The sequence below is a fragment of the Gavia stellata genome, chromosome 5, assembly GCF_030936135.1.
Source record: "Gavia stellata isolate bGavSte3 chromosome 5, bGavSte3.hap2, whole genome shotgun sequence".
NCBI classification, from domain to species: Eukaryota; Metazoa; Chordata; class Aves; order Gaviiformes; family Gaviidae; genus Gavia; species Gavia stellata.
In genome coordinates, this window is record NC_082598.1 from 51002712 (window position 1) to 51977886 (window position 975175).

Sequence of the window (975175 nt, forward strand, 5' to 3'; positions counted from 1 at the left end):
TAGTTAATATCTATATATGGTCAGCAGTAAAATAAATTTGGCAGGCAGTGAAAGAAATTCATACCAGTTCTGAAGATCTGACAGACAAAATATGACCCATTTCATAGTCATTAAAAAACATTTTCCCCAAAACACCTCTCCTTGTAGGTCATTGGGAAAAGCTGTGGCAAGCTGCAGTTCTGACTCATGGGTAGAAGTGTGAGAACAGGGGCTGTAATGACCAGTATTATCAGCTCAGAAGGGTGAATTACTATTTGATGCTTTCACTCCATATATCTCAAAACATTTTTAAAAAAGGTTGAGAGTAATTTACTGTCATTCTCTAGAGATTGCTAATGGACTCAATAATAGCTTAAATTCATTTATCTGAGTTAATAATCACATGACAGTAGAGAAAGAAACATAATTTAGAATATACTTTTTTTTCCCAGATGGCTAACTCCACATTTGTTGGTAATGATAGAGATAATAATGCCAGAACAGAACAAATGGGAATTCAAAGAACTAAGCACCAGTATTTACAGATATCAGTAAGAAAGACAGATTGATATAAAAGAGCAAACTACTCTGTCCATTCTCACAAGTTTTAAGACAGATTTTCATTTCTGCTTCTCTTTGAGATACATCTATAGACCCAATGGTATTTCTTTTTATAAAGCAAAGATACACACGGCTGTTTGCCATCTCTCTGGATTTTATTTTCTGTCGTTCCATTTCATAGCCTTAGTCCTGAGCAAGTGGCGGTGGCAATCCACATTCATCAGTCTCCTCCAGAGGCTTTATTTACTGCCATTTGTCTGCTTTTCCTCTCCTTTCTCTTTGCTCCCCGGTAAGGTATGTGAGCTAAATCCTGCTCCCAGTCCTAGTTCTGTAACTCTACAGTTGCCCACTGGAGAGACGATTTAAAATTGGTATGCACTTGTGGCAATCTACCCCCCACTGCTTGTCCAGGGTTCGTTATGAACAATGCTGCAAGCCCCTAAATGAACAAGGAAGAAGCACCAAGTCCTCATTAGACTCTAGAGGTTTTCATGGACTTCTTTCCCTGCAGGTCAAAATCCCACGTGAGACTATTTCCTTTTCTTTTTTCTAGTGCTCATCTGGTGTTATGAGTGTTGTGGACACACTAGGAGGATACTTCGAAGATAGGAGGCTCAGCTGCAGAGCAGTTTAACAACATGTATGCTTTTCCACTGACGCATGACACTGTACTGGCCCAAACACGCAGAATCACAGGATCACAAAATCACTAAGGTTGGAAAAGACCTTTAAGATCATCATCTCCAAACATCAACCCAACACCACCATGCCCACTAAACCACGTCCTGCCACAGCTACATGGTTTTTGAACACCTCCAGTGATGGTGACTCCACCACCTCCCTGGGCAGCCTGTTCCAATGCTTCACCACTCTCTCAGTGAAGAAATTTTTCCTAATATCCAGCCTGAACCTCCCCCTGGTGCAACTTGAGGCCATTTGCTCTCGTTCTATCGCTAGTTACATGGGATGCATATATGGCATATCAGCCATTTTGGCGTTGAGTTTCTCAGGGGCTTCCATCCAGCTAGTGCCATTTGAATACAGGCATCCATTACATCTGGTTCACTCCCGTTGGGTACCACTGGTCTCCTAGCAAGCTTGTAACCCTGTGAATCAGGTCAGGAAAACTGAACATCTTTGAAATCAGAAACTATGTTTTAAGCTGTTTATAAACAGCATTGCTAAAGGATGATAAAACTGTCATTAAAATCTTCCTCTCTTCTTTCTCACACCAGTTATAAAAAGTAATAAAGGGGATCCAGGTAAGTGCACACAGTTTCCTTCTCTGCCTCAGCTGCTAAGCATCACTGAGTCATTTCAAAGCTCTGACATGCTGTTGCCATTTGAATGAATACTCCCATTAGCAGCCAAGGTCATAGAAATGGCAGAGATTTCTTTACTGAAATCTCTGCAGTACAAGTGACATAAAAGCCATGTCAACGGTAACTCTGATAATCCCTGCCGTATTCAGTGTTTTAGAGATATTAGATGGTCTTGACTGTTCCCCATTCATGAAGGTCTCACTATACTTCACAAATAATAAATACTTATTTATTTTCTCACCTGGTAGCAGGATTTTCAGTACCCCACACTACTACATATTATCTTTTGGTGACACTAATTTCCTTTCATAGAGCAGATTTCCAGCACAACAGCAAATATAAAACCGCCTAATAACAGCACAGGAAAACCACTCCTGGCTGGCAAAAGAGCATTGCAGCAGCTCATCCATGTGATCTTCCTTATTTCTGTAACTGAGAAAATTCATCACCATGACAGGCACACCTGAGAGAAGATCTAGTTTCTCTTCCAGTCATGTATCTGTGGAGCAACATTCATAGAATCATAGAAGTATAGAATGCTTTGGGTTGGAAGGGACATTTAAAGGTCACCTAGTCCAACCCCCGTCCAGTGAGCAGGGACATCTTCAACTAAATCAGGTTGCTCAGAGCCCCGTCCAACCTGACCTTGAATGTTTCCAGGGATGGGGCATCCACCACCTCTCTGGGCAACCTGTTCTGGTGTTTCACCACCCTCATCATAAAAAATTTCTTCTTTATATCTAGTCTGAATCTACCCTTTTTTAGTTTAAAACCATTACCCCTTGTCCTATTGCTACAGGCCCTACTAAAAAGTCTGTCCTCATTTTTCTTATAAGCCTGAGTGGCAGGTCTTGACTCATCCATGCTGGTCTCTTGCCTTCCTTTCCTGATTTCTTACACATGGGGATTGAGAGCTCTTGCGCTCTGTGGAGAGCATCTTTAGATCCAGAGATCTGCCAGCTCTGTTCTGCTCCCTTGTCCCTGAGGGCACTTTCCCAGGGGGTCCTGTTGACTAACTCCTTGAACAGCTGGAAGTTTGCTTCCCTAAAATTCAGGGTCCTGACTCTTCACCTGTCCCATAACCCTCAGGACTGCGAACTCCACCAGTGCATGATCACTGCAGCCCAGGCTGCCTGCAGTCTTGATGCCTCTGATTAGCTCACTTGTGTTGGTGACCAGCAGTTCCAGTAATGCATCCCGTCTGGTAGGGCTGCCTATTACCTGGCCTAAGAGGTTATCCTCAATGCACTCCAGGAGTCTCCTGGATTGCCTACAGCTCACCATGCTACTTTTCAGGCAGATGTTGGGGTGGCTGAAGTCCCCCAGCAGGATGACAGCCGGCGTGCGCAATGCCTCCTGTAGCTGGAGGAAGAAGGCTTCATCAATAGGCTCCCCTTGATCGGGCAGCCTGTAAGCTGTAAGCACCAAACACAAGGATCCCTTTGTTGGCTTGGTCTCTAGTTCTTACCCATAAGCTTTCAATCTGCTTATGGCTGTTCTTCAGAGACAGCTCTTCAAAATCTATCCATTTCTTGACATAGAGAGCAACCCCTTCACCCCTCCTTCCTCACCTGTCCCTTCTGAACAGCTCGTAGCCATCGATAGCAGCGTTTCAGTCATGGGATTTGTCCCACCAAGTTTCTGTAATGGCAATGAGGTCATAGCTTTCTAGCAGCACGGTGGCTTCCAACTCCTCCTGTTTGTTACCTGTGCTGCGTGCATTGGTGTAGAGGCACTACGGCTAAGCTCCTTCTGGGAGGGCGATGACCACTGATTGAACTGAGCAGCTTGCCTAGGCGACTGACATGTATTAGACACAAAGCTCACCCAGCGCCATTCCCCACAAATTTAGGGTCATTATCTGACATTCAAAGCACAGGCAGCAGAACAGACTGTGAATCTGATGACATACAGATGATTTTCCTTCTTCTGCTTTCTGCTTTGGGTGAACACTCTGAACTGGTTTCTTCTAAAGCAAAATGTTTTCACTGGCACCTGATGTGTCTCCTCCACTGATACGTGACAAAGCGGAACAATTTGCGCAGCTACTTTCCTCTAGTTCTAGAAACAATTCAACATTTTATTAATCTGAAGAACGTCTTTATGCTCCTCAGAAATGACCTACAAATTAATTATTCCGCCTTCTCCAAAATATTCAGTCACTCCCAAGCCTACCTTTTCTTTTTACACGAGAAGCCCTACATTTCCTCAAGTTGAAATACATGAATACTTTAGGAGTTGAAATAATTCAATATTGTGTTTTGACAGAATCTTTTGTAGTCAAATTATGATAACCTTTGATTACCTGCTGAACATGGTTGTCAAACAGACTCCTTTACAGGTGCTTGGAAAGCACGAGGGGGACTGTAATCTGCTCGAGGAAGGCCATTGTTTAATGTACAGCTACAAACCAAACAACCCAGACAATCAGCCTGGCAAACGAGATGACAGTGAACGTTACAGAGAGCAGTGTGATGATATTGATGTAACTCGAGGCAAAGTGCTTCCAGCTGGAGTGGCACCATCTGACACGGATATCGAACCAAGCTTGAAAGAGACGCTGCAAGTCATCGTGGATCTGGAAAAGCTCTTGCGTGAAAAGATATTAAGAAACAGCATGGGAATTTCTTGTGAAAGGCAGGGGACAAGGAAGAGGAGACCTAATAATTACATATAAAAATAAAATTGCCACAAAACTTCCATTACCCCATTCCACAACCCCAAACCAAGAGGCCAGCCAATAAAGGCGGTAAGAGGGGGTGAGTGAAAACTGGTAGAAGGAAACACTTTTCTGCGCTACACATGGCTGCAGAGCCCATCTCTACCCCACACCAAGACCTTCCAGAAAAGGCTGAGAACACACACAAATTCCAATAGTATCCACGTTCATACTGGGCAAGGGATAAGAGCCTTTGGTTTCTGCCTGCAACACATCTCTGACTAATAGAGAACAGGATGAGAAAAATTACAGCATATTTGTTTGCTGTGACTATTTCTAGTGGGTTTTGTTCTTTTGGAAATCCCAAGAACTTCCAGACAGTATGGATGGTCTGATCTAGGAGGGTAAATCCTCTGACTTCAGTACTTTTTTGCAGCAAATTATCTTGTGGCTTTTCTAATAGGCACCTGTTCAGCACACAAAATCCATGCAGAAACCTGCATGACACCTCTCCGCAAGCTCTGGCTCCAGCTGTGTTCTTGTACCCTGGCACATTTAGCGAAGACTTCTGGGTTATGCTATTATACAACGGGTGCAAGTCTTCTGTGTCATTCAGGGTGGTGGTGCACTCTAAGTATATATGCTGTTTATGGATGAACAGTGGATTCATTAACTCAGGTTTTACTGAAAATTATTTTAGAAATTATTTTCACATGGTAAAAGATATAATTTGTTCAATATTTAAAACATGCTTGTAGCAGAATCTTCACCTCCCCTCCTCCTTGTATATGTGTGTTTTTTACAGCCCAGAAAAGGCCAGGTCCGGAGTGGATTTTTTTTCTGTTATTTAAAGTGCAGTTTCTGTTGGTCACCCTGTTATCATGGGGCACATTCATGCTGTTCTCTGCCCATGCTGGAAACAACTATTGTGTTATACTTGAACTGCCCAGGCAACTTTCAGCCAAACAGAAATATTTCTACTACTGGGGCTTGTCGGAATTGCCGTGTTTTAGGAAAGGCTCAGAAAACACCTGACTGAGCAGGGCGTTCAAGCCTTCAATGGAAAATTTGGGGTTTTCCACTCTTGAACATATCCAGACTCTTCTGAGCACATCAGTTCCAAACCTTGCAGCTGTCCCCAAAGCCCCAGATGGGCTCTGTGAGCTGAAGACATAAGACACGTGTCTCGCTAACATCCATGCTGCTCTACACAGTGACATCCAGGCCAGCCCTTAAGCACCATGAATCCCCTAGGATATTACAGGTATATGGAATTGATGGGCACTTTTAACCAGATGGCTGCTCCACTAAAATAACTCTCATGTCATCTCTCCCTCCTTTATTCAGGGTGTTTCTAGAGATGAGGTTTTTGCAGAAAGGAGGGGCACATGGGTCCATATTGCACAGTGAGTATACCAAAATACAAGTATTTACAGGGCTGGAGCTGAAACTTTCAAACAATCCTACAGGGAGGACTTAGGTCATGTTTTCATTAGAACCCCAGAAAAAATGCATGGACATGCTCAGCTCATACAAAATATCGGTTCAGGCAGGGCTGGCTGGGCAGTGATCCGGGAACTTAATTTCCCTTAAAAAATATGTCTTCCTTGAAATGGAACTTAGTGAAGTTGTACTGATTTGGCAAAACATTGTCTCAGAGGACAATACAAGGAAAAGAATTCTGACAATACTGTAACATGCCATTTTTCATAATAGCCCACATTTCATAAGAATTTAGTTCTAGATGTTTTATTTAGCAATTGCCAATTGAATAGCAGAGTACAGACTGTTTACATCGACTCTGTTTCAGAGTTATTTTCTGTTTAGTATGAAACTTAATTTGGAAATCTGAAAACCCACAGCCAATCATACTTCCCATTCTCTGCCTCACTTCTACTCAGATGATTTGTGTAATGTTTTTCTAAGCTACCAGCTTTCCTTACATTGACTGGTGAAAACAAGAATTTATAGAAATTGTCCTTGTCATAGTTGATAGCAATCATTGTGCATAAGGTGCATAAAAGCCTTTGAAAAATCTGACTCCAAGTCTCTATGGTGTAATGTGGAGATACGTGTAGATAAGATTAATGAACACAAGTTGAGTAGTGAGAAAAATATAATTAGGCTCTTTCTGATGTTTATCAGAGTGGAAGGAGCCATGAATAAAAAGCAGGCATTTAATCAGAGCGGAGAGACGTGCTCATAGCTGTGCGCTTGTTGCAAAGAGACTTTCTCTAGTTCCTTTATGAAGCTGTTTGTCTGGAGATGCACTGTGCAGCGCGGTGGAAAGCCGTGGCGAAAGGAGGCACGTACGGAGCACACCTCCGCTCTCCTGGGCGCCGTGAAAATGCACAGCACTTCAGTGGGGGGGCTGTCATATGGCAATAAATCAGAATAGAGGTATATTCCTGCCTATGCTCCCCTCTCCCGTGGAGCGTGCTTGGAAAGAGAATATGGGAGCTGCAGTACGGTCATGAACTATTGTCCTTTTGACTCTCTAGTGGCACCCGTGGGAGTTAGCATGAAGCTGAATGTCGGGTAAGCTGATTTCCCCAGGTGGCACCACAGTGTGCCACACAGAGTTTGGGTCATGATTTTCGGGGATCTTTTTCAAAAACATGCAGGAAGAGGGGAAAAAACATTAAAGTTTTCTTCCGCTCTGAAAACATCCATCTATCTTGTCAGCCAGGGGCAGCCCGTAAGACAAAGGGGAGTGGCAGATTCGGGATCTTGAAAGGACTCTGAATTACATGGGAGAGTAAGGTTAGTTTTCAGCACAGGACAGAAGAGTGGACCGCAGTCTATATTGACTGCAAGGATGGTCCCAGTTAAGTGTCTGACCCACTGTGTAGAAGCTAAGTTTGATAGCATTTTTAGTGTGACAGTGACCGAGCACTGGCACAGGTTCCTGGGGAGGTTGTGGAGTCTCCATCACTGGAGACACTCAAAAGCCAGGCAGCCTGCTCTAGGTGGCCCTGCTTGAGCAGGGGGGTTGGACCAGATGACATCCAGGTGTCCCTTCCAGCCTCAACCACTCTGGGATCTGTTGTTCAGCCAGATTATTACTGCTTTTACTGTGTCCACTTGCTGTTTCTCTGTAAATAGCACAGCAGAAGCTCCTTCTTCCAACTTCTGTGCTGTCCACTCACATCTGAAGCTGCCCCTAAGGCAGGGAGAATCTCTGGGTCAGTAAGGTTATCATGAAACCGTGACCTCAGAAGCAGCTTATAGCTACTATCATACCACTGTATTTGATCTAACGGTCTCCTCACTCATGGGGAAAGGAGATAGTATTTTCACTGTATTTTCACTGTGTATAAGCCAAAAGCAAAAACTTATACTAGGTAGAACCGCTAAAGAAGGCTGATTACAGCATCTCAAACACATTGCATATAAAGCAGCTGAGGAAAAATAGATATTATTTTCTTACCACGCATTGTTTTCTACTATTGCAGACTAAGTACCCATAACTGCATCTCTCTGCCAGGTATACTATAAACACCCGTATCAACATTGCAACACACAACCTGGTTACATCAAAAAGCATTCTTGGATGCTTACCATTTTTAAAAGGCCTTCAGGGCATGGTGTAACCTTGTACTGCAGCTCCAGGTGAGACAAACAGGGTGGCCCACAGGTAGCAGTCGGGTTTGGCTCCTCATTCCCATCACCATCATGGCGATAAGCTAGAGGTAAAAATAGCCTGAGGTGACTCACACAGATCCTATGAAATTGTTATTCACCCTTTAGTATAAGGCATCTGTTTTAACTACAAGATAATTACAAGCACTCAAGCAGTTTTATGTCCTTTAGTTCCACTTCTGGGTTTATACCATTTTAGCAACAGCTGTAAGGCTCATTGGCTTCATGGTCAAGCTCAGCTTGACAGGTGGAAAAAAGTCTGAGCACTTGAAATGCACTTTAATGCCACACAACCACCATGCACAGGAGCACAAGTCATCCTGGTGGTGCTAAATGTAGGTATATGTTGACACACAACAGTTGGGCCATTTAAGTGCTGCTAAGAAATGCCTCAACTTAGCAAGGGACCTAAGCATGCACCAAGTGTCACTCCGGCAGAGTTTCATGGGCAAGATTTCCCTGAGATGTGAGGAAATGCTGAGCAGTTTAGGCCATCTCACAGTGGTAGCTGGAGGTGGACCTTGAGGTTGAACATCAGCCCGTTTCCCCAGGTCCTTTCCCTTTTCCCCTTTCCATTGACTGCAAACTGCGTTGAACTTTTTAAACTCTTCAACCCATCAGATGTATCTAGAACAGCTCCAGGAATTGCCACAGCAAATGCAGCCTTAAACACCCAGGCAAGAAACACCTGGAAAACGTATACCAGCATCCCTGATTTCTACTGCACAGCTCTAGATTTACAGCACTAATCCCCCCTCACAGAGACCTGCAAAGCTGAGCCTCTTCTGGACTGGGTAGAGGCAAGCGTTTCTTTCCCTGATATAGGGAAGTAAAATAGACAAGTAGTGACGAGGACAGCAGAAAGACGAACCCCTTGCACTCCCCCAGCTTTCTGGGGTATTAGATGCTGGAGAGTGGGATGGCTAAAGATGTCACCGTTCAGCTAATGCACTTTCAAAAAGCTATATCAAATACTTAGACTTTTTATTCTTCCTAAATACAGCTTGTTTCTTTGAGGACAGCATGGCTCAATTCATCCCTGGTATAATTACAGTGGCTTCAGTGAGGCTGCAACCTCCTTACAACCAGGCTAAAATTGTTCCTTTGTTCCACGTTTCCTTTTTCCTGACCAGCCATAGCTCCATTGTCCTGGCTTTTAACTCTTGTACCAAAGCAGCGACTGCTGCATAAAGTGCTTTTGTTGTCCATTTGCAAGGGGTGACCTTCCTTTTCCCTTGGCACAAGTCCCCAGATGGAAGTGTAATCTTTCACAGCTGAGTGACTTTCAATACACAGGAAAAAGCCGAGTGAAAACCTTAGCATTGCTATTAAAGCTGCTCTCTATAAACAATTACTTGTCTTAATAGGGATTAATATCAGAACTAATCCAGTATTGAAAGAAAGTGAAATCACTGCGAAGCTGGTCTTGCAGCTGTAATTTCCTTCTGCAAATAGAGCTGTGGAGCTACTAACCAAGTCAGGCACTCTTCACCAAAGAGGTTATCGACAGATAGTGCAGAAACAAGCTATACTAGTATTCATGGGAAGAAAACCTGATTGTTAGGTTGTTTGGTTAGGGGTTTTTTTTGCTTTTTTTTTAATTATGAAGACTGCAAATAGATGCTGACATGCAGAAAACACATGCTATAAGGGTTTTGGCGGCTTGTTAGCAATAGAAAGTTTACGTAAGACTTCAAATAAAGGAAAAATGGCTAGTGTGTGCAGAACACTAGAACAAATCAGAATAAGCTAGGTAGTAACTTTTATTTGGTGAATTTTAATGCACAGACAGTTCATTAGGAGCCACAACAATACCGAACCAACAACTCAGAGATGCACTAGAATAATCAGCTAGATTAAATGCAACATTGTGAACGACTAATAAGATTACATTTCAGTGAGCTAATCAATGCAATATTGTGATTACATGGAGTTAGAATAGATTATTTGAATAGAAATAAGGCCAGTCATTTAGATGGAATTAATAGTCTGTCTTTTCTCATTTTTACCGTTCTTAAAATTCAAGCTTAGTGGTAATAGCTTTACAAAATCTTTTCTTTGTTATGTTCTATCTGTTTATTTGCCATTCACTAGGAGAGCTTTGTTCAGCCAAGTGGAGGGATTAGTAGAAATCCCATGCTTTGTCGTAATGTGTGAAAAAGCGACAACATCTGGAGAGATCCATGTCTCATTTTGCTAAGGGGCAGCAGTAATACAAACATGCTAATAACTGAGCAGCTCAGTCAGAGCCTTTTTAAACGCTGAGCATGTTCTGAGGACAGTGCTGGCCTGCTCTCTTTCAGAGTCGCCTCTATCTCACCTGCCTTGAGACAGAGGCTGCTTACCTTCCTCAGCTTCTCCGTGGAGCTCAAAAATTTTTTGAGCTCTGAGTTTCTCAAGCCATTTGCAGTTTAGCATGGCATTTGCTCAGGACTCAGCCAGCAAGTCCTACAGAGCTGTGTGGTTTCCCTAAAGACCATGCATGTGGCCAGCCATGGCATTGCTACCATCGATGCAGAACTTTGCCAGTCATACACACCATCTACTACTGGAGCACCTATGTATGCTGAGCACCTGGAATGGGCAAATACAGTCCATATGATGCAATATCAAACACTTAGTAATAATTGTCGGGTTATGTGATAAAAGCTCATCTGCACAACCATAAAGGCCCACAGAGATCACCCCCATACCTGCTCCTTGTTACCTCCCCCGGCCAGCTGTCTCCTGACTGCCCACTGCCATACGCCCTTTGAGCAGCTTTTTAAATGCTTTATATGTTTTCTATTAAATCTTGTCTCCCTCAGTTTAAATAGTAATTTTTTTCCGGTGGTACAAAATCAAATGCTGTGCTTAAGTGTAAGTAGATGAAAACTATCCTACTTTCTTGTCTTAAAAAAATAATCATATGTCTCATGGATCTAGAGGTTTGTTTGCTTCAGTCTGTCATCTACCGCTGCACAACGTTTCTATTTTTCTCTGTCAGGTTTCGGAACTTTGTGTGTCCTGAGGTCAGATGACAGGATGCAATGTTTGCACAACTCATTTTTTTAATCTTTCTCAGAAAAAGTTCATAATTTGTTATTTGATGGTCATGGTATTTATGGCATCTCAATTTGGTGTTTATTTAAAATAAAAAATAAAATCTTTGACACCTTGAGCCAGAGCTCCAGGATGGAGAATATCCTGTTTCCCTGTGTCTTTTTTAACCTTTAGAACCATCTTCTTCACCTAGTTTCAAAGCTCAACTATTTATTTCTATAGGCCAGAGTAGCCTCTGCTGCAATCTTCATTGAAAACTGATGCAAACTGTGCTGAACTTAATCCCATTCTCTCTACACGACTGTCCCATTTCTTCTTTTCTTTTTTTCTCCACAAGACTTTGTTCTAATTTCCTTTGCATGGTCAATATCCGCCTGAGCAGCAGCAACTTTTACTTTATCATTATTCTGTAATGTCCTAATATCCTTTTTAATATCCCTCTACTGCAAGCTTTATTATCCTTTTTACTAAAATAAATAGCAATTAGAATATTATTACTAAATTTTAATATATAAAGAGAATAAGCAGACAAATACAATTGAAATAAAATGTAAATGCTGTTTTCAAGCAGATCAGTGTGAAATGCTTGCTGGCATCAGCCTGGTTTTCTCCATATTGCCAATCTCCTTCCAACCAAAAGTTCAGGTTAGGAATCCTCTCCCTGTCTACAGATGGTCAAAGCTTTTGTAATTGTTCCTCAAAGCAGAACGGTTGGTATGGCTTTCTTTGCTCTGCTTGACAAACATTTAAATGTATGTTAAACCAAGGGAGTTGCTGGGGTTCGTGGAAAATTACAGAAACTCAATATATACTGTGAGCAAAATACACACTTTTCCGTCTATACTCAGTGAGCAGCTTCATGGTGGAATAAAACACCGGCTGCAAGAGGCATATTCAGAACATTTGGTTGTTCTCTGGTGAACTATGCGTAATAACTGCAGAGGAAAATAGCACATTTACAGAAAATAATAGTGTTAAATTGATGCTGCCTGAAGAGCTATAAAAGATCTGACAAAGGGTGGCTAAGACATTGAAATGCAATTTTTCTTTCCTTTTATCAGTTCAAAATGTAAATTGCACTTTTTTAGTTTTACATTCGTGGCATACCTTTTGCCTGGGAATATAATTCGTTTAAAAGGGAGTTAACTTCTGTGGTAAAAACAGAAATTTAAGTCTTTTAGTTGAACTGATCTATGTACATGATATATTTACATCCAAAGTTGGGTTAATTTACTTATTTTTCACTTGCTCAAGCATTTTAGGTAGTTTTAGTCTCTGTCTAAAGATTATTTAAAGACTCATCTTGGTTTTTTTACATAAGCTTTTTTTCCAGCCATTTATTGTAAAGTTAGAACAGCCTTTGTAACCTTTACTGCTTGATCAAAATACATTAAAAAAGGAAAATGCCTAGGATTTCCTGCATTCTTTCCTGTTTTTCAAGCAATGACGAACACCCCAGGTAACTCCCTCCTGTTGATCCAACCACAACGTAGTGATGATAGGACACAGCTTCAGTAGAAGACCATACCAGCAACTCGGAAGCATGATATGGAGAAAACCACGGAAGATCTGAGTCCGTACCCCAGTCTGTCTGAGTCATACAGAGGTTTGCCACTTATCATTGTCAGATCTGGTAGCCCAAACGCACGAGTTCACACAGTTAGACAAAATTACATCTGCAGAAAGCTCGAGAGACCTCGCTGTGGAGTAGACTGTCACAGTACAAATATGAAGAGGGCAACAAGCACCGGTACTAAATGAGCTTACTATTTTGTTTCTTCCTTCTGAATAATGGAAAACAATCAAAAAAGCACTTCTGGTTTTCAGTGGAAGAAAAATGAATCAGGTATCCTATCAGAATAGACATTATCAACTCCATCAGGGTCTGCTACCACAAGTTTGTCACCAGCACGTGTGGCCAGCAGGCAAGTACGGTAGTGCTGGAGAAGCATAGGACAACAGTTGTCTACACAGAAACAGATAGCAACCATTCTTATTATACCTATGTCTTTTTGTTTCAGTGCAGTCTTCTGAGCAAGTACGTGGAAATTTGTTTTTCTCAGAAATAGCAGATTACTTCTTCAAAGTTGAAAAAACCCATTTCTTTACAATTCTGTGTCTACCAATGGTATGAAGAATGGTTTACACATCAATGAATGCCTTCTTTTTTTTTTATAGATTACAAAGAAATCAAGGTTAGAAGGTTTACCCAAATTTGTCAGCTGCACATTGCCTCATACTACTTTGTCCCAGGCTACAGACATTTTTGTTTCCTTTTCTCCTCCTCTCTTACTTCCTTTGAAATAACCCCTTCCACTACTCTATCTCTGCACAGAGATTTTCTTTCTCAGTATTTTCCCTGTATTTTTGCTTAATGTTTTACATGCCTGCAGGCAACCTATGAGGAAAAACACTGAAAGAGCATAGCTTATTTACCTAACAAAATGAAAGCTAGAAAAGGGCAGGATTTTTCCTCAGGAAAGTTGCAGAATAGTGACTACTGCAAATGGAGAACGCTGTTTAAACTACTGGACTGTACTGGCAGCAAAACAAACAGGTACCAACCAGTTAAAAATGCATTTTGCTTGGATATTTTGAGGGTTCAATGCTGGGACTGAGCCTCCAGAACCGTCTTCCAACAGGAGCATGAAGATAACCCACCAGAACTGTATTCAAACAGGGCTTACTACCACTATAGAAAAAAATGGTTTGGCATGGACAGTTGTAACATCAAGTGACTGGAGGTCTCTCCAGATCTATAAGCTTGCGTTACCAGTTGCCCAAACCCTCTTTCTGTGCTGGAATGTCCGCTGACTCTGCATGAAAATACATGCATTCAAACAGGAAAGACAAATAAATCCTCCACACTTGCATTTCTCTGTGTAACCTTAGACTGACCACATCCACCAGCCACAGAGCTCGCAGCATGCAAAATGGAACTGGTGGTATCCCTTCAAAGTAGCAACACTTTGTTTTCCCTAGGTCTCCTTTCCAAAAATTAAAAAAGTGCATGAATTAGATGGCTGGACTAAACTGCAACAGGCAGCAACACATAGGATTTGCAACAAAGTCAAAATGCTGTTGTCATTACCTTATGAATTCCTGTCTCTTTTGGTGAGGCTCAGAACACCTGTGAGTCAGCTGCTAACAGAAAATAATTAGCTCCTAATTAACACTTCAATTTTGTACGATTTCACATTTTACAGTTTTCCCAGCTTTGCCTGCTCTGATCCTTTCTGTAATGAACGAACAACTTTGTCTAACTCTTTGCCACTATCAAGGGAAGTGTCTGTGAGGCGAGATGCTGGATGCTGATGCTGTTCTGCAACCAGTGTCTTAGACACATCCTCTTGCACTGTTCTGGGTACCGGGGTGACTCTTGCTAGGGCTACACTTCTCCAGGTACACAGACAAAACCACCCTTTCTAATATATTTTCAATGAACTTCAGATTAAGGCAAGAGCAGCCCAAAACTGTAAAGAGCTCTGAGGACACAGCAGGGGCTTGACTGAACAGATGTGAGGCAACTGGTGGTGTACTTAATGGTGACTAACCCAGCAGAAAAAAAGATGAGGTATGAGTTCAGAGCTATGCACATATCACATCTGAGGGATGTTTCTTTTCTGTTCCACATCCACCAGCCCAGCACTTCTCTGGCTTCTTAGATGCCACACGTGTGTGAAGTAGAAAGCCCTTGAAAAGTCCCTGTATATGAAAATATACCCTCTCCCCAGATGGAAAGAAGAAAGAGCCCTTTTCTCTTTTCACTACCTACCATTTCATCCAGCAGCAGTTGAACACATATTTAATTTTTCATTAAATTTATGTTACCTTTAGAATTGCGTAGAGCTCCTAAACAGGTCGTTTTGAAGATGACTGAAGGTCACATATTTTGGTTGATGACTGGAACATGCTGGAAGAGTCCACATGCAGTGTCAAAACAGGCTGTGAAACATAAATTTAGTTTGAACATTTGCTTTTCACTGAGAACATATGTTTGGGGAGAAGCCCTGAGGCTAAATCCCACCTTATCTTTAGATTTGCATGCTTTTATATATTCAGACAAACCGTAAATTCTCTAGGTAAGGAAAGAGTCATCAGTATTGGACTAGAATATTAAACATCAATCTTCGTTAGTCTGTACCTAAGGATACAGCTCAAGGTTAGTCTCATCAGTTTACTTCTGCCTATTGTCTCATCTTCTTCACATGTGCTCTTTTTTCCATCGGTCATGATGACGTTTATGGTTGGACTTGATGATCTTACAGGTCTTTTCCAACCTTAATGATTCTGTGATTCTGTGACTGTCAACTTCCACATAAGTTAGCACAGTTCAACTGGTGGGTGATGATAAGTTGTGTAACTCCGTCACTTCTTATCATATTTTACCCTTGATAATGGTAGCTAATGAGTATTGATCTCATAAGTCCTTTCCCTATTCACTGGCTCAAATTAAGCAGCCTTTTGCTTTCACACTGTTTGTCAAAACCTTTCTGACATGCTTCACACACAAAGGATTTTGCTACCTTTCTTAAAACAAGTACACCTTTGCTGCAAAGTTAGAATGACCTTGATTTTTTCCTGCGAAGATTACACCACTTGCAGGTAATGCTTTCCTTTGAACGGTTTGTTCCGACTTCTTAAGTGATTTTACAAGGTCTTCTTTATCTCTTCATCCCAGACTAATTCATTATAAATGTCTACAGCCTGCCTCTGGCCTCCCCAGTGCTTGTACTACAGTGGCTTGCTCAGCTGCTGCTGCTGGTGCAGTTTGCTGTCTTTCAGGCAGCTGTTTCACATCCTCCACACCCCTGGCAATCTTTCTTCAGTGATCTGCTGCATCTTGCTGACCACCAGATTAGACAAGACCCAGTTAATGTTGGTCATTTTTGGCTTGGTTCATTGCTGATACTGGAATTATTAAAAAATAGCACAGAGTAACTTCAGCAGAAACCTTTGGTTCTGGTCACAAAGACATAAAGTTAAACCTTGCTAGCAGTGTGTTTTTCCTTTCATATTGACAGTCTCCCAGGTCAGACAGATGAGGTGACTGACACCCATTACAGGTGACACTCTCTAAAGAGCTGTCTGCAAACATGCGCTTCTACGGCCTAAGCAAGATAAATTACCTGCTAATTTAAAGGAAGCTATAAGCTTTTATCTCACCAGTATATTTGATATGAAATGTTTCTAGCAGATAGCCATCCATGCATTCATATTTACATTACCTCCGCATTAACAACACAGTTAATGTAACAACTGTCTTGCAAATATTTCACAAAATCCATGACATCCGAGCAGCCCAATGGCTATGTCTCAGTTCCTGAGGAATGCAATGAGGAAACATCCTTATAATCCTGTCCTAACGTATTCTAGTAAGAGAAGTGAGCCAACATTTCATGGCCTTAAGAGTCAGTTGCTAAAAGCGAATGATGGTGTGTCTCACCCCGCTCCCGTTTCAGTTGCACTGGCTGGCAAAGCTGAGCCTCGCAAGCATCCCCGTTCTCTTTGCGTTGCTGAGCCAACAAGGCCTTTCACGCAACCAGCAGCGTTCAGTGATGGTGCGTCACTCAGTTTGACTGCTTTCCCCCAAAACTTTACTCAAGGTTGCCTCCCAAAGTAAGTATCTAGATAGGGGAAACTTTCCAAATTTTGAATTCCATAACAGCATTTACAATCTGAGTTGTGTTTTCCAAAGGAGAGGGAATCAAGCTGGGCTGTGCAGTGACTCAAACATTTTCGGATGACTGTCCTTCGGCTGTACTTCAAATCACACTTTCAGCCTACCTAAGCAAGCTCAGCCATTGAAAAGAGGCAGTCCTGCCCTTCTCCCTGATCATTTATTTCCACACTCCTTCCTTGTGCTAACACCAGTTTTTCTGTGGATATACCGGAGCACTGAGCAGGCTGAGAAATAAACCTCTTTATTGGTTTTGGCCAGGCTATTTGCCAGCTGCTCAAGTCTCGCCTGTCACCCGACTGCACAAGTACTTGTGCTAGCCCAAAAGTGATGCAGGCTTGAGGCCAGAGAAACTACGGCCTTCCTATCTGTGGTAATCTGTGCAGACTTTTAAAGCCCAGATAATTCACCAGTTGTCCTCTGTCAGCAATGCTGTTTCTCCAAGCGAGCGCTGCAGTCCCAGCTCCCAGCCCTGTGCCGCACCATGGCAGAGTCATGCAATAACGTACATTCAGTCTTTGCAAAAGAAAACTACTGCGAGTAAATGATCTGACAACTGTGAAATAGCGAGAGTCATTGCTCTATAAATAGCTCGAATGACAGTTTCTCTTCCCATTAAGATTAGATTTTTTTAAATGCATGTATTTTTGCAGAATAGCCCTAATTGCTTTTTGTGCAGGCCTGGTGTTTTGGCTATTGAAACTTTGCCTAGCAGGAGCCATTGTTAGGAGACAGTTGAAAAAGAAAGAGAAAAGGGACTTTCTAGTCTCACTCCTGAATAGCTATTTTGTTCTGGCTTTGATATGTCTTTTCCATTCCTTGGTGTTCCAGCAGTAAGAGAGCAAAACCCAATTACTCTTAAAGTAAAGCTGTGAAATGAAAAAAGCCGAGAAGGCAACGCAGAGCACAGCAAGCCATCTAGGAGAGAGCTTTCGGCTCTGCCTGAGGAACATGAGTTCCCGGCCATTTCACTGTTAGGCTCATGATGAACAGCCTCAAGACCAGGCAACTGAGGAGCCAAACCACCTGAAAATGACTGGCTGCAGCTGCCATTAGGAGCAGAAACTGCCTTTCTGCGTGCAATCGCTGTATCTTCTCCTGGAGGAGGTGGGATGTATATGAGCACGGATGCTTCAGTCACAGCTTGAATGTCAGTAAAACCAAGACGTGGGAAGGACACTGATTAGAGGGGGACCCCAGCAGATGGTTTCAGCCTGGACAACCAGCTCCTGCCTGTTTTAGGGACCTGACCTGTATGCTGTCTTAATACAAATACAAGATGGTACTGGATAGTACAAAATGTCTAATGAATATAACTGCAGCTAGTTGTAACCTTACAAGCTTGAGCTGAATTAAGCGGAGGCAATATTGTTTTGCTGAGTCTAATGATCAACGGTTTAAATGAATTAACTTGCTGAACAAACTACATGCAGGAGTTATGGTTCTTCTCCCTTTATGATTAGCCTCAACTACTAAACCTCTATAACGTTTGGAGACAGATCTTGAGAAAAACGCCACAGCGCAAGGTAAGCTATGATGCGCTGGTGACCTTCACCTGGCTCCCCGGAGCCTCCCTGAGCCTGTGATCATCCATTCACTCAGCACATTCGCTCTTCATCATGGACAGGGTTTATCCCACTCACCTTTATTCATCATGGACAGGGTTCAATCATCAAGGGATCTTACAGAAGCCATTTTTCTCCGCTTCTTCTGTAGGGAGAAAAAATATAGTCTCCAATTACTTATAAAAACTGGGATTGTAAACAGAAATACAGGACAGGGTATCTGCAAATGCTTAAAGCTCTATTTTTCAGCAAAGCCTGTTTTGCAGTTATACTTCTTTGAAATGTAATACTCCGATTACTGGTCGTTCAAACCATGTGCATTTGTGTCTGGTATATTTTGAACGCTTTCCAATAGAGCCTTTAAGACTTGCAAGTTATGAAATTAAATATAATTACGGTTTCTGTTACTTTTACATAGACTGTTGAGTTCACTAACCACCATTAAAATAATGCAAGACTTGCAATATTAAGCAGTACATGTAGGATTTACAGTACTATGTAGATTTCCTGAACAGTCATGGCTCAGCCCTCACAGCTCCATCTATGATTATCTTTATTTGTGTAACCAGATTTTAGTTTTCCAATATGACTTGTTTGTGCCTCTAGGCAGTGAGCAGATGTGTCTCTCTTTCAAGCCAAAATAAATAATATTGTTCATAGATGATGGTTTCTTCTTAGTTCATTCGCGTCTAGAACGAATCTCTTCCAAGAGTGGTTTTTTTTCTGTATTGTTTCCTCACAATACAGCCATCTTCTGGCGTAGCCTTGTACAAATGTGGGGTTTCTTTTGTTCTGATTTCCCAAAGGGTGTATGAAACACTGACCATTATTTTAAGCTTGGTCAGCAGTAGATACATTGAGCATTGTACTGATAGGTGTTTACAGGAACTTCAGACAGGTTAAAAGAGAGATGATTTGCTAATGTTACACTTTCAGGAAACCCTTCCAGCTAAACATTATCAGTCATATTTAACTTTACCATATGTGAAGTTTTCTGGGGCTCAGATCAATATTTTTTTTTAATTATGATTTACTAAGCCATATTTTTAAAACAGGGCACTGTTAATAAGATTCATCACGCAGACTTTCTAATTAGCGTAATTAATGTGCTCAAACTGAAGTGCAATTAACATGAGGAACTTTCATACTACTCTTTATCTAGATAAAACCATTAGTGAATATATAAATACATTTTACACCTATAGTTGTACTTCTTCTAACAGGTAGTAACTCTTCAACCCTCAAAGAGTTTTCCCTTCCTTCCCAAAGACAAAAAGATGCCTTTAGCAAAAGTAACAGTACACTCAGTTACTGTATTTGAGGTCTCTGTCTCTTTGCCATATATCCACAATCTCAGGAGTGTTTGCTAGTTCTCGTGGTTCATATAGACATCCCAAAGCTTGACTCATTTCTTTATGACACCATGCTAAAGTACTGGGCTGTTTTTTCTTTCTTGTTTCAGAAGAAATAAAAAATATTCGGAGTCTTCTTGGTAGTCAGAATGAGTTACCTATCCTTGTGAAAGATTGAACACCTTGCAATCAGTTTTTCACAATTCACTCCGGCTCTGTCTCTCTCTGTTGGTGTAGTTTGCCATCATCTGTGATGCATGAGCTGAACTATATACTTTTTGTAGTTGTTAACTTAATTTCTTGTGTTATTTATGCCTTTTTATAAAAATGAAAACATTACATAGATGAAAGTAAGAGAATCATTTCACAGAATCACAGTGTCACTAAGGTTGGAAAAGGCCTGTAAGATCATCAAGTCCAACCATCAAGTGTTGGATTTGCAGTGCAAAAACTCAGCATATTCTGGAAGAGATAAAGAAAATAAAAATTAAAAAAAAAAAGGAGAATTTGGCCATCTGCAGCCCAGCGCAGGACATCCAACATTTGCCCCAACATTAAGCACTGCTTCACTAAGCGCTTAAATGATGACTTGTTGTCAGCTCACCAGCTTCACTTTTCCCTACATTTTAGGGAAAAAAATGGATTTGGTGGCACAGAAGGAATGTGGAGAAGACTGTCTTTAAAGCTGAGCAAAGGAGGAAAAAGATCCTAAAATCAGGAGGACAAGCACCAGTTTGGAGCCCAAGACCATCACCCTCTAGGCCAAAGCTAATACTTTTAATCCTCCTTGGAAAGTTATCGCCGGAATTTTCCCGACATTCCCTAACAGCTCCACAGCCCTGGCCGAAGGGGAGATGTGCGGCGAGGCGCGCCGGAGTTTGCGAAGGGCTTGGTGTCAGCACAGCAGTGGTCGTCCTTGCGGTGACCGAAGAGGCTCACCGCGGGTTTAGGGGCTGTTCTCGCCGCTACGTCACCAGATGGAGATGTAACGTCAGCCAAAGGCACCGTTGCAGGCAGCGTCCGGCCCCGGAGGCGCTCCCGGGCGGGTCCGGCAGCGGAAGGACCACCGTCCCCTCCTGAGCTAGCACGGTTGATGGTTAAAGACTCGGTCATGTCGGATGCTTCCTTTAGTAGCTCCCCCTCTCCCCCCAAGCTGTGCTCGGTGGGTAAATCTGTACTCACTGCTGGGAGGACTTGAGGATCCCCTTCAGAAAGATTTATTCCTGACACGTGCCCCTGGCTTTATTTTCCCATCTATTTTCTGAAACATAACCAGACAAAATTATTACTAAATACAGCAATTTTTCCTGCATGCAGCCTGTCTGAATACTTGCATTGACTACGTAGTCTGTTGGGCCAGGTAAGATGTGACAGCAAGAACATCCATGTCTAAGAACTCCTTCGAAGCAAAGCTGCTGTGACATTCCGTCATCTTGAAGAGACTTGCAACAGTCAGAAATCTCCAGCGCTCTCAGATGAGCTGCTTAGATTGTGTCTTGGACCGCCTTTCCTCTACCGTAGGGAGACTTTCAGGGTGTGAGTTTACAAAAGGATCAGTCACCCCAGATCATATTCCCTAAGTTTGGAAGGTTTCTGCAAGAGTTATCAGCCCCTCTGAGAAAAAGATGTTTGAATTAAAAAACGTTAATACAGATTCCACCTGTATCTTCTGAGGATGCCATTAATTTTCTGGAGTCTGGCACTGAGACGAGTGTAGTTGTGTTGTTACTAGTGTCCATCCTTTCTACCTACTTACAGCTCAATAACTGTTTGCAATTCAGTTTGGACACTCAAAGTTGTTCCTTGGGAGGGATGTGAGAACAAATTTTCATAATATCTAAAAGGAAAAGTTTTATAAGTTAATTGTGGGCCTTTTTTTTTGCATTCTGTAAGGCAGCATGGCTCTGCAGTACTTTCATAAGCAGAAGTTGCCTTCAAAACCACATGACTGGTGGAATTTCAGAGTCTCAGAATGAAATGTTTTCATTACAGTCATCTCAGTTTTGCTGGATATAGCTCTGCTCTACCACCAAACTGCAAAGCAAAATTCACAAAAGCTGCACAATGTCTAAAGCTACACTGAAACGGCTTAATGTTGAGCACAGCTCTTTGCAAAAATTTTACCCACCATTAGTAAACACTTGATTGAAAGGGCAAATGCAACTTTTCCTGACCTCTTCTGGCCTCTCAAGCCCTGTAATGAATACTTTCTAATGGCAAAGAAGAAGGAAAGATATGAAAAGTGATGAACTGCTCAAAGCAAATTGGAGAGAATTGCAGGGCCCTTGCAGATCTGATAACAAGAAAAATGTAGGTAGGTTTATTTTGGCAGGAAGAAGCTGTGACTAATCTGCACAAAGGAAGCCTCTATAGAGTGGGAGTTTGAGGTGTGCGTGGGAAAAGAAGTAAGAGGATGTCACCAGGAGAAAGAACATTAACATTAGCATGACAGAGAACTTCTATTTTCAGTGTGCGGCCGGGATTCCCTTCATGATGCCTCGATCTGTGTCAGTAGTACTCATCAAATCCAGAAGCTGCCACGATGGGATTTCAGGCAAACTTGTACCTACTTTGAAATCTTACATAGTTAAAAGAAGAACTTCTGTTTGCCTAGTGCACTATGCTGTTATGTGTTATGCAGAGGAGGATAAAAATTGCCAAGTTTACCTTAAACAAATGAGTTTCATGTGCCTAAACAAAAGTAGGAGTCACCCCAAAAAGTTCAAACCTGTCTGTTGATTTTTTTTTTTTTCACCTGCAATTGAACAAACTGTCATTCTTTTAAAAGCAACTGGGCTTAAAACTAAGACCCAGCTATATATTGGCCTGGTGATATAGTCATATCAAAGTGGCTGGCCTGGTGCATGAGCAGCTGAAGGCAATTTGTCTCTGAATCACTAGTAAGATGTTTCTAGGGCCTGGAAACCCCAGAAGAGGTGAAGAGAGCTTATTCTGTGAGCCCCATCTGCATCTGATGAACACACATGTCACAACCCGCTCTCAGTGCAACCTGAGAACTGACCCCAGATTTTCAGCATTGCCTTGTCTGAAATGAAACAGAAATGGCCAGGGCAGGCGTGAATGGGAAGAAAAAAAAAGAAAATAGAAATTCACAAGTGTTAAATAACTGTCGGGAAATAGCTGAACAAAAAATACTGCATTTTTTTTTTAAATAAAGCTGAGCTGACCTTTTAAGAACTGTCTGGAGGGATTTCAGCTCAAAGCAGCAGCTTGAAAAGATAAAGAATAGGTAAAGGTGTCCCAGGAGAAAGTATTTAGTCTTTTCAGAGCAATTGAAAACCATCGACTAGGTAACTGTTGCAAAGATAAAACTAGATTCTACGTGATGAACCGCAGATGACGACACATCACTGAAATGACAGACTGTATGTAAGGAAGAGAAAAGGGGGGGAACCCCACCCCACTGTAGATTATTGATTAGTTTCTGGGGGATGTCTCTGCTGTGTCAATAGCTTAGATTTGGTTCTTCTATATGCTGGGTGCTGAGCTGGGCACCCCATGCCCGCACCAGTATAGCGGTCAGAAGCATAAGCCAAGCTCACCTGGGAAAGCATACACAGGTGGGCGCATACATGTAAGCCAGGACTAGATATTCAAGTCACTGCTTAGACTATATCAGGCTCATCAGATTTTCTTCTGGAAGAGTGTTGCTTCATCTGTGCCTGGAACCAAAACTAAAACTACCAGAAGATGAAAACAACAAATATGTCCTGAACCTCAGCTATGAAATAACTTGATTATATGAAAGACATTGTTCCAGACTGAATCAATCTGAAACAGGCTTGCTAGCTGGCTTACTAACATTCTAGTCTGAGAAAGAAAAATATATATATTCAAGCACCATCTGAAGAACAGAATATCCAGCAGTTTTACAGTGTGGAGTCAGTAAAATTCTTATCCTTAAGACTATGATTTTGCCTTGACATTTCTGAAACTATATGAACACCCCCCAAATTATTCAGAAATCAGTCCTATGGCATTTGCAGGACTTTTCTTGACATCAACAGAGATCAGTACTGTTATATTTCTGAGTCTTATTGTATAGCATAAACTAACTTTGCTCTGTAGCCTAATTCTTAACACAAGAAAAAGGTAAGTTCAGAGACACATGAATGTATCCTGAGGCTTACAGACATATTCTTCAGCTATGAAAAAAAATAGAGAGGAGCTGAAACTGCAGTTCTGCTCATATATTTATAATTTTCAACGGAAAATTTGAATGGGGATCATCCATCCCCGCTGGGCAATTTCTAAGAAAGAATCTGTGTAATTGTGTGGTTGTTATACTCCATATTGTATGCATCTAAATTAAAGTAGGAAAGCCTGTAAGTCATAATCCAAGCCAACTATTAGTCTAATCAGTCTATCATGCTTATTGTAATTCAGTAATGAGTTGCTGGAAGGACTTCTCTAAGCTGTATGGAAGGGTCTGGAAAAGATCCAATCACTTTACACATCTGAGAATGTCACCAGGAAGAGAGGAATTAGATGTACAATGCTATTATAAACAAATGTTCGGATCACTCCCAATGTTTTTTTATCACCCTCTACAATACACTAAGGTGAATAATTTGCAGTGGGCCCAGGGACCATTTACAGTTTAGAGGGACCATGAGTAGAAACATTTACCTCAGGAATGTTTTTGTCAGGCACCTGCAGCCTGGGCACTGCAAAGGAAAACAAAAATTAAATCATTCTTCAGAATTACCTTTAGAATCAAAGTCAACCCTGCTAGGCATGAGTTGGAATTATTCAGAGAAGAGGAATGAATGCTACTGTGCCATGTTTGGAGGTAACTGGTTTTATAAATCTCATTGGAAATAAAAAGCTGTGCCTGATACATCTAAGACTGCATAAACGTTCCCAGTTTGTTGCGTGCATAGTCTGTTCTGATCTAAATAATTTAAAATGCTGTGTACAGAAAGCTTACAACAAGTAATGCAGAAACGTAAGAGAGTCTTGTCCAGTTACTCTGAGATTTTGATTTGTTGAATACTCTTTCTGGGTTCCTGGGTACCGAACTAATGAATTGAAGGTGCAGAACCTGATCGCACTCTGCTCCAGCCTCTAGAGTAGTATCCTCAAACCCCTAAACCAGAGCTGGACACGGGGCTCTTAGAAGTGCCGGTGTTGCCATGAGAGAGCTGGGTTGGAGGAGCTGGAAGTTTTGGGCTGCTCTGAAGCGGCGTGTCCAGCAGGGATGGCCAGGAGGCAGACACCCTGGGGGCTCCCTCGCTGCTCCGCAGACCTCCTTGCTGGCAACGAGAATATTATGGTCACCTGGAGCAGCTGCCAAGTAAGGGAAATATTTTGGTTCAAATATAGCGCATCAGGTTCTTCTGAAAGAAATTTTTCTTTGATTTCTGGTTCACAGATTTCTGCTTGAAATAGAAGAAATCAAATTAAAAGAATCAAATGACATCTCACAAACAGTGGACCCTGGCTGTGCAGCCATCTCTATGTGGTACTGTTCTCTAGAATAAAAGCTGATTTAAGGACTTTTCCCATTGCTTTTCTGCTGGTGGATAAAACAATAACAACGATGCTGGGTATAGCCGTATTGCAGCTTGCTTTAGTTCCACAAAATAGCTCGAGGTAACTGCAGCCTTAGCACCTGTGCAAGAAACAAGCATGCACAATTTTGCCAACATCAATCAATGCGAGAATCTTTAAAACAATGTATGAAGTGGGAGTAGAAAGCAGTCTGGCTTTGATCCATCACTGCTTTCACTCAAATAATGTATTCATTTAAAAAACATCACCTGCAGCAATCTCTGGCAGAGTAAAGGAGGAGGGAGAGCAATGAATTTACATCAATGTCTGCTAGTTTTCCCTTATTAAGAGGCCAATTTGGTAAACCTCTACAGGGATCACCAACAGGCATGCTGCTTTCCTTACCTTTTTCTGAATCATGCCCTATCCCTAAAGAATTTCAGCTTCCTGCTCAGTCGCACCTCAATGAAACTTTGCACCATAGGAGCAAAGGTGACGGGGGATCGTGTTCCTTCCCACCTTCCCCGAGCAGCGTGCTGCAAACCTGCTGCTGCGGCAGCCCAACTGGTGGGCATCCTCTCTATCCAAATGATGCCTAAGATAGCTAAATATTCTTTTGCTGTTTAAAGTGCAACTTCTGAGAGTGAGGTCAAGCAGGCATCTGGAGCAGAGTTCCTCCCTCTCCCACCGTGCCTGGCTCATACCAATCTCCTTTTGCTCTTTGGGCAGCTTAGCGGGCTAGCCTTCGTCCTCTAAACAGCAGCTGTGTAGTGGAAACACTTTACCCAAGACTGGCACATTAGTCTCTGTTTCAGAGAGGCAGCGTGATTTTCGTTTGCTGTCCTGTCCAACAGCTCTGCAGAACACCTCTCACCAGCGGGCAGAATCTGGCCGGTTGCAAGACCATGGCACCAGCGCCTCCAAAGAGCTGATGTGCTGAGTGGAGGGTACAAGCCCACTCCCAGGGGTATGCTCAATCTTTTCCAGAGGTATTTAGGGTATAAGGTATCAGTACGGCTCTTAAACAAAGGCAAGCTTTGCTCAGTTCAGTGTATAGAGCAACAACGGATCAGGAAAGTCTCCGGAGGTCCTGGGAAGTTGGATTCCAGCCACTTAAACAATTTCCTAGGATGGTGTCAGTCAGTGCAGTCAGCAGAGGCAACACAATTATGCACTGAGCCTAAGCAGAGCCCAAGACTGGGCTGCCTCTGAAATCACAAAACCAAATTAAAAAAAAACTAAAACAGTGACATACGCAGAATGACAGCTCTCCTTCTGCACCCAGCTGGATACTACTGTCCCATCTCCTCTTTAATTGAAAAACTTAAACAGTAAGAAAGAAACCCTGAAAACCCAGACCTCCAAGTCTCAAAGTTTAGGCTGGCTTAACAGGCGGTGAGAGTGGGACTAGGAACAGGCCCTACCCGTGAAATGGCTGGTACTGCCCCAATACACACTGTGGTGCTCAATCTCTCCTTACCAGCTGGGAACACTTGCAACCTAAGAAAGGATAGCACACTCTTCCTCTAGTCAACAAGGTAAGAGGTTTCCACTGCTTATACTCAAACAACAGGATTCCTGATGGACACCCTGACTGCCTAACTTAAGCACCTGATGACAGTCTGCTCTCTAGTGAAGTTTTTTGACAGTAGTGTCCCCAAATGAATGCAATTCCAAGTACCTAGTGAAGGCACGCGTTACAACAGCCACATGTGAACACCATCGGTATTGCTCAGAGATACTGGAGCGAGTGAGAGCTGCTGGGATGTAGCACCCTTGTGACGAGCAAGCACCCGGACCCCTAAGCAAGACGTTGATTCCAGTGTGAACATCCCCATTGACTTTGCTGATTATTTCCTCTGTATTTCCTTGGCAATTTGGAGACGTTATTTTGAGTACTGATACAACAAAATACTAAATGAAATACTAATTTCTAATTGCTTTAGAAAATTAGTTCCATAGGCATCTTCTGGCATGATTTACTAGACCTGTTAAAACTCTAGTAAATATTTGTTAAATTACATGAATTAGAGATAAGGAGAGAATGTGCAAATGTATTTTTGCTCAGCTTTGCCTCGCTGTTGGCAGAGATGTCCGTGGACTATGATTCATGAGTTTTCGGGTCAGATTTACTTTTAAGCCCAGAAGTACACTTACATTAAATGAACAACTTTGTGATGCATTTACTCCAGGTCTTCTAAGAAAAATGAATCCTGGCAGTTCAAGTTACCCTGGCTGTCAGACAGCCTGCAAAATGTTTTTCTCAAAAGCATTTGCACAGCTTAGAGTGGTCTTTGGGCTTGTTTACTTCATTACGAAAGGCAGACAGGGAAACTGATAATATATCAGCCTCGTATTAAAATGTTCCCTAGAAACAGTTAATATAATTCAAAGAAAATGAATCAAAGGAGACGTGCTTTTGTATGTGAATCCCCAAGCAGTAGCTAATAGGCTGGAATTTACAGAAGAACATAAACATTCTGCCTATGTTTCAACTTGCTTGCTAAATCTTCTCTACTTGCTAACATCGTAGGATACAGAAGAGATTTTAGGGTGGGTTTTTTTTTTCCATTTCAGGAGAGTAAAACAAATTGATTAATGGCTCTATTAATAGTTTAATTGAACAACCGGCTCCAATATAATAGCCTTTGCTAAGAAGTTTGCAATTTCTAATGTTTTGATGCAACTTAATTGGTTAAATTCACTAGATAATGTGTGTACATTATGCTGAAGATGAACCCTCCTCATATTTAAGTGCTACATACTATTACAAACAAATTTGTAATAGTTTGGAAGATTAATTTTAAAAGATATTCTTCAGAAAAGTTTGTTTCAGGCTTGTCCTAGAGTTCTGGGCCTGAGCTCACTGCAGAAGAAAGAATACAACAGAGTGGTTTCTGTCTGAAGAGGTCCTTCCTTCAGGATTTTTAATGCTGATGACATGGAGAGTTGGCTGGAGGAATGAAACTTGCAGCTAACAACATTGTGAGCCTTTGCAGCCTCATGCAGAATTCCACCCATGCCAACATCAGCTGAGAAGAAATACTCTTTTCAAATGAATGGTTAAATATGTCCAATGTGAATGTAACTGGAAAAATAAAGCGCTGATGAACAGAGCTTTGAGCAACTGGAGACATCCATTGCAGTTTCTCTCTTTTACCTCAGGTACTTAGGTTGTATCTGTCAACAGACAGAAAATCACGGTCTTTATCTCTACAGCAGCGTATATCTTGCACAGCCCCTTGGAGACACCTCCATCCAAAGGAGATCCTGAAGGGGGAAATATGGTACAAATGGCATCACTACAAACTCACTTCAGTGAGGCCAGAATTCCTTTACAGTTTTCTCTCCGACTTGCCAATCAACACCACCTCTGTCAAATTCATATTTTGCATTGTATTTATATCTACAATACTAGACCAGAGGCACTTCAGCCTACGTTACCTTCAGTAAATCAAATTTCTAATCTAACTCTTGAGCTTAGTGGACACTTTTGCCTTCCTGAAGTGGCTCAACAGCTGGAAAAAATCTACCTTAGCAGTAACTCTTAGCATGTTTAATAAAATGGTCCCCACACACCATCCAGAGTACAGACTAGATGTTTCAGCACTGAAACCAGGAGCAGTTTTGTTGTGGATTTAACAGGTGTGAAAGTGGAGCCCTGAGCTCAAGGAATAATTCAAGGTGAATCTGACAAACTCTGCTTCTGTCTAGGTTTGCGTGCAGGGCAAAAGCAAATTAGTTATTTCCCAAATAGGCTTTAATCGGGAACTACGCACTAAATACTATCTTCAGTAATTCTTGGTAAGCAGTTCAGTTTGAGTGTTCCCATTCCCCACTGGAGATGTTTTGACCAAACGAAGAGATCATCTGGTATATTTTCATGCCCTTGTTACTCTTCAGAATCACATTTCTACTGTCCATATTCATTTTGGTGCACATGCTGTTTCAGAACCGATTTTCATTACATTGATACTGAGCCAAAACTCATGTGAAATGTGTCTTTGGGGAAGATGTTCTAGGCACTAAATGAATTCACTTCTCCAAAGAAAAGGAAAAAGCAGTTTCAGTAGAATCCTTCTGACCAGTTCAAACTGAAGCTGGCCTTTTATTAGCTTTGTCTTGCAGTGAGTGTATTGTATTATGCCTTTGTCTGAGAAGAACCCACCACTACCAGGAATGTTCTGCAGGACATTGGTGCTCTTGGGCTGCAGCAGAGTACCCCCTTGGACCTGCTCCTCGCTGCAATGGCTGAAGTGAAAAATGACCAGGGTGTTGATACGAGGTCTAACCAAACACATAATTCACAAGGAAAATTAAGGAACCTTAATATGACATTGTTCTTGTGAACCAGGGCAAATACCGCAGATAGAGAAAATTACGAATTTGAAAACAAAAGCTCTTGGTTGGGAAAAAAGATAAGAAATTCAGTTTTAAGGAGAATGAATAACACTGTAAATTGCAGCAGGCTTGTCACTATGAAAAAGTAGGCGAGCGTGTTTAATTAAAAATGCTGCTTTTTCATGTAAGAGCACACAGTCTGGGCTGTGTCAACATGCTGCCTGCCTAATCGGAGTGTAAAAAGAGCTGGTAGCAGTGAGATAAAGTACAAGCCAAGGCAATGTTGGGGGTTTTTTTGTTTTGTTTTGTTTTTAATTGCGTCTCTACCTCATGGGTTTTTTCATTCCCAGGCATTAAGCAGCCTCACACTCCTTCTCAGATTTGTAGTAAATTGGGTCATTCATTTAGGAACTGTAAAACAACAGAAGATGAATCTAGAAAACAGAGAGAGTTTCAGCAAAGACTTTCCTCTTGAATATTGAGATGTGTTGGACCCAAGAAGTTTTGGAGTGCTATTGGCCCAAAAACCCGTGAACTTTTCCCAATTTATTGCAAATTGAGTCTTTGCAGAAATGGTGGGGAGGGCATGAAGACTCAGTAAGGCTCTCACATTCTGTAGGTACACAGGATGTTTTCCTGATCTGCAGGGAAGGTAAATTTCTACATCATACCTCTGAGACTCTTACAAACCTTTAAAGCCTTTTTGAGAGAAACAGGACGTCACCTGAAGGTCTTTGTCAAATGTTGGCGTTGACTATGATGGGCTTTGGCTCAGAGTAAGAGGATCCTCACTGTACAGAGTATATCCAAACACGGAATCAGTCGGACTAGGCAAAAAAAAAAGGGGGGGGATTAAATTCCAGAACCCAAATGCACACCTCCAGCATATTTTGACATATTTTCCCATTATCTGGGAATTGTCCAAGAAACCTGAAAAGCATAAAAATCAGTCAAGCTCTATTCATTTAGTACCTTTTTATTTTATCTAAATGGTACATTTGCATGCCAGTAATGCTCCAAACAGTTTCCAAGTTATAGTTACCAGGAGGAAATAAGGAGGAAGATTTAGATTGTTTGCAAATTACAGCATTCCTTTTCTGTAAACTTCAGCCTATGCTTTTAGCACTATGATCTAGTTTCTTTTCTGCATGTACCAGCTTGTTAGGAATAAAAAACTAAAAAGAAAATTTTTAATAATACAAACAATGAGACTTCATTCTCATATGCAATTACAACAACCCAAAGCTGAAGAGCTGGAGCAAAACAAATTAAATGGTTTAAGTACTAATACTTTTTCACTGCTTATACACAAAAAGAGTTGAGGGAAAGTTTTGAAACCCCTGTTCAGTCTCCAGCAAATCCCAGTCTGATTAACCTGTATTTTTTGGTACATTACACGACCAAGTCAGTAGCAGTCCAATGACAGCAGAGATCAAAGTCTTCCAGTGGCAACAGAATCGATAGGCAGTGCAAAGCTATATATACATTCATGTTACACGTTCTTAAATAAGAGATTAAACAAAGTAATCTTTTTGGTGACCAAAAGACAGAGAAAACAGCTAAAATACATATATTTTCATGTGCAATTTTGCAAAAATTTCCTTTATTTAAAGTGAACAGAATACTTTTTGCCCCTGCAAATGAAGGCCAGCTATTGCTAACCCTACTGTGTCCCTAGTTAAGAATTTCTGTGAAAGAATTACTGAAGAAAGCAATACGGACATACAAAAAGTGCCAGAACCAGGTGTTTAGCTGATGATGAGTTTGATTTTCTTTCTCCTCCTAAACAGAATGGAGTGAACTTTCTCAAGCAGATGTAGTCTTAAAACAAACAAACAAATAAATGAATATTTCTTGTTTGATTATCAAGCAACAGCTCTGCTACAATGTCCAGAAATCCCACCCTGAGGTCCCAGTGTCATACTATAACAGAAAAGCATGTCCTGCAGCAGAAAGAGGAGCATATGACAGTGACACTGAGCTAAGTGTTACTAATTCCTTTGCAGAGATTTGAAAAAGATGCAGAAAAGGGTTTCCACAAAGACCTGAGAGACAAAGAATACCCCTTGCACTTGAAAGGCTTAAACAGGACAATCTGTTTAGTGAGTATCAAAATGAAGACTGAAAGGTGATGTGATTACAATGTACAAGTACTTTCCTGGGAGAGGAACAAGAAGGTCCTGAAGTGCTATTTAATCTAGCAAGGAAAAGCATAACTTGGATCACTCGATGGAAGCTGAAGCCGGAGAAATTAAAACTGGGAGTAAAATACAACTTTTCATCATGAGAGTGATTAATCACTGAAGCACATTGCGAATGAAAGCATCCCTGGATGTCTTCATCAAGACTGGGTGCCCTTCAGGAGCATACGTGAATGCAGCAGAGCATTAAGTTCAAACAGTGGCTAACTTGGTGGCATAGCCTGAGCCATAGCCAGGGTAGTACAAGAAGTGCTTTTACCACTGTCCAGACTCTGAGAAGAGGCCCACGCTCAGCTCCAGCAGTCGGGACCATCCTTATGCCTGCTGGTGATGCACAGATGCAATAGACACAAATTTATTGGCAAGTAGAAATAAACATTCCCATATTTCTGTAGTATTCGCATGGATCTGCTATAGATGCCAATTAGAACAGCACAACAGCTAACAAATTAAATATGTCAGAAGCATAAGGATAAACATTGCACAAGAAAAGAGGTAGGTGTGACAGTGTAAACCCTACTGCATTTCTCAAGGTGAGCAAGAAAAGGGAAACTGCGTGGACAGAAAGGTCTCTGAAACAAAGCCCTGCGGTTTGAGCCAGCTGAGGCTGTGCGATTCATGGCGTTAATGATCCTGGCTTCTGGGAAGATCTGGCATCTTGTGCGAGAGTTGCAACAGCCAGCTGGACAAGGATCAACTCTGACAGCAAGAGCAGCACGTGCTACGGATGGAAATGATTAATGCTGAGAGGAGGTTTGAGGATTAAATGCGTTTACATTAACCTGCACTGCGCTGTTTCAGATTTCAGCCCCTCCACCCCCTTGGCTAATATCTTTTTGACAAGGTTTCCCTGCGTTCCTCTTCAGAGGGACGTGCAGGGGCTAGATCTGATCCTGAATAAACTGTGTCCTAGCAAAAGCATAGTGAGAGTCTCCAGGGTCAGCTTTCAGCCACAGCGGCTCCAACCCTGGCCCTGGCAGTAAGTCAGAACAATCTAGGCTTGTTCTAACCTGTGACAACCGATGAGGACCACTGACCAGCAGAGATTTGGCACCTGTATGAAACACTTCCCCATCCCACTCATTCATCCTCCCAACACGCCTTCTCCTTGGAGTCCTACACTAATAGGGGTATGCTGACAGTCCTCCAAAGGCCCACCTTGCTGAATAGAAAGGACAAACAGAGGGATCAGGCATGAATGCATTTTGCTTTTTCAGGAATTCTGCCTGAGGAACGGAAAGCAGCAACGGCCTCTTTCCTCTTCCACAGACAGACTGCACTGTGATTTGTCTGCAACACAGGAAGAGATGGGAAAGCTGCCATCTCTGAAACACCTAGCAGAGTTTTGCTTACACAAATTCGATTTTTGGTCAGCAGTTCTTTGCTAATGCAGCAATTCTTGCTGTTGTGCCATGCATACTAGTGGGAGTTTGTAGCCTCTATGTATAAGCTGGAGAACAGGAAAAAAATACTCTTGCCACCTTATTCTACTGAAAAAGCCACCAAAAGATAAGAAGCCAGCAAACTCTTTACCCTGGGAAGTAAGGATATTTGTAAATTCATGTTTAATATCTCTATTCTTTGTTTCACAAAGGCCCGAGTTGTTATCTACCTCAGGCACACAGAGGAAATTCTGCTGACAGTAGAAGAAAGCTGCTGTAACGTAAAAAGGATCCCACGCAATGCCTCCCAAACACCTTGCTCTAGCCTTCACCCATGTCAGTGAAGTTAGCAGGGGCACCACTCTGTCAGGTTTGCCTGGAATAATGCTTGAAGATGCCTTATGCCATCTCTCCCCACCTGGGGCAGACACTTCGGACAAGCACAATGTTGTCCGTAGTCGTTCCTGGGCCAAGACACAGGACACGCAAAGATGCCGTGTCCTCCTGGAGGTAGCTGAACCCTGAGCTCCTTGCTTCCAGACCTCTACATGAGAGCATCCTTGCTCCGTACATATGATTATATATGATTCAGTGAGAGCCCCAAATGTGACAGTGAACAGTGATCAGTGATACAGATACCAGTCATTTATATCTCATAATTCCTGAACTTCTAAGCAGATGACAGATCTAATGATATCAGTACTGACGTGTGACTTTTCCCCCTCCTTTGGAATTAACCAGGTTCACCAATGCTACTCCAAAGCCAAATCCACGCCTATGACAGAACTGAAATGTCAAGTGGATTTGAGATCTTTCCATAAATGTTGTATCAACACATTTTTCACAATCTGAAGTATGAGAAAGCTTAACCAGGCAACAATTATGCAGAGTGCCAGTGTCTGCTGTAGGCAGAAAGCATCTATGCTTATTGGCAGGTAGGTGACACGCTCTTCCGAGGGAGGCGTCACCAAGCTCTGTAACCTCCCTTTCCCCAGAGACATGCTGAGCATCCAGCTTCACTGGAGAGAGAAAAACCTCTGAGTTCCTGAAGAAAAGCTCTGCAGTTATGTTTACATGTGACATTTAATATACTACATAAAATCCACTGAACTTCAATAAATGAAACCAGGTGATCACGGACTTATTAAACACTTTCCTTTTCTGTGCACAGAGATTGGTACAATTTATTCCTTCCTTTTCCCAGTGTTATGATACAACAGCATTTGGTAATACATGTTTGCCTTCACATACTGTCTGCCATTACCTGATTCCTGGTAATAGTGTAGCACCTGGCTCTTCAAAAAATCTCTCTGAAATAAGCAAAAGCGATAAGTAAACATAGGTGTCGCTTATCAGTACGATACCCCAAAGGAGCTATTAGAAGGCACTTGAGGCATGAAACACGCATTTATGACTCTACAGCACCTAGCACAAGAGAATTTTGAAACCTGATTAGGCTGAAATCCATATGCACTGCCACCCTAAAATTAATAACATTATTAGGACTAAGAATTAAAAAACAAGCTGATCAAGTCCTGCTATGGAAATTGCCCTTTGCCACTCAGACATGCAGAGGCCACCTCTCCATCTCAGCACAGCGAGGCCAGCACCAGACCGCAAGATGCAAAAAAAGTACTTTTTCACCCCATCCGGATCCCAGTCAGCTAGAGACCTCCCCAATCCTTACTGCCGCATTTACAATTGCAGCTGGGGTTTAGCTGACTGCTTTACAGGATGCGTCCCTCACACAGCGCAACTGCTTCCCCATCTCGCCGGGGGCTCAGGAGAGGCAAGGCCATGCTGCGTTTCAAAGCAGGTAATCCAGCAGAAAACATCAGCCACAGTAGCGAAGGGCAGGACAGGAGACCTTCAAACAAAGGCTTTCACAATGCAGCACAGGCAGGCAGCGCCGTGAACAGCCCCCAAATTAGATGTGCTCTTTAGATTTTCCCACGGCCAGTTCCTACCTTCCCTGGGGAGCACCTGCGTGGGGGGGTTCCTCCATGCGTACACCCCCGCTGAACATAGCTGTCCTCAAGACACACACGTACGCCCTCCTGAGCAGCAACCAGCAACTGGGAATGGCATAAAGGAAACGAGCTTAAAATTAATTACAGAAATAAATAGGCATTCTTCAAAAATGGAAGGAAGAAAGCCTTGCTTGGTCAGACAGCAGGAAATATAGGTACATTAGTATTTGCACTGATCTTTACCTCCACTAATAACATTTCAAGTAGTATAGCCATGAAAAGGATGGGAAGAAGGAAAATGAAGCAGAGGGTGGATAAATACCGTTATTAAACTAAAATCTTTTAAAAGCACACACTTGCTGTCTTGAGAGAAACAACATCCCTTTCATTTCTGGTTTGAAAACAAAAACTGTAATATACTACATCAAGATAAACAATTTAAGGACCAAAAGATGAAAAAAGTGCTCTCCTTCATTGAAAATTTATATACCAGCCAAGGCAGAGATGCTTCTGGAAGAGCAAGATGATCTATGGACTTCCCTTCATCACCACGATACCATCTGGTAACTTCAAACCAGAGCGTGTAGCACCATGCCCGAGTCTGCCTATGCATTACTCTTATACCTACGGGAGGGTGGAGGCTTCCACCAGGTCATGAGTCTTTCCAAGCTCTGTGGCTGACTCCCGCTGACCGAGACACTGGCTGACCCAAAGCCAGCCAAAGCCATGGGGAATCCTACCCCTGATTTCAATGGATTTTGGAGCAAACCCTGAAATATTTCACATACAAGCAGTCTTAATCCTGTAGTCTTTTTTCTTTTTTTCCTTCCTTTTTTTTGGTGGAAGAATCCAGGCTAACTGAAATGGCCAGGTCTATTATTCTCAGGAGAAAATCTTGATGGACTTGCTTTGAGACACATACCTTATTTGTCAGGCAGTTTGAGAATCTCTTTCAAATCACAGTGATTTTTTTTGTGCATTTAACACAAACTACACCGTAGCAGCCGAGCACTTTCAGACCTTGGTTATACTCAAGAAAAAGATGGCAAAAGGCAGAATAAGGTTAAAGAGAAATAGGATTTTGTGCAAGATAGCACAAAACTCACTACGGGATTTTGCCCTTGGAAAACTGAAAGGCAAAGCTCCGTGTGAGAGCAATTGTCTTGCCATTATGTTTTCAAGGATTTCCTTCGAAGAAAATCTTGTTGTTTCAAACGGGTGAAAGAAAGCACGATTAATTTTCACAGCACAAAGTGTCTGATACCTGGGCTAGGAAGCCCTTGAATCTTTGTTCTGTCTGTTACCCCCGCTTCACCGACAGCATCGGAGAGAGGGGAGTGGGTGAATGACGGTAGAGGAGATGTCTGCAGTCCAGTGCTCCAGATGGCAAGCAGTCTTCCCTCCTTTTTGTGCTGAGTTTTCTTCTTAGGGCTACTTTTCTCAAGGTATTGTCAGAATAGGATAAATACTGTATAGAGCAGGAGAATGTGAAGGCTTCATAGGGACAATTTTTCTGAATGAGATGGAGATCAGGCAGAAAATAAGATGCACATTTAATTGAAGCCTGAATTGTGCAGTAATAGAGCGGGCAAAGAAATGCCAAATATTTTCTCGTTTTTGAGTATTTGACTTTGAAATCTTTTTATATGTTTTGGTATATAGTTCTATATGTTTTGTCAACGGGATTTGTAAATGTTGCTTGTTTCTATACCATTTTCCAGCCCCTCAGAAACTGTTAGCCATCACCTCTTCAGCAATCCCTGAGATTTTAATGGGACTTCTTTATAGATTCAACCTTTTGACTAATTGCAGAGTATTTTGCCACTTGAGTTGACAGGGTAACTGAAAGTAGTCATAGATTGCCTGCCTCTGTGGATCAGAGAAGGAGCAAAATTAAACACTTTGCGGCTAAACTTAATAGAAGGGTGATGGAGAGGCCCAGGAGATGACGGTGCTAGTTGAGGAAGGCAATGAGCTGAAGGGGACAGAGATGCTTTTGCTTTCCTTTCCCCACAAAGCAGTCCATCTCCTGAGAGGAGGCTTGCTTTCACCTGCTGACAGAGACCTGCATCGACAGTTTCTTGTGGGATTGCCTTCCCTCCAGTCCTTCTGCTGTGCTTGTACCTAAGAGATATTTGCTGGTTTGTGTTTGTGCTATTCTATTCTCACAGCTACTGGAAATTTCCTCGTGTGTGCCAGCAGTTATTCCCCAGCAGAGGTGATTAATTTTCCATACAGGAAACATTCTGGTGTTTTTGAAGGCATTCATTTTTTTGTGCTCATATGTCCTCATGCTGTTTTTCCTTCAAAATCATGGCTGAGAATATGATTTTGTCATTTTTCTGTCCCAGTATGTCATGTCTTTTCACCAAAGTCATTGCTACAATATCTAAATCCTAGGCAGTACACCGCCTTTTGACACACTGCATCCATCGTTGCTTAAAGACACACTTCTGAGGTGGATTCCCATTTCAGCATGAGGAGGCAGTGAAGGTATTACTCCGCCTTTAAACACGCACTTTTGGGGACAGGCAGCCCCATCCAAGGCAGTGGATGCAAAAGCTCCGCTTTCCTTTCTGGATTGACCTGGTTAGCACCAGGTGACACAAAACACACGCAGACCAAAGGTGCAGGCTGCTCATACAGAGATTTAAAGGGTAGAGATCGGGAAAATACATATATAAACCACATCTATACACCAACTCGCAGTCTTGCCCTGGGTAGAAGCCTGGTGCATGCAGCCAAGAGCTGTGCTGGCCCCCAGGTGAGCAGCTTGATTTTAAAAACAGATATCTAATGAATTACGTACCTCTCCATTCACATCTCAGTAATGGTTTGTACTTTTCTTTCCCCAGGGACAGTACACACAGAAATACATTAATAGTAATTTAAACCCTAGAGGTTATGGAAATTTTTCAGTGGAACAAAGCCTCATATATCATAAGAAACACAGACTTTACAAATAGAAAGCATTTCCACAACAGGTAGGGGAAAAAATGGATTATTAAAAGCAACATGTCATTTTCGATTTAAAAACACCACCATCAACAAAATCAGTTCTTCACCCTGCCTGCAAGCTCCCTTAGGGAGAAAGGCCATCATTTCATGTTGGGCTCGGAGTCGTGGCTAAAACACTAAGAGAAGATTGAAGAGTTACCTGGAGTAAACGAAACAAATTGCAGTATGAAGCCTGGCAGGTATCTCAGCGCTGTAGGCTCCTTTGAAAAATCCTATGCTATATTAAAAGAGTGGCATGCAAGTCCGCTGCTCATTTTATTGCTCTGAATTATCTAAGTATTTAAGGGTCATTGACTAGGAATATTTTTCACCCAGGACCTAACAATCAAGTCCCCCTTGGTGGCGATTATTAAGCACAGAGCAAAATACCGTTCTTGTTAATGAGAATACACTGAATCGTAAGTTAACAAGCAGCGACCTTGAGTGTATTAAAACTAGTCTAAATTAATATAAATATATTTGCAGATTACTATATGCAGCTGTTTCTCAGCACGAGAATTGCAGAGTATTGCGACGTGTATTGCGCTGACTGCCACATTTTCTTTAAAGTGTTACTCCTAAAGCCAAATATATTTCCCACAGTTTCACACAGTAGTAGATTTGCAGCCTATGGATACTTGACATTCTGTATGTAATGTGTATATTAAAAAAAATTTTTTTACTTAAAGTAGATTGTTCAATAGACATGAAGTGTAATTGGTGTATGTGGACAGGGAAGGCTGTAATTTAAGTCCTCTTTATCAGATCAGTGTATAAGGGCCTTGATATAACATAAAGAGATGCTTAACAACCATAATAGACTCATTTCACTAGAAAAACTCAGGCACTTCTAAAATAACTGAAGCTGAGCATCATGAACAAACTGCTGATGAAGGATTGAAAAAAGCCAACAGCGAAATGCATGTTTTTAAAAGAAAAGAAAGGAAAAGAATGATGCTACTATTTCACCCATTTCAATTGATTAAGATCTCTCTCATGGAAAACAATACTGTAGAAAAACAGATTCAGAAAGAAGAAATAGCTGCAACAAAGGCAGAACACTACATCAGCTAAAGAGAGAAGTAGAAGCATCATGACAATGCTTTGAGCAGCAGGCTGTACTCCATACAGGCGTTGTCTGGAAAGCTGATTTACCATTTATACTTGATAGGCAGTAGTTGGGCTAATCGCATAACTCTTTGTTCCTAATATTTTCAGCATGCCACAGAGGTTGTAAATGTAATACAGCAACCGGGCTGTAAAACCTGAGCTGAAAGGATAAAAGACATTTGTTTCCATCTTTTCTAAACTAAATTCCAGCCAAGGCACTGTTGGGAACTGGATGACAGTGAGAAATCTGTATTGTATTGACAAAACAATAGCCAGAACCGAGTTCTTTTACCAACCTGGAACCCAGTTTGGACCTGAGATATCAAATGCTTTATCAGCAGATTTTCAATTGTGTTAGCATTAAAAGTCAAATTTTTATTGCAACTCTCCAGCCCTCTCTGCACCCGCTCCAGATAGAAATAAACTCATTAGTCAAAACTGGAAAGAGCGATAAAAATGTATAAAGGGGGAAGAGAACAATAGTACACCCATAAACAGAATCTGTCTTCAGAAGGGAGACATAAAAAGCTAGGGAAGAAATAATGAATTTTATGGAGGCAATAAGAAAACAAAGATAATTAAAAACAAAACCAAAACTCTTTACCATCATGATGCCCATGTAATAACTTCCCTGCAGGAAAATAAACGAACTATCATCTGAACATCCATGTATGGGGGAAGAAAGCTGTATTTCTTGGCACCAGAAATAAGTGACAAGTGTTTTCTGTTTTAATTCAGATAAGCACCAAAGAGATTTGACCCTAGCTCCTGTAATGCTAGAAACATTCTGGTACCATCGACCTCCAGTCAATAAAGAAATATTATGGTGGCAATGCTTTGTATGGTACTTCAGTAGTTTCTTTCCCAACCAGACTGAGAAGTATAAGGACTTCCAAATATTTTGGGTCTGTGGAAAAGGATTAGTTGGTTTTGCAGAAACTGTTTTTATTGAATGGGTCTTTCCTGTTACTTTTGCAGAACGAGTAATACCTTTTATTAATAACACCAAGATCAGGTATAAGCATCTGGTCAGCCTTATACTCGGAGTAGATAAAGGGATGACAAAACCTGCTTGCTTGTAGTGAGCAGACCGCTGAGCACCACAGACGACCTCCCCACCACACGGTTCGAGCCCATGAGCTCTCGGCAGGACACCTGGCAGAGGCACGGCCACTGCCGCCTCCGCTGCCCCAGTCTCTGAGTAAGATGGTATGCTGATTTCTCTAGAGAGGGAAACATTCGACTTGTCTATCTGTTCAGCTAAGCCAGTAACTGTTTTAATTTCTGTTTTATTAATCCTTTCCTATAAGTGCTTTTAAGCGGAAACACTATCTGGTCCATGCAACAGTTTTCTGCTCACACTCGCTTCTCCAGCTCTTCCACCACCCAAGCTCCAGCGCGCATCACCCACCTCAAAACTTCCCCTCCATTGATATAACTGTATGTGCAGAGATCAAGCTGCCTATTTTGGGAGCTAAAATGCAAATACCTACCAATAGTTACACTTTTCTTCCTGCCCATTAGGAATATTTTCCAATCTCCAGGTCTCAGGTGTTTTTAGCTGCAGTTAAAAACACTATTCAGGAATAATACCACACTATAGCCAAAGTGCTAGCAGACTGAATCCATCCCCTGGCCATGTGGGACATGATGGACAGAACCATATCTGCCTCTCTACCTCTCCAGAAACCCTTCCAGCTGGAGAGATGCAGGCAACCTCACCCCAATGCCCTGCCACCTTCCAGTGAGAAACGGAAAGGCAGCTGAAAGCACAGGCTGCAGACGTAAGGACTGCTGTAGGGATGCAAAAGATCACATTTCAAGGTTAATCTAAAAGCCCCACTGCACTCCACATGGAAATCTGCCAGTGCTTTAAGAGCAGGAGGCTTCCTGAGAGGTGACTGAGCACTGAAGGGCAATTTCAGAGAACATAAAACCAAGCATGCCAAGGTGTATTTAAAGATTGCTTCCTTTTCTTTTATATTCTGTTATTGTTAACAGTGCACCTAAGATTCAAATGCTGTGCACAAGGTCTCTGGTGGGAAGCAAAGCCTTTGCAAATAAAACAGTTTAAGTCAACAGTTTCCTCTCCTGCAAGCCCTGCCTGAACCACCAGCTGTGCCTGCCAGAGTGAGCGTTGCCTTAAATAACTCCCTCTCGAGACAGTGAGGGGAGGCTGGCAACCAGACACATCTTCTTGGAACTAATTTTAATAAAAAAAAAAACAGAACCAAACCCAACACAACAGTCCATTAACAGATCTGCGGAAGTGGTAAGTCTCACATATCCCTTTCTAATTTAGCAGGCTGAGCACTTTTGGAAGGTGAAGCTTTACAACTAAGCGTTTCAGCTCTGTCCCTGCATTGCCTATGACTTCATGCCAGGGTTCAGCCCTGCCGCTGCTTCTTCACCTCCCCATCTTAGAGCTCACCGGACGCGTAGTGCACAGCAGACGTCTGGAGCTGCCTTCCCTCCTTCCTTCCAGCCATCGATGCCCTTTGGCCAAGTTTCTGCTGAAAGAGCTCTTGCAGCCTCTGTCGTGCCCTTGGCCTTTTCTGTTGTGCTCATTTCTGTAACTGTTCCTGTCACTGGAATGAAATGCCCCAAAACTACTTTCTGTAGGATCTTTAGCATGCTTCACCTTGGCCCCTTGCCTTGCTCTGTCCATGATATGACTGATGAGCAAGTCCCTGGAGGTCCCACCTGCCCCCAGCACCGGCACTACACTGTTCCCTCGCTTGGGGAAAAAATATACTGCATTTGTCCTCAGAGAAACATGACTTACTATGATTCCAGTGGACAGTTGAGAGGTACTTCATCCTATTTATTATTTTTAATTAAATGCTGCAAGACATCAACCTAAAATTTAGATTTAAGTTTTTGGATGCTAACTAGGGCAGGCTGGCTGACATTTTTCAAATTTTCGCATTTTGTTCACAGTTTGACCAAATTGTTGGCAAAGGCGATAAAAATAAAAAAAGCAAACCCCAAAATGATCTTTTGGGATTCTTCACACTCTCAGATAAGCACTTTTCATGAATTCAGCAATGCAGCTCAGGTTAAGATACATACTCAAAACAACTTAAAGTTGATGCAGAACACAACAAAAGCTGTTTCTCTCTGTTAAGGACACCTATGAAAGAGTTTATCTGTTTGAGTCACCTCAGCTTTTACAAAGAGTTTTTCTGATGGCATCAGAGGAGATAATAAGCTTACCTCCCCCAGACAAACTACTAAAGCTAGCAGATGAACACTAAATTTAAACAGAACCCATTCTTCCTCTCTTGGAAGCATTTGATCAAGTTTCTCAATATCGTGTTTGCATCTATGTACACAGAATTGAATATATACCATTTTCTTGTGCTGCTTTTCCTTTTCTTTAAGGAACAACCCAGGGCTGATGAAGCATCAGAAATCAAAGTATTATGCAGTCCTTGTCACTGTCAATATTCAAATATTATTTCATATTGTTTTCTTAGCAACTCCTGCTGAGATTCAGAAACAGTTTCCACATAAGGATTACTAATTAAGTTCAGTGTCATTCTTCAGCCTGCTCCCAGCCCACAATGTAAAAGATAGTTAGTTGTACTTTGAATTTAGAAGACTGACAAATCGTGTAAGATACTTATTGTTCACCTACGGAGAAGGCAGGACTTAGCTGCGGTTTCTACAAGAGAATTCCTGCCTTTTGCCCCTTTGCACAGCTCTGTGTCAAGACAGAGGACTATTCTGTGGACAGGGAGATGAACAGGGCTTCTAACTCACGCAGTCCCAAATCACACAGCCTTCAGTCCTAAAGAAAGTACCAGCAGGTTTCAATAGCCCACTCTTTAGGAGGACTGCTTACCCCAGGAGGTAAAGGATGCTTGACCTAGTATTTACAGTATGCAGCTGGGAGTAAAGGTGCACCTTAAAGTGCTGCCTTAATCTAAGTTTTGATATCTTGACACTGAGTAAATACCCTGAAGTCCAAAGAAACTGATGATGACACAGATCTCTTTTTGGAACAGCTTGGCTAGCATAAATATCTTTTCACAGACCAGGTAGTTATCAGCCTCCAGGCTATATTTTACAGTCCCAAAATACCTGCTGTTAACATTCATCCTCTACTAACAATATCAAAGCATCACAAGACAGAAGAAAAGCCCTGATACATCTTCACACATTTACCAGTTTTCAGGTTTAGGGTCTTTTTTCAAAAGCTTTTGTAGGTAAGAACAAACAAAGTTCCAAGCGAGGGAATATTTTCCTGTGCAGCCTTTAAGAAGAGCACATCTGGAGAAGAGAGGGAAACAAAACTTGCAGAAAGGCAAACCTCTAACAGCTTGGTTGCATGTCAGAATCTGTCAGCAAGGTGACTCATTCAGCGCTCATTTCTACAATAATAAATTATTGCTTTTCTAGGCTTGAATTTTCTCACTTGCTGTTTCACTACAGCACTGCACAAAACAACCCAGCGCTGAGCACCACACTGCAGGAGTGCCACATGCAGTTAATCATTAGCAATATAATTTTGGCAAAGGATAGAGGAGGGTGGTGCAATGTACGAATAAAGAAATATTAAACAAATAAACAACAAGCAGCAGCAGCTGGATTAGAAACAAATGGCATGGCATAATTGCAGTATGCTATCTTACACTGAGTCATCACCTTGAGTCCAGCCTGGTTTTTTGAATGTTATTGCCATCAAGCAGCCACTGTCTAAACATGGTAGTGACCATAGTCTGAGACAGAAGGTCCAGATTTTCAAGCACACAGAGCATGCCTACCAGCAACTAAGGGCAGAAAAGAAGTGGAGCATCCTTCTGTCTCTGTTCTCCCCTTCTTCACAATAGATCTTTCTCTTTTACGTTTCTGTTCTGCTTGCTCAGCTTCACTACTATCCTCTCTGCACGTCTCCTTTGTCCCAGCCTTTGGGCAGTGGATGCAAAATCTAGAAGTCATTTCTTAGAAGCCACAGCTGGATGCTGCAAAGTATCAGTGGATGCTGGCATTTCCCAAAACACCTGAGATTACCTTGTGCTCCAGGGTGGGTAAGAAGAGAAAGCGGGTGTGCATGAATAGGGATGAAAAAAGAAAGGAGGCTTCTGGTGCGAAAAGGACAGACTGGAAGACTTGCCTTGCTGGGCATTTCCACAGTAATTTTTCCAAAGATTGGAGGAGGAAGAACCAGCTTTTCATTTCCCACTTTCCTTGGGGACTTGCCACTGGGTTTTTCCCTTGCTGAAAGAAGAAATGAAAAACTCAGATTCAAAAATCAAAATCAGCGCCCACTGCAACCCCACACCCTGTGTCTCCTTTAAAATGACTGTTGAGGTAGTCCAGTGTGAGTGTGATGTGGAAGAGGCTTGCTGAAAGTCAAGAGCTGATGCAAGAAATATGAATTCACTAATATGAAATGAGATATATTGGGTACAGAGTTAAATGAGTGTTTTTAGAGCCACTTAAAAAGAACATGCCTGTTTTTCTTCCATTCTAGCAGATGTTGTTTTCTATCTGAGTTACAGACTACAAGTGACAAAAGGATCATGACTTCTCATCAATAGTAATTTAAAAATCAAGAGCAGTGTCTGTGGTGTGACTGCTTATAAGTACTGGGCAGGCTGCAAAGACAGTAACCTCCTCCCAAACAAAAGGGTAAACCAAGAAAATCTTACTAGTCATCTCCATCACACTGGCTTGTGTCCTCACATCTCTAGAGCTAAAGTTTTATGAGGTCAGATTTTTAAAAGTATCCACAGAAAGATGTTATTTAAATACACAGGTGAAGTGTTTCAGGTGGTAGCACAGTAACCTCGACTTCCTGGAAACATACTCAGACAAAAGGTTGTACCTGTCTGTAACCCTTATATTTGTATTTCTGTGTGTCCACCAGCAAATGACCCAGAGCCTTGACCTGGAAAATCCCCAGGCTCCATCAGGCTCTTCAGCTGTGCGAGACACTTCAGGCTGCATACGCACACGCGGCAAAGAAAGGAGAAAATGTGGAGCAGAGAAGCAGCGGCAAGGCAAGGAGGAGCACGTGCTGCAATTCAGATGCACTGCCTTGGAATTAATTTTATACCATTTTGTCACTAGATTAACTGAAATACAAACAGTATGCTATCATTGGGTGAATCATTTGTTCAAAAAAACCCTCCTACCTAAACAGATTGTCTGCTCCTCAGCTCCTGGTCTGATGGCCTGAAAGGCAAATAGTGTTTAAGAAAAGAAGAAAAAAAGGCATCTTGGTACTACAAAGCACGAGAGGTTTTTTTTTTTTTTTTTTTAAAGTTCTTCTTAAAAAGAACCTATTCAAAACTAGTACATAAATGCAGACTTATAAATACCATTCTCAGTAGGGTTTTTAAAGTATATTCAGACACGGCCCTGAAAGGTGATGCTGGTTTTCAAGATAGCCCACAACAAGGTTAGTCTCAGAAGTTGGGGGGGTTATTAATTTAAAATAATAGCAGTGATAAATCCACAGACCAGAATTTCTTGGGGGCGGGGGGGGGGGGGGGGTCGCACAGGGAGAATAGGCCTAAGATACTTCTATCTAGACAGTAACACAGACAGTTTTAAGACAGCTTCTTATTGCAAGGTAGAAATACTGAAAAGATCTTACTAGAGTATGTGGTGCTGGAAGTAGTATGAAAAATCTTACAAATTTCCATCCAAATTTAAACCCCTCATGGGACAGTGAATTTTGCAAGAATCTCATTTAGCAGGAAAAAACCCCTACGTTGCAAAGTGGTTTTGGAAATACAAGTGTGGATTTCCTTTCTGTTTTGAAACCTTCCAGATTTACAAACTTAAACTGTATTATAAAATGCAGTTATTTCCCCAGCTCTTTCATTTTAAAGGGTTGACCTGTGGTTTATTCAGGTCCAGTAGAGCTGCACTAATTTTCAGTACTTTGCTCATGGAGAACTAATAGCAATAGCCTGGAATTTGTGCAGTTTTCTGCCCTATTCTCAAGCCACTATAGAGACAAACTTCTAACTAACTATTAAAAGCAACAGGCAAGGGGTTAAAGCCAGTCTGATTACCTGGGTAGTTTATAATTAAACACAGCTGATGGTTAGTGCTCATACCCTGGGTGTAGAAAGGCTTGGGCTAACAGAGGATGAGATTCCTGGTCCTCACACAAGGCACCCACACCACCGGGGGCCCGCTGCCTTGCCTCTCTGCTTGGTGTCTGCAATGCGGGGCTCAGAATATGTTTTCCAACAGCCCCACTTCAGCAGAGAAGCAGAGATACCTGCCAGAGTGCTCTCGTTCCTGTGTTCAAGGGGTAAGGTGTGATCATACAGCTTAGGAGGGGAAACACTTGGCCCTGACCTTGCGGTGACATCCTAAAAAAGTGAGGAGCACGCCAAGTGCTGGCTTATCCTGCCACTTGATGCTCCATCGCCAGCAGTACTCTACAGTTTACCCACTCTCCCACCACCAAATGCAAGAACATTGCATCGGAGGGTCACTACTTAATCCCCAGCAGGTCAGTCTACAGTCTAGGGGGTTTTCCAATTGATTCCGAAAAACAATTTCCCTCACCCTCAAGCGTATGTCATTTGTGGCAAATGGGGGACTGATGGCTTTTAAAATGAAAGTGTTTCACAGCCTTTCACTGCAATGTTGCTGTTTATTTGCATGGCACTGGGGATATGCCAGATGTTCTAAAAAGTCACCAAAACCTCATCTCCCTTTCAGCTTTGTAAATAGCAGCTAATTCATTTACACTCTTTGTCAGGTCTGTTTCTTCAACCTGGTATTTTAAAGCTCCTGACCCAATCATGCCTAGGGCCTGAGGATGCCCTCTTAATGCAGACAACAAATAATAATAACTGAAGCACCTGGGATTTCATGGATATGTAAGTAGTGTGAAACAGATCTGAAACAGGCTGCAGACCTGTCCAGAGAATTTACAATCTCATCAGAAAATGCAGAAATGACACCACCGAGCTGGCCGATAAACTGTACATGACAATCACAAATACTGATCTTTACCGTTAAAAACGGCACTGAAAGATACACCACTGAGTGAACCTGGGTGAATGCCAATAGGAAAATGATAGATCCCTCTGTGCTTCAGCAAGCTTTTCTCAAGTGATAGGTAAAGCCTCGCACACCCACAAAAATTGTAGCAAGTTACTTTTGGAGAAGCTGGATCTTATGCACATCAGCAAAGTGAGAGGCAGAAATCTGAAGCCCAGATGCTCTCGGTGGCAGGAGGAAGAAATAGCTTCTTTTCAGATTTCTGAATAGCAAAGTACTGTGCAAAGCGGGGTTCAAAAGCAACAGCAAGGTGACCCCAGTCTCCCTTCTGGAGAAGGAAATCAGATTGACAAGCATGAAAATAAACTACTTGGATTGCAATGAGCAGATTAATTAAATCTGGACTCTGAGGTCTGCCTGACTTCTAATTGTCCCTGTAGTTATAAATGGATTTTGCTTCTTCAGTGCCTGTTCAGACCTCATTCTCACCTGGACCACTTATTCCAAGGTTCCCTCTTGGCTCTGCAAACCCAAACTCACTACACCATGACATGTAACTAGAACCACTGACACAGAAAGATAATTATGGAGGAGACCCCGCAATGCTGGTTTCCATTCCCTAGTTCTGTTGTTCTATTTCCCTTCAGATGGCCAAGCTACCTACTTACTATCTAGTAATGTACCCATAAAAATGAACATGTTCATAACCATGTAGTGTGGAAATAACATAAATGGAAGAGAAGAAAAAAAAGCAGATTTTTTTTTTTTTTTTTAGGTTAACACATCTCCAATTGCCCTGATCCTACGCTTTCTGTATGTCATGCCTTTAAAGATATTCCACTGGGAATTAGGGATGTGCAAGGTTATGACCTGATAGTCAACACATCTTGGCTTTGTAACGGAACACTGTAAGATCAGCATAAAGACACGGACAAAAGTTAAAAGAGAAAAAAGACTGTTCTCTGGCAGAAGTGCTTTGGGAACAGCATCAGAACCATTCTTGTTTGTGAGTGAAATTCTTTCCAGATCCTGGAGGTAAAAACGTGGCTAGAAAGGATGCACTCCAATTCCTAACACTTGGGCACAAGAGTACCAGACCACAAACTAGAGTCTTGCTGCCCCAACCAACAAGCTCAGAGCTGATCGGAGCAAGTCACAGCTCTCCTCTAGCCCAGGGGTCACTGCAGTAGGGATCCGGGTCCTGGGGTCAGGATGTGGCTGTGGCATGACCCCAGACCAGGGAAGATAGACACACATTAATCTTCAGGTACCTCAGCTGCAAACTGATGTGCAAATTAATGATATCCATGTAAACATTCATGTTTCATTTTATTTAATGAGAAAACTAAAGAATTTTTTGCATTTTACATCTAACCAAAGCCGTTCTTTGCTTTCAGTTTAAATTAAGAAGTTGGAGGAAAAGACCTGCTGTTGGTCTTTCCTACCAGGAGAACGATAAAAGGGATATTAAAAAAACCCCTGTAGTAATGTTTCCTTGTTTCAAAAGTCAGCCTTCTATGAATAGTACGGCTTGGACACTTTAGGGGTAATACCTGCATGACACAGGAGAGCCTGCTATCTCGTTCTTTTTCGTTCAGCTCAGTTGTCTTGATCTTGTGCTGTTTCTTAAAGTCAAAATAGCCATCCAGCCCTGGTAAAAGACATAAAAACATGTGACAGGAGAAGGCAGAGAAAAAGAAACGTCCAACTGTGGCAACTAGATAAATATTCATTTCCAGTTCTTTATATTCTTCTGCCATATTATGTCCATATTAGCCAAGGGCATCAGATTAGCTTCAGAATTAGTGGTAATACCACCTCTCAGATCTGTGAGCACTTTACAAGTACAGCTATTTCTGTTTTACACTTGGGGTCATAAATTCAGGTGGGCTGACTTTCATACCACTGCACCATAAGCAATTAGCAGAATTAGAATTAAAGTCTGCCTCTGTACCTCACATTACCAAAGGATGCCCTTGCTGTGCTACAGTGTTTTAGGATCTGCACTTGCCCATTGATGTAATTTTCTAATGCCAACCCCTCATGCCCGTCACAGGCACAAGAGCAGAAAGCACAGCCCTACACTGGGTGCACTGCTTCTGCAGGTACTAAAGAAACAGCAAAAAAATACTTCCCACTTACCTCTTGAAAGACTCTGCTTTTTGCAAAAGTGCAGCCACACACTCTTTTTCCTTGCCTTCCCAGTTTCCCTGATGAGACAATGTCAATCTCACTTTGAAGTCAGCACCTTCTCCGAAAATTACATCCCTGTCAGCCCGGTGGAGGTAGAGCTGGTTCGGAAAGTCAGTAATGGGGGCTAGGCAAGGCACAGGTGCATCGTTTTAAACAATGCCAAAAGTCTTTGCTGTTGAGTAAACTCAGACTTTATTTTCCATGGCAGCACCTGTGTTTTGTGTAATGAGAAGGCTGACAGGAACTCAAGCGACAGTTTACAAAGAGTTGAAGTAGCCCACAGGGGCTGAGAGCTGAACTCTGCTCCAATGCCACCCATACTGTTCTCCTGTGGATTTCAAAAAGGTCTCTCGAGGCAACATACTTGACTCATGAACCTCCAGTTTAACAGTATTATCCTCACACTTCACTTACGTTTCAGTAATATCTGGGGTCCCATTGTACTAGGGAGTGAACAGTCATGGAACAGGCAATGACCTTTCCTCCAGCAACCTCGTAACATGTAAGACAAGACAAAGTGATTAAAGAGAGAAAACAGATAGGAGACTTAACAACGTGTTAAACACAGTTCCTCCCCAAAGCGCACTCCTCTCACCGCCCGTTCTCTTCTTTCAGATCTCCCCACCCTCCTGAGGGAGCATGTGCTTTCGCTTTCATTTCCTCTGGACTGACTTGCATTAGCCAGCTAACACTCATCTATTCAGGTGTATATTCATGCTCAGGATAATTAATTCCCTTTATTTAAGCAACATAGCTTATCTCTTCATGAAAGAGAGACAGACTACCCTGATTTAACATGGTTGTTTACATGATGCTTTACAGTTCACTGTAGAGCAGTTGACGTGAAGAGCTTTTTCACGGTCACATAAGAGCCAACGTCCCACTGGCAGTCAGGGGTTCAGAAAAACCACGCTGTTCCTAGGAGCAGAAGGCCAACCCCACATAATAAAGGTCTGCCAAGAAATCCACTGTGTAACTAGGCAATGCCAGGGTTTCTGGGTAGGGCGCCTTTATTATCACACTCAGTCAAGTGGAACTCACACCGTGACAAGTGCTTCAGCCCCTGAAAGCGCACTAAACACAACACGGGTGAGAATAAATGTGATGCTTGACTGATGTAGCTGTATCATCAAGACCACCTAGTCCAGAAGTGTAGTAGCAACAGTACATCTTTATTAATATAGCATATTTCAGTGTAAGGGACCAAACAATGTTGGTCACCATGTGTTGTAGCGAAGATAAGCCACATCTGGAGTTGTAGAGTTATGTGGTTACACCTGCAAATCTGCTAATGGAGATTTGGCCTGTTAGTTGAGGCTGGAATTTGGAAGCTTTCAAATATGTTACCTAGTATTTACATTAAATGCCTTAAAAATACATTCCTGGAATTTGGGATAATCCCCCCCAACGAAGACCATTATTACAATAGTAGCACTTTATAGTACTTAATGGTAATGCCCATACATACATACCAATACGGATGCACACACACGGAGTATGCATTTAAGTACACATATATATGTATACTTTTATGTCTCCAACGTAATCCAGGATGGTGTCTTCGTAAGGATGTGTAAAATCATGTTTCACACATATTATAAAATGTATGAAATCTGAAAAAAAATGAGAGGACAGCTCCTTTCCTTTCTTCCAGCATTTTCCAAATAGCAGGTCTCTTATCAGGTGCAGTCAACAGTAAACCTAGATTATAAACATGCAGGCATTGAACAACTCCTAACAGCAGGAAAAACTCATCTGTCCAAGAAATGCATTAATACAGGAGATCTGTCCCTGTAGTGCACAGCAATTGGCTTTCGCACAGGCTGTTACATACTAGAATCATCATCATATTTGAGTTTGTCGAGCTTTCACGAAACTGAGAATGAAAAAGAAAATTGAAGGCTTTGCATTCACTTTCATTTACTTCACACTTAAGAACATCCAATTATTCAAATGAAATGTATCACTGCCTTGCTGCAAATCCGGGCCAGGAGGGAACTCAATTTTGGAGTAAGGGGGCTGAAAAAATAGGAGGAGTTTTGTTTCAAGTGTTTCATGTGAGCTGCCATCACCTTTCTTTGCCAATGAAAGTTGTCAGTTACTTAGTGGACCGAAATAACAGATTTCATTTCTTTTTGGCCTTATTATGGAGCATTTGTAAATTATTGTCCTTTACATTTTCACTATTAACACATCTCACAGAATCACAGAATAATAGGGGTTGGAAGGGACCTCTGGAGATCATCTAGTCCAACCCCCCCAAAGTGGACTGAGTAAAAGTCCACTTCTACTCAACAGCACTGTGTTGTCTTCTTGCTAAAGCTGCTCTCTGTAAGATTGTTCTGGTTTTGGGAAGTGGGCAATCTAACCAATTCAGCAGGATGCTCTCTTACCAAATGCTAACATTAGATGGCCATCTTTGTTATTTTTGCAAGGCTTCATGGAATTTTACAACTGAAATTCACATGAATAAAAATGATCAAACAACAAAGGATAACAGTCCTATGGCTGTTGCACAATTCCCTTTTCTGTGCAGGAGACTGATAAAATCAGCTTCCATACTTTGTTGTCTATTTATTAATCCAGAACACTCCTCGGTCAATTGCTTTTATTTTCTTGGTACAGAAGACTTCAGGTGGCAGAAAAACAGAAAAGGGAATTCAACATAAAAAGCCAGGTCTCCTCAAAAGCACAGGAATTCTGCCTCGTGGAGAGCAAAGCAGCCCTGTTCTAAATTTACCTGGCCCCTTGAGGTGCCTGTCCCTGGAAGCATTGTAAAACCAGGGGCTATTTTCTACCATTAGCCTCTGACACCAGAAGCACTGACCAGGGGAGGGAGGCAGGATGAATGTCAGCCAGTTCTCAGCAAGGCTCTCATGCCTGTTTTGCTTCTCCAACCTCCTCCTCTGCTTTCCTTAAACAGCCACTGTGCCGCTCCACCTCAGTGCTTTTGGGCAGTGCCTCTGCCTTGCCGTGTCTTTGGATACAGTAGTGATGGGAGCACCCTGAGGAAGAGACGAGCTGTGGTCCTTCCTCTTTTTAGAGGGATGGTCAAAGACTAAACCCCAGGCTCTCCAGGCACACTTGCGGCCTCATCACAACGTACTAGACACAATGGCTGGAATAAGATTTTGCAATAAAATGGACACTCACTAACGGGGACAGGCTAAGATCTAACCCTCTGAAAATTTAGCAGATTAGTGGAGAGAAAGAAACAAATGGGAGAGTGGCAAGTAGAGAAAAAAAGAAAAGAAGTTGAGGTATCCCAGCAGTTGGCTTTTTGTAACAACATTCTCCCTGTTAAATCTTAAGTTAATCATCAGAAACGCATGGCTGCTCTGCTCTCTTGTAAAGGGATCTCCTATACTGCAGCTGAAAAAAGCACGCTTGTAAATCTCAGACGTTCACCTTTTCTACAGAAACATGCCCTATAGATGCATCGGATGCTGATAGACTCTGACCTATTCAGAGATGCGACTATTAATGGAAAAATGCTGAAAACCTACTATTATGCCTCCACTGGAGGAAGCATTTTCAAAACATTTCTTCTAACATGGAAGAAATCTCATCTGACCTAGTTTCCTACCCTGTTTGTTACCTCCTGGCTGTCTCATCTGAGGTTCCTTCCACCTGCTGTTTCTCCATCTGCCAGCCTTTTTTAGATCAGAGGAACCTTCTGAGTTACACGTTAAATGTCAGGCAAGCTTGAGAAAAGGTGTTTATGTCTGCATTTAAACAGATGATATTTTTCCATTAAAAATGCAGCATGGAGACACTAAAGGCTAAGATCTCATTTGCTTTTGGTTACTGTAACTCAAGAGCAAGTCTGCTTATGTGAAAACTGATGCTATTAGTTCAGACCTGCGTATATCCAAGCAGAATGATGATACATTGTGAAGACCATTATTAGTGTCTTTTCCAGTAATATTGAAAACCTCAAGCTGGGGGCCAAAAAGTATCAGATAATTTAGTCAAAGTCATCACTGGACTGTAATCAAACCCAAAACCAGTATCAGAGAACCATCTACCTTTTCCCACTCACCTCCTAAGGTATTCCAGAACAAAACACAAAGAATTAGTTTGCATTAATATGTCATTAAACGTCAATTACCTAAAGGAGTAATTACCTCTAAGGTTGCAATACCTAAGGGCAACTACTCCACTCAAACCCAACACCTGAGGTATGCTGTGCCATGCAGTATTTACAGTAGGGTATTTTTTCAGCGTATAAGACCGAAGTGCTGCTGAAAAAGCCTGGTGAGGACCTAGCTATTGGACTTTATGGCAATCTTTGTTCTTCTGCTACTTTTGCTACTCTTGCATATTCTGCCGAGGGACCTTAATCATCTGATCACTGACATTTCCAAGTTCTACGCTGACATAAGAGAGGCACCAGGAATTATCCACACCCACGTAAGTCAACAAAAAGACTCCCTTTATTTTCAGCGACTTAGGGATCAGAGCCCCGGAGCATCACCTCCACTGCACACCATCTATTTGACAAAAAAGTACCATGCAGCCAGTGTCTTAGGAAACTCTAGAAGCAAGGGTTTCAGCAGTTATTTTCTCCCTAAAAATACAGAAAAGAACTGGAAATTCATTATGTCAGTACAGACTGCCACATCTAATTTGTATGGGAAGATCAAATGTATACTGGAGCTATAGGTGTCCTCAAACACCCATGTGAACCCAGTCAGAATCTTTCCATGTATTTCAGTGAACTTTGGATCAAATCTTAGAGGCAGTTAAGTAATTCTACTTGGTATATTAAGATTTTATAAATATATGTAGGCAACCATTCTGTACCTGTCTTCCATTGTGCTCCTGGAATAATTTCAGCCATTAAATGGACAGCCCTGAACCTTGGAGTCTCCCAGCACTCGGAGGCTGAAGTCTCTACGCCGAGTTTACTGCAGCTGATTGACCATGTCAGATGCTTCCATATGAGAATCACTGAGCCTAGACTGCCCACGCTGTGAAAGCCATGATGAGCAAAATCTGTGCTTCCTGAAGAGATGGAGGCATGTTACTTTTCCTGGAGTTTAGGACACTGCAATTTACCTTAACTTGCCTATAACTGTCTTGAGGGAATGAAGGACAGTCTCGGTGCGGGGAGGAGGGCATTTCTTGCCTTATCCCTCAAACAAATACAATGATTTGCAAGTCATTATACAAAAGGCATGTAACACAAGTATTAACACTATGATTTACAGTAATAAAAACCTTATTACAATGTGTCTAATTAGGAACCATTACAAGACCAATTAAAGCTGTCAAAATAGAACAAAAAGCAACATGTGTTTTTTTTTCCCCTGGAGGACTGGGATATGGTGAGATTCATTATTAACTCATAATTTGAGGGCAGAAGATTGCTTTCAGTTTGAGTTGAAATCTAGGCTCTTAAGGAAAAGAGAGCTCTGAGGTATATTCCTCTCTGGCAGGCATTGCTTAAGCAAATGTTATCACAACAGTAGAAGCATTTTTTAATACCCAGGGTAGACACTTAAAATCTGAATACAGCAGCATCTATTTAGTTCAACTTTAGCATCCAACACAATTCTGACATTTGCAATCCGTATGTCAGTATTCATCTCACTGCAGCAAATAAGACAAAATGGCATTTAGTTTACCTGGAAAGGATGGTCAGACAGCCCTTAAGGAATCTAATTAAAATGCAGCTTGTTACCAGAGCAGTGCATCACACTGTGCTGCCATAGTAACCAGGGGTCCCATGGACTTTCAGGGCCATTTGAGGGCGTGTTTGCAGAGGCACAAGAACTAAACTCATCGCCTATGATACTTTTTAAATGACCTGAAAACTCTGAATGATTTGCTGATGTTAACCTATGAAAGAAAATAATTAACTCCTACACGCTCAGACAATGCGCCAGTCTCAGGAGTCAATTTATTGTTATTACTGTTTTTTACGACATACTGCTCCCCACAGCTTATTTAAGAAGTGCATGACTTACTTGCAACATGTGAGCAACCAAACAGTTTAATTTGATTCCCTAATAGAGAAACGATAGAGCAATCAAGACCTGTGGGCTGTGGAAGAGAGGATGAACAACAGAAATACGTATTCTACTTAGGCTGCTATTTCCAGTGCTCTTTCCTGAAGTATCAGGCCATCTGACTGCTCTCAGTTGTTGCTTTTGGTGGATGAGTCCCTGCTAGCATGCTGCGGGGGGTGGGGAAATATCACACTACAGCACTGGGCTTTTCTTCCCGCATCCTTCTACTAGAAAAGGAAGATCCTTAACAACATTAATAATTATAAAAGCAGTATCTTACATTGTGCCCTGTCCTGATATTAATTTTCCATGGACGCAATCAATAGATTTGCCACTGAGGCATTAACATGAATTTTAACAATAGAGATGTCCAGGTCAAGAGATTCTTTTGACATACCACCTGTGAAGGAGACTGCAAATTGTTAGTGGGTTGTTGCAGGTTATCATGAAAGATTTCTGCGAAAGAGCGCAGGACTTTATGCTCCATTAGGCAATTTAAATATTGATGAAAATATCCACAAGTTGTTTGAAATGATCAAGGAGATTTTTAATTGCTTTGAAAAAAAGAGCTTGATAGCAATTCTTCTGAAATAAATTCCTTAGAAATACAGGATTGGGACTGGGGGATGACATGGGAAATTGAAGCACCGGTTTTCTAAGCATTGTGAAACCAACATGTTCATGTGATTTTGGCTCACCGTACTACACCATCAGCTCCCACTGTATACGGCTGGGATGGGTACATACCTGGAAAGGCCTATTCCACGCTGGGTGTGCTAATACCAGGAAGGTTGCAGGAAGCCAGAAAGGAGCTCAGTTCAAGAACAAGTTGAAGAGTTCAGCCTCCCAGGGTTTTGGGTCTCTTTTTGTGCATAACAGTGATATGCATTATGTGGTTGTGCCTAAGTTTCCCTATTTACAAAACCAGACAATGATATTTACCTGTTTCAAGATCCACGCCCGAGAACACTGCAAAGACTAGCTGTAAGGGAAGTTAAGTTCAAATTCCTACTCAGGATTAGAGAACCTTAAACAAAACAACACTGTATCATTCCAGCTAGAGGCAACATTTTATCCAAAACAACAGATAATAAAACATCAGAAAAGTAAAAACATCTCACATTTAAATCTTTTTACTATATGGAAAAGTATCCAGGCAACATAATAACAAAAAGTACCGTCTCTAAAAACAGAGAGTAGACTGTACTTTTGCTAAATGGGACTTTACACAAGACAAATTGATTGCAACTAATCCATCACTCTTCTGTATAGCCCAGTGCTTTAACAACCTTGAAACAGTAATTCTTCAAAGGGCCTCAGGATTTCCTGATAATCTGCTGCAGCCCATTATTAATGGCTTCATTCATTCTCAGGTTCTCCTTACAACAGAAAGTTTATTAGCACTACAAATGAATCTATTTTGTCAACAATTTACTCCAGCTGAGGTACCAGCCCTGATACTCTCATTCTTCACCCTGTTTTTTTGTATAGACTGGGCTTCCGTTTGCTGGTTTTGTTCCTCCAGTTCCTTCACAGGAAGCAACACAACCTGAATACTTTAACAGGGGCTTCTGGAGAGGAAAGAAGGTGTTATAAATCATCACTAATTTAGAAGTTCATTTTTAATGGGTTACATTTTATTCGCTTGAGTTGAACACCATTATTTACAGACACAAGTTAATAAAACACATCACAGAACAATGAATTTCAGCAGCTAATATTTATAGGTGCATAGTTCATGCTCAATTACTTTTTTTTATATGTATAATACATACACATATATATAAAGCTCTCACAATAAGTCATCTCTGCACAGAAAGAATAGTCATAGGAAACAAATAAAAATTGTATCATAAACAATACCAAATTACTGACAGCCTATCAACAAAACATGTACAGAGTTAGAAATAAGCAGTAGACACTTAGGTGTTTTTATTTAGTATTTTCTTTTTTAACTTTTAAACTTGAAGCCACAATATCCACAGCACAACAATGACCCTGCGAACCAGCTTTCATTTCAGCAGGAGGGAAATGCTGAAACAAGGTGGATGCAGTTACAGATACTCCAATCATTGCTGATGGAAGACTTCAAAATACACCGTAAAAACTGTAAAAAAATTTTACGACTGGGCACATTGGAACTCAGCACTTGTACAGGATGGGACGTCTTTAGTAGTTAGTAGATTTCAGGAGATAGAAAGGAAGGGAAAGACTCTCATGCTTCAGGTTCATAGTCTTGATACTCTTCCTAATGAAGAAAGCAGAAATCAGCACTACTAGTATTTTAGATAAATACATCCTACTTTCACTGCTTGTTCTAGTCCTAGTGGATTCAATGCCAAGATACTATGCATTTTCGTGTGATCAGGATCTTACCTTTATTATTATTTTGTCACATCTTCCAGATACGGTACCTTACAAGCTGTGGTATTTACAGGAGAGTTAGGCTTTTACAATGGTTAACATGTCATTCAGCTGATGTTGCCAGGAACTCACAAGGCCACCCATGGCAATTCACTTGGAGAGGGAGGAGGACTACCTCCAGGCTGAACAGCACACCGGGTGCTGCAGATACTCATATGAATCAGTAAATCATTTAAATGTGTGTTTACCTATGGGTACTTGAGCAGCACCCATAACTTTAGTGATACTCAAGGTGTTAGTAATCAAGCGTGCCTTTAAGTCTTCTACTGGATCATGGCCTAAATGTTTTATACCTCTAATTTTCAGCCTAATTATCTGCACTACTGTAAAACTGCCACTCCAACTACCAACGCATCATGCCAGATGTTGTAGTAACATTTTAGATAGAAGGTTAATGAAAAACAACAAAATAATTTACTCCCATAATTGCATTAACTTAAGAGTATAATCATGAATTATCGTGTTTTACAAAGCATGATGCTTTGATAAATGGCCAAGTTATTAAAACAATGTATGAAGATGCAGTTTTTCCCATATTCCCTACCAAACAAAAAAAACCATGCAAGTTTACTGTGGATTACTCAGAAATCCAGGCACAAATGTTTTGAAACACATTTTTTTAGTATCTTCCTGTAAAACTTCCTTACTATCAAGAAAGCAACAGATTTTCTGATTCCCAGCACTATACCTCTGGAAGATCTTGACCAAAGAGACTGCATTTCTGTTGTGCCCTTGCAGATCAGAGCATCAGCCTGTGCCAGGCTAATGTCACTCAAGCACGCAGCCCCCTCCTGTGCCCTTCTCCTACATGCATTCACAGCAAATACCACAACAGATTTACCTCTGGAGGCATTTCGTAAGCCTCATTCTCAGGATCCACAGAAACTTCCGTGTTATTCACCATTCCCTCCTGCAGGAAACCTTCTTCATTCTACATTTAAAAGAGGGAAAGAAAAGTGACAGACTAACTGCTTGCCTCGTCATTTACGCCAAAGCACGTCTTTCCTCCCCATCAGTGGTTGACTTCTTGGTCTGTCCTTTGGTTGTGGGATGTTGCTGGGGTTGTGAAGAACTAAAGGACATCAGCTTCAGAGAGATCTTCTCCATGTTCCACAGTGGTATCCATGGCAAAGACTACTATCATCTTTCTGAATAGCTGAAGTGCTGATACCCCATTTCTCTCTTGCCATGGCCAGGCCAAGAAGTCAGTCTGAACAAAAAAACAGTACCACCATCAACTTGCTGAATATCTTTGGAAAATATTTTAATCCCACAGAAAATGCTTTGGTCAAGTCATGAAGCAAACCAAAACAAAATAAGTTTTTTGCTCCTAAAGAAACCAATCTGGGAAACATAGTCCTACACAAACTGTTTAAGTAGGTTATCACATTAATTTCTGTTTAACTACTTGGGGGAATACAGTCACAGGTATGCAAAAGTAGCTGTAAAAGCAGGCCAGAAGAACTGGGTAGTATCAAGACATACAAATGAAATAGTAATTAAATTATATATATTTTAATGTTACTAACTCAATTATATACTCTTTAATGTTATAGACACATCAATCCTGTCATAAATCATTGTTTATTTTACAGTTTTAGCCTTTTCACAGTACATTTCAAAGTGGCCAAAAAAGGGAGAACTATTATAATTCAGACTATTGCATGCTGGTTTTTTCCTTCAGTTTTAGAACCTAACTGTATTGGGAAAAGTTTTTTTCCTTTAATGGGTCACACCTCTATATGCTTTCTTATGTTAACCAGCATGTTACTCTATGGAGTATTACTATAGGATACATGGCATTACCCGAATCCCAGCTGCTTCTACTTTTTTCTGGGCATCTGTTACTGACCATTCTAGAAGTGCTTCTGTTTTATATAGCAATTTTCATAAGAGCCTCTTGGAATTAATGGGATTGCAATGGTGTAAGGAATAACTTGCTGAGTAGGATTACTTAAGTGTTGTCCTAGAACTATAGCTACTATTTACCATCTGAAACAAATGCAAATTATAAAGGAAAAAACCCATTCCAATTGGGCCAGTTCCTGGGGTAGTTTTTACTACAGAAGTTCACAGACAAGAAACATGAGTTTGGTCAGAACAAAGACTGCTGGAGTTCATCCTGAACCGTAAGAAAATTGATATGAAAACAGGCAGAGAAGCTCAGTGAAACTATTGTGACCATACTGATTTATACCAGTTGCCAATCTAGACAGAAATACACTAGAAAATAATTACAGACACTCAGGAAGAAATTCACTTAAAAAACCCTGCAGGCTGGTAGCATAGACAGAAATACAAAGTTAAGTCAGTTGCAAACCAGACTAATGAGGTAATTCTTCAAAGTCTGCAATTTATAGGATAGTGATGCTAAATTTAATTTAGGATATAGGTAAAATGAGCCTAAGAGAAACTCACCACTGCAAGTTTAACACAAAATAGAAAATAATGCCAAACAGGTGCATTTATCACGCTTCTGCTGTTCACTGATTGCCATGTATCAGCTCCCTCTGTGGTTTAACCAGGTGACCGTAGTCATAATGAACTGTTCCTCACTTGCTGCCTCTCTCCATGCACAAATTGTGACTCTATCTGCGAGGTACGAATCCTGTTCTTCCTTGGTTTGGTCACCTCTTCTTGCATTGATGCATGTGCATGTATACGTTTTTCACCCTCAAAGTCCATGATGCACAGAATTTATTTCCACAATGGGGATTCTTCTCTCTAGCTCTTACTTCAGGCTTTAAAAGGTCCAATATGAAGATATCTGGTCCCATTGCTTCTCAGTGGGGCCAGATATCCTTTTTCCTTAGAGGTAAACAGTATAGTCCCTGTGGAGTCAATGTCTACTATTCTGCAAAGTTCCCTCCATGCATGTGCCTGCTATCAGTTAACACCCTGCGCTGTTCTATGGAACAGATAACATGGACAAATTCCAAAAGTTGAGGGACATTGATGAATAAGGTTGCCGATATCTTTATTTAGGCTTGTGTCTTCCAGAACAATTAATAATTCTGGATATTCAACATGACAGGTAACTTTTCAAGCATGAAATTATCAGAAAAACTGGGCCCAATTAGAATTCTGCCCTGGCTTATCAAAACACTCAAGCTCCTAAGATTATTTGAAGTGCAATATTTAATTACTCTAGCTTCTAAATAAATTTTTAGGAGTAGTTATGCCTATTTACTTTTATGAGAAGTAGCTCAGTCCCTATCAGCTTTGAGTGAAATAACTAAATAGGGTGTGCGATGCAAATGTTAAAATTTATGTTACAGCAAATGTTACTGTGCACTTGATCTAACATATCAGCTCTAAGAACCTACAGCTCCAGTCTACTGCTCTCCTGTTTAATCAAAATTATAATTTAATGTCTGCTTCCTCCTGTTATTGAGGAACTTCTGCTAACAATCAAGTCTTGAGGTTGCACGAGGAAGAAAGCATGCAGCTTAATGTTATCTGTAGCAGGAAAACAGATGGCAAGTTAAACTGCCAGGACCATTAGTAACGATGAAGAAAAAGATCTGCCAGCCAAATCCTCAAAGAGCTTCAAAGCTCGTATGCTGTTTGTTAGGAACCTGTGCCACGGTTATGGACTGTCCATCAGGATTACAGAGACACAATGCCTAGAAAAAGCTGAATTTATCATCTTCCCAAGTTCTTTCAGCAAGTTCAGGATGGAGATTCCTCTACAGCTTCAAATAAAACAATCAGCAGCACTAGTAAAATACAACATAAATTACAACAACAATATTTTTTCAAATGAAACAAATCGTAAGCCCTACCAAACCATCAAGGGAACTCTTTGCCTGGGAGAGGCTTATCACCTTTGTCCAGCTGCAAACAGGAGCACAAACACCACCCTTCACATTTCACTGCAGTGCAGATGAGAATGACGTTACTCAAGGTCACATTTGTTACATTTAAATGTATAGCATAGGTGACCACATCATTTTTAATGGTGGCGCTCCCCGCTTCTGATGTACCGTTCCTCTGAAGTTAGGATATCAGAAAAGTAAATAACCACCCTCAGTAACACAGAGCCATATGAGGTACACCTTGTATCATTATTTACCTCCTTTGAAACAGAGAAATGAAATTTTACGTTCTCATGATCAATAATTCCATATCCTAATTCAGTTATGGAAGAGGAGAAACACCCAAGAGACCAATTCTTGTCTTAGTATGAAAGACACATTTTTCTCTTGAAGCTGCCACCTCTATTTTTAAACCATATAGAATGGCATTTCCCAGAGGTAATGCTTTTTATTAGAAGATCTGAAAAACTAAACAAAAGCTTCTCAGAGATGAAGTCAGTTTTTAACTGAGGAGCATGACCTTTTTTGCAGGGAAAACACTTTAAAAAGTGAAAATTACAACTCATGCAATAAATAAGATGTTAAAAGAATGGTGAGGTGGGGACACCTGCTTGTCCCCTGAGGCTTCCCTTCAGAAAAGGAAATGCATGCCTATATCTTGGTTTGAAGCACAGACACTCCGCGTAAGACTCGTATTTCTGCATTCTCCGGAGTCTTGCGCCCTCAGACCCCGTGCTATGGAAAGCAAGCTTTTGCGGCTAGCCAGAGCAGAGCACATCACGTTACCTTTCCCAGTTACCAATTGTGGCAGCAGTTTGTGCTGTCTGTCAGCACTCCTGCCTGCCTTGACAAAGCTTTGTGACTATCAGATTTGTACAGCCCAAGACCTATGTGCCACCAGGCTACCTCGTAAGCCCACCTGCACCTTCCCCGGGAATGAAGGGCTATGGTGTATGCCCTCCCTCCCAAATAATCCTGTGGTCTCATTTTGTCGAGCAACTTATGTTGGTTTATAAATGAAGAGGAGCCAGTGTCCCATCATTGTAAAGTGGTACATTTGCATGACCCTAGACACCAGTTCTGACTCAAGGAACAGGTATAAAATAACTGGTATACAAGAGCAGCAAAAATGAGATGTGAAGTAAAACTTCCTATTTGCTGCAATGGCTCCAAAATGTTGACTCCTCCTCCTTTACTATAGGAATGAATCCTGCTAAGCAGTGTGCATGACAGTGTGAAATGACCCACTTTTTCAATAAAATATTCATCAAACTAATTAAAAAGTCCTTCTGAAGACCTGGCCCTGTTTAACTTATAGAGTAGTTGCCAAAACTTCAGGCCTATTCCTTTTACCAGGAAAACACCACCAAATGGGCTTCTCTTATTTCAGTGGTTTTGGTGAAAACCGCACCCCGTTCTTTCCTTTCACCCTCTTTCGCACCTCACAACACTCTTGGTGGAAGCGGAGATACTGCTTAAGGTCCTCTACACATAGAAAACAGACCAAGCAGTCTGCTCATGGTACCACACCTATGTCGGCACCATGCAGCAAAATGTCCACCATGCAACATTCAGTCCTCTCGGTGACATGTCTTTGAATGCCAAGTTACTGCCATCAGAAATAAATTATTTTATCTCAAGTCACAGACAAAAGCAACTTCAAAAGGAAGCATTGTAATTTAGCAGCTAAGCATTATAATTTACTACCTCTCTGGCTAGTAACATGTTTTTTCTTTCCATTATGAATGCTGAAGGAGTCTTACAGTCATGCAAGTTGCTTGAAATAAAAATAAGAATGTAAAAAATAATAATTAAAAAAAAATCACATCCAATAGTGTTAGTACCTTGCAAAATTACCATGTACTGATAGATTGAAGTAAAGGTAGTATTGCCTTATACTGTATTTCTGAGCCCTGTGCACACCAAGGACAGAACTGGCAGAGAGGTGGGATGTGATGCTTGGTGAAGAAGCCCAAACAGTGCTTTCCCAACTCAGCAATAGAAAGGACAGTCCCATCAGGGAATTTGGCATTCCCCGAGCTCATCAACTGCTTCAGGTAGCTCATCCAGAGAAGAAGCCATGCCTGCTTCCTGCCTGATAGCCATGGTCATGGTATAGCCATAGTCGTGGCGAGCCCAAATATTAAGCATAGCCCAATAACTAGTGAATTATTGAATTTGCTGTTGTTACAGTCTGGATAATCGTACTAATAATCTGTCTTTATTACCACACCATTATTTAAAGATAAATTGTTTATCCCTAAAGCTGCTGTTCTCATGCCTGTTATCGCATCCTAAACCTATAACTCAGTAGGGCTGCCTTAAGCCCTTACAACTGGTAACTGAATATCCTTCCAGCCTGACTAAACCCATTTCATTTTGGTATTATGCACCCTGTAAGAACTTTCTTCAGGAACTGTCAGCCATTTTATGGTTAAGCTTAAAGAAAAATTTTGGGATTCCTTTTGTATACCCTCAGTCCAGCTGTTATGCATACTGTCCAAATTCATCTCTTGCTACAAGCTGAATAGCAATTTGCTGTGCCAATGGGCTTAAAAGTCCCCTTTGAAAAGAAAATAATTTGTATTATTTCTTCTCCACCAAGTATCATGATACTTAGGGGCTGGATATTGGACCTAAGCGAACAAATAACTGTCTTTTCCATTTGGTAACTTACTTTTTACAGGTGTTTTGACCATAAAGCCCACCTTACCCGATGGGAGAAAAACCCTTGAACAAAACAGCAAATTCCCAACAACATGCAAAACAATGATATGCTAAAATGGCCTCAACTTATTTACCTTCTTAGTCCTAAGGTATTAAATATGTGGAGCTGACTAGTTATAACTGAGTTGTCAGGTCAGCTTAGGATGCTCTAAAGCTCCTGTTCACTCATTGCAACAAGTCAGTGCCTCCAAGCCTCAGCTGTGAATGACAAAGCATTAGCAGCAGCGTAGTGGTTTTACTCCAGAGATACAGAGAGGAGACGTATCTGTGCACTAGCTAGAAAGAAGTGAACTGTTTCAATTATCCCTAAGCTAAACACCTAAGTGAAGGAAATGATGAGAAAGCATTATGTGTGAAGGAAACTAGCTGTTCCAGTGCACAACTCATTTAGAGTACCAATAATGAAATGGGACTACCTCCCTCCTTCTCCTTAAATGGAGAGTGGAAGTGAAGAAGAGACATTTAAACAAACAAATAAATGTCAGTGCAATAGCACAATTCCAATGAAAGGCTAACATAGTGCCTGCAAGTGCTACAGGCTGCATTTTGATTCATGTTTTTATGCCCTGCAGTTGGCAATGACAAAAGTGAAAAGGATAAAGACTGAGGCCGATGGAGAGAGGAATGAACATGAAGACCGTCTAAATGTCTGTGGTTACAGGTCCATCTCGGTGTCTATAAATAGCTGGAAATACTTGCTGTTCACAACAATTTCTCAACTGTTGTAAAATCCTAGAAAAACAAATTTCAATACAACATAGATTGTATATATTTTTGTTTCCTTCCTTTAAAATTTTCCATTTAGTATTACTTGTAAAGATGAGACTCAGTTCAGAGTACAGCAGGAACATTTCTGCAAGCAATCAACTTTCCTCAAACTCAGATTCATGTTTTGCATTAACCAGGCTGGTAAAGTTACCAAATTAGAGGTGCTGGTATGTAGTTATTTACTGATAAATGGATGCGGATTACATGGAGAACCCACCTATCACCCAGGTCAGACCAGCAGGCCATACGAGTTCTAAAGTGATGGACATGTGCATTAGTTATAGGTGACTTAAAATAACAGATCGCCTAAGGGCTGATTCAATGTGCCATCAGTAACGCATGTAAATGCATACAGAACACAGAGTCCTTTCAGCTTCATCCTTTTCAACTTCCCAAATCTATGGTGACATTGAAAACTCCCCAAGAAGGGAGAGAAAAACCTAGAGCTTACCACTTAGAAAGAGTGAAGTAATTTCTAACTGTGAAATAGTGGGAATGATACATGCTAACTAAACATCCCATCAGGCATATGTGGTCACAGCTGTGCCTCACTTGACATTCTCCTCATGAGGTAGAAAAGTGTAGGTCAATAAAAATATCTTAGGGTAATTGATCTGCTCGAACAATTTCCTCTATCAACATCATGATTTACATTCTCAAAATTGAAGTTTCAGAGTGCAGTTTCACAGAAATTTTGAGTCCAGAAATACTCCTATTTTCAACAAGGATTTGGAAGAAGGACCAAGGCCTGCAGTTAACTATACGCTCGGTCTTATGCATTAAGAAGGAACAATAAACAGCCTGAGTTTATTTTTGTTATTCTTACTACGTAATTCAAAGATACCTTGACAAAACTGAGTAAGTGACTGAAATAAGATGCAGCTCAATAGGAAAAGGTGTTAATATGCTGCACTTCGGCACTCTCCAAATCAAGGAGGAGGGGCTAACAGTGCACAGGAACTAATTACAAAATCAAAAAATAACATAAGCCAGCAAAGCCATGTTACTGCAAAAAAGGCAAGCCATTCTCTCCTGTATTAACAAGACCTGTGAGGTAATCTACTTGGTCTAATCCAGCCCAAGGGTGCCTTCTCCTGAACACAGAATTCAGTCTACACAATGCACTTTGCTGGGGATGTTGGGAGATCCCAAAGGAGAACAGCAGGAATGAGCACATCCTAGAGCAGAGAGGAAAGATAAAGGAACCTCTCAGGAAAGCGTAAGTGAACTAGGTTTATATCATCCTAAAGGAATCGCCTTAATTAGAAGTCTTTAAGAACAGCCTGGCCCTATATCTGTCAGGAGCTCCATGGGATTAGCTAAACCCATCCGTCACCCTGCAGCAATGGAGGATTCTCCAGTCTGTATGAACCCATCACCAAGACTGACCTCCAAGGACGATACTTGAGCTTTGTCTTCGTTAAATAAAACTAGAACATAATGACGCATGATCTTGACTGATCACATCAACTAAAACAATGACACACATCAGCTTTGCAGTCAGCATAGAAATGAACAACCTTGTTCAGATTTGGCTCCATTAAGTTGGTAAAGATGATGTTAAACAGCATAGTCCCAGTCAAAGCTGCAAAGTTATTTTACCATACTTTATATAAAACTGCCTGAATATCATAATCACATTCCAACATTACATAAATTTTTTGTCCAGATAAACTCCAGAAGAAGTTATTGTATCGAATGCATGAGTATATATTCTCTTTCATGAGAGACAAAATTAAAGGAGGAAAATAAGTTCCCTCTAAAAGAATTCTCCACTCATGCAAACAGTTAATTCAATACTGCATTATCTAAAACAGCAATCTCTAAACCATAATTATTTCTCCTAGTCTCAGAAGTGCCTTACAGAAAACTGCAGGACCAGCCACCCCCAAGCATCATGAACAGCATGAGTTCCCACTCCATTACACATAGCCCCAGAGACAGCACACATTTCCTTTCTGTACCCCATCTTGTGTGAGTGTATTCACAAAGCAATGTCACTCATTTCCAAGGAAGTTTTTAAAGAAAGAGAGCGAGCGCTCTACAGGTAGTGGAAAGAGGGTAGGGTTTTCTCCCTTTCGCTTTTCTTTAGAGTGGATAAACTAATGCAATCAGCATTGACTCATTGGCTTTTACTCTCCAGCACATTGAGTTGTGGGCTGACAGGAGAGCTAGTGGCAGCATGGTCACCTTCAAAGACTGTAATTGATTGACAGGACGTGCTGCTAGTGAAGTGGTTACCCTTCAGTTATTATCAGTGAGCATCTCTCTAAAGCGTTCCTTCAATTCCAATCTATTACAGCACTTTACCTAGCTGAAGAATTTTAAAATATGTTTCTTCTAAGGAAGAAACCAGCACTTGTTCTGAAAAACACCTGCAACAATTATTAGAGCTATATAGGTTTCAGGAGTATTTCCTGCAATTGTGATCTATTCAGTGGCAGATCAAACACTACAAAAGACTAGAGAGCCAGTCTGCATTTTAGAATTTATATTCCTGAAGTATCCTTCTTCATCTGGAAGCACGTATACAACTATTCAGAGTTTTCACTTGCATTGGGAAAGATTACATCTCAGTCCACAGGCGTGAAACACAAACATCTCTTCAGCTGCTTCTTCTCTTGTAGAAGAAGAAATAATTCTTTTTAACTAAGTGGAAAGAATTATTTAATAAAGTTTACTTAGCGAAGTGTAGAAGACGAGGAGACTCTTAAAGGACTAGTACCTAAACAGGTAATACTTGAGTATCTGTGTTTTCCTTCCCTCCTCCCCCAGCGTGTTTCTGTTATCTTTGCTTTACATTTCTGGCTTAGATGAAGGAAAGCATCAGACTGAAGTTTGCTATCCTCTACACTGCATAAGAGTGGAGTTCAAAGCAGAACAGCCTTTCCCAGGCCAAATTCTGCTCTTATCTATGTCAGTATAAGCCTGGTGTAACTCTTCCCCTCCCTAAGCCATTTTTGTACTCACACCTGTACTGCTGAGAGCAGCCTGTCTTTATGATCCTCTTTTCGAACATCTGCTGCTTTTCCAAAAGGGATACATACCACAAAAATCTTCACTAGTTCTTCATATATAGAAAATCATAAGGGTGCCAGTTTGGATGGCCTTGAGGAGTCAATCTAAGTCGCACCTCTGCTTTAGGCAGGTTCAGCTTTCCCTAAACCACTCCCCAAACCATTCCCAACAGATGTCTGGGAAAAGCCACCTTAAAAGCCTTCAGTGACAAATATTCCACAGCATCCCCAGGCAATCTATTCCTGCACTTAATTACTGTCACCATTAGCATTTTTCCTAGTGTCTAACCTCGATCTCCCTCACTACCATTTAGCTCCAGTATTTCTAGTCCTGTTCCCCTTTCTCTCTATAGCAAAGGGTTTGATACTGGAAACACTGTTATCCTGACTCATTTCAGCTTTCTCTGGACTAAACCAGCTCTTTCTGTTCACACCATACAGTTTCCCAACCTGTTGAGCTTCCACTACCCTGTATCTCGTTTACAAGAACTGCACACAAGGTAAGTCTTGCTAGAGTCGGGATGCGGCTGCTTGGCGTTTGGAGCAGAGTCAAGTAGGTCAGAGACGCTGCTCAGCAGGCTGATAGAGAAAAAGCAGGGCAAGACCCAGCAGTGTCTAATATCAGAAGACTATCTGAACCAGGGTGGGCTGATGATCTCCTTAGCCATAGATGGAGCTTCAAAGGGGAATTGTTACTGCACCGTTTTTAACAGAAAGAGCCTTCTATTAATAAACTCCGTCAAACCATTTGAAATCAAAACGCAGAGCTGCTTTTAAAGGATCAAAGCAGCATAGAATGTTAGTTGTCAGAATTGTTAGAACGACACTTTTCCTCCGGTCCTTTCTTATTATTAATCACAGTAGTTCCCCAAACTTCACCTGCTAAGCAGGGGTCTGCCCTCTGCACCCAGGAACGCACTGGAGTCACAGCACAGCAATCACCACAAACTGCTACAATTCACAAGAAGCAGTTGGTCCCACAGCCACAAGGAGCATAACGAAAGGGAAGTACCCTCTTCTCCACATTGCTTCTATGGCTTGAGAGAGGGGACTCTAATCATACTCCAGCCACCACCCCATTAATGTTTAAGCATACAAGAGGAAAAAATGATGGACACACACCAGAGAGGTAGCACACAAAAAAGCAGTTGAGGCAAAGCATTCATTCTGTTCACTACATCCAGAACAGCAGGTAAAACCACATTTCTGTCAGGAAGTTTTGAGTGAAATACTGCTAGCACAGCAACTGCACTCATTGCACCCTCTACTTCGGGGATAAATAGAAAAAAACCAAAACCAAACACTTTACTTTTCTTCAAATTCATGGCATAACAGTCACCTACATGGGATTTACAGAAGTTCAGATGAAGTTGAGGGAGAATAATTTCATGCATGTCATGCCAACGAGAATGATTATCAAAGCTTGTTCCATAGAGACAAGGGTGCTCAGTTAAAACAGAGGAGGAATTGAAAGAACACATGTGGCAAATCAATGACAGTCACTACAGCTCTTCTTCCTACAAGTCACATTCGCAGTTCCTGCAATGAACATTGATATGCTGCCCAGAGCAGTATGACGTCTTCAGCATTTAGGTTCTCACTGTGGTGGAGCTCTTTCATATTTTCAGTGCTGAGGACAATGCAAAAAGACTGGCAGGACCAGTATACGCTTCAGAAGATGACGGTGCGTTTATAATATGACCCCCTGTAGTTTGAAAAGAACACAAAAACCTATCTGCCACCAGCCATAAAGATGTTTCTCTACGCATGCTGCTTGACGAACATTTAGATAAGAATGAGAGCCAGATCTTGAGAATCACCTATGTAGAACTGAACAAACAACTCACTTGCATGATTGCCACAGCCGGATGCCCAAGTGTTTGCAAATGCTCAAGCAATATCAGTTAGACACTCAGCTGGTGAATTTATGCACAAATGCCATTTTAGAAATGAGCCATGCAAGAAAGTACTTACGTGGAATATGAGGCTAAAAGTAAATGTAGTTTGCCATGAACAAACCAACTAAATGAAATTCAGCAGTACACTACATCATCAGCTTTTAATCATGACTTCCAAATAATTGTGTCTCAGTTATCTGATAAGTATTTGTGTATTCCCGTCATAGGGGTACTTCAATGACTGTCATTAAAGTACGATAATTTTTGTAGTGGTTTAGCATAAAGCCAGTTGACATGTTTACTATCTGATAATAAGCATTGTTTGACAAGCAGATTCAACAAGAAACCATACTGAAAAATAACGGTGATTTCTGTTGTATATGTGTATCATTTCTGTAAGAGCAGGCAACAAACCGACAAAAATTATCAAAGAAAGGCAGTGACATTGGAAATTCCAACAGCGACTGCTCTAACTTTATTAATCTCTTTCCTATGCTTGCCACATTCCAAACATATATATGTAAAGTGCTGATGCTTAGTGGGCTACGTTTACCTAAACAGGAGACACTTCTGCCAGGATATGCCCTGGACCATCTAGCATCCTGAAAAAGCTATTTACATAAAAACAGTTGGTACCACAAATATTCAGAAGTTCTTCTGAATGGATTTTTGCAGAAAAGGATTTCAACACATTATTTGCAATGACAACAAATGTATACTATATGTAAGCAATCTGATAAGAGAAGCTTAAAATAACAGTACTACTGAAAGCTTAAAAGCTGATCTACTTAAACTTGAATTATTTTTACACATTTAAATTCATATAAGCCGTGATTCAGTAAAAGATTTTCAAGCATACACTTAAGCAAGTAGTTAGTTCTATGGAAGTCAAAGCATTTACACAGGTTTAATACTAAAACAACGCTGTAGTGAATCAAGAACTAACTTCAGAAATCCAAAGTGTTCCAAGTGCCAAAGAACAAACTAGTTAATATGATAAGGTATGAAGTCTTTGGAATCTGATGCAAACCATTTTTACCCAGCGAGATAGACAGACTTCGCATTTATTCATCTGTAATTTCCCAAATTAAATCAGTGACAAGAGAGCTCTTCCACTGTACACTCAATGCAATAGGAGCATTGAGATTCACATATAAAGGGGCAGCATTCAAGCAAAGTGTGTTCCTAATACATGTTCCAATAACCCTGTAGAAACCAAGATTTATGCAAGTCAAAGCAAACTTTGGATACAATACTCCCCCAACGACTATTCACTGCAGAAACAGAACCCCTTCAGCACTGAAGTTATTTTTTTTATACTGCTGCTGATTACCCTGCGTGAAAGAAAAATGCTCCAGTGCTTTGTGTTGTGTGGGTGATGCTCCCATTTCCCAACTGAGTTAGGCCCAACGTTTATAGCAGGGGTGAAGTATTCTAAATTGGCTTATATCAGTACAGTGACTCAGTGATCACTGTGCAAGTGGGAGGACTTCAAGCATTTGACATTGCTTCTCATAGTCTTGCTGTCACAAATGCAAATGTTAGAGAATTTAAACTCATTTTTATCTTGTCGTTTTAAAATCTTAAAAGAGACCTTTGATCATTCAGCAGCCTGTTAAATATTTAGCAGTCAGGAAGAAAGGATTTTTTTTTCCTTCCATGATTGTTTAACTTGTTTCAAGCCTAAAACTAATTCCTTCATGTGAATACAATGTATTACCATTTGTCTACTTCTCCAGCAAAAAAAAAATCCTCAAATTAAAAATTGATCTGCCTCCTAAACTTTGATGAAAAAAGATGACAGAATTAATATAAACAGATCGAAAACGGGGTTGTGAACCCCACGAGCTGCACTATCTGTATGCATAGAACATATGTACATCCTTGGGGCTTCTATGAAATAAACTTTAATTACTGTGTCCCCTTTCAAAGCTAAGTGCCTTGCGAATAGTGGCTGGAGACAGGCTCAACTCATTGAACGCAGAATTAACACTACCCTCTTCAAAGGTGTAGGATGCCAGTCCTGCGGGCACTAATACCCTAAACCACATGAACATGTTAATCCCATTGGAGTGCATGTGATTGTTTTTCATCGTAATATTAATCACACACTATTAGGATACATGTCTCTCTAACCAATGAGCTGAAATTAAACACCTGGGAGCACTGAGATTTAACCAGCCCTGTTGGTCAGGCTGTCCTCTGTTAGCAGTCTAAGGAGAGATGGCTCCTCCGCTCTCCCACACAAACCCTCTCTCGTGTTTGTTGGCATGTCTGTTATATTAATGACTCATCTACATTGTAAAGCACCAGTTCAGACTCCTCATTAATCACCTTAAGCATGCTGGCTTCTGCAGTTTGCTCAGAGTCCCCACTCTATGAATAATTCAGGCTTCAGCCTTACAAACACAGGGAAGGAGTTTGTGGGTCAGACCTTGTACTTCAGCAATGACTTTGTAACTTCACAGGAAATACCCAACACTGGGCTGAAAAAAAAGGGATTAGGTCAGTAAGGTATCTCCTGTATATTTATTACCAGCCAAAATACTGCCTTTGAAATGTGACTGTTAAATTGCATGGGTGGCCATGCAGTCACCGCTGGTGCATTCCCAATGACATGCTGGTACAGAGAATTAGTATTGTGTGACAGCCCAGTCTATGTTTCCTGTAGAAAAAGCACTGACTAGCTTGTTCAACAGTATGGAAAACCTAGAGCAAATAACGAATGCACTACACTACAAATTGATTTACTCTTCAGGGGAAGGAAAAAATCTCCCTTGAAATATTCTGCAAAAGGCACTATATGTTTTATCAGAATGAGAAAGGCACTGAGAAGAGCTGCAGGTTGTTGGGAGGAGTGTTGGCTTTTGATGGACTATTGCCACTTCCGCATCCCATCCACCACTAGATCAGATTCACACCACCTTCTTTACATCCCTTCCAATTTCAATTAACTGTTTTTAATTATTTCTGTAACAACTTCATTTTTCCATTTCACAAATGACCTCTTTTATTAACGCTAACTACAAAGTAACTTGGCCTCATAGTCTAGGTTAAAACAGGTTTCATACAAATAAACACCAGGGCAAAGTGCAGTTAGCAAAAACTAACAATGTGTAACTGATATAAATTTATGTCCACCCATCAGTTAGCCCATCAATTTGTTCTCTGATAAAACTTCAAAACCACTGTGAATCATGCAGACAACCCGAGAGGCTTTACCACAGAGACTAACAGAATAACTCTCCCTTCTAACACCAATAAGTGTAGCATTTGATATAGAGGTTAGAACTCAGACACAGTAGCACAAGAAACTTGATAGATATGCAAGTGATGCATAAACGCTGTACCACTCCTTGACATACCTAGAAAATATGTATTTTAAGAAAGTGGTATCTAGAACCACATAGTCAGCAGGTGTATATCAAAGCAGTTGCACTGACTTCAGACCCAGTGATCCATCACTTATCTACCATGACAGATTGCTTATCTACCAAGACTGTAATTTACCCCATATCACTGCAACTCTAAAAGCAAAATTCATTAAGGATACACATCTTCTTGGAGAGGCTTTTATACAGTTCTATCTGCACACTCAGATGTAAGATTTAATTAACTGGAATATGAAACACTGATATAATTTCAGATAAAGACTGGTCAATCATACAGTCACAATGTCATTTGAATTCTCCCAGTACATACACATGAAAGAGCTGAGATGGTCCTGATTAGGCGTAAGTGTTCAGCTGCACTGTGTGAAAGCAGACAATTTTGCTAGGGACTTGTTTCTGAATGATCCTGCTTGTCCTTCTGAAAAACAGAAGCTCTTCCACAGCAGCTGACAGAGGCTTGGTTGTACACACAGCAAAATTAAATTTATTAGCTAGTTTATACAGTGAACATGCCAATGGAAAATGACACAAAACCCCAGGAACACTATTAACATAAACCCCAAAGTTCACATTAATGAAAACACAGAGGTCCATGGAAAAAAATGGTAAATATTTTTTCTTAATAATATTATAAAGCTGATGAACCTCTCCAATGTTGAAGGAAAAGTAACTTCAAGTAGTAGAAGTTTAATGACAAGAGTGATCCTAGGAGAGGAAACACACTCGTTTTGCCCATCTGTGAGGGCTCACACTGCAGCTGTTCATCACTTCCTGGGCTTTACTCTATGAAAAATAATAATCATACGGAAACCTAGTCTCTCCCTTCTCAGTAACCACAGCTGAAACAGTTATTTGGATATTAAGTTTTGGGCTTGTGTGGCCTGGCAACCGTTCCTTATTTTTATCTTCTTGTGTCATATCCACCATAACTGCTTTTCACTGAGACTTAAAGTTTTAAGTTTTAAAGTTTAAAGTTTGAGTTTTAAATGGTTGTATTTTATTGTAAATCTGGTGAGCAATTTCCACCTCAAGGTTATAAAACTGAGCTTTTAAAGTGCTAGTGCTTGTCTTTGAATTTATGCTCTGAAACTTCTGAGGAAAAGAAAATACTACAGCAATATACATCTATTTGGAAGGTATGTAGATTTCACAACAACGGGCCAGGAAAAAATAGGTGTCATTGAGCATCTGGTCCAGAACCCTGCAGAAAAATTTTCTTGAAGCACAAAGATTTTCTCAGATATTTCTGACTTCCATTAATACTCACTTATTTTGCTTCCTTCATACAGTCAAGGCAGAACGTTTGCAGCTTTATCTGAAAGCTTTACAGCACCAACTGATTTGGTAACTCATTTGTCACTCCAGAATGAGAAACTAGCAATGTTTAATTTCAGGAATATTTCCCTGTGGTGTGACAGGCAAGAAAAATAGAAATAAATGACCTTCTGAGTATATATATATATAAAAAAAAAATCAACAAAGTAACCCAGAAATAAACTGAAAAAGGTTGTTTGCATATTTGGGGCACCAATTCACCCAGAGGTGGTTAACTTCAGCTCATGTGCTTGGCTTCAGCCAAGCCAAAGGCACAGACCTTCGTGTATGGCGCTCTCCCCAAAAGAAGGGCAAAGCTTCTTTCCTGACTGCAGCTGCCAGATTCAACCCATAAAAGCCTATAACACCACTAAGACTGGAAGTACCAGGCTAAGTGGGTAATTCCCTAGCACTCGTGCCCTAGAAACACCACTCTTAATTTCCTTCCACAGGACAAGTGTCTGTGGCTAGCCTAAAGGAAGTGTTCATCCCTCCTCTTGCCTGCCTAGATAAATACCTTTCTGGCACAGATGCGGCTGAGCACAGAAAACAACCTACTTTTATACATGCTACATACAAGCCATACATTTTGCTGTCAGACAACAGCCTGAGACCTGAGTTCATCACAGCAAGGGGCAGCCCACAGCTGGCAAAACTCCCAGCCCAGCTGAGCTCGTATCTCAGGCAGCCTTGCTTTTCTGCCAGAAATACATTTTGTTTCCCATTGTGCTTTTGATTTTTTTTTTTTTTTTTTATACTTTAGGATCACAAACCGCAAACCCAGCAGCCGTGTGTTGCCTGCCCCTCAACGTCACAGCTCCTCTGGCGGATGGCCCCTCAGCAAGGACCTCACCGTCCCCATCTCACTGTGCTTTTTACCTTGGGTAAAAGCAGTCCTCTACAACCAGCCAGCACTGACCTGTTGCAATGAACGGTCCCCTGCTGCTACACGGGAAGATATCCTGGCCCAAGGGGGCAAGACCTTTGAAAGCGATGAAGCTACTTTCCTCCACGTCCCCAGAAGAGCACCTACCCTGCTCCAAGCCCCATGGTGACTGCTGGATGGCTGTCAGTGCAGCTCCTCCAGCATGCTGGGCTGGTAGTTGAAGATTACCAAAATGCAGTACTGACCAGACCTGCAATATCACTCAACACTCCAGCTTGGGGAGCATCGACGCTGCTGCTCCACCGCTTCGATTCTACATTAACTGACCCTGAGAATTGAAATCTCAGTAAACTACCCAGTAGGTGTTTAAATGTCCCAGCACGGTAAGAGTACTTATCAAAATACTAAAGGAGCTTTCCAGTTCAGATAAAATAACCTTTTTTCCCCTTCCACAATACATTTCTTTGCTTTAGTCACGGCAATCTGATGCTGCTCAATAGCCCGTATTTAACCAATTGCAAATTAAAAGTTGTCTTTCTGCATCGGAGTCTAACAAAGTAATTAACTCTAGCTGCTGAGCTTGCCAAAACACTGAGTGTACTCACCCTGCAGAAATCCCAGACTGAGTTTCCACTGGAAGGTTTTACTGGATTAGTTGTACATACTAGGATCATGAAACTGGTCTGTATTGATACACCTATACCAGCACCAACTCTGGTAAAGCAGTTCTTTCACCGGTAAGGGGTACTCTGAAAAACTTCCTTGAACTAAAACTATTTTTGTACTATAAAAGCCATGTTGACATTTGGGATGAAGTTCCTTAGAGAGCTATACCAGTATCTCTGCCTTCTAAATACAATCTTTCCTCAGACATCTCTCATCAAAACCTCTCATGGTACACACAGAATCTGTTCAAGCTTTCCATACATTCAGTGACAGTTTTAACTCTGCGTTTACTAGGTTGGGGATAGTGTAGATCTGCTAGCACTTCTCCAACAACATTTTTTTCCTTTCCCATCGACTATTAGACTGTGCAGTTAGTTGTTTTCTCCCAGTGCCACATGACTTCTGAGAAAGAGCCTATTTCGAAGTCTGTAAAGTTCACAAGCAAAAACCGGCCTTTGATGCTTGGTCTTTGCAAACTGCACAGCAGGAACCGGTTCCCAGTCCCTCCCCTGGACAACCTCTCCGGTCCCCAGCCTGCTCCTTGAGGTTCATTTGAAGTGTGGAGTGATGAGCTTTGCACCACTACAAAGCCAAATAATCCCAGGGGCTCGCCATGGTTTTGAAGTCAAGGGCATGCCTCGTTTACTTACAATTTCTGTTTTCTTTGGGAATTTTTGGAGGGAAAAGTTGAAAATAAAACGCTCACTATAAAATGCTAATACAAAGCAGTGCCTTCCAAGCACAAACAAATCTTTGTAGGCATGCAGAGATATTTCAGGTAGCGTGCTGTTACGTTACCAGATGTGACCATAACAGAATCTCTGCTTTGAAAAAATTATGATTATTGTCACTTTTTTTTTTGAGAGAGATGGAAAAGGTTAAAAATCAGGTAATGTTCTTCAAAGGGCTACATTAGAGATACAAAGATAAGCAAAGCAGTCAAAAAAAAAATCATGAAATGCCATCTGTTCTCCTTTATCTTCTAATGTCTATTAGTACTGCCAGTGTTGCCAACATTAGTCACCCTCCTCATGATATTGGGTGTTTTTCTTATGCTCTCAGCTCCCATAATCAAAATCACACAATTGCATTTTATTTAAAATAAACAAAAAAAAAATCCAATCCACCTGATGCCTGAGAAAACTAGTGCAAGCTAGAAGCTCAGAAAAGCGAGTTAAAACTATTTAGACAAATTTGGACTGGTAAATTTATTACAACATTAAGTATACTCCAGGGACTATTCTTCAAAGCAGCTCAGCTTCCACAGGGGTACCAAAGGGATAACCAGAGTTAAGATCCAGGGTAACATATTGAGTCTCTCAAAAACCTGGTTTCAACTATGACCGCAGAATATTTGAAAAATCCTGTTCCAATGCCCATTTTTACATTGGCATAGCTCTTGACAGAGCAATCAATTGAACTCTCTGCCTCTGGAAGCCAGGCAATGCTCAAACACTGAACCACACATCAAAGCATCGAACCTCATGCAAGCACAGCCCGTGCAAGTGTCTAGGAGAAAGGAGTGAAAGCTCTGCCTCTGCTGCCAACTTTACACTATCAGGATTATGTGCTACTCAGCTGCTTCACACGGTTTTTATTTTTACATGAAGTGAAGAAGGTTTTTGCTATTCTTAGGCAGAAAGTATGTCACGGCCACTGCCTGCTGACACCAGGGTGCAGCTCATGAGAAGTGCCATAGGCACTGGAGAGGTACCAGCACACCCTTGGCTGGCAGGTGGAGAAGGGCAGCCCAAGCAGTGCTGCTCACGGGTGCTTTTCCATCAGACTCAGCACAGCTGAGCTGGGACCTGAGTGATTTGGGTCCCTTTAGGTGCAGCCAGCACCTGGGATACACACACAGTACCTCTCTCCCCATTGCATCCCTGGCATAGGTGCCAACCAAAACCTCAACCCCAGCCTTAGCCTTTAATAAGATCCAAAGTCTTTAACCCCATCATTCTTGCTTGTCTGTTTGAACTGGAAAGTAGGGGCTGCACTACGTAAACCTACTCCATTCTCTGCACACTAAGTTACAGCCTGCATCTTTGCAGAATGCTCCGTGACTAATATCTGACTCATGTAAGGCCTGTGTCACCAACATCATCTATCACAGCCAGAAAGCAGAGTACTTGCCCTCAGGTTAGAAGCTATTTTGATGTCATATGTGTTAAGGAAGAAATATGCACAAGAAATTGATAGAACAGCAGTATTAAAACATTTATTTGATATGTCAAATAAAACTTACAGCACCAAACCCAGAAGTTCCTAACGGTATTACACTAGATTAAGAAAACATAGGCAAAATGTGTAAAATATACCGGAAATGGAAAATATGAAATGTTATCAGGTGTATTATGTTTTGCAATATAATTTAAGTGCACAGTAAAGCAGCATTGCCTAAACATTAGACAATTATATCATTATAGTTTATCCACTACAAGTAACTGTGCTAGAGAAGACAGGAATTTGTAACTGGCCTGTAAGAAATTCTTTTGGATGAATTATCAGAGCATGGTTGAATATTCAAAACTAGACAGCTGTTAGAAACATATTTCTTAAAGAATATCCTACTTAGTTCTTTCTGAAAATCAGACCAGATTTTTATATATCTGTCAGTGCAGATCATCTAAATCAATAATTTATGTTTACTTTTTAACCATTCATTTTAAGAACGAGAAGAAAGAGGAGAGACTACGAGACGATCTGCTTGGCTGACCTCTGGCTGCTACTGCCAGTACAGCTGTCAAGGGGAAAGCAGACATATGCCTGACACGTGCAGGAATCCATCTTTTTAAGTTACTACAAGTCAGATCAAATGACCACCTGGGCAGCATTCAACCGCTGCTACTAACAGTGGTCACCACACATTTTCAGAAGGCATCTTTGAACTAATTAGTGAGGTCCCACAGTACAATGGCTTTCTAAGAAGAAAACAAGCATCTATTATATTAGCACTCTTCAAGTTTATATTTTACCTGATCAAAACCACATAAGGCTAACGTGCTTAGCATTAAGCAAAAGGCACAGGTTCAAAGTCAGTGCCATTATTTCCAAAAGCCCAGTCAGTTTTGGATCAAGGTTTGTAATTGCAAGTTTTTCGGGACAAGAGCTGTCATTTGTCTCTTAGGCTTATACTCTTGGATGCTTAGAAATGATAATAAAAAGCAAAATATGAGGCTGTCAGCCTCATCACATCTTATCTGCATCACATGGACTGCTCTAGCATTACCAAAATCCATAACTTGCATGGCCACAAAAAATGCAGGTGAAAGTAGTTAGGAAACAGCAGTGATATTGGAAAGCCACATCATTGCAGGAAACAGTGCTACAGCAACTGTAGACAGAGCCAGTGGCAGCATCTTTCTCCACATCCCCAAGCCTTCAATTACCCTGGGGTGAACCATGGGGAAATCTTATGTGTGGTTCTAGGAGGGAGAGGAGAGGTGGGTGGACAGTGACGAGGAGCAGAAAAAGTGGGTTTTAAGAGTAACCATTGAGCAGAGTCCACAAACCACTAGCAAATAGCTACAGAAGAACTGCAAGAAAAAATGCCACAGGCCAAAAAACTATGGTCCTGTCTCTTTGTGGTAATTTTTCCTCAGACCAAAAGTCAAGCCAGGTGTCCTGTTCTTGCCTGCAAAGTAGGAATAATTAGGGATCCTATACAGCCATTTCCCAGCAACACCTGTATGAAGAGGAAGAGTACCCTTCTTTTCTCCTATCAACCTCAAAAAAAATTTTTTTTTTTTAAGAAGAAATTTATCCTGGCATTCACGTCTACAGTGTTGTTCAAATCAGTAGTGTAGATTTACTTTTCTTTTCCTTCTTTAAAACATTTAAATATGGAAAAGACCTTTAAGATCATCATCCCAACCATAAAAGCAAGCTACTTGAGGAATCCATCTCTCTCAGGGATGGTTATCTGGCTTCATTAATACTGAAATGATTGCTTGCCTTACCTCTTTTTTTTCTGAAACAGTCTATAGGTTGGGTCTCTGCAATCACTTGGCAGAACACAGGGATGCAGAGGGGCAGACGCCTTCCGAATGTTCTCTCACTGTGACCATAGCGAATAAAGCTGCTGTCGGACCTGTCCTAAGTTGTACTTATGTGGTTACGCACTTGACTCCCCAGACTCTCTGACAACTTTGTACCACATTTGTTTTGAACACAACAGAATCATATCTTTCTCAGAAGCTCAAACAAACAAAACCAATGACCTTATTTCATTTCCTTTTCCCCAAAGGAGCAATAATTTCAGTGCTGCATTGTAGTTGGTGGAACAGTACGTCTTACAAATTAAACAGCGAGAAATAGCATTCCCAACAACATACTGCATAATGCAGGGCTCCGAGATTTACTCTGTTATTCGCGAGTCTTAACATAGTGTACCCATCTATTCACATAGTACTGAATCCTCCTTTTTAGAAAAGGCTCCTACATGTGCCATGCTAACAAAGATGACATTTACGAGTTTTACCATAAGCCTTTTTTCTCCTCAACTAATTTTGTCATGGTAGGAGTATGTCACTTATTTACGGCATGCATTTGGGTGGACTGTGGGGTTTTAATCACCGGCTTGAGGAATTTTTGTTGGACTTTTTGGCCAAGTCTGTGTTCATTTTAGAGTGGTTCAGAATTAGTAACACTGAGGAGCCCAATCGGAGGCACTTTAGAAATATCTATTTTAGGGCATTTCTAATTAATCTCAAATTAGACACCCTGAAGTTAGAATCCTAATTATGGGTCAATTGCCTTGGACAGTGTCCTAATTTTTAATGCTAAAGTTACATCACTCATTTTATTGCTGCTGAGAAGAAAACAAAGTAATTAGTTGGTGCTCTTTAAAACACAGCAGGACATCCAGCAATTTAAGTTTCCTTTACCTGGAAATAGTCAAAATTGTAAAGTTATCTGCACATAAAGCTTCACTGAATTGCTTTCTCCACTGCCAAGGACAGGCTCCCATTGCACAGAGAGTAGAGGTTGATGGGAGAGAATTTCATCATTAAAAAGCTAAAACAGGTATGTTATTCCACTTTCTCAAGCAAACATTGCTTCTCCTCTTTCATAGCCTTAGAGACAGAGCAAGAACATCACCTTTGAAGGCAGCCTTCCCTCCAGTTGCTTCAGAAGAGGGAGTAAAATAACCAGAATAAGCCTACATAAACAGATTAAAGAAATACAAAACCTAAAAATAAAAAAAAACCCCCACACCTAGAAGTGAAATACCATAGTTTTTTGCAAGTCTAGTTACCCTCCTACCAAATTTCCTATCGAATACTTCAGGTGGTCTAAAATAAGCATTGATAAAAGTCAACCGACAACCACAGATAGTCACATGGTACTCTGGCACTTCACGAACAAAACATTAGATGTCTAGGGTGGGGATTTGAGAACCACCCCACACAGGCCCTAAAGCTGCTCTCACAGAATAGATTAGTAAGTCTCCCACCGACTGCACTGGTAAAAGATCTAGGCCAACCTTACGCACAGCTGAAAATCCTGGGCCTGGAGGGAAATAGAATCACAAGCAATAAAATACAAGAGCAAATCTTGTCTGACAAGATTGCTTCTTTTGCACAGAATTGCAAAATCAGTGGATTAAGGGGGCACAGTGGAATTAATACAGTTAGATTTTAATGAAGCAGCTGGTGTTGTACCTCAAAATCTTAATTAAAAAATCAATTCTAATTGATTGGAATAAAAACAAGGCCTTCAGAATTAAAACTGAAAGGCTGAAAAGAAAAAATACCAATAAATGACAGTGTCTTAGTTTGAAGGAAGGTGCCTCATCGGTTATTAAAGGGATTTTTTTAAACGTCTTCCTTAAAGATCTATGACAGAAAAGCCTGTGTACTAGTCACAAATTTAGAAGTGGTAATGAAGTGGAAGGAATTCTGAATACTGGCTGCAGAACAGAAACACGAAAATCTAGATACTGAATCTCAAGAACAAAACCTCCAGAATTTATCCCAGAAGCCATGTCTGTATTTGTTCACGAGCCTAAAGTTTGACTTTAAAAAAAAAATACTATTTCTAGCAGTGAATCTGAAAACATGGGCCAAGTGTAATTGTTACATACATGTGTGCTCAAAACAACAGAAAGACCCAAATGACAGCTCAGAGATGGCACCTCTCCCCTTCACTTCTGGCTGTTCAGTCTGAAACCTAATGACAACAGTTTAAAGGTCAGCACAGTTAACTATCTCAGTAAGTCTCCCTACAAAAGAAGCATCCCGCTAATGCACATACATACCTGCAATGGTAGATTCCCTGTTGAACCAAAACTTCCAACATCACCTGTGATGATGCTCTCCATAGAGAGACACTGCCTAGTCTTAAATTTTTTTTTTAAATAAGCAGATGTCCAAATTATTGCACCAGAGCATTCCTGAGACAGTAGCAGTTGCATGCGATTTGTCTTGGACTAAGTGGTGCTTCTGCTTATGGTTTATTATTTTTTTTAAAATAAAATGTAAAATAACTTAAGGCTTATCATGCAGAGAAAGCCAATACAAATTTCTGTCTCAATGGTACATAGGAAAGAAATTTGAAGACAGTCTCTTTATGATGCCTATTTTAAGAAGTATCCAGGAGAAGCTGCAGTAACACTAATCCATCACAAAATATTCCAGAACACTCGTACAAACACAATTCTTACAACCATTTCAATTGCATCCACCATTCCTTCTATTTACATTCTATTATCATACATATGAAAAGCCACTGCAAATAAGCATGCAGTAATGTATTTGCCAGAGTATTTGCACAGTCCCTTCAGAAAGGCTTTGTGAGCTTGGAAGACTTTCTATCCAAAAGCAGGAACATTACGCACAATCAGTGACCAAATGCAGAGTACAAATAACAAATAGCAAATAACAGACAGAGCAATGAATAGGCTGGAACAGCCAAATAATTTTGAATGATGGGCAAATTCATGGAAATTGAAATCTGTTCACACATCATTTGTGGACACAACAGCTGATATTTCTTTTCTGCATAACAAAGTTTTGAAATAAGCATGAGAAAATGTGCTATAGGGAAAAGATGGCTACTAGGACCAAGATGGGTAGATGATCTTTTTTTTTCCCCCTCCAGTTTCTTATAATCATTCAGTCTATGAAAACACACACACAGCTCTACTGAACAAGTAAGCTACATAAAAATGTAGGATTTCCCCTTCTCTCCCATTTTATTACAATGTGCGTATTTTTCAGGAAGTGCAAATAGAAACCCAGTTAACATCAAAAAATATCAGGATGAAGAGCAACTGAAAGAGCTCAGATTTGATATTTTTTTGATCATCAACTTGACCTTTACCTGCTAAACAGCACAGAGATGATAAGGAATGATAAGTCAGCTGTCTTCACAGATGAAAACTAAAGGACATCAAATAAAATCACCACTGCCATGATCCAAACCTTACTGTAGGACATGGTGGCTGCAGGAGGTTACATGTATTCAAATACAAATATAAATTCAAGGAACATACGGACAAGGCATTGTGCGACATGGTTTAATGGGCATGGTGGTGTTAGTTGGTGGTTGGACTTGATGATCTTACAGGTCTTTTCCAACCTTAGTGATTCTGTGATAACCGCTGGACAAGGTGAAGGATATCACAGAAAAACATAGCACCTTTCATACAGCCTACTGGTACCTCTGAGTTAGGAAGTCCCTCAATTGCAAATCCCTGCTGTCAAGGGGAGAATATTGTGTGTCACACCCATGTGACTTTGACTCTGACCTGGTTCATCCCAGAAGAAAAAAAATACCCCAAAACCAAACAAAAAAACCCACAAAGACACCCACACAAAACCAACAGCAGCTACACAGAATTAGTTTCCAGACTGACAAGCTACAGCTGATATTCTTATACATTCATTTTTAGACATTTCAGACCCAAGAAACAAATAAGGCTATGGCTACACTTGTTAACTGAAGTTCCAGTCATTTGAGTCTGGTTTGACTCAAACAGAATTTAACAAACATTTCCTTTTAATTCAGCAGACAGCATAGAAGGCCAAACGGCATTTTTTTTCCTTCCAAAATCCACAAAAATATTAACACCATAAGAAACTTCAAACATTTCAGTGATGGTTATAATTTCAAGAAGCAAGATGAACAACTTAAATCTACATTGCAAATCTGGCCCAACGCTGAACACACTGAAGCAGCAATACCAGAAGATGCAGCTCTGAGTCTGAACAACTCAACATCACATTTGATTTTCACGCTAGTGTGTGAGACTTCCCCTTGCTTTTGTATTAGAAGCTTTTAAATAGAAACATTGTTCAAAGAGTTTGCTACCAACCTTTGTTTTCCTGTTACTGCAAGAAACTTAATCTTTAAAAAGCTGAAGACAAACAGTCATCACCCAAATAAAGTTTTAATTGGTTTAAATTTAAGAGGACAAGCGATTCATCAGGGTTGGGCTGTGCCTGACTAGACAGATGGCACAAAGATTTCTTTCAGTGTTCAGAAACTGTTGACAGCACTGTTTCTAAAATGCTTTAGGAGTGCTGGTGAATTTTAACCAGCCCCAGGGGATGTTCCAATAAGCCATCTAAATACTACCTGTAGGTGCCCAAATCGATACTGAGGCAGTGAATCTATGCTTACATAGATGTGTACATTTGGCAGACAATTGGCCCGTTGAGGTTCCCACCTCTGACATCAACATTACTAACTAGATTAATTAATGTAGCTTATATTCTTCTGCCTCCAGCAGAGGCAAGAGAATCCAAGCTTCCTGCTTCACATTTCTATCTGACTAGAAGCATCTGTTTTGAAGATGAAAAGTGACATTTGGCTGTTAAGTTCTTTGAAATAATCCACATACTCTTCACGGTGTAAGGACTAATGATTTTTGTCAGTTTAAATGTTTGAGGATCCTATTCTAGTGAGCTACATTTCTGTTGCATTTTTCTCTTGGATAAAATACAAAAAACTCCCAAAGCAAAAAAGCAGTACACCTACACAGCCTGGAGAACTGTATTCCTCCATCCATCCAAACTACACTCTTCAGGATACAGTGTGACTTTAGACAACAGCGCAGGACTCTTCACCCAAAGATTACTAAAAACCACATTGTGTTCTACTTACAAGTTTTTACTTCAGTTCATACTGGGTTTGAGGGAAGCACTGTGGGTGCTTAGAAGACAATCCCTTGTGATTGGGGAATGTGGTTTTGGTGGGTCTGGTGCAGGATTAGAGGTACAGAAAGAGAAGTATGAACACATCAGCTTCAGGCCAACACTGGCCTGTGTGCATCCCCCCTCAATGCGACCCATTAAGGCACAAGGCATCCTCCTCCCCAGCCGTGCGAGAGGTAAAGCAATTCACTCGCCACAAGGATTGGTCTCAAAGCTAACGCAGTCAATGCTGAGACACTGACTAGGACTCATGGTGCTCACTATCTTCTGAAGTGGAGTAGGACCATGCAAATCCAGTTGTTTCTACAGCATCGATATCTATGTCTGGACTGAGCAAAACAAGTCACATACAAGCTCAGTGTTGCCAGTTCAGACTGTCTGAATATGTACTTTTTAACTGTATCTTTAAATACTAACTGGCACTGAACACTTAATTCAGTTTCCCATCTCTTCTCAAACAGAAATAGACATTTATATGTGGCACTTGAGCCAATCCTGTCTAAATAATGTGACATAGAAGAAAGACATTGCCAAGAAAAACATGCATAGAATGATACTACTATCATATCTCATGCTACTGCATACGTGTTCTGGTAGGAAACACTTCAGATACAGCCCAAGTAGTAAGATAACACTTAAATCACAAGGATGAAAGAATTAGTAAGCAAGGCAAAATTTTTCCTCTGAAATTAAAAAAGTGTAATTACTTTGGTGCAAAATTTCACACACATCTGATATTTTAATAGCTGCAGGTCTATTCTTCTGAAATGTCTCCCTGTTGTAAATGTCTCCATCCTTGATTACTACCAGTAGTAAGACTGAAGAATTTTCAAAGAATCCAAACTCCACAGGAGCCAAGAACTTCCCTCTGTTCCATTTCCACCTAAACCCCTTTTCTTCCAGTAATGGACATGCAGGACAAAGACTAGAATATAGAGTGTTCTACCATTCTGTCCTCATAAAATAACTGCTCAAGAACCCAAAGGTCACCAGCCTTGTGATTGCTCTCTCTAGTATCAGATCAAAAATTCCCATCACCTTGCAGTAATTATCTGCTTCTCTAGCACACTGAAGAAGACTCCAATAGCTTATTGTATTCCAGAGAATATGGCAGTGAAGACCCAAACAGCTTGGGTTGGGGAAGGAGGAAGGTAGGGAAAGCAGAAAAGAGACAGGATAGTTCTGAATTATTATTACTTATTACAGAGTTAAAAAGTCTGCATACAGAGTAGGAAATATGCTGGTCTTTTGTAAGGGAAAATAAGTTAAAACGCAGTATATGCCATCACTGACCATGGCACATACAATAGACTAATGCATATTGATACAATTGTACTTCAGGAAAGCAAACACAGGACAGTCTGGATGATCTGTCCAATAGTACAGTTCACATCTGTCCTTTTTTTTTTATTGTGAAGCACTTCTGTGCAAGGGTTGACAAAACATTATTTTGTATATTCACAGCTAAAGAACCAAACCGTCTCCCTCCGGCAAGAACATCCTGCTCCCTGGCTTTTGTACTACTTAATCTTTTTACTAATACCACAATTATATTAGTACTGATGATCAAGAAGTGGAATAGAGTATTGAGTAAAAAATCTGGCCATGCACCAAATTATCTCAGATTCTCAGATGTTCAGTCTCAAAAAACAAAACTGTTTATATGGCATAATTAAGCACTCAAAGACCAGAACAATCTTGAATAGAAAGCAGAATAGAAAGCAAAGACCAAGTAAATGGAACACTAAATTTTTACTGTTGAGTACATTTGACTGACATCATCCCCTCCTGTCTTACCCCATCTTTTCTTGCTGTCCTCACCCTCAGAGTCAGTCCATGCTGTGGCGGCTGAGAAAACAGTGAGATACAAACTTACTGTCAAAGGAAGTTAAGAAAACTCAATTGCCACCTTAGCCCAGCTGCCACTGTAGCAGCCTTACCCTCTTGTCCCTAATAAATTCTAGTTTCTTTAAGATCTTGCCAATCTACAAGACGTACCAGGTTGATTAAAAAAACCAATGGTACAAGACAGAATTGACAGTTGACAGGCTCAAAACAGCCCTTCTTCATGCAGCCAAAGAGATACATCAAATGGGATCAAGGGATTAATTTAACAGACCGCAACACTGTTCTTGCATGGCAAGAATATGATGTTATCTGCTGTTCTGTAGTATTTGGATGTTATCCACCTATTGCTTGATGTCTCTGGAATGGAGCACCTGCCCAGATGACTAATGCTAACTCCCACAGTAAAGTAGAGAAGACAACACTCAAGATGCTATGCAAGAACAATACAAAGAACAAAATATTTTCATTTCACATTTTAAAGCCAGAAAAATTACACATCCCATTTATTTCCACCCTCCAGAGACTTCTTTCTAATCATTATTCAATAATGCCTGGTGGCAAAACTCTCAGGTTTTTTGTTTGTCAAGGACAATTACTATAATTTCTCTCTCATATACAACTTTACCAGATGATGGTTGAGATTATTAACAAAAATTTGAACACTGCAGCATGCATTGCTCCAACAGTGAAAGCTAAGCACAAATGAGTCACAACTGTTCTGAACATGGAGTCCAAAAAAAATCCGAGTAAAACGTCTGTATGGAAATATCCCAAGGACTGACCTTGCTTAACGCAACTATGCACTCCTTGTAGCCAGTCTACTTGGAGACATGACTGAGAAAGCATACTATTAATCAGAACAACTACAAAACAATGTACTATTATGGCTAAAAGCTCTAGTTCCACTTCACCAGTTACATACACACCCTGTATATGTAGTTTAGATTATTTTATATTATTAATATGCCCATTCACTTCCGCTTGTTTTTCCTGCAATCACCTGTCAAATGCTGAAACTCTTCCTTACTTCTTGAGCAGCCTGAGTGTCTGCAGTTCGGTTTACCTGCTCACCAAAGTGCTATTGAGTGGCTGAAGAATAGAAGAGTCTTACCTTTGATGCACTTCTAGTTTTAACATTAATGTACTAAAGCAATTAAGCCCGTCTAGCAGTCCTGGACAAAGCTGATCATGAGAAGCATGCACTCAAGCATGAGCGCTTTTTCTCAGTGAACGATTCTTTCTCACGCACACCCCACAGGCAAATGTTTGTCCCAAGTCTTCCCAATGTTAGTCCACAGAGCATGCAAGTGTTGGTCTCTGGTCTCCTGCCCTTTGATTTCAGGACTGAAGCAGGCTGTGCTTCTTGAGAGCCACAATTCAATTCATCAGCCAAGAGAGGAGCTTCTTGGTCAGGCTCCCTCACTCCTAAGCTTGCGTAGCTTGGATCCTACTAGTAGACCTTCTCAACTTCTGTTAGTTACTCGCTGCAAAACAATTGAGGAAACTTCATGCAATGCCTCACTGTAAGGAAGATAGCTCCTCTGATGCAAAGATAAATGGGGTTTCTGCACTTCTTTGCCCCCACCTCTCAAATCAGTCTCAAACGGTGGCACATGCAGAATGACATTTTGTCAAAGCACACTCTTCTAACAAAGAGAGCCAGCAATTAACAGATAGTTGGGTGTTTTGAAAGACAGGCCACAATGTCTGGGGATGAGCCAGACAAATTCCTTCCTCCCCTCCAGAAGAGATTAAAAAAACCCAAACAATCCAATGCATCTCAGATATCACAATCTGAAATTACATGACAGTCTTACAATAAGGGACATAACAGATGAGATACTGTAACACAGAAGCTCTTCATTAATATACTACATACAGTAGCTTGAAACACAGTCATGATTTTAACAGCTACGTTGAAGTGATTTTGCAAGCAGTGGACAGTTCATGTCAAAACAAAAGCTACAAGTTATTTCAAGTTTTCCTCCTTTTAAAGAGTCTTTAATAAATGCTATGACAGGGTGTTTTTCTCCCTGAATGCCAGATACGTTCAGCTAAATGTAAAGAAAAGCTCAAAAGTCAACCTGAGATCTTGCTTCTCTTGGACCATCACTATATTTTAATAAAGATGTTTCTAGACAAACTACATCTTCAGTTTCTCCAGCATAGCCACTCTGGATAAAAATCATGTACCCGTTCACACCTGGGCAAACAAGGTAGCCTTCGATAGATTTAAATAACCAAAATTGAGCATTAAGGTAATAAAAAGCCTACTTTGACTTGTATGTTGATGATTTGTAAGAAAAGCATCAATCCAGTTCTGATCTCCCACCAGTCCACCTGGGAGGGACGTCAGGGGCAGGAAGTGGTTACAACTGTGGTATACACACAATGAACACTCCTGAAACAGTAAAAATGGGTAAGAGGAGAGACAACATTTGGAAGGAAATTCTTTACAGTTTGTTGAAATTGTTATTTCCTTGGAGTATCAGCATTGTGTGTAATGATGAACAGTCACTCCCCTTGCCATCCTGGTGAAGGGCAGATTAGTGTCTACCAATACACAAGGTGGTCATCTTCACTTCCTCAGGATGGCGACAGAGATCATGACGACAGAGCAGGGAAGATAATGGCACAATATGATGTTGCACTAGACTGATGAAATAGCTGTCAAACACTATGCACCCCATGCAAACCAAAAGGATAGTTCTCCACAGGACACAAGAGTTTGCAAGAGAGACTGACCTAAGACCTAGTATGAACAGATCTAAACTCACTGGAAATTTTAGAAGGTGTTCAGATTTTTTTAAACTCAGATAATTAATAAACACTTACAAAGCACACAGCTGTAGATTTTTCTTAAACTCATTAATCCTGGAAAATTACTTTTCTCCTTCCTTCATGCATACAAACCCATTCAAATACCAGATCCTCAGAATCTGACTCAGCTGAACCTAACACAACACTTTCTTTCTCCTTGGGGTAAGGGGTACTAATTAGGTGAGCTAGTGACATGGCAACAACACAGAATCTAGCAACACTTCGGCTGATGTGATGGTTTGCACACAGCTCAAAATACGCTTCAGACATTGAAGGGTGGGACAGGAAAGCAGTAGAAGAGGACATGACATGATGGACATTGCACAAGCCCTTTCAGATAAACTGAAATCTTAGCTGAATCTGTGTCCCTGAAAAACAATCACTCAATAGCCTTGATTTTCTAAAACAAAGTCAGAACATGCAAAAACTCCAGTCTTAAGTGGTAGGATGTGATATTCAAAAGCAGTCAGCACTCCAAGTTCTAGTCCAAATAAGTCTCCTGGCAATTATCAATGGCATCAGCATTAGGACTGATGCAGAGCAGTTATAAAAAAGAATCTGAAATGTAATCTCTTCCTCACATAGGATTAACGTTCATGACCAACGTTCACCAAAAAGGCAATACATCAGGCTGAAATATTCAAGTTTCACGGCAGCTAGACTTAGAGCCATTATTTTGCTGGCAAAAAATGAGCAGCTGGGTTTAAGACAAAGGTAGAATCCATTGCACATCCCATATCACAAGCTGCACCCTTTTTCTTCCCTGTTCCCAGGAGCAAAAGCAGAGATTTCTGGAGGCGGATTTCTGTGCCAGCATCCCATACCCCAAGGAAACAGGATTAAGAGGTTGCCTCATGGTGCTCGCATGTTAGGGGAATAAAAGAGCTCCCTTCTCTCATGTACAGCCACTCTTCCCCCCCACCTCATTCCTGGACCATCAGATCTCCTCTACCTAGTCTTTCCATCCTTCCTGAACCCAACTCATCCCCACTATCTGCTTTGTCTCCACAAAATAGATTTTTGCTAACTAGAGGATGCAGAGAAAAACCTCAGAACATTTCAGAGAAGATATCAATAATAGGTGAGAGAGAAACTTGTTGTTGCATGTCCTAGAACAGCAACACATGCTTCTAGATTTAAAGCTACTTGTCTCTTCTTCCCCCAAAGGATAGTTTGGGAGTAACTCTTCCCTTACCACAGGCTAAAACGGACAATGAGTGGCAGAGGTACTAAGAAACATATGACCACAAATACCAAGCCCTGCCTAGAGAGTTACTCTAAACACTGTTAAGCAGACTTGCTCTCATTCACCTAAATGATTCAGGTACTTTCAAAACAAAGGAAGACCTTTCTTTCTCTCAGAAAAAAGAATTGTTAAAACCACCAAACCAGTGTTTAAAAACCTAAAGACTTGAAACATTATCATTCCATAGACAACTCTGACCAGGTCCTAGTCCTCTGTGCATCTTCCTCCTAAATCAAGACAGCCTTTGACAGAGCATCCACAACTACGATCAGTCTTTGGCTAAATTTGCATAAGACTTCTAAAACAGGAACAGATCCTGACATGGGATGAACATTATAGCCTGCAAACTTTACACACAACACCTGACATAAGGGTAATTTTCTTTTTGATTTCTCCCTGTAAAGGATAAAGAGCATCGTGAAATCGATCAAGGTGTTTAATATAGCAGTAGCACAAATTTCACAGCTGCAGGGAGAAACAGTGACAGAGTTAAAGAGAAAACTTCACCTGGCAACTAACCTTGTAATCCATCTGAAGTAACACAGTTACATACTTGGCTTTGCAACATTTAGCACAAAGAATACTGTACCAGACTAACAAGATTTACCAGCAGAAACAAGGTGCATCAGCAGCCTTCAACAGCGTTTTGTTAATGAACACTGCCAGGTTGGGTTTAGCACCATCTGTCCTGGTCAAAACAGTTACCTTTTTCTCAGGCCAATTTTAAATCCAAGATGCACAGACAAAACTTGAAGTAACTGCATGTCTTTAACAGTCTGTAGAACATGCTAACTTGAAGATGACACCTTGACCACCTATGTTCACCCGTCTTATTTCAAGTATGACCAATAGTTCTCCATGTTCCCTTCTCGTAGCCTGCATACCAAGATGAATTGCCAAGTGTGATTCTCCTTCAGAAGGCCAGTAAAGGCTTCTGTTTAGTTACTTCCCTTCCCATTATGCACTACGCAAAATCTAGAGGCATAAAACGGAGCTAAGGAACAAAGAAGCCAAAAGATCGATGAACAAATCCACTACCCTCATTTTAACTGCCATCAAGGCATTTATACCACTCCAAATAGATTTCAAAGCGAGGCTTAAGCTTTGCTTTTTAAACCGGTTTCATTACTTCTCCCAGCCTCCCTTGTTTGTCAGTTTGGACAAGAGGAGGCATTTACAGCAGTCCAGCCAGCCACGTTATAAAGCACACACCCGAAACAAAGCTCAGGGAGAAAATCTGCAGAGAAAACCAAGACTTAAAAACCCCCATCTCACAGATGCATAGATGGTGTGTAGGAGGTGGAAAGAAGCACTGCTAAATCTGTTAGCTTTCCTGTGAATGATGAGCACACCACCCCTTCCAAAAATAGACTATGAAGGAAACATTATGCTGATGACCGTGAAAAGTAAGTTCACTACTCTGGTTTAGACAGCAGGTCAGCTGTATGAGAACACATGCCCTCCTTCAAAGCTACTAGAATAGGTATTATTTTTTAAAAAGCATTCACATGAAATTTATTGGAAATAATGATGTTTGAAAAAATTCAACCTCATTTCAAGAAGCTGTTTTATAAATTCCAAGCTAACAAAAGGTAACAACTGACATAAACAAAGCTCCTAGTAGAAGTTTCCGTCTTCCACCTGTTGGTCTGACAATCCTGTGCTACACTCTTATCACAGCAGCCACCTCTAACCCCTCCTGCCCTCACCCTTCAAATTTCTGCTATGCAAATATATGCTCATAACAGAGCAGTACAGAGCCTGTCTGAATGCTGTGGACAAGGAAGAGCATTTAGCTGCTAAATGCATTGGTCCAGCACCAAACACAAATGCACTTCAGACAAATTTCTAAGATTGGGATGAGGAGGAGGGGGGAAATCTTTCTTCCATCTGAGGATCTGTGCAAAACACATTTGTATTTACATCACCTTTCCAGTGACTTTTCTCTTGACCTGTTATAATAATTTTCTCCAGTGAGGGAAATTAATTCAGCCTCCAGCTTCGTTTGATCTCTGATCTTTCTCTACAAAGTAATTTATATACAGTATGTGTATCTGAACTCTGTCAGTTATATCTTGAGGGATTTGTAAGATGAAATATTGCATGCACAAAATTAAAAGCGACCCAACCATTAGAACTGATGCTACTAGGAATTTGAAAAGCAGCATTTGTTCATATCGACTACACGAAGCATTAGCTAAGTCAGACAGGGGTTAAACAAGCATCTTGGAGTGCAGTTCTTACATGGCTAAGATATGCTGGGTGTTAAGTAATGAACTGAATGCCACAGTGTAATGTTAGTATTTTTAATTGCCATAAGTATATTCATTAGGCAAAGAATAAATGTTTCACGTGCACATCATCATCTATAAACTGCATTAGGGATATATATTTTACCAAACTGGCCAGTGACTGCATACATGCTTAGAATTAAACCACACATTTCAACACCTTTAAAGTATTAACTGATTATAAATTATTAGCTTAATTAAATTATAAATACTTCACATTAGAAGCAATTAGAAGCTTGTGGTCTCAATACTAGAACTGCTAACAGGTTTTACAGCTTCCAGCCTCCTTCCTAAAGGCTCACACAAAATTTAGAGAAGCTCCAAGTCTTAAAAGTGTTCTCTACCCTACCTCAGTTGCCCTTGTAATTTCCTTCCATAAGCATATTTTGCATTTCTAACTGTAAAAATACTTTTCTTTACATGTGATAGTTTGCTTCAACCACTGACATCTTCCCTTCTTCAGCCTGAATGGATGGTCCATGTTAGAAATGCCTCTATGGATAAGAACACATTTCTCATCAGTGACACTCACCCTAACACCCTAATTGAATTTTTCACACCACTCCAGGGCAATGCATGTTTAGACTGGAGTGCCCTGAAACCATCACAGCAAATTAGTAAGAAAAAAACCTCCACGTATCTTCTTTATATATAATAGCACATGAAGAAAGGATTACATTTCACAGTGAAAAGGTATAGCAAAGGCTGGCCCAAAAAAAGCCTAGAGCCTTTGCTTTGTCTCACAGCCCCAGAGAAGAAATATGTATGGCTGACAACGCCGGGCAGGGTATCAGCTGCTCTAGGTGATGCCCCTTCCACACAGGATGGGGTGGGAGGTGGGACAGAGGGATTAAGCAGCTTCAAAGGCACAAATCCTGTTTTATGTGCTTCTGAAGGAACCACAATTACAGGCTGCTTCTCTTTCTGTTCGTAGCTAACCTACTAAGCAGGGCAAAAGTAGTTTTTTATTGGCTGTGTCTCCTCATTTTGAGCTTCATTTTGACTTTTCTGACCCAAGCCTGGCAAACCTCCTGGGCGTGTGCTAACAAAGCACGAGCAAACAGCTCTGAAAGCTAACATCAAAAGCTTGGAGGGTAATCAATATGTCCAATACATTTCAGAATCAGGTTCTCTGCCTGCTTCACTCTTGCTAAAAGCATATTTTTTTAGAGGACAACTTTAGCAGCTTACACCTCCAGTTTCCTCACAGGGAATATTTTCCATTAGACAAGCCACTGGCAAAAACGCGTTTGCAATCTAAGTTTTCCGTTTTATTTCTGAGACGTTCAATGTAGCTTTCTCCAGTAACAAATTCCAGTCTCCAGATACATCACAGAAGCTTTTGAAACACTTACTTTGAGACAAGTACTTAAAAACTGAAAAATTACTACCAATAATCCTTACACAGGGCACTTAACTTTCTCTAAGGGACAGCATCATGCCCAGGTGGCCAAGAAGGCCAACGGCATCTTGGCCTGTATAAGAAATAGTGTGGCCAGCAGGAGTAGGGAGGTGATCGTGCCCCTGTACTCACAGAATCACAAAGTTTGGAAAAGACCTGTAAGATCATCAAGTCCAACCATTACTCGGTGCTGGTGAGGCTGCACCTCGAATCCTGTGTTCAGTTTTGGGCCCCTCACTACAAGAAGCACATTGAGGTGCTGGAGCATGTCCAGAGAAGGGCGACGAAGCTGGTGAGGGGTCTGGAGCACAAGTCTTATGAGGAGCGGCTGAGGGAGCTGGGGTTGTTTAGCCTGGAGAAAAGGAGGCTGAGGGGGAGACCTTATCACTCTCTACAATTACCTGAAAGGAGGTTGTATGGAGGTGGGTGTTGGTCTCTTCTCCCAAGTGACAGGACAAGAGGAAATGGCCTCAAGTTGCACCAAGAGAGGTTTAGATTGGATATTAGGAAAAATTTCTTCACCGAAAGGTTTGTCAGACACTGGAACAGGCTGCCCAGGGAGGTGGTGGAGTCACCATCCCTGGAGGTATTCAAAAGATGTGTGGATGAGGCGCGTAGGGACATGGTTTAGTGGTGGACTTAGCAGGGTTAGGTTAACAGTTGGACTTGATGATCTTGAAGGTCTTTTCCAACCTAAACGATTCTATAGTTCTATTTAACACAGCTGAAAGCAGGTGAGAGCCAGACAGTTTAAAGACAATTTACTGTAGAAAAGATGGGTCATCTCATCTCTTTCATTATGGGCTTGCAGCTTTGAAGAAGCCCCAGACATCCACAGGCTATGTACAAGCTTTTATCTATTAACCCATAGATTCTTTAGGAAGTTCTATCAGTGGCCAAAATAGCCACCAAAATGATGTCTATCATATGCCAGTGGTATTTGCTGATTATCACTAGTCCTCATATTACTATTAGTAGAAAGGAAGTTTATAACAGCACTGCCAGTAATTGGGTAATCCTAATAAAAGCATTCTGCCTTCTTTCTTTCTTCCTCCTTCTCCTCAACCTACAGGTGGGGTTTATTTCTTTTTGTTTTTTAGGAGACGACATCAGATTGATATTCTGAAAATACAGATTAATCTATTTCTTCACAGAGAGGTATTTCCTCCACACTTCAGTCCTGAATCATCTTGAAGTTTATAAAACCCTCATCACCACATCAAACTAGGACCTCAATTTGCCACTCATACCTATTAAGCATCCCACTGCAGTGCTTTGCTGAATAGAGACTGGCAGACATGAACACACATTCCAGTGCTTTGCCAAAATGTCACTTCAGCACCATAAACTTTCATTGCTAGCTAAAAAAAAAAACCTGCCAGCTGCAATGTTTGGCTTTTACAATATCAGCAAATGGCACCAGCTATCACCACAAATCCTCTGCAGATAATGACTTCCATATAGGCACTGAATGAATCACATTTAAGCTCCTTACCTTCCAAGGCTTACACACTTGATCTTGGCAAGCAAAGGAACACTGAAACATGGCAGAAAATGCTAAGGAGACCATTATTGTAACCCAGTCATGTTTGCAAGCTTATAAAACCTGTACCTTAAGTTGCACAAAAATGCCACTATTAAGTTTGCCCAGTTATCATGGGTTACATAAAACTACTTCCCATCTGAAACAGCCGAATCTTTCACACATCAGCAGGCAAGAACAGGAATAGTTGGCATAAATATGAATCATCCCCAAACAAACTTAAAACATATCCCTCTCAGCAAGCAGCACTTTCCTGAATATTTAACATGGGATTGGCAACTATTTAGAGCAGGAAAAAAACCCCCACATTTCTGAGTACTGCATGAAATCCCACAGACAGATGCATAGGAAAGTCTGGGACACTATGAAACAGAACCAGTCCCACGTTAGCCTGGGAGACTTGCATAATGCAACGGCCATAGATACACAGGGGAGACAAACACAGCAGCCTGGAACATGCTACAGGGGCATATTAGGTTAGTTAGAAAGTGAATTGGAGATGGAGGATATAGGAGGTGGAGGGGAGACTGGAGTAAAGAACACAAGAGGGAGGAAAAAGAGCAAAGACTGCAGACAAGCAAACCCTTATAATAAATGCAAAAGTCAGTTTCCTGGTAAAAGGATGGGGAGCATCTTTTGCTTCTCCCTCACAAGTTAAAGAAATGAAAAATTGTGTTCTACTATTTGTAGATACTACAAATATTATCTCATTATCATGACTTATGAACAATTCCTAGTGGAGAATGTGTTCACCCTTCTATCAGCAAGCAAACAATTCTTGTTCTTGGACACCAAGATAGGCATGTTCAGTTTAAGGATAGGGGTACTTTATTTCTCCAGGGTCAAAGCTAAATCTGTGGTTGAGCAATTCATAGAAAACAAAGAGCAATATGATGCCACCCAAAAGCTCCACAACTTAATTCCTCCACAGGTAGTTAGGAATACATTATGGTCAGAAGCAGTGATGACAGCAGGCAGACCCGGAACATCAGTCTGCACTAATATGTTATCTCACAGCATGAAAGCCATTAGGAAACCAAGAAAACTCACAAGACCTTTACATTAAACTCATATTTGTTCCTGAATTAATGAAGAGCAATAACCTCCAGGATATTTAGATAATACCACACAAGTTTTCTTCTCTTACGACTCAAGTTCTGCTTGAGTTACAGATGTCAATGCATGGAAATGCTTTGACACAGAGAACACGGTCTTCCTTTAAATACTGCTATTTTGCCCTCTGAGAAAAAAAAAATACTGACAACATGCCCCACAGCAGGAAAGGCATTTTCTCTGCTAACGAGGGAGGCCAATCACAAGTTGCAATTCAAAATCCTCCCAGCACTTCATTCTCTTCAACAAACATAGAAACTCTAGCTCTCCCACCTGGAGTCATCCATCTTTCACCATCTGTTTTTTCCCGAGTATTGTTATTTTCTGGGCATATTCCTCTCTATCTTGCCCAGCCTCATTTTAAATATTTCACATAATGGTGTTCAGAGTGAAATAAAATTAAGCTACTCATGTCCAGAAGTACACACACCTGCTGAGAAGAAAGAGACAGGCAAGATCTTATCATAAAGCAAAAGAAAGGTAGAAGAAAAACATGGGATTTCCTTGCTGGCTTTGCAACTTCTGTGGCCTTCCTATTTATCAACCTGTTTTCTGTGGGCATCATTAGCATATTTCACCAAATAAAACTGCTTGTAAACATTAGTCTGCTTCAAGCACTCTGTACTGTTCTTTACAGTGGCATTACGCAGTATCAACATATACTAAGCTACGTATGTGGGGCTTGCCCACGTGGAAACAAAGGAAAACAGAACTGTATTAATGAAAATGCATTATGTGGCCTCAACTGTAATTGCTGAATTTATTTTGGAAACAAATTACAAATCATTGAATCAAAGCCACTTGCATTCCAATACAGAGAATTCATACAGGATAGTAATGAAATTTCACAAGTCTGACATTCATACCTCTGTAAAACCTAGATGTTTCCTGAGCTTTCCCATCCAAAAAATATGTGCACTGTCATGAGGGGGACATTTGACTGGGTACATAAAGCAGATTCAAAACCTTAATATCGCCTACCTATGGACACCTTACGATTTATAATAAATCAGTTTCCTGTTTCAAGAATATGGATTAACTTTACAAAATTGATTTGTTACAGATGTTTTAATACAATACACCATCATTAATTTGAGACCAGTAAGAAAGGCCCTACCAAAATAAATCAGTGCCATTACGCTACAATCCAAGAGACATGTCAGTTCACTAACAGTCCCACTTCCTTCATGAATTCAAAGAAACAGCTAATAAATGCTTTCTCTTAAGAGTGGTCTTCTGTGATTCAGCTCCTGAGCAATGTTGATCCCCTAATAGGGAATCTCTCTCCTCATTCTTCCACTCTCATCCATCTACATACATTAAAAAAGGAAACATCGCTAATTGCTGCTAAATATCCTTTCTGTTTTGCAGCAGTCACTCATACATTATGCATAGATCAAGAAATAAAATGGTAAGGGAAAAGTAAAACCTATGTGCTCTTCACATGTTATGATTTAACTAGAAATTTGAAAGCAAGTATTGTCTGATTGATGTTCAGTTATGACTATCTGAGCAGGCCTTCTCCTATACATCATCTAAAACACTTTGGCTTCCTTGAGGAAGATTTACTGTCTGCTAGTTATCCTACCAGAAACCACAGTATGCAAGCTTTCCAAACCACTGCTGTAATTGCTCTTACAGACCAAGCAAGAGTGTCACATCAGAACCATGGTCAGGCTCACCCTGAACAACCAAAAATCCCACCCCTCTGCATTGCACTGCAGGGCAGAACTGGCATTGCTTGGCTCAAGTGCAGAGAGTTAGACCTCTGGCTGCTTGGCAGGCTTGCTAGGGATCTAGATTACATATACTTAATAATAAACTTATCCATTCTCTACTGTGACCTCATATTAGAGCCATAAATGGCACGAAGTAGTTGATGAGGGCAATTAGATGTTGCTGCACCTCTGTAGCCTGCTTGCTTTACAGCATCTACAGAAAAGCAACAACTCCAGAAGTTAATTGGGTGGAAGCTATTTCTGCATTGGCCATGCCAAAATCTTATTAAAGTTCCTTTGCTTAACTCAAGACTTGACTTTTTCCTCATAATAAGCTCTAGGGGAAATGAATAAACCTGTTTATTGCAACAAAGAACAACAGTTTAAGTCTCATGTAACTCACACTTACTGTCCTGCTTTTCGTTGGGGTCTATTAGCCTTTTGGGACGCCAGCTGGCTAATAGCATAAAGTGTAATGGAAAGGTGGAGAAACTCCCCAATTCCCTTTCTGAAGGAAGAAATTGGATATCTCTGCTCAGTAGCTTTTTCTTTGTGTTTTTGAGCTAAGCTTTTCAAGACTAATTGACTCACCTACAGACTGGAAAGAAGGTGGGGAACAGTGATCCTTCAACAAGCCAAGCATCCTGTACAGTATACTGACCATGAAGATGGTCAGAAAATGAGGAGATATTAATAGTCTATCAAAAAGCATGGTTCCACCTAAACCCAAATTTTGCCATGATGAGACGTATTTCTGGAACCTTACTAACAAAAAAGTACATTAAAAAATCAGTTTTAAAAGTTTCAAGTATTTTCCATGTGGCATGTCAATATTATGGCTCAGCAGGAAATAAAATATGCAAAATATATCTTAAAAAGAGACAAAATGAGAAAATGCCTGTTTGAACTTTTTCAAGTACTAAGCAGGGCATCTATATTGTATGCAGGTAGCATGGGGAGTACTAAAACAGCAACGGGGACTTTAATGTTGGGCATTTAAACTTTGGGGACTGCTACCCAAGATAACGTCAGTAAAAGTCCAATGTCAAAACTAAGTTTCAAGTTATTTTGACATAAGGTTTCTATAGAAGAATTTCTAAACTGATCTCTGTATTTTAAAAATTCAAAATGTAAAGTGCAAAACCTAAAGATTTTATATTCAGCTTTTTTTTTTTTTAAACTACAGGTGGTAATTAAAACTTCTTTGGGAACACTCGGGAATCTTAGTTTGCAACAAGACAAACTAGAAATCTTTGAAAGATGAGGTATCACTTGCATTTCAAAAATGGGCATTTAATAAAGCAGAAAAGAAATCTCCATTCTACCACTGAAACAGAGACAATTTTTCAGAGGGACTTACAGAGCTTGCATCCCTTCTCCCAGTAAGATTGCCCAAATGAACAAATAGCAGCTGGCTGGAGTACACTGGGATGCTTGGTGTTTTAATCAAAACTGAATTGCTCTCGTCTCATCAAAATTAAAAGGTGCTTCATCATATCTTTATTCTCAGAAGTGCACAATTTCTCATGGAGCTTCCCTATAAAAAGGATGGAAAAGGCTCCTACATATCGGTACATTTGATTATGGTGATTCCCCAAAGTAGATTCACCCTGGCGCTAAGCAATGTATAATGGTGCATGGAAAAATTGGGTTGTTCATAAGACTACCTATTCTGGCCAAGAAAAGTAATAAGACAAGAAATACTCTACACCTGTGGTGTCCACTGCACTGAATGCTTATGCTAGGACAGTGTTTGAATTCTAAGGAGTGCCAGGATATACAGACTGGGAGGGGGTGGAAGAAGGTATAGCAAAGTTGCCAGCACTTTCATTCTTCCATATTAATTTTCACATTAAATGCAATTAGCAAGGGGTTTTAGTTAAATAATCTTTTCTATAAAAAAAAAAGCCTAATGCCTAAATTGACAGTCTTCCCACAGTCATCTTCTCTGAAAGCTTGTTAATTAAACCAATGAGCTATATTACCTGCTCTGTAAGTATATTATCTAGCTACATGTTAACTGCTACTGTAATTTTATGTTTGTATTTACAGTGCTATTTACAACAAATGTGTTAAATTAAGAGACACTCTAGAAAGAAAGAGTATTTAGCACATATAGATGCTAAACACTATCCATCTAGATCATATATATTGCAAACATGGTAAGGACAAGGCCTGCTACTCTGTTTACTTTAGGGAGATCTACAGCACACAAAATCTAACTATATCTTTGCACGGTACTCAAAGTACCTTGAGGTTTCAGCTTGACTGGGCATTTTGGTGCCAGAACAGTATAAATAAAATTATTCACCAGAGAAGTCATAGAACTTACCAATTGATTTATTCTTGAGAACCAAATGACATGAATTTAGTGAGGTTAAGAACTTCAATTAGTTAATTACCTATCTGAAAATAATAAACTTTGTAATCCGTATTTTTTTTTCAGGCAATATTACACACTAGGTATTTGCTAGCTAGTACCTCTCCATACTATCTGGATCTATATGTTCATGCTGAGCTGAAAACAGAATATTCAAAGGATTTCACAGCTTTCTTAACTCAGGAAAAACATGTTCATTTCTACAGTAAATGCAATTACATTAATCTTCCTTTTTTTTTAACTCAATTAATTTAGAATCACACTCACACTGTGCACAGAAATAAAACATGCACAGGCACAAAATAAGTTTATAACAAATGTTTTATCTGTATAACCCAGTACTTCAGCTCATCATCTTCTCTTAATAGAGAGAAGGAAGCATAAAAAAGAAACAACTTTTCTGCTCCCAGGATGAGTCCCAATGATTACAAACAACAGTATTATGGGCAGGTTTTAAAGTTGGGCTCAAATTTACAACTAGCTTATAAAGAGCTAATGCATTTTAAATAGGCTGTATGCCAAATGCTAGTGTGCATTCTTTCATGTGCAATACATGAAAGAACTTCTGGAATCTAAATAATCTTAAGAACTGTTTTGTCATTTATTAAAATGCTACTTGCAGTATGTTAACCCTTTTATAATTAATTCAAGCCTACTAACTGGCACTACCCTTGCTGTGTTAAGCAGTGAGTTTCTGCCAAAGCATAAATCCCCCGGGGCGGCCCTCAGACGGGCACTTTGAAGTCAGCCCTGTCACTCACTAGCCTCAGCTGTCACTCTGCACTGCCCGCTTACACCGGCTGTGGGGTGGGTGGGCGACAGCATGGTGTGCCAGCAGCCCTCCAGCCTGGCCTCAGTTGGATGGTTAAACCTGTGCTTCATGGTCCAAAGCACACCAGTATTAAAGGCTGCACTAGACACCTCGAACAAACTTCGAGAGCATTTTACCAAGAATCTGCTTAGTATTTCCTTTGTATGAATATCGTTGCATCCACAGGTAAAGAAACACTACGACTGTTTTCAATTAGTTGAAAGTCAAAACCAGACTTCCATCACAGCAAAAGAAAAATGCCAGTGACCATGCAAGATCGCAGGCTTTCACGCAGGTGAGAAGATCACTAGTAGCAGATCCCAGCAATGACCGTTAGTTTAGATGGGCTTCCAGACACACGTTTGGAAGCAGCTGATCCCAGCAAGGAACAGGGATTTGGACTCGATGATCCTTATAAGTCCCTTCCAACTTGAGATATTCTATATTTATTTCATAGTCCCGATCCTGTAATTGATGGCAAGTAAGAAAACTCCTCCAGTTGCACGGAGGTTGAATTTATAGCAGTTCACAGAATAATTCAGGTTGGAAGGGGCTTCAGGAGGTCACCATTTGCCACGTTCAGTTGGAGGATTTGGACTCCATTATGTAGGTCCACAGGAACTGGAAGAAATAATTTGTCACAAGTTTAGAAGCCAACTAAAATAACAGATTATTGGCTACTGCCTTTCAGCCTTCTGTGGGAAAATAGCCTGTAATCATGCTTCTGACCACTTTCAATTTATATGCTTCATTTGCAACTCCCTGTCAAATCCCATGACTTTGCTTACACTGTATAAGCAAGGTAAATGTTCATCTTGCACATGGAATACACAGCCATTCGCTTTAGGACACCTCCAAATAGAAGTCCATAGGAAGAATAACCTGCCCAAGGCACTGGCTAGCCATGCTGAAACTCAAGGAATTAATTTGCTAGTCATCATCTCTTATTCCCAGTTTAGAGTAGACTAGAGATATCACAGCTTTAAGAGACATAACATTACAGACAGAAAATACACAAAGTTACATTGATATTTTGATTGTATGCCTGGCTGGCACCTTATCTTATTTCAGAAAGACTCACCCTGTTTGGTACAAGGGACCTGTGTCCCACTGGTATTCTGAATGCCCACACCTGGTCCCCACCCAACTGTCAGTTCACCCGGAAAAATCAAAGAAAAAAAATAATCTCATGTACCTCTGAATTGCACAGGAATGCAAAAATACTAGAAAAATACTAGGTTTTAGAATACCTTTACACAATTCAATTTTGATGTTAACATTTTTGAAATGGCTACTCATCCCTTGCAAAACCAGTAAGAGACAGAGATGCAGAGCAATCTGCTAAGAGCTGTAGATAGTAATCAGCTAGATGACCATACTGCACAGATGACTGAGAATCTCAGTCTAAAAATACCAGTATCAAGAATCAAATGAATGGTTCTGCGTATCTAAAGAACAAAGCACCAGTTCAAAATAACGATGGTATTTATAGGGATATGGAATAATATGCATGTACATTATGGATGTTCTTTAATTTCACAGATGTGATTTCATTCTGTTACAGCCATCATGACTCATATTTAAGCTTTACAACATACAGAACAGAATTAAATGAAAGTCAGCAGAGATTTGCTTCATACTTTATAAGGATCTATATGTATATCTTAACATTAAGATAAAAATATTAGGTATGGTCAATACTGAAGTAGGCAATTGCATATTACAGCAGTGATAATCCTTATGACACTGAGTTTGAAGAGCTACGAACAGAAAAGAATATTCTCAGTGTAAAACTACAAGAGAGCTTTAGCAGAAACTAGGGGCATAGACTACTGTGGCCATGCCATACTCATGTGTCCCCTGGCAGTTTATTAGATATTTGATTTTGTAAATCTTCAACGTAGCTTTTACAATGGACCATGACCACATCAAAACCAACATTTTACTTATAGCTGAACAAAAAAGGACTAAAAAGCCCCACAGGAAAACTGTTTTGAAAGAGAACAAAACCACTTGTGAGATGTTTTCAAGACCAATCCACCACAGTGCATGCCTACCACAATGTAATACCCCTTCCCCCCCCCGCCCCCCCCAAACTGAAGCTCCAATAGGATTTGTCAAACAGACAGAAATACACTTCAATAACAGATAAGGACAAAAAAGAGTTTAAGGATTCAATTTTAACAGCTCCTCTGGACACTAACTGGAAATAAGATACACCATAGAACTTCTTCATGCTAAGTCTGTATGACGCCCATATTTTTATGCAAATACTAATATTTTTTCATAATCCTTTTTTTTCCTAACACTTAAATGTTCATACAGAAAACAGAACAAAAGGAGGTATTTGTCTCTTCTGGGTTATTTTTGTGTCCAAACAACACTATACACATTTTGAAAAGCACCATTTCCACCAGCTATCCGGGGTTACTTTTCACCTATTATAAGTGGAAGAATATGACTGCAGTATACCAGCAACAAAAGTGTAGTAACTCTTGGTATTGTGCAAATACTTAAAGTTCACCTTGGTGCTGGAATAAAAATATCTACAGGGTGTTTTATAGGATGAGCTAGAGCAAATTTAATCTGAAGAGTTCCGAATAGTTCGGAGGCATTTTTGAGTTCATGTCACTATATTCATGGAAGATAGTGACTCTCCAGCTAGATCTTGACTTTAGATGTAATGTATCTAACCAGTCAGTGGATTGGTACATGATCATCTTCTCTTCTTCTGCAGAGGATACAAATTGTGCTATTAAACCTGAGACTTGCTGTTTGACCTTTCAGCTCTAGCAGGTTGCTTTTCAATCCCAAGTTATTTGGAAAAATAGTTATCTTCCCCTTCACCTGTACAGCGATCCTACAGCTGCTGGCCCCCACTAGAGGCTGCTGAGTTCAGGATCACCACTAGATCACACTTTAAACAGTGATCCAAATTTTTTAAGACTTTTTAGAATAGTAAAGCTAGATGCCCAATCCTACTCAAGTTCCCAAATCCTGCAGGTCACTCAAAATACAAGGTATAAGCAGCAGATATTTTATTTGCTGTTCATTTGTTTAGCATAACACAAATCATCCTGTGCTCATACCACTGACAGACACAAAAGGAAACACTCCATTTGCCCTTCAGCTCAGAGAGGCTGCTCATCATTCACTTCTTCATCTGGAAAAGACCGTAAATAAACAAACCTGTTTGGCCAACTGATCCTTCTTCACCAAGCCAGTGGCTGCAGCAATGTTCCCTGCTCCTTCCACTGTCTTCTGGGCCACCGCTGTCACTCCTGTCACCACAGCTCCCCCAACATTAGACACTTGCTCTTTGGTCTTCTCAGCCACTGAGAAGCAGATGGAAAAACACATTATGACTCTGGGAGCTGTAGGTTTTTCAGAGAATCGTATCTATCACTGACAGCCCAACACCATGAAGAGCCATAAGGCCATTACACTTTGTGCACCCCAAGTGGATCTTAAGAAATGAGACTATCCATCTGGTAACACTGGAGCAGCAGAGGTAAAAATAAGCCTTACTTGCAGCTCAATTTCTTTCATGTGAAAGACATTTGACGTTTTCATTCATGTCTAGTTGTACTTTAGGGAAGAAAAGTCATTACTTAAGGGCCCTTATTATGCCCAACTCACTGTGTAATGGATAATAATTGCATTCAATATATCCCAGTTTGGAAATGCATTCCAATTAGTCCACCAAACACTTACTGCATGTTACAGGGCAAGGAAGACAATATATTGTTTACATTAGACTCAAAACCCATTGATTATTCTTTCATTTTTTAAAATATACTTGATTAATAACCGGAGCCACTGTTGCTCAGAGAATTTCTAATACAACCTTTTATCTAGTTCTCTGAGATTTTTGCCCCACTGCTGATGTGTCCATTCATAACATACTAATCTACAAAAAGATTGAATGCCAAAGATGCCAAAGCAAACTGGATTAATAGCTAACTTCCAAGCCCCAGGGAAACAACAACTCATTTAGCCTACATATACATCAGCGGTTGCCATTCTACCTTTCAGAATATTACTAGGTTCTTTCTGCTCATTCATCCCCAAGGGCGCTTTCAGACAGCAGCTTGCACTATAGTGAAACCATGCTAAAAAAGGGATGGGATGACTTCATGCCTTAAAGTTACACGGCCGGATTTTAGGAAAAAAAAAAAATAATGCCCATTTACTCATCTAAACAAGGGACTGTTCTTTAAAAACATCTGCTGGATAGCTTTGTAGTTCTAACTAATCCTATAGTTTCCTTCAGCCCAAATACCATCTGACCTATAAAATGTATTCATAGCTCTATTTGCACCCTTTAAGAGCACAGGATGGATTCTGCTTAGCAGATGGGCCACCCTTTCAGAGACTTTTTTGGGAAGCACATACAAAGAGAAGACTTTCTATGGATAAACTGAAAATGGAGGCAGATCATTTAGTACTCATTCTAACTTAAAGTGAAAAATTAATACTCAATCGGTTACTATCTCTATTATGACCGAAACTAGAAGCTTTCATTATGGAGCAGGACAACAATGGACTATACATTGACTGAAAGTAGAAACAGAGAAACAGTCTGTTCCAAAGATCTTTCAACCTATAGATGCTAATAAGATACAAATTCATAAGAAATTTCATTGTATCCATCCAGAACTCTATTGCCATGCTTTTTCCAGAAAAAAAAAAAAAGTGGGTTTTGCTGAAAAGCAAATGTTGCCCTCAGGGAAGGTTTGACATAATGCTAGCAAGTGCAGGAAGATATCTATTAAGATGCCTTATTTGATTATTACCAGCTACAGACTACAAAAGCTCTGAACTCTACACATAAAGTCTATATATAAAGTTTTCCACTAGTTCTTGCAAACATGTATCTTAAGATCTGTGTCCTAGTAACACGTTACATCTTCCAAAGAATATTACGATCTGATTGCGCACTGAGTCTTTCAGAAACAAAACAGAGTAACATTATGAGACAGAAACTTGTTAACACTTTCATACTGTTTAGAATGGCAAGAAGAAATCTCAAACAGAGCTATGTAAAAAAAGTAGCATCTTGCAAAAATACTCTTTAAAGTGATATTCTCCAAGAAATTAAAAAAAAAAAAATGTTTTGGGTAAGTTTCAGTATTGCTTTTTATTTTTTCTCTGTCTCATTCCTCTTCTGTGACAGAAGGAAAAAGGAAACAAAACCAACAGAAGATATATAAATCAAGGTCCTTTTTATATATATTTCCTTTTTTTTTTAATGGAAGTGGCATACACTTTCCAAAATACGTTAAATGGCAGAACATTTAAAACTTGATCCTGACAAAGGATCACATGCTCAGCCGTCTTAAGCAGACTCCTCCCTTCTGATAAAAATCATAAAGCATGGTTGCACTCTGTTCATTGTCAATAGTTAAAATTAGTTTCATTATCTTAAAAAACTGTATCTCAAAAGGAAAATATGAGGAAATAGAGTGAAATTGAGTACACTGTGGATGCTGCAATATAAAACACCTAATTCCTGATGCCACTATTAAAACCACATTTCTCAGACTATGTTGTGATGGCAAGTACAACCACCTACCAAGAGCAACTATCCAGTGGCTGTCGTTCCCACTATTAGAGTGTTTTGGGAAAGTTCTGTCTGAAGTCTATTTTCTCCTCCCAGAAACACATTATCTAGGCAAGGCTTGGTACATGCAAACAAAACAAAAAAGCAAAGATTAAGGCCACTAACGCTGTTACTGGTACAAGAAGAAGATACCTGATAGAAGTAGCAACAAAAGCAATATATTTAAGATTGCTTCTTCTTCAGACATAGCCAAAGAAAGCTGACACTGAAGGCAACATGAAAGATCTCTCATACACTGCTTCAGAAACCAGAGCCATGACGATAAATCCAGCAAACTATACACGTAGCACAGATTTGCAAAAGCACTCATACTAGTAGAAGAAAGAGTCTTCCTTCCTGTCTCTATTGAATACCTGAACACCATCAAAGTCCCTATCACCAGAGTGACTCTGCAGATAAGCTCCAGCTTGGTGACCCTTCAGCTCTGGAACTCTAGCAAGAGGAGAAATAAAAACAAAATAGGTTTCCCAACTCATATTTTATTGCTTATACTAAGTAGTAACAGGGGAAAAGCATTAAGTGCACCCAAACAAATCAGTTCAGAATGCAGGAGGTTGATACCAACTAATTAAATTAATCTGAATACTAGGTTGTTTAATGATCTTGAGCCATTAAGTCTTTTTAAAGCTGATGTCTGCTTTGCATCACAGTGCTGAGAAACAAAGTAAATCAGCTTCTGCAGAGCTCTGTGGTGCTATGGCCTGATTACTTGTGTCCTTCTATGCAGAGACTGTCCATTCCAGTAAATGATCTGGGATCGTGTACATTGACCATGCTAAGCCTAACTTTGAAATTGAAGTTCTAATACTGACTATAGCACTGTGCAAAAATTATTTGCGTTGAAGCTTTCTTTTCCATACTTATAAACAACTGGGTAACACACAGTATCAATGTGAAACCTTTGGAGCAATTCAAGATAAGAACTAGTTGTTTTCAATTTTGAACAATAAAAGTAGATGAAAACCCCAGGATATCTCTGAATTAATGAATCACTCTTACTGCACTAAATATACTTCTGAATATGTATTTCAGACAATAAGATTGCCTTAGGTGCTTAAAGAATTCATTTAAAAAGAAGCCATAAATACATTGGGGGTTCTTTAATTCACACAATTTACTGTAAGATACCTGATGGAGTTAAAACAAACACAACAGGAATACCAACAACTAAGAAAGTTAAGAAGAACAAGAATGATCAGATAAAATAATTAAGCAAAACAGTTGACTATGGTTCATAACTGTTGATATTGTGTCTTGACTCAGCTTCAGGAAACGGACACGTGGTTGAAGTATCAAGGGCTTTTTGGCCCTGATCTTTTGTACAAACCAGTGCTTTACTTTTATTATCAAGAGATGGACTCTAAATATTTCATCTTTGATACTGTACATTTCTGGACACTTATCCCTGGGAGTTAAGCAAGATGGACGAATTATGCACTAACAGTCAAAGGCCAGTAGACACGTTAATTAGGCAGGCAAGTCAGATACACAAGCTAACACCCCATAAAACCAATAAGCAAAGCTTCTTCATCTTCAGAAGTTCTGAGAAAGGGTGACCTGACAAATAACATGCTCACCGTATTCCTGTGAATCACAGGCTGGTATCCTCATTTTACAGTGTCTCAAGGCCACTAAACCTGGTACAATCAGGTCATACTTTGTTTAAAGCAAGAAACACCTCAATCTAGTATTTCTGGGTTTGGAAAGCAACTGACCGAAAAGTGCATTTAGTTGTTCAGCACTTTGAGGCGTGTCAGCTCCCAGTCCCTTCACCAGCAAGGGGTTTTAAACCACAAACTATTCAAAAACAGCAAAACTAGCCAGACCTTGGAACTCAGACAGTAAGAAAGGACTGACTGCACAACTGTGAACACGCACTCATTTTGATCTGTGATTCGTTTGCATTTGACTGTCTGCAACATCTTGAATTATTTTATTCACATAACAAAATGTGTTGTTTCACCTCAGGTTTCACACGATATTAACAACCTGGTGCATCATAAGACCACAGAACTGGCAAACTCCTAGTCCTACGAAAAGAGACAAGCAGGTCTTCACAAGTGCTCTAAGAGGCAGTTTTGTCACATCAACTTTAATAGTGTTGATTTAAATGGATTTGATTTCTAAGACAACTTCACTAGCATTTCTCAGTGTCTTCACATTATCTCACAGCATCACTATAGTGAAACCCAAACCTGTTTTTACCTACCTTCTCTGCTTGCCAGAAGAACTCTTCATAGACTTGCAATTTTTTTTACCCTTTATTTTTAAAATATGTGCCCAAGCAGCTTCTCTGTTCTTACACTATCAAGCCCATACTGTTTCATTTTAGCAACTGTGCTCTCTGGATTTTGCATTAGGTCTCCTCTTCTCACTACCACATTTAAACTTGCACATCCTCTATTCATTTTCAATTTTCATTCAACAGCCAAACTCCTTGCAGTTTAATAGGCCAAAAGGAAGCAAACTGTGGCACAGAACCCATTATTCCCAAGCTCTGGGTGTTTCACTTTGTCATCCATTTCCTAAAGTGAGTGAGAAGTGACCACTGTTATGCCTAAAATTTGCAGTAACTTTTCTGAATTTTTCTATTCATAAGCACAGCACGTAACAGATGTGCTCCCCTTACGTTTGGCTTTATAGTCCATTTCGTATCTTCCAGAACAAAATTCAACATCTTTTCAAAACTGTCAAAAATTCTGTTCATCTTAAAATTTCCTGTCTCACTACACATATTGCAATCAGATAAAGATGGACGCTTGCAGCATTCAGGATCAGATGCTTCTCTCAGGAGGAGGAAACGAAGTTCACCACTAAGCTAGCCTACTACAGAGTCCCAGTGCTTCAGCAAGTTTCATACATGTGCAAATGACCTTGACTTTTATTCTACCACAGCCCAGCTTGGTGAACATCACCTCTATTAACTTGCTTGCTAGTGCTGTCAGTTGCTGTTCCCACACCTGTGATGATTTAGATATACATGCCTCAAATCTCATTCTACTGCAATCCTCTACTGATTATAGTAACAATCCCTCTGCATATTTCTCTTAATTGAGGTCTAACAAGATGAGATTTCAAACCTCGTAACAAGAACATGTATGTTTAGCCTGAGGCCAAACTCTGAAGGACTATCATAAATGTTCTATTCATTTTTTTTACTAAAAATACTCTTGACTGACTTCTCAATCATTTATTTGGGTTGCGATATTAAGTACCATGAAGTTAAGTTTACCTACAGTTGTTTATCCTTTGCATTGGCTTATGTGAGCACAGGTGAATGATACACTGGCCATACACAGAACAAAAAGAAGAAATCTTTTTCTACTCCCTTACTTACTTGATTTCTAATGTCTTAAGGGAAAAGCACCTTAAATTTCTTGACCATGAATTTTTTTTCACATCTCCAGAGGTCCCATATTCTACTGCAGAAAATTACACGTTCTACTCAATGCACTATGGTCAGCTGAGGTTTTCCAGCACTCTGTAGAGATCAAAGACTTCCATTCATTTTGCCACTTGCTACAAATTATTGCTTACTGGTTTCAGTTCATACCTAAAATGATCCCTGCAAATCAATTCAAAATGCAAATTTACTCTTTTTCAGTGTAGAAATGCTAATGTGAATATACATGCCTAGCATTAACTTCAAAGTTTGAAAGTGCTGTTGCTACTAGATTAGGCAGTTCTAAAAAACATTTCAAAACCCTCATAACTGTGACAAATTCAAATCAGTATATTGAAACTCAAATTTATTTCTTTCCTGTAAGCCATTTCCCTTCTATCTTCCCACCCAACCAGCTCCACTGGGACACATTGATGAATCACAAGAATCTTTTAGGAACAGAGGGAGTGATGGGGCATGTCCACACTGCAGTGGCAGCATGACTGTGACTGCAGCAAGCACACCTTACCTAAAACTACACTACCTGTGCATTGTTGGAAACAGACCTCAGGCTGGGATGAAGAACCACTAAGAGCACAGGTGATACTCAGGTATTAAGCTCATATGGAATTCTCTGCAGCCACAGATGTACCAGTTTAAAGCCCTCCCAATCAGTCCTGCCAAGCTTATGAGCAAAGACACATTTTCCTCATTGGGACAGGTGGATCCCATCAGGCCCTAGCACACCTTGTGTTTCAAAGACTCTTCCATGATTATAAAACCCAAAGTTCTGGCAGAGGCACCAGTCCTGGAGCCGGGTATTGATGTCTTGGACATGCCTGTTTCTTCCAAATTCTCTCCCCATTACTGAGAGGATTGAGGAAAACATTACCTGTGCTCCTGAACCTTTTAGCAGCCTTCCCGGGGTCCCAAAATCTCTTTCAATCTGCCTTGCGCTTCTGGTTGCAACATCATTAGTACCCACATGAAAGATCAGTAGTGCGTAATAGTCTGAAGGTTGTACTAAGCTTGTCAGTCACCTGTTGACATCCCTGACTGGGGCCCCAGAGAGGCACCAAACTTCCCAGAAAAGAGGGTCTGGTCTGCAAGTGGGTGCCTCCGTCCTGCTCAGGAGGGAGTCACCAACGAGCATAACTTACCATTGTTTCTTCTTGGCACTGGTCTTAACGCAGGTCTTGCTGCGAGGGGTTGGTTGATGTGCCCTTGGTGAGGGTGCTTACACCCGTTCCTCCTCTTCTATCTTATCGCATGCTTTGTCTACCATACCCAGAGCCTCGTACCTGTTCTGTAACCGTAGCTGAGAGGGCTCCTCTTACAGCTCCGTGCAGTAACCTGCTTCCACCCCCATAACACTGCCTTCCTCCTGGCACGAAACAGATCCTGGACCTACCTCCGTCATGGCCACGCCGAGCTGCCTTGTGTGCACCAGAGGTGGGAGCGCACAGCTCCGCGGGTCGACCTCCTGCCCAGACTCTCAGACGCGGCTCGGCCTGCCCGCCTCCTCCCGCGGCTCGGCCGCCGCCTCACACCTCCCGCAGGCGCGCGCACTATTGCCCTCCCTCGCCGGGAGTACCCCCGCACCCCGCACACAGCCCGCGGCCTGAAGCCCGGGCGGCCGCACGCTCCGACGAGGGCTCTGTCTGCGGGGCTGCGCGGGTTCTGCCGGGAAGCAGCAGAGGACGGGGACGGGGCCTACCGCTGCCGCGCCTGCCCGCGGGCCACCGGCCGGGCAGGCGGCTTCGGCCGGTGTAAATCACCCGCGCGGCCGGCTGCAGGCTCCGCCCCTTGCCGGCTGGTCCAATCAGCGGGCCCGGGCTCAGCCGCGCGGGGCACGCCGCCTGCCGGCCCGGCGCGGCTGCAGTCCTCAGGCGGCAGTGGTTCCGGCGCAGTCGGCCCCGGGCAGCCATCGCACGGGCCGCGGCCAACAGCGGCGGTGGGGCGGCAGGGGCGAGGTGGCGACAGCGGGCCTGAAACCCCGTCTCGCACCCCAGCTTCGCTGTGGGCAGTCTGAAAGGCTTAAGCATGGGCAGGCTGCCGACCTGGTTTGCCTTAACTGCAAACGCTCCCCGTGGTTTTCCCGTTCTACCTGGCTCTTACCCTCCCGACCCTACGAAGGAGGCTCCTTCTACATTATTTTCCCTCCTTCATTTGTTGCAGTAATTCCTCTCTCCTCCACGAGCATCGGTCCGGTCTGACTATGAGCTCCTCGATCAGCAGGTTAAAGTTCTCCTGACATATGCCTGCGTCCCTCCCGACTTGGCCTTCCGCAGTCCTCCTCCAGCGGCATTCCCCTCCCTCACTCCCACCTCCAGATCCCACTTTTCTGCCTCCTGAGATCACAGGGAGACAAACCCGGGCACCCAAGCCAGGCTTTCAGTTTCTATAGGTTGAAGTCCTTCACAGAAAAAAAAAAAAAAAAATATTAAGACAGACTTCACTTTTTCATGCCGACTGGTTTATAACTTTCCAGCACAGAATATTTCACCTTTGGCAATAAACAAACAACAGAAAGACCCTTGATTTACCTAATTCTACAAAAGCAAGTTATTTCCTTCTGTTCAGGAATCTGGTTTCATTAGTCTCCTGGCTCGTACTAGTACAGCTTGACTTTGATTCAGAACATCCCTCAAAAAGCCCTTCTCATACAGAAACAGCTATATTAAATTTACCTATTTGATTGTAAAACAGTGGATGCATTTTGACAAAATAAATGTTGCTTTCTGCCTCTCGATTTTTCGATGTTTGTCTATCATTCATAAACTGGAGCGCTCTCAAAAAAATACACAGAGTTTTTAACAGCTAAAGGGCTGGTTAATCAAACGCAGGGAGGCAGCTGAAGTTAAGAATTATCTTACCTGTTGTGACACCATGAACAACTCCTTCCTTGGTCCTGGAACCTAAACAAAGAACAAGATTAGGTTGAAAACACAGGTTCTTAAGCACTGGTAAAGACTAGATGGATGATGAAGAGGGATGAATATATAGATTACATAGAGTTGCATACAGTATTTCCTAAGATTACTAAAATTATTTCAAGAGACCTCAATCTAAGGGAAAGGGCAAAACCATCAATAAAGAGCAACTGCATGAATGTATATCGACTGTGGAAAGGTGAATAATACTGGAAACACTTCTCCAGTTTATTTCTTGTACATACGGACTTCCTTGCCATTTTCTTAGCAGCCATGTTAATTAAGCCTCCCACTCTGCAAACTCCCATGGATGACTACGTGGAAACCATCTTACTGTTAACATCCTAAGGAGACTCATGCATGCGTTTGCAGAAGATCAGAGCCAAAGTTTCCAGAAGATCCTTACAATTTCATCTTACAACTCTTCTCCAGATCTCAGTTTGCAGGGGTTAACAACCAGTATTCAACTACAGAAAGACCTAGAGGTTAAAATCATGGGGAGCTGGTAGTAACGCAAGACCTGTGTAAGCAATGTAACTCTGCCACCCCGAAGACCAAACCAATTTCTGCAACTCCCATGTAAAAACATCATGACTTTTTAACACACTGCATGAAAGGGAACAACCTCTCCTGTCTTCAATGGGAAGAGAAACAAATTAGCACATACTGCTGTTGAAAAACGTAACTCCATGTCTTTTCCCTACCAGAGCTCTACTTATCCTTGTCAGGTCTTACAATTCGGCTACATTTCAGGGATTAGTACTCATCTGTGGACTATGATGCTTAACAATATGCAATTAAGCATTACAGAGACAGAGTTTATGGCTCCTAGTTTATCATCTTACCCTAGTCTGCCTGAGATAGGATGGCTTTTTTTTTATTACCAAAACAGAAATTGCCTTATTTGTAATGAAATTTTTTGGTATGTCATTCAGTATTTGAGACATTATAATTTATACTTCTGACTTTACACTTCTAACTTCTATATAATTTTAGCTTAACACTATATATAAAATCATATACGAACTGATACAAGCAGAAATACATCAGAAGAAAATGTATGAGCAGAAATATATTAGAAGAAAGCAACTTTGTCCACAATTCTTTACAATAATACAATTAAACACTGAAATAAAATATAAGTTCATTCATCAACATGTCTTACTTGCTACTAGCACCAATTTATGGAACTTAAGCCATGTATTTATGGCACTATCAGATTGATTACAGCATTGAAAAGGGTCTGTTATCTATGAGCTAGAGCAGAATAATAATACATGATAAATAAGAGGGAAAAAAATGTTGCATCAAGTAAAATGACATGTTCCTTTAACTAGCAAATGAAGAGGTTAAACAGCTGAGAAATCTTTTCCACCCTTTATTCTGAATTTTCTTTTAAAAAAAGCTTGGTTTATGTCAGTGAAAATATTTACCATTGAAAGAATCATCCGTTTTATTACATCCAAGGTGTTAGTATCTAAGGACTTGCTTTAGGACTTTGGTTCTCAGTCTTGCAGCACCATGAGACCTAGGGAAGCAAAGCACTTTGAACACATGCTGGAGTCTAAACAGATGATGGTTCTACTGACTTCTAGAAAAGGACTAAACACCATTTCAGGCTTACAGTATGTCTACCGGTTTACTTAACATTAAGCATGTGCTTTTAAATGCTTTGTTAGACCTGGCCAATATCTCACTCATCTTGTTGAAGTTATGGTTTGCAAGCCAAGCCACTAACACACGGCAACCTGTGAATAGCAAGTACTCAGTTCCCTAGGGCTGGTAAGGGATGGTACGACAGAACTCTCTGAGGACCTCTGCAATGCATGTATCTCCAGAGGGGCATATGCAAGTTGATTATTGCTTCACTTACCCTGACATAACATTGCTATAACCACAACTAATATAGAAATACTAGTCTTTTTCTGTTAGTGGAAGACAGGCTTTTCTTCAGCGAAAGCTCGGCTCGCAGACCCATACATAACAGAGAGATGTATAGCCAAATCCATTAATTGGCAAACAACCAGCTAAGCGGTCGTCCAGATTTTAAGGCAATGTTAGCGCTCAATACTATTCCGCCCACTACTGCACACTTGCATGGAAGTTGCTGTTCCTGCAGTCACAGCTGCAACAGGATCTAGAAGTACATTAGGATCTCCTAGAACAGGCCTATAAACACAACAGTTGAATTCTGTCGGACAACTTCTGGCTGGCAATGAAGGAAAGATGGTCATCCACACTATTTCTGACAGAAACTGGCTGTCTTTCATTCTGGCATTCCCAAAACACCAATAATTTTGCTCATTATACCCTGCATAACAGGGGGAATGGAGTAATCGCAGTAGGAAAAATATAAGGACCAAGGAACCTAACACTGACCTACACTACTTAGGTGATGCAGGAGCAATAACAGTACACAGTAATGCTACTTTTCCTTGCTATAATACACATTTGTGCGAGGGGAGGGAGAAGCCAAAACCAAAATTTTTGCCTTTGTGCAATTATAAAAAAAAATACAATAGACTCTCTTAATTTCATTATTTATTACCATTGCTGTCATTATTCCAGAAAGAAGGTGTGTTATCAGCAGTTTGGCAATACACTCATTTCTGGGCTTTTTAAGAGATGAACAGACTATTCCAAGCAAGCCCTCCTTGAGATTCAGGACACTTAGTAAGAGATGGTTAAAGACTGGGAGACATAAACCCAAATTACGGGAAGGAGAAATCATTGTCTAAGGAAAACACTTGCTCCCAACTGCTGAAGCCCATTATTCCACCAGACAGACTTGGTATCCCTTGACTACTCTGCCAGCAACTTGGTAATAAAAAATTACCAAAGGAAAATAAGAAACCTTATGACAAGAGAGTGCAGCAGGGAAATTCGGATGGTCTTGCCAAATAGGTCATGACTGCACTGTTCTACTCTAAGGCCGTGTGCCAGCTGAGCAAAGGGAGTAGTAAACAACTCATCCGCTAGCCACTCTGCTCCTGATAAACTACTCCTTTGTTCTGCTAGGGTCTAACACATCAAAAGTGATCAGACTGGAAACTTCCACTCCTGAGCACTGAACATGCACTCAAGAGTCAAGTGAGCAAAAACTTCAGCTAGAGCTCAGAGGAACTCGAGCAGCACATCACTGAGAGCATGCAAGAGCATCCTTCTTGCTCTCAGTTCCTGGTTTCAAAGCAAGTGGGGGTGAGCGTTGCTGCTCGTTTCCTCACTGCTTCACACCAACAGCTCTTGAAGGATACATAGAGACCCAGTTTTAAATTTATGGCATACAGGATGCAGCATAAGGCGGCTGAGTCTCAGTCCTCCTTTCCCATCAAAGATCAAGCCATTCTTTGACATAGAGAAGGGTTCTGATGCTGTGCTGGTATGATTCAAGACAGAGCCACTGATTTCAGCTGGCCAATGCTGAAGTACATCAGCAGAGAAATTTAGGGAAAAAATACCTGAAAGCATAAAAACACACTATAGACTGTATTGAACAGTACCTGGGGTATTAAAAAGCAGGATAAAGACAGTGGACTGAGGGAAGAAAGAACAGACTTCATCATGGAGAGGGAAAAAAATTCCCAGTTAATCCTCCAATACACCACTCTCTCTCAGCTCTAAATTTTCCCTTGTGCCAAAGGGAACTCTTCTTGTGCCAAAAGAAAAAAAAAAACCAAGGAAAGAAAAGAAATAAGTTGCAACAACCACATTTCATCCCAAGCAGTAGCTTTTGTTAGCAGAACTCTTACCAGGTAGAATTATGCTACAATCTTTCACATAATAGCTAACAGCAACCTAGACAGAAAGGTCCAGATGCTTTCAATATTTACTTAAATTTACTGGTTTCCTAGTGGAGACCCTATCACCTAGGGGATCTGGACCAAAGACTTTGCATCTTAATTCTCCAGCAGCAATGGAAGGCTGAATGTTGTGGAGCTGACTGTCGAAACTGAAAAACGATTAACAGGTCCCTCTCAGCCCAATGTTGTTAGGTTCTTTTTTGCAAGATGTCAGGCAGCTTTCACAGCATGATCTGGCTGTGAAACTCGTATCTGAAAACCCAACTATAGAGAAAGGGAGAGAGAAACCTTCAGGAGCTCTAATGCAGTGTGCTGCTCCTCTCCTCTGCACCACCTTTTGCATTGCAACTGTTATCAGCCTACGGAACCGAGAGATTATCACACCAGCCTTTGCTAACGCTGCTCAGGAGAAGAGCCACCCCTGCTGTGTGCTTGGGAAGCAGACAGAGAAATACCCAGCTCCACATTTCCCCCTTACCCCAATTGATCCTGTTGAAACTTCAGCTGGGGAAACTGCAGCTCCCTACAAGCAGGTATGGGCAGGCACATACCTGGACACGTGAGCTGCCAGAGCTCCCGGAGACAGCTTCCAAACAAGGGCTTTTTTACCTGCACGACTAAAACTGTGCATATAGCTTTTTCCCCCCTGAAAAGCAGGCATCTGCTGTGGGAAGGATCCTTCACCATTACTACAGTCATATGCACAGGTCCCTATCATGGCTCAGGGCTCCACTGTCCTCAGTATTTTATTCTTGAAATAAATAGCAAGCCTGCCCTCCCAAGTTCAACCTCAACAAAAGTATCTCTGAAGACAACAGGAAATCTGTCGCCTTTGGGAACAGAACTAGGTTCAAATATTATTACGGTCTGGAGAACAGGTCAGACACAAAGATTAATTCAGCACACAATGCAGGTTTCTAATACAAATAAATCAATGACACTGGAAGCATGGTCAGGAATGACAAGAGAAGAAAACAAAAAAAGAAAGCCCTACCCCTGAAAAATAACTCTGATATCAAGCACAAACAATGTACAGTGAAAGAACATCTATTTTGATATATTGAAACTGAGCAGACGCTCATTTTAAAATAGACTTATCTTACAGTTAGTTTTCAAAATGACTGCCATCTCTGTTGGCAAGAGCACCGAGCTTTGCTATGGCTCAGCAGAAGAAAAGCGTATTCCAAATGAGTAGTCCAAACTATCTGGAGCAGCAATAATTTGTTACAGACTGGCACTAGCCTGCAAGGGCAGAGGGAATCCTCAAAAGACATCAGAATTGCAGAGACCTCAGTGCTCGCATTTGAAATAAATGCCTCTAGTTTTCAACTCTGTTTAACTTCTCTTTGATATCTGTGCATATCTCCTTAGGTACATACAGCATCCATTACAGAACTGACCTGCTACAAAATCAGCAAAAAAGAAAGGACCTATAGAAAAGAGTATTTATTCCCCTCCATTCTTTTATAGACCAACTTTATTTGATCAATAGGAGAAATAGATCCATAATTATTTTTTTTAAATGACCACTTATTCATATGGCCTTGGCAGATTCTTTTCCTGTGGATTTTTCATGGCGGCATTTGCAAGATAGTCCTCTAAAGCCCTATAATTGCTAAGTGAAGAAGATGATCACGCAATCAAAGTACCGATCCAGGATTTTAAAAGAATTTTATCCCTGACTCTGTGCAAGACTCTTGTGTGGCCTAGATAAGTCACTTAACAACTGCTTTGCTACCTTGGGGTCTACCTGCCCTACCTCATTAACTGTAGTGGCTCTTCCTTGAGAAGTCATGGAAAATATCTGCTATTGATATGCAATAGTAAGTACAGAACATGAAGTTAATTTCAAAAGATGAGGAGATGACACTTTGCCATACAAAATGTTACTGTCGACATGCCAAGCAGCCAGCACGGATTATGCTCAGTTCCTGAATTAACCTCTCAAGTTTCTTCTCTTAAAATCCCACTTAAAACCCACGTGTTCTGTGGGATGCTGTGAAGCTACCTTCCACTTCAGCTTTTACATCTTTTTTTTTTTTAATTTATTTTTACTGTACTGACTACCCCTTCAGCCTTAACCTAGCAAACTTCTTAAATAGAATGCCAGCTAGTGACCTATACTGTAAGGCACCTCCTACAACATGACCTCGTTCAGTAGGGTGTTACAGATGTGGCTCCACAGAGCAGCAATGCATGGCCAGCACAAAGCAGTGACAAAGAACCAACATTTGGCTTCAAAGAACTGGAGCTCAGGAGGGCACAACTCTCCTCTGGTTTGTTTAGCAATGGTGTCCTATGAGTGATTTTATTTTTTTTTTTTTTGCAGAATAGGTCTGATGAGGATCCATCAGTGAATGTCAGGGTACACCGACCAGCAGCGTGATCTCTGCAATCCACCTACCCACATAGAGGACACCCTCTTTCGTCTTTCCTGCCGCCTCTGCCACACCCTGCTTGGTTTTCTCTGCTGCTGCTACGACTCCCTCCTTTGCCTTGGAAAGTCCTTTCATGAACACATCCATGGCTGAAGAATTTCTTCACACAGCTCTAGAGAAAAAAAAAAAAGACAGTACACTTTCAGTAAGATTTTTTTCAGCTTTTTATCCCAGAAAGGGAAAAAAATTTCATTCAAACCAAACAGGATCACAATTACTTAAAAATTGTATTATTTATACCCCCGTATCATGTAGCTCTCGTCCACATCTCTATTAGCAATACACAAACACCTCTCTCTATGTGAGGTCACACTCAGTATTTCAGATAGAAAGAACCATCAAATAACTAGAAAAACAAGGAGTACAGTTACATGAATCACCTTTACATTTTCTCACATGTTGCTATACATAGTTAAACAGTGCTGCAAGAGCAGTTCCCTCAGTCCAAGAAAGGCTTGGGGATCCTGTTTCCACAGCATCCTACAGACAGGTTGCTGATAATGCAGCTCTGGTTGGAAGATTCATTCATTGATACAATAAGTCCATTCCTTGCCTACCAAGGCATCATTTCCTTCAAAGGACAGTTCTGTTCATGTGTTGATTGAAAGATTTAGCCCCATAATTTGATGATACTCCACCTCTCATCCAGAGGAAAAAGCCATCTTAAAGAAACACTAGCAATTAAAAAAAAAAAAAAAAAAAGAAAAAAACAGCTTCTAAATGACAAATGTTCATTTGTTACAAGAAACTGCCATTACAACCCAGAAGCACTGGAGCAAACAGAAAATGCTGCTTTTCCAGCATTCCAACATTTTGTGCACAGTCCACGTCACTCTTCCGGAAATCGAGTTTTACCAAATGGGTTCTTTGCATGTATCAGGACTGAGAAAAGATTTCACTGAAAAGCAAAAGCGAGAATGCAGGATTTTAAAAGCACTGCACTAAAGCTACCAAGTGAGTTCTGTGGCAGCTATACAACCCAGTGCTACACTGAAACTACTAAAATAGTGATCGAAACCAAGAGGTCAGGGTCCCTTCAACAAATCCGTTATCAATAGTCCTTTCTCCTCCTCTACCCCCACAGAAAGAAGTGCTGCCTGTTATCTTTTTGTCTCTGCCGGAGGCTGAGTAGGAGGAATGGATGTCTAGGAAGGCATCTGGGCTGCTGCAGCTTTCTACTAACTCGTGACACGCGTGTGAAGAAAGGCAGTATTTCTGCTCCAGCCCAACTGCCTACGGTACCTGTCACCCTGGGGCTGGGGGCGCCCTGTCCACACAGGGACGGGGGGAGGCAGGCCCCGGCCCGCGGGACCCTGCGGCCCCCCCACCGAGGGGGTCCCCGGGCCTGTCCCCGGGCAGGGGGCAGCGCCGCGCCCAGGTGCGGGGGCAGCTGGGGACCGCGGGCGGGGATGTATAGCGAGTGACACACAGACACCTGCAGAGGGAGGGAGAGGGTAGGGCGTCGTGACCGTATATATGCATACATATATAGAGAGGGGCACCTACCAAGGAGTGCAGCGCGACGCGACCGTACGGGCACCCCCACGGGCTCCGGCTGACACGCCGTCGGCACAAGGCGGCCGCAGCGCCCGCTTCCCCTCCCTCCCCCGCGCCCACAAGAGGACGTTCAACAGGAAATACAGATATATAAAATATCTTAGATACTATATATGTGTGTGTATATACATACATAGACACACACACGCACCCCTGTGGCTACACAGGCGCCTCGGCAGCACCGACGCGGAGCGGAGCCGTTCACGCCCGCCGCGCCGCTCCCTCCCCGAGCCCGGAGCGCCCCGGGGGGCCGCCGCCGCCCCGCAGCGGAGCCGAGCGGCCCCCGCGCCCCCGGCCGCTACTGCAGACGGCGCCCACCAACCCCGCCCAGCCCAGCCCAGCCCTGCCCCGCCACTTACCGCCGGGCTCCTCCGCCACCGGCGACCGACCCGTTCCGAGGAGGCGTGGGGCGGTGGGCGCGGAGGGGGGGACGGGGAGGCGGAGGGCGACGCGTGGAGGGGCCCGAGGGGAGCTGCCCCTTCTCAGCACATCCCCGAGGCGGGGGAGAGCGGGCCGGGTCTGCTGGCGCCACCCCCGACGGCAGCCCCGCAGGCGGCGAGTGTGAGGGAGAGGCAAGGGCGAGGGATGGAGAGAGGATGCGCCGCGGGAGGGAGGGAGGGAGGAGCGGAGGGAGGCAGGGAGGCTCCCGCCACGCTCCCCCGCCTTCTCCCGCCCCACCCTCTGCTGGGGTTTGCGCGGAGGGGCTGCGGCCCCCGCCCGCCCCCTCGCGTCCTCCGTGTGAGGAACGGGGAGCGCCCGTTCCCTCGACGCAGACCAAGAGAGGGGCAAGAGCAAAAGGGAGACCAGGCGCCTCGGTCCCCCGGGGGCTCCGCACACCCACCGCTCGCTCAAAAGGCCGGAGCACCACCTCTCAGAAGAAGCATAAGGAGGCTGTTGGTGGTGACTGCAGCACACCTGGGTTTCACTTCACCTTTCACTTCACTAAAGCCTTAGAAAATCTCCCCAAGCATCTAATTGCTTTCTCTTCTGCTTCCTAATCGTCGGTCCTAAGTGACTGGAGTTCAATGCCAGTCTTCTCCCAAGGTTCATGATCCCAGCTCATTTTTAAGTGTGGGAGGTCGTGCTCTTGCAGCTGTAATTTGAATCTTAACCCTATTGCACACACAAAAAATTCTTCATCCCAAATCAGGAACACTGTGAGACGCCCCGCCTCACTCCTGCCAGATTTGCCGGACCCCTACACCTCTGTTAGCATCCTCCACCATATACTCCGTGGCCTCTGCTATTCAAGTCTTAATCTGATACATGGAAGTCACTTTTTCCCCAGCAAGGGAAAGCTATCAAACTTCTCTATTTTGGTAGCAGAATTTAGGCATGAAAAGCCAAGACCAGTAGGAGACGAGGCATTAGAACAGATGGACCTTCAGCTTCAGTACATCAGTTCATATGCTGTATAAAATTCTGCAAGACCTACAGAAATAGTTTGTTTTTTACTGCACTCCAAAAGGAGAAACACAACACTGTATAGATGAGATACAAGGTTGGAGCTGCACGGAGCATCTTTCATCCATCATCTCATGCAGACAGCTGATGCATCCCTGGTTTTGTTTTCATTCTGAACACGTAGTGCAGTCTTCCTCTTGTCAGGTTTCTTCTTAAGCCTTAATATTTCTATACTGTTTGGTAAACTTTCTTTTGGTTCATTCCACTACTAGTTTTAATCAACCAAGCATTCAGCAATATATTTTATTTCTTTGTGCAAGAAGGTGTGGACTGAGAATACAAACCATTCCCTCATAATTCTGCCCTCAAGAAAAGCCTTAAAAATAAAAAAGGAGCCCAGGAATTAAATTACATAAGGTGCCTCATCTCATTCATCCCATGCAGCACATTCATACTTAGTAGTGCAAGAACTAGATGTGGTATTTCTATTTCCTCCCAGTTTGGGGGAGAGGACAATAGGTATAGTTTCAGACAGTAAATCAAAGTGAATCAAAATCATATTCTTTCCACATGTTGTTAACTGGCCCAGCAATTTTTATACCTTAGTATATAAATTGGCTCATTGAAAGCCACTCCCTCAGTCATTCTCTGCTACCCACGCCAGTAAACTTAGACACCAAATTAGAATTAAAGGGAATATTGCACTCCTTATGTGAGTATTATCTTCCAGATTTAAAGAAGCCTTTTGTTCCTCTAGCATGCAAGCGACTATGAGCATGAAATGTTGCTTTTTATTATGCTGATATAAATCTGGATAGACTTATTTTATTTAATTACGTTAGCAATAACAGAGAATCTAGCACGATAAATATCCTTGTTTATTTATGGCTCTATTTCTGAAAACTTTACGAAGAAGAGCTCAGACATTTGCAACTCCTAGCTTTTGCAAGGGTTCTTTCTTTGCCTTGTGTTTATCAAAGGGAGGCATTATGTTCTGCTGTTAAACAAAGTAACAGCTTGTCGGTTAATAAAATCATGCAGCTAGAAATAGAGAGGTAAAGGCAAGAGGGATCAGTTACCACAGCAGAAATAAAGCTTAAAATTTCAGCTGTAGTATTCAAAATAGGCAGCTGTAAAATTCTAAATCAGAGGGTAAGAGGACAGAAGGGAAAAAAAATAGAGTACAAACCTTGACACAAGAAATTCTTCATTCTGATAATGAATGGGACTTAAGTGGAAAACAATTAAATATGGTAGGGAATTGGCATTGCATCTCCAAGGTAATTCCTATTTAAACCACGCTGTCTACAACAGCTGGGTGGGTTTTTTGTAGGTTGTCTGCTCAGTACTATTAGTATCACAGTAAGTTCTCCCCTGAAGCCTTTCCTGTCTGAAGAAAGGATAGTTGCAAGAAGATTGCCCACTGATCGCATTTAAAACAAATCTTTATTTAATGACAGTGTTTACTTTGCATGAGCATCTAGAGCAAAAATCAATTAAGTAGTAATAAAACCTCCTTCAATCCATCTTGCATTGCAGGCTAATTTATTGGCTTAATTGCTAGTGATCAAGTAAATCTACTTTATCACTATGAAAAGAACAATTATTGACAATTGAACAATGTTGCTGACTAAAACTGATCAGAATTTACTGTCTTCAGGTTAAAAAATTCAAATGCGAAACTCTTCATGTGGAAACACTGGGAAGGTGTTCCCCTTGAACACTACATTGAAAGCTTTCCCCTGTTTTTTCAAAGAGTGACTCACACAAGCTCTCTGTGTTACCACAGAACTGATAGGTGATGTTACGCAGAAGAAAGGTACCTTTGAAAACCTGAAAAGCTGCAGTATGAAAGGAAGCTGTCTTAGGGCAGGCTATTCACAGGTAACATTGATTATTTCACTGCAGGGTCTTTCTACTGATTGCAGATAATCTGAAAATGGTCTTAATTTGATAAAGCCATTAACTGTGTGAAACAGTGCAATTATTATGCAAATATATTTCAGTCTTTGGATTTCTTACAGAACAGTTTACTATGTGCATTGCTTTAGACTGGGAGTTCAGACCATTTTCATAGATTCTTGCATCGTAATGTTTGCATTTCTGTGCTCACTCAGGTCCCCCTGTGGGCCATTGCTGTCATCACTGACCATGCTCTAACTACCTGTGCGCATGAGCAACTTCTGAGAACTCAAAAACATGCTCCATTTCAAAAAAAGTTGAGTATGACCTCTCATTTGCTCACAGGTAAGCCTGTAAGGTTTAGCACATCATTATCTTGATACTTAGCATGCTCCTAAGTGTTGTAACGTAACACTTCAGAACACGCACGTGCCTCACTTGCATGGTGTTTCCAGTGATGTTTACTCAACTGAAAATTAAGCACATGTATTAAAGCCTTCATACAATCAAGTTGCAAGTTATAATTTCAGAGTTAGTTTTCCAGTGGAAGCATTCTGTTTATTAATTTAAAATTCATATCCATTATTATGTAGCAGTTGCCATTTCCAGTTCATTTCTATTGCAAAGATTTCTGCTCGTGAACTGTTTTGATAGATGTAACTGGGTGCTGACTACGGGCTGGGTCACTGGATGTCCACTCTCATGCCATGCAACCATTGACAAGAGACACAAATAGACTTGAAGCAGGTTTGTTTGAAATTCAGATCAACATTCTCGATGTCTTTGTGCCTAAAGAGTCCTTCATCTCAGATCAAAACCAGAGCATGGACAAAACACTTCACAGAGACAGACCTTCATGACCAGACCTAGCTCCAGCCTTTATTCTTGTTGCTTCTCCTCTGCTTCTGATCTACCTGCTCCTCTCTGGCATCAGGTTCTTTCTCAGAATTCTCATTTCTCTGCAGTTCCAGCCCTTGTGTTTGACGTACTCAGATCAGACAACCGGTCTAGTCCTTCCTGCTCTCAGCTCAGGTGCACGCAGCGCAGCAAGTACCATCTCATGTCTGCAAATTACAGGCCAAGCCATGTTCAGCTTCAGGCCAGAACATGTCCAGTGCAGGTGGATGCACCAGAGATCTAACCAAGAAAAAGGTGCATGGGTGCAGATCATGGAAGAAGGAGGGCTCCTTCTCTAAGTCTTAACATTTGTAGAGATTAGGCTGGAACTGAAAGCATATCTGAAAAAAACCCACACGTGTATCTCAACTGAGGTTGCTAAACCTCAAATTCCTTCTTCCAAACATGAACAATAGAAACATTCTTAAAAGAAAAGTTCACCAGAATATTTTAACGTAGGTAAAATGTAAGATTTCTCCCCAAAAGCTACTCACGCATAGCTCAGCCATTTTGGGTGATTTTGCACGTATATGTGAGAGAGAATATTTACAAGGTGTATATGTATTAAAAATGTTTTGAGACAGACATATATGCCAAAATACCATGTTGGAGGTATGTACACACATACACACAAATGTGTATGTATACGTATATTTAAAGAAGGTTGATATATGTCTCTGACCTGGAAAATATCAGCCCAACTACACTAATCTTGACATAACGCTAACCAACAGAAAGAAGGGTCTCACATCTTTATACCACCTCTGTTACAGGCAAAACATGCCAGACCTTCACCTCCTTTACTTGCAGTCAAGGCTGAAGTTACAGAGACATCACATCTTTCATAGGCAATGGTAACATTTCATAAATTAATTAATTTATCTGGGCTAGAAATTCAGTGCTGAAGAGCAAAGCAACTCTCTCTGTTGCATCTTGGACCTTAAGCGAAGCTGTACTCTGAAAAGCGACAGCTGAAGTGCCAATGAGGCCATCTGGCAGCATTTTTCTACTCGGAGACACCCAGTATATCAGATGAGGCTGACCTAAGGGTGCCTGGCAAAATCAGTGTTGATTGTTCTTTAAGATGTTTCTCGTTACACAGCGCCAATGGGTTGACTGTAACTGAAAGAAAGAATCACCTTCCTTGCATGTGATGCAACATGTTAGCAGTATCTCATATAACTGAAAATGCTAATGCTAGAAAAGTGGGAATGGTCATGCAGGGTCAGGTCTGATGCCTGTCTTGCCCCAAATTCTGTTTGAGTGAGAGGCCAGCACCAGGTGTCTCCAAGGTCAATGATAAGACTGCATGCTCTAAAGTAGCCTGCTGAAAATACAGGTATCTATCTGAGCCAGTGCAGGCACAGCTCATTAATTACCTGGATGGCAGCATTTCTCAAGAGATACAACACCAGGAAGGCAGCAGCTTTAATGAAATACTAGAGTTTGTCACCAGCAAACTGTTTAAACAAGTGCAAAACTCAGACAGGAGCATACTTCATTCTACCGAACTGTCTTCTTTCTACAATTTCTAAGGGAAAGTGGACATCGCACAAAAGTGGCAGTTTTCATTCAGATTGCACTTTTGCCATCAGAAGTATTAATAATCCAGAGTTGATAAGCATATGAGAAATCCAAACACATGGCTGTATCTTCACACAGAAATTTTCATTTTTCATGTTGCTTGTGAACAAGTTTGCTTTATTGCTAGAAGTCTGTTATCTGATACATTTAATAAACAAAAGTTCTATGTATCTGATGTTCACCAACATTTGCCACACAAAAAGGACATTCCCTTTTTGAACATTCAGTGTGTGCAAAATATATATATATATATATATAAACAATGATATACAGAACAAGTACATAAAGACTACATAGTTTGTTCTATTATGTTTTGCTGTATTAACCCATAGGGAAAACCTAAAGTCTTCTCTGGAAAAGGCAACACATCATTGTCTTCTCGTTTCTCAGATTCCAACACGCAAACTTCCCAGCCAAGTAGGTCCCTTAGATACTGTTTGCTGGTGCCACTCCGATCACCAAAAACTCATGACACGGTCAGCAGTTGCCAGCGCTTTTTTTGTAACACCAACTACAGGTCCAATTCAACTCCGATTCATGCTGACAGTAAACCACAGATTGACTCGGGGGAACCAAGAATAACAAAGGAAATATCTGTATAAGAACATTATTACCTGTTCTGGTTTCTTTGGCTCTGTTATTTATTACATGGAAACACTTACTGGAATCCTATCTCAGTGCAGTATCCAACCCACAGGCCTGTACCTTCTTGTCTATGTTTCTATTGCTACAAAACATTTAGGCATTCGTCTTGATTTAAAATTCTTAATTTTAAGGCAACACCTGGGGTATTAAGATTTATCTATATGCAGCACTAAACAGGGCACACAGTGACTGCAGGGAGCTGTTTCAGAGTTGTTCTCAAGGGGATGTAGACTCAGGCTTGGGCGCTGTAGACAATCGATAGAAAAAAAGAGATTATTTTTCCTCATCTTCATGCACAAAATAATTGTACCTGTAAATTTAATTTAATTTGAATTACCATTCCAGTTACAGCCTCAAGCTCAGATCTTGAAAAAAAAAGCCTGTGTTAGAAACATTTAATTTCTGTTAGGCTCTCCAATTTGTTCCAATTCACAAGCAGTTTGAAGCATTCACATTTGCAGTGATGCCCAGGAGGCAGGAGAAAAAGATTCAAAAGATCACTTAAGTAAGGGACAAGTTAGTTAGGTAAGGGACAAAGGGAGGACAAAGCAGCAAATGTGGTGGCAGTAGTCACAATGAAAGGCCACAGTCAAACTCCAGTCAAATTTGTGTAGGCATCTCAATGAGGGGTTTGTCCAGAAAGGAATTGCAAGTTGTCAGTGGGCTACATAGAAGTTTCTGGAGAATGACTTTTCATGCATGAAGATTGATGGGGGAGAGGGCCTGAAACGTTTTCAGACAATCATTAATGGTCAGATGGCACAGGCACCTGGCAGAAGGGAGGCAAGAACTGGCATGTTGGCAGCAGGCAGGAGGTGGTCGGTTAGGTAAGGACAAGCCACAGGGAGCCTTGAAGTGTGCTATCCAGGGAGAAGAAGGGACAGTGAGGACATGCAAAAAGAGACGTGACGTGGTGGAAGCAATGTGCTAGGAAAATTATTTCTCCATCAGTTTATTGAGGGGATACTGGATAAAGATTGTATTTGTCAAATTCAGAGTAGAAGCTGTATTTGCCAAAGCCTACGAGCTGTCAGAAGATCAGATCATTTTAAATGCTGCAAGCCAGCAAGGTCAGAGTTAGAGCAATCATGTCCTACCTCTACTAGGATAAAAGTTTGTAAGTCCCAGCTGTAGGAGTGCTTGCTTCCCAGGCTGTTCGTACCATCAGTGACTCTAAGGTGACTCACTGTCAGACTGAGAAATACTCAGATTTTAATGCTTGGGTGAGTGAAATCAGTCATCCAAAGCAGCTGAACAAGTGGACAGATTTGCAGAATTGTTGCCCGTAACAGCCCAAAATCGGCTGCCCCCAAAACAGGGCTATTGATTTAGTTTATCTAAATAGGCTTTTTCATTTAGACAATTAAGGCTTTGCACTGTCCTGAAGGCGCATTCAATACCCAATGCTGTGGCTCAGAACCCTCAGTAGTCACTCCCCTGCTATGTGCTCTGTGTAAGAAATCCAAATGGTCTTGCCTGAAACAGCTCAATTTCCTTTTTTTAAACAAGTAGTCAGTTCCATCTATCTCCAGGAAAAACATCCTCAGAGACTGGTCTGCTTTCATATTGGGCATCTGCATTTTTCCCTAGGCCAAAATACAGATTTCCTTTTGTGTTTTGAAACACAGATGCAGAACTTGTGTGGGATCAGTGTGTCTCAGGAGTTTAGCCATTCCTCACGGTCCTTATTTACAGGAGATACTAAAAATCTTTTCAAAGTTACATTTGTTTTCCGTATCAATATAATTTTGCATTCACTTCTTATTAGCACTCATAACTGCTGATGAATGCCCCATTGTGCTTGATGTTTTACAGCCATGATCAAACAATATTCTTTGCTCAAAAGGGCTTATTATCTTGGTTTCATGACAAGATACAAACAGGGAAATAAAGCACATCTGAAGGATGTGAGAAGGAGTAGTGAAACAGGCAAACCATTCCCAGTAACCAATAATCACAGATCACTGCCTGCCTAGGTACCAACTGCCCTGTGAAATGAGAGTTTAGCATTCCTGTAGCCTTTAGAATATGGAATGCATTGTTTCTCTTAGTTTCCGCTGTAATCTTCTCTGCTGTTTGCAGTCAAGGTCTGCATGTGTTCAACCTGTGGCTAACACACCGCAAGATGCTGCCTTTGTTGCTGTAATTTCAAGCTTCTCTGAAAAAGACTGATCTGATTTGCTCTACAATTAAAAGATTCCTGGTTATGCCGTTACGCATTGAACTTGATGCATCCTTTTGTACACCACACGCAAACCCATTCAATGTCTTCTTCCTTTGCATGCTGCCAGGCGCAGTGCTGTTCTGGTTAGGAGCAGCAGAAGCTAACTGCTATCGTCCCTAATCAGGGCCCTCTCATAAGTAACACTGTTTTTTTGTTTTGGCTACAATCTATGTTAAGCTTTTGTACATAAACTGTTTATAAAGGGCTAATGTGTTTTTGATGTTTTAATCGATTGTTAATAATTATTATTTACTGCTAATGTCTAACCAAGCAGTAAATTTTTTGTACCTGTGGCGTATACTCATCAGTACTATCTTCTGTGGGCACCCTCATAACCATGTTACTAGGTACTTACGAAACTCTCTCCAAATATTAAACTCTTTCAGAACTACTTGAAAAGGGCATAAATCAGAATTTTAAAGAATTTCCTCTTGCTATTCATGAGCCAAATGCAGCTTTCGTTATTCGATGACTAGCTTGAATGCTCTGCTGAAGGAAGGCATTACCCATCATCAGCAAGCTTGTGTTTCAATTTGCAATGTGTCTGATGACATGCTTTAAACTGAACGTTCAGCTTCCTAAATGGACTTTAATGTTCTTCACTTAAAATCAGCGTGCTGAACACCTTAAAGAAATGGTACTAGATATCCATTTAGTGATTTTAAAAGATTGTGTTTCAGTCACTGCTACTTTTGTCTGTTGTGATTAATATAGCATTCTCTCTGGGGGGGGTCATCTGTGGAGTGAGGTACTAGCAGCATCAATGAGAAAATGAGACCTTGACACTTCATTAAGCCATCTCAGTCTGAGAACAGCACTTCCAGTGTCTTTAACATTTTCCACAAGTCAGCTATATTGCTCCTATCCAGCACCTTCTAAACACAACATTATAATTTTACAGTTTTGACACATGTATGTAATTACCGAAAACCATCCTCGCCTGCTTTTGACTTCAGTGATCTCCATTTGACATTACCTGTCTGATTGGGGCTACTATTTAGTCCAGCTCCGTGGAAGACTGATTCCTCTCGGAGACCACAGAACTAACTTTACACGTGGCCTGGTATGAGACACCGAGTCAGCCAAAGCTTTGAGGTGGATCTGCCTTGTCCCTTTCCCTAAAGAAGCTCCCTAAAGAAGCTCCCTAAAGAAGATCAAAACATTCACAAAGCCAGGTATGATCTGAGTAAAATCTAGGCAAATAAATCCAATCTACTAGTGAAGCCCAATTAGATTAGCCCAACCAATTAACCTGACAGGAAATAAAAATAGTTTATAGCTGACTTTCTCCCTGATTGCCATGTTCTGGCAGCAACTCTTGCTTCCAGACTTGCTCTCAGATTAACTTGGTGTCTTTCTGAGTTGCAGCAAGTGAGCCCTGCGCACTCCCCTCTGGTCCTTGGGAAGTTCTTCAGCCCCACCTGAGGCGTGTTGACTGCTCTGTGTTCTTCAGTGCAATTCCACAGGCTGTGTGAGCTGTGGGCTCCTGGCTGCAGGTGGTGCTGTAGGGCCCTGCCATAGGACCTTCTCTCCCTTGACAGTCAGTAGCTCCACAAGAGAGGTTGCAATCTCCTTCTGCCTTCCAGAAGGTCTTCCTGACCCAGTCTTCTTGGGCCATGTCTACACTTACAAGCAGTAAAGTATTGTAAGGAAAGATCTGTAGAAACAACTGGTGGTAGGATGCAGTGTCCGCAAGATAAGTATTTGGAACAAAGATGTTCTAGAGTAGCTCTAATGTGGTCCCATGGACAGACTACCCACGAGTGGAATGAGCACAGCTTTCAATTTATTTTAATCCCAAAAGAAAAGTTTGCAAACTCTGAGACTGGTTTGTGATGCAAACCAGTAAGTCAGGCAGAGTGGGAGGTCTGCTTCAAAAGTGCTCTCCTGATCTGATCTAAAACAGTAATATAGATGCACTGAAGTGTCTCCCCTAATACGACTGTGACTAAAAGGAAAGATATATTGTCATGTGGCCTAAACCAATTTTGAACATCATTGTCTAGCAATGAAACAATGGATCTATCAATGCATTTTGTACAACTCACTTTTGTTTTCTTCTGAGTTGTACAAATGCACACAACTACAGAATGAGCAAAGGCTTACTTTATATCAGTTAGAGAATGTCTCTTTGTGGTCTGTTTTGTCGCTAAAAATGTGGGATTGTAGAAGATAATGTTCTTACATTGTGTGATAAATTCAGTACACGTTTAACAAGGAATTTCCAATATCATAAAAAAACAGAACTATTGTATTGTAATTCTGCAACAATACTACCTCTTTTTCTATGTCTAAGTCAATTTTACCACTCTTAAAAGCGGAAATAGGGGTTAGTTTTAAAGATAATTGGTATTGCTAGCTTCATATATTGTGTAAAACACATCTCAGTTAATCTAAAACCAGTAAACTGAGATTCTCCGTGATGATATAGGAATTTTGGTACTCCTAGTGTAATACCAGTTGTTATATTCAGCAAAACTGGAGGAGGTTAAGAATTTTTCTTTTGTTAATCTGTTTTCTTATTGCAAGATGCGCAGAAACATTTAAAGAGTTCTGTTCAATAAGCAGCAAGGGAAACAGGTACATACCTGTACTATACAATCTTTAAGCACATTTCCTGACACAAATGTAATCCCAATACAAATTTATGGAAATGATGCTGAAGATAAAATCTGAATCTACTCTGTTGTGGGTGTAGACCTGCAGAAACTGCTAAGAACAGAGGAGGAGGAAAAGAAGTTGGGGTAGAGATGAGCTGGAAGCACAGCTTATAAATGATTATATACATAGCTCTATTTCTCCATTTTCTCTCATCTGGTGTGATGACTGAGGTGAGCGTGATGAGCTCTGGAGATGAAATTAGTAACTCCAGCCCATGAGAAAATCTGAGACTTAAGATGGAGCGAAGTGGGGAGAGGGGAAAGCAAGAAACCTGATTGTCTGTCTTATCTGCCCACCTGCCTTCAGCAGAACAGCTAATCAGGGCAAGAACTGCAAGTACAGTCACCTAGTTTATAGTAAGCATTACAAATTTAGCCAAGGGTTTTCCAGCAGCACCTAGCTGTCATTAAGCACTTGCCAAGTAAAATTTCCTTGGAATTTTAAGGAGAGTAATTTATCCTGCTGACAAAATACAGTTAAATAGTAAGGATTTCAAAACAAATATAGAAAAAGTTTTGGGGTTTGCTTTGTTTTGTTTTTCCCCACTTTAAACCTTGCTGACATATTTCAAATAGATTATAAATCCATTATTTTATGACTTGATAGCATGTGTTTAAATATGTCCTTCAGGAAGGGTTAAGTCCTTTCTTTCATTGAGGCCTTAACAAGTTTGAAACATCACTTTTAATAGTGTCACTGCAAGACATATTAATGTGATGACTCAGGGCATTTGATTTGTCAGAAAAGGATTACTTGCACTGAAACTTTGCACACCATACTGAAAGATTAAAAACTCACAAGTGAAATATGAATTAGTTATATCCTCAAAGTGCATTCATGATAGGGTTTAAAGTAAACTTATTATTACAACAGTTTAAAAACCCTAGAGACAGCCATCTATAGAAAAAGTATAGAATATGGTCAGTAATGTCAGGACTCTTGTCAACAAACTAAGCATTAATCATACAGGAAGTCTGGGTTGCTCCTGTGTATACTCTAAATTTAAGAACATGCTGATATGTACTGTTGAATGGAGGAGTCTGAACTGCCAGTGTTCCCATATAGAGAAATTATTTCATACAGGCAGATTACTAGAGAAAACTTCTTGGAATGTAACAATTTTTAAGCCTTACCATATTGAAGGATATCGTGGACTACATGCTAGTATATAATTGGTGGCACTTTTGCATGTATAAGCATAGAGAATCTTATAGTTTTAACTGAATTTTGAAGATTTATTTTGTAAATCTAAAAAATCTGCAGTCCCCCACTGAAAACTACCATTCCTGGAGCTGTTAATGTAGGACATGGCAGAATTTTTTTCTCAGGAAGAAACTGAGGATGAGTTATTAATTCTGCTTTGGTTACTGGTTGCTTCTCAAGGAAATTATTTTTGAAACACACCTGCTTATGCTTATCCAAAGCTTGTTGGAGAAAATGGAGACCCTCCCATTGATCTCATCAGTTTTGTAATCTTGTCTTCGGTGTTGAATTGCTTAAACAAGACGTTTTCCCTTTTTGAAGGGGATAAATTAAAAAAAAACAACTTGGCAAGAGAGCTGCTTGATATCCGACATTTTGAATTCTTATGGGAAAACAGGCACATACAAATTTTGTGTACTATTTGATTTCCAGTATCATTCTTCAGTGAATATCCAGAGTGGAAGAGGGAGGCACTTCAGATGAAAATGTTACTTGTGAGATATACATACTGGTTGTTAAGATAACAGGAGAAGGAACCAGCAGAAATTTTCATCTAAGCCTAATTCTCATTGAACTCAATGCCTTTTGGCTGACTAGAGAGTTCAGCATCTAAAAACTGGAAAGGGTATAGTAAAAGGTTGAGTACAGAGACCTGTTAATCCTTTGGAGAAAACAGTTGATGAGTCTGCTCAAGTTCTTGAACCACTTCTTCAACCACAACATAACGACATACTCTTCACGTCCCCCTATGTGAGTCCTGTACATTAAAAAGAGAGAAACAAGGTTGTAACTAACAAAGTATAATAGAGGATAGGAGAAGTGGTGACACAGCAGAGCATCTCAGAGCTTAGAGTCTGGTAAACAGATGTAGAGTTGAGCTTCTAATGTCTTGATCTGCTCTGTAAATGAGACTCACTAACAGTTTTATACTGGCTACAGCAACATAGACAAGCTAATTTTTCCCTAGCTAAGCCTGCAAATGTAGAATACCCTTGGCTAGAGAGGGCCCTTTTGTTTCCATGCATGCTTAATTAGATCTGGAAGCTGTACGTCCCACTGAGCCTCTTAGCAGGGTTGAGTTTTGTACCAGTTCAGCTATGCAGCCTCCCAGACTGAGCTTGCTCTCTCCAGCAGGCTGAGGTCTTTCGACATGTGCCTATGCAGACGAGTTGTTGAGAAAAACACATTTGATCTACACCAGATTTTCAGCTAGAAAGAATAAGCCTGTCTTTGTGGACTTATACAGATAGGGTTTTATTGCAAGATATATCTTTCTCTCTCCTTACAATTATAAAGGAATACTGCAACAGGATCCTGCTGTTCTGTTGCTTAATGCTATTCTGCTGTTTCTACCATGAATGCTAAATTCCTTGCTCTCTCAGGAAGCCCTGTTCTCTCAAGCAGCTCTGGCTCTCACAATTTTCCTCCTCTGTCATATATAGGCTGTCTGTCTGAAATCTGTAATTGCAACAGCAAATGAAAAAAAGTCTCAAAACCAGCATTACAGTTTAGACAGACCGCACCATTAGCACTTGGGTTAACACTCCGTGCTAAAATACGTAATTTTCTTTGTGCATGCTCAGACTGTCACCATCTTCAGTGTGAGATTTCAATTCAATATCTGAGCTTTGTAGTATCTCCAGATTTACAAGGGTGCACATGACACAGCTGCTTCTCTGCAACAAAGCTCTTTCTGAACAGGATGTAGTATTTAAATGAACAAACATTTTGGATCTTAGGGTAGGATAAAGAGGCTGTATGAATATTTGCATGGCTAATGAGAATAGCATCATGGCCCTAAGGGCACCAATAGCCTTAACTGCCCCAAGTAACCTCATTTGGGGCCCCCACCCCATACCATCTGTGCATGGGCCTGGGAGTCCTATTTAAGCTTGGTCCCAAGCCCCAAAGCCTTGCCTGAGCTTGCCATGAGGGAGCAGCAGGAATGGGGGCTGCCCCACACAGCAGGGATGGGACAGGGTGCAGGGTGACTCCATCATGGACAGGGACCTTGCCAATAGGCAGGATAGAGCTGGTGGCAGCAACTGGCTCCTGCCAGCCCAGGGACAACCAGAAGAGCACAAGGGGACAAGGGTGGCCTGGGTCACCCTGTCAGGGGGCTGGGATTAGGGTTGGGCACAGGTGCTCAGTGGGGTCAGGTGAGGCTGCTCAGGGCGGAGAAGGCCATTTTGTGTCCTCAGGACCCTGAGAAATAGAGGGGCTAACCTACGTATTGCTCGCTTTCTCTGCAAATGATTTCTCCAATTAACTACTTTTCCCATCTAAAAGTTGTATACAGGATGTATTCTCATCTTCATAATGAGTGTTGTCCCATCAGAGATGACTGCTCCCCATGGAGCTTAATGATTGCAATACAGTGAAAAGGGCACAAGAGCAGCTAACCAGCTTAAGAAACCGTAAGAAACAGGTTAGTAAAGTTTGATTTTTATCATCTCCCTTTTATATTTGTTTAAAACAATATCCTATTTCACAACTAGTCTTGATGCCACCGAAGTCATCTGAAATTCAAAGGGGGAGGTATGGACTTTAAAGTTAGGACATCAAAATGTAATGATACAATGTATAGACTTGATAATTTTATGGAAGAAAAAAGTGAAAATCTCTGTGAAACAGTATTGAAATAGTGTTCCCTCTGTAGGAAACTGAAAACAAAAGAATAAATTACATATTGAGAGGGAGTAAGGTTTTCTTTACACAGGATTTATAATTTGAGTCAGAGCAATCTGAAGGCATATTATTGCACTAACATTATCACTGCTTTAAGCCAAATGTCCCATTTACTGTGCATGCAGGAGACTGACCACAGCCAGGTTAAGCAGACTAGGGTTAGAGGAGAGGGAGCTGCCATGATCTGGATGTATTTGAAACACAAGCAATTTTGAACAGAGCAATTCTACCTAATGAAATTAAATGAGTACTGAAAATAATGGTAACATGCGCCTACCACCAATCACTGTAATTTATTTTATGTAAAATTATATTTAATTAATATTACCCTCACATCCATGTCTACAATACCCCTATTCATCCAGTCCTGCAAGAACAACCACACTTTAACTTTTAATGGTTTTCCATATGTTATGAAGGGTAAGAGTTCAAAAATCCCTCTGAAACATACTACTAAAAGGGAGAAGCTTGTACTTCTGAGGCTCCCACTACTTCGTCTCTTTGAGTAAAGAGATGATTCATTCCTCTTCTGCCAACATAAAGTTCATCATACAAAATGGGGAAAAAAAAACATTGCAATGTAACCTGGTCAAATTAGGGGTCCCTAGCCACTTCCCAGCCTCTACACCAGTTTGCTGGTGGCCCTAAGAAGGAGATCCAGCACTCAGGCTAGGGGAGCTGTGATGCACCGCCACCCTGCACCTGGTCCGGACAACAGTGAGGCTGAATGCTGGAGCACACGAAAGGGAGTATACACAGATTCTGTGTATTAACTAAATTTATTACATGCCTGCCACTGTGGGTTACTCAACATCATGATGCACCTTCAGCCAGATGTTCCCCTGTTCTTTTATATACCCTACAATGCCTACCTGAGTGGCTGTAGGAAGGCTGTAGCCTGCTCCTTTAGATATGCATATTTTGTTGCACAGCCACAGCTACCATCCCAAAGTACAGCTAGCTTTTCCGCCCCTCTGTCTCACAAATATATCAGTTAGGACTGATTGAAACTCAGCAAATGTAGCTGGCAGCGGAAAACCAACAGTGAAGCAGAACATGTAGAAATTGAAATAGGGCTCATAGGGAAAATTTTATTATTGCAAAGGGTGAACATAGCTCACATACAGTTGTAAGCAAGTACCTTAGGCCCCAGCCTGTCACATGGCAGTAAAATGCACTGCTCGGTTCAAGCAGTTTGAAAAGCCAGGAATAAGCCGTCGTCATTTCATTTTACTGTGCCTCATAAATTTGTCAAGCCTATATTTCCCAGCAGACCACATAACCCATTTTATACAACCACGGAGCTTCCCAGGAAGCTGGGCACAGCCTGGCCTGCCCTGTTCTGCTACATTTTCTTTGGATTTTCACCAGCAATGCACGTCACTGACAGTGGGTTCTTTTACAAGAAATTGATCCACTGAAACCCCCCCTCCAGTAGTTGGAAACACCCCTGGCTAACAGCCCTTTTATGCGAAACTAAGAACTTACTTTTAGTTTCATTAAAGTCAAAGCCATTTAGTCAAATAACTATTTTTAGTCCAGTTACAATGATACTTATACAACTCAAATGAAATACAGTTAAAAACGACATATATACAAGCTTTTAGTACCTACCCCTTTCTCTGGTATCGTGCTCACCCTTGCACTGTGCCTCTGGGTATGAAGGTTGATGGCTTCAGGCCGTGGGCAGGGAGTTACAGCACAGTCAGCATCTCCTCTCTGGGAGGAGCAGAATGTTGTTGATGTTCATTCTTCCTTCTCACCCCAGGATCTGGGGTTGGAGTCATTTTTATGTTTGCTAACATCTATACTGTGCTCTTTCTTCCTTGGTCTGTGATACCGCGTTACAGCTGCATTTGTGTGTTCAACATATGTTATATACTAATGCTTTGTTCTCTTCCCTTAGCACTAGAACTGGTTTTACCCAGCTGCCAAGGTTGCTTTCCTTTGATAACCAATAATTGACCAGTACTGAGCTGTTCATAGTTGTGTGTCCACCAATATGATCCTTTGCCTGTGCTTTAAAGCTCCTGCTCTGATTCCATGGCTTGCGGTCCTTTATGCTGCATTTTATTTGAGGGTCACAGATAATTCATTCTACACATAATAACTGCTTGTTGTTGCTATGTGTTAAGTACAGATAACAATAAGTCTTATGTCACACAAGTGTACAAAGCTAAGCAAACACTAAAACAAGGCCAGTAACAGTTACCTGGTCATTAGCTAATTACTGTTACAACCAATCAAGCTAAAACAAAGCTTCAAGGAAACCAAAACAAGTTCAGAAATCCCAGAAATGCTTTTTGGTACAAATAGAGAAGAGAAGCATCTAGTTCCCCCTGCCTCCTCTGAACAGAAAAAAAGAGCTAGGGGAGATAGAAATAGTCAGTCCCCAAATGGTTCAGAGCTCCAGCATTCCCCAGGAGTAGAAAGACACTTGCATATGCGGTAGGATCATCTGGAGAAAGAAATTCTGTGGATGTTGAAAGAGCAGCACAGGATTTCTCTCTCTATTAAAATTAGATTTGAAGAGCTTAAAATCATGTAGAAAAGTTACATGGCCTTTCTCACCAGTGATATTCACTGCGATACAATATATGAAGTCCAGGTCATCCTGCTCCCAGGCCAAGAAGCAGCTGGTTAAATTAGTGGCTGCTGTGTTTTTTCCAGGTCTCTGAAAGATCCTGCTGCTTATGGCCCATCAACGTGACTGGCAATGAAACCCCAGGGCCTTCTGGAATAGATGTTTCCTGTTCCCTCTAGAAAGGGAAATGGTGGATTAAGCTTTAGTCTTAAAGGGAAGGTCAGGCCTTGCTCACTCCTAATTCTTCTGTCAATCCATTTCAAAATGGGTTCATGTTGGGCACTGCAAGAGGTTGGGTTCCCGAAGTCCCTTTGCTACTCCTGTATCAAATTTGAACAGTGCACTTGTTCAATGCTTGCAAAACATCTTTTTCTGTTCTTTTTCAGGTTCTGAATATTATATAGATGGCTTGAGCAAATCTCAGTGCCTTCCTGGCAAGGATCAGGGAGGCTGCCTGATCTTTTCATAAGCATTTAAAGGCACTCCAGAAGATAGATCAGACAGTCCCATATTGCTGTACTTCCCGTAAGAACACCGTGCTAGGTGTCATACTGCTGTCTTACATTTCTCAGTTGCTAGAAGAGCTGGTAGCAGATCCTACCTTTTGCTACACATGATAAAACATATCATGTTCAATGCATCTCCAGTCTAGCTCTGCGGCAGAGCTGACAGAGGAAAAGGGTTTAATGGAAAGCTTTGAAATTTAAAATTCTTAGCTTACAAAGTGGAGCAATTTTACATTCACTTTTTTCTTTGTTTTGTTTTGTGAGGGATTTTTATTTTGAAAGCTTTTTCTCAGTTACCCAGTTTGTTTCTCTTCTTTTTTTTCCCCTTTCATCTTTTCACCACTGATGACTGACGTGGTGATGAAAAACACACTTTATTAATTTGGGGATTTTCTAACAACAAAAAACCCCAAAACATTTTGTTGATACAAGTCTTTATTACTGTTTCTATTTTTTTTAAAGAAATTAACCTGTTCTGTAGATTTATTGGCATGCTCCTGGGGATTCAATCCGAAATGTGAACAAAACAAAGAATCCAGGGTGAGAAATAAGAAATCATGCTTATATACTTGGTACAAGGTTTTCCAGCTCTTCCATTTGAAATCAGTTGCTGGTGGCCATTACTGCTTGCTGTTACCTCCTTTGACCCTCTCTTAACCTCCAGTTTTCCTCTTACGGATACAGCTAAGAAAGAGAGACCTTTCAAATCCAAGCACTCATGTGGCACTTATTGTGGCATGGCTACTATACATGAGCATACATACATATATTTAGATTTAGTACTCACTCCCAAAGCTCATTATTTTCTAAATTAGGCTCCTTCAGGCTCCAGTCCAACTCTAAACTCCCAGCTGCAGCAACCATTGCATAGCACATTAGTCAACCCTCCTTTGCTTTTTGGTTCCAAGGGAAAAATTAGTCACTACAACAAATCTACAATTGCTCAAATCGGAGATTACACACAGAGGTTCCTGTTGCCCTCCTTTTGTTTTTCTCCCGGGGCATGTCAAGACTGCTAACTAATTTTCTAGGAATAAACCTAATTGTGTGGGCCAGAGAAAAGTCTCTCAAATCTATTTTCCATGTGATGGGGAAAGCTTCTGTGTAAATAGCAGAGGGCTCACTCCTAGAGCTTGGAACAACACCCTTCTGTTGCAAGATCAGAGGACTTTGAGAAGCCTTCAATATAGATAAGTTTCACATATTATCAAGGTTTCCAGGAAAACAAAGCATGGTCCCATATAGTAGCAATCCACACAGTAGCAGAATGCAAGGTTTTAAGTCTGGGTGGAAAGGATATTTTTTAAACTCTTGTGTCAAAGGCTACAATGAAGAGTAAATTTCAGCTGGTTTGGAATATCTTTTCTGACAAATCCATGTTTTTAGGCTTTCCCCGTGGCTATACGCTATTTTCTGACTGGAAAATTAAAACACAATCGCACTAGACACATCTGGAGGTAATTTGCCCTACCTTCAAATGCTGAATATTAAGGAACGTAGATCCCCAAGTATCTTTATAAGTAGAGGAAATGGGAGAACTACATGATAAAGCAAATTCTGTAAAAGAAACCGAGCAGGTTAAATCAAAATCAGTGTTGAAAATTGGCTCCAGCCAGTCATTGCAAATCAGAGTAATCTCTTGTATAGGCATTTAGCATCCTCAGCTCTTTTACCAAGCCTATTCATATAATAACCTGCTTACAGATCCAGTTAGAGAAAACATCCTTCTGCCACAGGACTGCTCCACTCTAGAGAGAGTTACTCTTGCAGATCCCCCTGCAATGTGCAGCTAACTGGTTCAGTTCTGGGACTCAACTTACCCCTGAGTCACATGTGAATGAAATTAAGACACTATCATAGCCTGACCCAATATACTTCAAGCCACAGAGATGCCAGTTGGGAAACACCAGGCAAATCAAGTTTCTTTCTCTACTGAACTAGAACATCATTATCAAACCAAAGCTCACTACAAAAACTAGAGACTGACACATTTATTCCCGTGCAATTCGTACACCCACCCTACGAACAGCAACGAGCTCTAGTCATGCATCCAGCCAAACCTGGACAAATTTCAAGCACAGCAGCAAAAAGTAGGAGACAGAATTATGGATAAACCTAGATTTAAAATGATGTATACTGAAATGTCTACAGCCGTATCGTCACATTCCCTCCTAGGTTTCTATCCCACTAAGCCTTTTCAAATGTCCCAGGCAGAGTTTGGCACCAGGCCATACCCTGATGCGTAATGGAAGCACTTCATAGCTATCTGGCATGCTACCCGTTGTAACACTGGGGCCTCAGTGCTGAAAAATGGAAACAGAGCAATTCTATGTATAAAACGATGAAAATGAAATCGACCCATAGGTGCCTCAGACGAGCAAAATGCAGAAAAACAAAACATCATGAGCAGAACTCCTGTGGTCTTAGGAAATAACATGCAGACTTTTTATAGTGAATTTTTGTCTTTATTGTATCCATTAAGATTTGTTCTTTGCATATCTTGCACAAAGTTCCTTCTGCTTAAAAAAAACCAAATGGCTTCTCACTATCCCTTGAAGGAGCTGTGACTCTCTTTCCAGACTGAGCTGCTCAGGGAGGGGGGAAGAAATCTATTTTCCATGAAATACATATCTACAAGAAAAGTGATAAAAGAGTGTGGTTGTAGAAAGACAAGTCTGTATATTTGCCATGGAAACAGCAGCTATATGAAAGACAGTGATGGAAGGAATATCAACTATCACTTCAGTCTGATATTTCCAGCATGCAGACATGGCAAACTGTAGGCTGCTTGATAGACCCACCAGTTTTACTACTTTGGTAATACTGGGTCATTTCTGGCTGCTGCTTTTGACATGTCCTAGGCCTCCTTTACTATATTCAGGAAACATAAGGAGTGAAATGAAGAGGAGAAAGCAAGGGTAGAAAGGGGACTCCCCTTACACTGGACTCCCACCTAATTTTTGTGAGGTCAGCAGTAGCCCTGATGCACATTTCATTTACTCATCTGCCTGCTTCTTTACATCCTGGCACGGGCACACAGTATAAGGAAGGAGAGGAACTTCTTTGGAGACGCCCTGGAGACAAAGCAGCGTAGGTCTTAGTCTGGTGTTCTAATTTTTGAAGTTTTTGTTTCATCCATATCAGGAAAAGCTTGAAATTAAAAGCACCTCTGAGCTCTAAGAAAGCTCAATTAAAGTTGCAAATCCAAATTTTAGCACAGGGTTCCCTTTCCAGACCTGTCACTACTTCTGTAATTGTCATCTCTCTGTTCTTTGCCTCTTTCAGATTCCTTTCCTTTTGATGCCCTGTTCCCCTTCAGTTGACTCTCTCTCACTTCATTATTCCCTTCTTTTTGCTACAAAAGCTGTAGTGGAAGCATCCTGATCTCCCTTCTCCTCCCTACTGATATGAAGAAAACCCCATCCAAACCAAGAAACCATTTTTGCCAAAGGAAAGAGACACCCATGCTGAATGCAGTCTGTTAGCACTAGAATCTGCAAAACAGATTATTTGATCTGCAAAAAGGGATGATTCACGCTCCGGAGGAATTAGCAGCACTTGATGACCTGCCCATAATAAGAATGCCAAGGGGTTTGACTCCTTCCAGTGCTCAGGTAAATGCTGCTCTTCCAGTCACTTTCAGCGCTGCTGTTCAGGAGGGTTGATCACTCCTTGTGGAGCCACCTTCAGCTGTGAGAAAGCAGCCCAGCACAGATATGAATGTGTGCTACCAATAGAGGAAATTTTTACTGCTCTGGTCTTTTGTCACAGCCCTGGCTTCCTTCTAGTTTCCACGGAATACTATTGATGGATATACTAGGGAATGAGCTAGCATGGGAGCTTTTCAGTGCTTATCTCTAGCAGCACCAGTTTGTTTTTCACAGGGTGTTGCTAATGAAGCTTTGTCAGTAGCAGATACGCGTGGGAATTTCACACTATCAGACAGATGAAAAGTGCACCCAGGAAGTTTCTGTCCTTCAGAAGTGATTACTTAGTCGCCAGCTTGCCACGTTCTTCTAAAGGTAAAGCCTTGGCTCCTGAGGCTAGCCCAGCTTTTCTTAGTGTTGGATTTAAAGGCTATAGAAGTAACTGTTGCTTTCTTATGTCTTCTGCTGATTTCTTGGCACTTGGGAGTGGTTTGGTCTCCGGAATAGCGTGAGTATTCCCTAAGCTAAACTGTCTTTTAGTACCATCCCCTAGAGGCTGCTAGAAGAGGCTACAAAGCTCACCAAAGGTCAGTGCCTCCATCACACCTGGGAGGCAGTAGAGGGAAGGAAATGGCCAAGGTTAGAGCACTGCACCAACGAGTTATTTCTTTTGTTCTAGGAAAATCCTAGTGTTCTTTAGTATGTTTGCATATCAAAATAATTTCTAGAGAGGAAACACTAGGAGCAGCTCACAGGTTTTTTTTAAAAGTAACCCAGACCTTGGCCAGTTCCCACTTACCTGATGTCAACTTTGCCCTAAGGATAGGCAGAAGTTAGAGCAAAGCAGAGAGCAATCTCCTTCATCAGCTGCCACAGTTCCCATGTAAAAGATATTTTCGATACATCAGTGTCTCTGAAGGCTAAAAACTTGCCCACAGGCAAAGGAAAAGAATATATTGGAATACACTTTAAAATCACAGCTAGTACATGATACTTCAGCACAGGTAGACTATACTGTAGGGTATTTTGTTTGCTTAGTTTGATCAAGAGTGATGCTGATGATGGAATATGAATCTGCCTTAGCTGGGTCCAGATTGCAGCTGAGTCATCAAAACCACTAAGAATTCATGCTGTAACCATGCAAACTTCACATACTGACCTTTAATTGGAAAATCCCTCTGCTGCTATGTCCTTTCTACACAAAGTAATGATTTTTCCTACTACTGTTCTAAGTAAAGTAAGATTCAAAAGAGTTATTTTTTGAGAGGGATGCAGTGGTCTGTATTATGCAATCAAAATAAACGTAAGAAATTTTACTGATTCACTGCATCTTATTTTAGATGTAAAATTTGAACTTCCTGGATTAGCTTTTATGGAGAAATATTCTTGTCTAAGTACACAATGGTTATAACCAGTAAAATGTAGCCACTTTGAGCATGATGGCATCTCTTATATTGTGTGCTTTTAACTCATGCTAACCAGCCATATACATTGGATATGAGCTGTTAACTTAAAAAAAAATGAAATATGGGAATTCAGAATGGCTCAGAAGCCTTCAATATGCTTTTGGAGCTTACAGGGGAAACATTATGACAAGAACAAGAGACTTTCTCTTCTGATATAGAGGGGTATTAGAGCTCTTCATGTAACTTGATGAGAACTTCCTGCATCATTGCAAAGTGACTACAGAAATGATTTCTTCTTCCTGATCCTGATGTGCCTATTTTCATGTCTTTAGTGCTGCCCTATCCCGTCTGTATATGAGAGAAGAAAGCAAAGTGGCTTTTTCACTGGACCACCTCAGCTGGTACCAAGAGGCACTGCAAGCAATGTGAAAAATTATCTCAAATACAAATGTGTTTTATCTGGGGCAAGGGAAAGCCAAATTCTCCCAGCAGTAGGCACGCCAGTGGAATAAAGTGCTATTCAATAACAGCTTTCTCACATAGAAACTCTCATTTTTTACCGTACCACTTGTGACACTAGGTGCTAAGCAGGCATACAGCCCACGGTCTGAGCAGTGTTTTACAGCTGTTGTTGTAGCTGCCAGTGTAGGTAGAGAAGATGATCTGGCTGTACAGTCCTGGATAGTTCTGGGGTGCCTAACCCCTGTGGATTTGGACTACTCTGGCTAAGCGCAGGGACAGCTTTACTGCTGGTAAACTCCAAAGAGTGAGGATGATAGAGAGTTGTAAGACAGACTGTGGCTGTATGGCTTATAGAACTTATAGAACATAATAACTTATAGAACTTAATAACTTACAGAAGTTATTAAATAATCTGGAGAATCAACAGTAGCTCTGCCAAAGTGGCTGTGCCGTCTGATAACTGCAGAAGAGAGCAAACCTGATGCTTCCTTTACCATGCTTGGGGAGAGTTTAAAGTCCCTGAAGATGGTTCAAGTTATTCAATGAGATGAGCAGGGGTTTGTCTGAAGTCACAGTGTTGAGTGTGTGCCATTAGTAGATGTTAAATATAAAAGTGTTTCTAAAATCCCAGCCCTTGTTCAGCTTACTCAGGCTTCAGTAAAGTACTTGCCTTATCTGGAGAGCCACAGCTGTGACCCTGAAAATAAATACTGTTCTTCCTTCCACAGTATCAAACAGGGATAACTCTTTTGCGAGCAGAAGGGTATTGCTTTTTTATGTAATGTAGCCCTGTGATTTAAATGCCCCCCAGGAGTGCAGTTGCATCTTCAGACTGCATTTCCACCTCCCAGGAAATCACTTCTTTTACCACCCTGTGCTCTCATGGGAGATGAGAGACTCTCCATCCCTCCTGCTGAATGTGCCAATATACATAAAAGTTAAGACTCACTGGCTGAAAGAATGTGTGTACAACAGCAAGCATGAGTGTATTATATTAAGTGCCCGGGATGGGTACTTAATATAGGCTGGGGACTTGAGATCCAGCTTCCGCTCCAAGGTCAGCTTTAAAATTTTACAACAAAAGCACATGAGGCCAGCCCAACATGCAGGGATTTCAGCAACACTGATACACAACTAATACAAAAAATGTGGCACCTATGGATTTATGCATAAGGGAGTAAGCATTAAGTTGAGTGGGAGTTTTCACCATAATTTTGAACCCATTTCTACCTAAGTTTCACCAAATGCATCCAAGTGCTTATCTTTTCCTAGGTTCAATTTGCACTGAGACAAGCGGCACTTGGATGTGAACTAATGCTGAAATATGATCTATAATGAGCTTGGGATTCAGATCCGACATGCAGCAATCATGTCAAAATGGATATCCTGAGTTTCTTACAGTCCTAAGATTGTTTTGCTAAATAAAACCAGCTTCAAACAATTTTATCTTTTAATCAACAGCCCAGACATGTACTAATAAAATCATATTAACAATAAATTTTCATTTTGGAGTATTCAGACAGGGAAATAAACACTGTTGTAATGAAATCTAAAAGCCACCGAAAGCCAGACTCTTCTACACTACTCTTCCCTGCAGTGGTGGAAATCTGCAGTTGCTTCCCTGACTTCAGAGGCAGAATTAACACTTGCAGTGGAGTAACTCAAAGCAGAATCCAAGCTTTCTTTGTTACTAGGCATTCTGACTGTATAAATAAACACAGTATGCAGCTGCTGTAATTTTTCTTTCTTAAAGCCTGCTTGCATTTAATTTGCAAATATGGTCATTACTAATTTACCCTTCACTTTGTCTTGGGATTTCTAAAAACACGAGATGACAAATGCTAATTCAGGTAATGGTATTAATTCAAAATCTCAAATACAGAGCTCAAAAAGACAAGCACTCACATGAAATAGCTTATGTTAGCCTTTAAATGAGATTGGTCATCAGTCTGTCTCCTGTGTCCTACATTCAAAGGGCATTTACAGATTTTCACTATGAATAAGAAAAAGAGGGGAAATAAAGGCCCCAGAAGAGAGCACAACTGCATTTTTTTCCTAGCATGTTGTATCGCAAAATCGCGTCTCTTTTACTTGCACAGTAGAAGCCTACACTTTACCAAGACAATAAAACAGAAAAATAAAATCATAGCAAATGGAAAACCCAACCCTTTAGCACACCTAAAAGGCCAGACTATCATCTGGAAACTGAAAGCAAGGCACTGTTATCCAAATCTTTCAAAACAAGAACAGCCATTGCAGAGATTTACTTGACTGCAATAAGAGCTAGTCGTTTATCCTCCGTGTTCGGCTTTTTTAGTTTTTTTTTAAAGTATCTTCTGAAAAGAACTGCAAGTCATTTACCAGCTTTTCCATTGTGTCACTGTTAATCATCAAACTTTCATGGAATGGGGATTTTGCTTCTGTTTTTGAGAAAAGGTGATCCTCAAATAATGTGAAGCACGCCCAGGAGATGCTGTTCTGTTTCCAGGTGTGTAGGGTTGCTTTCATAGAGGCATTGTCTCTAGTCCTTGGTGCAGCACTTGTGTCAGTGGCTAAAGGGTGTTTGAACAGGTTGACAATACCCTCTCAGATCTATTTGGGTCCTGTCAGGTCTATTCTGTTACTGCTTTGTCCCTACTTCAAATTTCATGTTACATTTCTCTATACAATTTCTTCTGCAATTACCTTTTCCCTCTCTTTTCCTTCAACAAGAAACTAACTCTCCTTAGTCTCAGAGAGCTGGAGAATGGCAGTAGAGGAGGAAAGATTCCTTATCCTCTTCCCTGACTGCAATATTCAACCTTGCAGCTACTAAGCATACTTTCATAGAGTAATATAGATTGGAAAGGACACACAAAGGTCATCTGGTCCAAAACCCAAGTCAAAGCAGGACTTAGATCATGTTGCTTAGGGTCTTGTCTAGTTGAGTTTTAAATATCTCCAGGCATGGAGATCCCACAACCTCTCTGGGTAAACTGCTCCTATATTCATCTACACTTCTGGTGTAAAAAATTATCTTTACTCTTTATACTGAATATCCATCTCCACAGATCTTTTCTGCATGTAAAGTTACCAATATTATATTTAGACTGCAATTAATATTGTTTTAGAATAGTATTAATTGTAAAAGTATGCAATAAAAGGGAAGGAATGGACTCAGTGACTCAGAATATTCCTTTCAGTCTTGTCTGTGGGTGGGATTCAGCTAGCAGATTTAGAGGTATGTATTTAGAGGTTCACAAATATGGATCTACATGTGAACTAGGTGTCTAAACTCCAATTACAGTCAATGGGGATCTAGGATGGGATTCAGTTACCCCTATGTAAGCTTTTAACTCCATTTGAAATGCCCTCAAGTATCCTGTCCCAGAAGGGCACATGTTTCCCGTAGATCATATGCCACCTCTGCCAGGCCCACATAGATGTTTCTCGTACCCTAGAGAATCTGAAATGACACCAGACACCTATGGACAATGCTATAGAAATAGTTCATACACATTGCTGTATGAACTATAGATGTGGCATAAATGGCCAATGACCTACAGGTAAATAATTACATTTAAAGGCTTGTGGTACAACGATGAATACAGTGTAAAGCTCTTCCTCATCATCTTCCCACTTTTGGCAGCAGTGTGCTTGAACTCTTAAAAAGAGAAGACACAGCAAACTTTCAGCTTTATGTAGCACACCAGTTTTGCCAACTCTTTTTTCAATAACAAGGTCACAAGTACGAACCATCCAAAGGGCACATGTGACAAGTCACTTCTGTTCTCTATACACGTACATGTGAAAGGAAAATTACCTAATAATTTCAGTTTTTATCCCTCAGGATTACTTCACAGTACATATTTTTCCACATTTCTATTGTGAGATTAATCTTTATCCTGTGCCTTCTGCAGAAACTTCTTTTTTCCTCCCACACAGGCTGCCAGGCTCCCGCTCTCCAAGGGGTCACAGGTTGCAGGGGAATCCACAGAAACAGGAAACCAGGCTTCCTCAGTCAGTTTTGAAACACCAAAACCTGTTTCCTTTCTACAAAAATAAGGACTGTCAGGGCATCCTCTGGGTAGGCTCACTCTATGAGCAGCAGCTCAGAAGGAGGGAGACGATACAGGATTTCTTGCTTGGGAAATAAATGTGAGATAACTTCTAGCATTTACAAACCAGCAGAATGAAGGAGATGATAATCTTGCTGCTCTTACTGCACTTACAGAGTGGCAGCATGGGATTTAATACTCCAGAAAAGCTCTGGACCACAGGCCAGGGTGGTGAAACCTGGACAAGTCACTCAGACTTGACTCGATCTCCGACCACACTTGTGGGGTCACCCCATTCTGAGATTCAAGCTGCAGAAGCGAGTGCCTCACAGGGACCTCCTTTTGCATCTTCAGGCAAGACTCTGGGAATGAAAGCAGTGAAGAAAACCTCCAATCCTACAACTTCTACCCCTGCAAGCCAGTCAAAAGGACACAGTGATGGTGACTCTGACAAAGATAAGGTGGGAAGATCATCTAGCAGCAAAGGGACATCTCCACGGAGCAATGCTAGAGAGGTCCCTCTCCAGCAAGAGGTCACTACAAGCCGGGATACAGCTACAGGGAACAGATCTCTCAAGCAGTTATCCTACAGCACTGGTATCACCAGCAGCCAACAGGATGCCAACTCCAAAGCATCCAGCTTTGAAACTACCAGGGGAAAGTAAGGAAAGTTACATATTTTTTCTTGTCTCCTATGTACTGCTTAGGAATGGTTATTTTCCTGTTCCCAGTGAAATAATTGGCAAAAGTTCTAGTAATTTCAGTGAAATTGTTTTCTAAGCTTAAAGAAGGCCATCTAAAACAAGCAAGGAACCAAACCTGCAGCATTTACTCGGTTAAAATGATACATTTGTAACACAGTAAATGCTGCAATATTTTATTCCTCAGGGTAGTTCTCTCAAAACCAACAGGAAAGTCATTACCACATATGGGTAGGAAAGGACTACAACAGATGTCTCCCTGTTTTATGCACAGTAAAATTTTGTTGGTTTTTTTTCTTTCTTTTCTTGTGGTTAAAGAAACTGCAAATGCGCTTTTTCATTTGGAAGCTATTAAAAATGATTGTGTTTGTAAACTTCTCCACTAAATTGAAAATACAAGCAATTAAGTGTACAAAATGCATCGGTGTCCAACAATTTGAAACACCTTATTCTGTGATAAAAACTTACGGAAAGTTGTATTGCAGGTGAATGTGCATTCAGAACCGTATAATTTAATACATAGTAGCTATGCATAACAGAGTATATCAGATTGTACTGTATAGTTTTGTAGCTCTGGAACACTCAGTTATTTTCTTCGTTCCCCAATGTCTTCAATTCTCAATAAGGATGTTAATACTGACTTTGGAGATGTTGCAAGGTTCACTTAATTGCTGATATATATTCAGATACTGGTAGAAAAAGGAAGACACAAAGGATTGGTTGTTTTCGATAGTATTTATAGAGAGTGGGCTTTCAGAATATAGATTTCTTCTTTTGATAGTACTTGACCAAATGTTGGCATCCAAAAGGGGGGAAAACTCTTTCAAATTCACACAAGAGGGAATAAATCAACCCTTAGAAACTCCTACTTGGAACTCCTACAATTATCTTGCTATGTGTGGCGGCGAGCTAATGTTACTTCAACTCAAAGAAAAGATTCCCGTTGACCTGAGCATCTTTTGCATCATGCATAAGTGAAATGATGCATGAAAACCCAAAGGAAAAGAGTCCTTTGCCTCAGCCTGGAAGCTATACCACAGTAAGGAGCTGTGTTTTCCAGATAGCTTTCTGGCATACTGCTTCAGTTGTGAATGTCATCTGTTACAACACCTTACTACCGTGTTTGGCAAAGTGCCTGAGTTAACCCGAGTTAAATGGGTTCTCTTTATGTGTGAGAGCTGATAACTGCATCTCCATTAAAATAGGTCTTAACATATGTTAACCTTAGAGTCTTTAGCTTTCCCAGTTTTTGTCAAGAATAGTATTCCACTGTAATTAATCTTCAGAAAAATTCTGTGAATTGGCAGGTATTGTTTCTACCTTTTACATAAGATATAAATATAGAAAGCAAAAAATTAGTCTCTGGTGAACAAGGTCTCATACTGTATTTATCACGACGGTATGTGGTTGCAACTGCAGAGAGGCAAAATAAGCAAACCTTGTATTGGCTAGCACCTTATTTCATGCGTGGTCAAGGAGCAACCTGCTGTGCAACATGCATAAAGGTCTTTTTTTTTTTTTTTTTGAGTCCATTAAGCAAGTTAGAGATAAAGCTAGGATTGCATATCAAAGTTACAGGAATGCGTAGCAGCATGAAACCCCAGCATAAAACAGAATGCTGAATCCCCACTCCCTTTCTCAAACTGCTGGGCTACATGCTCCTCTCTAGCAAAAGCCTACAGTTCTAGGTGTGGCTTGATCCTTTCCACAGTAAGATTCTTGTGTTACAAACCTTGTCTTCCTACCGCCCATGAGTATTTTTATGATCAGCTAAGGTGATTTGAGCTTTTCTTCCAGTTTTGCCACTGACCTGGACTGTGACTTAAGTCACTTCATTATTCTGTCTCCCTTTCCCTATGAATTAGACCTGGATGAATAATAAAGTCACTTGTGACTCATTTTTTTTCAGTAAAGTAATGAAACAATGCCAAGTCTAATGTGCTCAGTGTTACCTTCACTGCTGTGAAACACCTGGAAAGTTACTGCTGAGAAACTATGCATAAGAACGTATGCGTTTTTATTTATTATGTGCAGGTGTTACCCATTTCTAGCATATGTTTTCTTTTTTTAAAAAAAATTGCATCTTTATTGCAAATAAAGTGAAAAAGATGCTGTAAAACTTCCAATAAAGACATACATCTTTCTTTGAGTTTTACTCATTTAATGCCTGAGCACAGCATGAATGAGTCAATAGCAGAGTTCATAGTTGTAAAGTGTACTACCTCTGAGGAAATTTGGAAGCACAATTTGCTTTTTGGTTTTACTTTGAATAAAAGCAACTCTTTGGTTATAGTCAGTATTTCAACCCAAATTTTTGAGTGACCTTGTGGGAGCTGCATGACTGTAATACTTTATGGCAACCCATTGTGCTAACATATGTGCAGAGATGCTGATGTTTAGAGGCTCCATATAGAAGGAACAATAGAGAGAGGTCAGGGAGAGACAAGAGGAAGGAAAACAACACAAGAATGAGCATTTGTTTTTTAATATATTTATAATTATAAAATAGCAATACATATACTTTGTTGGAGAGTCTCCAGGGCTGCCAGATTATCCACAAGGTACAGTATGTGCCCATTGTACAAGCTTCATTACCCAAATACCCCTTTCTGAAGGAGGTTGTGTGCCTTACTGGCTTAATTACAAAGATAATTCCCTCGCTATCTCTACCCTAGATTATCTGAGGACAATATTATGTACACATATCACATGCATACTAGTACTAGATGAGAAAAAAGTTCTTCTGGCTCATTCTGTTTTTGCAAAATTCCCATTAAAATGTCTGAAGAGCGTGATTTGGAAATATTTCATGGATTTTCAAAGTCTGCACCCGAAGAATATTTCTGACAACCACCAAGTGTGGCAGACAGGACACACCAGATATGGCAGCTAGCATCACCCCAGAGCCCAAATTTCCAGGCACAGCCGTGGTGATGCTGCAGTGCCAAGATCAAGCTGGGAAGGCAAATCAGCGAGTCAGGATCAGGCCTGGTGATGGTGACCAGGGTAAGCCACAGCCCAGTCATCACTGGGCAAGTCCACAATGATGGGGCAAGGTCAAAGTTAGGCCAGGGTGTCCGCTTACAGGTCACGATTGGCACAGGCACAATGTAGCCCTAGGGTGAACTGTAGTGGGGCTCCGGAGCCCATGGGAAGGGTCTATGGGTGGAGACCCCAGGTCAGGCTGGTCAGAGTGAATAAGACCCACAAGTGCCATAAGGGTCCTGACAAGTTTCCATTTCATATTATTGATGGAAATGTGCTATTAGAACTGTCAGAATAAATTCATGGGGTTTTTTTCCTACAGAAACATAGTTGCCAAAGACCATGACTTTATTTTAAAAACTCCTTCCAGGTTAGCTTTTCAGGTTCCGGCAGAATTTCTGGGGGCAGAGATGTATTGCAACAGGCAGTCACCTGATGAGGAGTACAGTCAGTAAGGCTAAAGGCTCCAGATTCAAGATTCTCCTGTTAATAAGGCAAAGATTGGCTTTGAGCCTCTCTGTATCACATCCTGATGTGGTGTTTTAAGTGCTAAATATTGGGCGTATCCTTATCTCTAAAAACACTAAACTCTTCCTTATTCTTCAGTGGAATGAAAATGCAATGAAATCCTTTCTTGTGCAGTGAAGTGGAACAATTTTACAGTTAACCTTAGAATAGGTACAGGAGGACATAATTTCTAGATCCTGTAGTTACATGCTCTCAAACCTTTTTTAAAAAGTGGTTTCTCTGGTGAGGTATCCCCCATTCTGGGAGAGCCTGCACCCAAGCTTTCAGAAGGATAAGGAAACTTCATAGGAAGCACATCTGGAATGGCCTGAGCTGAAGGAAAATTCCTTTCTTCACTCCTAGTAATGAATTTGACTTAAGCTCTGAAATGTAAGGCTTATGTCTCTACTAACAAACATGTATTTTCTTTTTATTTCTACCTATCTCCAAATTTTCATCCTGTCCATATCAACAAATAAAGAAATGCTGGAAAACTAGAGCTGTGCTTCAGCAGCAGTGAAAGAGTTTTCCCAGAGTTCAGTCACATTAAATGTGAGCATCAATTTGGTGTCAAAGAAGAAAATTGATGATACATTCTTTTCAATTCAGTTCATGTGAGATACATATTTTTCAGCTTATGGAGAGAGAGAATTGCAGTATTTCACTGTATAAAGCAGCTTAAATAACAGTGGTGCTATGGAGCAAGTCTGAGGCTGAGTCCTGAGACTAGCACGCTCATCCTTCCATTCGGAACCCAATATTATTAATTACTATTCAAGGCAGCTCCTGAATACATGAGACATTCATTCAGGCTGCAAATTAAGCACACTATCTCCACATTGTTAGATGGCTCTACATTACTTTTTTCTCTTACTATGTGTATATTACACATTTTCCAATTATCATGAATCCACTGAGGGTCTTCATAGACTTCCCCTGCCATTACCTTGGGTAGTGGTGACGTGACAGTATTTTATTGCTAAGCTCAGAAGTGTTTAATAAAGTCAGCACCAGGGACAGATTTGTTTAGCTGTCACATGTGGTAGGAGTGCTGAAATATTTCATTCTCATGACCAGACCTCTGCATTTCTCCCCGGAAATTGCTTTTGCCTGTATCAGCCTGGTAGAATTTCTGGTGTACTGACAAACGAAAATGAATGGTTAAGATCAGCACATGGTTCAAATACCCAAGACACATAGAAACCTGATTTAACTGCCTAGTTAATGCAAGGTTCACAGTCTCTTTTGATCACGTCACTTTTTAATGGAGCAGAGAGAACAATTCTTGAATCGGTTTTTTAAGATTTTGCATCACTGTGCATTTACAACAAATACAGTCATGCATGGCTTAGGTTTCTGCCTCACTAGGTATATTCAGTATGACCTGGAAGGAGGAACCTCTTACACTGGTATTTAGGTTGCCTTGGTGGCTAAGTGTCAGAGGACATTTGACAAGCAATCCTTGCTTTGCCCTCACAATGTTGTATTCCAGCCATGGCCTTTGCAATGAGCCCCTCTTCTCCAGCAGCATCCTGAATGTACTTCTTGATGCTTGGCCGTAAGCCCACAATCTAATTTTCCTACACATGCTGAATGCAGTGTTACGCCCATTGCAGCCCTACAGACCAAAGCAAATTGTTCATCCAAGTGCTGGAATTCACTACTTTATTGCTGTTTCATCCACAGAATAAATGGGGCAAAGGACGTAATTATGCAGTTCCATAATGATGCATGTGGCATGGTACCAAGAAAATGTAACCATCCAAAGAGAGTTTTAACACAAGTGTTTAGAGATTGGTGCTGTCCTCTGTTGAGTACAGAAGTAAAACAGTTAACAGATGACTGAGACTGCTGATACGAAGTAGCAAAACCGCATTGTGCAGATTAGGTACTACTGCATACTGTACAGCAGTACTGGTATAGGGCAAGAGCTGCACAACGTCCATGAGATTCATAGACTTTTTTATTACATTCATTCTATTATACCCCATACATTGACAAAAGCTTTTTCGCTGCTGATGTCCCATGCACAGAATGAATTACAGTGCCTTTTTGCTCCAATGTGGTGGTCACTTTTCAAGCAGTTCCAGTACCTGGGTGGGAAGGCGTCATTGCAGGAGATGGTTTACCTGATTTGCACTGCCTCACAGAGATACCCTGTAGGAGGTTTTGTCTTTCAGAGAGAGAAGAAATGGTAAACACATGTCCATACAATTCTGTACTGTAGGTGATAAAATAATAATTTCTGAAAACCAGGCAAAAAATCAGGAAATAACAGAATCCAAAGTTCTGCTTTTCTGAGACAGCCTTTCAGCAATGATGTAGTCATGACAGACTGTTTTCAGTTGCACAGGAAACATATAGCACTGGGAAGAAAAAAAAATCACAGCTCCACCCAGGTTGCTTTTGAAACACTCACAATGTACTTATAAAAGACAAAAAGGCCCAGCATCTTTTTCTCTTAGCCTCCTCAGAGTCTGGCTATGTAGTTTTTCTGTGATCAAATTCAGATAAGGCACTACTATACAGATGACTTCTGAAATTTTTTAATTAATATAATAAAGGTTTCCATTCATCTCTTTACACTAACTACTGCATTAATGCTCATGTTTATCTTTGCTCTTGCTCTTTGTTTCTTCTGTCCTGGGAACAGCGAGGATTAGGAACAGACTGTTTTCCATCCCTACTAATGTCTCTTCACCCCACTGCATAGATTAGAATTACCGTAACAAACTGGACACAGTGTTAGGATTTACCTCCCAGCCACTGCAACCATTTGACACTTTGCAGCACTTCATTTAAGGGACATCTGCTCAAGTCTACGCAGAAAATATGCATTCTTACAAATCTGAATATAATTAACATTTTAGAAAAGTGACACTAATTCCTAGAAAAGTTGTGGCAAGGAAAAGAACAGCAGCAAGGTGTCCCCATGTGTTTTCCAAAGGCATTATCTGTGTTGCCAGTTAGAGAATGCAAGTGTTTCAAAAGACAATTTTTCTGCCTAATCTCAAAGCATCTATTCTGTATTACACTCCTGGTAAATAACACCATAGGTCATGAGAAAAAGCCTGGGAAAAAAATCACCTTGAATTTCATGGACTGTGGCTCAGATCCTTTTTGTTCAAGAGCCCCCTAAGAAATCAATCAGTGACAGCGTAAAGATATAGGTTTGCATGAGTAAGCAGCAAATCAGGTGTAAAGCAACTGGCAAGGCATTTAACCATTTAATGAAGCTAAATAAGAAAAGAGCACCTGCGCAAAACAACACTATAAACAGATTAAAGAACCCCTCTGGAATTGGGACAGACCTTCTTTTTTAATATTTTCATTTTGTCACTTACAAAGTCTTTTTTTTTGGGTCAGTATTTCTCAAACTGTAGAAGCCATTACTGACATACTGCAATCTCCTTTTCTGTAGATTACAAAAGGACTAGCAAACCACTGAAAACCAGCACCACTGAAGGTCATCTGAGAAGCACTGACAGTAAACTAGACCAGGACTAGCCTAATGAATTTTGTACTCTGGGTCAATTAGATGCTGGAAAATAAATTTATATTCCAGAGGGAAAAATGCAGAATTAAGACCCTTTTAAAGAGCAGTATGTCTAGGTTTTCAAATGCATTTTAGTGGACGATTCTTAAAGCAGATTAATGGATATCCTCTCAAAAGTCTAAACTCTATTTGTGGGAAAGTTCGATTATTTTGAAAGGCTCTGAATACAGAAAGGGAGATAAGGTTTAAAAGAGCTGATCTGGTTCACAACAAGACAACTTTTTAAATGCTAAAATAGATCGTCGAAGCGCTAGATGAGTGGAAATTGTGAATTAATTTTTGCAGCACAAGGTAGGACACAGAATTGGTCACAATAGTAAATAAAAACTTGGATGAGACAAAGAGGCTGTTCACAGTCCAAGGCTTCAGCACTGTACATACAAAAAAAGGAAATGAATGATGAGAGTAGAATTTGTGTTTTGTAATAGACAGGACAAAATGTCAGGACCCTGAGTCCTGAAAAAAAAACATTAAACAAATGGTATGACTCCCCCAACCTGATACTTCAGTGTCAACAAGTCAGCTGTTTCTCAGGCCTAAAAACGTATCCTAGAACATATTTTACCATCATATACTATATTATATTGCATATCAAATGCACTTCCCAGAGGCTGTCCAGGTTTTCCATTCCGATTAGCATGTAAAACAGATTTCCCAATTTTGGTTATCGTCAGTGCCTAGTGAATACTGAATTTTTATTTCAGCTGAGATTCATACATTTCAGAGGAAAGGAAGCTAGGCAGTGAACAAAAAAAATTAACGGATTTTGCTTCAGGTTTACAATTTCTCTTTGAACTACAGCTTATATTTTTGAGAGATGACTGATGTTCATTTAAAGATACAGAATTTGCCATATCACTAGTATCAAAAAGGTGAGAGGTCTCTGTACTCACCTCGTGGAGTTCAAAGGAAGTTGCTGAAACTAAAACCTGGTCTCCCATGCAATACCAAAAAAACCTTGTGAGGGTGCTTTCTATCCTTATAATCTGAGTGTTTACATCATGTCAATCAACATTATCTCTCCTCATCCAAACTTGTCAGGTTGTTTAGAGCAAAATGAAAACATATCACAGCCATGTACTTTTATACAACCTAAATTCAGAGCCTATACTCTGGTCTTCATGTAACAGTCTTTCAGACTGGAAAAGTTCCTAGCTTAAAAAAAAATCGGTATAAAAGATGGATTTCTTCCATACCATGTCGTTATATGTTTTTATGTACAAATGCACTTAATGTACTGTATTCAGAATAACAATCATATCACCCAAAGGAGATAGATATATAAGCAAAGACCACAGGTTCACAGAACCATAGGATCATTCAGATTGGAAGGGACCTCCGGAGGTCTCTAGTTCGACCTCCTGCTCACCAGGTTTGAGATCAGACCAGGTTGCTCGGGGCTTGATCCAGTCAGGTACTGAGCTCCACGCTCTGGGCAACCTCTCTGGGTCCTGTTCCAGTGCCTGGGTGTCCTCATGGTGAACAAGTTTCTCACACTCAGTCTGAACCTCTCTTATTTCAATTTGGGCCTGTTATCTCTTGCCCTCTTGCCATGTACTGCTGGGAAGAGCCTAGATCCAGCTTCTAAATAGCCTCCCTGTAGGGCCTGAGGGGCTGCTGTTAGGTGCCCTGAAAGCCGTCCCTTCCCCAGCCTGAACAAGCCCTGGTCCTTCAGCCTCTCCTCACAAGGCGTCTACCAACTCTGGGTGCTCATAGCATCTTTCTACATCCCCTTTGCTGAGATGTAAAGGAGAATACAAAATGAAAACAGGTGTAGAATCGAGATTAGTATTTCGTAAACTATTCCGTGAAATACAAATAAACTGCATACCATGTGAACGAGGCACAACCTCCAAGCTGTGCACGGACTTTAACAACGGCTCCAGCTCTGGGTCCTTTTGTATTCCTTCAGCAACACAATAATCTCATTTTCATGATTCAGTGATGTTCAGCTGCGCTGATTCAATAGCATTTCTATTAAAAGCCAGGTAATCTAATTTACTTACAGATAAAAATAACTCATTTTCAGATATAATATGAAAGGGGCAGAACAAACTCTATACCCTTTGTGGCCCGGCTGCCACCGGCGTTCCTGTTGAGTGGCTTTAGGCTCACTTACAAGGATCTGTGCTTACAAGCAAGTGGAAGCAATTGTGTACAGCTATACCTGACACCCCGTAGCTGGCAGTTTTTGTGAGGGTTGGTTTGTTTTTTTCTTGGCAATATACCCAAAGAACAGTTTACAGTGAAAATGTGCTGTGGAAGGGGTCCTTGCAGTCTCATAAACTTCCACTCACTCTCTCACCCTAAAGAAATTATGATTTTTCGATGTTAGAGTGAATTATGCTTCACTTTTCAGCAACATCAGGTATCTCAGCACCAAGACGACTGGTTCAAGGCCTGCTGAAGTTAAATGGAAACATTTCCATTAATTGCGAATGTATTCGGAACAATTCTGTCATAGACCGTATAACTTCTCCAGCAAGCAGTCACAGCACTCCTTCTTTGGACTTAAACAAGTTTATTCTCTTCTTTTGCTGCGCTCCTTCCTCCAGGCCCTCTGCTCTCCCCAGTCAGCCCCTGGGTGCTCAGCAGAAGGCGGCGGGGCTCTCCCCGGCCGTTGGTGCCGGTGAGCCGTACGAAGCGATGAAGCTCCGCTCCGGGCTGCACCCGAATTTCCACCGCCACAGCACCCACCCGGCCCCGGCCCCTCAGCAGGCGTCAGCGGGGTGGCGGTGGCGGACAGACGCGCCCACACGGCCCCACGCGTCCCCAGCGCCGCGGAGCGACCGGCGCCTCACCAGCAGCTTCCCGCCTCTGCGGGGAACGGCCGCCACCTGCCGGCCCTGCCCGGCCGCGCCTCACACCGCCGCGCCTCACACCGCCGCGCCTCACACCGCCGCGCCTCACACCGCCGCGCCTCACACCGCCGCGCCTCACACCGCCGCGCCTCACACCGCCGCGCCTCAGGCCCACCGCCCCTCTCTCTCCCCGCCGCCGCTTCACGGCGCCTGGCGCTGCCCCACGGCAGAGCCGGTAGCCGGCTGCGCTTTAGGGAGGGGGGAAGGCTCAGCCAGGTGCCGGCTCGCCGGCGGGGCAGATGGCGGTCGCTCCCGCACGGTGGTGGCAGCCCGCGGGGGGCGGCGGGGTGAGCCGGGCAGCTCAGACGGTGGGCCCAGGCTGCCACCAAAGAGGTGGTAAGGCAGAGCATAAGCCCTGCTAATTGCGAATTAGACGAGGGTGTTAAGAGTGCTGGCAACACGCCAGTGAAGCAATGATGAGTTTAAGGGCTCTTGCGAGTTGTCAGGCATGTGTCCCCTGAATCAGGAGCCGGGGACACAAGTAAGAGCACGTGCTTATACGGCTACTTAAAACCAAGTGGGGTGTTTTTCATCGGACAAAGTCAAGTCCAGCTTCAGAAATCCACACGGTAAATAGGAAACCACATTTGCTGCTTATGAAAGCTTAAACAAGAACGAGTAAATAACTACTGCCGAAACATTACCTACTATTCATCTCTGTGCATCTCAGGGCAGGTTTCCGTAGGCCGCGTGGTTTCATGACGCAGGCAGGGAAGATGCTTTTTGCTGTGAATCACAGCCCTTTGAAGTTGGAAGATGTTGCCCAGTAATTCACACCACGTGTATCCTTCATATTGAGTTTGATGTAAATCGCTGAGGAGGAATCAGCTGAACACAGGGAAGCAGTTCGGTAGTCTGTCTTACACTCTCAGAAATAAGCTTTTTTCCAGCTGAGGGAAACACCTGTATTACTGGTACGTACTCATGTAGACTGGGCACAGTGCGGGTAGTCCTTGCTTACAATTGCCCCAAAACTACTTCTGTTTCACAGTTATCTGCAGGCTGCATCCTTTCTATTTTCGGGCCAATTGTGGAAATGAAGAAACGCTTCACGGGAATGTTTTTTCTGTGGAAAAAGAAACAGGACTGGTATAAGCAGAAGAGAAGAAAACTTTTCTGAGGGGGTATTAACGCAAGATCTGAATAAGCTGTACAGGACGTGTAGGATCCCAAAAGCTAAAGACAGGCTTAAAGGCACCGTCTGGGTCCCACTAATGTCCTGCCGGTTGTAGGTGCTTTGCTTCAGCCGCAGAGGCAGGCTCCACGGCCCATTAGATACTCAGGACTTTGCATTTGCAATGGCCTAAAACCCAGAGGACTCAAGCCTGCCACGGCTGCAATGTAGACATGCTTATTGATTGCAAAAGAAACCAATGCTGCCCTTCGTACTATGCCCTACTTCTCAGATACGGTCAAACCACGCTTGATGCAGAGTTGGGGTAGCGGTATTTTGATTCGAGCTGGAAATACTGCTGCAAATATCGCAAGCAAAGAGGCTATTTCAAAGGCCTGAGGACTCAGAGGTACTCTCCCACACCTTGCTACCAGTGAGTTTTCCTGGCCAATACATGCAAGAGGAAGATGAAATCTGTCACATGGGCTTTATGCCAGTTGGGGCTTGCACTGCTCTCTCCAGGCTGGATTTCTGTTGTACGTTGTGAGGATTTTGTTTTGTTTTTAAACACAGCTTTCCGGATTGAAATCAGGCTCAATGCAAAAGAAACGCCAGGCTCCTGCAGCTCTCAACAAAATCTGCATGTTAGAAGCCTGTGTTGCTGATCTGGAATATATTATTCCATGGAGGGTAAAGAGGATTTTCAGGTTTAAAGTCCTGTTATGCAAACCAGTTGTCTTCTGTTCTGCATTTGCATTAACACAGCCTGCCATAGTTCTTCCGCCACGCTTCACCGTCTATCTCCAAATCTACATTTTTTCAGACAATTTGATTTCAAAATTATATTTACATTCTTAACATCTCTTAATGAGCTTATTTCATTGGTAGCATAAACCTAATTATGAGTCACACCAGGGGCTCTTTTGCTGTGAATATTTCCTCCTATTTAGCCTGATCAAAGATTGCCGGGCCATGTGAGAACCACAGCTTTAGACATTGCACTCATGTAGTTTAAAAAGGAGTTAAATATTTTAAATAGAAACAATGTGCTCAAGTTGAGTTAAATTTTGGTAGAGACGAGAGACTGAGTTCAGATTATCTTTAAAAATCAACATCAGTCCTTAACTGATACATTTGGGATGTACTGTACCATGTTTTCCTTTGGAGGGCATCTCCAAATGGGCAAGTTCCAATAGCTGTTACCTTGAAGCTAGCCACCCTCAATAATAATGATAATTAGTGGTTTTACATTATGAATTTTAAAAAGTAGATTTTTTTTTTAACGGAACTCTCTGTATTCCAGGGCTTTTATGCATTTTACTACTGCTTTTTATGTCTGTTTTCATTGTTTTATTTTTTCATTGATCACATTTGCTCAGATGTAAAATGGAATCCAATTACCAAAAAATTATACCCCAACCATATGCACTGAAGAAAATGTCGACACTGAGAACACCACTATATGTCTTCTGCTTAAGCCCTTTCTCTGGTGAGCTGGTGGTCTGCATGCAAGAGTAGAGCACAGGCTGGGGAGTCACAAGCTCAAGGCCTTACCTCACCGCTGGCTCATTGTCACCCAGATTTTAAAATCTGACTCCTATGTTTGGGTTCTTTATTTGCAGAGGTAGCAAGCTTGGCACCCAGCTGCCCAAGGTGTTGGCTCTTAGTTCCTCACTTTCCAGATGGCTAACTTGCAACTGAGAGTTATTTAGGAATTTAGATTTTTACATTCTCTATACCAAGGTTAAATCATAAGCAAATCATAAGCAAAACACCATGCTTAGTCAAAGCTCCTCCTGAACAGACCGCTGTCAGTTTGGCCCAGTATCACTTTCTGCATCTGTTAAGAAGTGTTTAGTATCCCATTCATATGCTGAGATTTTTTTTTTTTTTTAAATCTCTGTGATGCACTTCAGAGAAAAATATGGTTTTTAATCTTGGGTATGAATATGCAGGACCCTCACTACAGCTGTGAAATGGAAGAGACCTCATGCCTGTAGTGAGAAAGGAGCTCAGTGGTAGTGCCCTGGGCAAGGTAACAAGCCCTGATAGCCCTAACCAGCCTCACCTGAAACCTCCACCCACACTCCTTGGGCAGGGGCTCCATTTAAGCCCAGGATTTAGATTGTTCTCCTTATAGAGGTGCTTGTCTCTAGTAGTCCTCTAGGATCTGCCTTGTTATCTGGTCTTTGCTGGGCTGTTAATCGACCTGTTCCTGCCACTCTACTGCTGCTTGCCTGTCTCTGGTGCTGTAGTACTGCATGCTGTTGGAGAGGTCAGTGCCTAGCTTGTGTGGTTGCCCCTCACCTTCTGTTAGGGAGAAACCCTGCTCTTGCTGCTCCTTGATGCTCAGCAAGGAAGCTCCACGGAAGACCTGTCTTCCTGGTCGTGCCTGTAAGGGAGTTAAGTGCTCTGCCATGTCCTGCTCTTACTGAATGCTTGGCAAGACAGGGTGACTAGCCTCCCTTGCTGCTGCAGAGGTGTGCTGGAAGGGATGGAGCTACAAGCTCTCTCTCTCTAGCTGACTGTTGGCACTGTTTAATGGCAAATATCATTATTATTTAGTTACTACTGCTAGTCTCTGTGTGATACAGGAGACTGTAAAGGACACATATGCCCCAACTAGAGGGGTGGTATAAATGACTTCATGATCTGTCTGCAAAACTCAAAAAAACTTAAGTCTCCTTTTGCTTCTGCCAATTTTACGTGTCTCAGACTTACACAGAGCTGCCTCCTGGCTTCCACAGGGGTAGTGAGAAGAGTACCTAATATTTAAGCTTATGCTTGAGAGCTGCGTTTAATTTTTAGCCAATATTTATTCATGGAGTCTCTAATTTATACACACAGAAAAAAGGCTATAGCTAGAGGAGACAGAACATAAAGGACATATCAAACAAAAGCACAGCCTTTTTATACCCAATTAAAAAGAAATATTATCCTAATGAAAACTCTCAAGGAAGTGGAGAGTGAGTGAGCAAAATCAGATCAAAGAAACTCAGTAAAACCCCATTTTATATGAAACGCATTATTCATCAATTAAACAATATGTGTTGTGTGAGGGAGCACTACAACACTGGCAGCAGAAATACTGAGAGGTTCAGTTTCTTGGCCTTACTTAGCATCTTACTTCCTAGCTTATCCTGCTGTTTTCTCAGGAAACATTTTCCAGGTAAACCGCTACTGAATTTAATGTGAGTGCACTGGTAGGATCTCAGAAGACAAAAGCAATCCCTTAAAGATAGATGCTGATACTATTTTGTGTTTTGTGCTGTTCTTGTTTGAAGCAGTGTAAATCTGTCCTAATGCCACTTAAGTAAATGGAACTAATCTGGTCGTAGTTGTATTTTGATTTCCACTGTAAGGAGCCCATACTGATTTCAGGGGTAAATACATATTTCCTTACTGGATTATGAAACACTAACAGAACTACTACAACCAGAAGCAAGGGTCAGCAGCAAAACATGACCCAGGAAGATGAACTTCAAGTTCTTATATGCAAATATAGGTATAGGAGTACTTGCAAGTTCACCAGCCCTAAAACTGAAACAACATCTTGTCACTAACTTGCCAAGTCAAAAATGAAATATGTTTCAGCATGGACAAGGGGATAATGTATGACCCTGAGAAAGACTCTACTAAGTTAGAGGGGGGAAAAAAAAAAAATCACAATTAGACCAAACAGACATTTGTTCCACTGGTAGAAATGCAATAATACTTTCTTCAGGATGCCTTCCAATCTGCAGCTGGGGGACTTCCTGAGACAGAGGTTACAGCTACAACTTCACGTTTAAAAAAACGCCAAACCAACAACACCCTAATGGCATGTTCTTTTATGAAATCATTTAACTGCTTTTTAAAAATCCATTTTGGCTTCCCAAACGCCCAAATCTGGCACAGTCTATGTTTGTGGAAGCACCGCCCCAACCCTGTTTTTTTTTTCTTTAAGTTTAAACCTGTTTTGTTTTGATGCCGCTTTGTCATAACAAGTCCAACTGAATAATGAATGCCATGACTTCCCATCCCTCTGGCTTTTCATCTTCTATTTGTATCTATCTTTCTTTTCATATCTCTTTAGGATGTAGAAATGAACCTGAATTCTGTATTCAAACTTGAGGGCTAACCATAAACTCATGTACAGCAACAAGGAGTTGATGTACTGAAACCGTGGTGATTTCTGTTTGTTCTCTAGTCCTTCCCTAATAATTTCATGTATTTGATTCAATAGTTTACTTAATGCAAAATACTAAATTGGTATATTCAAAGAGCTAATCACAATGACTTTAAGATCTTTTTATTATTGATAGTTATTTAGGTAGTCAGACTGTCTGTAACAGGCTGTCTTTATTTGTGCCTAACTCTGCGTTACAGGACCTTTTTCAGACACTTAAGTAGTTGGAAATTCAGTATCATGAGATTTCTGCAATTTTTCAAGATCAGCTTTAGGTTTACTACACAAAATGATTCTGTTTAGCTTTGTATAACTCTGTCATCTGCCTATTCACCTACTTTCCCCTTCCTTAATGAGTATAATGTCTGTTACAGGTTCATGTGGTATTCTGCTGATAAAATTTTTCTTGAGAAAGCTGACTTTCTGTCTTTCACCTCTCTGATTTAATACCTTATTAATCTATAACAGGATCTATCCTCTTACTATGTGACAGATTCCTTTTTTCCCCCTCTAGTAGCTTTTGGTGAGTGACCTTGCCAAAAGCCTCTGAAAATTACCCCTTTATGTACCTGCTTCTGATTCAAAGAATGCCAATATATTTCTGAGGCATGATTCCCTGTACAAATCTGTCCCGAGCCATTGTTCAGTTTATAATTTCTAATTAATTCTGTTCTCTGCCTCTCTTCTCTGTAGCTTTTACCAAGTCACCTGGTTTCAAAATCTGATTTAACAGTTTGTGGTTTTTGCAACCTCCTTAGAATCCTTTAAAAAAAAACAAAACCAAACCTGGCCTTGCAATCGCCAGCTCCTATGTCCTGTACCACAGTGATCAAGAATTTGATCATTTCATATGTGACTTCCTTCCCTGGGTGGGTAGCCAGTGGCACAGGCAAGTGTGGAGCTGTGACACATTATTGCTGTGTGTGGCTTTGACCTCAAAGTGCACTGCAAAACACGGTCTATATGTACTCGCAATATTGCTTGGGAAAGGGAGGAAGAATAGAAATCTCTATCCGTAAAGTGAAAGATATAGGTCATTAAAAACCTTGCTAAGCAATCCTTTGAATTCTGAATAAACCCTTTCTGTAATCTGAAATATAGGTGTCTTTTAAGACCTGTCATTGCTGCAGTCTAGAAGAGCTTCTTTGTACTTGGTGCTCCACAACATTTTACAAGGAAAAATTTAGATTTGCAATATAAATATATGTAGAGATGGAGAAATTATTGTCAGTTTTCTTTGTTGTTAGTGGGTAGCTGAAGCACAAAGACTAAGTAATTGCGCAAGACTACGCTGGTGGTCTGAGAGAAACCAAACTTAGTTTTCATAACTTAGTCCTATCCCTAGGGTTTAACTTTCCCCTTTAAGTATCACATATCATCATATTGTGGAAAACGTTATTTGTACTTCTAATTATATTTACCTTCTGTCTCTTACAGGAACTGGTGTGCTTATGTTCATACCAGACTCTTACCTACAGTGGTAGTGGACAACCTGGAAACCTTTTCATCAGGCAGAGCGAAGCCTTGCGCTTGGCATATTGGATCCTGTGCTCAGAGGTGTGTAGAACTAGGAAGAAAGAGTACTTGCAAGTACTTTAGTTATCACCAGCTGCATAATTAATACAACCATGACTTTAGAAAAGAAATGAAAACACGAGGGAGCAGATTAGCATGTTTCCAGGTCTCATCTTAATATGTCCCTATAGCAAGCGTAAAAGCTCATGACTTGGCATGCCTTCACTCTGGCACCCTCTGATCAGTTCAGTCTTCCAGTAAGCTCCCTGCCTGCTCCCCTCTTCTGGAGTACTGCAAGGAAAGGTGCACATGTACAAAGCTTTGAAGCGCACGTGGGGAAGAAAATCCTTTCTGTGCGGTTTTCCAAGCTTGTGCTTTTTTGGAGCAAAAAGCTTTCCCTGAGAGGCATCAATATTTTTGTTATTATCTCTGCTGGGTGTTTATTTCTGGCACAGCTTTGGTAAGGCATTGAACCTAGAAAAGTAATTGGCCTGGATACAACTTGTAAATAATGACTCTGTTAAAAATAATCAGTTTGTCCTTTGTACTTTGGGTGCCTCATTGTATTCTCCAAACATTAGATTTCAGTAGTAAATGAAACTGGGTTTTAATGCATAGGCCTGGAAAACAGCAAACTGAAACAGCACCAACAAAACAGAGATTGTAACATATTTTTCCCTTGAAAAATTTCAAAAGCCTCTTACAAGTCAGTTTGACTGTTCTGAGAGTTGTCCTCTAGGGGGTATGGCAGAACATGCTTAAAGCTTTGAGGTGAAACCAGGAATAGAGTATCCTTAGGATCTGGTGACTCTGAAATGCAGTCGATTGTATTGCAAAACTGTGGAATGGACCCTGTGGTGGAAATGTTGCCATTTTTTTTCTAATCTAGAAGATTCACAATAACTCTGATTTCTTTTTTGTAGGAGAATTAGCTCCTCGTGCTGCTCCTGTAAATAAGTCTCTACTATATACATTTCTGAGGCTTGTCTACGTGGAGAGTTATTTTTGAAATAGCTATTCCTGATTAACTCCTTTCATGGACACTTCATTTTTATGAGTGCTTTCAGGAATGGATTATGCTAATGCGGAATAAGGTAGTTGTATCATAAAATAAGATGATCCATACAGCAAAATGAGAACTCTCTTGCTTTCAGTTCACCTTAATCTTTATTGAGTTCTTGTTGCTGAAAAAGCCATTTCTCAGAGGCAAAGTTGGTTGGGACACATGCAAAGCTCCTGCCAGCTGCTATGAATTTTAATATATATAATATTACATCCCTTGTGAAGGGGTGACAAGATTAACTACAGTGTAAAACAAGGTGGCATTTTTTAATTTGTTGGGAGGATATCTTTTGGTCTGACAGACTTCAAATTTGTCCCCCTTTCTGGAATGATTTAGATAGGGATTGTGTGTCCAAAACAGTTCTGTAGCCATTTTATCACTCTGTTTTCTGAAATTTGAGGTGTTCTTCATGTTAGTGTTTAGCAGCTAGCAGAACTGTGCAATATTCTTTTTATTCAAACTTTGTATTTAACATTAAAAGAGGCAAGGAGACTTGCTCTAGTTTCTTCTGTATGCCCTACTGCATCGTGTTTGTTCTAAACTGACTTCTGTGAAGTTAAGAAAGCTAAAAGGGGAGTGATGGGTTAGCCAGGACATGCAGAATGTGTTGGATCACAGAAACAAAATTGCTGCTGCCTCTGCAGTTACATACTGTAACAGTGATAACTGAGGCATTACAATTACATAGCTATACCGTCCTTACATCGACTTCCAGAGTGGAAATTTTCACGCTTTGTTGGATTAATGTTTGTATAATCTTGTTTAAAATAATCAGAATGGAAGGCTTCCAGTGTGCACTAAATGTGAACTGATGTGGCATAAGTTCATTGTGAATGGTTTTTTCGCTGGTTTCAAAGAAAACAGTATTTCACAATTGTATTTTTAGTTCACTCTGTCCAGTTTAGTAGATATTTATTGCAATCTCTTCCATAAAATTTAGCAGTATTTGACTCCTGAGTAAGATATTCAGGGAAGAAGTCTGACAGCACTAAATAGTCATCAGTCAGGTTCCTTTAAAATCCATGCAGGTGATCTGGGGGCTGCAATATTAAAACTGTGATTGCTATTGAAACATCAAACCCTAGTTAGACTTCACTTTCAGTTTCAAGCAGTTAATGAAAAGATACATTTGACATGTAAGATATAACATAATGTAGTTATACAGGTATCCTACAACTCCTGTTTGGTCACCTAAAATAGGTTTAAAATGTCCTTGGTTTGCAGGGCCCAGACAACAACACACCAAGCCTACAGAATCAAACATAAAATAGTAACATCGCTGGAGTGGAAGTGCTGTCCTGGGTACAGTGGGCAAAACTGCCAAACCAAAGGTGAGTAGAGTTGTAAGAATTTGAAATAGAAAAACAATGCAATCTGATTTGCAAGCAAACGGCTCTGCTGAAAATCAATACAGACCTTCCTGTAAATTTAAAACCAGGAAAAATGCACAGTAAACTAAAATGCTTTGGGATGTTGACTCTTGCCTGCATATTAATTTCTAGAGTAGCTAAGCAGAATGTCCTTTCCTCTCTTCCCCTCTAAATAGAACTCATAGAATTTTCAGCCTTATTCCACTCTGCTAAAATATGAAGTTCTCATTCAGCGCATCTCTACTTTTGGCCTGTTAGTTATTGAGTATTGCAGTGCTGGGGATATTAAATCCAGGTCCTCTATTGAATTCTTGCTGTAAAATTCATCTACACCACCGTGAATCTTTTGGCTTTCAGTTTCAGGCTCTAAGAATATATTTTAGCCATGATAAAATCATGTATCAACTTTGTTTCCCTCTGAATTGAGCAGGAGTTTTGTTGCTCAGTGACTGAACAACAGTGACTGAATTTTACTAGGTATTACATTACACATGATCCCTGTATAATTGTGCCCTTTTTTGACAGAATAAGAGTGTTTTACCTCTGCCCTGGTGATCAAACATATGGCAACATATTGTAGTTTAACATCTGTGTAATAGCTATTTCTTTGCTGCTGGCCTTAAACAAGCAGCTCTTGAAAAATAAGATACGGCATCAGCATACATATTTTAAATGAATGAATATTACAAGAAAGGCCATTAGATGTGGTAGGGAATTCAATCAGCAGTGGTAAAGTAGAGATTGTGATTAAAAATTAATGTAGAGGAATGAAGAGAAATCACTGTTATTCAGATCCAGGAGGGAAATTTCAATGCTGAAGAGCCAGAACCTCAGCAGGCACAGAATTCTGTTCTGTGCAGCTGAGCGTGGAGTCAGATATTAACAGAGGACACAGTCAGCAAGGCTGTCCAGTGAGCATGGATCAGACGTTTTAAAGGTTTGCTTTTAAAAAATGCAAACATTAGCAAAAATAGGTTAAAAAATGCATATTGAAGGGGGAGGCTACAGCTGATAAAATTGAAATGACATCAAAACAACAGGGAAGCACTGACCAGGAAAAAAGCTCTATAACTCAATTTGTAGTGGCATCTGTGTAAAAATAAGAATAAAGGAAAATGTTGTCAAGTGTTACAGGAGCGGGTTTGAAATTACATCTCCTGGGTTCTATTTTCAAACCTCTTCTGGCTTGCTGAATAACTTGGGGAAGTCACTTATAATCTGCATACCCAAGTTTACCCATCTAGAAAATTGAGATGACATTTATCTCACAGGGGCACTGGGATATTTAATTAATTAATGCGTGTAGAAGTATTTAAAGAGATTGGGATGAAAGGTGTTATGTCAGAAAGGCTCTTCTTCCCTGCGTCTGGAATCCTGCCTCCCATGAGGAGCAGACCACCAGCACAAGCCCTGCCTGTATTATTCAATTCCCATGAAGGGATGTCAGCTAATGAACTTGAACAGTTGGGAGCCCAATAGCCCTGTCTTCAGGCACTCCATTTTTACAGCAGCAGGGGAGATACAATATAAGCTCTGACTGGGGCGCTCTGGAGTCGCTGAGCCCTCCGCTTGGCCTCTCTGCACTTGATCTGCTCAACAACAGAACTGTTATTGAAGGGTTTCTGTGCCAAGGGAACTGGGGTATTCTGACAATATGTTTTAGATCCTGGGAAGGCACTGTTAGTGTGATGTGGGTTGCTTGTAGCAAATGCTAATTCAAAATGCCTTCTGGTTTAGCTTCTCGCTCAAACCAAGTGAAATCATACATGACTATTTCAGTCTGACAGTCTAGGCAGGAGGAAACACTTGTCACCATCTGATAGTTATTACTAGACATCTGTAAACGATATTTGGTAGCCTCATTGTAGCTGCTTGGTTACAGATGCTTCTCAAGGTAACATAGTAGTGAGTGAGACAGAAGAGCGTCTGGGAAGCGGTATCTTCAGATCACTATTTCTAACTTTACCTCCTATGTGGCAACACATGACCAAATTGGATAAGACGTGGATCCTAGTCCAGCATGGACAATACAATTTTACAAGAAACTTTTTAAGAAGGGAAAAATGTAGATGTAATTTCTTAGAAGTCTCATGAAACAGTGCAGCATGGACAATTCAACAAATAAAACACCATTATTTTGATTTGGTAATATCAAATGCTTAACTGGGAGCAAAACTGCTAAAATGAAAGGGCTTGTAAGTTCTGAGTTGCAAAGTTCATGACATGTAATTTTTAGAAACAAAAGCTTTTCTTTAATTTTTCATCCTTAAGCTGGAGAAAACAGTGTGCATGTAGTAATGTCTGAGGGGAAGAAATCCCAGTTCGCTCGTGCACATGTGGTCCCTGAACACTATATTATGTGTCACAAATGATTTCAAGAACTGGTAGACGCATCTTCAAATGTAGATCATGCTGTGTTCTAATTCAGCTTTGCTGTGGGGTGGGGCTGAGGTGACTTAATATATATGAATTAATTTCCATCTGCCCTGGCTGCAGTTTAGAGCAAACAGCTGATTCTCAGAGTTGCTGACAGTGCCATAGCCATTGTTAGCGCTGAATCCTGTCGCAAGGTAGCAATGTCGTTTCTCCAGCAGATGGCTGTAAAATGTTCTGCACAGGAGCTGTCCTCTGCGTGGGGTGAGCTGCAGACAAAAGGTAGCAATTCACCTCGAAACACAGGGAATGTGAGGGAACTACCAAATTCCCCACAGGGATTCCCCTTCAGCCACTCCTGCTCCCTCAAGAATATATTGAGAGAAAAAGATCTAATTTCCATATTTTTCATATTGCCTGAAATAATTTTGCATGCTGTGTTTAAAAATACATGGGACAATAAATTATACATCTAGGCCAATATATTCAATGATAGGAGTCTAATGTTGGATTCCTACGTGTGTTACCTGATATTCAGAAGTGCTGAGGACCCTGAAGCTCCTTGAGGAACTAGAAGTGCTATTCATGGCTCAGTATTTTGAAATGCTGCTTTTTTTTTGGTGGTGTTGCTTTCTTGTTGTAAATGGCAGCTATAAGGTGGGTCTGGAAGTCTAATTTTCATTTTATATTTTATCTTTTCAGCTTAAACTGAGCATAGCATATCCAATTTTTAAAAGGTTTCAAATGCGAGTCATTTGATGGCTATTTCTAACCAAAGGAGTATATGTATTAGAGTTTCAGTCTGGTGCTCCCATCACAACTGCTGCTGTTCAGCATCTAGGATGAGGAATCTCATCTGTGGTACTAAGGAGCACATAAGACTTGGTCACCATATGATGTGTCAGAGTGGTTCCTTTGGAAAAGGACTGAGCTACACTGGAAGAATGATGTAGGAGAAGCTATATTGCCAGTGACTTCTCTGAACTTGTTTCACAAATGAAAACCCTGAATTTCTAATGCTACCTGAGTACTACCTTTCCCATACAGTGATGAAATTTAATAGCTGTACAAGATGAGGTATTGTCTCTGGGTGAGTTTTTTGTGTGTGTGTGCATCATTGGCTACAGTCCTTGCTGCTTTTAGCAGTGTAATGCACTATTGGCTTGCTCCATTACTGGTTTGCTCCAACAGAGTGAGATCTATGTCCTGGGTCTTACAGGGATTAAGTTATCTGAGCAGTTTAAAGCATTAGTAAAACAAGCGCACAGCAATAAATATATATCCTTGAAACTCTAAAAGTGAATAAAACTGTAAGGGTTTGGGTATTCCACGATGTGAGGCTGTGAGTGGGGCAGTTGATTTAATAGGAAGGATGAAAGATAAAATGGATAGTATAAAAAAAAAATCTGGTGTCTGTAGCACTATCAGTGGCAGTGAATATACTTAGAGGAACAGAAAGATCAGTAAATGAAAGACTAAAAGGACAACGATCAGCTGATCTTTATCACAGGCAAGTAACTGACTCCCTTGTCATAGATTATATCATCACATCACCACCTGATAAATCCTGTGTAATGAATTGGGCTGAACGCAAGTATTCAACTTCTGTCAATAACCATGCCACAGAAAGATAACAGAAGCTATTGAAATAATAATTATTTGAGAATTTTGTATTTCTTATCAGCCCATTTCAATAAATTCTATGAAACTTTCAGTCCACATGATAATTTCCTTTGAGTTCCTATCCTAATTATTACTTCCCCCCTAAATTAACAATCTGAAATACCTTATATTGTCCTTAAATGTAAGCTATGGATCCTCATATATACTGCCAGGAGGCTGATGAAACATAAGGAATTTCTTGATTCAGCATTTTATTCTGTTTCCTTGGAAACTCACATTATGGTCAGACTGGGTTTTAATATTTGAACTGGAAAATAATGTCACCATACCCAAGTTATTCTGCTTGTACTGTACTAAAGACTAGAAATCACATCAGTGCCACATAAGTGGCATTCCTTAGATGTGCTCCAGCTGGAACAACATCCACTTCAAAATGCTTCATGAACTGAGTAAGGATATAAAAATTGATATGAATTTACGCTAGCAAATTTACAACCTACTTTATACATATTTCATTTTTTTGAAGGATAATGAAATGAAAACAACACTGTTAAGCTCAATGGCTAGAGAAGTAAGTCAGGAAGGTGGAAATCTCAGTTCAGTTCCCAGATATGCTATCAGTTGTGAGTGAATGCACTTTACTTTTCTGGACCTCAGTCTCCCCAACTGTAATACTGAAATAATAATAGTGTTAGTCTAGATTTTTGCAAATTGCTTTGGGATCTTTGGGCTGAGATGTAAAATAAGCACGGAAAATCTCATCTGCCATGACCGGAGAAAATGTTTACAAACTTTTCACCTTTGTGAACTTTCTTAATGTGTGTACCAGTTGCAAATCTCAGATGATATTTGTTGCAATTTGGAATTTGATTATGTTTTGAAATGGTTTTTATTTTTTCAGTGCTGCAACAATGTAATATCACCATTGCCTTTAGTGGGAAGATTTCCATGGTTGAAGATTTGTGTAAACTGTCAAAAAAAAAAAAAAATCAGTTTCAACAAACCTGACTAATTTTGTAGCTATAAAAAAACCTAATTAATTTTACAACTGTCAGTCTCTGTGTTGTTTGTGTACTGCTGTTTTATGTTGATCTAAAATATTCCTCTAGAATTTTTAGCCTTGGAGATTTCAAAATTCTGTTCATTATAGGGCAAGTTTTGACATTTTACTATTAACACCAACTCCTGCCAATCTCAGGAAGCCCTCTATAAAGCCATTCACTGTCTTCATCAGTGTGGTCCCACACTGTTACAGATGGACTAAGAAGATAACAAGAGTCACTGCAGGTGATTAGGCTTTGGTAAAGTTGGTATAGAATAGAGAGAGAAAGCAATTGTTGTGGAATCCCAATTGTTATGTTCCATGTTTCATTCGCATCCTTTTCTTTTTCTCCCTCTTTTAGCTCAAGAACAACAATCACTTATACACAGCAACCAGGCTGAAAGCAGCAGAACTGTCAGTGAGAGGACACCAGAAACTCCTCAGGACCCCAGTGGGCCAGGTCAGCTGTTATAATTACTATCCCCTCTAGCCCAGTCACTGACCACGTGACTCACTAAGATAACTGCAAAAACAATTTGAGAAAAATCCCTGCCTGCTGAAGGGACCTGTATGAACCATTAGAGTTTCTAACACTCATGGTTCAGCAGTATGCTTCTCTGATAAAGCAGGCAGAAAAAACTGAATTTAAAGGTACCAGTAGCTTAGCATTTATAAAGTGTCTTGTGACTAAACTAAAACCAGGAAAGTCATTCTGCATAGAAGTATTTAAACAATTATATTACTGAGAAAAATAGATGAATTAACAGAAAAAAAGAAAAAAAAAAAAAAAAGAAAAAACCACAACCAGAAAAACCCAAAAACAAATCTAAGAGTAGTATAGGCCAGCATTGGTCATAAAAAGAAAATGTAGTGATGTTAATTATATTATCTGAATACATGATTATTGTCATATATTTTCTTATAAAAATTGGTGCTTTATTCAAAATCAGTACAGTGATGTTTCAGACTTTAGCAAGGGCAGCTTAGGTGTGTTTTAACTACTCCATCTAGGATGATCAAATAGCTAAGCAACACAGTTTACAGCTTTATAGCACAGATGTTTGAGATTGTTTCTTATTACACTATTCAATTGCTCACTACTGTGTTTACTTCAACCTATTTAGACCGTAAGGTTTTGGAACATAATGTCAGTGTTTTCTTGCAAGGGTATGTACAGACCTCAGCATTGTAAGAGCTAGTTAGTAACAATAATGCCTTTATTCAAATAGTGATATACATTGAGAACTTACCTTAGGTGACTGCTGCATGAAAAGCTTCTCCATCTCTTAGTCTCTAGAATTGTTGGGTGTGCTCACTTCCCTTTATATTTATTTTCCATTACCATTCGTATGATTTAAAGTTTACCAGCACAAATGTTCCAGAAAATTCATTTCATAGTTGTCTGTGTAAGTATTCACGGGAATGGAATTTTATTCATGCCAGGCATGTTTGCACACTCACTAAACTGGGAGCCGGAACAATCATGGTTTATCAGATCATTCCAATTAACCATGAATTCAAATACTAAGTATTCACTATAAAGAAACATGAAAAGGTATCCATGATTTAGAGATATTCAAGTAGTTGACAGACTATACTATATTCCAGTCTGTACCACCTGAAGACATATATACCTTTGAGGGTATAGAGATGTTCATAATGCGGAATTATTTAGAAAATCTGTGTACTCAGAGAACTGCCAACAATCAGCATATCGTGTTTAAGTAACAGCAAAAGAATTATGTGAAACATGCTTGAATAAGGAAGTTGTTAGAAAAAATGATTCTCTGCTTTTGATATACTCCCCAGCAGTGAGTGAGACTGCATTTGTCAGGTAAATTTTTGGTGGCAAATTATATGCAAGCTATTTGGCAGCATTCTCTACATACCAGTCAAATGAGCTTGTAGTTTACATGGTGAGGAGCCAGAAGGACAAGATGTGAAAGACAGTGTAGAGGAGGCATGTTCCTTGAACTTTCTTACTACCTCCCTTCTCTTTTGAACCTTTTGATGTTTTGGTTACGGATGTCCACACTGGCTTTTTATATAATCATCAGCTGTTTCACACTATGGTGTTATTGTCACTCAGACAGTTGGCCTATATCCGAAAAAAAATGTATGGAACCAAATAATAAGGCAAGTTATGTTCTCATGTCTGTATGCTGCAGTTATGAATATACTGTTCTGTTGATGGGATATTCATGTATGCTCAGAAAACAGGATGTCAGTATCCAGACTGCCACAGGGTTTTATGGAGACAGCACACACGTGTGTGCTTATGTCCATGTATGTGTTTTACTTCAAATCATAACAGACAAACAGAAAAGTTAGAAAGCATAGGCGGGAGAGGGGAAGTCTGCATCTGGCATGGAGATATAGAAAGGTATTTTCAAATGGGAGTTAGAAAGGAGAAGGCTGTTGCCCCTTGGTGATATTGTGTGAGCAACCAAATTTCCCAGGACTGGAGGGAGGAGAATGTCATCTAGTAAAGCAGACAGGACCTGTATGAAAGAGTAAGCTTGATCAATAGAGCATTAAAAAATGCCACTTCTCTTAGTAGGAATTCTACTCTGAAAAATAACTCTGAAATTGGAATCTCAGAGCTCCATGTTAATTGCTTTTCAGTTATTTTAAAATCAAATGGGGTCAGTTTAGAAGGTGATACCTGTTCTGCCTGCCAACCCTGCAAACCTGACCTGGGGCCAGGGCGGACTGCCCAGGTCTGTCATTCTGTCAGCAGCTGCCAGGACTTTACAAGCCAGATTCTGTTTCCAGTTCCCGCTATGCAGCCAAGCCACTTACAAACCTCACTTCCAGGTTCATCTATGCAGCTTATCTTCCCCCTTCAGTAGGAACTGATAGAAACTGAACTGAAGACAGCATTGCACCCTGCAGGTTGGTTATCAGTTTGGGTGACTATGCATGAGACAGTAATGAATTCAAATCACTTTCTCATAGTAACAATTCAACCAGAAGCAGAAGTATCCAGACCTGTCTGTCACAGAGTAGTATTATGATGAAGAGTATTCAGACAAAAAAGATCTGTTAGTGGCTTGTCTCCACAGTGCCGTTGGGGAGAATTGCCAGACTCTAAACTTAGGTGGTTGAGTTATAAACACAATTTTGTGTCTCTCTAAGTAGCCACCATGGGCAAAGTAAACAGCTGGAGATGCTAACATCCTAACCTAAACCAGCCAGCCTTAATTCACCAGGCTCTGCTTATTATGAATTTTACAACCAACATGCCTCTACAGGAGAGCATTCCCATGGGTGTTGGCATGCTTCATCTGCACTGATAGGGTGCATTTAGTGAATTTTCTGGATTTTCCCAAATGCTATTGAGTTAGATATGATACACTTATTTTTTACAGAGTAGAGTTTTGAAGAATAATAGCCTAGTCAGAAGAACATGCCCTTTTACATACAATTTGCTTTTTTTTGTTGTAGTCTTTAGGTCCCTGTGCTTCTACATGATTTCTGATAGTAACTGTTTACTGCCATGGGAATAGACACTGATGCCATAATGAAAAGTGACATAAGATCAATAACAATACTTTAAATTTGCACTAATAAATATTTGTATGTACTGCTAAAGAACCTCTTGCATAGCGGTTTATTAAGTCATAGTATGGCCTGGATCATGTAGGGCAGTACATCATGTATCTAAGGTAGGCCACACAGGCTGAATTGTTGAAGGAACTGAAAAGATTTTGTAGCTTTGCTTACAGGAATTAGAACATTTAATTTTATCAGCATCTTCTGAAATTCCCAGACTATGTCTCTTTCCTGTCAGCTGTGAAACTCAGATGGCTAGCTGAAGTCATGTGGAGTCTTAATTTGCAAGACCAAGGCCTCCTTCACCACTACCTATCTTAAAAGCATCCAGCTAGGCCTCTTTATACCTGAAGAGACAAATGTCAGGAACAATTTGGGCAGGTTTTAAAAAAAACTTGACTTCACAGGTTGGGCATCTTTTCTTAATGATAGACTAACGAGTATTCCAAAGTCATTTATCTATTAGCTGTTTTTCTGCCTTGCTGCTATGTTGAACAAGTCTTTATTTTGACCCCAACACTGAAAAGGTGATGTATTCCTTCAGACACAAGCCTTGCAAATTCATGAATTTATGTTATAAATGGTAAGTAAAAATCAATGCTTTTGTGATTGTGTTAAAGGAGATACACTAAATGAGTTAACTGAATACCCTGTAGGGTGCTAGGTGGAAGAAGAATGCTATTATGCCAATTAAAATATGCTAACCATTTAAAATACTCTTGTAGAATTATAAATACTTTATAATGGATACAGATGCTTCAGTAATAAGTTACTGCTATGCTGCTGAATGTCACTAATACACGATACATGACAAAAAATAAAGATTCACCCAAGACTAAAAATTCAGAAACTTTTCACCTCGCTTCCAGCTAATGTGTCTCAAGTAAATTACACTTTCTTCCCCCCCACCAATGTTTAAACACTACTTTCTTTTTTTCTCATTTTGTTCTCTGACCAAGCACTCACACAAAAAATGAATGAGAAGATTAGCAGCCAGGCGATGAAACTGACTTTTCTACAGAAGAAGGTTGACAACATTGCTGCTGCAATGAATGATGTGAGCAAGATGCTTTCTTCTCTGGAAGGCAAAATCAATGAAGATAAGGGCAGAGACCTCCAATCTTTTCTAAAAGGTAAGAAAAATAAATTAATGTAATCACTCACTCAAAAGTGCCAGAAAAAAAAAGTGCTGAAAACATTCATAGACTATCCTATTCTATTGTGGAACATTTATAGGGAGAACTCTTTTTTAGTTTTATTTCATAACAGAGGGTTTTCTTTATTTTGACATTTGTTATGGTGTCTTTTATAGGGACAAAAAAAATTATGTTCTTGGGTACTACATCGTCAACATGGTAACTTAAGTCACTATCAAGGCATTTTCATCTACTTAGGGCTTCTGCAAATATTCTTTTATCTGTTTTTTGTTTATCTGACAGCTGCTAAAGGACGTAGTTACTTGCTTCGCTACCAAGGCTAAGTAATATTCTTTAATACATAATTCACTTGTGCAGGGGAAAAGTATAAGTAATTCTGTGGTGGTTGTATTTATAACATAGCAAATGTGCTTCTGAATAATTTGCTTCTGATCATATTAGGCTACCTTTGATAAACTTCTGTACTCTTTTCTGGTAGATGAGAAAGATATGGCCAGGGATCAGGAGGTTGGGCAGACCCTCGCCAGCAGAATTATGCATCCTTTCTTTGTGAATCCTGCAGCAAGATCTGTTTGTTACCCAACGGCAAATGGAGCTTAACAAACAGATTGGGACTGAAGCTTTAATTTCCTTGATGTGCAATTGTTTTCTCATTTTTTGGGAATTTTCCCCAAACTGTTTGTATTACACATTCTAGAATCCAGAGGACTCTTATTGTTTAAAAATAGAATGAGGGAACTGGAGCTCCTTACCTTGAGATAAAACTAAATGAAACAATAAGTGCTTTCCTACCTCCCTCAAATTTACTGAGTGTGGCCCCATTCCTTGTATTTTCAGTCCTCCTCTGCCTCCTGAGTTGCTTGTGCCACATGCTAGATGGCTCTCTTGTACCCTGGATGAAGTTTATCCCACCTCTCGCTCAGTGACCTGCTTTCACCTCTCCACATATTGCTAGATGGCATTCTTGACCCTTGGGCATATATTTAATTTGCCTTTGAATAGTTCCCATTTCCTTTCTGCTTTCTCTTCATTCTTTTTTATATTCCATTCATTTTAGCTGTCATTTTCATGCTATTCCAAGAGGTCTTTTGCTGCATCCTGTGCTCCTGCTTCTCCATTCCCTATCTATATTTAAGGGTCCAAGTCCTAATTAAAATGTGCAGTACAAAAAAAACCCCATTATTTCACACTTCTCTGCAAATGTGTTTCAAGCCTTTATTTTTTTTATCTGTTGTGGTCTGTATTATACCTGCTTAGATGAAATCTCCAGTTGCTGGCCCTTTTTTGATTTATGTTCTCAATTTATCTCCTAATCAAGTAGCTCTAATGAAAATGCTGCTATCAACTACCTTTGTTGACTCTAATTATGGGCACTCCAATACAGGTTATTCTTGGCCTGTACATAAGTAAACAGCAGGAATGAGGGGAGGAAGGGAGAGAGAACAAGATTAGTGTTTCTGTTGGCTTCTATATGTGATGTCAAAGGGCAACTGCAGTTTCTGTCCAGGGAATATCTGTCAGTCATATTCCAAGTGGGCAAAGAGCATCCTAAAGTAGTAGGACCTGGAAGGAGTTTCCATGCTATCCTCTAACTTGGTACAGATGTGCAGTATAGGCACATCAGACTTGCTAAAAATTACTCTTAGAAGGTCACCTGAAGTGAAACACAACTTTACCCACTACCACTGCCATCCTGAAGCAATGTGCCTTCGAAGCACAGTTAAGTCTGTAGTTGCTTCATGCTATTCAGACTTCTTCCTTCTTCCCCTGCTTTTCCATTTTCTTCCCATGGTACCCAGGTCCTTTGCTCATATCCATTAATCACCTTTTTTCTTATCACAGAAATTCTAATGGCTGCCCAGCTTTGTATCAGGGTTTTTTAGGAGTGAGGTCTGTTTCTGTGAACAAATAATTCAATACAGTTTACAAAGCCTTTATTTCTTGGTTTAATCTGTAAATAGACTTTGGTCCCACAAACATGTCGTCTGTTGATACAGGGCAATACTCACTGGAGTAACTGATATGCTCCTCTAATTTGATCAGTGAAACCTGCTGTGCATTTTTTAAGTTGTTTTCAGTAGTCAGGAGACTGTTCCTACTTTTTACTTAGCGAAAATAATTTGGTGTGCTCCCTTTAATTTAAGAAACTCTGCTTACTTGCTATTCTTTCTTACTCCTTTCACTCCACATCAAGCCTTTTTACAGACTCCTTTCCTCTTCATTATTAAAACGTACACTCCTTTAAAACTGGACTCAGCAATGGAGTGTTAATCACTTCCAAGTCAGAAATGTCATTTACAGCTGGATATATAACCTTAACTCAGTCTCTTGTGTACATACATTTGTTTTGCACATTATTCTTCAAATAATTGAAACTGCAAAGGGAGTATATGTTGACACAAAATAATTACACACTTTGGATTTCAGCCAGGGAGTTAAAATTAAAATTTATAATCTCATAAAAAGTGCAAGGGATCTTCAATGTTCACAGGTAGTTTGGACCTTTCTATTTCAAAAGGAGCAACAGAGAAATTGAGTTACATCCATGAATGTACTTGTGTATTCTCAGCTCAAGCTTAAGAATATACCCAGTCGTCACCTATAACACAAGTTTGTGCCAGGTCTTTCTGTGGAGAAGCATGGTCCCACAGCCTCTGGTGAAATTTGGAACAGCACTTGTTACCAGGTACCTAGTTGTCCTAGCCAGCAAATAAGGGAGAGAAACCTAAAGCTGTCTGTTTTATCAGGTTCCACCCCCTTGATAATAAGAACACCTGAAAATGGGAGCTGAGTTCAATACAACACCTGTGATCCAACTGAATAGAGTAGGAATGGGGGAGAGTGAGGATGGCAGTTGCTTGACTGCCACAGAAAGAAAAGGCCAGTATAGATCCTGTGGGAGACCTCTCGCAGTAGGACAGTCTGTTATTAAGATTTGCTGTTGAGATGAAGAAATTTAATTAATTCCTCACAGAAGATGTAGAGTAACCTTGTTTCTTTCCACAGCTGTTAAGCTTTTCTTCACAGCTCATTGTGTCTCTTAAAGCACAGAATGTTTTTCAGCATGATAGAGTAACCTGACCAAATCATCAGTTACAATGGTTTCTCTACATGTCAGTTATTTTACTCTGCATTCATATCTTGGTTCTTCCTCTCAGCTGCCAGGACATCCTCATTCTCGGGTATCTTATCTTATGGTTTTTGCTTTACTGAAGTTCACTGACAAAAGCTCTGTGCGTAAGTGTGCATGTTCATGTGCACATTCATGTGTATACATCTGTCTAGTAATTTACCTGCTGTTCAGGTACTAAAAAGTAAAATAATAAAGGCAATCTCAGCATTATCACTTTGTTGTTTTTTATACTTTGTGTAAAAATTGCTGCAACATCTGTCACCACAGTTGACAGTAATTGAGTTTATTGCTTAGGAAACTTCATGCTCTATTTCTGAATGCCTCTTTTCTAGGCTACCAAACTTATTGCATCTACCTATTATATCCTGCCTTGAAAAACAATACTATCGGAACAAGTGACAGATTTCTCCCCTAAGCATCAGAGGTGTTTACTGTCCATTTTACCAGACATAATGAAGACCGAGACTCATTTGTAGTTCATAAAAAGCAAATATTACCAACTACTTTATCTCTGTTTCCAGCTGGCAACACGCACAATTCAGATGTATCTTCTGAATAGAAAAAGCCTTGTGCTTCTCTCTAGCTTGCTGAACAAAACAATTTTTATTTGGAATCCTTTTGCACCCCTGGAGCCCAAAGTTGCATTGGGTTTCATCAGTCTTTTTTCCTGCCATTTTGCTGCTTTTGCTGAGAATGTACTTTCAAATAAGGTTTCAGAACATGCCTTGCTGTTTTAGAGATGAAGCAATAAAATCCAGGCTATAGAAGTAATTGAGAGGAAAATAGAGTAAGGTAAAAGAAGAATTTCTGACTTTATCAATACTGTTTTAATCAGAGAACCGATGGTCATCAAGGCATTGTAGATGTTGAAGGGTTTAACCATTATATTGCAAGCTGGCTGCAAGCTTTCCTAGAGTTTAGAAAAAATGTGTGAAGAATGCTTCAGTGCTTTAGTTGCACGTAGGGGTTACCTTTGGAGAAAAAAATTTTAAAAAGCCTTCTAATCTCCAGAGCAGAACTCCTGCTCTAATTAATTTGAATATGTTATGCAGCACTCTTGATGAACACTATTTTATGACTGTCTTAACCCATCTAAGGCTATAGGGGAGACATATTTTGATGTTATTCACAAGAGTTGAATTACCACACATTCACCTCTGCCTAGTGCCTTTCAGCATCAGTATTCCTAGGAGCTATTTAAAGAGATGTAGTATGCAAGACTAAAGGTTTGTACCTTTAAAATGTCTCCCTTTTGCAGCAGTGGCCAGGTTACTAACTTCAAATATTCAATAAGGCTATTATTTTTATTTTGCCTCTTTCTCACTATAGTGTGTTGTATGATCAGTTACCACATATGATGGAATAGCAAGGTAATCATCTCTGCTTTCACTTCTTCTTGACCATAATGTTGATAAAGCAGGTGTTTTTTCTATACTTTCCCAGTGGAGAAAGGACATGTCATTTTCTTATAAGCAACCCACAAAAACACACAGATCTCCTCATTTCAGTGCTCAGAAATAGCTTAGCTAGGGAGATCAAAGTTGATACCACATATACAGAATCTGAGTTTGCCCTTTCAAAATAATAGCAAAACTCCCACTGATTTCAGTAAAAACAGGGATGGGCCTTCAAACACTATTAGCCATCCTCTACATTTCTCAGCTTTAAATTTTGCTCTGTGGGTAGGTAAATTGGGGTGGGGATGTGTGTGTTTCACTTCTGTACAGCACCATGTTTGCTCACATTGTATTAGGTTTTTTTCCACAATTGGTTTGACTGTTTCCATATTTCTCCTTTTTCCCAAAGGTCTCAAGTCCAGAAGTATTAATGAGTTAGTCAAAGACATTGTCAGAGAACAGTTCAAAGTATTTCAAGGTGAAATGCAAGAGAGCATGGCTCAAATTTTCAAGACTGTGTCTAGTTTGTCAGAGGATCTTGAAAATACAAAAGATTTAGTCAAGCATCTCAATGAAACCCAACAAAAATTTGCTCAGGAGAAAGACAGTGGGCCAACAAAGCTTGACATTCTGGAGCTAAAGAGTCATATAGTGCAGATGAAAGAGGAAATGACCCTCACTTGTGACAAACCTATGAAAGCTTTACAGGAAAAACAGAAATCCTTGGAAGATAACTTGGAACATCAACAGTCAAGAAGTGTCATTTATTATGAATCTTTAAATAGGACACTTACTGAAATGAAAGATGCTCATGAACAACTCTTATCAGCTGAACAGTCTTCAAGCCAAAACATCCCTTCAGCAGATAAAGTCACAGACTACAATGTTACAGAGTATATGTTCACACTGCATGAGAAAGTAACGAAACAAGGCATGATGGTGCTGCAAATCTATGATGACTTAAGAGTCCAGGATAGCAAGATCAGCAATCTCAGTATTGCACTGGAAATTCAGAGAGACTTTGTTCTGGGAGTCTGTGATGACATGTTGTCAGAGAGCAGAAGGGATTTTGAAACAGAGCTGGCAGCAACCCAAGAGAATGTGCTTGTCCTAAACAAAAGTCTCTCTGACCTGGTCCTTCCATTGGACAATAAGATGGACAAAATGAATGAGCAAATTAATGATTTGTGCTATGATATGGAGATCCTGCAACCCTTGATTGAACAAGGGGTACCTTTTAGTCTGACTTCAGAGTATGAACAACAAATTCAAGCTGAAGCAATCAATGAGAAGCTTGAAAACCTCACGACTGTCATTAACAGAATGAGTTCTGCAATTAAAGAGCTTTCCAAAACTCAGGAAGGACTTAAAAATGAATCTCAGACTTATCAGGAACTGTTTCAGAGAAGTGCTAATGAATGCTCCATGGAAATAGAAGATGGATTAAATAAGACCATGATAGTAATAAACAACGCTATTGATTCTATTCAAGATAACTATGTACTGAAAGATACGCTACGTGCTCTAAGAAATGAGACTGAAGTCTGCTGTGGTAGAGCTGAGAAACTGGACAGCCTCTTGGCTTTCATTCCCCAGTTCCAACAGTTGAACGAATCCCTCTGGACACTGCTCATTGGCAAGAAATATGAATTAACTTCGCTAGTAGCTCCATCCCTTTCTGATCTTCCATACGAGGAGTCTGACAAAAGTATCCTCCACAACTTCAGAAGATTTTTTTATATTTTAAATGAAACATCATCAAAAGTGGACAGTCAACAACAAGATATCAGCCGCCTGGAAGAAAAACTATTTGACTCTGTGGAGGAATCAAAGGACCATGAGGTTCGCCTTCTGAGTGTGGAGTCCAAAATTTCCAAGTTTTTGGCAAACAACTGTGTCTCACTGAAGAAAAACAAAGCTGCCTTGACAGAGAAAGAACAAGTGGTCTCACTTCAGCTCCAGACACTGAGTTCCAGGATCAAGGCCCTGGAAGCCAAGTCAATCCGCTTCTCAAACAGCATTCCACTTCTGAACAAGACTGCTCATGAGGCCTGGGGGCTGTGTCAGGATACCAACATCAGCATCCAAAAAGTGAATGCGAGTATACCTGTGCTAATTAAACTTGCTCAGCCAGATATTCCCCTGCTGCAGAGAGGTCTCAAAGAGCTCATTGAATCTGTGCTTGAAATAAAAGCAGGAAGTATCTTGACAAATTTAACCCAGCACGTTGACATATCGGTGGCAAGTGCAATGAACAACATCACCAAACTTCAGAAGCAAGTGAAACCAGTTATAAAGAAACCAGCTCCAGCAAAAAAAGGGGCAGCAAACATCACCATGAGCCTGGCAAGCCGAAGTCAGAGAAACACAGATAATACTATAGATTCAGGTAATGCATTTTACTCTACTAAAAATGTGGGTGTTTGTAATAAAGTCATATGTAACCATTGTGATGAACTGAGGTGGAAGAACTTGACTGAGGGTGAATAAAAAGTCCAAAGAATGCCATAAAGAGTGTTTCAGAGGAACTTGCTTACAAGAGGATTTATTTCTCTTATCAGGAGATTCTGCACTAAGGCATCTAGAAGCTCCATTTAACTTTCCTTAATAAATTCACATCTGATGAGTTTAAGATATATGTGCATGCATACACACTCACCTGAGAACCTGACCTTTCAAACATAACTGGCAATTTAGACAAAATCTAAACTACAAGAATTTTGTGCCTGCATCTCAATTAGCAATTTCAGTTAAAAAAAAAAAAAAGCAAGCTGGGAGAGAAATCTGGGGTTGCATCAGTACTTTGCAGTGTCAGTGGGGATGAAAATTACCAAAAACCTGAAGCAAGTATATACACCAGATGACTGTAATGAGGCTTTTGCCAGCTCCTTCAGTACTTCATTGAGATTATTAATGCAGTTACAATTACAACACTGTGTTCTTGCAGAACCAGGAGCCTAGCCAATAAAGTAGGTTTGACTTGAGTCCATCTGGAGAACAGCTTGGCTGAGTAGGAGCTGCCGTTCTTAAAAAGGACATTTTTGAGTGTGATATGCTTCTGAACTTAAATTCAAACATCATTGTATGAAATGAATTCATATGGATGAATTCACAGAAATACAAACTCTGAGTTATGACTTTTGGAATCAGACTTGAGTGAAAATCAATAGCACAAGCTAATGTTTTATGGAAATATAATTTCTGGGAAAATACAGAAAATGAAGAGTGGTTAAATGATTAGAAATATTCAGAGGACTCTAATTCACATTAAAATAAATGAGACAGATTCTTAAATGCCAGATATATGTCCAGATATTTTTGAAGACCCAGACCTAACAGTTCTCTGTAAAGCGTTCTTAAACTTATGAACATTTCTGAAATATTTGGTCCCTATTGTAAGCAGATGTTAGGGGTAGTAAGAGCTGCCACTCCTGTTCATGTGCTAAGACCATGGGCAATCTCCATTTCCTTCTCCCTCTCCACTCCTCTTCCCTCCCTTTCCCTGCCTCCCTTCTTCATCTCCTCCTGTCCTAGGTCCAGCACTTTTCATTAATCAATGGAAAGGTTCCTTTTTAGAGCCTCAATCCCATGAGTAGCTTGGCTTCTGCTGAAAGCCATCCCCACTGAAGGATTTCAGTCCTTGGTTATCTTTTCAGTTAGAGAGGACACACAACTATTCCAACAGGTAGTGACACTTAAAAATGCACTGAGATTTGCCAAATTCTTACTACAAAGTAATTTGATTATTTTCGTATTAGAAATGGAAATTCTTTCTCAGTCATTTCTGTTTTCTGCCTGTTCCTGCCACTGCACAGGATGGAAATTCAAAACCCTTGTTCACAATTAAAACTAAGGGAAAATGAGATGTGATGCCTTTGATCCTTCCTGAGTCTTCTGCTTTGTTGTAAAATGTCACTAATGTTACCTGCTCTGTTTTTTACTCCACATTAATGAATTAATATCTTTCCTATTTATTATTTATCTCATGCTGAACTTTAACAAATAGTTGCTTGCTGTACATTGGATGTATGCTCGCTCTTACAGAAAGTACATATCTTTGCAGATGTTGAAAAGCCCTATTTTTAAGCAAGGTTTCTATACAGCAATGTTAATGCAGACTTTTCCATCAGAGTTTTGCTCTCAATGGTATTTCATGCCTAGCAAAGTCATACATTACATTTCTGTAAGTTAAAGAAGTAAGACCATTATCCTAATTAACAAGTATCCATCTTCTGCCTGGGTAGATTTTACTTCTCCAGGAAAGCTTTTTCTCTCTAAGGTCCAGGAGACCTTCTAGAGATATGTGCCGACTCTACTAAAGTTTCTAGAAGAAATCCTAAGGCATAATTGGTTAATTATAAAATGTATTTGATCTTAGATAGTCTTTTTCAATTTAAAAAGACTAGAATAAAATTCTAGCAAGAGGTGAATGACAATTCTCATTGATTCCAACATGTTCTATATTTGATCCTACTCTAACAGATTGGGATTTTCATTGGCTTTAATATGTTCAGGATTTGGCCCTGAGGTAATACTTTCCTCAGCTGTCGTTTGAAATCAACGGGGAAACAATGGGAGTTTGCATTACGTATGCAGGAATGTACAGGTTTGGAGACTTCCCAGGTTGTGGAATGAACAAAAGAAAATGTTTATGTCAGCTAGAGGCTGCAATATGTGTATGAGGGATGAAAAATCTCCTACCTGATACTAACTGTAGTGGCAACCTGGGGTGAATAAAAAAGTGATGGTCTTAAGACAGGTAGCTAACATACAGGAGATGACAACCTTTAAAGAAAAAATATACCGTAAACTCTTCATTAATCTTGGGTATGGATTATATCTGGTCCTACCTTCCAATGCACTGTTCTACCGCAGAAACGTGTAATGCAGTGCAAGGGCAGCTTAGCTCAGTTCCCGTTTTCCTGTTGCCATTTAGTGCTGCGTCTGTTCTCTAGAGAACCCAGAGGCTGCTGTGCTTTTCAAAGGTGAATGCGCTCCCTTGTTCCATGTCTTTTATTAGTTGTGGTTTTGCTTTATTCAGATTATGCCACCCTCCTATCAACATGAATAACTGAGAGTGCAGCTGTATTACTTATATATTTAAAACAGTGCATCCATGTGGGAAAGGGGTAATTTCTTTTCATTCTTGTTTATTCTATGTCTTCTGATTTTGTTTTCACATTATTTCTCTCTCCTAACAGAAATGCAAGTTTCCTTTGTCACTTTGTCAGTCAAGCCTGCAGTGAAATTAACCGATCTAAATGTTTTGCATCTTGTGTTTTAATTGCACAAGTTTGATGGTTATTCTAGCTCAGTTTGATGACATATACTTCAGTTTTGTATATTTATTCTTTAGACTAACGGGCAGATAGAACTGTTTTGTGGCTTTTAATTTAGTGACCCTGAAATCACCACACTGGAAGTATTAGATACCTCTCCTTAACAGAGAAGCAGAGTTGCTGGAGTCCAAGTAGCTCAGAGCAGTCTTGACAGTCTGCCCCCACCCAAAACTGGAGAGCACAGCTGAGGCACCTCTCCTTCTTACTGTTTGCCCAAGAGCACTGCAGGTGAATCTTTGTGCTTTTTTTGCACCACAAACACCCTACACAGCACTTATACCTGGATTCCCTGTCAAGGCCCTGAGTGCCTTAATTGCCCTGGGCATCCTGACCTAGTCCCCACACTGTACAGCCTGCCCATGGGCCTGGGATCCTTGTTTCAGGGATCCAAAATCCCAGGCCTTTTCAGTCATGCTGGACTGTGACTAACCCTGGCTGCCACGATCAACCTGCCATGCTCTGCTTGTCACCTGTCCAGGTGAGGCACCAGCCCTGCTGTCAGTTCCTGGCTGCTGGTCCCAGTGGGGCTGCCTCTCTCCCGCTGGTCCCTGGCACTCCGCCCATCTAGGCTACTGGGGATGCTCATAGCTTTCATCACTGTCAGACTGAGAGCGCTAAGCCAGAGGTGGTTAATAATTGTAGACTGACAACCAGTCTGCCCCTGTGTGAGCAGGGTGGTTTAGTAGATTCCCAGGCTTTTCCAATCTCCCAGGGCTTCCTGAGAGACAGTTACTGATAATTAAATATTGAGAAAATGTTGGTGATTTACTTCCTGTTCAGCCATTTCCAAACTGAACCACTGGAGTCACTTCTTTCCATAAGATGACCATTTAATTACTAAATATTTGATTTGCTTCTAAAACAACACCCCAGTAGATACTAACAGAGCTTCATTATTTGTTTGAAGATTTGTTTGTACAGCATTGGCAGTCTATTTCCCAAAAGGGCTTCTGGCTGCTTGCCCTCCCGAAGAGTAGCAAAACTCAGCATTAACTGGCTGTCGTCACTCCTACCGTATTGAGTGTAAATAGCAACTGCATTTGGTTTATTCTCTGCTTTTTAATAGCTGCAATTTAAGCCTTTAATTTATTAAGTCTCGCTCTTTTACTCATCTACACTACTAAGTTGTGAAAGGTTAATTAAAAATAGGATACGTACTATAGCAGGAAATCCTTTCCTAATCTGAACCTTTTGGCATCTTTACCCCAAGCAGAGAATATAGACATAGTGTCTCAGGATGCCCTTCAGCAAGGAAAAAGAAAAAGTACTGGATGGTGGGGCAGCCTCGACCAGAAATGACAGCAAAACCATGCTATTGTAAGACCACATGGAAGTTATACAGAGATTACCAGCTCAGTGGAGATCTAGGGCATTTGCCTCTTATTCTGAAAATCCTAACTTGACTCAAACCTCTTCACAGCTTCTCCTAGTTCTAGCAAATGGAGCAGGGTCCCCAGCTGCTGTTAAGCAATGCTGCACCTGGAGAGTTACTTTATTGTAGGTAAAGCTATGTGTGAATTTGTTTTAACTCCAAGGTTAAGTTCAGGCAAAATCATCCCTCAGCAGACTGTTAAAACACCAGTTTTAATCTCATTATCATTTCCTTTTTGTGATCTTTTTCCTGTTTCTTGGATTTACTTCTTGTTTATGATAAGCAGAGGCCAATTAGCAGAGAGGCTGCTGTGTTCTTACACAAAGCTTTTGTATTTTGGGAATATGATACAGTCAGCACAATCAGCTGTTTTCCTTCCTTTTCTGCTTTCCTTTCACACTTGGTAAATATGTGGATGTTTGGTAAATATGAGTGAAACGTTGTGGATGCTTGGTAAATATGAGTGAAAAATAACTTCAATTAAGTGTGCAGCAAAACTATTATCCGAGAAGAAAAACATTATTTCCTCATGTCCAGTTGCCTGTGCCGTGACCCCAGTCATGACAGTCCTAAATTGCTTTATTTCTGGCATTATGGGATGGATGTTATTTTCTGTGAAAAGAATTACTGTTGTGTTTTTGAGTCCATATGCTCCATCAGTGCAAATTCAAGTGGCACTGCACAACGTGCTTTAGCATTCTGCTCACTGAACTAAGATTTCTCATGGAAATAGCTTGCCTTATTGCAGCAGTCTGTGAAATGACTGGATGAGAATCTGAACATAACTATGGGCATTACTGAAATATCTATTTGAGGATCCAGTTCAACATTTCCCCGGCAATAAGTAGACCCTTTTATGAAAGGCTTCCCACCTACCAATCTAGATTTACCATCACAAGACTGCGTGGAGTGCTCCTTCCAGAGCTCTGCTGGTAGTTCCTGGCAAAGAAAAGGTTCATTTTCTAAAACATCTCACTTTTGTTTGACCAAAGCAAGAGAAAGGAAAAACATATGGTTGGCAATGCTTTGTGTTCCGAATTTTTCATAGCAATATTTAATTTTTAATGCGGCCTGATCGTTCTTCCCACCAAACTGATATGACAACATTTTATACAATTATACTCAGTAGTTACTGTCTCAGAGCTCAGCAGCACTGGACAGACAGATTTCTCTGTATCAGCTGGGTGTGATCTGGCCAGCTCACACGTAGTCAGGAAGAGATGCAAGGACATCCTCAGTAAGGGTGCTCTGCGAAACCACCTGTTTGGTATAATTTGTGTTGTTTGCAATACAAAACTTTTACAACAGTCTTGGTAAATATCCTGGAATTGAGTTCTTTATGGTCAAGGACAAGTACTGGAAGTGGTTTGGGTAGCATTTAAGATCTTTCATCACCAATAGCCAGACTCTCCTGCAGTGGTTGTGACACATCTGGGTGAGTAGTGTCATAGACAGCACAGTCCAACCTGTGCAGCAGCTGTACAAAATCTGTGTTTTGGTACATCCAAGGATAAGCTGGCTCTGTCTGAAAAGAGCAACCTTCTGTGCCTGCACTAGTGAAACTGAACCAAAGCACAGATTTGCCTGAACCAGTAGGAAAATAACTATTTCTTTTGTCTCACCAAAATAAGGAAATAAAATTGGATACATTAGTATTGTCTCTTCCAAGTTTTGCTGTTTCTTTCTGAAGGACTCCTGCAGTATGGTCAGCTCCAAGCCTCTAGGCACATTGCCATTCTTAGTAAAGATTAATTAGCTGATCCAACGTATTTCTTTAATCACATGATTGCAGACCAACTGTTTTTCACTTGTGTCTTGGTTTGCTGTAGTGTCTGAGGGCTACCATACAAGAAGGGAAGAAAGAGGCTGAGCCAGCTGTGTGGGACTCAGCACAAAAGTTCCACTGCCACTGTGACCAGCTGGAAGAGGGAAGTGAGCAGCTGGTGCTGAGTGGACTGCAGGTCTCCGTGTCAGGCTGTGGCATGGAAGGGTGGATTCTCAGCCTCCCCCCATCTCCCTGTGGGAATAAGTATCCTCCAGACTGAATCTGCCCTGAAAATCACGCGTAGGGCCACCCTGCCTTAGATTGTTATGGAAGGGCTTGTGGAGGGAACAGCAGAAGGAGAATTTCCTAATGCCTGGCTGTAGCCAGGCTTTGCTGGCTTTAAACTTACATTGCAGGGAGAGAGGATGGACTTGATGATCTTACAGGTCTTTTCCAACCTTAGTGATTCTGTGATTCTGAGATCATTAAATTAAGGAGGACAGGAGGGAAGAAATGAGCAAAGAAAGGTTGGTGTTTGTTGACAGGGGTCTCTTGGACTGTACAATCACAGCTGTTGAGATATCTCAATCTTTAATGGTTCTCATAATGTTTATTGAGTGAGATGCTCCAAAGAAGTTAGATTTGTAATGTCTTTCATCTTATTACATGTACTTGACCCTCTGAGACAAGCAGAACTCAGGTAATTCCGAATATCTTGGAGGCTAGCTGAGGGTATGTTATGTTCAGGCAAAGAGGGAGGCTGGACTAGCAAACGGTCTGAACAGCCTGGACAGGATCTGAAGTTGGCCTTCACACAGAACCTCAGCAGAAATTCCACCAGCTTTATGAATTGACAAAGAGGCCTTCCAAAATACTGAAAACTTGGGAAGTGTCACTGTAATGACATTGCAACTGAGGTTGTTGGTTTTCCTTCTTCTCTGTCACAGGGCAGTATTCAGCTTGTGTCAGTTCCCCGTGCCAGAATGGAGGAACCTGTATCAACGACAGACAGAGTTTTATTTGTGCTTGTCGCCACCCCTTTGGAGGAGTCAACTGCAGTACTAAGCTGGTGAACGACAATTCTCTGAGTGTCGGCAAGTAAAGTATTTAGTAGTGCAATATGCTAGCAGTATGGGCCTCTGCCCCAGGGCCTAATTAGAGAGCACTTGCTGGCCAAAGGTCTCACATTTCACTTTAATGAGTGCCAACTCAAGTAGTAGTGTCCTGTGTTTTGGTGCTGAAGACATCAGTCCCCGTGGGTGACTCATGATCTCTTTCTTTAATATGAGCAGACAATGGGATTAAATTGGGCTGGGACCAGCTGTAATAGCTGGAAAGCTCCCTGCTGAATTGTGCAGAGTGGGAGGGTGTGCAATAGATGTATTTGAACATGATATCACGGAATTCGAAGGGGGAGGTAAAATCACATCACTGGGGAATACTAGCTTCAGCACGGCCACAAATGCTCTATCAATACCAGTAGCTACCACGATGTGTGGGAATATGGCATCAAGGAGTCATTTTAGGCATGCCTCTGATTTTTGTCAGCAAAGGGTGCAGCCCTTGAAAGATATTTCAAAAAAGAAAAGTGGAAACTGTGCTTATTCAGTCCAGAAAACAGATAAATAATTTACATCCAGGCCATGTTGAATGTGAATTTTATGCAGTTTTCAGCAGCCATTTGGCTGATTCTCACTCATGACAGAATATGAAAAGTGAATAAAATAATTTGTACAGTGGCAGGGAATCATAGTGTGCAGGCTCAGCTTGAAGAGGAAAACATATACTTTTATTCCCTCATTTAACTTCAGGAGTGCTAAACCTCTTCAGCATTTGTCTAAGATTTGTGGAGAAAATTCTTGGCTTCAGCACACACAGATGTAAAACAAAAGGGATCCTGGGGTGGGAAAAACTTTGGGTGTGGGGAGGTGGAAGAAAGAAAAGAAAAATAACAGCTCCCTTAATGATAATGTAGTATAGACAAACATTAAGTTCCCTTGCTGTTTCTAGAATTACTCTTTTGTGGATAGACCTAGCACTAATTATGAAGAAAATTACTTTTTATACAATACAGAAAAACTCTGTGTTTATGCAGAAATACTATGTTTTGGTTGCTCAAGCTACTGGATGATGTGACTTCAGAAAAGCTGCTTTTGATCTTCTGGCTGGTCTGAGTTGCCTTTCTACAATGTAACATTACTTGAAATTGTTCTTCATTCCTTTCCAGATTTTTCAAAAGGATCATACAGATATGCACCTATGGTGGCCTTTTTTGCCTCTCATACGTACGGAATGACAACTCCAGGACCCATCAGATTTAACAATCTGGATGTCAACTATGGAGCTTCATTTGCCCCAGCAACTGGGAAGTTCCATGTTCCATATCTGGGGGTCTATGTTTTTGAGTATACCATTGAATCCTTTAGTCCACGTGCCTCTGGCTATCTGGTTATTGATGGAATAGACAAACTCACTTTTCAGGCTGAAAATATTAATAGTAACAAGTACACCGACAGAGTAATTACTGGAAATGCCTTATTAGAGTTAAATTATGGTCAAGAAGTCTGGCTCAGACTGGCAACTGGCTCTATACCAGCCAAGTATCCACCAGTAACTACATTTAGTGGTTACTTGTTGTATCGTACCTAAGTCAGTCATAAATGTAAACAGTTACCATCAAATGAAGCAACCTGCATGTGAATTTATCTTTGCCTTTAAATACTTTGTTTCTTTAACAGCAGTAAGTTTCTCAAAGTAACCAATGAGATGGCGTTTGAAGTGCTGATTCTCCAAGAAGCTGCTTGGTTGTAGCCAGGTGCACATCTACAAAGAGAGTCCACAGGTTGGAGATGGGGGAAAAATAAGCATCTTATATAAGCATGACTGGGAAGCACAAATCTAATTATGTTCTACATTTACGTTGCATAAACATACTTACACAAGGTTGCTGAGAATCAGTTCTCAATACAAATCAAAGCTGGTTTTGATTATTCCTTTACAACCTGAGTGCATACCAAAGCTGATAGATAGATTCTGATGACTCAGATGCTGGGTTACTACTTAGCTCATTGTATCAAGTGAGAATCATGTGTATATATTCTGTTTGGAAAAAACAGATTTCATTTTTGCCTAACTTTATTCACCACATATACCTTGATATGCCAGCGTTTAATTGAGTCATGATTTTTTATGTAACCAGTATGATAACAAACTGTTTTTTTGTCTAGCAGAAAAAACCAAGAGGGAATACTTAAAAGCTGCATATTGTTACATTCAGATTAGATATAAGGTGCTCATCTGTAGCAGTGAATACAATTAGTCGTGGGAAAAACATTGTAATGGATTTGGTGGAGTCTCTCTGTTGCTTGAAGCATTTAAACCACAGCTGGATTTTCCTTAGGTGATATGTTTTTGAGCAAACATGGTTATATTGGCTTCACACAGATTTTAGCATGTAAACTTTGGCCTATAAAGTACACAAGGTTAAATGAGATAATCATAGTACTTTCTAAGTTTGAGCTCCATAAATCTATGATTTTGTTTGTTTCTGCATTATATTCCCTAACTACTGAGGCAAGAAGAAATGAACTTTAGTCTGCATAAACCAGAATGTGATTTCCAAGCACCAATCCAATAAAAAAATTATTTTTAGTTCATGCTATGACTGCCTGAAAAGATAAACCCTCAGGTTCACATCCTTATCAGTTGCAAACTCCTGGGTTGCTGCAGTTTCTTGATATCCCATCAACTGACCAAGTTTGTTTCTCGTTATTGCCAACACTAGTTGATCAGGTTTTATGTCTCTGTGTATTTTTCTCCCTCCCTTTCCTGGTCCTCCCAGCTGAAAAAAAATAAACTTTCTCACACTCCACATGTCTTTACCAATTAGTGCCACCGACCAGGTTTGTTCTCATCACTACTTCCCTTACCATGTGTCAGGCAGGTTTCTGTCTGCACGTTCTTGTTTATGGCTCCTTTGACCAACTGCTTTTAAAGGAGCAGATTCTCTCCTTCCATGGCCCTTACATTCAGTTATTGTTAATCAGCATGCTCCAGTGAACTATGCCAATTTATTGAAGCCCAGAATGTTTTGAAGCTCCCTGAATTATTTTATTTTCCACTGCCAGGAACTTTTCTTGAAAACACATGAGAATCTTCTCAGCTTTCTTCTCAGTGTTACTTAATGTACTTTACCAGCTCTTAAGATCTGGTGCATGAAATGACTGGATTCTCCCATGCCGTATGTGGATGAGAGAATTCACAGCATCTTTCCTCAAGTGTATAGAACTACACTTTGTTGATCAAAACTGAAATGTGCATTCTCCACCAGGAGCATTGGTACTGAAGTGTGTCTGTGGGCATATGCCTGTGTGCACTGGCTACCTGAACTACAGAAGCATGCAGCACTAAACAGCATTCTCCCACCTTCAGGGGCGCATCCTACTGTGGCTTGTGCTTAAGGACAGCAATTGAGAATTGATGAAAACTTTCAATCCAAGCCCATTTTCTGAGGCCCTAAATCCACTAATGGATTGTTAAGGGGTCTTGCAGCAGCTAAATAGTTATTAAAATACCCTATGTTTCCTTGAAGGATCTGAAAAAAAACAGAGCCACACATCTAAGGGTCAACTGCAAATCTTGTTAATAGGTTGGGATGTTTTGCTGTTGTTTGTATTTTTGTTTTGGTTTTTTTTGAGGCCAGAAATTTCTTCTTTGTACCTGATGGATTCTTAATGTACCATGAACCCTGAATGAGTGTGCTACAAACCTTTCTTCTGTTGCATACCATATTTTTCTGTAAACACTCAAAATCTTTGATATGACACTAACTCAGCCTACCATATCATTGAGTTTTATCAAATATAATGACCACAAGCCCCAATCCCTCCTTGTATGATTTTGTCATTTTAATGTGTTTAGTCCTCTTTATTCCTGCTGTGGCTGTGGCTAAATGGCATGGAAATTACTCTGCAGATGAAATTTAAATGACCCACCAGAGACTGCATCTCTGTTTTAATGTGACTTTCTTCACCCTTGCTGCCCTTGCCACTAAATTCTTCAAGCTGGGTCCTCATCTTCACAGGTGCTATTTTCCTCCGGCAGCCAGATATTTGCTATGTCATTGTACTGGTTTTCTTTCCTCTTTTCTTTTCTCCTTTTTTTTCTCACAAAATTCCAAATTCATTGGGGTAGAGTAAGGATTCTAATTAAAACCACATCTGTAGGAGTAACACATAGAAAAATAATTTCCCTAATAGAAAATAGTACTCAAGCTAATTCTCATTGTACTGTTTAAAATATGGAAGAAATAATATTTTAAAAATATAATAAATGAACACTCCCCTTTTTATGCTGTGCAATAATCAATTCAAATCTTTCCTTGGATGTATTAAAACTAAGTATACTTGGCTTTATCTATTGTTAAAAACTAAAATGCAGATTCTTCACTACAGAGATAAGTTTGCATTGGCCACTGAGGCTTATTTATGGGCCTGTGACTATGTACTTGGGCTGCCTGGACTGATGAAGCAAACAATATTGAAAAATAACAGGATCAATAAAATCAGTCAGCCTACCCATTATGCAGAACAGACAGTAATCAGTCCGAACTCCCAGGAGAACTTTTTAGGCATCAGCCAGGAAAGGTAGTTCCTGAGGTACCTTATCACCCCTCCGCTTTCATTTTCACGCTCTGATTTGCATTCCCTAATGATAGCAGGCAACAAATCTGAACGTTCATCTCTACCCACAGCCCTTGTGAGGGACCACAAAGCCATCCTGAGCCTCTGTACTTCAGAGTGAGCGGTGTTCTCTTTCTTTGGGTGACTCAATAACCATGGCAACATGTTGTCTCGTTTGGCTCTGACAAGCCTGTCCAATTTACTCCAGAGTTTACATCATCATTTCCTCACCTAGACCAACCAAGTTATTGCTGAATGCATTCCCCAGTCCCTCATATACTTAGCATTCACGCTGAGATCAGCAGTTTATTTTCCTCACATATCTTTTCTAGCTGAACAGCCAGCACAACACTGCTTCGGTCCAGCTCATGCCAAAATTCCCTGCTAACACAAGCCTGCCTGATGCTGACTTACGGGTATTGTTGTCTGTCCATACATCTGGGATATTTTTGTTCAATTTTTTTTTTTCTCCGAAATAATAACATCTACATTGGCAGCAAGTGGGAAGAAAGACATGATTTCTGAATTCAGGCACTGACCTGAAAGCATCTATTACAAGCAATACTGCAGCTAAACCCCACCAAAATCAGTGAGTGTCTGATGATTAAGTACCTTTGACAGTGGGATAACAAGTGCATTGAGACAGTTGCAAAACCAAATCTTCCTAGCAGCTAAATTTGGGCAGGTGAGCAGAAGAGTGCAAAACAACGCAAAACGAAATAAAAAAACCCCCCACTGTTGTCATTTTTGAAGAAAAAAAATGTATACCATGGCTTTACAGATCTTTCACTGGTGGCTGCTACTTGGGTGCAGGAACCTAGCACCTCCAGGGATTTCATTAACTCCTTCAGGCCATCGGATGTATCACAGTTAGCAAGGTCTACATTTTTTCATCCAGCTTTAATTTGCTTAATTCATACTTCTTTCTACACCCGGCTGACTGCTAGAAAGCCCAAGCCCCGTACTCCCGTTCCCATGCTAGAGTATTATCAAAAGCAGAATACAGGAATCTTCTTTAGTTATTGCGGAGGAAGTTTTTGTACTTACTAAATCTTCCTGGTGTAATCACGTTTGCAGCAGAGTTCTATAAGAAGCACAAGTATTTATCACCACTTTGTATTTAAAATATACAGTAGAAGTCCCATTGTAGTCATTTTCTCTTTGCAAAGCTGCCATTTTCCCTTTTTGTGTGATAGCAGTGATGGCAGGAGAGTTGTCAAGAGTGAGATATAATGTAACACTTTCTTTAGATGGGACTCCAGTCAAGAGTGATTGGTAAGAAAACTTTATCAGCAAGCTGCTTCCTAGCTGAAGTTGCTATAGATATGTTACAACCAACACACTGGCTGGTAATGAACTTCCTTGCCCTGCTTCCCCACCCTCAGAAATCTGTGGTGGCTGCTAGCTGAAAACAGTCTTCTGCATTCACATATTATATATAAACAAACTGAAGTGTTTCTGAAAATATTTATTGCGGTGGTTGCTGTTGAAGATTCTTATCTGAGAAAATGCAAGTTGCAAACAAAACAGACCATGGCTGTTTACAAACAACATACAAGCACTTCCAGAAAGCTTGCTATTTGGATCTGCAAGAGTTGGGAGATACCATACAAATGATCTGAAGTGCCCAGAAGTTCTTTATAAATACCAAAAGCCTTTTGAAAGCTCTTTGAACCTATTATTGGAAACCAGGATATCTCACATCCACACAGATTTAGCATGATGAAGGCTTGTATATCTCAAATGAAATCACACATCTGACACCAAACATCTGCTAGAGCATCCTTCTTTCTTACCTAATGGCAGTCAGGAACAGTGGCAATTAAAAAAACCAATTACTAAGTTGATGGACATGTTTAGACAGAGAATTATCCTCAGCTCTCCTGACTACTCCAAACTGACTTGGGAGAGACAAAAAAAAAAAGTTCAGCCATCCATTGCTAGGCTACTTATTGCTACTTACTGAAGTGAAAAAATACATGTGAGAAAGTTGTGTACAATTACTTCCTGACAAAGAAAGGGCCATTACCAGCTTACACAAGCAAGAGACAATTTTCAGGCTCAGCCTTTAGACACATTCTAGAAGAACACAGTAGACCTCAAGTATGTTTTTTGTCACTAATTTCTAGGGTCTAAGTCAATCACTCTGTTACCTTGGCCCCAACACCTGGGCATTACTACACATTGTTAATAGATACACACTATCATAATACATTTAATTCTGCAAAAAGAGAAACTATGCTTACAGGAAAAGGAGAGAAATCTCACTAAAAGTTAAAAGGTAGCAAACAAACTGTGGAATGCCATCAGCAATGCATTAAATACAGCCTACCTTGGCCAAAAAGTGCTAAAGGTCATCCCTTTACATGTTGAATTATTTGTGTGAGCTGAACAGAAATATGATGAAAGCTATGAGAAACTCCTAGCTTCTAGAGCAGAAGATACAGATCTAGATCCACCCTGCAATTTGTCTGTGGGCTTGTCCTGTTTGCATAGGTTTGGACTTTGACTTAACTAGTACATATGGCCATTTTCCCCAAAGGAAGTTCAGGCACTTAAATAATTGAAAAGGCACAGATGCATAAGCCAGGGAAATAACACAGGCCCTGTTTGTACCTAGTAAAGCATAAAATAAATTTTTACCCTTTTGCTTGTTTGATATACCTTACAAACAACCACATATTAAACAGTCTGCAAGTTGTTTTATTATCTAGCAAACATCTGCACAATTAAACAATTGAAAGCTTTAAAGAAAATGCATAAATAACAGTACATATGCCTTCCTGAATAAGGATGAAGAGAAAAAATAAATTCGAACTAAGATATTTTAATATACTTGACCAATAAGGGAGAGTGTTCATCAGTGAATAGGATGCCCAGCTGGGAGCAGCTGTATGAAAGGTGAGCTTTTAAAGAGATCTCCCCTATGGCAGAGAAAGACTTAATTTTGAATTATTTCGGAATAGAAACTAACTTTCCACATGGAGTTGTTGTCTAGGAAACCAATTTCCATGTTTCACTGTGCAAAGTAGACTTTCTTGTGGGACTTCACGTCTGTGGTGTGATATGAAGCATATTTGGTGGGCGTGTGATGTTACCACACAAGTACAAAGCCTCACTACAAATTTCAGTGGAGACTGAGCTTGAGCCACTGGTCCTGTGAAGCCCTGTGCCACCTGCACTCAGTACATGTTCTTCAGGCTCTCACAGCACTCGTATGCATTCGCTGTGACTCTGAGCTGAACCACAGCCCTGCCTTTTCTCAGCCTTTCCTGTCTTCTACCCTGCATTTCTTTCTACTTCCCCACAGGTTTTGAGAATGACCGGACTGTGGTGACTCTGGAGATTGTTTATGATGCAATATCCTTGCATCAGACTTCTTCTGAGCCATAAAATAAGATCAAACCTATGATTATGATTATGATTATGATTATGATTATGATTATTTTGCTAAGTCCTACAGGCACCCCAATAACTGTCATTTTAGTTCTGTTATAGTACACTACAAAACCTCCAAAAACTCGTGTTGAAGAAGGGGTAGAGTATCCTTTCAATCTACCTGTCTGTACACAAACACAATATTTCATTGCTCTTGTTTGTGTGTAGATCCTTTTTGTTTCAGGCAATAACAGGAAAAGCTGGTGGGGAGAAATTACTTTCCAACCAGGTGATACACACTTTTGTTAGAGGAGAAAGTGCACATGGCTGAGAAGCTGTCTAGTGGTCCCCTGTTTTAAACTTCATACCACTTCATGCCATGCTTTTCATTTTTACAGATGTATATACAATCTGACCACTCATTTGGTAGCTTGTTTCATACCTCTGTCTGCAGATTATGCTCTCTGAGGTTATTTTCCCAGTGGCTGTTAATGAAACAATGTGTGTGCATCAAAAGCTCTGTACTGGCAGAGAAAAATAATCAACCTGTTATAAAAATACTTGGAGATACTTTCAGTTTAAGATATACTGTTGGTCGTCTAGCAATGCTACCCAGCAGAAGGCTGTAGCCAACAGGTAGACCTTGATCTATTTTTTGAAACAGGATTAGAAGCAGGTTCAAAGATATGAAGGTGGAAGAGGACAGTTAAAACCAGAGATTAATTAAAAATATTGCAGGAAGAGTAAGTCAAGAGCTGGTATGTGAATTTGCTGCCTTGTGTATATAGGATAGACTTGTAGAGCTTTCTACCACTGCTGAGAGTCAGGTGAAAATTCTCTTCTGTGTTGATCAGAAAAACTTCTATTTACTGAAGACAGAGAATGAATGGCAAGACATCTATATCTGTAAAACTAGATTTAATTAAAGCATTTAAACACAAGTAAAGTCTTGATGTCCACCTGAAAGCAGAAGGGAGGTACAGAATGAAGAACCATGCGACTGCTGAAACTTGCCAGGAAAGCTATCGACGGGAACAGCAAAACTGAATCTGAGTGGATCTGAATAGCGTGCTCATTTTGTTACTGGGAAGAACATGATTAAGGTGGGGGCATCTAGGACATCTTGGGAAATTTCATCTCTTATTGTGCATCTCCAAGTATTAGATCAGAACTGGGGTATAACTTACAAATGGGTATGTAACAAGCCTAACTCCAGCTTGCGCATTGATGTGTATGTACGGAGCTTTCCTTGGCTTATGAGCACTGATAAAAATAAACTCATTGAGTGAAGTGCCTATCTCATGTCAAATTACCTGATGTCAGCTGCATGGAATTCAGAATACACTTTTGCAATAACTTACCGTGGAAAAAATTGAATCCTTATCTAAATCAGAACCGCTCAGTTGAATTTAAGCAAAGTAATATCTATTACAAAAATACTTGTTTAAGAAAATAATGAGGTTACATTTTGCAGGTAAAAATCCCAAGACAGACTTTAAAAATTGTAGCAAAAAATGTCCAACAATTTTTCAGTATGTATTGATGGAAGCTAAAAATGGGGTGTTGGTTTTGTAGCCCTTTAGTTCTGCTAACTGTATTGAACTTGTAGAAGGGAGGAAGGCTATTCTTCCTGCACACAGAGAGTATTGCTAATGGCAGTATTAATGCAGCAAAGTTTTTAACATCTCAGGCTTAGGTGGTTGTAGCAATGAATAGATACTGAACTCTATGCGTGTGTCTCTTCCTGTCTGATGGAATAGAGCTATATGGAGCAACACATGCATAGCAGGTACTTTACTGCAATGATGTTGAAGAGACCAATATGTTTGACAGAAGTAAATAAACATTTACAGCTGGCATATAAAAAGTTGAAGTATCAGAGAAGTAGAAGTGCCTGACAGCACGGACAGGTTAAGAGCCAGGTCCCCACTCAAGTCAAGTTTCCTTGCTAGTCTCCTGTTGTGTTTGTAGCTTTTCACCTTCAGGCCACTCTAAGATATGATCGTGAGCCTCACAGCCTGCAACCAGTGTGATTATTATGAACAGCAATATCTGTTTGCCATCTATGAAGAGTGTGACCAAAACTAGTGAATGCTGGTAACTTGCTCCTAAGCCACCAAGTGTTAGAATGGATCGCTTCTCTCAGGATGAGTGTTGCCTATAACCAGTTACGCTGCTGTCTTTGTAAACTGAATAGCTCTTGCTTCTCAACTATTGACTAAAATAATGATGTCTGGTGGTAAAAGGACTGTCTTGGAGTAATCTTTCATCACCATCCAATTTTCTTTCCAAAAGTGCTGGCAATGACAGCTTGGTTATGAAGCTGCTTCCCAGCTAACACCTTTAATGAGAAATTTTTGTTTGGTTTTTGAGCTTTCCCCAGCATGATGACTATCCTCTGCAGAGTTACAGCACCAGCCATGTGCTCATGTGTGCTGAGAACAGCATGCTGCAAGTGCTGATGTTGTTGGACCTGTGTCTTGAACCTGACAGAACTGATCACAGCAGTTCACCTGTGAAGTGGTCAATACTTCTGCAGTATTTCAGTCTTTCTGTAGTGAATCCCATACAGTTTCATGCTTTTAACTTGCTTTTATTGCCTGCCAATTCACTCCAGACACACTGTGAAATCTCATGAGAGCTCAATTTTTACATCCCTTCTGCTCTGAGCTTCTACGTTTCTTTGGAGCAGGCAGCACACAATGTAATTTCCACCATCATTGTTATGCTGATGATTCACTGTTTAATTCATCAAATGCTTGGGAATTTGCTTTCAAATCCTATTACTTCCATAATCCAGGAGTGTAAAAGGAATTGCCTTGGGGACAGCATCTTTCTCTACCACCTCAGTACACCTTTGTGCTTGTTTTTAAGGGTGTGTGTTGTGCGATCTCTGATCCATTTTGTCTGATGAACTTCACAAACACGACTGGGCTCCCATGCACCTGTTTAGGGTCTGGTCTGTGAACATACTTCTTCAGTCACCCCCAGAAAGCTGATTCATGTGGACCTAAAAAGATGGGGTAGCTCCCCTTCAAGGCTGCACCTGAATAGCTTTCCCTTCCCCACTTCTCTGGCAGAAGTGTCTCTTTCTGTGACACAGGGATTGCAACTGCAATTTCCATCTCACCAGCCTGGGCTTTCCTGCCTGGCTCGGGGACACCCAGCTTCACAGCGGTCTGAACAGGAACATTTTCTAGATGGTGGGTTTCACGTGGAACCAGAAAGTACCACAAACACCCAGAGCCCAAGATAAATGAGAGACTTCTATGTCTCTCAGCATAAAAACTAATTTCAGTGAAGCTACGCTTCCTGGTAACTGTCGAGACCCTAGCTCCTAATCTGGTGTCATACATGGCTTTATACATTTTGATTGTGAAAGTAATTTAAAAAACATTGGATGATTCTGTTTGCCTCTCCTCCTGGGATCGCTTTGATGTCCAATTCTTTCTTGTTGGAGTGGGACTCTTTGTCACAGCATTTCAAACAGTTAGCTTGAAACTATGTATTCCTCTGGAGTCCCCAAAACATTTGAAGCTAAACACTTTAAAATTCAAAGAGGCTTTGCTCAAATACATAGATACAAAAATGCTTTCGCAGAAACAGTTGCAACCCTTTTTAAAAATCCCCTCATTTTCACACCCTGTTGCATTACAAGACCAATTCGCCTTGCAGCTAGCAGATCTAAATTGCACATTTTGAAGTCACAAAGCTTCCCTCTATTTTCCTAGAAGCTGTGAACCCAATCCCTCTGCAAAACTATCTGGATTGTTGAGCTGCTATAATCTTTCAGAAAATAGTGACATTTTGCTGTGGAAACTCTCTCTGATTTACTTGTATGTTGCCAGTTTTACACGAATTGCCAGATATTCCTGCAAATCTAAAATCCTCTAAATTAAATGCCTTTATCTTGCATGTGTCCTCACAATCTTTTTATCCGACCATATGGAATGAGTTTGGGATTTACAGTGGCTAATTTGATAATTACTATATTGTATAGACATACAAGAGGGTAACCATTCAAGACTTAAAGACAAACCCAATAAAAATAAAAGGAAAGCATCTTGCTTTGTCTGGCCTCTCCTTCCTTTGTACCAATACCATCTAACACAGTTTTTCCAATTAAGAATAAAACAAGCAGCTTGGTTCTTAAGGACAGCAATTATTTTTGAGTGCTCTGGTGAGTATAATTGCACTGTCAAGAGTTCACTAATGTTCCTCCGGTAGCCATGTGGCTCTGTTTCAGATTTCCAATTTCTCTTTCCTACAGAATCTGCACCCCTTAAACGGTTGTAACGTTGCTACCAGCCTAATACATTTGTGCTCGTGCCGTGATGAGTTGCATGCCACCTGCCCACAACTGTAACTTAGCGCTGCGCAGGTAAATATGACAGTCCGTTCCCCAGAGGCTGCTGCTCTCTGCTTCCTGACAGGTGGCTGCACGGCAGGATCTGAGCCTGGGAATGTCACCCGAAAATGAAAGTGGGAGAGGGAGGAAAGGAGAAACTATGTTGAGAACTTGCAACAAAGAAACCTTAAAAGCCTAGGTGTGAGGTGCATCCTGATAATAGTGAAAGAAAGTATGTTACTGGGGTGAAAGAAGTCAGCATTAAGGGGAATGTCTCACAGGGGAAGGAAAGAAGATGTACTGTGAGCTGAAGGCTGCCGTGCTGCTGGAGGAGAGCATCCAAAACTGGAAAGCAGCAAGCGACAAAGGAAAAGCAATATTTGACAAGAGATACTGAAACAGAGGAGAAAAATATAGAAAAAAGCAGGATTAAGAAAAAAAGGAAATACAAGGAAAAAATGATTGTGAGCAGTGATTCATCAGCTAGCATTCATGGGATCCGTGTGATTTCCAGAGGGCTAAAGCTCGGCTCAAGGTGTGCTTCAAAATAGATTCAGGCCTTCCCAAGGAAGGGGGAATGAGCCCAGCTGGGGAGCAAGATAAAACAAACACTGAGAAAATACCGAGAAACTATTTTTTTCTACTGCTGATTTTCTTTCTGTGTGACTCGAGCTGTTCTTTAGCTAGGCAGTGCCATTTTACCCAGTCAGCACATATCTTTGACCAAAATTAAGCATTTATACCAGGTTGCTGGTTTAATGCCATGAGGGGAAGAACAGAAAGATTTTTATGATGAGCAGAGCATGTTTTCATACATTCCTGATTTTTTTAAGCCAGATCAATTTGTCCTTGTGCTGTTCTGTAGAAACCTATTACAAATTGCTACTGCTTCATTTGTTTCCCACCGGTATATGCTATTATAGCTTGTGTTATGTGAAGCAGGAGAGAGAGAGACAAGGTAAGTCTTGGGGGAGGCGCAGTGGAAAATGGTGGTCTTCCTTACAGGTAAAGCTTGAAAAAAGATGAAACACCGTGGGGCCCATGAAGGTTGTTCTGAAAAAGTGTCTCAACTCAAATGAGAAAACTTGGTGAGAGGATCAGCCTGCCTGCTCTGCTTTGTCCCCTCCAATTTGCCACTTCCAGTGAAAGAACATCCCTCTGCTTGGGAAATGTGGGGGAGACCTGCTCTTCATCAGGAAGCAAGAGCACTTCTTCATGGTGATTTGAAGGGGAGAGATGAGAGCTCAGAATTGTCCGACTGCCTCTTCACACCTGTCCTGTAAAATGGAAATCTGTTTGAGAAACCCTGAAACCAGCAAAGGAAACATAAAAACCCAGTGGGAGCATATCCTGCTCCCTGATCCAAGGGGACGGGAGAGTCCTTGCACAGCAGCTCTGGGAGTGTGTGGCCTGGGAAAGAGCCGACGGCTGACCTGCCTGGGGAAAGCCTGGATGAACCTGCAGTTTGTGTGGTTTGAGAGACCCCTGGAGCCACAGTCACTTGGCTATGGGTGTGTTGACTTTAATTGCTAAAGATATGGAGGGAATAGATAGGGGACAGAAATGAACACAAAGAATGTGTTTTAGAACCTTTTTTTCATTTTGCTTTGTATCCCTTTTACTGGTTATTGCTGTTGTAATGCAACTTGCAATTTGTGGGCTAATCTTTCCCTGTGTGCTGTTCCCTCTTCGTGCTCTGACTTCATTTTTAACTTGTGGGTATGGTGATGCTATGATTGTCAACTACATAATGAATTTTTTCTGCTGTTCTTTCCAAAAGCTCAAGAAAGCACCAGACGGTCTGAGTCGGCACTGTTCAACTGATTTCAAAAGAGGTGAAGCGAAGCTGGCTTGAGGAGCTTGTATGGCAGGGGGGTGGAGGGAAGAGGAACTTTCCCCTAACATTACAACACAGAATTAATAGTGATAGATATGATTCTGTTTCTCATTTTTCAACCAATGGTGTTGAATCAGAATAGATATTAGGAAAGCTTTCCACTTTGCAGTCTCCTGTGATATGACACTTTGTTGACAGAAAGATGATTTATTTACTTTTCCAGCATCTCTGCACAATTCATGCTCGTCACATGGTGAAGCCTTCCTGATTCACTGGGTCTCTGTAGAAAAATGCATCTCCTTTTCTTGGTTTTTCATAAGATCAATACATGGGTCCCTTCCAGCTTAAGATATTCTGTCATTCTATGATTCTATTCCTTCCCCCAACTCCATTGCAAGTGATACAGGATAAGCATGGGATTAAAGATTAAAACGAAGAAATGAAAACCCATGTTTAGTGATTGCCTGGTTGTGGTGACAAAAGTCTACTCAGACTCACTGTAAAGTGCAGAGGTTGCAGCAAGGTGCATCCGGTGTAGATTTGGCTCATCACAGGCAGCACAAGTGTGGAGTGAGCATTGAGTGATTTTATCAGATAAAGCAAGACACAGACGAAGAAGCAAAAATCAGTGTGAAATTAAGGTGAGCATACAAATGCTTTTCCTTGAAAACAGTCTATTTAAAGCTGACAAACCAGTCCCTCCCTGTGATTTGACTTGTTTCAGGAAATCGGTTTCGCATTTAGGGTGAGAATTCTCAGGGCTCAAAAAATGTACTGTACTTGCATAAAAATAATGAACTTTCTTTTTTGGTTGGGATTTTATTTGCCTGATTTTCTAACTCTCAGATCTTTTGCCTGAAAAATCAGGGATAGAAATGTGTGTGTGGCAGATTGGTGGAAAATATTAGTTTTGAGTAAATGTTAAGGTTTTCATGTAAACCCCGGCTTTGTGATCTGGACCTTCAAGAAAGAGTCCTGTAAGACTCTTGGAAACTTAACATTATATTTGCTTGTACTGGATGTCAGGTTTGTGTACCATAGCTGGTAAGTTGTGGTCTACATAAACCATGTCTTGAATAGGCTTGCCCATCCTTTTCTTCTTCTGACACAGCATTCATGACTGTCCTGTTGCTGTTTAATATGAGTGCAACAATTATCTATTATAAAATTCAGGGATATGGCAATAATAAAACATCAGAAGAGTCAGTAAGTGTGCATGTGCAAATAATCACGTGATGCTTTTGTTACTGGATCTTAAGTATTCAAAGCCCAGTGCTGTATCCTGCCCAACTAACACTTTGCATTTAAATGTAACTCACAGTTAGTGACAGATGCTGAAATAAGTATATGAATAGGGAGGTGAAGGTATTAGTTTATATACAGTCATTTATCTTCTGATAGCATGAGCAAAGCTTAAGTCAGATACAGTTAAATTAACTGAAGCTTTAACAGTGCCTTTTGAACTGCTTGAATTAACAAAATCAATCCTCATAAATTAAACTATCATTGATCTATGATACAATTAAGTTCTATAATCAAAATACACTATTGGTGCATGCAGCGTAACCATACTTGTTCCAACGCTGAATTTTAACCACTGCTGGCTGACTGCTCCTGCCATGTTGTGTAAGGCTCCCATCTGGCATGGGAGATGCTAACGTTATGATACAGTATTTCTTTTCCATTTTTCAATTTAGGCTGACATCTGCTGGTCTCCGCAAATGGCAGGCAACCCTGATGAATGCAAACCAATTTGAGGTGGCAGCTCTTTCGTTTTTTCCCTTTGTCATTTCTCCAGAGCTGGGAATGGCAACCAAGCCACTTAATTACAAAGGAAATTCACGCAGAATAATAACTCTCCGGAAGAAGAAAGGCAGTAACAATACCGCGTAAAAGAAAATGAGTTTGACATGATAAATTACATGTGTGCACGCCCAGTGTGCTCTGCGAGTACTCAAAGGAGCCAATAGCAGCTACTATATATTGGCCAATTAGATCTACACAAAAAAGGTGTTATTTAAGGGCACCACACTGTGGGTCGTAATGAGGAGGCTGTGGATGGGAATTCTCTCTTTTACGCTCTCAATAAGGCTAAAGAGAGGGAGAATGGCACCAGGTTGGGCAATCAGCACTCAAACTCAGATGTTTAAGCAGGCATATGGTGATGGTCGTAAAGTGCTTGGTGTTGGAGGGGGTGAGAGGTTCCTCCAGGAGCTACCAGCACTCCAGGTGAAGTGCTACACACATCTGGCCAGAAGCAGCAACAGAAATGAGAGGCCGCTCTCCACCGCCGTGATTTAATAAAACAAGAGACACGGCCACGTTCCCAGCTTCCTGTAGGTTTCTTGCCTCTGACTGCGATTTTAGAAAAATGAGTCGGGTGGCATTTTACGTTGACTGCAGCAGTCCTTGCCCAGTCAGCTAGCTTCAAGGCCATTCAAGTGTATCTCCAGTGGTCTAGCCTCCGCCTGCGTGGACTTTGAGTTGTATTGTTTCCTGGTTGTTATTTTGGATAGGAGTCCATTCACAACCAGCTGTACACCTACTGCTTTCCCACTGTGATTTGGAAATCCTGAGGAAAAAACAGTCATCTCTGAATGAACTGTGAATCTGTGGAGATACTGATACTTGAGTTACAGTGCAGATACTGGATAGGCAGCGTTTACTGATTCCCCAGAAGTAGTTTGTCCTGTACTTTTAAGTCTGAACCATTCTCAACCTTTTTACACTTTGCACCTTTCATTTCCATTTGTTCAAACTCTTTGTTTGAGACCACTGGTGTCCCTGCTTACCTCAGCAGCTGTATTTCCCACTCCAGTTGCATCACTTTGTCTTTCCCAAGATACTTCTTAAGCAGACGGAAGAGAGAAGGGAGGCTTTAAATATGCAATGGCAGCTACTCCTGTAATGCTAGGGTGTTTCAAGTGCAGGTCACTGACACTAACTGTTGTCTATGCCACCTACAGGCTGCCCGGCCTTCGGTAGGAGATGCATGAGTTGGAGTATTACCCTGTTCTTCCCGTGGTGGCTAGCCCTGCTTTTCAGCACGTTGATTACACTCTGTTGGCTGTCTGAGCTAACAGCCTGAGATGTTTCAACACGTAAGTCATTGCACAGGGCAGATGCACTTTAAATCCTGCACTGCAGATCCCCCGAGCTGGTTTTGGCTTTGTAGGGTGTAGAAAACACTGGTGCTAGTTGTGATAACTCGTGATGCTGACATTTCTCCTTTGGAAACTGGGTTGAAGTCTCCACTTCCTTACTTACAGCTGTAGCCTGGAAGAGCCAAGAGAGCATGAGCCAGTGATGCAGGAGAGCCCTTCCAAAGATGCCAGGTCCACCTCAGTGAGCTGCCAGGGCTGGCAAGGTGCTGAGGTGCAGCTACATATCACACACAGCAAGAGGAGAAAGGGCAGAAAAGATCTAGGTCCTTTTATTGTCCTCCTTTGCTCTTCTAACATCACACTACATCTCACAAGCACTAAGGATCCTCCAGCTGATCCTGCCCAGGAAAGCGGAAAGCCTCCCTGGTTTTGGGAGAAACAAGCAGAGAAATATGTGCAGCTTATACATGCTGCCAGTATTTCAGCCAGGAATCTGAAGTCAAGTTGGTTTTTGGCACAGGTTTAGTGATGGTTACTAATTACAATTAACCATGATTGTCTGTTAAGTGGTGACAGACATGCAAAGAGACAGTGCCACCCCCAAGTGTGATAACAATCAAATAAATCAGCAGTTGTTGCCAATAATCTTGATCCCAGGTGCTAAGGTGCAGCTGAGGTATAGACTTGGGCTTGATGAAGATTCTGCAGATAGTGCTTGGTTAGTATTGATGTGGTGCAGGAACCAGGAGAGTCCCTCACATTTCTCTTGCTAAGATAATTCTGCAGCACTTACAAGAATAAAATGCAGTTTCATAAAGTGTCAACTCTTTGGATCCTGACTCTGAGAATGTATTGAAGGAGGCAGACAAGCTAGTCAACAAGGTGAGCTTTTTCTCTTAGTACTTCAAATCATATCAGTTACGTGAACTAGAAAACTACAGGACTGAAGCTGGCACAAAAGTTTGTCATGATTTTTCCAAGGTATATAACATGGGGGGTTTTTTTGCATTTAGGTTGCGGTTTAGAGCTTTAAATCCTCTTTATAAAAAATGATGTAAAAAATAGTAGCAAACTATAAAGCAGGTGCCATGGCAATATTGGTGCAAGCATTAAGAAAATCCTTAAACTACCTTAAGCCTTTAGATGACTTCGTACATGGTAGTTTGAACTACTGTGCAGGTAACTGTAGTGATATTTGGTGCTTCTTCAGGTTAAAGTCCTCTGAATGCTCCTAACATTTCTGAATTACAGTTCAGATTGCTCTGTGTAGTTGCTTCCAAAAGAAAATGGATGCATTTACCACTGAATTGCTGGCCTGCTGCTGGTGTTCATTTCTCTCACTCTCAGACTCTGCAGACACCGTTTCTATCAGATGTTTAATAGTGACATTAATATACTGACAGATACACCCAAGTATGATGCAATTTACTAGAGCTGATGGGGAAATGTTCTCAGACCTACACTTGCAAAACATAGCTGTTTTATAAGTTTGCTGTTCTTGAGAACTTCATCTCTCTGAGAGGGCTAATAGTCAATTTTCCCTTCCATTCATTCCTCTGCTTAACATAATAGATACTTTCAGCACAGATCAGTGAACTGTAAATCTGAACAGACTCCTCAGCATTTCATACAGTAGAAGAGAAGCATCAGAGAATTCAAATTTATAACAAAGCAAAAATAAATTATAGCACAGATATCTTGCTAAGGTGGATTTCAAGTTCCAGATCTTCAGTGTCAAAGCCAAAACCACTCCTCAGGCCAAGGTTTTATATCTGCCTACTGCTGTGCTTTGGGTAGTAGAATTTAAATGGGGTGATACACTGGATGGCTGGATGGACCTCTGAAATTCTAATTTAAATGGATTCCTGTAAATGCAGAGTGATGTTTAATGAGTTGGGCATCCTGGATTCAGTTCATAGTGGAGTGTAGAATCACTGTGTATGTACAAGGTACAGCAGACTAATGGTATGCCCAAAAATTTGTTTAGCCAAAAGCTGTGTTGCATCTTAGATTATTAATAGAAAACTTTATTGTGGATTTGACTTTGTTACAGTTTCAAGTCACAGAGCATGGTACACTTAAGATATGTGAATTTTTACTATTAGCTCAGTGCTTTTTAGTACTAACAACTTTTACCATTTGATTATATGACAACTACAGCTTTTCTTGTTAAAGTTGAGGTAGGTAATTTCACATTTATGAAAACTGTACAGTACTGCCTAAGCATTTAGTATATGCTGTGGTAATATCTAATTTTGTGTCATCGTAGGCATTCAGCTTGCATAAATGCTGCCCCCTTATACAATCTCTTTAATAGTGGCATTGCTGCTACTGAACAAGGCCTGTAGATATTAATTTTCCTGGACTTGGAAATCAGGTCTAGAGGATTCCAGTTGACCAGGATCTCCTTTGAACTGCCAATGGAGTTTTATACTCTGGGCTCCTACAGAAATGAGCATAGACAGGAGCCAGAACTGCAGCAGTTTGGCTCTGTAGGGCTTTTTTTCAGATATTCAATTAACAACAAGAATCATCTTTCTGCCCTTTAATATTTCCTCATGAAGCAACCGATTTGTTTCTGTTGGAGCTCATTAGGTAAAAAACTCACTGGTCCAAACTGAAGATAATAATCTCTGAAGGCTTTTCAGAGAGCTTAGACAAGTATAGAGTTGGTAACCCTTGAACTTGAAAAAAGAGAGACAGACGGAAATTGCTGGACCCAACCATCTAGATGACCTTTTAGTAAAGTCAAGTCATAGACAACTCTCCCAACAGTTTGGAGAGAGGAAGGGAAAGCTCATATTTCACAGTAATGTCATGAATAGAAGAGGTTCCAAAGCAGTAGTGTGATTTCTTGTCCATGAGTCCTCTTTTTACAGACAACATAACCCTCTGGATCAGCTCCTAGCCACTTTAAAATTTCTGGTGTAATTTCCCACAGCCTTCCGCTTTGTCCATTTCATGCCAAGAGCAGATGTTGTGAACCATTTTAGAAGAGCTCAATTGGTAACGCTTCATGCCAAGTTTGCCTCTGGTGACCAAATTTAAGATGCCAGTGGAATTTAATGCACAGGCAATAGGGTACAAACCATCAGAGATTCATATGTTGACCTGATAGAGCAATTCTGGGGCAGCTGTAACGAAGACAGAGAGCAAGATGAGGACCTCTTTGCACAACAGAGCCCAGGGCAGCACAGGCTGAGTGAAGCTGGGTGATCTGTCAGCTGCTCCCGTGGCATCCAGCTGTGAGACAAGAGTGGGATGCAAATCGGGGGAGCTGCTTGAAGTCATGCTGGGATAGCTGATCACAGCCTGACTAGCTCTGAGGATTTGAGGGCTGCAGGGTGAGTGCAAATCCTCCGTCAGCCTCAGCAGCGAAGAGCTCAGGCCAAAAGACTTCAGTGCTACTGTAGAGTCTCTGCCTCTGTCCCGGTTCAGCTCCCTTGAGAATGCTGAAGCAACAAAGCTTAAGCTTAATTGAGTTGTGTGAACCAGTAAACTTCACTGCATTTCTTGTTGCCCTACCACAATAATATGCTTCTAAAATATTTTGCTTAAAATCTAGGCAAGGATTTATAATTCTTCTAGAGTAGCCTCTCCTCTTCACCTTCTGAACTTGCTGCTCCGTGACTCAGGTGGTCTTGGGACTGCTTGGTGTGTACATCTGTGGGGAATATTATGATCTGCACAGCTTTCACTTGACCTCAGGCTTCAGGAGGAATGTCAGGATCAGACCCTGAATATCTGAATTAAAGGCTTAACTTTGAAAAGCGCACCATTGAAGTGGTCAGGTCTGTGGGGCGCACAAAGCGCGCTTTGTGCTTTAGCTTTCCATCTGTTGCCAGCAATCAAAGCTGAAAGAAAGTGCTTGTGTTGCAGGTAACGGCATGAAAAATAATCTGGGATGAGGAGTAAAGAAGCAAAACTCCTTGTTAAAAGCTCAGTTTTGCAGAAGTTGGCCTTTCTACCTCATTCCTACAGCTTCACAGTAATGAGAGAAACAGGGAGCTTTCCCTCTCGTGGTAACTGAGCTCACCCAGTTCCCTCACTGCTGCAGTGTCTGCAATCCTTGCTGTCTTTTATAAATGGCACGTGTAACAATTATAAAGCCTTAAGAGAGGTATCTATAGATACCAACAACGCTCTCGGGGGCACATCTCTCTTGATCCCGGCCCTCACCAGCCTGTGCTTCCTATTTCATCGTGAGTGCAGGAGGAACGGCTCCCAGGCATCTTTCTTCATGATTCACACAGAAACATTTAATTTATAGAACTGACATATTAACTCCAGTGGCCTAAAAGAATAAATGAGTAATACTGTAGGGTCGTTCACTCAACAACAGGAATGTTTTCCCAAAGATCTCTTTTTAATTGAAGCCATTTGTCATTTTGAATGTCGAATGTATTCATTAGAAAGCAGCACCTCAGAGGGGACTGCAAATCTCAGGAGATTAGTAACAGGGTACAAAGCCTTTCGCCTCCAGGTTGCCAGTTTCAAATCTGGCCATGTCATTATTGATCAGAAGAAGTCATTACAGGCTGACAGATGTTTGGCTGCTTATATAGAAGTGACCTTGTCAGATTAGTCAAATTCTTTGTTAAGAGATACGTCCCTACTCGCACACACACAAAAAAATCCTCATTAGCACCTTGTTGGTAGTCCTTGCAGCATCAGTAAGGACAGGGCAAGCTTGCTTATGCAAAATCAGAATGGAGGGATTTTTGAGCCACCTGAAGGTTGACTGAAATGTTTTCAAAGCATCTCATCATGCGCTTTGAAATTTCCCAGTTGATTCTACGTTGCATAATTTAAAATGAATCATTCTTACAGTATTTGCCACACTTGAATCTATATGAGATTTTTAAGAATCTGAGAACAGATTTTTATTTTTTTTTAGAATCATCAATATGTGTATTAAGAGTAAAACATGTTCTTAGCAAAAAAATGCCTCTGAAATAACAAAAAAAAAATGAACAGATGTACTGCATGCATTTTATTCAGTAACTTCCAGAGTAAGGCCCAAAATATTCTTAGTCCTGTGCTGTGTGTATTTTGCAGATTTTGCTGACTGATACTTAGGGGAGAGAGGAATCTTACAGAATCACCACGAGCACTTCAGCTCAGCCTGCAGTAGCTCATATGTGTAGTTTGAATAAAACCCTTGCTCTGCGGACCACGATGGCCACCAATGGTGAAAGAGGAAATCTCCCTTCACAAGGCTCTGTTACCTCTTCAGCATCACCCATGTCTTTTAAAATCGCCCAGGGCAATCACTTGAGAGAGTGTACACAGGAATTTTCAGATGCAGGCTCTTTGGGGGATCCCTTTTCTGTGCCCTTTGAAGATCCTGTGAGGAAGATAATTCAGCTTGGAACAGGGCTTCCTCCACTGTCCCCTGACTGGGGCTCAAGGGGACTTTAACCAAGTGAAGGGGAGAGCTGGGGCTCTGACGGAGAGGAGAACCTCTGCACAAATAATCTGCATGGGAGATACACCCCATTACTTCTCTGAAGCGGAGGAAAGAAAATGCCAGAAATCCAGTGGGAGCTCAATTTACCATAGGGAAGAAAAGGTTGGTTTTTTGTGAGCTTTGCAGCCTGTGCTGCAAATTGAGTTTGAGACAGAAAATTGCTTTGGGGTGTTCATACTTTTTACATCACCAGCAATAAATATCAAAGCTGGGTTGATAACTTTGTTGGCAGGAAAAGGGTGGGTGACATTGGCTCTGTATTGCAAATAGCAGGTAAAGTGTCTCTTGGCCAGTGAGGTGGGTAGGTGAGAGTTTGTGCTGTTGTGTTTTTGATTCCAGGCCAAATTCTGCTTTTAGGGGACTGAATCAGGTTTCTCCCTGCGTTAAACTTGCCTTTATACAGGGGCTTTGCACAGGGTCTTCTTTAACCCATTGTAACCTCTCTGCAAGGGTCTTACAGGGTGCTGAGTGCATTAAATAATACCTTTGGGCTGGGCTGGATTGCTCTGAGAAACCCCAAGCTTTTGGCACACCTTGTCGTATCCTTTAAGCAATTACAGCACGTGACTTCGTCTCTTTCTGTGTCAAGACCATTTGTTGTAAAATGCCGCAAGGATATGGGAAGGTGTGCCAAGGCTTCTGTGCACCTTCAGCTGTTCTCAAGGTGATGAGAATGTAAGGGTGCTTACATCACCGACTTAAAAATGGCAATTTAGCCGTTTCAGAGCACAGAACAGCACATACCATTCAAGTCTTGGGTGAAAAGATAAGATCATGTGCCGTATTTTAGAGTTAAAGTTTATGAATCAGATTGTTTAAAAAAAAAAAAAAAGGATGAGCAAATATTTTATGTCACAACACTTCAGCCACCAAACTTGGCTGATTTGATTTTTCTTATCAATGAGGAGCTTTAACCTGCCTGATGTACTATTTTGTTAGGGTCTCAGTAATATTGGGTCTGCAAGAAGCAATATTTCAGTACACCTATTTTAAAATCTGGCTTGCCTTCAGGTAACACCAGCCATAAGTAATGCGCACAGAGTACTTAAGACCTCATAAATGTGGCATTCTGCTTGTGTCTGAGCAGCATGGAGGGCACCAGCCTGGAGCAGGCCTATGGATTTCATAGCTATCTAAAAGGGAAAATAAGAAGACAGATGTTTCAGCGTATTTTAATGGGAAAAAAAAGGTATAATCAACAGGCAGCTTTAAATTAGTTATCGTGGTGATGAATACTGCATTATGGACCTGCATATGTGCCTCAGGCTTTTATGGGCTTGTAGTTGCATTAGGAGATATTGCTTTGACTGGAACATAACTGTACCAGGTTATTTACTATGATTCTTTGGCTTGAGATAAATAAAACCCAATGAAAACTGTATCAAACACTGTATGCCAAATATATATCTGACAACAAACAGACTAGAGAGTCCCAGATGACAAAAGGAAAAAAGATGGCTGCAGAAAGCCATTTCAGGGTGGATCTGTGAACGGGAATATTGGTGATTTCATGAAGGTAATTTTACTTGTCTTTCTGTAATGGTGTAGCTAAACCAAAGTTTGTTCTACCACTGTGTGCTGCAGGCCTTCCTGAAGGCAGCATGTCCTGATGGATTCGGGGAATTTCTTAGCCTGTTTCAAGGCAGTCAGCCAAATTAATTTAAATCACCAGTGAAGGCGTTTCAGAATAGCATGGCTAACTTTTCTAAGTGGACTCAAAGCCTTCACGCAGCCTAGAAAAGCTGCTTAGCTGGGATGTTGCAATGAAGTAATTGGGCAGCAACTGTCTAAACTGCTCCGAAATAATCATGAGTGTTCATAAAGCAGATGAAAGACTCTGAGTAGTACAGCAGAGCTGTATAAGAAGGCTAAAGTAGCAAGGCACATGCTTTGTTTAAGACTTTCTCTCTATTTGCATTACTTTTGTTTCTTCCTTGCAAAAAAATTGAAACAATACCTTGAAACAAAACCTTAAAACAAAAGACTAAGAATTTTCCAAGGTCAAAATTAGGAACTCTGAAAGTCTTATGAAAATATAATACTGCAATTACAAAAGACATTTGGAAAAAGAGGATATAAGCACAAAAAATTAAAAAGAAAGCATAAGGAGTTAATGAGTACAGCTTTTTTAGTATTGTTTCAGCTATACCCAATGGTCAGGCGAAGGTAGCCATGCAGTAAATGAAAACAAACAGTGGATATGAAGGATTACAATTTCAGGGAAAAAATAAGAAACCTGTATCACAGCTTAGAAGGCACAGCTATTATAGCAAAGATAATTTTTGAAGCTATTACAGGTAGATGTCGCACTCCAGGAGATACTGACACACAGAAGGGAAAACTAAGCTTTGCTGACCAAATAGCCTTTCACAAAACCCCCCCCCCAAAACCGCAAAACCCATTGTGTGTTTACATAGTGGGTGTCTTCACTTGTGTTTCTCATTTGCTTCCCACCAGGTTTCCTGCCGAGATCAATAAATGCACTACGTATCCGAAGTGTAAACGCATAATTTTATTTTCTTGGCGATTTCTTTGCATTGCTGCGAGGCCTCCAAAGGACAAGTAAGGGAAAGACATACAGTCTGTGTAGCCTGAGCTACAACTTCTTCAGGCACTGAAACTGCTGTCAGCGTGACCAAGGTAGACTTTGCAGGGCAAGCAAAGGGAGAGGCAAAGGAAAGCACTATTGTGCCATTTGCTGCTTTGGCCAGTGCTGTTTTAGCCTGTTTCTACTGCAGCCGCTCCCAAGAGCCTGCAGTGTCCCGGGGAAGCTGTCCCTTTGGCAGGTGCTATCCCTACTCCTTCCCTCTTCCCAGGGGAAAGCAAGAAAGCTTGGGCTGGATGTCTCCAGGACCTAAATGGCGAAATGCTCTTTGCACGCACAAACGCTTTCTTGAACCGTGGCTGCAAACAACTAATCGCTCTTTAATCTTACTAACCTATTTGCCTCAGACGTATGTTGGGTTAAAATTCCTGCTGATAAGATTAAGTGCTGTCTTGGACTGGGGCCTACATAAATAATAATGCTATTTCTACAGTTGCACTTATTAGAATAAAATGTAAAAAAGGATGCTGGTCTTCCTGCTGAGGGACGTCAGTCAGTTGCTAATTGTTTGCAATCACAAAGAAGTTCTCTTTTTGCTGTCCTTTAGGGGTCTATGTGTGTTGATATAATTACACTTTACTCTTGCACTGAACTCAACTGTATTTATCTACAACGTTTGAACTAGATTTTTACCTTTTGAATGCTGGATATCTGCACGTGAACTCAAGGTTGTATTAACCACGTTTTGTCTTTAGCTTTCTTACAAGGTTGCATTTTTAATCTGAGTGGCACCTGCTATAAAATCTTTCTGAACAGCAAAGACGGTCGCACCTCAGATTTAATCCCCCTATTATAAAGCTGACGTGTTTTCCCCATTGTCACACCATTTGTGACTCATTGCTCCTTTCTGCTGACAAGCAATCCATTATATTAATATGAGTCTGAGAAGTACAATGACATCGTTCTAGTAATGTTTATTTTAAAAATTCATCAGCAAACGCCGGAGAAACAAAGTGGCTAAGTCTGTTATTTTACTGAATAATCTGAGAAGCAACATCTGTTAGAGAATGAACATTGAAATTGTGGCTTTAATCTTTGGAGGCACTCTGTGCTCTGTCACCACATTAGGCACAAAAACCCCTGAAGCACAAGCTTAATTTTAGGCACACCTGCAATTGTCCTGTAGTGACTAAATGCTTTGGTTGCTTTAGCTGTATGTTGGCAGACTGAGGAGACCCTTGGATGCAACCAGCGAAGTCTGGAAAGTCTTCCAAAGCAAATCATCTATCAAGATAAAACCCTCACTCATGCAGCATTTTAGAACTTCATGTTGAAACAAAACCACCTGTTTTCTTTTGAAAAAATAAGGAACCCAAAAGAGACCAAAGATTAGCTTTCCAAGTAACTAGTGTCTCCTGTAGAATAACATAGGCATGCCCGAAACCACTTTTGACGTAAAGTGTACGATAACATGTGTGATACAGATACGTTAACATTTCCAGCACTTTTTGTCTGTTTGAATGCTTATTTTTAAAAAACCTGTTTCCTTGTAAATCTCTCTACTGGGGGATGGGAGAAGGATTGACTGGAGGAGTACTGATTTTTCTCATTTCATGAAAGGTATGCAGAGATTGCTTTGAAAATCCTAACTGAATGGCTATAATCACAAGAGGAGTCTGGCTGATTGGGGAGCAGTGCTTTGCCAAAGGAGCTGTGTAGGGCATGCCTGCATGTATGTCAAATAAGACTTGTCTGTGATGCCATTCCCAGTTGCGTGTGTCATGAGTTATCTTCACTGTTCCTGAGTCATGCACTGTTATGATAGAAATGCAAATTTCCTGATGTCTTCTGGAGGGCCATGGAGGGAAGAAAGTGAGGAAGGGAATCAAAGAGAATATATTATTGGTGACAGCAACTAGACTAAGTGAGAGATGCAAGCACGAACGAAAAATCTTGTTAGTAAGAGCATGTGAGGGTAAGCAGGCCACCATGCATGCTAAACCTGCGGCTGGGGGAGGGGGTGGAGAAAGACACTTGGGGGAAAAGAACAAAATAGGGCTCGTCTCGTAATACTTCTGACACTGCAACCCTGGCCTTCCAAGCAAGCAGCACCCACTTCAGCTCGTATGGTCAGAAGCCCTCTAATCCTCTTATTCCTCTTGCTGCATTCCTCCTCTAGAGCAGAGGTGCTCGCTCCCTTTCCCAAATCTCTGCAACCCTCCTGTTCTCCAATACTGATGCTAAAAAGATCAAAGCTTGGTGCCATTTTGACATTGTGAAATGAATTACTTCTAATTGTAATGTCTTTTCTTTCTATTTCCAGTTCTTTATTATTGTATCTTCTAATATTTTCGGAACAAAATGTTTTCTTCATTCAAAAGAAGAGCTTCCAAGTAAAATAGTTTTCTTCCCAGAATATTTATTTCCTAGGGATTTCAAAATTACCATGTTCCATTGTAACTCTCATTGAAGCCAAGACAGATTTTGAATTACTTGAAGCCTTTGCCAAATAATATTTCCATCCTTTTGCCAGGTCTAGTTCAGACTTGTAGCAAGACAACAGCCGAACGGATCTTGTATTATACATTCATCCCTGCCACTCTTACGCAAGACTTGTAAACAAGAGTGTGTGTCCTCATCTTGGCCTGTAACTTCATTTTGCTGCTGGTTTAGTTTATTTTTGTTATGTTATTATTACAGCCCTGCTTTTTCTCTTTCCCTAGAGGCTCAAAAACCATACTGAAGCAGCACAGTATCACAGTACTGCTGTTTTTATGGTAGGTACTTGTGGAAATGCTCGGTACCACTGTTCTGCAATTATTATCTTCCTAATGTAAAATTTCCAGACCTCTTAATTTATACATTTATGCAATATATATAAACACACTGCCCGCCCCCCCCCCCCCCCGCCCCCTACCAATCATTCTTTGTATTTAACTAGTATTGGCATTCTTTCATCTATGATTAAGGTGATCTTCTATGATCAATACAGTCTCTAGGTGAACATTTTCACACACTGTCTTTATTAGTGCCTCTCCACCAAGGTCTTGCCTTCGTATTCCCTACTCTGTTACATTTAGGACTCCTTCCTGAAATCATAAAATACACGACCAAGATTACCAAAATTATCTGCATAAGAATTATTATCGTGAGTGAGATGGAAAACTAGATGTATAGTACATACTGCCTTTTTCTGTATTAGGAATATTGCTTAAACTTTTGGTTTCTCTACTTCCAAGTAGAAACAGAAAATTTGGTGTTTGAATGTACTGGATGTGTTACAAAGCAGGAGGGCTCAAATATTTTAGAATCGGGCCAGCAAGCGGTGCCTGGACATAGGGACTTTCAAAAACACAGATGGGAGCTCTAGTGGATGGATCCATCATACCTTTGAAAAACTTCAAAACTTACTTCATCAACCCTTAAGCTTCCACGCTCAATCTTCATGGTGCGTTGAAACAAGCTGTGTCCTGTATTGTCGGTAGAAAAACATCAAAATTTTCATGAATGGCTTTTATGAATGCACGCAATGTGTCTGTCTCACTCATATTGCCATGCTATCTCAATGTCTTACCTGATGAGCCTGGAGCCCAGGAATGTGCTGATATGTTTATAGCACGGTACCATCAAACAAGGCCTGCAACAAAAATTACAAGTGTCTTCAGGGGGAATAGAAAAATAAGATTTCAAATAAAAAGTTGTATTGAATTTGGATATGTAATTATATTTGAGTAATCTTAGAAATTTGAGTGGATTATAAATCATACTGAAAAGAGACTAATACATAAATCCTCTTTAAATTTTATGTTAAGAATGTCTAGTGACACCTTGCTTTCAGATCAGGTAAGAATGATAGCATGTGTTGGTGAGAGGTTTTTTTCCCCCTCTAGTAAGGAAAGTAATGTCTGAGATTCTATTTGACAATACTTCTGACAAAAAAAGAAGACAAGTCAGTTGAAATTTCATACAGAGAAACAATACAATCATTTTATCAGGAGACTGTTTGAAAAATGAAAGGCATGTTGGGCAGGAAGGAATAGCTCCATAAATGATCAGGTTTTTGAAGAGCAGTCATTCATTTGAAATACTATGGACTTAAATGAGCTCTTTTCTCTTAGTCTGGTAAGAAATGAGTTTGTGCTTTGCAACATTTTGCACACACACACACAGACGGAGTGAAATCATTAGATGATTTTTAAAAAAGGCTCAAATAAAAAACTATGTAATTTTTATCCACTTGTCCAATCCCAGAAAGCTCACACTTCACACAAAGCTAACATCAAACTAACCTGAGACTTCTGGTAGGATGAAATCTGTTTCCACAAGCATCCTGCTGCTCAGACAAACTGCAAATCTCTCTGGCATTGGATAAAACTGCTTGACTTTTTCTGCTTTTCAGCATGACTGCCTCTTGGATGGGGCTGTTGTGCTGGGTTTGTTTCTGAGCCCAGTAAGCACAAACTAAAATGTTCCTTCAAGGGCAGTGGAAGACTTAGTACATGTCCTTAGTGGACCTAATTACAGCTTAAAGTTCCTTTACAGTAATTGAGAATTGGAAGCAAAAAAGGTTGTTACATCTCACTGATGAGTTACCTGAAATGAAAGAAGAGGGGAAAAGGATGAAATCAGGCTTGCAAGACTGAGGCATTATTTTACTGTATTGTACGCATAGCCCCTCATCACCGGAGACATGTCAGGGGTCCGGTAACAGCGCAGATCTGCAGCGCAGTGCCAGAGCCAGAGACTTCTAGGCATGAATCCAAGGCCTTCCAGACAAACTTGTGGAGCAAAAGGAAATCGTACAGCACAACCAGTAGAGCTGATCTGCTGGAGAAAAGGGGGTTTGTCTCCAGCTCCCATTCTGACCAAGAGGATGGTGACAGGCAGAGTGCCAGCAGCTGCAGGGCACCCCTGGAAATGTTCATACCTGTCTGCAGCTCTGCTTCCACAGGGAACTCCCTACACTCTTCCTACCGAGAACAGCTGTGATGCATTACAGGAAAATCCACATTTTAGCAAAAGATGCAATCCATAGGCAAACCACCCTCCAGTTCCAGCAGTTTTACGCTGCTGGGGACACAAGGTGCCTACGTGCACTTTCTCCTCTGTAAACACACACTAGATTAGAAGAACCATGAGGGTGATGGTTTGAATTGCCTCTTGCCAACAGCAGAATGTCTGACTGCCTTATTTTTAATACAGTTTATAAAAGAAAACCTATTTATCCAAATAATTTTCCAGACAGTGCATAAAGATCTTTTAAATTTAAATGTTGAAGTGCTGGGAAATATGATTGCTAACTGGAACATAAAAAGGTTAATAATTTTATAATCCTCTTTTAATGTGGAAATACATGAATTTGAATAGAAATGTCTTCCTAGCTAAGGAATTGTCCCCTTCCTAATTAGCAATCACAAATCTGTCTCTCAATTCCACATATGAAATAAGTATCAAGCTAGAAAGCAGTCCTGCAGTTCCCACTCTTCCTTCTTTTGTGCATTTGTAATTTGAATGCAGAAATCCTTTTGTGTGAAAATCGCTAAAAACAGCATTGACATATTTTCTTTTTAATACAGGTATAAATCTACGTCCACAGAAACCGCAGTTTTGGTGTTCACTTATAACGTGTGTCAAGTACTCCAGCTATTCTGCAGAGTATCACTAAAAGAAGCAATTACCAGTCACTTACTACTTTTTTTTTTTAACTGCATTTTATCTTGATCAGAAGCTGATGGCTCCTGCTATGGACATGGAGGGAAAAAAAAAAAAAGATAAATCCTCTGCAAAACAAATAACTCTCATTTGAATTCTTCTCTTGTAACAATGTATTTATGGATCTAGTTCACTCCTTCCCTTTTGGGAAGGGCGTACAGCAGAACACGGCAGCTCCCGTGCATCGGCTACAAGCAAGTTTGGTCTACAAAGCTTGGGAAGATGGAAATACCAAATTCAGATGGGGTCAGTCCTGAAAACTGCAGAGCAATCAGGCCCAGGTTGAGCAAAGCACACGCTTAACTACGAGCAACTTCAAAATCACATGGCAGATAAGAAAGCAACTTTTGTACTTAAAATTTTGTCACCTGTTGAAGGGCTGTTTTGGACAAAGTCCAGAGGTGTCTCCACGTTGGAGGACTGTGCACTCCGCGTGACCTGCTCACCTGCTCAGGTCTGAATCCAAACCCTTTGAAGACAAGGAAACAGTGCCTCACTGTCAACGGACACGGTCATCTCCATCAGCCCTTGAATCGGGCCTCTCACGCCAGCAACGTCTCGGAGCTTTCCTGAACACTTTGTAGCTTGAATTTGAACAACGATGGAGATGGAGATTTCAACACACTTTTATTATTTCCATCTATTAACTAAAATCTCCTTGTAAAAATTCCACAACGTTATTCCGTTACTTCAGTCAACTGTTTCTTCCCTATTATCTAGGTCTTCATTAATGCATAATCCCTCACACCTCTTCACCTTTTTAGTCTTCTGGGTGACTGATATACGATAACAGTTCATTAACCCTGCCATTGTAAAATTCTTGTTAATTTGATTATCCCCCTCATTTATCAGTGGACCTGCTTTTCTCTGGTTCTTCTTTTATGCCTGTTCCATTAAACAGGCTTTTATTATCACCCTTAGCTTTGTTAACTGGCAATAACTCATTTCCTCTCTCCACCTTCTCCTATCCACTGCTGGGTATTTTCTATCCTGCTCTTTTTTCCCTCCCATTTCAGGTGTGTCTCTTCCTTCTAGCTCTCTGTCAAGCAATGGTACATGTATGTTTTTTAGCCAACCACCTGTGACATGGTGGTTCTTTCCCTTTCTTTAGGTAGCTCTGAAAGTGTGGAGAAGACACGAGGTGTGCCTTAGACACGTTCCTCTGCAGACCTCCCTCACTCTTCAGCCTATCTCCTCTTAGATAGGTCCAGAGCACATCAGCTCCAGGACTAAGCTGTTTCTACTGTTGTCAAAATGTGAGCTCGATTAATTTTTTTTTTTACTGCTGAAAATGAGTTCACAATATAAATCAAGAACTGCAAATATGAGGTTACAGAAGAGGCGCATTTATGCTGGAGGGAGGAAAGAAGAAATTCCCAAGTATTTCAGTATCCTGCCACTATTTTTGGCATGCCATGTTTGGTGGCATGTTACATGTTGCTGCACAAGTTTCGCCTGCTTCTCTTTCAAGTAATACTGCAAAACTGCCATTAGTTTCAACGTGGCAGGAAGGTGTTGTTAGCTTTGCTACTGATGGAGCTGCAGCTGGAAAGCTTGAGCTCTTCCTTCAGCTCTGCCACCACACCAACATGCAGGTACAAGGTTCTGTCTTCCCGTTATTTCACATGACCTTTCTGGTAAGCGCATGGTTGAGTTTTTGTCCTCCAATATGTTTTTACCGAATACTGGTGACGGGTTCTGCATAACGCACATGGAGCAGAACCACAGCTGCTAATGCCCCCCTGCAGCTTGCTCCCTTCACTGCTGCTAATTCTTTGCTGTTAACCTGAGCGATCAGGCTGAAATCCAAAAAAGGAGCCCAGCTTACATCACTCAAAAGAAACCTCCATTACCCTCCCCGATGTCCTACATCTGAAAGATTTCCAGCCAAGGTGCTGCTGGTCTGTGCTCCCAAGAGGGAGGAAATTCTGTAGCTTAACATCTTTTGTATTCTTTCACATGATCTCTATTTACGTGACCAAAACACTAGGATTAGAGTAAAAACACAGAAGTAGTCCCAACAGAAATGGCATAAGCAATTCTGTTGCTTATTTCCCTAGAGCCCTCATCATGTTAAAACCTCCCAATCTCTAAAACTGGTAGCTGGAGAAGAACAAATCACAAAAGAGCAAAGTAAGACAAACCCCACAACTGAAATGGAAGAAAAAAACCCAATCATACAGCTGTATCAGCTGGATCTGTGTCAGCCACTTCTACTTAAATATGCATCACTGGCAAAGATTTGAGTGTTGGGTTTATCCAGAGAGTTACTGAGGTAAGTATGTTACATTGATTTCTAGCTGGCATCTCATTCCAGAAACCCATTCCCAGGGAGGCATTGACCAGGACAGGTTTACCTGATCTGTGGGTATCTGGATTGTAGAGAACAAGTAGTTGTCCAGTGTTTTCTTTGTAAATCTGTACACCTGGAAAAAGACAGAGGAAATATGATAAAATATGACATAATAACCTTCTCCCTACCATACTCTGCCATAAGTGTTTCCATACTGACAGCTGGAAATACAGACCAGAGATGCTTAAAAGCTTGTCAGCCCTGAAGTTGTCTTATTTTCACGGCAGCAACTGCCCGCTTGCCTCCTTGTATAGAAGAATGCTGCAGAGAAAAGATGCGCGAAATAAATAATAGCCTCCTCCCAAAACTTGAAAACACTGTGAAGCTGATGTTTCTATAATACTTGTATTCATCGTTCACAGAGCACCACGATTGGTAGGGTTATCTAGAATATGCAGACGGCTCATTAACGCATGGACATTTGTTGTCATGGGGAATATACTTCCAGCTCCCATTCCTAGCGAATTAAATTTTATAATGAAGTATGCTATTCAACACATTATAACCATCAGGATCAGACAATAATTCTGTTTCGGATCGTTTTCTTGATAGACCTCAACCATATAGAGAAAAGCTTATTGTACCTACTCCATAGAAAAACAATTTTTGGAGAAACTGTCCATATGAAAGATAAAAGACCTTAACCCAGAGCTCCCACACCCTGTTGTCTCTTATCAGAAATGCGTCGTGCTCTCTTAATTTTTCTGGAAAGTACCATAAACCATGACATGGCTGCATGCAGCTTATAACAGGATCATTATTTGCTTAATCCTCTCACTGTGATTTTTTTTTTTCTCTCCTTCCCCCCTTGTATTCTCTTTTATAAAGCCCCACTCGCATGCCAGCTGGGACACTGCACTTGACAAGGGGGGCTTCTATTTGCAAATACAAGATTTCCTCTCAGACCTGTCATTAACAACTCCCACATCTCTCCTTGACTTTCTATCTCTGGCATAGGTCTTAGTCTTATGTAAGTTACCGTATCTTGCCAGTGTAGATGGGCGACTAATAAGCTATCATGACCTAGATTTTTTTAAGAGTTATATATTGCCTCTAAACAGATGTGACAAGATAATATTTAATCACTGTAGCATTCTTGACATCCACTGGGCTAAATGCCTAAAACCCACCACTCATATCAGAAGTGCATGATTGCAAAAGAAAAAGAAAAAAAAAAGACTATTTGCCTTTTTCTTCAATTGCTGTGGAAACATAGACACACAGCTGTTCTTTTTCATTACTCTGTAGCAGACAGAGCATAGTATTCATTGTTGAGCAAAATAATTGCAGGGGGAAAAAAGGAGAGATGAAGAGAGAAGAAAGACTTGCCTAATAAAGATAATTTGTTTGGAACTGAGAAATCTGTAATCCTTCCATCCATAACTATTGTTCACTTGCTCTATATTTGCTTCCTTACAGCTGAGAATAAGCTTACAGTTTTTTCATCAGAGAAAACCACCAATTTTATTCATTTGGCATTTATGGTGTGCATTCTTCTGTGCCCTCTGTCAGACTGCATTGGCATATTACTTGGCTACTCAGAAATGATATCTGACACAGGAATGAAGTGGGGGCAGAGAGGGGAATTGACTTTTTCAACCCATGACCATGCAGCCACATCTGGAATTGTGGGATGTCTACAATAAATCCCATCTTATTATCCTGCATATGAAATATAACTCAGCTAATGACCATATGGAGCAGATTAATGTGAGCAGAGTCTAATTTAGTAAAGACAGGGAAAAAAAGGAAAATTCTTGCTTACTTATCTAGAGCAGAAATACAGTAACTGACAATGTAACAGGAGGACCATATTTAAAGGACCTCCCATCATATGTTTTGATGACATACAGGACCCAAGGCAGTTCTGAAAATGCCTGGCACTGCTAACATACTTGTAACATGGATTTGCTTTTAAAAGCTAAGAGGTTTTTTTGCTAAGAGTTTTGAAAAAGATTTAGTTATTAGGAATATCTTGATTTTTTTCTGTCTGCCCAACTTGCAACACCTCCAAAGGGGATGATGTTTAGATGACTGTGTACAGTAATTACATAATTATTGCAAGGTAGAGCAAGGTACACTCTCGAAAAATCAAGGCACCCCAGACTTGCTCCAAGGAGGATATAGCATGAGCCAAACGACAAGGTAAATCCAGATGCTGCTTGTTCCCGAGTGATACTCCAGAAGCGTTATTTCATCTGGGGTAGCAGCCTTTCATCATCTTAGCAGCTGTAAAAGCAACTTTCAAATATTGTCTTCAGCCTGTGTGGACGGTGGTCCATCACATAGCATACGTCATTGCTTTTGATTCCCTCTCCATCCCAGGCAATTCCTTTGATTGCTACTGCAGCCTTCAGAAGCCATTTGTTTTCTCATATATTCAAATTAGTCCTGGTGGATGATTGCTGCATGAAAGCCTACGGGGAGTGTGTTTTTCCTGTTAAAGCAATAGTTTTTAACTGATTTTTTTTCCATAGCACTGAAAGATCCCAGCTGCTGTAGACCTTGTAAAGTGTGCTGTGCAGACACACAGCAAAAGGCATTTCTTTTTCAGGGAAAGCTTCCAGTCTGAGAAGCAAAGCAGGAGAAAAGTGATTTGTAGAAATCTAGAGAGAAAATTAATATAATTCTAAGGCAGGTTTCACAGTTTCACAGTAAATTTGAAGTCCTTTTTCTGCTTTTTTTCATTTTCAAGGTAACGTAACTATGGTACTGAAATATGAAACATCTCAGATTTTTGGTTTTGTTTTTACCTACAACCCTTGAATCTTTCAAAATGCTGGAAACAATGTGCAGTATTTCTTTGTATTCCTGACAGCCTTCCTTCACTGCCTTCCTAGCTATGAAGCCATTTTCTGTGTTGTCACATATATGACATTGGATGGCTTGGATTATGTCTAGCAAAATGTAATTAAAGATACATATTCTATGGGAGAGGTAGAGTCACCAAGGAAAAGAAGATTTGCCAACCCCAGAATGAGGATTAAGGAAGAAGGAGGTTTGCAGAGACTTTAATACATTAATTTTCCTGACAGCTTACATAGCAAATCAGACTTCTGTTGTGTAGAGTGTAGCTAGAGCCTTCCTTGACCTGAAATTGAGAAGAAAGGGTGTATCTGTGTGGAATCATATGAGAGAGTATTTTATTTCGGAGTCAAAGAACAAATATCCTAGGCTTGAAAAGAATAGCTGATGGACTGTGGCCAAGGGTTAAAGAGGCTAGGTCACCGAGGAAGAGACACGTGCTCCATCTAGTCTTTTGGGACTGCAGTTAAGTGAAAATTAAATGGCCAAGATCATTTTTCCAAATCTTTTGCCTTGGACTCATGAGGAACTAGATCTGGGAATAAGATAGAAATGTCTCTCCAGTGTTATCTGTGAGCTGTCGAGTCTCAACTCTTAAACCTGCCTCAGTGGTTTACAAAGAGCAAAAGCATCTGTAATGATTAATGGAAGAAAAATATTATTTAGGAGCTATGCTGGAATAGGGAGGTGTGTTGTTTGCTATCTTCCATTGTAAAGTTCTGTCCATCAACTTGCATATTTTATGCATCTTTTGCACTTCTGTGGATGTGCGAAAGCACCATGAGCAACTACAGTGGTTCTAATAGAACTTTGCTGGTAAGATCATGAAATAAATGCAAAGTAACAGAGGGAAAAACACTCCACTACAGTGTGATGATTTTTATGATTAATTTATTTAAATCTCTGTTGCTTTCCTTAGAGATATGTTACACTTGTGAACAAACAAACAAAAGTGGAGAAGACGTGCCGATCAGAAAATTAAGTGTGGCAGTGCAAACATTTACCCCAGCCCAGAGGGCTACTGAACAGGTATATTACTGAGCAGCAAATACCCACAAGTCACACACCAGCATATAATTTTGATATCTGCAATGGGAAACACTGTAGTTCCTTCTGAGGCTAGAAAGACATTGTTTGTATCAAATAAAGACATACTCTGCCATTGCTGCAGCATACAAAGGAGCCCAAAAGGCATCTGATCTTTGGTAGAACTTCAGGAACATGAATCACTGCTTTTGTTTGCTGGAATCAGCTTCTTTTCATTTAATCTAAATACTAAGGCGTTATTCCTTTGCAGCCTTGTTTCTCCACAGAGGCACAAGCCTGCTCTCAGCTCCAGTGGGAGGCTCTGCAGCCCTCGGAGGGCTGATTCTTCCTGAAGCCTTTCGCGTGCTGGCTGGATGCGTTTCCACTGGCTGCCCAGCCTTTTCCCCAGCTGCTTTTGTTCAATGGGGATAGCCGTCCCAGTGTGGTGGGTGCGTTAGTTCCTGCCAGTCACACACAACCGTCCACGGTGGTTGGTCATGTGTTAAATATGGGTCCTTGCAAGCATGGCGATATTTTGTGTTACGTTGCTTAAGTGTCTTAGTCACGTGCTACGTGTGTTTTCTATGAGCTGAAAATCCTTGCCTCAATTTTATAGGAACCCGTGTGATATAACATTATTTTTCCTGGATATGCTGGAATTTTTTTGTAAAGCCTAAGGAGTGAAAAAGAAAAAAGTGCAGCCAGCCTGAAGTTCAATGAAACTTTGCATTTTGTCCTGTCAACTGCGCATGCATAAGTGATTTCCTGGTGAATAAAGATTAAGGCTTTTTTAAATTCAGGGATTATTATGAGGGCTGAGCTTTCTTTCAACGCACCGTTTGCTGGGGAAGTGAGATCAATTCCCTCTGAACTTTATGCCCCACAATAAACCCACACAGGCTCGTTTCATCTGATTCTGCAAACATGCCAGTTGCACAGAGCAGGTGATTTCTCTTTAGTTATTTTGGCTGTAGTTTGCACTAGAGCTGGTGGGACATCCCTGATCTCCCAGAGCTCTGTGAGAGGGGGACAGCAGAAAAGTTCCTGCCTAGAGCCGAGAAATTCAGATCTGGATCCCCTTGCTTTTGATTGTCCAGTGGGAGGGATGTCTAGGGCAGCCTTGCATGCAACAACTCTTTCCAATACCTTTCTCTCTTCCATTGGCAGCATCATCCCAGCAGAGGGTCCTGTGTTCAGGCAGATCAGCGTGGGCATCTTTAACCTATGGAACATGTTTTAAAAGCATATGCATGGATTCTATACTGGAAAATGCAATGTATTTTTGCTGAAGTGAGTAGCCCGAGTGTCTTGATAGCACGTGAGATCATTATGCCCAGTTTATCAGAATAATTACACTATCAATGACCTTGATTAAGAAGGTCAGATCCTTTTCACTCATCTCCCAGTTCAGTGTTATCTTTTTCATGCAGCTTACGTTAGCACTTCAGTAATCCATACAGTGCAATTAGCAGGGAATGGCCATGAGTTTTAAGTTGAAAAGTAGGAAAAAAAGGTAGGATTTCTCTAGTACACACTTGACTATTCACTAATTAGCTCCTGTTGTACCATTAACATCAGATACAGATCTCAGGAAATGAAGGCTAGCCGACACCGAAAACAGACCACTCAGCATTAATTCACATACAGACTATTTTCTCTGCAAAAGTTTCTGTCTCTTCTTATAATGATTTGTCTTACTAAGTGCTTCATAATCTTGGGTATTACAGAAACTAAGGGGGGGATTCTTACAATCTTAATTTTTTTTAAAGAACGAGGCGAAGTGCTCCGCTATTAACTGTTAATTCATAATCTGGCATGAGAAGGCTCTGAACACACTGTTTACAAGAGCTGATTGATCATGTTGTACTAATTTTTTTAGAGAAACCAGTGTGTAAAGACTGGGCTTTAACTATGCTAAGTGCTATACAACACTGTGTGCTCGGAAAAATCATGTGCTGTGTCCATCAAATGAGATCCTCACAGTGAAAGTGTCTTTTTTTTCTGCTGTCTGTGCTTCAGTTCCTTTGCTGTATAACAGAGATACTATCATGCTTCATCTCACAAAGAGTGCAATGAAAATTAATTAATTTTTGCAATACACCCAGGTATTAGCATAATGAGATTCCAGCCCTCACCCCTCCAACTTTCCGTAATATCTGATTCCTTTCCCTCTTACTGATTGCTATTTTGATCTTAGCTTTCACCCCTTTAAAAGAAGGCACTTGTTCAAAAGTCCAGACAAAAATTAAGAATAAAAGTGTTGTCCAACATCAAATATTTCTTCTAAGCAGGATAAAGACTTCCACTTTCAGCTTATCTAACCATCTTTTGTGAATGAAATGAACATATTATATCCATTTTAAATGGTCTGAAAACTTCTATCTTTTCCAAAAAACTTCTCCTCCTCCACTTCTATTTTACAGCAAATGTATTTGTTAAATTCAACTTGAGGGCAAACCCCTCCATTTTGTTCCTGAAATAATCTAAAAATGGCCACAGCTGAGTAGCTAGCCCTGTTCTGTAATAAAATAAGCCTTGGGTGCTGTGAGTCAGTTCAGCTGAGAGATTTAAACAGGGTTCTGCTTCAGGTGAGAAGTCATCTTTGGGGCTTGCTGTAGGGTTTACTCATAGGAGAGTTTCTATTTTATCACCTGAGGGCTGCTGTAGCCTGACCAAATGAGGACAAGAACAGACTTGTTATTTTATTTTCTTCTTTCTCCCTCTCTCTTTCTCAGCAGGTGTTGCTGTACTATTCCTTCCATTTATTTTGTGGAGAAAAAGTATGGCTAAGTGGACTGGTTCTGACATTTATAGTGTTGTATAGTTAAGAGCCATAATGAATCTCAGGGGGAAGGAAACAGAACTATCAGTCCTGGAAGAAATATGGCACCTTTTTTCAGTTTGTGATGCCAGGAAAAAGTCAGTTTAGTTCCAACTTTTAAAGAGATTTTTTTGTTTCATATTGGTTTTAGTGGAAATTGAATTTTAGTGTTGTTTCTTCCAGGGGCTCTAGTGTTTTGATAACCATCTTTACCAGCAACACCTGGTTACATCATGAGTCTTTTATTAACCCTATATGCCAGCTGAAAGAGATCTTGCTTTTCTTCATTGCTTCTTAACTGCTGTGTAGGAGAGGGGTCTTCCACCTGCTGTGTGATGGGGTAATCAGAGTAGACCTTGCTTCTGCCTATATGTACCTGTGCCCTCTGCAAGTAAGACCCAAGGAGGAGATGTGAGAGAGCTGGGAAGAGGCCTCTATGACTGCTCTCAGCATATAGAAAGTACAACTACAAGCAGCCAAGTGCTTTGCCTCGCTGCTCTCAGGGTGTTCTTGATACACCTCGCAGGACCAAGGCAGCAGTACGGAGGTAAATCCGAAGAGAGATGAACAGAAAATAGCTTCTTCAGTTGAGCAGAAAGGGAGCGAGGAAGAGACGGTGAGTTCCCCCGGTTTGCATGGGCTGGGTTGTAGATGCAGCAAAATGACTAAAGAAAATAGTAAACAGTCACCCTTTCTTAAAGATGCTTTTGTTATCTGCATAAAAACTGTTCTCAGTCTGAAGTGTTTGTGCAGTTGCCATGCAGGCTCATGCTCATAGTCTGCCTAACCGTCAAATTGGTACGCTGGGGAGATGTGAAATTTCACACTACAGTCTCAACTTGATCCATAATATTTCAGTTATGATAATAGCTAATTAAGAGAATGTGAAATGAAAATGCATTCTTATCTAGGGGGACCAAAATGAGAATACAGAAGAAAACTAGAAGAAAGATATAGTGAGAAGTCTTGCCCCTTAACATCCTATCTCTATAAACTGCTTTTGAAATACAACAGATAAATCTAGGTATTGGAAAGTCGGCTTAGAGGACTGCCGTGCATTAAGAACTGCCTAAGCTCCTTTCTCTGCAGAACTAATTACAAAGTCTTTCCTGTGAAATTAATACTATTAATATAGATATTGTAGATTCGAAAGGGTAGATCTAGAAAAAGAAGTACTTTGTGTCTATGCAACCACCCAACTCAAAGTACTTGTTAATCAAACAAATATTCACAAGACAAGGTAGTTGTGAATTCACGTGGTTTGGATCATGGGTATTTTGACTGTTCTCATACCTTATAATCCAAAGGAATTAAAAGACTGCTATTCTTGAATTCAGTCATATACATATATAAAAGATGTTTGCCATGTAAAATGTATATACATATAGATACTAATACTTACTTGTATGCATCATTATACATGATATTCAAGCAAGGCTCTGTGCCCCAGGATCTCCTTACTTAACCTGTGACTCCTTCCTGCAAAAGAGTTATCCCAGCATTCAGGGTCTTGATGGATTTCCTTTCCCTTCCGCACTTGGTTTGTCCTCCCTCCCCATGGTGTATGCAGTGGGTGATGAAGTCTGAAATGAAGGATGTGCATTGCTTTCTGCAGACACATTTGCAGAAAACTGACAGCAGGAGATGTTCACTAGCTCTTTCTAAAACTTTGTTCTTACTGTTATTTATTTTGGATGTGCGATGCTTCCACCCATTAAAATCTGTTTTGAAGATAGATGGCTTTATGTAATGAAACTTGATATTCCTAGAAATTAAGTGAATGAAATGAATATATATTCCACCTAGGGTGAAAAGGGGTATTTTCTGCTGAGATATGTGTGTTGTACGATAGTGACAGAAATACTTATTTAGTAGATTCCGTTTCTAGTAATGAAGGGGTCGCTAGTATCTGTTCTTAAATCTCTTTAGGAAGTTATGGCTCTTTTCTGAGATTGTTTCTGCAGAGATACTGTTCAAATATAACTTACTGCTAAGGCAAAAAGAGAATGTACAGAATACAGGAAAATAGTTCCTCTCTGTTGCTGTTTACAGGAAGGTACAAAGTGTTTTTTTTCCTTTTTTCCCAAGGATATAATATATGAGGTCCAAGAATTCAGAGAATAAGGTGTTGTAGTGCATGTCTTCCTACATTCTGTCAAGGGTTTCTCAGACCCCAGAATTATCGTATTTCTGGGTTGTAGCAGCCCCCTTGTCACCAATGCCCAAAGCTAGGGGTGCACTAGCCCATACTAGGCAGGCAAACTGGGACTTGTTTTTCTAGTGATTTCAATTTTAGCTTCTGAGCTCCTTAAGAAAATACAGTATGTTGCCCAGAACTTATAGACTAGTTAGTATGTGATAGCACAACAATTAGGAGTGGATGATACAATCTGCTTTCCACAGAAGTGTTTGTTTAGCCTAACAAATTGATGATGTCTGTGCTTTCTATATAACTAAATACATACCTGTTAGTATAATTATTTGGTCCCACTGTTTTAAGGTGAATTTCAGAAGTCGCAGCTTCTTTGGAAAAAATGACAGAGTTAAAAAGACCAGTTGTTTTATTGTTTTCATTTGAAGCCTGTGGATCCACAGTTGGAAACAGAAAAATAAACCAATATATCATGAGAGGTCTATCCAGGGAATTATTACTTCTGTGTTTCTGAAAATTAAGGGCCTGCCACATGAATCTGAAGGGTCACTGATGTCAGTAAACTCAACTCTCGGCCCCCTCAGAGCACAGGGAAGGAAAGTTAGGGACTCATGTTGCTGTGGTTGCCCTTCCAGAGGCTGGGAGGGAGTGTAGGTAAGAGCTAAGCAGCAAACACAAGACTTTCCTACCAGGTGGCTGGGCGTTCTGAACATACTGGCTCTAAAAATCAAACTCCTTATTTCAGATGACAAACCATTCATGAAACTGAGTATCAAACATCTGTCCGTGCTAGTGATCTGTTAAGTTAATATAGAAAATATATTCTTTTCTGTAGCCACCAAAAAAGAAGTGCTAGAAAGTAACTGCTGTTACTAATCTGGATTTAAACCCAAACTCATCCATCCATTGGTATAATAGTACCTTAACTTTTCTGCTGTGTCACGTCACTCTGAGATGCCAAAAATGAATATGCCACTAACTCGGTGGGACCGAACTTGCCATTTTCTGTTCATTTTGAAAAGGCAGGCTGCATCAGGAACAATAATAGCTTTGCTTCTACTGCTGATGCTCCTGCTAAACTATTATTCCCATTTTGAAAATGTGATGCGTTTGTCTGTGTTCTAGCACATACATACTAAAACATGCCTCTGATGATAAGCGCATATGCAGACAGAAACCTGTGAAATAAAGCCATGATATTTTCTTAATTTTTTTTTTCACTGACCTGTGAAAGACTGCTCAGGCTGGAGAATATCCAACCATTAATTATTGCAGATACCTCTGTTTCAGTAAGTGACAAAGCTGCTGATCCCTTCCCCACTCCTCCACCCGCTTCTTGCTGTAGGGAGGTAAATGTTGTTTTCAACCTCGCTACAGCCTTCAGGATCTACGGTGGTGTATGACTTAATTATATAGGACAGTTGGAGAGAGTGAATTACTGTTCAGTAGTACAAGATTTCAAACCTGTGAAGTCACATCTCTCAGGATTTAATTTGCATTTTCGGAGTCCTATAAGGTGACTTGAATTATGGCTATGAATGTATCTTGTGTGAGCATCTGTATTCTGTATATTAGAACAAGAGTCCTTTGCTGATCTAAATGTAAAACTTCGACCTGGAGTGAATTTAAGTGTTTCTTGGGAGAGTCTCTCTGCAAGCTACAAAATTATCAATGGAAAAGCTGCAAGCCTTTATTTAGACTCTGCTCAAGTATTTTGTCTGTTGATGGGTAATTGCAGAAACTCAAATAAGTTAACATAAAGATTTAAGCATTAAGAATAAAATCTGGTTATCAACTAGTCTTAATTGGTACAATTGGAGAGCTCAGTGGAGCTCTCTAGGTTTTTACATTGTGAAAATTTTGCCATTTGGTGGTGGATCTGTTTTCCTCAAGTTTTTTCATTTCCAGCCCCCTGCCTATTGCTTATTAAAAGCAACATGAAAAATGACTAGCATAAAGGTCAAATTATTCTCAGTAATCAAGAACACTAATTATGAATTTTAATATTTACTTTAAGAGAAATTAGCCATTGGAATAAAAGTGCCTGGAGAAAAAATAGATTTTCCTTCATTTGACGTGCCTAGATCTGGATATCTTTTTAATAAGGAAGCTATTGCTCAAGCAAAATCTAGTTTTAATGTAGACATTTCTAGCTTAAATTTTAACACCTAATCTAGCAAAGTACTTGAGTTCATACAAGATATTTATAACAACTCCTTTTAACTAGTGAACTTAAAAATATCAGAGGTAACACTTTGTTCTTTGATATGTGATGGGAACCACTGGATTGCGCTCTAGGAACAAGATTAAATGGTGTTTCCTCTTCTAGCTACAACAGTTGTCAGAAGGGTGGGGTCATCTACTGTGGTCAATAAAAATGCTTTGTAAGAACCGATTATCTGAACCCAAGATTCAGCAACACTTAGCTGAAGTAGTCTCACACGATACTTTTTCCTAATGCACGAGCCTTCCCTGGGTCCAGGAACTAGAGGTATCGTAACAAACTCTGAAATATGTTTTGCAGTTGAGAAAGGATGATTTAACTGTGTTGCCTAGTTGAAACGTTTCACTATCGCTGGGCCTTATCTGGCAAATACATTTTTATTACTGTTATACGACCCTGTTCATCAGTGAGTATTTGACAACTCAGATGGGGTGATGGGCATTTTTAAGATATTTGGTGTTTGTTCCTGTAGAACGAGATGCAAAATCTCCTTTGTGTCATGCGGGCGCTGTCATATGTCACATTGTCACTACAGTATTTCATGTGCCATTGACCTCTTTGAGAGCAGGCAGAGGAGGTGCAGTTCTGAAATTCCCCACGTCCTTCAGCCTGAGTTGGTGCTGTGACAGCTATGTGAAGAGCGCAGACTTGGGGAGTCAGTCTAGAGCTACAGGGTGTGAAAATGTTTTAAAGCTTTCTTTGTGTAGACCCACAGTTGCCCTGCATACTTATATCCAGCAATGTGGGACATGGTTTAATGGGCATGGTGGTGTTAGTTGATGGTTGGACTTGATGATCTTGCAGGTCTTTTCCAACCTTAGGGATTCTGCAATGCAGTCAGGCTCAGGGTAATTATTTTTATGCTTCTTTTCAACACTGAATACTGTCTGCTACTAAAAGAAATGTATTCAGGAAATTCTTGGTTTATCACATGCTTAGATGACAACATCTATGGTTAGGGCTGACGTGGTCCTCTATTGACTGGTAGACTGGGGTAATTTCCGAATGTATCAGGAAAGAGTGAAATAAATCAAGCCATCCAAATGCTTATTCAGTGAGAGCTAAACAAGTGTTCTTACTCCTATATGATAGGCTGAAGCAGCCTAAAGAAGGAGCTGAGTGTACTTTGGCAGAAGGGATGTAGTAGGCGGATGGAGTTCCTTTTTGATACTGTTACCTGTAGCAGAGAATTGTCTCAAGTGTAATGCAAGTCCCCACCTATGAAGCAGCTTGCAACTGGACCCAAGCATTTATTACAAACCTAGCTCTTCCCCACCCCACACATTTCAGCTGCCTCATTTAAAATGCCTCCCAAAACTAATCTCCCCCTGCTTTGGTCTTTAATGCAAACCTGATTTCTGTAAAGCAAATAAAAACTTATGTACTTTGCTGTTTTTAACTGTTCATCGTAGAGGATTTCCAAGGCTTTGAAAAGAAAGCGTTAGAATAAATAGCTTAAAAATTAGTTTTATAATGTAGGCTACACAAGATCTCTTTTTCACCACAGAAGAAAATAAGCCAGGAGTCTGCTCAGAAGATAAAGGGCTTGGTTTCCTTTGTGATATGTCAGTGTACAGCAACTCCCACTAATGTGGACTGTAGTTACAACCCTGTGCTGCTCATGAAAATGAGGGTAGAGCTCAGCAGAAAGATGACAAGACTGGTAACAGGCCCTTCCCCTTTTCTCATAAGCACCTTTGGATTGCTGATATTGAGTGGTTTTACTACTGCTAATGCTTCTGCGAACACACGTGCTTCTGATAACACACATCAGCAATGTACAGGTACGGCGATCACAGGAAGAAGCAAGAATGGCTGTAGACTTGTGTCTTCCGTGTCCAACCTCCTCCCACACGCAGGGCTTCCTTGCAGCCTCCCGGCACCCCGATGCTGACAGTCTGTCTGCAAACGTCCTTCTGCGTCTCTTTTAAGCTGCCTCCTGTTGTTGGAGATCTGACGGATGGCCTCTGGCTATGCTTGGGGTCGTGCTTGAGGCAGCACTGTTGTACAGTCTCCAGGTTTGGTCTCTGGGAGAGCCCTGGGGAAGCCTGATACGATGATAAAGACACAATTTTTATTTTTTTTCCCCGTCCTCGGAGAGTGCTGGGAGTCGACTTGCTCTGGGAAGTCTGGGAATGACTGACATTGCTAAGGAAGAGACTTTTGTTCAAAACATAAGTGCTTCTAAGGCTCACCATGATGCTCCCAGGATGCTCGTGGGTAAGTTCAGAGTCAGGCAGCTCACAGCGGCTTGTACTGAGCTCGCTCTCACGGATCGGTACTTTAGGGCTCTGCATCTGACACCACGGTCGTTTACTTTGGTTTTCCCTGCCAAACTGCCTTGCAGTGGTCCAGTAGCAAAGGTGGAGTGGGCACATCTGGATTTATCTGTTATGGGCTTGTTAACAGGCACAGGGACTTCCAGACCCTCCGTGTATCCTGATGACTTCTTTTGATAGATACAAATAAAACTGCTTGGTAGTTGGCAATAGGAAAAAATATACTGGGGGGAAAAAAAAAACAAGCTAGACTCAATTTCTTATTTTCCAGCTCCTGGTAAAACTTTCAAAGCTTTTTGTACCGTTACTTCAACTTGTTCAGTCTGTATGGTGGGATATTTCCAACCCATTAGCATGTGGGGCTACCTGAGTTGGTAACATGATGATCTGATCCTTGGCTGACTTTCTTTTACGCTGTTTTCTACCCGTGTAGCAGACCAAGAAGAGTAAAATCATAGGAATTCTACTTTTTACTGCTACTTTAATCCAAGCAGTGCAAAATTGCCAGTTACAGTACTATTTTAAACATGTATTGTCTCCTGTGTAATTTAAAACACAAAAAGCTTTGCCAAGATGAGGCAGTATCTTTCCCAATTTTAAACAGAGGTACGAGTACACTGAGTGCATGAAGGTTGCTGCCAGTCCCGGTGGAAGATCCACATGCAGAGCCCGGAGCTCCTGACCCTGTTTGTACTCGTAACTACAAATCACCCTGCAGCCATCTGCACCCATCAGCTCACTTTGGTAAATACAAAATGGAGTGTAAACGGGTTAAGTGAAATACAGGTCTGTCTCCTAATGTGCTTGAAAAAACAATAGAAGCAGCTGACCGCATTTTCTGCAGATACACTTGCTCTCATTTATGTACGTTCTCGTTTGACTTGGCTATTTTTGGCAATTGATGCTCTGTTTTGCTAAAAAGATAAAATACAAAAAATGCCCTGTCAAGTGTTATCTGATTTACAATGGGATAGTTCATGAATGAAGACAAGCCGTGGGCTTTATGAAAAGCAGAGTATTGAGTAGAATGAATTCCAAGGATAAGCATTCATTTGTTTTGTGAGTTCCATACCTAAATCATGAATAAGGCATAACAATTTAAGTCTCCCTTCTGAATTAATCTGATATGGCTCTGAAACAGTACTGATCGTTATGATCTTTTTTCCCTAGTGCTTATGTGGACACCAGCTGTATTGCCATTTGTGCTGTGCAATTATCTAGTGGCATTAATCGCTGCACTCTTAAAATAGTTTACCATGAATTCACACATACTGTGAATTGCCTAGGTGGTAAACCCATAGGCAGCTACAAGAAATTTCTCATGCTGTTTATGAGTGCTTAAATGCACACAGCTTTTGACAGTGTATTTTAATGCACATATTACTACTGATGTTTATTCTATTCCATTGTAATTAAGTTCCACAATTAATTTTAATTATTACTAACCTTGCATTAGCTTTCTGCATACCACAGACAATTACAGTAAATACATAGAGATGGGTAGTTCTCTGAAAAGAAAAAATTAAGACCTGAGCTTTCAGTCAGCAAGCAACTTGAAAGAAATAATGGAAACACTTTTCTGTTATTAATCTACAGTGATGTATGCAACAGTGGACTGTTTAACATACATGTTTAAAAGGAGACACCTGGCACATGGTCCAGCCCTGCTTGTATTATAGTAAATGCTGTTCTTCTGTGAGCTAGTATCTGCACGATTTGTTTTAATGTGGACAAAGCAGTACACAGAAGCAGCAGCAGCTATTTAAGATTATCTAAGGTTAGCTGGGCAATAAAGTTCACTGGAAAAGGTGGGACTCTAAGTGCTAAAGGAAATACGGCTAGTACTTGGCCTTTGTTAATGAGGCAATTGTTTTAAGTGCAGGGGCCAACACTGAAGAAGCAGCAAATTGAAAAAGAAGATGGGGAAACAAAAGGCAAGGTTAAATGTGCAGTTGTAGTATTTTGTAAGTCAGAATACAAAGCAGCTCCTGCTTTGCCCCGGAATGGGAGAGGGTACCAGGGCTATGTTTTTCCTGCAGTTATTCTTGCTCCTTCCATGCAGACACAAAGGATTCTTCAGTGGGTTGGGCTGAAGGGGAGTTGTTACGGGCAGAAATCGTGCAGACTCCGAAACTATCATCACTTCCCATGACCTGCAGCCGAAGCCATGGACACGTTTGGCTCCAAGAGCCTCAAACGCTAGGGAAAACTGAAGGAAGGTGTATCATCTCTCTTGCTCCTTCTAAGCACCAGCTGATGCAGCCCAACTGGTACTGTATTGGAGGCACTAGGATATTATATCTCGGTTATTGAAGTTATTCTTGTGTAGACAGGGGAAGCCCATGTATAATGTAATCATGCTGTTGATTTGAAAAAAGGAAAAGATGAAAGGCCATTCCAAGATTCTTCTTGCATCTGCCTGAGTGTTCTTCAAAAAAAAAAAATTGCGGTATCTTTCTTCTTAATTTCTCCATGCTTCTTAATTTGCATGTCAAATAAAACCCCAGTGACTAATTTTGATGACACTGCAAGTGTTTAGCTCTGAAGACAATCACTGTAAATTGTCATACGTTGTCAGATAACCTAATCATGTGCTTCATAGTCTAATATGTAATGATTTTCTCATGAAATTGAGAGAATTCAAGATCCCTGCAAAACTGTGTCTTTTGTTTGGGAATGCGTTATGTGCAATGTTGGAAAATGAGAGTCCGGTCAGGGAATCTGACTGAGGTTCCTTCTCCCTCTGCCCCTAAGGCCTATTTATCCTTTAGACATCAGCTATATGCCACAGACTATTTTAACCAAAAGTGCTCCATATCTTTGTGAATAAGGAACCACCACTGGGCTTTCACTATAACTGAACTTCCAAGATTATCTTTCTGAACCAGTATAAAATTTATGCTGGTGTTGCAGACATGTCCATCTCAATCTTAGCACTATCAATCTTAGCACTATTTTTCCCTCCCCCCTGGGTGAATAGGATTTAAATATCTGTGAACAACCATTTGTTATGTTGCAGCATGAACTTGAGGCAGAGAGACTGGAGTACGTGCATGTGTGTTTTGCCTGGCAGGGGGTATATCTTTCTCTAAGCTATGGGGAATGTAGATATTGCATTTTCATATTAGGCACAATAGTAGGCATCACGCTTTAGAGCTTAGTTTCCAGTCAGTTCTACTCAGTGAGGTGAAGTCATCCATACTAAAGAGATTTTTCAGTAATATCTTAGAAAATGTCAAAGAAACCACCTCTTTATTGTTGACAATTATTTTCCCCAGTGGAATGACATCCTGTTTTTATATGACAAAACAACAGGAAGGTGCAAAGTTGGCCTTGTCAACTATGATAGAAGATTTCATTGAATGAGCAGTGGCAAAAAATAATTAAATACATAGGCTTGCTTTTTCCTAGGGTATTTTTTGTTTGTATCATAGAATATAATTTCACTTTATTGTTAGCAGACAGAAAGAAACATCCAAGATGTGCAATGTTATTACTAGCTGTTACTTATAAACATGGGTTTGCATAGTCAGTTCAATGGGCTGACATAGTACTTGTTAGGAATGTTTTCTGTCTCCTAAAAAAGACATGTTGTTCAGAAAGGATTTTTTCTTTTCTCATAAATGGGATTCAAGCTTATGTGTCATCTATCATTTAAAAAGAAATGAGGAGATGCTATGGAAAGCTCACGTACAAGTTTTCCCTCATTTAGAAGGTAAGCCTGAACTGTTTCTGAAAGCCCCCTCCTTAGCGTTTGGTAACGAAAAAACCCTACCAGAGTGAGAGCTTTTCCTCTGGCCTGTTCCCAGGGTTTCCTGAAGGGCCTCCTTGTCTCTGCTCCTCACTCCTCTGATCATGGAGTTGCTTCCCCGTTGCTTTGTGGCTGGAGGGCTCACCGGAGAGCCCGTTGTGTGGGGCAGGGGTGTTCCTCAGGCGTCCAGCTCAGTGCAGAAAAGGCCTTGCTGTCTTTATTCCTCAGCTGCAGAGGGGCCTGGGAACAACTGAAAAGAGCTGTAAAAGGCTTGCCAACACACTGCTCTCACCATGTGAATAGAAACGCTCAGCTTTGTTGCATGTGTGCCTCTTTTCCCCGCTGATATAAAATTATTTGGGTGCTAGTTACTTGCTGGTTGACTAGTTTGAGAGCATTGCCTAACAGCTCTTACTCATGGATGTAAGAGTTTGACATTTGTTCAGACGTGAATACACTGAAAGTGCTACAAAGGGCCAACATGAAGTTTTGGGGATCTCTGTTTTGAGGGTTTGCCCCAGGTGCTGGCATCGACCTGCACCCCAGGGTGAAGGAAGAAGCAGGACAGTGAGAAACTGTGCTCGGGCACTCTTATATCAGGGGTGTGCTTGAAGGAGGTGGCAAAAACCGAAAGCGCAGCCAGGGCAAAGCAGCTCTCCAGCACCATGGGCTGACCAGGACCCTCTTCTCCTCTCCTCTCCACCCAAGCACCCATCTGTGCACCCAGCCTGGCCTCTCCCGCAGGGAGAGGAGGCGCTTGGGTCAAAGAGGTGGTGTTCAGTTTCCCAGGAGGTGGACGAACTTGAATATCTGGTTCTGCTGTGGTTCACATAGTCTGCTCACTAAAGAGATCAAAGCATATTTATTTCTGGCACAAGACTGATACAGATTCTTCTGTCTGTATGTCAGTAGAGCATGGATGAGCTCTCTGACCATTGCATTTGCCCTAGCCACACCAAAACTTCAAAACCCCTCATTATCCCTTTTGGGAAAGCAGTCTTTTAGCTACCAAACCAACTTTTCCTATTAATTAGTTTGTAATGAACAGACACATCAAATTCTCTTGAATATTTGTTATTTTTAATAGTTGGTGTATGGATTAAATCATCGCAGATTTTCAGGCATCCCGATGGAATGGTTGTGAAACAAGATGATCAACTGACTCATCTAAGGTTATGCCATAAAGCACGGTTTGATTCAGCTTTGAGTTTAAGCCCCATCTAGCTATAGCTAAACTGACCGGTGAATCACCACCCCTCGGTCACTGACCCTTTCAGTGTTGCTTGGGCTCCGTGACTGAAAAAAAAGTTTATGTGAAGGTTAGAAACTTCCTATCCCTTGGTTCTAATCCATTGTAATTTATTTACTGTGTAGTTACCATTATAATGTTCAAATAGTTTTATTTGTTCATATTTTTTTCTTACTTTCCTCAGAATTTTTGTCAGATTGTGAAGAGGTTGCTTAGTCTACAGCCTTCCCCCCACAGCTCTCTACCGCGTTATAAGCTCTGTCATGTGTTAGGGTGACTGGTATTGAGCCATACTTTCTTCTACTGTACTTACAGATTTTCTACCCTAATAAACTTCACTCATATTCTGTCCTGCATTTTCTTTATTCAAATAATAATTTGCATACTAATGGGATTTTGTTTGAGTCTGTTTCAAAAGAGTAGCTCTTAGCTGAGGTTTCAGTCTATGCTTTCCATTGTGAAGATCTGTTTAGATTTTTAAGATTTTTTTTTTTCTTGTAATAGCTGACACTGGTAATCAGCAAACAGTGTGCTTCATAAAATCCCTCTTGAAAAGCTGCGAGTAGGGTGCCTCTACTATTTGCAGTAGTATACCAGAGGTAAGAGCAATGTTAGAGCTGTGATGCCAGAGCCACTGATTCTGGTCTCTCCTTTGCCTGATGACTTCACATGGCAATCTCCCTTTTACAGGGGCTGATTTGACATCTTGGAGGGTCTGCAGACAAATGCCTGTCATCATAAAGGTGCTCCAGCGTGCTGCAGCACTTGCAGAGGAGCCGGTGTGCTCAGCAGGTCGGGGGGGTCATGGGGTTTCCCCATGTGTCTCAACACTCAATGTGTATCTAGCATTCCGGCCTAAATTGGGCATCCAGGCTCCTTTGGAAAAAAGGTTTTTAAAAAAAAAAGAGTCTGAGGAAGAGATCCTCTGAACCCAGAAAAGCCCACATTGCTTGGAACAGCTAGGAAGTGAATATGAGAAGAAAGAACTGGAGCTTATGTATGTGCCACCCACCCCTTCATTTGTGATCCACAGTGTGACCCTTTTCTGGAAGTTTATTCCAAAATGTGACATTAGGTGGATACGTCTTTGAAGTTGGCCCTGCTTTGAGTAGGGCTTGGAGCAGACGACCTCCTGAGATCCCTTCTGACCTAAATTATTCCTGCTCGGTGGGGACTGGGTGGAGGGACTTAGCACAACATGACCCGGTTTCCAATGGCTTGTGATTAAAGCAGCCGCATGCGAGAGGCCCGAGTTCACGTTCCTGTCCTGCCTGTTTCACGAAAAGGTGAATCCCTATGACTTACTCCTCAGAGGGACTGTCCTGACAAACAGGCTAGTACATGCTCCGGAGGGCTGAGGTCTCCCTCAGTTTCTTCTTCTGGAGGTGTTTACCTGAACGTACCTTGAGAAAGAGACAACTGGATGCTGGCTCTATGGGTTACTGCACTTGCTTGCAGACGCAGAAGACCGGGCTAATAAATGCGGAGTTATTTATGCAGTATAGACCGGGAAGAATGGAAAATAGCTTCCTGGTTACTGCACTTACCTGAATGTCAAACAGCTGGATTGAGTGCAGATGTGAATGTGACTCTCTGACCCCCTGGCTCAACCCTCTCGCTGCACTAGTAGACGTTTTGGCACTTGCCATGCCTTCAAAGAGCTTTCTAGCTCTTTGGGCAGCATCCTTACATATGCAGTTAACCGCATACCAATGTCAGAACCGTACTTCCAAGCAGGCCACCCTAGCAGCCAGCCCAATGCCGAGGGATAGCAGCAGTCCCTGAACGAAGCTGAAAGGTGCACTCGTTTTTCCCTGCAAATCTGGCCCTTGGCATGACCACAGTGAGGCCCTGGAGGCCTTCTGCCTGTTTTATTCTCAAGAAAATCTTGCTCTACAACTGGTGTCAGGAGGCTTTCTTCTATAAATATTGCAATAATAGGCACAAATTAGTTTTCCAACCAGTGCTGAACATCATCTCTCCTTTAAGTGGTGAGTAAGTACTAGAATATGAGTTTCTAGAAATTTATCCTGTGGTAGGTCAGAGCATTTTCCCACTATATAAGTAAGATCCAAATAATTTTATGTAAAACTCTGCACACGGGCACATATAAAATTCTATTGATGTAATGGGCTTTCTATTGCAAAGGAAACTTTTTTGTCTCTGGCTTGTAGAAGTAAAACATTTCAGTGTCCATTTCAAATTATGCACTTTAATCATAAATTGATTGGCTATTTTATATACAACACATAGAAATAGTATTTTAGGCTTTTTATTAGAATAAAAGGAATTGTTGTGCAAAAACAGCTTCAGCCCTCAGCCCAACTTCCATGCGTAGTTAAATTGATGGAAGTGGAATTGAAATAATAGAGTCTGGATCAAGTCCAAGGAACAAATAGATTGCAGTGGACCCAACGTTGAAGTCAAAGGTAGTTTTCCAGTAGATTTTAGTAGATACAGGATGTTGGAGCCAAGGATGCTGCAAAAGCAGACATTATTTCTATTAGCGCTGTGCTGAGGATATACCTGCTTCAGATTCCCCACCTATTTGCTAGCCCTGAAATCCTGATTCTTTTGAAGCGTTTTACCCAATGTCTCGCTGAGGGTTTCTGAAGGTGCGCGGGGGCATGGGGAAGGTGCCAGCAGCAGGCGGGGAGGGAGCTTTCTCCCAGGGGGAATAACTGAACCCAGGCTTTAAGGGCTGAAACTCTAACACAGCGTCCTCCTAGTAGGCCAGTCATGAAACTCAAGGCTTTATAGCCAAACCTGTTATTCTTAGAATACGCTGTTAAATATCTCATCAGTCTTCTGATAAAACAACCTAGATATTCCTGCACTAGAGGATGTCGGTGGCGTTATTTTCCTCGCTGTGAAGAGAACCGCATGGTCCTTCTAGATAATTGGGTTGCTGGTTTTTTCACACTAATTAAACAGAAAACATTTTGAAGTGAAGTCAGTCGCTCTCCGCTGGCAAACTGCCATACTGAATGGCGCAGGGGCAGACGCGTTCACAGCTCTCTTCGCTGGCTATAGCGTACAGTGAGGGACAGAAAAAATCTGTGAAAAATGGACTGTTCAGTGGAGATGTAAGTAATAGCAATATTAGACAAATAAAATCAACAGTACGATATTTATGTACATCTGTAATTAATTTCCGCTAAAGAGGGTGCGGGAGAAGTATGAAGCACAGCGATTCCCATTGCCAGCAGCCTGCATAGCAGAACGCCTGCCTCCTCCTCTTGCACACACACATCAAACAATTGCATTAGCACTTCTGCTGCCTTTCTTCTCCCACCCTCTTTTTTCACACTGTTTAAAAGCTAAAGCAGAGTGGTGTTGATAGTTGAGCCTAACAGCAAGTTTTGTTTGAACAGCATATACTATCAATGATAATTCAGAAATTTCTGCACGCATTTTGAAGGCAAGTTTAAGTAATTTTTAAAGACGCATTTCTCCATTTGCATATAATATATCATTTGTTCTGTTTAGTGCTTCTGAGAGCATGTCTTTGTGGAAAAGCTAGCTGGTGAAAGTTGGAACAGGATAAAATTTTGCCTCTTCTCACAGGGATGTGTATTTGTAGATTTAGAGTACGTATAGTGTTAAAAAACATTTTTATATCTTACTACCTTTTTTATTAAAAAGCTGTTACTGTAGGAGAGCAAATTTTAATATTTCATCTTTATTGCCACCTCTACTAGTGTGGGAGCAATTGTTAAGGAATGGCAGTTCAGTAACTCTAGGTGCTTTCTGCAGACAACGGCTTTTTTTCTCAACGTGTTTTTAACACTATAAATACTGTTATACTGATCGGGCCCCAAATATGAGTAATTACCTTTCTCTTTTTAAGCTGTTAGAGTGTAGTCATCCTCCCATCTGGATTTTATGTTCTGGCTATTAATGCTATAGATGCTTTAAAATACACAGCTCCAAGCCCTGCTCTGTTCGTAATAGCTAATGCCTAAATTTCCTTCTTGGCAAAGAAGCAGGGAGAAACTCTTGGGACTCTAAATATAAGCACCATCCTTACATAGGGGATACATTTAGTACTGTGGTTATAGATAATTCACCCACTGATACAACTCCAGTGCTGCTCCCATTAAGATTACTGGGACCTTTGCCATCAAGTTCAGCAGATACAAGTTTGTATTCTTCCCTTAAGTATTAGTGAAATATATGTATATTTGCTCTTGAACTTCCATAGCAAGCTTTCTCTTTCACTGAGTCAGTACATCTTCTACAACAGCTAAAATTTAGTGGTCTTATATAATGGAGATGATAGTAATAATTTCAAAATAAAATCTGTGGGCATCAGTTGGTATTTTCAGAGGTCCCACTTTTTACAAAAGAAACCTTTCATACAGACTCAAAAGAAAGTGTGGTCTTGAAGAGCCCATCCATTTAGGATAGAGTATTTTAGGAAGTCTGTGGGAGATAGTATCCAATTTCCAGTATCTTAACAGGATTTAGGTACCTAGCTCCTATATACTCTTCAGAATATCTCAGACCTATTTACTTCCCAAAATTTTCAATGAAGACCAGAATCCTGCTGGGCTAAAACACAAACTAAGTGACAATTTCTGCCTAAAAGAATCCTATATATAATTATTTCAAACATAGGATCCAGTCAAAGAAAGGAAACCAGAGGTTTGTGTAAAAATGCCTTACACCTACAATACAGAAAAATATTTTGGCTTGCCCTAGTGTTTTTTAAAATAACCATTTAATGAATAGAATTATCTAATAAATTTTTTTTAAAGATGAATTCAGTATCTTGGAATTAACTAAAGGACATATGATTCCTCAGGTTTCGTGGCAGGTATACAAATGTTTATTGAAGAGAGAAGCATTTAGGGACATAAATCCATGCTGCTTGCCGAGGCATAACTTACTGTTGCCCTTGGGAGGGAAAGACACACTGCATTTGTGTGTGAGTGTTAATGAACACATATTTGATATACTGGCACATTTTACTTCTGCAGTACGCAGGTTTTCATTTTCCATTTTTATTTAATGTCCATTCCAATGGCACTTAATTGTCTACAGTCTAGGCACAGATGAGTTAAAGTCATCTGAAAACTCTGCACATTAAATAGAGCTGGTAACAAATATCTGTGTTTATTTCATAACTGCTCTGTGCATGTATCTCAGAAGGAGCCTATTTATTACCTGTATATGATTCAAAGATTGTCATGATAAATATAAAATTCTACTCAGGGGAAGAGTAAATAGGGATATAACAGTCAGGAAATGTTGTGACACATGAATTATTATCACTATATATTAGTGAAATAAGTTTTGTGTTTTGAACAGTTTTTCTTATTGATTTAGTTGTGAAGTGTATGTATTTGGCAACGTTTGGGCACTTCTGAACTCCACACATTTCTGGTACCTTTCTACCTGCACCCTCTATGCTGCTGCGTTTGCTAATGCTTTTGAAATCCACACTACTGAAAATTTGGCTGTTCAATGCTAATTATCACATTCATGTGACTATAAGTAGTGTAACTAAATTACCCTGGATGAAGTCAACAGACCTTTGTGGTGTCATCCTTCAGGTCATTGAAACCGATCACCAACGGGGAAAGCAACTTCCCCAGGAGAAAAGCAGTTGCCAGTGGTAGGGAGCTGCTGCCTTTCTCTGAACGCCAGACTTGTCCCGTTACCATAGATCCTCTCTGCCAGATGCACGTTCCCTAGGAAAGGATATGTGCTTAGGGACCTGAGCCAAAATAGGAGCCTGTTGAAATATTCAGCGCATGAGGCAACACTGAGCACTTCTATATTTGGGGAAGTGTGCTGATTTTTTTTTTTTCCCCTCATACTGGCTATGATAGAGCTATACATCATGGGTGTTTGTGATGTTCGTAACAATAATACTGTGTAATAATAGAGTATGTAATGGAGTAATAAATATCCTTTAGGATGTGAGCCAAAGCCCAATAAATTCATTAAGCAGACTAGATTTCCAGCCACTTGCAGCAGATCTTGTACTTAAATCAGAATCACAACTTGGGTTTCAGTGACTGTCCATCTCTAATAGACACTAGAATATATTTGAAATGTGACTTTAAAATGAGATGTTTGAATAAAGTAAATGCCCTCTCTTCTATAAATACTAAGTATGAACCTAGGCACAATAGACATGAATGCGAAAATGGAAGCATCTTAGCATGTCTTTGCATCTCAGTTTGATTGCACATTGTGAGGGCTTGTGGCTTGATGCCTTCTCTCCTGGAGCCTCGTGATCTCACGCACCAGTGCAACGGCTGATGAAGTGAAGCTGCCCTTGCCACAATAGCAATCTGAAGTAAAATGCGAGGCACCAACCTCTGGCAGACTTTGGCACAAAATTTGCAAATTTCCATGCAAGTACTACTCTATAAAACTGCTATCTCACTTTTACTCACATCTGCCTGAGACGGTATTGCATGTGGTAGCAAATACAAAGTAAGGGTGGTGGTGTGGAAAAGGCAACGTGGTCAGAGTGAGAAAGCTTTCTTCTAACTCCAACTCAGCAAGGGGCTTCCAATGCAAGACTGTCGGTTCGTATAGCCCCATACGTCCACTCTCCAGCTGCAGCCTCAGGCAGGGCGTGGAAATGTGCTCACGGAGTATTCAGGCACACCATATTGTAGTAGCCCATAAACCATCTGCCTCCAGGATTAAAAAATTCGAATTGTTAGTTAAGTCTAAACGCTTTAATTTTTACTTAGGTACATCTTTACTGTAGTATAGGTGTTCAAGGTCTGCCACGGGTTGGTTTATGTGACTGCTAAAGATCTCAAAACCAATGTGTTCTTTCTTGTGCCTGAAGAAATACGGAACTGATGTTTTATACAAAGACCAAATCCTTTGCCTTTCTGAAAAAGCACTAGTGATCATTCATGTACAGCTTTCCAAATTCTTGCCAATGTGACTGCTATATATTGGATATACAGAGATAATGCATTGAGGGAACTCAAAAATTATTGCGTATTTATTCCCAATATATTTTTCCCGGTAGATTCCTCCTACTGGAGACCTAACTGAAAGGCTGTGTGGAAGAACACTGGTAACTGAATGAGCTTACACATTTTTCTGGGTGTTGCCAAGATGCTGGTTATAGATAATACAAGCCAGTTGAATAATATAAAATACATGACATATGCTTCTAGTTTTGATATTAATTCTTTGACCAATATTTAAAGTTTAACTAGATGTTCTTCCTAGCAATTTTTTTTTAATTTACCTAGCTAAAGAAGTAGAGAAACAAATGTTTTGTCCTCTGTAAGAGTTAGTATAGATAGACGGGGACATGAAGAATGGGCATTTCAGGAGAGAAGTTAGATCTACAGCAGCAGAAGTGAAAGTGAGAATTTGGGAAAAGTGAGAATCTGGAAAGCTGGCATTGCTCTACCTGGGTGAACGGTACCGAGCAAAACCCATGATGTGGAGTGCCTGTAAAAGTTGTAATGACAGACTGCAGAGCCCTTAGTATCTCTGTGCTGGAAGCCTTCGCATTAACTGGTCTTTTAGGTGTTACACTGCATAATATATGGGTGCACCATGTATTAATGTATATACCTGGACATCCTACATTCCTCTGCATAATCTCAGATGATGTCTACCTCTTTTTTTTTTTTGTCTTATGTGTGAAGTTGAGAAGCTGCTGCTCACTAAATGTACGAGGAAAATTTTCATAATTCCCTACTAACTGAACAACTTGAGGTGCTATTTAGGCCTAAGGCAAACCTAATTAATGAGACTTAAATGCAGAATTTGCTCAGCCCCCCAGGTTCAGTGGTACTGTGGAAAGCTCCTGCTGTGATGATGCATTATAGTCACAGATATGATAAAATGAGGTGTACATTATTTTTTTTATCCTCTATTTTGTGGTACAGAATACCAGCCTCAGACTATGTTTTCAATGCTAACACTCAAATCTGTTTCAAACAGAAATACAGTTTTCCCTTTCAGCAGGTTTCCTTCCTATTCCCATTTTGTACAATGGATAAATAACAAGGCTGAAAAGAATGCTTGTCAACCTCAATTTTGCCAAACATGTAAATGTTGTAAAAATAACCTTTAAAAAAATCCCCAGACAAACCAAAATATTTCCACAATTTAAGGCCAAAGATTACAAAGCTGAACAGACAAATTACAAACAAATAAACCCGGGTAGCCTGGACAACCAAGATATTTTGCCATGGGGATCCTCCAAGTGAAAGAGCTCAGAAAGAAAAGTAAAACCGACTTCATGTAGACTTCTGTTGTCCAAATAAAAAGGCATGCAAACACACAAGGCAGCCACTGGATGCTTTTATTAGCTGCTGTTTGTAAAAATATAATGCCCAAGTCTGGAGTCCTTCAGATTTACGTACCCATGTGGAGCTTCAGGGATTACAATGGAGGACCAGGAGTTTGCTCAGCTACTGCAGGATGGGACCCTCAGCCAGTATGCGCACATTTTACTGGGAAAATATCCCTCTGAGTTAGGGCTGTTAAATTCTTCACCATGACAGTTTTGCCAGTGAAACATTGAAATAAATACATTTACGCCTACATGAAACTGCATTCTCCAGTTATGGTATATTTCTGTATTGGGAATGTAAACAAACTACACTGTTAAACTCATTTATACGAATATTAGAGCTGATAAAATTTTCACTATTTTGTTTATATCGATAACTGTAAAGCACGAAGCTCATGTATCAACAGTGCTTAAAATTGGACTAGCTAAAAAGATGTAGTCACAAAGCTGGTTTGTTAAAGAGAAATCTTTTTGCTGCCCTTCTGTGGTAGTTATACATTCACTGGCATCACAATTTCCAGCAATGGATGATGACAATATCTGCGTTAACTGTTTGAATCTGAAAAAAACCCGCAAAGCCGAAATAGATGAACTGAGCTGTTTTAACAGACTAAACAAGGAGTAAAGGAAGGGTATGGGGATTGATCCTCTTTTAATGCCAAACTGGAGATTTTTCATCAAAGGTAAATTCATGTCAGTTATCTCACTACAGAGCTAGTCAAATAACCTTTCTTTGTTCAATTTAATAAACTAAATTTTAAGAGTGTAAGGAGCATTTCTCTTTTTGACTGAAAAGAGATTCTGTATTTCTAATTGTAATTGTTCTTTCTGGCCTCAGTAGGGAAGGTGATTATCTTCCTAAAAAGTGGTGTCATTTGTGTCATTGGCACTGAGGGAGCCCAGTGACAGAGACTATAAATCAATTTACGTTTAAAAGGAGGGGACAAAACCCATGAACATTAATTTAAAAACTACTTCAGATTACTATTCTTTTATGATTAACTAAAGTGGACTTCAACCTCCTTTGAGATTTTAGTGTTAGTGTGATAAAATTCATTGCTTTTAACAACTGAGCGGTTTCAGTGACAGTATTTATTCAGTACATTGCACATACGTGGCACCATACAGCAAGCAGAAGGTCACTTGATTAATCCTTGCTCCGAAGGTGTAAGTGGATATGATCGTATGCAATCCAAAACCAATACATATTGATTAGCATGACAATGCTCCCCTGAACAGATGTTTCTTGAAAGGAGAGTGGAAGCAATTTGGTACAGGAGGCCTTCTTTGCCCTCTCCTGTGATGGTAAGGTAAAACAGGACCTGACCAGACTGCTTCATGGTCGCTGTGGAGTAGCAACACCCCAATACCAAGCTGGCTCAAATAGTATTGCTAGAGAAAAACCTTTAGTGATGTCCATACAGCCATACATCTCTTGGACCTCCCAAGACACCCTGGAGTATCCCAGTGCCGAGGTTAGGTTACTCTCCCAGCCTGTGGTCATGAGTCTCTGCTTGGCATACTTAGCCGTCGTCCCAGAACTGGTTTCTCTGAGGCTTATGAAATGTTCCTACAAAACAGAGATGAATCCGTTTTAGCCCAAAAGGACTGTTCATAGCTACGGCCAGCCCAGAACTCCGTGCCGTTAGGGTCACTCATGCAACCACTGAGCGTCTGGTCTCTTGAATCAGGCAGACTAGCACCTACTTCTCTGAGCTGAACGCTTGTCTCGGGAAGAGAGATGCCTGTTTGGTGAGGAGCTGAGGCCTTGAAGAAGGTTACACAGGGGTGCATGCTCAATGCTGATGGACACGGCTGTTGAAACTGATTTGATCTCACGTGCTTCAGCTCGCCCTGTGCCTACCCTGGGACTTCCCACACTGACACGTGGCGGGGGGGGGGGGGGAATCATAAAAGTCTGAAAAAACCTGTATCTTATTTATTAGGAAGGAGGCAGCATCAAGCATCTTGCAATCTGGAATTTTCTCCTGAGGCTTTGTTCTCCTAGCAAAACCTAATGAAGATTTTGGTGAAATACCCTGTCACATGGAGAGCCTTTCTGCTGAAGTCGTGGGGCCATCCATACCAGTAGGAAACTGGTGGGAGAAGAGAATCAGGTTACGTGTGCTTGGGCAGGTCCAGGGTGTGGTGACCCCAAGTGTTCCTCCTTTTGTAGCTCCCATAGCTATTTGCTGGGGTCTCAGTTAGCAAACCTACTTCAAAACAGGTATTGCTCCAAGCTTAAGCTTATTACAATGTTTGGGGCTTTTTTTCTCCCCCCAATTCACTAGAATGCAATTTATTGTTGGAAAAGCTGCCACTATTCTGTACAACCTCTAGCTGCTGGCTGTTGTTCGTCTGCCTGTGTCACTGGGCTGATCAAAGTCTCGCCGGCTTCACTGGAAGCATCACTTGTGAGTGTGTCTGGAAGTGCCGTTTAATCACAGGGGCTCACCTTTCAGGGCAATGGCAGGCAGGAGAGCTTATAGAAACGTGCCGGAGAGTCGGAGTTAACCATTAGGAGGCTCTGGGAATCTTTTGCTGAATACAAGGAAGAAGGAGGAGGGTGAGAGACGGAGTTCGAAAATCACACAAGACTCTTAGGAGAACCCTGATTCAGCAAAACATGGATTCCTCTGCCTCTAACTTCAAGGCTGTCTGAGCTTAATAAAGTGGCTAAGCAGACCCATAATTTTAGTTACGGTAAATACCCTAGTCTTCATTGAGACGACTCATGCATAGAGTTGAGTACATGCTTAAATGCTTTGCTGGGTTGTGAACCAGCTCTCAGTAAAACGGGCTGGTTACTGCATACTCTTGTGTGAAATTCCCAAATTGTGAAGGTAGGTACTTTCAACAACGAACATCTGCTCTTGAGGTAGTGTCACATGAGATTTTTTGCCTTTTAAATGTGGGTGATAGGTTACTAAAAATCTGTTTCTGTCTATGCAGCGTCATTGTGGTACTATCGTGTGCTGCGTTCTCCAAGCTTTTCTCTGTGACTGTAGAACATTTTATCTGTTCCAGGTTCATTATCTGGCCCAAGAAGAAACAGAAACGCTTTTAGGTTTCGTTATTACATTTCATAGAGCAGTCTCGTGAACATGTTGAACAGATTGCCAGTTATATTTAAATATAATTAGGTATGGTGAACTCACTTGTTTGAAAGTTTAGCTTTTGTAAAGATGTATTTACAAGCATTCAGTTTCCTGACACTTTCACACCAAACGTGACACAGATACAACTGCTTCTGCACTCTCGTGCAATTCTTTCTCAGGATTTCAGCAGAACCTCTTTGTTGCTGTTAAGTTGCAGCTCTATTTTGTAGAATTGTGTTTTACTCACAATTCTTCAAAAACTCTCATTGACTCCATTCTGATCTGCATTTCTCTGCATAAGCCTAATAGTTAAAATTTCTTTGGGTTCTTCAGTTTTTAGGGTGAGCAATGAAGTTACAGGATGAAGAACACACTTTGTCCCTGTGGAGACCTAAGTCTGCACAGTCAATGTGTTTCTTCAGTGCATCGAGTAATGCACGTTATTTTTTTGTAATATGAGGGGACAGGGCATGTATCTGCAGTCTGTCACTCGTTTTACTCGAATGATGCCCTTACTGAGGCAAGATAGTTCGCTTTGGTGCGTGATGCAGGAAGGGTCCGGTATAAATTGGCAAGGAAAAACAGTATGAAAACTCAGTCATATTCCTGAAGTATTAGTTGCAGAGTCCATGGTTATTCCTCTGTTTTACCTTTTCTTTCTGAATTGAATAGGGAACTTAATTCATTACATTTAAATGCCATGTAATTGACCTCTGCCCTGACCCGATATTCCAGCGGAATCATTCCTGCCCTTACAGTGGTGCAGACGAGAATTGCCTGTGGTGGAGACTGCTTCTTAAACGCCCTTTCCTTGTCCCTTCCTAGGATCGGCAATGCGCCGGGATGGCGACAGAGCAACTGGAAAATAATTACAAAACACGTATCTGAAAAGAGGATGAGGAAGTGAAATCAGACGGCCCCACCGCCCTGCGGGAACGGGAAAAGGGAAAAAAAAAATACGAATCCTTGAGCAGATGGTGAGTGTAAAGACAGCGGAGCAGAATTCCTCCCGGGGAGACTCGGACCTGCCCCCCCCCCTCCCCCCCCCCCCCGGCGTGTGTGCCTCTCGGCTGCGGGGGCCGGGGGAGCTGCTGCGCCCGGCCCCGCGCTGCCGCTGAGCCCGGCGGGGTGCGGCCCCCCCGGCCCCCGCCTCACCGGTCCCGCCGCGGCGGGGGGTCAGCGCCGGCAGGTGGCAACGCGGCGGGGGGGCACGGGCAGACACGGGGACGCGCTGCACCCCCCGCGACACGCGTGCACACACACGACCCGCCCCCACGCCACACGTACGGACACACGCATCTCACACACACACAGGGGCCGCCCCGCATCACGCCGCGGGCACACGCGCAGCGCACCGGCACACGCGCGGAAGCGCCGCCCCGGCCCGCCCCCGCCCGCCGCCTCCCTCCCCGCACGCCGCCAATCCGCCCGCCGCGCGCACACACACACGCACACGCCCGGCCGCAACATGACTGCCTGACGGACTGCCTGCCTGCCTGGCTGGGGCGCCGCCGCTCCGGACGGACTGTTCACCCCGCGCCGGGGGGACGCAGGAAACCACCCACCCGCCCCGCGAGCCAGCGCGCAGGCAGGGCGGTGGCGGTGCCGCAGGGGGCCAGGAGGGTCCCCAGCCCCCGCCGGCGGGCGACGAGCGGCCCCGGGCGCTGGCGGAGCCCGGCCAGGTAACGCCTTCCCCGCCCCGGGCGGTACGGCCGGGCCGAGCTTGCCGGGGCGGCGGAAGGGAGAGCCGGCCCAGGCCGCGGGGCGCCGCCGGGTTCGCGGCGTGCGGGTATCCCGGGGGGGGGGGGGGGCGGTTGGCGGGAGAGGGCAGGGGCGCGCGGCGGTGGGGGCCGCCGCGCCTCCCAGGTGCTGAGGTGATGCGCGCGGGCGGCGCCCCCTCGTCTGGCCTCGCCTTCCCCGCTGGCGGGGCGGTGGCTCCCGGCCGCCCTGCGCCGACCCGCGGCGCGGCTGCAGCGGTGGCGGCGGAGGATCGGGGCTGCCGGTGCGGCGGCTCCGCGCCGATCACCGGGAGCCGCGCTCCGCTAGCGGCCGGGATTAGTGAGGGCGGCCTGGGAGCTCGGGGGCGGCGGGGCACCGGCACTAGCGTCTTCGTGCTGGGGCGGGCAGGGGCTCGGCGCCCGCAGGTGCCACCCAGGGGCCGGCCCGGGGCAGAGGCAGCGCTAGCGGGGCCGCGGTGCTGGAGAGGGAGGCCCGGGGCCGTTGCGGGGCCGGCCGGGCCCGGCCTGCGGTGGGGCACACCGCGGGGAACCGGTGCCGCGGCGGCTGCACCTCTCTCTGGCAGTCAGCTCCGGCCTCGCTGCTGCAGGTGAAGTGGAGGAAGATGGGGTCCCTTTTTTGTTTGTTTTTGGCGTTTCTTCTCTCCCCTCGGTGTTTATTAAGCAATCCGCAATTAACCTGCGGGGATGACAGGGAGAAGTGGTTTTGGAAATGTGAATGGGTAGGGCCGGGGCACTGTTGGTTGTGTGTGGCCTCTGCCGTGGGGTTGGATTTGGAGGCAGGAGCTGGAGGATGCTGCTAGCGTTCTCCAAAAACACATGGCATGCTTAAAAGGTGGAGCAGATGGTGATGGTAGTGCTTGTTATGGAAGAGGTTTGTGAAAATCCGTGTTTCCTCTGGATAGTTTTTGTGTTGCTTCTGGCTGAAAGAGGTTATCTTTCACTTTTGGCAAGGAAAAGAAAGTTACTGCGAGTTGTCTTGCAAAGGAATGGTGTAGTTCTGCTTTTCCACCGACAAGGGAACCCCCCCAGCTTTATGTCTTCATTTCATCTTTGGGATTGACAACAGTAAGTCTCTTGGCATAGAGGGAAATTGCAGTACACTTTATTTTCTTACTGCACACCTTTATAGTTGGATGTAACTAGAAGGGAGACTCAGAATCTCCTCTTATCCTTTTCTACGCCAGATGTGTTTTTCTATCTACTGTATATTGCACTTGAAGTGTTAAAACTCTCAGGGGGCATGGAGATGGGGATGTGAGGCAAGGTCTACTAGTTACTTCAAACAATTCTCCTTGCTCATACTTAAGAAGGAGAGAAAGGAACATGTTGTAAAAGCAGCTGAGGAATATATAAAAGTGAAATATTAATGAACTGGAAAAGCTCAGATAGCAAAGACATTACACCTAATCATTCAGGAGGGTTCTTGTCCTCTTTACAACTCCTCATTGTATGTGTCTCTGTAGTACAAATGCAATTGGTATAAAGGACAGTAATATTTGTATTTATCTAGCTAGAAGTAGTAATAGTACATAATTTTTTTGCATTGGTGATCATCTCTGCAGTGGCTTGCTTCAGCCATGATTTTTGAGGCAGCTGTAGAACAGAGAATTATTGCAGCAACAGTAACAAAAATATACAAGAATGTTTTCTTAGAAATGGAAATGGGAAGGGCTGACTCAGACCTGGAATAACCCAGAGGAAGGACTAGCTTTAGAAAGTCCTCTTAGAGACATGATGATGACTCTTTTCACCCCGAAGTTGTTATTCATCTCTAGCATCCCAAATGGAGAGCAACATCCCTTAAGTAGGCAGCACTGTCTCAGGAGAAGGTAATACATGGCTGTCCAGGATCTGCTGAAAGCATGTTATACAAACAAGGGGTATTTTCTGCAAATTGGGATTCCTTTACCCCCTGGAGTCCAGAGTGGAATGGTGCCTGTAGTTTGAAGAACTTCGCCTGTTTGGCTTGGAGGGATACTAAGTGCAGCAGCTTTCTGCGGCAATTCAGTGAGGGAATGTAGTTCAGTGGGAAAGTTGGCTGTCAGCCCACAGGGTGAAGTCCTGTAGCCCTGGCTGTAGTCCCTGGCAGGACTTTTTGGAATAGCGGGTGCGCATTGGCTTGAGCAAAGCCTGCCTTCTGGAGGGCTTGGTGCAGGCCTGAGTAGGGGGACAGACATGGGGAGCTGTACCAGAAGGAGGACCTGGAACAGTACATAGGAGTGTGTACCATGTCTAGGTTACAAGTTTCGTATTTAAGTCTGTTAGTCACCAAAGATGCTGAAAAAGCATCTTGTATCCTCAGGTCTAAGTGTATGGTTGCGTGAAGGCACGATCTCTCATGCCCTATAAGCTGTGTGTGGTTGAATTTCTCCTTCATTCAAGCTTAATGATTCACATTAGCCTTTGTAGTTAATAGCTGGACATTGAACAACTTAAAATAAACTTGGCAATGTTTTTGTTCACTAGATAGAGTGTTTCAGAAATTGCAAGTGAGATGTAGAGAAGTTGCTCCCACTCCTCCATGAAGGTTCATGGAAGATACTATGGCTTTGTTGGATTAGCCCATCTGGAATATTTGGAAGGTCAGAATTGCATAAGGTCAATGTATGGTTTTTATGGGTTGTGAATTGCACAGATACAAGTCACTGAGAAAAGTATTTTGTCAAAATAAACTTACTGGTAGATTTTGAAAAACATAAAAATCTGCACGTTCTGAGGACACAACATTTTCATAGAGTTTAAGTTCCAGGTTTGTTTTCACTGTACTTCTGGAGGTGTCCTAATATAAGGAGGCTGTGTATTTATCAGGTGTTACAGACCTTTGAGGCAAGGTAAGAAGTGAAAGCTGCACAGTTGTTTTTCTGAGGTTGATTAATACAAGTAAAGCGTGAGATGAAACAGCATTTGTGTGTCAGCGAAAGTATTAATGGAAAAGAAAACTTATAGACACTTAAAGTCAAATTAATAAGCAGTGCATACTTTATTTTTGGAGTAACTACCAGCTTACTAGGGGGAAGAACTGAACTATATACTCTGTCTTGCAGAGGTTACTACTTGTTACAAGATTCAGTGCCTCAGGTCTTCCCCTTGCGAGTAGTTTTGCCGCATTTGAAGGGGCTTGTCACAGGGGGAAACAAAAGGAAACATATACATAAATAATGGCAAGTAGGGGCTGGGTTTGTTTCCTGAGAAATAACTATGCAGCTTCATCAGTTTTTTCTCTCATTATTGCATTTATTTGGCAGTTTTCTGCAATGATAGTAAACTGGGTTCCCTTGATAAAGTAACTATGCTTTTGTATTAGACTTTTGCTATTGAAAGTGCTGGCTGTGTGAGATGGCTTGTAAAATACAGAACTTGTAAGCAATTAAAATGTGCAGTGTGATTTGTACTTGTAACATTTCATGTATATTCCTATGCTTCAGCAAGGGCCTATAACTTTGAGATTATGGAAGATGCAGCCATATATTTTTACATGCAATTGTATTAAACCTCTGTAGCTGTTTGTAGTTAAACATGTGGTTACTTGCACTTAACTGCTTTTTGACTTGCTCTCACTGCACTACATGGCAGAGTGTATTGCATAGATAATATAAACTCACACACTCCATGACTGAAGACTGTAGTATCAACTTCTCCATTGTATGGCAACAAAATGCTTCCTACAAAGTCTACTGCTTTTACCTGAAATGTGATCTGTGCTGTGTAGGATAGTTGTTTTATAATAAGATACAATGATAGTGTAAGGGAAAAGAAACCACAGGGAAGCAATAGGTAGAAACAGAAAAGTCCTGGATGTGGAAAAAACCAAGAAATTTTTAAAATGTGTGCTGTAGTCTGTTGCACGTGTTTTGTAATTCTGCGCAAAAACTAAAAAAAAAAGGACCCTAAATACGCTATTGAGGTGTATTATAAGATCTGAATTATGATGGTTTTGTATCCACACGTTCTAAGCTGACTATAGATGGTACTTTTTTTTTGCCCTGGTTATTGCTATGAAAGCCCCTGTGAGTATTGAGGTATGAATGTGTAATGATTTTCTTCATAGATAAGAAATTGAAGCAGTGATTGCCTTGAAGTCACACAGTTGATTTGTGATAGAGAAAGACAGTTGAACTGGAATATGCATCCTAAGTCCTGCAGCCTTATCTTAATGACTTAACTGTGCTAGTATAGTTTTTTTGATAATTTGGTGTAGATGCCGAAACTTCCTACAGATCCAGCTGTAGGATTTAGGTATAAAGTTATGCAGCATTTCTTCTCTAAAGACTAATTACTAGCGGATTATTTTTTCAGTCTAGGAGAAAAAGCTTTTCCTGGATTTTGTTTTGTTGTTAAGTTTGAGAGAAAGCAGTTCAGCACTCCTAGAATGTAATGACAATTTTACATTATTTAAGGAAATACCACTTAATTTTTTATAATGCTCTAGTGTATCAGGAATTTGAGATCTAGCTCAGTCAGTAATGCTTCTGAGGGTCACAGCTGTCTTCCAGTGTGAAGAACCAGTTGTGACAGACTGGTAGAAAGCTTTAGAAAATACTCTGTGCCTATGCATTTTTGTAGTGCAAATCATTGCTTCTGAAAAGATATTGATTGGCTTTAGCGCATTTGCAGCTCTGGCTTTCTTCTTCTCTGTTTTTACTTCTTTCACTCTTGTTTTCGGGCCTCTTTCCTGCTCCTTCTTTGATGTGCCATCTTGATGTGATCTCTTCAAATGTTTTAATGTGAAAATAGCAGCTCTTAAGTGATTTACTGATTTTGTATAAGACAGTGAGATTCAGATTTGGGTGAGAGTATAGAAGTTTTCAACAGGTTTCTCATCTGTATGTTGCTTGTGACGTAGTCTAAGCCTTTTTGTTTGAAGCAGAACCTGTGAAGCAGTGACATCTGTGCAAATGTCACCTTCCAATGATGTTAACCTGTCATTGTTAGCCATGCCAGCAATATCTTACACCCTGAGAAAGATGGAGTTGCCTGGTACAGTCAGAACGGGGTGGGAGGGGTGTGCTGTGCTGAGGTGGTAGTGGCAGCTTTTGCCCCCTCTGCCAGTAACCAAATAAATGAGCATTTTGTGCTTTGTATCTTGTTCTGCGTACTAGGTAGTAGTTCCAAATTCTACAGTGTCTTCTAGCTATGTTTAGTGCAGTGCCAATCTGGGGGGTACATTTCTGAACTATCCTGACCTATTTATCTATTTATTTAAAGTGTTTTGTATTAATTTTTTACTATATGACTGGTGAGGAGAGAGGAGAAGAGCAAAGTTTTGCGATCAATTCTCGGAGAAGTTTTGGACATTTAAGCCAGTGGCAGAACTCCTACTGATTTGAATAGGAGCCTTGGTGACTGTTTTAACAGGTTTTATAACTTTAAAATATGCAGGCTGGATTCTTGATGACCAACTGAACATGTTGTGGCACAAGTACCATGGAATAACAGTCTCGCCAAAAAGAACATTGCCTTTCATTTTCTTTATTAATTGTGACCATACTTATTACTGTAGCCTGTGTGGGAAAAATAGTATTTATTCTGCTAATACAGAAGCTTTAAATAAGAACTTAATGTACACATTGAAAGGATGAAAGTGCTAACAAGCTAATTTCATTTGCAGTATTCAGAAATATTAATAAACTGCCTTGGTAAGTAGATTCTTCCAATGATATATTAATGTTTTTTCTCTCGATATTGCTGAAGGGAGGTGACTGGCAGAAAATGGCGTTAGGGAAAATGATGTGGCTTTCTCCATATTTGTTTAAAGTAAAGTGGTGCTGCAAGTCAATGTACATTCTTTCAGAATCACAGACCTCTCAAATACCTTGAGAGCAGATCATGCCTTCAGCCGTGTGAGTGCAAGGTATCAACTGTGCTTAAAATGACAAAGTAGCTATAGATAATAAATACCAATACATACTAATTTTTTAATATTTCTTGATACTTAAAACAAGTATTGTGGGGACACACAGCATCTGCAGGAAATGGCATTTACAAATTAATATCATGTAACACAGATGTTAATTTTGATATGCATGTAGAAGTGCAAACATTGTGGTATAATCACTTGTTGCATGACTACTTGGCTATTTGGAAAAAACCCTATGTAGTATGCGAAGGCACACCTGCATGTCTTCCAGAGGCAGTCTATGAAGTCATTCTAGGTGCTCCACCTACATTCCTTCTGTTAGAGGTTAATGAGCTGTCAGGGATCCTGGGCTGGGAGAGCCATGTAGGTGTCTTCTATTCTTTTTTGGTTTTGCTGTTTCCCAATGTAAAAGTAGATGCGGTGTAAGGAATGTGGTGTGCAAAGGTGACCACAGGCTCTATCCTCACTGTGAGTAGCAAAATAATATGGTTTTGTTTTGTGTGAATTCTCTAGTGTTTTGTAGCTATAGTTAGTGTACCTATTATAATGTGGGTAGAAGACTCAAGCATCTTAATTTGTCAGTGTTTTGAACTCTTTATTTTTTTTTAATGTAGCAGCTATAAGCTCTGCGAGAAATGTTGACCCTGTAAGCCAGTGGCAAAACTGCTACTGATTTTAATGAGGCCTTGATTATACACTTAAATAATATTTTAGTGTCTGTTAGTTTGCTTTGTACAGCATTTATTTCAGTCAAGGACTGATTTTTCAAAAGTTACCAAGCATGTACTGTTTTGATGTGTTTTGTTACATTGTTAAATTCTTAGTACCTCTAAAAATTAGGTTATCAAAATTTTTCTTACAATGAGTTGAGAGTCCGGAAGAATAGGAGTTTTAGAATGGTCAAAACACTGCAAATACAACTGATGTGAATAAGTTCAATGTGTCTGAAAAGAAACTGTTCTGTGCCTATAGGCACCTATTCTGTACTAATGGTAAGTATGCAAGGGCACAATATGAGGTGGGAAACAAGGTGTTTAGAGTTTTTATGAAGTCCAGCTGGAGCAGAGGTGAAAAATACCAGGGATGTTAAAATGATTGCCTGGATTTAAAATTTTCAGAAGTTGATGAATAATGGGAAAGTAGAAGGAAGAGTACAAGATTTGGGAAAACTGTTTCAAAATAAAATTAAGAGAGTTGTGGAAAACATGCATATGGAGTAGATGAGGAGGAAGTAAAAGGAATATAGGGAAATTAGTTTGTCAGCTGTTAAGAGTTGACACCAAATGGTTTCTTTTTATCTGCTAATCTTTATTTTACAGCTATCAAATTCTGGGGCATCTGCTGAGATGGGAAAGAAAAAGACAGGGGAGAGGTGGTGGGGAATGAAAAAAAAAGTCAGCTGTTAGGTTCTCCCAGCTCTGTGCCTTTGTTCTACTCTACCACAAAAAGGCAGTTAGAAGAAATTCAGGGTTTAGTGACATTAGCCACAAGGTAATCTCTATCCTCTCTAAGCTCTCTTTTTAACATCCTGATCTTGGTCAAATACGTTTTTTGGTGGCTGACTGTCTGTGACAGGGTCTCAGCAAATTTTACGCCAGTCTTTAGTACTTGCTTATGGCCCTTAATAAGGCAGTAATGTACAATTGTCTGTTAATGGTAGGTTTTGTTACAGATTAAACTTTTAACAGGCAGAAATCGGAACGAGAAGCTACAAGGCTGTTTCAGACTGTCAGATCTGCAGCTCTGCTACACTTGTGTGTTTTTTTATGTACAGAAAATTTAGTTTGAACTTTTTTCATTTAGTGTTTGACATGAGCTAAGAGCATGCAAACAGCCACCTTATGTGGCACAGCTAAAAGGCCTAATAACTTGATTATGCATCTGAATCTTGTCAAGAGACGCATATCATTTATACCTATAATAGTTTCAAATTAAGAGTGTTAGCAGATGAAGAAGACTAGGGCGCTAATAAGACTTGAATGAAGGTTTTAGCTAACCCATCCTGTGAATTGCTTACAGGGAAACATAATATTCCCTAGACACTGTAGGGGTCAATTTTCTGGGGTAAATTCTGCATACGTACATATATATAAAAAATACAAATAGTCTTTGTGAAAGTCAGAAGGTAGGCTGTGGTGCTTTCAGTTGAAAGCTAGGCTCTGTTCTAGATGTGGAATAGTGAATGGTTCAGAAAAAAAGTATTTATTTCATTTACTTGCTCTAGTACAGTAAAATCCAAATATAAGTTCACAGCTTTTAAAATCTACTCTCAGATCTCTGAATACTTAATGGGGGGGAGAAAAAAAAGAACAAAACAAAAACTCATCCTGGTTTTAAGGAGTTTAATGGCTTGTGGGCAAGATGCTTCTGAAAGCTGTATATTAGCAATACACATGTTATTTGTTGCCTTAGTTTAAGAGGGCCTTAGGATGATACTATTCATTGAAGAAGGTAAGCAAGAAGTTACTACTGGAAAAGGGTGTGAGAATTTTAGAGTTTCTGTCTGTTTTCTCATGCTTTCATTTGAATTTGATTGAGATTCTACAGTGTAGCTATTTTATTGTGATTCTATATGCTTTGAAAATTGTAAAGGGAAAAAAAAGTATGTATAAAGGAAGAAATTCTCTGCTCACATTAATGATTCTTTTTTCCTTATAGTTTGCAATTGCCTAGGACAATGCATGTGACTTAGAAAATGCTGAAGTTGAACACCAGAGAAATCGTAAAACACTTACACAGCACTGTATCTTTATGTAGCATTTTCTAAATATAGACTAAGTCCTTGTCATAAAGAGTTTGTATAGTTAAAATAAAACAAGACTTGACATGACACAGAACAGCTTGAGAGAGGCATGAGAGCTATTGGTGAGGAACTGTGAGGAACTGAACAACTGTTTCAAGTCAAGATTTGAGGAGGGCTTGAAAGGACAGTGAAGATGGCCCATTCCCTCAGTTTAAAGAAAAAAAAAAAAGATGCAGGGGTTTGAAGTCCTTTTGTTGCCCAGGTTTTTGTTACTGGTTTTCAGAAACCACTATTTCTTTCTAATTTAGATAGTAAAAACAGTAACTATATGAAATCTGTGGAGATTTTTTTAGTAATAATTAATGAAGGAATTAAAAACTGTTTACAAATCTACGCTTATGGGTCTAGATCCTCAGCTAGTGTTATAGTACTGCTTCCTTCAATGGAGCCAAACGCACCTATTGCTTGTAGCTCCTGTTTGGCCTTGTATTTTTAGGCTGAGCAGCGACTGCCTATGCATGAGTGAAAGGATGGAGTAGGCAGGCAATGCAGTAGTTTTTGAGCTACAGTGCCTTTAGCACCTCTCCCTTGGTATACTGATGGTTCTCCTCCATTCCTCTTGAAATTGGTTTTCTGTCCTGGAAGTTGGAAATGAAGCTTGCAAACCTTTGGTAAATCGTGTTACTCAGAGGATAGGTGAAAACACAATACGGTGAAAATAGCTTACCCTGACTTCCTATGGAAACAATATTTGCTATCCTACTGTCCTGGTGTATTGTTTGTATATTAATCTGCAGCAGATAGTTTTGAACTTGTTGGTTGCTTTCAGCAATATTTGACAAAAGAATGAAAGTCTTAAAACTTAGTTTTAGTAAGTTTGAGAAATCGAGGGGAGAGAGGGACTCATGTAAGTTCTCTGGCTGAGAGAAAAGCTGCCTGGTGAGCTCATTCTATGTTCAGTATCAAAGAGTCAACCTAGAAGAAGAGTCTTGTATGTGTCCTGGCTGCTGGGAGCTTCTTAAACGTTAAAATGAACTAACCACAACATGCAAATCTGTAGGTAACTAGGCCTTGTTAGATCTGGTGCTTATAATGATATGTGAGAAAAAAGCCTGAGTGGTTTTCTTCAGTTGTGGGTTTGGGGGTTTATTTGTTGTGTGGTTGCTTTTTTTTTTGTTTTGGAATGGTCTTCCTCCCTCCCCCTGGGTTATTTTTATATCACCTTCTCCAAAAGCATAGGGTGGAGTGCTCATTCAGGGCATTGGACTGACGCCTGCCTGATGAGAAATGATTTGTTTAAGCCTGTATGCTGTATCCATTTACACCACCTGAAGATTTGGCTTTGTTTTTGTTTTTAATACTTACCTACCTGAAGTCCTCAAGGAAGCATGTTGCAGGTATGGGCTTTTGTTAAACTGAGCTTTTGACTGAAAGGGTAACAGGTATTGTGTTTTTAAGTTAGTCTGTTTTCTTTGACATTCAGCAAACCTATTGGCACAAGCAAAGAAGGCCAGACTTGACTTCTTTTTGTTGTGCATGGTCAGAAAAGGATGGGGAAAGCCCAAACAAACCCTGCTGTCAAGAAGGTGCAGATGAATTGGTTTTGCTTTGAACTAATGCACCTAAGCGCTTGGAAGAACAGAAGCCATGCCAACATAGTGAACTGTGTATTGGGCTGGCCATAGTGTAAGTAACTGAAGGAAAGGTCCCTGTTACAGATACCCAGCTGAAGATGGGAAGCCAGTAAACTATGCTCTGTTGCCATTCAACATCTTTCTGGTACCTCTGGTTTAAGGAGGGGTGTTAGAAGTAGAGAAGTAGGAGAAAACTTCAGATAGAGGCATCTGTTTTTCCATGCAGTAGCAAAACACTTACCAATTAGTAGTGAATACAACATCCAAATATTTGTATTCAGATAGCCTACAATCCTACCAAAGTGTTTTAGGTGGTTTGTTGCTTTAGTAGAAAATGAGCTTAGAAATAAAGCAAGGGAGTCTTTGTGTCAAGAGAAGCTTAGCAGGCATACGGAACGGTAAATTTCAGTACTTCAGTCTTTATGTTAAGATTTAGAAAGCATGCTATGTTTCTGAATTGTAGCCGATCAGTTTATGGTGGAGAACATGCAGAATAAATACTGAAGAGAGTGACTGGAAAAAATAATGATATGCTATGAGTGTTTGGCATAGTAACAACAGCAAAAACCTCCTCATGTGGTTATTTATTTTGGAAAACAGTTTGGGCAGGGCCCTATAGTCATTATTCAAGAGCATGTTTATATATAATATGGGCTTGGTTTGCTCTGTCAGACAGGTGTGCATTGCCATGTTCCTGTAAAATCATTTGCTGAGCTTGTGTGCAGAAAATGCACCTGTTTATTGGAATGATAATTTCAGCTGAGATAAACTGGTATGCAGGGTACAACAAAGTGACTCAAGGGTGAAGCATCCTTTTTTAAGCTGGGATTGTTGGGTTGGCACTGTGGTAGTTTTGCCTTTGTTCTTGTTAGTTGCTCTTCAGTCAGTGCTGGTTGCACTTCAGTTGTACTCTGGTTACAGTATTTGTGTGTTAGAAAGACCTTTTGTAATTTATCAATTATGAATTATTGTTCAGGAAAGTTGTTTCATGGGCTACTTTATTATCTTGAGTACCACAGACCTATAATACTTGGGATTTACCAGAGGGATTTAATGAATCTGTGACAATAGAAACAATTACAGGGGTGGTGGAAAGAATGCTTGAATGTATTATTTTTATTTCCCTGGAGTTAATCTTCACATATCAAAATAAATTAACCAGAATATGCTGCTTAGGTGTCTTCTGGATTCCCAAGTCAAAAGCTATTATGAACAAAATGTGTTTCCCTTTATTCCGTGTCTTACAATCCCTACTCAAAGTATGCTCCTAGTGAAGTCAATATAACTGAACAAACTAATATTCTACATACATTTGTGGTATTAACAGAAAGACACCAATCACTGTAATATGTATGGGTGAAATTATTTCAGGAGATATTTTGCTGTGGGGTTTTTTTCTCTGTTAACTAGATTTTTGCCATTAGTTAATCAATGCAGGAAAAACGAACAGGTGTTTTTACTGTAATGAATACTAGGTCACAGCCTGTCATATCATGCTGGGAAGATTTTTATAAAGGGTGCAATGTTTTGTCATGAATCTAGTTTTCAAGTCAATTGAAGACCCATGGAGATATGTGCTGTGCTAGAATGGAGTGTTTACATGCCTCACTTTGTCCATTTAATGCCCTGAGGGTTTTCCTACTGAGTGGCATTTACTGGAGAGGTCAGATTTGATGGAAATTGAAATCATGTCCTGGCTGGAGATGAAACAGAATATATTTCGTATTTGTTTATTTGTCTAGGAGTAGGTACATACAGAGATGAATTTCAATGTAATCCTCAAACTGTTTACTATGTTGTGCTAATCTCTACAGCTACATCTGATTACAAAAGAAAAAAAAGCCACCGGTAGGCTTTAAAAGTTTCTGCCATCTGTCCTGGTGCTTACCCTTCGTTCACTGGAAGGATGTATTGTGAGCAGCTTGACAGGCTCCCCGTGTATTGCAGCCTTTTATGCTGTTTTTACCTTCTGTCTCTCTTTTGGGCTCTGTCTGTTCAAACGGAGCAGCATGTGGGTCTTCTGTTTCACCAGAACCTTGTGGCTCCTCAGATCCTTTGCTGCGGTTGCTCAGCCTAGCAGCTTTGGCTTTGGGACCTTCTTCTTATGCTGCACCTGAAACAACAGATTGTGCAGTGAAATTTTCACAAGGAACAGGTCTCCTAGGTCTGTTCCAGCAAGAGGAACTGTGTGCTTTCCAGCTCATTCATCCTTGGGACCTTAGTGCTCACAGGCTGGTTTTACCCTGCATGCCATGTTAGCTGCCTGTGTCTCCAAATCGCTACCGTGTAAACGACTACCCTTTAGCTCGCTTTCTGGATTGTGCTCATCCTTTATCCTCATCTGACACTTCACCATTTCTATCTGTTGGGGAGACCTCGCTAGATTTGAAACCACAGGAGGAGGGGGATGGCATATACTTCTGGCAAGACAATAGCTTTCTGGCAGCTCTGGGCCTGCTTTATGGTATGTGTGAGTTAGTGTAGTTGAAAGGAATATGATTACTTCTGATTGCTGTGGAGGAACAGGCTGTCGTCTTTTGAAGAGCTCAGTAAGGTGCACAATTCACAACAATGTTTTCCATGCTGAAATACTTCATTCATCTAAGTCACATTTTGTCGATGTCCTGAATGTAATAAACAATATGTCATTAAAGCTAGTCGTGACCTCCATGGGCTTTTGAGAAAATACTATCATTACTGAAAAGCTGGGTTAATCTCTCCCTAAATCCATAGGTAATTCAGGCTGTTACTGTGGTTTCAGCACTCTTCCCTAGAAAGCACAGACGAGTCGAGTGATGGAGATAAAGAAAATAATCTACAGATACAAAATCTGAAAACTAATCCCTGTATTTTTAAATATTCAATGAATAATTTATTAAAATATTTTAAATGTTTTAAATGTTTAAAGTGTATTTAAAACACCGTTTCAGCAAATCTCAGTTCTTTGGATTTTTTTTTCTAATTTTTTCAGTTCATGGTAGAGGTTTCAGGTACGCTGTTATTTCCCCCCCTTAGACTGTATTGAAATGAAGTATTAGTTCAAGACATGAAATTGGTGATGTCACTTCTTGGGTCCAGTAAGGCATAAATACCTAGAAGATTTAAGAGAAAAGGCTGTACTTGATTTGAATTATTCACACAACTTGATGGGAGGAATGAGTGCTCTCAGAAAATGTAATTATCAAGTTTTAAAGATTTTTAGTTTAAAGGATTTTTGCCTCCCCAATGTATACATTCTCTAGATCAGTTGTGATGTGAAAAATACGGTCAAAAATAATATTGGTAAGTTGTGTTTTTTATGCTTAAAATCTATTATCTGTGTTTATTGATTGTCATTGGCTGTGACAAATGAAATTAGGTGTAACCATTTTTGAAAAATAATATTTTCTAACATGCTCGTCGTGCACAGGGTATGTAAACTGGAAGCTTAATGCCGAAGTGTGTGGTAAAGGTTAAAAGTCTGTATGTTTTCAAGGGAATGTGGGACAAGTTTATAGAAGTGAAATCCAATGAGTGGTACCAAGTGTGCTGAAATTCAGACGTGAAAATGGTAGGATACGGGAAGAATATTTTTGGGGGGCAGTATCTTACGTTTTTCCTGGACATAACATTTTGCCCATGCCTGAGGCAGGTGTGCAGGCTGGCAGCTTCTTAAGAATGGCTGTGCCCAGCCAGGTCTAAGTTCTGCATTGACAAAGTGTCCTCAAATTAGGAGTGTTTACAGTTGTGGAAATTGAGAACTGGAAGTCTTTGCGAGAGCTAGTTATGTTCGCAGTGCCCAAGATAATGCAAATTGCATGAGCTGACAGTCTTATTCCATGAGCTAAGGGAATGCTGCTGATCTTCTTTTTGTTTTCAATTTTGATAATCCACTGTCCCACGTGGCCAAACAAGGGACATAACGTTTTCTATGTATCAAATGACGGCAACAATTTCTTAGCAGCTGAATGAATTTCAGATCTGTAACATGACTTCAGATTAACATTAGATTTCTCATAGCTAAGGGTATTTTAGCCTCTCAACTCTATTCATAGGAAGAAAAAATCCTCTCTCTGAGGTATTTGTGTTTTAAATCTGATCTCCCCTACTTCCTTACATAGCATATGTGTGTCACAGTTTGACCCCTTAACAGATAACGGTGTGAAAAGCACTGTGGCCATGACTAGCATCACTTCTTTTCAAAAGTCAGTTCTTAAACTTTCAGATTTCAGATGAACAAAAAGGTTGTTAGTATATATGTAATAAGAGGAATTCAATTTCAAAGAGTGATCTGTGCTGCATAATAAGATGAACTGACTTGTACAGCATTCATTTTAATAAGCTAAATGAAACATCGCATAAATAGGAAGCAAAGATCTAGGTCACCCTTAAACTGCATTAGAAAAACTGTGACTTATGGAAGTAGTGGGTAACCAATCCCCGTTTCATACAGGGGATGAGGCTACAATTTGTCTCTGCATGGGCAGGTACTGAGCAGAAATAAAGGAAGTGTTTTTCCTGCTGTATATTTCGTTAGTGAGACTGCTTTCCGGAGTGAGTCAGTTTGGTGTCTTACAGTGAAAAATACGATGTCAGCTTGTGGAGGGTTTAAAGAAAATGAGGGAAGCTTATTCAAGATCCAGAAAATGTTTTACCCTGAGGACTTAAAGGTCTGCTTGTTTGAGTTAACAGGGGAAAAAAAAAAAAAAAAAAGGAACTTTAGAAATCTGGAAATGCAAGTGCAGGTAAGAGGAAGCTTCCTGAAATAGGGTGGTGTTTAGTTATAGTTCAGTAGTTGGAAGTACAAGAGGAGCTTCTATAAAATCTGGAATCTGAAGGAACAAATTTGTGTAGACTGTTATATAGGAGGTCTGAAGTGATGCTCATCTTGGTTACTCTGTCCCTAAAATGTGAGAATATTAGACTTATTCCTGCAATGCACACTATCACATGGTAAATTTTGCTTTAAGACTGTGATACATGGATTAAAAAAGTGATTACTTTCGAAGAGTCCATATTCCAGGTATGTTCTATTTAACACTAAAATATTTTTAATATGGAAACATTTTTCACTGCTCATGGTGATTACTCTGTCCATTAATTTATTTTTTTTACAGCTTAGAGTAGGAAAATGATCTAGCCTCTTCCATCTTCATGTTCTTGCACATTAGGACAGAGTTAATAAGAAAGTTGATGGAGAGAGGTTAATTAATTTAATTGGTTTCCATGGGACTTAAAAAAAATAAATATGGATACAGTTCATTTTCTCATAGAAGACTGTTTTCTATAAGCCTATGTATTGAATTAAATTTGGCTTAAAATCTCTCTAGAGGAACTTATTTTGATATGGCCTAAGGGATAGGATGGCTCAAGTTTTTGGGGTAAAAAGAGGAATCCAGGACCTGAAAAGTGCTTCCCTCCATCCTTGGCAGCAAACGTCATCCCCCAGGCCACTGCAGAAGTGACATCTGTGTTATATGTCAGACTGTGTTCAAGAGGAGGTGTTCAGCTGCTGGGTCTGCCATCACTGCTTGAGCAGCTGTTCCACGTCTCCTCCGGGTGATGGGCCAGTTACAAGTGTCCCATGTGCCCGGTATGGCCCACAGGCTGTCCTCTGGATGGTCCACATGGCTAGCCAGTGTTCATAGCTCTCATAGTAGGCTTCTCCTGCCAGCGTAAGTGGATTTTCTAAAAGCTTGCAATTCTGTTCTACGCTTAAAGTCTTGCTTTCTTGAGAATACTGAATGAAGAATATCAGGCATTTTTCTAACTCAGAAATTGAGTGATTATGGATTTTGCTAACCAGAAACTTATGCTGCTTCCCCTCTACCCCTCAGCTACAACTGCAGCTGCTTTCCTTGTTATCTGCTGGCCTTTTGCCTTTTACGTCCGTGGGCGCATGCAGTTACAGTCGCTCCCTATCCTACATTAGCAGTCTGTGCCAGGAGGAGCCCTCAGAGACCATGGCTTAACTCTGCTTAGGCTTTGCTGTACAAGCCTGTTGTTAGACAAAGCTTCACATTGAATTCACATTTTCATTATGAAAATGTGCATCTAATTGGTTCTTTCAGCTAACTGAAACGAAAGATGGGTGGCATCTGTTTAATAAAGTCCATCATCATCTGGAGATCAAAGGGGGAAAGATTTATACTTTCTTGTATCTTAATGTGTTTGTTGGCTCAGTATTTCTATAGGGGTTTGATGCTGACTTGGAGTTTTATAAGACACTTTATGCAGTCAGTACATGGCTTGAAATTGTTTTAACACATTTCCATATTGACATATTCTTGGACTCTAGTGGATGTCTAAATATCTTACTTGTAAATTTGAACCCACAGAAAATGAAAGTGAGCTTTACCAGTCTTTTGTCTGAGCTGTCCAGTACAAAGACCCTAATTGAACCAGGTTTCTCTCATTTATTTCCGCCATGATTCTCTGTATTTTTAGGACTTCAGTGTAAGATATTATTTCTTTCTTTCTTTCTTTCTTGGAAATGGTACTTCTCCAAAGAAATCTTGATGCCAAGAGTTATATTCGAACACATCAACATTGCAAGAGGAAAACAAAACAAAAAGTTTGTAGATAGTTGACGTGTACCGTATGTTGTCTACCATTTGCTGCAGCTGGATTCTTCAGAAGATTGTTGTGGTAGCATTTCATGGGGTGAAGTGTATGGAGGACATATGGAATGTTTCTTGGCTGACTGTGAACTTCTGACTTTCTTGTGTATAGCACAGGCGTAATGCTTTTTTAATATAGGTTTTGTGTGTGTATATGTATATGAGAGTTGATTTTTATACTACAATATTGTAGTTTCATAAGGTATAATTAGGCAAGATATAATTAAACTACTACTGAGTTATACAGTTCAGGATGATACATTATTTCCTTTTGGATTGAGGCCATTTCTTTCATGTGGTTTTCATGTCTGTGATTTCTTGTTCTTCAAAATATGATTAAAGACTCAGCAGACATACACAGCTAATGACATAGTGGGAAGTTCAATATTTTAATGACTTTGAGGTGTAAAGTCCCCCCATGTTTATTTCTTTATTAAAATTGTTATTTAATACTTAATTGACGCTAATGAAATATGACAAAAATAAAAACACAAAAACCAGCATCTGTGGCGAAGCTGAACCTTAGATATCTAGGATATTGCAAGTTAAGGGCGTGTTCCAAGGCTGTCTTTTGTGCATCAGCTAAAACTACTGGGATGCCATGTCACAGTAATAGGCTATAGTGGGAGCACTGACTGCTGACCGAGAAGCCGGTCATAAGTGTTTTGGTGACTGAAGGATTTGGATGGGGATGCCCTGTTCTAAGGACTGTCCAGTTGTGGCAGATGAATTCCTGGACTGGTTTGGATCCACCGCTTCAACACTATGTTGCAGTTTCGGTTATAGCAAAAAATAAGAGGGATCCTCAGGACACTGGTGGTGCCTGCATCAGAAATGGGAACATGCCCTCATGGAAAAATGTGGACAATGAGTAATATAGATAGAGAAGGACAGCAGTAAGGGGAGGAGGGAATGGAGAAATCTGGTGTCAAGGAAAGAGTGATGTTTTATGTGTATGTGTGCAGGTTGTGTGCCAGGAGCTTGACAGTGTGTTAGAGGATGACAATAGGACTGCTGACCTTGAATGATGCTGCTGTTGCCATATGACAGCTGGACAGCTGCAGCTCTTTGGAATGAACCTGTTTGGCTGGGGACCGGGGACAGCTTTCAGAGAAAAGGCAGCAGCACCAGTGTCAGATGGACAGTCTGACAGTGAATGTTGCTTTGCTTCTGTATTTTTTCTGAAAAATTTTTTGAGCAAATGTAACGTACACTGTGTTTGTGCATATATGCTATGTAAAATGTACATATTTACATAAGCTTCCATCCTTTTGCATACATGATTTCTATGATAAAGGTGTTTGTTACTGCCTGGTGAAAATTGTTGTGTGATCTATTTGACTAAACATTGTTTTTGTCAAGAGATTTCTGCGGTAGTAATGACCTTAAAAATTGGTTTAGGTTTCTTTGATTTTTTTTTTTAATTATTTTTCCCTGTGAACTGTGGTATAAGTAAAAGTAAGGTGGACTAAAACTTAAGAGCAAATATCTGTTCTGCTATAGTAATATATAATGCTTTCTTAGAACTAACAGCATATGTTTTTCAACTACTTTCTATCTCCTTACCATAGCAATAACATTTAGTGCTTACACAGTGCTTGACCTTTCCAAAAGCACTTTACAAATATTAATTAATTGTTTTCTGAGGTTGAAAAAGCCGCACAGTGCAGAATGTGGGCGGGAACGGTGGGGACAGCCAGGCCAGGAGAGTAGTGTTATTTACTCATTATTTTCTGTTGTAAAGGCTATTACAGAGGTGCCAGCTGCCTTTCATCATCCTTCCCTCTTGATAGCTCTTATCTTGAGGAGTCCACCCTGCGTATTTCTTAATGAACCTCTCCTCTGGCAATACACCATGAAGTTTTGCCTCCTGTATACTTTTAGGCCACTGAGGTTTTCACTGGAAAACAGCTGATATAGCTATATTTTCTTATTATGCCTAGGAATGATTAGCATTTGTGTGGTACTTTCCAAATAGTGATCTTGAGGAGTCTAACGAAGTTAGTATTTCCCCATTTTGTAGATGTATAAAAAATAAAAGCTCAGAGAAGACAGAATTGGAAATAGAATATTGGTCTCCTGGCAAATAGCTGCTTCTTAAGTGAATGAATGAGATTGTCTTAATATGGAAAGCAGAAATGCTTTCAATTATGAAAAAGAACAAGATTACAGGACTCAAGAGGTACAATATATTTCACATCCCATGCTTAAGTCAGAGGAAAGGAAAAGCCAATATCCATGCGTGTCGAATTGGGTTCACAGTACGATAGTGCATACACCTCAGAATTGATGTAGAAAAACAATTGCTACCATTGTTATTTAATTTCATTAGCAGATTGATTAGCAATGGCCAAGTAAGCTAATTGGGTACCAACAGCAAAAAATACTGTCTCAGACCACACCCATCACCATTGCTCCATGAACTTTAGTGAACCTGTGTTGATTTTTGCCAGCAGAGGAACTGGCACAAATCTCTGTTTAAATCCCAGTTTTGTTGCCAAGCACATTAAACTATGTTCTTTCTGAGCACTTCAGAAGCACTGGAACACTTCTTTCCAGTGCTCTCTTTCACTGGTACGTCAAAACCACAACCGCTGCTGTAACAGATTTTCCTAATGTCCAGCTGCTAATTGTAGGCATAGCTTTAGTGTTGTGCTCCTCTGCCTTTGGTGAAGCACGATCATAACAAGCCCTCTGAGCTTCTGCGGTAGTTGCCTGGACTGCAGCTTGCCAAGTTCGAGTGCACTTTTCTTTGTATGTCTTGCCCCATCCTGTCCGAGGAGAACAGGATGTCATTTCCAGTGATCCCACAGGGGCTTGGAGTTGAAAAATCCAATAGGAAAGGGAAGAAGGTGTCAAGAAAGGAGGAAAAAGGCAGATGAAATTAGGAAAGAAGATTCATGTTCAAATGTGTCAGGCATTTTTTTGCCTAGTATTAGGTTTCTGTAGAGCGATATCTGCTACAGTTTCAGGAAATGGTATCAGCATTTAAACTTTAAAAAAAAAAATCACTTTGCTTTTTATTTAAAGTCAATTTTTTTGCCCTTCCAGAAACAGAAACTTGATTAGGTGATGATTATGGTGAATGATTATTTCCTGAGAAGTCAAACGGACTCAGCTGAGATGGTAATTATTTTGTTGTCATCATCTTTGTTGGCTCAGAATAATCAGTCCAATATGTTATTGCCTCTCTTTGCTGTCTTTCACTGCACATCTCAGTTAAGGTTTGGACTTTCTGTTAGGCATTTTACAAAGTAAGAACACAGGGCTGAAATAGATAAGCCTGTAGCCTATTTAATCCAGTATCCTGCCTTGCACAGTGAAGAGTGGCAAGGGCTCCAGGAGGAGTTGCAGATGCAGCTGCTACATAGGCATTGCTTTTATTCCTTGAGCTTTTGAGATGTGCTAAAGCCCTGAAAGTTGAGATGTAACAAAATACTTGGATAGATTGTTGACATTAAATACTGTAGTCATCAGCACTGTCTTCTCCATAAAATTTAACGCAGTTTTTGGTTCATTCCAAACGCTAGACTTTGCAACTGGTAATGGGCCAGGTATCTGCAATCCTTGGTACCCCTCAAGAAATGAGAGCTGGAAACATAAATCACTGTGTTGTAAAGCATCTATGAATGTGCTAAAATCCTACGGAATTACAGATTTTGATCATTATGTGCAGCATATTGATTACCCTTAAATGGCAGAGGGACTTCTATTATTTTTAAATTAAAAAAAGACAACTAGACCCTAACAGCATAATCAGCATAGAGTATCTTCAGTGTTGGTCTATTTTTGCTCTTACTTTGAGGCAGCTAAGAATGGATGAATATCCATTGTTAGAGGCACCCTGTAGTAAAAATCATAACTATCTGGAAAGCTAGTGTATATGCACAGGTTACTTGTAAGTAAAAGCTCACCTTGTCTTCTAGATTTTAATTTTAGTACATATCTTTGCTTCATTATGTTCTCCACTTCTTTTCAAGTGCTCTCAATTTTTGTGTGTGCAACTTTCTCTTTGATAGTATATACTAATGTTTAGGAATTTGGGGGGGAAATAGGACTGAAGCAGCTAATATAATTTTTTTTAAAAGACCAGTCTGAATAGGTGTAATTAAACACCCAGTTCGTCACCTCAGTAGGGAGAGATTCCACTCTTGTTCTAGTGTCTCATTGCACTGTCTGGTGACACTTGGTTAACTTGTTATCTGAACGTTTTATCTGATCAGTGGTGAAGTTCTTAAGCTGATACTTAGGCTGCTAAGTTAATGCATTGTTTGTATGAATACTAGCAATTCAGTATCACACATAGGCCTATTCTTTTAGTCTTTTCTTGATACATAGAAACAACTCTGCTTTGTTTTCTGTCTACTCATACTGAGAAACTTAACTTGGAAACATAGGATTTTCTCTTTCTTTTCTTGGCAGCTTACACCTTGCAGGAATGGTAAATTGTGTGATCAGAGCAGGAAGTCTGAAGTTTTCTGAAAATGTGAGGTCCTGATTGCTGCTTATTAAGAAAGCTGAATTTCTATATTAGCTAACAGGAATTTAAAAAAAAGTGACATTATGCTGAGATCTCTTAATTACAAGCCACAGTTTTTTAATCACCTGAATATCAGGTCTGATTTGTTTGCACAGTTTTTTAGAAAATTACCAAAATAGTATTGTGAACAGTAGCCCTAGCAACTTTTCAGAGGTCAAGGCATTTATGCAGTGTTAAAAAATATATTCCAGAATAGTAGAGTATTAGAGGTCTTAAAAAACATGCTTGGGCTGTTGCATATGCAAATAAAGTTATGCGTTCCACTATCCAAGTAGGCATGGTGTTGATAACTGGTCAGTCAGGGATCACTTGGAACACCTCAGGTAATGGGAAGGCTGATAATAGGTAAAATTTAGGGTAGTAAGAGCCTGCAGTAACTCTGCCAAGGACAGTAGGGTTATTCTATGTTTATATCCAAATAGATGATTATCCAATTAGTTGAATAAAAGAAAAAAAAAAAAACTAGAAACCATTGAACTGAAAGACGTTTGGCTTTATTAAGGATGTTGAAACCCATGTTAAATAACCAAAATTGAATGAATATGGAAAGATGAGTGATAGGAACAGCCTGTTTTTTCTAGCCATCTGGATGTTACTATCAGTATAATGCTGAGATTGGTGTGTTTCATCTGTATTGGAACATTCTTAGTGGAAGCATTGAACATAAACACTGTATACCTAAGCAATTTTTGCAAGTTCAATTGTGGCATGTATTCTGTCAGGAAATGTTACTGCAGACTGCCTGCTGGAGGTTAGAGTGTTAAATATTGGAGTTGGATTCTAACAGAGCCAGATAATTTAATAACCCATAATATTATTAGTAGTTATGCATGCTAAGATAAAGGTTATCGTGTTTTGCTCTATAAGCTGATTGCTGTAGGGACCTGTGGTGCTGCTTCCCTCCTCTACTCAGTTTAGAACAGTGCAAGAGCTAGTGGCATTAAAGGGATAAAAAGGTTTTCTTACAGTCAAATCACCTTTGTAAAAAGAAAGATAGCGGACTTAAAGGTTCAGTGATCTCAACTTATATAGTGAATGTTGCATCACTTCATCTATACCAACGAGATGCTTGCAATGCAGAGGTGTTACATGAGGGTTGGTGCAGCACCATGGTGAGATAAGGTGTTGCGCCTGACTCTATTGCCAATAACATTATTAGGGTAATGTAACAGGAGCACCTTTGTATGAGAGAGAGAATTTAGAAGTGGATTAGGAACTCTTAATCTCCATGTCAGTACAGATGGATACCTCAGTAGGGGACAATCTGGTAAGGTTTTGGGAAAACATGTGTAGAACTGCCATAGTGAGACTGTTGTAAGAGCTAATCAGAGCTGAACAGCTTTAATCTGTGTTTACTACTGAAAGAGTAGACACAAGGAAACGTGGAATAAAAGTTGAATTTAAAAGTGAGTAAAATGTTTCTTGTTTGTTGATTTAGCATACTTTTTATAAAAAAAATTGCAGTCAATTGGTGATGTGAGAGAAAAAGGCAGAGTACATGAGCTGGATACAGTCAACTAGGGGGAAAAAAAAATCTGCTTCTTAGTATCTGTTTATTCAGGACTGGCTGCAATTTCAGGTATGATCTCTGTTGATCTGGACTTGATGAACTAATATTGAACAGAAGGTACCAGATTTTCTTGAGATATTATTAGCTGATGCTCAAACACACTGATTCAGCAGCTGAGTATGTGCTGAAATGTATTATACTCTGATAACCAGTCTGGGTATGTAGAAGATTTTATTATACTTAGATTTTTAACACTGAGAGGGGAGCTGTTAACCTCAAATATAATTACCTTGTCACTCAAAATATTTGTTCTCATAGTTTGTTTCCCTCTTTATATTACAGTGCTACTGTTTTTCCCACATTTTGTTGGAAATCCATTTCCTTCTTTATATTTCCTTTTTTCTTCTACATTTCCCTAATTAATGGGGAGGTGAAGGAATATTGGAAGTGTTGAATTATTGTTTACTGTATATTGTTCTTGCACTAAAATGAAACATGGGTTTCTTACTAAAACAAAGCAAAACAACAACTAAAAAAACCCACCTGTGTTCTGTCTCAAGCCATTGAGAGTTGAAGTTTATCCCTCATTGTATGTTTAACTGGAAAATTGGAACCTGCTTAGGCTGAGATGTTTTATTGAGTACAATACCCTAACTTCTGTGGGCTCTTGCTGTGCTCAGAGCAGTACTTCTGTCTTAACCGTTTGGTGCAGTGGGGCTACAGGCATCTACCTAACATTACTCACTGTCCTGATCAACAGATACTTCAAGGAGACTTGGTGTGTGACTAAGGTAAGCTTCATGCTGGACATATTTAATGGATAAGTGAAGAAGAAATGTGCATAGTTCTTTTTGTTTCATTTTACAAAAAAATGGGAGAGGATTGTAGAGGGACTTTAGTTTTTTTTTCTCAGATCTTCTACGTTTTTTGATTCTGTAGTCATAAAAAAAAGCCACAAAAGCTAGGGATGTGCAGATGCCTTAAGTGTGCCAATAACAGGGATTCTCTCCCGCTTCTCAACCTCAATCTGCAGAGCAAAAAACGATCCCCTCATCTAATTGAATATCTAACTCCTTTTTCATGCTGGAGGTTACTGTAATTCTCATGTACTAAAATTGGTATAGCGCTCTGTTATGGAACATAGTAAATGACTCCCTATGTAGTTGTGATTGATCTCTCTGAGAGTATGTAGTTTTTCTGGTGCCGTTGTGAAATGTCAGGAGCAATGCACAGAAATCAGGGTTTCAGCAAGGATTTTCGTGTAAGTCTTGGAAATTACAGAGACCTTTTAAATCTGATTGCTTAGATTAGAGGCGTAGAAGACAGAAGGAATGCTTGGTTTTGATTGTGGCTGCATTGGTACACATCAGTCCTCCAATAATATAAATATTTGCACTTTTATTCTCTTTGATTTGTGAAAACTTGTTGGAAATAATGATTTAAAAGAAAAACCTTTAAAAATTGAAAAGGCTTTCAAGGTCCTCATGCCTTCTCAGGAAGGGAGAAACTGTTTGATTCATCCAGGAAGAATGGTGAAGTTACTTCAACAAAGGTATTGCATAGCTTTGGAAAGAACACAGGTGTATTTATGTACAGTGCTAGGTATAACTTCTAAGTATGTATTTTTTGCATCAGAAACATCTTTTACTATTGCAGCTATGGTATTAATGTTGGAAAAATACTAAGCAGAACTTATGTTAATTATTGGAATAGGTGATGGTGTGCTCTTTGTTTACTCCAAATCTTACTCAGTAAAGAAGAGTAAGTCCAGTATCTTAGCTGAAGGCTTGTGCAGGAGATGCCTATCAGCAGGTTATTTGGAATTTGGTGAAGACGGTTACTAAACTTTCTATGCTCATCCCATGGAAATTATATTGAAGGCACAGGGGCTAGAGAGTTCTCTCCTAACCTGATCAGAGGTTAAAATTACTGCATGGTTGCCATACTTGGAAACATACTTGGAAACAGCCTAGCATTCAAATGGTAAAAACTGTAATGCTATACAAATTCATTGGCAAGAAGGAAGCCTGCTTGCCTTGTAGTGGCTCATATGATATCTGAATTCAGCATGAAGGAATTGCCACTTGTGGAGAAACAAACTGGCTTCTAGAAAATGGGTATAGCTAGCAAAAACTCTGGCTGGCACTGGTTAGAACAGAATCAGTTACGACAAAATATGTAATTACAGTAAGGGAGGCAAGAACAAGGGTTTGAAAGATGTTGGTTAGCTTGTGCTTCAGGTGAAATCAAAATAAGATGATAACCATTTCCTTTTCTTTTCCTCCTAAAGTATCTGCTGTTGTGTTTTTCTTTAAATTAAAAAAAAAAAAATCTAGTGAAATTGTTGCTTGACAATTGATGTGGAGCTCTTTGTGTGTTATTTACATAGAAACAGCCTCCAAAATGAAGCCTTTCAGTTATCTACCAGGGAGTTCTGTTTCATTGTGTTTGGTGATTGTAGTGTTGTTAGCTGAAATGTTTTGGCAGGAGAAATGTTTCATTTTAATAAGCTTATTTAAAATACATTTCTTTCTTTGTGTATGTGTGCAACATTTACAAACTTTTATGCAATGGGCTGTATTACATTTTGTTACATTTTGGCAAAAAGGTGAGTATGGATTTTTTTTTTTTCACATTTTAGTGTGGTTTTAATTTTTCCTATTGGTGAAGGACAGGTGGTTAGCTTAATGCCAACTAAGCTTAACATGGCCAAACAGGTTAATTTTCTGGGTTTAATCCCGTGGTATGCTTCAGGAAACTTCCAGAATATTTCCTGCTACCCTCAAGATAAGGTGGGCCATATTTGTAAGATTCCTAAAATAATCTGTGTAGCATTGCAAGTAAACACCAATTTGGGAATAGTTGAACAACCTCCTGGAAATGATGTATTCTCCATAACCCTTCCTAATCTCCTGTGTTAGTAAATGCAGGCTACGAGCTTCCACCTCTCTGGGGCTATGATGCTTTACAAAAACTACAATGTTAGAGTAATTTTGATACTTTTCAGCCAGGAGAGCAATGGCAGCGGTTTGCTGTTGGTGTTTTAGCTTGATTGAACTAAAATAAAGTGTGACTTAAGATGGAAAGTTTGTGGGAAAGAGAGGATTCTTTTCATCTCTGCTGCGTGTTTGGCTTGCTGTGGAGTGATGAACGGGTGAGAACTGCCTTTCTGCTAATCAATCTTGCTAGTGAAAGATGAGCGTGCATAGTAGAAAACCTGTTCTGGGTTACCTGCTTGGAGGAGAAAGCAGGGTTTTATGTGACAATGGCCACTTTGGCTTACAAGCCAGCGAGTGAACTGGTCCTGTGAGTTATTACAGTGCAGAACTGTGTACCTGCAATTGCCACAGATCCCGTTGGCACTGCTTATCAGTAGGGGCATGCGACATGCCTACAGTGGTTGATTTCCTCTTCAGGGAAGGTGAGGTGTGATGTAGGGACGTATCTTTTCAAGATCTGTCTTCAGCTTCATGAATAAAGCAGTAAGTAGTCATATTTCAGAATGTTTTGATTTTAAACGTGCATTTTTGAGGGGAAGAAGCATCCGCATCATCTAACTTCGGTCATGTAACTCAGGTTCTTACATTAGAACTCTGTTTTTCCTCTGTGGTCAGTGGAGACAGAGGCTTCTCTGTAAGGCAATTCAGAACATCTATATTGGATTACTTCCCTGATTTGCTCCCTGATGGAGCCCACCGTTCTTCATAGAGGGAGCTTAGGGAAGCTAGACTCATAATATACTCTCTTAAGTCAGATATGGTGGAACTCCTCTGCCTAACTTTATTATTAATACATATTTGCATTATATGGTGGAAAACCACCTGAAATTCAGTCTCATGACGCTATGCCTTTCCTTTTCATTTTAGAAAAACTTTTCCATAAAACGTTGGTGGCAGTCAGCAAATATTGCAATTAATATAAAATGGTGCTTTCAAAATTCCTTAGTGTTAGTGTATTTATATTGTCATTGAAAGTAACAAGCTCCAGATGCTTTTAAACATCTCATTCAAGATGGGATGATAAAGTACAGTATTGTGCTACATGCTTGAAAATATTTATTATGACAAGGGGGGCAAAAAGAACTTAGTCAGTTGTAAGGAATATGTGATTGTGTCTCTGCAAAAATAGTCTTAATGCTGTCTGTGACATATGTATTTCAGTTTTGGATGTTTTGCAATTGAGAGGGAGTAATGGTCAGAGACACTTTTTGAAAGTATTATGTGCATGCTTTTGTTCTTATATAAAGTAATTAGTTGACTGGATTGAGTAAAACTTCTCTAGTGTGCAGGTTTTAAGGATGTGTGTACAAGTGTGTGTGTGTTTGACTTACTAATACATTAAACTGGTAACATTTACAGTGTATAGGAGAAGTACTGCTTTTGGATCTCCATCACTGACCAGCAGAATTGGTGCACAACTGCAAGAATAATTGCACGCAGTCAGGCTTTCCCCCGGCTGACAGTTAAGCAGACTTTGTAATAGTTCTGAGTTGTGTAGGATCACTTTGTGTACTTGAAGTTAATCATTGGTGAAGTGCTTTGTTGGATCAGGGTCAGCGCGTTCACTTCCTCAAAGGATTCCACCTCTATTTATCATAGTCTGTTTTTCAGTCTTTCTATAATTTCCAGTTTAAGGGGGACGTGTTTTGTTGCTGTGTTTGTGGGTTTTTAAAAAAAAAAAAACCACAATCTTGAAGGAGGTCACCTCAGTGTCAGGCATTTGCTAATGGTTTATTTCAGATTGTCCTACACTTCCTGAAGTACAAGCAGAAAGTTCCTAGCCGCAGGGACTTGCATGGAGCCTGGTAGGAGGCAATGGGAAACAGGGAAGCAGTGTTCAGCTGGCCAGGCTTGGGAAGGGAGCCCAAAGGTTGCTGCAGTAAGATCACGAAGTTACTCAAGTTAAGCATGTATGCATCTTGATTCAGTTATTTCGGTGTAAGGAAAGAATTGCTCACTAAGCTGAAAACAAAACATTCTGAAATGTAAAAATATCTTCTTGGAACTTCTTGCTTCAGTGATTTTCATAAGAAATAGGAAATGTTAAAAATCAGTCCAAAGTGAACAATGCTTGTACTATCTGTTGCTCCTGTCTCTGGTAGAAGGATATTCTTAGTGCTCTTGATCAAACAGCCCGTGTTTTCATGCAAAAGAAATGTGCCATGGAGAGCAGTGGAATGGCCAGAGACACTCTGGCTGAGATTAGCCAATGGTATTAAATGAGAAAATGTTTAGAAGGCTATGTAGTCTGTTTGAAATATGGAGTTATATTTCTCTATAATTCTGTAATGAAAGTAAAATCAAATACATAAATCATAGTGTGCTGCATTCAGTTGACAAATGTGGCTTGTGAGGAAGGACATAAGATAGAAAAATATTTTAATGAACTATAACTCTTTCTTGGGAATATTTGGGTTTACAGTAGAGGCAAACATAAATAAAATATTCTTAGAATAATTTACATGATGCTAAGCTAGTGAGCTCAGTGGACTTCCAAGGCTTCATCCTTTCAGAGATAATATATACATATATCTGGAGATAAAAATACTTAGTGTCTGACTGGTTTTAGGAGCTGTCCTATTGTCAGAAACACAAATCCACAAAATTAGAGAATTCAAACCAAGAAAGCCACTGTCTTACCGAGAATATTGAGCTAGCTATAGACTGCACAGGCTCTGACTTTATTCTTTGCTTACTTCTCATCTGTGAAATACTTTATACCAAAAAAATGAAGTTTATAACACTGGAAAAGGGCCTGAGAGCTCAGACAGCAGCATGGCAGTGACCTGTAGTATCCTCGGAGCTGAGAGAAGACCCCTGCAGCTTGGGAGTGGGGCTTCGTCTGGCAGTCAGTGCTCAGTAAGGCATCAACGCCCCTTCCAGCTCAGCAAAGCCTTGGCTCGGCTTCAATTACAGCTCAGGCTTGAGCTGACACGCTTTCTCTGCAGTGCTTCCTACACATTTTAAAAGCAACTTGTAAAAGTTCACAAAACCATTTGATTTGGATTATTAGTGACCTAGTAGTGCCGAACACAGCACACTTAGCGTTTGAAGCAGTGACAAAAATATCCTTGCTCTCACTGTGCACCTATGTAAGCTCTAAGACAACAAAGCTCTCAAAATTATGTCTTCAAACTTAAGTGGTCCTGCTTGAAAGTTGCCTACTGATAATATACAATGTCACACTTAACCATTATTCTGTGTCATTTGTAGCAATACAAGTGTGTACTTAATTAAGATACTTAGTACATAAACATGGATTAATAGGAGGCTATTAAAACAAGTTGGCAAGTGTTTGATTTGTAGGTATCCATTTTTGGTACTACAAACACCAGTTTTGTTTTGAAGGAGAGCATGTTACACAGTTCTTGTAAATGACTTGATACCATAGTCTGCTAGATTGGATCATGAAACAGGGTATAGGCTTGGGTTGCAGCGATGTTTTGCAGAATGTTTTGATGGCATCTGTTTTTTCAAAAAACAGTTTTATGGATGTTTTCATCTGTTACTTGAAACCCAATTATTTTAGGTTGATAAGAAAAATACATATTTTTTTATAGAAGTGAAGGCAGATTAGCAGTCCTTTCTGTTTTCAGATTTAAAACACTAATATTTTTTTGGGAACAGGTATTTTCTGCAAATAATCACATTTTGACTTTGAGGTGCATTGCTGTGAGTAAGCTTAAATGGAAATTTTCACCCTCATCTGTGGAATATTCTTTTCTGTTCATTTTTTGCAAAACTAGTCACTCCATATAAGATTCAATTGTATAGACTGTTCCTGATTTTATGCCGATCTGTGAAGACAGAACAGGGAGTGACAGAGCTAATTATAGTCTCTCGTGCTTACTCATCCACATACGCTTGCATTTACAAGTGTAAAATTCAAGCTGCTGTATGTGCATCTCATTGCACTCACTAAAGATATATTTCCTCAGAAGTATTAAATATGTGCTAGAGATACTTGGGAAATTTTGAAAAAAATCAGAAAGAATGCATTGCAACATCACTCAGGTCTCTTACTGATTCTGTCTGTGGCAACTCTAAAAGTAAAAAGCATGGGCTGGCAGGGAGGATGAAAAGTGTGCAAGCTTTTTTTTCTGCTTTTCAATTGGAGATAGCAGAGTTTTGAAAAGCTGGCATCTCTTTTTCAAGTGAGCTTTTTTCCAAAAAAGTCCCACAACTTAAGAAATTTTTATTGGATCTTACCATTTATAGAACTTCTAATAGTTACTGGAAGGTCTGTATGGTGGTTCTCAACATAATCTCAACATAGTATTTTTATTCTAGTATTTTATTATAGATTTGCTGTTAATAAGAGTTTGGAATGCCCAGTTTATTATTACTGTGCACTAGTACAGATATTGCTTGCATAAAGAGTTGATGAATAGCAGATTTAATTAAATCTAATTGGGTGATCATATCCTAGTATTGTGTCTTGAGTTTAGTCCATTTTTGAGTTGTTTAACAAGCGTTTGCTTTCTCACGGAAGTTTTTAAATCTTTTTTACCCCTGTGTAAGTATGCTATGTAAGGCCTCTGAACTGTACTGCAGAGAGACAAGCAGCGAGATGAGTCCACCTTCTACAAGCATATTTTCTACGCATTGCAGGACAAGACCTTCACAGGGCAATACCTAGGTTCTGATAAAGCCTGAATTATACTTGGTGTGAATGTTTGTACCCTGAGGACATCTGGCCCCTCCTTGAAGCAGCATATCAGATCAGATCTGTAAGCATCTGTAGCCAGTATCGAGATGGAGAGAACTCTCAAAATGCAATTGAGAGTGATTTGCAGTCCCCTTTTTGGAATCTATTTCTGACTTATTTTTCCTCATATTCATTTAGTTTAAAGCAGTGTCAATTAAATTAAGTTGCCTTTTCTTCAAATGCATTTTCTCAGTTTCTCGGCTTCTTAAGATGAGTGAAAACCGGATGTCACGTTGTGACCTTCTCGCTTTCCGTTTAGTGCTCCAAATCAATCACACAGATGTATATGTTGTATCAAATACATATTTAAAATGCAGTCTGAACAGAGAGATGAGACAGTGAAATGGCGCAGAATCAAAAAAATCCATTGTTGCCATTTAGCTGCGTTGTGTTTCCGCATTGAGATAAGAGAAAGTTAGGGTCCTAGCTTATAAAGGAGAGAGATACTAGCAAGGTAACTGTTAAAACATTCCCCCTGCAGAGCCCAGCTTGTGTTAAATATTCAGTCCATTGCCCTGTAACTCCAAACCCATTCCTTTGCAGGATTCTTTCCCCCTCAAGAAGCATTTACATCAATCGATGTCAGTTCTGTTTGGTAAATACTCTGAGGTGTGGGGGTTGATCAAGTGTAGCTAATGATACAAGTTTGAGAAGCCTGGTGCTTCCACCAACTGGCTATCAAGCATCACTATAATATTTTTATTTCACTGAAAAGTCTTGATACAATTGAAAGGCATGTGTCTGAAAGCAAGATCCTCTAATTCCCTGTAATGCTTTGGTGAGGTTAAACCGACTCTCAGTTTCCAACTTTCCAAAAAAATGTCTTTGTGACAGGCACTTTAGTCGTGGGGCTACTAACCCTCCTTCAGAAGGAAGGTGAATGTTAAAATTAAAGGTACTGCCACAGTAGATATAGCTTTTCTCTACAAAGAGGGAGTCTTGGAGGTGGAGTATTGCTCACTTGCTATTTAAACCACTCCTTTTAATAGATGCATATTTTCAAAGGCATTCATGGACCTTATTTCAATATTCTGACAACTGGTGCCTTCCTGCATTCTGTGTTCAAAGGAAAATGGCTTCAAATGTAATAAACTTCTGTCTTCTTAATGAGAGCTATAAAAAGTTGCTTGTAAGCAAGTTCGAACATACCAAAAGAAAATCTTACCTTTTAATGCAAACCTAGCATGGGTGCACCTGCGTGTGTGTGTGAGGAGAGACTAGGTCAGAGGATGTAGGATCCAGCATGCCGATAATAAGCTGTAGTGCTTCTAGAACCAAATTCAGTCTTCATTCAGACAGCTATTTGTACACTACTATTGGTTTTTGGTATATTTATTTAAAGTCTTGGTAACAGCAACCTGTAGTTGACACCACCTGTCAGTTTTTCAGTGACCAGTATAAAATGAGCTGATGCTCCTAGTTTGTTTCTTTGCATGGAGGTAAGCTTGTGCTGTTTAATATCTCTGTTGGCATCTGCTCTCGATACCTATTTAACAGGAGCATCTTGTCTCAGGGACTTCTTTTCTAATACGTATTAGGCGATGATGGTTGGGAGTCCTGTACTGTTACTTCGTATTGCACTAATTGTCAACAAAATACCTTTGAATATTGGAGCATTTTAAAGAAAGAAAATAAGGCAGTAGAATCTCTCTAACTTTTTTTTTTCCCCAGGCAATTGCAGTAGAAGCCCTAAAAGCATAGATCTAGCATTAAAAAAAATAAAAGTGAAAAACATGGCAAAAAAAGAAAGGCAAAGCATTTAAAAGGTGGTCCTAGGGCTCAAAATTGTCCTTGTTTTGGTTCTGTTGTTATGATTTATTGAAAATATTCTGAAAATAAGTATTCAAAACAGTAAGTGGAAATGTGGTATACTGATTATCCTTAAAGATTCAGTCAAGGTGTAGGGAAGTTTTATTACAGCAGTACAAATAGACCAGGAAGAGAAAGATCTATCCTCAGAATATTTTCCTGCAATTTTGGAGCCTTTTTGCCCTACTTCCAACAGTAATGTGATAAAAGCTTCCAGACATCTCTGTTTGAAACAGATCTTTCTTGTGCCATCTTCCTGCCATCCTCAGCATGAGCCAAGGGGAGCTGAAGCTTTGGCGAGAGCATGGTTCATTTTCCCTGCGAATTTTTCTGGCAAAAGGCCCTCAAGCAGATCGCCTTCATTTGTGCTTTAAACCCAGAGCCAGCACATAATTCATCAAATGCATCTGTTATCAAAGTGCAGTGGAAGGTGAGGAAGGAGGGAAGTAAACAGGTGAAAAAAGTGGAGGTGTGTGTGGGGTTTTTTGAACATATAAAACAAAATGCCACTTTTCTTTGTGGCGTCCCTTTTTCTCTAGAGAGCTGATTTCCCTGGAGCACAAAGGTGATTGTTCTGGAAAACTACCGGGTATCATGTAATAAACCAGTTTCTTTATCCATTCAGACTAATGGAAATTACTGTTTCAAGATGTAAAAATGAATGCTATTGACACTTCAAAATTAGAGGAATTAATTTCCCTAATAGCGTTCCAGAAATTTACTTTTTCTATGAAATGATATCCAAGCATTAAACAACAGACACTTTTTCCTTCAAATCCTGGGAGCAGAACTGCTCTGGGCAGTTGTTTAGTCCCTTCCAGTAGAGGAAGCACAAGAAGTGAGTCACAAAATCAGACTTGGAAGATGCAAATTCCTCCCATGTTCATCCCTAAAGGATGGAAGGCTCGTAATGAGTGTCACAAAGCCTCATACATTGGTTCTTAACACTGTGTTTAAGGGGATAAATACTGTCCTCTCAAGGTAGCATGAGCATATACTAGCCTAAATAGGAAATGATGTGAAAATTTATGAAGTCTTCCCCTTCCCCCCTTGGAACTACTCATGATGCTATTGAGGGTGTAAGGTAAATGTGGAATAAGATTTGACAGCCACTCAAATTATCATGCTTGATAAGTGCAAGGATCTGTGTATCCTAGGTTTGGCTAGTACTAGCTGCACAGTTATTGTATCTGGAATGCAATTAATGATGACAGGACAGCCTTCCCCTGTGTAGAGAAGTTCAGTTTGCAAAACAGCACAGATTAGCTTGCAAAAATCCCTCTGCTGCAGAATGCACGTGAAGGAGAGAAAGGTCTTTGTGTAGCCTTGTGGTTACCGGAAAGAGATGGTGGGAGCAGCGTGAGAGCTTCCTGCAAAAATTTGGAAACGTGTAAAGGTTCAAATGTTATCCTTTACTTGTCTTGCAAGAGAACAAATTTTAGCCATTTGCTGTGGAAGGAAGGAAGGAATAATTTGTTTGAAATTCTCCGGAAATGGTAGAGTTCCCTTACACGTACACAGGTGTTTCCTGAACACAATATTACATATCCATATATTAGCATACAGTTTTGCATATCTTTGGGCATTCTCTGGAGCCAAATAGGTGAATGAGCTTTTCTTAGGCTCACAGTTAGAGATGTAATGAGCAGCTTTTCAGCCATATTGTACACTGATTATATCTAAAACTAGTATTACTCACTTTGTTACAAAATCTTTCTTTGACACGGTGTGTGAGGATGGACAGGGATGCTTTTCATAAGGGTAGCAAATTAGCAGCAGAGAATATTGATCTTCAGTGCTTTTGACAAAGCCTTACTTGAGTCATGCCCTAGAAGGTGAAGATGAACAAACCATTTGAGACATGTTTTAAAACTAAATTGAGCACAATTATAACAAGGCAGTGTACTGCCACTTTATATTTGACTGTTGGGGGTTCTTACATGTTGCATCCATGGTTAGAGTTAGTTAAATTCCTCGGATGTCCACGCTGCCACCAGAGGGATGATGGTCCTGCTGTCGTCTTTGTCCCAGGTGTTAGCATTGTGTGGCTCTTCCTCACCATAGCTGCAGCATAACTAAACCTGTGGAAAATTCACTTTGCTTTTGTCTGGTTAGTTTTCAACTAGTTCTCTGATTTGATTTATTCTGTGCCCTAACAGCACCCATGCCAGCAGGAAAGGATGAGGGGGCAGTGAGAGCCAGCTGGGTGGGAGAGGAGGCCAGAGCTCATTTGCGGTGGCAGGATGGGTTGAAGTGTCTCACAACTGTTCACTGGGGGTTTTGGCAGGCCTGAAAACAAACAGACAGGAAAATAAATGTTGTATTTTGTTTCTGCTGTTAAGAAAGGAAATATTTAAAAAGGAAAAAAAATAAAGTGATTAATGTATTTCTTTCAGTACTGAAAACAAGGAACACACTTAAACTGCGAGATCTGGTCTGCAATCACTGTTCCTCTACTTTTTGAATATTATTGCGGCACACACATTTATGACTGATAAGTTTTCTTAATGGAAAGCAGCATGTCTGGACAGCAGTGTGACAGCCAGGGGGAATTTCCAGCTGATGCAGAATATGCTGGTGCACCAGGTTGCACCCCCTGCTCCAGATGTTGTACTCACTCCTTTTGCAATTCCAGACTGGACTGCTCTCCTAAATGCTGGTCTTTGATCCCCCTCCCTCAGCTGGCCTTGTGTGAAGGATTACAGTAGAGGAATGTGAGGGTCCATGGAAGTTTCCTTTTTTAAGACCTCAGGGCTTGTCTGACTTGTGCTTTTGTGTTTTAGGGCATTGCCAAGCACATAACTGTTCTTCTGTGTGGCCTGTGCGTTGCTGCCAGGTAGAATTCCCATTTCTTCGTTTGAGGACTCTGTTTCAACAACCCAGTGAAGTTGTATAAAATATATTTAACACTTAGTAAACAAGCCCTTGAGTTAGCTTCTGTATTTTTCCAGTTAATTTAGTACTTCGCTAAGCACAGCTACGCTGTCCATTTCTAAATCTGGTATGCATTCTGTATCTCTTTCTGTCCGTACAGCACATTTGAAAAGGGTTTTGCTAATTACAGTTCAATAGTTCAGACCTATTGTATGTTGAGATCATTCTAATTGCATTCTGAGAGCATACGTTGAGCTTGATGGTGATACTTATTAATTTTTTTCATTGAAATTGTTACCTCTCCTCTCATCCATGGAAATGCTCTGAAACACAGCTGCGTTATGATTTGCTATGATAAATGTTAATTGATAAATGATAGTCAGAGTCTCTTATTTGAACCTTATTACGGATTCCAAATTAAAACTCGTAAAGCATTTTTCTGGATGCATGGATGGTACAAGACATGGGGAAAAATAGGTTTTGGAAAATATGTAAAAGATTCCACAAATGTACAGGCAAAACTCTTAACACTGTGTTTTTATCACGAGAATGATTCTTATGTTAATCATTAAAACGAACACTAAAGAGACCCTTTACTAATGGATTGAAGTGATACACTTAACAACATGTATTTCCCGTTCATTGATGTGTGAAAAATCTTTGTTTCTTGCTTTTGTGAATGTATCTAGGAAGGAGGTGATTTATGCTCCTGCCACATGCAGTTTTATTGCAACTCAAAGCTGCAGCTGCCATGTAAGTTCAGCAAACAGAATCTCCAAGTGAAGATTAAAAGCAGTTTCCATCTGGGGTAATACAGGAATTCCTGAATTCGGGGAAGTCTGGGTCCCAGTTCTAGTGACCAGATCTCAAAATCATTACACGTTAGCCAGAAGTGGGAGCTCTCTGGAGTAGATTTCTATTTGTGTTCATGTATTAGCTAGTATCTGTAACTTCATTTTTAATGGACAATATAGCTGATGAATGTGAGGTCCACACTGCCTCACAGTCAGGTCTTTACCTGTTTATTTGCATTAAGAACCTTGTGGCGGGAGTACAAATGCACCATGATTAATTTGAAGACTTAAGAAAGGATACAGCAGTTCTGATCTGTCAATCCAGTTCATGATTTCGGTAGTTGTCCGTGCAAGATCTGCTGGATTAATATAAAGGTGTATTTCAACACCAGGTTTATTTAGGAAGGGTAGGAAAGTGAATTTGTACATATGTGTATTGAAACTCTCCTGACGCCAGGCTTTTCTGTTGTTTTAACTCACCTTAATGCCATAATTAATTAGAACCAGTATCATGGGTACATGTACAATAAGTGATACTTTGTTATGAAAAGTGTAAAAGAGCAAGGATTGTTTTCTGTTTCTTTAATATGTGTACAGCACACACAGTTTTGCTAATCTAAGTATCGTTCTATGTACATATGGATCCAACTTAATCATTAATTTTTTTGTTAGATGAACACCTATTGCTCTGCATATTGGAGTCTGTTGACTTCAAAAAGTATAATTGCCTGTAAAGATGTCACACGACCCTTTCCACTTTATTTAAGATTTTTGCTCCCTTTTAGAAAACATCTTTGCAGTAAAAAGGGTGCTTTATCCCAGCCTGTGTGATAGCGATGTTGTTTTGAGTTTAATAGGAGTGTGTTTAGTATGTGTGTTCAGAAGGCAATGTGTGTATTTTTACGAATGTTGACAGTTCTTACTTATTGTATAGTGAGCATTGTGTATTTTAAAGGTTGGATAAGAGGATTGCTAGGTTTTAAGAATGAGGTGGAATTGTTTCTGTTTGGTGCGGCAATGTCGCTTACACTTCCTTATGCTTCTGTGCATCCTATATGTCTGTCTGTTCTAACTCTTTTCATTTATTGTAGAATGTGCTTCTTCCAAAAACACTGAAGTCAGACCCAAAAAATGTCTAATGTGCTGTTACACAGGTGGGGCTTTCAACAAATAATTGATCTTTGACTTCTAGATGTCTTAACCCTTGAGAGCTGTAGGAGTTGTACTAAGTTACTAAAACAAAAAGTCTGAAATTTAATTGATGTTTAGTTTGGAAGCTGAACTATAAAACAAATTAAAAAACAATTGTCTCAGCCAACAAGGATTATTGCTTCAATATACGGCAGACTGAAATAAACTAATTTAGCTTAAAAACTGTTTAAGTTAAGACAGAAAATAATTTTTTTATTCTGATTTTTGGACATTTTTAAATAAAAAGAAGAGATTGAAGGCTCCTTGCAGTTTGCAGGAAAAGACAGGACTGTTGATACTTATATGCTCCCTCAGGTGTCCTGACTGACTTTTGTGAGGCAGGTAACTCTGGGATGACTCACTTCAGTGGGATAGCTTTCTCTTTCTTTTCTCTTGCTGAGTGCATATCTATGTACTTGGTACAAAATGGAATTGCTTCAACAGGGGAGACTGCTGGGGAGAGTCCTCAGGACCTTCACACCCCGTTAGTGAGGCACTGCCTGGGAATCAGTCCTTGGTTCACATCTCTGCTAGGAGTCACGCAGAGAGGGAGACCACAGCCTGGGTCTTCCCTGTCCCTGGGGGTCAGATTGGAGATCATTGTAACCTTGCCAAGGGCCGGCTTGTGCTTCACCCTGTCCTAAGAGCTTTCTGCCTGCCTGCTGTCTTCTGTTACCTGGTTAGTTACACCTGGAGGATAACTGCATTCACCAGGGAAGATGCTGCATGAAAAGCAAGAGGGAAGGGGTAGGAAGCTCACCACAGAGCATGAGTGAACTCTTACCGGTGTTGAACAAGGTGGCGGGTCTGTGAGGTGAGCAGTGCTTGCTGTTTTCCCTGCTATGAAGTGGACAAATTTTTTAAAAAAAGTTTTTATTTGATCCGTTTTCACTTTAAAGAATTACAGCCTACACAGTGAAGCAATCACTGGTGGAAAAATTGTGATAAGACCACTTTGAATATGGAATTTAAGGGCATAGGAATGAAAGACTAATTAAAATTAATGGCCTGTGAGGATGTGGGCTTGGGATGGAGGAGAAGGAATGGGCATATATGGCAGGTGAAAAAGAAGGCGGTGGATGATACGGAACTATGGAGTGAGGTTATGCTGTTTTAATAATGTTTTAATAATGCCTTCTATGCCCTTAAAATTGGTCAAATTGCTGTGGATTTTAGAAAGTGAATCAGGCTTCATTTCTTTGGTCTAATCTGTACAGATATAAAAGTGCGATGTTCAGTTAAATTTCTGTGAGCTCCATGTAAGTGCTGGGATCTGTGCATAAGCAGCTGAAAGGAGGCAGATTGGAGATAGCTGAGCTTCTAAAAATACAGTGAGGAAAACAAAATTCTGCCTCTGCACTTCTCTGTTAGCACAAAGGTTTTTTTCTCTCTTTGTCTCTTCCAATATTCCTCACTCTCCTCTCTGTAAGCTTACTTTCATCTTCAAAACTTATTTTCCCTTACCATCTTTTTTCCTCTTTTTTTCTCAATCCTCTTCCTCAGGGTTCTTATAGGATTCTTAGCTGTAACCTTTCCTGCTACCTCTGCTGGTTTTGCTTTCTCTCTTGGGATTGTTGACTGTGTTTCTGATGCTTACTTTTTAATTTCTACAAATCTATCTGGCACCACCCAGAAGCACCTTTGAATGGCTGGAGCTGAAACCTGCATGAACAGTTCTTAGCCTGTTTGCCTTAGAGTGGCCATAAAGAGACCATAGTTGGTGGAACTTGTTGAAAAAACACTGTTTTTGATTGGAAAACAAACAAAACCACAAGAAAAAACCCCCAAACCCTAAATAATTAAGTGTGCACACCAATTTGTGTGGACCAGAAATGCAGCAGTATAATTTTCCATACACTGCTGCTTCATTTATTTATTTATTTAAATTATGTTTAAATTTAAAACTCTGCTTCTAGGAATGTTTTTTCTGTGACTTTTTTTTAGATTCCGACTATACTAATTTATTTCTTCATATACTGTCCTGTTCTGCTAAATTCTGTAATAAATCTTAGGACAGACAACTTAAGAGAAATGCAGGTAGGGAACAGCATGTAGTTCAAAAGTTGTTTCCTTATTTTATAAGATTTTGTAACTTGAATGAGGGTCATAAGACAGTATTTGCAAAAAAACTTTGAGTTGATATGCTTTTTTTCTTATTTGAAGTAGAATAAGACTTTGCTTTAGGAAAATGGCTTCTTTAGAACAGTTGAGTGGATATCAATTTTTAAAGTATTCAGTATATGCATCTACATATTACTAGGAGAGAGTGAAGCAGCATACAAAATCTAGCAGTTGACTAATGCCAATAACAGACAACTGATTCTGCAAATAATTAGTTTATTTTCTTTCAGGTAAAAAATGAAGATACAGTAATTTTTGACCTGGTGAAATCCATAGTGTATTAACTTTCTTTGCCAGCATGGATTTTCTTTATCAATATTGATTTTTGGGGAGATAGACCTTTTTTTATTTGCTTATGGAAGAGGCCAAGCAGTACATATTGACCCATTCCTTCATTCAAACTACAGTTGTAATTTGGTAGTGAGGTTTGTAACGGACTAAATGAGATGTCTGAACCGTGCACTCCCCAAATAAGATTCAGCAAGATTTTTCCTAGTTTTTAGAAGAAAGGAAGTACTGAAAAAACAGAGATCTTCATGTACTTTGCTGTACAAGAAGCAAATTTGACTTAGGAAATCCACATATAGACACGTACACACAGTTGTTGAAGTTTTTTACTCTTATTTTTAACAGTGTCTGAATTTAATTCTAAAAATTTGCAAGTCTGTGAAATCTTTCCCCAGATTCCAAAGTGGGAAACTGCTTTCAACTTTGACACCGTTTCGATGTTTGACCGTCAGTGAGAACCTTGTATCCTCTGTCTCAATTTATCCTCCTGTAATGTCATTATCTGTAAGGTGGGTGTGTGACTTAAATAACACCTACAAACCACCCAGGATATTTGCATGAAAAAATTCTGAGAAGTCTTTGAATGGATGATGATTTTACAAGTTAGTGTGTAAAACAGCACTTTGAGGTTTGTGTGTTGTGGTTTGGGTTTTTTGTTTTTGGTGGTTTTTTTGCTTTATGTCAAATATTATTCTTTTTATCTGTAGTGAGAACATATGTACATTGTAAGTGCTACTGGTACGATGAAGTGTTAATTTCAACCATTTCACCTGTTCTGATTTCTACTGTCATTTAGCTTGTGCCTTAAGTACTTATGGAGCAGCCTTTTTTTTTTTGTTTTTAAGAAGGGTACTGTTATACTCTTGGAGAAGCAGCATTGCAAGTATTAAGTGATTGTGAATGCAGCGTCAGAGGATTAAAGCCCAAAGCTCATTTTTGCTGTACAGATATAACGGTTCTTTGTTCTGGTCAATATTGTGCCACGCATAGTGATACCACAATCCTCAATGACTGTGAATAAAGTCAAGCAGAGAAAATACAATGTTGAAGAGACTGATAACTGCAATATCTCCATTCACAAACTGCCCTGAGATTCTGTTGATGGCATGACTGTAGCATCAGGCTTCAGGTCTCTTGATGCGAGTCCTTCTGTTTAAAAACCCTCAGGGAAGAAGTATACCTATGAATACTGCCTGGAAGAGTTAATTTGTTCAGAGTTTTGAAAGTAGGGCAATCTTTCTAATTGTGCTACATCCAAGAGCTGTTCTATTGTTGGTTTACCTTTCATATATGGTAGATTCTGCTTTTGAGAAGCAAAAAAAGTTCTCTAGAATTTAAAAAGATAACTTTTTATAACATGGATTTCTGATCAGGTATACATACCTATGTATAGGGAGGTGGCAAAAGGTAATACCAACAGTGGTAACTTTGAAAATCTTGGAGCAAACAAAAGCCTTGTAAACATGTTTTTTAATGTTTGATTAAACAGCTTAGATTTCCTGGTAGAGTTATCTGGGTATTAACAAAAGGTTAGACTATTGTAATATGCATATTAAGCTCTCTAGACTCCTGCGATTAAGCCTCCAACATTCAGGTGTAATCAGAATCTTGAAACTTTGATATTAGCCCTCTCATTGATTATGTGGGACAGGTATATTGATGAAGCTGACACTGAATGTCTGTAGGTGGCCTGACTTGTCATATGCACAGCATCCATGTGCATGCGAAGCATGTAGAGTCTGCAGATGTGCAAGGGTCAACAGTCACGTATTATGTTAAAAAGGATATGTCAGTTACATGGCGTATTCCCTAGGTTTCAGTAAGTGCATTTCATGTGTAGATCATTACGCCAATTATCCTCCTTCCAGAGACAGGGAAGGCGAAGGACAGGGACATTAAGTTACCTGCCTAAAGTCACAAGAGAGTCCGCTGGCAGGAACTGATTCCACATCTCATAAATCTCTTGCCCATGTTATGTCCGCAGAACTACAATAAGACATTTGTATTGAATTATTTTCTTAAAAACACTGAAAGTGCTGCTCTGTTGTTATAGGCACTGTATTTCAGAATGCTTTCAGACATTTTTAAGCATTATAATAATCTACGTTCAGAGAAAAGAGGAAAAACCCAGACCCCTTTTTGTCTTGCACTGAAAAAGGCATTCATACCCAGATGCAAAATCCCATCCCAAAGCAAATTTTACAGCTCAATTGTTAACCCCTGGAACAGAATTCATGATGGAAGTGCTGACAGTTCCTTAATTACCATGATTCTAGTAGAACCTATAATAATAAGGTAGCACCCAAGTTTGTTGACCTGCTGTGTCAGCTGTTGAACCCAGGCTCACAAAAATCCCTTTCTGAGTGGAAATGTGGTGTAATGCCATTCAGACGCAACTTCCATCTGTTGTTCTCAGTGAACACATTGGCTAATGTATGAAACGGTGTTTTCCTATCATTATGGCTGCATGGCCGGCTGCTGAAAGTGTGTCTTAACACATGCGTGGTTATCTCTGCTTCTTTGAAAGACAAAACATTTAATTCTTAGACTAGATAAAAGCCTGTGTTATTCTAGGCAATTGAGGAAGAATTAACAGTGTTAAAAATAAAAATGGTAATTGTTCTCTTGTGTTAAAAAGATGTTTAAGGCAAACTTTACTTGGAAGCACTGGTATTTCAGTAATTCATGGGTTATAGTGGCAAAGTCTTCACAACAATACTTACCCACACAGTGTGGAAGACTGATATACCAGTGACCCAATTTTTCAAGGTCTGTCCATTTTCCATTCTGCTGTCATAAGCTGAAGATTTTTTCCAACTTGTTTACGTTAGACTATAAAAAATAATTAATGAAGTTGGACTTGGTGAGAGCAAGGGCCTTGAACTGGCATTACATGTCTGGTGCTGAAAGTTCATCTGGGGAGCAAATCCTTTCCCAGGTAAGCTGCCATCCAGAAGTGAGCACTGGGTTGCACTGACTACTGTAGGTAGACCACAGTTATTTTCAGTCTCAAGGAACAGGACTTTTTTCTGGGTTGTGAACATGTTGCCAGTACAATACCTGATAATGCCAAACCAGACGTAGAATCATAGAATGGTTTGGGTTGGAAGGGACCTTGAAAGGTCATCCTGTCCAACCCCTGTGCAATGATCAGGGACATCTTCAACTAGATCAGGTTGCTCAGAGCCCCCTCCAACCTGACCCTGAATGTTTCCGGGGATGGGGCATCTACCACCTCTCTAGGCAGCCTGTTCCAGTGTTTCACCACCCTTGTCATGAAAAATTTCTTCCTTATATCTAGTCTTAATCCACTCTATTTTAATTTTTAAAACCATTACCCCTTGTCCTGTCACAACAGGCCCTGATAAAAAGTTTGTCCCCATCTTTCTTATAGGCCCTCCTTTAAGTACTGAAGGGCTGCAATAAGGTCTCCCCGGAGCCTTCTCTTCTCCAGACTGAAGAACCCCAACTCTGTCAGCTTTTCCTCATAGGAGAGGTGTTCCATCCCTCTCTTTTTGTGGCCCTCCTCTGGATCTGCTCCAACAGGTCCATGTCTTTCCTGTGCTAGAGGCCCCAGAGCGGAATGCAGTACTCCAGGCAGGGTCTCACGAGAGCAGAGTAGAGGGACAGAATCACCTCCCTTGACCTGCTGGTCATGCTTCTTTTGAATGCAGCCCATGATACAGTTGGTTTTCTGGGCTGCAAGTGCACATTGCAGGCTCATGTCCAGCTTTTCATCCACCAGTACCTCCAAGTCCTTCTCCTCAGGGCTGCTCTCAATCCCTTCATCCCCCAGCCTGTATTGATACCAGGGATTGCCCTGACCCAGGTGCAGAACCTTGCACTTGGCCTTTTGAACCTCCGGAGGTTCACACAGGCCCACCTCTTGAGCTTGTTCAGGTCCCTTCTGTGTGGCATCCCATCCTTCGGGCATGTCAACTGCACCACTTAGCTTGGTGTCATCTGCAAACTTGCTGAGGGTGCACTCAATCCCACTGTCTATGTCATTGCTGAAGATATTGAATAGTACATCTTTGCATGGATATTTAAGAATAAGGTTTGCTAGCACTTAAAAATGCATAAATGAACAACTAGCACTTATGTATGTGATTATTATCTATTACATTTCTTCGTTTCTAAAAATATTTCATTTTGGGTTAGTGATGAAACATCTCTTGTCATTGTCCATCTAAGAATTGATCTAACTGAGCTTTAACTGTCTGTCTCATCTGCAACAAGACTTTTGGAGTAGGAAAAAGATAGAAAAGATTGTTGCTAAAAACAAATGTCTTCTGTGCTTGCCTATGTTTTTTAAAACATACTTTAAATATGGGAAGAAAAATACTTTTTTAGAATCATTTTGCATAGTAAACGGAGCATTTGAGGTAACAGTCAGGATAGTGTTTATGTGTCTTCAAGGAGCTAATCTTCTTAAAAATAACAGCTTTTCTGATGGCTGTTCAGCCAATCATATTGATCACTTCAGGGCTACTGAGACATATACTGTGTGTCAAGCATTGATCCATGACATTATGAGACTACTTTGGGTAAATAGTAATGTATAAAATTAACTTCTGTTTTATTTTTCAAAGGATGTAGTTTCAGGGGAAAAAAAAAGTCTTCACCAATATTAAAAAAAATCAGTTTCTTTTGGTATTTATTAGTTATAGGGTTTTAATTAGCATTACCTCATGTGTAAAAAAAATAGCAAAATTATAATTGTTTCATGAAAGTAAGCAGTTAAGTACTAACTGAAACATAGGTCAATTTCTTTGACTTTCTTAGAGATGGAAGGAACAAGTTGTTTTTTGCAGATGGATTCATAAACATGGCTGTAACATCTAATAATGCAAAGTCTCTTTTCTTTTATGTTATAAATTAAGACAAATGCCAGTATCTGGTTTTGATGGTATTGGACATCTTCTCCTGCTAACGTTCTCTTTGGGGGAAAAATCACTGGAAAATGTTTAATAAAAATTTAAGGCCTGAAGCCATAGGCTTGCATTCTCATAAACAGCTGCTCCTTCAGGTCAGGTCATTGAGAAACCCTCTGAAGAATTACCTCTGAAGTATCAGTGAGCTACCTTTGACTCACAACCGTTTTTATGCTGTTATAAAAGCCAGTGGGAATACCATGTATACCCCTGGCGTCTAGCCTAGGAGCACTGTATGCAGTTCATTGTTACTAACCTAAATAACAGTATTGATTTTTAGGTGCTAGGGAGTGTGTGCGCCTGCACCGTTCAATTTGATAGCAGTTAGTCATTTCTAGTGCTTTGATACTGATATCACCAAAATTACAGTTCAGATAGAGACATGAAAGTTAAAGCTACGCTATGCCTTACAACCACCTACTGACAACTGCTGTACAGTTTTCTTACTGTTTCTATGTTTGTCATGTATTGATGGTTGTGGTACTGTGATGGGTGCTATTTAAATCTTAGCAATGAAACAAGCACCAAACAAAGATGTTGCAGAAACCCACTACTTTTGTCACTTAATCAGCAGACAAGCCATCGTGGTAATGTGGTGGGACAAAATTTCTTGTCCTTTCATGGTGGATCACAGCAAGAAAAATGCAATAGGTCTCTCGCAATTTCTTTCAGCACTTCTAGCTAAAATATCTCAGTTATTTTAAAATGTTCATTTTGATATGTCGATGATGATCCATGAGGCTGGGAAGGTTCTTAATTTATGAAACCAGTTTGGCTGTCGCATCTTACTTTTCAAACTTAATGGACTCAAATTTCAGATTATTTTCCCTTGCATCCTGTTCTGAGTTGCTCATTTTCTTTTTTGGATCTATGATAGAGAAGGTGACAAATAAAACTGGAAGAAAAACAGCAAAAATGATTAATATCCAGGTGATAAGCATATGTTCTTGCCCTTATCTCTTCTCCTCAATCTGCCTCACCACTTTTAGCCTCACTTTTTCATGCTTTCCATGCTTCCAGTTTGGTACTGGGCTTTTCATCTTTTTGGCCTTTATTTTCTTCATTTCTTCGTGGCTCAGACAGGTGCACTCTTTGCTGGGTAAAAAACTGTCTGGATGGCCGAGCCCAGAGAGTCGTGGTGAATGGAGTCAAATCCAGTTGGTGGCCAGTCACAAGTGGAGTCCCCCAGGGCTCAGTTTTGGGGCTGGTCTTGTTTAATATATTTATCGATGATCTGGATGAGGGGATTGAGTGCTCCCTCAGTAAGTTTGCAGACGACACCAAATTGGGCGGGAGTGTTGATCTGCTCGAGGGTCGGAAGGCTCTGCAGAGGGATCTGGACAGGCTGGATGGACGTGCTGAGGCGCTGGTGAGGCCGGACCTCGAATGCTGTGTTCAGTTTTGGGCCTCTCGCTACAAAAAGGACATTGAGGTGCTGGAGCGTGTCCAGAGAAGGGCGACGAAGCTGGTGAGGGGTCTGGAGCACAAGTCTGATGAGGAGCGGCTGAGGGAACTGGGGTTGTTCAGTCTGGAGAAGAGGAGGCTGAGGGGAGACATTATCGCTCTCTACAACTACCTGAAAGGAGGTTGCAGAGAGGTGGGTGTTGGTCTCTTCTCCCAAGTGACGAGTGACAGGACAAGAGGAAATGGCCTCAAGTTGCGCCAGGGGAGGTTCAGGCTGGATATTAGGAAAAATTTCTTTACTGAGAGAGTGGTGAAGCATTGAAACAGGCTGCCCAGGGAAGTGGTGGAGTCACCATCACTGGAGGTGTTCAAGGAACGTGTGGACGTGGCATTGCAGGACATGGTTTAGTGGGCATGGTGGTGTTGGTTGATGGTTGGACTCGATGATCTTACAGGTCTTTTCCAACCTTAGTGATTCTGTGATTCTTCCCGTTGCTTTCTACCATGCTCGGATCCTGGTTCTAAAGAGATGATGAGTGTTATTTTCAGCACTTGGTGAATGACAATGGGAATTTCTTTGAGACAAATTGTGCATCTAGAGTCTGTTCTCTGGCGCTTGCACTAGCACAGGCTTTCCAGAGGGCTTGCTGCTAAATGTCATGCTCATCTCTGGTCTAGACAAAACCTTGGCACGTTTTATTCATTTACTGTCTGTTTTGCATTTGCTTCCCTATGTATCCAAACACTAATACTGGTTCAAGTCATGTTTGGAATATTTAGTACAAGCAATTATAGAGCTTTTTGGCTATTGCCTTTTTATTTTAAGAATCTACGTGAGGCAGAGCGAGGGAGTTAACTCTAGTGAGTGCAGACATCAGCATGTGTTTTAGATTCCATCTGTGGAAGAACTGAATTTCCACATGGCTTACCAGACCAAACTGCAGCCAGAGGATTTGCTCTGAAGAAATCCATGCTTTTAGTTCCTGAGGTCTTTGGCTCAATCCTGAATATGCTGGCACTCATAGCCACTGTTACACTAGCAAGTGCTGGTGTATTTTATTATTGTCTATGTAATAGAAAGATCCAAGCTATTGGACAATTAGTATCTGTGTTTCAGGTAAGAGTTCAGTGTGCCTGAACTTGTGAAGTGTGGGCACAAAACAAAGCTTCTCCTGACTGTGACATGGAAGTGATATAATAACACATTAACCTTAAATGGGGGGGGTAGATGGGCAAGCAAGGTATAATTGGGTATAATTTGCCCTTTCTTGTATAAAGTGGTACGAGTTGCGCCCTCTGTTATTGAATGTCTTGTTGTGCCTCAGGCAGTTCTGACTGTGAATTGTGGACTGTGTTTACAGATGAAGTTTCATAGGACCCTTGTTGCTGAATCCTGCTAGGTTGATGTAATTTCAGTTGATGTCTGATATTATCTTCTGGTGGCAGGGCTGCGGCCATCCTTTCTTGGGAGCATTGTAGCTGTTGGCACCTTTCTGCCATCCCTGCACCTGGCCTGTTCTGCTCAGACGTTTGTCAGCACAATAAATATTCCCTCTTCCCTCATTGTGGGGATGCATATATTCTCAAATGTAGGGGTCGATTTGACCTTTTACTGACAAAATTAATAATTATAGCTTAATGGGTTACACTTTCCAATTGTTTTTTCCCATGCAATTTGAAGAGAGGTTATGAGAGTAGGAGCTTGTCTGTGGGATATTATTTCTCTCAAGTATTTCTACCTCCCTCAAATAGACAAAATAGTTTTCAGGTAGCTCAAAACAGAGCATCAGTTGCCAGCTTCTCTTCTAGTTTTTGCCTTGGAAATGCTTCCTATTGGTATTGTGTTCCTGTACAGCCAATTCCTAAATGGGGGAATGACTCAAGTAAGTATTCCTGGCCAACCTTACAAGCCTTCCCCTCTCTCATTCAACACTGACTTTTACTTCTGTCTGTCAACGGCAATTCTTGAAAGTATTAAACAGTCTAAAACCTAGTTTTGTGCTATTGGGTCAGTTCTTCTGTCATTTCTGTTTCTGTCAGTCAGAGCTTAAGGATTATAGCTGTCACTTTGGCTATTCACTTGTGAAGCTTTTGGAAGGTGTTTTGGATGTTACGGGCTGAAGCTGGGGAGTTGTTTTGGAGCAGGTCCCTGGGCATGGTGCAAAAGAGTTCTGCTGGTGTAATAGACAGGTGTCAGGGCCAGACCAGGAGCAGCCATGCAGGTGTGGGCCTTGTGCTGCCGTCCCCAGCTTGAAAACTTACACATCATAAACTAGTCTGAAGAGAAGGCCAGAACAGGAGTAGTGGGAACAGAGAGGAATAAAAACATAGATTCATCTCTTCCTTTGAACAACAGTTTGTTCTTCCACAGCACCTTTAGTGATTGTAGATGACATGCGTTGGCTGATCAGAGGTAGGATTAGCACTCAATGATTTGCTATGTAACTTCAGCGGGTCTGTTAAAGCAAGGGAGTTACATGTATTGCAAGTACAGATATATGGCCAGGTTGGATGGGCCTTTGAGCTACCTGGTCTAGTGGAAGGTGTCCCTGCACATGATAGGGGGGTTGGAACTAGATGAGCTTTAAGGTCCCTTCCAATCCAAACCATTCTATGATATGATATATATGTAATAGCTTAAAATCAGCTGCAGAAAGGCTGGTGTTAAGCTTCTGGATTTTTACCAGTATCTTTAGTGTGGAAATTCCCAGCAACGCTTTATTGTTGTGGGCTCAAAGTTTTGTGTTGGGCCGTAATACACTGTTTATAATACTGTATTATATTAAATAACCTTTAGTTACGTTTTCAGTACAATCTGAATTGCCTGTTCAACCGTATCTCCTACGTATCTTTAGGAATACTTAGATAGTTTGGCTCCACCTCTATTTTTAGTAACCTTGTTCCTAAACCTCACTTTCCTTTGTACTTTCCATTTAAAATTCCTGGGTGTTTTGTTCCTTGTATTCTAATAGCCATCTTCCTGAGCAAAGTTTAAAGTCTGAGTAGTTGGTTGCCTTCTCCATTTCATGGGTGTGTCTGCCTTTTGTTTCTAACTTTCTTCATATCCTCCATAAAAGGAGATTTTTAAAGCTGCAGTCATAATGGATAAAGATGAGACCATAACAGTTAATGTAACCTATTGGTTTGAATATTGTAGATATTTCCTTGCATATGGTTTCTTCAAATCAGACAGGAAGAAGCGTAGGAAAGTGCCATGTGCATTGCATGCCTATGAATTACTTGTATAAGAACGAAAATAACTTTAAACAGGCACGCCAGCATTTGAGCTTTGACCTGCTAAAGACTTCCTCATTCAATAAATTGTGGAACACTGAATTCCTGTGCTTGCCAAATTCAGACTGCTAATCTGTCAAAGCTGAAAAAGAGGAAAAAGTATACTTTGTAATTAATTGCAAGAATGTAAGGAAAACAGAAGCCTTAGTAAAAGGAGCAGTAAGATGCTGAATATCCTTTTTGTCTGTTGAAAGCAGATGAAACACAGTAGGACTAATCCATATTTGTGTCAAATTAGATAATTCATCTGCTCAAATAAACACAGGAGTGTCTTGCATGCTGAAGAATGGGTGGTGGTAGAGGACCGGAGTAATAAGAGGTTCAAGTAAATATGAATCATTTACAGTCATTCATACATTTCAAATTAGTTAGCACACACAAATTAGTTAGGAGGTTTTTGATGGGCATATCTTGGTTGTAGGGTTCGGTACAGTCTTTCAGGACAGATTGTAAGTCTGATGCTGTCACCCAGAGACTTCTTTTAAAATTTTTATATCAAAACAAAGATAATTCTGAAAAAATTTATTTTCTCTGGAGGTTAGCCCGCTATTGCCAACTAACCCAGAGAGATATGTCCTTTAATCCTCTATTATTTGGTCTGTTGAGTGACTTTGGGTCCCAGCTACATATTCAGAAAGGAAAAAATACAGATACAGAGTGAACAATTCAAAACAGGGCCATGCAAACATGTGTGCAAATCCTGATACTCAATGGTAGAGCAGCTTGCATGTGGTTAGAGCAAGATGATGAACAATGCAAGTGCTTCTCAAGTTATGCTTTATTATCCACATAAAGTGCTGTATTCCCTTAGTCAGCAGTTCCTGTTACAATTGCACCATATGTTCTCGGCAAAAAACAGATGTATGGTCTAACAGTTGGCAACAGAACTTTCCCACTTGAGGGTTTGGGATAATACTAAAATAATTTGTAATTAATTTGTGTTCCATTCGTAAGGCAGTTTTTCTTTTTGGTGCTATTCGTCCCCACTCTTTGCTGTGTCTATTTGTGTTTCAGAAGGGCTTGCCACTTAAAGATGTTAGAGCTCTTACATAGACATTGCATTACATCTTTTCAATAACCCTGAAAGGATTATCCATTTTAATGCATGAATGACTATGTGACTTCCCCAAGATCACACAAAGCACCATAGAGATGCAGGGGGGACACCACAGGTGTCTTGAAGACTAATGTTTCTGCAAAGACAGCCACATCTGCAGGGTTGATGGGGAGCTGCCCAGGGGCATAGCATCTGTTAAATGACATGGTACCACCTTGGAGGCAGTGCTGAAAGACATTGTCTCCTTAGTCTCTTTACCCCTTTTGAATACTATACATTTCATTAATAAAGGGAATTCCAGGTACTGGATGTTAATAGCAATTTTGTCTAGTGGTGGAAGGTGCTTGTTTTCTAATACTATTGAATATTGAGGAGGTGGAAGGTGGGTATGAAGTTATGTCAGACCAGGATGCAAAATAATGGGAACAGGGGGAAAGGCCAGATTTTCCACTGCAAGTTTTGATAGATCAGCTCAGCATTGGACTAGTCTGAAAAATATACTCTGAATTGAAAGTCCACTAGAATCAGCCTTGCTGTGGGAAGTGGAAAGGGATTGACTGGCTGTAATAGGATATATTTTTAAAAGTGTCAGTTAAAATTGTTCCTGTCTAGTCATGTTCTTTAAGAGGAATCTTGTATTGTTTGCTGTGAATAGTATGTTAGCCTTTATAGCCTCCTGAGGAATGTATTGATTAACTTCTCTTTTTCCAATTTAGCCTTACAGTTCTATAGAAAAATGTCTAATATGTGTATAATGTGTAGAAATGTGTGTAAGACTTCCTTCAGTGGAAAACTGATTATCTTAGGTAGCCCTTTGCTAGAGATATATATGGTCTTACGGGACTTTGACTCTTAAGCTCTTGACAATAGTACCAAGGCTGTAAGAAAAGGCAAAAGACTTCCCTTTTATTCAATTTTTTTTAACTGTAAAAGCTTTTTTAGCAGTTTTGTCAAGTGTGAAACTTGATGTATTCCCTACAAAGTGTTATTGTCTCTTTCTACAGTTTATTTACAGTGCATTAGAAGTCCACAACTTGTTTCTTTTTTTTTTTCTTTAATTCTGCTTCAGCCAGTCGATAATTGTCAGACCTTTCCTTGGTAGTAATTTTGCAGGCTGTAGATGTTTGATCTCTATCCCTTATCTAATTGAGAACCAGTCAAGGCTGAATACTCATTTCTTTGTTATGCACAAAATTATTAACAAATGGCATGGTTTTTGTGTGTGGACAAATTTCTAATAGATTTCTCTGCTGTATCTTGGATTATTTTAGGCCACTGTGGTATTCAGAGTGTCTTCTGAGGATAAAACACAAGCAAAAAATCCTTCCGTTGTTCAGTGATGTTTCTTAATGATATCTGGATGAGTGATGAAACTGTGTAAGACTCCATTAGTTGCACTAATATTCTGTACTTTCCTGGGGTATGCACTGTAGTTCTGATGGTGAGGCATGGGTATTATTTTCACTAGGAAGACAGTCATTAAGTTTAGCATTCAGCACATCTTATCTGTTGGGCTTTCACTTGCTAATTCTAATGCAGCTGAAGGAGTAGCCTTCGAAAGTCATTCCTGCTTTGGTCTAGATCCTGACACAGTTCCAGATCTTCTCCCAGTCAGATGTAATTCCAAAGCATACACCATGCTGTTAGCTTTTTTGCCCCAGGACCTATCCAGTAGCTGCCTCCAGGGACGTGGACCTCATTTTGTCACTGGAGTTGTCACTTATGAGGTTCACCAAAAATAAGGAGTTTGTTCTTCAGTATCTCTGTTCTTCTGCATTTGTCTACAGCTGCATTCATAAAATGATCATTTTTCACTTCTCAGAAGGCTTTTTTTTTCCTTGTCCAACCTTTCTGATGTCCCTAGAGGAGTTAAAAGTGCAAGTAGTATACAAATAATGTGCTGCTGATCTAAGCTGACTTTCTATTAGAAGCAAACATGAAATCCTGGCCCTGTGGAGGTTTAACTCTGACCATCAGTAGAATGAAGTGCAGTTTAGTGAAGGCCAGTTTTAGTGAAGCTGAAGTTGTTGTGAGGTGGAGAGAGTTGCTCTGTCATTAACTTTCCTGTCTGCTAAAGGCATCTGTTGACTTGACTTTTGCTGTGCTCTTCATTTTTGCAGGACAGTCAGGTAGCTATGGCTCTGAAACACATCTGTTTTTCTTCTATGCCTTTTCTTCTAAGACTAAATCACTTTCTTTGTATGAAAAAGTGAAGCTCCTAGGCTTCAGATTTGAAGACAACCAGCTCTCCTACAAGTATGAAACCACTTCTCTTAAAGCCATGTTTGTTTAAGAAATGGTGCCCTGTCTTTTCAGCTAGAGTAACCTGCTTTCACATACTTCAGTACTTTACTCTCCTTACTAGCATGAAATACGTCCCGAAACTCAAAACACTTTCACCCTCAGTAACCTTTGGTTGGCCTTGAAAGAGTACACATGCATTTTGGTTACAGCTGTATCAATTGTATTTGGCAGTGATATTTCAAAATTTCTCTTTAGACCGTTGGATATAAAATGATACTGGAGTGCTTTTAGGTCATGGCCTGCACAGAAGAAAAGACAGCCCCTTTCCTGTTTGAAATTACTGTCTTTAGTAATGGTGTTCTCCCTCAAACCAACTGGAATGGTTGTATCACAAAATATGTAGTTCTGAAATTAGGATTATGCTAAGAAAATAGCTATTAAAAATAATGTTCTAGACTTCTTCCTGACCCATTGCTTGTTCTGAACTACTGAAGACATTGATGAAGGATTCAAGTAGCTGAACTTGAGGTAGAACAAAAAATCTTGATATATACTGAACTTGTACATTAACAGCAATAATTCAGTCAGGGTAACAAGTTGCAGAAGGCTGTTGATGTGGTAAAATTGTTGCTTAAAACCCGAATGTGTTGCATATATTTATTTTTTCTGCAGAGCTACTATGTCTCATTGACAAAATATGTCCAGAAGTCCTGAGAGATATGTTGCTAGCCATTATGAATAGTGCAAGATTCCTCTTCTGGTGACATTACAAATGGAATATTCACTATGGCATATTTTTGCTGACAAATTTTGCATGACAAGATATGTTCATCAAAGCAGGAAATTACGGTGGTATAAGGAATGGTCTTTACATCTTGTAGTCCCTCCAAAAGAGTTCTTGCTTGTATACATGCTGATAATCAATCATCCATTCATGGACATGCTTGTACATACCTCATTGGGAGTGTGCTGGCTTCATTAAACATATGCAAAATCTGAAAATGATGAAATTTCACACCAGATTCTGATCAGTTCATTCTTGGCCAGGACCAGGGGGTCTCAAGCCCCAAAACTACATCTGTCAGATTTGCCTCCTACCTCTCTGCATTCTCTTGTTCATTGCGTTCCTGTGCCCCTGTGTTTGAGTTGAGTGTTTTTTCCCTTCTTCACAGTGGAAAGTCACAGCTGTTACAGTGATGGGTTCCCAAATCCCTGCTTTGGTTTGTAGTAGTACTTAAATTGGCTAAAAGTTGGTGAAAGACACAATTACAATACCTGTGACCTTGGCTGAGGACTACAGCATGTTCTCTGTGAATGAAGAGGTATGCGTAACAGAATGATAGGAACAAATATGGTGTTTTGGCAGTGGAACTCTTAAGAAGTAAAATTTTATGTTGGTCTCTGCAGGCATTTGGATGTGTTTAACTGAGAATGTGAGAGCAGCCTCACTTAATCCTGTGGGACTAATTATAGGAATAATGTTATTCACAGGCAGTGTAGGAGGGGCCTGATTTTTGTGACTGTGCTTTATCTGCTGATGATGCAGTCGTCCTTGTTTCCTGCTTTTTCTTTGGAGAACTGTGAACAATTAGCATGAATATGATTTCTCTTTGGTTGGGAGGCACTTGGCAACGTCTCTGTGCGGAGTAACTTGCCTCTATCTTGGAACATTCATTTGATGTTACATTTAGCTTGGAGCCATTTTCATATAAAACGTTTATTGTTGGAGATGTCCTAGTGTGCAGAGACAGCATTGCTCGCTGCATCCCCTGCAATGTCCTGGCCCCCCATAGAGCCTTGCTGGAGATGTGATCTATGGTCAAGTGGAGAAATGTGTCGTCTCCTCTTCCAAGTCTTCCGACACTTTCTTCTCTTCTTGTCTCTGGAGAATGTCCTCCTGCAGGTAGCAGTGATGCAGGTGCCTCAGGTACCTCTTCATCAAGTCAGGATTTTTCTTTAGCCGGCAGATCAAATCGTAGTTCTTGCAGGAGCAATCACCCTGGCAGCACGTCCCTGGAGAACCTGAGGGTGTTTGGCCCATCTCCTGGAAACGATAGGGCAGGGAGCATGATGAAAGGGGCAGGGGCCTCACGGGGCTTAGACCTCTCTGGCTGGGCTTGGCCTCTCCTGGAGAAACTCAGGCCTTGCTGGGCTGCCCCAGGCAGCAGGTTGTATGCAGATGGCCTCATGCAGGCTCTGTGTTGTTGCCCTTGTGGGTCAGCCTGTCCTCGTTTCCTCCTCTGTGGCCGAGACCCATCTCTGCCTCCTGGGGTTGGGCAAAGGGCTGGTGAAGAGGCAGAGGACCTTTGGCACTTGCCCTGGCTTTCTTCTCCACATGGGCTGTTAGTTCTCGTCCTACACGTTACTGGCCCAAGGCCTTGATGGGTCCTGGTGACCTGGCACCATCCCACCTGCCTGACCCCCATCATTCACCTCTCTCAGGTGTCTCTTGGCTTTTCTGCAAATGCAGCATACGAGCAAAACCCTGCTGAGCAGCAGGCACAGGGCAGAGCAGCTCAAACAGGCCACCTCCAGGGACGCCAGGGTTATACCCAGCTGGGCAGAGGAGGGTTGAAGCTGTTCCGCTGGGCAGGGCTGGTAGGAGCACTGGCTCCCTGTGCCCGTGTCCTGTTGTTCCAGGTCGTGGGGAGGCACATCCCCCATAACCGTGGCCCAGGCGGGACGGCTGGAAAGGCCGAGGCTGCTGGGGAAGAGAGAGACCATGCAGAAAGTGAGGACCAGGGACCACCCCGGCCTGAGCATCGCGCTGCTCCCTGATGAGCTGCAATCTCTGCGCAGACAATCGCCCACCATAACCGTGAGCCGAGCTCAGTCAGTCACCAGCAGTGCTTGTGTCTGCACAATGAAAAGGTCATGGCATCAGCTGTCACCCACCATGCTGTCACCAAATGTCCTGTGATGTCACAAGGCCTTTGCCCGGCACCCAGTAGGTGGGGAAGGTCAAGACAACGATGGAGAGTCCGAGCGTCTGGGTATCTCAGCCTGCTGCTCTGTCTCCCCAAGAGGGGAGCGGGCCTGAGCCCCAGGGGCTTTGGGCTGTGCTCCCCAGTGCTCAGCGAGGAGGAGCTGTGCCAGGGCAGAGGCATTGCCTGGGCACTGCACATAGGTCGCTGCTCCCCAGCACCGCTTCAGGGCTGCCCTCACCTCCACAGGCCACCCTCCGCATGCCTCCAGGCTGGGCCTTGGGCTCTGCTGCTGGGGGCTGTAGGTCCCACATTGGGCCTCGACCTGGCCAGCATGGCCCTAGTCTGGCCCACATGCTGTGCCTTTTGGGGTGCTCCAGGACTCCCTGTGTGCCTTTCCATAGACCTGAGCAGCCCCCGTATGCATTTTAGCGGCTGAATGCGGGCCTTGTCTGAGCTTTGCTTGTGCCCCAGGGGCCTCTGTGTGTCTCTTAGAGCACCCCAGGGTGGTTCTGCCCCTTTCCTGGTGCCCCAGAGTCCTCCAAGTGCCTTGTGGTGCAACCCAGCCACCTCCCTGTGCCTTTTGGTGCAATATGTACAGTAATATAACAAAAGTTTAATTTGAACTAGTCAATAAAGTATTTCCTATGATCATATTTGCAGTTGTTGTACAAATGTTGTATGTGTCCGTTTTACCTGACTTTTATTGTGAAAAGCTTGAAGAATTCTGAGTCAAGGATGAGGTAGAGCATAAAAGCAGTCAGCTGGAGTCTTGACATGGGAAAAGCCAAGTCCTGCCCCATTGCTCTAAGAGAAAAATCTGAGAGAAATTGAGACCTGACAATAGGGATCTGAGAGAATATATATTTAATATTGCAGCAGGGTGAAGAATTGTCTGTTTTGTGTTTATGGTGTGTACGTAACAAAGGGAAAGTAACTCGTGAGGATCAGGGCTGCTGCTAGTTGACTTCCCTGGAGCTACAACTATTTTTTAGCTAGCAGTCTCTTCTAAAATAGTTCGTGATTGGATCAAAAGAACAGACTGAAAGAAAACACATCGTAATATTTTACAGAATGAAAGGAAGCTGAATGGACAGCGGCCCACAGCCAAAAAATGTAGCCCTGGACATAATTATTAGAGCAGTAATGAGCTTAAGAGGTAACAGAGCATGCAATCTCTGTCCTGCTTGACAGGAATTCAGGACTGAAGCAGAGGTGTTAATTTCATTGATGTTGTTATGGGAAAAGTAATACAGCAATAGGGCAATTTTCAGTGTGTGATGGAAGTTAAAGGACTCCATCCACTTTCCAGCTAGGATGTCTTTCTGAAGACAGAAAGAAAGAGACAAAGATAAGATACATGATCTTTCAAAAACATGCATCAATAATTTAAATTTCATATATGTAAAACAACTACCAAGTTTTTTATTGATCTGATAATTGGGCATTAACTAAGAAGCAACATAGCAATTAAAGGCTTTAAAAGTATGTCTGAAGGGACACTTTTGGAATCCCTCAGGGACTGGTCTGCGCAGAAGATTTGGTAGGGAATGGCAGAAGGCAGTGAGGGGAAGAAACGGGAAGTTTAGTGATATTCCACTGACTTGAGGTACTCAGTGAATGCAGATAGGAGGATAAAGACCAAAAGGTGTGCTAACCAAGAGATATCTCCTGTATTTTGTTAAGCCTTTTGGTTGACCATAGAAGACCTAAGAAATCCTGATTTGGATTATAAGTGATGAGAAGAAAAACTAATGTAACATGAAACAAGAGGTTGTGGCTAACTAAAGTTACAAAATACCCATATTATCACTAGACTCAAGGCAGAGGAGAAGGAAGACCGATTTCTATTTGACTTCCATCAGTGGTTTATGTGATGTGTAATTCTTGTTTGTAAGACTAACTTAGAACCACAGTAGAAAACTTCATACCATGACAAAATAACCATCGTTTCTATACCATTATTTTAATTTCATCTTGCACCTTTGTTTCTTAAGTTCAGATATCTGTTTTGTATTTGAGTTGTAAGCCCATTGAATTATGGACCAAATTTTCTTAAGTGTAGGTGTATTGTGTACTATAGGGTGCCTGAGACAGGACCTGCAGGCACTGATCTAATCCAAATAATAAATGGCTTCTGAAATAATAAGCTCCTTTTTTTTTTCATTTTTAATACTAGATACTTTCGTCACCAATTGAAGAAGAGAAAATTATCTCGAAGCTTCTTTTAGCAGCATTTTTCTCTTTAAGAAAAGACTTAATTTCTATTCAGTGTTTTCCTTTACTAGGTCTTATTGTCTGGTCCCTGTCAGATTCTGGAGGATTATTACCTTGTTTCTTAGTCATCTCATGCATGTGGTATGTGTGAGCCTTACCTTTGTGACATACGATCTTGACTGAAGAAAATGAGTGAGACTTGCTGTTGCCATTCTGTGTCATCACTGAGCATAAAGGCATTGAACGTAACATTCTGTGAAATTATCTCATGAAGTTTATGCAGCTTTTTGCTACAGCCTATGTTAGCAGTAGTCAGATATAGTAGATTTTTTTAAAGTACTCATTGTCCCTCTGTGCAGAATTGTGATTTTTCAAAAGGTCTCTGTAAGACTGACTAGTTAAGACTGCTGTGCATCAGATGTTTTTCAATGTCTCATCCAAACTGGCAGATGGCACAGTGCTGTCACTAGTTCAATTTCTTGGTAGCACTTTTTAAGTTCTAGAAATTTCATACAAAATACATCCCGCTCTGCTAAAGCAGAGAGGTTGGTTTGCTTGCTCTGAAGCTGGCAGTGTGCTGTCCAGCAACAGAGCTCTCCTTCATTACTTACGAACATTTCCCCTCTGTGGACTGTAACTCCTTCTCTCCATGTCATTTTGTTAGCATTGTTTTTACAGTGTGCAAAGAGACTCTGCAAGCAGGATACTTGCTTAAATGTGTGACTTAGGAGTGCAAAGCAACTGCTTCTTGTCTAACACGTGCAGCTGACAGGACTAATGAGAGCTACTACGCAAAGTACTAATATACTCACCATTCTGGTGAGACTTATAGACAGTGTGTGCTTGCTCCTGATTCATGCTATCCGTATCTTGGTTATGCCATCTATGCATATCCCCACAAGAATAACAAGTAGGTGTACTACACCACAATTCAGAAGGTTGCTTCAAAGTTTGAGAATAAGATCGCTTAATCTGACTACCGCTGTTGGAATTCAGCTGACATTATTCTTCCAACTTTTGGTTGCAGTTTGCGTCTTGTAACAGAACATTCTTTATGTGTTTAATAAGTAGTAGAGTGTTTTGGTTAGATAATTTAGTCTTTTCTTCTGAACAAGAATAATCAAAGATCGTATTCCATTTCTGGACAATAAATTCATGAAAATACAAGGAGAGCTGCAAATACGCAAAGAGATTCACTGTTGAGCAAGTATGCTCATTTCAGGTATTAACAAGAGTTCTTATTCACAGAAGCTGGTAATGATAGTAGCTTAAGTGTCCCTGTTCTGTCTTTTAACTTATTAGTTTGTGCCAGTTTGAAAACTTCATTATGTAACATAAGAAGAGATCAAGAAGTACATGAAAATTAGAATATATGGAGATCAGTAGATGTTTCTGTATTCAGTTGTAAATGTGCTGTGTTTTGGGAATACATTCATATGTTGTGCTGCGGTGTAGGAGGGCCTGGTTCGGCAGCCGTGTTAAGCAGTTGTTCTAAACAGAAGATGTTTTCCTTCCTAGTGTGCAGAGTCTGAATTGTGTGGCTGGCTTGTTTTCATTTTTACGTTGCTCATTAAGGGACTTTTCCAGAGCTACATGTTTCACACTCAGTTTGGGGGCACCTTTTTGGGTCACCTGGAACTTAAGTTTGACACCGGCATACAGGGTCTCTTGCTTGGAATTATTCTAGCAGGCTGTGTGCAGCTGACAGGTTTTAGATACCTTTCGACACTTCTTTGCAGCTCTGGGAATTGGGCAGACTCACAGAATCACAGAATGGTTTGCGTTGGAAGGGACCTTTAAAGATCACCTAGCTCAACCCCCCTGCCATGGGCAGGGTTATCTTTCACTAGATCAGGTTGCTCAAAGCCCCATCCAACCAGACCTTGAACACTTCCAATGATGGGGCATCCACAGATTCTCTGGGCAACATGTTCCAGTGTCTCACTACCCTTATCATAAAAGACCTCTTCTCTATATCCGATCTAAACCTGCTCTCTTTCAGTTTAAAACTGTTGCCCCTTGTCCTGTCACTACAGGCCCTGGTGAAAAGTCTCTCTCTGTCTCACTTATAAGCCCCCTTTAAGTACTGAAAGGCCACAGTAAGGTCTGCCTGGAGCCTTCTCTTCTCCAGGCTGAACAACCCCAACTCTCTCAGCCTTTCCTCAGAGGAAAGGTGTTCCAGCCTGCTGATCATTTTTGTGGCCGTCCTCTGTCCAGTGTTCCATCCATCAGTATCCCCAAGTCCTTCTCAGCAGGGCTGCCCTTAATCCATTCATCCCCCAGCCTGTATTGATATTGGGGATTGCTCTGACCCAGGTGCAGGACCTTACACTTGGCCTTGTTGAACTTCATGAAGTTTGGATGGGCCCATTCCTCAAGCCTGTCAAGGTCTCTCTGGATGGCATCCCTTCTCTCCAGTGTATCAACTGCACCGCTCTGCTTGGTGTCATCTGCAGACTTCTTGAGAGTGCGCTCAAACCCACTGTCTATGTCGTTAATGAAGATACTAAATAGCGTTGGTCCCAGTATGGACCCTTGCAGGACAGGAGTCGTTACTGGTATCCACTTGGACACTGAGTATTGACTGTAGTTAATCAGTTGTTGGCTTTGCTTTTGGGTGCAACAAAACTTTCTGACTGACGTTTTCCACTTTGAAGGAGATACATCTAAGCAGAATAAGCTAAAATTATTGAATGTATAAAAGCAAGCCCTTATAATGGGAAGGACCAGTCTTTGTAATACAAGCCACAGTAGGAATAATATTTAGTGCAGGGCATGTGAGTTTTGTTATCTGATCACTTGAGGGCCATGGAGAAAGGATGGGTCTTGAATAACTGCTTTTGCAACAGCTGAGAGATGGTACATTTGTATTCAAAACATGCTTTCTGATATTTGTAGGCCAGTTGGAAAGTATGGAAGCACTATTGCTATTTAATATTGTAGAGCTTGGATGTGATGGAGTAAGTCATGAATAGACAGTATCATGAGCTAAAACTTAAAGCTGTCCAAAACTTTTAGCTGTGGGCTTGTAGTTAGTGAGTTGTGAGTGCTTACACAGTAAATGAGATCATACAGCTTAATTTTCTGAATTTTCCCTCCTGTTTACTAATATCTTCCCCTCCCCCAAACTATCTTGAGACTCGCCACCACTACTAAAGCAGCCAAAATATGCTTGTGTAAAATGAACAATGTGCAAAATAACTTATCTCACTTAGGTCAAAAGAGAATAAATCAGCAAAACCTCAGATCTGTATAGAGTCAGAGGTCAGTGATAATACAAATGTTGGTATCTGATAAGTGTATATGCAGAAATAGAGTAATACGTGCTTCTGAATCCATTTTTTTTACCTGAAATTAACCTTTAAATAATTAGTGTGTGAACTGTTTACTTATTAAAAGTGATGGAGGTAATTGGGAGATATCCAGGCTTGTTTTTTGACACCTCTTTTATGCATTCAAAACTGTGTTTAAAAAAACTCAGGAAGGCATGGAGACCTACTGTATTTAGCTGTCTTTTAATCAGAGTTTTGTGTTCACACACAAGTGTGTGAAATCTGCTTTTATGTGTCTGATTTTTGGAACTGAGAACCATATGATATCTTTGTTTTGCATTTCTTAGATCTTCTTATGTATGCCTGCATAGCAATTAGACTTATGCATAAATTTAAGAAAATAATGTATTGATTTGTTCTTACTGTATAAAATATACTGAGAATTCATTTCAGCTTTTACAATAACCCTAAAAAGAATTCAGAATAGGGCAATTTGGTTTACAGTTACTATATAGTTAATTTTACCCTTTAAAATTTGTTTTACTGTTCTGTCTTTTATTATGAAATGGAAAGACACAGGATGTCCAACTCATCCAGTGAAGGGGGGCTAAATTATATCCTTGTGCACTGATCCAGCAAAGCACTCGGCATTGTGCTTATGTCCCATTGAAGTCAATGGAACCACTCATGTTTTGAAAGTTAAGTATGTGCTTTTAAGTGTTTTACTGAATAGGGATGAGATTATTCTCATTCTTAAAGTCAAGCATGTGCTTAAGTGCTTGGCAGAATTGAATTAGTTAGCATCTATGAGTTAGCACAAGAAAAAATGAACCTTGTAACAGGCTTGTTCAGAAGGTCCTTTTTGTAAGTTCCGGTTGAGTTTGACCAACTGTGAGATAATATCATTAAGCAATAAGCGTCAGTAAACTCTTCTGCACAGTATCTTTCAGTTGAAATTAAAAATAAAATAAATCAGGATGACTTTAGGACTCTTCCTTGTTTGGCCATGGTTTTATCGCCAAACTTCTTTTCTCCATCTTTGTCTCTTTTATTAACTTTTTTTATTTTGCATTTTCCAGCTGCTTATTCTGGACGTTCTGTTCTAGACATTTATCGTCTCTCTAGGTTGGGAGGAGAGTTGAATTTCTTCCTTGAGTTTCTGAGCAGTTCTGTATTTCAATAGGCATCTCTCCTGTTAGGATGCTGCCTTACCTGTTCTCTGTATTCCTCTGTCTTGAGAATAGGTCTCCAAATCACCTACTCTGAATTGACATGAAAGATGATTTGTGTCATCATTTCTCTGTTTCTGTTGGCATCCTTGCTCACCGATTTTCTGTCTCTTTATTTGCTGAACTTTTTTTATATGCTGAAAATTGTTGGAGGCAAAATGTGGGCTACAGATCTGTGTTTCTTAGATGTGAGGGAACATGTGGTAAAGAAATAGCCATTTGTCTTTCTACCAAGCTTGTAGACATGGTGTAGTCATCTCAGCTCTGTTGTCCCAACCAGGAGGCAGAGTACAAGTGGATTGTACTCTGCTAAGAAGTTAATTTTTTGACTCGACTTCCAGGACTGACTTAAAACACTAGCTTTTATAAAAATGCCTTCACACGCGTCCCTGATCTTGCAGAAAATCAGACTAGCTTTGAGACTTAGATTTGATGGTAAAGGGGAGCGAATGATACCAACTTTGACATAGTGATGGAATCTGATTAAAGACCCTTCAAAGCTATACAGCTTTGTTTTGATTAACAATGACAAGGCACACCAGAGACATCCAGGAACGTACAGTAAAAGCGTTACCTGATAAGATTAACTGTCACCTGCTCTGATCAGTTTTGGGGATAATTATTTGAAACTGTTGAAAATGGTGGTGGAGGGAGGTTCAGATAACAGGTAATTGCCTCAGTTGTGAGAGGCAATATGGTAAGGCAATAAACTTTAGAACAGAAGGCAGTTGTAAAAGATTACTGAGTATCTCAACTGAAAGAACTGTTTTCACCCATTTTGGTCCTATGTGTACAGTTTCTTGTTTCTGGAGCAAGCTGTATGAAACAAACTTAGTCATTTGTTCGTAGCAACCACCATACAGCTTTCCTTTTCTGGAAACACTCTCCTTAAATATAATCAGTATTTCTCCTTGCCCATTATTCTTCCCAAAGGGTTGCATTTCACTGCTCCCTGTCTCCTTCACCTTTTCTTGCTACATCATCTTCTGTATTAACGGGGGTGCCTGGGAGAAGTATTTGTTTGAGAATCAGATTTAGTATTTGATTCCTAAATAGTACCTACCTGAGTGTGAAACCTGGTTTTGATGGTAACTGTAGACAGATTGCTTCTTTCTCTTCTCATACAGCGCTGACTATTAGAATTGTTTTGAGTTTGTAAGGTGTTATGTTGATGTGAATAATTTTAATGAAGATTTAGGTGAAAAAGTTGTAGAAAATTAATTTGACAAACTATTTTGCTTATTTTTAATTAATAAAATCCTTTTAAATAATGTTAGGTATCATCCAAAGGTCTTTATTTAATTGTTTCTAAAATATGAATTCTAAACATGAAGTTAAAATATCTATTAGTTAGGTTAAAATATTCCTGGTATAATACAGCATAATTCTCTGATAATGCAGCAGTACTTTTCTACAACCTTCCATCTAATTGTCTCAAGCTCCTTTTACAGGGAAAAACTACAGTGCCTGAGTCTGATCCCACATGTTAGATGAGAGGGTTCTCATGGGTCCCTTGGTCACAGAGCAGATGATTGCTAAGTGGGGGGAACACAGCTGATGACTTCAAAGAGCCTTACTCTTCCACTTAACATCTGGATATTTACTTGGGGTAAATGGAAACTGTGATATACTGTCTTTTTGTAAACTTTTCTGTGTTGAACTTTGATTTGAATCCTAAAATTAATGGAAGTCTGTGTTGTTTTGTGACTACAAGCTGTGACTTTCCAGAGAGTTGGGTTCCTAAATCCAGAGGAAAGCAAATGAAATTAAGTGTTTATTTTTCTAGGACTCTGAACTTCTATGCTGTTTCTTTCTGGTTAGGCAGCTCTGAGTTTGCAAGCTGGCTTCTTTTTCTGCTTTCTGTGCTTGCTTTGTGGGCTTCAGTTATATGCTCAGACCTTCTTAACCTTCCATTTTCAAATCAAAGTGCAGGTCTTTACTATGTGTGTGTAAACTTGGTATATGCGGTTCTGGGCGTTACTGTGATGGCACTTGATTTTCCTACAATGTGCTATACTCAATTGCTGCAGAAATGTGAGTCACTGTGGTTTAATGTTTGATTAACAACTCACAATCAGAATTTGAGTATATGAATATATTGAGTTGTCTTGAGTTTTCTTCTGTTCCATTTTTTTATTAGTAAGAAGATAGATTGAAATGAGTCTGGTAAAGCTAATATAGAAATAATTATATTTTCAGTATAGCAAAAGGGGAATTGCCTGAGTCTTTGCTAAGATTCGTGGAAGTCTTAAGTAGAATGTGATAAGTATTTGTGGTGAGTTGACCATAGCTGGATGCCAGGTGCCCACCAAAGCCACTCTATCACTCCCTTTCCTCAGCTGGACAGGGGAGAGAAAAATATAATGAAAAGCTTGTGGATAGCGATAAGGACAGGGAGAGATCATTCACCAACTACCATAATGGGCAAAACAGACTTGATCTGGAAAAAAATTAATTTACTTTCTTACCAATCAAATTGGAGTGGGATAATGAGAAATAAAACCAAATCTTAAAAACACCTTCCCCCCACCCCTCTCTTCTTCCTGTGCTCAACTTCACTCCCAATTTTTACTGCCTCCCCCCCACCGCCCCGCAGCAGCGCAGGGGGACAGGGAATGGGGGTTGGGTTAATTCATCACACGAGGTTTTTGCCGCTCCTTCTTCCTCAGGGGGAGCACTCCTCACACTCTTCCCCTGCTCCAGCATGGTGTCTCTCCCATGGGAGACAGTCCTCCACGAACTTCTCCAATGTGGGTCCTTCCTACAGGCTACAGTTCTTCACAAACTGCTCCAGCATGGGTCCCCTCTACGGGGTGCAGTCCTTCAGGGGCAGACTGCTCCAGCGTGGGTCCCCCACGGGGTCACAAGTGCTGCCAGCAAACCTGCTCCAGCGTGGGCTCCTCTCTCCATGGATCCACAGGTCCTGCCAGGAGCCTGCTCCAGCGTGGGCTTCCCACAGGGTCACAGCCTCCTTCGGGCATCCACCTGCTCTGGTGTGGGGTCCTCCACGGGCTGCAGGTGAATATCTGCTCCTCCGTTAACCTCCCTGGGCTGCAGGGACACAGCCTGCCCCACCATGGTCTGCACCAGGGGCTGCAGGGGAACCTCTGCTCCAGTGCCTGGAGCACCTCCCTCTCCTTCTTCACTGCCCTTGGTGTCTGCAGAGCTGTTTCTCTCAGATATTCTCACTCCTGTCTTTGGCTACAGTTGTGCAGGTTTTCCCCCCCTTTTTAAATCTGTTGTCCCAGAGGCACTACCACCGTCGCTGATGGGCTCGGCCTTGGCCAGCAGCAGGTCCGTCTTGGAGCGGGCTGGCATTGGCTCTATCGGACATGGGGGAAGCTTCTAGCAGCTTCTCACGGAAGCCACCCCTTTGACCCCCCCACTACCAAAACCTTGCCATGCAGACCCAATACAGCATTATGATTTATTTTTAAGTGTAGTTTGATTGATTCCTAAAAATGTATTTTTCTTATAAGTGGTGTCCAGTGGAGCACACGAACATATAAAAAAACTAAAGCAATTAGTTTGCAATTAAAATAATAAAATTACACAAAATTGGGAATGGTAATTATGAATGTATTTAATATTCAGCCCCACGAGGCATGTATCTTATGTGTGGTAAAACCTTCAGGGAACAGGAATCTTGTGGTTCCCTTTCATTAGAGTTTAGTAAGCTGTGAGTACCTTGCCTGGAACAGTCAGTCTGAGGATTATCAGTTCATTTTGCACCCCCAGACTTCTTTCAAAGCATGAATTGGGAATTATTGTTCTCTTCTGTTGAGCTTAGGGGAATTTGGAAAAGAGCATTCTTGCTCCTGTTGCTGTTAATGATATATTATTTCATGGTAACGTAGTCAACAGCTGCTACAGTGATGTACTACGATTACCTTATTAATCAAAGACCAATCTGTAAATTAGTCTGCCTAATGTTAGGTAAAGCTTTCCTGGTTTGTTTTCATGAATACTATTAGCCACATTGATTTATTTTATTTTTAAAATCCTTTCACTCAGCTGGATCCCCTGGAAGAGTTCTTATTGCCCAGTCCTTTTCACTATGAGCATGTAAGGTGGACCATGGGTCCCTCAGTATCTCAGTACTTTGTTTTCAACAGCGGCGCTAAGCAGACACTTAGGGAGAAGTAGGAATGGAGCACAGGTGTACGCATCTTCAGAATTGCATGATTAATTTGTTAAGGTTTTATTAGTTTTCATTATAATCCATTAAGGGATTCTGTATTTGGTCAGCATAAAAAAAAAGATGCAAACAAAATCTTGCTTCCATCCACTTAAACTGGGAGTCTGTGTGCTAGGAGTGATTAGATCACATACATCGAAGTGTTGCTTTTGCAAGAGTTACAGAAGAATTACAGATGGGGTGACTGAGGCTTATAGGGATAAAAGGTCGAAGGGTTCAAATCAGCATGATTCACTTCAGTGAAGCCCCATGAATTTACAACAGATGAGGATTTGATCCATTTTAATGCAGTTAAGGTCACACGTTCAGCCAGTGACAGAGGTAACAAATGACCCCAGCCCTTGTTGTCACTGTGGTTGCCATATACACAGCAGAAGCAGGCAGCACTTGAGACTGAGAAGCAGCCAGACTGGAAAACATGCAGGAAACTTTAGCATAGAAAATAAATTGCTGACGACAATGAAGTTGTGATTCTGGAAGATAGGAGGAATAGACATGGGAGAGCACAGAACAAAGACTTGCGGTTCTGCTGGGACCGCGTAGTGCTGAGACGGTTACGAGATAGTTGCTTGAAGTGTGCAAGAGGTACACATTTGTAATACATAGAAAGACAGATTTTAGAAGGAGCATATTAAAGCAGAACTTGAATTCACTACTGACTGTGCAAATCAGCTGGATCATGCTTAAGAGACACTTAAGACACCTTGTGAGCCAACAGAGTATTTTAAGGAAGTTGCCTGGGTTTTTTTGTGGGGGAGCTGATAGAGAGGCTTTGAATGCCCTTGGGGCTTGTAGCCAATATTGGTGCTTTGCTTCATGCTACTGACAAATTTTATGCAGTGAACAGTGCACCATGGGTAAACAGCTAGGGCTGCGTTATTCCTGGTGTTTTCCTTGTGAGAATACCAGCCGGCTTGTGCGGCGGTGATCTGTTCCACTCAAATTCCAGAGCAAATGGCTGGCAAGGAGTCTCTCCCTCTCTTCATGTTCTGGGCTGCAGCAAATGCTAGATCTGCTGTTTTCCGATGTGCAAATGAGTCAGTGCTCTAGTGGGCACGTTACACCTCTTTTTTTCTGCATGAGGGAAAAAGAAGATCCTTGATTCTTTCTAGTTGCTTTTCCTTTGTGGTTAAAATAAAATACAGCTGAAAGTCAAATTGCTGTCTGTAAATGAACACATCCCATGTTTGACTAAATCCTAGTATTTAGTGTGAAGTCCAAACATAATTATTTTCCTTAAAGCCTTAATTGAACAAGGTTTTCTTCTATCTCTAAACTTGGTAAAAACACTACCCTGTGCATCATGAGTGGGGATGAGAGGAGAAAAAGAGGTGAGGGAACAAGGATGCCATTGGATCCTATTGGATCCTACCCAGTCACCAGACTGCCATTTCTATGTCCACCAAAGATATCTCAACATTGGACAATGTCCTTTTGTCCCATTATGCTATGATTTCCACGTGCACCTAGGGACCTGTGTAAGTCCAATTCACTTGTTAAAAGTGAGTAATTCATTGCTTACAAACGCATTTGGGAAAGTTAATCAGGGGATTGGATGCCATGACATTTGAATCACAAAGCAAGCTTATACTCTTCAATACTTCTATTTCCAGGTTATTATTTATGCTTGTAACTGTTTCTAATTAAACTGTAAGTATTGTGAATACCAGATGTTGTAAGAAATGCATTGTACACTTCCTCAGAATCCAGATAAGCAGTAGAGGTGGGAGATACGATTGCTCTTCTGTTAAAAAACCAACACAACACACCAAAACCCAGTCATGTGAATTTGACTGCTGCTTCACTGTGGTATGGTCCTTGCCCTGTTTCTGACCTGTTTGTGTCCGATTGTTGAATAGGTTGAAGTTAGTTGTTTATCTTCTTCACACTGTCAACTTTTTGCCTGTAGATGATCCCAGCTCTTACTGAAGAGTAACTGGCTGCTGGGTGTAAGTAAAGACTAACAATAAGGTTGGTTTGCTTCTGTCCTGATATTATGTATATTATACTGAAGTGCTTTGAGATAACCTTCAATGTGATATAGAGGCTTTTGAAGTAGGGGATGATTTAAATGTAGGTAGGAGAGAACTGTGGCCTCTAGGTTTCTAGAGATCAGTTTCCTCAGTTCTCTTTTAGTAAACCTGCAGTTCATCTGGTACAAGTGGGATGAATTTACATACCCAGTGATAATGAATGAAAGAATGAGTCGCATGTGACCTGTCTCATGATAACATTTGCCTTCTGGCTAATTTGAAGTCAAAAGAGGATCTACAGATAACTTACCTCCAGTTTTCTTCTTTGAATGTTTGTTACACTTCTAATTTCATCCCAGCACTGGGAATAGCAGTTATGGACTCAGAAATAGCTGTCTTCAACTGGTACAAGACTAGTCAAAATGGGAGATGGGGTTTTGATGTGTGTGTGGCTTCAAATTTATTTATTGCAAATTTATCTGCCTGCTTCCTCTCTTATTTCCTGAAAGCATGGGAGCATTTGAAAATAAAGATAGGCCTGGGCTGCAGGACACAGGAAACTGAAAGAAATCTCATGTCTTGCCTTAGCGATACCTCAGTGCTTGGATTCTGTGTTCTTTTTTTCCAGATATATAAAAGCTATTTTGCCCAATCCGTTTTCAGTACAGAGGGAAAATGCATGTGGAGTTGTACGTGTGTGCATGTGTAGGTACACATAATTTTTTAAAGGTCTAGCTCCCGATGTTGGGTATTCTCCTTTTGTTTATAAAAACTGTTGAGAAAAATTAAACTTCAAGCTAGTGTGGACATGTTGGTAACTTAGGAAATTTTGCACCGAGAATATGGCTGTAGCCACTGTTCCACAAAATGCATTCTTGAGCTATGTACCACGCTGCAAGGGTTACACACACGAGGAAAGAAAAGGGAAGAGTATTACTCATAAAAGCAAATGGAGCTGTTATGTATTGGAAGGAATTTCACTCGTTTCATTTGCAAAAACAAGTTGCTTCAGTATCAACAATCCCACCTTTCTTAGCTAGTGCCTTCTATTGTACAGGCATTGGGCTTTGCTAATATTTTCAGTAAGGCCCTATTAATCCAGTTACATTATCCTTGATAACAGCTAAAGCCCTAAGTCTTTATATGCAGGTATTTCTTTGTTTGCTTTTGTTTTAAATGTAAAACAGTATTTTAATGGATTTTGGGCTCTTAGGTTCTCCTTGTGTACAGGATTGCTCACACATAGTGACCCCTGGGACCTGTGCAGATAAAAAAAAGTCACAAACGTACTGGAGAGACAAATAATATTGGAATAAAACTGGAACAATATTGATGGTGGTGGTGCTTAAATGCTGAGGACAATATAGCGCTGGAATCCAAATGATGGAAGTTTAATGATTTGGGTGAGAGCCACAGGCAACAATGTTAGCTGTTGGGCTAAAGGACCGCTCCTTACAAGTGCATCAGCTGCATTAGGACTTCAGTTGACTCACCAACAATTAAAAATATTTATTTTCATGTGGTTTTGTGGGTATTTGTGGTATCCTGGGGTAAATTTAATTTCTGTGTCAGTCTAGAGCCAGCTAGTCTACAGAGACTGTCTTACCACGTGGTCCTTGCTTCCTGCCATATGGTAGTGCTCATGTGAAGGATGGGATATGTTTGCAGTTTAAGATTGACATGTTAATCCTTTGTGTTTTGCTTTACTATATGATTCCTGATTCAAAGCATTAAAGAAAATGTATCATCTTCCTTAAACTATGAGCTCAGCCTAAAAATCGTATTGCTGTGGAGGAGAGAGGTAGGGAGCAGATGAGTATTGATGTTCTGCTCTGGTTTAAGGTTGGGGTCCTTCAGCTATGTGTCACGTCATCTCCCAGTTTAAACTTAGATAGCTAATTCAGTTTAGTTCTTTGCATGGAGGATATTCTTTGATATTTCTAGGAGGTACATCTTTAAGGAGAACATCTTTAGGAAAGCTTTGTTTAAAAAGTGTTGAGAGGTAGTAGCAGGTTGGTTATGTCTAAAGGGAGTGTTTGTACTGGCCTACACATTACAGTTCTCTGTTGAATAAGCGTGTATTAGCTTTTGGTATGTACATGTAATTATGATAATGGTAAAATTCACAAATAATTTCAAGTCCTAAATTTTGCCTCAAAGGCAATGAGAAATATAAAAGGCACTGACTGTTGCTTTTTCATACTTGCAGTCAATGAAAAGTAGATCCCCAGCTCCATCTACTGGAGTTCAAAACCACCAGCGAGAGCTGCTTTTCATTGAATACGCTGTGCACTCCGGCACGCTTGTGTGAGTAGCCGCTTGGCAGAAGCTGAAATAAAAAATATTGGGATTTATTTTTCAGCTGGTGGGTTGGTGGAGTAGATGTCTCTGGAGACATTGGTGTAATATTTTGACAATTTTACCTGTTTTGACACTTGTGGGGCTTTTTCCGCCGTTAAACTCGCTGTCTGAAAGTTGAGCAATTTGTTTCTTTTGATGAGATACAGTATTATGTAAAATACAGAGCTTGTTGTATAATTCTTACCCTGTACATTTATAGATTTTATACAACTGCTGTAGGCAAGACAAAGGCCTAACATTGTGTAGTTGAATCGTTCCTCCAAAAATCTCCTGTGTGGAAAGACTATGCCTCAAGTATAAAAAAACCTGGCCTCTTTATTTTCTCTGGCAATTAAATACATGACTTTAAGATATTTTTGAGATTAATTTGCATTTTGCAACATCTTGGTGCAGACCAATGTGAAAGGAAACTATTTCCATTTGATTAACTTTTAAAATTGTTAATAAGAGGGAAAATGTTTTGTTTGCACTTTGCCTGTTTCTCATTTGCATTGGTTTCAGCACAGGAGCTCAGAAAGTGAGAGCTGTAGCCAAGCTCTTGAGGAAGAGCAGATCCTGAAATAATCCACCATTACTCTGGCTGCAATTGAATGTTTTCAAAATGATTTACTTATTTTCCTTCAGTATATCAAACTTTGTCTTGTGTAATACCAGATGCAAAAATGTGCATCAAAAATCCGTTCCATAAAAGGCGAAATTTGAATGTCTGTCTAGTGCAGCACTGAGTAAACATTTCAGTTTCAGCAATAACTGGATTTTAGAATTAAAAAGTATTACAGAATAATGGTTTGTGCATTTGGCCAAGATTCAAACCTCTGCACAGAATACTGTGTAGACTATTTTTTGACCTTTCGCTTTATGTGATAATGATGCAAAATATATTTTGTCCTAAATGAGGAGCTTGCTCTAATTGAAAGCCTTCCTAGACTGTCACTTTTCCTTGATCAAAACCCAATAATTCCATGTAAGTTACATGGAGCTTTGTATTAGGTCCTAGATTGACTGTGTAGGATTAGAATTGTTGTCCAGTTTAAATTTGAAAGAGTGGTCTGGAATGGCATAATACCATCGCAAAGGTGTCTTTCTCTTCTGTTTGCTTTTTCCTCTCTTGCAGCCTTTAAGAATGATGCCAGTAGGGATGAGGATGTTGGATACACAAAAATTAGTGATTTTGCATATTATATGTAGCTGGAGTGAATTTTACTCTGTAAGGGTTACTGCTGTGAAGTGGTAAGCACAAGTGATTACATCAGATATGGAGACTGAAAGGAAACACCTCCTATTTTGTTCATAATAAGAGTTTATAACTCCTCTGCAATAAGAGAAAAAATTTGATTCAAGGCCTTATTTCGTTAATATCTGAGGGTATTAATATCCTGAAATACATACTATTTTTTCCTACATTGCAAGTAGAGTTGTCGCTTTAACTTAGTGCTAAACTTTGGCACTTTTACACTGCAAAATGTGTGTGTGTGTATATATACACACACATATAAATGGTATATGCAAATAATATTCAAAATATTAATAGAATATTCAAAGTATTCAAACCGTATATGTACGTAAGCATTCATATATACATATGTATGTGTGTGTTTTGAAAATGTCCTCTGATTGCTATTGTAGACCTAGAAAGAACAGTATATTATAATTAGTTCACATTTTATGGGTGAGGATTTCTGCTGCTTAGACAATAAGAAAAATGTTGATAGTTTATTTGTGCTCTCCCTTCAAGAGGCAAGGAAGGAAGAATGGATGAATAAATGCCATTTTGTTATCTGCAGTTAGAGGCAATGTACTCTATTAAAAATTGTTGCCACCTGGAAAGCTAAGGCTGTGTATATTCACGGGTCAGTTATTAGGAATAATCTCTACTATTATTTAGACACAGCCTTTGTATTTCCAGTGAAAGTTTTCTGCTACCTTGTGCTCTCAACTCAGAGAATTTCATAATTATAAACCAGGATGGCTTGTTCTCCACTGAGCTGACAATTAAGGTGTGGGCAGGAGAGTGAAGGATGGGAGCAAATGTTTTGTCTGAGTCTAAAATGCCTATAGTAATGTAATTTATTTTAAAAATATTTTGCTCATCTACTGCAGTTGTAAAACTGCATTCTAAAGTCTGTTTTCAGCAGTTACGATGTCTCCTTAAAATACAAGGAAGAACCCTCACAATCTCTAAATAATCTTGTTGTTGTATGTATGTGCATATCCATGCATATCAGCATGCCTGTCAAGTACACATTCACAGAAGCAAAAAAAACCCCAACACATTAGGTCTGGAAGTGGTTAAAGAACCGAGAGAGGTTTGTACGGGGAGGGTGGAGAGGGTTGTGTGTGGCTTTCCAAAGCCCATTTTCGGTAGTCTGAATTGTGGACAGATGAACAACCTGGTATAACGTAAGCCCCTATGTGAGTTCACACGACCTCAGCTTCTCTGTGCTGTTGCCTCTGTTTTTCCTCTTACTGTGGTGTAATGCAAACTACCTTACGTGTCAGTGAAGTGGAACAACCGGCCATGCATTAGTTGGTTTAGTGGACGTAAAGTTATTCTGATAACCTGTGTGTGTGCCTGTACCATCGGTTCTGTCAAATTTGTGTTTCAATCGCAGGACCTCGGCATTGTCTAGGTCAGGTTTTAGCTTGTCGTAAGAGATCACCAATGACTTCTAGGAATTCGTGACCATTCCCAAGCTGTTTCTGACACCTTAAACTACAAAATTGCTTATTGATTCCTGGTGCTTGTGAATATTGTGGCTGCTTGGCAGTGCATGTTCTGACTGGAGCTGTACTAGCTTTTTTAAAAAAATGTTAACAACGCAGAAAGTACAGTCCGATGTCTAGTCAGAAATAGTCTCTGAACTTACTCGTTACCCTTTCTTTCACAGTAATATAGCATATGTCGTTTTATTACTCCTTAAATATTCTGTTCCCATTTTTATACGTATGTGTGTATATATATACACTGTATAAATATATATATTGTTCATAGATATTTGTTGTAGCTACATAATGCATATTAAAGTGCTCATTAGATGAATGAATTTGTTTTTGCACTTGACATACAAACATTGTTTAGATAAATGACCTGATTTTTATTCCTATGTGCTGAACACTTGCAGCTCACAAAGTTGCACTCGGGCATTATACCTACAGCCTCTCTTGTTCTTGTGATAATATATCACATGTTTTTATTGCTCCCTCCGTGGTCCTGTCTCTCACAGCAGTAGTTTATTATAATGAGAACAAAAAGGAGATAGAACTGGTATATATTTCATAGAAATTAATTTTCTTCTAGTACATCTGCTGTGCTGATCAAAATAAGTTTTTATTGCTTAAATATTTATAAAAAATGCCAAGTGTCTGTGTATGAAACACTTCTTTTCACTGATTTCAAAAAAACTGCAAAAATAGCTAATTATAAGCAAGTAAGCTACAAGAGGATTTCAGAGAAGTGTTCAAAGGAAACATTAAAGTTCAAATCTAGAAACATGATCTCATATTTTGACAGTAAATTCCTAGAACTTATCCTTGGGAGGAACTTTTGGTGGTGCATATTTTAGCTTGACTGCAAAGCCAGCATTTTCTCTGCTGTAAGGTGATACATACAGCCTTTAGCAGGAACATATAAAGGGATTAAAAATCCAACTGAAAGTTCAGTGAAGACTGGAAAATTTAAATCCTCTTCTTTCTTGCAAAAATCTGAGTATTTAGGAACACAAAATAATGTTTGTTCTACTCAGATCATGAAAAATCAAGTCTCTTCTAAGAGAGCTTACAGTTTATATGAAGACTTGTCCCAAGAACTTACAAACACAAACACATTTGGGTGATATATTTGTATATCTTCTAGCAAGTAGATTTTATACTGTTACCCAGTGTGATACGCATTGTATAATATATCATATGCAATAGTGTATCTCTCATCTATAGAATGTTTTGAGCCACATCTTTGCTCAGCTGCTGGGTTTTCAGTGCTGCCTATTGAACATCCCTTTGAAATTCTAAAAATCTTTTGTAATGCATACGCAACAACTTGCAGCTGTACATAAAATTGATGTTGGCTTCTCATGTATTAAGGCTGACTTAAAGCCTGTTTCGACTTTGAGACTGAATAATTTATCTTTTTTTTTTTTTTCGCCCCCCAGATTAGTTTATTGGCTGTGAAGAGCCACGGACGCTTTGTGCCCTGATGGGGGACTCAGGATCCAGACGATCGACTCTAGTATCTCGGTTGCCAATATTCAGGAGAAGTATTAGCCGGAGACACGACTCCCTTCCTTCCTCACCTTCTTCTGCTAATGCCATTGGTGTCCACACCTCCTCCCCATCCAGCACTAACTCCAGCTCAGGGAGCACAGGCAAGCGCCGGAGTATTTTCCGCACTCCTTCCATTAGCTTCCATAACAAGAAGGGGAGTGAGCAGAAGCCTGACTCGACTAGTCAAAACGTTAACATCTCAAATGGTTCTCAGTCCTCTCTCAGCACTTTTCAAAAACTGAGCTTAGAGGAACACGTTAAAAGCAGAGGAAGGCATTCGGTTGGCTTTGGCAGCTCGCGTAGCAAGAAGATAACGAGGTCTTTGACAGACGATTTTGAAAAGGGAAAGGAGCCCTCAGCTAATAAGAATGTCTTTATAAATTGCATAAGCTCTGGGAAGAATGAGGGTGATGATTCGGGCTTTGCAGAGGAGCAGAGCCGATACTCTGTCAAACAATCCACGCGAAAACTTCTCCCTAAATCTTTCTCGTCGCACTACAAATTTTCTAAACCAGTTCCGGAGAGTCAGTCAGTTTCCTCTGTACAGCAGTCCAGGTGCTTGCTGGAGGTTAAATCATATGTGGAAAGCGAACCTGTGATCGCCAAGTCCTCTCCTCTGTGTTCGGCTGAGACGACAGAGTACATGGGAAGCTCCTTGCAGTCCCCGCTGCTCTCGGCTGACCTCACGGCTGCCCAGACCCCCTCCGACTTTGTCGCCCTGACGGAGGATTCTGTTTCGGAGGTTGATGCTCTGCCCAGCAGTGGGACTGGGGCGCTGCTCACAGAGGATTTTGGCCACAATGTCTCTACCTCTCAGATTTTCTTTAATCCTGCTGCTGCTCCTGTGAGGGAAACAGATATTGTGGAAAGTACTGGCCATTCTGCTGGTGTATCTCCTGTGAGTCACGCAAGCTCGTGTAGCGTTGAATCTAATACCTTATTCAAAACTTCAGCTGCTAATCAAACAAAAGTATTGTTGCAAGCCAATGAACTACATATTAACGATGCCAGGCACATAGGAGAAATAAACTCGGCAAATGCACGTTTACAAACCTTTATGTTACAGTGTAAAGAAGAACCAGTGATACCTTCTCCAAAGGCACAGGGGCTGAGTGGGGACAGAGATGAAAGCATGCCATCCAAGCACACAAGAGAGACAATTCCTGTAATGCAGTCTAAGATTGTTTCATGTTCTGAACCTCAGTCTTTTAAAACACAACAGGGTTATGAAACAAACCGTTCTAAAGGTATGTCTCGAGGTCTTTTCATTCTTGGGTTTGGTGGGTTTCTTTTGCCTCAGTTCTGTAAGAATTGTTTGGTCATAAAGTGTTTTTGTAGAGCTGCCAGCGCTAGCTAGGAAGTTCAAAAGTTATGAGTTCTGCCCTGCTCCCAAAATTGTAGGAATTAAACCAAAAGGCTTTTTGAGCTTGCATTTTACAGGCTAACGCGCATCAGTGCTGTTCGTAGCTGTCCTTTCCTGTGGTAGAAAATAAGAAAGAGAGTATTGATTCTCGCCTCTTGTTGAAGGCTGAAGCTGGGATTATTGAGGCATGCCTAATTTGGACTTGAGCCAAAGAGTTGCATTGTTTGAGATGGAAACATCGCCAGAGAAATAAATCTTCTTTTAGTCAGGTTATGAAAAATAACACAGTGTTTCTTAGTGATCTGGGTTTTGAAATTTCCCGACTCTTCCTTGCTCTATTCAACTGATGTTATACAATACCTTGGAGTGGATGTTTCTGTGGCAGAGTATGAGATTCTGTTTCCATCTGAAATAACATTGTGGAAGTTCTCATTATGTAATACATGAAATGGAGAGAGTTAATTACCATCTAAATTTCACACTGGATCTTTAGCTTATGAAAAGGAATTTGGAAATATTAACAAGATGAAGTGGAAAGGTGGTGCCTAGAAATCCTAGTCTGTAGAGATGCAGATGAATAAATGCACCAGACCCTCGAGTGAAGGACACCTGTCAGAAGACATTTATCTCTGACGGTTTCTTTTCTCAAACAAACATAAAGACTGCTGCTTTCTTGCATAATCCTGAGGCTGTATCTGGTGGGTCAAAATTGGTGAGACTTGACAAGACTGCATTTATGGTGTTTGTTTTGGAAGGTGAATGAGTGTAAACTCATATGAATTCATACCCATCTTTTTGCTTAGACATTTATTTAAGCATGTAGATTATAAGCAATCAAAAGCAACCTTGCTTTTTGAATTATTTGTCACTGCAAGGCTTCGTTGGATATCTTGTACATAAATGGCAATATAAAGTCAAATTAGTCCACTAAATTAGCTTTCACCAGAAGGGACCTGTTTCCCTCAGAACCATAGTCAATTGGGAGAAAAAATATTTCCATTTATGTATGTTACTGGTCCTGAGCACTCTGTTGGTCTTCCTTGCAACATTGGCTCATCTGTGAATGAGCTCATTCTTTGAATCTGAACTAGAGTGTACTGCAGAACAGCAAGCGAGCAGCTTGGAGTGATGTTTAGAAATACACAATGCATTTGAAACTCATGCATCGGCAGTTGTATATTTAATCTGTATTTCTGGAAGGCGGCTAACTGGAGTTGAAACTGTGATAGAGGGATTTTTGTAAATGGGATTCATGTTCACAGAAACAGTAGAGCTAATACTGCACTGAATAAAAGTCGATGATTAATTGTTAGGGTTTTATAGTTCTGTTCAAAATGCAATTATTTTTTTTTACTTGTGTGGTGAAGAATGTATTTAAAATTAGAAACTGGCCAAGCGTACAAAGGGACTGTTGAAAAAAAGATATAAAATCCTGCCATATGAAATAAGAAAAAGCTTACGTGGCATTCAGTAAGATATGGTTATAAGTAGTTATATCTGTTACAAACAGACTGGTTTGAACATCTGGTTTGGTAAAAACAGTATTTAAAACCAGATGTGAATGCAAAATATTTCTGTGCATTTTCTTTGGTAATAGATATTTTCTGTAGCTAGCTGGTCTCATAGCTGATATCATTATAGATAGCATTGCGAACGTGACATTGATGTATGAGCAGGTTTGACGTGCCATATATTTCTTAGTATACCTTTATATATTTTTATGTGATACGGATTTTTTTTAAAAGCTTTAGAGAAAATGTCTGTTCTCTCGCAAAAGACAAAAGAAGATAAGATTTTCTGTGTTACATTTATTATACTGTTATGCTTTTTTCTTTCCCTGTCTCTAAATTTGCCCTAACACCTCAAAATGTAATTTCTCTCCTCTTTCCTGATGTGTTATTGTTTAACTGGAGTTGGGGACTGGGATTCAGCCTGCTGGCTGCAGGCTGGGTTTGGAGGGCACAGAGGCAGAGCTGAGCTAGGAAGGCCAAACAGAAACCGAAAACAGTGTGCATCCCTGTCCCATGCAGCGGTAACAAAGCTGTGACCTAGCCCTACAAAACCTAGACTTGCCTTGGGACACAGGGTAAGGCAGGTTGGGTGTGGACCCGCGATAGTTTCTCTGGTGGATTTTACTGGACAGCGGTTTGGAAGTGTCTTAGAACGAGGGGAGAAAGGAAAGGATGGAGCAAAGGTCCTTCTGGATCCAGTGAGGAGCTGCAGGCTGGGCTGTAGCGTGCGGAGTGTGCAAGTCATTGGGGGCTGAACAGAGAACTGGTGGCCCAGGTGACACTTTTATCTAGGTAAGCAGGATCTGCTTTCTACAGAACATCTCTTATGTGATTGCCTTTCAATGTAAGTATTTCAAGCAAAGCAGTGTTCTCATTAAGAAGATATTTATAGAGAGTAATTCTCTGTAATGATTGCTGACTGCTTCTCTATTTGTAGTTGATCTTGCCAATAGCTTCAGTCCATACCGAGAAGGCAGATTTGTTGAGAAACGACTGAGATCCTCTTCAGAAGGTACTGCTGGAGGCAGTTGGCTGATGATAAAACCAAAGGATGGAAATACAGAAGAGCTTAACAGCCTACGGAAGCAGAGAGCAAGCTCATCCTCTTCAAAAATGAACAGCATGGTGAGTTTTATTCCCATATGCATAAGTTTTTCTGTGGTTGGTGTAACTATAATGAGAAGCAGCAACTTTATAAGTAATGGGTGGTAATAAAGGCGGGGGAAAAAAAAGGTGTCCTAGGCTTCCAAAATGGGATGCAGGCTCAGCTATGCATATTAAAAGTATTTTTTTCAAGGTGTGACATTGTGAAAAGGTTTGCGTACTTGCTGTGAAGAGATTCTTGTTGTCATGCTTTGCTGATTTGCCTGGGAGAAAAATACTGGAAGAGGGAACTGCAGCAAAATTCAATATGACTATTTCTGAGGTTAAATACAGTGGGCTAGCCTGTGGCAACATTTTATTGTTACCATGTTAACATGGTAACAATAGTTACCATGTTAGTTATTTCATGGACTCATGTCTGGTATGAGTGAGATGAGATTCAGACCAGAAGTTGGATAGAGAGGAAGTTGTCTCTAAGGAGGCTCATTTGAAAGGTCTGAGCGGTCCCTTTCAAAATTGGTGACAAGTTTGAATGCTTTCACTCTGAGCACAAGGTAAGGAGGAGAGGAAAGGATCTCTTCTGAGAATCCTTGAGGGTCCTGAGGACTGCAAAAGCTAAGACAAATCAAATAACTGCAGGAGAGTACTTTTGAAACCTCTTCTAGTGAAACAGTAATAGAAGGAACTGACTGATTGACAAGTTTGTGCTTTCCTATAGCCAGCGAGAATAAACATTTTAAGATGAGTGTAATTTATACTTATGCATGTGCTCTCCAGTAAGAGAAATAAAGAAGATGCTAAGATTGAACATCTACAGCACTGGCATCCATTCTTCAGCTTATGGGAATCACTAAAACAAGTTTTATGGCCATTGTTAGTTTGAAATATTTTATTCAACATGCTAGCTGAAAAAAGGATGATTCATTTTGTACCCATATCTGAAAAAAGCTTTCCATAGAAAGCAAAAAGCTCCAGGTTTCTTACCCCTGCCTAGAGTTGCTAAGTAGGTGTATAAATAAAGGGTCTTTTCCTTTTCAGGTTTACGTAGTAGCCATTATGTTACAATAATGCAGGACCAAACACAACCCCGAGAGACTCAGATGTGAATACAACTGCCTTCTATAAGAAAGAATTTTTGCAGTTTTTTGGGGACGTGAAACAGATTGGTACAAGCTGATGTTAGATCTTCAATTATGTGCTCTTTTGGTGTAGTTTGACAGGCTAATACAAAAACTCAACAACTCATACCATTACTTAGACAACTTCTATGACTGTGTGCTGCTTTGGCTGCCACTAAATGTAGCACCTCTCTCACCCGAGGAGCCAAGGAAGGCTAAAATTGTCTTCCTCTGTGAGATTTGCCCATACTAGTTCCTGGCTGGTCATTTAAAAATAGGTCCCCAGAGAAGGATCTGATTTAGTGCGAAATCCCCTTATGGTAACTGTGGTGGGACATTGAGGTTTGGGGGTTTCTCAAGAGGATGTGAAATCTGTCTTTTGTCTTGGTGAATCTCACCCATATGTCTGAATGTATCATCCAAATGTTCCTTTGTTGCTGGGCTCATAAATGCTGCTGTGGCTGCCAGGAGAAAATTACATCAGTACCAAGCACATTCTTACTACATATGGCTGATACACAGCAGATTTTCCAGTGTTCTGAAGCAATGGTCACTAAAAACACTCAACTAAAATGGAGTTACTTGATGTCTTTTACAGAAACACTTGCCCATACACTCATTTTGTGTAACCTGGGCAGATTGGATTACCTACACTTCAATGACAGGATTATTCTCTTCTTAGCCGTATCAGATTGTGCAGATTTATCAGTATTCACTGATTAATTTTATACTACCTGAAAAGGCAGGAGGCAAATTAATTTTAAGGAGACAATTTTATACAGCTGCTTTTCTTGTTTCTAGATTGTTGCCAACTTGCCAGATGAAGTAGTACAGTAATGCAAAATTTATTTCAACAAAAACCCCTTGATTTTTAGAATTATTTTTTTATCCACTGGATTATTACACCCATAGATACAGCATAGAAATAAAGAGGTAGAATTGCTAAATAGTAGAAGAAACCTTTGTGCTATTAATGCCTGTAGTTATAGCGTGTTTCTCTGTTTTTACAGGAAGTTCACATCCAAATATCAGCAAATAACATCTTATTTTTCAAAGCCAGAAGGAACATGATGACATTTATAGATGCTGTTTCATGTAGGCATACAGAGCATTATGCAGATGTAGTTCCTGCCCTAAAAAACTGTTTAACCCTGGCTTAAGCCTTTAAACCTTATTTGGGTTGTTAGACCCAAGCTATTAGGTAGCTCTTTGCATTCATTTAAATACTAGGTTAGGCTGACGCCATAACACTTCATTCTATTCAGCCCTGGATTGATGATGGGACTGGGAAGGTGACACCACTGTAACAACAGGAAGTAGAAGTGTGCATGGGGGGTAGGTGGTGATTTGAGTCCCTTTTTCATGTTTTGTGTATGAAATCCACACTTCTTTTTCACTTACATTAGCAAGATTGTCTGCAAATTCGCAAGTGTTTGCTCATGCTTATTTGTATTACAGTCACAGACCAAGAACTTTTATGTCAAGATTACTGTGCGTATTCATGAGTGAAGGTAAAATTATTCCTGCTTTCCCCCTAATGCGTATGGGTATCATCTTCATATGTTAAGAAAAATTCTAGATGAAAGCTTTTTTAGTAAAAAATGAAGTTTATGAATAAAACAAACAAAACCAAAACTTAACACCACCACCTCCCCCCCAAAACTACCAGAAGGCAAAAGAATAAGCAGAGTTCCCTGGAAGGAAAGGGAATTAAAAATTGAAGAACTTGATTGTTTGCAATAATACAAAACAGTAAAAAGGTCCCTTCAAAATACTTGTCATAAGCAATTAATGTTTACTGCAGTAGCAGATTGTTACCAGTGAATGATCCTTATGAAGAAGAAATACTACGTAAAGAACTGCAGTTACTGAATGAAATGTTATTAAGCTGAACCTAACTTTCCTGTGTGCCTAGAAAAACATTAGTCATTCTTCTTTGGCTCTCTGTATTCTTTTTGGTCAATTTTGGAAGAAAATGAACCCCAGGTGTTTAAGGGACAGCAAGCGCATGGGGGATTGCCTCCCTGACTAGGACAAGAACAGCATTGCTATTCAGTTCCGCTCTGTGGCACCAAGTGAGTGGCAGTAGCTGTGAATGCCAGTTTTCTGGCATCATCCAGATGTCGTGTTACGCTGAAGAAGCTTTCCTTCTTGAATGAAACATATCCTTTCCTTGCAAACTGAAGAAAGTCCTCCAAGACCCTGTTTGCTTCCTTTTTCTTGTTGGCGGCCAGCATGGGCAGCTTCTGCTGATGGGCTAGTGGGAGTGAGGAGCCAGAAGACCTGAGGGGATGCCAAATTTTCACAGGAGATGAGAGTAAGAAAAAAAGATTAGCATCTGAGAAACTGTTCTTCTTCCTAAGCAACTTGCTCAGCAGAGTATTCTTGCATGATTGGCAGTGCTTTTTTTGAAGGCGATAGGTGGATCTCATAAATACCAAGAATATGTATCAAACCTACAAAGATGGTCACTGCCTCCCCTAAGAGTGTCATTAACTCACTTGTGAGGTGCTGAAAGTAACTTAGAATCTGGACAAGAGCAACGCTACTCATAAATGAGATTCAGGGAAAGAAAAAAGTTTTTCAAAATAACTCTGCAAATGTGCCAATTTCATAGTAAAGTAAATAATGAACTGAAACAGATGCTTGAGATTAACTGTTTAGGTTACTAATTATGTGTGTTTTTCATCAGAATACACTTTCAAAGCCGTCATTCTTGCAGTGACCGATTTCTGTCACAAGATGCCACCATTTCACTAAAAATGGTTTTAGACTGTAGTATTGCATGGTTCCACAAAAGGTGAAAACTGCAATTCAGGACATGTTTTTGGAACAGTTTAATGTTGATTAGCCTGTGCTCTGTAACAGACCCTTTTCAAATGAACATGATTGATACTGATGCAATTTAAAGAGATTCATATAGCTATAGAAACTGGTCATTCAAATGTTCCAATATCAGTTACAACTTTAAATATTTAGATATAACACATAGACTAGTTAACTATGTCTCAGAAGATTGGTGGAGGATATAGTTGACCTCCCTGTTCTCCAGCTAAGTGGTTCTTCTTTTCCAATGTGTAAGACAGGCAAAAAGAGAGAAACAAAAAGGCAAAACAGCATGGTAAAAGACCTGAATAACCTGAAATACACAGCCCTGCAGGACCAATGAAAAGAACATAAACCTCGGTAGCTGAAATGTAGAAGAGAATTAGAATAACCACATTGAAAAAATAGGATCAGACCCCCAAATCACTGTAAGTTCATTCTTTAAGAGGATTAGGAGACAGAACAGCAGGAAAAAAGAGTTGATATGCTACAGTACTTAGAATTAACAGTAGAAATTGAGATGTGTGTGAGCAACAAAATTATCCATCACTTCTCATAGCAGTGGCTAATGTGGAAAGATGACTATCCTAAATATCACCTTTACCAGTACTAAAAAGGAAATGTTGAAAAAGCAACAATAAAAAAAAAATTGCTGATTTCTTTAAAAAAAGTTGCTGATAGAGATTTTGAAATGCTAATGAAATACAGTCAGTCATTAAAACCAGATAGTCATGAAGGACAATATAAGTGAAAGTAGCTGTACGTTACACAAGTTAAAAGTTCAGAGGGTTGTTGGAGCTCCTAGACCATGCTGCCCAACTTAAAGACGTGAGCCGCACTGTGCTGTATGCATGTATGTGTGTTTACTCTGTCTAGAAATATGACTGCGTACATGCAGTAGAATGAGACTGCCCACTTACATTTGGCTCTCACAGACTGGCCTTTCTGCCTCTCTGCAGTTATTTACAAAGAAAATAATTGTCAGTCTTTGTGACTGCTCCCTCCCCATACCTAGCTATCAGCATATGTGCTGTGTAACTAAAAGAAACCTCATTTTTCAGCTTTTTTCTATCTCAGTGGGTGAACATTACCACTGTCCTTTCTGTGCTGCAGGACTGCGTTTCTCTGGGCACTCTCTTGAGAACAGGTTTTTCTTCAGTTCTCAGACTTGAATCTTCTCTAAATGTTGCCTGGTTTTTGTTTCTTAAATTCAGCTATAAGTTTTCATCCTTGCAGGTAAAAATTTTTATGCTTGTCCTCAGTGCTGCATTGTCCTCTCCTTTTGCCTAGAGCAAGGCTGCCTTGCCTGCTTGTGTCAGTCCAATTAGAGCTGCACAAGTTGACAAGTAATTTTTTCCAGATTGTTGCTTTGACTGTGCCATTTCTTTCATTTCATCTTTCTCATGGTTCCAATATATTTGATAAAACTGCTTGTTGCCAGTTAAAGGACTGTGATGGCCTAGGGTCATCCCAGCTTTATTCCCCCTCAGCTTTAACAGTGATACAAGTCTTCATTGGTCACTTGTCAAACTGTACTAGAATAACTGCAGTTACCACAAAACTTTCTTCATTTCCTTTATCAATTTTCTTTTTTTTCTTTTTTTTTTGGCTTGCCTACAAGTAACAACACAATACTGAACTAAGATAATTTTCCAAGATGCATGCTGGTACCGTATTACTGAATTTTTTTTGCTTTTCCATCCAATGCTGACATTAAGCAAAATCCCCTTTTCCTCATGCTTCTATTACACTTAATATGTGAGGATGCTCTGAGTACCTAACATCTCAGTAAGTATATTAACAATATAAATTAAGAATGGTATATGCCAAATCCAGTGTTGCAATACAGGGTAATAGTCCATGGGCTACTGCAGGGTTCAATTTGATAGTGGAAGGGGTTGACTATGTCAGTTAAACATTAAATTTGCAAAATTAATAATTGACTAATTTAGTGTAGAGAGGGCCATCTGAAACTTTGGGAGGACATAACAAAGGTAAAGGATTGACACAGAAATAGTGAGATGCTAGCAAAAGAGATATTAACTGCAAGTATTTGAGATCCCTGGTGTATCTCTGGAGGGAACAAAAAAGCAAAGCATAGGTCACTTTAATGGAAATGTGTTATGGCCCCTGCTGGGAATGTCTGTTTGTGGTAATTATCTAATTAGCAGCTGGTGTCTAAATTTTAGTTAGGTGTCCTGGATATTCTATGTGAGTAACTCTACCTAGGTTTTGTTACCTAGGTGATTTGGGATGATTTAGCAATTAATAGTCAGGTTTCTAGTGTACTTCAGAAATGGTACTCACAATGGTGGAGCAGTTATCCAAAGCACTGTATTCAAATCTATCCTTGTGTTTGATATCATACGTTATGAAGCAGTATCCAAATCTGCAACTTGTGAAAGTGTGATCAGTCTTTCTCACAGATGACTTTATTTTTAATGTTTCCTGAGTAGTCTTATTATCAAGCACCAGTTCTAACCTAGTTACTACATCATGAGAGAAACAACAGGATCCTGTGCCTCCATGGACTTCATTGAATGTACATGATTAAGGGCTAAAATATTTTTTATGTTCCTCTTCTCTATGCTGAACGGTATGGTATTTGCTGGTGTCTGATGAAGCACTGAGCACGGGTAAAACTACGTTGGCTGCTACTCTAAAGAGGATTGAAGTGATTTTCATATTTGCTCCAGGTTGCTTTAACATTTTCTCCTGCTTTTTTCTCCTTGAGTACGGACTTAACCTTCTGCTTCATACCTTCTGACAGTCTATGCTGAGACCATTTGGAAGCTAAGATTTTTATGCAGTCTGTGGCCAACACATTAGGTGGAAGATGCTATTGAAAATACATGAGTTGAATGGTTTATGAGTTACAGTGGGTGACCAGTAGACTGAAAAGTGGGATTGAAGGTGTTTGTTTTTGTGACCTGTAAATGTGACCTGTAGAGGCTCGAGAAAACCCTATGGGATACACTCTCCATCTACAGACTGGAGACACATAAATGATTAATGTCTTAACAGCAGATAAGCTTCTATCTTGACAGTTTGCACTGGAAAGGCATTGAATGAAAAGTTATGGAGAGGATTTGGGTGCTCAGGGTTTCAGTTCAGGTTCAAAAAAATCCCCAAACAAACAGCCTTTTTCAAATATACCAAAACTGTTAAAATATGAACCAGGTAAGCAAGATGCACACACTCCTTTAATGTCTTCTGCATAACCTTCTTTAAAATTAACAAGGTTATGTATTCTCTGAAAAACTGCAATCTGTTGTTACCTTGCTATACATACATTATCTCTGGTATCTGTGATGTTAATGGAAGTTTTTCATGGTTAAAATAGATGTTACATTCTGTTTTGTCACTGAATCATGGGATTTCTGCTTAATTCAAATTCCTCTCTGCTATGCTGGACTTCTCAAAGGAGAATATTTAGGAATATCAATTCTTATTGAACTGTTCAAGCAAACCCTGTAAGGTAGCAGTTCACCCTTCATGAAGTGGACTTGACAGCATTAATTTGTAACTAGCTTTATACTAACGTAACAAAATTTCCCTTTTTGCAATGAATTTGTTGTTTTGCTCCTTTGTGGAAAGAAACTGTGGAAGCCACTTAAAGCAAGAACTGTCAGGACTACTTTGATAGTATAAGGCTGAACAGTGCATAGGAATAAATTGCTGATTGTAAGTAAGTAGTAATTTGGGCCTTATATTCTTAATTTAGTATGGAGAAAGTGCCTTTCACATACTATTAGCATAAAAAAAATGGAAACGGCAAGTTGGGATTTAAGCATTTTGTCTGCAATTTTTAGGTCAAGTCAACTAGAAGCTTTTCAGCTAAATACCCTGTGGAAAATGAATGTCTGTAGTGTAATATACATTTCTTCATGTATTAAGAGCTTGTGAAAATGAGATTGCAGTTGTTAGACGCTTTGAATTAATTCTTGAGATCAAGTAACTAACAGAAATGAATTTAGATGTGACTTAATACTTATCCTGTAATGTTTTACACACTTCTTTAAGGACATAATCATTATAGCCCAAAAAAGGGTAAACTGTTATTCTAACATTGGTGTAATTATTCCGATTGGACAGCGTTGTATTAATACAGGTAGAAGGTAGAATGAGTTATTAGCAATTTTAAATCCCAGAGTAATCATGGTAGTGGATGGACATGTTACATAGTGAAAATAGGACAGAATTAGTTCTGTCATGGGTTAACCCCAGTAGGCAGCTCATCATCACGCAGCTGCTCGCTTACTCCTTTCAGTGGGATGGGGAGGAGAATCAGAAGGGTCAAAGTGTGAAAACTTGTGGGTTGAGGTAAAGACAGTTTAACAGGTAAAGCAAAAGCTGCACGCGCAAGCAAAGCACAATAAGACATTAATTCACTGGTTCCCATCGGCAGGCAGGTGTTCAGCCATTTCCAGGAAAGCAGGGCTCCATCACACGTAAACGGGTACTTGGGAGGACAGATGCCGTAACAGCAAATATCCCCCTTCCTCCTTCTTTCCCCCAGCTTTTATTGCTGAGCAGGATGTTGTATGGTCAGTTGGGGTCAGCTGTCCCGCCTGTGTCCCCTCCCAACTTCTCGTGCACCTGCAGCCTACTTGCTGGTGGGGCGGTGTGAGGAGCAGAAAAGGCCTTGACACTGTCAGCAATAGCTAAACCATCCTTCCCTATGTTATCAACAGTGTTTTGGTCACAGATCCAAAACATAGCACCATGCCAGCTACTATGAAGAAATTTAACTCTCTCCCAGACAAAAAACAGTACAAGTTGGATATCTGACATTTTCTTCTGAAGTTCTAATGTAGGACTCCTTGCTGTAAGTATTGTCTGAACTAATTTACAGGGGACTGGACTTTTAAAACTACAGATAGGTGTCCTCTGTAATGTGTTACATTTATTTTTCTGTTTTCATATTCTTCTGGAATACCTAGTTGTTTATGAGACTCAAAAATGTAGGTGTAAAACACACCCAATTAATGGATTTTTCTGACAAAACGCACTTCTGTGCTAGTCTCACTACATTACCCAATTTTGCTGGTTAATGTTAAGAGAAAGCTTGTTCCCAAGTTGCTCATCTTCTTGAGTTGATAATATTTTTAAGGATTTCTTTTCCCATGTGAAGGGAAAGATTTCTTTCTGCACAGAAATATCTGTTTATGTGCTAAAACACACAATAATGATCAATATTGTTTAAACAGATAACTATATTTGTCAAGCAAAAGCAGCTTTGTTTTTTCTTCTATTTTATTTTGACTTTTGCATTTTACTTTCCTATTCATTATCACATTTTCCACAAGCACAACGTATTCTGAGTACAGGCGAGTACTGTAGCAAAATTGTTACACAGTGTTGTTGGAAAAAAGCATTCTGTTTGTGCATGCAGGCTACTAAAATCTGCATGTCACGACCTACGTGCCATCTCCAAAGAAACAACTCATTTGCGGTGAAGAGCTTTACCTTGTGCTCAGTGCCTGTTATGCTGTGGAGATATGAGAGAGGTCAGGGATTTAGCAAGAATTAAAGAATCCCCTGACAAATCTAATCAATACTGCCTGCTGACTCTCACAATACGTTAATCAGCAGTAGGAGAGGAACAGAATCACTGAGGTTGGAAGCCACCACTGGAGGTTGTCTAGTCCAACACCTCTGCTCAAAACAGGGTCTGCTAGGATTTACCCAGGGGCGTGAGTAGCTGGGTTTTGAATATCTCTGAGGGTGGAGACTCCAGAACCTCTGTTGGCAACCTGTCAAGGTGTTTGTCTGGCCTTATGGTTGGCAAAAAAAAACAAACCCAAAGCTTTTTCTTGGGTTTCTTGTATTTCAGTTGGCACCTTCTTGTCTGTTCACTGGGCACCACTAAGAGGAGTCTGGCTCTGTCTTCATTACTCCCCACCATCACCCTCGTATGTCAGATGCTGAAAGTCCTTTGATACTGGGAAGAGATGAGAGTCCAAGTTTGAAATGCAAGGACAGGGAGCTGCAGGGAATATACTCAACAAAGCTCCTTTGACACCTCCCATTGCACTCCCAACTCATTTGTTGTGCCAGTGGGCTCTGCCCAGTCACGCTCTGCTGGCAGATATGCTGGTGTGGGAAGAAATCATAAACTCACAGGAGCTGGGATTGTCCCCATATATCCACACACCCTCTTATATTTCCCCATCCTACTGTACGGACCAGGTGTGCCAGAGAAAGGAGGTGGTTGACAGGGAGTTCCTGTGACATGCTACAATGGCAGATGGGAAGGCAGAAGTGTAGGAGGAGGAGGAGGCAACCAGAACCCTAACAAGCGTTTCTGAAGGGATTGGAAGAGGTAGTACAACCTGATGTACTCTCTTTGCTTGCATTCTGGGATCTCTTTCTCATTGTAGAAGGGACACAGGTCAGGGGAACCTGAGAGTTATCTTTGGTGGAGACAGGTTATGGGGTTATGTGACCTCATGTGGCTGATCTAAGGTCTGTATTTCAATTACTACACTTGAATTTTAAATAAAAGAGGGTTCTTTGTGCAATGAGTAATATACTTAAGTGGAAAGATCTTTCTATCCAGTATTGGTAACAGAAAGTACTTCTTAAGAAAAAAAGGTAAGTTATTTTAATTTAATTTCTTCTATGCACTGGAAGATTGCTGTCATGTCTTTTATCTGGGGAGATGCCCTTAGCACTGGTAGTATTTTTACATCTGTGGTATATCTTCTTGGGTTAGCATATGCAAATAATACATACAATAGGAAAACAGAAATCACTAGGTGAATTTTCTAAGGGAGACAGTTAATGGGGAGCTAATTCACTGAAGTTGAAATGTATGACTAGTGAATACAAATTAAACAGTCTTTGGGGTTTTTCATCATGTAGGTGAGATGATTCACAGGTAGTTTGCACTCACTTGGTTTTTATGAAAATAAAAATTGAAAATTGCCCTGGTCTTGTTCATAGAGTGATTTATTTAGCTCCTGTCCTTTCTTGTGCGTATCATTTCCTACTGTGTAGGTCCCTCAAACAGTGTGACCAAGAACAGTCTTGTGGTGAGAGTTCTGTAATGCTTTTCCATAAGCTGTCTATTTGTATTCTTTGTGAGCATAAACACAGAATAAATACAGTATTTTTTCCCCTAGGCTATAGCAGTTCAGGGTAGGGTGATTCTTCCAGGCCTTTGATTGATAAAAAGAATGTAATGGGGTGAGAAATGGAAATGCTGTTGGGTCACTTGTTTGGTCATTATGTTTGTAGTCTGTCTTGTCTTGCCAGTGTGTTGCTGGAGGCAGTGTCAGGTGAACCCTGGGTTAAGGATGTGGCAGTGGCTGGAAAACTAGCTGCAGACCCCAAAAGCTTGCCATTTAGAACAAGAGTGTTTTCTGATTTAGAGTCAAGTGCATGCTAGTCCATTAAAGACTCAGGATCACATTTTGCATGCTATATTATTGAATGATATATGGAAATTAGGTTTGGGAATGCTTATCTAGGTTAATTCACCTTTTAATGGGGAGGAATAGGCAAAAATACATCATTCAGGAAAGGAATGAGATGTTAAAACACGTTTTGTTGCCTCAGAGATCTTTTTCTGTATTCATAGCATTCATTCAGTAAAACTAATAAAATTCATTGAAATAACATAGGCCTGGTGAATAGCTGAATATCTTTCTTTTTAGATTTTCATAACTCACTGAATAGATGTTTTCAATAAAAAAACCACACACAACCCCCCAAACAACACAAACCTCTCTGAAATTAATACACATTAAATTCAGGATAGGAATGTGTATTTTTGTATTTGAATTCTTGATAAGGAAGCAAAGATTTTGCATTTTTTTACTTTGAAAAGCTTTCTCGAAGATACTCTTCAAGAATATTAGTCTCAGATAATTGTCTAGGATTTATAGTTACATAAACAGTCTGGGTATCTGTTACAATTCGGAGCTGATTGGCCGTCAGCGGAACATTGGTACTCGAGAAGTAGTAGTTAGTAAAAGCTGGAGCAATTCATTGCATGACACTTACGAAATGCAGTGTTTGATACCAAAGAAAACGTGGGGAGGGGAGTTAAAATGTTTCATAACAGCCGGCTTCAGGCTCTTGAACATCTGCAATGGGATGGGGAGTTTTAATCAATCCAAGGGTAATGGAAGATTGCTCACCAAAGTCTATTTCCGTTGCTCAGACAGATATCTTGGACAAAAAGAAGGGCTTCAATTTTTCTTACTTAATTGTTTTTTATTCATATGCATGTTTTAAGCTACTCCCACACACCCACCCTATTATGTCTGATCCTGTAAAACAGGCAGCACTGTAGCAGAACTCATGTTGTCTCCTAAAAATGATTTCTACAAGATTCTCCACTGGATAACTTTTTGGAGTATATCAAAGGAAATGAGTTTAGTTTTGACTGCTCCAAAAATCGGAAGTTTGCATTTGCATGAGAAGTCTCCTGTCATCTTTTTTTGGTGTGTTGTAATTGATAAAAGTAAACCCCACCAGTTTTGACTTAGTTAATCTAACCTGAAATGATCAGATTTAAAGCGTTTGGAATATATTTTGAAGACATTATCCCAAAATAAGCATTGTGACATTTGTGTTGTGCCAAGTAAAATGAGTAAATAGTGGAAGGGAAAACTTAGTTAAATGAAATAGTCTTTATAAATCTGCAGACTGTTACCCTGGCAGATTTTGTCTTTATGAATTTGCCAACTTTTGGAATCTGGCTCCTTACTGGAGTGGAGGAAGTGGGATTGGGGAAAGTGAGGACCTGATCCAGAGAGGAGCAAGGAGGATAAAGAAAGAGCAGGACTTACTGGAGGATGGGCTATGTTCCCATTAGAAAATGGGGAGGATTATGAGGTGCTGATGGTAAGAGAGGAAGGGTTGAAGCTAAGCAAACTGGGAATAAGTATAGGGTGGAGTTTGCTGCAGGTAATGTGGAAAAGGAAGCAATGAAGCATTGGGAAGGAAAGAAATTTAGAAGAAACTTGGGGCTAGTGGAGCTCTAAAAGTTATGAGGATAGGAAGTAGGTCGGTGGGAGGAACTGGGAAGAGGGGGGAGGCTTTTTATATTTTTGTAAATCAGGCAGTAATCAAGCCAGAAGCTGGGAACTAAACGGGTCAAGAGCTGACAGAACTAGTTGCCAAGAAAAATTTGTAACCTTTCTGTTACCTGAAATAGGGGTTAGTCTTATTTTCTATCAACATTCCCTCTAGGGGACATTGTCCAGAGGAAAATAAGTCAGCCTGTAAAATATGCATTGTTGGCAACAACCTGTCAGGCATTTCAGCTGAAAGAGGGAAGTAATGCAATTTTCCTGCTGTAAGCGTGGCAGTGTGCATGGTAGTGTAAGTCTTTTCATATTTTCATTAGTCACATTTTAAGAGTTTTTCCTCTAGATGAAAATAAGAAGTTATCATTTTTGTCTTTACTCTTTAAGGACAGATGTGACATGGAAAGCGATTTGATCTTGTTATCAAAGCTATACATTTTCTTTAGAAATACTTTACTTTCTCTAAGCCTGTAAAAGGGGAAAGAAAAAAGGAAGATGAATATTTTTGCATCTTGATTCATAGAGATTTATGTCTATAACTTCCATTCATGTTAGCTCTGATCAAAGTTAAATCACAAAGTATCCCCAGCACAGACATCTTCCCTAATTTGTTAATTCAAGTCTTTATACAAGATACATTTTCTCCTTTCTGATATGATGATTATGTGCTCTTTTTGCAATAGATCATGATATTTCTTTTTTTGTCTCTTTTTTCACCTGGTATTCACCAGGTGCAACTGTTTTCACAGCTGTTGTTTAGATGTCACCATTGTGTTCCTTATTTTGCAGGCATATAACATGGGAAATATTTTTTTTTTCTTTACTGTGTGATTAAGGCTTATGTGATTAGTTGTTTCCTTAAATGATTTGACATTCTTCAGGGCAGTATCTAAAAATACATATGTGACACATGAGAACGAATTTTTGAAGAGGAGAGCATATACCTGCAGATAGAAAAGTAAGCTTCTGAAATGAATTCTGTGTGTCTAATGTGTTGATATTTCTAAGGAAATTATGAAAAGATGTGGCGTCACCTGTTTATTCATACTGTACTTTTACTGTTTTAACCCTATGCTTCAGAGCTTCTGCTGGTCAGAAAATTCCGTGGGCAAAAATAACCAAGTAACAGCTGGATCAATTGACCCTGGTTTGGTTCACTGTAGTCATGGCACGATGCTGTAGGGAGCGATGTGGGCATAGGGGAATTGCTAGTCGAGGGTGGGAAGCAGAGAAAACATCTTTTTTGGCATGGCTGTTAACTTAAAGTGAATGTCAAACTACAGCTTTGTGCTGGAGATTAGAGACTGGCTGCAGCTGGTGATGTGGTATTAGGTGGGTCTCATAGTGATGCAAAGATTTTCTGAGATGCCTCATTAATGTGCCTGTTCACACATACACTATTAAACTGATTACCAGAGATAGGGAGTCAGGACAAAATTTTTTTCCCCTGTGTCAGACAGAAGGTAACTTTTGGGTAACGTATGCTTGCCCCATAGTTTGGGATGTTGTTCCTTGTATTGCCTGTTCCTATGCCAGAGAAAGTGTGTGTGCAATCATTAAAGATTATGTGGAAAGAAAAATCAATAAAGGAAATTAAGACAGAGTCATGAATGGGCTTCAGATGCTGCTTGCTCCCAGGCACATGTTAAGGATGTGTGTTTTATGTAACACAATGTCTACTTAATGTAAATTAGTTCTCCATCAGCTACAAAGTAATGGGTAGGTTAACTTGTTTTTACACTGAATCACTTCTAAAGTTTACTATTGGAAGAAGAGGTTAAAAAAAAGAGGATTATTTTCTATGATTTGATCACAGTCAGAAAATTTTTTGTCTTTTAAACAAACAAGAATTATTATCAATGACTGATAACTACCCCTATTTCAGAGACAAACTGCGAAGCTATCCATACTGCTTTTCAGGTTTTTAAGAGCAGAAGGGAAGCAGAAGTAAAGTTAGTTCCTCAAAACAGTACAGTTTAGTAACAAGATATGATCAGAACTGGTACGTTTACATGAAATAGTATTCCTGATTTCTTGTGAATGTGTATATTCATAAATATGCATATATTTTGATTTATCTTGGTATTTCTAAAGTAAGAAAATAATGGAAAAGTAAAATGTCCTTCTCTACTTTTCTGTGCCCAGATGCAAAACCAGGAGGAAAATAACCCATTGAGAAGTGAGTAGTGATCTACAAAGCTTATTTGTGCAAATGAAATCTTCAGAACAGACAGATTTAGGATGGGTGTTTGTGCATGTCAGATTCTTCATTGCCTGTATTAGGCACTGATAAGATGAGACATTGAATCTCAGCGTGTTGGTGTCTTTGTGAGGTTTTTATTTCAGAGATACAGATACATGAATAAAAATCTTGAACTTAAGTGAAAGGAATAGTCAGCCATTCAGCCATGGTTCATGAATCACAGCAGTTCTTGTTTTAATAACTTGAGTTGAGAAACTGGATGCCAAACTATTCTGAACTTGATGCTTTAAGTGGACTCAACTGTCTACTGGAAGGACCTACAGGTGGAAGAGAATAGAATTGAAGCAGGGACGCTATGCTTACTAATACAAGAAAGAAAGACACCATAAATGCATGGTTTTGCTCTCGGATAGTATTCACCCTTCTATGCAGTCTGCATAACAAAGGCAATTGTGGCATTATTAAATGGTATGACGTGATACACTGATTTCCTGAGGCATATTTATTACTGCACTGTAGGAGGTCTGTAAGGTCTATTAACTAGAGAAGTTCAAAGAGTCTGTTGTTGTTCAACGTTTATTTAAAAAAAAAAAGTTCTTTGCAGCAGGGTGTCTGGTAAAAGGTTTTAGGATCCTCTGTTGTCCCTGTAATGCACATTTCAGTTTGTTTAATGGAGCTCTCTTCTTTGGAGCTAGTACATGAAGCTGCCAAAACTAAATTGCTCATGAGCCTGGTTGTTGTCGTTGTGAGGAAAGAAAAACCAATGTTCCTATGAGTAAGTAAAAACTTTTTCATGATCAGGTGCTTTAATCATTATTGCATGTTTTAATAGTTCATGAACAAATTCATCACTCGTTATTCTGTCTCTGTGTTGTGATGGCAAACAGTATTTGTTTACCAAAAATAGAACAGATTTTTCTGTTCTATTTTTTTGCAGATTCTGTGGAGGGCTTTGTTCAAGCTTAGAATTGTTTGGCAAATAACAAAGGAAATTTCCATTTTTATTCATTCTACTTATTTCAAAGGTAGAAAGATGCAGCTTCAGGCAACATTTTTGTATAGATGTACTGCAAGTTATTTTCATATTCAAGGTGAGCAGAAAGGATTAGCAGATCCTAACATGAATTAGGATTTCATTTCAGACCCGAGTTCCATTTTGATATGCTGTTGCTACATACAGGGTTTGCACACTAGTGTTACAAAACCTATATGCTAATAGGTATTTGTAGGGAATGACCGTATGTCAAAGTCTAAACAGTAGGTAATGTAGGGAAGACTGAAATCATAAAAGTTTTGACTCTTATGAGTGGCTTCACAATAAAGATCAACTTGAATAGGGCTATGTATGTAACGATATTCCTGAGTGTAAGTTAAAAGGATATATATTTATGAATAGAAGAAAAAATTATCTGTGTGATTGCCGAAGATCTCTTCTATTTTAGCATTTTTTTTCTTAGACAAACTGTTGGAAAGTATTTTTACTAATGGTATTTCTAGACCAAAACCAGACTATTTTGTTCTGTCCTGTACTTGTGTTTCGTAAGGTAGGCGGTGGTACTATGTTCAAGCAGAAGGCAAGTATCAATGCGTGTGGTATGATAGAACTTCAGAGATGGTGGGGTCACAGAGGAGAACGGAGCATTTGATTGTGTCTATACAAGAGGTGATATCAAACAACTTCCTGGTACATATGTAGCCACAGGTTTCAACAGGAAAAAAAGGTTGATAGATTTCTGGAGCTGGAAAGGACCACTGGATCCTCTGGCTAGACCTTTTGTGTAGGATATGTCATAAAAGCCTACCAGGTACCTCTGGGTCAGAGACAATGAGTTCTGTTGGAGTAAGGATATCGAAAATATGAAGAGATGGAACAGCTGTGCTTTCACTTGCTAGGTTATTCCAAAGGTGTGAGTTTTTTTTTTTTTTAAAAAACAACCAACAAACCAAAACCAAAGACGATTTGAAAAAACAACACCTAATTCCTAAATTAATGGTAACTGTGTCTTTTACTTCCAGCCATTAGGCCTTCTGTACCTAGAATTAAGGGCATCTTTTAGTACCTGGCATTTTTCTGTCCATTAAAGCTGCTTGTAAATTGTAGACAAAGCTACCTTCTTGGTCTTTTCTTCTTTTCAGTTGAACCAATTGAGGTCATCACATATCTTACTTGGCAGAATATTGTGAGTCTTTTTATTGGTTTTATGGTTTTTTTACTTGGCTGCATGAAATTTTTTGGGGGAGGGTGGGTTAAGCAGAAGTAAAAAAAAGAATCTCTTTGATTCTAACAAAAAAATAATAATACCCTGTCAAGCATTTGTGAAGATAACTGGTACAGAAAGACAAAAATCACCACCTCATTCCTGTCTTACTGTTGTACGTATAGTTGATAGCTACAATAGCCATGAATACCTTAATTCTGCAGGGTAAAATACACCGTACCTCCCAAGAAGATGAGTTCTTTGCTGCAAAGTGTATTGACTTCACCTAGACATTACTCATGCAAATGATATTAATATCTAGTCCCTCATAAAGCATTTTGCTCAGTACAAGAGTAACTGTTTCTAAATTTGTGCACAGTTGGCAATTTTCCACTGTGCTGTTTCCTGTAAAGCCAATGCAACTATTTATGCATTAAAGACAATAAAGTGCAGGCAGCAACACACATTTCGTGGTATCAGTTGTATTCACTGAAACAGGAGCCCTGTTGTAGCTCAGTGGGATGACATACGAAATTATTTGTGTGTTATGGGAAATAATTGACTTTGGATTTTCTTTGTTGCAGCTGTTCTGCTGTTCTTAATGGTTTTTATTTATCTGAGGACTACATGTATGTTTTCTGAAAGGGTTGCTTATCATAACTGCTTGTCTGTCAGCCTTTAAGTGAGTATTCTTCATCTGTTAATTCATCTATCATCCACTTGCATTAAATTCCACAGACATGGTGAAGAGGTATTTGTTCTTGTCAAAAGATGTGCTGCACCACAGTGCAGAAAGATGCGAGCAGTACAGGTAATGTATTTTATTAGTCTAATTGAAATAGAGGAAAAAATGAACAAGCTTTTGGTACGTAAATCTTTTTCAGGGTCTGTTCCTTAGGTAATAAGTAATTATCCTGGAAGAAGTGTTTGTGTCAAGGGCACACATCTGTTTTTCTAGCTATAAAATTGGTCCAGTGAAAGATTTTTATTTCTTCTAATAAGCCTTGCCTCTCCTAGATCTTTAGTCAATCATAGTTGCAACAATTCTGCTAATGTAGTTTTTCAGCAGCTCTTGGTTTCTCATCTCCCTGCTTTTATGTGCCTTCAGCTGGCACAAGCAGAATGTAAGCTATCTATTTTTCACACATGTAAAAGTCTGGAAAAGCAGTAGTACCTTAGAAAAATTAAAAATATACCTGGTTAATCAACTTTTTTATATAGCTGCTTTTTACAAAGGTGGTGCTATTGCTCATCTCCCACTGCAGCTATTCACTGCACTCCTATTTCTTCATACTTATTATGTTGATAAAAAGAAAAAATGGTGCCTTTCTTTGGCAGTTTTCATCATTTACATTTTTAGGTGAAAGCTGCCAAGCTTTATTAGGGGGCTAAGCTCATAAGGGGGATACTTGTGCCATTTCCACATGCTTGTTGTGTTATTTTCTCTACACTTGTTAACTTGAACTGTCAACCTATAAAGTGCTCTTACAACATTTGCACATGAGGTGCTGCAGGAGGTGACATAAGCTAATAGAAGGTGTTCATGGTAACAGAAAATCTCATTTGTACGTAGTGGAAGTGATGAGCTCAGGGACTTGCGCTTTGATTGCGTTATAATTAACGATGTTTTGTGTATCTTAGTGTGGTAGCTGCAGAGACTGCTGCCGTCTCACAGGTCCTGTCTGACAGGGTCCTATCTCCTAAGAGATGTGGACAGCAGAGAACAATTGAGCAGGTTCATGATCTAGTTGGGCTGATTGCAAGTTTCTCTGCTAATCACAGGCACATCACTCATGATTAAGAATTGAAACCCAGTCTTCAGCTTTATATCCCGGTTGTGGATGCGATGGCTGCAGGACTGTGCTTTGATAGCATTCCTTTTATTTAGCAACAGTAGAAAAATTAGGTAGATATCCACAGGAATAAATGCTGAGAAGAGACCACAAAGACAGAAAGCTTATATCACATTGCCATATAAAAGGATGGCAAGCTAAACCTTTTACGGCTCGTGGAGATGAAGCTTTCTGCACCAGATGTTGTTAAGAACCTGTGGGCTATTTGGTTTTATTGTGCTGTTTCTGATTACCCCTTCAGAGAGCAAAGACATTATCTGCTGAATTTTCTTATTGTGCTTGGCTGCCATTCCTTCCTTTCCCTTAAAAAAGAAGGCTGGTGAAGGGGATGAGTAGAGCTGTTCCTGTTCGGTAACTGCAGTAATCTGAGACATGCTTTGGTTTGTCCTGGTGGCAAATTGGCTTAGTTTTCTCTCTGAGTCCAGAATGATTCCCCCCTTTTAGGATAACAAAAGCCTGTGTGAGGGCACAAGCCCATTTGAGAGAGAGCCTATTCGCTGCCTCTTCAAAGTCTGTGTCAGCCCCACATATTTTCCTTCTCTGATATATAAGATCACTAACCCTGATTCAGCACGGTTCTTCTATGCTGAAGGACTGCTCATGCTTTTAACTTCTTGTAGGGCTTCAGACAGTAAAGTATTTCCCTGGCTGCTTTTCCCTTGTTGTTTTTTCTAAAGGCTTGGTGAATCTGGCCTTGACCAAGTGTTTCAAGGGATTGGCATGAACAGCTTCATTCCTTCAGGGCTGTCTTGCAACTAGCAAGCAGAGTTGATTATATTTTGCATAGCTTTCCAACATTTCTCATTTTTATATACTGAAGATTACATCTCTGATTTATTCTTTTTTTACTGAGCAAGTCTTTGAGCCTAGAGGAAGAGAAACTTTAGCTAACTCTTAATGTTTTGTACTAACTCTAGTGTAATAAATAAATTACTTAATATATTGTCTTATTTCTACTGCGTATGGATTCAAGTCTTCTCATCTCCTAACACTGGACATTCGTCCTCCATGATCTTGTATAGGACGTACCTGGTAGGACCTATTTGTAAAACTTCATGTTAACTTATGGTTAATTTCCCTGCTGTATTTTGTAGTCAGTGGAAAAGAAGGCTCCTCCAGGAGATAACTGACAGTGGCTGATTTCAACCCCCCTTCAAAACCATGTGTAAATTTTCTCACTGTTCTCCCTTGCTGCCTGTTGAGAGGACCTCAACAGGTTAGCCTCATTGGGCTGGTTCATCTTTGAGAGTCTGGCTCACCGTTAAAGCATTTGACCCACTTTTGTTAATTTGTTCTCTGTGATGGCAAATCATGTGCTACGTGGATCCAGCCCAACTTTTGAGTGTACTACATGGTTACCTGTTGCAACTGATAGTGTTTGTCCCCTTGCCTCTCTGTACTGTTGGGTTAGCTGGATTCTTAAGTATCTGCAGGGTGTTTTGGTACTCATGTAAATGAGACAGGTCTTTAACTTCATCTGATCTGAGCCAGTTGATACTGTTTGAGGTTCAACTTGAGATTCTGTACACAATAGTTCCCATTTTGTTAAATGGGAATCGGTTTAATATAGCTAAATAAGTACTCTGTCACACTTCACAGAGGTCTTTTCCCTATACATACTGACTGGTGCTGTCATGTACAATAGATGTGAGCCAGCGTTTTTTTTTATGCTGCCCTGCTTTGGATCCATGTTTTCTCTGAATATAATTTTTTTTTTTATTTGCCAGGAGATTTTGCATCCTACGGTCGTCTTAGCCTTGTTGCTAAATGTTTTCAAAAAATTAACCAAAAATCCTGGCTAGAAGAGTATCAGAGGGCAGCAAGCCAGTGAAAATAATTCATTTCAGGTTTTCATTTGATTTGCTGTCCTTAGAGGCCTTTTGGTAAAGGGATGGACTCAGGGAGAGGAGACGGAAGAATACTTCAATAAGGAGTAGATGTCATCCAGAAATTCAAATGTCCAGCACTAGGGTGTAATTAATCATTAGTAGACATAGTAGAAACAGTATTTTAGTTAACTACCACCACAAATACTATAAAGTGTGAAACAAACCACCAAATTACAGCAGTTTTTTTCAGGTCAGTTTTCCTCCCTGTAGTCTGTGATCCTTGAAGTCGGGAGGCCATATTAGTACCCGAAAATGCGTTTGAATTTAGCAATCTAAAAAGTGTGCAGTTACTGCATGCTTACATACTGTTTATCCTGGCCTCACCTATCTCAGTTGATCTCAAGCAGCTCAAGTCTGTTATCTATCAGACCCATAAATATTTCATTGCAGACTTGCAAGAAGAAACTACGACTCACTTCTATAACTCTAATTGTTGTCTGAAATTCATAGTTTGATTAGCATTTTTTAATAATACTTCAGACTACATGTCAAGGAGGATTAGTTGTTGATGTTATCTGAAATAAGGTTCTGTAACCTTGGAAAAAATATACCCTCCCTTTTTATTTCCTGGAGCATCATAGTATACAGAGCATATGATATTTTGTTTTAGGATTGTATTTTTTATTAGAACAGAAATAATGTAATGGGGAACTCCTAATAAAATCAATTGAAATTTTGCATGAGGAAAGACAGGGTGTAAAAGGTTGGATATAGCCAAGGATCATACCATTATTCTTCATGACATTCAAATATAAGTTGCATTGTCAAATACTGGAAAACACCTGCAGTTTAGATTGCTTACTTTATGCTCCATTTAATCCTCTTTCTCAGTAATGGCTTTTTTATTTCAAGTCCAGAAAAGAAATAGTATAAACTTAGTCAAAAGCTTCTTTTTAATGAGGTTATATTTTTCCCAATTCTTACATGAATTGAAATGATACTGTACCCTCTTATTGTATCATCCTGGAATTGAAGACCTGAGAAATGAGTGAAAGAGCACACTAGATTTTTACGGTGTGTAAATAAACCTTTAATGTCATCAACTTAGAAATGTCAGTCACTAAGCAAGTAGATTCCTTTTTGCCTGAGAAAGTAAAAAAAAAAAAATGCATTCAAAAGTACTTCAAGCCCCTTTTTTTCTTAACATACTCTCTAGGAAAAAAGGGTCAGGAAAAGCAAAAAGTAGCATTGCTCTCAAAAATGCCTCTGGTAGTACAAGAAGTTTCTTTTTTCATTTTTGCAAAAAGACTGACAAGAACTTGTTACGGTAGATGCTTCTACTGCTGGAAAAAGAATCTGAGATGAAAAATGCTTGCTGTGTCATTGGCCCCTCACAGAGGGTTGAAAATGGGTGCAACAGGAATAGGAAGGAGATTACTGGGATTGCAAGCAAGTATTAAAAAACCTTTTTTTAAGGCAGAACAAATTTTATCTCAATTTAGTCAATAAGCTGAAAGTACAGGTGGAGGTAAAAACAAAGAGTATGGAAATAACAGATAAAGAGATAACAACTTAATATTTAGAGAGCAGATACTACTCTTTCATCACCTGCTTCCCTCTGTTGATTGATGTATTAGGGTAATTTGGTTTGCTGCTGCCTTTGAGATTTATTTCTAAATACATGCGTATTATATAGCACTATATCATGTACTTCAGTGATCCTGCTTACTGATTCCAGGGTGAAATCTGTTTTAGACTTGATACACTACATTTCACCCATTACATTCTCAAGAAGGACAAAGGATTGTAGGTCTTTGCAAGTCAACAGCTCATGAATAGGACCTTTAGGAATTAGAGGCTCCTTCCTTGCAAGGGTATAAGCACTGTGTGAGAAAAAGGGAAGAAGGATCAACACTGCATTGTAATTACAAATAAAGGTGTTTAAAAAAACAAAAAACAAAAAACAAAAACATTGATCATCATTCTGCATAGTTGGTTTCCCCAGTAATACTCATAGCATTACATAGAGTCACAGTTCACTGAGAACATAATGCAGATGTTTGGCTCCTTAACACAAATACAAACAGCTTAACATTATAAGAAGAAATTTATAGCCTGATTATTAAATTATTCCATTTCTTTTTGGAAAATCCTGTAACCACTGTGCCCTTAAATTCTCCTTATTCACAGTTTTCTCACTTAGAACTCTCCATTGCGGTCATTAATGGAACATCGTTAGTCATGCTGATGTTTATTTTCCATTTCTGGTCTCTGTGTCCAGGACTGAAGGAGAGCCCTGTTTATCTGACCTGTTTAACTTGCAGACTCTTTATAGTCACAGCATTGCCTTTATAGCTGTACAAGTTTTAAAATATTTATGATAACTTCATCTAGATCTTTGGGTAGTACAGGTTTGTTTACCATAATAGAAAGTAAGTCATTCATATTAATGTTAGTTATGCTCTATGTACATATGATGTAATATAGCATGAATGTCTTGTTTTTCTGAGATACCACGGTGAAGGGATAGTAATAAAACCTGAACAGATTTTTTGAGTTTACGTTTCTTGGAGAAGGACTTTGATTTGCGATGCCTGGAACTGTAGTTTGTGAAAAAGAGGAGCTGTTAACTGTGAGGCTCTCCCTTAGCCTTTCTTATAGGCTTGCTGCATAGCTTGAGCTAAGTTGCTTAAATGCCTTCTTTTTTTCCCCCATCTGAAAAAAAAAATAATACAGCCATCTTGCTGGCTGTGAAGATGCTGTTGTAATGAGGGATTACCTCCCTGGAAGCATAAGGTGATAAAAGATATTTTACTGGAGGGTTTTGCTATCTCTTAATCTGTCCTTTTCAGATTAATGTCTGAATGTACGCAAGAGCTAAAGGTCTGTATGAGTTCTGGACTTTGCTGTAACGAATAGAATCAGAAGCAGCTGTGTATACATGCATGACAAAGGAAAGATAAAAAAGGATTTGTGCTTGTAATTCTGAGGTAGCTACTTCATGTGATATTCTTCAGTTTATTATTGATACAGTTCTACAGATTTCTGGTGGTTTTGAGACTGGAAATATACTTCAAAATGTTGATTCCACAAGTAAAGTTACTATTCCATTGTTCAGAATTAATTTTCCATTCATTAAAAACGCCATAGCTAATTTATAGTTATCAATTTGTTTTATGAGGCTATTGACATTTCAGCCCAGTGGCATTTGTCAAGAGGAAAGTCAATTTTTTCCTGTTAGCCTTACAAGCAATAAAAATGTTTTCAGTCAAACATTTGTTTCAAGTATTAACATTTTCTTGGGTGAAGGAGATACTTACGCGATTTGTTTAAGGAAAATCTTATATTTCCTTAATCTGGGAAGAAAAATGTCTTTGTATATCCTTCCTGTTGCATTTAAAAAACAACCAGTTATCTACCCAGCCAACCCTGTTCTAGGTTTTTACCGTAGTGCAAACCTCCATTAACTTGACTGGCTTTATTGCGTTTATGAGGTTTGTGGTGCATTGACTGGCCAAGCGCATCCAATCTGAGGTTGAAAATGAAAACTCTGACTCCAGTTAGCCTGCAGGCATGGCTGAACTGTTACGGTGAACCTAAGCTATTTATCTGGAACAGAAAATTACATGTATGCAGAATAAATTTGATAAAGCAGACCTGTAAGAGAAATTCAGCAAAGCACCAGGAAGATTAACTAATAACCTATTTCTTTGACGATTAGGGGCTTTCACGCTAGTCTCAGGGGTACAGTTCGTGAGTGCACCAGTTTTTTGTTTTTAGAATTATCTGCTATTAGGTTTTGCATTTCTTGTCCTCTGTATAATATTAAAATTTACCATTAATCCTGCAGTTGTTATATTAAAGCCCATGATAGTCACCTTAGAATATACAGCAATTTGGATGTAAAAAAAACCTCAGCATGAGAATGAATATTCTGTTTTGATAAGAAAAACAAGGCCTTTCCTGAACTGTGCCTCCAGAGAAACTATTTGAAGGAGGCATCTGAAGCCTATTGCATTTTATACTTCAGATGTGGTTTGACAGTGCAGCTTGCTGGGATATCAGGGACCGTGATGTTCACTGGAATCATTGGGAACATTCAATTGAAGTTGGTTAAAGTATTTTAATATGAAATGTTGTTTTTTTTCAAATGGGTTTTGCTTTTTTGGAAACTTTGGAATGTTATTTTGACTACATATCAAATAGGAGTAGGGAAGCAGCTATGCATGGCAGGGACCAGAATTCTATGGTTTTATTAATATAACTAAGAAACAAACAAACCCCACCCCCACTTTTGGACTGTTTAGTAGCCTGTGTGAAAAATGCTGGGTTTAGGCTTAATTGATTCTGTATGTTCCAAGTGGAAGAGGGATTTCCTCCAGATTACTGGGTCAAACTTTTTTTCCCCACTTGAAATGAGAACAGTAGTGATACCGTTGCAAGCAGTACTTTAGTGGCAAGCACATGCGGTGAGTTTTGCTTTTTCCCTTTGCAATACTAAATTTCATTTGTTTATCTTTAGATAATTTCGCCTATGGACATGAAATAATGGTATCCAAGTTGTACTAAAAGGACAGATAGGCAGAATGGAGCATTTAAATTTCTCATTGCAGAGTAGAGATCTGCAGGGGTTAGTTTTCTTGCCTTTTATGTACTTATTTATAAAAAGAAAGTGAAGAAAATGTTAAAAAAGAGGGGGAAAAAAACCCTTGAATTTCTCTGTGGAGGATGGAGAATAATCTGCTGTTAATTCTTTGTATTCACTGAGAAGTGCAGGACCTATTATAACTTGAAGTTTATTATGGTTTTACTTGCTGCTGTGTGTTCATATGTTGTTTTTATCAATATGGTTGCTCATACTAATAAATTTTAGGTGTGGTTGCTCATACTAATAAATTTTAGGTGTGTGAGTGTCTGTGCAAGAGCTGCAACAAGAAGTGATTTAAGGTTTTACTTAATGCTTTAATACAACCCTTGATCAAGTTAGTGAAACTCTGTATCACCAGGGGAGCAATCTTCTCTGGCTGGGCTCTGCTCTAATCTTTGAGATCAGCACAGACTGCAGAACTGCAGATGAGAAAACTAAGTTGGGATTTGCAGTACTGAGAGTATATTATACTGTGAGGTAGCTAGTTTTTCACTTGCCAGTATAATAATAAAACACACTTTTATAGATTAAGAGATACTGATGCTGAACTCCTTACAGCCTGTCGCAGGTGAATAAAGTGCTACAAAAATATTGATGCTTCAGGCATGGATCATGAAATAGTGTGTTTTTTAGAACACACTTTTTCAGTTGTATTAAACTTGGTCTAGCAGAAAAAAAACACATTGCTGGTGGGCAGTGTGAGCCCTTGGAGGTTGTATGTCCTGTGCTTATATTCAGGAGAAGAATCTGTCTAAATATGAAAAGTCAGACCCAATCCTGTGCTTATAGCAGCAGGGGGAGAGAGCAGTGGAAGTAAGCTTTTCTGCTGGTATATCCTCTCACACCCCATCTATAGTCTCCTTTTGTATTGAAAGATGTATGTTTAGTTTTTTGCTACTAATTTACTTTCATTAGTGCCAGCATTCTTCCAGAACTAACAATAAGTTAGTTTGGTGTAATGTTATGCTGAAGTGAAGGCGAGCTTGGGAAGAACTATCTCTGACTATGAAAGACATGGGCAAGTTACTAGTGACAGGAGAAAAGGGTTTAAAATGGAAATAGTTAAAACTTGGCTTTCTCTAGTGACACTGGTATTAGTCATGATACAGATTCATAGGTGGCAGCCCAGGAACACCTAACAGAAGCCAAATAATTGGCCACCTTTCGTGACTTTTCCCTTACGCATCTTGAACTTGTCTTTATCATCCCTCATGTCTTAATACCTCCATTCTTTAGCTTATGTATACTCTGGCACATCCAGTTTGTTGGTGCCTTTGTGTTTCTTGATGGGTTTCCTTTTAATGTTCTCGGTTTTGCTGGGGGTTTTTGGTGTGGTTTCATCTCTTTTTTTTTTTTTTTTTTTAAATGTCTGTTCTGCTGAGAACACAGGAATAACTTTAATATGTTGGTATGGTTGTAGAAAGAATAAAAATATCATGGATGTTTTCACCAAGTGAAGATAGTTTTCAGTTTCTTTAAGCCGGTATAGCACTGCGATTGGGAAGCACTGATGATAGAAGTTGTGTTGAAAACTGTGCCTGTTTACTCAGCAGTTTAAGGGAATGATACTTCAGTTTGTGGTTGCTACAGGACCCCAATTCAGCATAGAACTTCTCATCTGTAAGTCCAGAAGCTGCTGAACTGAAAACGTTATTTTGGATAATCTTAGTCTTAATATCCTGATTTATATAGTATACTGTACAGCAGTACTTCAACGTGGTCTTGAAAGTTGCATAACTCTGAATAGCTGTTACTAGGAAGCCCTTGGATTTGGGAGGGGTATTACCTAATTCTGGGATGCAGAAACATGAACTCAGTTTTCAACGTAGAGTACTGTGTTAAGTTTAGGCACCCATATCTCAAACATTTGTGAAGCATGGGGGAAGGAGAAGCAATAGGAATGATCAAAGAAAACTTGGGCAATATTTGAATTATTTGAGGTCAAATAGCCTAAGAGGAGAAATTTGAGGAGGAAGTAATAATTACTTTCAAATACATTAAAGTCTGCTGGAAAGATGAATGAAACAATTTATTCTCTGTATTCAAAATGGTTAGGACAAGAAGTATTTGTCTTAATTTGCATTAAGGAGGGTTCAGGATGTGTATTAAGAAATGCTTTCTGATGCTAAAGGTGGTAAAAACCAGAGGTTGTTAGACTAAGGGTATTGTAGAATCTCCGTCACTGGATATCTCTAAGAACAAATTAGATAAGCAGTGGATAGAAATTATATACATGTATTTCCTACTGCCTTGGGGTAGCAGACTTTATTCAGTAACTGCTTTTATCTTGCATTAGTCTTTCTACATCTTTCCATGATTCTGAGTTATGTGCTGTGCACTATGTGGGCAGTTGTGAAGCTTCAGCATGACTTGCCAGCAGGTAAGGTTGATGTACATAGAAGGCGCAAAGTCAAAACAGGCAGGATTTTCAACAGGCAATTCATTAAGTCTCTGCATGTGTCACAGGAGTGGAGGAGGAAGAAAAACCTGTTCTTAGAGGAGCCAACACCAGAGAATCAGCAAGAACCTGAACGAGTTACTGACAGCACTATTAGATCACCATTAACTGAAAGTATCTTTCCTATTTGGTAGCAGTCTTTGCTATTAAGTCATAGAGTCCATATCTTCTGCCTGAGAGAGATTCTGAGGTGTGTATTTGTGTGTGAAGTTAAGATTTTTATATTAGCTCATGTGTGTATATATGTCTATTTAATTATATGAATTTGTTATGAGTTCAAATGTCCAGAAATAACAGCTGTCATAATGCATGTCTTTGCATTGCAGTCGCTCAGAATAACTATGTTAGAAATGTCTTTGAGATTTTTTTTTAACTTTAGCAACCAGTGTATTTCTATAAACTTTTCTACAGTGACATTTTACAAACTTCCTCTAGTTATGCATACCAGGGCATGCTAGTACACCAGCAAACTGGCAGAAAACTAAGTGCTGGTTTTGTCCGCTAACAGGTGTAATCCCACTCTCTTTTCCAAAATTCTCTGTTTTGAGGCTTTAAATGTTTCAGGTGGTACTGGCAGGATCAGTCGTCTTAAATTCTACTAACTTCCTCTGCCTTTAGTGCATCCTGTTGGCTACTGTGGAGCCTTGAGCCAACCAGCAATAGCAAAAACTATGTAGAGTGACTTTGATGGAATTGAACCAATCTGAAAATAAGCCTGAGTATGAAAAAATACTTATATAGTTTTCTTAATGAGGCGAAAAGGTGATAATTTGCCTTGTGTTCAGAAGTAGAATTTGTATTATTTCTCTTCCTAAAAAACACTGGGCAAATCTTTCAAGGAACAAAGTATTGTTTTAAACCCACCCCCCCCATACACAAAATATTGCTATGTAAGGTTGTTCTCTTTATTTTATAGAATTGTCTGAAAGTCCTGCAGCAATAAATTTATCAAGCGCTTGCATTTTAGATAGTTGAAAGAATGTATTAGTGTTCACTGAATGTGTATTATATGCAGTTTGGAAGAAAAATAGTCAGTACTTTAAGATGGGAGATAGCTCTGCTAAGGGTGTCCAGTTATCCCCCCCTGTTTACCACTTCATTTTCTATTCCCTTTCTCTTTCTATCCTTGATTAAATACTGTGCTGTGGTGCTCATGAGAATAATTGGGATGAGCAGAAGCATTACTAACAGGAAAAAATTGCAGCCTCCAGCAAATACTTTTTCTTATTAGTCAATGTGCCACCCTATGAGAACATGATTAATTTCAGATCAGAACTTCACTTAATGATGTGCTGATGTGATACCATATTTGGGTCATTTGTTCCCCGAGCCCCAAAACATCTGCTGGGCATCGAGATAGTCCTTGTCTTATTTTTATATCTGTGGTGACCACTGATGAAACTGTAGCTTTTTATACTAATGCTGTATCTTCACTGGGGAATATATCTTGGTCTGAAGCCTAACACTACAGAACCTAGTAGTAATACAATACTTGGAAGTTTTTCTTTACTCAAATCAAAACTCGGTGACAGGCCCATTTTGACAGAACCATATTCATGGGGAGAATTGGCTGTAGCACAGGAATGGAGATGTTGGATTTCTTTTTTACTGTGCTATGGGTGGCTGGATGCCAGGTGCCCACCAAAGCTGCTCTATCACTCACCCTCCTCAGCTGGACAGGGGGATAAAATATATCAAAAGGCTCGTGGGTCGAGACACACAGGACAAGGAGAGATCACTCACCAATTACCATCATGGGCAAAACAGACTCGACTTGGGGAAATTATTTTAATTTATTACCAATCAAAAATCAGAATAGGGTAATGAGAAAATAAAAACTAAATCTTAAGAACAGCTTTCCCCCACCCCTCCCTTCTTTCTGGGCTCAACTTTGCTCTTGATATCTCTACCTCCTCCACCTAAACAGCGCAGGGGGATGGGGAATGGGGGTTGCGGTCAGTTCATCACATGTTGTTTCTGCCACTCCTCCTCCTCAGGGGGAGGACTCCTCACACTCTTCCCCTGCTCCAGCATGGTGTCTCTCCCATGGGAGACAGTCCTCCACGAACTTCTCCAATGTGGGTCCTTCCCACGGGCTGCGGTTCTTCACAAACTGCTCCAGCATGGGTCCCTTCCACGGGGTGCAGTCCTTCAGGAACAGACTGCTCCAGCGTGGGTCCCCCGCGGGGTCACAAGTGCTGCCGGCAAACCTGCTCCAGCGTGGGCTCCTCTCTCCACGGGTCCACAGGTCCTGCCAGGAGCCTGCTCCAGCGTGGGCTTCCCACAGGGTCACAGCCTCCTTCGGGCATCCACCTGCTCTGGTGTGGGGTCCTCCACGGGCTGCAGGTGAATATCTGCTCCTCCGTTAACCTCCCTGGGCTGCAGGGGCACAGCCTGCCCCACCATGGTCTGCACCAGGGGCTGCAGGGGAACCTCTGCTCTGGGGTCTGGAGCACCTCCTCCTCCTTCTTCACTGCCCTTGGTGTCTGCAGAGCTGTTCCTCTCAGATATTCTCACTCCTCTCTTCTCTGACTGCAGTTGTGCAGGTTTTTCCCCCCCTTCTTAAATATGTTGTCCCAGAGGCACTACCACCGTCACTGATGGGCTCAGCCCTGGCCAGTGGCAGGTCCGTCTTGGAGCGGGCTGGCATTGGCTCTATCAGACATGGGGGAAGCTTCTAGCAGCTTCTCACAGAAGCCACCCCTGTAGTCCCCCTGTTACCAAAACCTGTCCATGCAAACCGAATACACTATGTCAGTAAAAGCCTCTGGGAGTTTGAGAAAAACAGTATTTCTGCTTCCTTGTTATTGTAGCGCATATCCTGAATTATCTGCATCCTGAGATGAAAAATGAAAGAAATGCAAAACACTGATGATTGCTAAGCTTAGCTTTGGTTGAGACTGTTGATGTTGGTACTAGGATTGGATGGTAATCAAACCAGCTGAGTCAAAACTGGAACTTTTTCAGATGATTCCATATGGTCAAATTATGCTTGTTGTGGAAATTGTAAGGCAGCTGTGTCCTCTTTATAACAACCTTGGACATTTTTTAAAAAAGGCAAAAGATCTGGTTCCTAATGATACGGAATTGTTTTGTGTTCATGTAGGATTTGCCTAGTATGTGCAATTTCACTTTTGAAAATGAGGAACTTGTGTTTGTGCTGCCTATAAAGAACATGTAAAATGAAAAAACCACAAAAAATCCCAGCATGGAAAATGTCATAGCGATAGTAAGGGAAGAAAAGCATATGCTTATGGTTGTATCAGACTGTCAGGAATTTGGAGGAAACAAGGGCTGAATATCCAGCTGAAGTGAAATGGGGATTGGAAGATTCTGCATTTTGTTGGTTTCAAAAGAAAGAATGTTTCACTGATTTTTACATGATAGTTTCAGCTTCTGGGAATTTAATGAAAATGTTCATCAGTGTCCTTTTTAACCAAAAATCCTTTTTACTAAGCTTTCCTTTTAATTCTAAAGAATGAGAAGAACACTTTGGCTTCCACGGTAAAACTCTTAAACAGAGCTCCTGACTGATGTGAGCCCGTCTGAAGCCAGGCAACAGACATCCCTGAAAGAGAAAGTCAAGGGCCTGTCCAAAACATCTAGGAAGGGCAATGATGTTAACATGCTCAGTTACAGACCTGCTTCAGAATAAGCACTTTGAAATAATCACACTTGTGCTGAGCTGTCAGTCGCACATTTCTACTGCCCACCTACTCCTTAATGGTAGAAGTATTTTTTCAGTGGAGACTGCACTGTTGGGGCAGTCATTTCATTAATAAGTGAATAAATTCAAAAGTGCTGTTTCTTGGTCTTGTTCCTGGCTCCTATTAGTCAATGCATCATTCCGGTCCAAAAACCCTTCCTGAAATTTGATTAGCCCTGCATCTTAAGCGGGTAAAGTGTAACATATATGTTCTGAAAGCCCACTTCTGTTTAAAGGAGTTTCATGACTCCTATCTGTGGATAAAGTATAGTTGAAAATTGTGGTTTTGGGATGGTGTTTGATTAGTTTGCAAGTCTGTGGGATGGCAGGACAGTCTGAGGGACACTGCGTATAAACTCGTGATGGCTTTGTTGTCTTAGCCAAGCAGCTGATTCAATGAGTTATTTTGTAAGAAATGAGCAAGTCACCTAGTGCCACTACATCACCTTTGGATAAGTTTGCACCTTTGGATAAGAGCACCTACTACATTGTGGACTTCTTGTAATATGAGCTCTGAATATACCTGTGGGCAGACCACAAATTACTTGGATTTCAGGTAGAGAGTTTTGCTGTTCATTAGAATTTACTGCTCAGAGACTGAAATCAAGCTTGAAAATTAATTACAAAAGCCTGTCATCTTTATTTTTTTGCTAATTTTTATTCTTAAAATTTAGTAGTAGTAATGCTTCCCTTATCTTTCAGCATAAAACATAATCCTGTGATATTGTATCAGCAGATGCTAAATGGGTTGAAATTTTTCTTCAGCAGTACTATAATAAGAAACTGTGGTGTCATAAAGTAATTTCGTAACTCATAAATTTGGAAGTCGAACTCTGGAAAGGAGACTCTTCTTCACAGTCATAGAAAAATATTCTGTGCATCAAAACAACCACAGAATGGATAAGATGCTTTGGTCGCTTATTTGAACGTTGTGTGAATGAACCTCTTCTTCTGTACAGTGTCCTCGGGTAAATAGTTCCTTTTCATTTGTATTTATAATTGCTGTGTGTTGACCGCCAGCTATGAGCTGGGAATCAAGACGGTTCAACAGCTCACTGACAAGAAGTCAAGCTTCCACAGGCTTTACACACAAGTAGATAAGGAAGGACTTCTCTTAAGTCTTCCCTCTAAACACGCAATGCAATTGATGATTTAAAAAAAAAAAAAAAAGGAACGGAAAAGTGTAGCATAAAGAGTCTGGTAATAGTAAGTGAAAGAATAGGATGAATTTTTGCTATCCAGAAGATTGCAAATTCTTTCTTGGAGATCACTGGGAGGACAACCTTATTTGGTAAGAAAACCCATCCAACTTGCACAAATAAATTCCAAGAAAGTCTCTGGGGGGCTACAGATGGGAACCTCTGCTTGAACATGAATATAATACAAGAGTTGTCTGTGAAAGAAACTCTAATTTTATTACCTTATCGCTACTAGAAAATTATCACATGTGATAAACAGCAATATACCTATTTTGCTCTTTTTAGTCAAGCTTATTTTCCTAATACTGCTTTTGGAAACACCCTATTATCTCTTGTTTGTGATGTTTTGTGCTTGTGATGTTTTCCTGTCCTTTTCTTTCTCAGTAGCTTAATTTAAAATACTGAATAGGAAGATAGGTCTCTTGTCTCTATAACCCGTGTGCATATAGTTTCTTACAGAATCACAGGATCATTCAGGTTGGAAAGGACCTCAGGACGTCACTAGTCTGACCTCGTCCTCACAGCAGGGCCAGATATGAGATGAGACCAGGTTGCTCAGGGCTTGATCCAGTTGCATCTTGAAAGCCTCCAAGGCTGGAGACTGCACAGCCTCAAGGTACTGTTTCAGTACCTGGCTGTCCTCATGGGGAACAATCTGAGCCTCTTGTTTCAATGTACGTCTCTGTTATCTCTTGTCCTTGTGCCATGCACTGCTTGTGAAGACCCTGTTTCTGTCTTCTTGCTAACCTCCTCGACACTAATGGCAGGCTGCTTTTAGCTCCTCCCAGAGCCTTTTACTTTTACTTCCATTTGTATCATATTGTGTTAAGGGCTGTATTATCAGCTAAAAGCAGCAAAGATTATTTAGTTAGACTGTAGAGATTAAATTAGGAGTTCTTTTCTGAGTGCATAGACAATCTATGAATAGAGTTATCTTGATATGGAATTTAACTACCTCCCAGTATTCAAGAAATAAATGCCATCTTTAGCAACTTTTCTTTTTGCCCATTGCTGACTTAGAGTACAGGAAGATTGCTTATGTCAGAGGCTGTTATTTTCTCTGAGCTGAGTGGAAGGAGTTTCAGGTGTGCAAAAATGAATTCGAAGACGTAGTTTTTCTTTGCTTTGTGCTTGAGTTGAAATCATCAGCTAACAGTAGAAACTGTCCATGTTTCTAGTACCATGTACCATGTGAAACAGAAGACAGTGTTAACTATCCTGAAAAATCATTTTTGTTGGTAATGGAACAGAGGAATTTAGAATATCTATGTGGTATAATGCATAACCATGTGATATAATATATATGGATACAGAAAGTTAAGATTGTTATATTCGTTTTTTTATATCAGTAAGAGAAAATGACAAGTCACATGGTGTCTTCTTTCATAGTACCTTCAAATCACCAGGAGTGGGCCACAGTCCCATAACAATATTATGCCCAGTTTCAGAGCTCCCATGAAGAAATAAGCAGTGCAACAAGTGATTGTCAATCACAAATTAAGTGCTTTTTTCTTTTTAAGTGGGACTTTGTTCTGAGGATTCAAAAAAATCCTTTTGGCATAATTTCTTTTTTAATTCACTTTTTAAAAGCATTTTTTCAGTGAAATTTTGAAATATATAAAGGGCAGAAGGCAGTACCATATCATCCTGTTATTTTTAATTTGAAAAGAAAGCACATGTATGTTTGGTTGAAATCCAAGTATAACAGAGAATGTGTTTGAAACTGCTGCATGCAAAGTTAATTTAAAAGTATGCCAGAAAGCTATCAGGTCTGCCACTGATAACAGCAATAATGATGTGCTACTTAAATTCTGGGTGGCATTAATATTTAAATTGGTATACCTTTCCATTATAGTTTAGATTTATGATATAGAACCCTGAGGCAAAAATTGAAGGCAATTATGCTGCCGTATCAATACACCATTTGTCTCTTTCAGAGATCCAGGAAGATGTCTGTTGATTATTGTGCCTAGAAATCAATTTTTGATTACCTGATTTTCTTAACACAGACTGCCAACTGCAATTCGAAGTCATTCTTTTGGGAAATGCATCAAAATTAGGATCTACAGGCTTTCTGCAGACTCAGTGCATTTCACCAAGAAACTTATTTTTCCTCTTAGCCACTCGGTGGCACTAGGCTTCTTTGCAACAATGAACGCTGATGTAAAAAGTGCCTGTGCTTCTCGGAGTAGAAGGCTGCTCGATTTCTTGTGTAGTGTGATAGCTAAGCCCTTTGATTAAAACATAAATTATGTTTTCCTTATTTTATACAAATAACGGTGTGATAATGTTTTGGAAGCATTTAGGAGAAGCATGCCACTCTGCAGCATAGAAAAATGTGTTGAGATGTGGGGAGAAAACCAAGCGAAGTGCTCTGGTTTCTCAGCAGGTGAGACCCATGACAAGGAAGCTTCTTTGAGCTTTTATTTCTGATGACGCCATTGTCATAGCCAGGGAACAGTAACCCTGCGATGCTATGAAATGGGCAGTGCATCGTCCTTGGGATTGGAAGTATCTGAGATCACTCAGCAGTAAAGCCGCCTGACACATAAATTACTGTGGCAAGTCAAATCCTTACATTGAAGCTCTGCGGGGTCAGGCATCAAGCTTCAACTTCAGGCTTGTGTGGTGTCACCTACAGGGAAGAGATGCATAAAGGCACTGGGCAACTGGTAGGCTAAGCCGTTCTCCCTGCAACATGGAGAAATGCTTTGAGTGAAGTGATGGACAGGCTGGCTCAGCACACTTTTACTCTGCTTCTGTAAGCAGCAAGAGGCTGGAAAAGAAATCTGCAACTTTTTGAGTAGCAGAGTTAGAGTATCCAGTTGCTCAAAGTTGTTGCTCAGTAGCAATGCAAGTACTACATGGAAGGGAAAATAAAATCCTAGTGTATTGCTACACAGGTTAGGCTTGGCTTCCTTTTTACTATAAATTGTCTCAAGACATTTCGGAAAAGAATGATTTAATAGCACACAGACATTGTACACAAATGAAAGAGCTAAATTTCATGTGATATGACACCATACAAAAAAAAAGTAAAGGTATCTTGTGAATTTTCTTTGTTTAATATTGCACTAAATTGTCATTATTTCTGTTTTTTTAGTGTAGGAACACTGGCATAAAGGCATTGATCGAAAGACACTTGGCATTCTGCATAGGCATAGAATGCTGCAAGTGAAAGAAGCTATTATGGTTGAGGCAGCTACAGCTCTCCATTTTCCACCTGGCTCCTTTTCTGGCTGGGAAAGCAGAATATGTTGTGTGAGTGCTCCTGGGTCATGAAAGTTTACATCATAGACTATTAAGATAAATTATCTTAAAGAAATTTATTTTAACACTTCTAGTGGCAACTTGTGGAAGTTCAGAACTGAATACTTGTTCCACGTGTCCTCATAAGATTGCAATAAATTAGAGGAGAAATGCAGTAGAGAGATGGGGTTGGTGATCTCCTCAGCTGTCCCTGCTGAATCTCCTGCTGAATATGAGTCAAAAAAAGCACTTGGAGTCATCTGTTCTGAGACTTACTATTTGAACAAGGTAGACAGACATGGAGTAGTAGTGGAGACGGTACCTTCAGGTTGAAGAGATTATCTGATGAAATGAAGCAGTGAGTCAAAGCTCACAGTTTCTCAGTTGGCAGATGTTCCTTTAGGTTATGCTGCCTTTCAGGTGTAATGTTTGAGTCCTTCTAGTTTATAGCTTCGTCAAACTCAAAAAATTAAAGCAAAATACAATTAGGTGTCAAGTTTTCCTCTTGTTTCATATCCAAACAACATAAACATACACGTTTAATATTAGTTACAGTAAGTCAGAAGGCTTTTGCAAGCTATGTAATAAAGCAAATCATATACCAGCTCTGATTCCCCTGCACATGCCTTTTTGAAAGCAGAGTGTCGAGGAGTAAAAGCAGATTATCACCTGCTTTTTTTTTTTTTTGAAAAGGCATGAAATCTACTTTTCCTTGGACACTTAGCCCAACCCATACAGTAAGTAGAGCATATGAAGGATGCTACTTTTATCAATGCAAGTATATCTTCCACGGGGAAATATTCAAAGGTATAAGTCTGAATCCTGGATTTCTATGGCCCACAAACCATGGGTCTATTAATATAACCTTATAAAATAGTAAGAGTAGATAATTTTGGAGACTTATTTTATACATGGCAAATACATGTGTATTGGTAGCTTTTCTCTGCTTTATATCTGATAAATCACACAAGCTTCAGTGTCATATTTTACTTTTGTAGATAGTGCATGGAAAATCCTATAGATGAACAGTTACTGCTCTGTTCAAGGGTGGTACCTGAAGAACACCTTGTGACGTGTTTTTGCACACAAATGTTTTTATTTTTTTTAACATCTGATGTTTACATTCTCATAGATTAAACTGGACTTTTCCCCAGGGATCAGAATGCCAAACTTTCATTAATATACTGTATTGTCAAATTCTGCAGTGCTAGCCTCCTGTGTATTCTGAGGGAAAGGAAAACAACAAACCCGTGACATCTTTGCAGTTCATACTTTTGTCGGTAGTCTAAATCTTCATCTTGAAGGAAGTACACACTGTCAAATTATTTGGACCGTAGAAGGGCACTTGCCTCGGGGCTGAAGTGGAGGACTGGAGCTGAGAGCAGTGTGACCTCATGACACCTGTGATGAAGTGCTGCCCAGGTAGTGACCAGTAGAAGTAAAATGAAGAGTTACAATTTTTGTTTCCTTTCTCATTCCCTAAAAGAACCGATGAAAACTGAAATTAGTTCATGGTGCTTATAGTTGTGAGCAGGTATGGTTTGGTTTGTTGTTTTTTTTTTTTTTGTGTTCTGGCCCAGAACTTTCAAATGTCTGCTTCTTGCACTCCTAAATCTCTGCCAGTTGGGCGACAGGGCTGTTGTGTCTATGTGGCACAGCTATTTTAGGAGGTTAAAGTCATAACTGACTGGTTGTCTTTCAGATAGGACCATTCCTTAGACCTTTTATTACTTGGTTATTGGCCTTTAATGGACTCAGTTAAGTGGTGAGTCAGAGCAGGAAGGAAGATCCTGAAATTGTGTGTTTGTGGTGACGGGCGCTGCTGTAGCAGATGAGCTGGTGTGTTTGTATGTGTTTGTATTGAAGGGACATGCCTGTTCCTCAGTCAGTTTCGATTATCACATGTTTGTAAATAATACAACCATAGTATTTATACCTAACCTTTTAACTCAGTAGATCTCTGACTACAATAATTTGTATATAGTTCTCTAACAGCTTAGGACGCTCACCTGTCTGAAATGAATACAGATTTAAAGAAGAAAAACCTCTCCCTTCTGTTAGTAACAGCAGGCTACCTTTGATTATGCAGGTACACGCTCATTGTTTCAGGAACTGTAAGGACGGACACAGGGCTTTAGCGGCTGGTATGGCAGCACAGGCAAACCTGTTCAAGAACCTCTGGCAAATTAAGAACTCCATCTCTCCTTTTTTTTTAGTCAGTTCCTCTGGGTGGACATTTGCTCAAATTCCGATACAATAGAATTAAGCAATTGCCAGGTATGGCTGAATAAGAGAGGAGCAGAAATGAAAGACTGCGTTCTGGTCCCAGCGCTGCAGCCATCTTATTCTGTGCAGTAATTTCACCTGTCTCTGATTTCTCTCCTAAAAACAATAGGGTGTTGAGTTGGTCTGTATTAATTAGTGTATGGAAAGTAATCATAGAATAATCACTGTTTGATTGTGTAGCAAGCAAATGAGTTTTATGAGCACTGGAACTAGGGAAACCTGACTTGCAGGGGGATTTATGTTTTGGGACAGATGGTTCAATGTCAGTACCAAAGAAGGATGTAGGGTTCAGCTGAAACTTCCTGCGGTCAAGGCAAAAAGGGTATTCCATACCTACCATTGTAAAGTGTTTGTACAGTGCTTCTGCTCATAACAAATGCAGTGTTTGAATATCACTATTCCATTGTAATAGGTGCTGTTGCTTAGCTTCTGCATTTTGCCTTTAAGACTGCCGCTTTCCTGTCCAGTTCAGTTCATGTTGGTAAGGAGGTTCAAAATTTCCTGGGAAAAGAACAGAAAAAGTTTATGCTTAGAGAATGGGATGACATCAACCTTATTCTTCAGGAAAGTAGGCTAATAAGTTGTCATTTGTAAAAGTACATGCACATTTCCACTGCAGAGCTGGGAATAATAGTACTGCATAGTACTGAACACTAGAACAGCCTTTACATGTGCTGGCTTTATCATAATGACTATATTTGCTTTATGACTCCAATAAATAGAAAGCCAAAACTATTTTTCGGCTTAATCCAGTCTATACATACAGAATCATGGCAGTAGAAGGTATGGGCTTTGGGGTTTGATCAGATTTCTTTTGCTCAGCACATCCAATAGTATCTGATCTTTATGTAGATTCTACTGCATATTTCTAAAACCTCTTTCCTCTTACATTACTCTAAAAGCCACAGCAGCTATAGAAGGTGCTTACATGCAGAAAAGCATCTTAAAAATAGGAATGTTGACCAAGAAAGAACACGTCACTCTATTTTGGATGTGGGAAGATGTCTGCTAATCCTTATAGAAAGTGTTACTAGAACCTGCTGACTAAAGTGAGGTTTGAATCTGGGTGAAAAACAAGACAACAAGAGAAAACCAAATGGTTTTAATGTCACTAATGTTGGTATAGGACAAGTACTATAGAAGTACTATACTCAAAAGTATAGTAGAAGTGCTTCCTCATTCTAGTAAACGTTTGAAAATAATGGCAATCTGCCATCACTAAGACAGTAAATATTTACTGTGTAATACTTCAGTTTATTCTGTAAAGTCCTGACTACATAGACGTTGAGGACGGGTCTCATTTTAGAGTCCAGGTGGTTCTTAGCATAAATCCGAGCATTAAGTTTATGTGGTGGTATATGCTGAATAACATTTCGTGGTAGGTATTCTCTGGATGAGTTTGTTGTGTACTGAAGCTTAGTCCATGAGGATCCAGTTTATTCACATTATGGGATAAAAACCTATCCTTAGCACTGAGCAAGTCTGGATTTTTGTGGTGTTGCCTGTTTACAGTGGAAAGAAAACAGCAACCTTTTGTTAACTGAACCTAGAAATGCTGCTATCCTATTCAAAACAGAAGACTTATACCTCTTTCTGAAAGAAAATCGTAACTGCATGAAAGAAACCTACCCTGAGATGTATGTATTGCTGATTCTTTTTAAACCTAGACTTTTGACCAAGAGGCTATCTTATTTTAGGCCTCTTAACAGTACACCCTGAGCACCTAGCCGTTAACAAATAATGAGCATTGATTCGCTGAAAGGAAAAAAACCCAAAACTGGAGCGCATTAGACTATTAAATTAAAACTTTATTCCAATTATTACTGGGGGCACTGCTTTCTGCCCTACTAAATTAGGCAGCTGGGAATTAATGGCAAGTGAAAATCATTATAATAACAGTCTTTTTTTGTAAGGATTTGAGAGTGGTTCTGACAGTGTCACCGTTACCTCAAAGAGTTTCAGTTGCTCTCTATACTGAAGATTCATAAATGTTGATTAGTGAAAAAGGTCTTTGGAGTACTTTCTAGTGGAGCTTAGTCTTTCCTGACTGTCTCGGGTCTAATGTCTAACTTGTCGGCGTAGTAAGCTGCACATCCCGGCTTGTTCAAATATCAGACTTGTCATGTGCTCAGGATGAACTAGATATATGATACTTAATGGCAAACCAGAGAGCCTTTAACAACTAAGTTGCTGATTAAGTGAGCGCATGTTTTCATTCATTGTCCTTTTAAACCAAAAATATGCGATTTCATTGCTATTCTTTATTATATGCACATTATTTGTGTTAAATTTATAGGAAGAATGGGAACTGTCAAAGAAATACTGCTGGTGCCATTTACACTGCAAAGCCACACAGTGAACAGAAATAAATGGAAACAGAATTGTGGGTAAAAGATCCATAAGCAGAGTGAAGACCACGTTTTGTGCTTCGCTTTGTGGCAAATCCAGTACATAGCTTTTCAGAATACTGTTTTCTTCTGAAGAACCAGACACTGATCCAATCTGTACAATATGCGTATAACATTATTTGGGCTCCATATGTGTGTATATATAATATGTTATATGTAACGTTATTATTTGAGCTTTCGCTGGTTAGAATGCATCAGCAATTACATTTTCCTGATCTGATAAACCTGACATCAGTCTGACTTGTAAACAGATATATTGGCTCAAATTACTGAAGGATTGGATGTCCTGCCAGCATGTAACAGTTTGTGATGCAATTAACATTACTAAGGGTTATGTTGTACTGAAAATGGACTGTGAGTTCGTTGCCTTACAAAGGGAATCATCTTCAGCTTCTTCTTTGGGCTCTTAAGCAGTAATAAAACTAATGCTATTGTTGGGGTAGGCTGAACAGACAGGGGTGCCCAAAAGCTTAAGGACTAGCCTACATATCTGCCCTGGCCTTAATTCAAGGAGTGTTACACCTCTCCAAGAGTGTCGTGCTCTCAAGTATTTCCACTTTGCTCCTATAAGGAGACCATCCTCTTAATAGCATAGAGACTTCATCGACAGATTTTTTTTTTTTTTTGAGAGGCAAATACTCTGACACAACCAGATTCTGTTGATTATCCCCAGTCGTGCTTGGCAAGGTGACTGGCAGCTGAACGTACAAGTTTGGTCATTTCTGAATTTGGACGTAAAAGCCAGATGACCTCTGATACCAGTATACTGTTCTCTTCTTAAGCTGGGCATGCCTAGCAAAACAATTTTTTCTCTTCAGTTTAAGCACCTATGTAGATCATGCGAAAGAATTGGACACTTTTCCACAGGTATTCACGTTGTTCCATTCTGATGTCTAGGGGGCTAAATATTTGTTAGAAGAAAATGCACAAGTGGATACTGAAAGAGATAACCGTTTTAAGCGTCAAAGAGTTTTGAAAGTACAGAGGAGAAGTAACAAAGCCTGTAAAATTCATGCATTACAGAATTTCTGGCAAGGGGTTATTGTTTCTCTGTGAGATTTAGATACCTCTCCAGGATGGAATATTATATTTTGTATTGCTGATGTTAGTCAAAGCTTGTTACATGTTGCCTTACTTCCTCAAGTTCCCAATTCACTGCCCATTGAACTGCAATAACCAAAAAAATCTGTCTTCTGGACCAGTAATTGCCATTACAGTTTTTCTTTAAAAAAAAAAAAACAAAAAAACAAACAAAAACCAAAGAGAGTGGGGAAAAGTATGCACTCGTGGAAAAATGACATTTGAGCATAAGCCTTTCTCGAAGAATGATTTAAAGACCTGTTTACCAGAGCAGCCGTAGGCCAAAGTTACCATGGAAACAGAAAGAATTCAAATAATATTAGCAATAGCATATCTATTATGATATTGCATTAACGATGCTATAGTAAAGGGTCACTTGTGGTTTCATTTACAGGGCTCACTTTTTAGTGATTTATCACCAATATTACAGGCTACAAATTAGAGTTAGAAACAGAAGGTTCAGCCTTAAATTGGCTTATAATAATATTGGGAGGGAAAAAGTATTAAATTTTCCTGTTACTAGACAAAAATATTTTATTTATTTAATCATATGTCTAGGAGACTTTTGAGTTTTTTCATATGTAGCAAGTTTGTAGTCTTTTCTTAGATATAAAATAATGGTCAAGCCATAAAATAGATTATCTTCATTTGGCATCCAAAAGTGCTGACCCCAACAGTATAGATGATACAACTAGAACTGTGACATTTTGGGTTTTGGGGAGAGATTATTTGCAAGAATAATCGATCAGTTCTTGAGCTTGGTACCATACATGTACGTTTTCCTGCATTGCTTTTCAGAAACACTGAAAACACATGCTAAACAATGTTAGTCCTGTTTGGGGAAATGGGACTGAATTCCTCTGTCTCTCCCAGATGAATGTGGCTGGTGCTGAATGGTGGCAGAAGGAGAATTGTTCTGATGTGGTTTGTCAGAAGAATAATACTTTTTAAAGAAATTGCCATGGTTTGCTCCTTAGGAGTGATGGTGGTTTATCAAGATTATAAATGCTAAAGTTCTTCCTCTTGTATCCCCTGAATTTAAATGTTTCTTTTTTTGGCAGCCAGGTTCTCACTAGTTGTATATTTATATCCTTTTCTTTTTTCCTCTCTGTGTACTACCAGCCAAGAAAAGGCAAAAATAAAATCAAAGATTGATTAGGTGTCAAAGCAATTTTTGACTCTTTAAATATTGGCTGAAGCATTAACTTGGGTGCTCTGAGGACACAGCCAGAAGTTTCTAGTTGCCAAAGTTTCAATTGCCAAAAGGTTTATGTTGTATGTATGTATGCTGTTGTATGTATGTATGCTGTAAGTTATGCATTAAATTTGCGTGGTTTTGGAAAAATTTACCTGACCAATCCATGCATTGAATAACCTGTTGTACTCGCATCTCAAAAGCATATACAAATAAACTTCACAGAATGGTCTAAATTACATCCTATATAAATATAGGATAGAGATACTCAAGGAGCTGCTTCCGTGTTTGGCAGAAAAATCTGGCACACGAGGTGTAGAAAACTTTCCCAAAGCTATATGATGCTAATGACTGTACTAGAATGCTTGCATAGTGCTTCGCCTATTACAAAAGCTGTTAAAACATTAACTAACCCACAAAGCAAATTATGTGTTGCAGATGTGTCCCTCTGCTGGGGGGAAAGCATATGTGTGTATGAGTGAGGAGAAAAAAAAGTCTATTAAAGGAGGCTTTATTTGGTCACTTTAAGCTTTATTGCATTTCTTTGTCTGTATTTTCGTACTTCCTTAACAGAAGAAATTGTTTTTTCTAGGATTCTGTTAATGAAATTGTAGATTGATGTATGAAAAACGTATACACCTTTTTCATTTTAAGCACAGAAAATCCAGTTGTCTTGATTCTGTTTACAACCAAAGTAAATTTGAGCGCTCTAGAATTATTTGAAAGAATGGCAAACAGTCAGCAAAGTGTGTCTCTGACTGAAAAGATACTGTTTTTCCTTTTATTCACAGACTCAAATCTCAAGCTTTGTGGTGCACAGAAGCTTGTGCACATTTTAAATGTGTCTTTTACTTTGATATTCTATGGCTAGAAAGTTAATTCAAGGTTAGGTGATTGCTGTCTTTATCAGCTTTGTCAAGAGCTGATCCTTAGCTAGAGTTGACTGGAACCTGGATTTATTAGAACACTTCAATAGATGCATAGAGTATGCTAAACTTTAACTGCTGAGGGCACCTGTTGCCTCCCAGCTCTCTAAGAGCTGTTTGTCTGTGCAGCTGGCCTGTGTGTTGCAAGTGGGTGCGTGCACATGCACGTACGTGTATGCAAGTGTAGGAGTTAAAGACGGCTGCGATGGGGCTGTTGAGGAGACTGGCAAACAAGGCCAGCTGAGCTGGGGTGCAGGTACCGATGATGATGGTGGTCCTCACCGCTGCCCTCACTGAGGCCGTGGGGGCCAAGCTCCTGCGCTTTAAGGTGTTGGAAACTGGAGCCAAAGTGTGCTGCTGCTTCTTTCCCCATCTTCACTCGCTCATCCTTGGTGTTTTTGTGCTTCCCAGCCTCCTCCCCAAAAGGAAGGGGAGGGCACCTTGTCTGCCTCTCCTATAGGTCATCTTGTTTCCAGGACCAGGACTAGTTCTGGTTCCATTACACACCTTTCCTGCCTGTTATACCACCTTTGTTGTCATCTTGCTGGGTTTTTTTGCTTGCGTGTTTTCCTGTACATTGTTTGTGCAAATATGCCACCATTCTCTGTTTGAGTCTTTGGAGTTGCATGTTATTTATATACCTGTGCTTAGCAGTGTTATAAAATACTTGTATGTTGTTACCAGTTATAGTATTAGTGGCGTTGCCGTGTTACAAAAACACTGGCTGTTGCCCCCCCATTTTAGTGTGCGTATATCTAAGTTTAAGGCAAGCAAATACCAAGTGTGGCTTTGGTTACTCCCGCAAAGGTGAACCCATTGGCATCCACGGGTGCTCTCTTAGTGGCAGGTTATGCTATTGCACTATGATCAATGCTGCCAACCCGCAGCTTTCAGCTGCATGTTATCTTCACCAGTGCTGTAATGTTTGAATGACTCAACAGCAGCAAATGTCTCCATTGGCAGCTGCTAGGTAGGAAGAGAACCCTTGTACATCAACATGGTATTTCCTTGAATGCTTTTGCCTGTGGACTTCTGAAGGTAGGTGCCCCTTTCCCCTGTCGTCCGATCCTGACTGATGCCATGGTCGGACAGGAGCACGGTCAGCTCCTGTTCCTGCTGCCAGCGGTGCTTGGGCTTTGCTGTGTTACACTTCTGTGGCTTCAGCAAGCTGACCATACTACGGCAGAACGAACCCGGTGTGGGGGAGTGTTAACTGAGACCTGTTAGGAGAGTCCATTAGATACAATCACTCAGGCAAAAGGAGCATCGTTGCAGACATCAATTTAATGCACAGAGAGCGTCAAAAGGGCAGAAACAAAAATAAGATGGAAAATACCGTGCTTCCCTTACACAGCCGAAAGCGTGCATGCCAAAAATATTTTGAAGAATATTATGATGGATCTGAGCTCTATAGTTAGTTCCTATCACTGCTAATTTTCTGTCTTTGATTCGTAAGGGCACATTGATTTATAATATAAATGGATTTCCACATGTTAGCTACAGAAAATGTTCTTGCCAAACATTGCAAGATTTATTTTTTCCTTTCTAAAATCTGTAGTTTATTTGAATAGGGAGCAATATGCTTTTTGGGTGGTTCTATTCAGGAAAAAAGAATGTTTTTAAGCTGCTCTTGGTGTATGAAAGGCATCCATAAACTTTACATTTGATATAGAGATTTTTAGGCTGCTGGCAGGGATTCTGTGTTTTTAAAGGTTTTTCTGTTTGCTGGGTTTCATGTACTTTCATTTTTCCTTTGAAGTGTGTGCGAGAGTGCAGAAGGGGAAATACTTCATTATGTCCATGAATTACTCAGGTGCGGTTCTAGGAGTTAACTTTACTTTATATAGCTCAAGGTCTTTCTTTTTACTTGAGTATATCTCAGTTTTCATTCTTATGCTGATTGTATGCCATGTTCCTTTGCTGAATACAATTTTGATGAAGTACTATCTTTTGGCAATCTCTAGAAATCATTTCAGACTTGAAATAAGTATTTAATTCTGATCTTTTCCAGCATTAGATATACAGTGACCCTGAGTAGATACAGATGAATTGTCATACGTATGACTTCACAAAAGAATCAAATTATTCTCCCTAGAGTGTGTTTTCTATGTGCTCTTGCAAAAGCATTGATCTCAAATAGCCCACCACATATATTTCTACAGTGACGGTAAAAAAGAATCTATAATATTAAATACTAACACACTGTTATACATGCAATACTAGGCTGTTTTTCTCCAAGAGGAATTTTACAATGGGGACACATAAACACTAAATTCTTTATATTTTGAAAAAAAGCCAAACCCCAATAAGATATGAAAATCTGTGTTCAGAAAATAGTGAAGAACAATAAGATAGAGGAAGACAATCAGAAAGATGTCTAGAGGGGAAAATGGGGAGAAAGGAAAACAAAACAGAACCCAAAGCATTTTTTTTTAAGTTGAGTTTTAAAAATTTTGTTCTTGTAGTTCTAAAAATATCTTTGAAAAATCCAGTGACCACCACATAATCACTTATGCAAATGAGACACAGGCTATTATGTCAAGAGAAAAAAGCTTTAAAAAATTATTCCCCTGGATTTTGGGGCTTTCCTGCTATAGTCTAAAGTGGCAGTGAAGTAGGATTACAGATTCTTGAGGAGAAATGCACCTACAGCATAGGTGATGATGCAGAATGGCATTTCAAAGAGGGGTGCCTGTGACCAGAGCTCATCTGCTCGGTTTGAACTGCAGCAGTGGTGAGTTATTTTGCATAGGCATGCATCAGAGGAAGCACGGTGACAAAATGCTTTCCAGGAAAAGCAGTGTGTTTGCTGAGCACAGGTGCAAAGCTTGATCAAAAGATACATTAAAGATTAAAATGTAGTCCATATGTTTTAGTTCATGATGGTGAGTCTATATCGATATATGTATATCCTCAGTTAACTTTCTGTGACTTGTATGAATACTGTCTTCAGCCATTATGTGTCTGACAGAAATGTTCATGAACTGAGTAATTGCAAACATGTCAGTGCTTCAGTTTTCTAGCTTCATTAAGTTGCTTACTGGACCTCAAGTTCTCAAAGGTCTTGAACAATCTCCAAGCAATAGTCAAGATTTTGTTGCAGTATCACTACACTGTAATGAAATGGAAATCTCAGTCACCTGTGTAAAAGAACCCTGAAAAACACTGGAAAATGCCAGGTCCCAGTGGCAACCTGTGTTTGGATACACAGAAGCGCTGGTCAGAAAAAAAGTCTGCATCCCCTTGCTCAGGAAAACAAAGCTTGTCAGGGCTGAATCTCCCTCAAGATACCAGTATAGAAAATGAAAAAGAAACAGAGGCCATTGAACATCATATTGACTAGAGACTGCATGTTAATTAGAATAAAATTACAAAATAATGTATACAACTCTCCAAAGATGCTGGTAATGACAGAGAACCTGTGTCTGCTGCCTTTAGGACCTTGCTGTTACTTTATTATTTCAATGGTATGGAATCAAGCTTTGTTTATATATATTGTGCAAGTGATATGATTTTGCTAGCTCTGTTTTGGAATTGAATTGATTTGCTTAACAAAATAATATGCTTTAGTGTATTTGTATATTCATATGTATGTTTTATTGCCATTTTTGAATACCAAAGTAGTCAATTTTTAGAGGAGTATACTATAATTCCATAAGCAGTAATTTCACTAGGTATTTATATGTAAAAGTTGGTTATTTGGAATAGTAATTAAAAAAACACATAGCAAAGGGGGTTTCATAAAGAAATGTTACTTGCTTTTTATTGTTTGATTAAGCCTAATAGTAGATTTGAGACCTGTTATGTTGGGCACTTTATATGTATTTACTACTAAAGCTGTTTTTATTTATTCCAGCTGTCAAACTCATTTTAAGTGTTGTAGACTCTGAGCTGGAACAGATCTAAAAATAATGAAATATTTGACTATTCTGGAAAAGGACAAAAATTCATGTATTATGCATTAGACTTCCTTTGAGTGATTATAGGAAGGGAAGCTGGGAAGAGAGAAAGACGGGGATAAGGAGGAAACTAGGGTAGGAAGGAAGCCCCCTTCAGCAACCCTGAGTAAACTTACTATCCAGATAAACACTGTCTGGCTGGGAGGAACTGTATGTCTAATACATCTCTATCCCTGTAATGTTTCAGGTGTTCCTGAACTATATCCATGCAAATTGCTGTGTATCTTTCGATAATAAAACGATTCTTAAGTCATATTTCTTAAGAATGTTAAGAACGTCTCGGCCCAGTCACAACTAAATTGAGTACCATTGAGTTAAATGAGCTTTAAGTAAGATACCTAGCTTTGGATGAAAAACAGCAGTTTATACGTGTTGCTGAAAGAATTTTAAATATGAAAAATGTTACTGCATAGTTACTGATGCCTTGAAATATTCTTGGATTAACATCCTGTTCTGCTACAGCCATTATCAGTTATCAAAGCAGCCTGAACCGTTGTACAAATTACTGCTTTTTATTCTCAATTAGTAACATTTAAAATATCACTGTTAAACCCTTGTTTAAACAGAAACTTGTTTAAATAACAGTAGCAGTTCACCAAAGCAAAGGTGGGAAGAGTGATAGGTCAACTAGGGCTGCAGCCTGTCTTGACCAGGAAAAACTGAGAGATATGGGCAAATGATTGCCTAAGTCAATCTGTTAACGTGTTCCTCTCACAGGTTATGATCATCTTCCAGACCAACTGGAAGAAAAAAGCATCATCATGTTAATTTTGGGTCCATTGTAAAGGCAAAATGGTGGTAGAAGTCAAGCAGACACCAGAAGTAGGAAATACGTCTTAAGGTTTCTACGGGGCTATTACAGAGTCAATAATGAGGTTTTTGCTACAGAGCCTTCTTCCTTAACTAAATGATTTGCCTCCTTGAATAAATGAAAGGGTATGCCACCATAAATTGACAACAAATGTTTCCTTGGGACCTTGATGGAAGCATTAATTTCTTTTATTTTATGTAGCACAGCTTTGAAACTACTCACTTGGAATGCTCTTTAAGGCTTGATCACTCTCTCTCCTTTTCTTTTTTTAAAACTTAATTGCGTTATTCTTCAAAGAATGCAGCAGCAGTGGTGAGGGGGAGAACAGGGAAACGGTCAAGAGATACTGAACTTAAAAAGAAATTACAATTGTTACTAATTGTCATAGCAACAAAGGAGTAATGGATCCTGGCGAGGAGGCAGAGGGGAGCGGAAGAAGTCGGCGTGCACTCGCAGCAGTACCGCTGAGCCATTCTGTGGCACTAGGCAGGTCATTCTAGGAGCCCTTTTCTATTATTGTATTTTCTAATTATATGTTTTCAGAAAAATACTACTCAGTTAGGACAGCCCTGGGTACCTAACTAACGCTCTCTGTTTGGGTGTGCTTTTATGCATTCGTGAGTTCATTTCTCTTTTGTATCTGTGGAAGGACTCCACCCGCAGAGGTGGGCGATGAGAGCAGGGAAGCGGCTGGATTGACATCATTGACACCCCTGGCAGGTAGAGCAGCGCTCTCTGCCAAGCCCTCATTCTTGCCATGATGGACAGTACCTGCTTTAATTTGCTTGTTCCCAGTTCTATGATTTGTCCCTTTATACGGGACAAGTGACCTCTTGGGGAAAGAGGGAGACTTTCCCTGGTGGAGGTACTTCCAAGAAGAATAAACCTGAGGGAGCTTTTCTTTGTCACTTTGGCTTGCCTACTGTTGTTGGTGCAGTCGAAGAGGCTGTAGGAAAGGGAAGGCAAGGGGGTCATGGGTGCATTGGGAAGGCAGCTGGGAGCCCTCAGCTCAGGTGGACAAGCAGAGATGTTGCTGTGAGGAGCAGAGTGCCCAACAGCCTCGCAGGACAGAGAGGGTAGAAGGAACACAGTTTGCCTCTGCTCTGAAGGTTATTGGAAGTGAAGACCTTCCTGCAAGGCAATGATTTGCAGGGGGAGAGTTGTGTGCAAACTTCTTCCTTTTGCTACATCTTACGTGGTGGAGTTTCTTCAATTTAGAAAACTGTGGTTCTGTGTGTGTGTGTGTGTTTTTTCCAAATTAAATAGAATTTGTTTTTTGACAAAGGCTGTGAATCACTACATTTTTTCAGGCAATCTCCCAAGATTTCAGATCATGTACAACTTGCTGCACAAGATGAAGGAGATACTCAGTTAGCATGAAATCATGCTCTTTACTACTGGTATGGCTCATCAAAGGATGCTTAGCATTAATATCAATATGGGTTCAGTTGGTCAACTGTAATACAGATGATAATTTTAAGGTAAAGGACAAACCTGTGTACTTCAACCTTTTTACCTTTTGCCTCTACTGGCATGAAAAACCTTTAGCTGTTGCTTAAATATTGCACGGATTGTTCTTCTGGACTTTGTCACCAAAATGCTTTTCTTACATTAATAAAACAATATATAAACAAGGTATGTTGTACATTCTGAGTAGTTTAATATACCATTTGATCAAGATCGAGTGCATAATAGTATCTAAATTTAAAAAGGGAGCAAAAAACCCCAAACTCTTCCTTTGTTTAGACATCATTTCCTTATGTTCGTCTGCTCTTAACTTGCCATAATCATTGATTCTCCCTCTGTAATAAAGCTGTTAATAACAGTTGGACTGAAGATACTTCAGTCATGTCAGGCAGCGCTTTTGGAATTTGTGAAAAAGAACAGAGAACAAATCTTGGAAGTGTCATGCTGCCTCATGGCCTCATTTTCCAAAGTTGCCTATGGTGCGCGTAGGAACCGGGAACAAGAAAGAAGTGAACTGTCCTGGTGTGGGTTGCCTTCTCCCTGCTGCTGTTTCTCCCTGGATGCCAGAGAGGAGAGGCTTTCTTCAGCCATGGCTCCCTGCATGCCGCTCTGTCCCCCGTCGGCGGTGCGTCTTTTCCGAGACTGATTGTAATTCCTGTGTCTGGCTGCAGGCACTGGCTGTCCAGGCAGGGCTTTGCAAAGGCTGAGCTGAACGCCATTTCATGACCCCAAATGAAGCCTTAATAGTGATATTGCTGTACTGAGAGTTTACAGAGTAAAGATGTCTACGTGAGACATAAATAGTCATTTTATCTTCCAAGAAGCTAATCCTGTAGGGAAAAACATAGTATGAAAAGCTACTATTTTGCTGTCTTTTGACTGTAGCCCCCCCCACCCCTTTTTGACTTTCCAGAGAATGCATTGTAAAAACCTGTTGTATCTGTCTGGGGTTAAAACTTGGCAAACAAAATGAATCACAAAAAGGGAATGGGGATCTAAGCAGCTACACTTCACAGCTGGGCTTTCTTCTCTGTCCATGTAAGCCTTTACTACCCACCTTAATACTTAAAAAATTCATGAGTTGATCATTCGTGCCTGAATTTCCTGTTTATCCTAAATTTGTGTCTCTTTATCCCTTGGATAAATAGAACAGTAAATCTCTCTTCAGAGTATATTGGTAAGGGCAGGCAGTGCTTAGAATTTCAAAATTTAGTGAAAAACAAGTACTGATACTTTTATGTTGTGCTAAAAATATCATTTTTATGCTTCATAAAAAGTTATGATTAAACTTGGAAAGACACAAAACCATCATTGAACAGTACAAAAAGAAATAGTGACATAGATGACTTGTACTTCTGGGGTTTTTTTTGTTAAATATTTGAGATCCTGTAAAAATAGAAAATGGTGACAAATATATTTCTACTTGGACAGTTGTTTTATACAATTTCTCACTGGTCCAATGTTAGTAGAAAAATTTTCTGTAGCTCCTGCTTGAACGTATTTCCCAGATCTGATTGCTCATTATTTTGTGCAGAACAGTTTGGTTAATGCATTTGTCTAAATGCTGCTTCCTTATTTTTTTTTTTTTAATATATATTAGGATATTTTGAATAACTTGGGTTCCTGTGAGTTGGATGAAGATGACTTAATGCTTGACTTGGAGTTCCTAGAAGAACAACATCACCATCGTTCTGGTAAGTCAGGTAAATTCTGACTATCTTCAGTGAGGTATTATTATTCTAGAAATATAAAGTAAATGTATCCAATACAATTACTTGGAAATAAAAAAGTCATTTTCTTGGAAGGGGAAGAGCAGTATACATTTTGTAGAATTACTTCTAAATGCGTTTGCTATTTAACAGAAAAATACTGTTTACACTGCATCTGGACTTCTATGGTCAGTTATGAAATGGAAGTGATTTTTACAGCTACAGAAGCATTCCAGCACCAAGGGCAGACCCATCTGGTTTTCTAGATACTTAAAATGACTGCTGCCTACCCCAGGTAGTTACCAAAAAGACCATTGCTGATATAATTGCGGTCCCATTTTGTGTGTGCCAGAATAATATGTTTCAAATGAAGGAGGTTTGACTTGAGACATGAGTGTGACTTGATCCTTTCTCTCATGGTTGGTTAAGGCACTGTTGCACTGCCTTGATTAACAGCAATAACCAAGGTCAACTCACGGTGTGTTTAGAACGATTTTGTAATAGGATTACGCAAGGTCTTTGTAAGTTATGGCACCTGCAGTAGGGAATCCTGCATTTCTTTTGCCTGTGACATGGGACAGCGTAGGGCCTAGCCTGTGAACAGGAAAAGTCCTGCTAGCTCCACAGGGTTCGGAGAGACTTAAAACATACGTGAGATTTGTACTTCATCACCGGTAGAGCTCTGAGTTTGTACTCTGCTGAGATACTCTGTTACAGCAGTGCCGTGCTTTTAAGCAGGAGTAATTCTCACCCTGTCTTTTACCTGCTGTCTTTTGGCCCCTCTTTCTCCATCCACCCGCGTAGGTACCTATAGTGCACATTCATGCAGACTCGTGTGGAAGTGCGGTTTGAGACAAGTCCTTGCCAGTGTGTGCCATTGTCAGTTCTGGTCCCTCCTTTGATGCAGATTTAGCAATGGTTACAGATAAACTGCTTGAATTATGCCCCTGTTTCAAATGTTCTGTGTATGATAATTCTGTGGATATATCTGTATTATCTGAATGATCTCTATGGTAATTCTATTTAGCTGTTGTATTGTGTTTTTTAAATCTGTTTGTGTGTTTACTTACAGAATAAAATAACTGTTCCATTTTATTTGGTAGAAAGCAAAGTTGCCACAGAGTATGGACGGTTGTAGCAGCAAAATGTGCGTGATCATAGTTTCCGAAATTACTGGGAGCTAGGATGGAACAAATTAGCTGCACCGAAAAGGCCCTTGCTAACCAGTACTGAATAATGTTACAGAAAGTCAACTCATGGGTGAAGAAATGTGGGTCAAAAAGCTTCCAAAACAAACAAACACATTATAAGAAATCTTAGTGTTTAGACTTGTTCATTTCCTGGACCTGTTGGAAACAAATTAACTGGCAGAACCATTTTCCATAAATAATCTTCCCTAACATGTTGCACTTGGCCTCACCTGTGTTTTCCTCCTTGTTTATATTTATAAAGCACTGAATTAACAGTGATGGAAAAGTTCTGTCCAGTATATTATTATGAAGATTTGTAGCAGCTTCTGGAACAGCTAGGATCATAATGCCTAAATGGCATTATACTTGATAGAAAAGTAATTAAGATGGAGATGTGATATGACACGTAATCTTTCTACTCTTGGCTCATTATCTGGAGCAAATGAGATGCTTTTAAAACAGAAGGATCTACATTGCCCTTTGAAGAATGGTGACCATTTCTATTCTGAGCAGTAACGTAGAGACACACGTTGCAGTAAAAACATCATCTTTAAACACAAAGGTGTTTATCTTATTAATATTTGCTCTTTGATTTAGCTAGCTGCAAAAAATTTAGGATTTGCCTAGTTGTCACTGTTGTTTTTGAGTCATTCAGTTGGAAGAAAGAGTTGGAAGGATAGAGCCACAGTGTAAGCTGACACAATTCCACCAAATAAAGCTGATGTCTTTATACTGAGTTAGGATCTGGCACAAAATAGTTAGATGGGGTTGTTTGTAAGTCATCGTCTTAATTCGTGTTAAGATACTGAGATAAGAGGCTTAATTTTTCAGAGTCTTTTAGCATTGACATACCACTGAAGTACATAAAACCCTGGAGTTAAATACTGACATCTAAATATTTTTGTCAAGTTGCTTTTCTGATTGCTACATTAAGCTGTGGCCCACTTCCAGGTTTTAAGACTTTTCAACCAAAATTCTTTTTAGTAATTCCAAATCAATCCATTCTCTGTTTTCACTTTTGGGCTTGTTTGTTTTCTCCAATAGGCCTCTCCGTTCACACCTAAACAGAATTCTTCTAAAGTTCTTCAATTAAAATACATTATCAAATATTATTGATGCAATTTTTTTTATAAGCACCGGAATACAGAAGTGATCAAGTGATCACATTCAAGTTATACGACTAGTTTAAACTTTTGTAAGCTCATCAGATTGGAAGTGATCGTATTTCTAGGCATGCAGCTAATTGGGAAGCAATGTATGTTTTTTGAAAGATCTTTAATCTTGCCCCCTTCATAAACAAGATGACAACACATTACACACTGATGATGAGCCAGTACTATTATGGTAGAATTTGTTATTCTATTTGACTTTTAACAAAACCAAGGGGCTATTTAATTCTTTCAGTATGTGACCAACCTGAAAACAAGAGTAGATGATTTTCCGTAGCATTTGCTAGTAGCCAGTTTGTTGGACTCTTCATAAAGGCTTTTTTAAGATGATGGGCTTAATAGTTTACCTATGGCTTGCTTCACCAAAAAAATCATTCAAGACAATCACAGACGTACAGATTTGTGAGCCTCCTCTTCCCTGTTGATACATGCTGTCCGTCCTATATAGGATTTAGTCCTGTGTTATGTCAGGTTTGCATATTTAAGCAGTTTTGTAGCAATATTTGTTTACATTCCTAACAAGTTCCTTATGTTTCTCTTAATACTTGAAAGGGGTTTGTATATCTGACATTCACACATGCATCGTGCTGAAGTCAGCTGGAAGTTAATGCATGTGCTTCTAGATCTGTTATCAAAATGAAGGTGTTTATGAGCATAAAAATATGATGTGAAATGCTGCTTTTTGCATGGAAACCTTAAAATTACTCTCTTCTGGAAGTCAAAGTTACTGACGCTACTGTGACAATTTGTAGTGCAATAAAAATCTTGTTGGTGTTCTACATACTGATGCTGATTATAGCATTTATTTGGTTAAGGCCATCAGTCCTAGAGCCACATTACAATTCACTTGTGCTTTTTGTAAGGAATTCTGTCCGGAATTACTATAGGGGAAAATGTTCCATGAGAAGCTCCGTTCAGTATTTTAACAAATATGTTGAAATATGAAGAGGTGTAATTGAAAATGAATTCAGTTCTTTCTTCGCTTGTTACGGAGGGATAACTAATGAGTCAGGCAAGATCCTATTCTTCAAGAGCCTATGAAAATCTCTAAAATGACAAATTACACGAATACGAGGGCTAACATCCCATCTTTGACTTTCACAAACTATTCCTTCATCAGGAGGCTGTATGCAGCAAGTTGTATCATTGAAACATAGCAATTCTGAAGTGTAGTGCCACAGTTAATAAATACAGTTGATGGGTTGGTTAATGGCAAATTGAGAAAGTCTCTTAGCTGCCATTAGGAGCTCCAGATTTTTAGAGACTCTTGTTAGTTAAGGCCCAATTTACAATAGCTTCTGCTTTTAGCTGCTGTGGTTGAAAAGAACAGTATTTGCTAGGGTGAGGATCTGTCTTTTTGACTTTCTACTGAAGTTGACAATATAATAATAAATTAACAAAATAATTGTTTTGATCTACCATAATTTCAGTGACCATTTATGAATAGAAAATAAGATACTATTGGAAGGATTTCTGGGAGAACTGGGCATTAAGGAGTGAGTTTTAAAAGAGGAGCTAGGAGCCAAATTAGCAGGCAAGGAGACATTGTTCCAGAAAGTGGAATGCTGTATTAACTGAAATACAGAGCTAGAAAGGAGAAAGAGACGATGATCTGTTACCTTTTTCATTGTTTGTGATTTTTTTATTTATTACTCCAGCTCATTTTTTTACTTGTGTTCTTGTTCTGTCCTCTCAGCTTTTCCCTAATGAACTGGTTGCCCTCCAGCAGCATCCTCATGAAATGGGGTTCCTGCAAAAAGGCACTATGAACCCTGATGAGTACTAGAAAATTAAAAAATACCCCTAACTTTTTCTCTAACCGTACAGTTGAAGATAAGGAGATACCTGCAAAACTCATGTAGATGCTTCTACTTTGAATGTAGATTCCTGTGCCCTGCTAGACTTAGCACGGCTTTAGAAGTCTGGAATTCCCTCATTTCTGACCTTCTCTCCATAAGTGAGTTTACTGCATTAATTTACTACTTTTGCTTCTGTTTTAAAGGCTGTATTGCTGAGATAAAGAATGTAAGACAGAGACATTTTATTATCCCACCTAACACAATTGCTTTGAAATTTAATAAAATAATATTTATATAGTACTTGGTGAGTGGAGAGCACTACTGCATACAAATGCAAAATATTAATCAACTTGATTCACTGAGATTTTTGCATACTGTTCTTAAGCTGGAATGTTTAAAACTAAGCATAATATGACATACATGATGAGACTTGAGAGTGCCTTTTTATTACTCTAAGTAAATTAGACTTTTAAAATATTCTACAGAGTTGATTTCCTGTTGTAAAATAATGAAGTTAGTGGTTTCTGTAGCGGGAAACCATTGCCAGTTTCTAGAAAGTGAAAGCATTAATTTAACCTCATTCATTTTCCTTTTCCCTGGTGAAACATGACTTATTTGATTCCAAGTATTGATTACTCAAATACATAAGGAAGACCTTTATATTCAGTAATATAAGCAGTGTGGAATTTAGTCAAGTAATGTACATTAATGTGGGTAAGTTGTGTGCTTGTGTTGTGCCATAGCCTATCAAAAAAACACATAGTTGGTTTTGTATGGTTAGTGTTGTCATTAAATCATGACTGCAGTAGCCTTTTCTAAAAGTTTACCAAGGCATAGCTATCCAAGGTCTTTTATAATTTCTTAATTATTTGCCATAGGTGTCATAAAACTGGTGCCCCTCCATCTTTTTACAAAGACATATGTATGTAGCTGGGATTTGTAGCGAGTGGTCCGGCTGAAGTCGGGGGGACTGCTCATGGTACTGAATATTAAGCACATGCATGTGTCATCTCCACATCAGGCTCCACACTACGCAGTGACTATTCAAGAGTGCGATATTGATTAGCTCTGTACCCACACAGGCCTGCTGCATCCATCATGTTGGTGCTTGAATGCTTGCTGAATAGTTTTGAATAATGTAGCTTGCTATAATTTTTAGAAGAGATTTGTCTTCGGCTGGAGCTTTAGCCAGTTTGGATTTAATGCCTCAGCCTCATCTGTAAAGCAGTGCTCCAACATACGTGTAAAGCGTATTTATTTCACCCAGCATATTTCAGAAATGAAATTATTTGTCTTATTTGCTGGAAAAAAATGAATTAAACGTGGAAATATGAAAGTGTACTTTAGTATCCATCTAAATATTGTTCAACTCTTAAAAAACCAAACACTTTAGGAGATCAGGCACATCTTATTCAAACCTAAATTAAGACCATCTCTGTTAGAAGGTTTTTAAGTGTGTGCTTAATTCTATGTATGTGGTAATACATGCTTTGGTACTTGCTCAAGGTTTATGAATGAAAAAGAGTATATGTGACTTGACAAAATGACTTTTGATATGGTGGCAATGGCTATTATGTGCCCTATATATGTGTGTTTTTTTTTTTTTTCCCATTAGTGGATGTTGAGAAAGAAGGGCCTGTTCTTGGTGTAGCTTTGTCTTAATATAACTGAAAGGCAGAAGCATGTGAAGTTCTGATGCAGTAGTGTCACTCTTAGGATGTAACACTTGCTCATATATACCTAATAAAAAATAGAAAAATAGTTATTAAATAAATGCTTTATACGTTTAAAATGTAATGCTGTGGTATGGTGTCTGCTTAGCACTGTCAGTAATGAGCAGGCAGAGGCACATCTTAGTGAAGTGGTTGGCAACTGTGGGCTCTAACCTTTGTCTTGTGTTTGTATTAGGTAGTTTTTATTTAGTGCACATTAGTGAGATCCAAAACGTAGTGTCTTGGGCTAGAGTACTCTATCACAACACAAATATTTGTTTTTTCATTTAAAAAAAAAATTACTATTAATTTGACAGATTACTGGGGTTTTGCAGACTTCTGAGGGCAAGGTAGAAATAGTGTTTTTTGAGACGGGCGCACGACTTAAGCGTACTTATTTAAATGTCAAATTACAGTCATCATATCAGATGATGATCTTTTAGTAACATAATTACATTAGGTATTAGCAGCCTCACCAACAAAAACGCAGTGCATTTGTTTTTTAGAAAGTAAAAGTCAGGAATTTTTATTGTATTTCTTTTAAATCCAGATAACCTGCAGATCAATTCCCATCAGTACCCAGCCAAACTAAAGTGTTGGTGTAATGACCCAGTGATATTAATTAGGTAGTTGCTGAGTTATTTTGAATGTGATGAACAAGCTGTGTGAAAGTTCTGTGGTGGGTTTGAAGCTCCTCCTGTGTCTATTAATCAAATGTACTAATTATTTTTATTAATTTTTTAATGGAGAGTAGGAGTGCTGAGCTGAAACCCCTTTGGTGTTTTCGTGGTTGTTTTTTTGACCAGGAGTGGGAGAAATACAAATGCTATTAAAGAAAAAGTAGAGAAGAATTCAGTGCTGGTAATGGGTCGTTAGCACAGGTAGTTAAAACTGTAAAACAGAAATGAATTTGCTTGCTTTTGAAATGTGAAACACCTTCTAAATGTAATAAGGGAATAGAAAAATCTGCTGTATTTATGAATTATACTAATTGTTTTGGCATCAAAACATAGAAAGACAGCTCATCAGCTACGGTGGATCAGCTGGGGTCCGTTGAAAGCAAAAGCGTTCGCTGGTAGCGTGCCTGAAGCAGGGGCATTGCAGGGTGCCTTTTGGCTCTGGGGTCAGTCCTCAGCCAGCCAAAGGGTGCCTCTGGTCAGAAGCCTGGAGTCGGCATCAGTTTCTATGGAGGACAGCATGGGCATCATGCGTGGGCAGCAGCGAGCTCTGGCACTAGCACTGCTCTTGTCTGGCTAGATGGTATCTCATTTCGTAAAACAGTCGCACTGGCACAGAAACTCAAAAGGGGCAAACACCACTTGCTAGATGTTTTTCCTGAGATTTCTAGCAAAGCAGACCTCCTGCTCCCAAGCAAGTTGTCTCTGACAGTCTGACAAAGTGCCCGTGTAATCCATTCGTGTTCGTCAGTGCAAGGAAAGCAGATTTTTCAGTGTTTTTAATCTGCCTTTAAATAGAGAATAGGAAAAAACTGTAGGGTCCTAACTGTGTATTTTTGCCAGACAACTGCTTAGAACCAGAGAAGAGATACTTAGGTAATTTGAATGTATTGCTTTGCTCGGGAATGTATCGTTGGCAGCGAATTATGTTTCTGTGTTTAAAAACAATGACATGTTTTGATTTTTAATTGGAACTGGGCACCCAGCTCCTTGAGCTCTTTTGAAAGCTTCAGCATTCCCAAATGCCTCCTTTAGAGACGTATACGTTGCAGATCAAGTTAAACTAGGGCAGCATCCCTTCAGTTTTCTGCTTGAAATACGTAATAACATTTCAGTTTATATTTACAGGTTTTGAACAAAATAAAGATTGTGACAGTAAAGTAACAAAGAGCTCTGTGTCTCTGCCAAAAAGGCGGTTCACAGATTATTTAGCTCGGTAGCATCTTGCAGTGTCACTACAGATTTTGGACAATAAGATAATAAGAAAGTAAGCAGTACTAATAATGAACATACCAAAACCTGATATGTGACTTCACTACATTAATTACACAACTATATAGATATCTTAATAACAGTTAAAAGGGGAAGTTCATGTTAGTTTCTAATTTCACAAGGGAAAAAGACTCACTGAATAAATGCCTGCTATTTCTCTGTGAAACTTCTTGTTGTGAAGGGGGAGCAGCATGAGCCAGAACTGTAGCCAGCCTGGTTTCATGCATACATCTGACTTCCAGCATGGCTTTGAAGTATGGAGTGGAGAGTCACATGCAACTAGTTTCTCCATAGCTAGAAAAGCTAGAAACAGAGGGATTTTTGTATTCTCAGAATGACCTATTCCACTAAGCTACACATTTTCTCCTGAAGCATTGTTTAATAAATCTGACGCAGTAATGGAGTAACTTAAGGTCTCCAGGGAAATGAAATAAAACTTGTCATCTTCTAAAGTCTTCTAGCTGTGGTCTACAGCTTCTGAAAGAGCACTGGGCACAGAGCAAAGGGATCTTTGCAGGCTTTTCAGCGAAAGAATAGGTAGCATTATCAAATGCAAAGGCCATATTTGCGTTAGTCAAAAATAACCCTTGCACACTTGTGGCTAGGTGTGTTATTACTAGTCTTGAAGCTTAAGTTACTGAAGGTAAGGAGAAGAAGAAATAATGACTAGAGCAGTATTAAATTGGAATGAAACTAAATAGAAATCGTAGGCTAGTACAAGGTTAGTCCTCCAGCGTCCTTGGAGCACCCTGGTCCATATTCTGGAAAAGAAGTACTGAATTGGGAGTCCTGTTTCTGTTCTGTTATTTATGTAAATGAATGGTGTAATCTTATTCCAATTTTAATTGAGGGAAAAAAACCACAACCCAGAACTGCTACCAGTTTAACTTTATCCTAAAACTCTTTTAGTATATTTTACCTGAAAAGTTGAGTTGTGAATGAGCCTAGTTGATGAGCCGCAGGAGACAGGTAACACTAGCTTCTAGCTCAGCTTCACTCAGAATATGTTTAAAATGTGGCTGAGATATTATAGATAATTGGCCTGTGCTGCATGTTCTCAGTGGATCAAGGAAAATACTCAGTTTCCTGAGCAAATTAGTATTTTTAGCTTTTTTTTTTTGGTGTGAAGAGTGGTGAAGGACTGATATGTTCAAATAGTGGGTATAAGTTAGGTTCCTTTCTGGCTGATACAGATTTTATTAATGATATGTACTGGTAAATCCTGTTCGGTTAAATGGAGCAGTTAGAAGATCAGCATCACGGAACATAACAGCCATAATTTAGATGCCAAGAGGTTTTTCCTTCATAAATAGACAAGAAGGGCAAAAGAGCACAGTCCTGAGCTCCAGGGTCATGAAAGGCTACTTTGAGTGAGATGCATTTGTATGGTTATCATGGAGCAATTAGAATCAGAGTCTGTATCTCAATTTTCTGCTCTTTCATAATTATAGTGTGACATTTAGTTACAAATCCTTGTTCATATTGGTATGTTCAGCCATCAATTACTGAAAGAACCAGGACAGTAATTAAGTTAGGCATACTGCCTTTCTTCATTCCTTTGATTTTATACATACATTGAGATGAAACATCTTCTTTAATAATATCTGCAGGCAGAAAATAAATGCAATAATAAACATTATGACAAATCAAAGCATACCATGCTATTTAAAGCAATTCTGCATTTTTTAGACGGCAAGGTTTAAGTAGGGGGCCAATTGCTGCTTTTCTGTTCTGCTTTGTGAGTTTACAAAGGTCTGGAATGGATGTCATGCCAAAATGGAAACGTGATGAGCGCTTAAGAAAGGAGCATGTTGTTTCTTCTCAGTTTTCCATGAGTTACAACCAAGAGATTTAGGGACTAGGAGGAACAATTACGAGCTCACAATTATTCTGCAGAACAGCCGTAACTCAGTTCATGTAAAAACAATTGCACCTTCCATACAGCTTTTGCAATGATCCTGCTCAAGGTCAGACTGAAACTGTGTGTGTCTAGAAAGTGTGAGTTAGTGATGGCTTTTGACATTGTGAAGTATTAACATCTGGGATCCCTGTAGCTCCACTCTTAGGTAAAAAAGGGAAGGGTAGTCTGATAGTTAAAACTTGAGTCTAGGTCTCCTGGGTTAAGCTGGGTTCTTTGATGCAGATTTCCAGTGTTACTGTGGGCTAGTCACTTAATTTACTTGTATGTAGAAAGTGGTACTCCCGTAGTCATGGGGATTTGGCGTTAAAGTTTGAGATATACTCAAGATACCATTGGGATGGAGCTGCATTAATAACTAGAGTCCTTACAGTCTTTAGAGGCCAATTATGTTGTATTTTGTGCCTCTTCATATGTCATTCCAGGAAGTGGAACAGATACTACCGTTGCTGTTGCTGGTGTGTCCGCTACTGTTACTGCTCCTGTTATTTTTGTCTTTCCTTCTGCTGAAAAAAATGCCAAAGTGAAACACAAGTTTCTTTATAACAGGATGAAAAAAGTACTGCAAAAGCCTATCATACCCATCAGCTAAAGCCTGGGCTCAAAAATAAATTACTTCTTAAATCTTTCCAAAATTTTACCTACCATCCATCATTACTCAAAGATTGGGTCATATCTGCTGTAGTGTTTGAAAATATTAGTTGACTTCATTGTTGTATGTCTTGAACCTGAGTCTCTTATGATGACAGAGCCTGTTGTCCCTTCTTTTGTCCCTATGAGGATTCTGTCAAATACTTAATATTGTTTGGATCTTGTCGATTTTTCTGGTTTTACCGCCAACTTCCCTTGAGGGTAAAGGAATTCACAAATAAATGCCATGCAGGTAAGTAAGCCCTGAGGTTTGTTGCAGCCTAGTTTCAGCTTTAGGAGGGGGGTCAATAGGTAGCAAATGCTTTGGAGGTAGGTCAGGGGTACGCGGGCTTCCCAAGAATGTTTTGGCCTCTCAGAGACCCCCAGATGAAGTCTGTGCTTTTGGGTTGTATAGCTTAGCTAGTTTTTCTGTAGTATGTTGCAAGGAGGGAATCGTACACCTCTTTTTGCCAAAGTAACGATTTGAGATAAACTCTGAAGGGTGATCTTGAAGAAATTTTCTGGTTTTACCTTCTGTCCTTAGGCTTGTTTTAGGATTGTTCAATCTGACGCAAAGTGAGTAATGCCCGGCCATCTCCTTCTCACGTGCCTGATTTAAAAAATCTTCCATGCAACCCTTATTGTAGGGAACAGTTTTAAAATGAAAGTTTGTCAGCACACCTGCTTGCCATCACTTCCAGCAGCTTCTGCAAAAGACAGCGCGTTCATTACGCCTACTGAGAATAACATGGGTATTACTGGTGTTTGGGGTTTTTTCCCCCTCTTTCCAGGGAGCAAGACCTTCAGTCTTCACCAGCCCAAGAGGAGGAGGGGACCTGGCTATTTGTGCTTGCATTTTATGCAAGTCCTGTACGTAAGCGCTGCTGCAGGCAGCGCCCTGTCCGCAACAATCTGTGTGTCTGGTCATGTCAGTGTCCTGTGCGATGTGTCTGGGGCATTTTCACTACTGGTTGAAGCTGCAAACAGGCAAGTGGCAGCAACGTCATTCAGTCTGGAGCACAGACCTCCCAACTGAGTCCCTGCGGCTGGGCAGGAGGGATCTCCCCAGCCCTGGAGCCGCTGGAAGCGATGGCCCCGTGCAGCATCCCTCAGCCCATGGTGCTGTGTCTATGTGCTGAAAGTAGCGTGTACCTAAATGTATGTACCTAGTAGTACTATGTACGTAAATGTAAAACATACCTGACAAACCAAAGGTATTTCTTTGAGATGTTTCAGGGTTTTAAATGCTTTAATTCCTCACATCCAACTTTTGAGAACTAGTCACAGGTTTTGTTTGTAACACAGGAACTGCTGAATCTGCAAGGGTGAGAAATCAAACTGAAAATTGTAAATGAGTGTAGTGCTTTTTGGTTGCAGGATGGATAAACTCATTTTCTCTTCCCTCTCTAAATATTTCCAGCCCTGCAAACACTGTTCACATATTTTTTTAGGAAAAAGGATTAAAGCGGTGTCTTCGCAAAGGTTAAGGAAACCAGAGAGGCCCTAGGGCCTCAGAAACCCTTACCAAAAAAAAAGAAAGTGTTGGTAGTAGAATTCTCTTTATTATAATAGATTATGATTTTGCTGACTGTCAAAAGCCCAGGCAACATGATTAACCTGTTGAAGATCTTCCTGACTTGACCAATTTTTTTCCTCACAGAAGTTTTTCTTTATAAAAAAGCAATTTACTGTAAAAATACACTTATTTGGAGGTTGAAAAGCTGGCAGTAGATAAAATGAAAGTACAGCTGTGTTGTAATATTATTTTTGTGCTTTTTCCCAAACCTCTTAATTTCACAGAAAATAGTTTTGACAAGCCTCTGTATTTCTAATACATTTGCTCCATGAATAAAACATGGCATAACTCTATTTCTAAGGTTCAATTTCATTGTTTTCTTCCCTACTCAATCTTTAATTTGCTTGTTTGACTCGTTTGGAGATTTTTGCAGGATTGGGGGTTCAGGGAAAGGTATTCTTTATGCTTCTTAATACAACATTACTGACATGATGCACTTGTAAATTATGCTTTTTAGGCTAGAATGATGTAGATACGTTACTTAACCATCTTATTGTCAGCATGTATTAGATTAAATGCAAATAGCTCCTGGTTCTGAGGATTTTCAATCAAAGTCACTCAGTTTGAAAATACAGCACGCCTGTATTTGCAGATGGGCTACGCAGAGCTCTGTGGAGTTACTCACACGGAGAAACTGGTGACTGTATCATTGTGCATCTGGAAAGGGTGGTTTTGGGTGTGGAAGGAGGTTTACCAGGCAAAAGGCATCACCTTGTACTGAGTTTTTGTGGAATCTCATACCATGATCCTTTGACACTGAGTTATCACAGGTAGTAAATAGTAGGGGTAAATAGAAAGGGGAAAAGAAATTAATAGAGGTAAGAAGGAAAAATGGCATGGGAAATCTTACCTTTAGCTTCTGGGAAAAATAACATACTTTGGAATGAAGTTGCTTTAAATTTGGTTTAGAATGATATATGGCAAGCAGCTTAAAAGAGTTTTTCAAACTCTCCCAGCTTTCAGATACCAGCAGAAGTATTATTCTGTCCCTCTATTCTGAAAAGATATCAACAGGTTGAATGAAATCCCAGAGCGTGTTCTTCAGGCTGCAGGGGTCATGAGCAGGAGCTCTCCATAATACAAGCATGCTTGCTGTGTACGCTGCTCCCCTTGTTCCCCACAGCAAACACAGAATATGGCTAGGAAGTGACGGAGAGGTACGTTACATGGTATATCTAGTCTCACAATAGCCTGCGCTCTTATCTAACCTGCAAGAAAAGCTCCTGAGGATTTCTTCTCTTGGCATACAGGAATAATGAGCCATTGAATCAGTTCAGTGGCAGGTGCTAGAAGGGTGGCAATGGGAATGCAGCGAGGCCAGAGGAGATGACAGAAAAGGCTGTGCTTTCTTTCAGAGGGAGAATTTATATTTCCCAGGTTTTGTAACCGTAAGTAAAAGAAGACACTTTCAGTTGTGTAACTTTCTTCTTAAATACAAGTGAGGTTGCTTTGCTTCCGCCCCCACCCCAGTCACATTTAGCATGTCTTTTCTCTCTTACTTCCTAACAAGCTTTCTGTACTTTCCTGGAATATGCAGGAACCTATGTTATCTTAGAGGGCATTTGGATTTCTTATGATTGCAACTCTAGCCTATAAAATCAGCTGCTACTTTTGCAGATTCAGCTCATTTTAGAGGTGTCGTGCAAAAAAAATCTTATTTGATCATCTCTAGTCCTTCTCTTGACCTAGTTCTGTTTGCTTTCTATTAATGAAATGTGTTTTGATGGGCTTCTTTCTGCTTTATGTTCTTGTTCAAGTCTCATATTGAGGTGCGATGCAGACAGCCTGTATCTTTTCAACCTTCGGTTAGTTCTTGATTTCAGGTAACAGTGTATTTAGGTAACAGTGTATTTTGAAACTGTAGGTCAAAGATGGTAAGTCTAGCGTGCATCCAAGCTTAAAAGTCCACACAACTGAGACATTAGTTAAGCTTGCCAGATTTTTACTGATATAATAATGGGGAATGCTGTCTGCCAATAGCTATTCTCATGTTGTAGAACAGAATCACCATGATTATTTAATAATGCTAGTTGTATTTATAAATTATAGGTTAGGCATTCTGGAGTCGGCAGAACTCCTTGGATATCAGCCTACTTTCTAATTATGTGTGGGGATGAATTGTCCCTATATTTATTGCTGCAAAAATAATATCTGAAATTTTGATATCTCATCAGGTTTTAGGTCACTGTGTTTACTGTTCTATACAAATTCCTATCTGTATCAAGGATGATTCAGCATGTTTTACATTTACCACTTATCCCTCTGATTTCTTTTTAAGTTCATTATAGATTCAGATCTCCTCTGTGTCCTTACTCATTATTGTATATGCATGTTCGCTAGTTTGTGGGAAATACATTACTAGTGTATCAAAGAGTATTTAGGAAAAAAGACATCTTTCCTTTGGGAAACAGGAATTGTTCGGTGCTTCAAGAACTTGCTGTGAAAGTGTCTCAGTGGGGCATTAAGCATTTATTTAGCCTAAGGCACATATCTATCTCCACTGAAGTCAGTGGGTTCATACACTTCAGATTTAAGCTCATTTATAAGTGACCTTGGTCATAGGAGCTTGGACTCGGTTCATATAGTGCCCCCTGTGAGACTGAATTTTTATAGCTATTCAGTTGCTGTCATTTGCCTTAAATATAATTATGTTGTGGCTAACAGTATATATAAGTACAGGATTGCTAACAGATATGGTAGAAAACTGAACTGTGTATCCCAGCTGAGGAAATGTATAGTTACAGATAGCTAATGTATGGACTAATTTCTTCTGAATTGTGGTACTAATAGCAGCATAGTTTAGGGAAACAAAAGGTCATATTATTAAATGAGTAATGATTATTCTTCCTAAAACAAATCTGTGGATGGCCTCTAGCTGTTTAATTTCATGTGTTTTCTAGGCATGGATATGAGAGAAAAAGGTTTGAAGATACCACAAAATTTTTGTTTATATTGCAAGGAAAATTAGAGTTGGTAGCAAAGCACAGCATGCTTATTTCAATTAAAATGTTAATATCTTTTCAACAAAAAAAACCTTCAGAAGGTACTCTTGTCTAGTGAGGCTTAGTCTATACAAACTGTGCTATTTTCCCAAAACAATGTGGGCATCATTCCTGACTCGTTCTTAATCATCCAAGCAGTGTAGAAATAGGTAATATGAAGACTTTACTCCTAATAAATATTTTCTTTAAACAGATTTTTTTTTAATAACTGCCGATTTTCTACACTCAGTAGTCTGAGGAGACCTTGAAAACAGTTATGTAGGGGGGGAAAGAAAACCCACAGCAAAAATAACATATTCAAGGTTCATTTAGATGAGGTTCATTTAAAATCCCAGCATGCCTTTTAACCCACTAGACTCCTGTTTAAGAAGTGATGTGAGATTGGTTCTTTAATAAAGTTGAAACAGATCAGAAGCAGATTAGATCCCTCACTATCTCTCTTCTTAAATAAATTCATTTTGTTTCTCTTGCATAAATATAGTGCCTGAATATTCTGCATCTGACAAGAAATTGTTGGGCCCTATGTCAATTATTTTTGTAGTGATTTCCACTGAAATGGCTTCAAGTCAGCCTAGAAAGTGCTACGGTCTGGGTATCTCCTGAACAGAAGCTTTATCCTTCTTGGCAACCTTGGTCACATATGTAGGTTCCTACATAACTAAATTAATCTGAATAGGGGATTCTTAATGAGGATATTTGATTTTTCTTACCTAAACCAAAGACCATGATTTCACAGTTTTGTTTCTGAATTTTGTATCATGAGCATGTATTTTTCAATAAATTTTTGCACTAGGTGACTAAAACTATACTCCTGCTTTCTTCTCTTCCACACGTATTTTCAAAAGATTTTTTTGAGCACAGGATTTTTACAGGATTTTCCATCTCTGACATGACCTATATGAATGTCTAGAATACCTTGTCTAGGAAAAATGAGTCAAAACCCAGTGAAAGACTTAAATGAGTTTATTTTGAAAGAGCTTGTGTGTTGTAGAATCAAATCACAATTTCTGGAAAAGCAGTTTTGTCTAAACAAGTGGAGGCTGGATCTACTGAGTTTTAATGGCATCTTGGCTCCTACCTGAGTGTGTGATCTGTGTCATTAAGTGCTTTAACCTCTAATCCTTACTCTTCTGGTTAGGTACCAAGTAATCAAATCACTTATGGAGGTATCATGCACTGATTAAAGTGGTTTTACGGCGTTATGGAGCACTCATCGTTCAAGTGTCAGATGTTATGATTTGATAAAAATCAAAATACTGTCCGTATTTTCTTTATCTGATGCAGTGCATACATACAGTAAATAGGATATATATGCCTGCAAAACTCAAGTAGGTTAGGTATAGACTACTTACAGGAGGAATACATCTATGAAGCCATTGTTCTTTAGGTTGTTAGCAATGTGGTGAGCTGCAATTTCTCATGTGCTGATGCAGCTTTCCATGCTTAGCCGGACTTGGCCTTCTGCTCTTTAATGATCTCAGTAGTTTTGGTTTGGGTTTTTTTTTTTTTCCCTTGCTATGCATATGCATCATTCTGTGTAGTATAGCTGTCCAGATTGCAAGAATAAGCTAATAACTTTTCATGCCTTTTAGCATACCTAAGTATTTTAAAAATAATAGCCAGTGTGCTGTCTGAGCAGAGGATAGGATTTAGAAATATTTATCTGAGGATTTTTTTTGCAGTCTTTCACCTTAGAATTTAACATGGTAGCTTAAAAAGGTCTAATTGTATTTTCCATAGCAAATACCACAGGGAGTATTACATTGTATTTATTGTACAGTTTCGGACTGTTTCCTGTGATTTTTTTTTTCAAAATGCTTTTCCTTAATTTTTCAGAATGAGTACCAGTTATCATATACTGTCCTGAGAGGATTTAAGTGTGATTGTGTGAGATAACATTACAGAAACAAGATTTCTTGCATGCTGAAAATAATTAAAACTCCTTATTTATTTTCTTAATTCTTGAGGTGGCGGCAAAGCAATGCTGCTGAGTCACTAATGATTATTACTTCTACAGTTTGTCACTTAAAAATGGAAATAAGAGCAGTTCACATATTCTGGAGGTGACACAGCAGATGTTTTAAAAAGGGAGTTCTCATGGACAGCATGAGAGTTATTTAGAGTTTCTAATGAAGAAGTAACCTTGAATTTCACTCATCTTCAAGGAACAAGCTTTCTTCTCCTGTTACTGTGGCAAATGGGGTTTTGTGGTTGTGATCTAGGGATCTCTTCATGCCCTGTAGCACTTGATGAGTATTTGGAGAGTAGTTTGGAAGGGAACATAATATTAAATACATTATTTGTGTTAGAAGATTATTTTTTTTCAACATTTACGGTGAAAGGAAATCTCTCATTGGTAAGGTAGTGATAAACTTTTAGATGCATATTGGCTTTGAGAACAGCAACAAATGTTTTGTATTCTCTGTATAATTTTATAAACAGTTCTACTTTAAAGAAATACTTGTGTTAGGAACTTGGTTTCAGTTTTCAAATGCATGCAGAACTGTGCTTTGCTTTTGAAAGTATCCCTAGCAAACTGATTGGTGAAGGTCTAATTTTGCTCCAGTTATAAAATGCAAAACAGCTTAATTTTGTCATTGTATCAGACTGTCCTCCATGGTCTTTTGTTTGGTGCTTTAAGATGTTGGAGTTGATTCAGCTCTAATGAAACTGGGGAGGGGGAAGGATAACCTGAATTTCACAGGTTCATATCTTCTAGTGTAGGCTTGCTGGTTTCCTTAGAGATGTGGTATGTTACATACACTAAAACAAATGGATGTAAAATATCATTGGGAGGTTTAATTTAATCAAGTACTGTAATTTTAAATAGGTGACCGTTGAGTCAGATGAAAGAATTTACTTCCAGTGACTTTGGAGAGAGTGACATATGATTCATGTTTCTCTTCACATTTGTACCCAGTAGGGAACTGTCTGGTAACGTGAGATCTCATATATCTTTCACATAATTCAGAGAGATGCTAGCAGTGCATCTAGCACTCAAGGGTATCGTGCAGATTTGTGGGTTCCCTGTAGTACCTCTGGTCCAGAAATCAATAATTATGCTGACACAAAAATGTTGTAGGTTTGGTTGTTGGATTTCTGGGGTTTTGAGGAGGAAAAAAAGAAAGAGTAGATGAAAAGGGTGGAAATATTTCTTTTTTTAGTTAATTTTTTTTTTATCTGGGTGCAGGTAGAGGCTTTGTAAACATTAACAAATATGAATGAATATATTTTTAAACTAGTTTTACTTGATAAATATCCTAAATTAAACCAGCACTAACTTTCCCTCTTATATGTTAGTCTTTTGTATTGTGAACAGCTTCTTTTCTTTTATGTTTTAAGGTCTTCCCAGAAACTGTAATGGAATTGCAGCCCTACTCTGGACAAGCAGAAATAAATCATACACTTTACAGGAAAAGTGTGTAGTCTCGATTCAGGAAATTTAAGATCTGGTTGTATCTGAGCCTCACATTGTCTATATAAACCTTTGCAATATACTCTATTTTATTTGCTCATCAGTATTTATCTCTCACATAAGGATGCTCTTGGAATGCATTCTTTACTTCGTCGGTGTTTATATACTGTGATTCCAAGTGTTATAATATATCCTGTAGTTTAATAACTTAGAATAAGTGTTTTGCAAATAAGATTCAGATACCAGCTGGATTGTTTGAGAATGTTTTGTTACGCCTTTTTGTGCTGTAATTTTGCAAGTAATGTTTAGTTTTAACAAAAGAAAAAGTAAATAGCTTTAAAATTGACAATGATGAAACAAAATGCTCTACAGGGAGCTTGGTCTCTTGATTGACAGTGAACAGAAGCAAATAGGAGGTTCTGATCTGGAGTATCAAGAATGAGGATCATCAAGAGCTGCATCCTCAGGCTGTGATAATGAGCCTGGACTGAAGAAGGGGCTGGTCCAAGGGCTCCAGCACTCTGTGCTGTCGTTCTGCCTTCGGCAGATCTATAGGTGTGCTCTCCTCATACGTATTGTACCAACAAATTGTACCGACGCGTAACATGTATTTAGTTCACAATTATTTATTCCATACGTGCATCCATATTTTAACTGAAGCTCTTCATGCTGAAGACGCTCAAAACGTTTTATGGCATCACAAGCAATATTAATGGAATTGTATCCCTGACTGTATTCTTAGTTTAAAACCCAATTTGGAAAGTGAACTACAATGAGGGGGAAAAAACCCCGCAAACCACCAAGATGATAAAACAGCCCTTTTCATCATCTACACTTACCAGTATGGCCTATACCTAATTGTAGATTGGATGGTTTTGTGACTTTCTGGATCTTGTGGTTATAAGAGCTTCTCCTCTGTACTTTTTCCTGGCATCCACTAGTATTGAGAGTTTAGATGCTTCTGCTATAGCAATTACTAATTATGATATTGCTAATGTGTTTATTTGCAGAAGTGGAAAAATAATTTCTTTCAAAACTAGAAGAAAATATAGAAGTTTTGAAAGAACACATAATTGACCATTCCTACTTGTGTGAAAAATATTTTGACATCTTTCATCCAGCCAACAAACATAGATTTTATGAGCCAGTATAAATCACTTTAGTTCTGGAAAAAAATCAGTAGTGTTGGGCTTATGTTAATGAATTAAGCATCTGTCTTTCTATGCCATAACTATGAAAAGGCACAATATCGTCTTGCACAATATTGGGACAGGGAGCCAGTGCTCTTGTCAAAGAAACAGAACCAATCCCCAAGTCACATGTGTTTCCTGCTCTTCCAGTGGTTTCTCATCTGAATACTGGATGGGCCTAATGCAGTCTATGTTGTGATGAGGAGACCACAGCCTGGAATACCACACCTGAAAATTGGTCAGTTAAATGCAGTCGTATCAATTTACAGGCAAATTGCGTGAATCTTGCTGTGATAAGTTTCAAATATTATCACTCAACAGAAATCAAGGGCAGAATGGTATGGTTTTATATATAATTCAGCGTTGTGGACTGATCATTTTAATGCATTATTCACTTTGAGGAGGTCGTGGTTTCCTCAGTACGTCATGGGTTTTAAGCAGGAAAACTGAAGTTCAAAGCAGCTACTAAATGTTTTCTGAGTCTCAGGTTGAAGAATCGAACGTGTTTGTTTAAAATATAAACCAATTATTCCTGAATTACACTGATCACCATAGTAACCTCCACTCATTGTATTTCGTATGAAGTTATTTAAAGCCGTTTAGCTGAAAGAAATAAGTGTTGTCAATTATTGATATATGAATGTAGCCTAATTATATTAATGTGAAACATTTTTGTAGGATGAATGTTTCTTCATGCATTGTAGTTTCATGTCATTGTCATAATTAGTGTCAGTCATTTAGGTGAACTGTAATTTTGAGAGGTTTTTTCTTTTTTTCTTCTTTTTCTTTTTTTTCTTCCACGTCACTCTTACACCATGGGTTGTATTCAGCATTTTCAAATTATTTCAGTTCTTTTTTTGGTCATGTGTAATTGCAGTCTTCCTTCTACTAGAGACATGTGAGCTTGGTTTTTCTTCATGTATCTGCCCACGTAGGGTCTGCCTTGGTTGTGCATATGACTTGCAGGAATTTCCCATATTTGAAGGGCATGGAAACATGCCTTTCTCTATATGTTTTACTATTGCTAGCTACTTAGAATCATGTATCTACTCTATGATTTAGTTAATATTGAGAACTGTCCTATTGGTAAGCCTGTGCCCCCTGCCCAGATGTCTGAGGTGTTAGTGAATCTGTTCCTGAGCCTCTGCAGTTTAGAACTTGGCATTTTAAGACAAATCAAGATCAATGGCAATTTACCTTAAAATGTGGTTCAGGAGATGGCTTAAGAGCTACCCAGACATTTTTCTGCATGGGCAGACCAATAGCGGTAATCTTGCAAGCTATCCCAAGTAAGCTGTTGGTGCTGTTCACTTAGTCTTCAGTTTGTTTGTCTAAATATCCAAGCAGAAGCTGAGTCCCTAGGACTTAAGACCTGTCTTAACTGCAGTCCTTGGTTAGTATTAACAGTGGGCATTTTGAGCGTGTAGGTTGACATCCAAAGATGTCACTTTTTCCTACAATTTCTCTCACTGTCCTCAGAGTATGAGTGCAGGCAACTTCAAACTGTTACTTCTACACCTGGTCACTCTCTCTCCCCTTTTTACTCTGTCACTTCCCCGGGGCTGAAATTCATAGTGCATAATTTTAGAAATCTACTTTTGAACTATCAAGGACTCCTCTACGTTCGGTGGCTGATGAGCATCACTACTTGTCGTGAGACATACCTCGGATGTCCCCATTTCTCTGCATAGGCTATAAAGGAGTCAAACAAGTAACCTAGGTGTAGATGCCTGCTGACCTGAATCTTACTGCTTTTTGTGGATTCTGTCTTGGCTTCTTAAAACAGATGTAGGGGCTCAATCTGTGTTTTACTTGCAAATACAACGGGTAGTATTTGAGAAGTGCTAGATGCCTATTAGGTTCTGTGGTAAAGTTGTAGTTTCATGCATACAGATACATATCTGCAGAATCTCACTTTTCTTATTTGTCTTTTTTTTCATTTTCCTGGTAGGCCGTTATTGATGTGGTCTTGCAGAGCCCGATCGCAAGGCCTCTTGAAGTTGCTGGGAAAGTTTTCTTGATCCTGATTTTTCAATGGCTTTTGCTTGTGCGCTTGATTAATCAAACTGTTGCTTATTTGTTTAATTAATTAAACCCAGTGGTGTTTGAAGGCTCAAAAAGCAATGGAGTAAACAGTCTATAATTGACTGAAACAGGAATTCCATTTGAAGAACTGCTGGAGAATCAAGTTCACTGTGTGATCTTAAAATGCAGACCACTTCTGGTGTTTATGTATGCAGCTCCTGTTCATTGTGCTGAAATGGAGCTGAAAATTGTTTTCTTTTGCTGACATTAATTTTAATTTTTAAATTCAAAGCAAATTAAGTTGCTAACTTCAACAGCTATAGAGATGACTTCCTAAATATGAGATAAACTCCATCTCCAGCTATGCCTAACAATCCTCATTTTACTGGGTTGTTTCCAAATACCTGCAGTGAAAGCCAATGTATTTGAAAAAGACTTTGTCATGATTGCTCCAACTAGTATAAACTGCCCATTGACAGCAGTAGGCACATAACCCTGAAGTGTACTGTTGAAACTTTACATGCCAGTTTTACCTCTTTCATTGCTAATCACTTCACCAGCAGCATTCAGTTCACCTAGTAGGGTTGGATAAGATGGAAGTTACAGATGGAAAGAGCTAATTACCTCATCTGGCGCGTTCATTTTTGTTTGTTGTTCTTCTTCCTTTTTCCTGCCAATACAGGATGTTCCCTACGGTGTGTTTCCTATCAGCCTTCCTTTACCTCAGTTATGAGACTGCGGCCAGTTGCCTTGAGAGTTGTCCACGTTTCAGCTTTTTCCTTATTTTGATTCATATCTGGCATTCATAGATCTGAGTGATGCAGAGGAAAAATAGACAGTGAGATGAGTGAACAGATGTGCCTAGAATTCCACTGTTGTGTTTCTTACCTCTGTGAACCTGATTCCTAATCAAAATCATATTTTTTGTGATTTTCTGTAACAGACATTTATTTTAAACTTAACGATACTGATCTAAGATGCAAATATCTTTTTTCTTCCTCTTGATGTGGGTAAAAAATCAGAGACAGCTTCTTTCTGATGTAGGCAACATTATTATTTAACCTGTTCTTTATGCGATGTAAAAGGAGTAAAAGAGATAATCTTGTCATATTACTAATCAACTGACAGTTTAAACCTCATTGCCACAGAGATTTAGTTCAGTCTCTTAATACATACAGAGCTATAAATACAAGCAAGTACCACATTGTATTGGTTTTCATTTGACTTCCGTGAAGCAATACGGTTTCTTTATTGTAGTAAGGAAAATGTCCAGGAAAATACTATCTTGTTAGGTAAGTTAGCTTCTGTTGCATATTCTGATTCCAATCTGCTCACTTTCTTACAAAACTAAATGTTCAGACTTTTAAAATTTTGTTTGATCTTTTACTACATTAGTGGAGGAAAGAGTGCAAAAAGGAGGAAGTTGACTATTTCTCTCTTCTTGGTCTTAATCAATCGGTTTTTCAATCAAAAGAACTGCGAGCTGCTTCTGATTTTTATTAGCGATGATTCATTAGCCTAAAAAGAAACCCAGAGGCTACATTAAGCATTCTGATGTTGCCACAAGGGAAAAGAAAAAGGTTGTAGTAATAAATGGAACATATTTGCTCTAGAATAATTCTGAGAATAAATGCAGGGCCTCGTGAGACTCTCCCATACACGGTCATGCTGAGATGATGCTTTCAGTAAATACATACACTAGTCCCCAAAAGAATACAAATATTCTTATATCTTTTGGTGTTTAAATAGAACTCTCAAAGAAGGCAAATGGTTTGGCTTTGGTCAGTTAAATCTGCACTTTAACTTTCAGATCCACGCTTAGGCTTTGCTTTTCTATGTGCGACCATCCATGAATGCTTACTAGGTGCCTAAATATAAACTTTAATAGTACCAATTTCAGTAGTTTGGTTTTGGTATTCATGTTGCTCTTAAAAGGTAACTTCTTATTCTCAGCTTTGCTGTCATTAGATGAAGTGTATTTCCCAAAGTGTTCCATGTTTGCATGGAAAATAAATAACAACAGAACTCAATTGACCATCTGAGGTTTGGAGAAAAGCTTAGACTCCTGTGTATGCCACAAAGATGGAGATCCCGGAAGAGTGTATTGAGGGTAAGAAACATCAGCACTCTTCCAGGGCTAGAAGTGAAGATGAGTAGCTCAGCAGTGTAAATTCCTCATCTGTGCCCATGTCCAGCAGGATCACACATTGATCAGCTCATTGTTTGTTCAAGACTGTGTTAGTTAATGCGCTTTTGGCTTAGTAGCCTCTTTGTGGTAGAAATACTAATTTTGATTTGTTTGCAGATAATCCTTATTATCTGTGATTGGTATCAGCTGCTCTGGATGAATACTACTGCTATGAAATAATAAAATAAATCATAAAATAAATAATAGTATTCTGAAATAAGAAAGAATTCCCTCTGTTTTACATGTGTCTGTTTTTACAATCTTTGTCGTAAGAGAGAATTTAGATGCAGCTGAAGGGCTTGCATTGACAACTAGAGTGTGGAAAAGCTAAATCCTAGCAAAACAGTGAAGTAAGATTCCTTCCAGATGATCCAGAGCAAAAGAGTTGTATATATTAACTGCTTATGTGAAGTTTTCAGTGAGAAGGCAAACGTTTTATCTGAGGCTTTATCATACTGCTTGTATGACAAATTGTACCAGCTTAAGTATATTGGTTTAGAAACTGGTGGAGCATAACTGCTGTCGTACATAGGCACACTCTTACCTTGGTTTAACAGTGCCTCACTGTTTTATTTTAAATTAATTATCACTTCTGTTGTTGGAGCTGGTTTTCATGCATAGCTATCTATCTGCACAGTTTTATCCTTTAGTCTTTAGCAAAAGAAGTTGCAACATCTTTTAATAAATTACCTGAACAGCACTGTGCGGGTTGAGATTCTGGCAGTGCATAGGTCTCCAAAGTCAATTAATTTTAGCTGTAACAGCAGCCTCAACCATATAAGACTCTCTGATAGTCTCTGAAAATTTCAGAGAAGCTGGAAAATTAGCAGTATAGCTCTATGTGCAGCATAAATAGCGTTACAATAGCGTTCAGTTGTTTGAGCGAGTACTCAATAGAGCCTCAGAGGCTTTAAGGGAAGAGCTCTGGGGGTATGTGGTCAACTGCAGGTAGCTAGATCTGTCATGCGTATCTCCATGTGGTGTTTCTTAATATGCTTTGTTCTAGTGCCTTGAATTGGTGGGATGACTGTAGAGGACGTAAGCCTAATTGGGAGGAGAAAGAAAGTCTCTGAACACTTTCAGCTATGACAATGTCTGTCAGAAAACATGAAAGACTATTCCTGTGGTACTTAATTAAGCCTTGAGTCTTTGTAACGAAAACAGCAAACAATTAATTAATGATTAAAATTAACTGCATGTTCTTTGTGTAGTGATTTATATACATAATTAATGCTGTAGCATTTTAAGGTGTTAGCTGTCCTTTACAGAGCTGGGTAATAAATGGTGGCTTCAGAGGATGTTACTTAAAATTCAAATTAACTTTTACTCCAAAAAACTCTTAGTGCTAAGATGATAATTGGAAGCAAGAGTGAGACCCCCTCCAATTTTATATGTCTGTGAAGAGACGTTCATCTTGCACAGGGACTACATTATTGTACAGATCTGCTTTAGTTAGCTGGATAGGCTATTTCTGTTTCTTGTACGTGGATGCTTTATACTGCTTGTGTTCCCAAGCTACTAAGAGAACTGATTAAACAGCCGTGTTGAACTATACATATATGTAAGATATTAGCGCTCAATTTGAGTTATCCCAGTTTTCCTCACCTAAGGGTCTGTGTCCTGGTTTTTAAAGGTATTGTTGTGCTTTGCATTGCAAGACCTAACTGACCTCAGAGCACAAGTCTTATTTTACAAAAGCGCTTGGTTACTTCGGGTTCTTCCTCTTACTTTCAGAGAGATACAAGCTCCCAGGAGGCTGATGGACTGTTGAAACCAGACCAAAGTCCAGAGTCCAAAAAGAGCTAGGTGTTGTCTTTTGTAGTTGTTAAAGCTTTTGTATCTACTAAAGCTTGGTTCAGTTAAGCCCTACAGCCTAAGCAAAGCAACCTGCACATCTGTGTTAAGAACTTGGGCCTTAGCTTTACCTTTTCACACCATGGACAAAATGGAAGGCTGGAACTCAGTAAACATGCGCACAATGCACTGGTCTGCTTACTGGAGTTGTGCTGTATTGCTGATGGATTTAGGAATGATGACCGTTTTCTCTTATGTCTAGCCTCTTAATCTGCACTCCAGTTTTGTCTGAAAAAGGTTATTTCAAGGTTCACTCAAAATGCACTTTCAGTTCAACTGTCATATCTTGTATGCCTACTACTTTTAAAAATCCTTAGAGCCTAAAATAGTCTTTGAAAACAGGTTTTTTACATTATAAAGGAATATGCTTTTATGATCCTGCAAATACTGAGTTTCAACTACAGGCATTGATTGGAAATATGAAGATATAAAGAAAGCTGTGAATCAGTGGCTATGAAGTGCTTGAATGTAATATGTGAATTAAGGAGAGCAGCAATTCAGTGGCTATAAAGTGCTTGAAATATGTGAATTAAGGCCACAAGGAAAAAATTACTGTAGAAATATGCTTTGGTAGAAGTTGGGAATTTTTAATGATTTTATTTTTTACTGTATCTATGACAGTAGTCCACCTACATTTGGGATAATAAGGAGTTAGATATATATAATTCAGTAAAAAGGTGATAATTTCATTACATAAAAATTCATTTGTAAGTACAGGGAATTCCTATATATAGGTATTATAATAAAAAGGCCAGAATAACATGGTAACCTGGGAGTTTCTGTTCTGGATTAGAACTATGTCTCTTCTCATCCATTCTCCTGTCTTTACCTGGGAGACCTTAGCGATAGAGAAGAGAAACTCATCTTTTTGTAGAAAAGATCTTGCAGAACTTAATGTATTTCCTTTAAGATATGGCATATGCTCAAAACTTCTTTACTCAAAACCACAAAGAAGATAACAGCACAAAAGGCCAAATTCATCCCTCATATAACTTTCTGTACCCTGGTTGTGTTCTTAAGCATTAGGGATACTTGTGTGGTTTGATTATCTGATATATCGCAAAATGTGGAGAAATTGTATCCTATCCTTCTGCACCCCCATCCCCATCGCCCTCCTAGCCCCTCCGCCAAAATTGTTGTTCGTATGTACCTGAAGCCAGCAAAGTCCAAAACATGTTGATGGAATGGTTTGTGGTCTCAACCTGTGACCCTGGACCACAAAAAGTGTGTTGTAGGCAGAATAATTCTGATTGTCTTTATTTGTTTATGTGTCAGTAAGTTTAAGCTTTACCCATGTGTTATATAATTATTTTTAAATCTTATATGATACTGTTAATTTCAGCAGTAATTAGCAATCTGATAACAAGGTAATTGTGTCTACAGAGGCTGTGGTTTTTAAGTGAATGTTTATCAGTATCCCTAAAAAGCCATGCCCATGAAAACAAAATCCAAAGAGTATTGTGTTTAGAGCAACTGCAGATTTAGTCATATCACTGTAACATCAGCACAGCAAGTTACTGAGAAGTTGAGCGATAATCCCTCTCTATCCAGTACCTAATTAATAAAGGTTAATCAAATACTTAAACAGCAAATTCTTCTATAAAGTCTACCTCTGCCACTGTTCCAATTCTATATCAGGCTTATGCCTTTGCTAGACCCTGTGGGATTTTTTTTACAGTGTAACGTCTCCATGGTACATGCCCTCTGTATCGGGGGGCAATGGTATGTATGTGAAGCCCATAAGAAATTTAGATGTTTAAAAGATTAGAAAAAGAATGAAAATTTAAGGTGTGATCCTGTGTTGTTTTTGTTCTTAGTGAATCAAAATGCTTTTTGACATTAGCAGTAACTTCGGTGATTAGATATGAGCCCTGAGAGCTAGTTTATGACTTAACTGAATATTGGATGAATTTCAAAGGCACAAGGAAAATAAATGGCTAAAACTTTTTTTTGGTGCTTTTACAAACTTTTCTTCATGTTCACACAGAAAAATAGTCAACAGCACTCCACAGAAACGAGCATTTGATTGCCTGTTTTCATTCAGCGTACCAAATGCAGTGCATGCATGTTCTGTGTGCTTTTTTCCTTGCTAATATTAGTAAGATTTTGCACTTGATTTGACTGGGAACTGGAGCTTTCTGAAATAACTGCCCACTTGAATGTGGCACCTTAATACATGGTGTAAGTCACTTAAGTGGATTGCTTACTTCTTCATCTCTGATTACTAGGTTCTTAAAAATGCAAAGTTAGTGCTGTGTTAATGTAAATTTTTCTATGTAAAATTTTTAAAGTTGACTACTGTTATTGAATATTCCTATCCTAATAGCATTACTAATCTATGTACATGACAAAGCATTCCTGCAAATTACATGCAAGGGTAATTTCTATTATATTGGACTTTAGCATTCTCATATTGTAATAATAGTAACTAAACTGTGAAAATACTTCTCAAGGGAATGCGGCTCCATAGTCAAAACTGTGAAATACCTGTTTAACAGGACGGTAATAGTTTACCTGCAAATAGAGCTTGTAATGTAGGAAGTACTTTTATTTTCTTTATAGAAATATTTCTAAGATATTCCATCCAAACTGATTTCAGCCCTTGCCTTTGTTGTTTGGTCAGTGAAAACCTGGAAAATTTGTTTTAAACAGGCAGTCACATTTTCCTAAAAATCAAGAGCAGAGACACTCCATAACTAGGAGGGGAAAGGTCTGCTATTTAGTAGATAGAGAGAGAAGCAGCAGGAATTGAATGTCTCCTGCGTGCATATACAGAAATACAGGCTAAAAGGAAACAAGTGGCCGAAGCTTTCCATCAGGACTGGTGTTTTGCCGCTTGCCAGTTCGCTTACCTGTAAAGCTGATGGCACATGGGAGGGAGTGAGTGAGCCACCTAAGTATGCAATGAATTACTTCCTTTTTATTGTTAAGTATTCTAAGCAACATACACGATACGCGTTAGATAAGCCTTTTCCCAAACAAGCTTAACAGCAGTGAGGTTTCTCACGTACCTGTTTCTTCTTATCCCTTTAACATTAAGGAGAGGTTGACTGGGCTCTAAGTTTTCTGTTCAGCATGTTTGTTATTCTTAGATGTGTGGTAGCATCTGTGGTACGCTATTAACAGGAGTGCCCAGTATTAGCCTTCAAATGACATTATGTATGCATGAATGTAGACTGCATATACAATTTCAGGAAATTCTTACTTTAAAAAAGCTTTCCTATTTTTTAGGTAGAACTTACAAAAACTTACAGATGTTTAAGCTATGGTATAGTTATTATTAAGTATTATTAAATTAAATGTTATTAAATGCTTAAACATCTCTCATATTCTTTTGTAGCAGCTCTGTACATTTTTGTTTCACGTTTATCATTAACAATGAAAAGGTAGCTTATCAAAGCTTAAAATTCGGTACATTGTTGTCATCTGTACTCTGTCAACATGGAGACCTTAGTCAGTGAGCAGGGCTCTGCTGGTGGGGCTCACAACAAAGTATGGCTAACTTCAAATACTCAAAAAATAATTTAGTTTATAAGTGCCGAGATTTTTTTAAATGCAGAAGAATTTGTGTTTTTTCTTTGCCTTCCAGTTTCAGTGATATACTGAAGTCGTATTTTCAGACTTCGCTCACACTCTCAGGTAAGCCTATAAAAACAAGGACGAGCTAGGCTGAGCCTTCACTTGAAGATGGATGTAATAAAGCAGCTCAGCACTTGTATTTCCTCCAAAGGTGCCTTGGGAAGCACTGTTGACTTAAAGTAAGAGTTGACCCCTTATTTGCCTTTGCTTAACGGGGCAGAGACATTTCCTGTAGCCCTTGTCACCGTGGTCCTGGCAGCTGGCTGGTGGGGCTGGGGCCACCTGGCCTTACCTGCTGGCAGGACTGTGCCCACCTCTGCCGTTCCTGCCGTCAGGAGCAGGCAGTAACCGCTTGGAGCCGCCTTCCCTCCCAGAGCCCGGGCGGTGCACATCAAGCTGAGCATCACTGCAGCGTACGGTGGGGCCTACAGTCCCTTTCACTCCTCGTTGTTTTCTGGGATTTCTGCTGGGAAAAGTCTGGAGCAGTACAGCCTTGTGCCAGGAATGTATCTGGTAGTGTTGAAATCCTGGATATAGACCTTTTTCTGTTTTTTTTTAGTGTGAGTCGAAACTAACACTTGTGAATTCTGTGTGAGTACCTGAATAAATGCACTATTTTTTTAAAAAGAAAAAACATTCTGTTTCTGCCAAGAGTGATACTTGTTTGGTATTAAGCACTTGGGAAAACAAAAGCATTTATTTTCCTGCCTTATATTCACTAGAAAATTGGGCAGGGTGTCAAGAGGTTTTTCTGCCTTCCCTAGCAGTGGCTCTAGCAAGCAAAACACCATTCCTGTTGAGATTTCAAAGCAAGAAGCTGGAGACTGGACGGTAGTACTAACCCAGTAGTTTAGTGAATCTTGGTTAGTTAGTTGAGACATTTTATGTGGAGCCTATCAAGGGAACCCTCTCTCATTTGACAAGCTATCTTTTACATCAGTTCATCGTTTCCTGCAGTTTTATTTTTACTTGATTGGAAGACATTGTGTAAGTGTCAGTGTATGTTACCCAAAAATCCATACAAGATGGCTGCGTTTTGCCATCTTTCAAGGATGTGTCGCTGGGGATGTACCCGTATGACTGTGCAAGTGTCCTCCAAATGCTTACGACCAGATTGTTTTTAGTAGTAGTGTCTTGGCCCACAAACATTTCTTGTCATGTTTCATTGTCCTGTGAGAAAATATAAGACCCAAAATGGTTGTTACTTCCTTCCCTTGTTTTCCATGTGTCAGCAAGGCAGAACCTGGAGATTGCCTAATACATTGCTGTGTGTTGAAATTCAAACTGGTTTTGATTAGTTTATTTAGAAATATTTCTTCATTCTCTTTATATTCATGACAAGTTAGATATTCCATAACCAAGGAAGAGAGAACAGAGCTAATGCGTGTGGTAATTGACTGTACAGCCCTCTGTACATCAGCAGAAGGACCTCATCATTGCTAACCTCCACAGCAGGCTCCACACCTTCACGTTACAGTCTTTAATTGAGGTGTGGGAAACTCCTACTGAGAACAGCTACTGGGCGTGTGAACTGTATCCTGAACTTTACAGGAGAAGGTTTTATTTTTCATACACTTTGTATACACCTTTTCAATGCATTTCCTTATTAATTAGAGGCATAACTGGATGGTTTTAACATTAAGCTGTTCCTGCACAAAGAGTACTGAAGTGGAGACTATGTTATCTCACAGAATCCTTCCAGTTTACTAACATTTCTCTTGCTCTCAACAAGTTCTTGCAACTAGCAGACAAGCCACCTCCTCTGGGTCCTTCAGGACTATGCCAACCTCAGAAAATTGCAGAGAGTAATGTAAGTGTGACCCTCAGAACCGGGTAAAACTTCCTGCCCCTTAGGTTTTAGCTGCTAGCACAGACATCAAGGTGAGGGCTGTTATTTCTGACTGGTAACAGCCAGAAATCCTGACTTCCACTGTCCTGAAAAGACACCACTTGTTGGCTGGGTTTTTTTATAAGTAAAATAGTTGAAATAGTTATCTAAGGAAGGAAAGTTTTCACGTACCCTGCAGTAAATATGTCTTTTGAGATCTTCATGGTTAATCTTGATCCCACAATCATACTGACTTTCAAACTTAGTTTTCAGTCTTTAACTACTTGTTACATCTTTGAATTTCAAGGGACTGAGGAGGAGTGCTGGTCCTTCTGTCATTCTTGACCTTCCTTGGGAGGCACGGGGGGCTGTGTATATCCTATCTGAAGCTGTAGTAAACCATACCTTACTGTGCAATCTTTGCTTCCTACTCTATCAGAAGAAATCATGGTTCTGTAAAGTAAGTAATCATTCCTTTCTTCCGTGTTTGTGGCCTGACATCATTAATACTGACAGTACAGCTCTGGGAATCATTTACTAGTTAGGTTGAGCAGTCTCTGTGCTGTCTCGGCATTGATGGGTTGCAAAATGTTTAATGTATTATTTCATATTAAAAACACATTTCAGCAACAAACCCTTTAGTAGATCTAAAAATCAAAATAGATGCTCAGAATTCAGAAGTAGTATCAATATCAAATTTTAATGTATTGCTCTTTCATAGCATTTTTCATCTGTGGGTAGCGGTTCTGTATATAATCATTGCTATGCACGTTGCTTGTACAGAGGCAGACAGGGAATGGTAGTCAAATGAAACCTTGGTCAAGTGTTTAATCCCAGGGGATTGCAGCTATCTCACAACAGTATTTTATGCTTTATATTGTTACACTAGACAGTACTGCTGAAACCAAAGCTGATAAAGTGAACATATGAAAGAAAACTAAAAGCATACAGTGAGAAATCTTTGTTGAGTAGAAAATGCATTGCCTGCTTTTTAAATCTAAATGGGTGCTGATGGCCTAAGCGCAGTAATTTTAGCACATTCTATGCATGGCATCTCACATCTGAGTGGTGTTCTTTTGTATCTTTATTGTAGAGCTATAAAACTATGTTTTGACTGAAACAGGAGTTACTGTTTCAAATGCAATAATGTTACTTTAGCTGATTTTCCAGCTGCTTTATGCTATTGAGTGTGTAAAGCATCTAGCTGGTTCAAATGCATGGATACAAATTAATAATATAGGACGATTATGAGAGGTGTTTTTAAGGAGGATGATGTCTTAAGTATGTTTCCTTCAATTTTTGGATCTTTGTATTTTGAATATTATCCTAACTGTAGATTAAATGCAGCATATAACATGGATATTTAAGATTTTATCAGACGTGAAGTTTTATTTTGATTAATACATACGATATTTAAAATATTGGGTAACTTCCAAGTAATTCTTGTTTTTAAGTTGGAGGGCTTTCAACAAATGTCAAGTGTTAATCTTAGGCCTGCACTTAAATTCCAATCAGCTAAGAGCATAATTGTTCACTAGAGTGTGAAGAAAATTACCTTCTTACACACAGTGGCTTAAAGAACTAGTCAGAAGGAGGTTCCAGAATTGGGGATCATGCAATCCAAAATGCAAGTAACCGCTCTGCGTACCCAAGATCACATTAGTCACCCTTCCTTTGAAGAGACAAGGCTAACCTTTGTGCCCTGGTGCCTAGAGCATTCTTGAAGGTAGTGGGACTCCTTCCGGAGAGTGCTAGGATTTTAAATTAGGTATTGGAGGTGGCGGCTGTTGCCATTTGGATGAAAATTGTGCAGTGCCATTATGTGTGCTATGTGGAGCTAATTTATCCAGCTTCACTATGTAGGTTACAATTTTTCTAGAGCCTGGATTTTTGTGTGTGTGTGGTGTTTGTGTGTGCCATTCTTTAGGAGCAAGCTACATAAATATGTAGTAAAGGGGAGTATTGTCCCTTGGAAACAAGCGGTGGACACTGATGGATATAGCTGATCTTATATAAGGCCAGATTCCCTGGTATTTAGTTGTAGGTAAAAGATGTCTCTGGAATGACTGTGGGTTAGAAAAAAGTGGTTTATCTTCATTTTTAGGTACCTCTACAAATCTGGTCCATTTGCACTCTGCTAACTTTCAAAAGGATCTGTTGTGATTGTCTGGTTCCTTGGATGCCTCTGGCATGACATCTGAAGTAAAGATCGAAGATTTCCCAAGGGAAGATGGAACGTGGGGCTGTGAATGTGTTCTCACTATTTAAATAGTCATTAGGCCAGATTTTGCTGGATTCACAGATGCACAACCAGTCTTCCATATTCATGAATACTCTTCATCTGCTTTGACAAATGGTGCAATTTGAAAATTGAGCTTTCATCTTTTTGCTTCTATTTAACCAGTTCACCTTGGGTTCAGAAATCCTGAGGTTGATGAATCCAAAGTAAGCTCCAGGTGATTTCGGCCATTTACTTTTTATCTTCAGCTGGAGAGTTATCCTCTAAAAATCAGTAACGTGTGTTTTACTCCTATTTCCTGTGCATCTTCTGCTGTTTTAGAACATAATGACTTTTTCTCTGGAACAGGTTTCCGAGTTATCTTCCTGCCAGCACCTACAGAATTTTCCTGTATCTTCTGTAGTCATAAAATTTATAGCCTAGATTATCCCCTGGTACAGTGCAGGAGAAAGAGCATGTAGTTCTTTGCTATCAGGGGAGACGAGGCACAAAAAGATTCAGTGCAGGTTCCAAGTCATGTTTTAAATAAAACATCATCCTTCCCCTCCAAAAAACATTTACAGTATTTCATCAAGTAAGACCAACAGTATTAATAACTGTGCCATTGCTCAGCATTTGCAATTCTCTTGCTAATATTACCAGTGTACAGTATTACATTCCGTTTAAGAGGTGCAGTAAATCTACCTGACCACTAAATGGCACCCTTTCCTTTTTAGAGCCAAAACCAGAGGAAAGGTGCTTAAATCAAGGTAGAGGGATAATAGCAAATGTATATTTTCTTATTATCTGGTCTCCAAATCGTTGATTGCCAATAAAAGAGAAGTGACTTATTTATTCATTCTTTGTTTTGCAGTTGTTATGACTCGTAGAATCTGAACAGACCCTGATGAATTGGTAATGGCTTGGGTTTAGGTGTCGCATTGGTTTGTAGGTTTGTATCACTGCGTTCTGTGAAGAACTTCACACGTAACACGAAACAAGAAGAGAAGCAACTGAATTTCTTAGCAAGTTAGGTTTTTATTTGATTCATGTTAGGACTTTGAATTACTCCTCATTGGTAAGTTTTCTGATGTTTAAGGAGCTTAGAGCATATCTAATGCAGGCCTGGATGGAGACCACTGAGCTCTGGCTATTCTGCTTCTAGTACCAGCCTATCTGCATGATGCTTCTTTGTCCTGTGGTAGCTGCTCTGAAGTTTTTCAGCCGTATTTACATATGGGTGCCAAACACATGGTCAGTTAACAGACATCTGCATGTTATGTGGAGGTATGACCTATGCAGAGGAAAATATTTTTGGAAGACATTAAAAACATGTAGTTTTATATCTAATTTTCTGATATATGATTCTTATTTCACTCTGAGCTCTGTGGGGCTGCAATGTAAATGTCAGTATTGCATTTGACAATTACAGGAAGAGGAAAATGATTTAGATAACTCTCTTAAGGAAAACAGCCTCCAAAATACCTCTGTACATGCTAATGTGATTTTGCTTGCCATGACCACTCGTATAATTAAAAACACTGGTTTACAGGTCAGGATAACTGAAGCATCTGTGTTGCACCCTTGTAGTGTGACCTTGAACAACCAACTTTTGTGACTTTCACAGTTAGATAGGGGCCTCAATTTATCAGGTCTGGTCTCCTAAATAGCAAAGTGATTACACTTTGCATAGTTATGCTTGTAATGAACCTTAAAATACATACTTGACTAACGCACATCTTTCAGAAAGGTATCGGTCTTAATTTTAAACATGTCTAAAGACAGACAGTCATCAATTTTATGTTTGGGTTTTCTTTTTCCCCAATAGTTTAATTGCTCTTAAAGCTACAGTTTGACTTCTGTTATACCTTTGCTTGTTTAGTGACGTCTGGGATTTTCTCCCATGCAGGATCACATACAGCATAATGAACGTACCCTTCAGTCATCTTTTTGAGAAGGTGAGATGGTAACCGAGTTGAGCCTGACTTCAGAGTCACCAATTCCATATTTGTACAGCCAAAGGTTTTGTTGGACATTTTTGCAGAGGCAGCACATTGAGTTGCTGGTTTGCTGTGAACCAAAACTCCACTTCAGAGGCGTAGTAGTAGTCTACGTTCTTTGTTTCTAGGGGTATAATCCTGCATTGGGCTCCATTCAAATGCTGTTTGTTAGAATCATCCAGTTTAATGGCTCTTCAAGACTGCTAAGCTTGCCTGACCTGCCCATCATTTTGACCGTGACCCTTTTTGCCAAGTATAATCTATTCCTATTTCAATTTATTTGTCTTTAAAGTAAAATACATTGCCCTCAAAACTTGCTTAGATTTCGGGCCTTAGTGATTCTTTAGAGTATTTGAGACTTTTAGAGGAAGTGTGAAAAGATGTCAGTGTAATCATCTATTGTTTTATTGCTTTTCAGGCAGATGGATATATTTTACTTGGCATATGTTTTATCTGCAGCATAGATGTTTGGCTAGCAGTGTGTACTTCCGAATATCAACTGGAAAAATGATACTGTTATTTTGACCATGAATTGGAAGAACTCAGCAGATCCCTTATGAACGTGGCATAGCAGTGAGCTCTACTCTTCTAAGTTTTGCATCAGGACTATAGTATTGAACTTTTGGAAGAACCACGGCATGTACCTGTGCCACGTATCAGATCAGATGACCACAATAGTTTCATTTCACCTGGAAATCTAGTAAATTATATGTGACAAGCACAAAGCATAGCAAAATCTGCAAGCTGTGTAAATGGGCAGAATTTTAAAAGTGCAGGCATGACAAATGGGCAGATAGTCATATTCTGTTTCCCAGTTTTCTTCATGGCACAGGAGGCTTCATACCATTCTCTTTGCACAACTGCCACTGACCTTTCTTGTCACCTAGCTAACTTGTGAGCACCATTTCCCTGGTATTGCATTAAAAGCTGTGAGAGCAGCCTAGGAGATTCTTATTCTGGTTGTCTTCTGGAGTCCATCTGTTGCTTGCTGTTACAACATACCAGTGAAGAGCCTTCACTTTCCAATCCCGCGAACATACAAGTGCTGTTCCTTCACACACAGGTTTGGCTTGTGCCTAGCCGTAGATGCCCACAGGAGCAAGGCGTGGTGTGATCTGTCTCATCCCAGGATTTAACCCGCTGTTCCTTAAAGCCTCTCCTTTTCCCCACTTGGTTCAGAGGTATATCAATAGATGATGAGAATGCTGCTGGCCTGCCCCTTTGTTGCAGGAGTACCGAGTGGTAAGACTGGGTGATGCTTTACCCGCTATCCTCATTTCTCCACCGTTTTGCAGTTACACTGGAGCAGTCAGCTGGAGTAGTAGCCAGCTGTTTGTTTATGCATGCTCGTATGCAAGATTATTAAGTGTCTGCAGAGATATTTGAGTTGAATTTGCTTTTCCATAGGATCCTGTATGAGTGTGGAGGCCAGGCTGCAGCTTAGCCCGGGAAAGGTCTGTAACCACTCCAGATGGAGTCTGAAGAGTAAGGTGGAATTCACTGTCCCCAATATATGTTTATTTTCTGAAGAGGTTGATTTTATTTGATATGTGTTGTTAGATTTATTAAATAGTACCAGAAAACTGATTTTATACAAATTTGACATTTTTATCTGTAAGAGAAACAAAACAAAACCTCAGTGCCAGTTAATCACAAAGTGGTCTTGATGCACATTTCAGGGGAGATGTGCAAATATCAGAGTTATTAACTAAGCAAGGTTCCAGAGTTGGGGTAGTTTTAATCACTAAATAAAAACAATGACAGCAAAATACCCTCGAGGTTTTTTTTTTTTTAAAAAAAAAAAAGGAAACCCACCCACTGTAGAGAGGGCAAAGGTGTGAAATAATTATTTGCATTTTATAATAAATATGGAAGATGTGTTCCCCCAGAAAAGAGAGGGAGGGCATTTTTGTTATGAATCCTCTAATCATTTCAATGTCCAGTGTAAATTTCTAGTACATGGTGTACAAGTGACTTCTGTGAAAGAAGGAATGAGTCAGGAATAGCTATGACAAATGTGCTGCTGTAGGGACTGCTCACTGGGTTGCTTGTCACTGAGGTTGACAAAGGCTGTCATTCTGTGACTGAGAAGATGTACAGCTCTACTGGCAGCTGTACCTCGTGCTCCTGCTAGTGGGTGCCAATACGGTTATAATAGAAAGCCAAATAGCCTCGTACTCTTGCAAAAGAAAAATATCTCACATAATTTTCCTGGTGAGCTTTTGTAGTCAGAAACTGCAAGGAGAGCTGATATTGTGATTTTATTTAATAATTTCTCTTGGGAAACTGTGCTTTTGGAGGTTTATCTGTGTATTAATTGTTTAAATTAATTTCTTGTGACTATAGCCATTCAGTACAAATAACAATAAAATTAATCTTGCTTGCCTGTCGGTCTTTATTTCAGCTAGGCCAAGAATAATAGTTGAAGCCAAGAGACTATGCTCCTGAAATCGCTTGCTATTGAGTTTTGACAGTTTTACTGGCAATGAATGACAGTCGAGGATATTGTTGTTAGAGTAGTCATTCCTTCAGGGGCTTGTGTTGTGCCTACAGAAATGCCTCCTTTTAAGATGCTAGTGTCACAGTCGCTCCTGTTTCTCTCCTTTTCTTGAAGGCATCACATAACTTAAATAGAAACCCAAACATGGTCAAAAACAGAACCAAAACTATTATTTTCCTCTTGGCTGAAAAGGGAACTTGGAGGCAGCCAGCTCTTGCGGCTGGTGAAATCCTCCATGTCCTTTAGGAGGAGAGATGAACGTTTCTGAGTTTCTGGTACCTTATGGCTATTACCAGCGGGTAGCTTTACGCTTCGATCTGAAATTGGCACTTTCAGTAATACCTTTTGCATTCTTACTGGAAAAGCGGAGGTTTTGGCTGTTGTGTTTTCTTCCATCACCTGGGACTGTGGCGTTTTTCTTTCTTATTTCCCAGCAAGAGCTCCTGCAGTCAGCCTTGCACTTTGTGGCTCCATTGGTAAGTCAGGAGGACCAAGAGGTCTGAGAGCTCAGGCTTGCATATAGGCCAAGAAGGGCGGACATGCTACTGGCAGAGGAGGTCTGGGTGAGCCTTCTTAGCCCCATGAACCTACCTGTGGCTGTTTTCTATCGTAAATTAATTTAGCCAGTTATCTTCAAAGCCTCTTTATCAATAAGCCAATGCACGTATTTGGACCACATGGTGATTATTACTGTGCATCCTAGACTGAATGACTAAGCCTCTGCTTTTTATTCTAGTGGATATTCATACCATTCAATTATGAGACTTCCTGCAATTTGGCAGAACTAGACATGATTGTTGGGGCTCAGATCATTAGTCTTTCATCATCACCTTTCCCTCATTTATGCATGTGGTTTTTATTCATGTCCATGTCACGAAACAAGTTACAGACTACAGTGCTAAAAATACAAGCCTGTGACATCACCCTGACCAATAGTGTTGCCAAAAGCTAATGAAAGTTAGTTAAAAGTCCTAATGTTAAAACTAACACAATGCTTTTTGATATTGAGAAGCAGTATCTACCTACTGGATATAGAATATGCTTTTATTTTTAAAGGTTGCTTTTTCAATTCCTGTGTAGGCTGCTTGGAACAATATTTGCTTTAAGTAGTTCACTGTGAATAAGAAAGTATTTTAGAAGCAGCCTCAGGCATAAATAGATATACTTAGAATGTTTTAGGTGTACAGTAGTTACAGCTGAAAAACTAACCTACTTAATTTTCTGTGAATGGAGTTATAGTTTCTCCTGGTGTTGCTACAGTGATCCGTCATTGCAGGAACTGCAACAAGGAGTGGTTGTTCATGGAGAGGTTAGCAGTGTGGCCAGAGATACGGAACAGGTTTTATACAGGAGCAAATGCAGATTCTGCAGCCTGTAGAAGAGATGACTGGCAAAGCATCCAAAAGAAGTCTGTAAAATCCTGAGTAGAAAGTGAAGGGGGAATTGTGCATTGTCTTTTCCAATAGTAAAACTGGGGGAGTCAAATGAAACTAGCTGGTAGCAAGTTTAAAGTGGGCTAATAGGAATATTTCTTCACGTAACCTACAGTGCAGCTTTGAAACTCTACAGGATGCTGTGGATGCTGCAAGTTCGCGCAAGAACGGACATAACTGAACAAATTCATTAAATCCATGAAGGATTACTAAATACAGGCACAACTGCTCTGTTATGCAAGTCTGCAAGTCATTGTAAGATGGGGGAAGCTGCTTGCGAAGGCTCTACCTTCTACTAGCACCAAACTACTGTCTTTCTATCAATACAGTGTACTTAAAACATGCAAGAAGTGGGCCACCAGTGTGGTCATTATCTAGGTGGTTATTCTAGCAGTAGGTGTTCCCATCACTTACCGTGTCTGTAGGGTCCTTAGGTGATCAGACCATACCCTTCCATTCAGTATCAACACAAAAGGCAGCATTCCATTAAGCATTAACATTAAAAGAAGCAGCATTTGCTGCTTATTACAGTTTAATTTCTGATACTCTGATAGAGTACAAGTCAGTAGGCCCAAATTTCACATGTGGCTATTACTATATTATCACAGTGGCTTGTGACAACAAGCAAACTTAAGATACAAAAGCAAGGGTGTGGATAATCACTACAGAACTGCTGGTGTTAGAAGAATTCCCTGGCTCATGCTTAATGCCACGTTATGTACCTTTCACCATTGGGTGCCAGTGTGGACAGCACAAAGCAAATATGTGTGTGCAGCCTTCATGAATACTACAAAAGAGCCAGGAAACAGAAGAACCTGATAGAAAGTAATTCATTTGCCCATAATGGGCCTGTAATTGTTGCTATTACAAAATTTCTGATTGTGACTATGCTGTGTTTAAGAATTGGGCCTGTGGTTTTATTGCAGAATTATTACAGCAAACCCTTTGGGGACTGTGAGCATATAGTCTTAGTCTCTTAAGTATTCATTTGGCCACTGTTGTGAAATGTAGCTGTTTCTAAGGCACAAGAGGCTCTAGAATAACTGTTGAACTAATAATAAAATAGAGGTCCATTTAGCTTCCTTTTTCTCCCAAAGACCATCATCAAATCTAGAATCAAGCAGCAGGAAAAGTAGGCTTTATTATTACTATTTTTTAATATTAGGCTTTTTTTTTAAGTAGATGGGCAAAAATGGCTTTCATGCGAAGTACCTTGACCTTTTGTGTTGCTTTAAAGAAACTGAACGTCTCCTTGGGCTTTAGGGTTTAATAACAAAGTATTAAAAGACTTTGTTGTGTTTCTGGGGCTGAGAAAGAGGGCATGGAACTGAAATCATACACTTGTTTTTGCCAAAGTGTTTCATGCAGGTGATATTTGGGGCTGATGAAGGGACAGGTCTGAACAGTGGTTCTTTTCTGAGCCTGCTGAGTGGACCAAGAATATCAGAGGACATGTCTGTGCAGTGAGGAAGGGTTTAGCACGGTGTTTAATCACATTCTTACTGGAGAGACTGGAATTCATAGACTAGATTTCAAGATCCTCTCTTATAAACTATTTCTAGTGTCAGAAGCTTTCCTGGGAAAATAGCTTGAGTGACATGTTATAAATGTTCCTTTTCTTTCCTCAGCTCTTCACTTGTCCTCAAAACTAGACTAATCTACTGAAGTAATTTACAGCAGATCCTTTCTTCCTTTTTGTTTGGTTGATTGGCTTTTGTGATGTTTTTTTTTTTTAGCAAGATCTGCATCTCAGTGTAACAGTTCTTTCTCCTGTGTTTCCCTTATCTGAAGAACCTGCATATGGGTTGCATATCTTGCAGCTCTTCATTGTCCTTTGTGCAGAGCACCTCAGGGGGTGGCTCATTTCCTGAGCATCCTCATGGCAGAGCTGCATTTAGGAAACAGTGTGCCAAAATGTACATGCCTGCACTGAGAATTGGTGCTCTGGAGTAATTAAAACTTATCTTCTGACCTTCAGTAGTAAAAGGAATGTGAGATTGCATACTTGGGATCCAGGCGTTGCTCCCCCCATGCTTCAGTCCCCTGTCTCCTACACTGGCAGTTGACGGGTATTTCAGGGGAAAGAATTTAGCACCTTCCATGCTGCTGGCTGGTTGCCTAGTTTTTTTTACCAAAGCAGAAGGTTTTTTGGTATAAAACAGCAGTTGTTTCCAGACTTGATCTGTCTCTTGAATGATGAGAGCTGATTATTATAGATTTTACAGACACAAGTGTAAATAGTTTCAATTGTCAGAATAAGTGCCCAGCTTTTTTAAATACAGAAATACTTCACTGTTTTTGTCTTCCTGTGTCATGAATTCCTTATGCTTCATTGCACACTGCATATGAACATTTCCCTTCTGCTTTCTCTAAGCAGGTAGTACTTGCTGCTAATTTCATCTAACCATCACTTGCATTTTGTGTCAAGGGAGACTTTTTTTTGATAGTGAGTGGTGATAACCAGATTTTCTCTCCTCTGTTTAAAAAAAAAAAAAGGGAAAAAAGAAGGGAAAAAAATATGTACAATTAACAGTTTTTGAATAAGATGCTGTAAATGACACTCGTAGAGCTTAAAAATATTTTTATTCTCCAGAGAGATACATTCTATTCAGTAGGTGTTGAAGGCTTCCTACTGTCCTACTATTTAGGGAATTAAAAATTTTTCTCTGTTTGGTTCAAAGTAGAAGAAAACTGTTTAATTAGTCATTCTTATTGTTCTTGAAAGAAACAGCAAAGAAAAAAAAAAGCTAATATTTTTCTTCTCCAGATGTAGAGATCTGTTTTGATAGTGAATGAGGATCTGGTGACTGTTTAAACCAACTAGGGTAAATCCAAGCCAGCACTCCTAGTGATACGGGGTACTTTTAAAACACTTGGCAATGGAAGAACACAAACTGTATGCATCATTAAAGTATAAATTGAAGAATCTGGGGAGAAATTATTCAACTTCAAGAGCAACTTCAATAACAGTATTATGTGAAGTTAGACTGTTTGTTTTCTCTTTCTGTAGAGCTGTCCTTTACACGACTTGTAGTTGGTATGTAGTGTCTTTTATTTCACTAAGAAAAATATGTTTCTTTAGTGATAACACATAGTAAAGATGTTCCTCCAATTGTATTATTTCAGTACAATTATTAGCTGGTTCTTGTAACGGTTGAATTGTGAAGAAAGATGCAATGGTACTGAAAAATACCATCTTGCATGCAAATTACTTATTTTTTCAGAAGGTATTCAGTGTATAACACATTCTGAGATACTAAATATTAGTCTTTTAAACTTAAAGAAATTGTTACAGGTAGTATAAAATGAGCTGATTCTTTCCCTTGATGTTGATACCTTGTACAGTTTCTTTCCACACTTCTGGAGGTATGCAACAGCAAGTGTGATAATGAACCGCTACCTACAACATGTACTTAACGTTTGTGTGCCATTGTAAAAATGCAGCAGATAGATGGGAACATTTTCTTCATTGGCTTCTTTATTGGAGCAGTGGATATTGGGTACCATGACTTCAGTAAGGCTTTCAACACTCCTGTAAGATCCTCATAGACAAGCTGTTGATGTATGGACTGGATGAGCAGAGAGTCCGGTGGATTGAAAACTGGCTGAATGTCGGGGTGGTGAGCATGGAATTACTCTGTATACTCATGTCAGAAATAATGTAGTAGGCTGGGGCTGTTGTTCACGTTGATGGCTTTTCCAAACACCAACTCAGATGATTGAAAATTCTGCTTTTCTCTGTTTTTCTCTATTTTTCTTTACCAATTCATGTGGTAAGGCTAAATTTGTAAAGTTCTTGCTGGCTGTTAAAGCGCAAGTTGAACACATGAGAGGTTTTATGGTTAAAATGTGTAATCCCTTAGTGTCATTATTTGATATTCTAAGGTTTGTAATATTTTGAGGATCTAAAAGATTTGGATTCCTGAAGAGTACGATATGTGGACATCACTAGGGGGCTTTTTGGGGGGTAATGTAAGCCACTTGTAGATAAAAAATGAAGGGGTAGAAAAGAAGGTACACTTAAGTTTTAAGTAACCAAACTTAAGTCCTTAAGTAAAACAGTGCCCATCCCCATCAAGGTTAAAGTTGAGAGTCCACATCCAAGCACATTCTCGTTATTTTAATGCAAGTTATGAACAGCTAATAAGAGAATACACTCCAGTAGGTGATAATTACTTGCTGCTGTGCTGTCGCTATTTCATGACATTTTAGTTAATTATACTGTCCCATAATGACTTATGACTGTGTGCACAGAGGCTTGAGATAAAAAGGAGGAATTGTAGTGGTTTTCAAAAGCTGGACCAGAATGTATTGCTGTCTAGAATGGGAGGATAATAAATTTGGTGAGCTCATATCACTGGATGGCCACTGGGTTTGTCTTCAGCTGTAAATTAGGGGATTATGCAACTCCTATATAACATTAATTATTAAACAAAAGCAATTTCACAGCTTTATTCATTCATGAAATTTCTGTAAAGGGTAGGAGACTAGCAGTGTTGTCTTTGTTACTTGTGATTTCCTATTTTATCTTTCTTTGTAACTGCTCTGATGGACAGTGGCTGATCTAGGGAAAATCCTACCCTGTGATGTTTCCATAGTCATCAGACCTTTTAGAAGTTCTAAAGTAATAACTAGATATTCAAGTAGTACCACAGGTCTTTTAAAGAAAAATATGTATTTAATTCATCCTTCACTCTCCCTTTTTTATCAGCGTTTCAGGTTAAAATTCAGGTACTGAATATCAGCATCGCCCTTTGACAAACCTATCTTTTTACAATTCTTTGACTATAAATCAAGAGTCAAATAGACATAAATATTCTTATTTGCACATATTCAGTCACTGGTTGTAATGAGAAGATACTATTTTGTACATTACTTGGTGCCTACCAAATAGCACCTTGCTAGTAGATGATCTGCTGGTTGCACATAACATAGTAGGATAAAAATCACCTAAAATTATTTTTTAATTGTGTAGTCTCTTTAGTTCAGTGTATTTTGCATTAGTTCCCTCCTTAATTTATTACGCATGAAGCTATAATACATATCTTACTTGCATACCTGTAGGCAATATAGCAAGTTCTCTTTGGGTATGACCATGTTTTGGAGGTGGGTGGCTATGATAGTCACAAAGTTTTGAGTAGCGCTGGTTCTGAAGAAAAACGAAGCTAAGGTTTCAGTACTGGTCATCTTATGTGTCTTAGTCGCTGTAGCACATTGTGCATGTTAATACTGAAAAATAGAAGCATAAGCAATGCTGGAGAACATCAAATGCATTAAATGTAATTACATGTACTCCACAAAAAGATTTTTTTTCCTGCCTGAATCTGCCTGTGCTCCAGCCATTGGTGCTGCTTGCTGAATGGCTCAAAATTGCTCTGAAAACAAAAAGACCTTTGCAGCTTTCTGACTTTTGTAGAAATATCCAACCCTGTTCTGACCTGTTCCTTAAACTCTACTCTCTAGCTGCCTTAAAGCACCAGTTATTGCTCCAGGGTGTTTGTTGGGCATGCAGTGTATCTTGTTGATGTGTGCTGAATTCATGCTGAATGTAATTTGAGTGCTCAGGGTAAAACACCATGGCTAGTTGGTTTTGACCTAGTCAAGGGAATATGGATGAAGTTTTACTTCAGTTTTGCTTCTCTTGTAAGAGGAGCATAGGCTATGCAAAAGGTATGTTGTTTGCAGGCAGTAAGGAGACACATGATTGTGGAGGGTGGAAGGTAGGAAAGTCTTCAGAAACAAGTTTTCCATTGATAAATAAATGCCACAGTTCAATGTTCCCAACCGTCACAATCTTGTATAAATGTACTTGTGAAGTAGGTTCTTTCTGATTTTGAATTGCTGAGGATTTGTCGCAGTCATCCTTGTTTTACAGGCTATGTTACTGGCTGTGCATGCGCATGTGTACACTCTGTAGAATAGTTCTGTATGTTATACATATAAAATACTGTGTGACTTCCTGCTTGTTCAGATATGATATATAATAGTACCATAAATGTATAATATAAGCAACTGCTGTGCTTTGTTCAATACAACCAACTCTTAATTCCAGCTTTTATTTGGCACATGAAGGTACACCTTGGCTGTAAAGGAAAAGCTACATCTTCAAAATCAGTAGGAGTGGTGACTGCTAAGTGCTAAATTACTAGTGACACTTGCAATTGAGAATTTAGAATATGTGTAACTTTTAACAAATATTGTTGTCTGTTTGGAGGTCAGGAACTTTTGGGTATTCATTTATTACTGATAATTGAGCCAGATGCTCAGCTGAAATACATGATCATTCTTCTAGCTCTAAATATTGTCTATCATCCAGCACAGTAATATATGGGTAATTTGTATTAACAGAAAGCATGAATCACTATATCAGATATCACTCCTAGACCATTTGGATTTGGCCTGTTTGGATTAAAGTGAGTTGTAACGGTTGAAAGCAAAAAAAACATTAATTAGATTTTCTCAAGTCTGTTTTCTTACAAAGTCTGACATTTTTGAAGGTGGGAGGTTTGTCTGAAAACCATCCATAATTTCAACTCTCATATTCAGTTTGTGAAGGTAAAGGAAAAAGTACATCATATTCTGATGTGATTTATGGAAATATGAGTCCTTTTAGGACTCGGACACACCCATGAACTAGAGCAGACTGACATCAGATCTTGTCCTAGGTAAAACTTAGTGAATGATGATGGAGGTGTCAGTCTATGGCAAAAAAAAAAAGTGCCAAGCAAGCACTTCAGGAAATGTGAAAAACAATTACATTTTCATTGCAGGTGACCACAGTGAAGTCTGATTAATCATTTGCGTTTTTGTTTATCACAGTGTGACTTGATTATTATTTTTTTTCTGTAAACATTTAAAATACAAACTGAGTTTGCTTTTTAACACTGAGATTTTTTTTTTTTACCTTTGCAGTTTGCCGGGAAGACTCATACCAGTCGATAGTCTCAGGTGCTGCTGTAGTACTCACCCCTGTAGAGCCGACAGTGGATACAAGGAAAAAAGAACAGACAATAATGCCTGATGTGTCTAAACAGTGAGTTATTCAAATAACATGATCTTTTACAAGTGCAATTTAAATACCAGACCAGATTCTTTCTTGTGGATATCCATATGCACCTCCTTTCTGTTTCATCGGTGGTTACATACGTGTTTCCAAAAGCAGAAATTGGCCTGAGACTAGGCTGCTGCTTTTGTTCATTAGCCTACCTTTTTTCCCAAGGCTTTTGGTAATGAGGTATATAGAGGGAATGGGCATTTATACTCCGAGAAGCTGACTTTTTAACAGGCTTAATAAGGCAATTCTTTTTGTTTAAATAGTCCTTTCATTCTTGCACAGTTTTTCTAGTCAGTAGTTGATTTTTAGAAAGAACATAATTCCTAAATGCTCTGCTCATCTGAGATATTTCAGTATTTTTCAGTGACTGTTTTACTGCTGTGATATGAGATATGATGGCATCTTCAAAAGTGTGGTAGTGGTCTTCCAAGGAAATTCTATTTAATTAAATAGACTGTAATTTGATATCTGGCATTAGATGAGAATCATAACCACAGCATGCGCAGTAACATTTGTCTTGCAATACCAGGCAGGATGTTTCTGAACAATTGAGTCCTTGGAGAATGACAAGAACTTTTTTTCATTAAAAGAAAGAAAACGTAATGGTAATGCTTTATCACAACACAAACTTGGTCTGTTCATTTTAAATGTGGAAGGTAATTAAAACTATGACAATGGATAATATGACATCGTTATTGGTCCTTACCATTTATGTTTAGTTTTCTGCTTCTCTGGGTATACACAAATTTAGCTTTGAACTTGTCTGTGAAGTCCTAGCTTGCATGCCTATTACTCTAACAAATTGAAAACATCCCCCCCCCCCCCCCCCCCCCCCAGTGGATTAAGTTAGATTAGATGGGGTGTCATCTTGGTACAGATCTATAGCTTAAGTCTGTATCTGACTGTGGCGTCGTTTTCAATCTGGTCATAAACCGCTCTACCTGTACTTAAAATTTAACACAGTATATTGCCTATTATCTAGGTATTATTACAATGACTTAACATTTGAAATACTGTTAGCATCTAATTGTTTTAGTGTTTCAGTCATATGGCTCTCTGAATACTAAGGGATTGGAAAGGCAATGGGCTGCAAAATACTGTGCTGAAATCCAGAGTAATTTGTGGTTAAAATGTGGTTAGTTCAAACAGCATAGTACATTTTTGCTTTCTCTCTACTAAAAGGCAAGCCTGCACTGTTGTTTGGCTTTTCCCTCTACTATCAGCAGTCTCAGCATTTCATAATCCCTTATGAATTAAAGGAAGGAAACTCCTCTAACTGTTTAGCATGTGCTTGAAGGTGAATGATGCCACCTCCTAGATTTTTTTTCCCCTCACCTTATTGATATTAGCAAGTATATTAATCTGCTTTCTGGTGTGCTTGGTTTTTAAATTTTTTTTCTTTACAACCTGACTAGTGATGTTTTCTAAGCACATAGACTTAAATCATGTTTGTCTTATGCACTCAGAGGTCTCAGAAACATGCTCTAACCTCTGCTACTCTTCCAATTTTCATATCTAAAAATATGACTTGTGGCTCTGGAATTCTTTCAAAAAGAAATAAGTTTGTGCTTAAACAGATCAAATATATTTGAACTTCTTCACATGAAATAGCATCACTGTGTTGGTATCTTTAAACCCACATTTCTTGCAAGTATATTGGAAATGAAACAGAAACATCTTGCTGGAAAACTTCTGCATGTTGTTAGAATGGGAATTCAGTAAATATTGTAGAAACCTTCAAAGTAATTGTAGGGGGAGTTAAAGCATATGGCTTCAAGAAAATCTCAAGCATTGTGAAACATTAGCATACCTTTCACTTCTCTCATTTCACCCTGTGCTTTCTGCATGTAGATCATTTTCCCCATGTCCAGCTTTAATGGAAGCAAAACAGATCTCAATTCCTGTGTCTAAATATCCCAGTGTCAGCTGTCTCCAATGTAAACATCAAGCAAGAGGAAGCCCTTGGCACATGTTGAATTCCATTGACTTGAGTGCAGAGTCCATGTATGGTCTGATCTGCACAGGTGAACTATAATTATTGGTATTCGTAATTACCTCTATGGGAAATAACATTGACACTTTGATTTTTATGCTTATCTTTGTGTACCTGAATGGTTTTGACTTGTATGTCCCAAAATTGTGCATATCACAGAGTGCTGAGCGATGGCCAGCCGTTGAGGTCTTGTAAAGAGAAGTTGCTGCCTTCAGGGCCTTGGAAAGAGTATGTTTAGAATAACCAATGCTTTCTAAAACTGCATAAGGAAGCAATATGTAATCCAAAACAGATAAAATACATATTAATGATAATAAGATCTTAAACAGTTACAAATAACTAAAAATAATTATATTGTAAACCACAGTGGAATTATATCCAAGACCTTCAGGACACAAGAAGCTGTGAAGCCTGGGTGGGGAAAAAAAAAAAGCCTTTAATGTGAATTGTATAATATTTGACTAATGATGTTATTTTGTCTTAGAAAGAAACTGTTTAGTGGCTTTAAATAATGTACTGTATTTGCTTAATGTTATTTTATTGTAAGCAGCAAAGAATCGTGCCAGAAATGGTAGCAGCAAAGCTTAACAATTCTTTGAAGTGTCAGTGATTAGATGTTACCAGTACTGGAGCAATAAAAGGCCAGTTTTCTCCCCTGTATTTTTTCTTGGAAGCTCAAAACATTTTATCAGTAAGCAATTCCTTAGTGATATCTAGGTAATTGCTAACTCTTGTGTGCCTGTGCACTGGGCAAAATCCCTACCTCAGTCATTCAGCAGGATTGCACTGGGCTGAGTAATGTGATCGCCACAAAATAAGCAGAGAAGACTGTGGCCAAGCAAACATCATATCTTTAGCAGCCTGGGAGTGACATCCCTGTCATAAGAAGCATGAAGGAACCTGTTTGGTGAAGCTATACCACCTGCAGGAGGAAAATGAAGTCCTTGATAGCTGCTTTGGCCATTATTCTGTGTTGCCTTGAAGACTGGTAGAGTACAAAAGGGGTTTGCTGCTCTTCTGTAAATACGCATTTTGGAATGGGGGAATTTCTCTGTTTTTTGTAGAACACCACACAAGAATTCTTGTTTTCTGCACTGGGCAAAGCATGTTTTCAGTGCTCAGCTGGCAAGAGCAAGAGCACCCCTTTGTAGCTTTTGTCCTTCCACTCCACAACAGGCTGTGATACAGAGAAATGTATGGTCTGAATGTCAGTGTGAGGTCAGGACGAAAACCAAGAAATGTGAGCTCTACCTTACTGTGTCCTCTGGGCCCTCCACTTTGTCTAGGATGTTACATTAACTTTGTTATATTTTGTAGAAATACAGGACTGAAAAACCTCATGCTGTCTTAACAGTTCAGGTTATCAAGGCCTCTTTGTGTTGCTGTAGAGATAAATCAGTCAGTTGCTCTCAAAGGTGCCCAGATGCTAAAACAATTGGAACACTTTGAACAGTTTATTCTGATAGCATAGTCCTACTTTTAGTCTTTCCTATCTGAATTCAAATATAAATCAGCTGCTGGGACAGAGCAATGACATGAGGAATCCTCCCTTCTATTTCAGGTTCTTAGAAGGGAGCATGGGAAAGGAGGCATGGCCCAGGAAACTGGATGTTACGCTTTAAAACAACTTGGCTTCAGCTTCTCTGGCCAAAATATCAGTTGAAAGCTCACACTACAAGGAGCAGTGTGGAAAAAGAAGTTTCTCAGACACACGTGTCTCTGAGCAGACAATGTTCTGCTGCTGTGTGCTGTTCCTATGTAAAAACAGAAAACCACTCATGCTACTAGTGCTTGAAAAAAGTGTAGTGAAGTTCAGGTGTATCATTTTTAATTTATGGGATTTAAAGTTAAGTAGGTGCTTATGTACTTCATTTGATTGGTATCTTTGGATATGACTGCCCTGCAGTTCAGAGTAGCGATAGCAACATGTAGCCCTCTGAGCTGGCCAATTTAAAGCTGGTTTGTGCATTTGTACTTCAGCTGCCATCACGTTTCTGATTTTTATTTTTTATTTTTTTTTGAAAGATACTATTTGCTGTTAAATTGTTTTTAGAGCTACAGATCTTGATATGTCATGAAGCAGACACAGTGATTGGCCAACTGGTTTCCATGTCAGAAATATTTTCCTGAGCTTTAGGGAAGATTTCCAGATGAAGATCCTAGGTAAATGATAGGACAAGAGGTAATGGTTTTAAACTAAAATAGAGTGGATTAAGACTAGATATAAGGAAGAAATTTTTTATGACAAGGGTGGTGAAACACTGGCCCAGGTTGCCCAGAGAGGTGGTAGATGCCCCATCCCTGGAAACATTCAAGGTCAGGTTGGATGGGGCTCTGAGCAACCTGATCTAGTTGAAGATGTCCCTGATCATTGCACAGGGGTTGGACTAGATGACCTTTCAAGGTCCCTTCCAACCCAAACTATTCTATGATGCTGTTCTGTGATTCTCAATGCTGCGGCTCCTTTGGCAGTTCTTCAGACTCTTAAGAATCAAGTCAGATTTTTCTTCTGGTAAATGGGCCTCTGTAAAAGTGGGCCTCTGTAGTGAGTCTTTTCAATATACTGTCTGTGCCAAAGGTGTTTAACTTGTACCTTGCAGTTGTACTTACCTGAGCAAGATTCTTATGTATGAGTTCAACTTCAAATACATGAGAAGGCTTCTTGGAGTCACAGTGACTAGCTGGGTGCTTACTGATGGGAAACAGGGTGGTAAGTGGGAGAATTATAGCTTTAATGCCATTCTGTACTGCACTGTTTAGTGCAGATACTCAGTTTGGCATCAAGGAAGGTTTTGGTGGATATATATCCTGCATTCGCTAGCTGCAGTTAGTATATTACAAAATTTAGGAGCTTTTTTTCTCTCTGAGATCATCAAGTTGTAAAAATGTAATTGTTATATCTGAAGACACTGGTAATCCTTTTTTTACTCTTGCAGCCTTGCCTAATTCCTTTAAAAAGGAGTTCAAATCAAGCTGATTATGTATTACTCTTCACTTGTATCAGTTGCAGATCTTCTTTTCCTTTTTCTTTCTTTCCCTCTAATTTTTTTTGGAATTTTGATAAAACTCTGGGAAGACATTTTTTCCCTCAGAGCAACAGCGGTGTTGTTTTACCTCTGCAATTTTTGGTGGTCTTTAGTGGTTACATGAAGCGTGGTCTCTAATGCAGCCAGGTTGTCAGGTGGTGGCACCCCACTGCAAGATTTGTCTGCTTTGACAGTCCATTCCGTAAGGCATGTTTCGGTAATGTGAAAAATGAATGCTTTTCAGACTCGTTTGGACAACCTGGTAAAAGATGATTGAACTGTTTCAGTTTCCTGGATAATTGGGACGATCCACTATGAAAGCGTGTGTCACTCTTTGGGTAATACGGAGAGTGTAGGGATGCCCAGTGTTGCTCTGGAATGACACTGGTTTGAAAGCTGTGGTTGCAGCTCAGCTGAAAAACAAAAGACATATCAGCTGAATTACAGTATACTTTCCACTGTAACATTTTAGTGATAGGTAAGAGGTAGAAGAGCTAGAATTTATATCCATTTCTTCAAAGCAGGTACTTTGAAATTGAGTAAATAAAAGAAATGTGCTTATGCTGTCAGTGGTCAAATGCACCATTAAAATTGCTTCTTAGAAGGAATCAAATACGTTTCCGCAAGGGCCAAATACGTTCCCAGCATTGATCGACAGGCATGGGTACTGGAGGTGCTCCTCAGGGAACCAGCCAGGCCTGACTCTCCTGAGGGCGCAGGCCAGAACGGTGGGGCATGCACGTGTGGGTCCAGGTCCTACCCATCCCCTCCACAGGCTGCTTCCTCTGCTTCGCTGCATCACGTCCGCTCCCAGCACCCCTGAGGAGCACAGCCGTCCCTCCTCCCTGCCGCTCATGCTCCTTGCAGGACCCTGCAGCCCATCTACTTTACGGTCCTTTGCTGGTGGGTGTGTGGCTCTTTGTCTGTGTAGATTTAAGGGTGGCTAAAACACATTAATGTGTCTCACACGATAGGAAATTTTGGTGTGCTGTCTCCTCCTCACATCTGTGGAAACTGGTCATGAGTGCTGCCTGTCTCTCAATGGACAGGACAGATGCAGGTATTACTGGTGGGGAGCATAACCTACCTTTCGTGTGACAGGCCACCTGCAAAGGCTGGAAATCACAGTAGATGTGTTTGGAAAGGTAATTTCCAAAGTACAGTAGGATGTTTGATTTACTTTAGACCCTAGTGAACAGGTGGGGTTTGCAAGTTAGATATGCTTATACTTAATCAAGATATATAAAAGTCTTCTGAAGAACCATGGGATGAACTGAATATATCTTAGTAATAGAAGTCAGTTTCCTTCGATAAAGTTGTGCTTAAGAAACAAAGGTGGTTTTATTTTTGAAAAAGCAAACATTTCTTTGAAAAGTATTTTCTGCTTGAATTTTGAATCTTTAATCTTTGTACTGGCAAGAAGAGCCTATTAAAAATATGTAACTCTAGCTATCACTATGCAAAGAATTAATAAATACCCAAAACATAATCAGGGTAACAAACAACGAATTAACTCTTTGTTTAAAAGGCACTACTAAGCTGTTACATTTGATTAAAAACTCGGTTTTGATTATTCTGATTCCCTGTCCCTCTGCAATAAAACAAAGAACAAACCGTAGCCCACGGCCATAACAATTCCATGGTCTCCTGTACATACTGTATTGCTTTTTGCACGTAATGGGAAAATGAGTTATTTTGCTGTACTCGTCTTCTCTGAAATGGGAAATATTTCAGAAAATAGGAAAAATTTAATATTTACACTTCTTTTATTGTCTGCTATGCCCTAACCCTAACTAGCTGAAACTCCTACCTGACATTGCCTCTTGTCTAGGCTCCTGAAATTGGTAATCTCTTGCTTTGAGGACAAACAAAACAATAAACTAGATTCTGGTGTTTCATTTTTTTCCTCTGTGTCTGGCCACTGTGAAAATGAGAATTATTTTGGACAAACAATTATAAAATAACAGTTGTGCAAAGGAAATATAATTGCACTGCAAAGCAAATGTAGAAGAAACTTTGTATCTGGTCATAGAATGGGAGCATCATCAGTTCTCACATTCCTTCTCAGTCACAGCAACCAGCAATTTGTAGGAAAGATGGACAGGAAAACAAGCTTATAAGTATTTTAAATATCTCAGGCAATTGTTTGCAACCAAAGGATTAAGAAGTTCTGTACAGCTTTATTTGATTTTTAGTTGCAAATGTTGAATAAGCTGTTTTTTGAGAGCCCCTAACTAATTGTAATGACAGAACTTAATATTTTGAATATTTTGTAGTTCAAGTCCTGTCTTTTCCTGTGTCATGGTGAATAGTGCAGGAGGCAAAGGAATGATGGCAATTGTCCTATGGAGAAAAGGTGTTATGAAGATTTTATCTATAGCCTTGCCAAGAAAGCTCCGATCCTTTGCAAATGCGGTCATTGTTTGGAAAGCTTCCTCTTCTCTTTGATAAGAGACTTGGTTTCTAATGGACAATCGACCAAAAGTGTTTCAATCATTGCCCTTAAAGTTTCACCGATGTGACTGAACTTAATGGCATTTAATGAAAAGATATAGGGGTGAAATGTTAAGCAAGGTGCTTAATGAGGTCACTTTGAATCAAAGCCTGGAGGATCAAGAACACTGGCATTCCAATGGCATTTCCAAGTTGAGATAATTGTTGTAATTTCAAAATAAGACTGGTGCATTGTATCATTGTGTAGCTAATCTTTATTAGTAGAAGAAAATTCAGGAAATAAAAATGTGTACAGATGATACAGCTTTGCTAAAAAGTGATATGTCTGAGCTTCAAATGGTGAAAATTCGTATAGAACTTTTGGAGTCAAAATAGTTATTGTAATTTACATTGGCAGAGAGTATGACCACAGCTGACTTAAAGCATTGGACTGTACAAACCAAGGACAATGCAATTATAGTAATCTGGAATACAAATTTCCCCTGCTTCAGCAGCAAGCAATGGACAACATAACTGCATCAACGACTACAATTTCTGAACTAGACCTGGAGTCATTATAAGAAAAACATTGTCACCAAATCACAGTTACATTTAGAAAATGGCTCTGGTTTAGCCTGAAGCAAGAATAAAAGATCACTTTGTTCCATTCACATCCCTAAACTTACATACCTTTATGATACTGTAATGTCAGTCTGGTTTTGGCCATCACTCTGATAAGAATGTCCTTCAGAGTAAGATTATCCATTTAGGTATCAGACCTGAGACAATTTTTTTATTCCTAAATTAAATTAAAATCTGTGCATTCCTATGCATCCTTCTTTTCTTTGTTCTTTGTGAATCATCATGTTCTTCACCAGACACTTCTGCAATAGTGGAAGCTTTAGTCATCTGATTTACTCGTCCTTTGTGTCCAGAAATTTCCCAGAAAGTAGTACATCAAGATAAGTAATTTTGCAGTATTTAATTAGAGATCTTATTTGAAAAGACGCCAGTTGTCACCCAGATAGATATATAAAGGCAGGTGCTTGAGATACACTTGGTTCAAGAGTGGAAATTTTATCCTGTGTGTGTTCTGTGGTGTGTAGAAGTTTCTGCTTTATTTACATTACTGAGAAGTATGACTCAGACCACCAGTATCAACCACATCCCAAAGTGGCAGCCTAACACTCAGCAACCAAGAACTCTTCTAAGCTAATGGTCTTGAGTCATCATTGCAAAATATTCTTGACATCTACATTGTAATTAGAGCAATGAAGCATAAGACACAGTTCTGACTAGATAGGACATTTGTTTGAATTTGAATTTTGTGCTGAGATTTTTATTGTGTGATGAAATGGGAATGATTACATATAAATCAAGACTCCTTAACCTCTGGAGCAAGTCTTAAAAGGAGGTGTAGTTGAAATAAATAAAATATTACCTTGTTCCTTGAAAAGGGTGGTTAGTGTAGGCAGTGCAGGCAGAGATGGTTGAGAGGTTCTAGGAAGCTGAGCCACTGCAACAGGCTTAGGCAATTGAACATCAATTATTTTATCTGGAGATCCACATCTGAAGAGTTGCTGTTCTATACTGTAGCATTAGTTACTTACAAGGTTCGTTTCTAATAAAATTATGGTGTTTTCCATTATCCTACGTGGCAGCTGCCTAAGCCCTGTAGAGCACACCCATTGTCTGCTGGGATGACTGTACAAAGCCACTCAGACATAATGTCTTTCTGAGCAGTTGGGCATGTGGAAAATGACTCACTTGTTTACTTGGGATTTGGGGGGGGAAAAAATAAATAGTTCCCTGTGGAAAACAGACTTCATTTTTATCCAGCCTAAATTCATTTCCAACATTAGACACTCAGAACAAGCATTGTTACTCCCTCAGCTTCATGTAGTAAAGGAGATCTAAAGTTTTTATCTAGTAGGTACTTATTCAGGGGGCTGAAAGAACTTGGTTTCAGGTCAGCACAGTGAAACCTCAAAACAAATGGTGTCGTCTTACTGTCTGGTCTTTTTCCTCATTTCAAAAAAGCCATTTTTATGATAGTCTAAGCGTAAAGTTAGTTCGTGTGCACTTATGTGGTATAGTGGTTGTAGCATACTGCAGCAATTGGGAAGGCAATGTTAAATCCCATGGTTAACCTCAGTATGCGGTTTTGCCTGACGAGAATTTACAGTCATTGTGAGACTCCACCGAAGGAACATGCTTTTAAAGTACAGAACTGAGAGCTTTGGGAGAAAGCCCATTTGAATTAAAATGGGGAGAAAGAGAGAAGTACCAGCTGTGCCCATTTATTCCTTTTTCTTGTACGTTAGTATGTCCAAAATCTTGAAAGGATACAGAAGTTGTATTGCTGTAAAATTGGGGGAAAAATATTTGTTAAACTTGACTTCTTTGACTCAAGCTTGCACAAAGTCAAGTGGAAGTGCTTAGTCTTAGGTAAACACTCCAGAAATAGAATTATACTTTCTGGTATGTAAAAACATCAGCTGTTGCTAAACCGTAATTAATGTTCTGTTTGAGCCACAGCCAGGGGTTATATTTTATCCTCTCCCAAGGAAATTAAGGCAGGTTTCGGTCCATACTTCTGTGCAGGAGAAACATCAGTCTGAGGTAGCGTTCTCTAACTGCTGAAGAGGCAGGGAGTGGGGGTGGTGGGGGAGAAGGGCCCAGGGGATAATTTGGTTTGTAATTTAAAAGTCTGTAGTGTTTGTATTAAAGTACAACCTCAGTTCTTACAAATTAGATTTCAAAGCATAATTGCAGCTCAAATATAAAAATTAATCAACTATGTTATTACTGGTGAACAATTAAAGCATCATAAAATGGAAAACAAATATGAAGGAAATATGCCTGTACATGTAATGCTAGTATTGTGAAGTACTTAATTTGGTTAGACGAATGCATTGTAGATTAAAACTAGAAAAAACAGCTCAAGTACGTAGCAGAGATGTATTTGTTTCACTTCACAGTAATTTAATAATATCTCGGAAGCATAACAAAGAACAGCATTTCTTGGTAATTTCTTACTGTCACTGGAAGGTGGGGGAGAGGAAGGATGTCAGGGAAAAAGTGGGTAGATTTTTACATTTATGATTGCATGGTATAGCTATTGGACCACACTGTGCTGTTTTATAGCTCATTGTATGCTTCCAGTTGAAACACTATCAGGTTTTCTTTTGTGTCTGATCAGTGAAGAACAATAGTGCTGTGATGGTGCTGTTATTGGTTGTATTGAGGGGTTTTCTAAACCATGTATTTTGCAGAACATTCCTAAAACCTGTCATCCTGTGTTGTAGCTGTATTAGAGTTAACTTTTTTAGAAATATAGTGCTCTGAGTTGTATTATTGTGACTTAAATAGGAATACTGCTGGAGCAACCTAAGTTCAATCAGCATACTGCTTAAAAACATAGAAAGTGCTTCATGGTGCTTCAAGTTGAGATATTACCTGCATCCTAGAGGGAATGAATTACATAAAAAAAATATACATACCTGCATGCGATGTTTCGCATACCATCAGTGGCATTTCACTTTTTATTTTGCAAAACTAAATGGGGAAAGATGCTCCAGAAATGTGCATAATCTAAATATTTCTATTTGTAAGAGCAAGATTTGCTCTGTTTTGCAGGGTAAAAAAAGAGATATTAGAGAAAGGACAGAAATAATTTTAAGAACAATCTCCTTACCCCCACCTCCAGCTCTGTTCTTTGTTCTTATTTATTTTTTCCTGGAGGTAATGAAGATATGGAGGCAATATCCCTCTTCCTCTTGTATGTAAATTTTCAATGTACTTATGAATAGCCCCGGGAGCAGGGATTTCAGTAACCAATCAAAACCTAGGTTTACATTGAGTGTTGAAAACGTTGTGATTTACTTGCATGGATTCACTGATAGGAAGTAGAGGAGAGAAAAGTGAAAGGACACTGCATCAACACATTAGGACACATCCAGCATTGGTGCAGTTGGACTGAGACATAAATTTGCAATTATATTGCTGTAAAGACAAAATACTGTACTAAGCAACAGTGGATTTAAGATGGCTGAATGCTGCAAAAATTATCCATACAGTTATGAAGCGAGTACAAATAAAAGTTCTTCCTCCTGTGCTCCAGGAGCAGGGTTCAGCTGTCTTATACTAAGTAGATTGACTGGCCAAGCTTCTTTTTATGAGTAGTAACCGCAGTAGCCACCATGTAAGAAGTTTACTGATGTTCTTGAGGGAAGAATATTTTTTGTTTTTCTTTTCCCATGCCATGCCTTTAAGTATTTCCTGTGCTTCCTGCACCAGGTTCATTTACTAGGTCTTTGTGAATATGGTAGGATTTGACTCCAATTCTTTTGATTACAAATTGTTTTGCTTTTGGTATTTTAATCCTCTCTTTATTATTGCACAATGGAGTAGTATGTAGCTTTTGTTGCACATGAAAAAATTTGCTGCTGCTACACTGATCAAATACATAACAGCATGTATTGCAAATATACCTATCTATTAATAATCCAGATTTAGAGCTTCCATCACAGCAGCCCATGACATGAGCTTGTGTACAGCTTTAATAAATGTCTCCAAAAAAGATAAGCCGGGAAAGAAAGAGACCAGTGCTTGCATTGTAACTGTGAGGTGGCTTTTTCAGAGGAAGGTACTTATTACATCAAAGTATGACATAGGCTACCACCTGCAGATCTCTCCCTTTTTTGCTCCAAGATCAGCTGTTTTAAATGTTCAGCAAATCCCCCAGATCCCAGGAGGATTCCTGGAATGAGCAAAACAAGTAGGAGGAGGGAAACGTGGATAAGAGATTACTGGGACTGAGCTATTAGGAAAAATCAAGTAAAGCACAGGCAGGGGAAAAAGAGGTGTAGCTTTTGAGGTAAACTTTCCCATTTTTTAATCAGTCATGCTTATAACCCATATTCTTGGTAAAACTATCTGTCTATCTATCTGTTTGTTTATACAGAAGAAAACCTATAGGGTATTCACCCAAAAGTGTGGTAGTGTTCATCTAACTGTTGTACTGACCTACTCCTCCATCCCCAGCCCTTTAGTCAAACTCTTTAATACTGATTTTTCAGGAGCATTCCAGTCCCACTTCTAATTATCTTTTTATTATGTCCTTTTGTATAATATACATCTTTATATACAATTTAAGTATGTGCCCAGGTTACTACTTTGGAAGATACTGAGTTGAAAAGGACTCATCTCTCCTGGCAGTAGTAGGAGCAGAGGTGATGGAGACCTCAAATCAGAGCCACAAAACAACCTGGAATGAATGTTATGAGAACCAAGAATGAAAAGCATTCTTTTATTTTAAGATACACTTCTTGTAGTTTTGATTGCATCAATCTAAATGTCTCATGCGCACAGTTTAAAGCCAGAGCAGGAGGAACAGAAGTCCTTTTTGACAGGTGAACTACGTGGTAAGGTGATGCCCAGTTACGTTGTCCTACAATAGGCCACTATTAATGGGGCTGTATTTTGAGCCTTATTTTTGTAATCTTATTTTAATCTTAATCTAATGTTACAATCTTATTTTTCTATTCCTTATCTGGACCTGAATAAATAAAAGTGATATTTTTGACGGGAAAAATTTAAATGTTCTAGTTAAACATTTTCAGAGATATGGTCTAGATAAACATTGCTATATTAATTATTTATTGTCAATCCTGACAAAGTGTGCTACAGCACTCTAAAACACGCCATGTACTTTCATAGGGAAACAAAAACCTCCTCGGTTTCTTGTCCAAGGAACAGTGCACTCTGTTTAGGATAACTAATGGAGGAGCTCGAAAATAGCATTCATGGGTCAGTGAGAAAGCACAAGTGTTCAGAAGTAGGATTACCATATTACTTGCTAATTCCTGTGCTGGCTTTGTGGGAGCAAATATACATAAAAGTAACATACAAAATATATTTGACTTTAATATCAGATGGAATTGAAATAGAGTAATGCAAGTATGATGTATAATAGCAAATACTATTTGTAATTGTTCCCAAGTTCTCTACTCTTCAACTGTTTAAAATTATACACTGCCATTAAAATTCAGAGAATAAATACAGTGCTGAAACAAACCAGATTATTTTATTTAAGAAAGGTTAAGTAGACAAATCATCATTCTTCATTTATTCTCCCAGAAATTACTTCTGTTTTGAAAGATATCACCTAAAACCAGGAATACATGAGTACTTGGAATTCAGTCCAAGTACGTTACAGGAATGAATCACAAAGCTGAGCCATAGTTCAGAAAGTCTCAGAAAGGAGTCTTATCTCCATTCAGCTAGGGAATTTTGATATGATCTCTATCAAGGCTTATTTATCCTCATATTTAAAGTTGAAATTACTAAAATCCACCTGTTCAAAATAATAGTTAATGCTTCCAGCTTTGTACTCTCTACATACTTATTCCTGAATTTTTTTTTAATGTGATAGTACATTATAAAATACACTAAGTGCTTTCAAGTCTGAATTATTGAAAGCGAACTTGAATTTATAATGAATGCCCGATAGACTTCAGGGAATCCATAATTTAGGTGGCAACAGAACACACTGACTCCAGCTACAGTAATAGATTATACTTGAAAAGGCAACAATTAAATACATATAATAGAATGGGTTTTGTTACTATGGGAACAGTTAAAGAAAGGTTTTTCATCATTACAAACCACTGTGTGTATACAAAAAAAAAAAAATTGTTGTTCTGAGTCAAAGAAGCTATGAAAGGTTTCCAAGGAAAAGACTAACTCATATGAAGTGTTTGAACCAAAAGCTTTTAAATATCTCTCTACAGTATGTCAGTATTTTTCTGTTCCCTCTTCCTGCTTTCCCCCCATTTTTCTGCCACTAATTTTTGGAGTTAGGGATTTTGAATTGTGTAGCAGAAAGTACTTTAGAAAGAGGATTAGTGAATGAAAGAGCAACATGGATGCATTATTTTATTTCTGGGGACATTTACAAGTGATCTAATCCTATCTCATAAATCTTACTTAGATCAGGGCATCTGTACTATAGCTTCACACTTTCTTTGGCATACTTTTCTCTTTATTCTCTTAACCTGGAAATAATGAATGCACAAGCTAGAGGGGGAATAAGTAGGGAAAATTATCAGTTCTGTATTTCACTAAAGCTTAAGTGCTTTCAAATACGATTGCACAGTCACATTATGCATGTTATACTTAATATTGCTAAGCCAGGTGTTAACTTTTTTTTGTACCTTAATTTTTAATTTTAATTTCATATTTGTTAAAAGCAAGAATGTCAGTCAGGGAGGGTACTTACAACATCAAGTTTGCAGTACAGCAAATATTAAAGCATTTAAAGCATCTGTTATACCTAATCTAAATCTATCTATTGAGGAAGCTTTAAAAGCTTAATCATCAGGAATGCTGAGTCCTGAAACTGGCACTATCTGCAATAAATGGGAACGTCTGAAATTTGGTCCCTTGGACTAAAGGAAACTGTAGCTGAAGCCAATTAGCACACTTACTTTTGTGAGAAGACAATGAATTTAAAAAGGAGAAGGTTCTTCGATTTCTTTTAAAAGGAGTAAACTGTCTGGAAGATATATTATCAACTATTATTAAATAATATCGTGTTATTTCTGTGTATCTCTTTCTAACTCCAGATATGGGAATGTGTTGACATTGAACTACAAGCCAGCAGTTACGTAAACTCTGCTAAATATGTCATCTAATTTTCTGTGCCTACTTGTAAAGTGAGAGTGCCTACCTTTCCATGCGAAGTACCATACAGCTTGTTTATTTTTAGTACTGAAGAAAGAGTACTGTACATGGAGAAACACATGTTTCGGGGCACTAAGGATATATACTTAAAAGTCTCAACTCCTTTTGTTTTGGATGTGATGTTTATTATGAGATTGATATGCAGCATTTTTCACAGTTGTATATGAGAAAAAAGAAAAACTCTATTGTTGTGGAAAATGCTTCTGTATCCTTATTGAGAGACCCGGGACTAACTGACGTACATGTCTGCAATCAGGAGTGAGGGGAAAGTCTCTAGAATTAGACTCATTTTTGCTTGTTTGGGACCCTTACTGTGCCTGTGTGTGCAGTTCCTGTTTTCTTGTATGTCAGCTTTAAAAAGCGAGGAAGTGTTTTGTATCTTGCAGCCACAGTGTTATAAACTGAAATTTTCTGGATTCTGCATTTTGGGGAAAGAAAACACATCTCTTTACAATTGCTTTTCACTTTCACCCACATTAATTTGTTTAGATAATTTAATAACCTTAATTTTCTCAATCTAACTCCAAATTGCTGTCAAGAACGGCTGAATAGAAAGCTACTAGGGAGAGATAATGCTGGGTACAATTGAACTCAGTGGCCTTCTCAACTTCCCAAATATTCATTGACCTTGACAGCCTCCTGCATGAAGAAGGAGGATTTGGGGGCTGTGAAGCTAGTAAGCTGTGTTACAGATGGGTTTGTGCTGATCTCTGTTAGTAGTCCTCTGCGAAATTCCCACCGAGCACCGCCGCAGAGGCCATACGCTCCAAACGTATAGCTGCCATGATTACTATGTGCTGCTTCATTACCATCCTGAGCCTGTTCAAAGCCTTATTGAAAAGCTGATGAAATTGCCTTTAATGGGAATTGAGACAAATCTGTTGTGCTGCCTGCAGACAAATCGCTAACAGAACTGAAATGAGTTTCGGGCTCAGCATTATCTGTTTGAAATACTTCCTTGTCGGAGCCCTGTTTCCCATCGTCTAGCCTGGTAGTATCGCTGATAGGGAACAGAGCAGCGAGTGCAGGCACTGCTCAGCCCGGCTGTGCCACAGTCTGTACGTGGCTGGGAGGAACGGGCACTGATGCTCTTCCTCCGGCAGGAGAATACTGTTTGTAGCACTGACAGAAAGCAAGGGCTGTTTTTCTTTGTTTGTTGACAGCTGTTTCAAAGATGACCTCAGAACATGTCAAAAAAAGTAGTAAGACAAGAAGTCTAGCTTTAGACAAGAACAGATAACGAGTACATTTTTATAGATTGCTTTCCTCACTTGGGTTGGAGAAAGCTAACTCAAGCTTAGCCGTCGCTAAGGCTTTGTAAATGGGGTTACAGGTACTTCAGTGATTTTGAGCAGTCAGTATATCATGAAATGATTCGTTTATTTTTGATGAAGTAAAAGCGGCCTTGCATCCATTATTCTTACAGGTGGCATTGGCCTGATCTGCCACATTTACCGGTTTTCTTAAATGACCTTTGCAAAGTAAGTAAAGGGCAAAATGGATCTTTCAGAAAGCTTACTTTTGTGCACTATTTTTGCTAGCACTGGCTAGGGAGGAAGCATACTTCTATAGAAAGTCTGATAGAGTAATTCTTATGGGACCAGCTAATTAATTTGGGGTTTTTTAATTTTGTCTTAAAAGGTAGGTATTTATGATTTTCATACATGTGCTTTTGTGATAGTCAGAGTTACTTTTCTGTGCTGTAGCTTGCTTAAAGTTAGCCTGGCTTGGGTGAAGGAAGCAATTTTCCTTAATTCTGAACTAATTCTCCTTAGACCCTGAACGCTTTCGAAAATATTTTCCAAATATATTCTCCTTATTATATATAATGAAATAAAGTCAGTAGTAAATAGTCAAAACTAAGCAGAGATTATAAATGGGTTTACTTAATAATACATCATGCTTCCCTGTAATCATCCTCAAACCAGTAGCAATTGGAGGCAGGCAAAATTTCAAATCTATTAGGGAATATGTATAAGCAATGTGTTTTTGCGGGGTCTTTAATTGACCATACATGAAGTTCATAAGGGTCAATTTTCTTTCCTACATTTGCTTTACACCAGGATAAAAACAGAATAATGACACAGGTTTAGCAAACTCCTGACAATGCAGAAAGAATTTAATCTACTCGTTTGCTGCATTTTCACTGGGGAGAATGTGGAGAAATACTCACACGAAATGGGATGCCTGTGCCATCCGCATTGGATTCCCATGTACTTTGCCAATACATCAGGCTGTCCAAGGCAGTTCCATTGCTTATCCTCAGAGGTATCTCGTCTCATAACAGTGAAGCTGCAGAGGTATTTCTTGAAGAATTAATATATGCAACTGTGCCTGTAGGTGTCAGTGGTTCAATACAATGCCATGACAAGAAACCTGAAATAGCTGCTGAGGAACCTTCCTAGGACCCTAGAAACAAAGGTTAACTTAGTATTTTCTGTGCGCTTGTTAGTTTTACTGAAAAATTGTTTTAGCTTGAATGGAATGCTATCTAATTTGATTGGAGTATGTCTGCATATCACCATTGGCATAAGTAAATAGTTCCATATGGCCAACTAGCTACCTGGAAATGATAGCAGATTAATTATTTTTAACAATTTTTTTTTTTTTGGCTGATACAGTTGATCAGTGTTTGAGATGTTTATATCAAGTATGATCTAGATTTTTTTTTTTTTTCATGTTGTAGCCCTCTTCCTATAGTTTCTTCATTGACGTTGGAGGGAAAGAACTTGATGTTTTTTATCTATTATACTGATTAATGTATCATGTAAATGTTCTTCATTGTTGATGGTGAACGGAAGAACACATGCTAATCTTTGTTCTATCATCATGATTTTGTAACAAGAGGGGTTAGCTGTAGACCATTTTGATAGAGCTACTATATTCTGTGAGGCATCTAATCGAGAATCTGCGCTTGCTTACATTAGGACATTCTTTTCTAACAGGTGCATGTATTTTGTGATCAGGACTGCTGCTGAAAAAATGCACTTCAGCCCTGTCTATCCTATGAATGCTGATGAGCAGAAAGCAGGTTTGCTGCCTTGCTGTCTACTGCTCAGGTTTCTTGGGGTTATGAATCCCATTGTATATTGATGACCCAGGGATAAACTTGTTCATTCAAGCACATCTATGAAAAATTCATGCCTGTTCTAAAGATCTGTCACCTTGGATGCATACTGGTGGCTATGTGAGCACATCGCATATTGGTCAAAGGCTGTATTTTTTAAAGTTTAGTTCACAATGGCTTTATCCATCTGCCAAAGCAAAAGTCAAGAAAAACCTTGGGTCAGACAAAAATTGTAGGGAAGCTTTGATTGAAAGTCATGCCCATCCTGAGGCTGCTACTTCCTCTAGATAGTGACGTACTAAGGTAGTTAGAAGTAGTAACTTGAAACCATGAGTTATATAGCTAGGTAAGTATAAAACGTGGCAGCTGTTATACTGTCTTCAAAAGACTAATTACAATCTCCCTTCCCACTACTTATATTAATGCAAAAACAGCGGTAAAGCGGTTGAACAGCTGAGATTCACTTTGTAGGCTTTAATTTCCTGACATTGAAGGTCTCTGTATTTAATGATAAAATGCTGGATACTGCATTATGCTGAGTGGCTTTGCCCAGTATTTTGTACTGCCTGAGAGTAGTGCTGCTGCTGTGACTTCCAAAAACTAGTAGAGAACATGCGTCCGTATACATATGTGTGCTTGTAAAATGGGGGCCTTCAGCATGTATGAACAGTACCTTTTGAAATCAAGTAGCCATTGATTTTTGACTCCCGTCTTAGAGATTTTTTAAGTTATTTTGGCTAAATATGAGAACATTACGAAGTCAACAAAGTTCATGGGAGCCAATTGGATTCATATAGCTTTGATGTTCAAATCCCCCACTGAAAATTGAGGAAAAAATAGATATAGAAGATGGTGATTTGAAAATTCTCTTCTGTATTATTCCCATGTCCGAAAATCACAGATTTTGATGTATTGAGTTTTGCAGAAAATATAACTTACCATAAATGCACTTTTATCTGAAGCCTGAAAGTGTCATAATGAAGTTAATATATTTTTAAAATTCAACTACAGTGCTATGAAGATCTGCATACTTACTCAAATTTAAACAAATGACTGGTCCATTGAAATTTAAGCCTGTGCATAAGTCTTTGTGGCAGGCTTGTGCTGTTTTATCCAGTGTTCTTTCATTCAGTAAAGCAAACTGGTATGATCTATGTCTGTGAAATGTAAATATAAGTACTTTTGCATGGCAATATTTAAAGACCTTTAGGAAAATAAGTACTGAAAACTGAAAGAAAAACAGAAACTAAAGATAAAAGCATTCTTATTTCCAGCTAGTCAGAAATTTTCAACTATCCAGTGGGAAGATACAAAGGACAAAGCTGTTAATTCAAACAGGTGAAGGTTGTGTCCTTGTAAAGAGTGGACTCTCTTTTCATTTTGAATGATTTAAACTTTTGAGAAGATTGTAGAACAAAAAATCTCTTGTAGAGTTTTAACCACTAAAACCAAATTTGGTGATCTCTTACCTTTTCTGTCCTTCATTACATGCATATTTAAAATTCATTTTGGATATTAATGATACTTACAAATCCATTTGCTACCCATAGTGATTTCACTAGGGAAGACTGAAATCTTTCAGGGTAATAGAGTTCTCACTTAAGTATTAGTTATTAGATACTTAAGATCTTACTTCTTCGAGATGGGGATGCTTAATCTGGATCTTAACCACTTCTGATGGATAGATTCCAAATTACATTTTGAAAAAGTAAAGAAGTTATTCCTGGTATTCTAGTTGAATCAGGTAGTAGCTCTGCACCTCATTCAGAAGCTTTCCCAGGCAAGTGTCACCTTCTGCAGGCTCCAAACCTTGTTCATTGTGCTTTGGCGCTGCACTGAAACCTTCCAGCAGTGAGGGAGGTTTAACTTGTAGCGTTGAAGTGTACCAGAGCATTTAGGGAAAGATTTCTATGTACTTGCACAGTTTTATCAAACTGGAAATTGAAAATTGTCAGCGATGTTCTGAGTTTGCGCACCATCTACTGACACCATAGTTACTCTTAGCGGTGGATGATAAAAAGTGAGGTTCATGCCACCCTTGTTCCACCGTCTCCCTCATCCCAGTCCCACCTCGAAATTAGGATACAACCACCCAACTACTTGCTTCAGCATCACTCAGGAGCAGAAACCTAAGGCAAACAACTGAGGGAGAGGAGTGAATGTCTGGAGCGAGGGAATGAAGCAGAAACTTGCTAAAGCATAACCGCTATCAATAGAATAAAAGGTTTTTTTAATGGCAAATCTGCTTCAGGAGCTTTTTGCCCTCGCAGTCCTAATCCCTAGCCAAGCACTATGTAGCAGATTTATAGCTTTGAGTTTCAAGGAGGCGCTTCGGTGAGGACATGGTAACAGATGTGTTTTAAGTCGATTAACATGTTTTCAGGCTGCAAGGTGTAGTGCAAGTTGTTATTTACAGTATTTACTGTTCTCAAACATTTATTTTCATGGATTTTGAGTACTGAAAAATGATGTAAAAAATTTAGCATGCTGCAGTAGCTGTTAGTAAGAAGTGGGATTTTTGTAAGAACCCACCCCTGTCGAAATCAGCACCCTTGAATAACAAAACAGAGTAACCAGTAACTCTTCACATCTTTTTCTTTATATTTCCTATGTAAAACTAATCCTTCTGTGACAATCATGAAAACAACTCTCAACTCATTACGAACAACCATTAAAATAAATCTCAACTATGAACAAATCTCAATAATCATTGAAATAGATCTCGGCTCATTAGGAATTTCAGTATACAGGCTGAAAACAGAAGGTGAGGACATTTTTAAAAAGAAAAATCAGTGAAAGTAGACTCCTTATCTAGCTGCTGAATCTCCTTATCTGTCCTTATCTCCTTATCTACCTGCTGAGTTCTGGATTAAACATATCTGTTGGTTCTGCGTGAACTGATGATACCACAGCTGTCAACAACAGTGTGCCCTTAGCTGATTTTTCATGCTACTGTTTGGAAGAGAACCACAGAAGTGTTGAGTCAAGTCAGTCCCAAATCTTAGCATATGGATACAATTCCATACAGTGGAAACTCAAAAGCTGCATGAGTATTTGCTGTTATAGTGGAAACAGTCACCTTTTCTATTCAAAAAAGGTACTAATACTGACAATTTAGGGGTACATCTTTTAAGAAATCAAGTTCTTCACTTCTAAAAATTCTATTACATCAAAATCCTAAAGTGTCTTTTAGTCACTCTAGATCAAGATCTCCTCTGAAATACAGTGTTCATATTCACTGCACATTAAATTCACCTCTGCCTCATACAGACTTGAACTGTTGGTCATTGGTTGTTTCTCCAAATAAAAGGAAATTGGTCAATGGGAGTTGAAATCAGTGGCTCAGCTGAATGGGAGTTGCCCATGCATACCTGTGCGCAGAGTACGAAGCATTTATGTTTAATTAAATGTAGTGGTCAGAGTGCAAAACAGATCTAATCTCTGTTTATTACAATGCAGGAATGAGCAAATCTCGTTAAGCAACAGAATAGCAGTACTATGAGGGCTCTAAGGAGTTGGAGGTATTGTTAGATGTCTAACACTAGACCTTCATCTAAACCTGGAATAAATTGTATAGATGACTTTAATTAATGCTGAGTTGTACATTCTGGTACCAATGAATTTCTAAAATTAATAGAACACTGTTGTGGGAAAGGGAAAAAATGACTCTGTACAAAAAGCATCAGCCAAAGACGGAATGCCTTTGTATTAGCTCAGTTTTGAGATAAGCAATTAAAACTATACTAGATATTGCTAAGGTTTTAAAAGCTTAATATCTTCCTTTAATATCTATTTTACTTTGTGGTGAGACTTTCTTGGAAACTCATTAATTGTATACATAATTTATAAAAGCATGATTTATGCACTGGTTTTCTAAAAGACACAACAGGGAATGTAATGCCATCTTTTTATCTTAAAATTATAGTGATACTTTTAACGCAAATAATGCAATCTTTTTCAGGTGGTTCAAGGCTCAATCCAGATTTTATTCTGAAATCTCATAATCTGTATTTGACATATCCCAAGAACATAACCTGAGGGAATATTTATTCCTACTGAGCTCAGAGGATATGGAAACTAATCTGTACCCTTAATGTTAGGCATAATCCTTCTAGGTTTCCTCTAAGGAACCTTCCATGGCATCCTATTAGGTAGATAATAAAAGACTCAAGTTCTTATTGGTCAAAGCTATTTTGGCAGTATTAAATACACCTTTTTTTTTTTCTGAAGTTGCTAAGAAGCCACATTCTGTGGCTTAAAAATTCCTATTCTCATCTGTATGCGGTATGTTCGACAATATACAGACAAAACCAAAAATCAATCCCCACAGAGATGGTTTGTTATTAGGCCAGAGATCCCCCCTTAGTTGTTAGGCCATCAGTCACTTAATTTACTGAACTCCCTAGTGTATTCAGAACTGCAGAAAAATCATTGTAATAAAGCCTTGGGATTTTGCAGGGGTGGGATATGGCTGCTTTTTTTCCTCAACCTCCTCTGGAATGTATTTCACTTTAGTCTGTATTTCCACTTCTAAAATAGCAGTGGTACAGGAGCTATAGCTATTAAATTGTCTTTGCCATATTTTGTGAGGGGTTGGTCTACCACTTCTACTAATTTTTTGTCTACATAGGTTCATTTATGACAAGCTAGTCAGAACTCCAGTTGATGTCCGATGTGCTCGGCAGTAATTGCACAAGTAGAATTTCCTAAAATGTCACTGCACAAGGAAATACAAATGTATAATTGCATTTATAGAATTGAAATGTGGTTGGGAGCAAAAAAGATACCAGAATATTAGTTGTATAGATTGTTGATTTTATTTAATACTTTTCTTACTTAAACCTGTGTTGTTTTGGGTTTTTTTTGGTAATCCGTTGTCATTGCCAAGCTAGAAACGAATGTCTTTTTTGGGTTTTTTGGTTGTGCTTTTTTTTTTCTTATTTCTCAATCCAGAAATTATGAGATGTTAGCCAAAGCAAAGTGATTGTGTTAAGACGTTTTTTCAGCTTGTTCCAGTGAACTCATGCTGTTTGAAGCCCAACAATATTGCTTTAAATCTCAATTTTCTCACTGTTGTGAGCATTTTATTATAAACACATTAAAGAAAAAAAAATCTTGCTTGCATTATATCACCACGCAAGAAGAGAGTTGTGTAAAATGTTCCCTTTGAAAGATTTTAGTACTGTTAGTATGCAGTAGTGTGCAAGATCTGAGGAGCAGAGAAGTCATTTGCCAACATAGCAAAATATAAAAACCTCATTAGTTTTGCATATGATTTTTAGATGGTATATGACACCTATAAAAATGTTATATGGGAAAAAGCTGCTTTCAGATGCTTTTTAGTGCCCTCTGTCTAACCAATGGAAGTTGGTTCTTATGATGCAATGCCTTTACCTTGCTTATCTGCTTGCATGAGGATATTGTGCATTTGCTGTAGGGTTGCTCAGTCCATCAGAAGAATTTTAAGGAAGTAGTTTTGTGAAAATCCAAAATTTCCTTTCCAGTCATTGGAAATGATCAGCTGTATAACCTAACGTAGCGCCAGAGAAAAATCTTGTCCTTTCTCCAGAATTATTTTTTTTTTTTTTTTCTGTGCAGGGCAATATATGTTTAGGATGTTCAAAGCCAAAGTGATGATGAACAATGTAAGCAGATGGAATCTCTGGAAAACTGTATATGTTTTGTTCTGATTTGTGACTAACATCTAATGTAAAATTAATATGTCCAAGTTTGTATATCTTGAATTTAGAAGTTGTGTGCGTATGATGAGAAGATACATCATGTGAAGAATAGCTTCTACCTTTTTAGATGCCAGGCGTGCATATGCCTACACAGATAAAACTCCCTGGTGTAAATTCTGCTTTTGTTCAGATATATGCAATGCAGTGGAAACTGTTGAAGATTCACTTGAGTGACTGAGAATCAAAATTGGCCTCTTTTTTCCTCCCTCATGAAAGTAATGTAAAAAATCATCTCCTGTGCAATAATCATAATTTCATATAAAAACATAAGCTCATGTGGATATATTTGACCTTAGGGAGTATCAACAAAGATTAACATCAGACAGCGTAAATAAACCATTACTTTTTTCACTGTCAAATCTGTGATTGGGCAGATGCCATTTTGTTATTGAAACATTTTATTGCTCTTAAACTTCTATTTGTATCATACATTACACTGCATTTTTATGTTGCCTCAGTATTTTTGTAGTACTGCGAAGTTCTGTAAATTAAAAAATACGGTATTGCCAGGCAATTTAGAATTACTTTAATGAACAGTAGTGCACACTGCCATGTGCAATTGATAGTACTTGCTATAGTCAAGCAGAAGTGAATGAAAAGTCCCAAGCTTTGTCATAAAATATATCACTGAGCCCTCGATACCCACTTCTAACATGGCTATTTTCAAGCTGTCTTCTTACTGCAGGTGCATAGCTGTATCTTTATCTCCAGATAATAAAACCTTACTGAAGATGAGAATTAGCTTGTTTTCATATTGACTAGTTTTTCATACCTATTGTGTTTACATGGGCCCCAGTTCCTGTTCGCAGACCTCTTGTTCAAAGTTATGCTAATCATAGATGTAAGCTATGTGTTTTTACCTTTATGGCTGTCCGAAATCCCAGTTTTGCCACCAGATCACATTGCCCATGACAAACGTAGTTTGTGTAAACTCCTGGCTCGCACCTTTGCCTACTCATATTCGTAGTAACCATTAACTGTTGCTGCCACCCACCAACTTTCAACATTTAAAACCCAGGTTTAGAGGCCTGGCAGTTTTAGGTGCTAGAAACGCGTATACAGTTACTTAAGTGCCCATTTATCCAGCTTCACTCTCCCAGCCCTGCCTCTCAGCTCCTCCTCATCTGGCCAAGACATATCGCCAAAATTTAAGCTGTGTGAAATTTATTTACAGATACGTATTCTATGAATATGCACAGATTACACACTGAGTAAGCTTATTTACGTGTCTGCAAAGAGTGTAACACTACTTGTGCGTCTGTCCAGAATTTCTCAGTTGACTTTTTGTCCTTTGAAGGCTTCACATGTTTTAGAAAGTCAAATCTTCTTAGCTGAACTGATGTTGTTACAGCAGTGTGATGTTCTCTGTGTTGATACTGGTCTATCTGTTCATCTTGGTGTAGGTTTTCCCAGAAGGGAATGAGATGAACTTTGTTCATACAGGTCATCTTCGTGTCACTGAGCATCAAAGGAGTTACAGTGCATGTCTGGGGGTGTGGGGGTGGAAGTGAAATGCACACAGGCAACCCGTGCCTTTGTCCTGGTAGATCCCCCTCATGACAGCAGCAGCCTTACCTGAGCTTCTGCCGTAGTGGGTATGTGAAGAAGACTGATGCTGTGAAATTGCACCAGCTGTTGTTAAGTTTGCAGTGAGGACCCCGGTGGTTAAAAGGATTGTGACTGTAGAATTTTTTACTGTTGAATTGATATTTATCATACACTGATATTTATAATTTGTAATGGTGATTAAATTTAACCCTGACTTACAGATTTATATTGTCACAATTTATAAAGAATGCCAGCGATGGTGTTTTGCTTGAAGATCAGCATATTGGCTTTCGTATTTCAAAATATTCTGTATGAAAGCATAAACTCTTTTCCCTGAACTACAGTCTCGATTCATGATAGGAGTCAGATGGAGAGCTGCATTCAAATGATAGGATGGATTCCCAGAGAAGCCTAGGAAATTAATTATACTGGGCAGCAACCATCCGTATGAGGTATGGAAGCTAAATTTGTAGCAAATGCTGAAGAATGTAGATGCTATGGCCAAGTGGATGAGAGCATTTGCGAGAGCTGGGTTGCGGTGATGCAGAGGTGCTTGGGGACAGCACAGCAGTATGTTGTAGCACAGTAGGCATGCTGGCAGAGCTGTGGGAGCAGTCTTGATACTCTGCAAATCCTAAATCTGTTGACTTGGACATATTGGGGTTTTTTTCAGTAATCATTTCTGTTATAATTACTTTAAAATACAAAGAAATACATTGTACAGGTGGGGTAGCATTTCAGGAAATACAGGTACTTTTGAAGTCAACTGTTGATGCCACCCTTTTCACCCAAATAAAATGAAGTACTTTATCTATACCTTTATGGAATACGTTTTTTAAAGCTTTGCCTGAAGGAATTAATGCTCTGCATCTGCAGTAATGTCAGATTTCGTGGTTTATTAATCTCACAGTAGGCTGGAATTTAAACAGTTTTCTTATGGTACTCTCCTTTGTGTTGCCATGTAGTTCTTAATAGTAAGGGAGAAAGCTACAAGCTTTAACGGTGGAGAAGAAAAGAATATTGAAGGCCTCTATATCATGTTTTTTTAAACAGACTCTTCAGTTACATGAGACTGACAGAAGGAAAAGTGTAACAAAAAATAACTCAAGAGCTGGAGAAGGCCCACAGTTCAGCAGTGCTTTTGTTATTGTTATTAATCGTTTCAACTGATTAAAATACTTTTGTAAATTACATGCAGTCAATCAACAACTGGAAGGACAAATTTGGAGTGAAAGGTTGCCTGCTTACCATGGTGCTTATAAACACTTATATCCCATCTCTTAACGTGACACTGTGCTGTTTTATACACCAGTTTTGTGTCTGAGTTGATGGCTGGGGTTCTTCTTGCTCCTATCCACGTGTCTCTTCATGGCACCGGCTGTATGTCCGTGATATAGTTAAGTTTTGCCTTGCCTCTACATCTAAAATACACCTGTGAAATACAACTAAGAATGCTGAAAAACGCACAACATGGGCAAAGAACGGGAAAAGTTTTGTTAATAGAAACTTGGTAAAAATATGTATCTTGGAGAAAGAGAGTGTAGACTAACGTTATCTTTTCTGCATGAATTAATGAGCAGTGATTAGACCAGCTGAGGTTCTACAGAAAATACTGACACTTTTTCACTGTATTCTCAAGTATATTTGTATATATTGCTTTAAAGTATTCGGTGTTCACATGCAAATTTCTGTGCCAAGTATGGATGGAGTTTGGAACGCTGGTTCATTAGGTAAATCTTGTCAGGATGAATGTGATACTTAAATACTGCAAAAAGGCATTTCCGGTCTATTCCAGTGGTGCTTTTGAAGGCCCTGCTTCTGGAGTATGCAGTGATCATGCAGAAAGTATTTTGACTTTATTAATGATGAGACGACATATTAAGATTTAGTAAACTGTCTCTCCTTGGAAATTGCCTGGTATCATCCTTTCAGAAAAGGCTTTGGAGCTTCACGATGTGCATCCAGGATTCAGTCTCCAGTGATTGACCTATCAAGGAATCTTATTATATCGGAGGGAGGGAGGAAAAAAACCTTCACAATTACAAAAGAGAGGATCCTGTTTTCAAGATTATTTGTTTTATAATCAAAAGACTAATGTTTTAGTCTAATACGCTGCATTAATTTAATTGCAAAGAGAAGAGTCAAAGTCTGAGGTCAGATTGCAGGTTGAGAGGTAAAAAGCTAAAAGTCAGTTTCTGGCTTCCAGAGTGCTGGATAAAATATATTTTCACCATACTCAAGGAAAATACATGGACGCTTCGCACCTGTCATGTCTGTGATGACTTTCCTTATTGGCTCCTTTGATAGGAAAGGTTAGGAAGGCTTTCGGGGTTCTCTGAGAATTTATACAGAGTGAAATTAAAACACAGATATTACCTCTTTTGTTGCCTTTTCTCTACAGAAATAAGTGTGATGGTTTTTTTTTTTAATGGTCCATAGATACTGCTCGATGCGAAGGCTAATGCATTCTTGAATATGTCTTCCATCAGAGAAACTGGTGATATAAGTGAGTGACTCTCATTAAACCTATCTATTTGCAGTTGCACACACAAAAAAGTCCTTCTTAATTGCCTCCCTGCATGTGGACAAGAGCTTAAAAAGAAGCAAAATATAAAAGATTAAAAGAGCATAATGACATATTCAAAAGATGAAAGATACGATCTAAACGTTATAAAAAAAAGTTGAGAAAAGCTTGAAATCTTTTTATGTTTCCCCCAAATTAAGTAGAACTTTGAAGATGACTGTAATATTCCATTGTATTTCATCTTTTTCATAATAACATATTTTGAAATCTGGAATGAGTGTATCACCTGATAATGTTTTTTAGGACTACATAAGTTGTAATATAAAGCACAATATAAACAAGATTTTCTTCTACTTTTTTGCCATAATAACTAAAGATACTATCCTGTTTGACTTTAAATGATTCTGATTGGATGTGTACTTAGGTAAGGCATCCCTAAAGAAAACGGAGATTGATGCTGGTGATTTAGCAGGTGTCGTTCTACAACTTCATTGCAAACTGAAATCTTACGGGCTCAGAGTCATGAGGTCCTTGGTTTTGAATGATGTTTAAAATCATGATTCTGACCATTTGTGGTCATTAAAGATCCCATGGTGCTTTTGGGAGAAACCCCTCCTGTCCTGGCCAAATGTAATTTTAGTTAGTTCTACAGTGGCTACCTTATGCCCTCTGCAGGTTTGGTTAGATGTGACATCCTTTGCTTCCCAGCCTGAATCCCTGGTGTGAATTGCTTTGACGTTGCTTAGTCCATAGGTTTCAGCCTAAAGGCGATGGCAGTTCAGCAGTGAGCGAAGTGGTACAGCGCACTTCATGTTTGCCATTCAGTTAGAAGTTCCTGGATTTATTTGGAAAAATGTTTTTGCTAGATAGAGAATACAGTTTCAACACCAGCACAGGTAGCATGAATTTACGTATGCCGGGCAAATATTTGACCTGTTGTAATTAAAAATCAGATTATTTGAAATGGTGACCATATTTCTGACAATGGACTTACACCACACACACTGTCTGATGATGTGTTGTAATAATCTCAGTCAAGGAGCTGAAAAGAGCTTGTATTTTCCAAATGCAAGAAGTTGCTGGAAAATTCCTGACTAATGGTTCAAAAAACAGTATTTGATAATTTTTTTCTGAACACAGAAGTGCAGACTTCCTATGCGATGAATGCCAGTGTTTATGCATGTGCCCACCCAGTATAAAGGGATTTTACAAACATTGATGTGCTATATCTGTAGTAAGTGGACTTACTATTTCTGTTCAGGTTATAACAAGAACTCCCCTGATTTCAGAACACCAAAGAATCTGAAGTTTTTAATTGATTTTGACACTCTTTGTAACATTGTAGTTGGTTTAATTTTCTTTTGTGTTATTTGAAGGGGATAATGTGACTAGCATACTGATTATCGAGTTTCTCAACTCATTTCCAGCAATTTTCTTTTTTACTGAAGAGATGCCAAATTATTCAACAGTGGAGTAAAACATTTCCCTTATAGTTTCAGAATCACAGTTTGTGTCAGATGGACTTTGTCTCTGTTGGCATTTAGCAAAGAGTTTCTGTACTGTTGCCCTGTATTTTTAAGAATGTTTTTGCTGTACCTCTTAAAGAAAAATATTACATCTTTGCAGTAATGGTGTGTATCTTTGGGGTGAATGGGTTTTGGTATGGAGTGGAAATCCTTTTTCTTGATACAGCACCGATAGGAACAGCTTCAAACAACCGCCCCGTATTTACAGGTTGCTTAGAAGGTCCCTAGAAACCATCAATCAATAACCTTTTCTAGTTGTTAGGTGTGTTTTTTATAATGCATGCTGATGTGTGTTTGTGTGCACATAGGAACACCTGCATTACTCTTGCATGCTGAATTTTTTGTGGAGTTAGTTATACTTAATTTTGTGTCTGCCTTTGTAAACATGTGGGTAATGATGGATCTGCTTATTTTCAAGTAGTTTGGTGACAGCACTTCTGTTAATTTGGCCTTGGCAGGAAGAGCCTGAGCTCCATCTCACAGCCTGTGTCTAGGCAGTGGGGCAGGAGAAATTAGAGTCCCCTGGCCATCAGGACTGGAAACTGAGACTGGAATCTACCCTGGGAGTTTCCAACCATTGCCTTTCTTTTTTTTCCGTGGAGACTGGGATACAGGGGGTACACAGGGTAGCTGGCCGCTATAAACTCTGGCACACAACGCTCAAACCAAAGGTGGTTTTACCAAATACATCGCGTTCTAGCAGAACACAAAATGTTCTTTACTCTTTTGTTGTTGCACAAGCAGGTTTAAAGATGGGGAGAAGTGGTTTGATAACTTGAGAATGCTACCTTCATGTGACTTGGGATGAAGTGAAATGGTTGACCAAATGTTAGGAGGAAAACGGTTTGTCTCATCTTGAACTGGAGATCTTTGAGGACAGTCATTCTCTTAAATTTGTGACATCTCAGGTCTTCAAGCAAGATGTTCAGAATCCCCTCCTTGTAGATGGCATCTCTTTTTATCTAAGAGCAGATAGGGAGCACAGGCACTTCTCTTGGACCACCTGAACTGTGCCTGTATTAGATCCCCCAAACAGATGACTTGCCTAACCCCCAAGTCGCTAGCTTGCAGAAGGAGGCTGTAAGAGTGCATGCACCTCTGCCATTCCTGAGAAAAATTTCCATTTTAAGGATACAATTCAACCATGAGGTTGTTTGGGTTGGCCTTTAAATTGCTTGCTATGGATAAGGCGTGGTGTGTTTTGTTCTCAGCACATCCAGTGATCTACCTCAAGCTCTAGCGTAGCTTCCTGCATGTTGTATGTGTGATGTTTCACTTGCCATCCCAGTCCTTCGTGTCTTTCCTCGTTGTCCCCAGCTGGACCGCAACAAGATGTAAGCCTTCTTTCTGAGTAGAGGGAAGTTCGAGCATAAAAATCAGGCTTTAAATGGGGAGCGAGCTTAAATCTTATCTTTGCCCAGTGCGCTGCTGACCGTGATGCTATGGAAAAGGAGTAAAGATTTTGTGTATCTAACATTAATATTTCTGGCATGAGTTTCTTGTATCGATATCATCAGCAGCTTAATACAGTACTGCTTTTACAGACACTGTGCTTTACTTAAAAAGATTTTAACAAAACGGCAGATGAAAAATCTAATATTTAATTGTATTGCTCCGTGAAACTCTTCAGCTTTTGTTGCTATCACTGGACCTTTCCCCTCTGTCTTAAGCAAAATTAATTGCAGGTCCTCTGAAATAAGTTACATGAAGAAGTCATTATTATTTCATTCAGATGTTTTGAAGCCAGATTTTAGATGTTGTTTGAGGTGCTGACATGAGCACTTTTGGTGAGCTGTAGCAGCTGTTCTACAGTTACTGCTCCTTAGCTAATGCTTTGAGACCAGCAGATTATTTATATTTCATTAACATTTAATTAGCCCACAGTACCTATGCCTTACTAATGACAGATGGATGCAGTGAACTTGAGGACTATCCAGCTTTTAAAAGTTTATTATTTTAAACCTGTTTTGCTGTCTTCCTTCTTGCCTTTCTTTAATAATCTGAGATTATGATAGCTTTTATTTTATTTTAATCAACCTTTGGATACTTAAACTTGAAGAGGGAAGTAAGCCTCATTGTGGCATTAGAAATTGCAAAATGCTGTAAGAATGCAGCAACTGTATGTTCTTTAACATGTCTCAAAAAGACCCTTCCCAACAGATTATGGTATGGACACACGCTGAATTATTTGAATGACAGGAGGTGCAAAGACAGTGTCAGCCGTTTCGAGTGGGTTGTTTCAAAGTATTTGTTTAAAGGAGCATTTTAATTATATCTCTAGTCCTTCGATGGCATGAGAAGCCTTTATGCTTTTGGGAGAGTGATTTTTAAAATCTTTTTAAAAATAAATTGATATTCTAGAAAGTAATATGGACCCTTTGCTTCTTGTAATATGATACTAGAATACAGAAAATTGCTACAGCATCAAATTCAGAAATCTTAAAATATTTGTTAGCATTAGGAGGAAAGGAATGAAAAGGAAATACTGCAAAATAAGGAAAAACTGGTTATTGTTCTGAAAAGCAACAAGTCTGATGTAAGACTCTTCATTGATTTTAGTGTGGAAAAGTAACAGGGCACACTTCTTCCTTGCAATTCTCAGGAATTTAGTAAATATCTAGAAAACTGAAAGAACAGAAGCAACAAAGAGTATTGTTGACATCCATTCAGTTTTGGCCCTTTTCCTTCTGTCCTTTGTTCTCAGAGGAAAGTCTGGTTTAAATCTGCAATTTATTTTCTGCTTAGAAAAATATTTATTACGACTGTGGACAGAAGTGACTAGAAATAGTAGACTCTCTGCTGACAGAATCTAGAACAGAACTCAAAGCACTGTTCCTCAGCCTGCCAGGAAAATCTTTAATAAACGTATGTTATATCCACACGTATTTTGTTCACTTACTATTCAGGTCTGTAAAGTCAATTAAGTCCAGTGGGAATCATACTCATTACCACAAATGCCTAAATACTAAATCTGAATGGTTTTACAAGGACAATGAAAAAGAAGAGCTGTTGTAACATTTGATTTTTATTTTCACGCCGTAGCTCAAGTTTATATTGGTGCCATCAATAAAAAATACCAATAAATTCTGTACAATAAGATTGCCTCTTCAGATACAGCCCATGGTATCTACTTGGTTAAATTGATGACTGGTACCTCCTTTGTGATGAAAACCTATCTTTGAAAAAACACTAGAAGTCAGGTCGATAGCTCTTTCTCAGCATCATGGAGCCGACAAGAACACTGACCCTATCCCAGGAAAGAAGGTAATTTGTCAAAGGGAGAAATTTTGTAAGGACTCTGTATCCTGTAAAGCTGAGGGATGTTGGAAGGAGAAAAACCGGTGTGAGCAAGTAAAGGTTGGAAAGACATATGTTGCCCTTAGCTCTGCCTGTTGGGATCTGTCAGTCAGTTCATTTAACATTCTTCTTTCATGACTGAAATGGTTCACCTGGGAAGTCAGTAGTGAAAATGTCCTCTTCATAAACCCAGAGTTTGCCTGGCTGCCCTCTGCCATACATCACCTCCTGGCTGTAAGAAGGGGGAGTATATCTGAAGTGAAGGAAGTCACTGCAAGAAAAGCTGGTTTATAAACCTGCATCAGATATAATGAATTACTGAGAAGGAAGGTGTACGTCAAAACCAGTTGTCCGTCATTTCCGAATGCAGGTGTGAAAACCAGGTGATAATTCTGTTTTCATACATCGTATGTGAGCTTTGGGAAAAAATGAGATTTGAAAAGAAGCTAATATGAAATAGCCACTTCAACCACCCCAGAACTCCCACCTGGAGCAGCACAGGGCATCACTGGTGTTTGTGTCTGCTACAGCAGCATTGAACTATTTTCATTACTAAATATGAAGCCAGAAATTAAAACTTGTGTTTTGGGAGGATGAATATCTTCATTCTGAGAATTCCACAGGAGGACCATTCTATTCATTGAAAAATTGTATGTAACATTCGTGGTTGAAAATTTCTGTTTTCAGCCCTCAAAAAGGGGAGGAAATGAGATTTAACGTATTCTGGATTAAATTTTTTGTTTTCTTTTGTGTGCATTTTTTAAAAGGATGAACTGTATTTCTTTGTAAGACTCTTAGAGCTATTCTTCTATCTACTAAAATATCATTATGCAAACTGATGACTGCATAACCCTGGGGATATTGCCACATAAAAATTCTGTTTTTGTGAAATTAATCTCTGTAAAATTGGATAGTAAACATAGGCAGCAAAGCTCTTGAAGAAAATCTGTTGACTTTAGCAATTACATATGCCATTTCAGTGCTGCCAAAGGATGATCGCAGCTCAAAGGTATTATTTACATGTAGAAATATATCACTTCCTCTGCTTAAAAGTCTTGACTAACACAATATTTATGTATATTCATTTTTGGTAAGCACAGTTTGAAGGGTCTCCTCTTTCTATTTGCAATTTTCAGTTCATAATGTAATTCATTTTTCACAGTTTAACTTTGAAAAGTATTTTTAAATTTAAAAAGAATACTATTTTGGGGGATGAAAAAAATATCCGCTTCTACACTATCAGTTACTGCCATCTGCATGACGGCATGCAAGAATGTGGAAGTGAAACTAGGCTAGTGAGCAGGACTTAATTTCTTACATTCAAATCTTACACAGTCTACCTAATTTTTACCCTCCAAATTTGTATGTTAATTCTGCCATTCACACATTAGTCTGTACAATGGATACTATTGTGATATTAGATGCGAATGCGTGAATCTTCATGTCTCTGGCAGAATCTGTGTTTTCAGGTACTCAGAATAAATTGTGTTAAGATGATCTGTGTGATATTACAAATGATGAGGAAGGATAGTCAGCTTTGAATGCTGATTGCAATGAAATTATAAGTGACTGATTTTGTGATTCCACTTTAAATATCTGAAAGCAGCCTGATGATAGACATTATTTGTGAACTAAAGTTTTTCTGCTAAGTTTGAGTGGGGAGAAGAAACTTTATCAACTTATTTGTATCAAAGTTTTCGAAGAGGATATCGTATGTCACAATAAATTGGTGTCATTGTTTGGATATGAACTAAAAAATGAAAGCACAATGCTTTTGAAACAACTACACAGAATTATACAACTTTTTTAAAAAATAAAGCACACTTTTTTCATCTATTTCTTTATCACCATATTAAATCTCCTTTCTGACAGCTAAAAGGAAGTTACTGTGATTTAGGGAGTGATTCTTTATCAGTAGTTGACAGGCAGAAAAAAAATGATAAGGCCATACAAACAGTTATTTATAATAGCATTTAGCTGGAAAGTGGCAATCGTTCAGCATTTGATTTATGTAATTTTCCAGGGCAGTAGAAATACCTTCTCCAGTCCATCAGGCACTTTTTATGAGCCTGTTACTGAAGCATGAAAGTTTGCCTGCTCACTGCAGACAGAACAAGATAAATGCAAAACTGGATACTGTTGTGTAGCAGATAATGCAATTACAGATTCTTGTCCTGCTTAGAAATGATAATTCCTTTATAAAGTCAAGTTGGTATTTAACAGTTCTGGCTTTTTTTTAATTTTCTTTTTTTTCTTTTTTCCTGAAGTGCACACAGTGGTGAAACTCTGCCTGCAGACTTTAGTCTACTACAATAAACTGGAGCTTGGCACAGCTGTTGAGGATTTGGTAAAATTGATTCTTTGAACTATCTAAAACTGCTCTGTGCCATGTTGCTTTCTAGCCGGGATGACAATTGGAAAGGCCAAAATGTGGTGAGGATATCTTTTCCTTTTGCTGGTGTTCCTGGCAAGTACTGAGACAGAAAGCGCCAACGTGAGTCTTAAAAAGCAAATCATCTTACGCCAGAATTTTATGGTTTTGAAAAGATAGGAACAAGCAGCTCAATTTTTAGAGGTTCAGCTGAACAAGCTCCGATGCTTTGGGATCTCTTCCGTTCTCTTGTTTACTTCCTCTCAATTTGCAGGTGACCGTACAATACTAATATTTTGCCTGTGCTACTTTTGTCCAGCTGTTGAGCAAAACCGCTTCATTTTACAGGTGTCCAGTCAAAAGTGGGTGGACCACCAAAACCTTCAGCAGCCCTGGGGTGGCCCTGTTGGTGGCTGTCCCCTGGGGTGCTGGAGAGCTGGTAGATAGTCTAGGATTACAGCAAATGCATCCCTGGGGGATTCTCTAACAGGGAAAATGTTTCAATATCAATGAAATAGATACAGTTTCAAATCCTATAATGGTGTGAATACACACAAGTCAGAGAGAAGATATCAAGCTACCCCAGCTGAGGAGCTGTCCTGACCAGGATTATATTCTTATAAATGAATTGCTGAAAGTTGAAGACAAAAATTAATCATTCAGTAATCATAGCCAAAGGTGACTCATTATGAATTAGCTTTCCTGTCAACAAACGGGTGTTCTCCATTTTTTTCCTGTGAGTTTACACCCTCCACCAAGTCCTTTGAGAGCAGTGAGCAGTGCCTTATACAGTGAATTAACATAACGCTGTCCAAAAAGGCTTACTGAAGACGACAGCCTTTGCTACAAGAATTGTACACTTTAAAGAAGTGAGGCCTTAGGTCAACATTATTGTGTCTTATAAGAAAGCAACAGCATCCTAAAAAACAATCGTTATTCTTGCATGAAGGGTATAAGAGAAAATTGTATTTGACCTTTGCCTGTGCATGCAGATCTCAACTAAATGTGGTTGCTCTTGCTGCAGGTTTCTTTTATCTGTTTGTTAAAGCCTTCTGCTGTGCCAGTGCAGTTGATGATTTTGCAGTGCCTTTCCTAGCAAGCACCAGTTAATCATAAGGTGCTTAGATTTAGAGTTAGACTTTTTTCTGAAGTCTCTTAGTACAAAAATTTAATAGGGCTTTCAGTGCTTCAAGGAAGAAATGTTAAGTAGCCTGCTAGCAGAGCTTCCTCATTATATTACCTTATGCTTAGCTGCTCAGATGGGATGAATAATAATTTTCTGCCTTGGCTGGATTAGCTCTACAGAATCACCACAAGCATCCAGTCAAGCAATTCTGCATGTTGAACTGTTTTTAATACATCCGTTTGAATACCAGTTTAATGTGGTTTGCTGTGATGTTGCCATCACACATAAAATGGCATATCTTTTAACAATTTTGTTTAAATTCGTTTTGAGCTCACTATGTGTTAGGGTGTATATATGTAACTAATGATTCGTGGAGGTGTACATCTCTGCACAATATGCATCAGTTGTTTGAATAATTAGATAGAGGCACTGAATGTAGACTATGGAATAGAAATAGTCAAGCGGAAATCCTAATCTGCCACAATAATTTAAAGAAAAGGCTTGTCATTGCCTCTTGTAAATCCTGAACAGACTGTTATCTTGCAAAGCCACAACAGCATAAAATTTAGCTCAATGAAATAGAAGTGCTTTTCTAATATCCTGGATTTTATCAGCTATGGAAATAGACATTTTAGAAATTAAAAAAAAAAAAGCAAGATTTAATAAGGGAGAAGAATTTCTTCTGAAATGCATGCTGTTTTAAGGGGGGGTTAAAGAGATCTAGAAACTAGGACATGAGGTGGCAAAGCTCTAAATACATTGGCATTACCAGTGGACAAGACTTTAGTATGTATCAAAATAACTAGAAAAAAGTGTGATAACTCCTATTCTTCCGTGCCCCCACCACAATATATTTCCTTCCTCTTGGTTAGATGGCTCTTCTGGGAGTTAAATTTTCAAGATTTTTCTGGAGTCAGGTATTTTTCTTTCATGGTTCAGTCTCACGTTTTGGCTTTAGCAGCCATAACTCAGAAAACAGAGTAATTTGGACTGGTGGAACAAACTTATCCCATCAGATCAAAACTCCAGAACTTTCTCATATATATTATTTTTGATCCCTGTGCAGAGTTGTACTTCCATGTGGTATACAGCCCTGTGCTGGAGGAAATGGTGCTTTGTCATCAACTATGAGTTGACTGTAGCTGCATTCTTTCTTCCATATTTTTAGATTACATCTTCTTGTGCACTATCATGTTAAAGATCGTTTGGACTTGAGACAGAAGGAAGTGCTTGTCATTTCTTAACATCTTAGCTTATTATTGCCAATTCATCATGTCGCATGGCATCCTACGACGGGATGATGAAGATCAAACATTACTTGTCAGAGTCGTATCAAAAACCAGTGCTAAATTATTGAGTCTCGGTTGAAAACAGTTAGTAGTGGAGAAAGCCTTTGAGTCATCAATTTCAAAACCTAAGGGTGTTAAAAGAAGGCATTCCTTGCCAGGGAAAACTGTGAAATAAATCATTATGTCAACTCTGCTGGCTTATGTGACATGTTGATTTGCTTTTCTGTTGTCTTTTTTTTTTTTCCTGCCCCATTCTTAATCCATGATTTCTTTCATTCGTCAGTATTTTACCTTTTTCAGATGAGCATAAGTAATTATTGTGCTAATAAGCATGATTGCTTTTCAAGGTTCTTATGGCTACAATCTCTGGTTGCCTTTTCTATGATCAATAGGTCATGATGGAAGGAGCTAAGTTAATAAATTACAGGATTTATAGGTGCTAGGAAGAATCTAGGTTTGCCTTTCTTGAATGCTTTTGTTAACTTCATCATCATGAGCTAGGTAACATTTCCAGTGTCTGTTGGAGAATGACAAGGGATGTCCATTTTGGACATGGGATTTACGTGGTGGATTTTAGAGTTGTTTTTCTGCTACTTTTATCTGTGTAATACAGTATAATTTTGCTTTTGGTGAACTTCTTTAAATATTTACTGCTTTTGCTGAGTATTCTTCCCATTAAACTCACTTGGAAGGAGATTTGGGAGAAATGACTGCAGTAAGTATGCAAAGAAAAGCAAAGGGAGTCACGGTTTTCTTTTCTGTTTGTTTCTTTCCATTTTTGTGTATGATCGTGAAAGAATTAAAGATATTCCCCTGGGCTAGGAAAGCATTTTGCTTCTCTGAATGGGAGCAGTTGCTTGGAATCAGTGAGGGCTCTGTCATTGACACTAGCTGGAGCATTAGTTGACTTGTTGCAAGATTCACCAACAAAACCTTGGCCATGTTAAAATAGAATTTATATTTCCAAATATTTCAGGTCTAAGACATGTCAGATATATTTTTCAGTTCACTTTGCTCATTTTTTGCCACTGTTTGAAAAATTACAGATTCACTTGCAATTTTTTTCTGAAAAAAAATGGCTCAACTATATTGTTCCTGTGGTATGATATATTAACTAATTTCTGCAGAAGTCTAAGCATTTTATTTTTTGAAAGTAGTATTTTATCCTGGTTATGAAACAAACTACACTGTAGATTAATAATTCACTTTTTCACATTTGAGATAATAACACTACACTGTATCTCTCTTAAACACATCCAATGTTTATATGGCAGTTTATTTTTTTTGTAAGAAGAATGAAATTGTCACACTTTCAATTTTAAACCTGTAAAATAAATCATATAATAACATATATTTTATTATTAATTTTATTTTAGAAAGGATTCAGGTAATTGCAGTTTTTAAAATGACAAAACAAAGTTTTATTCAGTTAGGTTTTTACGTCTTCACTTTATTAATTTCTGTTGTTCATGTAAGAGAGAAAACAGGAATATTTTTGTAACCTAGCGATATTTCATCAGTGTGTAAATTAGTCTATTATTTGACACTGAACTTAATTTAAGTGTCAAATTTTAGACAATTATCTGGCATTATTGTGGTGGTTACATATGGTATATGTGCTCCTATTAACCAGTAGGCTAATCAAAGTACTTGAGATAATATTCACTATTAGCAATTCAGTACAGAATATAAGCTATTGAATGGTTAGCCCTTAATTTGTATCTACTTTTATGTACTCACATAGTAGAAATCATTGGAGACACAAGGAAATAAGGAAGACAGAAGGAGAGAGAAGTGACAAGGTAAGCAGATGGCCAAAGGATAAGTGGCTTTGGATTTTTCCAATCCAGAATTTTAGTTTAATATAATTTTGTTTCTGGGAAGAACACAAAGTGTGTGGAGTCTAAGTGTCTGTGTTCTCTAGTGATGGACAGTATCAGGCAGTGGAACTTCCGTCAGAGAATGATGAAGTGCTCAGGGCAGTAGGGAGAGAAGAACTACTGGTGAAGTGAGAAGTAGCTGGGTATTCAGAACTACACTCGTATCCACAAAAAAGGTTTAGGAAGAATTTAGGTACCTCAGTCTATATATAATAATAATATATATAAAAAAAATTACCTGAGCTTAGTCATAGAATCATAGAATAATTCAACACTTTGCTCAGACCACGTGCATTTGGAGCAGGTTGCTCCAGGCCTTGTCCATTTGAATTGTGAGTATCTCAAAGCATGGAGGTCTGACAGCCTCTTTGAGGCCCTCTCTCAGTGTTTGATGACCCTCATGAGAAACAGTTTTTTCCATATATCTGATAAGAATTTATTATGCTCTGCATTTGCATGTTGTTGTGTTCTCCATCTTCTTTGCACCTGCCATTAGGTAGTTTTAGACAGCAATGAGACTCTTTTTAAGGCTGAACAAACCCTGTTCTCTCAGCTTCTCCTCATACATCATGGTATTCCAGCCACTGGCTCCAGTGGCCATCCACTGGCTTTGCTTCAGTAGATAGATGTCTATCTTACTGTTAGAAGCCCAAAACTGGGCATGGTATTACAGTGGTGGTCTCTCACCAGTGCTGAATGGGTAAGAGGAATCACTTGCCTTAACCTGCTGGCTTCACTATTGCAGCTCAGTATGTGGTTGGCCTTCATCACTGCCGGGGCATGCTCTGACTATTGTTCACTTGTTGTCCACCAGGACCCTGAAGTCCTTTTCTGCAAAGCTGCTTTCTGTCGAGTCAGTGCCCACTCTGTATTGGTGCATGGTGTAATCATGGGGGTAGGAAAACAGCTGTGTTCTTGCTACCTCCCTCCAGCTTGCGCTCATTTGAAAAAAGAAATGGTGGACCATGTTCTGATGGTTTAGACGCCTAAATACAACAAACAAAATATAAGTGTCAATCTGACACTTGTAACCTGTAACAGAGCAGCTGTTGGACAACGCGGATTGCAATCTTACAGTTTTGGATGTCTCTGCCATCCAGTTTAGTCACCTTAAATGGAAAAGATTTAAGACAGTCTTCTCCCATGAGTGTTTCACATGGGTTGCTTAGGGGTCCTGTTCTAAGCCTGTTCTACTTTTAGGCAACTTCTTTTTCTCTACCTCCTTTATAATAACTTAGGTCCCCAAGTTAGGGCTGTGGTTTCTGCTCCAGGAGCTGGGCTCCTAGCATCTGTTACCATGTTCAATGTCACAACCTTTAAGTGTCTTTTGGATCTCACCACAAGTGACTGGATCACTCTGCATAATTTACTTGACATATTTAGCTTGTTTTTTCTGGCTTAATGTTTGTGAAGAGAGTACATTTTAGATGAGCAATCTGAATAGCCTCAAAGAATGGCTTTGTCAAGTATTTTTAAAATCACAGGCTTAATTGCATGTAATTCATACCCCGGATTCAAAATGTGTGCTCTTTTGCCAAGTTGTTCTTATTCCTTTCATTATGGCTTATATTCCTTTTACTGCATTGAAGTACTTCCCCTGCTTGCAAGCTGAAGACCACAATCTAGCATAGCTTATTTCCTGTGAGATCTGACTGACTCCTTAGAAGAGTAAATGATTCTTTCTCTCTAGTACGACAGGTTAGTGCCCAGTATTCCTCACAAAAATCTGTCTTAACATCACCTCTGTGTTTAAACATATAGTCTGTTTTTTTTATTCTCTGTTCTTTACAATTATGTCGCTGTGCAAGTGCATATGTAGAGCTATCAAAGGAAAAGAAATATATTGAAAATACAGTTGTTGCCATTGCTAGTGGAAAAGAAGTCAGAGCTGACTGGCAGACTAATAACCTGATGTGACAAGAATTACTGTGCTTTTTAGATGCTGACAAATTATATTGAATCACTACTTACGTGAATAAACTTTGACTACCTTAGATCAGGTTCATTGGTGTGGTTTTTTTTCTCAGCTTCTGTTTACAGTTATGGTGTCCCATAATGTGTGTATATATATATAAGTGCCAAGGTTATAGTAACAAAGTGATAAAAGAAAACTGAGATTTTATAGGCACCTTGTTATACCCTTTTAACGCTGGGCATACTAAAATGCTTTGCTATTGCATATTGAAATATTGTCTTTCAGATGTTTTTTTCATGGGGAATTTTCAGGTTGTTTGTTCTTTGTTTTGAATATAAGCAAGGTGTAAGAGCAGATCCAAACCAGGAGCCATTTATTTTCCTCATTTTCTATTCCTAGGGAGAGCTGATATATAAGGGGATCTCTGAGATTCATTTGGGTTGGGGGGTAGAGGCATAAACAGAAATATTCTTTTGTATAACGGGAAAGGGGAGGTTGAGAAGAGGGTAGTTAAGGTACTGTTTCTTAGAAAAAGAAGAAAGAATGGAAAAATATGTGAACAGTTACTGCTTCCCATGTCCTCTAAAATGCAACCCAAAACAGATAAATAAAGCCCTGAGGAAATGTAGAGCCTTCCAGCGACAGATGCTAGGAGGAGTGGCATTTACCTAAGCAGTCCCTGTTTTGAATGTAGTAGGCAACCCAAGCTTCTCAAAATGTAGGAATCCATACCCGAGGGAGAGTCAGAAGTGGATGGTGTGGTTAGCATATGGAAGGAAGAAAGTTGTGTTTAAAAGAAGGTGCCTTCCTGGGAAGGATGCTCTCCAGCTGTGTCCCATCTCTGTGTGGAGGTGGCAAGTGTGTACACATCATCCCTGTCCTCCCGTATGTGCCATGGTTTTTGTGGAAATCAAATCTAAGCACAAAGGCTGGAGTGCTGCAGGACTGACTGCAAATCACTTCTGTCCTGGAGTTTACACATAACATAAGCATCTCGGAGGAAACCTGAATGGTCCCCAGTTAGGATATAGTCTGTATGTCAGCTACAGCATGTATTTGGTCAATTTTTATGATTTATTTCCATCTTTGGTTGCAAATGAAATGTATGACTGTGGGCAGTCTGAAAAAAATTGTGTTTAAAAGAAGTTAATTTAGCAGATCTGAAGATCTACTGCGGGCAAAATATTAAGCTGGCAAAGAGGCAAAATGTCTTACCTTATCTTGGAGACTGAACTACATTCAGAAGAGTTTGCTCTATGCAAAAACCAGCTTGTATTTTGTGCTGTAGCTTTTAAAAAAAAAAAGTTAGTAAACTAACGCTGTTTCGTAATGCTGCCTATCAGATTTTTTAGGAACAACAGAATTTGTGCAGTTAGTGTGTTATGTTGTGACAGCTCTTACCGGTACTTGGCATTAATTGAAATGGATCTTTCTACCAGGAGTGTTCAAAACTGGTTAGCACAAGAGGATGTTCTGATGAACAAGTACCCTAAGTAACAAAGACTGGTTATGATAGTAAAGTTACTTGTTATACGATATTAGTGAAAATGAAGTTTAATTTGAATATCACTTCCTCGTTCTTCTTAGTCTGGCTTTAGATGTACATTACATGCAATATCATGTGCAAACCCCTTGTTTTTAGTATTAGCCTAGCTTTGCATCCTCTCTATTTAGTAACATTTTCTGCCAAAAGAGAGTTGGTGTGATTGCAAAATCAATTCCAGAAAGGTCCGATGTAAAAATCTCTTTCAAAAAGTAGGTGTAAAAATCCCTGTAATTTTCTAAAATGCATTTAAAATCAGATATTAAAATAAAATTATAAAATGTATATTACAGTTGCTAGAGGTAATGTTTTCCAAAATGCCTGAAAGTATAAGAAACAATAAATGAGTCTGCTTCAAATACTTGAGCTATTTTGTACCATGTTAGGTTTCTTTGCACACAATGAAGTGTACAGTGCAGACATAGCCTAGATCCCAACTGATTGTAATTCTTTAAGTTAGAAATTTTTGACTGTAAGATTAGAGTGTGTACTTAGCTGTATGTGTGTTGTGGCTGAATGGGAGGTTGCAAAAGCATCCAAGCTTCTAGGTGTGTGTAAATGCCATTTACTATCCTACTTAAGTACTTCTGGAAATAGAAGATCCATCATCAAGGATTTTAAAGTTTGTTTGCTGATCACTCTTATTGAAACTCCGTGGAATTCAGATCCAACAAAAGGCAGATTTTTAAAGAAAGGACAGGATTTAAAAAATGCTGCCTTTTACTATTTTTAGTGTGGGCAAGAAGTTAGGATAATTTTTAGATTTTTGACCTGGGACCTGTATTTTTAGGCACCACGATATTTGTAAGGTTGTCGTAAGCCACAGGAGACTTAGCTAGTCTCTCAGCCAGTTGTCAAACTTTGCTCTTGAACTGTTCATGTTTACAGGTACAGTTCTCGAGAGGAGCAATGTCTGTCACTCTGCTCCACAGCCCTTGAAGTGCTTTTGTCTTGATTCTGGAAATAAAACCCTGTAAGATTGTAGGCAGGATGTATTCAGCAGAGCTTTTAGTTTATGGGGCACAGTGCTTACAGGCATTTGTGTGGCATTTTGCTGAATGCTTTGAGTGATCCCTTCACGTGATAGTGAGATCGCTGTGTGTAAATACGCTCTAAAAAATGGAAGGGGGCCCTATGATTACCCATTGCACCAGAAATACCAGTTCATTACTTGGATTTCAAGAAAGATCCTAGAAATTATTAAGCAGTCTTTTCAGTGAATGCTTGTGTTACACATTAGATTTGAAAAGAGGAGAAAAATACAACTTCCTGAAAGTATGATAGGTAATATAGTATCTGTGGGCTTTTTTTTTTTCCTTTTGTATATAATGACACAATTTAAGATTAGCTGTCAGATCACGTTAGATTCTCTGAAATATGCTGTAGCTTATGTGAAAACGAAGAAGAGCATTTATGCCAGTCAAGCTTACAGCCATTGTACTTTCTGTCACACATTTTCCTCTTCTCTCTCTCTCACCCTCCCTCTTTTCTCTCCCTATTTCTGGTAACAATTGCATCAGTAATAGGAAAGCTATCAGGTTAAGTTTCATGCACCGCAGTGAAGTTGTTTGGATGCAAAGAGGGCTCCGTTGCTTTAGTTTCTCATTTGTGACAATCTTTAGTAACAAACCTGATAAATCAAACTGAAGCTGGTATTCAAGTGTGTAAAGCAAGATAAAGAAATGGACTTCCTTCTTGCATAATGGCCTTGGGGATTATTTTTTTATGCAATTTGAAGGACAGTTATGAAGTTTAGAGTAACATCTTTTTGTAACTGTGACTGAAATGAAATTTGAAGTGCTTCAGGATCACCAGCTGTACTGGGATGCTTTGAATGACGCACAGACAACTGGACAGACTCCCCCCATAGCTCCTCATGTGCACTTTCTTTGAAGCGATGCGGTGTCCTCTGGGTTACCCCCTCGAAGTATGAATTCAGAACATTGCATTTGTGTGGCTGCGCGGCGTGTTCATTCGTATCTCTCTGCTTACCTGAGAGATTTGTACGTTTCCTAAAAGCATTTGCCTTAACAGCACTGTGACAAATAGTTTCTGTCACTTCAGACAGAAACTAGGTACTAGATTGTGGTTCCAGCAAACAGATCAGTTGGGCCACAGGGAGAGATACAGTCTTGATAGAGACTCTGGGAACATGGGGAGAATACCTGCTAGTTGGCACAATCACATCCTTAACAAATTGTATAAGGCTTACTTCATAAAATAGGTTTTTTTATGTGCGTATGGGATTATAATTTCTGACAAAGATGGTTTTAACAATATGCAGAAAGACAGTAAACTTCACCATAGGCAGGAAAATAGCCTTCTAACTGTTGGCACAATTCTAACAAGGAGCTTCCAAGGGTTTCTTCTCCAGCTTCACACCCATTTAAAACTAAGCTTTCATTTTTCATAAGCGTGTTTGTGTAATGGTTCATTTCTACCCAGGAGACTGTAATGGGCTGAGGTGCATCATTCTACACTTTTGAAGAATACAAATGTTAGCTCTTAAGTATACAGGTCAGCAGTGCTTGTTTAATGCTGTATTGGTGGCTGACTCCTCAGTATTAGAAGTTTCAGATAGAGAATAGGTGTAGAAAACCCAGTCATCAATGAAAATAAACTTTTCAAGCCCTTAGTAGGTGGTATTTCCTAATTAGGTTGAAGAAAGGGTCTGAGAATCACGTAGTAAATAGGCTCTGTCATTGTATATTGCCAATCACACAGTGTTAAAGTCTGTGTCAGCAACGTTATGGACCTTCACATCACTAAATGAGTTTGTCTATTGAGCATGGAAGGAAATGTTTCTGTGCGTTGCCAGTGGTGTTCAAATTTCTGCTTTTTTGGCCTGCAAGATTCTTCTCTGCATCTGGAGAAGTTTTAGTGAAGATGGTACCGTACTGGGCACTGGCTGGCCCAGGGCTCAGACCTGTTCTCTGGTAAAAGCCTTTGCAAGGTTCTGGAGATGGAGGAATCACTTTTCCTTAAATCTTTGGCCCCATTAAAATCCAGAAACTGAGTATTTTACTTCTCTCTGACAAAAATAACATCATTTCCAGTTATTTCATGCTTATCAGTTTTAAAAGCAGAAACAGCTGGCTAGACAGCACTGAGGTAAAGACAGATGAGAAGAAGCTAACGTATTAAAACGGAGTACTCTAGATTTAAACAAGTGAACTGTCAGGTTGTTTAGTTCTTTTTCTGTATCTGCTCTGCATTAAAAGTGATTATAAATCTGCATTTGCCTGTATTTGCCTTGATTGCACTTAAACTGAGAGCTCATAGGTGAATTTTTCCTGTAAATAATACAATTTTGTAACTTTGGTATTATGGGCTGATACACAGCTTTATTTACACTGTGATATCAAATTTATTTTCACTATAAGAGTTCCAGTTTAAATACCTAAGTTACCTAACTCTCGTAGTTTTCTACAACACTCAACGTTCTTCATGGTCAACTTAGAGTGTTTGAATAAACAGTTCAGAAAGCTTAGGTATAACACTATTGCATTGTTATGCTTTGGTTACTTGGCAGTTTAAAACTATTTTCCTCCAATTTGGAATTAAAGCCTTTATTGGCAGATGTGGAATTAAGGGTAAGCTGGATGTCCTCCAAATATTTTGCTTCTGTTTCAAGCTTTTAATGGTTTCTCTTGGCCTTCTTAAAAATAAAATGCAATTTTAGTAGCAAGAATTACTTCCAACTGAAAATAGCACTTTTTTTAAATTGTAAGAACTAGCTATTGCTATTTTTTGCACAGGATTTCCAATAAAATTGGTTCAGAGCTGTAATTCTTTTTCTGTTTGATTGAATCCATTTTGCATTCAAGTAAAGTTAGAGCAGTTTTTTTTCCTTTTTATTTTTTCTTCTTAATGAAGGCTGAGGAGGTAAATTGAGCAGACAAAAAATGCTTTCATTGCAGTAGCTTTAGAGTTGCAAATCTGCAGCACAGAGCCAAATTCTTGGCATCTGCACATTTAAAATACCTAGATTTCATGTTCAAGGTTGGAACGTATTTGTCTGTAGGCATATCCGCATACGTAAGCTTATTTAGTCAGACCCTTCCTTTGTGGGCATTGTACTGGTTGCAGGAGTTTTTACTTGAGTCCCTATCCCCAGAACAATCCCCTTTCTTTTCTTGCATTAACCTATTCAGTTATTCACTGTTACCTGCAATAACAATGAAAGCAAGCATCGCATGCTCCTGGGCTGCCGTTAGAGCTGCACTAGCTCCACTGGTTATTATGTCGTCTCTTTGGTTCGAGGAAGCTGTGAATAGCTTTTATAGAAAAGGGGAAGTTTTAAATTTTGCACAACGTATTTCATTTACTGGCCTGTCCTTTTACATGTGAACCTGGGAAGTGATTACACAGTAATTTGGGGAGTGACTTTCCAGGATGAATCCCATGACATATTTCTGGATAATTCTAAGTTGATCATCTCTTGTATTTTCTATTCTCTTTGAGACATTCCTTCTTCCTGATGCAGCAGGTGGCAATTTCTCCCAAGAAGCATTTAGTAAGCTTGCCAGCTATCATTGCCTCTCACTTGCATCTTCTGGGAACAAAGATGAATATTGCCCCTTTCTCTTTCCACTGCCATTGTTAAGAGAAAGGCAGATATTCAGATAACATTTATAAGAACCAAGATGCACTCACAGTGGTTTTGAGGACTACAAGTCCTGTGAGATCTGCTCTGTAAAGATGGTAAGCCACAAACAGTTGCTTTGGATTGTAAGGAGCATCTAGATAAAATCTGATAGAAAATCAAAGTGAGATTATTTCACAAACTACATCAGAGTTCAGGTGAGCTTCTCCTTACTTTATTCAATGCCAGAGAGCTTTTTTAGCAATCATTGTTCACTGCAAAATGCTGCTTCTCCACCGATACCATGTAGCTTCTGAAGACTTACACTCATTTTTAATATTGCCATGTCTGTAAATGTCTTGGTATTAGCAAAATAGCATGAAACCTTTAATTCACATAAGTTTCAGATCAAATATAAATGTTTATTTTTGTTCTTATTTACAAAGACTGTGTTAATATGTGTTTAAAAAAAAAAAAAACCCTAAAGCTTAATTTACTTATGCCGTATCAATTTCTAAAAGTCACCATCTCTTTCCCTATATTTTTTTGACCTTCTTTATATGCATTCCTGACCCAGCTCATCAGGACTTAAGTCCTCTTTGCTGTCCCAGTTAATTCATCTCCCAGAAATGTATACTAGCATTTTTGTTGGAGTTTTACAGGACCTCCATTTAAATGCATTTACATGTCCATAGAGCTCTATCACTGTAACTCAGGGGATGGTTTGACGGTGCTAAATGAAGAACTGCCATGTCTCATTGGAGATACAAATACCTTTTTTGTGATCAGGTGTCATCTCCTGTAGTCACATGGTCTGTTAGTAACTCATTGACTCAACAAAGTAAAAAATTCCTTCTTTCCCTGTTTCTGGATGACTCAATATTTAAACTTCATTATGAAGCCTCTCCACTGCTTGAACATTATATTCTATATTAACCTATAAAGTGAACACCACTACATGACACAAACATCTAAATTGGATTGATGTGTGAAGCCTATTAATAGTTCTGGACTGAGACCAGCCCCAGTGGTAATCAATTGATTTGGGATAATATTAAGTTTGTGACTGACTCTAAATCACATCATGTGGTGTTTCAACAACTGGAGCAAATGAAATGTTGAATGTAACATTCTTTACAACAACGAAAGTGTGAGGCTTCTTTTGATGGAGTCAGCATGCTGTGACAACATATCAGAAAGCCCTAATCAGGAGACAGTTTTCTTTTCAAGGTTTCTTTTTCTGTATTTTACTTTTATTAATACTTGGCACTTTTAGTTTCTTACTGCTAGCTTCTCCATCTTTCCAAACAATAAATGGATATAATTAGCTCAGACAGACTAGTTTGTAAGATCTTGTAGGGTTTATAAGCAGCTGTTTATCTGAACGTGGATTTGACATGTTGATTACGTATAAAATTTAGTACTTTGTTTGGGGAAGATGCATATTGAATTTTTATATTTGTACTTAGTACTTGAAATATCAGAGTGGTAATAAATAAGCTTACAGAATTTCGTGTGGTTGGCAGCGATGAGATTGCGCAAAGAAGTCTAAAAGCAATTAAAAAGGACTTCAGAGTACTGGGGCAACTCGTTGAAGGATCAGGAGCACAGGTAGTGTTTTCCTCAATCAGAGGAACACTGAAAGGAACAGGAAAACGCACCTGGTTAACACGTGACTCAGAGGCTGGTGCCATCAGCAGAATTTTATTTTTTTTGACCACGGTGGTTTACACGGCAGCAGGCCTGCTGGCAGCAGATGGAGTTCAACTATCCCCAAGGGGGAAAAGGATTCTCGCTTATGAGTTGGCGGGCCTCACTGAGAGGGCTTTAAACTAGACTTGAAGGGGGAAGGGGATGAAACCAGGCTCCCTAGTGATGAGCCTAGGGGTGGCATGCCAATGTCGGGGGCGAAATCGATAGCGCAGCTCAAGTGCATCTACTCCAATGCATGCAGCATGGGCAGCAAACAGGAGGAGCTGGAAGCCATTGTGCAGCAGGACAGCTATGATGTAGTTGCCATCACAGAAACACAGTGGGATGACTTGCGTGACTGGAGTGCTGCAGTGGATAGGTACAAGTTCTTCAGAAGGGATAGGCAAGGAAGAAGAGGTGGTGGGGTGGCTCTGTATGTTAGGGAGTGTTTTGATTGTACAGAGCTCAACGATTGTGATGACAAGGTCGAGTGCTTAAGGGTAAGGATGAGGGTGAAGGCAACCAAGGCAGATATCCTGCTGGGTGTCTGTTACAGACCACCCAACCAGGACGAAGAGGTGGACGAAGCGTTTTACAAGTGACTGGCAGAAGTCTCACAATCGCAAGCCCTTGTTCTTGTGGGGGACTTCAACTTACGTGATGTCTGCTGGAAATATAAGACAGCAGAGAGGAAGCAGTCCAGGAGGTTCCTGGAGTGTGTAGAAGATAACTTTCTGACGCAGCTCTAAGTGAGCATACCAGGGCAGGTGCCCTGCTTGACCTGCTGTTTACAAACAGAGAAGGACTGGTGGGAGAAGTGATGGTCAGAGGCCACCTTGGGCTTAGTGACCATGAAACAACAGAATTCTCAATTCTTGGTGAAGTAAGGTGAAGCAAAACCACTACTTCCAGAGGGCAGACTTCGGCCTGTTCAGGACACTGGTTGAGAGGGTCCCTCCCATGGGAGACAGTCCTGAAGAGCTAAAGGGTCCAGGAAGGCTGGACGTTCTTCAGGAAGGAAATCTTAAACGCGCAGGAGCTGGCAGTCCCCATGTGCCATAAGAAGAGCCGGCAGGGAAGACAGCCGGCATGGCTGAACGGGGAGCTTTTGCTGGGACTCAGGAAAAAAAGGAGAGTTTATCACGTTTGGAAGAGAAGGGGCAGGTAACTGAAGAAGAGTACAAGGATTTCATTAGGTCATGTGGAGAGAGAATTAGAAAGGCAAAAGCCCAGCTAGAGCTCAATCTAGCCATGGTCGTAAGGGATAACAAAAAATGTTTTTTCAAATATATTAACAACAAAAAGAGAGCCAAAGAGAATCTCCGTCCTTTACTGGATGTGGGGGGGAACATTGTCACCAAGGATGAGGAAAAGGCTGAGGTACTTAATGCCTTCTTTGCCTCAGTCTTTAATAGCCGGACCAGGTATCCTCAGGGTATTCAGCTCCCTGAGCTGGAAGACAAGGATGGAGAGCAAAATAAACTCCCCATGATCCAGGAGGAAGCAGTTAACGACCTGCTATGCCACCTGGATACTCACAAGTCTGTGGGGCCTGATGGCATCCACCCAAGGGTGCTGAGGGAGCTGGCGGAGGAGCTTGCCAAGCCGCTCTCCATCATTTATCAACTGTACTGGTTAACAGGGGAGGTCCCGGACGACTGGAGGCTTGCCAGCGTGACGCCCATCTACAGGAAGGGCCAGAAGGAGGATCCAGGGAACTACAGGCCTGTCAGCCTGACCTCAGTGCTGGGGAAGATTATGGAGAGGTTCATCCTGACGGTGCTCACAGGGCACGTGCAGGACAACCAAGGGATCAGGCCCAGCCAGCACGGGTTCATGAAAGGCAGGTCCTGCTTGACCAACCTGATCTCCTTCTATGACCAGGTGACCCGCCTAGGGAATGAGGGAAAGGCTGTTGATGTTGTCTACCTGGACTTCAGTAAAGCCTTTGACACCGTCTCCCACAGTATTCTCCTGGAGAAGCTGGCGAATTGTGGCTCAGACAGGTGCACTCTTTGCTGAGTAAAAAACTGGCTGGATGGCTGAGCCCAGACAGTTGTGGTGAATGGAGTCAAATCCAGTTGGCAGCTGGTCACAAGCGGAGTCCCCCAGGGCCAGCAGAAGTAGGGAAGTGATTGTACCTTTGTGCTCAGTGCTGGTGAGGCCGCACCTCGAATGCTGTGTTCAGTTTTGGGCCCCTCACTACAAGAAGGACATTGAGGTGCTGGAGCGTGTCCAAAGAAGGGTGACGAAGCTGGTGAGGGGTCTGGAGCACAAGTTTTGTGAGGAACGGCTGAGGGAACTGGGGTTGTTTAGCCTGGAGAAGAGGAGGCTCAGGAGAGACCTTATCGTCGCTCTTTACAATTACCTGAAAGGGGATTGCAGAGAGATCAGTGTTGGTCTCTTCTCCCAAGTGACAAGGGATAGGACAAGAGGAAATGGCCTCAAGTTGTGCCAGGGGAGGTTCAGGCTGGATATTAGGAAAAATTTCTTTACTGAGAGAGTGGCGAAGCATTGGAACAGGCTGCCCAGGGAGGTGGTGGAGTCACCATCTCTGGAGGTGTTCAAAAAACGTGTAGACATGGCACTTCGGGACATGGTTTAGTGGGCATGTTGGTGTTTTTTGGTTGATGGTTGGACTTGATGATCATACAGGTCTTTTCCAACCTTAGTGATTCTGTGTGTATAACGAGGTAATTGTTGAAACGAGTTTCATGGAATTAACAACCTAGTTATACTGAATCTTTGTTTCTTACACTAGAACTTTGTTTGCTCTTATTTTGAGCTCCCTTTGACATGGAAGATTTCACAGCTTTGCTCAAAGACTGCAGCTGCCAAAATGCACTTAGCAAAAGTATACCTTGTCTACACCTAAATTCTATTGTCTAGCATAGGAGGACCTAGTCCCACCTACATAAGTGTAAGTACTGTGGATCTTCCGTGTTCTGAATGTTTTGTAAGTCTACACAAACTGATTTTTTTTTTCAGTCAAAGGTCCAGAAATCCTAGTGATTCCCTTCTTCACCCGAACACCTCTGCCACCCATAAATGCAATTTTCAGTAGGAAAAAAAAGGGTATGTGCATCTGGTCAATATGGATTGATGTACAAGGTGGGAAGCAGAACAAAAAATCTACTTGCTGGGTTTTTTTTTCCCCTCTCCTAGTACTCTTTCTTGTTGAAACTAGCATAGTTGTGCAAAGTTTTGTGTAATAAAAAAAATGAGCCTTAAAGTCATTACTGGTGATCATGAGGTACTGCTGTGTTTAACTTAAATTCTGTAAGTTTTCTAATGAGCAGAAGGAGCGCCGTTTTTGAGAGATTGTTTACCTAATAAAGATTAATGTCTTGATTCTGTTCAGTGAGGAGTACAATATGTTGCCTCCTTTTGCAGTCAAGCATAGCACAATTTTATGCCTGTCAGGCAGTTGGTTTGAATGTATATGATGTAACATGATTGTGGATGAGAATTCAGGAACAACCCCAATCTGCAGCTCATGAGAAAATGACTTCAGTAATCACCACCTCAAATGAAGAGGTTTTAAAGTAGACCTCAGTGTTCATTATATCTTAAAATTTTTTTCCAGTTCAACAATATTGTTGTTCTTTTGCTTTTTTTTGCTTGTTGAAAGTAAAAGGAAAATTCAGGGTAATGTAAGAGCTGCTAATGTAATGATTATCAGACACTGTAAAAATAAGAACATTTTTAATACAGTGTCTTATTAAGTTGCTACAATAACACAACTGAAAAGTTTGTTAATTTTTCCCTGTAAATCTTGCTGTAAGACGAAGTGCAGGAGAAAGACCAGCACCTTCTGTGCTTGTCTGGTTATTTCCTCTTATAAGTCTTCAATTTGTCAATAAACAGTGCCAAGTTCTGCCATTTTCTTGTATACCAGCAGATTAAATGCCAGATCAGGTGACAAAAAAGTTTCTGACACCATTTTCTCCCTCTGGGGACAAGGATCCCTGTCTGAGGTATTGCTAACTCAGCTTGTCCTCTCTTGATGTGTAAACTCCAGTTTTAAGACATGATGATGGCCAAGTTGATGACCATTACGCGATACACTGAAGTTAACCAGGTTTCATAGGACAGTTACTAGGAAGCTAGCCTGGTCTTCACTAGCTCTCTGAAGACTCTAGTTTTGAATGAAAAATAGGAAGGTTGTCAGGGATGTTCATTTGGCACTTGATCCTTGGCAGGAATTGTGATTGAGGGAGACATTCTCTGTCCATTCACTCTAATTATGGATTTCCTGACTTCTCAATTTTTTTTTGCTCCCAAGCTTAGCAAGGCCTCTTCACTTAAAACACCTTCAAAAGAGCTGAAGATTGATAAAAAGTATAAAGAGTGCCCCAAAACTGAAGTGCAAAAGGAAGACAGGGAGAAGTGATGCTATACTTTTACTCTAATTTGTATTTGATAAGAAAAGGCATTAAATGAAAGCTCGCTGCCTTTTGTATGCAATAGGTTTGTAATAGGTTATGAAGCCTAAAAGAAAAAACATCATGTATTCATAAAATGCCTATGCTAGAGATCTTTGAGGAAGTTTCACAAGACTGTATAGGGCCTTCTTTGTCTGCTTTTGTAATTGGATGAAAAATGTATTTGATAAATTAGGAGACAGAATTTTTTAAAACAAGATGATGATTGTAATTGCAAAGGAAAAAGCAAGCATAAAAAAGAGAAAGACAATCACAACAGGTTAAACACACTTAAAATACAGGACAAAAGTGGAAGAAAGTAGGAAAAAGTGTGTGAAAGTAATTTTAACATTCCCTAGACACATTTTTCTGTCATTTGAAGTCCAAAATTCATGAAACAAAATAAGTCTGAAAGAAAAGTACACTCTGTAGGATGGCAATAGAAAGCACATAGCACAGTGGATGTCCCTCTCACAGAGAGACTTACTCAAAAACTAGATGAAGTATGCACTGGAATTTGTGCTGCCCTGGTACCCAGGCTGGTAGCTTGAAAGTTATCTGGGTTAGCATTAGGACTGTATTAACATTGTGTCTCACAGTTCAAACGTACCTTCAGGCATCGATCCTGTGAACTCTCTTCCGTGTGTTTAATAAGACATACATGAACAATTCCATTTAATTACACTGATCTTTATCTAGGTTTAATATAAGTCTATGTATACAGTTACAGTTCAAAATAGAAAGAAAATCCATGAAAGTTATGACTAAAGTCTTAAATAGAAACATAGAGGGAAGTATGAAATTTATAAAAGAGCTGTCAGATGAATCCTTAATTCGGTAGAGATAATGGCAGCCTTACTGCATTTAGTAGAGCCAGACTTCTAAAAATTTTTGCGTGAAATTCTTGGCTTATATTCAAAGAAGTGGATTTTTACATATATATGTTAGAGTTTATGTATGTATATAATATATATTTATTAACTGAATGATATATGCAAAGTGCATATGAATTTCCCCTATAGTGTGCTGCTAGCAATGCCATGAAAATGTATTTTGATCCTTTCCATGAATCTGTTTCCTGGATTTCCTAGATACCAACCCCTGTTCCTGGAACAACAGCCTAGCTCCAGGCCAACAGCCAGCCAGGAAAAGTCTCAGAATTATTCCCACAGAAGCACTGGTGCTACTTAATCCACCAGACAAAAAACACTGTCAGAAAATCCCTTCACCTGTTTTTTTTATTGAGGGACAAAGAGAAGGTGAAGTTAGCAACCCCTTTTTCTCCTAAAGCTTCAGTAATTGTTATTATTGTTCATTTATTATTACAGAAGATACTGTAATCTCCTTGAAGTAGGGATTGTCTTCCTGTGTGCTGTGATCAGCCATAGCAATCTTTTACTTGACACACTGCTAGCTGTAGCATGGCTTTATTAAGTAATCTTTTCAATGCAGTATTTGTAGTATTCAGTGTTATTACACGTGTGCACAGTACTGTCCAAATTTATTAAGAAGTAAATTTGAGTGGGGAAAATGGAACACATTTTATATTCTGTGAAGTCTGAATCTAGAAGACATTTAAACAACATCACTGAGAGAATATTTCTCTAAAAATGTACAGATAGTATCTCCTGGGGAGGACTAGTTGGCAAATGTATGCACACATGGTGATTTGGGATCTCCCCCTGACCTTTGCCATGAGTCTTCAGTTAGCTACTGTTAAATTTAGATTTAAAGAATTTGCAGTTTGCTAAAAATCGGCAATATTTATCTTTGTCAACTACTAGACACAGGCAAACACTATTTCATAAAGGAATTATTTATTACCTTTATGTGAAGGGCAGAGGTCCAGTTAAATTAGTTGGAAGGTCTCTTCACTGTTTGTTCATCTGTACTAGATCATATGAGAGAAATAAGAATTGTGAGATATAAGATACATTGGGCTACAACAACATAAAGTAATATAGTGCCCTATTTTTTTATTTTACTTAGAGGCTTTTTTGGGGCATGGTGGTTCACAGGTTAATGTTGAACAAAAAGTTGAACATTTGAAAGAAAAGCAAATCTGTATGAGAAAGCATAAGAGAACGTGTACAACTTCAGTACCACTCTAAAGGTGGGAGGAAATAAGTAATTCTCTTGGAATATTGAAATTACCCACACACAAAAAAGCAGAGAGTCATAATATAAAAGTGAAACACAAGCAAGAAAACCCATTATGACGGACTACTAAAAGACATGGGAAAAATATTTGAAAGTAATGGCATGCAGAATAGAGCTTATGCTGACATACCATATTAAACGCGGTGCTTTGGCTAAACTAGAAATGATAAATCGCCCACTATTTATGAAATAATAGTAGATGTGCTTGAAATGGCTAAGAGTAGGATGTTTATATAGGCAGTATGCTGTTTGAAATGAGGAAAATTCAATGCTGTAATGGATTATGTAAATAAAGTAATATAGATAGTATTTGAATATAGAGGTGACTAAATCAGTCTAATAATTGTAAAATGGTATTGACTTTCTTTGCAAAAAGACAAGTTTGCAAAGTAATTCTTCTTTACTAAATATGGTGGGTCTTGAGGTGAGATAGCTGTGTCGATTGTACTTCTATCAACCAAGGTGCAATGAAGCAGTAAAATTTATACCCCCTTTTTTCTTTTTAGCAGTGTATGTTAACGGCATTGGTATTTCAGTCCTTATATAACAAACTCTTCTATAAATATTTGTAAATGCAAGGATAGAGGAAATTATTGCTGTATATTACTAAAGTGAGACTGATCATAAAAATACTATCTTCTGACAAATGATTTTTCACTCAAAAGCTATCCTGAGAAGAATTGATATTATCCATGTCTGCTTTTTGACCAGTCAGCTTATTTTCACAGTTACTCTCCTGTAATGCTGAACTTTTTGAAGTTGTTAGGAATCCACTAACAATGTTGACAGCGCTTTTCTCAAAAATGTGGTATAGATCCTGAGTTTTGCTCCAGCAAAAGAGTTGGATTAGGTTGATGGTCAGTGTTAAACTGATGGTGATTAGGTTATGCTGGAGTAAAACTGTGCATGCATGTAACTGTACTGCAGGGAAATGACAATTCTCTCTGCAACGGTTGCATACATGTATCTCCTTGCCAGAGATTTATACATGTGTGACATACATACCTGTGTGGAGAAGCCCTGGCATGCACACAGTATTGTACTCCAGCAGTTCCTGAGTCATATAAGGTCTTCTAGGTTCATATTTGGTTGTCACAGTTTACAAAACCCATGTATCACCCTAGGCTGCTGAGAGCTTAATGATCCCCTACTACTTGTAATATTAGGAAGTTTCAGCCAGATTAATTTGCCGCTTCCAGTTCTCTTTGCTGAGGAGTAAGCCCCTGAGGCTTTAGTTGCACTGCAAGAAATTAAAGCTATAGTTACGTTGTGCTTGTCAGTTTCTTTTCTTTTATCCAAATAGCGAGAGACAGACCTCGGATACAGACTGGAATATAAGCTTCTCCATGCACTTGAGTGACACCAAATACAAATGAGAGTCATTGGCTTGAAGGGAATTTGACAAAATTGCAGATGAGATCTGTTAGAAACTATTAAAGTGTTTCCCATTGAAAAGGTCTGTAGCTTTTTGCAGATGTCAGCGAGGGCTACAAGCACTGAACGTATTGGGATTCAATCAAAATATCTTAATAAATATGTCTCAGAGTGAAGGAAATTGTGAGAAGAACAAAACTCCCTTACTATTTTCTTCCTCATAACAGCTGTTTCTAACTAAATATCAATAGGAGAACACACTTACTGTTTATATTTCTGCATCTTCTCTAGAAGTAAGAACTTAGTTTTATGAAACATGATAGAGATTTAGTTGTATAAGTAAGTCAATGCACACTTACATAATTTTCAGTTAAAAGTCTTGGCTAGATCCTGTACGTTAATAGGCAGCTTTCTATTTTTAATGCTATCCTTGTTCTCTGCTTCAGGAAAACGAAATAGAAAAATCTTGAATAGATGAAGCCTTTTTGGAGATTCCACCCCGCCCCTCCCTTCCCACCCTCTCCAGCTCCATATGCACACACAAGATTACTGAATATTGATGGGATTTTATGTTATAGGTTATGACCTCAAAAAACAGCAGAATTTCATTCCTGATCAGAAACCTGACATCCGACCTGTTTTGTTCCAGTTTACACATTTTTGTTTTATTTTGTTACTACTCATGTTGGTATAAAACCCTGATATGTCGAGTTTCATTCTTACAGTATTTGGCAAAAAATAAGCCAAGGTTAACAGTACAAATCATGTGAAAATATAAATTCTGATCATGTAGTAAAGGTAGTAAATAATTTATAGATTCTTCTAGCCAGTTGGGATCAGCAGGTCATCATGTCTGACCTCTTCCTTAAATAAGCACAAGAATTTCTTTCAAGTACTCTTTTACTAGGAATATTATAGCTATGTATACTTACAACTAATGGATTTGCTACTCCAATCAGATCACTTTTACTTAGGTAATGAAGCCGTATGTGAAACAGGTAGGAGTTTATTTCAACCACCAGGAAGCTCAGACCGTATCTGGGGTAAAATGTACACTATGAAGGGCTTGAGGAAGGGAAGATAATTAGCAATTCTCTGGTTAGGGAAGAAAGTGCTGGGAGAGGCCACAGATCACTAGGGTCATAATTTCTCAAGCACTTTGAATTAAAAATCCTAGTTGCAGAAGTAGCTTATGCATTTAATATTTTAGACGCAATTAACTATTAATGAGATTTAGGATAAGCATCTAATTGTCTTAAATTATAGAATACAGGAACATTAATTACTTAAGACACCTTCTAAATTTTAGCCCTCATTTCTTACAGCCTGTGCTCTGGGTATCAAGTGGTCAGGTCCTATATTTTGTGTGGTTTTAAATGAAACGGATACAGAGCAAAAGTGCTTTTCAATTTTATTGTAGTGGTTCTGGCACAGGGGATTTTCCCTCCCAGCCCCCCAACACTTTTTCACTATTTCATGGGGCAGAATGCTCTTCCATCTTTCTGTCTTTCATTTAGACAAACTACAAGAGAAAATAGCCAGAAAGACCGGGGTCCGTTTTTTTTTTTTATTACTGTGAATAGCACAACCTCAATTATTATTTCTTTTTTGGCTTGAGCCCTGTAGGTTTAGTAAGTGTCCCCTGATGCTGTGTTTTCATCCTGTCTCACTCATGCTTCCCTTCATCCCCTTTCCAGCCTATCCCAAGGCAAAGGCTGGAGAACACACTTTTTGGAGTCCGATGGCTGAATGGTTGCTATGGATTGATGTTCTTTGAATTTGAATCTCAGGGGGACTATCTACACTAATCTTGGGAGTGCTGGATAACTATTGGCTCATATAAAATTATTTTACTTATTTCAGCATCAGTTTCTGCCACGCACGTGTAATTTTCACACAGTAATGCGTTTGAAATGTTAAAATAATGTTTCTTTGATTAGAATATTAAAAAACTACAGGAAAGAGATGGATATCTGAGGTACTTCTAGTTCTGCTTGTGTTAGGAAGATAACTGCAAGCCTTCATGATACTATAAACATGGCTGTGACTGACAAATGTGTGAGGATCTCCAAGAAGAAGATTAATTACCTGAATTACATATGGCTATGTCAATGCAGATGCTCTAATACTTTGCAGACAACTGAAGTGTTTATGGTATTAGCTTATAGCTGTAAAAAATGTCAACACCAGAAGAGGACAATTTCTCAGAGGACCTGGGAATTACGTTCAAAATTTATCCAAGTACTTTTGTGTGCAAAACCATTCATTTATTCCCTTGATAGGTTTCCAGTTTGTTGTTGAACTACTTGGTCTCTGTTGACATCAATGTAACATCTATTAAATTTTCAAACTTCTTTGCTAATAAGAAACATTTGGAGCTTGAGGATGTTACAAGCCTATAATGTTATCTTTTCATAGATGATTAAATCCAAAGAAAACTTGCGTCTTGTCGAAAATAAAAAGTAAACAAAAGAGAGAAGCTGCAGAAACCACCATACAAAAAGTACTTCTGCAGCTTCTCTATTTCTATATTTACTTCCCAGACTCAATTATTCCATGAATGTAGTTCTGACTCCAAGTCGCATGGCTTGGGTCGCCTCTCTGAGTCAGTGCCGTTTAGAATATCCTTGACTATTCTCAGTTACTCTCTCTTTTCTGTACAGCTCCAAGACTAAGGACTTCACAACACAAACTCACTCTCTCCTGTGTCAATGATTGAATTTTGAAGCACAAATCTTTCATGCTCCTATTTTTCAAAATGCTGCTACCAGCTAGAACTTACTATACTGATAGATGGTTTGGAAATATGAGAAGTAGCAAGAACTCTTTAGATCCTTAGTTCAGGTATGCTTCTAGTTGAGTCTGGAAATTATTATTGCACTATATGATCAATGACTGATATTTTTTAGAGGCAATAAGGGGATAAGGCATCTAACTCCAAAGCAAAACAGCAGAAGTTGGATGCAGAATCCTGGAAAATCAGACCCTATGCAAATTGTACTTTGCTGCTCAATTTTGAGTTGCTACTGTCAGTCAGTCTTTTAACTGACTCTGTGTTACCCTTCATCTTACGAATTTTTCTTCAATTATTTATGAAATTACTGTTTTCATGTCTTACTGCTGTTCTCCAATATGCTGAATCTCCTTTTTTTTTTTAAACTACAATTAATTCCTACCTCTTCTAGTCTATATTTCTAATAAATAAAACAGTTGAATTTATTTACTGAAACATAGGGTCTAAAAGGGTGTGCTTATAAATATCATAGAACAGGGGCTTAGCCTTTACCAGAAATGATCTGGTCATTACTTTTCTTAATGGATGTTAAGATTTCGTGTTGGGATATGATTACATGAACAAGTACAGATAACTGATTTTTTCATACGTAAGCAAACATTCCATATGTGTGTGAAACCTATTTGTGGCTTTTTCCCATGGAGAACTATAATACGTAACAAAGCGGCGATGTGTTCACGTATTTGAGTAGCCCTTATTCTCTCTAGCCTCAACCTTATTTTCCTTGTTGTTTTTCCTCTGTGGTATACATGCACTGAGTCTACAATCTCATTGATTCAACAACTGTTATTTATTTACAGATATGGTTCCATGTACATTTATATGTATTAAGAGCCATGTATGCCTAAAAATACAACAATATCATCTATACTCCCACATCAGTTAAAAAGGATGACATTACACTGCCTGGTGCCTGTCACCTTTGTAAAGTATTGTTCTGCCAGTAGCCATTGATTTTTGTGAATCATTTGGGGCTGATGGAGAGTAGTGATTTCGGAAATGTCAAGACACCAATCACAAGGTGTTATGGAGTAGTTTTGTTCACAACTAGTAATCATTTTTACCAGTAAAACATTTTTATTGTGTAGTCTTATACTGCTGTCAACTGTCGAAAGCTGTGACTATGGAACAGAGGTCTGAACATAGACTAGGCACGCTCTATCAGCCAGTCTACATCTGGTTTCAACTAGCACCTACAGCCAAAGAGATTATTGTGATTTTTCCTTTTGAAAGGACTTACACCATACAGTATGCATTTTAAAATGCTCATGAAAATCTGGGAGCATGTAAGGGAAAAATTTAAAAAGGTAAGTCTGTCATTTCATTGGGTAAGACAAATTTGAATTGTGGTGATATTGTTATTACCTCCATCCCAGCAATGAGAGCTTTAAGAATGCAGTGCTAAAGCATCATTAGTCCAGAAAAAAAAGAAGCTACAATAATCATAAGAATGTGATGCAACTTTTTAAGAAGATAGAATGGAATCTAGTTTGGGTTTTTATGATTCCTGTTGTATCTTTTTCCTTTACATTTTATTTCTTTATTTGCTTGATATCTCTGTATTGTAAACAGAGTGATAATTAAAGCAGAATTCTAGGTATTTCAGGCCACTCCGCAACACCTCTTTCCTTTGTAAATGCTATTGGCAGCGTCAAGTTACTTATACAAGCCCTGAAAGGAGACAATGCTTCTGTGGAAAAATCCCTGTAGCAAAAGTGGATCATACTCAACCCTAGTAAACTCAACACCTTGTATAGAGCTGCGAAAGAAACGGTCACTTTGTCTGTGTCAGTCTCTAGACACTTTTAAATAGCTGATTGTTATTTTTTAAGTGAGTATAATGATATGGAGAACCTCAGTAAGTGATTTCCCCAAAACCATTTAGCAAGTAAGTTCTTCAAGAAGAACCTGCATCTTTGAGTCCTAATAATGCATACAATGTCGTACTGTGTATTTGAGACAAAATGCTACTAGAGGTTTAATTTCTCTGTTACTGTTTCCAAGAGACCAAGAACATAGAAACAGAAGAGTAGGCAGAGAATATAATTAATAAAATAGGATTATTCAGATCAATATTAGCTTCATAGATTGTATGTGTCCAGGAAAATACAGAAATCAATGACAGAGGTTAAAATGAGGATATCGCTTGTTGTTTATGACTATTCATTTTTTAGCAGTATTTTTAAACCTTGTGCTATTAGTAGGTAGTTGGGGAAGACATACTATTTCATCTTTGAGAACAAGGACTTGGTGTCTAAAGGTACGAAAAGCCTGAATAAGATAAGAGGGAGAAGTATTTGGCAATTAATTCAGAAGTGAGATGGAATAAATTTGTGATGGAATGAATTAGTCAATGCTAAGGGTTTTCTGAATGCTGGAACCAACTCTTTTAAAAGCACAGTGTTTTTTTAATGTCTTTGAAAATCTCTTTTGGAACTTGACAACTCATTTGGTAGGTGTCAGCTTTAAGGTTCAAAAAAGCTTGGCGTATAAAATTCAGCTTGGAATGGAAAATGTAGAGCAGCTTTCCTGGCAGATGCTCCCCACTATATCACAGAAAACTTCCACACTACAGGTGATGGGGTTTTAACACAGTTGTCTTAGTGGTAGATTCATTTGTAGACACTATTCCCTAGTCATCTGGCATTAGAGCAAGTTAAGAAAGAAGGAATCAAGTTCACATGAAGAGGTATGTAAACATTGACAAAGAGCAGATACAGTACGAACCTACTCATGCAGTGGCAGTCTAGGCTGTTTTCTTGAAAAGGATATAGAGCTCTATTGATTTTTAGCAGATATCCTTTTTTATCTTTTAGTGATGTGAAAGTTGTGGGAGAAGACTGTGAGTAAGCCATTGAACCAGTGATAATTTTCAGACAGAGATAAAAATGTTCAGTTTGTCTGGTTATTCTCATGGAGTGTTCCAGCCATTAGTGGAAGTAGAAGGCAAAGGTTATGTGCCTCGTTCTCAACCCAAATTTCTCAGAGATTTTCAACAAGCCAGTTACTTATTCTGTATACATCATCTTCATGAAAGTTACAAAGAATGAAAATACCTGTTGTTGTTTGTTTAAATGAGAAATGTGTATGGTTTTTCTTAACCTTTCCCACTGATTTCTAGTGTTCTTAATTCTTAACATCATGATAACAGACCGTTTGTCTCAGTGCTCATCTCTGTAATATCATGTAATACTACTTATCAAATAGAAGCCCTTTTTTTGCCTAGCACATAAGTTATTGAATTTAAGGATTGACTTTTTGACTTCTTCTATGCTCCTGGAAAGCAAATACAAGATCTCTGCTGCTGCTCTCACTTGTAAATGGTGATTTATAATCCTTTTGGTCTGTTTGAGGACAATTTTTGTTGTCCTTGTACCCTAACAGGTCACACAGAGAATTCCTTATCAGAGATTAGGACCCAGCTGTGCTGGTATGAAACAAGCATACAAGATTAAGATAGGGCACATCACCTAAAGAATTTGCAGCAGGGCGGGTGTCTGTACTCTGTGACTGAGATAGCTGTAAACCACTCCGTTCGGTGGCTGCTAACTGTGTAGCTACCACACCTGGAATCTTACAGTAAGAGGATGGAATGCACCCCCTGTATTAGCTCCATCTGGTGTTATCTACATGGGGTCTGTTTTCTTTTCAACACTGCTTTCATTCATTCCTTGTTAAAGATTTACTAAGTATTTATTCAGCTTTTGTGTTTTGCAGCCCATGCTAAGGTCTATATGATACTACATTTAACCAGTTTAAAATTTGCCATACACATACGTAACCAACATAGAGCTATTTCATTATGCATTTATGTAAAGTAATTTCTCATTAAAAAGTTTGTGCTAGTTGAATAGGTATACTGTGATATATTCATGCCACGCTACTTCTAAGACAAGTGATTTTTTCTATCTAGTGCTGATGGAATGAAACTCCTCTAAATTGGCCTACATGACAAAGGAGACAAGATGAATTGCAGTCTCTTCAGGCTTTGAACTGTGAAGCCTGTAGGTATTTGCACAGTATTTGATAAATAATTTAGTAAAAACATTGCATAGTCTGTTGGAAATCTACTGATAATATTTTTCAGGGTTTAATCAATGTTTAACATGTCTTACATTTGGGTGCATCATTTTCTATAAACTCCTGCAGAATTTAGAAGAGAACTATGAGTTTTCTACAGAATTGGCAAACCACCCATAGAACTAAGTAAAGAATGTTAATAACAATACCAGAGTCATAAAAAATGTATAGAAAGAAATCCACTTGAGACAGTGACTAGGGAGTTGTAGGAACCTGAATACTTTTAAAAAATGTAAATAGAACTTCCAGCACTTCCACTATTCACAAAATTTTATCTCATTTGTGGTGCCCAACTTCATGCCTCTAGGCATTCTCAAAGCCCGTTAATTTTGACATGAATTGCTCTGCATCTGGCTCCTTTTTTCATCTCCTTCGGGATTCACAGAATAGGCATTGCCCTGACTTCCTCACCTGTGGAACCAGGTGTTAGAAAGATGCTAGAAGTGTTGTTTCAAAGGGCCACTGAAAAAATACTAAGGAGTAGTTTCAGGTTTTGTTGACTCTCTTTCTGTTAAGTTGAAAGAGATTATAGTAAGTATTTCTAGCAGTTTCTTTGCTCAGTGTTTTGGTAGTCTCATAATATTTCTCCACTTGTATACACTGGTTTTCTTCTGGAAAAGAAGGCCATAACTAACCTGACAGAAAATTTTGGAGAAGATGAATCATAGGCTTCTGCTTTATCCAGTAGGTCAATGACTTGAAAACTGGACTGTATTTGGGAAACCTCCATTTCAGTCCTTCTGGCATAGAGAACGAGAAGGCCTACATCCAAGGAGAGCTCCTTGACTGAAGTTAGTATTCTGAGGATATTTCATTCCCTTCTGTTGGAGCTCTTCTGTTTAAAATGGTCAGAAAATCACTGGAGCATTCAACACTTTCCGAAAAACTCCCTGTAGCTTTGTGGTTGAATCATGAGGAGGAGAAGAAACATGTAGGTCAAAACTCCCTCAGGCAGAGGAGAGATTTGAGTCCAGGACTTCTAAATGTTCTCCCAAGTTCTTATTATCAGGCTTTGGAACAGAGAGGCTTAGCACCCCATAGATTTCTTTGTCTGCTAATGTGTGTGAGTACTTCCAAAACATTCCTCTAATGCTTTCAAGTGCTTTCTGCCTTAGCATGCTTTTCACTAAAGAAGCCATTTAAATGAGTGTTTTCCAAATAGGAGGGGGTGATTTTTGCAGTTGCTGTGATATGTGCAGTTTAGGATCACCATCTGTACTCTGCTGCTACCTCACCTAAATTATCAGTTGTTTAATTTAGCTTTTTTCTTATGTCATTTATTTCCACATGCGGAGGTAGCAGCTTTACCAGTAGATAATAGGAAGTTATTAACTTGTTTCACCTTATATTCCCACAACCACACGCTGCTATTTCTTATAATAACCTTGGCTTCAGTAATGCGGCCCTTTGTGGGATCTTCTGAGTGTGTTGTGTAATTATATTGCAACTGCAGAATGAATGTAGACTGTCATTGCATTACCATGCTAACCTAATACGATGATTGGGGTGTTGTTTGTATGATACTTTCCCATTTTGCTCATCTGATAAAATTCTGTTTAAAATTAACTATTTCCTTCTTCTGCAACACTGATGGATTCCTCTCCAGTACGTAGCTGGTGTAGGAGTAGGGAAATGTCTGTGAAATTGCTAAAACATAAGTGGTAACATTGATGGAAATAATATTAATTTCCAGGTTTTAAGGGAACACTACCAGCAGCAGAGTCAACAAAAATCTAAACTGTTCGTGGGCATTTCTTCAGTGGTTTTAATGGGGCAGTTTAAAATCATAATTTTTCTGGAATATTTTAACCTAATATGAATACAGGTAATTTTTAAAGGCACTGCAAAAGAAAATACAGAGGTTTATTTTCTTTTTAATTACGTATTACTTGCTGTATTCTTAACATTGCAGTTTTCCTTTGTAAATTCCTAAGTAAATTAAATATAGCATAAATCATTAAAAAAATATAAGTGGGAGGGAGGCTGAGAATCTAAAACGAGAGAACATATTTGCTGTCCCAAAACTTGGGTTTGCTACCTGGTGTGTATCGCCTAATTTACACACAGAGTCGAGGTATTTTCCTTCATTACGTAAATGCGCAGATACGGGTGCCTGGTCTAAACCAGCACACCACTGGGACAAGTTAACAGTTATTTATACACACAATTTATGCATATTCACTCTTGCTCTCACCATGATTGCTTTACATTTTCCTATCTAGTATTTAAATAGTCACACATGCTCAACAGGTATTTTTATGATTTCATTTCCTTATTCATTTGAGTTGGTGGGTTTCTTGAGTGGGTGGTCTTTGAGTTGGTGGTCGTGATCTCCCCCTGCCAGAATTACCTTTACCGTAGTTCTTCGTTTGTTTGACAACCTTAATTGCTTTTTCATGGACTCCTAACTCTGCAGATCATTATTTACCCACAGTTATTGTTTTAAGACAGCAAACTAATATATAGTTCAAAGGCATTCAGTTTCTAACTAATTTATAATATAAAGGCATTCAGTTTCTGTTAAACTTTAATGGCAACATATTCACCTTGAGCATTTAAATTCTCTTCGTTAACGTTTAGTGCTGGGTTTGGCTCCTTTTGAGATCATTCCCCTAATTGGCAGATTATGGGACTCTGCAAGAAGATGGCAGTAAATGCAATTTGCCAAATGCAGGCAAGTTTTTTTGTGGCAACATACCTGTATCAAAAATGGATCTTTATCATCATGCTGTGTTTTGAAGGAAATGCCCACATTTTCTAGTAATGCAAATCAGCCTCTTAAAATGAAAATTAATGGAGTTTAGGTAATTAAGCAATGTGAGATCTGACCCTGTTTTTCAAGATGTCCCTTATTGTTCATAAAATGACTCAGTAGTAATTGTTAAGAAGGATATATTAGTGATTGTTAAAAATAAATGAGTTTCTGGAAGGTGGAAAGTTGAAAAAAGTTAAGACCTAGTACTGTTAACAGATGGAGACCTATATGTAGATACCAACTTTCTGATAATTACAGTGGATCACAAGTAATATATGCCCCCACTCTGTTTTCCAGTATTTGACAGTAGTGGTTACAAATTCTTTGGTATGTCTTAGAAAAGGTCAGCATGTGGCTTTCCTCTTGCTGCACTGCACATATTTCATACCATGAGAATGCTGCGTGATCTGCCCTCTTTTATGTTGCTCTGAAGCACTTCAATAAAATGAAGATTGTATCTGTCGGAGATGAAGGGAATACTTTTATGGATCGGTGTAATCGATTTATTGGTTTATGAACCCAAAGTTCTTTAGAGGGTGCCGCAAATATTTATGATGTCCTTGAGCGTTTGATTTTACACTGGATCTGTAAATTAGCTGCAAGACATGTAAAAATTCACACAGTCAGACAGCTCCCTCCTGGCTACGCACATAAAGTGGCTCAGGAGCATAAATTATTCCTGCTGAGGTCAATCATAATTTATGCTATTTTGCTTCTGCATCTGCTATTCTGAGGAAGAAGAATATAAAGAACATTTGCATTTGAATTAAAATTTCCCTCTTTGCATCAAACTTCACTTTGGGAAATCTGTTGTTACAAATGGTAATCTGAAGAGCTTCAGCTGAAATTGGCAGGTCACAGAGGAAAAGTGCTTCAGACTGTATTTTTGAAAAGGCTGAAAAAATGACCACAGTCTGGACAATTGAACCTTAGAGATCTGCAGAGATGTTGTTACTGAGGATGTGTTCTGTGCATTTCACTGTGTAGAAGTGTGAAGTAAAAGTATGTGATAGTAAAAGATGGTCACAAGATGCCCAAGTTAACCTTTGTTCTTCCAGTGTCACGTTAAAAATATAAACACAAAACACTAAAGAAATTACAAATTACAGTGTCTAGAGCAACTTGAGTGCAATCATACCGCATGACTGATTTCCCACTGATGGCTGTGTGGACTTGAAAGACTTGCTTATGACTTGAAGTGCTACATGAGCTTGAGGCCGTCTATTTGCATTTGATGGTTATTAAACAGGATCCTGCACATTGAAACAGTTAGGGAGCTATTGGCAGAGTAGCGATCTAATTATATCTGAAGTCTTTTACTGTTTCTTGGGCTATAATATTCCAGATTTAGTGAAGGACCATACAATTTGCAAACACCACCTACTTGGTGGATTTTGTTGAACTGAAAACATACTTCCCATTTTCAATTACGAGATATAAAGTGCAATGACAGAATTGCTAAAGAATGTATTACTTTGATTTTGCTGAGTATATGATAATTGTTGTTTGAAGGTACTGGGTAGAGAGGATGGGAGAGCAACAGAATCTGGCCTTGTCTGGTTGAAAGCCCTCAGGCTGCCTCTTCATCACCCTACTGGGATACCTCCTACTGAATCGTGCATCACTCTATGGTGCCACAATCGGAGAGCTCTGGAGTCTTTTTTTGTTACATTAGTAGAAATCCATCCTGTCAGGTATTTTTATCTAATAGTTTTAGATTTAATACCAGCCCTGAGAGTATGAGGACTTCTAAGCATCTAGACAGGTGACAGGAGATATTCTCATCTAGTCTGAAAAGTCTAGATGGTGATTTAAACTAACTAAAACCCTGACAGTGTATTGCCAGGAAAAGGAAGCATGTACAAAAATCCTAGTTTTATATGCCTTTGTATGTTGAGGAATGAATTCTACCATAGTTAATCTGACAGGAATTTCATTTGTCCAATATATGTCACATGCGTATGAAAGCAGAATAATCCTTAAAAAAAAAAAAAAAAAAGATTTTCAGACCAACTCTAAGTTTCTGTTCTATAGGATGTAGGTGGAAACTGGAATCCATGTCACCAAAGTTCTGTTTTGGTGCCAGGAATTGCTTCTGTTTTCATGATGACAATGGACACATTTTACAACTTTGCTGTCTCTTTAGTTTTCACGTTGTAAGTGTTCTTAGCTCATTAAAGGAATTTTTGTAATACACCTGAAGTATAGCTAAAGTATACTTTCTAAGGAATACCTAAAAATACCTGAAGTATTTTAAGTACATATGTTGATGATAACTTGCATGGATTAAAGGGTTTGATGAGGTTATAATTTCACTAGCTTGTTGTCTGTAATTCTTTGCCTAACTGTCCTTGCTTTATTTGGGTGAGTATTCTATTTTTTTAGGATGTCTAGCATGAATAAAACTAGCAGGTAAGAAGTGTAGTAATGCAGGTAGGAGTCAGGAAAGTAAAGTGAGAGAGTTAGACTGTTCCTACTAAATAGTATTTCCTGTCTTTGTTTCTTACGGCTTCAGATTTTATCTGAAGTTCCACACATTACATACTATATATAATAGCTCAAACCCTGAATTTGTTTAAGCATTTTTCTTAATTTCAACTCTCTCTGATATTTATCACTAAATAAAGGTTGACTGTGCAGCCACTGTGAGGAAAAGAATCCAATTTTTCATTATGTCACTTCCAAACTAAAGATATGTCTGTGACCGAAGTGGTCAATTTAGGCAAGTATGAACAGTTATTTAGAAGACCCATTGGTTGTCTTATCTCTGGCCCTTTTTTTTTCCTCCTCTTTTTTAAAAAGGAGAACAGAAAGAAAAAAGACAGTATCAGCATACTTTATTAAAATTCACCTTTTTGAGACATACACTGGTGGTTTATATTAGAAATGGACTTTGTTAGCTTGAATTCAAGAAATGAGATATTTCCTTGTTAAATTGCTATTTTAATATCTCGCTCCAAAAGCTTATTTAATGTCAATCTAAGAAGGAAAAAAAAGACACTTAGCTTTTTTCCCCCCTTGCTTTTGTTTAGCCCATTTTTTCTTGTCTAGTTAGCTCTTCTAGGCAGCATATACCATACTTCATTCTCAAAACTATTTTATACCATGATTCCTCTAGATTAGCAAAATTATTTGGAAGCAAAATTAATAATAATGATTCATTTTGCTGGGCAGATGTGCCTTCTCAGGGTAAGGAAAGCTAGCAGGAGAGAATACGAACTGTTGGAAATGCATGAGGATGCCAGTAATATTATCTTTAATGAACAGGAATGAATTGGTTGGCCTATATTTTTACTTTTATATAGAAATTGTTTCATATTAATACTTATGATTGGGCAACTGTGCCTAGTGCTTAATCTCCCTTTATAAAGAAGTTAGGCAGCCTGACATCAGTGCTGTGAAGTGCTAAACAACTCCAAGAAATACTGAACTACTTAAGCTGCAGAAACAAGTAACTCTGATATAATTTCTGATGCCAGTACCATCTCAAATGAAGGATGAGCTTTTGCACTGACATGTAAAAAATTTGCATTTTAAATTCTCCTGGTTTATTTTTAAAAGGCAGTTTATGTCTGAAGAAGTGTCATTTACTGCAGAATGCCAAAACAAAAGCATGCAAATTATACCAGAGTTTACCATTTTCATCATGAATGTTGTTACTGCTTATAGAATGAAGATTTTGCTCCTATTTGCACTCTTCTATACATATGTTTGTGATGTTTGGATGTTTGATCATGGTTTTCTTCAAAATTTCATTTTCTTTCTCCATAAATAATAAACAATGATAATGAAGCAAAGTGCTTTTCTATTCTGTACTCTAATTGAGTATAGCATATTATAGCATCTGTTATAATACATTACAGGAATTGCTTCAAGTAATACATACTATATTCCATTGTTTTAAGAGATGCACTGGAACAAAAATTGTGTATGTTACTAGCTTTAGGCTCTTTTTGGAAAAAGAAAAGAAAAGAGAAAAAGAAAAAAGAAGAAATTATGCATTTGAATATTTCTGCCTGGAATAATTTTTGCATTTTTCTTGCTACTTATACAAGATAATTTAATTCACAAACATAAATTGTTGTTTCTTTTTATTACATTTCCTTAATTCTAAATGTAATTTTTGATTCTGTTCTTGATGTTTTCAGCCCTTAGTATTCAGTCTCTGTCTGGATCATATCTGGGTATTTACTGTTTTGAAGCTCAATACAAATGGAATTCTAAAGACAAATGTCTTTAGATTATATTTTATTGACAAGATTATTTATATACCAAATATTAAAACCTAGTAGATTTTACTTTGCAATTGCCATTTTCTGTTGCAAATATTGTAAGACTTGCAGCAGTTTAAGAAAAGGTAACAGAAAAATTTGAGGGCTTTTGGGACACTGTTTCAGTGTAACTATGGCATGCAACAGCTTCTGTTATTTTTAAACATTTTCAGTCATACAGACCTACTTTTTCACAATAAGAAAAAAACCCCTCAGTCTGTCTTTTTAACGATTCATAGTCTTGATTTTTGGGTTTTTTTAAACTAAGGAATGCCAAAATCCATATGGTGCTTTCCAGGCTGTTAGTACTTCAGACTTGGAACGTAAAATGTGTCCTCTTTCAATTCAGCCCAGGACAGATGGAGCAGAGTGATTCCAGCTTTGCAAAGCCATCTTTTTTTATCATTTCTTTGAATGAGTGTTTCTTAGGTACTTTCCTAAAGCAATAATTTTACTAATAGCAACTGAAAATTGCTGTATAATTTCAGCTTTACATTTTCTGACCTTTTTAGTTGATCACACAGGAATTGTAGTGCAGTGTCTTCTGCACAGTAGATTATCGCATTACTGCCCGTGGTATCAGTCTCTTCTAATATCATTTCTCTTATGATCGTTGCTGAAACAGCCCCATTTCCCCCACAGCTTATCAGCTCTACAAGGGGCTCAGTTTTTGTTAGGAGTGGTAGGGGGTTGAGGTATTCCCCAGTAGCTATAAAAGTTTTCCTGAAGCACCAGGGTCAAAAGCTATGGCATATATCTTGTAACTGTAGATCAGGTGAAACCTGTTTAGTTCATACAGCTGGGCTGCCAGAGCTGAAAGACAGGGTGCTTTACCAGAGGTCTAGCAGAATGACTCTTTGCAGCTGGAGGAGGGGAAGAGTATAAATTGACTTCTGGTGAGTACTCATGCCACCTGGAGTAGACCTTGGGGGTGTCATGCTGTCCATGTGGCTGACAGCAACCTCAACCTTCCCACTGCACAGCAAGAGAATAAAGCATCGGCACTGGATATGAAGAACCAAGTTTCGAGTCACTTGAGCAATATAAACTCTTATCTTTCTTTTGTTGTGCTGAAGACATTTGAGATGCTTGTTATTACACTGTTCAGTTTTATTAAACCACCTTTTTGCCCCCATTATATCTTAGTAATGGCACACAAATTTTGTGAAGGCACAGAAGTGAACATTGAGGTGGGTAAATAAATAGTCTCCATAACCCTTCAAGTGCTACACTCATAACTGCTCCTGGACTTTTTATGGCTGGCCCCAAATGTGGGGGAGAAGGGAAGTAAATCAAAGTTTTTGAGCTAAAGGAAGTTAACGATTGTCCAAAAGCCAGCAAAAGACTGATTTTTATGGTTCTTAATAGAAGGGGGTAGAGGAGGATGGACATTAAAAAGCAGATCAGCATTTTATACAGAGAGATGTTAACATGACTGTAGCCTTTTACTGTGCCAATAAAATGATATGCCACCATAAATTTCTAACTGTGAAACATTTGGCTTTATGTCATCATTTACATGAAGATTTCTAAAAACAAAAATGAACCATAATTCAGCCATTTGGTTTAATTACTGTTGTTTGTATAAAAGTATGAAAACAATTATTCTAAATTAGATGGGCATTAACCTTGCTTTTTAAAGGGTTTTTGTTGTTATGCAGGCGTGAGTCAGAAATAGTGTTAGACAATTTAATTCAAATTTTTCTTGCTTCTAATAAGCAGCTGAAGAACTTAAACTACTTCCGTAAGATTGTTTCTCACGTAACTTCCCAGTGCTATTTTCTCACAAACTGTTGATACAACTCACACTGTGCTTCTTGCTGTTTAGTTTCTTTTCATTGTAGAAAGGTACTTGATGCCATTTAAGGAACTAGCAGAGAGATTTGCCAAAAAAGCACTTGTGCACCATATGACACTTAAAATCAAAATTGAGCTCTGTAATAAGTACAAGACCCTTCCTGGGTTTAATTTAATTTGTTTCCCCTGTCAGGTTTATTGTAATGACTTTTCTGTGGCTGAATTCTATTCTCTGTGCTAGTGGCTAGTAAACCTTTTCTATTTTCTCTAAATAGGTTGGTAAGTAGACAGTCAATGTTTGAACCTACTTTTTTCCCCTGTTCACAGAAAACAAAGGACAGCAACTCCTCCCTGCCATCAGCAGTATTAAAAAAAAAAATAATCTCCCTTTCTAAAACTTCAGAACATTATACACCATAGCTACATGTGCTGAATGAATTGTTTTATATACAAGGCTTAAAATTGCCATTGGAAGCACTCTCCAGCTTCACAAGGGTACATGACCATGTAAGCTGAGGTAAGAGTGCTTCACAGAAAAGAAATATATGGCCTTCATCCCAGGCCCTAGGCTTTGATAAGCCACGTTACATACACAAAACTAAATATTGTCTGCTTGCCTTTTTGTGAAAACCCTGTCTCTCGACTGGTGACAGATAGGGAACAGATTGTGCTGATAATCCACACAGGAAGAGTTTTCTGGGCATGTGTTTTGAGCTGTGCCTCTTAACCAATGTGCAAAAGATAATGGTAAGATAATGCACCATGCCATGTCAGTAATTATGGAGCCCAATTCAGTAACTATGGAACCCAGCACGGCAAGACGTTAATTGCACTGCAGACCGGTGATCATTAAAATTCATCCTTTACCCCGTACTTACTGTAGCTGCTTTCTATTACAGAATTGGTTTACCAGGTATAGAGGAGGCTTGAACTCAGTGACAGCGTGTTCCTACCGGTTCCGAATTCTTCTGTACAAGGAGCCTTACTAGAACTTACATGAAGTGAAATCATGACATTTATTTGTCACATAGGTGTATATGTGTGCCTGTGTGGATGCAGCAGTTTTGAAAAGCCATGACTGTGTGATGAAATGTGTAAGATGTATATTATTGGCATATGACATAAAGATATACTTCCTTAAGTGTTTAGTCTTTACATGAAAAATTTCAGCCCAGTTGGAAGAGAAAATCCAGAAAAATTAACTAGAAAAAACACTCAAACCACATTTTTCATATAGAAGTTAATTGTATGTCTGTATATGCAGTAACTTCCTAATAAAATCAGTATCTTTCCTTCTGCCTCTCATACTCCTTCCCTATGTCCTGAAATATGTGCATACTACTTGTTAATACTTTTTAAAATCAGAAAGAAGCATAGTATTTGTATCTTTAAGGAGTTGCAGATGTTTCCTTTGCCACGGTCTCTGCTGTCCCATTCTCTGTGCAGGAAATTCCAAGACGGGAGGTATCTCTCAGCAGTACTGTGTTGCTTTCCCTGATGAACGCTGTGGGGTATGGCATCGTTCCCTCAAGCTCTTACAGTGCTGTGGCAAGATCCTTCTAGTATTTCTTGTCCCCAGTCAATTTAAAGTTTATGGGACTGAATTTATTGCCAGTTTACAGGCTGCATCTAGAAAATCTGTGCAGTACTCCCATGTTGTTTGAGGTGCTTCTTTCCAAGCGATAGAGCTCTGTAGCACTGAATTGCAAGGAGAAAGCACAGTCAGAACTGGGAAACTGAGGCGTGTGCATTTTGTGAATCAGACCCAAGCCTAATTAACTGTCTGAAATTTTTTGTGGTCAATTTGTTCTTTTTCTTTAAGTCCACAAATCTATACAAACAGAAATTGGGGCATTCTCTGGTGGCACTAACAAGAAATGCTTGTTGGGCTGTAGAAGTTCGGGGAAACCTAAGGTGACATCTATAAAATGATGCCAGATGTTCTAGGATTGTGGTTCCCTCTCTAAGCCATTGCGGGGGAGCATGGAAGATGAGTGACTCAGCCAAGGTTAGGACTGTTACTTGAGGCAGTTAATAAGGGGTTTAGCAATAAGCCATTCCACCACTTGTAGACAATAGTCAGGTTTACCCTGTAAGTCAGAATGGAGAATAAGCACTGACACCTGCAGTCACTAAAAGACCAGTACTAAGAGCCCAGAAAGATAGGAAACCCCAGATTTACAAGGTGGGATGTGGAATATTTTTTTTTTTTCATGTCAGTGGTACTTTGAATATCTGTCTAACTAAACCTCAGTGGAATTACTACTGCCTGAAGTTTATGCAATATTAGGCATGATTCTGAGTTTGCCACAATGCAAATGAAGAGTAAAATGACTAATCTCATGTGAATAGATTAGTGAAAACAACTGCAAGGCTAGGAACAGGTTGATTAAGTTTGTAATAATGAGGTTACAAGCTGTGATTGCATGTTTTAGGAGCCAACTTTCTCATCTATTGTAGCTCTTTTAAATCAACTGTGAGAAAGTTAACCAAATTCCTTCTGTGCAGAACTGCAGATCTTCCAACATGTCATATCAAAAAGTAGTAGCACAAGGCATTCAATTCAGATCCCTGTAACTGCTCAAAAAACTAAACTATTTTGTTAGTTGTTGCTGTGTGAGTCCCAAGTTGTTACAAAAGCCAACTGAGTTGGGTTGCTTTGAGGCAATAACTCTAGAAGATATAATGTAATTAACTTGGGTATATGAAGGTGATACTTGACAGAAGATAGCCCAAATGTGTCATGTAGACTCCAGGCAATTTGTCAGATTTCTACAATAATTGGAACAGATCTATAGTTCATTGTGATAAGTTCTATTAGTATATTGGCAGGTGTATTTAAAAAAACAAAGGGGAAATTACTGTTAAGGATCATGGTTCTATAACATTATTTGGTTATCAATAAAGATGAGTTTACAATATCCAAAGTGGTGCCTTTAAGAACCTAGAAATCAAAAGGCAAAAAATGATTCCAAAGCAATTTGGAAAGAAGAGTAGTAATTCCTTCCATGACCTTATTTTCAATTTTTTTGTGAAAAGGTAGGTTGTTGCTTGCAATGTAAAGCAGAAATAAAGAAATATTTTGCAGTACTCTGTAAGTCCTGTAAAACACTGATGTCCAGAAGAATTTTTAGAGACTTAATCTCCATTTTTAATACGAATTAGTTGCAGCCTTTGCCAATCTTCCCCTTTTGCATTGACGGTGAAGTTAAGAGGGAAATGCAGTGATAGCTGAGCTTTAGAAGAAGTGTTTAAAACTATTGGTGTCTCAGATGCTTTGGCTTTATCTGTAACAGTTATCACCAGCCATTTTCTTTACTGGCTATCTTTCATAATCCTGTAGCTCATGATGGGGAGAAAAATAAGACAAGGGAATGGTGTGTCATGGTTGTGGATTTTTTATGTAACACAGCCCTAGAAGTGGAAACATCTGACCCTTCTTTCAAACTGTGGTAAGGAAAAATATGGGAGGAAGAGGAGCAACAAGGAATCAAAAAAGAATCCGTAGTAAATAGCTAACTGAATTCTCATGTTGGAGCATGGCCTAGAATTCAAATCAGTCTTCCATTTTGTGGTATAAAATTTGAAAGAAAGGCTGCTGCTGAGGGCTTGGGCTTTTCGGTTGGGGTTTTTTTTTTTTTTTGGTCTTTTTCTGACTGTTACAGTATTCCTACAAAACTGATCTCAAGCAATCTGTTTTTTTGTCTCTATTCCTTGTCTCCACCCAGTCTACCCATTGCTTAATTACACAGAAGTTCTGGTGATTTAAATCTTAAAACTGATCATCACCAAACTATTTTTTTTTTGGTCCTGGGAAGGAGATAGCTGTGTAAATTTTTACTGTTACTACTACATTAATAATATAGATATAATCAACAACAGTTAGATGCCTTTAAAATATTGGTAGGAAAATCCTTTTGAAACTTCTGCTATTTTGCTGCTTATGGAAACTTACTTCTGGTCATAGTTTTTTACAGAAATTGTATTATTGTAGGCATCTCCTTGTGAATTGCTATGTAGGTTTTTTGTTTTCTTGTTTAGATTAGGTTTTCTTTTCTATTTAAAGATAAATTGCTTAACTTTCTGAAATGTGAAATTGCAAGGTAATGTAAAAAAGCATTTTTTATGGATGTTCTGTAAAATCTCTCCCCTGTGACATTATTGATATTATTCATATATGAAGCAGAAAAATAAGACTTCATTAACACAACAGTAAGAAGCTACAGATTAGCTGAATATTGCGGTATGTATCCATGTTAACGTTATGAACTGGCATAAGACCAAAATGAATGGTCTTTCTTTTTTACCTGAAAACAGCTCATTGGGGAACACTGGTTACACATGACAGTCACAAATCAGCCTTAAATTGAAGTTCTTTCTCAGTCTAGTTAGACAAATTAGCTACTGATAAAGTAATTATTTAAAATTAATACAGAACTGTTCATCCAAATTGATTGTGAAACACTTGTGTCCCTGAGGAATCCCTCCAGCCAGCGCTCCCAGGTTGAACAATACTTCTGTTTAGCTGGGCGTGTGTAGTCTCCAGCCTTGAAAGCTGGGAATATTTTGGCATATAGGGAAAACATAGTTGGGGAAGACAGCTGCTGGTGATGAATATGGCTGTCATTTTGGAAGATAAAGGTCTTTACAGCCGTCTTTGGTAAGGGGAATTTGGTAGAATGGAAGGTGCAGGTAATCACTGCAGGTAACTGGGAGGTAGAATGAAGGTGTTGGTTAGGTATTCCACTGCCACACCTGGGGCTTTATCAGCCATGGGGAAGACTTTTTTCCTTGTACTGGTAAATACATACGTACATACATACAAGGTATACTATGGGGAAAAGGCAGTGTAGTATATGGCATACAAAGTCATCAAGAGATAATGTACATTAAATGATGTACATTTCTTTTAAAATTTGGAATACCAAAGCATGTGTGGAAGCTAAAGGAAGGAAACTAAATTAGGAAGGTATGACTATGCAACCAGGCCATATTAACAGGTAGAGCAGGGCAGACACTTCAGAGTTCATGTCTAAGTGGAAGGAGGATACAATACTGGTCGGAGTGGATGCAGTGATGAAAGGAGAGGATTCAAATTAAAATTAAAAGGTATCTGTGCACTTTAAAACAGAAAGCTTTAGGTATGAGAACAACAGCAGCAGAAGGTGAAATTAAAGGTTGTAAAGTCACTAGGTGTTGTAAATACGGTCTGGCCTAGGAAAATGTCAGAGACCTGATAGCAAGCCTGAAACAAAGACCAGTAAATTGCTAATGCCACTTAGGTAGCTCTATGTTTTTCTTGAAAGGTATCAGATGGCACAAGGTTGGCAATGTAAGGGACAGTACTACGTTTCATGAGGTAGAACTGGGGGAGGAAAATGAAGGAACAAATCAAAAGGATATTGGTGAAAGTAGACAGTGTAGATTTGATAGGAAGGAACTAAAGGGAAAGGAAATAAAACCACAAAAATGCTTTAAAGCAGAGATGATTAATCAAAAACTAAGGAACTAAGCCTGGAAATGGATTTTAAACTTAGGAAGATAAGTCTAAGGATTAACCTCTTCTCTGGCACAAATTCACCTTCCTTCAGTCTTTCCTCAGAAGCCTCAAAATGGTAAACTGGATGCAAGTGATTTGCTACGTCGTATTGGGCTTTGTTCAGCTACATCCTGCCATGATCGCTTTCAAACCAGGGTCAAATACCTCCTGTGAAAAAACCCCAAAATTTACTTGACAGGAAAAAAAGATGTAATAATTTTGAAGCTGTTGTTACAGTTTGTTTGTTAAAAGCAAACTAACTCCAAAATCCTCACTGGAACATTTTCAGCTGAATTCACCCATAAAGAAGAAAATTTTCCCCTTTTTTTTTTTTTTTAAAGAGAACTTTTTTTTTCCACAAACTATACTGTAGCTGCTTACAAATGGTACTCCTGGAGAGGAAAGGGCTGCTGTGAATATAGTCTGGACTTGAAAGATTAGCCCTTACTTTCTGGTCTTCTCTGCATGTATTTCCCTGCACTGAATGAAGCTTTTAAAATGCTCTCACTCATTAAAAAAAGCTTGTGGACTGCAGAATTTACATGCACCATATTCTTCCATATAAACAGGCTCCTGTATGGGAAGAATAGTTCAAACACCTGCAGTCATAGTAAGTCATCTCTCTCTCTTCTCTCTTGGATATATCGTTGTATTATCTGTCGTTCGGTCTGTGTTTGAGTATATGTTCAATTTCTTACTTTTTCATTGTTATGAATTTGATAAAATTACCCTTCCTGATATGTAATATAAATGGATCCTTATTAATTTTATTCTTGGAGCATTACACATCATTTCAATCATTTCACACCAAACCAGCTTCCTGGAAATGTTGCAAAAAAAAAAAAAGAAGTGTAAAAACAAATTTTCTAATTTGGTGGTTCATTTCCTGAAATGATGATGTCTCTCAGAGGTAATAACGATCACTGCTGTATGCGTTTCTCAATTCAGAAATAAGACAGGGGGCATCTAAAGGCACGAGGGTTAATCTAGGATGCAAATAGATAAACTCAGTCATAATGCAGAAGTATGAGGGCTGGCCTTCTCTCCCCAGGAAAAATATGTTTGGATTTCAAAATCTCAAACATCAACTGCTTTATTGTTCCTGGTTTTGGTCTAGATAAACCTGGGTAGAAGTTTTCTTCCCACATGATGAAATTTGATTTTATCGTATGCCCAGAGGCATGTAGTACGCATTATCTTAAGCGGCTTTGTATGGGCTCTTATTTAGTAGGTACTTAGATCTTACTGTAGAGCACATAGGGTTTCACTATTCATTTCCCACATACACAAGAAGCAGCTGCATAGTTCAGGGTGTGAACTCACACTGCTAACAACGCCAGGAAAGCACGGGAACACTCCCTTTTTTTTTTTTTTTTTTAAGAAATATTAACTGCTGGCAAGGCGTTTTCTTGGTTGAAGAAATATCATTTGAGCTTACTCGGTGAATTAACTCAAACCGGGAGCTGTCGCCGAGGCACGATCGCCAGCCCAGCCCCCCGCTCGCCGTACAGGGCGGGATCCTGAAGCGGGGACGCCTCAGGGCAGCGCAGAGGCCCGCCGGGAGCCCGCCGCTCTCGCGAGAGCTGCTGACGAGACCTGGGCGGGGCCAGGAACAACGGCGGCCAGCCCCCCCCCCCCCCCCCCCCCCGGGTTAAAGAAGCCGCTAGGGAGCGCTGGTGATCGGGGTGCGGTGCGGCCGCGGGCGGGAGGGGCGCTGTACCTCTGCCGGCTCCGTCAGGGAGCAGTGGTATCTACCCCGCAGAAGGCTGTGTCCTCAACCGCTGTAGCTTCCCAGACAGAGCTCCGAAGGGAACGCGCTGCCACCCAGGTGTCAGGCTGCAGGGTGTGCCCTACTCCTCTGCTAGTAACAGGTGGCAGCAGTGAGCGCACCTGTGGGAGGTGCGCCTGGGGAGAGGCACTCCTCAGCTTAGTGAGGAGGCTCTGGGAGGAGGTGAGTAGGTTGAGGAGTATCAGGGAGTCTGAGAAAGGAATAGACTACTGGAACAGCACCCTACCATCCCAGGGACAGGCCCGTCAGGCAGGCAGGATGATACGGAGGATCCCCCATCCTCTCCACCCAGCAGAAGGCGGTGACTTAAGGGATAGGGGGCAATGGCGACAAGTTCCTGCCGGGTGCAGCAGGCGCCTCTCCTCTGTGACTACCTCACCTCACCTCCCCGGGTGTCCTTGTACAATAGGTATGAGGCTCTGCAAGTGGGAGGAAACAGTGGTGAGAATGATGGTCCATGTAGGCTGGAGGTGTCACCAAGGTGAAGTCGGCCTATGCCCCACATCAAAACCACTTCTAAGAAAAAAAAGGTGGGTTATTGTCATAAAAGTCTTCTGAGAGGAACAGAAGGCCCAATTTGCCAACCTGACCCACTTCTTCGGGAAGCGTGCTGCCTCCCTGGGCCCCGGGTTAAGGATGTGATGAGAAAACTTCCTACCCTGGTACAGCCCTCAAATTATTTTCCATTATTACTTTTTCATGTAGGCAGTGATGAAATTGCAGTAAGAAGTCCCACTTCTTCGGGAAGCGTGCTGCCTCCCTGGGCCCCGGGTTAAGGATGTGATGAGAAAACTTCCTACCCTGGTACAGCCCTCAAATTATTTTCCATTATTACTTTTTCATGTAGGCAGTGATGAAATTGCAGTAAGAAGTCCAAGAGCAATCAAAAGAGACTTCAGGCACTTGGGATGACTGATTAAGCATTCAGGAACACAAGTAGTGTTCTCCACCATCCTTCCAGTTGCAGGGAATGATGTTAGAAGAAACAGGCAGACCTAGCTGATCAATACCTGCCTCTGTGCCTCGTATCACTGGCAGAATTTGGGGTGTTTTGATGACGGGATGGTCTACATACCAGGCCTGCTAGCAACAGATGGGGTACGCCTTTCTCATGGGGAGAAAAGGATCTTCACACAGGGGTTGGCAGGGCTCATTGAAAGAGCTTTAAACTAGATTTGAAGGGGGAAAGGGATAAAACTAGGCTCACTAGTGATAAGCCATGGGATGGCATGCCAATGTTTGAGGGACAGTGTGCTAGCGAGGTCCTTCAGTCTGCTCCACGATATGCTGAGTACACTGGAGCATGTTTGAAATGTCTCTATGCTAATGAACGCAGCACGCGGAATAAATAAGAGGAGCTAGAAGCTCGAGGGAGGTGATTGTCCCACTCTGCGCTGGTGTGGCCCCACCTCGAGTACTGTGTGCAGTTTTGGGTGCCTCAGTATAAGAAGAACATCAGACTATTAGAGTGTGTCCAGAGAAGGGTGACCAAGATGGTGAAAGGCCTTGAGGGCAAGACTTACTTGTATGATGGTGCATCAGGGGAAGCTCAGGTTGGACATTAGGAAAACGTTCTTCATGGAGAGGGTGGTTGGTCACTGGAATAGGCTCTCTAGGGGTCATGGCACTAAAGCTGTCAGAGTTCAAAGAGCATCTGGATGATGCGCTTAGTCATATGGTTTAGTTTCAGGTTGTCCTGTGAGGAGCAGGGAGTTGGACTCGATGATTTTTATGGGTCCTTTCCAGCTCAAGATATTCTATGAATTCTGTGTGCAATTACAGTATTAGCCATGTCTTTTCCTGTAAAAGCGTCTCAAATTTTATAGCACACAAAGCCATCCTGTGTGGCCAGTGGCTATTGCTCCATGGTTTTTTTATTCTGTTTTTGTTTTTCCATGTGCTGAATGAGTAAGTGGGTTCCCTCTTTGCTCTAGTGGCTTTACACTAGTCCAAAGCAGAAACTTAGTTCACGCAATTAAATTGCTATTTCCGTATTACCAGAGCAATGATGATGGTAGAACGTAGCAGATGCTATTCATGGGTTGCCTTGAATTTTTCAATGTGTGTTTAGTCCGATTCAATACTGAAAAGGTTTTTTTTACATTTCCAATGGAACAGAGGCTCTAAAAAGTTAGCTCCAACTGTTTAATTACAACACAAACCGGAACACTTGCTTTTACAGTGAAAAATGAGCTAATTCAAGTAGTATTAAACAATTACTGTTACAACTGAGCAATCAAAGAAAGAAAAATGAAACAGTAGACTATTTCAGGTGTTGTATATTTGATAACAGTTTACCTCTCCTCCAAGAAAGCATCCAAGATAATTTTGACCTGACTGATAAAATTGACCCAGAGCTGAACTTTGTTGAAAGATGATCCTTTTAAGTGCAGACAGCCATGTAGATTTGGGAGAATTGAGGTCCATCAGAATGTTTCCTGGAAGTTGTTCATACAAATATGTGTGACCGTGTCTGTTCATGGAGCATTGCTGAAGCAGACAAGAGGTCACCATGAGGAAGCCATTTCTTGTATTTTGCTAGCAGGTCATCCTGGTTATTGCCCCACAAACCTCACTTTGGAAGAATTGCAACAACTTTGCCAAGCTTGCCTCAGTTTCAGAGATACCTGCCACATCTGGTAGCTGCAGCAGTAGTTTACCCTGTTCTTGTCTTACTGATTTTAACATTTTAAAGTATTCTGTGCTTTTTTAGAGTAACACCAAATTCGCATCCTAATTCGTGCTGTTTCCTTTTCCTCCTGACTGCTTTCTTTTTGGCATTGTAAGCCCTTCTGGCACACAATACTGAGAAGGTAATTTACATGTAGGAAAACAAAGGTTTCACAATTTGAATTTCTCAGCTATGTACTTTATACAGAAGAGCATGTTTAGCACATTTTCCATAGAGAGTCAACCAAAGCCTGCTGTCTGCTGTACGTTATTATGATGGGAAGTGTCCCTTTATGTGATCTTTAATATTTATTTTATAAGCTAACATTACAAAGGCTGAAACTCTGTCATTGCTATTTATACTGTATTTGTGCTTTGGGATAAAAAAGAAAAGCATCTGCATAGAAAAGGCTTATGGGAACTGTTCATACACCGAGATTTTTCGTCTTGGGGTATGAAATGTGTTATATAAAAAGCATCAAGAAATCTTAATCCTGTTCATGCTTCAGAAGTTCCTTCTGGGGTTTAAATTTTTCTGACAGTGGAGACTGAGCTCTTTATGAAAACATTAACAGTTAGAAAGGATTTTCACATTAAGTGAAATAAAATCGTTGGATTTTATTCAGAATGAGATTGTATAGAGTGGCTTGCATCACGGATTGCTTTTATGCACTTTCACTACAAGGATTTAAAAAGACAGGTGCAAATGTCAGTTCTGCGAAGAAACACTGTGTTGCAGAGAGTCTTCCATTAATTTCTTAATCAAATTAAAATATTTCACTGATAATGCAGTTAGGATTGCAACAGCAGTTAGCTATTTATTGACGTTTCTAAGGTTATTACCATATATATTTTTCTTATCTTCTTCCCCCATATTATTTCTATTAAAAAAAATTCTCCTTAGCTGCCCATTTTGCCCCATTTGCAAGAATGACGTGTAACTTGTATTCCATTGTTTTGTTTCTACTATGCAGGAGGGTATTTAAAGAAAATTAATAAATATGTGACTGAGTCTTTCTAGATATGAGCTAAAAATATTACAGCATGCTTAGAAGATTAATGCGATGGCTGTAATCTGAAAAAATTACAACAAAGGAAGGATAGAGAAGGAACTATGCGTGCCGAATGTTAAGTCATTAGTATACTTTTAATATGTCAAGTGTTTTGTTTCTTGAATTGAGAACATTGTAACAGTTGTATACATATTATTATTTATAGTATGCAAGTTGCAAGTTACTACAAAGCTCGTCTGGGAAGGAGTGAGTCTGAGAGACTGCGCTTCAATTAACTTCATAGGCAGGAGAATGAACTAGAATTCTTACAAGCGGTTTGACCTAAGCATAAAAATTTTGCTAAATTAATTAGCAGGAAGGGTGAGAGTTTCAGGCTCTGGTTCCAGGAGTCATTTTCAAGCACTGTAGCCCCGATAAACTTACAGCTATATTAAAGTAAAACTTTATCCCTTCCCAAAGGCAGCTTCCTTGAGACATAGGTGCATCATAGCAGTCCTTATCTGTGGAAGAGCTGCCTTAGAAAAACCTTAACTGACAGCTTGGTAAAAAGACTAATTCCTAGTATAGTTCAAATCTCCATTTTCCTAATTCATGCGTTTTGTTTTTTTAATATAGTACCTAATTATGTATTTGAGAACTTGTTTTTCTAGACTAAAGCTTATTTATTTTGTAAGTTCTCTAGAATGTATAGTGAAATCCAGTAAATCTGAGCGTGATGGTTTCATAAAAGCAATGAATCTGGATAAATTAGTGCTGAAGATAACTTCAGGATCTTACCAGAAATTTTTCCTTTTTCTATTTTTTTTTTCTTAAGGGATGAAAAGGTATAAAAATGCCAGTTAATCTCTCCCCTTGTTTGTTTTCAAGTACAAACACAAATGAGCACGAATAAATTCTGTGAACCAGTTTTTACTGATTAACTTGCTTGTCTTATTGAAATGCTTTGGTTTCTTTTTGAAGGTCTGACATCAAACTTCTTCAGGTCAGCTTTGATGAGGCACATAATCTGTCTATGCCCGAGTTTTCCATCTGTATGCGGGTGACAATAATTCACCGTTTTTCTTGGCTGTCAGTCAGGACTTGCCTGCAGCTGTATACTTACCTTGTAGTTCTCACTTGGGCTGTTTGGAACTATATAATACCACAGGTGATGCTAAAGTGAAGTTGAGCCTTAAATATATACATTTAGTCTGCTTTATCCTGTCACTTACATGTGCTTGGACTGCAGCACCAGGATATGTAGCTTGTAAAGCAGGATTGTCATTCTCTCTTCACGGATTTTGGGTGGTCATGAGTGATAAAGTAAGGCACAGATATGAGCATTGTTCCAGTTGCCTCTCATCACTGGGTACTTGATATATTGTACATATTTACAGTTTCTTTCTGTTGCTCTTCAGAGCTGTCATTCTCTGTTAGACACAGTCAAATTGCTCTTACTGTAAATTTCATTTCTCAGTTATTGATTTGCTTTTCCATGAATGGTTCATCATCTATTTATTTATTTGTTAGAGCTTTGGTGAGGGTTTTTTATTTCAGGTTCTATGCTCCACTTCCTTATGAGATGCCTGTCTTGATGTTTATTTGTCTTTCCAGTCATTATTTCTACTACGAAACAGTGGCAAGTAGTGAATTGGTGATGTGGTGTAGCTTTTGGGCTTTGGTGCTTGGTAGGATTTTCAAAGCACAGCAATAACACGTCTTGTCATCACAAGTTTGGAAAGAATATCTGAAACAGAAGTATTTCCAGTTTTTTGCATTCAGGCAGCAAAGAATAGACTCTGTTGTTGTCCTTTGCTTCCAAGCAGTTGTCCCTAAAGAGCAGGAAAAAATGTCACTTATATCTTCAAACAATATTTATATTTTCTTATTGCCCCAGTGAGTTCTAATGCAGAAGCCTCTTCTCATCCCTTTGTCCATTTGCAAGGTTTTGTGTCTTGAAAACAAGGGCAATGGGGGAAGTATACATAAATATTAGAAAACACTAGCAAGGCAAACCGTTCTTGAATGTCTTTGAAAGGATCAAGGAAACAAATGAATAATAAGGCTTTTAGCCAGGTGTGTTCACTTAGAACCACAGAAATCACTCTTTGCCATCTGTCTGGCATTACTGGAATGTGTTTGGAAAGACAGTTTGGGGGATTTGCAGCACAAAATGAGGTGATAACTTCTCTTCTATACCCTCCACTTTCACATACAAGTCCTTGAGGAAGGGAGTATTCTTTTAATATATGCCCTTTTGCTTGTTCTGCATGTTTTCGCCTGAGCCCTTGCATTGTTGCTGTGAGTGGCTGAGAGCTTCCTCCTGCTCTCAACTACCGAAGTGCGATTTGTACATGTATGACAGGAATCTTTGATCAGTCAAGAAACAGTGTTAATTACCTCATGTAGTGAATACAATGTGTTGAGATGGTGCAGTGGTACGAGGTAAAACCCACACCTTTACATCAGTAAAACTTGTTTTTTCACCTAAAAAGTTCCCTTTTTCAGCAGTAACCTTTGTCACATCAGATAGATCCCAGTGTTCTGCTACATGAAGTTCCTTCTTTTATGTATCTAAATCTTTATTCTAATTTCTGCAACCATGAAATAGAGGGAGGCAATGAAAACATTTTAGCAGGAATACTCTTCTAGAGCTTCAGAATATCTGTTCAAAAATATACGGGGATTAGTTCACTCCTAGAGCAGGAGCAGCTCTTACACCTTTTGCCTGGGATGGATTCACCCTTTCCCTACCTTCCCCTGCCCTGTGGCCACTGCACAGGCATAGTGCACATCTGGTTGTGGTGTGCTGTGGTTTTGGGTTTGGCATTGGCATCTCCATTGGGCCTTTAACACACGAATAAAACAATTGAGAAATACTTGACCAAGCTGACCTGCTAATGTTCTGGTAGGGATTGGACCCTACAATCCCCAGTGTAAGAGTTGTCCCTGCTCTGCGGGTTTTTTAGTAGAAGATAGCTCTTTTTTTAAAAGTCCCCTGCTTTAACACTGATAGCAAGCTAATTGAAAATGGGATTTTTTTCCACTTAGATGTTGAAATTTGGAATTCAGTGGAGAGAGTCAGGAGAGACCACAGCTGAAGTTACACAAATAGTGTGGTAAGCTCTGAAATGCCTCCCCAGAATACGAAATTGCTTTTGATCTCCTTCTGAGTTGGAACATGAATGAATGCACACAGAGATAGAGTGCTGGAACACAGGTGAAATAGTGTCCCCCGGGCTGGGAAGAGGATGTCCTTCAACAGTACCTCCCTATATGTTCACTCTACATTATTTCCCTTCCTCTCTAAAAACTTCTCAGGATATATTTTATGTGTTACTACCAACATTTGGACGTATGACTGCCATGAAATTTACTGCTCCCGTAGCCAGTAGTGCTAATGAAAGGCTCAGTACCTTCTTTTCACATTTAAGGAATAGTTTAGTGTGATGATAAAATGTGCTAACTTAAGCAGCGATATAAAGTAGAATTCTTGCCTGTATTAAGTTATTAAAAGTCTGAATATTTCTCATATAAGAGCAGTAGCCACAGGTATTATTTGTAATTGATGTTTCTAAATTTCTACTCTTAAATTGGACAACGTACTGTTCAAAAACTTGAAGAGATTTCTGCTAGTTTGGAAAGAGAAATTTGCATTTCAGCAGCAAATAGGTTTTTTTGTTTTAACTTATGTATACTGTAATAAGCAGTGCACCTTCCAAGGCTTTAATTGTTTTTGCTGCCAGTATCAAGAATAAAAGAAGAAGCATGTACCAGATACTCACAAAATGACAAAACTGCTGGCTATCACACATCTCTTATACTAATTTTGTACCTGTTTCTATTGATAACCGTACGGGCCTATAACCAAAAGCACTTTCAGTTTGCCTTAGTTTGGTTAAATTCTTCCACAGCTTTCACTGGTTTCAGAGATGAGCATAGAGAGATATAGAGAGAGACAGGCATAAATATATCAATCAAAGTGCGGAATTGCTATTTTATCACCTTGGTTATTCCTTGCCATTTTCAACTGTAGTTACCCACTGTGTGTCTTGAAATACTGGAATTTAGTGCTGATTAAAATACCAAAATTATTAAAAAAAAAAAGTGTAGCACATACAAAAATAGAAATAAAGTAATGAAGTATAGAATGCTCAGCCTGTTGTTTTAGATGATGCTGTGGGGAAAAATGTCATCTACACAACTAACATTGCCAGTTGTCTCACTTAATCGGCCAAGCAGGATAAAAACAAAGAATAATAGAGACTAATAAAGATACACGGTTTTAAACTTTCTTCCTTAAAACTTTTACTTGTTTCAGTGGCTGCCTCAACAATGATATTGATACTGCAGTCTCTGCAGTAAATATCCAAATGACTTCTCTGGTTCGTGTTCTGAAGGGACAATCATTTATTCTTATGTAACTTAATTGTCCTTGTAGGATCCACAGGGTTCCTCTCTGTTGGTAGTGAGCTGATTGTTACAAATCTGTAATAGAAAAACTCATCTACACAATGTATGTTGGAGAGCAGGCACTTCTTTATTGCAGCGCTGCACGCACAGGGGATCACTCCACCTAGTGTGCGTGCTTAGTTTCTCCGCTACAAAATTTATATACAATCAAAGTATACATATTCATATTTCTGAGAAACAATTAACATATTAATACAATTTCCGAGAACTCATTAATATATGTAAATGCTTGTGATGCATGCGCCTCCAGGTACACAGGTGGTCGTCTAAGGTCCTCTGGTAGTCGTTCATAGTCTTCCTCATGGTGTCTGCTAGTTGAACCCAATCTTTGCACATGCTCAGCTTAATTGGAAAATTCCATTCTTGGAATCTTCCTAAGTTTTCCTCGGTTTACTGACCAGGCCTACAACTTACCATTCTCTTGACAAGCAAATCCTACCTATTCACAATGCTACATTGTTCAACAGTTAGTTTACGATTAAATCACAGATAAATCATACCTAGTTACCATTACACAAAATACATAATTTAATTTTTCATTAATTGCTCTCTTGATTATATCATTCTATCAATATCCATACTTAAAATAATCAATGGTTATTTCTATTAGTATCTATTGATTGGCATTCTTGATATTCAGATAAAGATGGGAAAGGTAGGGGGATTTCCAAGCAGCATCACTGGTGCATATCAGGTCACATTGTTACGGGACTCAAAACTTCTCTATTCAATTCTTCATTGTTCCATGTTGTTACGATTAGTTTCTTAATATGGAACAGTGACTACCTGGTGAGGTTCCTATGGTTATTGTTTCAAACTTAACAATCCTAACTTATACATTTGTATTTTATTATTTTATTTATTAATCAAAGTTAACCCTTCTGTATGATCAAATCTTGATTATTTAAAATCAGAGTATTTGCAACTTGATCACCATTTGTAAAAAGCAGGCTTCTAGTCTTCCACTTAAAGGCGTGAGAATTGCAATTATTTCTTTGGTTATACTCACTTAGTTTGCTTTAAAAATAAAGGTAATATTCCTGTGCCTTCTGCTTTACATTTTCACATTTTCTCTTTATTATTGCTGTGGCAAGAACACATGACTTGTGACATGCAAATTTTACATGTCAAAAACTCTTAGTGGTTTATCCTGAGGAGCAAGAATAAACATCTCCTACCTTTCACCATGCATTTCTGAGAGCTTTGCAAGTGCAATCAGAGGTCCAGTACATTTGGATTGGCTCCTCCCTGTTTTCTGACGCATGGATAAAGGAATGAATCATCTGTCTTACAGTTTTTACCTTCATTTAAATGAGTTGCTTCATTTGTCTCTTAGTTATTCCTCTGAAAGGCTTTATTCAGGAGTGATGGGATGAAGGAGGAACCATCTGCATTAGGTTAATGAATTCTTATTCTTTTTTCTGTTTTCTAAAAATAATTTGTAATATTATAGGACTTATAAAATAATTTAGAAGAGATTTTTGCTTAAACTGTGCTCTGATGTAGGATTTTCTGTTTCCTTGTCTTTTTCCAACATTGCATTTGTTCTTGAAAATTAAACAAAAAGCTTGACAAATGATGTTGTGTAAAAAAAAAAATGCAGGCTGCAGCCCACCAGGGTTCATTTTGTCTGATGGATGATACTAAAATTTCAAAATGCTGCTTCTAGAACTAACAAAAATGTCTCTAGGGGAAAACTTACTTATTTAATTGTCTGCTGCCACATTTTGCTGGCATACATTGTATTTTGCCATACGACCCTGGCCAAGCTGAAAATTTATTTCAGCAGAAGATAGACAGTGGTTCTATTGGGAAGGAGAAAAACTTACAGATTATGCTTGGAGTTTTGTTGAAACCCTCGTAGTAATGATGGTCAAAGGACCTTGAGATCAACTTGTTTTCAGTTTAGCTTGACTGTGCTTATGTTACTGGAAAAGTCAGTCACAAAAAAACCCTCTAACACTTGTTTGTATGTTAGAAAGTAGGCATTGTTTATTGTGGTGCCGGATGCATGGGAGATAATTCCACCTTCCTAGTGCATACCTAAACAGTGTTCGTTTGTAGCTTATATTGGCCTATTACATACATATGTATTTCACTTCCTGGAATTGTTAGACATATTCATCTTATTTCCGAGAACTTATTAGCATATGCTAATGCCCTTTGCGCATGCTTGTTAGTGTCTCCAGGTGGTCGTCGGGGGTATTCAGATGATGGCTCATACTTTCCTTCACTGTGCTCGCTGATTGACCTTTGTTTCTACGCAAGCTCAGTCCTGGGATCATGTACATCATGTCCTTCAAGGCTGGTTTTGTATGCGTTTTGCAACTTTCTTATCTCCATGGTTCCGTGCATCTGCTCCTCCAAGGCCAAGGCTATCTAAAGTGAGATCACCCCAGAGCTCCCTATCTTACAACTATTACAACTATTTCTAAATTACAAAAGATTTCTCTCTTTCTTTTGGTTACATCTATTGAGCAATAGCTCTAATTGTCCGGCTGCCAGAATTGATACAGGTATCACTTAATTACATTCAATTTATTATTCTGGCTGTGTGAAGCCTTCCAGGAGAAGAAAGGTAGTGGCTTGTTGGGGATGTGCGTAGGGAGATGATCTCCTTCCTTTCTGGAAACACCTCTGTAGTAGTTTTGAGAGGTTACTGCCAGGAGTTAAAGTGTGGGAGATGTAGGTACACAGACTGCGGGAGAAGGGATATTAGGAGACCAAAGAAGTGAGATGGAATTAAAAATTTCAAGGACAGATATCCCTAACCCTCTGTATTGCATTGGAAGAATGTGAACAATGCGCAGCTGCTCAAAGAAACAACAAAAAATACACATTCTGCATGCCATAGATCTTTAGTGCCCTCTTCCCTGTCTGAAGCTTTGACCACACTTTACATCAACTTGCTATTTTAAACAATAAAAGAACTTTTTAGTTACGTGGTAAAAATCTCCATAAATGGCTAGATGCAGGCTCAAAGGCAAGACATTTCGATTTTTGGGTCCTAAGAATTGTGGATTTATGTGAATACTGCTAACTTCCCTATGGTTTGTGACATCAAGATTTTTTTAAGAGGTAATTTTATATCTGACTCATCTTTCTCTATCAAATCCCCACAAAGCAAGTGAAAAACTGTGCATATTTGCCAAATATATAATATTTGTCAGTCCTGTCAGAAAAAATTAACTTTATCCCTTTTTGACCAGTGCCCTTCACTATATTCACCAGAATGAGACTCTCCTGGGACATGTCACAGAGGCGAGGAAGACATTTATCATTTTTACCATCTTTGGACACAGCAGTATTTGCATTCTGGGCTTTGTTTAAAAGGCAGTTGAGAAAAGATAGTGATCGGTGTTTGTGTGTGTGGCTTAGTGTGAATAGAAACCTTCCCCTTTGCTACCAGCCAGCGTTATCTGGTTTTAAATGTCAAGTACCCTTCAGCGTGCACAAAAGAGAAGATGAGATAGCAGTCACACAGGCCCATGCTGGAAACAGAGGTATGGTTCCAGGAGATGGGTATTCACACCTCTGTGCAAGCCTTAAGAAGGACATCCACCCAAATGACCCACAGAGAACACCTCTGAACACAGTCCTTTCTGTTGTATATTGTATCGAAGTTGTGACATTAGTCTTAAAGCTGAGATGCTCCAGACTAATTACATGTCTAATTACAGGCCCAGAGAAAGCCTCTTTATTCCTAGGCATGTCGTCTGCTTCTCTTTTTATTACAGTTGTTCTCAAAATGTCTCATTGGGTAAGAAGACAAAGTTCTATTCTAAAAAAAAAAAAGACACACAAAAAGAAAAAAAAAAACAAAAACCCCCACTCAAGTAAAAAAAAGGAAGGAAAAAAAAAGAAAAACATTCTGGTAATAGCAGGCAAATTTCTTGTTCATCCTTCTGTTACCCCCTCCTAATTAATCATGTCTCTTTCTCTTTTCTCTTCTGCCAGTGTCTGGTGTGTAGTTCTGCGACATTTTCCCTATTGTTGCATGCACACCCTAAAGTGTTCCTAAGGTTTTGTGTGTGAGATTTAGAGAACGACAGCCTGGCCAGCAATATGTATGCTAATGCAAGTGTGTGATGGATTTCTGGTCCCTCAAAGCAAAGGTGGGAGGATAGCCTTGCATTAGTAACACAGAAGATTCAGAGTCATAAGTCAAGCCATACTGAAATTCAAAGATAGTACGTCTATATGTGCACAGGCACATCTTTTGAGTTCTTTGGCTTCTGCTTTCAAAATCTGTAGGGTGTCCTTAGATCAAAATTTCAAGCTGTATCTGGCAACAGTGGGGCCAGAAATCAACATTTTGTGCAACTTTTATTTTATTTAAAAAAAATACAACTTATCCCGAAAGCTGGAGTGGTACTGCTGAGTGTCTTGAAAATAAATGATTTGGCAAGTCCAGTTTTAATCTTAGTGTAGATGGAGCTTTGGACAGCAAGTTTTAACACACACTCCAACAGTTATTAGGGCTGCATGTTATTAATGCTCTCCTTGATACCAAAGACTTAAACAATTTGGTTAGCATACAAAGAACAGACCCCGTTGTGCAAACTTTGTATAGATACATTAAGAAGATACTGCATCCCATAAACTGGAATATGCATTGGTGTTCCTGGAAACGGCCTGGCAGTGGTGACAGGCTGTATTGGGTTATGTTGATGTTGTTTACCTTGAGATAAACAGTATAATGAGATATAGCACCTTGGAGGAGCTTCTGGGTCTCCTGATAATGACTGATATACAACCTTGAGACTTGGTATTGTTTACATACCAAACAAGAAAATTAGTGAAATGCCCCAAATGGGTGTCCTAAGGCTGACCTACCTCATTATAATGTTAAAAACCACACCTCCGAGCTAGAAGAGCCCCCAACCCGAATAAGCCCCCTACTCTCTGGGCATGCGTAGTGAATTAAAAGAGAACTGTATCTTTAAGATGAAGTAAGAACGATACTAACCCATAGTTAGTTAAGGGGTGGGACCAGTAGGTGTAACTAACTTTGGTAACTGTTTAAATACTTGTCATGATTTCAACCGGGTGTGCATGCTAGGAGGAAAAATCCCCCATGCACCCAGCGCTGCAATAAACCAATGTCAGCTTTCTAAACTATCATTTGGTTTGGAGAGTTTTCTTGGTTACTATTTTCGGCAGCATCCTGACAAAGAGTTTGCAAAATTAGTAACTAAAAATATTAATTACTCTTTTATGTAATGTACGTTTAATGTTTCACAGAAGAAATGCTATGAATTCTATTATAAATTAGTAATCTTACTAAATTTTTAATAACTTCCTTAAAACAACATTTTCAAGTGTGATTTTTCATTATCATATTTGTTGCAACCTTGAATAAATTAATGGTACAAACAGTACTGTTAAGTTAAAAGAAATTGTGTTCTGAATATTACTGTTATTTACTGCTTAAAATTCAAATATGTGCAAAAGAGTTCAGACATCAGACATTAAGTTGAAATCATGGGCCATATGTTTTCAGTGAGATGCACCTTTTCTAAACTTGCATAGTTTTGCACAATACTGCTCTTCATGTTATTCTCAACCTTAAGCAAGCCTGGTGTTGCAAACCAGAAGCAATTACAGTAACTCCAAGTATTCAGGTAATTCAAGCAGAGTCCCTGAAGTAGAGAATGTAACAACCAGACAGTAAACAACTGAAATAAACATTTAATTTTAATGTGATGATATAAAAAAGAAAGTTAAAAGGCAGGGGACCTAATGTCCTGGTAGTGAAGGGAGAGATGAGGCATTGTAGAGAGAATGAAGCTTCTGATAGGATATTGTTTGTAAGCACTTACGTATCAAGTAACACTGCATCAACACAAAAATACTGTAAGCAACAAACAGCTTAGGGCTAGTATTGAAGTTTTAGCATGCTACTTCCTTCTGTGTGCTGGTGTACAAATAAGTATTTAGAGAGATTTAAATATGATTCAGAGATCTGAGCTTTGAGCCTTCATAGTCAACCAAACTGAATGTTTCTTTTTCATCTGCCTCTTGGCTCAGTTTTCCAATTTCTTAGATTTACATTGGCATAGCATTATGGGGGAAAGGAGGGAGGAGGAATGTTTTCTTCTGTGAGAGGACAGTACAGAAACGCTACTGCAGTGTTTTAGTCAAATGAAACTAAATATTCTGATTATTATTTAATGGGTTATGTACAATCAAGAAGAAAAACGTCAAAGAACATACTGGCAAAGGCAGAGAAATCCCCTGTAGGTGGGCTAGTTTCACTATATGATAAAATAACACATTTCTGCTGTGGCATTTAGTGATTGATTATGTCGTGTATGAACAAAGTAATTAAGTTAATTTACACATTAGTTTATTGCTTTCTTTTTGTTTGGTCTCTAATGCCTTTGTTTAAAAAATTGAGCATGTGCTTTTGGAGCGGTTTAATTTCACTAATTAAAATCTGAGTGCACACATTACAACACCTGTCTTGTAAGTGAAACCTGTCTGAATGAATACAAGCTCTCTGGTAGTTTGAGAGGACACTCACAAGGAAATAATGCCCTGGGGTCCCACAACTTAGAAGTTTTCATCCCCATATATAGCTGGGAATTTTTTTTTAGTAAGTTATTGGCCTGTATTTATGCCAGTGGCAGATTTTGTAAGTTGATGCATTGAGCTATGCAATGTTCAGGGGAGAAGGGGAGGCTTTGAGCTTCTGGAAGGTGAATGGCTATTGGGACTTTTTTGTGGTTGTGAAGCTCCCAGTCTCTTATATATGTTTTAAGATGACATACATCTGGATGTGAGCTATTTACTTCACTTTGGTATCTGGCTCTCTTCACAGACGAGATCCAGCTGACGGTTTATGTCAAGGTGTTAGACCTACAGTTCTTGGGTAGCTTTTATGCAGTTACTCTGAAAGGAATTTTCTTTAATTCTTCTGTCTATACACTTCATTTATGATCAGTTTTGGCTGGAGCCTAGAAAGTGTGTATTATGTAACTGTAGGAAAAATACATATTATTTCGCATCGAAGTCTGCCAGGAACCTCAGGTTTCACATCAGTGAATGAACTGAAGAAGATTTCTTTCTCACTTCTTGCTTGAAAACACTGCTCTTTTTTGTAAGTTCAACAGCTTCTCTAGATACATAGTTTAACTTTTAGGTTGCCTTGTGTGGAGTCAGGAGTTGTACTCGATAATCCTCATGGGTTCCTTCCAACTCAGGATATTCTATGAGACTCCTTGATAATATAAAACAATATATGTATGCCCATGCACACACAGACACATATGCAAGTACTCAGCTAGCAAGAAAATATACTATTTGCAACTGCTGTGGCAAACTTCACTAAATAACTGGTGTATTTAATTAGCATTGCTGCTGGATTTCTCGTGTTGTTTTGTTATTTTTGTTTAAATCAGGCTTTTGAAGTCACTGTGGCTGTTCATATATTTGTCAGTGGAAATGGAAATTTTGTAAAAGATTAATTCCATAATGTTTCCTAAAAACCTTACAGAAGAATCCAATTTAAGCATTAAAAAACTTCTAGTAGATTGCTGTCTTTTAAGAATGGTTATATAGTAACATGCGTGTTCTGGATTTCTTTATAAATTATGTCCCTAAATCCATTACATGCTTTCATTTATTGGTCATAAAAGAGGATTTAACGTAAAAGCTCTTTTAACAATAACATTAGGTTCCAACTATTTTATGTGATAATGAAATAGGATGGGTTTTAAAGTTGCAGTTTCTTCCTGACATATTAATCAAATTCCCTACAGAAAGTAGGTGGAAGGTATCCTCTGAATTTAAACACAACTCTTTTATACTCATTATTCTTAAACTGCTAAAGAGGGCAATGAGAAGGGCTACGCTTGTTTAATCATATACTTTCACCAAAATGAAGGTCCATTGTGTTGATTCCATTAAAGAGTATTGATGTTATCTTCATTCAGAAAGCTGTATTTGTAAGTACTGATTATTTTGGGGACTATGTGAAAATGTACAGAGCTAATGATAAATTTTAGGACTACTAGTTGGAATTTGCTGAACCCTCACAGAGTTTTAACTACCTAGTTGTCATACCAGGCATCACTTAAGTCTAACTGCACAGCTCCCCTGACCTTTTGATCCTCTTCCTTCTAGTCCCTGGCATTCAGCTGCCATCCAGTCCTGTAGGCTTGCGCATTTTTGTTAGTGGAGGAATGTGTGTGACTATAGCATCATAACCTATAGGATGATTATTTAGATCTCTGTATCTGTTCTCAAGCCCTGGCATGGTCTGAAGCCAGGACATTTCTGTAATTGGACCCAATCCAGGAAGAGTTCCCCGAATCACCTGCAGGCAGGTGAAGGGGTTGGGATTTTAAGGAAAGCAAGCAGAATGCTGAAGGTATTCCACTTTGGGTATTTTAGTAAATATTAATTAGACCCTTAAAACTGACTGTTACGCATCTCAGCTGAACCTCTCAGCCAACACAAAGTATAATGAATTGCCTGCTTTCTTCACAAAAGTGTTCTTAATGGTTAATAGCTTAGTCAAAAGATAGTATCTTGGTTTACACACTAATAATGTGGTTAGATGCTTCCCAAATATTTAAATACCAAGTCAGACAGGACTGGGAGTGAATGGCTCATCTCCTTTATAAAGTGTATGAATTTTCCACTTAATTTTCTGGTCTCATTGGAAGTCCATCTTATCTAACTCATGTCTGTCAGTTCTGCCAGACACTAAGCAAATATTTGTTGCAAACCCTACTATCCTTTTGTGTTTTAGTGAATTTAACCTTACCTGTTAACATACCTATCTTCCTGCTGAAGCCTATACTAACAGTTCTGTAGCTTCCTACCAGGCACAGAAAATGCTTTAAATTTTTTTTTTTTTTTCATTTGAAATATACATCATTTTGCTCCGAATTTTGAGAAGCCTTTGTAGCAAAAAATGCTGACCTGTAGTAGGAAGTATTTGGCAATTTGTTTTTAAGTAAGGGAAACTAGTTTGGTAACTGAATGAAAGGAGTGCACTTCTTGTGCTTCTTGGAAGGCAGTCATCATATCCAAATCCATCATGATTTTCCAGCTTTTTTTAACATTTTTTATCCTCATAAGAACTTGAAAGTTTTATGTTCCATTTGCACAATTTCTAAAAGCAAGACTCAAGCATTTAGAGCAGAGAGCAAAGGTGAGGAGAAATATTGTTTTGGTCTAGAAGGTGACAGTGACAAAACAGATTTATTTTTCTCCTTTCCCGCAATACTATAAAGTTTGTTGGGCATGCTTGAATGCCTGTCTTCTTTAATAGATTAGATCAAAATTTTGTTGTTCTAGTCCCGGGTCAGCTGAGTTGGTCAGCTCCGTGGAGTGCATTTGGAGTGAGATATGGGAAGGACACCAAGTGCCTTTAGCTTTTAGCTGTGCTGAGGCAGGGTCCAGTCACAAGTACATAGTGTTTACAAAGGCTGCAGTGCCTGCAGGTAGATTTATCCTTTGTCCAAATAACAGGTAAGCCTTCTTTTGTTTATATCCTGACCAGACATGTAATGTGAGTTACTGCTTGCTGTTGTGCATAATGAACCTCCAATTTCTGTTTTGTGTAGAAGTTGTAAAATAGTTTCAAGAATGATCTCCTGCTGAATTTTTGGAAAAAAAAAAAAAAAATTAAAAGACTCAAACTCTACCGACCTCTCAATGTCCAGCCAGCCTCATTTACTTATCCTGGTTTGTCTGTAATGCACTGTTACCACTTGAAATGGAATAATCCCTACCGGTCTTTCCAAATAGCCATTTTTAGGACGTTATCCGATTACTGTATGGTGTTACATTATCTTATTTGTATCACATTTAAATTTTCCTAATAGATTCCAGGCAGAAGAAAAGAACTGAAATCTCAAGTGTTGTGTTTTTGTGTGCTAGATCAGGGGATATAAACAGAGCTCTTGACTCCTGTAGAATTTAGAGAAAGGAAAGAAATGCTTGGCATGCCCTTATCAGCTGTACTTTACCAGCAGCTGAAAAATGGAGGGCTTTTTTTTTTTTTAATTTGATTCCATATTTCATGATCACCAGGTTCTAGCCCAAAGGAAATCTTTATAGCTGTGATATAAACCTTTGAAAGAAAAGGGGTTATAATGGTAAAGGCTGACAGTCTCTTAACTTACAGCAGCACTAGCCATTAGAGTTTGCATGCACATTTGTGTGTGGGTGCATAGTTTAATAGTGACAGATACCAAACATTATTTTTCTAAAAGGCTGACCTTGAAAAGTCATAGCATCAGAGTACCAATAAATGATACATAGTTCTAAAAGCTGTAAAATGTCTAACAATATGTATCTTATGACATGGTGTGGTTTAATATTCTGAGATGTCATCTTTATAACTTTTGAAGCATTCTCTGTTACAACAGAAGCGACGTTGAGAAATTGCATGAGACATAGGGAGGTATACATTTTGATGCCAAAGAATACTAATATGGGTGATTAGCCAAGTGCTTATGTTCTGGTTACCTTTTTACCTTCTCAGTATTACAAAGGCTGCATTTTCAGAACTGAGAAGTTTGACAATTTTTATCCTCCTTGACCAGAGCTTGAGAATATTTAGGCACCTAGCAGTAAATTATTTGATATGCCTATTGGAATATATAGGAGCATGCTTTTAAAAGTCTATGCCTCAGTTCTGCTAAATATAGGGAAAGGCCTTTCTTTTTTCCAAAATGTGTCCATATATTTCAGTTGTAAACTGTTTGGAATAGAACATGTCTCTTACTAAGTGAGATTAAGTGATTACTCAGAGATTAAGATTCAGTCTGGGATGATTGTAGGACTTGACTGTAATGTACATCATTGTAAGAAAGCCACAGAGTGCTTTGAACTGAGTTTTGGAAGTGTTTGAGGTAGGCAGATTTTTCTCTGAAAATCAGAAGTAATTGCTCTTTTCTGTATTATATGGTCTGTAATTAAGGGACCTTTCTCAGAATAGTAATTGGTGATTTTTCTAAAAAAAGGTCCCTTTCAGCTATTTGCTCTTGGTGAGGAAAAAAAAAAAGTTCTGGGTGGGAGAGAAAAATGTGGATTGAAGGCTATCCCAATTTGTATGAAAGAGGATTTCAGGATCATGTCTGACATAACCTCTCTATGGAGCTAATAACATTTTTCTAGTGTAAAAGGACATATGTTTCCTGGTGGGTCAAGTTATGAACAAATAGGAGAGTTTTGTTGCTGAAATACTTATGAAGATCAAATTTATATACATTTATATATAAGCATGTGTATGAATTTTATAACTATACATGCATAAAAATGTATATATATACATGGCATATTTATATGTGAATATATACACATACAGTTGCACACTCAAACACCAAAAAAAAGTGATTTAAGGCTTTTTCCGAGTCCCTGCTTTAGAAGATATGCCCTCAGGGAAGAAAAAAGTTATGTTCTGCTCTTCCCATTGAGGCTGGGGTTTTTTACTCTGCTTGCAGAGCCTTCCAGATGCCCACAGCATTACGTGGGTTCTCTTCTGTTAAGCTGGTATCAAGAAGTGCAGACTCTATGGGACCAATTGTATTAGTTTAGGCTAATTCTGCTATAGCAACGTCTTGGGCACTGCTGGTGAAAACTAAGAAGATTAAACGCCACATAATCTGGGGATCTTTATGTAAGTGAAGTTCAAATTACCATAAGCTCTTCAAGTCATTGATCTGAGGATTAGTAAGAAGGGAAGAATAACTCAAGCTAGCTCAAGTTGCAAATCTTTGGGTCCTTTTTTTTTTTCTTCTTTTTTTTCCTTTCCTAGTAAAACCCTTTAAAGATGCTTTGGAATAAGAAAGTTGCTCTTCTTCTACCTTCTTAAGGGAAAGAAACTTTGAAAGAAGCTGCACAATTGTGTCTTTTCCTCAGTTAGTTAACATGCAGTTGCATTGGATTTATTGAGGCTATTAAAATGCTAAAAGTCACTGATTGATTATTTTAATGCTATCCCACTATTTCAATAAAGATTGCTTTTGAAATAGAACTCTGTCTTAATGGCACTACCATTTTGCTAAATGTGGTAATTGTAGCTTCTGATTTTTGTATCCATTAGAAATGAGGAAATACATTCATGGTGTTCAGTGGATATGTCCAGATAAAACAGAAACAAGCCAGCAGGCCCAAAGTATTATCAAGTTGCACAGGCTTTCACCCTATTTAACATTTACAAATTTGTAACAAATTTTCTGTGGATTTTTCAGACCTTATGATGATAGTAATTCTAGTGACATTAAGCTTGCTTTTCTCTGTTGTCATTTGTGGTCCCCTTAGATGTAATATGCAGCTGTATAGTATCCCACAGGCTTTAGATTGATACCACCTGAGTAACTTGAATTACCCTGTTTCCCTATGACATTGATCTAGAGGACTGGGCAGAGATTTAAGTATGCCATCTGTCAGATTTTGTCTAATCTTCGTCAAACAGAATATGAGGACCATTTGTTATCTGGGAAGTGAAGTCTGTAATACCTGGGAGAAAATTAAGAGCAGCTTCCTACCACTCTTCTCAGCTGTGATTTGCCACTGCATCCACAGTTCATTCCAGACCTTTTGAAACAGGGTGGCTTTTCTCTTGCCTAGGAGTCTGGCTGGGTTTCATGTCTCAAGCTTGGAGCTTCACGGCTCCATAGCCATGCTCAGAGATTTGAGGTGACATTTACATGGGATGGTTCTTTAGTGCACGTCTGCACCACTGACATACTCCAGAATGGAGCGGTCCCATCCAATTTGCCTGTACTGACAATCAAACCACTCCAGGGAGTTGTTTGAAAGAGTGATAGCTGCATTGGGTCAAGCTCTTTCAGAAGTACTTTAACACCGACTGACTTCCAGTGCCCAGGAACATTTGCAGGTGTGGTTTTATTAAAGTTGGACATAGCCTAAATGTGTGTGTATGTCAGGCAAATTTAGAGCTCAGACAGGAGCCATGTATTTAAAAGTGACCAAATTACTTTTCTGAAATATTTTATGTTTATAATATTATAGAATTAATGTTGTCATTTAAATGAAATACATTTTCTTTAGTCATTAAAATAGACCTTCTTAGGCTTTTTATCCACAGTTTCAGAAGTTTGTCACAGATAACATTTGCCTGTGAAATGTTTTTATTACAATAAACACATCTTTGGAAGGTGGAGGGGGCTCGCCATCTGTAAGGAGCTCCTGCACTACCAGTCAAGGAACCAGCCCCTCCTCCAAATTCAGAGTCAAAGAGGTGTTTTACTAGTAAGGGGAACCTTCAGATTTTAGTACGAACTTTTTTTTTTTCTTGCTAAATCTTTACTGCTGCTTTGAGATGAATTGCAGTGGATTACCATAATAATACTGTAATAGACCACCTGGACATTGTTAATAATGAACTTGATGAAATATCAGTTCTGGAATGAATTTCAAATGAGCTTTTTCCTGCAGTGACTAGAATGAGTTTTATCAGACAGTGAAGAGTTTTTCTGTCACAGATCAGTTACAGTCTTTTCAGATAGTTCAGAGGTACTATATGATCTGAATGCTCACTGTATAGCAACTCTGAGTCATCATTGTCCGGTAGCATTTGAGTTAGATTTTAAACTCTTATAACCACGAGTGGTGATATGTTACTATCGTGCTTTTCATACTTTAGTACAAGGTTCTGTATTTGAAAAGATGGTAATTCTGTGTGTTGAGCAGTGTTGAGCCTACTGAAGTCATTGAAGGTATTTTCTTCAGTTGAAATTAAGATTTGCTGTATTTCCAGTACATTTATAGCTTATACGTAAACACCGTGTCTCTTCCATGTAAGAGAGGATGATAGTTCTCCAAGAGTACTGTTTGCTTCCTTGTCACTGGGGCAGCAGGGTAGTGCTGTTGATACCAGGTTCTTCTCCCCGATAATGTGCTGTAAAAGGCTCCGTCTGAGAGGCATTACGTCTTAAGTTGGTCCTTTCTCAGTGTCAGGTTGTTACCCACATAAGATGCCTCTTCAGGAGCATGAGGAAGATGAAACTTTGGTGGGACTCGCAAAGTGAACATGCAGAATATTCTAAGGAATAATTCGTCTCCCAGCCTGCAGGCACTGGGCAGGAAAAAAAGGACCTTGTTGTTTCATCTTACTCAATTTAAATTACGTGCTTTTCTGGCTATGTAAATCTTACTCAAGTGTAGATTCCAGTAGTTTGAATATGGCTTCTTTTAGAAACCCTTAAAAGTGGCTTATGTTATGAAACTTCAGTTAAAAGTTGTTTTTTCTTTGTACGATTTATACCTGAGGCTTCTTTAATAAAAGCTATGAATCAGCAGTGACTTAATATCCTTCAGTCAAAAGCATCTTTGCCATCCACCTCAAATTATTATTTTAAAGGATGCAAAATACTCTACTCGCAAAGTTGTTTCAATGTATTTAAAAATTAAAACAGACTAATGTCATTGTTTTATGAGAATCTTGAAAAGCCTGGATTAGAAAATTTTAATTCCATTGGCCATCATGAGCATCTGTCCATATCCTTGATCTCTGTGGTGCATTTCTTGATCTAACACATTGTCCCTACCGCACATTACATAGCTTGTAAAGTATAAAAATGAGCCATCCATGAAACGTTAATTCTAGTAGCCTCATTTCCAGTTTGTTAGTGTGGAATTGGGAATTGCTTGTCTTGAGAAATCACATTAATCCCTTTTTGTATGCAGTTCCTATGAAAACAAAGTTAACTAAGGAAGATTTCACATGAAAAAATATTCTTTGTCCTTCCAAAATATGGCTATGCTTAAAATTCAGAATCAGTTTTGTGTTGCACGAGAATTCAAATGGAACAGAAAATTGTAACTATACATTAAATGAATAATAATTGTCATTTTCTTCACCACTTATGCTAACATCTTTAATTGTAGTGAATTAATTTAGTATGAATATGGATGTCATGCATTGCTGTTACAACATTTTTGTAATTTAGTAGTAATTAATATACCGCTATTGCACAGTGCAGCCATATTCTCAGATTTATTCTCCATTCAGATTTGTCCTTTTTCCCTGCTGGTTGAAGAGAAAATAGGTGCAACATTAAAGTTGAGAATGCTTTCATGCCAGAAAAATCCTTAGTGTTTTTAGTTACATTCTGTTCCACCAAAATGTCAAGTAATCTCTATTTAAATTATTTTTCTACTATTAAACTTGTGGCTGATTGTGGCTGATTTTGGCTGATTGAATCTATGACCTCTAGATCATAGAGTCACACAGGTGGGAAGGGACCTCTGCAGGTGTCTGTTCCAAGCCCTTGCTCAAAGCAGGTCCAATTAGAGCAGGTTACTCAGGGGCTTGCCCCATCACGTTGTGAATATTTCCAAGGATGGGTGTCCCATAGCATCTCGGAGCCCCTGTTCCTTTGTTTGACCATCCTCATGGTAATAAGTAAGGAAGTAAATAAATAAAATTCTTATATCTGGTCACAATTTCCTGTCTTCCAGCTTCTGTCCATTGCCTTTCATCCTATTGCTGTGCATCCCTAAGGATAGCCTGGCTCCATCATCTCTGCACCCTCCCAGTGGGGACATTGCTCTGGTCAGCAATGAGATTCCCTTTGCCTTCTCTTTGGAAGACTGAGCAAAGCTACCTCTCTTAGCCTCTCCTCATTTATTGTGCACTCCAGCCCCCTCACCATCTTGTTGGTCTTCGGTGGACTTGCTTCAGCATGGCAAAGTCTTATCAATATCTTGCTCTGATATTAAACAAAGATAGTATGTATGCAGCAAAATAATGCTATTCCATTACCTCCAAAGTCCATCAAAATCTTTCCAAATCTTTCTATTGTCTTTAGTGGATTCTCAACCACAACTTAATGTTGTTTTGTTTCATGGTCTGCTTAAATAGCTTCAATGGTAACTAAACTTCAGAGTGAGTATAGATTAATTAAATTTCAAATTCTATTTTATAGAATAGCAGGTTCATCTTATGTCACTGAGCCAGCCCAGAAGGGAGTATTTTCTTTGGCAGTTTTCTTTTCTTTTTGAGTTCTGAGTCAAAGCATATTTTTTCATAAAGCTGAACTGAAGTAAAATAGATCCATAGCAGTTTTGCCCGTAGGATATTTTGTTTTAAGAAAATGGCTTTCTTTTGAAGGGCATGGGATAGACCATGGTTTCAATTCCTGTAGAAAATGGTACATTTATAAATGCATATTTTATTGCTAACACCATATGGCTATATGTACATTATAAAGGCCATTCATGCTAGTAGGCTCAAAAAGTGAATGTGTAATGTGTCTTTAAACTCAAAGGAACTAAAAGCCAAAAATTACTGAGTTCTTTTTCATATTTCAGTGTTGATCTTTCTGTTTTCTCTTGCAAGGAACCTATCTCTGAAGCTGTCAAAGGAGGTAGACCAAGGAGAAGCCAGGTACCCTCGTATTAGCCAACTGGCTGGCAGCCCATCCATGGAGTGGCCTTTTACTGGTCTGGAAGAAGGCGGAGGCATTGAATCTTTGCCCTTCAGATTGATGCTGCAAGATTGCACAGCTGTAAAGACATTGCTTCTGAAAATGAAGAGGGTTCTTCAAGAGGTAATCACCCACTCATTTGTTAAATTAATAGCTTTCAGCATTAATGAGCTAAGCAGCAGAAAAGGGTCAGAAAAGTTTATGGACTTGGTGTCTTTTAATATGTCTTGAATATATGGAATTGATGCAGAGGTATAAATAGTAGTGCTTCAACATGGTGGAGGTCAGAAAGTTTATACTATAGCAGAATTTAACTGATACTGCCACCTTGGTGTGCAGAGTATAAGGCTTCTCTTGAGCTTTTACCAAAAGGGGGCAGGGGAAACGAACTGCTTTAGATCAAAATGAATTGTATTGTTTTCCTCTAGTATTTTAGAGCTTTTCAGTTTTCTTACTATGTTTGCTAATCAGCATGAAGTCACATGCAATTTATTCAGAGGAGAGATGCAAAGGAAAAAAATGTTCTCTTAAGTAACAGTACTAAAATTAAAGGTTACTAGCTTGAGTTTGTAAATGGTGGCTAAAATCAGATTTCTTAGGCCATTCTAACAATTTCAAGAGTCCTGGCTTCTCCTATTCTGCTGTATTCTCCTGCTTCTCCCATGGAGTGCTGGTGTTGCTTTGAAAATTTTCTTTTGCGTCCAGTTCCTTTTAGGATTTTCGAAGTCAAATTATTATTGGGCTGAGGGTTTTTTTGACACTTTCCAGCTGTGAAGCTTTGACTCACATACGTTTTTGACTAGCTTTCATCTTTGTATTGGTGAACTGCAGCATGCGTTGTCTTTGAGATCTACAAGAAAGATAATTTTTTGATTTTTTTTTATCTATATAGTTCATAGAATTACAGAATAATTTACGTTCAGAGGGCTCTCTGGAGGTCCAACCCATCTACTCAAAGCTAGGCCAACTTAGAACAGGTTGCTCAGGTCCTTGTCCACATAAGTTTTTGGTACATTAATGGAGTTTCCACATCGTCTCTGGCAACTGTTCCAATATTTGACTACATCATTGTGATTTTTTTTCCCTAAGATATGATCAGAATTTCCCTTGTTGCAACTTCATCGTATGATGAAGTGCTAGTCACTTAACTGAGACATTTATATACCAAAATAAGGCTTTGGCAAGTTTGGTTTGTCAAAGGTTTAGCCATGATAGTTATCCATTAGTCCTCCTAAATAGCATGTTTTTGCTGGATGGCAAGCCTCATGCCTTCCAGTTTCCTTCAGTTCACTAGAAGCTTTATGTATGCGATTGGGCTTCTTAATGGACTTCTGTTTTGCTGAATCCAGAATTGAAAACATTAATTCTTCACCAGTTCCTGCTTATATAATGTCAGAATACACAGTGAATTTAAAGGTTCTTGTCCACTGAGAAGGAGTTGTAACCCTGTTATATATGGAAATAATAAGAATTATAATATTACATGACATAGCAGTTGTAGCGTTCAGCTGGTAACATTGGCAGGATGTTCTGTTGCTTCTAGTGTGAATAATTCTATGTTTTGCTCAGAAAAGTTCTTTCTTACCATGATGCTAAGCATAAGAATTTTATTTTTAACTTACCAAGTCCCATTAAACTTGTGTAAGAATCTACTGTGATTTTCTATATGGAGATATGTTGTACCTTATAGCATTTCATCTTCAAAAACATTCAGCAGGTGATCTCCACAAAAGGAACACAAGGTGTTTCATGCGACTCACTGGAATGTCATGTCCAGTTACTAATACCTCCGTATGTAACTCATATTGATTTTATTTTTTCACCTTAATCATTCAGTCTTTTACTTACTCACTCCTTTGTACCATATAATTTCCATCTCCCCATATGACTGTAACACAGTGTGATTCTGTCCTTTCCTTTTCTTCTTGTCTTGCTTTCCAAAATGGCCTTTTTCTAATTCTACAGTTGGATGTTATATGCGATGTATATATACTATATATGTGCTGTAATTTACCTCCCTGTTTTTCAGCACCCTTGAGATTGAATATCCTAGTAGTAGTACATGTTATTCTAGTACACAGCTAAACAAAACTCTTACATACCTAGAATGAAATGACCAATCTGGTAATTATCGAAAAATTTTGCTACCTTGAGTTATTTGTATTTTGTTTTTTAATGAGCGACTTGTATAATATCAGTGATAGAAAAGATGTGGAGAATGCTGTAAAATGATGTGGGAGTGTACTTTTTAGTAGCCCCGTCTGAGAAATAGCTGTTTGTTATGTAGTGCAATATTCCAGTTCTGCTGATATAAATACACATACTAATTATTGAAACAAAAAATTACTTTTCGAGGTCGTTTTTAAACTACGCGGTTTTCATATTTCCATAAAGAGCATCATCCATGGTATAATTGCAGGAGAGTAAAAGAGCAGTAACAGCAAAATATTCACAAACAGTTTTTAAAACACATTAAAATAATAGGAATTAAACCAAAACCAGACTATGATTCAGAAGAACGTAAGCAGCTAGTTTGAATAACCAAAGATGACCTTGAAATATATTACAAATTGATATTGGAATGACACAACTTGATTATCTTCAGAAATACAGACATTTATACGTTTATGTCACTTTTAAATTATTAGTGAAAGATTCCAGGAAAATATAATTCCATCAAATTGAAATATTGTGTTGAAGAATCTTATAAATAAGTCATCTGAGCATATTTGGCAGGCAGTTTCCATGGAGAAGGTATCCTACTTCCATTGTAACTAGATGTAATTTCTTCATCCAAAAATCACTTCTGCCCCAACCAATATTATAAATCAAACTCACAACAGTACAGAATTAAAAGACATAACAGAAAAATTCTTTCCTTACCATGGAATGCTGATGTATTTTTAGATGTAGTCAAACATAGTCTCTGGCAGGCTTATATGATGTAGAGGTGAAATATTTTATGCCTATAACAGTATAAAATAAGTATATTTATTTATAAAATTGCTAATATGTCACATGTTTGTATCCATTTTTAAAAATATACAAAGCATACAATCTACACAGGAAAAATTACACATGAGTTATCAGAAGAAAAGCTGCAGTATTTGTGTTTTATAGCTGATGTTACCCATAGAAGAAGAAATTACAGTAGTATACACCTCTTTATTGAAAAATAACATGTTAATTGAGTTAAAATATTAGCCCTGTTATTCGATATAATCCTTCTTCTTAAGCACTGCTTCTAAGGAACAATTTAATTATGATCTGCCAAAATGTAATACTAGCTAGTACGATATGCTATTTTTTTTTTTGTTGGAGTGGCTTGTAATTGAAGAATCTAAATGGAAAAACTGCATACAATATATGCTGTACTGTGCTGCAGATTTATAAAGCTGTGAGTTTAGCTTGTTATTAGTCTTATCATGAAAAGGGAAATTGAAGACATGGCAGTAACTTGCAAGATTGAGAATGTTATTAGGTAATGTATTTAGTAAAAGACTAATGAATGATCGTTCAATTAAGAGAATTAATTACCATTTCACTTTCAGTGAAAAAGCCTTGAAAATGTGTACTAATAATTCTTTATAGCTTTGGCCATACAAGTCTCATAAGGCAGATTGTCCCTTAATGTTTTGAGAACCTAATTGAACAAAGCTGAAGATAATCTGGAGGACCCTGGCACATGAGGAAAGTCGGTGACCCACCAGAAATCAGTCCAGAAAGTATGTCTGAATCTGTTCAGCAGCTTTTTCTCATGGATGTTCCATTTCTGACAGACAAATCTGCAAAAAAACCCCAACTTATGGGCCGCAACGTTTCATGAAAAAGCATTACCAGAGATTAGCAGCACAGACAGCTTGATAAAAGCCACTTCAACATATAAGACAATGCAAGCTGCCCTGTAGCCTGTCTGTGATTTACAAGTAGTTCTTGGTTTCTCTTTTCTCTCCATCTCACTGATGTTTATTGAACTGGGTTTTTTTCCTCAGTCTACTTCGTGTTGACCTTTTTCTCAGTTATAAATCCGCTCATTCAAAAAAAAACAAAACAAAACCCACAAGAAAATGTGGAGTTGGATGGATGAAATTGACAGGTTCACTCTCTCCTAAGAAATGGATTCTTACTTTCTGACTTCAGACAGGCCTTTCTGCTCCGAACTGGTCTTTAACTCAGAATCTGTGACATCTTTTCTCCTCCATATGCTGTGCTATACTTTCTATGTTTTATTACATTGCTGTCCACTAATTGATTGCGTATAGTTAATGAGCTTCTAAAAATTAGACTGTAGCTTTTTCCTCACTTATTGCTATCAACAATAATGAATATATAATGCCTCTTTCCCAAACAATATATAGGCTTTCCTGTGCTCTTCCAGATGAGACTAAAATTATTTCCATCTATTAACTTTTTTATGGTTTGAGTTACAGCTAACTGAGGCAATGTCGAAGGCTGGCTAATTGAGAGGACATTTAAGGGCTTTGCCTTTGTTGAAATCGTTGGTAGAACATTTCAGGCAGACACATATGAGGAAAACTCATATGGTTTTGGTTTTGTGCCTGGCAAGAGAGGGTCTTTATGCTGAAATAAACATAGTGAAAAAATACAGCTATTTTGGGAAGGAATCCATTTAGTCAGTGTAATGGTTTTTTGTTCAAACTTTAGATGTTGAGCTTGTTGATTAATTTTACTGAATGTCCCAGTAAAAAGAAAATCTTGCCCACATTTAGGCTTATTTCTACAGGTCACATTTTCCCTGTATTCTTTATGAAATATATGGGTTATCAACTATATAATTCTACTTTTAGATATTTTTATGGGGCTATCAGAAGTGACCTTACTGGTTGCTAATCTAGAAAATTAAGATACATTGTCTGTATGTTTGTGTAATTTGGAATATAAATTATTCAGTGCATGCTCATGCTTCTTTCACAGCTCTGCAAAACACCATGCAGGCTGGGGAGCTTTAGAAATTGAAGCTAATTGCTACAATTAGCAATAGGGATAAGTCACTTTGGACATATATTGCATACTGTGTTTTACTAATTAATCATTTATTTTACTGAGGGAAATTGCAGCTGTCTGTGGTTGTCATTAAAACTTAATGTGTCCAATACAGTGTTTTTAGATTGCGCTTGAAAAAATGAGAAATGTGGAAAATTATGTCAAAAATCACTGTGAAACTGGCCATGACAGTTGCCTGAAACTTGGGGGACAGAGTGAGACCACTCAGTCTGCAATTAGCCTGTCAGATATCACTGGCTACATTACTTCTCCCTGGGCATCTTTCACCTCATCAGTAAAATAAGCATAATTATAGAGCCTTCTTTTATGCTGCACTTGCAATCTACTACTGGAAAGTACTAAGAGAAAGCTAAGTGTAGTTTGCCATATTTCATAGTCTCATTGCTAAGTGATATGGAATTGTCCTTAGAATATGTTTTTCAAAGACATTAAAGCATTTCCTGCAGTCCACTGTGAAATGTATTGTGTTTACTAATATTGTCTGTTAGCCACTTAGAAAGCAATTGCATGTTTAATACACTGTGAAATACTGCAGGTTTTCTTCCTTTAAGTAACTTTGTAATTAACCACTGTAGCATCACTGATTTATTCAACAACTCTGCATTTAATGCAGTCCCTTTTATCAACTAATTCATGCTGGAAATTGGTAATTCCTTCATTTCATGGTGTGTTGACACCTCATATACCCATAAATTTAAATAACTAATAATAAAAATGTACTAGATTTAGTAATAGGATTTAACTTTATCGTATTAAATTGCTTTTTCACTTGGAAATATACATTGGCATACCCTTGCCCAGCTGCTTACAAAGAGAGAGCAGAACACCCCATTGGTACCCTTTGTGTGTATTTTCTAGTAGCATATCTCAGGGTAAGGGAGAATATTGGGGGCCGGTGGATATAATCAGATGTTCTTTTTGGCAGCGAAGATGTTTTATTCTAAGATAATCCATTATAAGGCATTTAATAGGAACAAACAAATCCAGTGTTTGTTATTTAACTAGACATTCTAAAGGTACACGAAAATCCTTTTTTTTCCCGTATTTTTTAGGCAAGCTGCATAGGGCAAATACCATCTCCAAAATTGTCATCATGTGTGCTGATCTTAGCATATATAGTACTCAGAAATAGGTTGTAATGCTGCAATTCCAGTCCCAGTCCTATTGCTTAGGTTTCTTAGTTGAATAAGCCTTAGTTCAGATAATAAAAAAAGGTGCTGGAGAACCATCAGACTATTTCAGTGTGTGCAATATAGATTTCAGTGTGTGCAATGTTTAAAATTTCTTGAAATTGTTAACAGCTGTTTAATGGTACTTGGGAAGGTTATTTACCTGGCAGATGAAGGCATGTTCTCCACTGAGTCATTTAGAAGACCTTGTTTGGTAGAAGTTGAGCAGTTTGGGGAAAGATTTTAAAGATGAACTGTTAAGAAAAAGTTGTATATGTCTGTATCTTAGAATCATAGAATTATTTAGGTTGGAAAAGACCTTAAAGATCATTGAGCCCAACTGTAAACCTAACACTGCCAAGTCCACGACTAAACCATGTCCTTAAGTGCCACATCTACAGGGATGGTGGTTTAGGCTGGATATTAGGAAAAATGTCTTTACTGAGAGAGTGGTGAAGCATTGGAACAGACTGCTTAGGCGGGTGGTGGAGTAACCATTACTGGAGGTGTTCAAAGAACACGTGGACGTGGCATTGTGGGACATGGTTTAGTGGGCATGGTGGTGTTGGTTGATGGTTGGACTTGATCATACAGGTCTTTTCCAACCTTAGTGATTCTGCGATTCTGTGTGATTCAGCCACTTCCCTGGGCAGCCTGTTCCAATGCTTGTTATCCTTTCAGTGAAGAAATTTTTCCTAATATCCAATCTAAACCTCCTCTGGCGCAACTTGAGGCCATTTCCTCTCATCCTATCGCTAGTTACTTGATAAAAGAGACCGACACCCACCTCGCTACAGCCTCCTTTCAGGTAGTTGTAGAGAGTGATAAGGTCTCTCCCGAGCCTCCTCTTCTCCAGGCCAAACAATCCCAGTTCCCTCAGCTGCTCCTCATAAGACTTGTGCTCTAGATCCTTCATCAGCTTTGTTCCCCTTCTCTGGACACGCTCCAGCACCTCAATGTCTGTGTTGTAGTGAGTGGCCCAAAACTGAACACAGTATTTGAGGTGCGGCCTCACCAGTGCTGAGTACAGGGGCACGATCACCTCCTTACTCCTGCTGGCCACACCATTTCTGATACAGGCCAGGATGCCATTGGCCTTCTTGGCCACCTGGGCACACTGCTGGCTCATCTTCAGCCGGCTGTTGACCAACACCCCCAGGTCCTTTTCTGCGGGGCAGCTTTGCAACTGCTCTTTCCCAAGCCTGTAGCACTGCATGGGGTTGTTGTGACCCAAGTGCAGGACCCGGCACTCGGCCCTGTTGAACCTCATCCAATTGGCCTGGGCCCATCGATCCAGCCTGTCCAAATCCCTCTGCAGAGCCTTCCTACCCTCGAGCAGATCAACACTCCCGCTCAACTTGGTGTCGTCTGCAAACTTGCTGAGGGTGCACTCCATCCCCTCATCCAGATCATCGATAAAGGTATTAAACTGAACTGGCCCCACTACTGAGCCCTGGGGAGCACCACTTGTGACCGGCCGCCAACTGGCTTTAACTCCATTCACCACAACTCTCTGGTCCTGGCCGTCCAGCCAGTTTTTTACCCACACAAGAGCATGCCCATCTATGCCATAAGCAGCCAGTTTCCCTAGGAGAATGCTGTGGGAAACAGTGTGAAAGGCTTTACGAAAGTCCAGGTAGACAACATTCACAGCCTTTCCCTCATCTACTAAACAGGTCACTTTGTCATAGGAGGAGATCAGATTAGTCAGGCAGGACCTGCCTTTCTTAAACCCATGCTGACTGGGCCTGATCACCTGCTTCTCCTGTATGTGCCATGTGATGTCACTCAAGATGATCTGCTTCATAACTTTCCCTAGCACCGAGGTCAGGCTGACAGGCTTGTAGTTCCCAGGATCCTCCTTCTGGCCCTTCTTGAAGGTGGGCATCACATTTGCTAGCCTCCAATTAACTGGGACCTCCCCAGTTAGCCAGGACTCCTGGTAGATGATGGAAAGTGGCTTGGTGAGCTCTTCTGCCAGCTCCCTCAGTACCCTTGAGTGGATCCCATCTGGTCCCATAGACTTGTGGGTGTCTAAGTGGTGTAGCAGGTCGCTAACCATTTCCCATTGGATTGTGGGGGCTTCATTCTGCTCCCAGTCCCCATCTTCCAGCTCACGTGGCTGGGTACCCCAAGAACAACTGGTCTTACTATTAAAGACTGAGGCAAAGAAGGCATTAAGTACCTCAGCCTTTTCCTCATGCTTTGTCACTATGTTTTCCCTGCATTTGGTCAAGGATGAAGATTCCCCTTGGCCCTCCTTTTGTTGTTGATGTATTTATAGAAACAGTTTTTGTTGTCTTTTATGGCAGAGCCAGATGAAGTTCTAGTTGGGCTTTGGCCCTTCTCATTTTCTCACTGCAAAACCTCACAGTATCCTTGTAGTCCTCCTGAGTTGCCTGCCGCTTCTTCCAATGGTCATAAACTCTCTCTTTTTTTTCCTGAGTTCCATTCAAAGCTCTCTGATCAACCAGGCCAGTCTTCTTCCTGCCAGCTTGTCTTTCAGCGCATGGGGACGACCTGCTCCTGCACCCTTAAGATTTCCTTCTTGAAGCATGTCCAGCCTTTCTGGACTCCTTTGCTCTTCAGGATCTTCATACTTTACAACAGGTGCTCCTGAGAGTGTTCATTTGCTGACCCTCTATGACTACTTAATGAGTGTGAGGTTACAGGCTAGGAGTGGCACACAGCTCTGGGGTCCTGCAGAGTCACACTAATCTCAGCTCAACAAAAAGATCTGAAATGGTCCAACTCAGTTTTCAGTTCATGTCATTGCATACACTCGCGATGAAGTTCTTTTGCAGGCGACATTCAGAGCGTTTTTGAGCCACACTTTGAGATTATTGTTCTTAAATGAATACACTTGATTTTTAATACTGAAAAATGGAAAATTTCTCTCCTCCGTTTATGTTCTGTTTGTTCCGCTGCTGACTTGGTGACTTAATCTTTGTAGACTACCTAAGTCTATGTGCTGCAGCCTTATTGAAACGAGATTCACCGTGAAACACGTCCTCCCACATGTAGAGATTATATTGATATACGTGTCTACTCCATGTATTCAGAAGGCGAGTGATTAGCTTCTTTCTTACTTCTCCTGTGGTTGGCTGAATGAAACATTTTCATACGACAGCACAATGCGCTCCAGGTCAGCACGGATTTGCATAGTGTGCTGCCCCAGCCTCCTCAACAGCCAAGTCTTAACACCACCTTGCAGAGAAGCATTAAAAATAGCAAGCCCATTAATATGTAATGTCCCAACATCAGCAGTTCTGTCCAATTGGCTGTGATTAACTTGTGGCTGAAGACCATAAAATTATAACAGCTACGAAAATGAAACCATTTTCCCATTTAGTACTTCCATGGTTTTGATCAGTTACTGCAGGTCAGTCAGCTAAATCCCACCCGACACTCCTTGGCAATGGAGCTGATCACACCAATTACATTTTCTGATAAAACTGCGAATACTGAAAAGTGCATTGCAAAATAATGAGCAAGCAATGGAAGAAATCCAGAACGTCTGTAAAAGTCTATAGAAGGAATTGATTATACTCAGTTGTTAGAGCTCATGAGTCGTTTTGAGCTAAAAACCACATTTAGTACAGAGGGTAGATGGAAGAGTTTCTGATAAGAAAACGAATAATACTGCCGGATCTAAGAGATTTCCCAATGAGTTTTCCAGTTCTTTTAACAAAAAGCAATTGGAAATACGAGCGGGATGAAGATGAGTGCACAACACCCAAGCTGCACTATAATTGAATTTCCTGCAAATTTACTAGGGTTGTAGATGTGAAAATACCAACTCGTCAGACAGTTTTGTAACTTACAAAGGAGCATTTATACCTGGTGCCATTGCCTTCGAGTCCAGTAAGTTAAAACCAAAAAGAATTATCCTCATTGAAATAGTTTCTCAACTTCTGAAGTTTCACAGTCCTGTATTCCTGCTATATTAAGATTTTTTCTTCCACTTTATAGGTTTCAGAGATTTCCTGACATGGAAAAATGACTGGTTATATACACAAAGCAGTAAAACTGATGTTATGCAACTATTTCCATAAAGGGATGTACAAGAAGAATAAAAATGTAATAGATAAATTTTAGGTCTAGTATTCAGGTAGTGGAGTGCCAACCATGCATGTAGTTACCCATTTCAATATTTGTGTTTGTATATGACCATATAGATGATTTGGCAGAATTTAAATTTAATCTCTTAATTAATTTTCCGTTATCCTTGATCAGCCAGAATTTATGGAACAAGTGCTAGTGTAGTCGCAGGAGAAGTTCTTACAGTTCACAGTATGGATCTTGGCATAGCTCTGTGCTACAGATTTATTTAATGTTTTCTCTGCACAATGCATGCCATTACTTTGTAGCCTAGGTTATCAGAACAGTGTTGATCATTTTTCCTAGTGGAAGGAAGAAAAGATATCAAAACTGTTGATATAGCATGCTTACATAAATTAATGATTTTCGCCAAAAAATAGTGCTGATTTTGTGCAATCTGGCTCCACTTTAATTCATGAAAATGAAATGATTTCTTTGAAGGGTGACATGATGGATCCCACTGACAGAAAGGGAAACCTTTTTTTGGAAAAGGATTTAGAAATCACACGTCAGGGACATATCCTACACCTGGTTTTTAATTGTTCAGAGCCAGTTGGTAGACACATGTATTTTTTATGAACATGTGGTATATATAAAGAAATATTGCATATATCCAACAATCTGTATTTCTCTCCTTTATATACCTTAATATTATAAATATGGCAGTTCTCTGCCTTCGGTCAGAGCCTCAGCTGGGTGTGAAATAGTGTAGGTCCATTTAATCCAGCTGGTATTTGGTGCCTTCTCAGAAAGCTGCTCTCTTCATCTTTATCCTTCGGTTTTCACGTTCACTGAGAGTTCTTCTTACAGAGACAGTAATCATTCATGTGCTTCAGAGCTCATGGATGAAAAATGCAAAGTTAGGTCATGTCTAGGAATTATTATTTTATTAATTTAAATTTAAAACTATCCTCTGTTTTCATTCCTGGACTCAGTAAAAAAAATTTGGGAAGTTGTCAGGTAAAAGCAATATCCTCATTTTATGAGCTTAAAAGAGAGGATTCTTCTTTTTATTAACAGTTCTTATGTCAAATCTGTGTGAAGATGATCTAGATAAGAACAAAGACGTGTTCAGAAACAACTGATGTTGCCTCAGTAGAAAGTGAGCATGTCATAAAGCAGCTAAGCAAGGATACAGTTTGATGACTTACCCCTTTTAAGCAGGATAGAGATAACTAGAATGAATGGCTAGCCAAGGATCACTTCTATTCTAGGATTTTAATTTCTCTTATGTGGCTCTATTTGTCCAGTTCCTATTGGGCAAATCATTGTTGGGTTTGGGTTGTTTGGGGTTTTTTTTATGTGGGGAAAACAGCTCTTGCGTCACAGCTACAAAATGCCACTGTGGAAGAAGAGGACCAGGTTTCTATTACTTGCCACCCCATGGAAAATCTCTTCTAAAAATTGTTCTTCACTTTTGATTTAAACTATGTTATGAATTTAGATTAGTTATGAAAGAAATGCTTGAATCTCCAGTGTATAGCCATGCCAGCCTTGCTCATCTAAGACCTTTGCTGCTATTAAACTTCTGGCAATAGCACAGAGAAAGCAAGCAGTGTTTGCTTCAGCCCTTTTGCAATAAGAATGAGCATTTCTCTCCAGTCCCCAACCCCCTGTGGGGTTAGAAGACCTAGCAGTCTTTTTTTTTCCATCTACACTTTGTGATGCAGCTTTGGATCAGATAGTATCTTAAACTTGTACTCCTAGCCTGTCTGATATATAGTTTCTCATGCACAGTGCTCTGGAGCAATGATTGCTTTCAAAATAAGACTAGCATGGTACATGGAGAGAGAGACAGTTTAGTGTGTCTGGGTGTTTTATAGATATAAGATATAACCAAAATAATCACCTAAGATCTAAGCAAATCAGAGTTATTAACTATTTGGTCCCACTCATGTGGGCCCTTACCTGATTTGCCACATCAGAAGGAATAACTTTGTATTCCTTTTGTGCAGGCTACCTTGACATTTAACAGAGAGTTAGCTTTTTTGGAGTACTCAAACTGAACATTCAAGGTAAAGTTTAAGATAACCTGGGATAAAAATACTGCTAATCATACTGACCTTTGTAAAACCAGTCAACTATCATAAGTATATGCTGGCTAGTTCTCTTTCTCATTAAACATCTCTTTCAAAGCTCATTGGGGCAATGGAGAGCAATGTTAGTGAGCTTTGGGTAACTCCCTGAATGAATAAAAACAGTGACATCAAAAAGAATTTGTATTCATAGTTTCTATTTGTATGTGGTTGTCATTATAATTTGCATTCTGGTGGTGTCAGACTGCCTTTTTTTCATTGTGATTGTTCGTGCATGTCTGTGGGTAAAATGTGAGTATATAGCTGTAAATTATTTATATATTTTTACAATAAATTAGTTAGGAAAATGCATGTGGCTTTGTAATACACACATGACCATACAGTTCTTACAGTTATACTTAAATAAGCCCACTGTCTCTTGCTAATTACACTAATGGTAGTCTTGAATTTGCTGCTAAAAACTGAAACCATACTAAAACGTTTAATATAATTCCAAATAGAAAGTCTTTTTAAAATCTGTTTCTTAGACTTGTTTAGATACTGATCTTCCCTACCCTATGTCATTCCATCTGTCATTGGACTGTTCTTTCACAACTGATTTTTCTAATGAATATGAACTTTTATATATTTCTTTTTACTTCTGTGATTAATCTTTCTTAGTTGTGTCTTTTTTTAATGAGATGCCATTATGTTTTGACAATGCAGGCTTCATAAGTATATTTTGTTTGGCAGTTTTGCAGGCTATATTTTACCATATACTGTCATTTGCTCATACAATACAGTATTTGACGGTTGGTTTGTTTATATATGCATATAATTGATTTTTTTTTTTCCCCGCAACTTAAGCATCTTTCTGTTTATCTCATGTTATGGCATGTTTTGGCAACTTCTTGAACAATTTATTAGGGCAATTTATTGGATAAAAATATAATTGTTTACTATTTATATCCCAGCTTTTTTGGAAGTATAATTATGTAGCATTATTTGGATAAATTATTTTCTCGTATTCTAGTCACTTTAGGACTTTCATTACCTGCAACTTAATTGGCTAGAATTAGTAAGAATTAGTATACAATAGTATACTAGTATTAGAATTAGTACACAATATTCTTCTCATTATTTTGATATTGTTAAGTTTCCTTCCCTCCATACATTTCCATCTGAATACTGTAGAGGATCTTAGAGAAGCATTTTTTAATATCTTGACATCATTTAAAGATAGAAAAAATTGAGTTGCGTAAACACCAAGTTTCCGTTGTATCCTTAAGCAAACTTGGATGAACTTTGGTCCTATAATATTGTCATAGCATAATACTATGTTCTCCATTGTGTTTAAATTGATACTGTTTGTAAGTGATTTTCAGAACTGTGGACAGATAGCTGAAATGCAGTGTGATCTTACAGATGCTACTGGAAAATAGTTGAGATTTTGGTAGTTTGATAGAGTAAGTGTCTTATGGAATATGTTTCCATCAGAGCTGGAAGAAGGCACCCTGAGCACGTAGTATGGTGGCAGAATCACCCCAGGTCTTCAAAGCCAGCGCTGACTTGTGTTGTTCACATTTGTTTGTGTACTAGGACCAGTATATAAATAGATATATAGTGAATCTTCAAGAGCATATTATTCTCATGCTGAATTTTATCTTTTAAGATCTCAGTTAGTTTTGTCTGTGCCATGGTTACAATTTAGAACTTCATTCCATTTTCTATGGAATGAAGATAGAAAGGAACCTTTTTGACATGCTGAGAACTGAAAATGTGTTCTTCTAGAGCTGTTTCAATGTGTCAGAATAATAAAAATTTACATAGCCATAAACTAGTTTTTCATTCGTATCTTCTTTTTGGGAAATGCAATACCAGCAGCGATAGCTTTATTTGTGTGTGTCCTTCAGGAAGATATTCTGTGCAAGCTACACCAAAACGCCTTCATTGCATCCATCTTGGTTTTAATGTTGAATTGCAAATTCTTGCCATGATCTGGCATATAATTGCACAAAGGAGAGGGCATGAAGCAAAGACGCAAAAATAGGAACAGCGGTTAAGTATGAACTAAATGTGCACAATAGAAATGCTTCGCTGGAAGGGTGGTTGTTTGAGCTAGTCTGGCACCCTGGCAGGCCTGCCTCTGTATTTGGTGTTTGCTGAAGCGAGTAATTTATCCTGACAGTAACTTTGCCAGTACTGCAAGAATCCTATTTCACTAAGATTAACAACTTCTCCCTTGTTTCTAAGAACGAATATGCTTTATTTCTTGTTTCTGGATCTTCTTGTCATCTCTTTTACTGGTCTTGCTGTGATTTGTGCATGTACACTTTAGCAAGTGTTTTTCATGAACACCAGCTTCTTCTTCATGAACTTAGCTTTTTTAAGTACTTTTTTTTTTTTTTTTTTTGGACGAGGCAACATTGAATCATGTGAGAGGTAAGCCTCTGGTCTGCTGCACTAATTACTGCTAGTATTAAAAGTTATTTTGCTTTAGCATATCAAGAACTAGGTTTTTTGATCCTTAATGCTGTCTCCTGTTGTAAGACTGTGAGCTCCAACCACAAGAGAAAGCAAGAAGGCAAAGGCTTGGGGTAGCCATTATTCCAGATGGCTTTTGGAGCAATAATGTGAAGTATTCATATACTGTCTGCTGAAATTCTCAAATTATCCTGAAAGTACGCTTTGGCCCATGACATTAGTCAGGCTTTTCTTGTTCATCACCACTACGGTAACAAGTTGACTCACCTGTTTTTGAAGGAAAAAAATCTTAGGAGGAGTGAATGAAAAAAAATTGATGTGTTTATAATCATATAACATACTGGGTTTATTCTGAGTCAGGAGGATGCTGGTAGTGAGATTGTGAGAATTAACTTAAAACCAGATGTGTGGGTTTTTTCTTCCTATACCAGGTTTTAAGGCAGAGCTTTATTTAGTGAGGTTTCTGTCCAGCAGAAAGCATTTATAGCTTGTAATATTGGCAGTTAGAGGAGAAGTCATTGTGTACCGGTGGATACCAGCAAAGAGGCCGCTTGTACTGAAGCACAGTGTTTAGTTTCACACCGTGATTGGCAAAGTACAGCTGAAATTAAAATAATGAGATTAATGAAAACTGGGCTAAATTTTTAAGCAAACTTAAGCACAAACTGTAGTTTGTGTATTTTTCTGATTTTTATGTGGACTTATTCCAACAATTCTTAATTTTCACTGAAAACAACAAATCTGAAATCTGCCATTCTCAGTTTCAAATACTAGTCTACTTCATGTCATGGTCTTACAGCATAAGGAATCAAATAATCACTAGCACAGTTTTTGCCATGGATACCTGAATTCCAGTTTTCTACTTGAGTCCAACACACAGCAGCTCAGTTGCAGCATGATGTACATGCAACAGATGAAGTCAATCTGGCAGCTTGAATTTGCAAGTTTAAAATAACCGCTGCACAGCAGATGGAGGTGCTCCTCATGCACTGACCATCTAGAAGGGCCCATAAAGCCTGCCTGGATCAGCCATCCAAGCTGGACTGTGGCATGAAATAACTGGGCTGCTGCACGGTGGGCACTTCTGCTGACAAAACCTCCCGCTTCCATTTTTGTAAAGCAAATGCATGAACTGACTGTTCTGATAACTGTGACTTTTTTCTACATAGACTCTACCTACCTAGAAAATAATGGTTTTGAAGCAGCTTAGATTTCAGTAACGTGCAATAGTGGTCTTACACCAGTGACCGTGGTACTTTAACTTCTGCTGCAGTAATTTAAAAGAAAATAATGGCTGTATGAATTTACAGTTACATTCATTTAGCTGCTCTCCTGCTAAATGTTTTCTCCCTTCCCCAAAAATACTTTTTCTTAAAAAGCACTGAAGACCTAGTTTAAATTTTGAGAGCTAGGGGTCTCAACAGCTTGACAGTTTTCACATATGAGGCCTCTGTGGGCACCAAGAAGCTTCTGTGTCTCTGTGCAGCACAGGTTTATTCTGAGCAGTGCTACATTTATAACTCCATTCTTTTGCATACTAACAGGGAATAGTGCAGTCATCAGTTTTATTTTGAAACTCTGCTTGTTGCAATTGTTTTGTCTTGACATGAAAAGATCCTTGGCTGTGAAAAATGAAAAGCTTTGCTCTTGCTGTTGTCATTTGATTGATTATAGCACAGAAGTGGTACAGTACAAGTTAGCTCAGGCTAATTCTATTTACAAAATTAATCTTTACGTGTAACTAGAATAAATATTGTCATGTTTTAATGTAATTTTAAGACTTTCTCAAGCCAAATCAATTCTAGAATTTAGATGTTTGCAAAGGTAAGTTCATGATGGCCGTGTGGCTCTCACCTGTATTTCCAACGCACCATTGCATTCCAGATAGGACTTCGGACAAAAGGCTTGTTAAGCCTGCTTTCAGAGATATGGATGATGCTGTTCTTGATCTGCATTTGTCATCTGTGCTTTAAACATTTCTTTTTTTTTTTCCCATGAATGCTCCTAAATGTTGTGAATATTTGTGAATATTTTGTGAACATTGCAAGATACCAATATTTTCCTTTTATTTTACTCCATCCAGGGGTGCATTAGTTAATAGTAAATTTCTGCGACTGTGTATCACTGGCCTCTTGCTCTGCGTATACATATCGCTTTTTGTAATAGCCGTCTTTTTCCGTGTGCTATATAAAATGTCAGTTTAAGTCTTTCCATTAACCATAATAGGTGCCAATTGAGAGAATACTCCAAAAGGGTGTCTCCATCTCCTTTTAAATAAATTTTATAGGGCTTAATGTAGAATGATAAGCCTTTGTTAAGGTTTTTTAATCTATCCTCTAAAAATTAATAGATTACTGTACAATTACTGTAGAATTTTGTAGGACTTGAAAGACCTATTAAAAACCTAGCATTTTCTGTGGAACCCTGTACATTGGCTTTGTTGTGTTTTCACCTTCATTGTTAAAAACAGATCAATCACTAAGATCATACAGCTCTGTGTTTAGGGCACATACATGCTTGTATGCCTAACAGTACTACACCCTCTAAAATCTTTACAGTTTTTAGGTTTTGCAGGCCGTATTGCCAAAATATTCATGTAGTTTTATACAAATGGTAATGTTGATTGCTTTCAAAGATAAACCTGAAGTGATTTTAAAGTGCATGCGTATATACAGAATGACTTGTGGAAGTAGAAAGAAGGTTGTCTTAAGTTCCAGTAAAAGCGAGGTAAAAACTGGTGTATGTATTCTGAATTAATATATAGTTTCAGATGAAATCATACCTTTTGGCTCAATCTTCAGGAATTTTAGTACTACCTGAAAAATTTGCAGTTGTTTATTTGTCTTTGTACACTGTTAGTTTTTTTAATAGGGTGGTATAATCAGATGCTGATTATAAGAAGAAATAGACCTGGGAAGAAAAGGCAAACACAGCTTTGGAAAGAAGGAAGAAAAATTTATAGTATGCAGAGAACAAAAGGCTTCTTAGATTACCTGAGATTAGCTCTGAGATGATTTCTTGGTGGGAATAGATTTTTTTTTTATGAAATACATTTGTGTGGGAGAGGAACAAGTTGTGTAAAACTTCCAAGAGGCATTTTTAAGTAGACAGTTCTACATGCTTAGCAGCTGTTAAACTATGTCCATTGTTAAATGCCTTCAGGGAGCAGCAGCAGTTGTTTTCAAAACAATATACAGAATGGCAAGAGTTTTGTGATTTATTCTGCTGAGCTGCTGCTTCTTTCTGTTTCAAAACTTCTAGCAAATGTTTCCTGTAGTCTTAGTTTTTCATTCTGAAAAAGATGATAGAAACCCAGGAGATTTTCATCTGGTGCTTTCTCATTCTCTCATATAAAGTAAATTTTGCTCTATACCAAGACTACAGCAGACAAATTGGGATAGCATCAGTCTTTCAGCACGTGTCAACACAAGGAGCAGCTGGTAACTACTCTTCTTAGAGGAAACCCAAGGAAGAAATGATGTCTCATTTCCTGCCTTGCTCTTCTTTTGTGCAAGGGAAGATCAGGAAAGAGAAGGAAACTACTACAGTTTTTCAAAGATGAAATCTCATTTCCTGCCTTGTTCTTGTTCTGCTGCACTGACTTCAAGTCGGGAAAACTAAACCTCTGCCTTCAACACTTCTATAGCAGGAAGGGAGACTCCACTGGGCAGTCACCAAGGGAGTCATTAGACTTGAGCAATTTCTGGGTAGGACAAGTAAGGTTGGAGGAGGAAGTAATTTATTCTTTTACATGGCTGAGAGTACACCAGCAAATTCTGACCTCCTCCTGTGGTTTCCATGTACTAAAAAGCCTATATTTTCAAATTAGGCAACACTTACTAGCCTTTTGCAAACACATAGAACAAGAAAGACCGCTTTTTTGAATTTACCTTTGAATGTGTAATATAAATATGCGTGTTTTACAGTGCCTCTGTGAATGAGCTCTTATTTATGACTCGCGGGTTTACCTTTAAGTATTGAAGAATACGTGAGCTAGAACAAACAACTAACTAGATGTTTTTTCCTACAAGGAGGGCTAGTGTTTATGAGCTACATATGCCCTACCTGTATTTTCAAATGACAAGCCTTTTCAAATGGTGAACTTGTTTCCTGCCTGATGCTCACACAGACATTTCTGGTACTAAGAAGTGCTTTTGCAGATTGCAGAGCCAAGCAAGTTTCACAGCATGACAGACCAAACTCTAAACACTGTTGCTGAACATAGGGGGAAGATGAAATTATCCTTTTTAAAACTTCTGTCAGTCGTTACACATGATGGCAAGCTTCAACTTTAAATTGGAACTTAGTGGAATAAAAATAGCTGGGAATAAAATTAAAACAGAATATAGTGAATCTAACGTCTTTGCATGGAATACTACTTTTTAAAAGTTATAAGGAAAACCCCAGAGGTGGCAAAATATATCATTTTCAGTCTGGAGAAAGATTGATAGCCTTAAAACGTGTCTCATCATGCCAAAAATAATCTTTATGCTAATGGACATTTCTTATAATATTGCCTATAGGTAATTAGAAATTATGAAAGAGGGCAGGAGACCTTGAGTTCACATTAATAAAGTAGTACAGTGAGGGAGGATAGAGAATAGCTAATGTGTACTGCTGTCTGGCAGACAATATGAAAGATTATTGAAAGGATATTTAATTTTGGTACTAAATCAAAATTGTGGTAGGAAATGGAAGACAAACTTTTTTTCCTTCCTAAAGAAAGGATGCAATTAGATCTTCTTTGGCTGTTTTTAATGATAGGTTCAAGAATAGTAAAGGCTCTTCTTATAGCTGCTTCCCTCACTGAGAAGAGTCTCCCAAAGATGTAGGGACATTTGGGTTTTGTTTTGAATATGATGGACGGTACTTTCCATTTATCAGAGAGAATGGAGAGGAAAATACCCAAGTGCGTGTGAGGGGTAAGAGAATGTTATAGGCACTAGATAGGAGTGGTGAGGTGTGGGAAGCGGAAAATTAAATATATCAATCAGTATCAGACTATAAGGAATAGGAACCATCCTTCCTGGAGCAGTTTGCTAATATGCACACAGGAGGGAAATGAGAATAGAAGAACTGAAAGAGATTTTTTTTAAGCAGTATTAAGGTGTAGTAGGAATGGTGGAACCATTTGTTCATATGCAGACGTAATACACTGAATTCTGAGAAACACAATGTTAGGGATAGTAGTGTGTGTCCTCAAGCTTTCTCATGTGATTTCTGTAAGTAAAAAATAATATGTTACAGGATTGAATGACAATGGCATTTTGAGTTCATCCACCTGTGAGAAATGCTGTGCTGGTGCTGCTTTCAGTCTATGGTCCTGCTGGAACTCTGACAGGTTGGGGTGGAATTACCCTGCTTTGCTGTAAGCAAGAATATGTAAACATGGTGGTTCAGCCACCTTCAATTTCTTTCAGAAATCCAGAGCTTCCACTGGCTTCTGGAGCATAATGTGGGCACTGTATATATGTGTATAAAGATTGAAGGGGGATTGCGAGCAAAATGAGATTTTGTGCTCTATTTTCATAATTCCATACACAGCAAGAAGTAAAAAATGAACAGATGAAGGCACAATGAATAATGTAACATAAGCCTCAGTAAGGATTATTCTTTTTTATTAGCTATTCTTGGGGTTTCTCTTGAAGGTTGGCAGTGTCAGAGTTTCCCACATTGTTTTAGTTTTGGTGAGAGCTTCCTAGGTGCACCTTCTGAGGTGGCAAAACCTCGCTTCAAGTTCAGGCTGTTTTAGGGGAAGAACCCTGTCTTCCTACAAAGGTTCTTGCAGACTTCTACCTTATCATAAACTGCACTCTTTGAAGTCATGTACGCTAGCAACGCATAAAGTAAATATTTTTAAATATTGAAAGGTCTTGATTCAGTTCCTTTACTGTAGATGTTGAGTGCCGTTTAATATGTCTTATGGTAGTCTCATCTAGCTTCTAGCTCCAGCTCTCGAAGAGCACGGGTCCTATGTTGTATCTGCTGGCTTATGCATATGACTTAAATACCTTAGGATATCTCAGAGATACTTATATTTAGGCAACTGAACTGCTCCCAGAATCTCAAATCAGAAACCACCAGGTCAAGAGAACTGCAACCTACTCTGTTTGAATATCTGATGAGAGCAACAGAATATAAAGCTGGAGTAATGTTTGCTCCAGATGTGTTTGCCACGGTAGGGCTACTCACATGGAGGTATGTATTCTATTTTCCATATACAAAAAAAGAAAGAGATAACGGTTTTCCCTTATGTTACTTTCATTGTTGTAGCCTTTCTTTTTAAGGAAAAGATCTTGAACAGGCATTAAAAAAAAACAAACAAAAAACTACAAGCAAAAAAATCAAATCCAGCTTATGCGGATGTCTCCTTACCTTTTAGACAAATCTCCCGTTTTTCAGCATTGTTAAGCACGCAGTAAAATAATGCAGTTACAAGACTTAATGGCAGTATCAAGCCCACACAGCTTGGCTCTATCTTTCAGAAGAAACTTTTCATGTGAGGCAAGAATGACACTAAAATAGGACATCTAAAACCATCATCAGTGCTTTTCTGCTAGGTTTAATCTCTGAAGTTGTGGGCTGTTGCTTTTGAAGCTCAGATTTCAGCTAGAGTGTGTATTAGATTTAGTGAGCTGTTTGATTTCATTACAAGGCATAGGTCTGCTGTGTTTCTCTGACTGCACAATCCACCTGCCTTTTCAGAGAGCACTCCCGTGGGAATCAGAGTGTTCACACAATGATGAAAAATTAAACCTTCCATTTGATGCTCCTTTTATTGAGGCTCTGCAAGAGATATTGAAATACCTTCTGTGTAATAGGCAGCTGGAGTAAAGTATTATCCATCGGTGTGGGCATAATGATTTATGTGAATACATATTTATCACTGTATCTGGTGGCAAGCTCCAGTGAAGCTCAGAGCACTCCTTGTGGTTACCCAAGGAGTGTCATTATTACGTTTCCTGTTAGACTTTGATGCCTTTTTTGTCTAACACTTGTTTTTATCAGTTTCTCTGTATGCCAAGTGAAGGAGCACTGCCCTTAGCCAGTTAATCCTCCTTTCTGTCTAGGAGTTGTAACCTCCTCAGAGCAGCTCTGTACACAACAAAAAATACAAACCTGTCTAAAAGAACTGTCAACACCGAACTGGAAAGGAGCAGACATAGCATATATCTGCAGTGCAGTGTCTGCAGCTTGTGTAGATGCAACAGAGCTTGTTTTAAGCTTGAAGTAGCTCGTAATGTAGCTGCCACACTATTAAGCACAACATGAGCTTCAAAAGCTGCCAGAGCCTTTGAATAGGCTCTAAGGCAGCTTTAGCGCTGATGTGAAATTCAGGCTGCTCCAGCCTCCTTGCTGGCAGTGCCCAGATTAGCTCGTTGAATGTTAGGGGTAGAGGTGTCCTGCTGAGCAACAGTGATTTCAGTGCAGCCTTACCTATGGCTTCAATGCTGTATTGGCTTAAGGAACTTCCCATTTCATTTTTTTGGAAAGAAATATGCAAGTGTATTATACAAACTCATTGGAGTTGTTTCAGTTCTGTTATTTTTATCTGTGTTGAACGGTGTTACTCGCAATGCAGCAGGTGCTCCCCACCTCACGTTAGTCCATGTTTCTGCAGCACTCTGGTGATGTATGTTGCTGATTCCTCCTCTCTGAGACTTTTAAATGGTGGGGGTTTTTGCAAAGAACATTAAGCCTGCTAGATTTTAAGTTGGGCAGAATGCTATTAGCAATTTCCTATGTATTGGTACTAAGATCTTTTTAATGTTCTTGTTCATAAACTCTTTAGCTTCTGAAGCCATTCATTCTGCAATAAGTAAATTGCCTCATAATTTCTTTCTGAGGTAACAGTTTTGTCTCAGCTGTGTGATCTTTTCAGGATATTCCCAAAGAAAGAAAAAAAAAATTAGCAACAAGGTCAAAAATGCTCCAGGATTTCCCACTAGCAATTACATTCATCATATGCAGCTCTCTGGTGGCCTCTTGGCCTCACTAATTGCCTGTAGTGCAAAGAAATTTCATGTCTGAAATAGCTTATATGTCTCTAGCTTGGGTGAAGGCCAGAAACCAGGCCAAAAGTTATAACTGATATATTGGAACAAAATCCAAGCTGGTGAAGAAGTAAATTGGCTATTACGATCCTCTGCCTGTCACATCTGAAGCTCCTGTCTTTCTTCCTTTCTTTTCTTAAGATGAGTTAGTGGTTTTAAACCAACCAGCTGGCATTTTGTAAAGGCATGTGGTTTCCCAGCTGCTCTCTGTGAGCTGGGGGTGCTGGTACCAAGGACAACCTTCCCTCCTCCAGGTACCGCAGCTTAGCAAGTAAGCATCAGACCGTGACGTACAACATACTAATGTGTTATTCCTAAGAGTCTGAAGACTGGTACATCTCCTGACGAAGTTCTTTGTTTCAGAGTACTCTGCTTCCCCCAGTAGTGAGGAAAACTGGATTCATGCTGTACAAATAGGCTATTAGGCAGTGTAAATCCACATCGTATCTTCTGTGTGTACATACATGCACGCGCACATACCCACATGTGCTCCATCACTCACTCTTATTCCTTAGTCAACACGGGAAGCATCACTTTTTTTTGGCAATGATTTTTCACACTGTTTAAAAGCATTAAAAGAAATTAAGTGTCCTGGTTTTCATTGTATTTTATTAATAAAGAAACAAGTGCGGACCACCAACAAATAATCTTCCTTTCTCATTTCCTCCTCCTTGCCCTTCTCTTTCCCATTGCCTGGTGGCTACCTGGGAAACATTAACAGTCTGAGGAGTAACACTTCCTGGAGTGATGCAGATTATGGGTTTTCCCTTAATTCAGGTCAACCTCTAAAGTGATTTTGTTGCCTTTTTTTTTTTCTTATAAATTGGATCTATCTCACAGCTCATACTATCCGTGTAGGCAAGATGGATATCCTGAACAGTTTATTTTTTAATATTTCAGGATAGCGGCTCCTGGAAGATAATAGAGTGTTTTCCCATAAATCAAGTCAAATTGGAAGCATTCGGCAATGACATTTCCCTTTGTGTGTGTATAGAAAAGCTTTTTCGTCCTCCGTCTGGATGCTATGGGTATAAATTACTATAAATTAGAAGATGCTGTGTTTCTGTGATGGCATCTTTTATTCTTGATCCTGAAAAATAAGTATAATTTTCATTCATTTTTAGTGTTATGCTAGGATATCACATCTTTACTAAACCAGGCTTGTCTGCTGAAATGAAGGATGCATTTTATGTTCTGCTTGCCAGAGTGCCCTTTGCTATCATTCACTGTGACATAATAATAGCTTGGATGTCTTTTGCTTTGCCTACACCATTTGCAGTATGGGAAAATTAAGAAATCATGGTTTTAGTGTTGCTTGTCAAGAAGTCCTGAAACTGTCTCTTATTTTATACCTTCACTTTCCATCTTGCAAACAAGAGAGTCCTTGTGTATTCACTTCAGTTTACTAAAAGAGCAAAAATGTTTTACATTTTGATTCAGTGTGTGGCATAAAATAGCATTTAGAAAAATGCCAACAAGCTTTTTAAATAGAAAAAGTCTAGAATAATGTATAGGGTTTTCTTGCTAAAGAAGCTTTCAGTGTGAGTTGTCTTCTTAATTATAATTTAGGAGTCTCCAGCAATTTAGGAGTCTAAAATTTGGGTTCTGAAAGAGCAAAAATAGTTCAGTGGTGGTTTATATTTACTACCCAAGAGGAAATGCTAACTTTTCACTAGTTTTATGGGCCACGTAGGTCTAGACTCTCAGCAGCTGCCCCTAAACTCATATTGTCTGCCTCACAACTCTCTAAGTACCTCTCCTCTTGCTTTGTCTTTTAAATCTCTCTGCTTACTTAGTCTTTCTAAATACTGCACACAATTGTCATTTGATTAAAATAGTTTTATGGAAGAAATCAGTATTGAATTATTATGAGGCACTCTCATGATTATTTATCTATGAGTAACATAAAGAAAGAAAGTTGCACTTGTGCACATAGTTTATTTAAATTTATTCTGAGAATTGGACCCAAACCAGTCTCCTAAATCCAATCTTGAAATTATGCAGTAACTGGGATGTTGATCTGAAAACTGTAACTGGCTCAGGAGCTCTGAGGATATGTTCAAGTGCTGAAGTCAAAGCCAGGCTCTTTGCTGGGGGAGGGAATGGGCATAGGCTTGGCCCAGGCTCTGAGCCTCGTCATGCCAGCTCACCTCTCCTCCTTGTGTCTGCTTGTAACAAACACTTTCCTCTAACCTGAATCGTTCCAGCAGCCAGATGGCATTGATTGATTAGAATAAGTGTATACTATTAACGTTGGATAGTATACTGGCTAATGTCAGCAGTTGGTCCAAGTCAGTCCATAAAATTTATCAGAAGTAAAATTTTCAGTAGCTTTTCTGAATAATAAGAATGTGTTGTAGTTACTAATTTTACCTATTTCTCTCAACATTTTAATTTGTGATCTAATTGCTCACCTTCCTCCATTATAAATGTCACAGTAAAGTAGGAAAATGCTTTTTAATTTCTGCTTGTCTGTTGAAAATAAAGCCTATATAATAGAGCATTAAGTCCCAAAGAGCCTTTTTAGTTTGTTTTCTAGATTACTGATAGCCAGAGCTGAATGTCATGCTGAATTTAACTTAAAACAGTCTATTCCACTCTCTTTTTGAGACAGGAGGATGGAAAGTCAAAGCAACGGTGATAGAGTGAGCTAGACTTGTAATAACTACTCAGACCCTGGCTTGTTTTCAGATTTCTTCTCTGGAATTCATGGAGTTACATAGAGCATGATCTAAAACATTACGGAGGTCAATTATGTCCTTTACCAGCTATATGGCCACATGTATATTCCACGGAATTCTCAAAAATGCTTTTGTTTAAAGTAGCATGTGAGCACATTTTAAAGTCTTTTGGGAGTCAACGGGATGCAAACACTTGCTTAAATTTATTGTTTGTCTAAAGAGGGAGCAATGTTAGTGATTATTTTACTCTTATTCTGAAACAGGGACCTCAATTTTTGGTTTTGTACAGGAAAGGCCTGTCCACTAACCAGGAATATGTTTATATGAACATCGATACTGTAAGCATCTTGTTTTAACTTCAGCTTGCAGGAATTCATGTAACACGAGGAAGAAAGGAAGTACTGCTTATCGGTCTAATTATCTATGTAGAGTCTTGTATTTTCTTTTTCTCTTTTTTAATGTTCAGAAAGTGAGTAGTGAAGCATCTTTTTGGGGAAAAGATTGTCTGAAATTAAGATAAATATGTTAATACAGGCAAATCTGCCCATCTCTTAAAAATTAAGAGTGCTGTTTGAAGATGTCAAAATATGACAACATTGCAGTCACATCAGTGACTGCACTTTAGTATTAAGTATTTGTTAGGATTGCATATGAAGAGTTACCTGTGAAGTACTGACACAAAATTGATAGCCCTTTACTTGGAACTGGAGGGAGTTACATGCGAGTTGTGACCACACCTCCCCCCCCGCCCCGCCCCAAGAATCAGGAAAAAATTGTCCTAACCTGTCCCTGTTTACAATAGTATATGCAAGAAAGAAACCAAACCCTCTCTTGTCTATCTTGAGGTGAATGATTGAAGGTAATGAAGAGTATTCTTTAATGTGATGCTAATATTCCAGGTAAAAGTGACCCTTTATTTTTTAGCCCTGACATGCTTCTCATTTCTGTTTCTCAAATAACTATTACTTATGTCAGGAATTAAAAACTGCTATGTAACTTCCCTGAAAAAAAGGAGGCAGATTTGGAGGCCTTTCTTTTTTGCCAGTGGTGTATAAAAGTCATCTTTGCAGTCTTGTTCTCTGCAGAGCTTCATGCATCAGTCTGTTGATCAAGCCTGGAGAACGCCTCAGGCTTGTCATAGACTTCCCTGGTGCCTGAGGACAGCTTGCTTCCTTCTGAACCGCCCTGCCAAAACAGTGACAGTTCTAAAATCTGGGTTTTCAAACAAGCCAAACTAGGCTTGCAACAGTGCATGACCAGGTCTCCACATTACTGTGGTGCCATGGGATGGCATGGAGATGAAGTTACCTTGGCATGCCCCTCTAGGTCTGTGAGATTTTGTGATGAAGTTGTTCTTAGCTGTTGCATGTATGAATGACGTGAATGTGGTGTAGTGATTAGCCCTTATTAGAAAGAAGATTTAGCTTCATTTCTGGATTTGTTTTAAAGAATATAGAGTTCAGATCTATCCTGGCTATTGCTGACTGTTCAACAAAAGAGTAAAATCAAAATGTGTCCACATAAAGTAAAACAGAAATGTGATGCAGATGTTTAAGGAGGTAGTTACTTATTTATAGGAACACCTACTGGCCCTTCGATAAATTATTTTAATCTAAACTTTGTCAGATTGAATCTAAAATCCAAAGCACAAAATCTTAGTCTGTTTTGAGATATGATTGGATGACATTCAAAGCAGTTTAATTACATAACTATTGTTGACAATAAGAATAACCAGCTGCATTCCAGGTTATGAGGTTTAACTTCAAAACCAAGAAGCACTTCAGGTTTCTGAACTGAGTTAAAATAAAGGAACAATAATATTTGACTTACATATGTCGTATATCTCAAAGTATGAAAAACATGTTTAAAACTTATGTATGTGCATCAGTGTGTGTATATTAATGTGCATTTTATATATATGCGTGTGTGCATGCAAAATTACGCATGTTCTTATAAGATATGGTACAGGGCAAGGTGTATACTGGTGCCTATATAATGTATTAGAAAATCTTGTTTTGGCTCTAAATTTATTATCCATTTTAAGTAGGTAACTTTGTAACTGGGCATATTGCTAAACTTATTTTTATTGCATACTTGAGTTTGGATTATGTAGGCATATTTCAAATCAAGCATGTGCCCTGCCAAATGGCTAGTACAGTTTGCCAGTCATGTGGAAAAGCAAAAATCTCTATTTGATTAGGCGCTGACAGATATTTACATATATATTTCACCATTTCCAAATATGTTCATATAGTTGTAAGCACTTCTGTTTTTATAAAGCTAGCTCTTACTGATCATGCAGAACTGTTAATGGTCCAGATTCAAAGAAACTTAAGTAATTTAAGAGTGACTTGGTAATTTTGTTGCTGAAATGCTAGACTGGAGTCTAGCAAGTGTTGTCTACCATATTATGAGGTTGCCAGAATGCTGCCCTTGCTTATGCAAGGCCTAGCTCAAGGTTGGGAAATGAAGCACGTCTTCACCTAACTGTACTCAAAGGCTTCTCTCATACATGTTTTCTGTGGCCGTGTTTGCCAAACACCAATAAACTGAGTCTCCTCAACAATCCCACTGATGATCTTTATAGTAAGCAACCAGATAAAGTGGTAGCAGTGGTGCCTCTTTTTTCACAACAGCAGGGTGGGAAGGATGCTGGAAGCCTGTAATTATGCCCTCCTTGTACCCAAGGAAATTCATACCCACTTCTGGTGACTGACCAAGTGGCTCATGAAGGCAGGAGATGAATATTCTCCATTCCTCCCTTCAACATTGTTCCTCTGTGCAGAAAAATATCCAAGATTCATTGATTCAGGGAGAGAGAAAAAAAAAACAACAAGCATCGTGTGAGTATCATTTAATGTGATTTTGCATTGGTCTTCATTCAACGCTTGTCTAAGAATGAAATGTCTGTGGTTTTGGTTCTGGATCCAGGGACTATCTCTGTATTTAATGCAGGGCATTTTATGTAAATGATGTTCTTAGGAGTGACTAACATATCAAGAAGAGTTACCGTAAAAAATACTGAAGTAATTTAATGCAGTGCAGAAATTCTTTTGGATCAATGTGCTAGACTAATGTGGAAAGCAGACAGCTGGCTTTAAGTAAAACATTAATATATTGGCATTGGAAGTTAATAAGCCTTTTTCAGCGAGATGAATAACAAAAAAGCAAAAAATACTTCAGAAATCCAATTCTTAGAAGAACAATTGTAAATTCCCTGTTTCCTAAGCAGGAATCTTAGAAAATGTTATTTTGGTCTGTCTCGCCTTCCGTTTTTCCCTTGGCACTTGGCTAACTGCGGGTCATGTATTATGAACATAGTCTAATACCTAAGTGAGGATCTTGACTTCATTAACTTCCATCTAAGGAGAGATGCCTCTAGCTGACACACTCATTCATTTGGCAGTTTCATCAATTCTGGGAGAATTACTGCTTTTTCTTCTGGTCTGAAGCATTAAATTGGTCACTGAAATTGAATCTCAGGTTCCTAAAGAAGTGAAAAATATTCCGTAATGTGCAGTTTCTCTACTAACCAGCAGAAATTTTGTCATAGCCTTTATTTTGATGTAGTAGTGATATACAGGTTTTAGGAAATGGACAACCTCCAGGACTTAAGGTTTCAAGTCAATTTAATTGACTTGAAGTAGGAAGTTAAAGTAATATAGGCATACAAATTTATTGAAGAGTCTCCTCACTTCCCCTTACCAGAAAGAGTGAGAATCTGTCTTAATTATGCACAACTTTGCATTTTCAGCATCAGTTCTTCCCTGATTAAGAAATCAGTTCTCCCCTTCTTATTTATAATCCCCATAAGCATCTCCATGATCAGATATGAATCTCCACAGCATCTTCTCTCTGTTCCCCAAATACAGACTAGTTTTGTGGGCAAGTTTATATGAAACCTGCCAGCACTGTCTGGAAACCATCCTGCAATGCATTGAGTACAAATGTAGAGGCTGTCAGTGGAATTTCTAGAAGTACTTGGAATCAAGCAGAACTGAAAAGAAGCAGAAAGCCTCGCTTTATAGTCTGCCTCCTGAATGGCCCTGTGCTAAACCCTGTGATTTGAATCCTCTTACCAATCTGATGTGTCCTGCCAAGGGGACCCATATAGTCCAGAGTTCCTAGGATCGCTTTCTGTGGAAGCATTTGTTCTTATTTTTACTGATTTTCCCCTCTTATTCTAAAGCAGATCAGTTTTAAGATCAAGTTTCTTGTCTTTTTTATGTCCCCCAAAGTCCCTGACAGCAGCTTCACCCTCTCCTTCCTTCCCTCCCTCCTGCCCTCCCTATTTTGTTCCCATAACCTGGAGGTATTTGCTCATCTGATGAATAGTTTCCCCCTATTCTATCGATCTTTGTATTATGTTACTGTATTATGTTACAGTTATTAAGGTCACTCTCCTTCACCAAAGATTGACATTTATAAACATTGTTAGACGTCCAGCGAAGACGACTTATGTTGGTGAAAGAAAGAAAATCTCCTTTTGCTCTGTTGGAAAATTCTGCCTTTTCTCCAAATAAGGTTTCTGGTGAAGATGAGGCTTTTACTTTAAGTGAGTTATGGAACGTTTGGGGCATTTGCACAGTTAAAGTTACATCGCTACACAGCTGTAGCGTATTTGGATGTCTTAAAGAAAAAGAGTAGTCTAACTGCAATTACATCTTTCGCTCTGCACTCTTCTTTCCAGAACATTATAAGGCTTTAGTCTTGACAGTTCAAGAGTGAGAGGAAATGAAATCTGACCTACCTAGGAATTGGGGTCTATCTCTAGAACTAGTAAAAACTGGGAAGTCTTATGACTCTACTGTACTTGAACAATTAAAAATAATAACCATAAACTATATATCCTAGGATGTACGATGTGTAGCAGGAGTATGGCAATAACAGGTTTATATGTAGAAGCCAGATTATAAATGCAATGTGAATGCGCTTATGTAACAGGAAAAATGGACTGGAATGTTCATTATTCTTTTAAGGCAGAGTCAAGGCAATGTCACATCATACATTAGCTTGGTCCCATTATTCGTTGGGTATATGAATTACGGAAGTTACATAACATATAACTGCACATTGTCATGCATTTTGATGATGTATTTTTTTAATGATTGTATATATTGTATATATTCTATAAATTGTGTGTAGGTTGCAGTTGTCTGAGAAGACTTACTGATCCTGGGCTTGCACCAGTGAAAGAAACTGAAATTTAAACATTAATAGTTGCTAATAAAGTTGAGGTGGAAAGGGCAGGATTATTTCACTCTATTAAAAAAATGAATTTTCAAAAGAAGACAGAATTTAAAAACCTCATTCCTTTTGCATCTTTGTGTGCACAAGTTTATGGCTAACTACTGTAGGGCCTGATCTTCTCATTTTGTTTTTATAGACCTCATATAATAATGTTGTGTTCCACTATACAGTCAGTTCTTGCTGCTCTTCCACTGCTATAAGAGCAGAACCTTGTCAACATGCATTTGAGGCCCTTGGTTCTAAAATTAGTTTTCAAGACTGGTGTCTTGAAGTATGCTGGTGAAAATGAGTTCTGATTCGTTTGATGAGTTACTGATGGTACACTTTTGCACTTTGATTTCTTTAAACTTCATCATTTTAACATTTAGTTTTCATACGTTATGCTTCTTAAATAGTGCCTTTAATTTTCATTTTTCATGAGGAACAGTATTTTCAGTCTTTGGAATTTTATCTATATTATTTTTATGTTCCTCTTCACAATTTCATGTTGTCAGTCCATTTCACTCGAATACAATTGGCCATCTGTCTAAATACTCTCCCTTGGAATGGTGCTCAACATTGCATCCACTTTGGGCATGGTTCCTTTCAAATATTATTTTGTTGTTCTCTGCTGTGTAGATGATGGTGAAAGCAGACACCTGTCGATTGGAGCTTTGTCAAAGATCTTTCCAAATCAAGAGGGCCTATTCCAATCTTTCCACAGCAAATCAGAATTTCTTCAGGTCTGTAGGTTCTTAATACTGATTTTTTTGGCATGATGCAGTATTGCCATGGGTTGACCTTGGCTGACTGCCAGGTGCTCGCCAAGCTGCTCTATTACTCCTCCTCCATCAACAGGACAGGGGGAGAAAAATGCAATGAAAAGCTCGTGGGTCAAAATAAGGGCAGGGAGATCTCTTACCAATTACCGTCATGGGCAAAACAGTCTTGACTGGAGGAAATTAATTTAATGTATTTGATTTAATTGCTAATTAATTGCTACAGAGTAGAATAGTGAGAAATAAAGCAAAACTAAAACCACCTTCCTCCTACACCTCCCTTCTTACTAGGCTCAACTTCCTCTCAATTCTTCTACCTCCTCCCCCTGCGTAGTGGAGGGTGACGGGGAATGGGGCTGCAGTCAGTTCGTCACACATTGTCTCTGCTGCTCCTTCCTCCTCATGCTCTTCCCCTGCTCCAGCATGGGGTCCCTCCCATGGCGTACGGTCCTTCACGAACTTCTCTAGCATGGGTCCTTCCCACAAGCTGCAGTTCTTCAATAATTGCTCTAGCACGTGTCCTTTCCCTGGGGTGCAGTCCTTCAAGAACAGACTGCTCCAGAGTGGGTCCCCCCTGGGGTCACAGGTCCTGCCAGGAACCTGCTCCAGTGTGGGGACCTCCATGGGCTGCAGGTTGGATATCTGCTCTGACGTGGTCCTCCATAGGCTGCAGCGGCACAGCCTGCCTCACCATGATCTTCACCAGGGGCTGCAGGGGAACCTCTGCTCTGACACTTGAAGCACCTTTTCCCCCTCCTTCTTCACTGACCTTGGTGTCTGCATAGTTGTTTCTCTCACCTATTCTCACTCCTCTTTCACAGCTGCAGCGCAGCTTTTATTTACCCTTTCTTAAATATGTTATCACAGAGGCACAACCAACGTCAGCGATAGGCCCAGCTTTGGCCAGTAGCGGGTCTGTCTTGGAGCCATCTGGAACTGGCTCTGTTGGACATGGGAGCAGCTTCTGCAGCCCCCTGCCCCTGCTACCAACACCTTGGCACATAAACCCAATACAAATATTAAAAATTGGGATGTACAATGGAGGGAAATACTATATTAATAACAATATTAGCTACAAACAGTTCGGGGCAAAACTGTTTAATTAAAAGAACCAATGCTCTACTCCCTTCTGTAAGCCTTTTATTTTCATAAGGAATTTTCCTTCGAGGTATGAAATGTCTGGAACTTGATTTCCTTTCCTACTTCTGTTCTGCCTTTCTCTCCAGCCCTTTCCCCTCTTCCCTAGGAATTTATTGTCAGGTTTTGTATTTAGGGACTTCAGTCAGACTACTACTATTGACCTTGTATCAACAGTATCCCTAAACAGGACACAGTGATGGAATGGCTTGTGTAGAGCCTCAGACTAAGTACTCACAGCTGTGGGTTTCTCTTTAATATGATATGGCACTCTGTGCATGCATGTATGCTGAATTGTGCTGCATTTATTTCTGATACACAACTAGTGTTGCCTGTTGAGCAGGGACTTTTGATGAAAGAGAAGTTTTGAAATGGCTTTGGCATCATTGAGAAAGGAAGTATTTTTGAGATTTATTTGTTAAAAAAGCTCTGACTGAAAGCATCTGTCCTAACTGAAATATTTGTGCTTTTGATTTGTGTCAAAGACACCTAAAACCTGAATACATGTTCTTCTTGGGCCACCCTTGAAATTCACAGCAATTTTAATACATGCTTAAGACTAGCATCAGCAATTGAAAGCAGTAGAGAGAGAGCCTCTAGGGCATCAGAACTTCCCATAATGAAAGCTATTTGCATTTTACCATTTGTGTCAGGACATTTTTCAGATCTACTTGCATCATGTCAAGAAGTCAATAGAATTCTTAGTTTTTATATGTTGTAGTGTATTTGTATAGTAAGTTTTTATTTGGGCTGTTTGAATACTTTCTGCTCTAATGGTTAAGTACTGTTCATGTCTAAACAAAGAGGGATTTTTAAAAAATCAAAACTGGGTGGGAATGAAGACAAAGTATGAGAAAAAGCTCTGGTACATCCATGACCCAGAAAGGTTGAAACACAGCTCTGACCATCCTCAGAGAGAGGAGAAGAGGAAGAGTTTCACAGTTTGCAAGAAACAGGTGCTGGAGGAAAGACTGCCAAGCTCGGGGAGGAACCGTGCAGGATGTCGTGCCAAAGCCTGGGAAAATTAGTGTGATTGTGATATTATGCAATATTAATTTGGAAAGAGTTTAAGCTAACTAATCACCCTTTACAAGTTAAGGCTGCACACTTCATGTTAACTTTACACGTATCTAGATTTGCTGAGATGAGAATCAGCATGGTCCTCCTTTGCTAGTTGTAGGTTATGTCTTTGAGTTTGGGATCTCAAAATTTCTCAGTCCTTAAAACTTCTTCACCATATGTGCTGCAGAAAAATTCAATGTATCATTAACTTGCCCTAACTATTTCTCAAGCAAGCTGCTTTGTGAGCAGAGCAGGAGATGAAGGGGTTGTGCTTTATCATACCTTCCCTTTGGTTCTTTTTTCTCCATGACAATTCAGGGGTAGATATTAGTGATTTAGTCTTTCTACTCGGAGAGTACCAACAATAACTTTAGTTATCACATTAAAATTTTCAAAATTCAGTACAAAACATCTCAGTATCTCACAGAAAACTCTAATAACCTACTGAGATAATAGGATATGAAAGTATATTGTCATGACAGCTGCGTAGTTAACATGTACTGCTGCTGTATTTCTCATTTTCTCCACCCAGCCTCTTAGAGTTTGCTTTAATTCTCTTTTTTTGTTTCCTTGTTTAGCCTGTAATCTCTGTGAAATAAATTGTTGTCAGGGAGAAACTGTTTATATTACAGCAATGTGTTTGCATTACTTTTATTGTTTATTTTTCTTGGTAAGCTCTTTGTTTATGGTCTGTGAGCAAGTGATTAAAGCAGATAAAGGTGAAAAAAGATTGCGTAGGTGAAGCTCAGATTTGAGACACTGGCAAATACGAGATTAGTGCCTGCATCAGCGATGGTCTCTTTAACTCTTGGTCCATCTATTTACTCTTTGCAACTTACTGTCATAGACTGTTGTGAAAATTAATTAATTTGTCCTAGACTTAATTATCTCTATTTTTGTTATACTGCAGTTAGCCCTGTCTTAATCGACAGGATAACAAGTAGGATAAGGGTTATTGGTTTTGAGTCTGTGAAATGCTTACAGGCAAGAACCAGTAAGTGCTGGTTAGCTAAGAAGCAGTCTGAAGGTGTTTGCTCAATTCAGTTTTGGCTTAACCAGCTATTATTCAGTTTATTTGAGTTGATCTGCATTGATTAGGATAGTTAGTGAGTCTGGCCCACTCTCTTCGTTTCCCTGGCACTAGCCAAGAGTGCTTGAATCTACACCACATAATTGATACTTGAGCCTAAGTCTTCATTTAGCAGATCTGAAGGGCTGCTCAGACATACTGTAGGAATCAGTCAAAGGAGAAAGACTTGCAGGTCTTTGGCATCTGTTTGCATCTAAACTTACCCTCTTTTCAATTCTTGGTTCCCCACAATTTCTGTGGGGCAAAAGCAATAGGGCACCAAACGCTCTCCCAAAACCTATGATTTGTGCTGCTTCGCTTGAGACTGCTTGCCATGAAGACTTACTGAATTAACTTGGATTTTTCCCCCCTTGACTTCTTTTGGTTCTGAAAAAAGCCCTTTAATTTCTGGGTAATTTGCAAAAAATACAGGAAAAATTCTACATATACTTTCATTTTGATTGCAGACTGCTACTAATGCTTTCTCAGTTTCTTTCATTCCCTATAGCTACGCAGTTAGCTTGAGCGGTTTTTGCTGAAGCAGAATAGTCATTTCAAGGCAGTGAAATATAAACTTCATCTTAAACGAAAACAGTGTATTAATATCCTGCACATCTGTTATATAGACCGGTTCACAGAGACATCTGCACTTAAAAATATTTATGCAACGACATGCATAAGTGGTATATGTTCTAGCCCATTCTTCACGGAGATGCTAAAGATACTGTGACAAACGTCTCAGGGGAGAGAAGGAAGAGAGACAGAGGAAATAGAAGGTTTACAGGCCCGCTATAAAGCAGTGTTACATTGTCTTGTGATTTACTTCATGTTGCTACTTGCAAAACTGAAGAAATGTTTTGCTGAAAATCATTCACGTATTTGCTGGTGTGTATCTGGTTTTGGAGAAGGGTTTTCTTAGGATGCCAGTAAAACGTCTGAGAAGAGGTGCCGTTTTTGGACAAGAGAGTTAGATTCACTATTACGGTATTTTCCACTCGCATAAATTGTGAAGTGAAGGCAACTTTTGTTTATGCTTTAAAGAGAGAAGGCACAAATACTAGGTTTCTACCGTGCTACATGCAGTTAGGTTTTTGCGGGTTTTTTTGCAAGCTGTATGTAGTGTAAGCAGGAGAAGGTTAATGTTGAGGATGGTGGTTAGAATAGGTAACATGCAGGATTAATAACATAAAAAGCTAGCACTGTGACTGTATTGGTACCAATAACTTTCTAGTTCTTCTGCGATAAATGGAAACCATAGCTTTAGCATACCCATAGCAAACGGACTGTATGTTACCAAGTTGTTATGTCTGCCTGTGCAAACAAGCATGTAAACCACCTTGAGCTGTGGTCTGTCTGTAGCAACCTCTATCAATCTCCATCACTTCCCTGGTTCAGGCTTGCTTTCTGTCCTCCTGTATCTCGCCCTCTCCTCAATGATGCTTCCAGAAAGCTTGTCACTTGGGAATGAAAAATGATGGGATCAGGTGAAGCTTTGCTTTGCAGCCAGCACAGACCTGAGATCCTGAGCCTGCAATATCACCATCTGGCTTCAGATCAACAGACAAGTCTTGATAGCGACTGCTTTTCTCTTGAAAAGTCACAGTCAATCTGGTTTGTATATTAGAAGAGCAAGGGAAGAACACTTATGGTGACGTATAAACAAGCCTGTTAGTGACTACTGAATAATGTTAAACCGTAATAACAGAACTTTATGGTTGTTTTTTGTGCTTTCACATTTATCTGTCTTTTGTGAGATCTCTTGAGCTTAGTCTTATTTATTTTGCCTACATTTTGAGACTGAAAGAACATTGTGAGAGAGTTGAGGTGTCTACATAACTGAAACATTTTCTTTGTGAAATGGTGGCTTTGTAGGAAAAGAGCAGGGGGTAGGACAAAATTGCTCTGTTTGCTGCTATCTATCTGAGAGGTCACCAGTATTAAAGCACAGGGGAACTTCAGTACGCTTCTGTCTTTTCCAGAGCTGCCCTTCAAACTACAGTCTCTGACTGAATGCGGCACTGGTGTCTTTCCATACCAGCCCATGAGGAACTGCTGTAGCATTTCATCTTCAGAGAATTTCCTCCTAAGTTCCCAGATGTGCATCAGAAAATGCATTATATATCCTATCAGATAAGGACAGATAACTCTGCTTGCAGATACAGCAGGCACATTTTGCTTCTAACCTCCTTGTACATGCCGTGTGCGATTCTCAGAAATTTCCTGCATCTCCTACCTGCTATCTCACAGCAGGTGCCCACATGTTTGTAATTAACAGTCAGTTACTTCAGCAGTCAGCAAGCTTGATTGGAACCTGAACATATTTTTTTAATACAGAACGACTGTCCTGAATATTTTCCTTATATATAGGTGCTGCATCTGGTATGTGCTACTGCAGTTCTAGGTAATAAAGGTCACATGTCAGTCCACATAATCTAGGTGTGATGTCTTTGGTGCAATTTCATGTTAAGGACTTATTTCTGTTTCCACAAATTTCTCCCTATGATTCAATTCAGGTGAAAACTTCTTTATTTCCTGGTAGAAACTGTTTTGTATAGCAAATGAACAGTTTCTTCTCACTGGGAGCTCACAGCTATTCCCTTGTGGATTTAGTAGCACCCAATAGGAGTTTAGTAGTGCGATGGGCTAAGTTGTATGGTTTTTGCTTTGATGGGTTACTGTTTTAGGTAGACTGCCAACATTTTCCCAAGGAATGCAGAAAAGTGTAGAGAGATTGTACTTCAAAGTGGTTTATACCTCAGCAAGATTTCTTGAGACAAAGAAAAGTCACTTCTTCAGTTCAAGGCTGTTTTCTGCACTAAATATAAAAGACCTGCAGAGAAGAGGGTGTGCATGAAAGCTTTGAAGAAAAGGTCACAGGAATTCTTTGTAATGAAAAACATTAGGCAGGCTGCCTGTCGGTGTCATTACAAGCTGTCTTGTGTGTACCCGAAGGCCTAATCTTGGAAACAGTTAAGTGCAGACATGTGAGTAACTTTAATTGTGCACCTGACAAATCAATAAGACAAATTGAAATCTTTCAGCATTTGTAAGATCTTTAGTTTACAGGTTGCCTTTCAGCTGTTAGAACAAAACCATGTAACTGAAATGTGGGGAACTTGTCTAATATAGGTTTGGTATTATATTGCAAGACATTGAAGAGCTCTTTTACATAAAACTTGCACTTTTTTGTTTTGTGCTCTAAATAGGGTTATTTTGCTAAGCACATCGATACCTGGACAAATAATTATCATGGTTTCTGTTTTCTGTTGCTTTCTGTGATATACTTTTTGGTCTTAAATTGACACTTCATTTGCTTTTTGGGTTTGGAGAATATATTGTATTCCATGTTCAGATGTATTACAAACTAAGTGGTTTGCATATAATATCAATGCATTAACTTAGAGGAAAAAAAACAGTGGGCTCTGCTGGGAAATTAAATCGATCTATAATTACCTCGTTAATTGCGTTTGTCTATATATTGCACGGGGCACTGTAAACTGTCACAAAAGACATCATATTTTATCTGTTTTATCATCAATCTTATAGAATGCTCCTGCAGGAAAGTGAAAACACTTCTTCTGCTTTATTTGAACGTCAGTGGGTAATGAAGCATCCATACTTGAGTACATGTATTGAGGATAGCTAGATAGAGAAACAGATAGATGGCCATAGGTTTTTTTCTCAGTCAAAAAAATAGTGGGTCAAGGGGAAAAACAGCAGTTGTGATTTTATCCTGCGTATTGGCTAGTGTCTTGGGCTGATTTCAATGCTTCATCTTTATTTTATTTTATTTTGCTCTCCGCCCCCCCCTTTTATTGGCAGGTATAGCAGGACTACAATTACATGCAAAAGCCCTATTAGAGCACACACATGGAACTGTAAAAGAAATCTGCTGTTATCTAACCAGGAATAGCAAGACCTTTCCCTTTTCTTGCATGGGTTTCTTCTTTTTTGGCCTCAGATTGTAGTTTGTGTAGCACACTGCGAAACAGAAGTCCATCCCCGGAACAAACAAAATAATAGTAAGGGTGGTGTGTTGCTTTATTTCTTACTGGTTTTTTTCCCCTTCAGAGAGAAGAAATTGTTCATTACCTTCTTCTACCTCCCTCTTCCAAAGAATTCCTTTCTTTGAACACTTCCATCCTGCTCCTTGTTCAGCCCATATCAAGATCCTCACTTGTTCTTATTCTCCAGTCTCCCCACTTGCCCCAGTCAGCCCACTGTATTTCAATTAGCTTTTGATAGAAAACCTAATGTAACTAATTCCTCCTGTTTGTCCTCCTCAACCTCTTCCATGTCTTACTTGTCACAAGACAAGCATTCTTTAATGTCTTCAGTCTTAACTAAAGACAACCTCGGTACCACTTTAATGGCTTCTTTCAGATTTACTGAGAGTCCTCTTAGACTGTGCTTAGACTTCTGCTTCTCCAATCATCCTACTCTTACCTTGAATCCATCCTTCATCTCCTTCGCTCCGAAACCTTCAGTTTCTAATGACTACTTCCTAGCAAAGTTGTAATCAATACTCAATTCCTCTTATCTTAGACCTGCCAACCACGTGTGTTGAAACACTCTTCTTCAGGTCTTGTCCTTTTTGGTATCAGTGGGTATTTGGCTCTTTTGCTTCTGACTCTTTTGCTTCTGACTCTTTGGTGGTTTCTTCAGTACAGCATGCCTTGGCTCTCTTACCCAGAACACTGTGGGATGCCATCAGTCACTTTTGTGTCCTTTTCTTCTTCGTTCACACCTCATTGAATTATCTTATCTGATTACATTGATCTGTCAGAGCTTTCATAATCTTCTCCAGACACGTTTTGTTTTGTTCAAACTAAATCTGGGTGGGTCCAGAGATAAACACCCTGTATAGTTACATGTAATGTTGTTTACTGCCTTGATATCAGTCCAGCCTTACTATACCTCGCAGTGTACCTCTGAAATTAATTATGTGCCCTGTTGTAGTTTCTTCTGGAGTCAATTACACCATTAGGATGCTATTGTATTTGGCTTCCTGATTTTTCACCCTCTCATGAAAATGTTCCAGTAAAATGCCTTAGTTCTCAGTTCTTCTGAGGGATTCCTCATTTCAGGAGCACAACTCATCACAGCAAGCAGTTCAGGCATCAGCTGAACTGAGGCCATAACAAAGACTGTCTTGTTCATGTTTACATACAGAAATATATTAATTCTTCTTTCTTAAAATAAAATATACAAAATCTACAGAATTGTTAATGGAAATCAGGTACCAAAACTGTTTGTTGTTGATGGTATACCACTGAGACTTTTTTCAGGAATTGTCTTTTATTGAGACAATCCTTTAGTAACCTGCAAAATTTTTTTTCTGTATAGCATAGTTCTTCTCATGTCAGAGAAATTATCTTTTGAAGGCTTCCCTTCCCTCCTCCAAGTTTGTGTTGCTCAATGGAAATTAATTGTAACTGATGTTTCTTCTTGTGGAAGCTCCCATATGTGGCCTACAAGTGGATTTACACAAAAACCACACGTTAGAATGCTGATTCCAACCACTACGGTAGAGTAAATTATCAGATGCAATTATTTTTTCCCCATTGTCTGTAAAGTCTTCAGCTGTCATTTAACTGGGTGAAAAGCAAGTCATACAAGGCTTTAGTCATACCAAATCTTACTCTGAATGTATACATTATTATAGAATTGAATAGGTAGTGAATTACACAGCATGCTGTTGTTCCCCAGAAGTGTTTCAGCCCCTGTGTAATCATACTTACGAGTTTTGCTCTGTATTAATGGCAATATGCACTTTGTAAAGGCCACGGCTATATGATAATTACTGAAAATAAAAATCCCAGGTATCTCATCCTACATCAGGACTGTAGATCACTGCAGGGTCCCTGAAGGTGACAGAAAGACTCATCCACACATTGGTGGTAGAAATTCCTGCTAACACTGTTTTTTTAAACGCAGTGATGATTCACTAGGTGAAAACGGTCTTCTGTATCCCCTGGCAACCAGAAACAAAATATTTCTGTTCTTGTCATTTGTTTTCACAAGACAATTATGCAACATTAGAAGCCCACTCCCAACCATGCTTCATAAAGAATTCTTCATAAAGAATAAACAAAAAGTAGACCTCTAGAGTTAGTGTTATTAATCAACAATTTATTCTAGCTCTTGATTGAGTTGTAGAGCAATTTTTTTGGTATGATGTGATTCCATCTGTGACTTTTTCATGCATGAAAAATAATGCTGTTTTTTATGCAAATTACTCTTAATATTTAATATACAGTTGAAATCTGAGAGATGTGACTTTTGTCTTCAGAATTTCTCAGATTCCTATAGCAACACAGTATCTTATTATTTAGTTGCTTGACATACTGTTGAATTTTATTCTTTAGTCTGACTGCTTAAGGATAAACAAAACATATTCCATGTTTCACAAAACATGTAAAAATATGGAACATTTCCTTTAAACATAACACATCAAATGAGTGGCGTATCTTTGTGTAGGTAGCTGAAATTCAGTAAGTCAAATGCTTAAAGGCTCATGTCAAAATAAGCACAAAAGACATAAGTTCTTTTTCTGAGGCTTGATTTTCAGCAATCACACCCTGTTCTCTTCCCTCCCAGCATCTGGCAATTGGTGCTATTTTTAGAAATTATTCTGATAATAATCACGCAGCAGACTTTAAGCTGAGTTGTTAAGAATACAGTGCTCTTAGCTGGAGAATTGCATGATGATGTACAGAAGGCTTTGACCTTTTCAAATCTCCAGTTTCCCTGTTTTGCTTTATAAATATAAAGCATGAGAAAAAAATTAGGATTTATCCAGAGGAGGTGCTTACTGCACAGTTACAATTTGCATTTACAGAGCAATGGGTTTCTTCCAGTTTTAAAATAGAGTTTAGTTATATTTCATACTGGCAATTGTGTGAATATTTTTCATGTGGGAAGTTAGACCAGAACAGATTATTCACTGTGTATGTTGATGTCCTAGCTGACTGTGTAGTAGCTCCCTTTCTGGACAGTCCACAGGGGAGAAGATACTTTAGTTGTGGAGGAACTGGCTGACTTTGGCTCACAGGTTAATTTAGCCTTGCTTATTCAAACACCGTAAGGTGAACATCAAATTTGCACTCGAGGCTCAGATTTAAATGAGAAGAAGCAGAAGAAAGTCCTGTTTCTGTTGAAAAGTGTTTAAATGATCATGAGAATTGACATTTGTATTAATTTTCTACTATAAACCATTAATCGGCTTTAATTATAAATGTATTCAAATGAGACTGCAGAAGTGATCATACTGCTCAAAGTAGAAGATGAAGTTATCAATGCTATTTTGATATTCATGCATTTGTACATTTTTTCCCCACTTCATTTTTCCTTGTCTTTTTCCATTGGTGTTGATTTCATAATTGAACTTTATTAATCGTGATTTGCTACTTCAGGCCCCAATTATTCATGACACTTTACGCGGGCAATACCCTTCATCTGCTTGGAATGGCTTGCAAAACAGGAACATCAATCATGTAAATCTGTGACTATTGGCTATAAGTCACTGCTCTGTAAATCTATTGAAGGCCCATGCATGTCTTTTTGAAGATTTGGAATTATATGACATCCTATGTTCAAGGAAAAACTCCCTTTTCTTGCCAAAATTGTTTCAAAATGTTCACTACTTTTGCCGCTCAGTGTAATGAGCGTTTTTTCAAAATAAATTGAGATTATTTACTTGTTCATATAATACTTGGAAATATTGTGCCTTCTTTTCTTTTCTGATTTTTAGGATCGGTTAGGAATCCATGTGGAAACAGGACATCAGGAATGCATTTGTAGGCATTTGAAATCCAGTGTCTTTATGTATGGGGAGGGAGGTATATCTGGGGCTCTGGCAATTGTTGAAGGGTAGTTTCCTTCTACTTGATTATGCTTCAAGCTGCACAAGATTCCCCTGAAGAGAGTTTAACAATATCAATAGTTAAATTCAGTTTTTTGATTTTTCGTACTTTTACTACACATACTCAGTACATGTATTTGATCTAGATTCAGTTTGCATTTGGTGAGATGGTTCCTTTCTGGCATAGCTGGATCATAATTCATGAAGAATGGCATAGTCATTCATTTTCTTACAACATCCCTAAGTTTGTAAGCCTGGGTGGTTTTAGTTCCTGGTTTTGGGATGCTAGACATCTTATTTTCTAAAATAACACAGTCTGACTTTCAGGCAATTAGGCTTGTTTTTCGCATGCTCCCAATATAAGCATTTACTAGTGATGTTTTAAAAGCAAAGTTCTTTTGTTTTAGGAAACTTGTGGTAAACAAATGGAAATAATAATATTTGTGGTTTTCTAGTTTGTGTGATGTTGTGGACATCCTCTGAAAAATACATAACTGCAAGTAGCTTTCTTAACCAGAGTATTTTTACCTAAATTTAAGTTTAGGTATCTGCCTACAATAACCTGTAGAAAGCATTCAGCAAGAGTCCTATGAAAATTTTTGTTCTCCTTCATGAATGAAATGATGAAAATTTTTTATTGTATTTTTGTGTGCATCTGTTAAAAAGCTACAGAATGGCATTGTTTTCCCTGCTTACTAGATATGATATTCTCTAACTTCTTTGCAGAAAACAAACAAATGTACAAGCCATTTGTATTCACTGTTAATATATTGTCTTTAAGAGCCATCAGTAAAAGTTGCAAATTCTCCTTATTTTGAAAAAGTGTATTAATGCGATTTTGTTTCATGCAAGATTTCCCAGAACTCCTGGTACTGAACTCTGTGTCTCTGGCTATGACAAGGGTTAAAACTGCTTCTGGGCACCTATCCATCACCCTTCTAATACAGAAACCAATTAGACTTTATACTGCTGAAGGACAAGCATAACTGAGTGAAAGAAATGGAGCCATTAGACTAGAAAGGATTGAAACCTGACAGCAGAATTTTCTTCTGATTGTATGTGGGCAGCTTCCAGACCCTTTGCAACATCCCAGTGTTTCAAGATGAGTGTTGTATGTTAAAAAAAAGTACAGAAGTTTTTAAAAGCCATCATCATGTGCTCTGATTGAAGCAGAACTTCTGGCAAGAAAAGTATGTGGCTGTTAAATTAAAGATATTATAAATTAGGTAGGCATGGGAGATACTGATTTTAGCATTCCCATAATACTGATTTCTTCTGTTGAAAATGCAGTGTTCCACAAGTATGTTTTTGCATCTGCAGCGTATATGCTAAAAGTTTCTTATATTTAATCTGCTCATTTCCTATATTCCAGTGCAAACTCTGCCAAAAAACATTCGTCTCTATTCTCAGAGCAACGTCCTTACCAAGATTGTCCTTTGTATGCAGTATCTGATGCAGACAAATAGAAAGTTGTCCCAACTTTAAGAGGCATGAAAAAGCAGACTGATGAAATTTTTGTATTGAACTTAGCACCCCTGAAAGGTTGGGAGCAGCAGTAGGATAAGAGCCAGAGTATTAAAGGAATAATATGAGCCAGGCTTTTCTGCCCGCTCTGCTGATGGACATCACTTAAACCCAGGGTGTGTCTGCTGCCTGCAGATCCTATGATCTCTCTGGGTGTTGTTTTATATCCTTTCGGATATCAGTTTCCCTTGGAGTTCTCGGGGGTTTTAGGAAGAAGTTGGGGAACTAGCTTTCGCTTATAACTCAGATGACAGCTCCTGCCTAGGACGAGGTAGTCACATGCAGTTCGCTCTTCACGAGTTTGCCTCTGGAAGCAGCTGATGCAGTGACAACCAAATGGCCTCCCTGCAGCAGCCAAGCAGTGTTAGCACCTGCCATCACCTCTGTGGTACTGAGGAGTGAAAGATGCAACGACGATGCCAAGAAAAACTTCTGTTTTTACCATAACTGAGCCTACAGAGATTCTTGTAGGCAGTGACAGATGCTGAGAGCTAAAATTGTAGTGGTGGATGCAAGGAGAAGGGAAAAGAACCAGATAAAAGAATCTAAATGGAGCCATGTAGAGAGATTGCCATCACATAAGCCAGGTTGCCAGCTGCTTCATGGCATAACATGAGTATGAATAAGCTCCTAGCCTGTAGCATGAGCCTAGGAGTTTGCTGACATGTCTCCTCATTTGCTTTGACTCTTGCTGATTTATTTTTGTAGTACTTCTACCAAAGCTATTCAAGGACTACTGATTTATCACATGGTGATTGAGCCAGTACCTTAACCTTGCTTTGTAGCATTACCAAACTAGAAAATAAATACATAAATACAATAGTGGAGGTGCATGTAACAATGCTTCCAAAGAAAACAGACAGTATTTTCTTTAAGTATTTTTCATTTGAAAAGCTCCTTATATTTTATTGTAGTTAAATGAATGTGAAAGGTGTGTTCAATTTTTCTCCCTGGTTTCCCTATAAATGTTGAAAGGTAGGAAGACATTATACTCATTTGTATTCCTGGACATAATATAAATGAAAAATGAATATTTTATTGCTAATGGCTTTATAAAATGCTGTTCAGATATCTCAGCAAGTTTAATATATAATTCCATTGCAAAACACAAAAATGAAAGCAAAATGCTCAGGTGAAGGCTCTGAAAATAACAATAATGCGATGCCTAAGTACTAGTACAGGGAACTATAACTCCACCATTCCTTTGCAAGTTGCATCAGTTTCTTAAGCAATGCACTGTGGCCTCCCTACACTGTACAGAGCTTGTGGCTGAGAAGCTGTGTCAAAATGGAGGTTCACTCTAGTGAAACCTGACATATTTTTCAGACATGCAGTATTTGACCAGCTTCACTGTGTATCTTTTCAGTAGCACACCAATCGTATGGCTGCTACATCACAGCAACTACATAAAGAGGTTCCTTCAGTCAATTGTGTGTGTGTGTATTTTATAGCTATATCTATATATTTATATATATTAATATATATTGCATATACTTTATATATTTTTCATATATATTAATATATTGTATATATCAGCCTATATATATGTGCTGAAGGGGATGGGTATGGACCAAAGGAAGGGAGAAAGGTAGAGAAGGTGGGAAGACTTTCAGGTTCAGATGGATGGCACAAGAGGAGTAGTGTTTGTGATGGGATGGGTGTGGGAATGGGAAGTACTGTGAATAACAGAAGATGCTGTGCAAGTACCCTAAGAGATAAGAAAGAGCAGATAATCTTGACGTATCTTGATTTGAGCTAGTGGGAAGAGAAGTAAATATTAGACCAGAGAAGGGAAGAAGAGCAAGTAGAGCTAGAAAGACTGTGGAGGGCTTAGTGCAGTTGGGGTATTTTCTATTGAACCCTCTGCCAGGGTGGGAGTTCAAGTTCCTGTTGTACCTTACCCTTCTTAATCTTTCTGTTAAGAATGAAAGCTGCTGTCTGAAGGTAGAAACTCAGCATACCACATATTTAAAAAATCAAGGAATATTTGTTCTGCCTTGACCAGCTCCACTTTTTGAAACCCGCTTGCTAAACCAAAAAGCAGGGTTAGTGTGCTTCAAAACTGTGTCTATGGTAATCAGAATGTCTACATTTCAGGAGCTGAAATATTGCCTTGTATTACACAAAGAGATTCAACTTGCTAAAAACATTAAAGAACATTACTATTAAAAAAACACTGTGAGGCAAATAACATGGCAAAACAAACTTACTAAATGTTTACCTTTTGTTTCTAACAACATCATACAGAAGAAGTGCTGCAGCCAGGGAAAGCATATTTCAAATTCTAAAATGTCACTTGCTTCTTTTCTTGCAGTGGGAAAAAAAAAATCTGTCTTCTTTGATTTAGCAGCAGACACATATGGATGTTTAACATGTTTCCTTTAAGCTGTTACTGGGGAATTCAAGACAGTTTTGAGAGTGAAGCCGCTGCATTTAAATAAGTTAAAATACCCTGTCAGAAGTGGTTCCATACTGGAATTGCAAAAACCCTTCTGAGAACTGATGAAGAAGTGAGAATAATTGCAGTCACAACATTGAGAAAGTGCAAAGTAGCTTGTTAAAACCTCAATGAAATGCATAGCAATTGAAGGCATCTGAATCTTTTTGAGATACACAGAAAAATAAAACATAGCCTCACATTTAAAACACCAGTGTGAAAATCTGGCAATGTTGTTCTTGATGCTTACAAAGTAAAACAAAAGTAGAAAACAACCGGACAATTGAGCAGCGAATTATTAAAGAAAATCAGGCTGGCTTCATTATGTTTATTAAAGTTATGAAACATTGCCCTCATTCACATGAAAGCAATATGTGGCAGGGAAACTGTAGGCTGAAAATTGACCACAGTGTTGCATGAGATATCATCTATATCCATATGTACATATGGGCAAAGGGATGTACTGAACAGTAAAGCATGTGTGTGAGAAAATGTGTACCTTAAAGAAAAATATTCATTAATATCAAGTACAAATAGATTTTTGTCTTGAAAGAATCGTGTCTTTCTCTTGTAGACTAAAAAAGACATTACATAGGCTGTAAGGAGATCATGAACATCTTTCAGAGCTTCATGGAAAAGAGTTAATTGTATGAGTATGTGAGCATAGGAACTGTTTTGCTGAAATTGGCACCTGAATCCATGTCTGGCTTCAACAATGGCCGTCTGCGGATACTTCAGAGGAACTTACAGAACAACCTGTTTTCAGGAGCATTTTTTTTGTAACCCATCAAGACAGTTATTTCCAAGAAGCATATACATGTATATCCTATGTATGTTTTTATCCTCTTTAATGTAATTGTAGGCGCATCTATTGTTTGTATTAATATCTGATCCTTTTTGGCTCCAGCTTATATCTTGGTCCCGTTATGTTATGATACATAATTATGTAGAACATGCAAGGGAGGGAGAGGAGGCGATTCTGTTATCAGATTTGATCCTTCTCGGTGTAATTAATTGATTACTTATTTTCCAAGTGTTTTATTTGGAAGGGCAGAAAAATGATGGATCTGTATGCAGGGAAGATGTAGGAGTTTGAGAGAGTCCAGAGGTACTTTGCTGATAAACTCTTCTTCAAGTGGATGTAGACATTTTCTTCCAAATTCAGGCTACAGCTGTAGTATGGAGTATCAGTGTAGTTGCTCTTAGTGCTGCAATGCAGGCTTTGGAGAAAGAAAATGTCTTTGTGACTGGAGTAAAGAAAAACCATCACTGAACATACTGTATGAGACAACCCTCATATGTGCTATGAGACTGAATGCAGGTTGACAAAAAAAATGTGTATATTTGAACCTGAAATATCTCCTGCAAGGAAAGAAAAGCAATTGAAAGAGGCAGCCTGCAGATTAAAATCCCAGGAGAGTACTTGCTTCTTTCAATTGACTGCTGAAAGAGCAGAAAAAGCTGATGTTATTTGATATTATTAGGGAAGAATATACAATAACAAAATGTCAAGGCTGGATAGTATAGTCAATGAAGTATGAAAGAAACAATAGAAACTGAAGAGGGAATAGAGTTTTGCTCAAGGAAATCAGTTCTCCACTGTGTTGTCAACAAAGCGTTTGCGTCTGTGAAAGCAACGCCCTGGTTTTCATTAGGATAAAAATATGACTGGAGTTGCATTTAATACAATGTGTCATAGTAGCAGTCCCAACTCACACACAGTGACAGTCATTGATGATCCTGCGGTAGTCTTCACAAAGACATGTTAACCCCAAAGTCATTGTCCAAATTACTTTCAAAATTACGTTCTGCTTGCAGATAGAAGTGAGGGGTTTTTTTAGAGATTAACTCGAATTGAATTTGATGTTTGGGAAGGTAAAAGTGGTTTTCTCCTACATATTAATGGACCCTTCATCTAACCACATGTGTGCCACGGAGTTATCTGACCAAGGCAACTTGTGTCTCTGTTTATTATGAGTCTTGTGAAGGAAAGCAGGGAATAAATATAAACTGGAAGGATGAGCAATGAAAAATCAGAATGAAAATCAAGACCAGAAAGGAGGGGATATTTGCTATTAAATAAATCTATTAGTTATGTAGTGATGTATGTAATTTTCTGTTAATGAGAAATGTGACATTTATATGCTTATAAAAACAGACTAGTTTTTTTCGACTGTATGTACTCAGCTGTAAACAGCAACCTCCAATTCTTGAGCCTCTATTTAGAGGCCTAGTTCAGCTTTCTACTTTGTTTACAAATTTAAAAACGTGTTTAATAAGGTGTTCTCCGTGTGCCACCTACCAGATGTTTTATATCACAGAATCACAGAATCGTTAAGGTTGGAAAAGACCTGTAAGATCATCAAGTCCAACCATCAACCCAACACCACCATGCTCACTAAAACATGTCCCACAATGCCACGTCCACACACTCCCTGAACACCTCCAGTGATGGTGACTCCACCACCTCCCTGGGCAGCCTGTTCCAGTGCTTCACCACTCTCTCAGTAAAGAAATTAAACCTCCCCTGGTGCAACTTGAGGCCGTTTCCTCTTGTCCTGTCGCTAGTCACTTGGGAGAAGAGACCAACACCCACCTCTCTGCAACCCCCTTTCAGGTAATTGTAGAGAGCGATGAGGTCTCCCCTCAGCCTCCTCTTCTCCAGACTGAACAACCCCAGTTCCCTCAGCCGCTCCTCACAAGACTTGTGCTCCAGACCCCTCACCAGCTTCGTCGCCCTTCTCGGGACACTCTCAGCCCCTCAATGTCCTTCTTGTACTGAGGGGCCCAAAACTGAACACAGTATTCGAGGTGCGGCCTCACCAGCGCCGAGTACAGGGGCACGATCACCTCCCTGCTCCTGCTGGCCACACTGTTTCTGATACAGGCCAGGATGCCATTGGCCTTCTTGGCCACCTGGGCACACTGCTGGCTCATCTTCAGCTGGCTGTCGATCAACACCCCCAGGTCCTTTTCTGCGGGGCAGCTTTCCAGCCGCTCTTCCCTAAGCCCGTAGTGTTGCATGGGGTTGTTGTGGCCCAAGTGCAGGACCCGGCACTTGGCCTTGTTGAACCTCATACCATTGGCCTGGGCCCATTGATCCAGCCTGTCCAGATCCCTCTGCAGAGCCTTCCTACCCTTGAGCAGATCAACACTCGTGCCCAACTTGGTGTCATCTGCAAACTTGCTGAGGAAGCACTCCATCCCCTCATCCAGATCGTTGATAAATACGTTAGATATTTTCATATTGCCAGATAATAATAGTAATTTGTGCCTGGTACTTTGATATTCTTACACTTCTGCATTTAATATAAGAAGAGGGGAGAGAGCTAGCTTAGTAAATTTAAGTATTTGAGTAAGTTAAATGTATAATAAATATAAATTAAACAATGTGAAAATATAATTTGAGTCTAAACTATTTCAAAACTGTAGCCCTGCAACAAACCATGGACTGTTTATATTTATGTTGCTTGCTGGTTATGGGCTGTATAATTAATTTTGCCTAATTAAAAGGCTAAAAGAGCATCTTTCCAGCTACTTTCCAAAGTAGAAACAAATAGCAATCAACAAAATATCCTTCATCCTGATCCCTCCTTGCTGAAAAAAATTATTGTGCAAAATATTACATTTAATCTGTTTGCTCAGAGTTCCTGAGAACTCAGTCTTCTAAAATAAACAGTACTAGACATACAAATGCTGTTAAGTGACAAATCAGCATCTCATCTTAAATGAGGTGATATTTTCCACTGGCATTTCACAGCTCAGGTGATTAGCTTTGCTTAGATTGTAAGAGGAATCGAGGCTAATCTGTCCGTCTGTATACTAAGTGCTGGTTGAGAAGCAGTAGATAATTGAATCACTAAAAACTTACTTGGCTATCCACACCTCACGTACTAGCATACAAAGAGGTAGCAAGAAGTGGTAGCAGCTGTAATTTATGGTTCTCCCCTGCAATGGGAGCTACAGTAACTCAGGTCAGATGAAAGACCCACACAGCCTTCTAAGCTACGGGAGCAGGAAGCTCTAGGCTACCAGGCAAATACCTGAAAACAATAATCAAATGTCTCAGCTGATAATTGCACATATTAGTAATTAGTAAGAATAATTAACTCTACCTACTAATGAAAGACCCATGAAATAGGTTTATGAATAACCACCTGGATTGTATTCAAAGGTGTTAGAAAATAGGCCTAAACACATTTTAAGGAAGCACTTCCATTCTTAGTGAGTGAGACTGGAGATGTTGGGGAAAATTAATCAAACATGATGGGGAGTGGGAGGTGAAAGCTGACTTCATGTGTCTGCTTTTTTTTCTTACCAAAACTAATTTTGATTTTGCTGGCCTCAATCGTTTACAGTAATTTTATTTTCAGGAATTGTATGTATCAGCAAAAACTCTTCATGACATTAAATAATACAGAAATGATAGAAATCACAGCACTCCAAAAGTATGTAGGGGAGCATTGCACACTCTGGCTGAACAACTGGAGTGCTTGGACTTGTGAGTTCCTGATTTCTATCTTTGTTTTTAACAGCCCTTCATAGCTTTGAGCAAATCACTCCCCCTTCTTTTTCACTATCATTGATAAAATGGGATAATAATATTTAAGCACAATATTTCATACAGATGTTGTGCAGAGCCATTAATAAATCCTTTTGCAGGTCTTTGATTACCTTCAATATATCAAAATGTCACTACTGAGCTTGCTGACTGCACTTACTTAATTTCTAAGTTCTACTCAACTTCTAGATTATAAAATGATACGTAGTGGCATAACTTATGATACAACTAAAACTATCACCCTGAAAGTCGGTTCAACACTCATCCACTACTCCTTAGAAAAAGCTGTAAAGTACACAGATTGGATTTTCTTTTCTTCAGTTAGTAAAAGATTTATTTGATCTCTAGCTCTAATATCCACTGAAGGTTTTCTCTGTCAGTATTAACTTCTTAGGTCAATAAATTGCGATACTGATCTCCAGAGAAGTCAATGTCTGCCAACTATCATTGCAGTGTTTACCCTTGTTGAAAAGCAGTTGTAGCAAATTAAATTGGCTTCTGTCAGTGGATGATATACAGTGGATGGTTCATATTTTATGGGACAACTAACAAAGGTTGATACATAGGCCTCTTCCTAGAGAAGATCAGGTTAAAGACAAGGGATTGTAGTGAGAAAAATCCCAATTTATGAGGTGTGGTGAATCTGTTTTCATTTAAAGAACAGTTGCTGAGGGCTGGAAGATGACTATTGTTTTCAAAGGAGCATGGTTTTAACAACGTGCATTTATATATACTTGATCTTCTGTATTGCTGGAAAAACACTGACTACATTTTCTAATTTGCTATTAGACAATTTACATCTGTATGCAGATTTATGAAACATTCTGTTTTGAGGCAGGTATATACAAGTGGAGAAAACGAAAACAAAACCAAGCCTGTGACTACTTTAAAACAGCTCCAGAAGGAGCTGCTTTCTCTTTAATCTAGCTAAAATGGTGTGAATCTGTCCTCAAGCAGCATCTTGATCCTGGATCTCCAAACAGAATGCAGAAGTGGGAAAAGTTTGTTCTCTTAGACTTCTTTGCTTCCTTTGCCTTGTTATCAAGAAATTTCCTGATAGTTAATCACATTTTTAACATTACTCTCTGAAGATAAATGAATAGCATGGCCTGGCGGTGACTCCATGGTACCCATTCAGTTGCACAATGAGGATGATGTATATTTAGGCTGATCAAGTCTAGAAATTAGAAGAAAAGATGTACATTGATCATTGTAATTGTGCAACAATTATTGGCAAAATTCTAAAAATGTCCATTTGCTGGATTTTAGCAGCCTGCTCCAAATTAAAAAATGGCCTAGAAGCACTGAAAGAAAAGCTCGCAGGGTTGTTTTCGACATGGGGAAGACAGTATTTTCTAAACTGTTGTTCTGAGAAATACTTTAATTGTTTGATATTCAGACATTTAAAAAATGGAGTTTAGGTGATTTGCAACATTCTGTGCCCTCCAGAACACTCAGAGGTTTCCAGCGATGCAGGGAAAAGGCTCAGTCTACAAAACCCAGCTGTGGTATCATTGTGCATCAAAAATACATTTTAAAATGTTACAGTTGCACAGCAAAGTACTGCAAAATTAGGAGATGTCCTAATTTACCCAATTTTGCCTAATATGTATAATTATGGTACAAATGATGTTTAACATCTACTACAACTTATAAAATATGATTATAGCCTAAAGGTGTAGCATCTTCTAGTTAATTTGTAACTAAAATCTATCAACTTTAAGCCAGACGTAAGTAAGTGCTGTTTTTATGAGGAGAGAATTGATGTAGGCAACATCAAATAAAAAGTCCTCGCTGGGTGAATTCCTCACAGAGGTAGGTTTTTTGGGTATGGGGAACTTTAGACTGCAAAGTGTGATTATGACAAATACCCCATGGACAGTAAATTTAGGTGGGAGGTGTGATGTTTGAAATTGTTAATATGTCCCTTCAGGAGAGCAAGCTGACAACATCTCTCAAAGCAGTGATTAGTTTGGAAGGGTTTTTCTTTTAATAGCTCGAGAAACAACCCTTTTGGTACTGTCTCACTCAATTCTCCGCTGTAATAAACTGTGTTAGTGCCACTGGATTTAATTAATTTACACTGTCAGAGAAGCTGCTCTGCATTCCTTAAAGAGGAAAATTACTGAAGTTGTTGGAGGGGCCACTGAGGGTGTGTATACATGGACAGCTGTAGCCAGACACAGGCTCTTCTGCCAGTGCTCCTATCTGGCCAGACATGACCCATTCGCAGTCTAGAAGCTATATAGTCACAATACCCCTACTAATATCCCACACCTCTCAGCAACCCTTCTAGTTCAGGCACGGTGCCACATCAGCATGGCATCCAGGCCTGAGCTGCCTTATGTCCAGTCATCACGGAAGAGCTGATATTTTTCTGAGGCCGTTGTGTGGATGTGCCCTGAGAAGTTTTGTCAAAGCAACCTCAGCATCCTCAGAGCTGTTCGACCTTTCTTAGATTCCAGCTATCACTGAAGAACTTGCAGCTCGTGTAGCGTACAGGTACCAACCTGCTTTGCAGATTTTCATACTGAGGCTGTTTCAGTGCTTAAAAAATTGGACTGCCTTCCTGTGCACTTCCAGTTGCAAATTAGGGTGCTTGATGTGGTTTGGAAAGCAGCTACTTGATTTTTTTTCCCCCTCTTAGGTTTTTACTGTTCCGTGTGAATTAAAAGACAAATTGTCCTCAGCTGAACTGTTGGCTTTTGAGGCAGAACATTCTCACAGAGGAGGTCTCCAGTTTTGTCTGCACTTTGAGTTTAATCTAAAAGAGCTATGTTTCACTTCCTTTTAGTAAATACTATCTGCCAGTTTCCTTGATGACCAAGGGCAGGAGTCCATGTTAAAATTTGTAATGTTTCTGAATACCAGGGTGATGGATTCAACAAGGATATTGGCTTTCTGACATGTTATAATCTCCCTTATTCCTCAACAACTTTTCTGTGTTCCTTGGATTATGAACTACCTGTCTCTCTGTTTTTTGTAGGAATTAATTACCATGGCCCCCTCCTTTCTCCTTTACTTGCATCCCTTTTATTTAGCAAGTAATTCTTGTCTTTTCTTTCAGGTATGGTGTAACTGATATGTGTCTAATTAAACTCAGCAATTTTCTCAGTAGGTGTTAACTTTGAAGTCTGTGCCCTCTATTTCAGATCTGACGTAGGGATTTTGTACCCAAAATTTTGTCTTAGTTTTCATCCTGTACCAGTTGGTTGAATAAAATATGGTATCTCTGCATAAAAATCTTCTGATGAATGAGCTGTTAGAACTTCATGGGTGGAGCGGTATTCTTCACTTGCAGAATTTGGGCTTATATAGATTCATAGCTATGTAGAACCAGATATCTGATTATTTAATTGCAGAAGTTGAATTCATTAAATAATTCTGCATTGCAATACCACAGTGTGAAAACTTGTGGCCCATGCAAACTTGTTTTTTTATATACTTCACTATATCTTTTCTGTTTTATTGGTGGTGGTGGTAGTGGTGGTGGATTTTTTCATTTTAGCACTTTAGGACTTATTTCCCAAGAAGTATATATTCTAGTTTTCTCCAGAACAATCTCAGTATTTTTGTGTATTTTTTTAAATCCAGATTTTGTTCTTCTATTATTATTGCCTTCCAAATTATTAAAGAGTTTCCACACTTCTTTTCATATCTGTCACATCTGTAAAAATAATGACCATGCTAACCAACAGGTTACTGAAATATTACCTAAAAAAGAGTGGGTTTTTACAGCAAACTTTGAAGCATTTTGACTAGATAGGTCCATTGAAGTATGCTGACTTATTTTCATTATTAACTTTGCTGTTCTCTGTTTCTTTTCATATATTAGTGCTCCTTTGTAAGATATATTGACTCATGTGAAAGTGATCTTTTTTAAAAGTTTGATCCAAATACTTTCCTGCAATATATTGCTTTCCTGTTAATTTTGCCTTCTAACTTTACTATGGGCCATCCAAAAACTAATAAAAATTCTAAAAAAAAAAGTTATATCATAGCTTGTGCTATATGAACAAATTTTTGTGTTCTCCGTTATCTACTCTTTTGTAGACACAGTATGTTTGCATATTTGTGCATATGTTTCAGCCTTTGGGGAGTTAATTTAAAATAAAGAAAATGCAAAGTGCTTACCCATTAGTGAAGTACCTACTTTTACTAATTAAAGGCAAATACAATACAGATTGCAGTTGCTTTGTCAATCTAATTGTGTTGGAATTTCAGTGTTGGTTTTGGGCTCTTTTTTTCCCCAAAACGTGAAAAGATGTCCGTAGAACTTGATTGGAAATGCAAACTCATGTGTGTTTTTCTTTCAGAGTACAGACATGAGTCCAGCTAGTAGCACCACCTCACTCCCTGTTAGCCCTCTTCCTGAGGAGCCGTTATTTTTCAAGGTACCGTTAATTAATTTAATAATAAATATTGTATATTAATTTTGTCTTATCATGTTATCTCGTGTACTATGAGGTGCTAGTATTACTGCTTCCTTTTCTTTAAATTACTGTGATATCAGCAGATGTTCTTATATATATACACCATGCAGTTTTCAAGAAATACCTAGTGTAAAACGTTACTGGTTTTGAGAAGATTATTCTTCCAGCAGACTGGAGCTATAAACCACTATTTATAAGACTGTGTTTTTATCCACCTCATCTGCTGGTGATACATTTTGATATGTGCATTCCTGTATATGTGTGTATGTAACTTTTTGTTAACGGATTTCTCTTTATATTGCATTTCAAGTACATGTTTTAATGAAACAATGATTAGTTACCGCAAAGATACAGGAGATGTTAAAGATGTGTCAAAGAACAGTTTTGGTGTAAAGCCACTGTAAACCACAGGCCTGTCATTTTAGTTAATTTTAATAACAAATGATGGGATGATATCTGCAACTTTATAAGGTTTAAGCTGTGAGGAACAAGTGGCCCTATGTCACTTTTTCATGTGACTTCACGGTATCCAGCCCTGGGACACAGAATGGCCTTAGACACAGCCCGACTCTTGGAAGAGGTCTCCTGAGGCCACCCGGGTATTCAGAGCGGTGCTGCGGCTGCAAGCAAAGTGGTTGCCTTGCCAGTTGTTTGCTCAGACAAGGAAGAGGGAACTTGGGTTTTCAGCACCATTGTCTCAAACGTGTGTGATAATATGGGCAAAGTTACACTCACAGGAACATCCCTTTTAAAATTTTCCCTTTCCCCAGTCAGTTTCTGCCTACTGTATGAAAACAATTAGTAGCTTGGGTTGTGTTTCAGTCGCTTTGTGATGACGCTGAATTAAAGCTGAGGAAGTACAATTAATGAAGTTTGATGATGTAAAGTTTGTGTCTCTTCTGCACATGCCTCCAGCGCAGGAAATACCAGCTTCCTTCAGACCTGGCCAACCCCATAAAAACCTTATGGTTTTTTGGTTTTATTCTTTTTTCCACACTTTGTATGTCTGTGCAAGAGTTGTACCTTACAGTTCATAACCAGCTAGATACCCAGCTGATTCCTGTTACTAGAATGGTTAAGGAGTGTGCTTGGTCGGTGGTTTCATCAGTGGAGGTACAGATGGGATATCAGTGGTCAGCTATTCACTGATTCTCATTCCTCTTTTGGGGTTTAATGTTTTCAAGACCCCTATCTCTAAATCAGATTTGGCTGAAATTGAGCAATATTGTGCCAAGATACTAGAGCACACACATCTTTTTTCCTTGGGAAATGATATTATATGTGCATTGAAGTCTGCTCAACATTGTAAGACCGATTCGGTAGTTATTGTTTCTCCCTGTACCTGGGAAATCACTAAGGTAAGTCACATACAAAGAAAGGGGCTGCTCAGCTCAAGTAAAGGTGTAAGAGGTAAGAAAATCTAGCTTGAAATAGTTACGATAAACTCTCATGCTTAATTTCTCAGCTGAAGTAAGCAAACACTGCTCTATTTTCATAAGGAGCACTCTGACAAATACACCGTAGAGCCTTTAATTATTTTTAAAGGAAATGGTGCGTGTATAGCTCAAAATGGGTTGTAAATGACTTCTTTGAAGTGAAATAGTTGCTTTAATAAAAAAATAAGGTATTTCTTCATATTAAAAGTCTCCTTCCTTTATATTTTATAGTATAAAATGGTACAAGAAACTGAAAAAAAAAGGCAGGAAGCATTATTTAATCTTTCATTTTCAGTCAATTTTCAAAACGGGAAACCTTTTCCTTTGGAAGTCAAGTAAAATGGAGGCAAGACCAGGAAAAAGTTAAATACATCCCACAGCCAATGCCCTTAAGTAGAAAAAAAAGTAATATAAAATGTAACAGTTTCTGTTATTTCTCCCTGACTCACTCCACGAGAGCGCAATATTGTTCCAGTAGTAATGTGAATGACTGGTTTTACAAGCCATAACCCTCTCCAAATACTGTCAGTCTGTAATACTGGCTTTTGATGATGGGATGATGCATTTCCCTTAGCAACATGATAATAACCTTTCCCACCTCCTTGCTTTAGAAATGAAGATTGAAAAAGAAATTCCATTCTGTGGTTCAGAAAACACAAATGTAATGAAGCAGGGCAGTATAAATGCTGTATCTCTTTGGGATAGTTGAAGATCTCTGAGCTAATGAGCTTCTATATTAGACTGTGAAATGAAACCAAGCTCCTCTTCTCAGTCATACTGGTTTTATACCAAGAAAGAGAACTGTCCTTTCTTGGATTTTATCAGTTCATCTTCAAAACAAAGTCTGCATTTCTGCATAAAGAAAGAATGCAAATCCTGTCATCATACTCATATTACATCCAACTTCACCAAAGCAGATGCTTGTGATTTTTAATCCCACAGGATATGTGCTCTATAAATATGAAGGAGAACCTTGAGCTTGCTTAAAAACATTTTAAGATTTTGTATTTAATCTAAAGAAAGTCAGAAGCAAGATTCCCGTGGGAGTGCTTGCATGTTGCATCTCAGCTCTGGTAACACTGAACTCAGCTACCATTTTCACAATATATTGTGCATGCTGTGACATGCAGCACTGCCAGAAAGATCCAAATCATGTGAGACCATACTCAGGAATATTTGGAGGAAAGGCTTTTCCAGGACAGCAAGAGATACTCCACCTTAGTCCATGGTATACCTTTATTTTAATGGAATCTTTATGGGTTTTTTGTGTTAAGACAGTACCTTTAAAGGAGTGTTGATGATACCCAGCAAAAGGAATAGGAACATTTGAGTAAGAAATAAGGGTAGCCAACTCCAGAGCTATTTAATCCTAAAAGCAACCCTGAGAAAATGAAAACATAAAAGTATGATTAATGCCATTCAGCAACTTTCACTCCATAACTGTTATAAATAGTGAAATAGCAATGGAAGTTGGTTTTCCTTGAGGAAAGAACAACTTTGCACAGTACCAGAAGTACAAGCAATTTTTCCTGTGGCTTGGGGTTTCCTTCTCCCTGTGGAGTTAGCGACACACATGCATTCGGAGCAGTCTTGGGAAAAAATCCTGTTCAGACATGTATGCAGACAGTGCACTTCTGAAAAGCTTTTCTAAACCAATTTTTGATAAAACACTCATAGGCATTTCTTTTTAGTGAGGGTTATTTTTATGTCAAATTTCAGCTTTCAATCCTCTGCTGTTTTCTGTGGTTAAAGCTATTTAAAAAAGCAAGATCTTTTTCTGTATTATGGAAAAAGTTTATTTGTTCTCTCACAAAAGAACATCTTTGTTGGTGGATTTGCACTTAAACTTTTCTGTAGGGAGGAATCTTCCTTTGAACAGAAGTTTATCCTTCTGTCCCTGTATAACATTTCTTGAAGAATTAGAGCCTTATCTTGGGGAAAAAAAGTTACGTCACAGTTGAAAAATTTCAGAATTAAGAATTTGAAATACAACAGAGCAGAATGGTATTTGTCATGCAGCCTTAACTCAAATGTTATTCTACGTTTTAATAGCAAAACTGTAGCTGGCTCAAATGTGAGTAACTTTTAATTATGACTACTTATATCTATGCCCATAAGCTGTAATTAAAAATAATCTTGCCTTTCATTTAGAAGATCAGTGAAGGAGGGGGTATTTCTGAAAGGTCAGCTTACCAAGCAATGTCTCATCCATTTTTTAGAACCTTTCCTTTCTCCTACTCATTATACTGTGCTTTATTATAATAGTATTCTATTATTTTTTATATTATTCTAAAATATAGTGACAGGCACTTTTAAGAAGGGATGTGCGACAGCCATTTAGTACATAAGATATCTAATATTACCTAATTATACATTATCTGTTATAATGAGCACCAGTCTCACTGGTTATTAGCCACAACCAAGTTGTAAATAGTAACCATAATAGTAATTTATTATAGCAATGTTTAATTGCCTTTGAATTCCATGATTAATCTCAACCATGCTTTACTAACTGGCATTAAACATAAGAGAAAAATCTTTACATTCTTTTCTTTCTGCTAAGAAAGGGAGCTAAGAATTTCCTCAGCATTTATTATCTTGTGTTCCGAGTTCTGTAATTAATACTTTTGATACTAATTTGCTGAGTAAGAAATGGAAGTGCCAGCACAAGTAGCAAAAGCTAACAGTCCTTAGCAGTGTTACCACTGCTATAGGTCTAATAAGGTATAGATCTATACAAAAGTAGGTCTATACTAATAGTTCTGCCATTCATCCTGCAACTCTACAGGTTCTGTAGATGCAGATCTTTGCAGTCAGTAATGGGCATGACTCTCTGGCAGCTCATGACATTTGTGCATACAACTTTAACGAGATAAATTTTGCATCTGGTCAATAATCAGATTAATATTTTTAGTGCGGGTGTTTGGAATAATCAATATGACAGTCACAATAATGATTGCTGGTTGGCCAAAGCAACTAATCTTTGAGAGTGTGACTTTACATATCTAGCTGAAGAATGAGGTCTTGTCCTAACTTAGTCAGCAATGATGACAACAAACTGGGACTATACTTCAAAAAACTTCTTACGGTAGTTGACACACAGCCAGCCTATTTACCCTCTCTTCCTTAAATGCACTATTTCCAGTATTTTAAGTATTTGCTGGCACTTCTTTGAATAAGACTATTTTAATGTATTGTTTCTTTTTGTTTTCAAAATGGACTCTGAAATAATCACATAGACATTATGACCCATGGGCAGATACATGTTAGGGTTCAGCGATCCTCTTTCATGGGGTGGAGGCATCATTAGCTCTTTTCCCTTTCATTCCACTCTCCACCTGAATTTCTGCCTCCACTGGGCAGCATGTAAGCTCTGAAGCCTCTGTGTTTTTTGTTTGTTACAGAGATATTTTTTCTATTTCTACTGAAGTGAATAGAGTTACAGAAGTATGATTCACTCAACTCCACCTCTCCTAATCTACCCCCCAATATCCAGCTTATTTTAAACCAGTCTCTCATCATTCTTCAGTGGTTTAATCAATTCCTCCCACTCTTTACTTTTATTTCCTATATCAGTATTCGCTTTCTCTATGACTCCTTATGTCTTAATAGTATAGCACAGACTTTCAAAAGTCATGTCATCACAGCGGCTTTCTGCCTTTGATGAAAGCCTTCAATTTTGTAATTTCTGAGAAAAGACTTAGACATCTGATTTGTTTCACAGTATTTGTCATTGTAGTATGCGAGATCTGCAAAAGCACTGAATTTATTCTGAAGGTAGGATTGAGAAGTAGGTATTATTGTTGCAAGAAACATCTATGCATCTATTCAGTCTCTCTTCCTTTTTCTCAGTAGCTCTGTGCACTTTTCCTAAGGAACAGGACTGTGCCAGCAAGTAAGTCTGAGTAGAACCACTTCACCTGTTTCATGAGTAATATTTGCACCAGCTCATCCATCAGAGTATGGATGTGGAGGTGAAATTCTCCTCCTAAGTTTTGACTGATATGAAATGGAGTGACAAAGAATAACATCATCAAAATAGAGCTTAATGGAAGAAAAAAAAATTAAATAAATACATACTTGCCCAGTTTTCCCTTGACCTAATAATCTCTTTCAGGTCTTAGTTTATCCTGGCCTGTAAACTGAGTCTGGGAAACAAGTTGTCTCTCTCTCAACATGCTCTCTGTGTTTGCCATTGATTCTGACTTCTTGCTCATGTTGAAAATACACTATGTTTATGGCCAAATTTGAACACGTCTGTGTGTACCTTGTACGTGTTCATTGAACACGCTGTCCTGTAGACCGTGGAACCAGAAATACCTACCTCTTCCTGCAGGTTTGGAAAGGAGGAGATACAGAAGACAATAGAGCTACTGTATAATCTAAGAATACTGCTATACTATTTTAGGAATACTGTATGTGAGTTAATCATTCAGGTAATGTTACTGCTTACCTACTTCAGGTTATTAGACTTCCCTGTGTGCAAGTATTTGAATTAGCTCTCCTAGGGGAAATTGGGTGAGCAAGAAGAAACAAATAGACTAAATAAGCAATCTCCCAAGGCAGAGTAAAGACCAGGACAAAAGGTTGCTGCTAGGGCTGGAACTCCATCCTTGTTTGGTTAGTGGCACTAATTAACCAATCTAACTGTAATGAAGTGTCAAAAAACAGACTGTAGAAGAGAGTGAATATGAAGAACCCCTCAATGGATACTCTTTTCTGAATGACTGATTTATCGTTAAGGAAGAATTTATCACCCAGACAAAAGTGGTCTTGAGTGCCTGTGGGTAACATACACCTGCCAGGCTTCACACATGGAGAAGACAGACAGATTTTTACACATTCTTAACACAAGAAGGTATTTCCTGAGATTACCATTTCCTTCAGGGCTTGCAGCTCAAAGTTCGGTCTGAGAACAAAATATTTTAAGAGAGGTAATAGCTGAAGGCCCTAACACCTGAAATGCAGGATCATTGATGAAAACTTATGTGAGCTCAGAAGTACAGTTGTCCTGGTAGGACATTTTACAAGATTTCTCTTTTTTTTGTCTTTTTTTTTCTTTTTTTTTTTTTTAATTTTAGTTTTTATTCCAGGGAGCGTAGGTACAACATATGTAATTTCCCAGTGTCACTGACATAATTACCGAAAGAATCAAGAATGAAACTGGGAACTACGCCTGTATTACCTTATTTCTTTCTGCCTCTATGCCTTGATCATAGCTGCCTTTCTTTCCCAAATTTTGTGAACGTGCATTCTCTTCTCTTTTAGTATGTTTTCCTTAATTTATTTAAACTTAAACTTTCTTCATGGAGTGAGGGTTATTTAAATATTTCTAAATTGCAAGACATTGGCTTAGGCAAAATCGATGCTTTTAATGCTATAAATTGACCTGCTTGTTTACGAACAGAGAGGGTCTGGTGGGTGAAGTGAAGGTCGGAGGCCGTCTTGGGCTTAGCGACCATGATATGATAGAGTTTTCAATATTTAGCCAAGTAAGGAGGCGGGTGAGCAACACCGTTACCATGGACTTCCGGAGGGCAGACTTTGCCCTGTTCAGGACACTGGTCGGGAGGGTCCCTTGGGAGACGGTCCTGAAGGGCAAAGGGGCCCAGGAAGGATGGATGTTCTTCAAGAAGGAAATCTTGAAGGCGCAGGAGCAGGCAGTGCCCGTGTGACGTAAGAAGAGCCGGCGGGGAAGACGGCCGGCCTGGCTCAACAAGGAGCTTATGCTGAGGCTTGGGGAAAAAAAGAGAACTTACCACCTCTGGAAAAAGGGGCAGGCAAGTGAAGAAGAGTACAAGGACCTCGTTAGGTCATGCAGGGAGGGAATTAGGAAGGCGAAAGCCCAGCTAGAGCTCAACCTGGCCACGGTCGTGAGGGACAACAAAAAAAGCTTCTATAAATACATTAACAGCAAAAAGAGGGCCAAGGAGGATCTCCATCCTCTACTGGATGCGGCGGGGAACCTTGTCGCGAAGGATGAGGAAAAGGCTGAGGTACTTAATGCCTTCTTTGCCTCAGTCTTTAACAGCCACACCGCGTATCCTCAGGGTATCCGTCCCCCTGAGCTGGATGACAGGGATGGAGGGCAAAATAGGCTCCCCATGATCCAGGAGGAAGCAGTTAACGACCTGCTATGCCACCTGGACACTCATAAGTCTATGGGGCCTGATGGCATCCACCCAAGGGTGCTGAGGGAACTGGCGGAAGAGCTTGCCAAGCCGCTCTCCATCATTTATCAACAGTCCTGGTCAACGGGGGAGGTCCCGGGTGACTGGAGGCTTGCCAACGTGACGCCCATCTACAAGAAGGGTCGGAAGGAGGATCCGGGGAACTACAGGCCTGTCAGCCTGACCTCGGTGCCGGGGAAGGTTATGGAGAGGCTCATCTTGAGGGCGCTCACGGGACACGTGCAGGTTACCCAAGGGATCAGGCCAAGCCAGCACGGGTTCATGAAAGGCAGGTCCTGCTTGACGAACCTGATCTCCTTCTATGACCAGGTGACCCGCCTAGTGGATGAGGGGAAGGCTGTTGATGTTGTCTACCTGGACTTCAGCAAAGCCTTTGACACTGTTCCCCACAGTATTCTCCTAGAGAAGCTGGCGGCCTGTGGTTTAGACAGGTACACTCTTCGCTGGGTAAAAAACTGGCTGGATGGCCGAGCCCAGAGGGTTGTGGTGAATGGGGTGAAATCCAGCTGGCGGCCGGTCACAAGCGGAGTCCCCCAGGGCTCGGTTTTGGGACCGGTCTTGTTTAATATCTTCATTGATGATCTGGATGAGGGGATAGAGTGCTCCCTCAGCAAGTTTGCAGACGACACCAAGTTGGGAGGGAGTGTTGATCTGCTTGAGGGTAGGAAGGCTCTGCAGAGGGATCTGGACAGGCTGGATCGATGGGCTGAGGCCAACCGGATGAAGTTCAATAAGGCCAAGTGCCGGGTTCTACACTTCGGCCACAACAACCCCAGGCAACGCTACAGGCTTGGGGATGAGTGGCTGGAAAGTTCCCCTGCAGAAAAGGACCTGGGGGTGTTGATCGACACCCGGCTGAATATGAGCCAGCAGTGTGCCCAGGTGGCCAAGAAGGCCAACGGCATCCTGGCTTGCATCAGAAATGGTGTGGCCAGCAGGAGCAGGGAGGTGATCATGCCTCTGTACTCGGCTCTGGTGAGGCCGCACCTCGAATACTGTGTTCAGTTTTGGGCCCCTCACTACAAGAAGGACATTGAGGTGCTGGAGCGTGTCCAGAGAAGGGCGACGAAGCTGGTGAGGGGTCTGGAACACAAGTCTTATGAGGAGCGGCTGAGCGAGCTGGGGTTGTTTAGCCTGGAGAAGAGGAGGCTGAGGGGAGACCTTATCGCTCTCTACAACTACCTGAAAGGGGGTTGCAGAGAGGTGGGTGTTGGTCTCTTCTCCCAAGTGACTAGTGACAGGACTAGAGGAAATGGCCTCAAGTTGCGACAGGGGAGGTTCAGGCTAGACATTAGGAAAAAGTTCTTCACTGAGAGAGTGGTGAAACACTGGAATAGGCTGCCCAGGGAGGTGGTAGAGTCACCCTCCCTGGAGGTATTCAAGGAGCGTGTGGATGTGGCATTGTGGGATGTAGCTTGATGGACATGGTGCTGTGTGGTGTTGGGTGGGTTGTGGCTTGTTATTGTTGTTGTGTGGCGTGGGTTTTGTGGTTGTGGTTTGTTTTTTTTTTTTTTTTTTTTTTGTGGTTCCCCCCCCCCCCCCCCCCCCCCAGGTTGGACTCGATGATCTTACAGGTCTTTTCCAACCGTACTGATTCTGTGATTCTGTGTAAATTCAGTTATTTTCTCAGCAAGCCACATACAGAAAAAGGATTAATGTTTGTCTTACTAAAATCTCCAAAAGCAACTGAAAACACAGATGATGCTTCAACCAAAGGCATGCAGAAGGGTCATCATTACTTTTTTTCAGTTAACAGGGTTTCCAGCATAACTTAAAAATTAATATAATCAGTACTACAAGGGTAAATATTAGGTTCCTTCAGGTTTCTTCCCTCAGGCAGACACATGATCACACAATGAATTCTGATACATACCTTCAGGGTAAGTATTTCCTGTTGAGTACTCTGAGATTAAAGTCATAAAACTTGTAGCATTACAGGTTGCTGAAAACATGTTAGCACTAACACTATGAAAAACGGATTTTCTTGAAGCTCCATGGGAGGATCCTTATATTCCCAGTAAGAGCACTTAAAGTTCTTTGTCCTAATCATCTCAATACAGATAGTAAATCCTCCTAATTTCCTTTGTCTAGGGACCAATAGGCATAAGTAAATCTGGGGGAGGACATTGGCATTTGGAAAATATGATGAATGTTCTTTTAGTGAGCAGAATTATTCCAAGGGGTTTGGAGTGAAATTCTGTTTAAATCAATGGTACAGTGCCCATTGACTACAGCGGCATCTGCCTTCAGGTCTTGGATGGCATGGATTATGTCAGAAGCATTGATTACTTTAGAAGTGAAAATGTGTATCTGTACTGACCATTTTAAACCCATCAATTATTTTAGAGATGAAAATGTAAATCCTTATTGACAGTTCCAACCCAAGAGTATTTTTTGTGGTTGTATTATTGTAAATGAGATAAAATTGGAGTGTTTTCATAAATTTCATTCAGTATAATTAAAATGTAGGACTGTTCGCAATGCAAGAATTTGTTTAATAATAATGATTCAGTTTCCAGTATGTGTTAGAACAACAGATGTTTTCTTCCTTCCTAGAATAAATTAAACAAAGCAGAGACTTGAAAATGGGTTTCTTACCTCTCAGACAAGTATTCTTACAGTAGCAGGTGGTCTCTTTCTCTCTTTCTGGCCAGTGATTGCATTTTCCACCCAGAAAAACTCTGAAAAACACTTGCATGGAAACTTAACATGTTTCTGAAAAAAAGTTTTGGCTTCATCAAATAAAAGTTTTCAAATTGAAAACATCCATTAAAAAGTTCGTTGACTCTTCTATGAAAACGTGTAGACAACTTTCCCACTGTCTAAATAAATAATGTTAATTACCTAGCCACATGTTTTCAAACATAGTCCTTTACTGTAGGAAATACAGGGTTGGCATTTTGAAATTCTTATCAAGTTGGATGTCTTGAAAATATGACACTAAAAATAACTGACTGATTTTGATAATGCTCTCCTAGAGTTTAAAGAGACAGATATTTTGCTGAGCAATTTAGACAGCTGTTAAGGAGAGTGGGATATATTCTGTTAATTTTAATCACCTGAAATTAAAGGCAAGATTTAATTGCTGAAACACAGACGCCTTATGCCACTTAAGAAACCCAGCTATATCCTGCCTTTCCTCTCACTGCCTCTCTAGTAGAGCAAAGTACTGAGATGTGATGAGGGCTGCTGTGCTGTAGTTTGATTTTTGTTGTATTCCTGGTTTTTTTCTCTTTTGAGTTTGTCCCTTGGTTATGCTGTGTCTCTTAGTAATTTATAATCTCCCTTGCAAGCCATGTGTTTATGCTGGGCTGTTTAATTTTGCTGAGGAAACTGGCTTGTGTGGGAGGCTTTGATGGTGTGATACAACTGAGCTGTTGACTTACAATGTTTGATTGGGCCTTTTCCAAATGCTGTTCCTCTTGCCACCAACCCTATGCATGGTTGCATAACATTAAAGCTATTTATGTGTATTTAAATATTAGAAGTATCACATGGTTATAGTATAGCTGGGGTAAGTTTCTTGTTTCTGAAAGGTGTGATGTACCCTGATTTTAAGCCATAGCATCTGCATTCCATTTACTCTCTGCCCTTTTCCTTGCTTCTAGTGCAGTTCAATATGCTCATGATTAGTAATGAAATATATTTGTGTGTTTAAAGTGACCTTTTCAAGCCTCATAATTTGTTCAAGAATCATCAAGTTGTCTTTTGCCTGTTTTCCACAAATTTTTTAGAAATGGGACAGTAAAAGAACATTTTTATTTGTTTATCTGAAAGGTTCTTAAATGTGGCTGAACGAACTGACTCTTAATAATGGTCCAGGAAAGTTATGTCTCATCACATGTGTAGGATAAATCTTTATTCAGGCTTCTTCATTTATCAGAGATTAATGAGAGCCCTGAAGGGTATAGAGGAGGGAGACAATAGTAAGTGTCGGTCACTTATTCCTTTTTAAAATGTTGAAAAACTACAGTCTCGAAGCTGTAGGTATGTTCCATTGTTGTGATGGGAAACATGTATGGGAAAATGCTATTCCTGCTTCAAGTAGTTTACAGATAACTGTGACACTTTTTCAAAAATAATGCAATTTTTAGATACTGTAATATACTTTTAAACACTTTTTAGAAATAAACGGAGGTGAATATGATGCATTTATAAATTGCTGTTTAAAGAAAAAGGGGGCAAAAGAAAAAATAGCACTGCCTTCATGGTTCAAGCAAGGATGAATGCTATAGATGAGAAGGAATAACACAGTTTTAATTTGGATAATGTTTTCTTATATGTTTTAAATTTACACAGGTATGAGGGCCAGGGCTGTACACTGCCTTGTGATAGATTTTAGCTTTTTAAACAGGAGTTCTAAAAGATTAATTTAAAGCTAATGAGGGCATAGTGGAAAAAAAAGTTCTCTTTAGGTACATGACAGATTGTGTACGTGCCTGATTCTCGGATCTGTAAAACTCGATGTTTGTTTGTTCTCATAAAAGACAGCTTTCCTTTGTGATAAAATGATCATTTCAATTCACAGGATCTGGCTTTGCAGTTATTTCCTAACAGGTTTTGATCTTGGTATGAGCGGAGAACAATGAACATTTATGTCCAAATAATTGTAGGTTTTGAGGATATATGAACAATGAATGGATAGATATCACTAAGTACAGAACTGAGGATAAGAAAGTTCATCACTGTCAGCAGCACGGTTGCTCTTTGGGGAATGATGGGGACCTCTGGTCCCTCCCAGCCAGTTCTTTACTCTTGTAGTATTTACTCTCAGCAATATTATATAGTCCCAGTCATAATTTGAATAAAGTCACCTTAGAACAGGCTTTTCATCCCCTCGTGGTTCTGTGTCTGACTATCTTCATCGCTTGAAATCATCATTTGCTGTACTTGTTACATTTCTGCATGTCTTCAGTAACCAAGAAAAGAATGAACAAGCATAATTCATTAATTTTTTTTTCCCTTCACATGGCAGGATCCTTCCAAAATAGACTGAAGTTTCATATTTATGTGAAAGGGAGAAGCACTTAATGCTCCACATGACTGTACAGAGCAAATCTTTGGTTCTGATGCTTCTAGCAAGATGTGTAAATAGCTAGTTTATTTCAATAAATCAGTAAATAGAAGTAAGGTTCAGGAAAAAAATTGGTGTATCTAAAACTGAACAAAGGGAAGATTGGATCTGAGGAATAGAGAGTTGTTTTCAAGGCCGGTTAAATACCAAGTTTTTACAAGCAATGTCAAACGAATACTATTGGTGAAGTTTTTTGTTTACCTTTCACTAAAAAACCTGGAGCCTCACCTCTTTCACAGGCTGCTATGTCTGTATCAAATTTAAAATGCCTAGGAAACATGCACTGACTGAAAATCTGCAGGCTATAATTATAAAAACAGATGTAATAAAAAAAATGAAAAAGATAAATAGGAAGAAGACTGGTGACAGTGAATGTTTAAAATAAAGTAGCCAATATGGCATGCTAGTGTTAAAGAATTTAGGAGTTTTAAACACACAGAAGTTAACAATTTTTTTGTATTACAAAAGAAAAATTTTGAAGTTATTAAATATTGTTTTCATGCTGGTATTGCAACTGTGAAGCAGGATGAAGTTAGGACACTGTTTGAGAGAGGAACAAGGAATATAATGTTGACTTGTTATTGTTTCTGTGTGATTATTTGGATTGCTATAGGTCAGTTTTCTTTGTTTGATGAAATTTGCAATATCTTTGGACATAAAATAAGTGTTCCCATATTTGCAAGCTCAATAGGCCAGTGTCTGTCTTCAAGCAGTTTTGGATGTGCATTAGCTGCTCTGTCCATAGTGTGCTCTGATCACTGAGCAGCACTAAGAGGAGGGATTTTGTGGAAAGGAAAGGAGTTTGTTGAACCTGACCACTTGAATTCTAGTTGTCATGTTGTTACAGAATTAAATTTGGATGAGAAAGAGTTTTCCTGTCCCATGGAAATGTCAAACATTTCATACATTCTCCCGCTCTGCACAGGCACAAAACAAGTAGATCATAAGCCATCTCATTCGCCCACTCCTAGTTATAAGCAGCAAAGCCTTTAGCTGTGATAGTAAGGTACTTGTCATAATTAGAAATGACCAGAATGGTACTTGTGGCTTCTTGGTATCTTAATTATTTTGCTTTATGCTCTGCTGCATTCTTGAGGACACTCCTTCAATTGCTAGTTTGTATATTTGATGTTTATTGCCACGCTTATAAACATTTTGAATGAGTAATATATACAAGCATTTAAGTTATTAATCCTTTAAGCCTTTTGCTTCAGTCTCCTCTTTTTCCTCTCTCCCTCTACAGCCACAGAATGGTTGATTCCAATACTCTTCATCTGATTTCCATAATTATTCTCAGTGATGCGTGAGGATGAATGCAAATGTGTTAGCAAAATGATAATTCCTTATCATAACAATAAAAAAAAATGCAGGATTATCTGTCCATAAACTAAACCAACATTATTATTGGGTTTAATCTATTTTATAAAGCAGTATGCACCTCTTAGAAAGAGGTCCTTAGAGTAAATGAAATTAATTGGGGAAAAAATTAACAAATGTTATGAAGCTGTCATTTTTTTATGTATCAGTACTGCAATCATATAAATGCTACTCACATATCATCTATATATCTGCAGCATGCAAATTTGAGGGGACTGATCATCATAAATATTAATTAATTCTGAGGCGCTGAGGCTTTTGCAAACACTAATCCTCATAACATTCCTATAGGATGCAGAGACGTTGTTATCTTCCTTTCACAGAAGGAGACTTGAGGTATTTCCACTGTATTGGTGATAACTGTGTGCTGTCCTGATCTCAGACTGGAGAACTGATTCTGCTTTTCCTGATTTCAATTTCCAGCTGTTAGTTATTCCTCACTGACCTGTGTCTTACTCAAAGGGCTAATCTTCCCACTCAAAACAATAATTCTGCGACTCCTTTGCTGCCCAAACTGGGGAGCCAAGCCTGCTCTGCAAACAGATCTCCCCCTTTACAATCATGTGTAGGAAATCATAATTTCTCTTTAAATAAAGAAGTGGTATCTGAGGATATTTACTATATTTTAAGATAACTTTCAATTCAGTATAGCATTAAACAGAGAAGTAATTGGTACTATGTGATGTGCCAGTTGTCTGTATAATACTAAAAATTCTTTGATTAAAGGAATGGAAAGATAGCTTGAAAAAACTATTTTTCAAGTTTGCATCATATTATTTGATGGGTGATGTAGAGTGTTAAATATTCTTTTGTACAGTTCCTTGTTATTTTCTATCTACAAAGTCCTTCCCATGTCATATGGAAGTGAGTTTCATTTTTTCCATTGTATGTTGTTTCCCCTCTGGGAATCTGTACACCAAGGGCTTTAAGTGTGGAAATACAAACGGCAGGCATTTGCTAAAAAAATTTAGTCACTCTTCTGCCACGAGGAGATGAGGTATTAAGTGTCCATTTGTATTCAATCCCTTCTCTAATATTTTTGCAATCTTTTTTGTGGTTTGTGGAAATTATAATTACTCACCTGTTCGTAGGAATGTCTTGCACACCTCCATAAATCATTCAAAGCAACAGTGCAGGCAAACTTTGTGATGCCATTAGCTTAAGAGTATTCCCAGAAGGGTCCAGAAAGGCAAAACTAACTGCATCTAAGCAAGTGCATGCATCACCAGGGAACAGATTAAGTTAAATTGGTTTATGATTATGATTTAAATCAAATGTTCTTTTGTGATATATCTAAGAGGTTGCTATTTGACTGTCCAGTTGCATCAGCTTCATCCCTTCAGGCTGTATTGACAGGCTGAAAAATACAACTAAACATGACGTTGTGAGGTGGAGTGCAGCTGATCACTTTGTTGAGTGCTTGTATCCCTCTAACTGTAGGTGATTTGTCAGGAGAAAGGTAGGAGAGATACAATTGCAAACAAAGGTAGCATTTTGTGTCAGTGCAAGCCTAACAGCAGAGTAGTCAAGAAACAAGTAGTCAAGAAACTGATGTGACTTAAGTCAAACAAAAGATCAGAAGCAAACGAAGCGTCTGCTCTATGTGTTTGAGGAGCTTGGTATGGTTATTCTGTAGGCTCTTACAGGCAAGAGGTTTGGGGCTTGTTATTTCACACAGCAAGAACCAAAAGGAGTCCAAGCCCTGCAGTTCCAGTGTTTCTGGGCAGCGGTTGTGCCAAAGGTGTGCAATTCAAGATGGGTGGATGGATGGGTGAATGGATGGACAGATGGATGTATGTCAGATAACGTCATATAGACCGTGCCACTTCTCTCCCGCATAATGAAGGAATGACACCTCCCCACGTCCCTTCCAAAGCATAATATATGCACTATGGGATACCACTGACCTATAGTTTGGACCAGTGACTGAAGTAGTACTTAAAATTACCATCCTAATCAATGTGACTAATGTTGTACTTTGTACTTGCATTAAGTTAGTCTGAAGGCAGATTAATGTAGAAGAGATACTTTTAACCTGACTTTTCTACATTACAAAACTTAGAGTGCTGCCAGGGAAATTCATCAAAGGGTTTAGCTGGAAAGATATCACTGCAGATATACAATATACATAAGCTGTGCTGTGCTACTTTTCAGCCATACCAGCCTGTTATCAGCAAATTATTTCTTTTTGTGGTTGAGATGTAGTTTTCATAGGATCAATTTAGGCTTAAGAATGATAAAAGGAAGTTACATATGATTCCTTTGGGCTAAGGAAGTACGTTTTCTCTAAATGAATCAAGTAACATCTTCATTCCTTGGTATGTGGGTGTTATGGAGGTGAAAAAACCCCAACCCCTGACTCTGTCACACTGAGACTAATGGAACATTAGACTGTTGAGCAAAACTGAGCATTTGGCAGCATAACCAAAATGTATACAACCAAGATGTTTGGTGGAATTCACCAATTGTTAGGTTAAATCCACAGAAGCCATCTTTCTTTGCCCTGCATGAGTTCAGTTTATCAGGTGGCTCTTTCCATCTGTATTTTTTTTTCTACTGTCTTGTCTTAAATAACAGCATGTTCATCATTTCGCCCTCTTGACTTGGTTTTGTCTCTGTGATATCAACTGTAACAGAACAAAATTACTGCACAAAATACCACATGGCTAACACCAGAAAATCTCTCCTCTATAAATATTTTACCTTAAAAAGGGTTCAAATACAGTCTGTGATGTTACAGTTGATGTTAATCCTGTTTTTAAATAAAAATTCTCATGCAGTATATGATGAGAGAGAAACACTGCTAGTATGCATAGAGGGGAGGATTCCTTTTGTGCCATTGGAAAAAAAAGTCATGAAAAATATGGGTATCCTATGAGATTTTACTGTGTCATACTAGCTTCTTGTAGATTGGTTATTGCTCCTTTCCAGTCCTTTGGGCAAGTAAATTTTTAAAAGCAAGGATCTGGGGGCTTGTTGGGATTTTTATGGAAAACCAATTGTATTTCATACTGTGATTCTCTTGGCCGCAGTGTAGCCTTGTCCCCAGTGGTGTTATTAGGAGTCTCCTGCAAAGAAGATTGAACTCCACTTGTTACGCTATTGTTCATCGACGAGGTAGACGCTCAGTGCTCTTGACAAATTGTGATAGCTATTTCTGATATTAAAACCATTTGACATGAAAATTAGTATTTACAGGTATCATGGTGATATAAACAAAACAGCAGTAATACAACATACTTCAAAGAAACACCTTACAGAAATTACTGACATGTATTTAAGCTGCAAATCTAGCCATAAAATTATTTAAAAGCACTGAATAAAAGTCTAATAGATAAAATGACTACAAAAGAGCTTTAAAAAGGTACAACCCCCTAGTCAGTTGCCTAGGAATACGACAATGTTACAGCCTTAGTATGATATACTTTGTTTGTATGTATGACAGCTATTATCTCACTATGAAGAGTCAACTGAGGATGCTCAAATTCAATTTAAAAGTCATGTTGTTAACTATTTCATTCCTCATCTGAAGAAAGATACAGTAAGCATTAACGTATCTGCATAATTTCCTGTGTAATTTTTTTAGGAGTGTCAAGTGTTATTTATATGCCAGATGGGAGCATTATAAGAACAAGCCTATAAGCTGAGAAAAGCTAATAGATGTAGTAAGATGGGCAGAGTATATGGTCACTAGGAGAAAGGACATATTGTCAAGTCATAGTGGCTAACATGATGCTCAGTAGGTGTCAGATAAAAGTTCATTTCTGATTTGTCTTTTGTATGCCCTGTAGTCCTATTTGTTTTAACTTGCTACTTTACTTTTTTTGTCAGGGGACTGGAACAAGTCTGTATCCAATGAATTGCAGATCAACAAGAACTATCCAGGAAAAGTAAAAATATGTAATTTTAGGGCAACAGAGCTCTTGCAGCCGTGAATCAAATCAATATATATTATTAGGCTAGAGCTTATTTAAATAATTATTAGGCTATGATTATTAGACTTGAAGTCACTTTGTTTAAACTTCATGCATGTAACAGATTTAGGCACATTTTGTGATGTGCTGAGCTATGTGATTCTCTGCTGAGCTCTGTTCAACAGTGGATGCTTGGTATGTGAGCAAGGATCCACAGCTTTGTAAAAGACCTATGCTGTTTTCTCACAGAGGTGGAAAATGGCTGCTTTCTTCGTTGTATTTTAGAGTTGTGTGAAGAACACTGTGAAAGCATAAATAAATGTGAAGATCAGGGATCAATACAATCCATAATAATTTGAACTGAGAAGACTTGATAATCCAGAATAGAATTTGATAATCCAAAATGACCTTATTTTAACCAAAAAAAGTTCATCAGAGAAGGAATGCAAAGTACATCTGTATAGCAGATGACCTACAGAATGAATTGTATGCTTGTCAATCTTTATTACATGTGTGAAATTCTTAAGAGTATTTAAAAAAAAAGTCACTGCAACAATGTATGTATAGTACAGATTGGCAGGTCTGCCATGCTCTGTTGCACAGGCATGGAGATGTTGGGTGGCTTTCCCAAGGTCATAAACCACCCAGGAGCTGTGAACTTCCCTAGTTCTTTTCTTTAACAAGTAGATTATTATTCTTCAATTTAAGGTGGGAAAGTTTGAAAATTTTCTAATTTAAAGTAATGAAACAAAAGGGAAAACTACACTATGCAGCTGTGAAGAAGTGACTTAAACACCTTATCAGTGAGAGAAAACCCGAATCTCATGTTCTTCCACTTTGCTACTTGGTGCTTCTCTGGCTTAATTTCCTTTCAAACCTGGTATAATCTCAAGCTGCCAGAAGAAGCAGTCACAGTTCCAGCCTGACTTCTCTTCTGCCATCACACCTGTTTGTATGTGAGGTCCCCATTTTAATTTGACTCTGCTTGCTTGCATACAAGTGGGAAACAAGAGCTGGGGTTGAGGAAAGGGCAGGACCTTGTCTCTTGGCACAGGACCTGCTCATTCCAGTAAACTATTAATTGGACTGTAAGCCCAAGACAAGTGACTTACAATAAGTGACAGTATTTTATATTGTTAGTCAAACAAAACTTTCTTTTTCCTTGTGTGACAAGATAGAACAAAATTATCTGAATGAAACAACTTTCAGTAACTTTGTAGGTGACAAGGATCTGGTCTGGTCAAGAACACCTAAGCATCGAGCTTCAACTTGAATATACTCCTACTGGAAGGATAACCAACAGAGAACAAAGATGCCAGGAATGAGGACATAGTTTCTCAGCTACAATGGGACTTTGGTACGTAGAGAAGCTCCAGAAGACCTACCTGAGAAGTTTTATGGGTGGTAGGACTGGACTAGGTAGTGAGAGTTCAGCTTTGCACCACTGTCACCAAGCAAATCCCATTTAATAATGGAATGTAGGAGGTAGTAGAGTGTTGTGTGAGATGACTGATGCTTTTCTGCTCAAGAAAACAGCAGTTTTTACCAAAGTCCATATAAAGTCCATATAAACAAGCAAGCATTATTCTGCTTTTGAGAAAGGCCCATCCTGGAGGCAGGGGGAGGTCACTGGTGCCTTGGGAGAGCTAGCCAGCCCGCACCAGGGTGAGGGACCTCCTCCTCCTCCTTCCAGGGGCAGATGAGGGAGGCAGCGGGGAGCCCAGGTTACTGTCGTGACGGTGGCCAGCTGCACATGCCCCCCTGCCCCGGCAGTCTTGGGCCCTTGGCCCCAGGGTGAAGCTCACTGTGGATGTTGAGCTAGGGCCAGCAAAGCAGTGAAGATATCTCCCATGGCACAGGGGCAGCTGAGAGGCAACTGTGGCTTTTGTTCAGTTCTTCCTAGAAAATGCAAAAGTTTTCTCTGTTTGAAAAGTTACATGTTCTTGTTTTAATCCTAGCAGAGCCTTCTGGCTTGTGTGAGTTAAACGCCCTTCAGACTTCTTTATGGAGTTTTTAGGAAGTTTAATATAAAGTTTATTTTACTATAAAGTTTACTAGCAGGCTCACTTGGGAACTGATTTTACCCTGATATATACTCACCCACAGATACAGGTATATATTTCTTACAGAAATACTTACTGTAAACATGCTGTCAATTCCTAGGCTTTTTTTTCCCTAAATTACACCTGCTCTTGTTCAGAGCTGCATCTGTGTAGCTCTTGATGACAGCAGCCTACTCATCCTCTCCTTCTCCTTTGTTTCATGAGAGAAAAGGGCAATAAAGGAAAAGGGGGAAAAAAAGTAAATCAAATGTCAATCAAAGGTTCTTATCAAGTGCCTTAGAAGAAGAAAGGACTGTGTTTACCTGTGATTTTTCAAAAGTAGCTCTGGATTTTTCTTTTGCTTTCTGGGTGGACAAAAGGGAGAAGATTGCAGGGGTGGGAATTTCCATTAGTGGTTCACGAAAATGTGTTTAAATTGCAAAGAGTGCAAGCATTGTGCTATTTTAGCAGTTTATTTATAGGGAAAGATGGCCTTGGGTTTAAGGTACGAAAGTGAAAATTGGAGGATACGGAACTTCTGTCCCAGAAGCTGCATATCTTTCCGTGGGGAGATAATGTGGGTGATTTAAATTCCGTCTGCAGAACTGCCAGTGTACATTTATTCTTTTTAGTGGCATAGTGAGACTAATTTTACTAATCCTTTGAAGTGCTCTTCAGGTTCTCAGAAGGCAGCCGAGGTAGATGTGCAAAATATTAGTACTTGCAAATGTTCTAGATGCCAGAATACATAAGAATAGGGCAGTGAACATGATACTGCAGGCTGCATACAGAAAACCATGGGAGTCCTAATTGGTAATAAGAATATTAATTCACATTGAGTAGTCTACACTGGCATCTGACTGACTATTATGGATGTTATGATTTAATTACTACTTTTTGGCAGGTCTGAGGATGTTCCATCAAATTGATAAGACTAGGTCTGGTATGCATGAAAGGGATGGGCAATTTCTTGCCTCATACAGCTATACCTTAATTAGTTTTTCCCTATTGTGAACATAACAGTGCTTCAGAAGGACTGACACCTTACATTACAGGAAACATGTTGGAATCACCTTGCTTTAGTTCTTTTTAATCTTATGCATATAATGAGATTAAAAAAACTGCCAATTTGACAGTTTCAATGAAAATGAGGTTCCCCTCCAAGTAGCATTGTCCCCTAATGAATAAGTTTGGATCGAGAGAGCTGCTGTAAATAACGTAAGATGAATAGATTTTGAAAAAGGCTGCTGATCTTAAAATTTTGTTTATTAAATTCTTAGTAGTCATCTATTACATTATGTACATAAAGTCCGAAAGTTTAGGAGTCTCTGTCATTTAATACATTGAATTCTAAGCAACATTTCATTACCAGTTTTGTCTCTTTTCAAGTCTTCCCCTTCCCCTCATATCACTAGAGACAAACACTTCTTTCCTGTTTAACAGATAATGAAATTGAAATTCAAATAATAATGAAAATTCCATTAAGCAAATTGCTGTTTTCATCCCTCCATTTTCCTGTCACCCAGGTGGATGAGAGGCTAGGACTATTTGGCAGACTGAGGCGGTGGGGTAAAGATGTGATGGTAAGGATGACATACGGTTTCATCTTTCCAATGACTTCATTTAAAAAAAAACAATCAACTCAAACCCATAATAAGACTTGGTCCTATTTGTTTTCAGTAGAAAATAAGCTTACAGCTGATGCTTTGTTCAGAAGTGAAAGGAAGATATAATTCCTATATGAAAAGTAAGAGTGCAACATCACTAGACAGATGAAACTGCCTGTGAAGACAGCTCGATCCATGTTCAAATTCTGTTACAGCAACGCTACTTTCTTGCTCCTAAATATATCCATCAGATTTCTGGAGCTATTAGAGCATGATAACAATGTTTCAGTTAATCAGTCAAAATTAAATTTTAGTAAAGCAATTAACAAGTTGGCGAAAAAAGAAAACTTTAAACGTATCATAATAGAAAGATTACAGGTATGATGTGATGATACACCTCATAAGGCATGAACTTTTTTTCTGAGAACAGCAGAAAGATAGTAAGTAGCAGGAAAGCCACGTGGCAAAGAGTAGTAGAAGATACCTAAATTAGCAATAGTCACCAAATGGCTGATGAGCCATACCCCACCTGCAAAAAAGTCTGAACAGGGAGAGGAGGAGAGAAATCAAGGGTTTGCTGCTTCTCTAGCTAGCTGGCCAATCTGTATGGAAATGGCATGGCTTAGCAGTTCAATAATGCTAGTTTGACTGACTTATACGTGGTGGACTCATAGGAGCAAGGTTAGTTTTCTTTCCTGCGAAGTTTAGTCTATACTGGAAAGTAAATGGCTTTCTACTGCCAAATTCCCCTCCATCCAGGCTCTGTTGTATAGGGACTGGAGGAGGCTGGGCTAGGCTAGGCTAGGGTACCCCTGGCAAGGATGAGATTTGCAGAAGGGGGCTGGTAAGACTGCTGGATGGGTTGGAGGGTGGTGTCCCTCACAACGGTGATGTGGAGGCAGTTTTACTCTGGTCATTTCTGTGGAAAAGGCCTTGGCTACGTAGGAGATGCTCCTGCACTAGGAGCAGGGTGGTTCCAGCTGGGGTCTGTGCTAGCATGAGAAGAGTACTCATGGGCAGAGGGTTGAGCAGGGTCCCTGTGACCTCTCTGAGCTGCAGGTTCTCTCACTGATGGGTCCTGTAGTTGCCAGTGTTTTCTCCGTTATTCGGAGTATGCCACCTACTTACTATTTGGGGAATTTACAGGTTGTCCAAAATTCACCTGAACAAACAAGTTGGCTCCAGAACAGAAGCTAGCCAACCCTCATCCTAAGCAATCGAGGTTAAAGGACAAAGATTACTTGAAGTGATGGTTTCAGCTAGCTGCAAAGCCAGCTGCTATGTTTTTCCTAGGTAGATCAACTGCATACTTGCAGCTGTCTTTTTCAATTCTATTCTTTGTGCTGATGCTAAGGTAGGAAAAATTCTGTCTTTCCATTATAGTCACATCAGCTTGCATCTATTAAAACTTTTCAGTGGAGAGTGATGCCAAATAATATCACCTCAGCTTCAGCTCTTTGTCCGTTCCCAGTCAAAGTATTTTGGATATTTTTTCCCCACTAAGAAGGTAAAGATTAAATTCTTTAATTTAATTCTTCAGAAAACCAAATGAATTTGGTGTCCCTTTCCAGGAGCTTTTACAGTAAGCTTCTGCAGAAACATTTGTTTTCTCTTGCTCTTGGGAAAGCATTGTATTTGAATTATGAAATTCTGCCTATGCAAAAAGGGATGCATCAGCAGGGTGTAAAAAAAAAAAAAAAAAAAAAAAAAAAAAAAGTAGTTCTGCCCAATCAAATGAAAATCACTAAATTATTTTATAACCTGAAAAAAATGTACTTCTCCATCGTTGGAAAACCCATGGGGGGGAAAGGGGCAGAGAGACAGAAGATTAACTGTTTGTTTAGAGTCAAATGTACAGTTCAATACTAAAATAAATCAGGAGAATATAGCTGTGGCTGAAATTTCAAGGTTGTCAGAAGTAAAAGAAATAGGTTTTTTTTTCTACTGTTCTCCCTTTTCCCCCCATTTCTAAGTGTCTGTAAAGTGAAAAAGCCTAGACAGAAATGGTTTGCTGATTTCAGGAAGGAGATTCTTTCTTAAATGTAGCTCTTCCAGATGCAGTTATGTTGATGTTCAAAACTGGCTGGTTTTACCTTAAGTTCTCAAAAGTGCCCACTGATGTAAGTTCCTCAGTTTTTGCTACTTAGCATAAGATATGAATGATATTTTTAGTACAAAATATCAGTACGTTCTTCAAGTCAGGTCTTTTAAGAGTTGCTGGTACCTAAGATTAAAGATTCCTTAAAAGCTACTGGTAAGCATCTCCTGTACAAAAAATAGAAATGCTGCTCTTCAGAGCAGTTAGTGCCTGCTCTGGTACATAACAAAGCTTTGTACGGAAGTTTAAAATAGAGCAACCAGCTAGGGTGCTTAAGATTAAAATGTCAAGAGTTTGTTACATTTTAGTTCACTTATGCCTTTTTCTTTGTGGGCTGGTCTGCAAACACTGCAAAGGCTTCCAAAGTATTTCTAATACTTACTATAAAATCCATTACTGATTCATTTTAATGTGCAAAAGTGCTTAATATCAGTTAAAAGCATTCATTGTGCTATGTCATTGATGATAATTAAAATAGAAGAAAATTTACTGTAGTTATGGTAGGTATTTATATAAGTTAAATCTTTATTATAAAAAGTAGCTGCACAATTTACACAGCATGTGGAGAAACAGGGCTGTCTGAAAAAAGAATTTGCGATTTGTACATCGTTTGTAAAATGCACACCCAAACATGTATTCAAAGACGTATACAAGGTACCTACTTATTTTAGTACATTAAATACATTTCTAAAGAATTAATGTCATAAAACTCTCCCTTCTGTTTGGAAGACTTGTTCAAGTCCATATTTACTATAGTTCATCTATTTTTCCTGTTTTGTAAAGCCACCACAATATGTAAATGACTCTCAACTTTTTACTGAATAAATTGATCAACTGAATTAAAGAAGCTGCTAGAAATGTCCATATAACCTTGGTGTCTTTGTCAATATACTGATTTTACAGTAGTTTTCCCAAATGTATTAATCAAGTATCCTTCAATTTTCTTGAAAAGTTACATCTATACCTCTGACGTCTTGCTTAAAACATAAGAATTTTTCTGCATGTGGTCTTTGAAGACACTTGGACATACTACACTTCTTGAATTGATAAATAATTTAAAAAATGTAACTTCAACTGCAACAACTTTCTTTTATGGTCTTAAAAGTACGTCTAATGTAAGCATGTGCTTATCTTTGCACATATATTTGGATTCATTAATGCTTACCTCCGGCACTTTCAGTGCTGCAGAAATAAAATCCAAGAGTCGTTGCAAGTATGCTTTTCAAAACAAAAGCAGCCATACTGAACATGAATGCCTTCTTGAGGAAGGGTCCTAATTATTGGAACATGATACATAAGAGCAGAATTCACCAGTACTCAAACAATTCAGCAACTAAAAATCTTTTGCATATTTATAATATAACAATATCCTGATTGTAAGTGTTATAGTAATAGCAATTATTTCCTTTAAAAAACCAGTGACTATCAGCATGTCTTTATTATATGGCTATGCCAAATTCAGAAAAAATGTGATAATCTGCCATCTTTACTGCCAATATCTTTCCCTAGGAGTGCTATCGTACAAACAGAGCTTAAAAAATAGAAGAGCTAAAGTGGTGTCATGCCCTCAGATATGTAGGGAAATCATTTTAACAAACTTGGTGTTTCAGAATGAATAGCCATCACATGGCAACTAGACAGTTCGGGTATTTTGCATCTGCCAAGGGAGTGTACAGTAATGAATGTCTGCTAAAAGAAAGCACAGACCTGTGATTCCAAAAGGAATGTTTGATGAATATCAAGACCATCCTATTTGTACTTGAAGGATAAATCTGTTTAACCTTTCTGATAGAGATACAGCTGCAATCTAATATTTCAAAAAAGATACATGTTCCTTTTTAATTGGTGAAAAGTTACATGATTAATAGCTCTTTGGGATATATTACTTAATTTGAGTAATGCGTAACATGTATTTTACACCCTGGGAACATAGTTATACGGATAAAAGATCTGTCAAATCATCATTAATATCTAAAGATTTCGAAAAACAAAAATTAGATTCAGGAAGTGCTTGACTTAACAGTCAAATTAGCATAAATTGTTTTCATTTCATGCTGATTAGAGTCAGGTAACTTTGACTAAGACAATCTCCTGATTTTTACCCAACTTCTTCAAAACAGTATTATTAGAGATTAATTCCTGTTACATTTGTTCACATATGGCATACTGGCATCTTCCTATTTTGGGCCTGCTGTTATTATGACTTTATTAGCTAAGGTTACATGGCATTAATGCTTTTTGGAAAGTTGAAATTATATATTTGAAAGTGTTTTATTGCTCAGCTAAATTAGAAAGTGTTTTTTACACGTACTTTTAAAAACAGTTTAGCTGTAGCTCACATAATGAAAGATCCAAGTTTTATGCCTGATAATAAACTTGTAATTTTTAGAAATTTGTCATCATATTTTATGTCTAACTGTAGCAGGATGTAATCCAGAGCATCCCTCACTGTGAGATGGCACTGCACTCAATCTGATCTGCATAATAGTCCCCTCAGAGCTTTACAGAAACCCACTCCACCTTCAGCGTGAGTCAGTCCCTGAATCCTTCTCACCTTCTGACAAGGGGTGCCTTCCTGAGACAATGAGCTTTATGAGGTAAAAGCCCCATCTTGGCTCCTAGATCCATGCTGAAACATCAGAAACTTTGTTGGCCTGTTTTTCTGCACCCAAATTCCATATATTTGTAAGTCTCTTATCCTTTTATTACAATAAAAGTCGCCACATTTTTTGCATGAGGGGAAACAAACAATTGTACCACTGGGGGCTTTGAGCTCTGGAAACCTTAAATACCAAGGCATGTAGTCTCCCACACTTAACCATTTCCAGGGTTGTTTCTGTTTTTGAAATCTGGATTCACACTGGTTTTCTCTCTGGACAGAGTAATAGAATCATCATAAAATGGTTTGGGTTGGAAGGGACTTTAAAGATCATCTAGTTCTAACCCCCCTGCCATGGGCAGGGACACCTCCCACTAGACCAGGTTGCTCAAAGCCCCATCCAACCTGGCCTTGAACACTTCCAGGGTTGGGGCATCCACAACTTCTCTGGGCAACCTGTTCCAGTGCCTCACCACCCTCATGGTGAAGAATTTATTCATTATACATCTAATCTAAATCTACTCTCTTTCAGATTAATAATAGTCCTTTTCTTTAGTACTGGACTACTGAGCTACCTAGCTAGTTCTCCCGTGAAAGAGGAGGGCACCCCTTGGATTAATGTCTTCCCCCATCCCGCTGCCCCCTGTTCTTAGTTGCCAGTATGTTTTTCATGGCTGTGCTCCCTTTCACCAGCCTCCCTGGAGGTTGTGCTGTGGACTGCAGTATTCCCTTACCTGGCTCTCCTGTCCCTGCAGCAAGTTCCTGCTGCGCTTTCTAGTCATTATGATTCTCAGCTCTGGCATATGTAATTTGAGTTCAGCAGTTTAATTGGAACCTCCTATAGCCCGTAAATGCTATGAGAATCCCACCATCCTCCCCAGCAGCCTGAATAAAAACCACTCCCCCCCAAACCACAAAAGAACGAACATCTTACATTTTGTTACACTTGAGTGTTTTATTCTCCTGTGTAAATTAACCAATTTTGCAAAATGCTGTTCTTGTCCTCTTACACTTTTCCTTCAGCAAATTACAGACTTAAGTTATTGATTGACCCAATTAGAAGACATCTTTAATGAACAAATTTCTACAGTTAAAAATGTAATCTGTCAATTTTTTTGTACTGTGCTTTTAAAAATGTCAGGAGTGTTGCTGAACAATGAGAAGACTGCGGATGGGAAGCCTTGCAGTTTAATGCATTGAACTATTTTTTATGATAGGGGAGGATAGGCTATGACTTCTGCCTACTGATATGATGAGACAGCGAAGTGCACTGGTGAGAATAAGCCATACCATCCTGGCTTTCAACAGTGAAAAGCTTGAGAAGGAAATAAAATGAGGTGTAATCTCTTTCTTGGTTCCTAGACTGGGCACCTCAGCACTATCCTCTGATTAGCTAGATGGCTCTTTGGCCATTCTGTGTTTAAAAATAAAATAGATACCTTCTTATAATAATTTTGCCTGCATTAAAAGGAAAAAAAAAGTAATCAATATTTTAATTTATTTTCTATCATGAAGATTATTTCAGTGACATAAAGCATAGACAGAATGTTTTTGTCAGTGTAAAAATAATACCATCTGGTATTTAATTTTGACTATTATATGAAACTTAGAGTAAATTTTTAATATTTTCTATCAAATCTGTCTCAGGATATACACATACTTCCATTAAATCACATTCATTATGATTACCATTCTGTTGATACTGAAATAGGTAGCATATAAAGTTATAAAACATTTATGAAATCTTGACTAGTGAAGCTTGTGTGAGATGGTGATCCATCCTTTCTGTCTCAGGAGAATGAGCACAATGCATGGCTATTTTAAGACATGGGTTGAATTGAAGAGGCATAGGTGAAGAAGTGCTCTACCAGCCACGTGTGGGCTGTCTTTTATTTGAATACAGAGCCTGAAAATGATACAGAAATAATGTATAGTGATCATAGCATTGCCTGGGGACCTGAAAAAAAGGCTAAAATTATTAGGCATATTTGCCCTTCCATCAAACCCCACAATTTTCACCCAGTATCCAGAGGTATGGCCTCCTCACCTCCTTGTGCTGCCTCATTTGCTTTGGCCCTTTATTTTCTAGCTGTAATTCTCAGCTTCCCCCAGTGGGAAATGATCCTTAGCTTATGTTCCTGTCCAGATGCACTGTCTACTAAAGGTCCAGTTGATCTTTGGGGTTTTTTTTTTTCTAACTCATTAAAGTCTAGTGTCTTACGGTCTGTAACATCAAACTCTTCTCTCTTTCCTTTGCTGTCTTTTCATTGATTTGAGTCTTTTCCTGCTGGAACAGCAATTTTCCAATGGGGCTGCCTCTTTAAAAATTATTGAATACTCAGAATTTTCCAACCGTGGGCATTTCTTGATGTAACCCTGACTTCATTCCTTAGGACATTATTTCTTCTAGATGATTTCCACAGGATTGCCTTTCTTTCCAAGGCAAGACTGAAAGATCCACCCAGTCTTTCAGCAAATTACTTTCTTACACATCAAAAGTTTGGACATTTGATAAAACATTCATTATAGGCTCTTGTACAAGACAATTATATTCTGCTTATACATAATATGGCACTATTTACATTACTCTATTGGTGTTGATTATTATAAATTGTACCAGAAAAAAATAAGTTCAGATTTTCTGTGGCATTTACTCTTTATTTCTCTTTTTCCTTTTAATCATATTTTCTATCAAAAGCTGTAAACTTTTCTTCCGCTATTTTTGATAACATCCTCTAGCTTAATTTTTCTTTTATGATTTTCCTTATATTTTTTCTATCACATTATCTTTTTTCCTCTGTGTCTTATTTAATCCATTCTTTTATTACTTTACTTATTTACCTTTCTTTCACAGCTTCTCAACCCAATTTCAACCAGCAGGTATTGACAGACTCTGGGAGGCCCTGGATAAGAAACTGCGTCTGACCTGGGACTGAGCTTAATGTGTAGGTAGCCTTTAGCAACTAGTCATGGAGCTGATTAAGGAATTAGGTCATAGAAGCAGCTATCCTGATACAGCATTGACCTGCTGCTCCCACTGCACTCCTGCATGAGGGAGCAGCACCCCTGTGGGATACCCAAGACCAAGTGAGCAGACAGGATGTCCACAGCAATATATATAATCTCCGCATCTAACTGTATTACTAGTAGAATAGAATAACTTTAGGTAGGATAGGTAGGAGTCAGTAGATGAAATGAGGGGATAAGAATAAATTAAAAGGGCAATCCTTACTTCATGCATCATTTGTCACCTATATCCATCCAATAAGGAACTGCATAGACACTTTTTATTGAAGAAGAATTATTGTAGGAATTCAGTTACAGCCACCAAAGAGGCTTGTATACTTTATGTCTGCCTTCAAATGCATAAATTTCTATTGTATATAACAGGTTATGCTCTCTAGAAATAAGCTGGTTTATATACATTTTCTTGTTCAGTTGGGTCATATATATATATGTGTATTTTCAATATATAGTGGTGCCTTCTTCAGCATTGAGAAAGGTGATTGAGCCAGCAAACTTCCTGTGCAGAAAATGGGCAGCAAATGGTTCTTTTGCTGATAAATTAGAATTTTAGTTACTTCTGGTGACTAGAAGTTTAATGCCTTTTGATCTTATTCATACTTAATGCATATGTACAACTTTGCTGTTAATGGACTGGATTACAAAGGCTAATAGCATTCCTAAAGCATTTTACAATAGCTGATTTGTATCAGTGCAAAAGGATTTTCCTTGTTAGGAGTTTTAGTAGAAAAATGACAATAGGGTTAAACAGTAAATAATTCAGCTGATGTTTAATGAAGAGTGAAATAATTTCATCCTTTTGTCGACAGGTTTGGCTACATACCAACAACTTTGAAAGTTCTGGGGGTGAGAGTAAAAAATTATAAACCAGCCAGGCAATAAGACACCTAGCAGAACACACATTGCTCTTGTAGAGAGCGAAATAGGGTTTGCCCAGATTGATCTTTATGATACCATAAACCATTGTGTTTCTCCCGTAAGTTGCTTCTTTCCATTGAATCAAGAAAATCTATGCCTCTGTTTTAATGGAGAAGTTCTGCTCTAGGGTTTTCATTCTATTTGATATCTCTGCAAAATCAGTCTTGCTTTTTCTGTTCTCTGAAGTCTAAGCTCATCTCTCTGCAGGATATAAAAAATTACTGCTCACTCCTGTACGTGTATAACACAGGCTTACTACTTTGCATAGTCCCATTAATTTTTATACACCTAGTAGTAAGTACTAAGCCTATTTTTACTGGTTCAGACTATCAGTGACTGAAGTTGTGAACAGCTCTGGGGAAAATATGTGGGACAAATCCTCCACCTTCATACAACTGTGGAAATATGCAGAGGATGAGAATCTAATTCCATGAATATTGCGGTAAGGGTCTTTTGGTGGAGGGGCAGAGGGTGAATTTTGTGCAAAAGTAATTATTTTATTTTTTTAGTGATAATGCATGCAGCAGTATTCATCTGGGCAGGATTTGCTTCAATGTACATGGAAGGAAGACTGTGCTACAGCATTACTGGAATTGCATGAAACTACATCTGTATCTATTAAATGTATATGCAAACTTGTTTAACCTCAAAAATTCTGAAGTTTACAAACAAGCCAGATGGAGTTCATGACCTTTGCTTCATTCTGTATTACTTAAGCTTATTAAAATAACAGTAAATTTTCTAATGTTTCGCAATTTGGCTCAAAGTGTGACCATGCCCCGTAACAGATGTACTTGGCTTCTTTGTTATAGACTACAGATGTGGTGTTAATGTTTTGATAGCCTTTTGCATGAGTTCTTGTATGTATGGAAGACAAAAGAAGCACAGCAGTGTCTCTCCATAGGGTAGAGGAGGTATTCTTTGGAGGCACCTTCTAATGTGATAAAAACTTCCTGTGAAAATGAGTCATTTGATCAGCAATGACAGTAAATTCTGACGTTTGCTTCAGAGATTTAACCTGAGATAGAGTGCTTAATACCATCTTTAAAGGTCAGGACCTCATTAGGACAGGTGTTTAATCACATATATCGATATGGAAATCATCTCTATCCCTAGTTTATAGCCTTAATTAAACTCCTCATCCATAATCTGAATGGTGCTGAAGGACAGGATCTTCAGGACTACATAATTTTCTAAGTCATTCTGTAATTGTTGTCATAGGATTTTCACACATCTAAATTCCTTGCGGGGAAAAACAAATAATCAAATGAAACCATGTGTATTCATGTGTATTTTCACAGCAGTTTCACACTCAGATGGTTTTATCTACTAATTTTAGTTAAAACTTCTGTTCTTTTACTGCAAGATCAGCCATTTTGTATTTTCAGGAAATAGCGTTTGACTTTTACAGAACAAAGTTAATGCCAATGGCGCATAAATATATCAGCAACTGAGAAAGAATAGTTAAGTCTAAATTCTGCTTGCTTTTCTGTCAGACCAAAGATCTTTGAATGCCAAGTGTTAAAAGCATTGACAACAGCAGATACACTCTCAGGAAGAGTTTACCAATACTCAGTGTCCATCGACTAGAGTTACCCTGCGAGCCATCATCTTCTTTCATTCAGATTTTTATTTAATCTCCACCTGAGAAACTTAACTGAGAAGGAAGTAACCCTTTCTTACATTTCTAACTTGCTGACTTAAGGTAATGGTTCAGTGTAAATTGAACTGAGCAAGAAGACAGAGAACTTTTAAGCCTGAAAACACATAGTTAACTGTACAAGAGGGAGTATAGTCAACGCTAACAATTGTTAAACATATACGTGCTAGCAAAATCAGGGCCTAGGTTAATAGGCATAATTTGTTTTTTATTTTAGGTACGTAAATATGTGGTCTTTAATATTTCAGGCTTATTTTGCTGATTGCTTTTCATTAGTTCCCTTACTTTAGTCTCTACCTTGTTTTTGCTTTTTCTACATATGTAGAAAGAGTATGAAGTATAAGACAGTAAGTACTTTTCTTTAAAATAAATAAAGGTGAATGACTGAGATCTTGCACATCTTTGAAGTGGGAGTCCCAAAGACTGAATCTGACATATAGATTGATACAGATCAGTGATGTTATTTGGATAAGTCATTTGTCATGAACAGGTTATCCCAATGAAAACTGTAGATTTATTTTTCATGAGAGGAGAATAATGTGATTGATACCATAGCTTTCAATATGGATTTCAAAAAGACATACTTGAGAAAATATAATGAAATACACTGCAGTGAATAAAGTGCTAATAACGTACTGAAGGACTGTGTTACCATCTTTAAAAAACATTGCAGTTGGCTATTAAAGCTAAATAAAACTTTACAAACAGGGAAATTTGATTTGTGCATTCAGTTATAATTTGTTTTAAGCAGGTTGGACTGTGTTTCTTCAAAAAAATATTTATTTTTAACAAAATAATAGTTTTGATTAATGCAATTGGTCCAAATACAGCAAAAGTCATGATAATTTTCAGTGACTCTTGCTTATTCACATTGTACTGCAGATATTTGAGTGTTTTCTCAAAATTGGAGCCCTGTTTGGATTTTCCATGTCAGGTACTGAAAAACTGAAGGAACTGAAGTTGTAAGTTTATTTTGAAAGTATAGCTCTTACGTTTCTGTACATCCATATATAATTCTGAACATCTGAAGAATCCTATTGCTGTTAGTTTTTAAAACAAAACTAAGGTTCTTGTGTATGTGGCCAAGTCCTTCAGCAACAGCTTTCGTTGTTAGTGCTAACAACTGACAGCGAATGGCAGAAGTGTGACTGTATTCTTTCTACAGCCAGACTGATATAAATAGAGTATTCTTTCAGTGAAGACAGGGAAGAGCATTAGCATCATTTACAGATTCAGTGACCAGTTCAACAGGAATTTTCAAAGTATTCTCTTCACAAGTAAACAAATTACTTTCCTACTATGTCTTTATTGTGCATGACATACTAATTTACAAAACATCTAAGCATCGGGTTTGTTGTAAGAATTTTAAGCATTAGCTGTACAAATGGGTTCTGTTGTGTAGCCTTATAAACAGAAAAGGAAGGTATGCAAATCACTCTTGTAATATTGTAGGGAACTGTTTAAAAATGGTGTTAAGCTGGTATTATAGTACAACAATAAAGCATACATAGTAAGGAGAATTAAACTTTTCAGGCTATTTGAACTACAATGCAGAAGGAAGCACGAAGTATCCTCACTTACATGCAGTATTCCCCTACTTCTTTTCTCTCTTAAAAAACAAACAAACAAACCAACCAAAGTCCAGAATCATCTTTGTTTTTTTCCCTGCAAACAGAGATCTGTTCTGATAAGTGGTAAGTCTTTTGAGTTAAAAGTCAAGATAATCCCCTTGTTAGACAAAACTATGAAATCAAACCAAATAGTTCTTACTGCAGGGCAAACACAACTTTTTAGTATGTTGAGTGGCTTTCCCAACAAACAGACAAAAAACAGCCTTTGCATTAATTTTGTCCCATCAAGGGCAATTATACTTCAAGTTCAGAGAGAATCAGCTCAAAGCAGCAAGACCGAACTGCTCTGCAATGTCTCCTTTATGTTACCGCCTTGCTTGAGATTTGATTCTTAACCCCAGTTCCACTCCACAGCTCCCAGAAAACTGCAAATAATAAGTATGTGATACAAATGAGAACAAGGTGAGATGACAGTTATTTGGCAGTCTTCAAAATGTGCAGAATGATCAGTCTGCATGGATTAGCTAAGCTACAGCTAGCTTTATCCTATATAGATAAACAATGGTCATGTTGAACAAATTTTACTTGAACAGATGAATTTGTTGTATCTTGCATTGCTGAAATTACTCTTTCTATTTTCTGTAGCTCCCATAAATCCACTGTGTACAATTGTCAGATGACTATGCTGAAATCTGCTCAAATCCTCCCACCTAGATGTGAAAGGGGGGTGGTATGGTGTGGCGGGTTTGTTTTGTTTCTCTTTTCACTGTTTCACAGCTTAAACTGCAGAAAATGTTTCTCCTTACATTGAACTATTACAATATAAAATTATTCCCTGTTCACATGTTGGACTAGATATTCCAATTCAGTTGCTAAGGGTACTGTTGAGCCTCAAAAAGATTATGTACAAGAGGGCAAAACATGCAAATACTAACTGATTGGGAAATCAGTATTAATCACTCCTAAAATAACATCCACAAAACCTGTCCATCTGTTTCAATGATTGAAAATAGAACCAGGAATCTTATTAGTAAATATTTTCTGTTTCGGTAGTATTGGTTCACCTTAGCCACTCTCAAGTAACTAGAAATCTTTTGGGACTATAAAGTCCCAGGGTCAGAACCAGTGTGGCTTGGGAAAAGTGTACAGCCCTTAATTATGCCTGATCTAGGTGTAATACAAGGAAAAGGAGGATTAAGGGGTGTGAGAGCAGTAACAAGCAAAAGGCAGAATTGAATTATGAGCATGGCAACAAATGGAAAATAAAAACCTCAGTTTTATTCAGAGATTTTTCATTGTCCTTTTTGTTCAGCTTCCTCTTTTGTAAGATCGTAAAAACAACCTATGTCAGAAGACTTTTGTAAGACTTATTTTATTAGTACTGTGAGCCACAGTGCAATAGCAAGGACTGCCTTTAAGATAACAGCATACAGAACTGTACAGAAGACATCCCAGAAGTCTGTGTGTTGCCTATCTTTATTTCTTTTTGTTAACCCTCCATTTGTGATACTTACATGTACCATATTTACAATAGGAATGTGAAAATATCTGACAGCCAGATGCTGCTGCCCTGCCAGTCTCAACAGTATCATAATTAACTAATAACCAGTGGGGTCATTTGCCAAGAGAAATATTGCAAAGCTCATGTAAAGGAGTGAGGTGCTAGTGAGGCCTATTTTCTTACAAGAAGCAAAATAGCAATGGACAGTTGCTCTGTTTGTAATCATAAAAAACCCGCTCTTTTGCACTAGGAAATTCAAGAGTAACCAGCTATTTGTTTCTGAAAATTTAAGGAGAAAGAATGGCTTTGAGGTAGTGGGTGTCTGGAGTGGCAGAACACCACCAAGCATGAAAATATAATGGTATGTTTGAGAACCGAGATGACTTTAGAGACAGTTTTATTTTACTTTGTTTAACTACCTCATGTATTTGGGGGAGGTGGAGGAAAGAAAAAAAATCTTGCATTATGCTACTCTAAAACCACCTGAAAATCATCTTAAAATGGAAAGAATTCCTATTTTCGGTAACGCTATCACTAAAGATATGCTCAGCCCTAATTTGCCATACTTCATTATGACATACTATTGAGAAATTTGATCACCCATGATCTTGTCAATAATCAATTTAGACTGTAGTTCCATCACTTTCTTCTGTTCATGAATAGAGCAGGGGCATTTATAAGTATTCCCTTAACATTTGTATTAAAAAAAATACCTAACTCTTGATAAGGTATAGAGCCTGATAATACTAAACAATATATTAAAAATACAACTAATCGGGAATGTAGGGCTTAGGGAGTTTTACTGTTGCTTAGAGTGAAAGAGAGTGTAAATAAAATGATGATAAGTTAGTCATGATTGTAATAAATTATTGAGGTTACAGAGATTAGACCTTAAACCATTTGCGTGATGATGACGAGACCTTGAATGTGAATATATTCTAGGCCTTTAAATGTTAAAAAAGTGGATCCTAGACTGTAATCCTTTCTTCAGTGGGACTTTCACAGGCTGAACAAAACTCTTAAGCTAATTTTCCATTTCTCTCTACCCAAATCTACTATTACTCTACCTGGGTATTTTTACTTGTTATCTACAAAAAATTTTTACCTGATGTTTACCTGCAACTTACAATTGTCAAGAAACATGTGGAAATGTGTTTGCTAATCTGGGGGATGACTGGGAAAAGAAGCCCACATATATCTGAAGAAATTCCAGTTATCAGTTAACATTTTCATTAGAATGTTTGAGTCATAGTTAATTTGCATTAGGATTTATTATCTGAGCAAACCTGACCCATTAAACCTTCTAAATCTATTACTGTCAGCTAATGTCATGATTACAGGAAGAGTACACAGTGTGCCATAGCAACACGGCTGTTCCACCAAATTTTTAACTTGAAGTCACCATTGTGCTGTTTATCACTGAATTATTTGACATGATAAATTATTTTATGCTAGCCACTCTCATGTCTACCTTTTTAATACTTTCCTTGTCATTATAAGTGCCTTTAGCCTTACAGGCTAATGAAAGGTTCTCGTATCAAGTCTGATTACCACTCTAATGTTTTCCAGGCATGCTTGGTGATGAGCTTGGCATATGAAACAATTTCCTGCAGTAATAAAGCTAATTAAAGTGGGCAGTCATCCCCATATCACTCTTTAATGAATTATAATGAGCTCATTAATCTATCTGGTCTCACTCACCACATCTATTGGCTAAGCTTCTCTGGGGGTATGTCAGGATAGAACTCCTGTCCAGCAAAAAATTGACACTGAAATGCATCTATTTTCCTTTTTTTGACAAAAAACAGGAGACAGCAGAGGTCTGCTCTAAGTGGAATATGCTTTTTAATAATCAGAATGGGAAAGGGTATATAGCTAAGACCCTGTAACGGTGGCAAAGGAAGAATCATGCAGCAACTTAACTACGTCTAATATTGCGCTGCAAGTGACAGCATAATTAATGCCTCTGTGGCACACACAATTCACTTAAAATATGGCTTATAAATAATGTTTTAGTAACTGGATCTCTGGGAAACTGCCTAAAGAAAATAACATCAAGCTCAGTTTTGGCTGAGTTTCTTGGCATTTTTCTTTGTTTGTTCAAAATGAGTAGAGAAGAGATTGCAAGGTTAGGCTTCCCAATTCTGTAATGACAAATATTAAAGAATGAAATGGTAAGATTTATGAGAGGAAAGACATGATTCATATGAATATCCATACAGACGAACCACCTATTTTTCTTAGATTGTAACCTTGCAACTTTCCCTATCTGTAAAAGATCAAGTCTAGTAATAGCTAATCACAGCTACCCACTGGAGTTAAATAGTTCTTATTAGCATTAGATGCTTTTAATTCAAATCCCGCAGGCATAATTACAATGTTATTACCAGGCAAATTAATCCTTAGTTTACCTCCATTTGTTTCAAGTATTTTAATATTAATAACAACTTTGCAAAACATATGTTCCCAGCATATGCAAAGAAGTTAAAGTAAATACGCCGTTCCAAAGCAGAAGCAGCAGCCATACTCAACAGTAAATTTCCATCAGTGTCTTCACCACCACAGACTCAGCACTCTTTTCTTATTTGTAACAAAGAAACTCGAATGATGTTCTATTTGAAACAGGAATTCACTTTTATGCAAACTACTGAGGCTTTGTTTCATTTTTCTGTAGAGAGAAAAAGTGCAGGCTGCTCTAAAATCTCAATGAGGTGGTGGTCAGGGCAGCCGCAGTAAATGCAGGTGACCCGGGTTCAAGTCCCTGATGTGAGTGTGAGGAAGCACAGGCGTCTGTATGCACCTCCCCAGGGGTAACCTCAGCCACTGAGCTGATGGGTAGGCAGCGGTGCAGGGTAATGCACCGCTCAACAGGATGAAAACATTTTGCCCCTGTAAGGTTCTTCAAAACTGATGAATTTTTATTAAAAAAGGTCAAGGACTTTTTCTAATGAAATGAACACTTTAAAGTGAGAAGATATGTTGTTATAAAAACCCCAATTGGCTTCAGTCTTAAAGTGGTAATCTGCCACTTGGTTACAAAGAAACAAACAAAAGATGTCTTTGCTTCATGGCCATTGTTGTTCCCCATGGTAACTTGGCATTATTAGGGTTTTTGTTTGTTTCTTTTTATAGAGGAAAATTTTACAGAGACTGTCTGCCAAATTTATAGTGCTCCTAAACATTCTCTGTTCATTTTTAGGAAAAAGAACAATATAGTTCAGGTTTCTTCTGCAAGACTTGTATATTTTAAATATTCCAATTTAAAATGTGCAATAATAAGGGGATCTAAGTGTAAGAAAACAACCCAAACAAAGCCCAATCCTTTCTATTTCTATATTCGTTTATTTTGCGTATAGAATTTGATTTCTACTTGGCTTAGTGCAGTGATGTATCTCTATACATGGTAGCTCAGAAACAGGAAGAGCAGTTCTGTATTAGCACACTGATTATGCCAATGAGTGTTGTAGTAACTAGACTGTACTGTTTTCTGTACTGGCCAAGCTAGGTAGGTATTTATAGTTGGTACTGTGTTGTCTTAAGAGACTTACATTTTGCTGTGTCTTTGTAATTGTCCTATGGCAGCATAACTATCTTCTGATAGCTGAATTTTGTTTGTCTCACTTATCTGACAGAACCTTTTTTATTTTATTTTTGCTTAAAAACTCTAAAATAAAGTTGTCTTTTCTTTTGCAATGATCATAATGTCAGTCCAGAAATTAGATTTTCTATACGTATGCAAAGTTGATGTTATTTAAAGATTGATATAGCTGCATAAAAACTACCAGCAAAATGTCATATTGGTTGAACAAGGGTTTATTCTGAAATAAAAAATGCATTTTCATTTAAGGTCAGTAAATAAATGGGTATACAGTTTGTGAGGAAGTTGCAGAATGTATAGTCTAGTTAAGTCTTCTTAGGTTTTTTTTTTAATTTATTTTTTCATGATCATCTAGCTTGAGCATTGACATGCAAAATTCAGGATTCTCTTTTAGAGAATATAAGAAGCTGATGGATATGTAACCACTTGAAGAGGAAAATAAAAGCATAATATTTCATTGAAAGCACCAAAATAATGAGTAGCATGAATAGTTTAAATAAAAAATAAACACAGCCAATTATTCTTGTGGTAAGATATATATAGAAAATTACATCCTTTCACTACCTTGAAATTTCCTCATATTTATTTATATAAGTGAGAAGCCTAGTGATTGACTTTATAAATCTGTACTCTTTGTGAAGTATCACTGTAATTCAGAATCTACTCTTGCCTATCTGGTAGGAAGGGATAAAACCCCAGTGGTTTCATAGAAGAAATGAGTGTCCAAGACCTCCATGTACTAAATGGCAGTAGGTGAGAGAGGGTTTGTCAATAATTTGCAAAATTCCTCATCTAGAGAAACGAATCCAACTGTGTTTAGCAAGTGTGGTAAAGGCAGGAAACAACCTTCATGTTTTATATCTGCAAGTTTTACATAAAGTATAGCAAGATGTTCTGAAATATCGAAATGAATTTCTGATTTGCCCACCTGCTGTGCATCATTTTGCTATTCGCTCCTATTTTATTTAATTGGTCAATAATGTTATAGAGTATGTTTATTGACACAATAATGCATTTGATAGTCTGTAAGCAGCAGCAAATTACAAGTATTATATGTAGTTTAAGAGAGGACATAATGTTCTCCACAATACCCCTTAATGATATAAAAATAAACATAGTGTATGGTACTTCTGTACTCTTATTTTATCTAAATATGAGGGTCGTGCTTTGCTGTGTTACCATTGTGGATCTAGGGAGCCTTTTGGAATAAATGGAGTTAGACTGGTATGAAAGTACTCAAAGGAAAACTGTTATGTTTTGAGATTTTTTTTTTTTTTTAATTAATATGGCCATGAGTAGAGATGTCATTAGGCATTAGCACAATATTTGTGTTTTACATGGTGTCTTGTGTGATGTGAACAAAGGAGTCCTTTTCGATAGGCACAAAGCTTAGGAATCCTGTCACCTATTGCAAGTTCTTCTGGGTACCTCAGATGAATGCTTACCTCACTTTTGTATGTCTGAATTTCCTACTCTAAAAAAAAAGGGGGGGGGAGGGGTGGCATGGACCTCTTAGAATCATAGAATCGTTTAGGTTGGAAAAGACCTTTAAGATCATCAAGTCCAACCATTAACTTAACACTGCTAAGTCCACCACTAAACCATGTCCCTAAGCGCCTCATCTACACGTCTTTTAAGTACCTTCAGGGATGGTGACTCAACCATCTCCCTCAGCAGCCTTGCTTATATAAATTGAAAAATTTGTAGTACTTGTCCCTATTTAATCATTTTCTTAAATACCTGGCAGAGTATCAGGTACCCTGCCACCATGAGCTTTCATGTTCTTCTCACTTCTACTCCAGACCTGCACTAAATGGTATTTAATGGTAACTTGTATATCACTTAATTCTGTGTGTATTTGTTATTTGCATGCATTATCCATGCATGCAAACCCTTGTATTTTTGATCCTAAAAACTTACCTGGAATTACACATTATTTTCATTATTATAACCTCAACCGGAGCTGGCTGGCTCGCTTCCTCTTTCTTATTCTCTTGAGTGTTTAATAAGATTACTTCTGTCAATTCCAATGTGTTTGGAAGATCTAAAAATTTATTCATTGGTTTTCCACCTGAATCATCCTGGTCAGTCTGAAATAACTTTTATTCAGACCTTAAAGAAAATCTTGAATTGGCTTAAAAAATACTAATTGGAAAATGTAAAAATATATTTTGTCTTTTGGTTATTGTGCACAAGGGGTTTTTGTCACATTCTTCCTCACAACTGGAAAAGATGAAGTCACTATTTTTTAATGCTCCCCTTGCCTTCTGTCTAAAATTTTCTTGTGATTCCAAGAAGCAGGAGAAAGAATATTTTAAAGCATAAATGTTGAATTCAACATAAAATAGTGGAAATGCTGTCACATTTTCCAGCTGGTAGTAGAAAACTACAGTGGACTCAGCGGAAATTTCAACTCAGTGGCCTGTGCTGTGTTGGAGCCAGAAGGAACTTTGCTATTGATCTCTTCCCAGGGGAGCCAAGGTCTGATTTGGGCTCAGTCTCTTTCCATTTAGAGAAACGAGGTTTTGTGTAGGACATTATTCTCTCAATATGAAGAAATGCATTTACTGGCTTGGCGGTAATGAAACTTTTACAAAAATGTGGCAGTTGGCAGATATTTTTACTTCACTTCTTGGTCTAATGGTTTTGTCATGCTGCTTGGCAGAAAGAAACTGTGACATACCAGTGAAAAAGTGGCTGCATTTCAATTGTGAGTGAAATTATGTCTGTACAAGGTTATAGATTTTTGCGGATATTCTTTGACGTGAATCAGTCTATATGTACTACCCGATTAAGGTTGTTTGCATGTAAGAGTGTGAAAGGGTTTTGGTTTTCCTGATTTGGTACTAGGGCAAAAAATCAGATGTGAATAGGATATTTTTCCCTGATGATAATGAGAGTTGATAGGGGAATATTAAATTGCAGAACTTCATGTTTACAATTTAATGTAAAAATAAAATAAGCAAGGCCAAAATACTAAAAAAAGCAACAGAACCCCCACCCTGATTATAAAATATTTTCTTCAAATTAATAAGTGGCATGAGGTCTTCCAGAGAATTTGCAATGCTGAAAGATAATTGCTGTGTAGGGAACCACTCCTGGCAAATAACGTTATTGTAAAAAAAGTAAATAAATGGTCTGCGTTTGTTTCCGCATAAGTAGATACACCAGCAGCAATGGGGTAACTAGTCTGAGGAATGAGTCTTGAAATGTCAATTGAAGGTAACTGAGAATAAAATGGAGTAACATAGAATAAGGTATCTCTCACACCAGCTACTCATTTAAATATGCTCAAGAAACTGATATAAGAAATTGTGGAACTGCTAACTCTTGGCCATTATCTGTTGCTTAAATCTTCTCAGCGACATGACAGATAGAAATAAGATGCCAGGGTGTGGGGTTTGGTTTTTTTTTGTTTTGTTCTTTGTTTTTTTTTTAAAGTTCTTTTAATCTGACTTTGTTACCAGGTAAATTAGTAGAGACTGTTCTGGAAAATAGATTTAGTTGGCCCATGAATTAATATAATAAATGGGGAAGAGCAGACTTGACTTCCTGAGATTTTAATCATACCTCAGAAGTCTGCTGGAAGAGTCATCAGCATGTGAATAAGGATGATCTGTTTTGTGTAGTTAACTCAATTTCCATAAAGCTTTCAACAAGGCCCTTCATCAAAGGGTTTTAAAATATAAGAGGATGAGTGGGGAAGTCTTCTCTTGGATTAATGGCAGATTAGGTGTAAAGTACGAAAGATGTGAGTAAGTAGTCATTTATTAAAGAAAGAATTATACTTCCAGAAGGGTGCAGAAGAATCAGAATTAAAATGGAGTACGAAATGTTGCAGAAAGTTCTCATCATACCAAATGATTTAAAGATGAAAGGCAGTTGAGATTCAATGTCAGCAGACAGAAAGGAATGCACATGGAGAAGAACAAACCTATTTTTCTAAATGAGGAAAGAGATCTTTCAGACATTGTGGGTAGTTCCCTGAAAACACCAGCTTAGTACTTATAAAAGTAAAAAAAAGTACATACAGTTGAGTAGTTATTCTTGATAGTTCTTGCAGAGCTCATCATGAATTAGATACAAGGACATTATTCCCAAAGTCTGTTTATTCTGAAGTTTGTGACTATGGTTTTAGTTTTATGGAAGGGTTTGTGATGGAATTTTTTCCCCTTCTACAGAAAATGTGGAAGACATGGGGTTTTTCTATAAATCCGGACCCTTAAGATTTGTTTTGAGTAAGTACTTTAAAATTAACACAAACAAAAATATCATAGTGCAGTTGTGTGAATGAATGGCTAAGCTGCTGCTTGAGTGCTACATGAAATCCTGATTACTTGGTTCAAATGAATGATATAGTGCAACTAGAAAAGGTGGATCACAGGTTTTGCTAGGAGATAAAGGGTGGTTTATGTAAGAAGGGAGGTTATACAGGCAACGATTCACAAGCTTCAGAGATGACAGGAGTTGCGCAATAAGCACGCAGACATGTAAAACTATGGGAGACACGGGAAAGATGAATAGGAAATACTCCGGCCTTTTCTTAGGATAGGAACAATGACATTGTTTGGAAGCATGTTTGAAAAAAAAAAGGAAGGTTTGAGGGGTTGGATTTTTTGTTTGCCTGGTTGGTTTGTTTTCTTTCCATGAATGTATAATTTATTTAGAGATATCACCAAAGGAGGCGTGGTACTATGTATATGAATTCTGGCTCAGGAAGAGCCATAAGGAGAGAGTAAATGGAGTGGTTATATCAGGAAAAATACATTTATAAGTTTGCTACACGTTTCCACTCCTGGCTGCTGTTCACAATTTCTGCAGGTTAGATACATCTTGGGCTTCACCTGATATGATCATTCAGTTTTATGTTTTGCAGTTTATTGATCAAGCTGCACCCCTTTAAACTCCATGCTTTTTATTATTGCTGCTGAAGAGAGCAAAATTCAGCTGAAACAAATAAAACTCCATTAATTTGCTCAATCTGTATTTCACAGTTAACTGACAACTGGATCGCTATGAAGAAAATGTTATTTAGCTCTGTATTCATAAATATCTGAGGTTAAATAGTCTTTTTGAGTGTTACCTTCATAGTAAAATACCAGTTGAATTCTAGGATTCAAATGGATATAGCTGCCTTAAATTGTTCCAGTAAAATATTTATTGACATATTCTATGTAATTGATCTTAGGTAGGACATGGTATAGAATTGCATAAGGTTTTATGAGGTGTAATCACCCTTATTTATCATTATAAGATCAGATCCTGTGCTCCTCAAACTCCATTTGATTCCATGATCAAGAAATGAAATATAGATATATTCCTTTAGATATGTCATTTGAATGCTGTAGTTTCATTGAAAGAAGATGTACGTAATGCTGTCCGTTTCTGATACGACCCTAGCTTCCAAAGCTGATTCAGGATTTTATTGATTTGTTTTGTTCCTAATGGAAAGATATCCTATAGTGACACTCTGCTTGTGTTTAGTCAAGGTGGCTCTGGGAGATCTCTCTGAGTTGCCGTGTTATGCTTTAACAGGAATTTCTGAAGCATGGAATTGCCCTCGCCCTTGTGCTGGGCTTGAGCAACAGCTGGCCCAGCAGTGAGACATGAGAAGCGGGCGAGTTAAGTATGACCATTGCCTGCAGACAGAGGCCACTCTTTGGGAGCATTGTCAGGACTCCAGCCAAGACTAACTGGACTGGCCCAGCACCAAAACAACAGATGAGCCAAAGAAGCAAAATCAATGTGTTCTGCACATGTGAAGAATTGCAGCCAGCCAATTCATTTCTCTCTTGGTGTGATTGAAAAGAATTGATATGGCAAATATAAACTGATACAACATGTAGAGCTAGAGTGAACACAAAAAGGGAAAATAAAACACTGGAAAGTCATACCGTGTACATACGGTATCATGGTGTAAATACAACAGGGGGCCATCTCTCAAAGATGGACTGGTGACTTCATTTTGACACCTGAAACAAATAATGCAGTCTCAGGTTCTCTGCCTCATGTTAAGGTAATTTAGACTGTCATTAAAACAACAATAATAATAATAACCAATAAAACTATTCATGATCTGACAAAAAACCTATTTCTGAAAACAGAGTCTGTAATAACCAGCAGCCTACTGACATGAATAATCTCACATATGTAAATACTTTTCCTTTTATTAAAAAGTCAACACGATACATGGTAACACAAGTGGGGTCTCAGTTTGGAGATGGATAATGGTGCTTCTCTACAAATTTCCAGTAACATCCACAAAAGTACTTGGTGCTTTTCAGATGCCAGGTGGTATAAAGTGAATTGTAAAAGATATCCATAACCCTGTACATAGTCTAGACTCCTACACTGCTGGCATAAAAATCTTGTACATGTTAAAATAACCTGTGTTTTCTCTGAATGTTCTAGATAGTTATTCAGAAATTGATTAATTTTGCTGTATGAATGTGCTGTGTAACTGAAAGGAAGCTTCAACTATTATGACATTTATGTAGCTTTCTGAACCTGATATTCAGTTTTAAATTTCTTAGTTTGGTTTGTTCCAGGATGATATTTTTAAAGAAACAACATCCTAAGTAATTGCTGATTTTTGCATTACCCTAAGTTCGTAAACAGTCTGCTTAGCATTGGAAATTCAGCACATTTATCAAATGAGTTTTATAATATTTTAATTTTATGGTACTATTTCGGCAGCATATTCTGTTTCGTATCAAAGTAAAATTGCAGTAAATTTATCTTCCATAATACTTGGTTAGTTTTGTTTGTATCGCTTTGATTACAGTAAGCACAATATGCCTATTTGTTCCGAAGTAAGAAAAGGGATAAAGTAAGTTTTCAAAATGGAAATTATTATACTTTTTGGCACTTATGCATAACATGCTGCAGCTATCTTCACACACGCAGTACAATTTGTCATCTTGTGACCTGATCTGATGAGAAACAGATTTGCTATTATGTTTAGCATTTTCCCAGATGGACAGAATTAAACTAAAATAGGAAAATACTATCACTAAGACACAGCAATCACTATTATAGACTACAACTGAAAATAAGTAAAAGGGTGATAATTTGAAGAAGTAAAAAGATGATAATTTGAAGAACATTCTGACTATAAACATGTACAATAATAACAGCAGTTCCATAGTGAATATACAGCTAAATCCTGGTCTTTTTTACAAAATCAGAAAATATAAGTGAGGAAAACACGATGGACACTTCGCACACAGCTGCTCTTGCATTTTTATGAAGTACACCTGGAATTTAGACTACAAACCCTTCTGATTACCTCCATTTAATAAAAGAAAGTAAATTAAAGATACAGCATTTTATTTACAGAGCATGCTGTGTCTAACAGTTCTCTTTAAGAATAAGCTGTTAATTGACTTCTGTTTTTATCAAGTATTTGCAGAGTCTTGGACAAGCCTGTTATGAACTTGCTCACTGCAATGGAGAGTGGAATTCTTATCCGTTTTTTCACAAAGAGATAATGAACAACATTAATAAAAATAATGAGAATATAATTATAATATGTAATACTGTATGTAATATGTAGTACATACAATTTATTAAACTCAACAAAATGGCCTGAAAACTATAGTGTATACAGGTAACTTATGAACACATGCATAGAGCATATAATTCAATTATTTGGCGTGTTGACTAATATTTTCATAGCATCCATGTTCTCATTGGACTGACAGCCTTGATAAAATATGCAGGTATAAACTAATTTTGCAGAACAACAAGGAATCAGAGTGTCCAAGGATATTGATTTAGTAACTAGAAATGGTAAATGTTAACTAGCAGAATTTTAAATCTATGGTCATTTAATTGATTCTGGTTGGCACTTGAACTCAGCTATACTTATACACCAATCTGTTATTCTGTTACACTCTATAAATATTATAAGGGCTGCAAAAACATGAGAAATATTTTGCATACATGATCATAACCAGCATTACAAATAAGCTTATTTTTTTAAACATAGGAATAAATGGGTCAAGTATCTACTGGAACGTGGGCATAGTGAGGAGCCTGAATCATGCAGGCCCAGAGTATTCAAAGTATATTAAAAACCCTACTTTATGGGGGTAAAAGTTTCTTCCAGCTTTGTAATTGTGGTGTAGACTCAGAATACACTGATTGCATGCTCTGCTAAAAGCACACCATCCTTTTCAAGTCCCTTCCTTTTTGATGTCTGATGATGTGACAATTCCTTAGAAGGGAATTCTGGTTTTCAGGTAGTTTATTTTTCACTATAAATCCCTGTTTGACTGTATCTCCTCTTCCTCATTCACCTTGGGAAGCTTGTCTCAACAAACTTGGTCTTTCCATAGCAGCCTTGCAAGGTACTACAGTTTCACGGTAGATAATGAAACATTTCAGGCCTCCTAAGGAGTAAAGGTGATCTGTTTCTGAATTCACACTATCTGATATGCATTGCTGTTTGCCCCCAGCCTAATAAATAACCCAGCATTCCACCAGCTTTTCCTGCCCCCACACCTTTCAATGGCATGCTGCTTCTTTGGTATCCTCCACACAAGCCTGCCCTGAAATATTTTGACCTTTGACAAGAATGTGTTTGTTTTGGTTTTTTTAAGCCTTCTCTCCTTCTCTAGCTTTCAATAGTTACTTTCTGGAAGAAAGTATTCACTGTTTTGGCAACAGATAGTCGGTTCTATAACAATTTTTATTCTGTTAGTACTACATTCAGACAGATGTATGGGATATTGAAATTACCCAAGCTTTTCTGCAGTCGACTACTTTTTTGTCTTTTATTCCTGTATGGTATTTGTGTTCTCGGTATTATAGGAGAAATATCTTCAAAATATAATAGAAACAGAAGAAGCACCAAGCACTATTTGTCTTTTCTCTTTTGTCTTGCATTTGCAGAACAAATGATGCCTGTGCAGATACCATGCAGCAAAATGGGATTATAAAATTCCTAATTCTACACTGTGTTCAACAGGAAAAGGAGCTCTCTGCTGCTTGCAAACCCAGTGTGGTGTAGAGTGGATGGAATATAGACTATGTTTATTATTACTTCTTTTACTAAACAATAACATAAAAATGTGGGAATTGCTAGCATTTTTTTTTTTACTAGACATTTCTGGGTAACTCCTGCATGCACATTGATGTGGCTGCACAGCAAGTTGCAGGGAAGATCCTGTCTAAGGGCAGTCCTTGCTGAGATGCTTGGGTGCAGATGAAGTCTTCTGTTTGGTGGCAATGATTGTGCCACCTGCATTCTGCAGTTAAGTTTACCTAACTGCTGCTATCTTAGCTTAATACTGAAAATCATTTAAGCAAGGGGTAGAAACAATAGGCATTCTTTTCTCTAAAGCTGGCAAATGCATGAAGAGTATGGGTCCAACCCTCATATCATAGTCTCAAGTATCCCAGCACAGTGGGTCCCCCAGGGATTGCAGGATGCGCTTTTACTAAGCTGTAATGGTCTGCATAGGAGCTGATAATGCGGAGTATTGATTTACAACAATCATGTCCCACTGGCACATGTTAATCATAGTTTCACTGGTGTGTGGCAAGACAAGTGAAAAATTACATCAGCCCCAGATATTTTTCTCCAAACTGTAATGACAGTTATGGTCTATATTCTATGAGAAAATTGTTGCATGGAATATAGACTTTAAGTGACTGAAGAACTACACTGCGCAAGAGACGTCTGTCCCTTGTATGGATGAGGAAGATCCAGCTGGGTGCATGACTGTGTTTTGCCAAGAGAGATGCACTGTGATTTTTTTAAGTCTTTGGAAGCTCTGGGAGGCAAAACCTTTCTTCAAGCTTGCACTAGTCCAAGGGAGGCCTGCTTTGCCACTTAGACAATACCTAGTACCAAAGCTCATCTCAAAAACCTTTCCTGCTCTGGTTACCATACACTATTACAGACTTTATTGCTGTATTTGCTTTGCATGCTTTTTAAAAGCTGTTTTTGTAATAGTCTTGGTTATGGGACCTTGTTGTTTTCCTTCTTCCACTGTGTATTCCGCTAAGTTTTTGGGATTTTTTAAGTTACAAAGGGGAAAATCAGCAGATAGCAGCAATGTGAAACTATGCTGACAAAAAGAACTCAGAATAACGTAACTAGAAATTGAGGTACAATAGCTAATGCCACATCATTTTTAAAATTATCTTTTTAAATAAAGACCTCACTTTGATAAAATAATAGTGAACTTGATACCTTAAACTATATTTTTTTATAAACAGGTATTTTTGCTAACTTAAATGTTAAATATGTACTAATAACATATTGTGAGCTGAGGGCTATATTCTGGGATGTATTAGTATTTTATTTTCAGCTAACATTCCTAAACAGCGATCTATTAGAAGTTAGCAAGAGTGAAATGCTGCTATACCATATAGCACATTCCTACCAGTTTTTTCCTAAAGGAGATGGTGCAAGTCCCAGCTTTTTTCTGAATTTGAATCTTTCATGAGATTTTTACAGAGTACTAAAGTAGTGTGTAAGCACTACTGTTATCTGTCTGCCAGAAATGGGGTATCTCTTTTTATTGTAGTTGTAAATATTTGTGGTTTTATATGTGAGGAATGTCTTCTTTCTTTTTCACATTCTGTTAGAGCAGATGATGAGCAATATAATTACTTTGAAAGGTAGTTATTGTAACTGAACATTTAACTGCGGGAAATGGACTTCGTACTCTTCACTTTTTTTTGTCTCATATTTGTGCATTCATTTGGAGTTGCAAACACATTAGTACTGACAGAGTACAAGTTTATCGCACTGGTTATACCCTTTTGAACTCCTGAGCTCTTCATGGTCTAAATAAATTCTGCACTCTTATACTCGTTATCATCTGTCAGCTAGAGGCCCAATTTTCTTATTTTTGAACTAAGGACAAAAGTGTTGTGCAAGTATCACTATATTCCCCAAAGTTTTCTTGTTGTATGACTTGGGATTTTTTTTGAAAATAATGATACTCTAAACCAGTAAATTTCCCAAACTTTGTAAATATGTCTCTGCACTAGAAGGATGTAAAGATACAGTGCTTCATTTATAGTTGTATGACCAGCCAGTTGGCTGGTTAGTTTGTTGGGTCTTTTTCTTCAACAGTTCAGTCATTTCATTTGAGTTTCTCCTCGTGGATGTTTATCAGAACAATACAAAAATATGTGATTGACATTTTGTCTCCAAATAAGGTATTCAGACTTACATGAACTCACAAAATTACCTGGGGACGGCTTGCGGACTGCCTCATGGACCCGGGTTTGGCTGCAGTTTTAGCTATTAGGTTCATTTTCATGCAAGTCAAATTGAGTTATAGTCAATGGTTATATCGCTAAGTGGTAATTGTTTTCTTTCTTCCACCCTATTAATACCAGAATTGCTGCTGTTTTGGCTGATGTGGGACAAAAGATGTATGCATGGGAAGGGTGCTTTACTTTTCCTGTGAAAGTCTCTCCAAGATCAAGAGCTCCACAATAATGCTTCTAAATTGATATTTCTCTAATGTTGTTTTGTATGAGTAAAATTATAACATTTCATAGCTGTTCCTTAACTGAAAAGGAATGACCTGATAGGATCTTCAGTAAAAAGGCTTAAAAGAGTCAGAAAACAATGAAATGGACTCTGTGAAGGGAGCTATTCACATTTCTATGTAATGTCTTTGACTGCATTAATTTGTTTATGCAGCAACTTAGAATATGTTATTGAAAATACCACACATGACAAAGGAGAATTGAGTTTCATTACTTGAATGTAATTATCTCACACTATGTGAAACAGCCTTTTCCCATCAAGAGCAAAGTAAAAGCGTTAAGCCTATTATAACATCTCTTTTGATGTTTTTGTAGGATGGAATAAAAGATGAATGCTCAGTGCTGAAGCTGCAGCTGAAGGAGAGAGATGAACTCATAGCCCAACTTCGTGAGGAGCTGGTAAGCAGGAGAAGCAATTGGTTTTTTTAAGTTAATTTACCTGATAATGTCACTCATCAGGACCAGAAACTAAAGAAATACAATTTCACAGCTGCTATAGAATAGCTAGCCTAAGGCTGTGTTAATCGTTCAGATAAACACTGATAACACTGCCTGTAGATTTCTAGGGTGTCAGTGGTTTAACCCCAGCTGGCAGTTAAACCCCACACAGTGGCTCACTCACTCTCCTTCTGGTGGGATGGAGGAGAGAATCAGAAGAGTAAAAGTGAGAAAACTCATGGGTTGAGATAAAGACAGTTTAATAAGTAAAGCAAAAGCCGCGCATGCAGGCAAAGCAAAACAAGGAATTCATTCACTGCTTCCTATTGGCAGGCAGGTGTTCAGCCATCTCCAGGAAAGCAGGGCTTCATCACACCTAACGGATACTTGGGAAGGCAAAACACTATAACTCCGAACGTCCCCCCATTCCTTCTTCTTCCCCCAGCTTTATATGCTGAGCATGACGTCATATGGGATGGAATATCTCCTTGGTCAGTTGGGGTCAGTTGTCCCGGCTGTGTCCCCTCCCAACTTCTTGTGCACCCCCAGCCTACTCACTGGAGTGCTGGTGAGTGAAGCAGAACAGGCCTTGACGCTGTGCAAGCACTGCTCAGCGATAATTAAAACGTCCCTGTATTATCAACACTGTTTTCAGCACAAATCCAAAACATAGCCCCATACTAGCTACTGTGAAGAAAATTAACTCCATCCCAGCCAAAACCAGCACATAGGGACTTGTCAGCCTCTGAAGTGGCTACTATCTAGAGGCACTGCTAGTAGCAATTTCTCTTAAAAGCTTGTGTTGACAGTTGTCTTGCAGTATCAAAGAGGCAGAGAGGTAGCACAGCACTGTATGCTTATGCCAGAAGTCTTGAAGGGCCATGCACATGTCCTGATGGATTGTGAATACTTCTCTCATGAGCTGCTTTTCACATCTGCAAGATTGTTCAGTTGAAAATGAAATACTTTTTCTCTATAATAGATGTCTTTAATTTAAACAAAATAATAAATATGCTTGCGGAACTGTTCCTTCTATATTTTTTCTGGGGTAAAATATGTGATACAGCAATTAAAAAACGTAAACACATGAAAATGCATTTTATTGTCCTATTAAGACTGCACTAACATAATTTTAAAATTCCATTTTTGATGGAACATGATTAAAACATGTATGTCTTCAGTATTCTTAATTAAAGGAGAGGGATTTTTCTGCTTCCTCTCTCACAAACAGAGAACTTAAAGACTCTGCAGAGAAAGCATTTAGGGTCACCACATTCAGGAAGACGTTCAGCACATACATTGCTTCCATGGAAGCTGCAGGTGCGCAGTCACCTAAGATTTTGTATAAGGTCCTTTTGGGAGGTGAGGTTGTTTCATGAATTAGATTTTAATTATCTGATCTAGCTCAGGGGCTTTTTGTGTCTTTCTGTCTCAAGCCTAGTGGCTAGCTCAGAACTTGGACAGAATGAATTCAGGTCCATCCATTACTGCATCTTTTATACACTAACCAAAAACACCAGTGTATTTTTACACCAGCACAAATAGCTAAGTTTCAAGTTACATGGTAAAAATGTAATGCTGCTCAAGGATGAAAGATTCCTTTGCTATATTAACATCTGCAAAATAAATACAAGTCATCAATATTCTTTGTTTCATATTTGGCTACATTAAGAAATGATGTATTATGTGGTTATTATCTAAAATTAAATGACAAAATGAGACACAGGGAACATCAAGCTTCTGCACAGTCCTGGAGCATTAATTTTATATCAGTCTAGTTTGGAACATATGCTATTTAACTGGTCGACAATTTTGTCAGTGTAAAATCATCCTGTATTGATACAGTGAGCTGTAGCTCATTTGCTGTTAACTGTTGTCAAAGTTCATCTGTATATATGTCAGTTGCAGAAAAAAGTCCCACAAGGAATTTATCATAATAGACAGAAAAGTACATTTTCCTAGGGTTGTGAGATAAGGATTTCCATATGAGTGAAAGTAAGTATCACGGATTTAATCCATGATTAACTGGCTTCAGTTTTGATACTCTAGGACTTGTAAAAGAGAGTACGGGTGGAAGTCTTGAGAACATATTTAGTCATTTGAAATTAAGTTTTGAAAGGATTCAGTATATCTCATTTGCTTCTTTTGAACTAAATAAAGCCAGATTGGGAGATGGATATCACAGAAGCTGGACTTAAGGTTATGAACCCTACTAAAAAAAAGTAGTGGGTGCCCACAGGATTGGAAAAAGGTATTGTTGTGTGTGAGGTGTGTAATGACCATCAGTGTATTTTTTAATCTCTGTTGTGTATTGTCCTGCAGTATTATTTATCCATAAAAAGTTGGGGGGGTTGTTTGTTTAAGGGTGTGGTGTTGTAAGAGCTGTCAGGATTTCTAGAGCAGCTAGAATTAAAGTGACAGGCTAGTAAAAGAGCTCATTAAAAACACACACTTAGAAGTTGTGCCAGAACTGAAGATTTTAACAAACTTCTGGAAACAAAGCAACTGTATTGCTTTGCTAGCATCCATGGGATCACTAAACTAAAGTCTACTTATTGAAGGACCTCAGCAATCGAACAGGGGAAGCACCCACTCAGTTTGGGCTTCTCTGAAGTTAGACAGCTATGGAGCAGCTCTTTTCAACCACTGTTTTGATCTTAAGCATCTAAAAAGCCCCAATATACTTAGAGTGAGCCCCTGTTGTTTCCCTCATGCCTGTAAGGAGCCTGTATGAGGCTTGCATGTATATTTAAAACACTTGGTTAATTACTTTTTCTGCAGAAATCTGCAACTAACGTAAAGCAAACTTCAGGTAAATTTTGGCTCTTCAGGAGCTTTTGTTTCTTTCTTTTCTCTAGTTTTACTAGAGTTTTCGAGTAGTCTTCCCCTCCCTCCTTTGATCTTTTTAATTTTCAAATACTTCTAAAGAATTATTTCTACCACACTTGAGAGCATTATGAAGGAGACCTTTAACAGAGCAGAGGGTGGAAAACATTGATGGAGTGTGAGCTGACTTGCTGTAAGCTGATGAAGCTGCAGAGCACCTGCAACTGTTCTCTCTCCTAATTGCTATCTAGCTCTTGAAGGGAGAAAAGGGTAAATCTTTGAGGAATGAAAACAGGGGTTTAGATACTCAGCTACAAGACTCGGGTACAAAATGTAAAATGCAAGGAGCTCTCACCTATATCTGAGGAAACAAGTAAGTGCTTAGAAAAGTAGTCCCTTGCCAATTTTTTTTGTTCTCTTTTTAGTGATAATTTTGGATTGACTCCCTTGGTCACTAGAAGTGTGTCTGTTGTCTTTGAAGGAATAAATTTAGGTAGACAGAGCAGTGGAATTAATTCCTTTATTTTCTCATTATCTCCTGAAAAATACCTCGTTCAGGAATTGGAGGAGAGTTTGGCTTCCAAGATGTCAGGCGTCCAAAACTGCTCTAAAGTTTTTTGGAAAGGGTTTGGAAGTGGTGAACCTAAGCAGGAACTTAGAATTCGAGTTCAAAGCATCACTTTGTCTCAGTGCTGTACTCATTTGTGAAAATATCCTCTTATCCAGAAAATCAAATAAATTAAGTGAGTCCATTCTGCAGGGTTTAGTAAAAGGAGCCATTCACTTGCTCATGTTCTCTTTTTCCCCCTAAAATAAAAAAAAATAAGTGAAAGTCTCAGTTTTCATTGGACACAGGGAGATGTTTGAAACCCCAGGTGTCTCCTACCAAGCTCTCCCCTGAAACTGCATCTATCTGTACCTTTTACAAATCAATCTTTTTCCACTACAATGTGAGCACTTAGGACGACTTTAAGCAGAAAATATTTTTGTGGTATAGTGGCAAAAATAACAGAGTGCTGCGTTACAGTAACATTTATTCTACTGCTGTCATTGGTACAGCGGCATTAACACTGAAAAATGAGCGTTAACAACATTATCCTTTCAGCCTTGATGTCCCTGTGTAACTGGAGTCGTGTGTGTTGTCCCATCGAAATGAAAAATGTAGTGAGGTGCTTTGGGTGGATTCTGAGTGGAACCGGAGGCAAAATTAGGTCAGGAAATGAATCCCACTTACAGCCCAGCTGGTGGAGGTATTTTTCTGCTGCGGAGGTGGCTCTTTATCAAATGTTAGACTTTTTATGTTTATGGAATAGCTAGATACAGTGCCAGCTAAGTGAGCTTTACCTCGAACTCTGGAAATTTATGCTTTAGGACTAGATAGTCTAGAATCAGCTCAACAAAACTGAACTGTTTTTGGTTTTTTTTTTTTTAATCTTTGCAAATTGTAAACAAGTTCTACTTCCTTGTCCAAAACCTATGTTAAATTATTTCGGGAGAGATGGGATGGGACGGGTTTGTGGTGTTTGGTGGGTTTTTTTTGTTGTTGGTTTTGGTTTTTGTTTGGTTTGCTTTGGTTTTTTTTTCCCTCAATATAGTGTATTCCTGGAGGGCAGAATGATGGCAAGCTTAGCTCTTTCCTGTAGATTGATTTCAATAATGGGCAATTAGCCAGTTGCTGCAGTTTTGAAGTATCATGAAATTGAGTACTTGTTATCCAGCTTTGAAGTGTAACAGAAAGCCTGAGATGCACTTGAATCCTGCTGATGAACTGTTTATGAAAGACACTCGGGTTAAGTATAAAAATCCCCTCAAAATGTAGTTATGCCAATATAGATGCCTTGAATTGTACAGTCCTAGAATCACAACTTGTTTTGACAGGCTAAGAGTAAGATTTGGAAAAATAAATTAATGAACTTATGGTGACTATAGGTTTTTTTAATTGTTAGGAAAACAAAATTTTGATTAGTCCACTCTATTTTCAAAATTTTAAAAAAGTCACCCTTGAAATTTTAAAGAAATTAGGTAATTCCTATTTGAAAAGAATAATAGTCTTTATATTAAAAACAATTAAAATTTCTAGATTAATTTTCACACTGATTACCCACTGCTGGTTTGTAGTATGGTTTTATGTTGGCTATTTTATGAGGTGATATTACAGACACGTGGATGATTTGCATAAGAACAGGCAGTTGTAAGTACTTTCAAATCCTCTTTCTTCCTCATGTTTAGGAAACATTAGGAGCAGAAAAGAAATAGATTAGGTGTACTTAAACATTATTAAAGTGCCAAGCTTCTTCTCCCCCCTTTTTATCAGAGAATTAATTTGCACGTATTCCATAAAAGGTGTATCTGAGCTGTAATTACTCTCTGAATCAGTTCCACAAGACAGACATGGAGTGTGAAAGTGTCAATATCCTATGACACACAATGGGGATTAGGCTCTGATTCCTCCTCTACGCCAGTCCCTTGGTGAGAAGCTGCCAGTCAGATAGGATCTTTAGTATTCCTTGGCACTTGTGGAGGTGATTCTGCATATGAGTTTAAGTCCCGATCACAAACCATTGTCATATGGTAGTGTTTGGCAGAGATAATCGATTATGTCATTGGCATAGAGTAGTGTCTTCCTGGTCTTGCTGAGATTCTGCTCCTGAGTATTTTATAGAAATAACACTGCAGAAATGAGCAAATCTGAAATATAAAATTTGTCCAAAGTCTCCCTTGAGATATAGTGCTGAGGCTTATGCTCCTTTAATGATAATGCACTGCATATGCTTGTCTTTGGCAGCAGTGTCACTTGTAGACTGCTGGCTTCATGAGACACGTAGCATTTTACTGACAGGTCTTTTAGTACAAGCAGGCAAATATGATCTGGCCTTACTCTGAAATCTCAGAGAACTTCAGTTTTTGGTTTATGTGAAAGACAAAAAGTAGCTCTGAATGTCACCATTTTTTTTTTTTAATCAATTTTAACTCAAATGAAGGTACAAAGACACCCAACTACAGATCAATTTTAGGACAACTGGAAATGGCAGTGTCTTCGAGCTGTGGTGGGAAGGAAGACTTTGTATATTGTAGTTCATCGGCTTTGTAGATGTTACATACTTTTGACTGACACATATTTTTAGATTCAAATTTCTCCTTAAATGAATGATAGTGGATTATGGTATATTACATTTCCTATGTAGCAGTGTATAGTGTAGTGTTTGTTTTATACCATGACTGGGTCAAGGTCAAACCAGAGTGTCAACCCATGTCCTTGGAGCTCTGTGGAGCTAAGCTGTGATGCCTGGCCTGAGGGGCTGACTGGAGCAGTCCTCACCTAAGACTTGCGAAGGGGGTTTTCATGGTGCAAAACAGGATTTGTACCAAGGCTGGCTGGGTAATTGAGGTAGTGGAAAATCTATGTTGTGTTGTAAGTGCTAGGAATAAAGGATATGAAGAAGGCAGCAAAGAGCCAGTGTGATTTTGATATAGTTTTGATTGCTCAAAATCCTGGATTTTTTTTAAATTCAGTTTGTGTTTTTCATATATGCCTACATATGTGTGTGCACACACATGTATCTGTACAGAAATATATATATATATAGACACACAGAAACATGCACATGTACACACACATGCACACTATCTTTCTTATTCAGTATGTTTCTTGGTAGTTACTTTCCACTCAAGAATTGCTAACATTTTTATGATGAAGAAAGTTCTAGAAGGAAAGTTGGCTAAAAGTATGGGAATTTACTGTTGCTTGACATGGCCCTATATTCCTGATGTTGAACAAATTCTCAAAGAAGTACTTAAGAGTTTGGCTTGCATGAAAATGACTGCTGTCAGTATCATCTAGCGACATGCTATTGTGTTATGTGTGTTTATAAGAGCAAAAAGAAAAGTAATGTTGCTTCAAAACAAACACACGTATGCTGGAAAGCTTGGTTTGCTTTTTAAGATCAGCAGTTTAATTTGTATAACTTCACAGCTTCAGTATGTTGCTGCAGGCATCTGTGTGACATTTTTGCTGCAGTCATCGCATGTGGATGAGTTTCAGATTAATAAATACTTTATCCTCAGCTCTGCACAGCAGTGTTTAATGAATCAACTGGTACTGTTGTTTCCTCCAATAATTAATTTTCTGGTTGGGGAAGTTTTTTTGCTTTTGAAGATGCAGGGATGTCTGTCTGTGCAATTCACTAGGGATCTGTCATGTTAAAGGACTGAGCAATTTGGCAGAAAATAAACCCCCTTGTGTTCCAGCTTGTCCTCAGATATCAGAGGGGCTGGGGGCAGCTGGGCTTAGGTTCTGAGTGATGTCCAATTTCCTGTATTACAAGGATCCGATTATGTTCCATATATACATATACACACATGTATGTATGTATATATATGTGTATATATATAGAATCCTAATGACTACGGATGCACTTGTAACTCCATACGCTTTCAGTCCAGCCATGTTGCATTAACTATCACGGCGACCCTTAAGGAACTTGGTCGCGTTCAATGAGAACTCTTATGGCTAGATTAATGGATAGCATAGTTTATTAAAGCGACAGATGCACAAGTTCTTTTGGATTGCTGGTGATAGAACTACTGCTCACAAAGATGGTGCAAATATCAATATGATACAAATAGTAAGAATATGAATAATATAGCCTGGCTACAAGCGTGCTAGATCACAAAACAACTCTATAGAGGTTTCTAAATCTCCCGGGGAAACACTTGGTATAGCCAAGTGTTAATATGAGAAATATAGCTGGCTACAAGTGCATTAAATCATAAAACAACCCTATAGAGGTTGCTAATTCTCCCACGGGGAACACTTAGTATAGCCAAGTGTCCGAATATGAGAAATATAGCTAGCTACAAGCGCATTAAATCACAAAACAACCCTATTGAGGTTGCTAAATCTCCTGGGAGGGACACTTGGCATAGCCAAATGTCCGAATCTTACCCAAAGGCGTCCCTAATGGAGGGGAAGAGACGTTCAGCCTGTCGACTGATCCCAGATGTCAGAGCAGGTCTGCGATGGTATCTTCCCTAACATCCCTCCTCTCTTAAGCCTTTTTATACTATTTTTACTTTACAGGTGGAGCTTGAGTGACTCTAGTCATATATTTCTTTGTTGTAATTGGTGTAAAAGTTTCTTGCTTTGCTTTTAAAGGTATAGACCAAGAAAAATTCAGAGCGCAAGCTCAGTGAGGGGTGGTTGCACCTTGGAGGTGGGTAGCTTTGGGATGGAGGTGTGTTTTTTAGTATTATAATGAGATTATAATGAGTATTTTGTCAAAAGGTGACAGACTGTGGGCCCATTCCCAGGTACTCCACTACACACCATTACACACACTAAATAGGTTATTATATCTTCGTACAATAGCATTGTCTTTGACCAGGTACGTATCCTAATTATCAGGGTGAGTCTCCATCTCATTGTTCCGTAGTGCCTTCCAGTTCCCATTTTATCACAGAGCCTGGCCGCGGTGTCTCCACTCCGCTCCACCCTCCGCAGATTTTCTCTTAGAGTCAGCACACCAAGCTCCCCTGGCATTGCCAATACCTAAGGTTGCCTAGGGAACTTCTGTGGGATGGAACTCTTGCATGACCACCACACCCCACCCTGAAAGTTTCTTCAATACTGTACCTTTCCTAAAAATGCGAATATAGATTTAATTTGTAAGTCACCTCCAGCAATAATTCCACAGGATCTAATATAAGAATAACGTTTTGCTTGCTTCCCCCCTGCCCTCCGCCCCCCGCGGTTGTAATTTAGTGTCTTGTCCAGTTTCCTTTGCCATACCTGGGCATGATTTACAGAAAAGTCTGTGCATACATGCTGGTATAGCAAACATCACAAATGAAGAATCATCTGTATTTTAATAGCAAAATAGCATTTTTGTTTACATTCTAGTGAAGTTCTGTAAGGAAACAACACTGTATATTCCAGCATTTAAAAACATTAAATATTTTTGTCCATAAATGAGACATTTCGTTCATAAATGAGAATTTTTAGAAAGAAAAATAGTATACATTTATTTGTAAATACTTTGATGTAAGGACTGGGAAATTCTTAAGACACTGAAAAGCTGAAGTGCAATCTCTGTCCTTTTCTAAATAAATAACCTGACAGGAAATTAGCTGTGTTAAAGTATTTGTTAGATCTCACTAGTATTGCTTCACAGAAGCTGACTCCATAGATTCTCTCCAAGTTTTCTATGTTTTTTTGTCATACTCTTATTATTTAATTTCAGTTTGTATGTAAGGAAAAAATGTTACTTGAGGTAAGAGGTATTTAGGAGTTTTCATCTAATCAGTTTCAAAGACTGAGCACTTTCTCACTGGAGATATTTTTTATACTATGGCATCATGACTATTGCGTGGTTCAAAGGGTGCTCAAACATCTTCCTCAGGTGTTCTTCTTTCTTTGAGACGCAGTCTTTAGTGATTTTAACTTGTGTTAGAGCTGGGAGGTATATGTGGAGTTTTACTGTAACTTTTATAGAAGGTACTGCTGTATACCAATTTGTCTGTGTGAAGTCTTAGCTCTGAAATTGGGAATGTTTTTCTTTTATGTCTGTTTCCATAGCTATTTTAGGTTGATTTGGTCTAGAGGCCCGGAAGTGGATGGAGTGGAGAGATCAAGGCGAGAAATTTCCCCATGCTTGAGAGAAGTGAATTAATTAGAATAAAGTGTTATTGATCTTCTGGATTTGAGTAGCTAATCAACATCTTGGATGTCCTGTGTTATTTTTGCTAGGATGGGAGAGAAGGATGCTGGTGCTAGATAGATAGCTACAGGAAGGGGTACCATTTATTTCAGAGAATTGAGATGAAATACTAGGTTTTTTGAGCATAGTAGAAATCTGACAGCAAGAGGTAGGTTTTGGTCACAGTGCCAAGCCTCTTTCTTCTATCCAGCTCTTGAATGCTCCACTTTGGGTCTGTCTTCTGCAGTTTTGATTTCCTGTATCTTTCTTTGTGTTTTGAAATATTGTTTCCTCTTTGTTTCAATAGAAACTACACACAGTGTGCATTTCTTTTAATGTCTTGTCCATGTTTTATCCTTTGTTTGAGAAGTTTGACTTGATGTCCAATTCTGGTTTTTGGGTGGAGGCTACTGTTATTTTCAAGCTTGGTTATTTGGATTGATGTTCAGCTGTAATACCTTTGACTCTCAATGAGATTTCACCAGTATCCTGAGATTTCACCAGTATCCCACTAGAACAAGAAGGGGATGGATTCTGTGGCAAAGCTTTCATAAATGGCCTGCTTATTATCATGTATTTAAACTGGGGTTTTGGTGAGGTAGGCAGTGGTCTATGCAAATGATTCATCGCCTTTCATGAAGACGGCAGATGACCGAAGTGCTGTAAAGCGTTCATGCTGACTGGTAGTAAAAAGTACCATGTGGAATATCATTGATAAACAGTGTGTTACAAGACTATATACAAAGTCTGACTAGTGTCCTAGCAGAAAGCTAGCTTGCAAATTTCTGCTTTCATTGGTAAATTCTTTCAAAAAAATATTGCTTGAGTAATCTCCTTTCATATTTTGGCTCCTTCAATAATTTAACCAGATAGGCTCTTTATACTCCTTTGTATCTTGATTTAGAAGAAGATGAAAAGGTTATGTATGGTTATTGTCAGAAAATCAAATAAAAAACAATGGTCTTACTGACTTTTAACCATATATTAGATTTAAATTACAAGGAGAAGATCACTACTGGTTAATAGTAAACTAACTTAATCTCACACATTATATATTTATTTGGTTTGTCTGGGGTATTCAATTCTGAATATTTTTTCATTAGGTTGCTCTGTATGACTAGTAAAATAAAAGCAATAAGCTGTTTCTTACTATCCTTTGTTGAGTTCAGAATATAGAGTGAAAATATATTTTTTCAGGTTTGGTTTTTTTTTTTTTTTTCCTTAGCGCTATTGTTTATGAATTATTCAGTATGTTTGAAATGTACTTAACATATTCTGGAGTTTTCTAGTAATAATGCGAAACATTTATCTTACATTTTCCAATTTGACTTACAGATGATATTGTTTTTCTCAAAGGGAGCTCTCATGATTTACCAGAAGAGTAATAGAGTTTGCAGGCTGTAGCATTTATCAGAATTCACTGATTATCAACACAAGACTTTATAAAATCAGACTTTCTCACAGTGTGATATTTGTGTTCCAGCTTACAAATGAGGGTTTCACCAAATAATGCTAGCTGGGCAATAGAATGCTGTATTATGGTTTTGGAAAGAAGAAGTGGAGCTATTGTACTAGCAGTATGGTGATGAGAAGGAAGAAAAATAAACTATGTGAGCTTGCTTCAGTGTGGTTGGTGTGCTTGTGGAGGAGTTCAGGTTACTAGGCTGGAAAAATAAAAAGAGCAATTAAAGGATGATCTAAAGCAGCAGGAGAGCTCATTTTATTTTTCAGCTGAACTGCATATTTATCATATTACTTTCAAGAGCAGGGTGATAGATTCTGAAGGGAAGGGTGGTATAGAGAGGACTAAGGATTTTTAAATTGTCACTAGACCCGCCTTTTAAGACCACTGCAAACATAGGTGTGCTCAGCCTATAGAACTTGCTGTGCAAATGATCTTTCCTCACTTAGCCAGTATGAATAAGGAATCTTAGATCAATTTCTGGAATCTTGTGGGATTTCTTTTGTTATAACTTGTTTAATGTATGGAAATGGAATTCAGTCCTTAAAGGACAAAGATGTTTGCTTTTTTTCCTCCCTCCAGTTCAGAACCACTGGGATGATGTGCTTTATCAGCTCCTTTCTCTCTGCCCTCTCTACCCCTTCTTTCTACTAGAGAAGTTGAAGACATCTTCTCTAGTACTATTTGATCTTTATTTGTCAAATCAGAGTTAGTAATGTATGTCTGTTTCTCTTGATTTTTAAACCTAAAATTCATGGACCATTCTGCTTAGCCAGCAAAATTTAAGAGGTATCCAGGCAGAGAGCTTTTTTCACATATGTTGTTATTACCAAAATCTGTTTTTCTGCAGAATCATGTAAGCAGATTGGCAGAGGGGAGAGAGAGAGTGGTAGTTCTTAACCAGTAAGGTGACAATTAACTGGGAAATGTGAAATGTACATAACCTGTAGGGAATCAGGAAGCTGCACGTTGCATGCACATCTAGTTGTCTGTTCGTCTGCGTAGAAAGAAAGAACACTAAAAGTGGCAAAGCCAAGGTTATGTCCTTCATAATTCCTAGAACCAGTAGTGAAACATGTCTGCAGAACAGGGGGTCTCTATGAAGTTTTTTCTTAATTCCATTTCAGCTTTGTTTTTCCTTTTTTATTAATTTTGTTAGTTTATTTTAATTATTCATGAGTTATTAAAACCTTCCATATACATGAAGTCCCTAATAGGAAGTTTAATGAAACAGGGAGACTGGTCTGATAAGAAATATGTAAAATTCAGCCTGAGAAGAAGTAGATAGAGCAAAGGCCTAGCAGTGACCAAGTTGCCAGAGAGTTGTTGATACAGGCAGTCAATTGAATCGCAACTGTGCCTATGAATAGTGCTGAACTCCAAACATTTTAAGTTTGGGCTATTCCATCTTTTCCCATGCACTATTTGCTCAATTAGTGTGTTCAGCTGAACATGAATCCCTATCCTAAGCCTACTGAGATAAAAAAATAACATAAAGTAAAAACCAACCACTACCCTGTAAGACCAGTTGCAGAACATAATAAATAGAAACATAAGGCAATTTGTTAGCTCTCACATCTTCCAGCAGGCTTATATAGCAAATTCTAAAGTCCAAGTCCTCTGATGTTCATTTTTTTACCTCTTTGTCATCCCACTCTTTATTGGAACACTGTACTGTATAGTTATTAATATTCTGTATATGTTAGCATAGAGGCTGGAAATAATGTTTCAAAAATGTACCAAAAAATATATGCAAATAAAAACTGCGTGTAGCCTACCAGTCAAGCTTCTTAGTAGACACTACCAGAACAAAAGCAGGTAACTTAAAATGATGGGTAATCTATGTGAGAAGGACCTCAGGGGTGCTCTAGTCCTACCTCCTGGCTCAAAGCAGGGTTCACTTCAAAGTTAGACCAGGTTGTTCAGGGCCTTTTCCAGCCATCTGTTGAAATTTTCCAGGGATGGAAACTCTGCAGCCTCCTTGGGCGACCTGCCTAACCAGTCCTGTGAAGAATTTTTTTTTTTCTTGTGTCCAGTAGGAGTTTCTCTTATTGCAACATGTGCTGTTGCTCTTTGCTTTTCTCTGTGCCCATCTGAGAAGGATCTGGCTGCTTCTTCTCCGTACCCTGTTCAATAGTAGGAGAGCAAATAGATCCCCCTTTAGCCTTCCCTTCTCCAGACTAACCAGACCCAGTTCTCTTAGCCTCTCCTTGTATGTCATTTGATCCACCATCTTAGAGGCCTGCACTCTCTCCAGTTTACATCCACTCATACTGGGGCCCCCAAAACCATGTGTGTTATTTTCAGATGCAGCCTCCACAGCACCGATTAGAGGGGGAAAAAGCAGTTCCAGCCATTTGCTGGTTGTGTCCTTGGCACGGTAGCCCAACGTACTGTTAAACTTCTGGTCTAGGGTCTGAGCATAAGTCATATTATTATTCAATATCATAATCAAATGCCATCATAATCAAATTAGTATTTACATTATTGTATTTTAAGGAGTGCTGGGCTAATTGAAAACACGATCCTTCTGTCATGTGGGCGTTACCAAAAATCTAGCTAGTTATCAGACTCCTAGCATGTCTTCTAATGATATCAGATGCCAAACTACTATTTAGGAACTTATTATTTAAGAAACTGTAAAATATGGATTCAGGCCAGGATAGGGAATTGAGATCATGTGCGATGCATTGCTGAGTAATATTTTCCTATTAGTGGATAAGGTGCAGATACTGTTTTTTCACTTGGGAAAGATGCCCGAAATCCAGGTTAATGTTTAACTGTGAGACTGAGGCATTAATATCTCTCAGAAACGATGATCACAAACAACACCTTTTCTACCAGATGCTGTAGTGTTTCCTTCTCTAAATAGATTCATGTACTTAAAAAGAAATGAAACAAACACAGAAAAAGGAAGACTCAAGACAGGCCTGTATTCAACTATACACACTGCTTTGCCTGTGGAAATGGTTAAAAGTACAACGTATTATGATTGTTAGATATACTGTTAAGTAAAACGGAATAAAGCTCTCCTGTTTGCTTTCAGAGTCTGTTTGGAAATATAAATAAGCCCTAATAGTACAGGGCATATTCTTTCATGCAAATAAGTTCAATATTGAAGATCTGCTTTAAAAAACACCTTATGAAATGATCAATGGCATGTCAGAGAAAATTTGAGTAAAGAGAGATTAAATAATGAGAAAGGAGTTCTGCTTCAAGCAAGCATACATCAGTCGTATTGATTTGGTATTTGTGCAAACTTTAATTACAATTGTATTTTTAGCTCTGCTTAGCCATCCAGAGGCTTTTGGGAAGGGATAAGTATAGATTAAAAAATCAACCTGTTTATCACAAGCACTAAATATTGTGTCTTAATTTTGTTCTCTTATGTCTTTTCCTATACTGCTTTATTGATATGATTGAGCCCTGGACTGAGAATTATCACCTGACTTGAAAGGCTCAAGTCCAGCCTGCTTGTTTGTTTAATCTTTCATCAGGTTGCTTAGGCTGTACGAAGGGTGGATATTAATGACAAGTGATGATTTGGTGGTATAGATGTCTGCCCAGTAGGAACAGGATTCAGCTCATTTTACATAAGTTAGTAATCATCTAATAGAGAGTAAGGGCTGTGACTCGCTGTGGGTTTAAGTTAGATTTGATTTGATCTGATGACTTACAGGTGAAATACTTCGGTGTTTCTGCTTTCTAGTATTCTTCCTCTTCAAATGTGAGAAACTTTTGGGTTGTGGTTTGGGGTTTTGGGGTTTGGTTTTGGGGTTTTTTTTTCCCCTCTTTCTTTCTGTCCCTTTTAAGTTTAAAAGGCTGCTGAGCATCAATTTGATTTTTCTTAGCAAGGACTCTAACAGCGAGTTTGAGTAATTCAAGTGAACTCCAGTTTGAGAGTAAGCATTATAAATGAGTATCCCAACAAGACACTTTTTTTATATATATATTTATATAAAAATATATATATAAAAATAAAATCTTTACACGGACACTGGCCTTTGGGATAATCACATAAAGATCTAGTAGAAGGTGTCCTGTAGAGGTGAGAATCCAGCATTGCCTCTGTTTAATTGAATCTTCAAGAATGCCTGAGTAGCTATGGGATGTGATGATGAAATCGGATATATCTTTAAGGAAATGGGATATATTTTTAAGAATAAGACTTTTAAGAAAATTAACAGGTGGAAAAATATTTTTCATGGCAAGGACAGGTAACAGTGTAAAACTAAAGTAGATGAAATAATAAAAAAGAAATAAGGAGGAAGAAGGGGAGGACTGTGAGTGATTACAGCTCAGAACTTCAGCACTACATGGGACCACGTAACTCAGATGAGCAGCAGGCTCAAGTTGCCTTATGGTGCACCAACTAGATGTTTCTGTGCTTTGTCACAGTGAAAACAGGATACAATTACTTCTTAATTACTCCTTCTTCATAAAATATGACACTGAAGGCTGATGGGATCCTTTTCCAGAACAGACTTATTCTCACTTTCTTTTTCCACAGCTTTGACCAATACAATTTGTAGAATTTGTAGGCTTTTGTTGACATTGCTTTTGTTTTTACCGTTTTATTCAGTATGCATAGATAGGCATGCATGCACTGCTGAAAAAAATATTTTTTAATGGTTATGTCTTGCTGTTACAATTTTGTGATAGGTATCATCCATTTGCACAGACTGCTTGTAGTTTAGTAATTTTTTGACTTGGCATAATATAATTGACAGAAAGGGCATCCTATGCTAATAGAGTTGATCAACACAAAGAAGTTCGTTTAGAAAGGTAAGGAAGTGATTCACCTTTCCCTGGAGGGTTGCTGCCCAGGTAGCTACTAGTACACAGGAGGAGGCTTTTGTGTGAGGTAACTTTTGGAATGCTTTTCGGGCTAGTGTGCGCTGAAAGTGTCATCATAAAATGTTAATAAAAGTTTGCTCATTTAGTTTGCTGAACATCTCTTCATAACTGTTTTGCACCATATGTCTATACTTATGGAACAGCATGTTTAAAGGAGTCTTAAGGGTCTCACACTTACAGGTTACATGAGTTTAGCTCTGTGAATGCCTTAGCGTTTCTTAATCAGCTTTCTTGGTAATTACTTCAGGCTGCAGAATTAGAATTAGAAATTAGTTTATTGGTGAAGAATGTTAAAGAAGTGTCAAACTCGGTTACTTAACATTTTGTTATGTTTTTCACTTTTTTTCGTAGAGCTCTATTAATCATTAGCAGCCCTCTTTGTGTTTCATGATGCTAGAGTCCTTGTACTTGTATACACTGATGTGAGTAAATAAAATATAGAATAATATTCCAGAGCCCCGTAATGTTGCTAGTCTCCCACTAGGCACTCGGTGAAGTGAAGTAGTTCCAGAATTGTACTATAAATACTGCTATACTTCTCAGAAGGCATGGGAGTAGAATTTTATACTTATGACCAATTAATGCAATTGAGAATGATCATGTACAAGGAGACATCTTTCACAGCTCATCTGTTTTTATGCTAAAATAAGTGAAAAAAACTATCCTTCCTTTTTCTGTGAAATGTTGGCTGCTTTGTTTTTTAATTTGTAATTATTGTGAGAGAATTGCACGGGCAGGCTTATGCATGGTTCTTTCTGTTCAAAAAAAATAACGTTTCACAATCCCAGTTGTCAACTGTACATCAACGTATACATTGGACTTGATTCCCTGTTGTGTCTGCTTTGAACTTAAATGCGGTATCGAAAACAAGTTGATAGCATCCTATTCATGTCCTAGCATTAGAGCCATGTAAACTCTTATTCCAGTGTAGGACTTGAAGTAATAATGCAGTCTTTTTCTCGTTCCCTTGTGCCAGCCCCAGAGTAGCTGTTTTCTGTTTCTCACACAAGGTTGGGAAGCACCTTAAATCGTGCCATGAAAGCTCTCGTGTAGGCTTCATTCCTGCCAACTGTCTTTGGTTGCATTAATACCCACATATGTTATTTAGCAGAAGCAGGAAATCTTTAAAGAAATAGGCAAATAAACAAAACAAATTCTAAGTGAGAGCTTGTCTACCATAATCACAATTAAGCTATTTATAATGTAAAAAAAACCCCGTAAGTTTTTGTGGCTTATGCTTTTTCACTACAAAACTTCAGTGTGAAATGATAAGAGGAGAGAAAGCTTCAATTTCTGCTCATGATGATTTATCCGTCAATAAGGGCCAGGTCTTTAGCGGGCGTGCATAAGCATAGCTATTTGATGTGCTGATGAGCTGTGCTGATTTACAGCAAGTCCTGTCATTGTATGCCTAGAGGGGAAAAGTCTAAGTATCCATTTTGTAGGAGAATAATAGAATGCTTCATTTGATTAATAACATGCTTTTGATGGACAGGTACATTAATGTAATACCTCACATGCAGAGATTGTTGGCAACTTACTTTGTCATTCATTAGATCAGATGGTGTCTTTTCATTTAAAGATGATTTGTGTACTGTATTGGAAACAGAATAGTGCAAAAAACGCCAGTGTTAACTAAGTTGCATGTCTCCCTTTGTGATTAATGGTGTGACCTCCTTAGCCAAATAACCAAAAGAACAAGTTGTTTTTTTTAACATCAGGCTGGAAATGAAGAAAGGAAAAGGTTGACAATGCCGTATGCTATGTCACACACTCAAACCCCCCCCCCTCACCCTTATCTGTATAGAAAATTGAAAGCTAATCTTTCTGAAGTAAAGTAGCAACAGTGTCTCTCAGATTTCACGTGATAAAAATGAAGAAACAAGAGAATAATTTTGAAGGTTTAGTAATTCTTTTTGTTTTCTGAGACTTTTTTGGTTTATGGTAGCAGAAGTATATACAATATAAGAGTGCAATCTCAAAATCAACCAGAATGGCAGATGGCCATTAGGGAAGATCTGAAAAAAATGTGCTTGAATGCTAAAGAAAATTTCTCTTCTATTCACAAGGTCATCTGTTGGAAGTGATTATTACTGACCTTTTCACTGCAACTGCTGTGAATCCTGTAATATTTTTGTCACCAAGAGGAATCAAAAATGCATTAAAACACATCTAAGCTTTAATGAAACTTAGGTAGGAAATGACTTTGAGTGGTTTTTACACACTAGCATCAACTTAAAGGGATGTTTCAGTTGTACTGAGAAAAAGGTTTTACCAAGTCAGAATATATTAGCTTTGACAGGGGAGTTCCAAAAAGCTATAAATTGTACGATATTTGTTTCTGTGAAAAGAAATTGGACTCTACTTTTATTGCAGACTCTCTTGGTGATGAGATAGTAGAATTACATATATTTATGCCCACCCAGGCTTGGGGGAGATTAACAAGGATGAAAGAAAGAATGTTTGTGCTTTTTCTGTATCTCTCACTTCCCATGGTTATCCAAAGGAGGCACACGCTACCAAAACTGTATTACTGTCTTTGTGAATTCGGTAGACTACAATTTTACTATTAAAAAAAAAAAAAGGGTAGATGTTTTTTCTTGGGGCAGAGACAGTTAAAGCAGTAAGAGCACAGAACAGTTTTATAGGTTAATAGACAGGGTATTTTTTGTATATATACAGAATATACTGTAATGAGTACCTAGAGAGATATATAGCTAGCTTTGTAAGGAGAGATCTGCAACATTGTGTCACAGGGATTTAAAACAGTACATTACCCTTTAAGCTTTAGAAGATGGAGTTCCAAATGATCATCTGAGAAGCTCCTACAGTCTATTTAACAAAAGGTTTTTTTATTCATTCTTAAAAGTGTATGGCTGAACATACCATGCCATTCAGGCCATTCTTTTAAAATACTGTTAAAAATAGTGGTAAACTCCATTTAAACCACTGTGAGGACCTCTCTTCTTCAGCAAGAATGAAAGTTCAGCAGTTCTAGGCTGTTTGTGTGCAGTTCCACAAGGGTTTAATACTTTTCTGCAGATGACTTCTGAAAGTGAAAAGTGTTTTCTTGCCCTGGTGTCAGGATACTTACATCCTAAAAATTTTAGTGCAACCTTTTATGTAGTAGATAATTTTTATTAAAAACAAATTTTTTGTTGTTGTTATTTTGAGAGGTTTGGAAAAGCTCATTTTCATTTCAAGTAGGACCAGAAAGAAATGATGGTTTATTGAGCCTCCTTTGTAAGGCCATCCATTACACAGCCGGCTTTTTTTTTTTTTCCTTTTAAAGGGATTTCTATAACATTTCTGGGAGTATGGCTAGGTTTTGAATCTGCACAGATGAAAGTCCAGAATAGTACCTCCAGGTCAGCAAGACAGGTCTAGTGGCTTAAAGCATCTTTGGTTTCACTTCTATGACCAAATTAACACTCAGTTAATTTCAGTTTAAAATTGTCCTTGAAGAGGAAAAACCTAAAGATTCAAACTTGTCATATTTCAAGACAGAAATAATTTGTTAGTCAGAAATGGGGTTAAATTCCAAAACAAAGCCAAGGAAATACATTTGTGATTTCTATTTGAGGTTGTTTGAAACTTTCATAATTAACTTAAGTAACACTGTATTTTTTTTCTCATGTTAATGTTTTTTAAAAACCTGACAAAAGAAAAATGTTGTTAAGATACAAAGATTTTTTTTTTAACATTGGCAGGGTTCAAATCACTGTTTATTAGAACAGTTATTTGTAGCCAGGTAAGTTGTCTGCATTGCTTATGTCATGAGTCCGTAAGTGTCGTTTCCATCCTATCAAATAGTACTTATCAGCATGAGTAGGAATGGATCTGAAGATTATAGCAGTTGGTTCTGATGATCCAGTATCTACTCTATGCAATTTCATAGGGTTTTACTCATAAATCTGGTCCTCTGGATTCAACTCCTCATTAGGAGTTGAAGCATACCAAGTCTGTTCCTCAAATACAAGTTTTTGTTCAATTTAATCTTAAAGGAGCTGAGTTTGTGCACTCAGAGACTGTTATCTGGTACAAACCAAAAGTCCACAGGGGAGTTTACATTTTTGAAACCCTATCTAAACTCAAATGTCTATATGGATGCACCCCTAGACATGTTCGGGGTTTGGTGACTTGTTTTGCGAGATTGAGCTAAATGGCTTGCATGTGATTTTACATTTAGAAGTGTGACCTAGTGTATGTCAAAGAAAAAAGTGGAAGTGGACTTCTCCTTACTCTTAACCATGAAGATGCTAAGGTTCCTGTCAAAAGATTTGAAGACTACCATCTTTTCCTCTCATCTTGGAGCTACAATATGAATTTGATATGTTCAAGGGCCACCTTAAATGAGCAGCTATATAGTGTCATGTGTGGTTCTATTTCCTTTTTAAGGTGATCTGATATGGATTGTTTGCACAACTTTAACATGTGATGTGTGACTTTGGTAAGCACTAAAAACATTATTTCTTTGATATTTGAAGAAAGCACCATGAAATGCTCTGTAGTGTTGTGAAGTCTCCTTTCTCTAAGAAGTGGCTGAAATGTTCACTTGAATTCCATAGAATCATTTAGGCTGGAAAAGACTCTTAAGGTCATTGAGTCCAACCATTAGCCTAGCACTGCAAAGTCCACCACTAAACCATGTTCCTAAGCACCACATCTACACATCTTTTAAATACCTCCAGGGATGGTGACTCCACCACCTCCCTGGGCAGCCGGTTCCAATGCCTGACAACCCTTTCAGTGTAGAAATTTTTCCAAATATCCAATCTAAATCTCCCCTGGCGCAACTTGAGGCCATTTCCTCTCATCCTATCACTTGTCACTTGGGAGAAGAGACTGACACCCACCTTGCTACAACCTTCTTTCAGGTGGTTGTAGAGAGTGATAAGGTCTCCCCTCAGCCTCCTCTTCTCCAGACTGAACAATCCCAGTTCCCTCAGCCACGCCTCACAGGACTTGTTCTCTAGACCTTTCACCAGCTTTTTTGCCTTTCTTTGGAAATGTTCCAGCACCTCAATGTCTTTCTGGTAGTGAGGGGCCCAAAACTGAACACAGGATTTGGGGTGCGGCCTCACCAGTGCCAAGTACAGGGGCATGATCACTTCCCCACTCCTGCTGGCCACACTATTTCTGATACAGGCCAGGGTGCCGGTGGCCGCCTTGGCCACCTGGGCACACTGCTGGCTCATCTTCAGCCGGCTGTCGATCAACACCCCCAGGTCCTTTTCTGCAGGGCAGCTTTCCAGCCACTCGTCCCCAAGCCTGTAGCACTGCATGGGGTTGTTGTGACCCAAGTGCAGGACCCGGCACTTGGCCTTATTGAACCTCATACAATTGGCCTCGTCCCATTGATCCAGCCTGTCCAGATCCCTCTGCAGAGCCTTCCTTCCCTCGAGCAGATCAACACTCGCACCCAACTTGGTGTCATCTGCAAACTTGCTGAGGGTGCACTCCATCCCCTCATCCAGATCATCAATAAAGATATTAAACTGAACTGGCCCCACTACTGGGGAACACCACTTGTGACCGGCCGCCAACTGGCTTTAACTCCATTCACCACAACTCTCTGGGCCCGGCCATCCAGCCAGATTTTTACCAAGCGAAGTGTACGCCTGTCCAAACCATAAGCAGCCAGTTTCTCCAGGAGAATGCTGTGGGAAGCAGTGTCAAAGGCTTTATGAAAACCTAGGTAGACAACATCCACAGCCTTTCCCTCATCCACTAAGCAGGTCACCTTGCCATGGAAGGACATCAGATTAGTCAGGCAGGACCTGCCTTTCACAAACCCATGCTGACTGGGCCTGATGTTCTGGTTGTCCTGTATGTGCCGTGTGATGTCACTCAAGATGATCTGCTTCATAACTTTCCCTAGCACGGAGGTCAGGCTGACAGGCTTGTAGTTCCCAGGATCCTCCTTCCAGCTGTTCTTGAAGGTGGGCATCACATTTGCTAACCTCCAGTCAACTGGGACCTCCCCAGTTCACCAGGATTGCTGATAAATGATTGAAAGTGGATGTTGTTAATGTGTTTGTTGTTAATGTGTTTATAGAAACATTTTTTATTGTCTTTTATGTCAGTAGCCAGATTAAGTTCTAGTTGGGCTTTGGCCCTTCTACTTTTCTCTATGCGTAGCCTCATGACATCCTTGTAGTCCTCCTGAGTTGCCTGCACCTTCTTCCAAAGATCATAAACTCTTTTTTTTCCTGAGTTCCAGCCAAAACTCTCTGTTCAGCCAGGCCAGTCTTCTTTCCTGCCAGCTCATCTTCTGGCACATGGGGATAGCCTGCTCCTGCGCCTTTAAGATTTCCTTCTTGAAGCATGTCCAGCCTTCCTGGACTCCTTTGACCTTCAGGACTGCCTCCCAAGGGACTCTGTCAACCAGACTCCTAAACAGGCCAAAGCCTGCCTCCGCAACTCCAAGGTAGCAATTCTGCTGACACCCCTCCTTCTCCAAGAATCGAAAACTCTATCTAACAGGTCCAGCAGGATGCCTTCCCTAGTTGGCTCACTCACCAGTTGTGTCAGGAAGTTATCTTCCACACAGTCCAGGCACCTCCTAGGCTGTTTCTTCACTGCTGTGTTATATTTCCAGCAGACATCTGTTAAGTTGAAGTCCCCCATGAGAACAAGGGCTAGCGATTGTGAGACTTCTCCCAGCTGCTTATAGAATATTTCCTCTGCCTCTTCATCCTGGTTGGGTGGTGTGTAACAGACTCCCACCATGATAGCTGCCTTTTTTTCCTTCCCCCTGATTCTTACCCATAAATACTCAACCCTATTGTCACCAGCATTAAGCTCTAGACAACCAAAACATTCCCTAACATACAGGGCTACCCCACCACCTCTCCTTCCTTGCCTGTCCCTTCTAAAGAGTTTATAGCCATCCATTGCAGCACTCCAGTTGTGTGGGTCATCCCACCATGTGTCCATGATGGCAACTATATCGTAGTTTTCCTGCTGCACAATGGCTTCCAGCTCCTCCTGTTTGTTGCCCATGCTGTGTGCATTGGTGTAGATGCACTTCAGTTGGGCTATTGATCCCTTCACATTTTGTGGGGGAAGAAGCTCTAATTCCTACATGACCGTCCTCAGGCACTTCTGTGGTTTCTAACACATCAATTAGCCTTGCGTCTTTGCTGCTGCATGGATCTCCATCCCCTACCTCCACTGAAATGGCAGACGGAAGGACCTTGCTAGCACACCGTCCCTCAAACATTGGCACGCCACCCTCAGGTGTCTCTGGCAAGCCTGGTTTTATCCCTTTCCCCCTTCAAATCTAGTTTAAAGCTCTTTGAATGAGCCCTGCTAACTCCTGTGCAAAGATCCTTTTCCCCTTTTGAGACAGGTGTACCCCGTCTGTCACCAGCAGGCCTGGTGTCATGTAAACTGACCCATGATCAAAAAATCCAAAAGTCTGCAGGTGACACCAGGCTCGGAGCCAGGTATTGATCTGCTGGCTCTTCCTGTTTCTTCCTTCATCATTCCCTGCAACTGGAAGGGTAGCGGAGAACACTACTTGTGCTCCTGATCCCTTAACCATTCATCCCAAGGCACTGAAGTCTCTCTTGATTGCCCTCAGACTTCTTGTTGCAACTTCATCACTGCCTACCTGAAAAATCAATAATGGATAATAATATGAGGTCTGTACCAGGGTAGGAAGCTTTCTCTTCCCATCTTTAACTTGGGCTCCAGGGAGGCAGCAGACTTCCCTAGGAAGTGGGTCCAGTCTGCATATTGGGCTTTCTGTTCCCTTCAGAAGGGAGTCTTCAGTGACAATGACCCATCTTTTTTTCTTTATGGAAGCAGTTTTGACACAGGGCGTAGGCTGAATTAACCTTGGCGACACCTCCAAGCTAGATGAACCATCGGTCTCGTTATTGTTTTGTTCCACTTACAGAGCCTCATACCTGTTACGCCAGGGCACCTGGGAAGGTGGGGTAGTCACAGAGGAGAGGCGCCTGCTGCACCCGGCAGGAGCTTGTCGCCATTGCCCCCTATCCCTTAAGTCACTGTGTTCAGCCAGGTGGAGAGAGGATAGAGGATCCTCCGTATCACGCATCCTGACTGCTTCTTGGGCCTGCCTCTGGGAAGGTAGGGTGCTCTTCCAGTAGTCTGTCTGTCTCGCACTCAGTGATACTCCTCAACCTACTCACCTCCTCCCGGAGCTCTGTCACTAAGCTGAGGAGTTCCTTTCCCGGGGCGCACCTCCCACAGGTGCGCTCACTGCTGCCGTCCATTACTGGCATAGCAGTAGGGCACACCCTGCAGCCTGACACCTGGGTGGCAGCACGTTCCCTTTGGAGCTCCGTCTGGGAAGCTACATCGGTTGGGGCAGGTGCAGAGCTTAGAGAGGCCATGGCTTTCTGCCGGGTGGATACCATTGCTCCCTGGTTGAGCTGGCAGAGCTTCGGCACCCTTCCACATGTTTTGCTGCTTTTTGGTCACTGCGAATCACTGAAGGATGCACAGGTTGCAAGTGGAAAAATCATTATTCCTCCCTTACAGTGCCTAATCAGTTTATAAAAATCCTGCTAGTCCCATTATTGTAGCATTTATGCCATTGTGATATCATCAGTGTAGATCTACAGAGAGAACGGGATCTTGAATACAGGGTGATAGCATAAAATTTTGCTGTTAATGAATGAACTAGCACAGAATTCATTTAATTCTCTCTGATTACCTCTGAATGATTCATCATATTAAAAACCTCTGCAGCTCTACAATTTCAAACAAGCAGATACCCATCGCTTCTAGAAGTTGATGACAAAATTTTTGTTATGTTTGATTAGGTCAGATTTGTCCCATATGATTATGGATAGAAAGAAAACAAATTTGCTGTGGAAGAGGTTTATGCTGCTATTTTGTGATGATTATTGGTCTTTGCTCCCATTTCAACTCCATTTCCTGCAGATAGCTCTGTCTTCTATTTCACTGAATGTTGTTTCTCATTGTACACGTCCTCTAAATATATTGATTACACATATCTCTTATATCTCTATTCTGTTTACATATCTCAAAAGTTCAAAGCCAAAATCTGATTTCTGTATTTATACTGAGTGATGCTTACTTCCAAAATTGATACAATGTGTAGAATATGTTGCTATACAGAATAAATTTTGGCATCTGTCTGTTCAAATTATAAGCAACAGTAATGAAAACCAACCGAAGCCTTGAATAGCTGAACATTGCTTAGTTCTGATAGGGGATACTTAAAAATGAGATGTCCAAGTGTAAATGTCTTCAATCTTTAAGTGGCAAAGTGAACAATCTCTTTAAGATAAAGCACAATAATTTTAGGGAAGTCATTGAGCCTCTCACAGGCATTATATTTACTAGAAGTTAGTGAAAATGAGGCATCCGGCAGTTAGGTTTATTCCACTAGGGTAACTGGACTGAATCTCTAGGCACCTAAAGAGCTTTGTTGAAAGTCTGGCTCTTCCTGCATTATTCACAGCTCTGGAATGGGAGGTCACACTAGAAAGGTTATGCTAAATCCTTGACCACTTTCTCAAACATTAGAAACCTTCAATTATGAAGAAAATGAAATCACTTGTGTGTTAGTAATGAACAGGACGACTGTGTCCTAAACGCTGTGCATATCATTTATAAGACCTACATATTCTTTAGTCCTTATTGGTAATTAGAGGAAGACTGTGTGGTTTGGGAAGTGCTTCAAAATGCAGTAATTTTCATTTCTGACGTGTATTAAAAACACTGGCATAGTTCTGATGTTCTTATTTTTCAAGTGCCGTTATAAGAACTTGTATTAGCCTTTATAAAATTCAACAAAATCTTCAAAAATGTCCTTTGGATAAGATCTTTCACATTTCCCAAGATTTTGCAGTTCTTGTTGTCAGAATACTTGTGTAGTTAGGGGTTATTTCTTTTTATAAAAGGCTGAGGGAAATTGAAAGTTTTCCCCTTAATCTAAAGTGAATTCCAGATTGTTGTGGGATTTTTTTTTTATGCTATCCAAGATTATTAAGTGCCTATTTGTTCTCATGCTATAAGTATGGTTATAGAGGCATTAACACCATGTAATGCTTTTCTCGGTCCTGTTCTTTGAAGCTGTTATTTCAAATAGTCCTTCACTGAAACAACTTGAATGAAGCCATAAATGGACTCCATATATTTTATTGAAAGGTTGAAAGAGATATCTGTGTGACATATAGTACCTGACATTAAGTGCTATCACAAGCAGGAAGTCTGTGATTTTTCAGTTGACATGAAATGGGAAACTGTTATTGACAATGGATATTAAATATGTACAGTGGTCCTGAATTACTGCAAAAATGAGTTAGTGGGATAGAAGATTGTCTTCCCATTAAATGAGATTTTTCCATTAAGCCATCTGTTCCAAAACAAAGCTGACTATCCTCACTGTTCCAATGTTTAATTTAATGTGTAAAACGTAAGATGTTTGCTTTGAGATTACAAATAGTTTTTCTTTTTATTTATTAGAGTGGGAAGCAGCTTTTTTGAAAGCTTTGAATGGACTGTTTCTTTATGAGTGAACATTACCAGGATGTACCCATACCTGGAGAGGTTCTGGAGATGTGCTTTGACCAAACTCCATGAGTTGAAGGGCCACGATTGTGGAGTTAAAGAATAGCGAGGACATTAGAGTATAACCTTAGTCTTCATGCATTGTGCAGGTCTGCTCATCTAGTTCAGTCAATTTAAGTCCAAATCGGTGTACCCTTAAACCCTTTGAGATGTGGTTTGCAATATAGAGGCTATTGTTGCTTTGAAACGTTGTTGTTGAAACTGTCCTACAGTTTCTTCTCTACAAAATCATTAAATTTAATTTTATATAATACAAAGCCTAGTTTGGATCCATTTACAGCTGTTGAAAGGCTCTTATGCCAGCAGAGTTTGCTCTTTGAGTGGAGCAGTGTTCGTAGCAGAGTTTATTTGTTGCAGTGTGAGTGTGCAGAAGTCTCTAAAGAGTAGGTCTGAAAGATGGAGCTGCTGAATGCAGCTGGGTTATACCTACAGGAGAAGACTAGTATGTGATATAAAAACAACCGTTGTTCCTTTATGTTCCACGTACACATAAGCTGCACAGGTGCAGGCTCTGTCAGCAGGGCGTGCCTGCTTCTCTCACGATGGTATGAGCTGTATATATGTTAAGCACCCAAATGAAGCAGTTGGTTTTTCTGTCAGTGTAAATGCAGTTGTAACAAAGGACACGATACGCAATATGCAGGTTTGTCTGCTTCAGTAAGAAGTTGCTTTCCTAACTAATATGCTGTGTAGGTGAGGGACAGCTTAGTTGGTTGCTGCTGAAAAGCTGCTGAAATTGGCTATGCATGACAATTAATGTAATTCATTGATAGATGTTAGCATACAGTCATATAATACTGTGTTCAGTTTTGGGCCCCTCACTACCAGAAAGACATTGAGGTGCTGGAACGTGTCCAGAGAAGGGCATAAAAGCCAGTGAAGGGTCTAGAGAACAAGTCCTGTGAGGCACGGCTGAGGGAACTGGGATTGTTCAGTCTGGAGAAGAGGAGGCTGAGGGGAGACCTTATCACTCTCTACAACCACCTGAAAGGAGGTTGCAGCAAGGTGAGTGTCAGTCTCTTCTCCCAAGTGACAAATGATAGGACGAGAGGAAATGGCCTCAAGTTGGGCCAGGGGAGGTTTAGATTGGATATTAGGAAAAATTTCTTCACTGAAAGGGTTGTCAGGCATTGGAACCGGCTGCCCAGGGAAGTGGTTGAGTCACCATCCCTGGAGGTATTTAAAAGACGTGTAGATGTGGTGCTTAGGAACATGGTTTAGTGGTGGACTTTGCAGTGCTAGGTTAACAGTTTGACTTGATGATCTTAAAGGTCTTTTCCAACCTAAATGATTGTCTAATTCTGTGATATAAGGGAAAGAATACATTGGAAATCACGATACAGTTGATATGTACTGGAAATCAAGATCTCACTTTTGACTGTGGTTCGTAGAGATGAATGCATGTAATTCTTGGTTTTCTATTTTTTTAATTTTCCTTGGTTTAGCTGTTGGGAAACAACTTCTGAAATGAAAATCCATATTTTGAAGCCATGAATTTTCTCATTTACTGAACAAAATTGATAACTCTCTTTAATTAAAGGAAAAAAACCACCAAAACTATTCAAATAGGTTTTTCAGAAATTATTGTGATTTACAAGTACCTGATCTTGCTTTTGCCAGTTTCTCCACAGAAAACTATTATTATCTATTTGTTTTACTTTAAAAGGGGCGACCTAAGAGTAGACACTAACTGTGTTAGGTAAAGTGCAGACGTGCGGCAATCAACAGCCTCTATTCTGAGTAGCTGAAACATCAGAACTTAAATTGTTTTGTCAAGGTGTGCTATATCTCTTTCAATTACCATATTAAAGGCTTGCCTGATTATGGAAATTTAATAAATTACCAAATAGTATCATTAGTGGACAGTTAAGTGTGATCAAACTGATTTTGCTAGGGAGGTATTTCAACATCTCCTTATTGTCTTACGGGGATAACAAAGTTACTGCCATGTGGGGAAGGACAGGTTATAAGATCATGAATGGGAGAGGAAATGTATTTTGCTACTGAGAGGTGAATACAGAAACACAAGCAAGTTACATAATGTGAATGTTTCTGGGTACTTAAATTTCTTACGTCTCCATAACTCTCATACCTTTTTGTAATGTAAAGGGAAATAACGTTTTGATGTTCAAGGCCTCATTACCCTGGAGCAAGTGAAATAGCCTGCTTTGTAACATGCGAAAGTGAACATTTTGCTTTAATAGCTTAATTCTCTTCCGAAGTAGAAGTACCTGCTTCCAAACACACATTAATTATAGAATGAAAGTATTCATATTACGGGTTACATATGAAATACTGTCTTCCAGATGAATAGCCTAACACTAACCCCTTTAAGCAACTACATCTGTAAAATTACTATTTTAACCATATTAAAACAAAATGATGCATTTCATATTCTCATTTAATGACTTCAGTGATCCCCCTTTATATTTATTGAAAAGTGACAGAAATTGTTTGGTTTAGTTTTCAAAAAGCGTTAGTGGTGTTGTCAGTATGTTAAAGTTGCATCCGATCTCTAAGACACTGACAGAGTCAATTGTATTCAAAAACTCTTCTTTATAATAAGCCAGAGGTTAACCTAAAATTGAAAAGTAAGGAAGGTTATGAGCAGTTCCATACCATCCTCTGGGTCATTTTCTGCTGCAGCAAAGCACTTGAGCATTATGAGTGATTTAAATATGTAGGGTTTTTCTAAGTGACTTGAATTATGCATGCTCTTACAATTAGGCATGTGTTTAGGTGCTCGGCCAGAAGTTAGGCTTTAATTTTCCTGAAATTTCATTGTGAGCTCTATTGCCTGCTCCATTGTAATGCTTGCAGCTTTCTCCATAACGTCATAAAAATATAAGGGTATAAGAACAATCACTTATTTCTAAAAATATGAGATCCATCATTAGTTGGTTCAGCTGAACTGTTTGCCTCATACAGAGTCCTATCTCTAATAGTGGTCAGTAGCAGATGCCTTAGGAAAGACACTACACTACTGCTTTTCCTACCATAGCTTCACATTTTACAGTAATTTGCTGGCTTTGAGCATTCTGAGTTGAAGTTTTCTCTCTCTGTTTTATAAACACTGATGGATTTTTTTTTTTCCTTCTCTAAATCTACCACATAAATTTTCTACATCCACAATATGCTCTATCCATGAATGGCATTATTTAGCAACATATGTGTGCAGAAATTCCCTCCTTTGCATTCTGCTTCCCACCTGAGCATTCCTCCCAGTTCTTGAATGGTAGGAAACGCCAGAGGGTGAAAGGACACTATCCCAATCCTTCCAAATGTATGCTTGGTTTCTGTAGGTGTCACACTTCCATCAGTTGATTTTACTGAATCTGACCACAGAATCTGCTTCTGTGAGGGATGTTTTTGCTCATTTTCCTTCTTCCTTTCCAATTTAAGGGCTAGTAACTGAACAGCATCAATCTCAATATAATGGAGAACTGATCCAACAAAAATACATTATGAGTTTGCTCTCATGTCAAAGAGCTGATCCAGCTCATCATGTGGTCACACAAGTGCTAGACGGGATGCAGGAGATGCAATGGAAATGAATGGCTGGATAGTGGGGGTTCGGGGGGGGAGAGTAAGGATAGATAAGGATGCCTCTTAGAGGTTAGGTGTAATGTGAAGTTCAACCATCAGTCTGGGTAATACAAACTTCAGATTTCTGGAGAGTAATAAATTCTCTCCTCCCATATGCACATATGTGCAGCCAGTATTACCATTTTATATCAGTACAACATTGACATTTATAGATTGCCAGTCTTTCATCTGAAAAGCAGATTCAGCCAAATTGTCTTATGTCAAGATGCTCCTGTGCTTAGGAGAAGACTTCAAATAATGGTGTTTCTTTAACACTCTGGATACTGAAGAGTTGAGGTCACCTTTCAAGGTCTCCAGGATTGCCTCAGGTGAATGTGTGATATTTTTTGTTTGTTTGTTTTTATTTTTCTTTTCTGTCTTCAAATTTGTTTCCAGATATATTCTTGGTAAGTGTCTACCAAAATAGATTACAAAGAACCCCAACACTCCTGTAGTAATTTCACTATTTTTGTCTAAGACAAAAAGAAAAAAAAAAAATTAGACTTATACTGACTGGAGATAATGTATTTCTATATTTTGAGCATAATAGGATTAAATATGAACAAAATACATTTACTAAAATATTGTCGATGTATTAATATTTTATAAGCTGTATAAAAAAATCTAATTAGTTCCTTTGTTTTGGATCCTTCTATCTAATATACTGTTAAACTAGATGTGGATATTTATTTACATACATATGCAAATGTTTTCTATATTACTTTATATTCCTACCCAAATTCCATCAATATTCAGCATGACTAATTTGTGTCACTTTCCATTTCCTTGCTTCCGTTTATGTGGAATTAAGAAATTAACACTGACTCCATAGGTAATGATATGTACTAACATGTCTCATAAGTATTCATATGTTCTCCCAATAAATTTTTAATCTTCCTTCAGATCTGTAGATGAGAATAAAATATGCATAGCAGTATTAGCAATTCACTGTGATACGTCTCTCATAGGCTGATTAGGCTGTGGATTTAAATTCGGCTTGGCAATGTCTATTATACTTTGGAATGGCAATGTTAGGTGTGTAAAACCAATACTGCAATATCAGGGTTCGTGACTTCTTTTGTCCTCTTCCCCAGAAGCCTGCTGGAGGTGTCCCTGCCAGTCCCTAGCAGAGCAGGGAGCTGGTTCCCGCTCCTTTCCAGAGCTTTCTTGCTCTCCTTGCACTATAGAAAGAGCAAGTGTGACAGGCTGGCCAGTAAGGGGTACTGAAGCTTTCAAATCCTTTTTCTCATGAAGAATAGGTGCTTTCTGTGTTTGGCATACATTTCTATGTTTGGCGAGCCACTCCTGCAGTGACTTGCAGTGAATGACTTGATGTCTAGAAGTGCTTTTCAACCATGAAAATGAAACTTACCATGAAGACAATGCTTTTCCTCAAAAACCATATTCCACAGCAACCAAACAGTAGTCTTCCTTGTAGTTAAGAAGTAATTTATTAATCTCTTAAACAGAAATAAAAGTCCAATGACAAGCAAAGCTTTTATTTTGAAAGGGGGAAAGTGCAATATTTCCATTATTCCGTGGGACTTCTTACTGAATGTACAAACTGCTTAAGTACTTTGGCTCCTGGTAGTGTCCTGAAACTTTAGGATAAAAAGGGGGGTTTTCTCACAGGAATTTATTCTGTGGGATACAGTACTGAAGCTGTAAATCCGTGTGTGTGTGTCTGTCTGTTTAAAAAGCCTGTTGGCCAGTTTTACATGAGAGTTATTAGGAATTACTAGTTTCTTGAGATTTTCTGGGAAAAAATTAAATGTGTAGAATGTAAGATTTTGTTGAACGCAGCAATAATGTGTTTTAGAAAGAGATTGTATGGATTATGATATACGTCATTTCAGTTCTGATTGTATTGTAGTCCATAGTGAAAAATGAAATATTTTTCCTATGGGTTTACACTATAATCTTTGGCTGTATAATTCTTGGTATTATCAGAACTTACATTTTCATGAACCATCCCTGTTGTTTCATGTAAAGCAGATATATTCTGATTAGCGGAAAAATATAAGCATTACCACCCTCTTTCCCTTGCTGCCTTCCCCTCCAAAAAGGGCTCAAATCTGAGCTGTTGATATTTAATAGTTATCCTTACAAAATGTAAGGATTATTTTTCCTAATTGATTTGTCAAAAATGAAAACTATTAAGGAAGTTATACACATATCCTTAGTGAAAATGAACTTCAAGGTAAGTCTTAAAAATTACAAAAACCATTGTCCTTCTAGAATGTAAAATTGCAATAGAAGGGGGGAAAACACGGAATTTATGTGTCAGAGTAGTGTGTCGGAAACTTGTAGTCAGCAAAGCTGCTATAGAGCAGAATACAGAACATTACTATTCTTTGATAGGTAATACTTTAGTAAAATATTACAGTAAAAGTTGCAGAATATGAAGTTTACCCAGAAAACTTCCTTGAGTGTTTTTTCTGTTCCACAAGACAGAATAGAAAATAAATTAATACACTACTTGTGCAGATATATCAAGATCCTTGAAGGCGTATTTCTTCCATAGTGTTGTCCAGTCTTTCACACATACATCTATAAATATTGGCAGGTTCTCAGTTGTTTCTGGCAGAAAATACCATTTTATGCACTATAATTGTGGTGCAAAATGCAAATTCAAGTGATACTCCACCAAGTCCACCATTTGTAAGCAACACTTCAAAGTTACGTGCTGCATGTATAATTTTTGATACAGGAGCCTGACGTAGTTTTACATTTTCAAATGCTTATCCCTGCAAGTTCCACCAATTTTGGTCATCAGCGTAGGTTAGGAAAAAATAAAGTCAGCTCTAAAATGAAATTCAAGTGGGATTCTGGCATATGTTCATTGTTAAACACATGCTTTATTACTTTGCTAACCTGGAATAATAAAGAAGTAATATTTGTAGGAGCTCAATTGTACTGATGAAGAAAAGAGCAAACATCTGAGCAGTTACACTGATTGACGGGAAGCCACTAACGCAACACTTTCTAGCCGTGGTTACAGGAGTTCAGCTCTATGTGCAACAGTCTTATGCATTTGAGGTCCCAGTACGGAATAAAATAAATTGTTTTATCAGCATGCAGGTAACTATACTTATATTTACCTTTTTTAAAAATTATTTTTATTCTGGTATCTTTGGGAGAAAATAGTAGAAAAAATTTGGAAGCAACAGCAGTCTCAAATCATTCATGTTCATCTATGGACAAGGCATTTGTTGAATTTTAAAGATGCCAGTGTCTTCAGGAACTCTCAGACTCAACTGATTCTTAGGGAAAGAAATCGGCGTTGTTCTTTCAGTACTTTTTGCTGGTATTTACGTGCCCACTAAGGAAAGTGCTACTGATGTTGAAATACTCTTTGTTAACTGTTAAAAGCAGAACAAAGTCACTCATGATTAATGTTTTCAAGGTGTTTGTTAAGCATAATAAATTGCATTTTGAAACAAAATGCTTCAACTCAGGGGTTTTTTTACCTTGAAAACTGTAAATTATGGATTCATTTTCTGAGGATTTTTTTTCAACTCTTGATGTAGTGTATTCTTGTAACAGAATTTAAAGCCTACTTTTACAGGAACTGGATCTAATTCACTGTTGCCAGAGTAACATAAAATTCTGGCTTCAGTATTTGGCAGGCAAACAGAGGAGGAACTGACTGTCAAGTATTTTGTGTTTAAGTATAATTATTGTGGATCTTTATTTTGTAGTTTGTTGGGTTGTTTTTGTTCGTCTCTGGGTTGTAAATAGTGTCTGCTTGAATGAAAGACTGTAATCAGTTGAAAATGCTGTAGATATTAGAGCTATGCCTTCCAACATCTTGTATCCACAAAGTACTTTGCTTTTTCACAGTTTCTAGTTCTCACTGTGAGATTATAGTGCTTGTTTGAAATTGTACAGATGGCATATGGTTTGCTTAAACTTTTATATGAGTGTTTCAATGATTGTCACTTCATAATTGTGTTATTAAAGATCAAGCCAAGTATTCAGCACCAGGTTTTCACTTTAAATATCCTTTAAGCAATTGTTTAGAACATTTTGAACCATCTCAGGTTGAGGTTGGCTTTATTAATTTTGAGTTTTTGGGTTTTTTTCCTGAGTCTGAAGGAAAAATTTTGAAATACTTTTGTGGAAAACAGACATTTATGTTGTACGGGGTAATCTCCAGTTTTCAAATGTTAATGCAGCAGCTTCTTCTAATTCCAGAATGGTATCAAACAGCATGTAGTTGAAAGTAGCAGATTCTGTGCTTGCTTTTATCCTTCACAAGTTCTTAATAGTTTTTATCACAAGGATGCTGGAGTAGTAATTAGCTTTCAAGCAGCATGGCTTTCTCAATTGCATGACCCTTTGATGAAATAGCCAACTGCAATCATGCTAGATTGAAATATGGCAGGGAAGCAGAGTGGTGATTAAACTGAATTTAGAGAAATAAAAATGGGAATCTGTTTTATTAACATGTATTTAAATTTTCTGGGAGTTTCTGGATGTTAAAGGTGGGGAGTTTCTCATTGTTCTTGCAGTAATAAGAAAAATAGTTGGGTTTTTTTTTCCTCTTTTTAGTTCAAGCAAATTCTAGTAGAGAGATTTTATTAGTTAATTTCCCAGCTTCCAGTAAGGGAAGCTGCACTAGCCCAAATAGAGTGAATATACAAAATGCTTAATTTAATAAAATTAAATTTCCTGTAGCTGCCTGCCTTCATATACGTCCTGTGCTAGGAAAAAAATATCTAGAGGCTCCAGTGCACCCCTGTGGTGGAGCTGTGTCCATTATGGACCATCCTTATACTGGACTCTCTTTGCCCATGACATAGCTTGTTACCAGAAGGCTGCAGTAAGCATGAAGATTTTATCTTTCATTTTGCTCATGTTGTCTGGGTGTTTTGGCTCTTGCAGAAGATTGCTAAAGTCAATTGTAACTAAGAAAATGTTTAAAGAGCTACCCAGAACACATCAGAATCAATGAAAATCAGCTTTCTAATTCACCGGAGGCACAGTGTCATTGTCAGTAAGAGTTCTCCATGTATCTTTCTAGTTGGAGCATGTGCCTTATGTATCCTTTGTTTATAAACCATCACATCTATAGCTTACACTTTTTAAAAGAACAGCCGACCACTGATGAACGAAGTAGTGAGCTAGTTACTATGCACAATGTTTTTGCCGTGTATCAATATTCTAGCAGACTTTATTCCTTTCTAGATGGGTAACCTGAAGTTTCAACTTCCATTACATTAGTTTTCACACTTTTTGCATCTGATATATAGCCATACCTTAGTTTTTCTCTCCTTTATTAATTTCTCAAGACATTCCAAAAGGTATCATTACCTAATCATTCATGAAGTGTCATTTCTTTCTCCTTTTATACATTGCCGTTGTCAAGAACAATACAATGGTTTAACCATTGTGGGAGGGGATTTTCTTTCAAGAGTGCTTCATAGCTAGAAAATGCTTGGGGGTTTTTTTTGTTGTTGTTTTTGTTCCAATTATTCAACTCTATGTACCGTATTTGTTTGGACAAAATATCTGCTAAAAATGGTCCATTATGACAAAACAGTTAGTGAGAATTAGGAAAAGTCATTTTCTCACAAATGGAGAAACTCCATTACACATAATGAAGGATAAAATATAGGAGTAACCTAACAACACATTAGACCAGAAGGCTTTGAATCTATGTATTCAGCATAGGCTAGAACTGGTTATTCATTTATTCTCTATAATACACAGGTTTGACTGAATGCTGGTGCTCTTTACAGACCCAAAGCTTAAATGACAATGTGCTCTGAGTAAAATGTGGGGAAGACTGTAACCATTTAGTAACTGCATTTAGTTTAGTAACATGAAATATCAGTTATTCCCTAAGGTATTGTGTAGTTGTAGATCATAAACTTTTAGCTTAAATTAAACACCACAGCTGGTTGCCTTAATTTGATGCATTGTAGCACAAATGTTTCAACAGCTTGACTAAAATGAACCATACTGCAAATTCAAAAGAAGAGCGAAGGTCAATGCACATGGTGCCTAGTGATTTGCAAATTTCCTTTATTTGGATATATTAAATGTATTCTGTGGAACTTAGCTTAGAGGAAAGGAATTTGACAAGGTAGAACAGATTAGCAAAGGATGTTCAATCAGTTTTGCTTAAAAATAATACGGTATAATAAGGAAGTCCAAAATAGTATAGCTGTCTCAAATTTTCAGAAGAAAATTAAAAACAGACTACCTTCTGGATAGCCAGATCTTCTGGATTCTTTCATAAGTGTTTCATACAATTCATAATCCTAATTTCTAATCTGTTTATCCCATTAAACTTTATTGCTTTTTAAGAACATAGTCAGTATGGCTGCTATCTCATCCACATTTAGGGGATTTCTTAGCTGAACAAGAGAAATCTAGGCATCTAGAGATATCTAATCTGTAGTTGTGTTTCTAGTCGACTGAGAAAATGCGTCATTCTGTATTCAAAAAGACCTGGAACGCAAAGCAGCTGCCATTGCTCCCTATCTCTTCAGTGCGAGTCTAGTGTTAAGAATTCATATCTATGTAATAGAAAACATTGAATTGAGCTACCACAAAGAAAATTAAGGTAGTCTGGGCATAGTTCAAAATACAGTATGTTTAATACTTGAGTACTGGAATTCTCTGTAGATTTTCTTATTGATATTCACCCAAAATCCGTACAGCTGGTAATTTATCTGTAACCATATTTGGTGTACATACCTCTATACAAAGTTGAAAAACACGATCCAGCAGTTTTCACTCACCTAAGCAGTAGGTGTCCTTTGAGGAGCAAGTCCTATGGAGCCTTTAGATTGAAGAAATACTGGCGGAGATCTGTTGGTTCAGTTTGCTTGTCTGCATTGTTTTTCATTTGGCTACTACCTTGCTTGTGTGAGACAGAAATTGGGGCTTGTGCTAGTGCTATTTCTTCAAAGAAATGTATTCTTATCCATTTATATGAATTCAGATTTTTTTGAAAATCCAGTTAAGTTACTCTATGTTCTTCCTTCACCAAATGTCAAGGTTTTAATCATGCTTTTCTCATCATATGGTCTTTTGATCTAAATTGTCAGTGTTCTTGCATCTGTGGTACCTGTAACAGAAATATCCCAGTTCATACAGCATCTCTGTATTACAAAGTAAAGTCCATACAAGTACTGTTGCTGATAGGTTTTCTGCAGTTAGCAGCTAGTGTTCTTGGTAGAATACCTTTATGTATTCAGTTAATAAGCAAAGACTGTATCTCTTTCATTGCCATCTTCCATGGTTCCCTGAACTTCCAGATATTTATTTTAATTTTTTTTTTAAAGCTTTTTTCCTGTAACATTAAAATGTCTTTTTTTCTTTGCTACTTCTATACTTTATTTCTGCTTGCCTATTTCTTTGCTCTTGCAAAACCAAGTGTGGTTTTTCTTTTTCCCCAGATATGTCATCTTATATGGAACTTAAGAAAACGTGAAAATCGTGTGATTAGATGATTAGCGCTGTGTAATAATGCATAGTAGGAATAATTATTGAGAGACTAAATCGCTCTATGTAAACTAAAGCCTCTATTTCTTAAATTGCAAGTGTTTGCAAGTTTATCCTTCCACTTTTAATACTGATGTGGTATTAGGAATATGGTCCTTCAATTACTTTGTCACCTGTGTGAAATTAAGTATAGGTTTTTTTCCTGTTTTACACCTGAAACTCTGGTGATGATGTAGCAATTTTGGTTGATAACGTTCGGATTCACAATGTGGTGCCCAAGAACAAATGTGGTGCAAATTCAGTATTTATAATACATCAACCTTAATTGGCTTCAACCTTTGTAGATTCAAGACTTGTTGCCATAACATGAAATAATGACCTAAGGCAATGCTGCATTAAAACATTTTCATTCTGTTTCTTTCCACCATTTTAATCATAGAGAATTTAATTGAAAGTTACTGTGTTAATGAATGTACCTTTTATTTCTTATTAACTTAAGTAATTATTTGATTGACTTCAGTCTGTAAAAGAAAAGTTACACACTTGTAATAATATCTGCTAAATATTTACGTAGATAAAAATAAACAGACTGTTAAGTTCACTGGAATTATTTTTTTCACAAAGCTCCTGTTCTCCAATCTCTAGGATATGGTTTTTGTAATATAAAAAATATTCTTCATTTCCTGCAAGTTAATTTCTTGTATTCGTGTTTATTTTGTAAGTGCCTGTACTTCTGTGCTAACGCTTCAGGTTTTCATTTAATTTAGTTTTACTTGACAAGTTGACAGCAACAGTTGCTGCTCATTGGCTTTTGAAAACTAAATTCAATTGGTGACAGTATGTTGTGCTGTGAATATGTAAATGTTATTTTAATCTGATGCTATAGAAAGTAAAGTACTTAACTCCCCTTTCTCTTCTCTTTTGGTTTAAGGGCATGAATTTATCATACAGCCAAGTTTTGGAGACTAAGTGGGTTTTTTGTCTTTTTTTTTTTTTTTCCCCTCCTCATTAAAGTTAGGCTGCTGGGTCCTTACCTTGAAAATTGCATAAGTCTTCAAATACAATTAGTATTTGGGAGTCTCACTAAAGTTAATACAAATCATTGGGTGCTTCCAGCATTTGAAAATGGGTTGTTTATGGGTTTAATAACTTAATCCAGAGCTGCACTCTATTAAAAATACAAATCAAAACAAAAACCCACAAAAACCCAAACAAAAAAAAAACCCAAACCAAAACCAAAAACTGGACGAGTATGTCATCTGTTAAATAAAGTGCTTTAGATGTCTTGGTGCAGGCGTGGATACTTTGGAAAAATAGTGCTAGAAATCCTAATCAAGAAGAATAGTTTAGTTGACAGTAATTCATAAAAAATTAATTTTAATTCTTTAAAAACCTATTTCTGATGCTGAGCATCAGAATTTTCTGTGCTAATCATAGGGAAATATGATTGAGAGCAGTCTTTTTTCAGTAATAGGTGATCACCAACAAATTGTTTTTATTTAAAAGATCAACACTAACATTATGTAATCTTTGAACTACAAGCAAGTCCACCAACCAGATATATGAATTTCAATTTGATATAGTCACTTTACAATGAAGAGAGCCATAGTGTTCAAGAAGCTCTCTCGCAAGGAGATAAATAAAAGCTGTTTCTAAAAGATACATTGGAAAGCAAGGATATCTTATTATCACTTCATTCTGCCACATGTTTTCAATAAGCCAGCTATTACACTCATAAGTGAAAAATCCAAATCTGTGTTTTTTATGGGATTAAGTTAAGGAGAAGTACCTAAATCATAATATTGTTTATATGACTAAATTATGACTAAATATGTCTATTGTTTATATGACTAAATTATGTAAATATAATTACAAAACCTTGAAGGAAAATGAAGGCTGCAAAATAGAGCACTCCCGTGGGAAGTACTGTAGTGAAGACGGCCTTCATTTCTGCTCATGTTGCTGCTTGCAGTGATAAAATTTCCAGTTACATGAGCCACCTTCCTGCCTTCCCCCTCCCCACCCCAGCCCCTGAAAGAGGAAGAAATTAATCTTCTCGTGAGAGTTTATTGCTTTTCATGTAGTCATTGTTATGTAGTTGAAATTTTGTTTCCTCTTTTCAGCCAAACACAAGATTTATTTCCTTGTGAGCTAAATCCTTGGAATAGCATGTCTAAGCCTTGGAAATTTCAACCTTCCTGAGAGAAGTTGCTGCTGAAGGATGGAGGCCTTAGAAATCAGTGAAAAATTTGTATTTTACTTGAATTAATTTTTGATAAGACATTAAACACTTTTTTAAAAAAGTTGCAAGACAAAATATCTGGTAAGAAAAACACTAACTGAGAAAGCTGAACTTCAGCGAAGCTATTGCCGGGGGAAAACTATCACTTTTGAGATACAGCAAAGGTTGCCAAGCGTTTTGTAAGGTTGTTACTATTAAGGAACAAAGAGGGAAATATGTTTATATGGTGTTGTTCAATTAAAAAACCCAAACCAAACCTGGATTTAGAAAGCAGTGATCTCTATACTACTAAAAATTTTGTCTATCACATACAAAACAAATCGTCTGACAACTTACTACAATATAAATTAACTTTTTTTTTTTAATTGCATGTCTTCCTTGGAACCTGTTTCACCAGGGTATTTTGTGTGAACTAATGTCTGACCGTACTTGATTTCCCACAGGTGCCAAAGTATTTTAAGGAACATGTTCCTACTACCACATCAGTATGAAAGAGTTTCACTATAGATTACAAGGTCTAGACAACTAATTTTGTGATATGCTGAATTGCATAAATAATGTTATTTGCATACAGGAAGATGTTAATGTTTTTCTCCAGATTTCCCACAAACGTTTTTAATTTGATATTGCAGTGAAGTATTCTGTCATCTGTGCTTGTGACTAAAACATGATGTTGTGCTCATGGTTCACAATTGCAAAAGAAGTCTAAAGGGTATACATGATTTTGAAGCTTCCTTTTCGAACGGGGAATGAAGTGATAAGCTGGATATGGTAACCTGGCAGATTGTAACGATACGGTACACTTGGGGAAATCAGAATTATTGTTCTTTGCAGAGTAGCATCCACTCAGTAACTGTAGGGAACAGAAATTCAGAGGTGGATAAAGAAACCATCTGTATAAAGCAGTCAGTTGAATTACAAGAGCAGACATAACAGAGGGGAGTATATGAACTATGTGACCTGTACTGAAAGGCAATTTGGTAGGAATCATTGGTATAGAACATTGAATTTCTGGTGACTACCTTTTTGAACTGCAAAATGAATGAAAATAAAGGAGGAGAGGGTGCATGAGAGAAGTACGGTACAGCACAACTCCGTCTCTCCCTTTTGACTGTGGATCTCTCATTATGTCCAATTTAAAAATTTTCTCAGAAAGCTAGTATCAAAACCAATGCGATTTGGAGCATATTTTTTTCCTGAGAATTTATTACTTAAAAATATGTATTAAATTAAACTTAAAATATTTGGGCTTGTCCTAGAGTGCAAAAGAGATACTTACACTCAACCTTAGGTATAACTTAAGTAGTTGAAACTTTTGTAATACTGATGTTGCATTCACATAAGATTTTTCAACACTTCTTTGGACTACTGCAACTAAATTTTCCAGAATTCTGACCTCTAGCAGTAGAGGCACAGTGCAGCGATACACTTTTGTCCTGCTCGTACACTCAAAATTTCATTCCACTTATCCAGGGGCATTTCAACTGCAGAGTGCATCTCCTGCAGGCTCACAGTAACTGAGTAATTAGTGACAACAAATTTTGCACCATGTGAGGAGGTTGCAAAACTGTTGAAAGCTAAGGTCATCTCACAGTATGTATGCAACTGGATTGTCTAATGGTGTCTTCTCAGCTAGAAGTGATTTGTACTGGAACTTCAGGAGTATTTTTCTCTTTTAAATTGGATTATATCAAGAACGGGAAGGTATAGTGGTGCATGGCTTCCATCAATGGAAGGCACCGCCTGTCATCCGTCATCAGAGGGATGATCTTTTTCACCTATGTAAATGTGTATATATATATATATATATATATGTATTCAGCAAAAGTTTATAACAAATTTAGTCTCTTTCTGTCCTGTCCACTCTGCACCATGTAGGGTCAGCATGCAACATAGAGCTGTATTTTTTCTTGCCACAATAAGCTATATTTCTAGGAATCAATACCAACTGGTTCCTAGGACATGACCTGTAGAGGACTCCATTTTACAAAAAACATTCTTAGTTGTCTGTGATGACAGCCCACTATGTTAAATGTGCCACCTGTGGGGATGTCAAGTTAATGAAAAGGATCATCTTACTTTCTCCACTGAGAACTTGGTAACGTAGCAGTGTGTATTGACAAGTGGCGTTGACTATGTCCTCCACGTTTACCTATCTCACATCCCAGTCTGCTTAGCTTTCCTATAAAGTCTGACCTGTGCGGGCTGCTTCGTTGAATACAGAGGAGTTCTGGAGGCAGAGAAGGTGTAGGGTGAAGACCGGTGCCATGCAGTGTGGTGGAGGCTATACTGCTCTGCTGTTAGTGTGACTGGGAAGTCCTGTATTCTAGATGATTTCATGGAGTCCCAGCTACAGAAACAGACCTAGCTGCGGCTTCACTGTTGGTTGCAATGTAGCTGCCTGGAGTTCGGCCAGACGGAGAAATAGAAATGTCTTATGTGAGGCAGGGGTTAGAAGATGAAGCAAAAAGTGAGGGGCACCACCCCTGGAGGATTGCTGACCTTGACTTAAAAGTCTAGATGTACGTTTAGGATATAACATAAAGCAAATGTATGCAGTTTGTAAGTTACTCTGTGATGGAGAAAACAGGTGCTCCCCTTGCTGTGAAAAGAAAAAAAAGATAAAGAGGATAACAAAGATGCTCTGTGTCTGTATTTTCATACGTCAGGATATTCGAAGGCCATAAAAGTGTCAGTTCAAAGATAACTTTTGCAGTGAATTGAGTTCCATTTTTGTTCTCCCTGTGACACCTTTACTTTTCCAGTAAGAACTCCGAAAAGGGTGCCAGCCCTGGCACTTTAGCAGCCAATTGTTGTGACTGTCCCTGAAACTGAAGTTGTTGTAATGAGGAGAGACTTTGGATTTAAGGGTCACACGTATCAGAAACTGAAGTCTAAAGGGAAGAGCAAAACCTTTCACTGGCAGAGAAAGAGGAAAGGTTATTAGTCATTCTGTAGCAGGGAAAGAAAGGACCAGAAAAGGTACAAGTAAGGAAGGAATAGGTCTACTAGGAGAAAACATGAGTGGAAAGAAAGGAATGCAAGAGATGGTCATCTCAAATCTAGTGCAGATGAAAAGAGACAAGAGGACATGAACTCAGCTGAGTAGAGTTGAGAATTTTGTGTCAGAAGTTTAGCTTTGTAGCATTTGTGTCCTATTTTTAACTATCCTGATCATAAAGAAGTTACATGGGCATTTTTGTTTGTTTTGTTTTGGTTTTTTTTTTTCCTTTTCCCTATGAAAGTTCCTGTTTCATATCACTGGAATAGATTGCACTATTTGGTCACTATCTTTAACCAGGTAAGGATTACACATACTACACCAGCCTAAGCAAGCAAAGCTTCAGTGGTACCACCTGAGCCTCTGGGAAACCAGCTGTTGGGCTAAACGTGGTCTTCTGGATGTAGTCCTCTTATAACCCCGGTTTTAATATCCACTGACAAACATGATCTCTTCATGCTGCCCATTTCCTTTGCTCTGTGTGTTGTGTGTAAGTGCTCTGACTATGTCTCTGCATGGTGTGGTTTCCTTCTAGTTAGGAGTCTATGTAGTGACCGCCATCAGGACCGGTAAATAAATAAAACAGACAACTAATGGAACACTGTAGCGGGTAAAACTTTGCAGATGAATGGAGCAGAGCTGAATACATAGGATCAGATGCCATGGAAGATCTCTGTAGTGCCTCAGGAGAACAAGCTAAGACTAGGATAGAAATGAAATGCGCTCAGAAGAACACAAATAAGGAAAATTCATCTGTTTGTAATGTCTACCGTAGTCCCTGTGGTAGAATTGGAGACTTAGGCTGCCAAAAACAATTAAGTCTTTCACAGGTTGGGTGGAGTTTTGGCACTTCAAAAAATAGTCGCTGTCTTTCTTCACTTTTGGTTGCGTGCAAATTCTGATAGGAAAGCAAATGCTGTCTCTGTAACTTATGCTAGAAAGTCAGCGTGAACAGAATAAACTGACCATCTCTTCCTAAAAATGTTGAACACTACATCACTTTAAGAACCTTGCTGTCTTTTGACATAGGATGGTGCTGGTGAACAACAGGTCAATTTTGTCTGCAGTATTTCCTGAACATGTAGCTAGGATAACCTGAAAGTTTAAGATGACCTACTTGAGAAATTCTGTGGAACTCATGAAAAACTCAGCTATTTTACCGTAAAAGACAAGATACATCTACCATTTCCCATAATATCTATACTTTGAAATTACATATGTTCAAGTAATTGTTTTATCTTCTGCTTTTGTATTTCATGTTTTATGCAATTTGGAAATAGATGTGTGATGGCCTACTGTAAATGTATTGTTGAATTCAGAGGAATGAGGCTTTTCATTGCCATGAATGGAATAACAAGCCATAAATGCTCAAGACATGAAAACTGGCAAACCTTCTGTGGTTATCAAATATGCAACAATCTAAAATAGTTTGTCCATATACACCTGACTTTGAGAGTTTAGTGATGTTCTGAGTTGTTGGTCTGTTGAGTCAGTTTGAGTTTCAAGAAAATATATGGGAAACTGGGAAACAAATGGATTGATGTCCTGTTAGGAAAAAAAATAAGCTTTAGTCAGCTTAAGTTCTGCAAAACCCATTTAATGAACAGAGCAAAATCAGTTTTTTACCTTATTTGATTTTGTTAAATCGTCAGTAAACAAAAATGGGCTGAGCTTTTTGCACAGCTTACACTTAATGATTGTAGGTGCTATTTGTGTTATGGTGATTCCTAAATCCACGGATATCTTGTTACAGTGGACACTGCAGCAATTTTCTGGAGAAAACAGAAATCTGAACCAAGTAGCAGTAGTATGGTGGAGAGGCACAGGTTGTTACCCTACCTCAAGGTCTCACAAATAAATTATAAATTGCTTTTGCCTCTAGCTTTTGGATGCACCTTTAGAGGGTCTTGTAGAGTCTCTTTTCACTTCTGTGTTAATAAAACACCTGTTTCTTTAGCATGTTTTATAACTTTGGTTCAGTTTGAAATTTTAAACATTGATTGAGAGCTGCCATATGGCTCCCAATTGAGTGCAAAGAGTTGTAGGTTAAAATAAGTTGTTTGGGTTTTCTTAGATTAAACAGATGTTTGTTGCTGTATTCTAAAGATGCTAACCAGTACTTAGTCCCTGGATAATGTTGTGTGGCTGCTAAATATTTATAACTCAAGATCAAACCATCCAGTGAGCTATTTGATGATGATCTTATTATTAGTATTAGTTTTGGCAGAGACTTTTTTTTAACATTACTTCATTGTGCATTGGTAAAATCACCCATGGACTGTAATATTTACTTAGTACCTTTCACTGTACATTGCCCATTAATTTTGGTTACTGAAATATAGCCTTTTCCCCTCCCATCCACACCCCACCACCTAATCATATAAACTATACCCTTATCTGCCACGTTAGTCTTTGTTTATGGTAATATTTTCAATTTTTTTTTTTTTTTCCTATGTCTTGAAGTATTCCCAATTTAAACTCTGGATTCTGGATCTTCAAAGCATAGCCAGGTTTGGATTTGCATTCAAAAATATGTAGACAAGACTTATTTTTCAAAGTCGGTAACACTATTTAGACTATTTTTCATAGATTCATAGAATCATTTAGGTTGGAAAAGACGTTTAAGATCATCAGGTCCAACCATAAACCTAACCCTGCTAAGTCCCCTAGACCGGGCACCATTTTATAATGCCCAGTTTGAGAATACATACTGTTGTTAGGCCACGTGGCAAACATTACTGAAATCTAATCGCAGGGATTACTATTTTCTTTGTGCTTACATTAGTTGGCCAGAAAGTTCTCCCCAGGATGTGCCATTTGGTAGCTTTTGCTCATTTTTATTTTTTTCTTAGCTCCTAGTACTATAAGCTTAACTGAAGAAGGAGGAAATATCTACATGAAATATCTTTTCCTTATTAAGAAACAACGAATAATTGGGTGAAAAGTAGAGGCAACCAGTTTTCTTGTCCATTGAAACAGTATGAGCTGGGGGCTTTCAAAACAGAGTGCATTTGGTTTAGGCTTTAGAATACAAAGTAAGAAAAAAAACTGTCCTGGGTCAGTGCAAGGGTTTGTCCAGCCCTTCAGCTGTCTGTCTCCAGTGGTGGCCACAAGCAGCTGCAGAAAAGCTGGTACATGAAAGCATGTGATATTTTCCTCAATGCTCTCCCAGTCCATCACTTTGCAGCTCAAGAGAGGTCCTGAACCGCTTGCTACCTGTTTGTTAATTCCCAAAGGATCTCTGCTGCTCACTTGTCCAATCCAATTTTACAGTGTTTATCATTTTATACTTCCATCCTCTACTTCAGCCATTCATTGCATCTTTTAACATGTCTAGTTTGAAAGTGCTTTTGTTTTAAGCTATCTTTATTGGTTTAGACTTACAGATCGGGGGGAGTCCCTGACCTTTGACCAACAGACAGGATTCAGCTCTCTCCTTCTGCATCTTTACAAGATACTATAGTGTGTAGCACGTGTTGAGAAATGAGGCACCTTCCTAGGCAACGCTGGCTTATCTAAAAGCAGCATTTACAAACAAATCCTTTTTTGATAGTAGGCACGCATTATGAGCTGAGACAGCACTGGGGCAGCATTAAAGAACACTTGTAAAAAATTGTAGCAAAACAATTTTGTCAACAATAGTGTAACAACAGTCTGATTATGAGCCAATAAAGAGGGTTTATTCGGTAGATTGAATTTGTGTTATGGTATAAACTTACTATTAATGTTTCTCAAGTGCCAAAGTTTCACCTTCATCTCTTTTTCACTTCTTGTTTTCTGAGGCAAAATTAGAATTTCTTCCTCTTCTGTCTGAAAAACTCAGAGATAGTATCAGGGTGTCTCTTTAGATTTGTATAATGTAATTCTTATGCTTTTATCATAGTTTGGGTTGTTATTTCTCCTCTTTGAATAGTTTTATATGACAGCTGCTTATGGTCATGATTACAAGTTGTCTTTGTGGTTCCATTATAGCAGTAATCTGGGGACCATAGCAATGTGTTTTGCTTATGATATATGTCAGTGGGAAAGAGAGGTCTACTCACCATTTCCTTAAATGGTGAGAAATTGTATTTTTTAAAGGGAGAAAAAAAGAGATCTTTTTTCAATACTCTTTCCTGAGGACCCTGTAATGCTTCTAGAAATAGTAAGAAAAAACTTATTTCAGATTTTTTATGCTATATGGGTGCATATGCATCAGACCAAAAACTACAATGTAATGGTTACTTTCCTTGTACAGTGTAAGAATTGTTAGTATCTTTAGCAGGTGCTTGGAAAAGTACAACTTTTAGATGGTGATGAAAATATTTTGCGCTGTATTTCATTACTTTCATCAGTTGAAATCAAAACATCAGTGCTATAAATGCTTGACTAAGTTCCAACATCCCAATGATTTGCTGTAGAATCCGTAACAGTCACACAGCTTTCATGAAGTCAAACTCCCATCATTGGGAAAGTTTCTGAATTAATTAAAGAAATGTTTGAAAGACGAGGAGATTGATATGCTTCTCTCCCATCCTGTGCTGGAAAATTACTGTGATGTAGTCTGTCAAGTATTATCAACAATATGAAGGGTTGATTGGATTGCTTTGGTATTGTAAAAGTGAAAGCAAATTTTTTTGTCTGATGAAAACTATTCTGCTTTGACAAAGCAGTACAAAGCTGCTGAACATTACTCGCGAACCTTGCTTGGATGTGCAAAAGTATTTGGACTATCATGATAATGCATATTGAAGCAAGTTGGTTTTGTCTTATGGAATTAAATATGATGTACTTTGTATTTAATTTTCAGTATCTCAATTAAGGTGAGGGGGTAAGAGTGGAGGGCATGAGTGATGAACCTAAATTCACAGTAAAAAGGTATCTACTTCAATACCTTACCAGTGTTAATTACTGGAAAAACCCATGCTGTGGCTTCCCCTGAGAGCAGGTTCACAAAGGGTAAAAGTGCCTTTTGGTTCTTGCTTAAGCAAATAATTGCCTAGGAAAACGTCTTTGCAGCGCATCTGAGGGCCTGGTATAGTGACCGAAGCTTTTTCACGAGCAATACCGCTAAATCCTATTGTGTATATGTCTCCTGAGGCTTTTATTGAAGTTCCCTGTAATTCTCTGTGCCCCGCTTTCCCATACAGTCCCTAAACACCCTTCTGGGCTCCTAAGTGTTACCTGGGCTGAAGGCGCTGCGCAGAGTGGCTGGGCTGGGCTTGAAGGTGCTGCACAGCTGTCTGCCAGCTGCCCGTCTGGCTGACTTTGAGCTTGAAGCTCATGCTGAAGTCCCTTGCCAGCTTAGGTCCTTTGCATCTGTCCAGACAGTGATTTTCATGAAACTTACAGAAACTTTAATTTTCTAACTCTGTTGCTTGGACTAGTTAGTATTGACCACTGTAATAAAAAAAATATTACCGAGGAATAGAAGGTCAAGCAGTGGGATCATTTCCAGTGTGTACATATGAATATGCACACTTAATGGGCTGCATATGAGTGCAGGACAAAACAAGTCACATAGTTGTCCTGTTCTGGCAGTGCTAAACCCAAACTGATGGGTCTATCCAAAATACTTGCCAAAATGTACAAACAATTTTTTGAATAATTGGCATAATGTCACGGGGACACAACTCAAAGAATGGCAGCTGTAGCTTGTTTTCAGTATTGCTAGGTATATTTACAGTGATACAGGGATCATACGTTGTTGATATCAGCAAATAAAACTGCAGCTTTATTTATCACAGAGATTGGTACGTGTTTTTGTTGATTTCCATGGTGGCAGCAATTATTTGATTTATATGATTATTGTTTTCTATTCATTTGACCAACAAATGATCAAAATCTGCCCCATGCAGTTGTTGCTGGGACGACTTGAAAATGACACTTTGGTTGTGTTTGTCGTATACGCTTCTAATGCCACAATCGTGAATCTCGTTCCTCAGGACAGCAATCTGTAAAATTGTTGTAAACACTTAGCTGTGTGAGGTTTAATTAATGCCAGAAGCCTTCAATAAACATCAGCTGCAATTTGGAATGTGCTGAGTTAATGATTCCTGTGCTCTGCCTAATGCACGTGCCGCTAAATCTATGTGCAAGGCGGCTGGCACTGACATTAATCACATCCCACGAATGTCCCTGCGTGCACAGAGGGAAAGGAAACTGCAAACCAACAGAAGCATTTGACAGGCAACACACTTAACCATCTCCACTTAGAGACCTAAAGGACAAAGCCTGTAACATCAGCATTTCACATAACGAAAAGATAACGATTGCCTTTGATACTTTCAACAGTTAATAAAGTAACTTCCCTAAGTAAAACTTTATATCAAATGTGTTGCAGAATCATCAGTTAGTTATTGCTACAGGATTTTCATAATGCTGTTACTTTGTACTGTATTTGTTTAACCAGAGAGTTTTTCCTTCTGTGAACACTGATAGTCACCAAAAAACCATGGAAGTAGTTATGGAAAGAAAAAAAAACTTCCAAAATAGATGTTTTGGAACAGACTGTGAAATTCTGTTCATGTACCCATGCAGAACTGGGCAACATTTAAAACCACGTGCACCATGAAAGTGATAAATGTGGTTGCTCTAAAAAGGGATAAAGGAAGAAAAAACTCCAAGGTTACAAACTGTGCTTTCTTTGTTTACCAAACTTGATAGGTTTGCTCTCATTTTCATGTTAGTTTTCTGTTGTGTGTCAGCACAACTCTGCCAGCTGAATCATGAGTGTGCCAACTAGATGCGATGTTGTGGCAGTATATTTTAGAGAAAGTAGAAGTGCAGGAATAAACGATCTAATCCGTTTTGTCCTAGTCTAGGCTCTTGAAAGAGTTAATTCTCGCTACGCTATGAGAAAAGTAGTGTGCTGCTCCCACAAGACAAATACTTGAAATAAATATGTTTATATCCTTGTTTAAGGTTTTGGATAATAATTTTCTAGGTTGCAGTTGTTTCTAAAAAACCTGAACACTGGTTTGCTTGGCTTATAAGCAATTTAATTAGAGACATTACATGTCTAATCTCTATTCTCAGCTAATAAACTTAGGGAAAGCACAACTTAAATGAGGTAAAACCTCGTTATTCTTGATGATCAAGTATTTTACAGCTGGCCGGTCACAAGCGGAGTCCCCCAGGGCTCAGTTTTGGGGCCGGTCTTGTTTAATGATGATCTGGATGAGGGGGATGAGTGCACCTTCAGTACGTTTGCAGACGACACCAAGTTGGGTGGGAGTGTTGATCTGCTCGAGGGTCGGAAGGCTCTGCAGAGGGATCTGGACAGGCTGGATCGATGGGCCGAGGCCAACTGCATGAGGTTCAACAAGGCCAAGTGCCGGGTCCTGCACTTGGGTCACAACAACCCCATGCAGTGCTACAGGCTTGGGGACGAGTGGCTGGAAAGCTGCCCTGCGGAAAAGGACCTGGGGGTGTTGATCGACAGCCGGCTGAATAGGAGCCAGCAGCGTGCCCAGGTGGCCAAGAAGGCCACCGGCATCCTGGCCTGTATCAGAAACAGTGTGTCCAGCAGGAGCAGGGAGGTGATCGTGCCCCTGTACTTGGCACTGGTGAGGCTGCACCTCGCATCCTGTGTTCAGTTTTGGGCCCCTCACTAACAGAAGGACATTGAGGTGCTGGAGCGTGTCCAGAGAAGGGCGACGAAGCTGGTGAGGGGTCTGGAGCACAAGTCTTGTGAGGAGCGGCTGAGGGAACTGGGGTTGTTCAGTCTGGAGAAGAGGAGGCTGAGGGGAGACCTTATCACTCTCTACAACCACCTGAAAGGGGGTTGCAGAGAGGTGGGTGTTGGTCTCTTTTCCCAAGTGACTAGTGACAGGACAAGAGGAAATGGCCTCAAGTTGCGCCAGGGGAGGTTCAGGCTGGATATTAGGAAAAATTTCTTTACTGAGAGAGTGGTGAGACACTGGAACAGGCTGCCCAGGGAAGTGGTGGAGTCACCATCCCTGGAGGTGTTCAAGGAACGTGTGGACGTGGCATTGTGGGACATGGTTTAGTGGGCATGGTGGTGTTTGGTTGATGGTTGGACTTGATCTTACAGGTCTTTCCCAACCTTAGTGATTCTGTGATTCTGTGATATGGCTTAACAATTGCTGTGTAAAAGAACAGTAACCAGTCTCACATCTTCAGTGGGGCTATTTAATACTGTACAGTTAAGTAACTGAGAGCTGTAACTGAAACGAATTTCACTGCCATATCTGTGATGTCCATTTAGAAAAAAATGCTGAAATTTTATGAATCGAAGGTGTGCAAGTTGGATCTTTGAACTCGAACGTGTAGTCCTGCTTTGCAGTGATCTCGCACATAATTGTACTGAATACCGTTCACTGTTGTTGACTCTGAGAAGATAACTGAGCCCAGAAATTCATGTCTAAAGCCAATGTCTTAAAGTTTAATGGTGTGAGGAAGACTGCTTTTGTGCATAGGACATAATACTTGGACTGTGGCTCTATGCAACACTCCATAACTCTGCAGGTGGCTTCATGCGTGACCTTGAAAAATAAATCACCTATTGACTATTTTTCTTCAAATATTTGTAAGAAGATCAAGTCAATAGCACTAATGGTTTTTTTGTGTTTTGTTGCTGTACAGCTTAGTGCCCCTGTATCACAATTTCTGAATTATCAAACTGGGATAATATTGTCACCGAGGCTTGTCTGGTGGATGTCTTATATTTTGGGACAGGATTGTATTTTTGTACGTGGTCCTAGCGGTGGTGTAGCAGTGATAATCTAAGGACATATGGGTTGAGAGAGAGCTAATTCTTTGTCAGACGAGCTGGTATAAGACTTAGGATATCTTCTTGGACATCTGGATGCAACCATAACACAAATTAAGACTAACAACAATGCTTATTAAAAGTTCAAAACTGTACTTGTAGAGATAATTTCTGCAGGAATGACTATGCTTTATGTGTCAGCTTTTTGAAGGTGTTTATGACTGCACTACTGCTTGTTTTTTCTTCCCTTTCAATAACTTTCTCAGGTTTTGGGTTTTCTTGTTGTCCTTGTTGGGCGGTGCTAAAGTTGGCATGACTTGTTATGGCCATATTATTCATAGAGTGTAAGCATATAATTTTTTTATTGTATTGCATTATTCAAATCATGCATGGCCATGTTTGGGCCATATATGAATGTCAGATTTGTAATTTTTTTATTTTAGAGATGTGATGACTAGAAAAACTTTGTCTATACTTTCAGTGGTGTGTGTACATAAAACTTAGGTCTTAAAGTGGCATTGATTTATTATGGGAAACTTAATCAGTAAGGAAATGACTACTTGCTATACAGCTTTACTGAATGAATGATAGTAATAAACAATAACCAGGTATGGCTCTAAAATATAAATTATAAATTATAATACCACCTGGAAATGGAGTCTTTTACTTTCTGTTGATGCAACAGATAAAACAGAAAATAATTAATCAAAATATATTAGCTCGTCAAAAAAATTCCTGATCCAAGAAATGCGATGCTGTTTTTTTAATATAGCATAAACAGGTATCTGCCACTTTTGAAAAATAAAGTTAAAAGCTCAGGCATTGTGGTGGGTTGATGCTGGCTTGACATCAGATGCCCACCAAAGCTGCTCTATCACTCCCCTTCCTCAGCTGGACAGGGGAGAGAAAATATAACAAAAGGCTCATGGGTTGAGATAAGGACAGGGAGATCCCTCACCATTAACGTCACGGGCAAAACAGACTCGATGTGGAAATTAGTTTAATTTATTACCAATCAAAATCAGAGTAGGATAATGAGAAATAAAACCTAATCTTAAAAACACCTTCCTCCTCACCCCTCCCTTCTTCCCGGTTTCAACTTCACTCCCGGTTTTCTCTACCTCCTCCCCCTGAGCGGCGCAGGGGGACGGGGAATGGGGGTTGTGGTCAGTTCATCACACGTTGTTTCTGCTGGTCCTTCCTCCTCACACTCCTCCCCTGCTCCAGCATGGTGTCTCTCCCATGGGAGACAGTTCTCCACAAACTTCTCCAATGTGGGTCCTTCCCATAGGCTACAGTTCTTCACAAACTGCTTCAGCATGGGTCCCCTCTACGGGGTGCAGTCCTTCAGAACAGACTGCTCCAGCGTGGGTCCCCCACGGGGTCACAAGTGCTGCCAGCAAATCTGCTCCAGCGTGGGCTCCTCTCTCCACGGGTCCACAGGTCCTGCCAGGAGCCTGCTCCAGTGCAGGCCTCCCACGGGGTCACAGCCTCCTTCGGGCATCCACCTGCTCTGGTGTGGGGTCCTCCACGGGCCACAGGTGAATATCTGCTCCACCGTGGACCTCCCTGGGCTGCAGGGGCACAGCCTGCCTCACCATGGTCTGCACCAGGGGCTGCAGGGGAACCTCTGCTCCAGTGCCTGGAGCACCACCTCCCCCTCCTTCTTCACTGCCCTTGGTGTCTGCAGAGTAGTTCCTCTCACATATTCTCACTCCTCTCTTCGGCTACAGTTGTGCAGTTGTTTTTCCCCCCCTTCTTAAATATGTTGTCCCAGAGGCACTACCACTGTCGCTGATGGGCTCGGCCTTGGCCAGTGGCAGGTCTGTCTTGGAGCGGGCTGGCATTGGCTCTATCGGACATGGGGGAAGCTTCTGGCAGCTTCTCATAGGGACTACCCTTGTAGTCCCCCCACAACCAAAACCTTACCACGCAAACCCAATACAGTATACAATATGTTTGCAAAATCCTTATCCTGAAATTATGTGGTGGTCTCATGGTTTTAATTTTGCAATATATACACAAGTGGTAATGGTAATGTTTAGGATACAGCATGGTCTGGTCAAATAAATGGGAGTCAGAAGATGCAATTTTTAAGGCTCTTTTCCTGTCTCTGGCATTCATCAGCTCAGTGTACTAGGAGACTCACTTTTTTGTGTGTTTTGTGTGTTTTCTGTTTCTGATTAGATAGCCTGTGCTCTCAAGGCTTGATGTCTTCTTTTTATTGGTGAGGTCGTACAGCACTCAGCAAAACAGAAGAGTTTTTCTCTTGTAGAGCTTGGGGGTGGAAAGTTTAAGAAAATACTTGGGATTATAAGGATTTCAAACCTTATATTAAAATAATAGTAATAACCATCTCTGGCTAGGATCTAGTAAACCTTTGCATTACTGTGCATAAGGCTAGCTGGCATGACTATAGTGGGGCTTGTAATTCTATTAAGATTTGAAATCTCCCTAAATATTGTTCATCTTCAAAGAGCTATTATGAAGTGATTATACTTTTAGAAGTTGGGTTTTTTCATTAGATGTATTTAGACTTGGGAGTGACTATTAAAGTATTGCAAACTGCTTGGAGACAGGCTTGTCTTAGCCTTTCTTGATTCACACCTGGATACTGTGTTCTGATAGAAATCCAAGCAGAAGGCACATCGTCTTTCATTCCAGATACCATACTTACTATATGCATAGGACTTTGCCTTTGTGTTTTACGAAAGAAATTATAATGTAATAACTGAAAAACTATTTTGGTTTGTATGAGTCCTATGTGAAAACTATGAAACGTTCACTGAAATTCCGTGTCGTTTTGGTCTTTGTTATTTAGAGTGATGTCACAGAACTATAACCCTCAAGGAAACCTCTGTTTCTGCATATTTGGGTGCATTCCTACCAAGTTCTCCTTTGTTTTTCTCCTGAACCACGGGCCGCTGCCCTTGTGGATGATCGCACCCATTCGCTGCTGTGACTCCAGAGTAATGCCTCTAAATTTGTTGTGGCTTTTTAGCACCTTAGTTCTTAGTACTTTACCTGTTGAGCCACACTGTAGCTGTTTCCTTAGCCTATGCTCGAGAGACAGCTGGCCTTCTTGCTGGGCTTCACAAAGTGTTTTCAAGTGTGATGTGATTCAGCTGTACCACAGCTGATCACTAGAGCTATGCTGTATATGTTATGTTTTCTTCCCAAACTGAGACTCAAACCAATAGGGACTTAATTTCTGTGGAAATAGCTGTCATATAGTCAATTCTGTAGCTTATTGTAGCTGCAAATTAGATAGAATAGATGTTAGAGAGCAGATTTTTGTACTACTTGTTATCCCTTTGCTCTCACCGCCCAACTGCTGCTGTTGATTAAATTTAATCCCAAAGTACATCAGAATTAAAAGACTTTGCATTTTTGTAAGTCTTCTGAAGAACAGCTTTTCTCCCCCAATTCTGTGGCGAACATAATTTGTTATTCGCAGTGGAGTAGATGCCTGAAGCAAGGCAAACAAATGCATGAAAGTTGTAAATCTGACTTCAGTGCTGATGCTGACAATTGTAGGCTGTTTTGGATGTATGCTGAGAGAAAACCCAAATAAAAGAGATTTGTCGTCATAAAGTCGTAAAATAATCTGTACAGATCTGTACAGAGAGAGCTTGAGTTGTTTGAGCATAAGGAGATTTGAAGGCAAAAAGTTAAGTTGTGAGATTTTTTTAATCTAAGTAAGAATAAAGGTGAAACAGCTGTTAGGAAAAAAAATCTTTAATATGTTATCAACTAGACAAAATAGATTCCTTAGTGACAAAAGCCACAGCTGTACTGGCTAACAGACTTCTGATTCCTTCGATACAGCTGGAATGGTAAGGTTTGCTGTTTGATTTAGTATGACAATTTAAGGTAATTTTCAAGCATTTTCTTTTTGGAGTCTGCAATTAAACAAAGCACCACAAGTTGTCACTGCTGTCACTGATAGGGAATTGGGTAAAAGAATGGTCACAAAAGATAACTTTGACCTGTTCACAGTCAAAGCTATGAAAATTGTATTAACACTCTTCTGTTCAGAGAAGGAATATTGTAAAAAGCCAGTCATATATTTCAAGATGTATTAACCCATACTGACTCCCTAAATATAAGTAGTCTGGCAGTAACTGACTACTCTTTGTCTAGTAGCTGTCTTCCAGTGGTGAAGACTAAGCCCATTTTTCACTCACCGTTTTCTCTTATATTTCACTTCTCTCTTTTGTTTGTAATTGTTTTACATGCATGTGATCAGCTGATGTGTGTTATCTTCCTATTTCAGCACCTCTTGGTGACTTATTACAAATGTAGTAATCAAATAATAAGAATATAAACAGTGACACTTGTACTAGAGGTAGTTTGAGATATAAACTGTATGTGAACTTATTCCCATGTGAAGGAATAGTTCTATTGATCATGGTCTAAAGCTTTTCACTAAGGCTGTTGAAATACTTCAGTTAGTAATCTCAGTAATTTAAGCAATTGCAAATGATGGAGAAAATGTCCTTCCACATAGTTTTTATCTCTTTGTCCCCCCAACACACCCACTCTCTCACACACACGTACATGAGACAGAGGGGTTGCAAAGAATGTTGCTGGCAGTGTTGCTATGAGTTACCTGACTTAAAAATTGTCAGCAGCTTTTCTTCCATTTTCGCTAATTAGGATAAACCCAGGGAATGAGAATTTTTCAAGCTCTTATCCCTGTCACCTTGCAAGTGTACTCTTAATGCTATTTATTTTAATAAGAGGGCATAACAACACACAGAACGGTAAGAGAAGTTGTTCATTTATGCTCTGTCTTAAAAAGTCACCTAGAATTACTTTGTCTGACCCTAAAAATATTTTAGAAATAAATAATTTGGTCCCTTCTTGGTCTTTAGGGAGGCAAAGGCACCTGTTTTGTTTACCCTGAAAAGAAGAAGGATAAAGAAGGATCTATTTGCAGTCTTTTTACTACCTAATATCTTAGAGAGAAGGTGGAGCTGACTCCTCTCAGATACATGCAGTGGAAGGGCAGAAAGCAGGAGGATGAGACAACTTTACCTTCTGTGATTCTGTGAAATATCTCAAAAGAAAAATGGGGGCATTAAGGAAGCACCTTATACTGGGTTTTGATTTTCTCAAAATTCTTCAACATAGACTTATAAAAAAACTTTTGGAAGCTTTTTGGTAGTTGGGGAGAAGGTGATATGGTGCATCATGTGCAGTTAGTGGTATGAAAAGTGGGTCACATATGGAAAAAGTCACTAATTATTCAATTTCACTAGGAAGCCTCTGAAAGAAGATAACTTTGGTGTTTTAAAATGGCAGGAAGGTCTCAAGAAAGTTTCAGAACTTGAAAAATTGCTTTAAAATGTTACTTTATAACAGTAACTGTCTCTAGGAGTAATGATACGGTGGCAATTGAAGGCTGCTATGGGAATGTACATCCAGGTAACTTATTTCTTTATTATGAATTAATGTTAAAGCATGCTACTTGGCTTGTAAAGATCTTTTATTTGGCTGATTTGCTGTCATTGAGAAAAAGGGACAGGTATTGAGTTCCAGAAGTCCTTTTGCAGTACCTGGGCATCTGGAAGTTTGTCAGTCTTTCCCGTTTGTATTAGTTCGCTTAATAAAAAGTAAATAAAAAGGATTGCCTTCCTTCTCAGACTGCCTCTCACTTAGTGCTACAGGCTCTCATATTTGTGGCAGCACTGCTGGGTTGTTGTCTGTTCCAATGCCAAAGACCACAGTAATTATGCAGACTCAGACATATCAAACAACATACTAGGTAACACATTTGCAAAAGCAAAATTAATTAATACCTGGACATCAATTCTTTTAAAGTGACTATTCTTAGTAAAGTTTTTAAACGAAAGTATTTGGTCAAAGGTGCAAATGTCCTGTAAGCAGTCTTTGTTTATTGGAGAACATGACCTACCTGCAGAGGGTTTTTGGTTGTACCCGGGAGCTGGGATCTGTGTCTGAAATGCTGTGCTGTACATGGATAGGAACAGTGTATCTGTGGCCAAAAGCAGACAGTGTTGTAAATATCCAGCAAATGTTGCCAAATATTTACAATAGTTTATTACGTAGTAAAATAAAGTGTCAGTTTATACTTCTTTTGGTGTAGAGTAGGATTAATATGTATTTTTCTGTGAAGAACTGCTACACTTTTACAGAAACAGTGACACTGAAGTTTTGCATTTAGCTTGCTTTGTATAGTATGCTATACTTTATCGATCTAAAATTCACATTACAGTGTAACATTTTTTTTCCAGCATATTGTCACATTAGTTCATTATAAAGTCTTGTCTATTGATAAGTCAATGCAGCATGAAATTGTATTTGAAGTATCAACATATCATTTTAAGAAGTGTTTTTATATTGGAAAGAACATTTTATAGTGGTTTTTGATATCTAATACCTTTAATATTACCAAAATTATTTCATAAACAAAGCTATGTGTTTTGGAACAGCTACTTTGGCAACAAGAATTCTAGAAATTAAGTAGTGCAAATTAGGGAAACATAACTGAGATGAAGTTACCTCTTCCAGTAGGATGCTGTTTTGTGACAAACCATAAGTTGTCTACATTACTGCATGGAAAATATATTTATGTCTGTGATTTTAAACTTTTTGCAGACATTTGATGGAGTCAGCAAACTCCAGCACTCCCTGGAAATAAGAGAAAATACACTGCATTCTTATTGTATTTAATAATTTTGAAAATAATTCATATTATGAAGGTTGTTTCGCATCAACACAATTCAAAGTACTCTTTTTGTAGAGTAAAGAAAAGACTACTTGTCAACATGGACGTCTAACTTCTGCTTCCGGTAAAGACGATAGTGTGGAATCAGAACTTGGATCTCACTGCATATACGCAGATAAATGAGCAGCTCACAGAAAGAAATAGATTTGATTATTCCAACCTTCCCAGCTTTCTGAATTAATTGGCTGCCTTAAGAAGGTTTTGATTTCTTCTGTTTTTTTTTCCCAGTTACTTCAAAATAGGTGTTTGTGAATCCACAGAGAAAGTATGCAAATGTTAAATTTGATCAGATACACAGTTTAATACTGGTTTTGGTCCAATCATGATGTTACTTGAATGCTCAGTCTCTGTGTCTCTAACTAGAAAATTCATGGAGCTTCTGAGCAGTAAAATGTTACTGTCTAAATAAGAAAGCAGATATATAACAATGTCTGTTTTCTAAACACGTAAAAATGCTGTGGGCAGTGGACTAGTAAATTCAAACCTTGAGAAGATGAAGCTTTTCTGCCGGAAATGAGATTACCTTTGCTATGAATTCAGTTCTAACTCAGTAGTTACATCAGCAAGTTTTGGCTCAAGTTGTCTCATACCAGTGAATTGATCGGTCTGAATTCTGCTCTCTGCCCCCAGCCTGCCTGCCCCTCCGCGCGCCCCCCCGCCCCAGCCTGCCCCCCAGTATTTCAAGAGTTGAAATACTGGAGATAGGGTCATTTAGGTGTTGTCTTCTTCCTGCTGTTTACATGCTATTGGCCAAAATTCACTTAATGTAGTGATGTGCATCTTGCCTTGAAATGAGTAACATTTGATCTTTAGAATATGTAGAAGAGATACTTATAAAGGAAAACACAGCTCAGACAATAGCTGAAAATAATAACATCTCTATGTCTTTATTTCAGAAAAAAATGAGATTCATTCAATTTGAGCTTCAATTAACTTGACATTCAATTTGCACAGATTCTGTTTTACTGTAATACATACCTGTCAGTAACATTAAAACATACTTTTGTACGTCTTGAGGAATTTGAGTCAAAGGTAAGTATTTTGTATAGATATAGCTGAAAAATAAAACTGAATTGGTAGATAGGAAGACATAAATCAGTCCAGTAAATGACTTTGTGTTCTCTATTCATGGAACCTTCCACTCCTGTGTGCCTTTTCCTGCCTTATCCCACCTATTTACAGTTGTTTTATCGCATACTTTCTCCTGGAAAATAATATAGTATATGTAAGGGCTTGATGAGGATCAACATTTCTAGTTAGCGATGAGTTTCAAATGGATTATCAACGTGCTTCTTTTTGGTGAAGCATAATTGTGTCAAAGCAGCCAGATTTCTTTGCTCAAGCCTGTTCCAGAGATTCCACACCACAGTTCCAAAAATGATTGAGGTACAAAGGGACAAGGATGGGAAAAGCAGAAATCAGGACAATACCCAAAAAATATGTAGGCTTTGCTAACATGTTTGCGTCAGGCAAGGGGGAAGTCGCCTCAGTGTTGTGATCTGCAGTGGAGTTTGCATGTTCCTTAACGTTTCTTTAAAAAAATGGTTTCTTTGCTGTTGGAATTGTGCTGATGTTTGCAAGAGTCACTGCTGCTGCTCGGTGCTTTGTACTTGTATCTGCTCTGGAAGAAGATTACTTTGCATCAACACTTCAGTGACATCCTTCTTCTGGGCCCAACTCTACCGCATAGTTGGACTTTCCGAGTCCACTATCCATTTAAGAGAAATATAAGTTGATAAAAGGAAATAACAGTAAGGAAATCAACCTCCCAGTGAGAACAGTGGCATAATAAATCTGTTTCTGAACAGCTGTCCATGCATGAGTTTTGAACTTACCTGAGTATTTGTAGCTGCAAAGCCCAGTGAGGAAAAACATGACTCACCTATGATATGTTGTTTTGTTTTACAGGAAAAGGCTCAGTGCTTTCAGAAGGCTCTTGCTTCCCAAGCAGATAAATCCACGCAGACTGAACTCGTAGGCCATGATGTAAGTAGCTGTATTGAACAGTATTTTTTATCATCTTTGTGGGTGTTTAGACTTCTGTCAGCCTGTTTGCTTCTGCTGCTGTTGTGTCCATGCATTGATTTAGTGGGATTTACTGGAACACCAGTCATCCATTGCTCTTAAACAATTCTAAAATACCTTCTGAAACATGAGAAGATAATTACAGCTACCTGCCAGCATACCAATGCCCTATTAATTTTATGCTTTACAAAGAACTGAGAATTAGCATAAGTGAATGTGGAGAGGTATGTATTAGTGGATTGTAATTTTTTCTTCAGTATTCACTTACACACTTATTGACAATTTAATGAGGTTATTATGTTTATAATCACCATATGCTGTCCAAACAATATTTGAATTTTAGAAGATAATGGAATAAATACAATTTTGCCAAGTGATGTTAAAATTCTGTTTCCTGAAGAGCATCTGTCAGAATTTCTGCTAGAAGATGAATTAGTAGTATGTATCCTCATGCCAGAACGTAGTCAAGGAAGATGCCTTAACTGTAGAAGTATATTTTTTTTCCCCTTATTTTTAAATGAAAGTACTATGTCTGTGGGACATTGGTTGAATATGTATAAGAGATTCACTTGTTTATGTGAGCCTTCTTGAATAATTTTTGATTAACAATGTCACGATGTGGAATATTTAGCACAGTTCTGTTCTGTGGTTTGAGCAAAATCTAAGAATACTTCTTACCAAAGACTGCTCTGCAAAATAAGTCTGTGGTTTTGCATTGGTGTATATCAACATGCTGCTTCAAATTTATAAAAAGAACACTGGAATTAAAGCAGGTTTTGAAACTTTCCTTTCAGTATATTTTGTATCAGTGGAGCATTAAATTCTGTCTTCTGAGTCTGTGGATAGTCTTCTGAAGATAGAAACATAAAAAATTCACATTTTAATCTGAAAAGTTCTTGAAGCAAACTACGCTTTGGTGATTTTTCAGACTGTCTTTTAAGCTGATTCAAGCTAGGAGTACTAACTTTTTTTAAAAAAAGTAAAATACTTTGGGCAAAAATGTAGTTATTATATTTATATGTATTACTCGACACTTGTGGGTTGGGGGGTTTTTTTTGAGTATTTTTTTATTTAGGGCAAATGAGTCAGTACTTTACTCAGTGTACCTATCTGCACTAATTTCTTGTTCGTGGGTTGCCAAATATGAACCGTTATATTCTACTGTGTCTGTGAAATGATGTCTGTTTACTGAAACTGTGAGGTGTTTATATTAATCGTGAAATTCCCGTAATATTCAAAAATACTTGAAAACATTTTTGTATGTTGCAATGCTATATCCCTTTCTTCTTGGACTAATTATCTTTAACAGCTACTTTACTACATCTTAGATGTTAAATAAAAGTCTTCCGCTAAAAATGAGAATAAGCAATTTGTAGGTTTGGTTTGGTTTGTTTTTAAACAGATGTGATTTATGCATTTGGTTGTTCTCTTCCAAATCAAATATGTGGTATCTCATGCTGCAGAGATGCATGGCTGTTAACAGTTTTGTTTCTTTTCTCCTTTTTCCAGTCTGTATTCCCTTGGAGTTTGGGGGACGGTCTTCTGTCAGTAAAGTAGATGATTGCCAATTCTGCAATAAAATTAGAACACCCTCCCCCAAACAGATACAGTTTTCTGGCTGAGATCTGGGTATTAACAATAACAATAATTCTAAAAAATCCTTTTCTTTAGCAGCATTCTATTCAATGTTAGTGGAACACATTTTTCAACCTTCCCTGGTAAAATGCCTTTACCATGTCATGGTTGCAATCATATCTTTTCTTATATAGGGTGATGCAATGCAAGGACAAAAGGAAATGTGGAATGTTTTTGTATGGAACAACACATCCACCTGTATTTATCTTGTACAGAGCACTTGTGAAAATTGCATTACAAGGAATTGATTACAGAGAAAGTTGAATCTACAGGTATAAGACATGCTTACTATGACCATCACGTAGGGAATTCAGTGAAGAAGAATGTGCAAATAAATAGTGTTAACACTTCTCATAATATTGTTAAAAACTTTTGGTCAATTATTTATTAGATTGTGCAGCTATTACATGTAATGATAGGTTCAACTGTGTTTCCGTTGAAACCAAGTGGCAATTACATTTGTATTCTTTGCTTTTATACAAGATTTTAAAAAGCAAGTTGTAACCCTGGCAAGTAGTATCTGTACATCATTTCATTCAGGATGTCTGTAAGTGTGTATAAGTACAAGAATATTGTGCTAATGTAGAATTAGATTAACTAGAAAAACAGAAAACAGGTCAGAGAATGCAAGACACAATTTTCACCCCACTAGTCACATTCTGAGAATAGCATACGCTGAATACTTAAGATACCTAGTTTAATAGGTAAGCAGAAAATTTAAGTTCATTCCGTCATCACTACAAATTTGCTGCTGTAATTCCAAAAACAAACAAACAAAAGTCACCTGTTTTATTTTTCCTTAATGCAACTTTAGAAGCTACCAATAGTTGGATGAAAGTGTTGCCAGGAATTTGTGTAGCATTAATTCATCGATGTTATACAACTATTGATATACACTCCAGAATATAGTATTTCAGAAATCCTTAAGTTAGTGCTTCTGTGAATAGTTTGGTTTATTCTTTCGTATTATTTAATTTCACTGTATAAACTTAATATTTGCCTATTTTGCCGTGCAAAAAAACCTGTGACAGGTTAGGCCCCAAAAGAAAGCAATGGTCTGTTTTGTTTGGCTTCTGGACAAAGTCTCCAGTAGTTGAGAGACTTAGCCTCGGAATTTGTTTAGATGCATCGTTAAAAGTAAATGGAAGTTCTGACTTTGACTTAGATAAGGAATGAATCCTTTCATCTGTAGCATGTGCAGTAATGAAAAAAGGCTAGAGGCTAGTCTATATTAAGAAGGAATGAGTCAAAAAGGAAGAAATGCAATGTTTCAAAGGGAAGAAATGTTATTGTCTCTGTGGAGCTGCTCTGAAAAAGTTTAAATGGTGTTGACTGAGTGTTTTGGGTAAGTATTTGAGAGCTTACCAGAATGGAAGTTAATAAAGTGTATTTTATGTTAGTGGATATAACATAGTTACAGTCAGATTCTGGCTATCAAGATGAACAGCAAAGTTTGGATCATGCAATCTCCTGCAATACCTGTCAATTGTTGGATAATACTTCTGATAGATTTCTCTGTTTTCTCCCATGGAGCACACTGAGATTTTTCAACTGAAACTGCTTTAGACTACTGTATTAGCAAACAAGTGGAAGCTAAAGTCTGTAGCAGTAAAGATAGCATTTCTCATAAAGAACTGTTTGAATGGGAAAGCACACTGCTTAATCTTTTTTCTGTATTAGAATGATCTAATACAAAACTTTATTATGGAATTAAAACACAAAGTTTAAAATAACTTTTGATAAGGAGCAAAAAGGTCTTCCATGATCAGATATGCTACAGTTTCCTTAAGTGATTAGCATGACCCCTTCACTACTTGACTAAATTGAAAGTAAAATATCAAGCCAGCTGCTGTGTATGTTCAAGGGAAGACATTAGAAAGTAATCCAGGTTTCTTAGAAAGCTAATTGCTTTCTACTGCAGAATGTCAAGGTATCTCCAACATATGATAGTCCTAAATTTATTCTGGTTTGCAATATGTGTACTGAGAATCATTTAAAACATGTTGGGAGTCTTTCAGAAAGAGCCATGTGCGCAACAGATTGATGTGGGAGACTGCTAAATAATAAATGAATAATGTGTCTTAAATAATCAATGCCAATTTAACCTCCTTCACCTGCCTTTCTTTGCAAAGCCTTATTTTATTGAGAGATCAAGGAATAATTTCTTCCGTGTCAATCAGGTTACTAAAATGGACCGGAAGATGAATAGGTACAGTCAACTAGCATTACGACTGATTACAAGATCATGTTAAGCGATGCAACTCTAGTAATGGCTGCTAGCTAAATAGGTAGTCCAAAGTATCATGCAGGCATCATAGAAACACTCTGCAGCATGTGCCATTGCTAATGAGTTTTCATTAAAATGTGTCTCGAAAGCAGAGTTAAACAATCACAGTACAGTACAGTTCTCTATTTCTGTCACCAAAAGAAGTCTGACTCAGCACTGCCTTGTCAAACTTTGTCAGTCTTTGGATGAAAAGAATTTGTACTTAATTTTATTCTGCACAGAGTAAGAAATTCCTAAGAGCTGACATGATTTCTACAGTGTCTTTTCTGTGTTTGCCTTGTGCTGATATTATAGGTTTCATATCTCAGAACTGCTATTCTGTTTGTTCTTTGTCTTTCATATGGAGAGTAAAGCTGATGTAAACAGGTTTTGGACTGGTCCTTAACTCGTTCCCCATTTGATGAGAATCCTTTCCGGTTTAGTGGTCCTTACATTTTCTATTGTGCTTCTAGAGTCTCAGACAACAAACTTATGTGCTATTGCTCCCAATCTGCTTACTGTTTGATTTGCATAGCTACAAACAAAAATTACCTTTCCTTGGTGATCACCAGCATTGCGTTTACAACAGTGCTGTGTGATGCACAAGTAGGCACTGACTCTAAACACCTGTACTACCATGCAATATTAAAATTATTAGGTATCCATACTAATGCATTTTCAGGGTATTTGTTTTGTAGCTTGCTGTACATTACCTTGTACAGCATGCCTCTGTTTCCCTCACAAAGCCTGGGCACTGCTTTCTGCAAAGCCTCTGTGTTTCACTAGGAGGGAGTGGAAGACGTGGAGGTGGATGGTCTAGCTGTTCCCCTCCACCTCCCTTCTATGCTCCTCATTCGCCCTGGCAGCCAGCCAGCATGGTTTATGGATGCTGTGAGGGAGCGTGTTGCATTGTATCCTCTACTTGAGGAAGTCAGGGGAACAGAATGCTAAAGTACTTGAACTTCTCGAACTTACCAGTTTAATCTAAATATATTCCTCCCCACAGTATTGCATAGTTCGTTACAGTGTGAAATGATTTGCATTTTGCCACCTAAAACAGAAAATACATCCTGCTTCTGCCTCCCCGCCCTGCTTTGGAGACTGATGTTGACCTGCTATTGTATGTTACTACTAGATTATTTATTTCCATGTATTTCTTATTTTCTCTCTGAGTTTGTTTTCTAACTTATACGGTGAAGTAATGCAAACTCGTGCACAATATACCTTTCTCTAATGCAAAATTATTTAAAAAAAATAAGTACCTTTAGAAATAAAATAAACCATTAACAATTTCAGTCTTTGCTTTGCTTGTACTTCTGTATACCTGTTCATAGCTGGATATCCAGGTTGTTCTTGGCATGCTAATTCCTTTCCCACTACTTCCTCTAGCAATCATTTTCTCGTGTCCTCATGTCCAATTTCCTTTTTTTAGTACACAATTTCAAAATACCATTTCAAAATCTAGGTGTCTTTTAGGATGTCCTACTTGTGCAAATTCTGTCAAACTTTTCATCCATTAATAGCGGAATTTGTGCTGAAGCTTTTTGGGTTTTAATGATTGTCTCCCACCAACCCTTACTAAACATTTTGCCTCACCATCAAACCCCTAGGTACATGCTGTTTGAATTCCATTTAGCCACGAAGTCATGAATGTGAATGAATTGTTACACCTAGTACTGCTCACTATGGGGATAAACAGTTCAAGCTACCAGTGCTGAACTTGCAAGAGGATGCCTGCTTGTGCTGAGGGCTTGGTGTCTGTGGTGCTATACAAAAAGTAATACAGGTTTTCACATAAACGAACTTCAAAAGTAACTGGGTTCTGGGACAGAAACCAAGACTTGCCGTATGGAAAAGACAGGCTTGCACTAATCACTTTAATTCTGTGGCTGATTATCAATAGGTATTATGCATTTAATTTCCCATCTCTAGGAATAAAGAACAGTAAAATTTACATTCTGTAGTGGTGCTCAATTAGTATGAAAGATCTTCAGTTTTGATTTGTGGAATGCCAGTTGGCTTCTGGCTGCTTGTATAAATAAACTGTGTGCTGTTTAAATATTTGTATTAATATGTGGCTTGATGATAAAATAGCTGAGTTTCCTTGTAGACCAGATCTTAATATAACACTGTAGTCTCTGTGTCTTTAAAAATATTGTTTTCCTGTAATATACTCTGCAATAACAGTGCAATGTTTCTCTTGCCTGTTAAGTTTACCATCTTCTACTTGCTCTACATTTCTCTGTCATAAACTTCCTCTGTCTTTGTATCTGCAGTTATGCTGTTGCTATCTTGCTTTTAAAGTGCAAGAAAATATGAAGTACTTAGAAATATTGACCAGACTTACTAACTTTTGCTTAGATGTCTTGGGGTGGGGAGAGAAGAAGGGGAAGAAGGAAAGGAGAGTGTTTAGTTATTCGTACTTACTCATCCTAGATATTCTTTTTTTGAACATAGTGCTTTTCACACTTTTTCTGCTTTAGCTCCATCACTGTCTTCTCCTTAGAGTTCTCCGGAAGTTTACTTTTTCTCTTAAGCATATCCATGTAGGCATTTTGTCTCATTTCTCATTTTTACTTTAATTTCTGTGTAGAACTTATAAGTGAGTATAGCTTACCAAAATGTTATTGTAGTAGTATATTTTCAGCATGTTACAGTTGTTTCTGTCTTAAAGATGCTACCGGGCAGTTCATGACATCTCTAAGTATCAATTAAATGAGCAGTTATCCCTAGAATTAATAACATGTTTTTACTACATCCACTCTGACCTGTTAGGCTAAGAATAGAAAGGAGGAGGACACTGACAAACAAGACCTTTCAATAGTTTTTATTTGACTGAAATTAAAAAGCCATCCTTGTCCTACTAGATTATTATACCTTGCTGACTCTGTTCATGCATTATGCTGAATACTAGCAGCATCTTATTTGTAAGGCCAGAGAATGGTTTGGGAGTATCACAGCACCACTAAAATCTTTTGAATTTTGTTCAAAAGAATGAACTGAGAATTTAGTAAAGTACATTCAATAACAATCAGAAATTCTCAAATATAGCAACGTTTTGCAATAGACTTTGAGTATATTTTCTTAAAAATGATAAAAACTTGGATTCACCTTGAAGAAAAGATCAACAAGCAAAATTTAGAAATGAGGCATGGGTAACCACTGTATCAGAAAGCAACATGGGTGTTTTTTGTCATATTAGTACATTTAGAATGAGTGCTTGTTAATGCAGAATGACCTACTTACGCACTTTTGTCATAATGTGATATTTTCATGTTGTGTGCATGCTACATGTAGGTTCCCTCTGTTAGCATAAACTAGCTCATTCTGGTGACCTTTTTCCTGTACAAACATGACATCTGTTGTACATAACTGTTTTCTAACTAGAACTGTGTCATGCAGAAGCTGACAAGTCATATTTCTGGTTTTGTATGCATTGTCACTTAATTCCTTGTTACATTGATCATTGGTGTGAAAGAAGCTTTATTATTACATGCTGCCTGCATGACTGCATACAGCAGAAATGATCATTTTTCATTTAACTTTGTGTTGCCATCAAACCATGCATCTTTAAGATTTCATTTCATTTCTTTTTCTTTTCTTTCTTTTTTTTTTTTTTTTTTAAAGGCCCAGTGGAATTCTCCATGTTCTGAAGGCTTAGTTTACAAACCTATCAGCATCTCATTGGTTCCATCATTGTTAAATTAGAACACAACATCTGGACACTCTGCACTTATGGATTTAATTAAATACTGCTGTATGTGAAATGAGCTGCAAGTTACCCTTACTGGCAAAATGCTACTACTTAATATAATATTTGTATTATCAACAGTCAAACATGACTTTTTTGGCAGTAATATCTTCATTATTAAATATATCTACGAATAAATTATTAGTAAGCTATCATAAAGTTATTATCGGAAATAAAACTCAATTATTCTTACCATTTTGTATAATTAATCATCCATTGGTGATTCACTACAAGTGTGAAAATACTTCAGTGATGCTTGTCTCTGAGATTGAAAAAATATGTCTTCAAGATCTGGAAACTTAAGGAAACTTATTTTTTTAAAACCTGCATTTTTTTGTCTTCCAGTAATAATACTTTTGCACCAATTGTGAATACAGGGTCAGCACCTTTCAATATGTTCTCTATTTGATGAATATTCGTAATTATGTATGTCATTTTCATGTGTGATTCAAGAGAGATTTCCTCAGGGAATTTGGTAAGCTCTTACAAGGTCAGAATTTACCCAGCTTTATCCCAGGAAATAGGAGAGCTCATCCTAAAAATGTACACTCTGATTTTTGAATTGATTAGAATCATAGCTTTACTCTACTTTTTATCTTATTTTCTGAGTACTGCAGCTTCTAAGAGACATTAGTAAGACAGCACTGATACATGTGAGCAAAGTGAATATTGTGTTTGCTGGATGTCACTGTGCTACTTGAGTGGATAGCTGTTGTTGTCCAAAGTGGGGCAGTAATTCCTGGTTTATGGCTTTATTAAGCAAGAAATCAGAAGCAAACTGGAGAGTTCACCACAAACCCTGTCACCACTATTAGTTGCTTCAGTGTTCCCTTACCCAGGATTGACTTCATTCACCCGAGGATGTAGTCTCTACACCCACCCTTACCAGGTAAGATATGAAGGTGCTTGTGCCGTTGGTATCTTAAAGTTTTCCTGCTAATATCTTTTTTTACAAACAAGAGACGATAGATGAATCTTGTTACTATGCCATTTTGATCAGGCCTCATAGTATATAACAACAGTTATTGAACTAGAGCAACTGTGTAGCACCTGTGGCTTTAATTTCAAACAGAGGACATACTACTCTCATTTAAAAATAATATTTCACCAGTTATTCTTAAATGGATCTGAACTGAAATAAAAGCAGTAAACTAAATACTCATGCAAGTCTTTAACATGAATGAGCCTTCTTCACAGGTGATGTTGCATTACGTTGGCTGATTCTGTACCACTTAACATGGTGTTATTTTTTATCAATCTTATATCATCTTTTCTTCATAACAGCAATCTTCAGCATCCTCTCTCGCCCTTTCAGTCAGGCTTCCTGAAACTTCTTGGCATGTATAATTGCATAGTTTTTATTGTATTTGCTGGAGGTATCTTGAAAAACCGATTAAGTAGCAAATACATAATTTAAAGAAACAACATAAATTAGCATATGCATATTATTCTTTTGAACTTCACCTTCCTTCTTGAACTTAACCTGTTGCCATTTTCCTTCTCTTCCTTGGTACTAGAAAATCCTTTCTGCATAGAAATGTCTACCTCTTGCTGTTTGTCGTGCTTTCTTTTTTCATCACCATCTTTATTATAGTACTATTTTCAGTCCATGTGGGATACTGTCACCTGGAAGAGGATAGAGAGAACATCTTACGTTGCAAAGCTTTGCTTAAAGAAATACATATTGGAAATGGAGAGAGTTGTGAAAAAACTGTGTAAGTCAGTGAAAGAAGAGTGGAAGAAAAAAATAATTTCAGGATTCCAATGAGAAGAAAGCTAGTTTCACTTCTTAAATGAACAAGCTTTTTACCTTTTCCTCAGAAGTCTGTGAAAGAATACTTTAAATATTCAAACAGCTGGTGTATTTCTACACTTGTTGCCTGATAGAGGTGTTGCTAGCAGCTGTCATTTCAGTGCAAAACTGAACACGGCCGTTTGACTTAGGGGGTAAAGAGCCTAAGAGTTGGGATTTTAACTTGCCCAGGAAATTACCCATCATTTCCAATAACTTTTTTGTAATTTTTTGTTTTACTTCAATTTTTCTATAACTTTACAAAACAGTATGAACCAATAAGAAATTACTCAGGTTTGGTTTTTTGCTCACATAGCATTCGAATGGTCTGGAAAAAAATCATGATTGACAACTAATATTCAGACTTAAAGGAGACACAATCAGTGTGGGCAAAGCCCACGCTTTATATGCATAGACAAGAACTTAGTGTTAGTCTAATTAAAGTCTTAACAGTCTGATCAAAGTTTATTTTTTTTATTATTCCAGTTACAGTGATACTTGCACATCTGGTTCAAACAGTCAAAAATGAAATGTACATAAAGCTCCTAGTACCTACTCCTTTCTTTGATGTATCAGTCACTCTTGCACAGCCTCCCTTGTGAAGTTCAATGGCTTCAGGTCAGTCGTGGGAGTGGTAGCACTGCAGTAAACCTGGTATCACAACTCCTTGGCAGGAGTCTGATGTTAACGATGATTTCTTTCTCCTCATTCTGGAATCCAGTTGGGATCTCTCTGATATGTTTGTTAACATGTTGTATGCCTTGCTCTTTATCATTCATTTCAAGTTCACGTGACATCTTTTATCCTTACAACTGGTTTTACCATTCTCCAAAGGTTTCTTTCCTTGATGGTGAGTAACTGGCCATTGCTGAGTTCAGAATCACACAGAATCACTAAGGTTGGAAAAGACCTGTAAGATCACCAAGTCCAACCATCAACTAAAAAAACCCACCACCATGCCCATTAAGCCATGTCCCACAATGCCTCATCCACACGTTCCTTGAATACCTCCAGGGAGGGTGACTCCACCGCTTCCCTGGGCAGTCTGTTCCAGTGTGTCACAGAGTTGTTCATAGTCCTGGGGTCTCTGGTGTGTCCCAGTGCCTGTAATTATTTGGATTGCTCATTATTGGAAGATCATTCTTCACAGAGTAAGTGCTTGTTACTGGTATCTGTAAGATACAAACATATAGCTGACAAAACCACCCTGCATGCCCCTACTACCAAAACCTTGCCATGTAAGCCCAGTACAAGGTGTTACGCCATGCAACTGTGAAAAACTGAACAACAGCTAGTGCAAAAAAAGGTAATAGTAACCTGGTCATTAGATAACTGCTCTTAACAGCTAAAGCAAATATCCAGGCACGCCAAACAAAACCAAATCTTGATGCTGATGTTGTTAGCTTAATCCAAGGCCTGTGTCTTATTACAAGCAATGGCAACGCTGTGTTAACTGGGATACAATAGTAAAACAGTATTGGCAAAATACTTCGTTCTTGTTCTGAGTGTTGACATTTAACAAGTGCAGAGGTTTGTTATTTTAACCAGCACACATTGTTCTTTCTCCGTTTGATGCTTTGCAAGTGCTACCAGATAACCTGAGTTTGCTTTCTGCGCCTTCCTCCAGGGATTTCTGAATGTGCAAGTGCAATGTTGTTTGATACAGCATAAGACTGGAAAAAGTAGAAATTGAGCCACTGGATTTAAAATTAACACGGGTGCAAAAATGTTACAGCTAAAGCAAGTATTGTGTGGTAAATATTGAGAGGTTGAGAAGGAACAAGAGCGATTTTAACAGTTAGAAGCAGTCAGAGAGGCAGACAAGTCTCAAAAAGCCTGGGGTGGGATAGAGAGGCAGAAAGGTTACATCCTGCTTGAATTGAAGGGAGATTTTTCTTTCATTTGTCAGTGCTTTTTTAAAAAATTAATCTTCCGAAGCAATTTCAATATGAAAACATGCAGAACAGTGTGAATAGGGGCATATAAATTATTCTGCTGTACCTCGATATGCATTTGGGCCAATAAAGAATTCATATAGCTTACTATGTTTACAATAGGTCTCTAAAATAATTTGAAATGTAGTCATTGAGGCTGTTTGTGGGCATAGGTACTGTGTGCATGGTGAAAAGGCTGGAAATTTTTTTGGTTTTAAATAGTTAGGAGATCAGTGGCTTATCTTCTGGAGCGGAGTTTACTCAGTGTTAACCAGTGTTTTTTAGGTATATGTACACTATTTGGTCATTTAGATTATGGTTTAAACTTTTCAGTATGCTTTAGACTTTTTATATAAGTGTTAAAACTGAAAGAGCTTAGGAGGAAAAAGTAAGCATACAGTATATGACCTATGTTATACCAGCAAATGCCATTTCTATCCCTGACCTATCACTAGTACTTTCTCAATAGAAGTGCAGTGAGAACTATATTCAGGCTGTGTACTCTGCCTTCTTTGCAGTACAGTGCTCTCTTAGTATTCATTTATTCATTTTTAGTAATGGAAGTTTCTACTTCTTAGGAGTCAACAGAATATTAACATTAATGATAAAACAGCAAGAAGGAGCATGAAGGGAAAGGATTATAAATGAGATTTGGGAAATAGTAATATGTTTCTTTTGTAGTGTACAAAAAGGCATTAAACTGAAAACAGAATCTACTGGATACCAGCAATAAAAGGAAAAAAAAGTTCTATATGGTTACTAGCAAATGCACTCCATTGTGAAGGTATATTTCTGTATGTGCATGTATTAAATCATGGTGAAGTTGAAAGCACATGAATTAGATACCATATTACAACTTTACATTCAGTACCAGCTTCATTACTTTCAGGGAGATTTTTATTCATTTAAAAACATCCAGGAAAAACTTGGTGGTGCTGTTAATGTTAACTATCATGATGAAATTAAGTGATAGCTTTGTAATTGCTAAAATAGGAGGGCTTGATCTATATTGTGTAATGGTGCATAGATACTATCGAATATTTGGAGAGAAACGCCACCACCTTCACTGACACAATGTTATGTTTTAAGGAAAGAATGAGGAAACCACAACTGCATGAGAGGAATAGATGAGAGAGGCAGTAGGATCTTCATACCTTAAATATATGAAACAATTTTAGGTGCACACATCAGAGACATGAGCTTCCCAATGTGCCAGTATTATGCAGTGTTCATGTGAATATATATTTGTGCATCTGTGTACATCTATATTTCATCTTCCAGTCTGTTACATGATTCAGGAGAAAAGATTAAAGCGGAGACAAATCTACTACAGGAGTCCTGTCAGGTTATAAATAAATTCTTCAAAGAGAGCCTCTAAGAAATTGCCAAATTTCACGTATTACTGAAATTAAGCCAACATGAAGAAAGACAAGTTTTGTTGGTTAGAGTGGAAGTTTGCGAAAGGACCAGTTCAGTGGTCCTATCTGGCCTGGCTTTAGCGGGGTCCGCTTTTAAGATTCTGTATGTTTTGCAAGCATCCAGGTGCCCTGCAGAAACTCAAGTAATTGCAGAACATGAATAAAAATCCTGAGACTAACGATGAACAGTTGGCTCTTCAGATGTTGTCATGTATCTACTCATACTCCCAGTGTCACAATTTTTTTGAAGGCTTGTAGAACTGTTCCCTGATGCTAGAAGGTGCTTACAGTAGCTAACAGGTTAGTTGCCTACCAAGGACTGTTTCATGTATGTGTATAGCAAAATAAATCCAGGAATTTGTAATCATTGCAGTAACTGGACAGAAGTGAGCACATTGTTTCTATGTGAGAAGCTCTCTGAATTACAGAACTAAATACAGGATGAGCTGAAGCCATGGATAATATTATTTGTGGGACTCTGAAAATGATGAGAGCATCCCAGGGAACTTGAGGCAGGGTTGTGTCATGTGTTCTTTCCTGTTTTTTAATTGGGATCTGGAACTGAGGGGCTTGATGGTGCTCCAGGAACTGCTCCAGCATGGGCTCTCCATGGGCTACAGTTACTTCAGGGCATATCCACCTGCTCCAACGCAGTGCTTTCCACAGGCTGCGGTGTGGCTATCCGCTCCAGCGCCTGGAGCGCCTCCTATCCCTTCTTCTTCACTGACCTTGCTGCTCACAGGGCTTTTTCTCACCTTTTTGCCCTTTGCTTCTCCGCTTTCTGGTGTTTTGCCCTTTCTTAAATATGTCTTCACAGAGGTGCCATCAGCTTTACTGATGCTCACTGTGTTGTTTGTGGACCCACCGTTGTGGTGGGTCCATTGTGGAGCTGGTTGAAAGTGTCTCTGTCCGGCACGGGGCAACCCCTCATCTCTTCTCACAGAGGCCACTCTGCAGCCCTACCGCTGCCAACACCTTGCCACAAACCTGTTGCAAAAGTAAACAAAAGCAAAGCAGAGCCCCACAGCTGACCTAAACGGGATGAATGTTAATAATCTTATAATTGTTTTTCACATTAGGAAAACGATTCCCTGGACTTCCCTGTTAATATGCAAGGAGTGACTATTATAAAATGGTTGATTAGATGTGTGAATTTAGATATGTAGTAAATTCAGAAACTAATGAAACTTAGCATAACTTGTGTTCCAAAATACCTGGATACACTGAGACTGGTGGTGATGATGACTACTGTGAATTCACCCTTGGACTGAGAGAGACAATGTTGGCAGAACTTCCATTGATGCCTCCTTTTTTGCTACAGGAGCTGGGCATTGCATTCAGTGTGTCAGATAGATGGTCTATTGCACCTATTTAATTACGTTCTCAGAACAGTTAGCATTCATGAATTACACAAAAATGGAGTTTTGCTTGCAAGCTGGCCTGAAAAATGAATAAATTGATTGGGATACTGTATTAAATTGCATTAATACTGGAATTATTTCTTGGTAGTATGGAGTTAAGAACAAGTGTTTTGATTAGAGGTCATTGGATGTAGCTGGGATTGTGTTCAGTTTATTTGGGAGAAGGCGGTCTTGAATGTTAGTGAAAAGGCCTAATTTAAAAAAGTATAGAAACCAGTATTTGCTTTGTGTTCTGTTGGGATACAGTCTTCCCCTCTTCTCATTCAAAATAATCTAGCAATCAAATTTTTTATAAATAAGGCCAAATTAAAGATAGCATATTTTTAAGAAGGCAATTCTGTCCTTGTATTGACAGTGGATTAATGTTGCATTTAATATTACTATTCTGGAAAATCTTTGACCAAGTGGTATGCCACATCTTTATTAGCAGTCCTGTGTATGAGGTGATTCTTCATCATGTTTTCTGTTAAATCTGTACAACACTTGAGAGTGTGCAAGCTTGATATCACCCAAATAGGAGTCGAACAGCAGGTAGAGTTTACCTTTCAAATTTGGGCCGCAAATTCTGTGGTAGCATCTGTCAAACATGAGCAATTTAATATGTGGGAATAAACTACTTGGCAAAATAATAGTAATAGTCTCTTGCAGAAATTTGAATAAAATTGGTGTACATACATTGCTTATACCTGCTCTTGTATTGCTAGAGAAGTAAATTTTCAAATCATTTTAAAACAGTACAGGTGTGAACTCAACAGTAATTTAAATAGCAAAACCTTTAAAAACTTCCTTGTTATGGAAGTCCTAGATGTGATTTGAGTAATCTGACTGATAAAATAGCATGGGCAAGTAGTGTGAAAGACAAAACAAGAACAAAACTGGTGAGAACAGGGAGGAAAACAAAACTTTTATGAACCCATCAGAATGCACCTACATCCATCCAGTATTTTCTTTACTTTTTAATATTTCCCTTTGCAACAAATATCCAGGGAGAGCAATAGAGCTGTCTTCTGAAGATCTTCATAGCTCAATGCTTCTTCCTGACATTTGACCAGTAGTAGAGAAAAGGAAAAACAAGCGTAGAGTGATGTTACTGGTAAACTGCCTGGTTAACAACGGAGGTTAGGGATTTTCTTAACCTGAAGACTGGTAATTGCTGAGACACCTGGTTTTTTTACAAGTTTATTTCCCTTGTGGTTCTCTATCCTAACAATATCTTTAAAGAAATATGTTCTGTTTTGGGTTTAGTTTGGTTATTCTTCTTTATGATGTTAGTTTAATTAATGTGCTTCTCATCACGTACAGTGGTGATAAAACTAGTATCCAATGTTCATGATTTTTATAGGTCTTTTTCAGCAGTTCACTATCATTATGGCTCATTATGCTGAGAAACAGATTAAGTGGATATCATGTATGGGGCATATATTGCCAAAAGAAGGTGCCAAATGCTTGAATCTAAGACCTTTTTATACGCTCTTTAGCAGGAAGGGAAGAAATCAGTTGGCTGACTCCATTCCTAAACTCCAGGTTTTTCTGTCTTCCTTTCTCAAATCTCTTGTTGCCATGTCTGTAAATTTTTCTTGCTGTTGGGAATATTTGCAAACTCTGTTAGTGGTGGGGCTTTTGTTCTGGCTCATTATTTTCCCCTGCTGTTGCTCCTTTGCTCATTTCCTTTTATCTTGCTGTATTGTTTTTATTCCCTCTCCACATTACAGTCCCATTTGGCTCATCCTCTCCCTTCTTTCTTTTCTATAAAACGTAATTTTTATCACCCATAAAGCATGCTTCTAAAACTTCAACAATAACAGAAACCAGAAAGTCACATTTTTTTCTTTTAACTTCTGTTTTTCCTCAGTCTTTTTCTTATTTTTAGGCAGAAGGGAAGAGAAAAAAGACATCTAAGGCAAACTGCCCGTACAGAATAATTCTCAGGGACTAGGAAGTGATATTTTTCCTATAGTTCAGAATGCTAGCTGCTGTAGTCAAACTCTATGAAAAGAAAATAATGCTATTTTCAATTCTGTGGATGTCAAGGAAATTTTAGATATCTTTTTAAATGTCTAGAAAATTATATTGTTTTATTCCATCTTGTATCAAGTAAGAAATTCCCATAAAACTTTCTAACCCACCCTTTAGTTTTCTTGAACTATTTGTAACAGATTCTTGTCAGCAAATATCAAGAGTTTTGCTGTATGCTGTCAACTTGGACTGCATAGAGAACAGCTATTTTCAGCTGACCATGCAGATGTTCAATTTAATTAAAATACTTTTAAATTATTTTGGGCATCTACAGAAAACTTTCTAGACTGCCAGAAGGCTTACTTTGTATTAGTGCTTTGCAGTACCTTATATTTCGTAATGTAATGAATTTTCAGTAGGTCATGCCACTGTTCCGGCTAAAGACAGAATGCTTTTTGTATGTTTATCGTGTCACGTGTTGGTGGAAGACCCTAGCACAGTAAATTGGAGGGTGTGGAGAGAGCACTGACATGATATGTTCCTCTTTCATATTGCTAGTCTGTACACTTCAGTGCAGATTTCACAGTCCTTGTTGTTGCACAGAAATACCCATAAAATTCTTAAAGATGACTTCTAAAACTCTAGGTGAGTTACTTACTGTTATAGTAAAGATAGGAGAATTTAGTACTTTGTCAATATTGGGCAGCTTTCCTTCTGCTGAGGATACTCATTTCAGCTTTGTTTCTATCCTGCATTGTTCCAACTGTTGCTTCCCCTTGCCCTTTGGTTGTAAGTAATGAATGTAATGTGCTGCTTTACTTCTGATAAATTTAATTAATCTATGATTAGTACCAGTATTTCTGCATAAGCGTTAAAAACATGTTCAAAGACTTGAGGCCATGTGCTCATAAAATACTCTGCTTGTTCCTGAATTAATTTGAGTAGATTATTGCAGGACCAAATAAAAATCTTATTAACTAAAAATCTTATTAAATACACCTGGGAAAGCATACCCGTTGGAGATTTTGCATGGCAAGATTTCACCTCCTTTTCTTGGGAGGCTTTTTAAAGGCCAGGTTGAAGACGTCACTGAACTATCCTGTTGTCTAGAGAATTCTTGCCCAGGGGAAGCATGCTGCTGCTTCAGATTTTCTTACTGTCAGACTAAGAGAAAACTTCTACAGAAGTATTTACAGTGTACAGCTCAATATCTATAGCCAGGGGAAGCTCCGTTTTGATTGAAGAACAAGGAAGTGTGGACAGCCTGACTCAACTTCCATGTTCAATTTGGGATGCCAGAACATTATATTGAACTATCCTGAGGCATTAGGGTGAGTCAATCAAAATCTTTTCTGCACATTTTGTTAGTATTTGGCTTTTCTTTTGCCATAGTAAATTTTAAGGTTTTTCCTTTTTCTAAATGCATTGCCAAAACTCATTAAATATAACCGCAACAGTAATGTGATATGTTTTTCTGTAACCCATAGTTGCATAAATTTCCTCCACTCTGTGTGTGTGTAAGAGATGTTTCAAATAGCTAGTGGGGAAACCTCCCACAGTACATAACAATTATTCACGCTTACACCTCTCCCAAGACTAAAGTCTAGGTCGGTTCTTACAGGTTAACAAATACATTATTTCTGAAAAAGGTCTGCTACCTACAGGAAACTTTATTTTCTTTTAGAAGGGGAAAGGGAGTGGAGCAGGGATGACAACTGTACAATATATTTAATGAAATGTTAATTTTTCCCTATTTTAATTCTGTCTTTCCTTGAAATGGTCTCTGAAAACTGTCAGTTCTTTTACTTCCTCTTCTTGTAAACTTGCCTCATTGGTCCATTACAATTCTCTAATTCCCTAGTCTCTGCTCCTTCCTGTATTTATTTTTTTTTTCCTTTAGTTCCCAGACTTTTTCTTTTGTCAGCAGTTTGGTTTCCATGCTGCTTCTGTGCTCATTTGTGAATAGTCATCTTCCCCATCTGCAGTTTTCATTCTTGCTTTAAATGTTTTCTCAGAATGTATCTTTTTGGTTTTATTTGTAGTGATATTGATAGTGCAGAACCAATAACTTGAAGTACAGGTTTTTATGGAGGTACCAATGAAGTCAAGAGGGAAAACTTTTGGATGTAGAATAGAATTTCCAATTGGAAAAAAAGTTATTGCTTAATTTTTGCTAACTTGTTTTGTCTTATTCAACTTCTGTATCAGTTACCACAAAATAGGTTGTATGCCCATGTTAAGAAAATAAGTTAAATCAAGAATTGTCACAAAATCCTTAGACATTTTATCTATTTTATCTTTTTTTTTTCTTGAAAGTGTATCCTCTGGGCTCTTGTTATTGTTGAGTTACTGCATCAGCTGCAGATTTCCTGAATGCATATTGAATTAGCACATTGGTGTTACTGATGCAAGTAAGCTTTGGTTTGTGCATAGGCCCTTCAGAAATAATAATGATGATATTTAAATATCTTGACACATTCTCCTACTATTTGCTATGATTTTCACCTGCTTCCTGTTTATAAGACAACATCTGACTACATAGTCAACATCTGAGGCAACAGTTTTGGCTATATTTGGCAACTAGAGGATCCACATGGCAGGCTCTGGACTTAAATTATAACCTTTACAATAGAGGTTTCTGGAGGCAATGTTTTAAATCAGTGTTGCTTTCGTCCTCACACTATAGGGAAAACGCCTGCCAGTTAGCCCAGTTTTTGATAACTGTACAGCTGTCATAGAATTGCAGTGATCCTAGGCAGTGCAGCAGTTCTTTGCTTACTTATAATACCTTCTTTTCCAATAATTTCTATTATTTTGCATAACTTTAATCCCAATTAAAATAACCAAGAAAACCCACATATAAGGTTCCTTTTAAAAGGGTTCTTTAAAATGACTCTGCAGAGCTCTCTAGGGATCTGACAAGTTTTGGGAGAGAAGATATTTAATCCACAGGGCAGTTCAGATTCTCATCCTTAGATGCAAACTATTTCTTAGATTGGTTAAAAAAAATACAAGGGAGCCAGAATCTGTCTCAAGTGTACTTTCTTTAATCACTGGTTAGTTAATTGTTATTTTTCCATGTAAAAGGCAGTACGTAGGCACTATAAATATCATAATATACAAAAGCTACCTACCCATTGTAACTGCTTTGAATTCAATGCAACCTTTCCAAAGTAATTGATCAAATTATTATAATGACTGTAAGAAGCAATATGCTGATGTTGGATAGCTATGCTGACACCTCTAAATTTCAAAGGAAGCTACGCTTGCTGAGGTAGGAATTGGCCAGTAGCGTCTCTAGCTCTTGCAGATTGACTAACAGCCATGCTTGAAACCTTTTTCTTTTTGTAGTCTAAATTACTTACGATGCCTTTAGTTAAACAAAGTTGGCAAACCAATTTATGACTGTACATGATTGTACTACCTACACGAGGATTACAATTTCATCACTAGCCATAAATGGAAACAAAATCCAGATCACAGCGTACAATGTCAGAGGATCTCTAAAGCTAATATAATAATAATGTAAAGTATCCGAAGTGCTTTTTTCTATATGTTTTAATAACATAACCTTTTCAAAAGGGTTAAGTTACTTGCCACAACAAACATTAACTTCAGTAACTCAACAGGTTACTATAGTTTTCTTGTTTCAGGAAAACAATTAGTTTGAGCAGAGTAATACACTTCCACCAGTGGGCTCTAAGGTTGTGCTAAATTAATATTTAAGATTCAGGGCCGCCTTTTAACAAAACATAAAAAAACATCTTGAACAGTATCTTCAAAAATAATTAAACTGGTTTCTAAAACCAATCAGCACTGACATTTCTTGGTGAACAGGGTCAGATCAGTACACAGATCCTTATCTTCACTGAACGTTTTGCAGACACATGGAACTTTTTAGGAGACACCTAATATGCTAAATTTTGTAGCACATCTGACCAAGTACAGAGAGGTACTTAAGTACCAGCTGCCTCCTCCAAAAAACTAAATATAGTTTGCGGATTTGGGTCAAGGTAACTGTTGGAATTTTAAATATCTTTGTAATGTAAATGACCCAGGCACAACTTTTTATGTAAATATGAGGAGCTGGTAGGTTTTGTAGAAGAAATAATAATTATTTTAAAGCTTGGGGGGGTGGGGGTGGTTGTGTGGTGGGGTTTGGATTTGTTTTTTTTTATAGAGCTCTTTTTCATTAGTGCATCTCCTTTTTTCCACCATTGTATTCACAGTTAGCATAATGGAGGTTTTCCAGAGTGAACCTTTGGTACGTGAAATGTGCCGAAAACTTTATCTTGTACTAATGAGTATTAATTGCTGTGTCATTTTGTATGAATGCATGAAATTGTTATGTCCTAGAAGGACTTTCCACTGTATTTGCTTGGAAGAGGTTTCACCATTGCTAGAATAAAAATCTGCTTTGCCTTTAAAAGGCGCAGATAGGCTGCTGTGAAGGGTGTCAGACATGGGATCTATCAGTTTGGGTGGTTTTTTGTTTTTTTTTTTAATAATGGGATATGAAATTGAATATATTGTTCATTTGTGTGGCATAAACAGAATAGTATGACATTTTTTGCACAGTTCATGTGAACATATATATCAAGATGGAAGTAAAAGCTATTTACAAATTGTGAGAACTAGAGCGGAAAGAAATTGTTTCTTGTTTCCTTGGTTTAGCTCTCCAAATTCAAAAATTATTTCAGTTATGCCTTACTCCCCTTCCATGGAGTTTAAAAGCTGCATTCTCTAGCAGTGTCTAGCCAAGGAATTTGGGATGAGATAGCCAGGTAGTATTTAGTTTTATTATTCCTTGCACTGTGACTAGTGAGAGCAGGGGTCTGCTCATTCAGAATTTCAAAAATCTTACTGTCTTTGCAAAACAAATCTGAATTTTTCTACCTCAAAGTGCTTGATGAAAACATTAGAATTTTAAGTATAGTACAGTAAAGTACAATGTGGTGCTGTTTTATCGGAAAGCAGTTGTCTGCCACTGTTTGGCTTTGTATGACCTTTGTAATATATTTAATTAGGTTCTGATCACATCCAGTTTTGTAATGAAACTGTACATTACGTAGAAGGCTACAGTGTGGGTATTCAGGCATTTATCACTCCCGAGGCAGAGAGAAGTAAATATTCTGTCACCTTTGCTCAGTTGTCTCCTGTTTTAGCATGCTGAACTCTGGGATCCTGATCTGTGCAGGTCAATAGCACTCCACCAGGGTGTTCTGGTCCACCATAAGCAACATGCATTGCAGTGTCTTTGGCATGGCATGATCTGTGCTTTTGTGTATTTTCTTTTACTCTGAAAGTTTCTGAAATGATACTGAAATATGTAGTTCCCTTTGTTAAAAAAAAAAAAAAAATTAAAAAAGTGATGCTGACTTCATTTAGTCTGTTACTTGAGCAAGTGTGATTCACAGTTAATCTCCACTTGCATATGCTGTTACAAACACTAATTAATCCTATTTGCAAAGGCAAATTATGATTAATGCATATCCTTGAAATTTACACCTAATTACACAGAATATAATATCTAATTTTTTATAAATAGAAGTTTTATAATTTTGAACATTGTAGATAATAAGCAATTTTCTGAACTTAGATTTGCATGTGCTAATTAAGGACTGCCTCATTGTATTTACATTTGCAAACAGGTTTTGTTCTCATTATTCAACTTAGTGCTCTGTGAACAGAGGAAAATAACATGCCATTTTTGGCACAGGTCCAAAATATACATCTTAAACCTGATTTTGAATCTAGATTCTAGAGCTAGTTATTGGCTTTTTTTTTTTTTTTTAGCAATCGCTATTAATTTAATTAAATTTACCTGCACATAAAAGGAAGGGAAATTCTGGAAATTTTTTTTTCCTTTTACTATTTTGATGAATACCTCCTTTTTATTCTTGGGAAGCTAAACCCTTATTTAGTAATAAACTTGATCATGGTGTACAAATAATGCATGGGTCAGTATGCAATATAAGAAATAACTTGTGCTAATAGTAGTAATAAATAACTTAAGATTTTTATTGAAATACATTTTTTGTCTGTTCTTATGTACGAGCAGAATTTGAAATCTGGGGAATCTAAAATTCTGAAAGAGAAGAAAATATCTTGGAGGCTTTAATTTTGGTTCTGTTTTCAGAGGCAGATAAAAAAAGTACATATGCACATTGTGATGAAATATGTAATTTGTATAATGTGGTAGTTTAAGCAAAGTATTAATTTTTCAACCATGATAAGCTAAAAATAAAATTTAGCAGATCTTATTTATATAATTAAAAACTACCTCTTTCTAAATTAAAGTAAAACCCATAGCTGAAACCCAGTTATTAGCTTATATTTAAATCCATTCACTGCTTTCAAATTATTTTCACTTTTTTTGGGTTTCTACCATGAGTCAAAAAATGTTATTTATAAACATTTATTAATAAAAGTTACAAAATATTTACATTTCAACCATCTCATAAAATAATAGCCACTTAACAGCAATTGGTGATTATATGCTGCTTAGTGTAATATTTGTTGTTTTGTTTATTGGATATACCTGCTATCATAATAAAAAAAACCCCTCATTATGATTGAGGAAAACTTGCAAATATATTTGATCTCAGTTTTAAAAACTATTGTTTTGGTTATTATATTCCCTACAATATTAGTGTGAGTTTCTAATTTAAATAAACAGAGGATTCCTGAGCACACAAGATCTTGACATTGCTGCCAGGGTTAGCACTGGGCTTCATAGTGGGACGCAGTGCAGGTCAGTGATGTAAACTTTTTTTTTTCCCAGTCACATAATTCCGTGATGTGGTGATGGATAAATTGTCCATATTGAGTATGTGGAAAGCTGCAGCACAGACTGATGAAGAGTTAAACATATACAAACTTGCTGAAATTGCTCAGTAAGCCTAATTTAGAGGTTATTCAAATGAGCTAGTGATAACCTTAGCTGTAGAGATGTGGTGACTATCCAGTGTAGTTTTTCCTTGGACCATTTTCCTGTCTGTCACTTGGTCTGTGAAGTTCAACTTTAGGGATGATGCTGAAGGCCTTGTAGTTATACTTTAAAAATTGCCAACTTTATTATTTTTTAGGTTATAATGTGTTTTACACATTCTCCTGAACAAAAAATGAACATTACTTTTAATGAACAGATTTGTTTCTGTAGGGTTTTCATGAATATGATAACTATTTACATGTGTGTGCTTTTTTATTTATTTATTAATCATTTGAAAATAGTCTCCAGGGAAAGCTTTTGAGATGCTTTCATTGGAGGGTGAGTCTTTAGATGTTAGGCAAATATAATCATTATGAAAAAAAAAAAAAAAAATTGAATGGGGAACAGCAAAAGCAAAAACTGTTTTACTTACTGAGACTGACCTGATATTTCCAGGTCTGGTTTCTTGATAGTGCTTGATTCATCCATGACTGTTAAGACACTATCACATTTTTGTATGCACATTATTTTTTTTAAAATTTGTGATCTAATGCATTTTTGGGGCCAGAAGATGACAAAGATTCTGTATGCAACAGCAAAGCATTATTGGGATTGAAGTAGCAAGACAAGGTTCTCTCAAACGATTTAATCGAATGATTGTTTTTTGTTTGCATTTATTTCAGAAAACTTGAACCCAATCCTCTGCTTGCAAGTTTTCATTATTAGTTACATCTTTTTAACCTTTGGTAGGCTGTTTCTTCCCTCATTTTAAGTTCTGAAATAAAACCTTTTGCTCTTAACCTCATATTAATTCCCCAGGTCCATGAAAAGCATGTTAATCCAAATTCACATGTTGTGATACTGCTGTGTCGCTGAAATTTCTGCAGTTTTCTGTGCAGTTGCCTACCTCACGTAACGTGTATCGCTTCCTCAACATCCTAGCTTAAAAACTAAGAGGTGGATCTTATTCACAAGTGCACATTTGATTTTTAAGTACCGACAATTGTTACTCTAAAATTGGTGTATTTTTGTCTGTTTAAAGATTTTCTGGAAAAAAAGTCTTCAAAATCAAAACACATTGTATGATAAATAGAACAACCTTCCCTTCACTGGGATTCAATTTAGATAAATTACAGTTTTTCAGTAGGTTCCTGTTTCTCTGTTATTTTTAAAACTTAAAACATGTAATTTATGCATTGTTGTTCTTAAAATAATGTCGCTGTTGAACTTCAAGGACTGTCCACAACATGTGATCCACAAGTAATTCATGTAATAACGTTTGCCAGGGACTTACGAGAGCCAGAAGCAATTGCTGCTAAGGCAGTTTGAATCTCCCTGTGTGTCCTCGTTTGAGGTATTCACTTGTGTTATCATAATTACTTGAATGTCATATTTAAATGTTTCATCGTTTTCAAGGCTTTAAGAAAGCAGAGCGATTGTGGTGGCAACACCAGTTATCTGCAGGGAGGGATTCTGAATTACCACCAGAACCACTAGAACCTGGATTTTCCACCCTAGCTATTCCTCACTCTTGCTGAAAGTTGAGATAAATCAGCATGGTTGCATGTACCAGACAAATTTCAGTAAGAAATCACTTTAGTTTGTTTATATGTATATACACACAAGTGAATTTGAAATTTATCAGTAAGACGCCCAAAATAATCCTTCTTGTCCATTTGGTGCTGGTAAGGCCTCGTAAGATTGCTGCTCTGTATTGGGGATTGCATTTCAATACCAGAAATGAATCAATTTGTGAAAGTCCAAAGGAAGCAGATAGGGATGAGCAAAAGTCTAGAAACTGTCTCTTGTTCAGAGAATTTGCTGGAGTCTGGATAGCTTAAGGAAAAGAAACCGTGTTAGAAACTGTTCAACATGGATCTCTAAGCGAAGAGTTTCTACAAAAACTGTTTACATATCAGTTGTTTTGCAGCTTGGGTACAGCATATAAGCAATGGTGAAGTTGAGATAGTTAATTAAAGCTAAATGGGAAGGAGAAAAGTGTCAATAATTCTTTATTAATAGGAACCTGGGAAACAAGAACATTTATTATCAAAAGCAGCCTTCACTGGCTCAGAGCTGAGGTTACCTGAGAAGGATCACCCCTGGGATTCAGTTCCATCGCAGAGTGGACTTGTGTGCTCCTGCTGCCCCTTTCAGGGATGCTGAACTGCTCACTCGTATTACAGACCTACATCTTAACTCTGCAAAATGTGAACAATTTTCTGCTGGGTGTCTCTGTTCAAGAGCTGTTTAGTGCCAGGGCTGGCAGTATAGAAGTGATACCATGAAATTAGGAACAGTAGGTGATTACAGGGCAGCCTAACTGCTTCCTGAAGATGTGATTCACTCCAGCTGAGCCTGTCAGTGGCAGTTAGCCACAGAATTTGCACCAGCTCTCAACCTGGTGAGCCAGTTGAGGAAGGTGTTCGCTTCTCTGTTGGGTTAGTTGCCATTGGCTCAGCTCCTGACCTGGCTCCCTGGGGTGTCAGAGCTGTGCCAGTGCTGGTAAGAAAGGAGCAGCAGGAGGCCCAACAAGACAGTTGCTGTAGGCTGCAGCTGGTTGGCGTATCACTTCAGGTCTCCATGAAAGCAGAGGGCCCAGGGACAACATAGTGTTCACTGTGTGGCTTTTCTATCTTCCCCACAGTGGACAGTGATTTTCAGGTGTCTGGGTAGTCTGTTGCCTTGGAGACCTCACCATGCAAGTAACCTATGACACAATCGCCGCTGCTTGCATAAGAGTGGGTAGGGCTGCAGGATGAGATTTTGGAGCCCAAACTTTGACCTTCCTTCCTTTGACTGCTGTGGAGGAGTAATATCTTGCTGGTGTAAAGAACTGAACTCAAGCTTAACCTAATACTCTGTTGATCCAAGAGGTTTTTAAATGTGGGGTCAGAAAAGTCATGACCTTGGCTTGAGAATTCACAGGGATAATGGAAACCAATTTAAGTTTTAAATGTGGTGCAAATAGCCTGAGTTCAGGCCATGGCAAGAGTATGTGCATGCTCAGGTTTGTGCATGGGTGGGTATATGTTCTTGCCAGCCTTTCTAATGTTTTAAATCCTTGATTAATCAATCTCAAAGTTCCACATAGTGTAGTTAGTTGATAGACTTGCTTTTTTAAATAAAGGGAAGCGAAAGTACTAATTTTGTTAACTGTGTTTTCAACTGGGTCATTAAAAATACTTCAGTTACCATACGTAGCATGGTGCCAAAACCCTGAAGCTATTGAAAGGGAAGCCTTAAAGATGTAGCTTGCTAGGAAAACTCAGTGCTATTAATGTAAGGCTGGCAAGAGATAAATATATGTTCATCAATATTTCATTTAGACAAATTTATCTTCATGTTTTTAGAAGCACCCATCCTTAAATACATTCCTCAAACTCAGCTGAAGTGTCTTTGTGCTTTATCCTTAATCTAGCATGCTGCAAACCCCCGAGTATAGGAGTAAGAAGATGTTTATGTAGTATATTAGTTCCAAATGTTGATTTCTTTCTTTTCTTGACAGCTATTCAGTCAACTGTTACTGGATCTTACGGGATGAATTGAATATTTTTCTTTGTTTGGAGTGGAGAAAGGAAAGGAAGAGAAGCAGTAACTAATAAAGGTGTAGTTCTGCACTACACTTATGGTGCTCCAACAGCAAGATGCTAACTGAAATAGTTTCTGCTTTCCATGTAGCATTGAATGTAGTGATCATGGAGCCACAGTGTGAGCTGACATGGTAAGGGTGGTCTACCTGCACCAACTTGTCCTGCAGCATCCAGATCTCTAAAGCTGGCATAAAGGGATGGAGGGATGCAAGAAGCCACTGGCTTGTCTTTCAGTGCAGCTTGCCCCTGCAGCAGGTTAGTTGTAGCAAAATTCAAAACTGTACCTTGAGTTGTGAGAGGGAAAACAAGGACTGAAGCAAGCTGACACCTTCCCAGCACAGTCTGGAGTGTGACTACCAGTGGTAACACACACAGGTGCTCCAGGGGCAAGGTCAAGAGGTAGTGTTGCCAAGTGGCACGATGGGAAAGAAACTTTTCACTGGAGTCAGAAGTTTTTTCTGGTGGATGGTCATAAGCAGAATACTTTCATGTGTGGCAAGTCTTGGAGAAACATACTGGTATACCCAAAGTGCCGGAAGAACATGTCTCATGCTACGACAGACCCTCCTTGAGAGGGGATGCTGCAAGCATGGTCCTAGAGAGCCATGCTGCAAATGTTGAGTGCCACTGAGGGATGCAACTAGCGACACACTAGCAGTTGTCAGCCCACATTCTTGATGATGTAATCAGTGACATAAATACCTTAAGAATGATTCCCTTTCTGTTATGGGCAGCTGTTGAAGGTAAGTGATGGTGACATGATAATTCTTTGAGAAATGCAAACATTAAAAGTGCTTCTCTGAAAAGTGTGGTGCTTAAAAAAACAATCCTTACACACCACCAGGGGAAAAAAAAGAGCATGCACAGTAATATTTGTAGTAAGGAAGAATAAATAAAAAAGATAAAGTATCAGAAGGAGGAAAAACTTTCATAGGGATTCTGCAATTGAAATTCAGTCTTGTCGAGAACATTTCTCTCCATCTCAAAACGATACAGCAGTCTAAATTAGCATATGCAAACAAAAATAGTCCATGGCTGGGTTTTAAGTGCTATTATGAAAGCATGATGTATGTGAAAATTTTCATTTTACCATTTACGCAGAACTGCCACTCAAATCAATTCATAGCTTTTGGAAAAATGCAGAAGTAGTTCTACATGTTTAATTAGGTACTTGTTGAAGATAAAATGCTGTAATATATTTTACAACCCCGAAGGGAGCAATGAATTGATGATATCTTAATATTGGTATTTTTGCTGTTTCAGTGTCATTGCCATCTTATGCTGTATATGTAGCTGTAATGTCACTCAGTGTTTTGAGGAATGTTCTGGAATTTCAGCTTTACCTTTCTGTACCCACTTTTCTTATTTTTGACCACAGCGTGATTTAGCAGTAAGGTTTCTGAATTCATTATCAGAAAACCAATTTTCTGACCTCATGCTTCTACTGATGTTCTGTATTATCTCACCGAGGTAATTTTTTCTTTCTGTACTTTGGTTTCCTTATTTGCCATTTATTGAAGTGCTTTGAATTCTCTGAATGTCAAGAATTATTCTTTATTAGGAAACTGTACCAGCTTTCTTTGTTAATATTTGCATAAAATATTTAAATTTGCAATACCGCAGTATTGGTTTATACCGGTGCAGTAGAGGTAACAAGTGTGGTGGCTTTGTGTCAACATTTCAAAGTAAAAATGAGTGTTCATAATACAATCATTAGCTAATCAGATTGTTATTAACAGTTTAAATAGGTAATTTTAAACCCCTTATCTGTCTTTACCTAGCTTGAAAAATAACACAGTGAGATTCTTAGTGGATCATAAACTGGCATAGCTTAAATGTCATTGCTCTTAATTTTATATGCTGCTACTATTAAACCATGAAATGTATGTGCTCAGAAATTGGTCTGCTGTTTAGTGTAGGGCACTGAACTGTGTCTAACACTACCACCATAGTCTGTTAAGAATGTCTGTAACATGCCTATACTGTGAGAAGAGAGAATTATTGAATTTTCTAAGTAAGTAATGTGTTACATAAGTGAATTAATATAGCTGTTCCTGTGCCAGGTTGTTTGAACAAATTGGAACTTTTCTCAAAACAAAACCAAGAAAACCCTCAGTTCTGAAAAGGACAGTATTTTCAACAATCCAGAGATGGAAGAATCAAGATAGTTCTTTTTGTTCCTTCTGTTTGAACTGGAATGTTTGTCAGGGATTCACATGCTATAACCTAAGCAGTTTTTGGTGGGTGTTTTTTTTGTTGTTGTTGGTTTTTTTGGGGTTGTTTGTTTTTTTGTGGGGGACGGTCATGGCACTACATCTTGCATGCTTTGCAGTATGGTTTGATATTTTCTGCCTTAAAAGTAAAATATTTATTTTCTAATACACCTGGAGGATTTTAATCCAAAAGTACGTTCTATGGTGCTGAGATTAGATCAAGTTAATACTGATTTCTGAGACAGAATTAATCTATTCTTAGAGAAAAGTGAGAGTAGGTTTCTAAAAAGAGAACTTTTTATGACTAAGATTACTGCCTATGTGGTTTTGGATGCTTAGTTTTCAAGCATTAGTGAATAAGTTATTTCATAGTGAAACAAAAAAATTGCAAATTTTTCTCCACCAAGAGCAGTGCATGTGCACGAATAACTTTTGCATTATTCCCTAAAAAGCTCCATTGACACCTGTGACACCCATCCCTTGATTTAGCATGAATCACAGTTACAAGCACATGTGGAGAGTTATATAATTTTGTTTAGAATAATTGCATTTTTGTGTGTGGTGTTATTTTACTGAAGGTGTATGGGAGCATGGCATGGAACTGTAATGCAGCTTGTTCCGCTTTAGCATGTTACGATAGGATTAACTTCTGCTGTAGTCGATGCTATTTTGATTAATGCATCACAAAATATGGGCCAGCTGGACAGCAACCTACCCCATGAGCCTTATGATGTTTCCAAATTCATCATTCTTGGTATGTAATGTGTCTCATTTTCCCTGTGGGCTGCCATAACCTACTATCCCATAGCAAGGTTGAGCTTCTAAAATATGAGACTTTAATGAAAAAGTGAAATATAACTCAAAAAGGTTTGCTTGTAACCAGTGAGTCCTACTGTCTTTTGTTATGGATGATCGGTCAATTGCCTCACACTTTTGCATTCTGCTCTTCTGTTGGATTTGATTTAAGGGTGCGCCATTTTCCTTCTGTAACATATCAGCAAAATAACCCAGCATGTTCATTAAATAATTTCTTATTGCAGATAGACACGTTTTTAGATTAGTACGTAAAGATTTCTGGACACAAGGTTTACTTTTGCAAGCCATTTTGTGGTGGTATTTTGGGTTTCTTTTTCCTTTTGAAGTGTAGAAGGATTCATTGTCTCCAAACGCACCCAACTCAGGTCGCACCTTCCTTGACTGGTCCATGCTACTATTACTCCAGTAAAATGCAAGCACTGTTAAACCTAAAGCCTGCACTTACATTTTGTTGCCTGGTTCCTTTCAAGAAGATGTTACATAGAGAACAGTAGAGGATTTGTTTCCAAGGGAAGTATGGTTTATAATGAGAAAGAAAATTATCTATATCTGTGTATTTCAAAAATATTTTGTTGTAGTACATATCTTGATAGCCAGTTTAATGAGAAATCTAGCTTTTCCTTCAAATACTATCCCAAAAACAGTGTCGTGTTTCATTAGAAAAAGCAGTGACTCCAAAATTGACCTCTGCAACAGCATTACAGAATCACAGAATTACTAAGGTTGGAAAAGACTTGCAAGATCATCGAGTCCAACCATCAACCCAACACCACCACGCCCACTAAACCATGTCCTACAATACCGCGTCCACACAGGGATAAAGAAAATGCAGAATGCTGTGGAAGGCAGCAATCTCCTGTTTCTCTTTTTTCACTTGCCTTCATAGTTTGCTGTTGCCTTTTCTCTGCTTTTTCAACGTGATACAGATCCCATGGTGGAGAACATGAGCTACATTGTGAAAGCGAACCTGCAACCTGCAAGTAAATAATTTTGCTGAGGCAGCAGATTGTTTAAATTGTGAGAGATATGATAGATAACAGGAATTATCTTACTGTCTCCTATTGACAGTGCTAGAAATGGTGGTATCCAAAACCAGCTTGGGCCGTTTTACATATCTTGTGTCTCTCCTGCTGTACTCAGTAGTGGAGGATTGATAAGTACCGTACCAGTTAGTCCTTTGGGTGTCTGATCAAGTCTGGGGTTTCAATTTTAACTTAATTGTGAAAATTGTCTTACGCAAAAAATGAGGGTTTTTTGAAAAAGCGTTGCTATCTTATGTCACTGTCTATCAAAAGTCTAATTCTATTATTAAAGGATATGAGAAAATTAATGTGCGAACATAAGTGCAAGCTTCAACAGTAAGTGGTACATAACTCATTTCTATATAATTTTTACAGAAGTATTAATTCTTATAAAGTGTTTTCGGTTGTTTTCTCTGCTGATTTTCAGTGTTACCAGGAGTGGCTGAAAATACAGACAGGAATGTGTTTTTGTGGTTAATTATTTGGAATAGACAAGGTAAAATAGCAGTTAACTATATATTGACAGTATAAAATCTGTTTTGTAGAAAAATTGATATATTTCATGGCTATCTTCAATTTTCTACATCTAAAAATGCATTCCAAATTTATGCCAGGATACTGCATCATTAATGTTTAATAGAGAAATAAATCTAGGTATCATCACCATAACAATGCTATAATCTTTGGATCCTGAGTAATGTGTCTCATGTGGGTGGGCATGAATGGCAAATAAGATGGGATAAAATATGCAGCTTTATGTAAGGCACTGTGGGGGATTGGTGAAGATCTGCATGCTGTTCCTGAACCACAGGATAGTAATGGCCTATAAAATCAGAGTCACACCATAAGAGACAGCAATATTAACATAAAATAAAAGGAAAGCAATTTTTACTTCTGGTTTAAAAAAAAAAAAGAAAAAGAAAAAGCTACAATGAAACCCCACTATAAACAGAAAACAACTGAAACTTCGAATTATTTTCTATGCTACAGTAACTTCTTTACTTAGATCCAGTAACTCGTATTCTGTAAAGAACAAAACAAACATTTCACTGATTGACCATATGAAAAGACAGCAATTTTGATTCATGCTTGTTGGTATTAGGTTTGTAGATTGTATGGAAATATATAGAGGGCCTGTCCGTATATCAGAATAGTTCACTTCATTCCCAGAAAGAAATACCACTGGAATCCTACTCAATAGGGCAGCAGTAAGCAGCAGCAGGGTTTTTACTGAAGCTTCATTAGCTGATGATACCAGTACAAATTTCTGGTGATGATAGGAATTGGAGGGCTAAACTACTGGTTTATGCTGGCTATTTTTGTTTGACTGTGCCCTGTGAGTCTTGAGATACCCCAGAGACTGATAATCACAAGTCAGTCTGTCTGAAGAAATTAGATGAGAACTAGAGGAGCCAATGTTTTTCTAAACTTTTTTCCTTTAGGCAGTGTGGTGGGTTGACCCTGGCTGGACGCCAGGTGCCTCCAAGCTGCTCTATCACTCCCCTCCTCAGCTGGACACGGGGGAAGAAAATAAGATGAAAAAAAAAAACCTTGTGGGTCAAGACAAAGGCAGTTTAATACAGCAAAAGTAAAGGCCGCATGTGGAAGCAAAGGAAAACAAAAGATTTATTCTCTATTTCCCATCAGCAGGCAATGTCCAGCCACTCCTGGGAAGCAGGGCTTCAGTAAGTGTAGCGGTTGCTCCAGAAGACCAATGTTGTAAATGACAAATGCCCCCCATTCCTCCTTCTTCTCTTAGCTTTTATTGCTGAGCAGACATCATATGGTTTGGAATATCCCTTTGGTCAGTGTGGGTCAGCTGTCCTGGCTGTGTCCCCTGCCAAGATCTTGCCCACCCCCAGCCTACTGGTGAGGGGGGAATGTTGGAGAGACAGCCTTGATGCTGTGCAAGCACTGCTCAGCAGCAGCGAAAACACTGGTGTGTTATCAACACCCTTCTAGCTGCCAATACAAAGCACAGCGCCATGAGGGCTGCTGTGGGGAAAACAAACTCCAGCTCAGCCGGACACAATACAGGCAGCTTGTGAAATACTACCGAATTTTGTAGGGATATTTTTCAATATATTCCATGCTATAATCCAAGGAGCAGTCTTTGCTATATAGCATCACCCTATTTTTCAGTTTTCAGAATTGCTTTTGCGGATTTTGAGGTTTTTAATATTTTGCAGGGTGGGGTTGCTTAGGTATCGGTTCCATTTTCAGTCTTAGATCTTTCAGTGCATTGTTAATAGTACTTTGCATTTATATAGAAACATAAATCTAATGCCTTTTATACATGTAAACTTTAGCTTATCTCCCTTAGAGGTCTGTATTGGGTTTGCAGGCCACATTTTGGTAACAGGGATGCTACAGGGGTGGCTTCTGTGGGAAGCTGCTAGAAGCTTCCCCCATGTCCGATAGAGCCAATGCCAGCCCGCTCCAAGACAGACCTGCCACTGGCCAAGGCCGAGCCCATCAGCGACAGTGGTAGTGCCTCTGGGACAACATATTTAAGAAGGGGGGGGGGGAAACAACTGCACAACTGTAGCCGAAGAGAGGAGTGAGAATATGTGAGAGAAACAGCTCTGCAGACACCAAGGGCAGTGAAGAAGGAGAGGGAGGTGCTCCAGGCACTGGAGCAGAGATTCCCCTGCAGCCCCTGGTGCAGACCATGGTGGGGCAGGCTGTGCCCCGGCAGCCCAGGGAGGTCCACGGTGGAGCAGATATTCACCTGCAGCCCCTGGAGGACCCCACACCAGAGCAGGTGGATGCCCGAAGGAGGCTGTGACCCTGTGGGAAGCCCATGCTGGAGCAGGCTCCTGGCAGGACCTGTGGACCCATGGAGAGAGCCCATGCTGGAGCAGGTTTGCTGGCAGCACTTGTGACCCCGTGGGGGACCCACGCTGGAGCAGTCTGTTCCTGAAGGACTGCATCCTGTGGAAGGGACCCATGCTGGAGCAGTTTGTGAAGAACTGTAGCCCATGAGAAGGACTCATGTTGGAGAAGTTCATGGAGTACTGTGTCCCATGGGAGGGACCCCACGCTGAGCAGGGGAAGAGTGTGAGAAGTCCTCCCCCTGAGGAGGAAGGAGCAGCAGAGACGTGTGATGAACTGACCACAACCCCCATTCCCTGTGTCCCTGTGCTGCTGTGGGGGAGGAGGTGGAGAATTCAGGAGGGAAGTTGAGCCTGGGAAGAAGGGAGGCGTAGGGAGGAAGGTGTTTTTAAGATGTAGTTTTTATTTTCTCATTATCCTGCTCTGATTTTTGATTGGTAATAAATTAAACTAATTTCCCCAAGTCAAGTCTGTTTTGCCCGTGATGGTAATTGGTGAGGGATCTCCCTGTCCTTATCTCGACCCAGAAGGCTTTCAATATATTTTTCTCTCCCCTGTCCAGCTGAGGAGGGGAGATAGAGTGGCTTTGGTGGGCACTTGGCATCCAGCCAGGGTCAAACCCACCACAAGGTGCTAAGTAACATTTTTTTCATTCTCATTTTGGTAATTCTTATCAACATAGGCCCACTTCTTCTTTTCATCTGTCTAGCACTTAACTATCTTCCTACGTATTGCATCATTTGCAGATTTAATTAATGGCTTGTTCATTTTATGACTACTTGTAGAAGTCTGATGAAATTTTAACACTCATCCAGCCACTACTGGAGTAGGCTTTTCATCTACTCTAGATGGAATTCTGTTATGATCAATTTATGGTTTGTCACTGGTTGTGATTCATCTAGTCATACTTTCAAGCCGAGTTAGTTTAATTTTGTTGTTAAACTTCCTGACATGATTTACCAGTCACATTGTATTGCTTATTAAATGTATTAAAATGTCTCAGATCAAGAACATGAGTAATTCCAGAGATTTTTACATCTTTTTAAGTGACTTGTGAAAATTAAACATTTTACAAGCATCCAATTAGACAGAAAGCAATCAGAAAAATCTGTTTTTGAAGACAGAAGTCTTCAAACAAACAAAGTCTAAGGTCCAGTGACCCTGAACACTGCCTTAGGAGTATTCAAAGTGCATATCCCAAATTAACCGGTTTAAATGTACCATGAATAAAAGCAGTATTGTCTTCTGTATTAAATGGCAAAAGTAGCACTGGAGAAAGAAGAGCACATAAGTTCCTTGACTGTGTCTGTGAAGGCTTTATATATTTATAAATTATATTTACATTTGTATATTTTTTTAAGCTCTTTGTGGTTGTCATTTACTCAAAAGTTTCAAGTAATGAGTAGACTTAATGGCTTAAATTGGTTTATTTTTAATTTGATGAATAAAGAGATTAAATTAAATTAATTAATGTAATAGACAGGTGGACTCTTGTTTGGCCATCTGTAAAATTTTCCAGTCTGTTTTTGCTGTCTTAACACTAATAACCCAAGTATTTACCTAAGAAAATACAGGAAGATAAAGAACCTCATTCAAATGCCTCTTTTCTCTGTAAGCATTGTGCCTTGGTGCAGCCTAACCAAGTTCCCAGAATTTGTAGGGTTTTTTTTCTCCTCTGAATGAAAGAAATCTGAGTGATTAAAATAAATCGGTCCCGTTGATCCTGCATCTTTATATAGATCCTCTATTTAGTTGTTATTAAAATATTTTCTCTCCTCTGCTTTTTTTAACAGCTGCAGCTTTCTAAATTTGAAACAGTTAGCAGCATTTCTCCATCTTGTAGATATATGTTAAATGTTTGTCTTTCTCTAAGAAATTTGATTATTCAGTTATGTATGTAAGAAAACTTACATGAGTTGAGGGTGTACTCATATCCTTGCTCATTAAGGTAAGCCCTTAAGAAGGCCAGAGAGGTAGGAGAGGTCTCTCGGAAACAGAGTCTGTAATTCAATAACATATTTAATATTTGTTAGCAGTGTTCATTTGGTAGAAACATAAGCTAGTGGACACTCTCTTTGGAGTTTTGTTGAGTTGGATTGGAGACACTAAACTGTCCATCCTAAGGCAAGAAGGGAAATTTATAGCAGAGCTAGAAATTTAGCCATAATACTTTAAAATGTTATCCTGGCTCTTAAGAGATAACCGTCATCCATCCCATTTACTTTATTTGACAATTAACCAAGATGCACTACCCAAAGAAGATATAAGATCTATTTTTTAATTTTCTTTCAGGCACTACATCTTCTTAACTTCTGTTTGCATACTTTGGACTTCTGTTCCCAAAACATAGTTGGATATGAAATATCTAGCTTTGATCATACCATGCTTATAGATCTGTGCCAATACTAGATTATTTGGGATTTGCCAGTAGAGAAATTCCGTGAATTACATATATTTTTCTTACTGCATGTATTCTCTTCAATGTATTGAAACAGTAGTATCTGTTTAAACACGCACTATAAAACCACTGTGTCCTCCTGGCCTTACAATCCATAAGTGTAAAGCATTGCTAGCATGATAACCTGGGATTACAGTGCTGCAAATTCTATATGTGACTTTTAAAAAAATGCAGGTAATTTAAAAAAATAACCCAACCATCAACAAATATAGCAACTGGTCAAAATTTTTAATTTTGCCTCAGTTGTACCTGACTTTGTAAGAATTTAGAACTTTCTAAGTGCTTTCTGAGTTAATACCTATCATAAAGTTCTAAAGACTATTAAACAGATTTAAACTCTTCTATTTGAAGGGAGAAGCCATGTTTTTGCACACCAGTAGCTGGAAGCTATGTGTAATAAAAAGTATAGTTTATTGGGCAATAATGATGAAAGTAGAAGATACTTATTTTCATTTCCTGGAAAAAGTGTTCAGTCGTGTGTTTGCCTTGTAGCCGGAGCCTGGCTCATATGAACCTAATCTCTGCTCAGGGTCCCTTCCCAGTGGTCTTGATGTTTCTACAATTTCCTTGTCACATCTTTTCCTTGGGGAGGGGCAGCCTACATTTGTCACCATAGTATATCCCACAAAACCCCATGTAGATGAAGAGCTTGTTGCAATTCTTGACATCACCTTCTAGTGGACTACTAAGCATCCTGTGATACAGAGTAACAGCGCAGTCTTTTAGTACGGTATATCTTGCATCGAAACAGCGTGCTCTTTTATAATAAAAAGCTATAATTGCATTTCCACGTGTGTCCTTTTAATGTACTGTGAAATATGCTGGCAGTGGTGTGTCAAGCATAAGAACTCATGAAAGTGGCATTACTTCAGCATGTTATTGGAAGGGGTCTTTATTTCATTATGTTTTGTCCCATTTCATGAATAGATTTCAAAGAAAAAAGCACAATAAAATACAAGGTAACCACTAGAGAAGGGTTTGAAATGAACTGAAAGGTTTTTTGTTTTGTTGGGGGGAAAAAGAGTGGTGCTTCTTTAATATTTGCATTTGAGCTACAAATTCCTTAGCAACTACAAAATAACTTACCAAAAAAAATTACCAGACACAAGCACTGCTTATAGATATCATTTATTTATTTATTTAAATGGTTTTCACTACAGAAGCCACATTTGGCAGTATAATGGTATAAAATCTTTTTTTTTGTTTGTTTGTATTCTCCCTGCATGTAAATAGTTCTCTGATTATTCATACGTGCACAGAAAATGAAGGCAGAAAGCTCCAATCTTGGTGTATGTAATGTGCATTGTCTCCCAAAAGATCTGAAAATTATGTTGTTATTACCTCTGGAAAGATAAATTTTGGTCTAGGAGGAATGCTTTTAAAGTATCACAGCAAATCATTTAAGCATCTAAGAGTCTTTAATACACATTATTAATGTGTTAGAAACAATTAGTAGCTTAAGCAATAGGAAGATGATAAAGATCCAGACACAATAGTAACTCAGGGCAAGGCTTACTTTACAGTTTTTTTTACAGCAGGGAGACTTAATTACTTGAATTGCGTACCATGCAGCTAAAGGAATGATCAGATGATTAGTATGTTTTGCATAACTTGTTTGATTTGGAATTTATTGATGAATGGGATTAAAGTAACTATTTATTCTTTCCATTCAGTTTCTCCAGATCATATAGTGCTAGCAGATGAAAACCCTATCCAGTGCTCCTTCTCACCCTACTATACGTACTGCAATGTTGTTATAATTTAATGTGGTTGTTGGGTAGCAAGATGTTAATAAAATTTATGCTTGAACTGTAAACATGGAGAAATAATGTACAACCCATGGAGATGGAGAAGGGCTGAATTTTTCCAAATCATGAGCATGGGAGTGATAATTAAAACTCTGAACAGAAAAAAGAACTGAAGAGCGGGAGGTCAGATATAAACCTGTGTTGCTCTGTTAGCGACAGCAATGGGGTTCCAGCCTCTGCCAGGTAATGCTGTATTGCTGACTCCAAGGGAAGGACAGGGACAGAAGAGTATGAGGAACCATAAAACTGTCCTTCACGTGCGGGGATGTGAAGTAAGTTCCTTATATTTTAATTACACGAGACTTTCCAATATGAGATTATTATCCTGTCATTTTTTGCTCAAATTTGGTCTGTCTGTCCCCTAGTGTCAGCTTGTTTCTACTGAGTGGGGGTGTGGGTGTATATGCACGTATGTCCCTGTGCCTGTGTGTGCACCCATCCTGTTGGGAGATGGGGGAGGTATAGCTGCAAGAAATTTTGTCCATAAGCACATGAATATTACCTGTATCACGAATACTGTGTGTTTGTAAGGGACTGCATCACCCAAAGTTGAAAATTTAGGTAGATGAAAGTTTAGGTAGTAAATTAGGCTATTATTTCATTTCAGACCTGTTTCAAAATAAATTGACATATACTAGTTATGGGCTAGCAAACATGAGTCTTCAAGATGTATTACAACATGGAAATAAAAATAAACCTCAGTCTCGAAGAGAGAGGGCTTCACAGGCTAGTGCTTGTCAACCTTGTTCTGCTTGAAGATGGCAGTGTAAACTGCTGAGTAAACGTTTTTCACTGCAAACCACATCATAGAATCATAGAATCATTTAGGTTGGAAAAGACCTTTAAGATCGAATCCAACTGTAAACTTAACACTGTCGAGTCCATCACTAAACCATCACACTCTGGCATCTTATTTCTCCCCATTTGAGGACTGAAGCCTCAAGTCCATATCTGTGATAGGTGTGATCTCATTAACTGAATAGTTTATTTTTATTAAATAATGCTGTATTAACATGCTAGATTCCATGGCATTTTACATTTTCCATTCAAGTAGAAGACAAAAACCTCTTTTTTCCAGTACTTTTAAGACATTTTGTCAATTCTAATAGTTTATAGGCCTGGGGGAGGAAATAATTTGTAAGAGCTGTTTCCAAATAATGTGGAGCAAAACACTGAAGGGATTTCCAAAACTAAGGGTTAAATGAAAGGAAATTTGTGGATATGAAACAGACAAACTTTATTACAGATGGGTAAATAGTGGTAGAGATAAAATAAATTGCCTATCCTAGATCAATGACGGATGAAGAGGCTTCTTATTTCTAATAAGTTCTTATCTCTAGCCTACACATGGTGTGATGTTCTGTACTTCTCATCCTATAATCAAAATACTCTTTCATAAGCATGTAATGAAAGCTCAATGAAAGTTATATACATTTCATTTAATCTGATGGAGAAATCAGGATTCTTTAGAAAAGTAACATTTATTATAAATTACTAATGAGGCTGGCAGTGAGTCAGACTACTACTTAGAGAACACAATCCATACTGAGAGCTTTAAAAAGCAAGTGTCAAAAAGCGATATTTAGCTATCTTGAAACAAAGGCTGTGTTACTGTAAGTCGAGTAACTTCAACACTTGCTTTGATTTTCTTTGATAACATACACTTAAACTTCTCATAAATGATTGTATATAGCGTGACTAAATCTTTTCTAATTGATGTTCTTTTTTTTCCTCATTAAAAATGTGAGTTACATTGTGCCAAGCTAAATAATGATTGTGGCACATGTCAGAAATAATTTGAAATGAAAGATTTTTTTTGCCCTTTTTTCAGAGTCTAACTGTGCAGAAGAGGGTAATCCCATCTGTGTTACTTAATCTTCATAAGTGCAGATAAATCTCTTGTCAGATCATTAATCTATTCATGAGCCATGGCTTTTTTTTGGTGTAGAATGCTGCCCTCTGTATATTTTTTTTTTACCCTATCTCTTTTATTAAAATGCTGCCATAATATAACCACACACCATCTCTCGTACCACTGTCCTATAGGAAATTTTGCCACTTAAAAATAGCATTGGTGTGAAGCAATTCAGAATAACGCTAGATTAATGTTTAAATATTAGTCAAAGCAGCCTGCCTAAAGGTAACTGATATATATGTTAGAGAAAGAAGTTTATTAGACTTCCTTTTCGATATGCATATGCAGTTGTCAGTTTTAAGAAATCTCCTTTTTCCTCTCAACTAAATGAGGTCTCACTCATTGGTGGGCATATATAGTATGTTACACAGATGTTTTTGACCTTGTCTTCAGTTTCTAGAAAAAAATGTAATGAATGGACCTCATACTAATTCTTTAAATACTTTGTGTATCAATGGATGTCTGCTTTAGAAAAGGACTGCTGGAGCTGCATAGCTGAGGCACCGTTTGAGGGATCTCGTGATATCATTCAAGCTCTTTTTCTCTTTTATAGCTGCTAAAGTTCTCTTACAAAGTTGCTGATGGTATTGAGTTTCAACAGTGGCTTTATATGAGGGTGATTGACCCCAGTATGAGGCTAAAACACACCTGCATTACAAATGCAGACGGGGAGTCAGGAATACACAAGTATTCCTGAAAGTCGTCGTCTTCTGAGCAGGAAGTGTTTTGTTTGAGTGTTTAGTAGCAAAATAGAGTAGAGTAGTTCTTTTATGGATTGGTAGAGGGGTTTTTTTTATTACTAAAATAATAATCCTAGGATAATAAAGAAGGTTAACTTGTCTGACTTTTTGCCAGAGAGTCAGGTGAATGAATGGTGCTTCTGTGCCTGACAGAGACATTCTGAAGACAGTGTTGTTACAGGTCCTTCATCAAGGAACTCAGCAATGAGTTAGAAGAAGCAGTATTTCCCCTGTTTTGTCTCTTGTATTTTGGATTAAGAAAATCATATATAACCAAAGGCAGGGGGGGAGTTTGAGATCCAGTGTTGCATGAAACATTTATTCTGTTAGATACTCTAATTGCATTAACATCAGAGCAAGAAAGAGCATTGGAGAGAACATCAAAGGTGAGGTGTCATGGTGGTGGCACACTGGAGAGAAGATGACTTGAGGTGCTGACGGCTCTCAACATAAGAATGAATTTAGATGGTGGTTCTGATTCTTGAGGTCTGATTGTTTTCTGTACTGTGACTTGTTCTTTGCACTATGCAAAGACATTTTAAGATGTTACTTCTTGCATGTGGGGGAGATATCAGTGAGAGGATGTATAAAAGGATGAAGACTAGGAATTCAAATTCAAGGCTAAGGGATCCATTAATGTGACTCAGGATTTCATTGCGGATTTTAAATTAAAGACAGATTGTATTGTTCTAGTACTGAACAAAGGAATATAAATTGCTTACTTTTAAATTGCATTTAACAATTAGAGCTGCTGAATTGTTTGGAAAGATTGTGGGAGAGTACCTATCAGATGTGTTTGCATTTATCTCTAAAAGCCTGGTGAAGGAATTTGTCTTTCAGCACTCTACAGTTCATCTCAGCAGTTTTCACTGTTAAGGTCCATTTCCTATCTATCTGTTTTTACTTGATGTTCTTGTGGCTTCTGGGTCCAGAGCTGCCTACAATCTGAAAAATTAACTTGGGAAGGAACCTGTGAAGGTCACTTAGTTGTTGGTGACTCACAGATCCGAACAGAACTGGAAAGCTGGTTGCTGCTGCTCTGTACAGGCAGGTTGCTTTTTGCTTGCTGCAAATTTAGCTTTCTAATTTCTTATGTGGAGGTTTCCTGCACAGGTGAACTGTACTATTCTCTCACCTTAGAATGAATCCTTACATTGTTCAATGTATTTTTAAATTATTTACTTATAACTTACTAAAAACCAGATAAATGTTCTGCTTCAATAATCTGAATGGTCAAATTAAAGAGAACTTTAAAGCTATTGCGTGTTTTTGCATTGTATCAAGTTAGACATAACTCGAGAAAAAAGGAAGAAACCTATGTTTTCATTTCGCAGAAATATCTTACTCAAAGTAGTATGTACTTTCCTAACTTTTGAGTCCTGCTTTTACATTGAGTGACTTAGGCAAATTTGACTATGATTGTAATCTGTATGTGTACTGGCATGGCTTGTGCATGCTTGTTGGTTTGTCTGAGCAGAATGGGACATAGTCTAAGAATAATGGCAAAATACAGGAGAGCTCTCTAACACTTCTATTTCCATCTATATTTTTACCAAGCCAGCTAGCTGTGTTTCTACCATGGCTTTGAAGATATGTGTCTCTGTAATTCTCTCAATAAATGATCAAACCGCTGCTGGTATCGGTGTTTAACTGGTCCAAAGTTTGGCTGTAAGAAAGAAGTAGGAGAACAAATGGATATAGCAATTATAGACGTGACTATCAGTGTTTCTTTTTGCTGGCTGTTACATTGACACTTTTAGAAATGCTGCCATCTCTTTATTTTCTTCATGTTATTTTATTAAGGTTGCTATCAAAGAAAAGTAGATTTTTTTCATATATACAAGATTGTTTTTGTTTTGTGCAACGCATGCAAAGGGAGGGGACGCTAAAAGTGCTTTGGTGTTTTAAATTCCTAGGAGATGTAGCATGAGAGTATTTAATGTGTAGATTGTAATCTCAAAAATAAAACACTGCACATTTATGGTTGATTGGTTTTTTTGTTTTTACAACTGGAGTCAGAATCCACAGTACTTGTTCTTTCTTAGAGCAATTAAGTGAGTTAAGTGATGTAATGATACTTTTTTATGAATGAAAGATTTAATTTTTTTTTTAATAACTAATAAACCTGTATGAGGATGTTATCTGGTATTTTTCTCAGACCTAGAGCACTTAAAGGATGGCAGCTTTCTCTTAATAGCCAATAATAGAGCTGATCTAGTGCGGATGTTAGAGAAGTGCGAGTTGCTGCTGTTGATTCCAGTGATCAGCTCTTACAGAGGTGTGGGTGGGAGGAATAGAAAGAGAGATAAAGAGTAAAATTCCAAAGTTAAGACACCAGGAAATGAAAAAAATAACATAAAGCGTACTGTCAAACGCTTGAGGGTCACTTCTTTGTGGTAGCCTAAATTCTGGAGAATTGCTCTTGTATTCTGTGACCAGGAAAGTCCTATATGTTTTTAAAATGAAAAAAGGAATTTTTTTGAGGCAAGAAGTTGTAGGTAGGAATATATTCTTAAGTAGTTTTTGCAAACTTTCTAAGCACAAAAATTGAGAGGTTTAGGAGACAAATTTTTTCAAGAGTTGCAAGCATTTGACTCAATAGAATAATTTCTCTAATGAATTTGTTATTGGATGAAAATCTGGAATGGTTTAATAGTGGGGCAATAATGGCCCCACTATAAAATTATGAGCAGCAGACTATTGCAGAGCTCTTGCAGGAGGAGGAGAAGGCTAGAACTGAAGAGTGCTCATGTCATTATGCAGGAAGTCCCTAGGTATGGAGGGTGCCATGGGCTGAAATACATTATTTTGACATGACAGCTACCAGGTGTTCCATTTCCATTTGTTTTCATACAAAAAAAAAAAATCTGTGGGTCTATCACAAATGAAGCAGAACTGATGCTGCCAGCATAAAATTTCTGTTTACAATAGTAAATCCCAGCTGCTGTGTAGCTAAGGGTTAGATAATTTGCTTCAGTACAGAGGAAATATAACACAGTTTGTAAATGTTTGGGTTTTTTTAATAAAACTACGTTGCATCTGCTCACTAACAACAGAGAAATTCAACTAAGTTCCTGATGGTGAAGAGATTCAGTTAATTTAAAACTAAGAAACTTAGAATGTACTTTCAATAAAAATACAGTATGTTCATGAAATAGATGTCTATTACAATATTTTAAGTATGTAAGATTTGTATTTTTTTTCTGAGTCAACCTTTGTGTGTTTCCTGGAACAAGTAAATAATTTAACATTTCTTTTGTTCCCTAATCTTGCTGCAAATGTACAGGCAGAGTTTTTACTGGCTTTTAATAAGCTTCATATGTAGAGAAGCCATGTCATATATTGGTATTTATTTTTTAAATGCTTACCACAAAATGAATACTAAAATATAACTGATTATTGAATGTCTCATTATAGCACAATGTCAGCCTTGCATGCCTATTCCTAGCTGCATCGTATTTTATTTTTCATGGATGTAGGAGAGGAAAAATTGGATTACCTTATTTGAAACTAAACTCGCTATATTAGTGTCTTGTTTTAAAATTACCTGCTTTATGCAAACTGCAGAGTATAGTTTTTCTAGAATCTATTTAATGGCTTGCATTATTTCCTCTTCTGAAAACCATGCACACCTACGCAGATACTTCTCATAAAATTGTGTTTGTTAGTTGATAAGCTTGTGATTATAAAATGTCCTTGAGGCTTTTTGTCTTTTGACTTTCAGCCACATAAATTGCGGGTTGTTTGCTATCCTGGACTTTGATTTTAGCATGCAAACTAGGCTGTTTGTTTCTACTGGAGGAATTCTAAAATGCTAAAATTCTAAAATGCTGCTGCAGCCTCCCCCACCCTCCTCCTGTAGGCCAGCGCACGCAATGAATGTTCTGTGGGGTTCCAGCTCCTAAAATGATTCTAAAGTGCTTCAAGTCCTTGGATTACTATATTTTAAAAGGGCAACGCTGGAGCATCATTCTCCTTTAGTTTACACCAGTTCCATGCTGTTGTGACTTCATTAACTTTGGTGAAGACCTAACAGCCCACAGTTGTTACACTATGAGGTATCAGCCTACTGTGGGGTTTTTAAGGGTTTTTTACGTAATATGTTATTATAATAGTTTATGATGCAGAAACCTTGGAATGTCCAGTTAATTGCCAGGTTAGGAGACTGGGATGCATGCTGATAACAAATTGCATGTGCAAATTGCACCTGCGTGTATTTATTTGTGATCTCTGGAAGAACATGGTATACACCTGCCAGGCTCCGCTTGTGTTGTCCCTTGAACAACTCTTTTTTTTTCTCCCTCCTGTGTGAATCTACCCGAACCAAACTCTTCCAGTATCTGCCACTAAGCAAGCACCATCCAGCTGACAAAATTTGACCGTGGCCTGTCAGATATTTTAGCAGAGAAATACTTGGTTTTGCAAACAGCTTCATTTTAAGACTGTGGGAATGGCTGCGTAAATATGATTGTTTGCATTTGTTCGTATGAAAGCTTCGCATGGAGCTGCAGCAGCAACCTGTGTAACCCTCACCCTGTTTAAAAGCGCTATAGTTTTTCTGTTGGAGCCTGCCGTCTCTAAAGCAAGATAAAATCACAACTCTGTGGCCAGATCTGTTGTTTTGTTCACCTGAAAGCAATAAATAACACATGGAGATGAGCCGTTTGCTACCAAAAGAAGAGTTGCTTCAAGTCATTATTTTGGTTGTTATTTTTTGTTGCTGACATGGGCCTGAAGAGTGAGTTACCTAGCCACTTCTGTGACCTTTTTTTGTTGTGCTTTGTAACAGTGATGATAAAAATGGACATAAAGCAAATAAAGCTGTTGTAGAGAGTTGTGCTGGAGGTCGGAGTCTTGCGGGCCTGGCAGGGTAGCGATGATGATGTGTAATTATCAGGAGACCCGTCCCTGCTCTGACGAGCTCGCTGGCTTTGCCAGGGCTGAGGAGCAGGAGCTGGCTCGTTCATGGCTGCTGTCACCACCTGCAGCTGTCCCCTCCTCAGAAACCTCTGAAGAGAGGCAGGCGATGCTCCCGTCTTGTCTCTGTATTGATTTTCATGGACTCGCGCTACATTTCCACCAAAAGCAATTGGCAGAGAGTATCTCCTCTGGATTGTTGATAATTGTCTGACTCTAACAAGAGTTTTAATAAAGGATGCTGATCAGAATTATGATCCTCTCACACCATTTTTATTTAAATTTATTACAATAATTACCATGTGATTAATAAAATATGTTAGTGCATTCATTGAAATCACCACTCTGCTCTCACACAGTATGGTAGTTAAACACAGCAAATACTTCTAATTAGTTAGTAACTGAATAACCTGCATTAATTTTTATTATAGCACCCATAGGACATTTAATAGTATAGTTGTCTATTAGCTGCTATGAAATATATGGTAAGGTTTAAGTTATATAATTATCATGGTTCAGGCATTTTATAGGAAAGACTTTGACCAACTGTTTCAAACAGACAAAGTCCTCCTCCACTATAGTTGGCCTATATAAAAAGTATTCTAGGACAGGTTCTCCTAAAATTCCGTGAGAAAAGTAATTATTTTGTAGATGGTAATCACTTCAGCTGTAAGTAAATATTTTGTTGTTGAACTGAGTCTCACTTTTAAAACCTGTGTTTAAAGTTGACTAAAGCTACAAAAAATACTTCCTGGATGGTTTTGTATGTGCTCAGGTATATGGGGGTGTTTGTGAGTAAGCATGTTGCACCCATTGAACTGAGATGCACACTGCGGAAAGTATGTAATGTGATCTGAAGTATTGCTGACCACTCTTCTGAGTTCGTTGTGGTTGTTAAAGCAAAACCATATTCACCTTGTTTAAAAAGAACAATTTCCAGAGCAATTTTTTTTTTTTTAATTTCTTCCTATGGCCAGGTGCATACTTGAACCAGTGACATCCTCCTGGTTTTATACAAATATACCAAAATCCTAAACTGACACTTTGTAGTTGTGTAGATATATAAACAGAATTGGAAACTTCCACAGGGTTGCTGGTGATTTCCTGGATACTGTTTAAAATTCTTTACTTCTAGCTGAAATACTGAAAATAAAATGATGTCCTGAGTTGAACATCCCCAAATCAGCAGTTTGAAGCTATTCTCTGACTTCTTACATCATAAGAAATAGTGAGTCTTTCACTACTTCCCAGCCCCAAACATCAAAGTGGAATATTTTCATTACCTAACTTACCTAAACATAAATCAAAATTCAAATTTTTAATACCTAAAATACCTTTTCTGTACTTTTAAAAAACACATTTATGGTTCTGTAAAGTATCTGTCTTTATGTGGAGTAGCAAATAGTTGTGAGCATAAGGAAATATAAGTAATGGACTTAGGGAGGATGAGTTTGTCATGGGTAGATTACCATCTGTTGATAATGCAGCGGCCAACAGTTTATACTGAAGAACTTCTCTATTGCAGCATCATTATTTTTTGTGTGTTCCTCTCCCCCCCGCCCCCCGCCCGCCCCCAGCATAGGCTAGTTTGTTTTTTATTACATGTGTAATTTGAAAGAAATTCAGTTTATCAAATTTCATAGCACTTTCAGGTCCAGAAGGATCAAATGAAAGGAGGGGTGCTGGGGTTTTCTTTTACAGGTGCATTGTTTTTCTCCAGAGACTTGAAATTTCTTGTATTAAGAGGAAGATTATAAAATAACCATATCAATATCGTAATAGTGTCAGGATCGTATGCTTATTTCCAGAGTTTGTTCCTGTATCTCGATGGTCAAAACAGACATGGGGGTTTGGGGAGGGTTTTTTGTGTGTGTGGTTGATTTTTTTATGTCCCAAAATTTTCAATAATGTTAGATCATTATAGTGAAGTTACAGGTATTTGGGAGCATTGTTAGCACTGACAAAACCCTTATGTCTTGTACCCCAACTGGAATAAGAAGTTAGTGGAATATGTAACAGCTGTTTAGTTTAAAAAGAAAAAAAATTGCTCTCCCTATTCTAGAAAAGATCATTGGAAAACTTGGACTTTTGGTTCTGGTGTGCTGAGTTGAGTATATCATAGAATTCATCTGAGATTTTGTGTATTTGGTGAATTTTGAAGTTGTACAAACACAGGCAGGAAAGCTGAAAGATGATGGGCAATGCTCTTGCCCACAGAAGCAGTTTATCTGAACTGTAAACAGCACCAGCAGGAACCGGTAAGTCCACTTGCAGCTGCGGACTGTTACTGCATTTTGATATACCAGTGAGGTGGGGGGACAGGGGGGACAACTCAGAAGGTTAGGCACCAAAGCACTGATTTACACTTAAGAAACAGCAGGAAAGAGTCACTTTTGACCCTTTGTGCTTCCACCTTTTCCATTACCTTCTACATAAAACAGAAAAATTAGGACAGCTTTTTGCTGTGAGAATCCCCAATTATCAGTTTCCAGCTTGGTGATACATCAAAGCAATTCCATCTCACTATCTCTGATTTTTCACAAGCAAATATTTTAAGAATAGTTTTAAAAGGCAAATATTAACACCAAAAAAAAAAAAAAAAAAAGGAAAAAGGAGTTACTAGCATCTAACTTTATAGATATTCTGATACTTATACTTTCTGGAGATGAAAAGGAGAGTAAAAACAGTGGTGAGAGCAGAGGAAGGAATTAGATTTGAATTACTTAAAAAAAAAAAAAATATTGGTAATTGACTGGGGTGGAAGGAAGCTCTCAACATGCTGAGTGTCAATTGTATAGGAGAGGAGTATCTTCCAAGAGTCTTTTATACTCAGCATGCTGCTGGGTCCAGCTCTACAGTTGAAATAAATGTTAGCAGGCAAACAAGGGAAGAGTCGGTTCTGAAGAACACCCCCCTGCTTCTGGCATCATTTGTAGGCAGATCTGTAGCTTTTTAAGACCCTTTAGCCCATCTGCAGTCTCTTAGTGGCTGACAGTCTAGCCACCACTCCCCAGTCCCACAGGTAATTTCTAAGATGTAAAGGTCATCTAGTGGATTGTCTGTTCTTGTCATCCCCAATCCTCTCTTCTTTTGTGTTTGACATTGAAATATACTCAGTTCAGTGGCTAGTGTCATTAAAGACCACTTTCTTCAGAACTGGAAGACTAAGATACAGGTACGAGATCTTGCCTCCAGCAGCGCCATCAGGGAGATTCCTGTTGATTTCAAAAAAGCTGTGTTTCTTCTCGGACATAAATGAGTACTGAGAATATTGATCAAAAAAACCCAAACAAACAAAAACCCCAGAGATCTGGTTATGGGAAAATCATACAGCTCTTTTATTTTTTTAAGCAAGTAAGAATTTTCCAAAGATCTTTTAAAAATACGTTTCTCTATGTTAACATTTCTTCAATGTCACCTGTGAAAAGACTACTGTGGAGCTATACAGAATATTTAAAGAGAAAATTACTTCCCTCCCCCCAATTCTCTTTTGTTTACTGTCAGTTTTAGTTGCTGAGATTAATTGTTTTTTTCCTTTGTATACATCCCAGTACTGAAAGGTTTTTCTTTCTCTTGCAATGCTTTTAATTGGAATATAACAGTATATACAGGTACAAACTTAGCTGACAGTTTTCTTCAACTCCAAGTAGGGCACATTGTGTGAGTTGTTGGGATTGGGTTTTTTTGATTATAGTCTTCCGTATTATGTTCTTCCTACAATCTCCGCCTATCTTAGCAAGAACTAATTATTTGAAGGCTTAAAGACTGCTGCTGCCAAATGGCCTCACAGTTAGTGACTGGGTATAGAAATGAAACAGAACACTAAACCTTGGGGATTCACCTGGCCTCCTTTGCAAGCCAGGTTGGTTCCCACAGTGTCGATTAACAATTAAAGGAATTCAAGTTTGAAGGTGGCTCTTTAGAGGTCAAACTACAAAACAAGTTTCAATACCGAAGTGCCATATCTTAGCATAGAAAAAGAAAGAGCATAATGCAAAAAAGGAAAAGCAGAGCAAAAGTATTAGTACCTGGGATGATGTTAAAAAGTTTTCATCATCATATACAAGATGTTTGCTTATTACTTAACAGATATATTAGATGTTAATACTTGTTTGGTATAGTTTCCCTAGGGTCATGATCATACAATCATATGTGTGCATGCTTAACTTCATACCTGTCAGGGGGACTCCAAGATGAGAACCTGCTTTTCACTTTTGTAAACATGTAATGTACATGTTGTCTCATTAAACACAAAGGGTCATTTACATTTATGCATCAGTGAAATGAATACAATTGTCTCCTTTTATCTTCCATCAAAAGATATCAAACCATTCTTATATCCTTGGCTAATCAAGCCATAACTGAAAAATTCAGAGGTTCATACCCTTAGATACCAAGTATTTAGCAGCTTAGACTGTCTACTCCTGTGCCAACAGTAGTCAATAGACAGACATTTAATGTAAAATCTCATGTGAGACCTAGGAGCCCAGAAGGGAGATCCACAAAAGGCACAAGATCTTTAAAAGCTTCTTTGGACATCTCAGTGCAAGGTTTATCCTCAAAAACCTGTTTAGCTGTTGCTATTCCCTGGGGGGTACACATTTTTCTGAAATTAGATATTGAGGGATGCTGTTCTGAGGTGCCTTGTACTTATCTCAGTCTTGCTCTTCTTCATGCTCCACGAATTAGGCAGTGTTTTTCCATCTCTCTTGCAATAACCACTGCAGTGGTCGTTCTTCCAGCACATGCATTGGATCGTAACCCCCTTTTTCACAGTCTGCTGCTACCTCTTCCAGGAATTAGAGCTGTCCCCCAGGATACAGGAAACCAAGTATCTGTGCAGCTTTCTGCTTGAGGAGGTGAGACTGCCCATCCCTTACCTCCCAGAAGGTGACCTACCCTACTGGATGTCTATGATGCTCTTAGCCAGTCCCTCTGTTGAAGCTGTTGTATTTTTCATAGCATTTTAAAGAATTGCTTGACCAGTAAGGAGAATTTGTGGAATTTTAGACTAAATATAAGGAAGAAATTTTTTTACAATAAGGGTGGTGACACACTGGAACAGGTTGCTGAGAGGTTGTAGATGCCCTGGAAACATTCAAGGTCAGGTTGAATGGAGCTCTGAGCAACCTGTTCTGGTTGAAGATGTCCCTGCTCATTGCAGGGGCTTGGACTAGATAACCTTTAAAGGTCCTTTCCAACCCAAACTATTCTATGATTCTATGAATATAGCCATTGAGACACATGCCTGGGAAAGGAAGCGAGAGATCTAGTCTATGCTTTAGTGCATTTCAGGTGTATTGAGCAGCCATTGGAACAGAGGGAGGAACTCTTGTCTCTCGGCACAGTACAGCTGCAGTGTTCACGTTCTCTGAAAAGTTACATAGCTTCAGTGGGAGAGATCAAAGCTTCCCACTCCACAACAGGGGACAGCTTGCTAATTAGAGCACCCTGCTGGGAGAATGAATCTCCTGAGGCTGAACAGGGAAATCAAACCGCTTTCTCACATCCTGGGTGCATGCTCTAACAACTTAACTTTTGCTTATGAGTTCTTAGAGCTCAGGCTAAAGCCTCCCTGTTTCTGCTGTCTCATTGGGGGAACTTTTTGTTCAGCACCCTGCCTTTTGTGGATTCCATCCTGATGTCCCTCCTGTTTCACACCCTCAACAAAAAGCCTATATGCTTACCCCATTAGGTTGCTAGCAACCATGTGCGTCCTCAAAGGCCTTTTGAGCACTTTTGTGATCTGTGATTTTACTGGGAATGAGGTACCTAAAAGTCTTCAGAAGTTTAGCCTTGTTACATACAAAGTGAGACTGATTTCAAACAGCTGAGCTTGTCCATCCTGTGCAGTCTGACTGCAGTTTGCAAAGACTATCCAAACAGTCTGGAGACATTCTCCAAGATGTTCTGCTTGATCTAGGATATCGTATTCCTCTTTTCTTTATCCTTGCTTTGCTCTAGTTATTAACACTCTGTAGATCTCACCTTCTTTGTCAAACAATGAAAGGGTGGAATAATTTGTTTTGAGTATAATTAAATTTAAGTCCAGATTGGATTTGAAGTGTATGAGCTTTGAGAAACAAGTTTTATAGTTTAATATAACTTGTTTCTTATATATTCTAAGCATTGCAAGGATTTTTCTATTTAAGTTCTAGAAACACCAATTGAATGAGATGGCTCCAAGGCTGGAATGAACTCCATTTAGGATTGAGCAATTGCTACATGTAGGGTGAATAAGGTTGTTGCACATACTATTGAGGCCAAAATTGTCTTTAAGCACTGCATGTCGTCCACGTTGGTCTTCTGCTCTGCTTAAATATTCAGAACTCTTTCTAACGCATTTAGACATAAAAGTTCAACATGCAGGGAGGAGAAACAGTCAGCCTTGAGAGAACTGCCACCAGGACCTGAAAAGGTTTTCTTTTTGAGCTTTATGTTGTTTATCTGACAAAAGCTGGCTGGCAAGCAGTCCAACGTCCAAAATGAGAAATCTACTTTAAGATTTTGGTGGAGAGCGGGTGGAGCTGTGCTAATTCTTAAATCTTCTCCATATGCAATGAAAAATTATACAAGATATTCTACAATAATATGTTTCCAGAATGCTGTGATTATCTGCTATTAAAATAAAGACCTTATTTTAAAATGAACAAGTATTATCTACTTCCACAAATAATAATTTTTAACTTTATAACATTGTGAGATATTTCCTACCAGACTGAAGTCATCATGGCTGATGTTTGTCTGTGCACCTGTGTTGCTCTATTCCTGCATTTCAGAAAAACAAATGAAGTTATTTTAAAACAGGCTGTTACAATCCATGATAAGCACTATTGATACACACCCTGCTGCTTTTGAAAAAAGAGATTTGAAGTCTAATGTTACTTTTTACTGCATCATATATAGTTCAGTGGACAGTATAAATTGCTTACAATTCCAGAAAGTTTCTCACTTCTGTCAAGTGTATTGCATTGTATTAACTACAGTAGGCCAGACGCTGTCAACCCTAACCTTAACCCAAACCCTGAGTATAGAAGAGAGGTCAGAACTTGCCAGTTGAAAGGTTGCTTGAATGAAAACATGTATTTTCAGAAAAGGAAATTCCTGCCCAGGATAGGTATCTTATTCAGTGAAAAATTCTAGTCCTCCTGATTATCTGCTAGCTCTGGGCAGAGCAACAGGAGTTGGCCCAGATGTATTTAAAGGAAACCAGAGATAAACACAAATATTCCTTAATCCATTTAATCACAAATAGTGAATTAAGGTGTGTATTTTTTTTCTTGCTGCTGTTGCCAAAGTAGATGCTAATAAGAATGCATCTGAAGGTGCTGGTTCAGTAAGCAAATGGTAGGGCATGAGCACACACATGAAGTGCATAATACATTTCTCACAGCATGATATTTTTAGATGATACAATAAGTAACAATATAAAACCTCAACAAACATCTGGTTTCTAGGGAGATCTTCTGAAGAGGATCACAGCCTTATTCAGCACTGCTATGATAGGGCATACAGGAAAGCAATGAAAACCCTTTAATTTTAAGATTTCGCACTGTGATGGCCCTTAAGTACTTCCAGGGAACAGGACTGGGGCGTTGTGTCTGGTGCTCCACAAATGCAGTTCTGTGTTCAAAGTATATCATCCTGCAAGTTGTACATAACTAGGAAGTAAAATAGAGGGGTAAACAGGGGGATCAAAGCTGAACTGGATTTGGGGAAAACATTTTTAAGTAATTACTGCTGCATGTTTTCTGAGGTCTTTTTTCATTTATTTATTCCCCAAAGGTTTTGCATTTTAAATGCAAAATGGTCAGACTGGAGTACAGGCTATGGCAGGTTATGATTTTAAAAGCAATTATTAAGTGCTGATTTAATAAACCATTAGCCTGTTTGTCTTGCAAACATCTTTGGAGAAAACTAATGAACTAATTCTGAGCAAAATGACTTACTGACGGAATATTACTGTTAAACGTCAGCAGTTAATTTGGTGCTCTGAGGTTGTGTCTAGCTTGCAGGACAGATGCACGCTGCTGTGCCACCATGGTCCTGGTTTGCCTGAGTGGAGAACCTCTTACAATGAATGTTTGCTCTCTTCCAGCCTGTGTGCCCTTCTCTCCTCCCATGGGAATCAGCTGTCAGACAGCCGGTGTGTTCCTAATCCTGTCCTCCAAGGCCAGTAGTTTATATGTGCTTCAGGGTGTTGCAACCCTATGTTACATCAGTGAAAACATGCCACTCCCAAAAAAAAGCACTCCGTGCTTTTCATTATTGTCTAGTGAGAAAGGGCGCAAGAGCTTATCTGCCTGAGCAAAAGAAGCATGTTTGAATCCCTCCTGGTTTTGTACAGTAGTTGTCATGTTGTTTTATAGTCTACATTTTTAACAATGGTTGGATTGTTGACTTTTATATATTTTGATACCAAGAATATTTTAACACTTTACATCACAAAATGGCAACGAATACAAAGACATTATTCCTCTTAGAAAACATCAGGCCCTGCCAGAGAGAAAACAAGCTGACAACCAGGTCCACGCTAACTACAAGCAACAATATATTTATTTTCTTCTTACATTTTATTGGGAATTTCTTCTGAATTGTATGTCGTGTAAAAGAAAGGCAGAATTTTAGCTAGTAGATGAATTACAGGATATATGAGCAGGGAAGGGAGAGAGGCAAAGAGGAGAACTCCTACTGAAGTGAGTAGTGATGACATGGTGAATTTTCAGTTGAAAGGAGTAAAGGAGACCAGAGAATAATGTTTAGCATGAAGGTTATTCATCATGCCATACATGTTTTAATAGTTTCCAGTTGCTCTGCAAATCTAATTAATGGGAATAAGTGGTTGAATTTTGATTTTAAATTACTGTAGAGAAATGTCCTACTTGCAGACAAATTTAAAGGTTCCTTACAAAATAAATTCTATGTAATGTTATGCTAGTTTGGAAGTATTTGGCATAAATAAGGATAAAGGTCAATATGCTCAGAAGGCAGTAACTGAAGGGCAAATGAGCTTGCCTTTGGGAGAATTCAGAAGTTGTGGTGTAAAACATCTGTGCAAATTAAGCATCTGCAGCATCTCTTGGGGGAAAAAAACCAAACCACCAGCAGGTTATCTAACCTTCTGATGCTTAAATACAAAGGTTTTGGTCAGAGGTCAAAACAGTAGGACTCATTACAGTTTCAGATCTTTACTCATTGGTGCAATGGAATTTATTTAGGCAACAAAAAGTAAGAGCAGCTGCATATCATATGATTCAAACTTTCACTCAAACTTAATATTTTATTTAGCCTTTAGCTACGATAACCACAGACAAACCCTGTGAAACATTATTTGTGCCCGTAGAGTACCATTAATTTTCTTTTAATCTTTCTCTGCCCCAGGAAACATTTCAATTGAATTTTGCTCTTCATGCAAGGAAGCAAGAGTACTGAGAGCCAAGCTCATTCCCTTTCATTTTCCCTTTATTTCCATATTTTTAATAGATTCATGACCCATGGTGCTAATACTGGAGTTATTGTAAGAACATGTTAAATTAAAAATAGGTATTTATTGTGCCCATCTGCTAAATTCCCAACATCTTTCTAGAGTTTATTGAGTTTCCTAACATCAGACCTCAGTTTCACAGTTCGGTCTACTGGCATTTTCCTGACTAGGCAATTTTGTATTCTCTGCTCTTCTCATTTCCACTCTCTTTCTTTCACTGTTTTACTCATCCTGTCAGGCTTCCATGAATTCCTTACGCTGCTCTCCCCATTTTTATTGACCAAGAACTGTCTCCTGTTCTTCTTTTAACTTTATCAAATCGTTTTAACCTTCTCCTCAGCTTTGCCCTCACAGTTGATCGATGCTTTTTTTTTTTTTACCCAGTCCTCTCCATTAGAGTCTACCTCTTTTTTTTTTTTTTTTAATTACAATTTTATTGTATGCATTTTGCCTGCACCGCAGGTTGAGGAAAGCTGTTTCATTGGTATTGGCAAGAACTTGCAGGAACAACTTGGGTGTTGTTTGTGACATAGTTTGGGAGAGGATATTTTACTTAATAGCAAATAGTGAGTAACTCTTCATTTAATATCCTATTTCACTGTTGCATCTTCAGCATTCCAATAGCATCTTTCTCTTAGATGGATTGAAGCAGTTGTTTGACACAGAATAATGCCACAGCAGAGCTTAACAACTTTTTTCTTTAAAGTAGGCTTTGGATTGCTAATGATTATAAAATCAGGATCTCTGCTGAAAGATAACACCTCTAGCAATCTCAACCCTGAGATACTGGTTCAGAATTAACTCAGAGGGAAGTATACCATCTGTTGCTAAAACCTAACACTAAGAGCTCAAGCAATTTCTAGCTTAAAGGGAAAACTTGGACCTGAACCTAGCCAATTAAGGGAAGCAAGGAGAGGGATGGAAGGAAAAAACTTAAAAATAGCTTCTGGTCCTTCACTTGTGCCTGGTGCTGGCTGCCAGTAGAGACAGCGGAGAGAATTGACACTGCAGAGAAAAGAAACTGCACAGAAAGTTCTGTCAAATGCCCAAAGTAAACAAATGGGAAAGGACAAATACTGTTTCTTTGCTATTTGATTTAGAATAACTGCACTCTACTATGTAAAGCTTCTCCAGGCTCGCTTATGATGTTTAAAGTGTTACTGCTTCTTCGATGCTTGATGATCAGGACTGATTTCTGTGCCAAAAATGTATCTCTGGATAACTAGTTTACTTCAAGTCTGCTCATCAGCCAAACCTAGCAAAAGAATCAAAATTTCTTACCGGTGCGTCTTTACATGAGTAGCTTGTTTTATCTCTAATATTGTAACTGAATGGTTTAGGTGATCTAGAAAACAAACCAAAATGTTCTATTGAGCCTTGTTTTCAGTTCTGCTAAGAGGGAAAAAAAAACACCAAAAAAGGCAAAATAAGAGCTGGAGGCCTTGGCTGCTTGAAATGAAACACGGTGCTGTGCCCATGCCATATCTTCAGATAGTGCAGTGATAAATCTACCATAACTGTGGAACTTGGGTAAATGCAGATCTGACCTTTTGTTTACAGGGTATCAAGGGAAATCTTTATGAGACCACAGAAGTGTTTCAAAAGGTTTAGAAACATTACGAGATGGTAAAATGTGTCCCCTGTGGATAATTTTGACAGCAAAGATCTGACACTGTTTCTCAATGAGCAGTGCCCTTTCTGTAGAGATTTGAATAAGCCATTTGGCAGTGATGTTTGAGAAGCATTTTTGATAATATAATTCAGGGGAAACCTGATCTGTGCTGGATTAAGCAGGATTTTAATGTTATTAAAATATTGACATTAAAATATTTACTGGATGTACAGATGTTGATGCTGGTACAATGCAAGATAAGCTACAAAAGATAACATTTTCATTTTAGGAAGGAAATGAGTCAAATTAGGCTATCTTTTATACCTCCTCTAACTTCCACTGGTTATGAATGTTTATCTGGTTGTAATTAAAAGTGGGGATTTAAATCAGCTTGATTAAAAGTCCAGACTGTGTTTTGTTACATAAAATGAATCTATTGATTAGACAAATAGAGAAAAATGTTCTAAGCAAGAAAGGAGCCTTGCTGCTGAATTGCAGGCTGAAAAGATTGAAGTCTGTTCTGTTGCCTGGAAGGAAGCGCCTTAAAGAACAGAATAGCAGCAGTAGGTTGGGACGCAGTTTTTGGATTAAAACCCCACTTCCGGCTTTGATTTTGTTTTGTTTTAAATACAGGTAGCTTCTGTAACCTGTGGTTTGTTTTCTGATCTATACAAAGGTACTAATTATGTATACATTCACTAATTGTCACGTGAATTATACTGATCCCAGTTATCAGCACTTAACTATCCTTTTGCTGCGTTTATTTTATTAATGTACAAATTAACCTGGTACTTCATTATTAACAGAAAATAGTTCTCGTAAATACCCAAACGTTCAAGCTTAGCATTGGAAGTATGCCATAAATATGACATAGTCAAGGTCACTTTAAGATCTAGCTGTGAAGAGCATATAGGTGCCAGCTGTCTTGAAAATGAGTAGTCAGGGTGATAAGCACATGTTTAGGGTAGTCTCTGATGGATTTAGAACTACATTTTGTAGTGGGGTGAAAAAACTCACCAGAAATGAATAGACTGTGCTTACGCTGATTTCCATCTACATAAGGCCTTCTGATGTTCTCGCCTGTACAAAAAGACTCATTCTCGGTGGATTTAACTACCTAAATGGTATTTATTATAACTGCAGAAATACTCCATTCAGCACTGCTGCAGCCAGATTTGTTCCGTCGTTTCAACTTCGTACTGCTGGAACTATTTTGCGTTGCATGCACGTACGGCGTGGTCACTGTGGCATCCCGGCTGTTCCAACAGGTTGCTACAGCAACAGGCTTCTGCAGGAAGATTATCTCACCAACAGTACTGTGCCTGTTTACTGTGGAGCTGTGGGAACAGAAGTTAATAAACTTTTAACATTGCAAATAAGCAAGCATCTGGGGTTGCTGCTTCCATCAGCCTGTAGGATCAGAGTGCCATCATATTTTATAAATATAATAAATATTCCCCTGACATCAAAATGCTACTGAAATGATTACTTAGTTTTTGTTGGGCTTTAGGCATATAAAATTACAAGCCAGGTTGTGTACTTTTGTTTGTGGGTTTTGCTGTGTTTACACACAACCTTATCTGTTGTTGGCCTCAGGCCATTGAATAATTACATTAAAATATTACAAATAGAAATGTAACAGATGAACAAAATGTGTAATCCCCCCACCATATTAATTAAAAAACAAATAAGCAATTTAAGAATAAAATAAAATTCCATACTCTTATTTAACCTAAGTGCCAGACCCATTTGCTCTGACTTATGATCTTAGAAATGAGATTGTCTGAAAATGAAAGAGATAGAGCTTCTGCTCCTTCAGACTGGGTAGGTGTGGGTATGGGAGGAGAGGGGCAAAGCTGAAGGCATCTTCCAGGGTGAGCAACGCTACTATAGTACCTGCCTTGGCTTTAAGTTGTCATCTGGTGACATCAGCCTCACAGATACATTTGCTGTGATTCACCAGTTTTTCTCTGGTTTGGCTGTGTGAGGGTAGAGAGAAGAATGACAGATAGGAGAATAAATACCATCTCAATGTGTTGGTCTGATCCTTCTGCCAATATTGATTTATTCCTGAGCAAAACAGCTGGCATAATGCAGTTCCCATGTTCTGTAATGTAAGCAATGTGCAGAAAGGCTTGCTGCCTGCCATCTCCTTTTTCCCAAGAAAGTGAGCTGAAGCTTGGGATTATTTATGCTATTAAAAACATAGAAGGTTTCTATTATGGATGACTGCATTTTTTTTTCTTTCTTTAAGAACTGCATTTGTAATAAGTGATGCTAAAATACTAAAGGAATACAGAAAATCTCAGCTATACAATAGTGCTTTTCTTTGGGAATTGTATTCTCCATACTTACCTGGAGAATAAATTTTTTCCGCATCGAAAGACTTCATATAGTATTAATTTAAAATTAATTAAAAATTAATTAAAAATTTTAAAAAATCACTGTTGTGCTAATATGTTTCTCTGGAATCAAAACTTTTTTTAACCCAGTCACATGTTACATTCATTGTCCGATTGGCTTTTTCAAGTGCATATCATAATTATTTCTTTCGTTTGAGTCCCCAGTTTTCCCTTCGGCTCTGTAGGTGTTTTGGGCACCCAGTATGTGGTTTTTTTAGTTGATCCATTATCCACACTGGTGTTTGCCTTTTTAATGTTGACAGCAAAGATGACAGCTAAAAGCCAGGTTTGTTTTGTGCATATATGTGTATTTGATACTGCCATTTTTAAAATGGCTGGATCTCTTTGTATGACTGACATGCTGAATCTTTGATATTGATGGCAGAAGGAATTGTAGAGTAAGCAATAAACAAACTTTTTTATTTTTTTTGTTGTGATGCAGCATTTCCAGGTAAAATGGGAGGAGAAACAAGGAACATCTCGGTATCTGTTATTTCATTTAGGTAATGTTTCTGTCTCAGAATTAGCAGAACTGGTGTTGCTCACAGACAAGACCTATAAGTCATGGTCTATTAATGAAAAATTTAAGCGTAAGCAAACAGAAGTTCACACCTTTCATCACGAAGATGTAAGTGTCACGCATACTGGATTATAAAAGTCAGTCTGTTGTATTTTCATTTTCGCACTGCGACATCATATTCTTCTTTTTTTTTTTTTAATGGGGAAAAAGCATTTTAAGGAACAGAAGAAAAATCTAACCCACTTTAAAATTCAGTGTTCAAAAGCATATACTTCTGAGCTGATGTAAATTCATAACACTTAAAAATATTTGGCACAAGTTAGCATTCTTCTCTTTTTCCCACTGAATAACAAGTACGAGCAGGTCTTTCTGCCTGCCTGTTTAAACAGGGAGCTAGCAGTATCAGTCCAGACAGGCTGAGTAACGTAGGATTTATTTATTTTTCCCCACACTTAGAGTTATTTAATAAAACCCTTTCCTGAACAGGTTCCAATTGTGATTAGTTACAGTGAAAATAGTGTCTTCTTGAAACAGGTGTTTTAAAAGAAATCAAGCATTCAAGCAAAGCAGGGTAAGCCATATCTAAAATACTCTCTGGGCTGAACAACTTAATATATATTTTTTGCATTTCGTCTTAATGTTAAGCAACTACTCTCAAGATTTGCACAGGTATAAACTTAGAGATAGGAAAGTTTTACGTGGTAGGGTACCAAACTGGGGTTTGGCATATCTGTGTTAACGTCTCAGATTTGCCATAGGCTTCCTGTGTGACATTGGTCATGTGATTTAGTATTTCCGGGCCTCATTATCTAATGATGTCTATTTATGAAAATGATATGTTAATGATTTTTTGTTCCGTTCTTTGGTTGTCTCATTTATTCTCTGTAATCTACTTTGATGAGATGTGGTATTTTTTCTGCGGGCTGAGTGTGATAGAGTAATGATAAATTGCACTGCAGTCTGTGAAATTGCACAGAAGTGGAACAGTCTGTATTATTTAATTGTTGGACATTAAGATTTTTTGTTTTATTAACAAAGTACTCTGGTTTTCAAATGACTTGTGCACTATCATATGTAGTATCTAGACACTGTATCTTGATAGGCAGTGTAACATGAACCTTTCTTAGGTTACCCTTAGTAGAATCTCACTGCCCCAGAAAGTCCCCCCAATAATATTTTTTAAAAATTAGTGCTTGCTGAGCTTAGGTTGTTTAAAGTTGTTCTAGTTCATCTTAAAATATGCTGTGGAAAATTCGACATTCCCTTTATCTTTTTTTTCTAGGTGTTGTAATAGAAATTTTTAAAAAAGCCATTGTCTTCACGTTTTTAAATATTTTTTTTTTTCCTTTATAGTTCATTTGCTTTAAAATACGACACTGGAAGATCTGGGTAATTTCATAGTCTGTGTTGCATAAAGACAGACCGATTGAATTCTGTCCCAGTTTATGTGACGGACCAGACATCTCTGATTGATAGATTCGGAGCAGGGAGAACACAGGAACTGACACTATAGCATTCCTCACTGTAATGGGAGTGCTATCGTTAAGCTATGCACGTACTTCTTGTCTTGATTTTCTTTTTTCTGATAAGTTTACCCAAGTACCTTGAGGTGAGATGAGGATGTTTCTGGCGAAATAACTTCAATATTTAGGTAAGGCCTAGTTTCTGATATGGCTTTCATAGAAGATGGTTCAAATGACACATGGAATCCATGTACAGGAGAATTAACGTGTTATGATGTTGATGCAGTCAAAAAGAGATAGATTCAAATGTATTCAGAGCTTTACTTAAAGAGGGCTTTTGACGTTTTCTGGATTCCTTTTTTACAGCTGAAATGTTATTAAAATATGGACTGTCATTGTTTTGCTGGAAGATAGTTACTTAACAGAAGATAGATCCTTAGAAGTTACACTCTTGTTCAAAGTGTTTCAGTAATGCAGGTCACATGAGTTCAAAACCCAGGGTGGACACAGCAGGCTACTGCAGATGCTTCTTCTCCCTGGTCTAACAGTCCCTTTTGTGCCATCGGTAAAGGGTACAAATATCTGCGGTATGTATCTTGGCAACTAGGTAAGTGTAGGTGTACAGGTAACTCAAACTTTATTGCAAGAAAGGCCGTAAATAGGTCAGGACAAAGGATAAGAAGAAAAAGGACATGTAAGCCAAAACTACGTACGTAAGCTTCTCTGACATTTTAATTCGGTCCAGCTTTCAGACATAGCAAAGGAACACTCTTCACCACTATTTTAGGTATAAGGGATATTACGTACTGTTATAGAAGTGACTTTTAATGAACATGGGAACAAAACACTTGCAAGACTAGCACATAAATGTTTTTTTATAGCACCTAAAAGTCTTTTTATAGTATGAATATGATTTTTCAGGATAAAACTAGCTTCCAAAAGATACCACAAGTCAGTCAGTGTTTCCATTTTGGTTAACATTTCCTTTGGTATTACCCATAACATCCTCATGAGTGGTAATTATTTCATAGATTGATTTTTAATTTTGATTGGGAAAAGACATTAATGGAACTCCAACTCTGAAGAAGATATGGGACTCCATTATGGGAAATCAGTAATGATTACACTGATATGTAACATCAAGAAATTGTATGATGACTGGGTAGATATGCTGAAAGGAGTCAGAAAAGCAAATTACTCTGTTGCCCAGCTGGTAGGATCCTAACAAGTGCTACCAAGTTTGAACCTCATCAAGGAATGGCTATTAGTCAGATGTACCTTTCTGATTACATAAACCGTCTGTGATTTGTAATTGTGGTAGCCGGCAGCATGGCTCATAATGCGCATCCACAGAGAGTGGAATCATAGGCGTGACAACCAAAAGATTGATTAGCTCAAGTCTTTCCACGAGAAATCTTGGTTCTTCGTGGCCTGCTGTAAGCAAGGTCTGTCTGCAGATTTCCTTTCAGGACACTGACGACTCATACAATAAGTAGGTTTGTAGCTTGCCATCTAGATGTGCACCAGGTACAAGCCTGCTAGAGAGATCTTGAGCTGAACGTGACTCTGGACTGACACTCGAGCCAACTCTCACACTGCAGAATTGTACATTTTAAATTCAGAGCTTCATCACAATAATTGCCTGTTACGGTGCACTGATTTACTCTAGTTCAAATTGCAGCTATTTCCCATTGGGTAGTCATGGGTATATTATAAAGCAGCTATTACCAGATGGTTTTAAGGTGACTGCTGGCTGTGTCAATGCAAAGAGAAGTTCTATTTGCTTATTGGAGGAAATGACAACAGCTGAGGTATGCTTGGAAAATAAAAGCAGGCAGTAGTGTACTATTAGCTAACCAGTAAATACTCCTAGAGAACCAATTGCTAGACAGCATATCGAACTTTGAACACAGCATGCTGAGTACAAATGTGAATTAAGAAGAAAAGATTAAAAAGTACTTTAATTTATTTTAAAAGTGGAAAATAGTACATTGATTCATTAGCATATGAATTTTAACAATGTTAAATGGTGCTTTCCATGTCACTTGTAACTCGTAAGCATGAACATGTGTCCATACGTTACCAATGGCTTTTACAAATAAGTATTACCAATAATGTCTTAAGTATCTCAGAGGAATGCTGTTGTTAGTCCATTATTGTACCTTCAAATGTAATTTGTTGAAATCACCTCATTTATATTGTGGTATATGGTTTCATCACCTTTATAAAGCAAGGTGCCATATTATACTGCTGAGTGCCATCATTTCCCTCGTTCCCGTGAGATACTGGTTTTGTCCTTTTACAGGCCTATTATATAGTCTACAGAAAATGGTTTAATATATCCTGTGCTTGAATTTGCATTCTGTAAAAGGGAAAAAGTAAACTTATGTTCAGACTTAAATGCAAGTAGCTTACACAGAAAACATATAGATAAATCAGGAAGTAAATTCTAGTTCATTTCCTTGTTCATCTCAGCACTGTTTTTCTTACAAGCCTCGTTAAATGGTGCAAACTGCGTATCTAGAGAATTAGATGATGCTTTTCCAAAGAGTTTGAATTAATATTTTCCTTAAAATGCTGTAAAACTTAATGGAGATTTGAGTGTCCATATCTGTAGAAAGCTTTTAAAGTCTCAGCTGCAAGATCACTGCCTTTGTCAAATCTCTTTCTCCCCCCTCCCTTCACCCCAAAAACTTTCTGTAGGCTCAGGAGATTAAATGGATCTGTTACGAGTGAGTAAACCAGAGAGACAGGAATAGTTACAAACTCCAGTCTTGGGGGGAGGGAGGCTAATGACTTGAAACTGGTGGGAATATTCTGATAAAGCTTTTTTAAATTACTTTCTAATTATTTATATGTAAAGGAACAGCTAGAGCAGTGGAGAGAGACATTATTCTCTCCTGCTTTTTCTGGTAGTCACCCACGACGTGGGACATCAAGATTCAGTTATCTGTTCTAATGAATATTCATTTGCATAGTCAATGAGATCTCAGGAAAAGCTAGGACTCACCGTGGAGTATACTGTAGCTGCGTCCCAGGGGACTACTATACAATGTGGGTAGCAGAAAAGCCAGGGTGTGTCTCAAGGCAGCAGATCTGGAACTGTGCTCTTATTTCCCAGGGAAGTGTTGAGCCCTCAGCTGTTACCTATCCAGATGAAGCTATTTTGGCTTTTTTTTTTCATTAAGAGTTTCTTAGGTGACATAAAACAAACATTGACATAATAGAAAAAATTATCTCACACTTAGCCCCTTGGTGAAAAGTGTCAGTGCTTTGCTGTGATAGTAAGTGGAGCAGCCTGATTAACCTGAGTGAGTTGTGGAATATCGACAGTAGACTTTAGCTAGGTATATTCTTGTGTAGTTTGTACATTGCTACATTCATAGCAGACCTGCAGCACACCATGTCATAATTGTTTATAAACAGAGTGGTTTGCAAGAGTGTAACTTGGCCATGTAGGATAAGGTTTTCTGAGATGCCAGAGCCCCCAACAGCTACTGCCTGCACAGAACAGATCAAACTTTTCTACATAGCACCTGTACACATGAGTGTAATTCCTTTGCATGCAGCTTGTCAAAATATGTGAGATTTATATAGCAGCATGTGTCAGTTTGTTCAGGCATCTTTGGCCTGATGCAGAGTCTTCTGCAACCAGGATACACACAACTTAAAACCTAAAACAATTATTTATTGAGTGACACACAAATAAGGTGGCAAGGATTTACTGAGCCCTTAAGCTCACCCCTGCTAATGAGGCACCCAAACAGTCTTTGCTGGCTAGGAAGGCATCAGTCAGGCAGGGAAGGTTCATCTTCCACAGCTCTCTGAATTCCATCCTCAGGTTGCTGAGTTGCCATTTCTCTCCAGCTCCATTGGCAGAGACAAATAGGGTTGAGTTTTTTTCTCTTTAGGATTTTATACCTTTTGTGGCAGGTTGACCCCAGCCAACAGCCACTCCCTTCTCACTTGTAGGTGAAAATAGAAGGTGAGAAGACTCAGGGATTGAGATAATGACAGTTTAATAGTGAAAGCAAAAGCTGTGCATGCAAGCAAAGCAAAAAGAAGAATTCATTCACTACTTCTCAGCAGGCAGGTGTTGAGTCACTTCTGGGAAGCAGGACTTCAGCACTCATAAGACTTGCTTGCGAAGACAAGCACCATAACCACAAACATCCCCCCCCCTTACGCCTTCCTTCCCTGAGCTTTTATTGATTAGCACAACATCCTATAGCATGGGATATCCCTTAGGTCAGTTTGGGTCAGCTGTCCTGGCTGTGTCCCCTCCCAGCTTCTTATGCACCCCCAGGCTACTTGCTAGGAGGAAAGAGAAAGTCTTAACACTGTTCAGCAACAGCCAAAACACTGGTGTGTTATCAACACTGTTTTAGCCACAAATGCAAAGCACAGCAGCGTAAAGGCTGCCGTGACGGAGGGCTGACTCCATCCCAGCTAGACCCAGAACTTATTTCCATGCTGATGTTTTCCCCCTTGAACCACAAAGCTGACAGCAATCCCGTCTCAACGAGCCTGCCCTCTGGCTGTAATTTCACCCTTCCTATCACTCTACAATTTTTCTCACAGGTCTGTTTTAGCCACCTGAGTCAAGGCGATACAGCTGGGCCGTATCAGAGCCAGAGTCCTTGTTACACAGGCAGTGGAGCCGCTGGGGTGGCTGGGTTTGGGGAAGGAGCTTCCAGCAGGGTTACAGAGAGAGGGGATCACACAGGTTTGTGAAGTTAACCTCGTTGCAATTCAATCTGCCACCCATTTTCTCCTAAGGTTTAAAAAAATAATAATCAAGACAGAATTAAATCATCCCAAGTCTTAACAGCTGGGTGCTTTATTCATTTTAGGACACATCAACTTTCTCTTCCCTTGGGAAAAATATAACAGTTTGCTTCTTATCATGCAGAGTTTATACTTCCTAAGAGTCTGTAATTTTCAGTTGTCTAAATAAAACATTAGTTATTAGATGAAAAAAATCACTATTTACAAGTATCCTTATCTCATTATGCAAGCATATGAAAAAGCCTTCTCAGCTGCAACATATCAGATATAAAGGATGACTCTGTTGGTGTTTCTGCTTGGTGGGGGCAGAAATCAATGGACAGAGTGGGAAACTCCATAGATGCTTCCAGTTTTAGTTCCTAAGGCCAGCTGCTCTGTTTTCTGCTGAAGTACATCCAGAAAAGAGAAAAAAAAAAGGGATCCATGCAGGGGATTCTGTAAGAGGTAAGCAGAGATATTATTCTCCGCTCTTTTCTTCCCAAGTGGATGTAGCAGGAGGAGCCTGTGCTCTATGTGTTTGTTGTGTGCAATGAGATGTGTTGCTTTTGTAGCGGCTTTGGATGTGTTCTTGCATTCAGATAATGCACCTTTACTCTCTCCTTAGCCCGCTTCAGGTTTCTGAGTATTTTTCCTTTCATATTTTGAATTTCAAGTAAGTCAAGACTAGATATTAGTGGTTTTGATTTTAGGCAGTGGAAGACGGGAAAAAGGATAAAATCTAAGCTACAGTTATCAAAACAAAGAAAAGTAACAGTAGAAAAGTGATATGCTAAGTACTTGTTTGATGATTACTGGGGAATGATTGACTGTGTAATAATTTGGGTTACAGTATCCTTCACAAACTCTATGGAGTGTACAATTTGCACATTACCACAGTGGAGACAGAGACCTGCTGTTGTCCTGGGGCGCAGGCATCAGTACAGCTCTACCAGGTGAGCCAGAACAAAGCCTGCCTCTGGCAAAACCAGTGGGGATACTGCTAAGCTTGTTTCAACTTGGAAGTCATTCTGCATAACTTACAGTAAACACAGAGGGATAATTTAGAGAAGAAAGTTAATGCAGACATGAAAAATGATAAATGAGGATCCAAAGCTTTGGTGATGCTTGATATTCAAGTTTTGGTTCCTACATACACAGAAACATCTGCATATAGTATATTAGGGCAGATTACATAACTTAATAGGTGATCTCTATGGCAAGCTCAGTGGTTTTTTTTCTTTTTAGTTTGTAGATGTTCATTGTCCATGATTTGCAAGTGTTCAGTAGTTAATTAGAAATTTGAATTAATGAAAGGTGTTCTGTTAAAGTGTCTCATTGGTACATTACTTGCTGGTTTCATTTCTTCTTTCCCCACTCTATCTTTTTTTAGCTCTGATAGATCTTAGTGAATTACCCTCAATGAAATTATCTCTGAATTATAAGACTGTAAGTGTGCCATTAAAGTTTTAAGTTCAAGTACTGGTTCTTGTGATAAATCTCAGAAGATATTTAGAGCTCAAGTCATTTAGCAAAGCACATACATTTTGACTAGTACTACAGAAATGAGAGGACAGGAGGGGGGGAACAAGCTACACGGAAAACCAATTAATTGTTTTAGTATCACTGACACTCATACTTAAGTGTTGTCATTAGGAGGATTATCAGCTTTATCAGCTGAGTAAGTAGGACATTAGAAAGCTTACTTAGGTTTTAACTGGCTTTTTTTTTTTGAAGGTCAGTATTCTTAATATTCAGTACTACTAGTAAGTCTTGACTAAAATACTTTCTTACATTATTTGCTAACCAGTAGTAACAGGTCTTAAGATGTGACTTCAGCAAGTGATGCTTACAAAGCTGAAAATAACTGATTTTTTAATAGAGGAAGCTATTTAACCTAAAATACAGTTTCTGTAATGCTGCTTATTATATGAATTGTGGTCAAGTAAAAATGGAACTTTAGGTGGAACTTTTAAAAACCTTCAGAAAATTAAATTTGTAGTATTTTCTATTTTTACTCCCTTGGGGTAGCATCTGGGGGGCTATGTGGTGTTTCCAAGAAAAGTGATAAATGTAGGCAAATTTAATACTTTTCTGCTCAAAATAATAAAAGCAACATTTAGATGGACATGCTTTCTTTGAAACTTGTACCTTGTTCTGATGACTGCTAGGTTGTAAGAGAAAGTGTTTGCCTGTTGTACTATTTCTAGAGGCTGCAGACAGATGACCTGCAGTGATTTAGCAGGGTGTAGATTTTTGCTCCCTGAAAGTTTTATTGTCACGTTGTAAATTAGCATAGTATTTTTTTCAATTCAAAACCAGTGAAAACTAAAATTTCTAAAATAACTCTAAGATCACATAGTCTGTGACTTTTTTCTCTTTAAGATCTATGTCTGTCTTTTGCTTAAAATTAATACTTTCTGAAAAATTCTTCAGAATAAAAAAAAAAGAGTATTTCACAGGACAGTCAAAAGCTTCTTTCGTGTAGTTTCTCAAAAATTCCTGTTACTGCCTGTTATTTACCAAGACTTGTTAGTGAAAGCTCAAAGTTTTTGCTCATAAATTTCTATTCAGGTCCATTATTTTCAATACTCTCCAATTCTTTCAGCCAGGGACATATGACTAATTCTCAGTGGTGACTGTGCGCTATGCCGAAGTTGATTTTCCACCTTGAGTCACCGTGTGTTTCCTCCCATCAGAGAGGGAGCAGCAGTGAATGTATGACACAATGTATACCTTATACCCTAGGGAGACAATTAATTAATGAAAGCTAAAGTCATTGTGTCCATTCTTTTATTGCTATGCATATACACACTAGGTAAGTGAATGATAATTTGGACATATCTGCAACCAGTTACTGCTTGTCTGATTTCAGGGTTAACATAGTCTCCCTTTTGCTAATGGCACTCACATTCAGATGAATTAAGCTGAAAGTTTCCTTGGAAGCCTGTAGATTCTGGCCTAATGATCTCTTTAAATATCACCTGTAATTTATAGTGTAAGGACATGGTAATTCAGCCCAGCCAAAGGAATGCCTATAGTCTTTAGATCCAGATTTCAAAGCTAAGACCAACATCCATCCCCGTTCAGCAAAGGAAGTAGATGTCTATCAGTATGTTTCTGGGTGTGGCCCTGGGAGCTGACATAGAAGAAATGTTTTGTATTCCTTCCCATTGGTGAAAATTCAGAAGAAATGTTGACTGGTACTTGTGCTTTAAAGAGATGTAAAGACTTGGACTGTTTGCAGAACATTTGGTGTCCTTCCAGTGAGAGAAACCAATCTAAAATATATTTTGGTTTGGAATTATCCATTTTTTTTAACAGTTATATTTTTCTGTATCAACTCAAGCTAAATACTATTTTAGAAATAAAGCTGATATAAAATAACTGCTTTAGGTTCTAAATAGCTCATTCTCTATGCTATAAAAGCACAATGATGTAATTTAGGAATAAAAATTGAACTAGAACAGCTTAAACAGTATAATATTTCAAACTGAATGAAAGGTAGTATGTTTATATTCATGCAAAAAAAAAAGACAATAGTAGTAAAAGTGCAAGCTAAAGATATTTGCATGCATCCTTCTTTACCTAATGTAATATCTGCCATGTTTAAAGCACTGTGGTGATTTCAGAAATTGAGCAGGTTCCTGGGAAATTAAAATATAGAACAGGTAATAAAGTTTTGTGGCACAACTGGTACTTTTCATGGCCATCTGTCTTTGCCCATCTATAGTAATCCTGTGTTTATCTGGTTTAGTTTTTCAGTAAGTAATTATACTATATTGACACTCTAGGTGATACCCTATCTCAAAGATAGTTTGAAAGGTAATAATATTATACCCACAGTCAGTGGAAGTGCCAGCAGCTTTTCGGTAATGGCTGTATGAGACAGTTAAGTGGATATTTAGGAATGGGATTATGCAAACAATCTTTATGCGTAAAAGCTACTGACTTGTGATATATAGTACTTTATATAAACACTGAGATTGTAGTTATATGGGTGGTCACATTGCCTTTTTAGATTTTTTAATTTTCTGTGGGTTATGACAAATATTAGTCCATTCAAACAGTCCCTATGTATTTTAATTAATATGCATTAAGTTTTTCAGTTAACAAAGCATGAATGAAAAATCTTTCTTGGAGCTCTAGTGAGAGGTAGAAAGTATCTTCATCTACAAGCCAGATATGTTCCAAGGCTTGGGCTGCACTGAGCAGCTCTCTCTAACAGTGCTGTGGAAAATGATCGCTCTTCCACAGCTGAGGAAGCTCCTTAGCTGCCAATCCTCAGGGAATTGTGTAGGGAAGATTTCAAAGATTTCACCTGTCTCTTGAACTGAGAAAATACTTTGTTACAGAAAGTACAAACTCTGAGCTGTGATCATCTAAAGCAGATTTCTATCCACAGCCTTGACAGAGGCTGCCAGATCATGCAAAGTTTGCTCTTCAAGGCAAGTGATTTTAGAGATGTGGATTACTGCCTCAGTAAAAACTTGAAAGCATTCTGATCTTGTAGTGGCCTGAGGTTGTAACATTAATTTTGTAACTAGATAATAATTAATTTTATGACTATGTTGTCTCATTTTGTTATCGCCCTACTGGTTTGAATAGTAATGTTCCATGCATGATTATGGTTTTCTTTCCCAGCACCTTAAGTAGAGTGTACTTGATGCTCTAGTTGAATTTGCAAGTTTATTTTAAAAATAGTATTTAAAAAAATCCATTTTAAAGGGATTGGATTTCTCTGACTGTAATTTGCAATTTGATATGCCTGTAAGAAATAAAAAACACCAAAAGTTTATTTTCATTGAACACTATGTTCCGAATTGTTTTCCGATAAGATTCAAAGTGAAACCGTGGATCAAACAGCCATTCATATGGCATAAACTGTTAGGGCTGGACTGTTTTTTATATTGCTTCGTTAGCTTTTTCTTGTTGTCTTTTTTCCTTCTCTTACTCATCTGCAATAAAACCAGTAAAGTGTAGTATTACAAAGGTGAGATTTTGGGGATTCAAAGCACATTTTGGACTTCCAACCATGTCCTTTAAAGGGGTCATTATCTAGTTTTGTAGCAGAACTAACATATTTTAAAACAAAAACCTCATTAATTAGTCTTTGTGCAATCTCAGATGAATGACTAATTCTTATTTCTATATACGGTTGAAGTAAAACTTCATCTAAAAACAAACAAAATGAAACTTTAAGGAAAAATAAATCTAGAGCTGAAATGTGTGGTCAAGACCACCTATGAAAAATGAAATGTTTTGGGCATGCTATTAATGCAAAATGACTTGGAAAAATAGCATTTTGAGGAAGTTAATTTTTTATTTTGGAGTTTATTTCAAGTATTGAACTTGGATTGTTTAGATCCCCATTTATGTGTAATGCTTTTGAATGGAAATTAAGCTACTACCTATCAAGCTCAACTTCTTTATATTTTATCATTAACCAAAATCATGAGGAAACTTAATGTGTGCTAATTGCTTTTTCCCCCAGCCCTAAGATTTCTTTTAGCGTAGTGTTGCGCTGATTATTGCTCAAAGAGAAAACTAGATTCTTTTGGGGCTCTATCTCATTTACCTTTGTCTTTAGAAACAGTGTCCCCTGGCTAAAAGATTAGCCAAGAGAACATATATTCCATATTCATCTTCCTTCATTAGGACAGTGAGAAAATTCATGAATTTCCAGTTCCTGTTCATAGGTAGGTGACACTCTCTAAAGGCAATGTAAGAAATATTTGCTCTGAACCTCTGACATCTTATCATTGAAGTAGCGGTAAGTTTAAAGTTCTTGAGTTATTTGTCCTTCCCGATAGCTCTTGGAGAATACAGACAATGTTTGATGCTGCTACCACAAAGAAAATTTGTATAATCAGTTTGACAGCTAGAGCAGCTATTAATTGTATTGTCATTTTGTGCTTTAGCAGAAGTTGCAGCTAGATATATGATGTCTGTCTTGATCGTTTTTTGGAAAGGCACATGGAAAAGAATTTTTTTTTTCCATTTATAGGTATTAGTGGCAAGATGGATGTTTTATCTTTTTTTTTCCTGGTTTAACTAGAAATCCTATGTATTTAGGCATACATAATCTCATTAATTTTCTAGTCAGATTACATCAGCTTTTTCCTCTCCTAAGCAGTCCTGAAACCGTGCTGGTTTGTATGAAACTCACAGTTTGCCAAAAGATAAACAATCACTTTGTTTCCATTCTGAGGCCTCAGAAGCAATCCACACAGTGCTTGGAAAACGTTAGATAGAAATATGCCATACACATTTAGCAACCTGTTGCAAATAGAATCAGTTTTTGTTGTTTCATGTTGGTGAACTGATTTTTGTTGGTGGTGTTAGGTACTAGCTTAAATTCTTGTCTGCAGATTCCAGTAAAATATCATAACTAGTATCATAGTATAGTTTGGGTTGGAAAGGACCTTGAAAGGTCATCTAGTCCAACCCCTCTGCAGTGAGCAGGAACATCTTCAACTAGATCAGATTGCTCAGAGCCCCGTCCAACCTGACCTTGAATGTTTCCAGGGATGGGGCATCTACCACCTCTCTGGGTAACATGTTCCGGTGTGTCACGACCCTCTTTGTAAAAAAATTTCTTCCTTGTATCTAGTCTGAATCTACTCTATTTTAGTTTTTAAAACCATTACCCCTCGTCCTATTGCAGCAGGCCCTGCTAAAAAGTTTGACCCTATCTTTCTTATAGGCCTCCTTTAAGTACTGAAGGGCTGCAATAAGGTCTCCCCGGAGCCTTCTCTTTTCCAGATCGAACAACCCCAACTCTCTCAGACTTTCTTCATAGGAGAGGTGTTTTATCCCTCTGACCATTTTTGTGGCCCTCTTCTGGACCTGCTCCAACAGGTCCATGTCTTTCCTGTGCTGAGGGCTCCAGAGCTGGATGCAGTACTTTAGGTGGGGTCTCACCAGAGCAATGATCGTATTAGGGCACATTATTAGAGTATGCATCTGTATCTAATATGCCTGGATTACAAAGGTTAATGGCACACTATGATGTTTAGTATGTTAATGTGTTCAGAAATTGCATTTCAACAGCTATATTAAAAGATTATTACAGCTTCGAATTTGGTTATAACTAGTGGAATTAGAATTCTTGCAACCTTAACTGAGTCCCATAATGCTATTCTGTTGTAAATGCAGCCAAAAGTAATATCTTTATCACAACAATGCTGTATGACTGTTTCACATGTGGAAAAGTGAGGCGAAGGGATACTAACACTTCAAATTGTCAAAAATGCATAGGTTTTGTATGTGAATATTTTTTTTATTGTTCGTTGGTTTTAGTTTTGTAATTTTCAAAGCATGGATCCAGCTGAGTTAATCTCCAATCCTGAGCACCCTGTACTTTATCAAATCAAACCCTAAATGCCTCACATAACCCTGCAAATATAAAATACATAGGCTAGTGGATAGCTGTGAAAACTTGAGGTGTGTTGCCTTCTCTACATTTAGAAACTTGATGGTGGAAGCAAGGATCTGATTCTATAGGTACTCTTCAGTCTGTCATTGTCTCAGTCATTTCTCATCTTCCAGTTTCTGCTTGTCAAATATATGTGTAGGTAGCAGGTTCATTTATTATGCAGATGTGCTCATTCACTGGGCAGTACCTACCCTGGGCACTGACTTGAAAGAGGAGCTATAGGGAAAGGTGCATGGTTATCAGGGTCTGCGTTATGATTCACCCCAATGCGCTGTACATTCAGGCTATACCAAGTACCTAAAATTCAGCATCTCCAATCTTGATGATGTTTGACTTTTAACTTCAGTGATTTCTGATGGAATTTTTCATTTCACCAAGGAACAAGACAGAGATTTGCTTGGGATAAAGAAATTTCACAGGTGGTTGCTGACACTAAGGAAAGTTGGTTTTGTCCAGAATAGGGAGTCTGGTAGTTGTAGGCTCTTTTCATCTTCTCTTCAACTTGGTGCTTAAGCCTGCATCTGATGACTTTGGTTGGTTTTTTTTACATCCTTATCTACTGTGCCTGCACACATATTCCTCCGCTTTGATTTGTGGCTTCTTTCTGTCTCTGTTTCTTTCCTGGCACTCTGGATCCTGTGGCCGGTCTTCTGGCTTTCCCCTCAATTCCTTGTCTTTAGACCAAGTGTTTTTCATTTTCCATACTGCGTGAGCATCTGCAGAATAAGAGGATAATTGGGGGGTAGGGAGGGAGTTTGGCAGCATGTTAAGAACTGCAGAAAAAACCCTGGGCATCTGGTGGGAGGAGTAAGTGCCAGTGAAGTCCTGCTCAGCTGGCTGTGGCATTGTAGGCACATTTAGGATGTGAGAAAGTAGGGTTTATTTTTGCACACAGAAAAAAAAAAAATCTAAGAAAACATAGACACCAAATACCAACATGTCTACTGTGAAGCTGTGTGAAGAAGGCTTTTCAGTGGCTTGTAATTTGCCCAACTTCGGATTCCTTTTCATAAGAAAGACAAAGGACATATCTAAGAAACTGAGAGAAGTATTCTCTAACCTTCTAACTCAGAGGCACTAACACTTTGAAGTGAATTGTGTTGATTTGGGAACTCTATCTTAGAGTGTTTTGCTTTGATGCCAATCTCAAACTTAGCCAACATATTTCAACTTCAAATTTTTAAAAAGTCTGTTTGAGGGATGGGAAATATCAGTCCAGACAGTTTAAAATTTAGCAAGCAATAAACGCTTGAAACAACTTTTATCTAGGGAACTGTTCAGCAACCAGAATAATACGTAGAACTGAACTATCAGTTCAGCCTATAATCTGTTTTACCCTGTGCATTAGCATAGGTTACTAAAAAGGATTTTCCCAAAGATTAGAAAATAACAATAAAAAGCCTATATTAAATACACAATAACTGTTCAGTTGCAGTAATTCCAGAGGAGAACAGTAAAAAATGCTGCTTGGTTTCTTTCCTAATATTATCAAGGTCTTTAGGATGTTCCTATGCAAGAGAAGTGGCTTAGTCTTTTTCACTGACTGCTATTTTGCTTGTGATTGGAGCTGGGCTCTGCTCTTTTCCAAATTCTTCTAAAGGAGCGTGCATGATCTCAAAGGCGTGGTTCTTCCTATATTTCAGTGACAGGTAGAGAATGGTTTGAGACCACAAGCATTCATGGGAAATCTGTTGACATCTGAATCTACCACTTTGTTCGTACTCAGATCCTGCTTTACAAAACTAGTGAATTCAGTGGGAGTTACGTGTGCTCACGATGCTACCAAATCAGACCATAATTGATGTTGGTCTATACAGAAGGATAGTTCAATGCTTCACACTTCCATAACGATGTTACTGTGCACAGATATACCCAGTTTGACAGATGTTTGAGAAAGATAATGATAACTAGGAAAAGCAGGGATTATTTAATAAAAGAAAAATCAATTCTTTAAGCCTGAAGGCTATTCAGTTTTGGTACATAACATTGAACATCTCTATGGGCACATAGATATCCGTGACAATGGTTTTGGCAATTTAACCACTTTCTTTGACCCTTCCTACAATTGGATGTCAGCAATACTCTCAAGTACTCAGTAAAAGGAAAATCTCAAGCATGAGAGAGGGAGAGGTTACCATATAAAAGCCAGCCAGTGAAAGTTGGGTAGGGAGGCATGATTTTCTATTTCACATATGCAACAAGAGTCTTAAAGACCATCACCCCAAAAAAAGATGAATCATTCGCCGGTAGGGCAGTAGATCCTTTTGGTTAAACAAGGTCAAGAACCTGTCCAGTGCGTATCAGGAAGGTCCATAATAGAGCACATCTTCACTCAGAGTTGCCAGTCAAGAGGCGAGTGTGTTCAAAGGAAAAAAAATACACAATTACCCCTCCTAATTTAAACTGTGTATGTAATTTGTAATTCAGAGCAATACTTTCTGGCTTTAGTGCCATAGTATAATGGCTTCTTTCTCATGCTAATTAGGACACTTCAGTTCCTCTACGTAGACACCTACAGTTACATCAGTAGTAAAGAAAACAGCTCATTATTAATCTAGTGATGAGGATTAAAAACTCAATCAAAGCACTTTGAATCAAACCTGTTGACTTTCACGTATGTCTAAACCTGCAATCTAATCATTAAAGAGAAACTTATTCTGATTCAAACCTTTTACATTTACAGGCAAGGCTATCTGAGCTCATTCTGAGGAATCAGCTGAGAAAAAAGCTTTTCTAGAGTCCTAAATGGTGAATTAAACACTCACATTTACTTAAGCCAACTTCTCTGTTTATTGAATACTTGCTGTAATTGGGGTATGGTCTGGTTTGGTATGTTTTTTTTTAAACAAATGCATCTTTTGCTCTTGTCAGACTGTGACTGATTAGTATGACTTCCAGCACTTCTGCCACAGTCTTCTGCTGGGACCAGGTGAGGGATATGACCAGCTGCAGCGAATAATTAGGACAAAGCAAGTTAACAAGCAGTATAGGTTTGCCATACTGTATGCAAATCAGATTCACATAATACACCTAGATATTGCAAGTAAACAAATACGAAACATAAATAAAAAGAAAAATGCAGATAGAAAGCCATATCCAACACTGAATATGCATAGTGATGTGTGAAATTATATTCTGTACTAAAAAGAAAGAGAATGCTATTGTTCTTACTCTCAGAGGTATGTGTGGCTTTAAATATATTTTACTGCATAACAACAGCATGCAGAATTCAGTGCAGGTACTGCTTAAACATATTCAAATAGCAGCCTAACCTGAAAGGGATGTGTATCATATACTCAGTTCAAAGTTGGGTTTTGTTGATCTTTGTATTATTTCACTGATCATGTAGTACTTGTGAACATACACCATCAAAATTTGGCCACTATAGGAGGCAGGGATAATTTTTTTGGTTTTTCTTCTTCTGTAGTGCTCTTTATAGGATAGACGACACTAAAATTATCTAGTGAGCTGTGTTGGCTTGTATTTGTTCAAGAGAGCTCTGCAAGTGTGTAGGTGAATGTGCTTTGCCTGTGCCTTTTAAATTTCAAGCATTAAGCTTAATCACTTGCTCTTTGAAGTCATTTGCAATTATCTGCTTTTTTAATATTTATGCTTTCTTTGTGTGCTGTGGAAAGATTACTTTCTCTCACGTATATAATTATATTTAAATTATATAATGGTTATGACAGAAATCAGAAAAGCAGCAACTTGTTTGGGGGAAGTATAAAAACGGGGGAGGTAGGTCAAACTGTCATAGTGCCACCTTTGACAAGCAATCCCTTTAATTAGTCATTAGCTGACTTTCCCAGACAGTTTCCCAGTGATGATTGTGTAAATAGTGTTATAGGAGGCGGCGTTGCATGGCAAAAAGGAAAATCTAGCCAACAGTGTCACTTAGAGCTGTTTTTAAATGGGTGATTTACAGTCTCATGTCTCTTGTTGGGTCCTTTAGCCAATTTTTCTCCCTCTTGACTAAGACTTTTCCCTTAGCAACGAATTACTAGACTGTATTGTTATATGCTTGTTCCTTTTTGTTTGTTTTGTTTCTCAGCAAATAAAAATGTTCTTGTAGCATTTTTTTAATGATACAAAAAATGCAAAACTTACTATCAAAAATGAACTATATAATTATAATCTCAGCCTCTTCACTGAATATTTCATTCAGGTGTATTGTCCTGGTCTAGAAAAAAATATATAGATACATGTTTCCATATACCTGCATGTAACGTCATTTTAAGAACTATGCTGGATTACAGTCCTCAGTAATATGATCTTCAGCTTTTTAATAAGAAAATAAAAAAATATGCATGTGGTTTGGGAGCAAGAACAGTTTCTCTGTGTCTTCATATCATCTGGTGTGCTGGTTGAATGAAGTGTTCTTCCTAGAAATGTAAAGGCTTCCAACGTAGGCCCTAAACCATTGTCTCTTCTTTCCCTCCCATCTTGCTATGTATACTGAACTTTTTGATTGTATTCTTCAGACAAGCAAGAAATTGGGGTTAATGGAGGAGTTTCTTTGCTGCAGTTGTACTGTTGTATCCTGCAGACTTACAGATAACTGCAGCCTGGCATTGGCTTTCTGCCTATTTCGTAGTGTAAACCACCCCTTCTCCCTGAAGAGCTCTATAAATGTAGTAAAAACCTTTCACAAATTCTGTAGTCTTTATCATTTTTTCCTTTATATCTTCCACCACTTTTTTAGCAAGCTTCTGTTTTGTCTTTCCAAGGGTAGCGAATTGTTCGCTCATGGGTTACCATGCTAATATCTTAAATTTGGTCTTGAAATCTCTTGTTCTTTGTAGCATGACATCCCGGTAGCTCTATGAAAAAAGCAAGCGTAGTCTTAGTGTTGATCATACCATCATGATATTGTTATAATCATTCTTGAACTTGTGTAGTGTTACTCTAGCTCTCCTCCTCCATAACCAAACCAACACGTACATTTGTGAGGTCCATTCTAAGCTGTACTGGTTGTGCTCTGCTGCATCAATACAAAGGATGTGATATTCCAAGTTTGTGGATATAGGTTAGGATCTTAACATTTATATCTGGTTGGCTTCTTCGGAGATTAAAATTCCTGCTGAAAAGCAGGAGAGAATGGCATACATGAGAAGTGGTTTAACTCATTCTGCCCCTGTCTATGTTATGCTCAGGTAACTGCTGCTTACTGTTAAAATGCTCCCCCTGCCCCTGTTAGGTATACCTATGCCAACAACAAAAAAACCATATACAAGTTTCAGACTTCATGAAATTCACTGCTGTTTTGTACTCACGAATGGTTTACTTCTTAGTGCTACTACAAAAGCAAATGCCTATTTAGTATTATGGAAACCAGTAGAGTTTCTTTGGAAGGAGTAGAGTTTCTCATGAAATGTAATAGCTTCTCTCTGTTCTGTGGTTGATGTAATTTTTAAAAACATGGCCATCTAATTGATATGAACTTAATTCTGCACACAATAGTTGTTTCACGGTAGGGAATACCTCTAGTTAACTGTGGAAACCACCAGATGAAAGCGTGAGAAGTTAATTTAAATAATTTCTTCTTCTTTGAAGCCCTGTAAAACAGTCAATACTTTGACATTTTTAGAGTGGAGCTAGCACTCAGATTGGCATCCTTTTAATAATGTATTCTTCATGTAAATACTATCATTTAGTGGGAAAAAATATCAACAAGATCTCCTGCTTACATGCTTTCTCAATCTAGTACGTGTTATATCAATTTGTATAGTAACTGGCAAAGACTGATATCACTAAGTCTAAGTTAAAGCAAATATATTTGAGGTGACTTTGATATATTAGTTTCTATAGTTGAATATAGAGGAATAACTAAGTGCCCACACAGTACATTTTTACTTTGTTTATCTGTTTACATAGAGACACATCTCAATCCGCAATATTGTCTCTAAATAAAAAATGATTAATTTTTAAGATTTGTTACAGTCTATATGATATAAAATAATTACTTTTTATGGTGTGTGGGTTTTGGATGGGGACCAAATTTGCAATGAGATTCTCTTACAACACTAGGTGTGGAAATAGTCAAATCAGCTTACGGTGGCAAAACAAGCTCAAATTTAAATACTCTAGAATCCAAGCGTGTTGTGGAGCTTGAATAATGCATGTGCTGAAAATGATGTCTGATGAGAGGTGATACACAGGAAACAAGTATTGTAATTGTATTGTTGTTCCTTTTAATGGAAGCATGACTTACACTGCAGAGAAAACACGGTCCTTGTGGCTTTGCACTGGTTTCATTAATTTGTTTTTACCATCTGCGTGTGTTTTGTGGCAGAAGTTTCCTGTAGTATTACGTTTTAGAGCCAGATGTTTGCAAAAGGTAGAATTTTTCATCTGGCACAGCCTAAGTGAGATAACCATTGGATGAATGTTAGTCTGCATGGACACTTTTCCTACCAACAGTTCCAGTGATGGCTGCTTGCCTTTATCTTCACTGCTGACATAGACCAATCACGTTTTCAGGCTCCCTCTGCCCTCTTTTCCTACCATGATAATACTGTTGGGGGGTAGGGGAATGGACAGAGTGACAAGGAGAAAATGCTATGCGATGCTGAACTAGGGAGTTGGCCTTGTGACACCAGCAAAACTGCAGTTCAGAAAAGGAGAAGAAAAACATGAAGGAGCTCAACCCACTTGGTGGTCTTCTCCATGTTATGAGAAGGATTGCATTCAAAATATTTTCAAATCAATTCTATCTTGGAATTTTGAACTGAGGCAATTTTTTTTATCTTTTCCATCGTTGTCACCACATTTACTTTTTTGTTATATGCTGTTTAAGGAAAATGGTAACACACAAGAGGAAGGCCAAAACAGGCTCCTAGATCTTCACCATTCTGCTGATGAACTGATCTATTTGTACTCTGAAACTGTTTTTTTCTTTTTTGTTTTGTTTATTACAGTCGCTGTGGGAAGAAACTCTTTTCTTATTCTGCTTGACTGTCTTTAACAAGGTTTTTTGGGGGGGCTTGTTGAAGATGTAACTGAAGTGAAAGTTGCTATGACCCATTTCTAGCAGAGCTCTGGCTGCCTGTTACTTGGCCTGGGGGATGGTTCAGGTATTTTGTACCCTGAGCCATGGCTGGGGTTAAGCCGATCTTCTGCTGGTTTCGTTTTCTATTGGATTGCTACCTGCTATGCCTAACTCAGAAGCTAGCCCTGACCTTAGGTAATAAATTTCGTAAGACAGGTCATGAATATGATAAGTTGTTTGGTTTTGAATAAAATACAGTGCAGTAGGATCTACAGGGTCAAGAAATAGCTTATGTGAGGTTTTTAACTTGCATTTTCTAAATCACATAATAACCATGATTTTGATGTTTTGGAATGAGATTAATGAACTAATTATCCTCAGTCATTATGTGCAATGTGCTGGGAGTCCTCAAGTGAGTTTCTGCCTTACATCCCTTTGAGTGTCTGTTTCATATGGATGGCAGGATTGGCTTTCTGCAGCTCTTTCAAGATGGAAACCAGCTATTTGGCTCTTGTGGAGATGATTTCTGAGGTGTGAGCCCTTGAGTTTTCCAAGTATGTCCCAGTTGTGATTGATGCTTCCTTCCAATGCCCTTGAAAGCAATTCATTCAGCCCAAAACCATAGTGAACAGCACAGCGTAAAAATTATAAGACCAATTTTGGCCAGATTAGCCTTGTTTCTAGAACAACAAGTTTGTAACAGATAGCCATGCTTCTAGATCAACATCCAAGACAGCATGGTTTTCTCATTTTTCAACATTGTTTCACATTTCAGCATCTGCCCATTCCACTCATTTCTTCCCTCATCTATGCTATAACTTGTATCCCCTTTATTCCTGGAGAAACACAAACTGTGCCAGCCTGAAAGGAGCTACACTTGCAAATATTTCTCTTAAAGATATTTTCCCATTACTTCTTAGAACACTGTTGTCATACTCTGTGGTAATTACCTTTTTTTGTGCTGCTCCCAATGGTATCTCTTGAGCCAGTGAGGAAAATAGCAAGTATTTTCATTGTAGTCATGTAAGAATTGACACCCCTATCCCCTTTTTTTCCTTTTCCCCCAGAATCCAGTTGGCTTCAAAGGGCTTTAATTCAGAGAAATTACTTCATGCCGTCAGGTAACCTTACCCACTTGGAAGCCTTGGTGAGTTTTGCAGTGTGGCAGATTTGTCACTGCATCGCAGTGGGAACTTAGCCCCAAGCCTGAGCTTTTGCAGGACTCACTGTCCTTCACTAAAATGGAAAAAGTTCAAACCTGAGAGGAGTTTTTCAGCATGTGGAAGGTCCAGGGCTAGACACTGTTGAAAGTAATTTCCAAGGGAAAGCATACTGAGCGGCTAGGCTTGAATTTTTGGCACATACACTCTGCAGTGGAATGCAAGGTAGCTAAGCCTGCATCACAAGGTCCTTTTATTTTTTTCTTTATTTAAATGGAAGAATGTAGTTACAACATTTTTATTATGGTGAGGGTTTTTGGGATAGCATGAAAAGCAATAGCTGGCTTCTGTGTAAGGTAATTTTTGTGTAGCAGTAGAAAAACACTTTCAAAATTGTACTGGTATTGGGAAAAGTCAACGTACTTCAATTCAGCTTCTGTTGTAAAGGGGAAATATGCTTTCCCCAGCAACTGTTTTCTGTCACTGTTCAGCTTTTTTTCAGAAGGCGGTTAGTAAGTATCTTGAAACAAACCCACAGAGGAGTCAAAATTGCCTGATACAAGGGGGAGAAAAATCACACTTGGGTAAAATCCTCAGAAATAGTAGAAGAAATGTACTGAAGAAGAACTAGTCTATTATTAGTTACATTTTCCACAGGCATTTCCATAAAAGGATACAGTCAGCATTTATTTTGAGTAGCTATTATTGGTTTGTTATATATGTTATATACTTGCATATATTTGTACACTTTCAAAAGCAGAACTGCAGAAAAATCCTAATTGTGGTGAAACTTTACAGTTATGCCTTTATGTAAGATAGATTTCAGCTACTGTCTTAAAGAATCAGGAATACTTTAGGGTAATATCTTTTTAAAGGAAATTAAGAAAACCTATTTTCACCTTGTTTGTTTAGTATAAGTAGAAGAGTATAAATTTAAAATTAATTCACCAAATGCATGCACTAAATAAATTCAGTAGGATATCAAAGAGCAAATACTCAGAGTATTGAGGAAAAAAATCTTACTGGGAGACTAGATTTTTTTTTTTTTAAGCATGGCTTTGGCCCCTGCACAAAAATTAAAATTCACTGTGCTTTCTCTCCCTCCTTTGTCCAAAACAGCAGGACCATGCCAGTCTTGCATGCGCTCAGTTACATTCATAGTAGTAGAGGGACTATGGAGTCTGAGGTGTGTTTTTTCTCCTCCAAAAAGACGAGGGTAGGCAATTCTGTTGTCACCTGCTTCATCTAGGCCATGGATTGAAAGAAAGATAATAATTCCTATTAGAGATTCCTTGGAAAGCACAAATCCAACAAGCGATAGTTACACTGACTGTCTCATGATGCTGGTGCACGAGCAGCTAATTTCATGCTAACGTTCCTGCATGTCACTTGTGCAGAAGTATATACACACACGCCGTGTACAAATATCGATACGTATCCTGCCATATTTTCGAACTGCAGAGTCTTCACCAGCCCTGAAAGGCGGCCCCAGGAGGTGCAGCATTTAACTGAACACAGCCTCTGACCTGACCTCAGTTGCTGGGGGCTGTGTCAAGCTGCTTCAGAGAGGGACGCGAGGGCAGTAAGGGAAGCAGAGGTGAGCAGGGTCATTAAACTGTGCCTCCCTTTCAGCAACAGAGCTGAAGACAGAGCTGCAGGTGGCTCCAGGGAAAGTTGCATCTAGGATCTACCTTCAGTGATACCAAAGAGCACACAAAGCGAGGCAGGGAACTGCTTTTTATTATCTATGCATCTTTGGATTTCTAGTCAAAATAAGTATACAGGATCTGATACGGTAAATCTGCATGGTCAGTTATTTCCAGGAGTTGCTTGGGAACTGCAAGGTGTCATTTCACAGGGCATATCTACACAGCATGGACTTGGGTACCCTGTGTGGGGGCTGATGACACTGCTCAGAGGTACCCATGCTAGTTCATTTCAAACTAGCTTGAGTGGGAATGAGCTTCAATTAAAGCGCTGAGTGTTTTAAATTGTTGGCTTGGAAATGGAACTGCTTTCTTCCTTTCCTCCCTAAAACGAAACCCAACCATCAACAGACAATAAGGCTGCTGATCAAAGCTTCCAGGGAAAGCTGCTTTTATAACTGAAACATGTGGACCTCTAAGAGAACAGTGTGTACAAAACCACAGAGATTATTTAACAAGGAGTAGTTGTTATGTGTAATCTTGGGCCCTGTGATTTTCCTACTTGGGAAACAGCAGGACTGGAATCTATTTATGTAGAAAACACTGTAAGCCAGATCCTGTTACCCTTACACATGCTGTTTAGTATCTCTTTCCAGTTAAAGTCTTTCAGAATTTATTATGTTTGTTCAGTATACATTGATCAGTAGGGTGATAAAAATACATTTGTGTCAATGGTCTCGTACATGCTACTACTTTTATGCTTAAATTAGGGAGTGGACTATACATTTTGTGTTACTTAACCAAAGCAGAGAGCAAGTTCTGTGAAGTTATTTTATTTCCTTTAGTGTGTTGTTCAATTATTAGTAGGTCTGTGAAAGTTTACTGTCTTCACAGAATGATTGGAAAGTCATTGAAGCCAGGAAAATAGCGAAGGGGCATTTGAAATCACACTCTCTGTCTTGACAGTTCCACATGCACCAAAAGGTAATATTTCCCCTTGCTAATGTCTAGGTAGGGCATCATTAGTGTAGACCACTATAAATGCTGATTATTTCAGTTAGCCTTTGGTGTTTACACCAAGCTTTCAGTTTCTTCTTTCCTTTTAGTGGTAGAGTGCAGTTTAAACTAGCCAAGAGACAAGCTGCAAAAGTGCAAGGGACTGCAGCAGAATTCTGTGTTTCCATGCAGAATGTGCATCAGAAACCAAACCTACTTCATTTCTGGTCTTGTCAGTTTGGACCTGTTAAATGAGTGAAGCGTAAGTCCTTGGCTTTATGTTGTTACTTAAATTTCCAACCTTCTTCTGTATGAGCAGCTAGTCACAGTCATTGCTATCTGCTTGAAGTGTTATCTCTGTACCTTTATGTCTGACCTATTTCATTTTAAAACAAATTGTTTTCCTTCTCCCGTGCTATATAGATGTCCTAATGAAAGACACCTTGTTTTTAATTCTAAACATTATGACATTAGGATGAACAAAATATCAGTCAGCCTTGGAAAAAAGGACAGCAACTTCAGTTTTCATTTGGCTACTAAAGCAGCTCACTAAAAGACTTATTCTATTCTTGTTTAAAATTTACTTTTAAGGGTCAGTTTTTTGAGGGCTGCTTTGTGGATGTGGTAACTCTAGTAAAAATTTACTGAGCAAACTCTTTTGGGGCCTTACTGCTCTCTGTTTGGACTGTTTGAGTGTAAGCTACTACTACATGAAACCTGCTGATGCACCTGGGGCTTTCTGAGCTAGTTTGTCACAAATATCTAGAGATTGTGATTGGAGCCTGATCACATCTACTGATCAGGATCAGATCTCATACATCCCAAAATCAAGATTTCAACTTGTCCAGGACTCTTATATTTACAGTATATGGTTTTCCTTTATTCTCTGGATTTTCTAGCACCATTGTCTTTAAATTTTTAGGTTAAAATGTGTATTCAACTCAGGTTTTATTCTGGTACGTGTTGTCCTCTAACAGGAACAATGCACAGCAGGCACCTTAGCAGGCAAAGGGTTACGTTACTTGCAGTGTATTCAGAGGACTGGTCTGTTGCATGAAGGCAAAAGGAGAAAATGCCTCAGGTATTTTTTTCCTTTTTTTTTTTCTTCCTTTTTTTTCTTCCCTGCTGCTACTCCTTCTAGCCTGATTCCAGCCCAGAACTGAGAAGTATAGTTGTTGACTAAGTGTGGAAGAAAGCAAGTACCAATCCATTTGTTCATATAGAGTTTAATTTATAAAAGGAAAAGTCATTCTGAATTGACAGTTTTCATTTACCTTATATTCCCACTGCCCTTAAGAACCTTCGTGTTCTGTGATAAAGGTAGCTAACAGACTTGAGACATTTGCCATGTTGTCAGCAAGCATTTGGAAACACATTTGTAACAGTGTTGGCCCTAGCAGACTAATGCATCGTGTCTAACTTCTGCCCAGATGCTGAACTAAACCATTGTTTAACAGGCAGCTATTTGAGGGGTGGAAAGGTGTGCTGATGGGCTGTTACTAAACCAAATGCAATCTGAGAAAGTTCCAGTGGTTGTTCACAAAAGTGTATTAGATTGCTTGTTGTGCAGCTAAGAATTACCAGGCCTGCATCATATAATTGGGCACATCTCTAATTTGAGTGTTTTTCCAATAAAATCTGAAAACCTGTGACTATTAGCTTAGAAACCTCATTTTGAGTTATTGACCAAGAATTAATGAATCATTCATAGCCTGTGTCAAAATATGTTTATATTGCTCATATGCCATCTTCCCACCATGTTTCTTCAAATTGGAGGGGAGGGAGAAATTAAAAGGGATTTTGAGTTAAGACAGCAGCAAAATGACAAAATCTTACATTAAAAGTTATTAAAACTATGAACAAGGATTCAAATTGACTATCTAATTAGTTCTTGGAATTCACTGCTGGGTGCTGTACAAAAAATCTAAGGTGTAGTTAGAATATTAGATTACCAACTTAATTGGGCAGTATAATTTTGCAGCAATGTATAATGAGAATTCAGGCCAACAATTAATTCAGCAGTTCAGCTGGTAGAATTCTTGGGTAGCAGCCAGCTTCACTTATAACCTCAATTACATCCTTTCTTCTCCCCCCCTTCTCCTGCCTTTCTCCTGAGGATGATCAGCCTATTTTTCTACTACTTATTTTAAAAGGAAATTTTTGTGAAATTTCAGAAGTTAGATGACTTGAAAATCCAGCGCCGTTCCCAAACAAATATTGAGTACTTCATGAGGCAGAGGATTAGGAAGAGGAATATATTAATAAATGACTTAGTGTTTAGATTCGAGGTTTTTATTTCATCTATGTTCTGGTAAGACAGAATTTTCTTTTTCTCAGTTATATGAAGTGAATGCATAAAGCTCTGTTGAAAAAGAGCCTTTTGAAGCCCTTGTTATTCTCTTTATGTTGTGGTTATAGAATCCTATATACTGTTTTCCAGCCTAAAGGATTGGTTCTGAAGTATGTGTGTATGTACACCAAAAAGGTAGTAAGTATTTTGCATATTCTACAGTGCTCATAAATTTACTTCTGTTGGTAATAAAATGCAAGCTGGCCAGGGGTAGCCTTACCTCTTATACCCTTCTAATGTATTTTTTAGTCATATGTTTTTTAAGGCAGGATAATAGAACACATTTATATAAAAAACATGCATAAAATTAATCATATATTCAGAAATTACTTCTAACTCAAGTCTGTTTTACTTTATACTGAAGATGAATAGAATTGCCAGGTCTATAAACTATTTTCTTATTTGAGAAACATTAAAGGGTGCTTTGGTTTGCTGTAATTACTTAAAAGAATAAGCCAGTGGTTGAGGCAATTTAAATTATCAGTTTATATTACAGATAATTTTAAATCCAAGTGACTTCCTCCTGGGAGCTAGGATTTAGGAACAGTAGTAGAATTATGATTTAGGAACACTTCAGTTGTTTTTAGGACTTTTTATGTTGGTTTTTTAATCTTTGTTTCATATCTAAAGCTTGTGGTTTTCCCAGGCCCAAAATATGGGGTTTTCTTTCATTACCATAATGGATGCCTTAGTTAAGGAGGCAAATGCATATTCAAAGAAATTCTCTGTTTCTGTCTAGAATAAGTCAGAAGGGCTTTTACATATATTTATATTTCTACCCAAAAGTGGGTAGAAACAGTCACTTTAGACAGTGAAGATTACTTACTGATCCTTTCAAATTCTTGATTCCGATTTCAAATTCTTCTGATTCTTTCAAATTTCTTGTAGCAAATATGTTTTATGTTAGAGGAGTCATTGTACTGAAATGCTTTTTAAGAGATCAAAGCAGTGTGCTGCATGTCCTGAAGATGTGCCATAATGTTTTCTTTTACCTGTAAAACTGCCTTGCGCTGATGCAATTTATCCTGAAGAAATGAGTTTAGGCAGTCCCATTACAGTTTGGTATTGTTGTGCATTAGTAAAATATTTACATGGAAGACCTCGTAAGTAAATAAGACAGACATCGTAAACAAAGAGCAGTGGAAGAGTTTTGCAACAAATCAAACTGGGCAATTGCTTTAAAAATACAAAATCAGCTGGCAATTCACTAGGTATGAACAGGCTTGTGAAAGGAGTAGAAGCAAATCATAACACTAATGGAAGCCCTGTCAGGATGCAAATTCTCCAGTCCTTTTATATGTGAAATTGTTTAGTCCTGTGTTCTGCAAGTGGTCAACTGAGGTACCATGTCTAAAATAACTTTATTTTCCCCTTATTCTTTGTTTACCTATGAAAGGGAAAGGAAGGGTGGAGCAGTAACATCCTGCTGCAGCTGTCAAATGCATAGCCAGCTGTCCTGCTCTAGGAGAGACTAAAAGCATCATGTATATGATGCCTTCTGACAGTAAAAATTGTGAATGTAATTAAAAGATAATAAATACAAGCGTGCATTTCTCTTAATGTTACCCAGCCCTGACAGGTGAATGCTGAGGTGAAGTTGAGATATTTATTTTTGAAGCAGTTACAAACTGTTTTCAGAAGGAAAGTTCACATCCTATTCATGTTGTCACTGTCTGAGCAAATGTTAAGCTTTTAAAGCTTAGATTTCCCCTGTCCCAGAAGATAGTTCAACCTGTCACTTGGATTGAATCCAAAAGTCTTTGCTGCTGGTATTGATACCATGGCAGCACCCAAAATGTTTTCAGTGCCATAAAAACACACACGGACTTTCCTTCCCTAGAAGACTTGCAGTGTCACAGTATTGTAAAATCTCACTATGGAAAACCATAGGAGAGTTAATCTACTTTCTATGGCTGCCATTACATCGTTGCTAATGCTACAGTTCCCTAAAGAGCCAGTTCAAGCTTTGTCCTATAAAATGTATTTATTTATGTGGCTATAGGCTATACCAGAGTAGCTGGTCTCAGATACTTGCTTGACGTCCTCCAAATTTCGACTGAAAAATCAAGGTGTTTTCCCAGCTTTAATAGTCATTCCTCACTCTTCATGAAATCTGCTAAAAAGATATATCACAAATGGTAAAAGATGCATGCTGTATAGATTAATAATTCCCCTCTTAAGGTTTGATTTCTGTTTTGGAAATGAAGGTCTTGGCTGTTTTCTCTTGCATTAGAACTTGTGAAATACAGCTTTATATTTCTCAGCAGGTCTCCCTTCTCTTGTTTTTCTTCTAATAATAATAAAAAGCCCAGAATTCATGAAACACAAATATATAGTATTCCAGCATTTTTATGAGAGAGCCAGTTACTGTGCTTCCTATCTGTGTCTCTCCCTTGAAGTAATTTATTATTTCAGTTGGCACCAAGAGGGTGAGCTGCTGACCGTGCGATTGCACTAGTAGCTTTTGATGGCCTCCTCTCTTCAAGTAAACTCCATTCCTAATGATGTGGTTTTATAACCTGTTATTGATTAAGCAATCTAAATCCCATTTCAGTCCACATAGATGTGCCACAGAAAATCAAAAAAACATGTCAAGCAATAGTTTAACACATTCAGTCTGGAAAACACATTGTCTGTTAGAATAGATGCAGTTCAGCCCTTGACAGAGCTAGAATTTTAGATGAAGAGACATTTAAAATCTTTACAGCTGTAACAAGCTTGAAGGAAAAAGTGCATGATCGATCTTCCTTCTTAGTTTAAAATAAGAAGTATAATTCATGGTTGCAGGTGGGATTATATCAGAGAAAGTTTTGTATCAGAATAAGCTTCAGGCAGAATAAGCTTCCTGGAAAAAATAGCTAGTTTGTTAGCCTGGTTATAATTGTTTTTGTGACATGGTTTTTATCAGAATCCAGAATGCTAAGTTTCCCTTAGGAAAGGCACTTTGAAGTATTTTCTTAAGGCTAACATAAGACCATTTGGTCTCCCCAGCAATTGTACCCTTTCAAAGTATGGTGCTGGAATGCTTTAGGCTTACTCGGGCTGGTTTGATGCCTTTTTAGTGGTTGGTCTTTGCTACTTATTTGCATATTATCTGCACAGTAGGAATCTCCCAGGAATGGGCAGATGTAGTTGATGTATCTGCTGTCTGTGTGATGTACCTTCCCCATAGTTTCAGAAGGCATTTTTCAGAACCTAGAAATTGTTCCTGTCTAGCATTAGTAGATTTGATGAGCTACTTTCTGCCTCTCGCAGAAGCAGCTTCAATAGTTAATTAATAAATGCATTTTATGTTCTTCTCACAACCTACAACTGCTGTTAGGATGCATATGGCTCGTCATTATCATATCTTGGCATGCTGGATGCTCTGTGGATGCCCTGTTACTCTGTGGAGGTAAATAGGTAACTAACACAGGGCCGAAGACAGTGGCAAAGATGAGAGGTGTAAGGATATGTCACAGCGATCTTCATGAATCTTCTACAATCTTACTTCTTACTCTTGCTTTGAAGAAGCGGGAAACATAGGACCTAACTGCTCACACAAAAATGAACCCCCCGTGCAGAGACCAACTAGCAGAAATAGTTATGGTGAAGATGTTATGGCAATAAAGGAAATAATAGAAGGTCGTAAAAGTGCCTTTCTGGCACTTCTGCGGACTTCCAAGTCTTTAGCTTAAAATTACACTATTTGGAATATTCACAGTACAAACACCTCCTGATGATTTGCAGAGTCATTTTTGAAGGCCAGAAAGCGAGTAATATTTCTTAAGCTAATTGTTTTATTTTATCAGATTTAAGATTTTGTATTGCTATTAACTTTACACTTGTCATTCAGAGTGTTAGGAAAAATACATTTGTTTGCCTGCTTTTCCTGTGATAATTCTGAATCTCATTAAGTTCCCTGTGCCTTCTGTCCCCGTTGCATAAACTTGGAGCTGAGCTCTTTCTGCTAGCTGTACAAGGACTCGGAACACAGACACTGAGGAGAAAGGTCTGAAATAGAGTATGAACCCCTCCTACCCTCCTCTAAAAGAGAATGGGGTAAGGACAAATACAGAAAATATTATTAAATCTGTGAATCGGTATTATGGCCTTACTTGGAATACTCTAATACTAATGCTTACTGATGTGAGCATAAAAAAGATGACTTGAAGGAAGAGGTCACAGAGGTAATGGTATCATTCAGTTCTAATGAAAGATGAGAAATTCACAAAGTAAAGAATTTACTTTTTTAATACTGAAAATAATCACACTATAAAACTATTTTTATAGCAGGTACTGAAGTTAAAGTTTGGAAAAAAGCATTGCAAGCAGTTCCTTTTTTTAATATTAAATCAGTTTTCTGTTTCTTGGCAAACTTTTGGCAATTTGATGTTAAAAATGGCATATTTGAAACATACTAGCTTTTGGAAATAAAAAAGGAAATGCTACAGTTCCAAAACTTTAAAATACTTTGAGTGATCATTTCTTTAAAAATATTAATCTATCCAGCTATAAGCATATTATATTTACATGCTGTGTATGGTACCATAAGGCTCAATGATTTTATAAAGTTCATCCTAATGTTGCTCTGTAAACCAGTATTGCTTTTATATACTATCATTATTCTGTTCTTTAGCAACGATGAACTTTATAGGTATCTAAAAATATACCAGGCAGATATTGCTGCAATGCAATGTGACGTTACCCCATTTCATCTGGTAAAGCTTACCCCATTTATGAGTTCAAGTTCTGGCCGCACAGGACTAAAGTACAGCGCTCTACCAAAATATTTTCTATATTGTAAACAAAACAAAGCAAATTTTTATTTCTAAGCATTTTTGTGACTGCTCAAATTTCACCTAAGCAGTTAATCTAAGTGTGTTAGCTTCACTTTTGTCTCCATTCCTGTTACTTATTTTATGTAGCTGCCACCCCAAAAAATCTGTGCCTACATGAACATGCACCTTCCCATTTTTCCCCACTTCTGTTACATTCTATGCTGTAGTGCTAAGATCTCACAGAGGATGAAAAGTATTGCTGTGCTGTTAGGTTAGAAACCATGGACAGTCTTTAAAGGATGAAACATTCACATGAAAAGAAGTCTCTCTTCTGAAAACTTTGCAAGCATTGTGGAGTTTTGGGTGTTCCTGTTCATTTGTAGATGGTAGAAAAAAGAAGCTGTTATTGAAACAAAACTCATTTTTAATTATTCCAATATAATTAAATACAAGTTTACATGTACCAGCCAGTGGCAACAAATGTTTCTATTTTCATGTGCTTTTGTTTGGTATTGTTAAGACCTAAGAAGTGCTGATTAGGGATTATTTTATACAATTTAATGATTAAAAAGCCACCTGTAAATACAGTGCTAATGAAAAACTGTGATTAGGTAAGGTCAGTATTCTGTAGTCCAAAATCTGATTTTAATTAAGCTCCTATGCTAGTTTTGTTGCATAGATGCTTGAAACTGAGAGAAATTCTATTGTTTTCATCTTTCTCAGGGCTCTGGCTTTGTTGTCTGGTTTCCTAGCTGGGTACTTGCAGAGTATGCAGCACACTCAAAGTTCATGGTAATGACTGATAACTAAGTGAGGTGTATCTCTTGTGGAAATACCTGCCAGAATTTTCATTTTGGTTTAACCCAAAACTACTGCTATTCAAAAGGCAGTATTAAAAAAAAAAAAAAAAAAAAATTCTAAGCACTTACTCTACAGTTTTCAAAAACCCTCTAGAGGACATTGAACCCATCGTGAATGAACAAATTAGCAAGGTTCATTTACCATTCAGAACTGTGAATTGTTTTCAGCAAGTTTAAATTTCTGTGAATCCTTGGAAATTATGAATAAAAGAATTATTTAGAGTTTCAGAGCAAGTGCCTGTTTGTTTTGATTATTACATCTATAATGCTGTATTTCTACTAGCTCTTTAACATATGAAAGGTCATCATGCATAAAAAGATTTCAGAATAAATTTACTATGCTTCCAAATGTAATTCACTCAAAAAACAAATTATCTAAACATGAATAGGTTTCTATTAAAAAATTGCAGTGATTCATTTATATTTATATCTCAAATCTATATGATAACATCATGAACCACATTTAGAGACCATAAGCTGGTCTTTTCCAGTATATGTACCGTTATTGCAAATGAAATGCCAAGCTTGATGACTAGCATGTGGTGCCCAGTCTGAGGTCGCTGTCTATCATGTGTATGGATTGTCTCCAGATAATAAAAATCTGCATCTTCCTAGAAGATAAAATGCTGCCTGTAATTATTAAGCCACTTAACTCTGCCTTTTCCAGGGCTCTTGCATCTCTGTTGGAAACTGTAAAGACCACCTGTTAAATGGCTCAAACTGCTGCGACTTGGCTGGTAGACTGGTTGTATCAGAGGAAATATAGACATATAATTTTATTTCTTTGATGGTGCTTAGGAAACCCCAGGAAATGGTAACTTTTGTTTTTCAAGATGAGGTTGTATAGTCTTAGAAATGCAGTTAATTAACATTTATTGCTCCCAAGTCTATATAGGTATTTTTAAAAGTCAATATAAATGTTAATATGTCCTTCAATAGCGTAAAGTATTTAAATATGTATGTATCTGATACATAAGACAATTTGAAGTGCAACTGAAATGGCTGAGGCTTTACATCTACAAGGCAGGATGAATGAAATGTCTCTGTGCCACAGACTGACTTTTCCTTCCACTGACTGCTCCAATTCAGAATGAAGTAACTCCACATAACTGAAACTTATTAACCAAGATATTACTAGTTATAGAAACTGAACTGAAATGGTTCTGCTCGAAAGCTTCTAGGTCATAATGATGTATAATTACCTTATACATATACAGAAATCATATTCCATAACAGTTAAAGATTTGAAGATAAACTGTAACTCCTTCAAGTATGGCAAGATTCCAGGATGGAATTTTTTTGTAAGAAGTAAATGGTTTATACTATCTGAAATCTGGCCCACATCAAATTAGCAATAAAACATAAATGCACACTATCTTTGTAGATACGTATTTTTATTTATAATACTACGTACATATATTTGTAGTCTAGAGTATGTATATAGATACACATACATGTAAAAATAGTGTGAGGTATAATTGCATAGACAGAAAAAATTATCAGCAAACATCCCTACGTTTATAAAGTGAGAATAAGCTGTATATGTACATTCATAGAAATGTAAATGTTCTGCTGTGAATTTTTTCTTCTTGTAGACAATTACACAGAAATGATACTGTGTATTTTAGCTGCCCTGACAAATGCTAGCATGGCCTAGCATTATGTATGGGCCGATTTGGATATACGTGTGTATGTATTTATTCGTATATAAACGCCTTCCAATAATAGTGAAGTTTCAGAGGTTAAATTACAAACTCTTAGTATTATTAACTTGAGCAATTTCCTGCTTAATATATCACTTTCTTGGCAGATGTTGGCGGGTTCTCTAATGTGTATCATTAAATATACAGAAGCTGTGGTGTTGCTGAGTAAATGTCATTTATCTTTTCTACTTTGGAATTTTAGTATCACATTATTAGAGCTTTTGTTCAGTCTCCTCAGTCTAAAGTATGAGTAATAGCTTGAATAGTGTTTGGTAATATTTACATAACTAACTCTTAATGTTTAGGCCTCTTCAAGGTGAAGGTAGGCCTGTGCCTGGATCAGTTTACTTGTATGTTGTTACGGTGGAGATAAAAAGGCCCGTTACACTTTATCCTGAAATGGAATTAGGATTTACTGAATATTATGGGCTACAACAGAACTTTTTGCCACACATAAACTTTTCAGGTATCATGATAATTATCACAATCATCATTTCTTCTTTTTCTTAATACTAACAAAATGGGCATGAGGAGATGTGCACACAAACTGAGTTTAGAGGTTTCACTGGCACAGTTTTCCATATTTAAACTGTCCAGGCTGATTCCCGTTTGCTTTGGGAGCAAAAATACGTAAATTTCGGAAAGGCTGTGGAGTTTTGTTTACTGACTGGTGGCATTGCCATGGCTTAACAACTCAGTGGAAGCCCTTGGCCTGCTTCTCCACCAATGCATAAGGCCAGTTAAAGAACAGCAACATCTTGAAATCCTAGAAGGACACAAATCCCCAATCTATTTTTTCTCCCAAAACATTGTCAGTCTGTGAAAACAACTTGAAATGATAGTTTGGATATAATTATGAAGCTCAGATTACTGTCCTAAGGCTGAATTATACAGAGAGATTTTAAAATGCAATGCACCTCTCAAGATGCATAGCAGTAATATTGCTCTATGATGAGAGAGTCCCTGAATATATCTGAATATAGATAATTACTTGATTTCTTTGTTGAAGTGATAATCCATTCAAAGGCTTTTACAGTTAATTACCTCTAAATTACTTGTCTTGTATTAGGTTATTCTCTGAAAATCAGGACATATGCTAACAGATGAAACTAAGAGATCGAATCTTAAATTGTTTTATGATACCCTGCCTAGCATAGCTGGGTAATATAGTCATATTTCTTACCCTGCTTGACACAGATGCCGTGCGATATACTTCTCAAAGGATTCTTTTTTCTTCATACCTCTTCATCTTTCAAATAAAATGTAAGGGGTTTTATCCTAGTCAAAGTTCCACCTGTGTATCTCCACTACTGAGGCCCCTTGGTGGAAGACCTACAATCCTCTTTCTCATTTACATTAAAATATTCAGATGAAAAGTGAGAGTAGAACAATTAAAAAATAAGTAAGGGGGGTAAAAGGTCTTAAAGTCTTTTCACATATGAAACTTCAAGCTTTTATGTTCGCAGTGCAAAAACAATGTTTCTGCTTAATTCCATTTCTTCTGCATTTAGTACAAAGAGAAATAAGTAATTGCCTTGCTTGTAGAGTTGCTTTGTTCATTTTGCTACGTAAAATTGATGGTTTGAAATTTTTTATAGAACTGGTATTTCTAAGAGTATAATTTTTCATTTCACTCTTTCTATTATTTCAAAATGTGTACATTTTGTATTGCTACATTTTGCTCTGTTTGTTCTTCAAACTCTTGGTTTTGCACAATTCAGTAGCTCTGCCAAATACCACAAATGTATTCTTAAAAACAATACCAACAGTACTAGGTGAGCATTCTTTAGAAAAACAAACTTTCTTTTTGCAGTTTAAAGCTCTTCTGGTTGCAGTTCTGGTGTGTGTTTTTTCTCTCCGCTGGAATAAACGTAAAGCTGGGTATTTGTACTACACTGTGGTGTACATTGTGGGAATGATGGAATGCGCAGTAAAATTGCAAATTAGCACTGGATGAAACCCAGACCCTGATACAGTAGAGGGAGATTAGAAATTATTTGTTTGGTCTCTGTGGGGAGGTGTGCCAGATGTCCCTCTGTTTAAACAATCTCTGATGATTAACCCCTGAAACAGCACACTGTAGCTAAAGAAAGCTGCTTCCCTGTTCTCAGCACCAGGTTAGGTAGAGTGCAGGAACTTCGCGGTGATTGCCTCAGGTATAAAAGCTATCCACTCACAAAGGTCAATTTTCAACAAAATGCGTGAAAACATCAGGTTTAGGTGAAGGGCATAGCCTTCTATAGGTTATGGTGTCTTACTTCCAGACTATGTAATGATGCAGTCCAAGGTAATCAAGTAACACAGTTTTACTGTACTCAGTCTGCTTTCTGTTGACTAATGGGCCAATTACATGGAAACAGGGAGCATTTGCAAAGGAAGGGAGGGTGATTTTGAACACATTACAACCTAAATTAAGTTTCTGTAACGTGTCCTTATTGATAGTACGGTTAATATGTATGTGCGTGTATTCATACACATCACATGTATGTAGCTTTTTTCCACAGACTAGAAAAATTATCTGATATTAATTCTGAGATAGTGCATTACTGGCTTAAAAGAATGGAAGTGTCATAATGAAGAGCTATGCATGCTGCTGGTGTAAATTGGTATAAGCCTTGTAAAGTCAGAGGATTGGCGATCTTTAAGACTTGGCTTTAGTTTTGTCCTCTTGGCCTGTGTAACTCACTGAAGACAATATTGGCATAAGCACAGGGTTTTTTTCAGTAATTAATAAACTGCCACCATTTCTTAGCAGTTTGCAGAGTGAAGACCTTGCTTGTGTAATTTTCTACTTTTATATCAATGTTTTGGGGTTTTTTTAATATGATATAAATGATCAGGAACAGCTAATAAAGTCTGTGCTATCGTAGTTTGCATAATGTCAGTAGCTGCTGACTAGAGATGGCGAGAGGCTCGGTTAGTGTCAGCGTGAGACCCACCTGCTTACCCCTGAGTTTATCTGTTGTCACTGGCCTCCTCTTCAGCACAGATGAGCAATTCCTGTTAAGTATTGTGTCTGCCCCTGCCTTGCTAGTGGGCTTTTTATCTGGAAATGTTATGTATATTATGTATTTTAGTCAAGGTAGCTTAGTTGACTGACTAAAAATAAGTGCCTTTAATTTGCTATAGCTACAATGCAAAAGCTGCTACTGTGAATATTTAGCTGCAACCCATCAAGAATCATAATTGTAAAGTGCCTTTGTATGGAACAGGAACTATCATGCAGCCTTTGAGAGGGCACAAAGGCAATGGAGACAAGTGCAGTGTTTCTGTCCTGCTGCTTACTTTCCGAAGGTGAGCAGTCAGATCCACATGTACCAAAGGAAGGCATAAGTGTGGATGTATTTTTTGCTTTGTGGTAGTTGATAGGAGACTGTCCCTCCTGTTGATGTTTGGAGTTCCTCATGCTGCACAACTATTCATTATGGCCATTCTAGAGATCATGAGTAGCAATGACTTGGACCTAAGCTGAGTTGACATTTTGACCCAGATTTAGCTGATTAGGGAAACATTTCCATTTCAAATTTGGCATGTGCTGTAGGCTACCAGGAAAACTAGGGCACAGATTCCCTGCGGGTGGGGATTTTGAATTGGATGTATGCTTATGTAACTATGGCACTGCTAAGTCACACACCCGTTTCTTTGCTTGATTATTAAATAGTCAAAAGAAGACTTTGCTCCTTGATTTTGTTTTTATTTCCCCCACCAAACTTGAAAATTTAGTACAAATAAACTATATTCAAGAAATATTACAGTTGTGATTTTACCATGCTTAGAGGTCAGTGTACTTAAAGACACAATAAAGTTTGCAATGTGCTTTATGGATGGTAAAGGGTGGAACTATGGTGTTTGTGAACGCAGCATAGCCAGGTAAGCGTGAAATTTCCTTAGCATCCATGAGATTTGACATTGGACAGCGTGACTAAAGATCGGGAAAGTGCTTCCAAAGAGGGGTTGTGCTCTGCCTTTTCAACATTATTGCTGCATAAGATAGTGATTAAAGAACTCTGTGGATGCATACTAATGGTTTTTCTTGTAAAAATTAATCAGGGTGTTGTGTGTAATTCTATGTAGGATCTTAGATGCTTGAAATGCTGTTTACGTTATATTTCCTAGCTGTTTGGTGTGAATAATTGCTTAGTAGAAGGTGGCTTTTAGCCACCAGCTGCTTGCTTACTTTTGTAAAGATTTCTCTGGCAGAAGTTAATACTGAAAGCTGGCTGAAACAAAACTAAAAACAAACAAAAAAAACCCCAAATCCAACCGAAAAGGCACGTTTGTTAGAGAATCTAATCACCAAGTTGTTTAGCTCATCCCTACTTAAATGATTGTCAGCTTAACTAATTAGTCTAATTAGGCTAGCTGTGTAATATATAATAAATCTAATATCCTGAAAAGCTTCCATGAAAGTATTTACTTCAGTTGTTGTACAATTTGATTGCTAAAACCTTTTTTCTTTCATTTTGAAAAAGTAACATTTCTGTTGCATATATATTCACAAAAGGTAGACATGATGGACTTGGAGGGAGGAAGAAATATTAGACAAGATTTGAATGTGATCTCTTGTTTCAAATAACCCAGTGTTTTTTTTAAAAAATGTATTTGATTACATATACATCATAAAACTGTCAGTGTTGGAAGAAGAATTAAAACAAGACGGCTTTACTGCATTTTAATATATCTTTATTATTTAGATATATCTTGTTTCCATGATGATAAGTTTTCTATCCTTTCAAGTAATTCAGCAGGATTTAGATTTTGTTATTTCAACATTAATGTTTGGCTGGCTTCTTATAAAGCCCTTTTGAATTTTTTTCGGTACTTCTTTATCCAGTCATCCATCTTGATTGTATAATGTAGCAGTAGCTATCCCAATATTTACTCATGAATCAAACTTTCCACTATATCTTTTTTTTTTTAACCAGCCTCCAAGATTCTCCCACAATAAACTAATCTCTGAAATTGTAGATGATACATCATGCCCAAGATTTCTTTCCTGGGAGAAGTATAGGTATGGAAAGAGTTTTTAACAAGGAATCCTGTAGCGTAAGGGTACCTTGTGCCTGCCTTTTTTTATACCAATTTTTCTATCTGGTATCTTGACTGAAATCACTGGGGGAAGAGACTGTTTAGCACATTTGATCACAATATTTTCAATGGGAAGAGCAATTCCCATGGCTAGAAAACGTCATGCCAAAATAAATGTTTATAAATTGCATTTATAATTGGTTATGAACATTTTGAAATGTGTACTTCTGAAATGCAAATCAGTATTGGTGAATCAGTAGGGTACCACCCATGCCTGTAAAACTTGATCATTCAGTTTAAGGGCTCTTAAGTTTTAAGCGGCGTTGCTGCTTGTAGCAGAGCTTACTTTTCCAGGGGCTGGGTAAGCTTGAAATGTAAAATAAACCCTGGGAATTATTTTTTCCATTACTACTGAAGAAGTTGAAAATATTTGAACTTTTTTGTTCCCTATTCCTGGGGAGTTGCTCCTGTTGAGGTGTAGAACAGACATCACTTATATGAAGAGAACATTTATAGATAGTACAAGGAACCAGCTGTCATGGTTGAGAGAGTTCATCTCAAGAAAGAAGCAGTGGCAGGTTCAGAGGCATAGCCTGTAGTCTTAAAATTGACACCTACGTGTGAGAGTACATATTTACTCTAGCAGCACCTACAGTGTGCTAAGTAGCAATGGAAATTCCATCAAGTTATTCTAGGCTTTGTGGATATTGCAGAAATGTTTAAAATTAATGTGAATGTTGTGGCTGCTTTGTGAGATTCACTTCCCCTCTCCCCTGCTGTGGCTAAATTCGCTGTCTATTTTCTCTTCTTGAATGTAAGACATGTTGGAGTTTGATTCACCATCTCTGCTCGCTCTACCTGTTACTCGAACCTTTAAATCATTTGTACGGTATTGTGCTGCATATCTTTGTGTTTCCTCCTTTTCCAGCCAGTTTGATCGTGGGGGAGTGGACACCAGTGACATACTTGGCAAAACAAGAGATTCTATCCAATTTCTGGTACTGTACAGCCAGCTAAAGAGGTGGAGGAGCACCAGGAAGCTCTGGTGGGATAAAAGGAATTGCTCTTTATGCAGACCAGTGCAAGTGTAATTGGAAGGGCTGTGGCTTGCAGTGGCTGGCTGTTAGCATTTTCGCAGGAGCAGTTCCCTGGGCCACCGGGATGTGGTCAGCGTGCTTTACAGTTGGAGAATCTCCTTCCCGCTCCTCTTTGCTCTCACAAACCTTCTTGTGCTCTACTGAGTGCCTTGGTGCCCACAGTGCACTGATCCCCCCCACCTTGCCTCGGGCTCGCTAGCCATCCTGGTGCTTCTCCGAGGCAAGGAGGGAGACACAGCCATGGAAAAGAAAGCAATTATTCTAATCTAGCAGTAAAATAACATATTTGAGTAAACTTTAAAAAATCTTTACATTCCTGTGCAAGCAGGTCATTTGATCTTTGAAGAACACGCTCTTGAATTGTACCTGCTGAAGTTTTTTGCATTTTACTTTTTTTTAATTATTCTCTGTTCCCCTCTTGAGGAGGCTTTTTACAGTCTACTTTCCCTTCCCTTAGGTCCTGATACACTTTACCCTGTTCCGCTGAGAATGTAACACGATGACATGATGCCTTGTGACCTGCAGAGTGTGTCAGAGAGTTTTAGAAACAGAAAAAAAGCAAGTACTTCAGTCCTGGTGTAACTGTTATTTCAGTGCATGAGACAGCATTTGATGTGGATTTCCTTGCAAAATGGGATTGGAGGACAGTTATTTCTAACTGCTTCCAATACAGGCTGATGGCTTGTGTCTGCGATCTTCTTTTTTACTAATGTGCTGGCAACTCACTTGGAAAAAGTGCTGTCCAGATTAATTTGTTTTGCTTATGCTGATTTTTATCAAGGTATTTTTTCCCACCTGTCACTTTCAATTAGAAAAAAGTTAAATATAATCAGTAGTTCTAATAGACTGGGAAAAACCTTGTAATCATTAGTGCTGCAGGAAGAAAGATCCTTCCTATTTTTGCTGTCTGGTGTTTCCCAAGTTTCATTGTCCCAAGTTAGCCAGTTGCAGGAAGCAAAGTAGCATTAATTGTGCCACAAAAGCCGGCCAGCCTCTTGGATTCTTTCTCAGAAGAAAAGATACTCAGAAACTGCGTTAAATTACTTAAATCTAGTCTGGCTTCATTCTGTCTTTTAATGAGATGGTTCACAGGATATCTAAAGGAAGTGGGAAAATACAGAGGAAAGTAAGATTAATAACCAATAGTTTGGCTCTGCTCAGAACTGAAGTTTCAGTGGGAGTTTCTGTATCAATGTCAATAAGCTGGCCTTAAATGATTAAAATAAGGAGGAAAAGAGCAATTGTCTGCATACTGCTCCCATTAGAACAAGTTTGCAGACTTGTTTGCTTGCAGGTGTTTTGTTCAATTTGGCGAGATGCATTTGGTGAGAGGTCTTGAATTTGTTTCATGTTCCTTCTTGATGGGTTTTGTAAGAATGGCTTTTAAGGTAATGAGTATAAAATACATCATGTTTACTGTCTCGATTTTCTCTTTTATATAGAAGGATGAAAGAATTGATTTATCGGAGGTGTATAAATTTTACCATCTCACTACAAATTAAATTCTGTATTAGTCTATTTTGTTCTACTATTATTCAGTCTCCCCTTCTTCATGGAGTGTTTTTCCTTTGATTAAACACTGTGCTTAAAAACAAGAAGCAGCTCTTGCCATGACTTTGTCGTCGTTTTTCCTTTTAAACTGGAGGAAAGATCACAGAGTTGCAATGCATTGTACTCTATGAAGAGATACTGCAGGAAAGGTCTAAATGTAATATCTAGGGTTGTGGTGAATGGAGTTAAAGTGGTGTTCCCCAGGGCTCACTACTGGGGCCGGTCTTGTTAAACATCTTTATCAATGATCTGGATGAGGGGATCAAGTGCTTCCTCAGCAAGTTTGCAGATGACACCAAGTTGGGCGGGAGTGTTGATCTGTTCGAGGGTAGGAAGGCTCTGCAGAGGGATCTGGACAGGCTGGATCGATGGGCCGAGGCCAATTGTATGAGGTTCAACAAGGCCAAGTGCCGGGTCCTGCACTTGGGTCACAACAACCCCATGCAGTGCTACAGGCTTGGGGACGAGTGGCTGGAAAGCTGCCCCACAGAAAAGGACCTGGGGGTGTTGATCGACAGCCGGCTGAAGATGAGCCAGCAATGTGCCCAGGTGGCCAAGAAGGCCACCGGCATCCTGGCCTGTATCAGAAACAGTGTGGCCAGCAGGAGCAGGGAGGTGATCGTGCCCCTGTACTCGGCTCTGGTGAGGCCGCACCTCGAATCCTGTGTTCAGTTTTGGGCCCCTCACTACAAGAAGGACATTGAGGTGCTGGAGCATGTCCAGAGAAGGGCGACGAAGCTGGTGAGGGGTCTGGAGCACAAGTCTGATGAGGAGTGGCTGAGGGAGCTGGGGTTGTTCAGTCTGGAGAAGAGGAGGCTGAGGGGAGACCTCATCGCTCTCTACAATTACCTGAAAGGGAGTTGCAGAGAGGTGGGTGTTGGTCTCTTCTCGCAAGTGACTAGTGACAGGACGAGAGCAAATGGCCTCAAGTTGCGCCAGGGGAGATACAGACTGGATATTAGGAAAAAATTCTTCAGAGAAAGGGTTGTTGAACACTGGAACAGGCTGCCCAGGGAAGTGGTGGAGTCACCATCCCTGGAGGTATTTAAACGATGTGTGGATGAGGCGCTTAGGGACATGGTTTAGTGGTGGACTTTGCAGGGTTAGGTTAACGGTTGGACTTGATGATCTTAAGGGTCTTTTCTAACCTAAATGATTCTATGATTCTGTGAGTTTAGCAGGAAGGGACATGCTTTGGTATTTATTAGTTACTCGTTTAAAAAAAAAAAAAAATCAACTTCCACATATCTGACTCTGAGTAAGAGCTGAAACCACAGTCTTTTGGAGAGTAAGCAGTTTGGCACACTGTCACCAAACTGCTGAAACCTGCTAAAGAGAATCCTATAACCAAGTGCAGTGAACTGCTAAAATATAAATGTAAGGTGAAAAGATCTGCAGAGTTTTGATTTAAGATTTGGTTTAAAATTTTATTGATTTGAGATTTGTTTAAGTTTTTAACATGCATTATAGACAGACAGTTTGCACTCTAAATCACATGTTTTTATACCATCTTTGGTAAGTACAGTTACTCTGCTTGGGGTAGTACCTAACCAGACTGGATTTCAGTGTCTGACTCCTTTCTCCAACCATTATTATGGGAAATAGAAATACCATACTCGGTAAAAAGTTTTAGAAATGAGAATAAATTAGTAACTCAAACTAATTTAGGTTATAGAGTACAGTTGGCAGGTTACATTCACTTACCCTCAGTTCTCTTACTCCAGCTTTTATGCAAATCGAAATACAACTTGAATATTGTACAAAAAGACACTTTTGCTCAATTTTTGAGAGCAGAACCCTAGATAAGGCAGAGACTAATGAAGCCTTCTAGTTCATCTTCCTGAAAATGTGAGGTTTATTGGTTTATTTTGTATGTATTATTGATTCTTATTCTACATTGGTCCTGAGCTTTAAAACCAAGTTAGTCTATTCTTTTTCTGAATAATGAGATATTAATGACTCAGGTTGAATCTTAGTATTTCATCTAATAGTTTAACAGCAGTAACGTTCAAACGGCTGAGCTTGGCCTCTAATGTTAACACCCCTTTTAAGACAAATGGCAGAAATTCCCAGCTTAGCAATGGGTTTTTCAATCAATCTAGTCACAGACAGAAGAAAAACAAGAGCTTGAACGTAAGTTTTTCTACACGGTCGAAGTGACTGGAATGAGAAGAAGCAGGTCAAGTTTGGGAACTTTTTAGGACAAGGGAATTTGGAGCTTGTTGATTGACACCTCACAAATTATGTTAGACTGAAAGAAAAAAGTGCTGCTAAATATTGGTGGAGGAGGAGGAGAAGGAACTCCCATCACATGCCCTATCCAGATATTCAGTAATGTTAGTTTCTCTGATAAATGTGATTTGAATTGAACTGTGGTGTTGTGCATGTGAAAATGAGTGTCTGGATTAGTATGGAAGATTTTTACTTTTGTTGAGCTGTATGCAAGTAAACTTGCTCTATGAATTGCACATTAGAAACATCTTTGATCCAGAAGGCTAGATAATGATCCCTCTCCTTTTTTTTCTTTTTCTGATTTCTTCTTAGCTCCACCTTGTCCTTTAAAACAATCAAATGTGTTTAGGAAGACACAATTTTCCTCTCTTTACAAGGGATATGAAAATGCTAGATCCAAGTCCAGGTAGCTGCAGTTAATATTCACTACTGTTGTGGAAGACTGCAAATCGTGTTTGAAGAGAACAAATTTTCATCTGAAAGTCTCTAATCCTGCTTTCAGATGCTGCCAGTCATGAATACACACTGTCTGCATTTTACAGCTTGTCCATGAGGTGGCAAACGCTGTTGATCCTTGGCTTGCCACAGAGAGATACAACTTGTCAGTGCTGCTGATATTTTTTGTGATCAGTATGGCAGTTGCAGCAACCTTTCTGATGTTTTGCAGTAAATGTGTTTTATATTTGCCAGTATGTAGCAGCATTGTGATATCTTTTCTGAAAAAGCTGGTCTAAAAGGTTATGGTCCCTTGCTTTTTTCCTCTGTTTGTTACCAAGTTCTGTCTCAGCTACAGTGGCAATTACCACCCATGATTTAAGTGATGTAGTGCAGGGAGGGGTGAGAGGCTGGAACAGGGTGAGGCTAGGAGCAAATTCAGCAGACTTTTTAAAAATAATCTGTTGTAAAATAAATCATTATGTGGATTTATACCTTAGTTTCCATGGAAAAAAATGTTGATCAGTTTGTTTTTTCTCTTTTTCCCCCTTTAATAATTGCTTTGGCAATCTTCAGTGGTTTCCCCTATTCTGTACTGTCCTTAACAGTGGCAGTCCCATGAGAGAGAAGACCAGGAGTTCAGTTTATGCAGTTGCTAGGTTTGTTCTTGTTAGCTGGTTGGAGGAGTCTCTGGGAAAACACAATTTGCTATTAACAGTCTTCTACTCACATAAGTAATGAATGTCGTGTAGGCAAAGGATAAGTACGTGACATGCCATAAACACTATTGCTCTGTGAAGAATACCCCTTTGTCTGGTGATGTTGCCAGAAATTAACAGGCAACAGGAACTGGTGGACCAGATCACCTAGGTCAGTGGCACAAAGACGAGAAGAGCCCTTTCGTCAGCAGCTTCTTGTCGGAGGGGTGGACAGATCCTGTGGGAGATTGGCTAGACATTTTAAGACTTCTGTACAACCTTTCACCATGTAAGAGCTAAGTATCTTTATTATTGCTAGCAAATAAATGAAATAAAAGAACCACAGGAGGGTTACAAATCGAAAACATGACCACTGGTTGTAGGCTGTATTTGCCAGGATAGCATTTGTGGCCGCAAACACAGCAATTGCCTGTACAGGCAGACCTCTGCACTGCGTGGACAAAGCAGCTGGAGCATTTGTGTGGAGCATGAAAGATTAAAGCAGTGGTGGCAAACTACTAGCTACCAAACTACTTGCTTTTAGGAGAAGCTCCAAAAGTAGTTCCTATGTTTGATCTATATGGGAGGGTGCTTAGCTGTTCACAGATCTCCCCAACAGGACGTACAGGAAAAAAGCCTCCTTCAGTTTTTCACATTTATAGAAATTAGAAATCCATGGAGATTGTTTCTCACAGGTGTACTATGAGCACTATGAACTCTCTTAGATTCAGAAAATGTTACTAAAACAAAGTCTTCCTCTAATTAAGCATAAGCACTCAGGAATCTCTGACAATTAAGCCTGCTTAACAGCATTTCTTCCATTTTTTTGGCCTTTAAAGCAGGTCTGCTACTGGCATTTATATAAGGTCCATTTGTTCTTGTATTTGGTTTGTTAATTGCTTATGATGCTTCATATTGAAAGAGCATCAAGGTAATAAAATGATATGTACCCTATAAAAATCAATAATTATAAAAGCAGAGAATCATCTTCCAGATTCTCCTGCTTACTAGCACTGGGCTACACTGTTCTTAATTTGGGGTCTGTATGCCTTCTATGAGGCAAGAATCAATGATCAAGCTTAGTTATTTTATGGCAGTCTACATTTGCCAGATTTATTATCTACATGTTGCACATGAGGAAATTGAGAGCAGCTGTGTGGTTTGCCCAGGGTCATACCTGAAACCTGGTGGTTTTGCACGTTTTCTGACTTGAGATGAAACCATTAGACCACTTTACTTCTCTGTGGGGAAGTACATGGAGACGATGTGCTGGTCACATAGAAATAGAAGTTTTGCTGTTGACGTCAGCAGGTCAGAATTTCTGTCACACTGCTTGGATTTTCTTCCACCTTGCTTGTCTCTAATGAGTTTTTATGTTGACTAACAGGAAAGGTATATGCGTACCCAAAAGTTTATTGGAACATAATGTAGCTGCTAGCAGCTACATTATGAAGAGAAGGAGAAAGCGGAAGGTGAAACTGAAAGGCAAATTACTTAGATCAGGGCCGCAATTTACTGCCTCTATTAATGCATAAGTATTTCTTGATTTTTTTTTTTTTAAGACTGCCTCAAAAAGTGTTTTTCTAGCATCGAATGGGTAGAATTATATTTTTTATTTGCTAGTAAATATGTGTCCTGAATAGAGGAGAAACATGAATATATTCTTGTTACTGAGATAGTATCATTTTAGGGAAGGGATCAGGCTCTTTCTTTACTATTCTTAGTAGGCTATATCTCACTGGGAATTTCTGAGTCTTAACTTACTGGCCCATGGTTCTCATAGCAAATAAAAATGAGGATTTTTTTCAACTATTTCAAGTAAGTGCAGATGAAGGAAAACAAAATACAGAATTTAAGAGGTGTGGTCAGACAGTAGTGTTTTACGTGAAATTATGAAGATGGCCACTTTCTATTTCTTTTTTATCCTGTATGTAGATAGAAGTGTTCAGTGCTTTGCTATTCTCTGGTCACTGTAACTGTAGTTACTATACTACCATCTAGTAACACAGTGTTTATACAATAGAAAAAGAGCTTCAATAATGTTATAATTTTATATTTGTTTAATGCAGAAAGGAGCTAATCCTTTAGGGTCTCATTTCTAAAGAAAAACTAAACTCCGAGGGAGAAAAAGTGAAGATTCTGACTATTCTGTTACTTAAATCATGCTTTTTAAAAATCTGTTTTTCTATAATAATTTGTGAGATGTCCTGGGAGATCCACCCTTAAAACTACAAAATAATTTGTTTCTGAAAATGCTTCTGCAGTCTTAAATTCTTGCTGGTGCCAAGGGTATCCTAGAGCTTGCAGGTTCTTGCAGGGGAACAGAAGGGGGGTACCTAGCCTCCTCTAGCTAATCTGGACCTCAGCATGGTCAGATACATTTGTATGGCTGCCATCAAGTCATGGAGATGAGCTGTAATGCTTCTCATCAGGCTTATGCCTCTGGCCTCACCTTTGACTACAACCCTAGTTACAGGAATTGAGTCTTTTGAAATCCCTTGCCTTCCCATAGAGAACTTTCTGTCCTGCAATGTCACAGAAGAATATTGAGTCTCAAACAGAATAAAATTGCCACTGTTGCTCTTATTTTGTGGAATGTGCAATGTTCAGTGAGCTCTTTCAGAAGACATTGGATCACACTTTTTCTCCTTAGTAGCTGCATTCTTAATCAGCAATTTTGGTACTTGAGGTTGCGGCTGTGATTGCATCTTGCATGGATGAGTTCAGTTTGTTGGGAACAGAACATGTTCTTTGTGGCAGTTTATGTCTAATATAGAATAAAAACTGTTGAAAAATGTCCTCAAACTTATGATTTTGAAAGCTCTAGTTCCCAGCTCCACAAATAATTTACCATCAACTACATTTAAAATTATCATCAGTTTGAAATAGGAAATGGAACTACTTCTGTGACGGACTGATTGAAATGTTTATCCAAATAACCACATTATGCCTATAATATATCTGCATCAGTCCATAAACTGTATTTGCTCTGTCCTGAAAAACAGTTCCTTAGCATAGTTATCAAAGGAAAAAATCACTTTGTGCAGTGAACTCTTACCATCATTTAGATAATTGTGTTTGATATTATATTTGTGTATTGGATGTGATATGGTGCCCATCTAATTTTAGATTACTGTCTCTGGGAGGGATATAAGGAAAAAAGAGAGATGGATGTTCTGCTGAAAATTTTGTACACTTAATTGATTATTTGTTTTAGAAGGCTGTTCCCTTTTATAACCTTTCCATAAAGAAAAAAACATATTTTGCAATCTCTTATTATCAAAAAATTCATATTACAAATATGCCGCTGTGATTTTGAAATACTTTTACAATGTAGTTTTCTTTCCATGGCAGTCAATCCATCATTATGTTGAAATAACAGAGTATTTTACCTCCCGATGGTTAGTGCTATATCTCAATGTTCAAGGTCACTCTGTCTTGATGGATTTTATTTTTAACATACATACTGTTTTCATTTGGCTAATCCATGATCAAGCAGTCTTCTTTTTCTTCTCCCTTTCCTTTAGTTTCTTTTGATAAAACTTGCCTGGGGATTCATTAAATCTTAATTCACAATACAAATCTTAACTCTGCTCATTCCCTGCAGTGTAGCCCATCGTCGATTCTTTGTAGATCTGTCCTTTTGTGAAGTAATTGCATATCTTCTACCTCCTTTAATTCTTATGCTAGCCTGGGCATTTCCAGAGAGCACAATTCATAATTGTCCCCTGAAAGACTAATATGCTCAAAAGAACCAGAGATAAACAGTATACTTGACTTCTTGGTTTGTTTTAAAACAGACTCCATGATGTAAAAGCCGTGTGCAGCCTGTGCAGTGTGTTAAGCCTATTAGCTAGAGGTCCAGCCCAGGAAAAAAATTTAAGAATATGCTTAATCACTTAATTTTCAAAGCATGGATAATTCTATCAGTGTCAATGAGATTACCAGTGCTTAAAAGCAAGTGGGCTTATGTCCTGCACTGGTGTGAAGGTTCTGAAAACATTTCTGTTCTCTTATGACCAAAAATAATCTTATAAATACAATTATTTTAAAAACTACCAGAAAACTTGAGTTGAAGGAGTTCTCCTGGCATTTCAAGTATACTTGGTTTCCTACCTGATTTAGAAGTACAAGATGAAGGCCTTCTATGAAAAGCTAGTCATAAACTAGAATTGCAGTGTAGAGGATTTTGTTTGCATTCTGAGAACAAATAGGATGGGTTTGGTTAGTTGACTGTTTGGGGGAGTTTTTGTTTGTTGCTTTTAATATACATCTTCTTTTGGCTCATACAAATCCTAGGAAGTGGCATCAGGATGAAAAGCCAGTTCTGCAGAGGCTGAAATAAATCAGAAAAAAAAAAAAAAATTAACTCATGCTCTTTAATGGAACCATTAAGGCTTTTCGTCAATCTTGACACAATTTTGCATTCCTCTCAATGGTAAGATTTGCAATAGCTTCTGTGGCATCTTATATGTCATAATACAGTTTAAGCATATAAAGGAAGCATATCTTATTTTTAAGCATTCAGAGTGTGGATGTAATTAATAATGCTGCAAGAGCCTTTATCACAAACTTTGTTCTCTCAAAATGTATTTGTCACTGAGACATCACCTTTCAAAGGTGAAGTAAAAGTGAATTGCTTAATGAAATCATAATTTTTAGATAAGTCCCTCTATCCAAAGATGTCCCCTTGGAGTTCAGGAATAATAACTGGGCAAGGACCGTGATTTTATATAAATTATTGAAGTTAACACGTTAATGAAACTTTGAAGCACAATACTCTAGTATGTAACTTAGAGGACACTTTTGTAAAAAGTTAATTAGGTCATTTGCAAAAATAGAGTATTAAAACACCATTAGTTTTTCCCACACCTGACTGTCTGCTGTAGTAACAACTGTTTTTTCCTTGTCAAATATTTGAAGTGCTAAATTATTCTTTTCTGGTTTTCTTAAACAACAAAAAGCAGATTATTTTTGATAAGCTGAAAACCCCCAGGAAAAAAAAACAAGCCACACAAATTGCTTCTGTTGGTCCCAACAGATGGCATAACCAGTTTACAAATGTAAATGCAGTGAGCAGTGTACATCACTAAAAGTGTGAATTTGTCTTTACCATTGTTCTACTTCTTTTCTGTTCAAATAAAAAAAACAAGTCAAAACTCTGTTGCGATATGGAAACATTATTTTTGAGGCATGTCTTAAAGTGTGTGTTAAAACTTATCTTTGTGAAATAACAACATCTGTTTGCTGCCATTACTGCTGCTGCTGTTTCAAGAAGCTCTGCTGGGCTTGACCATTTGGGAATTTACTACATTTGTTATGAAACCTGCCTTTCTGATTAACTGCTTATGTTCACTCCGATTAGGATCTCTGAAGAGGCTTAAATGGGAATCCTTATGTGTGATTTTAGGCTTTTACAAGCAGGGTACCAATGTGTGGCTGGTCTTCTACAATCTGAATTGCTGACCAATATGAAATGTTCTGCTGTTGTATGATCAATCATTTCACTACAGAGGAGAAAATAGTGCACTTTCTTCTCCCTCTTGGAAACCTGTAAGAGCTTGATCGTAGAGTTGCTCTGGGTTTTAATGTTCTTCCAAAAAAAAAAAAAAAAAAAAAATAGATGGGGCACAGCTATTGTATAGGAAATAATACACCCCCTCTACTTTTCTCCTCTTTCCTCAAGAGTTGCATGCTGCCCAACTTAATGTGTGTTTGAAAATTTATTTACAAACATCAGCGTGTTATGACCATGTGTTTCTATCGCATTACTCACATTATTCTAAATTCAGTGTGTATGAGAATGTACTTAGGGCAATCACAGATAAGTCCATGTAATCAAATGGATCGTATAAAAAAGTGGGGAAAATGAGGTATTAATTTCAAAATAATCTTTGAGAAGTGTTATAAAACTATATAATCCCTGCTATGTGGGTCGGGAGCAAGGGTAAATGTTTGAAATACAGAAAACTTAAGTATGTGAAGACCATGGGAATTTACACTCTCCTCCACTGCTGTTATCTAAGAGTGGAATTAAGCATCAGCTTACTGACTCCAGATATTTCCAACATGTGGCTGGATAGTGGCTGCTATCAGAGGTTGCTAAAAACATTCTAGGTGCAACACAGAGCAAATGTGAGTCCCGTTTCCATTTGTGACTGGAACTGGACAGTACAGATATACTCAAAATTACATGTAAAAAATAGGTGTTTGGAGATCAGAACATGTCTAGAGTGAAAATGGTCATTTATATCTTGCCTGATCCCACAATTGTTTACTGTAGCACTACTATATGCTTTGTCTTTTCCTCTGTGAATCAGAGCATTTGCATCTTACAGGTGGTATTTCAATATTGTGTTCATTGCACTGCTCTTCATTGTAACTGACTGCCATCTGGAATTTTTCTTGCCTGGGAATCTCTAAGCACAGTGTAGTTAATTAGTTTAAGACTTCAGGACACATTCTTTGGACTCCTTTAAAAATAAATAATACTTTGTCTATTTGTATTACATTTGATAGCAGGACAAAAAGAACTGGCACTTTCTTCTCTTCCATTATCATGATAAAGGTCAATTAAAAAAACGCTTTAAAGCAAAGTTTGTTTCAGAGACCCCCAATCCAAATGTATTTATGTTTTATGGCAGGTGTTTTAGCAATTATTACTAATTGGAAAATTAGATGCTGTTGCTATAGCAGCATCTTTACTTACTAATTGGTTTTGGCACATTTTAACTAGCACTAGCTCAGCTAGATGCAAAGCTATTCAAATGAGACATGAAGGTTTGTGTGGAAATGGTGAGCCAGTGCTGCGACTCAGTACATCAGCCTTCCACCTCTGGGGCCCTGGGCACAAACCAAGTTCTCTTGGGAGCACAAGCAAGACCTTGGTGGCCTCATCTGTGTTAGTAAAGCACAAGAAAACAGGAAATTGGTGAAATTCTGAGCTACAGTCCTTTAATTCTCGTTCTTCATTTCTATTTTGACTATATCAGTTGCTACAGGGTCAACAAACTCATGTGCTTTTCCTTTTCAGATTGCTTTCCAGCTGGCTCGATCTCTCCAATTGCGAGTACGTTGTTACTTATATTTGGGTGGGTGTTGTGTTTCTTTGCTAATCTCCAAAACCTTTGAACTTGTCTTTCCTTGACAGGTCTTGTGCTTTTTCCTTTGGTTCCTGCAGTGAATATTTGTTGGGGCTTGGGTCATTGAAGTTACCTCCATGTACAATGTAACATTTATTCTCTGGGCAATTCAGGTTTTCGTTTGAGTGCCTCTTCACATTTGCTTCACAGTAGGATGGAGCTCCACTGACATGCTGCAAACTGGAGAAATTTCATACTTTAAGCACCTTATTCCCTTCTTGAGCTTTGAAAGATAGAGCTTGCTATGCAAAATTCTTCATTTTATTTTTTTCTTCTCTACCTGACCTGGATTTTGTGAAGATTTTTAAGTCTTGGAGGCTAGTAGACTTTGAAAATGAACAGCAATTTCAAATCTCCTTGCTTCCCCCCACCCTGCCCCTATATTTTAGATGGCCTTCCCATCCACTCTTCCTTCTGTGACTGTAGGTACCATGTGAAGGGGAGAGAAGGGTTGCTTAATAGTGACTATGGTTCTTTGATAGGTGTTATTGCTTCACCATCCATTCTCTGTGTTTTTCTCTGTCTTTTTGAGTTCTTGAAAAAGAAGTTGAAGAGCTTCTCAAAGCAAGGATACTGTGAAATATTTCCCTGCTGAATGTCTGACTGAGGAAGGCACAGTGGCAGTCTGAGTGTGCCCTAGATATTCTGCTGGAGAAAAAGAATATTCTGGTTTTGTAGACCTGGGCACATAAGCCGCATTGAGAAGTTTCACTTGTGTGCATTCACACAGATTTTAAGTTACTCAAAGTACATTTAGAGTCGTGCCTTTTTTCATTGCAAGCAATTATGTGGCTGTGTGTCGAAATACTCAAGTGCTGTGTGCCATAAAATTACTAATAATTTCTCATTCTCAACTAAGATTCTTAGTGGGTAGTGAAAGAAACCATTTTGATCATATGGTTTTCACCTCAGAAAAAGCAATTCTATAAAGATGGGAACTCTATTTGGAGGTGCATCATTTGGGCAGTAGATGATCTGTAAATGAGGATTTGATTTCTAAATGTGACATTAGTTATTAATTATGCCTTGGCAGCTTTTAAAATAGCTTTTGCAGTTATATTTTTTGCATTTGTTTATAATAGTTAAACTCTTGTCTTAATGAGATGTGTACTCTGACAAGAAGTACTCAGAGGTATGAGTTCCTTGATGGAAAGACACATGCTCCATTGGTACTGTTATGAGAAACTTTTGAGTTCTAATGTATAGAGCATATTCAAAGTTAAAGGAGGCGGGGTTTTTTCTTTGATTTCACTTCAAATGTCAATTTACATGTTTGTTAAATTGGGAGACAGAAAAACTATGCCCCCAACCCCCAGACAAGCTGCTGCATGTATACTTGTTACTATAGTAGACATTCTTTAAAGGGAAAGAGGAAACATTTTTAAAACCCAAGTTTGTAATTATCTTTACGACTATCGCTCTAGGACAGTTGTGTCTGTCATCGTTAGTTTTTAATAGCTAGTTTCCTTTCTTTAACAGTAACATAGCCTCAAGGTTATGTAAAAAAGAAAAAAAAAACACACCCCAAAATAGTGAGGAAAAGTCAAGGTGACTCTCGTCAGTGATACAGAAAACAAATAGATGTTACTGTCATCTTTGTGGTATGAGCATGTGTAACTAACACTCCACTCACCAAAAGACCCCTTGTGATATCCTGCCTTGTCATTCAGGTTTGAATTCTACTGTGTTTAATCACAGAATCACTAAGGTTGGAAAAGACCTGTAAGATCATCAAGTCCAACCATCAACCCAATACCACCATGCCCACTAAACCATATCCCACAATGCCACGTCCACATGTTTAATAATCTCCTTTCCAATAGTTACTCTTCTTTCATATCTAATCTCATCTGTTTTCTAGTAGGTATGTCTATGATTTGGGAAGTTATGAAGTTTCAACTGGAAGACTAGACACAGCTTGACTGTATCTCCAGCTGCACAAAGCTGTGTTAGATGTTGCTGTGAATCAGCTCTAATCAAATGAGAATTTCAAAGATCCCAAAACCTAAACCCAAAATTCAGTCAGCAGTTTAGAGTTCAAAGTAGAAATGTCACCTGCCTTATTTTCAGTTGTGTTTGGAGCTGTGTTTATAAGAAGTCATTTCCACACAGCTACTAGCATCACCCATATGCTGTAGCTGAGAGCTTCTTGACTTTGTCATTGTTATTGAGTCTAATAAGAGAAGTAGACATTTAGTTCATCAGCTGCTACCCAGGTTTCCCCATTTCTTCTGTTTCCTCATTTTTGTCCCCACCCCCCACCTCTAGTTTTCTCTTGGTTTATGCCTCATTGATGAAGCTGATAAGTAAAACAGATATCTATTTTTTCTTCATAGCCTACTGTCCATTCAGTAAAAAGTTGGAATTTGTTATGGCATATGCACTACTAGTAAATCTAATTATAGTGATGAATTTTAACGCATCAAGTGTTAAAATGACTTTTCCTTAGTGGGACTGCATAAAAATATTAGTTCTATTGCAGAGTGTGGGAAGGAAAAAAAATTTTGGAGCCAAATTATGTTTTGCTATGCCATACACCCTTGGAGTGAGGCATGCAGCATTGTATTCTTAAGCAAATATGCATTAACAAGATGTCAGGGCATCTGATAAGGAACAAAGGCAAGGGACTGAGCTGCATTCAGAATGTTTTATGTCGTTACAAGGCGTTCACTTGTTTTGAAAGCACTTTGGTATAAGAGGTTAGGAAAAAAAATAGTGTTCAATGATAAATTTCTAGATTAATTTTGAGAAAGAGAAAAGACTAAATAGAATAGAGAGATTGTTTCTGGAAGGTGCACCAGCTCTCATCACTGAAGAAAGTATAAAATCAAGTAACAACAGAAATATTCAGGTAGTAATAGCACCACGCAGGTTAGTAACAGAGTGATTCCCTGCAGGTGTGTATAAGGTTGTGTTGGTTTTTGCAATAAACTCTTAGTGCTGCTAGAGAGGCTAATGAAACACTATGCTAAAAGGCTTCTGTAAAAAGATGATGGGTAGCCTGTGTTACATGCCAAAAAAGGTGAAATACTATATTGCTTAGGTGGTCATAGGTCAAATGAACTCGTGTGTGTGTATATATGTCTCTATCTGTCTATATATATTAAAAAAACCACTACACGAAAACAAAGACAAGAAACAGTTAGCAAAGCTAGATTTAATAGCAAACTTAAACAATTGACCATCTGTTCAATAAAGGATCATGCTTTATTCTATCAATTCAGAACCTCAGATACTGAAAGAAGTGGGTCAAATGATGAACATATGGAATGGACTATGGCTTAGATGTGGGAATCATACAAATTTTTGTGGTTTTAATTTGCCTGTTGGGGTGTTTTTCCATTAGTATTTGTAAGGTTCAACTACCAAGACGCTCTTATCTACCTATTTTGAAAACAAAGAAGAAAGATTTTCTTTTGAAGGGAAAAGAATAGACAAGAAAGATTACTGTCTTCAGGAGCTGAGAAATTAAGGCATTTGCTACCAGGCAGTTTGAAATTAAATTCTGAGAGCTTGTCACACTGCCTGTAAAATAAAAATCAAAATGAGATGTATCCAGAATCATGTCCCTTTTCTTGTGTGGTATGTGTTTTATTTATTTTTTTAATTTGGTTTTGAGGCAAAGTTGGATCAACAGTCTGAAAAAAAAGTCTTCTGTTTGAAGGTGGTACAAATTAACATAGATCTCAGCAGCAAAATCTTTCTCAAATAACAGTTTGTTTCAGCTCTGGGGCGTAAGAGGAGAGCTTATATTCAAACAATATTTGATTTTTCTATTGAGCAAGGACGATAATGTTTTCTCCCTCCCTGTCTCCTACATTCCCACACCCCTGCAGTAGAGTTTTGTTGTAATGTGAGCATTTACCAGTTAGGTCCAGGACTACTAACACCGTTTCATGAGGGCCATCAAGCATTGATCCAATGATAACTGCTTTCATACTGAATGAGATTTTTTTTTTCTTGGTGAAAACTACATCTTCTAATAACAATTTCTTTTTTTCCTTGACAGTCAGTCACCTTTTTCTTGTGTATTATCATGTGATTTCTTTTTTATAGATATTGTTTTTCAACTATAATCCTCCTTCTCTTGATTGAGCCATCAAGTTAGTTTAATTAAGCAAAACCTCACCTAAAAACTCCGTTCATGTTATTTGTGTTACGTTATTCATGTTATCTATTCGTGTTATTTGTGTAAGATAAAATTAAAACAAACTCAGTTAAGCAAGAACTTCTTAAAATGTTCTCATACAGCATGAGGACTATGGGTGCCTGACTTCATGAGGACACTAATATATATATCTAGAGAGTTTCATACTGTATTTGAGCTTACACAAAAAGAAAGACCTTTGGGAGGTGAAAGATTTCACTCACTTTTGGTCAGACCTGTAAAGTCTGCTGTGGTAAATTGCATTCGTAGTGATTTGTACAAACTTCATATTCATCCCTTAAAAATAAGAAAATGAGTTTGTCTTGCTGGGATATTTCAACCAGAGACCATTTCAGGAGATAGTATACAGAACTAGGAAAGTCTTTATTTAATGTGGCAAAGCAAAAGTTGCAGCTCTGGACTTTCTAAGCATGTAAATAGATTTACAGTTTGCAATAGGGAGAAAAGTCCAGATTTCACACATTCATTGTTCATTGGCATATATTTCCTTTTGGCATTAACACTGTTTTCTATGAAAGCGCTGGAGGGGTTTTTTAGGAGTAAATGAGCTTTAGTGTAAATATAAGCTGAAAAGGTGGCAGTAGATGTGTGCTTCAGCATTAGGTTCTGCTTCTAAATTAAAATTGGAATGTGAATCCCTACACATTCACTTTAACTTTATACAAACATTTACTACTGTTAGGCTCTGATCTAGATATAATCATCCAATGGTCTCTGCCCTTCTCTGTATTGAATTTTTAATTTAGGGGTCATTAAGTCAGAATCCATTGCTGACACCTGGCTTTGAGCAGCAGGGGAAACCAGGTGACCGGCTGAGGTCTCTTCCACACAGAATGGTGCCGATTCTGTGATAATCAGTTAATAGGATGTGCATATGTCTATAGCACATGCAATTTTGAAGTGTTACTTGCATGTTCTGGACACATTTTTCATGTGTATGTGTATATACGAAGACGGTTGTGTAGAGAGAAACAACAGCAGCTAAAAATGGGAAGCAAAAAGAATTAACTTCACAAACAGCCTTTTTGTCTCCCTTTGAATCTAATGAAGAAATTTTCTTATGGTTGAAGCATGAGTAATATAGGGGTAAATAAGACCAGTCTTCACAAAAACACCCTGTGTAGCCATGTCTCAGAATCATTATGTGTATTCCTGAACAAGATCAGAATCACTCACGGGGTTGCTTCCAGCCAAAAGGTTCACATCAGAAATTACATCCACCCTACTTGGAAAGTTAACACATTCTGAGAGGTGGCAAGGTCCCCTTTGCTCTTTAAGCCATCTACAGTCCTGTACTAAATGTAATGTCAGCAAAAAGTATTTTTCTGACATTAAACAAACTTAAATGGTGCTGCTTTTATTTATCTGGGACACACTGTCTAATGTATGTGACAGTTTATTGCATAGAAGTCTTCTAATTGTCCTTAAAATATATGCCAAATTGACTTGCTATATAATGCAATGAATTCCTTTTTTTGGTTGTTGTTTCTAGTGGCATCTTTTATGTGTGTCAAACAATGGCTGAACATCACTGCAGAACTGGATATCATAGTTATTAGCCAGCTACAAACTGACAAAAAGTGGCCTTTCATAGAAAAATTAGTGTAAGAAAGAGGACCTAAATACATGGTATCAGCCTGAATCAGACTGTCGGCAGAAGGATGGCTTTTGGCAGGAACAGAGGGCTGATGAGAACGAGAAGTGGTGGAAGTTGACTAAGTACTGAATTTCCAATGCACAGCCCTAAAATAGAAACACTTTTATGGAACAGTTAATATGCTGTAAATGAAGGATGTCGTAGGCAAGAGTGCCTAAGAGGCCTGTAAGACCAAGTTAATGAAAGACTTAAATGAGCAAAGCAGGGTGACTTTAAAACAACTTTTACAAACTTGAAGGCAGGGATAGCTAAATTCAAGTTCTCTCAAGTCCAGTCCCCTGAGAGGATAAAGAATGAGACAGGTCATAAAGTGAATAAGAAATTAATGTAACATAACATCTCTAGTGTGAATGAGATGTCTGCAAACGAGTTAATATTTTCCTATTTAATTTTTTTATGTTTACAAATATTTTTTAAATGGAAGAACAGTATTTCAGCAGATGTTGAGGCATGCAAGTATTCACAATTTATAAGAAATTTCTACCTAAGGAATTTGAGCCGATTGTTGTTGCTAGTAAGATAGTTGCAAGGAAGCATCCCATTAACAAATGCAAGCTAGCTATAGAGAAACATTAGCTGGATTATCCATTTGAAACAATTATCCTATCGCTATCACATAAGGGACTGTAGATACTCAGAAAGACTGTTATTGCCTTGTCTGATTGTATCTAGATCTAACGTGGTATGTATAGTTTGGCCTAATGAGATAGCAATCCAGACTGTGGTGTGAAAGTATATTTTAGCATCTTTCATTTATATGTGGAAGCAGATTGCTGAAAAGTGCGTGTAAATGTTGATTCAGAGTTGAAAATGTGCCAAGAGACTGCCAGTAAAATATTTACTGATAACTTTAAGACGGAAATATGTCTTCCTTATTGAGCTATAGCTTCACTTTGGAAGATATTTGGAGGAGGAAAATGTTTATATTAATTTATCTATAGACTGTGGAACTGCATTTGCTCTTGAAGCTATTTTCTTTTAGTAAATTTGTTCATGCCTGACATAGCTTTCAAAAAAAATGTAAATATACGTGATTGCTGTGCTGTCATCTTCGGTTGCACATAGTTTTAAATATTTTGGAGTGGTGGTATTTGTGGTATTTCAGGACACCACAGGAACAAAATATTTTTTCTTGTGTCTTTGTTTAAGGTAAAACACATTGCAATCTGAAATCTAATAAAGGACAAAGACACAAATGATAAGCAGTTTTTCATCAGAGGGATTGTAAAGACTGAATGTTGGCTGTTATTAAAGTTGGATAATGCTATAAGAGAGATTAAGTTGTAAACAATTGCTTGTGAAAAGTAGTGGGTTTTTTGTTTGCTTGGGTTTTTTAGCATTTTGTAATCCCATCTTTCTAAAAGGAATAAGAATCCTGTTCTGCTTGAGTTTTGCTTTAAAGCCTTGGTCTTCCTCTTTACTACTTTGACTACAATTTTTCATTTATATTTATGCAGATGATTATTCCTCCAAAGTATCAAACTCTCCACCTCTCTGTATTCAAATGATCATTTCTTCAACTTGTCAAAATGAGCCTCAAGGATGGATGAATTCTACATAAGCAGAAATTGTCACAGCACTTAAAATTTTAAATGAGAATTTTTTTAAATGAGAAATAGAGTGAAGGCTAAAAGGCAGTATATGAATTTCAGGTAGAAAACAGGGTAGAGCTATCCTAACATAGTCCCATTGAATCAGCTTGCACAAAAATAGGTGGTGTGACAAAGAGCAGGGTTTTTTTATCAAAATGGTAAAAAACTTAAAACCAAAATGAGTGAATTTCCATGGCCTGAAATGAAGAAACCTACAGCAGGCATCTCAGGCATTTATGGAAGAATGAGTGGTGGGACATTAGTACCACGGTGAACAGTTGAGTAGGGACTCGCATGGTAAAATCAGCTGTTACAAGCTGCTTTCTAAATGCAGTTGGAAGAGGCAAGACTTAGGTCAAGGGGGCCATGGGTCGTATTATGGTAATGATACTGGAGAGCTAGATATAGGTCTTCAGTTCTGCAAGGACTTTTGAGATATTTGTGCTTATAATGGTTGAGTGTGCACAGTAAAATCCAGCGATCAAGAAGGTATTAATGAGTAAGTTTCTTGCACCAAAACTGAAACTTTGGAGAAAGGACATGAAGTTTGGTAAAAGTCTTCATGTTTCAGAATATGGTGGCACCATAATATCTGAAGACCTGCTTAATGTCATTACATTGAATTAAATATTTTTCTTTTTTTTTTAGAACCATGTAAAGGTGACATTGCATTGGAAAAGTAGTAAGTGCAAGTCAGCCTTTACTGAACTCAGAGTAGCAGCATGCTACTCTGTGCATCATTTTATTGATACACTCAACCAGTGAAGTGCTGTGTGATACAAGTGAAAGCTGTTGTATAAGAGCACGGTTTCCCATTTTAATATTTGCTCTGTTCATGAAAGTAACTCATTCTGCCTTTACAGGAGAATGTGGTAGTGATCCAGCAAGTTTTCCTCTCTCTGGGCAATCTTATGCATCAGTGGTATTATGCCATCGTGTATTGACAAGGAATTATCTTTCAGAACTCTTGTGAGATCAGTTTAACATTTCTTACGTGGTAATAACTAAGACTTCAGTACAGCCTGTAATTTAAAACTGTGGTTTTTATTCTTAGTGCTCTGAAATATTCTGAGGTATCAGTCTCATTTCTATGATGAGAAAAAGGAAAATGTTCATGTCAAAGATTTATGCACCTTGTCTAGGGAAAATGTTGCCTACCATGAGTAGCCTCTTTAAAAATCATAAGCTGGGGCTGAGTGGGGTGGGGTTGGTTTTGGAGTTCTGTTGTGATGGTGGTTTTTTTAATTAGTGCCTTTTTAACCATGTAATAGGTAGGTTTTGTGCTCTAAGAGAAAAGAGAGCATTTATTGGAAAAACAGTTGTTTGATGGATAGTGAGCTCTCTTTTATTTCTTCTGGCATTGACTGGTCTGTTGTTAATACATATCTTTGTGTGGAGATTCCTCATAAGAAGTGACACAAGAAGAACAGCAATATTTGTGTAGTTTTGCTGCAGAGGGGGTATTCAGTTCAGCTGAATTGATTTGATAATTTCATATATTGCAGTACTCAAACTTCCAAGTTGCTCTAGGTGAACCCAGAGGACCTCAGTCACTATATACAGTTAATAACAGGTGAACTCATAACTTCAGAGTTCAGAGAGATGTAGGAAATGTATGCAATTGCTGAAGTATTTTTACTGAAAGACTTCATTTGAACAGCAAACTAATACTTGGATGTTTTGCTTTGTTGAACAGGTTGCATTATGAACCCTTTTCATTCAGACTTACTTGCTGCTGTTGTCCCGTAATAGCTACCGTCACAAATATTTAGGTTGGCTGGCGTCTGTGGTCATTACTTAAAAAAATTGACAGTAACTGATTTTGTTCAATGTGAGGATGTGAGAAATAAAATAGCTGTGGGAACCAAAATGCCAGATTCCCTTGCTGAGTTCATTGGAGCTTCCAGTGAATACTTAACTGTGACTTCTGACTGAAACTGTCATACTCTCACCTTGACAAGATAAAAAATCGATGGTGTTTTTGAAAAGAACTGTGTTTTCTAATGTTCTGATTGCATTTCTGAAAGCTAAGTGAAAAGAAATTATAAATGACTGAAGGAATGTAAATAGAACAGTGTATCTGCTTGTCCGGTGCATAAAATCCGCATTCACTTTAGGGATGTCTTGGGTAATCAAACATTCCTGCATTAATAATGAGGGGATGCTGAGGATATGTTATATGGAGGCAGAAAAGAGAAAATAAAAGCCTCTCATTTTTCCCTTGAGAGGTACAGGGACTGTAGCACTGAATTGCATGGCACAGGAATGTATAGAAAAATTAGTCTTTGCCCTGCTTTCAAAGGGAACATACCTTCTAGGGAATCTGTCCTAAGCATGAGTTAACTAGCTGATTAGTGCTTAGTTCAGTATCTGATGCTATGGTAATATTAAATAAATGAATATGGTTGCACAGAGCTCTTAAGCCTTTTTTTTTTTTTTTTTTGATTCCAAAAAGTGTGTAAGAGTGCCTTGCATCTATGGATGGAAGTTGCTGACTAGTTTAACCATTCAATCCTAGAGAATGAGCTCTGGCCCTCCCAGGACAAGCAGGCCAGCAAGCAATTCGGACTGAACTCCCAATACTTCTTTTTTTTGTGCCGCAGGATATAAGAAGTAGGCAGGAATCAAGACCCGAGCAGGTGCATTTTCTCAACGGACTGTGTTCATGTGCAAAGCAGTCCTAAAAACTCTTATTTCCCTCATTGGTCCACTGAATAGGCCAGGTGTTGTAAATGAGGCATCCTGACAGCTTCACTTTTAGAGGCTTCCAGAACTTGAGGGATTCTTTCTCTGCTGCTGAGCTCTGACTTCTCAGGTACTGATGACTGTTTTCTCCTCACCATATTCAAAGGTGAAATGTGTAGGGGCTGTCTGTTTTTAGACCTTCCCTCCAGAAGGGTCTCTGATCACAAACAGCAACTTTTTTTTTTTCTTTTTTAGTTTCCTTACACTGGTACGTTAACTGGCTGATGAGGAAGTGTAACTTACTGTGCTCATTAGACTATTCTGGTATTTGTTGGAAACATAATGTATGTAGTGATATCAAGTATATAATTTTAAATATTTATTCCATGTTAAATGAATTAGCAGAGAGATTTATTTATGTATGTTAAGTCAAAAAGATCTTTAGAACTAGTTGAAGTGGAAAAGGAAAAGGTAAAAAAAAAGATAGTTATGAAAACTTTCTTCCTGCTTCTCATCAGTGATGGCATGGACTTGCTGGGATTTTATCATTAAAGAATTAAGTGACATTGAGCTGATATAGGCAGAGTGATCAACCAAAAAAAAAAAAATGTTTGCACAGTGATCCCAAGATGTTGAATCTGCACCTCAGTTCTGTGCACTTACATAATAAAGGTTTAGAAGATGCCATCGTTAGCATGTTTTCTGCACCCTCTAAAAGAACTTAGAGCATTTTAAATGAAAATGAGTTACATACATTTAAAATGTATGGAAATGCTTAACATAACATCAGTGTCCTATGGTGAGCCTAATGCGTGCGACAGTATTTAAAGATTAATCTAAATTCTAACTTTGCTGTATACGAATATTTTGAGAGATACTATTCTGTAAGTGATCTCTTAGTTAAAATTATGCAGCAAAAAGGTAGGGAAGGGTTAGCCACTTAGATGCTTCAGATGAGTGTGCTAATTTTTATAAATCATTAACTTAGTAACTACAAGGTAACTAGTCATCTACAATGCCTGTGTATTATTAATAGCATTATCTTATCCCTGTGTAAGGCTCTACATTTCTAGGAATCACAGGGCACTTAGAAAACTTAATGCAGTATTTACTGCTGAAGCTATCATGGAAGCCTGGACACCTTTAGGATTAAGTGCTACACCGCACAGAGAGGACAGAGAAAAAAGCTATATGTAAATAAAACTGTGGAACTACTAAGAGTTCCAGCAGAGCCTGGAGTTTCCACAGACAATGTCTGGCTTAGTTTTGAAAAACTCTCCTTATCGTTATGCCAGATGATACTAAGCATAACAGTTATTGCTGGAGTATGAGGGAAGGCCTCGTAAAAAGACAAAGACATATATCCTTTTCCCCCCAGAAGGCTATTCCCTCTGGAAATGAGAAACATGAAAAAGTAATGCAGTCAAAGTCATTGGCATCTTGCTTTTCAAAGGAGTACTATGTTGGTAGAAATACATTACTTAATTGGTGATGGTAGTGATAATAGTAAGTAATAAGGAATAATTAAATTCCCAATTCTTTGGGTGATGGATTTGTGTAAGTTGAGGCTGTTTAAATGTTTTCTTTTTGATTCATGAGGGGGAAAAAAATGTAGATTCTACGTATTCAAAGTGGAGAAAAAACCGTACTTTTGGCTAAATAAGCAAGCAGTCAGCTAACCATTGTGAGAACAATTTACTTGGTGCTTTTTGGTTTTATATACAGTTTGACAAATAATTTCCATGTCTTAAAATGATGAATTGAAAGTTACTTTTAGGAGGTACCTTAATATAAGGTACCGCTGCGTACCTCAGCTTAACTAGAAAGCTGCCTTTAAGCAAAGCAGAATATAGCATATAGTTGGCAGAATGGGGAGGCTCTGGTACTGCCCTTGGGCAATGCCTATTCTTCAATACTTCTAGCTTTGCCTTAGATGAATATGTGTATTCTTAGTATTTCAAATAACTGGGTTTTGTTTGCAAAAGACTTAAGGAAGCACTGGAAGCAATTGGTAAAGCCTTAATAGTTGTTGAAGAACTGGTTTAAGTGCCAAATGTGCAGTTAGATTTGGTACCTGGACCAACTTGTCCTTTGGTTACTTTGAGAAGTTAGCTGGAGATACAGGTGGACTTCAGCAGTGCTAAAGTAACTCCACAAAGAACTGTGGGGTTGGGGGATAGTGCACTTACAGGGCACTGCGTGCCCTGGAGGAAAGGCTTTGAGCACGCTGCCTACTTGCACTGTTTTGCTGGTAAATAGGAGAGCTTACTGCCTTTTCCTGGCAACGTATGCAACCTTGGAAAGAAGGGAGGCAGCTAGCGTGTTTTTGCAGCCCCAACAGAACACCAGCTTGCAGTGGCTGTGACCTCTTACTAGAGTTGCAGGAAGGAGTTAGTCTCAGAGTGACGAGCTTGGGGCATAGTGAGACAAATGGCTTCTGCAGAGCTACCCAGCGCTGTGTGTGGCCACAGGGTAGCAAGCTGTGGTCTCAGCAGCACAGCCACAGTATCTGAAGTGATGAATAATCCTAATTATTTTGGTTTTCCTCAAATAAAATGGTATGGGAGCAGTGGTGTAAAGATGGTTTCTCTGTGGGGCTTTCTAGATATCCAAATATATGTTTCACTCTTCTTAAGTAAAGGAAAACAGAATTTTACAAGACCTGAAAGAGAAAGCGATCTCAAAGGACAAACGCCTAGCATTGTCTAAATGCCTGGTGAATCAGTTCCCAGCCTTGATTTCAGAAAGATAGTGGAAGTCAAAATGACTTCAAAGGAAGTCAAGTTCCACTCGAGTCTTATAAGTTTCAGGTGTTTGATAATTTTTAAAATTTTTTTAAGGCAATAACTGCAATCTAAATATTACTGTAATTAGTCATCCTTGAATGCCCCGTCCAAATGATCAGTGTGCCCCTTTACATTGGGAAGGAGGATGCAGTCTTGGACACAAACTTGAAGTAAAGGTCTGATTTGTGATCTAGATTCAGAATGAGACAACATAATTAGTTTTAACACTGCTCTTCAAATCTTATACACTAGAGTTTCTCTTTACCTAGTCATCCTCTTAATGTCTTTCTGCTAGTTTGTTTTTCTGGGTTGGGTTTTTTTTTGCGGGGGAGGGGACAGAGTAGGGGTAGGGGATCACATCGGGAAGAGGCTTGCCTACAGATCCCAACCTGTATGACTTGCTTGGCATTTGATTCAGATTTTCTTTACGTGCACAGTTGGTGTTTCAGAAATGTGGGGTAATTGCTGGCATAATACACAAAAGATGAAGCATTCTATCTACTGAAAGAGCATACTGCGTATATTGGTCGGGGACTCAATAAAGCTGCTTCCTATTAGCTGTCAACAAACTGACCCAGTGAGGACTTGTTAAAGAATTTTGGAGAGAAGATGAGGAGGAAGTGGCAGGAACCAAATCGTACTGTGCTTGCTCTCCTTTCTACCTGTTTGAAATGTACTTTACCTTCAAACAGTGACGGTATCAGCTATGACACTGGTGTAATTGAGCCATCTTATTTTTGTAAAGGAATCTATTTTAATATATACTCTGTACGTTGTCCTTTCCATCAAATTTAATTTCTGACAAGTGTGAGCATGCCTGTCTTATGCTGATACTTTTTTTTTCTGTCTTCTTTCTTTTATCTCTTTCTTTTTTTCTCTCTTTTTGGTTCATTGTGTCCACTGATGAGTGGATTACTCATAGAACGTTCCCCACTATAATTTATGTTTGTCTGAAAATAGGAACTGCAGTTCTTCAGTAGTAACAAGCTCCTCTATCTGAACAGTCTCTATTTCGATTCACTGCCTTCATTTTCTCCATGTTTAGTCATTTTTTTTCATTTGCTGCTGCTGTTAATCTAACATCCTTTGCTCCAAAAAAAAAAAAAAAAAATGTGTTTTATTTACAGGGCACAGCATTTGGAAGTGCTCCTGTACCTTCTCGCAGGCAATTATGTGAGTCTCTTAAATTCCGCTCTGTGTTGTCAAGATGACTATGTGTTCATGTGCTGTAGCATGGCATGCCAATATAGAGTTAATGCCCTGAGGTCAATATTCAACCGCTGGTGTTGTGTATTGCCTGTAAACGTGTTTGTAGCTAACAGCTTCGATTGACCCTTTTATTTCTTTGTTGTGTTCTGTTCAACACATCATAAATTGGGGCTGCGCTGTGCACTATAGAGTTGCAAGAAGGGAAGAAAATACCATAATGACTCAAAGTCTGGAGGGGAATAAGAATAATATCCTCAGATCATGTGTTCAACATATTAACGTGTAGCATTGTTAAAACTAAAGAATCTCTCTTTCCTATTTTTCAAATTAATTTCTCCATTGTGCAAACAAAAAAGAATCTATCTCAAAAAATTAAGAAATGGAAAATCAAACAATATGGTGTAAGGCAGATGTTACTGAGACCAGCTGTATTTCTTATAAAACTTTCCTTCTAATTAATTTGAAGCACAAGTCCATCCTCTGAGTTGGGGAGGAAAGGGAACTTTTCTAGAGGGATCTCATTCATTTTTTTTTCCTTAAATCCATTGGAAATATTGACAATAGATAATAATTTTTAAATTTTAAAAAATTCCCCTTTTTCCACCCAAAACCCAAGAAATCGCAAACATAGTGATATATAATTTTTTAAAAAAAGAAGAGAAATGCTTACATTCTCATTCAAGATGATCTCTCTGCTGCTTTAACAGTGTGTGCGTGTGAGTGTGTATATTGAATACATAAATTCTCAGAATACCATCAGACTTTGAGATGAGGACTTTCTTAAGTTCCTTGAGTCTATTTCTGTCTCTCTCCTCCTACCTTGAGTTAAATGTCCATCCTAAAGACATTGGTGTCTTCCATAAGCATATAATAAGCTACAGTCATGCACTGCATTATTATAATTACTATGCACTTCATCACACTGCTGAGTGTCAAATAGATTCATCATAAGATAACATTGCAGGCTTATTCATAAAGTACAGTGCAATTTGAACGATGCTTCATTGCTGGCAGTCTTGAAACGTGTTGCTTGCCTAAATTCACCAGTGCTGCTCTTGTCTATTCATAGGAAAACATACAGCATTTGTCTGAGTGTGGATCTTGCAAAAGTAACAAAAAATATTATCTGTATATGACTGTCCTTTCTTTTGTGCGATTATCTAAGATGTTCCTATTCTACTGGGTATATCTAAGGCAAGAAAAAATATCAAGATGAAACACTGTTCATGAAATATAATTGTGCTCCTATTATTGTTATTTAAGTTATGGTGAAACAAATTAATATTCTCATTGAATAGTTCAGAAAAACAACACTGAAGTTATTATTTTTATCCCATATGTATGCTACTTAGCAGTCTCCTAAAATGAAAGTTCAAATTGCTGTCTAGCTTACTTTCATTTAAGTTAATTGTGCTACTGGTCTACATGATTTAAAAAATGAGTGAAGACTTTAGAAGCATACTGATGTGATAACAGGCTTTAACATACTTAGTTTTAAATAATCAGGAGTGTGCATGGTACCACTGATAGCTTGCTTCCATGTATGGATTCCCTGTTAGAGAAGAATGATGAAGTGTCACATAATGAAGTGTCTGGGATTTGAACATAAGGGCAAGTGTGGGAAGGGCAGAATAAAGTTTGTGTACTTAAATGAAGATGCAGAACTGTGAAGTAAACAGAGGAATGTATAATGGTTGGGTTAAATACGTGGATGAATATGTTGGAAGAAGTGGTCAGAATCTCTATGATTACCTGATGAAATAATAGTAAAACTAACATCACTGAAATGGTGAGATGGGAGAAGTAGGTTTAAAACTGCATGTATAGAATGTGTCAGTGGCTTAACTGTGAAGCAAATGGAAGCAAAAGAAACACATAAATAAGGGAATCTGTAACATCGCAGGGGGAGAAAAGGGAAAATATGTTTCAGCCAACGATTTTCTGCTTTTATGTGCACTGGGAGAAAAGATTATATGGAATAATGAATATGTTGTGGCAAAGTTCTTCTAAGAGGAAGCTAAAATTAGAGCTTGAACTTCCTAAGCTTGTCTTCTAGTCTTTGGGGGTAACTTTTCTGGCCCTTGCAAAGCATTGAATATTATTATTGTTCACGTACAAAAATGTGAAAAGAGGATGTCTGGGAATCCAGATCAGGAATGCTAGTGGACAAATGCTGTGTCTTATCACATAGAAACTCAAAGGTAGGCTATGTTTCCTTCTAATTGATGTTACCAGTGATTCTACCATAATTCCACCGCAGTAGAAGAAGCAAGATAAATTTGATCTGAGTTCAGACGAGATGTTTTAGACTACTGGGGCTTGTGGCTGCTTTATCTCCAGAGTGAGCAGGGTAGGCTCGGTGGTGGTGTTGCACGTCACTGGGAACTCATGCACCTCTGGGCATCTGAAGATGTCAGAGACATTGCGTGGCATCTGTGCCAATGCCATGTTATAACGTTTCCTCTTGTAGCACAGGATCCAGAGAAGCTGCTGGTGAAATGTGGCAAAGTAATGAGTGGTTGAAACGAAGATGCTGTTTATATAACATTTTAAAATACCAAGTTTCTACTGATGGGGCATTTTAACACTCTGGCTATGAACTATGAGACACTGAGTACGAGGATACCTAAAAAATTCCAATATGGGAGTTAAGACTCCTTTCTACAAAATAGAAACTTGCCTTTTGAAATGGAATAGGTTGTGACTTCATTTCTGTTTTACAATGAAGACACCAACACAAGTGGAAGTAAAGGAACATACTATCCAAACTGACTGTAAATATGAGATTATCTGTAATTAGCAACAAAATAAGATGCAAAGACAGAGGACAAACTGAATGGGGAGTCCAAAGTGGATATAGATGTTTTCGGAAGTCCATTATGATAGCTATATGACCCAGCTTTGTTCATTGGAGTACTGCTGACCTAAAAGCAAAATACAGATTTACAATATACAGTTGTGACTAAATAAAATGTTGTATCAAAACAAAGTAAAACTCCAGATTTTTGGGCACAATGGCAATATAATTACCCTAGGGAGAGAAGAGCCATCATATTTTCTCCCGTCTCTTGTCCGTTACATGGAGCAGAAGCACAAATACACCAGTGAAACTGGTATACTGTGATATTTAAACTGTCGGAATATTTTATTTGCATGTTACATGAAGGATAAACCCCTGCAATTCTGAAAACACACATGTTCGTTGCAAGATTTCCTTTAAACTGAACTTTTCTCATGCAAAAATACATATTAGAGTCAGGAGTTTAAGTTTATATCCTCTATTAAACTATTGAATTAAGCTGGTAGACCTTGCACTGGATGACAAAGCTTTTTTTATACCTATGGTACTTTTTGTCAAGGCTTTATTCCAAACATTTTCCTTGTTTAACCTGAAATGTCCTCAAACTGTAAGTAATTGCCAATTGAGAGTGACAGTGGGCAGTACTTTTTAAGAAAACGTATTATCATTTACATGTAATTTGGGGAATGAAAAATGCTTACCAGTTTTGATTAGCACTACTTAGAAGAAGAAATCAATGAAAAGAAATATCATAGAAAGAGCCTTGCTATAATAGATATTCCTGACACACAGTAGAATCTCAACAAAAATCAATACAGTTATGTGGTAACTGACAATCAACTTTGCAGACAGAACAAATTGGATCAGACACTGAAATAGCCATATTGTATCCAAAGAATTTCATACCATCTAATGGTACGAAAAGTGCCGAAATCTAATGCAGTTAAACTAACCTTTAGGCAGGGGATTTCATACAATGAAGAACTCGCTGTTAAAAATAAACCAACCTAACATCAAAATTAAAGGAAGTAAAATCCTTAGTTTGTTGATAAATGGCACTTTAATGTTACAATCTCACAAGCAAAGTTTAATTACTTGGGGCAAACATAAATACTTCAGAGTTTTAAATTCAGCTGTAGTGTCTTTTTTTTAAAGCATAAATTACAGCAGAAAATACCTAGATGGAAATTACAAGGGTTACATTCCTGATGTAGATAGTTCAAGTGATAAAACAATTTTGAAGAAGTACTTGCTGACTGTCAAGATATTTCAAAGGAGTTGATGGCTTCTTTGGTCAACAAGAGGGAGAAAACAAGGAAGGCAGTTACCATGCTGAGAAGTTAACCGTTTTCGTGAATCATGGTGCATTGTGGAGGAAAAAACCTTTTTCATGGGAGTGGTTTTCTAATATAGAGAAAAACCTAAGGTAGTAATAGTAAATGCGTAAGTTGCAAATTTAAAATGTCTTTTTTCAGATTTTTAAAGGAACTTAGAAATGAGCAGGCTAACCTACTAGCAAAAATATATTCTCTTAGAAAAAATACTGGCAGTCACTTTCTTGTAGAGTTGATCAAAACACATGGAGTCAAAAGATGTAAGGAGTAGTAGTTGAAATAAGGCCTAAAAAAAGCTTATTAAAAATACCTGCATGTTTGTAAGTCCAACCATGATGTTTTCTGCAGAGGTTTATCTGCCAGAATTCTCTTCTATGTATGATAAAAATTGTGAGCATAGGGAAATAAACTGGTGTATTTTGAGCTTTATAAGGAAGTTTTACCTTCACAGAAGGGTGCAAAACTCTCTCCCCAACCATAGGCCAGATACAATGAATTCACTAGACTGAACACGTGGCTAAGAAAATGCTGAATGTCTTAATCTCACACAGGGCCACCAATTTCAGTGGTGGGTCTCAAAGTCTGTGGTAAGGCTGTTATCAGATATTTGATGGGTTTCAGCTTGAGAAGATGCCAAAACCTATGCCATCTTTCAGAATGACGACAAAGGTATTTGCATAGTAAAATTTATGATGACAACATTATTCAGGTTAATCAACCTAACTAGACTGGGGGCTTCAGGAGAACTAGAGGATTTGACTAGGCACGTGCAGCAGGATGGCAAATTATTGAGAACAGCAGTGTAAATAATTAGGTGATGAAAAGGTAAAGAATTACGCTTTGAAGATGAAAATATTTTGTGTGTGTCACAGAATATGCCATTTTAGTTGGCTTGAGAAGAAGCTATGTATACAGTAATACCTTGTGTAGGAGAGCTGCAACAAGAGCTTTGCTTCATTCCTTAATGGTGGAAAGTCTGGAAGAATACTCGAAGTCTGAAGCTGTTCACATGTTCTCTTTGCCATGATTCCTTCCAAACTTGATGGCAACTATCCTGCCAAACCCTGGGTGCTGCTATCACTGTGACCAATACTGATTCATTGGGCCTCTCTAAGCTGTGCAGATGGGAAATCCCCAAACTTCATGCAAACATGAGCTGTGTCTGCCTTAATCATAGAATCATTTAGATTGGAAAACACCTTTAAGATCATCAAGTCCAGGCGCAAACCTAACACTACCAAGTCCACCACTATGCCATGTCCCTAAGTGCCACATCTACGCATCTTTTAAATACCTCCAGGGATGGTGACTCAGCCACCTCCCTGAGCAGCCTGGTCCAGTGCTTGATAATCCTTTCATTGAAGAAATTTTTTCTAATATCCAATCCAAACCTCCCCTGGTGCAACTTGAGACTGTTTCCTCTCTTGTCACTTTGGAAAAGAGACGGACACCCACCTCTCTGCAACCCCCTTTCAGGTAATTGTAGAGAGTGATGAGGTCTCCCCTCAGCCTCCTCTTCTCCAGACTGAACAACCCCAGTTCCCTCAGCTGCTCCTCATCAGAGTTGTGCTCCAGACCCCTCACCAGCTTCATTGTTCTGTATAGCAGTATATATATGTAGTATAACAGGAGCTGATCCAGAGAGTGAAGTGGTTGTGGCTGATGCAAAGAAGGAAAAGATGACTTTGTTTATCATTTCAGACTTAAATTATAGTTGTGCACCAATGAATCCAAATAATGCCGTGTCTTAACTCAGTAGGACTCTGCACGGGTGAGATTTTTGTGAGTTCAGGAACCTTACTAACTGCAAGCCAGTCCTGGATAGATTTTTCTTTTCAAGATTTTGACTGAAGTTATGGTTTTGGGGGAGGTAAATTATGATTTCTTACGTTACTAATTTTCATACACGAAGTGTTTAAATGTTTACAAGGTATGCAGAGAGCTGCACTTAGAACAGCTTTTGTGAGGAAAAATGCAAAACTCTTAAATGATGTAAAATACGTAGGTTCTTAATCCTGTAGAAGTTTAGGTTTATGCCAGCGTGATGTCCATAGATTCAATTACTGTCTGGCTGGAGTTTAGAAACGTATCTGACTAACTGTAGAAGAATTCCAGTCAGGTTTTAATGAAGTAATTAACTCTCAAAAAATTAAGCAACAGGAATAGAAGAAATTATGTAAATAGTAATAATCCTTAGTATCTATTTTTTTACATTTTTGGTTCATAATTGTTTGTTGTAGTATTTCTAAAAATGGCCTCATCTGACAGTCACCTGCTAAATTTAATTTAAAAATTCAGTAGAAAATTATCCATTTAACTGAATAGTCTTTTGATCTGTTTTTTAACTCAGTAATATGTTCTTAGTCATTTAGGCTTATTCTATTGTAATCACAAGTTATAGTCCTATTAACTCCAGTGGATGCAAGATCATGCTCTGTTTTTGCAAAATGAGAAAATATATATTCTGACAATAGTTTTTTAATATATTATTATTTTTAAGTCTTTCATTTGTGGGAGAGGATTCTAATTCTTTTAACAGCAGCTCCTGCTTTCAGTCCTGTTTCTATGGAAACAAACATTAGCACAGTGAAAGTTTTTGAAAAGTGATTATTTTAAAACATTGGGGACTGGAGAATTCATTTAAGCAAATTCAGAACCCACTCAAAAAATGTGGTGCTTAGATATAGAATAGAAATAAAAAGTTTTTATGTTATAGCTTAGCACGAGGGTTTTATTTTTCTTTGTTTCTTAATTCCATGATTGAAAAGAAGGTTTTCTTCTTAAAAAAAAAGAATTTTTATTTCATGTAGATTGTGCTGGTACAGAAATCCCCAAGAGGTATATTACATTGAGGGATGTGTTTCTGTATCTGGGAGCATTGAGGAATTTAGAAAAATGAATTTTTGTTTTCATCAGTTTGTGCTTGATAAGGGAGCATAGTATTTATTAGGCTGGTATGTACAGCGGTACATTAAAATCTTGGCGTTTGATTTGCGTACTATGCTTGAATATGGAAGAAGAAATAAAACAAATACATTGTTGCTATCTTGGCTGTCTTTCCCTTGAGCACAGGAAAAACATCATGGTCATAATTTTAATAAAAGTCAGGTACTGTTTCCTGTTTAAATAAAATAGCCCTTCAAAAACTTAGACTTTCATCATTGAAATAAATAGTCTATCAGGGTGAGATTCACCAAAGTCAGACATAATCAGTTTTTCCTGTCCTGCTTTGCATTCATGGACTTGATTACACCTTAATCAAGGTAAAGTAGAATACAGAAGCCATTCTGTATTCCTCTGAGCTGAGGAATTGCTTGTTCTGTTTGTTGTTTCTGCTTTCATTGCCATTATAGTGTGTAAAAATGAGATAAATTCTTTTATACTTCTTTTGAAAGTTAAAGGAATGTAAACTAAGGGAATGCATTGAAATTAGATAGGCTTTTGCTAAATTAATTTTAAAGCATTAGACAATTTTCAAAAGAAAGCGTTCTGCTCTGGGCTTCTTGAACTACCTCAAGTAGCTGTAACTATGTTTTTGGAAGTTCTGTCAAATATTTCAAAACATCTGTAAAATAGAATTCATTATTATAAAAGTGTTTTAAAATAATTTCTATATGAAACCCTTTGGTCTTCTGGCTTTTTGTAAGCTTCTTTTCCCCATGAAAATGAGCAGAAACGGCAGCCTTCAACAGACATTGTTGTTTGTTGTATTTCCATTAGTAATTTCTGTGGTGACTATGTTTGTGGTCACTACAAGAGGGAAGAAAGTCTGTAACGCCTCTCTTGCTCTAACATCTCAGAAAAATACACATAATTGAAATTATGAATACCCGTTTTTCCTAAATATTGAGCTCTATATCTTCTACAGAAATTCATGAAACTTTTACATGAACTCAGGGACTGTCATTTCCATATCTCTAATGGTAGAGCTTGTGTCTACAAAACTTTAGTTCCTTAAGAGTTTGTGACAGCTTACTAGCTGGTTGAAAGTTGCCGTATCATCTGGCACCATCTTCTTGATAGTGCCAGACGATATGGCAAGGGGCATAGGCCATAAATTACATCTTGACAGGTACAAAACACACATTAGGAAGAACTTTTCTCAGGGAGGGTAGTGCAGCTCTGAAACAGGTCGCTCAGGTTGTTAAATCTCCATCCTCAAAGATTTTCAAGACTTAGCCAGGCAGAGGCGTGACTGAACTCACCTGGAGTTGGTGGTAGTCCCAAGCAGGAGGCAGGGCAAGAAGACCTCCAGAGGTTCCTGCTAGCCAATGCTTCTCTGAGTCAGTAATTTGGGGAGCACTGGTGGGGATGGAAAGAAGGGAAAAAAATGCAGTCCTCTGAAGCTGCATCTTTCTTTAGAGTTTATTTTCTGTTTGCAAATTCATGTGCAGTTAATCCAAGAAACTTTAGCTGCTAAAAACAGTATTATTTTTTTTCTTAAAAGTTAGTGATTGGTTTCAAGTTCTTCAAATGAGATTGACTTTTTGAAGTGGGGATACTTTTTTTTAGCCTAAAAATAAAGTTAATGTGGTAAATAATTCTTGAATTAAATTAATATTTCATTTTAGGCCTAACAAAATATTTCTGATTGATCTGATCCTTTTTCATTCAGGCATCAAATTGAAGAGTGTCTTATTTACCTAACTCTGAGTAGTGAAATTGAATCTCTGATAGATCTCCATCAGGACTAAACTCAGTGATTCATTTATTCTGAATAAACTACCTGTCAGAGTAATCTTATTTCCTATTAGTGAATTATCTAAAATCTGACAGTGATTTTTTTTTATAACTATTTTGGAATTGTAATAAATTGTCATAGTCGCATGTGTTAGCTTATGCTTTGTCAGTGGGGTAACCTCCCTCATTCAGTACTTGCCCTTCTGATCACTGTAATATTGCTACTGTTCCTGGACTCTTCCACACAAAAAAACCTTCTCTTTCTCCAGGTGACCATCTACTGTGCTATAATAATAGCGATACTTATTTTCAGATTTGCTGTTGTTAAATACTCCTGTGAAAAACTTTTCCTGCTAGCAGCTTAGTTGTTCAATTATTGTAAATATTCTGTTATCATAGTTATCAGATGTTTTTATACGGAAAGTGTCAGGAAAAGGAAGAAAAATTACTTGCAGAAAATTGGTGCTTTAGCTCATTAATGAGTATGGTAGGGTAGTAGAGTATATAGCAAGTCAAGATAAAGCTTCTAGTGAAAGAAACTGTGGTAGAGAAAGGATGCATTAGAATCAACATGAATAATTATCTGCTGAGAAAATGTAAAACCTGCAGCTCAGAGGCTCTTTCTCGGGACCATTGAGCATCACAGACTTCACGGCTTCAGGTCCTGATCTTCTCATTGATGTTGGAACAAACTTAAAGCGAAGCAATTTCAGGGAGAATTTAAACTATTAAGTAAATTAAAACTAAATTAACCTAAAGAAAATATTTACCCATGTTTTTCTGATTTAGAGTATGTGCAGTTATGAAAAAAATGTTATTTCATGATATGAGGAATTACAACAATATTTTATGATGTGGACTTACATCCTACACACTGGTATTTTAGTTACCTTGGGTGACATTCAGCATTTACAATTATGGAGACAGTATTTGCTTTTTGATTCATCATTGTAATAGATAGTACTTTTCTCTCATATGTAGTTAAATTAAAAACTATTGTATTCATTGTTTTGGTCAGTAGCTCTGTCTTCAGAGGATTAATGAAATTTGGGACTGCTGAAGATGGTTATCTAAATTACTGAATGGCTTAATAGGCAAGTCAATATTAAAAAGTTTTCAAGCTGTTCTCATTAGAGTATGTTAAACACAGTGGAGAAATTCTATGAAACTACGTTTACTGGCATACTGCTGTTTGTTACGTATATGACTAGAGGTATGAACAGGTTTTGCTTTGGCATAACTACAGATGTATATAGACTGAATAATGAATGACGCCATGTGTCACTCTTCTGATATAGCATTAACAGTTTTCTGAATTGTATTTAAATCCATTGGATAGAATAAAAAATGCTGCCTTTAGTCAACTCGTAGTACAGAAAGTGTGATTTCCCACCACCCCACCCCACCCACCCCCCGATTTCCCTTCTAAGATTAGGCATGTGCAATTACTGCAATCACTTTTGCATTTTATCAACAGTCGAAAAAGCAGACCGATATACATCTTAATTCAGATGGTTGAAAAGAGTTAAAAGTTGGAATAAAAATATTCACTATTTCTTTATGCCACACAAGCATCCTTGCGAATGCACCCTTTGCTGTTCTCTCTCTCAGGCTTAACACAGTCTCTACCTTTCTAGAGAGAAGCTAGACAAGTAATCCACTCTGTTGTTCCCTTTCCTTTTCCCTTTATTGTTCATTTTGTCATTTTCCCATAAAATCCATGTATTTTATATGCTTCATAGACCACTAATTAGAATTACTTCTTTTTAGTGTGACAAAGCAAGACATTGCTAATGCTTGAATTATTCATGGGTATTTACCAAGTTCTCACATAGGAACTATAAACACAAATAATGGGGTATACTTTGTTAAAAATGAATATTTGGTATCATAAGTAGCAATGTATACAATACTTTATATGAGTATATCAACTCAATTTATTCAAATTTATTCCTCTTTCAGTTATCTTTCTAATAAGCTTTCCCTCCTTTTTCATCCACTGATTTCTAACATCTGGAAAGTATCTACTGCTTTACTTTTATAGAAAAGTCAATTCATTGTTGTCATTTGGTCATACTGCTGAAGCTCAAAACACACAGGAAGAGAATGAGGGGTTTTATGTGCTTTGTTAGTCGTCTATTGTTGGGAAATAAGTATTTGCTGAATGTTTTCTGGAAGCTATTTCAAGCATTTGTTATAAGAAAATACAATAAAAGCAGTACTCACTGCAAAACCTCGTTAAGCTTTTCTATAAAGCAACAATAATTTTTACATCCCTATTCTTCAAAAGGCAAATAATTTCCTTAGTTTTGTTGTTAAAACAGCATATTATATTAAGTTTGCTGCTTCCAGAATATTATTTAAAAAACAATTGATATTTGTTGACATTTGCCTGCATATATGATCTTTGGGGTTTTAAAAGACTGTAATTCCAAAGAAAATAGATGTAAAAATGAACGTAATAAAAAAAAAAAACAACCTTTACCATATATAATAAAGATATACTGAGATTTTATTACTTGTTTTAAAATTACAGGTTTTGGCAATGAAAAATCTTATCCTCTGTACTGAGAGGATGTCTGAAGAAATCCAACAGTAATTCCCTAGCGGAAAGAATTTTTCTGTTTCCCTTGTTGGGTCTCGTGGTCACTGTCATTCCTCTACCACAGCCTCCTGCCAGCTCTCTCAACTTAACTCTGGGAATGACTCTAGACTTGGACTGGAGACCCAGAAAGTAGATATGTGCTATGATTTGTGTTGTATAGGTAACTGAGTCTCCCTCTCCTTCCCTAACAAAAGGGTGCAGTATTCCATGTTTTCACAGGTAAAAACTATAAGAAGGGTTAACAGAGAGACCATTATTTGTTAGGATAGTCAGTATATGCATAAAGTTGGCCTTATGCTAGCGTTTAATATTGTAGTCATCAGATGATCATCATTACCCCTGGGCTGCTTATGTTTAGTTTTTATGTGTAGGTTTAGACATTGAAATTAAGGGATCAAGCACCTAAGCCAACTGAAGCATGACTCCAAACAAGAAAAATGCTATCATCCACGCAAACAGAAGTGTTTGGAAGGCAAGCATAGGCAGGAGTACAAAGACATGTGATTCACTAGCTAGATACAGAAACAATCCGGAAGTGTGAATTCATGTATTTTGGTATTCCTTCCAGGAGGGTTGAGGCTAGATCAGCTTGCACTAGTCATGAGTTTACATACAGAATAATCCCCAGTGTTTGTGTCATCACGTGTCACTGCCTGCTTCTGGGTTGTCCTTTCAACGCAACCTGTTCTATCTCACTGTGTTGTATCTCCTGTAACATCAACAATAGTCCCTGATGTGAAAAGCCTTATTATTCTATTTAATTTATTCGTAGTGTCTTTTCAAAAAAGAAATCAAAATCTGTGGGGGTTGAGAAAAGAGACAATACTACTGGGGGATCAGCTTGGTCTGTACTTGTCACTAGCTAGTGTTTTGTAAGCCTCACTAGCTTACAGTTTGTGTCTGAATTTCTGCTCTGTGAGCTATTTCTTTTATTGATAAAACCTTGACAGAGATCTTCAGCGTGTTGTCATTTTTCTCACTAGGGCTTGTGGAAAGCTTTTAAAGTTTGAATTAGTTTGAGTGTTGGCTATCTTGGCCATGTGCAGCCTATCTGCTAGCATCAACTTCGCCTACTCCCTCCTACCTGAATGAATTATAAAAAGCATAATATACACTCAGTCTTCATTAGAAAGAGTAAAGGAGCCTTCCTGTGAAGAACACACAGATTGAGGCCAAACAGGACTTATTTTTTTTGCTTTACTGCTAGCAGCCATTTTTGAGAAGGAAAAGAGTTGCCAGGTGATGAACTCTGAGATTGGGGTGACTCTGCATAAACCAGATCTCCTGTCTCATCACACTGTTTGGTAGCCCTCAACTATGGCATGTATGGTGGTGCCTACACACTGGATAATATTCTTGCTCACCAGTTTACGGCTGTAAGTAAAACTACAGCCTAGTTATTATTTTAGCTTCATTGACTGTGTCAACCCTTTCTTGGGTTATGGCATGTGAACATGTACTGGGTTCAGTAGGAGAAAGCTCAGCTAAAGATTTCTGTTGGCCTGTTCCCATTCCTTGGCTGGGAATTTTCAGAGAATGAAACTTAATTGTACTACACAAAACATGGTAAAGCTAGGCTGCTGTCACCTACCTGTAAGCACCTGTAGTTTGTCTTTCAGCAGCAGTGATTGTTCATAAGTTGGAAATTATATTTAAAATGTTTTATCTAACACATGCCTAACAAAAGTCTGTAGTCATTTATTCTTCGGATTACAATGGAAATAGTATTCTGGTATTTTTCCATTTTTAAGTACACAAAGTATTCATTTTTGACACATTCTTGACTTGACAAAACAATCTAATAGTCACTTATATTAGCAAAATAAGCTGAGTTAATTAAAACAAAATAGAGCAGCTGCTACTGTAGGTTGGGAACAATATGGCTGTACTTCAGCATAACATGAAAGTGTATAAAAAAGAGCAGTATCTCCTTTCTTTTTGTTTTCTTAAGTTACCCACACTGAGACAGTAGGCAAGTGTTGCAGATTTTCATTTTAAATTGTCAGCATCCTCATGTGGCATGAATTAGAGAGATAGCTGTAATGACTGGATGCTAGCAATAGCAGTCGTGTTTATTTTTTTCTACTGCTGCCCCTTGGCTCGACGTCTCAAGCATCCTATGGGAGCAGAACACGGAGACCTGTGAGGTGGGATGCTCACCTGGAGGGCTGTGAGTCTCCCCTCTCAACTTCTACATGCAAGATATCTTTTTTTGGCTAACGTGCCTTTCAGCCAGGCAGGCAGTTGTACGTGCTTAACTTCCCAAGTGTGAATAGAACAAAATGAGACTGTTCCCATGTATGACTAAATGTGTCTGTGTTCCTGGAGAAGGGGTGGGGGGCGGGTTCCCATCCCATGACAGATTTTGTGTTTTCTTGCCTCAGCACTGACCACACAGGAGGGGGGGCATTTAGGAGGACTTCCTGTGACAGTGAAGGGTTTTTATTAATTTATAAAATGCTTATAAAAACTTGAAAGATCTCAAATCCAACCATCAAACTTACCATTTGCACATCCAAATGATCTGTTAGGAGCAATGGAGCTGCTACTTTACTGAAAGCTTTAACAATACAATAACTTCAGTTATATGTCCAGGTCAAATATGAGCACAAGTCCCAAGATTTGAAAAAGCATTTCTCTACTCATCTTTGAAGTCTGTAGTCTGTCTTTGGATGCAAACACAATCTCTTTCCTCGTTTATTGAGTATGATATTAAATATTATGTTTATGGTAGTATAAATATCTCAAATAGTTTTAAAGGAACTGTCAAATATAGTCACAGACTAAAAGCAATCACATCTGGATATTTTACAGTTCATTTTGGCTTCACTGCTAAAATAAATTTAAATGTAATTTGTGCAATAAGTCATATGGAATAAAACAATAGTGTGAAAAATACCCTGCAGTATTAATTCATCTGAGAAAGAAAACTACTGAGTCTGCGTACTTCTGTGTGCCAAACGTATGTTTCATTGCCATAAGCATAGGATGCCTCGCTACAGATTCTACATTCACGTTAACATTGAGCTATAAAGTACAAAAGGGACCACGGTAGGAAGCAGGCTAATAATGTTATTTCCTAATGGACTTATGTCATAGAACAAAGATTCCCTAAAAATACTTAACTAAATTACAGGATGAGGTGTTATATTATTGTAGTTTTTCAAGTATGCTATTTAAGTAGTTGTCCTGCTTCTGAATTAGGTGAAAAATCAAGAAAGGCAGATGTGGACTAATTCTTCATATTGCTTATTTTGTAACTAACTATTTGAAGACTGATTTGTTTGTTGTTTTTTTCTTTTGAAAAACACCAGGCAGAAAGCAATTTAAATACTGTAATTTATCTTTGATGGATGATGTATTTAAAGCAACTGAAAGCAAATAATTTGAGCATGTAGCAATTAACATTCTGATCCCACTAAGGGATTTGCATATGCTGACCCTTACCATCCAAATGTAGCTCTTAGCAGGTATGAGGTCTAGTTCTAGTTTCAGCTGCAAAGGAAAAATGTTGCACTTTCCTGTGTTGATTTGATATGAAATGCCAAGAAATTCTACAAAACTGTTTCTAGCACATCCAGATTTCAGCAGCCAAATTTTTTGCTACAAAGAAAATCTGCAAGCTTCCCTTCGGGAAAGCACAAAAGGTGTCATGACCCATGTCAAGCCTTATCCTTAGCCTAAATAATATGAACCAAATATTACATGATTTCTATAAATCCTTATGATTGCTGATGATGTGGAGTCCCACCCCAGGCACAATGTGTTTTCCCTATTCCATTTTTTTAATGCTTGTTGGAGAAGACTCAATGGTACCAGAGGGACTTCCCTGCGCTTCAGTGATTTCCTCATTGGCAGTACAGCTGTAGTACAAGTAGATTTTGCCCAGTGTGTGGTGTGAAATGGCCATTCGACTCCCCTGGAATCTGGATCACAATGTCAAGAAATGCAGAAGGTGGGTTTCCACGGGATCTTCCAGACATATAGTCATATTTCATGTGTGTATGTTTTATAACACCTTCTTCAACATGGTCCTGAATTGCTTCTTCACAGACGTCTCCTAGCAAGAGATAAACTGTGGATGAAGTGTGTTGGTGACGCTAAGATACAAAGATGTTTTCTTCAAAAAAGAAAGTCTAGGACTGGTTATACATGATCAGTGTGAAGTTGTTGGCTTGGATTTTAGGCAGTAGGTCAATCTCGGTTATGAACCAGCAAATAAGCAGTAGTTTGAGAGTGCACACTTGTAAAGAAAAGGTATAAAATTATAAAAGTTAGCCACTTTGGAGAAAACCAATTCAATCTGCATATAGTCCATACACTTTTCCCTAATTTTTTTTCTAAAAGGACTGGTTTAGGTAATAATGAGCTTTATGGGCTAATCCCTTGATATTTTAGACATGTTAATTCCTAAATGCCTATGTTTACTTTCTGGTGTCATTAATGGATTTCAGACTTGTTCCAATTATATATACGGGGCAAAAAGACTCTTAATATTATAAAATACTCCTATGCCTTTATTGCCAATTAAGGGAACATACTGAAATCTATTTCTTGTTAGAAAACATTACCTAGCAAATAACTGAATTGTTTTGATGTAGGAACCTACCGACAGAATGGATATTGAAGTTAAAGGGTTCTTTTCTCAGAAGTGGGATCATCTTTCTAATACTGACTTTCTAATAAAACTTTGAAGTTATAAGCTTCCTTTTGTTTGTACTATCTTAATAACATATGCCAGATATTGTCTTCCCTAAAACTGTGCACTTGTGATACTGATTTTACATGAAATTGCGCTGCCTTGTAGTGTTTAGCGTAAGTCTGAAATTAAGCTCATCTATGTCAGCCATTCAAGTTAATCTTGCTTGAGAGAGATACAGCATCTCTGAGTAAAGTAAAATTGGGAAAATTATAAACAAAACAAATACTTAAAACTAAGCGATGCTTTTTGGATATCTAAAGATGAAGTAGTAAATAATTTCAGTTTAGGTACTGCTTTCTTTTTGTTCACCCTTTTATTTCTCTGTCCAGACTTTAAGTGAACAGCTAAGCCTTTCTGAAAGGGCACTGATGGCTATCTGGAGCCATTTTAAAGCTATTATTGGAGAAAATAAGTTTACTTTGACATCTATAAGCCAAAGTATGCTTAATAATTGTATTTAAAAGTAACTTACTGCTATGCCATCCTGTGATTGCAGTCTTTTTTTGGCCCCTAGGTTAACTCCTCAGAGTTTTGTAACAAAGAATAAAAAAGATTTTTTAAACATTTTCTCTGTTTTGTGGTGTTGAGGTCTAACTGTGCAGAATATGTCCACAAAATAAAGTGCAAGTAGAAATCACTTCTTAGAATGAACCAATAGTTGGTTTTCCCATCACCAGTAATTTGAAGTGGCTTAAATTGTTTGTATAGGTAACAGGGTTGTGCTTGTGTTACTGTGATAGTCAACAGTCTATGCTAGAATTAGTATCTGTTGGTCACCTACTGACTATTGTCCAGCTACCCTTTGAGGAACTGTGCTGTACAGTGCCTATGTGAGCTGTGGTGGGGCTTCTTGTTTTTTCTGCAGCCCTATAAAATCCCCCGGCATGTTCAGTATCTCTAAAAAGTGTATCTGCTGTATTGGAAGACATAGAGCAATAGCATTCATTTTTGAATGATAACATAAACGTGTAGCTTATTACACAATAAATATAAATGAAAATATATACTGCATTTAGAAACATAGTGCAATGAGTAATTTTACTCTAATAAGGCTTTCTGAATATATGGAAGCACTATTATCATAGCAGTTAAAATAACTTGAAATGGCTGACTATTGCTTATGGTATTTCTTAATGTGGTACAGACCTTTTCATTTAGATTCATAATACATGTTTATGCAAGCCCTCAAAATAGTTTTGTTTGGAGTAAAACATCTATTTTGTAATAATATATAAACTTGAAATAGAGGAATCTGGAAAAAAATATGCCTTAAAACTTAGTTGCAGATGATTTTTTTTAAGTAGTTCAGTCTGAGCAGAAAATGAAGATATATTGGGCCAATGACCTCATAAGACGAAAAGGAAGGAAGGAAAAAATCAGGATGCAAAATATTCTCTGGGCAGTTTGACCATTTAATTCCCCTCTGTCACCCCACTGGCCTTACCAAGTGCTTTCAAAATGACACATAATTGCTGGCTTTACTCCCTTTCTGGTACAACTTGACATTAATGTATTTGAAGATATAGCACGTTATGTGCTAACCATTCAGAATCAGTAGTGAAAATAAAAATAAAAAATCAGATTGACGGAATTAACATTGGTTTCTACAGTTTGAAAAAGTGTAGATGTGTAAATATATTCTGTGGAAGAAATAACTCTCCACGTTCTTGTTACCGTTTGCATTTTCTCGTAGGTCAAATGGCTTTAGTAAGCAGGCCGAATGATTTTAATAAGCATTGGGAAGATACATGATTAATTAAAACAATGAGAAAAGCCACAAGGGAAGTTAATATCTGTTTACTCTTGTTGTCATTACCATGAGAACTTCCATGGCTTCAATGGTAATTCTTTCCGAAGAGTGAGTTATATCAGAAAAGAGCAGAGTCGGTACCAATGCTGCATCACTTGTTGCCAAAAACAAGCCAGTAAGTCTTGACCAGCTTATCCTTTACTAGAAATTAATTATCATTTTACATTTCAAAGGCTAAAATGAGAGGTGAAACCATGTTGCCATGATGTTACCCTTCTTGCAGGACTCTGGACAAAACAACAGATTTGGGCTCTTCTAGCATTACATTATACTTCATCTTGATCTAAATTAAACATAGTTTAAGCTATGCCCTTTTGGTTAAGGCAAAAGGGAAGATAAGAGGCAAACTGCCACTTTTCATTCCCATCAGTCCAGATCCGCATGGCTGTGCTTTTGGCTCCACAGCTGGCTTGTATTGCAAGGTCAAATCCTCTGCCATGTGGAAGCAGCTGGTGAGGTTATAAAGCAGGGCATCTGATGGTTTTCTTCCAAAAAAAAAAAAAAAAGGTTTCCTTGATTAACTTCATGCTGCAGTCAGCTAACTGCCTCACTACATTTACCAAGAGTTATGTAAATTTGAGTCCTGCTAAAGTAGCTTAAGATGTTTATCTAAAGCTTATACAGCCAACCTTAAAGCTTTCACATGGAGATGGAGATCTTGCAAACATAAAGACAGGCCTTGGGATCGCCTCTCATTCACCTAAGAAAAATTCCTGAGAGAACTATTGTTTTAAGTGAATGGTGGCAACCCCATTTATCATCATACCAGGAACTGTATCTGTAATTTTACAGTGCAGTCTTACACTTAAGATATTTTTGGGCCAGGTTTAAAAAGGGGACCTCCTCAAGCTTGGGCAAATATTGGATTATTTTACCTTATCACAGGCTTTTTTCCTTCTCAATCACCAGCCATTGCTCAGAAAACAATGGAAGTCCTCGTAGGTAAACAGAATAGTGCACAATCAGACCTCTGAAGGAAAACATGAAAGACATTGTCTTGTTTAATATATTTATCGATGATCTGGATGAAGGGATCGAGTGCACCCTCAGCAAGTTTGCAGATAACACCAAGTTGGGCGGGAGTGTTGATCTGCTCGAGGGTAGGAAGGCTCTGCAGAGGGATCTGGACGGGCTGGATCGATGGGCCAAGGCCAACTGTATGAGGTTCAACAAGGCCAAGTGCTGGGTCTTGCACTTTGGTCACAACAATCCCATGCAACGCTACAGGCTTGGGGACGAGTGGCTGGAAAGCTGCCCTGCAGAAAAGGACCTGGGGGTGTTGATCGACAGCCGGCTGAAGATGAGCCGGCAGTGTGCCCAGGTGGCCAAGAAGGCCACCGGCATCCTGGCCTGTATCAGAAACAGTGTGGCCAGCAGGAGCAGGGAGGTGATCGTGCCCCTGTACTCGGCGCTGGTGAGGCCGCGCCTTGAATCCTGTGTTCAGTTTTGGGCCCCTCACTACAAGAAGGACATTGAGGTGCTGGAGCATGTCCAGAGAAGGGCGACGAAGCTGGTGAGGGGTCTGGAGCACAAGGCTTATGAGGAGCGGCTGAAGGAACTGGGGTTGTTCAGTCTGGAGAAGAGGAGGCTGAGGGGAGACCTCATCGCTCTCTACAACTACCTGAAAGGGGGTTGTGGTGAGGTGGGTGTTGGTCTCTTCTCCCAAGTGATGAGTGACAGGACGAGAGGAAATGGCCTTAAGTTGCGCCAGGGGAGTTTTAGAATGGATGTTAGGAAAAATTTCTTTACTGAGAGAGTGGTGAAGCATTGGAACAGGCTGCCCAGGGAGGTGGTGGAGTCACCATCACTGGAGGTGTTCAAGGAACGTGTGGATGAGGCATTGCGGGACATGGTTTAGTGGGCATGGTGGTGTTAGTTGATGGTTGGACTTGATGATCTTACAGGTCTTTTCCAACCTTAGTGATTCTATGATTCTATTTTACATTCCCAATTGAAATCAGGGGTACGAATGCAAATCTCCTAAAACCAGACAGATTTGTTACAATCCTATTTCCAACACATGTTTTGTCAAAGGCTTCAGGGTGATTCACATTACAAAATTTTTCATGCTGGTTTCACCTTGAGATCCTGACGTCAAAAGTATTAAACATTTCTTTGTGCTTCAGGCAAATGTTAACAGCTTTTTCCAGACTTATCTTAAATTCTCCTTATCTTTTTTTATCAGATAGCCTTGGAGATTTTAATTTTGCTTTGAATTTTGTAAGTTTATTGTAAATTTTAGTGAATAGAAGTATAAACTATAATTTTCTCAATGAGAAAATTTAAGTGCTTACTTTTGTTGCTTTTGCTGGACACTGAAATGCTGGCCCACTGATACCAATGATTTTTACATTTGGTCCACTGGCATTAATGATTTTAGCTTTACCAGGGCTTTAAAATTTTTTGGTCAGTTATGATTTTTCCTTGATTGTTTGCATCTATGGGAGTACTTTAGAGATGCTTGACATTTGTAAATATATGTTTCATAGGTTGAAAGTCACCTGCCTGCTTAAGACCAACTGTGGTTCATAATAGGTAGTGCAATTAGACATTATCTTTTTGTAAATTGGAATAAGCTTATGATTTTAATTAAATTATGATTTATAGGATTGTTATTAATACACAGTTTATGTAATGACAGCATGGGGCGAGGACCATTCTCTACCCTGATCACTGAATGACTACGTTGAAGGAGAGATACGAGTGTTCTTGTGCTGATTTAGCTGGAGAGCTGCACCAAATCTTACATAAAGTAGGGTTGTAACTATTTTGAAGTAGGAATGGTAAAACATTTAAAATAAAATAATGTAAAGACAATTATAGGTTAGGCTTAACACCTTCAAACTATGTTACTAGGTTGTGCCCACCCCTAGGTCAGACCAAGAAGTGAGACTATGTTTGTATGACTTTTCTTGTAAGTCTGTCGACAAGAGAAATAATTTTGGTACTTTCCCACTCCCTTATAAATCATTTGATATAATTGAGTGCCATTAAGCATACATTAACCTGTGGTCTTTTAACAGCATAAAAAGGGAGAAAAAAGATGAAAAGACCATCTTTCATATCCTTGGTGCAGATCTGTCTGAGATAGCATTCAGCTCACATATAGTGTGTGTGTGTGTAAGCGGTAGTCATGCCACATTGTATAAGATGAAATCTTATATTAAGCTTTACAAATAAACTGATTTTGTAAAGTGGACTTAAGCCTTTGGTGGAAGAAATATTTGTGGTTGTCAGTGAAGTTTAAATAATTCGCCAGAGGACTCACTGTTTTTAGAGTTTTCTTGGTAAAATGTACTACCTTTCAAGCCAGAGTATTTTGTATTCTCATTAAAGTTTTCCTTCTTGCTGTGACTTATTCCAAGATAAGCTTTCCATTGTACAGAGTATTAAAGACTGCAGAATGATAACATATAGAAAAATTAATGGATTCCTTTATTATGCCATAAATGGACTTTCATCTATGCACTAACTAAAGATTGTATTGGATTTGAACCTTTAACATATTTAGAAACATACATTCACCTATAAATTTAGCCTGTTTAACTCTTTCAGTACCTTTGTTGCCACTGTTATTATTGGGGAACTGGGCATTGCTGTGAGGGCTGTATTCTGAGACTGAGATACCAGGCAAATATCAAAACCTTAAGTAATTATTTATGTTCAACTACTACTGTTTGGACTTGTCCGGTTGGGTGTTACCTCCTATGTGCGGATCTATTCTGGCTCATTGAGGCCAGCATTAACTATTTGCTGACTAACTGCAAGTCATCTGGTTAATTCTAACAGTTGCAGGCTTGAAATCGTCTTAGTTTTACTATTTTTGTACCAAACAAAGAGCTACAATAAAACACTTTGCTTCCTACCCTAAGTCATTTTGGTATGTCTGAGTGTAAGGCAAACAGAGCAAAATGACAAATAGTTCATCCGCTGCGTCATCTCCTAACTTCCACATATCTTCCTCTTTGAGGTTCTTTAAACACCAGTATTCTCAGCTTTAGGTGTGCACTATTTTTCCCCAACTCCCTGCAAAACCAAAGAAATTTAATAGATACACATTTATTTAAACGTAACAGACCTCACAAACACAGTATTACTTTGGCCATTCACCTCTTGCCTTCCATTTGCTTCTGGTTGTTATTTTATTTTTATTTTGTTTATTTGTGGTTTAAACCAGAAACTTCTCAAGGCATGAGTTCAAGTCCTATGACAGACTATAAAATATCTAGGCTATTCTGCTATGCTGAATCCATAATGTTTTTAATTCCATTAATTGTAACAACTAACCAAACCTCTCATAGGTTTCCCTTTGAGTAAAGCACAAGTGAGGTAGTGTCTCTCAGGAGGTGATCTGGGAATAATCTGCTTATTTAAAAGGAAGTTGTTCGCATTCTTTCTCATAAGAGCTATAAATACAAGAAGAATGTAGGATATAAGGCAAAAAAGATGTTTGAAGTAGTGTACTTTATTGTTTTTTTAATGCTGCCTTCTAAGAAATAACTCTGTTTTATATTTAGAAAACCTCAGTGTCCAAGGAACATCATTACATGTGATATGTGAACTTTAATACAAGAAAATTGTGGGTTCTGATATAATACAGTCATTAGGTGATATTCACATAGCATTGCCTAAGTGCTCAGAGGCTTCAAAGTCAATGCCAGTTATTTGATCCTGGAGTGAACTTAGGTGATAAACTGCTGTGTTCTTCATCTGTGGAAAGCAATACAGATTGCTGGCACTATTGATTTTAATGCTGAAAAGCAGAAAGATAATCTCTCGGGGGAGCTTGCCCTTTTAAATATCAACCCAAGCATTAAAATTACACCTTTATTTAATATTAGTTTTTGAAGGGAAATGGAGAGTGGTATTTATTCCCTGTTTGAATGAAGGTACCGTGTCATAGGTGGTATCATACTCAACAACAGTGTTCCAAGTCTATGAAGGGCTCTACAGACACAGCAAATTTCAAATCAGAACCAGCTATGAGTTTATTTAGATGTGTCTGTTTATGTGAGTGGAATGGTAACTGGTACTTCTGAGGCAGAGGAGATGTTAGTAGCAAAAAGGTGCAATAAGATGTTTAGTGTTTAAGGAAAAGAGACAAGAAAATAATATATGCTTCATCCACTATGGAGGCAGGAGGGAGATAATTGTGTTATAATTGTGTATTATTATGTATAGTTGAGGTTCTCTTACGAGTAAAGGGAAAGAGAAATCTCTGGGAAGTATTTACTCCAGCAATAGACGAAAAGGGTAAACAAATTATGTACATATTTCTTTATGCACAAGCAACACTCATGATCTAGCTATTCTTGAGGCATGTTGGTTCTTGCGGAAGATGCTTTTGATGGTGAGCTTAGTCAGGATAGTGAACTGCTTGAATTATAGAAAACATGGCTCTGGGAAGATTTCTTTGAAGACTGATCATCTTCAGGTACTAGGTGTAACTGTGTAATGATTTTTGGTATAGGTGTTAGGGTAGGACACTATGTGGCATCCAGGGTATACAGTCACTAATGGTGTATTACAGTAAATTCTTGGGTGTTATTCAGGTGGTTTTTACAAAAATGCTACCTGTTCCCCTATAGATGTGCAGTAGGCAGGTGAAGGTAGCACTGCCAGGACCACAAGTACTTGATATTAATTGTGTGTTTATTTACATAAAGCGACATAATTTGCACTGTTAGAATTATGATGTAGCAAAAATGTAGATGGCATCTGAAGTTTTATGTATTTTTCACCACCACCAAATGTTAGTTTGTGAAGCCAGGGGTTAAATACGGATAATTTTATTCCTGTTTTGTAGTAGCTTTTATCACTGCTGATTTCTCAGACAGTGAATGCAGCAAAGTGCTTAATTGGTAAAGGATGTTATGTTCGAGACTGATCATGGTGACATGATTTATACTTCTCTCCTTTCACAGAGCAATTCTTGTGAAGTATTAAGTATCTCCAGCAAGTTGTTAAGCCTGCGGAGTTTAGGATATTCCTTACCCCTCCGTATTAATCCAATTAGTCCATCCATAGCATAGATAAATTAATACCTGTGTCCTGTGTGCCCTGCTCCTGCTGTGCTGCAGGATGCAGTTCTGCAGCTTCATATATAGACACTGTGTGTGTGTGTGCGTGTATAAAGCATCTCTAATATTTGTTTCCTTTGTTCCACGTTTTTTCTAACCACTTTATGAAAATTTGTTACCTTACAGACTAGATTTCTAGGAGAAACTTATTCCCAGGCAGACTATAACCTTGTAATTTGCATCTGGTGAATAAAGCAAACCGCACATGGAGGGGGGAGAATGAGGTGCTGTGGAAACCAGTAGCTGAGTCAGCTCTGAGCAGTTTCCCACGTCCAGAAATAATACAGCTCACCAACTTGTTCAATTGTATATTAAAGTGTTAAGTCATGGTAATAGGCACCTTAATAATATGCACAGTGCCAGACATTGCCTGTGGAATACCAAGAGCAAGAAAGAAGAAGAAAGTAGGGCTAACTGGCATAGTCAGAGCCCAGGGGTGAGCTCTTTTACTTTGAGGCTGCTACCTTTATGCCATGTGGAGGACTGTGTCTGACTAATGAAGCAGGGAGAGTTCAGCCCTCTACAAATATGAAGTGTATTATCTAATGTTCAGAATGTCGTAGCCTTTTGGATGACGCTTTTAATTACATTTTAACAAATTTACTATAGGTAGTGGTAGTGTTAAGGGATTAAAAAAATTTCACTGCAAAATGAAACAAAAAAATTTGGGGATGAGATACTGTATTATAATGAGAAACAAAAAACTTCTCATCTCTCTTTGAAATTGATTTAAAGTGTTGTACTTTATTAAACAAAAGAAAGATAATACTGCAATATTTTTATAATAATTAGAAGCGTTTGAATTTTCACATTAATCGGAGAGAGCTAGAACCAGATTTCTCAGAGTTAGCACAAGAAAATGCTGAAGTTTTCTTTTGCTGAAGTCAGTCCTGAGGCACAATCAAGAAGAGGAAAGGCTGGGAAGTTAAGCTGACTGACTACCTGATGCCAGGAGAGGCACCTGAGCTCGTTTCTGGTCCCCACAACCCAGAGTGCTCTCAGAGGTGGTGGAAATGGAGCCTGTGCTCGTGAGGAGGTTTCACGGTGGTGCTGCTGCCCTCACTGCTTCATCAGGGGAGATTAGGAACACTGCCATTTCTTTTACTTCATAGGCATCAAACACTAAGGGCACCAAAAGCCTAAGTAAGCATTGACCACATGAACTTGATCTTGCTTTTTTCTTTTTTTTCCCCTCCATGGAGCAATGTGTCTGGAATCACCCCGTATTTTTAAGACTAGAATAAAGATAACTTCTGAATATAGTGGTTTTGTTCCTTGTAGCAATGTAGTTGAGAGATTTTGCTTTCTGTTACTTGTTCTGTGATTAATTAGTCCCTAGGAATAGTGTCATGATTTTTGGTCCTGATGCTTTCTGTGGAAGCAACTCGCCATAAATGCATCAATTTATTCATTTGTTTGTTTAAAATAAGAGCATGGGCTTGGAAGTACCAAACCTTAGTGTACTGACAGTATCTTTCCATTAAAAAAAAGGACGCTGCCAGCACTCCAGTCAAATTCTGAATACGAATATTCTCTACTATATCGTACATATTTCAGTTTTTCAAACTGAACATTCAAGCTATGAAATTGTAGCACAAGCTATGCAGATGAGTTTCACATGCAAAATCACATTAGTTGGAGTTTAAGTACCAAATCTAGCAAATACTCCAGAGTCCAGTTGTGGTTGCTGGTTGATGTACAGGTGCTCTGAAGCCTTGCAGAAATATTAAAAATATGGCTTTTGCCTGGAAGTTGAGAACTTTTTATGTAAGGATTTAGTTTCAAATCCATGTAATGGCTTCATCTCAAATGCAGAAAGTAGTGTGATAAAGTAATGATTATATTTGCAAACCAGTAATTTTCAGTGACAGCATTTCTTTGATTTGTTAAAAAAATCCATTATTTTTGGCATGGGTGTAATAAATTTCTTATAAAATATTGAAAATACTAATTAATTACGGTAATCAATTACTATAAAACTTATCTGAACACACAGAAGTAGTTACTGTAATGAGTTTTGCAGCTTGAAATATAAATGATCCTTCCGTTTCAGGGTGAAAAAAGCCCACAAAGATAACCTTTTTGATTCCATAGCCTTAAAAGAGGAGATAAAATATATTCTGGTACACAAAAGTCAGGACTGTTAAAGCATTCTGTATAGATATCTCATATTTCTTCATGGCTTGACTACTTTCTGTGAGGGATTTAATGACCTTTTGTTATATGGGATCCCTTGGTTTTATCACACTCGTTTTATTTTTTTTATTCCTGCTATTGTGCAAATAATTGTAGGCTCCCTAACAACCATCAACTGAAAATATTGAAGTTGTACCCACCATATCAAATTTCCAGAATAACGTTTTCTTTCCCTGCTTGCACAGATGGAGCACTATGCAGGCATGTGCTCAAGCACAAGCAGGCGTGCGCGTTAACTACCAGCACGTTGCAGTTCTTATAGAGGTAGTTAACACCAGTTAGTTCCTGGCTGTAGTCAGCAAATGTTTGCGCTATAAATTGTGGATAATTGAAATTATAATTGATCTTTCTTAATGTGATTATACTGCAATTCCTTCTGTGTGCTGGTTTTTGGGAGTATATACCTGTCTTGAACAACATGGTGGGAGAAAATAAAGTAGATGCTGCTACACTCTATGCTACATTGACCAAAGTCGAACAAACCCACTGATGAAAAGTCTGACACAATTGTATTATCACAGACACACAGTGGAGTGTGTTTTGTAAGTATATCTGTTCAACAGAGGTCTTAATTTTCCCCTATCACTTTTAAAAACAAGTTAGGGTAACCCCAGGACAGAGAAGGTGAACTGGTCATAGTCACACACATGCTGTTCCCACACATATTATCAGTGTATGGCTTCTTCATTACGGGTCAGCAAAAAAGCTAACCTATATCTGGTATAGCGCCCTTAAATGTAGAAGCGGGCATTTTTATTCTTTCTTCTCTCTGGTGCCACAGAGCAATTTGGTACTTCGAATAGGCCTGAGGGCAGGAAAATAACAGTAATTACAGTTCTGAGCACCTATCATATAAGTGAAGTACAGAAACAGGTAGAGACAATAATTTCTGAAGCTTACTCTTTTGAGGCTTCTCTTCAGACAACTTGTAAAATCTGACAATTATTTCAGGTTTCAATATTTCCATCCTTGTTTTTACTAACAACAGAAGATGCTTAAAAAAATACAGTTGAAGACTTAATGCTTAAAGACACTTAAAAGAAACACTGTTCAAGCATGGTTAGCATTTAGTTTTGGTTTCAGAAGTTCCCCTCTGTTTTGCTAATAGAATTTAGCCTCCATAAGTGTTTGACAGCTTATAAGCAGCTCCTTGTACATAAATAATATTCTCTTTGTACAATTTGTTTTTGCAATGTTTTAAATAGGAGAGTCAGCAATACGTATCAGTGAGTTTTGGTGAAAAGACCACCACCACCAAAAAGATCAATGCATTATTTAAAATGGAAACCGCCACTGCGGAGTGTTTAGGGCAGCTTTCATGGACACACCAAAAGGTTACCTACCAGTCGTCTTAGCATATCATTGCTCTTACTGTAAAGATATTCACAGCAGCTTGATGTGCTGAAACGTGATTTTATTTCACTGACACACCAGTTGCATGAATGTTCTAGTACTCCTTAAGTCCCCATGATCCATCTGATCACTTCTTTCATTCCTGCCAGCTTCTTTACAGTATTATGAGGCATAACCATTTTGGAGCAGAAGATTTTTCAGATGTTCTGTAGGTCATGGTATAGTGAAGCAATGCCTTTATTCACAAATGTTTTGTATATGCTAATTTTCTGTGTCTTGAAGAGGAAAGTGAAGGCTTATCCACCAAGCTATTGACCAGCCCATGGTGGTCTTGGCCAGATATTTTCTCAGGTCCTAGGAGTAATTATTTCTGCGTTTCCTGGTGGTTTGTATTAAAACAGAGGGAGTCTAGGCAGTACAGCATTTGAAAAAAGTAAAGTGAAGCTATAGGGATGTGTAAATAAACTGCTACTGCTTTTGGTCCGCTGTACATTTGGAAGACAGTGTTCATTTTATGAGGACAAACTATACCCCAAGTATGTTTGAAACTAAGCCTACTGGGATGCACTACCACATTAACTCTGACATTTGTTGCATTGGGATATACTGCTTGATCTCCTGCTAAAATGCGAAGATGCGTTATGGCAACAGAGCACCAAAACCAGCCTGCAGAAGTTAATGATGCTTTAGATAGATTGTCCATCCTTTTATTCAGCTAATCTTCTGTTCTGCTTTTTCTGCCACCTTTTTAATTATGAGGCCAATGAAAACAGAGGAATCTTTTTTTTCTTTTTTTAATCAACTTTGAGACAGATAAAAGATCAAGATAGAAATAGTTTGTCACGGTTGCTTTCAGAGTTTTTAGCATTCCACAGAAAAGCAGTATGTGGCACAGCCTCATAGTGTGATATCTCGAGTCAGAGTCATGGTCTCGCCCATTTTTTGTACTGAACATTGCTTACTTGCATTGGCAGCATTCCATATGGTTAATACATGAGCCAATTCACAGATCTTTTTTCCTCTGTTAGTTTAATTTTTCTTTGCTAGGAATAATGTGCCTGCACATCCTTAGTACTTGGCACTACTCTGTTTCTCTTTCAATCCTAGACAAGAAAAACAAGCTGAAATCACGATTAAATATTAATAGCCTAGAGTACTGGAGATGGTAAAACGATTCATTAATTTTAACTTGGAAAATGGAGATGTTTATTCATTAGTCACAACTTTATGAATCAATTGTTTAATGGAAAATTAATATAATTTTTTTTTATTTGGAAGAGTAATTGTTTGACGTTCTGTTCTCTTGAAATCTAGCTCTTCTAAGTATGAGAGAAAGTACAAGAGAAACTTGAATTCTTTCACAGGAGCAACTAGTTGCACTAAAAGCAACTATGTCTTTTGTATGTGTATGATTAGTCATGTGTAGGGAAAGGGTAGAGTATTTTCACACATGCATCCAACAGTAGAATCTAATTATATTGAAGAAGAGAACTGAATGAAGAGTTCACTCAGGCTACGTAAAAAAGCATTCAATTCTTTGGCTAAAATGCACACACAGAAAATTAGTCTTATCAAGAATCCTGTTTACAGTGTTGGTGTGAGAGCCTGATGTTATTTGAAGTCATGGATTGACTTAGCAGTGAGTATTCCTCAGCTTAGCCCCCCCAAATACAACTCAGCCTGATCGTTAAAAGGGATCCAGGGACCTAATTTCTCCAATTCTGGGCTGCTTTCTGCAGTGATTTTTCTAAATAAGAGCATATGAATGTCAGCATGCCCTGTGTTATCTCCAATAGTGGCAAGTCCTTATGATAGTGTGCCTTCCCCTATACTTCCCCACAGCCCAGGTATTTTCAGCTCCAATTCATATATGCTTCCAACTATGGTCATAACCCTCAATGGAATATTTTTTTTCATACCAATCTTGTTGGTTTTCAAAGGCAGTATGCAAAGTAATCCCTACCGTGAGGGCGGATAAGTATTATGGCTTGCCATGATGCTTCACAGCACAGAGGGGCTCTGTATGTTACCAGTCGCTGAAGGTACAACTTAATTAATGACCACAGATTGTATTAAATTAACTTTGGATCTATTACCAATAAGCATAGCTATAGGTGAGATATGATCATATTTTAGGTATCTTCATGAGGGAATTTGTGTCCTCGTGTTTTCTTTGATCCTGATGCTGTTCCTTAGTGTTGTGAAGTCAGGACCTTTCTTCTTTTCTTTTTCCTTTTTTTTTCTTTTTGCTTCCATACATGCATCCATCACTCTTTACAGGCACCTAAGGGCTGTGCAAAAATAGCCCTCCAGTCAGAGGTTTCATCACATCATCCACAAATAGTCAACCCTCACATCACATTTCTCCTACTTGCTGTAGCCTGCAGACCGCCTTGATATGGCTTATGTTATTACTGAGTTGGGTTAAACACATTACAATATCAGCTTTTCTCAGTCCCTTGCCTGCCAGCTATTTGTCTGGGTGGCTTCGAGGCCTCCCGCTGATTGTGCAGAGCGTATTTATGACTTGCAATGTGATGGATGAAGAACCATCTCCTTTTGTTAGTTCATTTGATTAACCTAAGTGGAGAGTTCATTCCTAGGAACTTTTTCCATGCCCTATCATAATTTCTTTTCCAGCATGAAGTGCCCTTGTTTATTTGGTTGTTCCTCGCACAGGAAACTTTTCCGTATTTTGATAGTCCATGTTATCCTTCGGATTTTCTCCATTTCTTAAAATTTCCAGTGTATCTTTTGTTTTCTTGAGCACTGCTGAGCATTGAACTGATGTTCCATAGAGCCACAGATCATAATCCAGAGATGATCTCACTCTGGCCACTTTGTGCCCATCCACTCAGCCTTGTAATGTCCTGCAATTCTTAACAGTCAGCCTTTGCCCTCTGTATCCTGAATAACGCAGTACCATCGGCAAACTGCCAGCCAGCCGACTCCTCTCAAGCAGAAAACATTTATTCTGATGTACACCAATTCTAGACTTTCTCCTATTTCTAATCATTTCTCTCGTACAGACATCAACATCTGTGGGTCCCCAGATCTGTCAAATTTTTTTTTCCCCATTGAAATCACATTTATCATTCTTTGGTCCTTAGATGCCAAGGCTGTTTTAAGCATGACATTATATCCTGCAACTAGTAAGTTAGCTATTTCTTCCCTGAGGTCCTTTAGGATCCTTAGGCAGACACCGTCTGGTCCTGCCTCTGTTATTTTCCCCCCTTCTTCTGCATAGTATGTTCTTCCATGTCCATCTTTTTCTTAATTTTATACTCCAACTTACTGGACTACTTACCTGTTTGGGTGGGGTTTTTGTTGCTGTTTTTTGGGTTTGTGTGTGCAGTTGTTTTTTTTGTTGTTGTTTTCCCAAAAAGAAAGCCTGTTTCTGGTGAGTGACATATCTTTACTGATTAGTCGTAGTGTTGCCTGTTTCATCCTTCTCTTATTCCAGTAAGTGGGTTATTCCTATTGAAAGGAGTTCCATGGTTAGCCCATGCTGGAGAAATGTGTAGTGCCCATTTGGGAGAAGCAGTGCTGTATTAGTTACTTAAAATATTTTAGAAGTTAAAACTGTCAACAGATCTTATTGATCATATATGATAGGAAAATTTCACTGAACATGCTTTTTTTATGAGGTTTTGTGTCTTCTAGAGGTATTTAAAACTGTATGTGATGTATTAGTATCAGAGATTATAGACTTGATGCTGCAGTTCTGGGTACCTTGTATGTTAGGTTTTGGTAGGTGTTGAAACTTTTCCCCTAATAGAGAAAATGTGTATTCAAATTTCATCTTTGCTGGTGCTAAATAAAACAACCTGAACAATGTTTTCGTAGTGAAAACACAGTGTCAAGCCTTTAGCTTTATTTGGATAGCTTTGTTGAGGCTAGAAGGCGATCACAAACAGGAAAATACCTGATCTTGGATATGTTTCTTTTGATGGTGTTTATTTTACCCTTATGTCAGAGGGAAAAGAGTTTTCCTATTTTGAGACCAAAGAAGAAGAGGAGAAATGGCTTTAAAGATTTTAAGTGTTTCTGACAGGTTTAGAAAAACTGAAAACTTCTGCTGGATTCAAAGCTTATTTACTTCCATGGGAGTTTATCAGTTTATTTCAAAGGATTTAGATTCAAATTCTCACTACAAGGTTTGAAAACTACACAGACTGAAACAGATAATAGTACCAACAAGTATAACCAGGAGCTACTCTAAAGACTGTATCAATAAATACTTAAATTTTAGTTTTATGTTTAAAAATAACTGTAAACAAAAAGGATACATTTATAGGTAGGACTAAATAGAGTATATTTTTGACAATATTTTAGACTTCTAATTTAGCATTTTAGTTGCATTGCTGAAGTACATTTACTAATACGGAGGTCCGAATTATCCAAACATCAGAATTTTTTCTGAGGTCCGAATTATTCAAACATCAGAATTTTTTCTGTAATATGTAATATATTGTAAACAAAGTCTACTTATTCTAAATATGTATACGAATTGCTTTTTACTTAGCAAAAAACAGATAGATTCATCTCAACGTGTTTTAGAACTCAAGAAATTTGATGTTAATTTTCAGTCCTATCTCATAAAGGACTATGAAATTCTAGCAGGAATAAAATAGATGCATACAGTGTAATTTAAAAGCAAGTAATGTAAAGCATTTCCTGTAACCTTGATTCTTTTATTATTACGGTACAAAAAATTCTCAGAAGCAAGCTAGCAAAACAGATAAAAGAGAAAACAAGTGATCCGATAGGCTAAAAATATCATTACTATTATTTTTTCTTTTAATATGTTATCATAATTATTAAAGTAAGATTTATCAGTTGTTTTTATAAAGTCTTTTGAAATCTATTTTTTAGCAAAATGAAACATTTCACAGAATGAATTATGGCCTGATAATAAGTAGCCCTTTTTGCTGAAGTAAAAGTTTTCTAAACTTTCAAAGCCACATCTGAGCTATTTTTTGACTCAATAAATCTTCAAGGATAGTTTTATCAGAGAGAAATTGTCTCTCTATGCTCGTGTCTAACCAGCCATTCTTGTCAGAAAGAGCATCTTTGCTAAACAGCTGCATAAACATTTGGGATACTATTGTTATCAGAGGAATTGTCCAAGTGTGCATGTTTTTAAAACATACCATTATGCTTGGATTGATAGCCTGGGAAGAGAATTTTGAATACCACATAATACACAATCTTAATCAGCTGTCACGGCATGTCAGCCACTTGTTTACCAAAGCAGCATCTAAATGAAAAGATAAGTTGGTTACTGTAGTTACAAATGATAGAGCATCAGGAAAGTACTCTTTTCAAACTAACTGATAAGCTAGAGAGGCATTATAAGCTGGCGAGTATTCCCTGGGTATTTGTTAAAGAAGTTGTTAGTAAGGGTTGTGCTACTTACTGTTTCTCTAACTTTTGTTTTAACATAGTATTGGGAAAAAAATAATTTTGAAAATAATTTCTTCTGCAGTTCCTTCCTATGACTTACATTTGCAATTCTGTCTTTAAAGTGGGAAAAAAACCCCATCTTTCTGTTTGCCCTGTAATTTAGTTTGAAAATATTTTCTCATTTTGAAATGCGAATAAGTTTATGATGTTGAAATTCGTTGAGTCAATAAATGCTGCCGCTTAACCATCTCCTCTTCAGAGACCCTGGGTGCATGGCCTTGCCATTTTACTGTCATCTTACTGTCCTAGCCCCGTCTGGGAATCGATCGAGCAAATTCTTGGGTCCCTTAAATCTGTATTTCTTACTCAGTGGAAGACTAATATAGAATGGTAGATCTGGCTGGCTGAGGGTTGCTGTTGAAGGAGGGAGAGCATCCAATTAACCAGCAAAGTTTCTGAACAGAGCTGGACAAATCATTCCCAAAGAAACCCAGAAGTACACAAAGCTCGCCTGAAATGTAGTTCAGCAAAGTTAAAAGGCACACTAATGACCCAGTTTCCAATGAAGACAGGCCACGTACACCTGAAATTATACAATGTCAGACCTTGGCTATATTTCAGGTCATGGCAGATGGTGCCAGGACTTTGACTGAAGCTTTCTGGATGTAACCTTAGGCAATTCTGGTTAAAAGACAAAACTTTAAAAAATATTTGAAGGCTTCTCAAATTCAGGGTAAGTTAACATGAGTTTTCCAACTTTATATCTCTGTACATACATCTGAATCAAAACTGAATCTAGTCCTGTCCCTTCATCCTTTGTCGTTTGAAGACATTCCTATAGACTTTGAACTCTGTGTGTTGAACCCCTCTCCAGTTCTGAGTAAATATAAATTTTCTATCATTTGGGGCTTTCTAGGCAAATATGAGGTAAAACTTGGAGTCAATGAGAGCTGCTGTGTCTTCACTTCATAAAAGTTCACCACTGAAAGCCCTACCAAAAGCCTTGAAATGTGACTAAGCTTTTAGTCTTGTAATATTTGGCCTTTTTGTGACTTTAGGTGTGAGAATGCTATGTGGTCGATTAGCACGATTGTTTTGTCTCTGACGGTTGTTACGCCCATTCAATTATTTTGCAACTGGTGGAAGTTTCCTTCTTCAGGTGTCTGTCTTTAGGATTGTCTGTATTACATGCTAACATAGCTCTAAACCAGCTTGCTCACCAAAGTTATTCTTGGTCTAATTTGCTGCCTTTTTTAGAGTAACAGATTTGCAGCAGGGTTAAAATGGTGTTTATGACCGTGGGTTACTGAGCCAAATATCCTGGAATCCATACCCTTTCTAAGAAAAGAAGCTACAACTACAGCTATTCTCTTTGGCTTTTCTCCTTAAACATTGATATTCTTGATAGGTCAGCGATGCTCCTAGCTGCCTTGGCTCTCACGTGGGATAAGGGATATTTGTGTCCCTCTCATGAAAGAGGGACATGAGGAGAAACATACTTTATTCTTCTACCTACAAGAACTTTAAATAGCTATCCAGTCCTGCTGTCTCCGTAGGAAATTCAAAACTTTTTGCTCTCACAAGTGGAGTTCCATATTGCGAACAGACATCCCAGGGGCTATCTGATATATGATATAACAAGCAATGAGGAAAAAAAAAAAGATAATAAAAAAATTGCCTCCAAACATTGCAAAGACAGTTGATGTTTTTCCCTACAAGTGAAAAGCCAGCTCAAGAGAGAAAGTCTGCTTGGGTTAGAAAAACTAGAAAAATGCTCAAAAAGAGTTATTCCTTTTCATCAAACAACTACTTTGTCATGACAGAACTGTCATTTCAGAAGGTTAGATTGCTTCTCATATGAGTTTTTGCTTGATATAGATGCACAGTTTCATTTTTCTCATCAGGAGATAGAGATATTATTGTTTCATGTATAATTGGATATATTAAAAACTTGTTTTAAAGATGGCATATGATTAAAAAAAAAGAAAATGTATAGGAGAGAAGCTAACTAAAGATCCTACCATAACATTCTGTCAATTACAGCAGTTCATCTTTTATGCGTTCATCACCCTTGGCACTTGATTACGTCAAACTTTCATTGGAAATATATAGAATGGATTCCCACTCACTGCCTTTTTTTGTTGACTTGAACATGGATGGGCTTGAAGAAAGAAGTATGTTTGCAAATTGCTCTGAAGGTGGTGAACTTCAGAGTTCTTCAGACCTATTCAGCAAATTAGTCATACTATACCAAGTCAAGTGACCAATCTTCTGTGTTAGGAACAGTGTTACTCTGTGCTTTCACTCCTCTTGTTACAGATGGGCACTTGGTAAATGAAAAGCATCTCCAGTAATTGTGTCATTCTCATGAAGACCTTACAAGGTACAGAATGAAATGTAGAAATTGAGCTGGAATTCAGTAGGAATTTAATAGGTGGAGGAATTGTATGGGTTTGGGCAGTTGGCTTTCCTGGGTGATACTCTGCCTCCTTGAACAAAGGGATCAGCTGTATGGCAGGGTTGCTGTGGCTTCTGTAATGTCAGATCCTGCTGGGGCTATATATCTGTCATGGTTTTAAAATAACACTAAGTATGCTCTAAGTGTGCAATATATTCTGTGTGTGCCACAGCTCATAAAACCGACAGCATCATCAAGGATGGAAATGACATTTAGTTCAAACTCTTGGACATTGCCAATTCCTGAAACTTTCATGGTGAAAACTTTTCTGCTTAGTTGTGAGGATGAACAGAAGAATTAGCAAGATGGTACAAATCACAGTATGCATATTGCCATAATTCTTGGATGGTTTTCAGTAGGAAATCGAGAAGTAGAAACTTGAATACCTTTCAAAGTGTTTGCATGTGCATTTTTGCAAAGCTGTGCCACCTATTATTCAGCTAGTGACATTGATTATTTTCTTATAAAGAAATCCTAGTCAGCCTTCAAAAGACTTTGCAAACCCAGATTGCTTTTTCTCAAGCCCAGACTTGGAAGATAAATTCTAAGAGAGAGTGTGTATGTGTGTGTATCTCAGTAAAAAAGCAAATGTGCCTAGTATGACCTTCTAGGTCAGTAAAATAACTGAGCTAATAACAGGGCGTGCTGTTGTACATAAAACCATGCAGTTTGACAGATTTATCTAATTGTCATGTTCTGACCGTCCTTCATGGAGGACATGGGGTGTACACGTATAAATTGAAATGTCATAACAATTATGGAATTATTTAAAATATATATGCATGATACTTCTGTGTTGCTATTGAAGAATAGTTTTCAATGTTATGCTGTTGTATGATCTTTTGGAAGATATCTGCAAAAAGAAACTTTCTCAGTTTTGTCAATAAGGGTCTCTTGGGTTTCTTTCTGATATTATTGTTCTTTTTTTTTGTAGTTAAAGAACAGAACTATAGCTGGTCTATAACTGTCCTTATTACATATGATTAATGCAAGATCGATGACCAATACGATATCAAAAAAACTGACAAATTTTTGTAACTTAAAAATCATAACTAGGATTTTATGCTATAGTAAGGATGAAGAAATGTGGGAGGTGGAAAGATATCCAGAAAGAATTACATGAATTGAAATGTTCAAAGTAAGATAGATATTTTTATTTTGTCTGATCAGTATCCTGAGAGAGAAACGTGAGACACATTTCTGAGCAATATCTTTTTATTTACATCCGCTCAACTCATTAGCACAGTAAAAAAAACAAGATCTTGTACTAAAGCTGATGAAATAATTGCTGCAAGCTGAATGTTTAGACACATTGTACAAGTTAAATGTACAAAATTCACCCATTAGGATCCCTTGTGCCCCCAATTTGTCATTCACTCCCAATTAGGAATTTTCTGTAGAACAAACAAACAAAAATCCCTTAAGGACCAATTCTTCAAGGTGTTGAGTGCACTGAGATGGTGAACATCCCTTGCTTCAACTGAAGTTCTCTCTTAGAAGTTCACGTGTTTGTTCAGGCTGATGTGCTGATGTCTCCTTTACCCGTGATAATTATTGAGGCGTTTTGATATTTTTTCCATTATTGTTCTTCTTCTCACCACCATTTATTTTATTTTTTTTTAAAATGTGTTTTCATTACATGAGATCATTTTTCTGTGGCACAGAGTTGGTTTCTTTTTATACATTTACACATAATTCATGATGATCAACAAGCTCTAATGGGCATTTGGAGTCTATTAAAAAAGTTCACATTTCTTGTAAGTAGGTCTGCAGTAGGTCCACACCAGTGTGGAAGCTGGAAAAGGGATATTCTCCTGCAGCTTTCTCTTTCTCCCCTGAGTAGCTTAGTATAAGCCACAAGCATGTTATAAACTGTAGCAGTCTGCAGTAGCTCCTAACTGCTACTCTAGCTTAGGGTAATCAGAGTACCTAACTGCATCTTTCATGATTTTCACAGGCTTTTATTGCTGAAAATATTGAAGTGGTTTCAAATAATTTGCTGTATTTAACACAGATGAGGGTTTAGCCACACTGAAAAATCCTGAGCTTCTGCAAAAAAATGGTATTCAACATCCCTTGCAATGCAAGGAGGACTTGGTGTATGCCAGGCTCCATATGGAATTCTACTACCAATTTTCTTAGCCCTTTCTTCTTCAGTCAGTCTTATTTTTGATGGTATAACTTCTTTGTTTTGTTTAGATTATAATCGTAACAGTTTGGGATGAACCAGTGATAGATAGGATTACACATATTTGTCCTCTGGGTTAGTGGAAGATGAAATATTAGATACCATTTTGCAATTATGCTGCTGTCGAGTTTAGGTTTTATATGGTGAGAAGCAATACAATATTTCAATAGGAAAGTATGTACTAGTGTTAAGTGGGTGGAGGGGATAATTCTGATGAAATGAAATCCCTATAAAAGTCTATGTAAAACTAATTCATCCTCTTGAACAGCTGCTGCAGTGTACCAATGAATTTAGGTAGCAGCCTTGAGGTTTCAAGAGGAAATGAAGGGATGTTTGTTCTTTGCCCATAACAACTCCAAAGTAATGTTAATCGCTATCCTGATAAAGCAGCTAAGCAAACTTTACGTTTCAGATATGGTTTTAGTACAGCTATGTCAGCAGACTCTGTGGCTTCCAGCAGGGCCTTGCAGAAGATGCCAGATGCGGATGCTTGCTGAAATAGCGTGTAAAGGACAATGTTTGCCTGCTTCTCTTGCCGTTTGTTGAAGGTATCTGGCACCCAACTCTTGTTTTACTGGACAGTTGTATTGCTGTTGTGTTTTGCTGAGGACATGACTCTGCATAGCTAAAGGATATCTTGTGCACAAATCTCTGATGCCCAAAGCACTCTTACTTTTGCATAAAAAGGCAAATTAAAGGAAGAACTTAATACGTTTGGAAAGAGGATTTTTCCAGTCAGCAAAATGACTGGAAATAAATGAATTGATTAATTAAAATCAGTATGTCCACTCATGGAGTAAGGTTCTTGAGCATGATATATATGAGGAGTTATTGCACTGGACTCTTTGATCCCTTGCTTTGAGAATTAAATGTAAAAGTGTCATTTTCAGTCTCAAGGTTGAATACAAATCCTCGTGATCCTGCCCCTGTTAAATTGTCCTGTCACTTTCCCCAAGCATTCAAAACTTTCAGCGAGGCTAAACTCACAAATCCCTTCCCTTAACCTCCTGTTTCTGTGCTGTCACAACATGTGGAGTTAACCCCCTAATGTGAGTCTTTTCCCAGTCTTCCTATAAATCTCTCTCTCTTACAGGGCCATATAAAATTTCTTGACAAAAGATTAAATGCGCAGCACTTGCATGCTGGTTAACCATCATAGGAATAATTAATTGTAACTATTCCCTTTCATGCTAAAAGACCTATTATACATGCTCCATTGGAGAGATAATATGAATTGTTTTACCAAATCTTAGCTATTTATTTAGGGCTGTATCTTTTATTTGGAGGTTTATTATAAAGTGTCAGGAAATCTATTTATATCAAGGAAGTATTTATAAACATTCATTTTGCAACAGTTCTTATGGAAGATTTCCAAGTGGTTGTTGGATGTTTCCATTTTTTTTCCCCAATAAAGAGACATAGCCAAGACAATTGTGAACTGTTCAAATTAAGACATACCAAAAAAAGTAGTACTGATGATATTCGTGAAGGAAATTGCATGCAAAAATAAGGAAAAGAACAAATTGTCTTTCTAAAACAGGAAATGAGACCTATCTTTTTGAGACAACCACTTTTTATGGTTTCACCTGGGTAAAGTAGTTTACAGTGTAGGGCAGTAGTAACAAGGATTCTGAATTAATTTGTAGGCAAATGGGTGGGAATCAATGCAAGGGAATGGGAAGTGACATGTGGAAGAATAGAGTTTACCCAGCAGAAATTCATGAAAGGAATTGCCACTTGATGCACTGAAGACAGAGCATTGCTGACTGACGGAGGTGAAAGGGTGTCACACAAAAAAAAAAACCCTCAGAAAAATCAGTCTCATGGTGTTTTCAGTCCCTTTTGGCCAGTTAGGTGGGGAAGGGGTCCCCCTCAGTTGCTCCCTGGAGCAGCTGATGCTGCTGTTGGGTGGCTCTTCCCAGATCCTCTGCTTTTTTCTTCCTTTTTTTTTTTCCTCCTCCTTAGGGTCTTGTACCTTTTTGTGTCAGTGTTTGCCTTTTAAATCTTAGAGCTGCTAACTATGCCCACATCAGCAGTGAGAACAGTTTGTCCCAAGACTGCGTAGGACTGCAGGAAAAGAAGAAAAAATGCTTTCTAGGTCTTCCTCCAGGCTACCAACATCAGCAATTAAGTGGCACAACTTCTCTATGAGTGAATTTCAACAGCAGACAAAAAGATGTGTCAGCCCCTCTAGAGTATTGGTATAGTCATGTGGGAGTATGAGATAGGTCCCTGTGCAAAGGATGGAGGAGTCGGGGGATTAATGGACAGTTCTCTAAATTATTCCCTGGTCTCATCTTGTTATTGAAATTGTAATAAAATGTAAGGTGGAAACCAAAGCCTAGGAATGTGATGTGTATTTAAACGATGGTGGGTTTGCCTGTGGGTGCACTGTCAGTCCAGGATGAAGGCCGACTGTACAGGTGAACTGTGACAGAGCTTTGGATGGCTTCAGTGCCACTTGCACTCAGCAGTTTGCTGAATTTGAATCTTGATTCTGGTGTTGGTTTGTATTTAGAATTATTTTTATTCATGATATGGGATTGCCCCTGTTATCAGTCCTCGGCAGACTTTTTGAAAAGAATTTTTAGTTTCAGTTATAGCCAACTTGGTTAAACACCATTTGTTTAGGGTTTTCCTTCAGTCCTTAGCAGTGTCCAATTAATAGTAGAAGGCATTGAACTTCTGTAAGTTAACCATGGCTTTACTGACCTACCATCAAAATTTTAGCAGAATCTCTATTTGAAACTACTGCCAAGTTTCCCAATTTTAATGAAAAATATTAGGAAGAGGTGGGATAACACAGTAACTTTGCTGCCTGCATCAGTAGATTCAACTGCTGTTTCATCCTGGTGCCTTGAACTTCCTATGTTATTACAATGGCTTTCACTTCTTTGATTTATATCTGACTTCAGAACATAACTTTTTGCGTGAATCTAGGTTTTAGTTCTGTGTTTTATTTTTAGACGTATTTTCTCAGTAATTGAAAGCTGTGATGGTGCACTAAGGAGAACGGTAGCATAAAAGAATCAACTTGCAGTGATTCCAACGTTTTACTACTTTGAACCATCAGTTAGCTGCACGATATATAGCAATTTTGCTTTGAAACATGGGATTTCAGTCTATAATCTAATTATTGCTGATTTAGGAAGTAATTTAAATTAACTTGAAAAGAGCATTAATGATTTTTCAGATAAATCAGCTGAATAACAGGAAAAATGGATGCTATTTTTCATCATTATATGGCTACTTTAGTTGTATTTGGTTTCTCAGTTTTATTCATTTGTTATGCTTTTCAAATTACACTAGTAAAATATATGAACCAAAATCCCTACATAGCACTTAAATTATAGTTTCCTTAAAAAAAAAAAAAAAGCATAAGGTACAAACTCAGATACAAACTCAGTTTTTAGTAAATAGAATTGTGTAATTGTTTATAATTCATTGTTCATTTGCTTGTCAGCTTAAAGGGCCCATGTCCTAAGTTTTAGATTTATTTCCAAATTGTCATGGTTAGGTAGTGTTCAGAAAATGAACATGATCTGTGTATACACAAAATATACAATATATACACACAAACTACACAATATATACAGTGTATATAGTATACACACACAACAACATGTGATATTAACAGAGGACATACAGATAATATCGGTAAACAAAGGAGTATCAATTCAACAACTTTTCATGTTTTGCACATGTACTAGCAATTTTTAATTATATTTAGGCTAGTATTTTCCTCTCTAAGAAATTGATATGGTCAGAATGAGAGAAGATTATTCAAAAGATTCAAAGATTCAGCAATCCAAGTAATATTAACATCTTTACTTTCTCATGAACCTGTATTCTAACTAAAAAAAAAACATAATAGGAGCCCAGTCCTTGTAGCTGTTGTGAATCCAGAAATGCAGTCCCTCAGCTTCTTTCGTATTGAGCACTGCCTATGCATAAGAGGGCATCGCAATTAAATATGCAAGCCTTTTCTCCCGCCACGGTCAGTAATCTGGCTATTTACCCTTAAAGAAAGAAAGAAAAAAAAAAACCACACCAACCAATAAATAGCAACAGCAGGTCCTTATAGTGTTATTTATTTTATATCTCTTTCTATGAATGGCTTTCAGCAGTGATTACATCTTGGCAATTGAGCCTACACCTTAAGTGGACCAAAGTTTCAGAAAATTTGTAAATCCAATTTTCATGTAACAGAGGTAATTAAAACACTATATATATAAATGACAGATTAAAATTGGTGGTTTACTGTAGTCTGTGGTTATCTGCAGTTTTATTTTCCTGGCTGTGTGTCACTTGAAAGGCTGAATATGGGAGTACTACTGCTTAGCGTTGCCCTTGCTTTGCTGCCCACAGTGGTTAAAGAGATCCCCTCCCTTTGCTGCCCCCCATCCCAGTGCCCCCACACCGCAGCAGATCCCTTCGCTTCGGTTATACTGTGGCCTTTTTTGGAGGGAGGGAGCCTAACCACATCAGTGAAGGAAGAACAAGAAACAAACAACAGGAACCTCCTAAACAGTGTTTCAGCTGAATAATACATTATGGGGAACTAAATTCACATAAGGCCAAATAACGCCTGGATTAGGCTTTCTGAAAGCGGATGGATCATACCACTCTTGTTCAGCTCCCCTCAGGTACCACACTGAACCAGAGAGTCAGGGCTTGGTGGGGTCTGTGCTTCAGGGCTTGGTGGGACCTGTGCTTCTCTCACCTCTCCGTTTGTTTCTTCCTTGCAAAATAGTGGGACAGATGCTGTAAAACAGAAGATGTTGGGGGTGAAGTTTTAGTGGAGGTGTTTTTTCTATATTTATGTATTTTAATATGTGTATTTATATATATACATTTCATCTATCCTTCTTTGGCATTTTAAGATGAGTTTTAAATGGCTCTTGTTGTGTTGATTCATCCAAGATTTTTCTCCAGTGATTGCAGAAGCGTTAAATGTCTCACTCCATGTGTTCATAACCTAACGTAATGTGTAAGGTCGAGATAGATAGTCACAACAAGAACCCAACTGCGCTCTGGTGACAGTGGTGGGACTTCTTTCCACAGCCTGTAATATTCTAATAATGGAGGGTGATATCAACTGAAATGTTATATCCACAGAAGACCAGTCTTTCCTGACTGCATTTACAAGTGGGAAGTAACCAAATGTCAGGGTGAGGTCTGCAAAGATGATCAGTTTAGTTTAGAGGTCTCAGAAGTGACTTGGAGGGGACATTTAATTCTTCGGTATGTCCATTAAGTTTTCTAGTTGTTCATCTTTGTTATATGTGTTTTAATATCATTCTCATTCCTTTTCTCTTTTTTTCTTTCTTTTTCCTTCCATCCATCCTTTGTCACGTACTGCATTCTTGATTACAGTCTGTGTAATCATTAGCACCGTGTGAAGGCAATTCCCCACATCACCAGGTATGGTGTCACGTGTCTCTGGAAACATGTATGTGTGTTTTCAAACCTTTTCAGTGTTGTGCATTGTCATAGCAAATTTCTTTTACATTAACCTCTTTTCTTCCTTTCCCATTGGATATGAACGAATATTTCTGCAGGAAAGCAATTTTTAATTTTTTTTTCTTTAATTTAATCTAATGCTCTGGAACAAAGAGGTACTATCTTTCATATGGGCTAGAAAGCAGTACTATACAGGTTTTTGGTTGTCCATAGGTCGTGGCCTGGACCCTGTAATCTTTTTAGTGATTAACGTCTGCTATGAAGTTTCATTTTTGAAAAATCGCTAAGCTGCATTGTTCACTTAATTTTTATTATGATTATGAATGGTTTATATTAAATGCTTGATGCTCAGCTCTAGTTTTCACCTCTAATGCTAAACACTGATGAATAAATCAGTACTTTTGTCGTTCCTTATTGTTGTAGTTCTATGTATCCAAACTGTCATGCATCAGTGTTTATGTGGCTTTCAGAAACATCTTACATGCAGAGTGCTATATGGCTAGCTGATTTTTTTTTTTTTGAGAAAGTAGCAAGATCCTGAAGATGTTCATTTACATGCAAATTTTTATAACTTTCTAATGATGTTTCTGAACATCATTGGCTTGTAGCTTGATTACTTTTGCACTTGGGCAGAAGAAAATTTCATTAAAGAGCTGTTGCAAGTAAACTGCTATTGGTGGTAGTGGAAAACCATGTCTTACAACCTGTTTTTCAGGAATAAAAATTAATATAATTAATGAATGTGAGTTCATGAGTTTATGCATATTTATTATACATAGACATGTTAAGCATGAATGATGTGTTTCTAAGCATTCTTCTTACAAGAAATAAGAAAGAATTCTTTCTAAATGCAAGTTACCAAATCCAGAGCTGGTGAAAATTAATATAACCCAGTTGCTTCTGATGGTGACACATCTCATACACCATTTGAAATGCCAGCCCTTTCTATTTAACGTTTGTTTTGGAACAATTTACAGTCCTTATGAGTCTCTACGCTGCAGTGTACCTAGAGGTATAACTTTTTCTGAATGAGAAAAAAAATGTTAAATTGAAGCGTGACCATTTCTAGGCTCTTTAGTCTCAGCTTTTCCATTCTTTTCTCCAGTGTCTCTTCAACAACTTTAACAGCATAATCATTTTCCCATGTAAACATAATTAACTTGCTGTATAAGTTTCTCTTTTGCTAGTACAGTAGGAGCTGTTTTGTCTGTCCCCTCAACTTCACACTGTAAAATGGTAGTAAATATTAGGAAGTCAAAAAAGGGAAGTGACAGGTGCTTATTTTTAAAGTAGTACTCCGAAATAGCTGGGTTTATGTGTACAACTTCTTGTATTGAGTGTTAACAACATTTAGAGCTGCTAAAATTCATCTCAGTACCTCATTCACAAGCTTATGCAGAGGTATTCAGGACCTATATTGCCATAAATAAGACGAGGTCCTCAATAGCTGCGAGCTGCAGCTTTGTAGCATGCAAACTGCAAGGTACATTATTGCGAGGTCAAACCTAAATGAACTATCATTGCTTCCTTGTTATGTTCCAACCTGTATAATTACATTACCTTAATGGATTTTCCCTACTTATTAGTAAGGTAAAAGATGTGGGATATAAAATTAGCTATTAATTGCCTCAATTAAGCCGATGGATAAGGATCATGGTTCAGTTATGGTAATCACGTGGGGTAATAGCTTTGTTATGGTACCTGCTGTAGAATCACGTTTTGCTTTAAAGCACAAATGTAATTTGATTTAAAATAATTAAAAATTGATTTGTTTTGAACGGTGAGCTTCCTAGAGAAGGAAGAACTGGAAACATTGAGATAACTAGAGATACATGTAATGGATGGACAAATAGCTGTACGACTGTGAGTATAATCCCACTGATAGGCTTGGTGATTTTGCAGCGTTCTTGAATTGAAATTAGTAGAGACAATCACAGAATCACTATGGGTAGAAAAGAACTGTAAGGTCATCAAGTCCAACCATCAACTAACACCACCATGCCCATGAATCCATGTCCCGCAATGCCACGTCCACACGTTCCTTGAACACCTCCAGTGAGGGTGACTCCACCACTTCCCTGGGCAGCTTGTTCCAGTGTTTCACCAATTCCACATTATAAACAGTATTTGGGTCACAAAAGTGCACAGTATACCTGTCATGTACTTAAGACGATTTAAATCTGTTTGTGAATTTACACATTCCACTTTTACTAGGGTTTTGCAATCTCAAGATCACTCCTGAACACTGGGATCACAGCTCTGCAAAGGGACTTGAATTGCCTTTGTCACCCCCCTGAGTGGGATGGGGCTGTCAGTAGCCCACACAAACTGGCTGAACTTTGAACCTGATTTCTGCACGAGGGTGAGTTTTGGCCTCGTTTATAGCCAGGGAGGAGGGCTGAGAGGAGCTACCAAACTTGAATCATTGAACTGAAGTTCAAGCATCTCCTTCTTTGATTTATGAGGACCATATAATTCCAGCAGCTATTTGATTTATTTTTTATTTAGCATAACCTTTAGTCTGTTGGTCAAAGTTCAGTACCTTGTAGGCATTGAAAATCAGTTCAAAAGTGAAGATGTATGATAATGGAGGAGTGGAAGAGGATCTGAATGAAATATGCAGGTCTGTATTTTGCTTCTGGGAACAGTCTGAGAACAAACAGCAAAGCCTCATCTTGTAGCACTGCTTACAACAGCGCTAATAAAATGTACAAAATAATTCTACCTATTTTCTGCGTTATATGTTGCTAGTAAGAGAGAGTAAGGCATTTCACACAAAAGTGCTATTATACTGTATTGATCATGAATTTCCAGTGAGTTGAGAAGAAGAAAAGTTGTGTTTAGCTACTGTTATTTAAATTCCAATCCTGGTAATCTAAGCCTTCTCTGATTATGTTATTTAGTATTATATTATTTATCGCAAATATCCCTTAAATGATTGCATAGAATAGGCTAGCACTTTTTAGATGTAATTGGTACTAAATGAGGCTATGCAAGGGGTACTATTTGTATCTGGCCTATGCTACTGAACTTTTTGTTCTGTATATTTTCCCTTGTAAAGCCTTTTTCTTTCTTTCATCACATCTTGGCAATTTGAGCTGCCTCACTGAGATTGTATGGATATGGCTATTGGCATTTAAATACTTTATATTTTTATCAGTCCTGCTTTTATTTAGCTTCTAAAATGTAATAAATATATTTGTTCATGAGAATGGAATGCCATATAATTAATACTGTACTTTTTCATTAAACAGTATATCATTGCTATTTCAGGTTGTATACAGATGTTATTCTGCGATGAAATTGTGAGATTTCAAAGCATTTTTTCAGCCAGATCATGAAAGAATCTGCCAGAGTATTTTCTTATGAGGCTGTTTTGGATCTATGCAGAACATACTAAATTCTTTAAAAAAACGAAACCCCCAAAGACTTAAGTTAAAGGAGATCTCCGTAGTTCCATTCATGAAGCAGCTGAAATTATACACAGTTATAATTTTGTGGAAAACCAAGAAATCAAATCTATCTATAATTTTATTTTGTAAAGAAAATGCTACTTGCGTTTCTCTGAAAATGTGCTTGTGGGTGAATTTGAAATGCACTGGGAGTATGAATGCTTCATGGAATTAAGTGCAGACGCTGAATCACGGTGATCAGATGTTCTCTATTAATAAGTAGTATATTTTAAAAAGACTAATTTTTGTAACTCGGAGCGTCGGTCGCTTTTGTTTCAGATTTTAATGAAACAATTCGCTTTTGGCACAGCACCGTAATGGTCAAATGCAAAGGGCAGCGTATTTCAGTAAATCTAAACAATAGATAAATGATATTCAAAGTCAATTTAAATGTCATTCTTGTTGTTTTCAAGTCTAGTCAGAGTCCCTTAGAGATCTTAATTGGTGTTTGTCAGCACAGACTGGGAGAGGAATGTGTCCCCATTTGCTTCGTACATGCTGCTGACCTGCACTGCTGCAGTTAGGTTGGCTGAACTTCATACAGCTTTTGACTCTCTTGCTGGCTTTTTACAATTCTAATTCCAAGCAGTTTATTAAATGAGGCTAAATTTCTCCTGGCCCAATGTATTCCTGTGAGCCTTTGATAATCAGAATAATTGCTTTATTTCCATTTCTACTCATCTAAGCTATTTAAGAAGACACTACATTAGGCTGAGGCAGTGAGTATTTTCTTTCCAGCCCTATGTCTGTCATGCAATGTAACTGCAAATCAAAGCTAGACACCGTGCCAATTACCACTTCCAAAATGTCTCTCCCACAGAAGTTATTTAAGCATACTGCTAATTAGCCATCAAGATTTTTTTCCACTGGAGGAGAACGGATCCACACCACCAGAGGTCGTGAAATATGGGCAAGGATGTCTGTGTCCAAGGCCCCAGGTCTTCTGCTTCTCAGTGGGACATTCTGGCTTTCAGGAATAATTTACATTTTAAGATAAGAATAGTGCCATGGGTGTTTATGGTTTGTAATTTCAGGTCATTTCCTGAAGGAGGGGTGAGTGAGTTTAGGCAGGATCTATATGAATAAAACTTTATTCCGGGAAAATGTACTGCTTTCTCCCATGCTTACCACTCACAATATTCACAGAGTGCTGATGGGCCTTTGAAATTGTCTAGATTTAGGGCTTTCCAAAGTAGCAATTCTGTCTTATTTTGGTTTCTTTTGTTTCATTTTTTAAACATAATTTAATTATTTTTTGTTTCAGATATTTCATCCAGTAAAAGATGTGCTTCTAGTAGCTTATCTAACCAAGCTTTCTCATTTTCCACAAGTATTCTAATGTATATTTATCATAGAATCATTTAGGTTGGAAAAGACCCTTAAGATCATTGAGTCCAACCATAAAGCAGAAAAACCCCTACATATAGAAATAATGTAATGGAGACATATGTCTGCTCAGAGGCATAGCACTTCAAATAAATAATAAGTTGGTGAGAAATCAGCGAGAGATGTAGCAGTTAAATGTGGTCAAATGTATTTGTCAGTAATTGGGAAAAATGCAGAAATTAACTGAGGAATATGACAGAGAGCAACCATGATGGTGAAAAAATTGTTACTGGTAATCCAGCTGACCTGCATAGGACGTAAAGAGATTGTAAGTGTGAGGAGCAAAATGAAAGCTGTCATTAAATCATGGTTATAGGTATTTTAAGGAGGATTTTAGGTAGAATCAAGATCTCAACGCCCATACTGTTACTCAAACTTTTCCTCTCTTCCCCATTCCAGTTCTTCTACTTCTCCTTTTCTCTCCTTGGTTGCACGTAGCTCTAGTGGCCAACCTCACTTTAAAAGCGGTTTCTTGTTTTAGTCGATTGCTGGTCTACTGAGTGCCCTCACCTCAAAGGTCCTAAATTATGCTCTGTATCACTTGTGTTCTTTCTGAACCCATAAATCTCTCCTTTCAAAGCAGCACAGCATCATCGAGGTGAGCAGCGGGTGCTCTGCTCTCGCTGACCCTCTGCCAGTACCAGGGCCTCTTAGGTAGGAGCTTGGAGATGATCGACTTCAGTCATGCAGCTGAGGAGGGCGTGAAAACAATATTGTTTAAAAAATGACCCCCTTGGTGTCTACCTTCCCCTTCTCCTCCTGTTTTACGCCAAGAGTGAGAAGGTTCTGCCTTTCTCTCCGAGAGCTGATGGGGGTTTCTCCCTTGCCAGGGAGGATGCTGTGGCCTGGGGTACCCCACGGGTACAAATGTTGCAGTCCTGAGTCAGCAGCTCTAGCATGAGAGGGGATTACCTCTGCTTTCAGCAGGCAGTTTATGAAGCACTCTTAAGAACTAAATAAGGAATCCAGATGCCTAATTAAGGATTATGGATTTTCTCCAGGGCTGGGCATTTGAAAATGAGTTGCCACCTTGTCTGTCGCTGGCTTGCCTAAATCTTTCTTAGAGTCTTGCTTGCAGTCAGGTGCAAAAAGGGTTACAGGAGGCAAAACGGGCAGAGAATGAAAGAATGGGAGTGAAAAGAATTCTGAGAGGAACCTAAAAGGATATTCATGAGTAAAATTCACTTCTGTAGCACTTAGGATGAAGAACATTTTTTTGCAACAAAACTTCTTGCATCGTACTATGGTACAGAACTCGGCAGCAAATCAGTGCTGGGGACTTACAATGTCAGTATTTGTGAGAAGGGGTCGTTACAGTACTCTTTAGAGGATTTTACCACGCCATTTCTTTCAATTTCAAAAGCAGATATGCAGAGCATAAAGATAATATGTGTATTTATATACTAATTTAGGAAGCTCCAGCTTTACGGAAACTTCAGCAGCATGTTTAAGGGGCAATGATTTATTAGCTACTGTCAAGGACATCTCTGTAAGCAGGAAGGAAAAATTGCAAAAGTTGTGAAGAAGATGAGGCAATAGAGGAGAGAAAGAAAGAACTCAAGCTCACAAGCGCATATTTGATTCCAAATCTTGGAGGCCCAGATATCATAGTCAGGGTGAATTAAAATTAAAATAAGAGTGAAACTCAGAATGTAACCTGAACCTGTGATAATAGTATCATCTATGATAATGGTATGCTTTCAGGTTGTTTTTTTATATTTCCAGTGCAGTAAGTTAACATTTCTACTCTTAGGAAAAGGAGAACTGTGGCATTTAAATAATTCTACAAATCAGCTTAAAAAGCCCTTCCGTTGAATATCTTATTATTGGCAGTAATGCTTCTCTGCATTCTCTGACGAATGGAGGAAAACTTAAATATGAAGTATTATCTGTATGTAACCTTTCAAAAGAAGATGTAAGTAAGGGTAAATGATAGTCATGCTTTTATCATTGGCCATAGTAGATAGTGGTAGTCAGAAGCTTATTCATTTTGATATAAAAAAGATGCTGCCACACTGTCAAACCTGCCTATATAATGCTTTATGGGATAATTTTTCATACCTGTTTTCTGTTTCACAGAAACAGTGCAGATTGAATGAATTCACTTTTAAATAAATCTCAAGTTTATTTTTAATCAATAGCAAATCAGGGATTTGGTTTACAGAGCAGTTGTGCCATAAAATTATAACAGCGCCAACTCAGGTAGAGGGAGATTTTGATACTCCTGAAGACAGGAATGAACAGGTAAGGGACAGACAGATGGGAAACTTGTTTAGTCAGCTTCATTGTCAGTCACAAAAACAATGTGATTTTACATCTTCAGAGGGGGGAAAAAGTATTCCTTTAATATGTATATATGAATTTAGAATAAGACTGTGCAAAGGACCATGGAGATACGTAGGTCTAAATGAGAGTTCAGCCAAGCTGCCAGGATTAAAACACACTGAATAAGACTGAAATAGGAGTGTTATGACAACACTGCAGGCACCAGTGCTACTACTCCATGCAAATCTGTCTTAGTGGACTTAGTAGTCAAGACCAGTTGTGTTTTTTTTATCAGTTATAATGCAGTCTTTTGGGGGAAGCAGAAAAGAGAGGCAAACATAACGGTACAATTTCAAAGATTTTCTGAACTGTGCAAATTTACAGTGAAAGCTATGGATTTATAGGACACTCAGTAGTACAGAACGCAATGGAAATGGCTAGTGGTTTAAAAAATTCAGCATTTTCCTAAGCTGTTCAGTCAGCCAAATTCTTAAGAAAATGTACCGAACTCCTAAAAGGGTAGTGAAAACTTTGTTGTTTTTATGTGAAGCAAAATATGCTGAGATCCAAAAAAAAATGTAACATGCAATAAATACAATAGGCTATTTATTAGAAAAATGAGAAAGAATCACTTTCAATATAAAGGAAATGCATTATACACAGCAGTGGTACTGAAACCATGCGCTTCTCAAATTAGGTTTACGCTTTCAGATTAGAAAAATGAGTTGAAAGCGTGTTGGGAAATGTTAAATTTTCCTTGGGAGTTTAATGGCTTCTTTGCATAGAACACAAAATAATCAAACAAACCTGAGACTGGCTGTTAAAGTATACACCAAGGAAAACATATACTTTACTCTTGTATTGTTTTAATAAGATCTTTAATTGACCTCACAGTGTAGTGGTGTTAAAATGTGTGTGATATAGTTAGGTAATGAGATGGGCTTTTCAATAAGGCATTAAGAAATAAATAACAGATGTGTTAATAAACAGTGAAGCAGTCTATACAGTGTTAAACAAGTGAAGAAGTGTCCTTAAAGACTGCACTACAGTGTCATTTTTCATTTAAATTCATGGTAAGACATTAGTAAGAGTCATATCAATTGTATTAATAACTTACAATTATATGTGTGAGTAATAAGAAAATATTTTATTACTAAAATCTGCTTTTTGTGTTCTTGGGAGCAATTTAGATTTGCAGAGCTTGATGGCACACTAATCCTCTGTTAATTCTAGTCCAAATGAACTTGTGCTTGTCTGTGGTGGTGTTTAGATATTTCAGGAAGTCAGATAATCTAAAGCTGTAGGCAAAGATTTCATAAGATAGTTCCAAAATCAAGCCATTGGAAATAAACTTCTACCTTTTCCCTCTCTTCAGTAAAAGACAAGTTTCTCATGCCTTTCTCTCACTCTTGGCTCCTTCTTTCCTCATTTACATCACGTGGAGGAGAGAGTCAGTTTTACACAGTGCAAACTTCACCTTGCCCATTTGCTGTATTGTAAAAGAGATAGTAGTCGTGTATGATTTCAAGAGTTCAGAAGGTTTTTGCACCCTTACAGGGATAAATAAATTTGTAAATAATTATGCACTATATGTTATTTTTTTGAATGCTTTGAGTAAGAGGTGACATGCTGAGCATACCCACCAAACTTTTTCTACCCCTTCACAACTGTGTTGCGGTGAATTGATTTCTTTCTCGTCTTGAGCTAACATTTACATGTTCACAAAACCTTGTCTCTTGATGCAATTTTCAGCTTCAATAGGAAGTAAGGACTAGAAATAAAAATAAATGAACTAATGATTTTTAGAGGCAAGAGACAAAGCTTTTGTTGCAAAGATAGCTGGGAAAGCTTCATCCAGGTTTTAACCAGGGTTACTGCCAAAACGTCCAACAAGAAAATTTTCTGTCAAATACAGTGCGCAAGCTAAGCACCTCTCTTGAAGTTAGTCTTGATGGCAACGCTGTGAAGAGCTAGGGGAGTAATTCCGTAGCCATATAACGTTGTTTATGGATCTGTAATTAGACAGCAATCAGTCAGTGCTTGACATTTTAGCACTTCAACCGGCTGCAATGCAGAAGTACCAACTTCAACCACAAATCCCTCATTAAACTTCCAGTAAAACAGGATTACTGACTGTTATGACTGTCAACATGCATTTTATTTTAAATAGTAATCAGAAAAGTGATTGTAGTTCATTCTATAAATATGCATATTTCCTCTATCCTTTTTTTATGCTTTTAGCTGTGGTATGATACAAATTAAGTAGGATGAGGTCATGGAGCTTTCTCCTTAGAAATAGTACATAGTTCTGTGCCAGTGAAAATCTTTTGTTTATAATTATAAAGAAAAATTAAGATGTGCTGTGGAGTGAAACTACAATGGCGAAAGATTAATTAGCTAATATTTGTGAAGCTCCGAAGATAAATCAGGCTATGCGGTGTGTGTGCGTGTTAAGTATTATTGCAACAGGGTTGAGAGTCAGTTGGAGGGTTGAATTTTTTCCCACTTCACTCACTTCATCTGAAATCTTCCATATTGTGAGAACTTTGCAGCTAGGCAAGTAAACTTGCATGATAATCTCCCTGGCACTAGTGGATCAATACTACTCAATTAGTTTAGCCCACACCTCTTTCACAGTCTATTAGTGCCTCTACATGTTTCATCAAACTAAATCCTTTAGGGGGAACTGAATGGTGAATCATTCTTCATTTGCAGTTCCTTGTCTCTGAAAGACATAAAATTGAGTGATTTGGGGGCAGTAGTGACCAGTGAAGGAAAATTCCTTTTGTAAAGTGGCCGACGGCTGGAGCTAAATGTCCCTGCCCAAGCAGATCCCGTACTGTGGGCTTATAGATAGAAAAGCTGTAGCAGTGTTTGTGGACCTCTTAGTATACAAATCAGAAATGTCACAGTTTTATCAAGTAAAGTGCCAATCCAGTATAAACTCACTGTTTGATGCAAATAATCTCGACAGGTTATTTTTACCTGGGAAGCCTTATGTGGGTTCAAGCATGGCCTGACCTTAACTGGTATAAAGCCAGCATAAAGACCTTAAAACTACCTTTTCTTCTGTGTTGTGCATTCCACCTAAAATATGGTCTTGGACTCATGTCAGGTGTTTACCAAATTTGTGATTAGGTGATCTGGAAGTCATCATGGTTAAGAACAGTGACAGGCCTGCAGCCAATCTGTCCAGGGACCAAATGGGGAGGCTTAAGAATGGGACTTGCAGGTAGCACCAAGCTTACAACAGTCATTTTGTTACATGTGGATAACCAAGGTAAAAGAATAAGCCTTTTCTAAAAAGGCTGAGGCAGAATAGGTGACATCTCATTATACATTTTTAAAATCTTTGGGTTTTTAAAAATAAATTACGCTCTTTCTGGAAGACACTTTGTCAGTTGTATTTTGTCATTTTCATATAGTAGGATATGCAAAACCTTCAAACTTTAATTTGGTCCCTTCCTTTTTAACCGTCTCTGGTCTAACCAGATTCAATATGAAAGAGGCCTGGTTTCCCCATCTGATTCAGCAGAAGTCCCATAATGTCGTCTGCTTTGCTTTGTGAGATTTCTTTATACCAACAACCTCCTACAGGCAACTCTGGAATTTTAGTGCTTGCTAATCTTTTTTCAGATCTACTTCACTGCTCATCAGCTACAAACCTATGTTTTTCTTTTATTCAGATCTGAGAGGTTGCCCCTTTGGCTACCATTGGATAATGTGTAAAAGCAAGGTTTGATTTAATAATAATAATAGTAGTAGTAATAATTATAATAATAGTTGGATGGAGGATCTGTCCTCCCACCTAACAGGTAGTAGCATGAACCACTAGGCAAAGAAGCTGTAAAAGGAACATGCAGTTCTAAATATTAACCCAGTGACAGTTTCTTTTCCCAAAACCCACAAACATTGTTTTTTCAGTATTTTAATGTAATTTCTGTCATCTAATTTGGCATGTTGTTCACAACTTTTTTTTAATGAGTCTGTCCCATAAATCTGAAGAATATGTTCTCTGAATTTTTCACTTAATTACATCTAAGTAGTAGCAATCTATTTTGACAGTGATAACAATTTTTCTCATTAATTTCACTAGTGTATCTTGTAGCCATTTACTGGACCTTTCACTATTGTCCTCGTGACCACATTTGTAGCCTTAATATAGAATTTCCCAAAGGGATGCTTTACTATTATCTTTGAGCTTCTATGTTTAATTTGTATTTCAGTATCAGAATCTCTTTGCTATTTAGCGGAATTCCCTCTTCCTCCTTTCTCACTCACACAGTTGGGAAGGGGAGGGTTGTTAGTTTTCTGGTTTATGGAAGAAGAAAGAAACAATTGATACCGCCTCCTGGTTTTGTTTAAACATCTCTTGCGCCACCTTCTCAAAGAAGTGATATAAGACATTCAGTCAATCAGAAAACCTAATTTTGAATAATGCCTTAACTTTGGGGAATATTTTATTCAAGTATAGACCTGTATCTACTTCAGAATCTCCACTGGACTTTCTATCCCATCACGAAGCCACAGTTTTAGACACAAATAAGGAATGTATCGTAACTAAGGCTTAGACAGTGCTTCCTTTACTGTGTGCATACGTACATAATGCTTAGCATACAATAGGAAATACGTTTGCACATTTCTTGATGAGGCTAGACCTCTGTGTCCAAACATGTTACCATTTACATTTTGATAGAAATGCAAATCGTAATGGTAGTGAAACTGCTCTGTTTTCTTTCAATGTCCAAAATACCAGATGGAGGGTTTGCAGAAAGCTTAGCCCCATTGACAGTGTTGTACTACCTAGTGAAACCAGAGGAACTGCAAAACAGCTGGGCAGCAGTACCTTCATGGAGAACAGCCTCTGATGGTGCCTCGCTCCTCTCTGAGGGAACCATCCATCAGGATTCCTCAAGCCAAGACTTGCAGCTTCTATGTGAGACCAGCAGAGTTAGGTTGTAGTTGTAGGTATACGCTACAGTTGTAGTGAATGTTGTAAACTAGGACGCTTGTGAACATTTTAGTTACTTTTCTGTTGACATCAGAGAAAGAAGTTCCAGGTTGCTTCATGATAAATAATGGAGACCTGTGATTTATTTACTATTTATACACTCTGTGTTTGTCAGAAATAAGAGTGAAAAAAGTCCTGTGTCACCATAGAATTTTCCTTACCTCATCACAGTTAAACCATAGCAGCAGCATAGCTTTTTGCTTAAGGAGGGTTTGCAAAATTTTAGTCTGTAGTTCTCTTAACCTCTGTAGAGCTGTGCAGTGCTGCCACCCTCAGAAATGGTGGAGATATATTATCAAGCTCCTTTTGGGAAACAGGTTGAAGAGTTATGTTTTAATTCCGCTGTAAGGCCCAGAAATGCCTTAAAATATAATTGGATTTAGTATGCCCAATGTGAGTTATATTCTTTGATTTTTACATTTTTAAGAACTCTGGTTCTGATGTACAGTAAAAAAGAAACCATTTATCCACTCTTTAATTATTAGTCAGACAGATGGTGTTAGTCTAATGTTATGGGAGGATGTGTTCATCTTCTCTGCTGGTAAAAAGGCAACGGGATAGTTGAAGGATAACTGTATGATTAGGAAAATTCTGGTTTTGTCATTTCAGACAGGGAGCAGAACTCTTTTCTGCCTCCGTCTTCCCGGAGCTGTGTCATCTCATATAAGCAATCCCCTGAAACTCCTGAAGTATATACATGCTCTATACCACAGGTCTGTAACTGGCCATAACAGGCAAACTTGGGTGTGATCACAGATTTTCTAATTTTAAGACATTGTGTGTAAGACTTACTGCATGTTTTACTCCTGTTGCTGGAGCCCAGAAGGAGGTGTCTTTGCCAAGAACTCGGCAATACTAAGAAAAATTACTCTACCTAATTTTGTTTTTAAGTAAGTGCAATAAATTAAATCCAAATGAACATTTCTGTAGTTTTCACTTACCTATTGGTAAGGATAGCATTTGCTGTTTCCTTCTGGAATTTAATCATCATTTTACTATGCTCATAACATTAACAAGAATGTTTCTCTTCCCTTTCTTGATTTTCCCATGCTTTTGCAACTACTTTGGGGTAATAATGCATGGTCACAATGTAGACCAGCAGGTTTTCTTATCTACTGTGTTTAATGCTTGATTTATATTTATAGATTTATTTTTTTGTGTGTGGATAGATGTAATGTTTGAATCCAAGCAATTGCTTGGATTTTACAACTTAGATATTTTGTAACAAAGAATTTTCTTGTGAACATCTTTATTCATACTTGGGAACTTGGATTCTATAAGAAAGAAAAACCTGATTTTTTTTTTTTTTTTCCGAAGTTTGTATTTTGTCACTTAGTCTCAAGTTAGGCAATTTTCTGATAGTAAATAACAGACGACATCATAGTAATGCTTCAGCTGAATATCTTGGGACTAGATCTGAGCTCTTGAATGTTTTTGCTCATTTTTCCTCATTGAACTTCTTACTCAAAAGTTATTTTGCTGCTGTCAGCTGGTCTGCAGTCTTCGATAGTACAGACAACTTAGAATTGCCTGGAAACAGTCACTTCTTTTCAACACTTCTCAAGAATACATTTGTTATCGTTGTCACAATTACTGCATGCTGGTGTTTCTTCTGGATTGAATAAAGCTGGCTCTTAGATTGATCTAAAGCTACAGTGCATGTACTGCCACTCTGCAAAGTGATGACTTTGTAAAGTGTTTTTTAATGCAGTTACTTTTGAACCTACTCCTTTATTTCATAATAGATTTAAAATTACATTTAGATCTACCACATTGTCCATTTGTGCACCCTGGAGCCCAAGCCCCATCACGCAGATGTGATGAATGGCTGCAGTTGAAAGGGGCCGCCTGAGAGGTCATATTCACCCCACAAGGTGTGCATGGCATGTGGGGAGGTGTTCTAATAAATACTGGTGGCACCCACTGGGCAAAGAAGGTGGCAGATGAGAAGGGGCCACCAAAGTCTTACTCGCATGTAAACTGTGTGGGGAGGTTGGCTGGCCATCTCTCCGTCCCTTACCATTAGCCCAAGAGAAAATTGTTTTCTCCCCATCAAATATTCTCTTTATTTCTAACATGATTCAATTGCTGTTGTATTCCCACCTAATTCACACTTGCTGTATTCCCTGTGTCCCAAAGTCTGCATGACGTTACACCATAAATGCTTCAGCCTCTGTTAAATCTTAATGAAAAGCAAAACTGGCTTGAATTAGCCAGGTCTGACTATATCAATATTTTAACAACGTAATTTATGACTATATGTAAAAAGAGACTTGTAATTCAGAGGATTATCCACTGTTGTATAAGGAGGTGGAAAAAAAATCTTATTATAACATTTTAATGCCTTTCAAGGCTTTCTGAAATTAAGTTTTCCCTTGGTTATACTTGCAATCAGAAGGATTTTTATATTTTTATTTTATTTCTGTTTCATCCCCAACCTTTGCAGAAAAGCCCTCCAGACCAGGGGAATGAAACTAGGAGAAACTAGTAGGTTGTTCCTGAAATAAGGACCAAATTGTCATACTTCTGCGTGTCTCTAGAAGGAACTAAGAGTCTGTTAAGGTTCCCTTGTTCCCCGAGATTTACATTTAATGGTCGAACTTGCTTCTGTTTCCTCTCTCATTGGGAAGTTTTTGTAACACAGTAAGGCTAATACTAATCACTAAATCTGTCATGCCTGAGAGGGTCATGACTAAACTGTTTTGAGTCATGTTTTCCTATCTCCCCTCAGCTCCTTGCTCAGGGATTGTGACAAAAAACCCAGCAACCACAAAATGATTTGTGTTTATGTGGCAGTTGCTGCTGTAAGTTATATTGTGAAAGTATAATACAACTTTCATATAAGTTATATACTTACATTTTGACAAGTGTAATACTTGTCAGACAACAAGTGTGACATACTTAAGGCTACCTGTAGCTTTTCTTTATTGTGTGTTTTCCTAGAGCTTGCAACATTTTGGAAAATACTTTCTCACCCTAATGTAATGTCTCCAGAATTTTCTCTGGTGTTATTGAAAAATATTTTCAGTGAAAATGCCAAAGGGCACATCTGCACCCAGAGTTTTGTAACCTGAGGTCTACTAAGTCTAGGCTTGATTACAGCCACCTTATCAAAATCTGATGAACTAGCAAAGAGAGAAAACAAAGTCTTTGCATTTTCTTTTCTGAAAATGTCAGCTCCAACCACTGTCCAGAGCACATTAATTAGGTTTACAGGGTACCAAGAAAAAAAGTAATGAGTTCAAAGGTTGAACAAATTAATTCCTTGCTTGGTGGCTTGTCATCCAGTTATTCCCCACTATTAAGCATGTTTTTGGAAAAGAGCTGTCCCACAACTGTTAATTCAAAGTGGCTTCAGAAAGCAGACTTAAAATGCTGCATCACTTTAGCAGTGTACCAGTCTTCTCAAACTATGAATAGCGGAACTGTCAACTACTTAATGACTATTGTTGTGGCATCTTGGGGCCATCTCTTGGCTTTCACCTTTGTGATTGATTTACCATGCCTTTGAGTCTTAGTGAAAGCACAGTAGTCCTGGAAAGGCAGAAACTTTACTCACAAAAAAATAAAAGTCTCTTCTTCAAACTGGACCTAGGCAGAAGTTCTGAGGTGTCTACAGCACTGGTTTTCCATAGTTTGTAAGATTGCAGTATGGCACTTGGCTGGGAACAGGGCCAAGCTTATGAAATGCTTCTTGAAAAGCCAGCTCCCTGACTGACCTTCAGGCTGTGTCAGCAATACAATGGATAAAGTCTTGCAAAACCTGCAGACAAACTTTGCAGATTTTTGTATTCATGTTTTTATTTCTATGCAACCCTGATTTAAACAAAACAAAACAAAACAACAACCTAAGTTCTTCACGAATGCAATTGTCATCAAGAAGCACCTGCAATCCTATTAAGAATGAGAGATAGGGATCATTATTTTTGTATGCAGTTTGAAAAAAAAATATGAATGGCTATTGCTTTGAAAACCTTTTTCTATACAAGTATTGCAATTTGAATCAGCTGTTCACAAAGGAGGGATGTGATCTGAGCTCAGCACAGAAAGCTTCAGTCCTGTCTCTGAGTCTTTCTCTCCAGAGTGAATAAAAAGAATTTATATGAATAGATTTTTCAGGGGGTGTGTGGAACTTTATGTCTCTCTTTGTGTCTTTGGAAGTGCTTTGATCTGATGCCATAAGCATGGGACAGTAAACAGTCACACACACTGGCATAACAAAAGGACATTATAACATTCAGGTTTCTGGTCCCAGAGACTCAGTGATCCATTTTCCAGCTTTAGTTCACAAGGTGTTGTTTCACCTGCCTTATTAAATTTCAACTCAAAATAAACCTGTAAAACATTACAGAGTTTGGCTGAATGCATCAGATCTATTAGCCAGAATCACAACTTTTCCAAACTACTTCTGAGGGCTTGTAAAATCTCTTTTTGGGCCAGCTCCGTTCTCCCACCCCTGTGTTAATTAACTAAAGAGCAACTTGCTTGTGCATTCTTTATCTTTCTCAACTGATAACAAGTCAGGTAAGAAAAGCTGTTAAAAATGGCATCTGTGAATGAGTTGGTTATATCTACCCATCTAGAAGCAAGCTGCAGGACCAAAAATATTGCACATTATTATGCTGTTGTCATAGTCATAGTTGTAATGACTATTTTAGGAGCCAATCTTGTCCCATGGTCTACCAAATGCAGCTGCATTATGGACTTTGATTAGTTTGAGTGTCTTGAGTTTTTGAACACCCGCTTCTCCTTTATTGACCTATCCATTTTGTAGGACCATTTTTACCTTCTAAAATTACAAATTCTCTGTTCAGTGAGTAAGTATTAATGGTATTACTAATGAATATCTTTTTATGAGCTGAAAATCTGCTGTGTTGCCAGTTAGTATATTAGAATAATTTATAAGACAATTGACCATCTGCCAGTGACATTCTATGATATTGGCTGGTCATATCAATAAAGGTAAATATTGCCTCCAATTGAAAAGGCTGTTACTCATAGTGTAATTAAATTTTTATTGTTTGTGCTCTCTGTACAGCCCCACAGTTTCTCTTAGAGATTCTATTAAGAAAATAAGATCAATTACTTAGTATAAGTGCTCTTATTTTTAATAAGAGAATGTTAATCTATGAATCTTACATGCTGACAACTGTACTGTAATATCTTGGCTCTCTAGTAGTTTAATTAATAAACATACATTTGCTCATTTTGTCAGAGCAAGTTTATTGGTATGATGAAATAATGTTTTACTGATGAATGAAACTCTCCAAATCTTCAGCTTGATTAATTTCTTAGCATGAAAATTAAGTGGATTTCTTTTATCAAACAGGTTATTCTAAGGTGAATTTAATGTGGGTTTTTTCTTCCATTAATACATTTCCATAGGATTATTTTCCTTGTTTTCATCTTTCAATTAGCTTTTTGGAATATTGCAGTTGTGAGATTTTTCAAGTTTTTAAAATGAGGTGGTCACATTTTCTGTTTGATATTTTATGTGAATTGATTCCACTTCATTCACAGACACACTGAAATGTTGTCAAAAATTGTAGATGGTTGAGTTACTTTTACCCCAAATTGTCTTTGCTGCATATAGTTTTTAAATGTCAATAAAAGATGACGCTTTAGAATATTGTTTAGAAATATTACATATTGTCTTTTGGATGATACATGCTATTTTCCCAGGTTAGAAGAACTCCTTTAACACAGAGCTAAACCAAAACTGGACTTTCATGTCTAAGTCCTAAAATGTTTCATGAGTCTTTGTATGGATAAGCCATGAGCATATGTATTTTCTAGTACAAATATATGTTAAATTTAATTAAGTTATAATTCAGATTATTGTTATTTCTCTGTATGTCATTTTCTCTCTCTTTCCCGTTTCCTCAATCTGTTTGATGTTTGGAGACATGAAGAAATTAAAGAACTCTTAATTTTTTCAGAACCCTAAAGGGAAGTTTGCTTTTGTTACTCATTTCTGGGAACACCTGTGCACAGTGGAGTTTAATTGGGCTACAGCTGGTGCCACTGATGGGTGGAACAAGCAAGTCTTTGCAGTCTGACTGGGAATCTTGACATTGTGTGTCATTGGCTGTTTCCTAAGCTATTAATGTACTTACATAAGTTAGAAGGTGTTCTAATTTTTAGGGGATTGCATTCTCTGTCAACCAATATAGCTGGTACTGTAGGAAGATCAAGGCTATGAATAGTGAGCATATTGCACACTAGTGCAGAACAAGTCTGCTGAGCACCCACTGAGTTTAATTGCTATTTGGAGAAGTTAGCTGGTCGTCTGTAATGAGGAACACTGTAATGAGGAACCACTGATCAGCACCTTAAAAATATTGAGGAGAGTTTTATATAGAAGGCAGAGGAGCTACATGTTGCCTGGCTTTAAAAGTGCGACTGAAAGCAAGTTACCAGTCTCCTGTCCTAAGGAGATTCTAGAGGACTGGGAGAGTGAAGAAAAGGAGCAAACAAGCTGAGCTATGCACTAATAAATAAGAGAAATTTGAAAACAAAATCAATTTAGGGTTAACTTATTAGGTATGAAATGTATTAAGTTTAGAAATGGTAATAAATCAAGTAGTATTGAACTTAAAATACAAGAATTCTTCTGCTTAAGGGCTGAATAAGATCAAGTAAGGAATTCAGTGTATCATCCATTGTGCATAAAGATTACCTACTGTTCTTTTTCTTACACACCTTAGTACCATAGGTTTGCTAGCTATTTTACACATGCAGCAATATATGTCACTGCTTGAAGAAATTGCAGACAGTGGCCCAACTAATAAATCAAGTTTACTAACTTCTGTGGTTATGTTAAAAGCAGTTCAAAGCACGTTGTACACCCACGTGCCCCCTCACAGAGAAGAGAGCATCTCTGGCATGGCGGGTGGTACGTGATAAAGCAGTGGGTCTGGCTACAGTCTCTGGTCTGCTGAAGAGCAAAGGCTTAGCTTGTACAGCTGAAATAATTTCAACATAAAATTCCTGTGGTGGCCCTGAATTACCACAGACGGACTTAGCCGTTGGCACTTTCTGAGGACGTGCTGCCAAAGGACCAGCTGCTTCCTGTAGGAGACCTGCCATCTGGAGCTTAGAGAGTGATCCCTTTGATAGACGTTTCTGGCAGTGAACGATTTGCCGCATGTAATTTTTCCTCTTTTCCTTCCCCCCCCACCCCACCCCCCAACCCCACCCCGATGTCTTGGAGGATTTCATACAGTAAACTTTGTGGAGAGATGTTAAAAAATTTCTCTTTTCTCTGGGTTGACAGTGGGGGAAGTTATCTGATCAATTGTTTGGGACTCAGCCTTAAATAGCTAAAGTTCAAAGTTAGAAATTGTGGCAGAGGACTGAGGGCCATGTCAGAGACTAGCAGCCAGAAAGTACTTAAGCAGATACAGTTTGATACAAGGGAGATGAACTGATTGTGTTCTGGATAGGAAGCTATTAATAAGGATTTTGTTTGGTATGTGTTCCAAGACTTAAGAGAAAGAACTTGAAGCATGATGAAATCCTCTGTTGAGCTGGAACTGCCAAAGAAAGCAATGAACTTGGGAGTGATTTAGACAGGCTTGGCTTCAAGTTGGATAGCTGGATTTCCAGTTCCACGTAGAGAAATATAGAATAACAATAACATGGGATAAAGGACATAAAAGGGGAACAGGCACTTACTAGCCAGAAGTTATTAAATACGGAGCAGGATGTCAATCTGGAGGTAAGAGTAGATGCAATTGTAAAATCCCTGTGCTAGAGAGCAAAGAGTAACGAGGCTGGATTCTCCTTGTGGGTCTAACTGCTGGCTCAGAATAAGACCTAATACAGATTGTTTGTGGATCAACTTCTTCCTAGTGGAGAAGACCTATGTTTGAAGTGTTACAAAGAGTGCAAAGATATTATAGAAAAGATGGGAAAGCATGATACTTCTTCATGAAGTAATTTCACGTGACCTTTTCCTACAGTTTAGTTCCAGCTCAGTTTATTCTGAAAGGGTTCCTGGGGCATAGCAGGGTCCACATGGTGTCCACCTTGCTGTGTGGCTAGGTGATGGGTCACACACCTTTCCACAGAAGCAGAATTGGCTCCCTAGGAGTTTCTGCTCCAGTTCTCTTAGTTGTAATAAACCTTCTTAAGACAGTACAGTCCTGCAACATCCTCTTGAGCAGCAGATAAATGTCTAGGAAGAGCTGGTCCTTTTAAAAGTGATCCTGGGCTTGTCAGTAAGGGCTAGAAGCAGGAGTGCAGAGCATATCAGTGGATGCAATGGTGACTCAGCTGTCCATGACTATTCTGCCCCTGATTTGCTTTATGACTTCACTTTACACTTTTGTATCTCTGTATCATCTTGGCTACCAAACTGAAGGCTATTCAGATCAAGATGGCTCCTTGCCATGACTTACACAAGTCCTACAGCAATAGGACTCTGGTCTTGCTCAAGATGTGTACGTACTACTTTCATTTACAGAATATTTCTGTAAAAGCCAGCTGTTTGTTTTCACAATGGTATCAAGGAGTTTACAAAATTTGTGCTGAAGGAATAACACTGAATTAAATTTAAAGCTTTATTTTACATGGCTTTCATTTCATACATAGCTCTCATCCTTTGTGAGACAGCAAAATAATAAATAATTGCTGCAGTTAATTAAAAGTAGAAGTACAATTGAATTATTCCATTCTCTAGAAAAGCTATTTATTTTGTACAAACTTCAAAACAAGCGAGATAATTTCTTTTACGTAAAGACATACATAAGTCATTAGGAAATAAGAGGAGAATTCATCACAACCTTGTTTTCCTCTTTTGAGAGCTTCAAACTATAAACTCTTGTACTTTTTGATGGTATGTGGGCCTGGCATATGAAAAGAGCAAGTGGATATTTACAGGTGATAACCCACTAAGGCAATTACTGTTGTCACATGAGGGAAGCTGTGCCATGCTGAAATACAGGTGATGGTTTTGGAAATGTTTTTCATGAAGTTATTGTTGAAAACAGAAAGCAGTATATGTCTTAAATATCATTCTAACATGTGGTCTCAAATGTGAGATATGAGAAATGCCACTCCATGAGTATTGCCCCTGAATTTCAATCTGTCTTGATCTATCTGCCTGTGCCAGAATAGGGGTTAAAGCTGCTTCTGCCCAAAGCCACCTGAAGGGTCGGAAGGCTCTGCAGAGGGATCTGGACAGGCTGGATCGATGGGACAAGGCCAACTGTAATGAGGTTCAACAAGGCCAAGTGCCGGGTCCCGCACTTGGGTCACAACAACCCCATGCAGTGCTACAGGCTTGGGGACGAGTTGCTGGAAAGCTGCCTCGTGGAAAAGGACCTGGAGGTGTTGGTTGACAGCCGGCTGAAGATGAGCCAGCAGTGTGCCCAGGTGGCCAAGAAGGCCAACGACATCCTGGCCTGTATCAGAAATGGTGTGGCCAGCAGGAGCAGGGAGGCGATCGTGCCCCTGTACTCGGCGCTGGTGAGGCCGCACCTCGAATGCTGTGTTCAGTTTTGGGCCCCTCACTACAAGGAGGACATTGAGGTGCTGGAGCGTGTCCAGAGAAGGGCGACGAAGCTGGTGAGGGGTCTGGAGCACAAGTCTTGTGAGGAGCGGCTGAGGGAACTGGGGTTGTTCAGTCTGGAGAAGAGGAGGCTGAGGGGAGACCTTATCACTCTCTACAACTACCTGAAAGGGGGTTGTGGTGAGGTGGGTGTTGGTCTCTTCTCCCAAGTGACTAGTGACAGGACAAGAGGAAATGGCCTCAGGTTGCGCCAGGGGAGGTTTAGACTGGATATTAGGAAAAATTTCTTCACAGAAAGGGTTGTTGGACACTGGAACAGGCTGCCCAGGGAGGTGGTGGAGTCACCATCCCTGGAGGTATTTAAAAGATGTGTAGGTGTGCTGCTTAGGGATATGGTTTAGTGGTGTTCTTAGCAGTGTTAGGTTAATGGTTGGACTTGATGGTCTTACAGGTCTTTTCCAACCTAAGTGATTCTAATTCTATGATTCAGTGATGCAATAGTCTTCCCGAGATGTCAAATTTCACCATTATTCCTTCGGATGTGGTTGCTGCACTTTTAAGAGATTGCCAACACTTGTTGCCCACCCTCTGTGGAAGGGTTAGTAATGCCACAGCAGGAGCAGTGGATAGAAATGCATGTCTAGACTGCTGTGCGCCCTCCAACAGTCAGTTTTGTGCTCTGACGGTGAGCTGCAGCCACTGAGCCCAAGGCAGGTGTTTGTTGCTGCTGCTTCTGCTGTAGGTGCAGTTGTTTTTGACGGCAGCGGCACGCAGGGCCAGTGTGCTCAGGGGAGGCATTTTTGTGGCATTTTGATGTGGTCCGCAGGGGATGAAACTCTCATGCCTTGCTTTCTTGCACTTGTTAAGAGCAGCAGTTACTAACTCATTCGTATATGACGTTCTTGAAGAATCACAAAGAACAGCCGAGGTAGAAATCTACATGGTCTCTTTTAAAATGTCTGGAGGCTGGTGGAGCATATTTGGGAACTATGCCTGTATGATTGCCCAGAGTCTTATACCCTGTCCTAGGCATTAGGTCTTGGCCACACTCAGAGGTAGAATGCTGGCTTGCCACAATTTTGCCTATTTCCTTCTGTTTTTTCTTGTTCATAAGCAGCAGGTAGGAAACTTGGAAAGTCTATATGACAGAAGCAGACTACAATGGAAATTAAAAGGAAGAGCAAAAGATTTGAATTCACTGAGGTGCAAAATGAAAGCAGAAGTGATAGTACCATTTCATATTTTTTTTTTTTTTTTTCCCCCAAATGTTACTGCAAGGGGTCTTTCAGAAGACGTAGCAGTAGGCTGCTGGTAAAATGTTAGGATGAGGCCTGCAGCAGATGAAATAAAAACAAATCAAAGTACCAAACTATGGACACTGAAAACTAGTTGAGGATGGGAAAAATTACTGTTTCTGGATCTGTTAAAAAATAGCAAGTAGTAAAAACACGTATTTCCAGACTCCAGCATGTTAACCTTTGACCAAGGGTATTTTCAATCTGAAAATAATATTGCATCATCTTGTGTAATACCAGCTTTCCATTTGCAGTGTTAGAAAGTTTTGCAGCCACTTGACTTTACCAACAGGATGTCTTAGATTTCTCAGTTAATTGAATGTCTCTCACCACAAAATGGATCTGGTTACAGATGTGGGCATACAGAAAAAAATGTCTGCTTTTAAAATTTGAATAGCTGAAGAATAAGAAAATAATGAATTTTTAGCTCAAAGATAATTTCTGACCTAAAGGATTTGTCTGGGAAAGTTATCACAGAAGTGGAATTAGGAATGGAAGCTGGAACTTAAAAGTAACAACTTGCTTGTGTTGTAATATCTGTTATATATTTTTATATATATAGTTTGCTAGGTGTAATTCGCATATTTTCATTTTTTTATGCTAAGTTTATGCTAATAACAGCTGGTTTGTTCCAGCGCTGTAATTGCTTGATAAAAAAGGCTTTTCCTTTTATCAATTTTTCATCAGTTTTTCTTTTCTCTTTAAGCTGTTACAGTACGTTCAGTGTTAAAGACGTTACGCTAAGTAAAATAAAAAAACCATTTGTGCTATGCACCTCCTGTAGATAACTTGCTAGTATGCTTTTCCCTCAGAATTACTAATAAAAAAAAGATTCTATGATGGTCTTACAAGATGGGTTATGGAACATCTGTTTTCATTTATGTGTACACCTCACACCTACTGTTGCAAAACAGGCATTCTTCACTGTAAGTGTTATTTGTTGATGCTTAAAGGTTCAATGAATAATTCAGCCCCTTTACCCTTCTTGCTTTGCTGCACACCTATTGAGCTCTCAGAGCATAGTCGTATCAATAAATTCTGACTTGCTTTACAGCTCCAATTTCATGCTTGGCCTTTCCTAAGATACATACAAGCAAAAATAAATAACTGAAAGAAAGAAAATATCTGTACAAATTGTTTTAGCAAACCTCGTGTGCGTGTAATAAGCCTTTCCCATACCTCCTAAATGAGAATGGATTGTTAAAAGGAGTCTGCAGGCAAACCCTGTTGTGTTACAACTATGTCCACCAATGTGTGGGTGAGAGCCTAAAAATATAAGTTGCAGAGCACTGTGGGTGCTACTTTTAAAGGTCATGAGCCACCTCACTGTGTATGTACCTAAATAAAACATATATTATGGTGAGAAATTGAACCATTCAGTCCCTCATTTAAGAGGCTTAATTTCTGCATGTGTGTATTTATGATGATTGCAGTTATAGTAAAGCAGTCAGGCAGGTAGATCATCTGCACGTGCCTCTAACTTTTCGATTGTAACAAAATACAGACAAACTTACCTTTAATTGCCAACAGTTTTTGCAGCACGTGCTTTTTAGTTCGCTAAAAGCTAATTATACGCTGAAGGGTCAGCAGGAGAAACAGTGGTGTTTAACCTTCTCTACAGAGTTGTCCCCACTGGAAAAGTGAGGACTGTTTCAGTAAGCATAATGTGATAAGTGATTCACTCCTCAATGTAGTTAAGATAGTCATAGCTAGTCTTACACCAGAGAGCAGAGAGTTTTCCTTGGATGCCAGATGCATTTGGGAACCTGAGTACCCTTGCAGTTAGTGGGATTTAGGGATCTAGATTCCATTATGAACCCAGGTTTAAGTTCTTGTAGAAAGGTGGATGGTAGGATTAACCACAACCATTTGAAACTATTGCAAATGAAAGGGTTTGTTGTCCTCAGTGAATAATGAAAGGTGTTTATCATCATGCTACTTAACCTTGCCTTAATTACAAGTGTTTATTAGGAGTGATTGCCTGCAGTGATTAAATAAAAACGAAATATACTCCTATACTGGAAGAGATTATTTAAAAAGTGATTTCCTGTGGGCTTCCTTGCTATTAATTCTGCTTCAGTGGAGCAATCATTTGGACTCTTCTGAAGCTGAAAATCCGTTGGCATTTAAACTAAAACTTTTTGCTATTGCTCAGTCACCAACTTGTCAGACAAAGATTTTACAGTTGGAGTTGTTCAGGGGAAAAAGAAAATGTCCCTTTCAAAAGTGCTGCTTGTCTGTGAAAAATAAATTTTAACAGTGATTGAAGAGAAAATATAATCAGGTTCTCAAAGTATAATTTAAAATCGTGTTTTTTCCTTCTGTGATGAAACCAAAAGGATTAGATTCTCCTAAATAAACAAAACCTCTGGCTACAGATGAGCTGCCCATAATGTCTGCAGATTTGTGAGAAGTTCTGGTTTTTTTCTGAGTACCGCTACAAGACCTCAGCTGCTAAATTAGTTGCTAGGCCTCAAGGTATATTTAAATGTAAGTTTTCGTTCCTCCTCTTCCACGTGAAAAAAATATTGTTGACAAAAGTTGCTGGGAACAATCTTTTCTAAAGCACAGTTACAGTTTAAATACCAGCAGTGCAACTTCTCCCAATATGCCCCAAGAGATGTAATTTTTTAGGATTTTCCTAAATGGAAAGACTCAGGCAGGGTAAGATAAAGTGTGAAGCTTGCTTATTTAGTGTATGAGTTCACAAAGCTTAGATGTGCTCATTTAGGAATGAAGTATATTTAATATTCCTGAAAATGATTGAATGCTTCAGTTTGCCAGTTGTTATTTGCAATGAGACCTTAATTTGACAACAGTGTGTCTACTGTATATTGCAGTAGGTAATTGCATTGATGCTTAGATAAAAAAATCAGGTTACATAAAAAATAGGTAGATGGTGCTATGATGTGTCACGTAAGCACTTCTAAAAATTTTAATTTTTGCTCAGATGCTTTAGGCTAAAAATGGGAACAGCTGTACTCTCATTTTGTATTTTGTTGGGGTTTTTTTCCCAGACTCTTAGTATCATTGTCTAAATATTATCTATTTTTAAAGCTTGCTTGCTACTTGTTTTAGTAATGTACTCATTTCTGGATGCCAATGCTGAGATATTAGTCCTCTAGAGCTTACGTAAGTCGGAAAGATATTCCAGATAATGTTCCAAAAGTTTTCAAATCTTCTGATTATCTGGGTATACCTAGCACATACGGTTGGGCTGGCATGTTAGTGTGCTTTTTTAAAGATTATTTTAGTGAAAAGTGACTTTATACATCACTCACATTACCTAATTGTATTCTGCTGTTCATATTTCATCAAGCATGCAAGTTCTTGGGACAGCAGTTCCAAGTTATAGCAGATGGAAGTCACTATTTTTATAACTATAAATAGTTAATTTACTGTCATTCTTTATTCCTTCAGAGGTAGAGGAAAGAAAAGGAAGTAAATTGATTTAGTAATAAAAAGAAATTTGCAAGGTTTTTGCGCTGGCTGTTACTACTGGTTTTGTGTGATTGACCTTTTTAGCCATTTTTTGTTTAATGACATCAGTGGAAGCATAGTGCGATCTCTGTTCAAAGAGTTGTTTAAAATTATTATCCTCCAAATAATACTACCTTTTTTGGAGATCTCCTCACTTCTCATGATGTGTGCCATGTTATTGGCCTTAATGCCGATCCTGTGTATGGGTCAGTAGGAAAAACGTGCCTGCAATAAAAAACACAAACGTATGGATGTGGCGAGAGTCAGAAGTGATTCTCCTCAATGAGTGCATGAATTCCATTTGTGCTCATGTTTTTAACCTCATCTGAACTTTTTTCTCTCTAAAACTTTGTATACGTTTGTAAGTGTAACTTTCAGTAACGCAATTACACTTCCGTACTTTAAATAATCTGACTTTTCTCATCTGCGTTACCTCTCTGCTCTGTTACCCATTGCTGTGGTCGTGGATAGCCATACTTGTGCTGATTGAAAACACTGCCACTGTAGGAGATGCATTTTTTTAGTAACATAGCAATGTGGCATCCCTGTAACAGTGAGAACACTTCCACAGCCTACCAAAAGAAGTGTTGCATCTTCTACACAGTTAACCAAAGAGCACACACAGTTGTCCTGTTTGCTAGTAGCCAGGAAGCCTGTGGCATGATCACTCTTGAAAGCAAGGAGTTGTTTTCTGTATGCAAATGAACCTTGATCGTATTGTTTTCTTCCTAATTTAAGAATCTGAAAGAGTTTCTCAGATATACGAAGGTGGCAGTGGCCAGTACATGCTATTTTTTTAACACTTACCATTTCTGTATAGAAATAGTACTATTTAAATTACATTCCTTTTTCATAGCTTTTCAGAAGTTGTTTGTAGGCTTAGTTCCAGGAGGGGAAGTCTCTGGCACGAACAGGTAGCTGTACCCTGATTTCCTTTGGTAGCTTTCATGCAGTCAAAGTCAGTTGCAAGGATTGTGTTTAGACTCAATAAAAGAGTTGAAGTTTTGATCCCCAGTTCCTACTCTGGGATGCAGGACATCTGATACCTGCTCATGTTGGACCAAGTCCTTACATCTTTCATCAGATGGTGTCAAGGATTTCACTCCACACCAGTCAGGTATACAGATTTGATCCTTGATGCACGTATCAGTTTCCTGATAGCATCTGCCCATAACAAGCTGCCTACCACTGGGGTTTGCACACCAATACGTGCTTGTCAGTATCTTTCCTTCTAGAAGAAGCTGTTTAATATAAAGCAAAGCACAAATGAATGATCTAATGGCAGAGTCCTACTTGGCTCCTGTACTCTGTGAGAAAAAGATTTCTCATTAATTTATCAGATTCATACCCTCCATCCCACTCACAAGCTGCTCACTTGTTACAGTAACTCACTGAATAAGCCTAAATTTATTGTATCTGTTTTCCTGTGTAAACTGTGCAGTTTAAAGACAATCTTGTGAGTTAAAAAAATTTCTGATGAGTACTTGCAAATTTGCAGCAGATTCAGTAAGTGCTTTACTGACTCAGTTGATGCCCTTACTTAAGAACAATAAAATCCCATGGAAGATTGGTATGAGGGCCAAAAACAAAGTATTGTGACAAGCACAGAAATACCAGTTTTTTAGTTAATACACACTTTCAAATATGTGAGACTACATGGACCTGCCACTGTGGTTGGTTTAGTTTGGAATGAAGCTGTTACCATGACTTGGTAATCCATGCTGTCCATAGGAACAGTGCTACAGTAGGGATACTAATTTTGAAACGCTGTTTTGTATCATTCACTTCAGAAATGCTGTATTTCTCACTGGATCCGATGTAGCATAGGACATTATTAAGTACCTTTTCTGAACTACTTCTGTCAGATCTGTTATTTATTGTGGCTAACTACAATAGAAGGTATAACGAAGAAAAGACTCTCATGTGATATGTTGATCTGTCCATAAACAATACATGTAAGAGAACCTAAGCATCTAAAATCAGAAAAAAACTTCTGTCTTCTGATAGTTGCCAATTTTAATTTAAGTGATTTAAGCACTTGTGATATTTAGCACCTTGGGTTAACAACGAACAAAGTAATTTAAGCTGCACTGAAGGGCATACTTTAAAGTTTAATAACTTCTGCATGCAGTTTTGATGACAGCTTTGACCAAGATAACAGCATTCAGAGAAGTGAATATTTATTAATTAGGAAAATTCATTGGCAGGTGCAATGGGATTTTAAAAAAAAATCAGGGAGAATTTATTTTTCTTGCTTTTTCTGTTGCAATTTGTACTGATTCTGATGATGAATAATTGAGATCAGATTTCCAGATTTGTTCAGCATTGGCCAAAATCAGCTCCTACTAAAATCACTGGGAATTCTAACCACGTTTTAAGACAAAGGTGGTTCTGCTCAGTCCTATATATATAGTTTGGGGTGGAGGTGGTGTATGTGTCTATGAATGGATCTTTATTATTTTTTTAGTTCCTCAAGTTAATTTAAACTATTGGAAAATATGTAGAATAAAGAGTTAAAATAAAGAGTTAAAAGACAATTAAATTTCCAGTTAGAAATGAGGGTGCGTTCTTAGCAGCCTCTTAGCATAAATCCTTCTGTCATAGCACTTGTTTAACAGCTTCAAAGCAAGAAGAGGTGTTTACTTGCAACTACATCAATGTCAGGGGTCATCACTTATGATGGAAACATTTCACTTACAGTTAAAACTAAAGGTAATGCTGTTAAAGCAAGTGTTGGAGATGTTAAAGCCCACTTACCTGAGAGGCAATTATTGATGTATTTCACTCTCTGCCGTCTAAGTTACACGGTGTGTCCTTATTTCCTTCTAGAAAAATTATGTGCATTTGGAATAATGAATATTCCCTGCTGGGGCCTCTACTAAGTTAATATACTAGAAGAAACATATTTTTATTTATTTATTTTTCCCCTCATGATTAACCTGGTCTCTTACTGCAAATAGCAATTGACTCAACTTCTGGTTTTCCAAGTGATAGTGAACTCTATTGCTACTCCACTCTTGAGAGGAATTCATTATAGCGGGTCACTGCAATGCATTAGAAAAAATGAAGTTTTATAAGTTGCGTCATCTGACACTGTTTCCATTTTCTGACAGGATTTTTGAAGGAAGCCATGGAAGTTTGGTGTAGTTTGTATTCATTTCAGTGAGATTTGGATGCCTTGATCACCAGGCTTTGAAAATCTAGCCTTTAGAAAAGGTTTAGAAAATCAATTAAGTGACCTGGAAGCAGTACTTCTGTTATAATTCATGGACAACAGACTACGTATGAAGGGGAGAAATCAAAGAAGACGATAAGCTTTGAGGCACATAAGTGACTTTGAAAATTCCCCTTTAGTTAGGACTAGAGGTTAGACTGGTACGATAGGTCTACTTCTGGGTTTCTTCTCTTGTCTTTGAGATGCTTTACACTGTTCATGCAAATCCTGGGGATCTCTATTGGTTCTTGTTGCTTATGAACATACGCTGCTTAAGAGAGAGTGGAATGAGTAAATCTTCATGAAGTTTATAATATTTTAGATTATGATATCTTTATGTATCGTGCATAATATCTTGCTTCAAAATAATCCTAATAAATTCAGTGGAAATACACCTGAGAAATAATCTCTGCCGTAACATCACTAAGGATTTCTGATTTGAGTCTGATATGGGACCGTAACAGTTTTATACGCTGTAGAAGCATTGAAAAGCTGTTCAACCTAAGGAGTCAAAATAAGTGTGATGGGTTGACCTTGGCTGGATGCCAGGTGCCACCAAGCAGCTCTATCCAGCATGACAGGGGGGAGAAAATAAGAAAAAAACTCATGGGTCAAGATAAAGGCAGTTTAATACAGAAAAAGCAAAGGCCGTGTGTGGAAGTAAAGGAAAACAAAAGATTTATTCTCTGTTTCCCATCAGCAGGCAATGTCCAGCCACTCCCGGGAAGCAGGGCTTCAGTAAGTGTAGCGGTTGCTCCAGAAGACCAATGTTGTAAATGACAAATGCCCCCCATTCCTCCTTCTTCTCTTAGCTTTTATTGCTGAGCAGACATCATATGGTTTGGAATATCCCTTTGGTCAGTGTGGGTCAGCTGTCCTGGCTGTGTCCCCTGCCAAGATCTTGCCCACCCCCAGCCTACTGGTGAGGGGGGAATGTTGGAGAGACAGCCTTGATGCTGTGCGAGCACTGCTCAGCAGCAGCGAAAACACTGGTGTGTTATCAACACCTTTCTAGCTGCCAATACAAAGCACAGCGCCATGAGGGCTGCTGTGGGGAAAACAAACTCCAGCTCAGCCGGACACAATACAATAAGGAATGGCATTTGATTGCCCAGTTCTCCAGATTGGGCTGTTAGAATCCAAACTTACGCACACAATATTTATTTTTCTTTCTGTTTTATATTAAGAGAAGGATGTCTGTTGTGATTTCCAAGCGCGTACACAAGATTCCGATAGTGTGCGCATCAAGCCTGGCAGTCTCCTGTTGGGTTCAGCAGGATTTATCATACACCTGTCGCATTTGCTGAGGTCTCAAGCTCATAGGTTGTTTTTGAAACAGAGTGTTTCCATTTATGCATGGAAATAGGTGAAAATACAGCACCAGTCAGTATTTGAAAGAGAAGGTATTTGGGCGTTGGGTGTGTTTGAGCATTTTACTGGAGCTTTTCTAATTCAAACCTTGAGAATGTGAAGCTGAAGCTGGAGTATTGAACTGCAAATCTAAACATGGCTGAACAGAAAATATCTCCATATTCATTAGACAGCAGAAAATTGTGTCACCTCATTAAAAAAAAAATATTTCAGCTGAAAACCAAAGGTACCTAATGTTTTCAGAAGAAATACCTTGTTTTCAGTCTTCTAAGAAAAACTCAAAGGAAGCAAATACTTTTGTTTAAAAAAAAATCAAAACCAAGTTTTCCTTTAAAAAAAGCTTCAAAGATATTCATTAGCCTTCATTCTTATTCCTTCTTTCCCATTTGACAGTACCTTGAGAGGCTCACTTAATCTCTTTGTCTTTTTTCCCCTTCTTTAAAGGCAGAGTAGTAAGATTTAATTGTATCAAAGTTTTGTGAGGAATCAGAAAACAGCTGAAAGGAAGGATCTTTATAAGCAGTAAATAGTGTAAGTTTTTTCTAAATGTCTTCATAAAGTAAAAGCTCAAGTTTCAAACTGGCAAATTAGATTGGTTAGTTCATTGTTTTTCTGAAGGTATAGGCTCAGTTAAAGCTTGTACCAAAGAAAGCAGTGTGGGAATGGCACTGAAATAAAAAAAAATTTAAAATCGTTATATTATCTAGGAGCATGAGTGAATGGATAGAAGTGGAAATTAATGAAAGCCTTCCAGTGGCACAGGCTGTAACTGTGTCATGGCATTGGGCTGTATTGATGTAAATGATAAGACAGCATGATTCTAGCAGTTGTAGTTCTGCTAATTGTTTGCATTTGTGGCTTAATGACACTAGAAAGAAATGGTACATTTCTCAGTAAAATACATCTAACTGACACTTAAGCCCACATTATGTTCAGCTCCGAACCAAGTGGCTGTGAGCTGTGTGTAGCTTGCTTTGCAAGTGTTTGAAGCAATGTTAACCTTTGAGATTCCCTGAGGGAACGGAAGTGTTATTCTCTTGATTTGAAATGTATTACAACTGTTCACATGCTAAGCAACATATGCATCAGAGAGACTGCTGTAGGCTCACAGGAAACTTGCATCGCTTACACATTAATACTTCCAAGTACCTTTCTGAGCATAGCTGTGCATTTTGTCCTTCTCGCAGGACTTGCTATTGTCAGCTCCCTCGGCTTGGCTTAATGGGAAGAAGAAAGCTTTAAAGATGAAATTTGCTCGTGAGGATAAGGAATTCTATTTCAAATGTCTTTTTTTTAAAAAGAACATAAATATTAATTTCAGCAATGGCACGAACATAAGCGCGTTATATAGGAACACAGGACAGATAATGAGTATATCCGTTATTGAACACAGGGCCCTGGAAAAGGCTGGTGATGCCCACAAAGTCCCAACCTGGCGTGTTGGACACGTGCTACTGTCTCTGGCAGTCTCAAAACCTGTAGTAAAAGAGTCAAAGCGGAACCTTTAACGTGTCCCTAGGTGAGAGGACAAGAATGTCGCTAACGTCCCAGGTCTCTGCAGTGTAGCTGCCTGCATTGAGTAAAATTGCCTTATGTAACCTCATGGAGTGTACCAAAGCCCCGGTGATGTTGCTGACCTGATGGGAGCGAAGGACTCCCTGCTGTCCCCAAAACTAGCAATTGGTTTGACAAGTGTGAGAGCAGATACACATAAGTACCTCAGAAATGTTGGTACCGCTAACTCATGCTAGTTTCCTTTGCTTTACATCCTATTTGCAATTGTAGCAGTTGTAGGTAAACTATGCATCAAAAAGGGAAAAGGTATTCGTTCCTAGCACCAGCAAGTTTCCCTGTGCAGAACCCGCAGAAATAAGGACGCATGCGAATCACACAGTAAAAATGTGGTACAGACTTTCGCTGTCCTTTCCATACGTTTCTCAAGTTCCACCTTAAAACAGTTATTTTTTCCTGCCCTGCTGCGCTGTTTGGAGGACAGTTCCAAAAGTCCTTTTTCCTGTTTTCTAATCTAAATATATTGTGATGGTTTTAATACATTGAAAATCAGTATATAGACATAGTGCATCAAAGTATTTGACCACTGGTACACTGCCATGTTACTTGCAGTTATTACTTGATCATACCAACTGCACACGCTAAAAGGGAATATATATGTATATGATAATATATAGCTATATTATAAATAACAAGAATGCTAATAGTAGTGCAACCTGTTTAATGCACAGAACCTGTCAGTGTGGTACACTAGTACCTTATCATCACATACAATGCAACAGAAATTATCTTCCTGATTTTTGAACACCAAGATCTTGTGTGCAGACCAAGAACACTTTTTCTTCTTTCCCTTTTTTTTTTTTTTTTTTTAAGTTGAAGGCAGTGTTTATTGTTGGTGTTCACTGGCAGACTTTTGAGGTCTTTTCCCACTGAACACCCATGAGAAGAGAACCAAGGGCCAGCTCTTAAGATTTAAATTCTCACTGGGTCCCATGGAGGGATTTCAGGATGGGGATTGTTGCCAGTACCGGCTCACCTTGGCTTGTGTAGAGTTTTTAACTGTGTGTGTGGTCTTGACAGTCGTTTTGAAGGGTGAGAAATGGCTCCATATTTGCATTTTTAACATTCATTATGGAGAAGCTAGAAGCCTGTGGTTTTCAATTGCTTTTCTAACAGTGGTCAGATGATGAAGACAATCTGTTTAACAAACTGGCATATAAGATAGCTTTCTCCGTATGTCACACATTTGCCATTCCATCTGCTGGGTAATCAAGCCAGTAAAAAAACAGCCTGACCAGCCCCTTAGGTGATCTTCTTGTTGTCTTCCAAAAAACACCAGAAAAAAATTATAAACTCATTTAAACTTTAACATATTTTATTTCATTTAGTGCTTCCTGTTGTTCTTGATACTACATAATGTAAAGCCAATAGGCATAAATGTAGTATTTGAGGTAAGCATTATTTTTTACTCTTTGTCCCTAAAGAAGGAAATATATGAGGTTATGAGAATATGATGCACCTTACCAATGATTTGTAACAGGTACAGTAAGCTAGTGCTTTTTCTTTTTTTAGGTCAATCAGCATTAGTGAAGAAGAGTCAGACTCACAATAGTAGAAGAGGATTGACTGTGTTACCAGCATAAGCAATAACAGGGCCAAACAAATTGAAGTTTTTCTGTGCGGTTGAACAAAATACAGAAAAATACAAAGACAAATTAAGCAAAACACTGATTTGCCAAACCACATTTTTAAGAGGCACTTTGCATCTAATGGAAGGTGGAAAACTTTGACAAGAATTTAGTTGAATGTATATTTCTAACTAAACAAAAAAACCTGTTTGATAAGCTGCTGTAAAATTGTCATTTATTGTTGGGGTGTTTCAGAACTTCCTTGATATATGGTCTAGCTATTCTTTTAACAGTCTTCCACTAAGTGTAGTATTGTTGATTGCCAAATGCTAATATAAGGGTATGCTGAAAACAGTCAAAATTGGCTTCATCGTACTGTTTGACAGTGAATTTAAGCATTTTTGTATGCAGTGCTCAACTCGCAGTTATTAAGGAGAAAAACTAGTAAAAACTTTGTCATAATTAGGGCTTCTACTAAAGATGCCTTCTAGCCCTGTAGACAGGTAAAAAGATCTTAACCAGGTGTTCTCAATTTTTTAGCTATAGCCTAGCTATAAAGTTGTACAAGCACAGCAATAAAATGAAGGTTTAGTTTATAGCATTATTCAGGTAAAAATACTTTCAGAGTGCATCATGGAAACTTGTGCTTTAAGGAAAAGTTTTTTAGCTAGGCAGAAGTCTGCTAGAAAATCGCTTCCATTTTTGAGAATCATTTGAGGATTTAGAGATGGTAGTAGCAAAACATTATCATTTATTAGATGTTTGACTATAAGATGTTCTCAACTCAAAGATAGGATGACTAGCTGCAAAATTGTTATTTGCATCTTTAATGGAGATGGTCTTCTCTAACGTTTTAGTTTTGTGGTGTGAATAGAAGGGTACATACAAGCACAATGCAGATTTGCTTTGAACGTTTTTTATTAGCTCTTGCAGAAGTCTTCAAGTAGTATGTGCAAAATTGTGCATCATACAGTCCACCTGACATGGCCGAAGCTCTTCTATTATCAAATGATAAATAGGTGGGTACTGAGAAGTCCATGGTGGATGCATTGTCCTTTGGAGGGGCATCGGTGCATGGTGTTGCTAACATGCCCTGATCTAATATCAGAAGTGCAGGTACACTTTAGAGAAGTTCACTCTTCTGCTTGGTAAAGCTCCTTTTCTCTTTCTGTCAACGTGGCGTGGGACAACCATTCATTCTTAGTTCTCAGCTCCTTAAGAGGATGCCGTTTCTCCAGCTCAACTTTTTCTTTTTTTTAATACAAGAATAAATACATTAATTCTTCAGCCAAAATTTATCCTTTGACAGGCACAATTGTGCAACATATGTTAGCCACTCAAATCTCAGTGCCATGAAGACCACATAAGAGCTTCAAGAAAAAAAAGGCGTTGTCAGAAGATGAAGTATTGAGATTTCCTTCTGTTGAAGCAAAGGAACTTCACATGGCTGCATTCCTGCACTGATAATGCTGGTATTGAACTTCAGATTTTGTTTGCTATGCTGTTTCAAGTTCTTATTAGCTCTTACAGAAATCTTCCAGTAGTAAGAGCTTCTCTTCTCTCCCTGACTAAAGTACTTGAAACTTAACTCTTTTGAAGCACTGTAGAGAATAGAGGGATGCCTTTTATTTTTTCCAGGAGAGCAGGTGTTGCTGAAACAGAGTGTGAATATGGATGGATACTGCTGTGATGAGAGCCTTATAAAAGTACATAGAACACAATGAAGGGCCACTCTTGCAGGGAAAACTGGAATACATTGTGTACAACCTGGTAAAAGGAGACAGTTAAGCTTTTGATTACTTTTTTTTTACTCATAAACCTATATATTTTGTAGTCAATGTTAAAATGTAAATTAAGAATTAACAGCAAATTGAGGAGACTCTGTAATTTTCATGTTTCATTACTTATGACTGGTTCCTGACTTAGAGAGGTCCATTTGTAAATGAAGATGCCAGTTATAATTGCTCTGGTACTCTTTGTTATACCTGTTGTCCTCAGATACAGCTGCATCCCTTTTATTTTCTTTTGTTTATTTCTGACCTTTGTTGATAGAAAGAAATCTTGATGCCAAGCTACTGATAGACTAAAAAAAAAAAAAAGAGAAAGGAGATTGTATGGAGGCATGTCAAGGAAGAGAAGGGGGAGGGAGAAATGCTGTCTGGTGCTCATTCAAATCCTCTTCAGGGATTTGAAATTACTTACATTTAGGAGTTGTCCCAAATGAACTCAGGTCTCTCTCAGAGTGGTTATGTAGTGTAACTAGCCCTAGTTTCTGCAGCTAATATGACTGGCACAATATGCTGACCTTGGGTATAGTACAAAAGAAGAGCAAAACTTTTGGCTGCCATGTGTTTTGATATAACAACAAAAAATTGTGTTTGCTGGGCAAATGATTTATTGTATGAGCATCATTCTTGAGGTCATGTGAAAGTCAGCGAGCGTGTGGTACCATCACAGACACTCAGAACAATGCACAGTGACCAGAATGGAAGTGGCTGCCTCACTCCAACATCGCTGGTTACAGGCAGTGTGAATTTTGTAAACTCAATGCACTCCAAAAATTTTGTGTATTCTGCGTGCAAGGCACAATTGAAGAGCTAAAATCACTTCCTTCATTGCCTGGATTGTTCTTTTTTATACTGGAATTGAAATATTAACTCCATAGTTTTGGTGCATTACATTGTATAAGTGATTGAAGATTTCATGTATATAGAATCATAGAATCACCTAGGTTGGAAAAGACCTTTAAGACCATCAATTCCAACCATTAACCTAACCTAAGCGCCTCATCCACACGTCTTTTAAATACCTCCAGGGATGGTGACTCAACCACCTCCCTGGACAGCCCGTTCCAGTGTCTGACAACAACAGATAGTATAATCTCAGGTCAGTATATAGATAGTATAGTGTAATCTCAGGTCAGAGGAGATAGAGATGACAATATGGACAGATTTAAGCATTTTATATAGAGTTTACTTAAATTTAGGCAAATCCTGAGGTGGGAAATGTGACGTCGTAGAGCAATACTCAGTATGCACCTCATTTGGAAATGCATAATGTTGTGTTTTTCCACATTGGTGTCTTCCTCAATTTTTAACACTGGGTTCTTCCAGGTTGTGGAGGTATTCAGAAGGCTGACGGTATTTAGTGTTAGTGTGATGTTTTGCCCCATGTTTCCCTGGGGAAGCTTATCATGTGTAGGGTACCAATGTGCTGCAGGTGGCCCCATGTGGGCAGGTTTTTCTCAGCATAAAACTACGTGGCAGGCTGTTCTAGCAGTGCTTATTACCTAGTGATTATATTATATAGAGTATTATATTATCAGTGATTATGTTATCTTGAATATTACCCCGGAGCAGAGAATTTTAATTCCCTCCCTGCAGATCCCTAAGTTACTGAACTCTTTTAAAGGAGCATATGTTAGCGCTTTCATATTCCTCATTAAAAATAAATAAATAGCAGATTTTCTGAAAATCATTTTGAGTTCTTGGGAGTAGGAAAATGGGAACAGAAGAGTCCGCTGTGTATCACAATTTGAGTTCCATTTAAGCTGTTTGTAGAAACAAGTTTGATAAGTAATATTTTGATTTGAGATAAAAGTTTGTATGGGAGAGATTGGTATTTTAGGACTTGAATAATCATGTGGAAGTGAAATACTAAATTGTTCACTCCTTTACAAAATAAGGATTGGATTTTGTAACTTTGCTATATTTTTCCTTACTCTGAAAGTTTATTTAAAATCTCATATTTTTGTGTAAGTTTTGTGTGCGTGCACTTGTTGTTTTGTCCAATACACCTCTGTAGTGATATGCCTTTTTATGCTGTAAAAACGTGTCCTTACAGTTACTCCAGAAATTGTTTCAATGCCTTCTCAGTTGCCTTTGTAGCCTAAAGTGTTCTCTTTTTTCCTCCCCGGGAGGAAATCTAACTTTTTTTCAATCCAATGAAAATGAATATTTTCCCTATTTTTTCTTGAAATAAAGAACTTGAAATTATGTTCTTTTTAATTCAAAACCAATGTTAATTTTATTTAAAATAGAATTGGGGGTGTTTTTTCTTTTCAGCAATTTTTTAAGTAAAAATAAAGCAACAGAAATGTAGGGCTAACCTTTAAAGCCAGTCACAGTGCCAGAAAGCAAGAGGACACCATGCAGTCAGTTTAGGTAATGTGTAGCCTAGGCAATGGGCACTTGGATTGAATTTTTTCCTTGACTGAAGAATTTGAAATCACAGTTTCCATCTCCCATCCTAGACATAGAGTCATCATGTGTTATGGGATGACTTACTTTCAGGCTTTCCTGTTGATTCTTTTCTGTGGTTTGTTTCAAACGCTTTTTTTTTTTTTTTTGTCATTGGGGAAGGAAAAAGAGGGTATATAGGTGGCTGTGAACACTTGGGAAAGTAATGCCTGTATTTCAGTCCCTATTTCAGCACATTTTCAATTTTTTTAATGAAGAAATACCAACAGGAAAAAATGATGGGTCTTATCTCAGAAAATTGTGTAGTCCTGTGGTTATGACCCTTGTTCAGATACGGGACTTCACATTCATTTTTTTTACTATAAAGATTCAAATCTGTTTTGTCTTGAGCTGGAGCTATTTGATACTCTCCACTATTCTCAGAACAATTACTTTGTGCTGAATGAGAAAAGTGTCGAAAGGTATCTCCTCCTGAAGTGATATGTAGGGTTGTTTTGTTTGGTTTTAAATTTAAACCACTTTTTTCCCTTTCTCCAAGGTTGAAGGATGAGTATTGTCTCTGATAGGGACCCTCATGGCTGAAGTTTCTCAGATAAATAAGGTTACCATAAAGATAAATACTTTACACAGTGTTCAAAATTTTCTGTGTTTATGTCTCATTTCACCAGAGTGTATGGCTAAATTCTTGATGTGTTTTGAAATTATAATGGAGAACTGGAGAAGTTAAGACTTCCTAACATAAGTTTAACTAGGTAGAAAAAGTGAAATCAAAGTGAAGGGTGACAGGGTTTTGACAGATTTTGTGGTACAGTGTTTAAAAGAAATTTTTGAAGTATTTCCTCTCAGAAATATTTTAACTTATTTGAGAATGTTTCATTTTCTTGAACCTTACTGTTTCTTTTGCTTATTATAGTTATTTGTCATTTGTAAAACTGTGCAGCATTTTTTCATAGCTAGTTCAAAAGAAATTATTCCGTTATGTTTGATCTCCTCCTTCCTGCAAGAAAGGAAGCTTGGCTATGTGCATGCATCCATGCATAACACACTTGTGTACGTTTGTAGTGCTCTACTGCAAGTTCAAATGCATAAAGATTCCAGCTCCATACAGGAATAGATTATATATAATATAATACATACTACAATGTAAACATAGCATGTGCGATGGTCTGCATAAACTCCTTTTATGCCAGAAGAGATTTTTAGCTATTCCAGGGATTCTTCTGTAACTTCTTCTCCATACCCATTTCAGTCTCTTCACCAATGCCTCAAAACTGATCCTAGCATTTATGCAAATACCACATTCAGTACTTGCTCTGCGATCATAACTTGTGACCTTAGGCTTTATTCTTCATATGCAGTCCTAGGATACTTAGTGTTCACATTATTCATGACTGCCGTCATTGCAAAGTCATCCAAATTGTATTTATAGAATTTATATCTGCCGTGCTGTACTGACAGTTTTATGGGTGAAATTAATCGGAGCATCTAAAGATGAGTTTGTTACGTGCCACTTTCTTCTCATCCCTCCACCCCCTTATAACTAATGGGCTTTTTTTTTTACATCAGGCTGACATAATTTTAACGATGTTTCTTCTGTGCAAGCTTTAATTATATTTTATACTCTATGATACATTATACTTTCTCCTTCCTTGTGCTAACAGGGTGATAATCTGGAAGATGATACTTCTCTCCAGGCTTGTGCAGATGAGGAGTGATGAACAATATAGAGACAAGCTGTTCTTCTCTTAAAGGAATGTCGGCCATTAACTTAGCTTTACTTGCTCTCAAGCTCATGATATTCTTGAAAAAATGGAATTCTTCTTTTCAAGTAGCATGTTCAGAAATGAATGGGAAATAATATACAAAGGCTTATTATATTTAATTATTGTAACTGTACCACATAAAGTAGAAAACACTAGTGTGTTCCTGATTTGTTTGTCATACTGCGTATTTTCAGTAGGAGTATTTTAGCGTTCATGTTGGTCAGAACATTAAATGTTTTCCAGCAAGATGACATGAAAAGGCACCTCAGCTGATTCAGTGTCATCATGGATTCATGAAAGCCAGTCATATAGGGAGAGGTTTCCTACTGAGCATGGTGGGCCTAGATTTATAGTTTAATTCTAGACAGCTTGAGCGTATTAGGTCAGAGTTCACAGGTATGAATGACCTCTTTTTATACAAGAGTGTAAGATCAGATTTTTTCTAAATTGATGGTCTTTAGGAGTATTCCCAGGAATTTGGAGTTTGTAGCCTTTCTTAGTCTCAGCTGGTTTTGGAAAGCAAGGTTTTTGGGGCCAATATATAGCAGCAGCAATACTAAACAATCTATGCTGGCTCAAATAGTTTGGATACTGTGATTTACAAGGCAAAGTTAAATCTCTGTTATCTAACGCCCAGCTGAACAGCCCAGGTGCAGAATGCCCATTATTTGCTAAATGTGAAGTATTCCGCATTTAAGGGGAGGTCACTTGTTTTGACCTTGTGAAGGGATACAGCTCACATGAAAATCTAGCTCATATCAAAATCATCTACTTAATGTAAAAGTGCTACTAGGATTTAATTTCTCCTTTCAGAAAATAGGCACTTTGTGAGCATTGCATTCAAGTTCTGCAGTGTCTTTTGCCTTGAGGGATATGCAGGAAAATGTCAAATTAGGCCACTTTTACCTATTTATCTATTTAAAATCAGCACACTTATGTTCACTGTGGTTGTGAGACCAAAAATATGTCAAACTTCACAGACAGGGTTTAAAATAAAGGTGGAGAGATAATCCAGAGAAATAAAATATAACTTTCTATTCATAAACATAGAGTTATGTATTATATTTTTACAATGCTGCACTGAGATTTCAGTAAGGTAATCTCATTCCATAGCCTGGCATTTAAATTTCTTCTCTTACTTACACTAACATAAATGAAGAGAAACAAAAGTGGATACTCCACCGCAGCTGACGTTTTCTCTTGCTTTTTTCTTTTGTTACGTTCTACTTTCTTTTCCTCTCCTGTCTATAAAGCACTGAAAATTTTGCTGTGGTTGAAATGAAGTTGAATCACAATGTGATTTAAAACTTGTGGACCAGATTAAAAAATAGGCTGGAGAGTCTCAATAGTCCTTGGCTGTGCATATCTCTATGATATGAACACAGCTTTAATTGTCATGTTTGTAACTGTAATATGGATCAGTGGGGTGGGAGCAGCTCAAATTGTGATTAAAAAAATAGTGGCTGTGTAACTACTGATACTTGTTCTAATTAATTTAAAGGTATCTTGGATGTATTGAACCAAGTTACACTTAGCACAATGTTTCAGTTGACTATTCCATAAGAATTCCATAGGAAGGACCACATTCTCTGTAACACTTGTGTGGGCTGGAAATAATTATCAGAGTGTGAGGGTTGGAGTGGTATGTATGTATAGTTGTTTGCTGTTTTATAACTGGCAGAAATAAGATGATCTCATTTGCAGTACCATCTATGTTTTCTTTTGAAGAGGGCTTTCATTGTTCCTACCTAAGTCACTTTCTCTTTTCTTACAGTAGTTATAATTTTCAATTTACTGCACAATTTCTTGTGACAATGTTTTATCTGCATATTGTGACAGTTAAGGAGAGACTTCCAGTTTACCTCTTAACCCTGCCTAGCTGATGAAGATACTGCATCCGCTTCTTGAAAGTATTTCAGTTGTTCCATTGTACATGAAAATTATGTCATCACCCTGGATGTTCATATGTAAGGAATAAAAACCCAAACCCGAGACTAAGCTTTGTGGCACAGGTAGGTTCACCTTTTATCTTACTCCATTTTCTAACAATTAGTTCTTGCTAAGACCTTTTCTTTTGTCTGTAAGTAGGCTTTAGTTAATTTCAATAATTCTTTTCTGCTGTGGCACTCTGACACGAGCAATCAAACCTCACTGCAGACATGAATTTTACACTGTGAGACTTTCTTATGTCATACAAATCATATCCACTACTTCACATTTTTGCTTTCCAGTTCAATAATGTGCTTGGAGGAACTCAAGCATGTCTGACAGGTACGATCCTCTTTTCATGGATCTGGGCTGGCTGGCCCTTACTTCACTGCATGTTGTCTATAATCCTTTTCTCTTATTAGCATGTCCTCACAGCTGATGACAGAATCATTCCTTCATATTTTTGGTTTTTTTTCTTACCTGTGGGGCCATCTGCACATATTTGCTATCTCCTGGAGTTCGTTCAGTGTTGTGTGAATGACAAAATCGTCTGCCAAAGATTTACCTGTTTCCCTCATTAATTTCTGGGCCTGTGCCCTTCTAATTGTTGCAGTGCATCTTTCAGGTCTTGGTTACTAGCATGCTGAACTATTTAATTGATTCCAGGGTATTAAATATTTACTCTAAGCCTGAAGTCATGCGCCATTGTCAAGTGTTCTTTTACCCTGTGGTAATGAAAATAGTAAGTAAAGCAATTCTCTATCAGAAAGCTCTCTCAGGGATCACCTTCAGCTTTCGCTGTTTAAAAAATAGGCAGAGACTTCATGCAACCTCTCAGCAACTTGATTTCATCTGTCACCACAATGTCACTCTTGTCTCTTAATGGTCCCCCGTCTCTTCATCAAGCTGCTCGTATCCTGTGTATTTTAAAGACCTGCCTGCAATTCATCTTTATTTTCTGTGCTATTTTTATTTAACTGGCTGCTTTTATTCCTCCTCATCCATGCTGAGATCCTACTTTAATTTCTGTTTGTATATCTTTCACTCAGCCTTCTTCACTGATATTTGTAAGTTCCAGTGAGACTTTTTCTCAGTACTTTTGTCAATCTACCTTTCCAGCCAAATGTCACAGAGCTGTGGCGTTACAGCAATGTATTATTTACTTTCTAACTCCTATCATCAGTGTCAATACTATCTGTATGTTCAGTTAATCATTCTCAATTCCTCCCTTTTCGCTTATTCTTACTTTTCTGCCTCATTCTGTTCATTTCCATATGGTTTTAACTGTACTCAGCCTTGACAGTGAATGTTTTCTTTCTAACTTAACTTCTGTTTCAATCAAATTGGTATTGCTGAGATTCTTCTCTGCCTTAAATCACACTTATTCTGTCGCTTTCTTTCTATTCCCTTGCAATTTGTTGTATATGTTGAATTTAGTCACATGCCAGGTAGTCTAGCGTATTGTGCCCCCTGGTCTTATTACTTCAAACAGATGCAATCTAGGCCCTATTTCTCTGGATAATTTAAATTTTGCACTGCTATCATTTCAACCTTTTAAAATGCTATTTTATTAGTACAGTCATTTCATAGTCTAGTTGTTCTTTCTGATGAGAATAAGGGCAATAATCTATCCCTGTAACTAACTCGCCATCTGAAGCATATTCAGCCACCACCCGTACTAGTTCTTTTCTGTCCTCATTTCTCTCCTGTTCCTTTCTCAAGGACTTCTAAGTCCTCCTTGATAAATCAGACTCTCTCCTCTTCTTTGTTGTTAGCTGTGTACAATATATCCATATTCTGATTTTCTGGAATATAATACTTGATTATCTTCCAGACAGTTTTTGTCATCATATGATAAAGAGAACTCCTTGAAGTTTTTAACTGGGAAGTCAACATATCTGAATGGAGTGGGAATTCAAATATCAGCTGTTCTTCAGAAGACCTAGACTATGGGTGATAACATGAGTGGAAACCCAGGTCATCTTGTATTGTAGGGTATACTAGAATAACTCTCAAGTCCATGTCCAACAACTCCTTTACACATTTGAAATGTAATGCTAAGCATGGCCACCCATTCAAATATTTCCCTCTGTGATACCTATTTAGGACATCTTCCAGGCACCTCAGTGCTTGGACTTCAGTGAACCAGGGCCCACAAGCTATAAGCACCCACAGCTCAGCAATATTGGCAGTTATTGACGAACTTCAAAAAATCTTGAAAGTTACATCAGCTACTTGTGTTGCTGCAGCAATGCTGTAAAACCAAACAGGACTCGACTTCTTCGTTTGTTTAGCTTCACAAGAAGCACTTTCTCCTGTCTTTCTCTCTACATCAGAAATTAAAAAGCTACACATTTATTCTCTAAAGAGTAATCCTTAGTACTGTACTTCAATTCTGTTTCTGTTCTATTGACAGATTGACATCTGACACAGGGTTGCTTGGGTGTCAGTACTTAACGCGGCTGTCCTCCAATTTACTGGTCTCTCCTGTTGCACTTTTTTTAACATCCAAATTTATGAGGTCTTTAATGCATATACCATTTCAGGATGTCTTTTTGCAGAAAGCTTAGTAAAATCAGGTCATGCTTTCCTCTGATTTGTTCTCATAGAAATATTAAAGGTTAAGGGTCATTTTTGCAGTTTTATAAAGGGGTGGGAGCAGAAAGGCTTAAATAAAGGGTTATACAACTAGTATTGTTAGTGAAATCATGCTGTAGCTTCACCTTTTGTTTTATGTCATTCCATTGTTACTATAATAGCTTAAATTAGTTACCTGAGGACACTAATTTGAACTATCTGCTGCAATTAAGATGAACTCAAACTCTATAACAAAACTCAGAACCACCTATAGCCAATATCATAAATACTAAAAATTGCTGTAAGAAGTGCTGTCATGTCGTGGTGTAATCCCTGTGGGGAGCTCAGCCCCCCCAGCTGCTCACTTACTTCCCCCAGGTGGGATGGGGGAGAGAATCGGAAGGGTAGAAGTGAGAAAACTTGTGGGTTGAGGTAAAGACAGTTTAATAAGTAAAGCAAAGGCTGCGCGTGCAAGCAAAGCAAAGCAAAACAAAGAGTTCATTCACTACTTCCCATTGGCAGGCAGGTGTTCAGCCATCTCCAGGAAAGCAGGGCTCCATCACACACAACAGGTACTTTGGAAGACAAATGTCACAATTCCGAATGTCGCCCCTTCCTTCTCCGTCTCCACAGCTTTTGTTGCTGAGTACAATATCATACGGTCAGGGATATCCCTTTGGTCAGTTGGGGTCAGCTATCCCAGCTGTGTCCCCTCTCAGCTTCTTGCCCACCCCCAGCATACTCACTGGTGGGGTAGTGTAAGAAGCGGAGAAGCCCTTGGTGATGTGCAAGAACCGCTGAGCAATAGCTAAGACATCCCTGTGTTATCAACACTGTTTTGGTCACAAATCCAAAACATAGTCCTATACAAGCTACTGCGAAGACATTTAACTCTGTCCCAGCCAAAACCAGTACAACCGGGGAAAATATTTGTGGTGGTTTAATAGGGTCCTAGCTCCTGGCCCATTCAGAAAAAGTTGCATGCTGTAGTCTGTAAAAGGCTTTGCACTAAGGGATAATGGAAATAAAAGAGACTAGGTCAACAGCAGCTCGGCAGCTCTGGTGTTGAAAAGCTGAGGAACGGAGAGTGGATGTGCTAGGAGGCATGTGTGTATATTAGCTGTGTACAGAGAACCCTGCGCAGATGCTGAGCTGGCAGACAACTGACATGTGACTTGTAATTTTTTGGTTTTGCTTGCGTGTCTGTCATGTCCGTAATGTCCTGAATCACTACTGACCAACGGTTTGTTGTTCTGGAAGGGAATTGTATAGATATTAACATATGCTGCATCTTTTTTGTAAAAAAAAAAAAGAAAGAAAAACAAAAAACACAAGTGTTCTGGAGCTCAGAGATTAGCATCTTCTGTAGCAAAGATGTAGCATCAGATGCTTCCATTATATAATAAATGTAATAACGTACTTTCAAGTTTGAACCAACTTTTGATTGATTTACTTAAAGCATACTTTTAGGTAGAATTGACACATGGTATTTACTGAGTATTAGCACTTTTTCCAAGTGTGGGTACACCAGCAGACATAATGTTAAGTCCTATGAGGAGAATATATGCTTGACAAGACTCAGAATGGTCTTATTGTTTAATATGGCTGTATTTCACAAATGTTTCATGCTGACCCAAGAATATGCTTGTATACAAACAGAATGGGAATACCTCTGTCTAAATAAGTTTCCCTGTGATTTTGGAATAGCCCTTTTCTTTTGTATAACTCAGATGGGAGGTTTAAAGAACCAAAAGTACGTGCTTGTTTTCGTGTTTTATTTTGTTAATTATGCTTACACATTTGCTACATCCTGCCTGTTCCTCCACAACCACTGGCAATACTGGATGCTTGACTTGCACCATGTTTACCTCTGTTCATTTCCCTGCTGTCATTGCTTAAGATGACCTGTGTGTTTAGCACTAACAGAACAGCTGAATGGGGTCTACACTTAGTTTGGTGGCAGCAAGGGTGTAAGGGATGTAACCTTTAAAAAACTCCTTGCATTCTTTCCAGTTTGGTGTATCTATAATGCAACGTCGCCCCCAGTCTCTTCTGTTTTTCACCTCTCTCTTCAAGTTGCGATTTCTGTACTTTTCTGGGAAGCTAAGTACAATACTTGAGTATAGTTGTTCTGATTTATAAAGCTCAGCATACATGGATCCTTTTCGTTCGGTTCTTAACAAAAATTGAAAACAGCTCCAGTTTCCATCCAAACCTTATTGGTAAAGCATATACAGTCTTGTGGATAGGAAAAAAAACAGGAAACATTTTTATCAAAATGATGCTTAAGTTTTTGTTCATTGTAATAAAAAGCCAAAACCAAATTTCTTTGTTGGGGGGGGGGGGGGGGGGGAAGGAAAGCCTATTCCGAAGTTCCTAAAATTTTACTCCATATTTTCTATCAAAATTATGCACTGACTTTTAAAAATGTAGCCATCTAATTGTTTGCCTACTATGTCCTTCAGTGCTATGTAAGTGGTATGTAGGCTCCTAGGAGTTTTTTCATATTGGTCCAGGGAACGTGGACTAAAATAAACTCAGCACTGACGCACACAACTACTGTTTTTGCCTGAGCAGCGTTAAATCTATCCATCGGCTAGATTAATTTGAGACTGAATCAGTTTGCCCAACCTCAATATATCTTTTTTTTTTTAAGATGATATTAAGCTAAATAGGTAAAGCCAGAACACTTGTGCTTTAATGGATTACATTAACACAGTGCATTAAAGAAAACCTTCTTTTGTGAGGGAGAGGGGCAAGTCTAAGCTTTGTGTTGTGGTAGTATGAGAAGTAGGTGTCGTCGTCTTCTCTCCAGATGTACAATGAAAGTGGCATTGCATATGTAAATAAAATTTTCAGCTTAGTTTATACCAAAGAAGTGAAACACAGTGAAATTCAACATATGTTTAAGATGAAGTGTTATTGTGTATAGGCCATTGCACAGCATGCCCTTGAGAGATTTCTGGGAGTAAAGAAACATACTGCCTAAATGACAGGTCAGAATAATTATCAGGTTGCAGTGAGTCATCATTTAGAATAAACGAATTTGGCATGTATATTTTATATAATTTTAAAGCAATAGCAGAAGGAAATTATGTTTCACATACAGTATTTCCCAGTCAGCTTAAATAGCCCTACCTTTGTTATAGGCATAATAAATTTGCTGAATTGCAATTAATTCAACTTTCCACAAAAGGAAATTGTTCATCTGGGCTATTCTTTGTACTTAATACCCACCTGCCTCGTATATATAACAAAAAACTGACTCAGTAGGAATTTACTGGTAGCTGGAAGGCAAAATTGAACATTTGTTTTTGTCTCACATCTGGTTTGGTAAAATAACACCCTAAGGAAACCCTTACCAAGAAAGTGAATAATTTTTTGTACATTTTGACTGATATTGGTAGGAATAAACAGAAGTGTATGTATGTCAGATGACATCTGGACAAAAAAACTGTTAACAATCACATTCTGATGCGTCTTATTAAGGATGGTAGCTGTAACATTGGTTTCAAGAGGTGTACAAGATCAAGTAAAGCGTCAGAAGTTGGAAGATACTAGAGTAGGTTTTTTTTCCTGTTTTGCTTTGTCAAATAAATTACTTAACATTTTATGGATTATTCATTTAGAGAAAGATGCCCACAAAAAAGTTCATTTTTAGGAAAACCTGGCAGTTCAGAGTTAATTTTACACACACTTCACATCAGCATTATTAAAATAGACTAGCTTTCTGCATTTGAGTGTACTTACTGTTTAGGCTGGATTTAATACGCATTTGTTTTATTTTTGCAAGTCTTTTCTTTAAAAACAGAATGATGGTCATCAAGCATCAATTCTTTTTTATCAACAACTTCATTTTCAAATTGTTCCTGTGGCAATATTGGATTGCAGATAATGATTAGGAATTTTTTTTCATTTGAGAAGCCCAACATTAAAAAAAAGTATTAAGTATAATTGTTTAAAAAATTGCTCTTTCTTCATACCTACAACTTAAACAATTTTGTCCATAACTTACGGCCAAAGCTTACTTCTGACCAATAAGAATGAAGAAAAATAATTAAAAACCAAAATTTATGATTACCATGTTTGGGAACAATCTTCACACATCAAAATGTACAAAGCATTCAATTCTTTTCAAAATAAAGAAAAAAATTATTGTTGATTAGATAAATTACTTAATGTTTTGTTGAAAAACCTTTTTCTTTTGAAACTGTTATTGAAAATGTAATAAAATATTTCTTAGTCTTAGATTAAAAGAAGCCCACTTTTCCATAATATCTGTATTTTGTATCAAATTTTAATTCAAGTTTGCCTTTGAAAACATGTGAGATGTACATCTTCAAATCAGCATAAAGGCAATTATTACTAATACTTGCAAGTAATTATAGAAATTACATTTTTTAGCAGCAAGACTTTCATTAACTTTAAAAGTTAGTCTTTGGTATGTTATCAGCATTGAAAGAAATTGCAGTAAATGCTTGACTGTAACTGGCATGAAGACAGAAACAACGACAGAAATAAATGTATGTAGCTAAAAAAAGACTGTGGCCTCAGACAGATGTTGGTACATAGTTTTCCCAACCATGACGGTATTTCTCTGTGTTGTAGAACTTTCCTCTCTATACTCTGCACCACTGCTTATCTCGCAGCAACTTTTTTCCCTTCTTTTAGGCACAGCTGTAGAAGCCAAAAGCTCTTGTTAAAGTTGATTGCAGTCTTCTCCTGTCAACCTAGAGGATCTTTGGACAAGATGCAGATTCCTCTTTTTCTTAATCAGCGTTGTATAAATTGTTTCTTCTGTACCTCTCCCCTTGCCCCCACCTCCCTTTGCTCAACTCTGCAGACCACTTTGGGGTACAGAAATGTTACTATATCTTACGTACTTTGGAAAAAAAAGATGGTTTGCGTACATATGAAGACTTTTCTAATGCACCTGAAACATAACATTATGGCAGTTCATCCAACTAAATTCTCCCTTGCCTTTCCAGAGAACAAAAAACTGTAGTCAGTTACAGTAACCATCATTATTCCCTTAACCACTTTCCCAAGGAATGATCAATATACTGTCCCTCCATTGGCAAGTAGATAATTTTTTCTCTAAGTGTTTGGGCAAATAAAAGAACAGGCAGAGTTAAATGGATTTACTTTGTGGTGATCTCCCATAGGGATGGCATACACTGTGGTGGGATGTGTGGTCACTTACCAGAGAAACTTATGTTACTTCCAAGGGAGAAGAAAGCTCCTGAATTTTAAGCTGACTGACTGAGTAATAGAAAGTCTAGGATAGAGAGCAGGACATTTGTTATTTACATTCTATCTTTCATAAAATAATGCAGAATTCTTTATTTTCAAGGGGTGTTTCTTTTCCTGATATATCTCTTGCAGCACATCTTATTCACTGGCATTAGAAATATTGTGTTTCTGTTAGTTGTGGGTTTAAACACATGCAGCATGATTACTTTGTGCTTTCGTATGAGATTTTTATCGCTGAAATACAGAAGGCATGCTCTGGCTTGGTAAGAAGAAATAATATTCTTGTAAGATTGGAAAAGTGTGGAGGGAGGCTGTGTGAAAGCTAATCCCCTAACCGCTCACAAAAACAATGGAAAGAGTGTCCTGAATCCATCTGAACTTAAGAAACATGTCTCCCTGAAGAAATGTGGAGGTCCCGGTGAGAAAAGTGCAGACTAACATCTTGGCTGAAGCAGGCTGACATGATAAATACGATCAGAGATCTTCTGGCAAGTTACCTGTCTTACCCAGGTAACAGCATAAAGCCTAAGAGAAAATCCCCATGTTAGAAAACAGCATTTTTTACAAAAATAGGTAAAACATTCAGTGTGGTTCAGGGAATGAAAGTTTTCTGTTACCTATGCTCTCTTATCTCTAATTTCATAATGTGGCTTCCATTCGTGCCCTGTATCAAACTTACCAGAGGGCAATAATGAACACACAGAAAAAATTAACCACATGCCAGTCATTGCTATTCAACGTGCGGTCCCTGGGCTCAGTCCTGCAAATCCTTATTCTAGGCTGAGTTTAATAGGTGAGATACTGCAGTGTCAAACACACTACCAAAACATTCGGCACATGTTTATGGCAGAAGTCTTCACAAAGGAGTGTTATTTTGTTAGACAGGTAGGAGCCTTCCCAGTGTATACAACACAAACTTGCAAAGAGCAGCAGCTTAGGGTGCTGAGGGAAATAGGAAGCTGTAATGGATTTGCTGCTGCCCCTTAGAATATGGACACTGTGAGGGAAGCCTCAAAAAGGAGAAAATTAAGGAAGTGACAACTATACCAAGAAGCTCCAGGCTTAAAAGGTAATATGGATAAAGAGTATTCTAAAAAGAAGGATACAAGAGAGGGAGCTTGCCTGAGGGAGAGAGCCATCATGGTGTTGGAGATGGCAGGAGTACAGAAGCTCCTGGAAAGTTGCTCAGGACCTTGATGGAGAAAAGGCAGTAAACTAATGAAAAGATTTGAGGGGATAAGTAACTGTACACAGAAGTAACATTTATTTTCACTATTGAGGGAAGAGATTCTTGGAGGCAGGATTATTTTAAATACAGTCAGCATAGAGTAAAAGCAGTTCAAACAGTCAGCAGTAATAGTAATTATTATGCCACGTCTGGTTTAATATTCAGTAATAAAAGAGTGAGTGGCATATTTTATAATCATCTTCACACAAATACTTTTTCAGGATTTACAGTAATGACTATCTGTATTTAGATATTCTGCTTTTTTAGAAGATGTATGTATTGACTTAGCTAATTTTCTTTTTCATAATATTTGGACAATTTTTGACTTTACCAACTTGTGGATTTTTAACTTCAGGGTTTCTCACAGTCTATCTTGAGGCAAATTATGGTAATTGGACTTTTTGTAGGGCTATGTGGCTACAAATTTTCGAAGGGGTAGTAACATGTCTGCTAAATGATTGACAGTGGAGTTAACAGAAGGTCCCCCTGGTGGGAGTGAAGTGCTTAGTCCTGACCTGCTGTTGGTCTTTCCAGGAGAGGACGTCAATAGTCAGTATAAGCTTCAAATATTGGCCCTGAGTATCAAGAGATAAATGGATGCCAAACTTGTGATGGATAGTTTCTGAGCTCTATAGTGGTCACAGACACGGCCTGTGAGGGTTACCCGACCCTCAGGTGTGTAAAGATTGTGACAGTGGGGGTCTCAGGATCCTGCAGTATACAAGGACGTGGGGGTCTGGGTTTCTGAGATTTTACAAATTACTACAAAACTACTATTAGTAAAAATATATATATATACACACACACACACTACAAGTCACTACAAAATTACCTCTAGGAAAGCAAATAAATGTATATTAAAAGTTATTACAGAATTCCAACTAGCGAAGCAAATATATACTTATGAACCTTTACCTGCGCGTGCGCCTGTAAGTGTATTATGTGAGGTGTTACCAGTATGACAATCAGCAAACCACTCCCAGCAGTGGGGCTAATCAACTACAAAAAAGTCTCACTTCAAAGATGACCCGTGTCACGGAGTCCAGAGTCAGCCAGGTGTCCCCAGCCAGCGTCCAGGATGTCTGGGAGATCTTGTGCAGAGAAGCTCATTTCAGGTAGGCAGCAATTTACGGTTTATCCCTTTTGGTGTAACTGGGTGTAGGACATGCGTTTCCAGAATAATTGGTTGCTGACTCCTGTTTTCCTGGAAGGTCAGTTCCTTATCACTGTCTCTTTGTCCTGCACCCTTCAAGGTTTCTGTCCTACACCCATCAAGGTTTCTTTGTGCTGCCAACTACTCCCCATCAAGAAGGTTTCAGCAGAGCTTATCAGGGATGTCTCCCTGCTACCAGGGGCTCCTGGCTAAGGAGATGTCCTCCTTTGTCAGTATGTTTACCGGGTTGTCTTTGTGGCAGCTCTGTCAAGCTCTTATATTATACTTTGAGATAGGAGTAAAATTTGCAATTCATAAATAAAAGGCAACACTGCATTCAGGGAAATATTTTACTTTAATCAAACATTTATTTTTAATGTTTGTTGCGGTTCTTTCTGATATGCAAATTTACCTGCATGTAGAAAACCTACACCAGGCCTTCTGAAGCACCCACTCCCCTAGTGTGCTGTTTGCTTGAGAAAAGTGTTAGTTGAATATTCACAAAAGATGCCCCATACATGGCCCTCTCTATACTAATCTTTTACTTGCAATTATTTGGGTTTTTTTTGTTTGGTGGGGTTTTTTTTTTTTTCGCTTTTTTTTAGTTGTTTAGATTAATGCATTCACCTTTTCTATGGAAGCATAATCATTCAACACTTAGGTTAACAATATAAAGCCTCTTCTGCATGAGTTAGTAGAAGAGCTTCAAAATGAGCGGTACTGAGTAATGTTGCATTGAAGGCTACTTGCTTCCTTAGCTACTAACTCAGTCATCTCAGACTACTAGAATAGTGATCCATATACTGTTATCCACTGGAGAGCAGGTACATGGTTATGTATGCATATGTATGAAGAAGAGATTAATCTACTTTTTCTTCCCCAGCCGTTCCTATCTCAATTTCTGGTACTTCAGCTTCAGAAAGTCTGGATACTCAAGTCACTTCACATTTTGTACAACATTCAATTGGCAGGTCACATCATAGCAAATGGCAGCTGGATGGAGAATCTGATTTTCTTTTATGTTCAGCTTCTCTATCTGTTCTCTAAACAGGAATGATAGATCTACCCTTTTCAGGATGCTTTCACAACTTCAAATATTTTTGAAGAGCTGGGTATTAGTTGTAAAAAATGTTATTGGATTATAATTTAGCTGAATTCTTAGACCCTCTTAGTCTTTGTGCTATGTCGGTTTTTATTTTTATTTTATTGAAGTGCTGTTAAAAATGGATTGGATTGTCTAGAGATAAATTTTGAGGTCTTAATCTAGTGTCTGATGCTGTGAATGAATGCTCTAAAGAATTAAGTGAAAAAAAAGGGTGCAAATACCACCAGAACAGCTTTGTTTTGATTTTAGTCACTTTTCACAAAGTAGTTCCAAGATTGCAGCTTTTTTTTTTTTTTACAATACAGTAATATGTCTGGCAGTACATTGGAGAATGTTATTTTGCACAGTTGTTACCGATTATTGTAACCAATAAAACTCTCCAAACCAAATGATAGTTTAAAAGGCAGACATTGGTTTATTGCAGCGCTGGGTGCATGGGGGTTTTTTCCTCCTAGCATGCACATCCGGTTGAAATCATGACAAGTATTTAAACAGTTAACAAAGTTAGTTACACCTACCAGTCTCACCCCTTAACTATCGGTTAGTATTTTTCTTACTTCAAGATACAGTTCTCTCTTAATTCACTACGCATGCCCAGAGAGTAGGGGGCTTTTTAGGGTTGGGGGCTTTTCTAACTAGGAGGTGTGGTTTTTAACATTATAATGAGGTAGGTCAGCCTTAGGACACCCATTTGGGGCATTTCACTAACTTTGTTTTTTGGTGTGCAATCAATACCAAGTCTCAAGGTTGTATATCAGTTGTTATCAGGAGACCCGGAAGCTTATCCAGGGTGCTATATCTCAGTACACTGTTTATCTCAACGTAAACATCAACATAACCCAATACAGCCAGTCACCCCAGCCAGGCCGTTTCCAGGAAAACTACTGCATATTTCAGTTCATCTGACACAATGTCTTCTTAACTTATCTGTACAAGGTTTGCACAAAGAGGTCTGTTCTTTGTATGCTAACTAAATTGTTTAAGTCTTTGGTATCACAATTATAGGTATCACACCAGTTGTCATTTGTATGTCTCAGTCTATTAGACAGAGGGAAGGAGGCACATGACAACTCTCATTCAGAGTCAGTTTGCTTTGGTTGGAGGATACAAAATAGGTAGAAAACATCATGTTTACAAGAATTAATGAAGGATCTTCCAGTCATTAGAAAAGTAGTCTGATTGACTCAAGGAACAGCACAATTCTCAGAAAGCAAAATTCTTTGTGTATTGGTTATGAAACACGGAATACTAAAAACTGCTGAAAAATTGTGCATATGCAGGGGAAGGGAAGAAGGGACTTGAGAAGTGACGTATAATAATAAAAGGAGCAATATTTTTGCATTTTCATGGATATGTAAAAGCAGTGGTAAAAAGTCATTTAGGGTTTCGCTCATGTTTGTGTGTTTACGCCATCTTTCATGACAGGATCAGTTATGTTTTGTATAAACAAAGAAATAGAGCTTAAAGATGTGGGGGTTTTCTGACATACAGAACCAAGTTTTGAGAAACAGAATACATTCCTTTTCTATTATTTGTCGGGAGAAAAGAATCTTGTGGGGAAAAAAGCTATCAGCATTGATACTTTTATTAGAAAAAGGGAAACTTGCAAGTTGGAAATGTAAAGTGAGACAAATTCCAGAAAGCTGAAGTGAGGTAGTGGGACACAGTGCATGCAGGAGAGAAGACTACAGGAATTGGAATACTCTCTTCATTTTTTGCAAAGCCTGGAGCGTATGTTAAAAGCTATTTGCAGTTTTGACTGTTCGATGCTTACTCAGATGGACACATGCTGAGGATTCACCTTTGCCAGGGGAAGTACCTGTTACTTTTCTAGTTTTGTTCTACTGAGAAAGAAGTAGAACATCTATTATCATTTCCTAAGTGCAAAATTGTTTAAAATGACATCATAAAATTTTATAGCATTTTTGAAATAGAGGAACTGCTAAAGTGTATAGCTAGAACATCTCTGAGATGTATTATATAAGAACCAGATTTAATATCCTGACTTATACTTAGCTGTATCTTATTCCACTGAAGTCAATAGTGCTACAGAAACAAGGGTTAAAGGTGTGAAAGCATAAAATAGGATCTTCTTTTCTAATGAAGGTCTTGATCTGCTTCCACAGAAGACAACAAATATACTCTTAATTTTCACGAGTCCATAACTGACATCCCATTACACAGAGGTCTCATACTAATTAGGATTCTTACTATGAGCAGGTGTAGAAAACTTTTTTCTATTTAAACGTATGGACTGGACTAATAGCTGATAGAAATTGATGTGCTTTCATTAGAAAATGTAGATACGCACCAACCAAGGAGACCATGGAGTCAGGCTTCTAGAATTGCTCATGAGAAACACTGTCTTCTGATGCACAAGGGGACGATGCCAAATAGTGCTGCAGCTTTTTTGTCACCCTCCTCCCCCATGCTCCATGGAGGAAGAAAGTTCACTTAGCCAAAGTATAAGTGGATTCACCCAGATGGAGCAAAGGGAAGATTTGATTAAGTCTTCCTGCCTATGCACTCATTAATCAAGCACTTCGAAACTACAGCTCAACCAGCGCATTGTGTAGTAGATTGGAAACAACAGGGAGTTAGGATTAATTTGTTCTGTTCCTAGATGATCTAGTGACTTGCAGACTACTCTGGGTGAGTCACTTTCTCCTTCTGCCTGCATTTCCCTAATGAAGAGTAAGTAATATTTACCCAATTATTAGAAAAATGGTAAGATATGTCTTCTTAAACAGTTCTTTTTGCCGCAGTTTAACTTGACTATAAAACGTAGATTGCAACCTACTACACTGACTTCACTATGAAGAAAATGAAACTTAAGCTTAGAAGAAAAAAGGGAACATTTGCAAATATGAAACTAACAGTCTTCAGGTAGAAGTCAAGAGTAGTTGGCTTGTATATTACTTTGTCTGTTTTAAGAATACTTGTCAAAGATATGAAGATAAGCACTTGCAAGAAAGGTGCAAGAGATTTCAGTCTTCACTGGTACACAGAAGGATTTTTGAGGAAAGATTAGCGGAGAGTATGCAAGACACAAGTATAAATTGGGAGAGGAGTGGCTGGAGAGCAGCCCTGCAGAAAGGGATCTGGGGGTGCTGGTCGACAGCAGGCTCAGTGTGAGTTAGCAGCATGCCCTGGCAGCCATGAGGGTAAACCGCATCCTGGGGTCCATCGAACAGTGTAACCAGCGGTCAGGAGAAGTGATTATACCACTGTGTTTAGCTTTGGTGCGGCCTCACCTTGAGTATTGTGTGCAGTTCTGGCCCCCCACAATTTACAAGGATGTGAAGGTCCTTGAATGCATCCAGAAGAGGGCAACAAAGCTGGTGAAAAGGCTGGAGGGCATGTCGTATGAGGAGCAGCTGAGGACTTCGGGCTTGTCTAGTTTGGAGAAAAGGAGAGTGAGGGGCGACCTCATTGCTCTCTAGAGCTTCCTGAGGAGGGGAATTGGAGAGGGAGGTGCTGATCTTTTCTCCCTGGTATCCAGTGACATGAAGTGTGGGAATGGTTCAAAGCTGCACCAGGGGAGTTTCAGACTGGACGTTAAGAAACATTTCTTTACTGAGAAGGGTGGTCAAGCACTGGAACAGGTATGCTGAGAGGTGGTCAATGCCCCAAGCCTGTCAGTGTTTAAGAGGCATAATAACATGCTTTAATTTTTGATCAGCCTGAAGTGGTCAGGCAGTGGGACTGGATGATCGTTGTAGGTCCCTTCCAGCTGAAATATTCTATTCTGTTCTGTTTTGTTCCATTCCATGCTATTCCATTCCAAGTGAAGTTCCAGCATTAAAAGGGTCTATTCCTTGACAACCAAGATAACCAATGTGTACATTATAAATAGCAGAAAGCAGAATCAGCTTTGAATCTCTTGCTCATGAAATAAAATATTAGCAGCACAATGTTTTCCTTGATATAGTGTAGACATGAGTGTACTTCTACATGGACAAGAAACAACAGTTCATGGTAGCATCCTTTTTGTTCAGTCTGCAGATGGCTCAGTTTTACTGAGACTAATATTATAGGGAAGGCTAAAAGGACTACTTAATGCAGTGCAGGTACTAGACTTTCTTTATGCCAGCTTTATAGAAGTGGGGGAGGAGAACAGGAAATGATAGCAACCCAATAATCAGTTTATCAGCTTTACTGTCATCACTAAATGTCACTATCATCAGAAGATACTGTTCCAGAATACTTCAGAGGACAAAAGGATGATTTGACAGGCTCAGAAAAGCTATGGATTGTGGAGGGAATGGGAGAATATGGGAAGGAGTGAATTCACATATCTGAATCATGACAGATTTATAGTTTAAATATTTACATATATTAACTAATAAATTTGTCCCCTTTTTGCTTTCATCTTTGTTACAAAATGATAGGGAAAAGTGAAACTATATTTTCATGAAGTCATAGGCAACTCTGACAAATACATTTTTAATGTATGAGGAAGGAGAAAATACGGTGCACTAAGCATGATAGTATGCTACTGTTTAGCTGTTATTCTACAGTTTCATACCCTCCAGTGACTCTTTAGCAGTGCAGTAACAAGTAACATGTTTGCCTTTTCTTTGGTGTTTTGGATGCAGTTTTATTTGCCATAATGGTCCCAATCAGTGGAACTGTTCCACTCAAACATACATCACAATTAATACCTTAAATAATTTTCTGTCACTGCAAATGCACGTTCTGCTTTTCCCCAAATATCGTTCACTGAGAAGTTAATTTTTATGTTCTTTTATTGTTCTAACTTTTATTTATTTATTTGGTGCCCCTTTAAATAATGGCGAGGATTGTTTTTTAGCAAGGAAACAAGGGAGACTGGCAAGAGCTCTTTAACATATAAATCAGCAACTCATAGTAGTGGGGATACTGAACAAAATGTTAGGTAAGGCATTTCTGTGTGCAATAATGAGCATTTCAACTATGGAGAATAGTTTTTGGTTCCCCTACCTGTTTTAAGCAGGTAGCTTAGCTTAGCTATCTGCTTGAGCTAGTGCTCCGAGACTTTGAAAGGGTAACAAGATCACCATGGAAGAAGCTTTCCGTGTCTCTCTGCAATAGCACTAGAATAATGGATTTTGCCATGTTGTTTGGAGCTCATCTGCTCTAAAAAGTTATGCCATAAATGAATGCTGTGCCACAGAAGTTGAAACAAGTTAAAGCTGTGCTCAAAGCAGGGCGCATCAGACAGTTTTTAATTAAACTCCCTTACAAATAGCTCTTTGAGCGAGAGACCCCATTGTTTTTGCAGACTTCCACTATCTTTATGATGAAAATGATTTGGCTATTAATGGGGCTTGGATTATCATCGGTTGCTGTTTTCCTTTGAGCTTTCTTTCACCTTGTAGCAGCATTAAAAAATCTACCTTGACTTCTCATAGTTCCTTTCCAGTAATGCATAAGAGAGTTTTGGTTACTAGCAACAGCAGCTTTTAAAAATGCTGGAGGGAGGCTTGGCAACTAAGGGCATAATAATGGTACTCCTACTGCAATCATTAGATACAGAAATTGCTACAGTATATTCTCGTCTTGTGAATAGGGCATGAAAATGTTCCTATGTAATCTGCATGCAGAGCAGTAAATATACAGGGAATGGGGAAAGCCATAGGTGAAATGTTCTGGCACGATAAGTAAATGGTTTATTATACAAGTAAATGTTAACAAAGAGAGTTTTAGTGCTTTTGATTCGACCCTGTTTTTCAGTTAACTTATCTAATGTGGAATTCAGTCAAATGTCGATTTATACAACCAGCTTAAAGAATTATCAATATGAAGGACAGGGAATTGCTGGTTTCTTTTCCTGTATTACAGAGGAATCAAAGGATTTTGCCTTCTTTATGAGCTGTCACTGACAGAAGTTTAATTTAGGAAGAGCTGAATTCTATTATATGGCATAACAGTGGTTCAGCACAGTGATAACTCTTAGGCAAGCTGTAGGTTTTCCATATCTTTTTCTGATTTTTTTCTCCATCAGTTAGGAGCAATAACAGGAGTTCCAAATTTTGAAACCATTTCATGTAGTTTTAGGAAGAACATACATTTTGATTTGGTTTTCCGTGAAGAAAAAACTCAGCGAAAGTTCGCAGTTTATCCATTCTTAATACCGCTGTAATATTAAGCACAGACGTAGTCTTGCTGAAGTCAATGGCAGTTGCTAAAATGCCTCAAATTAAGATTGTCGTTTAAGTGCGTTTCTAGACGAGAACAAATCATTACTAAATTGCATCCCATCATATCCATCAAACAAACAGTAAATCTTCATTATTTTTATGCCAAGGGACACCTGAAATAAAAGACCCATGTTGACCATTAAAAGCAAATAAGCAACTGGTAATTATAATACTTTTGTATAAACTTTTATTTAATTTAATTCAAATAGTTCATCTATCTGCAGATAGAGATGTGGCTGTAACAAATACTCAATCTTTGTTTTGACTGCTTTTACGTGAAAAGTTCCTCATTTGCAGTAGTAAGTACTTGTGGACAAATATTGTATCAGAAAAGAACTAATGCTGGTTAAACAGGTATGTTTTCAGAAGAATGAAAGGAAACAGGCATGTGTAACCTCTGATGCACAGCAGCTCAGGAAAAATGGGCTGAGTTATAAAAATTATAAAAAACACCTATAAAAAGAGTTTACATAATAGTAGCTAACGTGGTACAACTGGACATATTGACAGAAATGGGGGTTTAGCTGGGGGAGGAAGGGTCATAAAATGCTACAAGAAGCATGCTACTTTCTCAGCAAATGATCCAACTTAATGTAAATTCCTTATAAGAAGTAGAACTTGACAAAATGTCAGTGAACAAGTTCAGCAAATGTTCAGTTCATGAACTTAGATTAAATTCAGTGAATATATTCAGGTCAAAAAGAGAAGCCAGCGTTGTATGCAAATAAAAATATTCCACTTGATAGTTTATTTAAAAAATAAGTAGAAAGCAACTTTTTTTGTTTTGTTTCTTTTTTTTTTAAAAAAACCCAACCAACCAAAGGAAAAAAAGCTAATTTAGCAATTAGACCAAGAAGTTCACTATTCACACAGCTGAGATTATTGCAGTGGGTAATGTTCTAACCTGTGCTTTAAATCCCTGTGTTTAACTTAGCTTCTAGAAAGAAAACTTTTCTATCCTTAGAGATATTGCACGATTTTGTTGAGGATGCGCATGGAAATTCTCTGATTGTGCCAAAGCAGTGGATTATTGCTGGTAGTGTGTGTACCTGATGCAGTCTTTCACACTGAATTCTGTATTTCTATGCATCAGCCTGTTTTTTAATATCCATAGCATGGCCCTTCAATACAGTATACCTGGTGATGGTGGCCAAGCAGTGAGGCTGTTTATTCTTTCAGTTATTTTTTCTCTCTTTTACTGCCCTTTGCACTTGAGAAATAAATGGCTTAGGACAGAGCTAATGAATGTGTTATAAAAGACAGTAATAAATCATAATTTAAAAGGAAACACAAAGCTTTTTTTTTTTTTTTTTCATAGATTCAGAAGTATCCTCTGAGGCAGAATGTCTTGATATGTTAAATCTCAGATAATGAAACCTGGGCCAAAATTATATCACACTTTTAACTTAAATTCCGTCCTGCTCTGCCAGTCCCCTTCTCTCTGTAAAGACATGTAATGCAACAGTAGGTTAAACTGCAAAACCTTTATGTACTTCACATGTGTATGTGGTGTGCATGCTCACAGTCCCCCTGTAAAACCCTGGTCTTGCTATGCCCAACGTAATGAATACATCATCCTTCTACATGGTCAGTATTTTGGCCTTTTTTTTTTTTTTAACTAAGGAGACTGATTCTGTTTATAAGTATTGTGGCCTTTTCTATTAAGTAGTCTGCACATGTGTGTTCTTCTCTGCTTCCCAAAATGCTGCTTTTAGTACCAGAAATGGATGATCCCAGAATAGTTTACAAAACCCCACAGTCAAACCAGTGTCTGTATTTAATTACTTAATGGCCTATTTATTTCTTACAAGGAAACAGCTCCCTCTTTTTCATGTTTTCAGCGTTCATTACCTTTGAAAAGATAAATTTTTAGCGGATGCCTGAGTTTATTGTAAATATGTACTTTACAGTTATGTATATGGATATCTCCATAAAATCTGTGGAATCCATTAGCTTTTTCTATCTAGTTATAAATTGTGTTTAATAAATTGCTTATTTGCACATCTTACAGATTTAGGTTTGCTGCCAGCAGCCTGCCTGCTCTTTCACCTTCCTTATAATGTTTTTGTTTTAAATGGCGAAAGACTGCATTTAGTCTTCCCATTAAGCAGGTTGTTTATTATGTCATGTTAATTTTCTTCAGAAATAGTCTGTTGTTGCTTTAGTGTTACGAGGTTAGCAGATGCTAGCACACCTACTTTATCTCCAACTCAGTCGTCTGCTCTTTTTCACTTCCTCACCTGTTTGTGGTAATCTTTGTCTAGCAACCTGTCCCTTAGTACAGCGTATGCCCTTCATATTTTCCAGATGACATTCAGAAGCAGCACTGACCTGGTGTCTTGAAATCATAAATATGTGTTTCCTTTTTTCTGTAATGGCTCTATTTTTAGTAACTTCTAATAGGGAAGGTACGTTAGCAATGATGGTAAGCAGACAGTGGTTTGACTTCACATTTACAATTCTTTATACCCCTTAGGAGTTAAAGGAGAACTGAGGTTGGGAAATCGGAAAATAAGTAATTGTAGCTTCCTTTCGTGTAGAGGTACTAAAAATCTGGAGCATCCCTAAATACACTTGAAATCTATAAGTTCAAAAGATGACACGTTTCTGGAGAAGGAGAGAGATGAAAAAGATGAAGAATTTAGGACAACAGCAGTAAGACCTGCCAAACATTTGGACAAATAAACAGGAAAAAAGATTTGCTGGAAATTTTTCCTCTGCGCTAAAGGCTTCCATCTTTCTAGGGAACAGTCAGTCTTCACTTTCCCCAAGCCAGTTTTGGCTGTTTCTAATGCCCCAGAAACATATTCCTCCTCAATCGCAGACTAAATCAAATTTGTGAATCAAGCTCTTTGTTTGACCACCAGCTCAGGTGACATTTACTTCCAACTGCCAAACTCAAACTACAGTACTCCTGATCTTGTTTTTCTAATCGTTTACCTCCTTTATTTTGGAGCAAGACCAGCCTGGTTGGATGAACTTAGCTCTTAATTCAGTTAGAAGATACCAATTCTCTAACTACAAAAACACTATTAATGAGAGAAACCCTCTTTCTCTGTCCTGGCTCTTTTTATACCTGAATTATTAAATTAGGTGTTCAAGAATTTGCTTAATTCACAGATTGATACATTTCTGGTCATGCATAAAGCTACACTGAATTGAAAACAGCATATAACTTTAATCTTCTAATATCATTAAACAAGGTAAAGGGAAACAGTGTTTTGCACAATTACAGTTACATTTACAAAGTAACAGGTAAATTTGCATCCTGTTAGTTTTGAGTGAGGCTGGAACCTGAACAGGGCGCTAATAAGAATCATTACAAAACAGCAATTGATTACTGCTCAAGATCTCATGGCTAATCAAGCTGCCAAGGCAGTGTGTTAGGCCTTCGTTCCAGTCCATTGTTTTTCTTCTGAAAACCTGTTCCCCAACAGCCATGCCTCTGCAACAAAACACTGCCTTTGAACTGCTGAATGCATTTGCTGTTTTTTAACACAAACTATTTGGAGAGCAAGACTAGGTTTGAGTTGAACTTTTGAGCTCAGTTTTTGAGATGAGGATTTAAATATGAAACCCCTAACCTAGAATGAGATTTTCACTAAAAATCTGATATTAAAGCAGGCTCATCTTTAATCCCAGATGCAGTGCAAGTATAGAATTATCATTCTTAAAATGTTTGGGGTTTTTTTTTTCTGCATTCATTTCGTTCATTTTAGTGTCCATTCTCTTAATAACTCATTTACATAACATTTTGCTGGGGTCTTCTCTGAATCACAGAGTCCCTTTGAAATCAGCAACATCTGGTAATCCTGCAGATTAGCCTTACAGGAGACACAGCATCCGTTAATGTTTGCCCCGAATTTACACATCTTAAAGGACAGTCCAAGAAAAAACATATCTGTGAATTTCTGAGCAGCGCTTTGCAACAGCAGTGTGCATTTTCCAGGATATTTTAAGAACAAAATGCAGCTATTGCTGTATGAAAAACACAGTATCTGTGTTTTTCAATTTGATGTACTGTGCAGTGTATCTAGTTATAACTTGCTGTCACATTGATCTTCACAGAGAAACTCTATATTCTGAACTCTATATGAAGAGCTCTAAGGATAATGGATTGAATTGTGCTATCTGCATAATTACAGCTTCTGGTATACAATGCAGATGCAATCCTTTTCTTACAGTACAAAAGATTTTTAATCTAAAATCACATACAGTCTCTGAACACCTTCTCTGCACCAATGCATTATTCCTAGTACTTGATTCTAGATAAGAGATCCCTATGGACTGATATAGTTTGAAAGTTTCCCCCAAAATGAACATTTATGAACATAAAAGCTCAGCTGTATCTTGAAGCAGTGATTACTGTCTTGTCATGCTTTTGTTCCTATTTTCTGTTCATTCACTTCTCCGTGATTGGCAGTGTGAGATCACCTCCTCCTAGCTTAAGTCCATTATGATGTCCCCAAGTGTTTCTTCATGAGTTTTCCTTATCTTACCCTCCGTGACTGCTGCCTTAGCAGTACTTACGCACTTTCCTACATTATATATCCACTATACAAATGCCAAGCTAAAACACCCACTTGCTTTCCAGTCTCCTGGACAATCCCTTACTTTCTGCATGTCTCACCTTCTTAAATATGTTCCTCTTGCTTTTAATTTCCACTCATCACCCTCAATATATGAAATCACATCCTCAATTGAGTTTCCCATTTATGCCACCCATCTGAAAATTAATTAAAAATTAAACTATCTTGTCTTCCATTTTGGCTTTTCTGATTTCTGTAATGTGTGAATCTACTATTTCAAGTTTTTACATGGTGGTTGGCCAAATGTGTGTCACCTGCTTTCAGGAGAGGTGAAAGTGAAAAACCTTTTTGTCATTTCAAAGAAAAGAAAAGAAAAAATCACTTCTGCAAACAGCTTCAGCATCAAACTGCCTGGAAGTAGCATGCTGGAGCTTGCTGTGAAACAGAGCCCCAGTCATGGCAGTGTGTCACTGAAGCTGCTTGGTAGTCAGAGGTCACAGATCTCAGTTGCCAGAAGACAGTCGCCACTGAGTGTTCTTATGGAAAGTGGTTCTGCTTTGATAGACTGTACGAGGATTCAAAAATCACAGCATGCCTATAGAAAAAAGTATTTTTACCAAAGCTTTCTAGCATGGGAAGCTGCAAGGTACATGTAAATATGAGGGACTAATGTGCAGTTTGCCTGGTAAAACTCTAGGATTTTTAAATAAAAAAATTCTTTATAAGAATACACAGGAAGAAATCTAGCACTCCTTTCAGCAAGTACTATAGCTTCATAAAATAATTATTTCCAGATCCGTGATAATTACTCTGAATAAGTTCTCTCTCATGTATATATGCATGTACGCATGCATACATATATAAAAATAACATTTTGTTCTGTGTATTTGTGTTCTCATATGTAGGACTCCTGCAGTTTGTCAGCTTGTTCTTATGGTTGCATCTGAAATGTGCTGTTTCAACACCACCCTACTGGGATAATTCCCTATTTGCAGTACTTAATATCAGACATTATATCCTTTTTTTCATTTGGCACTCTTTTTTGTTTGTTTGTTTAGCAATAATAGTGAATAAACTGAACATACAACACTGAGGAGAGAGAAAGCACCAGTTGTTATTGGAATGAAGAAAAAAAAAATTATCTGAGAATTGTTAGCCATCTTGCCAGTAGGAATACAAAAATGTTATCACATTTGAAGAACTGACGTAACCTTAGCAGCTTGACTACATCATTGTCAGTGTTCAACCCATAAAATGTATCATCCCCGTCTATGGAGCCTGTGTATATGATAAATTTTCTCCTTTGGGTCTTTGTCAGCAGCTAGCAAGATTGTCTCCCTCCGTGCATATGACAGGAGTGCATACATATTCCTCTGTATAAACACACATCTCACACAGAAAATTAAAAGAAAAAGAAAAAAGTAGGGATAAGGAGAAAACCTTCATTTATATAATCCAGTACAAATCACCATGTCAGTGACTGACTTCTTTATCAATAGTATCAGATAAGGTATTAAAGGAAAAACAATTTTATACAAATCAAGAGAATTACAGTAATAAAGCCAGTGAGTAAAACTAATTCATATGTAGCATGGTGGTCTGTATGGGTAGTATTAATCGTTTTTATCATCATATTTCTTGTTTGATTTGTTAAGGTGGCATATTTAGTTGCAGCTCTAGGGAGTCACAGGTGGCTGGGTATGAAGTGTGGGGTGGAAATTCAAGGCGTTTTCCATAGATGTGAAATGAAGGAGTATCTCTAGAAAATCATGTTTCACTTGTCAAACAATTGTTGCTTTCATATTTTTTTCACCTCGTTCTGCCTGTAGAATAAATTTTTGTCTGTGGGGGTCACATGTTGTCCTGCATTTGTCCCATGTGCCTGAAATGAAATCTTAGTGCAGAAAACTCTACCTCTTTGCACCAAGCGGTTCATGTTTAAGGTCTGCATTACAGGATTAATTAGTAAATTGAGACAAAATTCTACCTTCTCGTATGGAATGTTTTTTTCTTCAGAATTTACTTTGAACATCCTTATCTTTATTTCTTCTTGGAGGCAAATTCCTTCACCCATCAAAGCAAATGAAAGAAATTCTGTGGTTGTGAGCCCTAGTATTTGAGCAGATGGTGGTCAGCAATCACCTTAAGATAGGTTAATATACGACAAGACTAACTGTAGTTTTTTCTGCAAATTATAAACATGTATATAGCTTTATAAACACTGCTCGTTACTGGCTACTAAGAAGGGCCTTGATTCAAGACCCTCAGATGTGACAGGTAGGGTACATAAATAAGCTCCTTCCTTACATTGTGTACATTGTCAAAAGCCAGATGCTATCCTAACTCAATATGCTTTGTGAAGCCTGGTAAAATTTTGGAATTATTAGAAATTTTCATAAGCTTTGGTCTTCAAACTGTAGTCAATGTTACCACAAAATTGTGGCCCAGATAGATACTTCTCTGTATAAGTTTGATGGAGCATCATGAATTTACTGGAGCTATATGAGCCTTGTGAGGCTTTTAAATAGATTGGAAAATGAAAATAAAGATTTCATTAGAAAATATCACTAGTTCAGTGATTTCCCATGAAGTCAGCATCAAACAGTTGAATGTTACTTGTTTTGAAATGTGGAATGGTTAAATTACTTTGATGTATTTTGAATCTGAGGCCTAAACATGTACTATCTAATTTGCTTTCTGGTGACTTTGTAATTGCCCTCAGTCATGAAAGAAATGAGTTGTTCAGGTTTTCTATTTAAAGAGAGAAGTAGATAGTCCCTGTGTGATATGCCTAAGCAAACTGTATAAAGGCTTCAGGTGTTGGGGAAGAAGTGCACGTTACTGAATGAGGGTAATGGCTTCCTATTACATTACTTCCTAAGACCGTAAAATTTAGTTGTTACTGTTACCTATGGGCTACAAAAGGCACAAGAAGAATTGCTGGTGGCGGGGAGCTGTAGTGGCAGCATCTTCTTGTTGAGAGAAAATGTTTTAAGTGAAAGCTTTGTGTGTACTCTAGGAAGCAAGAGGGAAAATCTTTAACCAGAGAAGTTTTCAGTACAAATGATAGTTCCAAATACTGAATAATCCCAGCAAACAAGAAAAAATGTTCACAACACTGGCAAATTCCTACCAACATGTGGGAGGGGTCACTCGAAGAGTGTGGAGCTCTACTGAGAGCTTTCATTAAAAAGATTAGCCTATCGAGTATGATTTAAGCACCAATGATCCTTCCTAGACACATAGATCAAATGACTTCTCAAAGTCTTGCCGTTCCTGTTTCCTTTTATCTGTCTTTATTATTATTATTGTACAGTATGCTTAATGCATTGGGATTGATCTGATTTACATTGTATTTGTTCCTGTCTCTAATCACAGAACAACAAATGCAGGTGGAAACTGTACTGAAAGAGAAAGAAGTGATCATTTCGGTGTAAGCATTAGAGCTAAACTGAGTACATTTGGAAAGCGTGAAGTACTCCATATTCATGTGCGCTAATGCAGATTGAAGAATCATTTTTCATAAAATTCCTTCATGATAAATGATTATTTGCCATAGGTGAAAACCCAGTCTGCTGGGTTTGTCTCATTTTCCACATAAAGAGTTATGAATTTGGCAGTGTGTTCATCTTGCCCAGCCCCGTATATGTCAGCCTAGCCCCATATAAACTCAAGGTGTAATCTCCCAAAATAAACATTACATTGCACACAAAATCGTTACTGGAGATGGTACACTTAAATGCACATTTTTAATGATCTCTCCAATAAAAACCATGGATACCTACCAGTAGTCAGCACATTAAATGCTGAATTTAGGATATTAAAAACCACACACTAAAATACGTGAAATGGGTATTTCTGATTCCACTGAACTTGAAGTATCTTACTGTTCTGTCACATTGACCTTACAGCTTGTTATTTTTAGTGCATGAATTTCCTAAGCCTTTCTTGTTCAGCAGCTTTGTGCTATATAGAAAACAGTTGTTTCTTTCACGTTTTCTTATATGTAGCATTATTATTACGTTGTTATGAATATGATGTGTTATCACTTGAGAAGCTCTTTCAGCAGGTTCTGAGTTTGTACCTTTCTGTAACCCTGCAGAAGTTGCTAGTTTTTTATCTCTGCACTCACAACCAGTGTTTCAGGTTTCACAGCTCTGTGCCATTGGAAATTTTTCTCATGGTTGCGAGTCAGAGCAGCATTGAGTAGAAACACCGCTGACATTTGTGTGAGTTATTGTTATCAGCCTTTGCAGAATACTGTTTTTCAGTCTTCTTTTGTGGGGGGTTAATGTGGTGTTTCAGAGGAAAAGCTAAAGAATTTTATGTATGATAAATGCTGTTGTCTTTCACCGTCCCAAAAATATCAATCAGTAGATTTATCCATAGACTGAAAATAATTTGCCAACCTGTTTAGTCACTGCCTTCTCTTTTTGTAGTATGAATTCCTGTAATGTACATTCTGTAATGTAAATGTCATCAGCTGAATTTCCACAGCACATATTTCATGATTTCTTATTAATGAGCATTTTTATATATAAATAGTAGTAATGCAATACCATTTTCTCTTCTAGAGTTCTGGTTTATAAATGATGTTACTACAGCTCCTGATGTGCTATGTATTTTCCAGGGTAATTTCTTATATAAGCCTGTGATGATTTTTTTTTTTTTTAAAAAGGGAAAAAAAGAAAGGAAAAAGAAAAAAAGCTACTTCCCAACTTCCCTGTAACTTTATTGAATGTGAGACATTTTTTTTTCCTCTAGAAATAGATAGTGAAACAAAGGCTAAATGCTGGTTAATTTTTGTTAAGGAAATTTTGTAGATGACACCCTTTGACAATTGAATTGAATGAATCAATTCAGCATTAGAAAGGTGGAAAGAAAATTCTGAGAAACAGTGGAAAAACTGTTCCAGGTGCCCTATTTCCATTTATGTCATTTAAAAAGCAGAATTCTAACAGTTTTTTAAGCTAAAGTAACCCCAAAGCAACCTCATGTTCCCAAGAGTTTCAACCTGCAGTGACAGTTTTGCCTTGTTTGTCTTTGAGTCTTACCTCTGAGTCTTGACGTGCGTGTTTGAGGGTGCGTTTGAGCTGACACTCTTCCTAGTGTAATCGTGGCTGATTTTGCACGCAAGAACTATTTGCAATGCAGAGACGGCATCTTTGGGCAACTTGTTCCCTCTGTGTGGGCACTGCCAACCAGAACTGTCACCTGGTATGAAGTTCACTGCCCATTCAAGGTGTGACATGGACACATGGGTCCCTATCATGGCACAGCAAATCAAATCCTACTGAAAAAAAAAAAAAAGAGGAATGCATACAAATTGTGGCAAATGAAATTTCATCTGGGAAAAAAAAAAATAAAAATCAGTCTTCCTGGTCTTAACCCATCAGTTTACAAATTGTTTGTTCCAGTTACATTGCTATTGTTATGCACTATAATTTTTCTGGGTTTGAAATTGTGTTGCTTGTAGTCCAAGGAGGACAATTATTGTGTGGGAACAGGGGAGGAGCAAAAAAAAGTTAAAAATGCATTCTTGATGAAGACAGTATATGTAAAGAAACAAGGAAAATCTGGAGCTGGAGCCTAATATTCTGTTTACGCCAGATAACAGCTTACTGAATATGTGGCCTCATTGATTTTAATGACACTCATTGAGACAGTAAAGAAGTTCAAAATTACTATAAAAAGGATTTTTACATAAGGCAGGATAGGTATAATAAAAGTATTATTGGTCTATGATTGATCTCAAAGAATAAAAGCCAATTCATATGATGGTGGTTAAAAACAACAGTAAGTGAAGACAGCTTTGAATATAATAATTTAGAATTTATTTTGGACCATGAACAATGAGTCACATTAGTAGTAATTCATGTCTGTGCTGTTATGGGCCACTAAAACAGTCTATCTTTTTATGTATTTATCTCCAGCAAGAAATAGATGTTAATATGCCACATATGTAGGTGATAAAAATATAAAATTTGAAAGGGGAAGGTTTGGCTTTTTCTTTAATAGACATTTATGATAGAACAGATGGATTTGATTCATTATTCCATGAATCTTTAAAAAGCTCTTAGTCTTCAGACCGATCATAAGGCATAGCTGGCATCTAATACAAGTCATAGTTCTATTAGGTGAACAAACTGAGAAGAAATTTCTCAGTTTTTTCCTCATCTTTCTGTCATGCACACCATGTATTTTTGGCTTTGTTGGTGTTCTTGGTTTACAGGAGAAGAGGAAGTGTACAAAGTTATGCTTTTATGGCATAGGTGGTGGAAAAATCACTTTTCTTTCAAAAGCAACATAAAGTAGTTACACAAATTAGCTTAGAGGAGATTTTGAGCTACAGAAAACCCTCATATCAGAGAGTTAACCCAACCAGGGTAATATAGATAGGGGCTTGTTGCAATGCCCAACTGTTTCTAATTAATCGTGCTGTGCTAGTTCCAAACTGCAGGGGTTGCAAGCACTACAGGTTTGCTTATTAATACTTGTTAAGTCTTTTGTGGCTTTCCTCCACCAAGCTCCAATGGAATGGATGCCAGAAAAGCTGATGAAAAAGTCTATAGTCAAGGAATTACATGCTAAAATAGAAATAAATGAGTAAACAAAAGAAAATTATGACAAAGATTCCACTGGTTTACTATTCAAGCACACAAGGAGTAGTATTCGTGTTCATCTCCTTCAAGGGATAGATTGCAAGTTATGTAATTAGAATGAACTGATGTTTAATTACGCACATCAGAATTCTGCACGTGAGGAAGAGTAACATTTTCCAAACTGGTGAGAAGACAAAACCTTGCCACTAAAATTAAAATCCAGTGAAATGAGTATCTCTCTTCCATTCTACTCTTTCCCACTTTTTATGCCCTCCCCCATTCCCGCTTTGAATTTTTTGTTGTTTTTCTCTCAATGTTCAATATCAACAATACTTACTTTCTGGCTTCCAAAATGTTATTCTTCACATTATGCACATCAAGAAAAAGCAAGTGCAGAGCTCTAGATGCATGTTTGATAGTTCTTTCTAAAAATAGGTGGTCTCTATGGCAATATTTCACAGTGCCCTTGAAGGTGAAAATTCAGTTTTGCTAAGCAGAAGTCTTTCAGCAAAAATGACGGATCTCACTTCTGTAAGGAGATTGCTATTGTCAAAGCTGTATATTCAAAAAGTCAAAAGAATTCAGAGAAATATATCTTTAAAAAAGTCAGGAACTAGACAAACTCTTCCCCCAGAAACTGTTGCGTGTTACTGTTTCATTACCTTGATATTATTCTTTGTCTTCTCTTATTCAGCTCTACAAAACTGCAGTTTGATTTTCTTAATTTATGTCAAAGATCTTTATGAACTGTCTAATCTATTGTAGAAATGAAACACTGAAACAACTCTCCTTATCACTTCAAGAGTTGCTTGTGTTTTTAGAACGTGTCTCAATATTGACAACCCATATATGGGACTTGTTGTAATGAGCACCTTTTTTTGTCTCTCTAATCAGAAGCAATTTTATTTTTATCTGATCCTGTTATGTTATCATGACTCACTGAAAGAAATGCAAGTGTAGCTTTAGTCAGGGCTGAAAGATTGGAGCCTTCATTACATTCCAAATAAACTGCAGCTCTTCGGTGTGATGTTTTATACTCTTGTTTTGGCTTCTGGCAGAGCTACCGTGAGAAAAAAAATTTCAGAGTGACATGTCTTCAGTGGACATCAAAGTATTTCCTGTGTGTTAAGTCAGGTTTTCAAAATCAGAGTCACTTGTCTACCTGTATTAACTTGCCCATCTTGCCTACAACTATATAGCTAAGAGGCACATGCAAATCAGATACTGCAATGCACATGTAGTCCCTAAAGGTGAGCTTTCAGGGACCGGATTTGTTTCCTTTAACACAGTGATTAGCTATCTACTCATTGCACACTACTGCGTGTGGCAATATAAGACAGAACCCAATTCTGAAGATTTATGGAGGTCTTACGATGTATAAAGCCACAGAGGTGATGGCCAAAAGGATTATTTTTTCTTTCCTGATTTTAAATTAGCTAATATCCAACAGGAAGAATATAGAAAATGTGAGCATAGGCTATGGGATTTTAAAGAAGGATCTTTACAGAAGTATAGGTATCATTCAAATTATTATCAGAGTAAAGGGAGGAATGAGGAAGAGTACAAAATAGGTTTGTAGGTATCAAACTTAAAATAACTTTTCTGTTGAATGATTGACTTGGAGGAAAAAACATGTGTAAAAAACCCCATGATATCAACAACACTAATAAGAAAATGTGTTACCTACAGTCCATTAAATCAACAGACTGAAATTTCACATGCTTTAGTTTGCTGGTACAGCACAGGTTAACTAACATCAGTCTTACAACAGGAATGTGAGAAATTTCAAAATTGTTCTAAAATCCAAATAGTCTCTAAAAGTAGAATACATTAATTTTATCAGTGTTTTTAGCTCTAATAAAATAATCTAATGTCTATGATGCTGCCAACAAATTAACATTGTAAGAATAAGAGAAAATGTCTGCTTATGACAACAGTTCAGCATACTCAATTCATACATATAACCTTTAGAGTCCTTATACCTTTATTTATTACTCTATGGTATAGCCTTCATTAAAATTTGGCAGGCTAACTTCATTCCTAGGTATAAGGCCATTTAAAATAGGGGACATATACCATAAAAAAGCAGGGCCCCTGTTTTCAGCAAATAACATTACAAGGATAAGGTAAAGCATTTGTTATGCTCAATTCTTATATTGTGGGAATTGCTCAGATTCGTACTGGTGGAATTTGAAATTACATTTCTGTAGTCCTGGAGTTTTGTAGCCTGACATGTATGTGCAAGACATGAAACACCAAAGTGACAGATCCATAATACTCGGACGTCCATTCTATTGTGGGTAGGCAATAAACAAATAAGGAATTTTATATCACCTTGTCAACTGTATGTATGTGTTTTTCATTAGAAGACATTAAGAGCTCTGTAGAATAAGAAGGAACTGGAGGTGGAGGGATAAAGAAACAAATTTGGTTATGTACTTATTTTCAGTGTGCAGTACATATGTACATATATGTATAGAATATGTATAACGTTATAACAGTTTTTGTGAATTCTTGGATGCTTTCCTAATAGTAACCACGGAGTTAGAAGCTTTGAGAAAGCCCTGAGATTCATGCGTGTGATTTTCAGTGCCACGTTATGTCACACCACTACCTAGTGTATCAGACCCTCAACCATCAGAAGTAATCTGTTTTTGCATATGGTCCTGCTATACTGAATTAATTTAGCAAAAGCTTGCCTTAAGAATCTGTCTAGTCCTGTCATTATTCAATAAAACTTCTTGACTATGTGCTATTTAAGTGATTATGAAGCCCCATAGAATCATATAAAAACTGTTTGTTTAAATCAAATGTGGCAAACTGATGTGAATTAATTGTTCTATATTTGCATCAATTTTAGCTTTATTTTGCATGAGCATTATATGATTAGATGTTGTGATGGGAAATATATTAGGTGTTGCGATGGGACTTATCATGAGAATATTAGAACCTGCAAAGATAATTTGCAGTGCTGCTCCTGTTATTTCTTTGTCTTAGAAATAGAATTTAAAAGAATCTATAACTGGAGTCTGTTTAGCAAGGTTATTTTTTGTAGAGGATCAGAAAACCACTCATTGGAATGAGAAGCTACCAGAGCAACATGAGAATTACTTTCTCTGTTAATGAGAAAGTAATTCCTTGATTTTCCTTGGTCTAGGCTAAAAAAGAGACTTTTTAATACACTTTACTTGGGTTCATTCTTTTCTGTGTCACATGCTTGATACATGTTCTGAACATTAGTATCGACAGAACATGTAGATATTTACAGAAATTCACATGAGAGGGTAGTGAGAGGGAATTTATTTACTTTTTGTATGTATATTACATCTCTTCCCTGAAGCACTTCCTATCCCAAGAGTGTTTTGCTCTCCATTATGAATCATTTTCGTATCCACTGAACACTGAAAGTGCTTTTCAGATTAAGAATAAAAAATACGTTTTCAAGGCAACAAATCTGGCAAACAAAGGCCTGTGCACAGTACTTACATTGCTGCAAGACTTTCTTCTTCTATGAGGAAAAAACCCACCAGGTCAGGAATGGGAGGCTTATGAGAAGCTTATTTGTTCTTTTATTATTCACACTGATAAAGCAAGGAAATGGTGAGGTTTGAAATGCTACTGTCAATCCTAAAAGACATTAGTTTGTTGGTTGGGGTGCTGAAAATACACTACAGGTTGTACTGAATGGCTCTGGTAATAAATCTGTAATATATTTCAGTGAAATATAGTTTGAAAATACCTCTAAAGGAATTAATTCGTGCTAATAGTCTGCTGACGTTTTTAATTTTGAAGAGTATACTGTGAGTCAGTTCCTTCTCTGAATGTTATTACTGTGTTCAAGCAATAGAAATAGAATTTCTAGACACATCAAAAAATGCATCTCGTTATTCGTTGCAAGTGATCAACATACTCAGTGAAGATCAGCTTTCAGCATATTTTTGTACATCATGTAAACAGCAAAGCTATGTAAAGCGAATTCATTGATGACTTTACGAACAGACGTAGAGATGGAAAAAAGTTCTGTTGAATTATTAATACTTAATAAATTTTCCCTTTATGTGCCTCCCTCTTTCTTTCCTTCCTCCCTTCTTTTCTTCCCCTTCTTTCCTTCCTCCAAGGAGGATATTGAAGTTTGTATCGTATACTATAGGGTTTTTTCCCTCATATTCTCTCTGCCCAGCATTTTCTGCCCTTTCTTAAACACGCTTTCCCCGAGGTGCCGCCATCTTGGCTGTGAGGGGCTCAGCTGTGCCCTGCGGTGGGTCGGTTGGAGCCGGCTGGAACCGGCTGTGTCCGGCCCGGGGCGGCCCCGGCCCCTCCTCACAGAGGCTGCCCCTCAGCCCCCACCACCACTGAAACCTGGACACCTGCACTCAATACCGGCACGCAGAAAGATTATGCAAAACAGACTCCATTTAAGCTTCATTGCCTTCTCCTTTGCTTCCTCCCGTGAAATAGTGTAGGTAGGTAAAGCCCTCCATGCAGGGGTGCCACAAGCCCCTTTAGACTTCACAGTGGCGTAGCCTTCTTAGCTAGGATAAAATTTGTCAGCTGGTGAAAAGCATGAAACCTGGGGATTGCTGATTCAAAGATGAATGTTCCCTAATTTAATTGCGGACTGCAATGTAATGTAATCTTTACTAATGCTTTGTTAGTAATGCATTCTTATGAGACTGAAGACTGAAAATACCATGCATTGCTTAAATTGACCATTTTATTACACAGCGTAAGCTAACTGGGACTCCTGTTTCTTCTTGCGAGGTTCTCTGAACGAGAGCGTTACAGAATATTGATTAGTCATAAGAATTAAAATATGTTTCTCATTACTGCTTGAATGAACAACATTAAGAAAACAGCAAAATAAGTTGCTGTAAGTTATAATCTGTCTTGGTGTCCCCTTGAAAATTCAGAGGTTGCGTTTCAATCTTTCCCCTGGCAAATTTGAACCGTAACGTTAAACTGGAAATTTGAATGTTGCTTTTCATCATGAATATTAGGAGTGATATATGGGCTCAAAGCTCTTAGTTTTGAACCATTTGGATCCAGATTTAATTTTGACTCCCACAAGATGATACGTTTGCAGCATTACTGTTTAAAATACAGTAAAATTTTATACAAACCGTCTTTAAAATCCACATTGTTTTCTTTTGAGGACTGTTGACTACGCTGCTGTACAACAGTATTATCAACAGAATGAGACACTGTGCACTTGCTGAGAAAGAAATGGGCTGAAAATATTCTATAGCTGTTTCAGAAATTAAGCTTAAAGTATTATCTATAATGCGATGTACAGTATAATGCTAACTAAATTAGTATTTCATAAAACAGTTTGATGACATTTTTAATATACTTCAAAAAATACATATCATATGGTTTTGCAGTTTGTCATGGGAATGCTACCACATTTGAGTTCTTAGTCTGCGTTTTTCCTTTTCCCCAATGTTTTGTTACTGTTTCCAGCATTTTGTAGTCTGAGCAGTTTCAAAGAGCCAAATTTCTTGCTTTAAACTAGTTGTCGATTTTAATGCTAATCAATTTCACTTCTTCAAGAGGGAAAAGGATGGATTTTGATTCTTGGCTGTAAGAGAGAGTGTTGACCACAGGGAGCTGGTCATAAACCATAGCGATCTAAACAACTCCCCATCCCCTGGAATGTGAGTGCCAAAGAATCTCAGTGGCTGGGATTGTCATTATTCAGACATTGAATAGTTGCAGACCTAGGATGCGCAGTTCTTTCTAGCTTTAACAGAACCTCCAAGACGGGTAGGTATCCCTACCTTGGTAGCACAAACAAGAGTTTTAAGATCTGAAATATCTAGAGATGTCTAATTTTAAAGAAATAATGATACACCAAAACCCCCTGCATTGCATCCTAAAAATTTCACGACTTTTTATGAAACTATTTTTTCCATATAAAACATGGTAAACTGACTGCCATGTGCTGTAAAATTAGAGAACTGTGACAATTTTCAATGAAATGACGATCCCAAATTTATACTGAGAGTGCAACAGATGGTTGTGCACTACATTGTACACAATCTTTTCCTGTTCCATTGCATTCTGTGATGAAGGAGAAGGAAGAAACAAAGATCACAGAATTACAGCAACCCATTGGGGTCCTGACCCGAAGCCCAGTGAAATCAAATTAAGTTTTTCCCGTTTGTTTCAATGAGGACTGAATTAGCTTGAATGTGAACAAGCAGCTTCATGAATAAAGTTAAGAAAAATAAAATGGCTTTCTCTTACAAATTATTTAGCTTCCTTTTTTAATTTTTATTAAAACAACAACAGGAAATAATAACACGAAAAACCCTGTTTATTTAAAGGCTCCGTAGGACTTAGTCTCCAAACTGAATTTAAATACAACATCATTATATTTTATTGGGACTTTTCAAAAGACTAAATACCATGATCTGCCTTTCAAAAAGGGTCAAATGGAGTTACACAGACTTACTGAAATTGCAAAATTCCTCCATATATTTTTTTAAGGATTGGTACAAAACTTTAACAAAGCTCAAACCTCAATCATTAGAGAAATCTTTTTGAGGTTTTTCTACTTTTATGTAATGAATTTTAGTGGGGATATTATTTCCATTGAAATCCAGCCTGCTGTCCTGCTGCATGATAGTGGTATATTTTTGCAAGAATACTGGAGCTTAATTTGAAAGGAGGAATGATATTTTGGTTATTTACAGGTAAGCACTCAGTCTTACTTTGGATATACCACTGTAGGAGCAGAGTAGCAATATAAGCTTCTCTTTTGAAATGTCTGATATACTAATATAGTATTAAGGAGCCTTCTTTCCAGCAGGGACCTAATGTGCTCTGGAACTCCCTATACACTAAAAAATTCAGAAATAAATCTCAATTACTAAAGGCCTAATTCAGAGCTCTCTAAAGTTAGTGGGTCAATTTGTAAATTCCTTGGTAAAAAACTACTGAGTGATATCATTTAAGGGCTAAACTGGAGCCTAAGAAGCAGCTTAAGAATTTTATATACCTGCACTTGGAAATATAAATCAGATTCTTTCTACATATTTTTTAAAGTTAATATATGTGATAGCAATGCTGGGGAGGAAGGGCGGAAGTTACCCATTTCAGACAAGAAAGCAATCCTGAATGAATGAGGAGCCAGTAAAACTAGCTATGAATTTATATGAATCATTAAAAGAAAGAGGGGACAAAAAAGAAAAAAAAAAAAGAAAGAGGAAAAAAAGGGGAAGACAAAGGCGACCAGAAATTTGAAGTAGGATTAAATATATTTTTAACAAATCTGCTCAGACCACTGATGGAGGTATACACTGACTTCAGAGAGCTTTAACTTAGGTCTTGAACAAGGTTATTGGAAAAATCATAGCTTAAACATGTGGCACTAAAATAAGCCTAGAGGATTGTTTTGAAAACAATATGTGCAATGGATGTAAGGATATATGTATGGAATACATATACCTTATACAATTGTTCTTAACAGCCTCAGGAAACCATTCTGCTGCCTTTTGTGCAGAGTTCAGAGATTTGAAATAAAAATGAGGAGCAAAGGATTCTTGTATTGTGGCAACTTCTCCATTGCAGTGTCTGAGCTTCCATCATAACAGAGAATGTGGGAGGTGAATGAGGATTTCCGCTTTGCATCCTCACTTAAAAGCTCAACAACTATGATTGTGTACTTAATGCTCTGCCTTAAAATATAGTCTGATAAAAATATTTGCCTCTAAAATCTGAACATATACATTTCACTATATATAATGAAGAAGAAGAAGAAGAAGAATTTCTTCCTTCTAAATTATCTGATATGCTATCTATAAAGCCAGAGGCAATAAATTCTCACTTGATACTTCTGGGAGCTGGCAGCTCTCGTATTTCCCATTACTTAAAAGATATCAGAAGGAGGAAAAAAAACCCCAAAAACAACCCAACCAAAAAAGCCTTTTAAGTGTATTCCTTAAAGCCCCAAACCTTCAGTAAGTCATGTAGGTATATGCTTGACTACAGAAATAGATCCACTGAGCAACTGCTCTTTGTAAGCAGCTAGCACAAGGGTATACAAAAGACTTAAATCCTAGCTAAGTTCTATTTTCAGGGATAAAATGTTATGGAGACCTTACAAGGGCTCTGTATAAAATAGAGAGTTTCACCTGAAAGCCATAGCTACCATTTATCTTCTGTACAGCTTTATATCACCATCTGCAATCATTTGTCTAAATTGAAGATCTCCTCCCAGAAACCTGTAAAGAAAAGAAAAGTTTAATTATGAAAAAGGCTTTGTCTGGGTCATTACATCACTTGATTATGAACAATGTGGATAAGCAAAAAACCTAGTATCTTCACTCTCAAGATAGAAATATTGAAGTAATTCAAAGTTGTAAAATTTTTGGAAAAGCGTTTTTCAATATATGTAACAGGATATAGAAGCGATACTGATGTCCTATGTTGAATAACATGTCTGAAAATAACATTAAAGGTGATAAATAATAATCTGATAAAGACTCTGTCACATTTTAAAAGTAAGAGAATGCCTGCCAAACCAGAATAGATGGAATTCAGGTGTTGCGGTACGAGAGTGCATTAATAATTTCATTATCTTTTTTGTAATAACAAATGATGAACCTTTTATTGGCTCTGTGTAAAAGCAGGTATCTTTTACAGGGGGCGAGGGGCTGAGAACCATGTTCTTATAGATTGGAATCCAGAAATCCTGAGTCAGTCCTGGGGTTGAAAGATCCTTGTGGAAAATTAGGAAGTCATCAATCCTATGTCTGTCGTATGCCTATAAGCTGATAATTCTTCCTTTTCTCCCTTGATTGTCATAATTGTATTAATATTTGTAAAATGAACATATGACGGGGGTAGTGGTTGTATGAGGGGAAAAGTTAAAATGAGGGAAAATTCAAAGGAAAAAAATTATGAAAGCTGAACTGCCAAAAGATGAGACACTCTAGTGCTTTATTCCTGATACCATCCTTGCAAGTGACACTTTCATAATATGGGTAAGAATGTTTTACATCCTCCTATGACCAGTAGGTTTTCATAGCAGCATTTACTGAATCATTTTATCTCTCAAATTTAGTAATAAATTTTATCTTTACATTTTCTTTTTAAAACCTGAAAAATATAAGAACATTACACTTTGCAGGTAATTTTTAAAAAAATCACTGTACAGAATATCCTATGTCTGTCTTTGAACAAATCTGATCTCAGAGTGGAAGTCAATTGACCAGTTAGTGTGTTGAGATGCAATATGTTTATTAATAATTTACATGCTAGAAAGAATAATGAAGGGCTGTTTATGTATTTTAGGGTTTGATGGGTTTTTTGTCATTATTTACTTGAAGACAAGAAAATTTACCATGGTGATGACTTTCATTTAATGGCCTAAATAGGACCTATGATAGCTGGATATTTATGGCTTTTTCATAGTGAAGCAGTAAATAAGAAGTTCTTTAACAGCAAAATTAATAGTTAGATGGTGACCTCGTGAAATTCCAAAGTTGATAACTCCCACTGATGTCATGTAAAAGAGAAAGTTTAGCCAGTACTTGCAGCTGCTTCCACACCTTGACAAACCAGAACTAGGAACAAAAGTCTCAGAGATTAACATGGCAAATCCAGTAGCCAGGCAGGCTGGGTAGAGGTGGCAGTGGCATTGCACTAGGAGTATGAAGGTTATAGTTATGCACAGGGACAGCTCTGGCACTGGAGGTGGGTGGGATCCATTCTCACCAGAGCTTTATAATCCCCTGTGTCTACAGGAGTCTTGCTTCCCTTCAGGGCCAAGTGCCAATGGTGCATTTGCTAGCATCACAGTGCAATAGAAGCAGGAGTACTATGCATCTGGCAGCAAAGTTCAGGCAGAGGAGGAGATGGATCCCCACCAAACTTTTTTGCACAAGCCACTTTCACTTGCCACATTGCTGCTCTCTCATAAAAAAAAAAGACATCCTGGTCTCCCTCTTCCTCTTTGGCTGATTGTTCTGGCTGCTTTCCTTGTGTGAATAAAAAGCATTTGTACAACTACACAGTGAGCTTGATCAGTGAAGTGTTCTGGTTGAAAAATAACTTTCCACATTTAGAGAGATATGAAAGGCATCGTTTTCAGCCACACCAGCTTTCTTATCTAATTCACTGCGTAGCCACTCAAACCCTGACACTGGTATAAGGGAATTAGCAGGCAGGGATGTCTGGGAGTGAGGCCACCCCCCCTGAAGCAGCAGGAAACATTTACTCAAAGTTAAACAATAAAGATGACAAAGGTACAAAACTTAACGTAGTGGGATAAGTGTTGCACACATGGGGTTGTGCCCCATATTGGCTACAGTAGTAGTGGCCATTTTACTTGGCATAATTTTCAAAAATGTGGTTCCCAAGAGAAATATTCTGCAAAGAACCCCAAGCCCCCAGGGTAGAATTTTAAATAATACTCTGTGGATGTTATACCCTGCTTTTTAGTGTGAACTTGAGGTGATTCCGTACAATGTAGACATCCTGTTGCCTCGTGTTTGAGAAGGAAACACTAACGACCACAGTTAAACATAGCAATATACAGTCTGAATAGAGACACAGCTGTTAAATATGGGGCATTTCTGAAATAGGCTTTGGAATACTGTGCATTTGCTATAATTCACATGCAAAACATTGGCAAGATAGGGACATTAGTTTTCTAATGCCACACCCCTATAAATAATCTTATTCGTATACCTCATTTCCTTGTCTTTCCCTGGTCATTTGTAAGAGCTGGAAATCACCTATAATTAGCAAACTCTACTAAGAATACCTAGTTAAAAGCTTTGCTGACACAGTACAAATGGAGAGCAGCACATATTTTTCTTTTATATGTCTTTTCCTTATCTAGCATTTTGCATGCTAAAAAGTCAAGCTGTTGTTGCTTTCTACTGGTAATAGCCATAAATGTTAAGAATGAAGTGAAACTAGCTTAGGAAATTACCATATATTTTTTCTCCCAAGAGAATGGAATAAAATATAATAGGTATTGTTTATGGCGTTGTGGGCTAGTTAGATTTAGTGTGCTTTTTACTTTGTGTCTACACTGACTATATAAATCAAAAATGGTCAAATTAATGCAGTACATCATGTCAGAATTTCTAGCAACATTAGGGGAATATTACCTGTGCAATCTATAGGTTTCATATTGGGACATCTATATTTTGATGATGCCATAGACATAAACCCAAATATGTGCACACATACACATGTATTTAGTCTGACCTGACCTGTTCTTATACTTCTTGTGGGTGAGGGATTAATTATTTTTTTCACTGTTTTTTTTTTTCTTTTTTGCTTTCTGCTTTTTGATAACTATACAAGTTCTTTCCGTCTCTGCATTTGTGAGATTTATTACAGGCAATGTTGTTTGAAAACTATTTAATATTGAAAGCTCCATGGAAGAAGGTAGAAATATTTTCATTAAATAGGATCTTAAATAACAACCATTAGTATTTTTTCAGTGTAAATATATACTAAACATAGAAAGAGAAAAGTTTCTATGTTTGTACTGTAGGTATAATTTTTATTTTTATTTTCCTTTATGTGGACATACAAATTTACTTGATCTTATTTTAAGGTGATATTGTGAGATTTAGATCCTATTAAAACAAAGCTGAGTGACTGTTATCAAGTAAAAAAAAAAAGAAAATATTGGATGCCCTTATCAGAGCTTTCAGGAGAATGTGGTTTAATATTAATGAGAACTTATAATGAGACATTCTGGTTACAGATTCCAGTAACGTGTGTGTTGAACTTATAGCATAAATTTTGTTAAATCCACTATTAAGTTTTCAAAGCAATGGTGCTCTATCTTGAAATGAAAGGTGTTAAATGTGGACTATTTTTCAATTAAATAACTTCTGAAGAGAAAGGAGAACCTACATTTCTTCTGCTTAAAAGCAGTTTCACTTTTGCATGGGCATGTGACTTATTTTTGTTCCCATGTAAAGCTTGGTATTCATGTATACTTTCAGCATTCATCTTCAGGTACTAAAAGGAGAGGGCTTTTCTTTTCATATAGCAGCCACTTTCTGTTTATTTCTCACACATGCTTTTCTGCATTTAAAGGGAAGCAGTCTGAAAAGTTAAGATCGCCATTTCAATTCAAAACCAGTTTGCAAAGGAGTCAGTCAGGGCTTTTTTTTTCAGCACAATTTACTTCATATATCACTGCATCTCATGAAAGAATTTCAAGCAGCCATGTGTTTCCCACTTTCCAAAGCAGGATACTTCACGGAAAGGGAATTGCAGAGTGCTACATCACAGGTCAAGCTTGCAGAAAGGGTATGACTCCCGCTTCAATAATCTTCTCTTCCGGCACCAGCATTCATATTCTTTGGAGCTCAGGGCAGGAGCACTTCTCTGCACTGCAGCCTGGCACTCGGGCATATTCAACACTTTCTGTTGGTATTATTCGACATATTGTCACTGTGACTGTTCGACAAATTGATTTTTGGCATAGAAGCAACTGCCGTAAGTCCTCTTGCTTGTAGCTGCACCTCCAGCAAAATGAGCAAGTGGAAGAAGAGAAGAACAAGGAAGAGAAAGATGAAACAGAGATGCTGCTTGAGCCTTTTCTCAAAGCAGCAACAGACTGCGTACTAAGAAACAACTGATTGGGTAAAAAAAAAAACAGGGGTCTGTTGCAGTTTTGGGGTAATCAGGCTTGGTGTAGAGCTTCTGCATTTGATTTCCTTCCCTGCACTATGCAGGCAGCATATCAGCATGAGAGTTTGTTTGCTGAGGAGTGTGTAATTATTCCTACGTGAAAAGCCACAAGTCAGCTAGCTGTTAACCTGTTTGGCCTGGGGAGGTGAACTGTTGAGACTACTGTGATGGGGTGGCTTTGTGCTGCTTATTGCATGTGGCAGGTAGCAGTTGGTGGGTGTCCTCAGTCTTCCTGAGGTTACTAGTGGCTCTGCATGTAATTGCTCAGCCAGTTGCAGAGAAATGTAATCTTGGGACTATCCTGGCAGCAGTAAATTAGATATATGTTAGGATGAATACGCTCACTTGTGCTCCAGTGCCCAAGAAACACTTGATTCATCATTTTTACTCCTGGTTGATGTGGAAATGTTTGTGAATTGGAGTTTTAAAAATTTCTGCTTGATATTCCTAATGAGACACGGGTGCTTTTTCAGCACACCTAGCAGTATGAGCATGAACAGCATCAGTATACTTGTTTTTACTCCAGGACACCCTGCTTAATCTCTGTTTCCACAGCTGAGGAAGGCTTTTACTTTGGGCCCAGAGCAAAGAACTGCCAAACTAGTGCCTAAGCATCTTCCAGATCACAACAGAGATTGTGTTTGAGAGACTGAAAGGTAGATGACATACACTAGCTGGATGCCTGGAGGCCGCAGAATGGATACATGACCTGAATTATAATGGTATTCCCTGTTTCCTGCAAGGTTTATGAAAGTGAGGGGAGAGATTTGCCAACGGCTGAGAGGCAGAAATCCAGAAGTGAGATGAGCAGCTTGTAAGATATATCCTCCTAAATAATGATCGCCTAGGATGCGTTGTAAGCATAGCCTACATAGTCTACTGTGGGTGTGCTGTTGGGATATTCTGGGGAGTTGTTTGTGTGCGCTTTATAAGCTTTTATGAGTTGGTGGATGTCAGTCAAACGTGAGGCTATCTTTTATCAGTCCCCAGGGTGTGTGCAAGTGTGTGCGCACATTGTCCTCCTTCATGAATTTCAAACGTTGCCCATCTTTTATCTTTCAGTGTACAGTGAATTGGAGTGACTGGTACGTTGCCTTAGACAGCTTTGTTGTCTCTGTGCAAAGTTTTGTTATCCTGCTTCTAGGGCTTTTGTGAGTTTTAAGCATGGTGCCTTTTTAGCTACGTTGGCTAAATTTTTAGCCAGTTTAAGTGTTGGGGCCTCTCAACTAATAGGCAGGTTCATTGTCTGTGGATTATGTTAAATGGATCCTTTATAGATAAATCACAGTTTTAAAACAGTGCTGTTTTGGCTGATGGGGGAAAACACTAAGAACATTTGCAACCCTAATAACGCTACAAAATGGAGGAGTTCATCTTCGTGAGAATTTGAGCTTACAGCAGAAAATCTGATGGTCAGGTCAGAGACCTCTCTTCTTGAGAGTGGCTTTAGAGCTATTTGTCGCTGGAGCAGCATGGCTGCAAGTCAGTGCTTAAGCTGGTCAAAGGACTCACCTCCCGGAAAAATTTGTGTTCCTTGCCAGATTTAGCTGTAAGCTCTTCTGGTGTTATTTACGGCCAATGCACTGGGTCAACAGACTTGAGAGCTTCAGCCCTGCTGATAGGGTGTGAATAAAAAGGTAAAGTAGAAAGTGAGTTGCAGGCTTTACGTGTATGTAACTTCCTAAACTCCATCCTGTTCAGACTTTTGCTTCTCACCTGTGCTCTTAATCTCAGACTAGCAAGTACCTTCACAGAATCACAGAGTGGTTGAGGTTGGCATCATCTTGTCCAAACCCTCTGCTCAAGCCAGGGCCACCTAGAGCCAGTTGCCCAGGACCATGTCCAGGCAGCTTTTGACGGCTTTTTCCAAGGATGGAGACTCCAAAACCACCCTGGGCAACCTGTGCCAGTGCTTGGTCACCCTTACAGTGAAAAAGTGTTTCCTGATATTCAGAGGGAACCTCCTGTGTTTCAGTTTGTGCCCATTGCCTCTGATCCTGTCACTGGGCACCACTGAAAAGAGACTGGCTCCGTCCTCTTTGCACCCTCCCTTCTGGTATTTATACACATCGATGAGATCTCCCTGAGCCTTCTCTTTTCCAAGCTGAACAGTCCCAGCTCTCTCAGCCTTTCTTTACAGGAGAGATGCTCCAGTCCCTTAATCGTCCTTGTGGCTCTTCATTGAACTCTATCCAGTATGTCCATTTCTCACCTGTACTTAGGAGGCCAGAACTGGACCCAGTACTCCAGGTGTGGCCTTATCAGCACTGAATAAAGGGCAAGAAGGATCACCTCCCTCATCCTTCTGGCAATACTTTGTCTAATGCAGCCAAGGATACCATTTGCCTTTTTTGCAGCAAGGGCACATTGCTGGCTCATGTTCAACCTGGTGTCCACCAGGACCCCCAGGTCCTTTTCTGCCAAGCTGCTTTCCAATCAGTTGGCCCCCAGCATGTACTGGTGCATAAGGTTGTTCTTCCTCAGGTGCAGGGCTTTGCACTTCCCCTTGTTGAACTTCATGAGGTTCCTGTTGGCCTATTTCTCCAGTCTGTCGACATCCCTCTGGATGGCAGCATGACCCTCTGGCGTATTAGCCACCCGCTCCAGTTTTGTGGTGATCTGCGGACTTGCTGAGGATGCACTCTGCCCCATCATCCAGATCATTAATGAAGATGCTAAACAGGACTGGACCCAGTATTGATCCCTGGGGAATACCTTGTATTTCTAAAATGTGTCTTTGATATATAGCTCAAACCAAACAGAAATTAATCTTTCAAGACTGCTAATTAGAAGAAATATTTCTTTTTTTTTTCTTAAAATGTATTAAAAAGCCTTCTTTTGGCAAAACAGTGTATTTGAACAAATTACTTTGGTTATGAGTTATTTAAAGTAATGAATATCCTTAATTTGGCAGGGGGGAGGGATAAAAGGCTGCCATCACAACAGCATGTGGTGCTCAGACAAGACAAAACCACACTGGTCTGTAATTTATATAGTAGTAAATAGCCTTCAGGCACATGCTTAAGTTATTTCCTACTCAAGACAGCGCAATAAAGCCAGTGGAAGTTTTGCTACTGAATTCAGTGGGACCATGATTTCACTTAAACCTTTCAAAATTTAGGAGTTCCATTAAAATGGTGCTTAATGAAATAAGATGGCAAACAGCAGAGGTTAAGAGTTGAGCTGATGTTTATTTCACAAGAAACCTAAAACTCTCAACCATTTTAGCAGCTGTTATGCAACAACTGGAAAGTCAGCAATACTACATTAATTTACAGCTGAAAAGCCTATAAACCCAAGTGAGCAAATCATCTTTTCTTACTTTTTTCAAGTGAGAGACCCACAGTATGGGCTGTGAAGAAAAGAAAATGCAAACTTTTACATTTACAGAGAAAGGGTATGCTGCAACAGACAGTAGGTAAATGCCTCCCTACGTGCATTATGACAGAAAGATGGAGGTAGGATGCGAAATATAATCCTGCTAACCTTCCTTATGCTAGGCAAATGAATAGAGAAGCAGAAACCAATAAGGTACTTCAGCGTTTTTGCCAAAATTTTTCATGTTGGTTTTCCTAGAAAGAAAGGCAAAATAAGAAATTTCAGCAAGTGCTTATTTATGTTGTTTCCTTTTATTCGTTTTCCCTTGCTAAGTTTGTGTAATATAGTTTTGCTTAAGGAAATAAGGAGCAGATATACTGAATATTTTGAAATAACTGCATTAATTGTTTGCATGTTTCCAGGGAAGTAAGGTGGAAAAGAAGGTTATTTTTCCAAGTACTTGGTACTACAAGGTTTTCGTGAAGTGTTGGGTTCTTTGTCATTTTTCAGGCTGTAGTGGGCTCCTCATGGTCATGCATCCTGTATAATCATTTACAAAAGAGAATAGGACCTTCAAATCATACATATAACTCCTTATATGACAAAACTTTCTCCAGACGGGGATAACTCCTAACCCAACCAGCACTTTCTCCAAGAACTGGCTATTCCTAAATGTCTTGGAGACTAGTCCCTTCTGCTCTTTAGAGACACTTTATCTCCTAGTGTATTTTAGCAGCAGTGTTTTCAGCAGATATTGCTTACTTTCTTTTGTTCAAATACTAATTTACGATTTGTTACCAGAATATAGCAACATTTCCAGAAAGGACCTGGATTGCATTGTTGTAAAAATATTTTAGTGGATTATGAAGAAATAAAATACATTCTCCATTACTTTAAGCCTTTTAAGTTATGCTTTAATTCTACCTCTTTTTTTGGATTGCATGATTTCACCAAGAGAAATCTGTGGCTTCTACTGCAGAGAAGGTCAGACAAGTTGATGATAATGTTTTTTGCTAGCCTTAAAATACATGAAATATATGAAATAGTTTTACTTTGTTAGAGTTGACTTTCCCAAACACTAAGTAGTATATCTTGTAATGAACACCATGCTACGCTAGCTGTTTTAAAGAGAGCTGAACTGAATGGACCCTTGTAGAGGTACAGTGAAGATGCTATGAAATATTTTTCTTATTTTGTGTAAGCCGCTGGCGTAGGCAGGAAGAGGTTAATTTATGTAGTTATCTGATGGGCTATCTTACCTACATGAAATTTGGTTTGTTTGAAATTACACAGTAAGGGAAATTTTCTATCACCACCAACCATACACAATTTTGAAATTATAGGAGATGGGTTTCTGGATTTTTTTTTTAACATGAGGGAAATGATGTCATTCAACTACGAACACTAACTGTTTTGTTAGCGCAATATCTCTTTCATGTAAATCAGTTGTACGGATTCCTTATGGGGGTCACATTTCCTCTACAAGTACTTATACCTCTTGGCTGTGAGACCCTTCCTCTCCCTGACAAGAATTTCTTTCTGTAAATATATTTGATCTTGACAGATGGAGATCAGAGAATAGAATTTGTATTCACCAATTCCGTACTGACGAAGTCAATACATTCTTGGGTCAGTTGATTTAAAAGAAAAAAATTTTTAAAAATAGAGTTATTTTTAGCTGTGGTCTCTGAGTTTTAATTCCTTGTGCTGGATTATTCTCTGCTCCAAGAGAATCCTATTTGTCCTTTCCCTATTTCTAAAATTGTCAATACCTAAAAAAAACCTAGACATGGAATGATTCATTCAGCATAGATTTATAGCCATCATAGACAGTAAGATCTTTCAAGAAAATATTTTAAGATAAATTTTTTGATTATGAATGAAATCTGATTCACTGAGCATCGTCCTATGGTGTGAAGTTCATACAGTTTTTTTTTTTTTCTGACTGAATCCTACAGGCAGGGAGTCAGTATCTTTCTGGAATAGTAATGCTTCATCCTGTCGTAGGAGTCTAAACTATTTCTGCATGTTGTTGAACACACTGAACCTGACCAGTTAAGGCTAGGGATTGATTGTAGGTATGTTATAATGTCTTTGTCTATCCACAAAAAAGGTCTAATTGCGGAAATTTACTTTAGGATAAAAAAAACTGGCTACTCTGTGATATTTCATTCTTAAAACAAGTATTCTCATATATATAGATATAAAAAATTAAAAATAATATTTTCTTTTTCTCTTCAGGGATGTCTTGGTCTCAGTAATCTGGTCATAAAAATAAAAAGTCAAGTCAGTTAAAGGGCAATTAGAATTTCTTTTCTTGTCATCAGGATAAAATCTGCCCTTTTTGTTAGTCCTTTGATTTCTGCTTTGCAGACTGTATATTGAGCTGAGGGATAGTGTCACTGATTAAGATCACAGTAGCTGAATATCATTTGCCAATGTATGCAGTTTCCCCCACTGTTCTTATAAGTTCAGCCCCTATTGCTTTCAAAAGTAAGGATGCTAATTTATGAAACTCAGTTTAATGGAAGGGGTTTTTATTGTTGTTAAAGAATGTAATGTAAAAAGGGGAGTGTTGGCTAGGTACAATTCATTTGGGGTTTTGTGTGGTTTTTTATGAAAGAGCAAGCAGTGCCTTTTTCAGAAGGCACACATTCATTAGAAATCTGATTTGTGACATTCACTAATTGGAAGTGGGACAAGAAAGCCCTGAACTTAAAGATAAGTATATATGATTATTTTCTTCACAGAAAGTAGGATAATAAAAATATACAGAGACACAATAGAGATTTGAGTTCCTGTATGTCCAGCTGATAAAGCAAAAGCCTCATATGCCAAAGTATTTAAGATTCTTATCCTAAACATAACAGGAATACATCTGTAAGCATAATGTCTGATGCATTCCTCCACTTTTTAAATGAAAATTTATAAGCAATTAATGTGTACAGTATATTTTTTCTTTATTTTCCTAAAAGTATGTCTCAGATACAGAGCTATATAGTATATAGACAATTGAACATTGTATATTTAACTCTTTTTGAGACTACTGCTTCTAAGACAACTGGATCCTGGTATCTTACCTCAGTGAATACGTAGTCATATGAACTTCATTTTACATAGGGAATTTCTGGTACTATAGGAAATCATGTTAGGTGATATCAGAGTAGGAAAATAACTAACTGTATAAATAGAAACTTGGTAAAACCTAAATATGTATATAGTAGAAGTTAGTTGACAAAGGTAATTGCCACCTACAAGTCAGTTTTAATTCAAATTATCTACAGATATGATAATCAGGCTTTTGTGACCACATGTCAGACCTGAGGCTAGAAATGGACTTCACAGCTTTCAGGTAGCTGGTCATCAAAAAAATAGGTAAGTCACAAGGCGGAGATCTTTGAACAACTGATTATGTCTACATGGCACATCAAATGCTGTACAGAAATACTAGTTTGGTTTGCAAAGCCAGAACACCTGTGTCAGCATAGCAATAAATGTCCGCTCAGTAGCACACTCTTTCAGAAGGGCTGTTTAGTACTTGTGCAGTTTTCCTGCTTGTAATTCCAGATCAAGCTCCCTTAGTGTTTCCTCAGGACCTTTGTCCCACACTTCACTGCTCACACTGCATAAGCTGTGGTCTTTTGAAGGGACCCTCGTGTTCCCATGGATCCATTTGCCATCGGTTCATTTTGCATCAGTTATGCAGAAGAAGACCTCAAGTGTAGACACCTATGACTTTCTATATGACTGTAGGTAAAAGCATGGCACAAGTGGCCCTTAATTCTTGGGTTGCACAGAGATAGAGAGATCCAAAGTGCTAGGTGAACATGGGGCCTATCCAGTCCCCTTGAACGGAGCCTAGAAGGTCCGTGAGCAAGTGTGAATTGGGCACCTTATTCTAGACTCTGCTGCCTGTAACCAAAGGTGGAGCCTGTGTATAACAAGAGCTTAACGAAGGTATTTTCCTTATCATTGGCTGCAATAGCTGTGGCTACCCTAAGAAGCTGAGGGGATAGGAGGTCAGTAAAAAAAGATGCCAAAGGCACCAAGAGAGACAGAGGTGTTACGAGAATTGCTGGAGGTAGGAGAGCTAGTCTTTGCTAAACACGAGATGTTTCCAAGATTAGGGATTTAGCAAAGTTTTTTAAATGGGGGTAAAAGTCCATTGAATCTTTCTTACCATTTTGTCCCCAAGTCTAAAATAAGAAAAGTCCGTCTGGTAAAAATTACCTTTTCTGGACTGACTTCCTGATCTTGGGGAAGTCTTAGATATGTACTGTGTAAAATAAGATTTGTTATCTCACATAGTATGTCCTACTGTTCTGTACTCATATCATGGAAAGATCCACACTATTTAGTAGCTTTTCATTTTCGTTTGTATTTTTATAGTTATTTAGAATTTTAGGCCATAGGGTATGACAAGGGGTATTCAGTATCATCTAAATGAATTTTTTTAGCATTTTGGAAGAATATGGCTAACGCTGGTGAACAGCTCCAAAGTTCCAAATGTTTAACTTGCAAGGCATGGTAAACAGATGTAAAATGTAAAATTTTCTATTAGCTGTACTAGTAAGAAAAATATTCTGGTTAACCCTAGAAATGCAGTGTTGAGAATGCAGAGTAGTGATTTACTGTAAGTTACTGGAGATTAATGGGAAATTCTTCACTTCTTTCTACTTTATAAAACAGCGTTACATCTTTTTACACCTTGTTGCCTTAATTGTGCATTATTACTTACATAAATGACAATTTGCAAGGATAATTCTATGCTGAGAAGACGACTATCTTATTTCAGCTCTCTGTGGGTTACTTATCACACTGTATCATCACTACCAGAAAATCCTTTTATGACATTAGTTGACTACTATAGTTCACTTGTATTCAACCAACCTGTTGGTTAAAAGGGCATTATGGGGAAGAGGGATGCATTTTAGCCTGTCACAAAATTTGCTTTCAGTAAGTACATAAAGATGTTTGAAAGGCAGACAGTGAAATGTTTCTAATTTATGTTGACTGCATTCATTTTGTAACGGATGACAGCAGAGCTTGCAAAATGATCAGCAGCTGGTTCTTGCCCATAACATGTTGATACTAGCCCATGCCTTATTTTGACACACTGGGCTTTATTTCTTTCATGTGTCACATGTTGCCAGAAGGCAGCATCGCATGATCAATAGGTGCAGAGCTGGGTTGTAAAAGCTACTCTCATAGTCCAGGTACTACTGAAATCAATAAGAGTGGGTGCTTTTTAAGAGACTTGAATGAAGAACAATTACCTGCTGCAGCTAAATTACATTTTGTATTGGATAATCTCTAGGCTGGAAGCTGGTAAGCACAAAAATGAGGAGGTGTAGAAATTAAAGAGCTGACATAGTGACAGATGTGGCATACCGAAGTACTGAGTTAACCTGTGTTTTGGTAAATTAGATCTGCACTTATATAAACTGTCAGAACTATGAAAGGCCTCTGAAGGGATATAAATTCAAAAGCATGATGCAGGGATTAATCTTTTCCATCCTTTGAAGAAATACAGCGCTTTAGCACTTTGTTTTGTTTCTGGACTTCTTTATGTTGCTTTATATTTTATGAATTCTGGGCTAGGCTGCAAATGGAGGCAGTTCTGCAGAAGGTGCTGCAGTCCAGCTGAGACCTGACAAGGGCCAAGTGGGCTCTGCTGGGCTATATAGTTAATATTATATTGGAGAACACATTTTACATTCCTCATGTACGCGCAAACACAAAATAATTAAGCGGTAGAAAACTTGAGGGAATCCGGAAAATCTTCAGGTTTCTGTCAGAATAATTACTCTCTCTAGAGTGCAATTCTGTTAACACCTCTGAAAGCAAAAATCCTTTGGGGTAGTAAAACCTTGTTCTTCAAATGCAGTGTTGTTCGTTGGTTGTCAGGATGCACTGGGTACACTGGTTAAGAGAGTATTTTGTTTGGTTCTATTCTCTATGCCTGCTGTCAGAATGATGTATTTAAGAAAGTTGCTCTACTTGGAAGAATTACATTATAGGCATCTAAGACTCCGAGATGCCCCTGGGCACAGGCATCTCAAAAATCTGCACCTTTTTTTTGGGTGTTTTTGTAGTTCATGTCTTTTTCTGTCATCTTATATCAGTACTTTAGCAGAAGGCAGTCAGCACCAATATCCATATTTGAATGTCCTGCAGCAGTATTGTCTTGTTGTTAACTCTTGTCATATTTCACTCATTGGGTTTGAAAATGGAAAGTGATGAATGGCTGCAGTGTTGTTTCAATAACATGTCCCATTCTGGAGCTTTCTATAAGAGTAGTCAGTTTTCATTGCTTTAAAGTGGGTCATTGAGGTGTTTTAGGGTTTTTTTCTTAATATAAGAAAAAGTTGCCAGAATGACAGTCACAAAGAGGAACCCTCAAAAACTTTATAAAAAAAATATTTTAAGAGTATTAAGTTCCCAGTTTTGGTTCAATCTTAATGTATTTAGCACCAGTGTGGAATAATCAAACCTAGAATATTTAGATCTTTCTCATGTCCATGTACCTTAAAACACCGGTGATCATGATACAAACCTATCAAAATTTTACAGCCAATCAAACTTTAATAGAAATCCCCCCCCCCCTTTTTTTTTTTTTTGAGAAGTAGACTCAAGCAAGAAAACATGCACTTTTTGTGTTTAATCTGATCAGGAAATTCAAATCCAGATGTTTTCTTAAACTTGAAATGGCAGAGGAGGCGCTTTTTTTTTCTCTCGTATTTAAAATGGGCTACTTTTGAAAGAAATTTCAGAGCCATATTTGCATCCTAATTGTAGCCCATTTCCTGGGTCCACAGTCAGGCAGACTGTAGGGTGGCATTTGGGGATTTCTGGGGCAGAGAAGTTGTTGGTTCTAGCTGAGCTACTGAAAAATAAAAGGGAAAGAGATGAATGGATTTTTTGCTTCAGCAGTCACCAGCTGGCAGTCAGCTCCTTGGAGCACTGCCAAGCAGCAGTTTACAGCAGCCCTGCAGCTGCTCTAGGTTAGGCTGGAACATGACTGGCATGAAGCCACCTTCAGCTTTGGACAAGGACTCAGCCTTCAAATTGGTAAACAGATGCATTGGGATTGTGGCTTTGCTCGCTCATCTCTTAACGCTCATAGAATGCAGTTGGTACCTAAAAGTCCACCACGGAAAATTTTGCATGAAGCATTTACAGGAAGATAAGAAGAAATAGGTTAAAAAAAAAAGTTGAATTTTTTCCAAAGTATTTTTCTTGTTGGTGCTGCATGTGTGGTTTTTACTTTTCTGGATTTCATTTTGGGATATTTTTCTTATTCTGACCGGAGCACGAGGAGTCTAAATAACTGTAAAATGGGCCAGCAAAAAACTCACTTGGACTAGATTCTTTCAAGCTCAACTACTTGAATTCAGCAAGTGAATAACAATGTACAATTCTTTTCAAACCTGTATGTCATGATTTTTATAAAAATGTTTGAATTATAGCCAAGAATAACTTACATGAAATTCAAAGTAGCATTGGACTTTTTATTGACATTTTTTGGGAAGAACAATGTCATCTGGGGGGGTGGAGAAGATTTCTTGTTTTTGACTCGCGTCTGACCACTGTTCTCTCTTTTCCTGATTAGAAACTGTTCTTCAGTAATTTGTCATAGATAACAATGTCACTACTGCTTTTTGGCAATGTTATTATTAAAATATCTGTTCATTCCATGACTAACTATGCATCTGATAGAATGAGTCTGTCTTTCCTTGTTAACCACCTGTGTCTTATTGCTGGAGATAGGGTCAAACCACTGTCTTAGAATACTGATGGCATATTCTAAATGTCTATTGATGTTTCAAAATTTAGGTAAATTAGCTCTGAATTTGTCACCACCTGGTATTTGTTTAATTATTCAGTAGGAGAGGAATTTCAGCAACTTACAACTTCACAAAACTGAGTAAGACCTTCCCTCATCACATATATATTATGAAGTATTTATTGATACACAGTACTCTCCTGGAGAAGCTGGCAGCTCGTGGCTTAGACAGGTGTATTCTTCTCTGGGTAAAAAACTGGCTGGATGGCCGAGCCCAGAGAGTTGTGGTGAATGGAGTCAAATCCAGTTGGTGGCCAGTCACAAGGGGAGTCCCCCAGGGCTCAGTTTTGGGGCCGGTCTTGTTTAATATATTTATTGATGATCTGGATGAGGGGATCAAGTGCACCCTCAGTAAGTTTGCAGACAACACCAAGTTGGGCAGGAGTGTTGATCTGCTCGAGGGTAGGAAGGCTCTGCAGAGGGATCTTTCTTTACTGAGAGAGTGGTGAAGCACTGGAACAGGCTGCCTAGGGAGGTGGTGGAGTCACCATCACTGGAGGTGTTCAAGGAACATGTGGACGTGGCATTGCGGGACGTGGTTTAGTGGGCATGGTGGTCGTGGGTTGATGGTTGGACTTGATGATCTTACAGGTCTTTTCCAAGCTTAGTGATTCTATGATATGTACACACATGCTGTCTCCCCGCATTGGTCAACTACCAGAATCAAATATTTTGGAGACCTACAAACCTAGCATGTATTTTCTAAAATGAAAATATTTAATGTAAAATATAACCTTGATAACAAAGAGGAAAGAAACACCACAGTGCCAGGTATCCAAAACAGAGCATTTCATCAAGATCAAGTTAAAATAGCAATATAAAAAAATCATGTAATCATGCCTTGTACTTTTTACTGGTACCCAGTTTCATCAATATGCCTTGCTTTGAACAGGCTTCTGCACTCCTTATTTTCAAAACCAGTTGATTCTTCTGTATTTACTTTAAAACCTCCCTTGTTGGTATAACTAGTTTCATAGATTTTTTTCCCTACAAGTTCTAATTTTTTACTCTATTTCAAGAGACAAAAGTAACTGCTAAGCCATTCTAAAGACTATAAGACAACTTATATCCAAGACCTACAGCAATGGTCATGCTTCTCACTGGAGTTGGCCTCTGTATATAAGGGTACAAACGTCTGCAGCAACATGCTTAAACTCTGATTATTCACATGTCATGCTGCTTATGACAGTAATCTCTCTGAATGAAGACGAGAACAAGGGTAGCTGCCTATTAAACAGATAAATTATATGCTTTTGCTGACACTTCAATAGCAGCTCTAAGAAGAGAAATGGTTCTTAATTCCTAGACTTTTTACTGAGCAGTGTATACCATTGTCCTGGTTTCAGCTGGGATAGAGTTAATTTTCTTCTTCCTAGTGGCTGGTATAGTGCTGTGGTTTGGATTTAGGATGAGAATAATGTTGATAACACACTGACGTTTTAGTTGTTGCTGTGCAGTGCTTACACTAAGTCAGGGATTTTTCAGCAGGGCATTGAATTTGTCTCTCTTGTCCCAGTAGGAAGATTTTATTTACTGGCATAGAAATAAATAAAACCAAAAAATAATTGAACTTACAGACGGGTCTCCCCAAGAATGATTCCCTAAGAATTAAACTGGATTTCATCTCAACATCTGTGTGCTTAAAGTGATAAACTTAAGTGATGTTCTCCAGAAGTGTTCTACTCCCATTTGTGAGTCTGGGTGCAATCAGCACTGAATTAAGTGGGAAAAAATGCTACGCCAGTACTAATAATTTTTGAAAATACCATCTCTGATGCCTAAAATGCACTGCAATACTTCTGTCCAAACCTGCGTATGAATCTGCATAGAAGCATGACCATTAGCCTGTCTGCACTAAAAAAAGGATGTAAGCTGTGAATATTGACTGTATAATTCTTCTGTGTTGCTTAAAATAGAAATGCATGTGAAGTGATACAGATTGTCCTGAAACAATATATACAAGTTTACTATGGAATCATGGAAACATCCTGAAATATTTTTAGCAAAGTATTGTTGTAAGGCTTGGGAGTATTTTAGATTTTCTCAGCTTTGTACTGCAATGTCAGAGCCCGTATAGCAATGTAAATGTCAAGAAGCTGCTGCTATTTCCTTTCAGAGTTCTGTTGCAGAAAACCTATATGGAATAAAATTGGACTTTTGTTGCAAATGAATGTCAGAACTAGGTGCTTTGACCAGTAACTGGGAAAGCGTCATAGGGATAAACCAAGGACAAATGTGTATTCCAAAGTAACTTTAAAAATAAAGTATAATTGATGCTATTATTAGAATCCTTCCTCACATAACTGTAGCTTAGTTACCATAACCTGACTAGTTAGAAAAAGAAAAAAAAAAAAATCAGAGGTGCACTAGTTGCACTGTAAGTTAAAGATTTCCTTGTAACGTCGTATGGATATGTATCTGGAGAAGTTAATGAAACACACCTACCCACCCCCTTTTTTTTTTTTTTGCACACACAATATTAGATGACAAAGGACAGTGGAGTTTAAGTCAGCTTTTGAAACTCACATACAGCTTTCAGGTATTTAATTCCTATTTGGCAAATCGGTGTCATACATGTTTTGTAACAAAATATGAAGAGGTTAAGCTTTCTTACAAAGCCATATAGGCTCAAAGCTCAAGTTCCTCTAGGGACCAGACTTCTGAATGTTCACAGCTTGGCTAGTGCCATTCCTCAGCCACAAGCACATGTCCCTGTGATCCCAGTTCTTGGGCATCACCTGTAGAAGCTACCTAGTACAGTCAACAGTGGAACAGGTGGAATCCTGCTTTGACTGTATTAGCATTTTCTCCTCAAGACCTTATTTTACTTTATACACTGAGAGTATATTTTTTAAATGTGTGAGGGAAGGTCCCAGAGCCCATCATATCCCCCCCCCAGCCAAGTGTTCTGTGGAGGACAAAATGGAGCATCACACTAAGTGCACACTGGAAATCTGCAGTGATCTGGCTTGCCATGTACAGATAAATTCCCCTTATTTAAACAAATACAAATGCATGCATGCTCACGCAGCATCAAAAGTTGCTAACATGCTGGAATCCTTCTTACATTTTATTTTTTTGAGTCAGCTGAAATAAAATTATTGCTCTGCTCTGGCAGAGCATTTTGGCATGTATTTAACTGTAAGTATACAACAAAACACCTATATTCAAGGGACAATGAAAATTGAGCATGTTCTGAGCTTAACTGAGGCATGAAGATATTCACAAAAAATGATATTTACATTTTGTAAGTTATTTGAGAGTATTAAGAGTTGAACTCTATGCAGTCAAAATTCTTATTATTTCATCATGTGAAATGCTTTTGAAAATCTGTTTACAACTCATGGAACCTTTTTATCCATTTATTATGTTCTGGAAAAAAAATCTCCTCTTTTGGCTTAAACTATTTTTTTAAAGAAAATGCCCAAATCATTACCTATAATAAGCATTTTTCAATATTAGTTCTGTTAAATATGAATGAACAATACTTGCTATTTTATGATAGCAATGCTTTGAGCGTTTTAGCAGCATTTGATATTTGTCTTTCGTTTTAATCTTCCAGCCCCATGTGCTGTACATCTGTAGTGAGGATTGTTTTATATACTCTACTCCATTTTCCTATTACCCTATTACCTCTATTACTAATACTTTTTTTGTTTTGTTTCCCTAGGCTACATATCCAAGCAGAATGGTGAGCCAAAATCTCAGCACAAGGGACAGAAAGTCAGCACATACTCCCATCGAGGACCCTTTTAGATACTCATCAGGCAACCAAGCATTGGCCTATGAAAGCAAGAGCTGTCAGCTGTCTAATTTGTGTCTGAGCAACCTCCTAAAAGAGAAGGAGATCGTGGAAGTCATCAAACATACTAGAGGCACGTATGAAACCCTCGCTTCAGAGGTCACCCAGAATGGTTTGGCCACCACGGCACCAAGTACAGCAAAGCCAGCATCCAAGGCAGACAGCTACCCAATGTTCTCAGGAGCTCCAAAAGACCAAACTGCTGTACCTCGGCAGCATACCACTTTCACAGGGAGACTTGGACAGCCTCCGAGGGGACCCATCTCTTTACACATGTACAGCAGAAAAAATGTTTTCCTCCACCACAATTTACACACAGCAGAGCTACAGACTTTGGGTCAACAAGATGGGTAACAAGGTGCTTGTATTCTTGCTGTGGAAGGAGAGTTGATTGAAGAGGAACATAAGCTCACCTAGAGTTCAGTTGTCAATTTTCATCTGCTGCTACTTTCACCTGAAAAAAATAAAGTAAAAAAATTACATTGTCTGTAGGTTCCATACTTTCCCATCTGGGACTGTGGCAAAAGGATGAACTAGACTGTTGAATAACTAGATTGA

General features: G+C 38.7%; 3 protein-coding genes across 4 annotated transcripts; 2 read left to right on the plus strand and 1 right to left on the minus strand.

The window, feature by feature from the left end:
* Positions 1-57716: 57716 nt before the first annotated feature.
* Positions 57717-121004, minus strand: SNCA (synuclein alpha). The gene is made up of 5 exons (XM_059818003.1): positions 120884-121004; positions 114623-114664; positions 105931-106076; positions 58767-58856; positions 57717-57749 (listed from the first exon to the last, which is right to left on the minus strand). The coding sequence occupies exons 1-5, from the start codon at positions 121002-121004 to the stop codon at positions 57717-57719; spliced, it is 432 nt and encodes a 143-aa protein (XP_059673986.1).
* Positions 121005-150458: 29454 nt separating this feature from the next.
* MMRN1 (multimerin 1) lies at positions 150459-195569 on the plus strand. The gene is made up of 8 exons (XM_059818133.1): positions 150459-150985; positions 167654-167773; positions 170019-170125; positions 175564-175662; positions 179717-179890; positions 184854-186833; positions 193868-194014; positions 195148-195569. The coding sequence occupies exons 1-8, from the start codon at positions 150459-150461 to the stop codon at positions 195567-195569; spliced, it is 3576 nt and encodes a 1191-aa protein (XP_059674116.1).
* Positions 195570-333751: 138182 nt separating this feature from the next.
* Positions 333752-974971, plus strand: CCSER1 (coiled-coil serine rich protein 1). 2 transcript variants are annotated; one of them, XM_059818130.1, is made up of 10 exons: positions 333752-335066; positions 337631-337818; positions 389858-389951; positions 436054-436174; positions 540943-541153; positions 596538-596615; positions 647097-647180; positions 707296-707383; positions 711903-711919; positions 714947-715021. In XM_059818130.1, exons 1-10 carry the CDS (start codon positions 333752-333754, stop codon positions 715019-715021), a joined length of 2271 nt encoding a protein of 756 aa, XP_059674113.1. The 2 variants fall into 2 exon arrangements, with proteins under 2 accessions (XP_059674113.1, XP_059674112.1); XM_059818129.1 differs by lacking the exons at positions 711903-711919; positions 714947-715021 and adding an exon at positions 974486-974971 and having other exon boundaries at positions 707296-707373.
* Positions 974972-975175: the final 204 nt, after the last annotated feature.

Bases quoted from the DNA above. Each gene is read 5' to 3' on its own strand.
- SNCA (XM_059818003.1), bottom strand. From the start codon at position 121,004: ATGGATGTGTTCATGAAAGGACTTTCCAAGGCAAAGGAGGGAGTCGTA. The intron at 106,077-114,622 runs GTAAGATAATTC...TCTGCTTCTCAG, and splicing joins TGTTCATGGTGTCACAACAG to TGGCTGAGAAGACCAAAGAG. The intron at 58,857-105,930 runs GTTTGTTTATTT...TTTTAAATGTAG, and splicing joins AGGATCAGTTGGCCAAACAG to AATGAAGAAGGTTTCCTGCA.
- MMRN1 (XM_059818133.1), top strand. From the start codon at position 150,459: ATGAAGGAGATGATAATCTTGCTGCTCTTACTGCACTTACAGAGTGGC. The intron at 167,774-170,018 runs GTGTGTAGAACT...CTTGGTTTGCAG, and splicing joins ATTGGATCCTGTGCTCAGAG to GGCCCAGACAACAACACACC. The intron at 186,834-193,867 runs GTAATGCATTTT...TCTCTGTCACAG, and splicing joins AGATAATACTATAGATTCAG to GGCAGTATTCAGCTTGTGTC.
- CCSER1 (XM_059818129.1), top strand. From the start codon at position 333,752: ATGGGGGACTCAGGATCCAGACGATCGACTCTAGTATCTCGGTTGCCA. The intron at 337,819-389,857 runs GTGAGTTTTATT...AATATATATTAG, and splicing joins CTTCAAAAATGAACAGCATG to GATATTTTGAATAACTTGGG. The intron at 436,175-540,942 runs GTGAGTTATTCA...TTCTCTTGCAAG, and splicing joins ATGCCTGATGTGTCTAAACA to GAACCTATCTCTGAAGCTGT.